At 40.6% G+C, this 1,153,433-nt stretch overlaps 9 protein-coding genes, 2 long non-coding RNA genes, 2 other non-coding genes and 4 pseudogenes across 46 annotated transcripts; 11 read left to right on the top strand and 6 right to left on the bottom strand.

Annotated features, from left to right (window-relative positions):
- Window positions 1-94,750: 94,750 nt before the first annotated feature.
- Window positions 94,751-138,055, bottom strand: LOC105469919 (interleukin 20 receptor subunit beta). Of its 4 annotated transcripts, XM_024789171.2 has the most exons (8): window positions 124,089-124,188; window positions 123,722-123,928; window positions 122,753-123,154; window positions 122,330-122,520; window positions 116,302-116,426; window positions 113,775-113,925; window positions 110,330-110,472; window positions 94,751-95,784 (listed from the first exon to the last, which is right to left on the bottom strand). In XM_024789171.2, exons 3-8 carry the CDS (start codon window positions 122,794-122,796, stop codon window positions 95,674-95,676), a joined length of 765 nt encoding a protein of 254 aa, XP_024644939.1. In that variant the 5' UTR covers window positions 122,797-123,154; window positions 123,722-123,928; window positions 124,089-124,188; the 3' UTR covers window positions 94,751-95,673. The 4 variants fall into 4 exon arrangements, with proteins under 4 accessions (XP_024644939.1, XP_011719825.2, XP_011719827.2 ...); XM_011721523.2 differs by lacking the exons at window positions 122,753-123,154; window positions 123,722-123,928 and adding an exon at window positions 137,585-138,054 and having other exon boundaries at window positions 124,089-124,215; XM_011721525.3 differs by lacking the exons at window positions 122,753-123,154; window positions 123,722-123,928 and adding an exon at window positions 134,166-134,375 and having other exon boundaries at window positions 94,752-95,784; window positions 124,089-124,215.
- LOC105469921 (uncharacterized) lies at window positions 122,489-149,702 on the top strand. 2 transcript variants are annotated; one of them, XR_980134.2, is made up of 4 exons: window positions 122,489-122,617; window positions 140,970-141,044; window positions 144,180-144,389; window positions 149,568-149,700. It is a non-coding gene; the product is annotated as an uncharacterized lncRNA (long non-coding RNA). The 2 variants fall into 2 exon arrangements; XR_980133.2 differs by lacking the exon at window positions 144,180-144,389 and having other exon boundaries at window positions 149,568-149,702.
- LOC105469922 (NCK adaptor protein 1) lies at window positions 145,397-240,347 on the bottom strand. 9 transcript variants are annotated; one of them, XM_071090963.1, is made up of 6 exons: window positions 240,236-240,335; window positions 235,620-235,707; window positions 185,971-186,061; window positions 168,233-168,476; window positions 149,604-150,316; window positions 145,397-147,345 (listed from the first exon to the last, which is right to left on the bottom strand). In XM_071090963.1, exons 4-6 carry the CDS (start codon window positions 168,456-168,458, stop codon window positions 147,151-147,153), a joined length of 1,134 nt encoding a protein of 377 aa, XP_070947064.1. In that variant the 5' UTR covers window positions 168,459-168,476; window positions 185,971-186,061; window positions 235,620-235,707; window positions 240,236-240,335; the 3' UTR covers window positions 145,397-147,150. The 9 variants fall into 9 exon arrangements, with proteins under 9 accessions (XP_070947064.1, XP_070947061.1, XP_070947063.1 ...); XM_071090960.1 differs by having other exon boundaries at window positions 240,202-240,332; XM_071090962.1 differs by lacking the exon at window positions 185,971-186,061 and having other exon boundaries at window positions 240,202-240,332.
- LOC105469924 (RAD51-associated protein 1 pseudogene) lies at window positions 198,530-199,537 on the top strand (annotated as a pseudogene).
- Window positions 224,695-224,801, top strand: LOC112424666 (U6 spliceosomal RNA). The gene has a single exon (XR_003015505.1). It is a non-coding gene; the product is annotated as a U6 spliceosomal RNA (small nuclear RNA).
- A 6,594-nt stretch (window positions 240,348-246,941) lies between the features above and the next one.
- Window positions 246,942-283,487, bottom strand: LOC105469916 (solute carrier family 35 member G2). 13 transcript variants are annotated; one of them, XM_011721510.3, is made up of 5 exons: window positions 283,333-283,457; window positions 266,044-266,121; window positions 264,196-264,278; window positions 260,669-260,751; window positions 246,942-248,389 (listed from the first exon to the last, which is right to left on the bottom strand). In XM_011721510.3, the coding sequence occupies exon 5, from the start codon at window positions 248,369-248,371 to the stop codon at window positions 247,133-247,135; it is 1,239 nt and encodes a 412-aa protein (XP_011719812.1). In that variant the 5' UTR covers window positions 248,372-248,389; window positions 260,669-260,751; window positions 264,196-264,278; window positions 266,044-266,121; window positions 283,333-283,457; the 3' UTR covers window positions 246,942-247,132. The 13 variants fall into 13 exon arrangements, with proteins under 13 accessions (XP_011719812.1, XP_011719811.1, XP_011719815.1 ...); XM_011721509.3 differs by lacking the exon at window positions 283,333-283,457 and adding an exon at window positions 270,723-271,523; XM_011721513.3 differs by lacking the exon at window positions 266,044-266,121.
- On the top strand, window positions 282,975-297,570 carry LOC105469918 (sulfotransferase 1 family member D1-like). Its single transcript, XM_011721522.3, has 3 exons — window positions 282,975-283,079; window positions 293,393-293,530; window positions 296,807-297,570. Exons 1-3 carry the CDS (start codon window positions 282,975-282,977, stop codon window positions 296,831-296,833), a joined length of 270 nt encoding a protein of 89 aa, XP_011719824.2. The 3' UTR covers window positions 296,834-297,570.
- A 59,107-nt stretch (window positions 297,571-356,677) lies between these two features.
- Window positions 356,678-761,234, top strand: LOC105469915 (STAG1 cohesin complex component). Of its 7 annotated transcripts, XM_071090954.1 has the most exons (35): window positions 356,679-356,912; window positions 394,982-395,156; window positions 478,845-478,957; window positions 486,791-486,893; window positions 500,882-501,046; window positions 536,681-536,777; window positions 564,761-564,837; window positions 584,228-584,432; window positions 603,142-603,293; window positions 605,668-605,741; window positions 620,389-620,512; window positions 624,167-624,265; window positions 625,320-625,399; window positions 630,182-630,289; window positions 643,512-643,626; window positions 652,854-652,971; window positions 662,979-663,082; window positions 675,196-675,288; window positions 675,386-675,475; window positions 675,631-675,834; window positions 677,085-677,155; window positions 680,900-680,987; window positions 700,271-700,351; window positions 721,285-721,377; window positions 727,703-727,877; window positions 729,872-730,011; window positions 733,831-733,932; window positions 738,023-738,171; window positions 739,483-739,611; window positions 747,810-748,015; window positions 753,456-753,630; window positions 755,898-756,008; window positions 756,863-756,977; window positions 759,033-759,113; window positions 759,206-760,088. In XM_071090954.1, exons 3-35 carry the CDS (start codon window positions 478,929-478,931, stop codon window positions 759,227-759,229), a joined length of 3,777 nt encoding a protein of 1,258 aa, XP_070947055.1. In that variant the 5' UTR covers window positions 356,679-356,912; window positions 394,982-395,156; window positions 478,845-478,928; the 3' UTR covers window positions 759,230-760,088. The 7 variants fall into 7 exon arrangements, with proteins under 7 accessions (XP_070947056.1, XP_070947055.1, XP_011719807.1 ...); XM_011721505.2 differs by lacking the exon at window positions 394,982-395,156 and having other exon boundaries at window positions 759,206-761,234; XM_071090955.1 differs by lacking the exons at window positions 394,982-395,156; window positions 721,285-721,377 and having other exon boundaries at window positions 356,678-356,912.
- Window positions 479,574-480,075, top strand: LOC105469913 (small ribosomal subunit protein uS8-like). The gene has a single exon (XM_071090958.1). It carries the CDS (start codon window positions 479,622-479,624, stop codon window positions 480,012-480,014), a length of 393 nt encoding a protein of 130 aa, XP_070947059.1. The 5' UTR covers window positions 479,574-479,621; the 3' UTR covers window positions 480,015-480,075.
- Window positions 667,035-667,142, top strand: LOC112424671 (U6 spliceosomal RNA). Its single transcript, XR_003015510.1, has one exon. It is a non-coding gene; the product is annotated as a U6 spliceosomal RNA (small nuclear RNA).
- On the top strand, window positions 702,932-711,128 carry LOC139360786 (putative uncharacterized protein C8orf44; annotated as a pseudogene).
- Window positions 761,235-764,853: 3,619 nt separating the features above from the next.
- LOC105469912 (propionyl-CoA carboxylase subunit beta) lies at window positions 764,854-857,383 on the bottom strand. 2 transcript variants are annotated; one of them, XM_011721503.2, is made up of 15 exons: window positions 857,165-857,383; window positions 852,886-853,005; window positions 852,242-852,310; window positions 848,388-848,444; window positions 846,867-846,980; window positions 813,524-813,634; window positions 802,562-802,670; window positions 798,049-798,169; window positions 797,182-797,263; window positions 780,921-781,044; window positions 770,959-771,066; window positions 770,617-770,717; window positions 769,845-769,943; window positions 768,695-768,794; window positions 764,854-767,650 (listed from the first exon to the last, which is right to left on the bottom strand). In XM_011721503.2, exons 1-15 carry the CDS (start codon window positions 857,345-857,347, stop codon window positions 767,529-767,531), a joined length of 1,620 nt encoding a protein of 539 aa, XP_011719805.1. In that variant the 5' UTR covers window positions 857,348-857,383; the 3' UTR covers window positions 764,854-767,528. The 2 variants fall into 2 exon arrangements, with proteins under 2 accessions (XP_011719805.1, XP_011719806.2); XM_011721504.3 differs by lacking the exon at window positions 768,695-768,794.
- A 50,930-nt stretch (window positions 857,384-908,313) lies between these two features.
- Window positions 908,314-956,865, top strand: LOC105469911 (MSL complex subunit 2). Its single transcript, XM_011721502.3, has 2 exons — window positions 908,314-909,656; window positions 953,537-956,865. The coding sequence occupies exons 1-2, from the start codon at window positions 909,515-909,517 to the stop codon at window positions 955,126-955,128; spliced, it is 1,734 nt and encodes a 577-aa protein (XP_011719804.1). The 5' UTR covers window positions 908,314-909,514; the 3' UTR covers window positions 955,129-956,865.
- A 1,523-nt stretch (window positions 956,866-958,388) lies between these two features.
- Window positions 958,389-1,152,510, bottom strand: LOC105469910 (protein phosphatase 2 regulatory subunit B''alpha). 3 transcript variants are annotated; one of them, XM_011721501.3, is made up of 15 exons: window positions 1,152,393-1,152,510; window positions 1,119,589-1,119,771; window positions 1,107,831-1,110,271; window positions 1,084,174-1,084,440; window positions 1,070,300-1,070,403; window positions 1,061,833-1,061,935; window positions 1,041,485-1,041,559; window positions 1,033,659-1,033,745; window positions 1,029,674-1,029,830; window positions 1,024,926-1,024,974; window positions 1,022,234-1,022,323; window positions 1,010,728-1,010,903; window positions 1,009,534-1,009,652; window positions 1,006,572-1,006,678; window positions 958,389-961,228 (listed from the first exon to the last, which is right to left on the bottom strand). In XM_011721501.3, the coding sequence occupies exons 3-15, from the start codon at window positions 1,109,823-1,109,825 to the stop codon at window positions 961,105-961,107; spliced, it is 3,453 nt and encodes a 1,150-aa protein (XP_011719803.3). In that variant the 5' UTR covers window positions 1,109,826-1,110,271; window positions 1,119,589-1,119,771; window positions 1,152,393-1,152,510; the 3' UTR covers window positions 958,389-961,104. The 3 variants fall into 3 exon arrangements, with proteins under 3 accessions (XP_011719803.3, XP_070947053.1, XP_070947054.1); XM_071090952.1 differs by lacking the exon at window positions 1,152,393-1,152,510 and adding an exon at window positions 1,151,836-1,152,200; XM_071090953.1 differs by lacking the exons at window positions 1,107,831-1,110,271; window positions 1,119,589-1,119,771; window positions 1,152,393-1,152,510 and adding an exon at window positions 1,088,003-1,088,578.
- LOC139360785 (protein downstream neighbor of Son pseudogene) lies at window positions 1,047,760-1,055,067 on the bottom strand (annotated as a pseudogene).
- LOC105469909 (proteasome assembly chaperone 2 pseudogene) lies at window positions 1,055,636-1,056,561 on the top strand (annotated as a pseudogene).
- On the top strand, window positions 1,083,106-1,107,213 carry LOC139361879 (uncharacterized). Its single transcript, XR_011619718.1, has 3 exons — window positions 1,083,106-1,083,192; window positions 1,092,496-1,092,602; window positions 1,106,807-1,107,213. It is a non-coding gene; the product is annotated as an uncharacterized lncRNA (long non-coding RNA).
- Window positions 1,152,511-1,153,433: the final 923 nt, after the last annotated feature.

Raw genomic sequence — 1,153,433 nt, 5'->3', positions numbered from 1 at the left:
ATATACAGTCATGCATCATCAGACACAGATACATTCTGAGAAATGGACTAAGGTACAGTCCATTGCTCCTAGGCCACAAATCTGAACAGCATGTTACTGAACTGAATACTGTGGGCAATTGTAACACAATGGTGAGTATTTGTGTATCTAAACATATCTAAACATAGAAAAGGTACAGAAAAATATGGTACAAAAAATTTGGGTTTTTTTTTTTTTTTTGAGACAGAGTTTTGTTCTTGTTGTCTAGGCTTGAGTGCAGTGGTCTGGTTTCGGCTCACTGCAACCTCCACCCTCCACCTCTGGGTAGATGGGATCACAGGTGCCTGCCACCATGCCTAGCTAATTTTTTTCTATTTTTAGCAGAGACAGGGTTTCACCATGTTGCCAGGCTGATCTCGAACTCCTGACCTCAGGTAATCTGCCCACCTCAGCCTCCCAAAGTACTGGGATTATAGGCTCGGTACAAAGAATAGTTTTAACGTCACACCTGCATGGGGCATTTACCGTGAATGGAGCTTGCAGGACTAGAAGTTGCTCTAGGTGAGTCAGTGAGTGAACGGTGAGTGAATGTGAGGCGTAAACATTACTGTACACTTCCACAGACTTCATTAACAATGTACACTGAGGCTACACTAAGTTTATCTTTAAAACATTTTTCTTCCTTTAATAATAAATTAACCTTAGCTTACTGTAACTTTTTTGCTTTATAAACTTGTTACTTTTTTAACCATTTTACTCTTTTGTAAAAACACTTAGCTTAAAACACAAACACATTGTACGGCTGTACAAAAAATATTTTCTTTCTTTATATCTTATTCTGTAAGCTTTTTTCTATTTTTAAATCTTTTATAACTTTTTTAACTTGTTTATTAAAACCTAAGACACACACACACACATTAGCCTAGGCCCATACAGGGTCAGGATCGTCAATATCACTGTCTTCCACCTCCACATCTTGCCCAACTGGACGGTCTGCTGGGGCGATGACATACATGGAGCTGTCGTCTCCTATGATAACAACGCCTTCTTCTGAAATACCTCCTGAAGAACCTGCCTGAGGCTGTTTTACAGTTAACTTTTTTTAATAAGTAAAAAGAATACACTCTAATGTTAAATAGGATAATAAATATATAAACCAGTAACATAGTCGTTTATTATCATTACCAAGTATTGTGTACTATACAGAATTATATGTGCTAGACGTTTATACAACTGGCAGCATAGTAGACTTGTTTACAACAAGAACACCACAAACACGAGTAATGCATTGTGCTACTACAATAGCTACAATGTCACAACAGTGACAATGTCACTAGGCAGCAGGAATTTTTCAGCTCTATTATAATCTTATGGGGCCACATGGTATATGCAGTCCATTGTTGACCAAAATGTCGTTGTGGGGCACGTGACTGTAGGGAGCTAAAAAAAAATTAGAAGCCTAAATAAGCTCCTGCTGTGATGGAAGAAAGTAGAGCAGGATTGTTTCTGCCTGGCTGTGGAGAGGGAAGGACACCGGCCCCCACCCTGAGACAGCAGCGGGCTCCTTTACCTGTGGAGCCAAGTCCTGCATGGAGCTGGTTATATGCATGGAAAGAACAGCCTATAATGTGGATTAACACAGCAATTCACTCACCCAGCTAATTACCTATTGCCTGAAAGTGAAGGGTTATAGAGTTGGGAGCAAAACTGAGACTCACTCATCAGTGGAAGTCTCTCCCTCTCTTGTTATAGAAGCAAACAGCAATATCAGGGAAAATACAAAAGGGATAGGTTTTGAAGGCCAAGTTGAAGATCAGAAAGAAAACGAGGTAAGCCAGCTATTGCAAGCAAGCTCATTGAGGTAATGAGTTTATAGGAGTATAAAAGCTGCTGGAGGATTTTCACTCCAAGCCCCTCCATGCAGAAAGCGTGGTCGGGGAGTTGAGCACATCTGGAGGCTCTGAGCCCTGAGAAAGGCCCAGCGACCAGCTGGGCCTCAGCAGTCCATCACATCTTCAAAACCCAGATGAACCACCACAGAAGCCTAAGCTGGATTTCTCAGCCTTTTTCTAGTTATCACCTGCCTAAGGAGCGGTTTTAGGCATTTTTCCCTAACTGCTACCCCATTTGATTTTAAAACCACAGATATGCCATATATCCATTTAGGTAATGGGTGAGTGTCTCCACTCAATCCATAAGAAGAGTTAGATTTTGCCTCCCAAGAACCAATTTTCACCCCCTCTGGAGTAAATTCATGACCTTTGAGGATGCATGGCCTAACCCCACTAACTCTGTTTTCCTCCATCTTGCCTCAGATGGTATTTCTTATCAACACAATCAATAGATAAATTATACTTTATAGAACAAGTGGAACAACCAGATTGGCTGGGAATAGATGTATTATGCTGATGTCTCTGAGTCCTAACAGCTGCAGTGCTTAATGGAGCTCACACACATCTAGTGTCAGGTAACAGAATTGCAGGAGTTCAAGTGAAAAGGAGAAATCAGCCCTAAGGTGGTTTTAGTGATTTTTTTCTTCGTCACAAAAATCTCACACATACACATCTCTCTCCACCTTGAAGATCCCTTGTTTTATCTTTTTTTTTTTTTTTTTGTGACTGGGTCTCGCTGTGTCACCCAGGCCGAAGTGCAGTGGCATGATCATGGCTCACTGCAGCCTCAAATTCCCAGGCTCAAACTATCCTCCCACCTCAGCCTCCTGAATAGCTAGGACTACAGGTGTGCACCACCAACCTGGCTAATTTCTTATTTTTTACAGAGATGGAGTCTCCCTATGTTGCCCAGGCTGGTCTCAAAACTCCTGGGTTCCTTCTGCCTTGGCCTCCCAAAGTGCTGTGATTATGGGCATGAGCCACCACGCCCAGCCAAGATCACTTTTAGAATCTGTATTCCACATACCTCTACCAGCCAAGAAGTGTTTGTCACAATTTCTAGCCCACAGTTAGAATGGTGGAATAAAAATGTTTTATTTCTATAGAATTTTCTAAATTCAAACCATAATGTAAAATTAAATGGGATATTTTGGGGGGGCCATGTTGTGTCAAAATCCTGAAACAACATCTTAAAGGTGGAGACAGGATACCCATTTGAAAATCACTCTTCCAGAAAAATTGAGTTAACAAGTTTATGAACCAAACATCTCAAAGTTAGCTTGAAAACAACTGGTTAAACTGTACTGACCAGCCCAAAGCATCCAGTTGCTTGAGTCAGGTAAACCTTTCCAAATTAGCTCACATTATAATAATAGTTGTAATCAGGGTAATAGTAATTCCAGTAACCTATAAAATAAGTACTGTCATTGTCCCCACTTTACAGGTGCATAAAATGAGCCTTGTGGTAGTCACACCTTGTCCAAGCCGACAGGGCTGATAAAAGTGGTAGAGTTCCAATTCAAATCCAGCTCTGCCTAACCACAAAGCCCACATTTTAACAGCAGCACAGTCCCTCTGCTTGTGTAAACAAAGCTTTGGTTGAAGATAGGAGTGTTACATGACAAGCAGAAATATTTCTGCGAAAATATAAGTGGTGTCACTCAACTTGGTGGGATTTTGAAAAATTTGGGCAACAGCTCCATCCTTCTAAAGCCAAGCAGGTTGGAAAAGTCACTGTGAAGATTTGTTTTCAAATTTGAGACCCACTCCAAGAGGGTGTGCTTGGAGTTCAGCAGACAATGAAAAATCATCCCTAGCTCTACCCACTAACAATTGGTGCATAGAATTCCTGCTCTCTATCAACCTCCCAGCTCCAGCCAGCTAAAAGGGCTCTCTGCTTTGCATGCGACTCCACAGAAGCAATTTATTTTCTCATTGGAAATGGTGATGCCGAGACAGCAGAGCCATGTCACACATGGGGGAGCCACCACTATAGGGAACAGAAGCTCCTTCCAGCTTGGCTTAGCTGCCATCTTTTAGGCTGCTGTGATAGCAGCGAGAATGGTGCATACCCAATCCCTGTCTCAAGCAGGATTGAGAGTGTCTCAAATCCCTGCCTTCTTAGAGAGAATAATGGCAGAGGTTCGTGGGGGAGAAAGGGAGGGGAACCTTTCCCTTGAAACCTTGACTATTGGGCTCCTTAAAGATGGATTAGCATTTCAGAGATTTATTCAGTTCCTTGGGTAGAGAAGCTGACTCACAGATACTATAAGTTTGGGCGTGATAGCTTAGAGCTAAATCTGTGTCCTTAAGCAGAATCTCAAACCAATAATTTTGAGAAGGCATAATGGAATGCTGCGATAACCCCAAAACTCCATAAATAATGAAGTCACACCTCTCTTATCCGCTAGTCAAGCATCAAACACCCTCAGCCATCCAGAGCATCTGAAAACACACAAGTGTCCCTAGCAGCCATCCTGTACAGGCAGAAATTAAAAAGCCAGGGACAATCTAAGAGGGAAGGTTACAGAAGGAGGGACATGACTGATGGGGCTGCAATGGAAAGAACTCCTTCACAGGTAAGCAGTGGCTCTAAAAATCAAATACCATTAAGAGCAAAAAGAAGGAATAGAAAAGAAAACGAGAAGAATACTTAAAACCCAAATCCTAGAGAAACATATTAATAGCAGCACAGTCCAATATGTAAGTCACGAATGAAAGCCACATGCATAATTTTAAACTTTCTAGTAACCACACTAAAAATTTTTTAAACAGGTAACCATTAATTTTAATAATTTATTCTGTTTAACCCAGTATATCCAAGGTATTATTAGCATTTCAACGTATGATCAATATGATAACATTATTGAGATTTCTTAGTATTCTTGTTTTATGCTAAGTCTTCAAAATCCAATTCATATTTTATGCTTACAGCACAGCTCAGTTTGGGCTGGCCACATGTCCAGTGGCTACTGTATAGGTAGAAAATTCTCAGCCATATGCTCAAGGGAGTCACAAAGGTGATACAAGAACATCCATTACAGCATTGCTTGTTAGCAGTGAAAAATTGTAAACAATCTAAATGTCCATCAAAAGGTGAATAGATAATTTAATTTTACTAAATTAAATAACAGAATACAAAGCAGCAATTGAAATAAACAAATTGGATCTAAATGTATCACTGATAAATCCCTCAAAATCATAATGTCGAATGACAAAAGCAATCTGCAGAATTATATGAATACAGTTTACCATTTAGGTAAAGTTTTTTAAATACCTCAAAAAAGCTATACATTGCTTATTGAAACAAATCTATGTAATGTAGTAAGGGTATATCAGACAGAAAAAATACGCACTAACTTTGAGAAAGTGATTAGTTCCGGGAAAGGAGAAAGGAAAGAGGGAGGAAGGAAGGGAGAGAAAAGGGTTTGGAGAAATTCACAGTCTTCAATTGGATATCTAATGTTTTATATATTTAAAAAATAATCTGACACAAGCATATAAAATGTTAATATTGTTACAAAATTGTTTTGTTACTAATACTGGCACAGAAATAATCATTAAATTGTTCTCAATTCTTTTCTGCATGTTTGATATACTTCATGAAAGAGAGGAAGGGAGGAAAAAGGAGAAGACACAATGGAGGGGAGAAAGAGAGAGAGAGAGAGATGAAATAGTTTGAACAACCTAGCACAGGATTCTAGACATGTTCTACCTGCCTCCTACAGACAGTGGTACCCATTTGACATTCACTAATGACACCGGTATTTGTTGCACCCCTTCCAAATGCAAACACTGCAGGGCATTCAGAGATGAGTAACACACACGTCCCTATAACTATGAACGTAGTGAAAAAGAAAATGTTCTCTTGTGTTTCTTACATCAAGGCAGAAGAACATTTCCTTTCATTTAAAAGTATCCATTTTAAAAGGCTTATGCAAAACTTTCAGCATGTAAGGGGTTAATCTTCAGTCCTTTGGAACCCAAGCTAAGTAGATCCCCTATTTGGCAATAATGGATAACTGATGAGTTACATTTTCACACAGTCCACACAGCCAAGCCCTGGCTTTATCATCACACCCCACTGCACCTCTTGTTCTATAACTTTGAACTTGGCATAAACTCCTGGTTCACAATATCCCACCCTCTCATTCTCTTTCTCTTTCTCTCTCTCTCTCTGTCTCTCTCTCTCTACTTGATTCTGCCTTCTCTCCTCCCTTCTGAGTACGTTGGACTCTCAGCCTAGCTAGGATTCTGTGCATTTGGTATCCTCCACAAACCTGAAGAGTTTATTGTCCTTCATCTCTTTCTGGTCATTTATTACAGATGCACAAAACACTGATCCCACGAGGTCCCCACTTTTAGCACTTCTCTATTCACGAGATACCCATTTATTTCTAACCTTGTTCATTGTCTCTGTGCCCAGCTCTTCTCTAGGATATGCTTCCTCAATTCCATGGTAACAGCTTTCAATGTGAAACACTATCAGAGATTTGTTGTTCAGTGTAGTTGTTTTTTTAAGCTTAAGCAATTACCTGTATCACAGCCACACAACTTTTTTAAAAATACTCTCACCAAAAAGAAAAAAAAGAAAAATATATAATATATACAGTATGTATGATTAGTGAGGCACACAAGCTTCTATTCTAAGAGACTATTTTATACTTTCTGGTGAATCTATTGTGAGTTTTTAAGTGTCCAGGGAAGACTGGCCAGCCCGAGGTTTTGGGGACCCTTTGCACTTTCCCATGGATGACTTATAAGCTGAATTCTTCAGCTTTCATCGGGAGATTTTGCACCACCTAGAAAGAGCTCTGTTTCCTTATGCTCCTGTGTTTAAACAAAATTCAAGATAAATTTCTGTTATTTAATAATAATTTCAAATAGTCTATTACAGATCACATAATTCTTTGAAATTCATTTACTTTAAAGAAGGTTAGCATTTTAGCTATTTGTAAATATAAAGTATAGGGAAGGAAGGGGCAAAAAGATTTAATTTTCCACCATCCAAATGAGTATTTCTAAACAATTTGAAGAAGTCTCAAAATCACGTGACTCTATTAAAGCTCTTTCAAGTCATGGGTACTGGGTATACACATGGATACGTTAGCATTGCAGAAAGAAAAGCAGAGGAGCTCCAAACTGGTTTCTTTCCTTTGGAAAACAAAAAACAAGTATTTCTGTTTAAGTTGACTTGGACATTTTAAGTACAATGAAATAGAATTTCATCTTTCCCCCAGAAGCAACCAAGGATGAGACTGCCAAAAGAAATGTCCTGTCTCTCTATTTTAGCCCTTTCTGACCTACACTCCGAGGAGGGAAAACCGAAGGGATTATCTTCACTTCACTTAGAGCCTGGAGAAAGAGAAAGGGGAACCCACAAACGCTTTCAGGTTCTGGAGGCAAAACACAAACTGTACTTCAGAATATATTTTCTTAAGTCCCTTTCTAAAGCAGACTAGTTGAAAAGTGGGTAGATTTTATTTTGTTCTTTCATTTTAATACTTTGCCACCAAGATGATAAACAAATCTGTAACTCTCTGCTGGTGAGTTCATCCTGTCTTCTTTTTCTTCCTTGCCCCCGTCAGATCTCTGCCTTTCCTTTTATGTCCTATTTCAGTGTTCTATTGAAGTCATTCTGCCGAAAACAGCAACATACTTTTGTCTTTGGCGCCCTCTTATGGTCACTTTATTATTATAGCACAGCATCTGGCCACATTTTAGTGAAGGGTAAATCCCCTGATGAGGAACTTAGCTATTCCAAGTCTGAAAAGCCATGAACAAATTCACTTTAATCTGTTTCTACAGAATACCAATAAGCCATTCATTCAACCAGTCAAGGACCATACCTCAAACCCAAATAGGCCCAACTTAGGTGATGTTCTTTCTTCCGCTACTGTGGCAAGGACTTGAGAATTGCCTGCTGCCAGCTGTTATCCAGTTCCCATGGACTCATCCTAGCTGCATCCTTCCATATGTGTCCTTCAGTCCTTACTCAGAAATTGTCTTTCAGAACCACACCTGCAAGGGCCCAAAACCTTTTTATCCACAGCGGTGATTCTCATCATGGTGAAACATGGAAGTCCTGTGTAACGTACCCGTGTGCTAGTCCCACTTGAGTTTACTATAGTACTAGCTCTACCCCCCAAAGAGTCTTCTCCTCTTTCTGAACTTCCCCCCAGTTGCTGCCTTGCCAGGCCTTTCAAGTAGCAGCTGAAGTACCATCACTTCTGGACGCCTTCCCTGACCTCCCAGGGTATGCTTGGCTGCACCTGATCTCATGGTCCTCCATAATTCATACACACTTCCATAATGGCAATTAACCAAGTCCACACTTGCCAAAGTGAGTTCGACAGAACTCACTTCGCATTCCATGAGATGCTCCATAGAAAAGGCATTCTGTGAACAAATACTTTGGGACAATGGAACATACTATATCCCCTTCTTGGAGAGTATTGCTTTTTTTGTCCTGTTGGCATGCCTGAGTCACCTCTGAGGAGCCATGTCTGATCTACTTCTGCATCCTGAAGACGGAGTTGGCAGAACTGATGGGAGTCTTCACTTACCTGCAGGCACCTGTCCTCTCTGGGAGGCCACCACTCTGCAGGATACTCCTACCCTCACAGAGAGCTCGGAGAACCCTGCTAACCAGAATCTTTCATCAGCTTCAAGGCCATCTCATGTCTAGGTGGCCAGTAGCTGACTTTTTGCCAACTGCCTGGCTTCCCAATGCTCTACTTCCACACTCTTGCTTGCCTACCCAGACATCAGAAACTTGCTCAACCCTGGACCTTTGCCACAGGGTTTCCTGATTTTTTTTTTTCCTGGGTGGATATGCCTATAGGCTTTGACCCGCAGGAACTGTGTGATTCTGGAGACTCTCTGTGCCTGGTAACTGTTGCACCATCCTTGTTCTACCTTCGCCTACCAGCCATAGCACTCAGCCCCCGTGACAGAACTTGCTCTCTCTTCCAGGAGAACAAAATGGCACCTGAGTTCTGTCTCCCAGAATCTTCCTGCCTTTTTTTCAGCCTACAACACATACTCAGACCACCTTGTCTCTCTCCTGGGTGACTACAGCCTCCACCCTTTCTCCCACCCATGCAAAGCATTCTTTTTAAAAAGCAAATCTGATCATGTCACTCCCCTTTCCAAAACCTTGCAATGGCTTCTGGTTGCTATTTGGATCAAGACCAAACCTCTTCACTGTTGAGGCCCTGTCAAACTCTCCAGCTTTGCCTCACCACTTGTCTCCCCACGTGGGACAGCCACACAGAAATTCTTTAAGTTCTTAAAACGGTACTTTTCCCCTATACCTAGGAGACACCATTCTCTCTATCTGGAGCTCTCCTCCCTTCTGGCCATTTCACGTGGCTCGTGGCTCATTCCAACCCTTTGTGTGTGTGTGTGTGTGTGTGTGTGTGTGTGTGTGTGTGTGTGTGTGTGTGAGAGAGAGAGAGAGAGAGAGAGAGAGAGAGAGAGAGAGAGAGAGAAAGAGAGAGAGAGAGAGAGATGAGGTCTCACTATGTTGCCCCGGCTGGTCTGGAACTCCTGGACTCAAGAGATCCTCCCACCTCCTAAAGTGCTGAGTACCTCACCCATTCTTTACTTTCAGCCTAAACCTCACCTCCCCCAGAGGCCTGGCTCACATGACTCCCCAGATTAGGATCCCACACTCCAGGGGCTCCCATTGCCCTTTGCATTCCCTCTGTTACAAAACTCATCTTACTTTAGTGTAATTAACTGCTTAACACATTCTAATTTGTTCATGTCTGTCTCCTCCCCTAAAAATGGGCACCAGGAGGGTGGAGGCCAGGTCCAAGTGGCTCACTCCTCTTTGCCCCCCATCCAGCACAGGGCCTGGCACAGTGCACTGCCCAGTAAACATTTGTTGAATGAATTTTAGATTGTGCAATGGGCTTGTAACAACAGAAGTGCACTTCCTCCCCAACAATATTTGTATGGCCTATCTCAGTTTGAGACCTCCTTCCATATCACACAAAGAAGGCCTTTTCTCTGTATTTCTTTAAATGATTGTTTTCTTAAATGATTGTTCCGAACTAAACTTGGATCAAACCTAAAATAAAACTCAACTGAATTATACATCAGCTGGGGTAGGGGGAAGGCTGTGCTATCTTCCATATTATCAAACGTACCTACAACTGAGGTCAAAATTGTGGCTAAATTGTGTGTGTGTGTGTGTGTGTCTAACACTTCAGAGTTTCCTAAGCTCTTTTACACGTATTATTTCATAATGTAAAATTACATGTATTCTTGTATAATCTTGCATATACAATTGCAAATTACTGTTTTTAAATGGGTTCCCTTTTGGTTTCCAAGATACTCCTCATTTATATCAATAACATTACTCAGATCATCAGAAAGATTCTGGAACTTTCAACACTGGGTGCCAGAATATGGTAGACCAATAACTTCAAAGTTCTGAGGCAAAAATTATTTTCAATCCCAATTATTTATACTTGACCAAACTGATCATCAAGTGTGAGGATGCAATAAAAACATTTTCAGACATTTAAGGACTCAAAAAATTGACTTCCTGTGTATTGGTTTTAGAAAATCACTGGAAGTTTTGCTTCAGCAAAAGGAGAGAATAAAACAAAAAAAAAGAGTATAACATAAGATTCAAGAGACAGGTGAACCAAACGTGGTAAAGGGAAGTTTGGGGATGACGGAAAGGGATTAGAGAAGAAGTAGAGAGAACACAGCAGGAGAACAGTGCGCAGGGCACTAAGTCTGGGTTATGTGCTGCCTACAGACACTCCACCCACATCAGCAGAGACTGACGCCCAGCCCATGCGTGACTCACAAAGCCAGGTGTTCTCATGGAGGGCTGAGTGCCCAAGCCCTCCATTATACCCCGTATGAGCCAAGGTTAGCTTGTGGCATCCCTGAAAGAATGCTTGTGGGAGATGAGGGAAGGAGGGGTGGAACTAGCAGAATGTTTGGAATTGCTTCAGAGAGTTTGGAAAAATTATGAATAAGCTCGTCGGACCATTTGGAAAACAATAGTCAGCTCTTCATCTGCTTGAGTTTCCATAACACCACAGACTGCAGGCGGAAACAACAGAAATTTATTTTCTGACAATTCTAGAGGCTAGAAGTCCAAGACGAAGGAATTGGCGGGTTTGGTTTTTTCAGAGGCCTCACTCCTCGGTTTGCAGATGGTTGCTTTCTTGCTATGTCCTCATATGGTCTTTCTCTGTGCATACACATCCCTGCTGCCTTTTCCTCTTCTTATAAGGACACTAGTCACATTGGATTAGGGCCCACCCCAACAGCCTCATTTTAACCTTATCACCTCTTTAAAGTTCTTATCTTCAAATATAGTCACATTCTGGGGTACTAGGGATTAGAGCTTCAACATCTGAAATTTGCAGGGCCACAGTTTAGCCCATAATAGTCATGTAGTAAACCAAACAAATGAGAAAAAATAAAGCAATTATCAACTCAAGGAAAAATGGAAGTTGTAACAGAAATGATCATGGTAGACTATCTGGCTGGCAGCAGATATGATATTTACATCACCATTGTCATGTAAACACTGACTATGGTTTAACCAAAGCTTCACTAATGGGAGAATGGGGGCTGAGGATAATGTAGGAGAGAAGAGAGAGTGGGGAGTGAGAAAGCACAATCCTCGAATACCACGAAGAAAATTTAATAGATAATGTTCACAACAGGTAAGTCAAGAAAATACAGAATAAGATTAGAGACACAGAGGTAAACACCCAAAGAAACAGCTACAGGCTGCTCTGCCTATGGAGTAGACATTCTTTTATTCCTTTACCTTCCTAATAAACTTGTTTTCACTTTTAAAAAAGAAAAGAAAGAAAATAAACAGCTACAGTGGTTGAAAGTAGTTGTATTTACACATAGTTAACATAGTAGTAGATATTACATATAGTTAACTTTAATTAAGTTAAAAATTAATTTTTAAATGCCAAATTTTTTTTTTTTTTTTTAGACAAAGTCTCGCTCTCTCACCCAGTCTAAAGTGTAGTGGCACGATCTCAGCTTACTGCAACCTCCGCCTCCAGGGTTCAAGTGATTCTCCTGCCTCAGCCTCCCAAGTAGCTGGGATTACAGGCGCCCACCACCAAGCCTGGCTAATTTTTGTATTTTTAGTAGAGACGGGGTTTCACCATGTTGGCCAGGCTCGTCTGGAACTCCTGGCCTCATGTGACCTGCCCACCTCAGCCTCCCAAAGTGCTGGGATTATAGGCGTGAGCCACTGCGCCCACCCAAAAGTTTAACATTTTTCTTCTAACTTTTATTTTGGGTTCAGTGGGTACACATGCACATTTTTTACATGGGTAAGTTGCGTGTCACTAGGGCTAGGTGTGCACCCAGGTAGTGAGTGTAGTATTCAATAGGTGGTTTATCATCACCCAAGTAGTGAGTATAGTACATGATAGGTGGTTTCTGGATCCTCACCCTCTCCCACCCCCACCCTTTCAAGTAAGTTGTAGTGTCTCTTGTTCCCCTCTTTGTGTCGATGTGTACTCAGTGATTAGCTCCCACTTATAATTGAGAACAGGCAGTATTTGGTTTTCTGTTCCTGTGTTAATTCACTTAGGATAATAGCCTCCTCCTACATCCATGTTGATGCAAAGGACATGATTTTGTTATTTTTCATGGCTGCATAGTATTCCATGGCATATATGTACCACATTTTCTTTATTCAGTCCACTGTTGATGGGCATCTAGGTTAATTCTGTGTCTCTGCTATTGTGAAAATTGCTGCAATGAACATACATACATATGTGTCTTTGTGGTAGAACAACTTATATTCCTTTGGGTATATACCCAATAATGGGATTGTTGGGTCAAATGACAGTTCTGTTTTTAGTTTTTTGAGAAATCTCCAAACTGCTTTCCACAGGGGCCAAACTAATTTACATTCCCACCAACAGTGTATATGTCTTCCCTTTTGTCCACAACCTCACTAGCATCTGCTATTTTCTGACTTTTTAATAATAGTCCTTCTGACTGGGATGAGATGGTGTCTCACTATGGTTTTGACTTAATTTCCATAATGGTTAATTAGTATTTTAATTTAATTTAATGTTAAACATTTTTTCATATGCTTTTTGGCCAAATTTAACTTTTAAATACTTCTAATTTTAACACATTTGGGTGGGCACCAACACAGACTCATGCTACCAGGTTTACTTATTTGTGTGCAAAATTCTGAATAATCTCCTCCCGTTTTTTATTAAAACATATCCTAAGTTGCAAAAACAGCTGTTTAAAATATTTTATCCATTTGCAACTAATTCATGTGGACTGGAACTTTCTCAATATTTGCAGCCAAAACAAAATTCAGACATGAACTGGATTCTGAGGTTATAAAGCCACAGCGGTCATCCAGAAATTGATTTCAAATGTCTGTGTTCATAAAAACAGACTTACTGTTCTCATCGACTTATAATAAATAAATGTTTTATATTTTACCTGATAAAATAGATTCTAATAAAATGTTCCTGCATCTCTTCCACTATTTCTCTTCCAGATAATGGGAGGGAAGACATTTAGGAAGGCTGATTATCTGGGAGCCCTTTTCCCTTAGTCCACTTGGAATTCCCAACAGGGACTGAAACTTCCAAGAATTTCATCACTGCAGCAGGAATGCTGGCAAGTGGGAAGAGGGGAGGAAACAGTCCCTGGAGTCCACTACCTAAGTCAAAGCCTTCCTTTAATTGTCCATGTCCCTTACTAGTCTTAGTAAATCACACAGCTTTGAAATTTCAAGCTTTGGTCCTCATTTCTACATAAATGATACAACAAATACATTTTTCAGTCCCTTTATAAGGCTCACATGCAAGTATAAAGACAAGATACTGACCTAGTGTCAACTGGATAAAAATTCTTGTTCTTTGTAGAACTGTGCTTAAACAGTTCTCAAAACCTTAGTAGCAAAACCAGGTCATAATTTTATGCTGATACGAAGGAAAACATCTTTGAAGAGTTCCTAATCAAAGATCCTGTCCAGCAGCAAGTTAATTTTTGAAGTTTCTTAGAGTTCAGGATGGTCACCAAGCTGTTTACTAAGTGTGTTTCTATAGTTACTTGTTTACTGAGGAAATAGAAAAGAGGACTGTGTGTATCCGTGATCCCTCTGTTCCCTATAAGGATGTGATGTGAAGGGACTTAGGCAGTAAGTATCCAGAGGGAGTTTAATATTAGATCCCAATTTTTTAAAAACAAACAAGCGCCACACTAATGTGATGTTTGGGTGACGTTAAAAGGCTAAGTTTGCAGGGCTTGAGAAGATTTTTAATATCTTCCCAGACGATCAGTATTCACATCTGCATATTGCCACCTGGTGATTAGTAGTTTCTTCATCATCATCATTATCAACCTTATCATCAATATTCCTTCTCAATATGGTACACAAAAAGTAATAAATTACCTCAGGCACAGATGACCCTCTTTTCTCACATTTTTTATAAACTTATAAACTAAAACTTTATAAATTTACAAAATATAATGTAATATGTTAAGACCAGTGATGGCAAATGAAAATGCCCACTAAGACCACACAATGTGAGGAAGACATGTATGAAGAACACATGCTGTCTAAATAGAGCTGCCATTCTACTTCTTCCAGCTGGTTGTTGCCATGTTAGAATGAGATTTTAACATTTTCAAATATTCTAATATTTCAAGAGAAGTTGAAATTTTTTTATGTGAAATATAATTTTTACATTTGACAAACAATTCAAACTTTTTGAAAATGTGCAGGCTTTTCAAAATAGGGCTGTGCTCTTGACCCATCCCAAGGGCTGCTAGTTTCAACTCCTGACCTAGACAATGATAATAGACTCCCCTTCCATTTGCTAAGTCATAAACTATGTCATCCAGAGTAAGTGTTAACCAATAATTCTAATTAAAATGGACACAACTGTTACAAATCTAAACACTATCTAGTCCCTACTTTGAACAGTGATTTTTTTTTTTCCTCCCACATACCGGCTGCCTCATGTAATGACCCTGTTTTGACTGGGTGCTCTGGCTGGTTATTCGCCTGTTGGCTCTCAGGCCTGTGTGCGCCATCTGCGTTTTACTCTGTATCACAGTGCACTGAACACCTGGAGACGACAATCCCACACTCCCTTCCCAGCTGAATTCCAGCCAGGTTCAGCCAATAGGAGGCGCTGGGGGAAACTGAAGAACAGGAAGAAGGCAGAAGTCATTGTTCATTCTATCTCTTTCTCTCTCTCTCTCTCCCTACCCCTCCTCTAGTTTTAGCAGCCCTTCATCAATGGCTCTGAGTAGCTAAGCCTGGAATCCACTCCAGGGCAGGCCTCCTGCTTCTCAATCACTCAGTTTCTCCTTTTACTCCTTAGCCCTGGGACGCTAGTGGTTTCCTGCAGTTACAACTGTTTCCATAACCTTGTCTTCCCCTGATTGTTTTTCCAGCCCTTCCTTCACCCTTACTACCAACTCCTGGACACGTTTTCTCTCTTGAAATGCATAGAGGGGTTTTCTTTTCCTGTTTCAAACCTGACTGTTGGAATACTCCCACATTTCTGCCTATATTCAGTTGTATAAATGACATCTGATCATAAAAGCTGGTTGCATCTGCAAAGCATATCTTGAACCCCTGTCATTCTTACTTAAACTCCAGGGACCTTGTTTTTCAAATTCAAGTTAGCTGCTACTTCCTCAAAATGTTTGTAAGGTAGTGTTTCCCAGTTTGCCTTATGAAACAAATTGGGGCACTTGTTTAAAAACACAGTTTCCCAATAGTGGATGTTAAAGTCGCCCACTATTATTGTGTGGAAGTCTAAGTCTATTTGTAGGTATCTAAGAACTTGCTTTATGAATCTGGGTGCTCCGGTATTGGGTGCATATATATTTAAAATCTGATGTATTGAATCACTTGGGGAGTAGCTTGGAAATACGTATTTTTTTTTAGCGAGGGCCGGGGGTGTGGTGTCTCACTATGCTGCCCAAGCTAGTCTCGAACTCCTGGCCTCAACTGATCCACCCACATCAGCCCCCACAACTAGCTGAGATTATAGCGCAAGCCACTACATCAGGCTGAAAATATGTAGCTTTGACAAACACGCCAGGTGATTCTAACCCTCAAGCAAGCTTGAGAATCACTTGTGAGGAACACCTTTTCTGAGGCCAAGTTTATTCCTATGCCCATTAATCGCTGAGACCCCCTGCCCCATACAATCATCTTGGCTACAGTGGACAATCCAATCAATTATCTCCCCCTTTACAGATAAAAAGCAGTGATCACTGGCAGTTTAGTTTTTAAAGGTAAAATTAATCTGCCAAAATGGCATAAGTAGCAATAAAATTACTATAATTTTTAAACTGGGACTATGTAATTGAAATGAATCGGTTTAGGAAATGGAAAGACTTGAATTTAAATACCAATGACATCACTTAGTAACTATATGACATGCAGCATGCTGTTTAACCTCTTAGAGCTTCAGTCTTCTGTAAAATGAGAATAATATCATCTACTTCAAAGCTGTTCTGAGGATTAAGGAAGAATATGTGTAAGTCACCTAGCTTGGTACCCTGGCCTGTAAAAGACATCCAAAAAATACATGTTCCCTGCCTAACCAATAAGAAGAATGCTGGATTTATGGTATATTTGTATTGTATCAACATGGTTGAACTGGAACTACAGTTCCCAAAATGCCTCTTCCTGCGTAATTCTGCGTTAGCACGGAACACCAAAGACAGTTTGCTGGAGAGAAATTCCATCAAACTGCCTTTGGAAGGAAAGCAGCACTATGTTGTCTGTACACAATAAACAAGTAAATGTAAATAAACAGACTGTGGTTTGAAAGGATGTGATCTAATAGAAATCAAATGGGGAAAGGGAAGCACTGAATAGCTAGCTGGCTTTCTTAGACAGGACCACCTAGGAAGTCCTCTCTGAGGAAGCAGCATTTAACCCCTCATCCTGATGCCTCAAGGATAAGCTGACAGCCAAGCTAACAGCTGGAAGCAGAACTGCCCAGGCAGAAAGAACAGCCATGTGAAGGCTTCAAGTATGCCCTGGGCATCTGGAGTAAAATAGAGGAAGGAACAAAGGAATGGTGGAGATTCAGACATGCATGACCTTAATAGGCTATAGTTTTTTTTAAAATGTGGGGATTTTGTTTTAAATATAACAACCCCACTGAGGAGTCAGGGGTATGAGTGGTGGGATGCTATATAATCCTTTTAATGATTTTTAGTTTCCAAGATCATTTGTTTCACATCTTTTAGATTATAAAATACTTTTTAAGTCAGGTAATATCAAGTGTTGGAGACTATAGGGAAATGAGAACACTCAGACTGCTGGCGAAAATGATCTGTCATTTGAAGAGCAGTTTGACAATTTCAGGTAAAAGTGAAAATGTATATACCATACGATCCAGTATTTCCATTCATTCCTGCATTTCTGCCACAGAAATTCTGGAATATTGCACAAGAAGACATGTCTAAGTCTGTACATAGCAGCACTGTGGGTAACAATAAAAGATTAAAGGCAGTGAAGTATTGATGGATGAATAAATAAAATAAGCTATGTCTGTCTGATGCAATTCTATTCAGTAATGAAATGAATCTGATCTCTACTGATATATAAATATTTAAATAGGCAAAACAATATTAGACATAACAATGCTAGACTCTGGATACAAATATGGGAAATAAAAGTTTAAAAGGTTGGGCAAGAAAGGCATATACAAAGTTCATCATAGTGATTGCATCAAGGAAAGAAAGAAAAGGAATGCCATTAGGTAGAGGGTTACAAAAAGGAGTTTAACTTAATTAATATCATTTTATTTATTCAAGAAAAATAAATTTGATAAAAAAATGCTTGAATGTTAACATTTGTTCATTTGAGGAGATGTATATCAGTTTGTTATTACTGTAGATTTCTATGGTTTTAATCTGTTCATATTAAGCCAAAGACTCTGGTTCACAGAGGAACAAGAGTAGAAAGAGAGACCACAGAGGTTGTTGACAGTGATCCAGGAGAGAGAAGTGATGCCTTGGATTAGGGTGAAGTCACTGAAGACAGAGAGAGGCCAACACACTCAAGACATATTTTAAAAGATTCACTAATGTTTTGAATGGGGGTGAGAAAAAGATAAGAATTAAAGTAACTCCTAGGTTTGAAGCTGAAGCAGCTCAGAGGACAACATTTACAGAAATTCAGAACACTGATTAAGGAAGGTTATGGAGGTAGAGGTGGTAGAGAAGGATGTCAAGGATCCAGAGTTTAACTAAATTGTGGCTGTTAAGTCTGGGAGGCCAATTAAATATCCAAGTGGAGACGTCAATCAGGCAATGAGATATTTGACCCTAATGCACAGAAGAGAGGTCAGGAATGGAAATATAAACTAGGAAGTTGCCAGTATATGAAGGTATCTAAGCCATAAGACTGAATGAAATCATGAAGAGAAAAAGTGTGTAAAGAAAAAAAGGCAGGACTGAGCCTGGGGAGCTCCTGATAGATCTAGGGGGTGCAGTGAAGGAAAAGCAGGAAGGGTAGCAGTAAAACCAGGAAAGAATGGTGTCATAGAAACTAACAGAGAAACAAGTAAAATGAAGATAAAAGTAAATTAGAGCTGGCAACACAGTCATCAGTGATCTTGACAAGAGTAGTATCAATAGCTGGAGGGAGGCAAAAGTCAGCAGACTGAAAAATGAAAAAGCCTCTTCATTTATTTTAAACGTTTCATAACATAATTTAATTTTGATTTTATTTTGGTATTAACTCTTAGATGGGAGATAAGAAAATGAAGAACAACAAGAGTAGGCAAGTCAACAAGTTTTGCTCAGTAAAGGAGCACAGATAGAATTGTGACTAGAGAGGGAATTGTTATCAAGGAAGGAATGGGTTTTATTTACATTTTTGAAATGGAAAGTATTTGAGCATGTGTACATGGGCTTTAAGGAATTATCTAGTAGCAAGAGAGACACTAAGATATAGGGAGGAGAAAATGAGTGGTCTCATGAACAAAGTTGAGGGGAGAAGTATTCTAGCACACATTGAGAGATGCTTCTTCCACTGTAATAGAAGACAGAAAATGTCATTACAGGGCTTGAGGTTTGGTTCTAGAGAAACAACAGTGTTCCTGAAGGAGGCAATGAGGTCACTAACCAAAAGAAAAGGAAGAGAGACGTTTCAGAAAGTTTGACAAGGAAAGAAAAGTCATCTGGGAGAGTGGAAACTGAACCCACTAGGGAGCAGAACAAGATTTCAGACAAAGTCCAGTGCCTATTTGAAACCAGTGACCACTAGGTGACAGCTGCACTAAAATCTCAGAATTCACCACTATAGAATTCATCCATGTAACCAAAAGTCACTTGTATCCCAAAAGCTATTAAAATTTCAAAAAACATGGATAGATCTTGAGGCCATTATCCTTATCAAACTAACTCAGGAATAGAAAACCAAATACCACATGTTCTCACTTATAAGTGGGAGCTAAATGATGAAGACACATAGACACATAGAGGGAAACAACACACACTGGGGCCTCGCAGAGGATGGAGGCTGGGAGGAGGGAGAGGATCAAGAAAAACAACTAAGGGTACTAGGTTCTTTTCAACCGTCAACCTATATACTGTATTATAGAATTCTATACTCAGTAAAAATATCCTTCTGGAATGAAGGAAAAATCAAGACACCCAGATGAAAGAAAGTAAAAGAATTTGTCATCAGCAGAACCTATACTACAAAAGGGCCAAAGAAAATTTTCTGAAGAAAAAGGAAATGAGTTTTTTAAGGAAACTTGGAACAGCAGGAAAGAAGAAAGGACATGGGAAGTAACAGCAGACTTTTCTTCTCTTCTTGTATTATCTAAATTGTAATTGGTGGTTGAAGTGAAAATTATAACACTGTGTGCTATGGTTCTAAACACACCCAGGCAACCAAAGCAGAAATGGACAAATGAAATCACATCAAGTTAAAAAGTTTCTGCAGAACAAAGGATACAAACCACAAAGTGAAGAGACAACCCACAGAATGGAAGAAAAAAAAAATGCAAACTACTCATCCGACAAGGGATTAATAACGAGAATATATAAGGAGTTCAAACAACCCTATAGGAGAAAATCTAATAATTCAAACCAAAAAATGGAAAAAAGATTTGAATACACTTTTCTCAAAAGAAGACATACAATTGACATATAGGAATATGAAAAGGTACTCAACATCATCGATCATCAGAGAAATGCAAATCAAACTACAATGAGTTTTCATCTCACCCCATTCAAAATGGTTTATATCCAAAAGATAGGCAATAACAAATGCTGGTGAGGATGTGCAGAAAAGTGAACCCTTGAAAATTTGGTGGGAATGTAAATTAGTACAACCACAAGGGAAAACAATTTGGATGTTCCTCAAAAAGTAAAAATTGAGCTATCATATGACCCTGCAATCCCAATGCTGAGTATATACCCCAAAGAAAGGAAATCAGTGTGTTAAAGAGGTATCTGTACCCCTATGTTTGTTTCAGCATTGTCTACAATAGCTAAGATTTGGAAACAATCTATGTGTCCATCAACAGAGGATTGGATAAAGAAAATGTGGTATATATACACAATAAAGTACTATTCAGCCATAAAAAAGAATGAGATCCAATAACTTGCAACAACATGGATGGAACTGGAGATTATTACATTAAATGAAACAAGCCAGGCACAGAAAGACAAACATCGCATATTTTCCTTATTTGTGGCATCTAAAAATCAAAACAATTGAACTCATGGATGTAGAGAGTAGAAGGATGGTTACCAGAGACTGGGAAGGGTAATGGGGGCTGGGGGGAGGGGGGATGATTAATAGGTACAAAAAAATAGTTCAAAAGAATGAATAAGACTTAACTATTTGATAGCACAACAGGATAACTATAGTCAACAATAACTTACTTGTGCATTTTAAAATAACTAAAAGAAAGTAATTGGATTATTTGTAACCCAAAGGATAAATGCTTGTGAGAGTGAATATTCCATTCTCCATGATGTGTTTATTTCACACCATATGCTTGTATCAAAATATCTCATGTACCCCATAAATATATATACCTACTATACCCCAAAAAATTAAAAATTAAAAATTTTTTAAAATAAGCACAAGACGGTTATAGAATGCAAAGCAGATTTAATGCAAATAAGACTACCTCAAGATATTTAATAATCAAACTCCCAAAGTCAATGATATGGGTTGGATGTTTGACCCCTCCAAATCTCCTGTTGAGGTGTGATTCCTAGTGTTGGGTGGGAGGCATTTAAATCATAGGGACAGATCCCTCATGAAGAGTTTGGTGCTGTCTTCATGCTAATGACTGAGTTCTCATTCTGAGTTCATACAAGATCTGGCTGTCTAAAAGTTTGTGGCAACTCCCCCCTCTCTCTCTCTCTCTCGTTTCTGCTCTCATCATGTGACATGCTGGTTCCCCTTCACTTTCTGCCACAGTATGCTTCTTAGGCAGAGGGGGCCTAAAATCCTGATCCAACTGTAGGCTATCTACAAGAAACTCAGTTCAAATGTAATAATGCAGACAAGTTGAGAGTAAAAGGTAAGAAACTATCCTTTTATCATTGTATCATACAAACATTAATCAAGGAAATCAGAAGTGATATTAATATCAAATAAAGTAGACTTCTGGGTAAAGAAAATTACCCACAACAGGAAAGGATATTAAATAATGATAAAAGGGTCAGCCCACCAAGAAGATATAGCAATTCTAAATGTATATGAAGCAAACAATAGAGCTAAAAATATGTGAAGCAAAACTGAAGGATAAATAGACAAACGCACAATTATAGTGGAGAGTTCAACACCCCTCTTCAGAAAATAATAGAACAACTAGACAGAAAATAAGATATAAAATACTCAAAAACACATTTACCCAATAGAATCTATTCAATACTTATAGAACATTCCACCCAACAGCAACAGAATACACACGTTTTTCACATGTTCATGGAACATATACCAAAATAGACCATGTCCTGGACCATAAAATGAACCTCAGCAAACTTAAAAGAATTGAAATCATAAAGAATATGTTCTACAACTACAATGGAATCAACCAAAGTTTAATAACAGATAACAAGAAAATCTTCAAGCAACACACATGCATGAATCAAAGATAAAGTCTGAAAGGAAACTGAAAAATAAGTTGAATTAATTGAAAATGAAAGCATAACATATCAAAATGTGTGAGACACAGCCAAAGCAGTACATAAATGAAATTTTATGGCATTAATTGCATATATTAGAAAAAAGGAAAAGTCTCAAATCCATAATCTAAGCTCCCAACTCAAGAACTTAGAAAAAGAAGAGAAAATTAAACCCAAAACAGGAGAAAGAAAAACGTAATAAAGATAAAAGCAGAAATCAATGAAATTGGAAATAGAAAAAAAATTAATGAAACACACAGCTGGTTCTTTGAAAAGATCAATTAAATGACAATTCTATATCAAGACTAAGAAGGAAAAAAAGAATATACAAATTACCAACATCAGGAATTAAAGAGGCAATATTACTGCAGACCCTGCATACATCAAGAGAACAATAAGGAAATACTATGAACAACTCTACAACATGCATATGGCAATAAACCAAATGTCCCACTTTCTCAAGAAACACAAAGTATCATAACTCATTCAATATGAAATAAATCATTTAAATAGCCTTATAACTCTTAAGAAAATTAAATCCATAATTTCTAAATCTACCAAAAAAAGAAATTCCCAGGCCCAGATGATTTCACTGGAGAATTATACTAAATGTTTAAGGAAGAATTAATACCAGTTGTACACAATCTCTTCTACATAATAGAAGAGGCGAGTACACTTCCCAATTTGTTTTATGTAGCTAGTATTACCTTGATGCCAAATCCAGACAAGACACTACATATAGATGCAAGAATCCTTGATATAACATTGGTAAATAAAATTCAGTATTATATAAAATGAATTATATACATAACCAAGAGAGAGGCTTTTTTCAGGTATGCAAGGCAGTTTCAATATTCAAAATTAAGCAATGTACTTTCCACCATATGTATAAAACCATACCACATTAACAAGTTAAAGAAGAAAAATTACATGATCATATTAATCAATCCAGAAAAAGCACTGGACAAAAATCCAATACCAATTTATGATTTTAAAAAAACACTCAACAAACAGGAATAGAGGGTAACTTCTTCAACTTGATAAAGAACTGTATTAGTCTGTTTTTATACTGCTATAAAGAACTTTCCTCTTTGTAAAGGAAAGAGGTTTAATTGACTCTTTCTGCATGGCTAGGGAAGCCTCAGGAAACTTACAATCATGGTGAAGGCAAAGGGGAAGCAAGACACCATCTTCACAAGGTGGCAGGGAGGAAAGGGGCTAAGCAAAAGGGGAAAAGCCTCTTATAAAACCATCAGATCTCATGAGAACTCACTATCATGAGAACAGCATGGGGGAAACTGCCCCCAAGATTGAATTACCTCTGCCTGGTCTCTCCCTTGACACGTGGGGACTATGGGGATTACAATTCACGATGAGTTTTGGGTGGGGACATAAAGCGTAACCGTATGAAGAACATACACAGAAAACCTCTACAGCTCACAACATATTTAATGGTGAGAGACTGAACACTTTCCCCATGAGATCAGTAATAAGGCAAGAACATCTGCTCTTACCACTCTTAGTAAACATAATTCTGTAACTTCTATTTAGAGCTATAAGGTAAGAAAAGGGAGTAAAATGCATACAAATCAGGAGGGAAGAAACAAAACTGCTTTGATTTGGAGCCCATTTATCTAGTGGATCCCTCACCTGGCTTGGAAGAATGAGGCAGGAGATGTATTGTTGCGTAGATGACACAGCAGCAGAGTTCCAGCCCTGCGCTTAGCTCATGAGCTACAAAGCCAGGTTCCCGCTGACTGTCTCTTACTGTACTGGTGGTTACAAGGTTCTACTCGAAATTACCTTGTGAATTCCCCCATTTAGACATTTTCTCTGGGCTTTGTTTCTACGGTGGACAGCCACAGCAAGGGCAGCCTCAAGTGGTACCCAAGCCCCTCAGTCATTCCCAAGTACCAGTCATGGGTTTGGTAAGGATCTTATCACCTTTCAGAGCCCTCATATGCCTCTGTTCCCAGATGCATGGCCCCTTCAGCAATGCCACTCTTCCTCTTGTTCACACAAAACATGGGTGCACACAAATGCACACGCATACATACGCAAACGCTCTTTCTAGGGCTGCTTTACAAAAGCCTAAGTATGAGGTTTTAGAATGCCATTTATAACAGGAGGTTATAATCACATACACCACAGACTGGTTGGGAAAATATTTTATCTTGTATTTAACTCTCACCACAACACTGCAAGATGACTATCCCCAATAAGATTCTGAGGCCAGAGGGATTAAATGACTCAAGCTGGTAGGTGGCATGATCAGATTTAACCCTTTCCACTTTAGGACTTATTCTGCTATACCATAATGTAGGTGCATACGGGACCTACATTATGATCCTATCACCTCCTCCCCCCAAATCATTGCATACCAACAATTAAATGAAGTTCCAAAGTTATTTTGAAAGATGAAAAAAAGTAATGAAAACAGATTAAATATATATTGGCTTCCAAACTAATTTTTATTCAAGTCTAAAGATGTATTCACGTCCAGATAATGACTGTATATTTTTCCTTCTTCTCCAGACTCCTCATTTCCTGGTGGCTTTCAAATGCACATGTGCATATTTATGGTCAGTGTGGTGGGCATCTGCTAAATTTGCCCACCCAGCATCTGCCCTTGGTCTTATCCATTACATAGAAAAGACTGGTCCCACCAATCCACCAGGTCCTGCCAGCCATGGAAATTTGTTCAGGGACAGGTCTGGAATTCAAGTTGGTCCAATCCTCTTTCCCCAGACTTTTGCCGGAGAAACTAGGAAGAAGACACTGTCCACCAGATATAAACCTAGAGAAGAGCCAGAAGATAAAACAGAAAAAGAGAATGGAGACACAGACAGAGACAGTCTTGCTGACATTGTCTGAGGCCCTGAATCCAGCATGGCTAAAGCTAATTGGCCCTAGCTTTTTCAGCTATGTGAGGCAATACATTCTGTTTGGTCTTAAACCAAATTGAATTGGGTTTTCTGTCATTTAAAATTGGACGAGCTCTGACAGCGTATTTATAAATCCCAGGTCTTAGCAGATGGCACTAACCTAGGTCTTGTCCCTGCTTCTCTCTACTCTTTAGTTGGACTCTTTCAAGTAACTCAAATAAGTCTGAGTTAGGAGGTGAAGATAACTGTAAGGATATATGTGGAGGTGAGGAAGAGGAAAGGACCTGAAGTTCAGAAACAGAGATTCTAGGCAAGTCAGCCCCCAGCAGCAGAAAAAGGGGAAGCACAGGAGTGCATAATCGCCACTCTGCCACTCCAGGCTAATAAGACTCTGCTATGTTAGGTGTCTTTTCTCCCTATGACTTGTCTGTTACAGCCACCCCACCACGTACTCTTTCAACCTGCCATCTCTCTGCCTCCAGTCCCTGCTTCCTCATCACTTTGACTCTCCATAACCCCTCTTGGCTCCCACTCTTCCTCAAGTCTCCTGTGCACACAGCACTTCAGCTTTAAACTTCGCTCCTCACAGCCTCTTTCTGCTGGCATTTCCTAGCCCACATTCCTGAGAAAAAGGCAGTCTGATTGGCCCAGCTCCTCTTCATGTGCAGGGCAAACTCACAGGTTACTGACCCCCCTACCAAGTATCTGCCTGTGAGTCAGAGCCAATCAGCTGTGAATAGGGATGAGATCTCTTGCTTTTACTTAGGATAGACTGTGAGCAAAGCAAGCACTACGATTGGTTTGTCTCTTCCCCAGCACGGCCAATGCATGCTTTTCTTTCTTCACAGAATATTTTTCTTCTGTCTCCCTTTCTCTGACAGAAAAAGCCATCTCAAAGGTCATCTCTTCCAGGAGGAGCCTGTGCCAGAGTCCTCCTTCATGGTGCTACCTCCAACATCGCACCAACCATCTGGTAATGTCATTGTGCAGATAGGATAATGTTATAATATTTTAATTGGTGAGATTTTCTTTAGGATTCCCTGATACCTCAAAGTTCTTCTCTCTTTGAGGAGCTAGACTTTAGGAACATAGGAAAACATAAGTGACTCATTCTTGGCTTTTGCATTCCAAAAAACCATTTGGGAAACATAAACTTGGAATTTCGAGCTTTCACGTACTGAGAAAAAAGAAAGCAGCCCTGACTTTTGGGAGCTATCAACTAGGTTGATAATATTGGCATATTATGAAACCTGGCCTTGGTTTTGCTAGGAGCTGGCCTGGAACCCACATGTAGGTCTGGGTGTCCTCCTATTAAACAGAAATAATTTCATAGCACATCAACACCATATAAGGCTACTCTGATGACCACGTTGCATCCAGACAAAAACAAGACCATTCCATAAGCATGTCTGAACACAAACAAAACGTGAACATGTCGAAGCCACAAAAATACCCATCTCCCTCTCCTAGCGAATATGAGTGTCTGCTGCTTCTTTACCAATTATAGCTTTAGCCTCCGTCTATTCTTCCCTCCTTCTAGATAAAATGTATTAAGATGCCCAATCATAGAATTACCCTACTTCCTGGCAGCATCCAATCCAGAGCAAAACTCTATTTCCTTAAATCCGTTCCAAAATCTCTTAACACAAACCCAAATCCTATAAGTCCTTTCTAACACCTTCTTAATAACAACGTCCCAGTTCCCTATGGTATGTGCTCACTGCACCAAGTAATAAACCCAATTTATTCAACTATTCGTGTGTTCCGGATAGTCTTGGTTGGAGGGCATTGACATTCAAAACTCCGAAGGAGTCAAGGCATAGATTATGCTGTTAAAAGACTTAAAAGAATGCATGTGGTCATGCAAAGACATTTTATTCTAATCCCCACCCACAGTAAGCTGCACACTATTCTGTATAATCTACAATCTGGGAAACTGAGGCAAAGAGGAGTGGAGATCAAAGGGAAACACTTTGACATTGACATCATACTGCTCAAAAATAAATTCCCCTACAAGAATATTAGGATATCAAAAGCCAGTATCATAGTCACTAAGTGGGAAGGAAGAAATTCAAACCCTGGTGGGTCCCTGAGAGGAGTTCCCAAGCCATTTACTTTCCCACCTCCACTCACCCACACACACATCAAGCCACGTCTTTTGGAAGCCATATGTTTAAGAGATTTCTCATTCCGACTTGGGAATACAAGAGTAAGGAAGATCTATGCTCAATTCCCAGGCTGGGAGCAGTATTTGGCAAAACTCATGGAATTTCCCTAAGCCCAGCATCATGTAAAAAAAAAAGTAGAAAGTGGCCAAGTGGGGTTCCCAGCAGATAGGTCTGAAACCATCTCCTGGAGTCCTTAAGCTTTCTAGCACAGTGCATGGAACCACCAACTGTCTGGGGACAATCAGAAGAGCAGTGGGAATAGCTAAGGATGACCCAGACTTGAAGAAGCCTTGTGATTAGGATAAAAAGGCACAGCTGCAATCTACATAAACCAGCCCTTAGGGACCAGATGGAAGTAAGATGCTCAGCAGATGCAAGGTGGAAAATGACACTAGGATCTCTCCATCCCCCAATGCCTTGGCATTCTTCAGACCCCTAGAACTCAGCTGCAACCCCATTGAAGCAGAGGAGTAGAAAATCCTGAACTGAGCAAGATTACTTGTATTGATTAAAATTATTCAATTACTATCAGAATAAGGTTCAAAATAGAAATTAAGTTCTGTTCTGGAAAAACTAAGACAGGTTCATTTCTGGGCACCAGGTTGTATAATGATATCAACCCACTACTTCTATTGTTACCCACTCTAGGCTGCAGGTGTCTTGGATATGTTGACTGAAAGTCACGGTCACAACACCTGTCAGTCTCCCTCACTGTACCCTAAGTTCCTGGAACATTGGAACCCCATATTATTTGTCATTGACCCACCAGTGCCTATCACAGTGCGGGTTTTGCATTTGTCCTGGATCAGCCATTAACCAGCTACATATTCTTAAGCAAGTTTTTTCATTTCTTTGAGATTCCATTTTCTCATGTTAAAATCGGGGCATCTACCGGCAAAAATAAAGCATTTTTCACTAATTATAGAAAAAACTAGCCTTACATTGGTAATAAAAATTAATTGTAGGATATTTTCAGAAAATATGTTTTTCTATTTTATAGCTATACACTAATCAGAACTAGGTTAACTAGATTCAACTACTCCTTTAATCCAAAGGATTCAGAGTAGTCCTTAGGGAACCTAAATTAATGACTAGATAAGGCAAATTTGTAATTAGTGTATCAACTGCTTATATGGAATTAAGTCTTTCCAAAGTGCTGGAAGGTGCTTTAAACGGTTTATCATAAGTAGACCAACTGTTCCCAAATGTGGCTCATCCTCAGAATCATATGTGGAACTTTTAAATCAGAGATCCCTGGACCCACCATGAAGATTCTGATTCCCTGGGTCCTGTTCAGCTCTGGAATGTGCCTGTTTAAAAAGCTTCCCAGGAAATTCCAGTGATCAGTCAAGTATGAGAATCAATGCTTTAGAAAAATATTAACTAAACAATGGAAACTCCAACCCTATTTGAACTATCATAGATTACAAATAAAACTGAGGCGTGTAAATAATGTAAATAAAAAACCTCCTGTTTCTCTCTCCCCACGTTCTCATTTCTCAGTAATAACTATTATTGGAACTTGGTTGTATATCCTTCCAGATATTTTTCTGTGTATTCCATCTGAATCTCCATTTATTTATTTCACTTACGTGCCAACCTTGTGCCAGATCCTGTAATGAAATTGGTTTAGGAGATGTGACCAGAATTTTTCCTAGGGAAATCACTGTAACCCCCGCCCCCCAACTTCTTCCCATTTCTCTCATTCACACTGTCTTAGGCCATTTGCTAGCTGCTATAACAGAATACTACAGATCAGGTAATGTATAAAGAAAAGATATTATTTCTCACAGCTCTGGAGTCTGGGAAGTTCGAGAGCATAGCTTCGGCATCTGGAGAGGGCCTTCCTGCTGCATCACAAGATGGTGAAGGGCAAGTGAGCACACGAGACAGAGGAAATGGAGGCCAAACTCCCCACTTTTGTTATGACTAACCCACTCCCAAGATAGCAGCCTTAATCCATTGATAAAGGCAAAGGCCTCGCGACCTAAGCACTCTTAAAGGTACCACCTTTTAATACTATTACAACAGTAACTAAGTTTCAGCATGAGTTGAAATTGACATTGAAACCATAGCACTCACCATCCCGTTTCACTCCCACTGAAAGCAGAAGGGAGCACCTTAAATCCCAGTCCACCTGGCCTGGGAGCCATTACTGAATTTTCTTCATGGCATACTGTGTTGTTTGTCTTCTAATTCTTCCTTCCTTGGGAGCTGCAAAGGCTTTGAAAGCAGTCAGACGCTGAACCCAAATCCCAGCTCTACACTTTCTAATGGGGTACTTCACTTAATATTCCTATGCCTCAATTTTCCCATCTGTGCCATGATGTTAGCAATAGTACCAACTCTACAGGGCTGTGATGAGTAACACCTGTAAAATTTAATTTAATTTCTGCTTTCCCTCCTGGAATCCTCTTATTGACATATATTCTCACCTCACGGCAAGTAGTTGCCAGACACATGCCCAAATCGCGACTCTAATCTTACACATGCACATACACACCACCCCACAAATATATTAAAGTTTCAGGGTTTTGTTTAACTAAAACATAAGATAATAAAAAGAGTCAAAGCATTTATTTTCTGCAGTCTTCTCCCAACAAAAAGCTGTCTTCCCCTCGTGGGTGGGAATGGATTGACGCATGTTAATGCAGATATACCTGTGATTCAAACATTTTCCCTAAAATCTCAAGCACCCAGTGATCACATCTAGAGTTTTTGTCTTGTTTTTGTTTTTAAATCTCTTTTTATCCATTTCTTTTCCAACTCTTTCTTTAGGTATAAAGATGCAATACCTCCAACAATAGGTTTCCAAGATCATCTTAACCCATCAAAACTCTGCTTGTGACACATTTCTCAAAAACCTGTTTGGGTTGGTGTTACTTGACAACATGTTTCATTTTATCTAGAGATAACACATCTGCATAGTGCTTACACATAAAAAAATGTATATAAGCGCGTGTGTACGTGTACATACCTATATACAGAGACAGAGTGGTTCTGAATACCTGGGTCATCACCTAAATGTCTCATTTGTAATATTTGGCTCCCCATGTACTCACAAGCACAAGAAACATACACTTCTGTGTGCATATCCTAGCGTGAATGCATGCACACACAAACACATATATAAATCTCTTTTTGACCCTATCGTGTTCATAGTTTGAAAAGTTTGGTAGAAGAAGCAGCCTGGTAATAATTCACCGCACCTCATGTATAATAAGCAGAAATGCACCGGCCTTTATGATGAATTGCCAGGGTAACACAGGGACACCTTGTTTGCATTTCAATGCACCAAGTGTCAGATTCTTATTTCATTACTTGCCAGTACATTAGTGGACGGTTTTTAATTTCTTTTTTTTTTCCCCCTTTAGCAAAGCTCCATGGAGACCTCTCGCTCTTGCCACTTGCATTGGGAGCAAGGTTGCCTTATTTTTAAATGCTATAGTATCTGGGTCTCACTCGCAATATTGCTGAATTAACAAAATAAATAATAGCATACTACCAGCAGTTCTATCTGGCTTTTAAAAAAAAAAAAAAAACACCAAATTTGTCTTGCTTTTATTAAATTCTATAAAAGGAAGATTGGGAGATTTGTGGCATCTTCTTCATATTTTAAATAGGAGAGTGTTCTATGTTGTTAATGTTTTGCTTTGTTTCTCTTTTACCAAGATTCATATTGTTCCTTATGCAAAACAATATATGAAGCCACAAGAAGCTATTCTCAGGGAAAATTTGTTTCTGAATTACCAAACTGAATCTGCGGAACTGTAATCTGCGGGGAGCTGCAGGATGTTTAGGCCTACCATGAAGTTCCTTGGCCTGCCCCACACTGGAAGGCAGGAGATTAAATGTTGATGCCTTATAGACTGAGAGCAGTTTTTTTTTTTAATTCTCAAAGAACTTGAAGTGAATTTTCTTTCTAATATTTCCCATATACATAATCAAATATAATGGATTCCTAAACTTTGGTGGGCATCAGAACCACCCAGAGGGCTTGTTTAAAAACACAAATGACTGGTCCCCACCCCAAGTTTCTCATTCAGTAGATCTGGGATGAGGTCTGGGAATTTGCAGCTCCAGCAAGATCCCAGGTGATGCTGATGATGATGCTGGTTGGGGAATTTGCTCTCAGAGTGGATTCCAAGCCCAGCTCTATCATTTACCTTCTGAGTGGCCTCGGAGCTTTAGATTCCTCATCAATAAAATGGAGTTTTCCCTGGGGTAATCATGAGGAAAAAATGAACCAATATATATTAAGTACCAGGCACATAATAGGCGCTCAATAAATAGTAGTTTTTCCCCTTCCTCTTCTCCTTCTTATAAGAGGAAGGGAAATGAGAGGTCCTATAGTCCAATACTCCACACAGAACAGAGGTCCCTCCTCTAACCTGCCTGTCATAGTCATTCAGTGCCTGTTTGGTCACCTTCAGATGTGGGGAGCTCACTACTTCAGGGAACTCCATCCCTTAGTGGCCAGCTCTCATTTACAGAATGTTATGCTGAGTTGAAACCTATCTCCACTCATGACCCTCTTTACATTTATTCTGTTAGCCCATACCCTATCCACCAGCAATCTTTTCCCTGGATCCAGTATCTGTATCTTACCCTCCTCATTTTTTTTCTCCCATTCAGACTCTGTTTTTTAACTCACCTCCTCACTGCTACCTCTGCTGCATCACCAGTTCTGAAAAGCATCCATAAGCTCAGCATTCAAACCAATTCCAGATAAAGGACAAACTCCCTGGCCTGCCACCTCTGCAAAATACACCAGCAAGACGAGCTATGGCCCCCATCAAGAGAACTTAAGGGTACATATTGCCTTAATTACACCTCCATCCTATTCCTCTAAAGCTCGGCACAATGCCTTGTACATAATGGATCCTTGATAATTATTTATTGAACTGAAATGTACTTAGTGGTCCTCTCCTTTACTATATTTTTCTCCAGTTTCCCAGGACAGAAGTTGTTTTCATCGTCCGGGGATTTCCAGAGCAACCATCTCATGAATAAGGGTCCTAATCAGACCTCCAGTGGGGCAGACACTACTCCAAACAATGTGGCATGCTTTTCCCACCACTCTCCAACAGATTAATTCTCATGCAGGTGCCCAAGACCAACCAGCTAGTAAATGGCAGAGATGGGATTTGAGACCTCCCCATCTGGCCCCAAAGCCTGTGCTCTTCGAGACTTAAACACTGCGCTGTCTTTACTCACCCACGTGAGTGGCACAAGGAGGAGAATGCTGTGCCCCCAAATGTCTCCCCTACTCAGCAGGCATTGTGCCCCATCCCTGAACAAGCTTTTGGGACTGAAGTCATGAAGAGACTTCACTGAACTTCTTAGGGCTGGGACTAGGGTGAGACAAGAGAGGTCTCGTCTGACTCTACACATATATGACCCTGAGAATGATTGCTTCCTTAAATTTTGTGCCATATAAGTCTCAATCAGTCCCAGCCCTGGCTTTTCTTAAGGATCTCCTTTTGATACTCTTTAAAAATACTATTCACAGATGTATAAAATTATCTCTTTTATTTTTAGACAGTTTCCCTCTTGTTGCCCCAGCTGGAGTGCAATGGCGCAATCTCAGCTCACTGCAACTTCTGCCTCCCAGGTTCAAGAGATTCCCCTGCTTCAGCCTCCCGAGTAGCTGGGGATTACAGGTGCCCACCATCATGCCCAGCTAATTTTTTGTATTTTTAGTAAAGACAGGGTTTCACCATGTTGGCCAGGCACATCTCGAACTCCTGACCTCAGGTGATCCACCTGTCTCAGCCTCCCAAAGTGCTAGGATTACAGGCGTGGCTGTACTGGGCTGCACTCAGCCAAAATTATCTCATTTCTATAAACTTATTTCAACCCTCTACCAGCCCTGTGTATGTGCATAGAGAGATTCTGGAATGTTACTTATACTGAGGATGGTTATTCGGGGGTTGGGTATTTGAGGTCTATCCTGGCTTAGGTTCCCTGAGACAAGGATAATGCACAGACGATTTATTCAGGAAGTGTACAGACTAAGGGGAGTAAAACAGAAAAGGAAGAAAAGCCAACATAAGGATACTATCAAGTTGGGCATTACCATGGGCAACTGGTGGGCCATCTGTCCAGGTTCTCCTTAGGAAATAAACAGAAGATATCTCAGAATTATTCCCCTACCCCAAAGATCAACATTGAGAAGTACTTATCCACTGATTTCCAACCCATTGATTGAGTTTGTGCATTCAACCTTCACTTCAAGTTTGCGCATGTGTGAATGTCAAGCAGACTCTCACTGGCATCCCATGCCATGATATCACAGAACCCTCAGGATAAGTAGCTTGAGCCAAGGCACTGCCAATGGAAGGAGTTCAAATGCCTGCACAAAGCAGTTTGCCATAGTAGAGGCTGAAGTAAGAGCAAAACAAAGAGAATATGAAATGTCCAATATGGAGTGGTTTTTTTTTTTTTTACTTTTTTATCATACTATAATTTGCTAAATTTTGGGTAGTAGTCATGCATTACACATATAAACATATTATAGACAAGATTATCTTTTTTAAACAAATATCTATTCACAGTGGGGGAATCCTTTGCCAGGAATTACAAAATTCTTTTTTTTTTTTTTTTACAGATGGGGTCTTGCTATGTTGCCCAGGCTGATCTCAAACTCCTAACCTCAAGTGATCCTCCTGCTTTGGCCTCTCAAAATGCCTGGATTATAGGTGTGAGTCACCGCACCCAGCCTCACTCCACAATTCTTATTGAGCTAATTCCTACATTGCAACTGACCTGCAGGCCTGAAGAGATGGACCCCAGCCTTATAGATTGGAGGACCTCCTATGGACTTTCATAGGATAGAAGTTGGACCTTTGTTCCTTGTATATAAGTGTTCTGCCCCCCAAACCCCACTCCACCTCACCTCACACACACACAGGGCCAATTTCCATGGCTTTAAATAGAATTTAAAGCTGCCAACAATTCCTAAATTTTATCTCCAACCCAGATCTCATGTCAAAGCCCCAGATTCTGTATATACAATTGTTTGCCTGACATTTTCACTTGTGTACATCAAAGACATCTCAAAATTAATGTTCAGTAGTAAACTCCTGAGTTTCTTCACAAAATTATTCCACTCTTGACCACCGTCAATGTTACGGGCTGAATTGTGTTCCTCCAAAAATGTATATGTTGAAGTCCTAACCTCTAGTACATCAGAGTGTGACCTTATTTGGAGATAGAACTTTTAAAGAAATAATTAAAGTGGGGTCACTAGGGAGGGCCCTAATCCAATATGACTGATGCCCTTACAAGAAAGCGGAAACCTGTGAAGACATGGGGACAAGCTGGCCATTTACAAAGCAAGAGAGAGGCATGGAACAGATTATTCCTTTCGGGCCTTCAGCAGGAATCAACTCTGATATCTTAATCTCAGATTTCTCAGAACTGTAAGAGAATTAATTTTTGTTGTTTAAGCCACAAAAACTGTTACAGCAGCCCTAGCAAACTAATACGCCATATAAACAATTGGTACCACTCTCCCAACCTCTGGTAGCTAAAAGTCAGAAATCTAAAGTCAGTCCTAAGTTACCTTCTTGCTTCAAACTACAAAATACATCTCAGTCTGACCACTTCCTCTCCTTCCCTTGCCACTGCCTGGCCCAAGCCACCATATCTATCAGCTGGAACCCTATCAGCCCCATCTAACAGACAGGCATGGTTCTTATTAGTCTCCTCCAGCATATCGGGTGGGGGGCAATGGTTAGGGGCAGGTGGTGAAGAGGCAGGGGTCACAACTCCTGACAGGTCCTTCCTGTGTCAGCTGCTGTGTTGGCCTCTAACTTCTGACCTACTCTGCTCTATTTAGGGTTATGCTGACGCTCCATACCTTCCTCAGTCTTTCACTGTGCAAACTTCAGATCCAGCCCTCAAGGACTGTGTACTCAGCATGGCTCTGCCTTGCCTGTCTGCCCACCTGGCTGTCCTCTACTGCCCTAGTCCTGCTCAGACCCTCAGCATCTGAAGGTGTCCAACTCTGCTGCTGGCAGCCCTTCCATTCTGCCTCTACCACCAGATCCCTCCCAGGGTTCCTGGCCCTGTGCCTTCCCCATCAGGTTACTCCTGGAATGCAATCCCTAAGCCTGTGCAAGGCACACCCTAGCTGTGATGCTTCCCTAGCACCTATAGGAGAAAGTCCAATCGCCCTCCCCCACAACATGGTACACAATTGCCTGGCCCTGCTTACCTCTCCAGACTTGTCTTTTACATCCCCCTTCCTCTCCTGAACACTCTAGAAATCTACTTGTCCCCCAGATAGGCCAAGCAATTTTATACCTCCATGTTTTGTTCATGCTGTTCCATCTTCCTCAAGTGCTTTTCCCCAGCTTTTACTCCCAACTGACTTATTCTTTGAGACTCAAATGAGATGGCCACCTCCCTCCATAATCCATTCCTCACCCTTCCACAGCTTCCAGCACAACATACCCCATCCTCTTGCTCATATATTTCTTCTCTCCCTGTACTTCACCCATTATATAATATTTGTTTATTTTTCCATCTTCATCACTAAACCCTGAGCTCTTTGAAAGCACAGACCACCTTTGATTGACCTTTGTACCCTGAGGCCTAGCATAATTGCTCACACACAGTAGGTATCAAATAAGTGTTTGTTGAGCCAAACTGGCCTGATTCGCAGACCCACTGCACCCTGGGTCCGAGGCACCCGCCCACAGCAGGGCGATGTATTTCACCCTCTTCGCAGCAGGGGATCAGATCAGGCTGCTACATTTTCTGAACTGAGTCACATGGTAGAAGCTCTAAATGAAGTACACAGGTAGTGAAGCCTAGATGGCTTTTTAAAGTTTCTCAAGGAAAAGAAAATTGTGAAATAACCCACTGGGGCCACAAAGCAATCTCTCCTAGTCCAGACTTGCGCCCAAAGCCAGCTGCTTGGGCTGGGAGATAACGGGGCCCCACGCTGAGCTGCCACCAGCGGACTCGGAAAAGTAACAAATTGACAACATTCAGGAAGAAGATTCCTCATTTCCAATAGTATCATCTATACCCTGTGGCATAAAGCACCTCCTGCCTTATTAACGTCTTTTACATTTTTTAGTGCTGAATCCAAGGTGAAAGGGAGGAGGGGGAGAGGGTACGTTTGTACCAAAGTCCTTTAGGAACCAGGAAAATGCCGTGGCAGAGATGAATTGTAGACCCAGAAATAGCATTTTTTGGATGAAATGTATAATGTTCGCTCTTTTTCAAAAAAATGTTTAATACAGCCCAAATGACATCATATCAGGTCAGACAGAGAAGAGGAAGGAAGAAAAATACTGAGCATGAGAAGAAATTAATACAGACAGGAGCTATCTAAAATGGATTCCACACTGCACCCACTGAAGATCAGAAAGGAAAAATCTTCATCAAAAAAAGACATCCCCCCTTACCACAGTTAAATACAAGCAGGACTCATTTAGGCTTTTAACCTATCTGCTACACTTCAAATACTAACATCAAAACTTGAAGGAAAACAATATTTAGCTAGTCTAGTCAGGCTCTCTCCTAGGTATACTTATGAAGTAGGGAAATTTCTTAACATACTCACTAAGTTCGGTATAATTCACCCACACAGAACTCCTCCAAATACCCATCAAAGCTTCCTAGTTGCCCAGAACTTCTGGTTCCCGTTTTCCCCATCCCCTGAAAACATAAGCAGTCCTAGAGGTCATTGAATTATAGAATTCTGGAGATTAACATGTACACATTAGTATTTTCACGGTTGCAAGCATCTGAAACCCACTCAGTCTAGCCCAAGCAGAGAAAGAGAGAAGTTTATTTAAGTCCGCTACAGTGTCTAACAGAACCCAATGGGAATAATGCAGCCTTTCTCAAGAAAGAACTGAAAAGTCATCATGATTTCAATTCCATCTCTCATTTCTGATCCTCTCTATGCATCTGCTTTACTGTCTGTCTCTGTCGACTGGTCCTCAGCCCATGGAACAGACTGCACACCCTACAGTTCCTGAGGCATGACTTTGCAGCTACACAAGGAAGCTAAATAACTGGTTGTCCCTCAAGTTCAATAGAAAATCCTAGAGGAGGGAATCTGACTGTCCCAGCTTGGGTAAAGTATTATCTCTGTCACAATCAACCATTGCTAAAGGGATAGATACATCCTGCAGTGCAGAGTTTGCAAGCAGTTCTCAGGTCAGCGTGTATTCGACTGCTGTCCGAGGTCCTAAACCAACACTGCATGCACCCTAGTACAGTGTTGAGTACTGTGCAACGTCTCCCAGGAAATCTGAACAAAGTGAGGAAGGAGAAGGTGTTGGGAGAAAGAGGTGCAAAGGATAGAGATAAATTGTTAGATAGATAGGAAGCATGAGCATCAAGGGATCGCCAATGAATTGTTTTCAAATAAGCATTTATCAAGAAAGAAACTACAACCGTGGCTGAAATTGTAGACAGCTAAAGAAGGGGGATGCAACACTTGCAGTAAAAAGAAAAAATTCACGTTCAAACATATAGGACACAAGAGGGGCAGAGATGACACAGCTAAAATATTCTCATCCACCAAGTTACACTAAAGTGCGTATAATTTTCTTTGTTTTCCTTTTTCTATGCTGATTAAAAATTCTTGGTTTTTATAATGCCGTAGAATTGGCCGGGCGCGGCGGCTCAAGCCTGTAATCCCAGCACTTTGGGAGGCCGAGACGGACAGATCACGAGGTCAGGAGATCGAGACCATCCTGGCTAACACGGTGAAACCCCGTCTCTACTAAAAAAATACAAAAAAAAACACTAGCCTGGCGAGGTAGCGGGCGCCTGTAGTCCCAGCTACTCGGGAGGCTGAGGCAGGAGAATGGCGTAAACCCGGGAGGCGGAGCTTGCAGTGAGCTGAGATCTGGCCACTGCACTCCAGCCTGGGCGACAGAGCGAGACTCCGTCTCAAAAAAATAATAACAATAATAATAATAATGCCATAGAATTAATCAATACTGGTATGTATATCATTGCCCTTTTTCTTTCTCAACTTTATTTTTTATATAATTGACAAATAAAACATATATACATTGTGGAATGGCTAAATGAGTTAATTAACATAGGCATTTCCTCACACATTTATCATTTTGTGGTGATAATACTTAAAATTCACTCTCTTAGCAATTTTCAAGAACACAATATGTTGTTATTAACCATAATCACCATGTTGTATAATAGTTCTCTCAAACTTATTTCTCTTATATCTAACTGAAATTTTGTATCCTTTAATCAACATCTTCCCAACCACCCTCCTCAACCCCTAGGCCCTGCTAACCACCATTCTACCCTCTGCTTCTATGAGTTTAACTTTTTTAGATTCCACATCTAAGTGAGACCGTGTAGTATATGTCCTTCTGTATATAGCATTACCCTTAAAGATTCTTCCATATATCTATTTAATTTAATTTTAGGTTGAACCATGTGAAATTACAATTTTCATGGGCCAAAACTGCCAAATATCAGCAAATTTCCAAATAATCTTTTTCAAAATAATGCATATACATACCTTTTTTCAAGACAGGGTCTTGCTGTGTTGCCCAGGGTGGAGTGCAGTGGCACAATCTTGGCTCAGTGCAGCCTCAACCTCCTAGGCTCAAGCAATTCTCCCACCTCAGTCTCCCAAGTAGCTGGGCTACATGCACATGCCATCATGCCCAGCTAATTTTCCTATTTTTTTGTAGAGACAGGGTTTCACCATGTTGCCCAGGCTGGTCTCAAACTCCTGAACTCAAGCAATTCACCCACCTTGGCCTACCAAAGTGCTGGGATTACAGATGTGAGCCACTGCTCCTGGCCCATATATATACTTTTAAAAAGAACTACGGACTTAAAATGAAAACATCAGTCTTTAGGATCACTCCTTCTTTACCCCTGAATCTCCTTCCTCCAAGCCAACCATTTTCAGGGTTATTTTTTAAATTCTGCTTCTGGTTGCATATTTTTAAGCCATATTAATAGAAATCTTAAGTTTTCTGTTTTATACTTTATATATCAACTTCCTCCTGTGGAAGATATGGACCAGTTAAATACCATCAAACATACTGGCTAATCTATCAATTCCGGTGGCTTTCTTGGAGACATTCCTAGTGGAGCCTTCCATCCTTCTGTTCAATCTTAACTGGTACTCTCTAGACCTAGTAAGTAGTTGCAATCCTGAAACTTCTCTTCCCATTATCCTGGGAATTCCCTTTGCCTCTCTTCTGTGTTGCCTTTCCCTGCACTGACTTGATGTTTTCTTTCTTGGTTTGCAATCTTATTTTGTGGAGTACACACCCAGCAGCCTTCTGAACATTATGCAAAGAAGATACATGTTTAGGAACTTACACATCTGCAAATTCATTCTACTTTCACACATGATTGATGGTATGGAATTCTAGATTGAAATATATTTTCCTAGAATTTTGAAAGCATTACTCCTTATCTTCCAGATTCCAGGGTTTCTATTAACAAATTCCATGCTATTCTGACTTCTGGTAAGTTGCATGTAATCTGCTTATTCTCCTTAGAAGATTGTAGATTCTTCTCTATATTCCTGGTATTTTGAAATTACATGAAGATGAGCTTCATAGTCAAATTATGTTAATTCACCGTGCTGGGCTTTTAAATTCAGAGGTTCCTGTCCTGCAGCATTGGAAATTCCTCCTGTATTATTTCTGTGATTGTTTCCTCTCCTCGGTGTTCTCCTTGAGGCTCCTATTTCTCAATGTTGCCATCCTGAACTGATTCTCCATTTTTGTTTTTCCTGTTTCCCATCTCTTTGGCTTTTTGTTCTATTTTTGAGAGATTATCTTCCACATTATCTTCCTCAATGTTAACTTCCAACTCATTTATTGACTGTATTATTTTATCATATTTTAAATTATCAGGAGCACTTCCATGTGAAATCACCTTTTATCTCTGAAAATACCCATATGATATTACCTCTTATCTCTCTATGAGGATCTCTATAGATTCTATTTTATAGATCATATTTTGTTTTGTTTTGTTTCTTCTCCCCTTCTTGTGTTTCCTCAGAGATATTTTGTCTGATTTGCTTGTTTTGTTCACTGTCTTTCCTGTAGGAGATGTTTTTCAAACGCCTGATGATCTTTGGGATTTCTCTGTTTGGGTTTGGGTAGGGTTGTTGTTTTGGTTGTTTGTTGGTTGGTTGGTTGGTTTGTTGGTTTGTTGGTTTGTTTGGTTTTCTATCTAAAAATGAAGTCTTAAAAGCTGTCTGTGCCTCGGTGGGCCTTATTGGCTGGTGGGCTTTACAGCATGGGATCATGTGGTGACCCAGGCACTTTGTGAGGAACTTTCAAAAATGCATGTCTGAAGGTATAGCCTGTCTTGTATTCCTTGTCTGGAGGGTTTGTATTTTTATTATTTCTTCTGTCATTTCAGTGAGATCTGGTGAGAAGTAGAAATAAGTGCATAGTTCAGTCTACCATCTTCAGTTAGAGGTCCTCTATTGTATTTCTGACAATTAATATTTCTTTCTGGGAAGTTGGGGATTCATGTGTCTTCTATGTCTCCCCAAAACTGCGTTTATGCCTACTGGTGAATCAGCCCTCAGAAGTCAAGAATGTCCCCTGATTTTTTAACTCCTTTATCTCCAAAGTTATCTTTACTGGATAGAACCTACTTGGGGGTTCTTATTGATTTCTCTGATTCCTTGAATGCATAGCAAAGTCAGCATATTGGGAATGCACTCAACCACTTCCTTCTTCCTGCTTTGGCCGAAGCATAAGGGGCCTGTTTGCCAGAACCTGCCTGTTACCTGTATACTAGACATAGTTCTTACAGCCCCATCTAGCAGAGCCAGTCTTCCAATGATGACTCTTGTGTCTTTCACTTCAAGACCAACAATTCCAGTGTGATATTGGGGTCTATAGTGCCTTATAAAGCATTTCTTTTACCCACCGAGAACCTAGCACTGACTTCTCTGGGGAGTAGCATGATTTCAGGGGGAAATCATCTGCTTTAAGGCAATTCTGGATTTTCTTCATGTGTGAAATGGGGATAACTCTAGTACAGCAAAATTATATTCCATAGCATTAGTCGATGTGATGCTATATAGGCGCTGTCCTACCCAGGCTCTGCAACTAAAGGGAAAGACATCCTGATGTGGTAACAAACAGTTAACTTTGAGAACAAATGTGCTACATTCTTAATCTTTTAAGGTCAAATGACACTTTCTAGGTGTGAGACAGGAAAAATTTGAAATGGGGATGCCCATAGAGAGAGCAGGTATATCCTTGTACTCCACAGAAAATGGAAGACTTCAAAGCTGGAGGAGAAGGAAGAGAGTTTTGAGAGAAGAAATAAGAATACACTCTGGAGGATCCCAACTCCCTGCCTCTCCCCTCTGGGCCAAGCCCAGGCTGGGCAGAGAGGATCTGAGAGTGAAGGGGACTGGTTGCTCATTCTAGAGTTCTGAGATGAGCCAGCAGCCTTGGAGAGATGACAGTGAAAGGTAATGGGCCTGGATGGAGGAGCCCTAGGATTCTGTGTGAGCCTAAATGGAGAGCAGAAGAAAGTCATTGAGAATGAGCATCCATGAGCCAGCCTGGAAGTAACCATAGCACAAAGCAAGTGAACCTGAGAGCTGAGGCTGGCAATGCTTGCCCAACCAGATCAGACGAAAGTCTCTGCAACTGAACTCAGGGTGTCAGCAGCAACACAAGAGCAAAAGTGGGGCCAAGTCAACAAAGGAAGATTTCCCTGCTCCCAGAATAAGCAGTGTGCCCAGTCTGAGATGGGACAAGAGACAAAGAGAAGCATCTGCAGCAGATGCTACATTGATGAGACAACCACATGCCAGACACCCGCTACCCCAAGACCACTGGATTCTGAAGATTCCCTTGAATAAAATGCATGTGCATGAGGGGCAGAGACCTTAAAATGGTTACATTTTGAACTAGAAATACCAAAAAAATTGATATGTTGGGCTAAAATCTTGAAACGTTGCTAGATTACACGTTCTTCTAGAATCAAAAATAAGAATTTGCAAACTGAATTCAATGTCTGAGAAATTTTTAGTTTCATTTCTCCTCATCTGAGTCTTATTGTACTATAGTCATTGTACTTGCTTCACAATTCTTATTGTGATTAAATGAGGCTCCTTCTGTAAGGTCCTTCACCCTGGACTTGGAGCATAGTAAGAATTCACAAATGTTAATAATCCCCACCTACCTTTGTCTACTCCTTCCAGAGTTAATACCTGTGGGCTAGAGCAAGGAAAGTGAAAGAATGCAGGAAACAAACCTCACTCTCAATCTTGGAGCAGTGCTTAATCCCCTGGTAGCCCTAAGGCTGGTGAAGCCTCCCAGACATGGACACCCCACTCTTGTATCTCCTCTCTGTACAGTCAGGCAAGCCTGGCCTCTCACTCTGACACCCACAGGGAGTCCCTTTGTTAATCACACCTTTTGTCTCACTTGGCCCAAAACACCAGCATTTAAGATCACTAAATCACCCTCTCTCTTTCTTTATCCCATGTCAAAGTGAAATTACATTCACTCTGCTATGGATATTAAATAAATAATGTCATTACTCAGACATTGCATGTTCAATTCAGCTCGCCTAAAGAAAGATAATGCAGAAAGACCCCAACAAGGAGACAAAGATCTTTAGATTGAGTCCAGAAAGACAAATTCAAAACCTCTGTGGCCAGATTGCGACAGACTTCTCAAGAAGTTTCTTCTACCATCAGTGGGGCTCTAATTTCGTAGTCATGTAACAGGCTGATTCCCTCATTTTATAGGACTTCAGCTGAGTCTGCAATGTGAGGTATCAATTTCTTCCTTCAAGAAAAAGATGAGCTACTAGGCAACAGAAGATGAGATTTTTGGGAAAAAGTTAAAAGAATTTTATAGCCTGTTTGTGCCTTCCATACCACCCATTGACAGCAGGGCCTCCATAAATGCTTATTAAAATTAATATTGTTTGAGCAAGTCAAAGGAGAAGAAAATACTTCTGCAAATCTATGCATAATATAACTCTCTCCTGCGCAGAGCCTGGAATGAGGAATATGATGGATGTGATGGAAAGAACATTGTGCAGAGAATAAATAAACTGTTCCAAATGGAATTTGGAATAACATTCCCAGGAGTGGATGCGCCTGGGTTTAGGAATCTGACTGTTCATTCACTCCATCTCTATAATTTACCTGAAGCATCCACACACATAATATTATCATCTGGTATAATGATGCTGATTTGGTAAAATCTCATGTCAAACCAGAGCTTGCCCAAGACATCGTGACAAGTGTGTAGTCGGCATCTGCTATCACACATTTCACCTCTATCAAAGGCATTAGCCTCTCTGCCAACTCCAGAACTACAAAGCAGCCTTTTCATAATTGATTTTGATCTGCAATCACTGTTAGAGGGTCTCTTGCATACTTGTGTCAGAGAATCAATAACTATAATAGTAATACATACATATATGACACTTTATAATTTACAAAGGAGTCTTACCAACTTTACTATAATTCTTTCACCATTATAAGAGTAGGTGTCATTATCACTGTTTCACAGGGGAGGAAACTGAGACTCATAGAAAATTAATGACTTGCCCACGATCACAAAGCTAGTAAGTAGTAGAGCTAAGATTTGTACCCAGGTCTCTGGTGTTGTGTCTGTGTTCATTCCAGCAGACCCTGTGTATTATTCGGGGCATAGTGATATTATTCCCAGTCATTCACTTTTGCCCATGACCTTTCCCCACCTCTCAGGCAATAGCTAGGGCAGTCTGGGCTTACTGAATTGGAAAGGAAAGGCATAAAAAATAAAGAACAAAAATGAGTTTCTAGCTTTTAAGTTTTGAAATTTCTGGCAGAGAACACAGCTTAAAAATCTCAAAATTGGCCACGTCCTGGAATTCACATCCTTGCCTGATTCCCTCTCCTGAGTGTAGGTGGACCCTATGACTTGCTTCTAACCAATAGAATACAGCAAAGGTAACAGAGGTACGTGATTATGTGCATGTGATTATGCTACATACAATTATAGCGCCCATCTTGCAAAGAGACACTCTTCCTTGCTGGCTGTAAATAGCCAGCTGCTGTGTGCATTACCTATGGAGAGGACCATGTGGTAAGGAACTGAGAGCAGCCTCCAATGAACAGCCAGCAAGAAACTGAGACTCCCCTCCCAGTCTGGCAGCCTGCAAGGAACTGAATGCTGCTAACAACCATGTGAGCTTGGAAGCAGATTTTTCCCCAGTTGAGCCTCAGATGAGAACTCAGTCCTGGCCAACACCTTGATTGCAGCCTTGCAAAGGACCCAGCTAAGCAGTGGTCAGACTTCACAGAAATCATGAGATAATAAATATATGTTGTTCTAGTTTGTGATAACACAGTTGTAGAGCAATAGAAACTAAGACAGATTCGTTCAGGGATCTGTGGGAGAAGGGATGTTTGTCATTCCCAGGAAAGATCCAGCAGGGTAAGTGAGGTTCCTAAGAGTTTCATAGCCCCAAATATGGTACAGATGTAGTGGAGCAAAATGGTAGCAGGACATGTTTGAGCAAACAGAGCTGGGCATAGCCAACTCTGAGTCTTCCTCAGCCCTCCAGAGGCTCAGGAGTACAGCCAGGGGGCTCAAGGATGTGGCTTAGGAGGACAGAAGATAAGGAGGGTCCCTGTGGTCAAGACAAGAAAGGCACAGACCAATGGCACAGACATCTCAGCAGGTGTCAGTAGGATGGATGCCAGGAACCAAACCAGAGGAAGACAGTTACACATCTCGGATACCAACAGGGACTTTGCTGTTACCGGACTCCAGGAGCTCTCCACGAAGCTGAGGTAAATTGATGCTGCTCCAGGGAAAGAGTGGGAGTTCAGGGCAGGATCCTGAACAATGGTGTTCAATCTGGAAATGACTGCATTTACCTGGAAGTGATTGCAAGCACATGTTCTGCCATCAGTGGAAGGAGAAGGCAAGTAAACAACCTGCTACTATAGGCTGATGAGTGTTGGACAGCAAGAAACCCAGTCGTCTTGGGAATGTAGGGAGGGATCCGTAAAGTTTTCTTAGAAGAAGTAAAACCTGAGTGGAGGGTTATTTTTGTGTTTTTTTTAGAGACAAGGTATCACTATGTTGCCCAGACTGCAGTGCAGTGACTATTTACAGGTACAATCATGGCACACTACAGCCAGAGCAGAGTTTTAGAAAATTAGTTATAATGAGATTCAGTCCATATAAATCTGCAAACTTTTATGACCCTATGAGTTTAACTTTTCAAATTCTAAGATTCTTTGTTCCTAGAGTCTGAAGATCAAAGCCTCCTTGCTGACATTGTTATCTACTGGGGCCCTGCTTGGAAGTGGGAGACCACAAACTAATACAGCTAAAATATATCTGAATCAGCCTCCTATTCTTCCTAATTTCCGACATCTCTGTCATCTCTGCCTTCAGGGCTTGCTTTCTTTTTTAATTTTTTTTTTATTTTTAATAAATGTTCTGCATGCACACAGTTTCAAGAGTCAGATCATTTCATATGACTTCCATGAAAAATAGCAGTTCCATACACTGCCCCATCCCACCCCCAGTTTCACCACCCAGAGGAAACAACTTTCGACTTCTAGAAAATGCTTTGGACTTTTTTGCCCCTATCTATAAGTAATGTGCTGACACTGCTACTTCTTGATTTTTTTAATTGCACTGTCCACAGGCTTCCCAATATGAAAGATGCAACTTTTTCACCATTCTTTGCAACCACACCACACACACCTACTTCCTATCTTGATCCTCCCAATGGAGTTGATTCATAATTTTAGTTAAATTCAAAACATTCAGTGTTTACATTATTATGATTATGTAAATGCTATTCACAACTTACTCGTGAGGCTTGTGAGCTATGATTACTTTACTTTATAATACATTTTGCTTTCCCTTGAGTTTACGCTTGTCTTGGTTTTTCATTTGTTCAGTTTTCTATATCCTTATCATTAATTCAACCTCAAAGTCTTCCCCATATATGTTAATGTCTTCTTACTGTGTTCAAACTCATTCAGCATCTAATCATTTTTACCTTCTTGAATAATTATCTGCTGGTCTTCTGATCCACTGTGGCAATCTGAACTGTTTGCACAGCTGTTGTTTTTGGGTTTCCCTTCACCATCATCCTAGGGATATCTTGTTTCCTGTTTTAGATCTTCTGTTTCCTGTATCCCAGTTTGTAGTATTATACCCTCTTTCACCATTTTTTGTGTGCGCGCGCGCACGCGCACACACACACACACACACACACACACACACACACGCACTTCCTGGCTTCAGAGTGCTTTTGCTTCCAAGAGCCAGCACCTACAGCCCTTCAGAAGACTGCTTTCGGCTACTGGAGGTGCTTTGTCTAAAGCCAGAGAACCAAGTGCCCAGGAATTTTTATCTCCCAGCCCCCACCCTCCAGAACATTGACTAATACAATTGATTCTTACACTAGCTTGGGAATATGCAAGCCAGCTCCCTTGCCTCAGGTTGGGACAACTCTGAAGTCATTTATACCACAGAATTCTCCAAGATCAGATAGAAGTCACTCTCCATGAAACGCTTCCTGGAATCACCTTGCTTGGCTTCCTCTCTCTTTTGTCCTGCTTCCTCCACTCCTTTATAGGTCTCTTTAATAAATCACTTGCACAAGAATCAATGTCTCAAAGTCTTCGAGGGAGACCATCTGAGACACATGTCTTTCTTTTGCTTAGTTTAATTTCTTGGTTTGTTGGAACATGTCCTCCAGTAGCTTCCTGAGAAAGAGTGTATGGCATATGAAATTGTTTAGACTTTCTATCCTTGAAAACATCTTATTCTACTGGCACACTTAATTGATAGTTCAGGTTTTGTGACGGTTAGTTTCATGTGCTTGGCTGAGCTATACTGCCCACTTACTTAAACAAACACAAATCTAGATGTTGCTTTGAAGGTATTTTGTAAATGTGCTTAACATCTACAATCAATTGACTTTAAGCAAAAGAGACTAAGATTACCTTCGGTAATGTGAGTGGACTTCATCAAATCCATTGAAAGGCTTTGAAAGCAAAAACAGATTTCCTGAAAAAGAAGAAATTCTTCCTCAAGACTACAACAATAATTCCTGCCTGCATCTCCAGTCCGCCCTACAGATTTCAGACTTGCCTGCCCCCACGATCATGAGCCAATTCCTTGAAATAAATCTATTTGTATATATTCTACACACATAATGTTACGTATACAGTCATCCTCAGTACCCATGCGAGATTGGTTCCAGGACCTCCTAGGATACCAAAATCTGAGAATGCTTAAGTCCCTTATATAAAATGGCATAGTATTTGCTTATAACCTAAGTACATCACCACGTAATGACATTTTGGTCAACAATGGACTGCTTATACAAAATATTATAATACATGTCCTTACTATACCTTTTCTATGTTTATATACACAAATACCACACAAAAAATTAGTTGGGAGTGGTGCCAGGCCCCTGTAATCCCAGCTACCCAGGAGGCTGAGACAGGAGAATCCCTTGAACCTGGGAGGTGAAGGTTGCAGTGAGCCAAGATCGCGCCACTGCACTCCAGCCTGGGCAACAAGAGCAGAAGTCCATCTCAAAAAAAAAAAAAAAGATACACAAATACCATTGTGTTATGATTATTTATGGTATTCAGTACAGTAACATACTGTACAGGTTTGTAGCTTAGGAGCAATAGGCTATACCATAGAGCCTAGTAGTAAACTATACCATCTAGGTTTGTGGAAGTACATTCTGTGATGTTCACACAACAACAAAATAGCCTAGTTATACACTTCTCAGAACATATCCCAAGCTTTAAGCAATGCATGACTGTACTTTAAATCATCTCTAGACTACATATAATGCCTAATGTAATATAAATAGCTGTTATACTGTATTATTTTTAATTTGTATCTTTTCATGGTTGTGAGGGGTTATTCTGGTTTTGGGGAATTTTTTAAACATTTTTGATCCAAGGTTGGTTGAATCTGCAGCTGTAGAACCACAGATACGGAGGCCTGACTGTATATCCCATTGGACATATCTTATTGGTTTCTCTGGAGACCCGTGACTGATAGAGCTGGGCATCAAAGTCATCTCATCTCAATATTTTGATGGTTTATTTTATATCCTACACTAACTTCCAGTGTCACTGTTGAGATTTCCAATACTATTTGATTCCTGACCCTCACAACATAACCTGCTTTTTCTCTCTAAAGGCTTTTGGCATCTTTCCTCATCCCCAGTGTTCTAAAATTTTATAATGTGTCTTAGAGTTGGCTGATTTTCTCTCATTGTGTTTGACACTCAGTGGGACCTTTCAATCTGGATAATCATGTTTTTAATTCTGAAAAATTCTCTTGAGCTATTTATTTAACAATGCATCCTTCTTTGCTATCTCTATCTTCTCTTCCTTTGATTTTTATTATTTGGATGTTGGACCTCCTATACTGGTCCTATAACTTTCTTATATTGTCACTTCAATTTTCTATCACTAGAATTTTTCTTCTACCATTTGAAAGATTTCATCAAATTTTTCTTCTAACCCTTCTATTGAATGTTTACTTTTATCTCACATGTTTTTAAATTCCAACAGTTCTTTGTTTAATAGCAATCCTTTTTTCTGTTGTTGTTTGTTTGTTTCATTACTGATTTTTTTTTTTTTTTAGGCAAGGTCTTACTCTGTCACTCAGGATGGAGTGCAGTGGCATGATCACAGCTCACTGCAGCCTCCAACGCCTGGGCTCAGGAGATCCTCCTACCTCAGCCTCCCAAATAGCTGAGACTACAAGGGCACACCACTAATTTTTGTATTTTTTGTAGAGATCTCACTATATTGCCCCAGTTGGTCTCAAACTCCTGGCCTTAAGCTAACTTCCTGCCTCAACCTCCCAAAGTGTTGGGATTACAGGCATGAGCCACCATGCCTGGCCTGCAATATCTTCTTTTATCTCTCTGAGAATATTATTGATAGTTGTTTTTCATACTTTTTCCTACTACAGAATTACTTATTTCAAAACGTTTGTATCTGTTTTAGTCTCTCCGTCTTGGCCAATTTTCTGTTGCTTGTAACAGAATACCTGCGACTGAGTAATTTATAAAGAAAAGGCATTTAGGCCAGGCACAGTGGCTCACACCTGTAATCCCAGCACTTTGGGAGGCCGAGGCAGGCGCATCACATGAGACCAGGAGTTCGAGACTAGCCTGGTCAACATGGTGAAACCCCATCGTCACTAAAAATACAAAAATTAGCTGGGTGTGGTGGTGGGCACCTGTAATCCCAACTACTAGGGAGGCTGAGGCAGGAGAATCACTTGAACCCAAGAGACAGAGGTGGCAGTGAGCCAAGATCACGTCATTGCACTCCGGCCCGGGGTACAGAGTGAGACTCCATCTCAAAAAAAAAAAAAGGCATTTATTTCTTACAGTTCTGGAGGCTAAGTCCAAGGTCTTTTCTTCTACATCTGGTGAGGACCTTCTTGCTGGTGAGGACACTCCACAGAGTCCTGAGGCAGTGCAGGGCTTCACATAGCAGGGGAGCTGAGTGTGCTAGCTCAGATCTCTCTTTCTCTTCTTGTAAAGCCACTAATCTTATTCTCATGATAACACATAAATCCATTAACCCATTTCCATTACTCCACAAATCATGAATGGATTAACCCATTCATAAAGGCAGAGCCCTTGTGACCCAACCATATCTTAAAGGCCCCCCCTGTGAGTACTGTCACATGAGTTTTGGAGGGAACAAACAGTCAAACCATAGCACCCTCTCTTACACGTAAGATGATTTCTTCATAACATGGAGATCCTAGACTATCTGCTTCCAAGAGTGTGACTCTAAAAGTGTCATTGGAAGTGCAAAGCATGTGGTGGGAGTTAATCAACTCTCATCTTCACAGTCAGGTAATCTAGCTAGGCTATTTGTCATCCCACTCTGGGTGTCAGCGTCCTTAAGTCTTTCCTTTCAGCCTGATGAGACTCCTAGGAGACATTTCTTCCTGTCTCCTACGTAGACATGAGGGTTCTGGTATCAGTTGAGTTGCTTCTTGGATTTACCCATTGCTAGGTTAGGATGTAGCTCTTTCAAGTCAGTCAAGGCCATTGCCACTTGCCCACCTGCTTTCCACCCCTGATATTTGGTTGACTTGGTTGATTCCCTTTCTTTGCCTTTGTGAATTTATAAATTTCAAAAACCCTTTTATTCATGAGCTCACAAGGAAAAAGCAAGGTGAAATAGGTGTGTTTTCATTCAATCTACCAACTCTATCTGGAAGTCCTCTGAGGCATTTTAATCCTTCAAACTAGACTGTATCTGACTAAGCCTTCCTTCTCTTGAGCCTTCAGAAGCTGGATTAGTTTCCCAGGGCTATCATAACAAAGTACCAAAAACTGGGTGGCTTAAAATAACATAAATGTATTGTCTCACAGTCTGAGGGATTAGAAGTCCAAAACCCAGTGTCAGCAGGTTCAGTTCCTTCTGAAGACTGTGCAGGGGAGTCTATTCCATGCCTCTCTCCTAGTTTCTGGTGGTTTGCTGGGAACCTTTGGCTTATAGATGCATCACTACAATCTCTGCCTTCATCTTCATATGGTATTCTCCCTGCACCTCTCTCTTCACATCGTCTTCTCTCTGTCCTTGTCTGTCTCTGTGTTCACATTTCTCCTTTTTATCAGGACACCAGTCGTATTCGGTTAGGGCCCTGATAATGACCTCATTTTAACTTGATTATCCTATAATGAACCTATTTCCAAATGAGGTCACATTATGAAGTATTGGGGATTGGGACTTCAATGTATCTTTATTGAAGAACACAATTCAACCCATAAAGAAACCAACTTACCTTTCTTTCCTCACATTCAAGATGACTCCCAGTACAGAAGTGCCACCTGCTTACATGTGTCTGCTGTGAAAACCTTAGCCACTGATAAATGTTGTAAATGTTGGTCTCTCTAGGAAGTCGACGTATCTGAAAATTGCAGCATTGTATGGAATGGATGGCAAGCAAGTGGGGAGCAGTGCTAACATCGATGGCCTCAGAGGGCCTCTGTCTGGGTTCCTCATATCTGATATGAGGACACTGACTCCCAGAACAGGGAAGGGCTGTAATTCACTACATATTTGTCAGACAGATAAGTCAGTCCATTTACAGTGATAATTGTTGATGTTAGGAACCCTGGTTTGGGGTCAGGAAACTTGATGGTCTGAGTAGCAGCCTACCTTACCTCAAGTTTGACCTTTCTTGATGTTTCAAAATTCATGTGATTTTTGCATTCTACCTCATAATATATGCTTATTTGTTTGTTTGTTTGTTTGTTTGTTTGTTTGTTTTTTGTTTTTGAGATGGAGTCTTGCTCTGTCGCCCAGGCTGGAGTGCAGTGGCCAGATCTCAGCTCACTGCAAGCTCCGCCTCCCGGGTTTACGCCATTCTCCTGCCTCAGCCTCCCAAGTAGCTGGGACTACAGGCGCCCGCCACCTCGCCCCGCTAGTTTTTTGTATTTTTTTTAGTAGAGGCTGGGTTTCACCGTTTTAGCCAGGATGGTCTCGATCTCCTGACCTCGTGATCCGCCCATCTCGGCCTCCCAAAGTGCTGGGATTACAGGCTTGAGCCACCGCACCCGGCCATGCTTATTTGTTTTAATGCTCAAATAAAACTTCAAATAACTTGCCTTAGAGTATCTTTAATTCTCTGGGAGAAGATGCTGTGTTTTCATCCTGAGGCTTTGTGTAAGCCTAACACAGTTTTATAGATATCTTATTTGAGACAGCCCTGGTGAAATGCAGATGAATTAATAGCCCATAAGACTCTCTCCCTCCCACAGTTCTGTAAGAACATACTTTCTAACCAATAGCAAATCCCAAAGAGATTATGAGAGGCACAAGAGGAGCACAAGAGGAGATTATGAGAGGCACAAGAGGAGCACCTTGTCTTACCATACCACACGGCAACACAAGACTAAAGAAAAGAAGGCTGGAGCCTCCAAGACAGCCATGAGGAGGAACCAAGCCTAACTTGAACTCTGGTTCACTTGTGCTCCCTGTCCAGAGGTAGAACGATGTAGTGGTGAAAAACGCAGGTTTGGTCCCACAGGCCAAGGATGACTCCTGTTTCTGCCACTTCCCAGCCACATGAGCCAGGGCAAACAAATGTTAATTATTCCTTTGGAAATCTAGTTTGGGAGTCAATCTTATCGTTCCCCAGGACTGTGGCTGACTTCTAACTGGACAGAATGCATGAAGCAGCTAAGGATTCTAAAAGTAAAATGCTAGCAAATAGATTGGGGAAGGAAACCAGAACTTGAAGAACTAGCAAAAACAAACAAACAAACAAACAAGCAAAAGAATGGTGAGTTTCCTGGTTTTATCCCTCAATACCTCTGAGCCTAGATTCAAAGGCAATCTGAAACCTGAGCTGCACACTAGATAAGGATAGAAAGAACTCCAAGAGAAATGTCTAACTCCAAGCCGAGGCCTAAGAAAGAAAGTCCCTATTGGTCAGAGAGAGTGGGAGAAATACCCTGGGTGGGTTGCTTTTCATTCAGTTTCTAGCCTCCAGGCAATAATCTTCCCTTACAACATGAGCAATGGGAGCAGTCACCAGGCAGGCACCTAAACTCCAAGAGTAGGGAAGCCTTCTCTCTGACCACAGAAACTGGGGTCTGCATAGCATGGAGAGAATTCCCATTGCTTTTTTTCTCTATGTGGTCGCTCGCCTTATGGCTCTGGATGCAGGCACAGTCACAGGAAACACATGGCAGAGACGGAAACTAAAGCCCCAACTTCCTAGCAAGACCAGGAGGGGAAGACCTTGGGAACCGATAAATGTCAGGGACAGAAGACCCAATCCTCAGCTACAGGAACAAGTCCTGATAAGTCTAACTATAGCAATTCACTGACGTCTCACTGGGCCTAACAGCAATTTCTTTAGGTATGAACAGGGAATGCAGTTCTGGCCAATGAGAAATGAAAGAAAGGCTGCTGGGGTGTGGAGGAGTGGGGCATAAGGCAGATTTAGGTAAATATTTCTTTGCTTTGGAAAGGAGAGGGAAAAAGACAATCTTGATAGTATGCGTCATGTCTGTGGACTGGAGCCACAGCAGCCATGCTGGGACCATGATCAGAACTAGGAAAGGACCAAGCTGACCCTCTGAAACTGGCAGAATGGAAAAAACAAACAAAACCTGGAGCCACAGAGTTAACCAGCCTGGAGCTGCCCAATCGTGACCTTTTTGTTATGAGAGACAAAATATTTGTTCTGGGTTTTTTTTTTTTGTTTTTTTTTTTAGCCAATTGAGGCAGGATTTTCTAGAACTTGCAATCAGAAGTTACCTAAGAATAATACCTACTAAGGTGCGTAGGTACATGTGAGGTAAAAAGGTTGCTTGACCAGGAACACAAGGTCAGATCCTCACCTGCCCAACCCAAACCTGACCTCACTTGATATTGTTTTAGGTTCCGCCTCTGAGCCCAGGAGTGTGGGAAGTCTTTCTCAAGGTTCAGAGGATGCATTCACTTCAGGGGAAAGAACAAAGACAGTATCTGGAACAAGGAATGAAGGGGGACCCTCTCTTCCATGAGCAACCACAGATATTTGCAGCATCCTTATAATGTCCTCCTGGGCAGGCAACAGGCCCTACCACTGGGGCTGACCCAGGCGCTGAAACTGCGAGGTCAGCTCACTAAGGGAAGCTAGAGACACCCCACGTGCTAAAAAGAAAACAACTTACTACGTGGATTACTCAAGTAATGAGGCTTTACCCACTGTTTCATTTTCATCAAATAGATATTTGATAAATGTATAAATAAATAATTTTATACAAAGAATAGCCCATGAATTTAAAATTCTCATCTATTTATATCCATCTACACTTTTTCCAGACTTATCAAAGCACAGACACTATTTATATAGTTTTAAGAGTGGTATTTTATTCTGCATTCTGCTTTGCTTTGCATTTAGCATTGTGATGTATACACATTTTTACAAATGAGCACAATTCACATATTTTTTCGTTTTAGTGGTCACAGAGAATTCTGATACACTATGGTTCACTTAACCATTCCCACTCATTGGGCATTTTGGTCACTTACCATCTTCCCCTATTATGAACATGCTACCATACATAGCTCTCTATAATGGCTTTTTTTTAATTTAGATTATTACCTTAGGGTATGTTCCCAAAAGTGGGATTATACAGTCCAAGGGGATGAATGTTTTCATATTCCTTATTACAAACTGCCAGCTTGCACTTCCGGAAAATAGTAACTTGCAGAACAGCCAGCCCTGCATGTGGATTTTATGTGCAGATCTAAGACAATGGGTTTTATTGATCTTATTTATTTTTATCAATTTAAAGTTGACACCCCATAGCTGTTCAACTTTGTATTTCTTTGTTATCCAGACTGAACATTTTTTCATGTTAATTACTATTTGTAAAAAAAATAAAGTCTGGGCATGGTGGCTCATGCCTGTAATCTCAGCACTTCAGGAGGCTGAGGCAGGAGGATTGCTTGAGCCCAGGCATTCAAGACCAGCCTGGTCAACATAGTGAGACCCCATCTCTACAAGAAATTTTGAATATTAGCCAAGAATGCTAATGTGGACACCTGTGGTTCCAGCTACTCTGGAGGCTGAAGCAGAAGGCTTACTGAGTCCAAGAGGTCAAGGTTACAGTGAGCTATGATGATGCCACTGCACTCCAGCCTGGGCAACAGACCAAGACTCCATTGGTCAATTAATTAATTAACCAGTTAATTAATTAAAATTTAAAAAGACATTTTAATAGGGCAAATCTATCCATTATGATAATATGATGACACTAATTGTAAAGGTGATACTAATGAAGATATCTTCCTTTCTTTATAGGTAAACAATATCTTCATTTCATTTGATAAATTATCAAGTAGAATTCAGGTCTCTTTATGGTTGATTCCTCATCTATTTTGGACTGTAAGCTTTATTCATAATAATTAAAATAATTTACTAATTTTTATGTCATTTAGTCTCTTTTCTCATGACCAAAAGTCATAACTCTTTCATAATTGATTTGATTCACCTTGTTTCTAATGATATCTTCCATTACTGTTTTTTGTTTTTTGTTTTTTTTTTTTTGAGACAAAGTCTTGCTCTGGCGCCCAGGTTGGAGTGCAATGGCACCATCTCGGCTCACTGCAACCTCCGCCTCCCAGGTTCAAACAGTTCTCCTGCCTCAGCCTCCCGAGTAGCTGAGATTACACGCATGTGCCACCATATCCAGCTAATTTTGTATTTTTATTAGAGATGGGGTTTCACCGTGTTGGCCAGGATGGTCTCAATCTCCTGACCTCGTGATCTGCCCACCTCGGCCTCCCAAAGTGCTGGGATTACAGGAGTGAGCCACTGTGCCCGGCCGATATTTTCTTTTTAATATAAGACTTCCAATAAAAGTCTAGACTCCCAATAAAAGTGTAGACGCTTGGAGGATGGCTATGCTTTATCATCAATTCCCTGCTACTTAATGCAAGGGCTACCAAGTTGTGAAGTCTTTATCCTCACCCTCCCATTATTTGAGGAATCAGTCTTCAAACACTGCAATGTTAAGGCCCAAGGCAGGTTCCTAGGTGCTGGTTTTTAGCCATATTACTAAATATTTTTAAGGACCACAAGGAATCTTGCTTGAAGGTAGCGTACCAGCTGTCAAGGAAACAACTTATAACAGAGAAAATTAATATTTTTAAGCTAAAAACTCTTTCCTATTGCTTAGGTGAAATTTAATTTTTGAAGCTGGAAAACTGTCACTTTGGCAACCAAGTGGATTTTACTTCCTAGAGTTTAAGCAGGAATTTGTTCTTAGTCAGGTCTTCTCTTTCTTCAGGGAGGGCCCACTATGGTGACCTTTTTAGTCATGCAGACAGAGATAAAGCAATTCTTACTCCTTTTTCTGAGAACAACCATGAATCAGTCTATACTTCTGACTGAGATGTTAAGTATTCTGTTCAGTAATGAAAATTTGGTTTCTGTTTCATCAGGATTGTGTCCTTGCAATTAAATTATTTTAAAATACAAATTTAAATTGTCCAGTCCCTGAAAATTATTGCTTGTTCATGAGAAATATTTGCTTATTCCCAGTAGATTGCCAGACCAGCTCATGCCAGGTGAAACATGAGGCCTGATTATCTGCTCACGGGGAGGTAAAAGAACCTGGGCTGGGCTTGGCAGGTGCTTCCTGGCCTGGCCAGTCAGGACCTCACACTCAAGGCTCTACTTCTGCTGCCATTGCCACCTCCATCTTGGCAGTCCCAGGACCCTGAAACAGTCCAACCATTAAGAGAACAAGTGTGAGTTTCAACCCCAGTCTCACCACCGTACCCCTGTATGACCTTGGGCAACTCACTTTACGTCTCCTGTCTCAGTTTCTCATCTGCAAAATAGAGATGATAATACCTACCAGAAGGATGCTAGGAAAATGTGAGTTTCCTCCCCTGCCCCCACCCTGGGACTTTGCCATCCTATACATGCAAACTGACCTCTAGTCAGTCAAAGTGGCTAATGAGTGGTAGAGAAAACTCCAACCACCCCTCCAATGGATATGGCTGCAGAAGCAGTTCTCTCCAGCAGCCTTCTAGAGGCTAACAAGTGTGGGGAGGGCCTGGCCCCACACCCTGGGTATAAAGATGTGGGCTGGGGATATTGCTGTGTACCTGGATCCCCCAAATTATATGGGAAATCTTCCTTCTGACCCACCCCTCCCCTCAAGGGCACAGAGTTGCAGCTGGTGCCAAGGCTGACCTTAGTCTTCCTCATATCCTGGCCAAGGAAGCATGAAAATGGCTGGAGGGCAAATAGCCTTTGCCCTATGGGCCACCATTACTGAGTTTTCTGTTCAAGCCCTTGCTTAGTTAGCCTTCTTGGGCCAAGACCAACACCCATGGGCTCTGCTCTTCCCCCACATCCCTGGATCATCCCTCTGCTCCTCGAAAGAAATCTCCCTGCTCCCAGAGGCGCCTGCACTCCCCTAACACACACACATACATACACTGTATCTTGCCCACATCCCCTTCACCAGTTCTGTGTGCCACTCCCCAGATTCCTCTCCCAAAGTGTGCTTTGCTTCTAAGGGATCTTACCTTGCAGTCTTCTTTAACCAGAAACAGTGATAGACAGAAGTCCCTAGGAGTTTATGTCCCTGGGGCTGTCCAAAGTTAATGCATCACTGGTGCAAGGCTATGAAAGCCAGCTCCTTTACCTTGATGAAAGACAAAAGAATGCACCAGAGTGCTCCAGTGGCTCCACAGACCAAGGCTGCAACTTCACCTACAATCGCATTATTCCTCCTCTTTCTTGTCCTGCTTGTCTTTCTCCCTCACTGGCCTCCCCTAGGGGACTTCCTTAGCAAATCTCTTGCACACTCTCTCTCATCTCAGGATCTGCTTCTGGGCAACCTGACCTGAGACATGACACTAGCTTGTCACACACTCTGATGAAACAGAGGTCCACTGGTGGAGCCCACTTAACCATGTGTGTGATCTCAGTTGTGTGTAAGCACATGCACATTTGTGTGAAAGGGAGTGTGACAGCAGGTGTATTGGTGTGTAAGTTTATAAGTGTATAGGTATGTTGCTTGAGAATGAGTACATGCATATTCTGGGGGACTAGTGTGTTTGTCTGTATGTGTACATGTGTCCAGATGTGTTTAGGCATTTCTGTTTGTAAATGTGGATGTAGGTGAGGGGTGTGTGTGTACTACTATGTGTGCATGGAGGAAGTGGTGGGTGTGTGTGCACATGCACACATGCTTGTGTCTAGCTCCACTACTTGGGGGTCAAGGGCAGAGGTAACTTGAAGCATTATAACATCTCTGCAGTCAGCAGAACGCACAACCTTCTGATAGTCCAGGGAACAGCTGGATCCTGGGTCACATGAAATGACGTTTCCTTATAAACATGGCCCCATTTCTCAGTTAAGCAAACATCAGATCCACTTCCACACTGACACCTAAATGGAAGATTTAAGAAGGAAAGCCTGGGGTAAATGAAACCTGGCCACCTGGACTGAAGGCACCCTCTCCATTTGACTACTTTCGGCACACCTGTGTGCCTGGGAAGTAACACCCCGGCTCCTACACAGAGGACTAGGGATATAATCTTCTACTTAGTTTTATAAACTTAGGCAAGTCGCTTCTCCTCTCTGTGCCTCTACTTTCTCATTTGAAAATGGAGATAATAATAGTATTATTAGGTAATAAGTATATACATACTGCATTTATTTGCTAGGGCTGCCATAACAAAATACCACAAACTGGGTGGCTTAAATGGCAGATTCTTATTGTCTCACAGTGCTGGAGGCTAGAAGTCTGAGACCAAGGCATTGGCAGCGTTGGTTTCTTCTGAGGGCCATGAGGGAAGGATCTGTTTCAGGCCTCTCCTTGGCTTGCAAATGGTCATCTTCTCTCCCCGTCTCTTCACATTGTCTTCTTTGTATGGATATGTGTCTGAATTTTCCTTTTTTATAAAGACACCAGTGATATTGGATCATGGTCCACCCTAATGGCCTCACTTGAACTTGATTACTTCAGTAAAGACCTTGTTTCCAAATAAGGTCACATTCTGAAGTACTGGGGGCTAGGACAGGGACAGGGACACAATCCAACTCTTAGCACTTATTTATAGGGTTTTATGGTTACTAAAATGAGTTAGTTTTTGTAAACTGCTTATATCATATACCTGACATATAGTAAGCCCTATAAATATTCTGCTGTGATGGTAACGATGATGATTAATTATATCAACTTCAAAACCTTTGTGTCTTGTACTAAGAATTAAAAATGGCTGCAAAGCGCTTGTAAGACAAAATATAAAAAGCCTTACAATACACAAAAGATGAAAGAAAAGACAAAATCCAATTAGCTGAGTGTGGTGGTGGGCACCTGTAATCCCAGCTGCTTGGAAGGCTGAGGCAGGAGAATCGCTTGAACCCAGGAGCAGAGGTTGCAGTGAGCCAAGATCACACCACTCCACTCCAGCCTGGGCAACAGTGCAAGACTCCGTCTCAAAAAAAAAAAAAAAAAGAAAAGACAAAACCCATCTAAAAGCATTTACTCTCTGATTCTTGCAAGACCAGTGTCCACCAATTTATGAAGTATTTGAGCTAACAAAGCAAAACTAAACATAGTTCAATTGTTTTAACAAATTGAACAATTATTTTAACAAATGTTGCTACTGTCACATCTGCAAGGTACAGTTTCCCACAGATATACCACACTGCAGTTCGTGACAAACAAGTGAAACCAACCCATTTGAAAATCATCAGCAAGAGAGAAAATGGGGCCTTGCCTCAAGGAATCTCTTTTTTTCATTAACTCAGGGCTCTAAGATCACAGAACCTGAGAGAAAGGAGAGGAGATCTTTCAATGCATTGTTGAATTTAAGGCTCAGGGGAGCTTCCAGGATAAATACTAAATTGTGTGTTTATATTGCATGAGCCAATCAGGAAGTCCTGTGTCCGCTGATGGCCAAAAGAAAATGGAAATGACTTCCTCTGGGACCCCTGGCAGGAATGCAAAGGCTAGGTTTGCTGAATGAACCTCACAATTGTGGCATCCAGCGGGAGACCCTGGAACTGAATTCCAGTGTGCTTCATCCCCAGCTCAGCTCCTGATCACTGACCAGCACCTCCAATTTGCCTGCAGACCTGGGGCAGCACGTGTACCCATAGGCTGGGCCAAAAGGTCACTGTGGCCTCAGCTTTCAAAGGGTTTGTTGAATATAAATGCAGTTATTTAATGTAATGCAGTTACTACTGTTACTTGGAAATAGGTTAGGACTTGGAAAAATATTGCATCAGATGTATTCAGCTATAAGTAACAGAAAATTTAACTAACAGATTCTAACAAATGCTGGCATTTATTATTTGGTAACAAGAAGACAGGAGAAAGGCGATCTCAGAGTTGGCTTCACAGCCTAATGATGCTTTATTTCCTATCTGTCTATGCTCCTGTCCTCCGCTTGTTGGCTTTTGGTCCTTATGCCTGCAACCTCACAGTTGCAAGACGGCTGTCCCTGATAGCACCACCTCCTCCCTTTGTCTCTTCATCCTGGGGTGGGAGCAGCTTCCTTCCAGTGCTAACTTCTGGGTTGCCTCATGCACCATTTGTCTTCTCAGCTCTTCTATCACCTGCTTAATCAATTTCTTACATTAAATTCCTTCTGCTGCAATAACTGAAGTGGTTTTGTTTTCTCAGTTAATACCTAACGGGCTACATGGCTCAAGCAAGAACAAGCTCATATCCTTAGGGAGCAATGCTTTAAAAGCACAGACCTAAGGGGGATATGAAGATAATTTTTGGTAGAAATTTTTAAAACTCAAAGTATGTAATGAGAAAAAGATATTGAAAATGAGACATAATTATCCTATGAAAATGCTAGTACCTTTGACAGGCGAGAAGGTGGAAGACACAGCACCCCTTTAAGTTTGTTCTGTTCAAGGACATTGGCCAAGGGGGCCACGGGGGGACAAGAGCAGCCTATGCTTCACTCTATGCACGCTGCATGAGTCTATTCCCGCAAGGACGGGGTGCCTGTATAGAACTCGCACAAAAGTTACCCAAAGTTTTCTCCAATTCCAATAGACTGGCATTGGCTCTGTATATAGTCACCAAAATTCACCCCAGGCAGTAGGAAAATAAAGGGGAACATGAAGAAAGAGCAATAGAGCATAATATGAAGCCAACCCGGAGGCTTAAGAACTTTGTTAAAGGTTTTTTGGTTCGTTTGCTTGTTTGGGGATTTTTGGGGGGGGGGGGTTGTTTGTTTGTTTTGGAGACAGGGTCTTGGTCTGTCACTGAGGCTGGCGTGCAGTGGTGCAATCTTGGCCCGCCGCAACATTCACCTTTCCGGCTGAGGCAATCCTCCCTCCTCAACCTCCCATGCAGCTGGGACTACAGGCATGCCCCGCCATGCCCAGCTAATTTTTGTAGAGACGGGGTTTCACCATGTTGCCCAGGATGGTCTCAAACTCCATACTCAAGTGATCCACCCACCTCGGCCTCCTAAAGTGCTGGGATTAAAGGCATGAGCCATCACGCCTGGCCTGTTCAACGTTTTTAATGTCCCAAGAACACAGAGGAAGGGACTTTTAAGAAGGAGGCTCCCTGACAAGGAGCATAAAATGTAGCGAGCCCATCCTCTGGAGAAGCAGAGAGAGGCAGTGCCCGCATCAGTCCTGCTGGAAGATGCCTAATTAGAAGGCAATTCCCACACTTTTGACAAGTGACATGTTCCTCATGTGCTCTGGTCTGTATGTGTATGTCCCCCAAAATTCCTATGTTGAAATTCTAACCCCACGGGGATGGTATTAGGAGGTGGACCTCATGGAAGGTGATTAGGTCATGAAGGAGAAGACCTCACGCATGGAATTAGTGCCCCTATAAAAGAGGTCCAAGGGAGCTCCTTCACCCCTTCCCCATGTGAGGACACAGGGAGAAGCCTCCATCTGTGAATGAGGAAATGGACCCTCACAAGACGCTGCATCTGCCAGCACCTTCATCTTGGACTTCCCAGCCTCCCAAGCCGTGAGAAATATAGTTCTGTTGTTTATAAGCCATCCAGTTTATGGTGTTTGTTACAGCAGCCTGAACAGACGAAGATATCATAGCTGCAGCCTTCTTTTCTTTTCTATCCTTTTATTTTTTCTATCATTGGAGAGGGTGGTCATGGGACTTGGAAAGTCAAATGTGACCTCTAATGAGCTCAATAACCCACACACACACAAAAAACAGCAAGACTCCAGATTCCCAGATAAACATAAAGTACACAAAGTTATTTCTGAAAGACCTCAGCAGGGAGACCGCTGTGTACTCACAAGCTGGTCTATGCAACTGCCATCAAGCATCAGCCTCTCCTTCCTCTTTATTCCACATCTCATTTGTCCATATCCCCTACCCAAAAAGCCATCTGCAGGAACCTCACCCATTCCAACCCCTCCAGGGAATGCCTCTATCCATGCCCCAGACATTGATGAGTACTCCCAAAGCCACCATCGTCAGATGCTCCCTCAGTGCTGTGCCCCGTGCAGAACGGGGAAATGACCTCCAGCTCTGGACCTTGCCTCACCTGACCCCAAAACAGCTTTGACTGTCCCCAGAGTCTCACCAAGCAGCTCCACCAACTCCTAGAACACCCTGCCCTCACTCTTTGGGCCTGGGCAACCTGGAGAAACCTGAGTGCCAGCAGGGACCTCTGTGTCTCCCAGAGCATCCCCCGGCCCCTGCTCATAGGGCCTCGCACCCAGTCCACTCAGCTGAACCTTGAGCAATACCATGGACTCCATTCACCTATTCTCCTCTTCTCCTTTTCTACCCTCTCCTACCATAAAAAAAAAAAAAAAAGAAAAGAAAAGAAAAGAAAAAAAAATCCCCTCTGCTCTTCCAATTCCAAAGTGAACACTCCCAGATTCTGATATGTCTGACAGAGAGAAGCAGAGAGAACTTATCTACATCGGCAGCCAACAAAGGACCCTCTGGTATACTTGGCAGAAGGAAGGTGGGTCTCACCTTGGCAGGAGAGGGCATAAAAGGAAGGACTGAGCATAGTTAAAAGAAATCCTGGCAGAGATGATGACTGCCTCCTGCAAGATCTCCAGGCCCAGAGGTGGCACAGCAGCCTTGCCCTGGAACCTTGAGGACTTCCTGGCAGGTCTGATGGGGCCTCTGTCTGGAGGACAGGGTGCGCAGATGGCCATCCAGCTCCCTCCCCTCTCTGCTCTCCTCCTTCCTCTCCTTATCCTTTCTATATCCCTTTCTCTTCATCTTCACCTGCCTCTCCCTCCCACTCCCAGCCTCCAGGTTCCAGTTCTTCCTCTCCTTCCCTTCTAGTACCCCTTTCTCTCCAGCACTTTTCCACATGCTGCTGGAGGTGAAAACAGAAAGGTCAGACAGTGGCCCCACCCCTAGGGAGTCAGTGAGAGAAGAAGCAGTGCCTGAGCCAAGCAAAGGAATAGGCCTGAGTCAAAAATGGCTTTGACCCCTCCCAAATATTTCTTCTGCAGTCACCTACTAAGGCATTAAGGCACCGTTGGGGGAAGACATTCCTTGAGGAGATCATTCTATGGGGTATTCTGGATCAGTATGGAAGACGAAAGAAGGGTTTTGCAACCTCAGTGACACAACTGAAGTTATCTAATAAAAAATAAGAAAGCAAAGAATTTTCTATGAGGGACTCATCTATTTCTTTTTTAAATATGATAATGTTCTATTTGATTATGTTTTTATAGAAAAGCCTTTTTAAAAGCTTCACATACTTTATTGACAAAAGTCCTGTCAGATACAAGGCCTGAAACTATAAAGAGGACCACAAATACTGTAAACAGGAGCTTAAAAATTCATCTCCGCAAATGAGATAAATTTCAGTTTTATATACAAAGAGAAAAAGCTAGACAGGAGATTACTTCTTTGTAATCGGGAAAAGTCTATCCTAAGAATTCCTGGAGTCGGGCACACAAAAATGTTTCCCTTTTGTAGCCAGGAAAGAAAAAGCCAGGTCTTCTGAGCATATAAAGTCATTTTCTCCCTCATACAAGGTAAGGATTTGGGCTCTTAGGGAAAGCTATGGGTGGCCCAATGGTATCAAATTTCCCACGCTGTCTAAATGCTGTTGGGATCAACTTTCTAGTTCATCCCAGAATGTTGGATAAAAGAGTTAGTATCAAGCCAAGGAAGAGTTAAGAGACTGCCACTGCAGTCTGAGAGTGGTACCAAGGATAGGTGAGCAGAAGCTGCTTGGTTCTATGTTTTCATATTTCTTTAAATCCAAACATAGTCTTTCTAAAACAAATACATTTATAACAGTTAAACCTGTAATGGTTTTTGTTTTAGTAGAGCTTTGAAAACGGAAGCTAAATTCTCTTTCAGCTTCCCACAGCTATAGGAAGCCTAGCTGTCAGCTCCTGTGACCCATGGCGGGTACCTGAACTAAAAGCAGCCTCCTTAAGAGGATGCCTAGAATTGCGTAGCTCACTTAAGAGGTAGCAGCAAATAGCAGAACTCCTACTTAATCAATGCATGGGGTGGGGATCAAGAAAATGACTAATCAGACCAATGACTTAAACAAAGTAAAGGGGAAATGGATAACAGCACACGTTTTCCTGTTGATATCCCATAGCTGCTGGATTAAGAATGATGGACAGGAGAACTACCTTCTGCCAATTAATTCCAGAGCATAATTTGTAGCCTGGGCCCATCCTGGACGATCCTGGGCTGCTAACAAACCATGACACTGCTTTAATTTCTCCTTTGCCCCCACACTTTATTAAAACCTAGAGTGGGTTCCATCAAATATCCCTTCAAGGAAAAAACAGAGAGTGGGAGAGAAATGGAGCAATATTTGTCTCAATGCAATATGAAAGATTAGAGTTTGCTGGATAAAGAGGGAGAAGGGAGGGGGTAGGAATTCTTGTGAAACACACACACGCACAGGGACACACACACACACACACAATTTCTCTTTTGCAATGACCTCCTTATGCCCCATCCATCAGCCTGGGGTTGGCTTATTCTAACTAGCAGATTCCTTTATTCTGTATAACAGGCCCATCAGACACAATCTGCATGCCAATTACTGGCACAGACCCCTTGATACCAAAAAATGGAAATTAGCTGTCAAGAAAAGGCTTCAACCGGCCAGGTCTCTTTCTCGCTCTCTATTTCCGGCTCATATACACCCTCACTCTGCTCAGCGCCTAGCTCTCACCAGGGAGTCCCCAGTGGAAAAAGTCATCTAAAAATACAAACATATTTTATTGTTATTAGTATTAGTTGCTGACTTTCTCAGTACAATGTGAAATTCACCAGTGGGCAAAAGCTGCTTAGGGCAGAAATGGGTGAGAGAGGTTGATTTCTGATAATTGCATTTCTTTGGGAGCAGATCAAGGCATCCCATGAAAGGACATTCAAAGAAATGTGAGGATAAGGGCAAAAGAAAACAGACAAGGAATGAGATTCTGTAACCAAGATAACAATCAGAACTTTCACACTTAGGAATGGGCCTAGGCAGAGTTGAGGGGACAAAGGTGAGACAAGCTCCATGAACAAGCCTGCATTACTGCTTTGCATCCTAATCAGCTTTGATAAAGACAGGCTGCGGCCAACTGGAGGGCTTCCTATGGACATAGAAACAGCATGTTTTCAACCCAACCAAAGCGTGCTATCTGCAAGATTTCTGTCCTGTTGCTCCCAGAATCTCCAAGAGCAAATTTTATTATATAGTTCCTCTTCTCTTTTTTTCCAAAATGAATCACAAAGGGAGGGAGTTTATTTTCCCGTGTCAAAGATCCAGGGTCCATGTTAAATCTCCTGTGCTAGGACAAAGAAATCCATATGAATCACTGTGACTTCAGAGCAGTTCCCCGGAAGATTCAGGACATCACCTTCATTCAGGGTCACACTCAACCCAATGCCCAGGTGGCCTTTGTCCTTAACATTTTTGTAAGGGATATTCCTATACTTTATTTTTTAATTGCTCACAGATAAAAAATTGGAGTTGTATAGATTCATCCAATAACAATTTTTTTCATTAAGTATTTTCATTATCAGATAACTCAAGACTTGCTGAAAATCTAGATTCCTTCACTGGCAACTGAAAAATATTTTTACTTGTAAAGTCTCTTCTTCCCATGCATTCTAAGAGCTAAAATTGTAAGGCAGGCAAATCTGGAGTTTTTTAGATGCACACTTTTCAGAGCATGGTGTGTGTATACAAATAGCTTAATTCACCCAACGTATTTACTGACTACCTACTATGTGCCTGGTACCTACATGTGCAACCAAGATAGGTGAATAGAATGAATGAATGCTAGACCCTAAGCTGCAAATAGGTTGCTGAATAAGACAATACCCGGACCTTGAGAAGCTCTGGGTCAGATCTAGCTGAAATCCCTCACCTCTAATTTCTTGTCCCAGTATGTATTTTGTAGTTGGTATTACTCAACAAGTCTCCTTAGCTTCCCCTGGAGGATGATTTACATGTCCCGCCACTCAAATGCTCTTCAAGCTCTTGATTTTGAGTTACTGAATTTCCGAAAAGATATTTATTTTCTCATCACCCCAAACTATTCTTGACATCGAAACAAAAGCTACGTGGTTTAGGGTCTGATGGTGTGTAACACTTCTGACCACGGCCTCCCTTTGTTCCGAGGATGCTTCAGTATGCATTTCTAGTTTCCCTCCAACTTCCTGGGCTGATCCTTCTCATCCTCTTTTTTTTTCTTCTTTTTTTCTTTTCTTTTTTTTTTTGAGACAGAGTCTCGCTCTGTCACCCAGTCGAGAGTACAGTGGTGCGATCTCTGCTCACTGCAACCTCCACTTCCCAGGTTCAAGTGATTCTCCTGCCTCACCCTCCCAAGTAGCTGGGATTATAGGCACGTGCCACCATGCCCAGCTAATTTTTGATTTTTAGTAGAGACAGGGTTTCACCATGTTGGCCAGGCTGGTCTAGAACTCCTGACCTCAGGTGATCTGCCCGCCTCAGCCTCCCAAAGTGCTGGGGTTACAGGCGTGAGACACTGCGCCCCACCTGATCCTTCTCATCCTCTTTTGAAGATTCTTCGTCCTGTCTTTAACTGTTGGTACTTATCAGTGTCTGTCCTGAGTTCTTCTCACAGACTCAGGTTCTAGAACAACAGAGCAGGCAAGGAGTATCAAAGCTGACTCACTCCCAACTTCCTGGACTGAGCAATTGGGCAAATAAAGATCATTCTAGTTGCCATCTTTGGATGCAAGGAACAAAAATGCATGCAAGCTAGCTTAAGTGAAAAAGGGGTTTTGTGAGCACACAAAGCCATCTCAGAGAAATGCAGAAATTACTCGGCCTAGAAAAAGACAAAACGAAGGCTGCTCTAAGAAACAGACTCTCAGCTCCTCACCCTTGAGTGGCTCCTCAGCTTCTCTGATTACCTCTGCTCTCTTCTCACCCTCCCAGTAAGCCACCGCTGAGTGTTCCCTCTTCTGTAACTTCATCTGGCCCTTACTGCCACCCCAGACAAAACTCTACCACAGCCTTTCTACTCCAGCACCTACCACGAACTGAAAATTGTCTTGGTCACTTAGGACAGATTCCTCAGAGTGGAGATCTGACCAGCCCAGCGGATCTTTTCTGAGCCAGGTCAGCTCACCCATGATCTCTCCTTAAAAGAGGTACATACACCGGCACTTACCAGATATGACTAAGAGTAAGGTCACATGGCCTGGTGTCTACTCAGCAGGGGCTGTGAGTGGAGGAAGATTCTCTAAGAAGGGAATGTGAGTGAGGTGGGTGTCTCCAAATGTGCCAAATACAGCAGAAATCTTTTTTTTTTTTTTTTTTTTTTTTTTTTTTTTTTTTTTTTGTGAGGCGGAGTCTCGCTCTGTCACCCAGGCTGGAGTGCAGTGGTGCAATCTTGGCTCACTGCAAGCTCTGCCTCCCAGGTTCACGCCATTCTCCTGCCTCAGCCTCCCAAGTAGCTGGGACTACAGGCGCCCGCCACCACACCCAGATAATTTTTTTGTATTTTCAGTAGAGACAGGGTTTCACCGTGTTAGCCAGGGTGGTCTCAATCTCCTGACCTCATGATCCACCCGCCTCAGCCTCCCAAAGTGCTGGGATTACAGGTGTGAGCCACCACACCCGGCCTGTGGCAGAATTCTTAAACAGACATACAAACGTATTCTACAAACATTCATTGTGAAAATGATAATACAAGGCAAGTGAAATGGGTTGAGGCTTAAACACCCTAACTTGGAGGGAAAAGAATGAAAAGCACCAGCAGAAGAAGCAGGAGTTCCCATCGTTTTAGATATGACAATTTTGGAAGAAGAGAGTTGTGAAAAGTGTATTAGCTTCCTATTGCTGCTTCCATTGCTGCAAATTACCACAAACTGAGTGGTTTAAAACAATGCAAACTAATTTTCTTACAGCCCTAAAGGTCAGGAGTCTGAAATGGGTCTTATGGGACTAAAAGTAAGGTATCAACAGAGCTGTGTTCTTCTTAGAGGCTCCAGGGCAAAATCAATTTTTGCCTTTTCCAGTATCCAGAGGCTGCCAGCATTCTTTGGCTCACAGCCTCGCATTACCACCACCTCTGCTTCCATCATTCCATCTCCTTCTCTAAAACTCACTCTCCTGTCTCTCCCTTATGAGGAATCTTGTGGTTGCGTTAGGATCACCATCTCAAGGTCCTTAACTTTATCACATCTGCAAAGTCTCTTTTGTCACATAAGGTCATATATTCACAGGTTCCAGCAGGTTGGGGCATGGTCATCTTTGGTGGATCATTATTCTGTCTTACCACAAGAGCAATAGTATGTTCATACAGGTCAAATGCTGCCACTAGTCTTGAGGAAAAGCCCCTGAGGTCTAGGCATTATAGTCTCGTCTGTGTTCTTCAAAAACTTATTTTCATAAAGTAGAAGGGGTGGAAGTTAAATGTCAAGAGATTAGGAATGTACAGATGTTAAAGAAAAGGAGGCGGAAATGTTGACCACTCCTTGGAAAAGTCCAGCCATGGAAGACAAGGAAAGGCCGGCTATCCAAGGGGTGATCAGGCCACAGGAGAATGAGGAATGACAGAGTCATTGAAATATGAAAGTTGGAGGTGACAAACACCCTGAGCATAGGGAGGCAGAAACAGGCCAGGCCTTGAGGGGCTCGGGCTTGAAGGCACCTTGGTAGATATGCCATGAAGGGGCCCCAAGAGGAAGAGGAGTTCAACACGGCTCAGTGTGTCCAGCTGAGGTTAGGTCTTGACTCAACCTGCATGACTTCCCTGAGCAGGCTCAGAGGCCTGGATAAGGAGCAGAGACGGCAAGCGGTGGACATGGTTGGATCAGAGGCTTGACAGGATGGCTGAATGGAGGCTCTGGGAGGGGAGCAATGCTGAGCTGTTGGAGAGAGTGACAGTAGAAAAGCTGAGCTGGCGGAGAAGCCAGGGAAGGCTGGGCAGCAAGAACTGAAGACGGGATGGCAGATAGCAGCCTCGATAAGGAACTAGGTAAGGGTCCCCACGAACACTAGCTCAACGATTGCCTGCATGGAAGAATGGAGAGCCAATCTATGGTCACAGCACTGCTGGTCCACTGCGTGAGAGGAAGGGTGTGGGGCTGCAGAAGAGGAAGCTGTGACCAGATGAGGGAGGCAGGAGGTAAACAGCATCGCATCCCTGACCACGTCACACCCCTTGGCACAGGGTTGCACAGATGAAAGTTACAGGCTTTTCTTAGATGTTCTGTTTGCTTACCGTAGCCTGGTGAGCGCCTAGCCATAAGGAGGGAGAGGATTCAAGGTCATCCTATCAGCTTCAACCTCGTTTTCTGTCACTATTTAGCCCTATAGGGTTTTTTAAGGGGATGAGAGAGATTTTATAAAAACATCTTGAATGGCTAAATCAAGTAAACCCTAAACATGTGTCTCCACTTGCCAAGAAAATGTTTATCCAGGCTTGTCAGATGGACACTGGCAGACAGCATGTTTCTCCCCAAGAGAAAAGAAAGATGTCACTGAAATTATCTTGGGTTCCACAGGTGACATTAGTACAGTCAGACTGCCGAGCATCAGGTGCCAATTTACATGTTAGCTTCTGTTGTGCTAAGTGGAAACCTTACCCTTGTTATGTCAATTATGTAGGTGAGAAAACTCTCCTGGCCACAGGGCCTGGCACGGGACTACATGTGGGCCCAGGGGCCACTTTATCTACTGTGTAGGTAAATTCTTTGCTGCTTGGCTCTAGAGGAAAATGCATCTTACATAAGGTGCTGCTCCATAGATAAGTCTGTTGTTAATATGCCTCAGACTGCCTTTGCCATGGCTATTATCACGGATACATGCGACGTACATCTTTTTTATCGGTGTGCATTGTACTTGTAGTAAAAAAATAAATAAAAAAAGAAAAGAGACCACAGGATGTCATCTGTTATTTAAAAAAAGGGGGGGAATATTCACAGATTCAACCCATACTACATATTATCCTTGATGTATAAAACTGGAACATCAACTATGCGTTAGTCAAATGTGTGGGCTTTTCAGAATGGGGTTTTCAATAGTTCCGGATGATTCAGCAGCACTTCCAGGCCATGATGCCTGAGCCAAATGAACTAGTTAAATACTGCCTGTTATGATTCTGCCTCATCGTTGCTGTTTTTAAACGTATGGAAGTGGGCGGGCATTTTTGCCCCCCAAAAAAGAAAGAATGATTTATGAGCCCTCTTAGCAGAGGGTAGGGAGGGGGCAAGTGGGGACAGAAAGTGCCATCATCATCCCTGGGCTGTTTCTTCTTTAACATCCAGGAACTGATCAGTCTAGGGAAACCCAGGCAGTCCCACCTCGTGTTTGCTTCAACAGAAGCCTACTGTGCCACAGAATGAGCCCCAGCTACATTGGTGGGAAAGAGTTCCTGTCCTCCTGTGAAGACCCTCCCCTCCCTGGGGAGTTCAGAGTCATGGGAAACTGTTTTGGAGGTGTTCAGAAAGCAGTGGAACAATACATTGTTTCCCATTTTTCTGGATCCAGGAAAGCAGAAACTTAGATGATGGACAGTGATGAAATCAGTCAGGGCAGCCAGGGTCAGCCCCAGGAGCCCATGGGGCTGAAGAACCCCAGGCAAGTTGAGAGCCCCCATCTCTCTGGGCCTCAGTGTCCTCATCCGTGAGAGACCCGGGGTGACTAACCGGAGTGACACCCTGCGCACTCTGATGGTCTGTGCACAATGCACTCTAGTCGGCCCGCTCCACACATTTAAGGGCTTCTTCCTCCTGACAGCAGCTGAGGCGCAGGCCGGGGACCTCACTTGAGCTCTGCCTGAGCCCCCATGCCTGAGAACAGCCCAGACTAGAATTGGTACTGAGAGGAGGGGACCTCACAAGGTGTAGAAAGGCACCTGTCAGGAGGCCACAACAGGCGGGTCTCAGCACAGGGAGAGTAAGCCTCCAAAGGAGTGAGTCTTCAGTCAGGGCTGGCTGGGTTTTGTCCCATCATGTGCCTCAAGAGGGTGCACTTTGACAGCTCCAGTTTCAAACCACACGCACTAAGGCTGAGGGAGGACTCGGGTGGGTGCTGTGCTCAGATCCCCCTGGCTCTGTCACCTAGCTATGCGCCCCTCTCCTGGCTTCACTGTGCTTTCATCCTAATGACTGGCATGTTTTTCACTTCTGGACTTCAGACCCTTCACAGGGGGGTCAATTAATGGGTCCTGGACAGGACTGAACACTAGAAAAGAGTCTTGGCCATTCCCCAGAGCTTGAGCTAAACCTCCAGAATTCTCTCTGGCCCATCATCTCTCTGGCCCCCTCCTTTCTTCTGATCCCATCCCCCAACTGCCTGTCTGCCAATCAGTGAACCATATGTATGTTGCCTTCTACGTGACAATGGGCACAAAATAGTTAAATCAGGAACCCAATGCCCCCCTCACACACCCTCCTCCTTGCCCTCAACTGCTAGAGCCTGGAGGCACATTCAGTGGTATCACACAGACAGTGCCATCAGGCCTGCGTTTTGCCCCAGACCCAGAAAGAAGCCTCTCCTACCCAACATTGTTTGAAGTGCACCAGTCATTATAGATCGTAGCGGCAAAGAACACGGAGCAGGGCAAGGGACCCAACATCAAGACCCCAGAAACAGGCTGAAGGCTCAGGCTCAGGGAGGAGAGGCTAGGGAATGAGAGCGGGTGAGAAAATGAGAGGAGATAGAGCCGGAGAGCCAGAGGGAGAATGAGCACAGGCCACGCAGCCCCTCCACCCTCCCATCCCTCCATGCTGGCAATCAGTCTTCCACAGAGCACAAACGCCAGCAACCCTGCGCTCCTTCATTCAAACACCGACATGATGGGTCGGGCGCGGTGGCTCGTGTCTGTAATCCCAGCACTGTGGAAGACCGAGGTGGGTGGATCACCTGAAGTCAGGAGTTCTAGACCAGCCTGGCCAACATGGTGAAACCCTATCTCTACTAAAAATACAAATATTAGCCAGGCATGGTGGCACATGCCTGTAATCCTAGCTACTCGGGAGCCTGAGGCAAGAGAATCACTTGAACTTGGGAGGTGGAGGTTGCAGTGAGCTGAGATCATGCCACTGCACTCCAGCCTGTGCAACAGAGTGACACTCTGTCTCAAAACAAAAAACAGACATGACTGCCTACTGTGTGCCTCCCCATAAAATCAATGCATAAAAATCGATATTTAGAGATTTTACTTTGAACATCTGCAAATACAAAGATAATGAGCTAATTATCAAAAATCAAAATAACTAGATACAAAAGGAGTCCAAAATCAAACAAATTACACTGGCTGCCTCTTAGTCCATTGGCTAAGGATAGCAAGTCACCTTGGAGTCCTTGGGGGAAACCTTATTAATTATGCAAATTAAGGCTATATATATATATATATATATATATTTTTTTTTTTTTTTTGGAAGTGGGGGACGGAGTCTCACTATGTCACCCAGGCTGGAGTGCAGTAGCATGATCTTGGCTCACTGCAATCTCCGCCTCACCGGTTCAAGGTATTCTCCTGCTTCAGCCTCTCAAGTAGCTGGGACTACAGGCGTGTGCCATCACGCCTGGCTAATTTCTGTATTTTTAATAGAGATGAGGTTTCACCATGTTGGCCAGGCTGGTCTCAAACTCCTGACCTCAGGCAATCCTCCCGCCTCAGCCTCCCAAAGTGCTGGTATTACAGGCATGAGCCACCACACCTGGCCTATATTATTTTTACATATACACATAGTGGCAGAGGATGTTAAGGCCCCCAGGGATATAAGGTGTTTAAAACCTTATTGCTGATGCCCTGGAGGAGTGTATTAGGATTTTGTGGTGCTTGAAGGCATGCTCCTGCCTGAGGCCCCTACATCTGCAGAACCTGGAAAAGGGTTGGACAGTTTGCGGTAGACGCTGGGGTCTCTGGGAGCAAAGGGTCTAACATCCAGACTTGGGCCCAAGAAAGTTGTCAGGGAAGACAGGTCTGTGGGCAGGGAACCCTAATTGAGGGTGTGGACTCGAGCTGTAACCAAATATCTGAGGTCTGGGGCCTGAGGGTTTGTGAGGGAAGAACTGGACCTAGCAGGGCCCTTGGCTAGAGCCTGTGCCTGATTCTGAGGGTAACAGCTGAGCAGATGAGAATAAACTGAGTCAATAACTTTAATGTAAGTGTGAGAATTCACGCTGCAGAGGGCAAGCATCTATCTGTCCAGGACCAGACTTTGACAGGATGCGCTGTGGCAGTGATCACAGCTTGGTGTCCAGAGGTAACCAGAGGTAAACCCTCTGTCATGGCAGAACAGTGTATTGAGGGGCGATTCTCATGACCCTGGCAGTAGGAGCTCGTCAGGACTCATGCAAGTGAGTAGAAACACTAAACCAAGAGGATAGAATTTTTATTCCAAACTGAAGGTGTGGTTTAAAACAAAAATCTTGAAACAAAAAAGAAAACAACCTTCCAGTCTAAACTAGAATGAGCAATGGGAGAGTTTGGCAGAACCTCCAGGAAGACAGGAAAGGCTATTCTGTTAACAACCCTCTCTAGGGTGTCTACCAGCACCGCCCCCAACTGCCCACAGAGGACTCTCCAATGAGATCTCATTCCAGTGCCCGCCCAGTCTTCCTTTCCTCTTTGGTCATCTTTGTAAAGCCCGGGAGTGACAAGCTCCTCCACATAAAGAGTCCAGAAGAGCAGCCCTATGGCCATCTCACCAAGGGGTGGCTCTGCCTGGGAGCGCACTGCCTTCCACCACTGGACTGAGGGCAAATGCTAATCCGCCCATCCACTGGCCTCCCTTGCACCTCCCGGAAAAGGACCAATCCATTGTTGCTGAGAATAGACAGAGATGCCTGGCCCTCCCATGACAGTCCTAGGTTCCTGGCCGTCCCCATCTCTCCCCTCACCCCTCTTTGTCCCTAGGAAGCGACATCCCTGTTGCGCCCGGCCTCGCAATCCACATAGGAATCCATATCCACAGCCTGGCAAGCGAGCATCACTCGGCCTGCATTACTCTCCATAATAATCTCATATATCAAAGCTGGGAGAGATTCCGGCTCTGCCTATCAGCGACTCCGTTCGACGCTGAATATCATTATCAGAAGCCCCTCGCTCCCTCGGCTTCGTATGCAAACTTCTGAGCTCCCATGAGTCCTTCCAGAAGAAAGTGCCCTGCACGACGGACATTTGTTATTTTGCCGGAGAGGACGCTAAGGCTCCGCGGGGACCCAACCAAATCAACCGTAGCCAGCAGTTGGCCAACCAAGACCTACATTGACACCTAGTGGCGTCTCCGGGAACTACAGCTGGCTCCAGAGGGCTCTGCCGAAGCCACGTTCAGAGAAGCCAAACAATACCACTGACGCTGCTGTCTGCAAGTATCCGGAAGAGGACGGAGTGGGAAACAAATTTTTGCTTTCACCAGATCTTTGGTGATAAACAAACCAACAATTCGTGTTCAAATATCTTAGCAAAGAGAAGGAGAAATTGAAATCATAGCTCTTTCATCCATCTCAGGATAAAGCCAGGTCGTGAAGAAAAGGAAAAGAGCTAGAATAGCGTAGATATACAAAATATATAGATACACAGATTTTTCAAGCAGTGTAGGGCGTACATAATATAACTTTTTTATTGTTCCATTATACAATTTTACCTTTATTTGGAATCTGGCAGAAAATTAGTCATGGTCATTTCCGGGTAAATTCAGGCGTTTTATATTTAACTTTAGTTAATTAACAAGTGTTCTTTTTCTTACGCTGGCTCCTAAGCTTAGAGATCTACCTCACATCTCAGTCTCAGGGAGAGGTGTCTGCTCCCCAGACCTCCAAGTGGAAGTTTGTCACTGACACTCCTGCACCTGAGTCCCCAAACTTTATCTGGAGAATTCGATAATATTCTCCCATACTTTTTTACGTCTAATCCCCAGAGGAAGACACAGGGATATCCCTTCTTGGAAACCATGACTGCTTTTCTCATTACTTCCTCCCCTTTTCGCCTCTTCCCTCAACTCAGCTTTATCTAATCTGGGGTTGGGAAGAGGGGAAAAAAAAACTGATTGAGCCAATATACAATTTGCTCAGTTTTTTTCTATCTTACATCTGGGTTGAGAACTTTTATCTTAAAACTCAAGAATTTGGCATATTCTTCACTGATTCCACTGTGACAGCTTCCATAACCAATGGATATCTTGCATCTACTTCCCCAAATGGTAGTTGGAGGAGGAATCCAGAGAAAAGGGAGTGTGGAATGGGGGAACCATAACTGGTGAAACCTCACATATTATCCTAGCTGTAAGAGACAGAGGATGTGAAGGACACAAACCGAATATTAACAGAGTTCACGTCCAGGGCATAAGACCAAGAGAAAGAAGGGAGAAGCTTTTGGTTTTACATCTTTCCGTATTACTTAAATTGTTTTTACAATAAACATGTATTTTTTTGGAAATGAATTTAATTAGTCTAAAGATTTGAGGTTAAGACTGAAGGCAATGGCTAACATCTGTAATCCCAGTACTTTGGAAGGGTGAGGCAGGAGGATTGCTTGAGACCCGGAGTTTGAGACCAGCCTGGGCAATATAGTGAGATCCCACCTCTACAATAAATTTAAAAATTAGATAGGCATGGTGGTGCGCACCTGTAGTCCCAGCTACCTGGAGGCTGAGCTGGGAGGTCAAGGCTGAAGTGAGCCATGATTGTGCCACTATACTTCAGTCTTCAGCCTGACAGATCAAGACCTTGTCTCAGAAAAAGAATATATATATAAAAAGAATATATAGAGAGAGATATATTAGAGGTTGGGAGATTAGCCACACCTTATTTTCCCTCCTCTTCTTGCAATCATAGCCTGTGAAAGCTGTGCCACAGAACAGCAAGTAGAGTGTGTCCGAGGAGACAAGGCATTGCTGTCTCCACACTCATCACCCTGTCCCCATCATTGCCTCTTCTAGAAGACTGGAGTCAGCAGGGCCTCAGTCACGGAGCCAGGTTCCAGTGCTTGGCAAATCCTGAAATAAGTGCCTGCCGTGTGCTGTGCCATGTGTCTGAGCCCTAAATAACAAGTGTCTTGTGATCATCCGAAGCTGCCTGAGGACCAGAAGCAGCAGAGAGTCTTTCTTTTGTTTTTAATTTAATGGAAGAAAAGATCAGCTAAATAACCTTAATGGAGAAAGAAGGAAATAGTAGAAATTTGTGGAGACTCCAATCATATGTCCTCTACTCTCCTACCCTGGGCCCAATGTAAGTCAGGAGACACTCAGAGCCAACTATTTCCATGGATGGGAATGTGATCAGGTGTGACATGGGCTCACAGCCGCACTGAGCCTGGATCTTTTTTTTCTGCTCCCTCTGAGTCATGGTAGCGTTCAGAAGGGATTATTTCGGTATTTTATTACTTTACTTACTTTACCCCATCACAATCAGTGCACTTTCCTGAACTGGAATTTTATTTTGATTATGGAAATTTTCAGCCATTACCTCTGCAAACATTTCATTTTCATTCCCCTGTTCTCACTATTTTTCTTATTCAGAAACTCTTCTTGGATGTGTATCAGAATTCCTCAGTCTATCTCCCATGGCTCTCAACTTCTTATTCATATTTCCATTTCTTCATCTTTTGATGCTATGTTATACGTACATTTCTCTCTCTCTCTCTCTCTCTCTCTCTCTCTCTCTCTCTCTCTCTCTCTCTTTGAAACAGGGCTGGGCGCGATGGCTCATGTCTGTGGTCCCAGCACTTTGGGAGGCTGAGGCAGGCAGATCACCCGAGGTCAGGAGTTCGAGACTAGCCTGACCAACATGGAGAAACCACATCTCTACTAAAAATACAAAATTAGCTGTGCATGGTGGCGCATGCCTGTAATCCCAGCTACTGAGGAGGCTGAGGCAGGAAAATCACTTGAACCCGGGAGGCGGAGGTTGTGGAGAGCCAAGATTGCACCGTTGCACTCCAGCCTGGGCGACAAGAGCGAAACTCCATCTGAAAGAAAGAAAGGGGAGAGAGAGAGAGAGAGAGAGAGAGAGAGAGAGAGAGAGAGAGAGAGAAAGAAAGAAAGAAAGAAAGAAAGAAAGAGAGAGAGAGAGAGAGAGAGAGAGAGGGAGGGAGGGAGGGAGGGAGGGAGGGAGGGAGGGAGGGAGAGAGAGAAAGAGAGAGAAAGAAAGAAATAAAGAAAGAAAGAGAGAGAGAAAGAGAGGAAAGAAGGAAGGAAGGAAAGAAGGAAGGAAGGAAGGAAGGAAGGAAGGGAGGGAGGGAGGGAGGGAGGGAGGGAGGGAGGAAGGAAGGAAGGAAGGAAAGAAGGAAGGAAGGAAGGAAGGAAGGAAGGAAGGAAGGAAGGAAGGAAGGAAGGAAGGAAGGAAGGAAGGCTGTCACCTAGGCTGGAGTGCTGTGGTACGATCATAGCTCATTGCAACTTTGAACTCCTGGACCCAAGTAAATCCTCTTACTTCAGCCTCCCAAGTAGCTGGGACTACAGGTACATGTCATCATTCATCTAATTTTTTTTTTTTTAAAGAGATGAGGTGTCACTATGTTGCTCAGGTTGGTCACAAACTTCTGGCCTTCCAACGCACTGTGAATCAATTACAGACGGGCGCCAATACAACCAGCATTTCTATCTTTTAATTCACTTATCTTTCACCAGCTATTTTCACCTGTTGTCTATCCTGCCTGTTGCAGTCTTTTTTTTTATTTCCAGTAGCAATATATTTCATGACTGCCTATTTTTGTTTAATAATATCCTGCTCTCATTGCAAGGACACTATTCCGTCCTTACCAGTTCAGTATGTAACATAATGTTAATCTTAAAACTAATATTTTTAAGATAGGGTCTCACTCTGTCTCCCAGGCTGGAGTGCAGTGGTGTGATTACAGCTTATTGTAGCCTCGACCTGCCAGGCTCAGGTGATCCTGCCCACTCAGCCACCCAAGTAGCTAGGACTATAGGCGAATGTCACCACACCTGGCTAATTTTTTAATTTTTGTAGAGATGAGGTTCTGCCATGTTGCCCAGGCTGGTCTCGAACTCGTGGGCTCAAGCAATCCATCTGCCTCAGCTTCCAAAAGTGCTGGGATTACAAGTGTGGGCCACCACACCCAGACTAAAAGTAATATTTAGGCCGGGCGCGGTGGCTCACACCTGTAATCCCAGCACTTTGGGAGGCCAAGGAGGGCAGAGCACGAGGTCAGGAGATCGAGACCATCCTGGCTAACATGGTGAAATCCCGTCTCTACTAAAACCACAAAAAATTAGCCGGCCTGGTGGTGGGCACCTATAGTCCCAGCTATTTGGGAGGCTGAGGCAGGAGAATGGCATGAACCCAGGAGGCAGATCTTGCAGTGAGCTGAGATCGTGCCACTGCACTCCAGCATGGGCAACAGAGCGAGACTCTCTCAAAAAAAAAAAAAAAAAAAGTAATATTTAAAAGTCATGCCTTCCACCTTTTGAAAGCATATGAAAAGGATTGAGTTATTGGACATTTCCAAGGGCATGTGAAGAGGATATCTTAGAAGAGAGCTGTTGAAGCGCTCTAAGTCTCATCGCCCCAGGGAAAGGGTGGAATGGAGCAGATGACCGCTTAGCCCCAAGCTTAGGGTCCCATGCAGAGAGCTTGATTTGTGTCCCCGCCACTGAGGAAGAAAGAAGGTGGGAGCCTGGCTCACCTTGAGGAAGCCAAACAGCCTGCAGCTGCAGAGTGGAAGGCGGCATCTGGGAAAACCAGAGGCTAAGGAATAAAGCTTTAAAAAAAGATGTGTTGCCTACATCACGGGAGTGACACTCTGAGTTTCAGCAGGCATGCCTACAAAAAACGCGTAAAAGTGCCCATAGGAGAAAGAATCAGCTTGAAACCTCAACAGGGCCCAGAGAGCCACAACCAGCCTTCAACTCTTCCAATCAAGTAAGACCTTCCTGAGCCCAGCTCCCTTCTTCCTTTCTTTTTTCTTTTAATTTTTATGGACACGTAGGTGTGTATGTTTGTGGGGTACATGAGATGTTTTGACACAAGCATACAATGTATAATAACCACATCAGGGTCAATGGGGTTTCCATCACCTCAAGCATGTATCATTTCTTTGTGTTATGAACATTCCAATTATACTCTTTTGGTTATTTTAAAACATTCAATAAACTATTGTTGACTTGTAGTCACTTCAATGTGCTATCACATACTAGATCTTATTAATTCTGTCTGACTCTATTTTTGTACCCATTAAGCATCCCCACTTATCCTCACTGCCCTCCTCAGCCCCTGGTAACCATCCTTCTACTCTCTATTTCCATGACTTCAATTGTTTTAATTTTTAGTCCCCACAGACAAGTGAGAACATGCGAAGTTTGTCTTTCTGTGCCTGGCTTCTTTCACTGAACATAATGACCTCCAACTCCATCCATGTTGTTGCAAATGACAGGCTCTCACTCATTTTTATGGTTGAATAGTACTCCGTTGTGTGTACGTGCTGCATTTTCTTTATCCATTTGTCTGTGGATGGACACTCAGGTTGCTTCCAAATCTTGGCTATTGTGAACAGTGCTACAATCTCTCTCCCCTTCTGGAACTCCAATCCCAGGTGGGTGAACAACGGCAGCAGGTAAAGGAGGAGGAAAAAAAGAGAAGCTGACCACACCCCTCCCTGAAGTAAGAAAGCCCCTTGCTGGAGACAAAAGAGGCTTTATCTTTTATAAGAGTTTAAAGTGGGTGGGGCGCGGTGGCTCATGTCTGTAATCCTAGCACGTTGGGAGGCTGAGGCAGGTGGATCACCTGAGTTCAGGAGTTCAAGACCAGCCTGGGCAACATGGCAAACCCTGTCTCTATAAGAAATACAAAATTTAGCTGGCACAGTGGCACGTGCCTGTAGTCCCAACTACGGGAAGGTTGAGGCGGGATAAATCACTTGAGCCCAGGAGGTCAAGGCTGCAGTGAGTCGTGATCCTGCCACAGCACTCCAGTCTGGGCAACAGAGTAAGACCCTGTCTTAAAAAAAAAAACAACAGTTCAGACTGTTTTCCTATCTGGGAATAGACTATTTTAACTGTGAATTAAAGCCATGGTTTCATGTGACTACCAAGCATTTTATTACCCAGGAATGATCAGAAAGTCATCCATTGGTAGGGGAAATACTGCCCCCAACTAGACAAATTTTAAGGGAGGATGAGAGACTTTCTGTGAGACTAATTATCATCCTTTCAAATGGTTCATAATTTCCACCTCTACTGTTATTAATTTTGCGTAAGCCTGAGAAGTATGCCTCATGATCAGTGTTGACATGTCCTTTGCAATTTTTGTTTTGTAGCTCATTCTGCATGGGAATTCTTTTTCGATGGACAGGCGCTTCCATGTGAGGTGCTTTTGCAGTTGCCTGAGCCCATTCTTCCTGATCTGCACACCCAGGAGCAGGTCTTATGTTACGGAGTTTGGGGTGTTGGCTGTCAGCCAAAAACATTCCTGATGCAGCACCCCTGTGCAGCACCAGCCTGGTTCTCACGTTTCCGTGGTGCCCTTTTCTTCCCGCACCATGAGCAAGCAGCACATATCTGGAGTGTTTTCAGCCCCAGCTACATGCAGGGAGCATGGGTCGGGTCTCCTGTCAAGCACAGGCATGTTCATCCCCATTCTCACAAGAGCTTTAAAGCCAGCCTATGTATACCCAACTCCTTCTACCCCTGGGCTACTCTTCACCAGCTTCTCCTGTAGTTTCACTCTTCATTCTTAGTACACAGAGAGAGAGAAAGAGTATGTGTGTGTCCCCATCATTCCTCCAGGTTTGGAGGTGGTCACAGAGAGGGTTTTATGTGTGCTCACTCCACCGTCTTGAGCAGATGTCTTCCAGTCATGTCTCAGACACTATTGAGCAAGATGTGGGACCCAGCCACAGGACATTTCGGCCTTCCGACAGAGTGGACAAGCCCATTTCCAAAGTGGCAACATCTTCACTCAGTGATGGGAGGAATTTGTTTATTAGTGGCTTTGGCAGGAATCCCTCCCTCTCTCGCCCGTCCTGCCCGCAAGCGTGGACGCCTCTCCAAGAGAGCTGATGTAGGAGAGACTGGCTCAATATTCTAAGAAGCCACAGTGCTAGAGGCCTCCCCAAGCCCTTTCTCACCCCAGAGGGTTGAGTGGGGACACAGGACTTTTGTATAAGAATCTCAGGTGCAAATGCTGGTATCACATAGACCAGACTCTCCCTTTTGCCCCAAAGGGCTCAGAAGGCTCTGGGCCTCAGCGGTGCTGCTCACAAGCTCCTGTTCTCTCCTATGGCTACACCACCAGCCCAGCCTGGCTTGAGCTTCCCAAGCCTGGAAACTCCAACGACCAATTCAGGTAAGAGGGGCAAGAAGAGGGGCCTGGACACAGCTCACTGGGGCAGGTGCGGAGTCTACACCCAGGGAGGTAACCGGGATGTTTCAGGAACTGTATTAGCCTGGCAAGGAAGCAGCCCATCTAGCGTACCCCACAAGCCTCAGAACCCGCAGATCACCCTGTCTGAAAGCAGAGCAAGTGGCCAAGCAGCAAGGCTGGATAACAGTCAATTCCAGTGGGCTGGAATCACTGAGTGCTGACCATACCCCTGACACCGCACTAAGAACTTGCACGCTCATCTCATTTCATCCTCTCCCCGTCCTACTGTGGGAAGTGTTGTTATTAGCTCCATTTTCCAGGTGAGGAGTCAAAGCTCAGAGAGGCCAAGGAATTTGTCCAAGGTCACATAACTATTCAGTGATCGAGTCAGAATGTGGGTAGCTTGAGTCTGGAAGCCACATTCCCTGTCCCTCTGCTCCACTTCCTCTGGCACTATGACTCTCCAGAGTGTCGAGCTGGTCCCCACTACATTAGCTCTTATGGAGAAGTTTCCTTTCTTCTGGGCAGGATGAGAAGGGCCGGTGCTGGGCCCACTGCAGACCAGGGCTGTGGGGAGTAAGGAAGGTCTGCAGCGTGGACGGGGAAAGAGACCCTTGTCCCCACAGACAGTCAGAGCCCAGTGCCCCTCCACGACCATCTGGTCCAAGCTCCTTGTTCACTGGGACAGAAAATGAGAGTGAGAAAAGTGACAGTGACCTGTCCAAGGTCACACAGCTAGAAACCAACTACACCAGGACCAAAATGCATCTCTAAACAAGAGCAGCCTCGTCCTGATGCTTCAGAACCTGCCATCCTTCTGCATAACCCAGAGCTGTTTTCCATTTCTTATTGCCTTTTTGTTTGTGTATGTGTTTGTGATTTTTTTGAATGGCAGATGACCACACCCACCCCAGGAGATTTTTCTTCAAATGATCTGGAGTGAGGCACAGGCATCTGCCCTTTGTAATGTTCCCCGGGTGACTCTAGCATGCTGAGACCCCCTACTCCAGCCACCCTTGACTTGCTCCTCTTGGTACTTTCCTCCTGCATTCATGCTTTTGGAAGGAGTGGACTGCCACCCCTCCACTCCTCCATGGGACACGCAGCTGCCCACTATTGACACAGCTCTCCTACCAAACCCAGGGGCCTCCTCTCGGAGCAGCATAAAATGCTGCCTATCACCTGTGCTGGGATTGCCACTCTTACAGCCTTCCAGACATCCAGCACCCCAAACCCAACACATCCCAACACAAACTCGCCATTCTTGCCCTATGGCCCTGGACTCCTCTGTTTCCTTCATTGGCTGCACACATTGAACACAAGCAGTATCCACTACGCACATTGTGAGGGCCCTCGTGCATGAAGTAGAAAAAGTGTCATTAAGGGTGCATGGAAAGCTTTTTCCTTTCTTTTGTGATCTCTTTCTAGGATTGTCATGGTGGGTTTTTTTAATTATTATTTGCTGTTTAATGGTATTCTAAGTGAAAAAAAAGTCAAAAATTTAAAATTATGAGTACAATCTCTTCACTGCTCATCTTTATAGCGTGCAATGACAATTTTAAATGCAAATACCAGAACATTTACTTGGTGCAGGATCACCGAAATTACAGAATTCCTCCTTCATGGCTTGTCCCCAGAGGGTGCCATGAGCTGGCCAGAAGAGGCAAACCTAAGGCAGACTCAGGGAAGTATAGAAAGAGGAAGGGAGGGCTGGGCGGGGTGGCTCACTCCTGTAATCCCATCACTTTGGGAAGCGAAGGCCAGTGGATCACTTGAGGTCAGGAGTTCGAGAACTGCTTGGCCAACATGATGAAACACTGTCTCTACTACAAATACAAAATTTAGCGGAACGTGGTGGCAGGTGCCTGTAGTCCCAGCTACTTAGGAGGCTGAGGCAAGAGAATTGCATGAGCCCAGGAGGCAGAGGTTGCAGTGAGCCAAGATCATGCCACTACACTCCAGCCTGGGTGACACAGTGAGACTCCGTCTCAAAAATAAATAAATAAAAAGAAGGAGGAAGGGAGGATTCCCCAGGCACCCTGTGACACAGCACACGTGCATATGCACACTGACTACCTGTGGGTTCCACCTCCCACCAGCCATCCAGTGCCCCCCGCCTCACCTGAGGGTAGGGCCTGGGAAACTCAAGCGGGTGCCTCCACTTCCCACAGACTCACAGCCCCAACCCACAGCATAGGGGTGATCCCCAAGGATCTCTAAACCTCCATGCTGGGATGCACTTGGTACATGGATAGAGGGTAGTGAGAGGCTCAGACACATCATGGCAATGGCAGCCTGAAGACAGCCACCACCATGCCATGCCCCAAGACATCACAAAGTGTGAGCACCCAGCAGTCCCTGAGCCCCCACCTAGGCCCCTGCAGAGGTGGAGAGCAGCAATGGTCCCGGGGTGAAGGCAGGGAACAGGAGGTCCGTCAGACATGGAGCCAGGGGCAGGGGAGCGGGTGGCTAAGAAACCGTGCCAAGGAGGCAGTGCAAGGTGGGCCCACATGTAAGCTGAGCCTCCAAGCCCTTGGCACACTGCATTGTCCCATTGGACTTCACTTACAAAACACACATTCAAAGGTAAAATTAAGAATTTCGAAACAGCAACCACAGAGCACTAAACTCCAAGGAGGCGGGAGCCTTTTGAGCTCACAGTGCAACTGCACTGGCCATATGCCATGAAGCTGGCCCTGACTATGGGTCTGTCCATGCCCTCGCCTGGATAGTGGCAGCCACCAGGCTTTTCTCCCTTCCTCAGATCACTCCTATGCTTTTGGCCCTGCCCCTAAGCCAAAATTATCTAGACCCAGGACAGACATCAACTCATGAGCTGGCTCAAGCAGATTCTCTTTCAAAAGAATTTGAACCAAGGGGCCTAGATCCAGAAACTGGTTACCAGTGGAAACCTGGAGCTGGGAAGGTCATGAAGCTCAGGGGCTGGGCTGGGAGGGGCTCAGTGAGGACCTTCTTCCCTGAGAAAGAACAGGAAACAGCACAGCAGTAAGAATGCAGGGCAGCCTGTAATCCCAGCACTGTGACAGGCTGAGGCAGGCGGATCACTTAAAGCCAGGAGTTCGAGACCAGCCTGGCCAACATGGTGAAACCCAGTCTCTACTAAAAATACAAAAAAAAATTAGCCAGGTGTGGTGGTGGACACCTGTAATCCCAGCTACTCAGGAGGCTGACACAGGACAATCGCTTGAACCCAGGAGGCTCCTCCTGTAACCTGTTGAACATGTGTGTTTAGCCAACCCTTTCAGCATAAAGCTCCTACCCCAACCCCTCCTCCTTCAAAGTGGCGAGATTGTGCCACTGCACTCCAGCCTGGGCGACACAGCGAGAGTCCGTCTCACAAAAAAAAAAAAAAAAAAGAGAGAGAGAGAGAGAATTTGCCGAGTCCTGTCTCTGGTCTTGGCCAGAGGCAGGCTTTCCAGCCTGTGGGATGACCACCTTGCAAGCTGTAACCCTTTATAAGAAATTTAGAAAAGTTCTATTGAAAAGCTTTTTTCTGAGTCCAAATCTCATTTCCACATGTTGATCCAAAAGATCTCTCCTTTTCTAAATTTATAAATGTTGGCATTTTTAAAATAAGTTAACAATATGAACTGTAAGTTTTCAGAGCATTTCAAAGTGTGCGCGTGTGTGTTTGTGTGTGTGTGTATACTTGCATGTGTGTATATGTGTGTTTTGACATATAAGTGTGTTTATACAAGTATACATTTATATATGTGTGTATTTATGTATGAGTGTGAATGTGTGTATATGTGTATGTGTGTATATGTATGTGTGTATGTGTATGTGTGTATACATATGTGTGTATACATATGTGTGTATAAATATGTGTGAGTGTGTTCGTGCTCTGACTGAAGTTAAATACTTAAATACTCTTTGAATTAATGACACACATTGCCCAGTTTGTCATCTTTGTACGGGCTTATTATGAAGTTTGAGTTAATTTATTTCTTGAAAGAGAATTTTCTTTTTGATCAATGTTGTGGAAATGAAACACAGAATTAAAAAAATTTTTTTCAGTAGGAATTTTACTATTAACTTACGACCTCCATGCAGCAAGAAATGAGGGGGACTGACCACCAGGCAGCAGCCGGAATCCATCCAACTTCAATTCCTAAGCATCAGTGTTATGGGTCCTTCTAGTGCAAGAGTATAATCAAAGTATCCCAATTTAATTGTGATATTTTATGTGGCATTGTGTGACTCAAAGTCACAACTTACAGGGTCATTCCACTCATATTCCCCTTGAGCTGTACAACTTCTTCTGACTGATATATTTGTGTTTCCTAGTTTTTGTTTTCTTTATCTACACAACACACAAATCAGTAACTCCAACATAATACCAACATGTAAATGACTCAGCAGATTCTCTCTTGTTTTTTGTTTTTTGTTTTTGTTTTTTTTGTGAGATGAAGCCTGGCTCTGTCGCCCAGGCTGGAATGCAATGGCACGATCTCAGCTCACTGCAAGCTCCGCCTCCCGGGTTCACGCCATTCTCCCGTCTCAGCCTCTGGAGTAGCTGGGACTACAGGCACCCGCCACCTCGCCCAGCTAATTTTTTTATATTTTTATTAAAGACGAGGCTTTCACCATGTTAGCCAGGATAGTCTTGATCTCATGACCTCGTGATCCGCCCGCATCAGCCTCCCAAAGTGCTGGGATTACAGGCGTAAGCCACCGGGCCCGACTGGCAAATCCTCTCTTTTTTCCTCCATTTTCTCTTACACCACTTGTAGTCTTTTGTTCCTTTTATGTATCTTCTTGGACTCATGGCTTTTCCAATCCACCGTATGCCCATTGGCTTCAGCCAATACTGTCCTTTTGACATTCAAGTTCCCTCAACTTTGGCCAGCAGAACCCCTTTTAGATGGGCTCCTCTGTCCTTTTGATTCTATTGATTTATTCAAACTTTCTTGATTTCTGGCCTTGTTGTTCAGTGTGTAGGTTTTCCTTGAACTTCCAGCTCAAAGTGTGGAATATGTCATTCCTCCCAAGATGCTTTTGGTAAGAAGAGCGTTAGAGACCAGAATGTGGGTGCTAAAGTGCATTGTGAGGTGACATGGCTCCTGGGCATTTCAATAGACAGAGAGACAATGGATACATATTTTTAATTTACTATTTTTGTTCTTTTATTTATTTATTTAATTTTTTTTTTTTTTTTTTTTTTGAGACGGAGTCTCGCTCTGTCGCCCAGGCTGGAGTATAGTGGCCAAATCTCAGCGCACTGCAAGCTCTGTCTCCCGGGTTTACGTCATTCTCCTGCCTCAGCCTCCCAAGTAGCTGGGACTACAGGCGCTGCCACCTCGCCCGGCTAGTTTTTTGTATTTTTTAGTAGAGACGGGGTTTCACCGTGTTAGCCAGGATGGTCTCGATCTCCTAACCTCGTGATCCACCCGTCTCGGCCTCCCAAAGTGCTGGGATTACAGGCTTGAGCCACCGCGCCCGGCCATTTTTGTTCTTTTAAAAGCTTGAATTTATCTTGATTTTTTTTCAGTCCAGTTCTAACAATAAAGTGTTCCTAATCAAAGTCTTTTTTTTGCTTTTTTTCCTTTTATTTTTAGCTGACACATAATAATTGTACATATTTATGGGATACAGAGTGTTTTTCTTTAGAAATTTTAGTTTTATGAATTCCATTAAGGTATTTTTTGCCTAATTTGAAACATCAGTGCCATTCTGGGTTTTTTTTATTATTATTATTATTGATAAGTCATAGATGCACACATTTTCAGGGTACATGTGATAATTTAATACATTCACCTAACTGGTAAAAATTAAATCACTGTAATTGAAATATTCATCACCTACTCAAATTCTTGATTCTACAATTGTAGTTCCTCTTCTCTTATGCTAAGAAGTCTAGATTTCTGACAAAATAAACGATCACTTATTTGTCTGGAAAAAATAGTTCTAAAATAGTATTACAACATTAATGCAAATTTTTCAATTATTAAATAAACCTCGACTTTTCTAATACTTCTTTTTTGTTTATTTTTAGATGGCATTCCACTAAGGATTTGCTAAAAATCTCTTTGCTCCAAACTCATTCATAATCTCTGACTCTTTGGCTCTGTATAGAGCGTTGGCTCATCTGTTCTCCTTTGTTTGCAATTTGAGAGCCCTGGCATCAGAACAGCTGACAGACCAAAGCTCTAGAGGGGGGTGACTGGCAGCCACCAGAAACACAGGGGATCCTCCCTACCGTGAGGTGATAGAGGAGCCTCCAGCAGCACAGTGGCCAACATTCTGCATGATGGTTGTGTTTCTCCATCTACAATGCTTTAATACATGGATATAATCCAGATTGGCACACATGATTTCTGGCTGAATTAGCCAGTTCTGCCCCTGACATTTAATCTATTAAACCCATGTTACTTTCACAGGTTTAGGAGTTTGTTTGTTTGTTTGTTTTCCTTTTAATTCTGCTCTTATCTTCCAAGCTTTTAATTTGTCTTGCTCCTTTTTATGAGCTATAGGCTCTCCCTCCCTTTATAATATTCAACACCCCCTTACCAACCTAATATATCAGGTATGTGTTGTTACATCAACATTTTCAGTAAAAAATCAAAATGGTTCTCCCAATTAGTAGTTTCTTGACCCAGAACCAGTCAAAATGTTTTATTTTCTCACAGGAGGATCAGAATCTTTATGATTAGCCAAGAATAGTAGTTATAAATGCAGTATCTTAAGATTTTGGCCGGAACTCTCTTTTGACTTATGAATAAAAATTCAGACTTTGCTTCATATATATTATTGTTGTCCTTATTTTAATTACAGACCAATAGACTGGAGATTTCCAAATTCTCAGAAGTCTTTGGAAAACACAATTACCAACTACATTAACTCTATAGAAAATTCAAACTTCCCGAAGCCAAATGAGAATGCCATAACAATACAATCAGATATACTTCAATAAAGTTTAAATTAAAAATACATAAGCACCTGTAATCACAGCTACGCTGGATGCTGAGGCAGAAGAATCGCTTGAACCTGGGAGACGGAGGTTGCAGTGAGCCAAGACAGTGCCACCGTACTCCAGCCTGTGAAACAGAGCAAGATTCCGTCTCAAAAAAAAAACAAAAAACAAAAAAAACAAAAACACATAAGCAGGTATGTCCAATCATATCATGATTTATTTTTTATTGACAGAGAAGTGTATCAGATTATTTCACCTTTAAACCATTCTCAGAAAGTTCAAGCGGAAACTTTTTACAGAATCATACAATTTTCAGACTATGTGGATTCCAATAAAACCAGTTTGTAAAACACACCAGTGTTTACAATTATAGCACACATTTATGCAAAGCTATTTAGTGTTGGTGAAGAAATCCAAATTCTTCCCAAATTTTATGATTTATTCTGAATTCTATTCTTTGAATTTAAAAGGTGAATTGACATATCACCTGTTTCAATTATCAAGTTTTTAATGCCTTTCTGAAGTTTTAAATAGCATTTAATACAAAAATTCCAATTTTGAAATAAATGTAGGTGACAAATGAGTTTTTAAATGAGTCATTAGCCAAAGAAAAGAGTGGGCCCCACTTTCTTATACACTCTGCCACAATCAACACCATGCACATCTCTGGAAGCTGGGCTTTTTGTTTTTAAGCAACATGCTGAGACCCACACCTCATGGCCAAGCTTTTTATCGGTTCTTTAACCTGAGGCTTGCCTTTGTCAACCCAAAGTTGCAACAGAGCAAGACGTTACTTAATGTTACTTGTATTTAAATTTCAGCATCTATTTGCTGCCATCAGCTAAACTGAAACTCTTCATTTAAAACATAGGCGGTGGTTCACGCCTGCAATCCCAGCACTTTGGGAGGCCGAGGCGGGCAGATCACTTGAAGCCAGGAGTTCAAGACTAGCCTGGGCAACATAGTGAAACGCTGTCTCTACTAAAAATACAAAAACTAGCCATGTGTGGTGGCAGGTGCCTGCAATCCCAGCTACTTGGGAGGCTGAGGCAGGAGAATCACCTGAACCCAAGAGGTGGAGGTTGCAGTGAGCTAAGATCACGCCACTGCACTCCAGCCTGGGTGACAGAGCAAGAGCACTGTCTAAAAACAAAAACAAAAACACACAGAAGCGTTCCAACTCACTGGCCCTCCATAATCTAGGCCTGATCCGGGGTGAGGCCAAGAAAAGGGGAAATCCATTCCATTTTGATCTATTTCCAACTGCAAGACTCAAAAGTTCAAGTAAGACAGGGCACAGTGGCTCATGCCTGTACTCCCAGCATTTTGGGAGGCTGAAGCGGGCAGATCACCTGAGGTCTGGAATTCAAGACCAGCCTGGCCAACATGGTAAAACCCAGTCTCTACTAAAAATACAAAAATTAGCTGGGAATAGTGCCAGGTGCCTGTAATCCCAGCTACTTAGGAGGCTGAGACAGGAGAATCGCTTGAAGCCGGGAAGCAGAGGTTGCGGTGAGCCAAGATCTCGCCACTGCACTCCAGCCTGGGCGACAGAGCAAGACCACTGTCTAAAAACAAAAACAGAAACACACAGTAAGTGTTCCAACTCACTGGCCCTCCATAATCTAGGCCTGATCTGGGGTGAGGCCAAGAAAAGGGGAAATCCATTCCATTTTGATCTATTTCCAACTGCAAGACTCAAAAGTTCAAGTAAGACAGGGCGCAGTGGCTCATGCCTGTACTCCCAGCACTTTGGGAGGCTGAAGCGGGCAGATCACCTGAGGTCTGGAATTCAAGACCAGCCTGGCCAACATGGTAAAACTCAGTCTCTACTAAAAATACAAAAATTAGCTGGGAATAGTGCCAGGTGCCTGTAATCCCAGCTACTTAGGAGGCTGAGACAGGAGAATCGCTTGAAGCCGGGAAGCAGAGGTTGCGGTGAGCCAAGATCTCGCCACTGCACTCCAGCCTGGGCGACAGAGCAAGACTCCATCTCAAAAAAAAGAAAAAAAGTTCAAGTGAGACAGTGAGCAGTTAATGTCAATGAAATGATTTCACCTGGGGAAGCTTGCCTTGTGATTAATGCAGGTGGGATGACATCAGAGGAGCCTACTTTCTGGGCTGTAATCTCCTAGGGCCAGAAACTCAAGATGATGTTTTGTAGACCTAATCTTATACTAAGGCAATTTCATAGAAGACTGGCTGGCATCTCCAGGAAATTTGGAGGCATGTGGCCACTTCCTAGAGGAGCTGTTTTAAGTACAGACACAAAATTTAGAAGTTACTGAGGTTTGTTCAGGCACTCATTTCTCCAAAAGCCAGGGTTGGTTTTCTGTTTGTTTGTTTGAGAGGGAGTCTTGCTCTGTTGCCCAGGCTGGAGTGCAATGCTGGGATCTCAGCTCACTGCAACCTACGCCTCCGGGGTTCAAGAGATTCTCCTGCCGCAGCCTCCCGAGTAGCTGGGGTTACAGGCGCCCGCCACTATGTCCAGCTGATATCTGTATTTTTAGTAGAGATGGGGTTTCCATGTTAGGCTGGTCTCGAACTCCTAACCTAAGGTGATCCGCCCGCCTCGGCCTCCCAAAGTGCCAGGATTACAGGCGTGAGCCACCGCACCCTGCCGCCAGGGTTTTTTGTTTGTTTTTGTTTTTGTTTTTTGTTTTTTAACGTAGTGTTGTTGTTGTTGTTGTTTGTTTGTTTAATTTTCTCAATGAGGTCCAGTGAAGGAACCAGGAACATGTATCTCCTCCACAATATGAGGATTTATACTTTTGCTCTTGGAGATGTTTGCAGGCACCTGAGAAGGCTCCTTGCTCAATTCTTCCTCTAAGGTCCTTAATGGGGTTTTACAACCTGGTCTTGCAATCTCTCACTGGGGGAGACAAGAAAGGTCCGTGTTTTCCTTTTGTGAGCCTCATTCTCCCACCTCTGGCAAGGATACGTTTTTCCAGGTTTTGTTGTTGTTGCTGAAGAAACTGGGAGTCCCAGGAGCCACAAGAGAAAGCTGTAATTTGGGGCCACCTCTAGTGTTCCAGTTCCAAACTTGGCAGGCTGGGCAGCACGCTGGTTTAACATGAGCAAGCAGCAGCAGGCTCCTCCCTACTGCTCTGTGCGGGGGTTGAGGAACACTCCTGGAAAGTCCGTCTAGTAAAGGGATCCTAGAAATAGGACACACAGAAGGAAAACAAAAAGACATCCAAAAAAAGTCTATTTCCGAGAGATAGGGAATGGTAGCGTGGAGGAAAGATCAACAGACCGGAGAGAGAAGAGAGGCCAAGGTCCCAGCGAGGAGGGAGAGCCTTGTATAGCGTGAAGCCCCAAACCGTGAGCTCGGGACAGATACACAGAGCGAGGAGAGGGTGGCTGCTAAATTCTAACTCCACCAGTGACAGTGGAGGTTTGTGAAGGACCAAGCCCGTGGAAACTGTGTAACTGAGTTATTATTCTGGGAAACCGGCCTGAGCTTTCCTTTCTTCATCCAGGAAGCCCAGCGAGCTTCATTGCGAGAGGGAAGAGAAAAAAATTTCAGCACTGACCACAAGGTGGCGCCAGACGCCCGTGGATGTAATGGGATCTTCCCCCTCCTGGTGAGCTCCGGAAGCTGGCGATGGGATTAAGTCCTCCAGATTCAAAGGAAACTAAGAGGTCTGCACGCCCGGAAAGGTACTCTAGCCTAAGGATAATATACTGCACACGGAAAATAATAAAAAACATCTTTATTAAAGAGACGGGGAGGGTTGGCCCAGAGACTAGACCGGCAGAGTCTGCAATCCTTCTGTGAAGGGAACTTAAAAGACTTTTCCACCGAACCCCTTGACAGGACAGGGAGAGCCAAGCTGGGAAAGACTGGACGTTAAGGGGCAGAGAGGAGCCTTTAGAGGAGAAAAAATGCCCTCTGACTGATGGATTTGCATTTACTGGTATTCTTCATTGACACGATAAACGAGTCGATAAGCCCAACATGATTGAATAACAAGTAGAAATGCATTCTATTAGATTCATCTTCTCTGAGAATGCATTATGGTAGCTTTGCTCTTCTTGGGTGTCATGGACTGATGACTTTTCAAATATATGGCATCGATTGTGCCAGCCAATATTCTCCTTCTGGTGCTTGTATTGTCCCAACTTTGGCCAGGAGGAGCCCTGTATAGATTGTTCCTTTTGTAATTTTGAATGACCCTTATTTAACGCTTTGCTTTCTGTCCCGAAAAGGTATAGGCGTTCTAGGATTACCTTGTACCTTTCAACTCCAAACTGAGATGGCATCCACTACTGCTCCAAGAAACTTTGGCTCCTTTGGGAGAAAACTAACACTAGAAACCAAAATCAGCATTAAGATGCATTGCAGAGGTGACATTTCTCCTGGGCCATTTCAGTGGAAAAAAGTCAAAATATTTTTAATGTAATGTTTTGTAAAGACATGACTTCATATTAATATGTTTGATTCAGTACCAACAGTACCCTGTTCTTAGTCAAATTTGAAACCTACAATAGCCTTCCTTGTGACTAATCCTGAAGTCTAGATTCTTATCAAAATATGCAAAATATATATTATTTACTTGCTTTATCTGATAATAGTTGCAAAAAATACGCTATCAATACAAACAGTATAGATACTGAATAAAGTTTTTGTTTTAGACTACAAACACTTAAGTATTTGTTGCCAAATTACTTTGTTCTAGAATCTCTCATAATATCTCACACCATGTGACTATGCAGGGACTTATCTGACAGGTACTTCTGGGTCCATTGTTTCCATCCACTTTCATTTTGAAGAGGCTGCAACCTGCCCCCAGCCCCTGCTTCCTGCTCTACCTTTTCATTTTATCATGACTTACAAACTCCCAATATACTAAATAATTCACTTAATAATAATACTTTGTTATTGTGTTGTTATTTCTCCCTTACCCCATTGGAGTGTAAGCCTCATGGAGCAGGGATTTTATTCACTGGACCCTGGCAGTTGCACCCTAAAGGCAGGACTAAGAAAGCTGGGCTTGATTCTGGGGGCTCAGTGGACTCTACTGCGTTGGGCTGCAAGAGACAGTCTTCACTGAAACAGCAGAAGCTGCTGTAGGCCGCTCCCAGATACTCATTCCCCCCAGCGCGCGCGCACACACACAAGTATTTCCCCAGTTCCTGCAGGACTCATTGAGAGGCTGTGAAAACAAAGCAAACCAATAGTGCTGAGCCTGAGCCCCTGGACTCGGTGACTGGGCATCTGGAGGGTTGGAGCTTCTAGAAAAAAAGAGTGTGGCAGGAAGCTGTGCCTTATGATGAGTGACCCGGCTCCTGGTTTGCCCAGAGGAGTCCTGGTTTACAGCTGTGGTCCTGCTGTAATAACTAATCACATTCCTTTTCACCCATGTAAGTGTCCAGGTGTAGGGATAGATGCATTGGAGGGGCAGGGAGGAGGCCTGGGGACTTGGGACAGAAGTACTCCAGGGGAGAGGGAACAGCCAGCTGTAGAGGAGGCAGCCCCTCCACCATTGGGGGCTGGCAGGTCTGGTGCATGGCTGGGGCTCCATAAATGTATGTTCAGGGTAAGGGGAGACAACAGAAGAATCAAAATAAATTTCTGTGTACCTATAGATGCCAAAAAATGGATGGGCACTAGGACTAGTTGTGAGAGACTCAAGCAGAGGGAGGTCACGGTCCTTTCTCAGTTCTGGGCCTGGGCTGGGACAGAAGGATAGTGCCCCACCACCACCCCACCATAAGGGGGCAGGAAGAAAGAGGAGGGAGGGTGATGACTGGTATAGTAATAAGGTCTTTGTTTTTGCAAACTGAAAGTGTGTTTCCAGTTTGGGTCAAATATAAAATTAGCACACACACTCTAACAAACAACACACAGAAGCACACAAAATAATACAAAGGAAAAGAAGGAACAGGTCTTCAGTGATCTCATGCTCCTGGAGAGACCCCTCCAGGTGGTGAAGGGCTGTGGGCTTCTGGGGAAACACCCCGTTGATGCAGTTAGACTGTCCCATCACTGGGCTGGCTGGAAAGGGCCCAGGAAGTAGGGGTGAAGATAAACCAACTCAGAGGCTCCAGAGCTTCAAGGGGGTTAGAAAGCGAAGCGCAGGCCCTGCCCATCAATCCCTTCACCCCTCAAGAAGTTTCCTCCCCTCATTCCTTCTCTGCGGTTGGCTCTTTCTTCACCTGGTGGGGAAAAGGGGTGGGGAGAGGCATCCAGAGGTAGGTCCTAAATGAGCAGACTAAGACGGGCTGGGGATACCCTGAGGAAGCTGTCAAGGAAAAGAGGGTTCCCCAGGGATTTCCCATGGGGTGGGCCCTCCAGGAAAGGCCTAGAAGAACCCTGACCAGGTGAGGCTTATGCCAGCTGCCTCGGTTGGGGCCCCCAACCAGGCAGCCCTGGACTCTGGATTCCTGGGGCTGCTCCTCCCCTGTCCCCACCCCCACCCCCAGTCCTCTTGATCAAAGGTGTCCATTGGAGTCTCTCTGGACTTGAGGTTGACAATGTAACTAGAACTTTAAAGACCACTTTTGGCCAGGGTGGCCCCTTTTTATTTGCTAAATTCTGTACTTTAGCAACTCTACAGGAAAAAAGGAGCACAACAAACATGCACATGTTACTGACTTCTGCATTCTTGTCGCATTGCACACATACATTTCTCCTGCTGTCTGCAGTGTGCACACACTGTCAACACTTTACAGTAGTTCATGGATCCTCTGTGTTCATGCACATCCCATTTTCATTGCTGCTGTGACCTTCCTCCAGGTCACCTACTGTAGAGCTCACTGAGCCATTCCCCTCTGCACCGGCATTGGGCTTGAAGTGAACTCAACACCACTGCTCCCATGCTTCCTTTTCTCTCAAGGATTCTTCTGGGAAAGTGGGCTCTCCAAGCCACCCAGTGTGCAGAGTCCTTGATCATTCTTATCATACATTTACGTCCTGCTCTCCAAAAACACTGAATCAGTCAGACTTTAGAGTGTCACCAGTTTCCCTCTAGCCTTGCAAGTGCTGAGTGTATATATGTGTACGTGTGTATAGAGAGAGAGACTCTGTGTCTCTGTGTTTAGCAGGTGTGTAGGTAATTCCCCCATTACAGATGAGAAAATTTAGGACCAAAGAGATAAAGTCACTTCTCCCAGGGTTGCTCAGCCAGCAAATGGCAGCCCCCAGTCTAGAGGTCACATCTCCTAAGTCCCAGTCAGTGTTCTGTTAGACAAACCACCCTGCCTCTGGTGGTTGCTTCTAGACTTGTAGACAACAGGCTCTTCCTACTTCTCTCATCCCTTGTCTGTGTCGGAAAACAGAAACACGACTTGTCCCCTCATGGTTTCCACGTCATGTAGACCAGTTTCGCGGCTTCACCTGGGCCCTTCCGCAAGCCTATGAGATCCAGGCCCTGAGGAGTTCCTCAGGAGACATCACAGCTGTGGCACAAGCATCCACCTCCTCCCTTCTGCAGCTGATTAACTTCTGGGGTGAATTGGTTATTTTCTGAAAAATAATTTTCATTGATATTCATTAAAGGATAGTAGTAGTAATAGTAAAGAATATTATTAAAAGTTTAACTATTTGATTAATTAATTTCCAAGAAGCAAAAACAAAAACCGAAAAACAATTTCAACCCCTAGATGAGGGGCTTCCAACAGCTGCTAAGATTATCTCCCAGTTCACTACCCCGCAGTTCCCTTGAAGCCCTGCTTGGTCAGAGTTCCTCATTCTAAGACCCTGCCCCACAAAAACCCAGAATGTAATTCTCGTTCTTAGAAAAAAATTTAAAGGGAGGTGCGATGGCTCACACCTGCCTTGGGAGGCTGAAACAGGCAGATCGCTTGAGCCCAGGGCTTAGAGACCAGCCTGGGCAACATAGCAAGGCTCCCTCTCCACAAAAAATAAACTGGCCAGGCATGGTGGCACATGTCTGTGGTCTCAGCTACTCATGAGGCTGGGACAGGAGGATCAGTTGAGCCTGGGAGGTCAAGGCTGCAGTAAGCGCTCATCACACCGCTGCACTCCAGCCTAGGTAACAGAGCAAGACCCTGTCTCAACAACAACAAAAACAACAACAACAAAACCCTAACCTTCTTCCAGCAGAGAGCTCTGAGAATTATGACCTGGTCTGAGATGCTTTATGAACAGCACCTAGCATGGTGCCCAGTACAGAGAGGATGTTCCATAAATGGGAGTCCCTTCCTTGCTCATATATCAGGTTCCCGCCATCTTCTCCCAGTGGCCCCAGGAGACAATCATTACTAGTTATAAACATGCAGACATCAACTTTTCAGGTGGACTCTCCCACCTATTACTCACCTGCTCACCTCTGCCAAAATCTCTAAGTTCTTCTACAGTTATCTCTCTTGGCCCTTCCCCTCATCACTCCCAAGGGTACCACCTGGGCACAAATAGGCACAGTGGTTTCCTCCACCTCAGTTCCTCAGGAGGCATCAGCTTCATTGAGCCAGTCTCCCTTCATCCTTGTTGGCAAAATGGCAGCTATAGAGACTCACTCCTGGTGTCCATGGGCAAATGCCAACAGGAAGAGACAACGCACAAGCAGCGCTCACTAAGCAGGGGTGTTAGTGTGAAGGCCCTCGACTTGCTGCTGCCGGTGCAGTCAGATTCTCAGGACACTAACTCCCTACATCTGCAGTGGTCATACATGATTATTTTTTAAATTCCAGAACAGTGCTGTCTAATAGAAATATAATGTGAGCCACATATGCAATTTTTTAAATCTAGTAGCACATTTTAAAAGTAAAAAGAAACAGGTGGAACTAATTTTAATAATTTATTTAACAAATATATCCAAAATATTATCAATTTAACATGTCACTTAAAAAATGACTGAAATATTTTATAAACTTGTTTCATTCTGTCTTCAAAATCCATTCCGTATTTTATATTTACAATACATCTCAATTTGGACGAGCCACATTTCTAGTGTCTAACAGTCACATGTGACTAGTGGCTACTATACTAGACAGTGCAGTTCTAGCACATTAAAGTAAAACAAACAGCATAATCTCAGAATTTTGGAAGGTGCAAAACTGTGGTCCCACAGTTTAGTACTAATTTTCAAGCAAAGCTCAGCATATTTTGTAAAACTGGAATCAGTTTTCAACATTTGAAAATGGAGAGACTTCTCATAAAAATCTAGGTTTCTGGGCTTCTCATTTAAAACTTGGAGATCTGGCAGCACTGGCTCACACTTCCTCTTGGTAGCAACCTGCTGTCACTGAGAAGATGAAACATATTTGCCATGATCCCCATCCCCCTCCCTCTTGAGTTACATTCATTACACTACAAGTTCTTTCCTTTTTTTTTTTTTTCTTCTTTCCAGTGCCTGTGTGGACTCAGAGGCATGTGAGTTCACACAAACTCCACTTTCTATGAAGCATGCAAGGTCATACTTGGATGGGTCATTGAAGAGTTACTAATTTGGGGCCATCTTTATGCTTGCTACCTACATTACAGCAGAATGTGACAGCAAGAAGAGAAAGAATAAAGTGAGTCACAGAAAGGAAACGGAGACCCTTTAGCACCAAAGCACCCATTCCCATGAAGCAATTATGGATGAAAGACAAAAAAAATAAATTATATTTTTAAACAGAGAATATATACTGGGCAGAATTAATATAATTTTCCTTGCATATATAGTTTTTCTTTAGATTGTTACTTGGTGGGGTAGCATTTCAAGATGGCTGAATAGGAACACTATGGTCAGCAGCCCCCAGCGTGATCAACACAGAAGATGGGTGATTTCTGCATTTCCAACTGAGGTACCTGGTTCATCTCATTGGGACTGGCTGGACAGTGGGAGCAGCCCACAGAGAGCGAGCTGAAGCAGGGCAGGGCATTGCCTCACTGGGAAACACAAGGGGTTGTGGGATTTCCCTTTCCTAGCCAAGGAAAGGCGTGACAGACTACCTGGAAAAATGGGGCACTCCCGCCCAAATACCGCACTTTTCCCAAGGTCTTAGCAACCAACAGACAAGATGATTCTCTCCTGTGCCTGGCTTGGCAGGTCTCATGCCCCGGGAGCCTTGCTCACTGCTAGCACAGCAGTCTGAGATCAATCTGTGAGGTGGCAGCCTGGCTGGGGGAGGAGCGTCCGTCATTGCTGAGGCTTGAGTAGGTAAACAGAGCCAGGAAGCTCGAACTGGGCGGAGCCCACCACAGCTCAACAATGCCTACTGCTTCTAGACTCCACCTCTGTGGGCAGGGCATAGCTGAACAAAAGGCAGCAGACAACTTCTGCAGATGTGAAGAGAGCAGTTGTTCTCCCAGCACGGCATTTGAGCTCTGAGAACGGACAGACCGCCTCCTCAAGTAGGTCCCTGACCCCTGTGTAGCCTAACTGGGAGACACCTCCCAGTAGGGGCCGACAGACACCTCATATAGGCAGCTGCCTCTCTGGGATAAAGCTTCCAGAGGAAGGATCAGGAAGCAATATTTGCTGTTCAGTAATATTTGCTGTTCTACAGCCTGACACCCAGGCAAATGGTCTGGAGTGGACCTCCAGCAAACTCCAACAGACCTGCAGCTGAGGGACCTGACTGTTAGAAGGAAAACTAACAAACAAAAAGGACTAGCATCAACATCAACAAAAAGATCATCTACAGCAAAACCCCATCTGTAGGTCACCAACATCAAAGACCAAAGGTAGATATAACCACAAAGATGGGGAGAAACCAGAGCAGAAAAGCTGAAAATTTAAAAAATCAGAGCACCTCTTCTCCTCCAAAGGATCACAGCTCCTCAGCAGCAATGTTATAAAGCTGCATGGAGAATGACTTTGACGAGTTGACAGAAGTAGGCTTCAGAAGGTCAGTAATAACAAACTTCTCCAAGCTAAAGGAGGATGTTGAAACCCATCTCAAGGAAGCTAAAAGCCTTGAAAAAAGATTAGATGAATGCTAACTAGAATAAACAGTGTAGAGAAGACCTTAAATGACCTGATGGAGTTGAAAACCATGGCACAAGAATTTTGTGACATGTGCACAAGCTTCAATAGCCAATCAGATTAAGTGGAAGAAAGGCTATCAGTGATTGAAGATCAAATTAATGAAATAAAGCAAGAAGACAAGGTTAGAGAAAAAAGAGTAAAAGTAAAAGAACAAAGCCTCCAAGAAATATGGGACTATGTGAAAATACCAAATTTACATTTGATTGGTGTACCTGAAAGTGATGGGGAGAATGGAGCCAAGTTGGAAAACACTCTTCAGGGTATTATCTGAGAGAACTTCCCCAATATAGCAAAGCAGGCCAACATTCAAATTCAGAAAATACAGAGAACACCACAAAGATATTCCTCGAGAAGAGCAACCCCAAGACACATAATTGTCAGATTCACAAAGGTAGAAATACAGGAAAAAATGTGAAGGGCAGCCAGAGAGAAAGGTCGGGTTACCCACAAAGGGAAACTCATCAGATTAATAGCAGATCTCTTGGCAGAAACCCTGCAAGCCAGAAGAGAGTGGAGGCCAATATTCAACATTCTTAAAGAAAACAATTTTCAATCCGGAATTTCATATCCAGCCAAACTAAGCTTCATAAGTGAAGGAGAAATAAAATCCTTTACAGACAAGAAAATGCTGAGAGATTTTGTCACCACCAGGCCTGCCTTACAAGAGATCCTGAAGGAAGCACTAAGCATGGAAAGAAACAACTGGTACCAGCCACTGCAAAAACATGCCAAATAGCAAAGACCATCGATGCTAGGAAGAAACTGCATCAACTAATGGGCAAAATAACCAGCTAACGTCATAATCACAGGATCAAATTCATACATAACAATATTAACCTTAAAGGTAAATGGGCTAAATGCCCCAATTAAAAGACACAGATTGACAAATTGGATAGAGTCAAGACCCATCAGTGTGCTGTATCCAGGAGATCCATCTGACGTGCAAAGACGCACGTAGGCTCAAAATAAAGGGAAGGAGGAAGATCTACCAAGCAAATGGAAAGCAAAAAAAAAAAAAAGCAGCAGTGGTTACAATCCTAGTCTCTGATAAAACAGACTTTAAACCAACAAAGATCAAAAGAGACAAAGAAAGGCATTACATAATGGTAAAGGAATCAATTCAACAAGAAGATTTAACGATCCTAAATATGTATGCACCCAATACAGGAGCACCCAGATTCATAAAGCAAGTCCTTAGAGACTTACAAAGAGACTTAAGACTCTCACACAATAATAATGGGAGACTGTAACACCCCACTGTCAATATTAGACAGATCAACGAGACAGAAGGTTAACAAGGATATCCAGGACCTGAACTCAGCTCTGCAACAAGCAGACCTAATAGACATCTACAGAACTCTCCACCCCAAATCAGTAGAATACACATTCTTCTCAACACCACATCGCATTTATTCTAAAATTGACCACATAATTGGAAGTAAAGCACTCCTCAGCAAATGTAAAAGAACAGAAATCACAACAAACTGTCTCTCAGACCACAGTGCAATCAAATTAGAACTCAGGATTAAGAAACTCACTCAAAACCGCTTAACTACATGGAAACTGAACAACTTGCTCCTGAATGACTACTGGGTAAATAACGAAATGAAAGCAGAAATAAAGATGTTCTTTGAAACCAATGAGAACAAAGACCTCACGTACCAGAATCTCTGGGACACATTTAAAGCAGTGTGTAGAGGGAAATGTATAACGCTAAATGCCCACAAGAGAAAAACAGGAAAGATCTAAAATTGACACCCTAACATCACAATTAAAAGAACTAGAGAAGCAAGAACAAACACATTCAAAAGCTAGCAGAAGGCAAGAAATAACTAAGTTCAGAGCAGAACTGAAAGAGATAGGCACACAAAAAACCCTTCAAAAAATAAATGAATCCAGGAGCTGGTTTTTTGAAAAGATCAACAAAATTGATAGACTGCTAGCAAGACTAACAAAGAAGAAAAGAGAGAAGAATCAAATAGACACAATAAAAAATGATAAAGGGGATATCACCACCAATCCCACAGAAATACAAACTACCATCAGAGAAAACTATAAACAACTGTATGCAAATAAACTAGAAAATCTAGAAGAAATGGATAAATTCCTGGACACATACGCCCTCTCAAGACTAAACCAGGAAGAAGTTCAATCTCTGAATACACCAATAACAGGCTCTGAAATTGAGGCAATAATTAATAGCCTACCAACCAAAAAAAGTCCAGGACCAGATGGATTCACAGCTGAATTCTACCAGAGGTACAAAGAGGAGATGGTACCTTTCCTTCTGAAACTATTCCAATCAATAGAAAAAGAGGAAATTCTTCCCTAACTCATTTTATGAGGCCAGCATCATCCTGATACCAAAGCCTTGCAGAGACACAACAAAAAAAGAGAATTTTAAACCAATATCCCTGATGAACATCGATGCGAAAATCCTCAATAAAATACTGGCAAACCGAATCCAGCAGCACATCAAAAAGCTTATCCACCACTATCAACTCGGTTTCATCCCTGGCTATGCAGGGCTGGTTCAACATATGCAAATCAATAAATGTAATCCAGCATATAAACAGAACCAAAGACAAAAACCACATGATTATCTCAATAGATGCAGAAAAGGCCCTCGACAAAATTCAACAGTCCTTCATGCTAAAAACTCTCAATAAACTAGGTATTGACGGAACGTATCTCAAAATAATAAGAGCTATTTATGACAAACCCACAGCCGATATAATACTGAGTGGGCAAAAACTGGAAGCATTCTGTTTGAAAACCGGCACAAGACAAGGATGCCCTCTCTCATCACTCCTATTCAACATAGTGTTGGAAGTTCTGGCCAGGGCAATCAGACAAGAGAAGGAAATAAAGGGTATTTGATTAGGAAATGAGGAAGTCAAATTGTCCCTCTTTGCAGATGACATGATTGTATATTTAGAAAACCCCATCATCTTGGTCCAAAATCTCCTGAAGCTGATAAGCAACTTAAGCAAAGTCTCAGGATACAAAATCAATGTGCAATAATCACAAGCATTCCTATACACCATTAACAGACAAACAGAGAGCCAAATCATAGTGAACTCCCATTCACAATTGCTACAAAGAGAATAAAATACCTAGGAATCCAACTTACAAGGGATGTGAAGGACCTCTGCAAGGAGAACTACAAACCACTGCTCAATGAAATAAAAGAGGACACAAACAAATGGAAGAATATTCCATGCTCATGGATAGGAAGAATCAATATTGTGAAAATGGCCATACTGTCAAAAGTAATTTATAGATTCAATGCCATCGCTATCAAGCTACCAATGACTTTCTTCATAGAATTGGGAAAAACTACTTTAAAATTCATATGGAACCAAAAAAGACCCCGCATTGCCAAGACAATCCTAAGCCAAAAGAACAAAGCTGGAGGCATCACACTGCCTGACTTCAAACTAGTCTTCAAACAAGTCTACAGTAGCCAAAACAGCATGGTACTGGTACCAAAACAGATATATAGGCCAATGGAACAGAACAGAGCCCTCAGAAATAACACCACACATCTACAACCATCTGATCTTTGACAAAACTGACAAAAACAAGAATTGGGAAAGGATTCCCTATTTAATAAATGGTGCTGGGAAAACTGGCTAGCCATATGTAGAAAGCTGAAACTGGATCCCTTCCTTACACCTGATACAAAAATTAATTCAAGATGGATTAAAGACTTAAATGTTAGACCTAAAACCATAAAAATCCTAGAAGAAAACCTAGGCAATACCATTCAGGACATAGGCATGGGCTAGGACTTCATGACTAAAACACCAAAAGCAAAGGCAACGAAAGTCAAAATAGATAAATGGGATCTAATTAACCTAAAGAGTTTCTGCACAGCAAAAGAAACTACCATCAGAGTGAACAGGCAACCTACAGAATGGGAGAAAATTTTTGCAATCTACCCATCTGACAAAGGACTAATATTCAGAATCTACAAAGAACTCAAACAAATTTACAAGTAAAAAGCAAACAACCCCATCAAAAAGTGAGCAAAGGATATGAACAGAAACTTCTCAAAAGAAAACATTCATGCAGCCAACAGACACATGAAGAAAATGCTTATCATCACTGGTCATCAGAGAAATGCAAACCAAAATCACAATGAGATACCATCTCACGCCAGTTAGAATGGCAATCATTAAAAAGTCAGGAAACAACAGATGCTAGAGAGGATATGGAGAAATAGGAATGCTTTTATACTGTTGGTGGGAGTGTAAATTAGTTCAACTATTGTGGAAGACAGTGTGGTGATTCCTCAAGGATCTAGAATTACAATTACCATTTGACCCAGCAATCCCATTACCTGGTATATACCCAAAGGATTATTAATCATGCTGCTGTAAAGACACATGCACAGGTATGTTTATTGTGCCACTATTCACAATAGCAAAGACTTGGAACCAACCCAAATATCCATCAACATATATACCATGGAATACTATGCAGCCATAAAAAAAGGATGAATTCATGTCCTTTGGAGGGACATGGATGAAGCTGGAAATCATCATTCTCAGCAAACTACCGCAAGGACAGAAAACCAAACACCACATGTTCTCACTCATAGTTGGGAACTGAACAATGAGATCACTTGGACACAGTGTGGGGAACATCACATACTGGGGGGGCCTGTTGGGGGGTGGGCTTAGGGGAGGGATAGCATTAGGAGAAATACCTAATGTAAATGATGAGTTGATGGGTGCAGCAAACCAACATGGCACATGTATACCTATGTAACAAACCTGCAGGTTGTATACATGTACCCTAGAACTTAAAGTATAATAATAATTTTAAAAAAGATTGTTACTTGGTGATATACACTTTAATGGAAAAAATTCTTAATGTCATATTTCAGAGTGCAACCATCACCTACTATAAAATTTTAGACATAGACATGAAATGTTTCATCTTTACAGATAAATTAAACACAAAGTCAGTGGACCCTTTTGAAGAATTGTCAAGGGTTTCTGATTGGTAATTTTCCATGGTTTAGTTGGAAAGATGAGTCGACTTTGCAAGGATGGCTAGATATCACTTTTTAATAGTTTGGAGTATTATCTGTAAGTAACAGAAATGTAGAAATGCAGCTAGGCTATGCTAAAGTCATAGCGGAGAGAGGGGAGGTGGCAGTATTGATTCACAGCTCAAGAATGTGTGTGGGATTCAATGGACATTAGTGATCTGCTTCTCAAACACAGCACTGTGGGGAAATGCATAGACTCAGATAATTTGCCCACTTTAAAAATCTTGGCGTGACATAAGAATAAAAGTTAAAAGCCTTACGGAAGGGAATGTCTGTAGGAACAGACATCAGAATGATGTAGGAAGAATGGTAACAGAGAACAGGGAAGCAAAAGGTAGTCAAGGGTAGTGACATCTATCTGCCATGGATGAAATTGGTCATACTGTCATAGAGTCTTCCAGTCTCTGGTTTCATCTAAGCTATTTCGTTTTCTCCAAAAGCTGATTTTAGGGTGTGGCTCGTGATGCATCTGGATTCCTAGGAGATCTTACCAGTTGAAGACTCTTCTTGTGTACCTCAAATCCTATAAGTTATTAACCCTTTACATGGTTCTTTCCCTGTCTCTTTACCCTGTTCCTCACTAACAAGGCACTGGGTCTTGGGAAGATCTTCATTCCCCTGATCTTGAGGTAGAGAGAAAAACTCTTCTGGCCCCCTGATAGAACTAGAAGAGAAAACATAAGAGAGAGTGTTAAGAGTGTAGTTGCCTGTAAGAATAAGCATGGACAGCAGAGTTCAGAGAGAAATCACAACAGAAAACCACCTGGTGGAGCCCAGCTGAGGAAGGCTGAGGAAGGCTGAGCTTTTTACCGTGTATGAGAAAGAAGAGCTATTGATATGCCTCATCCAGAAATGCTCCCTACCATTACCATCACTTTGGATTAGGTCAGGGAATTCCTCTTTTATTGCAGGTTTCTACTTCCACTTATGTCAGAGGAGCGCCAATCAGACCAACACTCCTCAGATAACAACTTTTAAAACTGACCCAAATGTTAAAAACAGATTCTTAAATCGTGGTAGAGCAACTGAAAGTTCATGCTTGGAAGAAGGGAATGTCACTGGGTGAGTTTCCCATTTTTCACAGCTCCTTGCCTGAAGGCAGGTCCCACTTGGTGCCATAAAAAGTCTTACTGTTTTTGAAAAGCCAAAAAACAGAGATTGGTGCAAACACAGAAGTTAGAAAGTAAGAGGAAAAATCCCAAAAAGGAGAGAGCCAGAAAAGGGGAGCTATAATTCTGTACATAAATTCTGCCCAAATATCTGATTTATCTTCGAACTGTGTGAGGTGCAGGTGTGGGGAAAGCTCCTACCAGTCTGTCTAAGGCTAAACAGTCTAATAGATATCAACTGCCTACTGCATAGGAGATCAAAGTTGAGTCTGTCTTCCAAACTAACTGCTTACTAAAGCAAATAAACAAACAAACAAAAACAAAACAAAACAAAAAAACACAATAGTTTTCAGAGGAACATGACAGAATCCAAAATCTCTGTAACATATTTTTGGCAGTATCCAGACTATAATCCAAAATCACTAGACACACAAAATATAGGAAAATGTGACCTATACCAAATACAAAACAATCAATAAAGGCCAACCTTGACATGACCCACCTAGTGAAATTAACAAAGATTTTAAAGTAAAGCAGACAAAAGTATTATAATGATGCTCAAAGACAGAAGAAAATAGTCTCATAATAAATGACCAAATAGAAAATCTCAGCAGAGAATATATACTATAAAAAGGAAACAAATGGAAATTCTAGAATTGAAAAATACAATAACTGAAATTTAAATACAAAATTCACTAGACGTGCCTAAAATCAGACTGGTGATAACAGAAGAGTCAGGGAACAAGAAGATAGGTTAATAAAATTATTCAATCTGAAGAATAAAGAAGAGGAAAAGAAGTTTTTTATAAAAACAAATGGAGCCTCAGGGATCTATGGAGACAATATCTGAAGGTCTAATATAAATAAGATTGGACTCACAGAAGGAGAGAAGAGAATGAGAAAAAAAGAAAACCTGAAGAAATATGGGCTGGGAGCAGTGGTTCATGTCTATTAAGCTCAACACTTTGGGAGGCCAAGGCAGTAGGATATAACTTGAGCCCAGGAGATCCAGACGAGCCTGGGCAACATACAGAGAACCCCATTGTTACAAAAAATAAAATAATTAGCTGTGGCCAGGCGCAGTGGCTCATGCCTATAATCCCAGCACTTTGGGAGGCCAAAGTGGGAGGATTGCTTGAGCCCAGGAGTTCAAGACCAACCTGGACAACATAGCAAGACCCTGTCTCTACAAAAAAATTAAAAATTAGCTGGTTGCTCTGTCACATGCCTGTAGTCCAAACTACTCAAGAGGCTGAAGTGGGAGGATCACTTGAACCCAGAAGGTCAAGGCTGCAGTGAGCCATGATCACGCCACTGCACTCCAGCCTGAGTGGCAGAATGAGGCCCTGTCTCTAAAAAAACAAAAAGAAAAAAAAAATGGCTGACATTTTTCCAAATTGTAGCTTAAAAATATACACATTTACAGATTCAAGAAGCTCAATATACTATAAGCAAGATAAATATAATGCAAACCCCATCTAGGCATGTTATAATTTAACCGGTGAAAACCAATGGTAATTTAAAATCAGCAAGAGAAAGAGAACCTATTCACATAGGGGAATGATGTTAAAAAAATCATGGCTATTTACTTATCAGAAACAATGTAAGCTAGAAGACAATTAAACAACACTTTTAAAGTAGTTAGAGCTGGGTGCAGTGGCTCTCGCACATGTCATCCCAGCACTTTGGGAGGCCGAGAAAGCGGATTGTTTAAGCCCAGGAGTTCCAGACTAGCCTGGGCAACATAGCAAGATGCCATCTCTATTAAAATAAAATGTTATTACTTTTGAAATATTATAATTAATATTTAAAATAAAAATATAGTAAGAAAAAATTGTCAACCAAGAATCCAGCAAAAATATCCTTCAAGAATGAAAGCAAAATAAAGACATTTTCAGATAAAAGAAATCTAAGAGAATTTGTCACTAGCAGATCTACATTACTAAACCTATGACAGAAAAAAGACAAGAAGTTTTATAAAATGACAGGAAGCCCATACCAGATGGAAATGCAGATCTCAGAAAAGAGGAGAGAGTTCCAGAAATGGTAAATATGTGGGTAAATATAAAAGATTATTTTAAATACCTTAAAAATATATATGACTATGTAAAGCAAAAATTATTCCAACGTTCTTCCAAGATTCTCACATTTCATGTGAAATGATATAATATTAATTCTAAGTAGACTGTGAAAAGTTAAGAATATGTATATTGTAACTCCTAGGACAACCATGAAAAAGTAATGTGAAGAAGAATAACTAAAAAGCCACTAAAGTGAAATTCAAAAAAAAATTTTTAATTAACCCAAAAAGAGGCAGAAAAAGAAGAACAGAAGGGGGGAAAAAAAACAGAAAATAAAATCATAGACCTAAAGTCAACCATATCAATCATTAGATTAAATTTAATGGAGGCTGGGCTCAGTGGCTCACACCTGTAATCCCAACACTTTGGGAGGCCAAGGCGGGTGGATCACCTGAGGTCAGGAACTCAAAACCAACCTGACCAATCTGGTGAAATCTCGTCTCTACTAAAATACAAAAATTAGCCAGGTGTGGTGGCATGCACCTGTAGTCCCAGCTACTCGGGAGGCTGAGACAGGAGAATTCCTTAAACCCGGGAGGCAGAGGTTGCAGTGAGCCAAGATCATGCCACTGTACTCCAGCCTGGGTGACAGAGCGGGACTCCGTCTCAAAAAAAAAAAAAAAAAAAAAAAGTTAGTGGACTAAAAATACCAGTTTAAAGGCAGAGGTTATCAGAATGGATTTATACCAAAAAATAATAATAGAAAAGAATGACTATATGCTGTCTATAAGAGACACACCTTAAATATAAATATACAGCTAGATTTAAAGTAAAAATATGTTAAAAAAAAAAAAAAAAAAGGATATACTGATATCACACTAAGAAATATTACCAGAGGTAAAGAAGAGCATATCATAATGATAAAAGACTCCATTACTTGGGAAATCATAACAAAATTTGAATACACTTAAATGTCAAAATGTGAATACACTTAAAACGGAGCCTCAAAATACATTAAGGAAAATTTGACATAAAGAGAGAAACAGGCCAGGTGTGATGAATCACGCCTGTAATTCCAACACTTTGAGAAGCCAAGGTGGGTGGATCACGAGGTCAGGAGTTCGAGACCAGCCTGGCCAACATGGTGAAACTCCTGTCTCCATTAAAAATACAAAAATTTGCTGGGTGTGGTGGCAGGCGTTTGTAATCCCACTTCCTCAGGAGGCTGAGGCAGGAGAATTGCTTGAACTCCGGAGGCAGAGGTTGCAGTAAGCCAAGATTGCGCCACTGCACTCCAGCCTGGGCGACAACAGTGAAACTCCATCTCGGAAAAAAAAAAAAAAGAGAGAGAGAAGAGAGAGAGAGAAAGACACGCCCGCACTCATAGTGGCATTTTGATATACTACTCTCGATATTAAAACAACTGTACAAAAGAAAAAAAAGACAAAGATGATCTGAACAATACCATGAAACTTTTTGACCTAATCGATATTTATAAAATACTTCCCCAATAACTACAGAATACATATCCTTTCATGCTTCAAGATACTTTGAGACCCTCATGTTCTTGCTGAAGGGTAATAAAGGCCCACTCTCTTTCCCGGGGTTTGATATATCCCATTGCCTTTATGCATAGCAGTAAGTCATTCAGTGATTCAGAGAAGGATGGAGGGGGAACTGATAAAAAGGACACTGCCAAGCTTTATGACAAGAAATGATTCAATAAATATAAAGCCTTCGAACAGTATCTGGCACTTAGCTCTGTTGTTATGACTACCCAGAAGTATGGGAGAGAAGGGAGATCTGGCATTAGGATAACAGAGTGGAGGGGTGTCCTGAAAACTGATTTATAGTGAGAATTATTCCTCCTGTGTAGGGCGAGAAAGCAGGGCCTCAGAGATGTCACGAGGATGACTCCTTTCAGAAACAGTGACTCCAGACTGATAAGGAGCTACGGGCATGTATAAGTTGCAGACAGTTCTGGCTTTAGTTGCTTTCCAGAAGCTGACACTGGCTCCCTCCTCCCAGGAGAGAACTGTGAGAATTCCCTAGGGTGACAGGGATGGGGCTTTTTGATTTTGTTTTTGTTGTTTTTGTTTTGTTTTGCTTTGTTGCACTACTTTGTGTGGTTGAGGTCTGGGGGTTGGGGTGAAACATCTGCAGAGGCAGCCAGAGAACATGGGGGAGCTGTTGGAGGCCTGCTTTTGGGTTTCCCCCACCATTGTATGGGTGCATGGGTCCTATACCCACTGGAGAGACCCAGACCTGTGGTCCGGGGCCCTCAGGAGTAAGATAAGAATTCTGGCCTCATGAGGATCTGAGAAGACAGGTAGGGTCTCCTAACCTCAGGCACTCACTATGAAGGTCCAGATTGTTGTCCCTTCACCCCACCCTATCCCACCAAAATCAAAGCACAGTCCATGCCTCCCATGTACATCTTCACTCTGAGAACAATGAGGCTTTTGGCATGTGAATTGAATAAGTTGGGTTGGAACATGTTATTGGGTGTAGTTGCTGTTACAATTGTGGGAAGAGGCCAAGAATGCTCAGCAGGCCATTCTGGGAGGGGAAGACCATGAGTGACTCCTGCAATGCTGAGCATCCTGGGCTGGGCAACACATCTTCTCTCTTTGCCATCCCAGGCCCTGGGAGAGAGCAGAGGTGGCCTGCCTCAGGAAGGTCACCACACCCTGGAGAAGGGAGATTTCTTCCAGTATCTCTAGTTAGAAATGAAGTCTTTTGTAAGTATTCCTCTCCCCTCTCTGTGCAGATGCCTATAATCTCATGATGGAAACATGGAAACATGTGTCCATGCCCAGCTAAGGTCCAAGCTACATCTGGTCAGTGTTACACTGAAAGGAATAAAGAACTACTCTATTACCAAGGTGTCTGGGAGGACCACCACAGGGCAACAGGAGTACTGGAGCAGCCGGCCCATTTTCCAGACGAACAGTGGCACGACCACAAGGATCAGCATGAAGCCAACAAAGGCAAACAGGGCCAGTACCAGGGGAATGGCCTCTCCTGAAAACAAAAGATAAAAACAGGCTTAGAAAACAGCAGTGAAGATTAAATCTTCAATCCTGAGCCTCCCCCAGTTTCCTGGAGTTGACTCTGCACATTGGCTAAGACGGCAGATACCATCATCCTGAGATTTGATGTGTGCCTTAGTGACCAAAATTACCACCATTAAAAGCATTTTTCTAGAATCCAGATTAAGGCATGGTTTCCAGAAAGCCCCAGGGAAGATTAAAATCTTTTTCTTGTGACACAAAAGGGAGGAGTATCATGTGTTAAGCCAATTGCTGTGTTAGCACGTACCTTGGCACCACTGCCAGGAGGAAGGCAGAGTGCCAAGCCCTGGGCAGGATGAGGGGGAGGTATTGAAAGAAACAGCACAGAATGGGGCTGGGCGGTAACTGAAAACAAAGTATGTTTCACAATTCACTCTTGGCATTGATTCATGTTATGGAGGAAATGGTTCAGAAAACAGTCAGAAAATAACTACAATATATCAAGCCCCTATTTTGTGTGCTAGGGCTACTGTTGCTTTCCAGAACTATGCTAGGGGCTGGATGTGTAGTTGCTTGTTCTTCACAATGAGTGTGAGTGCCCCTGCTTTTATAGAAGAGGAATCTATGCTCAGAATAGTTAAGTGGCCTACTCCAGGTTACCCAGATAGGACTGGCTCCAAAGCTCACAGTCATTCTACCAAATAATTGTAGCAGAAAAGGCCAGATTTGAGCATCTGGAGATGCGGAAGAGGGTACAGGTTATTTTCCCATCTCTCTTGAGCAACACAATTAGCCTCTTTGGGCCAGGCTACTCACCTGCAATGTGAAGGGTAGCCCAGTCAATGAGACTGGAGAAGCTGGTGGACTTGTGGCTGGGGGCATTGTACATTGTTTCAATGATTTTGGAAAATATTTTGGTGGTACGCATCAAGAGATACACAAATGTTCATACCCTTTCATCCACTCCTGCAATTTTTAATATTTAATTTTTGTAGTATATAGTGGGTGTATATGGGGTACATGAGATGTTTTGATATAGGCATGCAATGTGAAATAAGCACATCATGGAGAATAGGTAGCCATCCTCTCAAACATTTATCATTTGTGTTACAAACAATACAATTACACTCTTTAACTGACGTTAAAATATACAATTCGATTATTGTTGACTATAGTCACCCTATTGTAGCTATCAAATAGTAGGTCTTATTCACTCTTTCTCTTTTCTTTGTGCCCATATCCTCACTTCTCCCCAACTCCTGAAATTTTAATTCCAAAAACTAATCCCAAGGAGGAAACAACTATATATATAAGTCAGTTCTTAGCAACATCTGAGCTAGAGCAGTAGCCTTTCATTTACATATATTGACATATACATATGCTTTTTTTAAACACAATCTTGCTCTGTCACCCAGGCTAGAGTGTAGTGGTGCAATCTTGGCTCACTGCAACATCTGACTCCTGGGTTCAAGCGATTTTCATGCCTCAGCCTTCCCAGTAGCTGGGATTACAGGCATGCGCCACCATGCCTGGCTAATTTTTGTAGTTTTAGTAGAGATTGGGTTTCACCACAATGGTCAGGCTGGTCTCAAATTTCTGACCTCAGTTGATCCACCTGCCTCAGCCTCCCAAAGTGCTGGGATTACAGGCATTAGCCACCACACCCAGACCTTTAAAAATGAGGTAGAACCACCATTCTGAGCAAACTATCACAAGGACGGAAAACCAAACACCGCATGTTCTCACTCATAGGTGGGAATTGAACAATGAGAACGCTTGGACACAGGATGGGGAACATCACATACCGGGGTCTGCTGTGGGGTAGGGGGAGCGGGGAGGGATAGTATTAGGAGATATACCTAATGTAAATGACGAGTTAATGGGTGCAGCACACCAACATGGCACATGTATACATATGTAACAAACTTGCACGTTGTGCACAGGTACCCTAGGACTTAAAGTATAATTTTAAAAAATGAGGTAGATCCATATGTATTGACATGAAAAGATGTTCACAATATACTACTGAGTGAAGACAAGCCAAGTACAGAGTAGTAGGTACAATATCATCCCATCTATGTGTGTGAGCATTGGTACCACACAGACAACGCCTGGAAGATTAAACACCAAACTCACTGACGGAAACCTCCTGTGTAATATGCCGAAGAATGGGGCGCACTCATCTCTTCATTTATTTATTTATTAAAATGAGACGAGGTCTCGCTATATTGCCCAGGCTAGTGTTCAACTCCTGGGCTCAAGCAATCCTTCTGCCTCAGCCTCCCAAAGTGCTGGGATTACAGCTGCGAGCCACCATGCCTGGTCCTACCCCTTACTTTATATGCTTTGGTGTTGTTTGGATTGTTAAGCAAGCTTGACTTGTATGATTTTATAAAGTAGTATAAAATAGTAATCAGGAAATCTGCATGAAAAATGTCATGCATATGATATTTGTGAAAAAGCAGGCATAAAATGTATGTTATAGGACTACAGGATGTGCCTACACATGGGAATGACTGAAGGATGATGCCCTCAATGAGCCGGGTGTGGTGGCTCACACCTGGAATCTCAGCTCTTTGGGAGGCCAAGACCCAGGCAACAGAGCAAGACCTTGTCTCTACATATGCAATAAAATAAATTTTTTTAGAAAGAAAAATAAATAAATACATGTACTACAAAATTAAGGTAATAATTAGTCTTTTAAAAAAGATTATTTTTTTTTAAGACTAAAAGGCTATACACAAAAATGTAACTAGTGACGTTTAAGTGACAGATCATGGGATGTAGGCTCTTATTTGGTTTTGCTTCTTTTCAAAGGGTTTTTAAACATTGTAGGTTTTCTGACCTTAAAATATTCAAGGGAAAAGAGTAATTCAAACGAGGATTCTCTAGACTTTCCATAAGGTCCCTTCCAGATGAAGAAGGCTGTGGCGTTATACAAGGTAGTGCCTCCTTCCAAGGTCTGACCCTCTGAAGCCCGTGACTGCCTCTCCTGCAGCCGGCTCTGACTCTCAGGCAGTAACTATCTGGTAAACCAGTCTTGCAACACCTGGCGCCCAGGCCTAGGAAGCTTTGAGGGGGAAAGTGTTTCAGACAGCTGCTCGTAACCCCACCCAGCCCCAGGGTGGACTCCCACCTCTAGGGAATCAGAGTGACAAACATACTTTCACCATGGGAACCCACCCGGTCCATGAGGGAGGTCAGTGAAATCAAGGGAAAAGTCAGAACCAAAGGAACCCAGCAAGCCTCTGAGATATGCCAGGAAGGGCTATCACCTGTGCAGGGCTCCAGGGACAGAGAAGCCAGCCTTACCTTGCACCTCCACACATTCTGTCTGGCTGAAGGCGCTGTACCTCCCAATGGCCTTCACGAATGTCTGGGCCTTCACACAGTATGCAGCCCCTGGCTCCATGGTTTCTAGGTGCACTGGAATACCCCCGCTCCTCACCATTTTGACATGTTCCTTTGAGAGACCAGAAAACACAGTTATTGGTCAAGTGTGGTGGCTCACGCCTGTAATCCCAGCACTTTGGGAGGCTGAGGTGGGCAGATCACCTGAGGTCAGGAGTTCAAGACCAGCCTGTCCAACATGGTGAAACCCCGTCTCTAATACAAATACAAAATTATCCGGGCATGGTGGCAGGTGCCTGTAATCCCAGCTACTCAGGAGGCTGAGGCAGGAGAATTGCTTGAACCCAGGAGGTAGAAGTTGCCATGAGCCAAGATCATGCCATGGCATTCCAGTTTGGGCGACAGAGTGAGACTCTATCTCAAAAAAAGGAAAAAGAAAAGTTATTCCCAGAAGGCAGCAGGACTGGAAAGGGCAAAAAGTGCCAAAGAAGGAAAGTTGCAGATACTTCCTTTCCAGATGCACACAGAATGTTGCCTCTCACTTATGCATACATTCATTCAACCATATTTGTTAAGTACCTACTATGTGCTAGGCACTGCTCTAAGCACAGGGACCTAGCATTGAACAAAATGGACAAAGTTATTGCTCTCATAGAGCTTACATGGGGTGAGACAGATGATGAAAAAGTACACATCAGGTGGTGATAAGGACCGTGAAGGAAAAAGCAGAGCAAAGGGATGGTAACGAGGAGGCACCATTTTAAACAGAGTGGTTAGAGAAGGCTTCTCTGATAGGGTAACATTTGTGCAGAGACCCTGACTTGAGCGGGGGCTTGGCATGGCCACTGCTGCCAGGGAGTCAGTGCAGTGGAGCCATGAGCAGCACCTCCTCACTCATCCACCCATCTGTCCATCCATCTGTTCACCCTTCCACCTCCATGCCCCTCCCTAAGGCTGTGCTCCTCATCTGAACCTGTGGAGGCTTGCCTGAACCAAGCCTAGATGACTCAGGGTATATGCTCCCCTCTTAGCCCTGGCACTGTCAGTTACCTAGGGTGGGTAGTGGGCTCCATCCCAATGAATCTGAGGGAGCTGCATGCTTCCTCCTGCACAGGCTCTGCCCTGTCCCCAACACTACTCCATCTGCCTGGCTGGCAATGCCATATCCTACAGTGGGCTCTTGCCTAGCAGGGGGTAAATACTGAAACCCAGTGTTGTACCTGCCCACACCACCTTTCATGGGAAGCTACCCAACCTACAGCCCTCTTTGAATGGGTGGTGAGGCACGTGCTCTGAGTCCAGATACTGCTATAAGATCAAGGGTACCCTTGGCCTGAGAAAGGTCCAATCAGGGGCGAGCTGGCTACCAGCAACCCCTGAAGCTTGGCCTGATAAGACGAGCAAGACCAATTGGATTCTTCTTCTGAGGATTTGGTCTTGGGAAACTGAATACCGAGAGCTAGAAGCAGGGACAAAGGAGAGAGGACACAGTGAGGAGGAGTCAGGCCTAAGAGGCCTGGAGGGGCTGGGGGGCACATCATAGGCATGAGTAGGAAGCATTGATGAGGGATCACAGCCTGGAATAAGCTAGGAAAGGGCCACAGAAAGTGTGCAAGAGCAGGGACCCACCACAGGGGAGCAAGGGCTCTGGGGGAGCAAGGGCTCTGGGGAAGCGAGGCTGTAGCCTGGCCCTGTGCCAGCTCTGTTCATAGATCTGTGAGAGCTCCTTATTGCACCGTATTAATCCCTGTGATAAAGCCTGTCTTTGCTTGTGCTGCCTGGAGTGGGCCTCTAAGCTTTGTCACCATATGCTTGGACAGAGTCTCCACAGGTCTGAGTGTCCCCTAGTTCCTGCTCATGCTCCACTCCTTGTACTGCTGCTGCTTGTCTGGCTAGTCCCTCTGTGAGGGCTGGCCTCCCAGCCATCCCAGGCTGTAGGACCCTTCCCATGGGGAAGGCAGCACCCCACCTGGGCATTCTGCGTGGCCCACCTGCTCATAGTTAGATGGGTTTACTCATAAGCCAGCTCCTGGATCCCTGCCTCTACCTCTTCATCCTGCCAAGATACACACCCTCAGGAGGTTTGTACCAGCCTTGTGTGCTTTTGAAATCATCCTGTTGATCTAGAAATCCTGACTGCTGCCCCTAAGTGGCTGAGGAGATGAACTGATGAGGGAGAAAAAAGGCATTGAAAAGATATTGTGGGTCCAGCTAGGTTAGAGTTTAGGGTAAGGGGGCAGCCCCACACTTCAGGAGATCTGACCTGGAAAGGCTCCCAGCCAAGGAATGATTGAATGGACCAAGGCAGTTCTTTGGAGAACAGACTGATGGGGTGGTCAGCATACCCATCTTTTGCACACTTCACCCAGAACTGCTCATCCCTAGGTAACCCAGTGAGCACTGCAGGGGCCGCCTGCCCTTGCTCACCCTCAGAGATTTGTGCCTTCTTTCCCGAAGCCTGACTCAAAGGCCAAGGCTGGAGTCTCACCTCGGCACCAGGCTCCCTCCTCCAGTAGGCCACAAGGAACTCAAACTGGGGCCCCAGGTCCTCCAGCTCAATAACCAGGTGGAAGCCATCTTTGGTGATCTCCATCCCAGGTGGGGTAAGGATGGCTGTTGGCAAGACAACAGGAGAGTCAAAGCCAGCCCCAGACAGGGCTGATTTCCCTGGAACACAATGACCGTGACATCTATGGAAATATACCAGTCTCTGTAGGGAAGGGAGGGAGTCAGCTGTAGCTTCAAGCTCATGGAAACATGTACACAAATACGCTCCTGTATGCGGCAGGTGCTCAGGTGCTGTATGCTCAGGTGCTTTTTGAGTGATGAATGAATGAAAAAACAAATGACAAATACTATAATTCTCTTCTTTTTTAATCCTTTAACAAAGTCCACTGTTCCTTCTCCAGGAGGCACATATACACAAGAAAAGTGATTAAAAACTGCAGTAAACATTATCTCTTGCTCTTTTAAAATTTTATGATCCATGCCCCTCCTGTCACCACTTTTTCAGCAGAAATTGCTCCTCATTTTGGCTCATCTAAGTGAGCAGATGCTATATTTTAATGCTTGCCAAATGCCTATGTGAGCTCAGGTCTATACTGAACAGCCAGGCCCGGTCTTTGCCCCCTAGGAATGAGCATAGCTGGCAGGGCCATGTGCATTCCCACAACTCACATAGATCTGTGGCATGTACTGGCTACTGACAACTTTCCCATATCAGCAGATGAGCAGCCCATGAATACGGCTGGCCATTCTATTCTCAGCCCAATTCTATTTTTCATCTCATATCCTGAGTAAGGGATGCTGGCAAGTTACCAGCTTTTTTTTTTTTTCTTTTCAGACAGGGTCTCACTGCCGCCCAGGCTGGAGTGTGCAGTGGCACTAGCATGGTTCACTGTAGCCTCGAACTCTCAGGCTCGGGTAATCATCCCACCTTAGCCTCCCAAGTAGCTGGAACTACAGGCACACATCACCACACTCAGTTAATTGTTTGTATTTTTTGTAGAGATGGGGTTTCACCACATTGCCCAGACTGGTCTCTAATTCCTGGGCTCAAGCAGTTTGCCCACCTCGAGCTCCCAAAGTGCTGGGATTACAGGAGTGAGCCAATGCGCCCGGCCCACAGGCTTTTTACAGATTCCAATAATCAACTCTAGAAATTACAGCATAAGCACAAACATTATCTTTCATATTGCAAGGTCCCCAGCAGAGAGGCCCACAGCCTGTGTGAATTCCTTACCATCAGCAGACCAAGAGCAGAAGGGCCCACACAGATAGTCTCTACACCCTGGTTACTGGTGATGGAGTTATACCTGCCTCTCCGACCCAGAGACTGCAGGACCAGAAGGGCCACTCTGATCACTGGTCTTGGATTGGAAAGTGGGCTGGGGCATGCTCTGGGCTAAATCTGCCTTCCCTGGGGTCAGCGGACACTCAGAAGAAAGGCAGTGCCTTTCCCCCTCGCCTCCCTCATCAGAGAAGTGTATATGCTTGGCTGTTGGAGAGCTACCTGGATAGGGGTCAGGAGGACTTGGGAAGTCAGGGCCGACTGTGCAAAACACACTCAGTGCTGAGATTCATATGACCACACAGCACCACTAGCACTACCTCTGAAACACCTCCAGAAGTGAAACAGATATTTCACTCCTCGACTTTTCTGTCAGATATGATTAGAATTGGGTCTTCTGATCTCCATCTTTATTAAGACCAGAATTAGAGAAAATAATCTGAAGCTTCAGTTCAGAGGAGAGTTGTTCGACAGCGTTAGGGCAGGAACCTCTGTCCTATGCCTTCTGCATGCTTATCTCATTTAATCTGCCCAGGAAGCTTTAGAAGGTAAACACTGTTCCTGTTTTTTTATGGGGGGGGCGGGTGGGGGCGGTTTTTTGAGACAGAGTCTCGCTCTGTCACCCAGGCTGGAGTGCAGTGGTGTGATCTTGGCTCACTGCAAGCTCCGCCTCCCAGGTTCATGCCATTCTCCTGCCTCAGCCTCCCAAGCAGCTGGGACTACAGGCGATGGGGTTTCCCTGTGTTAGCCAGGATGGTCTCGATCTCCTGACCTCGTGATCCACCCACTTCGGCCTCCCAAAGTGCCGCGCCCAAAGTGAACCACCGCGCCCAGCCTAACATTGTTCCTGTTTTACAGAGAGATTAAGTGACATGCCCAGAGTCACAGAGTTAATCTACAGAATGTGAGCCCATTTCTTTCTACATTTCTACCTCCCTCGTGTGGGGTGTTTAGTCTCTTTACTAGTGGATCTCAACCCTGGCTGTACATGAAAATAATCTGGGAAGAATTTTAAACTCCCAGTGAACAAGATGCATGCAGATCATTTAAACCAGACTCTCTGTGGAAGGGCCCCAGGCAAAAGTGATTCCAAAGCTCCCCTGTGACTCGAATGTGCAAAATTAAAAACCTCTGCTCTCAGGCCGGGCGCGGTGGCTCATGCCTGTAATCCCAGCACTTTGGGAGGCCGAGGCAGGCGGGTCACGAGGTCAGGAGATGGAGACCATCCTGGCTAACACAGTGAAACCCCGTCTCTACTAAAAATACAAAAAATTAGCTGGGCGAGGTGGTGAGCACCTGTTGTCCCAGCTACTCGGGAGGCCGAGGCAGGAGAATGGCGTGAACCCGGGAGGCGGAGCTTGCAGTGAGCCAAGATCACACCACTGCACTCCAGCCTGGGCGACAGAGTGAGACTCCGTCTCAAAAAAAAAAAAAAAAAAAAAATCTTTGCTCTCAGTAAAGCTTCCCTTTAAGAATGTGGACCCTCAGCTAGGCCTAGCGGCTCATGCCTGTAATCCCACTGTAATCCCAGCACTTTGGGATCACCTGAGGTCAGGAGTTGGAGACCAGCCTGGCCAACATGGAGAAACTCTGTCTCTACTAAAAATACGAAATTAGCCAAGCATGGTGGCACATTCCTGTAATCCCAGTTACTTGGGAGGCTGAGGCAGAAGAAACGCTAGAACCCAGGAGGCGGAGGTTGCAGTGAGCTAAGATCGTGCCATTACACTCCAGCCTGGGCAACAAAAGCAAAACTCCGCTTCAAAAAAAAAAAAAGAGAGAGAGAGAGAGAGTAGCAATCCTTTTCAGGAGAGCCTTAAATCAAGATTTTTCATATTTCTGCAGAGAGGTCTGAGTGGCCTTTTTCAAATGGAAGAGGACAAACTTAATACCTTTAAGAGATCATGATGCCACCCCAGTTCATTTGCTTGGATCACAGAGGGATCTCATAGAACCGTTATCTTCCGTCTTCTGATGCAAGGACAGAATCCTGTACCTCAGCTCCCCCTGCAGCAAGCTCTTTTCCTGTTTATACTGGCCTCCTTAAGTACAAGGTGTTACAGCACATCCCCACCCACATAGTTTTGCAGGCACTCCCTTATCTTTATGTGACCCATGCCTGCTTTCCAACAACAGCTGCCAGCCCCCAGCAATGGTCTTGGCTGGATCCCTATGCTCTTAGGAGCCAGAGGGAGATGGTGCTGGGTGCTGCCTGGGCACTGCAGGTAGTGGCAGTTTTGCAGTGCCCTCCAGGGCCCATTAATCTCCCCCAGATCCTGCCACTTCGACCAACTCCTCCTGGAACAAATTCAGCCAGATGATCATCCTCTCCATTCTATGAAGTCACTCCATTCCATTCCATTTCAGTCCTGGTGCCTGGGAAGGAGGCCTGGGCAAAGGAGCCCATGATCTGCACCAAAATTCCTTTTGTTATCCCATTCCAATGGTCCTATTCCTGCCCCATCCCTTCCCTCCTCTGCTCTTCAGCTTGGGCTCCCCTCCTTCTAAACCTTCCTAATTTCCATCTAATATCATACACTCCTCAGTAACCTTTGACTCATCCAAATGCTGCAAATTCTGCCCCAAACCTTCCTCCACCATTACTCACAACAGAAGTTCTTCTGCCACATCACAAAAACAGAGGCTGAGGAAGACCCTTATTTTGCCTTTCCTGCAGCTCTAAATTGGTTACATTCCCACCCATTCCTTGCCCCTTCCTACCTCCATGCAGTCCTCCACCCCAGCAGCCAGATGGTCATCCTCTCCACTCCATGAAGTTACTTTCTCAAGGGCCCATCCAGGGGCTTCCTTCAGCCTCTTAGGAGCTGTTCTATTCTCCCTACCATGATTCTCTACCCTGGTGCCCTTCCCTCCACCCACATTTTAAAGTCTGAGGTTTTCCAGGACCTTGTCCTCTCTCCATCTTCAACATCTTGTCCCTAGACAGTCTCATCTACTTCCAAACCTTTAGCTGTTAACTTTGTGATGGCCCCTTGTGATGGTTCATTCCTATAATCCCAGCACTTCCTGAGCCTGAGGCAAGAAGATCACTTGAGCTCAGGAGTCTGAGGCCAGCCTGGGCAGCATGGTGAAACCCCATCTCTACAAAAATACAAAAAAATAGTTAGTCAGGTGTGGTGGCGTGTGCCTGTAGTCCCAGCTTCTTGGGGGCCTGAGGCAGGAGGATCACTTGAGCCCAGGAGGTCAAGGCTGCAGTGAGCTGTGTTGGCGCCACTGCACTCCAGCCTGGGCAACAGAGCAAGACCCCACCTCAAAAACAAAATAAAACAAACAAACGAACAAAACCACTTTGTATTATGTATCTGGCTTTAAGCTTTCTGAGCCTCAGAGACTGATTTCCAGCTGCCAATCAGACATCCATGACATGACATCTTGCAGAAATCTCATTCTCAAAACCTGGGGTGTCTCCTATTCTTCAAGACCAGCGGCCTTAGTTGGTGTTCTCACCAACTCCAATCGGCAGTTGGACACCATCATTCTCTCTCCCTTCTCCATCCCCACAAACTTGGTCCCTAAGCTCTGTCCTTTCTAAATCAGTCATGTTTCTTGGATTCATCATCTCCTTCCCATCCCCTTCCAAACTCTTGGGATCAGTAGGATTATTACAACCCCCTCCTTGCTCTTCCCCTGCCCTGCAGGCTTGCCCTACTCTGGTTCACTTTCCACACAGCAGTCAGAGTGGTTGTTTTGTAAGACAGACCTGGTCGGCCGGGCGCAGTGGCTCATGCCTGTAATCCCAGCACTTTGGGAGGCCGAAGCAGGCAGATGACTTGAGGTCAGGAGTTCAAGAACAGCCTGGCCAAAGTGGTGTTGCATGCCTGTAGTCCCAGCTACTTGGGAGGCTGAGGCAGGAGAATCACTTGAACCCAGGAGGTGGAGGTTGCAGTGAGCCGAGATCGCGCCACTGCACTCCAGCCTGGGCAACAGAGTGAGACTCCATATCAAAAAAAAAAAAAAGGATATACCTGATCTAGATCCTCTCATTTTTCATGGCTCCCCTCTACTGACTTGGTCAAGCTTCATGTCAGAGCCCTTCACCACATGATCAGCTGCTTCCTTACCCCCTGCCCATCAGCCCTTGCCTCCTCTGTTCCCCAAACACACACGTCCTTTTACACAATGGCCAGTGCTTGTACTCAGCCATATTTGGCCACCTATCTGGATTCCTCTATTATTTCTTTTTCAATCCTTTTCCAGGTACCACTCCAAAAGAAAAGTTATTTATTTCCCACAAAAGTCATTATAGACGGGCAATTTTCCGGTGGCTCTGTTAAATGTATAAATCCTCTTGCACAACAAAGCTGATTACATGGGCAGTAAATATGCAGTTAATGAGGCATCAAGTGGGAGGCAGTGTAAGATTTATGGAGGCACAATCAGGGTAGGGAGCAGCAGTCCTGGTGCCATCTCTTCACTTCCAGAGCAGCTTTCCTTCCAGGTTCCCAGTGTCAGCATCCCCAACACCTGCACTCCCTGACACAGACAATCAGGAATGACTTGTAAAGTTAAAGGGCATGAGAGAGAACAGCACGTAGAAAGCAGTTGGCAATTTTTCAAATGGACCAGTAAGGGTTGTTTGTGTTCACAATACCCTGGCTTTCCAGGACTATTTTGATGTTAAAAAAAAGTCTAGATAGTCTAGGTGAACATGGTTCCCAAAGGAGTGGCTGGTGGGGGTGGGAGTGTAAAGAGAGAAGGACCTTACTTGAGTTTCTATTAAAGGGATGTTTCAGGATGCTCCAGGCTGAGGTCTGTGAGCCCAGTGTGGCCCTGACACGAAGGTTGTATGGCACAGTGGCCGTGATGTCATCAGTGACATCACACTCAGGACCTTCAGTGAGTGAGCACCAGCTGCTGGGGATCCAGATGTGGCTCGTGTACAGGCTCTCGTACTCCCTGTCAAAGAGAGGAGGGCACAGAGTTACACCAGCCCCTCTGACACAGGCTCTGTTATGGTTGCAAGTGACTGCCTTCATTCTCCTACTTTGTACAGGTAAGTAAAGTAAGTACTTGCTCATTATCCCAGCTCCTCCACTCTCCTCCCTACCAACCATCCGTTCTCCCTTACTCCTTTTATCGCCAGATGGGGAAAGCTAGGCATAAACATCAATGTGTCTGTATCTCTTACCTCTTCATCTCCAGGGTCATCACCCTAATCTCAGCCACTGTCATTCCTTGCCTTGCCGTGGTCTCCCAGCTTGCACACCTGCCATTCTCGAAACCATTCACCACTCAGCAGATCATGGCATTTCTCTCCTTACTGGCTTCCTACAGGACTTAGAACGGGATCCAAACTCTTGCCAGTGGCCTACAAGATGCTTTGGCCTTCTCTCTCATTCAGCTCCTAAGCATGATATTCTTGCCACACTGGTTATTTCTCCGAAATGCTGAGCACTTTTTGCCTTAGGACCTTTGACTAGCTGTTCACTCCATCTCAAACGCTCTGCCCCTGCGGTTCGCGTGGCCAGCTCCTCTTGTCCTTCAGACATGGCATAAATATCACCTCCTCAGAGAGGCCATCCCAGGCCATCTAATATAAAGGAGACTCAGCGTCAACTCTCTATGGTATCAGCCTTTTAGCTTCCTCCTAGCACTGATTACTGTCCAAAATTCCCTAGAGCAGTGCTTTCCAAAAATAAACTTTCTGTGATGATGCAAATATTCTAAATCGATGTTGTTCAATATGGTAGCCACTGGCCGCATGTGGCTATTAAACACCTAAAATGTGACCAGTGTGGCAGGAAACAGACATTTTAATTTAATTTAATTTAAATTTAAATAACCAGCTGTGGCTGGTGGCTACCATACTAGGGAATGCTGGCCTAATATATTTACCATCTGTATCCTCCTCTAGATGTAAGCTCTCAAAATCCAGAAACCTTGTCAACTATATCCCTGAGCCTAGAAGAATATCTACATATGTAGGTGCTTAGCCTGTACTCATTGTTAATGAAATATATGGAGCAATTTCTATGTCCTTATCAATCTTCAATAGCTGCAAGTACCTGGTCACCTGGAGAAGACTAGAGCCTGCTTGGCCCCAGGGCCAGCTGACCTTTAGGGTTATAGTTTGTTTTGGCTCTAGGTATAAACTTACAGTCAGGAAAAGTGAGGACTCCTCCACCCTTAAAGGATCTGAGTCTCCAATGATTTATCCATCTCAAGTCAGAGTCAAACCCGTTGAACAGTTGATTCACTTTTTAAAAGAACTCCACCAAAAGGTGTTAGGCACATTCGTCTTCCCAGAGAGTTCACTGTCAAATCCACAGAACAATTTCCCTTGCTTCTTCAACTCTTTCAATGCCTATGCAGACAGAGGGGGTAGATCATTGGGGATAATCTATCCCTGGACTCAAAAAGCCACCCTGGGCTCAGGAGGAAGGGCTATGCCTTCAGGAACCAACTTCTGCCTAAGGGAGAAGAACTATTAAAAATAAGAGGAAAAAAAAACAAAAAAAACTCACCCCTGGTATTCGACAGAATAGTACACTGTTTCTCCAAGCACGGTCACTGGGCTCCACATCAAGAGATGCTTCATGTTGGTTGAGAGCACAGAGAGGTTCTGAGGGGCAGGCAGAATGGCCACTTCATCTAGGATCAAGGCAGATAGCCAGGCTGACAGGTGGGCTCATAGTGGGAGAATGCCACAGCTTCAAATTAATGTCTAATGAAGGGCCTCACCAGCGGAGGTTGCAGTGAACCAAGATTGTGCCACTGCACTCCAGACTGGATGACAGAATGAGACTCTGTCTCCAGAAAAAAAAAAAAAGGCCTCACATGTTTATAAACCAGAAACAAATTTTTGATACCATCATTGTAATTCTGACTTTGTTGATAAATGACATATCAATATTAATAATGACTAATATTTATCTAATACTTACCATGTTCTATCTAGGCCACGTGCTGGATTTTTACATGATTGTCTCATTGAATTCTCATGACCATACTGGGAGGTAAAGACCATTAGTTTTTCCATTGTACAAATGAGAAAACTGAGTCACATTATTTATGACTCTTCAGTTAGACTGACCAGGATCCAGCGACTCTGCCACTTACTATGTGGCTTTAAGCAAGGTGCATAAACATGAGCCTCTTAATCATTCATGGAAAACCCATGCAGACTACCACAATATTCTCATCACCTCCCTCTCCTGCCACTGCCATCCTCAGATGCCAAAGCACATCCTTTCATGTCCCTCAGCAAGGCCAAATGGGGCATCAGCTGCCAGGTGGGAAGTACAGGCTCAGATCTGCTGTGGAGAGGGTCCATTCAAATGGGACACAAAGCCAGCTCTGCGACTCCACCCCAGAAAGACTGCAGGCCCCTGAGTCAGTCTGGGACACCAGTATGCCCAGAGTGTGCCCAGACACAGTGTGCCCAGAGTATGCACACAGTGGGACTACGATTTGTAGAGAACGAAAGAGCCCTATGAAGGTGAACCTGCTCATAAGGACTTTGGGCAGTCACAAAGCCAAACACTTCATCCTCACATGTCACCCCAAGGTACAGTCTGAACTCTCTGCTGTGCTCCTCTTTAAATGCCCAACACCTGCCTCCCTTTGCTGTTATAGTACAGTGATAACATCTACAGCATAGTAGGGGTGGGGCTGGAGTCCTCATTCAGGACTTTTCATCTCTGTGCCTATCTCCAGATTGGCACCTGCTGTTCGTTATCAAGCCCTGTGACCACAAAGGGATGGAAGGCTGCTGGGGACACCCCACCTGGTTTCCCTGTTCCTTCGCTAATGTAGGGCCCTAGTGATGCACCTCCACCTCACCCTCAGCATCCATAGTCTGTTCTGTGGGGAAACACCGGGAGCACCCACAAGGCAGGCTTCCTGACCCCACCCACCCCCAAGCTTGAAATCACCCAAGGGATGGAAAGGAAAAGGGGTGGAGTGGTACAGGAGGACAGGGAATGGTCCCCTCTGACACCTTCCTCTGGTAAATAAAAAAAAAAAATTCTCTAGCCAGCTATTTGGGGAATATAAAGCCATATAAATATAAAGCTACGTTTTATAAAACTAGTTAATGTAATTACATAATTAAATTATGTCAACAAATCCATTTATTAATTAACATAATTTAATTATATAACTTAAAGCTCTCAGAAATGAAATCTCCAGGCACATACAGTTTTAATGGAAAATGCTACCAAACATTTAAAGAAGACAACATCAACAAAATGCAATTTCCTCTAAAACAGAATAGGAAAGAACAGTTTCCAGCTTATTTTATGAGGCCAGTATTACTGTGATACCAAAATTAGACAAGGAAAATATATACATAAACTACATAAAAATATATCTCATAAACTTAGACAAAAATCTTCAACAAAATATTAGCAATCCAAATTCAATAATGTACAAAAAGAACTGTATACTATGACCACGTGGGATTTGTTCTAGGTATGCAGGGCTGGTTCAACATTTGAAAATCAGTTAATGTAATTTACCATGTCAATAAAGTAAAGAATAAAATCATAAATCATATCAATTGACACAGAAAAAGGATTTACAAAACCCACATCCATTCATTATGAAAAATAGGACAAAACAGGCCTGGTGCGGTGGCTTATGCCTGTAATCCCAGCACTTTGGGAGGCCGAGGCAGGCGGATCACCTGAGGTCAGGAGTTTGAGATCAGCCTGACCAACATGGTGAAACCCAGTCTCTACTAAAAATAGAAAAATTAGCTGGGTGTGGTGACGCACGCCTGTAATCCCAGCTACTTGGGAGGCTGAGTCAGGAGACTTGCTTGAACCTGGGAGATGGAGGTTGCAGTGAGCCGAGATCACACCACTGCACTCCAGCCTGGGCGGCAAAGCAAGACTCCATCTCAAAAAAAAAGAAAAACCAAGACAGAACCAAAACCTCTCTTCAAGTTAAGAGCAGCAGGGAGTTACCACAACTTGATAAAGACCATCTACAAAAAACCTACAGCTAACATCTTACTTAATGGTGAAGGACTGAATGCTTCCTCTCCAAGATCAGGAACAGGCAAAAATGTACACTCTTATCACTCTTATTCAACATACTACTGAAAGTTCTAGCCACTGTAATAAGGCAAGCAAAAGAAGTAAAAGAAATACAGATTATAAAGGAAGTAGTTAAACTTGCCCTATATGCAAATGACATGATATGCTATGTAGAAAAATCCCACAGAATCTTAAAAAAAAAAATCTGAAACTAGGCCAGGCACAGTGGCCCACGCTTGTAATCCCAGCACTCTGGGAGGCCAAGGCAGGCGGATCACCTGAGCTCAGGAGTTCGAGACCAGCCTGAACAACATGGCAAAACCCCATCTCTACTAAAAATACAAAAATTAGCTGGGCGTGGTGGTGCGTGCCTGTAATCTTGGCTATTCATGAGGCTGGGGCAGAAGAATCGCTTGAACCCAGGAGGTGGAGGTTGCAGAGAGTTGAGATTGCACCACTGCACTCCAGCCTGGGCAACAAAGCAAGACTCGGTCTCAACAACAAAATTATATTTCTATATACCAGCAACAAACACATACACAGACATTAAAAATTATAATCACTGAAAAAAATAGGTGTATATCTAAAAAAATATATTCAGGGTTTGTATAGGGAAAACTCCACAATGCTAAATGAAGTCAAAGAAGATTTAAATAAATGGAGAGACATACTGTGTTCATGCATTAGAAGATTCAACAGTTAAGATGCCAGTTCTCCCCCAAATTGATATATAGGTTTAATGCACTTCCTATCGATAGTCCAGCAAGTTTTTTGTTAACATAGATAAGTTTTTCCTAAATTTTATAAGAAACGTCAAAGGAACTAGAATACCTAAAAGGAGGGGGAAGGGCTTCAAGAGAGCTGACCAGAAGCATTTCATGCTTACCTCCTCCACTTAGAAGAACCGAAATCATGTATATACAGTCACACTTTGAATACATTATCCACAAGAGAACACTGGAACTCAACAGAAAAGTTACAGGAAACACCAAAAGCAAGGAAAGAGGAGGAGAGGCAGACTGCTTGGCTAGGATCAGCTGGCAGCCAAGAGTGACTTCTCAATGTGGGGAAAGAGTAAGTGAGAGACTTCCGGTGGCCCTCATTCCCACCATGGAATCATGCAGTCCTGGCCGTGAGAGAGTTCCTCAACCCTTCTAAGTCCTGAAAACATACATAGGGAGCTGCCAGGGGAATGGGGGACAAAATTGTCCCAAGAAGGGAACTCATGCTGGGTCCCATACTTTTTCTGAGACCCAAACAGTTACAGCAAAGCACCATTTTAAATCCTAGTCTTTGGCAGATGCACATGCTATCCTGGTGGCCAGCAGCACCATTAGAGAAACTCAAGCTATTGCTGCGAGACTAGGGCACAAACTGGGAATGAACTCCCACAGCCGAGACTGAGAATCAAGTGAGGCATGGGCTGCAGCTCTCAATGCTGGGAAGTGAGTGCTGCCAGGACTGAGACTGGGATGAAAACAGGCACAAGTTGCCACTGGGGCTTAGTCACAAGCTGGTTGGGGGCTCCTGCAGCAAGGTAAGGGCTCAAGCTAGGTGTGGCCAGCTGCTGCCAGGGCTGGGGGGTAAGCTCCACCAGGGCTGAAGCATGAGACAGGTACATGTTCCCCACCTACTGGCCCAGGCTGTAGCCACAGAGGTCAGCCCCACCCTCTCCAGTGGGAGGACCTCAGCATGGCTACTACCACTCCTCACCCATGCATTCCACCTGAGACCTGAGGATTGCCCTGACCTCTACCCGCCATGACTGGTGCCTGCTCCCACTTTGAAGGGCCTGAGCACAAGCCCACCCAACCCAGCTTCACCCCCTTCTCTGAGACACAGCACATAGCCCGCGGCCTTGGAGGGTGACAAGGGCACCTTGGGCACCTGAGTACTCCTTCTGGGGTCCTGTGGTTGGGTCTAAACTCTCAGCTGCCATCACGTCAGCTGGCAAGTACCACCTGCAGTCCTGGAGACTGTCCTATACAGCCCATCACACCCACTGCCATCATAAAAGGACAACTCTTAGAGCTCAGATAATTATCCTGCCACTGCTACTGCCATCACTTGTGCCATGCTAGCTGTCCAGGGCCCCAAGAACCCTCTTGCCTGCCCAGTCCACCACTACCACTGCCAGCATCCAAGCAAGTCATGTGGAGGCCCAAGAATCAACGTGCTGGCAACCACCAACACCAGTGCCAGCATACCCAACCCTGGGACACAAGGATAGGCATACTCAGACCACCAGTGCCAAAATTGGGGCCTGTAGACTGGCCCACCTGGCATCCCACAGCACAACTTCACCACAGACTCCAATAACTGTACCCTAACCCACTGATGAAATCACAGATTATACTAATGCTGCAGCCAAAGTAGCCAGAATAAAAGCAAAAATGGGCCAGGCACAGCAGCTCACACCTGTAATTCCAGCACTTTGGGAGGCAGATGCGGGCGGATCACGAGGTCAAGAGATCAAGACCATCCAGGCTAACGTGGTGAAACCCCATCTCTACTAAAAATATGAAAATTAGCTGGGAATGGTGGCGTGTGCCTGTAGTCCCAGCCACTCGGGAGGCTGAGGCAGGAGAATGGCATGAACCTGGGAGGCGGAGCTTGCAGTGAGCCAAGATCGCGCCACTGTGCTCCACACTCCAGTCTGGGCAACAGAGCGAGACTTCGTCTCAAAAAAAAAGAAAAAAAAAAAAAGTATATATATATATATATACACACACACACACACACAAATGGCCAACAGATATATGAAAAAATGCCCAATATCACTAACCATCAGAGAAATGCAAATTGAAACCTCAGTGAGATGTCATCTTACCCCAGGTCAGAATGGCTATTACTAAAAAGACAAAAAATAACAAATGTTGATGAGGATGCAGAGAAAAGGGAACTCTTACACACTGTTGGTGGGAATGTAAACTATTACAGCCACTATGTAAAACAGTATGGAGATTTCTCAAAAAACTAAAAATAGAATTACCATTCCATTCAGCCATCCCACTACTGGGTATCTACCCAAAGGAAAATAAATCAATATGTCAAAGGGAAACCTCCCCTTTCATGTTTATTGCAGCACTATTCACAACAGCAAAGATAAGGAATCAACCTAAGCATCCATAATGGATGAATGGATAAAGAAAATGTGGTATATATACACAATGGAATACTATTTATTCACTCATAAACAGAAAGGAATCATGTCATTGGCAGCAATGTGAATTGAACTGTATCTTAAGTGAAACAAGCCAGACACAAAAAGACAAATATCATATGTTCTCACTTATATGTGGGAGCTAAACGATTTTATCATACAGAGGTAGAGAGTGAAAAGACAGATAACAGAAACTGGGAAGAGTGAGTGGGTGGGAGTGGGGAAGAAGAAGAGAAGTAGGTTAAATGGTAAAAACATACAGTTAGATAGAAGTGGCCAGGCGCAGTGGCTCGAACCTCTAATCCCAGCACTTTGGGAGGCCAAGATGGGCAGATCACTTGAGGTCGGGAATTCAAGACCAGCCTGACCAACATGGTGAAATCCCGTTTCTACTAAAAATACGAAAATTAGCTGGGCATGGTGGCACATGCCCATAGTCCCAGCTACTTGGGAGGCTGAGGCAGGAGAGTCACCTGAATCTGGGAGGCAGAAGTTGCAGTGAGCTGAGATGGTACAATTGCACTACAGCCTGGGCAACAGAGCAAGATTCTGTCTCAACAAAACAAAACAAAACATATAGTTAGAAGGAATAAATTCAATGCCTGATTGCAGAGTAGGGTTTGTTTTGTTTTGTTTTGTTTTGTTTGAGACGGAGTCTCGCTCTGTCACCCAGCCTGGAGAGCAGTGGCGCAATCTTGGTTCACTGGAAGTTCCGCCTCCCAGGTTCATGCCATTCTCTTGCCTCAGCCTCCGGAGTAGCTGGGACTACAGGCGCCCGCCACCATGCCTGGCTAATTTTTTTATATTTTTAGTAGAGATGGGGTTTCACCGTGTTAGCCAGGATGGTCTTGATCTCCTGACCTCGTGATCCACCCACCTCGGCCTCCCAAAGTGCTGGCATTATAGGTGTGAGCCACCGCGCCCAGCCAAAAGTAGGGTTATCTATAGTCAACAAAAATGTATTGTACTCAGGTGATGACTCTCCTAAGTACCCTGACTTTATCACTACACATTATGTACATGTAACAATATTTCACATTTACCCCGTGTGAAATAAAGAAAATAGAAAACAAAGCCGGGTGCGGTGTCTCATGCCTGTAATCCCATCACTTTGGGAGGCCGAGGCGGGGCGGATCATGAGGTCAGGAGATTGAGACTATCCTGGCTAACACGGTGAAACCCCATCTCTACTAAAAATACAAAAAATTAGCTGAGTGTGGTGGCACGTGCCTGTAGTACCAGCTACGGGGGAGGCTGAGGCAGGAGTATCGCTTGAACCTGGGAGGCGGAGGTTGCAGTGAGCTGAGATTGCACCACTGCACTCCAGCCTGGATGACAGAGCAAGACTCCATCTCAAAAAAAAAAAAAAGAGAGAGAGAGAGAGAAAGAAAGAAAAGAAAGAAAAAAAGAAAGAAAAAGAAAGAAAGAAAGAAAAACAAAGAAACTAGAATAACTAAAACCATTTTAATTATAAAGTGAGAGGAATCAATCTACCCAATTCCAAGACTTACAGTAATTAAAACTATGTAGTATTGGCAAAGGAATAGACCCAAGATAAATGGAACAGAATAGAGATTCCAGAAATAAATCCACACAAATGTGCTCAACTGCTTTTTGACAATTCCAGACAAAAGTAATCCTAAAATCCAACAGGCTTTTAGGCCCGGCATGGCAGCTCACACCTGTAATCCCAGAACTTTGGGAGGCCGAGGCAAGTGAATCACTTGAGCTCAGGAGTTAGAGACCAGCCTGGGCAATATGGCGAAACCCCACCTCTATAAAAAAATACAAAAATTAGCCAGGCATGGTGGTCCCAGCTAAGATAGTCCCAGCTACTTCGGAGGCTAAGGTGGAAGGTCACCTGAATCCAGGAGGTTGAGACCATAGCGAGCTGTGATTGCGGCATTACACTCTAGCCTGGGTGACAGAGTGTGACCCTGTCTCAAAAAAAAAGGGCTTTAAACAAGTAATACTGGAACAATTGGATATCTGCAGGCAAAAAAAAAAGAAAAAAAAAAAAAAAAGAACCTCAATCTAAACCTCACACCTTATGCAAAAAAAATGTAAAATACAAAACTCTAAAACTTTTAGGAAAAAAGCAGGAGAAAATCTTCAGGGCTGGGCAAAAAGTTATTAGATCTGACACCAAAAGCAAAATCCATAAAAGACAAAACATGATTTTATTTTATCAAAATTAAAAAACTTTTGCTATGCAAAAGCCCATGTTAAGAGGATGAGATGACAATTTGCAAAGTGGAAAAAAAATTGCAAACCACTATCTCACAAAGAACTAGTAACTAGAACACATAAAAAATTCTCAAAACTCAGCAGTAGAAAAATCAATCCAATTTAAAAATGGGCAAAGGATATGAATAGACATTTCACCAAAGGGGATATATAGATGGCAAATAAGCACACTATTAGCTATTAGGGAAATCCAAATTAAAATCACAATGAGATAGCATTACACAGTTATCAGAATGGCTAAAAGTTTTTAAAGTTACAAAATCAAATGCTGGCAAGGATGCAGAGCAAGTGGATCACTTATACATTGTTGGTAGGAATGTAAAATGATACTGTTTTTCAAAATAGTTTGGCAGTTTCTTGTAAAACTAAACATGTAGTTACTATATGATCTAGCAATTACACTCTTCGGCATTTATCTCAGAGAAATGAAAACTTTACATCACATAAGACCTGCACACAAATATTCGTAGTCAAGCTAGAATCGGCCCAGATGTCCTTCAACAGGTGAATGGTTAGACAAACTGTAGTACATTCATACCACGGAAGAGGGAAACAGATTCTCTAAAACCTCCAGAAGGAATGTAGTCCTGCCCATACCTTGATGTTAGCCCAGTGGAATAATGAACAGATTAACTGCATTTTGAAATAATTTCAGACTTTCAGAAGAGTTGCAAAATAATACAGAGAGTTCTCATATACTCTTCACTCAGCCCTCTGTATGTACATAACCATAGCACAATTATAGAAAATTAAGATATTAATATTAATGCAATATTATTAACTAAGCTTCAGTATTTAATCAAATTTTATCAGTTTTTTCCCTAATGCTTTTCTTTCTTTCTTTTTTTTTTTTTTTTTTTTGCCAAAATCCAATTCAGGATTTTCATTTAACTGTCATGTCTAGTTAGTCTCCTCCAACCTGTTCTCAGTCTGCCTTTGTCTTTTTTAATGATCTTGACCTTTTTTTTTTTTTTTTTTTTTGAGACAAAGTCTTGTTCTGTTGCCAGACTGGAGTGCAGTGGTGCAATCTTGTCTCACTGCAACCTCTGCCTCCCAGGTTCAAGTGATTCTCCTGCCTCAGCCTCCCAAGTAGCTGGGACTACAGGCACATGTCACCACACTTGGCTAATTTTTGTATTTTTAGTAAAGACAGGGTTTCACCATGTTGGCCAGGACGGTCTCGATCTCCTGACCTCGTGATCCGCCTGCCTTGGCCTTCCAAAGTGCTGGGATTACAGTCACACCTGGCCGACCTTGACATTTTTTAGGAGTACTCATCAGTTGTTTTGTAGAACATATCTCAGTTCGGTTTTGTCTGATATTTTCACATGATTTGATTGAGGTTACACATTTTTTCCAGACACTCACAGGGAGTACATGATATCAATCCATTTTGTTACCGGTGATGTTAATTGCCCTGATCACTTGGTTAAGAAAGTCTCTACTGTAAAGCTACCGTTTTCCCCTGTATGGTTAATAAATACCCTGGGGGAGATACTTTGAGACTGTGCAAATATTCCATTTCTCCTTAAACTTTCACCTATTAATTTTAACATCTACTGATGGATATTTCTTGTAACAATTATTGCTGTGATGTTCTAGTAGTGATATTTTATTTAATTGTATTCTTTTGTGAAGAAGAGCTGTTCCTTCTCCACCATTTATTTATTTATTCAATTATTTATTTTTACCAGTATGGACTCATGGATATTTTAATTTATTCTGTAAAGTCCAACACTATTGTTATTTTGTTATTCAAATTGTTCTAGCTTTTGGCCAATGGGAATACTTTCAAGTTGCCTGTGTCCTTTTAACTTGTTCCCACCCCTTTTACTCATGTTATTTTTATTAATAGATATTTAAATTTTTGGAATACTTTTAGATTTACAGAATAATTGCTGAGATAGTACACAGTGTTCCTATATATCCTTCACCCAACTTCCTGAATGCTAACATCTTATGTAACCGTAAAACATTTGTCAAAACTAAAAAGCCAATATTGGGACATTATTGTTAACTAAACTCGAGTTTATTTCAATTTCACTAGTTTTTCCACTAAGGTCTTTCTTCTATCCCAGGATCCAATCCAGGATACTATGTTAACTGTTAAACTTAGGCCCTCATCCTTTTATAATCACTTCATTACTTACCACAAAATGCTCTTGTCTCATCTTGTTTTTTCCCTGCCCAGTCCTGGAATCAATCACTTCTCTAAGGAGCCCCACCCATGGAGTTTTGAAAAAGTCCCAACATCCAGACAGCACCCTAGATTAACTCAGAATCTCTAGCTGTGAAGTCACGGAATTTAGCTTTTAAAAAGTTCCCCAGGTAATTCCAATGTGCATTTGAGATTGGGAACCACAGATCTAGACTTTACTTCTGGTGGCTAAAGAATAGTTAAAATTTTGTTAAATTCCCAAATGTCAAAGACTTTAGTGTACTTCTCAGCAGGCTCTTAGGCTCCCTGAAGACAAATTTTTTAAATCTCTGCAATCAGCACACATCCCAGAACCTGGTATATAAACAGTGTTAAAAGAATGAAAGTTGAACAAGTAAACTAAGCTTTGGCTTCCTTGGGGAAATTAGCCTAGGTCTAACTCTTTTAACTCTCATTCGTCTTTAAATCAGACCCTTTTTGCTGCTGAACACCTATTTCATAAAACCTTGAGTGAGTCAGTCCAAGGGAAGTAGCGTGAAGCCTACCCACCATAAAGCCCTGGGGCAACCTTTCCAGGCAAAAATCTTTGCATCTCTTCTCTGAAGCACGCTCAGTGGGTCTGATGTCCACTCCCTTTATCTTCTTCTTCTGCCACCTTTACCTCTATCTTCTGTCACCTTTACCTCTAACAGCCTTTAAGGCTAATGCATTAGAAAAGGTAGCACCATTTTCTTTATTTCCTTTCCTTTGTCCCTCCTCCCTTCTTCTACCTTGTTTTAATGTCTCAGCTTCTTCTGCAGAGAAGTGTAAAGGGCACAGGCTCTGGAGCAGACCAAACCATCATCAAATCCCAATTCCCCCACTTACTAGATATATGTACTTGGACAAATAACTGAACCTCTCTTAGTCTCTATCCCTAATGTGTGGAGTGGGGATAACACCTGCCTTGCAGGATTCATGTGAGAAGTCAAAAGAACATTTTTGCTCACCTAAGGCAAAATGTGTACTCAGAAATAGCAGTTGTGATTGTCATTGTTATTATTACTATTGGTAGCAGAATCAGCTTTCTGAATCACACTCTATTATTTGGGAGGGACAGGACAAGGCAAATGATTTCTATGAAAGACAGCCATGGCCGGGTGCGGTGGCTTACGCTTGTAATCCCAGCATTTTGGGAGGCCAAGGCAGACAAATCACGAGGTCAAGAGATTGAGACCATCCTGGCCAACACGGTGAAACCCTGTCTTTACTAAAAATACAAAAATTAGCTGGGCGTGGTGGCATGTGCCTGTAGTCCCAGCTACTCAGGAGGCTGAGGTAGGATAATTGCTTGAACCCGGGAGGTGGAGGTTGCAGTGAGCCAAGATCGCACCACTGCACTCCAGCCTGGCAACAGAGTGAGACTCCGTCTCAAAAACAAAACAAAACAAGACAAACAAACAAACAAACAAAAAACACATCCACAACTCTACCCATCTGTCCAGTGATCTAGTAACCAACAGAAGTTCATTCAGAATTTGCAGAATTCATCACAGGCACCTACACAATCCAGAGGAAATGGTCAAAACTGCATAAAGGCAACCTCAGCTAAAGCAATTATCTACTGATACCATCATCTGTATAACCAACAGATAACAATAACTAACATTTGGGGGTGGGGAAATGTTGAAGTCTTCAAAGTGCTTTTGTTTGTGCCATCTTATTTAACCCCTCATAACCTGAAAGTGGCTATTATGACCATTTCACAGGTAGGGAAACTGACGTTACATGATTGAGTCCTGAGCTAGTGAGTGACAGAGCCAAAACTCACACACAGGTCTTTCTGGCGCTGACCTCCTTGTGATTTCGCCACTGAGGTTTTTTGGTGTGTGTGTGTTTTCTATGTAAGTGTGTAAGTGTCAGAAGTGCACACTCACCTCCAGATCTGTTTAAAACAGGAGTTTTCAAGAAAAGACTTATAAGACTGGCGCCATTGAAGAAAATGTCAAGTCAAAAAATGCTGGGCTTTCCTCTTCTCATTCACCCTCCCATCTTCTCATTTCAGCTTAGTGGAGGGATGTTTTCTTGGCAACAGTTTTGTTCCAACAACTAAATAACCAACCAACTAACTAACCAAACAACCAGCATGCTTAGCCTGTGCTAGGGGATGTGGCGACACCAGAAAAGATGCCCAGGCCCAGGCCCTCCAGGCCAGTGCTGGAAAGAGAAGTAACCACCCGAAGCTAAAGTACCTGGGGTCAAAGAAGGGAGAGGTCTTGAAAAGATGTAGAAGGAAAAACTGAAGATGGTGCTTCTGGTGGGAAATTATAACAATAAAGGCCAGAAGGAGGAAATGAAGGTATAATATGATGACTGTTAAGCCAGCAGCTGCTTGTAGTCCATATTTGTTTTCAAGGAGTAGTGAGAAATAGGGTTAAATAAATATAGGGTGGGGCCTGAATATGCTGGGTGATGAGAGACAAACAACAGAATTTGGACACCATGTGCTGAACAACTGGGAGCTGTGAAGGTTTTTAAGAAAAAAACACCATAAATTTGATGTTTAAGCCAGTTTTACACCTTTGCAAATTGTCTTAGTACTGACTTGTTGCCTGATTTAAACTAACTAGAATAATTAAATTAGTTCTGTGTAAAACACACACACACACACACACACACACAGAGAGAGAGAGAGAGAGAGAGAGAGAGAGAGAGAGAGAGAAAGTACTCAAGGCTCCCATCAACACTGCAAAGTGCCTAGTGTCTTGGAGTATCAAAATTAAAAGTTTTCCTTAAACATGATTTGACATGAACAAACATCAAAGGCTAAAGAGTTCCAAGTTTAAGACATTAAAGCAGGTAGATACAAGCAACCAGGAGCGGAGCAGAGAAAATCATGTAATCTCACTGGCAGGGAAAACGTCCCAAACCAAATACTTTTTAGAACGCTATGGAGTACCTTTTCTTCAATGACCAGGAGAGAAATCCAATTTTTTTAAGTCTTGTATCCAATGTTAAGCTCACAAATTGTCTTTTTATTCATGTGTATTTTGCTAGAATCTTTGTTTTAATCTATTCTTATAGTTAACATCTCCAAGACACACACAGAAAGTCTGACAGAACTATGTTGCGCTCTTTAAAACCATACGATAAGATAAATAACAAAGTGCACAGAGCTCTGCTTTTATTTATTTTGATGATTTCTCTTTCTAGATTGTTCTGTGGACATTAAGAAGAGAGATTTCCAAACAGAATGAACGCCTTTTTCTTGGGATGTGGGAATAGAGATTTAGGAGGTGATAAATCTTTTATAAAACAGACATAAGATATTCTATACACATATTTCAACCCCAGGCCCTGGGAAAGTATTTTTTGCCGCCTTAACCAATATTCAAGGCCCAAACTATTGGATGTAGTCTAATTTATACTTACCTGTGAGCAAACATGGAATCAATGCGTAGAAAAACCACATGAAAAGACTTGTCCAGATTTCTTGTAGAACCATTGTGAAAGTCTGCATTTGGTAGACTCAGTTTGACCTAGAACATTGTTTCTTTCCAGAATGAAACATTCTGTCCATCTCAGCCATCTTTCTTCAGAATGCATATGTTGGAGCTGAGGTCTGAGTTGCAGCGAAGCCTGAATTGTTCTAGAGCCGGCCCAGGAAACTCAGAGAGGGCGGGCTCAGAAGCACCCTCCTTTCTGCCCAAACCCAGATATTGCATCAGCGGGGAGTGGCCTAGGAGAGTTCCAGAGAAAATGTAACTTTGGGGAGCTTGAGAATCTGCCTATGAGCAATACCCGCACCACAGGCTCTGTCCTAGAGGACCCTGCACATCCCTAGGAGCCAATGAGCCGGCAGGATTATCTCCCTCCCTCATTAAATAGCTGTTCTCTTCTAAATTTCTCTGTGAATTCATTCAAGCTGGGTACTGAGCAGCTCTTTTTTCTAATACATGCCCACTTCAGAAAAACTAGAGATATTTGAAAAAATTTAAAATACCTTTCTAAAAGTCAGGAGGGTAAAGAAGAATATATAGCTTCATATGTGCATGCATTTGCAAAAAGAAAAACTGAAAGAAGATGTAAGAAATGAACAAGATTGGTTACCTTGAGGCAGAGAAAGTGGGAATTGGAAAGGTGGAAGAGAAAAATGGGAACAAGACTTCTGACTGAATATCTTTGTATATCGTTTGATTACTGAGTCATGTGAATGTACTACTGAAAAATTAAAACCAATTTCAAGAGGTGGAAGAAAAACCTTATGATAGTATTTAGCCCCTTAAAATTTAGCCCTTGAAGGACTTTAACCATCCTAATGTGCAAATACAATAGTGGAATAAACATGGGTTCTAGAGTATAATGTATTTTGGTTCAAGTTTCAGAACTTATAATGTAACCTTGGGAAAGTTGGTCATTTATTTATTCATTCAAGAAACATTCACTGAAGGCCTACTATGTGTTAGTTCTTAGGAATTCAACAGTCCATTCCCTCAACAAGAATTTCCCAACTAGTGGAGAAGATGGATGCAGGAATAATCATAAGTTCATTTTTAAAATGAAGTGACAACAATATTCATAAGGGAATATAGGATCACTAAAAAGAAACATCTAACCCAGTTTGTAGGATCACAGGAAGCTTCCTGAAGGAGGTGACTCCAGGACTGGGTGTTAAACTCCAGAAAAAAAAAAAAAAATCAGCCAGGAATGTTGTTTTTAGGAAACAAGAAGAAGTTTGGTGCAACACGAGAACAAGGTTGAAACGGCGAGAAATGGGGCTTAATGACAGACAGAAACAGGATTCTAGAGAGTTTTGAATGCCTTACTGAGGAGCTTGGAATTTATCCTGAGAGGAATGAATGCCAAAGGAAGGGTTCAAAGCTCAAATATGACTATGTCATTCCCTGCATTTGAGCTTTAAAAAGTTTGTAACTAGGGTGGAGAAAACAGCACAGGGGGCCAGATTGAAGGCAGGAGGGCCATGAGGGAGCTACGGTAGTGATCTAGGCGACAGACACTGTTAGCTTCCACTAGGTTTCTCATGTCTGTAGAGAGAAATGACCAAATTCAAAAGATAAAGAAGGTAGAACTGAAAGCTTCTGGATATTGAGTGAATTAAGAGGGCTGGGGAGGAGGAGCCAAACACGACTTTCAGGTTCTGAGTTTGGGTAACTGGGTGGATGGCAGCACCTCAAGTGAAATAATGAAGTGGGTGGAGTGTGGTCAGGACAGGCAGGATTGGGGGTGCTATAGAAAAAGGCTGCACATGTTCAGCTTGAGAAATTTGAACTTAGATGCTTATATGGGCAGGGGAGTCTCCAGTATATAAATCATCTTTGTTTCCGGTTGATTGGTGTCAACTTTTTAGTTGTGTTACTTCAGGCAAGTCATTTAAACTATCTGCTTTATGGTTCTCATCTGAAAATTGGGAACAAGTATTAGTATCTGACTCAGGGCTGTTGTGAGGACTAAGTGAGACTTAGAACAGGATCTGGCACAAAAAAAAGTATACAATAAACATTGCTGTATATCTTTTTACCACACCATAGCCAAGAAAACTTGGTGCATATTTTCCTTGATCCCAGCACTGTGAGTCAGTAGTCACATCTGTGCTTTGACCTCTGGTCACTAGCTGCTGTACAGTCTCTCACTGCTCCTCTTAAGAGTGCTTCATACATGGCCTCAACATCTGTCCCCAATCTTACCTTTGTTCTCCATCTTGGCTTCCTGATTCCTCTCTTCTAAGTTCACTTCTGCTCACAGTTCCAGCATGTCAAAAGTTAACAATATAAGCCAATGTGTATTGGTTATCTATTATCTGCCAGGATTTGTCCTAAAGGGTTTCTACACACTATATACATGTCCATATATTACACAACAGACTTGCAAGGTAAGATATGATTTGATTCTCCACTTTTCAGGTGAGAACACAGGGCTCAGAGAAATTAACTTACTGTAGATCACAGCTCGTCAGGGATGGAAACAGGAATTCCAACTGAGGTCTGCGTAACTCCAAGCTTTTTTCACTCACCTTAATTGCCTCCCAGTTAGCATCAAAGGAATGCTTCAATGTGTCTGCGGGACAGAGGAGTGATCCAAGAGATCAGCAAAGACTTTAGGGAATAGGCAGACCTCAATATGAGGTTCCGGATGTACCAATTAGATATGGGTAGGAGGGGAAGAGAGGCACACTGTTCATCATTCCTTTTGGGAGAATGATATGAGCAAGGATGGAAAGGTAGAGGGGAACATGACTGAATTAAGAGGATGAAAAGGAAAGTAAACAGAGAAAATGGAAGAAAGAATAAGAATCATGTAGCTATGCTGTCGGAGAAGAAGAGTTGTTCACCAAACTTTGAAGTGTTATGATGGATAGTTAGCTCCACCTGCTCATGGGTCCCTGTCAAGACACTCCTGTCCAGCACTACCATACTCTGGCAAGACAGTACTGCCTGCCAGTCATTCGTAAGCCATTGCACAGAGTCTGCCCTGGGCTCAGCACACCTCAAGGGGCACTGAGAGATAATGCCATCTGCCTGTCATATTTTTTGAACAATAATCCGTTTCAAGCCTGGGTCATGACCCAGCAAGTAACTCAGACCACCCACCTCTACCTGGGTTGTATCACTGGGTGAGGACTTCTGGAGGGCTGTGCCTCACCTGCTAACCCCTAACATTCCTGGATGATCCCTGACCCTGATTTTGCCTTTCTCTTCTGGCTTTGGGGTGCCCCTCTATAGAAAGAGAAGTTGTAATGTCTTGTCTATGCAACATGCACAACGAAACTATTCTCTATCCTGTTTCCTGCACTTCTCAGGTTAATTTCTGGTGCCTTCCATGGAGGATCATCCACGTCAGAAGATAAACTGCTGGAAGAATAGACCTATTTCCTGTAAGTAGGTACAGTTCAGAAATAGGATTTTTTTTTTCTATTACACTATTTGCCACTTAAATCTCTGATATTTAATTATGGAAGGAAAAGCAGCAGAGAAAAGGTTTTTATGAAAAGGTTGAGGCAGTGGGGAGGGATGGGAAGTTTTGTGGCCAAGGAAGAGAACCCTAAGCTCTCTGTGCCCTGCAGGGCCAAGACTAAAATTAAGGGAAGCACCTAGGGTGCAAAATCGGAGGCACTCACTCTTAGGGTTATGCAAGTCCAGGATAGGCCCTGTGTCCTTCAATGAACTATGTGGTCAACTACTACTTTCCAGTAATCTTCCTTTCCCCTACTTAACACAGAATAGTTCCTTCCCTTTGCATTAAGATTCTTAGATATCTACATACTGTGTTTTAGCACTTCTGACATTTAGTTGGAGCTCACTGTCTCAATTTTTTCTTTCTAGAAGTAACATAGGGAATTTAAATAGCGGAATTCCATTTGTCTTAGACTCTTCTAATTCATGCTTCCACCAAGTCTGTTCCAGGTGGAGTTTCACTCTTGTTGCCCAGGCTGGAGTGCAACAGCGTGATCTCAGTTCACCACAACCTCTGCCTCCCGGGTTCAAGCGATTCTCCTGCCTCAGCCTCCCAATGGCTGGGATTACAAGCATGTGCCACCACGCCTAGCTGATTTTGTATTTTTAGTAGAGACTCTGTTTCTCCACATTGGTCAGGCTGGTCTTGAACTCCCGACCTCAGGTGATCCGCCTGCCTCGGCCTCCCAAAGTGCTGGGATTACAGGTGTGAGTCACTGTGCCCAGCCCCAGGTAGAATTTCTACACATTTTTAGAACCTAATTTTCAGGGCTCCTGCATTCCTTTTTCACTTCTGAAACACTTCCATTTTTCAATTTCCTCCCAAATGTTTACTGTCTGGTCATCAGGAATTTAACCTCCACGGTTTCCTTAGAGTGTGCTCAATTAGAACCCTTAAGTCGGCCAAACTGTCCTTTCTGTAGTTAGCTTTTTCTGACATCCCCCCAAAAAACTCCTCTTAAAATGGAGAATCAGGGTTTATTCAGAATAGCCTTCTGTAGTTAAATGCTCCGCATTTCAATAAAATACCATTTTGGTCAAATTTAAAATCTGAAAACCAGAAACAATGCTCTGTAATAGTGAAGTTCCACATAATTTTCAGATGATTTTGGTTGCTGTATTTTATTCAGTCACGGGTTGTTCATAGTCATCAGTGATTCTATTAAGTGAAGCACACAGTATACTCAAAGGTCAATTTTATCAGAGGCCTCTTTTTATCATCCTATATAAATTAACACCCTCACCCTCACTCAACCCTCACCCTGCTCTATTTTAATTCAGAGCTCTTCTCCATTATGTATTACATCACTAAAACATAAGTTTTATAAAAACTTTGTCCATTTTCTTCATTATTACATTGCTAGAACAGTCTCAGCTCAGCAATATTTGAGGTGAGCTGGTTGGATAAATTGATTATGAGTATCTCCAAAAGGTATTTAAACATAAAATCACACATAGAGAGTGTAACCATTAAAAAAATATTTTCATCTTGACATCATCATATGCCCTGATGAATTTGTTCTCTATAACATCCCCCTTGAGAAAATATCAAGTTTGACATTACTTCTCCTAGATAAGCCATCCTTATTCGATTACTAAGTTTCCTTCAAAAGGACTCAAAAAATATCAGTTTAATAACCATTCCTGTGTTTAGCCTAAAATAGACAACACTTAACAGTCTCATTCTGGAATTCACCTTTTCGTCTCAGTAATTTCATGAAGGCTATCTGAAAAGTTTCTCCATAGTCTAAGATATAAATTATCTGAGCACAGAAATTTATTTAAAGCAACTACCTTAGAAATCTACTTTAACTCACCAGGAAATATTCTCAAAGACACTAATTTAAAACACTTCCCTCTGTGAACATGGCGGCTGACAGCTCAAACTCCTCCTCTGTTCAAAACCCCACCAAGCGTAACGCCAGTTCTACTCATTAAACAAATCTCAGCAAACTATGTATACTTTCAGATAAAAGGTGCACATCATTAGTAGAGTAGAAATAAACATTTCAGTTCCTAAGTCATTTAGTTTAGGTCATGTTACAGCAAGAAGTTAGGGTGTGGGGCATGCATATCATGCTGGTCTGTCAAGTGTTAAAAAGATAGCAGAGAATTGAGTCACAAAAACTTGCTAAACACTAACAAAACCAGCCTATCAGAATCGAGTAGCAAGCCAATGCTTCTAATAACGTTTCTCCAGAAACAGTACATCTGTCATTTTTTTTAAAAAGGGTAGTGTTCAAACCACAAAATTAAGATAGCATCTATTCTATATCAAAAGTCCTTTACGAAAAAAGTGACCTTGATTGTGAGGCCATTTGGAAAGTTAAAAGTTCTATAAATGCAAGATTATAAAGGACCTCTTATCTTCTAGCAAAGTGTTAAAATGGAAAACTTAGGGAGTACTGTAATGTCACACTCCTAATTTCTTGATTTGGACAATGTAACTGAGTGTTTCTGAAAAAAAAATGGTAATTTCCAGATTCCAAACCCAAAACTTTCCATGTTACAGGAAAAATAGGGAGAGTAAACTGCATGTGGAGATCTCAACTAGGGAGAAAAGGGTTGGGAGTGTGAAAGTTAATTACACAAATTGGGTAATTCTTGTCATACCCAACAAAATCAGATTCAATGCGCTAAGGGGAAAAAGTACTCGAAAGGCATAGCAGCTGCTCCACGAACTGTTTTCCACAAGCCCAGCTACTGAAACAGCCAACTGCAAACCCTCAGATCAGTTTTACCTAGTAGCTGCTGAAATGACCTGCTGTGACTCCAAGATTGGTTTTACCTATCACTGTCACACACCAGTTTGCCAGCTCCCAAAAACTTCTCTAGAGCCAGAGTTTTCTTTCAAAACATACGTAACATTTCTCTTTATAATAAAACTCCCAATCTTCTCTGTTCTTTGGACATACCAAAAACTACTGTGTATATGCCCTGAATTACAATTCTTGCTTCCCAAATAAAACGTTTCAGAGATTCGTCTCTATATTTTGACTTCAAAATTTTATGTGAAACTCCCTAATTTTTAAATGTTGGCAATTAATTTTTTAAAGCACTGTGTGGGTTGAACAGCATTTCTGTATAAGGCCACTGCGTTCAGATGTACCCTGAGGAAGGTACCCCAGCAACAAGGTGGGAGTGAAATTCAAACTTCTAGAGAAGGGCTGGGCCTGCCTAGAGAAAAAGATGCCTTTTCCTAATTCTCACAAAGGTACTACATAGACTGTGACAACCCTGCTTCTATGCAACCTCTGGATTATAAGGTAGGACATTACAGCTGGAGGTAATTTAAGTGCCATATTCTGCAAGAATGACCTTATTCTAACCACCCAAGTTGCTCATCTTCTAGGCCTATTTATTCTTCTAGCAATGGCAATAGATTGCATGAAGCCTTCCTGTTTTGTTTAGCAATATTATTTGTCACTAAATAGTGCAGGGTGCATGTGTTAACTGTATAGTGATATACGTGTAATATACGTGTGAATATATATTCAGCTGAATCCTAAGGATTTATGACTAAATAAGGGACACAATGGCAATTGTTTTTGTTACAAAGCTTATATAATGTTCTAAAAAACCTTCTACTAAGATTTTGGGGAAGTCATTTGTAGGAGTTAGGCAGGGTTCCATCTGTTACGTGTATTTAAATTTGAAACTACGCATTCTCCTCATGTGGAAGAAAACTTCTGTCATACTGCTCTTCCCAGGACTCTCCTCCTAGGCTAAAACCAAACATACACAGAGTAGTGTGTCATGATACACACACCAGGCTGGGAATAAGGAAACTTGGTTTCTAATACAAGTATTGTTACTATCTAGCTATGTAGATGTTTTCCAGGGTTGTTTCAGTTCTTAAAGTTACTTCAAGTATTATAAAAACAGTCACTGGTGTAAGCATTGTGTTAAGACTTTTTAAAAACTGGTAAAATGTGTAAGTACAAAATAAGTAGCTTCCAGCGAGGTTTTTATACCGTATTAAGAGCACACAATAGATATTACTGGCACACATGGGTTATCTGGGAGCTCCATAGCTACGATAAACCTAAATATGGAACAGAAATTTGCATTTTGTTTCCAGTGCTACTACATTCCTACTTTCTCAAAAGTCTGCTCTATTAATGTCAGCTCAGTGCAGTTTACTGTGAGTAGTTTATGTCTGTGATGCAAAGCATTAATTGTTCCTGTTTTACAAACATACATTTTTTTCATAAGGAAGACTGGGGAAAAACCCAGAAACGTACAGCAAATAAAAGGAAAGCCTCATCATATATATGTTAAAAATTAAGACGATGTTTACTACTAGTCATCCTACAACCATTTAAACAGTTTTCCTCAATTTATATTCATGTGATTTTACAGCAAAGAAGATAAGCATACATGAGTTTTACTTCCATTAAAAACTTAACTATTAATAATTACCTTTAACAAAGGAGCACTGAGTTAGAAAAATAATAGAATATGAACTAAAATGTTTTAAAAGCAGATGTAATAGAGATGAAAATTTGTCTTATTATATTTGGTCACTTCTGCTGCTTAGTGGGAGAAGCCATGGCTGCCACCCAGTGGCAACGTAAGTCTTTAAATGATTTTAAGATTTAAATAATAAAATATTTAAAACATTGATAAAAAAATTCACAAGTTACACAACTTCCATTTTACCATCAATAATTCTGGTGTATTAAATATCTGTTTATAACATAGCAAAGAATTAAAACATCCATATGCTTAGGCAGCATTAGGGAATTTGATGAAAGTATCATATGACATCCTACTCAGTTATGTGGCTTTAGTATTTTTCAATTAAAATATTGACGGCTACTTTACTTAAATTTAAATTTCCACAATAACAGGGGGACAAATTATGACCATAAAATACAACTGGTTTTCTTCTATAGCCTACAGAAGTAGATTAACCTCTCATCCATACACCCAAATTCCTACTTGGCTAAAAAAAAAAAAAGAAAAAATTAAAAATAATATAATTTTCCCTAACCATGAGCACATTCTATTTTTTCCTCAGGTATACATCAGTTTTAGCGTCCCAATCAACAAAATTTAAAGCTGAAAAGAGGAAATGAAAATAGGTAATACCATTCCTGATAATTACTGATATTTAGTGAGGAGAAAAAACCAAGTATCTCACTGCTTCCTATTTTTGCAAAACTTGGCCATAACTTGTTTCCCACTGGCATAAATATAACATATCCTAATACAAGATGCCCTGGTAAAATAAGTGGGATTAAAAAAAATAAATAACACTAGAGCATCTATTTATAGTTTGAAAAGCTAAATATCTCAGAGACAATTTGGCTTTCTTGAATAACCAGATAAGGGAGAAGCACTGGAAAAAAAATTAAGAAAGTGATTTTTGTTTCCAACAGTTGTAAATTAAAATTGTACAACATGTTTTCTAATCTATGTCTCATGTGTCTTTCTGTACGACTGAAAACAATGAATGCATTTTTTAAAATTAAGGCAGACACAATATACTTGGTATTTACAATGGCCTGTGACAAATACAATACCTGGAAATAATTTCTAATTTTTCATTTATTATTGCTATTTAGTCACAGAAAAGATTAACACTCTCCAAGAAATTTATTTTAGCATATGTCATATATAGATATAATAATTTTATATAATGAAAAACCATAACAGAACAGGGCGCCTTTACAAGGAAACAAAGGATAGGCAATAAAGGATTTCTTCCATATAAAGATTCTGATAAGCATTATTTGATTTTTTTTTTTTAAATACAAAACTGTAATATTAGAAGCAAAGGGAAAACAGCAAAGAAAAAAAACAATAAAACAGAAGGCCAAGGATAAGGAACTGTTCTATGCAGATGCACTGCATACATAGTATATATGTATGGGCTGAATTATAATAAAAATACTTATTGTCAATTCTCATAAAGGTTTAGAAACAGCAATTTCCAATCAAGCACGATGGACCCAACATTTTCTCAGTCTTCAATTACATGACAAATTACAGCTATGCAGCAGTCACTTCTGGTCAGCAGTATCATGATAAATGCTTGACAAGATATAATTTTTCTCCTTGTTCACTTGTAAAAATTGGTGCCTTTTTGTAATGTTCTACAAGTTCTTCCATGGTGCTGAATTTACGCTGCCCAATGCAGTAGACAGTCTCTTTTAGTTGGACTTTAAAATGCTTGTTTTTCCCTTGTGCTTTTAGTGATACTGAGAAATCATTTGGCTAAAAGAGAAAAAAAAATACAGTAAACATTTTGAAAGCCCTCTATCAGTATTTTTATATTAAACTAAAAGCTAAAATTTAAGCACTAAGTCCTAGGTACCATGGTAAATTATTTACATAGATTTATCTCCTTTACTCCCTAAAACAAAACCCTTTTTACAGATGTGAAAACTGAGTCTCAGGGAAGCTATTAATAAATTGGCCAGTATCCTCCATCTAGTTAACAACAGAGCCAGGATTCAAACCTGTGTAATCAAAAGTCTCTTAACACCCACAGCTCCACCAGTAGACACCCACAGCAAATCCCTTACATATTTGAAGAACAAGAGCTATCTTCTCTCCAGTCAGAGAAACACATGAGAAAGTTTAAGATACCCACCCAACCCCTTTTCAATGTGTAGCTAACAGTAGCTGTCTTAGGGATAACACGCTGAATTCCCAAAAATGAAGAACACACAAATGAGAATTAATCTAAACTTTAAGGAAAGGCCACAAACTCAAATGCCTACAAGAGCCAAAAGAATAACGTAAACAAGTGTCAGAGTGGAAGGGTAGATGGGCAGAGAAAATGACAGTGTATCACCAATCTAAAGAAGTGGTGACTTCTCAGCTGTGATTGTTGCCCCGCAGGAATAGGGTCTCAATGTTGGTAGTTCTTTCAATTTTAAATGGTCCAAAGTCTGAATTTTTATAATAAATATCCTAATATTTAAATATGGGCAATGAATTTAAACGTTTAAAAAACACTGTGAAGGCTAAACAAAATATGCCTACTTGAGACCTAACCTTAAAAAGTATACTGCTGGCCAGGCGCGGTGGCTCAAGCCTGTAATCCCAGCACTTTGGGAGGCCGAGACGGGCGGATCACGAGGTCAGGAGATCGAGACCATCCTGGCTAACACGGTGAAACCCCGTCTCTACTAAAAATACAAAAAACTAGCCGGGCGAGGTGGCGGGCGCCTGTAGTCCCAGCTACTCCGGAGGCTGAGGCAGGAGAATGGCGTAAACCCGGGAGGCGGAGCTTGCAGTGAGCTGAGATCTGGCCACTGCACTCCAGCCCGGGCTACAGAGCAAGACTCCGTCTCAAAAAAAAAAAAAAAAAAAAAAGTATACTGCTAAAAATAATGGTATATATTGTATTTTGTCTTATATTTATGCTCAATTACCCACAAGAAAATACACACAATTCTGCATTCAAGCTATTTTTTTTAATTAGGTTTTTTGTTGTTGTTGTTGTTGTTACAGTCTATATCAACCCCCAAAAGCCTCTTTTTCTACAGTTACTCCCAAAGTTTCAAACAGTGAGCCAGATCAGGCAACTAACAGAAAATGGATGTCATCACTCTTCCCTACTGCCAACCAACTGCTTTTCTGAGGGATTAGGCACAGGCCCCATTTTCCTGAACTTCATATTAGAAGTTCAATTAATCTCTCTCCCCACCACACCCCACTTCCACACATTTTCTTTCAAAATTTTGTGCAATTACACATTCCCTTTTGTACAAATATACTCACGCAAAGCCAAGATTAATCATGATTTAATAAATGGAAAAGTAATGATATCTTTTATCAAGGAAAAGGGCATTTTTAAGGAAAATGAGTGTCATCAAATTCTAATATCCTAAACAGTATCTAAAAGAGACCATGAAACCATACTATTTTTCAACTTTTATGGTTTTATAGTTTTATTGTTTACTAGTATTGCAATATAATTTACCTTTTATTGCAAATGCATTTCAAACACAGTGTTAAAATAGGTTTTTTGAGATTACAATAAAAAGTGTATTCCAATTTCCAAGTAACCAATTTATGAAGAAACTTAGTATCAATTTTTTAAATTCAGGGATTTCCTATGTCATAAGGACTACAGTGACTATCTTCTTACACATTGTATCCAATAGCAATTTTTAAAATGTTTCCCAATTTAATCTACAGTATTATTCTACATTCAATGAAGAAGTCAATGTTCCATTTTCTCCATTTAGTTTAATGCAACAGAAAATATATCAGGAATGCAAAATCAACAGAACTAGAAAAGACCAAATAACTCAGCATGTAGCATCACTGCCACAACTCTCTTTTCATTGAAAATAGATAGCTAGAAAGAATGCTGACTTTAGCTTTGGAACATTTATGCTTATGTTATGTCCCAGCTTGTTACCTGGTTAACTTTAGGGAAGCCACTTAACCTCTCCATTTCTCTTTTTCTTTTTAATACACAGAGCTCTATTTGTATTTACATCTGAAAATCAACTTACCGAAGATTCACTATCTCGAATGAGGAAATCCCCTTCGTGTCCTCTTTCGTTTAATGCCATTTCTGCTTGATGCCTGGTGACTTTGCCATAATACCAAGGATTGCCAGCAAACTTTCCCGTGAGTGAAGGCCTAATGTAATCACACTGTGGAGGTGATGGCTCCAAACCTGAGGTTAATGGATTATTCTGCATAACGGTAACATAGTTTTTTGGTACTAGACCAACCATACCATTGATCTTCCTGCATTTCCACCATTCTGGGTCATTTTCAGGTTTTTCAATAACATCCATTACATCTCCTTTCTCAAAATTAAGTTCTTCATCGTTAGATGAGCTGAATGGGTAAAGAGCCTGTACCACATGCAACACTTGCCCGGTATTTAGGTTATTGACGACTGCTGCTAATTTCTCTGACAGAGAACCCACATGGTCACCCAAAGGACTGTCACCTTCTTCAGTTACATAGTTTGAAGGGAACCATCCAACTTGTCCATTGTAGCTACCACGCCACCACCCATCACTGCATTTCTCCATGACGATCACCTTTGTCCCCTTTATCAATGACAATTCATCCTCTCTCTCAGCCATGTAGTTAAATTTCACATAAGCGGGCATGTTGAGGTCATAGAGACGTTCCCCTGGGTCAACAAAACTATCATCAGCAGGAGATGCAGAATCTGGCACACTAGGTTTTCTTTTCACTTTTCCAATGCCTGTTGAAATTAAAAAGGGCCATGAGAGGAGAATATAAAAAAATGATTACCAAAAGAACCAATTTATTCATTATTAAAAAGGGATCTTCAACTCTATATAGATCTTTAAAGCCTTTAAACATAACAAATTTCTATGTAGTTAAAAATCATCTTTTTGGAAATAAGATGCAAATTATCTTTTTCTAACCAAATAAATATTTAATTTCAGTTATTATATGACAGTTCACCATCTTTTCTCTTGTCAAAGGCCCTGAAATAACTTTATAACATAATTATAAAGTTGTCCCAAATTGATGAATTCTCTCTTAAATGTAAATATAGATTTCTTTCATAGCTACAATCTAGGTACACAAAGGCTCCACCATACCCATACTCTTCTTGTCTTAGTTTAAAGCAAGCTAGATTCTACAATGAGCTGTATAAAAATAAAATTATTTCTATCTTAAATTATAATATGATATGCAATATAAAATTGCAGTTATGTCTGGCTAATCTTCCCATTTGCTTTCTTGGTTCCCAGACCCAGGTAGCGTTATTTACCTCATATGTTTATTTTAAAATATTATTTATTTGTTTTTCTCCCCTTACCCCAGTCACATGTAACCACCACAAGGGCAGGGAGTTTTGTTTGTTTACAGATAGAATCCCAAGGATCTTGTACAGTGCTTAGTACACAGTAAATGCTTAATAAATACATATGTGTTGAAAGCAATGAGAAAATCACCAAATGGTACTATCAATACAAATGTATGCTACATCAACTTCAGTCAGGCATTTTCACTGCTGCCCATTTCTTAGCGTGTGATTTTATGTTCTACTTTACCTAGAAAACAGGCCTCCCTAGGTAAAACTTCTCAAATTCCTTTTGTCTCAAAACTCTCATTATTCTCACTCTCTCTCTTCACTCAAGTCTCCAAATCCTGATCCTTCTAGGATCTTAATACTATCTTTCCGGACTCTCTTGGGACTCGACATCCTTATTTTCCTTCCTATTCAGTCCCTTCAATTATCTAAAAACACACTCAAATCTTTTCTAATTCAAAATGAAGTTATTTTTAACTCTGCTACAACTTTTAAACTGTAACATTTTGCTAATTTATTTTTTTTCTCTAACTGGTCCAATTTTCCCATAGAATAAACTTATACCACTCTTTTAAAAGTTGTCTTTCCCAGCTGGGCGTGGTGGCTCATGCCAGTAATCCCAGCATTTTGGGAGGCCGAGGCAGGCGGATCACAAGGTCAAGAGATCAAGACCATCCTGGCCAAACATGGTGAAACCCCGTCTCTACTAAAAATACAAAACTTAGCTGGGCGTGGTGGTGCACGCCTGTAGTCCCAGCTACGCAGGAGAATTGCTTGAACCTGGAAGGTGGAGGTTGCAGTGAGTCAAGATCATGCCACTACACTCCAGCCTGGCGACAGAGCGAGAATGTCTCAAAAAAAAAAAAAAAAAAAGTTGTCTTTTCCTTTTCCCTCAACTTTTTCACTACTCACACTCCCAACTCTTTATTATCTGATCCTTTGTCTCCAGCATTCTAACAAAACTACTCAATTAAAACCATTCTTATGAATACATTATGTCATCTCTCCTTACTGTCAAATCAGTAACTTTTAAAGTCCTCAGCCTTCTCAAACTCTATGCAGCAACCAAGATCACAGCCCACTCTCTCCATTATGTTTTCTCCTTCTTTGACTTCCCTGAATTTCTTATTTTCCCTCCCGACCTGTTTACATATTCTTGTTTACCTCTGTCTGGGCTCCTCTAACCTTGTTATTATCACATTGCATTGTACTTGTTTACTTGTCTGTCTTCCTCAATATGAGTGAACTTCCTGAGGGCAGAAAACGAGATCTTATTCCTTTCTATCTCCAATGCTTAGCAGTACATACATCAGTAGTAGGAACAAAGGAAAAACAAAATTATTTATTCAGCAGTCAGCGAACATGCTGAATGAATAAATGAAGAATTTCTTAGCTGAAAGTGTTTCACAAGATGCCATACTTGACCTTCCTCTCTATTCCGAGGAAATCATACACTTTCATTTTCTATAATTTCTGTGCAGAAGGTTCCCAGATCTCTTTGCAGCTCTAAGACCTTTCTGGAATTCAGGCACTACAATTCTAACTGTCACTAGACACCCACAGATTGTGCCATCAGTACCTCAAACCCAACATTCATGTTCAAATACAAATAGTCCAGTCTGTACCCATAAATCAACTTCTTCCTTCCTAATTTTCTTACTTCTGGTTAATGATAACCTTCTGAGAAATCCCTACATTTGGGGTGATACCACCAAAAATGGCACTGTCACTGCAAAAAGCAATGAATGCAATTAATGAGCTGGTAAATACTGTCAGACTCAACTTCTGCAGAATTCTGGAATCTAGTAAAAAAAAAAAAAAAAAAAACAACGTATAAAATCTAGGGCAAGGCTTGGTGAAGAAAGAAGTTGCTGCTCTGTGGTAAAGAGAGTGCTACAGCATCCTAAGTTGCCTGCCCACTATCCCCCACACCCCAAGTCAGTGATGGGTGTGTGGATAGTAACCTGCACTCCTAATGCCAGAGGAAGCAATACAGATCTCATTTTTAAACAATTATGATTGTGGGTTTCAACTTGTCTGGCAGCTCCCTGAAGGACCTGAGCAATGGCTTGCCTTGGCTTTGCCTGACTTGCGTCATTCCCAGGTATAGGGAGTCTTCCTGGGTGGTTTTTGCAAAAATCATTTAATTGATGCAGCAGCCTGGGGCAAGGGACAACAACTGGGACAAGAAACAGACAGATGGAAAAGCCTGGACAGAAAGGGAATGGGAAAGGATATTCATGGGTAATAAGGGGTGTGTATGCCAATCAAGAAGGACGTGCACAAGGCCAGGGCTGGACGCACACTCATGAAAGGCCCAGGAAAGACCCAAGAAGACCCTAAGCTTTCACCCTGGCTGATCTTCAGGCCTTGAGCAAACAGTAAGAGAAAGGCTAAGGCGGAATTATAAATGGCATCACTAAGTGGTCAAATAGTGCCCCAACATAAATCCATCTGTAAAGATGGGGAGAGGTTTTTTTTGTTTTGTTTTTTTCTTTTGGCTCCAGGTGTTTTAATGAAACTGTCAAAAACACTAGCTGATTACCAAGCAAATGGAATCAACTTCAGTGGCCCCACATGACCAGAACCATAGACCTTATAAAAATAGCTTAGAAAAGTCACTAAACAAGCAAACAAAAACCACTCACAATAAGCAGTAATAATAAGCCCTGGGGAGGGGATAGAATCTGATGCTGGGCCGGGCGCGGTGGCTCACGCCTGTAATCCCAGCACTTTGGGAGGCCGAGGCGGGCGGATCACAAGGTCAGGAGATCGAGACCACGGTGAAACCCCGTCTCTACTAAAAATACAAAAAAAAAAATTAGCCGGGCGCGGTTGTGGGCGCCTGTAGTCCCAGCTACTCGGGAGGCTGAGGCAGGAGAATGGCGTGAACCCGGGAGGCGGAGCTTGCAGTGAGCCGAGATCGCGCCACTGCACTCCAGCCTGGGCGACAGAGCGAGACTCCGTCTCAAAAAAAAAAAAAAAAAAAAAAAAAAAGAATCTGATGCTGAAAGCAGAGGAGCCAACCAAGAATTCTACATTTAGCAAAACTGTCCTTCAAAAATGAAGGAGAACATAAGACATTCCCAGATAAACAAAAACTAAAGGAATTCATCACTACCAGACCTGTGCTAAGAAATGCTGAAGAGAGGCTGGGAGCAGTGGCTCACACCTGTAATCCCAGCACTTTGGGAGGCCGAGGTGGGCAGATCACAAGGTCAGGAGATCGAGACCAGCCTGGCCAACATGGTGAAACCCTGTCTCTACTAAAAATACAAAAAAATTAGCCGGGCGTGGTGGCACGCACCTGTAGTCCCAGCTACTCGGGAGGTTGAGGCAGAAGAATTGCTTGAACCCGGGAGGTGGAGGTTGTAGTGAGCTGAGACTGCACCACTGCACTCCAGCCTGGGAGACAGAGCAAGACTCTGTCTCAAAAAAAAAAAAAGAAAGAAAGAAAGAAAAGAAATGCTAAACAGAATCCTCCAGGCTAAAATGAAAAAACATAGACAGTAATTTGAAGTCATATGAAGATATAAAGAGCAACGGCAAAGGTAGCTACATAGGTAAATATGAAAGTCAGTAGTATTGCAGTTTTTGTTTGTAAATTCTCCTTTTCTTTCCTTCATAATTTAAAATACAAATGCATAAAACAAAAATTTCAATTCTAGGTTAATGGACATATATTTTAATGTGTAAAGATGTAACATACAAAGATGTAGCTGCAAAGGAGCAGAGTTATGCATAGTACTGAAACTAAGTTGGTATTAATTCAAACATGACTGTTAAAAACCTAAGATGTTAATCCCCAGGGTAACCACTAAGGAAAAACAAAAACAATACAGAAAGAAAAATGAGAAGGATAATAAAACAATATATCAGAATAAATAGGCCAGTCACAGTGGCCCACACCTGTAATCCCAGCACTTTGGGAGGCAGAGGTGGGCAGATCACTTGAGGTCAGAAGTTCAAGATCAGCCTGGCCAACATGCTGAGACCTCGACTCTACCAAAAAATACCAAAAAATTAGCCAGGCATCATGGCATGCACCTGTAGTCCCAGCTACTTGAGAGGCTGAGGCATAAGTGTCGCTTGAACCTGGGAGGCAGAGGTTGCAGTGAGCAGAGATTATACCACTGCACTCCAGCCTGGGTGACAGAGTAAGACCTTAACCCCCACCCTCCAAAAAAAAAAAAAGAAAAAGAAATCACCAGAGAAGACAGTAATAGAAGAATTGAAAGAAAAAAAGAGCAAATGAAAACATCAAAATAGCAGAAATCCTTCCTTATCAGATATGACTTTAAATATAAATAGATTAAAAATAACATGATGCAACTCTGTTATCTGTAAGACACTCACTTTAGATCCAAACAAAGATGCAACTAGGTCTGAAAATGAAAGGATGGAAGAAGATATCCCATGTAAAAGATAACTAAGAGAGTGGGGTGGCTATATAAATATCACACAGCATAGGCCGGGTGCGGTGGCTCATGCCTGTAATCCCAGCACTTTAGGAAGCCGAGGTGGGTGGATCACTTGAGGTCAGGAGTTCAAGACCAGCCTGGCCAACATGGTGAAACCCTGTCTCTACCAAAAATAGAAAAACTAGTCGGGCATGATGGCGGGTGCCTATAATCCCAGCTACTCGGGAGGCTGAGACAGAAGAATTGCTTGAACCTGGGAAGCAGAGGTTGCAGTGAGCCGAGGTCATGCCACTGCACTCCAGCCTGCGCAACAGAGCAAGACTCTGTCTAAAAATAAATAAATACATATCACACAACACAGACTTAAAGACAAAGGACAGTAAATATTGATAAAAGAATCAGTCCATCAAGAATTGTAACAGTTACAAATATATGCATACCTAACAAGAGAGCCTCAAGGCATATAAAGCAAAAAATGACAGAATTGAGGGAGAAAAATAGTTCAATATACTTGGAGACATCAATACCCCACTTTCTGTAAGGGACAGAACTAAATGAAAGATCTTTAAGGAAATAGAGGCCTTGAGCAGTACTATAAACCAACTAGACCTAACAGACATATAGAGAATATTCCATCAAACAAAAGCAGAATATAGTACACATTTTTCTCAAGTGTACACTGAATATTCTGCAAGACAGACCATATGTTAGGACACAAAACAAGGCTCAGTAGGCCAGGCACAGTGGCTCAAGCCTGTAATTGCAATGCTTTGGGAGGCCAAGGTGGGGGGAAAAACTTGAGCCCAGGAGCCTGACAGCAGCCTGGGCAAGATGGTGAGAATTTGTCTCTATAAAAAGAAAAAATAAAACAAAATAATTAGCCAGGTGTGGTGGTGCATACCTGTAGTTCCAGATACTCAGGAGGCTGAGATGGGAAGACTGCTTGAGCCCAGGAGTTCAAAGGCTACAGTGAGCCATGATCATGCTACTGCACTCCAGTCTAGGTAACAAAGAGAGACCCTGTCTCTATTTAAAAAAAAAAAAGAGCCTCAATAAATCTGAGATTGAAGTCATACAAAATATCTTTTCTGACCACAATGGAATGAACCTATAAATCGATAACAGAAAGGAAAACTGGAAAATTAACAAGTGTGTGGCAACTAACACTCTCTTAAACCAATAGGTCACCAAGAAATTTCACAAGATTGGACATCACTGTGAGACAAATGAAAATGAAAACATAACATACGAAAACCTATGGGAGGCAGCAAAAGCAATGCTCAGAGGGAAATTTATAGCCCTAGAAGCTTGCATAAAGAAGAAGAAAGATCTCGAATTACCAACTTAATCATAAGGAACTGTAAAAGGAAAACTAAACTCAAAGCTAAAAGAAGGAAATAATAAAAATTAGAGCAGAGGCCGGGCGCGGTGGCTCAAGCCTGTAATCCCAGCACTTTGGGAGGCCGAGACGGGCGGATCACGAGGTCAGGAGATCGAGAGACCATCCCGGCTAACACGGTGAAACCCCGTCTCTACTAAAAAATACAAAAAAACTAGCCGGGCGAGGTGGCGGGCGCCTGTAGTCCCAGCTACTCGGGAGGCTGAGGCAGGAGAATGGCGTAAACCCGGGAGGCGGAGCTTGCAGTGAGCTGAGATCCGGCCACTGCACTCCAGCCTGGGTGACAGAGCAAGACTCCGTCTCAAAAAAAAAAAAAAAAAAAAAAAAAAAAAAAAAAAAAAAAAAAAATTAGAGCAGAGATATACACAAAAGAGAACAGAAAAAGAAAGGAAATCAACAAAACCAAAATGCGGTTATTTGAAAATATCAGCAAAATTAAAAACTCTTTAGCTAGACCAACGAGAGACACTCAAATAAATAAAATAATAACATTTCTACAGGCCTTACAGATATTTTTAAAAGGATTATAAACGAGTACTATGAACAACTGTACGCCAATAAATTAATAAACCTAGAAAACAAGATCAATTCCAAGAGACACACAAACTACCACAAAGCTGACTCAGGAAAAAATAGAAAATGTGAACAGACATATAACAAGTAAAATATTCAATCAGTAACAAAACATCTCGCACATAATGTGCTCTGGACCGGATGGTTTCACTAGTGGATTTTACCCAATGTTTAAAGAAGAATTAACATCAATACTTCTAAAACATCTCTAAAAAGAAAAAGGGAGAGAATACTTATTAACTCATTCTGTGAGGCCAACATTACCCAGAATACCAAAGCTATCACAAGAAAACAGGCTAATATCACTTAGAAATATAGATGCAAAAATCCTCAACAAAATTCAGTTGATTTTCATTATTTGCAATAGTTACATTCTATAAAGTTACCATAAATACTGAATTAGCAAATACTGAACCACAGCTCCTAAGGGAAAAACAGGGTTAGGCTCCAGTCATGTTTTTGCTAACCAATCACTACATAACCTTGTTTTATGTGTGTTTCTTTTTAAAGACACTTTGTTTAATATAAATTGTGATTAACATTGAATTCACAACATCACTGTAACTCACGCCTAAATGAAGCTTATCTAACACACATTTTTTCCGTAAGGCAAATCCACAGCTTTCTTGTGTTTATGAACTCTAGACCACACTTCATCACTATGCTTGGGGGCCATTTTAAACAGCAAAATCATCAACAAGTACAAAAATGCAAAAAATGTGGCACTAAATAGACTGTGCAAAGGACACTTGTTTATAGTATGAAAGTTGAAATAAGAAGGCGGAATATCGCCTCGACTCGGAATGTGCACATCAAATGACTCACATTTTTGCCACACTGCACATGTCCACAAAACACTGCAAGTATCAACTTTGGGCTTATAAATAAATTTTAGCCAATAAGTGAATTCACAAATACAGAATCTGTGAAAAATAAGGATCATTTGTACTAGGAAAACCAAATCCAGCAAGCATATTAAAAGGACTGTATATGAGTAAATGGGATTTATGCAAGGGTGGTTCAACATATGAAAATCAATATAATACACTTCATACTAGTAAAATAAAGGGGAAAAAACAAACGATTATCTCAATTGATGCAGAAAAAGCATTGGACAAAATCCAAAACCATTTCATGATAACAATCCTCAGCAAACTAGGATTAGAAGGGAATTTCCTCAATATGATAAAGGGCATCTGCAAAAAACTGTGGAGCTGACATCACACTCAATGGTGAAAGACAAAGTTTTCCACCCTAAGAACAGGAACAAGAACAAGGATGCTCTCTTCCACTACTTCTATTTAACATTGTATTGGAAGTGCTAGTCAAAGCAATTAGGGAGGGGAAAAAGTATCCACAGATGACATGATCTTATAAACAGAAAATCCGAAAGAATACACACACACACACACTCACACAGAGTGAGAATAAACAAATTCAGCAAAGTTGCAAGATCAACACACAAAATCAGTTGTATTTCTATATGTTAGCAATGAACAATTCAAAGCCAAAATTAAGAAAACAATCCATTTATAATAGCATTAAGAAGAATAAGATACATAGGAATAATTTTAACTAAGTATCAGACTCATAAACTAAACACTGCAAAACACCACTGAAAGAAATTAAAGAAGACCTAAATAAATGGAAAGATATTCTGTGTAAGATGGCAATAGTATCCAAAGCAATCCACAGATTCAATGCAATTCTTACTAAAGTTCAACCATCGTGTTTTGTTTTTCTTCCAAAGAAATGAAAAGGTTGATTCTAATATTCACACAGAACTGCAAGGTGGACCCTAAGCAGCCAAAACAATCTTGAAAAAGGAAAATCAAGTGGGAAGACTCTCCCTTTCTGATTTCAAAACTTACTACAAAGCCACAGTAATCAAAATAGTGTGGTATTGGAATAAGGACAGACATATACAGCAATTAAACAGAATTGGGAGTCCTCAAATAAACCCATGCATCTACGGTCAATTGATTTTCATCAATGGTGCCAAGACCACTCAATGGGAAGAAAGAATAGTTTCTTCAACAAAGGGTACTGGAACAAATGCATATCCATAAACAAAAGAATGAAACTGGACTCCAACTTCCCGTCATATATAAAAATTAACTCAAAATGACCAAATGTCAGAGCTAAAACTATAAAACTCTTAGAAGAAAACATAGGAGTAAATATATGTGACCTTGGATTTAGCAATGGATTCTTAGATACTGACACTAAAAGCATAAGCAACCAAAAAAACAAGATCCATTATGCTTCATTAAAATTAAAAACATTTGTCTATAAGACACTATCAAGAAAGTGAAAAGACAATCTACAGAATTAGAAGAGAATATTTGCAAATCATAATTCTGATAATGGTCTAGTATCCAGAACATATAAACAACTCTTAGAGCCCAACAACAAAAACAACTACTTCAAAAATGGGCAAAGGACTTGAATAAACATTGTTCCAACTAAAGTATACAAATGGCCAACAGGCACAAGAAAAGATCCTCAATATCATTAGTCATTAGAGAAATGTAAATCAAAACCACAATGATCCTACCTCACACCTACTACAATGGCTATAAGCAAACAAAAAAAGAAAATAGGTGTTGGCAGGGATGTGGAGAAACTGGAATCTCCCTCACAATACTGGTTGGAATGTAAAACGGTGCCACCATGTGAAAAACAGATGGTTTCTCAAAAAGCAAAACAGAATTACCATATGATCCAGCAATTCCAATTTTAGGTTTAACTGAAAATAGATATTCAAATAATAACTGTACATGAATGTTTATCACAAAGCTGTTCACAATAACCAAAATGTGATATATACATGTAATAGTTATTCAGCCAGCCGGGCGCAGTGGCTCACATCTGTAATCCCAGCACTTCGGGAGGCCGAGGTGGGCAGACGACTTGAGGTCAGGAGTTCATGACCAGCCTGGCCAACATGGTGAAATCCTGTCTCTACTAAAAATACACAAATTAGCCGGGTGTGGTGGCATGTGTCTGTAATCCCAGCTACTTAGGAGGCTGAGGCAGGAGAATCACTTGAATCCAAGCAGCAAAGATTGCAGTGAGCTGAGATTGCGCCACTGCACTCCAGCCTGAGTGACAGGGCGAGACTCTGTCTCAGAAAAAAAAAAAAAAAAAAGGTTATTCGGCCATAAAAGGGATGAATTACTGATACATGCTACAACGTGGATAAACCTTGAAAATATTATACTAAATGAAAGAAGTCAGACACAAAAGGTCACATACTCTATGATTCCATTTATATAAATTATCCAGAAAAAGTAAATCCATAGAGACAGAAAGCAGATTCGTAATTGCCAGGGACTGATTGAGAATGACTATTTTTGAGGTGATGGAAACATTTTGGAAGCAGAAGTGATGGCTGCACAACATTGTTAATGTACTCAATACTACTGAATTACATACTTTAAAATGGTTAATTTTATGTTATATAAATTTTACCTCACAAAAAAAATTTTTAAGAGTTTTACATCAAATCCTCACAATCATATCTCCTTACAAGCAACACTTTCTCTTCTCACTATGGTCACTCTTCTTCAGGCCTATTATGTTGTACCAGAGCTTTCGTGACCCCACTAAACTAGTTTCCTTATTAATTCAATTTCTCCCTCAGTCAACCCATCGGTCATATCAACCAGTCTAATCTTCCTATAAAGCTGCAATCACATGACATCACTATTCAAAAGCCAACAGTGGCTGTTTCACATAGCAGATTCTCAATAAATGTTAAATTGAGTAAAACTGAATAATGATATGAGGAAAATTTTTTTAAAAAATGTTAAACCTGAAAATACAGATTAAGTTTCAAATGATTTTTTTGAAAATTCAGAATTTGCACAGTTTTGTATGGTATAAGAAGTGCAAAAGATCAGTAAAACCTAGAATGATCCTCTCTGGAAGCTTATATTTAAAAACATTATGTCTAAGACTAATTACACAATGTCAAAAAAAGAATGGCCTGGTGCGGGGGCTCACATCTGTAATCCCAGCACTTTGGGAGGCCGAGGCAGGCAGATCACTTGGAGGTCAGGAGTTCAAGACCAGCCTGACCAACATGGTGAAACTCCGTCACTACTAAAAATACAAAAATTAGCCGGTCATGGTGGCACACACCTGTAATTCCAGCTACTCGGGTGGCTGTGGCATGAGAATCATTTGAACCCAGGAGGCGGAGGCTACAGTAAGCTGAGATGGTGCCGAGTTTTGGGGGACACAAACACTCAGGTCATAGCACTTCCTGACCTCACAGTTCACCACAATTCTCTTAACCTTCACTAGTCCTTTTTGCATCAAACCTTTCTAACCCACTGCTTGACTCCAATTCTCTACTCTTTAGTAATAAAAGATCCACTATGAGAACTTTAATAGGAGATACAAGTTTAAATTTTAGTTCTGCTCCTGGCTCTGTGATCTTGGTCAAATTATTTAATCTTTTTTAAACTCCAGTTTCTAACACAAGAACAGAAAACCAAATACTTCCCCCTTGAGGGGGAAGGGTGGGCAAAGGAGAGTAAGAGAAAAGATAATGATTGGGTACTGGGCTTGATACCTGGGTGATGAAATAATATGTACAACAGGCCAGGCGCGGTGATGCACGCCTGTAATCCCAGCACTTTGGGAGACCGAGGTGGATGGATCACGTGACGCTGGGAGTTCGAGACCAGCCTGGCCAACATGGTGAAACCCCATTTCTACTAAAAATACAAAAATTAGCCAGGCGTGGTGGTGGGCACCTGTAATCCCAGCTACTCGGGAGGCCTAGGCAGGAGAATCACTTGAACCTGGGAGGCGGAGGTTGCAGTGAGCTGAGATCACGCCACTGCACTCCAACCTGGGCAATAGAATGAGACTCGGTCTCGGGGTGGAGGGGAAAAAAAGAAAGAAAGAAATAATATGAACAAACCCCCATGACATGTATTTACCTATGTAACAAACCTTCACATGTACCCCCAATCCTAAAAGTTTAAAAAAGAAAACTCCAGTCTCCTTGTTTGTACAATGGTGGTGTGTAAAAAAATAAATTCATAAAATGCTTGTAAAAAATTTTTTTTAATCTATATGTAAAGCACTTACAGTACATAGCAGGAACTCCATCAATGGTGGTTACTATTTTCCTACCTTCTAGTGCTTCTGGTGTTTAATTTTCAAAATTACTTAAACTTGGTCGGGCGAGGTGGCTCAGGCTTGTAATCCCAGCACTTTGGGAGGCTGAGACAGGCAGATCACTTGAGGCCAGGAGCTCGAGACCAGCCTGGTCAACATGGGGAAACCCCACCTCTACTAAAAATACAAAAAATTAGCCAGGCGTGGTGGCATACGCCTGTAGCCCCAGCTGCTTGGGAGGCTGAGGGACGAGAATCGTTTGAACCTGAGAGGCAGAGGTGGCAGTGAGCTGAGATGGCACTGGTGCACTCCAGCCTGGGTGGCAGAGTGAGACCACCTCAAGAAAAAAAAAATTACTTAAATCTTTATTCTTGCATTATATAGCTGGACCTGGCTGTAGTTGGAAGGAAATTGCTCAGATCTAAGCACTGAGGAAGTGCACAATTCTGAGGCAGTTTTTTATTGTTAGCTTCGCTTAAATTAAAAAAAAAAAAAAAAGGTTTAGGGATAATTTCTGACCTTTCCCTCACTACGACCCACTGGTCTTCTCTCTTCCTATAGCACTGTTTCTTAACCAGAACAATGTATTATAAACTCCCCAAGAATTTTTAAGAACCTGGTTAAGCACTGTGAACATTCCTTCTTCATATGACAGCTGTGCTCCCTGAGGCAAGTCTCTGTGTCCATAAGTATTCCTTATGTGACCTGGTTTCCAAATCCTTGATATACTGGATGCCAGTATTTGGAAGCATCCAAGTTTCTCAATACCATTGTTAAAGAATATCTATCAAAAGTGGATTAATTACATCATGTTTTATATGGCCAACACACACATAAGGGAGTATACCTCCACCTAAGCACCTCTCATACTCATATCAGTGTCACCATGGACTGTGTTGAGACTTTTAGTACCTACATTACCACAGCAGCTCTTACTAAGATTTTTACTCATGTAAGCTGCTGCCAGGCTAGGTTCTCACCAATCTATACAATCCCTTTTAAAATTTTAATGTAGAGTTTTACAATACTGTCTGTTCTTATTCATCTTATTTCTATCTTAATTTTAGTTTCCAAATATATTTCTGAACCTAGTGTACTTATTAGTTAGTGATTGCAGTATTCCTTAGTTTAAGCACGTCGTTTTTCCTTCATCTGTATCACTGAGTAAGTGTTGAGAATTGGGCCAAAGAAAGTTTTCCTGCTGCTTCTAATTCCTTAGTGAACTACAATTCCATTCCCATGTTTCTACTTCTTCAAAACCAATTTCTCCCTCATTGCTTTCCCTCAATTCCTATGACACACCTAAGACTGCTTAGTTGTTTACAAGGATGTAAGACTTTTAGAGTTAGAAGGGACTTTCCAGGATCATTTAGTCTTGCCCAACTCTCTCCTTTACAAGGAACAGAAAATCACAAAAGTTCAGTTATATTTTGCAGGCCACATGGCATGTAAGTGATATCTAGGAACAGAACTAAGAAATACTAAATATAAATATATGGTATTCTTTCTATTACGGGTTTTTATTTAAATTTTTATATGTTCATCTGCTCATTTCATCCACACGAAATAAATTATTTTTTATTCTGTTTTATTTAAAACATTGTGCAATTTTTGTTTTCAAAGATATTCTGGCTGCCACACAAGAAGCACATAATGCTCTGTTTCTTCTACTTTGTAAGCCCATTCAGGGAGGAAGTAGATGAACAGCCTGTCTCTACTCTGACAAACTGCCTGGCAAAATAAATAAAAATCTGGGGTTGTTGCAGGGATTGAGCAAAGAAACATTTTGGTTACAGATTTCAAATCCTGACTCTCAGTCTGCAAATGCATTAACTATCAACTTCCTAAGACTCAGTAGAAAGAATAATTTTACCACTGTATTGATGATATATATTGAATCACTGTATCAATGATACAATGGATTTTTTTTTTTTTTTTTTGCAATGTAGTCTTGCTCTGTCGCCCACACTGGAGTGCAGAGGCACAATCTTGGCTCACTGCAGCCCCCATCTCTGAGTTCAAGCGATTCTCCTGCATCAGCTTCCCAAGTAGCTGGGATTACAGGTGCCCGCCACCATGCCCAGCTAATTTTTGCATTTTTAGTAGAGACAGTGTTTCAACATGTTGACCAGGCTGGTCTCAAACTCCTGACCTCAAGTGCTCAGCCTCCCAAAGTGCTGGGATTACAGGCGTGAGCTGCCATGCCTGGCCACAATGGATTATTTTTATGTCATTTCTGGTTGATTTATGGTCAACATCACTTATGACTTAACCTAAATGTGAAATCCACTGTATTATTAAAAACAATCATCATATACCTCTCCACCAGAATGTAAGATCTGCTTAAGTTAGTATTAGTTTTTCACCCTATGATTTCTGCCTGGCTTGGAGTAGGCTCTCAATAAGAAGGTGTTGATAAACTAATGAGCAAATAAGTAAGTTCTTCCAAGGTAAAACTTACCCAAAAAATGAAAATGCAAAGATCTGAAATTTTAGTAACTCCGCAAAAAGTAAACGGAAGAGACATATTCCAGAGGGAGTCATTAAAGCTAACAAATGAGTCTTCACATTACAATTACAACATTCTTTTTCAACAAAGTGCTTATTCCTTTTCTCTTTTGCCCTTTTCTCTGGAATGTCTTGTCAGGTTACTCTTTGTTTCCTTAGGCTTGTTGTGCGTAAGAGACTTCTATAATAATTCCTCTGTTCATTTTTCTAGAAACACCAAGCAAATGTTCAAGGAGATCAAATCAAGTTCACTATAAGATCATAAGGAGGCTACCAGCAGAACCAGCAGAATTAGGCTCTTATAAATTATTATTAGTACTACTTCATGACCCAAACTCAGTAACAGTCAATAATTCACTATGTATTTTCCTCTTTGTTGTACAGCTGTTCTCATAACTCATATCAAAATATCAAATCTCACATTCATCAAAACATCAATTTCTAGCAATACTACATTAAATAAAAATATTCTGTTTACTAGTGTTTTAATTAAAGATTATGTTTACACTGTTCCTCTAAAAAAAGTAAGTAAAAAGTAGTTTTTAAAAAGTTAATTCGGAAGTTGAGGATGAAGAAATTTGTTCACCTAATCCTTTTTTTCTAATGATTTTAATGTTTACAATTTATTTAATTCATTTCAAATGTCTGTGCTAAGTTGAAAATTACTGAATTAGAACTGCATCAAACTCAAACCAAAGGTTTATATCCTTTCTCTACTTGTTAAAACATTCATGCTAAAACATTTTAAAATTATTTTACTTACCAAGTCCAAACTACAATTTTTGGATATATCACCAATCATCTGGTTTATATTACATAAACATAATATAGTAGCTTACATAAACCCACCAAATAAGAGCTTTCCTTTAAATTTACAAAAGCAGAAAATCTAATTCACAACTTCAAGAAAACAATGGATTTAATAAACAGATTAACTTACTGAAAAAATCTTTAAAGACGTTTAACCAATCCATTTTGAGTAAAAATTCCGTGTTCTATTTTGTCAGTTTGTTAACACAGCTCAGGATAATTCTCAGTGAGCTTCCTGGTCTGTTCTGCAACACTGAAACTTCCCACACCCAATCCATGTGACCTGGCCCACATCCAGGCAATAGAAAATTTGAGGCTTCTCTTTACAAAACTTTTTTTCCTCTAAATTATAACACAGCCTATATAACAAGTAAATAATCATGGCCAAAAATACGACCTTATTATTCAGACTTATTTTGGAAGAAGCTTTAAAGCACATGTATTTTTTATAGTTAAAATACATTCATGCATTAATCCTTTTGTTTTCTCCTTTTCCTTCTCAACTTTCAAACAATGTCTCCACCAGCACAATCATTGTGAAACAAATATATTAATTACACTGGACATTTAAGTTACCAAAAAGGGGCACAGAAATTATGAGAAAAGGGAAAAGGCTACCTAATGCAAAAGCTGGACTTACATCTCTTTACAGGCTAACTACAGATTACTAACTCAATGTTTCCAAGCACCCTGGAATATAGGTGGTAATAACTGTAATACAGTAATAAAGTTAACAGAGATTTCCTAAGACTTAGAGATAAAACTTTGATAAAACTGTCTCAGTAACATCAGAATGTAGTATGGAAGGCATCCCTGGGGTATTAACAAATAATAAAAATTATATCTAAATGGGCTTTTAGATTTATATACAGTAATATCTAATACTGGAATGCTTCCCCCCTTTGCTCTATTAGTTTTTTCACTATGTTTTGTTAATTACTGTCACATTCACTCTAATCCCAAGATACCAGTGTCCTTTTAAAATGGAACAAAAAGTCTATCTGGGTATATGTTAGTACCCTGTGCACTTACCACTATGAGGCACACTTTCTTGAAAGAAATTACCTTAATTTCTCCCAATATCTCTAATCATCATGCTTTAAATAAATGGCCAGTATTTACAAAACCAGTATTCTTGATTCTAACCCTATTCTCCTCTGCTACTGAAGGAAAATCTCTTTCTGATTTGTCTACCATCGAAAAACTAAAAATAATGGTTTTAATTGCAAAACTTGAAAGTATTAAAAAAGTTACCTCAGCAGTTAAACATCACCATTATTATATCTACTTAATTATTACCTTTAGAACACTGGAAACATTTTTATCTCAGAAACTGATAATCTATTACTTTATACCTTACTCCAAATTGTACTATATTTTAGTTTTTGCAGTTTTACAATGGTTAAAAACATTAAATATTTGTATTTCATTATTAGAAGAACATTCAAGAATAACAATAATGTTGAATAAGAACAAAAACTAAGTTGGGCATGGTAGTGAGCATCTGTAGTCCCAGCTACTCAGGAGGCTGAGGTGCGAGGGTTGCTTGAGCCCAGGAGTTCAAGTTTGGCCTGGACAACAGAGCAAGACTCCATCTCTACAAAAACCATAAAAAAATAAATAAAAACTAATGTAAAGTAGTGAGTCAACAGTATTTCATATTTATCAGTCATGCTATATTTCTCCCAAACTGCCTGTACAAGGAGAAATTGTACTTTTCTTCTACATGTAGACAAAGAACCATTACACAAATAGCATGTTTGCCTGAACACCAAAAATGAAATTCTGTCCCTCCCAATTCCTTCCTGTCAGCTAAGGAGAGTTTAATTTTTTATTTTACTTTTTTAAAGAAGAGGCCATTCCTTGCCCATGCATATTTCCTTCCTATCAGCTTAGCCAAGTCCAGTGTGAAGTGGGCTCCACTGTCTCAGGCCCTAAGGGAGGGCCAGTAAAAATAAAAAACAAAAACTTTGGAGAAATAAAGACAGGGAAAAAGAGAAACAAAATAGAAAAGAGCTCTGTAGGTGCTAATGTACAGTAATGATCCACAGTTCTCTTATCAAATAGAAAAACAAAATGGTGGGTTTTAAGTGAAGTTCAAAACATAAAGTTATTAGATGTTAAAATTCATTATGTGCCATGTACATAAGTTGCCTTGGTGCCAAAGAGGCAATTCTGCCTATAAGTCTAAACTCCAACAGTCATTCATGGTCCAAAGAGCCCCTGCTAGAAGGTGGGAGTTAGTTCTACTCATTGGCACTACTCTGCCTTGACTTGGAGTGTGGGCCTAGATTTACAGAAACTGCATGTTAACACTTATGACCTTCACTGGTCTTCTGCATTGAACACGTGCTATGAGTCAAACTTACCTAGTCCTTGCCTTTTCAAGTCAATTATGCACACTGCTGCCAGAATTATGTACAAAGAACTAAGTTCCAGGTTTCATTTAAAACAAAGCTGCTTTTCTTTTAATAAAAAATATCTTACCTAAGGTATCCTTTAGGTTTTTTACAATAGATGCTTTCCGAGCACTATTTTTCCTTTCCACATAGTTAGAAGGCACAAAACCTGTTTTATTCATGGAATTTCGAACTCGCCACCAGGACTTAGAATCATCCAGAAGCCATAATCTCTCATTTTTCTTGATATCCAACTCTTGTTCTTGTTGGGCCACATAATCAAATTTGGCTACTACCACCACTTCTTCTGCCATCTTTCAGCAGCTTCAGCACTGTAAACACACGGAAAATATTTTTATGTAAGGTTGAAGTAGTATTAGTTCACATGCTTTTCAAAAGAGACACATCTAAAAATCTAAAGACATAAAGATGAAAAGTAAAAAACATGGAATAAAATACATGAGGCAAATACTAACTTAAAGAGACTGGTGTGGCCGTGCACGGTGGCTCATGCCCGTAATCCCAGGACTTTAGGAGGCCAAGGCAGGCAGATCACTTGAGGTCGAGTTTGAGACCAGCTTGGCCAACATGGTGAAACCTCATCTGTACTAAAATACAAAAATTAGCTGTGCGTGATGGTGCACGCCCGCAGTCCCAGCTACTCAGGAGGCTGAGGCATGGGAATTGCTTGAATCTGGGAGGCGAAGGTTGCAGTGAGTCAAGATCGCACCACTGCACTCCAGCCTGGCAGCAGAGGGAGAATCTGTCTCAATCAATCAACCAACCAATCAATAAAGAGACTCGTGCTGCTCTATTAGTATCAAACAAAACTTTAAGGGCAAAAACTATTACTAGCAAAAAAGTTCACTACCCAATGAAAAATATTCTACTCAATGTATGTAATATCTAAACTTTTATGTACCTAACAAGATAGTTCCAAAATATGTTGAGAGAACCACAAGGAGAAACTGACAAAACCATTACCACAGAGGACAATTTTTAACATATTATCAGAGTAATAAAACAATCAAGGAAGTAAAAACAGCCGGGCCTGGTGGCTCACGCCTGTAATCCCAGCACTTTGGGAGGCCTCACATGAGGTCAGGAATTCAAGACTAGCCTGGCCAACATGGTGAAACCCCATCTCTACTAAAGGTACAAAAAATTAGCTGGGCATGGTGGCGGGCACCTGTAATCTCAGCTACTCGGGAGGCTGAGGCAGGAGAATCCCTTGAACCCAGGAGGCAGAGGTTGTAGTTAGCTGAGATCGTGCCACTGCACTCCAGGCCTGGGCGACAGAGCCAAACTCAGTCTGAAAAAACTAACTAACTAACTAACTAACTAACTAACTGACTAACTAACTGACTAACTAACTAACTAAATAAATACACTATTAAGGCTAGAGAAGAACCGATATCACAACCAGTAAGTCTGATTTACAGACTTACTGGTTAATATACAGAATATTGCTTCCAAACAGAATACAAATGAAACACATACAAAAATTAATCAAATGCCAGGCCATAAAGAATGTCTCAACGTTCATGTAACTGGTATCCTACAACCACATTCTCCAACAACCATAACAAAAAGATAACTTTTGAAATACCACATTTGGAAACTTCTAAAAACTAATGAATCTAAGAAGAAATCATATTGAATTTTAAAAATACTTAGAAGTAAATAATTTTAAAAACTATACATCTAACCCTGTGATATACAGCAAGAGGAGTGTATATAGACAGATTTTCAGTTTTAAATAGTAACATTAAAAAATAAAAAGAGTGGCCGGGCGCAGTGGCTCATGCCTGTAATCCCAGCACTTTGGGAGGCTGAGGTGGGTGGATCACAAGGTGAGGAGATTGACACCATCCTGGCTAACACGGTGAAACCCTGTCTCTACTAAAAATACAAAAAAAATCAGCCGGGTGTGGTGGCAGGTGCCTGTAGACCCAGCTACTTGGGAGGCTGAGGCAGGAGAATGGTTTGAACCCAGGAGGCGGGGCTTGCAGTGAGCCAAGATCGCGCCACTGCACTCCAGCCTGGGCAGCAGAGCGAGACTCCGTCTCAAAAAATAATAATAAAAATAAAATAAAATAACAAAATTAAAAAAGAGCTAAAAATAAATTAATGAACTGAGTATCTATCTTAAGCAGTTAGAAAAGTTAAAGAAACATTAGAAAAACAAATCCAACTAGAAAATGAGCAAAAAAACACAAAGAGCCATTCACTGAAGATTGACAGATGGCAAATAAGCAGATGAAAAGGTAATCATCATCATTAGGTATTAAGGAAATGCAAATTAAAACCACATTGAGATGTCACTACACACACTTGTCAGAATGGCTAAGAGTGGTAATACCAAATGCTGACAAGGGTAAGCTGAAATTGGATCACTCATACACTGCCGATGAGAGTGTAAAATGGTACAGATACTCTGCAAAATTGTCTAACAGCTTCTCGTAAAACTAAACATGCAACTACCATATAACCCAGCAACTGTACTCCTGGGTATTTATCCCAGAGAAATGAAGACTTATGTTTACATTTTACATGAATAACAGCAACTTTATTTCTAACAGTCAAACACCAGAAACCACCCAGATGTCCTTCAACAGGCAAATAATTAAACTGGTACGTTCATACCAAAAAGGAACAACTGATGCACAAAACCTGAATGAATCTCCAGGGAATTATAATTGCTCAGTGAAAAAAGCCAATCTCAAAGGTTAACTATATGACTCCATTTATATAAAACCCTCAAAATGACAAAATATGGAAATTAGAAACAGATTAGTAGTTGCCAGGGTTAACGGGGTAGTGGGAACAGGAGGGAAGTAAGTATGGCTATAAAAGGGCAACATGAAGGAATTTTGTAATATTCTTGTGATATTGTACTACACTTCTGCCAGATGTATTACCAGTGGAGGAAAACAAACACTGGATTTCACAATAAGTTCTAAAGTTTTTCAGAATTGCATGTGGATCTATAATGATCTCAAAATAAAAAGTTTTATTAAAGTAAAAACTGAAAGAGAAAACACAAATAGTCAAAAAGTATTCAAAATATCCTGAATATCTTTATAATTAAAGAAATGAAAACTAAACTGAAATACCATACTTTATCAGGGTGACAAAAGTATCACCAATATTATCTAGTGCTCCCCAGAATGTACAAAAATAGCATTCTACATTACTGGTATAATAACTAAAAATTTATATAATGCTTTTAAGTCTTTTAGTTATGGCACTTTTCAACATATACAGAAGAGAGCAATAGTATAATGAACCCTATACCTATCACCCAACTTTATCAATATTATGACTTGTGGTTGGTTCAGCTATCCCCCTAATTTTTGGTGGGGGAACTGGAATCCCATGATTTCATTAAGTACTAACAGATTAAAAACCCATACCCCTTGAAAATGAACAAATCAAGGGCTCTTGACCTTTTCCCCTTTCTAACTCATTTATGCCAGAGATTGCAATTTGTGTGTATGTGTGAAAAATCAGACCTTGGTAATGACTTTGAGTGGGATATAAATAACTCTCACAAGCTTAGCATTCCAATAATGGAACACTAGGCAGAAATGGGTTAAGCCATGGACCTCCCCTCCTCCTGCCTTCCAGCAGTGTGGTGAAACACAGAACCTCTACTCACAATGTTTTTGATGCATAAAAATACACAAGATTGCAAATAAGTCAATTATACTAAAATTAAATTATCAGTATATTTTCCAAAGCTCATTTTGAAAAGGTGTTTCTTTATTAAGAACTCCTGCAACACTTACTTCATCTAATGCTAATATTCAATTTTTGCTGAGTGTATTTTTTAAACATTTCTTACAGTTGGTGTGAATTGGAATCCAAACTAAGTCGATATACTGTACTTAAGCTGATATGTTTTAAGTCTCTGACACCATTCTCTTTCCCCACTCTATGTCATTTATTTAAGAAGCTGGCTTCATTTGTCCTGTAGCATTTCCCACATCGTGAGTTTGGCTAATGTGTATTTTCATGGTGTTCCTCTATCCCTCTATCCCTCTATCCCCTATAAACTCGTAATTATTTCTAGAGGCTTTGCTTTTTCTAGGTCGTTCTGTCATTGTTGCAAGAATAATTCGTAAGTATTCTTGTGTACTTCTTACTGCCATTTATTAGTAGGCACATTATGTCTGCCTGAACCGTTTTCTGTGATGTTAAGACTGAATGGTAGATTTGTAGCACTGAACTGATTTATCCATTATAAAGTTCCCCCATCAAACCTCTACCCAATGGTTTTACCTACCACTGATCACTGCCTAGATCAACTATTTCAAAAATGATGATACGCTAGCTCTACCTGCTTTCAGAAACTGTGATTATTCTCGAAGAAAAATTTTGCCTAATTGTTCTATAACCCTAAGACATACAACCTTACAGAAAAGGTAGAATACATACTTCTGTGTGGTTATGACACCAACTGCACGTAGAGTTAAGCTCACTAGTTTCCATTTTTTGAAGATCACTTTATTTTCCCTTTTTAAAATATAATTGTTTCGTAATTATGTAAAACATTTGGACGGTTCTAAAAGCTAAACTATCAAGCAAGGTAGAGGTTTAAATATCAAACATGTTTCAACATTATGTTTAATAGTGTTTATATTAATGTTTAAACATTAAATATGTTTAAATATCAAACATATTTAAAACACTTAGAGGTCTTCTTCCATACCTTCTCTTATCTCTCTCCTCTCCCATCCACCCAACTGGACAGTCATTTATTTGTTTTGGTTTATGTTTCTATTTTTTTAAAAAAATATTTTAAGGAAAGTATTCAAGAAAAATATATAAGAAAATTAAAAATTCTAATTTTTATCTACCCCCACAACAAAACACACACACACATGCACACAGGTGCGCATGCACACGCATACACACAGGCATAGACTATACTGTCTGAATCTTTTCATTTTTAGTTTAACTATATATCCTTAAGATCATTCCACAGCAGCATATGAGACTTCCTTTACTAATATATCTACTACTTCTAACAATTGCAGAGTGCTTCATCATTATGTAAATAGCACTTTCTTCAACTAGACCTTACTGAAGGTTAATGGGTTGTTTCTAATTTTCTGGGATTAAATAATGCTGCAATGAACAGCCTCATATACATGTCATTTTGATTTTGTTAGTGTACCTTTGGGTTGGAATCATAGAAGAATGCTGAGTTATAGCTAAGGTTTGTATAGTTTTGTGAGATATTGCTAAATTCTGTATTCATAAACTATTTTTTAAAATTCCTAATACAATATATCAGTGATTATTTCCCCACAGCCTTGCCAACAAACTATGTTGTCAATCTTTTGGATTTTTGCCAATCTAATAGGGGAGAAATAGTGTTTCAGAGTTGTAATTTGTATTTCTCTTATTACAGTGATATGTTTTCCCATATTTAAGGGATATTTACTTTTGTCTGTGTGAACTATTTGTTCATATCTTTCCCCCATATCCTAGAATAATGACTCCAACTCCATAAAGTTCCTTACCTGAAAAGGTTCCACACAGCCAGAATTTACCATTTGTTCCAGCCAAAATCTGGTGATAGGCAGATTGGTTGCCTGAACCCCCATTTAGAGCAGTTACCTTAGAAAGCTTGAAATTATAAATCCCTTCTCTGCCTCTTTGTGACATAAATCTTCTACCATCGAGAACTATCTTCTCAAGGACCTGAGAACTCTCTCTTTGAAATGCAAACAATCAAAAAGATAACTTTCACTTTTATTCCCAGTCCCTGGTGAGTGGGTAAGGGCCAAACATTGGTGGGCCTAATTTGCATCACTGCCTCCTGTCATAAATACAAGTTTGTTTCTCTTCCAGATAAATGCCAATAACAAACCCGGATTGCCTACTCACATGGACTACCTACTCCCCTTAAAAACCACTCACTGGCCGGGCATGGTGGCTCACTCCTGTAATCCCAGCACTTTGGGAGGCCGAGGCGGGCGGATCACAAGGTCAGGAGATTGAGACCATCCTGGCCAACATGGTGAAATCCAGTCTCTACTAAAATACAAAAAAATTAGCCAGGTGTGGTGGTGTGTGCCTGTAGTCCCAGCTACTCAGGAGGCTGAGGCAGGGGAATTGCTTGAGCCTGGGAGGCAGAGATTGCAGTGAGCTGAGATCACGCTACTGCACTCCAGCCTAGCGACAGAGACAGACTCCATATCAAAACAAAAACAAAAACAAAAACAAAACAAAAAAATCACCTTTCTTTTCCTTAGCAATGTCTTTCCCTTAGTACACTCAACCCTTAAAAAGTCTCTTCCCCTTTTGTTTTGGCCAAAGTGAGTTGAGTTCACACTGGACTCTCTTCCCTACTGCAGTAGTTAGTTAATAAAATCTATCCTTACCATTTTAACTAGTGTCCAGTTTACCTTTGACATCTATAATTCTAGTTATGGACCAACGTAAGTACTGGGCTCTCCCAAATTGGAAATGCATGGAATATCCAAAGAAGCATCACAAAGGCATTAAGAAATGAAGTACAATATAACCACCACTGAAGCCCCACGCATCCCTCCATAAAGCAAAGACGCAAACACCACAGCAAAAGTTTAGAAAATGAAACCACTATTGGAACTACTGCCCACAGTTCCTCTGCTTCCTAGATCCTATGTCTTACTTTTTCTTGCTTTACCCTTCGTTTTGCTGGAGCACGTCCTCTAGTTGTTTCCTGAGTTAAGAACATATTGGAATTAAATTTTTTTAGAATGTGTATCTGAAAATGATTTTGTTCTCTCATACATGATTGGTAGTTTGGCTATCTATATACAGGGGACTTATTGTTTAATGGGTACAGAGTTTAAGTTCTGCAAGATGAAGATTATTCTAGAAATAGATGGTTGTACAACAATGTGAATATACTTAATGCCAATATTTTCAGCCAGGTGAACCAGGAAAAGGAGTCATAATGGATTAAGGTCCATCCTAACGACCTCATTTTACCTCAGTTACCTCTTTGAAGACACTATATCCAAATATAGTCACATTATGAACTACTAGGGGTTAGGACTTCAGTGTGTGAATTTTTGAAGGGACAAAATTCAGTTCATAACATTTGTTTTTACCACAATTTTTTAGAAATTTAAAAATATCATTACAATAAACTATAAGGCCATTTATGCATAATTCCCATATAGTACAGTAAGAATTAATGTACTTACATGTTAATTATGACATTAAATTCATTATGTTACATGTTTTCATAATTGGTGGTTTATATCTAATTTGCCCATAATTTGGCAAGATTATTTATTGCTCTTACTTTTGTAGTCACATAATGGCTTCTTTCTTTAGATAAAATGTAATAATCTTCAGATTATAGGATGATACTGATCTTGGATCAGTTTATTATAGTTCAGAGGGGTAATAAAAGTAATATTTTGTAATGTCTAACAAAATAATCATATAGAGAGTAATGTCATATATCTAAGACATTTATAAGTTTGTTGAAGAAACAGAATTATAGTTGAGGTTTTTTTTAAAGAGCAAACTTTTTGCCTATCTTTCTTTATTCTCATTCCTTGGCTCTGTCTCCTAGTCTCTACTAACCTCAGTAAACATTTGTTGAGTGAATAAGTGAATAAATTGTGCTATGCACAGTACTTTTGCCTTTGTCATTGTTTTGTGCCTTCTCATACTGGGGATGATTTCAAAGTGATATTTCCAAAAGTCGACAGAATTAGATGGAATTTTATTTGACGTACACTGTTTTAGAAAAAAAAAAACCTAATTTTTAAGTAGCCTTTATTTCTGACTAGCCTGTAATTTTTTGTTTTCCCAGTGGAGGGATCTGTTTCATCAGTTGTTTCATTAGTAAGAGTATTTACCAATATAAATTACTTGATGAGATAAGGTTTAAAAAGTTGAAGAGAATAAAATCATCTTATGAATTGCCTTGTCTTTTTGCATTACCTACAGCATATCCAAGTTAGTTAATCGGGGACTTTTTCCCCCTTCATTGTTTACTGCGAGATCTGTACCCCAACCAAACTTCCGGACTTAGTCACTTGGGTATTGTTACTTAGCTGATTCTTATCAGAAGCAGGAAATTGTCAAGTTATGTGTTAAAGTACAACAGAATCCAAAACTGAACAAGAGATTTCCCTTTAGAATTTTATTTTATTGCTAGCTGGTTCCTTACATTTTCCTTAGAGTATAACTACTGACTTGCCAAAAAAGGTCCTATTTATCATGACCTATATACACAGCAAACAGTATCCTTCCTCAGAGTTTACACATCATACACAATATGACTGACTAAATGATTTGACAAACTTGGTATCATTAATATATAGCTATACCTACAGAATTTATAAAAGTAGCTTGGGAAAAAACATGTTTTGTCTAGCATTATTCATGTATTTACATTAGCAGTTCTCTAAGAAAGGGTTACTAAAATGGATCTCTTAAGGAGTCTATGGAACCAAAACTATTTTCATAATACTAGGATGTTAATTTTCTTTTTCACTGGAGATTCCAGAGGCTACATGAAATTCAATTACATTGTCAGTATTTGTAAGATCTGCAAAACTCTGTCAATATATATTGAGAAATGATACAGAACAGATGGATAAAAATAGGGCCATATTTTTTTTTGCTGTTTATTTTACATACAGTGACATTTATACTGTTTGGTGTGAATAAAATCTGACAAACACTTAAGAGTTATGTAATCGCCGCCATAATCTAAATAAGAACAGTTCTATCACTCCCTCTCAAGAAAAAAAAAAAGAATTGCTTCTTGCTTTGTATTCAAACCCATCCCCAACCATTAGTTTGTGACAACTATTGATCTATTTTCTGTCCCTATGTAGTTTTGCCTTTTCCAGAATGTTATATGTAGCTGCTGAGTCTGGCTTTTCCAGTTAACATAATGTATTTGCTTCATTTGTGGTGTTGTGTAAATCAGTACGTCATTCCTTTTTAGCACTGAGTAGTCCATTGTATGGATCAACCATCATTTATTTAATGAGAATTTTATAAATTTCAAGAAAAACTAAGTTAAACAAGAAAAGAAATTTAATCATATGAGGTAAGCCAGTAATAAACAATACTCACATGGTTACATGGTGATTAATGAAAACACTGAATATATATCATTTTATCAAGAAAATGAGGCCAAGAAAGGTTACATGAATTAATACAGCTGGCCTTCAGTATCTAAGGCAGGACTGTCCAATATTTTGGCTTTCCTGGGCCACATTGGAATAACTGTCTTGGGTCACACATAACATACACTAAACTAACGATAGCTGATGAGCTTAAAATAATCACCAAAAAATCTCATCATGTTTTAAGAACGTTTATGACTTTGTGTTGGGCTGCATTCAAAGCCATCCCGGGCTGCATGCAGCCCACAGGCCACAGGTTGGGTAAGCTTAATCTAAGGGAAATCAGTTACAGTTTCCTCCTCTTCAATACCAAAATCCAGAGATGCTTAAGTCTCTTATATGAAAATGGCCTAGTATTTGTACATAACCTATGCACAACCTCATGTATACGTTGTCATCTCTAGATTACTTATAATACTTAATATAATAAAATGTGAATAGTTGTTTCACTGTATTGGGTTTTTTGTTTGTATATTTTAATTAGCGTTTCTTTTTTTTTCCAGAATGTTTTTTACTTGTGGTTGGTTGAATCTGTGGATGCAGAACCCAGATATATGGAGGGCTGACTGTATCTTCATTTATCTTAATAGAAATGAACTAAAAGATAATATATATATATATATATATATATATATATATATATATTATTTAGACACGTATCTGTGTCCGGAATTGGTGGGTTCTTGGTCTCACTGACTTCAAGAATGAAGCCACGGACCCTCACGGTGAGTATTTTTTTATTTTACTTTATATATTTTTTGAGACGGAGTCTGGCTCTCACCCGGGCTGGAGTGCTGTAGCATGATCTTGGCTCACTGCAAGCTCCGCCTCCTGGATTCACGCCATTCTCCTGCCTCAGCCTCCTGAGTAGCTGGGACCACAGGCACCTGCCACCACGCCTGGCTAATTTTTTGTATTTTTAGCAGAGATGGGGTTTCACCGTGTTATCCAGGATGGTCTGGATCTCCTAATCTCGTGATCCGCCCACCTCGGCCTCCCAAGTGTTACAGGTTTTAAAGGTGGTATGTCCAGAGTTTGTTCCTTCAGACGTTCAGATGCGTCTGGAGCTTCTTCCTTCTGGTGGGTTCATGGTCTTCCTGACAGCAGTGAAGCTGCAGACTGTCCTGGTGAGTGTTACAGCTCATAAAAGCAGCATGGACCCAAACAGTGAGCAGCAGCAAGATTTACTGCAAAGAGGGAAAGAACAAGGCTTCCACAGTGTGGAAGAGAACCTGGTTGCCCCTGCTGGCTCAGGCAGCCTGCTTTTATTTCCTTATCTGACAAACCCCCCCCGCCCCCCCCCCGCCCCCACATCCTGCTTATCGGTCCATTTTACAGAGAGTTGATTGGTCCGTTTTGACAGAATGCTGAGTGGTCCGTTTTGACAGAGTGCTGATTGGTGCATTTACAATCCTTGAGCTAGACACAGTGCTAGACAGAGAAGTTCCCCAGGTCCCTACTAGGTTAGCTAGACCCAGAGTTAGCTAGACACAGAGTACCAATTGGTGTATTTACAAACCTTGAGTCAGACACAGAGTACTGATTGGTGTATTTACAAACCCTGAGCTAGACACAGAGTGCTGATTGGTGCGTTTACAATCCTTGAGCTAGACACAGAGTGCTGATTGGTGTATTTATGATCCTCTAGCTAGACCTAAAAGTTCTCCAAGTCCCCACCAGATTAGCTAGATACAGACTGCTGACTGGTGCACATACAATCCTCCCGCTAGATACAAAAGTTCTCCAAGTCCCCAACCGGCTCAGGAGCCCAGCTGGCTTCACCTAATGGATCCTGCACCGGGGCTGCAGGCGGAGCTGCCAGCCAGTCTCAAGCCGTGCCTGCACTCCTCAGCCCTTGGGCTGTCGATAGGACTGAGCTCCACGGAGCTGGGGGCGGCGCCCGTCGGGGAGGCTCTGGCCTAGCGGGAGCCCACAGCAGGGGCGGAGCTCAGCCAGGGCGGGATGCAAGTCCCGGGCCCTGCCCCCTGGGGAGGCAGCTAAGGCCCAGCAAGAATTTGAGTGCAGCACCGGCAGGCGGCACTGCTGGGGAATGTGGCGCAACCTCTGCAGCTGCTGGCCCGGGTGCTAAGCCCCTTACTGCCCTGGGCCGGCGGAGCCCGCTGCTCCGAGTGCGGGGCCCGCTGAGCCCGCGCCCGCCAGAATTCGCCCTGGCCTGTGAGCGCCACGCGCGCAGCCCGGGTTCCCGCCCGCGCCTCTTCCTCCACACCTCCTGGCAAGCAGAGGGAGGCAACCCTGCCTCCGCCAGCCCAGAGAAGGGCTTCCACAGTGCCGTGGAGGGCTGAAGGGCGGGCCAAAGGGCTCCTCAAGCGCCGCCAGAGTGGACGCCGAGGTTGAGGAGGTGCTGAGAGTGAGGGCTGCTAGCACATTGTCAACTCTCATATCTATAAAGAGTATCAGAAGAAACAGCTTTAAAAAATTGAAAGCGATTACCCATTGAGTCAAGGCAGAGGATAAACAAGGGGGAGAACAAAGAAACGCTAGCTATGTCTGTGGCACTATTTGGGACTTTATGTTCATATACTACTTTGATAATTTAAAAAAATAATGTAGAAAATCTCAATGACTCCTTAAAAATCAAAATTAAGTCAATGAAAATTAAGCTACTTTTAAGCTATACCAGCATCCATTCTCTCTTCTTTTTGTAACAATATCTCAACTTTCTTCTGATTAACTATTCTCCACAACCCCATCCCCCAATTCTATTTCTAAATTATTCAGGTAGAGTTCCATCAACTCAGGAGCAGAATATGCAACTCACCGCATGATCAATCAGAATGTTAAATTCCCTTATTCTTGTGACTAATTCAAGAATGAACTTAAAACCCAAGTTATTCACTCAGAAAGACTCCTGGAATGTCTGTAGGAGCTACTGGAAAGATACTCTCTTTTCCCAATGGCCTTAACTTGACAGCATGAAAACTTCAGAGTAGATGTCACCATGTAAAACCTGACAATGAAGCTGAGAGGATTAAATTCCATTTTTTGAGCCCCGAGTCTAGTAAATTCTCAATCCAGATTCTATGTGAAGTTTTCATTATGTAAACCAAAAATTACCTGCCTGCTAAAACAAAACAAATAAGGAAAATATACAGAACAATAGGCACCTGGACTGAAGAGTATCAAATTTAAAAGAGAAAAAAAAAAAAAAAAAAAAAACTCTGTATAAAAGATTCCAGATGGAGAAAAATGAACAAAAGGATAAAAACGTCAGAGGGAGAATTAAGGAAACCCTAACACTAGCAATAACAGATATTCCCAGTTTTACAACATGTATGTCTACATTTTGGATTGGGCTTAATGAAAGCTAAGAATGAATGCTATATGGAGCTTATAAACAACCAAACTACTGATTTTACCATATTTACCAGTTATTTTTGAGGTCCTACTAATATGTGCCAGGTACAGTATGAGCTATATAGCTTACAAAGCTAAATCAAGTATAGTGTCTATCCTGGAAAAGCTTTCAGGCTTGTGGGAAAAGTTCTGTATTCCTTGTTAATATTATTTTATCTATACTGCTGACTGACTTTAAACTTATCCTGATTCCATCAGCATCATAAACTATGCCAACTGCACATTTGTAAATTAGGTCCAATGTGCAGCTACCTGTTCATACATTTAGCCAACTCTGGCTGGATCAATAAAACCACCCATCTTTTCACTTTATAAACTCTTAGCTCCCAGAATCCTCCATATAAACAATTTATTTTTAAATGTAATGTAAAAACAAATGGCCTGCCTTGAACTCTAAAGGTGTAAACAACAAAAAGAATAATGATCCTGGGGACAGGCCAGGTGTCAGGTATAAAACAGGACAGATCCAGAGAAGCAGCATAAGAAATTTATACCCACTGGTTGTAAGATACAGACTGTGGATTCTGGTTTTATTCTCCTCACAAAGGGTGATGCCAAAAACGGAAGCACTAATATTGGGGGAGAGCTTACTGATGTATTTGTCATCCATTGTGAAGGTTCTGGGAATTACCTTCCTGAGGCATGGAAGCAGAGATTTTATTCAACCTAAACCACCTCTAACTCGTAAGTGCTGTGGGAAAGAACTGTTATAAATAAAGAAACATGACGGTTTACCTAAGGAGAACTGACCTAAGTAACTCGACCCTCAAAAATAAAACAGGAGTCACAAACTAGAAACCAGAGGCATGACGGGAAAAGTGTAAGAGATGAGCTATCCTTTATTTCCCTTTTACTATTATCTCTAAATTGCTTCCATATTTGGTTACATGGGCTGTAAGGTAGAGGGCACTAGGAAGACTGTCTAGATTCTCCAATTTTCCAAAAGCTGGAGAAAACTCCCCAAAGGATTGTGAAGGTTAAAACAACTTTAAAGTTGCAAAGTAAAATATAGTCTCTGAGATATGATTCAAGGAAAAAATGAGAATAGGAACCAGGCCAAGCCTGAGAAGGATCTATGAGGCTTAACATAGACAGGGGTGTCCAATCTTTTGGTTTCCTTGGATCACACTGGAAGAAGAATTATCTTGGGCCACACATAAAATACACTAATGATAGCTGATTCGGGGGCGGGGGGAAGGGCTCATAATATTTTAAGAAAGTTTACAAATTTGTGTTGGGCCACATTCAAAGCTGTCATGGGCCGCATGCTGCCCATAGGTTGGACAAGCTTGACATAGAACATGTCACATTGTTCTCACATAAACTGAAGCAATGCTCCACAGGTGCCTGCAAACTGTTGATTACTGCACACACAGGGACTAATTCATAAGGGAAAATTCTTCTTCTGTAACACCCCATCTAGCTCCTTCAGACTATCCCTAAATGTCTCAGTATTATTTGACATTTTATACTATGTTTACCTATTACATATGAATTTACATTTGAAATTACATATGAAATTACAAATGTACAATTTTTCACCTTAGGCAACTTGTTTATCTTACCCTAGTTTTCAGCCCTGTTTGGCTGCCCCTATAAGCAAAATATGCTTATAATAAATTCAGTTTCCCTCCTAGCCACACACTCGGGTTGTAGCCACTGCTCTGCCATTAGTTATCACTCAGGGCCTGTCATACCAACCTCCCAGAAACTCCATTTCCTTATCTACAACATAAGGGAATTGAACTGGATAATATAAAAAAAGTCTCTTTTACTGTTAAAATTACAATTTCAATTTTTTGAACTAAACAAACTTAGTTTTGTTTTCTAAGTTTTTCATTACATTAAACCCTCATTATTCTGATCCTTACTCTTCTAATCTAATTATCATATTTCAGTGTCACTCCAAGTTATACATATTTCCAAAAGAATATACACAAACTAACACAGAGGACCCTAAGACTATAATTTCCCCATGCTTTACATTATTATTAAGGTTTAGATTGTGTCATCTCTTCTAGTAAGCATATTCATAAAACCTGAATATGCTTACTTCAATGTTCTCTCCAAATCTCATGTTGAAATTTGATCTCCATCTTGGAAGTGGGGCCCAATGGAAGGTGTCTGGGTCGTGGAAGTGCATCCCTCATGAATACATTACTGCCATCCCTCTTGAGTGAGTTCACATACATAAAACCTGTGTTAACCCGAAATATCAGACATATTTAACTTATGACTAATCATAACATTTGAGTATTTTTCATATTAATTGCTGCACTTAATTCCAATTCCCCCTCATGCCTTAAATGAATTTATGTCATTTTTATCATAAAATGGTTTTAGGACTCTACCACTTAGCCCTAGATACGGTTTGGATTTGTGTCTCCATCCAAATCTTATGTCGAATTGTAATCCCCAGGTGACTGGAGATGACTGTGAGATGACTGGATCATGGGAGCAGATTTCTCCCCTTGTTGTTCCGTGATAGTTGTTGTTCCACGATGAGTTATCATGAGACCTGGTTATTTAAAAGTATTTGGCTAGGCCGGGCACAGTGGCTTACGCCTGTAATCCCAGCACTTTGGGAGGCTGAGGCGGGCAGATCACCTCGGGTCAGGAGTTCAAGACCAGCATGGCCAATGTGGTGAAACCCTGTCTCTACTAATAATATAAAAGTTAGCCAGGCATGGTGGTGCACACCTGTAATCCCAGCTACTCGGGAGGCTGAGGCAGGAGAATTGCTTGAACCTGGGAGGCGGAGGTTGCAGTGAGCCAAGATGGCTCCACTGCACTCCAGCCTGGATGACAGAGTGAGATTCCATCTCAAACAAAAAAAAAAAGTAAGTGTTTGGCACCTTCACCTTCACTCTCTTCCTTCTGCTCTGGCCATGCTTCCTATACAGCCTGAGAAAACTGTGAGCCTTTTAAACCTCTTTTCTTTATAAATTACCCAGTCTCATGTAGTTCTTTATAGCAACATAAGAGTAGACTAATACAGCCCTATTAAAGTTTATCATGTCTCCCATTGTCATTTTGGCCTATGCATGCCATAAGACCTACTGGAGTTACAGGGAACCAGTACACTCCGTACATTCTTACTTAAAAATCCTGGGTATACAAGAACTTTGCAACTTCTACAATATTATTGCATAGACACACCTTCATACACTTTTCCCTGCAATACTTTCTGCTTCTGTGATCTATAATTCAAGAAAAAGTACCACCATAAATCCAGTAGTCTGGATTAGTTAATGCTACTACGTCAACCTCCCACAGACCCAATCATGTCCCTTTTATCTTCTTAACAGGACTCAAATGAATCCATGTATCTCCATTCTCACTACTACTACACCTTAGTAGTAATGCGACCTACTTGGTGAAGCCTCCTTAAGGTGTGTATTAGTCCGTTTGTGTTGCTACAAAGGAATGCCTGAGGCTAATCTATAAAGAAAAAAGGCTTATTTGGCTCACAATTATCATGGCTAGAAAGTTCAAGATTGGGCATCTACATCTGGTGAGGAGCTCAGAAGGCTTCCACTCATGAGAGATGGCAAAGACAAGCCAGCATGTACACAGATCACATGATGAGAGATGAAGCAAGAGAGAGAACGGGGAGGTATCAGGCTCTTTTCAACAACTGGCTCCCACAGGAACTAACATAGTGAGAACTCACTTACTTAAGAGGGATGGCAGTAATGTATTCATGAGGGATCCACTCCCACGACCCAAACACCTCCCAACAGGCACTACTTCCAACATGGGGATCAAATTTCAACATGAGATTTGGAGAGAACATTCAAACCATAGCAAGTGATCTCCCAGTTTCAAGTCCCAGTATATTCTAGCTGGAAGCATTTAGTTGTCACATTAGGGGGCAAGAAAGATCTGAAACACAAATTCCTCCTATAAATGTTTGCTAACTGAAGATGAAAGCTAAATAAAAGGTCTCAAACGGATTTTGAGTGATAATGAATTTACTATTCTTGAGTTCCTCAAAATTAAGGAGAAAAAGAACTCTTCTAACTCTAAAGAAACTTTTTAAAAATGTATTAGAGGATTCTGGGGAGAAAGCAGAGTAGGAAGCAACAAGAATCTCCTCTCTACCTAGACAACAATTGTACTAGTATAATCTGTCTTATGTAAATATTTTGGAACTTTGGAGCACATTCTAAGGCTTGCAATTTCCAAGGAAAGGGTTAGAAATAAACTGCTGTTACTTTTAGTCAATTTCACCTCTTAGTTCAGCAGTGACTACCCATTCCCCAATCCCCAGGCAGACATGCATGTGTTCCACAGCTTTAGGGCAATAAGGCCTGTCCTCCAACTATCAGGTATCTATGCTCTGACAGCTAAATGTGCTTTCTGATTACTGAGATACATACACAGAAGCAGGCAACTACTGATTCACCTCCCTCCCAATAGCTAGAGGCCACTGCTCCCCGCAGCCAGGCTGAAGGGGATTTAAAAGACCAGTGCCTTTTATTTTTCTTTCTTCATTTTTCTCTTTCTCCCTTTTTGGAAGCCAGACATTAAAGGACTAGGACATTCAGAAGCAGCCATATAAACGGGAATTTAGAAAATCACTGTGCATGTCCAGGAAAAACCAAAGGCTTGAAGATCTGAGATAGCCTACGACAATCAAAAAACAAAAAGGGCTGGGTGCAGTTGCTCAAACTTGTAATTGCAAGACTTTGAGAGGCCACAGGGGGAGGACTGCTTGAGCCTAGGAGTTCTAGACAAGCTTGGGCAACATAGTGAGACCCTGTTTCTACAAAAAATAAAAAATTAGGCAGGCATACTGGCACGTACTTACAGTCCCAGCTACTCAGGAAGCTGAGGCAGGAGGATCCTTTGAGCCCAGGAGGTCAAGGCTACAGTGAGCCATGATCATGCCACTGCACTCCAGCCTGGGTGACAAAATGAGACTCCCAAAAAACAAAAGCAAGCGCACCAAAAAAAAAACCCCAGCAAATCCTGAGGAAAGGAGACAATCTGATTTCCAGAGTTACCACATTAGCAGATTCAAATGTCCAGTTTTCAACAACAAAAAGGGACACAAAGAAATGGGAAAGTATGGCCTATATGAAGGAAAAAAATAAACCAACAGAAAACTTCCCAGAGAAAGATCAGAAGATGGGCCTAACAGACAATGACTTTAAAAAAGCTACCTTAAAGGTATGCAAAGAACTAAAAGAAGACACAGAGAAAGGCAAGCAAATAATGTACAAAGAAAGTAGGAAGATGAGTAAAGAGATAGAAAACCTTGAAGGAGGCTGGGTGCAGTGGCTCACACCTGTAATCCTTGTATTTTGGGAGGTTGAGGCAGAAGGATCACTTGAGCCCAGGAGTTCAAGACCAGTGTGGTAAACAGCAAGACCCTGCTTCTACAAAAAATAAAAATAAAAATTAGCCAAGCATAGCAGCAAAAGTATTTCCAGCTACTCAGGAAGCTTAAGTAGGGGGACTGCTTGAGCCCAGGAGTTTGAGGCTGCAGTGAGCCCATGAACTATGATCACACAACCAAACTCCAACCTGGGTGACAAACTGAGACCCTGTCTTTAAAAAAAAAAAAAAAAAAAAAAAGAGAGGAGGGAAAAAATCTCAAAGGAAACTAAAAAGAAACTGCGGAGCTCCTGAGGGCAATAACTAAAATGGGAAATTCACTGCAGGGATTCAAATAAAGATTTGAGCAGGCAGAAGAAAGAATCAGCAAGTGTGATGATAGGGCAACATAAAAAAAAAAAAAGACTGAAGAAAAGTGAACAGAGGCAAACACACACTGTCAAGAGAACCAACATATACATTATGGGAGTGCCAAAAGAAGAGGGGCAAAGAGATTATTTGAAAAACTAATGGCTACCAGCCTGGCCAAACATGGTGAAACGCTATCTCTACTAAAAACAAAAATTAGCCAGGCGTGGTGGCACGTGCCTGTAGTCCCAGCTACTTGGGAGGCTGAGGCAGGAGAATTGCTTGAACCTGGGAGGCGGAGGTTGCAGTGAGCTGAGATCACACCACTGCACTCCAGCCTGGGTGACAGAGTGAGATTTGGTCTCAAAAAAAAAAAAAAAAGAAAGAAAGAAAAAATAACAGCTAAAAACTTCCCAAATTTGATGAAGGACATGAATATACATATTCAATAAGCACAACAGACTCCAAGTAGCATGACTGCAAGGAGACACATAGCAAGACACATTATAATCTATCCAAAAACAAACAGACTCTTGAAAGGAGTAAGAGTAATCTGTCACATATGAGGGATCCTCAATGATATTATAAGCAGATTTCTCATCAGCAACTCTGAAGGCCAAAACACAGTGGGCTAATATAGTCTAATGGTCTAATTATCTACTAAAGGGGAGAAGAAGAAGAAAAAAAAATAACCTGTCAGCTAAGAATCCTGTACTGGCAGAAGAATGGCATGAACCTGGGAGGTGGAGTTTGCAGTGAGCCAAGATTGCGCCACTGCACTCCAGCCTGGACGACAGAGTGAGACTCCATCTAAAAAAAAAAAAGCGAAGAGACAGCACACAGAATGGGAGAAAATATTTGCAAACCATACAACTGATAAGGGGTTATATCCAAAATATACAAGGAACCCCAGACAACTCAGTGCAAGAAAACAACCTGGTTTCAGAATAGGCAAAAGACTTGAACAAACATTTCTCAAAAAAAGATGTGCAAATGGCAACAGATACATAAGAAAATGCTCAGCATCACTAATCATTAGGGAAATGCAATTCAAAACACTAAGATCCATTAGAATGGCTTTTATCAAAAAGAACAATAAAAGGGTTGATGAGGATGCAGAGAAAAGCGAACACTTGCACATTGCTGGTGGGGATGTGAATTAGTATAGCCATTATGAAAGAGTATGGAGGGTCCTCAAAAAACTAAATCAGAGTTACAATATGATCCAGCAATTCCACTTCTGGGTATATATCCAAAGGAACTAAAATCAGTATGGCAAAGGGCTATCTATATCCCCATGTTCATTGCAGCATTATTCACAATAGCCAGGATATGTAATCAACTTAAGTGTCCATCAATGGATTAATGAACAAAAAATGTGGTGTATATACACAGTGAAATTCAGCCTTAAAAAAGAAGGATATTCTTTCATTTGCAACAACAGAAATGAACCTGGAGAACTTTATGCTAAATTTAATAAGCCAGCACAGAAAGACATGGTCTCACGTATATGTGGAATCTAAAAAAGCTGAACTCATAGAAGTAGAGAGTAGAATGATGGTTACCAGAGACCACGGAGAAGCCAGGATGGGAAGCTGTTGATCAAAGGATATCAAGTTTCAGAGAGGAGGACTAAGTTTTGAGGCCGTATTAATGTATCATATATTTCAAAATAACTAAGAGTACATTTTAAATGTCTTGTTATGAAAATGATATGTAAACAAGGTGATGGATATGTTATTTCACATTGTATACATGCGTCAGAACATCCCATTGTACTCCAGAAAAGTATAAAATTATGATTTGCCAATTAACAATATTAAATTTAAAACTGGAATAATGAAATGCTAAGAGAAGTCAAACAGGTTGAAATAAAAGGATGATAGTAATTTGAAGCTATATAAAGTAAAAGTAAATGCATGGGCAAGTATAAAAGCTAGTATTACTGTAACTTTGGTTTGTAACTCTGAGGTTTATTCGGTTTGTAATTTTTTAAACACAACTTTACTACACAACAAAAACACTACTCTAAAAGCTAGTATAATTGTAACTTTAGTTTGTTACTCCACATTTTATTATCTACATAAGAGACAAATGCATAAAATAACCAAAAGGGGGTAGGAATTGAGCTGTACAGGAAGTTACCGTATGTTATTGAAGTTAAGCTGGTATAGATTTAAACTGGAGTGTTTTATCTTCAGAATGTTAAATGCAATCCCCATGGTAACTACAAAAAAATAGCTAATGAATAGACACAAAAGGAAATTAGAATGGAATTATTCTATTAAATACAGCACAAAAGACTGTAATGCAGCAAATGAGTGACAAGAAAGCTGTAAGGCATAAAGAAAACAAATAGCAAAATAACAGCAGTCTCTCCTTACCAGTAATTACTCTAATATAAATAAACTCTCCAATCAAAAGACACAGATTGGCAAGATGAATAGAAAAAAATATTCTAAATACATGCTATCCGTAAAAGACTCACTTTAGATCCAAAGACACAAATAGGTAAAACGTGTAAGGAGGGAAAGGCTAGTCCATGCACATAGGAACCATAAGAGAAGTGAGGTGGGCTGTATTAACATCAGACAACATAGACTATAAAACAAGAAAGTATAAGAGACAAGGAAGGATACTATACATTAATAAAGTTTAATATAGCAAGAAGATACTATGATAAACATTTAACATGTAATGACAGCCCATCAAAATATATAAAGCAAAAACTAACAGAATTTAAGGGAGAAACAAGACAGTTCTACAATAATCACTGGAAACTTCAATACCTGATTCTCAATAATGGGTAGAATAATCAGACAAAAGAGGAAAGAGGACTTAACACTATAAACCAATTAGCTGTAACAGAGAACACTATCTAACAGCAGAAATCATATTCTTCTCAAGTGCACATGGGACATTTAGATTACTACAGAACTCGACATCCTGCCATTGACACTGGCTGTTTAAATAATTGTCTCTCTTATTTATAATATAGCAAGCTCTTAGAGGAAACAGCCTTGTTTCATTTTGTATCCCTGGCACCTCAACAGAATATCATGCATGTGGTTTTCAGCATTTACAAAATTATGAGTTTCAGCTCCTTTCATATAGTGTTTCATTCCTAAGTCTAGCATGCCCTTCCCCTCTCAGCAAACTTCTACGTATTTTTAAGACCCAATTCACATGTTTTCTTTGCATCATTTGCCTAGATATCTCTGAGCAGTCAGTCACTCCCTTCTCTGTGATTCTACCTAACTTCTACCTCTCTCTTACTGTCTTAGTCCATTTTGTGCTGCTATAACAGAATATCTGAGATTGGGTGATTTATAAAGGATAGAATTTATTTCCTCATAGTTCTGAAGGGTGGGAAGTTCAAGATCAAGACACCAGCATCTGGTGAAGGCCTTCCTGCTACATGATAACAAGGAGGAAAGCATCAAATATCTGGGGCGGGGGGAGTCATGGATCCCATTCCTAAGATAACAGCATTAATTCATTCATGAGTGCAGTGTCCCCAAGACCCAAACACCTCCCTTTGTGCCCCACCTCCCAACACCACTGCATCAACTTTCCAACACATTAACTTTGGGGAACACATTCAAACCACAGCACTATACTGTACATATCCCACTGAATCTGAAATTCTCTTGTAATGTTCTTATAATTTTTGTACCTTCACATGCAGAAACCATTAGCTGTCTACTTTTATTATCTGTTCTTTTCTTCCTAAGCGCTACCAATTTTGAGTAAGGGATGTGGCAACCACAATAAAAATATGTATTGTCAGTCTCCTTTGGAGTCAGATGTCACCACGCTGGCAGTAATCAGTTGCAGTTTGCTTCCTTTAACAGGTGGGACAACCTATCCCTGTTTCTTGTTTTACTCAGTATCCACAGATTTGGTCTCCAGTTTCATGTGTGACTCTTTCAGTCCTGATGATCTTATAAGGACATGAATTCAGAACCACCTCAACCCTGTTTCCATATCCAAATGCTGGCATTGTGGCCTCACCCTCACTTTGCAAGCTGTACATCTAGTCCACTGATTCTACAGATAAATTTACCTTATTTTTGAACAAGGCTTTATCTTTTAAAACTCCCTATCATTCCTTTGTATTTAAAGCAGGCATACATTATCCATTCTAATATTTTAAAAAACTAATTAAAAATATTTTAATTATTAAGACTATATGGGTCCCTGCAAATATTGGTGAAGGAATGTTAATATGACAAAGTGATACGGTTGTGGACATATGTACCCAATGTAAACAGACTATTTTGCTATTATAAAGAGTTGCATGCTTTTTTTCTCCCTGAAAATCATATTTATCATTGTTTACTATAATGTATGTTTTTACTAAAACACTGAAGTACTTCTGAATGGTAAACACTTTCAATTCTACCTTTAACAACTGGAGATTGAAAAATCACTACTAAGATTGAAAAAAATATTCCCAAGGAGAGTAAGAGATTAAATATTTGGTTAAGGATGTTCTCTCTCTTGCTGACCATGATATTACCGGTTCCTAGCTTACTAGGCACACAAAGATCTGGGGACTGAGGCTGATGCCACATATATAAGGATATAATACCTGTAGCAATGAGGACAATAGGTAAGATTCTGTGTTCTCACTGTGTTACAGTCTGAGTCATGGACAGTATTCAATTATCAATTCATCAAAAACACAGGAAAGGGAGGAGCTTCAAGATGGCTGACTACATGCATATGGTACTTGCCTCTTCCATGGAAAGGGAACAAAATAGTGAGGAGATAATCACACTTCAAATAGATCATCTAAGAGAGAACACTGGAATTCAGCAGGGTGGTGACAAGAAGCACTGAAAGCAAGAAAGGAGGAGGAGGCAAGGCAGCCTGCTCAACCAGGATCAGCAGAGAGCCTGGAGAGACTACCTAATGTGGGGAAAGGATGAGAGACCTCCAGCGGTCCACAGTCCCACCAGACTCTTACAATCCTAGCCATGGGAGAACCCCTCAACTGCTGCAGGCCCTAAGTCTAACATAAAGAGGTGCTTAGAAACCACACAACATTATTCCAGAGAGAGCTCACGCTAAGTCCCACAAACCTAAGCAGGTACAGTGTACCTCCATTTTGAGAGCCCAGCCCCCACCAGAATTTGTCATGCCCAGGAACCCAACAGACCCTGCATCTCCACATCCCTGGAGCCCCCACTGACATTCTCCACCTATAGCTGCTCCATAGGGTCCAAGACCACAGCCACTGGCAGCAACTGTCTCCCTACACAGTAGCAGAAGGGGACCCATGCATTTTCATGCACTGAGGAAAAATTCCACTGCCTGCAATAGCTGCTGCAGCAGCAGGAGCAAGGCACAAGCAAAGTATGTGACCCCGCAAGCCACCTGCCTATGAATGCTTCCACTGACAGCAACCCCCCCTTCCCGGTCAAAGGCCACATCACAAGCCCTCCTGTTGCCACCAGAGCATTCTGATGGCAGTCTGAGGATCACTCTCCCCTGCCTACCACAGCCAGTACCTGTGGGTACCGGTGGGGAGCCTAAGGACAGGCTCCTACAACCTGGCTCCATCCCCCTCGGTACCCAAGCATGCAATCCGTGGGCCTGGGGATCACCTAGCCTAGGATCACCACTGTTGGCACCTAAGCACTCCTCCCAGAGTCTGAGACTGAACCTATTCAACCTGCCTCTACCACCACAGCTGGCAACTAACCACAAGTGCCACCTGCAAGCCTAGGGGAATGGCCTGTCACAGCTACTGCCTACACCAGCACAGACAGCTTGGGTCCTAAAGGTTATCCTACCACGGCTAATGCCATCATCCACACCCTGCCCACTACGCAGAGGCTTAAAAACCTGTCAACCTGTCTGGCTCACCTGTGCCATTCCTGGTACCCAAGCAAGATACCTGGAGGCTCAAGAATTGGCTTACCTGAACCTGCTAACACTGGTGCCAGCATACACTGCCCTGAAGCCCAAGGACAGGCAATTTCAACCCACTGGTGCCACCACTGGGGTCTGAGGGCTGGCCTACTTGGCAACCCAGACCTCAGCAAAACTTTATCACAGGCCAGGCATGGTGGCTCACACCTGTAATCCTAGCACTTTGGAGGCTGAGGTGCGAGGATCACCTGAGCTCAGGAATTCAAGACCAGCCTGGGCAACAGAGTGAGACCTCTTTTATTGAAAGTTAAAATTTATTTCATAAAAAAACTTTATCACAGCCTCCACTAACAACCACAATCTAAGCCACGTAAGAAATCACAGACACCACTGACACCATTCACATTGAAAGAAATCACACAGAGACTACACTACGACACATACCTAGAATCAAAGACAAAGTGCCATACTCAACCAACACCACAGATACATCTTCAGGAAAATGTCCTCCCCTATGAAAGAAAATTCAAAAAACTAGAAGAAGCAATTGTCACATGAGAGGCACAGATACCAGTGTAAGGACACAGGAAACGTGAAAAAGCAAGGAAATATGACACCTCCAAATGACCACAATAATTCACGGGCAATACATCCCAATAAAAAAAAATCTGGCCCAGTGCGGTAGCTCAGACTTGTAATTCTAGCACTTTGGGAGACTGAGGCAGGCAGACTGCTTGAGCCTAGGGATTCAAGACCAGCCAGGGCAACATAGTGAGACCCCATCTCTCAAAAAATACAAAAATTAGCCACGTGTGGTGGCATGAACCTAAAGTCCCAGCTACTCAGAGGCTGAGGTGAGGGGATTACCTGAGCCCAGGGAGGTCAAGGCTGCACTGAGCCATAATCACACCATTGCACTCCAATCTAGGCAACAGAGTGAGACCCTGTCTCAGGGGGGGAAAAAAGAAATTTATGAAATCCCAGAAAAATAACACAAAATACTGATTTAAAGAAGTCCAGTAAGATACAAGAGAATTCTGAGGCCAGGCACTGTGGTCCTCATCTGTAATCCCAGCACTTTGGAAGGCTGAGGCAGGCAGATCACTTGAGGCCAGGAGTTCAAGACCAACCTAGCAGAACCCCATCTCTGTCTCAAAAAAAAAAAAAAAAAAAAAAAAAAGATACAAGAGAATTCTGAAAAACAATACAAAAACTTCAGAAAAACAATTCAGGATATGAAGGAGAAATTTACTAAAGAAACTAGATACTACAAAGGAAAACCAGGTTGGGCACAGTGGCTAACGCCTGTAATCAATCCGAGCACTTTGGGAGGACAAGGCAGGCCAATCACTTGAGGTCAGGAATTCAAGACAAGCCTGGCTAACATGGTGAAACCTTGTCTCTACAAAAAATACAAAAAAAATTAGCCAGGTGTGGTGGCAGGCACCTGTAGTCCCAGCTACTCGGGAGGCTGAGGCAGAAGAATCACTTGAACCTGGGAGGTGAAGGTTGCAGTTAACTGAGATCGCGCCACAGCACTCTAGCCTGGGAAACAGAGCGAGACTCCATCTCAAAAAAAAAAAAAAAAAAAAAAGGAAAAACCAAACAGGAATTCTGGGACTGAAGATTTCACTGAATGAAATACAAAATACATTTGAACGTGTCAACAACAGACTAGATTAAGGACACGAAAGATTCTCAGAACATTAAGGAAGTCCCTTGGAAATAAGCCAGTGAGACAAAAAGTAATAATTTAAAAAAAAAAGAATGAGAAAAGCCTATGTGACATATGGAACACCATTAAGTAACCAATTATTCAAATTTTCAGTGTCTTAGGAGAATAAAAAACAAAAATGTTAGAAAACCTGTTTAATAAAATAATAGGTAAAATATTTCCAAGTCTAGCAAGAGATTTACACATCAGATACACCAAGTTCAGGGATCTATAAGTAAATACAAATCAAAAAGGTCTTCTCCATAGCACATTATATTCAAACTGTCAAAAAATCAAATACATAGAATTCTAAAAATGGCAAGAAAAGCACCTAGTCGCTTATAAAGGAACGCCCATCAAACTAACAGTGGAATTCTCAGCAGAAACCTTATAGGTCAGTAGAGAATGAAATGATATATTCAAAGTGCTGAAAGAAGGCCAGGTACGGTGGCTCAAGCCTGTAATCCCAGCACTTTGGGAGACTGAGGCAAGTGGATCATTTGAGGCCAGGAGTTCGAGACCAGCCTGGCCAACATGGTGAAACCCTATCTCTACTAAAAATACAAAAAGTAGCTGGGCACAGTGATACATGCCTGTTATCCCAGCTATTCAGGAAGCCAAAGCAGGAGAATCACTTGAACCCTGGAGGCAGAGGCTGCAGTGAGCTGAGATTGCACCACTACACTCCAGTCTGGGTGGCAGAGCAAGACTCCATCTAAAAAAATAAATAGTTTTTTTTTAAAGGGCTGAATAAAAGAAACTGTCAGTCAAGGATACTATACCCAGCAAAGTTATCCTTCCTAAATGAATAAGAAATAAAGTATTTCACAAACAAGCAAAAGCTGAGGGAATATATCACCACTAGACTGGCCCTAAAAGAAATGCTTAAGAAAGTCCTACATCCAGAAGCAAAAGAACACTATCTACCATCATGAAAACACAAAAAAATATAAAAACCACTGATAGAGCAAACACAAACAAGGAAGAGACTTACAACTACAGAAAACCACCAAACCAAAATAATAATTAATGAGAGACAAAGAGGGAACAGATGATATACAAAACAGCCATAAATCAATTAATAAAATGACAGAAATAAGCCTTCACATATCAATAACTCTGAATGTAAACTGATCAAACTTTCCACTTAAAAGATATAGACTAATTTGGCTGGGCGCGGTATGGCTCACACCTATAATCCCAGCACTTTGGGAGGCCAAGGCAGGTGGATCACCTAAGGTCAGGGGTTCAAGACCAGGCTGGTCAACATGGTGAAACCCCATCTCCACTAAAAATACAAAAATTAGCCAGGCGTAGGGGTGGGTGCCTGTAATCCCAGCTACTCAGGAGGCTAAGGCAGGAGAATCGCTTGAACCCAGGAGACAGAGGTTGCAATGAGCCAAGACCGCACCATTGTACTCCAGTCTGGCAACAAGAGCAAAACTCCATCTCAAATAAATAATATAGATAGATAGATACTGATTGAATAGATTTTTTAAAATGTTTTTAAAGCATGACCCAACTATATACTACCTACAAGAAACTCATCTCACCTGTAAAGACATATAGGCTGAAATTAAGGGATGGAAAAAGATATTCCATGCAAACAGAAACCAAAAGTGACTAGAAGTAGCTATACGCGAGTATCGAACAAAACAAACTAAGTCAAAAACTGTAAAAAGAGACAAAGAAGGTCATTATATAACAGTAGAGGGAAAAATTCAGGAGGAGGATATAACAATTCCAAACATATAAGGCACCCAACACTGGAGCACCCAGATATATAAAGCAAGTATTATTAGATCTGCAAGAAGAGATAGATTCCACTATGATAATAGTTAGGGACATCAGGACCCCACTGTGAGCATTAAATGGATCATGTAGATAAAAAATTAAGAAAGCCACACTGGATTTAAACTGCGTATTAGACCAAACAGACCTAACAGACATTTACAGAACATTTCATCTAACATCTACAGAATATACATTCTTTTCATCAGCATATGGAACTTCTCCAGGACAGATGTTAGGACACAAAACATGTCAACAAATTTTTAAAACTTGAAATTGTATCCATTATCTCCTCAGATAAGAATGGAATAAAACTAGAAATCAAGAATAATAGGCCGAGTGGGGGAGCTCATGCCTGTAATTCTAGCACTCTAGGAGGCCGAGGTGGGTGGATTGCCTGAGCTCAGGAGCTCAAGATCAGCCTGGGCAGCATGGTGAAACCCCATTTTTACTAAAATACAAAAATCAGCCAGGCATGGTGGCATGCACCTGTAGTCCCAGCTACTTAGGAGGCTGAGGCACAAGAATTGCTTGAACACAGGAGGCGGAGGTTGCAGTGAGCTGAGATAGTGTCATTGCACTCCAGCCTGGGTGACTAAACAAAACTCTGTCTCAGGAAAAAAAAATAAAAAAAGAGTAAGAGGAACTTTGTAAACTATATAATATATAGAAGTTAAACAACATGCTTCTGAATGACCACTAGGTCAAGGAAGACATTAAGGAAGAAATCAAAAAATTATTGAAACAAATGAAAATCTAATACGACATACCAAAAATCTATGAGATACAGCAAAAACAGTACTAAGAGGGAAATTTATAGCAACAAATGCCTACATCAAAAAAGCAGTAAGATTTTAAAGAAACAATGTAGCAATGCACCTTAAGGAACTAGAACAAACCAAACCCCAAATTAGTAGAAGGAAAGAAATAATAAAGATCAGAGCAGAACTAAATGAAACGACTTTTTTAAAAAGCACAAAGGAGCAACAAAAAGCTGATTTTTTGAAAAGGTAAATCAATAAACCACTTGCTAGACTAACCAACATAAAAAGAGAGGACCCAAATAAAATCAGAAATGAAAACGGAGACATTACAACTGATTCCACAGAAATACAAAAGATCATTAAAAACTATTACAAACAACGATACACTAACATACTGGAAAACTGAGAGGAAATTGATACATTCCTAGACATAGACATACACAATCTACCAAGATTGAATCAGGAAGAAATACAAAACTTCAACAGATCGATAATAAGTAAAGATATTTAATCAGTAATAAGTCTCCCAACAAAGAGAAGTCTGGGACTGGATGGCTTCACTGCCAAATTCTACCAAACACTCATAGAAGAACTAACACCAATTCTCCCCAACTCATTCTACAAGGCCAACATTACCTTAACACCAAAACAAGACAAGGATGCAATAAAAAATATAAAATATAAAAAAAAAGAAATACAGAAAACTACAGGCCAATATCCCTAATGAACATAGACATAAAAATTCTCAAAATACTGGCAAAGTGAATCCAACAACATTAAAAAATAAAAATAAAAAATAAAAAAAATAAACACACCACCACAATGAAGTGAGATTTATCCCAGAGAGGCAAGGATGGTTACACAAATCAATAAATATGATTCATAACATCAACAGAATACAGGACAAAACCATATGTTCAGCTCAACAGACACAGAAAAAGCACATGATAAAATTCAGTGTCTCTTCACGATAAAAACTCTTAACAAACTAGGCATAAAAGAAACATACTTCAACATAACAAAGGTCATATATGACAAACCCACAGCTAACATCATACTGAATGGGGAAAAGTTGAAACCCTTTCCTCTAAGAACTGGAACAAGACTTGGATGCCCACTTTAACCACTCCTATTCAACACAGTACTGCAAGTCCTAGCCAGACCAATCAGGCAAGAGGAAAAAAAAGAAAAGGCATCCAAATTAGAAAAGAGGAAGTCAAACTGTCCCTCTTTGCTGCTGATATGATCTTGTATCTAGAAAAACCTAGACTCCACCAAAAAGCTCTTAGTTCTGCTAAATAAATTCAGTAAAGTTGCAGGATACAAAATCAACACACATAAATCAATATGCATCCACCTGTGAAGTAGGGAATGTTAAAAAAAAAAAAAAATCAACATACAAAACCTGTTTCTATCCACCAATAAACCAAACTAGCTGAGAAAGAAATCAAGAAGGCATTCCCTCTTTACAATAGCTATAAAAACTACAAAACACTGGATAAAATAAGAGGGCACAAACAAATGGAAAGACATCCCATGCTCAAGGATAAGAATTAACATCATTAAAATGACCATACTGCCATAAGCAATCTACATTTTCAATGCAATTACTATCAAAACACCAATGTCTTTTTTCACAGAAATAGAAAAACCAATCTTAAAATTCATATGAAACCAAAAAGAAGCCCAAACAACCAAAACAATCTTGAGCAAAAAGAATAAAACTACCTGACTTCAAAACACATTACGAGGTTACAGTAACCAAAACAGCATGGTACTGGTATAAAACAGACACGCAGACTAATAGAATAAAACAGAAAATTCAGAAATAAATCCACATATTTAAAGCCAACTGATTATATTAAATAAACAAACAAAAAGCTTCTGCACAACAAAGGAAACAATCGAGAGTGAAGGGAGAGCACCAATGTCTGGTTTTGGGTGGGAACTGAAACAACCACTACAGCCAACAAGAACTTGGGAAGTATAAATATCAAGCCTTGAAAGGGACCATGCTGCAGCCTGTGAGATGTAAGAAACCAATCAATTACTCACAGTTTGACAACTCTGACAGTGATGATTTTGTTTTTGCAACTGTACCTTTAAACAAGAAATCCAGAACATCAAAGGAGTTAAAACAAGATAAACCAAAACCTAATTTGAATGATCTCCAGAAAGAAGTCCCACTAGAAGAGAAAACCCCTAACAAAAAGAATGGCTTTAGATGACAAGCTCTACCAGAGAGACTTAGAAGTTTGCACTAGCTTTATCAGTGAAGGAACTTCCAACAGTCACCACTAATGTGCAGAAGTCTCAAGATAAAAGAGTTGAAAAACATGGCAATAGTAGAACAGAAACAGAGAATAAGTCTCCTCATATCTCTAATTGCAGTGTAGCCAGTGATTATTTAGATTTGGATAAGATTACCGAGAAAGACGATGGTGGCATTCAAGGGAAAAGAAAAGCAGCATCTAAAGCTGCGGTACAACAGAGGAAAATTCTTCTGGAAGGCAGTGATGGCGATAGTGCTAATGACACTGAACCAGACTTGGCAACTGGTGAAGATTCTGAGGTTGATTCTGATTTTGGTGAGAGTGTGGATAATGACGCAGACTTCTCTATGAGAAAAAGTAAAGTTAAAGAAATTAACCAAAGAAAAAAGTAGTAGTAGTAGTAGTGAAGGTAAATCCCCAGTAGAAAAGAAAGAGAAGAAATCTAAATCCAAATGTAATCCTTTAGTGACTTTGGTAGACTGCTCCGGCTGCTGTCAAATCAGAATCTCAGTCCTCGCCAAAAGAGATTGATCTTTCTTCAGATGCTACTAGGAAACCATTACAAATATGCAGTCCTTCAGCTGAAAGCAAGAGACCTAAATGGTTCCACCAGCATCTGGAAATAGCAGCAATAGCAGCAGCCCACTGGCAGGAGTGTCCATGAAGTCTCCAAATCAGAGTCTCTGCTGTGGCTTGTCCAGATCAGCACAAGTTAAACCTTTGCATCCAAATGCTACTAGACGCTGACTGTGGTACCTGCAAAATGTGTGGCTGAAAGCAGCACAGCTTCACAAGGGTGTTTGTATTTGATTTGTGTTTATATCTGAGGCAGATATTGTAATATAAAGGATTCCATTACCATGTCCTATAAATGATCTCTAGCCATTTTATGATTATGTTCTCTGTAAAGCTCTTCAATATCTCAATGAGAGCTTTGTTTGTAAGAATTATCTTCTCATGCCTTTCCTTCTGGAGAGCATATTCTATTTTCCTGTCAGTTTGACATGGAGGAAGTCCACATCACAAGCCGTTCTTTTCTGGTTACATGATGTGCCTTTCTAGCTTTGTCTAGTTTATAGCACCTTAACGTTAACCGTTCAGTTTTATCTCACACAGGGAAACATTCTCATTTCTTTCATAAGACATTTCTGAAATCTCATAAGCTACTTAAGCTACATTATCAGTTTTACTGCAAAGATGCTTTGTATTTTAGCCAAATCTTTTTATAGTAAGAGTTCAGAAGTATTTTACATACTAAAATGGTTGGTGTATTATGGCATGTGTCTCCTATTTAGATGGTTATTCTATAGCAAATAGAATTTAAAGACATTTAATGATACTTTCATTGTCAAAACCTTTAATAAAAGTGGAAATGTTTTGAAATGCTTTTTTCTTGATACCATTGCAGCCACCTTTTTTCTTTTTTTTTTCTTTTTTTTTTTTGAGAGGGAATCTTGCTCTATCACCCAGGCTGGTGCAATCTCGGCTCACTGGAACCTCCACCTCCCACGTTCAAGTGATTCTCATGCCTCAGCCTCCCGAATAGGTGGGATTACAGGCAACCACCACCACACCCAGCTAATTTTTGTATTTTTAGTAGAGACAGGGTTTCACCATGTTGGCCAGGCTGGTCTTGAACTCCTGGCCTCAAGTGATCTGCCCGCCTTGGCCTCCCAAAATGCTGGGATTACAGGCATGAGCCACTGCGCCCCACCAACATCCACCTGCTTCTGATTGTCCACACTATAAAATGAGAGCTCTGCCAGAATGTTAGCCTTTTTCTTATAAACAAGGGAAAAGCTGTTTCTTCAAATATTAACTTTTTGTTAAGCCAGTTCTTCAGAAAGTAGTTGTCAAGTATTTAGCCATCCCTATTATGATATTAGATAATACAGCTTCTTAGGAAGCTTAGATCTCAGTTTACTGTGAAAAACAATTGTAACCAATATTTTATATTTACGGTGGGAATTTCTACTAGCTTCTGATCAATTTTTATAAAAAATTTTCAAATCATATTAACCATTTAAAAATGTATAATACTTAATTCTTCTCAGTTTATGGGAACATCTGTGTTAATGTGAAAATAATTAATTTAGAATTGTGATTAAAGTGAACATTTGTCTAAAAAAAAGGGTGAAGAGACAATCTGCTGAATGGGAGAAAATATGTGCAAACTATTCAACAAGTGACTAATATCTAGAATATACAAGGAACTCTAACAACAAAAACAAAATCCCCACCAATAATCCCATTTAAAAGTAGGCTAGGCCAGGCGCAGTGGCTCAAGCCTGTAATCCCAGCACTTTGGGAGGCCGAGACGGGCGGATCACGAGGTCAGGAGATCGAGACCATCCTGGTTAACACGGTGAAACCCCGTCTCTACTAAAAAATACAAAAAACTAGCCGGGCGAGGTGGCGGGCGCCTGTAGTCCCAGCTACTCGGGAGGCTGAGGCAGGAGAATGGCGTGAACCCGGGAGGCGGAGCTTGCAGTGAGCTGAGATCCGGCCACTGCACTCCAGCCTGGGTGACAGAGCGAGACTCCGTCTCAAAAAAAAAAAAAAAAAAAAAAAAAAAAAAGTAGGCTAAGGACATGAATAGATATTTTTAAAAAAACGGCATACAAATGGCAAACAAGTATATGAAAAAATGCTCAACATCACTAATCATTAGGGAAATGCAAATGAAAACCACATGAAATATCATTTCACCCAAGTTAAAGTGGCTATTATTTAAATAACAAAAAAGGCCAGGTGTGGTGGCTCACGTCTGTAATCTCAGCACTCTGGGAGGCCAAGGCAGGCAGATCACTTGAGGTCAGCAGTTTGAGACCAGCCTGGCGAACACATGGCAAAATCCCATCTCTACTAAAAATACAAATTAGCCAGGCATGGTGGCACACACCTGTAGTCCCAGCTACTTGGCAGGCTGAGACAGGAGAATCACTTGAACCTGGGAGGCAGAGGTTGCAGTGAGCTGAGATCGTACCACTGCACTCCAGCCTGGGTAACAGTGAGATTCTGTCTCGAAATAATAAATAAAAAGAAAACAAAAGACAAAAAAGACACTGGTAAGGATAGAAAAAAGGGAACTCTTACACAGTGTTAGTAAGAATGTAAATTAGTACATACTTTCTGGAAAACAGTATGAAAATTTCTCAAAGAACTAAAAACAGAACTACCACACGATCCAGCAATCCCACTACTGGGTAGTTATCCAAAGGAAATCAGTGTATCAAAGGGATACGTGCACTTGCATGTTTATTGTAGCACTATTCACAATAGCAAATATATGTAATTAAGCTAAGTGTTCATCAACAGATACACACGGCCAGGTACAGTGCTAGGTCTATAATCCTAGCACTCTGGGAGGCCGAGGCAGGAGGACTGCTTGAACCCAGGAATTTGAGACCAGTTTGGGCAACATAGTGAAACCCCCATTTCTACAAAAAAATGTTTTTTTTAATTAGCCAGGTGTGGTGGGTATGCTTGTGGTCCCAGCTACCCACTGCAGTGAGCCATGATTGCACCACTGCACTCCAGCCTGGGCGACAGAGTGAGACCCTGTCTTTAAAAACAAACAAACAAACAAAAACAGATTAATGGATATAGGCAGCATATATACACAATGGAATACTATTCGGTCATTAAAAAAGAATGAAATCATGTCATCTGCAGCAACATGGATGGACCTGGAGGTCATTATGTTAAGTGAAATAAGTCAGGACTAGAAAGACAAGTATGTTCTCACTCATTCAGTGGGTTTAAAAGATTGATCTCATAGAGGTAGACAGTAGAATGACAGACACCAAAGTCTGAGAAGGGTGCATGGGTGGTAGGTAATGAAGAGAGGTTGGTCAATGTACACAAACATATTGTTAAAGTATAAAAATTCTAATATTCTATAGCAGAGTAGGGTGACTACAGTTAGCAAAACTGTGTATTTCAAAGTAGATAGAAAGGAGGACTTTAAATGTTGCCAAAACATAGAAATTATAAATACTCAAGGTGATAGATATCCCAAATACCCTGACTTGATCACTACACATCCTATGCAACAAAATGTCACATGTGCCTCATAAATATGTAAAATATTATGTATCAATAAAAAACAACAGGAAAGGAGAAGAGAAGCAAAGAAAAAGGATGGCAAACAAAGCAACATGACAAAAATCTAGATATATCATAATCAAAATAGATGTGAATGAATTTAACTCATTTGTAACAGAAAATAACAAAAATAACATACAGGCTGGGCACAGTGGCTCATGCCTGTAATCCCAGCACTTTGGGAGGCCAAGGTGGGAGGATCACCTGAGGTCAGGAGTTAAGAGACCAGCCTGGTCAACATGGCAAAACCCCATCTCTACTAAAAATGCAAAAATTTACGGGGTGTGTGGGAGTGTGCGCCTGTAATCCCAGCTACTCGGGAGGCTGCGGCACAAGAATCACCTGAACCCAGGAGGCAGAGGTTGCAGTGAGTCGAGACTGCGCCACTGTACTCCAGCCTGGGCAACAGAGTGGGAGTCGGTCTCAAAAAATAAATAAAATAAAATAAAAGTAATAGAAAATAAAAACAACACACAAATTCAACTAAAGCTGTTTATAAAAGTGAACTAAAACATTAACAAAGAAAAGACGAAAAAAACTAAATTCTGGCAAACCTTTTTTTAAAAAAAGTGGTATGGCCATTTTTAAAAAAAGGTGTTATAGCAATTTTAACATCAGACAAAACAATTTTATTGCAATATTAGAAGGTATGGAGACATGAGATATATATATATAAAATAATAAAATAAACTAAAAACATACCAAAGCCTTATACACAGCTATCAAAACAAGGCAAAAAGAAAGTTCCAAGAAAAAAATTAATCTTCAATCACTGCATGAGCCTCTAATTTACTTACATTAGAAACAGACAGATCAGAATGTCTGAACACCAGTAAGTAGATAAAATATTTGATCCACAAAGTTAGTAAATTTGATCTAAGTTATATAAAGAACCCTCCACCAAACAAAAAAATAAAAATATAATTATTTTCAAGTACATGTGAAACATTTTCAAAATAAAGTCACAATGAAAAACAAAAAAATGTTCAAGGAATTTTTATCTAAGACATTATATCTAACCACGATATAATGTTGAAATCAACATTTTCAAATATTTGTTAACTTAGAAATGAACTTCTAAATTTAAAATGATAAACTATAAAAATCAGAACTGAATGACAATATACCATGCCATCAAAATGTGCAGCTCAGCTAAAATTACAGTCTTAATGCTCTTGAAACAAAACAATAAGACTGAATATGCTTAACTAATATACTCAATCAAGAAACTAGGAAAAAAAAAAAAAGAGTAAACCTAAAGAAAACATAAGTATGTTAATCTTCTTAAATTTTCTCTACATTTTATGATGTTTTGACATCTTGGGTCCTACAAACCCGGGAGCGACTGTACCTCCCAGGGTTAATTCCTAGAGATAGCAAGCAACTTGCCTCTGAACACACCTCTGATATGCAACTAAGCAATCTAGAGTCTATACCACAACCATCTTCTTTAAATAACTCTCACACACCAGGCTAGTATTCCTTCTGCCCTAATATACCCCAGGGCCAGGTACCGGCCAACCAGGGACCATACCTATAACCCAGAACCCACCAAAATTTTCAAATGATCCAAATTTACTCAAGTTTGTCTACCCTGTCTTGCTCTTTTTTTTTTTTTTTTTTTTTTTTTTGAGACGGAGTCTCGCTCTGTCGCCAGGCTGGAGGGCAATGGCACAATCCCTGCTCAATGCAACCTCCACTTCTCCTGAGTTCAAGCGATTCTCCTGCCTCAGCCTCCCCAGTAGCTGGAACTACAGGCACACCCCATCACACCCAGTTAATTTTTGTATTTTTAGTAGAGATGGGGTTTCAGCATGTTGGCCAGAATGGTCTCGATATCTAGCCCTCGTGATCCACCCACCTCGGCCTCCCAAAGTGCTGGGATTACAGGCATGAGCCACCGCGCCCAGTCGCCCATTCTTTTCCACAGAAACCACAATATAAGCTCTGGCCTACGCTTTTCTACTCCTTCTGCTTCCTGACCAACCTTGGTGCTTTCCCATGGGGCCTTCGATAACATGCCTGTCTCCTGTTTCTAGGTAACAGTGAGTACAAAACTCTTCTTCCATGACAGTCTTTTTGGTCTCTGTAGGTCTTACCATATCTTATTTTGAGACAAGAAGGGAAATAAATAGCAGTAATTAATGAATTGGAAAATAAGGGAAAAAAAAACCCAGAGTAGAGAAGAGTTTCTCAAACTTAAGAATCAAAAAGCATAAACCACAAAGGAAAAGATATTATGGAAAAGGATAAGTACATTAATTTCCTCTTATTTCTTCAAAATCAGCTTTGAGATATAATTCACCTACAAAACTAATTTTAAGTGTACAGTTTAATGAGTTTTGACAAATGTATACAGTTGTGTAACCCACACCACAATCAAGATCTAAAACACTTGCATCACCCAAAAAAGTTATATTATGCCCCTTTACAGTCATTTCTCTCCAGACTGGCAAGCACTGATAGGCTGTCATCAGTTTGCCTTTTCTTGAATTCCATACAAATGGAATCATATAGTTGACTATGTTAAAGTGAAAACTGTTCAGCACATCCCCATTATCAAAAAAATCAGCTTGCCGGGCGCAGCAGCTCATGCCTATAATCCTGGCACTTTGGGAGGCCGAAGCGGGCAGATCACCTGAGGTCAGTAGTTCAAGACCAGCCTGACCAAGATGGAGAAACCCCGTCTCTACTAAAAATACAAAATTAGCTGGGCGTGGTGGCATATGCCTGTAACCTCAGCTACTTGGGAGGCTGAGGCAGGAGAATTGCCTGAACCCAGGAGGTGGAGGCTGTGGTGAGCCGAGATAGTAGCGCCACTGCACTCCAGCCTGGGCAACAAGAGTAAAACTCCATCTCAAAAAAACAAAACAAAAACATCAGCTTATTTCTGAAAAATATAATTAAAAGTACTAATAAGAGAAGAAAATCTAGCAAAATTAGGAACACAGCAAAATGCAGGAAACAACTTACCAGAACAGAACTGAGCAGGTAGCAGGATGGAACTGGAACCTTTGCATTCCAGGGGAAGTAGGATATACACTTACTATAGAAATGAGTTTGCCTTTCCAACCCTGAGTGTCTCTGGACATTTACAGTACCTCAATGGCTTCAAAATGTTTGCTTTGCCAATCTGGGATTCCCTTTAACATCACCTCAAACCAAAGGACTCGTTTAATGGGCAAGAAGATACAACATTAAGCACATGACCATGGCATCCACTGGTCCTACACCACATACCACATCACCTAGAAACTGTGAGGCTAACAAAATCATAAAGTGGTGCATTAAATTAAAAGCTCGATTAAGAAGTCATTCTGCTGGTCATTTGGGATGCAGCATATGCACTGAACCAATGGCTAGGCTATTATATCCCTACTACCTAAGATGCACGGGCTTAAAACCAAGGTGTAGAGAAGTTAGATTAACTCTTCACCATCACTCCCAGTAACGCACTTACAGCATGTGGATTTCCTATCCCCACAATTTAAAATCTCTGCTGTACTAGAGATCCTGAGGGTAATGCTTCCACAGTAGGGGTTCACAGAGCCTAAAGCCACAACCACCACTTGGTCACTATGGGCTTCTCATACTGATGAACAAGCAGGCAAAGAAAGGAATAAATATACTAGCAGTGATAAGAGACCCTGATTATTAGGACCTGTTGTACACAATGGGATTAGGGAGCAATCTGGAATGCAGGGTATTTCCACGCTTGGTAATAGGGCAAACAGGAAATTACAGCAACCATGGCTCAAAACAGGCAAGGCAACTAAAGGCTCAAGTCCCAGAAGGATGGAAGCCTAAAGGACACAAGCAACTTAAACCAGCTTAAATGCTGGCCCAGCATAAAGGAAATCTAGAATAGGTAGTAAAAGAAGGTAATGATGAATAGTAATTCCTGCCTCAATACCAGTAGAAGCAACAGGTACCACTGGCTTATATCACTAACCCTTCTCAAATTTCCATGGAAGATGTCAACACTTGGTGATGGATTAGAATCTATGTAGGGTTTAAGCCAATCTGAGCAAAGCAAGATGTAGATTCTATCAACAGTCTCATGCCTCAAAAACAAACATAAAGAGATGGGACTTAATTAAAATAAAAGGCTTCTGCACAGCAAAGGACACAATCAGCAGAGTAAACAACCCACAGAGTGGAAGAAAATCTTCACCATCTATACATCTGACAAAGGACTAACATCCAGACTCTACAAGGAATTCAAATCTGCAAAAGAAGAACAATCCCATCAAAAAACAGACTCAGGACATGAATAGACAGTTCTCAAACGAAGATACACAAATGGCCAACAAACATATGAAAAAACGTTCAACATCACTAATTATCAGGGAAATGCAAATCAAAACCACAATGCAGTACTACCTTACTCCTGCAAGAATGGCCACAATAAAAAAAAACAAAAAATAGATGTTGGCATGGATATGGTGAAAAGGGAACACTTTTACAATGTTTGTGAGAATGTAAACTAGTATGGAGATTCCTTAAAGAACTGAAAGTAGATCCAGCAATCCCACTCCTGTGTATCTACCCAGAGGAAAAGAAGTCATTATACGAAAAAGATACTTGCACATGCATGTTTACAGCAGCACAATTCACAACTGCAAAAATATGGAACCAGCTCAAATGTCCATCAATTAACAAGTGGGTAAAGAAAATATGGTGTGTATATATACCATGGACTATTACTCAACCATAAAAAGAAATAAAATAATGGCAATTGCAGCAACCTGGATGGAACTGGAGACCATTATTCTAACTGAATTAACTCAGGAATGGAAAACCAAACGTCATATAGTCTCCATTCATAAGTGGGAGCTAAGCTATGAGGACGCAAAAGCATATGAATAAGGGTGGTGGCGTGAGGGATAAAAGACTACACATTGAGTACAGTGTACATTGCTGTTGAGTGATAGTTGTACCCATCTCAGAAATCACCACTAAAGAACTTACTCAGTTCTAGAGGTCATTACAGTTCTACAGGTCATTAAGTCTAAAACAGGTCTTACAGGCATGCTTGGCATTTGCAGCAGCCTGGATGGAGTAGATTACAAAGCTACAATCAAAGCCTGCATTCCTTCAGGAGGCTCTAGAGAAGAACCTGTTCTTTGTCTATGCTAGCTCCTAGAAGCTGCTTACATTCCTTTGCTCTTGGTCGCATCATCAAGATTTCTGCTTTCATCATCACATCCCTTTCTTGGACTAACTGATTCCCTCTGATAAGGACTCGTGTGATTACCAGAACCCACTCAGATAATCCAGGACATCAGTAGCACAGGTGACCGAAAAGAGTGAAACTGGACTTCATCAAAATTAAGATCTTTTAATATACTTTGTATATGAAAGGACACTAAATTAATACAGTGAAAAGGCAACCTACAGAAAGGAATATTTGGAATCACATCTGACAGGACACTGAAATTCAGAATATATAAAGAACTCTTACAAGTCAACAACAACAACAAACAATCCAGCTGGGTGTGGTGACTCACACCTATAATCCCAGCACTTTGGGAGGCTGAGATAGGAGGATCCCTTGAGGCTAAAAAGTTCAAGACCTACCTGGGCAACATAGTGAGACCCCCATCTCTACAAAAAATAAATAAATGTGCCAGGCAGTGGCATACACCTATAGTCCTAGCTACTCAGGAGGCTGAGACAGGAGGATCATTTGAGCCCAGAAGGATGAGATTGCAATGAGCCATGATTATGTCACTGCGTTCCAGCCTGAGTGATACAGTGAGACTTTGTCTCTAAAAAGAATAAAATAAAAGTCCAACACAAAAATGGGGAAGGAACTGAATAGACAGTTCTCCAAAGAAGATATGCAAACAGTGAATAAGCACATGAAAAGATGATCATATCACTAGCCACTAGAAAAATCCAAATCAAAACCACAATGAGATAATACCACCTCACAACCATCACCATGGCTATTTAAAAAAAGATGACGATGACAGAAAATAACAATTGTTGGTAAAGATGTAGAAAATTAGAACCCTTGTGCATTGCTGGTGGGAAGATAAGATGGTACAGCCACTGTGGAAACCCATATGGCAGTTCTTCAAAAAATAAGAAACAGAATTACCATATGATCCAGGCAATTTCACTTCTGGATATAAACCCAAAAAAAGTAAAAGTGAGAACTCAAATAGATATTTGTACACCCATGTTTGTAACAGCATTATTCACAATAGCCAAAAAGTGGAAGCAACCGAAGTGTCCATCATCAGGCCGGGCATGATGGCTCAGCACTTTCGAAGGTTGAGGCGGGTGGATCACCTGAGGTCAAGAGTTCAAGACCAGCCTGACCAACATGGCAAAACGCCCATTTCTATTAAAAATACAAAATTAACCAGGCGTGGTGGCCCATGCCTGTAATCCCAGATACTTGGGAGGCTGAGGCAGGAGAATTACTTGAACCCAGGAGGCGCAGGTTGCAAATGAGCAGAGATCGTGCCACTGCACTCCAGCCTGGACAACAAGAGCAAAACTCCACCTCAGTGTCCATCATCAGTTGAATGAGTAAATAACATGTGGTAAATATAGATTCAGTGGAAAAGTACCAGCCTTTGGTGGAGGAGGAACTTTGACACATGCTACAATGTGAATAAACCTTGAAGACACTGTACTCGGTGAAATAAGCCAGTCATAAAGGACAAATACTGTATGATTTATTTCACTTATACACGGTTCCAAGACTTGTCAAATTCATAGAGACAGAAAGTAGAATGGTGGTTGCCAGAGGCTGGGGGGATGGCAGACTTGGGAGTTGTTGTTTAACGGGTACAGAGTTTCAGGTGGCAAAAATGAAAAAGTTATGCAAACTGGTAGTGGTGATGGTTGCGTAACAATGTGAATATACTTAATACTGTACACTTAAAAATGGTTAAAATGGTAAATTTTATGTTACACATATCTTACCACAATAACTTGTTAAAAACATGTACACGAATGCCAGTAGCCATATTATTTGTAATAGCCATAAGGGAGAAAAAACTCAAATGCCTGTAAACTGATGAATGGATAAAATGTGGTATTAACTGTAAAATTACGTATTATTCAGCAATAAAAAGGAATGAAGTAATAGTATGTGCTGTAACATGGATGAATCTTAAAAACATCAAGTTGCTGGGTGCAGTGGCTCATGCTATAATCCTAGCTCTTTGGGAGGCAGAGGTGAGAGGATCACTTGAGCCCAGGAGTTCAAGACCAGCCTGAGCAACATAGTGAGACTCTCTCTACCAAAAAAAAAAAAAAAAATTAGCCTGGCATGGTGGCACATGCCTGCAGTCCCAGCTACTCAGGAGACTGTGGCAGGAGGATCACTTGTGCCTGGATGACAGAGGTTGCAGTGAGCCGTGATCAAGCACTGCACTACAGTCTGAGCGACAGAGCAAGACCTTGCCTCAAAAAAGAAAAAAACGAAACAAACAAACAAAAAAAACCCACTGAGCTAAGTGAAAGAAAGCAGTCACAAAGGACCATATATTATATGATGCCACTTATATGTAAGGTTCAGAATGAGCAAATGTATAGAGACAGAAGGCAGATTAACGGTTTCCTAGGACGCAGAGAGGGAAGGTTAGGGGTGACAACTAATGAGTATGGCATTGTTTTGGGAGGTGATTAAAATGTTCTAATAAGGCCAGGTGCAGTGGCTCACGAGGTCAAGAGATTGACACCATCCTGGCCAACATGGTGAAACCCTATCCCTACTAAAAATACAAAAAATTAGCCAGGCGTGGTGGCAGGCGTCTGGAGTCCTGGTTACTCAGGAGGCTGAGGCAGGAGAATCACTTGAACCCAGGAGGCAGAGGATGCAGTGAGCCAAGATTTCGCCCCTGCACTTCAGCCTGGTGACACAGCGAAACGCCGTGTCAAAAAAAAAGTTCTAATATTGTGGTGATGGTTGCACAACTCTGAATATACTAAAAGCTGAATTGTATACTTTTAATGAGTGAACTGTATAGTATGTGAATCATATCTCAATAAAACTCTTTTTAAAAACCAACAAGACTAATAACTGAATGGAATCATAAAATAAAGCAAGGGGGGGCCGGGCGCGGTGGCTCACGCCTGTAATCTCAGCACTTTGGGAGGCTGAGGCAGGCAGATCACGAGGTCAGGAGTTCGTGACCAGCCTGGCCAACATGGCAAAACCCCGTCTCTACTAAAAATACAAAAATTAGCTGGGAGTGGTGGCAGGTGCCTGTAATTCCAGCAACCTGGGAGGCTCAGGCAGGAGAATAGCTTGAACCTAGGAGGAGGAGGTTGCAGTGAGCAGAGATCATGCCATTGCACTGCAGCCTGGGCGACAAGAGCAAGACTCTATTGGAGCAGGAGGGGGAGGAGGAGGGGGAGGAGGAGGAGGAGGAGGAGGGGAGAGGGGGGAGAAGGGGGGAGTTGGGACGAGGAAGGAGAAGGAGGAGGAGAAGGAGGAGGAGGAGGAGAAGAAGGAGGAGAAGGAGGAGGAGAAGGAGAAGGAGGAGGAGGAGAAAGACGAGAAGGAGAAGGAGGAGAAAGAGAAGGAGGAGGAGAAGGAGAAGGAGAAGGAGGAGGAGGAGGAGGAGGAGAAGAAGGAGAAGGAGAAGGAGAAGAAGGAAAGAATAACAAAGGCAATGAATAAAAGATAACGAGAACAGAAACATTACAGTATGAATTCTTGCTCTGTCATTTATTATCTGTGTAACACTGATGAAGTTATCAAAACTCTGTGCCTCAGTATAACACCTACCTACAGGATTGCTGTGAGGACTTAACAAAATAGGTAAAACAGTACAGTGTCTGAGACATAGCTGTCTTTCCCTGTCCTATTCTCCTACCTAATGCTAAAAATTCCACCACCAATTTTGTGGAAACACAAATTCAATGACAGTTGTTATCTGAGTTTTATGTTAAAGAAGTTATGTCTGTTCCAGGTGGCAAATAACTTAAAAGTCACCAATTACATGTAACTGGCAAAGCAATTTTCAACTAATTCACTGCAAGATGATATTAAAGCACAGGAAAATATAAACTTTATCTCTCAACTTCTTTTTCTCCTTCTTACCTTCATTTTTAAACAATTCTTTCCTCACCTTCCTGCCTTTGTAACTTATCCTTTATTCCAAACTACCAGTCTTACTTAGGCTGCTATTTATCAGAAGAAAAGGCAACAGTAACTTTTTTCCATTTTATGTTAAGATAGAAAACAAATGCTGAGCATGGCGGTGCACTCCTGAGTAAGGTGAGAAGATCACTTGAGGCCAAGAGTTGGAGGCCTCAGTGCACTATGATGGTGCCTGTGAATAGCCACTGCACTCCAGTCCAGAAAACACAGTGAAACCTTATTTCTATAGAAATAAAATACAATATAAAACATAGGGGCTGGGCACGGCGGCTCATGCTTGTAATCTCAGCACTTTGGGAGGCCGAGGCAGGTGGATCACCTGAGGTCAGGAGTTCGAGACCAGCCTGGCCAACATAGTGACACCCCGTCTCTACTAATAACACAAAAATTAGCCGAGTGTGGTGGCGCACGCCTGTAGTCCCAGCTACTTGGGAGGCTGAGGCACAAGAATCGCTTGAACCCGGGAGGTGGAGGTTGCAGTGAGCTGAGATTGTGCCATTGCATTCCAGCCTGGGCAATAAGAGCAAAACTCCATGTCAGAAAAAAAGAAAAAGAAAGATAGGGAAAAAAATGACTGATCATGTAGCTACAGGACAGTTCCAAACTCTGCTTAAGTGACTCATTAAAGTTCCCTAAACAAAAAATGAACAAACTTTAAAAACATGAGAATGAAAAGGCATAAGGAAAGTTTCCTTTGTGTTCACAGGTCTCTTATTTATCTGGAGACAAAATTGTATGACATCTACAGACTGTGACAGCAATTTCTTAGTACAGCTGGCTCTGTATCCATGGGTTCCGCATCCACGAATTCAATCAGCTGTGGATTTAAAACATTCAGGGAAAAAAAAGGGCCTGTACTAAACGTATACAGGCTTTTTTTCCTTGTCATTATTCCCTAAACAATACAGTATTAACTACCTAAATACCACTTACAATGTATTAGGTAACCTAAAGATGAGTTCAAGTATACAGGAGAATGTGCATAGGTTATATGTAAATACTACCCCATTTTACACAAGACACTCAAGCATCCTCAAATTTTGGTCTCTGCAAGGAGTCTTGGAATGTATTAGGTAACCTAAAGATGAGTTCAAGTATACAGGAGAATGTGCATAGGTTATATGTAAATACTACCCCATTTTACACAAGACACTCAAGCATCCTCAAATTTTGGTCTCTGCAAGGAGTCTTGGAACCAATACCTCATGGATACCAAAGGACAAGTATAATCTATCCATAACCAAGTTTTACCACAAAAGAATAAATAAAACGATAACTATATACTACCTATAGCCAAGTTACTACCAAAAAACATATACTTTAAGTCAGGTGCTCTAAGAAGTTAGTGTTAATACAATTTTATTAACCCATGCTTCCATTTTAAGTATTCCCTCATTTGATTTTAATGTTAATTGAAAATTTACTTTCAAACTATTTTAAAGGACAATGTCTTTCAAAGGGACACCCGCCTTATAAATGCTTCCGGAATAAGATTCAGTAAAAGGATGTGGTTTAGAACAGGTGAAATACCACTGTACTGCTGCTTTTGTACATGTTCAGATGAGAAAACTCCTACTAAAAACATGCCAAAATAAACAAATGTCTATGGAAGCTTTTAAGTTAGTCATTCCAACTTTACAGCATTCTAAAAAGAACATATCTCTTAAGAAAGGTTGCTATAAAGAGCGCAGAACCTTTTCTCCTGTTACAAACCCCTTAACCTTGATGCCTAACTGTATTATCTCACTGTATTTCACTTCAGAAATATTTACTGGACAATGAGTGCACCGAGTAAGCATGCTAAGTGGTTTTAACACATTGTCATTAATCACCACAGCAAACTGATAAAATCAGTATTAATATCACCATTTTTAACTGAAGAAACTAAGGCTTCAAAGGTTTAACTACGCTGGGCGCAGTGGCTCACACTTGTAATCCCAGCACTTTCGGAGGTCGAGGCAGGCGAAATCACTTGAGCCTAGGAGTTCGAGGCCAGCCTGGGCAACATGACAAAATCCCATCTCTACAAAAAACTCAAAAATTAACCAGTCATGGTGGGAAGCACCTGTAGCCCCAGCTACTTAACGAGCTGAAGAGTATCGACCCACTGCACTCCAGCCTGGGTGACAGAGCAAGACCCTGTCTCAAAAAAGTTTAAGTAATGTGCCCAAGGTTATAGCTGGAAAAGACAATTCCTTCCTTTCATAATTTCTATTATGCAAAATTTCAAACACAGATTAAAGAAGAGAACAAAACCACCCCCCTTAAACCCACTATGTAGCTAAAATCATCAATTCATGGTCACTTGTCCATGGCCACAATATCCATATTTTCACCCATTCCTGTTTCCTTGCTGAAATATTTTGAAGCAAAAAACTTTTTTCTGTAAATATTTCAGTGTATAACTCTAAAAATTTGACTGTAAATATTTGTGTATATCTCTAAAAAACAAACATTTTCATCCATAAATATTTAAGTAAATATCTCTAAAACATAAGAACTTCGGCAGGTGCAGTGGCTCACACCTATAATCTCAACACTTTAGGAGGCCGAGGTGGGCAGATCACTTGAGGTCAGGAGTTCGAGATCATCCTGGCCAACATGGTGAAAACCTGTCTCTACTAAAAATACTAAAATTAGCCAGGCATTGTGGCAGGTGCCTGTAATCCCAGCTACTTGTGAGGCTGAGGCACAAGAATTGCTTGAACCCAGCAGATGGAGGTTGCAGTGAGCAAGGCTGTGCCACTGCACTCCAGCTTGGGCCACAGAGCAAGGACCCTGTTTCAAAAAAAAAGACAAGACAACAACTCAAAGCTGTACTCTATCATTCTCGTTAAACTATACTTTCTTACAGAATAAATAAAACCCATGGTACCCTCTGATCTCAAACTACTTAATAAAAGGTAACATTTCAGAACTTTCAAATGCATATGACAAGGAATAGCTATACTGGAGGCAGCCAACCTAATCATCCCTCTTTCTTGAAACTACTGGTTTCCTTACCCCTATATTAAATTGATTTCCCTCCCTCCGTGCCACCTGCTTCTGGTTTCCATTTCTGGCTCCTCATTTTCCTTCCACTGAGCCATCTGCTCTTCTCACATATACCCTCTCTCTAGATAGCTTGTTCATTTTTATGACAACTTCATCGTATCACCTCTGGCCTATGCTCTGTAATTTCAATTGTGTTCTCTAATCCAAGCTACTGTTCCTCAACATTTCTACTTAAATATCTTGCCATCCCCTCAAATTGAATATGCATCATCTCCAAAAATCCAGCTCTTCTATCCTCTTTACCAATCTGTTAATTATAAATCATTATCTTCCAATTCACCCAGGCTCCTTAAGTCACACATCAATTTGTGTTGGTTTTTCTCTTGAAATGTCTCTCATCCATCCTTTTCTGTTCCATTTACACTGACACCACTAAAACTCAAGCCCTCAGCAACTCACCTAAATTATCATAAGAGCCCTTGGTTAAAATTCAACTATCTCCATTTCAGTCTGTTCTATATAACAGATTCCCTTCAACAACATATCTACTGAATGACTAATGTATCCTAAGCATTGGCCAGTTAATGCAGGGATACAACAGTGAGCAAGACAGACACCTCTTTCTAGCAGAGGAAATAAAATATTTTCAAATAAAATATTTTATAGGTTGCAAAAAATGCTATGACAAAGATTAACGCAGTGCTATCATAAAGGACAGAGAATATGAGTGCTACTCTCATTAGAGCTTTCAGTTAGAGATAAAAAATTTAAGTGGAAATTTTAAGGATGAGGAGGAGGCAGTCATGTAAATATTTAAAGTAGAGTGCTCCAAGCGAAAGAAACTGCAAAGCACATAGGTTCCAGGAGGGGGAAAAAAACTCACGTTATAGAAAATGACCGAGTCTAACATGGCTAGAGAACAAGGGCAAAAGTGGTACAATGTGAGGTTGGGAGAGAGACAGGCCAATTTTATTCTACATGTAATAAGAAGTAATAAGAAGTAGGCCAGGCATGGGGGCTCATGCCTGTAATCCCAGCGTTTTGGGAGGCCAAAGTGGACAGATCACCTGACGCCAGCAGTACGAGACCAGCCTTGGCCAACATGGTAAACGCTGTGTCTACTGAAAAACATAAAAAATTAGTTGGGCACGGTGACGCATGCCTGTAATCCCATTTACTTGGGAGGCTGAGGCACAAGAATTGCTTGAACCCGGGAGGCAGAGGTTGCAGTGAGCTGAGATCCCACCACTGCACTCCAGCCTGGGCAACAGAATGAGACTCTGTCTTTAAAAAAAGTCATGTAATAAGAAGGGTTTTAAGCAAGGAAATTATAATCCAATATACGCTGTGACAGAGACTGCTAGTATTCACTAATGACTGTGTTCTCTTCATTAGAACACTGCTATACTACATTTCCCAGCCAACCCTGCAATTAGATAAGATCACATGACTCAGTTCTGACCAATGGAACTGAGAGGGTAAAAGTGATATAAGCCACTTCTAGTCTCGACCTTAAAATCTTTCTCCACACACACTACCCCTTCCAAAACAATCTGAGAAGCCAAAGCTGATTATGGTGGCGACATAAGATACAGGTGCCTGTGCTCCAAGTGACTGCATGAAGCAAAGGTGCCCCTCAACACACACACACACACACACACACACACACACACACACACACCCTGTGATGTGAGAAAGCAATGTAAACTTTCATTGTATTATGCTGCCATGTAAGATTTACTGTTATATCGTTAATGCAGAAATCTTAAAAACATTTCTCTGGCTGTTGTGTGCTGCTGTGTGAAGAATGAGTTAAGTGGACAGACAAAAGTAAAAATAAAAAGACCAGTTCAGACTCAACAAAAACATAACCCAAATGAAAAATGGGCAAACGAACGAAATAGACATTTCTCAAAATATATACAAATACCCAACAAGCACATGAAAAGATGCTCATTATCGCTAGCCATGATGGAAACGCAAATCAAAACCAGAGATACCGCCATTAAGATAGCTACTTTTTAAAAAAAACACAGAAAACAAGTGTTAGTGAAAATGTGATGATATTAGAACTCTTGTGCACTGTTAGTGATAATGTAAAATGGTGCAGCTGCTATGGAAAATGGTATGGTGGTTCCTCAAAAAATAAAAAATAGTTTACCATATAATCCAGCAATTCAACTTCTGAGTGTATATCGAAAAACTGAAAGCAGGAACCTGAACAGGTATTTCTACACCCATGTTCATAGCAACATTATTCTTAGCAGCTAAAATGTGGAAGCAACCCAAGCTGCTCAATCAACAAATGAATGGATAAACAACATATGGTATATATAAGCAATGGAATATTATTCAGCTTTAACAAGGAAGAAAATTTTTGACATGTGCTACAAAATGGATGAACCTTCAGGACATTAAGTGAAATAAGCCAGTCATGAAAAGACAATATATGACTGCATTTATATGAGATACCTAGAGCAAACAAATTTACACAAACATAAAGGAGAAACATAAAGAACAGTGGTTACCAGGGGCTAGGAGGAGGGGAGACTTGGGGAGTTGTTAGTATGCATACAGTTTCAGTTTTACAAATGAAAAAGTTCTGGGGACTGGTTGTACAACAATGCGATTATACCTAACAATACTGAACTGTTTACTTAAAATGGTTAAGAAGTTCAACTTTACGCTTATGCAGTTTACCACAATAAAAACAGAAGCTGGACATGGTGACTCACGCCTGTAATCCCAGCACTTTGGGAGGCCGAGGCGGGCAGATCATGAGGTCAGGAGTTTAAGACCAGCCTGCCAATATGGTGAAATCCCATCTCTACTAAAAATACAAAAATCAGCTGGGCATAGTGGCGAGCACCTGTAGTCCCAGCTACTCAGGAGGCTGAGGCAGAAGAACTGCTTGAATCCAGGAGGCAGAGGTTGCAGTGAGCCAAGACTGTACCACTGCACTCCAGCCTGGGTGACAGAGTGAGATTCTGTCTCAAAAAATAAAATAAAGTAAGAGGCCAACAGTGTAAGTGAAGAGATGATGGTTGCTTGACTTGAGTGGTGTGGTGATGCAGATAGAGAACAGAAGAATTCAAGATGTATTTGGAGGTAGAAAAGATAGGATTTGCTGATGGACTGGAAGTATGTGAGAGTTAGAATGAGGAAGAGAAAGGTATCAAGTATGACACCTGGCTTCTAGCTACTGAGTGGATGGCAATACCATTTAATGAAATGATAAAGACAGGAATGAACAAATGTAGGGTGGAGGGCAGAAAGCAGACCTGGAGTGCAGTTTAAGAATGAAGGGATCAACAGTCTGTTGGCTGAGTGTGGTAGCCTAACACCCGTAATCCCCACACTTTGGGAGGCTGAGGTGGAAGGACTGCTTGAGCCCAGGAGTTCAAGACCAGCTAGAGCAAAGAAGTGAGAACCCCATCACCACAAAGGGTCTAAAAATTAGCTAGTATGGTGGCACACACACCTAGGTGGTCTTGGCTACATGGGAAGCTGAAACATGAGGATCCCTTCAACTTAGGAGGTTGAGGCTGCACTGAGCCATGTTTGTACCACTGCACTCTAGCATGGGTCACAGAGCAAGACGCTACCTCAAAAAAAAAAAAAAAAAAAAAGTTTGTTGATTGTCTTAAGTTCAAGATATCCATGAGATATCAAGTGGCAGCATCAAGGAAACACATTCTCACTGTTCTGGAGGCCAGAAGTTTGAAATCAAGGTACTTCAGGCAGGAACATGTTCTTTCTGAAGATGCTAGGAAGAATCTGCTCCAGGCTCCCTTCTAGTTGGCTTGTAGATAGTCATCTTCTCCCTGGTGTTCTGTCTGTGTGTCAAAATCTCCCCCTTTTGTAAAAGGTCTGAAGTCATGCTGGATTAGGGTCCACCCTAATAACCTCTTGTTTACCTCTGTAAAGATCCCATTTTGAAATAAGGTGGTTTTTTTTGTTTTTGTTTTTGGTTTTTTTTTTGAGACGGAATCTCACTCTGTCGCCCAGGCTGGAGTGCAGTGAAGCAATCTCAGCTCACCGCAAGCTCCGCCTCCTGGGTTCACGCCATTCTCCTGCCTCAGCCTCCCGAGTAGCTGGGACTACAGGCGCCCACCACGACGCTCGGCTAATTTTTTTGTATTTTTAGTAGAGACAGGGTTTCACGACGTTAGCCAGGGCAGTCTTGATCTTCTGACCTCGTGATCTGCCTGCCTCGGCCTCCTAAAGTGCTGGGATTACAGGTGTAAGTCACTGCGCCCGGCCATATATATATATACACACACACACATATACACACACACACATATACATATATATACACGCAAATATATATACACACACATATATATAAGTTCTAGGGTACATGTACACAACGTGCAGGTTTGTTACATAGGTATACATGTGCCATGTTGGTTCGCTGCACCCATCAACTCATCATTTACCTTAGGTATTTCTCCTAATGCTATCCCTCCCCCAGCCCCCACCCTCCAACATGCCCCAATATGCGATGTTCCCCACCCTGGGTCCATGTGTTCTCATTGTTCAACTCCCACTTATGAGTGAGAATATGCAGTGTTTGGTTTTCTGTCCTTGTGGTATTTTGCTGAGAATGGTGGTTTCCAGCTTCATCCACGTCCCTGCAAAGGACATGAACTCATCCTTTTTTATGGCTGCATAGTATTCCATGGTGTATATGTGCCACATTTTCTTTATCCATTCTATTATTGATGGACATTTGGGTTGTTTCCAAGTATTTGCTATCGTGAATAGTGCACATAAGGTCACATTCTCAAGTACTAGGGATTAGGAATTCAACATATCTTTTTGAGGGAGATGTAACTCAACCCATATCTGACTAAACAACTCTTTATTTTAGATTCTGTTACAGTAATTGGTATGGTCTCTATTTTCCTGACTGGGCTTTAATTGAAAGTGTATATCTATTTTCTTTCATTTTTCCAGGGTACCCAGAGAGCCTCTCATTCTGCAAAATCATGTTCCTTGATTCTGGGAATTTTTCTTGAATATTTTACTGATAATTCCTTCTTTTCTCTGATGTCTATTAGTACTTCTGTTATTTGGAAGTTGACCTCTGACTATTTTTCTTTTCTCACTTATTTTCCATCTTTTCCTGTACTTTATGAAAGGACTCCTTTACTCTAACTTCAACCTTTCTATTGAGTGTTCTATTGAGCCTTTTTTTTGTTGTTCTGATCGTTCCCAGTTTTTTTTTCTATTTCTTTTGGTTTCTTATATGAGAAGTTTTCTTCATATGCCTGGTGATACTTGATTATCTCCTCATATTTAAAAGGAGGGTCATAAAAGCTATTGTAAATAACATAGATTCTCTTCTTGGGCTAGTAAGAGAACCATCCTCCAAATTCCTACTTGATTGTCAGAATTCTGGAAGCCAAAGAGAAGAGGCCTCAGTAAGGGTCTCAATACTGAGCACTTCAACTTAATTCAGTGTTTTCTGTAGAACGCTTGACCTCCAATTGTGTCTACTGCCCACCCTCAGTGTCAGAAACAATCGTCAGTCTTCTGCTGGGGTATTCAAGAAGGCAGTCATTCGGCAATACAAACTAACGAAGGAATCTAGATTCAAGCTTTCTTTAAAAAAAAAAAAAGCTTTATTGAGATATAACTCAGATATCATAAAACTCATTTAAAGAGTACAATTCAATGTTTTAGTCTGTCTAGAGTTGTGCAACTATTACCACAATGAATTTTAGAACATTTTTGTCACCCCAAAAAGAAACTCCATACCCTAGAGTCACTTCCCATTTCCCTCTAACCTCCCTTACTCCCAGTCCTACGCAACCACTCTATCTCTACAAATACACAATTTCTGGACACTTCATACAAATGGAATCATACAATGTGGTCTTTAGTATACTTAGCATGTTTGTTTGTTTGTTTTTGAGACAGAGTCCCACTCTGTCACTCTGGCTAGAGTACTGTGTTGCTATCTTGGCTCACTGCAACCTCTACCTCCCTGGTTCAAATGATTCTCCTCCTTCAGCCTCTCGTGTAACTGGGATTATAGGTGCCCGCCACCACAAATCCAGCTAATTTGTGTGTTTATAGCTGAGACGGGGTTTCACCATGTTGGCCAGGCTGGTCTCAAACTCCTGACCTCAAGTGATCTACCCGCCTTGGCCTCCCAAAGTGCTGGGATTACAGGTGTGAGCCACCGTGTCTGGCCCACTTAGCATGTTTTAAAGGTTTATTTGTGTTATAGCATGTATCATACAATTCTGTGGTTGTCTGTGACTGGCTTCTTTGACAGCATAATGCTTTCAAGGTTCATCATGTTATAACATGTATCAGTTCTGTATTCCTTTTTACTGCCAAATAGTATTCAATTGTGCAGATACACATTATATGTAACCTTATCAGCTGATGGACAACTTGAGTTGCTTCTACTTTGGGGCTATTATGATTGAGCTGCTTCTTAACAGATTTTCAAGAAACCCTCCTATTTTTAGCACCACTCTCACCTCCTCCCTGCCAAAAATACCTGATGCTACCAATTCCTGAGCCTGAGGAGTATTTTCTACTTTTGCTCCTGCCAGTTAGGATTGAACATTTTTAAGTCTACTAAGAAGTTTATCATCAGTTCACTTGCTTTCCAATTTCCAAATTTTATTGTTACTGTCTCTTCTTTCATTCTCTCCACTTGTGTAGTTCAAATCTTCTAAAAGTATCCTTTACTGTCACCTTGCTGGGCTATCAAAGGGAGTAAAAGTAAATGTGTCTTTTTTTTTTTTTTGAGATGGAGTCTCGCTCTGTCACCCAGGCTGGAGTGCAGTGGCACAATCTCGGCTCATTGCAAGCTCCACCTCCCAGGTTCACGCCATTCTCCTGGCTCAGCCTCCAGAGTAGCTAGGACTACAGGCACCTGCCACCACATCTGGTTAATTTTTTGTATTTTTAGTAGAGGTGGAGTTTCACCATGTTAGCCAGGATGGTCTGGATCTCCTGACCTCGTGACCTGCCCGCCTCGGTCTCCCAAAGTACTGGGATTACAGGTGTGAGGCACCGTACCCGGCTGTAAATGCATCTTTCACTGAGACATTTTTACTTAGAAGTCCTTTCAATTATTTTTAGCCTTCATTCTTTCTCATGTATAGATCTGAAGGCTGTAACTCTTCCTCTAAGCATGGCTCTATACACATTCTTTAAGCTATACTATATTTTCATGGTTCTTTTCAAAATAGTTTAATGTTATTTCTTCTCTAATACCTGAATTACTCAGGAATATATTGCTTATTTTCAAACAGCTGACAATTTTCTAGTTTTTTTGGTAACCCATTTCTGGCTTAATTCCAACATGTCAGAAAATACTCAAGAATTGATCATTTTGACTTTTTTATTGTCCAGCATGTGTCAATTTGGGAAAAACTTTCATAGGCACTTAAAAAGTTTGCATTCTGTAGGTATTAGGTGAAATGTTTAATGCATGTCAATCAGATTCATTTGATAATTAGTGTTTAAATCTTTTATATATTTTTGTCTCATTATTCTAATTAGAGAGGCATGCTGAAATATCTCATATTATGCTTACCGATTTGTCTAATTCTTTTAGTTTTGTCCATTTTTTGCCTACCATACTGGCAAAGATTAGAAAGAATGGTAACACAGTTAAGAAACCCTGTGGTGGCCGGGTGCGGTGGCTCACGCCTGTAATCTCAGTACTTTGGGAGGCCGAGGCAGGTGGATCACGAGGTCAGGAGATCGAGACCACCCTGGCTAACATGGTGAAACCCCGTCTCTACTGAAAAATACAAAAAATTAGCCGGGCGTGGTGGCAGGTACCTGTAGTCCCAGCTACTCAGGAGGCTGAGGCAGGAGAATGGCGTGAACCCGAGAGGCGGAGCTTGCAGTGAGCGGAGATCGCGTCACTGCACTCCAGCCTGGGCGACAAAGCGAGATTCCATCTCAAAAAAAAAAACAAAGAAAGAAACTCTGTGGTAAAGGTGTAAATTGGAATGTCTTTTCCAGATTGCAGTTTGGCAACAGTCAGCAACATTTTAAATAAACATCTGTATCTTCGAAACCAGTTATTTTACATTTAGAAATTGATCTTAGGCAGGAAGGGAGATCCAGACAGGCTCTTCATGGATACCAAACACTGCTTAGCAGTTACACTGATTTGTAAATTCTAACTGAAGCCTTACAGCTACCCTTTAAGTATTATTCCCATACTAGAGATGAGAAAAAAAATGAAGTTTTCAGCCACGTAAAAAAAAAAAAAAAAAAATGCGTGGCCAGGCGCGGTGGCTCACGCCTGTAATGCCAGCTCTTTGGGAGGCCGAGATGGGAGGATCACGAGGTCAGGAGATCAAGACCATCCTGGCTAACACGGTGAAACCCCTTCTCTACTAAAAAATACAAAAAATTAGCTGGGCGTGGTGGCGGCGCCTGTAGTCCCAGTTACTCGGGAGGCTGAGGCAGGAGAACGGCGTGAACCCGGGAGGGGGAGCTTGCAGTGAGTCGAGATTGCACCACTGCACTCCAACCTGGGCGACAGAGTGAGACTCCGTCTCAGAAAAAAAAAAAGTATATTCTTTGTAGGAATAAAAGGAGAAACAGCTTTATTAAAGAAAATCAGGAACTTTATAACAGAAACAAAATAGGCAAAGTTTTTTGGCTTAAAAAACAAAACAAAACACCTTTAGATTTATACATACGCTGATGCAGAAGGATGTTTATAAAAGCCAAGCTAGAAAACAAAGTATGGCATGTGATCCCATTTTTTTTCAATTGTGCATGAATTTACATGTTCATAGAAACTGGCCGGGCACAGTGGCCTACACCTGTAAATCCCAGCACTTTGGGAGGCCAAGGCAGGTGAATCAATTGAGCCCAGAAATTAGAGGCCAGCCTGGGTAACATGGTGAAACCCCATCTCTACAAAAATTACAAAACTTGGCCAGTCATGGTGGCACCTGACTATAGTCCAGCTACTTAGGAGGCTAAGGTGGAAGGATTGCTTGAGCGCAGGAGGTGGAGGTTGCAGTGAGCCAAGATCACGCCACTGCATTCCAACTGAGTGACAGAGCCATAACCTGTCTCAAAAACAAACAAAAGTCTAAAAAAACAATAAATGACAAAGACATCATTTAGAGGAAAGAAAAACAAAATTACACAAGAAGCCTTTTATAATTACTAGAAATTAGATTGCTCATACTATTAAGATGAAACATACCTGAGCCTTCTGGAAGCCAAGACTTAAAAACACATTTTACTCTATTTCCTGAACAATGTAATTGAGTATAACACATGACCCACATTAATTATCCCTCTCACCTCTGACATCACGGGAAAATATACAAATACAGACAACACACACATATATGTGTATATATAAATATATGTATATTACTGCCTCAGCTTCTTAACTAAAGCCAATTTATTCCCGCAGCTATGATACGCTAACTATGAAGAATGGGGAAACGGGCAGTTGTAGGCCCAAAAGAATAGGCTCAAATCATATTTTAAATGAGCCTTTTTTTAAAAATCAGCCCTCTTTAAAGTATATGAGCCTCCTATGCTCTGCATTTAGATGACAAGAACAATGCATGTGTATACACATTATGTGTTCTGTGATTTCTTTTTTCAACATTTTGCTTTTCCTACTCTTTAAGATTTTCTATTAAAGAAGTATCTTGTGCTCACTTCAGCAGCACATATACTAAAACTGGAATGATACAGAGAACATTAACATGGCCCCTGCAGAAGGAGGACACACAAATTCGTGAAGTGTTCCATATTTTTAAATTTTTTAAAAAATGTATCTCATCCCTTGGAGAGCAGAGTATATCCTAGCAATTTTTACTTGTAACTTCCATCATATGCATTAGACTAAATCAGAGAGCTTCAGGAAGTTTCAGGATTATAAATTGAAGTTTCTTTATAGGAATAAAAGTAGTAGTAGTTTAAAAATAGCTTTATTAAAGGAAATCAGGAACTTTATAACAAGGATAGAGTAAACAAACTCATTCTGTTAAAAAGAAAAGTAAATATTTTAGTCTCTGTGGGCTTGAGTCTCTGTCACATACCCATTTTTTCCCCAGCCCTTTAAAAATGTAAAAACCATTCTTATCTTAGGGCAGTAAAAATAACTGTTTTGGAGAGGTGATAATTAAAACTGGATTTAATACATAAATGTTTTCTTTAAAGAAACCCACAAGAGCAAAATATACAGACAAGCAAACAGTAGCAACAAAATTTCAGAAGCTAAAAGATGGACAACTGGTAACTCACTCACTTAGTAAATTCTAGAAAGGTGAAGCCTAAACCCTGAGTTGAAAACCCCAATTTATATCTTGGAATCCTCCAAACATACAGGAATTGGCAGCACCAGGTGGTACTGCCTGAACTGGATGGAAGAGGAAATTAAGGAAGACTTAGTGAAAGCTGCCTGAGAAGCAGACACATCCTTAGAAGCTACCCAAATCTACCTGATGGTTGGCTACCCACTCTCAGTAACAGAAGTCTGTTGGTTTATTCTCCAGAAAGCCTTTTTTGGTTTTGGTTTTGTTTTTTGAGACAAGGTCTCACTCTGTCACCCAGGCTGGAGTGCAATGGCACAATCCCCATCTTGGCTCACTGCAATCTCCGCCTCCTGAGATCAAGCAATCCTCCCACCTCAGGCTCTCAAGTATCTGGGCTAGGCAGGCGCACACCACCATATCCAGCTAAATTTTGTATTTGTTATAGAGATGGGGTTTCACCACGTGGCTCAGGCTGGTCTCGAATTACTGGGCTCCGGACAATCTGCCCGCCTCAGTCTCCCAAAGTGCTGGGATTAACAGGTGTGAATGACCATGCCCAGCCTTGTTTTTGTTTTATTCAGAGTCCCTGAACTAGGAATCACCAGTATAATTAAAGGTCTAAGTACTCTATCAAAAATAGGGGAATGACAGTCTGCTCCTGCACACCAAAATGAAACAAAAAACTAGTGGCCATCCTTCAACCCTCAAGCAAACTGAGTTTTCCCTCATGAACGTGGCCTGATAGGAAACATCTGGGCATCAGAGTTTTCTCAAAATAAAAAAATGCTCACTTGGATAATGAAATTCAAAGTCTGTAAATCCCAATCAATTCAGGGTTTTCAGCTATCAATCACCCAAGCATTACTGATAGCTGAAGTAAGACTGACATACAAGTTAGAGACCAAAACAAATAAATGGAGAAAAGTCAACTTAGAAAAAACAGTCTGCGGCCAGGCACAGTGGTTCACATCGGTAATCCCAACACTTTGGGAAGCTAAGGCGAGAGGTTCACTTGAGCCCAGGAGCTTGAGACCAGCCTGGGCAACATAGCAAAAGCTTGTCTCTACAAAAAATATGAAACTTAGCTGGGCATGGCAGTGCTTGCCTGTGGTCGCAGCTACTGAGGAAGGTGACGTGGGATGATTATCTCCCCTGGGGAGGTTGAGGCTGGGAGGCTGAAACTAGAGAGGCTAAGACTGCAGTGAGCCATGATTGCACCACTGCACTCCAGCCTGGGTGACAGAGTAAAACCTTCTCTCAAAAAAAAAAAAAAAAAAACAAGAAAACAAGACAATCTGCAAGGAGAAAAAATATTTTTACAGAAGTCACTTAGGCCAGATGTGGTGGCACACACCTGTAATCCCAACACTTTGGGAGGCCAAGGCAGGAGGATCACTTGGGCTCAAGAGTTTGAGACCAGCCTGGGCAACATAGTAAGACCTTGTCTCTACTTGGAAAAAAAAAATAATAATAGCCAGGTGTGGTAGTGCACCCATGGTCCCAGCTACTCAGGAAGCCAAGGCAGAAGGATCACTTGAGCCTGGAAGGTCGAGGTGCAGTGAGCCCCAATCACACCACTGCACTCTGACATGGGCAACAGAGCAAGACTCTGTCTCAAAAAAACTTAAAAAGTCATTTATAGGCTCAGAAATTAGAGAACATATCGCATCCATGAAACATGAAAAAACACCAGATGCTATATAAAAAGAAATATTTAAGAAAACAAAAAATCTCTTGAGAAATCAAAATCTTGACAACAAAAATAAAAAATTCAACAGAAGGCTTGGGAAATAAAGCAATGTCCCAAATAAAACAGAGCAAAAGACTAGGAGGTGGAAAATAGGAGAAAAAAAGAAATTAGAAAACTAGCCTAAGAGACCCAAATAAATGACAAAAGTTTCAGGAAAAAGAATAGGGAGAAAACCATTGTTATGGACTGAACTGTGTCTGTTCTCCCCTCCCTCCAAATCCTTAGGTTGAAGCCCTAACACCTAATGTGACTGTATTTGGAAATAAGGTCTTTTAGGAGATAATTAAGACTAAATGAGGTCATAGGATGGAGCCCTAATCCAATTAAAAAAAGCTCTCTCTCCACTGAAAACCCATGTAAGGACACAGCAAGAAGACAGTGGTTTACAAGTCAGAAAGAGAAGCCTCATCAGAAACTAACCCTGATAGCCAATTATTCTTTTTTGTTTATTCGTTTGAAATGGAATTTCCTTCTGTCGCCCAGGCCGGAGTGCAGTGGCATGATCTTGGCTCACTGCAACCTCTGCCTCCCAGGTTCAAGTGATTCTCCTGCCTCAGCCTCCCAAGTAGCTGTGACTATAGGCACTCACACCAAGCCCAGCTGTTTTTGTATTTTCACTTGAGATGGGATTTCACCATGTTGGCCAGGCTGGTCTCAAACTCCTGGCCTCAAGTGATCTCCCCGTCTCAGGCTCCAAAAGTACTGGGATTACAGGCGTGAGTCACCACACTCAGCTACATCTTATTCTTGAACTCTACTCTTCAGAACTGTGAGAAAATACATTTGTTGTTTAAAAAACCCAGTCTGTGGTATTGTTATGACAGTGCTCAAAGACTAATACACCTGTCAATAAAATAATTAAAGAAAATGTCCCAGAACTAATGAATTTTACAGAGTCAGAAGGTACACAAATATCCAGGAAAAAATGTTAAAAATAGACGTAACGCCAAGCTACAACCTTATGAAATTTCAGAATATAGGAAACACAAAATTCCAGAAAAGCAAAACATTTTTATACTCAAGAATTAGAATATCTTCAGACTTTCAAAAGGATGACACGCTAGAAAACAATGAAGCAAGGCCTTCAGAATTCTGAAGGCAAATTATTTCCAGCCTAGAATCCTTAGCCAACCAAATCAAGCATGAAAACAAACAAAAAAAAAGTTTTCATTAATGCAAGATCTCAGTCTTCCACAGGAATCTATTGTATGATATACTCCATCAAATGGAGGGGTTAAACAAAAAACAAAACAAACAAAAACACTACATGATTCATGGAAAGGGAAAAAAAAGATTTAACACAGCAGAAAGACAAAGGGAGTCGCTAGTTTTATCAGAAAGGAAGAAATGCCAGGAAACTACTATGTATCAGCCATAGAGGGCCAGATCAAGCAAGTTCAAAAACTGCTAAAGACAGCACAATTCTACTCCAATGCATGTATGATACCAGCCAGAAGAAATGAGTGCGTATGTTCGTTAAAGACCTGTAAATGGGCCACGCGTGGTGACTCATGCCTGTAATCCCAGCACTTTGGGAGGCCGAGGCGGGTGGATCACCTGAGGTCAGGACTTCAAGGTCAGTCTGCCTGGCCAACATAGTGAAATCCCGTCTCTACTAAAAATACAAAAATTAGCCAGGTGTAGTGGCGAGTGCCTGTAATCCCAACTACTTGGGAGGCTGAGGCAGGAGAATCACTTGAACCTGGGAGGTGGAAGTTGCAGTGAGCTGAGATCACGCCACTGCACTCCAGCCTGGGTGACAGAGCAAGACTCCATCTCAAAAAAATTTTTTTTAAAATTTTAAAAACTGTAAATGAATGCTGACAACAGCTTTATTCACAATAGCCAAAAACTGAAAACCAAATGTCCAATTTTTTAAAAATTACATTATATTCATCCAATGGAATACTACCATCATTGAAAAGGAACTATGGCTGCACCCTACATCATAAATGAATCTCACAAACACAATGTTAAGCAAAAGTAGCCATCCACAAGAAGGTATACATGCTATATGGTACTGTATTAGTCCACTTTCATGTTGCTGATGAAGACTGAACAATTTACAAAAGAAAGAGGGTCAATGGACTCACAGTTCCAGGTGGCTGGAGAGGCCTCACAATCATGGCACAAAGTGAAAAGCATGTCTCATGTAGCGGCAGACAAGAGCACTTGTGCAGGGAAACTCCCATTTTTAAAAATCATCAGATCTTGTGAGACTTACTATCACAAGAAAAGCATAGCAAAGGCCCATCCCCACGATTCGATTACCTCCCACCAGGTTCCTCCCACCACACATGGGAATTGTGGGAGCTACAATTCAGGATGAAATGTGGGTGGGGACACAGCCAAACCATATCATTTCACCCCCTGCCCTGTCCAAATATTATGTCTTCACATTTCATAACCAATCATGCCTTCCCAATAGTCTCCCAAAGTCTGAACTCATTTCAGAACTCAGAAGTTCACAGTCCAAAGTCTCATCCGAAACAAGGCAAGCCCCTTCTCTGCCTATGAGCCTGTAAAATCAAAAGCAAGGTAGTTACTTCCAAGATGGGGGTACAGGCATTGGGTAAATACAGCCATTCCAAATGGGAGAAATAGCCCACAACAAAGGGGCTAAAGGCCCCTTGCAAGTCCGAAATCCAGCTGGGCAGTCAAATCTTAAAGCTCCAGAATGATCTCCTTTGACCCCATGTCTCACATCCAGGTCATGCTGATCCAAGAGGTGGGTTTCCATGGTCTTGGGCACCTCCGACCCTGTGGCTTTGCAGAGTACAGTCTCTCTCCCAGCGGCTTTCACGGGCTTGCAGTGAGTGTCTGCAGCTTTTCTAGGCACGTGGTGCAAGCTGTCAGTGGATCTATCATTCTGGAGTCTGGAGGATGGTGGCCTTCTTCTCACAGCTCCACTAGGTGGTGCCCCAGTAGGGACTCTGTGTGGGGGCTCTGACCCCACATTTCCCTTCTGCACTACCCTAGGCGAAGTTCTCCATGAATGCTCCACCCCTGCAGCAAACTTCTGCCTGGGCATTGAGGCATTTCCATACATCTTCTGAAACACAGGTGAAGGTTCCCAAACCCCAATTCTTGACTTCTATGTACTTGCAGCATCACCACCACATGGAAGCCACTGAGGCTTGGGGCTTGCACCCTCTGAAGCCACAGCCCAAGCTCTATGCTGGCCCCTTTCAGTCACGGCTGGAGCAGCTGGAATGCAGGGCACCAAGTCCCTAGGTTGCACATAGCACAGGGACATTGGGTCTGGCCCACAAAACAATTTTTTCCTCCAAGGCCTCCAGGTCGGTGATGGGAGGGGCTGCCATGAAGACCTCTGATACGACCTGCAGACATCTTCCCCATTGTCTTGGGGATTAACATTCAGCTCCTCGTTACTTATGCACACTTCTGCAGCCAACTTGAGTTTCTCCTCAGAAAATGGGATTTTCTTTTCTATTGTGCTATCAAGCTGCAAATTTTCTGAACTTCTATGCTCTGCCTCTCTTGTAAAACTGAATGCCTTTAACAGCACCCAAGTCACTTCTTGAATGCTTTGCTGCTTAGAAGTTTTTTCTACCAGATAGCCTAAATCATCTCTCTCAAGTTCAAAGTTCCACAGATCTCTAGGGCAGGGGCAAAATGTCACCAGTCTCTTTGCTAAAACATAACAAGTCACCTTTGCTCTGGTTCCCAACAAGTTCCCCATCTCCATCTGAGACCACCTCAGCCTGGACAATATTGACTTTATTGTCAATACAGCAATCAGCATTTTGGGCAAACTCATTCAAAAAGTCTAGAAAGTTCCAAACTTTCCCACATTTTCCTGTCCTCTTCTGATCCCTTCAAACTGTTCCAACCTCTGCCAGTTACCCAGTTCCAAAGCTGCTTCCACATTTTCGGGTATCTTTTCAGGAGCGCTCTAGTCTACTGGTATCAATTTACTGTATTAGTCCATTTTCATGCTGCTGATAAAGACTACCTGAGACTGGACAATTTACAAAATAAAGAGTTTTAATGGGCTTACAGTTCCACATGGCAGGGAAGGCCTCACAATCATGGCACGAGGTGAAAGGCATGTCTTCTCACATGACAGCAGACAAGAGAAGAGAGTTTGTGCAGAGAAACTCCCGTTTTAAAAACCATCATATCCCACAACACTTATTCACTATCACAAGAATAGCATGAGAAAGGCCCACCCCCATGGTTCAATGGCCTCCCACCAGGTTCCTCCAACCACACATGGGAATTGTGGGAGTTACAATTCAAGATGAGATCTGAGTGGGGACACAGCCAAACCGTATCAGTTACATTTATATAAAGTTCAAAAACAGGCAAAAATAAATTATGGTGATAAGAGGACAGAATAGTGATTACTTTGAGAGAATAAGAGACACTGACTGGAGGAGGCCAAGAGAGCCTTTTCGAACACTAAAAATGTTCTACATCTGGATTTGAGTGATGACTACATAGATATCTACAAATATGAAAATTCTATACATTTAAATTTTGCAGTTTTCAATAAAAATTTAAAGATACCTTCTCTAAACAAATTTTTAATTTTTTTAAATTTTTTTATTTTTTAGACAGTGTCGCACTCTGTCCCCCAAGCTAGAGTACAGTGGCACGATCACAGCTTACTGCAGCCTTTACCTCTTGGGCTCAAGCAATCCTCCCACCAGCCTTGCAAGTAGCTAGGACTACAGATGCTCACACCCAAACCTGGCTAAATTTTTTTCTTACTTTTGTAGAAGCCGTCTCTTGCTATATCGCCCAGGCTGCTCTCTAACTCCTACCCTCAAGCCATCCTCCCACCTTATCCTCCCAAAGTGCAGGATTACAAGTATGAGCCACCATGCCCAGACTAAACAATTTTTTCTTAAAAAATTGATAAGCTTTTTAGTTGGATCCACAACAGGAATTAATCAAAAGGAAAAAAAAAAAAAGTAAAGTCTTATATACAAAGATCTTTATTGCAGAATTTACAATAGCAGAACACATTCACACCTGGAAATAACATTTAATAAATGAATGCCATGCCAACCCTGGATTTCTCTAATGTGAGAGAGATGAATATTTGGCATCTGTCTGATACTAGCAGCCAATTAATGCTGATTAATTAACCTAAAGAAGCCATCTGCCCTGAGGGAAGAGCATGATCACTGACACCAAAGCAAAAAAGGGCTAAAGTATTCAAGGCTGAAAGAGGAAAGACACAAAAGCAAGAGACGAAATGAGAAGTAGGCAAAAGTCAAATTATGCAATACCTCACAGGCCTTTTTTTTTTTTTTTTTTAAAGAATATAGCTAAGAAATGAAAAAAAATAAAAAATAAAAGTAATTGATTTGCTTGGGCAGCAGAATTACTGGGAGACAGGGGTTGTATACTAAATATTCTAAATGTTTCTAAAAATGGAAATATATTATTCAAGAGCATGTAGTACTTGCAAATGATCAAACATTTCCAAAGAAAACTGCCCAGCCCTATTAATAAAATATTTCTGCAATACAGCTGGAATAATTAAAAGGTACACAGCATATTACAATCTTTGTTGTATCTATTATTTGAGTTGATCTACATACTAACATGATATGAAAATATGTGCTAAAGTTTTTGGAAGAAAAGGATGATTTATTTTTATTTATTTTTTTTTTTTGAGACGAAGTCTCTCCTTGTTGCCCAGGCTGGAATGCAGCGGCACAATCTCGGCTCACTGCAACCTTTGGCTCCCGGGTTCAAATGATTCCTGCCTCAGCTTCCCAAGTAGCTGGGATTACAGGCATGCACTACCACACCCGGCTAAATTTTGTATTTTTAGTAGAGACGGGGTTTCACCATGTTGGCCAGGCTGGTCTCGAACTCCTTACCTCAAGCAATCCACCTGCCTTGGCCTCCCAAAGTGCTGGGATTACAGGCGTGAGCCACTGCGCCCGGCCAGGATGATTCTTCTAAAGAAAAAAAATGTTTTGAGAAACATCCATTCTTTTAAACATTTCCACGTATTTTCACTGCTTGTTTTATTCAACTGGTTGTTTGAACAAAAGTAAAAATTATCCATACCATATTCATGTCCAATTCAGCAATCATTACTTACAATTTCAGGAATAAGAAACAAGAGAATCAGTGTTTTAACAGTTTTTTTTAGCTGATAATTTAAACATACAGAAAAAGCAACTATTAACAATCAAAAAATAAATGAAAAACAGACCAAAAGAGTAAGCATTCCTTTCCCTTCAGAGAGATTTTACCTTCAGAGAGAGTTTTCTATGCTGTCTTACAGCATTCTACTATTGTTACATATACATAAGAAAAATACCAAGGCAACCCTACATTGTTTCTGTTACAGAAACTTTATACAGTTAAGAGGAAAAATAAACATGAAGAACAAACATATAAAAGCACTCTACCTCACCAAATGGAACAAATGATTTTTCTTTTTTTTTTTTTGAGACAATCTCGCTCTGCCACCGAAGGCCACAGTGCAGTGGCACGACCTCACAAACCCCGCCTCCCGGTTTAAGTGATTCTCCTGCCTCAATCTCCTGAGTAGCCGAGATTACGGGCATTCGCCATCACACTCAGCTAATTTTTGTATTTAGTAGAGACACAGTTTCACCATGTTGGCCAAGCTGGTCTCGAACTCCTGGGCTCAAGTTATCTGCCCATCTCAGCCTCCCAAAGCGCTGGGATTACAGGAGTGAGCCATCAGGCCTGGCGGAATAAATTTTTTTCTGAGACAGAGTCTTGCTCTGTTACCCACACCAGAGTGGAATGGCGTGATCTTGGCTCACTGTAACCTCCGCCTCCCAGGTTCAAGCCATTCTCCTGCCTCAGTCTCCCAGGTAGCTGGGACTACAGCCATGCGCCACCACAGTGGGCTAATTTTTTTATATTTTTAGTAGAGATGGGGTTTCACCATGCCGGCCAGGCTGGTCTCAAACTCCTAGACTCAAGTGCTCCACACGTCTCAGCATCCCAAAGTGCTGGGATTACACGAGCCACCGGCGCCTGGCCTCAACAAGACATTTTGTCTTGTCTTGCTCAACAAGAACTGATGGTTCCTGACAGATGAACAAGAGGACAACAAGTAGCAAAATGTAAAAGTGTTACAGTTCTAACACTCAAAAAAGAGAAAAAGAACATTACAGCTAGATCATTGCATCTAGTTATATGATAAGCCCTCCAGGTTTCCTCTAAACCATTACGTTGTTCTGTATCCACATTCAAGGCCTCCAAAGATTAATTTGCATTATCAAGAGATTCGAAAAGACAAACTAAATTTCAGCAGTAAAACCTGTAAGAGATTCATTTTTTAGTAGATGATAGAACTCAATGGTAAACACTGGCCAGGTGCAATGGATCATCCCTGTAATCCTAGCACTCTGGGAGGCCAACGCAGGCAGATCACCTGAGATTAGGAGCTTGGCCAACATGGTGAAACCCTGTCTCTACTAAAAATACAAAAATTTGCCAGCCATGGTGGCAGGCACCTGTAATCCCAGCTACTTGGGAGGCTGAGGCAGGAGAATCCCTTGAACCTGGGAAGCAGAGGGTACAGTGATCCAAGATTGCGCCACTGCACTCCATCCTGGGTGACAGATCAAGACTCTGTCTCAAGAAAAAAAAACTCAACGGTAAACATGACAATATTATTTTTGTTAATGATGTTAATACATCTAACAAGCATGGGGGAAAAAAACTGTATACAGACTTTAAATCATTGTTTAAATAATTTACAATGTAAGGCTGGGCACGGTGGCTCACGCCTATAATCCTAGCACTTTGGGAAGCCGAGGTGAGCGGATCACTTGAGGTCAGGAGTTTGAGACCAGCCTGGCCAACATGGTGAAACCCTGTCTCTACTAAAAATACAAAATTAGCCAGGTGTGGTGGCGGGCACCTGTGATCCCAGCTCCTCAGGAGGCTGAGGCAGGAGAATCGCTTGAACCCGGGAGGCAGAGGATGCAGTGAGCCGAGACAGCCCCGCTGCATTCCAGCCTGGGCAAAAAGTGTGAAACTGTCTTAAAATAAATAAACAAATAAAAATTCACAATGTATGTATGAAGGTTCCCCTGCCCTGAAGTTTTCAATCTATGAGAAGGCATAAATACACAAAATGCAAAATAATGTGAGGCAAATAATGCAAAATTACAAGAGATGAGTAGTAGTATGGTTTCATAAATACACAGAATTTACATTAGAAGATTAAGGTTAGAGTCTTTGTTCTGCCCCCATCACTAAATGTTTGAATTTTGGTGCATCTAGTCTATTTGTGTTTCAGTTTCCTTATCTATAATACACAAGGTTGGATTCCAACATTCTAGCAATAATGCTCTATGATTCTATGATACGAGTCCACATAAGATCAAAAACCAAGGGGATAATAAAATAACAAGAGGTAAGGAAAGCAACAGGCCAGGCACAGCGGCTCACCCCTATAATCCCAGCACCTTGGGAAGCCAAGGTGGGAGGATCGTTTGAGGCCAGGAATTCAAAACCAGCCTGAATAACACAGTGAGACCCTATTTCTGCAAAAAAAAAAAAAAAAAAAAATTGCCAGGCATTGATGCATACCTATAATCCTGGCCTTTGGGAGGTTCAAGTTACAATAAGGAGCTGTGATCAGGCCACTGTACTCCAGCCTGGGCAACGGAGCAAGACCCTGTTAAAAAGAAAAAAGAAAAAGAAAAGAGAATAAGCAAGCAACATAGGGAACAGGAAAAACATTTGGAAGGCTGCACCAAAGGACCAAAAGCGAAACTTCAACAAAATTTTACTTCATTTGCTACTTGGTAATTTAGGAGAAAAAAAAATTGTTTAAAGACTAGGCAACCTGGCCGGGTGCAGTGGCTCACGCCTGTAATCCCAACACTTTGGGAGGCCGAGGCACGTGGATCACCTGAGGTCAGGAGTTCAAGACCAGCCTGGCCAACATGGTGAAACCCCATCTCAACTAAAAATACAAAATTAGCCAGGCATGCACCCATAATCCTAGCTACTCAGAAGACTGACAAAGGAGAATCACTTGAACCAAGGAAGCAGAGGTTGCAGTGAGCCAAGATGGTGCCACTATACCCCAGCCTGGGTGACAGAGTGAGACGCCTCAAATAAAAAGAAAAAGAAAAAGAAAGAGGCCGGGCACAATGGCTCACACCTGTAATCCCAGCACTTTGGGAGGCCAACTTTGGGAGGCCAAGGAGGGTGGATCACCCGAGGTCAGGAGTTTGAGACCAGCCTGACCAACATGGAGAAACCCCGTCTCTACTAAAAATACAAAATTAGCCAGGCATGGTGGCGCATGCCTGTAGTCCCAGCTACTAGGAAGGCTGAGGTAGGAGAATCGCTTGAACCCAGGAGGCAGAGGTTGCACTGAGCCGAGATCGCACCACTGCACTCCAGCCTGGGCAACAGAGCGAGGAAAGAAAGGAAAGGAAGGAAAGAAAGGAAGAAAGAAAGGAAGAAAGAAAGGAAGAAAGAAAGGAAGAAAGGAAGAAAGAAAGGAAGAAAGAAAGGAAGAAAGAAAGGAAGGAAGGAAGGAAGGAAGGAAGAAAGGAAGAAAGGAAGAAAGGAAGAAAGGAAGAAAGGAAGAAAGAAAGAAAGAAAGAAAGAAAGAAAGAAAGAAAGAAAGAAAGAAAGAAAGAAAGAAAGAAAGAGAAAGAAAGAAAGAAAGAGAAAGAAAGAAAGAGAAATGATATGAAGGTAGAAAAATACAAAGGGTAAATAAGAATTAGAGATTGGTTTGGTGAGAGTGGACAGCTCCTATAAAGAAACAGTGCTGGCCCCAGAAAAACAGATTTGAGCAGACTATTAGAAGGCTATGAATTCTGACCTATACTCTGAAGATAACAGTTATCACTGGTTTCCGAAAAGTGAAGGATGTTTGAAGCATGATTCTAAGGTTTAGGAAGACATACTAACTAGAGAGAAAAACCAAGCAGAAAATCCAATTAAAGGCCCATGAGTAGTTCAAAGATAAAAATGGCTGACAAAAATCGGCCAATGTTGTTACGTGCATAGAGATAACACCAAAGTTTGTGTCTGGGCAACTGAAAGCATGGTAATGTCACCAAAACAAAGTCAGCATATGGAATCAGTTTTGAAGGGAAGACTATCATTTCTATCTTCACTAGAGTTTAAGGTGAGGATCAGCAAGACATAAAGTTGCCTTAAATCTTTAAATGTCATATTTAGCCTTGTCGTCTTCCTAACATCACAGTATTTATAATTTGTTAAAGGTTCAGTGATTTTTAAAGTTCCCTTCAATTTTACTTATCAATGAAATAATCATTTAATTTTCTAGTGCAGATGAAGAACATTTGGTATTTTTCCATATTATAAATTCTAAAAATTATTAAACCATGATTTTTAAAATGAACTGTATCTGTATTCACTAAGTCAAGTCTTCCTGACAAGTGATTTATAACAATCACATCATATATACCTTCAGCTTTGAAAAACACAGTGGTGAAAAAGTAAAGTAAGACAAAGTAAAAGTACAAAACAATGAAAAGGTAAAACTCTAGAAGAATTTTGAAAAATGAATATAGGCCGGGTGCAGTGGCTCACACTTGTAATTCCAGCACTTTGGGAGGCCGAGGCAGGTGAATCACTTGAGGTCAGGAGTTCGACACCAGCCTGGTCAACATGGTGAAACTCCGTCTCTACTAAAAGTACAGGCCCGGCGCGGTGGCTCATGCCTGTAATCCCAGCACTTTGGGAGGCCGAGGCGGGTGGATCACAATGTCAGGAGTTCAAGACCAACCTGGTCAAGATGATGAAACCCTGCCTCTACTAAAAATACAAAAAGTAGCCGGGCGTGGTGGCGGGTGCTTGTAATCCCAGCTACTGGGGAGGATGAGACAGAGAATTGCTTGAACCCGGCAGGCGGAGGTTGGAATGAGCCAAGATCGTGCCACTGCACTCCATCCTGGGCGACAGGGCGAGACTCCGTCTCAACAAAAAAAGAAAAAAAAAAATATATATACATACACAAAAATTAGCTGGGCATGGTGGCACACACTGTAGTCCCAGCTACTAGGGAGGCTGAGGCACAAGAATCACTTGAACCTGGGAGGCAGAGGTTGCAGTGAGCCAAGATCGTGCCACTGCACTCCAGCCTGGGCAACAGAGTGAGACTCTGTCTCAAAAAAAAAAAAAAACCAGTAAAGAAAAAAACCCAGAACCATGAAGTATCACTTAATATCTCTTTTATTATTTTCCTTTTTTTTTTTTAATTTTCTTAATTTAGAGACAGAGTTTCACTATATTGCCTAGGCTGATCTCAAACTCCTGGCCTCCAGCTATCCTCCCATCCTGGCCTCCCAAAGTGCTGGGATTACAGGCTTGAACTACCCTGCCTGGGTCTCCTTCAGTATCTAACAAAACATTACGCGTAAATTTTTTTTTTTTTTTTTTTTTTTTTTTTTTTGAGATGGAGTCTTGCTCTGTTGCCAGGCTGGAGTACAGTGGCGATCCTGGCTCACTGCAACCTCCAACTCCCGGGTTCATGCAATTCTCCTGCCTCAGACTACCAAGCAACTGGGATTACAGGCGCGTGCCACCACGCCCGGCTAATTTTTGTATTTTTAGTAGAGACGGAGTTTTACCATATTGGCCAGGCTGGTCTCGATCTCCTGACCTCGTGATCCGCCCGCCTCGGCCTCCCAAAGTGCTGGGATTACAGGCGTGAGCCACCGCGCCCCGCCAACATTACACGTAGGTTTCAAATTTTATTCAGTTGGACCTGAAAGCACTGCAGAAATCTGGACAAAAGATAATGCCTGGAAAAATAAGCACACATTTTAAAATGTAATACATGAGCCAACAGCTGAGTAGATCTGAACACTCTGCAAACTATGGTTATGGATATTAAAGACAATTCCCACAGATCACAATTTTCCCAAAGAAGTCTCAGAGTTTGTGGTCAAATTGAAAAGACAGTACCATTTATCAACCAGTGCACATTACTATCAAGTTGTGAATGGGATGCCTATTGAAGAACATCACTGACTTCACTCCCACAAGAAAATAAAGTGTTTTAAAAAGAAAAGAACGAATATTATTGACAATTACCGAGCAAAACTTTCTTCCTAGGTTATTTCTCCGTTTACTGTGTGACCTCGCTGAAGGCTGAGAGTTTAGGCACACTGGTTTCCAGGTGCTCAAGAAATCGTTATAGATGGTTTGTCATAAGTCTAACAAAGTAAGATTTTAAAAATGAGTACCTCTTAGCAACACTTACTCGTTTTGGAGGGACATTGAGCTGCTTTGCTCCCCACCCAAAGAAGGGTTAGGAAATTCTCCTTAACCTCATTCTTTCCTAATTTCTAGGGCTTCTTACCTAATCTAACGTGTATAATTATGATCAGGTGACTCCAAGTTCATCAGTTTGACTCCGAGAGCCTTTCTACGGTTTCTACGTCCTCAGCCCTGAACAAAACTCAGCTTCCTGAGCTTCTAACGGCGAATTTAACTTGCATGTTAATATAGAAGAAAGGTTACAAAACCTATCGAAATGGTTTTTTTTTAACCAAACATATTACAACTCAAGTCAAAAGTTCACAGCCCCAGCAACTCGCGTACGAATCTGAAGCAGGTCCAGACGATTAAAGTCACAGCCCCGGACTAGAAAACGTCAGGCGGGTGGGGGGAGGGGCGAGGGCGCGTCCCGAAGATGTCCACCCGCAGCACCGCGCAGGCTGCCGCCTCCCCTCTTCTCGCGCTGGAGGTGAGAGCGCCCTTCCTCCTACCACGTCCTACCTTCCCGGCCTCGGATTACGCCACAGCTGGCAAAAGGTCTTTTTCAGGAGAAAACAGACAAGTCAGCCAGCGCGCCCCACACTCGACCTCCCAGCCTCGCAGGGGCGGCCGCCCGGGTTCTCACCCCGACGCAGCGCTCCAGGGGCTGACAAGGAGGCCGCAGGGTCGCGCTCCCCGGGGCAACGGCCCGAGGGCCTCGCGGAATCCCGGTGCAGAAGTTCGGACCCTCTGAGCAGCCTCCGCGCCCCCTCCGGCTCAGCTCCGAGCCTGCAGACGGCGCCCCCGGGGCTAACTCAGCGGGGAAGAGGAAGCAACGCAGCGACTAACAGGCTGTGTGGAGGGACAGCGGACTGAAGGGGGGTGGGGGTGTGTCTGCCTGCTAGCAAGGCCGTCTCACCTTCCTGCTGCCGAGCTGGGCAGCTCCAGCTCACCTGAGGAGGGATCCAGGACGCCACCGCGGCCGCCGTGATGGCCGTAACGGCACGAGGCCTGCGCTCTGCCGCCGACGCGTAGCTCTCGGAGAGGGGCGGGGCACGCGCGGTGGGCAGGCGGATCCGCGCGGGCAGGAAACCCACTCTCGGCCCAATCTGATAGGTTCAGTCGCCCCCTTTCCCGGTCCCTGATGCGACAGCGGTCTGTGCCACACTGGGATTGGGCGGGCCCACATGTCAATCAAGCGCCGTGCGTGGTGTGAAGGGAGCGGAGGCTGCGCCACGGAGCGAAGTGAGCTAGAGGGTGAGAAGCGCCGGGCCCGAACAGAACCGTCTTCGCTTTTCCCTGTGCGATTGCTCTGGCTGGTTACTTCGAGCCTTCCTTCTCAGCGCCGCAGGAGAGACTCCACAGCAAGAGTGACTGTGTCCTGGGTTCAGCCCCCACTCTTCTGGGAGCTTCCCCCGGTTTCTGCACTTGAGGAATGTCTTCCCAGCGAAAGGTTCTTAGGAGCGGGGAGCGACAAAGAAAGACAAAGAAAAGCAGACCTGAAAATTGGGACCTGGGAGAAATGTAAGACGTGCTTAATTTGAGGCACAGACCAAAAGAAGCTGAGGGCCCGCTAAAAGTGTCCCTGTGCTTGGGCAGCTTACTTACATTACATTCTTGGCGGCAGTAGTGTTATGAAGACCACCTTCGGAGCCAGGTCTGCCCATTCTTAGGGCTCCAGCCACTGGCTGAGGTATCAGTAAGTTGGTTCTTCCCCTCGCCGGTACCTGCCTCATTTCTTTTTTTTTGAGACGAGTTTCGCTCTGTCGCGCCTCCGGGTTCGAGATTCTCCTGCCTCAGCCTCCCGAGTAGCTGGGACTACAGGTGTGTACCACCACGCCCATCTTTTTTTTTTTTTTTTTTTTTTTTTTTGTATTTTTAGTAGAGACGGGGTTTCACCATGTTGGCCAGGATGGTCTCGATCTCTTGTCCTCGTGATCCGCCAGCCTTGGCCTCCCAAAGTGCTGGGATTACAGGCGTGAGCCACCACGCTCAGCCGCCTCATTTCTTAACCATCTTTGTGGCTCAGTTTAGAGTCGCTCCTCAGGGAAGTTTGCTGAGTTAGGTACCTTCTTTGGAGCATAGGTATTTTCTCCATCCGAGCTATTGAAATGGTTTGCCTGTATCCCTACCTAGATTGTAAACTCCACTGAATCAGGAACCATGTCTGTTCAGTTTCTCCCTAGGGCCTTGTAGTAGGGTAGATGGTCAGTAAATACTGTTGAAGGCATTAATATTTATTTTAATCCTGGCCCTGGCTATAAGCCTCAAAAGTTTGCAGTTTTCTGCATTTAACTTCAAATTATTTGATTGGTAATGCATGCATGTGGTTAGCCTGTGCTGTAATTTAGATGTTTGTCCCCCTAAACCTCCTGTTGAAACTTGATCCCCAATGTTGGAGGTAGGGACTAATGGGCAGTGTTGGGTCATGGAGGTGGTTCCTTCATGAATAGATTAACGTCCTCCCTGGGAAGGGGGTAACTCTTTATTTCCCTGAGAGCTGGCTAAAAAGAACGTCGCACTTCCCTTCTTTTTCTTCCTCTCTGGCCATGTAATCTCTGCACACACCAGCTCTCCTTTGCCTTCTGCTGTGAGTATAAGCAGTCTTAAGCTCCCATCAGATGCAGATGCTCAGTCTTGAACTTTTCCAGACATCAGAACCATAAGCCAAATAAACCTTTTTTATTTATAAATTATCCAGCCTTGGGTATTCCTTTCTAGCAGCACTAAAGGGACTAAGACAACCTGCCATATGTAGGATCACAAGGTCAAGCACAAATTTATCTATCTATGCTGTACTATCCTCAGGTTGGCTGAGACAAGTAGACCATGAAACTTGGCAACAGCTACTCTATGTCTACATTCTATTATTGGCATCCAAAGTGAATATTGGCGGTGGATTTTGAGTTTATTCTAAGGGTTTAAATAGCTTTGCATGTTTTATCATGACTGGTATGGACTGAATCGCATCCCCCCAAAAAATTCATATGCTGAAGCCCTCACTCCTAATGTGACTATATAAATGTCCCTCAACTTACAAAGGGGTTATGTTCCAATAAACCCACCATAAATTGAAAATACCATAAGTTGAAAAGATCGTAAGTCATAAATGCATTTAATGCTTCTAACCTACCAAACATCATAGCTTAGTGTAGCCTACCTAAAACGTGCTCAGATTACTTACATTAGCCTTCAGTTAGGCAAAATCATCTGACAGAAAGCTTATTTTTTAATAAAGTATTATTTCATATAATCTACTAAATAATGAAAAACTGGATGATTTTATGGGTACTCTTTAAAGTACAGATTCTAGAGTGCATATGGCTTTTGCACCACCATGAAGTCAAAAAAATCTTAAGTCAGGGACTATCTATTTGGGGCTAAGCCTTTAGGGAGGTAATAAAAATTAAATTAGGTCATAAGGGTGGGGCCCTAATCCCATAAGATTAATGTCCTTATAGAAAGTGGCACCAGAGAGCTCTCTCCATTTGAGAACACAGCAAAACAGACATCTGCAAGCCAGTGAGAGAGCCCTCACCCAAAACTGACCATGCCAGCACCCTCTTTTGGACCTCCCAACCTACAGAACTTTGAAAAAATAAACTTCTGTTGTGTAAGCCACCCAATCTAGTATTTTGTTAATGGCAGCCCAAGCTAATACAATGGTTTTATTTGTTGATACATTTTATAAAGTTTACAGACTGAGATATTAATATTATATTCATTTTTGAAGAAACTTGTCCAGAGTTAAAACTATTGCTGCAAAATCACCCATCAAATTGTTAGCACAGCCTGACTCAATTTTAATTCTAATTACATACTTAACATCTGATGGAGGCAGAAGGTGTGAAATCAAATACAACAGGTAAAAGACAGAAATACAGTTCTTGCCTTCACGTAGCTTACCACCACCTTAAGTGGGGAAAATTAACCCAGAAAAAAATATGCTTAAGTCATACATTCAGATTTTTTTTTTTTTTTTTTTTTTTTTTTTTGAGATGGAGTCTTGCTTTTTTGCCCAGGCTGGAGTACAGTGGCACCACGTCAGCTCACTGCAACCTCCACCTCCCGAGTTCAAGCAATTCTCCTGCGTCAGCCTCCCAAGTTGCTGGGACTACAGGCACACACCACCACACCTGGCTAATTTTTTGTAATTTTAGTAGAGACGGGTTTCACAATGTTGGTCAGGCTGGTCTCAAACTCCTGACCTCAGGTGATCCACCCACCTCAGCCTCCCAAAGTGTTGGGATTACAGGCATGAGCCACAGCACCCAGCCACTTTATCTTAATTTTCCTTCTTTAATCTTTGTCATCACTCATTCTTACCAGGAACTCTGAAAAAAAAATTTAAGAAACCTCCAAAAATATATGCAAAAGAGGAGTCGAAGAAGAATAAGGAAACAGCAATGAAAAAGGAAAGCATAGACTGGAAGGGCAGATAGGCAGAAAGGCATTTATGAAATTGCACTTAGAAGGGATGCAATACATGTTTTCATAGGGTGGGAGCTGTCCCAGAGACTTCCTTTCACAGTCTGTCTACCCAGCTTCCAAATATAAACATGCACATGGCTGCTGCTTCCTCTCTTTCAGGGGAACTCAAACCAAAAACAGGAATCAGCCTTGCTAATTAGTGCTGAGTGGATCAGGGACTAACCAGAATCAGGCAAGAAGAAAATGTAAAGTCAAAACTTATGATCAGCCCTGGCAACAGAGCTAGACCCTGTCTCTACAAAATTTTTTTTAATCAGCTGGGCATAGTGGCACGTGCCTGTAGTCCCAGCCACTCTGGAGGCTGAGGTGGGAGGATGGCTTGAGCCCAGGAATTTCAGGCTGCAATGAGCTATGATCACACCACGTCTCAAAACAAAAACAAAATTTATCTAGGGACTACAGGTGGCGCTTTGGATATGGGCAGCTAATCTGTCTACGATTAAAAACACGCAGGTGGCTTACTTTATCAATCCCAAATAAAAGAATTTGGGAACACAAGAAAGGGAAAAATAAGCCTCCATGTCAAGACCTTTCCCAGAAACCTGATAGCTTATAGTTAGAAATTGTTACAGAGAGTCCAGGTGCGGTGGCTTACGCTTGTAATCCCAGTACTTTGGGAGGCTGAAACTGGTGGATCATAAGGTTAGTAGTTCAAAACCAGCCTGGCCAAGATGGTGAAACTCCATCTCTACTAAAAATACAAAAAAAATTAGCCTGGCGTGGTGGTGTGCGCCTGTAATCCCAGCTACTTGGGAGGCTGAGGCAGAATAGCTTGAACCCAAAAGGCAGAGATTGCAGTAAGCCAAGATCGAGCCATTGCACTCCAGCCTGGGCAACAAAGCAAGACTCCATCTCAAAAAAAAAAAAAAAAAGTGCTCAAACCAGTGTCAGAGAATGAAATGTAAACAGATATTTGTTAGTTTAGTAAATACAAAAATAGATAGGTGCAAGGAGGACATTAAGCCACAGGGGAAAGGAGTTGTGTGGTCAGGTTAGTCAGGCAATTAACTAGAAAAAAGCTGTCCACATAGAGGAGCCTGCATAATAAAAAGGCATTAAACAACAGTAGAATATTGCTAGAGCAAAAGATAGCTAGAAATACAATCAATAACCAGGTTATGGAAGTCAAGCACATTACAGTTTATTCTATATAGGCAATGAGAAGCCATCAAAGGGTGTTTTTGTTTTTGTTTTCAGCACTTTAAAGACGTCATTCTCATCTTCCAGCCTCCATTGTTTCTGTGAGAAACTAGTTGTAATTCTTATCATTGTTTTCTTGTATGTCTTATGTCTTTTTCTATGAATGCTTTTAAGATTTTGTTTATATTTGTTTATCAAAAGTTACACTGATGTTTCTAGGTGTCTTTTTCTATGAATGCTTTTAAGATTTTCATTATATTTATCAAAAGTTACACTGTGATGTTTCATTACACTGTGATGTTTGTTTTGGTTTTCTATGTATCCTGCTTGGGGTTCATTTCATTCTCTGGATCTGTGGGTTGCTGTTTTCTCATTTTCTTTCTTTCTTTTTTAATTCTTTTATCAAATTTGGAAGACTTTTATCCAGTATTTCTTCAAATGTTTTTTTTTTCTATCCCATTCTGTTTCTCCTCTTCTTCTGGGACTACAATTAAACTCATGCTAGACTTCTCAGTACTTAGTACAGGTCATTCAGGCTCTGTTCATTCTTTTTTTTCCAAATCTTTTTCTGTGTTTCAGTTTGCATAATTTCTATTGAGAGCCACTGTCTAGTAATCCCTGAAAAAATCTAAATGTTGACATTTTCCCAAAGCACAGTACCCTGCTGATGGCTATAGTTTCCTTTGGGGGAAGGTTTAGAGATATGTTAGTCAGGAAATCAGAAATTAGATGGTATTACTACAGAGAGGATTTACTATTGAGTTTTCATTGACTGAAAAAGCAAAAAGGGAACACTGAGGTCACCCAGAGGTGACAGCTGCAGGGAGCAGCTATCAATGTTAGATCTAATGAGAAGGGAGAATCAAGGTGGACTATGAGGTCTCAGAAACTCTAGACAAATGACCTGGCTGAGTATTGCTCAGACCCCCGAGAGGATGCTGTCTGGCTGATCCTACTACTTCGGGGAAGGATATGATGAGACTAGTTGTGGGTGGGGAGGATGTCAAAAGAAGCTCAAGGCTGAAATCAATTGCTGCTGCTGGAGCAAAGGGCTCTTGCTTGTTGCTGGGATAACAGTGACAGAAACTGCAAACAAATGGAAAGGAAGAAGTCCCTTCCTGCCTTCTGCCTTCCAGACTCCCTCTAATGCCCTTTATTGATGGAACCTAGTGAGACATCAGCTGGCATAGAAAAAATGTACTTTGCAGGGTTTGAGCCATAGCATTACAGAGGAAAGTATAGAAGGGGGAATGTGGACCTGAGACAATAGTTTAATAACCAGCACCATATCATTTATTTGTGCTAAATTGGTAAGAATGGCCAAAATTAGACTTAATGCCATCATATAGCCTTTTACAGACTTTTAGACCTTTTTGAAAAGAATCTCAGGATACCATGTCAATTTTCAGCTATACTGTGATTACTGTTGGTGCCTTTTTCAGGAGTAAGGAGTACGTTTACTGCAGTTTACACATACATTAGCCACAAAATCATAAACAAGGGCAGCCTTGGAAGAGATCTACATAACTGAGGATAAGCAGACCCTACCCCAACGTTAAGTCTCCGAACATCAGGGACAAAATGGCATGGACTAGGTGGGACTGGCGAGAATCCACACTTCTCCCTATTTCTGTTTCCTATGTATCACCTAATGTAGCCATAATAAGGGGAATACCAATTTCCTGTTCTAACTTTGGACAACCACCCATTGTCATTAAAAAGCCACTTCTTTTCCCTTGTTTCCTCTTTTCCTGCCTCAACCCAGCCCTATGACTTCTAGTTTTCTAATGCAAGTAGATGACAAAACAGGGTTTGGTGTTCAACATTTCACCTTATAGTGTATTTTTCACAAATGAAGGAGTTTTGTTGAACATTTGTAGAACATTTCTAATTTCTGAACTTCAGTTCCATCTGAAAGGGGTCATTTCTTTGAGTCTTCTATTATTTAGTAATAGCAGTTAATATTCTCCTTCTACTACAATTTACCTGGAAAGACACTGATAAATACCAATAAAGATACCAGATTCATAACGTATTTTATAATTTAATATTTGTATTTGAATATATTAGACTAGAATAAATTTTCTGCATTTGTATATATTATATATTATATAGCACTCTGTCAATTATATAACACAAAAGACATTCATAGGTAAACATTAAAATGGCAGTATACGTATTAATAATTGAACATTAAGGAGATAATAATAATCAAGTATTCATTTAATGGGAGAGTCTAGTATTTCCTGGTAGTCCTGCCTTCTTAAATTCCTCCAGTAAAGTTTATAGCCAGCAAGGACAAAAACACTAATCATAATGATTACCCCTCCAAAAACATCATAGATACTAGGAAATATGTGCAGCACGAGAAGCTGCAAGACCATAGCTACCACAATCTCCAAATGTTGTACTGTGCTAACCAAAGCTGGATGGAATTTGTCCAAGGCATAATAAACTCCTAAGAATGCTGCAGTAGAACAGACACATATAGCAATGAGATAACTCCAGGTTTCTCCATCTAATGGGATGATGGGTTCTTGAAGAATGAACATAGTAGATATTCCCCAAATTGTCCCTGTCCAACCAAAGGTAAACAGTGCAGTCCACATGCTGATCTTCTCCTTGATGGATCTATATACTATCATTGAAAGAGCAGTGGTCAGTCCAGCCATCACAGTCATGGTGTACCCAAAGGCTTCTTTCCAGGCATTTAACAAAGAATTATCTTCATCAACAATGTTGGGGATCATGACAAGACAAACACCTAAGATGCTGCAAACAACTGTAGCCATGTCAACATAAGCCATTTTCTCATCTACGAGTAAAAAAGCCAAAATGGCACTGAAGACTGTAGTTGTGGCTCTCCACATAGTGGTCCCATTGCTGGGAGGGACTATTGAAAATGATGTATAAGCACAAGTGATAGAAATGACATTGCATACACCATAAAAGAAGAGTCGTAATCTGTATCCACTGGGTCCAAAGGGGGCCTCCTGATAGTAACACACAACTAACACAGATAAGACCTGCAAAACAGAACGGATAAAAATCAGTTCTAGAGATGGTACTTTAGACCTGTCAGAAACAAGCCTAGTGATAAGAGCTACACATCCATGAGCCAAAGCAGATCCAAACAGCACTATCCACATTTTTCGGGACTGAAAAATGTTTTTATCTGCAAAGCTCTGGAATTGTCCAATCTCATTGATCATTGGGTCTTCTGTTGGTGGAGGTAGGGTATCCATGGTTCCAAAGAAAGTTCTTCCTTTTTTTTTCATTTCATTCAGCAGACCTTTCTTTGGATTTTCTTCCATAAAATTTCCATAGTCTTCATTGATTTCTTCATATCCATCATCCCCAGGCTGGGGATAATGAGAAGTATATTTCACCATCACTGTGTTGGGATGTATTTTCACCCGTTTTTTAACTGGATATTTTTTGGAGGGAGAAGTATCCATTTCTTCAGATAGTCAATTCTATTTAAAGAAAAAAAAATGACAAAAAGACATTCATTTCATTGAAAATTTAATTTCTATTATAATCATATGCACCAATTCAATGATAGAAAGTAGAGGCTGTAACAGTAGTCCAGAAAAAAAAAAATAGAGATGATCTGGCAATATGCCTTATCAGATTATGGTACCTACTGGAATTGTTTACCCTTTTTTCACTCTCATCTGAAGTCTGTCCCCATTTCTCTTTGCTTGCTTGTTTCATTCAGCTCTATTTTCTATCTTTATACTACAAACCGATTTTTCCATCTTTTCTACCTGTTTCTCTACCTATCCAACAAGCAAAACACAGAAAGATAAATAATAACTTAGGTCAAACCTTTCCTTCTCATTGGGTCCATTTGTCTGTTATAAATTATAAGTCCAAAGTATTTTGTATAATCAATTCTGTATAATACCAGAATTCACCTTATAAATTATAGTGATTTTAAAATATTTATTCTGGACTCCCCATAAGTTTTGAGATATAAAAATACACTGCAATTAGAACATAAATAACATGAATTTAGTAACACTCATGCATTTTTGGTAGAAAGGTTAAATTGTACAACCTCTCTCATGAGCAACTGGGCCATATGTATTAAGATTTTAACTACCCTCTACTCAGCAATACCACTTTTAAGATTTTATGCTAAAGAGATGATCACAATATGCTTTTTACATTCTGAATAAAAAAGGGGGGGAATAATAATACATATTTATATTTGCTTACACAACAAATTATATAAAGATACCAAGAAAACTAATAGTGGTTCAGGTGACAGGAGGAACACAAATGGAAGAAAACCTTTTTGTTATTTTTTTTTACATTTTTATTTTTGAATTGTGATATTATCCAAAAAAATTAGAATTAAAATGTTTATCTGTTACTTAAGAAAAAGAATATACCCAAAAATGTGGCAAAAATATACATACAGGAGAGTTCATTGTAGCTTACTATAACGAATGTTCATACAATGGAATACTATGCTATCTATCTATTAAAAATGACAATGTAGGCACGGTGGCTCATGCCTGTAGTCCCAGCACTTTGGGAGGCTGAGGCAGGCGGATCACTTGAGGCCAGGAGTTTGAGAGGAGTTGGCCAGCCTGGCCAACATAGTGAAACGCCATCTCTACTAAAAATATAAAATTTAGCCAGGCCTGATGGTATGTGTCTGTAATCCCAGCTACTCGGGAGGCTGAGGCATGAGAATCACATGAATCCAGGAAGCAGAGGTTGCAGTGAGCCAAGATTGTGCTACTGCACTCCGGCCTGGGTGACAGAGACTCTGTCTCAAAAAAGAAAAAAAAAACACGATGTCCACTATATAATGTCAAGTAGAAAAAAAAGTTGAACTTACTGTAAGAGTTAAATAAAATAATGCACATAAACAATCTGCCACAGTGCTGGCATGTAGTAAACTCTCAATAAATGTTAGCAATAAATTTGGCTTCCTTTCACCTATAACAACTTTATGAAAAACTGGGTATCTTCTACAATATTATTATTTCTTTTAGACCTTTATTTTTTCATTTGGTTCTTTCTTTCCTTTCAGCAATTTCCTATTTCTTTCCCAATGATTCCTCTCCTCCTAGTTAAAAAACAAAAAAGAGGCCAAGCACTCTGGCTCATGCCTGTAATCCCAGCATTTTGGGAGGCCGAGGTAGGCGGATCGCCTGAGGTCAGGAGTTCGAGACCTGCCTGGCCAACATGGTAAAACCCCATCTGTACTAGAAATACAAAAATTAGCTGGGTGTGCTAGCGCACACCTGTAATCCCAGCTACTCAGGAGGCTGAGGTAGGATAATTGCCTGAACCCAGGAGACGGAGGTTGCAGTGAGCTGAGATTGTGCCATTGCACTCCAGCGTCAGAAACAGAGCAAGACTCCATCTCAAAAAAAAAAAAAAAAAGAAAAGAAAAAGAAATCTTTTTTTCTTCCTCGTGACTCCCCAATTTCTTGCCAGAAACTCATCGGTTCCAAGATCTTAAACAATGGCCCAGAAATAAAATCTCATTTTGTTCTTTGACACCATCTAGGGAGCCAACTGTTGTATTCCTATTTACTCCTTTCTTTTTGAAAAGGCACCACGTTCAGCTGGAAGAAGTCATGAAAAAAGTATCACCTGTGCCTCCAAACCCTTCTGTTTCCTAGCCTGGATGTCCCATTTGCAGCCCTTCTTCCTGCACACCACTATCAGCCTAATCTGATTGTTCTTTATTTCCAACTTTTGCCAGGACATGTCAAATCATAGCTTCAGCTTCAGTAATCGCAAACTGAATAGTCTTGTTCTCCCAAATAGATTTTTTTCCTAATGTCCTCATTTATGTTTGTGATACCACAATTTCTCCAGTTCCCCAAGCTAGAGATTAGGGAATACTGTGAATTATCTTTCCTGCCATCTTACTTGAATTTGGTCACTAATCTTACTGTTTTTGTCTTTGAAATATTCCTCAGTTTTTCCCTTTCTCCTCCAATTCTATGTAACTTTTATAATTGTGGTTTGGGTTATTGGGAATTCCTATCTGGAATATCGCAAAAGCATCCTAACTAGCCTCCCTTGGATCCCAATCCTTCTTATTGATCTGCCTTTAAAAGACTCAAAAAAAAAAAAAAAAAAAAAACTTTTCTCAAGCTTTCCCCATTCAAGAACCTACAGTGATTTGCTAATCTCTACCTTATCAAATTTCAGCTACTCTGCCAGGCTCTCCATACCCTGGCTAATCTAGCTCCTATCAGTACTTAGCTCAACACGCCTACTTTGCTCTGAGCAGTCAGTCCAGTGTCTTCCCTGTCCTCATTCTCCATATGTATCTTAAGCTTTTATTTTCACTAGTTTCCCTTCTGCTCCAACTTTGTAAACACTGTTTATCTCCCTTTGCGAGGGAGTCTCACGGCTCACTGCAAGCTCCACCTCCCGGGTTCACGCCATTCTCCTGCCTCAGCCTCCCGAGTAGCTGGGACTACAGGCGCCCGCCACCACGCCCGGCTAATTTTTTGTATTTTTAGTGGAGACAGGGTTTCACCGTGTTAGCCAAGATGGTCTCGATCTCCTGACCTCGTGATCCGCCCGCCTCAGCCTCTCAAAGTGCTGGGATTACAGGTGTGAGCCACCGTGCCCAGTCAACACTGTTCATCTTTAAAGGCCCAGTACAAATTCTATCTTTTAGAAACAAGCCTTTCCTTACCTCTAGCCACTTGTATGTTTTTCTTCCTTGTTTAAACATCTGCAGTAGTACTTCTAACCTAATATTTTGTAATTAATAATTTTGTGATCTAGCTGTCTCAACTCAGTGGAATTTTGTTTCTAGTCACTGTGCCAATTGGATATGTCAATAATAGTTATTTTGAGACAGGGTCTCACTCTGTTGCCCAGGCTGGAGTGCAGTGGCGTGATCACTGCTCACTGCAGCTTCAACCTCCAGGGTTCAAGCAATCCTCCCACCTCAGCCTCAGCTGAGACACTTGCACACCATCCCTCCTGGCTATTTTTTACACTTTCTGTAGAGACAGGGTTTTGCCATGTTGCCCACGATGATCTCAAACTCCTGGGTTCAAGCAATAAGCACGCCTCGGCCTCTCAAAATGCTGGAATTACAGGCGTGAGCTACCACGCCCCGCGGCATTATTATTATTTTTTTTTAATTCAACAACTTTGTATGTTATATTATTGGACACAAAGTTATATCATGCTTTCAAGATATTCTTTTACTAATTCTCAGAACAATGCAAGGTATAAATATTTGTGCACACTCGTGCCTACTTGTGTGATCCTGAGTTTAATAGAGGAAAGGATAGAAACTAGCCTGGCTTATACATTTTTTAAAATATTATTTGGCTCATTTTCCCTAAAAACATCAAGAAAGGAATTGCCACATGCCTAATTCAAAAGTTATGCTTAGTGGTAAGTGTATATATATATACATCAACTTTTAAGAGGTTTAAAAAAAAAAACTTCTCCCATTGTAACAGCTTATAGTTCACCACATACTACTAAAACAACCCATAAACCATGAGTGCATTATCAGGAGTGATAGGAAGGGTGAGTCGACCAATGTGAAATTTACCTTGTAGGCAGTTGACATTCTGCAGTATATGGCAACTGGTCATGAGCAGAACGAAGAATTTAGAAGGATCCAATCTCTCAATATGCTGGCACAAACTGTATCACTTGGGTCCATCAATATCATTTTCCAGCACTTTTGGGAGGCTGAGGCGGGCAGATCACTTGAGGTCAGGGGTTTGAGACCAGCCTAACCAACATGGTGAGACCTCCTCTCTACTAAAAATACAGAAAGTTAGCTGGGCGTGGTGCCACATGCCTGTAGTCCCAGCTACTTGGGAGGCTGAGACACCAGAATCACTTGAACCCAGGAGGCAGAGGTTGCAGTGAACCAAGATCGCACCACTGCACTTCAGCCTGGGAGACACAGTGAGAACTTGTGTCAAAAATAAAAAATAAAAATAAATAAAAGCACAGGATTTAAAGTAAAAAAAAACAAAGTTGGGTTCAACTTTACCCCTTATTAATCATGACTTTGGGTACATGATTTTGTTTTCATAAACTTTAGTTTCTACATGTATAAAAGAGATAATAATACTTATTACCTATGATTATTACAAAGTATAATGATAAAATATATGTAAATTAAATGGCATAACTTGTGGTGTATTTAGCACACAATAAAAATTAGGTACTATAATACATAATTTTTTTTAGGTTCAGGGAGTACCTGTGCAGATTCGTTAGACACACACACACACACACATATATATATATATTTTTTTTTTTTTGAGGCAGAGTTTCGCTCTTGTTGCCCAGGCTGGAGTGCAATGGCACGATCTCGGCTCACTACAACCTCCACCTCCCGGGTTCAAGTGATTCTCCTGCCTCAGCCTCCCGAGTAGCTGGGATTACAGGCATGTGCCACCACGCCCGGCTAATTTTGTATTTTTAGTAGAGACGGGGTTTCTCCATGTTGGTCAGGCTAGTCTTGAACTCCCTACCTCAGGTGATCTGCCTGCCTCGGCCTCCCAAAGTGCTGGGATTACAGGCACGAGCCACCACGCCTGGTCCGTTACATGTATATATTATGTAATGGTAAGATTTAGGATTCTGGTGTATGCATCACCCAAATAGTGAACATTGTACCCAATAGGTAATTTTTTAACCCTCTCTTCCCACCCACTCTACCCCATTTTGGAGTCTCCAGTGTCTATTATTTCCATCTTCATGTGTACCCGTTGTTTAACTCCCACTTAATAAGAGCTTATAAGACAGAACATGCTGTATTTGATTTTATGTTTCTGAGTTATTTCACTTAGGATAATAGCCTCTAGCTCTATCCATGTTGCCGCAAAGGACATAATTTCATTCTTTTTTATGACTATGATGGCTTTTTGTCACTCTAGATTCACTTTATCACCCAGTGAATATGGCTGGCTCAAGTGATCCTCCCACCACAGTCTCCTAAGTAGCTGGGGCATCAGACGCCTGCCATCATGCCCATCTAATAATTTTTGTATTTTTTGTAGAGATGAGTTTTCGCCATGTTGCCCAGGCTGGTCTCAAACTCCTGGGCTCAAGTGATCCACCAACCTCAGCCTCCCAAAGTGCTGGGATTATAAGCATGAACCACCATACCCAGCCTCTGATGGCTTTTTGGTGTGTACACTTGGCTATGCTGAACTACACTTTGCAATTTATTTACTCAAACACTAATCTATCTAAGTTGCTGTTGTGAAGAGATTTTACAGATGTGATAAAAGTCCCTTTTGTTTGCTGTAAATGTGTTGATAAATAAATAGCCCCTAATCTGTTGACTTTATCCTGGGTAGGCCTGACTTAATAAGGGGAGCCCTTTAAAGGTGGGGGCTTAGGCCTTCCTTAAATTCAGAGATTCCAAACAGCTTATGCCCTTGGGGTTCCAGCCTGTTCATGATTTTTTCTTTACTGCCTGTGGACAACAAGCATTATCCTGTGCTCATGGGTTTCTAACCAGTTTTTTCTGTTTTGTTTTGAGACAGAGTCTTGCTTTGTCACCCAGACTGGAATGTAGTGATGCAATCCCGGCTCACTGCAACCTCTGCCTTCCTGGTTCAAGCGATTCTCCTGCCTCAGCCTCCTGAGTACCTGGGATTACAGGCACCCACTGCCGCCACCACTACATCCAGCTAATTTTTGTATTTTAGTGGAGGTGGGGTTTCGCCATGTTAGCCAGGCTGGTCTCGAACTCCTGACCTCAAGTGATCCATCTGCCTCGGCCTTCCAAAGTGCTGGGATTACAGGCATGAGCCACTGCTCCCAGCCCTAACTGGCCCTTAATCTCCCCTTCCTGAATGACTGCCTACAGACTTCAGACTTGCTTATCCAGCCCCCAACAAGAACATAAGCCAATTTTTTTTTTTTTTTTTTTTTTTTTTTGAGATGGAGTTTCACTCTTGTTGCCCAGGCTGGAGTGCAATGAAGTGCAATGAAGCCAATTCTTTATAATAAATCCCCTACTGGTTCTGTGTTTCAAATTAACTCCTAACTCTCATATACGTTAGAATTCTCTCCTTGCTTGTTGTCTTCTGCTAACTCTAATAGGCCACCAATATTCTCTTGGTTGCAAGTGTCCAAATGTAGGTTATCTCAGGTAAAATCTGGAGGGCCTCCTCAGTACAAATCCCTGATGTGGGAGAGCCTTACATTTTGAGACTTAGAGTCCACAGATTTTTGCTGTTTGGTCTTCTTGCCTAGTAGGCAGCTGTCTTGGGCAGGAACCAACAGTATTCACTTGGCACCAGGAAACTAGGAAATTTTATTTATTTATTTATTGACAGAGTCTCACTCTGTCACCCAGGCTAGAATGTAGTGGCATGATCTTAGCTCACTGCAACCTCCACCTCCCAAGTTCAAGTGATTCTCCTGCCTCAGCCTCCCGAGTAACTGGGTTTACAGGCATGTACCACCACGCCCAGCTAATTTTTGTATTTTTAGTAGAGATGGGGTTTCACCATGTTGGTAGGCTGATCTCAAACTCCTGACCTCAGGTGATCCACCTGCCTTAGCCTCCCAAAGTGCTGGGATTATAGGTGTGAGCTACCATGCCTAGCCGGAAATTTTATTTTAGAGATAAGAAATTTAAGACTCAGAAATTTTGAGTTCTGGTTTGGCCACCAACAAGAGTAATAATTATTATCTGTCTTAAGAGAAAGTGTTTTGGATGGTAACTGTTGGGATCTTTTGACATGTCTTCACAATCAGTTTGTCTTTTTAATGACTTCATACTTCTAGTGTTTTGATATTTCTCCCAATGCAAGACCACTATGTACTTTAGCCACTGTAACTTTCTGCAATCTGCTATAAATTGTTCTGATCAAAGTGCCAACTCAACTTTTCCTCCTTCCTCAGAGACAAGTGCTCTAAACCAGTATCATGGCTTTAGTTCCTCTGACAAGGATTCACATGGGGAAAGTGACCACTAAGGCAGAGGTGTCTACTTCAGCAGTGCAGAGCAACTCAGCTAATTAGAGGGAATATGAAATAGAACCAGAAGTCTAGTCTGCTTAGCTACAAATGTTTCCACCAAAAATACTAGATACAAATGGATTAAAAGTATGCAGTTTGGTGTCTGCTTGAACAATGGGCACATTCAGTGTGGCGAGCTTAAAACCACTATTTTTATCCAAAAGAGGAACTATTTTCCAAGCTAGATCCCAGAATATGAGGCCTGAGACCACCTCATTCCTATGGTTGAGAAAAGTAATACACAATTATGGAGGCTGGCACGTCGGCATGTCCAAAATTTGCAGAGTGGGTAGCAGGCCAGTCCAGAGAAGTGCCAGTACTGCCGTTTAAGTCCAAAGTCTGTCGGCTAAAGAATTCCCTCTTGCTTGGGGGAGGTCAGTCTTTTGTTCTCTTCAGGCTTTCAACTGATTGGACAATGCCCACCCACATTATGGAAGGCAATTTGCTTTCCCCCAAAGTCCACCCTTCCAAATGTAAATCTCATCCAAAAACTCTCACAGAAACATCCAGAATACTGTTTGACCAGCCAAGTTGACACATAAAAGTAACCATAGAATTTTTTTTTTTTTTTTTAAAGAGGCCAGGTGTGGCAGCTCATACAAGGCCAGGAGTTCGAGACCAGCCTGGCCAACATGGCAAAACCCATCTCTAGTAAAAATACAAAAATTAGCTGGACGTCGTAGCACATACCTATAATCCTAGCTACTCAGGAGGCTGAGGCAGGAGAATCGGTTGAACCCAGGAGGCAGAGGTTGCAGAAGAGGCAGATGCCACCACTGCACTCCAGCCTGGGTGACAGAGCAAGACTCTGTCTCAAAATAATAGAAGACCAAAAAAAAAGAAAAAGAAAAAGAAAACATTAAAAAGCAACAAAAAAAGATTGTTTTAAAGAAAAAAAAGAAAAGTAACCATCAGTCTTATCCCCTGCTTGTCTCCCATATGCACAAAGCTTCAGACTATTCCCAACTACTGGGAATTCTTTGAACACATCATGTTTTCATGTCTCTAGGTTGTCTAATATGCTGTTCCTTCTTTATGGAATATTCTTTTCCTGCTTTTTCACCTGGTTAATACCTGCTCATTATTCAAGGCCCAGATTAAATATCACCTTCTCTCAAAAACTTCCCTAGGCCTACCTCCCAATCCAATCTGAGTTAGATACCTGCACCTGAGTGGGGGATATAACTTTCATTATACCTTTAGTCACAGAATTTACCATATTGAATTACAAATGTTTGTCTTTCTCTTCCACTGAACCTGTGACGGTCTCAACTACAGAGACCACATCTAATATAGTACTCGGCATGAGATGAGAATTCAATAATTGTCAGATGAAGAATAACCATTTTTTTAATGAAGCAAAATTTAGTACCAACCAAATATAAATAATATAAATAAATGGATTTAAATGGCTAGCAACTCAAATAGGAAGCCTTATCCATTAAAACACTTTAAAGTTCCTAATATTTCAAGAATAAAACATCACAGTATACAGTTTGGCTATTAAGAGAATTTGTGTATTCAGCTTCTCTACCTCTGGCACTATTTCTGCTGCTAGGTCTCCCAAATTTCCTTTAATATTAAATTTTTAGGGGCCGGGCACGGTGGCTCACGCCTGTAATCCCAGCACTTTGGGAGGCCAAGGCGGGCGGATCACGAGGTCAAGAGATCGAGACCATCCTGGCTAGCATGGTGAAACCCCGTCTCTACTAAAAATACAAAAATTAGTTGGGCATGATGGTGCGCGCCTGTAGTCCCAGCTACTCGAGAGGCTGAGGCAGGATAATTGCCTGAACCTGGGAGGTGGAGATTACAGTGAGCCGCCACTGACTCCAGCCTGGCAACAGAGCAAGACTCCGTGTCGGAAAAAAAAAAAAGAAAGAAAGAAAAGAATTAAATTTTTAGGGCATAACTGCAGCTGTTCCTTAAGTAATTTGTATCTGCTTTAAACCACTAGAGAATTAAACTATTCTCAGTCAATTCTGAAGGGTGCTGGAAATACATGTGTTTCAGCATCTTCAGGCTGAGTTTCAACTGCTAGTTTCCTGATAGTTTCCCAGTGTATGCCTTACATTTTGGCCCAGTCAAGTGAGTCCCAGCACCAGCAAATCCACAGTGATTCCACATCAGGAGCTTCCCAGTGGTTCCATATCTGAGCTTGTTCAGAATAAGCTTCTCACCCAAGAGCTTATTCTATTTACCACCATCAGATCTCTAAATAAATAACATTTTGTTTATTCCTATTACAAAAGCAATATGTGTTTACTATAGAACAATTAGAAATGTGAGAAAGCAAAGAAAATAAAAATCACTCATAATCCTACCAGAGACAACTACAGACTCCTCTAGAAAGATTTTTCTTGCAAAAATGATATCAAACATCATATCCTATTTTATAACTTTCCCATTTTACAATGCATTGTAAACATTTTCCATGTCATTAAAAATTACATAATATCACTTTTAATGGCTAGTTAATATGGAGCCAAGAAGGGCTTTGAACACATTAACTTCAGCCCTCCTAATGCTGAAAGGCAAATGGGATGACAAACTACCCTTATGCAGGGCTAGATTCATAGCAATAACAGGAAATGCCACATATGTGAAAATAAACAGATAACAATTTTGAAGTTTTTCCATTGAATGTACATGAAGGAATGTTTTGTCTTGTTTTTTCTTTTCTTTTTTTTTTTTTTTTTTTTTTTTGAGACGGAGTCCTGCTTTGTCGCCCAGGCTGGAGTGCAGTGGCCCAATCTCCACTCACTGCAACTTCCACCTCCCAGGTTCAAGCAATTCTCGTGCCTCACCTCAGGAGTAGCTGGGACTACAGGTGTGAGCCACCACGCCCAGCGAATTTTTGTATTTTTTGTAGAGACAGGATTTTTGCCATGTTGGCCAGGCTGGTCTCAAACTCCCGGCCTCATGCAATCAGTCAGCCTGGGCCTCCCAAAGTGCTGGGATTACATGTGTGAGCCACCACGCCCAGTCAACAAATTTGTTTTCTTTTTTTTTTGAGACACAGTCTCACTCTGTCTCCCAGGCTGGAGTGCAGTGGCGCAATCTTGGCTCACTGCAACCTCCACCTCCCAGGTTCAAGCAATTCTCCTGCCTCAGCCTCCCAAGTAGCTGGGACTACAAGCGCCTGCCGCCACACCCAACTAGTTTATTGTATTTTCAGTAGAGATGGGGTTTCACCATGTTAGCCAGGATGGTCCCCATCTCCTTACCTCATGATCGCCCACCTCGGCCTCCCAAAGTGCTGGGATTACCAGCGTGAGCCACCGCACCCGGCTGTTTTCTTTTTCTTTTTTTTTTTTTTTAGAGACGGAGTCTCACTCTATCGCTAGGCTAGAGTGCAGTGGCGAAATCTCCCGGGTTCAAGCAATTCTCCTTGATTCTCTCCATGCTTGGCCAGCAAATTTGTTTTCTTATAACTTGCACATCCTGTCCACCTCCCAATAACTTCTATTCAAACCTTCATCTAGGCTCAGCTAGGCTCAGGGCAAAGGGTAAGTGTCAACGTGTACATAGTAAAATTCACTCAGAACTCTGATTTTTTTGTTTTGTTTTGAGACAAAGTCCCACTCTGCCACCCAGGTTAGAGTGCAGTGGGGCAATCTCAGCTCACCTCAACCTCCACCTCCTGGGTTCAAGGGATTCTCCTGCCTCAGCTTCCTCAGTGGCGGGGACTACAGGCATGCACCACCATGCCCAGCTAATTTTTGTATTTTTAAGTAGAGATAGGGTTTCACCATGTTGGCCAAGCTGGTCTCGAACTTCTGACCTCAGGTGATCCGCCCGCCTCGGCCTCCCAAAGTGCTGGGATTACAACCTTGAGCCACTGCGCCTGGCCTTTCTGAGATGGGATCTCACTCTGTCGCCCAGGCTGGAGTGCAGTGGAGCAATTTCAGCTCACTGCAACCTCCACCTCCTGGGCTCAAGGGATTCTCCTGCCTCAGCCTCCCACACAGCTGGGATTGTAGGTGTGTGCCACTACACCCGGCTAATTTTTGTATTTTTTTTAGTAGAGACAGGGTTCTGCCACATTGGCCAAGCTGGTCTCGAACTCCTGGCCTCAAGTGAACCGCCCGCCTCAACCTTCCTAAGTGCTGGGATTACACACCTGAGCCACCGCACGACCCAGAACTCTGATTTTTAAAGTGCTCCTTCTAAAAAGACTCAGAGCCACAGAGACATCAGAAACAATCATAGAATGACTCTACATCCTCCCACAATGATACTAGACAGACACATTGGCACACCTCGAAATTTCTGGGTTGTGCACAGCCCAAGATGGCTCATTTAAGCTGCCATGTCCACTCCTCCAACAAATCCAGGCACCATCTAACTGGGGCATGCCAAGTCACAGTCTCCTTTGTGAATTCCATGATGGCAAGAGAGCTCTCATTCATATTTGCGTTCCTGGCACACAGAGCACATTTAATAAAAGTTGATTAAACAAAAATAATGACTTGGTCCTGAACTGCATTCTACAACTGCTCCTTGAGCTTTGTCCCATCCTATAATAGCCATCACAAGCTCTGCTATTTTTTCTACCATTTCTGTCCTGGCCCCACCTTTGAGATTGTTCTCACAGTTATCTTCGCCACTAGGTTGCAATTCTGACTATGCTGGTGACGCTGGTTCCAGGTCCCTCAAGAACCCCTCTGCCAGTCTGGTCTGCCCTTGAACTCTATACTGGCCCCAGGGTATCCCAGGATTGTCAGAAAGGCCTGGCCAGGATTCACCTGGGAGAGGGATCAGCATCTCTGCAAAGTTGTTGGATTGAAGGAACTTTCATTTTGAGCTACATCATTGAAGAGCTTTAAATCTGAAAATAAGAAAGACATTGAACCCTATTACTCACATCTCTTTGTCATTTGAAGCAGATCCCAAACCACTCAAAAGGACAAAACAAGGAAATAGCAATGAATTGCATTCAGTGAATGGGGTAAGGGTATTAAGTGTCTGGAATGTAAGAAACAAAAACATTAGTTTTTACCTTTTTTTCTATTTTCTAAATGTTTTGGTGGCTAGAATAAGATATACTTTGAACTCAAGAGCAATAAATGTTAATATATTAAAAGTAGCTTTATGAAATATGAAAAGTATCTTTATTTCTTTTTTTTTTTTTTTTTTTTGAGACGGAGTCTCGCTCTGTCGCCCAGGCTGGAGTGCAGTGGCTGGATCTTGGCTCACTGCAAGCTCCGCCTCCCGGGTTTACGCCATTCTCCTGCCTCAGCCTCCCGTGTAGCTGGGACTACAGGCGCCCGCTACCTCGCCCGGCTAGTTTTTTGTATTTTTTAGTAGAGACGGGGTTTCACTGTGTTAGCCAGGATGGTCTTGATCTCCTGACCTCGTGATCCGCCCGTCTCGGCCTCCCAAAGTGCTGGGATTACAGGCTTGAGCCACCGCGCCCGGCCTCTTTATTTCAAAATACTTCAAAGTAGTCATCTAAATATCAGAAATATTAAGACAACTTATTAAATCCTGTATTAAAATGATTGCTTATTACTTTTTGTTTATACTAGTCAGAAGTGATTCTCTTCTACATTTTAGATTTTTCAGAGTAAAAAGGATATAATTTTAGACTTTGACTACAAACTGGGGTTTTTCCACACAATTTGTGGACATGACTGTCTGATGGTGACTCTTAGGTATTTATGCTAAAAATGTTATTTTGGGGATCGACTCTGAATTTATATTCACATTATTGGCCAGTAGGGAACTGATACCTGACTCAAAAATTAGTAGGATATGAAGTCCTTCATTCTATCCATGAGCTCGTTGTTCTTAAGAAAAAAATTTAGTTTGAGAGTCTGAGGAATGATAAGTTTGTTACATTCCAGAATCTAGTTTTGGTGCTGTGTCCATCCTTTAGATAGAGTGCAGCTCTGTATTACCATAGCAACAACTAACTTTTGTTTCCATAGCCACTGACTGCACTCCTGACCCTGCCAACCATCTTGCAAATGCATCCTCTTGCTTAGAAGAACCAGGGAAGGAGTGGGGCATGGTGGCTTATGCCTGCAATCCCAGCACTTTGGGAGGCTGAAGCAGGCAGATCACTTTGAGCTCAGGAGTTGGAGACCAGCCTGGGCAAAATGGTGAAACTGTCTCTTAAAAAAAAAAAAATCACACCACTATACTACAGCCTGGGCAACAGTGAGACCCTATCTCAAAAAAAAAAAAAAAAAAAGAAAGAAAAAAAAAGGCAAGGCACAGTGGCTCACATCTGTAATCCCAGCACTTTGGGAGGCTGAGACGGGCTTACCACCTGAGGGCAGGAGTTCGAGACCAGCCTGGCCAACATGGTGAAACCCCATTTCTACTAAAAATAAAAAAAATTAGCCAGGCATGGTGGAATGCGCCTATAGTCCCAGCTACCAGGGAGGCTGAGGCAGGAGAATTGCTTGAACCAGGGAGGCAGAGGTCGCAGTGAGCCGAGATCACGCACTGTACTCCAGCCTGGATGACAGAATGAGACTCTGTTGAAAGAAAAGAAAAGAAAGAAAAAAGAGAGAGCGGGAGAGGGAGACAGAAAGAAAAGAAAAGAGAAAGAAAAAAAAGGAGGAGAAGGAAGGGAGGGAGAGAGAGAGAGAGGGAGGGAGGGAGGGGAGGAGGAGGAGGAAGAAGAAAGAAAAGAAGGGCAACAACCAGGGGAAGAATATGGATGAATCAGTCCAAATTTATCATCATCACTGTGCCTTTCTGGTGACAGGTCAGTGGTGATATCCTCTTTGAGGATGACTCCCTGCAGTACTAATGGCAGCACAAGAGTGCCAGAACTGGATGACAGCTCACTCATTGCAGCCTAGAAAAAATTCTGGGCACACTAGGCTGAATGATAAGCTCCTTGGCATGCTAGCCAAAATCAGCTTAAAAGAGGGCTGGCTATCTGGGTACAAGAGAACCCTTATTTTGGGTTGAAAAGCAGAAGCTTCCCAAGAGGGAGGATACACTGAAGCTGAAGGTATGGCAGTCCCCCCAACCAATTAGGCGGGGGATGAAGGCTGCTTAGTTGGACTAGGAAAAGTAGTGGATACTGGATTCCAGAATGGGCCATGTTGGGAGGAGCACAGTAGAATGTGATCTAAGGGGACTAAGACATTTTGGGCTGAGCTAGGCTATAGGAGAATGGTAGACAGACCTGAGGATTTTGCCGAGCTGTATCAGTCTGGGTTATAGGAGGGGGTGGAAATTACAGCTAAGGGACTTGGAGATGAGGGAAGGTAAGAAGACAGATCTGATGGTATTGAGGTAGGGGCTGGAAAGAGAAGCATCAAACAGGAGGGCTAGCCCAGGTTTGAGCTGGACACTCCACTGACAGTTCTAAAGCAGAAAATTAGGGAAGGAATAGTCAGGGGCTATTGGGCTATGCAGTAGCTTCTAGAAGTCAACAGCTGGCTCTGGGAGGGAAAAGATTGAGAAAAACAAAATAAATAAATGAGAGCAGAAGGTATGAGGGGAAAAAGTAGGGGTGAGAGTTATCAGGCTGGTTAGAGCTGGGCTAAACATTTAGTCTTATCATTAGTTTGAAAGCACCTGGACCAGTTAGTTGCTGTATAGGCAAAGTCAAAGGGAGAAGCCTGGCCTCGCTTTACTCAGTCATGGTTCATGACTTTAGGAGACTGTAATGAACCATGCATACCAGGAAAGGAAAAGGTTAACTGAGGTTGAAAAAAAAGCTTTATGTGGCACTTTTAAACAAGCAGGTTGGTTTGGGTTGTGTGACTGTGATGGTGCCTGATTTGGAGCAGAGCAATTTGTGTTGTGACATTTTAAAATCCATTTTGGCACACGGTGATGAATGTGTCGACTGGCAGCTAAGAACTTGCTAGAATGCAAGTATGCAAGTCTTTCAGCATTTATAATCGACACTTCCCTTTCCAGGAAAGAGCCTTTCTAATCTTCGAATCAGTGGACTTATCAATTTGCATAAAATATGCCATCCTCAATGAACACATATTTATCATCTACCACTTAACTTTCCTTCTGTTTTAAAAAAAAAAAAAAAAAAAAGCAGAATCACCTTGCTGTGAGTCAGCAGCTTTAAATTCAGCTGTGCTGGGTGAAGCTGTTAAGGGTAGGAAGAAGCCATCACTAGAAGGGGGAGGAGCAGGAATAAAATGATCCTTTTCTATTTCCATGATTTTTTATGTTTCTATTTAAATGGTTAAATACCCATTTAGGTTAGATGCTAATTAAATGTAAAATTACTGGGCTGTTCCAATATGCATGTTAAAGTTGTACTTCTTGGTTGTTTGTAATTTACCTAACTCTTGAGAGATCCTCAGAACAGCCCAGCTGAGTTCAAAGAAGGCTTCCAACTGCCCAGGATACGCATCAGTTCCTGAACTAAAAAAGAATACCCCAGGATCAACAGAAGCTACTATCAAATCCTTCAAACACTACATGCGCCACATGCTCACATTTGTCTTGTTTTTGCTACTACTTATCCACAAAAAAGCCAACCCTGAACTCCTTCTTGGGGTGAAAACTTTAAAATATACCAAATGAATCAGTTCAAAATTTTACAAATTTGGTTTGGCTTAATCATAACTGATTCTTCATACTATTGACACCATTGATTCTTCACACCATAGATACCACTCACTAAAACTACAACTCAGTCACCTCTTCCCATATACCATATTTCATTAAAATCAACGTAAGATAAGAAATGGTTACCAGATGCCATCGTTTCAGACCAAACCATAGGTCAAATTTTGAATAAACCTAACAATACCTGATTGGTTAAGTAGCACACCTAGATTTATTAAAATCACTGCACTCCTTTAATGTCTATAGGAGAACATGCATGCACAAGCACACACATGTGCGTGTGCATTATATATATATGTATATATAAATACTACTGCAAAGTTAAAAAGAGACTTTACCAAGTTCTGTCATTGACAGGGACATTATATATAAGACTATACATACTGTAATTCACCTCATCAAGAGTTAATTTTATGGCCGGGCACAGTGGCTCATGCCTGTAATCCTAACACTTTGGGAGGCAGATCATTTTGAGCTCAGGAGATTGAGACCAGCCTGGGCAACATGGCAAAAACCCAACTCTACAAAAAAGCACAAAAATCATCTGGGCATGATGACTCCCACCTGTAGTCCCAGCTACACGGGAGGCTGAGGCTGGAGGATTGCTTGAGCCAGGTAGCAGAGGTTGCAGTGAGCCAAAATTGTACCACTGCACTCTGGCCTGGGTGACAGAGCAAGACTTTGTCTCAGAAAAAAAAAAAAAAAAAAAAAAGTTAATTTTACCAGGAACATGTGTCAAAATGTAAAATTATGTGAACTCTTTGACCCAGCAATGCTATTTTCAGGGATATATCTTAAGATCATCACCAGTAAAGTATATAAAGATGTGCATGTAAGAATATTCATCATGGCTTTCTTTATACAATGAAAAATTGGAAATAAACTGCTCATTAATGGGATGCTGGTTAAAGAAAATCATTAATGTAATATGCAGCCATCTAAAAGGGTAATTTTTATATATAGAGAGAGATATAAGAAAACCCTCATGTCATATTGCTGAGTAAAAAGAAAGATGTCAATGAGTATTCATGATGTGATTCTATTCATCCTTGCAAATGGTAGAAATTCAATTATATGGTATTTTCTCTCTTTTCTGTTTATTTTTCATATAAGTATATATTTCCTTTAAAATCCGAAAAAAAATCAAGCTATTTTCATCAGAGGAAAAAAATAATTACTCTGTATTTCAGTCACACTAAAATAGTCACCCAAGAAGCCAATTGTAGCTCTTTTATTTCTGTGCCTTCTGTTGGAAGGAAAACTGTATATAAACAGACCATATTACAGAGAAAATTTGAATGAATGTTGTCTAGTGCCTAAACCAAAACAGAGGTGAAATATTATATAAACTGAAGAGGATGACTTTATCATAGTGTTTGAAATAATTCTGTGTGTGTGTGTGTGTGTGTGTGTGTGTGTATATATACTAGTATATTTTCATTACTAACCAAAAACATAATGTAGGTTCCAAATGGCAGCAAAGAATATAATTACCTTTGGCTTTTCTTACATAAGTTACCACCCCATAAATCTTTATGTTAATGTGGAAAAATCTGACCTGAACAGATGGACCTCATGCTGTTCTCTAAAACATGAACAGATTTCTGATCTTCTGGACCAGGAAATGAAGTCAGCACTAAAACAGGAGACACCATCATCCATCTCCTAGAATTTCAATCTAAGAATCTGTAATAAAAGCAATATTTCCCTCTATAGAAATATAACTAACTAATATATTTGCGTCTTAATGAAATGTACTCTTGATATGATAAAACACAGTGGGATATTTATGGCACTGGTGGTGCTGGCTATCTGGTCCCTGAACCTCACCAATTTTGGAGAATCCCCTTGCTGTGGTTCTTGGCAGGTAGTAGCATTTGGCTTGATGCTCCCAAGCTTCTTATGGAAGGCACATCTCTGGGGCTGACACTCTGCCTGGATAAATCTTCATCTCATTAGCCCAAGGGCCTTTTTTCCCATGAGCATTTTCATAGAAGCTGTTTCACAAATCAACTCCATTGGTGTTGAAGACCTAATAAAGGGCTCTCTATCAAGTAATTACAGCACTGAGGTTTAAATTTCTGCTCCACAATTTTCTAGTTGTTTGATTTATGTTGGGAAGAGACTGGTGGGATAAGCAGGCCTGAGTCTGAGGAACAATTAAGGAGTTGGCCTGTGAGGTCAGGAGATTGGTTACATAAAAGAAGAATGAGTAAATAGTTAAATATATCGAGGATAATGGAAGTCAGATTTTTTTTACCAAGAGAGAAGGAAGTTACAAATACAATAAGGGTGAAGACTAGAATGAACCCTGTAGTGTTGGAGTAGAGCTGGAGATATTGGAGTAAATTCATGAGTTTTAATATAAATAGAAAGATATATAAATAGATATAGGGGTGTGTGTGTGTGTGTGTGTGTGTGTGTGTGAATTCCCTAGCTCTGTCTGCTAAAATGACCTAAAAACAGTAACACTCCAGTAGCAATGACCACACCTAGCATCCAGATCTTGGTTCTAAAAATGCACTCTCAAGTAAAAGGAACCAGAGCTCAGTGGAGAAACAGCTGATGAAATAACTGCAATGATTATGGCAGAAAAAATACCAGAAGAGCCTGAAATGTCTTGCACCCCAAAGAAAGTACTCTCAGAATGACATAGAGATGTCAAAAGGACACAGGAACTGGCTTGAAGGGTATCCCAATGGCTGGAACTGGAGCATTTTCAGCATTAAAACCAATGGTGATAGTAATGGCTTATAATCTATTGGGTAAAATAGAAATCCACAAGTCCATGCTGATGGAAATAAGCAAATAAGAAGGAAGAGGAAAAAACTTCTATACAATATAATCCCAACTAGTAAATGGAAAACAAATGTTTTAATTGGAAAAACGACAATTTGGCAATCATCCTAGTAACAATTTATGCAAGAATCATAAAATAAGCAAGTGAAAGTTTAAGAAACCGGATGTTTACATAGCCTCAAAGTGTCCTCCTACAAAATACTTATTAATTCAAAGGGAAAGAGAATAACTTAACAGTGGAGAAATTATCACCTTAAGCCATCAAAGTTAACATCACCAGCAAAAAGACAAGTCAATATTATGTGCCTTTTAATATGATACACTTGGAAGAATACAATTTCACTTCTATCACATTCCTGCCAAAAAATGTATTACCTGAATCTAATCATGAAGAAACATCAGACAAACCTAAAATGAGGAACTCTACAAAAAAAAAGAAAGAAAGAAAAGAAAGAAAAGAAAAAGAAGGAAGGGAGGGAGGGAGGGAGGGAGGGAGGGAAAGGCCTGAACTCAAAAATGTCAAGGTCACTAAAAACAAGGAAGGATTGAGGAAATGTCACAAATTAAAGATTAAAGAGACATAACAACTAAATGCAATTCATAATCCTGACTTTGATTCTAGACCAAAAGTAAGAAATATCTTTTCAAAGAGGAAACTGTTAGACCAAATGACAAATTTTGAATGTGGTCTGTGGATTAGAGGAATTATATCAACGTTAAATTTCTGATTTTGGTGATAATACTGTGGTTATGCAGGAGAGGGTCCTTGTCTTAAAGGAAAACACTTAAGTAGTTAGGGATAATTGAATATCACCTCTGCAACTTACTTCAATTGGTTCAGAAAAAGAGAATGAATGGCAAAACAAATGTAAAATGTTTACAATTGGAGAACTTGGGTGAAGAATAATAAAAGAGTTATCTTTTACTCAGGAGTTTGTTGTACTATATTTGCAACTTTTACATACGTTTGAAATTATTTCAAAATAAAAAGTTAAGAAAATGGCAATAACAGTATTTAATTCTTTGGATTTTGGGTAAAAATACATGAATATTTGTGGTATGTTTATAACAGAGCTAGACACATAATAAATGCTAGATATATGTTAGCAATGATGGTGATAGACAATGGTGGTGGTGGTGGTGGTGGTGAAGTCCTGAATTTTAAACACACAATTTGTCCAGGCGCAGTGGCTCATACCTGTAATCCCAGAACTTTGGGAGGCCAAGGCAGTCTGATCACCTGAGGTCAGGAGTTCAAGACCAGCCTGGCCAACATGGTGAAACCCTGTCTCTACTAAAAATACAAAAATCAGCTGGGTGTGGTGGCAGATGCCTGTAATCCCAGCTACTCAGGAGGCTGAGGCATGAGAATCGCTTGAATCCAGGAGGCCAAGGTTGCAGTGAGCAGAGATCACGCCATCGCACTGCAGCCTCAGTCACAAGAGTGAAATTCCATCTCAAAAATAAATAAACAATAAACACACAATTCATCTGAATTGGGATGAGTTGACTCTGGCTCACTTTTCTCCTTTTAGATTTAACAAATTAAAATATTTACTTGCATTTGACATGCTAACAACAATGTCAATTTGTTTATTGCAATTTAAACACTGTTCATATAATGTTTTATATACTAGTGTCTCCCCAAGCAAAAGACATGTTAGTAATATTTTTTAAATAATCCAAGATCAAATTTTTAAAAATCCATTTTCACCTTTCATTAATTTAGGCAATATGGTGATAATGAGAATATGCAATACATAAATATATACATATATTAACCTATTTAATAAAGGTAAATAATATACAATGCTATTGTATACGGTTACTATACAACACCATATACAATACAATAGCATTGTATATTATTAACCTTTATTAAATATGTATGTCAATATATATTACAATACATAGAATTAAAGACCATGAGAGTTTAAAAGACTTTGGGGATCATCTACTCCAATTCCTTTGAGAGTAACTGTATCCCCCCCTACAGCAGGGGTCCCAACCCTCAGGGCATGAACTAGTACTGGTCCGTGGCCTGTTAGGAACTAGGCCACACAACAGGAGGTGAGTGGAGAGCAAGTGAGCATTACTGCCTGAGCTCCACCACCTGTCAGATCAGCAGTGGCATTATATTCTCATAGGAGCACAAACCCTATTGTGAACTGTGCATGTGAAGGATCTAGGTTGCATGTTCCTTATGAGACTAATGCCTGATGATCTGAGGTGGAACCATTTCATTCTGAAACCATTAGTGAGCACACCCCTCACCCCGCTGACTCCTTCCATGGAAAAACTATCTTCCATGAAACCAGTCCCTGGTGTCAAAAAGGTTGGGGATCACTGCTCTATAGCATCCCCATCAAATAGTAGTTTCTGATTGACCACCTACAATGACAGGAAACACTCCTCAGAACAGCCAATTGGAAGTCATTCCTGATTGTTAGAAAGTTACTTTTTAACAATGAGTCAAAATCTTTCTCCATGTAATTTACAGAGGCTGCTACTATACATGTCTTCTGAGGTCACAAATTGATTCCCTCTTCCACATAACATTTCGATAACAAAAACTGCTATTCCCTACCCTCCTCAACTAAGTTCTCCCACTGTAAGTTTCCTCTTCTCCAAACTGAATATTCCCCGAGTTTTCAATTATTCCATGTATAATCATGGCTTTCAGTCCTCTCACTATCTTAACCACTCTCCTCAGTTTCTATACTTTGTCCTGTTCAGGGGGATTTTGTTTCTATGAAGGCAGTCTGAGATCACATCAGCTATCTTGCAATCTCATGCATTCATGATTATTCCTTCATTCAGTCAGTATTTATGAGTGCCTGTGATGTGGAAGGCACCATGCTAAGATATTATAAGAGACAAGACCAAGAAGACATAAGCTTTCTCTTAAGGAACATACATGTTAATGGGTGAGAAAAGATGTATGGTAATAAATGCCACAAAACAGACACAACAAGTACTATGCACATTAAAGGAAGGAAATTATACAATTAGCTATAGATTTGCTTTAACATAAGAATATGGGAGAACAAAGCAAAAGTAATGACAATTTCAGCCTAGAACTAATTTGTTTTGGGATAGCATGAGAATTGGTAAAAAGGAGCAGTTTGAGATTTAAACTACACTAAAAGAAAAACTTCTAGATTGGAAGAATGATCACACAAATGCAGAAGACACAAAGAGTTTATACAGTTTTTTAACCCTTGAGAGCTCTGACAACAGGAATAATAATTATTTGTGCAGAGTGATTTACATGCAATTCTTTAAATAGGCAAAAAAAAAAAAAGACTAGACTCAAGCACTTTACATGTATTATCTCACTTAAACCCACAAGTTCAACAAGGTAGGTACTAATATTACTCCTTTTTTAAAAAAACTTAAATGAAGCTCAGCAAGGTTTGGTGACTTGCCCAAGCTTACCAAGGTGCTAAATAGTGCAGTCAGGCTTCAAACCCAGGCTGTCACCTTCCAGGCCATTCATTTACAACTTGAGATTATCAGCTACTTAATGCCCAACAAAGCAATCTCTGGCAAATTTCCACCCACGTGTCTAAAACTTTCCTGGTGACCTACTTGTAAAACCCCTCACTGAACAATCTGTTCATTCTCTGGATTCTAGAACACTTTCTACAGGGCTCTACATTCATCCTTGACATACTGTATCATTGTGAGGTGCCTATATACCAGTATCCCCTGATAAAGTGTTACCACTCCAAGAAAAGGCATTATGTATGTCTTTATCTTTCTTCTTAGTATCTCCAACTCCTAGCTCAGTGTAAGACTCAACAAATGCTGGGAGAATGAATGAGTCCTCTGGCTTAGCTGACATGCTTTGGAGAAAGTCACCTTCTTAACCAAGCACCTCTAATTCTGGATCTAATTAGTTGTAGTGCAGAGCTTTGGTTGTCACAATTGTGCAACCTAACTCTGTCTTGTATCTCCTAACTCTGAAGTGAGGGAATCCAATAAGCAATGTGAGTATCTGGCTGTTGTCCACCATCCTCTTCAGCAGCCTCATTCATTTTTCAGGGTCTTCACTCACATTTACAACAGTGGCCAGCCAGAGTTACACAGAAACCAGAGGCAAAATAAATGGGAAATGAGATCACCTAATATTTCTTCTTTCCTTCATTGAGTTCCTAAAGTAAAAGAGTTCAGTAAAGTTGCTGATACTTTGGGGTCTTAAATAAAAGAGAGATACAAAGCAAGTGATTTTATACAGTTAGAAAATGATTAAACACACTTTAGTAAAGATGGCAGGCATGTGGATTGAGTTCATATATGGTTATAACTATAAAATAGTGTTAAGCTGAAAAATACAATTGACATACTGAAGAATGCATGAGAGTCTCTTAACAGCAGAACTCTTAAAGTAGAAGAAAAAATTACTGAGATTAAAGACAGGCTATTTGAACATACACTGTCAGAAGAGCGAAAAGAAAAAAGAATAAAAAGAAATGATGTGGGCTGGGTACGGTGGCTCATGCCTGTAATCCCAGCACTTTGGGAGGTTGAGGTGGGCGGATCAGCAGGTCAGGAGACCGAGACCATCCTGGCCAGTGTGGTGAAACCCAGTCTCTACTAAAAATACAAAAAGTAGGCCAGGCACGGTGGCTCACGCCTGTAATCCCAGTACTTTGGGAGGCCGAGGCCGGCGGATCACGAGGTCAGGAGATCGAGACCATCCTGGCTAACACAGTGAAACCCCATCTCTACTAAAAATACAAAAACATTAGCTGGGCGTGGTGGCGGGTGCCTATAGTCCCAGCTATTCGGGATACCGAGGCAGGAGAATGGTGTGAACCTGGGAGGCGGAGCTTGCAGTGAGCCGAGATTGTGCCACTGCACTTCAGCCTGGGCCACAGAGCAAGACTCTGTCTCAAAAAAAAAAAAAAAAAAAAAAAAAAAAAAAAAAAAAAGCTGGACATGGTGGTGCGTGCCTGTAATCCCAGCTACTTAGGAGGCTGAGGCAGGAGAATCGCTTGAACCCAGGAGGCAGAGGTTACAGTGAGCTGAGATCGGGCCACTGCACCCCAGCCTGGCGACAGAGCGAGACTCCGTCAAAAAAAAAAAGAAAAAGAAAAAAAAGACTGTATGTCTACAAATCTAGAAAACAGCCTCAAAAGGGCAAATCTCAGAGTTATTGGCCTTAAAGAGGAGATGGAGAAAGAGACAGAGGTAGAAAGTTTATTCAAAGAAATAATATGAGAACTTCCCAAACCTAGAGAAAGAGATCAATATTCAAGTACAAGAAGGCTATAGAACACCAAGCAGGTTTAACCCAAAGAAGACTACCTCAAGGCACTTAATAATCAAACTCCCAAAGATCAAGGATAAAGAAAGGATCCTAAAAGCAGCAAGAGAAGAGAAACAGCATATAATGAAGCTCCCATATGTGTGCCAGTAGACTTTTCAGTGGAAACCTTACAGGTCAGGAGATAGTGGCATGACATACTTAAAGTGCCAAGGGGGAAAAAAAATTTACCCTAGAGTAGTATAGCTGGTGAAAATATCCTTCAAGCATGAAGGAGAAATAGTTTCCTAGACAAATAAAAGTTGAGGGATTTCATCAACACCAGACCTTTTCTACAAGAAATGCTAGAGGGAGCTCTTCGATCTGAAAGAAAAGAACATTAATCAGCAATAAAAAATAATCTAAAGGAGGCTGGGCGCAGTGGCTCACACCAGCACTTTGGGAGATTGAGGCGGGCGGATCACGAGGTCAGGAGTTCAAGACCAGCCTGGCCAATATAGTGAAACCCCGTGTCTACTAAAAATACAAAAATTAGCCGGGCATAGTGGTGGCCGCCTATAGTCCCAGCTACTCAGGAGGCTGAGGCAGGAGAATCGCCTGAACCCGGGAGGCAGAGGTTGCAGTTAGCCGAGATGGCACCACTGCACTCCAGCCTGGTGACAGAGCGAGACTCCATCTAAAAAAAAAAAAAAAAGTCATCTAAAGGTACAAAACTCACTAGTAATAGTAAGCACACAGAAAAACATAGAACATTATAACACTATAATTGTGGTATGTAAACTACTCTTATATAGAAAGATTAAATGATAAACCAATCAAAAATAACTTCAAGACATAGTACAACAGAAGTAAAGAGAAACAACAAAAAGTTAAAAAGCAGAAGGATAAAGTGTAGAGTTTTTATTAGTTTTCTTTTTGCATGTTTATGCAATCTTTGTTGTCATCAGTTTAAAATAATGAGTTAAAAGACAGTATTTGCAAGCCTCATGGTAACCTCAAGTCAAAAACATACAACAGATACACACAAAGCAAGAAATTAAATCATGCCACAAGAGAAAATCACCTTCACTAAAAGACAAGAAGGAAGGTAAAAAGGAAGAGAAGACCACAAAACAACCAGAAAACAAATAACAAAATGGCAGAAGTCCTTACTTATTGATAACATTGAATATAAACAGACTAAATTCTCCAATCAAAAGACATAGACTGGCTGAATGGATTAAAAAGCCAGACCCAGTGAATCTATTTCCTACAAGAAACACACTTCACCTATAAAGATACACAGAGACCGAAAATAAAGGGATGGAAAAAGATATTCCATGCCAATGAAAACCAAAAAAGGACAAGAGTAGCTATACTAATATCAGACAAGATAGATTTCAAGACAAAAACCGTAAGAAGAGACAAAGAAGGTCATTGTATAATAATACAAGGGTCAATTCTTCAAGAGGCTATAACAACTATAAATAAATATGTACCCAGTGTTGAAGCACCCAGATATATAAATTAAACATTAGAGCGAAAGAGAGATACCTCAATACAATGATAACTGGAGACTTCAACACCCCACTTTCAGCACTGGACAGATCATCCAGACAGAAAATAAACAAAGAAACATTGAACTTAATCTGCAATATAGAACAAATGGACCTAATAGATATTCACAGAACATTTCATCCAACTGCTGTAGAATACATATTCTCCTCATCACATGGATCATTCTCAAGAATAGAATACATGTTAGGTCACAAAACAAGTCTTCAAACATTAAAAAGGCCAGGTGCAGTGGCTCACGCCTGTAATCCCAACCCTTTGGGAGGCTGAGGTGGGCAGATCACCTGAGGTCAGGAGTTCGAGATCAGCCTGGCAAACATAGCAAAACCCCGTCTCTACTGAAAATGTAAAAATTAGCTGGGCATGGTGGTGCGCACCTGTAATCCCAGCTACTCGGGAGGCTGAGGCAGAAGAATTGCTTGAACCCAGGAGGTGGAGGTTGCAGTGAGCCGAGATCTTGCCACTGCACTACAGACTGGGAGACAGAGCAAGACCCTGTCTCAAAAAAAAAAAAAAATTGGAAATTAAGCAATGGAAATTAAACACGGAAATTAAGCAATATGCTCCTGAATGACCAAGAGGTCAATGAAGAAATTAAGGAAATTGAGACATTTCGTGAAACAAATGGTAATGGAAACACAACATACCAAAAGCTATGAGATACAGTGAGAGCGGTACTAAGATGGAAACTTATGGCTATAAGTGCCTACATCAAAAAAAGAGGAAAAACTTCAAATACGTAACCTAATAACACATCTTAAAGAATTAGAAAAGCAAGAGCAAACCAAACCCAAAGTTAGTAGAAGAGGCCAGCAATTTGAGAGGCTGAGGCTGGCAGATTGCTTGAGCCCAGGAATTTGAGACCAGCCTGGGCAACATTGCAAAACCCCATCCTTATAAAAAATACAAAAATTAGCTGGGCGTGGTGGTGCACACCTGTAGTCCCAGCTACTCGGGAATCTGAAGTAGGAGGATCACTTGGGCACCAGGAGGTTAAGGCTATGGTGAGCTATAATCATGCACCTGCGCTTTGGCCTGCATGACAGAGCAAGACTCTGTTTAAAAGAAAAAACTTAGTAGAAGAAAATAAATAATAAAGATTAGAGCAGAAATAAATGAAATTGAAATGAGGAAAACAATACAAAAGGTCACTGAAACAAACAGTTGGTTTTTTTAAAAGATACACACAATTGACAAACCTTTAGTCAGACTAAAAAAAACAGAGAAGACCCAAATAAATAAAATCAGAGGCAGCTGGACAAGGTGGCTCATGCCTATAATCCTAGCACTTTGGGAGGGTGAGGTAGGCACTTGAGCTCAGGAGTTTGAGACCAGCCTGGGCAACATGGTGAAACCCCATCTCTACCAAAAATATAAAAAATTAGCCAGGTGTGGTGGTGCATGCCTGTGGTCCCAGCTACTTGGGAGGCTGAGGTGGGAGGATTGTTTGAGCCAGGGGAGGCAGAGGTTGCAGTGAGCCAAGATTGCACCACTGCACTCCAGCCTGGGTGACAGACCATATCTCTAAAAAATAAAATAAAATTAGAGATGAAAAAGGAGACATTACAACTGATGCCACAGAAATTCAAAGGATCATTTGTGGCTACTATGAGCAACTATATGCCAATAAATTGGAAAATCTAGAGGAAATGGATAAATTCCTAGACATATATAACCTACCAAGATTGAACCATGAAGAAATTTGAAACCTAGACAGACCAATAACAAGTAACAAGATCAAAGTTGCAATAAAATGCTACTGATTTTTGTATGTTGATTTTGTATCCTGCAACTTTCCTGTATCCTAAAGTTCTTTTCCTCCCCATAAAGAAAAGCCCAGGACCTCGCGATGGCTCACACTTGTAATCCCACCACTTTGGAATGCCGAGATGGGTGGATCACAAGGTCAGGAGATCGAGACCATCTTGACTAACATGGTGAAACTCCGTATCTACTAAAAATACAAAAAATTAGCCGGGCACTGTGGCGGGTGCCTGTAGTCCCAACTACTTGGGAGACTGAGGCAGGAGAATGGCGTGAACCCAGGAGGTGGAGCTTGAAGTGAGCAGAGATTGCACCACTGCACTCCAGGCTGGGTGACACTGCGAGACTCTGTCTCAAAAAAAAAAAGAAAAAAGAAAAGAAAAGAAAAGCCCAGGACCTGATGGCTGAATTCTACCAAACATTTAAGGAAGCATTAATACTAATCCTGCTCAAACTGTTCCCAAAAATAGAGGAGGAGAGAATACTTCCGAACTCACTCTATGAGGCCAGCATTACTCTGATACCAAAACTAGACAAAGACACATCAAAGAAAGAAAACTACAGGCCAATATCTCTAATGAAATATTGATGCAAAAATCGTCAACAAAATACTAGTAAAGCAAATTCAACAATACATTAAAACAGTCATTCATCATGACCTAGTGGGATTTATCCCAGGGATGCAAGGATGGTTCAACATGTGTGAATCAATCAATGTGATAAATTATATCAACAGAATGAAGAACAAAAACCATATAATCATTTCAATTAATGCTGGAAAAGCACTTGATAAAATTCATCATCCCTTCATGATAAAAATCCTCAAAAAACTGGGCATAGAAGGAACATATCCCAACATAATAAAAGCCATATGTGACTGGGCATGGTGGCTCATGTCTGTAATCCCAGCACTTTGGGTGACTGAGGGGGCGGATCACTTGAGGCCAGGAGTTTGAGACAAGCCTGGCCAACATGGCAAAACCTTGTCTCTACTAAAATACAAAAAATTAGCTGGCATGGTGGTGCATGCCTGTAGTCCCAGCTGCTTGGGAAGCTGAAGCATGAGAATTGCTTGAACCTGGGAGGCAGAGGTTACTGTGAGCCAAGATGGCACCACTGCACTCCAGCCCGAACAACAGAACAAGACTCTGTGTCAAAAAAAAAAAAAAAAAAAGTCATATACGATAGACCCACAGCTAGTATCGTATTGAATGGGGAAAAACTGAAAGCCTTTCCTGTAAGATCTAGAAAAAGGATGGCCACTTTCACCACTGTTATTCAAGACAGTACTGGAAGTCCTAGCTACAGCAATCAGATAACATAAAGAAATAAAGGACATCCACCTTTGCAGGGACATGGATGAAGCTGGAAACCATCATTCTAAGCAAACTACCACAAGGACAGAAAACCAAACACTGCATGTTTTCACTCATAGGTGGGAGTTGAACAATGAGAACACATGGACACGGGGCGGTGGGAACATCACACACCTGTCCATGGGGGGTCGGGGGCTGGGGGGAGATAACATTAGGAGAAATACCTAATGTGAATGACGAGTTGGTGGGCACAGCAAACAAACCTGGCATATGCATACCTATGTAACAAACCTGCACGTTGTGCATACGTACCCTAGAACATAAAGTATAATAATAATAAAGCAAGAAATAAAGGACATCTAAACTGGAAAAGATGACAAATTATCCTTGTTTACAAATGATGTGATCTTATATTTGGAAAAACCTAAAGACTCCGCCAAAAAACTGTTAGAACTTTAGAATTTATCAGTAAACTATTATTTACAGATAACAAATTCAGTAAAGTTGCAGGATACAAAATCAACATACAAAAGTCAGCAGCATTTCTATATGCCAAAAGTGAACAATCTGAAAAGGAAATCAAAAAGTAACCCATTTACAATACCCACAAATCAACTTAAACACCTAAGAATTAACCAAAGATGTGAAAGATCTCTACAAAGAAAACTATAAAACATTTGTGAAAGAAATTTAAAAGGACACCAAAAAATGGAAAAATATTTCATGTTCATGGACTGGAAGAATCAATATTGTTAAACTGTCTATATTACCCAAAGCAATCTATAGATTCAATGAAATTCCTGTTAAAATAGCAATGACATTCTTCACAGAAATAGAAAAAAAAAAAATCTTAAAATTTATATGGAACCACAAAAGACCCAGAATAGCCAAAGTTATCCTGAACAAAAAGAACAAAACTGGAAGAATCACATTACCTGACTTCAAATTATACTACAGAGCTATAGTAACCAAAACTGCATGGTACTGGCATAAAAACAGATACATAGACCCATGAAACAGAATAGAGAATCCAGAAACAAATCCATACAGCTATAGTAAACTCATTTTCCACAAAGGTGCCGGGGACATACACTGGAGAAAGGACAGTCTCTTCAATAAATGATACTGGGAAAACAATAACCATATGCAGAATAATGAAATTAGACCCCTATCACTCACCACATAGAAAAACCAAATCAGCCTGTAATCCCAGCACTTTTGGAGGCTGAGATGGGTGGATCACAAGGCCAGGAGTTCGAGACCAGCCTGACTAACATGCTGAAACCCCGTCTCTACTAAAAATACAAAAAAAAATTAGCTGGGCGTGGTGGCACATGCCTGTAATCCCAGCTACTCAGGAGGCTGAGAAAGGAGAATGGCTTGAACCTGGAAGGCGGCGGTTGCAGTGAGCAGAGATTGAGCCACGGCACTCACTGCACTCCAGCCTGGGCGACAGAGGGAGACTCCACCTCAAAGAAAAAAAAAAAAGAAAAAGAAAAATCAAATAAAAACTGAATAATGTCTTAAATATAAGTCTTCAAACTACAAAACTACTACAAGAAAACTTGGGAAAACTCTCCAGGACATTGTTCTGGGCAAAAATTTCTTGAGTAATGCCCCACCAGCACAGCCAACCAAAGCAAAAATGAATAAATGGGGTCACATCAAGTTTAAAAGCTTCTGCACAGCAAAGGAAACAGTCAACAAAGTGAAAAGACAACCCACAGAATGGGAGAAAATATTTGCAAACTACCCATCTGACAAGGGATTAATAACTGGAATATATAAGGAATGGTAAATAACTATCAGAACAAATCTAATAATCCAATTTTTAAGTGGCAAAAGATCTGAATAGACATTTCTCAAAAGAAGACATACAAATAGCAAACATGAAAAGGTGCTCAACATCATTGATCATCAGAGAAATGCAAATCAAAACTACAATGAGATATCATCTCACTCCAGTAAAAATGGCTTTTATCCAAAATCCAGGCAATAATAAATGCTGGCAAGGATGTGGAGAAAGGGAACTCTCACACATTGTTGGTGAGAATATTAATTAGTACAACTACTATGAAGAACAGTTTGGAGGTGCCTCAAAAAACTAAAAATAGAGCAACCATACAATCCAGCAATCCCACTGCTGGATATATAACCAAAAGAAAGGAAATCAGTATATCGAAGAGTTATCTGCATTCCCATGTTTGTTGCAGTACTGTTCACAATAGCCAAGATTTGGAAGCAACCTGAGTGTTCATCAACAAATATTTATATACAATGGAGTATTATTTAGTCATAAAAAAGAATGAGATCCTGTTATGTGCAACAACATAGATGGAACCGAAGGTCATCATGTTAAGTGAAATAAGCCAGGCACAGAAAGACAAATTTCACGTGTTTTCACTTAACTGTGGGATTTAAAAATCAAAACAATTGAATTCATGGAGATAGAGAGTAGGCTGGGCGCAGTGGCTCACACCTGTAATCCCAGCACTTTGGGAGGCTGAGGCAGCCGGATCACCTGAGGTCAGGAGTTCAAGACCAGTCTGGCCAACATGGTAAAACCCCATCTCTACTAAAAATACAAAAATTAGCCAGGTATGGTGGCAGGTGCCCGTAAGCCCAGCTACTTGGGAGGCTAAGGCAGGAGAATCGCTTGAACCCAGAAGGCAGAGGTTGCAGTGAGCCGAGATCATGCCACTGCACTCCAGCTTCCAGCCTGGGTAACAAAAGCAAGACTCAATTTAAAAAAAAAAAAAAAAACAAAAACAGAAAAAAGAGTAGAAGGATGGTGGTTACCAGAGCTGGCAAGGGTAGTGGGAGAGGGTTGGGGGTGTGGGGAAAACTGGGGATCGTTAATGGATACAAAAAGTAGAAAGAATGAATAAGACCTAGTATTTGATAGCACAACAGGATGACTATAGTCAATAATAATTTAATTGTACATTTTTAAATCATTATAATTGGATTGTTTATAAAAACAAAGGATACATGCTCGAGGGGATGGATACCCCATTTACCATTATGTGATTATTAAACATGTTGCATCTCTATATCAAAGTATCTCATGTACCCCATAAATATATATACCTATGTACCCACAAAAATTAAAAATTAAAATTAAAATTAAAATTAAGTAGTCACAAGTCATAGAATCAAGGAGTAGAATGGTGGTTTCCAGGGACTGGAGGCCAGGGGAAAATCAGGAGTTACTAATCAACAGGCATAAAGACTCAGTTAAGCAAGACGCATAAGCTCTAAAGATCTGCTATACAGCATCACATCTATCAACAATATATATCAACAATCATGTATTATACACTTAAAATTTTATTAAAAAGGGCCGGGCGCGGTGGCTCAAGCCTGTAATCCCAGCACTCTGGGAGGCCGAGGCGGGCGGATCACGAGGTCAGGAGATCGAGACCATCCTGGCTAACACGGTGAAACCCCGTCTCTACTAAAAAAAATACAAAAAACTAGCCGGGCGAGGTGGCGGGCGCCTGTAGTCCCAGCTATTCGGGAGGCTGAGGCAGGAGAATGGCGTAAACCCGGGAGGCGGAGCTTGCAGTGAGCTGAGATCCGGCCACTGCACTCCAGCCCGGGCGACAGAGCGAGACTCCGTCTCAAAAAAAAAAAAAAAAAAAAAAAAATTTATTAAAAAGATAGGCCCAGGTGCAGTGGCACACGCCTGTAATCCTGGCACTTTGGGAGGCCGAGGCAGGCAGATCACCTGAGGACAGGAGTTCAAGGCCAGCCTGGCCAACATGGTAAAACCCTGTCTCTACTAAAAATACAAAAACTAGCTGGGTGTGGTGGCCAGCTACTCCAGAGGCTGAGGCAGGAGAATCCCTTGAACCCGGGAGGCAGAGGTTGCAATGAGCGGAGATCACACCACTGTACTCCAGCCTGGGCAACAAGTAAGACAATGTCTCAAAAAAAAAGAAAAAATTTTTTTGTTCAGAGGACAGATCTCATGTTACATATTCTTTCCACAATAATTGTTTTAAAGTCCAAAAAATTGGACGTAAATGTTCATTATTATGGGATTGTTTAAATTACTTACATTCTGTCCACACAGATCAATATTATGCAACTGTTAATGATGACCTAGTTTTATATGTATTGGTTTGAAAGACATTAATTATAAATTATATAGCAAAAATGCAACCAATAGAGGATTGGTCCATTTAAAATGTATGTATGTTCATCTAAATGAAAATCTGTTTACAATGGTTTTCTATGTTTATGCATTTCTCTATTACCTAAATTTCTTACAATGAGCATATATTTTTTTGAGAAAAAACAATACCAATGTTTTTGAAAAATACAAATGTAAACTTTAAGAACTTCACAAACCACATACCACCAATATATTTAAAATTGTCTGCATTATGATACATTTTAGTCATATGTTCTTCAGATTATAAATTTCTATAAGATTTATATGTTGTTCTTATTAAAATGTATATTAATTCATTTTCCTTAAGCTTTAAGGAATTTTTTTGCTATCAATATCAATTTTACATCTTCCTAGACTTTGTTCTGGAATTTAAATAAGTGTAAATACTTAATCGCTCAGCCAAATACCAAACACTTCAATCCACAGGCTCTGTGCCTTTGGAACAGATGATTATGAAAATAAATGGTGCTGCAGAGTTCACATTTACTAGAAGTGTCAAAAAATAAAGATGGATTACAAAAGCTCTAAAAAATGTGTGGCTTGTAGTGTATGATGGTTTTCAAAAGGGATGAGTGTATTTGCATGTGTGTTAGGTTTGTGTGTAAATACACATCCCTGTATCTTTCCTAAGTATATGTGAGAATTCCTGTTTATGCTCATGGTGTGTACTTTCTCATAGGTAATAAAATCTGTTATGCATATGCTTATCTGTACCTCCAAGGCAAGCCACAATTTGCTTTCATGTTATGTTCAAGAAACCAGCCTCAACTTGTCTGAAAAGGGTTTCAGTGTTGGGCCTGCTCCACTCTGGCCACCTGCCGTGGAGATGGGCTATTTTTGGCAAAGGTGCAGAGTAGAAGGGCAGCGCAGGCCGCCGCCCAGGAAGTCAGTCGACCAGGGCGCGCGAGGCACTTCAGCACCACGGACACAGGCAAGCCTGATCCAAGTCCTTTCTCGCGGAGGAAGATCGCTCCTCGGGAGCTGCCCCCAGCCCTCTGGACCCTGGGCGTTACTATCTCCGCGCCCTTGATCGTCACTCGGCCGCGAGCTTTCCGCCTCGCTCCTCGCGGAGCCGGGAGAAAACCTGGCCCGAGATGGAAATCCGCGCTGAGCCCTCATACGCCGCAACACGACTTCCTGCCGGTCCACGCGACCCTTTTTCCCTCTCCTCCTCTCAAATGAGGCCAAATGGGTGCACGTGGCGTAGAAATTCTACAGCGCCCAGAGCACCGTCAGGAAAGATTCGCCTTTTCCTCCCCGTGGTTGCTGGAGGCTGAGCTGACTTGCCCTGAGCCGCCTCCGCCACTCTCGGCCGTGACCAGGCCCTTCCTCCACTAACCCTTGCCCTCGTCTTCCCTTGGGAAAATATTTCTACAAACTGTCGATGTACCACGAAAATCTCAGCGCCCATAGACTGGCGTTCAAGAGTCATGGACATGAGACAAGAGAGTAATGGAAAATACAAATTCTTGACCATATTTCTAAAATCATCCAGCCTTTTTTAAAACTTGTATTTGAAATTGATTCCATGACGCCACAGGGACTCACCCCTTGCTTGGGTGGGCTACTGGGCGAGAGGAAAGCAACAGCCCCTGGCTTTCATCATGGACGCTGCAGGAGGGCCCAGACACGCGACAGCGGAAAGAAACAGGAAACCGGGCCGTAGCCGATGCTGGCCCTGCCGTCCCCGTGTCCCGGTTCTCCAGGAGGTGAGCGCAGAGAAATGCGGGCCCCACGGCCTTTCAGGCGTTGTGCAGAGCACCCCGAGGTCTGCAAAGCGGGCGGGGCGCGTCGCCTCCAACCCGGCCCTTACCCAAAAAGACTGTTCTGCCCCTTAGGTGTGGCGGCTAAACGCGGGTGTGTGGAGTTCGGGATCCGCTCTCATTCCCCTGTGGGGCGGCCGGGCAGGCAGGGTCAAGGTCCCAGTCCGCCGCCGCCGACCGGCTCCCGGGGCCCGGTTACCTGCGTGTCGCGGCGAGGAAGGTGCCCCCAGAGGCGACTGAGGCGGGCGTGCACTCGCCTGAGAAAATCAAGGCGGGCGCTGCCCGGAGGGGTGCGGAGAGAGAGGGGCGCCGCCGGCGCAGACTCTGCGCCTGCGCTCTCCGCCGCCACCACCCCCTCCCCGCCCCACAACCTGACTCGCGCTGGAGTCGGAGACTGCCGGGGGCGCCGAGGGTTGTGACTGAACTGAAGGACTTCCTCTACCCGCGAGGTGGGAGGGTCAAAGTACGGGAAAGCGCCTGCCCGGGCCCCTCTAGCTTACGCCCTTGGAGGGCGCCTGTTTGAAGAAATTGCCTGCCAGGGCTATGTAGTCCGCTGCAAGTGGGCAGGGAGGCAGTTTCTGTCCATTTCCACCCATTGTTTATGCTTAAAAGTCGCAAGTCGATTCCTTGATGTTTAAACATGTGTCCAGCATCGGAAAATCCTGGTCCGGAAAAGTCTTCGGGCATCCCGAGTCCACCCGACATTTTACTGATGAGGTCTCTGAAGGAAGGGTCTTGACAATGCACACCTGGTTCTTCTACCCAGGTCCATATGCCGCAGTCCCAAGTGGAATGAATATAGCCTCTTGGAAACAGACTGGTCATCAAAAGCGGTGGATTTGATGGGTCCAGGGAACAGGCAAGAAAGTGTGAGGGCTGAACCAAGGTGCTGACTGTGGGGAAAAAACAGGAGTTGCCTGTTGCTTTTTCCTCTGTCCCTTCAGACCCACTGTCCACTCCACTCTGTGACTCAGGACTGACCTTTATGGGCTACGTCAACTATAATCTGGCTTTCAATTGGTTTTGGCAAGTGGGAGGCACCAGCAGATCTGAAGGCAGAATGTGATTCAGGACCTCCCCTGCATCCCCAGCGGGCCACCCTGTTAGCAGTGGCTATGTTCTTCATCTGAAAGCCATTACTCCCATCCTGTGGCCCTCTCCTGCAGTTTTCTCCAGGTTCTGGTTACCAGTAACTACACTTGCCGCTTCAGGCCTGGGGTGGGTAATAACGCCCAGAGGTTTCCTTTAACCCCATCCACACCTTTTTAAATAGTCCCTTCATTAAACTCTATTCAACTATCCCATCTTTTCCCCCACCTTTCCAGGACACTATAATAGATTTTAGTCCGTTGTGGTTGGCAAAATTCATGAAGACTAAAAGATATGTAAAAGAAATATGGGGCTTTTAAAAGGTGAGAAGTCTTCCAGAGCCATCTTGACAGTTCCCTGGGCTCCAGGCAGCCAGCATGTTAGGTGGTCTCCCCACTGGGCCCCATAGCCCGAGGGTGCCGGTTTAGGTAGACCCAAGAATGGAATTCAGACTGCTCATAAACAGTGTGAGCACCAAAGGGCTGGGGATCATTTGAGAGTCCAGCATAATAGGACTTTGGATTCCTCTTGAGGTAGAGAGACAATCTAGATCTTTATAGAGCAAGTGCTGGTGCTCTCCCAACTACAACTGGGCTGCTTTTGAATGAGTCAGTATTCTTAGGACACTTAAGAGAGTCCTGGGAACAGTGGCTGATAAATGTGCTAACAAGAAACTGCTGAGTGAGGCAATTGTCAATTGAGAGCCTCTGGCTGTTTCTGTAGAAAATCCAAGAATGTTCCCAAAGAGGGGGAAAAAGGCAAGAGGGCGGGAAGTCATTAAATTGCCTCTAGCACACTATGGTGTGCTTGGTCTGAATCCAGAATTTGACCATTTCTCAGGCTTGTAAAAACAACCAAACTGATTTGACTACTTTGATTCCTTCCCCATCCCCTTAAAAAACAAAACAAAAACAAAATGAACAGACAAAAAACCCACCAATGCAGTATCTTAGCAAGACTTACCCAAAGGGACCCCCAGCTGTAGCTATTTGCAAATAAAATTAATGTCCAAGCAAACACACTATTTGTACTGAATACAAATGAGACCAGAACAGAACATTTAACATGTAAATATTTCCATACTTTCACCCTTCCAAAGAGAAAGGATCATTTGTTGTTCAAACAGGCATTAAGTGTGCTGATCTCAATAAGGAGTAGAGGTAAAGAAGCAAAAGGAGCTTCAGAAGGCTAGGCTGATCTGCAAGGCTCAGTTAGATTTTTTGTTTTGGAGAAGGTGGGATGGGGTGGGGATAAGGAAGACAACCAGCAAAGTTTGAGTAAGGGCGTAAGAAAAAAAGACCTAGAATGAGCTGACTTTAGGAGAGATGGTTTCTGGGAGTTTTGAGAGAGTGAGACTAGGGATTTAGCACAGCTGACATTCTGAGTGACACCAAGGTATAGAAAGATATGAAAGAGGATTTTTAGACTTTTTGTGATGTTTAATAAATGAAATTATTTTGTGCTATGATACATAGGGCTTTTCCTTACAAGTGTCAAAAACTTAGACTGATTTAAGAAAAGGAGTGTATTTGGCTTAATAACTGAAAAATCCATAGATAGGTAACTTCAGATATGACTAGATTCACGAATGCAAACATTGACATCAGGACATGATCTCTCCTTTCCTCTTGGTTGACTTCAAAGAGTTTGTTCTCACATAGTGATTTCTTGCCACCTCCCCACCTTTCCCCAATGTTCAACTTATATCATCTTTATAGCTAACCATTCCAAAATAAGCAGAGCACTTATTTCCCAGTAGTTCCAATAAAATCTTAAGTTTATGTCTCATTGGCAAATTCATATACCTTAATCTAGAGACAGGGCCAGGCTTAGTAGCTCATGACTGTAATCCCAGCACTTTGGGAGGCCATGGCAGGCAGATCACCTGAGGTCGGGAGTTCAAGACCAGCCTGACCAACATGAAGAAACCCCGTCTCATTAGGGCCGGGCACGGTGGCTCACGCCTGTAATCCTAGCACTTTCAGAGGCTGCAGCGGGCGGATCATGAGGTCAGGAGATCGAGACCATCCTGGCTAACACGGTGAAACCCTGTCTCTACTAAAAAATACAAAAAAAAAATTAGCCAGGCGTGGTGGCAGATGCCTGTAGTCCCAGCTACTCGGGAAACTCAGGCAGGAGAATGGCATGACCCCAGAAGGTGGAGCTTGCAGTGAGCCGAGATCGTGCCACTGCACTCCAGCCTGGACGACAGAGCAAGACTCTGTCTCAAAAAAAAAAGAAAGAAAGAAAGAAAGAAATCAGCCAGGCGTGGTGCCACATGCCTGTAATCCCAGCTACTCAGGAGGTGGAGGCATGAGAATCGCTTGAACCCAGGAGGCGGATGTTGCGGTGAGCCCAGATCATGCCATTGCACTCCAGCCTGGGCAACAAGAGCAAAACTCCATTTCAAAAAAAAGAAAAAAGAAAAATCTAGAGACAGAGAATAGGGGAGAGCTCATCCTCCAAAAGAAAATCAAGATTCGTTTTACCAGAAGAAACCATATAGTGATGGGCAGGTGAAAAAAGAAAATATCCACTATAGGTACCTCTCAAAACAACTTCGGTTAAGATGTATATTGCTTTCCAGTATTTTTTGTGGACACCAAACTAGTGTTTCTTTTGAAAATGACAGCAAGGCAGCTGAAATGTTTCTTTAACTTAAAAAATAAAGTGAAATGTCAGCCGGCACAGTGGTTCATGCCTGTAACCCCAGCACTTTGGGAGGCCAAGGTGGGCAGATCACTTGAGGTCAGGAGTTCGAGAGCAGCCTGGCCAATATGGTGAAACCCCGTCTGTAGTAAAAACACAAAAATTAGCTGGGCGTGGTGGCATGTGCCTGTAATCCCAGCTATTCGGGAGGCTGAGGCAGGAGAGTCGCTTGAACCCAGGAAGCAGAGGTTGCAGTGAGCTGAGATCACACCATTGCATTCCAGCCTGGGCATTGCAGCAAGACTCTGTCTCAGGAAAAAAAAAAAATAAATAAAAAAAAATAAAAAACAAAACAAAAAATAAAGTGAAATGTCTTGCTGTTCCTATACAAAGAGATACCAGAAAAGATTCTTAAAATGTATTTTAGTCTGAGTTTTCATATACTCACAATTTTTATTTAAGTAAAAAGTCCCGTTTTCTGATCCCAGAAAAGAACTAGAATCCTCAAAGCCCTGAATAAGTTACCAGAGTTCCTCGTTACCATTCTGGAGATACTTATTTCCTCTTATCAACATCATCGACTTCACTCTCATAATCAGATACAAAACTCAATACAGTTGACTCTTGAACAACATCGGTTTGAACAAGACAGATCCACTTATATGTGGGCCTTTTTTTTTCAGTAAATATATTGGAAAAGTTTTTGAAAATTGGTGACCATTTGAAAAAATTTGCAAACCATATAGCCTAGAAATACAGAAAAAAAATAAGAAAAAGTTAGGTACGTCATGAATGCATAAAATATATGTAGATACTAGTCCATTCTATCATTTACTATCATAAAATATACACAGATCTATTATAAAACATTAAAATTTATCAGGCCAGTTGTGGTGGCTTACACCTGTAATCCCAGCACTTTGGGAGGCTGAGGTGGGTGGATCACTTCGAGACCAACCTGGCCAACATGGGGAAACCCTATCTCTACTAAAAATATAAAAATTAGCCGGGCCTGGTGGTGCACATCTGTAATCCCAGCTACTCAGGAGGTTGAGGCAGGAGAATCACTTGAACCCAGGAGGTGGAGGTTGCAGTGAGCCCAGATTGCGCCACTGCACTCCAACTTGTGTGACAGAGTAAGACTCTCTCAAAAAAAAAAAAAGTCAAAATTTATCAAAACTGGGCCGGGCGCCATGGCTCACACCTGTAATCCCAGCACTTTGGGAGACGAGGGCGGGCAGATCACAAGGTCAGGAGTTTGAGACCAGCCTGGTCAACATGGTGAAACCCCGTCTCTACTAAAAATATAAAAATTTGCCAGGCATGGTGGCAGGTGGCTGTAATCCCAACTACTCGGGAGGCTGTGGCAGGAGAATCACTTGAAACTGGAAGACAGAGTTTGCAGTAAGCCAAGATCGCACCACTGCACTCCAGCCTGGGTGAAACAGCAGAACTTCATCTGAAAAAAAAAAAAAACTTATCAAAACTTAAGCAAACACAGATTGTATATGTCACCATTAGCAGTCAAGAGAAATATAAACAAACATGAAGATGCAGTATTAAATCATAACTGCGGCCAGGCACAGTGGCTCATGCCTGTAATATCAGCACTTGGGGGGGCCAAGGCGGGTGGATTACCTTTCTTACTAACATTATCTTTTCTCTAACTGACTTTATTGTAAGAATACACACCAAATACATATAACATATAAAATGTGTGATAATCAACTGTTTCTGTTATCAGTAAGACTTTCAGTCAACAGTAGGCTATTAATAGTTAAGTTTGGGGGGAGTCAAAAGTTGTGTGTGGATTATTGACTGTGTGGAGTTTCAAAATGGATCAAAGACCCGAATATAAGAGCATAAACTATAAAACTCTTAGAAGAAAACATAGGATAGGCTGGGTGCAGTGGCCCACGCCTGTAATACCAGCACTTTGGGAGGCCTAAGCGGGCGGATCACCTGAGATCAGGAGTTCGAGACAAGCCTGACCAACATGGTGAAACCCTGTCTCTACTATAGATACAAAATTAGCTGGGCATCTCTACCCCACAAAATAAAAAAATTAGCTGGATGTCCCTGTAGTTCCCAGCTACTTGAGATGCTGAGGTGGGAGGATCACTTGAATCCAGAAATAGGAGGTTGCACTGAGACAAGATAGAGCCAGTACACTCCAGCCTGGGCAACAGAGTGAGACCCTGTCTCAAAAAAAAAAAAGCCGGAGGGGAAGGGCAGGCAAAGGATTTGCATAGACATTTCCCTAAAGAAGATATATAAATGCGCTGAGTGTGGTGGCTCACGCCTGTAATCCCAGCACTTTGGGAGGCTGAAGCGGGCGGATCACCTGAGGTCAGGAGTTTGAGACCAGCTTGGCCAACATGGTGAAACACTGTCTCTACTAAAAATACAAAAATTAGCCAGCCATGGTGACAGGTGCCTGTAATCCCAGCTACTTGGGAGGCTGAGGCAGGAGAGTCACTTGAACCCAGGAGGCAGAGGTTGCAGTGAGCCAAGATCATGCTACTACTGCACTCCAGCCTGGGTGACAGAGCAAGACTCCGTCTCAAAAAAAAAAAAAAAAAAAAAAGGCCAGGCAAGGTGGCTCACGCCTGTAATCCCAGCACTTTGACAGGCCAAGGTGGGCAGATCACAAGGTTGGGAGATGGAGACCATCCTGACTAACACAGTGAAACCCCATGTCTACTAAAAATACAAAAAATTAGCCAGGCGTGGTGGTACGTGCCTGTAGTCCCAGCTACTAGGGAGGGACTATAGGCAGGAGAATCCCTTGAACCCAGGAAGCAGAGGTTGCAGTGAGCCAAGATCATGCCACTACACTCCAGCCTGGGTGACAGAGGGAGGCTCTGTCTCAAAAAAAAAAAAAAAAAAAAAAAAGGGAAGATATATATACAAATGGCCAATAAGCACATAAGCACATGAAAAGATGCTCAACATCACTAATTATTAGGGAAATGCAAATTAAAAACCACAATGAAATACCCCTTCATATTCATGAGGAAAAATATTATCAAAACACCAAAAATTAACAATTCTTGGCAAGGATATGTGGAGAAATTGGCGTTGTTGGCATTGCTGGTGGGAACTGTAAAATGCTATAGCTGATAGATACAGGAGGCAAATAAGCGAGGGTTCCCAGAGAATCTCTCACTATCCCAAATATCAGATGCCTTTGTGCAGATGAGGGAACCTGCCCAGAGTCTTCCCTGGGCATGCCTGCAATGCCTGTGCCCTGAGAGAGTGGGGTGGAGCCACCGGGAATTCACACTTTATATAAGGGGAGGAGCCTGGCCTCTTCAGCACATGTGTGGTGGCCTGGTATTCAATCTGTGAGGTGAGATCCTGTTGGCAGGACCCCCTCTTTCTTTGCTGAGTTTTCTTTTCACGCAATAAATCTGCCCTCCTTACCCTTCAATGTGTCTGCATGCCTAATTTTTCCTGGTCCTGAGACAATACTCTGGATTTTAACTGAACTAAGGAGTAAAAAGTCGTGCATCATAGCCACTGGGAAACTGGTGTAATGATTCTTCAAAAAATTAAAAACAGATTTACCATATCATCCAGTAATTTTACTTCCTTTTCTTTTTTTCTTTTTTCTTTTTTTTCAATTTGAGACAGAGTCTCGCTCTGTCATCCAGGCTGGAGTACAATGGCATGATCTTAGCTCACTACAACCTCTGCTTCCCAGGTTCAAGTGATCTTCCCACCTCAGCCTCCAGAGTAGTTAAGACCACAGGCATGTGCCACCATGCCAGCTAATTTTTGTAGAGACGGAGTTTCAGCATGTTGGCCAGCCTGGTATCGAACTCCTGACCTCAGATGATCTGCCCACCTTGGCCTCCCAAAGTGCTGGGATTACAGGCATGAGCCACTGTGCCCAGCCTGATCCAGTCATTTTACTTATGATACACTAACAAAAGAAGTGAAACCAGAGACTTGAACAGGTATTTGTACACCGTGTTCATAGCAGCATTAATCACAATAGCTAAAATGTGGAAGTAACTCAAGTGTTTGTCAATGGATGAATGAATTTAAAAAGTACGGTATACACAGACAATGAAATATAATTCAGCCTTGAAAAGGAAGGACATTCTGACACATGCTATTACATGCATGAACCTTAATAATATTATACTAAGTGAAATAGGCCAAAAGGACAAATACTTTATGATTCCACTTATATGAGGTACCTAGAGTAGTCAAATTCATACAGACAGAAAGTAGAATGGTGGTACTGAGGCTGGGGTGGAGAATGGGGACTTAGTGTTTAATGGTACCAAGTTTCCGTTGGGAAAGACAGAAGAGTTCTGTAGATGGGTGGTGGTGATGGTTGAACAACAATGTGAATGTGTTTAATGCCATAGAACTGTTCACTTAAAAATAACAAAAATGGGGGAACACTTACTCTATTTTATGGAATAAAGTGTTGTCTTGATTCTAGAATCACAAATAAAGCCAACTGAAGTATTTAAGCTAAATTTATTATAACTTTTTTTTTTTTGAGAGTCTTACTTTATTGCCCAGGCTGGAGTGCAGGGGTGCTATCTCAGCTCACTGCAGCCTCTACCTCCTGGGTTCAAGTGATTCTTGTGCCTCAGCCTCCTAAGTAGCTGGGGTTACAAGCGCCTGCCACTACGCCTGGCTAATTTTTGTATTTTTAGTAGAGACGGAGTTTCACCATGTTGGTCAGGCTGGTCTCGAACTCCTGACCTCAGGTGATCGGTGATTGGGAGGCCTGCCTTGGCATCTCAAAGTGCTGGGATTACAGGCGTAAGCCACCGTGCACAGCCTATAATTTTGTCATTGTCTTTTGCCAAATAGTTTGAGCCATAACCATAATCTTTTTTCCTTTCCTTTCCTTTCCTTTCCTTTCCTTTCCTTTCCTTTCCTTTCCTTTCCTTTCCTTTCCCTTCCCTCCCCACCCCTCCCCTCCCCTCCCCTCCCCTCCCCTCCCCTCCCCTCCCCTCCCTTTCCTTTTCTTGTCTTGTCTTTTTCTCTTTTTTTGAGACAGAGTCACTCTGTAACCCAGACTAGAGTGCAGTGACTTGATCTCAGCTCACTGCAACCTCCAGGTTCAAGAGGTTCTTTGAGAAGCTGGGAGTACAGGCCTGTGCCACCATGCCCAGCTACTTTTTTGTATTTTTAGTGGAGATGGGAGTTTCACCATGTTGGCCAGGCTGGTCTCAAACTCCTGGCCTCAAGTGATCCACCTGCCTTGGCCTCCCGAAGTCCTGAGATTACAGGCATGTGCCACTGAGCCCACCCTGTAATCTTTTTAAATAAAAAATACTTGAATGAGGCCGGACGCGGGAAAAATCGCTTGAGCCTGGGAGGCGGAGGTTGCAATGAGCCAAGATCATGCCATTGCACTCCAGCCTGGACGACAGAGTGAGACTCCATCTCAATCAATCAATCAATCAATCAATCAATTTGAATGAGATAAAGCAGGGGTGGAGTTGAAAAAGCTTGAAACAAAGGAAGATAAAAAATTGCACTTCAGAAAAATCTCCTCAAATTGACAAGAAGCAGAATAGCTTCAGGAGGGAATGAGTGAATGTTCAGCGTATTCTCCTCCTCTGGAGCATTGCTAAGGAGTGGTCCCTCAGGTGGGGTTGCCTGAGGCACAACCAAACGACCTTCCGACATCCATCTATCCCAAAACCGGATCTGTGAAACACTGGATTTGGTCTGTAACAATGGGGATGCAGAGAAATTTAAATGGGTTGCAATATACAAACCAAGTGCCTTTCATGGAATTTATAATTCCCAGACTCACAAGTGGTATTGAGCAGTTGAAAAACATGCAATCGCTGGTCGGGCGTGGTGGCTCACGCCTGTAATCCCAGCACTTTGAGAGGCCGAGGCGGGTGGATCACGAGGTCAGGAGATCGAGACCATCCTGGCTAACATGGTGAAACCCCGTCTGTACTAAAAATATATATATATAAAAATTAGGCCGGCCGCGGTGGCTCAAGCCTGTAATCCCAGCACTTTGGGAGGCCGAGGCGGGTGGATCACGAGGTCAGGAGATCGAGACTATCCTGGCTAACACGGTGAAACCCCGTCTCTACTAAAAATAGAAAAAAATTAGCCGGGCGTGGTAGCGGGCACCTGTAGTCCCAGCTACTTGGGAGGCTGAGTTGGGAGAATGGCGTGAACCCAGGGGGCGGAGCTTGCAGTGAGCCGAGATCGCGCCACTGCACTCCAGCCTGGGAGACACAGCGAGACTCCGTCTCAAAAAAAAAAAAAAAATTAGCCGGGCATGGTGGCGGGCGCCTGTAGTCCCAGCTACTCGGGAGGCTGAGGCAAGAGAATGGTGTGAACCTGGGAGGCAGAGCTTGCAGTGAGCTGAGATCGCGCCACTGCACTCCAGGCTGGGTGACAGAGTGAGACTCCATCTCAAAAAATATATAAAAAATAAAAATAAATGAAATAAAAACATGCAATCTCCTTGATTGGTGAAAACATACCTACACATTCAACTTCTCCATTCTTTATTTCAGAAGAATGACTGCAGGATAATCTACATGGCATGGAATACCAAAGATGTGGCTGTGTCTTATTATTTCTACCAGTTGGCAAAAAGGCACCCAGAGCCTGAAAGCTGGGAGGAGTTCCTGGATAAATTCATGGCTGTAAAGGTGTGTTTTGGTTTCTGGTATGACTATACTGCTGGGAGAAGAGGAAAAGGGTTTTGTATCTTTTTTGATGTATCTTTTATGATGTATCTTTTATGGTATGAAACTGCTGGGAGAAGAGGAAAGGGTTTTGTATCTTTTACCTATTTTTATGAAGACATGAAAGAGAATTCAAAGTGTGGAATTCAGAAGCTGTTAAATAGAAAAAGAAATGCCAGAAGAAACTGTGGGAAAAATCTTCTAGTATAGCTCTTCTGATGTGATAAAGCAGAATCCTAGTGGAAATTATACCACTATGGAAAATAATCAGATGGACCATTCTGTCTCCCTTCATAAGAAAGGATATTTCTGCAGACTGGAAGAATCAATTCTCTGTCGCTTAGTATGAGAAATTTGAAGATTATGAAAAGAAAATGAAAGGGTCTACACTGCAGTTTCAATCAGAAATCTAAGAAGGACCTGCTCACCAGGTGCAGTGGCTCATGCCTGTAATCCCAGCACTTTGGGAGGCCAAGGAGGGTGAATCACCTGAGGTCAGGAGTTCAAGGCTGGCCTGGCCAACGTGGTGAAACCCTGTCTCTACTAAAAATACCAAAATTAGCCAGCCATGGTGGTGGGAGCCTGTAATCTCAGCTACGCAGAAGGCTGAGGCAGGGTAATTGCTTGAACCCAAGAGGCAGAGGTTGCAGTGAGCCGAGATCGCGCCATTGCACTCCAGCTTGGGTGACAAGAGCGAAACTGTCTCAAAGGAAAAAAAAAAAAAAAGGACCTACTCTTTCTCCATCTCTTTTAACTAGCATCTAAATTAAAAGAAAAGAAATTCCTTTAAACATTTAGTGAAAGAAAATTCTCTAGTGATGTTTCCTTAATTACTCGGATTAATGGTTTATAATACAATAATCAAAGAATTCCAAAGTCTACATAGAAAAAAACAATACAGGCCGGGTGCTCACACCTATAGTCCCAGCACTTTGGGAGGTCGAGGCAGTGGATCACAAGGTCAGGAGTTTGAATCTCCTTCGCCAACATAATGAAACCCCGTCTCTACTAGAAATATAAAAATTAACCAGGTGTGGTGGCACACACCTATAGTCCCAGCTAGTTGGGAGGCTGATGCAGGAGAATCACTTGAACCGGCAGGCAGAGGTTGCAATAAGCCAAGACCACGCCATTGCACTCCAGCCTGGGCAACAGAGCGAGACAGCATCTAAAAAAAAAAAAAAAAAAAAAACCCCGGCCGGGCGCGGTGGCTCAAGCCTGTAATCCCAGCACTTTGGGAGGCCGAGACGGGCGGGTCACGAGGTCAGGAGATTGAGACCATCCTGGCTAACACGGTGAAACCACGTCTCTACTAAAAAATACAAAAAAACTAGCCGGGCGAGGTGGCGGGCACCTGTAGTCCCAGCTACTCGGGAGGCTGAGGCAGGAGAATGGCGTAAACCCAGGAGGCGGAGCTTGCAGTGAGCTGAGATCCGGCCACTGCACTCCAGCCTGGGCGACAAAGTGAGACTCCGTCTCCAAAAAAAAAAAAAAAAAAAAAAAACCCACAATACTATCTTTATGATTTTAATTGCTTTTCATGGTATTTTTATTAGTCTTACAAATTAAATAATAAAATGAAGTTTACAAATTTTTAAATGGTGAAAATGGTAAATTTTATCTTATGCATATTTCACCACAATAAAAAAACGTTAACTTGGGCCAGGTGCAGTGACTCACACCTGTAATCCCAGCACTTTGGGAGGCTGAGGCAGGAGGATCACTTGAGACCAGAAATTCAAGACTGGCCTGGGCAACATAGCAAGACCTGATCACTACAAAAAATAAAACAGTTAAAAACAGTCAGGTGTGATGGCACACACCTGTAGTCCTAGCTACTTAGGAGGTTGAGGTAGGAGGATCACTTGAGCACAGGAGTTCAAGGATGCAATGAGCTAGGATCATGCCAGTGCATTCCAGACTGGACCACAGACCAAGACCTTGTCTTTAAAAAAAAATATTTTTTTTGGCTGAAAAATGCAAACACAAATGTCAAGTGTGTCACCACCCATAGTACACGGTACTCTCAGAGAAAAACATGAGTACATTTAAAATATTTTAAATCATATGAGGGAAACTCAAGTCAATGCAACAGGGCAGATTATCTCTGTCCCTGCTTGGTTGACACTGGCACTGTTGATCGCCCTGATGTCTGGCTGTGACTCCCAGAGAATTGCCAACCCAGGTAATTTGCCTGTAGGTTTGGCTACAAGGTCACTTTGTTGCCACCAGGATAACCTTCTGCCAGACTAGCTAGCACCATCAGCTACTTTCTAAGTACCTAACAGTGCAACCTGTGAGTCCCTTCCATACCATGCTAAAGCCTGAATAGAATCAGGACTGTCAACTCAGGCCTCACTCTGTTTGTCTGTGCCGTGTTGCTCTTTCACTCTGCTTTAGCCATCCTGTATTGGTGCAGAGCCACCCTGTGAGGCTTTCTCCTGTCATATTTCCAAACAGGGAGTGGAATCCAAGACCCTCTACTTTCAGCTTTCTTCACAGTCAATTTAATAGCCTTCATGGAATTTCTGCCTGAAGGTTAAAATTGTGATACAAGAGTCTGGCTACTTACTCCACTATCTCCCCTTTTTACCCTTTCTGCACCCAAGTAAAAAGCTAAACTTTGACTCTTCTTTTTCCTAAATTAATTCTATTTTTTTAGGAGTACTAATCTCCACTGCCATCCCCAGTGGTTGGTAGATACTTGTGTCTGACTGTAGAGAAGGTCATATACAAAGAAATGGAAAAGAGAAGAATACGTAAATTTTTTTTTTTTTTTTTTTAGGCAGAGTCATGTTCTGTCACACAGGCTGGAGTGCAGTGGCATTATCTTGGCTCACTGCAACCTCCGCCTCCCAGGTTCAAGCAATTTTCCTGACTCAGCCTCCTGAGTAGCTGGGATTACAGCATCTGCCACCACATCTGGGTAATTTTTTGTATTTTTTGTATTTTGTATGTTTTGCCATGTTGGTCAGGGTGGTCTTGAACTCCTGACTTCAAGTGATCTGCCCACCTCAGCTTCCCAAAGGGATTACAGGCATGAGACTGACCTTGATATATTATTTTAAATTAAGTAAAACAGGCTGTTTTGAGCAATAGGGGAATATAAGTGTTCATGTAATTGAACAGTCCAGAGCTCCAGGCCAGGCTTTATTTAGCTCCTAAAATGACGAGATCAAGACCCAAGTTTCTCTCTGTTTCTCAATTCTACTTCTTCATTGTTGGTTTCATTCTTGGCAGGCTTCTTTCACTGTCATTCTAAGATGACTATCAAAGGCTCCTGGATCCACAGGCTTCTTTGTTCACATGAAAGGAAGACGAGCACTTCTCCACTCCGAGTGATGAACCGAAGTCCAGAGCTGAGTCTGGTTGGACTTTCTCTTCCCTGTCCAATCATTGTGGTTATAAGGGTGGTGTTTATTAGCTTAAGATAGCTTCATATCCCATATCAATATCCCATTTCTAAAGCAGAAGAGGGATAGCATCAGATTTCCCTGAGGTACGTGGACCCTGGGAATAAATATTAGATACCAGTTCTAAGAAAAGAGGAAATTTGTGTTGAGTGGCCCAGAACAGCAAATATTCACCACCTCTGATATCTACCAAATCTGATTTGACTTACTGCTCAACAAGCATTTATTGGACAGAATACTAAAAAAAATTAAAATAAAAAATAAAAAAATAATGCAAAACAGAAACAACTTAATCTTGGCAACTCTTTCCTGTGGTCAGTACTTCTGCATCAAGATCCCTTTTGACTCCTGATCTGTGCTCTAGAAAAAAAAAATGTTTAAATAATATCCAGTAGTTGCACCTGATACACTAAAATCTACTACCTAGGAGTCCTCTGCTCAGATTTAACTGTGAAAATACAAACAAAAGGCATGGCAGTGGGGAGGGAATCTGCCGTGAGGAATCACCAGAGCTAGGCCCAGTGGAAGTATTGGGGGCCTAATGGCAAAGAACAATCAGCCTGCCACCAAATTTCCTAAATGCAGAGTAACTTCTCTCTCCATTAATCCAGAAAGAGTCTTTCATTTTAAAACTCAAGATGTGACTGCTCGGGGCTGGGCACGGTGGCTCATGCCTATAATCCTAGCACTTTGGGAGGCCTAGATGGCCGGATCACGAAGTCAGGAGATAAGAGACCATCCTGGCTAACATGGTGAAACCCCGTCTCTACAAAAAATACAAAAAATTAGCCAGGCGTGGTGGCAGGAGCCTCTAGTCCCAGCTACTCGGGAGGCTGAGGCAGGAGAATGGCGTGAACCCAGGAGGCGGAGCTTGCAGTGAGCCAAGATTACGCGGCTGCACTCCAGCCTGGGCGACAGAGCAAGACTCTGTCTCAAAAATAAATAAATAAATAAGTAAAATAAAAGATGTGACTGCTCACTGTGGGTATTTAATGTTATATGTAATAATAACAAATGTGATAAAATTAGAGTGAAATCTTCTTCAGCAGGAAGGTGGTTTATGAACCACGTTAATGATCTTTAAGGAGATGCGGACATGCAGACTGGCAGCCTGCCCACACAGCAGGTGGTGTTAGGCACAGGCTCCTGAGGAGGGATGGAAGGTTTGAGTTCTATTGTTAGCTCTGCTGCTTAGTAGCTGTGTGACCTTGAGCAAACCAATTAACCCCTCTGGACCTACAAGTTCCTCAGAGACATGGAGAAACCCTGTCTCTACTAAAAATATAAAAATTAGCTGAGTGTGGTGGTGTGTACCTGTAATCTCAGCTGCTTGGGAGACGTAGGCAGCAGAATCATCTGAACCTGGGAGGTGGAGGTTGCAGTGAGCCAAGATCATGCCACTGCACTTCAGCCTGGGTGACAGAGCAAGACTCCATCAACAAAGAGAGAGAGAGAGAGAGAGAGAGAGAGAGAGGAAGGAAGGAAGGAAATCTAAATACATAAATAAATAAATAAATAAATAAATAAATAAATAAATAAATAAAAAGAGTAAACATCAGGGACAAGGAGGATATTCTGGCTAAACCAACCTAACAGGATTCTTGCTGAAGATACGCCAGGATGATCAGACATCACCTAGGGGATGGTGGAGGATGTGGAACCTGGTCAGATCTTGAGGGTGATCACATATCAAGTGTGGGAGGGTCTTGGTAAACCAACTTAGCAGGTTCTTTGCTAAAACTGGATTTTACAAAGGAGTGTACAAATGGGCCTAAGAGAAGTGTTAGGAGCTTGGCTAAAGTTTGATCAAGCAAATAATCTTTGTCAGTCCTGACCCTCCCCTACAGAATCTCCAGCGAACCTCAGCAGATACACAGCCCCAGGAGGCAGTATGGACTGAACTGCAGGAATCCCCACTCTCTTTGGTCTGGGGGAAAGATTAAATTTTCTAGGTTCACAGAATTCCCTTCTTCAGGGGCACCTCCAGTGACTCACACCTTTCCCTCACTACCTGTGTTTCCTAGAAGAGGGCCCTAAGTAGGGTGGACCATCCAAAGTTTTGACTCAGGACACCTAAATTAAGATGACAAATAGAAAGAATGAATTAGTCCAGGCACAGTGGCTCATGTCTGTGATCCCACCACTTTGGAAGGCCAAGGCAGGAGTGTTGAATGAGGCCAAAAGTTTGAGACCAGCATAGGCAACATAGCAAGACTCCATCTCTACAAAAAGCTTATTTTTTATTTTTATTTTTTTTTAATTAGCCAGGTGTGGTAGTGCACACCTATAATCCCAGGTACTTCAACGGCTGAGGAGATTACTTGAGCCCAGTAGTTCAGGGTTACAGTGAGCTATGATCATGCCACTGTACTCTAGCCTGGGTGACAGAGCAAGACCCTGTCTCTAAAAAAAAAAAAAAGAAAGAAAGAAAACAGAAAATAAATCACCAAAAATCTTCAGAGAGATGAATATTATATCAATGAAAGAGGAAAATGGTGTGTTTATGAAAAGGAATACCCAGAGAACATGAAGAAAGCCTTGAAAATTTAAAGTTAGACAGTAAAAATTTAAAAAACAAAAACACAGTAAATGGGTTGAAAGAGAGTCTCCTATAACATAGAACAAAAGGACAAAATGATGAAATAAAGGACAGAAAAGGTAAGAAAATTAGAAGACCTGTCAGGAAGTCCAACATCCAAATACAGAGTCTAGAAAAAGCGAAGAGAAAAAAGAGGGAAGGAAACAATCCTCAAAATAATTCAGGACAATATCCTAGAGTTTGCAGATTGAAAGGGCCTATGGAGTGCCGGTATAGCACTCTAAATTTAGTCTGCCCACACCGGAGCATAGCTTCGTGAAATTTCAGAACCTTGAGGACAAACAGATCTCCAAGATCTAGAAAGAAAACAAACAAAGCCCCCAAAATGCTTAAAATTGGCCACAGTAAAAAATCAGGAATCAGAATTCTTGGGTTTCTTACCAAGCCCCTCCTACGTGCCCAGAGCTTCCAGTAAAATTTTCAGTGTTCCCCTCTTATGTATCAGACAGAGGCCCAAAGAAATTTATAAATGATCATGAAAAAAGATTGAGCACAGTCTAAAAATCTAAAATTCCCTCATTTCCACGCTACTTCCTAGAAGCCAGTGAGATGGATGGAGCCAGAAGCCATCCCTTTATTCTTCCCTTAGGCTCCAATTCCTTCACTCTACCTTTCCCTGATCACCACATGATCATCTCCTTGTCTCTCTCTCTCTCCCTCCCTCCCTCCCTCTCTCTCTTTCTCTCTCTCTCTCTCTCTCACACACACACACACTCACTCACTCACTCACACTGGCTTGATTTAAGGACATGCGTCATGCTGCTTTTCTTGAGAGCAAACATTGTTAATTATGGCTCTGCCCAGGAAATAGGCAAAAAAATTCCCAGGAGCTCAGCTTTTGACAGTAGAGAGCTGCACTTCTTTCTGGACAAAGAGTCAGACTAAATTTAGTGACAAATTCTAAATTGGTATGAGACTTTCCCATTTCCTTGAAGCATAATGCTCTATTGATTGCAAGCTGAGTCATTTATTGAGCCTGCTTCTCACACTGTCAGCTGGAAGTGTAATTCTTGAATGACTCCCAGCAGACTTTTATAGATTTTTCAGTCTGTTGAGTTATAAAAGATAGCCAAAGTCTTTTTTTTTTTTTCCGAAGACCTTCAAATAAATCTTGATCTCAACAGCTAAGTCATTGAACGTAATTATATACAACACACTGGGAGTAATCTGCATAAAAGCAAGAGTTGAGGTAGTGAAGTTAGAAAAATAATCAAGTGAGTCTATAAAGAAACAAAGAACAGAGGACTGACAACTGAAGTTCTATCTTCCAGTTTGCTCCTGTTCAAGAGGTAGAAGAAAGAAAAAAGTAACTATTCAAGGTGAAGAGAGGGCAAAGATGGGAATAGGAACCAGGTTAGGGTATCAGGACAGGAATCAAAGAAAGAGAATACTTCAAAAAAGAGTGTATGGCAGAGTAAAATATGTTGGGGAGACCAAGAAGGGATGTGGCAGACCCATTTAGTGTCCTGTCCATATCTTCTCAGGTCTTATTGCATAGGGCAGGACTCCTGACTCCTAATGTCTTAGGACGTTTAGTCGTTGGATCCTATTCGGCCTCAGCACTGTCAAGCCAGAAGTATAGGGGAATTAATGCTTCCTCATCTTCACCCCAGTGTAGCAACCCTCAATCAAGGACTGACTAGAATTGGTATGTATATACACCAGATTCCTCACCCCTTAGAATAACTCTGAGCCTGTGCTGTACACTGACTCTGAGAGTTCCCCAGCAGAATTAAGTTCCAGTTACCCACAGTGGTAACTGACTTGAAAATACACCATTTATTATCTCCCTTCTCTTTTTTTTCTCATTTCCTTACACCCCTACTGGTGCTTCTTTGCATCATCTCCAAAAGTCTGGGATGAGAAAAAGCCATTGATAATATATTCTGAAGATCCTTGAGAGGTCAAGATCAGTAGAATGGAAAAGGCAGAAACTACATGGCTGGATTCTAAGAGAAGAGTTGGAGATAAGGAATTGGAGACAGAAATGGAAAACAACTCTTTCAACAAGTTTAGCATGTAGATGAAAGAAAAGGGGGAATCACTAATGGGGCAATAGGATTGAATAAAGTTTTAATTTTATTTGCATTTGTCTAGGAAAGATCCACTTGGCTGGGCATGGTGACTCATGCTTGTAATCCCAGCACTTTGGGAGTCTGAGGTGGGCAGATCATGAGGTCAGGAGTTCGAAATCAGCCTGACCAACATGGTGAATCCCCGTCTCTACTAAAAATACAAAACTTAGCCAGGCATGGTGGCACACACCTGTAATCCCAGCTACTCAGGAGGCTGAGGCAGGAGAATCACTTGAACCCGGGAGGCAGAGGTTGCAGTGAGCTGAGATTGCACCGTTGCACTCCAGCCTAGGTGACAGAGAGAAACTCCATCTCAAAAAAAAAAAGGCCAGACGTGGTGGCTCACACCTGTATCCCAACACTTTGGGAGGCTAAGGTGGGTGGAGCACCTAAGGTCAGGAGTTCCAGACCAACCTGGCCAACATGGTGAAACCCCATCTCTACTAAAAATACAAAAATTAGCTGGCCGTGGTGGCGGGCACCTCTAATCCCAGCTACTTGGGAGGCTGAGGCAGGAGAATCACTTGAACCCAGGAGGCGGAGGTTGCAGTGAGCCAAGATCATGCCACTGCACTCCAGCCTGGGGGACAGAGTGAGACTCCGTCTCAGAAAAAGAGAAAAAAAAAAAAGAGAGAGAGAGAGAGAAAGAAAAAGAAAGAAAAATCCACTCATATTTTGAGACATATGACTCTAAGACAATGCATGTGTTCCTGGAAGCTCTCCTCCCTCTCTTCTGTTTTAAACACGCCTCTGGCTGGTGCCTCTTCTTTACCCAGACTTGTGTTTGTTTTTCTAAGCATTCTGCACTTAGCACTTTTCTCATCCCTTTCTATACCCTCTCTCTGGGTAATTTAATCCTCTCTCATGGCTTGAATTTACACCTATACACTCCTGATTCCTAAATTTGTATCTTTAACTCAGAGCCCTTTCCTGGGCTCCAGACCCGTGTATTGAACCACCTACTTTATAAGTATTCCTGTCTATCCAGCAGCTCCCTCAAATTAATCATGCAAAAATTGAACTTGCCATCTTCTCCTCAAATTCATTTTTTCTTTGTGCTAATGGGTGAATGGTACTTGTATTAGTCCATTCTCACGTACTATAAAGGAATACCTAAGACTGGGTAATTTATAAAGAAAAGAGGTTTAATTGGCTCACAGTTCTGCAGGCTGTACAGGAGACATGATGCTGGCCACCTCCTTGGCTTCTGGGAAGGCCTCAGGAAACTTAACAATCATGGCAGAAGGCGAAGGGGATGCAGGCTTCTCTTACATGGCTGGAGCAGGAGCAAGACACTTTTAAACAACCAGATCTCATGACAACTCACTATTGCCATGACAGCACCAAGGGGGATGATGTTAAACCATGAGAAACTGCCCCCATGATCCAATCACCTCCCACCTTCAATATTGGGGATTACAATTCAACATGAGGTTTGGATGGAGACACAGATCCAAACCATACCTGTACTACAATTTATCTAGTTGCCCATATCAGAAAAATGGAGCTCATCCTAAACCATACCCTCTGTCATCACCTTCATCCAATCAGTCATTAAGTTGAGTAAGTTCTTTCCACTTCTTTAACATCTCCCAAGTTAACACATTCCTTCCATCCCCACTGCTCCTGCCTGAATTTAGGCCATCATAATCTCTTGCACAGACCATAAAGGTCTTTTAGGTGGTCCCAAAGTTATCCTAAATGATCTCACTGCTTTGAGTCTTGACTCTTTCAATACATTTTTCCACACTTCTGCCAAATAGATTCTCTGCTATTTAAAACATTTCCAGGTTTCTGGGAGAGTTGGTGTGGAGGGAGCATTTAGAGGCGTGTGGATAGTCAGAATTGGGGAAATTTGTGTCATGCACCCAGCTTGAAGACTTACTGGATCAGACTTACGGATCCATTCTCATATCCTTTTCTGTAGGTCCAAAACAAGAATCTGTCCCTCCTCCACCAAAGATAATGACTGTCTTAGAGTCTTTTCCTGGGGTCAATCCCTGTGAATCAGGATAGAGACAGAAAAGACATCCCCTAGTATTTTTCATCTATGAGGACACCACCAAGGAAGGACCCAAGGCTAAGAAATGAAGCTGAAAAAGGATCATGTACAGACAGAAAAACTCAAGATGCAGAAGGAATACCCCCAAGACAAGCATTTCAAGGTTAAGGCAAGGCCAATATGGCAAGATACAAGGAGGGGATTTCCTTTTCTTAGGAAATTCTTGTTTAGAAAGTTTATTCTGGACATGAGAGGTAGACATTCCCATTCTTGCTCCCACACAGGACAGCAATAATATCTTCTAATACAATGGTCCTCCACCTGAGGAATGTGTGTAGCCTTAGAAGTATGTGAAGACTTTCCAAAGGATTCAAGTGCAAGATAGTTCTAAGAAAACCAAACTTCAGGCCAGATGCAGCCACTCACGCCTGTAATCCCAGGATTTTGGGAGGACAAGGCAGACAAATCATTCGAGGTCAGAAGTTCTAGGCCAACATCGTGAAACCCCATCTCTACTAAAAATACAAAAATCAGCCCGGCATGGTGGTGTACGCCTGTAGTCCCAGCTACTGGGGAGGCTGAGGCAGGAGAATTTCTTGAACCCGGGAGGCAGAGGCTGCAGTGAGCCGAGATTGCGCCACTGCACTCCACCCTGGCAACAGAGCGAGACTCCATCTCAAAAAAAAAGAGAGAAAGAAAGAATAGAAGAAAAGAAAATCAAATTTCAGATCCTCAACTTTCTTGTTTCTTTTTTTCTAAATGTTTGGTACTGATTTTTCTCTCAGGTTCTCATTTCCTATATACCATTTTTACAGTTATCCTTCCCCCTCTGTACTAAAAAAAGCACACAGCTCCCACCCATCCTGAATCTCACTCTAGTGCACCAAGAAAGAGTGAAAGGGTGTGTGGGTGGTGTGTGTCTGTGGTGGTGTAGTGTGTGTGTGTGCATGCGTGTGCATGCATGTATCCGTGTGTGTTGGGGGAGGTTCGATATTTTGATCTTAGTGTTGAGAAAGTGAATCATTGGATAACAAGATTATTTGTAAGCCTGGTGTTTCCTATTCTTTAATTTCAACAAAATCAAAGGAGGATCTAATCAAGTTGTCAGCTGATAGTTCAACAAAAATAATTTTTTATTATATATCTTCTTTTGGCATATAACTTAGGAGGAGTTTGAAGCTTGAGTGATATTTGGTTATAACAAAATATCTTCCATTCTTCTATTCCCATCATCTTATTTATATAAAGATTTCTCAGTCATATATAATGCATATATATATACAAACATAAACAAAAAAGAAATATGAATGATTCTAAATGCAATCTCATTTCAGCAATAAAAAATTTTCACCCATGCATTCATGAAACAATTTTTTAAAATAGGCTTCCATCTCATTAATAAACTTATTTCTAATTAATTCCATTTTAATTTACATGCATAATTTTTGTTGCCAAGAAGTATGATGGTATGATCAACAAAAGACTTTCAAGTATAAAAAAATTCTGTGGGCTGGGTGCAGTGGCTCATGCCTGTAATCCTAGCACTTTGGGAGGCCAAGGTGGGCAGATCACGAAGTCAGGAGTTCAAGACCAGCCTGGCCAATGTGGTGAAACCCCATCTCTACTATACAAAAATTAGCCGGGCATGGTGGTGGGCACCTGTAATCCCAGCCACTTGGGAGGCTGAGGCAGGAGAATCACTTGAACCCGGGAGGCGGAGGTTGCAGTGAGCCGAGATTGTGCCATTGCAATTCAGCCTGGGCAACAGGCATGAAATTCTGTCTCAAAAAAAAAAAAAAATCTGTGGAGAAAGTGGAATGGAAATATAAGTTCAAGGAGAAAAAAAAGACCAATGTAAAATTTTCTGCTGAAAAAGAGGTTGTTCATGTTTTGTTTTGTTCTTGAGACAGAGCCTCACTCTGTCACCAGGCTGGAGTGCAGTGGCGCCATCTCGGCTCACTGCAACCTCCGCCTCCCGGGTTCAAGTGATTCTCCTGCGTCAGCCTCCTGAGTAGCTGGGACTACAGGCACACACCATCACACCCAGCTAATTTTTGTATATTTAGTAGAGACAAGATTTCACCATGTTGGCCAGGATGGTCTCCATCTCTTGATCTTGTGATCTGCCTGCCTCAGTCTCCCAAAGTGCTGGGATTACAGGTATGAACCACTGAGATGGACTACTCATGTATTTTTTAAATGGATGTTGGTTTGGGGCTGGGCGTGATGGCTCACACCTGTAATCCCAGCACTTTGGGAGGCCCAGGTGGACTGATCACCTGAGGTCAGGAGTTCAAGACCAGCCTGGGCAACATGGTGAAATCCCATCTCTACTAAAAATATAAAAATTAGCCAGGCATGGTGGCATATGCCTGTAATCCCAGCTACTTGGGAGGCCGAGGTGGGAGCATCACTTGAACCCAGGAGATGGAAGTTACAGTGAGCCAAGATTTTGCCACTGCACTTCAGCCTGGGTGACAGAGTAAGACTCAATCTCAAAAAAAAAAAAAAGAGTGTTGGCCAGGCATGGTGGCTCATGCCTGTAATCCCAGCACTTTGGGAGGCCAAGATGCGTGGATCACCTGAGGTCAGGAGTTTGAGACAAACCTGGCCAACATGGTGAAACACCATTATCGGGGGAATGCACCCCCAATATTTCAATATAGGTTCTTTCTATCTTCCCTAAGCATCGGCCAGTCTGAGAAATAAAGAGAGGGAGTACAAAGAGAGGAATTTTACAGCTGGGCCACTGGGGGAGACATCACATAACAGTAGGTCCGTGATGCCCACCTGAGCCACAAAACCAGCAGGTTTTTATTAAGGACTTCAAAAGGGGAGGGAGTGTATGAACAGGGAGGAGGTCACAAAGATCACATGCTTCAAAGGGCAAAAAGAGAACACAGATCACATGCTTCTGAAGAAACAGGACGAGGACAACAGACACTCCCAGAGTGGCCGTTTATAGACCTCCCCCCAGGAATGCAATTCTTTTCCTAGGGTCTTAAAATTATATTCCTTGCTAGGAAAAGAGTTTAGTGATATCTCTCCTACTTGCATGTCCATTTAGAGGCTCTCTGCAAGCAGAAAAATATGGCTCTATTCTGCCCAACCCTGCAGGCAGTCAGACCTTATGGTTGTCTTCCCTTGTTTCCCTGAAAATCGCTGTTATTCTGTTCTTTTTCAAGGTGAACTGATTTCATATTGTTCAAATACACATGTTTTACAATCAATTTGTACAGTTAACACAATCATCACAGGGTCCTGAGGTGACATACATCCTCAGCTTACAAAGAAAGCAGGATTAAGAGATTAAAGTAAGACAGGCGTAAGAAATTATAAGAGTATTATTAGGGAAGTGATAAATGTCCATGAAATCATCACAATTCATGTTTCTCTGCCATGGCTCCAGCCAGTCCCTCTGTTTGGGGTCCCTGACTTCCTGCAACACCCCATCTCTACTAAAAATGCAAAAAATAGCCAGCATGATGGTGGGTGCCTGGTAATCCCAGCTACTTGGTAGGCTGGGGCAGGAGAATCACTGGAACCCAGGAGGCAGAGGTTGCAGTGACCCAAGATCGCACCATTGCACTCCAGCCTGGGCCACAGAACGAGACTCTGTCTCCAAAAAATAAATAAATAAATAGTAATAATAATAATAATGTTGATGGGGAGGATATCAAACATTGAATTGCTTTGTTATTTAGATTCCACTGGATTTATTTTAAAGTTATACAATGACTTTTTTTTTTTTTTTTTTGAGACAGAGTCTCGCTCTGTCGCCCAGGCTGGAGTGCAGTGGCTGCATCTCAGCTCACTGCAAGCTATGCCTCCTGGGTTTATGCCATTCTCCTGCCTCAGCCTCCCGAGTAGCTGGGACCACAGACGCCTGCCACCTCGCCCGGCTAGTTTTTTGTATTTTTTAGTAGAGACAGGGTTTCACCATGTTAGCCAGGATGGTCTCGATCTCCTGACCTCGTGATCCACCCGTCTCGGCCTCCCAAAGTGCTGGGATTACAAGCTTGAGCAACCGCGCCCGGCCTGACTTATTTTTAAATGTCTATATTTTTTAAGTGCCAGAAACTATATAGTTTGCAAGGATTAAACTTACGATAAAAATGTTAAATGTCAACTTAAAAATATACAAGGAGATACATAATTTTCAAATTATTTTAGGGAACATGTGAGTCAAAATGTTTGATGACCACTGATTTAAGATTCTATAAGCCAAGGCCTTTTTTTGTTGTTTTACTTTTTTTGTTTTCTTTTTTTGAGACAGGGTCTCACTCTGTCACCCAGGATGGAGTGCAGCAGTGTGACTTCAGCTCACTGCAACCTCCGCCTCCCAGGTTAAAGTGATTCTCTTGCCTCAACCTCCCAAGTAACTGGTACTACAGGAATGCACCACCAGACCTAGCTAATTTTTGTGTTTTTTGTAGAGACAGGGTTTCCTATGTTGCTTAGGCTGGTCTCGAACTCCTGAGCTCAAGTGACATGCCTGCCTTGGCCTCCCAAAGTGCTAGGATTATAAGCATGAGTCACTGCTCCCGGCCCCAAGCCCATTTTGTTGTGTTTTCTTTTGTTTTTAATTTAACCAAGACTCAAAAAGACCATCATCACCAGAAAAGTGCTCTTGGTCCTGGTGACAGCTCCTTAATATTGAACCAGGCTCATAAAGCTCTATCCAGGAATTTCAAATTCCATTAGTTTAATATCTGGCCAGTCACCTCCCTTTCCCCTCACTTTCTGCTCTGCATTCCTCCTCAACTCTAAACCAGAGCCATGAGGGAGGCTTGCAACTTCTCAAAACCCCCCTAACATTTCATACCTCTGGGACTTTGCTCAAGCTGCTCTCTCTGCCTGGCATGAACTTTACCTCTCACTACCCTCAGTTCCTCTTCTCCAGCCAAAAGGGAATTTCTACCAGAAATTGTCACTTATAACTGTTTTGTTTATTTCTTTGTTTGCTTGTTTGTTTTGAGACTGAGTCTCACTCTGTTGCCCAGGCTGGAGTGCAGTGACACGATCTTGGCTCACTGCAACCTCTGCCTCCTGGGTTCAAGTGATTCTCCTGCCTCAGCCTCCCGAGTAGCTGGGATTACAGGTGTGCACCACCATGCCAGACTGATTTTTTGTATTTTTAGTAGAGACAGGGTCTCACCAGGTTGGCCAGCCTGGTCTCGAACTCCTGACTTCAGGTGATCCACCCACTTCAGCCTCCCAAAGTGCTGGGATTACAGGCATGAGCCACCTTGCCGGACCATAACTGGTTCTTAATTGAGGGTGACTAACCCTCCCAATTTTTCCAGGACTAAGGGGTTTCATTGGTATGAGGGACTTTCTGTGCTAAAACCTGGATAGTCCCAGGCCAATCAGAATGGCTGATTACCCTACTATTGTATGTTCAAGTGACTCAAAATTTCACCTGAAGGAGTGGAACCAGCCTTAGGGTATTATATCTTCTCCCAGCTGACAGGTCTGTGGAAGACAATGCTCTTCCATATCCCAAGAGCATTTTCTTAGGCGAATACAGTTCAAACACTTTAGGCATTTAAGTTACAGGATTTCTGATTATGAGCTCACACTTCAAACAGCAGTTATTTTGTGGTCTTAAAAGAAACACTCTCTTCTAATTAATTGAACTCATTATGTTTGCATATTCAATTCCTGCCAGTGCATGCCTTAGAGCATCACTTCAAAATAATTTGTCTCTGTGCATTTGGGGCACCTAGACTCCTAAAAATAACTTTGAGAGAAACATTATGCATTTCCTATGAATGTATGTGTTTGGGGAAGTAGGAGATGGAAGGTTGATTTTTTTCTTTTCTTTTTTTTTTTTTTTTTTTTTTTTGAGACGGAGTCTTGCTCTGTTGCTAGGCTGGAGTCCAGTGGTGCAATCTCAGCTCACTGCAACCTCCACCTCCCAGGTTCAAGTGATTCTCCTGACTCAGCCTCCTGAGTAGCTGGGCCTACAGGCATGCGCCACCGTGCCCAGCTAATTTTTGTATTTTTAATAGAGACGGGGTTTTACCATGTTGGCCAGGATGGTCTCAATTTCTTGACCTCGTGATCTGCCCGCCTCAGCCTCCCAAAGTCCTGGGATTACAGGCGTGAGCCACCATGCCCAGCCAGAAGGTTGATTCTAATAACCCTTGGGAGTGTTTCCAGAATTTTCCCAGGGCAGAATGTGGTCAGATGCAGAGAAGCTATGGAGACATGTTACCTGACTGAGCTTGAGTATCAAATCTGTTCAATTGGTACAATTCAATAAAATAGATGTCACTATTTTATTGGATTATTGAAAAGATTGAAAGAGGCAGTGTAGCAATTTGGTGAGGAGCACAGATTCTGGAGCCAGGCACCCTGGGATTTAATTTGGTCTCTAGAGCTTACTAGCTATGTGACCTTGAACAAGTTACTTAACCTCTATGCCTCAATTCTATGCCTCAGTTTTCTGATCTCTAAAATGTGAATAACAACATAAGCTGCTTCATAGGCTTGTTATAAGAATCAAATTAATTAATATGTGTAAGGAATATAGAAAGGGGCTTAGTACACAGTAAATGATATACCAGTGTTTGTCAAGTAAGTCTATGTGAAGTACCTGGAGCATGAATAGGCACCTGGGAAATGGCACTATTATTGTATTTATATGCAGTCTTTCTTAGCTGGAATCTTTATATTTTCAGAGAATAAATGGATTCAACAGAAGTTCAACAAATTACTGAACCATGAGAACAGATTTTCTAACTCTCCACTAAGGGTCCTTTGTTCAAATTGTCTAGGAGCTCACTGAGAAAACACTTTGAGAGGTCAGATTTTTTTTTTTTTTTTTTTTTTTGCATTGGTAAAAAGTTTGAAAAATGTCAACAGAATTATTTTTTTTAAAATTTTTTATATTAGCAAAGCTGCCATCTCTGCAGTTTTTATCGAAAGTGTTTTTTTTCCATCATTTTTCTGTTTGCCCAGTAAGGGAGGTCAGCATATGCAGCCTGGTTCAGAGTCCAGGTCAGCAGTCAGCCATCCTCAGCAGGGCTTCCCTTGGTACACAGGGCTTTGAAACAAATTTTGGGTTACCATAGTAACCAAGGGAGCTTCTAGAAAAATTTCCAAATGAAATATTCATTCAGGATACCAACAGGCATGGCCTGGAGGTGGGGAGTTGGGGAGAAGAGGGACAAAAATGTGCTGTCCCTGACTTTACCAAGTTCACATTCTGTTGAAGAGAAACGGTGTAAAAAATCATTGACTTAGTTCCTCAATTTAAAGATGCTTTTTAAAAAACATTTTAAAGCTTCCAAAGTCAGATGCATGAATAGATGAGTTCATTTAATCTTTTGAATTCCCCTGACACAAATATCTATTATTAAATTCTCTATTAGTAAATTAATAGATTAAAAGATGTCTTACAATCTATAGTGTTTTGGAATGGAAAACATTTGGTATACTAGTGTGCCACGTGCTATGACAGAAGCACATACAAAGAACAGAAGGGGCCAAGCAATGAGGGGAGGGGGAAGCAGCATGAGAGTATTTGAGCTCCCTGGGAAGCTTTTTGCAAGCTTCTACCTTGGTTCTGACTTATTTGGATACAGAAAAAGATACAGGACTCTACCAGCAGGATGAAAATCAAATTGCCTTCTTTCTTTCTCAATTAAGTAAACATGGCACTCCAATTTCAGCTTGTGACACGAAGATGACAGAGAGGTAGAACAGGGCTTGATGGTGGCCAGCCTTGTACCACTGATTGCCAGTTTGTGAGTACTCAGCCCTAGCCCTTCCAGCTACATACCCAGGCAGCAAGGGGCAGATCTTGTTGAGGAGGCTCTGTTTGTACCATTAGCTTTGAGCACAGCTACTCTCATGGGTGCCTCTAACCGAACTTATAAGAAGTCTTATGGTTGGAGCCATACACATACCAAGTAGTAGAGCACCACACTCTTCCTTGTGTATCGGAGAGATGTTACTGTCCAAAAACCAAAAATACCAAATACTTATATAGCCCTTCTTTTTTTTTTTTGAGACGGAGTCTTGCTCTGTCGCCCAGGCTGGAGTGCAGTGTCATGATCTCAGCTCACTGCAGCCTCCGCCTCCTGTGTTCAAGCAATTCTCCTGCCTCAGCCTCCCAAGTAGCTGGGATTATAGGCACACGCCACCACGCCAGGCTAATTTTTTTGTATTTTCAGTAGAGACGGGGTTTCACCATGTTAGTCAGGCTGGTCTCGAACTCCTGATCTCATAATCCGCCCACCTCAGCCTCCCAAAGTGCTGGGATTACAGGCATGAGCCACCACATATGGTCCTATATATCCCTTCTTAACAGTTCCCCTCCCACAACCCCTTCACCCATTTACCCAGAGGCCCTCCGGGACCAACCATTAACATAAATTGAGATCTGAAGAACAGCTGCTCAAAATTTAAAAATTGAAACTCATGCCTGACAAAGAAAACACTTCTGGAGACAGAATAAGGACTGGAGAAGTTCTGAGTTTGCAACTTCTGATCTATTCCTTTGATCCCTACCCATGGCCAGAGCCCCATCTCTTTTTGGTATTCAGCCTACAAGGAACTGGCATGTAGTCATTCTGCCCCGTGCTATTCCCTTGCAGGGTAGACAGAGGAGGCTTCATTGATCTGGAATCACTTGGATAGGGTCTTGAAGGATGAGTAGGAGTTTGCTGAGGGGGAGTTTCACAAGGGGGAAAAGTGGATTCCAGGCACAGAGAAATAGCAAGAGCCAAAGCTGAGAGGCAGAAAACATAAGGGACCTTTTGAGGCTCTATGGGTAATTGTATGTGATGGGAGTATGAGCACAAGATGAGGCTGGAGAGGGAGCAGGGCCAGGTGTCAGCAGGACTCTGGCATCAAGTGAGGAAACGTAGTTTTTACTTTGGAAGCAGTGAGAACCCCTGAGAGATTTTAAGCTGGAAAGTAAGATGCGCTGATTTGTGTTTAGAACCTTTGCCCTGACAGCTGTGAGGAGATGGTCAGAGACACTGGGGAACTGTGGGCGGGCCAACCTGCTTGAACCAAAGCAGAGGCCCTGGGAGTGAAGTGCAGAGGTCCCAGGGATATTTCGTTGGTAGGAATAACAATGTTTAGTGATAGGGGAGGGGAAGAGGAAAAGATATTGCAGAGTAGGCAATATTAGAACTGACTCAGGAAAATAATCCAGAAAATGTCACTGCTCTTTAATTCCTCATTCCATTTATATATCATTTTGGTGGAATTGTTTCAACCTACTGTAAGCAAAACCATGTAGAGCTGTTTTAAGAGCTCATTCTATTCTATACCAGTTGTATTTGAGATGTCTTATACAGGAAACACAGAGCCCATTTCTTTTTTCTTTTTTCTTTCTCTTTTTTTTTTTTTTTTTTTTTGGAGACAGAGTCTTGCTCCATTGCCCAGGCTAGAGTGCAGTGGCGCGATCTTGGCTCACTGCAACCTCCGCCTCCCAGGTTCAAGCAATTCTCTGCCTCAGCCTCACAAGCAACTGGGATTACAGGCAGCTGTCAACATGCCTGGCTTTTTTATTTATTTATTTTTTAAGTAGAAATGGGGTTTCACCATCTTGGCCAGGCTGGTCTTGAACTCCTGACCTCATGATCCACCCGGCTTGGCCTCCCAAAGTGCTGAGAATACAGATGTGAGCCACTGCTCCCAGCCACAGAGCCCATTTATGAAGAGACACAGGAGGTAGATTTTATAGGGGGCTTCCTGTGGCAGGTGGGCACACAGTCTGTGCTATCTCCACAGAGATAGAGACTTAGAGACGGGGTTTTACCATGTTGGCCAGGATGGTCTCGATTTCTTGACCTCGTGATCTGCCCACCTCAGCCTCCAAAAGTACTGGGATTACAGGCATGAGCCACCGCGCCCAGCCAGAAGGTTGATTCTAATAACCCTTAGGAGTGTTTCCAAAATTTCCAGGTTTCTGATTCCCATGCTCTCTTGGTTCCTCATTCTTGGCAAGAACTTCCAGCTGATGCTTCCCCTCTTCAGCCTTTCAGCCTCTAGATGACTGGATCCTTGGACACAGGCACCTCTGGACCATCTAGTCAATGTCCCAAAAGGACGGAGGCACATCTTGGCAGAGGAATTCCACATCTTCAGATGTAGTACATTTATCAGGAGGCAGATGAGTAACAGGGAAAACTACTCAGTGGATCATGGTCACCCTGGGGAGATGTGCTGTGGATGACTTAGTGCTCAAAGGCTTTGTTCAGACTTAGCCACAAGGGGATGGCTTGGGAGGCCTGAAGTTCAGCTTCAAGCAGCCTCATGATGGGCAGTACTTGGGCCCTGGAGAGGTGAGTAAGGTAAGAAAAACTTTGACCTTTGACTGCAGAGGGAGCACATCCAACTGCCTACAGGGACAAGGCAATAGTGAAGTAGGCTGGGGGAGATTGTGGCACCCTGGGGAATTTGTGCCTCATCTAGAAGGAATAGATTCTACTCAGTTCCAGCAAAGGTCATGTGGGAACACAAAGCCAAGGAAGGGAAAGCTGACAACGTTTCAAGAGAAGGCAGAAATTCAGATTTTTATGAGTAATTTCCTGATTTTTTGGATGTTGGGAATTAATTCAAAGTTTTTGTTTGTTTGTTTGTTTGAGACAGAGTCTCACTCTGTTGCCCAGGCTGGAGTGCAGTGATGCAATCTCGGCTCACTGCACCCTCTGCCTCCCAGGTTCAAGCAATTTTCCTGCCTCAGCTCCCGACTAGCTGGGACTACAGGTGCGTGCCACCACGCCCGGCTAATTTTTTTTTTTTTTTTTTTTGTACTTTTAGTAGAGATGGGGTTTCACCGCATTAGCCAGGATGGTCTCAATCTTCTGACCTTGTGATCCACCCGCCTTGGCCTCCCAAAGCGCTGGGATCACAGGTGTGACGAAGTTTTAAGATGTTGAGCAAGCCAAACAAAGTTCTCCTGTGGCTGGATTTGGCCTTGCAGCTATCAATTTGCAACCTCTACTCTAAAACTTGAGCATTAATCTCTGAATTTCAATCATCTAGTGCTAGAACAGGAAAAAGGGTGGTGCTACTAAGAAGCTGGAAACAGGCAAAAAGGTTTATAGGATCTGAGGGGTCATTAGTCCAATTTCTAATTGCATAGATGGGGAAACTGAGGCTTGGAGAGAAGAAATGCCCGAGGGCACACAGTTCCAGGCAACAGTAGCATTTGCAATAAGAACAAGGACACTCAGTCAGGCACGGTGGCTCACGCCTGTAATCCCAGCCCTTGGGGAGGCCGAGGCAGGCAGATCACCTGAGGTCAGGAATTTGAGACCAGCCTGGCCAATATGGTGAAACTCCATCTCTACTGAAAGTACAAAAATTAACTGGGCGTGCTGGCAGGTGCCTGTAATCCCAGCTACTCAGGAGGCTGAGGCATGAGAATCGCTTGAACCCAGGAGGCCGAGGTTGCAGTGAGCAGAGATCACGCCATCGCACTCTAGCCTGGGCGACAAGAGTGAGACTTTGACTCAAAACAAAAAAAAGAATAAGGAGACTCAGGCCAGGCATGGTGGCTCATGCCTGTAATCTCAAGACTTTGGGAGACCAAGGTGGGAGGATCACTTGAGGCCAGGAGTTCAAGCCCAGCCTGGGCAATATAGCAAGACTCTGTCTCCTCAAAAATTTTAAAATAAAATAAAAGAGGCTCAAGTGGGCCTGACTGGCATTTGGTCTTCTTACCTCAGTTCTCTCCTTTGCTTATTTGTTTCCATCCTCTAGTTTGTGGCTATGATTGGTACATATGTCCCCCACTAAACTTTGGATTATTCCTATTGGACCCCTTGGGAGCTGTCCTGGCCTTCATCTGGAGTCTCTGCCCCAACCTCTTACCCTGGAGCTGGTGCTATTTCTGAGTCTGCTGGCACTGACTCCCTTGGGCTCCTCGGGTGGGCCTGTCTGAACTGCACATTGTGCTGAGTATGATCCATAGCTAGTATGGAACAAAAATAATGCTTGATCTCAGTGTGCCATAGTCCTGTGTTCCATCCAGTAAACACACTGCTTCCTAGAATTAATGTCTCCTTGCAGAAAGGAAAAGTAAGTTTGAATGTCATTTTGTGTGTGTGAACTGTAAAATGAGTTTGGTTACATTTCAAAGTTGCTCTTTCTTGCCCTTTTTTTTTTGCCGTCTAATAGTCATGGCCAACTCATCCATTAGCTACAGTTAGCACAGTATCTAGGGACCGAGATACTTTTAAGGGTCTGCAGAACTGTTTTAATTTTAATTTCTTTTAAAATCAGAATAAATAAAAATAAATAGACAATAATAAATACATAAAAAGAATCCAGTGTACTTAAAGCCACTGAACTCTACAGTTAAAAAATGGTTAAAATGGGCAGGGCCCGGTGGCTCAAGCCTGTAATCTCAGCACTTTGGGAGGCCGAGACGGGCGGATCACAAGGTCAGGAGATCAAGTCCATCCTGGCTAACACGGTGAAACCCCGTCTCTACTAAAAAATACAAAAAAACTAGCCGGGCGTAGTGGCGGGCGCCTGTAGTCCCAGCTACTCGGGAAGCTGAGGCAGGAGAATGGCGTGAACCCGGGAGGCGGAGCTTGCAGTGAGCTGAGATCTGGTCACTGCACTCCAGCCTGGGCGACAGAGCGAGACTCTGTCTCAAAAAAAAAAAAGAGGTTAAAATGGGAAATGTTATGTTATGTATATTTTACCACAATAATAAAAAAGAACCCAGCATGGATTGTATTCATCTTTATACCAATGCAGTTGTAAAATATAATTTTTAATATTTATTATGGAGGAAGGGGCCCACAGATTCAAAACCGCCCAAAGCTCATGAATGTTATAATTTGGCCCTGTTAGTAGTTGGTTAATTGATATCAAGGATAAGTTTTGTATTTATGGACCAAATCATAAGGACTGCACTTCTCTCACTTCTTCATGGCCTAACCAGGAAGGTTACACACCATGACCCAGATTCCTACCACCTGCCACCTCGTGACAGCTACACAGACTGTTCAGGGGAGATACTGAGTACAGTGGTTCTGAGAGACTTGTCAGTTTTGGTCTCCACACAGCAGGTCCTACCTTATTTAGCACAGTGAAGCCAGACACTCTGAGGTAGTCAATTTTACTCCAAAGGGCATTTCTCATGCTTCTCTTTATTAACAAATCTGTCCCTCTTTGGATGACCAAAACAGTCTTCTGGCAGATCTCCTTGACTTGGCTTTTCTCATACCCAAACCAGAATTATCTTTGCAAACATGTATCTCCCTGGAATAAAATTATTCAATGACTTCCAACATTTTTGTTATTTCAGAAAGCTTGATAGAAATCCCACTTTAACTCATGACAGTGCTTTTAAAAGTAACTAAAAAACTACTTTAGTTTGTGCTGGAATTATACGAGCATGGTTACTACAATTAATAAATTTTGAGGATACAAATGAATTATTTTCCAGATGCATAGTTTGTGTTGCAACGTGGTCTTACACCCACGGACCCTTGGGAGAAAGATCATGAATGGATCCTTGGAAGTGAAAAGGTGTGGAGATCCCTAGAAATGTCTCAGCAGTCTGCCTGACCATTCTGGGAGGGCAGTATCACTCTGGCCAAAGATAAATTACTGACTAGCTGACTATGGTAGAGAAGGCGGAAGAAGATGAAGAAACATCACATTAAAATTCAAAGCAAAGTGAAAGCTTGTCTTGAGCAAAGGTGAATGACTCAGCAAGAAATTGTTTACAGGATTTTAGTTACTGCTTTCTGCAATTCTTATATTAAATAAAAAGCAGATTTTCATTATCTACTGGAAGTAATTCCATTACTCACCAGATAACAAATAAGCAACAAACACACTTCCTAGAATATTTTTTGAATCCTAAAGTGAAAGCAGTGCTTAGAATCACAAATGCTTGGCATATATGGTCGTTGACAAAAATTTGGTCTTTGGTGGAGTGAAAGCTTTGGTTTTTTTTTTTTTTTTTTTTTTGAGACGGAGTCTCGCTCTGTCACCCAGGCTGGAGTGCAGTGGCCGGATCTCAGCTCACTGCAAGCTCCGCCTCCCGGGTTCACGCCATTCTCTGGCCTCAGCCTCCCGAGTAGCTGGGACTACAGGCGCCCGCCACCTCGCCCGGCTAGTTTTTTTTTTTTGTATTTCTTAATAGAGACGGGGTTTCACCGTGTTAGCCAGGATGGTCTCGATCTCCTGACCTCGTGATCCGCCCGTCTCGGCCTCCCAAAGTGCTGGGATTACAGGCTTGAGCCACCGCGCCCGGCCGAAAGCTTTGGTTTTTACGTTCAGTTCCGCTTGTTTGTTTATCGTTGTAGTCCATAGTTATCATTTCACATTCCTACATTCAATCCCCTTTCTTCTAGTAACAGTCATACACACACACCCACATTCACACAAACAAATTTTCTTGGGAAAAAATATTTTTTTTTTCCACATTTGGAATATCCTTCAAGACTCCCATCAGCTTTGGAGGGCACCAAGTCCTGTGCTCTCTGCTACTTCTCCTTTGAGTATCAGAGTGATCTCATGTTCCATTCAAAACAAAATTGGACAGGGTGCAGTGGCTCACTCCTGTAATTCCCAGTACTTTGGGAGGCTGAGGCAGGTGGATCACTTGAGGTCAGGCGTTCGAGACCAGCCTGGCTAACATGGTGAAACCCGTCTCTTTTTTTGTATCTAAAAAACTACAAAAATTAGCCGGGTGTGGTGGCACACGTCTGTAGTCCCAGTTATTCAGGAGGCTGAGGCAGGAGAAATGCTTGAACCTGGGAGGCAGAGGTTGCAGTGAGCCAAGACCACGCCACTGCACTCCAGCCTGGGCAACAGAGCAAAACTGTGTCACACACACACACACACACACACACACACACACACACACACACACACAAAAGTTTATCATGCCTGTAATCCCAGCACATTGGGAAGCCCAGGCAGGCAGATCACTTGAGGTCAGGAGTTCAAGGCCAAGCTGGCCAACGTGGTGAAACCCTGTCTCCACTAAAAACACAAAAATTAGTTCAGCATGGTGGCGGGCACCTGTAATTCCAGCTACTAACTAGGGAGACTAAAGCAGGAGAATCACTTGAAACCGGGAGGTGGAGGTTGCAGTGAGCCGAGATCATGCCACTGCACTTCAGCCTGGGTGACAGAGTGAGACTCCATCTCAAAAAATGGAGAAGGAGAAGGAGAAGGAGGAGAAGGAGAGAAAGGAAAAAAAATTGAGACAAGACAAGGGTCAGCTTCTGTGCTGACCTATCAGCTCTGCCTTCTGGCCACATGCAAGCTGAGAGCAGCTGTTTTGACTGCACGTGGTAAATTCAGGCTGGGCTGCACTCACTCAGGGCCCTTTTTGGCACTATGTTTCTTCCATTTCAAGGATTCAAACACACACACACTCAGTACATTCTTTCCTTGATTTATTTTAGTAATACAAGTAAATGGATTATTCTGAATATTGGGATTATGGTAGTAAACAAATCAAAGTCCTCTATGAAACATTCAGGAATTCAGGTTTATGAGGTGTAGGTGGGCCTATGACCTGGCTTGTCCCTAAACAACACTTAGCCACTCCTTCAATGACTGGTTCAGAAATGTGTCTTGGATGAGGTTCCCTAGAAGCAGAGCCTGAGGCAAGGATTCAGATGTAAGAAAGACAGGAAATGCTGTTAAAGAAACCTTTAAGGGAGCAAGATAGAGAAGGGGAAGGAGCCAAGTAACGACCTGGTGTCAGGTAAAATCTAGTCTTGATCTGGTTTTGTATGTGGAGGGGGAAGCTTGCCTCTGGAACACAAATTGCACTACAGAGTTGTTTCTGCCTTGATTCAAGGAGGTTAGCCTGTTAAGAAACTCCGTATCTATCAGTTATTAGTCTATATATTGAGACAGTGTAACTTTCCCAGCATCCCTAGGCTGGGAGGCTTTTGACAACCAAAAACCCCTCTCATAAACCAAGATCACGGGTTTAAACTGCTGGCCACAGCCTCAAAATAACTGCAGAGAGTGGGGGAGAGGGTAAGGAATGGAAGGGATGCACCAGCTGATAAAAGGGATCTGAGTGGAGTGCCAAAACATCCACTACTGCATGTGTCCCAACCAAGCTAATCTTAGACAATGAGATTTAATTCTGCAACTTCTTCTGGAACCATGAGGGAAAATAATCTTTCCTTTTGCTCACTGTGAAATTAGGAGAATGCCTGCCTGCAGCTGCTTGAGCCCTTTTTGGGAACAGCCAACTGAGAAGAAAAAAGAGTAATATAGAGAGGCAGAGTCCTGGTGACAGGGACTCTAATTAGTGTTCTTTTCTCTGCATTCTAGTTTGTCCTGCACCTCAATGTGTCCAATTCCCTTTAGAACCCATCAGTTTAACCTAACTGGCCTGAACTCAGTATTCATGGAATCCAATTCTCTTGCTTTGGAGATTAAGTGAGATTAAGGTGACAGAAGATCGAGGATTAGAATCCAAACCTCGTGTTGACTTGTGAGTCAAGCCGAAGGCATGTTCCAGGGCATCAGGGTGCCCTAGCTCTTGGAGAGAACTTAAATTCTTTTGCCAAGGAAACAGTATTTATTTTATAAGGTCAGCCACACTGTAGAAACACAAACAAATCTTGCCTGGTGATTGTCCAGTGCATCGCAGTTAATGGAGCATTTTCACATCTGGGATGTCCTTCAAGACTCCTATCAGCTTTGGAGGTACTAAGTCCTGTGCCCTCTGCTACTTCTCCTTGGGATGCCAGAGTGATTACATGTTCCATTCAAAGCAGAATTAGGACAGGATGAGGGCCAGCTTCTGTGCTGACCTCTCAGCTCTGCCTCCTGGCCACATGCAAGCTGAAATCAGCCCTTTCCAGAGGCTGCAGCTGCGCGTGGTGAGTGCAGGTTGGGATGCATTCACTCAGGGCCCTTGTTGGCACTATATTTCTTTCATTTCAAGAAGCCAGCAGGCTAGGGGCCAGAGAAGATTCCATCAAGAAATATGAAACATATGCCTCACTGCTCCTTTGCTGTTGTCAAAAAGATCAAAGAATTAACCGTCAATGAATTTCTTTTTCTTTCCTTTTTTTTTGAAACAGAGTCTTGCTCTGTTACCCAGGCTGGAGTGCAGTGGTGTGATCTCAGTTCACTGCAACCTCTGCCTCCTGAGTTCAACGATTCTCATGTCTTAGTCTCCTGAGTAGCTGGTACTACAGGCATGCACCATCACACCTGGCTAATTTTTTTGTATTTTTAGTAGAGATGGGGTTTTGCCATGTTGCCCAGGCTGATCGCTCAAACTCCTAAGCTCAAGCAATCCACCTGCCTCAGCCTCCTACAGTGCTGGGATTACAGGTATGAGCCACCACACCCAGACATCAGTGAATTTCAAGACGTGGACAAGCATTGTGCCAGAATCAAAGGTAGAAGGGAAACAATCAGTTATTTATTTATTTATTATTTTTGAGACAGGGTCTTGCTCTGTCTCCCAGGTTGGAGTGTAGTGGTGTCATCATAGCTCACTGCAGCCTTGAACTCAGGGACTCAAGAGATCCTTCCACTTCAGCCTCCAGAGTAGTTGGGACTAGAGGGTTGCACCAACATGCCTGGCTAATTTTCCAATTTTTTTGTAGAGACAGGGTCTCACTGTGTTGCCCAGGCTGGTCTTGAACTCCTGGCCTCAAATCAATCCTGCCACCTTGACCACTCAAAGCACTAGCATTACAGGCATGAGCCACTATGCCTGGTCAGAAACAACCGGTTTTTTTTTTTTTTAATTACAAAGTCCAAATTTGAAGAAACTATAAAATTTCAAGCACTCAGTCAGCTGGCTACTTTTGAGTGACCCTTCTCTCACTTCTCAGTTTGAAACTACCCCAAAGTTTGAAACTGTTATTTCTGAGAAATGTCCTCCAAATATTGGTGATATTTTTGTAAGACTATTTAGTGATGCATTAGAAAATAGAATAGAACTTAAAATTTTTGAAGTTATGATTTCCAACTGAATTTTCATTTTTCGTAAATACAATGCCAAAGGCTATCTCCTTGCATCTAGACAGCTGGGCTGTCCAGCTCAGGTGAGTTTCTTCTTTGTGACTGTCATAGACATAGTGATATGCCACTCAAATCCTCTTCAATGAAGGATTATTGCCCCAACTGCTGGGAGTGGTATTGGCAGAGATAGTCTTCAATCATCAACCCCTTCAGAGATTTTCTCATTTAAAGAGATTATCCTCTCTCAAATTTACAGTCTTGTCTGGGCATAGTGGCTCACCCCTGTAATCCCAACATTTTGGGAGGCCAAGGTGGGCGGATCACCTGAAGTCAGGAGTTTGAGACCAGTCTGGCCAATAGGGTGAAACCCTGTCTCTACCAAAAATACAAAATTAGCCAGATGTGGTGGCACGTGCCTGTAATCTCAGCTACTCGAGAAAGGCTGAGACAGGAGAATCGCTTGAACCTGGGAGGCGGAGGCTGCAGTGAGCCGAGATCGCACCACTGCACTCCAGCCTGGGTGACACGGAGGGAGACTCCATCTCAAAAAATAAAAAATAGATTTAAAAAATTAAAAAATTCTAGCTAAATAAGGTCCCTTTAACCTCTCAGTCAAAACTTATTTTTGGTTAAAAAGGAAGTCAACAAGTATCAACAATAACCTACCAGCAAACGACAATTTTATCTCTATAATTAGGAGAATTGAAAGTTATTTTAAAGAGGAATATTTTTCTCTCTCTGATTCAGTGTAATTCCATGGCTTGTTTTTGTAACACCTGAGATCATTCCACATCCCAGATTTGCAAAAACACCGTGCTAGATAATGTACATTCCCCCAAACAGTGTTTGCGTTGACGTGCCATCACTTGGTCCAGCCCCCTTCCTTCCTTTGTTCCTGCTTGTAGGTGCAGAGGGGCAACAGTCTCTCTCACTGCTGGAAGAGGCGCGTAATTAGCTGGCACAAACTAACCAACCCTAAGTACTGATTGATAAGCAATGTCATAGGAGATTCATTTTTTTTTTTTTTTGAGACAAAGTCTCATGCCTAGACTGGCGTACAGTGGCACAATCCCAGCTCACTGCAACCTCCGCCTTCCAGGTTCAAGCAGTTCTCCTACCTCAACCTCCCCAGTAGCTGGGATAACAGGCACCTGCCACCACGCCTGGCTAATTTTTGTATTTTTTGTAGAGACAGGGTTTCACCATGTTGGTCAGGCTGGTCTCGAACTCCTGACCTAAAGTGATCTGCCTACCTTGGCCTCCCCAAGTGCTGGTATAACAGGCCTGAGCCATCGCACCCAGCCAGGCAATTAATTTCTTTTTTTTTTTTTTTCTTTTTTTTGAGACACAGTCTCGCACTGTAGCCAGGGCTGGAGTACAGTGGCATGATCTCGGCTCACTGTAACCTTTGCCTCCCAGGTTCAAGAGATTCTCCTGCCTCAGCCTCCCGAGTAGCTGGGATTACAGGTGCCCACCACCACACCCTGGTAATTTTTTATATTTTTAGTAGAGACGGGGGTTTCACTATGTTTACCAGGCTGGTCTTGAACACCTGACCTTGTGATTCACCACCTCGGCCTCCCAAAGTACTGGGATTACAGGCGTGAGACACAGCATGCCCCACAGCCGCAGGATTCATTTCTTATGGAAGAACTATGAATTTTGTTTAAAAAGACAATGTGTGTTATGTTAAAGTAACATTGTAAAGTTGTACTTGCAACAACTGTTTCACCAATTACATTGGCTGCTGGCCCTTGCAGCCTTGTCCTCCATCTGATGATGCGGTCATGTTTTTCACACATCAGTTTTATTCTAATTGCCTATTGACAGTTGAGTAACACAAACATTCAGTTCACTCTGTCTTCCTTATATCTCTCTACTTAATTGCTTTTAAAAATGTGAATGGAAATCTTTTCTAGTTTCTACCTTTAAATTTATCGTGTAAATCCTGCTTAGCAACCTTTTTTCACTGCAAAATTCAAATATTTAATGCAACACATAGTCAAAGTGTAAAAAGACAGGGTGGTAAGAAATCGTTATGGCAGATAATTGTGACAAAATTTCCCCCTGTTTCTACTTCATGTTGGTTTGGCATCTGGTGTAGACTGGAAATCCAATGAAGATGGAGCTGTCTCCTTTCTAAGCATCCTTAACACTGAGGCCAGAGAAGCAACCATCCATCTTCCTCCTCTGGCCTTGTCCATGTCATTCTCCACAGTACAGGAGGCTTCCCACAGACAATGAGCCTATCAACACATATCAGTGAATCTGGTAACTCTCTCACCTGTGCAGTTCCTGTCAAGGGGCAAAGCAGAGGTGCCCACCTACCCCATTCCCACCCCAGCATAGACTTACTGTTCCACTGGAGCTGGGTTCTTGACTGCTGAGTTGTCCTGCCATTGCTCATGACCCATAGCTGCAGTCATTTGTGCTGACCCCAGTGCACCTGTCGACCATTCTTCCTGTGGGCACTGGCTCTGGTGCCTCCTTAAATAAGTTGCCTCCCCCTCTATTAGTTATTTGATTGAGAGAAAAAAGAAGAGCTCCATTTGATTAGCGAAAATCATTACTTGTAATTGTAAAACACATGATCGAATATTATTTAAAGAAGTAATTGCCATGGTTCTAGCTAGAACATGACTCTATCCACCCCCAACCAAAAAAAGAAAAGAAAAGGAAAGAAAGGTCTAGTCCTCTTCTTGTTCATCTCAGTGAATGGTACGACTCTCCATCAAGTTGCACCAGTCAGAAATTCCAGAGTCATTTATATTCAATCAATTATCTTAACTCTGGATGTGATTATCAATTATCTTGTCTCTTGGATTTTGTCACTGCCAAATCATCACTTAAAGAGATTTTTGATGTCTCTGCCACTACTGTACTTGTCTAAGTTGCTTTCCATTCTAGCCTGTACTACTCAGGAGACCTTTGTACATCTCCTCTGGTCCATCTCTAATCCATTGTCCACACAGCAACTAGTGATCTTTGTAAATCTGATCAAATCACTTTTCTGTTTACAACCCTTTAATTGTCTCCTATTGTTCTTAGAATAAAGATCAAAATGAGACTTAGAAACATGGTCAGGCTCATCCCTAACATCTACCAGGCTGAAACAAGAACACAAATAGAGGCCGACATACTAAATTTTTAGATATTTAAAAGTTATAAAACAAGCTGATGAAGAAATTTTAAAAATATGTAATATCCTCCTATTTTGACAAATATATCTTCATGACTCCCTATGAGACCAGATTTACATTTATAATTCTCAGACGTGAAGTTTCTGGCTCAGGGAGAGGTGAGCCCCAAGCCCTGGCTCTTATGTTTCTCACCACGCCAGGTTCCATTCAGCATCACAGGGACCTCACTTGCACATGTGTGTTCACCCAAGTCTGCATGTTCCACATCCCTGATAAATAGCTGCCCTTTAGACAATTTTTGGGCCCAGCAGTGTGCATATCAGTGACCAGGTCCACACTTAAAAGAAAAGACCAGGAAAGAGGGTTGCACAGGCCCTGGAAGCAGGTTCAGAGACATTTGGGCTGGGAATTTCAGAGAACCCAGAGTGTGTTCTAGAAAGAAGGATGATGCAGGTTTCAGATGGGCACGTCCTCTTGACTTCTGTGAATTCCTCACCCCATTGCAAGGGAGTGGCTGGAGAAGGGCCAGAGTGGATGCAGTGCTTTGTGCATTCTCCCATGGCTTTCTGCCTTTTCTCCATACTGGCCTTCTTTAATTCCTTGAATGCTTCAGGTCCTTATTGATAAGGGCCTTTGTACAAGGGGTTCCTCACTTCAGCAACCCATCTTCTTCAGATGTCAGCTAAAGCATTTTGTCTTTGAAGTTGCCTTTCTGATAATTCTCACATTAGTCAGGTGCCCCAGTTATGTAGCTTCATAGAATCCCGTACTTTTCATAGCACTTATAACAATTATTAATATAACAGAATAGTTACTATATACCTAGTATTTATATAATTAGTCATTTATCTATAAAAAGTTATATAATTAGCTGTTTAGTGTGTTTATCTTCTGCTAGAATATAAATTTCTTTTTTTTTTTTTGAGACGGAGCCTCGCTCTGTCACCCAGGCTGGAGTGCAGTGGCCGGATCTCAGCTCACTGCAAGCTCCGCCTCCCGGGTTTACCCCATTCTCCTGCCTCAGCCTCCCGAGTAGCTGGGACTACAGGGGCCCACCACCTCGCCTGGCTAGTTTTTTGTATTTTTTAGTAGAGAGGGGGTTTCACTGTGTTAGCCAGGATGGTCTTGATCTCCTGACCTCATGATCCACCCGTCTCGGCCTCCCAAAGCACTGGGATTACAGACTTGAGCCACGGCGCCCGGCCTAGAATATAAATTTCTAAGAGGGCAAGGACTATCTCTTGTGAATCTTTGTCTTCCTAGCGCCTAACATGGTACTTTACATATAATAGGCACTTAAATATATTTGTTAAATGAATGAAAGCATGACTTACGGGCACTCCTCCATTCTCAGGTTCTCCCTGACTTCTACCAGAAGGGAAATTCCTTTTAGAACTCACAATGTATCTTGGTCTCAGTCTCTGGGAGCCACATACAGATTCTTGGAGACTGATGCTAGTGGGAGTCCTCATGGACTTTGATCTGATGGTCCATTTCCAGTTCTAGATGTCTGATTATGGCATATATGCTTAGGAACCACTCATTTAAAAGGACCATCGATTGCTTTAGCCCTAAGTTAAAAGAATCTTCTCACACGTGAAAATTAGATGCAATTATTATTACTATTACTATTATTGAGACAGGGTCTCACTTTGTCACCCAGACTGTAGTTCAGTGGCTCAATCACAGCTCACTGCAGCCTCAACTTCCTGGACTCAGGTGATCCTCCCACCTCAACCTCCCAGGTAGCTGGGACTACAGGTGCATACCACCACACCCAGCTTATTTTTTGTGGAGATGGAGTCTTGCCATGGTGCCCTGGCTGATCTCAAACTCCTAGGCTCAAGTGATCTGCCCACCTCAGACTCCCAAAGTGCTGAGATTACAGGCATGAGCCATTGCGCCCAACCTAGATGCAATTATTTATTATTATTATTATTATTATTATTATTATTATTATTTGAGACAGAGTCTCGCTCTGTCGCCCAGGCTGGAGTGCAGTGGTACGATCTCAGCTCACTGCAACCTCCGTCTCCTGGGTTCAAGCGATTCTCCTGACTCAGCCTCCTGAGTGGCTGGGGTTACAGGTGCCCACCACCATGCCCGGCTAATTTTTTTCTTTTTTTTGTATTTTTAGTAGAGACGGGTTTCACCATGTTGGTCAGGCTGGTCTCGAACTCCTGACCTCGTGATCCACCCGCCTTGGCCTCCCAAAGTGTCGGGATTACAGGTGTGAGCCACCAGTAATCAGCTGATGCAGTTATCTTTATACCTCTTTCATTATTTAAATATCAATATTAGTGTTTTTATGTCATCTATATGTGGTATGTTGTAATTAATTAAATGAAATTATTTTATAGCCTCAGAGGAAAAATATAAAAATGATATTTGCAATTGTATTCAGTTTCTAGAAATAAATATGTGAAAATATATAACATACTATTGTTTAGCTTTAGAAACATTTTTTTCCTCTATGATGATGATGATGATGATGATTTTTGAGAGGGAGTCTTGCTCTGTGGCCTAAGCTGGAGTACAATAGTGTGATCTCAGCTCACTGCAACCTCTGCCTCCCGGGTTCAAGTGATTCCTCTGCCTCAGCCTCCCAAGTAGCTGGGATTAGAGGTGCCCGCCACCAAGCCAAGCTAATTTTTTGTATTTTTAATAAAGATGGGGTTTCTCCATGTTGGCCAGGCTGATCTTGAACTCCTGACCTCAGATGACCCACTCACCTCAGCCTTCCAAAGTGCTGGGATTACAGGCATGAGCCATCCTGCCCCGCCTAATGTTATTAAGAGACAGGGTCTTGCTCTGTCATCCAGACTGGAGTGCAGTGGCGTGACCACAGCTCACTGCACCCTCTTACTCCTGAGAAACATCCTACAGGTACATGCCACCACACCTGGCTAATTTAAAAAAAAAAAAAATTGTAGAAATAGAGCCTTGTCATGTTGCTTAGGCTGGTCTTGAACTTCTGGGCTCAAATCATCCTGCTATCTTGGCCTCCCACAGTTCTAGCATTACAGGCATGAAGTCATAGTACCCATCTTTTTTTTTTTTTTCTGATTATCATAATATACGTTTATGATAGAAAAGTTGGAACACTCACAAAAATATAAAGAAAAGAATAAAAATCATCTATAATCCTAACACCTTAAGAAACCTACTGTTAACATTTTTGTATAGTTTCTTCTGGTGTTTTTGTTATCCATATCATATAATTTATTTATTTTTTTCTTAAACAGAGTCTCACTGTGTTGCCTAGGCTGGAGTGCAGTGGTATGATCTCAGCTCACTGCAACTTCCACCTCCTGGGTTCAAATGATTCTCATGCCTCAGCCTCCTGAGTAGCTGGGATTATGGGTGCACACCATGCCCAGGTACTTTTTTTTTCTATTTTTAGTAGAGATGGGGTTTCACCATGTTGGCCAGGCTGGTCTCCAACTCCCGACCTCAAGTGATCCACCTGCCTCAGGCTCCCAAAGTGCTGGGATTACAGGTGTGCTTGGCCCATATAATCTAATTTTTTAGAAAAAATAAAATTATATACATTTATAGTTTTGTATCCTGCTTTTTTTTTTTTTTGTAGATTGAGGGTATACATTGGTACAATCTCAGCCGGGTGCTGTGGCTCATGCCTGTAATCCTAGCACTTTGGGAGGCTGAGGCAGGCGGATCACAAGGTCAGGAGTTTGAGACTAGCCTGGCCAATATGGTGAAACCTGGCCTCTACTAAAAATACAAAAATTAGCTGGGTGTGGTGGCGGGCACCTGTAATCCCAGCTACTCGGGAGGCTGAGGCAGGAGAATCACTTGAACCCAGGAGGCGGAGGTTGCAGTGAGCCGAGATCGAGCCACTGCACTCCAGCCTGAGCAACAGAGTGAGACTCCATCTCAAAAATAAATAAATAAATAAATAAATAAATAAATAAATACTGTCTCTTTGAAAAGCAATTGAAAATATTGATACAAAGTTTAAATTGATACAAATTAAAAAACCCTTTGACCCAGAGATTCCATTTATTCTCCATGTGTACATCCATGTGCATGAAAAGGTGGATGTATAACAATATTTCAGGCCGGGCGCTCTGGCTCACGCCTGTATTCCCAGCACTCTGGGAGGCCAAGGAGGGTGGAACACAGGGTCAGGAAATTGAGACCATCTTGGCTACCATGGTTAAACCTCGTCTCTACTAAACACACACACACACACACACACACACACACACACAATTAGCTGGGCGTGGTGGCGGGCGCCTGTAGTCCCAGCTACTCGGGAAGCTGAGGCAGGAGAATTGCTTGAATCCTGGAGGCAGAGCTTGCAGTGAGCTGAGATCGCGCCACTGCACTCCAGACTGACAGAGTGAGACTCCGTCTCAAAAAAAAAAGAAAAGGAAAAAAAAAGGAAGCAAAATACCTGAAATGCAATTATCAAAATTTTACATAAAAAAATAATGTTTTGGCCGGGCATGGTGGCTCACGCCTGTAATCCCAGCACTTTGGGAGGCCTAGGCGGGCAGATCACAAGTTCGGGAGATCGAGACCATCCTGGCTAACACGGTGAAACCCCGTCTCTACTAAAAATACAAAAAATCAGCCGGGCGTGGTGGTGGGCGTCTGTAGTCCCAGCTACTTGGGAGACTGAGGCAGGAGAATGGTGTGAACCCCGGAGGCAGAGCTTGCAGTGAGCCAAGATGGTGCCACTTCACTCCTGCCTGGGCGACAGAGCGAGACTCCGTCTCAAAAAAAAAAAGGAAGGAGTAACACAATGTCAATAGTAGGTTCTCACCTGTGTATAAAAAAGAAGGGAGAGGGTTATAAAAGAGAGCTTATATACCTTTGTACTAATATGGGCACAATATATTTCTGAAATCAGACATAAGAAATTTGTAGAAATGGTTCATCTGGTGAAGTATATAGGGGTCTGGAATGTGAGGAAGGCTTAGTTTCCCCTGCGTATATCCTTTTGCAATGTAGTTTTTCTTTTTTAACCATGTACATGTATATTACTTTTTTAATTAGAAAAGATTAATATTTTTAATGACTTGCAATTCTAATATTCAGAAATATATACTGTTAAACATTTTGATATATGTTCTACGAGTGTTTTCCTTTGGCATTTTTTCATGCCAATGAACATTCTTTTAAAACCATATATAGGCCAGGCGCGGTGGCTCACGTCTGTTATCCCAGCACTTTGGGGAGGCTGAGGCAGGTGAATCATGAGGTCAGGAGTTCAAGACCAGCCTAGTTACGTTGCTGAAACCCCATCTCTACTAAAAATACAAAAATTAGCCAGGCAGCGGTGGCAGACACCTGTAGTCCCAGCTACTCATGAGGCTGAGGCAGGAGAATTGCTTGAACCCGGGAGGCAGAGGTTGCAGTGAGCTGAGATCATGCCATTGCACTTCAGCCTGGAGACAGAGCTAGATTCTGTCTCAAAAAACAAAAACAAAAACAAACAAGCAAAAAAACATTTTTATATATACACGCACACATATATGTATATGTATGTGTGTGTATATGTGTGTGCGTGTATATATATATATATGTTTTTTTTTTTTTTTGGACAGAGTCTCACTCTGTCGCCCAAGTTGGAGTGTAGTGGCACAATCTCCGCTCACTGCATCCTCCACCTGCCAGGTTCAAGCAATTCTCCTGTCTCAGCCTCCTGAGTAGCCGGGACTGCAGGTATATGCCACCACGCCTGGTTAACTTTTGTATTTTTTGTAGAGATGGGGTTTCACCAGATTGGTCAGGCTGGTCTCAAAACTCCTGACGTCAGGTGATCCACCCACCTGGGCCTCCCAAAGTGCTGGGATTACAGGCGTGAGCCACTGTGCCCAACCTAAAATCGTATTTCGAATAGCTATAAATATTTACACACAAATATGTGTATGTGTGTGCATCATTATGTTGTTTCTTTACTTTTTTTCTTTTTGGCTACTAGAAATAAAGCTGTACGCCAGGTGCAATGACTCACACCAGTAATCCCAGCACTTTGGGAGGCCAAGGCAGATCATCTGAGGAGTTAGAGACCAGCCTGGTCAACATGGTGAAATCCTGTCTCTACTAAAAATACAAAAAATCGGTCAGGTGCAGTGGCTTTGGGAGGCTGAGGTGAGTGGATAACGAGGTCAGGAGATGGAGACCATCCTGACTAACATGGTGAAACCCCGTCTCTGCTAAAATACAAAAAATTAGCTGGGAGTGGTGGCGCGTGCCTGTAGTCCCAGCTACTCAGGAGGCTGAGGCAGGGAAATTGCTTGAACCTGGAAGGCAGAGGTTCCAGTGAGCTGAGATCATGCCACTGCACTCCAGCCTGGTGACACAGCAAGACTCCATCTCGGGAAAAAAAAAAAAAAAAAGAGCTGGGCATGGTGGTGCACGCCTGTAATCCTGGCTACTCAGGAGACTGAGGCAGGAGAATCACTTCAACCTGGGAGACGAAGGTTGCAGTGAGCCGAGATCGTGCCACTGCACTCCAGCCTGGGCGACAGAGTGAGACTCCATCAATAACAAACAAACAAACACAAAGAAAAGAAATAAAGTTGTAATATGTATTTTTGTATAATTTCAATTCTATTAATTTATTTAATTCCAGGCTGGGCATGGTATCTCACACCTATAAGCCTAGCACTTCGGGAGACTGAGGCGGGTGGATCACCTGAGGTCAGGAGTTAGAGACCAGGCGGGCCAACCTGGTGAGACCCCACCTCTGCTAAAAATACAAAAAATTGGTTGGGTGTGGTGGTGTGCACCTGTAGTCCCAGCTACTCAGGAGACTGAGGCAGGAGGATTGCTAGAACCTAGGAGGTGGAGGTTGCAGTGAGCAGAGATTGTGCCACTACACTTCATCCTGGGCAACAGAGCAAGACTCTGTCTTAAAAAATATATTTAATTCTATTTTAGTTATTTTATCAGGATAATTTCCTTAAAGTAGGATTACTGGGAATTAAGAATCTTCATATATGATAAAATTATTTTCCAGAATATTTATACCAATTTACTATCCCAGTTGTTTAAGAGATTATCTATTCACTATAAGGTTTATTTTCCAAAATGAAAATCACTTTGCTGCACTTTTTGAATATAAAAATAACTCGTGTGGCTGGGCACAGTGGCTCACTTTTGGAGGTTGAGGAGGGCAGATCACGAGTTCAAGAGATCGAGACTATCCTGGCGAACACGGTGAAACCCCATCTCTACTAAAAATACAAAATATTAGCCGGGCATGGTGGCACATACCTGTAGTCCCAGCTGCTCCGGAGGGTGAGGCAGAAGAATCGCTTGAACCCGAGAGGCAGAGGTTGCAGTGAGCTGAGATAGCACCACTGCACCCCAGCCTAGGCAACAGAGCGAGACTCTGTTGAAAGAAAAGAAAAAGAAAAAAAGCTAAATATGTAAGTTCAGAAAACACAGGAAATTTAGGTCTGTTGAGGTGACTCACACCTTCAATCCCAGCACTTTGGGAGGCTGAGGTGGGTGAATTACTTGAGCCCAGGAATTCGAGATCAGCCTGGGCAGCATGGCAAAACCCCATCTCAACCAAAAATCGAAGAATTAGCTTGGCGTGGTGGTGCATATCTGTGGTCCCAGCTACTTGGAAGGCTGCAGTGGGAGGATTGCTTGAGCCTGGGAGGCAGAAGCTTCAGTGAACCGAGATGGTGCCATTGCACTCCAACCTGGGTGACAGAGTGAGACCCTGTCTGAAAAGCAAAACAGGAAATTTGTAGAAAGGAAAATAAAAAGGCCGGGCGTGGTGGTTCACACCTGTAATCCAAGCACTTTGGGAGGCTGAAGTGGGTGGATCATTTGAGGTCAGGAGTTTGAGGCCAGCCTGGCCAACATGGTGAAACTCTGACTCAACTAAAATTACAAAAATTAGCCAGGCATGGTGGCGGGCACCTGTAATCCCAGCTATTTGGGAGGCTGAGGCAGGAGAATCACTTGAACCTAAGAGGTGAAGGTTGCAGTGAGCTGAGATGGCAGCACTGCACTTCAGCCTGAGTGATAGAGCAAGACTCCGTCTAAAAAAAAAGAAAGGAAAATAAAAAAAACATTATCCACAGATACTCACTGCTGTTTTGTTTTGTTTTTTTGAAACAGGGTTTCCATTCATCACCTAGGCTGGAGTGAAGTAACACGATCATGGCTCACTGAAACCTAGACCTCCTGGGCTCAGGTAATCTTCCCACCTCAACCTTCCAGGTATGTAGATGAGATCACAGATTACAGAGCACCCTAGCATGCCCAGCTGATTTTTCATGTTTTTTGTAGAGACGGGGTTTTGCTATGTTGCCCAGGCTGGTCTCGAACTCCTGGGCTCAAGCAATCTATCCACGTTGGCTTCCCAAAGTGCTGGGATTACAGGAGTGAGCCACCTCACCCAGCAGATACTCACTGTTAACACTACACTATGTATCCAAACTTTTTCCTAGTTTATATTGACCTGATTTTGTTGAACTTAATGTACTTTGGGTTTCTTTCTAAGCCAATAGGTAATATGGAAGTATTGTTATCTTTTTAATAGATACATAGTAATCTATTATAAGGATATAAAATGGATATCTCAGGTTGGGTTCTGGGGAAGGCACTTTCTGAGATGAAGTGCTCTTCGTATCAACATCTGTGGAGAAGAGGGGAAGGAAGCAGAATTGAACAGACAGAGAAGTTATGTTGGATTTTAAACCCAATGGTAGCCTCAGCTGACCTCACAGGAAGTTCTCGAACTGAAATGATCCCTTAGAGTTATCCCAAACTGGGGATGGTCAGGCCTTTTTTTTTTTCTTTTCTTTTCTTTTCTTCTTTTTTTTTTTTTTTGTGACAGTCTTGCTCTGTCACACAGGTTGGGGTGCAGTGGTGCGATCTTGGCTCACTACAACCTCTGCCTCCCCAGTTCAAGCAATTCTTGTGCCTCAGCCTCCTGAGTAGCAGGGATTACAGATGTGTGCCACCACACCCAGCTAATTTTTGTGTTTTTAGTAGAGACAGGGTTTGTCATATTGGCCAGGCTGGTCTCAAACTCCTGGCCTCATGTAATCTGCCCGCCTTGGCCTCCAAAAGTGCTGGGATTACAGGCGTGAGCCCGTATACCCCCTCTGCACCCTGTCAGTCAGGCCTTTTTACCCTGGCATTGATCACTGGATATGAGTCATCTTGGGAAGGGACCTGTCTCTCTGCAGCTGAGGCAATCCCTGAAGGAGCTAATAGCATTCCCAGAAGTTAGGGTAATCCTTAATTGAAGGAGGATCTGAGCAGCATATCACAGTGTCCACCATAGTCTTGTTCTGTTCAGATCTACATCTTCACATATGTTCTAGGAGCAGCAATACCAGCATTAGGATGGACCTCTCTTTTTCTGTGGGACATTTAGAAAAGTAAGATTAATGGAACAAACTATAGCCCTTATTATTGCCATTAGTCTCTGGGCTGCGACTGATACTTATTGTCTCCCTTGTCCTCTATCCAGTTTAGATTCCTCTTACCTCAGCTATTACCTCAGTGGCTTACCTAGTGGCATGACCCAAACCCTCATCTTTGAAGGGTTTCCCCTAGTTTCTATTCCTTTCTCAAGCTGAGGTTGCTATACTTGTCTATTTATGGTCAAAAATGGGAAAAATTGGCCGGGCGCGGTGGCTCAAGCCTGTAATCCCAGCACTTTGGGAGGCCGAGACGGGCGGATCACGAGGTCAGGAGATCGAGACCATCCTGGCTAACACGGTGAAACCCCGTCTCTACTAAAAAATACAAAAAACTAGCCGGGCGAGGTGGCGGGCGCCTGTAGTCCCAGCTACTCGGGAGGCTGAGGCAGGAGAATGGCGTAAACCCGGGAGGTGGGGCTTGCGGTGAGCTGAGATCCGGCCACTGTACTCCAGCCTGGGCGACACAGCGAGACTCCGTCTCAAAAAAAAAAAAAAAAAAAAAAAGGGAAAAATCATACACCAGGAGGTACACAGTTAGATTACCTAAATGCCAAACATTCCATGCTTCTGCTATCTAACCTTTCCCTGATGCCAGAATGGTGACTCTTCTTTTTGCCTGCTATCCCTGGACACAAATAACACAAAGGGCCTAGGTTGATAGCCATAGCTTGGAACTCAGTGGGAGTCTTACTATATTCTCCAGTAAAATTGCACTCCTTTTGGGGACCTGTACCTCCAACGTTGAAGAGCTCAGACTTGGGAGACTATTTTCCTGCCTTATTAGCCTCCCTAAGAACTGGGATTACGATTATAGGTGTGAGTCACTGAGCCTAGCCAGAATGGGTGATTTTATAATGAATGAAAATTTATTTCTTAGAGTTCTAGAAGCTGGAAAGTCCAAGATCAAGAGGCTGGCATATGGCAAGGCCTTCTTGCTCCTCATTCCATGGTGAAAGGTGGAAGTGCAAGAGAGAGAGTAAAAAGGGTCCAAACTCCTCCTTTCATAACAAACCTACTACCAAGATAACAGCATTAATTCACTCACTCTGCCCTAATGGCCTAATCACTTCTCATTAGGCTTCACCTCCCAACACCATTGCATTGGGGATTAAGTTTTCAACATATACTTTTTGGGGGACACATTCAAACCATAGCAGAGTGGCACTAATTTCCACCATTCCTCCAAGAGTACTGTTTTTTGGTTTTTTGTTTTTTTGAGACAGAGTCTTGCTCTGTCGCCCAGGCTGGAGTGCAGTGGCGCAATCTTGGCTCACTGCAACCTCCGCCTCCCAGGTTCAAGTGATTCTCCTGCCTCAGCCTCCCAAGTAGCTGGGAATACAGGCACCTGCCACCAAGCCTGGCTAATTTTTGTATTTTTAGTAGAGACGGCATTTTGCCATGTTGGCCAGGCTGGTCTTGAACTCCTGGCCTCAAGTGATCTGCCTGCCTCAGCCTCCCAAAATGCTGGGATTATAAGTGTGAGCCATGGCGCCCAGTCTACAGTACTATTTTTGTTTTATATCATTATAGTTGTTATTTAATAGGCCAAGGACCCAATGAGGGAGTTGTGCCAACTATGAAGTATATCTATTCTGATTATGTATTTGGGAAATGGGGAAATTACCAATTTATGGGTCTGTAGAAGAGTAGACCCACTGTGATCTGGACTTTGTTTCTTAGTGAATTCACACTGCTATAACAAAATACCCAAAACTGGGTAGCTTATAAGTGATGAACATTTAATTCTTACAGTTCTGGAGGCTGGAAAGTTCAAGACAAGTTGCCAGCAGATTCACTGTCTGGTAAGGTCCTGTTCTTCATAGATAGCACCTTCTCCCTCATATGGAAGAAGGGGTAAGGCAGCTTCCTCAGGCTTCTTTTTTCTTTTTTTTTGAGACAGAGTTTCGCTCTTGTTGTCCAGGCTGGAGTGCAGTGGCACAGTCTCGGCTCACTGCAACCTCCAACTCCCAGGTTCAAGTGATTCTCCTGCCTCAGCCTCCTGAGTAGCTGGGATTACAGGCATGTGCCACCACATCTGGCTAATTTTTATGTTTTTAGTAGAGATGGGGTTTTGCTTTGTTGGCCAGGCTGGTCTGGAACTCCTGACCTCATGTGATCTGCCCACCTCGGCCTCCCAAAGTGCCAGGATTACAGGCTTGAGCCACCATGCCCGGCCCTCAGGCTTCTTTTATAAGAGTACTTATCCCATTCATGACAGTTCTGCCCTCAAGATCTATCATTTCCCAAGGGCGCCACTCTTAATATTATCACATTGGGAATTAGGTTTCAACATATGAATTTTGGGTGAACATAAACATTCAGACTATGGCATCTTGGGTAGGACTTCATTTATTACCTGGCTCCCACATGTACCTACCCTAATTGGGGGGACCATAAATGATTCTTTGGGTCTCTATGTATCCACATTAATTCAGAACCTGGAACCAGAAGTCCTTGAAATGTTTAGGTATTACCATTTTCCCAGTGCATGATTATTTGAGTAAAGCCATAGGTCCAAAAGTTCTGGAACAACCATTGGGGAAGGACAGAGAAAATCATTCCTGTGTACTTTCACCATGGTGTTACAGGTTATTTTTTCCTGGGGACCTAATCTCTCCTTGAGTTAATGGATTTCATGTCTAAAACGTGAGTTCATGTTTGGAAACTTGTCAAGGAATTATATTTCAATTGGGGTTATTGATTCAGCCTCCTGATCATAAATTTTTAAAAAACAAACTGAATACCCTTATTGGTTGCCCATCTATTTTTTTCCCTAAGGACACCATACTAATTATCTCCATAATAATCCTATGAGGGCCATCTCCCCCTGACTGTCTCTCTGATCTTATAATAACTGTCCAATTAGACATTTATTTATTTATTTATTTATTATTTTTTGAAATGGAGTCTTGCTCTGTCACACAGGCTGGAGTGCAGTGGAGGGATCTCAGCTAACTGCAACCTCTGCCTCCTGGGTTCAAGCGATTCTCCTGCCTCAGCCTCCTGAGTAGCTGGGACTACAGGCATGTGCAACCATGCCCAGCTAATTTTTTGTATTTTTAGTAGAGGCAGGGTTTCACCGTGTTAGCCAGGATGGTCTCGATTTCCTGACCTCATGATCCACCTGCCTCGGCCTTCCAAAGTACTGGGATTACAGATGTGAGCCACTGTACCCAACCTATTATTATTTTTTAGATGGAGTCTCACTCTGTCACCCGGGCTGGAGTGCAGTGGCACCATCTTGGCTCACTGCAACCTCCGCCTCCTGAGTTCAAGAGATTCTCCTGTCTCAGCCTCCCAAGTAGCTGAGACTACAGGTATGCTCCACCATACCCAGCTAATTTTTATATTTTTAGTAGAGATGGTGTTTCAGCATGTTGGCCAGGCTGGTCTCCAACTCCTGGCCTCAAGTGATCTGGCCGCCTTGGCCTCCTAAAGTGTTGGGATTACATGCATTAGCCACTGAACCCGGGCTTTTTTTTTTTTGAGATGGAGTCTTGCTTTGTTGCCCAGGCTGGAGTGCAGTGGCATGATCTTGTCTCACTGCAACCTCCGCCTCCCAGGTTCAAGCGATTCTCCTGCCTCAGCCTCCCAAGTTGCTGGGATTACAGGCCCGCCACCACACCCAGCTAATTTTTGTATTTTTTTTTTTTTTAGTAGAGACAGGGTTTTACATGTTGGTCAGGCTGGTCTTGAACTCCTGACCTCAGATTCGCCCATCTCGGCCTCCCAAAGTTCTGGGATTACAGGGATAAGCCACCACGTCTGGCCTATTTATTTATTTATTTATTTATTTATTTATTTATTTATTTTGGAGACAGGGTCTCACTCTGTTGCCCAGGCTAGAGTGCAGTGGTGCAAGCACGGCTCACTGCATCCTTGACTTCCTGGACTCAAGCAATCCTCCTGCCTCAGCCTGCTGTATAGCTAGGACCACAGATGTGGGCAACCATGCCTGGCTAATTTTTTTTTTTTTTTTTTTTTTGGTAGAGACAAGGTCTCCATGTTTCCCAGGCTGTTCTCAAACTCAGGGTCTCAGGTGATCCTCCCACCTTAGCCTCCAAAGTGCTGAGATTACAGATATAAGCCCCTGCACCTAGACAACGCTTGTTGTCTTGATGGAGAGAGGTCTCTGCACCATCTCTGAGCAATGGTGCAGACAGGGTGGGCCACTTCTAGGAATGTCCTCATCTAATGTGTCAAGCCCCATTCTTTCCCAACTAGGGCCCTGACCTTAACTTGATATACCTGCATTGACTGGAAAGTTAATCTTCTTTGGAGCTTAGCTACTCTAAGTTTATTTTTTAGCTTATTCTGTACCCCCACTGCTGGAGATGAGAGCCACTTTGTGAGCTACTAAGCAGACTCTAATTTTCACTTGGAGATTAATCATTCTCAACGAAGCAATTGGTGATTAATCATTTTCAACTTTCCATTGTCTTTTTTCTAGTGCATCAATCTGGTTAAACAAAAGTTTTAGTCTGTTTTAGTCAGCTTGGGCTATTATAACAAAATACCATACATCGGGAGGTTTAAACAACAGTAATTTATTTATCACAGTTTTGGGGGCTAGGAAGTCCAACTTCAAAGTGCCAGCTGACTTGGTTCCTAGTGAGGGCTCTCTTCCTGTCTTGAAGATAGTTGCTTTCTTGCTTTGTCCTCACGTGGTCTTTCCTTGGCGCACGCGTGCAGAGATAGAGAAAGAGAGAGAGAGATCTATCTTCCTTTTCTTAAAAGACCACTAGTCCTATCAGAGTAGAACTCCACCGGTGCATGCGTGCAGAGACAGAGAAAGAGAGAGATCTCTCTTCCTCTTCTTAAAAGACCACTAGTACTATCAGAGTAGAACCCCACCCATATGACCTAATTTAACCTTAACTATCTCTTAAAAGTCCTATCTCCAAATATAATCACATTGGGGACTAGGGTTTCAACATACATATTTTGGGGGATATATTTCAGTCCATAGTACCACCCAATTCCATCACCCTTATAGTTGCTATTTCCCCCATATTTCTCAAATGCCTAATACATCATATCTGTAAATACATACTCTTTTACTGGCGTACCAACTCAATTGACCATACATGGAAGTTTTAACAATTGGACTGTAATCTTTATTTATTTATTTTTTTTGAGACAGAGTCTTGCTCTGTCGCCCAGGCTGGAGTGCAGTGGCGGGATCTCAGCTCACTGCAAGCTCCGCCTCTGGGGTTTAGGCCATTCTCCTGCCTCAGCCTCCCGAGTAGCTGGGACTACAGGCACCCGCCACCTTGCCCGGCTAGTTTTTCTAATTTTTTAGTAGAGACGGGGTTTCACTGTGTTAGCCAGGATGGTCTCGATCTCCTGACCTCGTGATCCACCCGTCTCGGCCTCCCAAAGTGCTGGGATTACAGGCTTGAGCCACCGCGCCCGGCCTGGACTGTAATCTTGTGATGCGGTCCTCATTGTCAGGTGGGCAGCTAGTGATCACGCTCCAAAGCCCCATCTTAGTGTCTGCTTTCTCATACCTCACTCCTGCCACCAACTGTCATAGGTTGGGTCCCTGGAAAGCAAACTATGATACAGAATTTAACAGGCAGGTTATTTATTAAGGAGTGCCCTTGGGATTAGCACTTGTGGAATAGAGGGGGAAGGAAGTAGGACTGGGCAGAGAGAGATTATGCAGATTACATAGGGAGTCTGGGATGTTATAGTTGACCATTAGAGTTGTCCCAAGTTGGGCTAAGATGGTCAAGCTCTTATTCCTTTACTTTGAGGGGTTTTTTTTGTGTGACAGCATTTGGCTCTGTTGTCCAGGCCGGAATGCAGTGGCGCAATCTTGGCTCTCTGCAACCTCCGCCTCCTGGGCTCAAATCATCCTCCCACCTCAGCCTCCCATGTAGCTGGGACTACAGGCTCATGCCACCATACCTGGCCAATTTTTCTATTTTTTTAGAGATGGGGTTTTGCCATATTGCCCAGGCTGGTCTCAAACTCCTGAGCTCAAGCCATCCACCCACCTTGGCCTCCCGAAGTGCTAGGATTACAGGCATGAGCCACCATGCCTGGCCTCTTATACTTTCACTTTGATCAGCAATTGTATGTGGGCCACCTGGGAAGGAACCTAACCTTGAGCAAAGTGGCTTTGTGCAAATGTAGCAATTCTGAAGATACTAAAGACTTAGCCAACAGTGAACTCAGTAGCTAGAAGTCAATTAAAAGGAGAGCTTGAGGCAGGGCACAGTGGCTAACACCTGTAACCCCAGTACTTTGGGAGGCTGAGACAGGCAGATCACTTGAGGTCAGGAGTTCAAGACCAGCCTGGCCAACATGGTGAAACTCTTGTCTCTACCAAAAAAAAAAAAAAAAAAAAAAAATTAGCCAGGTGTGGTAGCACATGCCTGTAGTCCCAGCTACTTGGAATGGCAGGTGGATCTTTTGAGTCTGGAAGATTGAGGCTGCAGAGAGCCGAGATCGTGCCACTGCACTCCAGCCTGGGTGACAGAGTGAAACCTTGTCTCAAAAATAAAATAAAATAAAAACATCAGGAAAGTTTACATAAAGTTGCTGTTGATTGCTAAATGTAATAGTCTGATCGTGACGCCGAATAAATGTCTTAAAAAAAAAAAAAGAAAAAACTATGTATGGATGTCCATTGGAAAGTAAATGAAACAAATTGTAGTATAATCATGCAATGGACTACTATAGCAGTACTGAAAGGAATGAACAATTAATTCACACCACATGGATGAATCTCAAAATAATTTTGTTGAATAAAGAAATAAGACAAAAATTACATGATGTATTATTACCTTTACATAAAATTCTAGAAGATGCAATTAATCTGTAGTGACAGAAAGCAGATCAGTGGTTACCTGGGGATAAGATAAATAGAGGTTTGGGGAAGATAGTTTACAAAGGATGATGAGGTAACTTTTGGAGTTGATGGATATATTCATTCTTCTTCTTTTTTTTTTTTTGATGCAGGGTCTCTCTGTCACCCAGGTTGGAGTGCAGTGGTGTGATCACAGCTCACTGCAGTCTTGATCCCCCTGGCTCAAGAGATCCTCTCACCTCAGCCTCCCAAGTAGTGGGGGCTAAAAGCGTGTGCCACTGAACCCAGCTATTTTTTGTTTGTTTTTTCTAGAATCCAGGTCTTACTATATTGCCCAGGCTGGTCTTGAATTCCTGAGTTCATGCAATTTTCCCACCTCAGCCTCCCAAAGTGCTGGGATTACAGACAGACATGAGCTACCATGCCTGGCCTATATTCATTATGTTGATTGTGGTAATGGTTCCATGAGCATACATATATGTCATAGTTCATCAAATTATAAAATTTAAATATGTGCATTTTTGTTATATGTCAATCTAATCTCAACAGAACTGTATCAAACATCTATATATATAGTAAGATATACTCAACATGTCTGCCTAGGTGTCACTGACAAAGTATATTTATATTCATCTTTAGTTTATTGATTGCTTATGTTAATTCAGAAAAAAAATTGCAATTCTGATCCTGAAAAGTTGTTATTAAATTTTTATTTTTAAAATGTTATATCACTAAGATTAAAGAGAAAGCCTAAAAGCTTCTGGAAATGAATAATAGTGTCTACCTCTGGGAAGAAAACTAAGATTCTAGTGTGTGAGAAATAGGCAAGTAACTTTTTAATGTTTGAATTGGTAACATGTGTATAATATTTATATGAAAAAGTTCTTTTTGGTCAGGTGTGGTGGCTCACACCTGTAATCCCAGCACTTTGGGAGGCCAAGGCAGGCAGATCACGAGGTCAGGAGATCAAGACCATCCTGGCTAACAGGGTGAAACCCCGTCTCTACTAAAAATACAAAAAAATTAGCCAGGCATGGTGGTGGGCGCCTGTAGTCCCAGCTACTTGGGAGGCTGAGGCAGGAGAATGGCGTGAACCCAGGAGGCGGAGCTTGCAGTTAACCGAGATTGCACCACTGCACTCCAGTTGGGCAATAGAGTGAGATTCCGTCTCAAAAAGAAAAAAAAAGTTCTTTTTTCAGAAATAACTTGATTGGGGAGGGTGGGGCTTGGGGGAGAAGAAATAACTTGATTATGACATATATGTAATGAAAGATTGCAAAAGTGATCTGAATATGTTTTCATAATATATTTTAACCCAGAGATGATTTATAGCTAACTAAATTAATTAAACATGAAGGGTAAGTTTCTGGTGGTAATGAGGGGATTAAAAAGTTAATTATTGGCCAGGCACAGTGGCTCATGCCTGTAATCCTAGCATTTTGGGAGGCTGAGGCAGGCAGATCACTTGAGGTAAGGAGTTCAAGACCAGCCTGGCCAATATGGTGAAACCCCGTCTCTACTAAAAACTACAAAATTGGCCAGGCGTGGTGGTGCATGCCCGTAATCCCAGCTACTCAGGAGACTGAGGCAGAATTGCTTGAACCTGGGAGGTGGAGGCTACAGTGAGCAGAGATTGTGCCACTTCACTCCAGCCTGGGTGACAGAGTAAAACTCCATCTTAAAAAAATTAATTAATTAATTATCTATGACGACCACACTTCTATCTAATTTATCACTATCACTGAAAACTAGAATGTGTTATACTACATAATGCCTTAAGATTTTGAGGGAGAGTAAATTCAAACTAAATCACACTGACCAGCAGAAGGAAGATATTTTCAAATATCCAAAAACTGGAAGTTTATCTCCCATTCTTTAATAAGTAGCTGGGGATGTTCTCCAGCGAAGAAGAAGATAAACTAAGAAGACTGTATTAGTCCACTTTCACACTGCTGATAAAGACATACCTGAAACTGGACAATTTACAAAAGAAAGAGGTTTAATGGACTCACATTTCCACATGGCTGGGGAGCCTCACAATCAAGGCAGAAGGTGAAAGGTATGTCTTACATGGCAGCAGACAAGAGAAGAGAGCTTATGCAGGGAAACTCCCCTTATAAAACCATTGGATCTCTTTTTTTTTTTTTTTTTTGAGACAGAGTCTTGCTCTGTCGTCCAGGCTGGATGGAGTACAGTGGCGCGATCTTGGCTTACTGCAAGCTCTGTCTCCTGAGTTCACACCATTCTCCTGCCTCAGCCTCCTGAGTAGCTGGGACTACAGGTGCCCACCACCACACCTGGCTAATTTTTTGTATTTTTAGTAGAGACAGGGCTTCACCATGTTAACCAGGATGGTCTTGATCTCTTGACCTTGTGATCCGCCCGCCTCGGCCTCCCAAAGTGCTGGAATTACAGGCGTGAGCCAATGCACCCAGCCAGCCATCAGATCTCTTGAGACTTATTCACTGTCATGAAAATAGCATGGGAAAGACCCACCCCCAAGATTCAATTACCTCCCACTGGGTCCCTCCCACAGCACGTGGGAATTGTGGGAGCTACAATTCAAAATGAGAATTGGGTGGGGACACAGCCAAACCATATCATTCTGCCCCAGCCTCTCCCAAATCACATGTCCTCACATTTCAAAGCCGATCATGCCTTCCCAACACTCCCCTGAAGTCTTAGCTCATTTCAGCATTAACTCAAAAGTCCACAATGCAAAGTCTCATCTGAAACAGGGCAAATCCCTTCCGCCTATGAGGCAGTAAAATCAAATGCAAGTTAGTTACTTCCTAGATAAAATGGGGGTAAATACAGCCATTCCAAATGGAAGAAATTGGCCAAAACAAAGGGGCTAAGGCCCCATGCAAGTCTGAAGTCCAGCAGGGCAGTCAAATCTTAAAGCTCCAAATGATCTCCTCTGACTCCATGTCTCACATCCAGGTCACATTGATGCAAGAAGTGGGTTCCCATGGTCTTGGTCTCTGCCCCTGTGGCTTTGCAGGGTACAGCCTTCCTCCTGGCTGCTTTCACAGGATGGTGTTGAGTGTCTGTGGCTTTTCCAGGCACATGGTGCATTCTGGGGTCTGGAGGATGGTGGCCATCTTCTTCTCACAGCTCCTCTAGGCAGTGCACCAGTGGGGACTCTGTGTGTGGGTTCCCACCCAACATTTCCCTTCTGCACTGCCCTAGCAGAGGTTCTCCCTGAGTGCCCCACACCTGCAACAAACTGCTACCTGGATATCCAGGCGTTTCTATACATCCTCTGAAATCTAGGCAGAGATTATTCAATTCTTGACTTCTGTGCACCCACAGGCTCAACAGCATCTGGAAGCTGCCAATGCTTGGGGCTTGAACCCTCTGAAGCCATAGCCTGAGCTGTACCTTGGCCCCTTTTAGTTGTGGCTGGAGTGGCTGGGATGCAGTGTACCAAGTCCCTAGACTGCACAGAGCAGAGGGACCCTGGATTGGTCCATGAAACCATTTTTTCCTCCTAGGCCTCTAGGCCTGTGATGGGAGTGGCTGCTGCAAAGGTCTCTGATGTGCCTTTTTTTTCTTTTTTGAGATGAAGTCTCTCTCTGTTGCCCTGGAGTGCAATGGTGCAATCTTGGCTCACTGCAACCTCCGCCTCCTGTGTTCAAGCGGTTCTCCCTCCTCAGCCTCCCAAGTAGCTGGAACTACAGGCATGTGCCACCATGCCCAGCTATTTTTTTTTTTTTTTTGTATTTTTAGTGGAGACAGAGTTTCACCATGTTGGCCAGGCTGGTCTCTAACTCCTGCCCTCAAGTGATTCACTTGCCTCAGCCTCCCAAAGTGCTGGGATTACAGGTGTGAGCCACTGTGTCCGGCCTTTGGAGACATTTTCCCCATTGTCTTGGTGATTAACATTCAGCTCTTTGTTACTTATGCAAATTTCTGCAGCCTGCTTGAATTTCTCTTTAGAAAATGGGATTTTCTTTTCTATCTCATTGCCAGGCTGCAAGTTTTCCGAAGTTTTATGCTCTGCTTCCCTTTGAAAACTGAATGCCTTTAACAGCACCCAAGTCACCTCTTGAATGCTTTGCTGCTTAGAAATTTCTTCTGCCAGATACCTGAGATCATCTCTCTCAAGTCAAAGTTCCACAAATCTCTAGGGCAGGGACAAAATGCTACCAGTCTTTCTGCTTAAACATAACAAGAGTCACCTTTGCTGTAGTTCCCACAAATTCCTCATCTCCATCTGAGACCACCTCAGCCTGAATTTCATTATTCATATCATTATCAGCATTTTGGCCAAAGCCATTCAACAAGTCTCTAGGGAGTTCCAAACTTTCCCACATTTTCCTGTCTTCTTCTGAGCCCTCCAAACTGTTCCAACCTCTGCCTGTTTCCCAGTTCCAAAGTTGCTTCCACATTTTCGGGTATCTTTTCAGCAGCGCCCCACTCTTCTGGTATCAATGTACTGTATTAATCCATTTTCACACTGCTGATAAAAGACAAACCAGAGACTGGGCAATTTACAAAAGAAAGAGGTTTAATGGACTCATAGTTCCATGTGGCAGGGGAGGCCTCACAATCATGGTAGAAGTGAAAGGCACATCTTATATGGTGGCAGACAAGAGAATAGAGTTTGTGCAGGGAAACTCCCCTTTACAAAACCGTCAGATCTCATGAGACTTATTTGCTGTCTCAAGAATAGCATGGGAAAGATTCACCCCTCTTGATTCAATTACCTCCCACAAGGTCCCTCCCACAACACATGGGAATTGTGAGAGCTACAATTCAAGATGAGATTTGAGTGGGGACACAGCCAAACCATATCGCAGACATAGACACTAGAAAAGAGTGGGTCTAACTTTGGAGTGCAGTAAAGGGAAGTCCTCAGTGGTACAGCAGGATTAAAGAACAATTAGATTAAATGGAGGCAGAAGGCCAAACGTTCTTCAGGGGTATGTACCAGGGGGCAAAAGAGAAAGTATCTCTGTAAATGGAAAAACTTGATATGATAAATTAGGTAAAATATTCAGGAGGCAAAAGGGGCAATTTAAAACTCCAGGAAAAACAAAGCCATGCAAGTTTGCTTTTTTTTTTTTTTTGAGATGCAGTCTTGCTCTTGTCACCTAGGCTGGAGTGCAACTGTGCGATCTTGGCTTACTGTAACCTCCGCCTCCTGGATTCAAGTGATTGTCCTGCCTCAGCCTCCTGAGTAGCTGGGATTACAGGCACCTGCCACCACGCCCAGCTGATTCTTGTATTTTTAGTAGAGATGGGGAAGTTTGCTTTTTGTTGTTGTTGTTGTTTTATTTTTGAGACGGTGTCTCTCTGTCACCCAGGCTGGAGTACAGTGATGCTATCATGGCTTACTGCAGCCTTGAATTCCCAGGCTCAAGAGATCCTCCCACCTCAGCCTCCTGAGCAGCTGGGACTACAGGTGTGTGCCACCACGCCCAGCTAATTTTTTGTATTTTTTTGTAGAGCCAGGATTTCACCATGTTTTCCAGGCTGGTCTTGAACTCCCAGGCTCAAGTGATCTGCTACCTTGGCCTCCCAAAGTGCTAGGATTACAGGTGTGAGCCACTGTGCCCAGCCCGTTTGTCATCTCAATATGAAGCAAAGATATTTGGGCAATTGATAATAAGGGAAGATAATCCATTTGATCCTGATGCTCTCTACATTTTCCTTTGAGTGGTTTTCTAGTGGTTTTCACAGTGGTTTGGTGCTTCTGTAAAAGAGAAAATGTAATCCTAGCACACTCCTTAGTCTGGAAGTTGTCTATTAACTGTGTCAACCTATGGACAAAACACAAAAGACTTCTTGGGTTTAAGGGAGGTGAGAAGGTGTGAAGGAAGAATGGTGGTGTTAATAGTGGAGAGTTGTAATACTATCTAAAGTTGAAATGTTATCTAGTGTTTTATCTTGTATTATTCAAAGTTACAAAGAAGCATGGTGGCTCATACCCGTAATCCCAGCACTTTGGGAGGTTAAGGTGGGCAGACCACCTGAGGTCAGTTTGAGAGAAGCCTGACCAACATGGTGAAACCCTGTCTTCACTAAAAATACAAAAATTGGCCGGGCGTAGTGGCTCACCCTGTAATCCCAGCGCTTTGGGAGGCCGAGACGGGCGGATCATGAGGTCAGGAGATCGAGACCATCCTGGCTAACACGGTGAAACCCCATCTCTACTAAAAATACAAAAAAACTAGCCGGGCGTGGTGGCGGGCGCCTGTAGTCCCAGCTACTCGGGAGGCTGAGGCAGGAGAATGGCGTGAACCCGGGAGGCGGAGCTTGCAGTGAGCCGAGATCGCGCCACCGCACTCCAGCCTGGGTGACTGAGCAAGACTCCGTCTCAAAAAAAAAAAGAAAAAAAAAATACAAAAATTAGCTGGGCATGGTGGCGCACATCTGTAATCCCAGCTACTCAGGAGGCTGAGGCAGGAGAATTGCTTGAACCTGGGAGGCAGAAGTTGCAGTGAGCCAATATCAGGCCACTGCACTCTAGCCTGGACAAGAGGGAGATTCTGTCTCCAAAAGGAAAAAAGAAAAAAAAAGTTACAAAGAAAACCAACAACAGATGCAAATTTAATGTAACTGTTAAATATTGGACCAGTGGGTATTAACATAATTTTTATCCTTTATAGCAGGGAGTCATTAGATTTTGTCTAAATTTGATATGAGTGTATTTAGAAATATTGAAGTAATTCCAAACAAACAAATAAAAACATGTAAGAGATGTTATCCTTGGGCAGTGGCCCTGGAGGTGGAGTTAGGATGAAGCTTGGTTGCTTTTCAACATAAGTTCTTTTGTCCTGTTTGATATATTACAACTTATTTTGTATCCTTTTATTTGTTGCCACTGTGCATTTCTTTAACTGAAAATAAAATTAGAGGCTGGTTTTCCTGCCTATATGGAAACAATGTTTTAGATAGCTATTCTATCAAGAATGATTCCCAGGCCTGGTGCAGTGGCTTACGCCTGTAATCCAAACACTTTGAGAGGCCGAGGCCGGTGGATCACCTGAGGTCAAGAGTTTGAGACCAGTCTGGCCAAAATGGTGAAACCCTGTTTTACTAAAAATACAACAATTAGCTACGTGTGGTGGTTTGCGCCTGTAATCCCAGCTACTCGGAAGGCTGAGACAGGATAATCGCTTGAACCCAGGAGGCGGAGGTTGCAGTGAGCCAAGATCAGCCCGCTGAACTCCAGTCTGGGCAACCCAGCAAGACTCTGACTTAAAAAAAAAACAAACAAACAAAAAAAGAGGGATGATTCCTCAAAGTAGTCCAGGCCTCCTACAGGTCTTTTGAAATAAGCCATGAAGTGGAATCCCAAGGACACCAAGAAACTTGGACTAAGAAAATGGTTGTTCTACTGGCACTTGAGTCTCTAAATAATCAGAACTCTTAGCTCCTACCCACAGTAGTTCCAGCCCTCTGCCTGTGAGATTTTTTCTTTTTTCTTTTTTTCTTTGAGACGGAGCCTTGCTCTGTCGCTCAGGCTGGAATGCAGTGGCGCGATCACTGCAAGCTTCGCCTCCTGGGTTCTCGCCATTCTCCTGCCTCCGCCTCCTCAGTAGCTGGGACTACAGGTGCCTGCCACCACGCCCTGCTAATTTTCTGTATTTTTAGTAGAGAGGGGTTTTCACTGTGTTAGCCAGGATGGTCTTGATCTCCTGACCTTGAGATCCACCTGCCTCCGCCTCCCAAAGTGCTGGGATTACAGGCGTGAGCCGATGTGCCTGGCTGAGATTTATTTTTTAAAAAAATCTGAGCAATTCCGATCCTCTGCTTTTTGGGAATAGAGTTTTGCCTGTAACCAGGTAATTGATTCTGAAAGGGAAGGTATTCTGGATCCCTCTTACCATCTTATTACCAACAATGGGGCAGAATTTATTTAGTTATACATTTGTCTGTCTATCTGAGATAGGGTCTTGCTGTGTCACCCAGACTAGAGTGCAGTGGCATCATCATGACTCACTTAAGTGATCTTCCCACCTCAGTCTCACAATTAGCTGGGACTACAGGTGTGCCCCATCCTGCCCAGATAATTTTTTATTTTTTATACAGATGGGGTCTCCATATGTTGCCCAGATTGGTCTTGAACTTCTGGCCTCAAGAGATCTGCCTGTCTCCACCTCCTACAGTGCTGTGATTGCAGGTGTGAGTCACTGTGCCTGGCTGCTTGCTCAGTTTTAGAAAGAATAGTGTTTTTAGGCTGGGCGCGGTGGCTCATGCCTGTAATTCAAGCACTTTGGGAGGCCGAGGTGGGCGGATCACCTGAGGTCAGAAGTTTGAGACCAGCCTGGCCAACATGGTGAAACCCTGTCTCTACTAAAAATACAAAAATCAGCCAGGCGTGGTGGCGGGCACCTGTAATCCCAGCTATTTGGGAGGCTGAGGCAGGAGAACTGCTTGAACCCAGGAGGCGGAGGTTGCAGTTTGCTGAGATCGCGCCATTGCACTCCAGCATGGGCAATAGAGCGAGACTCTGTGTCCAAAAAAAAAAAAAAAAAAGGAAAAATAATGGTTTAAATCCCATAGGGAGGACACCATGGCATATTACTGACACCAATTGGCAGCACATCTTAATTGCAAGAATAGAAAAGAAGAGAAAATTATTTCTGATATTTGCAAAGGTCTACCAATGTAAGAAAGAACAAATGCCTTGTGACCAATTGAAAAATGCAAAGGAATACTTGATTTGGGGGAGATTGAGATGAGACAGTGGCCACGATCCCTGAAACGCAGGGTTTGTGGAGGTGGTAAAAATGAAGGGTGAGGAACCTTGATCAGAAGACTTGTCTTTGCTCTAGATATCAAGCAATTGCACTTGGAACTCTGCAAAAAGGGAAGGAAAAGGAAGAATGACAAATCAAATTTTACTTTTGTTTTTTTGAGATGGAGTCTCACTCTGTCTGCTAGGCTGGAGTGCAGTGGCATGATCTTGACTCACTGCAACCTCTGCCTCATGGATTTAACCGATTCTCCTGCCACCTGCCTCAGTCTCTTGAGTAGCTGGGATTACAGGTGTGTGCCACCGTGCCCGGCTAATTTTTGGGTTTTAGTAGAGATGGAGTTTCACCATGTTGGTCAGGTCTCGAACTCATGACTTCAGGTGATCTGCCCACCTCGGCCTCCCAAAGTGCTGGGATTACAGGCCTGAGCCACTGCACCCAGCCCAAATTTTACTTTAAAAATCCTTTCTGTGCAAGAAATATCACCATTATCCTCATGCAAAAAAAGTTGATTTAATGTGTCTTACTCTAACTGGAAGGCCATAGAATAACTGAAATCTTTTGTGTGCTAAAATTATCCAGAGAGAAAAAATACATAAGTCTGGCTCAGATTTTAAAGAAACTGCAATCTACACAATCAGAAACTAATTCTTTGGGTAATAAGGCAAAGTTTTTCATGTCATTTGTTAATAAATGTTAATTATAACTAATGCATTTTCAGAAACACAATTTGGCGTATTTGCAATGAAAACAAGAAAAGCAATCTAAAGTTCCTGGTAAAACAACACTATATAAAAATCTTTTAAAATAAACTATTGCAACCCCTGTGCAATGTCTTCCCATTTCATAGGCTATAGAGTGCATTTTTTTTTTTTCTATTTATAACATTAAATACCTACTTTTGGACCAAGTTGGCTAAGAGATTGAGTTGAAATAAAGTTCTGATGGGCATGTGTCTGAAGTATATTCTTTTTCTTTTTTTTTTTTTTAATTTATTATTATTATACTTTAAGTTGTAGGGTACATGTGCATAACGTGCAGGTTTGTTACATATGTATACTTATGCCATGTTACTGTGCTGCACCCATCAACTCGTCATTTACATCAGGTATAACTCCCAATGCAATCCCTCCCCCCTCCCCCCTCCCCATGATAGGCCCCGGTGTGTGATGTTCCCCTTCCTGAGTCCGAGTGATCTCATTGTTCAGTTCCCACCTATGAGTGAGAACATGCGGTGTTTGGTTTTCTGTTCTTGTGATAGTTTGCTAAGAATGATGGATTCCAGCTGCATCCAAGTCCCTACAAAGGACTCAAACTCATCCTTTTTTATGGCTGCATAGTATTCCATGGTGTATATGTGCCACATTTTCTTAATCCAGTCTGTCACTGATGGACATTTGGGTTGATTCCAAGTCTTTGCTATTGTGAATAGTGCTGCAATAAACATACGTGTGTATGTGTCTTTATAGCAGCATAATTTATAATCCTTTGGGTATATACCCAGTAATGGGATGGCTGGGTCATATGGTACATCTAGTTCTAGATCCTTGAGGAATCGCCATACTGTTTTCCATAATGGTTGAACTAGTTTACAATCCCACCAACAGTGTAAAAGTGTTCCTATTTCTCCACATCCTCTCCAGCACCTGTTGTTTCCTGACTTTTGAATGATCGCCATTCTAACTGGTGTGAGATGGTATCTCATTGTGGTTTTGATTTGCATTTCTCTGATGGCCAGTGATGATGAGCATTTTTTCATGTGTCTGTTGGCTGTATGAATGTCTTCTTTTGAGAAATGTCTGTTCATATCCTTTGCCCACTTTTTGATGGGGTTGTTTGTTTTTTTCTTGTAAATTTGTTTGAGTTCTTTGTAGGTTCTGGATATACTGAGGGGTGAAGGGAAAACTTTTATATGTAATAACAAAGGGAAGTTTTCCCTCTGCTGAAGGTTTGCTGAAAAATCAACTGACGACAGTCACATTAGGCTGGGCGCAGTGGCTCACACCTGTAATCTCAGCATCTTGGGAGGCCAAGTAGGGAGAATTGCTTGAGTCCAGTAGTTTGAGACCAGCCTGGACAACATAGTGAGACCTTGTCTCTACAAAGATTTTTTTTTTTTTTTTTAAATTAGTGGGCATGGTGGTGTGTGCCTGTAGTCCCAGCTACTTGGGAAACTGAGGCGGATCACTTGAGCCCAGGACTTTTAGGCTTCAGTGAGCTGTGATAGTGCCACTGCACTCTAGTCTGGGTGGCAGAGTGAGATCCTGTTTCAAAAAAACCAGAAATTTTAAATTAACGTGTGTGTGTGTGTGAATAATCCAGAGTGATTACCCATTATTTAGTGTGGTAAAGAAACTTATATACCCTCTTTCATAAGGGAAGGGAGAGATGGAGAATGTAGACAATTCTTTTGAGTGACAGCAAGTCATTAGGGAGAACAAATGGACCTTGGAGGTGGAAGGCAGACATTAATGGGAAGGTGAGGTGTAGAGCTGCACAGGAACAGATTGTCTTCTCATACAGATAAAGTCCTCCAGGTAATCCCTTGGAGCTGCCCTCGGAAGAACAGATGAAAAGTCTGTCTGGTCATGGTGACTCTCAATCTCTTCTCTAGTGGTTGATATTTCCTGGTTATTTGATGAGATTACTAGGGAGGGAGTTTTACAACATTGCATTTCTTCTTTTTATTTATTATTTATTTATTTTTTTGAGACGGAGTCTTGTTCTGTCACCCAGGCTGCCGTGCAGTGGTGCAATTTTGGCTCACTGCAACTTCCGCCTCCTAGGTTCAAGCGATTCTCTTGCCTCAGCCTCTGCGGTAGCTGGGACTACAGGCACGCAACACCATGCCCACGCTTGACTGATTTTTGTTTTTTTAGTAAAGACAGGGTTTCACCATGTTGGCCAGGCATGTCTCAAACTCCTGACCCCAGGCGATCCACCCGCCTTGACCTCCCCAAATGCTAGGATTATAGGCGTGAGCCACCATGCCCTGCCAACACTGCATTTCTTTTGTAAAAAAGCTTTCTTGGTCAGATAAGGAAATTCCAAAGAAACTGTACCCTTGGTGCTTCGGGAAAGAGGATCAGGGAGACAGGGAAGGGTCAGAAACAGACCTTGATTCTGAGGGCTTTCAATTTTCAAAGCATTCAGCATGCTGAAGTGCTGTATTTTGGGGAATCATTTTTCTGTGCCTCGATAATATTTTGATCATATGTAGGACTTGAAGCTGTTAATAAAAGTTGCGGTGTTTGAAAATCCTTGCCAAGAGAATTGGAATCCTAAGAATTCTGTTGGCCAGGCGCAGTGGCTCAGGCCTGTAATCCCAGCACTTTGGGAAGCTGAGGCGGGCCGATCACCCGAGACTGGGAGTTCACAACCAGCCTGACCAACATGGAGAAACCCCGTCTCTACTAAAAATACAAAATTAGCCAGGTGTGGTGGTGTATGCCTGTAATCCCAGCTACTCAGGAGGCTGAGGCAGAAGAATTGCTTGAACCTGGGAGGTGGAGGCTGTGGTGAGCCGAGATTGCTCCATTGCACTCCAGCCTGGGCAACAAGATCAAAACTCTGTCTGGAAAAAAAAAAAAAAAAGAATTTCATAAAAAGCAGCCTCTGCTTTTATATGTAATTCTGTAACAAAGTCAATGTGTTGTGGGACCTTTATTACTTTATCTTACCAGATAGGTAAAGGATGAATAAATCTGCCTTTCACTTACATTTATGATTAATCAGACAGGTCAACTAGTGCAAATAATTTGTAACGAAATAGAGAGAAAAAAAAATCAAGGCATGCCTTGGATGTCATTAACTATTTTAGATGATATCTTTTAAGCCATAGGAATCACAGAATGCTTTTGTGTAGGTATACAATGTTGCATTTTTAAAAGGGAAGTGAAGCAGGAGTGGGCAGTAGAGGGAAGGTGGGTCAATGGCATCTACCTCTAGACCTAGAGAGGCTGAGGTGTGAGAATCACTTGAGTTCAAGAATTAGAGGCTGCAGTGAGCTATGACTGCACCACTGCACTCCAGCCTGGGCGACAGAGCAAGACTCCGTCTCAAAACAAAAACAAAAACAAACAAAAAACAAACAAACAAACACAAATGAACACAAGGGAGGTGAATGAAGGGAGAGGTGTTCAGAAGGCTATTACAATAGTTTTGGTGTAAGGCAATGGGAGGGGAGAGGGGTCTGAATAAGGATGGCAGCAGTAGAAGAAAAAGCAAGCCATATGAATGAGGTATGATGGGACTTAGGCTTTTTTGAAAGAAAAGAATCAAATCTGGCCCTACAATTTAGAGCCTAGGGCGCTATGTAATTATTTATAAACACCAGCTCAATTATTAAGTGTGAGGGCAAAATACAATTTTAGATTTGTATAAACTTAGAAAGTTGATTACCCATGCCCTCGGACTTAAAAAAAATGCTCAAAGTTCTTAGTAAGATTAAAAACAATAAATGTAATAATGCTGATGGCATTTCTATAATATATAAATATTAAATAGTTTAATACTCATAACAACCCTATGAGATTGGTATTGTTGTTATTTCCATTTTGCAGCTGAGGAAACTGAGACAGAAAGAGATTTGCCTAAGGTTACAAAGCTTTCCAGAGCAGTCTGGTTTCACAGTTCGTGTTCTTAATCACTATACTATGCTGAAATTACAATGTTAGGATAAATTAGGAAATTCAAATAAGAGAGATGAATTATTTTAAGTGTTTTGAGCTGCAGCTTTCTGGCAAGTAGCTGAACACGAGGAATCTCAGTTTAGGAAAAATCAAGAACAGACTAATTTTGGGAGACCTAAGCGAAGGCATGTAGTAGAGAACAGATTGAGGAAAGAGGAGGTGCTAGCAAAGAAATCAGAAGACCAGCAAACTAGGTAGGTGTAGATCCAGGGAAGTGTCTTAAAAGAAAGGGAAAAAGCGTTTCAAGTAGGGGATGGGGATTGGTGAAAACCGTAACTGTTTCTTTTGAGAAATGTGTCAATGAAAGGAAGGCTGATAGTATAGCAACCGAAGGGAGTAACATCACTGAATTTAAAAAAAAAAAAAAATTTTTTTTTTTTTTTTTGATACGGAGTCTCACTCTTGTCGCCCAGGCTGGAGAGCAGAGGTGTGATCTCGGCTCACTGCAACCTCCACCTCCCGGGTTCGAGAGATTCTCCTGCCTCAGCCTTCCGAGTAGCTGGCATTACAGGAGCACACCACCACGCCTGGCTAATTTTTGTATTTTTAGTAGAGACAGGGTTTCACCATGTTGGCCAGGGTGGTCTCAAACTCCTGACCTCATGTTATCTGCCCGCGTCGGCCTCACAAAGTGCTGGGATTACAGGCGTGAGCCACCGCACCCTGCCAAGACAACAGAAACTTCTGAGAAACAGAAAGGAAGAAGACAGTGGATACGAAGATACTTACGATATAAGGCGCTAGGAAAGTAGTGATTGAAGGAGGAGGTGGGAAGGGATGGCATAGTTTCAGGCAGAGGGGGTGGCTTTGGAGAGAAGGAAAAGGGTTCTGGGTTAATTTGGTTAGACATTTTGAGATCACGAACAGGAGGTGGTCACAGATATTTTATTATGGAGGGAATGTCAAATCGGAATTGGAGTCCCATAGCTTTGAGCCCAGGAAACTAGATGAATTTATCTATTAGTATGGGCTGGGGCTGGCATCTTTAATAACATGGAAAGCTTGAAACAGTCTTTGTGGAAAATAGGATAGGAAATCAGCCAGAGATTAGAAAAAAACCCAAGAAAATTATGAGGAGTCCAGTCACGAATTCATATCCAATCTGGACAGTTATGCCTTCCTGCAGTGAAAAGCCACACATCTTGCAAACCCTTGAGAGAGAAACCGCAAATAGGGGTAACCTATTGGAGATAGGCCCTGAAGACTATAAAGTAGTTGAGTGATTCTATACTGAGATAGAGTTGGCTATAGCGATAGAGCAGTTAGTCAGATATGGGGCTAATGATCCAGTAGAGTAAGGATTCACTTTTGTGGTAAAAAGTTGTAAGCAGGTGAAAGGTAGGGATCCATAACCATAGAGGGGCAGGTGGAGATCAGGGAAGAGGTGACGTTCAACATAAATAGTTAATTATTTCACCTTAGTGATTATTTCTCTTTTGGCATCTAGAAGGCTAAGATTCTCATGTTTATCTCAGAGCTACTGAAAGTAGTCCTAGGTTGCGGAAGGAGAAATCCAATTTCACAGCTGAGTCTATTTTCTCAGTCTAGTTATATTCTCTTCTCACAAACTAGCCAATGCTGCCGCCTTATGCAAAGCCGGCACCACGGAGAGGATGTGCTTTACAGAGGCAGGATGACGCCAATCGGCCTGGGGCGGGCAGTGTTTCGTCTAGATTAATGGCGAGGGAAGTCCCCAACAGTTCCTTTGAAACCTTTTCACCCTCGCCTGGTGAAAGCACTTGTCAACTGTAAATCGCAAATATAATGCTAAGCTCTGAGGCCCTTGTTAAATCCAAGTGGGAGCAGAGATCTGAGCTGCCTCACCCTCGGGTTTCCGCAGGGCGTCTCGAGAGCTGTGGGTGGGGGCAGCAGGAGCCGGGCGGGGACAGAGGAAAGCGCCGGCCCTGAGACCTAGGGAGGAGCCTCGGTGAAGGAACCCGGGGTGGGTTCCTGCCTAGGTCTCCAAGAAGCTCCAAAAATGGCGGGCGGCAACTCGGAGAGCCGGACGCGCAGGCGCCACCGTAGCCGTTCTTCCGCCCGCCTCGGGCGGCCCAAGAACAGTCCACAGCGCCCTTATCCAGAAGCCTACGCCGCTCGCGATTGGCTGAACTGCGCGACCGCTCAGTGTGGGGGCGGGGCCGCCACGCAGCGGCCACGTTTCCCGCCCCGCTGGTGCGCGTGCGCGCAATCCCCACAGGAAAGCGTTTGCGCGCGCCCCTGCCGCGGCCCCTAGCTCGCGCCTCAGCTCCCTCCCCTTTCCGGGCAGGCCCGTCCCGTCAGCAAGGCAGTGAGCACTGCGGCCAGCAGAGGGCGGTCCGGACCCAAGTCTGCAGCGGCGCCATTGGCGTGTGGAAAATGCCACCAGATGGCGGGTTAGGATTGCAGCTCCGTTGAAGGCGCGGCCCCCGCTCCCGAACCCCCGGCGACCACCCCGTAACAACCCCCCCACATCGGGAATAACACACCGGAGACTTTTGGGGGGAAACTAGGTCGACGGCCGGCGGCGCCCGGATGGGCAGCTGAGGTGAGTGCGGGCGGCGGCGACGGCGGCGGGGGGCGGGAAAGAGGGGGAATGCGGCGGCAGCGGCGCGGGGGCTGGAAGCGCCGATCCAAGATGGAGGCCGGGCGAGAGCGAGAGAGCGCGAGCGGGGAGCGGGCGGGCTGGGCGCGGGCCCCGTGCGGGGGAGGGAGGCCGCGCGGGCCTGTGCGGGGTGCGGCGGTCGTGGGCCGTCCGAGTGCCCGGAGAGGCGTCTGTGGGCGCGGCGGGCACCCCGGCGTCTTCGTCGCTTGCTACCCCTTCCGCGGGCACCGAAAATTTTGCCCCCGCCCGCCCGGGCACTACGGCGACAGGCGCGGAAGCCTTTGTGGCGCGCTTGGGCCCGCCGCCAAGCCCGCCCTCCGCCCCCCCCTCGCCCGGGCTCTCGGGACTCGCCCGCGCCCAGCGGGGCCAGGCCGAGGCGGGCTGGCGCGAATGCCTTCCGCCGCCCGCCGACCTGCGTTTCTGCGGTGTTTTAGCGGCGGCGGGGTCACATGACAACGAGTTCGTCTCAGCGGAGGGGCCTGGGGGTCGCTCGGCGGGTCGGCTGGCCCAGGCTTCTTGTTGGCGGGGTGGGGCAGGGGGGTGTTGGCTGGGGGAGATGGGGTGTCCATGCTGGGCTTTCCAGCTATCTGCCCTCTCAGCCCCCGACGGGGGCCTCCTTGTGAAACGTGTCCAGGCCCAAGCACTACCCCGCTAGTTTGCCAGTCCCCTGAGAGACGAGGCCAATAAAAGTTGTTTTCCCTCCTTTCTCGAGGTGGGGGCGGGGTGGGAAACTAGAGTGCTTAGAGTTGGACCTGAGCCTCGTTTGCAGGGTCCGAACTGGGTGCTTCTTGTGTGGTATGGGTACTAAGAAATTTTCAGGTTTTAGGATTGTCACATCACCCCCATCTACCCATATTTGAAATGTTATCGATTCTCTTCACATTGCAGGGAATCGTGCTCCGGGCGTATAAGTCATGGGATGGTTTCGTACACTTACAAAAAGCAATGCAATTTATGATTAAAAAAAAAATTATTTGCTGTTAAAGTTGGTGTTAAGATGGATAGAGTTTTTTTCTCGTGGTTCTGACTAGAAAGACTATTTTGCATCTTTGCAAAAATACACGGGAAATATCTGAATTGGCACAAAGTTGTGTGATTTGTAACTTATGTGGAATTTGAATGTGACTCTACATTTTAGTTTTCCTTGTGCTTTAAGAAAATTGCACGTTCTGATGGTGGAGCTTTTACGGAAATATACAGAACAGTGAAAATAAAAATAACTTGTTTATTGTAGGGTGATATAATGTACCTTGTTGTTATATTCATAATGTATGAAGAATTCAGACTAAAACATTTTAACCAAGCAGGGAAATATGGAATGGAAAGAAGCAGAAATGTTATTTCCTTGCTTTTGATGATTAAGAATACTTATAAGACAAATTGTTGCCTAAATAAAGTTGTAGAAGATCTACAGGTGTTTTGCCACGTTTTTTTCCTTTACATATTTAAAACGTACTTGGAGTAAACTAAATTAATTCAAGTGATCTACCAGTGGTCATTTTCACAAACGAACTACTTTTGAGTGGAAATTTTTCTGTATCCATTTCAGTTTCGATGTTCTGATAAAGTTAAGGAATATTTAAATAGATGCAAAATATGGAAGTTTGTTGTGTTATTAGGATTGCCTCCTTTGAAGAGACTAATAAAATGGCTCGATTTGATTCTTTCAAAGCCTTAAGGGCACTATGGTGTAGGGAAGGAGTGGGTCCTGGACCGAAGTTACTTTGAACATCCCCTGGGTTTGTGATGTTAAGGATGTTACCCCTTTGAACCTAACTTTCTTTATGTCTAAAAATGGGGAGCCGGGCCTGGTGGTGCACTCCTGTATGTAGTTCCAGCTACTCTGTAGTGAGGCAGGAGGAACCCTTAAACCCAGGAGTTTGAGGCCTGCCTGGGCAACATACAAGACCCCATCTCTTTAGAAAAAATAAAATGGGGATAGTATCTTATGGTGGTTGTGTAACAAGATGTCTGTGAAAAACACATTTAATTGCTATAACTTAAAATTTACAGAATTTTATACAGTTTTAATATTTTTTTCCTTGATTCTGACTTTATATATGTTCATAATCTCAGTGCTGTGAGAGGAAATAATGTACTCTGGGAAAGATAGATTCTTGTTTCCCCTTTTGTTATTTTGTCCTGTATCTTTATATCCTTATTGAGGAGGGGTGTATTAGTTTTTTTGTTTTTGTTTTGGATCCATTTGAGATGGAGTCTCATTCTGTCCCCAGGCTGGAGTGCAGTGGCGCAATCTCGGCTCACTGCAACCTCCGCCTCCCAGGTTCAAGCGATTCTCCTGCCTCAGCCTCCCAAGTAGCTGGGACTATAGGTGCGTGCCACCATGCCCAGCTAATTTTTGTATTTTTAGTAGAGGGGTTTCACCATGTTGGCCAGGATGTTCTACATCTCTTCAACTCGTGATCTGCCCACCTAAGCCTCCCAAAATGCTGGGATTACAGGTGTGAGCCACTGTGCCCGGCCAGAGTTGTCTTTCAAGGTCACTACTTGTTGGCACAATTAATTTCCTTGTGATAGTATGACTGAAGTCCCCATCTTCTTGTTAGCTGTTGGCCAAGGACTGCTCTCAGTTCCTTGCCTTGTGGCCCCATAGTTCACAACATGGCTGTTAGCTTTTATCCAGGCTAACAGGAATCAGCCTCACTATTTCCTCTGTGTCTGACCTCTGACTCCCCTTTAAGGTCTCTTTTAAAAGCTCACCAGATTAGGTCAGGCCCTTTGTGGTAAACTTAACTGATTAAGGGCCTTAATTACATATGCAAACATATATTTTGTCATATAACATAACCACAGTAATGATATCCCGTTATATCTACAGGTCTCTCCCACACTCAAGGGGAGGGGATGATACAAGGGTGTGGGTTAGTGGCGGCTCTTAAGAATTTTGCCTGCCTGGGAAAATAAGTATCTTCACATTTACCTCTTCAGATTCTGGACATACAAGGAGAGGACATAGGCAGAGCAGTAACCCCGCTTGATCAGCTTACTCTTACTTATATTGCCTTTTCCTCACCTTTTTTCTTTCCCCTATTTCCTGTTACCTTAGTTTACATGCCTTCCTCTAGAAAATAATTTTATTGCTTTGAGAGGAAATTAAAATAAAAATGAAAATTAAAAAAGTTATAAAGAAGGGAGGCAATGGGAGAAGGGAGTTTATATAATTATTTTTTCTTTCATTTCTGCCAGTAAGAACACTTTTTAAAAAAAAAATTTTTAAAAATTATTATTGGTCCGGTGTGGTGGCTAGTGCCTATAATCCCAGCACTTTGGGAGGTCGAGGTGGGTGGATCACCTGAGGTCAGGAGTTCGAGACCAGCTTGGCCAACATGGTGAAACCTGTCTATACTAAAAATACAAAAATTAGGTAGGCATGGTAGCACTTGCTTGTAATCCTAGCTACTCAGGAGCCAAGGCAGGAGAATTGCTTGAACCTGGGAGGCGGAGCTTACAGTGAGCTGAGATCACGCCACTGCACTCCAGCCTGGGTGACAGAGCGAGACTCCGTCTCAGGAAAAAAAAAAAATTATTATTTTTTGAGTGTGCCCCGACCAGAGTACAGTGGCATGATCTAGGCTCACTGCATCCTCCACCGCCTGGGTTCAAGCAATTCATGTGCCTCAGCCTCCCGAATAGCTGGGACTATAGGCATGCACTAGCATGCCTGACTAATTTTTTGTATATTTGGTAGAGACAGGGTTTCACCACGTTGGCTAGGCTGGTCTCAAACTCTTGACCTGAAACCATCTGTCCACCTTGGCCTCCCAAAGTGCTGGGATTACAGGCATGAGCCACCACGCCCAGTCAGTTATTTTTATTTTTAAAAAATTATGTAATTCTTGCCATTCCTTGATGCTTTTTGTTTTACCTGTTTTTGTTATGATATTGAATCTCAGAAAAGTTAAGGAATTTATTTATTTTTTATTTTTCGAGACAGGTTTTCTCTCTGTTGCTCAGGCTGGAGTGCAGTTGTGCAGTCACAGTTCACTACAGCCTCAACCTCCCCAGGCTCAGGTGGGGCCTACAGTAGCTGAGACTATAGGCACGTGCCACTACGCCTGGCTAATTTTTGTATTTTGTGTAGAGATGAGGTTTTGCCACGTTGCCTAGGCTGGTCTGAAACTCCTGGCCTCAAGTAATCAGCTCGCCTTGGCCTCCCAAGGTGTTGGGATTACAGGCGTGAGCCACTGTGTGTGGCCGAAGTTAAGGAATTTAAATGCCTTGGATCACACTCCTGTTAAGTGCCAGATTCACACAGTCATTGCATCAGACAGTTGCTGTGGTGTGATTGGTCTAGCAGCTTGTGAGGAGAGAATTCTTTTTTTTTTTAGATGAGTCTTGCTCTGTTGCCCAGGCTGGAGTGCAGTGGCGTGATCTCAGCTCATTGCAACCTCTGCCTCCCAGGTTCAAGTGATTTTCCTGCCCCAGCCTCCTGAGTAGCTGGGATTACAGGCATGCACCACCATGCCCAGCTAATTATTATTATTTTTTTCTTGAGACAGAGTTTCACTCTTGTTGCCCCAGGCTGGAGTGCAGTGGTGCAATCTTGGCTCTCTGCAACCTCCGCCTCCCGAGTCCAAGTGATTCTCCTGCCTCAGCCTCCTGAGTAGCTGGGATTACAGGCACGCACCACCACACCTGGCTAATTTTGTGTGTTTTTAGTAGAGACAGTGTTTTTTCCATGTTCGTCAGGCTGGTCTTGAACTCCTGACCACAGGTGATTCGCCTGTCTCGGCCTCCCAAAGTGCTGGGATTATAGGCGTGAGGCACTGCGCCTGGCCGCCCGGTTAATTTTTGTATTTTTAGTAGAGATGGGGTTTCGCCACCCACCTGAGGCCAGGCTAGTCTCGAACTCCTGACCTCAGGCAATCCGCCTGCCTTGGCCTTCCAAAGTGAGCCACCGCACCTGGCTGAGGAGAGAATCCTTATGAAGAGAATAGTTATTTGCAAGTCTCAGAGTAAGGGTATTATTGGTGGAACAAAGAAGGCAGCAGAAGTTTAGTCATGGCACCTGGTTTAGCAGTCCAAGAAGCAAAATATTTTCACGAAAAGGGAATTAAGACAGGTCAGCCAAGGATAATCAAGCTTTAAAGCAAGCTTATCCAACCCGTGGCCCAACACAAATTTATAAGCTTTCTTAAAACATTGTGAGGTGTTTTTTGCATTTTTTGTTTTTTGTTTTTTGAGCTTATCAGTTATAGTTAATTTTACGGGTGACCCAAGACAGTTCTTCCAGTGTGGCCCAGGGAAGCTAAAAGATTAGACACCCTTCCTTTAAAGGATATAACTGTGAATTAAAATTACTAGGGAGATATATTTTAACACAGAAATGATATAATAGGGGCTTGGTAAATCTTTGCTGAATAAAAATATAAATCTTTAGAATTTAGGTGATTCTTGCTAGGGTTGTAGGGAAAAACTAGGAAGCAGAGAGCTAAAATGATGTTCTTGCATAAGTCACAGAATGAGATGATTCTTGAGGTAGGAATTAGAATTGTGTCTATAGGAAATTTTCTGTTATTTTGGTGGTTAAGAGGACAGTCAGCTTCCTGGCTTTTAGTGCTGAAAGTGTCTTGTAATTCAGTTGGTTTTATAGAATCTTTTCTTTATGTAACATACCCCTTATTGCTTCCCTCAGACTTTTCTCCTCCTCTTCTAAATCAAGCTTGTCCAACCTGTGGCACATGGGCTGCATGCAGCCCAGAATGGCTTTGAATGTGGCTCAACACAAATTTCATAAACTCTTTAAAAACATTATGAGGTTTGTTTTGTTTTTCACCTTATTAGCTATCATTAGGGTTTTTTATGTAGGGCCTACAACAATTCCTCTTCCAGTGTGGCCCAGGGAAGCCAAAAGATTGGACACCTGTGTTCTAAATCAAGGGTCCCCAACCCCTGGGCTGTGAACCCATACTGGTCTGTGGCCTGGTAGAAACGGGGCTACACAGTAGGAGGTGAGAGGCAGGTGAGCTAGCTTTACCACCGGTGCTCCATCCATCTCCTGTCAGATCAGTGGGAGCGTTAGATTGTCATGAGTGCAAACTCTACTGTGAACTGCGCATACAGGGGATGTAGGTCGCATGCTTTATCTAATGCTTGATGATCTGAGGTGGAACAGTTTTATCCTGAACCCTTCTGATTCCCCACCCCATCTGTGGAAAAATTTTTTTCCACGAACCTGGTCCCTGGTACCAAAAAGGTTGGGGATGGCTGCTCTTTTTTTGTCAGTTAGTAGTGAAGGATGTTGTAAATCTTGCCTTCTTTCCCCCCCAGTTTATTTTATTTTAGTTTTAATTTCATGGGTCTATAGTGGGTGTATGTATTTATGGGTTATTTGAGAATGTCTTACCTTCTTTATGAAATACATTTCTTTGTGCTATGGGCCAAAATGATATACCAGTTAGTTGTCCAAGAATTTCAATGGAATTTTGCTGTAAACACAATAGCAATGGCTTTTAACTTGTTTTCTAGCTTTTGCTAGCAGTTACAAAAACATTTTACATTGTGGCACAGTACAAACACACACATACACACACAATGAAAATAAAAGTTTCATGAAATAATACTTAATCTTTATGCAGCGCACTCTGATATTTTCTGATCTTTTCTATTAAGAATGCTATTAAGAACGGTGATCCATGCCTATAATCCTAGCACTTTGGGAGGCTGAGGCAGATGGATCACTTGAGGTCAGGAGTTGGAGACCAGTGTGGCCAACGTGGCGAAACCCCGTCTCTACTAAAAATACAAAAATTAGCTGGGAGTGCTGGCATGTGCCTGTAGTCCCAGCTGCTTGGGAGGCTGAGGCACAAGAATCGCTTGAACTCTGAAGGCAGAGGTTGCAGTGAGTTGAGATCGCACCACTGCACTCCAGCCTAGGCGACAGAGTGAGACTCTATCTCAAAAAAAAAAAAAAAAAGATTGTAGTTCACCTAAGCAATATCATGACTCACAGCAACTAACACTTGGAAACGTATTGAATTGTAATATCATTGGTAAAAAGGAAAGTGCAAAGTAGAGCCATGAGAAGAAACCATTTCACTTCCATCAGATTGACAAACATTAAAAAGTCTGATAATATCAAGTATTGGTGAGAATGTAGAGAAATTACATTCTCACTTTTGACAGCAGTGTAAATTGCTCGGAAAGATGTTAGTGAGAGTATTTAGTAAATTCAAGATTCATGTATTTTAACCCTAGGAGTTAAACTCCTGTCTTTATATTCCTGATGAATGAAATCCTTGTATTTTTATTTTTGAGACGGAGTTTCACCCTTGTTGCCCAGGCTGGAGTGCAATAGTGCAATCTCAGCTTACCGCATCCTCCGCTTCCCTGGTTCAAGCGCTTCTCCTGCCTCAGCCTCCTGAGTAGCTGGGATTACAGGCGTGCACCACTATATCTGGCTAATTTTGTACTTTTAGTAGAGACGGGGTTTCTCTGTGTTGGTCAGGCTGGTCTTGAACTCTTGACCTCAGGTGATCTGCCCGCCTCGGCCTCCCAAAGTGCTGGGATTACAGGCGTGAGCCACCACGGCCAGCCAAAGTCCTTGTGTTTTTGTACCAGGATGTGTGAACAGGATGTTCATAGTAGCCTTATTTGCAGTAGCCAAAATTCAGAAATAAACTGAATGTCTTTAGTGGTAGAATGGTTAAATTAATGATGGTTTTCAAAAGTTAAAATAATTTTGGTTACTGGGATAAGCCAACTTGGTCATAGTGTATTGTGTATCCCTTTTGTATTTACTATTATTTTGATAGGAGTTTTGGCCTATTTCTTCATTAGGCATATTGCTTTGTAGTTTTATTGTAATGTCTTTGTCAGGTTTTGGTATTAGGGTTATGATAGTCTCATAAAAAAGGTTGGGAAGTGTTCCCTCTATTTACTGAAATAGTTTGTGTAATGGTGTTCTTATTCCTGGAATTTTAGAATGTACCAGTGATACCATTTGGACTTGGAATTTTCTTTTTGGGATGGTTTTGATAACAATCAAATTTAGTTTCTATACTAGATATAGGACTATTCAAATTTTCTGTTTCATCTTGTGTCAGTTTTGGTCTGTTTCATCTTGTGTCAGTTTAGGAAAATTTGTTCATTTTACTTGATTGGCAGGAGTTTATAAGATTTCCTTGCTATCCTTCTAATATCTATAGGCTCTGTAGTGATAGCTCTTCTTTAATACTGGTATTGTTAATATATCTTTTTTTTGGCGAGGGAGTTTCATTCTTGTTGCCCAGGCTGGAGTGCGGTGGTGCAATCTTAGCTCACTGTAACCTCCGCCTCCTGGGTTCAACCGATTCTCCTGCCTCAGCCTCCCAAGTAGCTGGGATTACAGGTGCTCTCCACTACGCCTGACTAATTTTTAGTAGAGACAGGGTTTCACTATGTTGGCCAGACTGGTTTTGAACTTCTGGCCTCAAGCAGTTCACCTGTCTCGGCCTCCCAAAGTGCTAGGATTACAGGCGTGAGCCACTGTGTCAGGCCAGTATGTTCTTTTTATTTCGACCAGTTTAGTGATTTATTGGTTATCTTTTCAAATAACCAACTTCGATAATTGTCAGTATTTGTCTTTAGTATCTCATTGGTTTCTGTTCTTTAAAATTTTCTTCTGTTTTGCTTTCTTTCTTAAAAGTGAAACTTTAGGTTATAGATTTTAGGCACTTTGTTTTCTAATAAAAGCATTTAAAGCTGTATATTTTTCTCTAAGCACTGCTGCATCACTCAGACTTCGATGTGTTATATGCTTATAATTTATTTGACATTGTTTTTAATTTGTGATATCTTTTACCCATGGATTACTTAAAAGTGTGTTGTTTAATTTTCTCTTTTTTTTTTTGAGACGGAGTCTCCCTCTGTCATCCAGGCTGGAGTGCAGTGGCGCAATCTCCGCTCACTGCAACCTCCACCTCCTAGGTTTAGGTGATTCTCCTGTCTCAGTCTCCATAGTAGCTGGGATTACAGGCGCGCACCACCACGCCCAGCTAATTTTCGTATTTTTTTAGTAGAGACGGGGTTTTGCCATGTTAGCCAGGCTAGTCTCAAACTCCTGACCTCAAGGATCCGCCTGCCTCAGCCTCCCAATGTGCTTGGATTATAGGCATGAGCCACCGTGCCTGGCCTTGTTGTTTAATTTTCAATAGTTGGGGTTATTCTAGATATCTTATTAATGATTTCTAAGCTAGTGTCATTTTGAGGTCATAGTCTTGATTATTTTAATCCTTTAAAATTTATTGAAACTTATTTTATGGGCCAGCATGTGGTCCATCTTGGTTAATGTATCTTTCATACTTGAAAGTATGTTTTGCAGTTGTTGGATGTAGTATTCTGTAACTATCAGATTAAGATGTTTTAATAGCACTTTTCAAATAATCTATGTTTTTATTTATTTTTTGTCTCATTCGGCCAACTGCTGAGAAGAAAGTTAAAATATCCAACTATGACTGTGGAATTATCTATTTCTCCCTTAGTTCTGTCAAGTTTTGCTCACTCATTTTGAAGCTCTGTTGTAAGACATGCACAACTTGTAATTATTATGTCGTTTTGACAAATTGACCTTTTTATTATTATGAAATGTCTTTCTGTCTCTGTTAATAATCTTTTTCTTTTTTTTTTTTTTTTTTTTCTCTTTTTTTTTTTGAGACGGAGTCTCGCTCTGTCGCCCAGGCTGGAGTGCTGTGGCCGGATCTCAGCTCACTGCAAGCTCCGCCTCCCGGGTTCCCGCCATTCTCCTGCCTCAGCCTCCCGAGTAGCTGGGACTACAGGCGCCCGCCACCTCGCCCGGCTAGTTTTTTGTATTTTTTAGTAGAGACGGGGTTTCACCGTGTTAGCCAGGATGGTCTCGATCTCCTGACCTCGTGATCCGCCCGTCTCGGCCTCCCAAAGTGCTGGGATTACAGTATAATCTTTTTCTTGAACTCTGCTTTATCTGGTGTTAATATAGCCACTCCAGCCGTCTTGAGCTTACTATTTGTATAATATATCTTTTTCTACCTATTTACCCAAAACTCTTCATTATATTTAAAGTGCTTTTGATGATAGTATATAGTTGAATATTGCTTTTTAAAAAATTCCTGGCCAGGCACAGTAACTCATGCCTGTAATCCCAGCACTTTGGGAGGCCGAGGCAAGGTGGATCATCTGAGGTCAGGAGTTCGAGACCAGCGTGACCAACATGGAGAAACCCCCATCTCTACTAAAAATACAAAATTAGCCGGGCATGGTGGCGGGCACCTGTAATCCCAGCTACTTGGGCGACTGAGGCAGGAGAATTGCTTGAACCCAGGAGGCGGAGGTTGTGGTGAGCTGAGATCGCGCCATTGCACTCCAACCTGGGCAACAGGAGCAAAACTCTGTCTTAAAAAAAAAAAAATTCCTTCCAACAACATGGAAGGTGGAATCTTTCAGTTGTAATAAACATTGATTATATGCCAATGTTTGTCAAGAACTATGAAGAGTTTGAAGTTTTACCGTATTTATAGGCTGACAAGTTAACTTGGCATAGTTTAATGGCTTATGGTAGAAGCCATCGAAATGGCTTGGTCAGAGATGAAGAATGATGCACTGTATCAGTAGCCAGACAGCATTTGCGTCAGATTTCTGAGCTTCAGTTTGTGTAGGGCATTGGGAAGAGGTCCAGGTGATGCCTGCACAAGTAGTGGAATCCCAAGCTTAGAGAAACTCAGATCTTTTATAATGGGTCATAAATACGCTTTTTGCTCTGGGACATGTCTGTCTTCCAGGATTCTTCACTATATAACTATCCTGAAAAGATTGGGACAAAGGCTTTCAGTGCTTCTCTTCTCAAGACAGGCAGAAAATCAAGAGACCCCATGGAGAATTGTCTTCCAAAACTGCCTAGTGAATTTTCTCCAGTTTCCCTTTTGTTATTTCTTTAAATTTTTCTTTTGTTTCTTACATGGCTACAACTTAGCTTTCCAGCTCTATTTCTTCATTGTACTTCTCTATGGTTTGTATGTTATCACCAAATTAGATTACATACTTGTATCCTGTCTTTCCCCAGGTCTTTGTTCTGGTGAATAGATGTGTGTGTAAGAAAACACTTGGCCGGGCATGGTGACTCCTGCCTGTAATCCTGGCCCTTTGGGAGGCTGGGGCGGGTGATCACTTGAGTTCTGGAGTTTCAGACAAGCCTGTGCAACATAGTGAAACCCCGTGTCTACAAAAAATAAGCTAGCTGTGGTAGTGCACACCTGTAGTCCCAGCTACTTGGGGGACTGAGGCAGAGGATAGTTTGAGCCCAGGAGGTTGAGGTTTTAGTGAGCTGTGATCACGACACTGCACTCCAGCCTGTGAGACTCTGTCCCAATAAAAGAACAAAAGAAAACACTCATTGAGCATTTACTATATGCCAATAAACATTTTACAATAACCTGTGGGGTAGTTATTGTTATGTTGGTACTATCTCCCTTTTACTGGTGAGGAACTGAGGCTTGGATTAAATTTCCCAAGTTTGTAATTAGGGAGGGACACATTATGGAGAAGCTTTTGTAGTAGTCTATTTCTTGACCTTAGTAGTAATTACATGGAGTGTTTGCGTTAAAATTCTCTCTTTTTTTTTTTTGAGATGGAATCTTGCTTTGTCGCCCAGGCTGGAGTGCGGTGATGCAATCTCGGCTCACTGAAACCTCCGCCTCAAGCGATTCTTATGCTTCAGCCTCCCGAGTAGCTGGGATTACAGGTGCCTGCCACCATGCTTTAAAATTCTTTAAACTGTTATTTAGAATTTTACATAATGTACTGTATAATTGATATAGTTCACAAAGAAAAGAAAAAACAAACACAGAATAAGATGTGGAATCTGTGTGAAATCTTTACTGATAACTTCAGCCAATCTTTATCCTCTGTGTCTGTCCTGTTTGCATTTATTGTTGGCATCATAATGTTTAGTAAGTGGCTGTGTTCATAAGGCACAGTGTCCTGTGTAATATGTGTGTGTGTGTGTGTGTGTGTGTGTGTGTGTATAATTATTATTATTTTTTTGAGTTGAAGTCTAGCTCTTGTTGCCCAGGATGGAGTGCAGTGACGTGATCTTGGCTCACTGTAACCTCTGCCTCCCAGGTTCAAGTGATTCTCCTGCCTCAACCTCTTGAGTAGCTGGGACTACAGGTTCCTGCCACCACATCTGGCTAATTTTTTAAAAAAATATTTTTAGTAGAGACAGGGTTTCACTATGTTGGCGAGACTGGTCTCAAACTCCTGACCTCAGGCGATCCGCCCGCCTTGGCCTCCCGAAAGTGCTGGGATTATGGGTGTCAGCCACCGCGCCTGGCCTTTTTTTTTTTTTTTTCCTTTTCTGTCAGGGTCTTTTTGTTGCCCCAGGCTGGAGTGCTGTGGCATGATCATGGCTCACTGCAGCCTCAACCTCTCACCTCAACTTCCCAACTAGCTGGGAGTACCTGGAACCACAGGTGTGTGCCACGAGGTGCAGCTAATTAAAATAATTTTTTTTTTTTTTGTAGAGATAGGGTCTCACCGTGTTGCTGAGATTGGTCTTGAACTCCTGGGCTCAAGCAATCCCCCCCACCTTGGCTTCCCAAAACGCTGGGCTTATTGTTGTGAGCCACCAAGCCTCACTCAGTGTGTAATGTTTTAAACTAATTTTCCAAGGCCAAACAGCTAGTAAATGATAGTGCCAGAATTTGAACTTAGGTTGTTTCAGAACCCACTCTCTAAATCTCTTAAAAGGCCATTTTTCTGTCAGCCTCATTTCTGCATGTTGAAATACTTCGTATTTTGAAGTTTATTTTAGGAAGATTTGATTTTCTTCCCTATTCTATTATGTAATAATTGTCTTGCGTAGGACGTTTATTTTCTGGAGTCCTCAATTTTCTCTCTCTCTTTTTTTTTTTTTTTTTTTTGGAGATGGAGTCTCGCTCTGTCGCCCAGGCCGGAGTGCAGTGGCGCGATCTCGGCTCACTGCAAGCTCCGCCTCCCAGGTTCCCGCCATTCTCCTGCCTCAGCTTCCCAAGTAGCTGGGACTACAGGCACCCGCCACCTCCCCCAGCTAATTTTTTTGTATTTTTTTTAGTAGAGACGGGGTTTCACCGTGTTAGCCAGGATGGTCTTGATCTCCTGACCTCGTAATCCGCCCGTCTCGGCCTCCCAAAGCACTGGGATTACAGGCTTGAGCCACCGCGCCCGGCAATTTTCTCATTTTTAAGATGGGAATACAGTTTAGAGTCTTTTTATTTTTAGAAAAATCTACTTATTTTTAAATGGACAAATATGTTTATGGTGAATAACATTTTGATACATGTGTACATTATGGAATGGCTAAATCATGCTAATTAATATATACTTTTCTTCACATATTTATTTGGTGTGGTGAAGACACTTAAAATCTATTCTTACGGCCGGGCGCGGTGGCTCACGCCTGTAATCCCAGCACTTTGGGAGGCCGAGGCGGGCGGATCACAAGGTCAGGAGATCGAGACCACGGTGAAACCCCGTCTCTACTAAAAATACAAAAAATTAGCCGGGCGCGGTTGTGGGCGCCTGTAGTCCCAGCTACTCGGGAGGCTGAGGCAGGAGAATGGCGTGAACCCGGGAGGCGGAGCTTGCAGTGAGCCGAGATCGCGCCACTGCACTCCAGCCTGGGCTGGGCGACAGAGCGAGACTCCGTCTCAAAAAAAAAAAAAAAAAATCTATTCTCTTAGCATTTTCAAGTATCCAGTATACATTGTTATTAACTATAGCCACCATGCTGTGCAATAGATCTCTTGAACTTATTCCTCCTGCCTCATGAAAATTTGTATCCTTTTTTTGGAGGGGAAGAGGAAAGCAGGGTCTTGCTCTGTTGCCTAGGCTGGATGGCAGTGGTGCGATCTCGGCTCACTGCAGCCTCCCCCTCCTGGGTTCAAGTGATTCTCATGCCTCAACCTCCTAAGTAGCTGGGACCTCAGGCGTGTGCCACCGTGCCCACCTAGTTATTATTTTTGATATTGAGTCTTGCTCTGTCTCCCAGGCTGGAAGGCAGTGGTGTGATTTCAGCTCACTGTAGCCTCTGCCTCCGGAGTTCAAGTGGTTCTCCTGCGTCAACCTCCTAAGTAGCTGGAATTACAGATGAGTGCCACCATGCCCTGCTAATTTTTGTATTTTTAGTAGAGATGGAGTTTCACCATGTTGGCCAGGCTGGTCTCGAACTCCCGACCTCAGGTGATCTGCCCGCCTTGGTCTCCCAGAGTGCTGGGATTACAGGACTGATCCACTGGGCCTTGTGAAAATTTGTATCCGTTTGATCAATGTCTTCTTAATCCCCATCTCTACTCTCATTCCTGGTAACCACCATTCATTCTTCTCTGTGCTTCTATGAATTCAGCGTTCTGTTATGTTATGTTATGTTATGTTATGTTATGTTATGTTATGTTATGTTATTTTGAGACGGAGTCTCACTCTGTTGCTTAGGCTGGAGTGCAGTGGCGCAATCTCAGCTCACTGCACCCTCCGCCTCCTGGGTTCAAGCGATTCTCCTGCTTCAGCCTCCTGAGTAGCTGGGATTACCGGTATACACCACCACGCCCGGCTAATTTTTGTATTTTTAGTAGAGATGGGGTTTCACCATGTTAGTCAGGCTGGTCTTGAACCCCTGATCTTGAGATCCGCCTGCCTTGGCCTCCCAAAGTGCTGGGATTACAGGCGTGAGCCACTGTGCCTGGCCTTATTTTTTAAAGTGCTTGTTTATTGTCTGTTTCTTGTCTCTGGAATGTTAGCTCTGTGGTGAGAGATCTTATCCGCCTCCTTTATATTACTATCTAGAATAGATTCTGACACTGTAGGGGCTAACACATATTTGTTGAATATAGTAAGCGGTATCATTAACTGAAAGCCAGGAAGCAAGAGGTAGCGTGGTGAAAAAGGCAGACTAGTAGAAGTTGAAAACGTGAACATAAAATGCAGAGGCAAGGCCTGGCACGATGGCTCATGCCTGTAATCCCACCACTTCGGGAGGCCGAGGCAGGAGGAGCACATGAAGTCAGGAGTTTGAGACAAGTCTGGCCAACATGGTGAAACCCTTGTCTCTACTAAAAATGCAAAAATTGGCCTGGCGCAATGGCTCACGCCTGGAATCCCAGCACTTTGGGAGGCTGAGGCGGGTGGATCACGAGGTCAGGAGTTCGAGACCAGCCTGGCCAACATAGTGAAACCCCGTCTCTACTAAGAATACAAAAAATCAGCTGGACGTGGTGGCAGGCACCTGTAATTCCAGCTACTCAGGAGGCTGAGTCAGGGGAATCACTTTAACCCGGGAGGTGGAAGTTGCAGGTAGCAGAAATGGCATGATTGCACTCCAGCCTGGTTGACAAGAGTGAAACTCTGTCTCAAAATAAAAAATAAAAAAACGCAAAATTTAGCTGAATGTGGTGGCGTATGCCTGTAATCCCAGCTACTTTTGGTGGCTTTGGCACGAGAATCGCTTGAACCCAGGAGGCAGAGGTTCCATTGAGCTGAGATCACGCCAATGCACTCTAGCCTGGGCGACAAAGTGAGACCCTATCTCAAAAAAGGAAAAAAAAAAATGCAGAGGCAAGGCTGGGCACAGTGGCTCATGCATGCAATCCCAGCATTTCTGGAGGCCAAGGTAGGAGGATTGCTTAGACTCATGAGTTTGAGACCAGCCTGGGCGTCATAGCAAGCACAAGACCTTGTCTCTACAGAAAATGTGAAAATTTGCTGGGCATGATGGTGGCCACCTGTAGAACTAGCTACTCAGGAGGCTGAGGTGGGAGGATGACTTGAGCTCGGGAGGTCAAGATTGCAAGGTTGTAGTTAGCCGAGGTCCCACTACTGCACTGCAGCCTGGGCAACAAGAGCGGAAGTCCATCTCAAAAAAAAAAAAAAAAAAAAAAAAAAAAAAAAAGGGAGTGGGGAGGGAAAGAGAGGGTTGGAAGGAAGGAAGAAGGGAAGTTGGCTGCCCTAGCATGGAAACTGGAATTGGAGAATGTAATAATAATTGAGGAGAGTTTGGTTACTAGGTTAGTGTCAAGAGTTCTGACCAGAAACTCTACAGGCCTGGTGTAGAGGACGAGTTCAGCGTTTTTAGATTCCACATGTAAGTGAGATCATGAGGTATTTGCCTGACTTATTTCACTTAACATAATGTCCAGGTTTTTCCATATTTTCAGGAATAGCAGGATATGCTTCAGTTAAGATTCAGCAAATTTTTTTTTTTTTTTTTTTTGAGACGGAGTCTCACTCGTTGCCCAGGCTGGAGTGCAGTGGCGTGAGCTCGGCTCACTGCAAGCTCCGCCTCCCGGGTTCACACCATTCTCCTGCCTCAGCTTCCTGAGTAGCTGGGACTATAGGCGCCCACCACCACGCCCAGCTAATTTTTTGTATTTTTAGCAGAGACAGGGTTTCACCATGTTATCCAGGATGGTCTTGATCTCCTGACCTCGAGATCTGCCCGCTTCGGCCTCTCAAAGTGCTGGGATTACAGGCGTGAGCCACTGCGCCTGGCCTGGATTCAGCAAATATTTTATGAGTACTTATTCCATGTGTGGTAGTGGGTATACAAAATTGATAAATATGTAGGTTTTTCTCTTAAAAAGCTTCTATTCTATTGAGAGAGATTAAAAACAAACAAAACCCCCAAAACAACAAAACAAACCAACAGGGTTAATGAAATGTGGATGGGGGGAGGTGGGAAGCATAAAAAATACAAAGTAAAAGGAGATGCCCTTCTCCCTGTCAGTGTGCCGCCTCCTGCCTCGCATAACATTAGATCCTTTTTATGTGTCAGGAAATAACAAGCATAGGTCAGAAGAGTTTTTCAGGAGAGTCCCTTTATTTTCTAACCAAGATAACATGAACAGTTAAATATTACCTCTACTGTTTTTTGGCTCTCTGGCAAGATTTCTCTTCATAATTGGTAAATTGGTTTAAAGGTCCAGGTGGTAGTTTGAGACATTACTATCTGCCTCCTCAGTCTTAGGCAGAAAAGAAATGTTTTATACATAGTCAAGCATGAGGATGACATGGTTCTCTCCTTTGAGGTACCTGCCTGTCTCTTTTATCATGAAGCTTGGTTGGCCTTGATTATATCAGGTTACAATTTTTCCTGTCTTATTTGGGGCACTGAGAGGTAGTCAGTCCCTATTCTTTAGTAGAGACAGTACAAACTAGCAAGTGTGCAGAAATTCTTTTTTTTTTTTTTTTTTTTTTTTTTGAGTCTCGCACCGTCGTCCAGGCTGGAGTGCAGTGGCACGATCTTGGCTCACTGCAAGCTCCGCCTCCTGGGTTCGTGCCATTCTCCTGCCTCAGCCTCTTGAGTAGCTGGGAGTACAGGTGCCTGCCACAACGCCCAACTAATTTTTTGTATTTTTATTAGAGACGGGGTTTCACCGTGTTAGCCAGGATGGTCTTGATCTCCTGACCTCATGATTCGTCCGCCTTGGCCTCCCAAAGTGCTGGGATTACAGGTGTGAGCCACTGCGCCTGGCCTGCAAGTGTGCAGAAATTCTTATAGTGCAAGGTATCAAAGTTGAAGAACATTTTAGGCTGTGTTCTATTTTATTCTTATAGCCTAAATTAACTTTTGGGAAACCAATGCCTTAATTTATGCCATGTGCTGCTGGTTACAGTTAAAAATCTCATGTGTTCACAGATGAAGGAAGCACTGTCACATGACAGATGGCTAAGAAAGCTATTGTCCATTGTCTGGGAGAGTTCCTGGTGCCGGAATCACACTGTGTCAAATTCTGATTGCATGTTTCCGTCTATGTTAACTTCTTTAACCTTTCTAAGTCTCAGTTTTCTCATCTGTAAAATGGGAATAATAATAAAAGTATTCCACTGTTGTGGGTTGCTGTAGGTGTTAAAAAGTTAGCCTTTGGCCGGGTGTGGTAGCTCATGCCTGTAATCCCAGCACTTTGGGACACTGAGGTGGGTGGATCATTTGAGCTCAGAAGTTTGAGACCAGCCTGGGCAACATAGCGAAACCCTGTCTCTACAAAAAAATACAAAAATTAGCCGGGTATGGTAGCTGTCATCTGTAGTCCCAGCTACTCTGGAGGCTGAGGTGGGAGGATTGCTTGAGCCCAGGAGGCAGAGGTTGCAGTGAGCTGAGATCATGCCATTGCACTCCAGCCTGGGTGACAGAGTGAGACTGTCTCAAAAAAAAAAAAAAAAAAAAAAAGGTTTTAACCACTAGACTATATTGTGTTGTGCATAGATCCAAAGATCATTAATCTTAAAAGATAAATAACATCATAATCTAGGTAAATGGTGAGGTTACTTTCTGTAAGCAAAGAATTTTAGTTAATTGGTTCTCAACAGCAGGTAGGGCTAGCAATTGGTTAAAACTTTTTTAATGAGGCCGAGTGGTGGCTCATGCCTGTAATCCCAGCAGTTTGTGAGGCCGAGGTGGGTGGATCATGAGGTTAGGAGTTTGAGACCAGCCTGGCCAAGATGACGAAACCCCGTCTCTACTAAAAATACAAAGATTAGCTGGGTGCGGTGGTGGGCACCTGTAATCCCAGCTACCCAAGAGGCTGAGGCAGGCAAATCGCTTGAACCTGGGAGGTGGAGGTTGCAGTGAGCGGAGATTGCGCCGCTGCACTCTAGCCTGGGTGACAGAGCAAGACTCTGTCTCAAAAACAAAAAATTCATTAATGAGAATGGTCAGATGATAAGGTACTCTGGTTAATTGAGAGATGAAGGTTATCACCTGTGTGTTCTGCTTATTAGTAAACACATTTCAAAAATTAGGCTCTTTTTCTTTCTTTAGAAAAGTGCTGCATCCTGGAAAGACATTGTAATGCTTCTTTGGTAGTTGATAAATTTTGATGGCTTTATCAGGATTATTTATGAATCTTAGCTTTTTCTCTATACTTCTGCACCCAGAAGGGTAGGCATGAAACCAAGAGCAAAGTTGGAAAGTTACTTCTAGACAAAATAAGATGATGGCTTACTAGTTTTTTCTCCAATTGGAATGCAGACAACACAATTGTGACTAAGAGGTGTTATTTATTTTTTAGTTGTGGATATTTAAGATTTTATTTTATAGATACAAAGGCAGGGGTGTAGAAGAACAAAAACTAGTGTAGGGCCAGAGGTCTGAGTTTTAATTATAACTCTACCACTAACTGGCTGTGTGTCTTTGATTGATTATTTCTCTGGGCCTCAGTTTCTTCATCTCTAATATTAGTGTCTTTGGCCAGATAGCTGGTTTCCAAGATTTCCTGTAATTTTTTCAGTCCCTATTGAAATAATCATGAAGTTAAGTCTTCATCAGGTAATGCAGTTTTTGATTTGAAAGTCATTAGTTGGCCGGGCACGGTGGCTCAAGCCTGTAATCTCAGCACTTTGGGAGGCCGAGATGGGTGGATCACGAGGTCAGGAGATCAAGACCATCCTGGCTAACACAGTGAAACCCCGTCGCTACTAAAAAAATACAAAAAACTAGCTGGGCGAGGTGGCGGGTGCCTGTAGTCCCAGCTACTCAGGAGGCTGAGGCAGGAGAATTGCGTGAACCCGGGAGGCGGAGCTTGCAGTGAGCTGAGATCCGGCCACTGCACTCCAGCCTGGGCGACAGAGCGAGACTCTGTCTCAAAAAAAAAAAAAAAAAAGTCATTTGTTTTGAAGACCTAGGTGTGATATTTTGCCTCCACACCTCCCATCTGCTTATTGGAATAATTTATGTTTTCCACTAGCTGATAAATATACAGGCCAGATAAAATGTTGATATTTAGATAGCACTTAATAGTTTCTGGTGCCAGGTGTGGGCATGTGTTTGCTACATTTTTGATGAAAAGGAGGTTAGCAAGTGTTTTCATGTGATTTTGCTCATTGAGTGATTAATCAAGCATTTGTTGAACATCTACAGTGAGCCATATAGTGTGGTTAAATGGTATAAGACTCAGAACTTAGGTAGTACCTTCTTCAGAAATCTTTACTTGATAGGCTTATTGCTCCTCTCTTTCTCCCATCCAGGACTGATCTAAATGTTCTTTGTATTTTAGTGGCACACAGTGCCAGGGCTGCCATGAATGGTTGTGGAATTGGTACCCTGCCTAAAGATGCCTGGATAAAATGGTAGGGGAAGGCTGAAATCCAGATTTTATTCTGCTTGACAAATTCTATTTGGTTTTTCCACCTTTTTCTAGTTTACCTGCTCAGAGTAGAGTGCTTTTTCTAATTCTTACAAAAGAACCTATGTATTCCAGCAGATATCCACCCTTTGCATTACTGTACATTAATATTCTGTATTGCTTTTTTTTTTTTTGTAGTCAAGTTTTGTACTGGGTAATGAATGCCTTGAGGTGATTTGTTGAAGTGAGCAAATGCTTCCTGAAGGAGATGAATTCTTAGGTGAGTTTTGAAAGAGAAGTGAAAGCCAGACAAGGGTAGATGTTGGAGATGGGAATGACATTCCAGGTGAAGGAACAATGTATATATGCAAAAGGACAGAGCTATTATATATAGCCCAGTGGTTCTTAAAGTGTGGTCCTAGCACCAGTGGTGTCAGCATTACTTAGAAACTTGTTAGACGTGCAGATTCTTGGCCCTCACCATAGGCCTGCCCACTCAGAAATTCTGGGCATAAGCGGTCTGTGTTTTTACAGGTCCTTCAGGTGATTCTGATGTAGGCTGAAGTTTAAGAATCACTGCTATAGCCCACCTCTTCAGGATGTATTACTTGATTGTGTTTGGAGCATGGGGTGACTAGGGAAGAGTGATTAAAATAGAGTGTAAGCCATGAGCAGAGTGCCTAGTGTGCCAAAGGAAAGTGTTTGAATTTGGTCCTTAGGCCAGTGACTGTACCTTAGAATTACCTGAGAGCTTTAAAACTATAGCAGTGTCTGGGATTTGTCCCAGACCAGCTGAACCCAAGTCTGAGGTTCTGAGGCACAGTGAGGATTGTGAACTATATATAGACAGGACTTGGTTCTGATTATAATAGTGTACATATTTATTGAAAATGTATCGAACATGGTGTCAATTAGCTTACATGCATAATAATTAAACAATACAGCAGTTTTATGTAGATATTATTCCTATTTCACAGGCAAGGTAGAAAGGTTAAGTACCTTTTCCCAATGTTACATAGCTAGAAAGTGGTTGAGTCCAGGTTTTTGTGACTCTAAAGTCTAATCTCTTAAGCAATTAAAACAAAAAACCTTGGGTTCATGAATTTGGATGGCAAAATAATTACATCTTTATTTTTACTAACCTATAACTGAAATTTAGCAGTTCCTTCAATTTCAATTGTTGGCAACAAATCACAGGTGTATTAGCAATACTTATTTTGTCACCAACAGAAATTAGAAATATTTTCATATTAAATTACAGATGGTTAGTTGGGTGTGGTGGTGTGGGCCTGTAGTCCCAGCTACTTGAGAGGCTGTAGTGGGAGGATTGCCTGAGCCCAGGAACTTGAGGTTGCAGTGACAGAGGGCCTGGGTAATAGAGGGTGACTCTTATCTCTTAACCAAAATTAGCTGGGTGTGGTGGCACTTGCTTGTAGTCACGGCTACTCAGGAGGCTAGGGCAGGAGAATTACTTGAACCCGGGAGGCAGAGGTTGCAGTGAGCTGAGATCATGCTACTGTACTCCATCCTGGGCAAGAGACCGAGACTTCTTCTCAAAAAAAAAAAAAAAAAGCCTGGTGTGGTGGCTCATGCCTGTAATCTCAGCATTTTGGGAGGGCGAGGTGGGTGGATCATTTGAGGCCAGGAGTTCAAGACCAGCCTGGCCAACATAGCAAGATACCGTCTCTACTAAAAATATTTTTTTTTTTTTTTTTTTTTTTTTTGAGACGGAGTCTCGCTCTGTCGCCCAGGCTGGAGTGCAGTGGCCGGATCTCAGCTCACTGCAAGCTCCGCCTCCCGGGTTCACGCCATTCTCCTGCCTCAGCCTCCCGAGTAGCTGGGACTACAGGCGCCCGCCACCGTGCCCGGCTAGTTTTTTGTAGTTTTTTAGTAGGGACGGGGTTTCACCGTGTTAGCCAGGATGGTCTCGATCTCCTGACCTCGTGATCCACCGATCTCGGCCTCCCAAAGTGCTGGGATTACAGGCTTGAGCCACCGCGCCCGGCCAACTAAAAATATTAATACAAAAATTAGCCAGGTGTGGAGGCACATGCCTGAAGTTCCAGCTACTCGGGAGGCTGAGGCAGGAGAATCACTTGAACCTGGGAGGCGGAGGTTTCAGTGAGCCGAGGTCATGCCATTGCACTCCAGCCTGGGTGATAGCACAGCTCTGTCTCAAAAAAAAGAGGAAACTGCAGATGTAGATACTTCAAAGTACAATTTCAATACTTCAAAATTAGGGTAATTGTTAGATTAACCTCTAGATCTTACGTAATGTGTTAAAGAATCATATTACAATATTTTAAGTTGCTTTTTTAATACATTGATAATTGAATATAATTCTCTTGTAAGCGTGGTACTATTCACAAAGAGGGAGAGTTTAGTGGATAGCTTGATGTGGGGTAGATAAGAAATTTTAAATTCATAAATCCTTTTGTCTGGGTTGAGCCTGGTGACTTACTCTTGTAATCGCAACACTTTGGGAGGCCGAGGCTGGCAGATCACTTGACCTCAGGAGTTCGAGACCAACCTGGGCAACATGGTGAAACCCTGTCTCAAAACAAGAAACAAAAACAAAAACAAACCACACACGCAAATTAGCCGGGCGTAATGGCATGCATCTGTGGTCCCAGCCACTCTGGAAGCTGAGGGAGGAGAATCCCTTGAGCCAGGGAGGTGGAGGCTGCAGTGAGCCGAGATCGTGCATTTCACTCTAGCCTGGGCTACAGAAGTGAAATCCTATCTCAAAAAAAAAAAAAAAAAAAAAAAAGTATCTTTACAGAAGAGACAGTCTCTCTTGGCTTCCCTATATCCCTCCTTTATTTGTTTTGTTAAATAGAAATGAAACACAAGTTCTTTGTTACATGTCAAGGTATTAGATTAAAAAACACTTAGGGTTTAGGAGTGCTTTTTACTAAGCATTTCCTAATAAATTAGGGAAGAGGATTATATGCATTATCTCATCAGGCATTTTAACTATCCTGTAGCTTGATATAGCGCTGTTTAATGTAACTTTCTGCAGTGATGGAAATTTTTTTATTTGTGTTATCCAGTATGGTAGTTGTTAACCACAATGATGCAGAAAGAGAAAGTAATACAGTAATAGTTAACAGGAACATAACAACATTATGTAATAATAGTTAACAGTACGTCTTAGATGCCAGCTACTGTTCTTAGCATACTGTATATATTGACTCATGTAATCCTTAAAATAGCCCCATGTAGTAGGTAGGGTTAAGTTTCTTTACAGATGAAAAAACTGAGGCACAGAGAAGTTAATTGGCTTTCCAAAGGTTATATAGCTAGTAATTAGAAGATCTGGGATTCAGACTCGGGCAGTCTGCCTTCCTTTGTGCCCCCTTTATACTTCTTTATCATTTCCCCCATACCCACAAATGCATTTACATGCTCCTTTCAGAAACAAGACATTAAAAGGAATTTAAGATAAATAACTTTGTTCTAATTATTAACTAAAAGTATTGTGGCACTTTATGGTTTATTTCCCCTTCATTACTTGATTCTAATCATGGACTCAATTTACTATTTAGTGTAAGTAAACTTGTATTCAGTGTGGTGTTTTTTTGTTTTTGTTTTTGTTTTTTGAGATAGACTTTCACTCTTGTTGCCCAGGCTGGAGTGCAGTGGTGCAATCTCGGCTCACTGCAACCTCTGCCTCCTGGGTTCAAGCAGCTCCCCTGTCTCAGCCTCCCAAGTAGCTGGCAGCCACCTGCCACCACACCCGGCTAATTTTTTGTATTTTTAGTAGAGACGGGGTTTCACCATGTTGGCCAGGCTGGTCTCAAACTGCTGACCTCAGGTGATCTACCCGCCTTGGCCTCCCAAAGTGCTAGGATTATAGGTGTGTGCCACTGTGCCCGGCCATGGTGGGTATTTTTAATAGCCAACACTGATATTGTTAATAATTTAGTTGGTTTTCCTCCCAAAGGTTAAAGTTAAGTTCTAAAATTGAATAATAATATGATTATTTTCCTTACTGAAACAAATTAAAATGTAATTCTGAGGTCCTTTTGTGATGAGTTGGCTTTGGTTAATGGATATTTGCCTTTCCCTAGAGAACATATTTGAATAACTAACCTGTTTACATCTAGCATGTTGTGTTCCTAGAGACCCAAAAAGGGTAAAGTATCTCTCAGACAGAATTCCATCCTTAACTATATTCAGGCCAACCTGGTGGTAGAATGAGATTAAAGGGGCAAGAGAACTGTCATTTCTCAAGTATTTGTTATAGGCATTATTTTTGGTGCTTTAAATACATAGCCATCATTTATTGAATACAAGTTTTTTATTAAGCCCTTCAAGTGCGTTAGATTCGTTACATGCCATTTACTTCACATATAACCCTTCAGAGAACATGGCAAAGATGTTTTTACAGATGAGGGCTTTGTTAGGCTCTTTTTCTTCCCTCTTCTCCCCTCCCCTCCCCTTCACTTCAAGGGGAAATGATCATATACATAGATGGGGAATGAGATTTGGGTGGTGCTGGAATTATCACTGCTGCCAACTCACCTATTACTTAAGGCTGTCCAAGTTATACATTTGTTCATTTCTTTTATATACTGGAAAAGAAGGCAGACAGGGTATTTATTCTTTTGTGAGAGGCAGTAATCATGTAAACAAAATAATACGATAAATGCTGTCTGTGAAGGGAATAAATGAGGTGTTATGATGGGTAATGATGAGGTACTTAACATTAAAAAAAGGCCAGGAAAGGCATCTCTGATGGTGTGAAATTTAACCTGAGGATGTGTACAGAACCTAGGCAAGAATGGCCCAGATACAGGGAAGAGCAAGGATAAATCTCTTTAGCAGAAATGTCTCTAGGAATTTAGAGAAGGCCATAGTGACTGGAGGGAGCATAATGCAGGAAGAATACAGTGGCGTTCCATGAGGTCAGAGAGGTAAGCAGAGTCTGGATTATGTAGGGTGTATTTGGGATAGTGAGGATTCTTACAGATTTTATTATAAGTGAAATGAGAAGCTGTTAGAGAGTTTTAAGAAGAGAATTGTTTAAAACACATTCTTCTAGGACGGGTGCAGTGGCTCATATCTGTAATCCCAGCACTTTTGGAGGCCAAGACAGATTGATTACTTGAGGCCAGGACTTTGCCACCAACCTGGCCAACATGACAAAACCCCGTCTCTACTAAAAATACAAAAATTAGCCAGGCAAGGTGGCATGATCCCAGCTACTTGGGAGGCTGAGGCAGGAGAATCGCTTGAACCTGGGAGGCAGAGGTTGCAGTGAGCTGAGATTGTGCTACTACACTCCAGTCCGGGTGATAGAACAAGACTGTGTCTCAAAACAAAACACATTCTTCTAGCTTAGTGGTTCTCAACTGAGGGGGATTTTGTTTTCCGGGGGACATTTGGCAATGTCTAGATATTTTTGATTGTCACAACTGGGAATAATGGTTTATGCTGCTGGCATCAGCGAATGGAAACCTAGGGATTATGGTGTATGCTACTGGCATCAGTGGATAGAGATCAGGGATGCTGCTAAACCTTCTATAATGCACAGAATAGTAAACAACTATTGGCCCAAAATGTCAATAGTGGCAAGGTTGAGAACCCCTGCTTTTGCTATTGTATGAATATTGGAGTGGTGGGTGGGGTGTGGGGAATGCAAGGGGGAGGGTTAGGTTGTTACAGTGTACAGGTGACAGATACTGTGCCTTGGACGATGGTTGTAATAGAGATAATACTGAGAAGTGTTCTTATTCTGTATGTGTATTGGAGATAGAGTAGATAAGTGAGGAAAGGGATAAATCAAGGATGATCTCCAGGTTTCTAACTAATAATTGAGTGATTTGTGATACAGTGCTAAAGTGGGGAAGACTGGGAATGAAGTATTCTGATTTTTAAATTTTTATTTCATTGAATATTAGTTGCTATTAATAGAAGACACAACACTATTTTAGTGTACAATAGGAAGGAAACAGTAACCTCATGCTGTGTATACTTGGTCACACCAGCCACTCATTGCTTTGAAATCTTACCTATTCTCAGGGATATGGCAGTTTCGTTTGTATTGTGTGGCATATGATAGGCTGTCCTTTTGCATGTATCTCAGTAACAAAACATAATGCAGCTTCATCTACTTGTGGCTGTTCTCATACTCCGTAAGTCATCACTTTACTGTTGCTTTGCAAGAAAACAGAATTGGCATTATTACTAGCAATAATTAATACTGGCTAATATCGATTTTTTTGTGCCTTTCTGCATACTTAATAAGTCTTCAGTGCCAAATTGTAGAGTAGTATTTTGAAAGCAGTTAAACACAACATGCATGGAGCCAGCAATGTAAATAGCCCAACTGATGATAATTGGTCAAACTAGTCAGATTTTAGCAATAGGAAGTAATTCTTTTGTCATAAGACTTTATTTTAAACATATACACACACACCCCTATAATTTTGTTTTCTAGTTCTTGCCTATTGAAGGGTGGTAATACTGATATATAGAGTGACTCATTTGCTTAGGGTAAGATTTTTGGTAAAAGTTCACTAAGAAATTTGGAAGCTTCCTTAGTTGATTTAAAATACTGGAAAAAATATCATTGGATTTCCACCGAAATGTTGAGGAACATCTAGATTTGCAATTATAATACTTTTAAGTATTAGACTGTTTCCATTTGGAACCTTTCTAGTTCACTTTAAAAAGACAATTTGAATTGTCAGACAGGAGCATTTCATTTTCTAAAATGAGAAGAAATGTTACTTTCCTATGGAAGACCTATTCATTATTTTTTACATATGTTTAATGTTTTTTTTTTTTTTAACAGACATTGACAGTCTTTTTTCAGCCTTATAGAGCTCTCTAGTATTACTCTTTTGTCCCAATGTATCATCCCCTCCTGCCTTTATTTTCTTAATTAGCTGACAACCTTATTTACCTTCAAAACATGTTCATCTGCTTTGCATTTTTGTCTTTTCATTGCATTTGTCTAAAACCCAACCACATCACTTCATTTTTCTGACTTCTGTGTACCTGGTGTTGCGCTGCTGAGCACAGCTGGAGAAAATAACAGCCTTGCAGACTGGAGCCACTAAGTATTCATGCTCTCCAATCTTAATTGAACCCTCAGCATTACCCAGTAATTCTCCTTTGTTCCTAGTTTTTTCTCATTCCTCATACAGTTACTTAAAAACTTGTAATCTCCTGTAGCCCCCTTACTTTACCACTTCCCTTCTCTTTTTCAGTAGATGATCTCATCTGTTCACTGTGAAACTTGAATTTAATTATTTTATTTCTGGGAGATGTTGAAAAAGTTTGAAATGAGGACACATAGAGATCACCTTAACATTTGCGATGTGTGTTGCTTGGAGGCATACAGAAAACTAAAGTATAAATTTTAGGACAAAAACAGAAAGATATATCTTTGTGGTAATTTTAGTGAGTCTACTATGAGGTAATTTTAGTACAACATCACTTTTTTTTTTTTTTGAGACAGGGTCTTGCTCTGTTGCCCAGGCTGGAATGCAATCATGGCTTGCATGCTCTGTTGCCCAGGCTGGAATGCAATCACTGCAGCCTCAACCTCCTGGGCTCAGGTGATCTTTCCCACCTCAGCCTCCTAAGTAGCTGTTACCACAGGTGTGCACCACCATGCCTGGCTATTTTTTTTGTATTTTTAGAGATGAGGTCTCACCATGTTGTCTTGGCTGGTCTCAAACTTCAAAGCTCAAGAGATCTGTCCTCCTTGGCCTCCCGAAGTGCTGGGATTACAGGCATGAGCCACCGCACCTAGCCCCATAGTGTAATTTTTTTTTTTTCTGAGGTGGAGTCTCACTCTGTCACCCGGGCTGAAGTGCAGTGGCACAGTCTCGACTCACTGCAAGCTCTGCCTCCTGAGTTCTAGCAATTCTCCTGCCTCTCAGCCTCCCGAGTAGCTGGGATTACGGCGCCCACTATCATGCCCAGCTAATTTTTGTATTTTTAGTAGAGACAGGGTTTTGCCATGTTGGCCAGGCTGGACTTGAACTCCTGACCTCAGGTGATCTGCCTGCCTCGGCCTCCCGAAGTGCTGGTATTACAGATGTGAGCCACCGTGCTCGGCCCACGTTGGTTCATTTTAGTTGTGACTGTTATTGAGCTTGAATAGCTTGATAAATCTGTCTTCACTATAGCAGATCTGGGTCAGGACACATTCTCCTGGGACTGTGTTGGAGACAAACTGCCAAATTTAATTTGTTTGAATACTCCTCACCATTCAGTTAATTTGGTTTCAGCTTCATATAATCATTTACAAGATCTGGGTTTTGCTTCCCGTGCCACCTATTTTGGATTTTATGTATTTACTTTGTTCATTCCACATAGATGGTTTATCTTGCTTCACTCTTCTTAATTTAATGCTCAGTGTTCACTTCAAGTTTTTTTTTTTTTTTTTTTTTTTGTGAGACGGAGTTTCACTCTTGTTGCCCAGGCTGGAGTGCAGTGGCGCGATCTCAGCTTACCACAACCTCCGCCTCCCGAGTTCAAGCGATTCTCCTACTTCAGCCATCCGAGTAGCTGGGATTACAAGCATGCGCTACCATGCCCAGCTAATTTTGTATTTTTACTAGAGACGGGGTTTCTCCATGTTGGTCAGGCTGGTCTCGAACTCCTGGCCTCAGGTGACCTGCCCGCCTTGGCCTCCCAAAGTGCTGGGATTACAGGCGTGAGCCACCGCTCCTGGCCTCACTTCAGTTGTGAAAGAGCCACTTGTGGATTGGATTTATCCTTACAAAGTTGAGTGAGATATATATTGCTTCTAGTGCATTCTTTTTTTTTTGAGACGGAGTCTTGCTCTGTTGCCCAGGCTGGAGTGCAGTGGCCGGATCTCAGCTCACTGCAAGCTCCGCCTCCCGGGTTTACACCATTCTCCTGCCTCAGCCTCCCGAGTAGCTGGGACTACAGGCACTCGCCACCTCGCCCGGCTAGATTTTCGTATTTTTTAGTAGAGACGGGGCTTCACCGTGTTAGGCAGGATGGTCTCGATCTCCTGACCTCGTGATCCGTCCGTCTCGGCCTCCCAAAGCACTGGGATTACAGGCTTGAGCCACCGCGCCCGGCCTCTAGTGCATTCTTGCTCTTGCATCTAGGAAGAGCATGGATTTTGCAGTCCATCCTAGATTGCTCTGTCATGTATTTAGATGAAACTTTGGAGCAAGTTCCTTTCTTGAGATCCATCCACCCACCCACCCACCCACCCAACCACCCAACCACCCACTTATCATCCCAGAGGCACTGTAGTGCTGCTGCTCCTTGTTTTCTGTTTTTCCTTGACAGATACGTTGAGGTATAATTTACATAATGTAAATTTCTCCCATTTTAAGTGTGCAGTTCAGTGATTTTTAGTTAATTTGGAAAACTGCGTAGCCAACACTATCTAATTTCAGAATACTTCTGTCACCCCCCAAAGAAGAAAATCTGTGCCCATTTGTAGTCATTTCTCATTTTCTAATCTTAGGGTACTATTAATCTATTTTCTGTCTCCATAGATAAGTTTTTTCGGGACATTTCATAAAATTGGGATCATTTATATGCTCTTTTATGTTTGGGTTTTATTTAACAATGTTTTTAAGGATGATCCATGTTAAGAGATGTTTCAATACATTCTTGTATTTTGAAGAGTACTTCATTTTATTAATTTGTTAAGTTAATGGACATTTGAGTTTCAGACATTTGGCTGTTGTGAATAATGCTATGAACATTGATTTACAAGTCTTGGCGTAGACATGTTTTTATTCCTCTTTGGTAGATACCTAGGATTGGAATTGCTGGGTCATGTAGTAAATTTATGTTTAGTATTTTAAGAAACTGCTAAATTGTTTTCCAAAATGGTTGCACTGTTTTGCTCCCACTCCCACCTTTTTTTGTTTTTGTTTTTGAGACGGAGTCTCGCTCTGTCGCCCAACTGGAGTGCAGTGGTGCAATCTCGGCTCACCGCAAGCTCCACCTCTCGGGTTCAGGCCATTCTCTTGCTTCCCTCTCCCGAATAGCTGGGATTACAGGCGCCGGCCACCACGCCAGGCTAATTTTTTTTCTATTTTTAGTAGAGACGCGGTTTCACTGTGTTAGCCAGGATGGTCTCGATCTCCTGACCTCGTGATCCGCCCGCCTCGGCCTCCGAAAGTTTTTTTGTTTTTGAGACTGTCCTGCTCTGTCGCCCAGGGTGGAGTGCAGTGGCGTGATCTTGGCTCACTGCAACCTCCGTCTCCCGGGTTCAAGTGATTCTCTTGCATCACCTTCCTGAGTAGCTGGGATTACAGGCGCCCACCACCACACTTGGCTAATTGTTTTGTATTCTTAGTAGAAACGGGGTTTTGCCATGTTGGCCAGGCTGGTCTCAAACTCCTGACCTCAGGTGATCCACCCACCTTGGCCTCCCAAAGTGCTGGGATTATAGGCATGAGCCATCACACCTGGCTGCGTTTATTGATCTGAATATTTAAGATGACTATTTGATTAGAATTCAGTATCACGAACGACGTTAGCTGTTACCATGGAAGAAGAATCAGCATCACAGGATTCTATTCCAGCTAGTAAAAAATAATAAAATACAAATATGTCACAGGCAAAAATATAATGCTTAATGATAAAAACCTAGATTTCTACCAGGTGAATGTGATTGCTTGAAAGTTTTACTTAAAGCTACTGCATAGAACAGTGTAAACATTTATTATTAATACTTTATTAAAAAAACTTTTAATTATGGAAAATTTCATACGATACAGATGAAGAGAAAATAGTTTAGTGCCTCCTCACATACTTTTCACCCAGCTTCAAAATTTACTCATTGTAGTTTTGTTTAATCTATTACACATACCTAGACTCTTCTCCCGCATATTGTAAAGATAAGTATATTCCCATTATCACATCTAAAGCCTTCCATAATAATTTTTTACTAAGAATTGGTTACTTTTGATGAGTGAGATACAGAAATAGAAATTTCAATTTCTTTTTTCCTTTGTTTTAAAATGGAGATATTTTGGAGTGGTTTTTTGCAGTAAATACACAAGTCTGTGTGTGTATATGTTTGACAGAAATTATATCTCTTTAGGGATTTTAGGTCCTGTGCTTTTCTCCCCTTCTATCAGAAAAAAATTAAACAAAATTTTGAGGGTGTGGAGGCTGAGAGGATGTTTTCATTTGGTCCATTTATGTGAGAATAAATTCATTTTATTACTGCTTTAGAGGAATTATTTCTGTCATTTGCATTAGAAATCCAATTGCTTTAAAATCAAATTCTAAATTTTACTTTCTATACGTGATTCTTTGTTTGGATTATGGATCTCACTGGATAGTTTGAGATCCATCATCTCTTTTCTCTTTTGTTTTCTGAAAACTACAATTTTTTTCCGTATTAATTAATTAATTATTATTATTATTTTTTGAGACGGAGTCTCGCTCTGTCGCCCGGGCTGGAGTGAAGTGGCCGGATCTCAGCTCACTGCAAGCTCCGCCTCCCGGGTTTAAGCCATTCTCCTGCCTCAAGCCTCCCGAGTAGCTGGGACTACAGGCGCCCGCCACCTCACCTGGCTAGTTTTTTGTATTTTTTGGTAGAGACAGGGTTTCACCGTGTTAGCCAGGATGGTCTCGATCTCCTGACCTCGTGATCCACCCGTCTTGGCCTCCCAAAGCACTGGGATTACAGGCTTGAGCCACTGTGCCCGGCAATTAATTAATTTATTGAGACAGAGTTTTGGTCTTGTCGCCCAGGCTGGAGTGCAATGGCACAATATCCTCTCACTGCAGCCTCCGCCTCCTGGGTTCAAGTGATTCTTCTGCCTCAGCCTCTCATGTAGCTGAGATTACAGGTCCCTGTCACCACACTTGGGTAATTTTTGTGTTTTTTGTAGAAATGGGATTCCACCATGTTGGCCAGGCTGTTCTCAAACTCCTGGTCTCAAGTGATCCACCTGCCTCAGCCTCCCAAAGTGCTGGGATTACAAGCATGAGCTACCATGCCCAACCTCCATATTATTTAGAATTGATTTCTCATTAGTAACAAAATGCTTTTAACACCAAAATCAATAACTTTATAGTAAATCTGGGCTTTGATTTTGTTCTCTGTCTCATCTGTATAGGCAGCTCTGCTTTTTTGAGACTCAGTCCACATATAAAATAGGGATATTATAATATCATAAGATAATGAGAAGTTTAAGTGCATGTAGATTTCTTTTGGTGGTGGGAGTAGGTGTTGAGGCAGGGTTAACAATACCTTGTGGTTTTATGCTGTATGCATATACAAAGAAGAGCAAAGAGAAACAGGAGAACAGACAAAAACGATTTAGCATTGCTATGTACACATTGCTGTTATAAACCATTTATGTAAATTCCCATTTGATCCCTATGACAGTGATGGTGGTATATGTTGTTATTATCATTCCAAACCACGACTTGTAACTGTGAAGTAATTTACGGAAGATATGTATTGTTACCCTCACTTCATATATGAGGAGACTAGTCTTGGAAAAATATAGTAATTTGCAGAAAGTCTTACAACTAGTTAGTGCAGCTTTAATTGGAAAGTTTATGTTTCTTTCTACCACCGTGGTATACTTTCCACTGTGGGCAGTTGTCTTATCAGGGAGGGAATGTGGTTGTTTTTGCTCTTTTTTGAAAGCACTGAAATGTTAGAGGTTACTTTGATAATTTGATTGGTTGGCTAATTAGAATATAGGGTTTTTTGTTTGTTTAAAGAGACAGGGTCTCACTTTAGTTGTCGAGGCTGAAGTGCATTGGTGCCATCATGGCTCACTGCAGCTTCAACCTTCTGGCCTGAAGAGCTCCTCCTGCCTCAGCTTGCCAAAGTGTTGGCATTACAAGCATGAGCCGCAATGCCTGGCAGGAATATAGTTGTTTTTTTTTGAGACGGAGTTTTGCTCTGTCGCCCAGACTGGAGTGCAGTGGCGTGATCTTGGCTCACGGCAACCTCCGCCTCCAGGGTTCAAATAATTCTACTGTCTCAGCCTCCCAAGTAGCTGGCACTACAGGCACCCGCCACCACGCTGGGCTACTTTTTGTATTTTTTTTTTGAGACGGAGTCTCACTCTGTTGCCCAGGCTGGAGTGCAGTGGCCGAATCTCAGCTCACTGCAAGCTCCGCCTCCCAGGTTTACGCCATTCTCCTGCCTCAGCCTCCCAGGTAGCTGGGACTACAGGCGCCCGCCACCTCACCTGGCTAGTTTTTTGTATTTTTTTTAGTAGAGATGGGGTTTCATCGTGTTAACCAGGATGGTCTCGATCTCCTGACCTCGTGATCCGCCCGTCTTGGCCTCCCAAAGTGCTGTGATTACAGGCTTGAGCCACCGTGCCCGGCCTGTTTTTTTTTTTTTTTGGTAGAGGTGGGGTTTCACTATATGTTAGTCAGGCTGGTTTGAACTCCTAACCTCAGGTGATCCACCCATCTCAACCTCCCAAAGTGCTGGGATTATAGGTGTGAGCCACCACACCCGCCATGATTTAAGTGAGATGAACCATGAAAAGTGAACCATGAAAACTCAAATCAATTTATGTTTTTAATTTTTATTATTGTTTTTTTGAGATGAAGTCTCTTTCTGTTGCCCAGACTGGAGTGCTGTGGCGCGATCACGGCTCATTGCAACCTCCACCTCCCAGGTTCAAGCGATTCTCTTGCTTCAGCCTGCTGAGTAGCTGGGACTGCTGGCATGTGCCACTACACCCAGCTAATTTTTAAATTTTTAGTAGAAACAACATTTTGCCGCGTTGGCCAGACTGGTCTCGAACTCCTGACCTCAAGGTAATCTGCCTGCCTCGGCCTCCCAAAGTAGTGGGATTACAGGCATGAGCCACTGTGCCCGGCCATCATCTCAGTTTATATATATGTTTTACACATACTTTTTTTTAAAAACTACTGTAGTTTTTCTGCACACTAGTTTTTGTGTCTTGCTTTCTTGGCTCAGTATTGTTTGTGAGATTCATTCATGTTGTGGGACCCGTAGTTCATTTTTATGAACTATATACTTGTGTAATTATGCCACATTTATCCATTCTATTCTTGATGGATATTAGATTATTTTTAGTTTGGGACCATTGTAAGTATTACTGCTGAGAACACTCTTGTGGTTTTGTTTTGTTTTGAGATGGAGTTTCGCTTTTGTTGCCAGCCTGGAGTGCAGTGGGGTAATCTTGACTCACTGCAACCTCCACCTCCTGGGTTCAAGTGATTCTCCTGCCTCAGCCTCCCGAGTAGCTGGAATTACAGGCACCTGCCACCGCGCCCGGCTAATTTTTATATTTTTGGTAGAGATGGGATTTTGCCATGTTGGCCACACTGGTCTTGAACTCCTAACCTCAGGTGATTCACCCGCCTCAGCCTCCCAGAGTGCTGGAATTGCAGGCGTGAGCCACGGTGCCCGGCCTCATATGTGTTTTTTAATGCACATGTGAAGCCATTTCTATTGGATATATATCTAAGATCGAAACCTCTCGGTCATAAGATATGTTGTAAGTAGAAAAGGCCAAATTGTTTTCCAGAGTGGTTTTACCAAACTTTTCTTCCAACAGCGTATGAGAATTCCCTTTTATATTCTCCCGAGTGCACATTATTGCCAGTCTTTGAAAATTGTAGCCATTTTTGATGGCTTTAATTTGCACTTTCTCTGGCTACTAATGAGTTTGAGCATCTCAGTGCTGACCATTTTGATGTCCTGTTCTGTAAAGTGATTGCTCTCATCGCTTATCTGTTTTTATTTTTAATTATGTGTATTTTGATTCATGGCAGCTTTTTATATATTCTTAATATAAGGCATTTGTCAGTTTTAAGTAGGTTACTTATGTGTTCTCGCATTCTGTAGTTTGCCTGTGGTGCCTTTTTATATGGTATCTTTTGGTGCAGAAAAGTTCTCTGTAGGCTGGGCGCAGTGGCTCACACTTGTAATCCCAGCAGTTTGGGAGGCCGAGGCAAGTGGATCATGAGGTCAGGAGATGGAGACTATCCTGGCTAACGTGATGAAGAAAAAATTAGCTAGGTGTGGTGGCGTGCGCCTGTAGTCCCATTTACTCAGGAGGCTGAAACGGGAATTGCTTGAACTGGGGAGGTGGAGGTTGCAGTGAGCCGAGATCGTGCCACTGCACTCCAGCCTGGCGACAGAGCAAGAGTCCATCTCAAAAAAAAAAAAAAAAAAAAAAAAAAAATTATCTGCATAGGTACATATGTCAGTTTTTTTCCATTAAACAGTGCTTTTTTGTGTCCTGTTTAAAAATTTTCTTTTTTCCTTGTAGGTCATGGAGTTCTTCACATCATCTATAAACTTTTATTTACTTCTCTCATTTATATATGTAATATGTACTTCACCTGGAATAGATTTTTTTGTGTGTGTAGTTTTTAGGTCAAGTTTTATTTTTTTTCAAATGGATATCTAATTGTTCCAGCACCATTTATGAATAAACAAACAAAAAAATTGCTATCACTCTGCATTGTCGTGTATTCATAAGTCATGTCCATAGATGCATGCTATGTGTCTGGGCCTTTATCCTGTTACCTTGTACCAGTATCACTGCCTTATTTAGTGAGCTTAATGATAAGTCTAAATATTCTGTAGAATAAGTCTCCTTTTTATTTTTTTCCTTGAAATATGGTCTCACTCTGTTTCCCAGGCTGGAGTGCAGTAGTGTGATAACAGTGTACTGTAGGCTTGACCTCCTGGGCTTACATGATCCTCCTATCTCAGCCTCCGGAGTAGCTGGGACCATAGGTGTGAGCCACCATGCCTGCCTTATTTTCAAAATTATCTGTAGAGATGAGATCTCCCTATGTTACTCAGGCTGCCCAGCTTGTTCTTTTTAAAGATTTGCTAGTCTGTTCTTTTGCATTTCCATGTACATTGTAGAATCACTGCATTAATTTCTCCCCATAAATAAACAGAGAAACCAATTTAACCTCCAAACCACAGACCCTTTTGGGCTTTTGGTTGGAATTATACTGTTGGCTTAGATCAATTTTGGGATGGTCAGAATTGACATCCTTTATGGTTTTCTAGTTAAAAGTCTTGCATATCTTTTGTTAGATTTATTCTTAGATACTTGATTTATTTATGCCATAGTAAGTATATATATATATTTTTCTTTTTGTAAGTGGGATTTCAGAAATTGTCGTACTTTAACCAGGAGTTTTATAGCAAAGGTTTTTGTGAAAAATTATATTCTATAATAGGTTTAAGTCATTGCCTAAAGCATCTCCAGTATTTATAAAGCCAGAGGGAGTCCAGGATGGTACACAAATAACTGCTTCTGATGATATCATTTTCCTTTTTGTTTTCAAGCAAGACTGGGTAAAGTATCGTATATTGAAATAAAACCATAACATGACCATTTCACTTATTTCTTTTTTTTTTTTTTGATAGGGGGACTTTGGCATTTTGTTTCATTTATGGTTTTAATCTATTCATGAAAGTAGGTTAAATAAAATGGTTTATTTACTATTTTTGAGTTTTAGATTTTTCTTCTTGGCAAACTTTATTTTGGGTTAGGTAGTTTCTTCTGCTCCATGGTTGGAATGGGGGAGGGGCTATAATTAAAGCAACATTGAAGTGAAATACAGTATGCACATTGCAATCTTGTTTCAGTGGAAGTAAAGTTAAAAGACTTGAAATTCTGTTACTATGGAGGAGAAGCAAAGTACGGGGTAGGCTTAATAGTGCATAGTGTTGTTTGTGAGAGAGACAGAAAAATGCTTATTTCTGAATTCTTGAACCGGAGCTCTGGAATTGGAGCACTATAATAGGAAGAAAAGGATCAGAATACAAGGAAAATAAAATAGCATGGAGAAGAGAATGATAAAACAAAATTTTAGCAGCTTCGTTCCTGGAAAACCATCATAATAACAGACTGTATTACTGTGTGAAAGTCGATAAGCATTTTTTTTTTTTTTTTTTTTTTGAGACAGAGTCTTGCTCTGTCGCCCAGGCTGGAGCGCAGTGGCCGGATCTCGGCTCACTGCAAGCTCTGCCTCCCGGGTTTACGCCATTCTCCTGCCTCAGCCTCCCGAGTAGCTGGGACTACAGGCGCCCGCCACCTCGCCCGGCTAGTTTTTTGTATTTTTTAGTAGAGACGGGGTTTCACTGTGTTAGCCAGGATGGTCTCGATCTCCTGACCTCGTGATCCGCCCGTCTCGGCCTCCCAAAGTGCTGGGATTACAGGCTTGAGCCACCGCGCCCGGCTTCGATAAGCGTTTTTACAAAAACTTAATGTTGGAATTGTGTTTGGGTGAACTTTTCTGGGTCTTAAGGACAGATTATCCAGAAAGGAAGGAAAAAGAACCAAAACCCCAGCTTGTTTCCAGGGGCTTATGTAGCCCCGCCAAATGCTGTTGTATTGTTTTATGAATAAAGTCTGATACTTATCTGGAGTTTCCAATCCCTCCTCACCACCTTTTAATATGTTATGTTATGTTATGTTATGTTATGTTATGTTATGTTATGTTATGTTATGTTATATTATGTTATGTTATCTTTTGAGATGGAGTCTCACTCTGTTGCCCAGGCTGGTGTACAGTGTTGCAATTTTGACTGACTAAAACCTCTGCCTCCTGGGTTCAAGCAATTCTCATGCCTTGGCCTTCCCAGTTGCGGGATTACAGGTGTGTGCCACCATGCCCAGCTAATTTTTGTATTTTTAGTAGAGATGGGGTTTCACCATGTTGGCCAGGCTTGTCTCCAACTCTTCACCTCAGGTGATCCACACGCTTTGGCCTCCCAAAGTGTTGGGATTAGAGGTGTGAGCCACCATGCCCAGCCCCCTACCTTTTTTCTTAAGAGAGAGGGTCTTGTTCTGTTGCCCAGGCTGGAATGAGGTGGCTTGATTATAACTTACGATAGCCTTGAACTTCTGGGATCAAGTGATCTTCCTACTTCAGTCTCCCTAGTAGCTGGGACAACAGGTGTGTGCCACCATGCTTAGCTAATTTTATTTTATTTTTTTTTAGAGATAGGTCTCATGATGTTGCCCAGGCTGGTCTTGAACTCCTGACCTCAAGCGGTCCTCCTGCCTCGACCTCCCAAATTGCTGTGATTATAGGAGTGAGCCAGGCCCCTTCATGGATTAGAGAAAAATTCACTGAAACTCAGAAATAACTGGAGTTCTTCTATGTAAATGATATGGTAACCTGCTTTTCTATATAATAAATTTGACTTCATTTAAGTTAGTTATAAATTAGGCAGCCTGGGCAACATAATGACACCCTGTCTTCCTTTTTTTTTTTTTTTTTTTTTGGAGACAGAGTCTTGCTCTGTCGCCCAGTCTGGAGTGCAGTGGCATGATCTTGGCTCACTGTAACGTCTGCCTCTCGGGTTCATGTGAATCTGCTGCCTCAGCCTCCTGAGTAGCTGGGACTACAGGCATGTGCCAGCACACCCAGCTAATTCTTTTATTTTTAGTAGAGACAGGGTTTCACCATCTTGGCCAGGCTGGTGTTGAACCCCTGACCTCATATGATCCCATCTCAGCCTCCCAGAGTGGTGGGATTACAGATGTGAACCACCGCACCTGGCCGAGATCCTGTCTTTAAAAAAAAAAAAAAAAAGCCAGGTGCGGCTGTGGTTCAACTACTTGGGAGGCTGAGGTGGGAGGGTTGATTCAGCATCGAAGGTTGAGGCTGCAGTGAGCCATGATTGTGCCATTGTATCCCAACTTAAATAATTGTCAGGATTTACTACATATTACAAAAATTCCATGGCTTTTAACTATAAATAACTTGTTGACGAATGGGATGGGAGGGGTGAAACTAAGCACCTAACAACTGTAAGTAGCTATATAATAGTAATACCAATATAGTAAGCCATGAAACTGTTTATTTCATATTACTGTTTGATATTTCATATTGGCTTTTCAGTATTGAGCCTTTTTTTGTTGAGATGAAATTCACATAACATATTTAACAATTATGAAGTATACCATTTAGTGACATTTAGTGCAATTGTGTTGTGCAATTATTATCTCTAGTTTCAAAATGTTTTCATTATACCAAAAGAGCGTCTCATATCCATTAAGTAATCACTTCCTATTTCCTTGACACCCTCCCCCCAATCTCCTGGCAATCACTAATATGCTTTCTGTCTCTATGGATTTGCTTATTATATTTCTTATAAATAAAATTATATAATATGTGGCTTCTTTTACTTAGCATAATGTTTTCAATGCTTATTGAAGTTATAGCATATATTAGTACTTAATTTTTATGGCTAAATAACATTCAATTGTATGTATATACCACATTTATTTCTTAGTTCATCTGTTAATGCACCTTTTGTCTGTAATAAATAATGCTGCTGTTAACATTTATGTACAAATAGCTGTGTGGATATATATGTTAATTTTTCTTGGGTGTATACCTAGGAGTAGAATTTCTGGATCACGTGGTAATTCTTTTTATCTTTTTGAGAAATTGCCAAATTGTTCTTGACAGTGGCTGGCATCATTTTACATTTCCACCGGTAATATATGAGAGCTCCTATTGCTTCATATCCTTGCCAACACTTGCTATTTTACTTTTTCAAAAAAATATAGCCGCCTGCTATTGTTTGAATATGATTTGTTTGTACCTCCAAAACTCATGTTGAAATTTGATCCCCAGTGTGGTGATATTGGGAGGTGGGGCCTATTGGGCAGTATTTGGGTTATGAGGGCAGATACTTCATGAATTGCTGGTGCTGTTCTCACTGTAGTGAGTGAATTGTTGCTTTCTAGAGACTGTATTAATTCTTGAGGGAATGGATTAATTCCTGCAAGAGTGTGTTGTTGTAAAGCCATGGCATCCCTCAGGCTTTCCCGTCTTTGCATGTGTCCACTTTCCCATTGACCTTCCCTGCCATGTTGTAAAATAGCACAGAAGCTGTCGCCAGAAGCCAGAGATCCATGCCCTTGAACACTTGAACTTCTCAGGCTGCAGAACCTTGAACGAAATAAACCTCTTTTTGTTGTAAGTTACCAGTCACGTATTCTGTTATAAGCAGCACAAAATGGACTAATACCTCATTCTAAAGTTATAAAGTAGTATCTCTTTGTGGTTTTGACTTGCATTCTTTTAATGACTGATGAAGCTCAACATTTTTTCATGTGCTTGTTGGCCATTCGTATATCTTTTTTGGAAAAATGTCTTTTCAAGTCCTTTGCCCATTTGTAAATTGGCTCGTTTGTCTTTTGTTGTTGAGTTGTAAGAGTTCTTTATGTAGTCTGGATACTGGACCCGTAAATATTTTCTCTCATTTTGTGAGTTGTCTTTTAACTTTCTTGATAATGTCCTTTGATGCACAAAGCTTTTAAGTTTGATGAGGTCCAGTTTATATAATTTTTCTTTTTTTTTTTTTTTTTTTTTTGAGACGGAGTCTCACGCTGTTGCTCAGGCTGGAGTGCAGTGGCGCGATCTCGGCTCACTGCAAGCTCCGCCTCCCGGGTTCCCGCCATTCTCCTGCCTCAGCCTCCTGAGTAGCTGGGACTACAGGCGCCCGCCACCGCGCCTGGCTAATTTTTTGTATTTTTAGTAGAGACGGGGTTTCACTGTGGTCTCGATCTCCTGACCTTGTGATCCGCCCGCCTCGGCCTCCCAAAGTGCTGGGATTACAGGCTTGAGCCACCGCGCCCGGCCTATATAATTTTTCTTTAGGTACATGGGCTTTTGGTGTCATGTAAGAAACCATTTCCAAATCCAGTGGAGTAGGTTACTTGTGTGTTTCCTCTTAAGAGCTTATAATTTTAGCCTTTATATTTAGGCCACTGACCCATTTTGATTTAACTTTTAGTATGATGTGAGATAAGGGTCCAACTTCATTCTTTTGCATGTGGGTATCACATTATCCCAATACCATTTGTTGAAGAGACTGTTTCTTCCCTATTGAATTGCCTTGTACCCTTATAAAAAATCAGTTGACCACAGATGCGTGAGTGTATTTCTGAACTCTTTTTCTGTTCCATTGGTCTATATTTCTGTCCTTATGCCAATACCACACTGTTTTGACTCCCTTGGCTTTGTACTAAGTTTGAAATTGGAAAGTTTTAGTCTCAAATTTTATTGTGCTTTTTCAATATTATTTTGACTGTTTGGGACTCTTTGCAATTCTGTATGAGTTTGAGGATTGGACTTTCCATTTTTGCAAAAAAGGCCATTGGAATTTTGATAGGGGTTGCACCGAATCTGTACATTGTTTTGGAGAGTATTGCCGTTTTAGCAATATTAAATGATCTTCTAATCTGGGAATGTTACATGTCTTTCCATTTAATTAAATCTTAATTTCTTTTTTTTTTTTTTTTTTTTTTGAGACGGAGTCTCGCTCTGTCGCCCAGGCTGGAGTGCAGTGGCCGGATCTCAGCTCACTGCAAGCTCCGCCTCCCGGGTTCGGGCCATTCTCCTGTCTCAGCCTCCTGAGTAGCTGGGACTACGGCGCCCGCCACCTCGCCCGGCTAGTTTTTTGTATTTTTTAGTAGAGACAGGGTTTCACCGTGTTAGCCAGGATGGTCTCGATCTCCTGACCTAGTGATCCGCCCGTCTCGGCCTCCCAAAGTGCTGGGATTACAGGCTTGAGCCACCGCGCCCGGCCTAAATCTTAATTTCTTTTAACAGTGTTTTGTAGTTCTCACTTTACAAATCTTTCACTTTCTTGGTTAAATTTATTTTTAGATATTTTAATTTTTGGATGTTATTGTAAATTTGTTATCTTTTCCTTTTTGGATTGTTCATTTTGTGTAGGAACACAACTGATTTTTGTATATTGTTCTTATACCCTGCAACTTTGCTCAATTTTTTATCAGTTTAGTGGGGATTTTTATTGATTCTTTGGAATATTTTATATATAGGATCGTGTCATGTGCGACTAGAGATAGATACACATCTCCTTTCCAGTATGGATGCCTTTAAATTCTTTCCTCACCTGGCTAGCAGTGTTGAAAGTGGGCATTCTTGTCTTTTTTCTGATGTTAGAGGGACAGCTTTTAGTTACTCACCATTGAGTATGATGTTAACTGTAGGTGTTTCATAAATGCATCTTATCATGTAAAGCTCCCTTCTGTTCCTAGTTTCCTAAGTTTTTTGTTTGTTTGTTTATTTCTGAGACAGGGTCTCACTCTGTCATCCAGACTGGAGTGCAGATCATGGCTCACTGTAGCCTTGACTTCCTGAGCCCAAGTGATCCTCCCCTTTCAGCCTCTGGAGTAACTGGGACCACAAGTATGCACAACCATCCCTGGCTATTTTTTTTTGTGTGTGTGTGTGTGGAGACATGGTCTTGCTATCTTGCCGAGGCTGTTGTTGAATTCCTGGGCTCAAGTGATCCTCTCACCTTGGCCTCCCCGTGTGCTGAGATTACAGGCCTGAGCCATTGTGCCTGGCCATTTGTTTTTTAGCATGATAGTATGTTGTATTAGTTCATTCTCACACTGCTAATAAAGACATATCCGAGACTGGGTAATTTATAAAGGAAAGAAGTTTAATTGACTGAATTCCAAATGACTGGGGATGCTTCACAATCATGGCAGAATACAAAGGAGGAGTAAAGTCACATCTTACATGGCAGCAGGCAAAGAGAGCATGTGCAGGGGAGATCTTCTTTATAAAACCATGAGATCTCATGAGACTTATATTCATTATCACGAGAACAGCATGGGAAAGACCCGCCCCCGTGATTCAGTTATCTCCCATCTTTCCCTCCCACAATACGTGGGAATTATGGGAACTACAATTCAAGATCTGGGTGGGGACACAGCCAAACCATATCATATGTTGAACTCTGTTAAATTTGTGTGTGTGTGTGTGATCATGATGTATTTTTCCTTCATTCTGTTTATATTGTGTATTACATTGATTTTCTTATGATAAACCATCCTTCATTCTTGGGCTAAATCTCACTTGTTCATGGTGTGTAGCTGGGATTATAGGCGCCTGTCACCATGCCCAGCTATTTTTTTTTTTTTTTTGGTATTTTTTAGTAGAGATGGGATTTCACTGTGTTGACCAGGCTGGTGTCGAACTCCTGACCTTGTGATCCGCCCGCCTTGGCCTCCCAAAGTGCTGGGATTACAGGCGTGAGCCACTGCGCCCGGCTAGGATTTTTCTTTTCTTTTCTTTTTTTTTTTTTTTTTTGAGACGGAGTCTCGCTCTGTCGCCCAGGCTGGAGTGCAGTGGCCGGATCTCAGCTCACTGCAAGCTCTGCCTCCAGGGTTCACGCCATTCTCCTGCCTCAGCCTCCTGAGTAGCTGGGACTACAGGCGCCCTCCACATCGCCCGGCTAGTTTTTTGTATTTTTTAGTAGAGACGGGGTTTCACCGTGTTAGCCAGGATGGTCTGGATCTCCTGACCTCGTGATCCGCCGGTCTCGGCCTCCCAAAGTGCTGGGATTACAGGCTGGAGCCACCGCGCCTGGCCGATTTTTATTTTCTTAATGATCATCTGTCTAGATGTTTTAGCCATTATTGAAAGTGAAATTTTATTGTTATGTTGAAGTTTAGTATGTATCGAAGTTTATTATTGTTGAACTCTTTCTACTTTTAGTTCTCAGTGTTTGCACACAATTTTGGGGCTCCATTGTTTTGTGTGTAATTGTTATATCTTCTTGTGAATTAATCCTTTTATCATTATGCATTCTTCTTTGTCTTTTTTTTTTTTTTTTGAGACAAGGTCTCACTCTTCACCCAGGCTGGAGTGCAGTGGCATGATCTCAGCCCACTGCAACCTCCCAGGTCCAATCGTGTCTCTCACGTCAGCCTTCTGAGTAGTTGGGACTACAGGTGCATGCCACCACGCCTGGCTAATTTTTTGTATTTTTGGTAGAGACGGGGTTTTGCTATGTTTCCCAGGTTGGTCTGGAACCCCTGAGCTCAAGTGATCTGCCTGCCTGGGCCTCCCTAAGTGCTGGGATTACAGGCATGGGCCACTGCTCCTGGCCGTTCTTTGTCTTTTGTAACAACTTTTGATTTATAATCTGTTTTGTCTACGATCAGTTTTGCTACCCTTCCTCTCTTTTGGTTACTGTTTGCATGATATAAATTATTCCATCCTTTTATTTTTAAGTTATTTGTGTCTTTGAGGCTAAAGTGAATCTCTTTTAACTAGTATATAGTTGCATTTTACAAAAATCATGGCCGGGCTTGTTGGCTCACACCTGTAATCCCAGCACTTTGGGAGGCCAAGTCAGGTGGATCACCTGAGATCAGGAGTTCGAGACTAGCCTGGCCAACATGGTGAAATCCTGTCTCTACTAAAAATACAAAAATTAGCCTGGCGTCGTGGTGCACTCATAATCGCAGCTACTTGGGAGGCTGAGGTAGGAGAATCACTTGAACCTGGGAGGCAGAGGTTGCAGTGAGCTGAGATTACACCACTGCACTCCAACCTGGGCGACAGAGTGAGACTCCATCTCAAAAAAAAAAAAAAAAAAAAAAAATCATTTATGCCAATCTGTGTTTTTTGTTTATTAGTTTTTGAGATGGAATTTTGCTCTGTCACCCAGCCTGAAGTGCAGTGACACAGTCTAAGCCAGTTGCAACCTCCACCTCCCAGGTTCAAGCGATTGTCCTGCTTCAGCTTCCTGAGTAGCTGGGAATGTAGGTGTGCACCACCATGTCCGGCTAATTATTTTATATTTTTAGTAGAGACCGAGTTTCACCATGTTGGCCAGGCTGGTCTTGAACTCCTGCCCTCAGGTGATCCACCTGCTTCAGATCTCCCAAAGTGCTGGGATTCCAGGCATAAGCCATTGAACCGAGCCCCAGTCTATGTTTTTTAATTGTCGATTTTAAGTTGTTTACATTTAAAGTGATTGCTGATAAGGAAGAACTCTTGCCACTTTGCTATTTGTGTGTGGTCACTGAAGCCTATGTTCTGTTATCTTTGTGGTCAGCTAGTGACCTGTCAGATCATTGAGTGTCTCTCTCTCTCTCTCTCTCTCTTTTTTTCTGTCTGTCTGTCTGTCTGTCTCTCTCTCTCTGTCTCTAGGCATGGTGGTGCATGCCTGTAGTCCTAGATACTTGGGAGGCTCTGGCAGGAGGCTCAGTTGAGCCCGGGAGTTGGAGACTGCTGTGAGCTTACCTCAAAAAAAAAAAAAAAAAAAAAGTAAAAGAATACCTATTAAGTTTGACTTAGCAGTTAAAAATCTGATTTATCCTGCACAGTAAAACTATGGGGGCAAAGAAGTAGAAGTAGCTCTTGATAATTTTTTTCTAGTCTGTATCCTGTTGAAGCTCTTGATAATTTTGTGTTAACAGTTTTCATTTGAAGTTTCAGTGACTATAAAGAAGCAGTTTGTAGAATGATTCTCTCAAAAGCCTTTTATTGAGTGATTGCTGTATTCCAGGGATACTGAAAGATTTATTAGATGATCTATTTTAATCCCCACAGAATTCCTGTAAGATAGGTGTTACCTTTATTTTTCCAGTTGAGAAAATTGATGCTCAGAGACGTTCAATATATTTACATCCAGGGGGCATACCGACTGTTAAGTGGTAGAGGTAGGAAGCAAGTTCAGATACTTCTGTCTTATTTTTTATTTTACTGAGCTGCTTTTGATTATAGGATACAATAACTTCTAGGATTTATCTGAAAATGTGTAGGGCAAGCACTACTTTATAGAAATTATTTTCCTGTTAGGATTTTATACACACACACACACGAGGATGGGAGTGGTGGTGGTGGTGTGTCAGAGGTTAAGTTTTAATCAAGAAGCAAAAAGGTCAAGGATGGAAATTCAGTTTTTACAAAAATAGAGTATTTTAATATGTTTTTCCTGATAAGTTGGATATTAAAAAGTAAGGACAATATTTAAAGTTTTCTGAAGATGCACTAAATCAAGGTAGGGTTGTCATGTCGACTTAAAATAGTTGAGAGCAGGCTGGGCGCAATGGCTCACACCTGTAATCCAAGCACTTTGGGAGGCCGAAGCGGGTGGGTCACCTGAGGTCAGGAGTTTGAGACCAGCCTGGCCAACATGGTGAAACCCCGTCTCTACTAAAAATACAAAAATTAACCGAGTGTGGTGGCATGTGCCTGTAGTCACAGCTACTCGGAAGGCTGAGGCAGGAGAATCACTTGAACTTGGCAGGCCGAGGTTGCAGTGAGCCAAGATCACGCCACTGCACTCCAGCCTGGGCAACAGAGCGAGACTCTGTCTCAAATAAAAAACAAATAAATGAAGTAATTTAGTTGTATATGTTCATTTAACAGATGAGAAAATTGAGTGAGTTTGAAAGGTTAAATACTTCTAGTTATTCAGCAGATTGAGATTCAAAAACCTAATTTAGTGATCCTTTATCTTCAAGTCTTTCTTAGTTCTTTATTGCTCAAAATTAGGAATGGAGGATAGCATGAGCATCCAGAAGTAATTTTTTCTGAACACGATCTTCTAGGCAAAGCATCCTAGATAGAGAAGAAGAAACAATTTGGGAGGTATACGAAAATTAGGAACTGGTAGGACTGTCACACTGTAGGCATGTAGAACAGCACAGAGAAGCAGGGGAAGAATAAATGGTTTCTCTTCAACATAGAGCAATTTTGGATATTTTAAAGTAAACTTACAGGCAAGAGGAAGAACAGAGGGCTGTGAATAGTAATAGGCATAGCATTTAAAGCATATGTACATGTGATATGGCTCGTTGGGAGGGTTCTTTGTATTTCCTCGGATGCATCAAACCAGCTTGCTATTAATTTCTTACCGCTTCCTCTGAAAGTATTTTTCTTTTAGAAAAACTTGGAATGTGGAAGTGATCATTTTGTATATTTTAATTTAGTGGTTGTCATCAACCTAGTGATTTGGATTGTGTATTACATCAGTATCATTTAGGATTTTTTTTCTGAAAGGATATGTCCATTTATGTCTCACCCTGGTAGTCCAGAATGTAGCGAAACTCCATCTCCCCCCCCACCCCCCAAAAAAATTATACATGGTGGCGCTTAGTCCCAGCTACTTGCGAGTCTGAGGTGGGAGGATCGTCTGAGCTTGGGAGTCAGAGGTTGCAGTGAGCCGTGATTGTGCCATTGCATTCCAGCTTGGGTGACAGAGCAAGACCCTGTCTTTAAAAAAAGCAAAGAAAAGAAAATGCAGTTGACTAATTCTAGAGATAGTAATAATATTTGATGGTGTGGAGAAACAGACCAGAAATTCTTAAGTATTTGAATAAAGCAGTGGTCTCAGCAAAGACATTTTCTTCCTATAAAATTAAGTAGGCTATTGAGACATTAAAGGAAGTCATTCTTTTTTATTCCAATAGTTTTGGGAGTACAGGTGATTTTTGGTTACATGGATAAATTCCTTAGTGGTGATTTCTGAGATTTTAGTGTACCCGTCACCCAGGCAGTGTACACTGTACCCAGTATGTAGTCTTTTAATGCTTATACCCTTCCAAACCTTCCCCCACCGCCCAAATCCCCAAAGTTCATTATATCATTCTTACGCCTTTGTGTCCTCATAGCTTAGCTCCCACTTAGAAGTGAGAGCATAACAATATTTGGTTTTCCATTCCTGAGTTACTTCATTTACAACAATGACTTCTACCTCCATCCAAGTAGCTGTGAAAGACATTATTTCATTCCTTTTTGTGGCTGAGTAGTATTTTATGGTGTATATATACTACATTTTCTTTATTTCATTATCCACTCATTGGTTGATGGGCACTTAGGTTGGATTCATATCTTTGCAATTGTGAATTGTGCTGCTATATAGATGCATGTGGATGTGTCTTTTTCATATAATGACTTTTCCTTTGCTTAGATACCCAGCAGTGGGATTGTTTGATCAAATGGTAGTTCTACTTTTAGTTTAAATAATCTCCATACCGTTTTCCATAGTGGTTGTAGTAGTTTACATTCCCACCAGCAGTGTAAAAGTGTTCTCTTTTTACCACATCCATGCTCCTCTATTGTTTGTCTGTTTTTTTTTTTTTTTTTGACTTTTTAATTATGACTGTTCTTTCTGGAGTAAGGTGGTATCTCATTGTGGTTCTAATTTGCATTTCCCTGATGATTAGTGATGTTGAGCATTTTTTTCATGCTTTTAGCTGTATATCTTCTTTTGTGAAATGTCTCTTCATGTCTTTTGCCCACTTTTTGATGGGATTGTTTTTTTCTTGCTGATTTGAGTTCCTTGTAGATTCAGGATACTAGTCCTTTGTCAGATACACAGCTTGTGAATATTTTCTCCCATTCTATGGGTTGCCTGTTTGCTGATTATTTTGCTGTGCAGAAGCTTTTTAGTTTAATTAGGTCCTATTTATTTATTTTTATTTTTGTTGCATTTGCTTTTGAGGTCTTAGTCCTGAATTCTTTGCCTAAGCCAATGTCTAGAAGAGTTTTTCTGATATTCTAGAATTTTTATGGTTTCAGGTCTTAGGTTTCTTTCTTTTTTTTTTTTTCTGAGACGTAATCTTGCTCTGTCTGTGTAGTATAATGTGTATTTCATAAGAAAACAGTAAACTATGACTGTGGACATCTGACTTCTGCTAAACTGATGTTTATTTATTGAAACATTTGTGGTGCAGTCCCATTTCTATAAATATATCTTCTAATTCCTCTATTAAAACAAGATACACTTCCTGGGAATGTAATCAGGCTGAGGATGTTTTAATCTCTTTATATTGTTCCCTTTAGTCGGATAATTCCAGATTTCAAAATGCCTGGGTTGTGTCTAATTCCAGGGAGCTGAAGTAAATGAACTTTTCCAGTGGAAAAAAAGTACATTGCATTATAGTAGAAGATGATAGTATTTGTGAGAGAATGTTTTATTTTCTCCTTTAGGCTGTTGACATTATAAACAATTGGAATTGTTAAAAATCTGATGTCTGATGCCCTCCCAAGATTTACTGAATCAAAATCAACTGTGACTGCACATTAGAATCATCTAGGGAGTTAAAAAAATTGCTGGTGGCTGGATCTCATCCCCAGAGAACCTGATTTAATTGGTTAGAGGGTAAAGATAGTGATTCTTAAACCATTTTAGAATCACGTGGAAGATCCCAAACTGAGTGTGATTCAGTTGGTTGGGTGGGGACTGAGATTTTGCATTTCGAACAACTTCCAGTTGATGCAGATGCTTTTAGTCTCACACTTTGAGAACTGTACCCTGACTGGGATTGGGAGCCACCTGCTTAATTTGGAAGATATGCAATGTTAAGTGAGACAACTAAGTTCATAAGCAACATAGGAAGTGTAATAGATTTCAAGGTAAAAAGTGTTAAGTATGGAAAATTTTAATTTATAAAGTGGAAAGGTTTTATTCATTGTAAGTCAGAAATAAACTTTAAAATTTCATTTACAATGAAAAGTCTCAAGCATCATAAATATTAACTTAGCAGAAAGAATATCATCAGAGATGTTAAAGACAACATACTTTCCTCCACCCTGAGTATAATTTACATAAAGCAAAATTCAAAACCTTTTTTTAGTGTTCAGTTTCATGAGTTTTGACAAGTGCATCCATTGTGCAACCATCAACAGAATCAAAATATAAAAGAGTTTTAACAATTCCCTCATGCCCTTTTTGATCATTCCTTTAATGAACCTCAGGTCCTAGCAACAGTGATCTGTTTTCTTATTCTTGGTTCTGCTTTTCCCAGAATGTCGTACAAACTGAATCGTTTGATATGTAACCTTTTTAGCCTGGCTTCTTTTATTAAGCATAATGCATTTGAGATTCATACATGTTGTTTGTTTATTAATACTTCATTCCTTTTATTAAAAATAAGTTTAAGATTTACAGCAAAATTGAGCAGTAAATATAGAGGGTTCACAAAAAACCCCTCTTCGCTCCCCCAACATTCTCAACCTCCCCCACTGTCAACAGATTGGTACATTCATTTGTTATAGTTGATGAACCTATACTGACTTATTATCAAAGTCCATAGTTTACATTAGGATTTACTGTTGGTGGTGTACATTCTACAGGTTTTGACAAATATAGCGTGCACACACCATTATAGAATCGTACACTGTTGTCTCACTGCCCTGAAAATCGATTATACAAATTGAGGTTAATTGTCATACCTAGCTAAACTGGAGTCAAGGGGCCAAGGAGGAAAAAGCATTCATGGTACAAAGCATCTGCTCCGGGGATTGTCTCACAAGCCCAGCCACCAAAATAAACTTGTATAAACTTAAACCCAGTTTTACCTAGTAGCTGCTAAAACCACCTGCCTTAACTCTAAGACAACTTTTACCTACTGCCGTCACTTACCAGTTATAGCTTGGTGGTTCCAGAAAAACTTTGCTAATGTTAACAAGCTTTTTATCAAAGCAATTAATGCAGCATTTCTCTTTCCTAATAAAACCCCAGTGTTTTGTTTGTTCTTTAGACATACCAAAGATTATCCTGCTCTGTGTGTATGTCCTGAATTGCAATTCTGTTTTTATATATTCCCAAATAAAATGTCTTGCTTAGAGATGTGTTTCTGTGCTTTGTTTGCTTTTGACATACCTAGTGTCAGAAGTGGGATCCAAAGTGAGCTCACCTGGAGGGGTTTAGTGCCCCCCACCCCCACCATATGTACTCTTTGATTCTCCTACTTCAGTGTGTTGCTTTTTTTCCCCACTTGGTAAGTCTTTCTCAGATTGAACTCCCATTTCTTGTGGTTTGAACTTTCCAGTTTTATTTTGGATTTAATTTTTGAGGGATCTTTTTCCTCTTGTTTATGAGGGATTTTCCCCTTCCTGTTGATGGGGATTTTCATCGTCCTGTTAAAGAAGGTTTTGTCATTTTTTTTTTTTCTAGTGGGTACTTTACTCTTTGTGCCCTTGGTTTTTATTTCTACTTTTGTGTGTTTGATGTTAAACCAAGTCACCTAGATTTATTTACAAAATGGGCTTTCAGGATTCAAAGGCATGTGAAAGTAACCCCCGCCATTGAGGACTCCAGCTGGTTATATGCTTAAACATTATGGTCTCTCTCTCTCTCTCTCTTTTTTTTTTTTTTTTTTTGAGACAAAGTCTCACTCTGTTGCCCAGGCTGGAGTGCAGTGGTGCAATCTCAGCTTATTGCAACCTCCGCTTCCCAGGTTCGAGTGATTCTTCTGCCTCAACCTCCTGAGTAGCTGGGACTACAGGCATGCACCACCACACACAGCTGATTATTTTTGTATTTTTAGTAGAGATGGGGTTTCACTATGTTGGCCAGGCTGAAACATTATGATGTGTTATCACATACCTTCTTATCTTGATAAACTGATTTTACTAAAGATAATTTGAGATTACAGTGGCCTTCATTGGGTTCTTTTGACCTTCCTAAATTTGTTTTCCTCAGAAATAAATTAGAAGGCCAAGACCAGAAAACGGTCTAAATTGGACATATACCTTACTTGGTATCTTCAGGCATCCAAATGCATTTAAGAGTCAGAATTTGCCTTGCTCCAAAATACTGTCTCTGAGTGATCTGAGACAAACAGAAAAATGACTTAGAAACTCAAACTTTTTCTATTAGGTGCCACCTTTTCAAACTTCCCGTCTTTTGTGATATTTCCTCACTTTTCAAAACTTTTCTTCCATGATATTTCTTATCCAACTATTCTTCCTCCCTCTGCTTCCCAGCCTCTACCTACAAAACCTTTTCCCCTTATTATTACGCCCTTTAACGATTGTGAGGTTCCCCAGATTTCCTATGTCCCTTGGGCTAAAGCTGAACTCTGTGTGCTCACCAAGGAATTTCGTAGGTTATTGAGGTCCCTCGTCATTTGGGGGACTAATTTAACATTGCATTTCAAGTTTACCAGACTGTCTTCTTCAAACCTTTTTTTTTTTTTAAAGAGATGGGAGCATCTCACTCTGCAGCCTAGGCAGTGGCATGATCATAGCTCCCTGTAGCCCCAGCCTCCTGGACTGAACTGATCCTTCCACCTCAGCTTCCTGAGTAGCTGGGACCACAGAGATGTGCCATCACACCTAGCTAATTTTTTTTTTTCTTAATTTTTCTCAAGACAGGGTCTCACTATGTTGCCCAGGCTAGGCTCAGACTCCTGGCCTCAAGTGATCCTTCTGTCTCAACCTCCCAGAATGTTGAGATTACAGGCATGAGTTATTGTACCCAGCCATTTTCCAATCTGTGTCAGTGTACTCATGTGCCTCTGGGAGAAGACCAGCCCAACACTCGATGGTCAGTTGCACCTGTACCCTGTGAGGTCTGTGAGACCTGTCTCCACTTCCTCAGATTCTGGCCTACAATATTGGGATAAGTCTCAACTTGCAAAGAATTTACATAGGGTTATCCTCAAAGCATTTCCTAAAGCCATTGATTAGAATAAAATTCAAGCTCGTACCCTAGAACCAAATGAACCATTTCATAACCATTATGACAGACTCTAGGTGGTATTCAGAGAAAATTCTGGCTTTCCCTTGGATGTTGACTCTACTAGAATTGGTCTTAATTTTGTCAATGGTCTCCCAAGAAGAGCTAACATAGAATTTCTCAGTTGAAGGAGGTAATCTAGAATGGGAGACTGTGCAAACCCCTGACCTTGTTAATTTGGTTAATTAATTGTCTTACTCTGAAAAATATCAGCAAAGGCTAGGCATGGTGGCTACTGCCTATAATCTCAGCACTTTGGAAGCCCGAGGTGGGAGGATCAGCTGCTTGAGCCTGGGAATTTGATACAAGCCTGGCAACATAATGAGACCCCATCTCTTAAAAAAAAAAAAATTAGCTGAGTATGGTGGTGTGCACCTGTGGTCCTAGCTGCTGGGAGGCTGAGATGGGAGGATCAGTTGAGCCTGAGAGGTCAAGGCTGCAGTGAGTGGTGAACATACCTCCAGTTAAAACAGGTAAATTCACCCACAGAAAACAGTTAGGACTCTACGTGGCACAACTGTAGTTCACAAAAGAAACCTCCTGAAATCTGTCCTTGTTGTAAACAGCCATCCCACTGCAAAAAAAGTTGCCATAAACTTAAGCTATCTAAATGGCCTTCTTCATTTATCTCTTTGGCTTCTCCTTTAGAATGAAGGGATTCTGAGGACACATTGGGGTTTTTCCCAGTCCTTTCTTTTAATCATCTCAGAGAAAACTTTCTTCAGATTGGCAGTGAAGTGACTATTCTTGTAGACACAGGAGCGACCATATTGGTCCTCAGACCCACCAGTCTCAATCAGCCATGGTGTTGGAATAATAAAAATATTCAAATAGTGGGAGTTTCTAATAAACCATTGACAACCTTTCTGTCCCAGCCCATTACTTTTTGCGTTGAACGTTTACAGGATACTTACCCCTTTTTACTGGTGAAATCTGCTGCAGCTCATTTATTGGGACAAGACTTAAAAAATAGAGTCATGATGACATCTCTTTCTCCTTAAAAGGGAGACATAATTTTAGAGTTTGATAAACTGGATAGTTCCCTGGGCTCTTCCAGTGATGCCCTGCTTTTCTATTATGGTGTCCCACACACCGAAGACATCTCTGCTGGCTCCCACAATTCCCTATTGAAACATACACCTGTCTCTTTATGGGCCACATCGTCATCAGATGCTTGTATAATATACCCCTAATTGCAATCCAAATTGATCCAGCTAAGCTTTTGCCTAATATTAAACAATATCCCTTGAGCCAGTCTGCCTTACAAGTTGGAAAACCTATCATTAATTAATTGGAAAACCTATCATTAAGGAATACAAAGCTCAGGGTTTAAGAATTCCTTGTACCAGCCCCTGTAATACTTCTCCCAATTAAAAACTTAATGGTTCAGGGTAGAGATTTGTTTAGAACACCTTACTTTCATATCAACTGATAGTACATTTTTCACTGTAATTGAATTTTTTTTTTTTTTTTTTTTTTTGGAGACAGAATCTTGCTTTGTCCCCCTGGCTGGAGTGCAGTGGCACGATCTTGGCTTGCTGCAACCTCCATCTCTTGGGTTCAAGTGATTCTCCTGCCTCAGCCTCCTGAGTAGCTGGGATTACAGGCATTTGCCACTACGCCTGGTTAATTTTTGTATTTTTAGTAGAGGCAGGGTTTCACCGTGTTAACCAGGCTGGTCTTGAACTCCTGACCTCAGGTGATCTGCCCACCTCGGCCTCCCAAAGTGCTGGGATTACAGGCATGAGCCACCATGCCTGGCCCACTGTAATTGACTTTTTTTTTTTTTTTTTTTTTGAGACGGAGCCTTGCTTAGTTGCCCAGGCTAGAGTGCAATGGCACGATCACGGCTCACTGCAACCGCTGCCTCCTGGTTTTAAGGGATTCTCCTGCCTCAGCCTCCCGAGTAGCTGGTATTACAGGCACCTGCCATCATGCCTGGCTTATTTTTCTATTTTTGTAGAGACAGGGTTTCACCATGTTGGCCAGGCTGGTCTCGAACTCCTGACCTCACGTGATGTGTCTGCCTCAGCCTCCCAAAGTACTGGGATTACAGGCATGAGCCACTGCCCCTGGCTGTTGTTGACTTCTGTAGTGCCTTTTTCATTATACTTGTTGTTCAAACCAGTGAGTAACTGTTTGCTTCACTGGGGAAGGACAACAGTTCACTTAGACTTATGCCTCAGGACTGTACTGAAAGTCCTTTCCATTTCTCTCAAGTTCTGAACCCTGATTTAGGTGATGGAAGTTTTCCCCAGGACTTATTCTTACTGTGATATGTAGATGATCTACTTCGTTGCTCTTCTCTGTAGCTAGTCTGTAAGGAAGATGGTGTTGATTTATTAAAATATCTAGCTGCAAAATGTCATAAGATTTCTAAAGAAAAGTTACAAGTAGTAAGACCCAAGTTAAATGTCTCGGCCATCTGATTTCTTGAAACAAGACTACATTTGGATCTTGAATGGATTCAGGACATCCTGCAGTTCCCTAAACCCGAAATGAAATGGCAGCTTTGATGGTTTCTCAGATTCACCAGCTACTGCTGGACACCAAACTTTTCTTTGATTGCTTAACCTCTACATGCCCTACTTAAGGCTCAAGTGAGCCTCTTACCTCAGCCTCCCCAGTAGCTGGGACTGTAGGAATGTGCCTCTGTGCCCAGCTAATTGTTTTGTTTTGTTTTGTTTTGTTTTGTTTTTCTTTGAGAGAGAGTCTTACTCTGTCTCCCAGGCTGGAGTGCAGTGGTGCGATCTCGGCTCACTGCAAACTCCACCTCCTGGGTTCATGCCATTCTGCCTCAGCCTCCTGAGTAGCTGGGACTACAGGTGCCCGCCACCACGCCTGGCTAATTTTTTGTATTTTTAGTAGAGACCAGGTTTCACCGTGTTAGCCAGGATGGTCTCAATCTCCTGATGGCGTGATCCGCCCGCGTCGGCCAACCAAAGTGCAGGTATTAACAGGCCTGAGTCACCACGCCTGGCCAATTTTTTTGTATGTTTTGTGGAGATGAGGTTTTGCCATGTGTCCCAGGCTAGTCTCGTACTCCTGGGCTTCAAGTGTTCCACCTGCCTTGGCTTTCCAAAGTTTTAGGATTACAGGCTTGAGCCACCATGCCCAGCCAACTGTCTTTCTTTTTGTTTGTGGAAAAAAAGAAAATGCATGTCCTAACTCAGAAAAATTGAGATCAACATTGCCCCATTGGATATTGCCATCAGAAACTAGACCCAGTAGCTCAAAGATTATACCCCATTCGAGAACTATCCCAACCACTGCCCTGCTAGTCAAATCCACAAAGAAATTATCATGGTGTCTCCCTTAACCACTTTTGTTTCCCATACTATCAAAACTCTTCTAAATTTACATCATACCAACGCATCTTTGCCAGTCGTCTTACCTCTTATGAACTTCTTTTGCTAACTCTTTCTCCTCACAGAACTCTTCTCGATGGATGGAACAGTCTTACTCCTGTGACTCTTTTACCCCTTCCTTCTGATGAGACACCCCTCCACCTTAATGATCGTGTGTATATATCTGATATACACACACAGATAGCAGGTATGCCTTTGGGGTTGCTCATTATTGTAAAATGTTATAGAAACAAATAGGTTTCGACTGGGTACGGTGGCTCACGCCTGTAATCCCAGCACTTTGGGAGTCCAAGGTGGGCAGATCATGTGAGGTCAGGAGTTCGAGACCAGCCTGCCCAACATGGTGAAACTTCATCTCTACTAAAAATACAAAAATTAGCCGAGCATGGGGGCATGGGCCTGTAGTCCCAGCTACCTGGGAGGCTGAGGCAGGAGAATCACTTGAGTGCGGGACGTGGAGGTTACAGAGTGCTGACATCGTGCCACTGCACTCTAGCCTGGGCAACAGAGTGAGACTCCCTCTCCAAAAAAAAAAAAAAAAAAAACCGGGCACGGTGGCTCACGCCTGTAATCCCAGCACTTTGGGAGGCCGAGGCAGGCGGATCACGAGGTCAGGAGATTGAGACCATCCTGGCTAACACAGTGAAACCCCGTCTCTACTAAAAATACAAAAGATTAGCCGGGCGTGGTGGCGGGCGCCTGTAGTCCCAGCTACTTGGGAGGCTGAGGCAGGAGAATGGTGTGAACCCGGGAGGCGGAGCTTGCAGTGAGCCGAGATCGTGCCACCGCACTCCAGCCTGGGTGACTGAGCGAGACTCCGTCTCAAAAAAAAAAAAAAAAAAAAAGGTTTCCTTATTTGCACTGGAGGAGTTGACCCTTGTACGAGACTTACTGGATGTCATCCAGCCACCAGCTGCGTTGACTATTAAAAGAATTCCTGGACATTCAGGGTTAGACTCTTAGACTTTTTTTCTTTCTTTTCTTTTTTTTGATGCAGATTCTCGCCCTGTTGCTTAGGCTACAGTGCAGTGGTGCGATCTTGGCTCACTGCAGCCTCTGCCTCCCAGGTTCAACTGATCCTCCTGTCTCTGCCTCCTGAGTAGCTGGAATTATAGGCATGCGCCACCATGCCTGGCTAATTTTTTTATTTTTAGTAGAGACGGGATTTTGCCACCTTGGCCAGGCTGGTCTTGGAACTTCTGACCTCAAATAATCCACCCACCTTGGCCTCCCAATGTGCTGGATTACAGGTATGAGCCATTGTGCATGGCCGTGGTTAGACTCCTGAGGCTACAGGGAAACCACTTTGCTGATAATGCTGTAAGAAATGCTGCTATTAAAGCTTCAGTCAGTCAGATCTCTGTCTTGGTCCCACTGAAAGAGGTTTCAGAAGATAATTTAAGACCGATTAGGGACGGTGTACAAAATTTGGCTCCAGAAGCTGAAAAACAAAATTAGAAAAACCATGGCTACTGGTTTGATGATAAAAGAAAACTATGATTTGGACCCGGTCATAAACCTGTTCTCCCAAATTCAATAAAATATCCACTGTTAACTATAGTACATAATTTGATTCCTTTGATAACTGACAGATTGATTTCTTTTATAAAACAGTGTTGTTTATACATAATGCATACATAAAAGAAGCAACATAAAACAAAAACTGTCAAGATTGCTTATTTGGCTTACCATGCCATTTATTCTGAGTTTAATCCAGGAAGAGCTATATGTACACATTCTTCCTGGACACTGTAATTTATGTAATATCCATTCTACGTTTGGCAATTGAATTTTATCCAATTACCTCCTTCCCTTGGGTATGCAATATGTATTGGTTGTGATCTGTATGTTTTTTTATCAGGTGGAAATTTTTCTTTATAGACAAGCCATTGCTTCAGCCATGGCCAAAATTCTTCTTGAGAAAATTATTCCCATTTAGGGAACTCCCCTTGAACTTCACAGTGTTTTGTAAAGTTCTGTGAAGAACACCATAAAGAATCTGCTTTTCTGGCCATGTAATTAAGCGGGTACATTTAATTTGGCAAATTTTACAGCATTTTCATTGTGCTTATATCATTCCCCATCTTATTCCTGGCAGAACAAACAAATGCAACTATAAAAACCCAGTTGGCAAAATTTATGGAAACCTAACAGCTTTTTTGGCCTCAGGTTCCTCATTTGGTGTTAATAAATTTGAAACCGTCCATCCTTTGGGGCTCACAAACTTTCATCTTTGAAAACAATCACAGGCTGTTTTGTACGTATAGGTTCCTCTACTTTTTAGTCAGAGTTGATAAAAGGAGATATACTCCAATATCATAAGGACATTGTCAAAACAGCGTATAAAAATCATACTCTTGGCCAGGCATAGTGGCTCCTGCCTGTAATCTCAGTACTTTGGGAGGCTGAGGCAGGCGAATCACTTGATGTCAGGAGTTTGAGACTAGCCTGGCTAACATGGCAAAACCCCATCTCTACTAAAAATATAAAAATTAGCTGGGCATGGTGACATGCACCTGTAATCCCAGCTAGATGGGAGGCTGAGGTGGGAGGATTGCTTGAGGTGGAGGTTTTAGTGAGTCGATATTGTGCCACTGCACTGCAGCCTTGGCAACAGAGTGAGACTCTGTCTGTCTCAAAAAGAAAGAAAGAAAAAAAAAGAAACAATTATACCTTTTGTACTTTGGTAGAACTATCTTTGCTCAGTGCACTCCTGGTAGATGAAGATCTAAAACACCAGTGTGCAATCTGTTGACTTTGTCTACTGGAGAAGACACTTATGTAAGAAGTCTTGTCAGCCTCATTGAAAGCGTTCATACTGCTCCCTGTCGCCAGTCCCTATGCCGACACGCTCAAAGGCATGGACCCCTGGATCCACATTTCGTTTTTAAAAAAAACACCCTGACTTCTGACTGAAACAGGACCTCAACAGGTGACTTAAAACTGAAGTTAACCTGGAATCAAAACAGACATCTGTAGTATACTGTCATCCCAAGATGCTTGGACCAGGCCAGTATAAATTAATCTCCTCTGGCTAGGCGCCATGGCTCACGCCTGTAATCCCAGCACTTTGGGAGGCTGAGGTGGGTGGATCACATGAGGTCATGAGTTCAAGACCATCCTGGCCAACATGGTGAAATCCCATCTCTATTAAAAATACAAAAATTAGCTGGGCGTGGTGGTGGACGTTAGTAGTCCCAGCTACTTATTCGGGAGGCTGAGACAGGAGAATCGCTTGAACTCAGGAAGTGGAGGTTGCAGTGAGCCAATATCATGCCATGGCAGTCTAGCCTGGGCGACAAAGGGAGACTCTGCCTCAAAAAAAAAAAAAAAAAAAAAAAAAAATTGGTCTCTTCTTAGATACCTTCATTTTTCTAGAAACACAATGTATAATCCACATTTCCCAGTCTCTTGCCAAAGGGGAAAACACAACTGAGTCTTAGATTTGTCACCCGAAACCTTCATCTATCCATGATCCAAATTAACCTTTAGTTTACTTTATAACAAGTTTTTACTAATGTTTCCAGTGTAACTATTCAAATTTTGTATATGACCTGTTTTTACAAGTTAAGTTTTTGGACCTTGGACCCACTTATGCAGATTCCCTGCTTCACTGTAATACCTGTGGTCTACACAAAAGACCTTAAAATTAAATTCAGCTTATGTAAAGAAAAATATGATAATAGAATTCAAGAAAAAAAAATTAACAGTTTACAAAAGCATTTATGGCCCTGTTCCTCTAATTTTTGACGTCTTCCAACAATATAGTAGTTTAATAAAATAGAACTTTAAATAAGTACTGCTGTCACCTCCCTACAAGTAACTGAATACACACAGACTCTAACAGACTCTAGATGGAATTACCTGTTGTACTCTATCAAGATACAGTTTCATTTGAGGGGGATTCAGTAGTCAACCATATGCATGGACAGCGTAATGTCTCAGTCAATTAAAAAAAAAAACACCAGTGTGGTTTGAGATATTTCTGGATTTAATTTAAATTAGCAAAATCTGAACATTGTCACCTCTTAACTTACACCATCTTATGTAAGTTTATTACATAAGAGATACTTTACCAAGAAACATGCATCCAACTGGATGGTCCCAGTTGTTAGATCATTTTCCCCTTGAATCAGTTAGCCCCTTATAAACAGTGGTCAAAAATTCATGACCAGTTGGGTGTATAGCTGACTTCACAGCTTTAGCCATTGCATCTCAACAGACTTCACTAGATTCTCTTGCTAAAGTGAATTGGTATTGCTCTGCATTACATAACTAGCTGAACAAGGAGGCATTTATGCATTTGCTACCTCTACTTACTACACATGGATAAATTCCTCTGGAAAAGTAAAAACACAATTATAGAAGATTAAAAAAAAAAAAAGTCACCTGGTTCCAACAAGTTCACCAAATACATCTGGACTTTTTAATCTGTTCAGTTGGTTACTTTCAAAATTGGGTTCATGGTTTAGAGCTGTTTTTCAAACTAGATTTATTATGTTGCTATTCTTTACATTGTGATCTTTAAGCTCTGTTCTTGTTGCCTGACCTTTGTAAAGCCAGTTCTCCCAACAAGATGATGTTAGCCTAATGGTTCGAGATGATTGCTAATGCCTGTGGCTCTAGTAAGATGGAATTCAATTCTGAACTCCAGGCAAACCTGCCATGAGGAAGTTTTTCCTTTTGTCCTCTTTGTAACTCGCTTGTGACTTGGATCCCTGAGATTGACTCTTGTATTTTCTCCCTGATGTGGGACCAGAGACAACAAGGATACATCCATTTCCACACCAAGCGACAGTTAAAGCTTAAATTCAGGATAGTTGATGCTTTCAGAGAAAGAGTTTGAGGAAAAGGGAAAAATGTGAAAATTGATTATGTGAATTGGAGTTACTGTGATACACAACTAATTTGGAGTTGAGGCACCAGGTGGGAGAAAACACTCAGGGCATAAATCTAGCAAAACATGTACAAGATATATATGAGAAAATATACAAAACTCTGGGCATAAAAGTGCCTGTGCCAGGAATTAGTGCTAGGAATTATCTCCCAAGCCCAGCTGCCAAAACAACCGGCCGTAATCTTAAGGCCAGTTTTGCCTAGTAGCTGCTAAAACCGCCTGCCTTAGTCTGCAGCTAGCTTTACCTACTGCTGTCACTCAACAATCATAGCTTGCCAACACTTGAGAAATCTCACTAGCACCAATGAGGTAGATTTATACCTTAGCATTTTATGTTTTGGGGTGCTAACGTAAATGGTACTGAGTTTTAAATGTCAAATTGTTCATTCCTGGCATATAGGAAAGCGATTGACTTTTGTATATTAACTTTGCTACAATCACTTTTTAGTTCCAAGAGTTTTTTGGTCAGCTCTTATGTGGATTTTCTGCAAGACGATTGTGTCTCCTGGAAACAGACGGTTTGACTTTTTTCTAACCATTCTGTATACCTTTTATTCCTTCACATATCTTACTGCATTAGCTGAGACTTCCATTACATTGTTGAAAAGGTGAGGGCATCCTTGCTTGTTCCTCATCTTAGTAGGAAAGTTTCTAGTTTCTCACCAGTACAACATTATCTGTAGTTTAAAAAAAAAAAGTCATGTTGAAGGCTAGGCACGGTGGCTCGTGCCAGTAATCCTAGCACTTTGGGAGTCTGAGGCTGGTGGATCACCTGAGGCCAAGAGTTTGAGAGTAGCCTGGCCAACATGGCAAAACCCCATCTCTACTAAAAATACAAAAATTAGCTGGGTGTGTTGGCGTGCACCTGTGGTCCTAGCTACTTGGGAGACTGAGGCAGGAGAATCACTTGAACCCAGGAGGAAGAGGTGGCAGTGAACCTAGATCGTGCCACTGGACTCCAGTCTGGGAGGCAGAACTAGACTCCATCTCAAAAAAAAAAAAAAAAAAAAAGATTTTGTTGAAATACACAAAATTTACTATCGTAGTTATTTTTAAATATGCAATTGGTGATATTTGAATATATTCTCATTGTTGCGCGACCAATCTCTAGAACTCTTGATTTTGCAGAAGTGAAACATTGTACCTGTTAAACACTAACTTTCTCTCTTTGTAGCCCCTGGTAGTCCTCCATTCTATTTTTTGTCTCTCTGAATGCTGATGGCTCTGGGCACCTCATATAAACAGAACCATACAGTATTTGTATATTTGTGTTTGACTTATCTCACTTAACATGATGTCCTGAAGGTTCATCCATACTGTAGCATGTGTCAGAATTTCCTTTTTTAAGGCTGAATAATATTCCATGTTATGTATATGCTGCATTTTTATCCATTTATCTGTTAGTAGACACTTGGGTTGCTTCTGCCTTTTGGCTATTGTGAATAACGCTGCTGTGAACTTGGGTGTATAAATATCTCCTGGAGAGCCTTCTTTTAAATCTTTTGGGTATATATTCAGAAGTGGAATTGCTGGATCATTGGTGCCTTCTTTAATGTCTTTTGGCAACATTTATAGTTTTCAGTGTTTAAGTCTTTTGCCTTTTTCAGTAAGTTTATTCTGAAGTATTTTATTTCTTTTCATGGTATCGTAAATGGAATTCTTAATTTCATTTTCAAATTGTTTCTATTAAGTGTATCAAAATTTAAATTTGTGGTAATTTTGCATCCTGCATCTTCACTGAATTTATTAGTTACAAAAAGTGTTTTTTTGTGTGAAGTATTTAGTTCTCTCTCTCTCTCTCTCTCTCTCTCTCTCTCTGTGTATGTGTGTGTGTATATATATATATATTCCTTTTTTTAATTTTTGAAACAGAGTTCCACTCTGTCGCCTAGGCTGGAATGCAGTAGTATGATCTTGGCTCACTACAACCTCTGCCGCCCGGGTTCAAGTGAACCTCCTGCTTCAGCCTGTGGAGTAGCTGGGATTACAGACACCGGCCACCATGCCCGGCTAATTTTTGTATTTTTAGTAGAGACAGGGTTTCACCATGTTGGCCAGGCTGATCTTGAACTCAAGTGATCCACCCACTTCAGCCTCCCAAAGTACTGGTATTACAGGCATGAGTTTTATTTTAGAGAAATCTTTAGATATCTTATATTTTCACATGTAAGATCATGTCTTCTGCAAATAGAGTTTTCTTTTTTCTTTAAATTTGGGTGTTTTTAATTTCATTTTCCTGCCTAGTAGTTCTGGCTAGGACTTCCAGTACCATGTTGAATAGAAAGGGTGAATATGGCCATCCTTGCCCTCTTTCAGGTCATAGAGGAAAAGATTTTTATCTTTAAGCATTGAGTATGATATTAGCTGTGGGTATTTCATATGTCACCTTTGTTATGGTAAAAAAATTTCCTTTATTCCTAATTTGCTGTTTGTTTTTATCATGCAAGGCTGTTGAATTTTGTCATGTTTTTTTCTGCATTGAGATGATCATGTGACTCCCCCCCTTTCTGTTAATGTAGTGTATTGATTTTTCTACGTTGGATCATCCTTTCATTCTAGTAATGAATCTCACTTGGTTAGGGTGTATAATCTTTTTAATACGAGGTTGAGTTCACTTTGCTAGTGTTTTATTTAATCTTGAAACATTTGAAAAATGAAGTTACCTTTTTTAAAAAAATGTAATGCCAATTTTTGGTGTAAATGGCAGTGGCTGTGTTCATTTTATAGATACTTTATATAGCCTGGTATTTCAGCTCTTATTTATAACCTCATGCTTTGTATACTACCTTGTTTGGATTATGCCTGAGTTAAGGGAGTATATTTTTCCTCAAGGCTACAGGCAGATCTGTCATATAAGGAAGGCTTAATTTCACATATCAAAGCTGTTCATTTAAATCATACAATTAAATACTTGTGATTAATACAGTTTTCAATTCTAATATAAAGATTCATATTCTTCAATTAGGGTATAGGTAAATTGCCTTTTGTAGCTTTCTGAAATGTAATTCACAGATTGATTATATTTTCCTCAGTGAATTTTGATACTTCGTGTACAGTCAGTCCTGCATATCATATACATAACTTCATACATGGGTTCTGTATCTGTGGATTCAGCCAACTGTGGGTAGAAAATATTTTGTGGAAAAAAGAATGGTTCTGTCTGTACTGCGTGTGTATAGACCTTTTCTTATTATTTCCTAAACAATACAATATAACAATTATTAATAAAGCATTTATGTTTTATTAGGTATAAGAAATTTTTAAATGTTGCAAGAATGGTTTTAAAATGTATGGAGAGATGTTTGTAGGATATATGCAAATACTGCATCATTTTATATAAGGCACTTGAGCATCTGTGGATTTTGGTATTCACAAGGGTGGGGTGGAGGTGGGGTCCTGGAACCAATCCCCCATGGATATTGAGGGATGACTGTATATATAAATGTATACTTTTATACATAAATAGGTATATGTAATATATATATTTCTTTATATATATATTTACCACTAGTTAGAAGTTTTTTTGGTGTTATTCAATGGTTACTTTAGGTTTCTTTATCTTCTTATATGTAAGTATAAATCTTTCATGCTTATCTTGGACAAAATTTATATCTTGATGTGTCTGCTTAAAATTAAAAATATTTTATTTATAATTTTACATGAAATAATAAAAGAGGATTTATCATTCATGCCATTCTTTTTGACTTAATTTTCAACTTTTTTCCCATTGTGTCCCTTCCCTTATCCCTGCCACCATGCCCCCCCAAAATTCTTGTAAATAGTATTACTTATTGCTCCATTTTACTATATTACTAAAAATGTTACTCTTTCTCCCTACTCATGTAATCTTTTAGTTATTTGTATTTTTACTTAGATATATAGGCCTTTTTGTGATGATTTTTTTTTAAAGGGATTGTTTTGCACACTTTTCTGTAACTTGGTTTTTCACTAATAACAGCTTGGGGGGAATTCCCCCACCTGAGGTATAGCTGTAGTTTATTATTTTCTTTTTTTGAGACAGGGTCTTGCTCTGATGCCCAGGCTGGAGTGCAGTGGCATGATCTTGGCTCACTGCATCCTCTGCCTCCTGGGTTCAAGCGATTCTCGTGCCTCAGACTCCTGAGTAGCTGGGATTACAGTCACGCACCTGGCTGATTTTTGTATTTTTAGTAGAGACAGGTTTCGCCATGTTGGCCAGACTGTAGTTTATTATTTTCATGGCTGTATAATGAACGCTTCATGTTGTGTTGTATAAAATTTTTTTAGCCATTCCCACATTTATGGGAATATATTTCATTTCTAATTCTTTGTCATTTTAAATACTGCTAAATGTTTGAATATATGTCCTGACTTCATGATGCTTTTATTTATTTTTGAGACAGAGTCTCACTCTGTTGCCCAGGCTGGAGTGCAGTGGTATAATCTCGGGTCACTGCAACCTCCGCCTCCCAGGATCTAGCAATTCTCATGCCTCAGCCACCTGAGTAGCTGGGATTACAGGCATGCACCACCATGCCCGGCTAATTTTTGTATTTTTTTTTTTTTTTTTAGTAGAGATGGGGTTTCACCATGTTGGACAGGCTGGTCTCGAACTCCTGAACCTCAAGCAATCCACCCGTCTTGGCCTCCCAAAGTACTGAGATTATAGACGTGAGCCACCGTGCCTGGCCCATGCTGCTTTTATTTCTGTGGGATAGATTTCCATGAGTAAAATTGCTGGGTTAAAGAATTTCGATATTTTTTGTTTCACTTGATGTTGCCAAATTGCTTTCCACAAAAATTTGCCACCAGCAATGTTGGAGAATTCTTTCTCCTACATCCTTGCCAGCAGTAGGGATATAGCTTTTCAAGTTTGCCAGCCCAATAGGTGTAACATTATGTCTCCTAGTTTCTGTTACTTTGAATTTCTTGGGCAGGCATAAGTTTGAACATCTTTTTTATGCTTGTAGACATTTTTTTTTTTTTTTTTGGTGAATTACTTTTGACATTCTTTGTCGAAGTAGAATTTGTCTTCCTTTCCCCACTGCCAAGTAGCTAGTACTACAGCAGGCACATGCCACCATTCCTGATTTTTTTTTTTTTGGTGAGCATGGGGATCTTGCTATGTTGTCCATGCTGGTCTCAAACTCCTGGCCTCAAGCGATTCTCCCACCTTGACCTTCCAAAGTGCTGAGATTACAGGCATGAACCACCACATGTGGCACCTAATTTTGAGTTGTTTATCTTTTTCAAATCGCAGAAGCTCAGTATGTGTTAAAAGCATTAGTTCTTTGTTACCAGTGTTGAAATATTTTTATTTTTCCCTAGATACAAAAACTTAATTTTCAATTTTTTTTATAGTTCTATTTTTGAGTAGTGAATGTTTCTCATACTGTTTTCCTATAAGATTTTTGTTTTTTACAATTCATATTTATCTTGTTTATTTTTGTATGTTGGATAACATAAGGGCATCTACTTTTTCTGCTTGAAGATTCTCAGCACTTAAAAAAATTAAGCTATTTCCCACTGACTTGCGTGATTGCCCTATTTCATTAAAAATTTTTATATTATGGATTTTTTTCATCATTGGGTACTATTTTGTTTATATATTGATGTGTTTCTATATATATACTATATTGATTTATTATCTGTGACAGTCTAATATGTGCTGTTATTTGAAGCAGTTTCAAGTTTACTCCTTTTTTTTTAGCATTAGCTGTTCTCTAGCATTTGTTCTTATATATAAACCCGATTTTTTTCTTAAAATAGAAATTGTTTTGCTTCTAATTTGAATTACAAAAAATTAATAAATTAATATGGGGGCAGTTGATACTTCTATGAGTGCTTTACAAATACATGATAATGTTTATGACTTTCATTAAGAATGTGTATTTTCTTCATACTAGTGCCAACTTTAACTAAATTTCTTCAGAAGTCATATGTAGGTACTGTTGCTGTCTAGAATATGTATATATATGTATATATAGTACTTTCTCTCAAATGACCTGAGAATATTTTGAGAATATTTTAATCTCACTTCCTTTTCTAAGATTATTGCCTTAGTCTATTCAGACTGCTGTAACAAAATACCGTATACTGGGTAATTTATAAACAACAAAAATTTATTTTGATTCTAGAGGCTGGGATGTTGAATAAGATCAAGGTGCCAGTAAATTCAGTGTCTGGTGAGGGCTCACTCTGCTGCAAAGATTGTGTTTTCATATGTTAGAAAGGGCAAGGCAACTTCCATCAACCTTTTTAAATAAGGGCACTAATTCCATTCATGTTGGTAGAGTCCTCATGCTTTAATTACTTCACACAAGGACCTCACCTCTTAATAATTTCACATTGGGTATTAGGTTCTAACCTGAATGCTGGCAGGATACCAACATTCAGACCACAGCAATTCCTGTTTCTCCAGTAGAAAATGCTGCTGGCTGGGCGCGGTGGCTCAAGCCTGTAATCCTAGCACTTTGGGAGGCCGAGACGGGCGGATCCCGAGGTCAGGAGATCAAGACCATCCTGGCTAACACGGTGAAACCCCGTCTCTACTAAAAAAAAAAAAAACAAAAAACTAGCCGGGCGAGGTGGTGGGCATCTGTAGTCCCAGCTACTCAGGAGGCTGAGGCAGGAGAATGGCGTGAACCTGGGAGGCGGAGCTTGCAGTGAGCTGAGATCTGGCCACTGAACTCCAGCCTGGGCGACACAGCGAGACTCCGTCTCAAAAAAAAAAAAAAAAAAAAAAAAAAAGAAAATGCTGTTGATTTTTACATATAGTCATACGTCATATAATGACGTTTTAGTCAACAGTGACCTTGTGTGTGATGGTTATTCCGTGAGATTATCATGGAGCTGAAAAATTCCTATGACCTCGTAGTGTTTTAGCCCTTGTGATCTGGTAACCTTCCTAATGTCCTAGAACTACAAAATATTCAACGTTTGTGGTGATGCTGGTAGAAACCTGTTGGGCTGCCAGTCTTAAAAGTATGGGATGTGCAATTATACATAATACTTGATAATAAATGACTGTGTCACTGGTTTGTATGTTTATTTTACTATACTTTTGTTATTTTAGAGTGTACTATTTATAAAAAAATGTTAACTGTAAAACAGTCTCTGACAGGTCTTTAAGGAGATATTCCAGAGGGAAGGTATTGTTATCATAAGAGATGACAGCTTCATGGGTGTACTGTCCCTGAAGAATTTCCAGTGGGAGAGCGTGTGGAGGTGAAAGGCAGTGATATTGATGATCCTTACCCTGTGTAGGTCTAGGCTAATGTGTATGCCTTAATGTGTATGCCTTAGTTTTTAAGGCACAGTTTAATAAATAAAAAACTTTAAGTTTTTATAACTTAAAAAGTTTAAAAAATAAAAAACAAAAAAGTCTAAGAAATAAAAATCAGAAAAAAGCTTAAACATAGAAAAAAATTATAGAACAAGGGTGTAAAACAAAATAAAACAAACAAACAAAAAAACCCCCCCAAAAACAACTTGTAATCCCAGCCCTTTGGGAGGCTTAGTTCAAAAAATCAGTTGAGGCCAGAAGTTTGAGACGAGCCTGGGAGACATAGTGAAACCCTGTCTCCACAAATACAAAATTACAAAATTAGCTGGGTATGGTGGCACATGCCTTTAGTCTTAGCTATTCAGTAGGTTGAGGTTTGAGGATCACTTGAGCCCAGGAGATTGAGGCTACAGTGAGCTATGATTGAGTCACTTCACTTTAGCTGGGTGACAGAGCAAGACCCTGTCTCAAAAAGAAAGATAAATTTTTGTATATCCAGACAATGTGTTTGTTTTAAGCTGAGTGTTATTACCAAAGAGTCAAAAAGTTTAAAATGTAAGAAGTTCATACAGTAAAAATGTTACAGTAAGTTAAGGTTAAAACATTTTTGAAAGAAAAGTAAAATTATTTTATAAATTTAGTGTAGCCTAAATGTTCAGTGTCTGTAAAGTCTACAGTAATGGACAGTAATGTCTTAGGACATTCACTCACTACTCATTCACTCACCAAGAGCAAGTTACAGTTCTGCAAGCTTCATTCATGGTAAGTGCCCCATATAGATGTGCCATTTTAAATCTTCTGTACCATATTTTTACTGTACCATTTCTGTGTTTAGATACACAAATGCTTACTATTGTGTTACAGTTGCCTACAGTATTCAGTCCAGTAACATGATGTACAGGTTTGTAGCTTAGGAGCAATAGGCTATACCATATAGCTTAGGTGTGTAGCAGGCTACACCATCTACATTTGTGTAAGTACATTCTGTAATATTTGCACATCATAGAGAAATTTTTCTGAGAAAATGCATCATAGATAAATTCTTCATTGCATAAACGTTGTGGAGTGTTTATTCAGTCAGTTAATGGAGAAAAGGGAGATACAGTCAAGCAACATATAACTGGACACAAATGTTAATATATGATTTCGTGTATATGAAAATGTTTAAGCAAATCCAAATAGTGATCGTCAGGGAGTAGGGGTGGGGAGGATAATGAGTGATTTAATGGATATGGGATGTCTCTTTGGTATGATGAAAGTGTTCTGAAATTAGACAGTGGTAATGGTTATGCAAACTGGTGAGTATAGTAAACCTACTATATTGTATAGTTTGAAAGGGTGAATTTTATAGCATGTGAATTATATATCTCAACTTAAAAAAAAATGGTAACAGTGGTCCTATCAGTTAGGGTTGAATTTGGCATTAGATAACAGAAAACCAGACTGCACTTGCTTTATAAAAGAGAGCTTTATTTTTCCTTCATAATAGCAGAGTTGCAGTGTTGCTAGTATTGATTCACTGGTGTGGTGGTATCAGGACAGATGTCTCCATGATTAATTCTTGGCCTATCACTCATATTTGCATATGGCTGTTGTGGCCCCAAGCATTGGAAGAAAGAGGACAGGGAAGCAACATTGACTGTACCAGGAACTCCAAAGCAGTCTTCACATCTTAATGGTTGGACAATGCCAAATAGTCACTCTTTTCTGGAATTTGACTGGGGACAAGATAGTGGTAAGGGAATTAGATTTTGGCCAGAAAGTTTCTGCCAAATGAGTTTTCCTGGCTAGATCCTTATTTTAACTGTTGTCACTTGATAATCACACTTTAGAAGGACATCTACTGTTGGTTTCAATTATGAAATCAACTTGACTACTTTCTAGTTGAACATTTCAATAGTCTCAATTATGCTTAAATAGGTTTCACAATTTACTGTTTTTAGTTTAGGTTTTTTTTTTTTTTTTTCCTCTTTAAGTTCTCTACATGTTCAGGGCTGGCTGTAGAATTTCGTTTTTTAAGGAAACAGGAAGACAGAACTAATTATGCAAGTCTTCATTTAGCTTTTTAAAAAATAGCTTTATTGAGTTAGAATTGACATGCAGTAAATGGTATATATTTAAAGTATACAATTTGTTAAGTTTTGACATAAGTATACATTGTGAAAACATCAGTCACCACAATCAGGATACTTATTTTAAAAAACAACTTTATTTAGGATTAGTATACTGATAATGTGTCCATTGTAAGTGTACATTTTCAGTTTTGACAAATGTATAGATTTTTGTAACTACCACCACCACAGTCAAGATGAAAATGTTTCTAGCACTGGAGAAAGTTCCCATGTGTCCCTTCTCAGTCAGTCATCCCTACCACTGCTCTCCTCTCAGGCAACCACAGTTCTGCTTCTATCACTATATAAGTGACAGAATTTTTCTATAGATTTCATATAGTTGGAATCATATAATATGTACAGTTTTGTCTGGCTTCTTGAGGTAAGCCAAACGTCTTTTCAGAGTCATTCATGTTTTTGCATTTATTAGTAGTTTTTTCATTGGTGAGTAGCATTCATTGTATGGATATATTCCAGTCTGTTTTATTCATTTACTGTTTGGACATTTAGATTGTTTTCAGTTTTGGGCTCTTGAATTTCTTTTATTTTCCCCCTCCCCTCCCCTCCCCTCCCCTCCCCTCCCCTCCCCTCCCCCATCCTCCGCTCCCCTCCCCTCCCCTATCCTCCCCTCCCCTCCCCTCCCCTCCCCTCCCCTCCCTTCTCTTTTCTTCTCTTTTCTCTTTTCTCTCTTTTCTCCCTTTCCTTTCCTTTTCCTTTCTTTTCTTTTCTTTTCCGAGTAACTGGGACTACAGGCATGCATCACCACACCTGGCCAATTGTATTTTTAGTAGAGACGGGGTTTTGCCATGTTACCCAGGCTGGCCATGAATGCATGAGCTCCAGGAATACACCTGCCTCGGCCTCCCACAGTGCTGGGATTACAGGTGTGAGCTACTGCGCCTGGCCTGTATTTTTATATTTTCTATAATCAATTATAGTTATTGTATTTGATGTTCAGATTGTTCCACATTTAGCAAGTATGCCATAACCATGTCTTTCATGTATAGAGACAGCAAAGTTGGAGACAAAAGCATTATCATCATGGGCAGACTTTGAGGTGAAAATTTTTTCCTGTTTCCCTTTAGATAGTGGTTACAGGTTGACATAATTGAGGTAGAGGGATTGTGGCATGTACATACATACAACATGTAATAGAGATGTTGGGCCTAGTTTATTACAGTTTTTCAAACTGCACATCAGGCAGTCATTTCTCATGACTAAATTTACTTTTTAAACCTTCAACTCCTTTAGGATCTTACCATTCATGTTTTCTAGTTGTATTACAACTAGTACTCATTTTTTCTCCAAAAATAAAATAAGAAATGAAATACTGTTCATCCTAGGCTCAGTACATACCCAATCGTATCATAGAGTGAAGAGATTTTAAGGTACAAACTATAACTAAGAATTGTCAGCAGACTCATTCAGTACATTTTTAAGCTAGTATTAGCCATCTGTTGTCTAACCTTTTGCTACATGTTCTTCCTCATTTTTGAAAACACAGTTTACAGATTTAAGTGGCCCAAATTCAATTTTGCTGCTTCTAGAAATTTAAAACTAAACAGGTTTACCCTATTTCTTTAAAGTGACTCTCTATGTTGTTTTGATATTCAAACAAATTCTTACTCCCTTTTTCAGTCTAGTAGAAAAGAATGATCTCTTCATTGGGATGTCCCATCTCTTATGTTAATGTTCCATGTATAATGACTTTGGAAAGTTACTTTCCAAACTAGATAACATCTGGTCTTGCTTTGGGAGTCATGTGTTCTTCCATTTTCTTTCTTCTGCTTTAGTGAGCTTGAATATTCCATGTCAGTGTGTGCTGCATAATCTATTAATTTTTCTTCTGTCCACATTATTATTATTTTCATCATGGTCTTTGTCTAACAATACTGTTATATTTTAAAATAGAACTTTGCCTGCTATATGAATTCTCTGTATCTTCTTTGACTGGCACATATGACTAGCACGTATCTTGAGTCTTCCCCTTTCTCTATGTGTGTGTGTTGGGGGTAGAGTGGAGTGGTTAAAACGTTGGCTAAATGCTTATCACGTTCTAAGTACTCTAGTTGTTGACTTTTACACTTTGATGACAAACTTTTTAAATTTTTGTGTTTTGTGCATCTTTTTTATTGTGGTAAACTTTTAATGGAAATGTGTGAATGCTAAAGATATAAAATAGACAAGCTTTGTGATAGTCTTCTTCTCTCTCTAAATTGCATATCTCTAGATGCTTGTTTAGGAGTATAATATATCTGGGAAATATGCAGACAAAATTGGTCACAGTGGGTTTGTTTGCCTTTGGGGTCAGGGATGTAGAAGTTATACTTGTCACTATGTATTTTTGTTATTTAACCCTCACTTTTTCAATGTAAGGTTTTGTGTTGAAACACACATCTGTGTGCACATATACCTCTATTGAAAATGCTGTTTCCATCTTAACCAATGTGTTTAACAAGAGTGGTAATTTTCATTTTGTAGGCCTCATTTTTGTGGGTAGTCTGAATTCTCATGACATTTCTGTTCTTGTAGTCAGATGTATGTGTATTGGCCAGACTGCCAGCTACAGGTTAAGGGAATGGAATCCTTGCTTTGGTAAACAGTAACCAAGGAAAAGAAAAATGTTTCTGGATATTTATTTGAGTGAAACTCCAGAAATTTATTGGTGGATTGGTTATGTGAGTCATTTTATACTTCAGCAACGAAACTTTCTACCATCCACTTTGTCACTGAGGATGAAAATATTAGTTTATCTTTTTGTTTCTACACTTACATTAGTGAATTATGGTCTGTTTTCTTTTTCTTTTTTCTTTTCTTTTTTTTTTTTCCCCTCGAGATAATGGTCTCATTCTGTCACCCAGGCTGGAGTTCAGTAATGCCATCTTGGCTCACTGCAGCCTCGGTGTCCTGGGCTCAAGTGACCTGCCCACCTCAGCCTTCAAAGTAACTCGAACTACAGATGCACACCACCATGCCCAGCTAATGTTTGTATTTTTTTGTAGAAATGGGGTTTCACCATGTTGCCCAGGCTAGTCTCGAACTTCTGGCTCAAGTCATCCACCCACCTCCCACAGTGCTGGATTACAGGTGTGTGCCACTGCACCAGGTCCCTGTTTACCAGTGTAATATATTGCTTTTTCATTAAACTCCTTCTTCAAGAGTCCTATTTTTAGAGACTTTTCTTCTCAGTTTACTTATGCATTTTATTAGGCATTATATAGAGATAATGTTGCATCCCTATGCTAGTAGCTTTTAGCCTTTTCTTCCTATTCCTCTGCATTTGTGAAGATGATAGGCTCTATTGAGACCCAAATAGAGTATGAGAATACTGCCTGTCATAGGTATACAAAGCATCTAGAAGAGAAAAAATGCGAGTGATATGGCACGTATGATTTTTGTGTGTGTGTGCTTTCCTTTTATTTTTGAGATGGCGTTTCACTCTGCCGCCTAGGCAGAGTGTGTACGGTGTGTACGGTGGCACAGTCTTGGCTCAGTGCAACCTCTACCTCCTGGGTTCAAGCGATTCTTCTGCCCTAGCCTCCCAAGTAGCTGTGATTACAGGCTGTGCCACCATGCCCAGCTAATTTTTGTATTTTTTAGTAGAGACGAGGTTTCACCATGTTGGCCAGACTGGTCTTGAACTCCTGACCTCAAGTGATCCACCCGCCTCGGCCTCCCGTGCCTGGGGTTACAGGCATGAGCCACCACACCCGGCTGGTACTTTCCTTTTGAAGAGAAAATCTCATTAAAATATTAAGAGCCTCTTCACTTTTGAGTCATTTCGGGCATATATAGATGCGAAACAAAAAGAAAACAAAATTCCACCAACATCTGGAAAATACATCCATTATTGAAATCTCAGGTTGGTGTCAGCTAACATTTATTTCAACATATATTGATATAGATGATTGTACTTGAAAATATAAGTTGATTAAAAAGAAAAAACAAGTCTGGGTGTGGTGGCTCAGACCTATAATCCCAGCACTTTGGGAGGCCGAGGCAAGCGGATCACTTGAGGTCAGTAATTCGAGACCAGCCCCTGCCAACATAGCGAAACCCTGCCTTTACTAAAAATACAAAAAATAAGCTGAGAGTGGTGCCTGTAATCCCTACTCCTCGGAGGCTGAGGCACAAGAATCGCTTGAACCCAAGATGTAGAGGTTACAGTGAGCTGAGATTGTGCCGCTGCACTCCAGCCTGGGTGGCAGAGCGAGATTCTCTCCTCCTCTGCTCCATCCAGCCCCCAAAGAGCTAAAAAACCAAAATGAAAAATACTAGTTTTTTGGTTCTTTTCTTATAATTGTACTTTCTGGTAAATTAAATTAAGGTTTTGTTGGAAATGCATGAGTTCTGCAGGAGCTCTACCGGTGTAGTTTTAAAATCACTTAATTATGAATCACTGTTTTTCCATGGCATTGTCACTTACTTGTGACCTTGGCTTCATACATCAAATTCTACATTTATTAAATGGGAATACTGGAAAGTTTCTTGGCTGTAGGGTTGGGAAAACCAAGGGAGTTACATACACCTATGTGCTTTTTACCACAGGCATTGCTGCTAATATTGGATGATTCTATAAAATCAGAATGATTAGTGAATAACTTCACTGTAGACTCCTGGGCTCAAGCAATCCTCCTGCCTCAGCCTCCCAAAGTGTTGGGATTACAGGTGTGAGCCACTGTGCCAGGTCCTGAAATTTATATATTGAAGTCATTGAAAATTTCCTGAAAAGTATGTGATATATTTTAGTTATTTGTGTGCTACCAATTAGTAGCACATAATTAGTTGAATGTTCTTTAAGTATTATATGGAATAAATTCATATATCGGATGAGTAGTCTTTGAAGTGAATGAGTAGTCTTTGAAGTGAATGAGTAGTCTTTGAAGTGAATGTTATAACTTGTAAATATGGTTTTTCCTACTAATTAATAGCCACATTATTTTCTGCAGCAGCTCTGAAGTTGTGAGAAGTCAGTTTGTTAGATTAGAGCTTTCTTTTTTTAAACATAACATTTAAAAATTGCTTCTTTTTATTTTTATCACCAAAGTCTTGTAATGTCAGTTGTAAAACATATAGAAAATATGTCTGAGTGCCGTGGCTCATGCCTGTAATTCCAGCACTTTGGGAGGTTGAGGCAGGCAGATCACTTGAGTCTAGGAGTTGGAGACCAGCCTGGGCAACATAGTGAGACCCTATCTCTACAAAAATAAAAATAAAAATTTAATTAGGCATGGTAGTTCTGTGCCTGTAATCCCAGCTACTTGGGAGGCTGAGGTGGGAGGATTGCTTGAGCCCAGGGGTTCAAGGCCGCAGTGAGCCATGATTGTACCACCACACTCTAGCCTGGGTGACAGAGCAAGACATTGTCTCAAAAAAGAAAGAAGAAAGAAAATTCAGGTAAGCAGAAACAACAACAACTATTAATCTAATTAATCTCACCACCCAATAGGTAACTTCTGTTAACATTTCCATGTTGATCTTTTCAGCGTTTTTTGTGTGTTACAAGCAGGCAAGTTGATTCTAAATCCTGTGTGTTGCCTTTTTCAATTGGAAGTTCCTTTTTGTGACAGAGGTAATATTACAACTGTTACTAGCATTGCAACTTTTTGTTCAAACAGATGTTACAGAGAAATGAAGTAAATACAGCAAAACTACAGCTGTTGCGGTTGAAAGGGGGATTGTAATAGAAACCTCAGTATTTGACTTTCTTCACCAGTCTTAACATTCTGCCTTGGAGGTACCACTGAAGAAGTATAGGGCTTCATGTAGAAAGCAAGCATAGTTGGAAAATTACTGCCCTCTAATATTTTTAATGGCTGTGTCATATTCTATGACATCTGCGATAGTTCTGGAAGGGTTCTGCTTAGATCTCCTTGAAGGAAGTCTCTCTTGAGGAGTGTTAGCTGATGTCTTCCAGCTACAGAGCCTTTGGGATTGGCTACATCATTGAGCCACATTCTCCTCAGACAGCTCCCTCCCAGTGACTGAGCACAGTAGATACTAGGGTCTGGCCATTTCTGCCGGTGCTTTTCTCGAACTCTCTGCTGGGCTGGCAGATCAGAACTGTACTGTTCTGTGTCCTTGCCTGGTTTCCCCTCCTTCCTCCTCTGCTTTCACAGTTGGCAGCCTGCATTGCAACCTGAAAGCTTTCTCTGCTTACTCCTCTTGCTTTCTCCTTTCATTCTTCATAGGCATTTCTCACAGAATGTTTCTAACAGTTTTAACTCCATCTTGGGTCTACTTTATTTTTTTATAGATCTATAAATGTATATATTATATATAAATATGATATATATATACACATATATATATTTGAGACAGTCTCACTCTGTTGCCTAGGCTGGAATGCAGTGCGGCATGATCTCGCCTCATTGCAGCCTCCATCTTCTGGGTTCAGGCAATTCTCGTGCTTCAGCCTCCCGACATAGCTGGGATTACAGGCACATGCCACCATGCTTGGGTAATTTTTGTAATGTTAGTAGAGACGAGGTTTAGTTCCCTACTAAAGAGAACCAATTGGCCAGTTATCTACTATTCTCTACCAGTTGGCCAGGATGGTCTTGAATTCCTGGCCTTAAGCAAACTGCCTGCCTCAGCTTCCCAAAGTGCTGGGATTACAGGCATGAGCCACCATGCCCGCCAGGTCTACTTTCTAGAGAACCAGAACTGACACACATCCAGGTGGTTTTTAAAAAATAAGTATTTAAAGACATTATCATTCATTCTTATGGTTTAAAAAACACAGAAATGGGGCCAGGTGCAGTAGCTCACACCTGTACTCCCAGCACTTCAGGAGGCCGAGGCGGGCTGATCACTTGAGGTCAAGAATTTGAGACCACCCTGGCCAACATGATGAAACCCGGTCTCTACTAAAAATACAAAACTTAGCTGGGCATAGTGGCATGTGCCTGTAACTCTAGCTACTGGGAAGCTGAGGCAAGAGAATCACTGGAGCTCGGGAGGCAGAGGTTGCAGTGAGCCAAGATGGCAGCACAAAAGCACAGAAATGCACAAAATGAAAAGTAAACAATCCACCTCTTCTCCAAACTCCAAGAAAACCATTTTCATATGTTTATAATCATACCTATATAATAATCTCACTGATCTTTTTCTCCTTCCTTCCTTCCTTCCTTCCTTCCTTCCTTCCTTCCTTCCTTCCTTCCTTCCTTCCTTCCTTCCTTCTTTTTCTTTTCTTTTCTTTTCTTTTCTTTTCTTTTCTTTTCTTTTTCTTTTCTCTTTTCTTTTCTTTTCTTTCTCTCTCTTTCTGTGTCTCTCTCTCTCCTTCCTTCCTCCCTTCCCTCCCCTCCCCTCCCCTCCCTTCCCCTCTTTCTCTCTCTCTCCTTCCTTCCTTCCTTCCTTCCTTCCTTCCTTCCTTCCTTCCTTCCTTCCTTCCTTCCTTCCTTCCTTCCTTCCTTCCTTTCTTTCTTTCTTTCTTTCTTTCTTTCTTTCTTTCTTTCTTCTTTCTTTCTTTTTCTTTCTTTCTTTCTTTCTTTCTTTCTTTCTTTCTTTCTTTCTCTCTCTCTCTCTCTCTCTCTGTTTCTTTCTCCTTCCTTCCTCTTCTTTCTTTCTTTCTTTTCTTTCTTTCTTTCTTCTCTCTCTCTCTCTCTCTCTCTCTCTTTCTTTCTTTCTTTCTTTCTTTCTTTCTTTCTTTCTTTCTTTCTTTCTTTCTTTCTTTCTTTCCTCTCCCTCCCTCCCTCCCTCCCCCTCTCTTTCTCTCTCTTTCTTTCTTTTCTTCTTTCTCTTTTTTCTTTCCTTTCTCTCCTTCCCTCCCTCCCTCCTTCCCTCCCTCCCTCCTTCCCTCTCTCCCTCCCTCCCTCCCTCCCTCTCTCCCTCCCTCCCTCCCTCCTCTTTTTCGTTATTTCTCTTTTTCATTAAGAGATGGGGTCTTGCTATGTTGTCTAGGCTCGACATGAACTCCTAGGCTCAAGTCATTCTCCTGCCTCTGCCACCCAGAATGTTGGGATTACAGGCATGAGTCACCACATCCAGCCTGAAATTGTCAACTTTAGATAGTATCTATTATTATCACGTGTGTTCTGAAAGATAAGGGAATTAGTATATCTAACATTCTTTTACCTTTTCTCCTCCATTTTTAAATTTTTGTTTACTTACTGATGTTATTTTTACCTTGTTAAAGCTTATATTTATACTTAGTTGTATATATTATTTAGACTGCCTATTGAGTAAAAATTGATTTTAAAAATTAAAATCAGTAATTTTATTTGCTGTAATAAGATAAATATAACTTAGTCCAGAACTGAGTGATTTGGTTGAAACTATATAGGTGGAATGTAATTCCATATATCTCAGCTTTACCAGGTTCAGTTTTCTTTCTAGATGCTCAGCTGTCTCTGTTCCTTGTTGCTTATATTGTCTTCTTCATTTAAGAGCACAAGCCACACTACTTGGAGTTGAATTCTAGCATCAAACAGTTTTTTTTTTTTTTTTTTAAAAAGTTTCGCTCTGTCAGCCAGGCTGGAGTGTAATGGCGTGATCTCGGCTCACTGCAACCTCCGCCCCCAGGGTTCTAGTGATTCTCTTACCTCAGTCTCTCCTGAGTAGCTGGGATTACAGTTGCCCACCACCATGCCCTGCTAATTTTTTTGTGTTTATAGTAGAGACGGGGTTTTGCCATGTTTGCCAGGCTGGTCTTGAACTCCTGACCTCAGGTGATCCACCCACCTCAGCCTCCCAAAGTGCTAGGATTACAGGCATGAGCCACCATGCCCGGTCATATCAAACAGTTATTCATCATGTGATCTTTAGCAAGTTACTTATGCTGTCTGTGCTTAACATTTATGATCTGCAAAATTAGTGTAACAGTTCTTATATTAGTTTTTTATTGCTACAGTAACAAATTACCACAAATTTAGAAGCTTAAAGCATCCATTTATAATCTCAGAGTTTCCATAGGTCCAAAGTTCAGAGGGCTAGGCAAGGTCTCTGCTTAGAGTCCTACAAGACCAAAATCGAGGTGTTGGCAGAGCTGGTTTCTTTCAGGAGGCTCTAGGGGAGAATCAGCTTCCTTGATTAATCAGATTTTTGGCAGAATTGATTTCTAAGCGCTTGTAGGACTAAGTCCCATTTCCTTGTTGGCTGTTGGCTTGGGGGAGGAAGTGTCACACTCAGCTTCTATACACCACTTGCATTTCTTAGCTTATGGTCCCCTTTATCTCAGAACCAGCAGTGGAGGGTACAGTTCCTCTCAAACTTTTAAATTTCTTCTTTTGCTGCATCTCTTTGATTCTTCTGCCCTCTTCTTTCACTTTTTTTTTTTTCCTTTTGAGACAGAGTCTTGCTTTATCACCCTGGCTGGAGTGCAGTGGCAGTCTCAGCTCACTGCAAGCTCCGCCTCCCAGGTTCACGCCATTCTGCTGCCTCAGCCTCCCGAGTAGCTGGGACCACAGGTGCCTGCCACCTCACCCTGCTAATTTTTTGTATTTTTAGTAGAGACGGGGTTTCACTGTGTTATCCAGGATGGTCTCGATCTCCTGACCTCGTCATCTGCCCGCCTTGGCCTCCCAAAGTGCTGGGATTACAGGTGTGAGCCACAGCGCCTGGCCTTCTTTCACTTCTAAAGGCCTGTTTGATTATATTGAACCTACCTGGATAATCTAGGATAACTGCTCTATTTTAAAGTCTGTAACCCTAATGCTATGTAGTACAATATACAGAAGAGTAACAGAGGGGGACAAAAATCATAAAGGGCCTAAATCTTACCTAGCCACAGTCCTTCCTCTGGCTTCCATGATCCATATCTACCTCACATACAAAATACATTCACCCCATTCCACGGTCCCCAGAGATCTCATTGTATTACAGTTCAATATCTCATCTCAAGCTTATCAGCTCAGAAGTCCTTAATCTCACATCTAGATCATCTAAATAAAAATATGGGTGGTGCTCTTTATTGGTAGACCTGTGAAACTAAAGAAACAAGTTTACTTCTTCCAAAATACAGCATTGGGACAGTAATAGATATTCTGGTTCAGAAAGGGAGAAGATACAAAAAAGGAGTCAGAAGTCCCAAGCAATTTCAAAAACCAGCTGGAGAAACTCCACTACATTTCAAGGCCTGGAAATAATCCTTTGTGGTTTGCAGTTTCACCCTCTGGGCTTGCAGCTCTGCCTGTTCTCTTAGATACTTTTGTTAGTTTTTTAAAAAATATCTTTTCTTTTTCCTCAGGTTTGGTGGTTCTTGGTCGCCCATCCATATTCATGAAAGGAGGATTAAGTTGGTCAGTTTAAGTAACTGGTTTAAGTAACTGGAATGAGATTCTCTATTGCAGGTTTATTTCATCCACAGGTCTTTCTATTGGCTGTGGCATGTGGTAGTCTTCTTTAATGCCTTCTCAAAGGCATGCATTTCTCAAAAAATTGGTTTTGGGGGCAAAAAAAAAAAGTTGCTCTTTTTGTGTGTAGGCACAGATACGCATACAATACACAAATATATAGTATATCTGTGGTTCTAAACTTTCATGGAGCAGGTGATTAGGGAATAAACATCTAAAACTCCATTGGTGTTAATAATAGAAAGAAAGGTTGAGAAATAGTGCTCTAAGGTATATGGTTGACTAGGTGGCGGGCTTGTAGGTACCCACAATTGCTAAAATAATCATGCCTTATTTTGGGAGTGGCATGCTTTAGTGTCTCAAGTGCTGCTCTTGTTTACTTTTAGGACTCGACATCTACCTTAAGAGCTCTCCATAGACCTGCACGTTTTATTTAGATCAGTAGCTTCCAACCTTTTTTTTTTTTTTTTTTTTTTTTTTTTGGACGGAGTCTCGCTCTGTCGCCCAGGCTGGAGTGCAGTGGCGCAATCTCGGCTCACTGCAAGCTCCGCCTCCTGGGTTTCCGCCATTCTCCTGGCTCAGCCTCCCGAGTAGCTGGGACTACAGGCGCCCGCAACCGCGCCCAGCTAATTTTTTGTATTTTTAGTAGAGACGGGGTTTCACCGTGGTCTCGATCTCCTGACCTTGTGATCCGCCTGCCTCGGCCTCCCGAAGTGCTGGGATTACAGGCGTGAGCCACCGCGCCCGGCGCTTCCAAACTTTTATACACTATGTTCCATAGTTCAAAATACATTTTACATTGCAACTTAGTACACACATGTATATTAACTTGTAAATATATAACTAAAGAAAAATTCCATGAAATAGGATATAGCTTCACTTTGTATTATCTGTTCTATGCATTCTAGATCATTAAAAATTACTAGTAACCCACCAAATTGTTTGAAACCCCATAGTTTGAAGAATGTTTTAGACCAGTACCTGGGCTTAATCCTGAAGCTGACAGCCTTGCTGTCAACTCTTTCTTTTTAAGCAAGAAGAGGAGGAGAGGCCTAGTTGGCTAAGTCATTTGGAATGCAAATTTTACATGATAAAATTGATAATATCCCACCCTAACCCCTGCTCTTTGCATTTTAAGCTTGGATCCTCTCTTTATCTCCTTTGGGAAGACATAAACCACTATCTTTGCTGCAGTTTCCTTTGCTTGCTTTTTCTTAGTTGGATCTCAGTTGTTTTATATTTTCTAGGTATCACCCACATTTTCTGATCTGTGAGTGGAGTTTTTTTCCTTCCATATGTTTATGATTTGATTTCTGAGTTTAAAAACAAAATAAAACAGCTTTCTGTTATTACCTGAAGATCAAGGGTGGAACAAAAAGTACATTTGTATGCTCAGTCCACCGTGTTCAGTTGGAAACCCTATAGTTTACTTAACAGTCCTAAGTGTTATATTTTGGTGTTTTCCTGTTTCTCTAAGAGTTTATTATTGCTAAATCTGCATGAGGAGCCATGCTTATTTTTAGGAATGATGAAAACATGATTGCTTGTCTGAAGCCTACCTGTAAAATCTTTCATTCTCCTTATCTCTGGTGCTAACTGATTGGGTCATGGTTAAGAGTGAATCTGTCTCTGATCAAACTGTCAGGTTTCTGAATCTCACTTATTAAATTCTGCCACTTATAATCTATGTGCTCTTGGGCAGATTGCCTCATTTCTGTGTACCTGTTTGGATTTTGAATTCATTTTGCTTGGATTTGAATTCAGTATTTGATTTTGTTCAGAGTTTGTTGAGTCTCCCTTATGTAAAATGCTTGGGACCAGAAGTGTTTTGGATTTTGGATTTTTTGGGGAGGGCCGGGGGTTTGAAATATTTGCATATACATAATGAGATATGTTGGGGTTGGAACCCAAGTCTAAACGCAACATTATTTATATTTCGTATACATATACATATTTTATACACATAGCCTGAAGGCAGTATTATTTTTCCCTTGTTGACACTGAATAAACTGTTGTGCACCTTTGTTTTGACTGCAACCCACCACCTAAGGTCAGGTGTAGACATTTCTGCTTATGACATCATATAGGTGCTCAAAAAGTTTTGGATTTTGGAGCACTTTGAATTTTGGATTTTTGGGTTAGGAATGTTCAACCTTTATAAAGAGTACAGCACTGAAGTAAAGGGTGAGATTTTCATATTGATAGAAATGTACTATATTTTCTACCATCTAGAGGTGGAATAATATTTAGGATACAGGAATTAGTTGGGAGATTAATAAATACTTTATGAATACAACAATACTTCAAACATTGGGCCTTCTAGAGTTATTCTAAGATATTTGGGGCCTTACCTCGGCATTGCTATGGTGGTTTGTTGCTGGCCTTTTCACTTAGCCATTAAAACAATTTATCTTTTCATCCCTGTTATACATTATTTTCTGAATTTCTGCTTTAATAGTTAACAGTAGTCCCCAGGTTTTATTTTTATTTTTATTTATTTTTTCTTCTCGAGACAGGGTCTTGCTTGTTGCCCAGGCTGAAGTGCAGTGACACAATCATGGCTTACTCCAGCCTTGACCTCCCAGGCTCAAGCAGCCCTCCCACCTCAGCCTCCTGAGTAGCTGGGACTACAGGCGTGTACCACTATACCTGGCTAATTTTTTATTTTTTGTAGAGATTGGGTCTCATCATGTGCCCAGACTGGTCTCTTAACTGCTGGGCTCAAGTGATTTTCCCGCCTTAGCCTCCCAAAGTGCTGGGATTACAGGTGTGAGTCACCGTGACTGGCCAGTCCCCAGGTTTAAAAAAAATTATCCCTTTGAAGTTGTAGGAAACTTAAACTTAGAATGTATTATGAAACAGGATTTTCTATCACATTAATTTAAAGTCTCTCTTTAGAGTATGTTACCCAACGTATTTTCCTTTCCTGTATTTGAGTGTTATAGTATAATAGTGTTTTCAGTATATTTTGTCTAATTATCCTATTTGTAGCTTTTTTTTTTCTGGTGAAAAATATCTTGAGTAGTACTTTTTGAACATTCTGCTTATTCACTTGAATTAATTGTTTGAATATAGTTTTAGAAATTCATTTTTTAAGATTGCTAAATTTTATTATCTTTTTTCTTCAATTGTGGGCCATTCATTAAGTAACAGCTTTGATGTTACTTTGCAGAGATAAGTTTTTGAATTTTCTTTTCTTTTTTTTTTTTTTTTTTTGAGACGGAGTCTCGCTCTGTAGCCCAGGCTGGAGTGCAGTGGCCGGATCTCAGCTCACTGCAAGCTCCGCCTCCCGGGTTCACGCCATTCTCCGGCCTCAGCCTCCCGAGTAGCTGGGACTACAGGCGCCCGCCACCTCGCCCGGCTAGTTTTTTGTATTTCTTAGTAGAGACGGGGTTTCACCGTGTTATCCAGGATGGTCTCGATCTCCTGACCTCGTGATCCACCCGTCTCGGCCTCCCAAAGTGCTGGGATTACAGGCTTGAGCCACCGCGCCCGGCCAGTTTTTGAATTTTCTTAGTTGCAGAATTGCACACTGTGGAAATGACTTTACTGGTAAACCCTGGGTAGCTGTACATCTCTCTATGAGAAAGAGTTTTATAGGAAGAGACATCTATCTCCAATGAATTGCCAAAATAATGATTTTTCCTGAAAATAATAGAACATCTTTTGTATCTACTGTTTGCCCCCACATTTTTCATGTATCTATGAAGTATGTGTACAGACACACATGCGCGCGCACACACATGCACATGCCATATGTATGTTGAAAAACATTAATTTTTAAAAATTTAAAACATTTTATAGAGATGGAGTTTTGCTTTGTTGTCCAGGCTGTTCTGAAACTCCTGGCCTTAAGCAATTCTCCCGAGTTGGCCTTCCAAAGTTCTGGGATTACAGATGTGAACTATCATGCCCAGCCAAGAAAATAGTCAGTATACCACATTTGGGCCAACCTTTTCATTAGTAAGATTTCATGACAATTTTTCTAGTATATTACAGCATATGTTCATTCATTACCCTTGATGGTCCATTGCTAAATTTAGTCCTGATTATTCTTTCCTTTACTGTATCAGTTTTGCACATTACTAAACATGATATTCAACTATTCTGTCATAAATTATAGACTTCATTTAGTAATTTACAAACCATGATAGCATTTTGGTTCAAGAATGCCAAACATTCCTTTTATTATAAAGTAGTTGCCCTGTTAAGGTAGTTGTTTTCCATTTCATTTGGGTAATGTGCTATGTTGAGCTTTGGTTGTTAATTGATAAATGTGGTATCCTCTCTGTGAGAGCTTTTAAAATGCATAACACGTATTTCAGAAAGCAGCTGTTGCTATGGCAACTCTCGGGTCACTTGCAGCTCAGCTTACATGATTGGCTGTTAATGGAGTCTAATATGCTTGAGAAGAGATTTGAGCAAATGAAAGAGGGTTTTGAAGGAATCCTGTTAAAGCTCTTGAAGTTAACAGCACACAAAAATTTAACACTTATATTACTGTAAAACAATTTTGCTGGAAGTAGTTTTATTAATAATGACAGTGAGACAGGACAAATTTTTGGAAAAAATAATTTTCAGAATCCTTTTAAGAATATTGTAATCTTGTCACTTTTCCTTATTTTACTGTTGTTTAAATAAACATTTTCACAGCTATCACTCACATTCTGTGCTCTATTCTCTGAAGTACCTATCTCAGAGGAGTTAATTACAATGAGGCATGAGAAGGTTGTTAATTGTGCAGGGTCAAAAAGAGTGGTAAAACCAGGAATAGTGTCTAAATTTTACTCTGGTTACATGAATTAGATTAGAATTGCCTCTTACTTGATTCTTAAGATAGCCCCATGAATACCTGCCTCTTTCTTAGGGATATTTGGATGATTTGAGAAGGGCGGTGGTGGTGTGTACTGTGGATTTTGAGGCCAGTAAAGTAAGTAAAATTAAGCATAATTAACTGCCATAATAAAAATTAATAGAGCCATGGAAAATGGCACAGTAACATATGTCTTGTTAAATGACAGAATTTTCATCAGTCTCCACTTACTACTACTTTTGTAACTGTGGTGTTAGATTGAGGGATATTTTGCTAATTTTCACAGTTAAATAATAAATATAAGTAAAATATAATTATTAGAATTTATAATTCAGGTGAAATTTACTAATTAATAATTTAACATCACCTCAGAAATGATTTCACTTTGTAAAAAATTCAGTTGGTTAGTTCAGCCATATGTACTTAGAAAATAGTACTAAGGCATGTAGCTTAATTTACGTATCTGCTATTTCTACTTAGGGTCTTAAAAAATTACTGATTATAGTGCTAGTGTTGAAATTGTTGAACTAATTATGTTACAACTATGCTGGTGTATAGTTATATTTGGTTTTTTGGTTTTGCAAGCAAAAATTGGTGATACAAATCAATATCTACCAACACCCTAAATTACCTTTTTTTTTTTTTTAAAAAAAAATTTCCTATTCAAGTAACACTCAGGAATATTACAGAAAAACTTTTCTTTCTTTCTTTCTTTCTTTCTTTCTTTCTTTCTTTCTTTCTTTCTTTCTTTCTTTCGTTCGTTCGTTCGTTCTTTCTTTCGTTCTTTCTTTCGTTCTTTCTTTCGTTCTTTCTTTCGTTCTTTCTTTCGTTCTTTCTTTCGTTCTTTCTTTCGTTCTTTCTTTCGTTCTTTCTTTCGTTCTTTCTTTCGTTCTTTCTTTTTTTTTTTGAGACGGAGTCTCTCTCTGTCGCCCAGGTTGGAGTGCAGTGGCGCAATCTCAGCTCACTGTAAGCTCCACCTCCCGGGTTCATGCCATTCTCCTGCCTCAGCCTCCCAAGTAGCTGGAACTACAGGCACCCGCCACCACTCCCGGCTTATTTTTTGTATTTTTAGTAGAGACGGGGTTTCACTGTGTTAGCCAGGATGGTCTCGATCTTCAGACCTCGTGATCCGCCCGCCTCGGCCTCTCAAAAGTGCTGGGATTACAGGCATGAGCCGCTGCGCCCGGCCAGAAAAACTTTTCTTAATAGACCTACCTAGATATGTGGGATGCCCTCATTACTTTTTTTTGACAAAACACCTTAAAGTCCAATAAATGTTCTTCTACACACCAAAATCTGTAAGCTCATTAATCAGTATTACCCCTTGGAAATATTTTTTTTTTTTTTTCTTTTTTTTGTGGAAGATACAGGACCTGGCTCTGTCACCTAGGCTGGAGTGCAGTGGCGTGATCATAGCTCACTGTAACCTGAAACTACTGATCTCCAGTGATTGTCCCACCTCAGCGTCCCCAGAGTGTTGGGATTACAGGTGTGAGCCACTGCACCCAGCCTTATTTTGTTTTTAAATGATAGTGTGCAGGTGGTCATACCTGGTCTGCCAGTTCTGGTAGTAGTGGATTATTCTTAATAGTGTTACCTTTTTATATTTAATACCAGGAGGTAAAAGAAAAGTACAGTAAATCAACAGAGAAATCCACAACTCATAGCTACTATTGCATTCTAGTGCATTTCATTCCTTTTCAGCCTTTTTTTTTTTTTTTTTTTTTTTTGAGACAGGGACTTGCTATGTTGCCTAGGCTGGAGTGCAGTGGCGCCATCTTGGCTCACTGCAACCTCTGCCTCCCAGGCTCAAGTAGTCCTCCCACTTCAGCCTCTGGAGTAACTGGGACTGCAGGCATGTACCACCATGCCTGGCGCATTTTTGTGTTTCTAGTAGAGACAGGGTTTTGCCCTGTCCAGGCTGGTCTCAAAACTCCTGGGTTTAAGCAATCCACTGGCCTTAGCCTCCCAAAATGTTGGGATTACAGGCGTGAGCCACCCTGCCTGGCTCCTTTTCAGTCTTTTTATGTGCATGTGGGTATATATGAGGTGTGTGGGATGGCTGGGCGTGGTGGCTCATGCCTGTAATCCCAGCATTTTGGGAGGCTGAGGCACACGGATTACTTGAGATCAGGAGTTCGAGACCAACATGGTGAAATCCTGTCTCTACCAAAAATACAAAAATTAGCTAGGCATGGTGGGATGCACCTATAATCCCAGCTACTCTGGAGGCTGAGGGGCAAGAATTGCTTGAACCCAGGAGGTGAGGTTGTGGTGAGCCAAGATCATGCCATTGCACTGTAGCCTGGATGATAAGAGTGAAACTTCATCTCAACAAACAAACAAACAAACGTGTAGGAGAGGACATTCTTTATATTTGAGTCTATACATTGGCCACTTTTTTTTCCATAGAAGTATTGCATATCATAAGCAGTTCTTCTCATAGTTCTTAATAGTATATAAAAATATTCGCAAGTAATTGCTCTCCATTTATAGGACATTGTTTCTTTCTCTTTTTTTGCTATCGTAAAGTATTTCAGAGTGGATAATACATTTAAGTGTAAATATATTTTCATTTGTGTATTTATATTTGCTTTAGGAAAGATTTTTAGAAGAGGAATTGTTGAAACTAAAGATTATTGAGTTTTAAAGGTCTTGATACATATTAATATTAGATGCTTTCTGGAAGAGCTTTTACATTTTTTTTTGACGTGTAAATTACTTTAAATTTACTTGTAGGACCTCAGATGCACAGGACTGAATTAATCCTGACCTCAGTTCATGGCATGCAGTAATTAACTCATTCAAAGCCTCGCTTTCATTTTATTTATTTATTTCCTTTATGTGTATTATTCACTCATTCTCCTTTTCTCCATAGATTTGATACACACACACACACACACACACACACACACACACACACACACACACGTATATATACAAATACAGAGAGCTCACGTTTATTTGTATGTGTTCTTATATATATTGTTGTTTTGTTTGGTTATATTTGAAGTCAAACATAAAGTGGATTGGCATTGCTTTGTTCTTGGGAGCCCCCCCTACCACCACTGTTTCTACCCCCACTGCTAATGTTGTAAAAAAAAAAAAAAAAGGTGAAATACACATAACCTAAAATTTACTATCTTAACCATTTTTAGGTGTATAGTTTAGTGGTATTAAATATGTACATATTGTTTTGCAGCCATCACCACTGTATGTCTCCAGTACTCTTTTCATCTTGCAAAATGGAACCTCTATACCCATTAAATAAAAACCCTTCAATACCCCCAACCCCAACTTCAGGCAACTACCATTATACTTTCTGTTCCTGTGAATTTAATTACTCTAAGTATCTTATGTAATTGGAATCATACAGTATTTGATGGGGTTTTTTTTTTTTTGTGACTCACTAATTTCACTTAGCATAGTGAAAGCAAGCTTCATTCACGTATAACATATGTCAGAATTATCTTTTTTTAAGGCTGATAATACTCCATTGTTTGTGTTTACCACATTGTGTTTATCCATAAGTTCGTCAGTTTGAGTTGCTTCCTTGATTTAAGTATTGTGAATAATGTTACTGTGAACATGAGTGTATAAATATCTCTTCAAGACCTCATTTTCAGTTCTTTTGACTGCATACCCTTAAGTGAAATTGCTGGATCATATGGTAATTCTATTCTTAATTTTCTGAGGAACCACCATATTGTTTTACACTGTGGCTATACCATTTTACATCCCCACCAACAGTGTATAAGGGTTCTGATTTCTCTACTTCTTGTTAATTTTTTGGATTTTTTTTTTCTTTTTTCTTTCTTTTTCTTTTTTTTTTTTTGAGATGGAGTCTTACTCTGTCACCCAGGGTGGAGTACAGGTGGTGTGATCTTGGCTCACTGTGACCTCTGCCTCCTGGGTTCAAGTGATTCTCCTGCCTCAGCCTCCTGAGTAGCTGGGACTACTAGCGTGCACCACCATGTCTGACTAATTTTTATATTTTCAGTAGAAATGGTGTGTCACCATGTTGGCCAGGCTGGCCTGGAACTCCTGACCTCAGTCGATCCACCTGCCTTGGCCTCCAATGTGCTGGGATACAGACATGAGTCACTGCACCCAGCCTACTTTCTGGATTTTTTAATAGTAGCTATCCTAATGGATGATCAGTGATAACTTATTGTGGTTTTGATTTGCATTTATCTAATGACTAATGATAATGAGCATCTTTTCATGTGCTTACTGGACATTCGTGTATTTTCTTTGGAGAAAGTCTATTCAAGCTTTTTGCCCATTTGTGAATCAGGTTATTTGTTTTTATGTTGTTGAGTTGTAGAAGTTATTTGTTCTAGATATTAATCCCCTGACATATGTATACTTTGCAAATGTTTTCTCCTGTTCTGTGGGTTGACTTTTTACCCTGTTGGTATTGTTTCTTGATATACAAAGTTTTAAAATTTGTATGAAGTCCAGTTTGCCTGTTTTTGTTTTGTTGTCTGTGCCATTGGTGTTCTGAGAAATCATTGCCAAACCTAATGCTGTGAAACTTTTGTCTTATGTTTTTTCTGTAAGAGTTTTGTAATTTTAGGTCATACATTTAGGTATTTGATCCATTTGAGTTAAATAAGGGTCCAAATTCATTCTTTTGCATGTGGATCCAGTTTTTCCATTATTGTGTGTTGAAACGACTGTCCTTTCCCCATTAATAGTCTTGGCAACTTTCTTGTAGATCATGTTACCATGCATGCAAGGGCTAATTTGTGGGCTCTCTTTTCTGTTCCATTGGTCAATATACCTGTATGGCAGTGCCACACGGTTTTAATTACTGTAGTTTTGAGGTAAGTTTTGAAAGTAGAAAGTATGAGTCTTCCAGCTTTGTTCTTCAAGATTCAGTATCTTGTTCCTCAAATTCAAGATTGTTTTGGCTGTTTGGATCCCCTGAGATACCATATGAATTTTAGGATGAGTTTTTCTATTTCTGCAAAAAATGTTGTTATTTTGAAAGGGATTGCATTGAATCTGTAGATTGCTTTTGGTAGTATTGATATATTTAAAAAGATTGTCTCCCAATCCATAAACATGGGATGTGTTTTTACTTATTTGTGTCTTTAATTTCTTTCACCCATGTTTTCAGCGTACTACAAGTCTTTCACCTTGTTGGTTAAGTTATTCATTAACATTTTACTCCTTAAGATGCTATTGTAAATGGTACTGGTTTTGTAATTGTTTTTCAGATTGTTCATTGTTAGTGTATAGGAATGCAACTGATTTTTTCTTGTGTGTGTTGACTTTGTATCCTGCTACTTGGCTTTATTTGTTTATTCTAAAGCTTTTATGTGTGGACTCTTTAGGGTTTTCTGCATACAGAATTATGTTGTCTGAACAGAAACAATTTTACTTCTTTCATTTCAGTTTAGATGCTTTCATTTTAATTTCTTTTTTCTTGCCTAATTGCTCTGATCAGGACTTCAGTACTATTTTAAATAGAAGTGGTGAAAGCAGGCATTCTTCCTGTGTTCCTGATCTTAGAGGAAGAGCTTTCAGTCTTTCAGAATTGAGTTTGATGTTTGCTGTGTGTTTTTCGTATATCATCTTTATTATATTGAGAAAATTCCCTTATGTTGCTAGTTCGCTTAGTGTTCTCGTTATGCAGGGGTGTTGCCCAGGCTGGAGTGTAATGGCATGATCTCGGCTCACCACAACCTCTGCCTCCTGGGTTCAAGGGATTCTCCTGCCTCAGCCTGCCGAGTAGCTGGGATTACAAACATGCACTACCACGCCCGGCTAATTTTGTATTTTTAGTAGAGACGGGGTTTCTCCATGTTGTTCAGGCTGGTCTCAAACTCCTGACCTCAGGTGATGGCCCGCCTCGGCCTTCCAAAGTGCTGGGATTACAGGTGTGAACCACCACACCCGGCTGCTAGTTCTTAACTAGGGACAGTGTCTCCCACCCTTATATCCTCCGTGGGACATTTGGCAATGTCTGGAGACATTTTGGTTGTCACAGTTTAGGGGGATGCTACTTCATCTAGTGGGTATAGGCTAGGGATGCTGCTAAACATCCACCGGCTAGTCTCCACAACAAATAGTTATCTGGCTAAAAATGTCAACAATGCCAAGGTTGAGAAACCCTGTTCTAGATTGTATTGTTTTTGTTGCCATTTTGAATGTACTTTATTTTACTTTCTGATTGGTTATTGCTATTGGAGGGAAATGTTAACCGATTTTTTCTGTTACCTTGTGTCTGGCAGTTGTACCCAACTAAACTTATTAGAACTTGAGTCTAATTTATCTGTAGATTCTGCTTGTTTTTCTTTATAGATGATCTGGTCTTTTCCCTTTTTTATGTGTCTGTCTCTCCCTCTCTTATAACATTGGCCAGAACCTTTACTATTTTATTAAACAGCAGCAGTAATAATAGGCATCTTTGTAGTGTTCTGAACTTTATGGAATGAGTTTCAAGTTTCTTAAGATGAAGTAACACCAAACAATATAGGAGGATGTCAGTCTTAGTTTATCCTGCCTGAGTATTATCACTTAAAATGTGTTCTTGAGGCAAAAAAGCTTAACTTCGTTGTTGATCAAAGAGATGCAATTTAAATCAGCAATGATTTTGTATTTCCTAGTTATATTGAGAATTTTTCTACAAGTGCGTTAGCCCTTTTTCCTTTGTGATGAGTATATTTGTCTTTTAACAATTTTTCCTCCTCTCAGAATTTTGTTATGACTTGTAGCTGTTATTTGTGGTATACTTTTAACTTGTTTGTTTTGATGTAAAAGATTTTAATTTTTATGAAGCACGTTTACTTTTTTCTTTGTAAAATCTTTTATTGTTTTATGCACAAGAAGGCCTTAGTTCCTGAAACTTTCTTCTGAGACTTTCCTGTGATCTTTCTACTTTCTGCTGTGATGTTTTCCTGGTTAAACCAAGGGTACTCTTATCCTTTTTCCTTCATTCCGAATCACTCACCTGACTTCAGGTGTTATTACCTCTTCCCCTGACATGCTAAAATTGTAGGTGATCATAGATAGTATTCACGGTGTGTGTGCTTCCCCACCCCCTGCCTTGGTTTTCTCAGAGCTTAGGATGTCATGGAAGTATCTCAGGAGCCGTTGGAGATATGGCACTGAGGTGTAGGCTTGGTAATTGGGCAGGACTCCAAGTTTCCTACCCTTCTTAAGGTACCTTGAGCTCTTTTCTGTTGGTAGTCTACATATGATCATCTCTGTATAGGTGGTCTGCATATATATCTTCTGCCATGAGAGAGAGAAAGTTGGAAATATATACTGATCTAGCATGAGAAATAAGAGTTTCATTGCCAGGTCACAAGTTAGTAAATATCAAAACCAAGATCAGAGTCTGTTTCTCTTGAATCTAATCTACTTTACATGAATCTTTTTTTAATTTTTAAAAAATTTTTGGTGGGATAGGGTCCTGCTCTTTCGCTGAGGCTGGAGTGCAGTGACATAATCTTAGCTCTCTGCAGCCTTGACTTCCCAGGCTCAAGCAGTCCTCCCACCTCAGCCTTTCGAGTATCAGGAAACTACAGGCAGGCACCACTACACTGGGGTAATTTTATTTTTTGTAGAGATGAGATCTCACTGCGTTGTGCATGCTGGTCTTGAACTTCTGACCTCAAGCAATCCTCCTGCCTTGGCCTCCCAAAGTGCTAGGATTACAGGTATGAGCCACAGTGCCCAGCATATGATACTTTAATATTATATCTCCGCATTGGATATTTCTGACAGAGTGATCCATTTTCATCTCTTTCTTCTAAAACTGAGCCCATTATCTTTACCCTTTATCCCTGTGGAGAGTGCTTTTCTCCCCAGTGCTGCATCTTCCTTGTTTTTTTTTTTTTTTTTTTTTGTTTTGTTTTTAATTCTACCACCATTCTCTTGTGTGTATAATTTGAGATAAATCTCTCTTGATGACTCTTTTTTAGTCCACCACATTCAGTTCAACTGCTAAGGGCTACCAGTTTATTTTTTCTTGAGCTCATTGTTGCTTACCTGCTGCTAGAATCATGATTAAGTCCCATAATATCTCCTGACAGTACTATCATAAGAGCTTTATACTTGTTTGCCTTATAACTAGGCTGTAATCCCTCTGTCCTTTCCACCACTGTGCCTCAAATTAACATTTATATAGATAGCTTCGTTAGACAAAATGAAATCTTAAGTTCCCTGGACTAACATTGAAGGCCTTTTACAATTTGAGTAGGCCCTGGGAGGTATATATATGTAGAAATAGGCGTTTGCAACTTTTTAGCAGTGTGTTACTAACTGGTTACTTAGATCTATCCAGATTTTAAAACCTTTCTTTTTTATTGGATATGTAATACTTGTAGTATGAATGGAGATGCAAAAGCAAAGAATAATAGTTGCCCTTAATTTCACTGTTTAGAGATAATCATTAGTCAAGTCTTTAAAAATGTCTATTTTCTTCATATTTATTCTGTATATTTTGATAAGTTGATACATTTTTATTTTTTTATTGTTATGAATGGAATATTTATTTCTATTATTATTTTTCCTGTCTCTCTCTTTTTTTTTTTTTGACAGGGTCTCACTTTGTCACCCAGGCTGGAGTACAGTTGTGCAACCATAGCTCACTGCAGCCTTGACTGCCTAGGCTTCAGCCATCCTCCCACCTCAGCCTCCAGAGTAGTTGGGGCTACAGGCACGTGCCACCATGCCTAACTAACTTTACATAAATTATTTTTGGCCGGGCACGGTGGCTACGCCTGTAATCCCAGCACTTTGAGAGGCCTAGGTGGGTGGATCATGAGGTCAGGAGATCAAGACCATTCTGGCTAACATGGTGAAACCCCCTCTCTACTAAAAATACAAAAAATTAGCCAGGCTTGGTGGCACACGCCTGTAGTCCCAGCTACGCAGGATTCTGAGGCAGGAGAATTGCTTGAACCTGGGAGGTGGAGGTTTGCAGTGAACTGAGATTGTGCCACTGCACTCCAGCCCGGGTGACAGAGCGAGACTCTGTCTCAAATAATTTTTTTTTTTTTTTTTTTTTTTGCTGCAGAAACAAGGTCTCACTGTGTTGTCCAAGCTGCTCTCAAATTCCTGGGCTAAAGTAATCCTCCTGCCACGTCCTCCCAAAGTGCTGGGATTACAGGCATGAGCCACTGCACTTGCCCTGTTATTTTATATTAGTTTTTTAAATATACAAACAAAAGTTACTCATTTTTCTGTATTTATTTCATTGACTGCCCTATTGAAATCTTTATTAAGTCAAACTGGACCCTTTCTTCTCTTTTCTTTCTTTCTTTTTTTTGAGATGGAGTCTCTGTCTTTCACTCAGGCTGGAGTACAGTGGCGCCATCTCCACTCACTGCAACCTCCGCCTCCCAGGTTCAAGCAATTCTCATGCCTCAGCCTCCAGAGTAGCTGGGATTACAGGCACGTACCACCATGCCCTGCTAATTTTTGTGTTTTTAGTAGAGATGGGGTTTTGCCATGTTGGCCAGGCTGGTCTCAAGCTTCTGACCTCAGGTGATCTGCCCACCTCAGCCTCCCAAAGTGCTGGGATTACAGGCATGAGCCACCACCCTGGCCTTTGAATTAATAACCCTTTCAATTAACAAACAAAATAGTGAATAGAATGTTTCAGGGAGGAAATAGTATAAGCAAAGGCATGGAGGTCTGAACCATAAAGGTATTTGGGATGAAGTGCAAGCATATAATTTGATATTACACAGATGTAAATTACAGTGTCAGAGAGAGGTTGGAGGTGAGACCGGGGAGGACCTAGAACTTAAAAGTTTTGCTTGCTATGTTTAGGAATTGGAATATTATCCTAGAAGTGATAGAGAGTTATTTGAAGGATTTTGAGTAGGGAGCTGGTGTGATTAAATGACTATTTTAAATGAATCAATCTGGCTCTACGGTGGAGAACTGAATTGCAGCAAGCAAGAAGACTAGGAGACTATTGAAATATTCAACAGGACAGCAGGGGCCTTTATTTATTAGGACAATATAAGATTAGAGAGGAAGGGATGGATGTAACATATATTTTACCGGTAAAATCGTCAGGATATGGTAGAAGGGGAAGAAGGGGAGGTAGAAGGGGAAGTCAAGACTGGTTTCAGATTTTTTTATTTTCTAGCTTGGTTGACTTGCATGATTTCATTACGCAAAATGAGCAGTTTGGATAAAACACATAATCTTAAAATTTAATTAGGTTCCCGTTTTGGAGGACAGAGAGGGTAGAGGGTTGTTAGAAAATAAACTCAATTTCTGGGATGTCATGACCAAGGTTATGGTGTTACATCTAAGAAAATTTTTACAAAAAATAAAAAAATTTTTTTACAGGAAACAGTAGCAAAATTAGGATCTGAAATAAAGATGTTGTAGTCGTCAGATGCTTTGAAAATTAGTGTTAACCTTTTTACTACCTAACATAACTAAAGGATGCATCACATTTCATCAGTAAAGGCAGTTTACTGGTGCTTGAGGAGCAAGGATCGGGGAGTGTTTGAGGAGGTTGAGAGAAAGGAATATTCCCCAAACCCAGGTGACTCAATGATTTCTGTTCTGGTTAACAACCATGGTCTAGTTGAAAAGACTAGGATAATGTGGAAATCTGTGGGATTATTATCTTTTGTTAATGGAAATTCAAAACATATACAAAAGTAGATGGAATTCTATGAACCCCCTAGATACTTACTGTCCAGCTTCAATAGTTATCAACTCATGGCTCTAATATTATTTAATCTTGTATACCACTCATTATATATTTATTTGAAGAAAATCCCTGACAACCTGTTTTCTTCTGTAAATACTGTAGTATATATCTATAAAAGATAATAACTAGGAAGAACTATAAACATCAACAATAATTTCTTAGTATCATATAGTACTTTCTAGTGATTTTTTTTCCAAAGAGTATTTTCAGTGGAGAATTGGGATTATTATAAGGTTTTTTTTCTTTATTAAATGATAGGGAATGAAAAATGAGAAGGTAGAAGCAATGAATATAAACTGCCTTTCTTCAAAGGAAAACAAGGTGTATAGTGTCTAACAAGGATAGGAAGTTACAGGCTGTATGTCTACAAACCAGTTGAGTGGTTTGTAGACTTAGTGAAAGACCTAATAGGGAAATGAAATGTTGACATGGGGATTTGGAGCAAGAACAAGAAGAATATCTTTTTTCCTTTTTTTTTTTTTTTTGTTTGAAGGAAAAATATTTTTCTTTTTCTTCTTGGAGACTGAATTTTGCTCTTGTTGCCTAGGCTGGAGTGCAATGGCATGATCTTGGCTCACCGCAACCTCTGCCTCCCAGGTTCAAGCGATTCTCCTGCCTCAGGCTCCAGAGTAGCTGGGATTACAGGCTTGTGCCACCACACCCAGCTAATTTTGTGTTTTTAGTAGAGATGGGGTTTTTCCATGTTAGTCAGGCTGGTCTCGAACTCCTGACCTCAGGTGATCCTCCCGCCTCGGCCTCCCAAAGTGCTGGGATTACAGGCGTGAGTCACCATGCCCGGCCAGGAAAGATATTTTTATTTCCTTTTTAAATAACCACAACTATTTACTAATGGGATGTATGTTGGCACTGCATGACTTCTCAGACCCTGGAATCATATTGAACACCATTACCTCATTTTCTGTGCCACAATTATTTAGGCATGGTATTTATTTTTTAAAAAACAGGTTAAATTTAAGTTGATTTAAATTTTTTTTTAAAAAAATTGACTCAGTTGTACCTATTTAGGTGTACATAGTGGTGTTGCAGTATACATAATGTCTAATGATCAGATCAGAGTAATTAGCATGTCTGTCATCTCAAACATTCATTGTTTCTTTGTGTTGGGAACATTCAGTGTCTTCCTCCTAGCTATTTGAAACTTTATTATTATATATTTTTTTGACATGGAGTCTCGCTCTGTTGCTCAGGCTGGAGTGCAGTGGCATGATCTCAGCTCACTGCATCCTCCACCGCCTGGGGCCCGGTTCAAGCAGTTCTTCTCCTCAGCCTCCCGAGTAGCTGGGATTACAGGTATGCACCACCATGCCCAGCTAATTTTTGTATTTTTAGTGGAGATGGAGTTTCACCATGTTGGCCAGGCTGGTCTTGAACTCCTGACCTCATGATCTGCCCGCCTCGGCCTCTCAAAGTGCTGGGATTATAGGCGTTATGAAACTATATTAACTATTGTCATCCTATAGTGCTGTGGAACACTAGAGATTATTCCTCCTGCCTGGCTGTAATTTTGTATCCTTTAAAAAATCTATCCCACAAGGATACCTTTTTTTCTGAGATAGTATTGAAGGATAAAGAGTGATTGAGGGAGAAACAAAAAGTTGAACAGATAATTCATAACTAATGACTTAATTATTTTTGGATGAACTTTGGAGAGTATTGAGGCTGGCCCTAGGATGGGTTCTCAATATTAGTAAAACTTTGTAATAGTTGTTGAAGAGAATCAGAAAGGGAGCCACGGACAAATACAAAGATTGCTTAGTGGGATTAAGATTGCACCTGAGCCAGGCATGGTGGCTCATGCCTGTAATCCCAGCACTTTGGGAGGCGGAAGCAGGAGGATGGCTTGAGCCTAGGAGGAGTGTTGGTGAGAAAGTGGTTTAGGTAATCATTCATGTGTAGATTGACTAAGGAAATGAGATGAAGAAGAGACAGGTAGACAGTGAAAGGAGTAAGCCCTAAACTGTGTGTATGAAACTGAGGAGCAGATGCTATGGTAGTGTAAGCATGAGAAAGCTGTGAATGTTGGAAGATTGGGTCATTTTGGTTAAAGTGTTTGACTGTGGAGTGTAGCAGATGAAGTAGGTCTTTGGAATTGAAAATGTCTAGGAATCTTGAGACTTGGGTTTTTGATGGACATTGCCTATGGTTGTGGGACATATGGTAGGGCAGGGCAGAAATAAGACCAAGATGCAGATACCTTCAGTGAATGTGAGGAGCAGTGATAGTTGGTCAGAAAGTGAGTAGATGGCACTGATGAGGAAGATTAAAGGGTGTTATATATGTCAAATGGAGGAAGGAAAATGGGTTGGGAGAGACACCGTGGGTAACGAAGGGAATTCAGTGTGGGAGACTATTTCTCTGAGTTTTCAGCCATGTTCCAGATAGTTGAGATGTTTCTGTAAACAGGTGTCCAAGACCTTGGGTTTACCCATAAAGCTTAATATTTTCATGTGCAAATTAAAACAAGGCAGTTACTTGCTATGAACAGCATAGACAGTAAATTTTTAGGATACTTTTGAAGAAAAGATGTATTACTTCATCCAGTAACATTTGAAATGTTGAGATCTAGAAGTATGGAAGAAGAAGAAGAGTGATGTGATGGAGGTGAAATGGAGATGGACAGTGGTATGAGCAGAGGCAGTTGGGACTGAAGTCAATGAAACTTACCATTTTACCTAGAGCATGGGGGAAGGAGTAGTTGGAGAAGAAAGGAAGCAAGTTTAGCACCAGGAAACCTACCTCTCACGTATTCAGGCATTTCACCCAATTCTCTCAAACCACAGTTCTCACGTAAGGATACCCCTTACAGCTGTTTTTGGGGTGCAGAGATAGAAGGTGTAGCTCTGAGTAGTGAAATCAGGGGAGTATAATTTAGGTTTGCCATTCAATATGTTATAGTGTTTTGGGAGTTAAAGAGCAAAATATCAATTGTCCCAGATAACTACATACAGAATCACTCATACGCTATAGAGCTTAGTCAGTAGAAGTGTTGCTGTTTCTCTGGAGAGCCTAGTGTTTAATAAGAGTACATGCCAGGCCAGGCATGGTGACTCACACCTGTAATCCCAGCACTTCAGGAGGTCGAGGTAGGAGGATTGCTTGAATTCAGCAGTTCGACCCCAGCCTGGGCAGCGTGACAAAATCCAAACCATGTGTCTCTACCAAAAATACAAAAATTAGCTGGGCATGGTGGGAAGTGCCTATAGTCCCAGCTACTGGGGAGGCTGAGGTAGGAGGATGGCTTGAGCCCGCGAAGAGGGGATTCCAGTGTGCTGAGATTGTGCCAGCACACTCCAGCCTGGTGACAGAGTGAAAACCTGTCTCAAAAAATAAAAGTAAAAAGAGTACATGACAGAAATACTACATGTCTATAGGAATTGAGATGTAAGAAACGAGTCTAGTAAACTGTTAATTCCACATAACAGCCTGCATTAAATCTGATCATTGTATTATGCTACACTAAGCTACATCAATAATCATATCCCAGAATTTTGTACTTAGTACAACAGTTTTTGCATCCTCACTAATTCCCTGGATTTTTTATATCTCGTTGTTGAGAGTGAGCTTATCAGTGGGAAACACTAGAGAAATAAAGAGGAGAAACCTGATCAGAGGCATCCCTGGAGTATATTTAATCAAGATGATTGCCTTGGGCAGCTGGCAGGCATGGTGCTCCAGTGAGCAGTGATAAAAGTGTATGGTTATGATTATTCTGAGACTTTTATACTTCACTTAACTTGTTCTTCCCCCAATTTTACAGTCTATGGGATTCTGAAAAACCTTCTGTTGGGGGAATACTCTGGGTTCTTGAACCATCCTCAAAGTTTTTCGCCACCTAGAAATTAATTTTCTCATAATGGTGGAGCATAATATTTAATAGTAAATATGCTACTGCATAATAACTACCACAGTTTCATATTATAGAAGTACATTGTCATGACTTAGCCTACACTAAGTTAATGGTGTGTTTTACTGTATCCTTCGGAACTCAAGGTTTGTGATAAGCAGATGCTCACAACATGATTGTGGTCTGTACAAATTTAGCCACAGTTGAAATGGTGTAATATTAAAAAAATAACTGTGGAACTTTGATGTGCAAAATTGATGATTCTTTGAAAATTATTGTTTGTAAATCACATAATTTTAAGGTTGATAGGTCTAGTTGTAATTGTAAACTGTCTATACCTTTGCTACTTGGTCATATTACTTAAGTAAACAAACATCTTTCCTCCATTGTCAAGAATATCATTTAGACTATGCGCAGTGGCTCATACCTATAATCCCAGCACTTTGGGAGGCTGAGGCAGGCGGATCGCTTGAGCTCAGGAGTTTGAGACCAGCTTGGGCAACATGGCAAAACCCCATCTCTACAAAAAATACAAAAAGTAGCCAGGTGTGGTGGTGTGCCCCTGTAGTCCCAGCTACTTGGGAGGGTGAGGTTGGGAGGATTGCATGAGCCTAGGAGGCAGAAGTTGCAGTGAGCTGAGATTGCGCTGTTGCACTCCAGCCTGGGCGACAGAACCAGACTCTTTCTCAAAACAAACAAACAAAAGGAATAGTTGTTCTACTCCAGCCTCCTACCTTGGTCATTACACTTGCATGTCCCTCAAATCTTAGCTGAAGTGTCACCTCCTTAGAAAGTATAAGACCATCCTTTTGAAGTAATTTATCACCTCATAGAACTTCTCATCTGAAAACTCTCATGTTTATCTCTTTATTGTCTGATTCTATGAACTAGAAATAGCAACTTCTTAGTACAGGAATTTCATCTAATTTATTTACCATTGTTTGTAGCTAATTAGAATGGTGCCTAGCATAGAGGAGTTGCTTCATAAACACTTCTTAAAATGATGTTGAATAAATAATTTCAAAACAATGCTTTTATATAGTAGAGAGGTGTTGTATTTGTGTTTTGTGTCGCCCGAATAGATACGTTGAAATCTTAATTCCTATACCTATGAATGCAACCTTACTTGGAAGTAGAGTATTTGCAGATGTAATTAAGTTAACACAAGCTCATAGGCAGTTAGTGTGGGCCCTAATCCAATATGACTGGTGTCCTTATAAGAAGAGAAAATAGAGACACAGGGAAGAGAATACAATGTGATGACACAGAGACACACAGAGGGAAGATGGCCATGTGAAGATGGAGGCAGAGATTAGATTTTTTTTTTTTTTTTTGAGACGGAGTCTCGCTCTGTCGCCCAGGCTGGAGTGCAATGGCGCGATCTCGGCTCACTGCAAGCTCCGCCTCCCGGGTTCACGCCATTCTCCTGCCTCAGCCTCCCGAGTAGCTGGGACTACAGGCGCCCACAACCGCGCCCGGCTAATTTTTTGTATTTTTAGTAGAGACGGGGTTTCACCGTGGTCTCGATCTCCTGACCTTGTGATCCGCCCGCCTCGGCCTCCCAAAGCGCTGGGATTACAGGCGTGAGCCACCGCGCCCGGCCTGAGATTAGATTTAATGCTCCAACAAGCCAAGGAACATCTGGGGTTACCAGAAGCTGAAACAAGTCTAGAGAGGATCCTCCCCTAGAGGCTTCAGGGAGAGCATGGCCCTGCCAACACCTTGATTGTGGACTTCTAGCTTCAGAACCGTGAGAATGAATTTCTGTTGTTCAAAGCCATCTAGTTTTTTGTGTATTGTTACAGCAGCCCTAGGAAACTAATACAAGGGAAGAGCCTTAGAAGTGCAAGGTATAAGAATAAAAGATAAAGGGAGAAATTATTCCCATACAGAATTACCTGGTTTTATCAGACAGTTTCTTTTTTTGCCCATCAGGGATTGTTTGAAATTCTGGGCCAGGTGCAGTGGCTCACGCTTGTGATCACAGCATGTTGGGAGGCCGAGCTGGGTGGATCACTTGAGGTCAGAAGTTTGAGACCGGCCTGACCAACATATGGTGAAACCCCGTCTCTACTAAAAATATAAAAATTATCTGGGAGTGGTGGTGCATGTCTGTAATCCCAACTATTTGGGAGTCTGAGGCAGGAGAATTGCATGAACCCAGGAGGCAGAGGTTGCAGTGAGCCAAGATTGCGCTACAGTACTCCAGTCTGGGTGACAGAGCAAGACTCTGTCTCAAAAAACAAAACAAAACAAAACAAAAAAGAAATTCTGTCTGTTGCACAGTACGTGTTCCATAGAGTTCCATGGACTAGGAGTTGGAAGGGGAACTTACATAGCGCTAATGACAAACTTTTGTAAGTGAATGACTAAGAGTAAAGAAATGTTTTGAACCTTGGGGAGAAAGTTGGAAGGTCATTTGATAAAGTACCTCACCTCTTTTTCTTCATGTCCTTAGATCTTTTATTGAGTTGTATGTTAGTGTAGAGTTTGGTGTTAGTTTGGGTTCTATTCCTTCTCTTCTGAAATAAAGTTGTAAAAATAGCACAGAGGTTTTCAACCCTGTACCCCTCACCTAGCTTCCCCAACTGCCAATATCTTACATAACCATAGTAGTTGTCAAAACCTGAAAAAATCACTGATATGCTATTAATTAAAATGTAGACCTTATTCAGATGTCATCAGTTGTCCTACTAAAGTCCCTTTTTCTGGTGCACGATCCAGTGTATGATCGCGCATTGAGTTTAGTTTTTATGCCTCTCCTCTAATCAGGGACAGTTCCTTGGCCTTACTGTTTCATGATCTTGACACTTTTGAAGAATACTGGCCAGTTATTTTGTAGAATAGCCCTCAGTTTGGGTTTATCTGATTATACTTGTGATTAAATTCAGGTTATACATTTTTGGCAAGAATGCTAAAGAAATATAGTAGTGTCCTTTGTTTATCGTGTTAGGAGGCCCCTGTTAATATGTCTCACTGTTAGTGTTAACTGTAATCAGTTGGTTATGGAGGGGTCTGCTGGGTTTCTTCACTATAACATTACCATTTTCCTCTTTATAATTAGTTTCCTTTGGGGAAATAACTTTGATATTCTGCATAAGTTCTTTCAATAGGTTTTTAGAAAAGGATTTCCTAGAGTTACTGTGCTTTCGCCCATTAGTATTCATTATTGATTCTCATCTGAAAAAATATTGTGATGTTCCTCAAATGGTGATTTTCTTGTTTCTGTCGTTTTGTCTATATTTATTTATTCTACTTGAAGAAGAATCTTTCTCTTCTCCCCCATTTTTCATTCAGTTATTTGTATCTGTAAAAACTCTTAGACAACTCTTGTATTATGTTAGGATCCATTATAGTGTCATATTTATATGAAAATCATGAGGTTTCTCTAATTACAGCAGTGTTCAAGATGTGGAAGAGCTTTCAGGTTTTCAGATAAAATGTTATTTAATGGTGCCGGGTGCGGGGGCTCACACCTGTAATCCCAGCACTTTGGGAGGCCAAGGCGGGCAGATCACCTGAGGTCAGGAGTTTGAGACAAGCCTGAGCAACATGGCAAAACCCCGTCTCTACTAAAAATACAAAAATTAACCGGGCATGGTGGGGCGGGCGCCTGTAATCCCAACTACTTGGGAGGCTGAGGCAGGAGAATTGCTTGAATCCGGGAGGCACAGGTTGCAGCGAGCCAAGATCTCACCACTGCACTCCAACCTGGGTGGCAGAGCAAGACTCTGTCTCAAGAAAAACAACAAAACAGGCCAGGCACGGAGGCTCATGCGTGTAATCCCAGCACTTTGGGAGGCTGAGGTGGGCAGTTTGCCTGAGGTCAGGAGTTGGAGACCAGCCTGACCAACATGGCAAAACCCTGTCTCTACTAAAAATACAAAAATTAGCTGGGCATGGTGGCGGGCCCCTGTAATCCCAACTACTCAGGAGGCTGAGGCAGGAGAATCACTTGAGCCCGGGAGGTGGAGGTTGCAGTAAGCCGAGATCATGCTCTTGCACTCCACCCTGGGGACAGAGTGAGACTCCGTCTAAAAAAAAAATTAAAAAATAAAAAAAGTTATCTAATGGTGTAACAGTGGTTTTGAGAAGAACTTACAAGTAGCTCCCTTTGGATTTAAAGTAACCACACAAAATTAGACACTTTATTTTTCAATAAACAATATTTGTTCAGAATTTTTTGTTATAACTTTTCCTAAATGAATCAAGGAAATAATGAACTACTACAACTTTATATCTTTTATTTGATTTGGACCTCATTTTAAAACATTCATTTAGCCATAGAATTTATTAAGAACTCATTTCTTCTGCATTGTGGTCCCAGATAATTTTTCACTTCATCATCAAACTCAATAGGTACATATTCTTTCTTCAAAAACTTAAAGGTTTTTGTGAGTGATTTTTGTAGTAATTATGTGGAAAGGGGGTTGATTAGATAAGGAAGGCCTTTAAGCTTGAGTTATAAATTGTGGGAGAAATTTTAGTGTTTATGGAACATTTCATTCAGTGGGTTTAATATATACATGTATACTTTTCACACACATACATAGTTTAAAGGAAATTGAAAATAGAAAGACTGGTCTTCAGTGATGTTTGCTTTACCATATTAAAAACACCATGTGTTTTTTTGTTAAATTTTGTAACTTTTTTCTTAGGACTATGGTAGTGCCAATGTTTGTTTATATGAACGCTTGAAATGATTTCTGTATGAAAATCATGGGGCTATACAGACTTATTTTGGTAAGGTTTTATTGTATTTATAAAAGACAACTTTCTCATAAGTACTGTTAATTCTTTTAGGATCTCTTCAATAGTTGATATTTATTTTCTTAAGCCAGAGGACATTCGGGATATTTTTATTGTTCCTTATGTACAGCCACTAAACTAGTGATACGCTTTTCCTAATGAAGCTATTAGTTGTCACACAATTCTTTACTTGTATGAGCATGTAGATTGATTTGTAAAATATTTAAAAGCATGTAATTTTTAACTGGAAAGAGGTTGAGTGATAGTGGTTATTTGAATTTGGGGAAAATTGTAGTTTTTAAAAATCATAAATAATTTACTTTCCTTTTTTCTTTTTGGTAACGGGGTCTTGCTCTGTTATCCAGGCTGGAAGGTAGTGGCCCAATCATGGCTTACTGCATCCTTGACCTCCTCGCCTCAAGTGATCTTCCCACCTCAGCTTCTGGAATAGAGTAGCTGGGACTTACAAGGCCTTTTTTTTTTTTTTTTTTTTAAATCTTTTTTTGAGATGGGGGTCTTACTTATGTTGCCCAGACTCACTTTTCTTATAATATGCATGGGAACATAAATTCTTGTAATTTTGACAGAAAGGTGTGTGTATGTGTGTGAGCATTCTCTCATGTATTTAGTGCAGGGTGATTTAGGATAAGGCAAGTTAATTGTCTTGAGGTTCATTTTTACTTGTTAGCTGTTTTAAAGACTGTGACATTTTTACTGCTCTTTAAATTTAGAGCAATCCAATCAATAACATAGATTTGTTTATTTAGAAACGGATGGAGTCTCCCTCTGTCGCCCAGGCTGGAGTTCAGTGGTGTGATCCCGGCTCACTGCAGCCTCCGCCTCCTGGGTTCAAGTAATTCTCCCACCTCAGCTTCCCGAGTAGTTAGGATTACAGGCGCATGCCACCATGCCCAGTTAATTTTGTACTTTTAGCAGAGATAGGATTTCATCCTGTTGGCCAGGCTAGTCTTGAACTCCTGACCTCGGGTGATCTGCCTGCCTAGGCCTCCCAAAGTGCTGGGATTTCAGGCACTGGCTACTGCGCCCAGCCCTGTTTTTTTGTTTTTTAAAGGAAAGCTGCTAATTTTGATTAATTTGCTAACTCTAAGAGCTTTCCTTCTTTTTAATTTTATGTACTCTCCTTAAAAATAAATATACCCGTAAGCACATATACACACACACATTTTTAATTCAACAATTGTTTACTAGGTTTCAAGAATTAAGAATATAGAAATGAGGCTGGGCATGGTGGCTTACACCTATAATCCCAGCACTTTGGGAGGCTGAGGGGGGCGGATCACCTGAGGTCAGGAGTTCGAGAACAGTCTGGCAAACATGGTGAAACCCTTTCTCTACTAAAAATACAAAAAATTAGCTGGGCGTGGTGGTGGGTGATTGTAATCTCAGCTACGTGGGAGGCTGAGGCAGGAGAATTGCTTGAATCTGGGAGGCAGAGGTTGCAGTGAGCCGAGATCATGCCATTGTACTCCAGCTTGGGCAACAAGAGCAAAACTCTGTCTTGAAAAAAAAAAAAAAGTGCAGCCTGGGTAACAAAGTGAGACCCTGTTTCTACAAAAAGTTTTTAAAAAATCAGCCAGGCATAGTGGCGTGTACTTGGTCCCAGCTACTTGGGAGGCTGAGGCCAGGATCACTTGGACCCAGGAGTTGGAGGCTGCAGGGAGCTATGAATTGCCCCACTGCACTCCAACCTGGACTACAGAGCAAGACCTCCCATCTTTAAAAAAAAAAAAAAAAATGTGTTCACACATATATGGAAGTGAACAAAAAGGACAAAGAATACCTTCCCTCATGGAACTTACATTCCTTTATGCTTTTGTCTTCCTCTTGTAGCTATGAATTAATATTAATTCAAGAGTTGCAGGTACTCTTCCAGTCACCACAATAACTGTATGCTATATGGCTTCTTTTTAAAATTCCTGTTTGATGTATGAGAATACTTAGGCATAGTGAGTTACAACCTGGTATAAGATCTCAGGTGATTGAGCCCCAGAACCCAGACTCTTGAATTACTCTTATATTTCCTTCTGATTTTAAGGCTTATGTTACCAAGATATTTTAAAAATAGTCTTTCACAGTACAACATTCAGAGAGAAGGAGCAGAATAATGATCTAACCTGTTGTTGCCAATGATCTTTATCGCTGTCCTATTGAGCACATTCAGTTTTGGCTTAAAATATCCTTCTGTCTGCTTAATATTTGAGAGTTTCTAGATTGATATTTTCAAAAGATTTATTACTCCTCTCTTTCTTGAGTCTTAATGTTGCCTACTTATTTATCTTTTAGTGTGAATTGCTCTGCAACTTGGAATATCCAATTTTATTTTTGGCATTCTTTTTATTCGCTAAAAGAGCTACAAAATCTGTCTCACTTATAGGCTAAATTTTACTGGGAAAAGAGTTTGGAACTTTTGATTGCTACTTAAATCTTTATACTACAGAGAATTTAAGTATATAGTAGGCTGTCAAATAACATTTTGTTAATGATGAGGGAAAGAAAAATAGATTCCTTGCTGGAGCCATTGTGTGGAGTTTGCACATTTTCCCCATGTCCATGTGGGTTTTTTTCCTATGGGTACTCTGGTTTTCTTCCACATATCAGACATGTACATGTTATGTTAATTGACATGTCTAAATTGTCCTAGTATGAGTAGTTTGGGTATGTATGTGAGTGCCCTGTGTGATGGAATGATGACCTGTCCAGGGTTTGTTCTTGCCTTGCTCCCTGAGCTGCTGGGATAGGCTCTGGCCACCTGCGATTCTGAACTGGAATAGTTGGGTAAATAACTATCTGACTTGTTAAAATTAATCTTTCTTAAATATATGTAAAGCTTACATTTATTTTAGTGTTTAATATTTTAAGCGGTTTGGTGTTTATTTGGAAGTTTGCTGAATTTTTTGTGACCAGAAGTATGCTATAGGAACTTAATTATTGTTTATATCAATTAGCCTGTGCTTAAATTGGTTTTGTTACATGTCATTTTGCTTTAACTCTCAGTTTCCAAGAACCCATGGTTGACGTTAAGACTTAATGTGTATTTGTTTATGTTATATTGGACAAAAAGTTTTCCATTAATGTGCTTAATTTGATGTAAACATGAGTAAAATAGTTAAATTCCATTAACAATAGTAAACGAGTCTATCTCCTCTGTGTAGATGGAGTACCACTTACAGAAACTGTTGAAAAGTGGCTTCACAAATAACATTGTCATAGTTATAATTTTTGATTCGCTTAGCAAATCATGTGGTACCCTACTACGCCACCTGCATTGTATGTCTGTGTGTGTATACGTGGCTAAGATATATATGTATTTTTTGAGACAGAGTTTCTTGGTGTCCAGGCTGGAGTGCAATAGCGTGGTCTCGGCTCACTGCAATCTCTGCCTTCTGGGTTCAAGTGATTCTCCTGCCTCAGCCTCCCGAGTAGCTGGGATTACAGGCGCCTGTCACCACGCCCGGCTAATTTTTTTGTGTTTTTAGTAGAGACGGGGTTTTACTATGTTGCCCAGGCTGGTCTCAAACTCCTGACCTCAGGTGATCCTCCTGCCTCGGCCTCCCAAAGTGCTGGGATTACAGGCGTGAGCCACCACACCTGGCCTACTAAGAGATTCTTTAAGAAAGGTCAGGTAAAATTTTAGGAATGATAGAAGGCTTGAATTAATGACATATTAATCTTTACCTGAATAGTGAATTCCTGTGATTAAAGAATAGGACCTTGTACTTCACAAATAAAACTGCCTGTAATTAGAAATAAACTGCTTCAGGTACTACTGCCCCTTAAGCTCATATTTTGATTCAGTTAGTAAGCATTTATAAAACAGTGTTGTACTATGTAATGATCAGGCTAGCAGTTCTATTTGCATCGTTTTTTCTTCCTCTCATTGTTTGTAGCATATGTATCCACCATTATAGTATTAATAATTTCACTGCCCTTAAAATCTTTTGTACTCTGCCTGTTTATCCCCCCTAGCCCTGGTAATCACTGATCTTCATAGTTTTGCCTTTTCTAGAATGCCATAGTGTTGGAATCATACAGTATGTATCTTTTTCAGATTTTTCTTTTACGTATTAATATGCACTTAAAGATTCCTCCATGTCTTTTTATGGCTTGACAGCTCATTTCTTTTTAGTGCTAAAGAATATTATGTTGTCTGGATATATCTCAGTTTATCCATTCACCCACTGAAGGACATCATGGTTGCCTCCAGGTTTTAGCAGTTATGAATAAAACTGCTATAAGCATTTGTGTGCAGGTTTTCAAGTTTTCAACTCCTTTGGGTAAATAACAAGGAGAACAGTTGCTGGATTGTATAGTAAGAGTATGTTTATTTTGTAAGAATACAAAAAATGGCTTCCAAAGTGCCTATACCATTTTCCATTTTCACCAGAAATGAATGAGAGTTCCTGTTACTCCACATCCTTGCCAGCATTTGGTGGTGGTAGTATTTTGGCTTTTAGGTGTGCAGTAGTATCTCATTTTAATTTGCAGTTTCCTAATGACACATAATGTAAAATATCTTTTTATATGCTTATTTGCCACAGTGTCTTTCGCAGAGCAGTTTTTTTTTTTTTTTTTAAAGAGATAGGGTCTCACTATATTGACCTGGCTGGTCTAGATCTCCTGGCCTCAAGTGATGCCCCCATCGCAGCCTCCCAAAGTGCTGGGATTACAGGCATGAGCCACTGCGCCTGGCCTTGGAGTTTCTACTATGTTACCCTTAAAAGTTTTATGGTTTTCTCTTTGGCATTTAGGGCTTTGATCCATTTTGAGTTAATTTTAGTGAAAGGTATGAGGTCTGCATGTATATTAGATAAATATACATACTGTATGTATATTTGTATACATATATTTGAATCTACTCTATGTATGTTAGATTTTATGTGTATATATTAGATAAAACTATATAGTTTTCTTTTAGCTGTCCAGTTATTCTGACATCATTTGTTGAAAAGGCTTTTCTCCAGCATATTGCTTTTGCTGCTTTGTCAAAGATTAGTTGAAAGAAGCTGTGAATGGCGAAAACTCAGTCTCTACTAAAAATACAAAAATTTGCCAGGCATGGTGGCACACGCCTGTAATCCCAGTTACTCAGGAGGCCGAGGCAGGAGGAAAAAATATTAAATATTTTTAACTGCAAACATAGAATCTCTCTTTTCTTGTTTGTTTTGTTATTTCTGGATTTCTTTTTTTTTGAGATGAGTCTTGCTCTGTCGCCCAGGCTGGAGTGCAGTGGCACAATCTCGGCTCACTGCAACCTCCCCCTCCCAGATTCAAGCAATTCTCCTGCCTTAGCCTCCTGAGTAGCTGAGACTACAGGCGCGTACCACCACGGCTGGCTATTTTTTGTGTTTTTAGTAGAGATGGGGTTTCACCATGTTGGCCAGTCTGGTCTCGAACTCCTGAGGACCTCAGGTGATCCATCTGCCTCAGCCTCCCAGAGTGCTGGGATTACAAGTGCCCGGCCTCTGGATTTCTTACACTACAATTTTTATTGTTTTTCTTATATAGATTCTACATATTTTGTTGGATTTACACCTAATAATTTAATTCATTGATGTGAATGCAAACGATAGTATGTTTTTCGTTTAAAATTCTATTTGTTCATTGCTAGTCTACAGGTAAGTGACTGACTTTTATATAATAGCCTTTTATCTTGAAACCTTGCTATATAACAGCTTATTCGTTCCAAGAGTTGTTTTATTTTGCCTTCGTCAGTTCTTTCAAATTTTCTATATAGACAGTTTTGTCATCTGGAAATAAAAAAAGTTTTATTTCTTCTTTCCTAAGCTATGTAGCTTTTATTTTTTTCTCTTTTCGCATTAGCCAGGATTTCCAGTATGACGTGAAAAAGGAGTGGTTGAGAATAGCTTCCTAGCCTTTTTCTTAGTTTAACTGGAAAAGCTTTGAGTTTCTCTCCATTACATGTGATGTTAACTGCAGCATTTTGGAGATGTTTTTTGTCAAGCTGAGGATGTTCCCCTGTATTTCACATTTAGTGAGAGTATTATGAATGGGTGTTGGATTTTGTGAAGTGCTTTTCCTTTGTCTTTTGATATGATCATGTAGTTTTTCTTTTTTAGCTCTTGATGTGATGTATTACATTAATTGATTTTTGAATGTTGAACCAGCCTTGCATGACTGAGATAAATCCCACTTGGTCCTCATGTAGAATTCTTTGTACACATTGTGTGTTTTGATTTGCTGATGTCTCTGTTGAGGATTTTTGCATATATGTTTACTAGAGATATTGATGTGTAATTTTCTTGTAATGTTTTTGTATAGTTTGGTATTACAGAAATGCCTCATAGAATGAATTAGAGAGAGTTTCTTCTTGTCTGTTTTTGGAAGATTGATGTTAATTCTTTTTAAACCATGTTTGGTGTAATTAAGCCGTAAGGCCATCTGGTCCTGGGCTTTTCTTTGTGGGGAGATTTTTGATAACTGATTCAGTGTCCTGGTATAGTTCTTTTCACATTGTTTGTGTTTTTTGAGCCAGTTTTGATGGTTTGTCCATTTAGTGTGTTACTAAATTTGTGGGCATATGTTGTTTACCTTATTCTCTTGCCCCTTCTCCCTTTTTTTAAAACGCATTTTATCTAAAGATAAGTCAATTTTGTTTGCCTTTTCCAACAACAAACTTGTGGTTTTATTGATTGTATTGTTTTTCTAATCTCAATATAGTTTTTCTGTGCACTAATTTTGATTAATTCCTTCAGTTTGCTGCCTTTGGGCTTAGTTTGCTCTTTGTATTTTTTTTCTTCAGTTGTAGAATTAGGTCATTTATTTGAGCTTTTTTTTTTTCCCCTAAAATGTTGAGTTTTACAACTGTATTTTCCTTTGAGCACTGCTTTTGCTGCATCCCATACATTTTGATATATTGTGTTTTTGTTTCATTTATCTCAAAGTATTCTAATTTCTCTGTTTTTTAAAAATATATATTTTGAGATTCTGTTAAGGGTGTATAACTTTATGATTTTTTATATCTTTTTAATGAAATGAATTGGGGATCCCCCGCCATTATATGGTGCCCTGGTTTTTTATTTGTTTATTTGTTTTAGGGGCTGAAACAGGGTCTCTGTCACCCAGGCTGGAGTGTAGTGGCCCAGTCATGGCCAACTGTAGCCTCAACCTCCTGGGCTCAAGTGATCCTCCCACCTCAGCCTCTCCAATAGAGTAGCTGGAACCACGGGTGTGTGCCACCACACCTGGTTAGCTATAAAATTTTTTCCTTTTTAAAAATGTTTAATATTTATTATTTTTTGAAACAGGGTCTTACTCTGTCACTCAGGCTGTAGTGTACTGGTACGATCTTGGCTTACTGCAACCTCCGCCTCCTGGGTTCAAGTGATTCTCCTGCTTCAGCCTCCTGAGTAGCTGGGACTTCAGGTGCCCGCCACCATGTCTGGCTAATTTTTTTTTTGTTAGTAGAGATAGAGTTTCACCATGTTGGCCAGTCTGGTCTTAAGCCCTTGACCTCAAGTGATTTCGCCAGCCTCAGCCTCCCAGAGTACTGGGATTATAAGTGTGGGCTACTGTGCCTGGCCAGTTTTAAAATTTTTTGTAGAGATAAGAGTCTCTCTATATTCTGCCTGGGCTGGTCTCAAACTCCTGGCCTCCATTGATCCTCTTGCCTAGCTATAATATCCACCACTCCCCCCTGCTGCTTTTTTTTTTTTTTTTTTTTTTTTGATACGGGGTCTTTTGCTCTGTTGTCCAGGTTGGAGTGCAGTGGCGCAAATCTCGGCTCACTGCAACCTCTGCCTTCCGAGTTCAAGTGATTGTCCTGCCCCAGCCTCCCATGTAGCTGGAATTACAGGCATCCGCCACCACACCTGGCCAATTTTTGTATTTTTAGTGGAGATGGGGTTTCACCACGATGGCCAGGGTGGTCTGGAGCTCCTCACCTCAAGTGATCCGCCCCACTCAGCCTCCCAAAGTGCTGGGATTACAGGTGTGAGCCACCATGTCTGGCTTCCCTTTAGCATTTCTTGTAGGGCATATGTAGGGACAAATTCCTTTTGCTCTTATTTTTCTATGAATGTCTTAATTTCTCCATTGAGGGATAGTTTTACTGGTTATAAAGTTCTTTTTTGATGGTTTTTTTCTTCAACACTTTAGTTATGTCATCCTACTGCCTTTTTTACTTCAGTGATCACATTTTTAAATTTTTATTTTCGGGCGGGGGATACTTTCTGGCAAAAACTGGAAAGCCTGCTGAACAAATTCTAAAATTAACATTAAAAAAATGGACATTTTGAATATTAAAATGTTTTCACTCTGGGAATCATCCTTTCACCTCTTCCATGCCCTGTTTGATTTTACTGACTGTTAAAAGCTATCATCATCTGTTTATTTAGTGATTTTTCCCCCCCTAAACTACTTTTGCCAAGACTTCTTTCTTGTCGTGTGTGGACACTGACATTTTTCATCTTGGTGGTCAAACCAGTAACCTGACAGATTTACCTAAAGAATTGGCACCAAAAAGGGAGGAAAAACCCTCTGTGGGTATTTGAAGATAGGTTCTTTTTTTTTTTTTTTTTTTTTTTTTTTTTTTGAGATGGAGTCTCGCTCAGGCTGGAGTGCAGTGGCGCGATCTCGGCTCACTGCAAGCTCCGCCTCCCGGGTTCACGCCATTCTCCTGCCTCAGCCTCCCTAGTAGCTGGGACTACAGGCGCCTGCCACCTCGCCCGGCTAGTTTTTTGTATTTTTTAGTAGAGACGGGGTTTCACCGTGTTAGCCAGGATGGTCTCGATCTCCTGACCTCGTGATCCGCCCGTCTCGGCCTCCCAAAGTGCTGGGATTACAGGCTTGAGCCACCGCGCCTGGCCGATAGGTTCTTTATTGAAATATTTTTGCAATAAATAGTCTGACCGTTTGCAGCTCGGCCTTAGTCTTCTGGTTGCACAGAGCTCAAAGATAAATTAGAGGTGCAAGCCTATGCTTCTCTCAGGTCTCCTCTGACCATGGCCCTGGGCATGTGTGTAGCACCTTGAATGCCCTCGAATATATGGGAGTCTTTCAAAGCCCTTAGTCCCTAACATATCTTCCTTCTTAGACTCTTTATTCTGAGGCTTTACACATTGCTGCTTGTCTTGTATGCTGTCTCTTACCTCAGAGAGCTTATTTGTAGTATATATATTTAAATCCTCTCAACAGATGCCAGCTGGGAATCTCTTCAAAATGCACAGCTATCATTTTTGAGACGGAGGTTGATATTGCTTCCACAGGTACCAGCAAGCTGCACCAAGAGTTTAATCTGCTGTCCCCATTGACACTGTTGAGTTGGGGAATGGGCGATGATAGGCAAGTAAGCAAAAGACACTATAGTGCCTTCTAACCGAATTTTGCAGCTTCTTTGTTAAGCACTCCTCCTTTTGTAAGTTTTATTAGATTCAGGAATTCTGTAAAAGTTGATTTTGGTCAGTTTTTGTCAATCCAAGTGTTGTTTCATTGGAGAGGCTTATTCTTGAAGTTTCTAATAAACGATTTCCCATGATATCACTCCTTTCATATTCTCAAAAGGTTATCACTTGGTATGTAATTCAGGGTTTACTTTTTTTTTTTATCCTGTCAGGACTTTAAAGCTGTTACTCCATTGTCTTTGAACTTACATAGTTTCCAATAGGAAGTCTGATACTAATCTTTGTCTTTCTGTATCTTTCTGTATCCTATTTCTTTAGCTTCCTTTTGAAGTTTCCTTTTAACTCTGGTTTTTAGCAGTTTGTGTATTTTGTTGTATTCTGCTTGGGAATTCTCTGATCTTACATTTGTTTTGACATCTTATGTGATTTTTTGAACATTCTTCCCCATTATCTTATCAAATATTTGTTCTGCCTTGTACTTTTGTCTTTCTGTCTGTAATTCTAACTATACCTATGTTATTCCATTTGATACTGTATCACGGCCTATTGTGGACTGTTAGGTCCTACTATCCCTGCTTTTAAAAAATATGAGACTTTATGTTTTTTAGAGCCATTGTAGGTTCACAGCAAATTTGAAGGAAGAGTATAGAGTGTGTACTTACATTCTCTGTCCCTACACTTGCTCAGCCTACCATACTGTCAACATCCTGCATTAGAGTAGAACATTTTTTAACAGCTGATCAACCTGTATGACAAGTCATTATCACCCCAAGATGCTACTTTAAGTTAGGGTTGTGATATCCCCTTTATCTTTTTTTATTGTGTCTATTTGATTCTTCTCTTCTTTATTCGTCTTGCTAGTAGTCTATGAATTTTGTTGATCTTTTCAAAAAACCAGGTCCTGGATTCATTGATTTTTTTGAAGGGTTTTTTGTGTCTCTGTCTCCTTCAGTTCTGCTCTGATGTTAGTTATTTCTTACCTTCTGCTAGCTTTTGAATGTGTTTGCTCTTGCTTCTCTAATTCTTTTAATTGTGATGTTAGGGTGTCAATTTTAGATCTTTCCTGCTTTCTCTTGTGGGCATTTAGTGCTATAAATTTCCCTCTGCACTCTGCTTTAAATGTGTCCCAGAGATTCAGGTATGTTGTATCTTTGTTCTCATTTGTTTCAAAGAACGTCTTTATTTCTGCCTTCATTTTGTTATGTACCCAGTAGTCATTCAGGAGCAGGTTGTTCAGTTTCCATGTAGTTAAGCAGTTTTGAGTGAGTTTCTTAATCCTGAGTTCTAGTTTGATTGCAATGTGGTCTGAGAGACAGTTTGTTATAATTTCTGTTCTTTTACATTTGCTGAGGAGTGCTTTACTTCCAACTATGTGGTCAATTTTGGAATAAGTGCGTGTGGTGCTGAGAAGAATGTATATTGTGTTGATTTGGGGTGGAGAGTTCTGTAGATGTCTATTAGGTCTGCTTGCTGCAGAGCTGAGTTCAATTCCTGGATATCCTTGTTAACTTTCTGTCTCGTTGATCTGTCTGATGTTGACAGTGGGGTGCTAAAGTGTCCCATTATTATTGTATGGGAGTCTTTAAGTCTCTTTGTAAGTCTCTAAGGACTTGCTTTATGAATCTGGGTGCTCCTGTATTAGGTGCATATGTATTTAGGATAGCTAGCTCTTCTTGTTGAATTGATCCCTTGACCATTATGTAATGGCCTTCTTTGTCTCTTGATCTTTGTTGGTGTAAAGTCTATTTTATCAGAGACTAGGATTGCAACCCCTGCCTTTTTTTTGTTTTCCATTTGCTTGGCAGATCTTCCTCTATCCCTTTATTTTGAGCCCATGTGTGTGTCTGCATGTGAGATGGGTCTCCTGAATACAGCAAACTGATGGGTCTTGACCCTTTATTCAGTTTGCCAGTCTCCGTCTTTTAATTGGAGCATCTTGCCCATTTACATTTAAGGTTAATATTGTTATGTGTGAATTTGATCCTGTCATTATGATGTTAGCTGGTTATTTTGCTCGTTAGTTGATGCAGTTTCTTCCTAGCATCAGTGGACTTTACATTTTGGCATGTTTTTGCAGTGGCTGGTACCGGTTGTTCCTTTCCATGTTTAGTGCTTCCTTCAGGAGCTCTAATAGGGCAGGCCTGGTGGTGACAGAATCTCTCAGCATTTGTTTGTCTATAAAGGATTTTCTTTCTCCTTCACTTATGAAACTTAGTTTGACTGGATATGAAATTCTGGGTTGAAAATTCTTTTCTTTAAGAATGTTGAATATTGGCCCCCACTCTCTTCTGGCTTGTAGAGTTTCTGCCGAGAGATCTGCTTGTTAGTCTAATGGGTTTCCCTTTGTGGGTAACCTGACCTTTCTCTCTGGCTGCCCTTAACATTTTTTCCTGAATATCAACCTTGGTGAATCTGACAATTATGTGTTTTGGAGTTGCTCTTCTTGAGGAGTATCTTTGTGGCGTTCTCTGTATTTCCTGAATTTGAATGTTGGCCTGCCTTGCTAGGTTGGGGAAGTTCTCCTGGATCATATCCTGCAGAGTGTTTTCCAACTTGGTTCCATTCTCCCCATCACTTTCAGGGACACCAATCAGACTTAGATTTGGTCGTTTCACATAGTCCCATATTTCTTGGAGACTTTGTTCATTTATTTTTACTCTTTCTTCTTTACACTTCTCTTCTCGCTTCATTTATTTGATCTTCAATCATTGATACCCTTTCTTCCAGGTTATTTAATCGGTTACTGAAGCTTGTGCATTTGTCACGTAGTTCTTGTGCCATGGTTTTCAGCTCTATCAGGTCATTTAAGGACTTCTCTACATTGATTATTCTAGTTAGCCATTTGTCAAATCTTTTTTCAAGGTTTTCAGCTTCTTTGCGATGGGTTTGAACTTCCTCCTTTAGCTCGGAGAGGTTTGATCAAGTGAAGCCGCCTTCTCTCAACTTGTCAAAGTCATTCGCCGTCCAGCTTTGTTCCATTGCTGGCGAGGAGCTGCATTCCTGTGGAGGGGGAGAGGCGCTCTGATTTTTAGAATTTTCAGCTTTTCTGCTGTGTTTTTTTCCCCATCTTTGTGGTTTTATCTATCTTTGGTTTTTGATGATGGTGACGTACAGATGGGGTTTTGGTGTGGATGTCCTTTCTGTTTGTTAGTTTTCCTTCTAACAGTCAGGACCCTCTCAGCTGCAGATCTGTTGGAGTTTGCTGGAGATCTGCTCCAGATACTGTTTGGCTGGGTATCAGCAGTGGAGGCTGCAGAAGAGTGAGTATTACTGAACAGCAAATGTTGCTGTCTGATCCTTCCTCTGGAAGCTTTTTCTCAGAGGGGTTCCTGGCTGTGTGAGGTGTCACTCTGCCCTTACTAGGGGGTGCCTCCTGGTTAGGCTACTCAGGGGTCAGGGACCCACTTGAGGAAGGCAGTCTGTCGGTTCTGAAATCTCAAACTTGGTACTGGGAGAACCACTACTCTCTTCAAAGCTGTCAGACAGGGACATTTACATCTGCAGAGGTTTCTGCTGCCTTTTGTTTGGCTCTGCCCTGTCCCCAGAGGTGGAGTCTACAGAGTCAGGCAGGCCTCCTTGAGCTGTGGTGGGCTCCACCCAGGTCAAGCTTCCTGGCCACTTTGTTTACCTAGTCAAGCCTCAGCAATGGCGGACGCCCTTCTGCCAGCCTTGCTGCCACCTTGCAGTTAGATCTCAGTCTGCTGTGCTAGCAATGAGGGAGGCCCCATGGTCGTGGGACCCTCCGAGCCAGGTACGGGATATAATCTCCTGGTGTGTTGTTTGCTAAGACCCTTGAAAAGCGCACTATTAGGGTGGGAGTGACCCGATTTTCCAGGTGCTGTGAGTCACGATTTCCCTTGGCTAGGAAAGGTAATTCCCTTACCCCTTGCACTTCCCTGGTGAGGCGATTCCTCGCCCTGCTTCGGCAGTCGCTCGGTGGGCTGCACTTACTGTCCTGCACCCACTGCCCAACACGCCCCTGTGAGATGAACCTGGTACGTCAGTTGGAAATGCAGAAATCACCCGTCTTCTGTGTCACTCACACTGGGAGCTGTAGCCTGGAGCTGTTTCTATTCGGCCATCTTGGAACCGCCTAAAACTATCATCAGAGAATATTATAAACACCTCTACACAAATAAACTAGAAAACCTAGAAGAAATGGATAAATTCATGGACACATACACTCTCCCAAGACTCAACCAGGAAGACTAAACCAGTTGAATCCCTGAATAGACCAGTAACAAGTTCTGAAATCGAGGCAGTAATTAATAGCCTACAAACCAAAAATAGTCCAGGACCAGACAGTTTCATAGCTGAATTCTACCAGAGGTACAAAGAGGAGCTGGTACTATTTCTTCTGAAACTATTCCAATCAATAGAAAAAGAGGGAATCCTCCCTAACTTGTTTTATGAGGCCAACATCATCCTGATACCAAAGCCTGGCAGAGACACAAGAAAAAAAGAGAATTTTTGACCAATATCCCTGATGAACATCGATGGAATAATCAGTAAAATACTGGCAAGCCGAATCCAGCAGCACGTCAAAAAGCTTATCCACCATGATCAAGTGGTGAAACTAGCAGGGCTGGTTCAACGTACTCAGATCAAGAAATGTAATCCAGCATATATACAGAACCAAAGACAAAAACCACATGATTATCTCAATAGATGCAGAGAAGGCCTTTGACAAAATTCAACAGCCCTTCATGCTAAAAACTCTCAATAAATTCGGTATTGATGGAACGTATCTCAAAATAATAAGAGCTATGTATGACACACCCACAGCCAGTATCATACTGAATGGGTAAAAACTGGAAACATTCCCTTTGAAAACTGGCACAAGACAGGGATGCCCTCTCTCACCACTGCTATTCAACATAGTGTTGGAATTTCTGGCCAGGGCAATCAGGCGGGAGAAAGAAATAAAGGGTATTTAATTAGGAAAAGAGGAAGTCGAATTGTCCCTGTTTGCAGATGACATGATTGTCTGTTTAGAAAACCCCATCATCTCATCCCAAAATCTCCTTAAGTTGATAAGCAACTTCAGCAAAATCTCAGGATACAAAATCAATGTGCAGAAATCACAAGCTTTCTTATACACCAGCAACAGACAAACAGAGAGCCAAATCATGAATGAACTCCCATTCACAATTGCTTCAAAGAGAATAAAATACCTAGAATCCAACTTACAAAGGAAGTGAAGGACCTCTTCAAGGAGAACTACAAACCACTGCTTAATGAAATAAAAGAGGACACAAATAAATGGAAGAACATTCCATGCTCATGGATGGGAAGAATCAGAATTGTGAAAATGGCCATAGTGCCCAAAGTAATTTGTAGATTCAGTGCCATTCCCATGAAGCTACCAATGACTTTCTTCACAGAATTGGAAAAAAACTACTTTAAAGTTCATATGGAACCAACAAGGAGCCCTCATTGCCATAACAATCTTAAGGCAAAAGAAAAACCTAGAGGCTTCATGCTACCTGACTTCAAACTATACTATATGGCTACAGTAACCAAAACAGCATGGTACTGCTACCAAAATGGAGATATAGACCTATGGAACAAAAGAGAGCCCTCAGAAATAATACCACACATCTGCAACCATCTGATCTTTGAGAAACCTGACAAAAACAAGACATGGGGAAAGGATTCCCTATTTAATAAATGGTGCTGGGAAAACTGGCTAGCCATAAATAGAAAGCTGAAACTGGATCTCTTCCTTACACCTTGCATGAAAATTAATTCAGAATGGATTAGAGACTTAAATGTTAGACCTGAAACCATAAAAATCCTAGAAGAAAACCTAGGCAATATCATTCAGGACATAGGCATGGGCAAGGACTTCATGACTAAACCACCAAAAGCAATGGCAACAAAAGCCAGAATTGACAAATGGGATCTAATTAAACTGAAGACCTTCTGCACAGTAAAAGAATCTACCATCAGAGTGAACAGGCAACCTACAGAATGGGAGAAAATTTTTGCAATGTACTTATCTGACAAAGCGCTAATATCCAGAATCTGCAGAGAACTCAAACAAATTTACAAGAAAAAAACAACCCCATCACAAAGTGGGCGAAGGATATGAACGGACCCTTCTCAAAACAAGACATTTATGCAGCCAACAGACACATGAAAAAATGCTCATCATCACTCGCCAACAGAGAAATGCAAATCAAAACCACAATGAGATACCATCTCACACCAGTTAGAATGGCGATCATTCAAAAGTCAGGAAACAACAGGTGCTGGAGAGGATGTGGAGAAATAGGAACACTTTTACACTGTTGGTGGGACTGTAAACTAGTTCAACCATTGTGGAAGACATTGTGGCGATTCCTCAAGGATCTAGAACTAGAAATATCATTTGTCCCAGTCATCCCATTACTGGGTATGTACCCACAGGATTATAAATCACGCTGCTATAATGATACATGCACATGTATGTTTATTGTGGCAATGTTCACAAATAGCAAAGACTTGGAAACAACCGAAATGTCCCTCAATGACAGACTGAACTAAGAAAAAGTGGCACATATACACCATGGAATACTATGCAGCCATAAAAAAGGATAAGTTCATGTCCTTTGTGGGGACATGGATGCAGCTGGAAATCATCATTCTCAGCAAACTATCACAACAGAAAACCAAACACCGCATGTTCTCACTCGTAGGTGGGAATTGAACAATGAGAGCACTTGGACACAGGAAGGGGAACATCACATACCAGTGCCTGCCATGGGGTTGGGGGAAGGGGAGGGATAGCATTAGGAGATATACCTAATGTAAATGATGAGTTAATGGGTGCAGTACACCAACGTGGGACTTGTATACATATGTAACAAACCTGCACGTTGTGCACATGTACCCTAGAACTTAAAGTATAATAAAACTTTAAAAAATAAGAAAAATAAATTAGGGTTGACTGTTGCTGTTAGTGTCTTGCTGATTTTGGACTCTGTTTTTACAAATCTGTAATGACACATCCATCATTATACATGTTTCACTGCCCTAAAAATCTTCTGTGATAGCATGTTTATCCCTTCCACCCACCAATTACTAGGTATTTAGTTACCAGGTATTCTTTTGTTTTTTTGAGAGGGAGTCGGAGTCTTGCTCTATCGCCCAGACTGGAGTGCAGTGGTGTGATCTCGGCTCACTGCAAACTCTGCCTCCCGGGTTCACGCCATTCTCCTGCCTCAGCCTCCTGAGTAGCTGGGACTACAGGCACCCATCACCGCACCTGGCTAATTTTTTTTATTTTTGGTAGAGACGGGGTTTCACCGTTTTAGCCAGGATGATCTCGATCTCCTGACCTTGTGATCCGTCCGCCTTGGCCTCCCAAAGTGCTGTGATTACAGGCGTGAGCCGCCGCGCCCGGTCCACCAATTCGTTTACTGTCTCCATAGTTTTGCCTTTTCCAAAATGTCATATGGTTGGAATCATGCAGTATGTATCCTTTTCAGATTGGCTTCTTTCTTTTTTTTTTTTTTGAGACGGAGTCTCGGTCTGTCGCCCAGGCTGGAGTGCAGTGGCCGGATCTCAGCTCACTGCAAGCTCCGCCTCCCGGGTTCACGCCATTCTCCTGCCTCAGCCTCCCGAGTAGCTGGGACTACAGGCGCCCGCCGCCTCGCCCGGCTAGTTTTTTTTTTTGTATTTTTTAGTAGAGACGGGGTTTCACTGGGTTAGCCAGGATGGTCTCGATCTCCTGACCTCGTGATCCGCCGGTCTCGGCCTCCCAAAGTGCTGGGATTACAGGCTTGAGCCACCGCGCCCGGCCAGATTGGCTTCTTTCTTAATAATATGTATTTAAGATTCCTTCATGCGTTTTTAAGGCTTTCAAGCTAATTTTAATGCCAAATAATATTTCATTGTGAGGATGTGCATAGTTTATTCATTTACTTAGTGAGAATATCATGGTTCTTCCAAGGTTTGGCAGTCATGAATAAAACTGCTATAAACATCTGTGGACATTAGTTTTAAGCTCATTTGGGTAAATGCCAAGTAATGTGATCACTGGTAATGGTGTGGATTGATTGTAGTTTATGAATTCTGTCATCCCCATTTTATTTTAAAGTAATTTCTTTTTTTTTAATTGACAGGATTGCCTTTGAGGTTGTTTTAAAAGTTTTTGAGTTGTACAGCACTTGATTATTTTGCTGCATTGTGAAAGGACCTCTCCAGCAATGATTACTTCAGAATTACCAGTGTTGCAGTAAGTATTGTAATTTTCTTTTTTTTTTATTTTTTAAGGAAAATTTTGGGCCACTTATTTCTTTATGAAAATGCTGTCTTTGATGAGACATTTCAAATATGTTCTTTGATACTGGGACAATATGTTTGCAGTCTGAGTAGTAGTAGGGTGTGTAATTACCATATCCATTCATGGCTTTTGCTATTGAACTGTCAACATGTTTTCTGATAGTCAACAAAAAATGTTAATGTCCTATATCAGGAGTCAGCAGACTGTGGCCCATGGGCCAAATCTGGCATGTTGTCTCTTTTTGCAAAATAAAATTTTGGATGAGAGCCGCACTTATTCCTTTATATACTGTTTATGACTACTTTGTATTACAAGTTGTGACAGTGATAGTATTGTCAGGAAAGCCTAAAATATTTAGTTTTACCATTTACAAAAAATAGTTTGGTGTCCCCTATCTTATACCGTACTCCTTCTCTGTCCCCTCCCTGCTTGCTTCTAGCTCCTTTATTATGATTCTTTCTTTTTCCTTAGATTGAGATTGTTGAGGTGTTCTGGCTACCAGAATAAGTCTAAGGGATATACCAGTTGACATTTTTGATGGCATCCCATTAGATTTGTTGGAGTTATAGGAAAGATTTAGAATTGGCCCTTTCCGCCATCTTTCCGCGCCGCCACAATGGTGCGCATGAATGTCCTGGCTGATGCTCTCAAGAGCATCAACAATGCCGAAAAGAGAGGCAAACGCCAGGTGCTTATTAGGCCGTGCTCCAAAGTCATCGTCCGGTTTCTCACTGTGATGATGAAGCATGGTTACATTGGCGAATTTGAAATCATTGATGATCACAGAGCTGGGAAAATTGTTGTGAACCTTACAGGCAGGCTAAACAAGTGTGGAGTGATCAGCCCCAGATTTGATGTGCGACTCAAAGATCTAGAAAAATGGCAGAATAACCTGCTTCCATCCCGCCAGTTTGGTTTCATTGTACTGACAACCTCAGCTGGCATCATGGACCATGAAGAAGCAAGACGAAAACACACAGGAGGGAAAATCCTGGGATTCTTTTTCTAGGGATGTAATACATACATTTACAAATAAAATGCCTCATGGACAAAAAAAAAAAAAAAAGATTTAGAATTGGAACTTATTTTTATTTTTTATTTTCTTTTGAGATGGAATTTCCCACTGTTGCCCAGGCTGGAGCACAGTGGTACGATCTCGGCTCACTGCTACCTCCGCCTTCCAGGTTCAAGCGATTCTCCTGCCTTATCCTCCTGAGTGGGTGGGATTACAGGCACGTGCCACCATGCCCGGCTAATTTTTGTATTTTTAGTAGAGACGAGGTTTCACTATGTTGGCCAGGCTTGTCTTGAACTCCTGACCTCAGGTGGTCTGCCCGCCTCAGCCTCCCAAGGTGCCGGGATTACATGCGTGAGTCAGTGTGACTGGCCAGATTTAGAATTCGGACTATTTTGGGAAATATGATTGCAGGAATGGGAGATACTATTCCTTTCATAGCTTTTATCATGATGCAAATCGGGAATCTGCATACTTTGATTCTCTATGATAGCAATGGTTTAGATATAATAAAAGTGATGAGCACTTTAAGCAGTTATTTATATATATTATTGCTGCTCAATTCATTTACATACCTTATTTTCAAGACAAAACCTGTGTTTGATCTCTTGGTCTTCTTTTTTCCCTTCCAACGTTCTAAGACAAAAAGCTATCCATATTTCTTTAAACTGCTTGAGAAACCATCAATACTGTCCTCCTGTCCTTTCCCTGACATATGGGAGATAAAATTTATTTCTGCCTACTTATTTCTTTTTTACCCCTGGACCTGAGCTTGATATCATATATATATATGAACATATATTAATATGGTATAAATACCATATTTATGTGATATTTAAGTTTGGAGTTCCCCCTATAGTATTTTCTTTCTTTTCTTTGTACTTACGCACTTCTGCCCTTACGTGGCCAAGCCACTATCTATTTAAGTCTTAGCTCAGGTGTTATGCCTCCAGCAAAGTACTTAATGTAACATTTTATAACCATCTCTTTTTTTTTCTGACCCATCTCCTAAACTGCATTGTGGGCCTTATTTTTGTATGTCCTACTGCTAGGACACTGTTGGGTATTAGTCAGGCCTTTAATAGCTCTTTGATAAAATATGAAATAGAGGTCATATTTAAATTGAAGTTGTATTACATGAGTTTGTATTAACATTATGATATCTAATGTATCATGCTTTGTAAGTGAATTTTTTTCAGAAAAATGTAAATCTGTAATATGTTTGTGGGTACTGGACAGTGGTGATCTGGGAGCTGGGTAAATGAGCTCTGGTTTAGATCTGTCAGCTGAAGACAGTACTCTTGGTTAAACTGAGATGTCTAATTTTGGTTTTTAACATGTAGACGCTATAAAGACCACTCTAGTGCTTATCCTTATTATTTCTTGGCTTACTTAGATATTATAATTGCTGATGGATTTGTGACCTTAGTGCTGTTTACTGTTAAGCATTGTCAAAACATTATCATTTACTACATTTTTATATTCCTGGAAGTATACTAGGTTCTGGGTAGATACAACATGTAGAACAGACTTAGTTCTTTTTGCCATGAAGCTTGTAAAGGTAGATATAAATAAAATAATCACAAATACATAGTTCTGAACTATCATTGGTGCTGTGAAGGAAAAGTAGGTATTATGAGAATTTTAATACATGCCTTTGTTTAGTCTAGTTTTCTGAGGAAGAGACAGTTGAATTGAGGTCTGTAGTGGGGTTTAGGGGAAGAAGAAGGGAGACCAGATGAGATTATGTCATGCAAGGACCCTGAGATATGTTTGAAGGCCTGAAATAAAGCCTCCCCCAACTGTCCCCGGCTTTTTTTTTCCTCCAGCACTGGGGATGGAGAGTGACATGAGATAAACTGTGAGTAGGGAGGAACAATATCATATCGGTACCTGCTAAGTCATGTTCAGAATTAGGTTTTTTTCTCTTCACTGTGTGTATTATTCCATGTTCACACTGCTATAAAGAACTACCAGGAACTGGGTAATTTATAAATATAAGAGGTTTAGTTGACTCATGGCATGGCTGGGGGGGCCTCAGAAAACTTAAAATCATGGCGGAAGGTGAAGGGGAAGCAAACACCTTCTTCACAACACGGCAGGGGAGAGAGAAGAGTGGAAGGAAGTGCCACACTTTTAAACCTTCAGATCTCATGAGAACTCACTATCACAAGAGCAGCATAGAGGAAATTGCTCCCGTGATCCAGTCACTTCCTAGCAGGTCCCCCCTCGACAGGTGGGGATTACAATTCGAGATGAGATTTTGGTGAGGACACAGAGCCAAACCATATCAGCATGATAGAGATATAATAAGATACATACTTAGAAAATTACTTAGTGTAGTATAATATTAGATGGGAAAGGCCAACACTAGAAACAAGGGCACCTATCAGGAGAAGGATATTGCAGTATCTAGGGAAAAGATGATAACTTAAACGAGTTACCCTGGAGATAGAGAGAGGTAGACAGAATTTAGAGAGTTCTAGGGAGCAAAATCATTTTTTATATAAGATTTGATGTTATTCTTCCATGCTCTTAATTTATGTCTGGTAGTGTTACAAATGTGAACATTAGCCATTTGCAGGAGTTTTGAAGAGCAGTTAGTCAAAGTTTGAATTTCCATACCCCTTGACCTGTCATTTTCACTGCATATGTCCTAGAGAGAAACTTGATTGTGTAATAAGATTTATTTATGTACAAGAACAGTCATTTCAGCCCTGTTCGTAGTAGCGGAAAACTAGAGACAAACTAAATGCTCAATGATTGGGAAGTAGTTAAATAAGTTCTGTGCATATTATGGAGTGCCATTCAGGAATCTAATGTATTTATATGGAAGATTCACATGTATTTAACACTTAAAAAATGAAATATTGGTATTTATATTTTGAGAGAGAGAGACAGAGACAGAGAGATGCAAAAGCCTAAATATTTATGGCAGTGTCAAACTATTAACAGTGGTATTCTGCAGATGAGATTCAGAGTTAGGATGAGATAAAGTGAAACTTTTCCTTGTATTCTTGTATCTTTTCTATTGCTCGAAATTTTTTTTAAAAAGCCTAGAATTTGTTTTCATATGTCTTAATAATTAAACATACACATACTAACACATAACAGTGCATTAGCTGTTTGTTGGCAATAGTTCTCACTGTTTAAGCTGACTGCAATTGGAAGCATTATTAAACAAATTGTACTTTTCTGACTCTTGGTAGGGGCATCAATACCTATACTGCTGAAGAATAGGTTAGTTTCACTAATGGGTCACTTATTATATTCTAGAATCAACCTGCTCCTGTAGTTGCCTAGAGACTTATAAGCGTCAGAAGCACTTGGAGATTTTGTCCACACAAGATAAATACAAAACATAATATTTGCATTGTATCTTAACATGAAAATAGAAAATTCAGGTTTATCTTGAGATCTAACTGGACTCTGCCAGTTACTAAGTGTGCAACTGTGGACAACTTTATCAGGTTTTCAGATCTTTCATTTCCTCATTCAAAAAATTGGGAAGATAACTTGCTTCTTACAAGGTTTTTGTGCATATGTATTCTAGATAACATATGTAAACTGACACACAGTCTATACTGAACATGGCCTGTTTGGATTGTAGTGAGGAGAAAAAGCAATATGATTTACTGTTCTTTAGTAGAGACAAATAAGATTGACTGGATCCAGGTTGGCAAATACTGCTAGTGGTTCAGATGCACCTTTTAAATAAAATGCTGAAACATAGCCACACCTATTAATTTGCATATTGCCTTTGGCTGCATTTATGGTATGTCACCAGGGTTGGGTAGTAGCTATAGAGAACTTAAGACCTATAAGCCTCAAATATATACAGTATGATTTTGTGGGGTTTTTTTTTTGCGTGTGTGGTTTTTTTTTTGAAATGTAGTCTCGCTATGTTGCTCAGGCTGGAGTGCAGTGGTGTGATCTTGGCTTGGCCAACCTGCGCTTCCTGGGTTCAAGCGATTCTCCTGCCTCAGTGTCCCAAGTAGCTGGGACTACAGTTGCACACCACCATGCCCAGATAATTTCTGTATTTTTGGTAGAGACAGGGTTTCACTATGTTGGCCAGGTAGGTCTCAAACTCCTGACCTTATGATCTGCCCACCTTGGCCTCCCAAAGTGCTGGGATTACAGGCGTGAGCCACCAGGCCCGGCTGTATGGTTCTTTATGAAAAAGCTTGCTGACCCTGGACATCATTTACAATATTATTTATAGTTTTTTGTTGTTGTTCTGTTTGTTTGTTTTTGAGACAGAGTTCTACTCTGTTGCCCAGGCTGGAGTGCAGTGGTGCTATCTCTGCTCACTGCATCCTCCACCTCCCAGGTTCAAGCGATTCTCATGCCTCAGCCTCCATAAGTGTTGGGATTACAGGCGTGAACCACTGTGTCCGGTCTTATTTACAGTTTTAAATACCAGATTAACTTTAAAGATTTGTAAGTGGTGGAGTAACTTTGAAGATTTACAAGTGGGTAAGTAATGTGATGTGAGAGTGTTACTGGCAGTGGTGTGTAGAATGGCTTGAATAAGCAGAAATAGGGAGATAAATTGAGATCGTATCATGGGGAGTGTGATTGTGGTAGTAATGCTGGAAGGAGTGAGAAACAAATTATATTGTGCTGAGAAGGATGACTGAGGTAGGATTATATTAGCAGGAGGCACAAGAAGACTGATATCATTCTATCAGTTCGAATTTATGGACAGGATAATGGTGACAATAAATGTGTATAGTAACTTAAATCTTATGCATAACTTAAATCAGTTAATTAATTGTATCTCTCTGAGTAGAAAGCCAGAAGTAAGTCAGGATTGGACTTAATTTTAGATGTGGCATTTGGTGAATTTGAGGTGGCATTCAAGTAAGCATGTCACGTGTGCAAGATAAAAATCTTGAGTCAGAGATCTGGAATGTGGTCGGGTGTACTGATAGGTATTGAAGTCATTTGCATAGAAGGTACATGTTAACTGGATGAAATCTCCAAGGGAGTGTAATATAAATGGAGAAGGGCAGACCTAACTGTTGAGCTTTAAGGAAGAGGGAATGAGCCTAAAAGAGCATTTGGTGAAGGAGATTGAGAAATAGTAGATTGTGAGTTGGACTTACCATTTGCTATATACTTTTCCTACTCTTTACAATTTTATGTAGTAAGGTAGAATTTAGTGAAGAGATTCTTGTTCGTGCTGTCTAAACCTTTTCAATGCTGTGTTGAAGTCAGCTTGTATTGGCCTGTGAGAGTCAAATATTAAATTTTCAGGAATTTTGCAAGCTAGCTAAACACAACATATCTGTTTTTAAAAGTTAACTTATATAAGCTTAAATTAAATGTCATATGAAAAATAAAAATAGTAAATATTCAAAACTGATCACTTCCTAATTATTTCATGTTATTATTTATGCTCTTGAAGTTGTTATTTAAACCTGTTGTGTCTTTGTGGTAGAACTATGTTTTAAAGCTGTACTACTGTTTATCACTTCCCAGCTCACTTTGGTTATACCACTTTGGGCATTTGAAATTGGCTATGGTAAGAATATATACACCATGAAAATCAGCAAATGATAAAAATCAACGCTTAATTTATTGTTTTGTTGATTATGGACTTAAGAAAGTGATAGAGAAATTGTTAACAATGCAGATTCAACTTAAAGGTGTATCGGATGGTCTATACCCATTACAATACCAATAACAAAAAATTGAGGAAGCATTTTTCCTCAGCCGTTATCTGAGTCAGCAGAGAAGTTGCTCACACCATTGACTGAGTGAAGTTTCAACAAATGTCTTTATCATTTTACTTGCATCCTACTCATTAAAGTGAGCAAAAATAGAAACCACCTTTCATGTTAAAATTCCTATTCATTCATCAGTTGCACCTGTAGGTTAGATTCCAATATAAGAGTTGGGCAAAAATTATCCTTAAAATTATTTTGTGAGAATCAGTTGGTTACGTGGGATTTACAATAAAGAATTTACAATAAAGTATTTTGTGTTTTATTATTGTTTGTAAATTATGTGCTAAGCATCCTTTATGTCTTTTTTGTTTTGTTTGGTTTGGTTTTTATTCAGAGTATCGCCCTGTCACCCAGGCTGGAGTGCAGTGGCATAATCTCAGCTCACTGCAACCTCTGTGGGTTCAAGTGATTCCCTTGCCTCAGCCTCCTGAGTAGATGGGATTACAGGCACGTGTCACCACGCCTGGCTAATTTTTGTATTTTTAGTACTAATGTGGTTTTACTCTGTTGGCCAGGCTGGTCCCAAATTCCTGATCTCAGGTGATCCATCCGCCTCAGCTTCCCAAAGTGCTGAGATTATAGGCATGAGCCACTGTGCCCGGCCATATGTCTTAATACTTATAACTTAGGTGTTTGTATTTTTTTTTTTTTTTTGAAGAGCCAGTTAACTGGCACAACACTGATCTTCATGACTTTATAAGATAAATAAAAATCTTCCTAAGCCTTCATATTTTTATACTGAAGAATTAGTCTTTTGCAATTATATTTTGCATTTATTTTTGTATAGCAGCTATCATTTCCACAGTTATTTCTTCCTCTTCATTTCCCTCTTTAGTTGGGGGATTCATTTCACTTACTGTCATGTGAAATTAGGAAGAGAGGGTAACATTTTTAGTTTGCTAAAGAGTTTTTTTGAAAGTAGAAGTATAAACCACTTCTAATCAGCCATACAGCAGGAGGTAAGGAAAGTAGTGAAACAGAAATGCATTATACTTACTAATTTGTTCACTAAAATAATATAATAACATTTTCTAGGGATTCAACTAATGAAACTACTGCCCATTCCGATGCTGGCAGCGAACTTGAAGAAACAGAGGTCAAAGGAAAAAGAAAAAGGGGTCGTCCTGGCCGGCCTCCAGTATGTATTATGCTTGTCTTCTTTATTCCTTTAATAGTGACCATGTTAATGAGTTTATATGAGTTGTTAATTCTAGTGCTAGTACGGCTAATACTTAAAAACAAATTCAGTAACACAATAGATTGGAAACTTTGTTTCACATAAATTGTCTTGGCAGTGATCAGGAAAAGGAAACGATTGTCCTATGATTTTGTTGCCCTCCTTCTCTTTGTAAATAAATGGTAGTCCATGTGAAGGCATAGAAGAAGGTCACTAACAATGAATGAGGTTTAGTTAGTTAAGACTTCCTGCTTTTCAGATGCAACTCTGATTCCTTATGAGCTCCCAAGTACTATTTTGGAGTTTGGGGCCAGTCTCAGATTATATTCTCATTGATAACCTGATTGGGAAGTTTAGAAGAGCTCTAGATAATCCTACTTTGAGAGATAGCTTAATGTATTGTAAGAGCATCAGTCATAATTTAAGCGTGCATAAACCCTCTAGAAGATACTCTTATCTACTTGTCAAGGGGTTAAGGGTTATACTGTTCTACGTTTTCTTTTTGATGTGATTTGCTATTAGTAGTCTTTTTTTTTCTATTTTATGAAAGTTCTTCTAATGGAAACTCTTAGCCTCCTTTTAATAGGAGACATCATATAATGAACCTCCCATATAGCCATTACCCAGCTTTAGCAGTTATCAAATCATGGCCAATCTTGTTTCATCTCTTCACCCCTCCTCCTTTTTTTCCATCCTATGTTATTTTTAAGGTCATTCTAGACATCATTCTATCTGTAAATATTTTATTGTGTATTGCTAAAAATAAGGGCCTGTTTCTTTTTTTTTCTCCCCCCTCTCCGAGATGGAGTCTCACTCTGTTGCCCAGGCTGGAGTGCAATGGCACAATCTTGGCTCACTGCAACCTCTGCCTCCTGGGTTCAGCGATTCTCCCACCTCAGCCTCCTGAGTAGCTGGGATTATAGGCGCCCACCACCACGCCCAGCTAATATTTTCTATTTGTTTTTTAGTAGAGATGGAGTTTCATCATGTTGGCCAGGCTGGTCTCGAACTCCTGACCTCAGGTTATCCACCCGCCTCAGCCTCCCAAAGTGCTGGGATTACAGGTGTGGACCACCGCACCTGGCCCTCTTTTTTTTTTTTTTTTTTTTTTTTTACACTACCACAGTATCATTTTGAAGTCCCAATATAAAATATTTTATTAATATCACCAAATAGCCAGTTTTATAGTTTGTAATCATCTTATGAACATTTAAAATCTAATTTGGTGGTTAGAGTCATGACACAGGAATGATCCACCCCGTGCAATTGGTGGTTATGTTGCTTAACCAGTTATTGTCTATGTCTTTTATAGTGAGTTACACAATAAGATTGATTTTTAGATATAGTTAAGTCATTTTTCCCTCTTGTTTGCCAGAATTTTTAATTAATTACTCCTCCAGGCCAACCTTAAAGTAAAAAAAGAAGAAAGGCTTCTTGTATTTTGCTATACACTTGCTTTTATCCTCTACTTTTATTTAAAGGAAAAAATAATGGGGGAAGACATGCAGTATAGTAACTTTTTGTATTCATTTGTAGAAGTATTTGGTGGTACAGTGTTCCTTACAAACATATTTTGGGAAAAGTGAAAGAATTTTGCACTTGGAAGCTGGCAACTATTCTAGCTCCCATTACTACCATGTGATTCTTCTGAGACTATAGGCAAGTTTCATTGCTATCCTGAAAATCTCAGATTGTAACTGCAAAATTGGGAATAAGACTAGATTTGCTTAAAGGTAGGAGAATGAATTGTCCACATGATTGCTTACCTGAATTTGTTCTCCCCCACTTGAAATTCTTCGCTTACAGGATTCAGATTAAGTGCTGTCTTCTTAAAGAAACTTTTTTATTTTTCCTTAAAAGAATTTACCACCCCATTCAGGAGGCTATTGTATTATTCCTTAGAACTTGTTTAAGTTTTATATGTGTACAGCTGAATCCTTGTAATGTTGTGCCCTTTTTTTTTTTGAGACGGAATCTCACTCTTGTCGCCCAGGCTGTAGTGCAGTGGCGTGATCTCGGCTCACTGCCACCTCCGCCTCCTGGATTCACGGAATTCTCCTGCCTCAGCCTCCTGAGTAGCTGGGATTACAGGCATGCGCCACCATGCCCAGCTAATTTTTTGTATTTTTTAGTAGAGACCGGGTTTCACCAATGTTGTGCTTTTTTGATGAAGTCTGTGTACCCAAATGCTTAATCCTTTTGTGGTAGGAAATACTTGATGTTTACTGAAGTTACTACTACACAATCAAATAAATAGTGCATGTTCATGTCATATTTACAGTATTGAAAAAATATCAACCAGTATAAAAAAGTAGCATTCTAGAAACTTATTTATATTTCAGTCTGTACATTTACACAAATTAGTTTACATGGCTATCTGTACTTCCCCCTAAGTCAATCAGGTCCGCTTCTTGATTGTGCAAACAATGTAACATAATACAACTTCCTGAATTTCTACTTAGAACTTTGTTTTGACTTTTTATGTTATTTAATCCTCACACTAGTATTATGAAATAGGTCTTAGATGCAATTTACAGAGTAGAATACGAAGTTAAAAAGTGGTAATTTGCAATTTAGGAGGCCAAGGCGGGCGGATCACGAGGTCAGAAGATCAAGACCATCCTGGCTAACACGGTGAAACCCCGTCTCTACTCTACTAAAAATACAAAAATTAACCAGCTGTGGTGGCGGACGCCTGTTGTCCCAGCTTCTCGGGAGGCTGAGGCAGGAGAATGGCATGAACCCGGGAGGTTGAGCTTGCAGTGAGCTGAGATTGTGCTGCTGCACTCCCTGGGCGACAGAGTGAGACTCCATCTCAGAAAAAAAAAAAAAAAAAAAAAAAAAAAAAGTGGTAATTTGCCTAAGGTCACACAGCAAGTAAGTGGGAAAGCTAGGATTTGAATTTATATGCTAACTCCCACACTGTTTCTCTTAAGGAAGTCAGAATGCCAACCTGTTCATTAATCTTGAGAGTTTTAATTGTCAGAATGATCAGATTGGAGTCCTGCCTCAGGTAGCTTTTATGAAGAAATATTGGACATTTTCTGTCAACCAGCTACATTTTGAACAATAAGTCAAGTTTTAAATGATAGCATTCTTTGTTTAGCTGTAGTAATACTATTCATCACTTTTTTTTTGCAAGTTTAATCCTTTTAAAAAAGGGCATTTCTTGTATCTTTGGGTTTCATTTAGCCAGTCAAAAACAAATAATACAAGGAGTTTCTATTATAGGCAGTATTGTTTCCCTTATTTTGATTTTATGTTTTACTTTATTTTATTTTATTTTTGAGACAGGATCTCACTCTTGTCACCCAGGCTGGAGTGCAGTGGCACAGCTGTGGCTCACTGCATCCTCAAACTCCTGGGCTCAAACAGTTCTCCCACCTCCTGTTGGGACTACAGGTGCACGCCACCACGCATGGCCGATTTATTTTTGTGTGAAGATGGGGTCTCACTATATTGTCCAGGCTGTTCTCAAATTCCTGGGCTCAACTGATTGTCCCACCTCAGCCTCCCAAAGTTCTGGGATTACAGGCTTGAACCACTACCCCTGGCCTCTCCTTTTTTTTTTTTTTTTTTTTTTTTGAGACAGAGTCTCGCTCTGTCACCTAATCTGGAGTACAGCAGCATGATCGCAGCTCAGTGCAACCTCTGCCTCCCAGGTTCAAGTGATTCTTCCACCTCAGCCTTCCAAGTAGCTGGGATTACAGGTATGCGCCACCACGCCTGGCTAATCTTCATATTTTTAGTAGAGACAGGGTTTCACCATGCTGGCTAGGCTGGTCTTGGACTCCTGACCTGAAGTGATCCATTCGCCCGCCTCAGCCTCACAAAGTATTGGGATTACCGGCGTGAGCCACAGTGCCAGGCCTAAATATAGTGTTTTACATTGCAAATCGCCGCCCCTACCCAATATGACTTAACTGTTTTCCCCTTCCGCTAACGTAACATACATTTTACTTACTTGCTGATTGTCTGTCTTCCCCAACTGGAATGTAAGTTGTGTGAAGGCAGTGTGTCTTCTGCTATTTACTAGTGTCTGACCTGCAGTAAGTGTTCAGTAAATGTTTAATGAATGAATGGTGTTTTAATTTTGTTAAATAAGAACTGCCCCAACCCCTGCCCTTTGGTGTTTAAAAAAATTTTCATTTTGAAATCATTTTCTAACACAGGATTCTAAGAATTCTGTGAAGAATTGTCAGTTGTCCTTCATGCACATTGTCCTAATGTTTTATTTTACTACATTTGCTTTATCATATTCTCCCTCTTTCCTTCTCTCTGTCTTCTCTCTGTATATGTACGCACATATACACGTGTAAATATGGATTTTTTATGGCATATGCAAAGATAAATATTTTGGTATCTACTAGTTTTGAACTGTTTTACAGTAAGTTGCAGACATGATGTTACCTTTTTTTTTAATTAGTGTTTTGTAGAATATCTCTTCGCAGCACTTTATTTCTAATACTTTAGTGTGTATTTCTTTGCAGTCAAGGACATCTTTTCCTACATAACCACAATACAGTTATGAAAATATGAATATAATTATACATCTCATTTAGATTTTGCCAGTTGTCATAATCTAATACCTTAAAGAAAAGAAAAACTATTCTTTTCCTGAATCAGGATCCAGTTCAGGATTTTATGTTTCTTGTAGTTGTCATGTAAATCAGCACCTCTCTAACCTTAACCCCTCTTTAGTCTCTCATGTTTTATTAACGATTTTTTTCTCTTAGTTCTGTTTAAGTGAGAACCAGCACTTCTGTATTCTCAGCATTATATAACTTTCATATTTGCATAGGCTGAGTAGGTGAGGTAAATAATGTTATATATCAAGTTTCAGTGCCGCAAAAGAAATAGCACTCGAATATAAAATTTTCTTTTAATTCTCAGCAAGGCAAGGTACTTCTATAGAAGGGTGCCCCCTTACAGATGGAGCAATGGTGAGTGCACACTTGGACAAGGGAGGGGAAGGTGTTCTTATCCCTGACGCATGTGGCGCCTGCTGCTGTGTCATTCCCTTATTGACTAGGGTTAGACCACACAGGCTAAACTAATTCCGATTGGCTAATTTAAAGAGAGTGACGGGGTGAGTGATTTGGCGGGAAAAATGGTTATGACAGAGCAGGTGATTGGAATGAGTCAGGGTGAGGTATGCAATCTGAATGAGTCAGGGTGGAGCAGGTAATCGAAAAAGGTTGCTTTATGAGGAAGTTAAGTTTAAAAGTAGAAGGCAAAGAATTGAATATACTGACATTGATTCTTTGAAAAGAAATTTAAAACTCATATCTAACAATAAAAAGATACAATTTTAATTTTTAAATGTCTATTCATACATAGAAGATGGAGAATGCACAACCAAAGATTAATAATGAGTATCAGAAGGTTAACAGGTCACTTATAAAAATTGGATCTTTTTAATTATTTGGTAGTTTAGTGTAGACTGTTGTGAAGTTCATAATATTCAGATTCCAAAAAATTTTTTTTCTTTTAAATACCAAAAGTTTTATTTGCCCACCTTCTTGGTTTAACATTATAAACCAAATCAATCTCTTTTTGACCCAGCATTGTGATAGGAACCACCATGTTACAATATGGTGGCAGATGTCTGCTAGATTTTATGTTTTTCTGACTCTTCTTAACCTCTGACTGTCACTTCTTCTGTCCTTTCTTGGTTGTCCTTTAACAATCTATTATAACTCCTGTAAAATAGAAACTAAAAGTACCAACCCCATTGTTATGAGGTTTTATGAGGACTAAGCCAGGACTAAGTCAATCTGTCAGGAACATTCAGACTCCAATGGTTTCTCCTTGATCTTCAGTGTAACTCCTTCTCATCTGTAATGGGCTGAAGAACCATTGAACTGATAAACCAGGCACGTGGGTATAAGTCCATAGGCCAGGTGAAGGCCTAGATATAAAATATATGGACTTCGTGACGACCACTATCAACATCCAGCCTAAAGAAGGACTGACTTAGCAGTTCCAATACCACTGATCTCATGGTTCCCTGTAGATGTCTCCCTTGTACCTCCGTTATGACCAGAGCTTGAGGAAGGGCCTTTCAGTTTCTCCTGCTACACTTGGAGTAGTATGAGGGACTCATGAGAAGCTAGAAACTGAGTGACCAGCCCCAGGGAGTTAATGTGGGACACTGACAAACCAATCGCAGAGTTGGTGTCATGTTGAACATTTAGGTTAAAAATTCTTAACTATTCTAAACCATGCTGACATGAACTGTTTTGCAAATAAGTTTTGCTGTAGAGTCATTTTTTTTTAATCCTAAATTTCTAAAAGTAGAGTTTGTTAGTATATGCTCTTTGTTTGAAATCTTTTGACATGTATTATTGCCTTTCAACAAAATATATGGGTATAAGGTATGTCATTGCTTATAATGGTTAAGTCTTTTCTAATTTTTAAGTGCTGAAGGTTTAAGTCAATACTTCCTATATCGTTCATTATTTGTGAATAAAGGTGATATGATCACAGCTCACCACAGACTTGATTTCCCAGGCTCAAGTGATTCTCCCACCTCAGCCTTTGGAGTGGGACTACAGGCATGCATCAGCACACTGGCCAAGTTTTTGTAGAGGCAAGATTTCGTCATGTTGCCCAGGCTGGTCTCAAACTCCTGGGCTCAAGCAATCTGCCCAGTAGGACTCTCAAAGTGCTGGATTACAGGCGTGAGGCACTGTGCCCAGCCTATTTATAATTTTCTGTACTTCTTTTTTAATTTTTCTAAGAAACAAAGATCTCTATGAAAGAATTTTTTGGAGCTTAAATGTGCACACATTTGTAATCACTTTAGGAAGTATATGTATTAATTGAACTTCTTTTTAAGCTGTCTTTGTTAAGTTTTCATTTAGAATTTTCTTCTACTGACTAGTTTTTAGTTCTGACTTCCTTAATTATGTTAAAGACTACCACAATTCCAAGAACACAGAATTAAAACCTGAGTCATTGTTAAATTTCCTCATCTCTAAGTCTCTTGTCCTGTCTCCTTTATCTATTTAAATCTCAGGTCTGATGACTTTTTTTTTTGGAGACGGAGTCTTGCTCTGTCACCCAGGCTGGAGTGCAGTGGCGCGATCTCAGCTCACTGCAAGCCCCGCCTCCCGGGTTCACGCCATTCTCCTGCCTCAGCCTCCCAAATAGCTGGGACTACAGGCACCTACCACCACGCCTGGCTACTTTTTTTGTATTTTTAGTAGAGACGGGGTTTCACCGTGTTAGCCAGGATGGTCTTGATCTCCTGACCTCATAATCTGCCTGCCTTGGTCTCCCAGAGTGCTGGGATTACAGGCATGAGCCACTGCGCCCGGCGTCTGATTACTTTTACTTTATAATCTTGCTGTGTCTTCCACATCTGTCCTTTATTTTACATTCCCCAAGTTTCTATATTTAGGGCTCACTTTATTGGCAGCTGTACTGTTAGCTTCCTACCTTTGGTCTTTGCCTTTTTCTGTTTCATCCATTGTCATAGTGCCAGGTGGGAAAAGGTTTTTGTTTTGTTTTGTTTTGTTTTGTTTTTGAGATGGAGTCTCACTCTGTTGCCCAGGCTGGAGTACAGTGGAACGATCTCGGCTTACTGCAAACTCTGCCTCCCGGGTTCACACCATTCCCCTGCCTCAGCCTCCCGAGTGGCTGGGACTACAGGTGCCCACCATCATGCCCGGCTAATTTTTTGTGTTTTTAGTAGAGATGGGTTTTCACTGTGTTAGCCAGGATGGCCTCAATCTCCTGACCTCGTGATCCACCCGCCTTGGCCTCCCAAAGTGCTGGGATTATAGCCATGAGCCACCGACTGGCCAGGAATATGCTTTTTCTTATTCAAAAAACAGGCAGTGCCCCTACTCCTTTTTTTTTTTTTTTTTTTTTTGGTGGGGGGTGGGATGGGGTCAAAGTCTTGCTCTGTCACCCAGGCTGGAGTGCAGTGGCACGATCTCAGCTCACTAGTAATGCCATTTTATGAAAAGGTGTGGGGTACTTTCAACTAACCTAATATTTTATTTTATTTCCCTGTTCACAACTTTTCAGTCAGATATCTGTCTCTTGTTTTTTGATGTATGGCTTTTGCTTTCCCACATTCACACCATTGCTCATAGTGTTTTTTCATTCTGGAACCCTTGTTTTCTAAATTCTACATATGGTAATCTTACTAAGTCTTAATAATTTTATGAGCCCATTACTTGCAGGATAATTTTTTTGTGAAACTTTTCCTGCTTCTCGATACTAAAAATAATCTTTCTCTTAGAAACTTTTTAGCACTTATCATAAACCAAAATTCCATGAAAAGTGTCTTTATGTACTATAGTTTATTATTTTATGTTGCAGGTATTTGTGTTTATCTCTTTATCTTTTAATTGTATATGTATAAAATTTTTGCATTATACAATCCCCAAAAAAGTTAATATATATTATTTGTGATACAGTGTGGATTATTTAACATTCACAGCTTATTATGCTAGATAAAGCACAAAGGTTAAAGAACGTTTTTGTGTCTTTGTTTCTTAAAACAAAGTCATTGCACATTCAGACTGCAACTTAACCTATTCTAGAACTTTTGGAATAGAGTGTTTGGGATAAATTATTTTCCTACACAGTGGGGCTAATTTGTGTATTTAAAACACTTTACTAGAAATGGAGATACACATATAAATTGAATAGTGTGTAGTCGTCCTAAAGATTGCTGTAAATTCTGAGATTAGATTGCATCATTTTTGTATAGGAACAGTGAAGGTTAATGACTTCCTACGTATATGTAACATGTTTTCCATGAAATTCATTACTTACTGTGTTGCTGCAGGCTTTCTTTCAGGTATTTTGGGTTTGCTTTCGTACACATACTCATTAAAATATTTTAAAATCACTATATCCCTTGAATTAACTGCAGTAATGAACTCTAATTTCTGTATTAATAACCCTATGGACTATAGATATTTCACTTGTACTATTATTTATGGGATATAAAGCACTATTGTTCCTTCATCGCTACCAATGGACAAGATTATGTTAGGATGTTGAAAAATACATCTTAAATAACATAAGTTCTTTTTTATTTTATTTATTTATTTTTTGAGGCAGAGTCTTTATTTGTTGCCCACACTGGAGTCCAGTGGCACAATCTTGGCTCGCTGCAACCTCCACCTCCTGGGTTTAAGCAGTTCTCCTGCCTTAGTCTCCTGAGTAGCTAGGACTACAGGCGCGTACCACCATGCCTAGCTAATTTTTTGTATTTAGTGGAGATGGGATTTTACCAGATTGGCCAGGCTGGTCTCAAACTCCTGACCTCAGCTAATCCATCCACACCAGCCTCCCAAAGTGCTGGGATTACAGGCATGAACCATGACACCCAGCCAGTGTAAGTTCTTTGAAAGCCGTGTTTGGGGATAGTGGTTACCATGTATGGACAGTGCAGATATAAAGAATCAGTGTGGGTCCAGTCTGGTGAGAGATAATAGTTGCCAGTAATCCAAATGGAGAAAAGTTAATGTAAAGAATTAATTGGCTGGGCACAGTGGCTCACACTTGTAATCCTAGCACTTTGGGAAGCCAAGGCAGGTGGATCACTTGAGTCCAGGAGTTCGAGACCAGTCTGGCCAACATGGTTAAACCCCATCTCTACTAAAAATACAAAAATTACCTGGGTGTGGTGGCACACACCTGTAATCCCATCTCCTTGGGAGGCTGAGGCAGGAGAATTGCCTGAACCTGGGAAGCAGAGGTTGCAGTGAGCCGAAATTGCATCATTACTTCCAGCCTGGGCAACAGAGTAAGACTCTTTTTTTTTTGTTTGTTATTATTATTATTATACTTTAAGTTCTAGGGTACATGTGCACAACATGCAGGTTACATATGTATACATGTGCCATGATGGTGTGCTGCACCCATTAACTCGTCATTTACATTAGGTATATCTCCTAATGCTATCCCTCTCCCCTCCCCCCTGACTCTGTCTTTAAAAAATAATTATTAACTATTTAAAGGCTTCAAATCATTTGTCATTTGGGAATTGCAAATCAAGACAACAATGAGATCCTACTACATACCTATTAGAATGGCTGAAATTTAAAAATCTGACAATATCAGTTTCCTGGGAGGTATGTGATGCAACAGAACTCTGATTTTTTTTTTTTTTTTTCGAGATGGAGTCTTGCTCTGTTGCCCAGGCTGGAGTGCAGTGCTTGATCGCAGCTCACTGCAAGCTCCGCCTCCTGTGTTCATGCCATTCTTCTGCCTCAGCCTTCCGAGTAGCTGGGATTACAGGTGCTCGCCACCATGCCTGGCTAATTTTTTTTTTTTTTTTTTGTATTTTTAGTAGAGACGGTGTTTCAACATGTTAGCCAGGATGGTCTCAATCTCCTGACCTCGTGATCCGCCCACCTTGGCCTCCCAGAGTGCTGGGATTACAGGCGTGAGCCACTGCACTGAGCAGAAATTCTCATTTCTTGCTGGTAGAAATGCAAAATGGTACAGCCACTTTGAAAGACACTTTGGCAATTTCATACAAAGCTAAATTTAGTCTTACTCAAAGTTCCAGCAGTTATACCCCTAGGTATATATACACAGCTGATTTTAAAAATTAAGTCCACACAAAAACCTGCTTGTCAATGTTTTTTATTTGTAATTGCCTAATAGTGGTGACCCAGATGCCCATTATTTGGTAAATGGCTAACAAAATGTGATACAGCCATAGAATGGAATGCTATTCAACAATTTTTTTAAATCGCCACTAAAAGACATGAATGAATGTTTTTGTTTTAAGACAGGGTCTTGCTCTGTTGTTCAGGCTGCAGGGAGTGCAGTGGAACGATCATGGCTCACTGCAGCCTCAGCCTTCTAGGCTCAAGCCATCTTCCTGCATAGCTGGGACTGCAGGCACAAGCCACCATGTCCAGCTAATTTTTTTGTTCTCTCTTTTTTTTTTTCCTCCTTTATTTTATCTTTTGATATTTTTTATTTTTATTTCTTGTTAATTGTTAAATTTATTTATTTTTTATTTTTTTGTAGAGAAGGAGTCTTGCTTTGTTTCCCAGGCTGGTCTTGAACTCTTGGCCTCAGCAATCCTTCTGCCTCTTCCTCTCAATGTACAGGGATTAGAGGTGTGAGCCACCATGCCCAGCCAGACATGGATCTTAAATGCATATTATTAAAGTGAAAGATGTTAGTCTGAAAGGCCTACATGTTGTTTGACTCCAGTTGCAAGTTGAACATCCCTAATCCAAAAATCTGAAATCTGAAATGCTCAGAAGTTCGAAACTTTCTGAATCCCAACATATAGTCACATAAAATATTCCACACATAACCTTATGTGACGGGTCACAGTTAAAACCAAGATCAAGGCAAGATGCAGTGGCTTACCCCTGTAATCCCAGCATTTTGGGAGGTGTGACAAGCAGATAGCTTGAGCTCAGGAGATCGCGACCAGCCTGGGCAACATAGCAAAACCCCTCTACCAAAAAAAGATAGCTGAGTGCGGTGGCTAGTGCTTATAGTCCCAGTTACTCAGGTGGCTTAGGCTGGAGGATTGCCTAAGCTTGAGACGTGGAGGTTGCAGTGAGCTGTGATCATGCCACTGTACTCCAGCCTGGGTAACAGAGTAAGACTGTGTCTCAAAAAAAAAGAAAAAGGGTCAAAACTTTGTTTCATACACATAATTATTAAATATATTATGGCCGGGCACGGTGGCTTACACCTGTAATCCCAGCACTTTGGGAAGCTGAGGTGGGCAGATCACCTGAGGTCAGGAGTTCAAAACCAGCCTGACCAACATGGAGAAACTTTATCTCCACTAAAAATAGAAAATCAGCCGGGCATGGTGGCTCATGCTTGTAATCCCAGCTATTTGGGAGTCTGAGGCAGGAGAATCGCTTGAACCCAGGAGGCGGAGGTTGCAGTGAGCCGAGATTGTGCTGTTGCAATCCAGCCTGGGCAACAAGAGTAAAACTCCGTCTCAAAAAAAAAGTATGTAAAATTCCTTTCAGGCTATGTGTGTAAGGTATATATGAAACATAAATGAATTTTATGTTTAGACTTGGGTTCCATCCCCAAGATGTCTCATTATGTATGTGCAAATATTCTAAAATTTGAAAAATCTTGAAAGTCTGACACACTTCTTATTCCAAGCATTTCAGATAAGGGGTACTCAACCCATATATTAATATGTGGAAAAAAGGAAACTATGATGATGATTTAAAAAGTAAAAACTAGTTGTTTCCTGAGAAGGGGAAGACAGAAGGTTCAATGGGCAATACACAGGATTTTTAAAGCAAACTATTTTCCATGATAACCATTAATTGTGCATACACAACACCAGTCATTGGTCAAAACCCTTAGAACTTCACAGAACAAAGAGTGAATGTGTTTTTTTCTTTCATAATTGAGATTTTGTTGGTGTGTTGAGGATTAGTACACAGACATTTCAATTGGTGCGTACTTCTTAACATACATACCGAAAATTTTAAAAAAAAGTTTGTAATTCTTTTTTAAAGTTATTCCAGTGACTTTCTAGCTTAAAATTTGGAGGCAGATTTTCCTTGAGGCTATCAAGTACCAGCATCTTCACATGTTGATAAGCTGTTAAATACACTTCTCCAATTCAGTTAAAAGCATACATACAGCATACTCAATTTTTCAGTCTTTCACTGCACATTAACAAAGTTATTAGGAAAACAGGAGAACCACAACCAAAGATGTTAGAGTGCGCACAATTCTGACAGGGAGAGCCATTATCAAGGAGTGATTTTTTGTTTGTTTGTTTTTGTTTTTGTTTTGTTTTGTTTTTTTAAAGAAAATCCTGCTAAAGGGCACTTTGGGAGGCCGAGGTGGGCAGATCACAAGGTCAGGAATTCGAGACCAGCCTGGCCAATATGGTGAAACCACATCTCTACTAAAAATACAAAAATTAGCTGGGAGTGGTGGCAGTCAACTTAGTCCCAGCTACTTGGGAGGCTGAGGCAGGAGAATTGCTTGAACCTGGGAGGTGGAGGTTGCAGTGAGCCGAGATCGCACCACTGCACTCCAGCCTGGGCGATAGAGCGAGACTCTGTCTCAAAAAAAGGAAAGAAAGAAAATTCTGCTAAAAAACCAACATGGAATAGAAATAATTTAAAGTATCCAAGACATTAAAATGCAAAAAATTTTTTTTGATTCAGGACTATGACTCCATATTGCCGTTTTATATGCTTTGTATTTTAGGATATGAAAAGTAACCCCCATCTATGGAATGTTAAGCCGACAGCCAAGACAGTCAAAACCTCCCACAATTCAGTATCCCACCCTATTTTCTGGTTGTACCAAAAAATACCCAGTGAATGATTTCACCTCTTAAAAACAAAAAGCATTTACAGTTTAACAATGGGATGTGGGTGGGATTCCCTTCTTCTTAAATATGTTTCTAGAGCTACTAAACAACTTGCATTTATACTATAGTTGATAAAAATATTCCTCTGGATTGTACTAGTATAGAGGCACCACTGATAATAGTATATGATATTAATCAGACTTGGCTTCTTTTTCTCCGGCTTCACCAGAAGCTGGACTCTTCTTGGTTTTGCTTCGTCCATTTTCTGCAGGTAAATCTATATTTATATATGATATAAATATATATAATTATATATACACGTATACATATGTATATATTTTTTAAATAACGGCAAGGTCTTGAATCGCTTGAACCTGGGGGGAGGATGCTGCAGTGAGCTAAGAGAGTGCCACTGTACTATATCCTGGGCGACAGAGCACGACTCTGTCTCAAAAAACAAAGTTACCTTCATACCTTTTATATATAAACTTATGTTTTGCTCTTTGTACTTTTTTTAATCACTGAGAAGAAATTTTAAAGGTTTTTTTGGTTAGGGATTATATTTCTTCTATAGTAGTGATCATTTTATATGAAGCAAAGTAAACCTAAATCGAATTTAATGTTTTTTTTTAATCTTTTTATTCAGTCTACAAATAAGAAACCTCGAAAATCTCCAGGTGAGAAGAGCAGAATTGAAGCTGGAATTAGAGGAGCAGGCCGTGGAAGAGCTAATGGGCACCCTCAACAGAATGGTGAAGGGGAGCCTGTCACATTATTTGAGGTGGTGAAACTGGGGAAAAGTGCAATGCAGGTAAATTTTAAGTTTTTATTTCATGTATAAAGCAATACGGTTAATAACTTACGTGGAATCAGTTAATGTATATATTGGCACTTTATATACTTCTGTTGATTACGTAAGCAACCTTTCAGTTTATGCTGAAAGGTTTTTATTTTGCTTTGTTTTGCAAAGAATGTCAGGAATGGGTGTTTAATAGTAAGATATACTTTTGTTTAAATTGTTCTAAGTAAAAAGGTCTACTAGAAGCTGCCCAAGAGAATTTTTATTGTCTTGTTATATTTTTTCGGAATCTGATTTAGTGTAAGTAACATATGTGTCTTTTAGAGTATTTGAAAGAAGAAAGGGTATAAAAAAATTCTTAAGTAGTGAATTAGGAATAATCAGAACTACATCATTTGTAACTGCCTCCCTTTCCCTTTCCCTTCCCCTTCCCCCCTTTTTTTTTGTTTTTGAGACAGTGTCTGGCTCTGTCGCCTAGACTGGAGTGCAGTGGCCTGATCTGGTCTCACTGCAAGCTCTGCCTCCCGGATTCACACCATTCTCCTGCCTCAGCCTCCTGAGTAGCTGGGACTACAGGTGCCCGCCACCACGCCTGGCTAATTTTTTGTATTTTTTTTTAGTAGAGATGGCATTTCACTATGTTAGCCAGAATGATCTCGATCTCCTGACCTCGTGATCCACCCGCCTCGGTCTCCCTAAGTGCTGGGATTACAGGCATGAGCCACCGCGCCAGAGATGGCGTTTCACCATGTTAGCCAGGATGATCTTGATCTCCTGACCTCGTGATCCACCTGCCTCAGCCTCCCAAAGTGCTGGGATTACAAGGCATGAGCCACTGCCCCAGCCGTAACTTTCTTACTCTTTTATCTCTTCTCATTTAGTCCATAAATATTAAGTATTCTGCAGGAGTACTATTCTCACTCATGCATTATAAGGATAAGCCATAATTGTTTTTCTTTAGTGTGTATATTTTTATCACTATCATAAAATGTGTTTGTTTATGTTTGTCTCTACTTTTTTAAAAATTTTAAAACGATAGAGGTGGAATTATTTGGCTAAAGGATATTTTTAAACTGTGAGATATATGAACACTGTATTTCTCTCCCATAAATTGTACTGTTGCACCTTTCACAAGAAGTGTACAGGAGAATTGCTTGGACCCAGGAGGTGGAGGTTGCGGTGAGCCGAGATTGTACCACTGCACTCTAGCCTGGGGTACAGAGCCAGACTCCATCTCAAAAAAAAAAAAAACGGTAATTGTGAAACAGAATTACTGTTAGAACTAAAACAGACAACTTTTCATTAGTATACTTTCTATTTTTTTTTTTTAACCTATATTTCTTTTTAAAGCCCTTAAGGGTGTTTAGTGTTTCTTTCTTTTTATGTATGTTACCAGATTGATATGTTGTGTTCAACATATGGGCAGGGAAGGAGGTGAAATAGTGGGATGATGCTAAATGGTGAAACATGTATTGAAGTTCCAGTTACCCAGAGCAATGGATGACAGTATGTAAATTACATAAGTTTAATATAAAAATAGATTTGTGACCTTTTGCCATTAAGCTTGATAATTTATTCATTATACTTCTGTTTTTGAGACAGACTCTTGCTCCATTGCCCAGGTTGGAGTGCAGTGGCACGATCTTGGCTCACTGTAACCTCCACCTCCCAGGTTCAAGGAATTCTTGTGCCTCAGCCTCCTGAATAGCTGGGATTACAGGTGTGCGCCAGCACTTCCAGCTAATTTTTGTATATTTAGTAGAGATGGGGTTTCACCACGTTGGCCAGGCTGATCTCAAACTCCTGACCTCAAGTCTTGCACCCACCTCTGCCTTCCAAAGTGCTGGGCTTACAGGCATGAGTCACCATGCCCGGCCTCATTATACTTTAATAGAAGAATTGTTAACAAGTTACGGAAGCATTAATTTTAAAGACGTTTTCTGTTGTTTCCTACCTTTAGGTAGAAATACAAGCAGAAAAATGAGAGAAGTATATTTTTATGTAAAATTTTAATAATTGCATTTCAGGTATTTTGCTTCTTTTTTTTTTTTTTTTTTTTTAATGGAGTCTCTGTCACCAGGCTGGAGTGCAGTGGCGTGATCCCTGATCACTGCAACCTCCGCCTTCCAGGTTTGAGTGATTCTCCTGCCTCAGCTTCTAGAGTAGCTGGGACTACAGGCACACGTCACCATGCCCAGCTAATTTTTTTATTTTTAGTAGAGACAGGGCTTCACTACATTGGCCAGGATGGTCTCGATCTCCAGACCTCGTGATCCACCTACCTCGGCCTCCCAAAGTGCTGGGATTATAGACGTGAGCCACGATGCCCGGCCTTCCTTTGCTTTTTTAAAATGTAAGACTTTATTTTATCAGATATTTATGTAAAAATAATTTTCATGCATATTGTATTAAAGCTTAATGCCCGTCCTTATTTTTAATATGAACAAACTCTTACTGTCATCTATATTTAAAATAAAACATTGACCAATAGGAGTCTTTTCAGTTTTAATTTACGGTATTCATCCATATTAGTGTTTTCTAATTATGCTCTTTTGTGCTGTGTCTCTTCTGCTGAAACTTTTTAATTTTTTTTTTTTTTTTTGGCGAATGAGTCTCTATCAGCTAGGCTGAAGTACAGTGGACGATCTCAGCTCACTGCAACTTCTGCACTGCAGGTTCGAGCGATTCTCCTACCTCAACCTCCTGAGTAGCTGGGGTTACAGGTGCCTGCCACCATGTCTGGCTAATTTTTTTTTTTTTTTTTTTGGTATTTTTAGTAGAGATGGGCTTTCACCATGTTGGCCAAGCTGCTCTCAAACTTCTGACTTCCAAGTGATCTGCCCACCTTACCCTCCCAAAGTGCTGGGATTACAGGCATGAGCTGTTTTTGGCTGAAACTTTTTGTTTCTCATTTTCTGAAAGGTAATGATCAGTAGTCAGGACTCTGGTACCTTCCATAATTTGGTTTTAACCCACCTTTCAATTTCTTGTTACTGTTTCTTGAAATCTGCTTCATTTTATTTTTACTTTACTGTAATTTTAATTATTAATATTATATTTTTTACTATATTTAAAATAATTTATAAACTTTTGTGATTTTTTTTTTTTAATGTGCCCGTCTGTTGGGCCCTTTTTTTCCTATGAATTTACCTTCTGATTTTTGTTATTTGTGCAGTACTTCCTAAAATAGCTGGGTTATGATTTACTTAACTAGATTTTATTTGAATTGTTTGCAGTTTTGTTGTATTAAAAATAGTACTTCTTTAGACTGGGTGCGGTGGCTCACGCTTGTAATCTCAGCACTTTTGGGAGGCTGAGGCCGGTAGATCACTTGAGGTCAGGAGTTTGAGACCAGCCTGGCCAACATGGTGAAACCCCATCTCTACTAAAAATACAAAAATTATCCCAGGAAGTGGAGGTTGCAGTGAGCCAAGATTGTGCCACTGCACGCCAGCCTGTGTGACAGAGCGAGACTCCGTCTCAAAAACAAAAAAATAAAGAGCAAGATAATACAAGTAGACATCAGTGATTTAGAAACAAAGTAGGTATTTCTGTGGTTTGTATTGAAGAAAACTAGGAAGTGATGAACAGGATTGGGTTTAGGGCAGGGAAGCGTATACTTAGAGCCAGGAGTTTGGCTGTTGAGTGTTAAAGTGCTTCACGAAGAATAGGAGAATCGAATTGGGCTTATTACGTGAAGCCAAGGCCTAATGTGAGTCTCCCCATTTGTAAAGCAGGGTGAAGGAAAGTGCCAATAACTACTGCATAGGCTTATGTTTAGAGTAATTGTGTATCTCAAGTTGCCCTTGAGACATCCAGTTTGTGCTTATTGTCCCTGTATTTATTAATAGAAGCTCCTTTAATATTCAGAAGGATAGTAGTTTACATGGCAATTTATATTAAAACATCACTTACAGGAAATCAAAAGCTGAGGAAAGGGAGAAGACAGACATAATTCTTATAACTGACACCTGAATTGAAATGTCTGTTCCTTTGGTTGTTGACTGGGTCTGTGAAAATTCCCAATTTTTTCTTAGGGAAGAGTCTGAAAATTCCCACTCTTCTCTTTTATGTGATCTGGTTCTGCCATGGAGGTAATGACAGAAACATAAGAGGGGAGGGATAAATAATAAAGTAATAAATAAGTATGTCAAAGATGCTAGAGAGATGAAAGAAGAAATTCTGTCTTATACAAAATAAAGGAACAGATGAAACAAGATATGAAAAAGGAGCAGCCTTGAAAATTGAAAGTAAATTCTTAAAAGTAAAAAAAAGCAGTACATTATGTTATTGAGGAAAAATACTGCTTTAGGTGCCATGAGAGAGAGAATTCAAGTATTGGCATTTATTAGACATTCAGTTAGAATGTAGCCCAGAGAAATAAGGAGGTAAGAAAACATGAAAGAGCCATTTAAATACTTTGGTATAGATTGAAGGGTTCCAGAATATACCAAGGGAAGAAATCAGAGGGAAGGAAAGAGATAAAGTGATTTTTTCCCCCCTTCCACATTTATTTTAAGTTCAGGGGTACGTGTGCAGGGTATGGAAGTTTGTTACATAGGTAAATGTGTGCCATGGTGGTTTGCTGCACAGATCATTGCATCACCTAGGTATTAAGCCCAGCATCCATTAGCTGTTCTTCCTGATGCTCTCCCTTCGCCTATCCCCCACCCTCCAGTGGGCCCCATTGTTGTTTCCCCACTGCCCCAATGTGTTTAGCTGTTCTCATCATTCAGCTCCCACTTACAAGTGACAACATGAGGTGTTTGATTTTCTGTTTCTGCTTAGGTTTGCTGAGCATAATGGCTTTCATCACCATCTATGCAAACAACACGATCTTGTTCCTTTTTTTTTTTTTTTTTTTAAGACAGAGTCTCGCTCTGTTGCCCAGGCTGGAGTGCACTGGCATGATCTCAGGTGACTGCAGCCTCCTTCTCCTGGGTTCAAGCGATCCTCCCACCTCAGCCTCCCAAGTAGCTGGGACTACAGGTACATGCCACCATGCCCAGCTAATTTTTTTATTTTTAGTAGATACAGGGTTTTGCCATGTTTCCCTATGCTGGTCTTGAACTCCTGTATTGAAGTGATCCTCCTGCTTCAGCCTTCTAAAGTGCTGGGATTACAAGATTGAGCCAGCACACCCAGCCCAATCTCTTTCCTTTTAATGGCTGCATGCATACCACATTTTCTAGTCTATTATTTTTGGGCATTTGGGTTGATTTTATGTCTTTCCTATTATGAATAGTGCTGCAGTGAACATACATGTGCATGTATGTTTATAATAGAATGATTTATATTCCTTTGGGTGTATACCCGATAATGGGATTGCTGGTTCAAGTGGTATTTCTGGCTTTAGTTCTTTGAGGAATCACCAGACGGTCTTAGATACAGTTTTTGAAGAGATAATTTTGGAGAAATTTCCAGACAAATTTCCTTTGATCCAAAGTTTGTTCTCAGGAGTGAGCAAGATAAGTGAAAATAATTACATAGCTGTAAATAGTATAGTATAACTGAAGTATTAAGGAAATTTTGAAAGATTTCGTCAAGGAATGTCTGATCCTTTTCTTTATAATGCAGTTAATGTTGAAATACACAGTAAAATAAATTCTCCTGGTAAATTGCATTATACTTGGAAGAATAAAAATGTGCTTTTTAAAAGTTTGTATTAAAGAGGAAATACACAGAGTTGTAACGTGAATATTAGTGAAAGAAATGTTAGTGAAAATGTTGCAGCCAGCTAAAGCATTATTTGGATAGATGTGTTATCTTAAGGGCATTAATGCTAAGCAAAAGCAAAAGAAACCAGAAAGAAAAACAGCAAACCTAACATTACTGTGAAGAGAGGAATAATAAAAGTAGAAATGGAAGTTAAATAGAAAGGTTAAAGAAGGTCAACTAAACCCAAATATTTGAGTTTAAGAAAACTTTAGGACCAGGAGGTTTTATCTTAGGAATACCAAGATGGTTTAATATTAGAAAATCTTTTAGTATAATGTCCAAATAATCTCATTACAGGAGGAAAAAGCCTATACTTACCTGAAGTGATGTAGGATGTTTGGAAAAATTATGTGATAAAATATAGCTAATAGTTTTTATAAACAGAGACTTTTGATAAATTAGGAACAAAAGGAAACTTCCTTAGCTTGTAAAGGTTATCTCCTCCAAACCTACAGCTCAGATTATGTCGTTTTTAAATAACAGTGAAATTTAGGTGTATTCCCAGGATACAAGCATATATCACTGCTGTTCAGTACTGAAACACCTAGCCAATGCATTAAAAAAAGAAAAGAAAAAAAGAAAGAAGAGCTATAGCAATTGAAGAGGAAGATGCAAAAGTATCCCTATTGGAAGAGGATATAATTGTGTTGAAATTTCAAGAGAAGCCGGGCGCGGTGGCTCAAGCCTGTAATCCCAGCACTTTGGGAGGCCGAGACGGGCGGATCACGAGGTCAGGAGATCGAGACCATCCTGGCTAACACGGTGAAACCCCGTCTCTACTAAAAAATACAAAAAAAAAAACTAGCCGGGCGAGGTGGCGGACGCCTGTAGTCCCGGCTACTCGGGAGGCTGAGGCAGGAGAATGGCGGGAACCCGGGAGGCGGAGCTTGCAGTGAGCTGAGATCCGGCCACAGCACTCCAGCCTGGGTGACAGAGCGAGACTCCGTCTCAAAAAAAAAAAAAAAAAAGAAAAGAAATTTCAAGAGAAACCACAGACTGTAAGAACTAATGAGAGTGTTCAGCAACACTCTATCCAAATTTAATTTGGATAGAAAATTAAAATTAAAAAAATCAGTAGCCTTCTGTATGGCATTGATAACCAATTAGAACAAGTAATCAGAAACAAGAGCATATTCAAGATAGAAGTAAAATCAGTGAAGTACAAAATAAAAATCTAATAAAAAATGTGGGTGGAACAGAATAAAATACTATTTTAAAAACCCATCATATTGAGTAATTAAAAAGGCCTGACTATACCAATAGTCAGTAAGGTTGTAGAACAACAACTCATGAGAGTACAGATCTGTGTACAGATTCTCCTTTAGAGAATATTTTGGTAATATCAAGAAGAGTTGAATGACTGACTATCCCGTTTTCATTCAGTCAGTAAATATTTAATGAGTGTTTACACTCACTGTGGAAACCACTTTTTTCCTTCTTTTCTTTACTGAGAATGTAACATTAAAGAAAACCAATTCAATTCTTAGATATAACCTCTGTATACAATTTTTTTTACATGTTTATAAAAGGCATATATAGGAATGAATTTTTTTTCATTGCTTTGTTTATACTAAAAAAAAATCCCAAATTTCTATAATAAACAGGATAATTGATAAACTGTGGCATATTTAAACTCTGAAAAAAAATTCCTATTTTTTTTTAAGACACAGTCTTGCTCTGTTGCGCAGACTGGGGTGCCAGTGACATGGTCCCAACTCACTGCAACCTCTGCCTCCCAGGTTCAAGTGATTCTTGTGCCTCAGCCTCCTAAGTAGCTGGGATTACAGGTGTGCGCCAGTATGCCTGGCTAAATTTTTTGTGTTTTCAGTAGAGACAAGGTTTCCCAATGTTGGCCAAGCTGGTCTCGAACTCCTGACCTCAAGCAGTCCGCCTGCCTTGGCCTCCCAAAGTGTGCTGGGATTACAGATGTGAGCCCCCATGCCTGGCCTGAAATTCTTCACTGTATTTAAAATGAGTAAACTAGAGTTCTAGGTACCAGTACAAATAAACTTTTAAAATGGATTTTAAGGGTTCAATGCAAATTGCAGAATGATGCATTAGCACATGATGCTACAGTACTTATAAAGTGTGAACATACACTCAAGGTTATTTAACATCATGTTTTTTATATTGATTACTTTCTGAAAAAATAGGAGAAAAAGGATAGGACCACAAAGGTTTGTATGATACACAGGTATATATCTCAGAGATTTTGTGGGTTTGGTTCCAGTGAGTCATACAAACTTTTTGGCTTCCTAGTACATATAAAAGTTATATTTACCCTATGGTGTATTGTATGTGCAATATCATTATGTCTGAAAAAAACCAATGTATGTACCTTAATTAAGAATACTATTTAAAAATGCTAACGAACATCTGAACCTTCAGTGAATCATAATCTTTTTGCTAGTGGAAAGTCTTCCTTTCATGAAAGATTTCTCTGTAGTATGCAATGCTGTTTGATAGCGTTTTACCACAGTAGAACTATTTTCAAAATTGGAGGAAGTCCTCTCAAACCCTGTCACTGCTTTATCATATAAATTTATGTAATATTCAGAATCCTTTGTTGCCATTTCAACAGTGTTCACAGCATCTTCACAAGGAGTAGGAGTTTGGTAGGCAGTAGCAGAAGACGTTTCTTAATTTAGAAACAGGAAATGCAAAGATAAAATCTATTACCGACCATAGAGGACATAAGATGCCCTTGTAAAAATAGAGCTGAGAGAAACTACATTCTGAGCATTGAATGTTTTGACTTTTTGTAAAATTGATGGTATTTTAGAAAGTAAATGACTTGTTTGTATTTTCATTTTTAGAAATGCCTTTCTGGGAGCAATTTAGATGATGATTTGGTGGGCAAGTAAGGCTGGAATCAGACTAATCAAAGGCTTTTTTTTTTTTTTTAAATATAAACACTGACCATTAGGGAACTAAAGAAAGTTCAAATTGATTGATTGATTGATTGAGACGGAGTCTTGCTCTGTTGCCCAGGCTGGAGTGCAGTGGCGTGATCTGGGATCACTGCAAGCTCCGCCTCCCAGATTCACGCCATTCTCCTGCCTCAGCCTCCCGAGCAGCTGGGACTACAGGTGCCCGCCACCATGCCCAGCTAATTTTTTTTTGTATTTTCAGTAGAGACAGGGTTTCATTGTGTTAGCCAGGATGGTCTCGATCTCTTGACCTCGTGATCCGCCCGCCTCCGTCTCCCGAAGTAGAGCGTTCAAATTTATAGAAGGTCAGTGAGAATGGAGAGGAAGTGATAGATTCTGCAAATATTAAGGCTCTGGAATGATTATGAAAAATGAGAAAGAGGAAGAAATCTAAGGTGGTCCCCAGTTGTTTGACTTGGTAATGTTGACTGAAAGAAAATTTGTGTGACTATAGGTATTGGAGGATGGCTATGAGAGTAGTTTGTACATTCTGACTTTTAGATCTGTGACATTAAATACATGTTGAATTTTGGAACTTTCAAGCTATGTATTTAGTCTAAGTGATACTTTTTACTTTAGTAGTTATGAGTTAATAAGAGCTTAAGTGAATTTCTGTAATCCATTGGCATTTTCATTTTGTGCATCTATATATCAACTATAAAAGTTGGACTATAGGACCGGGTATGATGGCTCAGTCCTGTAACCCCAGTACTTTGGGAAGCTGAGTCAGGCAGATCTCTTGAGCCGGGAGTTGGAGACCAGCCTGGGCAACATGGCAAAACCCCATTTCAACCAAAATACAAAAATTAGCCAGGTATGGTGGCATGTGCCTGTAGTCCCAGCTACTCAGGAGGCTGCGGTGGGAGAATCACCTGAGCCTGGGAAGTCAAGGCTGCAGTGAGCTGTGATTGTGCCACTGCACTCCAGCCTGGGCAACGGGAGTGAGATTCTGTCTCAAAAAAAGAAGTTGGACTGTCATTTATTCATTCAACAAAAATTCCAAGCTAATTGGGTTAGGCGCAGGGCTACAATATTAATTAAACTCACCTGACCCTTATCTTCATGGACTTTCTAGTCTTAGAAGAAGAAATAGTTTATACCAATCAAATTATCTATTAATATACAATTATAAACTGTTGATTGACACTAAGCAAACTTTCTTTGGTCTTAGTGTAGTGATAACAGCTTATGTGAATAAGGAACTGTTGTTAGCCTATAAATTAAGTATACTTAGTGAGGCAATTTGGTCTTCTGTTTGCTTTTGACAACTGACTTTGAAGGTGAAACTAATTTTGTCCATTTAAATATGATTGGGCAAGAGGTAGGTGTCTTAGAGATTGTGATCAGACATTCTCTGTCCCTTAGAGTTAGTAAGCTTTGTTCTAGTGTCAAAAAAAAGTATGGACTTTTATAGTGACATTGTTTTCTTCCAACTTCCGAATTATAGATGGGTTATACATGCCAAATCGCTTTGTATCATCAAACAGAGAGGAATTCTCCCCCAGTAGGTAGCTGGGCTTGAGTTTTACTCTATGACTATACCAAGGAAAGAGGAAAGCAGCTTTGGGTTTATTTAAATTCCACCTGTTAACTCCTAAGTTGTAGAACTGACAGTTATATAGTAACTGTAATAGGGCTTGTATGCATTTCTGAGCTATTAATAGAATGGATAAAAGTGTTTTAATAATCTTCTAACGTTCATTGAGAAGCTTGAAAGTTTCAAGAAGTATTAAAATGGCCAAAGAATGTATAAGGATTGTAATTATAAACAAATGATACTGATACATTAGATGAGAGGACACATGTACTGTTGATTGAAATGAAACTTTATGACAAAGATGGGGAGAACACATTGAAAGACAGAAATACTGTAATGAAGTTAAAGAGTAAAATTTTGTTGAACTAAGCAAATGTAAGTACTTGAATAGAATTAATTAATACTTGAGTGTATAATACAAGAAATGTGTTAATAGCTGTGACTGTTACAGTGCAAAATATTGGGTATAGAATTTAAAATCATATAATATTCTAAGCATTTAGAGTTTTTGCCTGAAGATAAAATAGGAAAACTGAAAATAACTGTTGTTTAACCAAGATAGATGTTTATTTCTCTCGTATGTAAAAGATCATAGATACGTGGTCTTTTCCATGGGGAGTGGTGGATTGTGAAATAATTGAAATTCTTAATATTTTAATAATCATTAAAGTATATTTTATTGTAATTTTAGCAGTATACCTTTTGATGTTTGTCAAAATTGGATTTTCCATTTTAAAAAGGAAGAAGCTGCTAAGGCAGCCCAATGGGAGGCAGCTGACTCTAGGTCTTTATTCCAGGCCCCCGCTGGATATCCTCCTGTGCTGTTTTCATTCCTCTTGCCTGGTCCTGGTAGGTAATCTGGGCCTGACGCTTCTTACCTAGTGGTGAAGGCCAGATATATCGCACCTAATGCGTACCATGAACAAGTTAATGTGCTACGTGTTGGGGTGAGGTGAGGTGAGGAGCAGGGTGGGTCCCAGGCTGGTCCCAGGCACTGGGCTTTTGAAAGGAACTGTTCCAGTTTATATCCCTTATTTCTGAAAGAACATGCGTGAGTGACCAGAGCATGGTGCACTTTAGTGAACATACCTTTTTGGATGTTAATTGCCTGCCTGACCCCAGCTGTGGCAGAAAGGATATTTAAAGGCCCACTAGTGCAGCCAGATATCATTGTGTTGGTAGGTGAACCTAGTGAGCATCCACAATTTGGAAAAGGAAGACCTGAGCCAATGATAACAACACTCTTGTCACAAATTATTATTGCCAAGTTGTCTGTGCCTGTGAACTCAGACAAAGAAGCTGAGCTGCCAGTGACTCTTTTGTGACTGCCATTGGCTCCATTCTAAGTACATGGTGGTTGTGCATTACAAGCAGTGCATCATCTATATCAAGTTGTAGCAGAAAACCTTTCAGAAGACTGTCTGCAGTGGACATTGCTGGGCCCTGCCTATTTTGAGGGGAGGGCTAAGGATAAATTACTCTTAGGCCTGTGGCAGCCCCAGAATGCAGTTGTATAAAGAGTCCTTCTGCTGGTAATCTCTATGTGGATTAGAAATTGCCACCTACTTATACCCACCATGAAATATTTGGCAGTTAACCTTAGCGTTGCCATTGTAGTGGTCCTGGTGGCCATTGTTGCTGGCGTTGTAGTTCTCGTGATCACCATCAGGAGAAAGTTGGGGAAATATAAGAAGATAGAGATCAAGGATTGAGGGAGTTGAATATATGGGCAAGTGTATTAGTTTGTTCTCACATGGCTATCAGGAAATACCTGAGACTGGGTAATTTGTAAAGAAAAGAGATTTCATTGACTCAGTTCTGCATGGCTGGGGAGGCCTCAGGAAACTTATAATCATGGTGGAAGGCACCTCTTTATAGGGCGGCAGGAGAGAAAATGAGTGCTAGCAGGGGAAATGCCAGATGCTTATAAAACCATCAGATCTCATGAGAACTCACTGTCATGAGAACAGTATAGGGGATACCGCCCCCATGATTCAGTTACCTCCCACCGGGTCTGTCCCATGACACATGGGGATTATGGGAATTACAATTCAAAATGAGATTTGGATAGAGACAGAGCCAAACTATATCAGCAAGTATGAGTCTGTAGTAGGGAAGATATAAAGGAAGGGTTCATGATCAATTCAGATTGAAACTTAATTCTTGGTCCAAGGCAGATACTTCCTCCATCATCAGCCCCAACTTACCTTCCTCCCTTTCCTTCCATTCTTCAGTTTGATGGTTTTGACGCAGGACTACCTCTCTTTCTGACTTCATGTCCCAACTTTTCTTGAAGTGCTGTTTCTAATATTATTTCTTCCTTTTGGTCCAGGGTCAAGAAATATGACTCTTGAATTCAGCAAAGGTAGATGTAAGAGGTCTCCATTGAATGATGTCTTTGATAGTATGTAAAGAAAAAGGTTAAGATGATACCCCAGGGTCATTTCAAAGTGATAGAATACCTTTTAAAGGTTTAATGAGTTTACGTGAGGAACAGTGCTTTTATTTCTTGCATTTAATTTTTTAAATTAACTCTCTCTGGTTCCAAATGGAAAGATTTGGCATCTTCATCCTGAATTCTACTTTATAGTTACCTTGTTGAAAAGAAAATTTTGGCTTTATTTGAACTTGCACAGTAGCCATATTTCTTGTCTGTTTTACCACCAATGCATGTGCTTTGCTTCTCACTTAACAGATTTTTGTTTTTTTCAAATAAAGATGGGGTATCAGTGTTGTCCAGGCTGACCTCGAACTTCTGGGCCCAAGTGATCCTCCCCTGCCTGAGCCTCCTGAGTAGCTGGGACTACAGGTGCATATTGCCACGACGCCTAGCCGAGGGAATCTTATTTTTTTTTGCTTAAACATTTTTTTCTATCTTCTTCTTCTTCTTCTTCTTTTTTTTGGAAAAAAGACTCTGTCCACAAACTGCCAGTGTTTATTCTGCAGGTCACTCATTAAAGCTATTAGTAATATTTTATTACGTAAAAATGTTTGCACGTATTTTGTCTTTGATAATTTTGCAGCAACTTTCTTAATATAACAAGTCTAATGAAATAAAATATGGGGAAAGCATAAAGTGAAAGATTGAATTTCAATCAGATTATGCAAAAAACAAAACAAAACATCCAACCAAAACCAATACAGCTTTTTCGGGGGGTCCTGGTGAGAGGTTGTGCATCATCAGATAAAATAAATGGAACTTCACAGATAACTAATTGGATAGATGAAATATTTACATCCATCAGTGAACTATTAAACCAGGGCACATGTTTTAGAACTGATTAATTAATTTGATCCTCAGAAATTTTCAGATTTTATAACCCATGGTATTTTCCACAATTGTATTTTTATAAAGCTATCATCATTGAACCTGTTTAGAGATTCAGCTGAATTACCTTTATACCCATTCATTTTTATACTCTACAGTTACAGCTCATCATCTTGTGCATGTCTTAGACCGATATTTGGAACTGGTCCAGGATATTTTACAGTAAGTCCTGGTCATATGAGTAACATTTAGGTTATTTGAGCATAAAAGCAAAGTGCTAAATATAAACTGCATTTCTCCCAGTCTTTTAGTTTTTAGTCATGAAGTGTTTGAATTGTCTTCTGTTTCTCAGAGATAATATGCATTTCTATTTTATTTATTTAGAGATGAAGTCTCACTCTGTTGCCCAGGCTGGAGTGCAATGGCACGATCTTGGCTCACTGCAACCTCCACCTCCTGGATTCAAGTGATTCTGCTGCCTGGTCTATTTTTTGTTTTTTGTTTTTTTGGTTTTTTGAGATAGAGTCTCGCTCTGTCACCCAGGCTGGAGTGTGATGGCACGATCTCCTCTCACTGCAACCTCTGCCTCTGGGTTCAAGTGATTCTCCTGCCTCAGCCTCCCAAGTAGCTGCGATTACAGGCACATGCCACCACACCTGGCTAATTTTTTTTTTTTTTAAGTAGAGACAGGGTTTCACCATGTTGGTTAGGCTGGTCTCGAACTCCTGACCTCAAGTCATCTGCCTGCCTCGGCCTCCCAAACTGCTGGGATTACAGGCATGTGCCACCACATCCGGCCTTGACTGGCTTTTTAAAAATAAAATAGGCCAGGAGCAGTGGCTCACACCTGTAATCCCAACACTTTGGGAGGCCGAGACGGGCGTATCACCTGAGGTTAAGAGTTCCAGACCAGTTTGACCAATGTGGTGAAACCCCATGTCTATTAAAAATACAAGGCTGGGCGTGGTGGCTCATACCTCTAATCCCAACACTTTGGGAGACCGAGGCCGGTAGATCACAGGGTCAAGAGTTTGAGACCAGCATGGCCAACATAGTGAAACCCATTCTCTACTAAAAATACAAAAGTTAGCTGGGTGTGGTGGCATGTGCCTGTCGTCCAAGCTACTTGGGAGGCTGAGGCAGGAGAATCGCTTGAACCTGGAAACGGAGGTTGCAGTGAGCTGAGATTGTGCCATTGCATTCCAGCCTGGGTGCCAGAGCGAAACTCCCTCAAAAAACCAACCAACCAACCAAACAAAAAACAGAAAATAGGCTGGTCAGCAGAATCACTTGAACCCAGGAGGCAGAGTTTGTGGTGAATGGAGATCGTGCCACTGCACTCCAGCCTGGGCAACAGAGGGAGACCCCCCAAAAAAAAAAAAAGGCCAGGTGCGGTGGCTCACGCTTGTAATCCCAGCACTTTGGGACACCAAGGTGGATGGATCACTTGAGGCCAGGAGTTCAAGACCAACCTAGCCAACATAGTGAAACCTTGTTTCTACTAAAAATACAAAAATTAGCCAGCATGGTGGCATGCATCAGTAATCCCTGCTACTCGGAAGGCTGAGGCAGGAGGATCGCCTGAATCCAGGAGGCAGAAGTTGCAGTGAGCCGAGATTGAACCAACCATTGCACTACAGCCTGAGCAACAAGAGCAAAACTCCATCTCCAAAACAAAAACAAAAACAAAAAACCAGAAACAAAAAACCAGTCAAATATAGCAGTGGTGGGTGGCAGGTTGTATACCAACTTTAATGACACTAATGTTAATAAGTTCTGATAGCCCACTACCATCAGACCAGCGATGTGTATATTTGTATATATCTACTGATTGATTACCCTCCCCGGTAGATAATGAACAAGTGAAGAGCGAATACATGTTTTGCTATTTGTTGAGCAATGCATTAAGAATGTTTTTATGAGGAGAAGATGTTAACATAAAAAGTATTTGACAAATTTCTAAATTTTCCTTGGACTTGATTAATCTTTACTCTTACTTTGACCTAATATTGTGTTAAGTGTAGGCTAATTTTTTTTGAGACAAACTTTTGCTCTTGTCGCCCAGGCTGGAGTGCAATGGTGTGATCTCGGCTCACTGCAACCTCCACCCCTGGGTTCAAGCTGTTCTCCTGCCTCAGCCTCACAAGTAGCAGGGATTACAGGGGCCTGCCTGGCTAATTTTTGTGTTTTTAGTAGAGACGGAGTTTCACCACATTGGCCAGGCTGGTCTCTAACTCCTGACCTCAGATGATCTGCCACCTTGGCCTCCCAGATTGCTGGGATTACAGGCGTGAGCCACTGTTCCTGGCCTGGCTAATTTTTCTTTTTAAGCAGTTTAGTTCTGTTTTCTCTTTATTTTCCTAGAATGAAAAGTAATACATAGAATATACAGAATGTTTTGGGTCACAAGCTATAAATTGCTTTTTTTTTTTTTTTTTGAGGTGTTGTTTCATTCTTGTTACCCCGCTAGAGTGCAAATGGTATGATCTCAGCTCCCTGCAACCTCCACCTTCCAGGTTCAAGCGATTTTCCTGCCTCAGCCTCCCTAGTGGCTGGGATTACAGATGCCCACCACCATGCCTGGCTAATTTTTGTATTTTTAGTAGAGACAGTGTTTCACCATGGTGGCCAGGCTAGTCTCATACTCCTGACCTCAGATGATCCACCTGCCTCGGCCTCCCAAAGTGTTGGAATTACAGGTGTGAGCCATCACGCCCGGCCTCAAATTGCTTTTTTCGTTTCATAGCTGTTTGAAAATCCTCAGATGATAGATTAATATTTACTTAAGAGTGCGTTTTTTTTAATTTGTAACATAATTAGAAAGTCTCCGAAATTAACTTTGGATATTTTAACCTGTCTTAAATGAGTCTAGCAGCTTCATGTATAGTTCACATGCTGTTAAAAGGTGTACTTTAAATCAGTAGCTTATCATGATAGACAATTTCTCATTTATGTAACCATCCAATACCAGAGTTAGTGGTAGCTATCTTTTCTTCATAGGATGATTCAGGAATCTAAGCCCCTCCATTTTCTGGCTCTTCTTACCCCTAGAGCCTTCATGTTGTTTGCATTCACTTGGTTGGAAGGGGAGAAAGAGAAGCAGTGTCTACTTCTTAGAAGCCTTTGGCCCCTCTATTTACATTCCATTGATGGGAACTTACCACATACTCAGGTGAGCTAAGTAATATATTTCATGGCTGGATGCTTGCTTCCCCATCCATGTTAGTGCATACAGATTAGTCACACTGCAATTATTTTTAGGTAATTCAAAGGCATGCAGTAAATATTTTGCTTTTGTTTAATTTCTCCAAAACACAGTAGATTATAAAAGCTGCTGATTAGTGGTAAGATAAGAGCATTCACTGCCTTCAAGTTACTTAGAGCTAGAGCCTTGAAGGAAGTTAGAAACTTTAAATAGGAATTTTCTTAGCCTCTGTTCAGTTACATCCAAAAGTACCTACTGTTACTCATGAGCTTAGCCTTTAGCAAATATATTGATGTTATTATTTTTCTGTACTTGCTGACTTCAAACGTGTGGTTTTAAATTAACATGGGTGTTTTAGATAATACTAAGTATCTTCATGATTCCTCCTAAATCATTTTCCACAGGCTTTATCCCTATATATATAGAATTTTATACAGATTATCTAGGACAGATCAAGTAAGTAAAGAGATGACTGTAGTGTTTGTGATTATGATAGTCGTGTGTGTGTATGTGTACACACACATAAAGGATTATACATTTACTGGTTTTATTTAAGTGATGTTTAGGAAAAATGGACTTGATGTATTTAATACTTCATTTATATTATTGTTTATAGATGTTTAAATAGATGAAATATGGTGCTTTCTACTAATTGAATTTTCAAAGAGGGAACCTAACTTACTTTAATGCTTCTAGCCAAATTATCCTGCATGTACCCTCAGTAAGAATTGAAATACAGAAAACATTGCGTGAATAAAGCTATATCCAACTATAAATGAGATTTCTTAAAAATTCTTTCTCGGCCGGGCGCGGTGGCTCAAGCCTGTAATCCCAGCACTTTGGGAGGCCGAGACGGGCGGATCACGAGGTCAGGAGATCGAGAGCATCCTGGCTAATATGGTGAAACCCCGTCTCTACTAAAAATACAAAAAACTAGCCGGGCGAGGTGGTGGGCGCCTGTAGTCCCAGCTACTCGGGAGGCTGAGGCAGGAGAATGGCGTAAACCCGGGAGGCGGAGCTTGCAGTGAGCTGAGATCCGGCCACTGCACTCCAGCCTGGGCGACAAAGCGAGACTCCGTCTCAAAAAAAAAAAAAAAATTCTTTCTCAGTAGATTTGGGTTGAATATGCTTGTGCAGTTTCTCATTGTACACTAATTTGAATCATGTATGAAGCAAAATCCTTGCAAAAAGCTAATTTACAATTTGTTTCCAAACTACTAAAGAAAACTGAGTGTATGTTGATAGAATTTCTCACTATTTGCTAGGTTTTAGTATTAGCTTTTGAGATAGGAAGACAAAAGAGATTTGTTTCCTTCCAGTGAGGACCTTTGATCTCAGTACAGGAATTCTTAATCTGGAGTCAGTGCTAGAATTCTTGGAGGACATGAACATAGAAAAAGTGGTAAAAAAGAAAAAATTTGAATTGATTAATTTTATTTTTATTTTTAAATTTTTATTTATTTATTTATTTATTTATTTATTTTTGAGTCTCACTCTGTCACCCAGGCTGGAGTGCAGTGGTGCCATCTCAGCTCACAGCATTCGAGTAATTCTCCTGTCTCAACCTCCTTAGTGACTGGGATTACAGGCCACCATGCCCAGATAATTTTTGTGTGTTTTGTTTGTTTGTTTTGAGATGGAGTCTTGCTCTGTTGCCCAGGCTGTAGTGCAGTGGTGTGATCTCGGCTCACTGCAACCTCTGCCTTCCTGGTTCCAGCAATTCTCCTGCCTCAGCTTCCCCAGTTGCTGGGATTACAGGTGCACACCACCACACCTGGCTCATTTTTGTATTTTTAGCAGTCACAGGATTTTACCATGTTGGCCAGGCTGGTCTCAAACTCCTGACCTCAGGTGAGCTGCCCATCTTGGCCTCCCAAATTGCTGGGATTATAGGTGTGAGCCACTGCTCCCTGCCTGGAATTGATTTAAAAGACATAAGTGAGAAAACTGATCTAGGACAGGTAAAATAATTGTTAAAGGCATTGAAGATGAAATTTGTAGCTGTTCCAGTTTATATAATTATTTGATATTTCTCCTAAGGCTCTGTAACCCAGATAGTAGTCTAAATTTACTGTTCAGCAAAAAGAACAAGAATGTGAGTTATGATTGGTTCCAGGAATTTCTTTCAGTACTTGTAGTTCATTGAGTGTCCTGAGTTACTTGAAACAAGACAGAGTATAATCTGGCATGTATAGTCTTAGAAAATGTTTATAGATGTCATGCCATTTGCAGCATTAATAGGCTAGGATATGAATGTCTCCTAACTGGATACAGAGAGGACCTGAGAAAACATACTTAAAGTTAAAAGCCTCATGTCCCATATTAAAACTTCATCCTTCACCTGTCACTCAGAGGCTTGAATTGGTATGTTCCTTGCTAGCTTCTCCTCAGACCTACAGAAGTAGGAATTGTGGATTGAAAGATATTGGATGTATCTTCAATAAGAATATCAAAATGCCTCAGCATTATGGCTTGAATTAGGATAGAGAACACTGTGAACCAAGAAACAAAGCTTCAGTGACTGAGCTGGAAGGAGGGGTGACTTACGAGGCTGATTTATCACAAGGTGGAGGAGTGGTGGTAGGAATCCTGGCAAGGGTCCTTAAGGCTGATCAGTTTTCTGAATGCTGATAGAAACAGGATGGCTTGCATGTGACAGTTAGTAGCTAGGAGACAGCAGTTATCATAAAGTACCTAAAAAGGAAGTACTGGAATATTCCAAGGTTACTGGGAGAACAGCCCAGTTTCAGATAAGGGCCAAGGAGGTTTTGTGAACTGGTTGAATGTATAGAGGAATTTTACTGTGTGAACTACTAGTTTATTGTTTTCAGTCCAGATATTTTTAGTGGAAATAGTCTTGAAGGAAGATCAGTGGAAGAATAAAACAGGAGAAAGAAACCAAGAGCGGTATGATATATTAGAGTACCAGGACAGGACAGTGTTGTGCTTTTAACGATTGTTGGTGATACAGATTACATGGTCATTTAAAAAGTTTTATTGGCTTAGGTGTTTAGAATACATTGGCTTTAAAATTGAACAATTGTATAGGCTCTCCAGCAGTTTTTTTTTTTTTTTTTTTTTTTTTTTTTTTTTTTGCTTTTGAGTGACAGGTAGCTGACCCCCCGTTATTCTACAGGTGAAAATATTATGAGAAAACAAATATAGAAAGTTGTCATTATTTAGCTGGGATGGTCTTGGGCAAGTCACTAAACATCTTCCTTCCCCTAGTTTCCTTGTAATTGATTTTCTAATTAGGCTTTTTTTCCCCCCCGTTGAGACTGTGTCTCACTCTGTTGCTGAGGCTGTAGTGCCATGGCACGATCTTGGCTCACTGCAGCCTTTGCTTCCTGGGTTCAAGCAATTGTTGTGCCTCAGCCTCCCAGGTAGCTGGGATCACAGGTGTGCACCACCACACCCGGCTAATTTTTGTGTTTTTAGTAGAGACAGGGTTTCACCACGTTGGCCAGGCTGGTCTCGAACTCCTGACCTCGGGTGATCCACCCACCTCGGCCTCCCAGAGTGCTGGGATTACAGGCATGAGCCACCATGCCTGGTCTGGAATTGCTAATTTATATGATCCAAATTTAAAGCCTGGCATTATACCATTAGCAACTAGCAAAGGAGTTTTTCTTTCCTTTTTCCGTTATCAGCTCTTGCTAATGGGTCTCTGAGAAACAGGTGGTTAATGTTAACTGTAATTTTAAAAGCATCTGTTACATGTGAGACAAACTCCCTCAGCTCTCCTTAAAACTGTGGTGAGCCTCTTTCAGTTGTGTTTAATATATGAACTTCCCTCATTGTAGGTATTGGCTATGTACCTTTGATACATTTGTATTTCTTTGTTAACCCCCCACCCCCACCTCTTCAACCTCCACACAAAAACCAAAGCAGGATTAAATGTTTTCCTGTATCAGGAACTATGCTAAGCACTTTTTGTAGCCACTTAGCACCTTCCACTGTAAAATGTGCATAGTCAGCACTTAGTGATTTACTAAGATGATGTAACAAATTATTTCCTTTTAGATGTATGATTTTTAAAATAACGTTTATTACTTTTTGATTTAACTCATACATACTCTTGTTAGAAATTTAGAAGAAAACTCTAAAAGGAAGAGAAGAAGATATCACACATAGTAATAATTTTTAAGATTTTGGTTCCTGGTGTTTTATTTGGTGTTTGGCCTAGGCTCATGTTAAAGTTATATTTGTTTTATAAGAGTGGAATGATTTTTTCCACTGTTGGTATTCCTTGAATATATGTGAATTTTTAATACATGGTATTCTGTAATTTCCATTTTTTTGTTTCCATTTTGATTGTGTTATAATTTTTCATTATCCTAAGTAGAAGTAAACATTTAGAAAATCTTAATGACCATGTAATTTTGTATGCGATTCATTTAACTAGGGCTGCTGGGTCCAAAATGTTAATATTTTTAAGATTTTGTATAAATATTACCAAATAGCTCTCCCTACCAGCATTGTAAATACTTATTTTGCAAACGTCTGGCAACACTGAGGGTCATCATTTAAATATATTATTTGTTATTTGAAAGATTAAAATGGTCTATTTGCGTTTCTTTGATAAAAAGACAGGTAATATTTTTTTAATGAAATATTTATCTGTGTTTCCTTTAAAAATCTTTTAAAAATAACTTATGTATGTAATGTAGCAGCAAAATATTAGGGATTGTTTTTGAACTTGCTGAATGATTGAGTAGAACCTACATGTCAGTGGCCAAGAAAATTCTGAAAATGAAGAGTAATGAAGGACTTGCTCTACTGATTTGTAGATTGTATCATAAAACTTCAGAAAATAGTAATGTAAATTAACATGGCTCAACAGCTGGCATCACTTGAGCAGAAATAGACCTAAGTGTAACAATAATGTAACTAATGTTAAAAATTATGTTCTTGTCTGGGCTTGGTGGCACACACTTACAATCCCAACACTTTGGGAGGCTGAGGCAGGAGGATTGCTTGAGCCCAGGAGTTCACTAGCTTGGACAACATAATGAGACCTCACCTTTACAAAAAAATTTTTTTTGTTCTCCTGATACTTTCTCTTGTAATTGTGACTGACAGTTGATTAACAACTTGAAGAAAAACAGAAAAGCACAAGATTTTTACCTCATACCGTATACCAAAACAGAATCTAGATGTAGTAAATAATAAAGTAATAATTAAATAAGAAAAAAATTGGCGAAAAACTGTTAGATTTAAGAATTATACAAGAATAAATGCAAACTCAAAGCAAATGATTTGTTTGCCTACTTTGTATATTTAGCCTTTTACCATATAATAGCCACCTTTTTAGTGTTTAATGCTTCTAATCTTAAATACTAACTTGATGTTAATATTGTCACCAGTTTTTCTGTTTTTTTGTTTACCTAGTATTTATTGATTCATATCTTTATTTTCTTCCTTATTTTTATCTAAGTAACACATGTACATGACTTAAATGAGCCAGACGTGGTGGCTCATGCCTGTAATCCCAGCACTTTGGGAGGCCAAGGCAGGCATATCACGAGGCCAAGAGATCAAGACCATTCTGGCCAACATGGTGAAACCTCATCTCTACTAAAAATACAAAAAATTAGCTGTGCGTGGTGGTGCACGCCTGTAGTCCCAGCTACTTGGGAGGCTGAGACAGGAGGATTGCTTGAACATGGGAGGTGGAGGTTGCAGTGAGCCGAGATCGCACCACTACACTCCAGCCTGGCAACAGAGTGAGACTCCGTCTCAATTAAAAAAAAAAAAAAAAAATACAAATGGTATTGTGACCAAAATAGCAATCCCCTGATCCCCTGTTCTGTCCTCTCCACCTCCAACCTGGTCCTCTAAGGAATGTTTTCATTTATTTTAGCTTTTTTCTTCTCTGGCGTTTACATAATTATTTGCTGATATTTTATACACACTGACAGCATTGTGCTAATTGTGTACGATGAACAGGGAGTACATCTAAAGCCTTAGTAAAACATATGCAAAATAGAGTGTAGGAGTTGCCTCTCCAGCCCTCTCAAATTCAGAGGCCTGTGGACATCTCAATAAAGTATCAGAGCAGTCAGTGGTCTGGAACACGTTTTCAGAATGTGATGTTTTGTGGAATAAAATGACGTATTGGAGAATCCCATATAGCAAGTAACTGTGGGCAGCTTCTTGGCCCTGAGGTCTGTCTCTAGCCATTAGCCAGCAGGACGTCAAGGGCTTCAGTTATACAACCACAAGCAAATCAATCTAAGTGAGCTTAGAAATCGCTTTTTCCCAGTTGAGCATCCAGATTAGAATGCAGCACAGTGAGTGCCTTGATTGCAGCCTAATGAGACCCTAAACAGAGGATTCAACTGAGCTGTGTTCAGATTCCTGAATCCACAGAAATTGAGAGATAATAGATAACCAATACAACTACCTTATGGCCCATACAGGAGAACTAGCATAGTGCGAAAGCATTCATACTTAGTTGAGTACGAAGGTATACTTTTGTCCATTTCAGGTAACAACTTGCTTTGAGTGGTTCTTGTTAATTGGAGAAAAAGGAGTAAGTGAGGTCAGTAGCTGCATATCAAGTTTCAGGGGCTGCCACTACAGTTAATGTAACCACCTGATTAAGTTTATGATAGTCCGTAGTCATTCTTTAAGATCTCTCTAACTTCAGCATAGGCCAAACTCTAGTGAGTAAAATGAAGATGTAATAGATTTTGCCACCCCCGCTTCTTTCAAGTCTTTGATTAAACTGTGCAATTCCCCAGGGATGTAGTGTTTACTTCTAGTTTATTAGTAGGGAGAGGAAGTTCCACGAACTTCCCTTTAGCCATACTTAACCTTAATGACCTTTATCCTGTAGGTTAGAAAGCTGATATGGGGATTCTGCCAGTTGCCAAGTATGTCTTTTCCAATTACACATTCTGGAAGTGGGGAAATAACCACAGGGTGGGTTACTGGTCGTCCCACTCTTAGACAAACATGAGTTACAACTCCATCATCTGTTACCTGACCACTGTAAGCCCCTGATTTAACTGGTGGAATACAATGGCATTTTGAATCCCCAGGAATTAATGTCAATTCAGAGATAGTGTCTATTAATACATGAAAGGTCTGGATATTTCCTTTTAACAATGCACAGTATCTCTAATTAATGGCTGCAGAGCAGGTCCCTTTGGGAAAGGATTAAAAGATTTATTGTATGTACTTGGAATAGTTGTGCAGGGAGCTGGTTTCCCTTTCACTCAAGGGGCTCTGGGTCTGTGAACTGACCCAGGTCTGGAGACTGCTGAGAGACCATAACTCTCCACCAGTTAGATTTCTGCCTACCAGGCCTAAAGTTTTTCCTTCTACATAAATCAAACACAGTACTCTTGTGGGCTGCCCACCTATTTTGTTCCTAGGGGCACTGGTAATAGTATCTACTGCCCAAGATCTCTGCAGGCCAAGACGTTGTGAATACCAGCGTGTCCCTACTGCCGTTTATAGACAATTTTCTCACTTTGTCTTTGATGATTAAGTGTGGCCACTTGGGCTGTGTTACCTTGGGATCCCATCATCTCCTTAGAAACCTCTTAATGACCACATTCCCCATAGTCATAGCTGACTTAGAAAAAAGAGTAAGCTTACAGAGCTTTAAAAGCATGTAGATGTAGTTACTCCCTTCACTATTGTAGTTTTCATTGCCTCTGGGCCCTCTTGTGGAGCATAGCTGAGGAATGGGGCTGCATGTGTATAGTTCTCACATGGTATGTCTAGTCCAGCATTACTAACTCCCGAAGTCACTGGACTCTGTCAATGCCAGGGAAGCTCTGGTATCTCAGCTGTTAAATCCAGCTTTCAGTGCACCAACCAGATAAGCTATTGTAGTCACTTTCAGCAACATGAACTAATGTATGAAATCTGGAATCTCTAGTAAGCGCACCTGATACCAATTAATTTGACCTGTTAGGGTTTTATATTCCACCTCCTTTGGTAAAATACTTTTAGAATCTACTATCATACATGCGCCTCAGATTTCTGTTGAGTATATAAGCTATTTTCTTCTGGTTATAGTGTGTATTTGTCTTCTTGGAGCATGCTGAGATTTGACCCTAGTCATGGATCTAGTGGCATCAGGGGCTGGTTTGGTAAGTCTTCAGGAGAATGAGCATCCCCCTTCAAGCCATCTGCCCACGTAAAGTTATCAGAGGGCTTTCAAGCTTAAGAAGGCTAGTCTTCTCAAACCTTGGAAAGCAAGCTACTTCCACTGGTATAGGAGGCTCAGAATTACTTGGAGGATGGAGGAGAGGTATTCAAAATTGCTAGTTTGATCTGGGACCAACCAGATTTCTCTGTTCCAAGTTTTAGGATCCCATTCTTTGCCAGTGAAGATTCTTACTTCCAGATGAGAAACTCGGTGAGACTGAATTAAACTGTTATTGCCTCTGACACAATTAGATTTCCTGGCTTGATTTTCAACAAAATCAGCCCCTCACTTATAAGAAATGACACATTCTAGGATTCTTCGTGGAAATTCTCTGGCTTTCTCAGATTATCATTTAAGCTGAGCATTAACTTGAGCTTTTTGTTTTATCTCTGTAAATACTCATGTGTACTTAAAAGGATCTTTCTTAACCCTGCTACCTTTACAGCCATAATTATTGCCATAATTCCCAAATTCATCAGTCATGTAAGCTTTCAAGGCATGTGCTTAAATTGGCACTTTATCACAATCAGCCACCAGTAATAGCTTAATTTTCCCAAGTTACTATATGCCATCGATTACTAGCATCCCATTTCCTTGGCAAGGAGCTAAGCTCTATCTTTAATCCCAAGGATATGACTCAAATTCCCTCGTCTCTTCTTTTCTGATTTATCCCCTGGAACCAGTTTTTTTTTTTTTTTTTTTTTTTTTTTTTTTTTTTTTTTTTTTGATCAATCTGGGTTTAATCAAGAGCCAGATTGTTGATAAAATTTATTACAAGTAATTACTAAGCTATGATAGAGGAGTAACTACAAAAATATAAAGGTAACTCTAGAGGATATCCTAGGGATTAAGGAGATTTCTCAAGAAAAGATAAAGTTGGAAAGGGAGAGGTCCCCTTTCTCGGGTTGGAGTTCAGACCTTGTCTGGTAAGTTGGATTGCTGCCCATTGGAATGTAGAGTAAGTTCACTGTAAGTTCTTGCCTTGGCCAGAACTGGTTAGCAGTTGCTGGGTAGCAGGAAACAACCCTCTGAGTAGTTGTGTTGAATATGGCAGACAGTTTTATAGGGAAAGACAGGGCACTGCTCCCAGTATGAGTCTTGGAACATGCCAGTGTCCATATTGGAAGGGCTGCATCAAGAGAGTAATCACCAGTCCCAGGCTTGGGCACAAGGTCAACAAAAGACTGCATACTCTTGGTGTGAGGCTGACCACTGCTGGATTTTCTTATATATACTCACCAATGATGAACCATGCAGCAAGAGCAAAAAAAGCAAAACTCAACATACCAGAACTAGGAAGAGGAGACCCCTTCCTCTTGCAGTATCCTTTCAGAGCTCTGTACTGATAGAACTTAACATCCTTCTTAATGTAAAGGAGAAATATTTGTATAGTCTCGTCCATTATTCCAGAGCAGATACTGAAGGTTAAATTTGGGGCCAAGAGGCAATACATTGATAATTGATACAGAGGTTTTCCCCTTGTGTCTAGTTTCTTAGCTAATTGCTTAAGAAGTAAGACATTGAAAGCCGATTGGATGCTTGGTGTGTAGGGATAGAGTTGGTCCATTATGTCTGACTTGTTTTATTATTGGTTCTAGTATTTATAAGATTTTTACTTTTTTCTTTGAATTCATGAATTTTACCTAGCTGGGCTTAGATGTGTGTTGTTTTTCCATTCTGGCTACCACTAGATTTAAATCTTTTATTGATTAGGTGGATTTTCCTCTTAAAAATAATGTTTACTTGCCTTTCTTTTCTTTGTTCTTTTTCCTTTTGTTTTTCTTTTGAAATGGGGTCTTGCTCTGTTGCCCAGTCCTGAGTGCAGTGGCACAATCTCAGCTCACCACAACCTCGGCATCCTGGGCTCATCCCGGGCTTAAATGATCCTCCCATATCAGCCTCCCAAGTAGCTGGGACTACAGGTATGCACCACCATGCCTGACTAATTTTTGTGTTTTTTGTTCAAGACCAGCCTAGGCAACGTGGCAAAACCTCATCTGTATTAAAAAATACCCAAAAAACCCCGATAGCCAGGCATGGGTGGTGTGCAATTGTGGTCCCAGCTACTCGGGAAGCTGAGGTGGGGGGATTGCTTGAGCCTAGGAGATCGAGGCTGCCGTGAGTTCTGTTTGCACCGCTGCATTCCAGCCTGGGTGACAGAGTGAGACCCTGTCTCAAAAAAAAAGGGAAGTTTTGCTAAAATTTCTCTAATGAGAACTTCTGCAAGATAAATATAGTAACTATAAAGACAGCCTACAAACTGGAAGAAAATATTAATATAAAAACTTGAAGATAATTGATATTTAAGACATTCCTTTTTGTGCTATGTTTATTTAGAAATCACTGTTACAGTACTAAACTTTTAACCTGGTTGGGTACCAGGTTAAATTGAAAATGTGTACATTTGTTGAAAATAATTTTCTATTTCAAAAGCAGAATAATACAAAGCAGAAAAAACACAAAACATTGGTATCAAGTGAAGTATGAAAAGTATACTTGTCATGGGGCATTATATATTTATTTTTCTAAAAAGTGATATTGAAGTGATACTGAAAGCTGTAATTCTGTTCATAACTAAGGTAAAATGAAAATATGGCTTACCACATGAAGGGCTATATGATTAGATCTCATTGGCCTGAAACTGCAGTTAGTTAATACAGAACTAGTGAAAGAAATAGTATCATGTCTATAGTGTCATTTTTTCTCCACAGCCCCTGAAGAGTTACATTTAAAAACTGTAAAACAATAAAAGCAAAAAAACAGTCTTTGTAGAGCTCTGAAAATCAGTAATGTTTTAGCTTATACCTGAAGATAAAATAACAGTCTAACCTCATGAAGTAATAAAAAAAATTATGTCTAACTACATAGTGTTTATATATGCATTCACAGAAAATGTGTGTGATATTGCTAAAAGCTATGTTGAAAAGGATTACCTAAACATTTATTTTACAGTGATTCTCAGTTTGGAAGCGGGAAGGTCTTTCATTCAAGATTCCGGATTAAGTTCTTGAATTTACAAAGTAATGTAATTTGTATTATCTTTTCCGTCTGCTTGTCTTTCTCCAAAGCAAATGAATCTAGTCTTAAGCAGCAGTATAGAATACTAATTCTCTGTGCCCTTGTCTGCTTACCCGAGGTCCTACCAAATGGCTTACTGAGAAAAGTATACTTACCTAATAGAATTTGAAGAATGTGGACTCTGTACTGTGTAGATATCTAGATTGAATTGATTGATCTTTTAGATTTACCTTATAGGGAGTTTAGGCAGATTTAAAACTCATCTTTAACTACGATATTGACTGCTTTTTTCCATATATTTATATTTCCTCTTTGTAATCTTAATGGTTTTTTATTCTTCTCAATTTAAAAAAATGTTATTTTTAAACTACCTCATATGCCTTCTGGAACAAGACAGAATATTAATTTTTATACTGCCTGCTAGTACAATATAATAAAACATAATTATAGCAAATGTCATCATTTTTGTCATATGAATGTAATCTGTGATTCAGATGCTGCTTGTTGTAGCTTTCTCATTGAGGATCTATGGCTCAGGTCTCGAGGTTTTCTTTGTAGCAAAGTCTTAAACTGTAATGAATTGAGGACATTTAAGCCTATTAGTGTCACAGGTTGAATTTTTCCATACCTTTTCCCATGTTTGTGTGTATGTGTGTGTGTGAGAGAAAAAGAGAGAGATTTATGTACTTAAAAAATAGAATCATACTCATTTCTTTGTGCATTTAATGTCAGAAACAACTTTTTCAATCATTAGTGCTAACATAGATTCAGCTCATTTGTATTACTAGTTACATTTCATTCTACTGTGTGGATATATCATTTAGTGAAATGTTCCTTTATAGACATTTAAATTGTTCAGTGAGGTTTTTTTTAATAGTAAATAGTACTATAATACTCATATCCATGCAAACAAATATTTTCTCTAAGTTGGGGGGGGAGGGCTGCATATAAATATTGGTAGCCAGAGGGGCAGTTTTTGGCAGAGGTGACTTGCTATCTACCAAAAGTTATTTTTCCTTTTTCATAGTGAAGAACGTTCAAGGAGGCTGCTGGCAAACAGAGACTCCATTTCTCTACTTCCATAGCATTCAGATATGGCTAGCTAACAAGTTCTTGCCTGTGAAGTATTTAATATTAGCTGAAATGATATGCACTACTTCCAAACATGACTTACAAAAATTTCCCATGAAATGCTGTCTTATTATTGATATTCATGGTTGACCTTGGAAGCCACTTGTTAAGGATACAAGATCCTCTGTCAACTTAGGTCCCAGAATGACTGTGTGTCTGTAATCAGATTCAGATGTTCTAAAGCTATAGCCTTCTCTTTGGGTCTGTGGCTGCGGTATCAGAAATAGCCTTTCTGTTAATTTTCTGTTGGAATTATATTGCATACTTTTCCTTATCCTCCACATAAAGACAATCCACATCGGAATATTCTGTTTATTAAGGTAGAAGCCACTTTGGTAGGCCAAGGCGGGAGGATTTCTTGAGCCCAGGTGTTCGAGACCAGCCTAGGCAAAATGGTGAAATCCCGTCTCTACCAAAAATACAAAAATTAACCAGGCACAGTCGCGTATGCTTCTGTTCGCAGCTACTTGAGAGGCTGAGGTGGAAGGATAGCTTGAGCATGGGAGATTGAGGCTACAGTGAGCTGTGGTTGTGCCACTGGACCCTAGCCTGGGTGACAGAGTGAGACCCTGTCTCAAAGAAAAAAAAAAACCCACCACCAAAAAGGTAGATTATTAGGTCATTGATTTAAACCCTTCCTTATATAAACTATAACTTAGCTATAAATTATAAATATTTAAAGCTCTAAATTTTCTTGTAAACACTGTTTTAGGTGGATCCTACAGTTTTTGAAATGTTTTTATTCAGTTTTAAAAATTTTCTCATTACCACACATTTGGGGACATTTTATATATATTTTTGTTACTGATTTCTAAATCAGATGGGACAGATTTTTAAATCTGTTATTGCAAGAGAGCTTGCTCTGTATTATTTCAGTGTTTAAAAACTTACGGAGGTTTGATTTATGATTTATTTTGGTGAATATTCTTATGTGTAATTGAAAAGAATGTGTATCCTGTAATTGTTGGTGTTAAGTTTTATGCATTAGTTAGATCACATTTATTAGTAATTTTATCCCTATCTTCTATACACATTTATTTTTTTGTTTGCTGCTTCTATCAGTTACCAAAAGATGTGTGTTAAAAATTTCAGCCATGGCTATGAATTTGCCTCTTTCTTCTTTTAGTTCAGTTTTTGCTTTATGTATTTTGGGACTCCTGTTAATTGGTGTAAAAATTTGATGTTGTTACAACTTCCTAATGAATTTACCATTTTATTATTATAACATATTTCTCTGTTTGGTAGTGTTCTTGTCTTGATTTCTGCTTTGACGTGAATATAACCACAACATGTTTCTTATGGTTCATGTTTGCATGGTGTGTGTGTATGTGTGTATATGTGTGTGTATGTATATAGATATATGTGTATATACACACACACCCATATATATCCTTTTATTGCTACCTGTCTGTGCTCTTATATTAAAAGTGTGTCTCTCGTAAATATTATGTGGTTGGGTCTTTTTTTTTTTTTATTTTTTTGAGACACTTTTGCTCATGTCACCCAGGCTGGAGTGCAGTGGCACGATCTCGGCTCACTGCAACCTCCGCCTCTCGGGTTCAACCAATTCTCCTGCCTCAGCCTCCGGAGTAGCTGGGACTACAGGCGCCCGCCACTACGCCCGGCTAATTTTTTTGTATTTTTAGTAGAGACAGGGTTTCACCATGTTAGCCAGGATGGTCTCCATCTCCTGACCTCGTGATCCGCCCTCCTCGGCCTCCCAAAGTGCTGGGATTACAGGCGTGAGCTACCGCACCCAGCCAGTTGGGTCTTTTTATCCAGCCTGGACAATCTCTCTTTCATGAAGGTGGTTTTGTTTTTATTTTTTGTTTTAGTTTTTAGTCTGAAAATATTTTATTTGCCTTTTTTTGAAAGGTTTTTTTTTTTTTTTGCAAATAAAAAATTCTGGATGGACTTTTTCATCTTTCTTCAGGACATTAAATATATTACTATATTATCCATGGGCTTGCTTTGTTTTTAATGGGAAGTGTGTCATTATTCTATTCCTTGCTTCCCTATATGTAGTCTTCGGTTGCTTGAATTTTTATTTTTTCTTCTTGAAAATGTTCAGCACAATTTGATTATGTGCCACATGTGATTTCTAAAACAAATTCTTAACTTAGTCGTGATCCTCTGTATTATGACAGGCTGCATTATCCAACGACCTATGCCCATACTTGGCAATGTTTCTAACAGTTGCCATTCTCTGCCAACTCAAGAAAGGCTCATACATGGCTCTCTGAAGTTTAATTCTTTTTTTAATTTTAATCCTTTTTCTTGCTCTGTCTCCCAGGCTGGAATGCAGTTGAAGATGACAGTTCATTGCAACCTTAAACTCCTGGACTCAAGTGACCCTCCCACCTCAGACTACTGAGTAGCTGGGATTATAGGCATGTGCTACTGTGCCCAACTAATTATTTTAAAAATGTTTTGTAGAGTCAGGGTATCACTGTGTTGCCTAGGCTGCTCTCAAACTCCTGGCCTCAAGTGATCCTTCCTCACTGGCCGCCAAAGCTCCGAGATTACAAGAGTGAGCCACTGCATCTGGCCTAGAGTTCAGTTCTTTAAATTCATTTGTTTCATACCTCTCTGAGAGCTTATAAAAGGTACAACTTTGTTTACTTCTGGATGAATAACCAATATGTCAGGGTCAGTATCATTTATTATATAAATAATTTTCCTCTCTAAAATTGAAATATCTCCTTTGTCATAGTGGAAGTTATATATATCTGGATCTATTTCTTCTGCATTTATTTTTTCCCTTAATGCAAAGAGCTATTATGTATTTTTATTTTTGTATTTTCTTCTCTTACATTACTTGCTTACTTTTTTTTCCCCCCCTTGAGACAGTCTTGCTCTGTCACCCAGGCTGCAGTGCAGTGGCACGCTCACAGCTCACTGTAGCTTCATCCTCCACCTCCACCTTCTGGGCTCAAGTGATCCTCCCACCTCAACCTCCCAAGTAGCTGGGACCACAGGTGTGCAGCACCACACCTGACTAATTTGTGGATTTTTGGTAGAGGTGGGTTTTGCTACATTGCCCAAGCTGATCTCAAACTCCTGAGCTCAAGCGATCTGCCTGCCTCGGCCTGTGAAAGTGCTGGTTTACAGGAATGGATCACAATGCCTGGCCTTGTTTACTATTTATGATTGTAAATCATAAATCATCTTTCTCTCTCTCTCTCTCTCTCTCTCTCTCTTTCGTCTTCTTCGTTAAGAGATGGGGTCTCACCATTTAGCCAGGCTGGTTTGGAACTCCTGACCTCAAGTATTCCACCCATGTCGGCCTCCCAAAGTCTTGGGATTACAGGCGTTAGCCACTGCGCCCAGCCTTATTGATTCATTTTAGAGACAGGGTTTCACTCTGTCGCCCAGGCTAGAGTGTGGTAGCATGATCATAGTTCACTGTAGCCTCAAACTCCTAGGCTCAAGTAATCGTCCTCCCTCAGCCTCCCAAGTGGCTGGGACTGTGGTCACGTGCCACCATTCCTCACTAATTTTTTTTTTTTTTGAGACAGAGTCTCGCTTTGTTGCCCAGGCTGGAGTGCAGTGGCACGATCTTGGCTCACTGCAAACTCTGCCTCCTGGGTTCACACCATTCTCCTGCCTCTGTCTCCCAAGTAGCTGGGACTACAGGCACCCGCCACTACGCCTGGCTAATTTTTTGTATTGGTAAAGACAGGGTTTCACCGTGTTAGCCAGGATGGTCTCGATCACCTGACCTCGTGATCCACCCACCTCGGTCTCCCAAAGTGCTGGGATTACAGGCGTGAGTCACCGTGCCCAGCCTATTTTTTTGTTTTGTTTTTTGTAGAGATGAGGGTCTGTGTATGTTGCCTGGGCTGGTCTTGAACTCCTGGCCTCAAGTCATCCTCCTACCTTGGCCTCCCAAGTTGTCAGAAATACAGGTGCAAGCCACTGTACCTGGCCCCAAGTTTTTGTTTGTTTTTTGACAGGGTCTCGCCCTATCGCCCACACTGGTGTGCATTGGTGCGATCTTTGCTCACTACAGCCTTGACCTTTCAGGCTCAAGTGATCCTCTGATCTCAGCCTACCAAGTAGCTGGGACTACAGGCCTGCACCACCATTCTAGCTAATTTTTGTAGAGACAGGGTTTCATTATGCTGCCCAGGCTTGTCTCAAACTCCTGTGCTCACGTCATCTGCCTACCTTGGTCTCCCAAAGTGCTGAGATTACAGGTGTGTGCCACCATGCTTGGACTAGAGTTTTAATATTTCTAATGCAGGTTCCTGTGCACCAGTCTTAGAATGTTTTGAGCTCTTCATATGTTACCGGTGAGAGTATAAGTTAGTACAATTACTTTGGGAATTAAAATTCTACTCAGACTGCCTTTACGTTACTGGATCCCTGTAAAAGTGAGGAAGTAACTTCTTCAGTTTTGTGCCACACTTTGTTACCTAGGTTGCAAAGCATTTCTGCTTCAGTCCTGAGTCTAAAAGTTGCTCTTGATCTGCTCTATTCACTTCTAGTTTCACCATCATCCTGAGCTTACAGGACATGACACGTTACTCAGCAGAGGTGAACCTTGCCCAGATACCATGGTATTATTTTCTTCTTGACCCTCTCTTACCACCATAATCTTCTTTCTAGTTTTCTCTTTACTTTAAAAACAAAATCCCCCAGACACTAATGTGATGAGACAGTGAAACAGTATTATGTATAGAAAGTCTTCTCTTTCACTTGGAGCAAGGGAAAGTGGTTCTCCCCAATGGAAGGTCATTAAAGAAGGGATATGCTCAATCACAATGGGCTAAATTGAAAGAACTGACAATACCTAGTCTTGGGTGAGGATGTAGAGCACCTGAAAATCTCACATCTTGCTGGATTTCATACATTGCTGGTGGAAGCGTGATTTATTACAACTTGTTTTGAGAAATTGTTTGGCATATCTACTAAGCCTTGATGTGTGTGTATAATGTGTGTTAACAAATCTGCTCTTGGGTCTGTAATACAGAAAAGAATGTTTATATTCATCAAAATGTGTGTACGTAACAGTTTTATTTGTGATAGCCCTAAACTGCAACTGCAACTGCAACTGAGTAATGTTGAGTACTCATATTCCTCAACAGTAAAATGTGTGATAGATGGTGGTATATTCATACAATGAAATAATATTCAGCAATACAAAAAAGGCATTACTAATACACATAACAATGCTGCTGAATCTTACTGATACAGCTTTGTTTGAAAGAAATAAAAAACAAAAGATGACACCATTTATATGAGTTTCAGTATCATGTCAAACTAATTCATGGTAATATGCGTCACTATAATAATTACCCTTTGTGCTGGGGATGGTTACTGCTTGGAAGGCAACCTAAGGGAGCCTGTTTTAGTTCTGGAAATGTTTTCTATCTTTATCTTGGTTGTGGTTACACAGGTGGGTTTATTTATAAAAATGTAAAATAAAAAGAAATAACAAGATTAATGCATTTTACTGTATGTAAATATACCTTAGTACACAAAATTTTATTTTTTTTAAATTCATATTTTTATACATTTCCTCTGATCCCTACCTCTGCCCAAGAAAATCTCAAAGAATCCTGCCCACTGGAATGCAAACTGGAATTACATTATATTTGCCTTGTAAGTTGGCAAGACTCTCAACCTTTATTGATATAGCACTAAGTCTTTTTTTAAAATTCAGAATATGATACCTGTTGCAGTCTTTTTTAATATCCTGTAAGTTTTAATAATTTTCCTCATTAAAAATTGTCTTAGATGTATTCTTAGATATTTTTTGTTGTGAACAAGCTACTAATCCATTTATATTTTCTAGGTATTGCGCTGTTAAGTTATTTTGTATATTTATCTTGTCAGCTACCTTGTCAAATTTTCCTATTATTAATCTCTTGAATCACTTTAATAGAGACTCCTGGATTTTCTTATCATCTGTAGGAAAGGAGAATTGTCTTTACTCAAATTTTACTAACTTTTGCATTCACTAAAGACTTCAACCCTGTGTTAAATGGTTAGGGGGCATCCGTGCCTTGTTCTTTAATTAGTTGAAATATCTTAAGTATTTCAACAGCAAATATATTTTAGTCTTTTTATCCTTTGAGTCGATTTTCTTGAACTCTAATTTTCCTAGAAAGTTTTTTTTCTTTTTGGATTAGCTGCAGAATTTTATATACATTTTTGAGATCTAATTTGATATATAGTTGTTTTAATTTTTCATTTTCTTGATAAATCAGTTATTTGATTTCCTAATATTAAGCTGTTCTTGTATTCTTGAAAAAAATGCCTTTTATTATGTGCATTCTTTGTATGCACTACTCGTGCATTATCCTTTTTGATAACTCAGAAAGTTTGTGTCTATGTAGAAGTGAAGTTAACTTAATTTTTATCCTTTTCATAATAGGGTTTGAATATTATCTATGCTTGCTTAATTATTGTACTTAATGGGATTGGTAAGATTAGGTTTGTTTTGGATTCTATTGTAAACAAATCTTTGAAACCTAGTAAGTCACTTTTTATTGGTCTTTAAAAATGAGGCAGTCTCTTTTATTAGGCTACAGAGAAATAATTTCAGGTAAGTAATTTTCTTGTTCAGATAGAAACACACACAAACACACAAACTTTTTTGAAAATTTATTTGCTATAATATCAATTTTTTTTGAAGTTTTCATTTTTATATTTTTTTTTCCACAGTCCGTGGTGGATGACTGGATTGAATCATATAAACAAGACAGGGACATCGCACTTCTGGATTTAATCAACTTTTTTATCCAGTGTTCAGGATGTCGAGGTACAGAATGTTGAAATAAATGATGTACATTGAGCCTGTCAGTTCAGCAGTGTGACTTTTACTTCACCTGCCACTAGTCATACATAATTTACCCTAAAATAAAACATTATATGCTGATCTTTTTCTGATAGAGAATATTACTGGTAAGTTATTTAAGGATGTTCCATTTTTGTTCTTGTTCAGTTTTGCTCCTATAAAGTGTAACACATTTATATAGTTTTTGAAATTTTGGGAGGAAATCTAAATTCGTTTAGTAGTTTTATGAATTGATTTTTTAGATCATAGGCTTTTATAATTTTTACTCATATTATTTGTACATATACTCCATATTAGGAAGTGTGCTGGTTGCTAGCATTCGTTCTTTTATATCCCTGCCAGTATTTGGTAGTCATTTTATAGTTAGGTTTAAATAATTTTCTTAAAGTAATACAAGTAGCAGAATCAGGTGTCTTAAGTTTGCAATTGTAAGGTGATTAAAGCGAAATTTTATTTTTATCATTTTAGGAGATAACTGCTAGATTTTTTTCTCCTCTGGATAAATCTTAAAAGGTTAATTTGTATTACAGGGGGGAAATGAGTTGTTAAATCACCATTCTCTGCTTGTGAATACAGAAGGAATAGTAATCTTTTATTGAGATAACTGACCAAATTGATTTCTTGAAAGCTTGTTTGTTTATATCCCAGTTATCACTTACCATATTGACATAAGTAGTTTATCAAATATTTACAGAGCACCAACCTTGTGTGAGATACTCCATCAGGGTATACAGAAGTTATCAAGGCAGTCTCTGCCCCTAAAAAGTGTTAAAGTATGTGTAATTTTTAAAGGCATCTTCATTGTGAGGAACAAAGAGGGAAATACATTAATAGTTCAGCGAAGGGCTCAGTGCCATAAGTATAATAAAACTGGTTACTATTTAATGACTGTGCAATATGTGGCAAGCTGTGTGCTTTACATACATTAGCTCATTTAATCTTTGTTAACAGTCCCATCAGGCAGATGGGATCTTTATTTTGTAGATCAGCAAACTGAGATGAAAGGGTTTAGGTAAATTTATTCCAGATAATACAGTTAGCAAGTGTGAAACTCAAGATTGAGAGTCAAGCCGTGTCACCTGGAGTGTGTGTCCCCAACCATAAGACACTGTGGGAGTAACAAGAAAGAGCAAGGGATGCTGATGCAGCCTAGGCTGTGTGTCTCTGTGTATATGTATGAATGTGGGGAGGTTGTAAAAAAGTATATCCTACAAAAAGCAAACTCTGAGGTGAGATTAAAGATGAGTAAAAGGAAGTTAGAAGGATGAGAAAGGCAAAAGGTAACATATTATGCAAAAAGACCTTAAGACAAGAAAGCATGGTTCAGTCCCGAACATAGGGGGTTCTGTGGCTGAATCGTAGAGCATGGAAATGGGTGAGGATTGGCAAGAGATTAGGCTACTATAAAGTAAGAGAGTTTGCTCATTTTACAGCCTTAAAGTAGGTGAGGCAAGCACTGATGATGTGCTTTATATACATTTTCTCATATAGTCCTATTAATCAACAGACCTGTTGGATTGGGTTTTAATTTGAAAGCAATTAATAGTGTTTAAAATTTTTCCTTTTGAAATTTGTTTTCATGGTTCAAAATAAAAAAGTTTAAAAGTTGTATAATAAGAAGTCTTTGCCTTCCTGCCTTCCCATCCATCTATGCACACTTAACTGCTCTTAACTAGTTTGTTGAACTTAACTGTCCATCTATCTAGTTTTCATGCCTATAAGATAGGAATGTATATTCTTTCCTTCTCCACCTCACCTGTCTTACACAAAAGGTAATGGTGTATAGAGACCTTTCTCCTTCATTTTTCTTTCTTCTTCTTCTTCTTTTTTTTTTTTTTTGAGCCGGAGTCTCTCTCTGTTGCCCAGGCTGGAGTACAGTGGCGTGATCTCGTCTCACTGCAAGCTCTGCCTCCTGGGTTCACACCTTTCTCCTGCCTCAGCCTCCTGAGTAGCTGGGACTACAGGCTCCTACCACCACTCCCGGCTAATTTTTTGTATTTTAGTAGAGATGGGGTTTCATCGTGTTACCCAGGATGGTCTCGATCTCCTGACCTTGTGATCTGCCTACCTCAGCCTCCCAAAGTGCTGGGATTACAGGTGTGAGCCACCGCTCCCAGCCTCTCCTTCATTTTTAAAAACGCAGGCTCATTGCATTCCTTTGTGTGTATGTACAATAATTTATTTAACTAGACTTCTTTTTTTTTTTTTTGAGACGGAGTCTCGCTCTGTCACCCAGGCTGGAGTGCAGTGGCGCGATCTTGGCTCACTGCAAGCTCCGCCTCCCGGGTTCACGCCATTCTCCTGCCTCAGTCTCCCGAGTAGCTGGGACTACAGGCGCCCGCCACCACGCCCGGCTAATTTTTTATATTTTTAGTAGAGACGGGGTTTCACCGTGGTCTCGATCTCCTGACCTTGTGATCCGCCCGCCTCGGCCTCCCAAAGTGCTGGGATTACAGGCGTGAGCCACCGTGCCCGGCTTAACTAGACTTCTATTAAAAGACCATTGTGTTATTTGTAGTGTTTTGCTGTTACAGAGAATGCTTACTGTAATGAGTAATTTTATGTATACCGTATTTGGTCTTTATGAAAGAATATCTGTAGGTAAATGTACTTGTTATAGTAGATACTGCCAAATCGTCAGCTATAGGAATTGTATTCTTCTATACTCTCATCAGTGATACATTAAAATGTCTGCTTTTTCTTAGCCTTTTCAACAATGTGTATTTATCAAGTTTTTGGATTAGTCTTCAGAATGATTTGAAGATACTATTCCAGTCTGATTTTTAAAAGTGCTTTGAAGTTCACGTAATATACAAGTAAGCATTTTAAAGTGTACCAATTCAGTAGCATTTAGAGCATTCATAAATGTGCAGCTGCCATACATTGGGTTGCTGTAACAAGACCGTAGACTGGATGGCTTACAAATAATAGAAATTTATTTCTCACAAGTCTGGAGGCTGGAAGTCTGAGATCAGGGTCTCAGTATCAACTGGTTCTGGTGGGACCCTCTTCCACATTGCGGAATACTAACTTCTAGTTGTACCCTTACATGGCAAAAAAGAGGTTGAGAGCGTTTTCTGGGGTCCCCTTTATAACGGCACTTATCTCATTCATGAGGGTCCCCCTCTCATCACCTAATTGCATACCAAAGGTCCCACCTTCTAATACCATCACTTTGGGGGTTAGGATTTTCGTATAGGAATTTTGGGAGGACACAGCATTCAGTCCATTGTAGCAGTTGCCACCTCTGTCTTTTCTCAAAACTTTAAAAATCTCCCCAGGAAAATACCCTATACCTGTTAGGTAATCATTATTTGTTCTTTTCTCCCCCATCCCTTGGCAATCATGAGTCTACTTTCTGTCCCTGAGGATTTGCCAGTTCTGATCATACCACACAATATGTCACCTTCTCTGTGTGACTTCTTTCATTTAACATATGTTTTTGAGGTTCATTTAAGTTGTAGCATGTATCAGTAGTTCGTTCTGTTTAGGACTGAACAATAATCCTTTGTATGTATATATCACTATTTGTTTATCCATTCACCTGTTGAAGGACATTTGAGTGTGTTTCACTATTGTGAATATGGCAACTTTGAACATTTGTGAACAAATACTTGTTTAAGTACCGTTTTTGAGTCTTTGAGGTGTAAATTCTTAGGAGTAGAATTGCTAGGTCATATAATAATTCTGTTTAAACTTTTTGAGGAACCACCAAACTGTTTTCCACAGTGGCTGCACCATCTTATATTCCTACCAGAAATGTATGAGGATTCCTATTTTTCTACATCCTCAACAACACTTGTTATTTTGTAGTTTTAAAAATTATAGCCATCCTACTGGGTATAAAGTGGTGGCTAACTGTGGTTTTAATTTGTGTGCACTTAATGCCTAATGATCTTGAACTTCTTTTCGTGTGCTTGTTGGACATGTCTGTATTTTCTTTGAAGAAATATACGTTCAAGTCCTTTGCTCATTTTAAAATTAGATTATGTGTGTTTTTGTTGATGAGTTGTATATATTATGGATACCAAACCTTTATCAAGTATAGAACTTCAGCTATTTTTGCCCACTCTCTGGGTTGTCTTTTTAACTTTCTTAATGATGTTCTTTGGTGCACAATAGGTTTATATTTTATTAAGTCTGACCTCCCTCCCTCCCTCCCTCCCTCCCTCCCTCCCTCCCTCCCTCTCTCTCTCCTTCCTCCTTCCTTCCTTCCTTCCTTCCTTCCTTCCTTCCTTCCTTCCTTCCTTCCTTCCTTCCTTCCTTTCCTTTCCTTTCCTTTCCTTTCCTTTCCTTTCCTTCCCTTCCTCCCTCCTTCCTCCTTCCTTCCTTCCTTCCTTTCCTTCCCTTCCTTCCTCCTTCCTCCTTCCCTTCCTTCATTCTCTCTCTCCCCTTCCTTCCTTCCTTCCTTCCTTCCTTCCTTCCTTCCTTCCTTCCTCCCTTCCTTCCTTCCTTCCTCCCTCCCTTCCTTCCTTCCTCCCTCCCTTCCTCCCTCCCTCCCTCCCTCCCTCCCTCCCTCCCTCCCTCCCTTCCTCCCTCCCTCCTTCCCTCCCTTCCTCCCTCCCTTCCTCCCTCCCTTCCTCCCTTCCTCCCTTCCTCCCTTCCTCCCTTCCTCCCTTCCTCCCTTCCTCCCTTCCTCCCTTCCTCCCTTCCTTCCTTCCTTCCTTCTCTCCCTCCCTCCCTCCCTCCCTCCTCCCTCCCTTCCTTCCCTCCCTCCCTCCCTTCCCTCCTTCCCTCCCTCCCTCCCTCCCTCCCTCCCTCCCTCCCTCCCTCCCTCCCTCCGTCCCTCCCTCCCTCCCTCCCTCCCTCCCTCCCTTCCTTCCTTCCTCTCTCTGCCTGCCCCTCCCCTCCCCTCCCGATACGTGTGTCAAATTTAAAGATCCATTGCCAAATTCAAGGTCATGAATATTTACCTCTATGTTTCCTTCTAATGGTTATTTCTTACAAATCTGGAGGCTGGATTGTATATTTTATATTTAGGCTGTTAATCCATGGTTAATTTTTGTGTATGGGATAGTTTTAATTTGTATTTCTCTGATGAACGAGGGTTGAGAACCATTACTGTTTTTTCTTTGAATTCTCTGTTCCTATCCTTTGCCCATTTTTCTTTTGACTACCTTTATAGTTCCTGAAAAGACATTTTACAAAATGGATCTTAAAACATTTTTGTTAAAGGGGCATAATGCATATTATCTTAATATGATTTACAAAGAAAGCACACTGTCTTTTATGTCAGTAGAATATAATAAAAATCCTGATATAGACCTAAGTACCTATGAGACATTAGTAAACATATTTTAGAACATATGAAAAGAAAACATTTTTTACTTATTACAAAAGGAATTTACTAATTAAAACTATACTTAGTTACTATTTGTTTTTACCTATCAGATTGGCACAAGTTTAAAATCATAAGAACATTCTGTTGTTCAGGCTGTGGTGGGAGAAAGCAGACACTGTTACATTGTTGTTTAGAATACAAATTGATAAACTTTTGTAAAGGTATCCAGGAATATTTACCAAATCTATATTTATGTTTTATCTGTTGACTCAACCATCCTAATTCTGGGATTTTACCTTGAGTATATACCTTCAGCAGTAAGAAACTAGGTACACAAAATTAATGCAACATTATTTGTTATTGGAATATATTGGAAACAATCCAAATGTTCATATATAAAAACAGTGATTGAATGAACTGTAGTATAGCCACATGTTGGAGTTTTGTGCTGCTGTAAAAAAGAATGAGGAAGATGTCTGTGAATGGATGTAGGGATTTGCCCTGTATTTTTTTTTTTTTTTTTTTTTTGAGACAAAGTCTTGTTCTGTCACCCAGGCTGCAGTGCTGTGGCGCGATCTCGGCTCACTGCAACCTCCACCTCCCGAGTTCAAGCAAATCTCCTGTCTCAGCCTTCTGAGTAGCTGGGATTACAGGCATGCGCCACCATGCCTAGCTAATGTTTTTTGTGTTTTTAGGAGAGATGGGGTTTCACTGTGTTGGTCAGGCTGGTCTTGAACTCCTGACCTCATGATCCACCCGCCTTGGCCTCCTAAAGTGTTGGGATTACAGGCATGAGCCACTGCGCCTGGCCTTTCCCTAGATATATTTTTAGGGCAAAATACAAAGTGCAGAATGATATCTAAAATATGTAACTTTTTTTTTTTTTTTTGTAAGAAAAAGGGAAAACGGTGGTTCATTTCACCAAAAAGAAGTACAGGAAAGATAAACCTGACAATAATGAGATTGGTTACCTAAAGAGCGAGAGAGACAGTGAGAGAGAGAGAGAGAGAGAGAGAGTGTGTGTGTGTGTGTGTGTGTGTGTGTGTGTGTGTGTGGGAAAGTTTAGAGGGAATTGATGAGGGAATGATACTGAATTTGAATATTATTTTATAGTTTTTGAATAGTCCTGACTTTTGGAGCTATCTTAATACTTCAAGTCCTCAAGAAAACAAAATCAGCAAAGATGGAGGGGGAATATCCTGAAAATGAATACAAACAGAACAAATAACCATTACACCATAATAACAACCACACTGAAAGTTGTAAAATTACTAACCAAAGTAACTTCGGAACTCAGTAAGTGGGCTATGAAACTAATTGGGTCAGGGAAAAGTTTGATGAAGAGTACAGTATTTACCCAGTCTCAAAATGTCTCCTTTCAAGATATCTACTGTTTACAGGGTAAAATAGAAACTTTGCAGTGTAGAAACTTGATAGATATCACCTTAACAAATGATAAAAGCAAACATTGCAAGTTACTGAGCTAATTGCTATTATGTGCTTTCTGATATGCCCTTAGAAGAACTCAACATCACTTCTATAGTATTCTTGCCAGAAGTGCATAGTCTGAATCTACTCATGAAGAAACGTAAGACAAGCTCAAATTGAGTTATATTCTTCAAAATAACTGTCCTGTACTCTGCAAAAAAGTCAGTGTCATGAAATAGTCAGAAATGCTGGGCGTGGTAACTCACACCTGTAACCCCAGGACTTTGTGAGACTGAGGCAGACAGATCAACTGAGGTCAGGAGTTTGAGACCACTCTGGCCAACGTGGTGAAACCCTGTCTATACTAAGAATACAAAAATTAACCGGGCATGGTGATAGGCACCTGCAATCCCAGCTACTTGGGAGACTGAGGCAGGAGAATCACTTGAACCCAGGAGACAGGTTGCAGTGAGGCAAGATCACGCCATTGCACTGCTGCCTGGGCAACAGGAGCAAAACTCTGTCTCAAAAAAAGAAAAAAAGGAAAGAAATGACTCGAACTGTTCTAGCTTAAAGTAGAGTAAAGAAACATGACAGGTGGCTGCAGTGCATGATCTTAGAATTTCTTTGGGCGGATTACCTGAGGTCAGGAGTTCAAGACCAGCCCAGCCAACATGGTGAAACCCCATCTCTACTAAAAATACAAAAATTAGCTGGGCGTTGGTGGTGGGCGCCTGTAATCCCAGCTACTTGGGAGGCTGAGGCTGGAGAATCGCTTGAGCCCAGGAGGCAGAGGGTGCACCATTGCACTCCAGCCTGGGCAACAGGAGCGAAACTCTGTGTGAAAAAAAAAAATGACTCAGAAACTGTTTAAAGTAGACTGAAGAAACATGACAGGTGGCTGCAGTGCATGATCCTAGAATTTCTTTTGGCATAAAGGACGTTGTTGAGACACATGTGAAGTCTTGTGTGGATTATGTGGATTAGATTATGTGGATTAATCTTATGTGGATTAGATTATGATCTTATGTGGATTAGATATTAGATCTTATGTGGATTAGATCTTACATGGATTAGATTATGTGGATCTTATGTGGATTAAATCTTATGTGGATTAGAACATATATATAGTATCGACTGTTAATCTTATGCTTGGGACATTGTAGTATACTGTGGTTGTATAATAGGTTTATTTGGGGGAAATACACACTGAAATATTAAAGAGTAAAGGAATATCATGTCTGTAGCTAAACACTTATTCAGAACAAATTCATATGTATATGAAGAGTGAAAGAAGGATAAAACAGATGTAAAATGTTTACTTCTGAAGAATTTGGGTGGAAGGTATTCAGAAGTTCTTTGTACTTTGCTGTCTTTTCTGTAAATCTAAAATCATATCAGAGTACAAAAATAAAAAGAAAATGTTTTAACCCCAAAGTCAGCGTCATCCTCAAGGGAAACCAGTAGTCATTGTCACTGTTAAAGAAGACAAGGATACCCAGCCTCACAACTCTTATTTAGCATTATATTGGATATATAAACTAACACATTTAGACAATAAAAAAGGAGTAATTATGATCATTGTTTTTAAAATGATCTTATTCAAAATGTTTAGAAAATTCAGGAGAATCAGTTTGCAAAACTAAAGCAATAAAATAATTCCATAATATATTGAGATACAGAATTTATAGAGAAAAATTACTGTCTTACAGCCAGTTAGAAGATTTAAAGACGCCCTTTTGAAGACAAAAGTGAGGGAAAAAATTCTTTCAGATTTACGTTTCACTGTGATAGTGTAAACCAGGATAAATTTCCAGTGTTTCAAGAGTTTAAGGGCAAAAACAAACAACAAATACAAAGAAAAATAATAAAAGCACTTAATGAAAACTAAGAATTCCTTTATAACCATGGAGTGGGGAAGACCTTTTTATTAACTGACTCACAATTAACTGACTCAGAATCTATAAGTTAGCAAAGATTCATAAATTACATAAGAAAACAAAAAATTTATAAGATAGAGACACATTATAGGGAAAGTCAAACGACAAGGGACAAATGGGGGAAATTTTGTTTTTATTACAAAGGCTGGTATCTCTAATATATGTTGAGATAAGATTTGCGTTTTATAAGTACTCCTTGTCTTGCACATTAATATCCAAAATCTAGATTGGCATTTTACTGTGTGAGCCCATTTTCCCCTAAAGCTGCATAAGAACCAAGGACCAAATGAGTGTTTTAAAAATTGACCTAAAATTGGAAGAGAGCACGGAAAGGGAGGAAAAAAACAATCACAATTTGCCCCCTGTCCCCACCCAAGTTCCTGGCTAGAAGTGATGTCACCAACAATGACAAAACAAAGTGGAACGTCTTTTCATGAGTGAATAGTATGAACAGCTCGTCCATTATTGGCTCCAGTATCCCTATTATCACTATTTCCTGATCTTGGCTCTTGAACCAAGCCCTAAGGTGTGGTATTGGTTTTCTAATTTAGCTATCTCAAGTTGCATTAGCACCCATAGTTGTTTCCCTAACTCTACTGAAATGTCTGTAGTCTCTTCATTTGAACCAGCTGGAGTGAATCCTGTTTGCCATTGGAAACCTCCCAGAATAGGCTAACTCAATGTGTAGTAGTAATATATATATTCAGTATCAGTGAAGTGGGAAAAACGCAAGGGTAAAGTTGATTTAAACACTGTTGACCTAGAGTTGCATTCTAAAGCTATGTAAATTCGTAAGTGTTTATTGGAATAAGTTACGAGAGAACTGAGAATTAACACAGAATTATAGGATGTATTCAGGGAATTATGCGTAGCAAAATGAAGATAAGTTGTCCATATATTCAAAGTACTACCATTGTTAAATATACCTTGTTGATACAGGTATATATTTACTTTGGTATGTATTTAAACGTAACTAATTTCAGAAATATATGTCTGGTTATTGATAAGTAGTTTTCATTGACAGATGTGCTTGTTTTTTTAATAAGAGTTGTGGATCAAACTTGAAAGTTGATGGTTAAAAGCAACCTTCTTTCTTAGTTGAATGTAACAAGTAATGTTTCTGTTTTGCTCTGCTTGTGCCTAAAAGAGAAGTTCCAGATGCCTCAGAGCTTTCTAGGAGTGCAGAATTGCCAGAGAATTAATCACCTAGGAGCACTTAATCTAAGAGTTTCCTGAACTTAACCCAGTTCACTGGCTAATTAGGGTCTCGGTGATTTTTTCATGGCACCTGTAAGCCAGAAGAAATACCTAACAGTTCCTTTCAGGAAGTTGTTATGTCCAAACTATTTATTTAGGTCCTCACAATTTAGTAGGTGTTTAGAAAAATGATATACATAATTGAAAAAAATTGTGTTCATTTCTCAAATAACTGCAGTTATGTGTGTACAGGTGTGTTGAGCATTGTATAGCTTCTCAAATTTTGAAATTATCTTAATTTCCTGTTTTATATTGGTTTTCTGGTAGCCCTTGTTGAAACTCAGCCTCTCAAAGATAGGGCATTATCAACAGGAATAAAGGACCAGATTGTAAGTTACCTCATGCTGATAGTTCCTATGGTACTTGACAAATATCAAATACTGTATTGTTTTCCTTTGAATATTTAAAATATCCACATTGCCCATATCATTTTGCGTAAGTCCCTCGGGACATCTCAGTGCATAGTTGGGGCACCATGGCTTTAACAAGTGACTGAACGGGATTTAATGTATAAATACCCCAATTCCTTTGCCCATAAGTGGAATCGTTTTGAAGTACATGGCCTACTCTGACTCGCAGTTTCTCAAGAAGCTTAATTGGGCTCCAGTTACCTACAACTGTAATTGACTAGATAACACACTTTATTGTCTTTTTTTAAAAATTATTATTGTTATTCTTTTTCTTGTTTCATGTCTCCACTGCATTACTGGTATTTTATGGGTTGTCCTTCAAAATAAATTACTTGCACTGGCATCCCTGTTTTAGTATCTGCATCTGGGGGATAGAAACTAACAAGTGCTTATATGGCTTTATTATATATTAATCAGTATTCTCTTTAGCAATCTATTTTAATGAATTATGTCTTACCTCCTCACCTGTACAGTGTGTGTGTGTGTGTGTGTGTGTGTGTGTGTGTGTGTGTGTGTGTATATAGATAGAGAGTTCAATGTTACCTTTCCTAAATCCTTTTACATTGTGACATATATACAGAAGACTGCATATATAGTGCCTTTGGCCTCTACCTGTTAGATGTCAGTAGCACATTTCTTTCCCCCTCTCCTCCAGTTGTAACAAGCAAAAATGTCTGCAAAAGTTTCCCAGTGTTCAATTTTGGGAAGCAAAATTGCCCCATGTTGAGAACTGCTATAAAGTATACCTTATATGAATATACCAGTTTATTTATACTTCCCATTCTTGAAGGAAGTTTTTGGGTAATGTAGACAGTGTTATTAAAAGCTATCTTTTGCACATATTAATTTGGTATTCATGCACAGGATGCTCTAGTTTGTGTACTGAGGGGTGGAATTGCTGGGTTATAAAATATGCAACTTTGTATAGTTGTATATTGTATAGTCGTGGTATGTTTGTATAGTTGTAACTTTTCATGCTTTAGTCAAGTGATGTCACAGAATTCTGATGGCTTCACATATTTTGCTCATAGATAGTATTACCAGTATTTTTAGTTTTATCTTGTTGAGTAGGATTACCAATATCACATTGTGGTTTTAATTTATATTCCTTTGATTACTATTGAGGTGGACTACTTTTTCACATAACAGTTAACCATGAGAATTTTCTCTTGCATGAACTGCGTAAAGTCTTCTGCAAATTACTGTATTGGGATGTTCGGTTTTTTCCTTTATTGTTTTGTAAGATTTTTATTTTATCTTATTTGAGACATGAGTTTTACTGTTTCCCAGGCTGGAGTGCAGTGGCGCAATCTCGGCTCACTGCAACCTCCACTTCCCAGATTGAAGGGATTCTCCTGTTTCAGCCCCCCAAGTAGCTGGGATTACAGGCATGTGCCACCACTCCTGGAGAATTTTTGTATTTTTAGTGAAGACGGGGTTTCTCTATGTTGACCAGGCTGGTCTCAAACTCCTGACCTCAGCTGACCTGCCCACCTTGGGCTCCCAAAGTGATGGGATTACAGGCATGAGCCACTGCACCTGGCCAGGATTTTTAAAAAAGTGGTAATACTAATCTCCTTTGTTATCATATATATTGCAACTTTCTTCTTCCATTTTGCAGTCTGCTTTTTCCCTTTTCTTTTATTTTGATACATTATCCCTTGAAGGCAGGGATTTTTGTCTTTGTTCTCTTTGTATCTCTAGCACCTATAAATATTTATTGAAAGAATGAATGAACATGAGTTTAACATTTTTAAGTCTAACCAAATTTATTAGTCTTCTCTTTTATGGGCTTTTTGTGTCATATTTAAGAAATTATTGATCAGACCCTGTGGCTCATGCCTGCAATAATAGCACTTTGGGAGGCCAAGGCGGGCAGATTACTTGAGGTCAAGTGGTTCAAGACTGGCCTTGCCAACATGGTGAAACACCATTTCTACTAAAAATACAAAAAGTAATCGGGCATGGTGGTGGGCACCTGTAATCCCAGCTACTCAGGAGGCTGAGGCAAGAGAATCGCTTGAACCTGGGAGGTGGAGGTTGCAGTGAGCTGAACTCGCACCACTGCACCCCAGTCTGGGCAACAGAGCATGACTCTGTCTCAAAAAAATACAAATAAAAATAAAAATTAAAAAATTATGGCCGGGCGCAGTGGCTCACGCCTGTAATCCCAGCACTTTGAGAGGCCGAGACGGGCGGATCACGAGGTCAGGAGATCGAGACCATCCTGGCTAACACAGTGAAAACCCTTCTCTACTAAAAATACAAAAAATTAGCCGGGTGTGGTGGTGGGCACCTGTAGTTCCAGCTACTTGGGAGGCTGAGGCAGGAGAATGGCGTGAGCCCGGGAGGCAGAGCTTGCAGTGAGCCGAGGTCGCGCCACTGCACTCCAACCTGGGTGACAGAGCGAGACTCCATCTCAAAAAAAAAAAAAAAATTTACACCATGGTCATGAAGATACTCTCCTGTTTTCTTATAAAATCTTTCTAGTTTATGTGAAGTTTAGTTAGTTGTGTATAGGTTGCTCCTTCAAATTTAGGTTTTTATGTCATCTAGATTTCAGTTTTTTAAGTGTGAAAAGTGCTTTATTTTTTCTTGATTGTACAATGACCCAATTAGCATATATCAAGTATCCCTTTCTGGAGAGTCTTTTCCTGGGTTCTCTATTCTGCTAATTGGTCTCTTAGATGGAAAACTAACTTTCTTTTTTTTTTTCTTTCTTTTTTTAAAATCGTGTCTCAGGTGTCTTTTTTTAAAATGTAACCCAGGCTGGAGTACAGTGGCACGATCTTGGCTCACTGCAGCCTCAACCTCCCTGGGCTTAGGTGATCCTACCACATTAGCTTCCCAAGTGTCTGGGACTACAGGCACACACCACCACTGCACCTGGCTAATTGTTTGGTATTTTTGCAGAGTCAGGATTTCAACATGCTATGCTGCCCAGGCTGGTCTCGAACTCCAGGATTCAAGAGTTCTGCCCGCCTCAGCCTCCCAAAGTGCTGGGATTACAGGCGTCAGCCATCACTCCTGGCCAGAAAATTTCTTGACTAAAAACTTACTGACTGTTGTATTTTTGTATATATTTTAGAATTAGTTTGTGCGCCAAGCACAGTGACTCGTGCCTGTAATCCCAGTACTTTGGGAGGTTGAGGCAGGTGGATCTCTTGAGCCCAGGGGGTGGTGTCCAGCCTGGGCAACATGGTGAAACCCTGCCTCAACAACAACAACAAAAAAATGCAGAAATTAGTGGGGTGTGGTGGTGTGTGCCTGTCGTCCCAGTTACTTGGGAAGCTGAGGTGAGAGGATCACTTGAGCCTAGGAGGTGAAGGTTGTAGTGAACCATAATAACACCACTGCACTCCTGTCACCTGAGTGACAGAGTGAGACCCTGTTTCAAAAAAAAAAAAAAAAAAACGTGAAATTCCATCAGTAAACTCATTGGCATTTTAAATGGAATTATATTGAATCTGTATGTGTGTCAGCATTTCTCAGTTTTGATGCTATTGACTTTTTGGACTGGAAAGTCTTTGTCATGGGGGGAGCATTCTTGCATTGTAGGACATTTAGCAGCATCCCTGGCCTCTACCCACTAAATGTCAGTAGAACCCATTCCTACTTGAACAACTACTGCTATACTTCAGTGGGGATGAATTTACATTTTGATAAAATATAATCTTTCAGTTTGTGATCATTGTGTTTATTTCTGCATATATTCATCCCCTCCACCAAGTATTTTAGAGGATTTTTTGAAGGGAATGTATGTGTGAAAAGGTCTTATACATCTCTTATTAAGTTTATTTCTGTACTTTCAGCATTTAAAAATTTCATTATAAGTAATGGTTTTTAAAAAATAGCATTTTTTTTTTAGAACAGTTTTAGATTTGCAGAAAAGCGTGTCTACCACTGATATTTTAATGTAAAATTTAATACGCAGTCCTAGAATGAATTCAACTTGGTCATGATATATTTTTTAAATTATTGCTAGGTTTGGTTTGCTACTATCTTGTTTAGGGTTTTTATATCTGTATTTCCATTTCAAGTTTTGTTATGAAAACTTCGCTAATTTCACAGAATAAATTGCAAATAATGCCTTCTTTTTCTGTTTTTCTGTTTTTTTTTTTTTTTGGAATTATTTCTTTCCAGAATGTTTGGTAGAATTGAAGGCATCTGGACCTGAAGTGTTTTGTTGGATGATTTCAAGCTACTGATTCTTTTTTTTAACCATTAAATTGTATGATTGATTGATTGATTGATTGAGACGGAGTCTAGCTCTGTCACCCAGGCCGGAGTTCAGTGCCGCAAACTCGGCTCACTGCAACCCCTGCCTCCTGGGTTCAAGCTATTCTACTGCCTCAGCCTCCTGTGTGGCTAGAATTATAGGTGTGAGCCACCATGCCCGGCTATTTTTGTATTTTTAGTAGAGATGGAGTTTCACCATATTGGCCAGGCTGGTCTCAACCTCTTGACCTTCAGTGATCTGCTTGCCTTAGCCTCCCAAAGTGCTGGGATTACAGGCTTGAGCCACTGCGCCCAGTCGTGATTCACTTTTAAAAAACTCATTTAGCACTATTGAGGTATTTTATTACTATCATTATTATTTAGAGACTCATTGTGTTTCCCAGGCTGGTCTTGAACTCCAGACTTCAAGAGATTCTCCTGCCTCAGCCTCCCACGTAGCTAGGACTACAGGCATGCAAGACCATGCCTAGCTTCTAGTGTTTTTATTATTTTGATAAACCAGATTTTTCTAGGAAACTCTCCATTTTATCTAAATTTTAAAATTTATTTTATAAAGGTGTTTATAATATTCCATATATATTATTTAAATGTTTTCTGTTTCCTAATTATAGCTTTTTCTTGACACATGGATCATTTAGAAGCATATTTCTTCTTCTTTTTTTTTAATGGTTTTTGTTTTCTTGTGTTTTTTTGGGGTTATTTTTTGAGAGGGGGTCTCACCCAGGCTGGAGTGGAGTCATGTGATCACAGCATACTGCAGCCCGAACTCCTGGGCAGAAATGATCCTCCCACCTCAGCTTCCCAAGTAGCTGGGACCACAAGTGTGTGCCACCACACCAGCTAATTTTTCTTTTTTCTTTGTTAGGGATGGGGTCGCTATGTTGCCATGGCTGCTTTTGAACTCCTGGACTCAAGCAGTCTTCCCATCTCAAACTCACAATGTGCTGGGATTACAGGCATGAGCCACTGTGCCTGTTGAGAAGCATATTTTTTGATTTTCAAGCATGAGAGTTTTCTGGTTAACTTTTTGTATTGTTTTCTTCTTTAACTTCCTTGAATTTGAGGCCAAAGGAAATGGTCTGTCAGTTGTAGTCCCCTTTTGTGTAGACTTATCTCAAAGTTATATGGTCAGTTTTTGCTAATGTTTCATGTGCCCTTAAAACTCATGCATATTATGCATTTTTTAGGTGTAGTATGTCCATTGTTAGCTCAGTAATTTTGTTAAAATATTTTATATCCTTCTAATTTATTGTGCTTGTTCTGATGATTACTGAGAAGGATGTATGTTAAAATCCCACATCATGGTTATAGATTTATATGTTTTTCCTTGATTTCTTCTTAACTGCCTTTCCCCTTCCTTACCCTCCCTCCTGTGTCTGTCTCTCATTCCACTCCCTGATATGTTATTAGAAGTATACAGACATCCAGCTTTTTTATAACTCAATGTTTTGTATTTAATGTTCCTCTTTATCTCTGGCAATACTTTTTTTTTTTTCTAAAAGTCTATTTCATTTGAATATTCATGAAACTTACAACTTTTCATGTTTTTCTGGTGCGCTTTTTTTTTTCCTTTTATTGTTCCTGTATCTTTTAGATGCCTCTTGTTAAAACTTATAGCTGGATTGTAGTTTTTTCATTCAGTCTGTCTTTTAATTGTACCATTTAGTCCCTTTTGCATTTAATACAGTCACTGTAATTTAGTTTTATATTGAACCAATGGTTGTTCTTTGCCCCTCCTGTTTTATGTTTTCTTTTTCTCTTCTTTCTTGTTTTTAAATTACTTGAATATCAAAGAATTTGTCTTTCTTTTGTTTACTTCTTAAAACTTTTTTTTTTTTTTTTGTTTGAGATGGAGTCTCGCTCTCTTGCCAGGCTGGAGTGCAGTGGTGCGATCTCGGCTCACTGCAGCCTCTACCTCCCAGGTTCAAGCGATTCCCCTGCCTCAGCCTCCTCTGAGTAGCTGGGACTACAGGCACGCACCACCACACTCAGCTAATTTTTTTATATTTTAGTAGAGACGAGGTTTCACCATGTTGGCCAGGATGGTCTTGATCTCTTGACCTTGTGATCCACCTGCCTTGGCCTCCCAAAATGCTGGGATTATGGGCATGAGCCACCATGCCCGGCCCCAAAATTCAATTTTTGCTCTTTATTTCTGGTTTTCTGAGTTTATGTTATGCTCTAGGTATAGAATATATTTTGACAGGGGCAGGGGGTGTTGTTTTTCATCGTTTCTAAAATTTCTTAATTATTATCTCTTTAAATTTTCTTTCTATTTTATTTCTCTTCTCCTTCAGGAACTTTATGTACATTTGTTATACTCTCTTCTGTGTATCTTTCCATAGTTTTGAATTTCCGTGCAGCTTTCTGAATAATATTCCCCCATCTTAGGGTTCTTTAACTCTTTTAATTTATGCCAATCCCTTAAGCCTTATTTTAGTTACTGTATTGTTCGCTTCTGTAAATTATAACTACTTGGTCCATGGAATTGTTCCCCTGTGGATATTCAAACTTATATTTTTATTTTTTAACATGGTAAGTGTATTTGTTTTGCAATCTATATCTGATAATTCTAATATTTTAAGTTTTTGTGAACCTGTTTCTGTGGTCTTGTTTTTGCTTTTTGCATGTTGCCTTTCTTCTTGGTGTATTTTGTTGCTTTTTATTCCAAGCTCCTTATTTCCTCTCAAATTTATTTGAATCATAGGATTAAGTTACATTTCTGTAAGAGAGGATTTAGCATTTGCTTTACAGGTGTCCAGGGGCGCTACCAATCTAGGACCATTTGTAATTGAATAGAACGTTTGAGATTTTCTTTCAGTTATTTGTGAGAACACCAGTTTTTGATTATAACTTCTTAGATACATTTATCTCCCTCTTTGCAGTACCAGAAAAACTTTATTTCCCCCAGAGTATCAGGTGATAAGTTGACCCGTGGGTTAGTCTTAACCTGAAGATGTAATCCTTTGAAGCCCCACTTTGTAGAGTTATGTCTTCTAGACCCTCTACCTCAGATCGCCCAACTAAAGCAAACAGGCTTAGCAAGGGTCATCATAGAAAAGGTGATTTCAGCATTGCTTCTATATGTTGAATTTCTGCTTTTATTTATTTTCCTTCTAATATCTTCCTGCTTCATATGGCTTCAGATGCTTTCAAAATGCTGTTTATATTTTATTTACCATTTTAGGGAAAGGATTTGTATAAATAATATTGTTTACAATATCATTATCATAAACTGAACTTGTTTATAAAAATGTAAAGTGATTTCTCCCCCGGATGATACATGTATGTGTGTGTTAATGTAACTTGTAACGCTGAAATTTTTCAAAAAAATTTTTTATGAAAATGAATAATTTTGAAACTTTGATGCTTTTGGCATAATTTGCATATTTACTTTCTATATTGTTGTAATGTAATTTCTACTTTCATAGGTTTTGATTTTCTTGGGCCTACTTGAAGGTTTCAATTGCTTATTATTGTCATGGTTTTGAAAAAGCTCTCAAATGTAGGCTGACATGTGCAGGTACTGTTTTAGGTAGAGTGTACAAAAAAACCACAAGTAATCCTGATGGGTTTATACTTACAGAAAACCTGTTGGGTATGCAGAGAACAGGATAAGAATTATAAAATAAGAGATTGGAATATGAAGTATTTTGCCTTAATATTTTTCAGTTTCAGCCTCTCTGTGTGTGTCTCTCTCTCTCATGTCTCTCTCTCAAACAGGCCAGGCACAGTGGCTCACGTCTACAATCCCAACACTTTGGGAGGCCAAGGCAGGAGGATCAGTTGAGCCCAGGAGTTTAAGACTACCCTGGGCAGCATAGTAAGACACTGTCTCTACAAAAAATAGAAAAATTAGCCAGGTGTGCACCTGTAGTCCCAGCTGTGTGGGAGGAGGCCAAGAGGTTGAGGCTGCAGTGAGCCATGATTTTGCCACTGCACTTCAGCCTGGGCAACAGAGCAAAATCCTGTCTCAAAAAAAAAAAAAATATTGCTGAGAATAGACACATGAACTATTTAGAAATTCAAAAGAGGCACAGCATGCTGGCTCATGCCTGTAATACTAGCACTATGGGAGCCTGAGGTGGGGGCATCGCTTCAGTTGAGGAGTTCAAGACTAGCCTGGGCAACACAGAGAAACCCTCTCTCTCTCCCCTCTTCCCCCTGCCAAAGACAGACAAAATTAGCCAGATGTGGTGATGCCTGCCTATAGTCCTAGCTTACAGAGGTGGGAGGTGGGAGAGGTTCAGGTGGGAGGATTGCTTGATTCTGGGAGGACAAGGCTGCAGTGAGCCAGGATTGTGCCACTGCACTCCAGCCTGGGGAACAGAGCACGCTCTCTCGCTCTTCCTTGCTCTCTCTCTCTCAAAAAGTAAAAAAAGGAGTTCAAAAAAGTTTATGTAGATACCTAAATCATCTTAAAGGAAATGAAACATAACTTCTTACCCATTTAGTGTGGACTGTACATAGTGACTTCTAAGGAGTACAGTGTGGAAAGAGGTGAAGAAGTGTAATTTACAAAGGAGAAAACTGACAAACACTATTGCATCTAGATGTTCATGGTTAATAATCAGTAGTGTTTAGTCATATTGATAGTGACTTGATTTTATATGATGAGGATGGCAATTTCTCTCTTGAGCTTCCCTCCAAAAATCCATAAACCCTGTCTTACCATGAGAAAAGAATCAGACAAATTGAAAGACATTATATAAAATACCTGACCACTGCTTCTTAAAACCTTTGTGGTCATCAAAAACAAGTAAAGTTTGAAATTTAGAAATGGAAGTGGAGACTTTACAGATGATGCCCCAGAAATAATAAACATCATAAGAGACTACAAGGAACCAATAAATTGGATAATCTAATAAATTGGATAATCTACACCAATAAATTGGATAATCTAAAATAAATGACTAAATTTCTAGAAACACACAACCTATCAAGACTTGGAGTCTGGGTGAGTCATGGAGAAAAAGAAAAGCTGGGCTGGGTGCGGTGGCTCGCACTGTAATCCCAGCGCTTTGGGAGGCCGAGGTAGGTGGATCGTGAGGTCAGGAGATCGAGACCATCCTGGCTAACACGGTGAAACCCCGTCTCCACTAAATATACAAACAATTAGCGGGGCATGGTGGGAGGCGCCTGCAGTCCCAGCTACTCAGGAGGCTGAGGCAGGAGAATGGCGTGAACCCGGGAGGCGGAGCTTGCAGTGAGCGAGATTGCGCCACTGCACTCCAACCTGGGCAACAGAGCGAGACTCTGTCTCAAAAAGAAAAAAAAAAAAAAAGCTGAACAGACCTATAATCAGTGGGCAGATTGAGAGAACAAAGAAAAGTCCCAGGATCGTTTGGCTTCAGACTGGTGACTTTTGCCAAACATTTAAAGAATTAATGCCAGTTCTTCTCAGTCTCTTCCAAAGAATTGATGAGGATGGAACACTTGTAAACTCATTTTATGTGGGCAGCATTACTCTTATACCAAAGTCAGGCAAAGATATCCCAAAAAAGATACCACAAAAAGAAAAGGGTCAGTATAGATTTCTGATGAGTATATATGCAAAAAATCCTAAACAAAAGACTAGCAACCAAATTTAACAGCATATTAAAACATTCACCAAATGAAAATCAGTTAATATGGTATGCCACATTAACAGAATGAAGGATAATAATCACTTGGTCATCTTAGTAGATACCAGAGAAAGAGTTTTATAAAACCAGCACCCTGTTCATGTTAAAAGAAAAAACTCACCAAACTAGGAATAGAGGAAAATAGAACATAATAATGGCCATATATACAAAGTATATTGCTAACATATTCTATAGTGAAAATCTAAAAGCTTTTTCTGTAAGATCAGGAACAAGGTGAGGATGTCCACTCTCACCACTTCTATTCTGTGTATTATCAGAAATTCTGCCCATGCCCAGAGGTATTAGGCAAGCAAAAAAAACACAAAAAACAAAAAACGGAATAAGTGAAATTGTTTCTGTTAACAGATGACATAATCTTATATATAGAAAACCAGGCCGGGCGTGGTGGCTCACGCCTGTAATCTCAGCACTTTGGGAGTCTGAGGCAGGCAGATCACCTGAGGTCAGGAGTTTGAGACCAGCCTGGCCAACATGGTGAAGCCCCATCTCTACAAAAAATCAGCCAGAATGGTGGCGGGTTCCTGTAATCCCAGCTACTCAGGAGGCTGAGGCAGGAGAATCGTTTGAACCTGGGAGGCGGAGGTTGGAGTGAGCTGAGATCATACCATTGCACTCCAGCCTGGGTGACAAGTGTGAAACTGTCTCAAGGGAAAAAAAAAAAAGGAAAACTGTAATTATTCCACAAAAATGTTAGAATTCATCAATCAATTCAGCAAAGTAACAGGATGCAACATCAACATATAAATTTAGTTGCATTTCTATACATTAACACTGAACTTTCTGAAGGAAAATTAGGGAAACATTCCAATTTACAATAACATAAGAAAGAATAAAATACTTTGGAATAAACTTAACTAAAGAGGTGTATTAGTCTGTTCTCACTGCTGTAAAGAAATATCTGAGACCGAGTAATTTATAAAGTAAAGAGGTTTAATGTTTACAATTGTGCAGGCTGTAGAGGAAGCATGCTAGGAAGGCCTCAGGGAAATGTACAAGCATGGCAGAATTAGAAGGGAAAGCTGGCACGTCTTCATGTGGCCAGAGCAGGAGGAAGAGAGGGAGAAGAGGTACTATATACACTTTTAAACAACCAGATCTCATGATAACTCACCCACTCTCATGAAAACAGCACCAAAAGGGAAATCCATCCCCATGATCCAATCACCTCCCACCAGGCCCCACCTCCAACATTGGAGATCATTTGACATGAGATTTGAGTGGGGACACAGACCCAAACCATATTAGCAGGTAAAAGACTCTCTGAAAACAACAAAACATTGATGAAAGAAGTTAAAGGAGACAGAAACAAATGGAAAGACATCTTGTGTTCATGGATTGGAAGACTTAATATTGCTAAATTGTCCATACTACCTAAACTGATCTTACCGACTCAGTGAAATTTCTGTCAAAATTCCAATGGGATTTTTTGCAGAAATAGAAAAATTCTAAAATTCATGTGGAATCACAGAACCCTTAATACCCTAAACAGTCTGAAGAAGAAAGAACAGAGCTGGAAGCACCACACTTCCAAATTTCAAAATATGATACAAAAGTACAGTAGTTAAAACATCAGCTGGGTTCAGTGGCTCACACCCGTAACCCCAGCACTTGCGGAGGCTGAGGCAGGCAAATCACTCGAGCCCATGAGTTTGAGACTAGCCTGGGCAACATGGTGAAATCCTATCTCTACTAAAAATAGAAAAAAATTAGTGGTGAGGCATGCTTGTAGTTCCAGCTACTTGGGAGGTGAGGTGGGAGGACCACCTGAGCTGGGGAGGTGAAGGCTGCAGTGAGCCATGATCATACCACTGCACTCCAGCCTGGGTAACAGAGTGAGACCCTGTTTCAAAAAACAAAAACAAAACAGTTTGACACTAGTATGAAGGTAGACATAGCAACTAATGTAACAGAATAGAGAGCCAGAAATAATTCACATATGTATGGACAACTTAACCTTTGACAAAGGTGTCAAGAATATGCAGTAGGGAAAGGATAGTCTTTTCAACAAATGGTGTTTGGGAAAACTGGATATCCACATGCAAAAGAATGAAATTGGTTTGGACCTTTACCTTACACCTTAACATAAAAATCAGCTCAAAATGGATTAAATAATTAAATGTAAGACCTGAAACTTACAAACTCTTAGAAGAAAACATAGGGAAGAGAGAGCTTCATGACATTGGTCTTGGCAATGAATTCATGGGAATAACACCAAAAAGTGTCTGTGGATGGATGAATGGATAAATAAAATGTAGTATATACATACAATAGAATATTATTGAGCCTTAAAAAGTAAGAAAATTTTGCAATATGCAACAACCATGGATGAGTCTGGAGGTCGTTATGCTAAGCGAAATAAGCCAGCCACACAAAGACACAGAAATCAGTCAGGTAACTGCTTCATTACACTTACATGAGGTATGTAACTCATGGAAGGAGAGAGCAGAATGGTGATTGCCATGGGCAGGGGGAAGCAGGAAGTGGGAAATTCCTAATAATGTGTATCAAGTGTCAGTAGTGCAAAATGAATTCGTTCTAGAGATAAACAGTCTGAGAAAGTGTCACAGTGTAGAGGAGTCTAAGAAGACATGACAACTACCACCTTTGGTGGTATTCTGGAACAGAAAAATGATACTAGGTAAAACGAAGGAAATCTAAATAAAGTATAGGCTTTAGTTATTTATTTTATCAATATTGGTATATTAGTTGTGACTGTTGTACTATACTAATGTTAGGTATTGACAGTAAAGGATACTGGATCTGATGTGTATGGGATCTCTGTACTATCTTTGTACCTTTTCTGTTAGTTTAAAACTATTCTAAAATAGAAAGCATGTATTTTTTAAATGCTATAGGAGTTCAGTTAAGAAAAATTCCTTGAAATTTTGAAACTAAAATACTAAACCCAACCAGTTCTTTTCCTCATTAATCACATACATAAAAGTTTCATCAAATGAAAAATAGGTATTCTAGGCAAAAGATGAGTTAAGAAAGTCTTAGTGGCACCTGAAAAAAGTTATGAGAGACTTCAAAGTATACTTAAGATTATTTGGGACCCCTAGTGACATAGCTTTGAAGCACAGATTGAAGAAACAGGACTTGGTCGTTTATATACAGTCTGATAAGAAACTGCCAAAGAATCTTAATAGTCTCAAATACTTAAATCTTAAATTGTGTAACTGGAGCCAATTATACAATGTCATCTATAAACAAGATACTTGGTAAAACTTTTTGCTCTGTACTTCATAGATTTGTATAACCACATGGGCAGCTTCTCTGTGCTTTTCCGCCTGAACTTAGAAATGAAATCTGGCTCTCCCTATATCAGATTATTTCACTCATGGCCTCATTAATTAGAAAGGAGAAGAGTTCAGCCTTTTCTACTCTCCGTTTTCTACTCCTTGCTTTTCCATACCATACTATGAAAGGTAACAATCTTCTCGAGTTAATTTTTTATTGTTATCATTTTATTTCTCCCTTTAGTTCCCTACGACTAAAATTTTTTGGTTGATCTCTTATCTCTAATGCTTAATTTTTGCCTGAGTTCTCAATTTTCTTTAGTAATATCCTGAATATTTTGGGACTTTCTCTACAAAAATACATAGACACGAATTTTCATATGTTTTAAAATGGTTCATAGGTACTTTGGAATCCATGTGCCACAGGTCGAGAAACCCTGCCTATCTGGAATCTTATTAATAATAATAATAGAACTGAGGTGACAGACAGACATTATTTTTCTTACAGTCATTTCTTCTAAGTCTTACGTGAACAATGTTAGCACTGAAGATGAACTTACATTAATAGTTCTTGAAGATATGGTGAATATACTTTGGACATCTTTGAACAGTTCTATAGCTCTAGGATAGTGCTTACTTTTGGTCCTGGGCTATACTAGCATGGCTCAAACAAGCTCTACAATTTGATATTCTAATATTTGGTAAAATTTCTGTTCTTGGTGTAGATGGACTGCATCCTGTGCGTCTTGAAAGATTAGTTAATCGGTATTCACATGTTATGTGCCAATACATGATTTTTAAAAACATTTACTTTAATATTTTACTTATCTTTTGTATTTAGAAAGGAAAAAATACATTAGTTTCCCCCCCTCCCCCGCCACAAGGACTGTTACAAAGTGAAGGCTGCCATCTAGAGACAGACTCATCATTGGAAATGTAATCACAGCAATTTGTTTTCAAGGCATTCTAAAAAATTTATAAGTATCAAAAATGTATCTTTATTCATAATTTGTGAGGTTCTTTTTTTCATTTTTGCACATACTGTGTAGACAGATCCCATGCATCCCAAGATATTTATGATTAAGCTTGAAAGGTATCAAAGTGTCTCTTTCTTTGCCTTTCCCCCAGACCCCCTCCTCAAATCTTGAAAAAGACTCTTAAATGTAGTCACTGCATTACTAGGTAGCTGTTAATTTCTACATTTCTGGCATACTGATATTTATTTAGTGAATCCTTCTCAGTTTTAGTAGGCTCAACATTTCTTGCCTCAGATTTTTTCTACCAATCCACCCATATTTATATCTAATCTTGATTTACAGTTTGCTCTTTATCAGACTAGGTTATGTAAAAATGAAACAAAAAATGGCCAGGCACGGTGGCTCATGCCTGTAATCCCAGCAGTTTGGGAGGCCAAGCTGGGTGGATCATGAGGTCAGGAGTTTGAGACCAGCCTGGCCAACATGGTGAAACCCTGTCTCTACTAAAAATACAAAATTTATTGTGTTTTAAGTAGAGAATAATTACACATGGTGATGCGTGCCTGTAATCCCAGCTACTCAGGAGACTGAGGCAGGAGAATTGCTTGAACCTGGGAGGCGGAGGTTGCAGTGAGCTGAGATCGAGCCATTGCACTCCAGCTTGGACAACAGAGCGAGACACTGTCTCGAAAAAAAGAAAAAGTGAGACAACAATAAAAATGATCCTGTCATATGCTTAGATTATCTCTAGTACATAACTGGATTACATTTTATTTATTTAGAGTCTATAATCCACTCTGGAAAAGAAAAGCTTTAAAATGATTTATACACGGAGCAATTACTTTGAAAGCATCTACTATTTGGAAGGCTCTTTTGCTAAGTGTGTTAGACAATGTTAGTGTATTTCAACCACACTTAGACTTCAGTAATTTGGGGTAAGCAAGAATGGTGTGTTGTAAAAGCTATCAACTTTTTTTGGGTGGCTGTGGGGAGTCTTGCTCTGTCATCCAAGCTGGAGTAGAGTGGCGCAATCTCAACTCACTGCAACCTCAGCCTCCCAGGTTCCAGAGATTCTTGTGCCTCAGCCTCCTGAGTAGCTGGGATTACAGGCATGTGCCACCCACCCCTGGCTATTTTTTTTTATTTTTAGTAGAGATGGTGTCTCGCCATGTTGCCCAGACTGGTCTCATCCTAATCTTAAGCAATCTACCCACCTGAACCTCCCAAAGTGCTGGGAATATAGGTGTGAGCCACCATGCATGGCCAAAAGCCATTAATATAAACTTAAAAGAGCCGTTTGTTATATTTGGATAAATTATTTTGCTGCTGAGTAGAGTTCTGTCTACTTTCAATCTTCTGTGTACTTGTGTACCTAGTTGGAGGGATGCATAGAAGGCTTGGAATTTCTGCCCTGGCTGACATCACAGAATAGAGAAGGAGGAGAATTGAAAATGACTGAGGAGGAACAGGGTTGAGACATTTCTTTAAACTGTGGTTCATAAATATGAGGATAAGAAAGTTTGCTGGGTCCTTCTTGACTTTTTTGACAATTTACCTCTTCATTGTCTTAACTTATCCCCATGAATAGGTACTAGGCATTTCGAATGGGGTGTTCAGTGCTGTTGGACCTGATATGTCTACTCTGGAGGTGGAGGCTATAGGTTTGGGTGATGGGAAAACCACTGGAATGACTTTCCCTGGTTTTGGGATAAAAGAGGTAGCTCGTCTCTTCAAACAGTATTTGAATCTGTGCATACGTAGGAATCTGACTTCCTGTAGAACTCAAGTTAGGAACTGGAGCTTTTAGCTTGCTTCCAAAATGGGCACGATAATGTATCAAAAAAAATGAATGCCCAAAGTAGGAGAGTCTAATACTGAGTATCTTTTATGCTACAGGCGCAATGCCAAATACTTTACATTTGTTACCTCACTTAATTCTCTTATCATCCTTATTTATTTGTTTGAATGTTTCCCATGTGCTAAGTAATGTTCCAGGCAATAGCAGTTAGAACATTGAAGAAAACTTCTCTGCTCTGCAGTGATATTCTCACCATTTAAAAGATTAGAAATCCTAGTTTCATAGAGATTAAGTGACTTTTCTAGTGTCCCATATCTGGTAACTGGTGGAGCTGAGAAACCCTACTATGTCTTATTCTAAAGACGTTGAGCCACTCTAGGATGACTTATTTTCTGAGGCTTCTGATGTATTTTTTAATCACTGCAACTACAATTACAGTCTGTTTTTATTGTTGTCTATATAGATATTTATACAACAATGTGTTTGCCAGCCTTATGTTCCATCTTTTGTGCCCTGTGATAGCAGATAACAAAAACACAGTATTTCTGGCAAACTTGTGTTGAGGATTCTTATTCTTGCCTTCTACTGAGTGCATATCGATAAGGATTATACAAATGTCTGATAGTGTTTAAGAGCAGTGTCTTTCAGTTTAGTTTTTTACGTTTCATTTTTTTATTTAAAATGTATTTATTCATAATTTTGTTTGAGTAATATACTCATGTAGTTCAAATTTTTAAAGTGCAAAAAGCATGAATGTAGTCTCCTTTGTTTTTCTAAACCTCAACTGCCCATTTCTCTTTCCTGGAGGCAACCAGTTTTACCTAGAGTATCTTTGTAGAAATATTTTAATGTGTTCAATCAAATATATTTCAATATCCATTCTTTTTTGTGTTTGAATATATCCTATAGATCTTTCCATATCAGTCATAGATAGCTTATTTTTTGATAGCTCCGTCTATAGTTTTGATAGATTCCATTGACTTTGAGAGTCAATAAAGAGTAGTGGTTATCATAGTAGACAGTCTGCCTGCATGTAAACCATGGGTCTGATACTGGGATACTTTTTTTTGCAAGTTGCTAAACCTCTAGATGCCTTTTGTCTCAGAAATAATAGTACATTCTTCATAGGGCTGTTGTAAAGATTAAATGTATAAACATCAAGTGCCCGGGAGATAGTAAGCACCCAAATATTAGCTGCCACCACCATTGTCATTAATATCACCTTTTTATGTATTTCATCTGATCTTTATGAGCATATAGGCTTTCTTTCCTTTTTTTTTCTTTATTACAAACAGTGCTTCAGGGATAACCTTTTAGTCATTACTTTGCACGTGTGTTAGTCTGTGGATGTTTTGCTACAAGTACAATCTGTGGATCAAAGAGTGTGTAAATTTGTAGTTTTGGCAGACATTTACCAAACTGCATACTGTAGAGATTGTACCAAATTATATACTTTTATCAGCAATTTAACATAATTTAAATTATCTAGAACTTTATGGTAGCTTTCTGATGTTATGTCTAATTATGGTTAAAAATGGCAATTTCAAAATTCTTCCTTTTCCTTCTTAGGAGTACATTCCTGTCAGAAGGGCCTGATCAAACAACGTTTTATGTTTTAATATAAAGTATATGTTGGAAGGTTATTCTTTTGGGATTCTCACAGATAACTTGTTGATGCTTGAGAGAGTGGAAGTTGATCTGAAAGATTAACTGTAAAATCTGTCGTTCCACAGGTACTGTGAGAATAGAGATGTTTCGAAATATGCAGAATGCAGAAATCATCAGAAAAATGACTGAAGAATTTGATGAGGTATAGCATTCCAGTATTTGTACAAATTGCTTACTTAATACTTTCACATGATGAATATGTTGATTATCTCAGGTTTTGTTTTGATTTGATGTTTAGTGTAACTGAAGATCTGTTTTTTAATTATATATGATAATCTATGGTACTAATTCCAAAATTAATGATCTTTCAAGGTTTGATTATGTTGTGTGGAGTATTGAATAATTACTGGCAGGATAAGAAAATTAGTGGTATGAGGTAGAAGTAGATTCTTGACATTTATTTTGAAGACTGTCTCAAATTCCCAAATTTATAAATGCATCTCCTACAGTTTTCTGTTTGTGGAATGCTAATTGCATTAAAGGCTTTAAAGGGAAAACGGTTTGGAGGTCAGTGAATTCTAAGCAGAACCACATATTATACCTGTCTCACAGATTATAAAATCACATTATGTTATTTAAGATTCCAAGACATCCTAATTAAGAAAAGCCCTGCTTACCTTCATTTAACCCAGAATTTCCCAAAATTATTTTACATGGAACTTCTCCCAAACCCCTGGAGGGGGTGTGTGTGTGTGTGTGTGAGAGAGAATGAATGTTAAACTTCTATTTGGGACACTCTACTTGAAAGTATTCTTTTCATTTAGAATACATGTTTTCTTTGCTTGGCTTCACAAATTAATCACCTTTCCCATTTTCATGGAAATATTCTCGTGAGCAGTTTTACACTGATTGTAAATGCTGAAATGTTTCCACAGTTTTATTTCTGTATTGTATTTATGGTGAAATGAATTTATATTATGTATTAGGCTACCATTAATTCCAGTTTTAACAGTCTGCCTTTTGATTTAAATAACATTTCTATTTTTGGTATGTGTTTCTTTTTCTTGACTTTCAGCACTGAAATATTTATTGTTTTCTAGGTCTACTCTTTGACAGGGAGTGGGCTTGGGGTTTTATTATTATTAATTTTAACTTGGAAAAAGTAATACAAACACACATGTTAAGACAAACAGTGTGTGACCCGGGTATTGGGTTTTTTGAAAGCTCATCGGGTGATTCTAATGTATACCAAAGCTTGCGAACTACTGGTTTAAAGAAAATTAAAAGAAAGCCAAGAATTAACTTAGTAAAACTCTTCACGTATCAAAATAGAATGAGATAAAAACAGAAATAAAGACACTGTGAAAATGCACATATAACAAGAAAGCATGACTTTTGTTTTAGGATTACTAAATAACTAGAAATTGAGAAATTCAGGAAAATAAATATATACTTTTTTTTTTTCTGGAGACACAGTTTCACTCTGTTGCCCAACCTGGAGCGCAGTGGCGTTGTCTCAGCTTACTCCAACCTCCACCTCCCCGGTTCAAGCAATTCTCATGCCTCAGCCTCCCAAGTAGCTGGGATTACAGGCCTGTGCCACCACGCCCAGCTAATTTTTATATTATTAGTAGAGACAGGGTTTCTCCATGTTATCCAGGCTGATCTCAAACTCCTGACCTCAGGTGATCCAACCACCTCAGCCTCCCAAAGTGCTGGGATTACAGACATGAGCCACCACGCTCGGCCAAATATGTACTTAAAAAAATACTCCTGTAAATATTGTTAACTATTATGGTATATTGAAGGAATAGTAAACTATTAAGAAAGAGTTACTAAGAATGAGTAAGAAAAGTTTTCTTACTAAGAAAACTAAGAATGAGTTACATTGCAAGTGAAATGACTGAAAAGGCATTTCATATACCTAAACATATTTTCTCGCAGTATTTGAGAAGATCAACTTAATCAAAGATGACTTTAAAAAGCACCATTCAAGTTTTTTTTGTTTGATAGTAAAGTAACACAGTTTGATTATGATATGAAGGTATTTATTTGAAGTGAAAATACTTACTAGATATTTGAGGCTATCCATTTTATCTTCTGTCACTTGAGGAAGATATTAGTCCTTTTGTTACTGTGCATACACCTGAGAAACTTGGTTTAAATGCGTGTATATTGTGAAATATACCTTATTTTAACAAGTTTATTATGTTTTTTTCTTCAAAAGACTATGTCGTTTGGCTTTCTGGGAGTTGAGGGGGTTAGTTTTGTTAAATTGTATTTTGTAAAATTCTGAAAGATGTGATAACAAGAACCACTGGATTCCAAGGGTCTAGAACGATGTCTAATTCTCAAGGAATAATCATTAAAATTTTATGGAAATTAATATATTGTTTTTACAGCAAAGTAAGGTAAAGGTGAGATGAGCTAGTTTGAAGCTGTTTAGATTTGCAGTAAAGTGATCTAAAAGTAAGTTATTGCCTGAGAAGTATACTTTGGCTCCCATTCTTTATTACAAACAGATTATTATAACATTTGTTAATAATCTTTTTAAAATACCTGTAAACCTGCACACAGCCAGCAGTGCTTTGTGATTGTAATATCAACCTAATTTAAAAATAAATTAATTCCCAGAGCAGTCTATGGGCTATTCAGTCAGTACATACACTTGGTTCTTGATAGAGCTAGCCGTAGAAAGCTAAAGCAAATTGATATTTCTTCCCCACATTTTTGGAATTGCACATTCATATGTAAAGTCTTTGGTATGTTTCCAAGGTCAGGTTGCATAGTTTTCATATGTTTTAAGTATAACTTTTATGCAGGGAAATTTTTGTAACAAAACACATTTAATGTGTTCATTTAGTGCCTTTAATTCTTGCTTGTTCTTTTGCATTACATTGATAAATTGTGCGATTTTTGTGTATTGTGCTCTCTCCCGTGATAACTTATCTTGCAGATTTTTTCTCTTTTCCTAATTGTATGTACTTCTCTGAATTTATCCATTTCAGCATTTATCTAATCAAAGGATTAACATTATTAATAAGTATTAAAAGGGTTAAATAGTATGCAAACTGTGAAAAGGAAATATTACAGATATGATAGGGGAAAGCTCAAATTGTCTCTAGTCCCAAATTAAAGTCTCTAAATTGTTTCAATTGTATATCCCATCACTAAACATTTTTAAAACTATCATCCTAATAGTGAACACCTGTGATAAGCCTCCTCTCTCTTCACCATGCTCCTTTTCAGAGGGCTAACGTTTTTAGCTTGTGAGAGGAGTGCTTAGAAGTAACTACGTGGTGGCCAGGCATGGTGGCTCACGCCTGTAATCCCAGTACTTTGGGAGGCCAAGGTGGGTGGGCCACCCGAGGTCAGGAGTTCAAGAACAGCCAGGTCAACATGCTGAAACTCCATCTCTACTAAAAATATAAAAATTTGCCAGGAGTGGTGGCACATGCCTGTAATTCCAGTTACTGGAGTGACTGACGCAGGAGAATCGCTTGAATCTGGGAGGTGGAGGTTGCAGTGAGCTGAGATCACACCACTGCATTCCAGCCTGGGCAAAAGAGTGAGATTCTCTCTCTCAAAAAAAAAAAAAAAAAAAAAAAAAAAAAAGAGTATGTGGTAATTATCTGGGACCACCTTAGTTCTGAACTACATCTATTTTCTAAATATCTTATAAATAATGAATACATGAAAAGATTTTTTCCTTCCACCCTTGGTAATCAGAAGACTGAGTATATACCCTTGTTTGTTTACTGTATTAAAGTGTGCTTTGCAGCATATGTATATTGATAGAATTAAATGTATATAGTATTGCGCTATCATTATTTGTGTCAGTAATCTTTAACGGACAGATAAAGAAGACTATTTCATACTATTATGATTAAAATACGTGATCACAAAGTGGTTTTCAGATATCACAGGCTAATTACTCAAGACTCAGTATTTAGACATTGTTCTAATGTTGGTAATGGGTCTATATCTTTGTTTTTAATAGTCTTCTTAATAATTTAAACTTTTAAGGTCATTTTCTTATTAGATTTTCATGGCTTTACTTTTATAGTGGACTTAGATGAACTCATGCAAGAAGTGACTGTGCCGCCACATTTCTTATTTGCTTATGATTACATACTCAGGTTTTTGTTGTTTCAGTTTTCTTGAGAAATCTGTGCTTGGTGCCTTTCCATTTTGCCAGGAGTTGAAAATAGATACTATTGGCCAGGTGCAGTGGCTCACACCTATAATCCCAGCACTTTGGGAGTCTGAGGTGGGTGGATCATTTGAGATTAGGAGTTTGAGACCAGCCTGGCCAACGTGGTGAAACCCCATCTCTACTAAAAATACAAAAATTAGCGTGGTGGTACGCGGCTATAATCTCAGCTACTGGGGAGGCTGAGGCAGGAGAATCGCTTGAACCCAGGGGGCAGAGGTTGCAGTGAGCCAAGATCGTGCCACCACACTATAGCCTGGGCAGTGGAGTGAGACTTCACCTCAAAAAAAAAAAAAAAGACACTGTTAAGCTTAAAGTCATTGAATTGCTCATATGTAACTTAAAATAACTTAAGAAACCAGTGAGGAATGCCATTTCTACTGTCAACTCCTTTGAGTATTGAACTCTTTTTGCTACTCTTTTAAATTTGTTTTGTGACACAAAGCAATCTGAAATATGGACCAAGTGAGGGCATACCAGGCTTAATCTGTATATTAAATATTAGCAACAATTAATTTCTTTCTTTTTATAGATAAAAATAAATAGAAATAGAAGTTCTAATATTTTCTTGCAATACACCACTCCGTTTGTGTTACATACTTCACTGTGGAAACTGCTCCAAGATGAGAAAGGTAAACAGAATGTTAAAGAAACAAAATAGAATTAGAAATGACAAGTGCCAAAAGACAAATCAATAATTAAAAAATTGCAGTGACTCCAGAAATTGTATTGAATTTGTAATATGCAAAAGTGTAACAAAGGAAATATATAATGACTGAACCCTGCAGTTCAAACTGTTGGGGACAAGAGCAAACATGTTGAATAGTAGTAATAATAGCTACTAATTATGCTTAATAGATGCAAGCACTGTTAAGTGCTTTACATATACTTAATCCTCACAACATTTTTGTGAGGTGTAGGTAGTTTATAATATTGTTATCCCTATATGACAGATGAGAAAATTGGGGCACAAAAGGGTTAAGAAACTTACCTGAAGTCACACAACTACTAAATGGCAAGCCAGGAGTTGAACCCAAACAATCTAGCTCCTACAGCTGTACCTTTTTTTTTTTTTTTTTTTTTTTTTTTTTTGGAGAGTGAGTCTTGCTCTGTCACCCAGGCAGGAGTGCGGTGGTGTGATCTTGGTTCACTGCAACTTCTGCCTCCCGAGTTCAAGTGATTCTCATGCCTTAGCCTCCTGAGTAGCTGGGACTACAGGCACACACCACCACACCTGGCCAATTTTTGTAGTTTTAGTAGAGACAAGGTTTCACCGTATTGGACAGGCTGGTCTCGAACTCCTAGCCTCAGGTGAGCCACTGTGCCTGGCCCTAAGTCCATACTCTTAACTACTACCCTATTCTGTGTTTTATGTAATCAGAAGTTTATGATACTGAAATGGCTGGGAAGAGATTACTTGGTAACAGTTACGTTCTTTCAGTTTGAACAACCCTGGTCATATAATTCGTTTCTGGCTATTTTTACTATCAATTTCTTACTGCTGATCCAGTAAGTTATAGAATTATACTAGTATTTTTTTAATGAGCCAATTATACTCTCAATCTAAAATAATCTTTTTAGATTGAGTCAGACCTCTCTATTACATTATCTGAGATATCCAGTCATTATGAAAGATGCCTAAATGAGATATTTGTGAAACCAAAGTGTATTCCAACAATAACATTTATGTCAGTGTCTACTAGATTAAATTACCATCTGGATTAGTCATGATAAACTATGTATTGAGGATATACTTACATGCTGATAATTGGAAAATCTTTATCTTTCCGTTTTAAAACTTGTACAAAATTGGATTTTACAGTGATTCAAATAAATCACATTTATATTTGTCAATTATTAAGATGTGTTAGATTTTTCAGCTAAAGCCAGATAGTAGGAATTCAGTTTTTTATTTATTAGAGGTATAACTTTTTGCTTGTATAGATACATAGTAGTTTACATTTTTTTTTTTTTTTTTTGGAGACAGAGTCTTGCTCTGTCACTCATGCTGGAGTGCAGTGGTGTGATCTGCGCTCACTGCAAGCTCCGCCTCCCGAGTTCACGCCATTCTCCTGCCTCAACCTCCCAAGTAACTGGGACTACAGGCTCCTGCCACTGTGCCCAGCTAATTTTTTTTGTATTTTTGTAGGAGAGATGGGGTATCACCATGATCTCAATCTCCTGACCTTGTGATCCGCCCGCCTCAGCCTCCCAAACTGCTGGAATTACAGGTGTGAGCCACCACACCTGGCCAGTAGTTTACATTTTTATGGGGTACATGTGAATATTTTTACATGCATAGAATGCATAATGATCAAGTCAGGGTGTTTGAGGTATCTCTTACCTTGAGTATTTATCATTTCTATGTGTTGGTACCATTTCAAGTCCTTTCGTAGCTTTTGTTTGTTTGTTTGTTTTGAGACAGTCTCACTCTGTTGCCTAGGCTGGAGTGCAGTGGCACCATCTCAGCTCACTGCAACCTCCACCTCCCTAGTTCAAGTGATTCTCTTGCTTCAGCCACCCAAGTAGCTGGGATTACAGGCTTGTGCCACCATTCCTAGCTAATTTTTGTATTTTTAGTAGAGACAAAGTTTTGCCATGTTGGCCAGGCTGGTCTTGAACTCCTGTCCTCAAGTGATCCACCTGCCTTGGCCTTCCTGAGAGCTGGGATCACAGGCATGAGCCACCGTGCCCAGCTGTCTCCTAGCTATTTTGAAATATGTAATATATTGATGTTAACTGTAGTCACCCAGGCCTGCTATCGAACATTATAACTGTAAGTTAGATAGAATTTATATGCGTGGCTTGGTATCCTCCTTGCAGTAACGAGTAAATTTTCGCTTTGAGTTCACAAGATATCTGATGATTTACCCAACCTCTCCGTTTTCTCCTCACACGCCTTTCTCACTCTGGCATCTATCATTATATTCCCTATCACCATGAGATCAAGTTTTTTAGCTGATGGATATGAGTGAGAAAATGTGGTATTTGTTTTTCTGTTCCTGAGTTATTTCACTTAATGTAATGATTTCCAATTCTATTCATGCTGTTGCAAAAGACTTTATTTTTTTATAACCAGTTTCCTGTTTGTATATGTGTACATATACATATGTATATGTATGTATATGCTACATTTTCTTTATCCATTCATCTATTGATGGACACTTAGATTGATTCCATATCTTTGCTATTGTGAATAGTGCTGTGATAAACATGCAAGTGTGGGTATCCCTTTGATATACTGATTTATTTGCCTTTGGATAAATACATAGTAGCTGGATCATATGGTAGTTCTATTTTTAGTTTTTTGAAAAATCTCCGCACTGTTTTCCATGGTGGTTGTACTAATTTACATTCCCACCAACAGTGTGTAGAAGTTCTCTTTTCTCCAAATCCTCACCAGTATCTATTGTTTTTCTTCTCTTCAATAATAGCCATTCTAACGGGGGTGAGATGATATCTCATTGCCCATTTAATTTGTATTTTCCTGATGATTATGGATGTTGAGCACTTTTTCATATACCTGTTGACCATTTAAGTTTTCTTTTGAGAGTTGACTATTCATGTGCTTTGCTCACTTTTTAATGGGATTATGTTTTTTTTTTTTTTTTTTAAATTTATTGTTGAGTTGTTTGAGTATTCTGGGTATTAGTCTTTTGTTGGATGAACAGTTTGCAAATATTTTCTCTTATTGAAGAGGTTGTCTCTTCACTCTGTTGTTTTCTTTGCTGTGCTTTTTTATTTTTAGTTTAATGTATCTTGTTTGCCTTTTTTGTTTGTTTTTATTGTCTGAGCTTTTGATGTCTTGGCTATAAGTTATTTGCCTAGACCAGTGTTCTGAATTGTTTTTCCTGGGTTTTCTTCTACTAGTTTTATAGGTTCAGGTCTTACATTTAAGTCTTTAATTTATCTTGAGTTGATTTTTATATAAGGTGAGAGATAGGGGTTCAGATTCATTCTTCTGCGTATGGATATCCAGTTTTTCCAGTATCATTTATTGAAGAAGGTGTACTTTCTGCAGTGTATGTTCTTGACACCTTTGTCAAAAATCAGTAGGCTATAAATGTGTGGATTTATTTCTGGGTTCTCTGTTCTGTTCAATTGGTATGTGTAGTTATTTCCATACCAATACTTTGCTCTTTTGGCTAATACAGCCTTAAAATATAATTTGAAGTCAGGCTGTAATGCCTTCAGCTTTGTTTTTGTTTTATTTCATTTCATTTCATTTGTTTGTTTGTTTTGCTTAACTTTGCTTTGACTATTCTGGCTCTCTTTTGGTTCCATACACATTTTAGGATTTTTTTTTCTGTTTCTGTGAGAACTGACATCGGTATTTTGATAGGAATTACGTTGAATCTATATATTGCTTTTGACAGTATGGTCATTGATATGGTTTGGATGTTTATCCCCTTTAAATCTCATGTTGAAATGTAATCCGCAGTGTGGGAAGTGGGGCCTGGTGGGAAGTGTTTGGGTCATGCGGACAGATCCCTCGAGAGTGGCTTGGTATCCTCCTTGCAGTAACGAGTGAATTCTCACTTTGAGTTCACAAGATATCTGGTAATTTTTTAAAGTGTGGCACCCCTGCCCCGTTGCTCCTTCTCTCACCGTGTGATTCACTGGCTCACCTTCACCTTCTGCTGTGGTTATAAGCATCCTTGAGGACCTCACCATAATTATCGAGCAGACTCCAGTACTGTGCTTCTTATACAGCTTCCAGAACCTGAGCCAGTAAACCTCTTTTCTTTATAAATTATCCAGTCTCAGGTATTTCTTTATAGTAATGCAAAAAATAAAAAAGGCGACACAGTCATTTTACCAACCTTTTAAAAAAAAAATTTCAGTTGGTACCAACATTTTACCAATATTCTTGCGAATCATGAGCATGAGATGTCTTTCCATTCGTTTGTGTCCTCTTCAATTTCTTTCATCAGCCTTTTATAGTTTTCCTTATAGAGATCCTTCCCTTTAGTTAGCTTTATTTCTAAATCTTTTATTTTTTGTAGCTATGTAAATGGGATTGCCATCTTGATTTTTTACAGCTGTTTTATTATTGGTGCATAGAAACCAATTTTTATGTGTTGAAAAAACGTAAAGCACTTTACTGAATTTGCTATCAGCTCTGAGAATTTTTTGGTAGAGGCTTTGGGTTTTTCTAAATATAAGATCATGTCATCTGCTGAGAGGGGCAGTTTGACTTCCTCTTTTCCAATTTGGGTGCATTTTGTTTTTTTCTCTTAACTGATTAGGACTTCCAGTACCATGTTGAATAAGACTTGTAAAAGTAGGCATGTTTGTTTTGTTTCGGTTCTTAGAGGAAAAGGTTTGAACTTTTCCCCATTCAGTATGATGTTACCTGTGAGTTTGTCGTATATGAACTTCGTTATTTTGAGGTATATTCCTTTTTTGCCTAGTTTATTGAGAATTTTTATCATGAAGAGTTGTTGGATTTTACCAAATGTTTTTTCTACATCTGTTGAGATGATCAGAGGGTTTTTGTCCTTCATTCTGTTGGTGTTATGTATCACATTTGTTGATTTGCATATGTTAAGCCATCTTGAATGCCTTATGTAAATTTTGCTTGATCATGGTGTATTAGTGAGTTTGTAGTGAGATTAAATCAGTAATAAAAAGTCTCCCACCCAAGAAAAGCCCAGGCCCAAAAGGATTCACAGCTGAATTCTACCAAAGATAGAAGAAATAATACCAGTCCTCCTCAAACTATTCCAAAAAACTTAAAGAGGAGGGAATTCTCAGTAAGTCATTCTAGAAGGCCAGCATTACCCTGTTAGCAAAACCAGATAAGGACACAGCAAAAACAACAACAACAACATAAAGGAAACTACAGGCCAACATCCCTGATGAAGTTAGATACAAAAGTTTTAGCAAACCGAAGTCAATAGCACATGAAAAAGGTAATATACTATGATCAAGCAATTTGTTAGTGTATAGTTGTTCATAATAGTCTCTGATGATCTTTTGTTTTCTGTGTTATCAGATGTAATGTCTCATTTTTCATTTCTAATTTTTTTTTTATTTGGGTCTTTGTTAGTCTAGCTAGTGATTCATCAGTTTTATCTTTTTGAAGAACCAACTTTTCATTTCTTTGATCCATTGTTTTTTTTTTAGTTTTAGCTTCATTTATTTTTGGTCTCATCTGTATTTATTTTCTGCTGTTAATTTTGTATTTGGTTTGTTCTTCCTACTCTAGTTCCTGAGGTGCATCGTTAAATTGTTTGTTTGAAACCTTACTACTTTTTTTTTTTTTTTTTTTTTTTTTTAAAAAAGACAGAGTTTCGCTCTTGTCGCACAGGCTAGAGTGCAGTAGCGTGATCTCGGCTCACTGCAACCTCTGCCTCCCGGGTTCAGGTGATTCTCCTGCCTCAGCCAACCGAGTATCTGGGATTACAGGCACCCACCACCACACCCAGCTAATTTTTGTATTTTTAGTAGAGATGGAATTTCACCATGTTGGCCAGGCTGATCTCGAACTCCTAACCTCAGGTGATCCACCCACCTCAGCCTCCCAAAGTGCTGAGATTACAGGTGTGAGCTGCTGTGCCTGGCCTGAAACCTTACTACTCGTTTGATGCAGGTGTTTATTGCTATCAACTTTGATCCTAGTACAGTTTTTGCCATATCCCACAGGTTTTGGTATGTCGTGTTTCCACTTTCATTTATTTCAAGGCATGTTTTGATTTACATCTTAATTTCTTCATTGACCCAGTGGTTATTCAGGAGTGTGTTTTTAAATTTTTATATATTTGTAAGGTTTTCAAAGTTTCTCTTTGTATTGATTTCTGGTTTTATTCCATTGTGGTCTGAGAAGATATTTCATATGATTTTGATTTTTTAAAATTTGATGAGACTTGTTTTGTGGCTTAACATATGGTCTATCCATGTGCTAATGAGAATGATGTGTATTCTGTTTATGGCCATACCACCCTGAACGCACCTGGTCTTCTCTGATCTCGGAGAATAATGTGTATTCTGCAGTTGTTGGATAAAATGTCCTATAAATGTCAAGTCTATTTGGTTTAAGGTCTAGTTTAAGTCCAGTGTTACTTTAATGAATTTCTGTGTAGATGATCAAATGCTGAGAGCGAGGTGTTGAATTCTGTGTTATAGTCTGGGAGTCTGTTTAGATCTAGTAATGTTTGCTTTATAAATCTGGACACTCCCCTGTTGGGTGCATATATACTAAAAATTATTAAATATTCTTCTTGGGTTAATCTCTTTATCATTATATAATGACCTTTGTCTTTATGACTGTTTTTGATGTAAAGTTTGTTTCACTCATCATAAGTATAGCTGTTCTTGCTCACTTCATTTCTATTTGTGTGGAATATCTTTGTCCATCCCTTTAGTTTCAGTCTGTCTGTGTCTTTATAGGTAAAGTGCATTTCTTGTAGGCAGCATGTAGTTGGATCCTGTCTTTTATCTACTCAGCTGGTCTTTGTCTTTTTAGTGGAGTATTTAATCCATTTACATTCAAAGTTAATATTACTATATGACCCTTTGTTCCTGTCATAGTGTTGTTTTCTGGTTGTTTTGTAATATTATTTATTTCTTTTTCTCCTATTGTTTGTCTTTGTTGTTTGGTGATTTTCTGTAGCAGTGTCATTTGATTATTTTATCTTCCTCATATGTGTGTTTGCTTTACCAGTGAGATTTATACTTTTGTGTGTTTTCTTGATGGTAAACATTGTTCGTTCACATCCAGTTTTAGGACTCCCTTGAGCAGCTTTTTTGTGTAGAACAGATCTGGTGGTGATGGATTTCCTTAGCTTTTGCTTGTTTGGGAAAAAATTTATTTCTCCATTTATTAAAGATAGTTTTGCTGAATACAGTGCTGTTGACTAGCAGGTTTTTGTTGTTGTTGTTGTTTTCTTTTAGCAGTGTGAATATGTCGTCCCATTCTCTCTGGTCCTGTAAGGTTTCTGCTGAGAAATTTACTGGTAGTCTGATGAAGGTTTCTTTATATGTGACTAGACACTTTTGCTGTTTTTAGAATTCTGTCTTTGACTCTAAACAGTTTGACTGTAATGTGCCATGAAGAAGACCTTTTTGGATCCTAGCTTCTTGTATCTAAATGTCTATATCTCTTGCTAGACTTAGGAAGTTTTCATCTATTCTTTTATTAAGTAAGTTTTAAAATCCTTTCATTCTATCTTGGCCTTTTGGGACCCCGATTTGAACACGTGTGTGGTATTTCATAAGTCACAAAGGCATTGTTCATCTTTCTTTATTTTTGTCTGACTGAATTATCTCAGAAGACCTGTGTTCAGGCTCTGACACTCATTTTTCTGCTTGATCCAGTCTTTTGTTGAAGCTTGCAAATGTATTCTTTATTTTATTGAATGAATTATTCAGTTCCAAAATTTGTGGGGGTTTTTTTGTTTTGTTTGCCAGGGTCTTGCTCTGTCGCCCAGACTGGAGTGCAGTGGTGTGATCTCTCGGCTCACTGCAACCTCTGCCTCCTGGGCTCACATGATTCTCCCACTTCAGCCTCCCAAATAGCTGGGACTACAGGCACACACCACCATGCCTGACTAATATTTGTATTTTTGGTAGAGATGGGGTTTTGCCATGTTGCCCAACTTGGTCTCGAACTCCTGAGCTCAAGGAATCCACTTACCTCAGCCTCCCAAAGTGGTGGGATTATAAGTGCGAGCCACAGCGCCTGACCTGGTTCTTTTTAATGATATCTGTTTCTTTGGTAAATTTTTGGTTTATATCCTGAATTGTTTTGCTGAGTCCTCTGTATTGTTTTTCAGAATTCTGTTATATCTTACTGAGCTTCTTTAGAATAAATAATTTGGGTTCCTTTTCCAGGACTTAGTGATTTTTTTTTGGGGGGGGGGCATCTGTTGCTGGGGAATTATTGTATTCCTTTGGAGATATCAAGTTCCCTTGCTTTTTCATGTTTCCTGTGTCTGTAATTGATATCTGCACATCCGTTATAGCAGTTTGCTTCTTTGAATTGTTTGCTTTTGTGTGGAAGGACTTTCTCCTGAAGATGTTAGCTGAAGTGTTCTTTGGGTGGCACTCTTTGGCTTTGATTCTGGATGCGTGCAGTCTCTGTACTATTTCTTGGGTTCTTGGGACACGGGGCAGCCAGTGTGGCATGGGCTGTGAAAGTGGCAGGGCGTCTGTGTCCCAGGAGGTGGGCACTGGTGTTGGCAGTTGCTGCAGTGTGCTAGACTGCCAGTCTCCAGGCTCACACGTGGTGCATACAGGTAGGTGCCACCTGTGGTGGTAGCAGCTGGGTAGGTAGGCTTAATCCTGTACCTGAAAGGAGTGTTCTGGTTCCAACAGTGGTGTTCTGGGCTGTTCCGTACTCTGGTAGGGGGCTGGGGCAACCAGGGCTGGGTGGAGTTGTCCTTAGGTCCTCTGATAGTGTGTGCAGGTGCCAGATATGGTAGGCAGGGATGAGGTAATCCCCAGGTTATCAATGGAATGCTTGTGTAGGGGGTGGTGGCAGTTGTGCTGCTACCCTGCTATTGGTGAGGATAGTGCTGCCTTCAGTGGCAGACAGCCTAGACTGGTAGGTGGAGAACACGTGCACCACGCTTGCCTCCGCACCACTGTGCTGGTGGTAGTAGCCCTTGTCTCAGTTACGCCTGAGATCTAGATGTTGTAGGCCAGGGTCTTTCTCATTTATGTTCTGGGGGCAGCAGCTCAATCTTCTCTTGTGTCTCAGCCCAGCACTCTTGGGCTCCAGGATAGTATGGAGTGTGTCGGGGTTAGGGCTCTAAAATAGTGCCTTGCTGTTGCTGTTCAGGTCTCAGGGAATTTGTGGGACTCAGCATGCGCTTCCTCTGTGGAGCAGTGCTGTTGTACAGTCTCCCGGCAGCTCATTATAGTTTCAGGGCCCATGAGGATCAAGGGGTTCTTCCATTGCTGGAATTGCAGGAGGCCACTGTGGGAATATGACAATTGAGGGTCTCTTACTTTTCTTCTCCCTATGTTGAGGAGTCTCTGTTGGCTCTCAGGTGATCCCGGCCAAGCAGGCTGCTTTGCTTTCTTCTCCTTTTTTCCTTTAACTATTTCCTGTCACATTCCGTTGAATTCCAGTGGATGACCTATTCAGGTTGTGATTTTATGCTTAGTATATGTATGTTTTTCCTTCAGATGGAGTCAAGCTCTGTTGCCCAGGCTGGAGTGTGGTGGTGCATCTCAGCTTACTGCAACCTCCGTCTCCCAGGCTCAAGCGATTCTCGTGCCTTGGCCTCCCAAGTAGCTGGGATTACCAGCATGACACCATGCCCAGCTGTTTTTTTGTTTTGTTTTGTTTTGTTTTGTTTTCCGTAGAGATAGGGTTTCACTATGTTATCCAGGCTGGTCTCAAACTCCTGGGCTTAAGGGATCCACCCATCTCAGCCTCCCAAAGTGCTGGGATTACAGACATGAGCCACCACATCTGGCCTGTATACTTAATATTTTTGTTCCTCTTAGTGGATGATGTATGCAATGACACTAACCAGTTATCTTGAAGCCCCTCCCAGGTATAACTTTTTAACAAGGGTTGAATAAATGAGCAATTTGGTTTTTCCAACTTTATGAGATTAATTTATTTTTGTGTTTGATAAACATTTAGTGAACACTTAATGTAGCCCAACTTTTAGTTGGGAACTGTATATTTAGAGACAGTTGTAGATCATGAGCCCACATCCTAAAGGGGGATAGAGCTTTGTAAACTAATTGCAGTTATACCTTGACAAGTTTAATAGCTGAAAAGTATACAAGACTCAGTGAGAACCCAAAGGATGAGTTGATTATCTGAAGTGTGAGGGCTTCACAAAATATTTATGCTTAGAATTAGTTTTAAAACATGAATAGAAGTTCCCCAGAAAAACCAGGAAGGAGCTCTATCTTTCAGTGGAGTTTGGGAATGTATAGGATCACCTGAGAGAGCGAATCTCAGTCAAGGTTTTCAGTATCCTTAAAGTTTTAATGAAAAGTTGTTCCCATTATGGTGATATATAAGTTCACAGATGTGGTTTTACATCTTAAGCACTGACTATAACATTGTGATAAGTTAGAGAATGGCACTGTAGAATTTGGAATTTCTTCTGTTGATTTCAGGAATATGGTGTGTCCTCACAGATATTTATGTGGATAGTTTCAAACAACTGGTTTTTTTGTTTTGTTTTGTTTTGTTTTGTTTTTGTTTTTGTTTTTGTTTTTGTTTTTGTTTTTTGAGACGGAGTCTCGCTCTGTCGCCCAGGCTGGAGTACAGTGGCCGAATCTCAGCTCACTGCAAGCTCCGCCTCCCGGGTTCGTGCCATTCTCCTGCCTCAGCCTCCCGAGTAGCTGGGAATACAGGTGCCCGCCACCTCGCCTGGCTAGTTTTTTGTATTTTTTAGTAGAGACGGGGTTTCACCGTGTTAGCCAGGATGGTCTCGATCTCCTGACCTCGTGATCCGCCCATCTCGGCCTCCCAAAGTGCTGGGATTACAGGCTTGAGCCACGGCGCCTGGCCGTTTTTTGTTTTTTTTTTTTTTAAGATAGAGTTTTACTCTGTCACCCATGCTGGAGTGCAGTGGCACAAACTCAGTCTCTGCTCACTGCAGCCTCCACCTCCCAGGTTCACGTGATTCTCATGCCACCATGCCCAGCTAATGTTTACATTTTTAATAGAAATGGGGTTTCACCATGTTGGCCAGGATGGTCGCAAACTCCTGACCTCAGGTTATCCGGCTGCCTCAACCTTCTAAAGTGCTGGGATTACAGGCGTGAGCCACCTTGCCCGGCCTAATGATTCATTCATTTGATCAAGGAATATTTGAGTGTCTATTACTTTCTAAGCATTGAGGATATAGCACTGAATATACCAGGCAAAAAATAATCTCTACCCTCATGGAATTTACATTTTAGTTAGGGGAAAAAAAAAAAATGAATAAAATACCTAAGGAAAATATTATGATATGGTAGATGGCAATAAATGCTATGCAGAAAAAAATAAAGCAGAGAAAGAAGAGATTGTGGGGAAAAGAGTCGTCTGATATAAGGAGGTCACTCCACTGCCCATCTTTATACGTCTTTTTACATGTCATGTGTAAGTGTGTATATAAAGGAGAAATTTATAACTAGTTGTATCAGAGTTAGGAAACTCTTGAAGTGGATACAGGAAATTTTTTCTTTTTCCAAAAACTTTTTAAAGTGATATTTGTACATGGTACAAAAACTAAAAGTTTCAAATGGTATACGTTTTTATTCTAGTCAGGAATTGAGCCAGGAATTATGTTTTGTTGTTGCTATCAGTAATGTATCACAGGTTTCAGATTTCTTTAGTGATGAACTGCCATTGACTAGTGCTTAGGATACCAAAATTTTTCTAAATGTTCAGGCTTCACCCTCAGATACCTCTGCTGTCTGCACCCCAGTGCTACAGAGGGGATCTCTCTCCATACTGTTATCCCTTCTGCTAGTGGTAGACTGGTGTTGCTTATTGCCTGGCGCTATGACGGGGGCATCTATTGTCCTAATCCTCCCTCAGTTTAACTATGCTTTGTGAGCCACCAAGGGGCCTCCTCAGCTTTCCTGTCTCTCCTTTCTGTAGCAGCCAACCTCTGCGTCGTCTGTGGTTGGCGTTCAGTGGGGGCTTCTGCCCTTCTTTCTTCTTCTTCTTTTTAAATATATAAATAGTGCTTTATTGATAAAAGGTTAGTTTAAATGGATGCAAAATTGCTGTGTAAAATAAGTGTTTTCAAAATACATTTCTATGGGTAGAGACTTTTAGTAAAAGAGAAGTTATATATTATCAAAAATACGTATTTAGCTTTGGGTAGTAAAACAAAAGGGGATCAGAAGTATAGCAGTGTGGGCCCTTCCTCCCTGCATAGCTGTTACCAGGAGGCAGCGTGCCTGAAGTAGTACTTTCACTCAGACATACACAGGGCTTACATTAATCACTTGCAGATGCTTTTTTTCTTTTCTTACAGATTTTTCTAGCAAAGTTATTAAACATCAAAAACTCAAATAATGGGCTCTGCATGGATGTACTCTGAAGTCATGGAACACTTTCTTAGTTACCTCACACAGTAAGCCATAACATACAGTTTTTGGCTATTCCTAATTAAGCAACAGTGAAGGGTTCTGCCCCTCTTTTAATACTGGCAAACCTCTGCTTAGTATTGGTATAGGATTCACGTCTCAGGACATTGTTTTGTCTCCTTCTTTCCCCCCAAGTAGAGGGTGTTTTCTTCTACTCTTCTCTCAGCTGCAGTGGGTCTTTGCTGTGCGTTGGGGATGACTCCATTTCTTAATCCTCTTCCCACCAGATTGAGGCTACTTTATAGAAGAGAAGGGTCTAGAGAAGTGAACCAGACATTTTGCCTTTACCCCGAGAAGTTCAGGATTACCCCCTGTAGACCTGCATTAACAAGAAAGGTGTTCTTGGTTTTTCTGCCCTGTCCCCAGGCTTTGTTGTGAGTACCTGGTACCTGGTTGAGTCCTGTGGAATATAGTTTTTTGTGTTTTTTTGTTTGTTTGCTTGTTTGTTTGTGTTTGTTTTTGAGACAGGGTCTCTCTCTCTCCTAGGCTAGGCTTCACTAGTGACCACCAGTTGTACCAGAATCATTTACTAAATAATTCATCTGTCTTCACTGCTCATAATTCTTCTCCATCAGTAGGAATGCATTTGTCTCTGAGTAACAGAAAAGCTGACCAATAGTGGCTTAAAACTCAAAGGAGTTTGTCATGTAGAGTAAATGTGGGAGTAGACATCAAGGACCTAGACTTCTCCTATTTTTCTCTTCAACCATTCTTTATCCTCATACTGGTCCCTTCATGGTTGCAAGATGACTGAACATCCCACATCATGTATGCATTTCAGATGAGTGAAAAGCAGGAACAAAGGAATAAAGAGATCATAATATCCTATGTCATTCATTTTAAAAGGCTTTTCCAGAAGACTCATCTAGCAAATTACATTTTTTTCCCTCAGATATTTCTTACATATTTTCCAGGCTACTCATGTATCTCCTGTCAATTATTCTTCTCTTCAATTCATGAACTGAATTGTTTAATTAAGAAATCAAATATTTTAGTTCCTTAGGGGTTTTGTTTGTTTGTTGTACTACATTTGAATCTTTTGAAGTATGCTGCTTTTTCAGGTTTTCCGAAGTGCTGATTATTCTGCTTTCCCTGCCTTGCTTGATGTTGGGCCTGTTTAGGTAGTTTATTTTCTTTGTAGCTTCCCTTAGGGCCAGGTTCAGTTGTTGTGGATCACAAAATGGCTGATTCTCAGTTGGTATAAAACAAGAGGAACTCTACTATGGTGGGGTTTTGTGATATAAAAGCAGCAGGTAGGCTGCTGAGATACCTTTAGGAAGCATCTTTGCTTTCTAGTCTATGTAACTTCTCCAATCTATACTCACACTCCCAGTCATGGAGTGCTCCCTACCACTCATCTAACACCAACATTAACTTTCTTTTGGGGTTTTGACTCTGAGTCCAGTCTCTTCTAGTGTCTGCTTTTTGTTACCTGTTCTTGGGATCTGCTATTCCATATATCACACTGGTGCTCTTCCCTATGACTCCAGCAGAGCTCAAGGCCTCACTTATAAACAAATTTGCCTAGCAGCACTTTGTTCTAAAAAAGACAAAAAGCTACACATTGAGAATATTCAGGCAACCATGTTCACAGAATTCCTTATTCTCTGCCTTGTTAAATTCCATTTCTGTACTAAAGTGTCTTAGGATAGAGAGGGAAACCTTTAGCCAATTGGGTTGTACTCTAAGTTTTGTATTTTAAACAAGATGACACAACCTGGTGATATCAAAAACTCAGATTGTTTTCTTAGAAAAGTTAATTAGTCCAGTGTATGAAGTGAAATTAAAATCAAGTTCATAGTAAAATTTGAAGAAATTTGGTTGGAGTTTAGGATGTATAAGATCATTTTTGGACTTCCCAGTGAAATGCTTATACTTTTGAAATTATCACTTCTTAAAAATTCAATTTAAAACATTGAAAGATGGGATATGACGCAGGTATCATTATTACTTTGATCAAAATTCAAATGGCAATTATCCTTTCTAGTCTAAACTTCAAAAATTTTTTTTTACTATTTCAAATTATCTCAGCTAAGATCCAAATACAACAAACCAGACTATTATTTTCAATGGAAGGCTTAGAACGATAAAGTGGATGCTGTTTCTAAAATAGTAATTTTGAGTACTTTAAGAATTACTTAGTTGTGGCAGATCAAAACCAAATAAAGATAAAGCAATCAAATGTACTATGAAAGTCACCTATTTCTTTCTGTAATGACTTTGCAAAAAAGGGTTCCTATGTAGGTAGGAAGGGAAAAAAAAGCTTTGATCAAACTGCTATAATATGACATGCTTAATATGTTCCTTTTCTCTTTTTTAGGACAGTGGTGATTATCCTCTTACCATGCCTGGACCTCAGTGGAAAAAATTTCGTTCAAACTTTTGTGAATTTATTGGAGTCCTGATTCGACAGTGTCAGTATAGCATAATTTATGATGAGTATATGATGGACACAGTAATCTCCCTTTTGACGGGTTTGTCAGACTCCCAGGTCAGAGCTTTTAGGCATACAAGTACCCTGGCTGGTAAGTAATCAACATTTTATTTCCTTTTCATTTAGTTTTGTTGAATATGTTTTATTCTGATTAAAAACTTAATGAGAATAAGATTTAATTAAAACTTTAATTAGAATAAAACTTTCATTTGAATAGTTTTTGTTAAAATTTATGCCTGTTTTGATAACTGGCATTTGATAACCTCAAGAATGAAAATTGAAATTTTCTGGCCAGTGTCATCAAATGGCTGTCTGAATGTTTAGTTACTAATGTACATCCTTATTTATAACTGAAGAAATTTTAAGAGACCACTAGGCCAAATTCTTTGGAAAACCCAAGTAATAATAGTTGAAATTCCAAATTTATTCTGTTTTTTAAATTACATAATTACATTGTTTTATTGCTCATTATTATTATAGATAAGTGGGTAAATACTTGTTTATATATTTGAAACAATTCCATCCATTAGGGCAACAAACATTCTTCTATTCCTAGTGCTATAATAACTTAAACATACTCAAATATTAACGTATTTAAAATCAGTGCTTAAGGTAGGCTGTAGATAATTTGAAGAACTAACAGATTAGTTTTCACTTTTGCTTTATTTTAGAAGTATCATGACAACTTGTCAACCAACTATATTCATTTTTTTCTTGACTTTCAGTAACGAGGTAATTTTCTTATTTTAGCAGTTCTATTTTTCCTTCACTGCTTTAACTGTGCCTACCTAAAATGACTATTTTTTTCATTCATAATGGAGTGTGTGTGTATACTCGTTGAGTGTTCATAATTGTATGTTTAAATAATCCCAAAGTACATCTTTTTTAGTAGCAGTAACTTTGCCTATATTCATCTTACTTATTATCATGACAAACTAGATTTAGACTCAATAATTACATTTTATTTTGCATGTAATTTCTCGTTTATCTATTTAAAGCACTGTTCTTCAAACTTTAGCACACACCAGAATCACCTACAGAGCTTGTTGAAACAGATTGCTGGGCAAGAAGTTCCTAGGCAATGTTGATGCTGGTGATTTGGGAACTACACATTGCAGATGTCTGCTTTAAAATTTTGTTTTTTTTTTTTTTTTTTTTTTTTTGGCTTAACCTGTTGCCCAAAGCCAATAAGATAATAATTGGAGTCATCTGTATGTTTTTACATTCTTTTTTCCCAATTCTCATTTTTCCCTTACTCAGTTAATTCATATTAACTAATATTAGTGTTTATTATTCTGTTGGTTACAGTCCCAACCAAATAAACATGAAGCACAGTTTGATTTTTCTGAGAGTATTCTTTTCTCATTATTAGGAAGAGAAGATATTTTACCCAATTTTATCTGTTTTCAAAATATTAAAAATATAATTTGTTGAAAAATACCTATGTAGAACATACATCAGATACAGTTTATACTGTTTTGAGAGTATCTTCTTAAAAAGTTACTGTAAAAATACTGTTTATTATTCAAACAGTTATATAATGTTATATATATTTTTTCTAATTCCACAGCCTTTAATAGTATCCTCTGCATTTGGTCCTTGCTTTTTTTCTTTTCTTTCTGTTTTCTATTCCTTTTTATCTTACTTTCTTCTTTCTGTGCACAGTAATGCCCATTTACCTGGTTGTCACATGCATAGGAAATTCAGCAATTTGGAAAAAAAAAAAACTTAAAGTAGAAATTGCTTGTAAATAACCAATTTTGCTGTCATAAAATTAACGAATTTACTTTGATACAGAAGTTATTATCTGGGTTTCCCAAGGCCAAGAGAGAAGGAGAAGCAACAAGTTAATTGAGGGCTGATAGTATTGTGAAATGACCGTTTAAAATAAGAAGACACAAAAATTAGTTTACAGATCTCCAGATAGAGCACAATCTTTGGCTTCTCTGTAGGGGCAAGCTACCTTTCTTTAATCTAGAAACTTGTGTGCATTCTGTTTAAAAGATTAATTGTATGCCATTTAAGAACCTAAGAGGAGTGCTGTATTATAGAAATATGCACAATATTTTGACTCTTAAAACATTGTTTTGTGAACAATGTACTTTAAGTCATTTGCATTTGTCCTTCACTGCCATGTAAATGCAGTATTACTGTATTTTACTGCCTTTATGATGGTCCATTTCAGTTCTCCTTTTCATTTGTTCATTTTTAGTAACTTTCATTGTATTGTTTTCTCTATACTTATCCCTTTGGTTATCTCCATCTGCTAATCTTATATATGTTTAAATATATTTTCATTATGGCTTTCTTCCTATTCCTTTTGAATTGAGTGTCTCCTGCTTCCCCCCATTGCCTTTCTGTGTCTCTTTTCCACAGTCCACCTGTGTTCATCATAACTTTTAAAACTACTTCATGAATGTGATTTTGTTTTCAGCTGTGTTCTTTTTATATTAATATCATCATGTAGCCTATTTAAATTTGAAATTATTTTTCAAAATCAGATATCGAAAAGCAAACAACATATGTTTATACCAAATTTTCAAAGGATAAAACTGACTTTTCAGTTCTCTCAATTTACTTTAAAGTATTACTGTAATTCCCATGTGTCTACACTAATTAATGGTCATATCTTCCAAGGCTCATTTGTATAAAATGTGAGACATAGCAGTCACCTACCCTTCAACAAAGCACAGAGGGCTTGCTGAGAACTTAATTCCAGGCTGGACAACAGTTATCTATCTTTTCAAGGACATTTTGTTCTCATCTGTGCCCTCTTCTTATTTTTAATGGTATATGTACGAGGAATAGATTAAAAGATAATCATTTTTATTCACTTTGCAGGACAAGTCTTGGGGACTAGATAAAATGGGCAGGAACATTTAATCCTCTGCTTCAAAGACTATGTGCATGGACAGTTACAAGGCAGTTATGGCCAGATATGATTATCGGCTTTGGAATAAAATGCTCCTTGACATTGCTTATATCTTAGCTGAGAAGAGAGACCATCAGGTTAGTTATTTTGTAGGGTACAGATGTGATGAGTTCCAGAGCTTCATAAGTCATCAGAGTGGTCTTATCAGTAGTATTTTTAATCTGTTTTCCAAATACCCCATTTTCTTGTTATGAATTAAATATGTGTCCCTATTGTCAGTGTTTATGCATTGCATTTAATTGTATACTTTCACTACATTTTTATTAAAAGTTTTTTTATCATTATGTAGTTCTTTATGTCTGTTTATTCCACATGCATAAGTATATTCTTATTTTTCCATTGGAGGTAAACTCTCTTTTTAGAATACATTTTACCATTAAATTGAAAGAGACTGTTAACAATTAAATTTTATATTTTCTTTTATCCCTTCGTTGGAATTTTCAAACATACTGTCCTAGTTATTTGACCCATTTTAAATAAAGAAGCTTTACATTAAAGTATAGTTTTTATTAACTATTGATCTTTAGAACTAAGTGCCCTTATTTTTATTTGAAATAGCTATCTCAGTTGGACATAGTAGTACAGTTTGTGGATTTAATTTACGTAAGAAGCATTGTGTCATAATTATTTTGGTGGATTTACAGTCTGAGACTGGGAACTTTTTTTTTCAAATTTGATGACATTTTTATTTTTTGAGGGAATATTTTCTTTTTAAGGTCAAAAATAGATAAGATTTTCTTTGTTTTACCACTTTGTTGTTTGGTATTATGAAGATAATTTTACTCTCAATTGCTTTTCAGGATTATGTTTATTTTTAGGCATTTGCTTTTAAAATGTACACCAATACTTTACAACTTGTTGACTTCAAATTTTTGTTAGAGGACAACATTTAGGATGAGTAATGTTGGTTAATGTTTTAATTTTTTGTTACTTTCTCACATAATTTTCTGTGATGTTATAAATATATTAATGCTGGCTACCTCTGACTTCTAAAGAGAAAATTCTAATTTGAACAAAGGGGAGTTAAAATACAAAATTTGTATTAATGATGACATGATGATTGATTCTATTCTCTTTTTTCCCTCCTAAAATGAATTTGGGAAAAAATTAGAAAATGTGGTCAAGATCATCACGAGGCCAGTCTTCATCAGTGCTTATCAATAAGTCACTCTCAGACTCCTGAGGGATAAACATTTCTTTATACCTTATGGTTGATTTTATAGTGACATGGTTCATTATTGATTAACATTTCTTACAGAGTCACCATCTCCGACTTTTCCTCTGAGGAAAGAAATGACATATGAAATTGCTTTAATTTATAATCAGAGGCTGAAAATAATTTTGCCTCAGAAAATTGAAGTCTTTTTATTTGGCTTTCAGTTGCTGAAACCATGTAATACTGTGGTTGATAGAATGGGTTCTGGAGTGACTGTCTGAATTCATATTTGTCTCTGCCTTTTACTAGTTGGATAACCTTGGACAAGTCCTTAACATAGCTGGTCTTACTCTCTTTATTTGCAAAGTGGGAAAGAAGAGATTAGGAGCGCTTGGGACAATGCTTGGCATTTAGTAAGCTGCTGCTATTATTCTATTATTCTTTAATGACAAAAAAGGATAATAGTATTTACCAATATTTCCCTTCATTTATGGTTTTACTCAGAATTTATTGATTTGCTTATTCTGTTTTAATAAAAAGTAATAAGACATGGCAGACATGGGGGAAATCAGAAATAAACTAGTAGATAAACTTTCAAGAACCACTGTTAAGAAAACGAACAGCTTGCATTTTCTTTTCTTTTCCTTTTTGTAATGCATGTTTATTTTCTGATTCTCACTCTGTTGCCCAGGCTGCAGTGCAGTGGCATCGTTTTATTTCACTGCAAACCCCACTTCCCAGGCTCAAGCAATCCTTCCACCTCAGCATCCCGAGTAGCTGGGACCACAGGTGCATACCACCACACTCGGCTAATTTTTTTGTAGTTTTTGTAGAGTTGGGATTTCGCCATGTTGTTCACGGTCTCGAACTCCTGAACTCAAGCAGTTTGCATACCACGGCCTCTGAAAGTGCTGGGATTACTACCACACCCATCCTGCATTTTCATTTTACTTATCTTTGGCTCTCAGGACCCATATTCTGTTTATTAAATTCAATAATTATTTTATAATTTTTAACCACACAGATTATTTCTGGTTTCTGTGGTTAAGATGTGAAAATTTTAGGGCAATCTGGTATTATCAAAGAATAGACCATGTAGTATAAATAATTGCTCTTTTTGTATTTACATTTTTTATATTCATTTTTCAAAATTCTTCTAGAGTTTGACCTTTTCACTGCCTTGTACTTTTACTTTGTCTTTACTTTTTCACCGTTGTGGTTTTCACCTCTCCTCCAGATATAAAACCTTTGTTCAATTTTCTAGGGTTTGTATACAATAGACCTCTGATGTTCTCATGGGATTAATGCCCAATAGTTGGCCAAATCTGTAAATACCACTGTATCATGTAGTTGTACCCATAAAATAAAGTATAACTTTAAAATGTGTTTACTTTTTTGAATCTGTATATTTAGGTCTAGAATAACTTTTGAAATTTTCTAACTAAAGAACTGTCATTTTTCTTAGATTATTCTCTTTTACATTCTATCATTGGTTCTGAAAATTAGCTTTCTTTTGGCAGCCAGTTTTTATAAAGAAACAAGGATTTTTAAAATTATAAGCATTACGTATCTTGAATTTATTAACTTGGTGACTTTGGACAAATTATGTAACTCCTTTGCCTTTCATCTCTATAGCATAGGTACTAATAGTCCTTTCTCACAGTAGTATTGGGAAGCTTAAATGAAATAATTTATCTTTTGTTTCCTGAGTCATATAGATGAAATAATTTATGTTAAATATGTAACATACATCAGTCACTCAGTAATTGTCTAATGTTGTTTTTTGTTGTTATTGTTGTTTTCGAGATGGAGTCTTGCTGTGTTGCCCAGGCTGGAGTGCAGTTGCACAATCTCAACTCACTGCAACCTCCCTCTCCTGATTCAAGCGATTCTCTTCCCTAAGCCTCCTGAGTAGCTGGGACCACAGGCATGCGCTATCACACCCGGCTAATTTTTGTATTTTTAGGAGAGATGGGGTTTCATCATGTTAACCAGGCTAGTCTCGATCTCCTGACCTCTGGCAATCCGCCCACCTCAGCCTCTCAAAGTGTTGGGATTACAGACTTGAGCAACCATGCCTAGCCCAATGTTGTGATTTTTTAAAATTATACTTTTTAAATTGTACTTTAAGTTCTAGAGTACGTGTGTACAACGTGCAGGTTTGTTACATAGGTATACATGTGCCATGTTAGTTTGCTGCACCCGTTAACTCGTCATTTACATTAGATATTTCTCCTAATGCTATCCCTCCCCCTGCCCCTGACCCCACGACAGGCCCCGGGGTGTGACGTTCCCCGCCCTGTGTCCAAGTGTTCTCATTGTTCAGCTCCCACCTATGAGTGAGAACATGTGGTGTTTGGTTTTCTCTCCTTGTGGTAGTTTGCTCAGAATGATGGTTTCCAGCTGCATCCATGTCCCTGCAAAGGACATGAATTCATCCTTTTTTATGACTGCAGAATATTCCATGGTTTATATGTGCCACATTTTCTTAATCCAGCCTATTATTGATGGACATTTGGGTTGGTTCCAAGTCTTTACTATTGTGAATGGTGCCACAATAAACATATGTGTGCGTGTGTCTTTATAGTAACATGATTTATAATCCTTTGGGTATATACCCAGTAATGGGATGGCTGGGTCAAATGGTGTTTCTAGTTGTAGATCCTTGAGGAATCGCCACACTGTCTTCCACAATGGTTGAACTAGTTTACACTCCTACCAGCAGTGTAAAAGCGTTCCTATGTCTCTACACCCCCTCTCTAGCATCTGTTGTTTCCTGACTTTTTAATGCTCGCCATTCTAACTGGTGTGAGATGGTATCTTATTGTGGTTTTGATTTGCATTTCTCTGATGGCCGGTGATGATGAGCATTTTTTCCTGTGTCTGTTGGCTGCGTAAATGTGTTCTTTGAGAAGTGTCTCTTCATATCCTTGTGATTTTAATATAGAGAACAGCAAAGCTTATTTGGTTTGGTTATAAAGAGGGCAGTTAACTTGAAAAATTTTTGAACATATTTTTCGTTTTCGTATTGTACACTAGAATATTTTCAGTATATATAAAATTACATATACTACTTATAGAGAATTCAGAAAAAGAGAAAAGTACAAAAATAAAAATTCTCTATAATGGTCCCATCTTATGACTATACCATAACTTGTTGTTATTTTAAGTTTCTTTGTCATGTGTACTTGTGAAGCTTGTTTTATTTTTAAACAAGTGTTCTAATCAATTTTTTGACTTTTTTTGCTTTTAATTTTTTTAAATCATGCCTTATTTTCTAAAATTTATATGCTCTTTAATTATATTTCTGCTGTTTGAATTTTTTGTCTTTGTTTTTTAGATCCTCTATCATCTTTTGTTTTCTTCTTAATTTGTTCTCTCCTTTTTGTGTAGCATATTTTCTGATAGTTTCTTGAGAAAAAGGGAATTCGGGAAATATGTATTTGAGACTTTACATGCCTGAAAAATATGTTGTAGCTTCTTGCTTAATAGTTTGACCTAATATAAATTTCATAATTGAAAATTATTTTTCTAAGAATTTGTTTCTAGTTTCCAACATTGCCATTGAGAAGTCTAATGCTAATTTTAGACTTCTGGTTGTGATCCTGTTTCTTGTCTTTGGAAGCTTTGCGATTTTTTGTTTGTTTGTTTGTTAATGAAATTTCTTGATGGTATCCTGAAATTTTGTAATGATACACTGCTACGTATGTTTATTTTCCATTTCTTTGTCCTTTCTGTCCGTTGTATTACCTCGTGTTTATTAAACTTAATTTTGAGTATCCTTTTACATTTCTAAGAGTTCTTTCTTATTTTCCAAGTCTTCTTTTTTTTTTGAGATGGAGTCTGGAGTACGGTGCCATGATCTTGGCTCACTATGACCTACGCCTCCTGGGTTCAAGGGATTCTCCCACCTCAACCTCCTGAGTAGCTGAGATTACAGGCATGTATCACCATGCCTGGCTAATTTTTGTAGTTTTAGTAGAGATGTGGTTTCACCATTTTGGCCAGGTTGGTCTCAAACTCCTGACCTCAGGTGATCTGCCCGCCTCGGCCTCCCCAAAGTGCTGGGATTACAGGCGTGAGCCACAACACCTGGCCGAAGTCTCCCTTTTTTAAACATTCTATGTTTCGTAGGTACCTTTTCTTTGATGATATTAATTATTTCTCTGAGGTTTTCTTCTGCTCTCAGTCCTAACCTTTCTTCTTCTTCTTCTCTGCTTTTTAAACTGTCTTTCATATTGGATATTTTCCTCAAATATGTGTTTCTTGGCTCTGTAGTCATTGTTGATAGTGAGATACTAAAAAGCTCAATGGCAGAGGGGTGTGTGTGTGTGCACCTCTGTCATGGTGGGACATTGACTCTGGCTTCCAGATTGGTGACATCACTATCGAGCAGTCTGGTGGTCAGTTAGTATTTTTTTATAGACCCTCAAATGTTGGTAGTGATAATTGTCTTCCCTGGAGAAGTTCAGCCTCTGCAGAAGGATCTTCCAGTCCACTTAAGCTTGACTGCTGTCTGCTCTTTTGGAGTTGGGTAGAATGAAGAAACACTCAGGGCATTCACACAAACCAAACATAATCACACATATATGTCTAATGACTCTGGATTTCTGGTTTATTTTCTTGAGAAGATAAATGTCTGGACTTCCAAAATGAATGGTCATAAAGGAATTTCTTGACTGCCTGGCTTGGAGTAGAGAGTTGGGGATTTAATTGCTTATTATACAGACTTTGAGATGATATTCCTAGTTTCAGACCATAACACACTTCATCTTCTATGGAACCTACTACTTCTAATACCTGATGGTGTCTGGATTCTACCGAGCAAAATAGCTTATTTTTATTTTCGAGACAGGGTCTTGCTCTGTCACCCAGGCTGGGGTGCAATTGCATGATTACAACTCACTGCAGCCTCAACCTCCTGGGCTAAATTAATCCTCCTGCCTTAGCCTCTTGAAGCTGGGACTACAGGTATGTGGCACCACACCTGGCTAATTTTCCTTTTCTTTCTTTCTTTTTTTTTTTAATTTTTTTATTATTTATTTATTTTTTTTTTTTTGTAGAGAAGAGGTTTTACTGTGTTGCCTAGTCTGGTTGAAATTCCTGGGCTCAAGCCTTCCTCCCACCTTGGCCTCCCAAAGTGCTGGGATTATAGGTATGCCCCCCACTGCACGCCCAGTGCTCATTTTTCTTAGAGATATGGTTGTCATGCTTTTTCTACCCTTTCTTTGATTTTTAATGGTCTCTGCTCATCCTCCTGCTGTCCATGTTCATATATTCTTATATTGTGGTTAGGGATTGCATGTTTTTTCTGAGTTTGTTGAATATGGATGAAAAGTGTTTTTTTAACTTTTATTTGACGTTCAGGGGTACATGTGCAGGTTTGTTATATAGGTAAGCTCATGTCACAGGGACTTGTACAGATTATTTTGTCACCCAGGTATTAAGCCTAGTACCCATTAGTTACATTTCCTGACACTCTCGCTCCTCCAGACCTCCCACCTCTGTTAGACCCCACTGTCTGTTGTTTCCGTCTGTGTGTTCATGTGTTCTCATCATTTAGCTCCCACTTATAAGTGAGAACATGAGGTATTTGGTTTTCCTGCATTAGTTTGCTAAGGATAATGGCCTCCAGCTCCATCCATGTCCCTGCAAAAGACATGATCTTGTTGTTTTTTATGGCTGCAGAGCCTTCCATGTTGTATATGGACCACATTTTCTTTAACCAGTCTACCATTGCTGGGCATTAAGATTGATTCCATGTCTTTACTATTATGCATAGTGCTGCAGTGAACATACGCATGCATGTGGCTTTATGATAGAATGATTTATATTCCTTTGAGTATTGTGTTAGTCTGTTTTCATACTGCTATAAAGAATTCCCCAAGACTGGGTAATTCATAAAGGCAAGAGATTTAATTGACACACAGTTCTGCATTGCTGGGGAAGCCTCAGGAAACTTAGAATCATGGCGGAAGGCAAAGGAGAAGCAGGCACATTCTTCACAGGGCAGCAGTATGGGAATGAGTGCAAGCAGGGGAAATGCCAGAGGCGTATAAAACCATCAGGTATCAGGCCAGGTGCAGTGGCTCATGCCTGCAATCCCAGCACTTTGGGAGGCCAAGACAAGGTAGATTACTTCAGGTCAGGAGTTTGAGACTAGCCTGGCCAACATGATAAAACCCATCTCTACTAAAAATACAAAATTAGCCAGGCGTGGTGGTGTGTCCTGTAATCCCAGCTACAAGGCTGAGGCAGAAGAATCACTTGAACCTGGGAGGTGGAGGTTGCAGTGAGTCAAGATTGCAGCACTGCACTCTAGCCTGGGTGATAGAGCAAGACTCCATCTCAAAAAGAAAAAATAAAAATAACCTAGCTGGACATGGTGGTGTGTACCTGTAATTCCAGCTACTCTGGAGGCTGAGGCAGGAGAATCACTTGAACCCAGAGGGTGGAGGTTGCAGTGAGCTGAGATCACACCACTGCACTCACAGCCTTAATGACACAGCGAGACTCCATCTCAAACACACACACACACACACACACACACACACACACACACACACACACATCCCATCAGATCTCGTGAGAACTCACTATTGGCTGGGTGCGATGGCTCGCGCCTGTAATGCTAGCACTTTTAGAGGTCAAGGAGGGCAGATCATTTGAGACCAGCCTGGCCAACATGGTGAAAGCCCCGTCTCTACTAAAAATACAAAAATTAGCTGGGCCGTGGCGGGCACCTGTAATTTCAGCTACTAGGGAGGCTGGGAGGTGGGGGTTGCAGTGAGCCAAAATTGCACCACTGCACTCCCGTCTGGGCAACAGAACGAGACTCCTTCTCAAAAAGTAAAAAAAAATTCAAAGAACTCACTATCATGACAACAGCATCTGGGAAACTGCCCCCATGATCCCAGTTACCTCTACCTGGTCCCACTTTGGCATGTGGGGCGATTATGGGGATTACAATACAAGGTAAGATTTGGGTGGAGACACAGAGCCAAACCATATCAGGTGTATACCCAGTAATGGGATTGATAGGTCGAATGGTAGTTCTGTTTTTAGGTCTTTGTGGAACTGCCACACTGCTTTCCAGAAAAATGGTTTTTTAAGAGATAAATGGATTTGTTAAATCTGTATCATTTGGAAACTGGTAGTTTGTCATAAGATCCCTTTAAAAAAAAAAAAGCATTGTAAAAATAAAGTACTATAATCACCTCTCTCTTAAAAAATCTAGTTTGTTCCACTATATCAGACGTATTTCCAGGGTGTATAATAATAGTTTTCAAAGATATAATAGGTGTAACTAAATATAAATGCAGTTTTTTACTTTTCATTTTTATGTTTAGCAAGACAGAAATGCGAATTGTTGGTTATTGATTAAAAAGGTCAATGTCCTCAGTCTTCGTTTTAGGCATCCCATTTCCTGTTGAACTCTCCTTTTGTTCCAGTGTTTTCTTTTGTGTTTCCACTCTACTGTTTTTTTTAATTGTGATTTTAAATACTTTGACACTATATTTTTAATGTTCTTCACACTCTTCATGTCCTCACTGCCTTTATTTTTCCCACTTAGATTTTATCATTCTTTATTATAATCACATCCTCCTTCATACCATCAGCTTCCTTGTTTCTGTCTTCCTCTTTCATATTCTCTAGGAAAACCCCATATAACCATCTGTCCCATACCTGCACCAGAGCTGAAAATGGCTGGAGAAAAATACATACCATAAGGGCTGGGCTTTACGTTTTTTTCCAAGTGGTCCCTTAATGCTGCCTAGCAATTCCCTTAGAGTATTATACTCCAGGGTTATTTCCACATCCTAACAAAATTGTTTTATACTTTCTCCTCAAAGTTACATTTCCTATCTAGTCTTCACATTTAGCTGATTATCTTGCCTGTTTAATCGGGATAGTTGAAAGAGAATCCTTCAGGGATTAAACCTACCTGTCTAGCTGCAGTTATACTCATATCCTCTATCCGTTTTCTTACTACAGTGGCCTGTAAGGCCAATCCCCTTGTATTTGTGCAGCGAATCTGATCCCTTTTCACCTTCTCAAGACCTTTGTCTCTCAAGTTGTTCTCACTCTCATTACTTCAAAATTTCCCCCTTTTATTAGATAACTGTTACTATTTTGCTAACATACTCTTAACAGCTCCCATCTTTTAGGAACCCTTTGTGTTCTCGGTTCCCCCAGAGAAACAGAACTAAGAGATATTCTTGCATCTCTCTCTGTCTCTCTCTGTCTCTGTCTCTTTCTCTTTGTCTCTCTGTCTCTCTCTTTGTCTCTCACACACACACACACACAGACACACACATTTCATTTCATTGATGTGGTTCAGCACAATTGTGGGAACTTGCAAATTGGAGATTTGTAGGGTAGTCCAACAAGCTGGAAATCAGGCAGGAGTCGTGCAGTCTTGAGTCTGAGATCTGTGGAGCAGGCTAGAAGCTCAGGATTTTATTTACTTATTTATTTGTTTTAGAGACAGGATCTCACGCTGTCACCCACGCTGAAGTACAGTGGCACAGTCATAGCTCACTGCAATCTTGAACTCCTGCGTTTATGTAATCCTCCCACCTTGGCCTTCCCAGTAGCTGAAACTACAGGGGCAAGTCTCCATGATCGGGTAATTTTTAAATTTTTTATAGAGATGGAGTCTTGCTATGTTACCCAGGCTGGTCTTGAACTCCTGACGTCAAGTAATGCTGACCTCAGATAATCCTTTCACCTCTGGCTCCCAAAGCTCTGGGATTACAGACGTGAGCCATTATGCTCAGCCTAGGACTTGATGTTGCAGCCTTGAGGCAAACATTTCCTCTCTAGAAAACTCTGTTTTTTCTCAAGTTTTCAACTGATTGCATGAGACCCACTCACATTATTGAGGGTAATCTCCTTTATTTAAAGGAGATTGTAGATGTTAATCATACAAAATATCTACAAAATTATTTCAAGGTGATACCTGTGTTAGTGTTTGATTAAGTAGTGTTTGATTAAGTAATTGACCATGATAGTCTAGCCATGCCTGGACACATAAGACTGACCATTACACTGTACCTTGTTTCCTCACATCCCTCTAGCTTCAGTCTCATTTTTCTCCTTTTCTTTACAGCAAATCTCAGAATTATTTATATTCACTCTCTCCACTCAGTCTTCTATTAGGTTTCTGTCTCTACCACTTCACTACCTCTCCTGTTGAGGTCAGCAGTTACCTTCTTATTGCCCAAATCAGTGAGCTGCTCCAGTTGTCATCTTTTTTTCCTTTGGAAAGACACAGCTACCTTTTTTTCTTTTTGGAACACCGTCTTCACTTGTTTTCTGGAATATCACATTGTCCTGGTGATTTTAGAAAGCTAAACTGCAAATACTGAATTATCTTGAGACTCAATCTTCAGACATTTTTTTTAAATGCATTCACTCCTAATTGAATAAAGTGAAAACCAATTTCATAGACATTATTTTTATTTAAAAATATTGATGAAGAGGAAAATAATATAGTTACATGGTTTAAAATTCAGAGTATGCCAGGCGTTACGGTTCATCACTGTAATCCCAACACTTTGGCTGATGTGGGAGGATCACTTGAGGCCAGGAGTTCAAGACCAACCTGGGCAATATAGTGGGACCCTCATCTCTACAAAAAAAAAAAAAAAAATTTTTTTTTTTTTAAATTAGCTGGGCATGGTGGTAGCTGTAGTCCCAGCTACTCAGGAGGCTGAGATGAGAGGATCACTTGAGCCTGGGAGATCGAGGCTGCAGGGAGCTGTGATTGCACCACTGTGCTCTATTCTGGGTGACAGAGCAAGACCTTGTCTCAAAAAAAAAAAAAAAAAAGTAAAATTTTATATGGTGAAATGTTACTCTTTCACTCCTGTCCCCGATCCTCAAATTAGCTTCCTTGAAGACAACCAAAGTTGCCAGTTCCTTACGTTTTTGCAAACATGTTATATGCAAATAATAGCAAATACACATTCAGTGAGAGGCAATAGGGTGTGGTGTTTAAGAGCTGGGACTATGGAGCAAGACTGCCTGTGGTCAAATTCTATCTCTGCCAGTTACTGTGTAACCATCAAGTCTTTTAGCTGATCTGTGCCTCAGTTTTCTCTTAATGTAAAAAGGGACTAATAATGATAGTACTTCCTTCGTAGATTTGTGAGTTGTATATGAATAAGTATGTTTATACAGCTTGCAAGAGTGACTGGCACGTAAAAATAAATAATACATTCTTTTGCACAAATGATAGCATATACACACTGTAAGGCTATTTTGTCTGTATTTTTCCATCAACAAATATCTTGGTGATCTTTTGTTTGCAACACACAAATAATACCACCTTTTTCTAATTTCCATCTAGTTTTATGGTTCTGAATACCAGTATCTTTGATAATGACTTCCAAATGTGTATCTACTAGACATTTCCACTTACATAACTAATAAAAATATTTCTAATTATCTTTGCCCTTTCTATTTATCTCATTTCCTTCATTGTAATCTAACAAATTCTTTCAGCGGTATTTTCTTTCCTTTTCTTTTTCTTTCTTTTTTTTTTTTTTTTTGAGATGGAGTCTTGCTGTATCTCACAGTCTTGCTGTATCCCACTGGGGTGCAGTGGTGCGATCTCAGCTCACTGCAGTCTCTACCTCAATCGCTAATCAAGCGATTCTCCTGCCTCAGCCTCCCAAGTAGCTGGGATTACTGGCGTGCATCAGCACATCCAGCAAATTTTTTTTTTTTTTGGTATTTTTAGTAGAAGCGGGGTTTCACCATGTTGACCAGGCTGGTCTCCAACTCCTGACCTCCAGTGATCCACCCGCCTCAGCCTCCCAAAGTGCTGGGAGTACAGGTGTGAACCATCTCGCCCAACCTGGTATTTTCAAAATACACTTCATATCTAACATTTTCTCTCTACCTATTGCTGCCAACTTAATCTAACCCAGCATCATTTCACTGAGTTGCCAAAGGTGAAAAACTTAAGACTCATTGCAAACTTTGAGCAAAATATTTTCAGCTCTCCCTCACTGCTCCTATTTAGTCTCCCTTCCAGTTTTACTCTACTATACTCTGGTCACACATCAGTTTAAAGTCTAATTCAGGCTATTTCACATCACTCCACATTCTCTAGGAGATCTTACGCAGTTAGATTTAATTCACGAGCCCTAAGGAGAGGATAGGTTAACTGAATCCTAGTAACACTCTTATAATCTGGCCTCTTCCTTCCTTTTAAGTATCCTCTTCTGCCTCTAACTGCCTGTGTGCTCCAACCAGACTAAATATTATGCTCTATAGTGAATACCGTCCTCCCAATAGTTTACCTTATAACGGTTCCTGGAAAGCTGTTCTGCTGTGGAATCATGTGACCATTCCTTCACTTCATGCTCAAATGTCAAGGCCTCAGAGAGGCCTTCCCGAAAGACCATCTAAAATAGCACTCCCTTCACTCTCTAATTTAATTTTTACCACACTTTTTCTTTATAGCACTAATCCTTAACTGACGTGTTTTTTTTATTTGCATATTATCTATTCATTTATTGTCTTCTTTTCCTCACTAGAATGTAAAAATCACAAAAGCAAGTACTTTGTTTTGTTCACTTATGTATCCTTATACTAGAACAGTGCTCAGTATATGCTGGATTGTTAGATAAATGAACAAGGATTTTAAATAAGTGCTTCTTTAGCTATGATGAATGGCCAGTTTTTAATTACAAATCTGTCACAACCTAGTACTTTTGTAAAATGCAGTGGAAATAGTATATATGTATGTATTAGTGTCATGCTATTAAAATCAACAGGCATTAAATTGTCAGATTGCTATAAAAATTTCTAAATGTTTTCAATTTTTTGCTTATAATGAACTTCTAATAAACTTGTTGTAGTCAGCACCTATTTGCAGACCATACTCTCAGTATCGCTGTACTAGAACATATTTACCATTTTATAGTCAGCAGTTAAAATGTGAAAGCTGAATGAAGGACGTATTCTTCTCCTTGCTAGACAAAAAGAAGCCACTTAAAAGCTGATATCACATTATAATGGCTGAATTCCTGCAGGATTATTAACTTATAAAAAGGTTTTGTTAGTAGTACCAGGAAAATTTAATAATACCATTTCTATGCAGGGATAAGTCTTTCAGTGGACTCAATTAAAACATCATAATCTTCATTTTATGTCTATCGTTTAATTTAAGGTTTGTTTTTAATAGCTGTTTATGTGTTACTCAGTGAAGTCTCAGTTTTACAGGTTTAAAAATATTTTATCTCAGTAAACACTGCTGTATTATACCTAATATGCTTCCGAAGATATATTGATCATTTTTTACATGTCTTGTCTGTTTTAGTTTGTTGATTACTGTTTATGTATCTGGGATGGAAGGAGAGTCATTAAATAATGACATTTGGAGTTTGGGATCTGGGTTCACAAGAAGATATATAGCTGAAAGTAAAAGCTATGAAGTTTTTAAAAAGCCGTGCCTCAGTTTCCACTGGTGAATTGCAACTAGGGTTGGTGTTAATTTTAATGCTTTTCAGCTCCTGGATTTTCAAGTCATTTTGCATTAGATATCTGAAGGTAGATACTAAATTAAGTTCCTTTGGGTGTCACTTCATATGCTCAGAACAAACACTGATAAACTAGTATTATCAACTTGAGTAGTTTGAATGCTCCAGATTCCTCTTGTCTTTGAGCTGTTCTCTTTCCTTATACAGTTTAATTTTACAAATTCTTTTAAACTTCCATAGTGTGGTCCAATATACTACTACTGGCAACACACAAAACTCAAAATCGGCCGGGCGCGGTGGCTCAAGCCTGTAATCCCAGCACTTTGGGAGGCCGAGACGGGCGGATCACGAGGTCAGGAGATCGAGACCATCCTGGCGAACACGGTGAAACCCCGTCTCTACTAAAAAAATACAAAAAACTAGCCGGGCGAGGTGGCAGGCGCCTGTAGTCCCAGCTACACAGGAGGCTGAGGCAGGAGAATGGCGTAAACCCGGGAGGCGGAGCTTGCAGTGAGCTGAGATCCGGCCACTGCGCTCCAGCCCCGGCGACAGAGCGAGACTCCGTCTCAAAAAAAAAAAAAAACTCAAAATCACTATATTTTGAAACACAAAACTATTTCTCAGTTTAGTGTTCGAGACACTATCACAGGGAAAGAAACATTTTGATTTAATGCATTTCTAATGCAAAAATCCTGAAAAATCCATTTCTGGTCACTAATTTAAATTTGTTTTTCAGGATTTTTGCATTTTAATTTTTATATGTAATGGTCACTAACTTAAACATTTGTTTTTCAGATTTTTTATCTTACATTTTGGTTTAAAGATAGGAGCAATTATTTAATAACACAGAGCTGATCAAAATGTAGATAGAGTTTCCGAATAACAAATTGAGTGTGCATGTAGATAGAAATACAGATACGGCATACATACATACATACATACGTGTATTTAGAAAACATATATGTTTACATATGTAATTAAGAAAAAATAGGCCAGGCATGGTGGCTCATGCCTGTAATCCCAGCACTTTGGGAGGCTGAGGTGGGCGGATCACCTGAGGTTGAGAGTTCGAGGCCAGCCTGGCCAACATGGATGAAACCCTGTCTCTACTAAAAAATACAATAATTAGCTGGGTGTGGTGGTGCATGCCTGTAATCCCAGCTACTCGGGAGGCTGTGGCAGGAGAACCACTTGAACCCGGGAGGTGGAGGTTGCAGTGAGCCGAGATTGCGCCATTACACTCCAGCCTGGTCAACAAGAGCGAAACTCCACTTCAAAAAAAAAAAGAAAATGAAAGTTTATAAACAGTGCATGCTTGCTTTTAATTATATGGGTATGTTTGCAGATAAATGAATCAGTTATTCTAAAACACTGAACAGTTCAATTTTTTAAATAACTGAATGTTTAGCCTAAAAGGAACAAAAAGGGGAAATTATTTAGCACTACAAACTCTCTTGTTCCTTTGCCTGTATTTCCTATATTCTATCTCAGTAATGAAAACAAATATGAAAAGACGGAAGTTTGAGGTGTGTGTCATACCAGTTTGTCAGAGGATGTGAAACAAATTTGAAAGTAATAAGATTTACAAATACAAGTGAACATTTAAAAGTACATTATCACTGTGGCTGGGGAGGATAGGTCAATTGGAAATTCACAAAGTACATTTTTAATGGACTTTTATGAGTTTGGTAGGATCAGTATGTTTTTCAGGTTTGGAGGTTGTGCAACTCTGAGGTGAGGAACAAAGGGAGAGGACCATATGTGGGGGTAAAGATCACAAATTGATTGTAAACATTTAAAACATCTAAGATACCTTTGACACATTTAAGTAAAGGTACTAAGGATGCATTTATATATACTCATATTTGATGATCAGAAGAGAGGTTTAGGCTTGATTAGTGTGCCTTTAATGTGTGTATTTTTAGGAGTGGGGGAAAGGAGTTGTTGAAGATGATACTACTAAATTGCTTTCTTCTGTTAGTTAGGATGAGGCTGTGTTTAAATGGAAAGTGTTAACAAGCCAGGCTGAGGTAGAGAAAATTATATTGCAGATGAGTTTATTTCTATACATTAGTTATCTTTTATTTAAACTAAAATTATGCCTGGATTGTAAAACAGAAATTCACTAGTTTCATTTCTTCATCCATTGACTTTATTTATAATCTTATATGGATAAAGTTTTGATTCATAAGTATTTTAATATTTCTTCATTTCATAGCCATGAAGCTCATGACTGCTCTGGTGAATGTTGCCTTAAACCTCAGTATTCATCAGGATAATACCCAGAGACAGTATGAAGCTGAGAGAAATAAAATGATTGGGAAGAGAGCCAATGAAAGGTTGGAGTTACTACTTCAGAAACGCAAAGAGGTAAGTTGGCAACTGATGATTTTATGTTCTGTAAATGTGTGGAATATATATGACATTAGTACTTTTTAAATCCTCTGTAAAAAAGTTTATGCATATATTTAATTAGGTTATTTGATGTCAGGGTTTCCAAGTGAAACTGGAGCGTTCATTGGTGATCATGTAAGTGCTGTCTGATGGCAGAAAGGAATCATAGAACATGTCTGTTTTTGAAAGAAGTTGGTCTGGGACTTAGGCAACTCAAAAAAGTTATAAGGCTATAGGCTCAAAAAGTATGATAAATACTAAAGTCAGAACTGGGAGCCAGCAAAGCTACATTTCCAGGAAAAAACCAAAGGCTGCATACTAGCTGATGTATAAGGCACTCCTGTGAATACGATTTTTCCCAGTTTTATAGTGACTCCTGTGAATAAGATTGGTCTCAGTTTTACAATGACATTTTCATATATGTGTTAAAAATGATTTTATACTTTTTTTTTTTTGAGTTGGTGTTTTGCTCTTCTTGCCCAGGCTGGAGTGCCATGGTGCGATCTTGACTCACTGCAACCTCCGCCTCCCCAAAAGCGATTCTCCTGCCTCAGCCTCCCAAGTAACTGGGAGTACAGGCATGCGCCACCACACCTGGCTAATTTTGTATTTTCAGTAGAGATAGGGTTTCTCCATGTGTTGGTCAGGCTGGTCTCAAACTCCCAGCCTCAGGTGATCCATCCACCTCGGCCTCCCAAAGTGCTGAGATTACAGGTGTGAGCCACCATGCCTGGCCTGTACTGGGTTTTTAATAGGAAACATTTTTATTTATCCAATACTACATAAAATCTTAGATCTGCACTATTAGTCTTTCTTATAACTTGAAAAAAGATCATCACATTACTGCAAGGGAATTATGTATGAATAATAACTTAATGGGTTCATAACAGGCAAGAAAAAGCAACACTGTTTTGATTAAATTATTAGCCATACTGTATTAGTTTGATAGGGCTGCTATGACAAAGTACCACAAACTGAATGACTTAAAAAAATAATATTATCTCGCAGGTTTGCAGGCTAGAATTCCAAGATCAAGGTGTTGGCAGGGCCATCCTCTCTTGGAAGGTGCTAGGAAGGATGTGTTCCAGGCTTCTCTCCTAGAGTCTGGTAGTTGCTTGGCTGGTGGCAGCATAATTCCAATCTTTGCATGACATTCTTCCTGTGTGTATGTCCGTCTCCAAATTTATTCTTTAGGACATCAGTCGTATTGGATTAGGGTCCTACCCTACTCCAGTATGGCCCCATCTTAATGAATTAAATCTGCCACAGTCCTCTTTCCTAATTTCACATTCTGAGGTACTCGGGGTTAGAATTTCAACTTACAAATTTTTAAGGAACGTAGTTTAACCCTTCACACATACCGTACTTGAAATATTATAGAAGTAAGTACTAGAGCTGGGCTTTCGTAAGTACTGCTGACTCAGAAATATATGCCTCTTATAAAATAATTAGTTTTTATATGATAAATGCAATAAAAGTAATTTTTAACACTTGGAGGAAGTTGCAGAAATTTGAATGATTTGCTATAAAAGTATTCCCAAAATTATTTTGGTAAAGCCTGAAACAAAGCATACAGCAAAAGAATAAATCTGAGGGAATTTTATTGTCACATTCATGTCATGTATGTAGTAAAAGCAAATATTTCACTGAATATTACTATACAGTAAATTATAGAATAAATTAGAATAATAAATACCACCTTGAATGTAATTCAATGCTGCTGTTGTTTTTGAGTAATAATAAACACAAACTTTAACTCTGATCAGTTTTGTTGCCTGAAATTCGTATCTTTGCCATAGATATTTTTAATTTTGTTACTGTACTTCACCATAAGTAGCCAGGATCCTTTTTATCTTCTGTTATACCTCTTATTTTGGGAACGTGACCTGCTCTCTGTTACAGGCTAGTGAGATGCAGAGTAATGTTTAGATACATTAGATGAAGTAGGAAGTTTCTTTTACAACATCAAATATGTTAATTAGGGATGTTTCTTCAACCAAGAAAGGCAAAACCAAGCCCCGGGACCTGATTTGGACAGAAGAGGTCTGTTCCTAAGGCAGATGATATTTCAGAGATAGGAATCTGACCACACTTAGCTATGCCACCACTCCTTGTTTGTCATTGTGAAGTTTGTGTCTAGAGACAGACAGTGGAAAGTTCTAAAACCAATATGATATAAATGTATAGGAATAATGGAAATATACTGGTAATTCACACATCTGTCGTACAAGTGAGAAAAAGAGTTGAAAACTACCCAGAATGAGAATAACCAGGATTTAAAAACAGTTGGAACTGTTCCTTCCAAATAAAATGACCAATATTTCAATTTATATATATTTTTTCATTTCAGCTACAAGAAAATCAGGATGAAATCGAAAATATGATGAACTCTATTTTTAAGGGTATATTTGTTCATAGATACCGGTAAGAGATTTTAAAAATAATTTTGAAGGCTTTTCAATTAAACATTTATTGATTTTTGTGTGTGTGTGTGTGTGGCCCAGGCTAACTATAAAACTCACTAATTATGACTTGTGTTTTGTTTTCTGCAAAACAACTTTGGCTGTCAGTGTCACACTACAACTATAGAAGAAATTGTATGACTGCTGCCATACCGCTGTTACACTCTTCCAAATTCAGAACATAGGCCGTTGGAAGTAGCTTATGTACTTGGATTTATACTGATGGAATATTAATTAATAGAATCATAAACTAATATGGCTTTAATAAGATTCTTGTTTTCACATTTAAAAAATTAAATGCCCTACTTTCTTGCTCTGTGGTACTCATTTTGTTCCATGGGCAAATTAATAATTAAAAAAAAAACAAAAAAAAAAACCTATGTGAAGCTGGGTGAAAAGAGGACAGAGAAGGGCACCCCCTGCAGTTAATGCAACAACTATATCTTCATTCTTGTTTCCTTTCAGATAAACACATTGAAATAAAAGCTGTTAGCAAAATATTTTTGTCATCCTCCATTGTGAATGATTTTAGTTTGTCTTTCTGTGAAGCCCAAGAACCTTAAAAACACTAACTATATTGTAAAAGAGCATATTTTACATTGAATGAATGAATCATATACATATACTTGTTACCTTCTGTTGATTAGATGTGATGTAAGTAGACAGACAATAAATAGAAGCACTGTTTTCATACCCATTTGAGAGTATATTTGGCTAATTAATATAGAGCGGTGGGATGTGGTGGCTCATCCCTGTAGTCCTAACACTTTGGGAGGCTAAGGTGGGGAGATCACTTGAGACCAGGAGTTCAAGACTACGTCTCTACAGAAAATTTAAAAATCAGCCAGTTGTGGTAGCGTGCACTTGTAGTCCCAGCTACTCGGGAGGCTGAGGTGGGAGGATTGCCTGAACCCAGGAGGTCAAGGCTGCAGTGAGCCTTGATTACACCACTGCACTCCAGCCTGGGTGACATAACAAGACCCTGTCTAAAACAAAACAAAGAAATACACACATACACAGCTGACCTTTGAACAACATGGGTTTGAACTGCAAGAATTGCCTGTAAACCATTTGTTTCCAACTAAACACGGATTGAAAATACAGTATTTGTGGGATATGAAACCTGTTTATGTGGAGGGCTAACTTCTTGAATATGCAGATTACTCAGAGACAACTGTAATATTTTTGAGTATGCATGGATTTTGCTATATGTGAGCAGTCCTAGAAGCAATCCCTGTGTATACCAAGGGGCAGCTTTGTGTGTGTGTGTGTGTGTGTGTGTGTGTGTGTGTGTGTGTGTGTGTCTGTTTGATAATTTATTTTAATGGAACTTAAACATTTTTACCGAAAGAACAAAATGTTCTTTTGAAATAGGTCCAGGGCTTTTATGTTGAGTATGGATTGTCTGATTGGAGTTTTATGTCCGCTTTCTTGGACATACTGCGTGTATAACATGTTACTAATATATTTGTTTTAAAAAGAACTAGAATTTCCGTATACCTGCCATTTAGTCTTTGTTTTTGTTTTTTGTTTTTTTTTAACTGCAACGTTATGGAGGTATAATTCACAAAATAAACTACACATTTAAGTTCATAATTTGATGAATTTTTGACATACATACACATGTGTATACATACCACCACCACAACCGAGATAATGAATCTCTCCATCGTCCTTAAGTAATTCACGTGCCAAGTTTTCTAATGGCACTTCGTAACTCCTTTCTATCTCCCTTCCTGTCATTCTGCCTTGCCATCATCCTCAAACAAGCATTGATGTGCTATCTGATTTGTTTACATTTTCTAGAATTTTATACAAATGGAATTATACGGTATATCTTGGGGGTTTTTGTGGGGGAGGGGAATCTGGCTTTTCTGAACAAAATCAGAGCTTTTTAATCATTGAATGTGTTGCTAGCTGTAATACACATTTTATATATATATATATATTTTTTTTTTATAAGATGGAGTTTTGCTCTTGATGCCCGGGCTGGAGTGCAGTGGTGCGATCTCGGCTCCCTGCAACCTCCGTCTCCTGCCTCAGCCTACTGATTAGCTGGGATTACAGGTGTGCACCACCACACCCAGCTAATTTTGTGGGTTTGTTTTTTTTTTTAAAGATAGAGTCTCGCTCTGTCGCCCAGGCTAAAGTGCAGTGTCACGCAGTCTCTGCTTACTGCAAGCTCCGCCCCTTGGGTTCACACCATTCTCCTGCCTCAGCCTCCCGAGTTGCTGGGACTACAGGCACCTGCCACCACACCTGGCTAATTTTTTGTATTTTTAGTAGAGACAGAGTTTCACCATGTTAGCCAGGATGGTCTCGATCTCCTGACCCCGTGATCCACCTGCCTCGGCCTCCCAAAGTGCTGGGAGTATAGGCGCGAGGCACCGCACCTGGCCCTAATTTTGTATTTTTAATAGAGGCAGAGTTTCACCATGTTGTCAGGCTGGTCTTGAACCCCTGACCTCAAGAGATCCACCCACCTTGGCCTCCCAAAGTGCTGGGATTACAGACATGAGCCACCGTGCCATTCATGCCACCACACCCGGCTGGTATTCTTGATACAAGTTCATTAACAGATGTATAGCTTTTTTTCATTTTCTCAATGGTGACCTTTACAGAGCAAATGTTTTCAATTTGTATGGCCCAATTCGTGAGTTTTTCTTCTGTGGTCATGCTTTTGGTATCTGTGAACATTGCCTAACCCTAAGATATCTTCTGGGTTTTATTTTAGAAGTTTATTTCTATCTCTTCTATTAAGGCATATGAACCATTTTTAATTCAATTTTTGTACATGATGTGATATAAGGGCAGAAGTCTACTTTTTGCATACAAATTTTCAGTTTTCCTAGCACCATTTAATAGCAAAGTATCCTTCCCCAATTGAATTACTGTGCCATCTCTCTTGAAGATGAATTGACCATAAAAACAAGGTTTTATTTTTGGATTTTCTGTATATCCTTACACTGATAACCAACTGCATTGAGTATGCTTTAGACGAGCTTTTAAAATTAGGTAGTGTAAGTTGTCTTACTTTATTCTTTGTTTTCAAAAAATTTTTGACTAGTATAGATTCTTTGCATTTCTATATAAATCTTAGGATCAGCTTGTCGATTTTTGAACAAAAGTTTCTGAAATTATCATAGGGAATGTAATGACTCTCTAAACCAATTTGAAGAGAATTAACCTCTTAACAATATTTAATTTATTCCTTATCTTAAGGGGGAAACAATCAGACTTTGAAATTAGGCACGATGTTATCAACTGTAAGTTTTGTATAGATACCCTTTAGTAGGATGAGGAAATTTACTTCTAGTCTGATTTTTGGGTGTTTTTATCATGATGGATTGATATTTTTCTGTATCTTTTCTGTTTTGAATGAGGTGGTCATGCAGGTTTTTTCTTTTATTCTATTAATATGGTGTATTGTGTTCATTGATTTTCAGATATTACACCAACCTTGCATTTTGGGAGAAATTCCACATGGTCATGATATACAATCCTTTTTATATGCTGCTGGATTCAGTTTGCTAGTATTTTGTTAAGGATTTGTGCATTTACTTTCATAAGGAGTAACAGTGTCAATACTAGCCTTATAGAATACACTGGGAGCCGTTCTTCCTGCTCTGTTTTCTGAAATAATTTATGAAGGATTGGTAATATTTCTATGTTGGTAGAATTCAGCAGAGAAGCCCCTTGATCCCAGGCTTTTCTTTGTGTAAAGAGTTTTAATTACTAATTCAATTTACTTTATCCTGAATTTTTTTTTATTTTGTTTTGTTTTTTATCAATTTATTTTCTTGAGACAGAGTCTCTCTCTGTCACGCAGGCTAGAGTGCAGTGGCACAATCACAACTCCCTAGAGCCTCATTCTCCTGGGCTCGAGCAGTTCTCCTGCCTCAGCTCCCAAGTAGCTGGGACTGCAGGCAAACTCCACCATACCTGGCTAATTTTTTATTTTTTGTGGAAACTAGAGCTCTCTATTTTGCCCAGAATGGTTGAGAACTCTTGACCTCAAGCAGTCCTTGTGCCTCAGCCTCCCAAAATACTAGGATTATAGGTATGAGCCACTGTGCCCTGCACACTGCCAGATTTTTTGTTTTTGAGTCAGATTTGGTCATTTGTATTTCTCAGGCAATATGTCTATTTCATGCAAATTGTAAATTTAATGGCATAATATTATAATATTTTGTAGTCATTTTAATTTTTGGGGGGTTGGCAGCCCCCTTATTTATTCTTGTGTGATTTGTGTCTTTTTTATCTTTCTCCATCTCACTATAAGTTTCAGTTTTGTTGATCTTTTCAAATAATAATGAACTTGTAGTTTTGTTGGCTTTCTCTTTTTTATTTCCTTGATTTATGTTTCAGTATTTATTATTTCTTTCTGTCTGGTTGCTTTGGTTTTAATTTGCTTTCTTTTTTTTTTGAGACAGGATCTCGCTCTGTTGTCCAAGCTGGAGTGCAGTGTCATGATCATTGCTCACTGCAGCCTCGACCTCCTGGGCTCAAGCAGTACTCCCGCCTCAGCCCCCTGAGTAGTTGGGACTACAAGCACACATCACTATGCCTGGCTAATTTTTGTTATTTTTGTAGAGTCAGGGTTTGGCCCTGTTGTCCAGGCTGGTCTTCAACTCCTGGACTCAAGTGATCCACCCGCCTCAGCCTCCCAAAGTGATGGGATTACAGGTGTGAGCCATCCTTTGCTAATCTTTTCATTTTGGTTTGGTTTGGTTTTTTTTGAGACAGGGTTTTACTCTGTCACCCAGGTGTGAGTGCAGTGGCACAATCAGAGCTCACTTCAGGCTCAACGTCCTGGGCTCAGGCGATCTTCCCACCTCAGCCTCCTGAGTAGCTGGGACTATAAGCACACGCTACCATACCTGGTTAGTTTTTTGTATTTTTAGTGGAGGCGAGTTTTCACCATGTTGCCCAAGCTGGTCTCAAATTCCTGGGCTCAAACTGTCCACTAGCCTCAGCCTCCCAAAGTGCTGTGATTAGGCGTTAACTATCATTCCTGGCCTAATTATTTCTTAAGTTGAAAACTAAGATTATTCATTTTATATCCTTCCTCCTTTCTGAACTCCCCTTATTAGCTCTAAATATTCCACAAAGCACTACTGTAGCCTAGCTTCATTTTCTTGTCCTTCCTTTGTGCTGTTATTGTCGTGTATATTTTGTCTACATTAGTTACTAACCCACCTGTACTTCATTTTTTCAGTGTTCAGTCATCTCTTAACAAAATTAAGAGAAGAAAATACACTTACTGTCTTCTAATTTACTTTCTTGTTAACATTTTTGATGTTCTTCATTTTTTCCTGTGGAATTTAGTTATTGTATCGTGTTATTTCCTTTCAGTTTGAAGGACTTCATTTTGTGTCCCTTGTAAGGTAAATTTTCCCCTGCTTAAACTGTTAAATGGCATGTATATATCTGGGGGCAGTCTTAGGGCTCACCTTATGTTTTCCCCCCTCAGAGATTACCGTTCTACTCTAATAATCCAACATCTAAAAATCATTTTGTGCAATTTGGTTTTTGTTTTCATTTACTTTTTTCAGGTGAGAGCATAAATTCTGTCCATCTTGGCTCTGTCATGCAGTCTTGAATTCAGAATCCATATTTTTTGATTTTCTGTCAGTCTGTAACACCAGTGTTTATTTTAATGACTCACCTTTGTTGAGTCTTGACAAAGCTTTCAACCTATTATCCTTGTAGAAACAACAATTATTTAATTTCTTACTGTTACAGTGTTGATTTGCATTTTATTTAATCAGACCTTGCATAAACTGGTATTGGATCTGTCACAGCCTGACTCAACTATTCAAAACTAGAATACAAGTGTAGTTGAGAATGTGACCTACTTAGCAAAAGTGATCAGCATGCCATGGATACTAATCATTAATTTCCATAAGTATCACTCAGTCTACATTGTTGATTAATAGGAGATATTACTGCACGTACTGGAAGTAGTAGGTACTATGCAGAGATGGCACTTTAAGTTACCACTTTGTGTCCCATTTACCGCCATCCACTTCCAACAAATTTGATTTTTTTGTTTTTTTGTTTTGTTTTGTTTTTGAGACAGAGTCTTGCTCTGTCGCCTAGGCTGGAGTGCAGTGGTGTGATCTTGGCTGATTGCAGCCCCCGCCTCCTGGATTCAGGTGATTCTCCTGCTTCAGCCTCCTGAGTAGCTGGGATTACAGGTGTGCGCCACCTTCCTCAGCTAATTTTCTATTTTTAATAGAGACAGGGTTTCACCATGTTGGCCTGGCTGGTCTTGAACTCCTGTCCTCAGGTGATCTTTCTGCCTCGAGCTCCCAAAGTGCTGGGATTACAAGTGTGAGCCACCGCACCCAGCCAACAAATTGGATTTTAATCTGTATGCTGCTAGATCTAAGTAATCATTTACAGTAAGTATGGAGGCCAGAAGAATGTGTTTTCTGACTGAATCCTTGTGGTATTGCTTAAGTCTAGAATTTGGGAAACTGTACCTCAGACCAAATGATCAGTTTCTTCAACAAATGACAAATAATAAGAACCAGGGGATGTAAAAACACAAAATACTGAATGTGAAAAACACTCACAAATTCATATTTAATAAACAGGATATATTTTAGAATGTTGAGGAGACAGTGAATTAGAATGTAATACTGAGGAATTTACCCAGAGCACAGTAATAAAGGGATAAAAAGATATGGACGGACCTTTCTGATATGGGAAGGGTAGTGTCAGACACTTCGTCGGTCCTTTAAAAACAAGTTTCAGAAAACGAGAGAAACCCTTGATCATGGTGGTGTGCACCTGTAGTACTAGCTACACAGGAGGATGAGATGGGAGGACTGCTTGAGCCCAGGAGTTCCAGGGTGCCATGAGCTATGATCAAGCCACTGCACTCCAGTCTGAATGACAGAGCAAGACCCCATGTCTAAAAAAATAGATACATAGAAAGAAATGTATTAGAGAGAAGTAGTACTAATGAGTACAATGTTATAAAATTAAACAGAAACTTCAGATTAAAAAAACTTAATGAGTGCTGAGTATGTTAAGAAATATATTATACATCTAGACATACCATAGTGAAAATGAAAACCATTAAAGATGAAGGCAAAGTTATAAAAGCAACCAGAAAGACTGTTATTTCAGTGATGGTAAAAGAATAACCAAGTCATTAGACCGTAAGGACAAACTTAATCAGAGGACAGATTTAAGTACTTTTGAGAAGATGAAAAACAGATGTCTTTAAGACTAGTTGAGTCTTTTCATTGTTTTATATTACAATGAAACCTTTCAGAATTATGCTTTCAGAGCAGTTCTTATACAATACCATAATAGGATTTATTCTGAACAAACTGTTATTCCATTATTTAAATCTTCTTCCTAATGTTTCATCTTTGATCTAATGTGGGGGTCAGGTTGCTAGTTAAAATGTAAATATTAAGTAGAGGATATTTTTCTTTGAAAGCTAATGTATCTTTGATGTTTGATTTTTAATTTTATTAAAGCCTAAAATTTTGTTAATAGTAAAATATTAAGGTGTAATGCAGGGTAACAGCCATATCACCTTCTCTGTGTGAGACTCTTAGTGATGCAGTGTCTTTTTGTGTACTTTGCCACTGTTTTTACTTATTATTAAGCAACAAAAATGAGATGAAAAATAGTTTTATAAACTTGCTGCATTTTCAATACATCTAAAATAACTCTAGCAATCAGGTGCGGTAGCTTACACCTGTAATCCCAGCACTTTGGGAGGATCGCTTGAGGTCAGGAGTTCGAGACCAGCCTGGCCAACATGGCAAAACCCTGTCTCTACTAATAATACAAAAAAACAGGGTGTGATGGTCCGTGCCTGTAATCCCAGCTACTCAGGAGGCTGAGGCAGGAGAATCGCTTGATCCTGGGAGGTGGAGGTTGCAGTGAGCCAAGATTGTGCCACTGCATTCCAGCCTGGGTGATGGTAGTGAGATTCCATCTCAAAAAATAAAATTAAATTAAATTAAATCTAAAATTAAATAACTCTAGTCAGCCTGAAATAATAAATGAAATATTTGTATTTAATTTGTAAACAAGACAGTTTCAGCTCTTCAGGTTTACACTTACACCTTACTACCTTTCAAAAGCCTTCCTTGACCACCTTCTCTCCTCTCCATTTTACATGCTTCTGTGTTTTCTGTAACACTACTTACTAACATTCAGCACTCACTAAGGTAGTATTTATTTTAATCATCTTATTGTAAGTTAGGATCTCTGTTCTCAAGTTCTTAGTCTAATAAAGGAAACAGTATGACTTTTCTGTAATTCTTTCAGCTATTTCTTTCTCACTAGGCTATTTCATACCAAAAAATTCTCTATAATTGCTCTATTTTGGAAAATGTGATTTTTCTTTTCCTCCCAGCCTGATCTTAGTGTTAAAATTGGTTGAGACCTGAATTCACTGGGTGCTGCAATTTGGATAGTGTGCCTTTTTTGGCCCATAATTATTTCTCCCTCCGGAGCTCTCATGAGATTCCTTGTACATGAGCAATAATTGTGAGTGTCAGAATATCCATATTAGCTAAGCATTGTTTTTGAAATTTGTGTTATAGTCATTTTAATTTAGTCTGCATCCTTACTGGAAAAGCATCCATAAGGGTAGTACAAGAAACACTTAATTAAAATTCACTGGAGTTCAACTTCATTTTGTTATATGCAGAAAATAATTAAACTTCCATCTGCTGAGAAAGTAATCCAATGAAAACTTAAGTCTAGATACCAAATTAAAGGGTTATGTTCTCCCCAAAAGGATACATTGTAATGATCAATATTAGGTAAGTTTTTCATAGAAGCAAACATGATCATTCTTTTATGTTGTAAAATAATACAAAATACAATATAAAATGCAATAATACAAAATACAAAATAATACAACAAGCATATGCTGTAAAAAAATACAGCAAAGGATTAATAGAATTGCACCTGAATTATTCTTCTATAGTTCCTTTTCTTTCTTTGAGTTTTCAAGTAAAGCCTTCATGTTTAGTTTTTCATTTCAAGGCCTAAATGCTAGGATGTTGTAAAAATTAGTCTGTCTTATGATTGTCTTTATTCCTTTCCTCTTACTATTTTTTACACCCCTGCATTACTCTTTGCTTTGGATGCTCCCAAATGCCTCAGTTAGACATCTTTCTTAAATAGGGTGAGGCTATTGGAAATAGAGATTAGTTGTTTAAAAATAAATTTAATATGAAAACATAAAAATTGGAGGACTCTTATGTATGAGGAAATATGTTTATGTCAAAAGATATATTGTAATCAAATCAGGGATATTTAGAATTATACTGCACTTTTATTTTATACTGCATCTCCTTGAATATACTATTAGTTCCTGGAGAGCAAGAAAGCAAATGTTGAGTAATAATAGCAATCACAGAACTGAGACTTCACTAGAGCATGAAAGAATAATCAGTGTAGGTAATCAGAGTAGAATTCAGGGTATTATAGACATAGGGATAACCACAAACGTGTAGGTGCTGATGCACTTGAGCTATTTGGACTAAAGAACTAATTCTATAAGTTGATTGGTTATGATTATATTTGTAAGAGCCTTTAATAATAATGAAAACTAAAAATTTTAATTATCTTTTGCCGTGTAACAAATTACTCCCAAACTTGGTGGTGTCAAACATTTATCTCAGGCTGGGGGCAGTGGCTCATGCCTGTAATCCCAGCCGTGTGGGAGGCCGAGGTGGTTGTATCACCTGAGGTCAGGAGTTCGAGACCCGCCTGGCTAACATGACGTAACCCTGTCTCTATTGAAAATACAAAAATTAGCCAGATGCAGTGGTGCATGCCTATAGTCCCAGCTACTCGGGAGGCTGAGGCAGGAGAATCACTTGAACCCAGGAGGTGGAGGTTGCAGTGAGCCGAGATCATGCCACTGCACTCCAGTCTGAGTGACAGAGTGAGACTCTGTCTCAAAAAACAAAAAACATTTATCTCATAGTTTCTATGGGTCAGGAATTTGGGAGTAGCCCAGCTAGCTGGTTCTAGCTTAGATCTCTCATAAGATTACAATCAAAGCATCCTCCAGGTCGTCTGAGGACTTGGCTGGGGTTGTAGGTTCTGCTTCCACAATGACTGATTTACATGGCTGATGGCAGAAAGCTCTAGTTACTCATCACATGGAGCTTTCCATAGAGCACCTTGAATGGCATCAAGACATAGCCGGTGGCTTCCCCAGAGAGAGTGATCACAGAGAGAACAAAATAGTCTCTTAGCCTCAGGAGTCAGAATTCTTCATTTCTACTACATTATATTCACCACAGATACTTTACGTAGTATACCCACACTCAAGAAAAGGGGGGACTGAAAGGAGCAAAGAATTTATGGACATCCTTCAAAACTACCACAAGAGTTGTAATTTTACTGTGTCATATGTGATTATTCACATGTATATATTATGTATTATGATCTATCAGGGTGGTGTCAGCAGTCAAAGTGGATTGGAGCACTAGAACCCAAAGAGGAGACAAGTCATCTAGGGAGTTTTTCTAGCTACAGAATAGGCTCTCTGGCCACACATTGTCAAATTGCAAATCTAGAAAAGGATATTTACATTTTTAAAGTTAAGATGAGAAGGATTGGACTGGCATCTGAAGTAGACAAGGACTGGGATTCCTAGAAAACATGTGGTATGAAAATACTGGCAATGTGAAACCAACCCAAATGTCCATCAGTGATAGACTAGATAAAGCAAATGTGGTACATATAGTTCATGGAATACGATGCAGCTGTAAAAAGGAGTGAGATCATGTCCTTTCCAAGGACATGGATGAAGCTGGAAGCCATTATCCTCAGCAAACTAACACAGGAACAGAAAACCAAACACCATATGTTTTCACTCTTAAGTGGGAGCTGAACATTGAGAACACATGGACACACACAGGGGAACAGCACACACCAGGGCCTGTTGGGAGTTGGGGGTGAGGGGAGGAAACTTAGAAGATGGGTCAGTAGGTGCAGCAAACCACCATGGCACATGTGTACCTGTGTAACAAACCTGCATGTTCTGCACTTGCAACCTTTTTTTTTTTTTTTTTTTTTAGCAGAAATTAAAAAAAAAAAAATTCGGCATTGCATATAGAGAACCTGTGTTCTGAGAACATAAGCTGTTCAGTAGTCTAGTCGGTGAAACAACAAAGACATTAGAAATTAGGCATAGATGTAGAGATGGGTGTAAAAAATGTTTTGAACAGGATTTCCCTGCTGAAGATGTAAAGATAAGACTTGATGTTCTCTAGCCTGTTGCAAACAGTCATTCATAATCTCAGTATTAGTGTTAATTCTAAGAATTAACCTAACTCTAAGAGTTAGATGGAAAAGTTAGATGGAAGAATGATTTCACTGTGTATATGTGCAGTTACCATACTTGATAATCACTAAGTTTTAATCAGCATGCTGTGCCTATTGATTTTGTCCTCATCCTGCTTCCATGAAATTGTGTAATAAGACTTAGCCTGGTTTTTATAGAATTGACTTTTACAAGGGTAGTATAGCAGAGGAAAAATGTAATGGATCCTTGGAGGAAATACTACTTGGTAGGACTGAAAGAGCTAAAATGATATGATTTGGGTGTTTTATAGATATATTTTATAGTTGTTTTGATTTTTGAGGGGAGTTTTATTTTTGCTACTGTTAACTTGTTTTTGTTTGGACATCCCAATAGAAAACAAAGTGTACAAAGCTGTAGCTCAGAGATGGAAATTTTTAAATAGTAGGATAATACCAAGTGTCAGGCAAGGATATGAAACACTGATTTAGACATTTTTAAATATCTAATAAAGTTGAAGATGTGCATTGCTTCTCACCCAATAATTTCACTTGTAGGTATCAAAACAGTGTCTCACAGATGTTGACTATGTCCTACATTAGGTACACAGTAGCTTCAAGAAAGAATACTTACTTGCCTACTACATGTGGAGCATTTTGGTATTTTCTGTCCCATATACTTTTATGTGTTTGTTGCCACTCACTGAATCAATTTTATAATGTGCTAATGGGTCCCAATGCAGTATTTTAAAAACACTGCTCTAGGGAAACTCCCTTCACAGGGAGAAGCATACAAGAATATTCACGGAATCATTGTTAGTAAAAGCAAAACCTTGGAAACGACTTAAATTTCTATTAGTAAGATAATATATAATTTATAATATGTTTATAGAAAGAAAGAGTGGACATTGGCTAAAATTAAAACATCAGAGCTTTATAAACCAGTATGCATAAATTGCAGAATATGATTTGTGAAAAAAGCAAGTTGGAGAAGGATGCCTACAGGATAATATTTATGTAAAACAATACATATGACATTAAACAGAGATAGAATTGATATTCACTGAATCAAGGGCGGTCATTTACTCTTGGGAAGGGAGATGTATCAGAGGTATATAGGAATTTTTAACTGTATTACATTTCTTAGCTGAGCAGTAGATATGCAGTTATTCATTATATTGTTCTCTGTGCCTTGTTTTATGTCTGAAATTTTTTGTCTGAAAAAAGAAATATTCTTGTCCCACACGTGTTCAGTATTATGTAGGTCTAGGAACCTCACAGTTTATAGTAGAGCTGCTTTTTTTTTTTTTTTTTTTGGGAGACAGAATCTCGCTCTGTCACCCAGGCTGGAGTGCAGTGGCATGATCTCAGCTCACTGCAGCCTCCGCCTCCCGGGATTCAAATGATTCTCCTGCCTCAGCCTCCCAAGTAGCTGGGACTACAGGGGCGCACCACCATGCCAGCTAATTTTTTGTATTTTTAGTAGAAACGGAGTTTCACCATATTAGCCAGGATGGTCTCGATCTCGTGACCCGCCCACCTCAGCCTCCCAAAGTGCTAGGATTACAGGCGTGAGCCACTGTGCCCGGCCAGTAGAGCTGCTTTTTACACTATATTCATTATAAATGTCTAGATTGATGAAACTAAAGTGAAAGATTATAATAGGCAACATTTAATGGAAGGATTAATGGATGCCAAGTACAATTCTAAATCTTTTATTTGTATTAAGTGATTTTATTTTCGTAGTAACTGTGAGCTAGGTGGTACTATTACAACTATTTTAGAGATGAGGAAACCTAAGAAAAAGGGAATTGCCCAAGGTCACACAGCTAGTAAATAGCAGAACCAGGATTTGAACTCAGGATGTTTTTCTCCAGAGCCTGTACTTTTAGCTACTATGTTATACAACCTCTGCATGAGAAAGAGATACTATCAAAAAATGTAGGAAAACTAAAGGTTGTAATTGGCAGTATGGCTTGGGAAGAGAATGTTTTCCCCATTTTTATCCTCAAGCAATGACAGGAGCCGAGAGAGAACTGAGACTTAGAGCAAGGAATTTTATCACCAAAGAGAAACTAAGAAAAGTGCCTTAATTATCATTAAAATTTTAGCTAAAATGATAGATTATTGCCTTTTGTAAATTGGATAATTAAAAATTACTTAAAATTTTAACATTTGTGAATGGTAAATCAGAAACTTTGATGGTTGATCTACAAAAGAAAATTAGGATTTATGATATTATACTTACTATTTTCTTAAAGCTAAGGTGAATAACCTTGTGATGAAAGATTATAAAAATGTTAACATTGTATTTGTTTACAATTCACAGATATTAGAGTAAGAAAGTCATCCCAGGAGGGTTATATTGGATGCCTACTTATAGTGAGGTGAAAAGCCATCTAGGCAGTGAGCCAGAATTCTGACTTTCGGGGTTGTTCTGCCATAACTTCACAGTATTGCCACCAAGATGGTTACCATTGTGACTAGAGGTGGATTATTCTTCCCTGTGTCTCAGCCTAAAAAATAAATTACTACAGATGAAAGACCTGTGCCTTTAATAAAGTGGGCTTTTTCTTTTAATTCATTACATGTGTGCTAACTTATAAAGATTCCCGATTCTGGCTGGTCGCAGTGGCTCATGCCTGTAATTCCGGCACTTTGGGAGACCAAGGTGGGTGGATCACTTGAGGTCAGGAGTTCGAGACCACCCTGGTCAATATGATGAAATACCCCATCTCTACTAAAACTACAAAAATTACCCAGGTGGGGTGGCTTGCACCTGTAGTCCCAGCTACTTGGGAGGCTGAGGCAGGAGAATCACTTGAACCTGGGAGGCAGAAGTTGCAGTGAGCCAAAATCATGTCACTGCACTCCAGCCTGGGCAACAGAGCGAGACTCCATTTAATAATATTTTTTTTAAAAAAAGATTAACAGTTCTTTTGAGAAACATTATTCTGTACTTGGATGTTTTTACTCTGATTTTCTTAGAAAGTTTAACATGTTTCTTGGCTCTAATAGTTGTGAGGCTCTCAGAAAGCTCCAAATGTCATTGTCTAGCCCAGTGAAAACAGTAATTGGGCCAAAATAGTTTCATAGAAGCTTTTTTCCCCAGTTTGGTATTAGTAGTGTTTATTTTATAGAAAACATGAAAAACAGAAGATACTTAAGTTGGAGGCCATTCAGAATGCAAATATATACAAACAGCATTAGAAATATTTATTGCTTATGGAAAGTGAGTATGAATGCATTCTAGCTTTGTATATTAATTCGAGATTGTCTTATTTCTCTCTCTCTCCCTCCCTCTCTAGTGATGCTATAGCTGAAATTAGAGCCATTTGTATTGAAGAAATTGGAGTCTGGATGAAAATGTATAGTGATGCCTTCCTAAATGACAGTTACCTAAAATATGTTGGCTGGACTCTTCATGACAGGGTAAGTTACTCTGTTCTAACTTTGATGGAAGTTATGCTTGTCTCAGTACTAAAATGCTAGGAATCAAATTGACAGCAGTTGATTTTTCAGGAGTTGTAATCATATGGAAATTTTATGATGATGCAGCTGAATAACTATTTACTTGGTGATTCTGATGAAACTGGAAGCATTTGCCCACAGGTGAAGACCCTATCTTATTTAGTTACAATATTGCCTTGAACCAAGTTTGACAACCTGGTATATATCAAGTTTTCGGAGAAAGAAAATCGTTATATTCTTTTTCTAATTCAGAATCAAAGGAGAATTCTTTTTTTCTTAATATATAAAAACCAGGCTTTTTTTTTTTTTTTTAATTTTCTAGGACCATATCATAGTAGAGTGCTTTATCAGACTTGAACAGATTTGTTGGATTTTAGAGTATTTGATCTAAAAATCTAATTCTCCCTTCTGACTTTAAAAGGAATCCCTCATATAAGTAATCCTAAATAAGTAATCCTGAGAATAACCATAGGTAGGAGTGATAAGTTACTGGAATTTGGCCGGGTGTGGCATTTAGATACTGTAATAGAAATACTATTAGAGTATATTAGAGCCCCAAAGTAGAGCAGTTACCATAAAAGCAACTGGAATTTTCATTCCCATTATAAGTTATTTTACAGTTTTCTGAAGTATTTTCATGGATACTACCTTATTTAATTGTTAAGAAGTTCCTGTGGTGACTTTACAGAGGAACAGCCGTCATCAGCCTTTTGCTCATCCATTGTTGATCCTTTCATTATATATGTTACATAATACTTTTGTTTGCTTTCCACCTATCTTGCCTCCTGGAATACCATATTCAGTGAGCCAGTTCCATAGATCCCTATGGGCTGCCCTTTAATTATTGCCTATTACAATTATTATGTTCCCACCCCCCTTGACTGTGATGGTCAGGAGAAGCTATGTTATCTCTGCTATTCTGGGATCTTCATATCTCCATTGCTGCTGGGAGCCAAATTCTCCATTTGGTCTGTGCTGAGATTTGTCCTTAGTCTGATGACCAGGAGGAAGGTCTGTGTATTATATCAAGACAAGGGCTACTAGCATTGTCCTATAGGCACCTGCCTTACTTGAGGCTTCCATGTAGTCTTTCAGCAAAGGATGGAGTAAGGAGGAAACATATTGTCCTCTAACAAGTGGGCATGAGCTGTATTTTCAGGCCTACAAATTCAGAGGAAATGGGGAGTTCAAGATTCTCACTGCATCTACCCAGATATCCTTTAGACTTTACTTTTTTCATATCATAACTCTTATTTAGACATAAGAGGCTTGCCTGGGATTCAGAGTTCTTAAATTCTGCCACACTTACAATTTAATGCTAGGCTTGGTCTTTAGTAGCATTAGTTCTCTCTCTAAAGGAGATAAATGTTTCCAAAGAGGCAATACTTGGCTTTGAACTGGTGATGAAGCAGCCTGGCACTGTGATTTTCTCTTTAACCTTTCAGTGACACTCAGCAATAGCCACGCAATTTCACAGTTTTTGCAGTTACTGTTTGCCCTGCTCCCTCCAGTGTAGAAATGTTGCACAAGTTAATGCACATCCCCTTTCAAGTAAAAGTGAAAATCCTAACAAACTGCTATCCTACATCAGGAACTATCAGTACTTCATCTACTACCATTGGGTCTTACCTAATAGCAATCCAGCCTTCAATAATCCAATCCCAGAATCCCATTATTGAAGTCTTGATTCCCAGGACCACTCTTGGTTCCAACTATCATAGGTCACATTCCCTGGATGCCAAGCCTGAGTTGGGGACTTTTGTGCTCATGATATTTCGAGGTTTGTACTCTTAAGAGTAACCTATTGGCTGGGCATGATGGCTCACACCTGTAATCTCAGCATTTTGGGAGGCAGAGACAGACAGATCACCTGAGGTCAGGAGTTCAAGACCAGCATGGCAAAACCCTGTCTCTGCTGAAAATAGAAAACTTAGCCAGACGTGGTGGGCACCTGTAATTTCAGCTACTTGGGAGGCTGAGACAAGAGAATCACTTGAACCCAGGAGGCAGAGGTTGCAGTGAGCCGAGATTGCACCACTGTACTCCAGCCTGGGTGACAGAGCAAGACTCTGCCTCAAAAAACAAAACAAAACAAAAAAAAACAACAGGAACCTATAAAAAAGTGAGGAAAATATGACAAAGCAGGAAACAGACTAATGAAAATGTGGTTTCAGGAGAAGTCTAATCTCAGCTTGATCTCACAGGGAGGTTTGGAGAGTAAATTGTACCTTAGAAGATATCCTGTCCAGAAGCAAGGAGGCTGGGCTGTTTTACACTTATATCTTTCTTTACTGGCTATGGGCCTCAACCTGGGCAAGAGAAGGGGAGTGGTTGGGAGAGGAAAGATGGAGCATAACCTCCTACGGATCTATGCGCTGGGTAGTTCTAGTAAACCGTGATCCATTCTCCAGAGAAAGATAGAGATATTGAACCATTAGCAGTTAACACAGGCGGACGCTGAAGAATTAGCCCAGTAAAGGGGACCTGGACAGGGCATCAGCAGCACCTGCCACAGGCACTTCAGCTTTCCCTTATGTGCTAGTGACTTACCAACAAGTATTACATCATCACATAGCACATCTCATGGTATGCTAGTGTAGGCTTGAATCAGCTTACGAAAGAGTGATTATGCATCTCTTTTCATAAATGAGTTCATTGACATCTCATTGATAATATTGGCTATGAAGGCACTATTTACATTAAATAAATTTGCAAATAGAACAATTCAGAATCCTGTTCCTCAGAGCTGGTTGGTAAAACTTCTGCCAGCATATCTCTGCACTTAATCCCTACAATAATTTTATAAATGAGAAACCTGAGTATCAGAGTGATTAATAATATACTTAATATACTTATCTTACATGTAGCTAATAAATTATATAAATTGGAACTAAAATTTAGTTGTGTCTGATTCCAGAACTTGGACTCCTACTGTTACAGCACATAGCTTCTTTTAGAGGATAGAAACTAATCCCCTTTAAATCTTTTGAGAGACTTGTCTAGATTTCTAGGTGATCCTGAATGCATTTTGGTCACCATCATCGTGTACTCCAAGTTAATGACTTTATTAAAGACATTCCACCAATAAATAGCACTCCTAGGACTCTTCACTGTGTCATTTTGCCTCTGTTTTAAACATTGTGTTATTTCTGTTTTCCTGACTGCTGTCCCTGGAATATAAAATGAATCCAGTAAATATTTGTTGCATGAATAAATGATGACCTTTTAGTATAAAAATCAGGTTTTTCCATGGGATTATTCAATAATTACATAAAGGGCAAATAAACATACTTTTCCCTAATTATAGGTTTAAAATTCTCTCTCTGTGCCTCTGGATGATGTGGGATATACTACATGTTGAGTCAGAGTTGATAAATACTTGAAATAGGCATAACTTACTCTCAAGTAACTAAGGTGTTTTCAGTGCTTTTTTTTTTTTTTTTTTTTTTTTACATATAAGGGCAACACACACTATACAATTCTTCAGTCTCATCCTGTGTTGTTACAATATGTAGTTAGTTGAATGGTTAAGCTAAATTTTAGTCCTCATATAGACTTGAAAACTGTGGTGTGGAATTGATTCCTTATGTTGTGCTTTTATTTGTATTTCTGAAGCAAGGGGAAGTCAGGCTGAAGTGTTTGAAAGCTCTACAGAGTCTGTATACCAATAGAGAATTATTCCCCAAATTGGAACTATTCACTAACCGATTCAAGGTAAGCATCAAGAATGATAAGCTTATTTAATTTTTCTCTTTACAAATGCTAGTTACAGCTAGTTTAGCAAATTACATTATCATATAAGTGTTTAGTTCATATTCTTTATTACAGCAGTCCCCAGCCTTTTTGGCACCAGGGACCAGTTTCATGGAAGACAGTTTTTTCCATGGACCGAGGTGGGGGTTGAGGGGATGGTTTCAGGATGATTCAAGTGCATTACATTTATTGGGCACTGTATTTCTGTTATTACATTGTAATATGTAATGAAACAGTTATACGACTCACCACAATGTATATGTTTGCACAATCATTGCAGCCCTGAACTTGTTTTCCTGCAACTAGATGGTCCCATCTAGGGGTAATGGGAGACAGTAACAGATCATCAGGCATTAGATTCTCATAAGGAGCACACAACGCAGATCCCTTGCATGCACAGTTCACAATAGGGTTCATGTTCCGGTTGTTCCTATTGAAAATCTAATGCCACTGCTGATGTGACAAGAGATGGAGTTCAGGCGGTAGTGGGAGTGATGGAGAATAGCTGTAAATACAGATGAAACAACTTCGCTGGCTCACTTGCTCACCTGCCACTCACCCCTTGCTGCGTGGCCCAGTTCCTAACAGGCTACAGACCAGGCTTGGGGACCCCTGCTTTTACTACATGTTCTTTAAATAAACTCATATGAAATAGATAAGTGAATCTCTGCTTTACAAAATATATTACCATGAGTTCTTATTTATTACCTTTGGAAGAAGGTTCACCTGCTTAATTTTCTTTACAGCTTTTTATAAAGATAGTAATTTTGTAAGTTAAGGCTTACCTGATACAGGGTTTAGGGAATAGCAATTGTTGAGAAAGGTTTTAAATTACAAACATTTATACTAATATCCCCTTTGTGTGAGTAGGACTATGATACTGCAGTTTCAAGAGTAAAGCTTTTTCTTTAACCGATCATTAGTATTGCATATATATCCCAGAATACATTATATTAGGTCTGTCCCAGCTTATTTTCTGTTCATAGTTGGTTTGTTTTACAACGTTTTTTTTCAGGATCGCATTGTGTCAATGACACTTGATAAAGAGTATGATGTTGCTGTGGAAGCTATTCGATTGGTTACTCTGATACTTCAGTAAGTAATATCTATTACTGTTTTAACTTTATTGATATTTTAATGCTTTTCCCCCAGGATTTTTAATGTCCTATCTATGTATAGTCCTTATGTATGTATTTATCATTTTAGGTTCTACTTCTATGTTTTAAGATTAGATTTAAAACAGTGTTTTCTGTTTTTTTCTGTTTTTGTTTTTTATTTTAACTATTGTTTACTTCTTCCACATAAAAATTACCTAGAGAAAATATCAATGATGTAACTTACCTTTCTGTTTAAAACAAAGCAGGTCCAGTATGTTGGCTCCTACCTATAATCCCAGCATTTTGGGAGGCTGAGGTGGGAGGATCACTTGAGCCCAGAGGTTCAAGAACAGCCTGGGCAACATAGAGGAGACCCTGTCTCTACAAATAATAAAAAAAATTAACTGGCATGGTGGCACATGCCTGTTGTCCTAGCTACTTAGGAGGCTAAGGTGGGAGGGTAGCTTGAGCCCAGGAGGTCAAAGCTGCAGTGAGTCGTGATGGAGCCACTGCATTCCAGCATAGATGATATAGCAGGACCCTGTATCAAAAATAAATGAATGAAAGAATGAATGAATGACTCAGAGAGAAAGAAGGCTGCAAAAGGAAGAACCCTCAAAGGGACAGTTTCCCAAATAGGCTTTTTTTTGGAATTATATAGAAGAAAAAAATAAAGCAATTAAATTGTCTCACTAATATGATAGAGATTTCAAAATAGAAATGTTATAGCTGTATTTCTACGGGTTTGACTAAAAACTAGATAGAATCTATGTGAGAGAATATATCCTAGCAAAGTCGTACATAACAAATCCTCCTCTTCCTATTTTGTGATGGTACATCTATCACGAACTAAATATCTATGCGGGGATCTACTGTTGTTTGAAATCCTTTTACATTTTGGCTCTAACACTGTGCTCTTTATTATTGTGGCTTTATAATACATGTTCTAAATATGGGGTCGTTTTCTCCTCTTTGTCTTTTTTTTCAAAATCTACTTACCTTCTTATGGCTGCTTTTTGTTTGATATGAATTTTAAAAATATACTTGTCAAGTGCCTCAAAAACCCTGCCTGGGATTTTGAATATTGGAACTCCATTGACTTTTATGATAAATTTAGGAGAATTTAAAGTACTTTGTTATGTTATATCACTTATGCATGAACATGCTGGAATTCTCCTCTTTTTTAAAGAGAAGAATTCTTACTGTATTGCTCGTGCTGGAGTATATTAACAGATGTGATCATGGCACATTAAAACTGCTAACTCCTGAACTGAGGTGATCCTCTTTTCTTAGCCTCACAAGTAGCTGGGATGGCAGGTATATACCTCCATGCCCAGCTGGATTTCTTTTTTTAAATATCATTAGGTCTTAATGGGTTTAATTTTCTCATAGAGGTTGTGCATTATTTAGTAAGTTAATTCTGAAATACCTTATGCTATTTTTGTTAGAATAGTATTTAGTATTTTCTGCTTGGTTATTGCTGAGGAAGAGAACCTTTAATTTTTGTGTTGGTCTAGTATGTGGACCCTATTTGAACTCTTAGGTTCTGAGTTCCAAAATGCATTCTAGTAGTTTGTTGATTTTGTTGATTTTAGTATGTAGATTATCATATAACCTGCAAACAGTTTCAGTTCAGTTTTGTCTCTTCCTTTTCCTTTTTTTTTTTTTTTTTTTTTTGAGACAGAGTCTTGCTCTGTTGCGCAGTCTAGAATGCGGTGGCATGGTCTCAGCTTACAACCTCCACCTCTTGGTTCAAGCGATTGTCCTGCCTCAGCCTCCCAAGTAGCCGGGATTACAGGCACATGCCACCAAGCCCAGCTAATTTTTATATTTTTAGTAGAGACGGAGTTTCACCATGTTGGCCAGGCTGGTCTCGAATCCCTGACCTCAAGTGATCCACCCACCTGGACCTCCTAAATTGCTGGGATTACAGATATGAGCCACCATGCCTGACCTGTCTCTCCCTTTTCTAACCTTGTAACTTTTATTTCATTCTCTTGTCTAATTGCATAGACAGCACCTTCAGCACTGTAACAGTGTCACTGATAGCTATTCCCGTTCTTGTCCTAGGAAATCATTTAAAATTATTTGTTTCTGTCATAGATTTTAATATGATAGAAGCTCCTTTGCATTCTGAGTTTTCTGGGGTTTTTGTTTCATTTACGTGCCTAAGTTAAATTAATAGACTTGTCTAATGGTAAACACTATTGCATTGCTAGAATTAATTTTTTTAACATGATATATTTTGTTTTATTTAAATGCAGTATTATATTTAATATCTTAGGATTTTACGTTCGTGTTGATGAGTAAATTTGACATTTTTTTCTTGTCCTTTTCCAACTTCAAAATCAAGGTTGTAGTCTTGTATTCTCTTTGTAAAATACCTTTTTTTTTTTTTGGAGACAGAGCCTTACTCTGTCACCCAGACTGGAGTGCAGTGGTATGATCTCAGTTCACTGCAACCTTCACCTCCCAGGTTTAAGAGATTCTCATATCTCACCCTCCCGAGTAGCTGGGATTATAGGCACGCACCATCACGCTCAGCTACTTTTTTTATTTTAATAGAGATGGAGTTTTGCCATGTTGGCCAGGTTGATGTTGAACTCCTGACCTGAAGTGATCTACCCACCTCAGCCTCCCAAAGTGCTGGGATTTCAGGCGTGAGTCACTGAGCCGGGCTGTAAGATACTTTCAATAGTTTCTTGCCTTTTTTTTTTTTTTTTCTCTTCTGAAAGAAGTGTCCTAAGACAGAGATTAATTATTTCTTGAAACTATAAGAGAATTATCTTATTAAAACTGTGACAGTCGATTTCTTTCTTTTTTTTCTTGGATACAGAGTCTCACTAAGTCACCCAGGCTAGAGTGCACTGGCGCAATCTCGGCTCACTGCAACCTCTGCCTCCCAGATTCAGGTGATTCTTATGCCACAGCCTCCCGGTAGCTGAGGTTACAGGCACGTGGCATCACGCCTTATTTTTGTATTTTTAGTAGAGATGGGACTTCACTATGTTGGCCAGGCCCGTCTTGAACTCCTGACCTCAAGTGATCCACCTCCTCGGCCTCCCAAAGTGCTGGGATTAACAGGCGTGAGCCACCCTGCCCAGCCAGTTTTTAATTTCTTTTGTGCAAGAGGTCTGTTATCATTTCTATTTCTTCCGTGATTAACCATCTAAATTAAATTCTATTGGCTGAGCGCAGTACCTCATGCTTGTAATCCAAACACTGTAAGAGGTTGAGCCGGGCAGATAACTTGAGGTCAGGAGTTCGAGAGCAGCCTGGCCAACATGGTGAAACCTCATCTCTACTAAAAATACAGAAAATTAGTCGGGTGTGGTGGCAGGCACCTGTAGTCCCAGCTACTCAGGAGGCTGAGGCAGGAGAATCGCTTGAACCCAGGAGACAGAGGTTGCTGTGAGCCGAGATAGGGCCACTGCACTTCAGCCTCTGCGAAAGAAACTGTCTCAAAAAAAGATAATAATAAATAATTAATTAAATGTTATTTCTTTTGTGTTACTGTTGACATTTTTGCAAACTTTTAAAAATGTTTTATCACAGTTTTATAATTTTATAATTCATGATCTTCTTATTACTTTCCAAGACTCATTCTTTCTTAATTCTTTTCATCCTCTATTTTATTCGTATTCTCTTTTTCTTCATAAGTCATGTCACGTTTGTCCATCTTACTGTTTGTAAAGAACCAGGTTCTTTTAGCTCATTTGTTTTTTGTTTTCTAATAACTATATCTAAAGTAATAAATACACCTTTAAGTACTCATGTATGTCCTAAAAATTTAGACATGTAGTATTTTAATAGACAATAATAAATAAATGTCTGTGAAACCTTTAATTACCTTTGTGGTTTCCAGTGTAATTGCAGGTTACTTGGAAGTATGTTTTTATTCTACCCAAATTTTTTTTTTTTTTTTTTTTGGAGACTGAGTCTGGCTGGCTCTGTCGCCCAGGCTAGAGTGCAGTGGCACAATCTTGACTCACTGCAACTTCTGCCTCCCAGGTTCAAGCGATTCTCCTGCCTCTGCCTCCCAAGTAGCTGAGACTACAGGTACACGTCAACACGCCTGGCTAATTTTTGTATTTTCAGTAGAGATGGGGTTTTGCTGTGTTGGCCAGGCTGGTCTCTAACTCCTGACCTCAGGTAATCCACCCTCCTTCGCCACCCAAAGTGCTGGGATTATAGGCATGAGCCACCGCGCCTGGCTCTAAGATTTTAAGCTGTAGAAGAAGGCCAGACGCAGTGGCTCATGCCTATAACCCCAGCACTTTGGGAGGATGAAGCAGGTGGATTACCTGAAGTCAGGAGTTAGAGAACAGTCTGGCCAACATGACGAAACCTCGTTTCTACTAAAAATACAAAAAATTAGCTGAGCGTGGTGTTGGGTGCCTATAATCTCAGCTGCTCGGGTGGCTGATGCAGGAGAATCACTTGAACCCGGGAGGCAGAAGTTGTGGTGAACCAAGATCATGATGTTGCACTCCAGCCTGGGTGACACAGCAAGACCCTGTCTCAAAAAAAATAAATAAATAAATAAAAAGTAGAATAATTGTTGGCATTTTATTTTCTTCTTGTTGAATCTTTATTTTCTGAATTTTATGTTATTGTCTTTTATACTAAAAGGAGAAACATAACTTTCAAAGTAAGATAAAAGATGAGACAAAAATTATTAAGCCTTGAATTTTATAGTGAACTTTACAAAGTTTAAATAAAAGTAAAACTGAAAATAAACATTTGCTTTAGATCAGATGTTACTTTCTGTATTTTTCAGTGGAAGTGAAGAAGCTCTTTCCAATGAAGACTGTGAAAATGTTTACCACTTGGTGTACTCGGCACATCGCCCTGTTGCTGTGGCAGCTGGAGAGTTCCTTCACAAAAAGTGAGCTGATTATCTTTGAAAACAGATTCTACTTTTCTATGTTGTTTTGTTGTTGTTTTAGAGTTTGTAGGAGAGAGTAATAGTGACTGAACACAGTGCTGAAAATGTCCCTCTCATACTCTGAGGGCTATAACAGCCTCATAGCCTATGTATACATTATGAATCACACCCTTGAGGATGCTGTACCTTGTGACATACTCCTTTTTTCTGAAATCTGAGAGGATGATTCTCAGCTAGATGTGAGTGGAGATTGGAGGAGTGCGTGAAACTTATAAAAGCTAACATAATTGATAATTCATCACTAGTTTTTTCTTTAAAATTCTGAGATTTGATCTTACTTTCTCAACATTTGTAATCTAAATGTGAAGCAGTATCTCCTTTAAAATGCCTCCCAAGTTTTAATGTTTTTTCATTTTCTCCATTATGATGATTGATTATTTATTTATTTTTTATTTTTTTGAGATGGAGTTTCGCTCTTGTTGCCCAGGCTACAGTACAGTGGCACAATCTTGACTCACCACAACTTCTGCCTCCCAGGTTCAAGTGATTGTCCTGCCTCAGCCTCCCAAGTAGCTGGGATTACAGTCATGCACCATCCTGCCCAGCTAATTTTGTATTTTTATTAGAGACAGGGTTTCTTCATGTTGGTCAGGCTGGTGTTGAACGCCCGACCTCAGGTAATTCGCCTGCCTCAGCCTCTCAGAGTGCTGGGATTACAGACGTGAGCCACCACACCTGGGCATGATGAGGATTATTTTAATCAGTAATTCATAGTAATTCTGAAAGTTTTATATATATATAGTTGCAGTTTAATTTTTTTTAAACCTTATTTTTTGGTAAAGCATAAAGCTAATGAGAGTATATGCATGTGAACACTTAGGAAGGACATTTTTTATTGTGATTTACTGTATGTGTTGTATAATTAGATTAGTTCATTCTGTAAAACATTTTAAAATATATATGTGTGTGTGTGTGTGTATACATATATATATATTTTTTTTTTGAGAGATGGGGTCTTGCTATCTTGCCCAGGCTGGTCTTGAACTCCTGGCCTCAAGTGATCCTCCCACCTCAGCCTCCCAAAGTGTTGGGATTACAGGCATGAGCCACTGCACCTAGCTGATTAATTCATTTTTAAACTATAAACATATTCTTGGTTATATGTGTATATCTTTTGCTTTGCTTTGTGTTTTGTTTTTTTGTTTATGGATTTAAATTACTAGCTTTGAATAATATTCACAGGTGATTACAAAAGTTTATTATATATGCTAACTTCGTATTATGCTGAAATACAAATATAAATCATGGACTAGGCAACTGCTGTGCGTCAGTGACTAACTTTGATAATGAGCAGGCCTGGCCTCTATCCAGTATCTGCATTCAGTGCTACAATAAAAATTGTTCTCTACTCACTTGTACCTTTCAAAGTGAGAAAAGTTATTTGAGTGTAAGAAATCTCTGTTAAGAAAGAAACCAGCTACTTACTGTGCATGCTGGCAATGAAAATGAAGAGGAAGAAAGTCAAAGTTTTCAGGCATGACTTAAAATAATATTGAATTTCCTAGTGACTCTGACACCTCTGGCTAGTAGAATAATGCTGATTTTATATTTATCTTTGGATGTTGTCTGTCACCAATATCAAGGAGGTACTGTAGCCTTTCTTTTTTCAGGATTATTATATTCTAATTAGTCTGTTCTCCACTTAACTTGTCAAAGAACTTTGTGTTTTTAGAAATAATTTGTTGTTTCTGTAGTTTCAGAGAGAAAATAAACTTGAGATGGGTTCTCTGTATAGTAGAAGCCATAAACTGGTAACTCTTGAGTTAGAAAAGGTCTTAATTAGAATGTACTTATTTTATATCTGTATTATATTTTTCTATGTTTGAAATATTGGCTAAATTTTTTATACTTTAAAAATTGATAGACATTTATAGAGTACATGTGATATTTTGATACATGCATCTAATGTGTAATGGTCAAATTAGGTAAGTAGGATATCCATCACCTCAAATATGTATTATTTCTTTGTGCTGGGAACTTTCCAAATCTTCTATTAATAGCTATTTTGAAATATTCCATAAATTATTGTTAACTATAGTCACCCTACTGTGCTATCAAACACTAAAACTTATTTCTTCTAACTGTATTTTTGGACCCGTTAACCTCTCTTTATTCCGCCCTCTGGTAGCAATCATTGTACTGTGCCTCCAGGAGATCAACCTTTTTTTAACTCCCACATATAAGTGAGAACATGAGATATTTGTCCTTCTGTGCTTGGCTTAATTCACTTAACATAAGGTCATCTAGTTCCATCTGTGTCACTGCAAATGACAGGATTTCCTTTTTATGGCTAAATAATATTCCATTGTGTATAAATACCACATTTGTTTATCCATTCAAACGTTGATGGACACTTAGGTTGATTCCATGTCTCACTACTATCAATAGTACTGTACTGAACATGGCAGTGCAGATATCTCTTTGATATGCTGATTTTTTTTTTCTTGTAGATATATACTTAGCAGTGGAGTTGCTTGATCATATGGTAGATGTTTTTAGTTTTTTGAGGAACCTCCATACTGTTTTCCACAGTTGCTATACTAGTTTACCTTCCTACGAACAGTGTACTAGCATTCCCCTTTCTCTGCATCCTGGCCAGCATGTTATTCTTTTGTCTTTTTGATAATAACTGTTGAAAATGAGGTAAGATGATACCTCATTGTGATTTTGTATTTGCATTTTCTTTGTAATAAATGATGAGAGCACTGTTTTGTATACCAGTTGGCCACTGGTATGTCTTCCTTTGAGAAATGTCTATTCAGATCATTTGCCCATTTGTAAATTGGATTGTTTTCGTTTTTACTAAGGAGTTGTTTGAGTTCCTTGTATCCCTTGTCAGATGAATCGTTGGCCAATATTTTCACCTATTCTACAGGTTGTCTCTTTATTGATCCCTTTGCTGTATAGAAACTTTTTTGCTTGATATAATCTCATTTTTCTGTTTTTCCTTTCGTTGCACATGCTATTGAGGTCTTGCCCCAAAACTCTACCCAGACTAATATTCTTAAGAATCCCCAGTGTTTTCTTTCTCTTTTTTTTTTTTTTCCAAGACGGAGTCTCACTCTGTCGCCCAGTATGGAGTGCAGTGGCGCAATTTCAGCTCACTGCAACCTCCACCTCCTGGGTTCAAGCAATTCTTCTGCCTCAGCCTCCCGAGTAGCTGGGATTACAGGTACGTGTCACCACACCCGGCAATTCACTACTATTTATTGAAGAAGCAGCTGTCCTTTCCCCACGATATGTTCTTGGTGCCTTTGCCGAAAATCAGTTAGCTGTAACTGTGTGCACTTATTTCTGGGTTATCTGTTCTGTTGCATTGGTATATGTGTCTGTTTTTATGCCAGGATTATGCCATTTGGGGTAATAAGACTTTGTATTATATTCTAAAGTCAGGTGGTGTAAAGCCTCCAGCTTTTGCTCAAGATTGCTTTGCTTATTGTGGGTAATTTGTGGGGCCATATGAATTTTAGGGTTTTTTTTTCAATTTCTATAAAAAATGTCTTTGATACAGGGATTGCATAGAATCTGTATATCAATTTGAGTAGTATGGACATTTTAAACAGTCTTAATTCTTCCAATCCAAGAGCATGAGGTGTCTTTTTTGTTGTTGTTGTTGTTTTTGTTTTAAATATCCTCTTCAGTTTCTTTCATCTGTGTTTTATAGTTTTGTTTGTAGAGATCTTTTACTTTGGTTAAATTTATTCCCAGCTGGGTTTTTTTTTTTTTTTTTTTTTTTTTTTTGGTAGCTGTTGGAAATGAGATTGACTTCTTGACTTCTTTTTCAGATTGTTCACTTTTGCTGTATAAGAATGCTACGGATTTTTATGTCGATTTTGTATTCTACTTTCCATAATTTATTAGTTCTAACAATTTTTTGTGCGGAGTCTGTTTTTGTAAATATAAGATTATGCCATCTACAAACAAAGATAACTTGACTTCTTTCTTTCCAATTTGGATGTCTTTTATTTCATTCTCTTGCCTAATTGCTCTGACTAGGACTTTTAGTACTATGTTGTATAAAAGTGGTGAAAGTTGACGTCCTGGTCTTGAGTTCTTATAGGAAAGACTTTCAACTTTTCCCCATTTAATGTGATTGTAACTGTGGGTTTGTCTTATATGGACTTTATTATTTTGAGATGTGTTTCCTTTGCTAGTTTATTGAGAGTTTTTATCATGAAGGGATGTTGATTTCTTTCAAATGCTTTTTCTCTATTGAGAGGGTCATAAGTTTTGTCTTTCATTCTGTTGATGTGATGTATCACATTTATTGATAATGCATATGGTTAAGCTATCTTTGTGTCCCTGATATAAATCCTGCTTGATTATGGTACATTATCTTTTTAATATGCTGTTAAATTTGGTTTGCTGGTTATTGTTGAGAATTTTTACATGCATGTTTACTGGGGATATTGTCTAATAGTTTTTGTTGTTGTTGTTGTTATTTTGTCTTTGTCTGGTTTTGGCATCGGGGTGATGCTGACCTTATACAATGAGCTTGGAGGTATTCCCTTGTCTTCAATTTTCTGAAATACTTTGAGTAGAATTGGTGTTCTTCTTTAAATGCTTGGTAGAATTCTGCAGTGAAGCCATCAGGTACTGGGCTTTTTTTGTTTGTTTGGAGACTTTTTATTACTGCTTCAATATCATTAATTTTTATTACTGCTTCAATATCATTATTGGTCTGTTCAACAGGTTTTCTATTTCTTTTTTCTTTTTCTTTTTTTTTTTTCTTTTTTTTTTTTTTGAGACGGAGTTTTGCTCTTGTTGTCCAGGCTGGAGTGCAATGGCACGGTCTCGGCTCACTGCAACCTCCGCCTCCTGGGTTCAAATGATTCTCCTGCCTCAGCCTCCCAAGTAGCTGGGATTACAGGTGCCTGCCACCATGCCCAGCTAATATTTGTATTTTTAGTAGATACGGGGTTTCACCATGTTGGCCAGGCTGGTCTCGAACTCCTGACCTCAGGTGATTCACCTGCCTTGGCCTCCCAGAGTGCCGGGATTAAAGGTGTGAGCCACCATGCCCAGCAGGTTTTCTATTTCTTTATGGTTAATTTGTGATAGGTTGCATGTGTCCAAGAATTTATTCATTTCTTTTAGGTTTTACATTTTGTTGGTATACAGACGTTTATAATAGTTTTTACCGATCCTTTGTATTTCTCTTGTAACCATTGTAATGTCTCTTTTTCTGTCTCTGATTTTATTTATTTGGGTATTCTTTCTTTCTTTCTTTCTTTCTTTCTTTCTTTCTTTCTTTCTTTCTTTCTTTCTTTCTTTCTTTCTTTTTTAGTTTAGCTAAAGGTTTGTTCATTTGTGGTTCCATTTGTCTTTTGTATTTAGTCTTAATTACATTTATTCTCTGATCTTTATTATAATTTCTTTCCTTCTGCTAATTTTGTTTTTTTGTTTGTTTTTGTGAGTCTTCTAGTTCCTTGCTGTGTTTCATTATTGTCGTCTGTTTGAAGTTTTGCTAGTTTTTTGATATAGATACTTATTGGTATAAACTCCTTTAGAACTGCTTTGGCTGTACTTGATAGGTTTTAGTATGTTGTGTTTCTGTTTTCTTCTCTCTCACAAAATTCTGAAATTTCTTCTTTAACCCATTTGTTGTTCAGGAGCGTGTTGTCTAATTTACATGAACTTGAACAATTTCCATTCCTTCTGTAATTGATTTTTAGTTTTATTCCATTATGGTTAAAAGAGATACTCAATATGCATTCAGTATTTTAAAATCTGTTGACTTCTTCTGTGACCTTGTAGCCTGTCCTGGAGAATGTTTCATTTGTTACTAGAAAAATGAGTATTCTGCAACTGTTAGATGGAATGTTCTGTAAATGTCTATTAGGTCCATTTGGTCTAGAATGCAGCTTAACTCCAGTGTTTCTTTGGAATCATTGATTCATTTTCTGTCTGGATAATCTTCCCATTGCTGAAAGTTGCATGTTGAAGTCCCCTACTACTACTATTGTATTGCAGTTTCTCTCTCTCCTTATGTCTTAATTTTTAAAATGTATTTGGGAGGTTCAATATTGAGTGTACAGATATTTACAATTGTTACATCCTCTTGTCATATTGACCCTTTACCATTGTAAAATGGTATTCTTTGTCTTTTTTTTTTTTTTTTTTTTTTTTTTTTTTGAGACAGAGTCTTGCTCTGTCGCCAGGCCAGAGTGCAGTGGCGCCATCTTGTCTTACTGCAACCTCCACCTCCTGGGTTCAAGCAGTTCTCCTGCCTCAGCCTCCCGAGTAGCTGGGACTACAGGCATGTGCCACTACACCTGGCTAATTTTTATATTTTTAGTAGAGACGGGGTTTCACCATGTTGGCCAGGATGGTCTCCATCTCTTGACCTTGTAACCCGCCCGCCTCGGCCTCCCAAAGTGCTGGGATTACAGGCATGTGCCACCCCTCTGGCCTTCTTTGTCTTTTTTTAATCATTCTTGACTTGAAGTCTATTTTATTTGATAACAAATATAGCCACTCCTGTTACATTTTTGGTTTCTAAGTGCATGGATTATCTTTTTCCATACCTTCACTTTCAGTCTGTGTGTGTCTTTACAGATGAAGTGAGTTTCTTATGGCAGAATATAGTTGTGTCATTTTTTTTAATCCATTCAGTCACTTTATATGTCTTTCAATTTGATAATTTAATCCATTTACCTTCCGGATTATTATTGATGGGCATGTGTTTACCATTGCCATTTTGTTGCTGTTTTCTGGTTGTTTTGTAGATCCCATTGATTTTTCTGTATCTAGTAGTAGGTTTTGATTCTGTGCTGTTTATTTCTGTTGTATCTATTATAGATATTGCTTTGTGATTACACTGAGACTTATAAAAATATCTTGTAGTTAAAACAGGTTATTTTATGTAGGGCACGGTGGCTTACACCTGTAATCACAGCACTTTGGGAGGCCAAGGCAGGCAGATCTCTTGGGGTCAGGAGTTCAAGACTAGCCTGGCCAAAATGGTGAAAGCCTATCTCTGCTAAAAATACAAAAATCAGCCAGGTGTGATGGCAGGTGCCTGTAATTCCAGCTACTTGGGAGGCCGGAGAATCGCTTGAACCTAGGAGGCAGAGGTTGCAGTGAGCCAAGATCGTGCTGCTGCACTCCAGCCTAGGTGATAGAGCGAGACTCACTGTCAAAAAAAAAAAAAATACAGAAAAAAATACAGGTTATTTTAAACTTATAATGACTTAGCTTTGATTGCAAAATATCATAAATAAACTTTACACTTTAACACAGCTCCCCTCTTACGTTTTGACTTTTTGATGTTTCAATTTACATTTTAAAAATTTTGCTTATCTCAGCAATTGTTGCAGTTGTTTGTTTTGGGGTTTGTTTGTTTGTTTGTTTGTTTTTTGTTTTTGTAGAGACAGGATTTTGCCATGTTGCCAAGCTGGTCTCCTAAGCTCAAGCGATTCTCCCATCTCCACCTTCCAAAGTTTGGAGATTACAGGCATAAGTCACCATGCCTGGCCCCGGTTGTTATTTTTCATAGTTTTTTCTTGTAGTCTTCATACTTAAGATATAAGTCATTTACTTACCACATTTATAGTATCAGAGTACTCTGAATTTTTTTCAGTTTTCTTACTTTTGCCAGTGAATTTTATGCCTTGAAGTTTTCTTGTTACACATTAGTGTTGGGGTGATCAGACCCAACACCAGGCCGTGGGGGCTACGAAGTCCGACGGAGTCAAAGGAATGAGAAAAGACAAGTTAAGAGTGAGTGCATAAGGTGGGTCCAGGGGGCCAACGCTAGTGTGGAGGTTGTGAAGGCCCCGAGCTCTGGGATCCCACACTATTTATTGGTGATCAAACAAAGAAGCAGGTAGCGAGGATGTTTGGATGTGGGGGTAAACAGGTGAGGATGTGAGGACATGAGGATAGATAGGTAGTGGTGCATCAAGTGTATCTGTGACAGTTTAGCATTTTTTTTGACGCATATAGAATATGCTTTGCTGCTCGAGATAATGGAGAACATGTTTACGAGCCTGGGAGAGCAACTGACAAGTCTGCGCACATTCCAGAGGCCATGAGGGGTTTTATGCCCCGAGCCCTGGATTCCATCCAAGCCACGAGGGGTATTATGCCCTGGGCTTATAGTTGTGGTACGGCAGGGCAGCCTTCCCCACTTTGGCACAGTTTGGTGTTCCAGAGGCCACAAGGGGTTTTAGACCCTGGACCCCAAACATTTTCCAAGACTCTTTTGTATTATGACAGATAAGCCAGTCCTGCCTGAGCTCTTCTACCAACACATTAGCATTCATGTCTTTCAAACTGAAGAACTTCTTTTGGCATTTTTTATAAGGCAGATCTGGTGTTGATGAATTCCCTCAGCTTCTGTTTGTCTGAGAAAGTCTTTATCTGTCTTTCATGTTTGAAGGATATTGTTAGGTACAGTGTTCTTGGATAGCGATTTTCTTTCTTCAGAACTTTGAATATAGCATCCCAGTCTATCCTGGCCTTCAAGGTTTCTGCCGATAAATCTATTGAAAGCCATATAGGAGCTCCATTGAATATGATACGATTCTTTTCTTTTGATGCTTTGGATATTTCTTCTTTGTCTTTGATTTTTGCTAATTTGATTATGATGTGACTTGGGAAATTCCTCTTTGGGTTGAATTTGTTTGATGACATCTGAGCTTTCTGTTCCTGGATGCTGTTTTTCTCCAGATTTGGAGAATTTTCAGCCTTACTCTTTTAATATGCTTTCTAGGCCCTTTTTCTCTCTCATCTTCTTTGGGAATGCTAATTTTGCAGAAGTTAGTTTGCTTGAACGTGTCCCATAATTCTCATAGACTTTTTAAAATTTTTCTTTTTGCTCTTCTGACTAGGTAATTTCATATGTTCTGCCTTCAGGCTCACTAGTTCTTTCCTCTGTTTGGTTAAGTTTGCTGTTGAAGCTTTCTAGTGAGTTTTTCACTTCAGTTACATTCTTTATTTCTAGGATTTATATTTGATTTTTTAAAATTGTTTCTATTCGTATTTCTCATTTTGTTTTTCAAATTTGATTTAGTTTTCTATTTGGATTTTTGTGTGTGTGTGTAAATCCTTAAAATTCTTTAAGAGGATTACCCTGAATTGCCTGTCAGACATTTCATAGATTTTCAGTTTTTCCGGATCTGTTGCTGGAGCTCTACTGGTTTTGTTTGGTAGTGTAATATTTCCCTGACCTAAGTTGATGCTTGTGTATTTGAAGAGATAACTACTGCTTCCACTTTTTGCAGGTTTGCTTTGGTAGTACTAGATCTTTACTTCTTAGTTTCAGAACTTGAACCATGGCCTCTTGTTTTTTTCTTGGTCTGGCAAGAACTTATAGTGAATGCTGGAATTTAAACAGTATTCCAGAACCAAGTCACTGCACTTCTGTTCTTTCTCAGTCTGGTGAAGACTCTTAGTACTGGAACACTGCGCTGGAACTATATTGCTGGCCTTACATTATTTCCCAACCTGGGAAATACTTAAGTGGGTACTGCAACTTAATCCTGGCCTTTAAGTTGTTTCCAGGCCAAGGAAAGACTTTATACAGTCACCTGGGCTTTGTGGAAAATATATCTAGGGATTTGATCCTTCCTGTGGATTATGCCCCTTGCAGTGCTTTTGTACTGGCCACTCCCTTCAACATGGCGTCCCCACTGGTCAATGTGCCAAGTGGCCACCAAGATCTGTGCACCAGTTACTGTGATCAGCACCCTATTCTTTCTCCCCAGTGAACCCCAGGTTTTTCTGGCCTCCTGGCACTCCCAGTGGTTTCTGTGGGATGGAACTGGAGTGATCTTCTTGTGAAGATTCCCAGACTAGCAAGGAGAGCAATTTTCCACTTCTAATTCCCTCTTATCTTAGCAATCATGGGTCGAGGGCAATTCTCTTTGAGTTTTGCTGGCTTGTAGGGAGGGGGCAGTTGGCACAGTGTGAAATGACTATTTCTCTTACTAATCATAGTTTCTTGATTCTGTGGGCCCAAAGGGTTTCTCCACTTCTCTTCAGAGTTCTAGCATATTCAAGTGGTATTCTTGTGTTTGAATAGTTTCTGGTTGTATTTTTGTAGGGGGAGTGATGCTGGGCAGTCTTCTGTTCCACCATCTTGCTGATATCAGAACACCAAAAAAATTTTTGTTAGAATATCTTCCACAGAAATCCAGAAGGATGAGCCTCCATTAGTTTTTGTTTCTTTGTGAAAATTAGGCCAATTCTTATGCAAATGAAAGCTTCACTCCATAAGTGTATTTTAGGTCCCTGTCTTGGAGAAACTTACAGTTTAATGACTTGATTAATGATCTCTTTTATCATTCTTCCATCATTTAATATGGTGACTTAGAAAATCTTAAATAAGCTGTGGAGTATCCCCAGGAGTTCCATGATCAGCTTTCAAAGATACTTAAATGTACACATCCACACACACATAGTGTCTTGTAGTCTAGTCATAAGCTTTTCACAGTATTAACCAATCATCCAAAAAGTAGTAAGATCTGTCTGAAATCAATATTTTAATACATCATCAAAAATTCCACATTTTAATACTCAAAATTTAAGCAAATTCCTCAGTGCCTCATTTATATGCACTAAATGGAATTATTTAAATTGGTACAACTGGACATGGGGCTCATCCCCATAACTCCAGCACTTTGGGAGGCCAAGGCAGGTGGAAGACTTGAGGTCAGGAGTTCGAGATCAGCCTGACCAACATGGTGAAACCGTATCTCTACTAAAAATACAAAAAATTAACCTGGCATAGTGGCACACGCCTGTAATTCTAAACACTCCAGAGGCTGAGACAGGAGAATCTCTTGAGCTCTGGAGGTGGAGGTTGCAGTGAGCAGAGATCATGCCATTGCCGTCTAGCCAGGGTGACAGAGTGAGACTTCATCTCAAAAAAACATAAGCCGAGTGCGGTGGCTCAGGCCTGTAATCCTGGCACTTTGAGAGACTGAGGCGGGTGGATTACTTGAGGTCAGGAGTTTAAGACCAGCCTGACCAACATGGTGAAACCCCATCTCTACTAGAAAGAACAAAAATTAGCCACGTATGGTGGCAGGCACCTGTAATCTCAGCAACTTGGGAGGCTGAGAGGCACAAGAATCGCTTGAATCTAGGAGGCAGAGATTGGGCCACTGCACTCCAGCCTGAGTGACAGAGCGAGACTCTGTCTCAAAAAATAATAAATAAATAGATTGGTATATTTCAGTTATCAGGGATATTCCTATTGTCCGTTTACCATCCCTCTGAAAGTCACCCATTAAACAGAACCTTCTCTTAAGTGATAGCTGTATAGATACAGCTTCAAGATAAGTTCTCTAGTCCACTAATAGGCCTTCATCTTCACTCACCCCCCAGAAAAACTCAGCTTCTCTGTAATCGTTTTCTGCTAGAGATTGGTTTCTTATAATATCACATGAAATTATTCTCGTTTTATTCAGTTATATTACCTCTCATTTGAGAGGCCTACTCTGACTTTTACATATAAACTAGTACATGCTATATACATATACCTTTTTTTTCTTTATAACCAGCAACAGTATATATTTGTCTACCGTTTATTCACTAAAGTGAGAGCTCCAAGAGAACAGGGATTTTGTCGTTGTTTGCTCCTAATATCCCTTTTACCTAGAGCAATGCCTAGAAATAAGGTACCTTAGCAATTTTTTTTTTTTTTGAGACGGAGTCTCACTCTGTCACCCAGGCTGGAGTGCAGTGGCACCATTGGGGCTCACTGCAAGCTTCACCTCCCGAGTTCACGCCATTCTTCTGCCTCAGCCTCCCTAGTAGCTGGGACTAAGGTGCCCACCCCCACGCCCGGCTAACTGTTTGTATTTTTAGTAGAGACAGGGTTTCACCGTGTGAGCCAGGATGGTCTCGATCTCCTGACCTCGTGATCTGCCTGCCTCGGCCTCCCAAAGTGCTAGGATTACAGGCGTGAGCTACCGTGCCCGGCCAACTTAGCAGTTTTTAAGTTTTGTTAGAATAAATCTAAACAAATTAAAAATTTCACTTTTTTGGGCCATATTTCATATGTTTTGCTACTACCTGATATTTTTATTAATTTATCATTAATGTCATTTTACTAAAAACTGTTGGGTTCATGGGTAATGTTTCTAGATAATAAGGTGTAAATTTTTGTAATTATTGCTGAAATATTTGGTTATATGTTGTAATTATATGACTGTGAAATCAGTGTTTTAAGAAAATAGAACTCAGGGCCAAGGCAGGCATATCATTTGAGGTCAGGAGTTTGAGACCAGCCTGGCCAATGTGGTGAAACCTCATCTCTACTAAAAATACAAAAGTTAGCCCAGCATGGTGGTGGGCACCTGTAATTTCAGCTACTTGGAAGGCTGAGGCAGGAGAATTGCTTGAACCCGGGAGGCAAAGGTTGCAGTGAGCCAAGATCATGCCACTCACTGCACTCCAGCCTGGGTGACAGAGCGAGACACCGTCTCAAAAAAAAAAAAAAAAAGAAAAGAAAAGAAAAAAGAAAATAGAACCCAGTTTAAAATTACATATTCTAGTATCAGTCATACAGGATAATAGCAGTGCTTGTCATTTTCACACATATTTGAACATTGTTCATCAGTAAAAGTTTCCCTTTACATTTTATGTCTAGTTTAACCTATATGACATTGTTCAGATTCCACCATTTTCCGACCTATAATGACATCAGTTACATTTTTGTATTGAAATAGATGAATAATCTGATCTCTGATATTCTTTTTTTTTTTTTTTTTTTTGAGACGGAGTCTCTGTCGCCCAGGCTGGAGTGCAGTGGTGCAATCTCAGCTCTCTGCAAGCTCCGCCTCCCGGGTTCATGCCATTCTCCTGCCTCAACCTGCTGAGTAGCTGGAACTACAGGCACCCGCCACCATGCCCAGCTAATTTTTTGTATGTTTAGTAGAGACGGGATTTCACTGTGTTAGCCAGGGTGATCTTGATCTCCTTACCTCATGATCCACCTGCCTTGGCCTCCCAAAGTGCTGGGGTTATAGGCATGAGCCACTGCACCTGGCCTGATCTCTGATACACTTTTCTCTCCCCACCGCCCCCCCCCCCCCCGCCCCACCCCATTTTTTGTTGTTGTTGCTGTTAAACACTGAAATGATTTGTGTGGTGAGGGAACACTACAGTTCATATTCATGTAACTTTGCAATGCCCTGTTATTTATTTCCAGGCTATTTAGCAGACATGACCCACAAGCAGAAGAAGCATTAGCAAAGAGGAGGGGAAGAAACAGCCCGAATGGAAACCTCATTAGGATGCTGGTTCTTTTCTTTCTTGAAAGTGAGGTAAAAAATGTTTTAAGATAACTCATTTATTTTTATTATATTACATGTTAAATAAAATTGTCATTTCATTTTAATTTTTTTTAAATCAAATAAAAACAAGTCTGTTTCTTACAAAGTTGCCTTCATGAATTGCATGATATAGAAGCAGTCCTTTACCTTTTGTGGAAAGAATTTCTGAATATACATGTAGGTGTGGATCAATACTGAATACAGACTGGCAATTGTTAAACTTTTACAGTATTGCAATACTGCATAACTTTTTTTTTTTTTTCTTTTGAGACAGGGTCTCACTCTGTCGCCCAGGCTGGGGTACAGGGGTGCGATCTTGGCCCACTGCAGCCTCTGCCTCCCAGGTTCAAGGGATTGTCCTACCTCACTCAGCCTCCTGAGTAGCTGGGACTACAGGTGCTCACTACCATGCCCAGCTAATTTTTGTTTCTTTAGTAGAGACGGATTTTCACCATGTTGGCCAGGCTGGTCTTGAATTCCTGACTTCAGGTCATCCACCTGCCTTGATCTCTCAAAGTGCTGGGATTATGGTCATGAGCCACCGTGCCCAGCCTGCATACCTTTTTTTTATTGTTCCCTCTTTTGTTTTTATGCCTATAGCTGTTACATCACATTAAACAGTTTTTGAAAATTGTCAGACTGTCAATAACACGTTTTATCTTGTTTGAAAATTACTTAGTAAGGAGAAAGAAAAATATGAATTCATGTTTTGATATTTGTACAAGCCTCATAGCAATGTTTTTATGTGCTATATTCAGTTATTGCTTAAACAATTTTGTAATTAACACTTACATGTTAGGATCTGTTTTTGCAAGTAAGCTTTGGTTTTTCCACCAAAATGGTGTGGGGATTTTTTGTTTGTTTTGTTTTTTGTTTTTTAATCTGTATTTCCTACTACTGCCGTGTCATGGGGAAATGGTAAATTAAATCTGAAGAACTCCTGAATAACTTCTTCATTTAGAAATGGTTGAAAATAGAGTTGCAGGCCACGTGCAGTGGCTCAGGCTTGTAATCCCAGCACTTTGGGAGGCCGAGGTGGGCAGATCACTTGAGGCCAGGAGTTTAAGATCAGCCTGGCTAGTATAGCAAAAGTCCGTCTCTACTAAAAATAGAAAAAAAATAGCTGGGCGTGGTGGCACACACCTAATCACAGCTAATTAAGAGGCCGAGGCACAAGAATCGCTTGAACCCAGGAGGCAGAGATTGCATGCAGTGAGCCGAGATTTTGTACCACTGCACTCCACCCTTTGCCACAGAGCCAGGTTCTGTCTCAAAAAAAATTAAAATAAATAAGCAAACAAAATAGAGTTGCAAAAGAAGTAGAGAACATCTGGAAACCTAGGACTCTCAATTTTATTTGTTAAAAAGTGTTTTTGATTTGTGCTAAAATGTCAGTGAAGAAGAGAAACGATTCTATGAATGCTCAAGTTTGAGAGTAAGAGGGGAACTTCGTAGGAATAAGGAAGAGAGACACAAACAGGTAGCCTGTATGAAAATTAAAATTGGAGAAGTAAGAACTCAGTCAGTGGAATGAAGGGTGTTAGGGCAAAATAGCAGAAAGTGGTGAAGGAGTTGCTGCTATTTTTTAAGAGAGTTACCAATGAATAGAGAAATAAAGTCAGAAACAAAACTAGCTAGAGAGTTGAATTTGAGTAAAGAATGGGTTTAATAGTGTTTTAAATGTGTATACAAATTACCTGAGGATCTTGTTAAAATGCCAGTTCTGATTCAGTAGCTCTAGAACGGGGCCTGAGATTCTGCATTTCTAACAGTCTCCAAGATAGTGCTTATGCTCCTGGTCCAAGGATCACACTTTGCATACTAATGATTTGAAGCATTATTTTCTTAACAAGCCAGGGTAGATATATTACAGAATAAAATGCAAAATGTGAATTTTTTTAGTAAAACACTAACTACCCCATAAATATCACATGTCTAGTAAACCATCTCAACTTATACTCTTATCTCCCTTAGGTTTTAGAGGAATGGAATAAAAAGTAGCCAGGCATGGTGGCTACTTGGGAGGCTAAGGTGGGAGGATCCCTTGAGCCCAGGAGTTGCACAGGCTGTGCAGTAAGCTATGATTGCACCATTTGCACTCCAGCCTGTGCAAGACCTAGTCTCTTAAAAAAAAACCAAAAAAGCAACAATAGTTTCAGAAATTGATAAGTATGAGATAACTACTGAAAAGTTTAGGGAATATGATGATCTTCGCTAACTGACTTTGATTATTAATTAAAGGAAAATGTTTTTTATCTCTGAAAGCTCAAGGACTTTTCAATTTATTAAAAGGCATGAATACTTAGTTTCAGGCTGTTTGTCGTTTAAAGAAGTAATTTGTAATGTTTATTACTGCACAATTTTCAGATGGTCTTACTGTATTCCTGTGTTTGCTACCATTTTCTAAAGTCTTACAACAGTATTACAATGTATTTGTCAGTTATCCTGTATTGCATTTCTTTTTTTTTTTTTTTTTTTCCTTTTTTTTTTGGAGACAGAGTCTTGCTCTGTCACTCAGGCTGGAGTGCAGTGGCATGATCTCAGCTCACTGCAACCTCTGTCTCCCAGATTCAAGCAGTTCTCATACTTTAGCCTCCAAGTAGCTGGGACTACAAGTGTGTACCACTATGCCTGGCTAATTTTTGTATTTTTGGTAGAGACAGGGTTTCACCATGTTGGTCTGGCTGGTCTCGAACTCCTAACCTCGAGTGGTCCACCTGCCTCGGCCTTCCAAAGTGCTGGAATTACAGGCGTGAGCCACCACACCTGGCCCTGTATTGCATTCTTGACAGCTACAAAAGAAACTGCAAATAGTATTGAAAGGTTGATTCTTATGATTCATGGTGTTTATATTGACTTTTATGGTCTCCTGTGTTTCACAAGAAATTTTCTTTGTGAAAATCTCTCCTCTTATCTTTTTATACTTGTGTTCCCCCAGGATGAATGCTTAATTAAGCCATATTCTTATAGTGTGATGGTATTCCAATTATGCTCTACTCTGAATTTCTCTTTGTTTTACTGTCACACACTTTAATTGGTAAAATTTAGTAATAGACTTGTGAAATACTAAATTGAAAGAGACTTTAGAAATAATAAAGTAGAGGGAGTCTTTTTAGGGGTATGGAGTCTTGCTGGAGTGCAGTGGTGCAATCTCAGCTCACTGCAACCTCTGCCTCCTGGGTTCAAGCGATTCTCCCATCTCAGCCTCCCAAGTAGCTGGGATTACAGGCATGTGCCACCACGTCTGGCTAATCTTTATATTTTTAGTAGAGATGGGGTTTCGCCATGTTGGCCAGGCTGGACTTGAACTCCTGACCTCAAGTGATCCACCCTCCTCAGCTTCCGAAAGTGCTGAGATTACAGGCATGAAGCACTGTCTGCAGCCAAGGGAGTCTTTTATAGATGAGTTACAGACTGATATGGTTTGGCCCTATCCCCACCCACATCTCATCTTGAATTGTAATAATCCCCACGTGTCAAGGATGGGACCAGGTGGAGATAATTGAATCATAAGGGCAGTTTTTCTTACACGATTCTCATGGTAGTAAATAAGTCTCACGAGATCTGATGTTTTTATCAATGGGAGTTCCCCTGCACAAGCTCTCTTGCCTGCCACCATGTAAGATGTCCCTTTGTTCTTCCTTCATCTTTTGCCATGATTGTGAGGCATCCCCAGTCATGTGGATCTGTGAGTCCATTAAACCTCTTTCACTTAAAAATTTCCCAGTCTCGGATATGTCTTTATTAGCAGCTTGAGAACAGACAAATACACAGACATCTACCTGGGATAAACTGAACTGATTATTTTACCGAAATGAGAAGTAGTAACATTTTAATAGAATTATAAAATGCTGAATTGAAATCAGTTTACAGTGCAGGTAAAATGTGATTAAGAGATCTGCCTAAACAAGTCTGTAACTTTATTTTCTTTTGGTACCAAAAGGTGATTTTTAAAGATGTTTTAACCTGTGACAGCCATTGATTTCAGATGACAAAATACCTTGTATTTTAGATGCACGCCAGATAGTTGGATAAGTCGTACTTGAATGTGATGAGTCTGGATTTCCCTAGAGGTAGTATGACTCCAGAATTTATTATAAAAAGTGTGATGCCGCCAGGTGCAGTGGCTCATGCCTGTAATCCTAGCACTTTGGGAGGCTGAGGCGGGCAGATCACGAGGTCAGGAGATCAAGACCATCCTGGCTAACATGGTGAAACCCCGTCTCTACTAGAAATGCAAAAAATTAGCCGGGCCTGGTGGCGGGCACTTGTAGTTCCAGCTACTTTGGAGGCTGAGGCAGGAGAATAACATGAACCCAGGAGGCAGAGCTTGCAGAGAGCCGAGATTGTGCCACTGTCCTCCAGCCTGGGTGACAGTGTGAGACTCCAGCTCAAAAAAAAAAAATAAAAAGTGTGATGGTTTGCTTTTCAGAGGGATAAGGATGCTAGATGCTATTAGTAATTGTTTCAAAACAACAAGAACAACCCAGAACATTTCTGGATAATCTGGCAGTATGGTCACTCCTCCTCCTCCTCCTCCTCCTCCTCCTCCTCCTCCTTCTTCTTCTTCTTCTTCTTCTTCTTCTTCCTCTTCCTCTTCCTCTTCCTCCTCCTCTTCCTCCTCTTCCTCCTCTTCTTCCTCTTCCTCTTCCTCTTCCTCCTCTTCCTCCTCTTCCTCTTCCTCCTCCTCTTCCTCCTCCTCCTCCTCCTCTTCCTCCCCCTCCTCCCCTTCCTCCCCTTCTCCTCCTCCTCCTCCTCCTTCCTCCTTCCTCCTTCTTCTTCTCCTTCCTCCTTCCTCCTTCCTCCTTCTTCTTCTTCTTCTTCTCCTTCCTCCTTCCTCCTTCTTCTTCTCCTTCTTCTCTCCTTCCTCCTTCCTCCTTCCTCTTCCTTCTTTCCTCTTTTGGGGGGGGAGACCAAATCTCGCTCTGTTGCCAGACTGGAGTGCAGTGGTGCAATCTTGGCCCACTGCAACCTCCACCTCCTGGGTTCAAGTGATTCTCCTGCCTCAGCCTCCTGAGTAGGTGGGACTGCAGTCATGTGACACCACGCCCAGCTAATTTTTGTGTTTTTAGTAGAGATGGGGGTTTTACCATGTTTGCCAGATGGTCTCAATCTCTTGACCTCATGATTTGCCCACGGTGGCCTCCCAAAATGCTGGGATTACAAGCATGAGCCACCACACCCGGCCAGTGACCCTTCTTATGAATGACAAGGCTAATTGTGACAGTCATTTTAGACAGGAAAATTGACAGCTTATTGTAGATGTGTTGAAGACATTTCCCAAAGAAGCCAGGCGTGATGGCTCATGCCTGTAATCCCAGCAATTTGGGAGGCTGAGGCAGATGGATTACCTGAGGTCAAGAGTTCAAGACCAGCCTGGCCAACATAGTAAAACCTAGCCTCTACTAAAAATACAAAAATTAGCAGGGTGGTGTGGTGGCATGCACCTATAGTCCCAGCTACTCAGGAGCCTGAGGCAGGAGAATTGCTTGAATCCGTGAGGCAGGAGGTGACAGTGAACCGAGATCACACCACTGCATCCTGGGCGACAGAGCGGGACTCTGTATCAAAAGTATGAAAGAAACTAAGGTACGGTATAGATTAAGAAATTTTATTATATTGCATAGTAGGAGCTATGTAAGAGAACAGAAACAACGAAGGGAGGCCAGGCATGGTGGCTCATGCCTGTAATCCCAACACTTGGGGAGAATGAGGCAGGCAAATCACTTGAGGTCAGGAGTTCAGGACCCGCCTGGCCAACATGGTGAAAGCCTGTCTCTACTAAAAATATAAAAATTAGCCTGGTGTGGTGGCAGGTGCCTGTAATCCCAGCTACTCGGGAGGCTGAGGCAGGAGAATCACTTGAACCCGGGAGGCGGAGGTTGCAGTGAGCCAAGATCATGCCACAGCATTCCAGCCTGGGCGACAGAGTGAGACTGCGTCTGAAAATAATTAAAAAAAAAAACAATGAAAGGAAAGAACTAAATTGAAGGACATACAGTCAGATTATTGCCTAATAGACTCTAAATGCAGATTATTACTTGAACATGTTTTCTCGGGAGGTGAAAAATCAATACAATAAAAGGAAAAGAGGAGTATAAGAAACACTGGTGAGCAAATAAATTTGAAAAAAAAACCCCTTAGAGCTAAACCTAAAAACTATGACATTGATGTTTAAGGCAAATATCTATTAATTTTTTAAATGTAGGAGTATAATGTTCAAATTAAATGAAGAGAAGTGATAAACAGGCTAAGGATTTTGGTAATGGAAAAATGTTGGAAAATAAAACCATGAATGAAGGACAGATAAAGTAATCAAGGAAACATCACAAATAGAGTACAGAGAATAAAATGCCAGCAATATTTTCAGTAGTAATCCCAATAAATGTAAATAAATTAACATGTTTTATTAAAATGCAGATTATCATTTGGGATTGAAATAAATGAAAAATAGCTATATGCTATTTACAAACACATCTTAAAATAAATTAGAGGAAGTTTATAAATAATAGGCTGGATAAAGGCTGGAAATAACTAATAAATGGTTACACAAAGATAGCAGAGGGGGCAATATCAATACAAGATAAACCAGAATTAAAGACCAAAAACATTAAAAGGGATAGAAAGGGGATATTTTATATTTATTGAAGGTATACTCTGCCAAATATATACAATTGTAAATCTTTATATACCTATTCTACAGAAATACTCATAATCAAGCATACAAGCATATTCAGCTGAATTTTTTTTTTTTTTTTTTTTTTGAGACGGGAGTCTCGCTCTGTCGCCCAGGCTGGAGTGCAGTGGCCGGATCTCAGCTCACTGCAAGCTCCGCCTCCTGGGTTTACGCCATTCTCCTGCCTCAGCCTCCCGAGTAGCTGGGACTACAGGCGCCTGCCATCTCGACCGGCTAGTTTTTTGTATTTTTTTTAGTAGAGACGGGGTTTCACCGTGTTAGCCAGGATGGTCTCGATCTCCTGACCTTGTGATCCGCCCGTCTCGGCCTCCCAAAGTGCTGGAATTACAGGCTTGAGCCACCGCGCCCGGCCTCAGCTGGTTTTTTTATTGTAAAATATATAAAACAAAATTTACCTTGTTAAGTATACAGTTCATTGGCATTAAGTAGGTTTATATTCCTAGGCAATCATCACTGCCATTTATCTCCAGAAATTTTTCAAATCTTCCCAAACTGAAACTCTGCCCGTTAAACAATAACTCTTTAATTTAGCATGGGTTAATAGCAACAGTTTTGAAACAATTTATTTTTCTTTTTTCTGCTGCGATTGTTCGTCTTTGACTCTTGAGTTGTGTACCTCTTGTGCCTGTCACTGTTGGAGTAATGTTATGGATGGTCTAAGGATAGTTTCTCAGAATATATGAATTAGGAAAGTTTGAAGATACCTGCCTCAAACTTTGCCTATATTATTTACAAGCAAAGATGCCAATCAATATTATTTACTCTTGCTTTGATGGAATTCACTGGGACATGTTGTATGTATTTGAAATGCAATTGAAATGAAGTACTGAATTAAGTGTTAGAAGAGGCAGAGCATTACATAAGTCATTAAAATTCACACTGAAACCAGCCTAGTAACGTGGTAAACCCATCTCTACATACACACAGACAAAAAAAGTGCAGGGCGAGGTTGCACAGTCCTATAGTCCCAGGTACTCCAGGGGCTAAGGTCGGAGGATCACTTGAGCCCAGGAAGTCAAGGCTGCAGTGAGCCATGATTATGCCAGCGCACTGCAGCCTGCGCAACAATACTGTGAGACCCTGTCTCCAAAGAGGGGGAAAAAGTCACACCGAAGAGTGATTATAGAGTTAGAAATGAGGAAGAAATCCAACTCAGGTGCTGAATGTGCCAGGATGACAGTAGATAACTGATAGTAGATCTAGAAGGGTGACTTTTATACTTTTGGGCCACTACTCATGATGAGAAAAACATTACCTCTCAGAAGTACAAGCACATATAACAAATTAGAGTTAATAAAATAGTATTTACCCTTTCTATGTGCTATGCACTGTTTCTACTGTGCATCATTTTTTGAATCTTTGTTCTCAGTGCATTGAATTGGTTTAACAACCCAAGAATGGGTTGCAGTCTGTAGTTCGACTAACACTGATTACCAGGACTGTTTATCTGAATGTAATGAGCCTCAAAAGTGGAAGATCTTTTATATTAGGGTGGAGAAGTTACTTGTAAGTAGAAGAAATCAGAACAATGCCAACACCTTCTGCTTCATTAGAGTAATATTCTCAGGGCCCAGCACGGTGGCACACACCTGTAATCCTAGCACTTTGGCAGGCCGAGGCAGACAGATCTCTTGAGGTCAGGAGTTGAAGGCCAGCCTGGCCAGCATGATGAAACCCCATCTCTACTAAAAATACAAAAATTAGCCAGGCATGGTGGCGTGGGCCTGTAATCCCAGCTACTCAGGAGGCTGAGGCAGGAGAATCACTTGAACGCCGGAGGTGGAGGTTGCAGTAAGCTGAGGTTACACCACTGCACTCCAGCCTGGGCAATAGAGCAAGACTCCATCTCAAAAAAAAAAAGGATAATATTCTTCAAGGCTTAATGACTGTCTAGTGGTAGAGTTTGGTGTGAAGTGTTTGATGAAGACCTTAACTATTTACTGTGGGAACATGGGCTCCAAAGAAAATTGTCAAGAGAATAATGACCAACAAAAAATGGGGGTGGAGTAAGGAATGAAATGAGTCCAGTGGAAATGAGAGAATAGTGGAGACATGGAGTAACTTACATTTTTTACTTTGACTAAGATGACAGAGATGTGAAGTAAGTACAGCTGGTCCAAAAGTTTCTAATGGAATTCTGAGGGAAAATGATTAATTTCCTTTAAAAAATAAAAATAAAAATAAAGATAGTTGAAGAGACCACAAGGAATAGTGAAAAGTGACCTAGATCTAACATATAACTTCAGAAAATTTTCTAACTAGCTATGCAGTTTCCTCATCTATAAATGATGTCATTGGTCTAGGAGATCCTTACTTTTACTACCGTAAATGGTAAAAAGTCAATTCTGCATACTGCATCCACACTATTGACAGTGGAATGTGAATATATATATTGTTCTCTAAGTGGTTTTTAGAATCATGGAGACCAAGCCATTTTAGTTATGAAGAAAATGATCTTAAATTAGTATTAGTAGTTTGTTTGTTAAATATTCTTGGGTCACACTTGATCTCTTCTTTTTAGTTACATGAACATGCAGCCTACTTGGTGGACAGTTTATGGGAGAGCTCTCAAGAACTGTTGAAAGACTGGGAATGTATGACAGAGTTGCTATTAGAAGAACCTGTTCAAGGAGAGGAAGGTATAGTATTTTGACAAGTTAATTTACATGATTTTGTATTTCCATTGATAGCAATACAGTTGTATATAGATCGCTTCTTAAAAACGAGCAATACAGTTGTATATAGACCGCTTCTTATATAAGCATGCTGTGTCTTTTTGCCAAGAGAACAATTTGTTTTCTATAACAAGGATGTCTGAATCGTTTCTAACATTTTTCTGTATTAACACTGCCACCATGCCACAAAAGTTTTTAAAAATCCATATGTGTCATATAATAAAGAAGTTTTTCTTTACTTTTTCCTTTTTAAATTTAAGTGACAGGGTCTTGCTCTGTCACCCAGGCTGGAGTGCAATGGCCCAATCATAGCTCACTGCAGCCTTTGAACTACTGGGCTCTAAGGATCCTCCCACCTGAGACTATGGGCACATGCCACCACATTCAGCTAATTTTTAAATTTTTTGTGGAGAGGGGATCTTACTGTGGTCCCCAGACTGCCTCAAGTAATCTTCCTGCCTCAGCCTTCCAAAGTGCTGGGATTACAGCATGAGCCACTGCACCTGGCCATAAAGGTTTTCTCGATGCTGATTTGAGATACAAAATACTGATGTAACTTAATGGTTTTTTCTTTTTTAAGTGCATCTGGAGTTTTTTGTTTGTTTGTTTGTTTTTTTGCTTGATTTATATATGAACTTGGGGAAAACCTTTTATACATAATGATTTAATTAAACCACAGCCATCCCCTTTTGTTATATTTTCTTTAAGATGAAAATCAGGAAATCAGAGATAAGGTCATTTACCTGGCTGTTCAAGAAGCGGGGACATAAGAGTAACATGATAATTTTTGAAGTATGCATCTTTTTATATGCTACTTAATAATATGCACAGCAAATTGAACATGTATACCTAATAAAGAGGTTGTGTTCTAAAAGCTTATATGCATATTAGCTTGTTAGAACTAGAAATGCTTTTTCCTATGTATGGTTAGGTTTTCAGACTAGCCCACAATAGTACTTTAAAGGACTGGTAACTCATTTAATTCATACAACAGCCTTAGAAGGTGAGTGATGCCTTAATGTAAGGCCCACAGTAGATTGAACATGGTCTTCAGAATCAAAAGAAAATTTTTTGTGTGTGTGATTGAGTCTTGCTCTGTCGCCCAGGCTGGAGTACAGTGGCACATTCTCGGCTCACTGCAACCTCTGCCTCCCGGATTCATGCAATTCTTCTGCCTCAGGCTCCTGAGTAGCTGGGACTGCAGGCACATGCCACCACGCCCAGCTAATTTTTGTGCTTTTATTAGAGACAGTATTTCGCCATGTTGACCAGGTTGGTCTTGAACTCCTGACCTCAGGTGATCCTCCCACCTTGGCCTACCATAGTGCTTGAATTACAGGCGTGAGCCACCACATCTGGCCAGAATCTAAAGAAATATTAATTCAGATTTTTAACTCTGTCTCTTGTTACTTATGTCCTCAAATTTTCTGATCCTTAGTTTGCCTTTTTCTATAACAGAGATTATTTCCTTGTGTACCTTATATAGCTGTGAAGATTAAGAAAGATAATGTTCTATTGAGTCCCTTTTCTGCTTCCTGTACCCTTCTGTGTGGTTCATCCTTTTGAAATATTATAAGAGCATAATGAGCCATCCTCTGCAGTAGAATGCCCATACAGATTACTGGGAGAATGAGCATCCCCCAGTGTTCCTTCCAAGCAATGATACTAATTTGTATTATCTATTCTGGCTTTGACATAATTCAGTGAGAGAAACAAGTTCATGTTAAACCTAGATACACACTGGTAAACTGGCCCAAAATGCCTCTTCTAAACTAAAAACATTTTTCTTGTTTACTGTGTATGATACAGATTCTTCCCAGACTTTTCTCAGACCTTTCAAGGAAGATCTTGTTATGCTATATTTGTCTCTAGCTGTAATTGTTATTTACTTTATTTGCACATGTTTTTTCATTCCATGTATCCTTAGTAAGAAAGTGGCCCTAGACCAGGTGTGATGACTCATGCCAGTAATCCCAGCACTTTGGGAGGCTGAGGTAGGTGGATCACCTGAAGTCAGGAGTTCAAGACCAGCCTGGCCAACATGGCAAAACCCCATCTCTACTAAAAATACAAAAATTAGCTAGGTTTGGTGGCGGGGACTTGTAATCCCATCTACTCGAGAGGCTGAGGCAGGAGGATCACTTAAACCCTGGAGGCAGAGATTGCAGTGAGCTGAGATCTCGCTGCTTCACTCCACCCTGGGCAACAGAGCGAGACTTCATCTCAAAAAAAAAAAAAAAAAGAAGAAGATGGTCCTGTTGTTAAGTTGACAGGGCCTTCTGCTCACTAGGTGAAACTGTCCAGTGTATTTTGAATTCCCTTCACTTTTGTGATCACAGGACTATGAACATACACTCTGTTGCCCAGGTTGGAGTGCAGTGATGTGATTCTCAGCTCACTGCGACTTCTGCCTCCTCAGCTTAAGCAATCCTCCAACCTCAACCTCCCAAGTAGCTGGGACTACAGGCGTGCACCACCATGCCTAATTTTTTGTATTTTCAGTAGAGATGGGGTTTCGCCATGTTGCCTAAGCTGGTCTCAAACTCCTGGGCTCAAGCAGTCCTCCTGCCTCAGCCTCCCAAAGTGCTGAGATTACAGGCGTGAGCCACCACTACTCCCCAGCTTACACATTCTGTTTCTAACTAACCTTAATATTTTCCCTGATAGAAATCAATTTCCCTCTAATGTCTACTGCCTTAACACTTGAGTAAAGGGCCTCAGGTTAGTATTCAATGGTAGATTCCATTCATTTTCCTTACCTTGTTTGTAGTCATAAAATTGCCAGAATAAGTTAGAGCTTCTCATTCCTTATTCCAACTCATTTTCTGTATATCACCCCATGTTCTATAAGGTTATTTCCAAGCAGAAGGGAGGCAAAGAATATAAATTAAGGGCCAGGTGCGGTGGCTCACGCCTGTTATCCCAGCACTTTGGGAGGCCAAGGTGGGTGGATCACAAGGTCAGGAGATCAAGACCATCCTGGCTAACATGGTGAAACCCCGTCTTTACTAAAAATACAAAAAATTAGCCGGGCCTGGTGGCGGGTGCCAGTAGTCCCAGCTACTCTGGAGGCTGAGGCAGGAGAATGGCGTGAACCTGGTTGATGAAGCTTGCAGTGAGCCCAGATCACACCACTGCACTCCAGCCTGGGCAACAGAGTGAGACTCTGTCTCCAAAAATAAATAAATAAATAAATAAATATAAAAATCAAGAAGAGACAAGATAGTATGCTTTGGTATTGTTAACTTTCTCTCATGTTAATAAGATGTATAAGTCAGTAAATAATAATTACTAAGTCTTTTAGTCATGAAGGTGGTCTAGGTGCATTTTACTTGTTAAAATATATACTATTAGGTGTTTCATTGTGGTTTAAATTCTGTTTACAGTGGGTTTTTTTTAACTTCCGGTCAAAAGGTTGGTTTGGCTTGGCTTGGGTTTGGTTGGTTGGTCTTAGGTAGAAAAGTAACTTACCAGATGGGAACAGTTTTAAAAGTCAACCACAGTTTTACTGATTGAATCTAGGTAGGCAGAGTCTAGGAAATTAGGCATAACAGTTGCAAAACTTTATCTACATAATGGCTTAATTTTTTTAATACATTTTATCTGTAGGCATGTTGTACCACATGCATACCACATATAAGCTCTGGCATGGAGTGGCATCTAAGTTAATTTTCTGTGCTAGTATTTTGCTGTATTTTATGATAACAAAATGCTACCAGTAACTTTTTTTTAAAGTAATTTTTTAGATAGGTGGAATGTGTTAGAATTCCAATGGAGAAGGCTCTAGTTAGCAGTTGAAGATGTAGGACTAAATTTTGGGAAAATAGACACACTGTGACAGACTACCAACATCAGTTTAAATCACAGTGGCCTTAAGACTGTCTTACAGTGTTTTTATGGGTGGGGGTGTGTGTGTATGTGTCAGGGAGTGTTTTACAGCAAAATCAAGTTGCTGAATAAATTTTTAGTATAATGTGAGGATCTGGTTCTTGTCAACACCTCTGCCACTGGGTAACAAGACCATAACCAAATCATGTAACTTCTGGATGTCAGCTTCTTAAACTGTAAAATGAGAAGCTTTATTTTTTATTTTTTTATGGTTGTTTTTTTTTTTTTTGGAGACTGAGTCTCGCTTTCCCACCCAGGCTGTAGTGCAGTGGCGGATCTCAGCTCACTGCAACCTCCACCTCCTAGGTTCAAGCGATTCTCGTGTGTCAGCCTCTCTAGTAGCTGGGATTACAGGCGCCCACCACCACGCCTGGCTAATTTTTGTATTTTTAGTAGACATGGGTTTTACCAAGTTGGCCAAGCTGGTCAGGAACTACTGACCTCAAGTGATCTGCCTGCCTCAGCCTCCCAAAGTGCTGGGGTTACAGGCATGAGCCACCACACCCGGCTGAGAAACTTTAACTAATCTTCTTTGGTCATTTCTAGTGCTAAAATTCTGCAATCCAGTTGATGAATGAAATAGCTATAAATAATAAGGTTCTTAAAAGCAGGAATTATTAATTCATTAATAATTTAAAAATATTTATTGACTATATGAGTCAAATATTATGCTAAGTGCCGAGCGTATAGTGTTACACTAGATGAGCTCACTGCCAATATGGAGCTTACATTCTCCTGGGAAAGGCAGACCAAAATTGAGTAAATATCCAAAATAAGTTCAAGAGTTAGTTATTAGCTTTGGTGGATAATTATAGGGGATCTATCTTTAGATTGAATCCTGATGGAAGACCTTCCTGAGTAGGCCACCTGTGAGCCAAGAAACTAAATGATAAGGCAGCCAGGCACGGTGGCTCATGCCTTTAATCCTAGCACTTTGGGCAGCCAAGGCTGGCAGATCACTTGCGGTTAGGAATTCGAGACCAGCCTGGCCAGCGTGGTGAAACCCCGTTTCTACTAAAAATCCAAAAAATTAGCTGGGTATGGTAGCATGCGCCTTGTCATCCCAGCTACTCAGGAGACTGAGGCAGGAGAATCACAGGAACCCAGCAGGCAAGATCGTGCCACTGCACTCCAGCCTGGACAACAGAGTGAGACTCCATCTCAAAAAAAAAAAGAAAAGAAACTAAACGATAAGGGACCAGATAGGGAAAGTGTTATAAAAGAGCTACCTAGATAGAGGAAATCACAGTTTCAAAGTATCTGAAACATGATGTTATATTCTAGGAGATGCAATAGCTGGAACATAATGAACCAATGATACAAGATGTAATAGAAGCAGAAGTCAGATGATATAGAGCATTTTAGTTTATAAGTGAATTTATCTCATCCTAAATGTAATAAGGTGCTTTTGAAGATTTTAAACAGGGGAATAATGTGATCCAATTCATATTTTAAGAAAAATGCCTTTCATAAACGTTGTTTGGAAGAATACATAATCATTGCAGTGGTCTCTGTGAGGAATGATGATAAAAATATAAAAGAAGGAGATGGCTTATAAAGAGGGAAAGAGCCCATGGCTGAGTTAAAGATTCAATAGGGGACGAAAGCAGGAAGAGCGAGAAAGAATGAGAGTTCTACCTAACAATAAAAAGGATAAGAGATAATTATAACCTTTGCAAGCCCAGTAAAGAGGATGTTCAAGAGAGCCATAGTTCATAATATATATTGCAGAGGAGAAAAGAAGGCTACACAAATCATTTTGTGATGATTTAGGTCATTGGTGATTTTAAAGCATGATTCAATGATACTATATATATTCAATGATACTAAAAGAGAGAAGCCACAGTTCAAGGTGATAAGACTAAAATTAATAGTGAGGAAATGGAGGTGCTGTGCAGAAAGTTGTATAGTTATATGTTGTGTTAGAAAGTTGAAATGACAGTTTGTACCATGAACAGCTACCCATTTGTTTCAATCAGTGTAACTGTTTGGCTCTTGTCCGTGGCTTAAGGCTTATTTGCTTTCAATTTTATTATGTGGTTTTGCTGTCATATCCCAAAAGGAATTTCTATTAAATTTCAACTGCTTTTCAGTTTACCTTATCTCCCTGTTCAGGGAAAGTTTCTAAATGGATGGGTTCAAATGATAAAGTAACAAAATTGATGGAATTGAACAGTGTGCAACATTGAGTTATACTTTAACTCTACTGTGGATTTTACTCCCACGATAATGGGAGAATGTTTCTATTCTTGAGATAAGTTGTTCTGTCCTTCCTCACTTTCCGTAAGACTATATTTTCTTCCTAAATAACAGACAATGCATTTAGTTCATAGGCAGCCTTGTACTTCCTTTAGCTGCAGCCAAATGTGAAAAATTACGAATTTCTGAAATCATAAAAATAGAACTTTAGTTGTTATTGAGCAAAAAGCTTTTTTTGTATTACTAGGCATTGGATCATTTGGGTACAGATGGACAAGCCGATGTTTCATTTGTTTTTCCTAAGATAAGCTAAAGTTCATGTGTTTTTTTTTTTTAAAGACAATTGTTACAACGCGGAATTAAGATGTACACACATATTTTTATAGGATAATTTTGGTACAGAATAAAGAACAAGATGTCGTTGTATCTTTTTTGCCTTTTCCTTGATTTTGCTTCAACTTAGTTTAAAATAATCAATGTAAACTTTTAAACCTTTGTAAGTTAATTGAATTCTTAAAAAATTTATACCTCATTTTGTGTCTATAATACCTGCATCTACTGGTCTTCAATATAAATAAGTATACAGAGGGAGGGAGAAAGATAGAACTAAACTATTCGAATTATCAAAATCTGAGTTTAAGGCTGGGCACAGTGGCTCACGCCTGTAGTCTAGCACTTTGGGAGGCCGAGGTGGGTGGATCACCTGAGGTCAAGAGTTCGAGACCAGCCACGCCAACATGATGAAACCCTGTCTCTACTAAAAATACAAAACTTAGCTGGGTGTGGTGGCACATGCCTGTAATCCCAGCTACTTGGGAAGCTGAGGCAGGAGAATTGCTTAAACCCAGGAGGTAAGAGGTTGCAGTGAGCCAAGATCACGCCACTGCACTCCAGCCTGGGTGACAGAGTGAGACTCCACCTCCAAAAAAAACAACCAAAAAAAAATTTCTGAGTTTAAAAATATGTAAGAATGAGGCCAGGTGTGGTGACTCATGCTTGGAATTTCAGCACTGTGGGAGGCTGAGGCCGGTGGATCACTTGAGGTCAGGAATGAGACCAGCCTGGCCATCATGGTAAAATCTCGACTCTCCTAAAAATACAAAAATTAGCCAGGTGTGGTGGCACACCTGTAATCCCAGCTACTCAGGAGGATAAAGCAGGAGAATCTTTTGAACCTGGGAGGCGGAGGTTGCCGTGAGCTGAGATCATGCCACTGCCCTCCGGCCTGGGCAACAGAGCAAGATTGTCTCAAAAAAACAGGCTGGGCGCAGTGCCTCACACCTGTAATCCCAGTGCTTTGGTAGGTCAAGACGGGTGAATCACAAGGTCAGGGGTTCAAGATCAGCCTGGCCAAGATGATGAAACCCCATCTCTACTAAAACTACAAAAATCAGCCAGGCACAGTGGCAGCCGCCTGTAATCCCAGCTACTCGGGAGGCTGAGGCAGGAGAACCGCTTGAACCTAGGCAGCAGAGGTTACAGTGAGCCAAGATCGCCTCACTGCATTCCAGCCTGGGTGACAGAGTGAAATTCCGTCTCAAAAAATTAAAAAAAAAATTTTTAAATGGATTCATGAAAGTATAGAGTCTATCTGAAGGAAACCATAGTTTTAATTAAATGACTTAAGATCTCAAAAGTGAAAAGCTGTATTGTATTTCTAGCTGAAAAGGTCATTTTTTTTTTTTTTTTATGGTACTAGTCATAATTCCAGTGGGTTTGAGAGAGTTCTGGGAGGTATGGTGAATAGGAACTAACTAAGCAAAATGATTTCAAAATTTATATAGAATTTTAAACTTATGTTGAAAAGACAGTATAGCATAGTGCTTAAGAGAACTGACTCTGGAGTCAAACTACCTGAGTTCATATATTAGCTCTACTACTAACTAAGTGCATCTCTCTGTGGCTCATTCTCCTGTCTGTAAAGTGAGAATATTAGTTCCTATCTCTTGGAAATGTTTTGCGGATAAAACAAGTTATTAAATATAAGCTACCTATGATAGTGCTTTAGACATAGAAAATTCTTAATAAATTAATTGCTATTAGCATTATAGAAATTACACAAAATTTTAGAAAAAGGGCTAGATAAGGGAAACTTGCTTATATATTCAAGTTGGTTGAATTAAGTTACATATTAAGTTATAACAAATTACTCCATAAGTCTAGTATAATCAAAGCAGTAAAGCATTGTCACAGAAATATACAAATAGATTAGTGAAACTAAAGAATCCAAAAATACCTGAACCATGTTTAAAAATGACATTTAAATTAAAAAGGGAAATCTGGTTTAACAGTGGTGGAGACTACTGGCTATTTGGTGGGAATAAACAGGCCCACCTACTATCGTCAGAAATAAATGCCAAATAGGTTAAAAATACCAAAGCAAGAGAGACGGAAAAAGTGAAAGGAAGGAAGAGCAAAAGAGCAAGCGAGCACATGAGACAGCAAAAGACGAAATAAATTAGAAGAAAATGAAGAACATATTAGTGTAACCTCCAGGACAGAGAGATCTTTGAAGGCAGTATAAGAAACCCAGAAGCCATAAAACAAAAGGAGACAGATGTGACTTTTTAAAAATTAACGATTTCTGGCCGGGCGCGGTGGCTCAAGCCTGTAATCCCAGGCTTTGGGAGGCTGAGACGGGCGGATCACGAGGTCAGGAGATCGAGACCATCCTGGCTAACAGGGTGAAACCCAGTCTCTACTAAAAAAAATACAAAACCTAGCCAGGCGTGGTGGCGGGTACCTGTAGTCCTAGCTACTCGGGAGGCTGAGGCAGGAGAATGGCGTAAACCCAGGAGGCAGAGGTTCCAGTGAGCTGAGATCCGGCCACTGCACTCCAGCCTGGGCAACAGAGTGAGACGCCGTCTCAAAAAAAAAAAAAAAAACAATTTCTGTCTGACAAAAGATACCATGAAGTGTCTGATAACAAATGACAAACCGGGAGAAAATACTTGCATCATTCAAAAGGTAAAAAGTACTACCCCTACCATACAGGAGTTCTCAAATTGATAAGAAAGGTGAATAGTAGCACAAAAACGGGTGAAGAATAAACATAGACAAATCTTAGGGAAAAATAGAAAATATATTCCACTTAACTAATTAGTAGATAGGAAGGAGCAAAATGATAACCAAATACCCCTTTTCAACCGTTGGACTGGCAAAAATTAAAATGGTTTATTAACATCTAGTGTTCACAGGGATATAAGGAACCAAACATTCATAACATTGCAGTTGGGGATATACATTATAATAAATAATCTTATGATTTCTCAGTATCAAGATCTTGCCATTTGAATCCATTATTTCTTCTTTGGAGAATTATTGTACAGAAATAAATGTATCAGTTGCATAAATATGTGTCTATTAATGATGTTTATTGAAGCATTGTTCAGTGTCAAAAGTCAGGAAATTATTTGAATGACCATAAGTAGAAGGCTGACTAAATTATGGTACATACATTGGATAGTAATTTATTAAGATAATTATAATATGTGTCTATTGACTTGAAAAATATTAACTGTTAAGTTTTTTTAAAACATACGGCATAGCCTTTTTTATTAAAAAAGTCCTATTATATGAGGTTTGAAATTATGTAGAAGGAAACACAGTAAAATTTTAGAATTGCCTAACTCAGAAAGGTAGCTTTAGAAGAGACCAGAGTTTATCCTCTTATTCTTTACTTTGTATCTCTTTCCTGTTTGACTTATGACAGCAAGCACATAATTACTTTAAAAAAAAAAGAAATAGCAAAGTACAGAGCTTAACTTTAGTCTTTAAAATAAGCAGTAATAGAATGTTTTCAGTTTTTTTATAATGTGTTCATTTTTAATACATGATTATTGTAAAACTGTCTACTCATGCTCATGTATTTTGTTTTACTTTAGCAATGTCTGATCGTCAAGAGAGTGCTCTTATAGAGCTAATGGTTTGTACAATTCGTCAAGCTGCTGAGGCACATCCTCCAGTGGGAAGGGGTACTGGCAAGAGAGTAAGTTAAATTAGTGAGAAATCTACTAAAAGGTTTTTAATGCAATTAACTGTCTTAAATATTTGGAAATTTTACTGATATTTGTATCCCTAAAAACATGGTATTTTTATAAATGATGGACTCTGGTGCTTCGTCTTTATATCCTATCTGCTATACTCAGTTTCCAAAAATAGATTCTTTCCTTCATGCTCCTATAGCACCTATACCTGCTTCTGTTATTGTACTTATATGGTATTTTAAGGATTTTTATATCTATTAAAAAAAAAATACCTAAAGGCTCTGGAAGCAAAATGCCTAGTTTGCAAGTTCTTCTATTTAGCAGCTATATAATCTTTAGATAGATGAATGATTTTTGTATGTCTTAGTTTCCTTATCTGTAATATGGGACTAATAATAGAGGTATTTATATTAGAGATGAGTTGAGATAATCATAGATGAAGAGACTCCTGGCTCTGTTGGTTTGAAGAGATAGGCAAATCTGTCCGCAAAAAGCAAGTATTAAAAAACTAGAATGTATTGTCAAAAACATTACATCAGGGCTCTGGAAATTCACCAAAGATTAAAAAAAAAACACACACACACACAGTGGGAAATATTTTTTCCTGAAAAATTGATAGAGCTTCAGGTAAAAGCAGCGGAAGTCTGTGGCCTTCTTGTCAATACACATGTATCCCCATGGTTGGTCGGTAAGATCTGTAGTTTGTTACCAGAATGGCACTGTGTGCAAAAACCCTAAGCTTTCCTGTCAGAGAGAATGGATTCAACATGGACAAGTAATAAAAGCCCACAAACAAACAGGAAAAACTTACAGCTTCAATAATCTGGGGTTGTGGTAAGAGTACTGGACCAGCCGAAAATTTAACTGCCAAATCTTAGAAATGAGAATGCTATGAAAGGATTAGCTGTGCTCTCCATACATCCCTGGCTGACTAGGAAACGTTAGAGACGTTAATGGAAAGTAAAAGTCAAGCAAAATCTAAGAACTGGGTGAACTTTGAACATGCTCCCTAACCAACAACAGATCATTTCTCAGAGGGGTAGAAGCCTGATTGAAGCCACAAATATTGCAATATTTGAACACAACTTCTGCCCAAATGATTGGTTGACTCTACTAATTTATTCAAACACAACGAGGACTCCTAGGAAGACAGGCTAAAAAACAAAAGTAAGAATAAAAATTCTGAGCAGAGATAGCAGAAGTAACTCACTATGGAGGAAACAGATTATTCAGTTTATGTTAAAGATTCCCTTTAAAAAATTGGAAACTTTTATAATTACAAAAAATTAAAATCTATAGTTAAAAATTGAAATCCACCAGATTCAGTGACTCATGCCTGTAATCCCAGCACTTATGAGGCCGAGGTGGGGGATCACTTGAAGTCAGGAGTTCAAGACCAGCCTGGCCAACATGGTGAAACCCCATCTCTACTAAAAATACAAAAATGAGCTGGGCAGGGTGGCAAGGGCCTGTAGTCCCAGTTACTCGGGAGGCTGAAGTAGGAGAATCACTTGAACCCGAAGGCAGAGGTTGCAGGGAGCCGAGATCATGCCACTGCCTTTCAGCCTGGGTGACAGAGCAAGGCTCTGTCTCAAAAAAAACAAAACCAAAAAAAGCAAAACACAATTAAAATCCTTAGTTACTGTATTATCCAAAAATGTCTACTTTCAAGAAAAACTACAACCATGCAAAGAAACAGTAAAATGTGACCATACTCAGGAAAAAAAGCAGACAATAGAAATGGCTTCTCAGTAGGCCTATATATTGGATTTAGCAGGCAAAGACTTCAGAGGCCTTTTAATAAATACATTCAAAGAATTACAAGAAAATATGAAAACAAGAAGTAGAGAATCTCATATATATGAAAACCCAATATGGAATTTGGGTTTTCCATATTATGGAAATTATGAAAACCCAAATGGAATTTCTGATGAGAAGTACAATGCAAAAATTTAAAATTAACTGAATAAGCTAATTAGCAGATTTAAGATGATGAAAGAAACAATAGAAAAACATGAAGATTAATAGAAATCCATTCTGAAGAACAGAGAAGAAAAAAGATTGAAGAAATATTATCAGAGCCTCAGAAATATGTGGAACACCATCATGTGCACTGAAGTATGTATAATGGGAGTCCCAGAAGGAAAGGAGAGGATAGAGGCAGAAAAAATACTTGAAGAAATCACTGAAAACCTCCCAAATTTAATGAGAGACAATTTATAGATTTAAGAAGCTTAACAAAACCCAAATAAAATAAACACAAAAGTTCCACATGTAGACACAACATAGTCACGTTGTTAAAAGACAAAGACAAAAGAATATTGAAAGCAACAAGAGATAAACAACTAATATAGAAAGCAGTAGCAATAGGATTAAGAGTTAGCTTATCAGAAACAATGGAGCCCAGAAGACAGTGGAATAACATATTCAATGAAAGTCAACAAAATGGCCAACCAAGAATTATAAATTTAGTAAGATTGTCTTCCAAAGATGAAGTGTAAAAAACCATTACCAGAGAAACAGAAAGGGGAAATTTGGAGAATGTGTTGCTAGATCTGCCATACCAGAAATACTAGAAGAAGTCCTTCAGCTGGGTGCAGTGGCTCACGCCTGTAATCCCAGCACTTTGGGAGGCTGAGGCGGGTGGATCACAAGGTCAGGAGTTCGAGACCAGCCTGGCCAACATGGTGAAATCCCATCTCTACTAAAAATAAAAAAATTAGCCAGGCATGTGGCACATACCTGTAGTCCCAGCTACTCAGAAGGCTGAGGCAGGAGAATCTCTTGAACCCGGGAAACGGAGGTTGTGGTGAGCCAAGATGGTGCAGCTGCACTCCAGCCTGGGCAACAGAGCGACACTCCAACTCAAAAAAAAAAAAGAAAGAAAAAAGAGTCCTTCAAGCCATAAAGAATACCATAAGATGATAAAACGAATCCACAGGAAGGAATGAAAAAAGAAAAAAGAAGGAATGGGCTGGATGCAGTGGCTCACACCTGTAATCCTATCACTTTGGTAGGCCAAGGCAGGTGGATTACCTAAGGTCAGGAGTTCAAGACCAGCCTGGCCAACATGATGAAACCCCATCTCTACTAAAATTACAAAAATTAGCTGGTCGTGGTAATCCCAGCTACTTGAGAGGCTGAGACAGGAGAATTGCTTGAACCCAGGAGGCAGAAGTTTCAGTGAGCCGAGATCACCCCACTGCACTCTAGCCTGGGTGACAGAGTAGGACTCCGTCTCCAAAAAAAAGGAAGAGTGTAAATCTGAAATGGTAAGTATGTGAGTGGATGTAAAAGGTAAAAGGCTGTGTGTGTGTGTGTGTGTGTCTGTTTCCTTCTCTTAATTTCTTTGAAAGAGCATGAAATTATTTAAATCAAGCTTGTCTAACCTGTGGCCCACAGGCTGCATGTGGCCCAGGATGGCTTTGAATGCAGCCCAACAAAAATTTGTAAACTGTCTTAAAAGATTATGAGATATTTTTGCTGGTTTTTTTTTTTTTTTTTTTTTTTTAAGTTCTTCAGCTGTCGTTAGTGGTAGTGTATTTTATGTGTGGCCCCAGACAATTGTTCTTCCATTGTGGCCCAGGGAAGCCAACGAATTGGATACCCCTGATTTAAATCAATAATTATAGCACTATAGTGTTGAGATTATAACATAAATATATGTGACAAGAGTAACACAAAAGGGAAAAAGATATGGAACTATATTGGAGCAAAATTGCTATGTTTTATTATAATTAATTCAATATGAACCTGAAGTCAGTTATAAGTTAAAAATGTATATTATAATCCTTACAGTAATTATTCATACTTAAAAATAAAAGCAGAGGAATTATAGTGGTCCTCATCTGTTAGAGACATATGCTGAAATATTTAAGGGTGAAATTATATACTGTTTACCCTTGAACAATGCAGGAGTTAGTGGCACTGACCTGCACAGTCAAAACTCCACGTGTGCTCACTTTGGCACCAGATACACTGAATTTGGAACAATACAGAGAAGATAAGCATGGCCCCTGTGCAAGGATGACATACAAAACTTATGAAACTTTTTATGAATCTTAAAATTTTAAAAATTCACATGTAACTTTTGATTCCCCCAGAACTTAACTACTGTAGCCTACTAGTAGCCTAAATGATGAGAAGCCTTAAAGCTGTTAGCACAAACAATGGATTAACACATTTTGTATGTAATATGTGTTATACACTGTATTCTTACAATAAAGTAAGCCAGAGGAGAAAAAAGTTTTTAAGAAAATCATAAGGAAGAGAAAATATATTTACTATTTGTTAACTGGATCAACATAAAAGTCTTCATCCTTGACATCTTGACATTGAGTACACTGAGGAGGAGGAGGAAGAGGGTTTTTCTCTTGCTGTCTCCAGTGGCAGAGGCAGAAGAGATGGAGATGGAAGGAGAGGCAGGTGCACTCTCTGTTTACAGAAATACATTGTAATTTCTGTCTTTTTGCTTTTTTCATTTCTCTAACAATGTTTCTGTGTGATACCAATCCTCCTTCCACTATTTGCTTTAATTTCAGTGCCCTCGTAATACAAGGGTCTGTGTCACCAAAGAAGCAAAAGCAGTCTTGAATAATTGGAACTCTTCTGCCAAATTATCTAATGTTAATTTAGGCACCCCTTCTTCAGCATTTTCTTCCTCATCATCTGGCACCACTTCAGAAGCACTCATCTCCATCAAGTCATCCTCTATTAGTTCCTCTGATGTAGTGTCTTTTTTGTTTTTGAGACAGAGTTTCACTCTTGTCGTCCAGGCTGGAGTGCAGTGGCGTGATCTCGGCTTACAGCAACCTCTGCCTCCCGGGTTCAAGCGATTCTCCTGTCTCAGACTTCCAAGTAGCAGAGATTACATGTGCTTGCCACCCGCCCAGCTAATTTTTGTATTTTTAGTAGACACGGGGTTTCACCATGTTGGCCAGGCTGGTCTCTTGAACTCCTGACTTCAAGTCATCCACCCGTCTCAGCCTCCCAAAGTGCCGGGATTACAGGTGTGAGCCACCTCTCCCAGCCTTTTTTTGGAGACAGAGTCTCACTCTGTTACCCAGGCTGGAGTGCAGTGATGCTCTCTGGGCTCACTGCAGCCTCTGCCTCATGGGTTCAAGCAATTCTCCTGCCTTAGCCTCTCGAGTAGCTGGGTTTTACAGGCATGTGCCACCATGCCCAGCTAATTTTCTGTATTTGTAGTAGATACGGGGTTTCACCATGTTGGCCAGGCTGGTCTCGAACTCCTGACCTCAGGTGATTCTCCCACCTTGGCATCCCAAAGTGCTGGGATTACAGACGTGAGCCATCATTCCTGGCTGGTGTCTATTTGCTCTCTAATTTCTCTAAGATCTATATCTTGAAGTCTTTCATTCCCCACATTTTATACTATAACCATAATCTCTGATGTGTTTCTTGATTGGTTCTGTCATAAGTTCTGTGAAATCATACATAACGTCTAGACACAGTTTTCTCCAACAGGTATTTATTTTTGGGGGGACTTGATGACTTTAAAACAACAATGGCATTTTCAGTGGTGTAATTCTTCCAGACTTTCATGATATTCTATCAGGGTTCTCTTCAATAGTGTTGACAGTCTTTTCCTTTGAGTAGTATGTTTAATGACTTTTAAGGGTTCTATGAACCCCCGATCTGTCGGCTGATTTAGAGATATTGTGTTTAGGAGCAAGTAGACCATTTTGATGCCTGTGGCATTGAACTTACTGGGTTCTGGTTGGTCAGGGGCATTGTCCGTTATCAGAATAACTTTAAAAGGCAATCCCTTACTGGCAAGGTACTTGCTGGCTTCAGGGACAAAGCGTCAGTGGAAACCAATCCAGAAAAGGGGTTCTTGTTGTCCAGGCCTCCTTGTTACACATTACTGGCCAAAAAGACTGGCAGCTGGTGTTTATCATTTCCCTTCAAGGCTTTTAAGGGTTAGCAGCTTTACAGATAAGGGCAATCCTGATCATAAACCCAGCTTCATTTGCACAAATGAGTAGATTAATGTTATTTCTTCTTGCTTTAAAGTGGTGCTCACTTCTCTTCCTTACTAATAAGTGTCCTTTGTGGCATTTTTTCCCCCCAGAGTAGGGCACTTTGATCTGCATTAAAAACCTGTGCAGGCCGGGCGTGGTGGCTCAAGCCTGTAATCCCAGCACTTTGGGAGGCCGAGGCGGGCGGATCACAAGGTCAGGAGATCAAGACCATCCTGGCTAACACGGTGAAACCTTGTCTCTACTAAAAAATACAAAAAAACTAGCCGGGCGAGGTGGCGGGTGCCTGTATTCCCAGCTACTTGGGAGGCTGAGGCAGGAGAATGGCGTGAACCCGGGAGGCAGAGCTTGCAGTGAGCTGAGATCTGGCCACTGCACTCCAGCCTGGGCGACAGAGCGAGACTCCGTCTCAAAAAAAAAAAAAAACAACAACCTGTGCAGGCAGATATCCTTTCTCTTTAGCGATTTTCTTGATGGCATCTTGAAGAGTGGTCAGCTGCCTCTTGGTCAGCAGAAACTGTTTTCCCTGTTCTCTTAACATTTTTAAAGTGAAACCTCTTTCTAAAACTATCAAACTATCCTTTGCTGGCTTTAAATTCTCCAGCTTTGTAACCTTCACCTTCCTTTTGCTTTAAGTTGTCATTATATGACTTTACTCTTTTTGAATCATATGAGTATAGGTGTGCCTTTTTTGTAGCAATTCTGCACCCATATATAAGCTGTACTTTTAATGTGAAATAAAAAGGTATTTTGCAAAAGGTACAATGGTTTTTGCACCTGCTAGTATAGCAGTGATGGCTTTACAAAATTTTTTCTTTTTTTTTTTTTTACAGTGGTCCTTATACTGGATTCATTTATCTTGAAATGGTGGGCAACTGTAGCTACAGACATATCAAGCAATTTAATTTTTTTCTTTAAATTTTTTCTTGTAATAACTTTTCTCTGCTTCTTGGGAACACTTCCAGCATCACTAGTAGCACATATGGGTCCCATGATGTTATTCAGGGTTTATGGTATTGCACTAAACATGATAAGTGAGAACCACAAGATCACTTTTGACTGTGATACACAATTCACTGGAGAGACCAACTGTTCATGCAAAGATGATTAGAGTCATGGGACTTTTTTAGTTAATACTTGGCAATACTTGAGCTCACTGCAATAGCAACAGTAGATGTGTACAATATTATTGTAGTGGAATGTATACTATAGTTGATTCTGTACACTTATGATTAATGCGATATCTTTTTTTTTCTTTTTTTTTTTCTTTTTTTGAGATGGAGTCTCGCTCTGTTACCCAGGCAGGAGTGCAGTCGTGTGATCTCAGCTTACTTCAACCTCTGCCTCCCGGGTTCAAGCGATTCTCCTGCCTCAGCCTCCCGAGCAGGTGGGATTACATGCGCGTGCCATCACACCCCACTAGTTTTTGTATTTTTTTTTTCTTTTTTTTTTTTGAGACGGAGTCTCACTCTATCCCCCAGGCTGGAATGCAGTGGCGCGATCGCGGCTCACTACAAGTTCCGCCTCCCAAGTTCAGGCCATTCTCCTGCCTCAGCCTCCTGAGTAGCTGGGACTGCAGGCGCCGGCCACTGCGCCCGGCTAATTTTTTGTATTGTTAGTAGAGACGGGGTTTCACCGTGTTAGCCAGGATGGTCTCGATCTCCTGACCTCGTGATCCACCCGTCTTGGCCTCCCAAAGTGCTGGAATTACAGGCGTAAGTCACTGCGCCCAGCCTTTTTTCTTTTTTTTTTTTCAGACACGGAGTCTCACTTTGTCGCCCAGGCTGGAGTGCTGTGGCATGATCTCGGCTTACTGCAAGCTCCGCCTCCCAGGTTCACGCCCTTCTCCTGCCTCAGCCTCCCAAGTAGCTGGGACTACAGGTGCCCACCACCACGCCCAGCTAATTTTTAGTAGAGGCGTGTATTTTTAGTAGAGGCGGGATTTCACCGTATTAGCCAGGATGGTCTCCATCTCCTGACCTCATGATCCGCCGCCTCAGCCTCCCAAAGTGCTGGGGTTACAGGCGTGAGCCACCATGCTCGGCCTATATTTTTTACTGGAGTTGGGGTTTCATTATGTTGGCCAGACTGCTCTTGAACTCCTGATGTCCAGTGATCTGTCTGTCTCAGCCTCCCAAAGTGCTGGGATTACAGGCGTGAGCCACACTCCCAGCCATAATACTATATCTTTATTCACATTGCTGTCATGTGCAAATGGTGCCATGTACAGCCTGTAAGTGTGTGTGTAAGTTTTAATAAATGTTAAGTTCTTACAATAGATTCATATATATTTTATAGTAGTGAATGTTAAATATCTACATATATTTTATACATCATGATGAATCTAAATTTGCTTTGGTTTTCCAATAGGCTACATGGCTTGTCTGCAAGTTTTTTTTTTTTTTTAATTGTTGCAGATCTCCAAAAAATTTTCCAATATGTTTATTGAAAAAAATCTGTATATAAATGAACCATGTAGTTCCAAACTGTGTTGTTCAAGGGACAAATGTGCAAGGATATGCCCTAAAATGCCTTGGGGGAAAAAAAAAACTGCAGGAGAATTAATGAAACAAGAATGACAGGGCTAATGGTTATTGTTCTGCTTTTGAATGTTTCTGAAATTTTCCTTAATAGTCTTTAAATTATGTGCTGTCCCACCTTTGACTAGTGATAAGCCCCTTCATACTAATTTATTGTCCTTTTCACATATCTTCTTCTTTTTTAATTACTTTCTTGCTTTCTTGGGAAACAAGATGCCCCAGGTTCACTTTCTACCTTTACTGCTTGAGTAGTTATCTATTGCAGTGTAACAAATTACTCCAAAGTTAAAGATGTGTGAAATAATAAGCCTTTATTATCTCATACAGTTTCTGTAGATCAGAAATTTTGGAAGAGCTTAACTATTCTTTCGGCTTAGGGGCTTCCATAGGGTTGCAGTCAAGACGTTAGCCTGGGCTTTAGCATCTGAAGACTTGACTTGGAATTACAGAATCCACTTCCACAATGGCTTACAAGTTAGTGCTGACCATTGGTAGATCTTAGTGCTTCACCATGTGGGTTTCTCTATAGGACTGTTTGAATGTTTTCATGACATGGCTGCTGACTTTTCCTAGAGTGAATGATCCAAAAGAATAAGGTAGACACTGCCATGTCTTTTATAACATAACCTCAAAAATTACACAATATCATTTTCAAAATATCCTATTGGTTATACAAGTCAGCTTTATACATTGTAGGACGAGGTTGTATAAGGGCATGAATACAAGGAAGGTAGGGATCATTGAGATTTACTTGAATTTTAGATTCCACACTAGCACAAGAATCAGCCATTTCTCCAATGAGCCATGGTTCCTTTTAATACAGAGTAGTATTTAAAGATTAAAATACTGGTACTCAGTTAAGAGGATGTACTTACTGTTAATTGCTTATGATTTCTGCTAGGTACTTTTAGTAGACAGAGTAATAAATGTATATTTATGTATATACATTTAAATCATACATTCATTTTTATATTTGACCTAAATTTAGCCTAACAGGGGTTTTACCTCTTCAAATTTATGAGTTTTTTCCCAAACTTATTTTTTTGAAATAGGTAAAACATTTACCTAGTTAAAAAGTCAAAAACATGTGAAAAGATGTAGTGAGAGAAGTCTTATTTATATACCTTTCTCTACACCTCATTCTTATTAGTAACCATTTTTATTCGTTTCTGGTTTATTCTTCAGGTGTTTCATTTTGCACAAATAGGTAAAGGCATGTACACATACAGATATATGTATTCATATTTCCCATTCCACTCACCCCCTAATCTTTTACTAAAGATAGTATACTTTATACACTATTCTATACCTTTCTTTTTTTTAGCAGTGTATCCTGGAAATCAGTTCATATCTTTATTTGGAGGTCTTCATTTTCTTCTGGTTGTATAGTGTCTATTAGATGGATGCACTACTGAAAGTTCATCTATGCACAGTCTTTTGGACTGTTGCTAGTCTTTTGCTACTAGAAATAATGAATAATCAGCTGGACATGGTGGCTCACGCCTGTAATCCCAACACTTTAGGAGGCCGAGGTGGGCAGATCACGAGGTCGGGAGATTGAGACCATCATGGCCAACATGAAACCCCGTCTCTACTAAAAATACAAAAATTAGCTGGGTATGGTGGTGCGTGCCTGTAATCCCAGCTACTCGGGAGGCTGAGACAGGAGAATCTCTTGAACCAGCGAGTCAGAGGTTGCAGTGAGCTGAGATTGCAGTACTGCACTCCAGCCTGGCGACAGAGCGAGACTCCGTCTCAGAAAAAAAAAAAAAAGAAAGAATGAATAATCGTATGCATATCTCATTACTTGTACCAGGTGTGTTGGTGAGATAGAATTGGTACTGCTAGGTCAGAGGAAAAATATGTGTACAATTTTGTTAGATGTTGGCAAATTCCTTCTTCATAGGTGTCATACCATTTTTGTTATCCCCTCAGAGGTATTTTGAGGACTAGATGAGTTCAAATGTGTAGCGTGTCTAACAAAATGACCACTCAGGCTGGGTGCAGTGGCTCACGCCTGTAATCCCAGCATTTTGAAAGGCCGAAGTGGGCGGATCACTTGCGGTCAGGAGTTAGACCAGCCTGGCCAATATGGGGAAAACCCGTCTGTACCAAAAATACAAAACTTAGCCAGACATAGTGGTACGCACCTGTAGTCCCAGCTGCTTGGGCGGCTAAGGCAGGAGAATCGCTCAAACCCAGGAAGCAAAGCGGAGGTTGCCGTGAGCCAATATCGCACCATTGCACTCCAGCCTGGGTGTCACAACGAGACTTCGTCTCAAAAATAAATAAATAAATAAAAAGATCATGCCATCAAAAATAGCATTTCCCTGAAATCAGTATCCTTAGACGTTTCATACATTGTCAAATGAATTTCAAGACTTTTCAATATCTTGAATACATTCCTAGACATACATGTAGTTCCCTTAATTGCTTTGTGCAGAGCTAAACACACTGGTTGGTAGATCATTCACAGGTGATTATTTTAAATGCTTAAAAGATTGAACAACAAGGTTGGGCGTGGTGGATCACTTGAAGTTAGGAGTTTGAGACCAGCCTCGTCAACATGGTAAAACCTCATCTCTACAAAAATACAAAAATTAGCCAGGCATGGTGGCACATACCCATAGTCCCAGCTACTCAGGAGGCTGACGCAGGAGAATCACTTGAACCCAGGAGGCAGAGGTTGCAGGGAGCCGAGATCGTGCCACTGCACTCCAGCCTGGGTGACAGAGCAAGACTCTGTCTCAAAAATAAAAATAAAAAAAAAAAGACTGAACAACAAATAGGCAGTGCTATTACTTCTTGCACATATTCTTAAACATTGGGGTTCACATTTATAAAGTGGCAATTTATATTGGAATGTTCCTGTTCTGTAAAACAATTCGACATTATGATGGCAAAGCCCTTCAAGATAATAAAATGCAGAATACTTAGGGGAAATTATTATGTTAAACTGAGTTTGCATTTTAATATTTTATTTTTGGAGTCACCTCTGGTTTCACAAGTTGGATACAGGCTAAAGTGATGAGCATTGTCAGCTTAAATTTGTTCTATGAGCACAAACTATACTCTTTTTTGTTGATTACTGTATAACAGATTTATGAGCTTAGTTACAAGGAGACTCAAATGTAAATGAATCCAGAGATATTATTAGTGTATGCTTTAAAAATAAGTGAGAATATATTAACTTCTGTTGGTATTTAAAAAGCATTACTTTAAAAAGTGTATGTATATTTAACATAGGAAGATCACTGTTAACACGTTGAGATTAAAACCCTAGAAAAATTGGGTTTGGTTTCAGTATTTTAATAATGGTAACTATGGTTTTATTAAAATGTGTATATTTTTATTTGACATAAACAGATAGCAATTCACCCAAACTTTAGCTGTTTGATAAGGTAGTAGTGCATGTTATGTAAAAATTTGCATAAATTTTCATGTATTTGTTTCAGTCATTAAGCCTCTCTTAAATTTTTGGTTATATTATTTGCCAGTGCTTCATCAATATATGTAACATTTTGGATTTATAATTTAGCACAACACCCTTTAATTATTTTCCGACTTTATTTCTAGGTGCTAACTGCCAAAGAAAGGAAAACTCAAATTGATGATAGAAACAAATTGACTGAACATTTTATTATTACACTTCCTATGTTACTGTCAAAGGTACAGTTTCATTTACAGTTTTGTTATGTCACTGAGTTTGCTTTCATTGTATTATTAAAGTAGTTACTGTATTTTTCTTTGCTTCTTCTCCTTCTAGTATTCTGCAGATGCAGAGAAGGTAGCAAACTTGCTACAGATCCCACAGTATTTTGATTTAGAAATCTACAGCACAGGTAGAATGGAAAAGGTAATGATACTGTGAAATTGAAATTCAGCTATTATAGTTTTATTAACTGAATTATTTTCATGTACTCTTATAGGCTTATTTGTTATTTGACAGATGCTAATTTTTTATTTTTTATTAATCTAAATATTACAGTTTTTCTTTTTTTGTCTTCTCAGCATCTGGATGCTTTATTAAAACAGATTAAGTTTGTTGTGGAGAAACATGTAGAATCAGATGTTCTAGAAGCCTGCAGTAAAACCTATAGCATCTTATGCAGTGAAGAATATACCATCCAGAACAGAGTTGACATAGCTCGAAGCCAGCTGATTGATGAGTTTGTAGATCGATTCAATCATTCTGTGGAAGACCTATTGCAAGAGGTCTGTTCTAAAGTTAATGTGTACATATAATAATATAGACTAAGAATTTAAGATAGCTGAGTGTGTAAAGCATTTTCATTTTAAAATGAAATCGAGTAGAATTGTCTGCCCCTTCCAAAACTTAGCAACCTTATTATAATTGTGTATTCTATAAAGATCAGCCTTGGTTATGCCTTATTTTTATTCTAAAAATCTGTCATAAAAACTAGAATTTTTTTTCTCTTTCAAGAATTTTTTTTTTATTTTTTATTTTATTTTATTTTTTTGAGACAGAGTCTTGCTTTGTCACCCAGGCTAGAATGCAGTGGCACGATCTCAGCTCATTGCTCACCGCAACTTCTGCCTCCCAGGTTCAAGTGATTCTCCTGCCTCAGCCTCTGGAGTAGCTGGGATTACAGGCACCTGTCACCACGCTCAGCTAATTTTTTTATTTTTAGTAGAAACGGGCTTTCACCATGTTGGCCAGGCTGGTGTTGAACCCCTGATCTCAAGTGATCTGCCCACCTCAGCCTCCCAAAGTGCTGGGATTACAGGCACGAGCCACCACATCCAGCAAAAAAAAGTCTCTTTAAAGTCTAATTTTTCCTAACTCATTTTCTATTTCTGGGACCTTATTTACATTTTAATATTGCTGAATTATTGTGATATGCTAATGAATAGAGCGTGCAAATTAAGTCTGCTTTTAAGGATGCCTGCTTATCAATGGTATGCCCAAGATATCAGCAAGCATCTCCCAATTGCTTATTTTCTAATTATTTCTGTGACTTCTTCCTCTTTCCCTCTCTCTCATCAATCTATATAAGGCAATCTGGGACTTCCATAGTTCTCTGTGCTCTAATGACCACGTAACTGATTTATAAAAGACTCTTTCCTACTATTGGAACTCAACCATTATCATTTTTCATTCATTATGATTTTCAAGCTACAAAAGTGACTGACAATAAAATATTGGAAATAATCATTGAAAGTCTTTCAAGTACATACCTTTCACTTAGAAATTTTAAAGGGTTTTATCTTATAGTATTAATCAGAAAGCTTTTCAAAGTCATGTTTATCACAACATTTAAAATGCAGAAATTATTTCTAGGTTGTTAGAGTTATGGGTGTTTTTGCCTTTTTGCTTATTTGTATTATGGATCTACAATGAATATATACTATTTATATAATTTAAAAGAATAGGCAGTAAATAGTAATATACTATAATGTGAGTAAAGTTGTGGTAATGATGTGATGTTTCCTTTTTTTTATAGGGAGAAGAAGCTGATGATGATGATATTTACAATGTTCTTTCTACATTAAAGCGGTTAACTTCTTTTCACAAGTACGTTATTTTATTTAAAGTAAAGGCAACGAGGTGGCTCATGCCTGTAACCCCAACACTTTGAGAGGCCGAGGTGGGCAGATTGCTTGAAGCCAGGAATTGGAGACCAGCCTGGCAAAACCCTGTCTGTGCAAAAAACACAAAAATTGGGCATGAGAGTGTGCACCTGTGGTCTCAGCTGCTCAGGAGGCTGAGGCAGGAGACGCAGGAGAATCGCTTGAACCCAGGAGGTGGGGGTTGCAGTGAGCCGCGATCGCGCCTCTGCACTCCAGCCTGGGCAACAGGCTGTCTCAAAAAATAAATAAAGTAAATGTAGTAACCCAAGTGTGCAGGCACAGAGCTATGATCCCAGCCACTGAGGAGGTTGAGGAAGGAAGATCACTTGAGCCCAGGAGTTCAAGGCTGCGCTTGATCATGGCACTGGCCCATGATAGTACCTGTGAATAGCCACTGCACTTCAGCATGGGCAGTATGGTGAGATCTGATCTCAATAACAACAGAAAGATAAAATAGATTCAGTGAATGACATGTAACAGCCAGCACACAGTGACTGACTGTTGTGTTTGACATTAATAACAATGGGAATTTTAGGCCTGGTGTGATGACTCACACCTATAATCCCAGCATTTTGGGAAGCCAAGGGAGGTGGATTGCTTGAGCCCCACGAGTTTGAGACCAGCCTGGGCAATAGGCAGATCCTATCTCAATTAAAACAAAATAGATGTTTTTTTAAAAATGGAAATTTTAGAGGAATATTGAGATGTTTTTCCTTTATTCGGATTTATCTTGATGATTATATAATTTATGTTTTGCTATCACTGAACTACTTTTTTTTTTTTTTTTGACACAGTCTCACTCTCTTGCCCAGACTGGAATGTAGTGGTGCCATCTCGGATCACTGCAACCTCTGCCTCCCAGGTTTAAGTGATTCTTATGCCTTAGCCTCTCAAGTAGCTGGGACCACAGGTGTGCACCACCATGCTCAGCTACTTTTTATATTTTTAATGGAGATGGGTTTCACCATGTTGGCTAGGCTGGTCTTGAACTCCTGGCCTCAAGCGATCCACTGGCACTTGACCTCCCAAAGTGCTGGGATTACAGACGTAAGTCACTGTGCCTGGCCTGTCATTTAATTACCTAAGGTATAAAATGTATTTACTATAATGATTTAGCTGTCATTTAATGTAATGAATATATACTGTAAAAGTTTAAGCCCATGAGTATTTAACAAATTAGACAGGCTTATTTCATCAGCTAGAGTGCTACAGGTAATCCCAGCACTCTGGAAGGCCGAGGCAGGCGGATCATCTGAGGTCAGGAGTTCAAGACCACCCTGGCCATGGTGAAACCCCGTCTCAACTAAAAATACAAAAAATTAGCCGGGCATGGTGGTGTGCGCCTGTAATCCCAGCTACTCGGGAGGTCTGAGGCAGGAGAATTGCACGAACCCAGGAGGCAGAGGTTGCAGTGAGCAGAGATCATACCATTGTACTCCAGCCTGGGCAACAAGAGCAGAACTCCATCTCAGAAAAAAATAAAAAGAAAGAAAGAAAATCTGGAGGACAGTTGGGCTTATATTGGTCAAAGGATATAAAATTTCAGTTAGGAGTAATAAATTCAACCCATCTGTTGTACAACATGGTGACTATAGTTAAAAACAATGTGTTATATTCTTGAAAATTGCCAAGAGAGTAGATTTTAATATTTTTATTTTTTCAAAAAAAATTTTTGTGACAGAGTCTTGCTCTTTCACCCAGGCTGGAGTGCAGTGGCACAGTCATGGCTCACTACAGCCTCAACTTCCTGTGTACAAGGGATCCTCCTACCTCAGTCTCCCAAGTAACTGGAACTACAGGAACATGCTACCACACTGGGCTAATTTTTTTTATTTTTTCTAGAGACAGGGTTTCGCCATGTTGCCCAGGCTAGTCTTAAATTCTTGGGCTTAAGCAGTTTTCCTCCCTCGGCCTCCTAAAGCGCTGGGATTACAGGCATGAGCCACTGCACCCAACTAAGAGTAGATTTTAAGTGTTCTCACCACAAGAAAGAAATGATAAGTGTGTGAAGTAATTGATATGTTAATTAGCTCAATTTAGTCATTCCACAGTTTATACATATTTCAAAGCAACATGCTGTATACAATAAGTATATACTAATTTTTATTTGTTAACATAAAGGACAAAAATAAATAAGATTTTCAGGAAAGTCATGAGTTACTCTTGTGAGCTTTTTTCCTGAATTGTTCCTGTATGCTTGGTTATTGTGTTCTTACTATGTCAGTAGAACAGGTGAATTTGAATAAGGAAGAAAGATTCAGATCACTGAAATTTGTGTTGTCAAATTGTAATTTTCACTTCCCTTGTAATGAGATATGCCGGTCTTCTCCATGAAGAAAGGACAAAAAGAACTTTGTTGTCCAAAGAGAGTTTGAATATAGTTTTTACACTGATCAGTACTTCAAAATTAAAAATCAGTTTCCAAAATCTAAGTCTTTATATACAAGTAAATTTTTTTAGAATTCCCTAGAAAAGCAAACTTTTATTAAAAGAAAAAAACCTGTCATTTGAAAACAGAAGTTACTAGTGTCAGAATGACTATTTTTAGTAGTAGAGCTCATGAGAATATAAAAATTTACCATTATCACATTCGTAAGTCCTCAGCCCAAGTAAATAGCTATAGTGCAGTTTTTGAGCTTTCCCATTTTTCCTTTCCTTTGTCTTTATCTCCATTTTGGGAATACAGATCTCTCTTTCAAAAATATGCGTGTGGTTTTATTTTTAAATTGTAAATGGAGTTCTTTAAAATGTACTTTTAAATAGACCTGACGCGGTGGCTCACACCTGTAATCCCAGCATTTTGGGAGGCCAAGGCGGGTGGATCTCTTGAGTCGAGGAGTTCAAGACCAGCCTGGCCAACATGGTGAAACCCCATCTCTACAAAAATATAAAAATTAGCCAGGTGTCATGGCACACGCCTGTAGTCCCAGCTACTCAGGAGGCTGAGGCATGAGAATCTCTTGAACCCAGGAGGCGGAGATTGCAGTGAGCCAAGATCTTGCCACTGTACTCCAGCCTAGGCGACAGAGCGAGACCCTGTCTTAAAAAAAATAAAAATAAAACAAAAAAGATACTTTTATATATACAATAAAGGGAGTTTATCCATATATGGAATAGAATGTGAGCTTAAACCACGTGGTAGAAACTTTGAGTTAAATATGTGAGGTTTTGTTTTTGTTGATTTCTTTAATAAATTCTTAGAATCATCTCTTTTTATTTCCTTTTCCTTTCTACCTTTCTTTCACATTTGAGCATTTAATGAGCATTCCCTTTATGGAAATGAAAAAAATTTTTTTTTTTTTCCTGAGACAGAGTCTTGCTCAGTTACCCACACTGGAGTGCAGTGGTGCAATCTTGTTTCACTGCTCTGTGTCCTGGGTTCAAGTGATTCTCCTGCCTCGGCCTCCCAAGTAGCTGGGACTACAGGCATGCACCACCATGCCCAACTAATTTTTGTGTGTGTATTTTTAGTAGAGACGGGGTTTCACCATGTTGGCCAGGCTGGTCTCAAACTCCTGACCTCAAGTAATTTGCCAGCCGTGGCCTCCTAAAGTGCTGGAATTACAGGCGTGAGCCACTGTGCCCAACCGAAATGAAATTATTTTATTTTTCCACTCACTTGAACTGAGCTCAAATTTAAATTTCTTTCCATTCTAGAATAAAACAAATGCATTTTTGTTTATTTCAGTGCACATGATCTCACAAAATGGGATCTCTTTGGTAATTGCTACAGATTATTGAAGACTGGAATTGAACATGGAGCCATGCCAGAACAGGTAGGAGTTTATTGATATTCCTTCTGTATGACTCTAGAAAGTTAAGTTTTTCTGAAGTCATATGATTATCAGAAGCCTTTTATAGAAAATAGTTGATAATTCTTAGGGCAGCTGCCTCTTTTGAGAGAATTATTGCTATAGTAATTGAATATTACTGATAAGTATATTATATCGGCTTATGTGTTAGAGTAGAAAAAATAGAACACTTTTGCTATAACATACTGTAAAAATGTTAATGTTAAGGTAGACTTTGCTCTCTTAGGAAAAATACCATTAATATTTATGGCAGCAATTTTAAAACTTTCAGTTTATTCATTATGTAATGAAAATTGATGATGGGTATATTCCAGCCCTGTTCTAGGTATTAATCACATTAAGCATGGCTTAGTTTTTATATTAGAACCATAAATTAACATGGCAGCCTTTAATAGACTTTAGACCTTTGTACACTCATATATACAAGTTAGAGTAGAAGGGGCAGGAATTCAACAAATTTTGCCTAATCTGAAAAAGACTTCGGTAGAATAATTACTCTACTTGATTCAGTATGAGAAAGGAAGGAGTTATTCTGTACACTGTAGACATTCATGTAGACCAAAATATCAACTCCATCATTAAGTGTAGGTAGTATTTAGGGGTTATCTCATTCATTTCCATTTGGTAATATAGAATGCTTAGATGATACTTTATTGCTCTAAAGCAGTAAGAATTTCAACAGATAAAATAATAATCTTATATTAAAAGTTAATCATGGGCTGAGCGCAGTGGTTCATGCCTATAATCCCAGCCCTTTGGGAGGTCAAGGCAGGGTGAATCACCTGAGGTCAGAAGTTCGAGACCAACCTGGCCAACATGGTGAAACCCCATCTCTACTAAAAATTTAAAAATTAGCTAGATGCAGTGGCATGTGCCTGTAGTCCCCAGCTACTTGGGAGGCTGAAGCTGGAGAATCGCTTAAACCTGGGAGGCAGAGGTTGCAGTGAGCCAAGATGATGCCACTGCACTTCAGCCTTGGCGACAGAGTGAGACTCTGTCTCAAAAAAAAAAAAAAAAAAAGTTAATTATGAAAACAGTACTTTATTATTGCTGTGATTAATTCATTTGAATTGCATAACATTAGTCATTTTCTTGGTCCCCACAAATGTCCCTGATTATATTAGGCGTTCTTATTGTAGTTTGTGAAAAGACACTAAATATTTTACCCTGTCTTTTTTAAAATGTGTTGCTGACACCAACTTCCCATCCTCTCTTTATCTCAGACCAGCAGCCTAAATAAAATTCACTCATATTTTCAAGCCATGCTTCTAATTTGAAAGTGAATGAGAGAGTTAAGATATTCTTTTTATCCTTTTCTCTTTCTCCAGGTAGAGAATAAGTGTACATCTCTGTTTCATCTACTGTATCAAAATTTTTAGACTTACCATACCATCATTATTGTCCTAGTACTGACTCATGACAACTTCACAATGTTGTCTTCTATTGTTATTTTTGTTTTCTGTTGCTTATGTTCATTGCATATGTCTTATTTCCTCCATTTTTATTGTTGGATAAAAGAGCATACTTATGTGACATTAAAAGTTTTGTGGCTTTAGGGGCTGGGCGCGGTGGCTCACACCTGTAATCCCAGCACTTTGGGAGGCCAAGGTGGGCGGATCACAAGGCCAGGAGTTCAAGACCAGCCTGGCCAATATGGCGAAACCCTGTCTCTACTAAAAATACAAAAATTAGCTGGGCACGGTGGCGGGCGCCTGTAGTCCCAGCTACTCGAGAGGGTGAGGCAGGAGAATCGCTTGAAGCCAGCAGGCAGAGGTTGCAATGAGCCGAGATTGCACCACTGCACTCCAGCCTGGGTGACAGAGCGAGAGACTCCATCTCAAAAAAAAAAGGTTTTGTGGCTTTAAGTTTGTTAATTTCTTAAACACATATTTTTAACCATGTGTATGAAGTTTGAGTGCATGACTCAAATATGACTAGATTGTACTCTTGTTCATTTTAGCAGCTCTGATAAATATCTCTTAAGATACTGTTGAAAATACAGAAATTCTATATTTAACCACTTCTTTTTTGTTTGTTTGAGATGGAGTCTCACTCTGTCACACAGGCTGGAGTGCAGTGGCGTGGTCTCTGCTCACTGTGACCTCTACCTCCTGGGTTCAAGCGATTCTTCCGCCTTGTCCTCCTGAGTAGCTGGAATTATAGGCCTGCGTCACCACGCTGGGCTAGTTTTTGTAGTTTTATTGGAGACGAGGTTTCCCCATGTTGGCCAGGCTGGTCTTGAACTCCCGACCTCAAGTGACCTGCTTGCCTTGGCTTCGCAAAGTGTTGGGATTTCGGGCATGAGCCACTGCACCCAACCCTCAACCACTTCTTAATACAACCATGCAAGCTCACTTTTTAAGGTTCCAGCTGTGTGCTTACAATAAGAACTCAGAGAAAATACCTTTTAGAGCAGGGGTGCTGAAGAGCTACCAAAATGTTTATTACTGTTGACCCTCAGTTGTTCTTAATGTTTTGAAGATACCTTAAAACTTTCTAGCTGTTTGGGGAGACTACATTGTCTATATGCTTGACTTTTTTTTTTTTTTTTTTAATGATAACCAGTTCAACTAGAAGTTCGTAGTGCCTTCCTTTACTGAGTTGTTACACAGGCATACCTCATTTTAGTGTGCTTTGCTTTATTGCGTGGTTTTTTTCAAATTGAAGGTTTGCGGCAACCCTGCATCAAGCAAGGCTATCAGTGCCATTTTCCCAAAAGCATATGCCGACTTAGTGTTTCTGTGTCACATTTTGGTAAATCTTGGTTATTTCAGACTTTTTTGTTAGTATTAAATCTGTTATGGTGACTGGTGATCAGCAATCTTTGATGTTTCTATTGTAATTGTTTTGGGGCACTATGAACTGTTCCCACATAAGATGCTGGACTTAATCCATTAATGTTATGTGTGTTTTGACTGCTCCATGACACGCCCTTCCCTAATCCCTTTCCCTCGCAGGCTCCCTATTCCCTGAGACAAAACAATATTGAAATTAGGCCACTTAATAACTCTACAGTGTTTCTGAATGTTCAAGTGGAAGAGTCACACTTCTCTCATGATTCATGACTGCTAACACAGCAAAAGGAATTTTTACTTTCAAGCCTTAATTATTTAAGAAAAAAACATTGCGTTAAGTCTTATGGCTGCCATAGAAAGTGACTCCGCTGATGCGTCTGAGAAACTTTTGGGAAGGATTCACCATTCTAGACGCCATTAAGAAATTCGTGATTCATGGGAGGAGGTCCAACTATCAGCATTAACAGGAGTTTGGAAGAAGTTTATATCAGTGTTCATGGATGACTTTGAGGGGTTAAGACAAGTAAAGAAAGTCACTCAGATGTAGTGGAGATAGCAAGAGAACTAGAATTAGAAGTGGAGCCTGAGTTGCTGCAATCTCCTGCTCAAACTTGAAGAGATGAGGAGTTGCTTCTTATGGATAAGCAATGAAAGAGATGGCATTTACTCCTAGTGAAGGTGCTGTGAACATTGTTAAAATGACAACGAAGAATTTAGGATATTACATAAATGTAGTTGATAAAGCAGAGATAAGGGTGTGAGAGGGTTGTCTCCAGTTTTGAAAGAAGGTCTGTGAAGAAAATGTTGTCAAACAGCATCAGTGCTGCAGAGAAATCTTTTATGAAAGGAAGAATCTATTGATACAGCAAACTTCACTGCCATCTTGAGAAATTGCCATAGCCACACCAACCTTCAACAACCACCCTGTTAAGTCAGCAGCCATTAACATTTGAAGCAAGATCCTCCACCACTGAAAAAATTATGACTCACTGAAGAGTCAGGTGATCATTAGCATTTTGTAGCCATGAAGTATTATATTTTTTACTTAAGTTATGTACATTGTTTTTTCAGACATAATGCTATTGCACACTTTTATATGCATTGCGAAACCAAAGGTTTTGTGACTTGCTTTATTACAAAATTTGCTTTTTTGTGATGTCTGGGAGTAAACTTGTGCTATATCCAGGGTACGCCTGTGTATTTGTGTTATTTTTTTCCCCTCCTAGTGATTTATCTTTTATCATACCAGTACTGTTTTAACCATTATAGTTTTAGAATATGTGGAAGACTGGCCAGGCATGGTGGCACATGCCTGTAATCCAAGCCTTTTGGGAGGCTGAGGCAGGCAGATCATATAAGGACAGAAGTTCGAGACCAGCCTGGCCAATATGGCAAAATGCTGTCTCTACTAAAAATACGAAATTAGCCGGGCATGGTGGCACATGTCTGTTATCCCAGCTACTTGGGAGGCTGAGGCAGGAGAATCGCTTGAACCCAGGAGGCAGAGGTTGCAGTGAGCTGAGATCACGCCATTACACTCCAGCCTGGGCAACTAACAAAACTCCCATCTCAAAAAAAATTTTTTTTAATATCTAAAAAGTAAAAAATATGTGGCAGACCAAAAAGAAATTACCTATTCTAATAATTTTTTAAAAATCAAATTATAGAAATGTTACAGAAAATTCACCTAATCCATTTTCAATATTTTCCCACATTTCTGCACTTTATATTATTTTATATTATATTATATTATTTATTATTTACATTTCTGCATATATATTATTATATATGATAATCATATATATGTATATAATTTTCATATATACATATATGTATATAATATGTGTATATATTATATAATATATAAATATACATATACTATATAATTATATAATATACATATTTTATATATGTATATATGTATATATACATTATACAAATATATAGTATATTATAAATACAATGTGTGTGTTACATATGTTAATATGCATATGCAAAATGTATATTAGGTCAGGCATGGTGGCTCATACCTGTAATCCCAGCACTTTGTAGACCAAGGTGGGTAGATCACTTGAGGTCAGGAGTTTGAGACCAGCCTGGCCTACATGGTAAAATCCTGTCTCTACTAAAACTACAAAAATTAGCCAGGTGTGGTGGCATGTCCCTGTAATCCCAGCTACTTAGGGGGCTGAGGCACTCGAATCACTTGAACCCAAGAAACCCAAGAACAGGACCTTGCAGTGAGCCGAGATTGCGCCACTGGACTCCAGCCTGGGTGATAGAACGAGATTCGGTCAGAAGAAAAAAAAAAATGCCACAACTACCTGAACCTTTAACAGTTTTTTTTCAGCCTAGGACCCAATGCAGAATAATACATTGCATTTAGTTGTTATTTTGTTTTTGTCTCCTTTAATCTGGAATTGTTTCTGAGCCTTTATGTTTCATGACATTTTGAAGAGTATAGACTAGTTATTTTACAGAATGTTCTTACTTGAGTTTTGCCTGATCTGCATGTTTAAATTTTAGTTTCACTTTCTTGGCAGGACTACTACATAAATGATATTTTGTCCTCAATGCATCACATCAGGTGGCATGTGATGTCAGTTTGTTCATTATTCATGTTATTAACTCTGATCACTGACTAAAGTGAGGTCTGCCAAGTTTCTCCTATGTAGTTACCAGTGTCCTTTTTAATTACTGAAGTGAGCTGTAGAAGTATTCTTTAAAACTATGTAATAATTCTGTTTCTTATCAGACTCTGACATAATAGTTTTAGTATCCATTTATGATCCTTGCCTGATTCAGTTATTACTCTCCTGGTCACAGAGTAGTGACTAAAATGATGATTGTCTAACTCTGTTGTTTATTTTGTATTTCTTAGTTGGCACTGTATGGTAAGGAAGAACTTTCCTTTCTCCTTTCATTTATTCATTCACTCATTCACTTTTTACAATTTTAAATTCCTTTAAGAAAAATTGGTATCACTGTAGACTCTTGGATACCTGTTTTATTTGAGAAGTTTTAAATCAGTACTCTTGTTTTTTATTTTGGTTATCAAATTGTAGCAGATTTGGCCAGTGGGAGTTCCTTTCAATCCAGTTCCTATGTACTTTAGAAAGGTCAGGCTTCGTGGCCCATGCCTGTAATCCCAGCTACTCAGGAGGCTGGTGTGATCTTTGCTCACTGCAACCTCCACCTCCCAGGTTCAAGTAATTCTCTGCCTCAGCCTCCCAAGTAGCTGGGATTACAGGTGCCCACCACCACGCCCAGCTAATTTTTGTGTTTTTAGTAGAGATGGGATTTCACCATCTTGGACAGGCTGGTCTTGAACTCCTGACCTTGTGATCCACCCGCCTTGGCCTCCCAAAGTGCTGGGATTACAGGCATGAGCCACCAAGCCTGACCTTTTTTGTGCTAATGAATTATTTTTAATCTGTGAAAAGTACTGAAAGTTACTGCAGTTCTGTAACAACAATAATCATCAGCTTGTGAAAAGCACACATTTCAGAATATATTGTAATATCTCTTATGCCCACTTTTGTAGAATAAAGTCAAGATATATTTAAATTCTTTCTATTCTGTGACTTTGTTCCTATTTTCTGTTGGTATAGTTTTAAATTTAAATGTCATCTCAGATGACCTCTAAGAAAAATATTTTTTATTTTATTTTTTTCATGAAACCATTTGGAAGATGAAATATTAATTTTCTGGAAAAATACTAATTTTCTGCTTTATAGTTTCTACAACCCTCAGTAGATTCTAAAAATGGAAAACCAATCGAGCATTTACAGGTGTTTTTGTAAATAGTATTTGCTATAGAACAAAATTGTGTGACTACACCCATGAAAATGAAGTGTAATCATATATCACTAACTTTGGGCCTCTCAAGTCATCATGATAGAAAACTTTTTTTTGCTCTTATTATTTACTAGGTACTATTTTAAACTCTCCCCTTGCCTGCCCAAGCTTGAGTGCAGTGATCTCAGCTCACCACAACCTCTACCTCCTGGGTTCAAACAGTTCCCATTCTTCAGCCTCCCAGGTAGCTGGGATGACAGGCATATGCCACTGTGCCCAGCTAATTTTTGTATTTTCAAGAGATTCTCATGCCTCAGCCTCCCCAAATAGCTGGGATGACAGGCATGTGCACCGTGCCCAGCTAATTTTTGCATTTTTAGTAGAGATGAAATTTCACTATGTTGACAGGCTGGTCTCAAGCTCCTGACCTCAAGTGATCCACCCACCTTGGCCTCCCAAAGTGCTGGGATTACAGGAGGGAGCCACAAGGCTGGTGACTTTAAGTCTTTTACATTTAAGTCTTTTTAAGTTTTTACATTTGTTTCATTTTAAGTCTTTACATTTGTTTCAAAATACCATTTTCGTTTTGTTGGTGATGAAACCAAAGATATTAAATAGCCTTAGGTCACATAGCTATGGCACACCACTCAAATCCAGGTTTTTAAATTTTTTTCATTGTCTCTTCCCATTTTCTGCTACTAATGTGTTTATGATAGCTTGCACTACTCTTCCACTTTACCCATGTCTTCTAATGTTGGCGTTATGGCAAACTTTTTATTTTAAAACAGAGTCTTGCTCTGTCGCCCAGGCTGGAGTGTAGTAGTGTGATCTCAGCTCACTGCAGGCAACCTCCACTTCCCAGGTTCAAGCAATTCTCCTGCCTCAGCTTCCCAAGTAGCTGGGATTACAGGAGCCTGCCACCACACCGAGATAATTTTTGTATTTTTGGTAGAGAAAAGGTTTCACCATGTTGGCCAGGCTGGTCTTGAACTCCTGACCTCAGGTCATCTGCCTGCCTTGGCCTCCCAAAGTTCTGGGATTCCAGGCGTGAGCCACCATGCTCGGCTAGCAAACTCTTATTTTTTGTATTTATTTATTTACTTTTTTTTTTCTTAGACAAGGACTTGCCCTGTTGCACAGGTTGGAGGGCAGTGGCACAATCACAGTTCACCGCATCCTCTACCTCCCAGGCCCTCAGCCTCCCAAGGAGCTGGGACCACAGGTCTAAGCCACCACACCCCAGCTCATTTTTTAAAAGACATATTTCATAGAGATGGGGTCTCACTGTGTTGCCCAGGCTGGTTTGGAACTCCTGGGCTCAAATGGGATCCTCTCACCACTGCCAACCCAAATACTGGTATTACAGTCATGAGCCACAACACCTAGCTGTATTTATCTTTTTTCGGATATCTTTTTATGTGTTTTAGTGGCAATTATGGGGAGAGATTAGATGCTAGTATTTAATACATCATCATGAACTAGACATGAACACATTCTTCAGACTGAAAGTAATGTAGGGGGTGAGTTTCAATGTGGCCACATTTTGGCTGGGCACAGTGACTCACAGCTGTAATCCTAGCATGTTGGGAGGCTAAGGCAGGTGGATGACTTCAGGCCAGGAGTTTGAGACCAGCCTGGGCAACATGGCAAAACCCCATCTATACTAAAAATACAAAAATTAGCTGAGCATAGTGGCATGCTCCTGTAATCCCAGCTACTCGGGAGACTGAGGTGGAAGAATCACTTGTACCTGGGAGGCAGAGTATGTGGTGAGCCGAGATCGTGCCTCTGCACTCCAGCCTGGGTGAGAGTGTCTCAAAGGAAAAAAAAAAAAGTAGTCACATTTAAGCCAATAGCGGTTATTGGTTTTTGGATAGATTGTGACTTACTATTTATTTACTTTTATTTTAATTTGTGTTTTGGAGACGGAGTCTTGCGCTGTCACCCAGGCTGGAGAGTAGTGGTGCGATCTTGGCTCACTGCAACCTCTGCCTCCAGGTTCAACCAATTCTCCTGCCTCTGCCTCCCGAGTAGCTGGGACTACAGTGCACGCTACCATGGCCAGCCAATTTTTATATTTTTAGTAGAAACAGGGTTTCACCATGTTGGCCAGGCTGGTCTCAAACTCCTGACCTCAGGTGATCCACCTACCTCAGCCTCCCAAAGTGCTGGGATTACAGGTGTGAGGCACCATGCCTGGCTTGTGGCTTATTATTTATGTTTTTTTTATGTTGATAGAGTAATGTTTTTCTTAGAAGACTACACACTTATATCCATGACTGAGCTTATAAATTATTTTAGTTACGTACTTCTGATTATTCCTTGGTCATACTGTATCAAAACCTTTTAGTATTCTTCTATCCATTTTTTATCTGTCTAGACTCCTAAGTCAAAAAGACATGAATCTAGGTTAATGCCTCCCTTTTCTTCATCAGCACACACACTTTACATCCTACTTGCTGTTTACCTTGTCATTATTCACCAAAAAATGCATTTGGGTGCCAAGTCCTGAGGATATAATGGTGTGCTACAAGCAATCCTTAATCTCATGAGGCTCTTGGTTGTTTTTTATAAATTCTACCCTCTGAATATCTTCTTGCCATACTCTTTTAGCCCTACTACCATATCCTTAGTTTAATCCCTTACAGGTTGGTGCAAAAGTAACAGCGGTTTTTGCCATTACTTTTAATGGCAAAAAAAACGCAATTACTTTTGCACCAACCTAGTACTTTCTTTTGAGGTTCACATCAGAACCTTTCTGTTTTAGTAACCTCAGTTTCACCCTCTCTCCATTCTAGGTTCTGTTATAGTAACTCTCAACTATGTGTATGCATGAGAAACTCTGATAATGTTTTTTAAAAAATACCTGACTACTCTCAAATACTGTTGTATGCATGGATTACTTTGCCAAATCTCTATCAAAATTGAAAGTGGATATACCGTTCTCTGAGGATTTGTGGTTCCAGGAATTTAGATTATAAATATATACTTGGATGTGTGTACAAAGGCATAGGTGCAAATATGTTCATTGTAGCATTTATGAATATTTAAAATTTAAAACATTCTACATGTTCATCTACAGAGAACCAGTTAAATACAGCAGGATAAAGGATGATGAGAAGATTTATATATACATACATTTAGTTGAAACTTATTTTCAGATGTTTCATAAGAAACTTTTGACAGTGGCTTTCTCAGTGGAAAACTAGAGATCTTTAGTGGGGAAGAAAGTTAATTTGAATTGAATTGTACACCAGTTACACTGTTGGATATTTTACCATGCACATCTAATGCTTTTTTTTTTTTTTTTTTTTTTTTTGAGATAGAGTCTTGCTCTGTCGCCCAGGCTGGAGTGCAGTGGCACGATCTCGGCTCACTGCAACCTCCGGCTCCTGGGTTCAAGCGATCTACTGCCTCAGCCTCCCATCTAATGCTTTTTAAATTAAAATACAGTCCAGGCACAGTGACTCGTGCTTGTAATCCCAACACTTTGGGAGGCTGAGGTGAGCAGATCACCTGAGGTCAGGAGTTTGAGACCAGCTTGTCCAACATGATGAAACTCTGTCTCTACTAAAAATACAAAAAATTGCTCAGCATGGTGGCATACACCTGTAATCCCAGATACTTGAGAGGCTGAGGCATGAGAATGACTCGAACCCGGGAGGTAGAGGTTGCAGTGAGCCAAGATCGCACCACTGCACTCCAGTCTAGGTGACAGAGTGAGACTCTGTCTCAAAATAAAAAACAATTGTTTAGCAATGAACAATTGAAAAGTGAAATATTATGAAATGTATAAATGTATTATTTACAATAGCGCCAAAAACATGAAACAGGTATAAATCTAACAAAGTATGTGCAAGATATGTATGCTGAAAAGTATAAAACATTAATGAAAGAGGCCGGGCGCGGTGGCTTACACCTGTAATCCCAGCACTTTGGAAGACTGAGGCATGCGGACCACCTGAGGTTAGGAGTTCGAGACCAGCCTGGCCAATATGGCAAAATGCTATCTCTACTAAAAATACAAAATTAGCTGGGCATGATGGCACATGCCTATAATCCCAGCTACTCGGGAGGCTGAGACAGGAGAATTGCTCGAACCCGGAAGGCCGAGATTGCAGTGAACTGAGATTGCGCAACTGCGCTCCAGCCTGGGCAACAAGAGCAAAACTCCCTCTCTCAAAAAAAAAAAGAGAGATTGCAAAAAGAGAATATAATCTCTACACCACACTGTTGACATATGATTTTTCTTTTTACTCTTCCTTGTTTCCGATATTTGGAATTTATATGTAAGCTTGACAATACAATTTCAGAGTCTTGAGTTGCCAAGAATTAATGTGCATTAGCCTGCTTCGTAATCCATTCTTTGGGAAATGGATTCTTTGGGAAATCTTTTAATTCTTTAATCACGGAAGTTAACCTTTTATTGCATGAATTTTTTACTTGAGTTTTTCATGCTTCTAATTATATATGTTTTTTAACTTAGGATCTAGTATCCTGCTAATAATACAGTACATTGATTGGATAATCCCCCATTTCCTAGAATTTATGAATCTTCTCTCTTTACTGAATTGTTTGCTACTTTGTATCACTGAGGATTTGCATCAGTGTTTGTGTATTTCTTAACATTTCCTTAAAAATGTTACAGTGAATTTTACTCTGCCTTATTATTTTGAATTGTTGTACAGCAAAATTGACTAATTTTTCTATTTATGTACAGTCTGTTTAGATTTTTGTAGTCATCAAGATACAGAACAGTTTCACCATCCCAGAAGACTTCTTCATACCATCCTTTTAGTCATATGCTCACCCTAGCCAAAACTCATGGACATCAGTGATTATTTTTCATTATGATAGTTTCATCTTTCTAAGATTTCCAAATAAATGAAATCATACAACATGTAACTGTTTAGACCATAATGTCTTTCACTGAGTATAGTGTCTTCCCGGAATTAATGTTTTTGAAATTAATTAAGGTTGTGTGTCAAAGTTGGTTCCTTTTTACTGCTGAATAATATTCCACTGTGTGGATACTTCAGTTTGCTTTATCCATCTGGCCACTGAAGGATATTGAGTTGTGTCCAGCATTTGCCTGTCACAACTAAGTCTGTCATGAACATTTGTATGCAAATTTTTGTCTGAATTGATAAGTACTCATTTCTATTAAGTAAATGCCCGGAGTAAAATTGCTAGGTTTTATGGTAATTATATATTTATTAGAAACTGTCAAACCGTTTTCCAGAGTGGCTGTACCATTCTGCATTCCTGCCAACAATGTATGAGCTTCAGTTATTGTGTATCATCATTGGTACTTGATAATTTTTACTTTAGCCATCCTTCTAAGTATATAGTGGTATCTTATCATGCTTTTAACATATTTTTCCTATTTTCCTCTTTTTTTTTTTTTTTTTTTTTTTTTTTTTTGAGACAGAGTCTCATTCTGTGGCCTAGGCTGGAGTGCGGTGGCACAATCTGGGATTACAGACACCTTCTACCACAGCCAGCTAATTTTTGGTATTTTTAGTAGAAACGGGATTTGCCACATTACCCTGGCTGGTCTTGAACTCCTGGGCTCAAGCTATCTGCCCACCTTGGCCTCCCAAAGTGCAGGGATTACAGGCATGAACCACCACACCTGGCCTAACATATATTTTTCCTCATACTAAAGATGTTGAGGCTGGATGCACTGTCCCACGCCTATAATCCCAGCACTTTGGGAGGTCGAGACAGGAGGATCGTTTGAGCCCAGGAGTTTGAGATCAGCCTGGCCAACATGATGAAACCCCGTCTCTACTAAAAATACAAAAATTAGCTGGTCATGCTAGCACACATCTGTAATCCTAGCTACTCAGAAAGCTGAGGCATGAGAATTCCTTGAACCTGGGAGGCGGAGGTTGCAGTGAACCGAGATCATGCCACTGTATGTACTCCAGCCTGGGCAACAAAGTGAGACTTTGTCTGAAAAAAAAACAACAAAAAAAAAGGTGTTTTTTCATGTGTTTATTTATTTGCCAGCCTTATATCCTCTTTGGGAAAACCATATTGATTATTTGCATCTAAATGCTCATTTTGAAGAGGATGTTAATTGTCACTCTTATGAACCCAGTCTAAAAATGATAGACCAATACTGGCTGTCAGACACAATTAAGTTTAGTTCACTCTTTTATCATGCATCTGTCCACTAAAAAGTTTGAGCCTCCTTCTATTTAAGGTCTCTTGCCAACAGAAAAATAGAAGAGCCCAGATTTTCCACTGTAATTACATGGATTTTTAGGATTTTAAACATATCCTATAGGTGTGGATAATATGCATGTATACACACACACATATATGCATAATTATTTTCCTGTTATTCTCTAGTCTTAATTCAGAGTTTATTTTCCATGTAAACTCAGTTTTCTAAACTTAAACATTCCAGAAACTTTACATTAATAATAAAATTAATCTTGAAGATGTGCAATATCTGTCATTAGCCACAAGCTGAATGATTCTCACTGATTCAGCCAGCTAGTCAGAGATACGAAGGTATAGTTCTTTTAAAGAACTATTAAGGGGCTAATAATTTTTTTTGATTAAAGTAGTGCTGGCTGCTATAATCAATTAATTTCAAAATCTCAGTGGCTTAACACATAGGAATTTATTTCTCATACCCATAACCATAAAGTATCATTAGGGGAAGTAGGGTGTTATTGCTCTCCCCAGTCATTCAGGGACCAAAGTTTTCCTGGGGTGTTGGTGTCCTGGCAGACAGAAGATAGAAAGAAAAGGCACTCCTGCTTGTTAATTTACCTAGAAATGTACAATACATGTTAGTGTTTCCTCCCAGGAACAGCATTTTCCTCATGGAAACAGGAGGATGGAGAAGGTGGGTTGGAAGAAATTATTAGTCATCAGACAAATAATGACTTGCTGTCATTTGATGATCCTCTCCAGGCGCAGAGCAATGTTAATCAAAGGCAGAAGGGGTTACTCAAGGTTGCAACAGTGGCTTTTGCCTTTTGCAATTTTTTATTCCTTGTTTCTTGTTTCATTTGTCCTCCAGAAAGACAAAGTTACTGAATAATGATTTCTGAACAAGTTAGGATAACATTGCTGGTGTGGAGGATAAAATATCAAAATGACTAAGAGTGAAGCTTGATAGGAGAAGTTCTGAATTTTCTTTTGGTGTCGATAAGCTATATTGTTATGGAATTATGTCTGTGAGAAAGCAGAATGTTTCCCAGTCAATGAGAGCAAGCTTTTTATTTTAAGGTAATGCAGTGGAGTCCCTTTAAAAGTAAATTTAAAAGGAATACCAATGTGTGAAACAGATTAGAATGGGAATTCTATATTTGTAACAGGTAATGGGATGACCAAATGTCTCTGTTCCCTCATAACCCCTGACAAGAAACTTCTTTAAAACTATGAAACAGCCTGAAATATTTCTAGTGTAGGATAATAGAAAAGTAGAAGGAAAGAAAGTGATATTTATAATGAGTAGGACAATGACATAACCAAAATAAAGCAATTCTTCTTCAACATTACTTTTTTCCAGCTTAATTTCTCATTGATTACTATTAATTTATGTATCACTCTTCTAGTAATTTAACAAATACGGTTTCAAATTCAAGGGAATTTTTAAAATCTTGTCTTTCTTTTCCATTCAGACCTCATTATTATTGTACTTAATATTACAATTTAGAATTTACCTTAAGGTATCTCAGGACCATTGAACATCTTCTAGTGTAGTAGGGTGATTTGTTTAGCACTAATGTTTATAACTTGACAGTGTTCCAATAGTCTATTTTCTGCATTCTGACATGAGTCAGTCATTTAATTATGTTTAATAAAATCCTGACATGATCTCATTAATGTTGCACCAAAGGCAGCACCACTTATTCCTCTAAATTCCTCTAATTCTTTTTTCTTTCCTTTTTTGTTTTCTTTTTCTTTGCTTTTTTTTTTTTTTTTTAAAGTCAGGCTCTGTCGCCCAGGCTGGAGTGCATTGGTGTGATCTTGACTCATACAACCTCTGCCTCCCAGGTTCAAATCATTCTCCTGCCTCAGCCTCCCCAGTAACCAGGAATACAGGCATGTGCCACCACGCTTGGCTAATTTTTTGTATTTTTAGTAGAGACAGGGTTTTGCCATGTTGACCAGGCTGGTCTATAACTCCTGACCTCAGGTGATCCACCCACCTTGGCCTCCCAAAGTTCTGGGATTACAGGCATGAGCCACTGCACCCAGGACCAGTTATTCCTCATACCTCCAATTCTTAAGAGTTATTGTCAGTCTCAAGTAGGCACATTGGAAGTATCTTTTGCTTGAGTGATCTGAAACCTTAAAATTTATTATTTTTTTTCTTTTTTAGACAGAGTCTCACTCTGTCACCCAGGCTGGAGTACAGTGGCATGATCTCGACTCACTGCAACCTTCGCCTCCTGGGTTAAAGTGATTCTCACGTCTCAGCCTCCAAGTAGCTTGGACTACAGATGTGTACCACCACGCCCGGTAATTTTTTGTATTTTTAATAGAGACGGGGTTTCACCATGTTGGCCAGGCTGGTGTGGAACTCCTGACCTTAGGTGATCCACCTGCCTTGGCCTCCCAAAATGCTGGGATTACAGACATGAACCACTGCGCCTGGCCTGAAACCTGAAAATTTTAAAGTAAAATCAGCTAGGCCGGGCATGGTGGCTCACACCTGTAATCCCACTTTGGGAGGCTGAGGTGGGCGGATCACAAGCTCAGGAGTTCGAGACCAGCCTAGCCAACATAGTGAAACCCCATCTGTACTGAAAATACAAAAATTAGCCCGGTATGGTGGCAAGCGCCTGTAGTCCCAGCTACTCAGGTGGCTGAGGCAGGAGAATCCCATGAACCCGGGAGGAGGAGGTTGCAGTGAGCCAAGACATGAGCTAGAATCATTGCACTCTAGCCTGGGTGACAGAGTGAGATTCCATCTCAAAAAAAAAAAAAAAAAAGTAAAATCAGCTGTAACTCACAACTAGTTCCTGCAGCATTCTACTTATTGATTTCCCTTTTAACTTACTATCTACATATGTTTACCTTTATGGTTTGTAGTTTATCCAGTGGAGAAGATAATAGTGACACTAGATAAATTTACTGATTAAATAATGGAATACTGGCTGGGCGCGGTGGCTCACACCTGTAATCCCAGCACTTTGGGAAGTCGAGGCAGGTGGATCACCTGAGGTCAGGAGTTAGAGACCAGCCTGACCAACATGGTGAACCCTGTCTCTACTAAAAATACAAAAATTAGCCAGGCGTGGTGGCACTTGCCTGTAATCCCAGCTGCTCAGGAGGCTGAGGCAGGAGAACCATTTAACCCGCCACTGCACTCTAGCCTGGGGGACAGCAAGACTCGATCTCATAAAATAAAATAAATGAATATCAATATTAAGTATGCTTTATTGCAAAAAGATACATCATTTATTCAAAAAGTGTAGTAAACATTTTGTGTACAAAAATGCAATAAAAGACCTATCCAAAGCCTGGGCAACAGTGCAAGACTCCGTCTCAAAAAAAAAAACTGAAAAGGTGCTCATCCTCGTTGTATTTAGAGAAATGTAAAATTAAAACCACTACTCATATGTAATAGAATTTCCAAACTTAAGTAATCTGATATCAAGTGTTGGTAGAAATGTGAAGACACAGCAACTGTCAATGACTAGTAGATACACTTTGGATAACAGTTTGGGAATATCTAATAACATTATACATACACATACTGTATGATCCAGAAGTCCTAGTCTTAGAGCGTCAGGAATAGGATTTTGTCTCTGTTTTCCAGAGAGACAGATAACAGAATTCAGGAAAGTAAGATTGATTAAAGATTACAACGTAAAAGAGAGCTCCAATTTGGATAGGTTTTTTACTACATTTTTGTTTGAATACTTGATGTATCTTACTGCAATAAAGCATACTTAATATCGATATTCTCAAAATGCGGTCTGGGAACCCATGGGAGGTTTCCAGGAGAGGTCCATGAAGTCAAAACTATTTTTACAATAAGATCAAGATGTTATTTCGTTTTTTCACTCTCATTCTCTTGCAAGTGTACAGGTGGGGTATTGGTGTCATAGCAAGGAATATTCATGTTATCTACAAAGGTTGTTAAACCGTACCTTCTTTTCCCAAACTATTTTGTGAGACTGGGTTTTTTTCGTATACTTCAATGAAAACAATATATTGTAACATAATCCAAAACAGGAAAATTCAGTTGTTTTCTATTAAGACAGTCCTTAAAGATTTGCAAAAATGTAAAACAGTGCTACTCTTATTAAATATTCTTTCCTTTAGAAAATTTATTTTGAGGCCGGGTGCAGTGGCTCACGCCTGTAATCCCAACATTTTGGGAGGCCGAGGCAGGCAGATCACGAAGTCAGCAATTCGAGACCAGCCTGGCCAACATGGTGAAACCCTGTCTCTACTAAAAATACAAAAATTAGCCAGGCATGGTGGCGGGCGCCTGTAACCCCAGCTACTCCGGAACCTGAGCCAGGAGAATCACTTGAACCCGGGAGGCGGAGGTTGCAGTGAGCCAAGAATGCACCATTGCACTCCAGCCTGGGAAACAAAGTGAGACTTCATCTCAAAAAAAAAAAATTATTTTGTTTTGGGGCCGGGTGCGGTGGCTCACGCCTGTGGTCCCTAGCACTTTGGGAGGCAGAGGTGGGAGGATCGCCTGATCTCAGAAGTTCGAGACCAGCCTGGGCAACATGGCAAAACCCCATCTCTACTAAAATACAAAAAAATTAGTCGGGCGTGCGGCTGTAGTCCTAGCTGCTCGGGAGGCTGAGGTAGGAGAATTGTTTGAATCCGGGAGATGGAGTTTGCAGTGAGCCGAGATCATGCCACTGCACTCCAGCCTGGGCAACAGAGCAAGACTCTGTCTCAAAAAAAAAAAGAAAAGAAAATTTATTGGCCGGGCGCGGTGGCTCAAGCCTGTAATCCCAGCACTTTGGGAGGCCGAGACGGGCGGATCACGAGGTCAGGAGATCGAGACCATCCTGGCTGACACAGTGAAACCCCGTCTCTACTAAAAAATACAAAAAAAAAAAAAAACTAGCCGGGCGAGGTGGCGGGCGCCTGTAGTCCCAGCTACTCGGGAGGCTGAGGCAGGAGAATGGCGTGAACCCGGGAGGCGGAGCTTGCAGTGAGCCAAGATCACGCCACTGCACTCCAGCCTGGGCGGCAGAGCGAGACTCTGTCTCAAAAAAAAAAAAAAAGAAAAGAAAATTTATTGATAATCGGGTACCATGGCTCAGACCTGTAGTCCTAGCAGTATGGGACACCAAGGCAGGTGGATTGCTTGAGTCTGGGAGTTTGAGACCAGCCTGTGCATCATGGCGAAACCCCGCCTCTAATCAAAATACAAAAGTTAACCAGACATGATGGTGCATGCCTGTAGTCCCAGCTACTTGGGAGGCTGAGGTGGGAGGGCCACCTGAGCCAGCGAGGCTGAGGCCACAGTGGCTGTGATCACACCACTGCACTCCAGCCTGAGTGACAAAGTGAGACCCTGTCTCAAAAAAAAAAAAAAAAAGTTTATTTCTTTTCAGAAAGTTTTATTATTTGTTATGTAATAAATTTTTTAAGTGAATTAAGTATTTTATAAACATTTCTTAGTTTTAGTTTCTAATACAATAGTATTGAGAGATATAACCCACATAAGGAAAAACTCTTTTGGACTCTTAGTAACTTTTAAGAGTACAAACAGATCCTGAGAACTAAAAACTCTGAAAACCTCTGCCCTAGAAAAATGCATGCAGAGTGCACCAAGAGACATCTATAAGCGTGTTCATCGCAATATGATCCATAATGGCCTAAAACTCAAAGCAGTGTAAAATTTTATCAATGATAGATGAATAGGGAGTATTCTAAATATTACACAGAACTAAAAACTAATGAACTCTAGGTATGTGCAACATCAATAAATCTGAAACGTAAATGTTAAATGAAAAAGTCAGACTCAAAGTAATACATATTGTATGATTACATTTATGTATTGTTCAATGATATGCATAAAAATCTTTAGGAATGCAGACTTAGGTAATTAAAATATGCCAATTCCCAAATAATCCATAATAACTGTTGCCCTTGGGAGAAAAAAGATGCTATATTGGGAGGAGATGCTAGCAATGTTTTATTTCCTGATGTGGGTGGTAGTTACATAGGTATTTTTTGCTTTATATTCATTAAGCTTTATACTCATAAGTGTACTTTTTGATGTGACTATTTTCACATTAAAGTTCTTTAAAACAAGTAGAAATTTTCTTATAAAATGTGGGTAAATACTTTAGATTCAGTTATTTCAACTATAAAATTTGGATAAAAATAATTTCATCAGTCTCCTTTTAAAAATTTGACTAAGCAAAATATTTATGACACTACATTTTTGTTTAAACATAGTGCTATTTCAATCTATATTTATTCCCATATGTTGTGTCTTTATTCTCCAGATTGATATATTGGTTTGTCCTTTTTAACCAAATATTTTATACATTCTCATTAATTATACAAAAATTTGGACTTGAAGCTATACTATCAAATAACAACTGTGATAAATATTATTATCTTAGCACAGTGCAAACAGATTATCTCATTTTTTTTGAATTTTTCATTAAAAAAATTTTTTTTCATTTGATACAGATAGTCGTGCAAGCACTGCAGTGTTCCCATTACTCGATTCTTTGGCAGTTGGTGAAAATTACTGATGGTTCTCCTTCCAAAGTAAGTAAGAGTTTCTGTAGGCAGAAGGGTTATTACTGAAATAATAACCTTGCTTAACTATTTAATAATTTACTATTATCTGTTATTGTATAATATAAATTATTGTAATATTTAATAAAATATATGATTATTACCAGTTCTTGGTTTATCTTATGAGTAAGTATACATTTACCTCTTTGGGAAGAGCCAGAATCTTCAAGCAAAAGACACATAGTTATGTGTGTGTATATATATGTACACACGCACACAGATTAAAACTTCTTATATAAAATCACTGTAGTAGACACAAGAGCTCTGATAGGTAACATGCTATTAAAAATAATAACATTGAGGCCGTGCATGGTGGCTCACGCCTATAATCCCAGCACTTTGGGAGGCCAAGGCAGGCAGATCACTTAAGGTCAGGGGTTCAAGAACAGCCTGGCCAACATGGTGAAACTCCGTCTCTAAGAATACAAAAATTAGCTGGGCATGGTGGTACCCATCTGTAGTCCCAGCTACTCAGGAGGCTGAGGCAGGAGAATCACTTGAACCCAGGAGGTAGAGGTTGCAGTGAGCTCAGATCACACCACTGCCCTCCAGCCTGAGCAACAGAGTGAGAGACTCTGTCTCAAAAAAAAAAAAAAAAAAAGAACACAAACATTAGCCGGATGTGGTGTTGGGCACCTGTAATCCCGGCTACTGAGGAGGCTGAGGCAGGAGAATCGCTTGAACCCAGGAGGCAGAGGTTACAGTGAGCCAAGATCGTGCCATTGCACTCCAGCCTGGGCAACAAGAACAAAACTCCATCTCACAAAAAAAAAAAAGAATAACATCATTGAAAGGTAATAGTATGTAGCTTTTGATTCTGGCAGTATGATACCTAGAGACACAAAGTGAACAACTCTTTTGAAGTTAAAAACAACTTAAAATGTTGGGTAAATTTTTTTTTTATTTTAATGTATCCATGACCATGCAAAACAGAAAGAAAAATGGGGGCTAGGGATTAAATGAAAAGTAAGATCAAGAAAGCCAAAAAGAGCACTGAAGACTGCTTTACCTTGAGGATCGTTTCTAATGTATAGTCCAAGGTCCGTCCAGGATAGAATGTCTCATAGGTGGCCACATCTCTCAGATTATTTTGGAATCCTAACGAGCTACTCTCAGCACAGTGGTGAACTAGAAATAAACCCACTCCAGTTTCCTTCAGGGGCTGGGGGATTATAAGGAAAAGAGTCTGTCTTAAAATGTGTCATTGATTAAAATGGGGAAAAATAAATCTCCCATGAAAATTTATAACTGTGACTTAACTTTTGCATAGGTTTTCACCTGAATTCATACTATTTTGATGGTAAAAAAGAAAGAAAAAAAGTTGAGATTTTGATTAAGTGTTCTATAATGGTGATATCCCCAACCACCTAACAAAATCAAATCCAAGTCTCTTCTGAAGGAACTTGCCTTAAAGAATTTTCCACAAGTAAAATCTTAAGCAAAGTGAGCTCACAGCAAAAATATCACTTGTGAAAACAACCATGAAGAAAATCAGACAAAAAATACTTCACATTGGAATTATCTGACACAAATACAAAATAAATGTTTCAGTTATTTCATGTGATGAGAGGCCTGAATGTAAGAAGCAAACATTTGATAAAGAATCAAATAAAGATATTAGTATGTTTGTATATCTTCCTCTTAAGAAAACAAGCTGTTTAAACAGTAAAGATGATTAATGCATTTGCATATAGAACCAACAGCTTGATATGGAGTGTTATTTTTTCAGAGTAAGAATTTTTTTCTTTTCTGAGTAATAATTTGAGGATCTCTGCATTTAGAAAGTAGTAGGATTTTTAAATTCTTTCTAATTAGAAGAATGGTAATATATGGGTTAGCCTCTTGGTTTTTCTCTTTTATTAGTAATTTCAGTCTTAAAAAGCAAAAATAACAGTTAACCTTTTATTAGTAATGAAAGCCACTTTAAAACTGTTACAGCCAGGCACGGTGGCTCGCGCCTCTAATCCCAGCACTTTGGGATGCCAAGGCGGGCAGATCACAAGGTCAAGAGATCGAGACCAGCCTGGCCAATATGGTGAAACCCTGTCTCTACTAAAAATACAAAAATTAGTTGGGTGTGGTGGCGGGCACCTGTAGTCCCAGCTACTCAGGAGGCTGAGGCAGGAGAATCGCTTGAACCCAGGAGGCGGAGGTTGCAGTGAACCAAGATCATGTCACTGCACTCCAGCCTGGGCGATAAAGCAAGACTGTCCAAAAAAAAAGGCCAGGCGTGGTGGCTCACACCTATAATCCCAGCACTTTGGGAGGCCGAGGCAGGCAGATCACGAGGTCAGGAGATGGAGACCATCCTGGCTAACACGGTGAAACCCCATCTCTACTAAAAATACAAAAAAATTAGCCAGGCGTGGTGGCAGGCGCCTGTAGTCCCAGCTACTCAGGAGGCTGAGGCAGGAGAATGGCGTGAGCCGAGGAGGGGGAGCTTGCAGTGAGCGGAGAGATTGCGGGGCTGCACTCCCACCTGGGCAATAAAGCAAGACTCCGTCTCCAAGAAAAATAAAACTGTTGTTACACTGCGCATGGTGACTCACGCCTGTAATCCTAGCACTTTGGGAGACCAAGGTGGGTGGATCACCTGAGGTCAGGAGTTCCAGACCAGCCTGGCTAGCATGGTGAAACCCTGTCTCTACTAAAAATACAAAATTAGCTGGGCGTCGTGGCGCACATCTGTAATTCCAGCACAAGAATCGCTTGAACGTGGGAGGCAGAGGTTTCGGTGAGCCAAGATCTTGCCACTGCATTACAGCCTGGGCGACAGAACGAGCCTCTTGTCTTTTTTTGAAATGTTCTTTATTGTAAAGTCAAAGGAGATTGAATTTATATATTAAAATTTGTTAGGATAGGTTTAATAATTTTATACAATTGCTTTTATTCTCATCCTTCTGATTGAATTTTTAGATATTTTTTCCCACAGACATCATTTTTGTTGAGTTACTTGCATTTTGGCTAAATATTGAATTTAGTAAATTTAGAATGTGTTATTCCTTAAAAATTTAGCATAATTCATGGCTAATTCCTCCTTGTAAATCTATTCATAATTTAAATTTTTTCTTTTTTTTTTTTTCTTTTTTTTTTTGAGATGGAGTCTCGCTCTGTCACCTAGGCTGGAGTGCAGTGGCACAATCTTGGCTCACTGCAACCTCCACCTCCCGGGTTCAAGCGATTCTCCTGCCTCAGCCTCCTGAGTAGCTGGGATTACAGGTGCATGCCACCATGCCTGGGTGTTTTGTATTTTTAGTAGGGACTGGGTTTCACCATGTTGGCCAGGCTGGTCTCGAACTCCTGACCTCAAGTGATCCGCCCACCTCAGCCTCCCAAAGTGTTGGGATTACAGGTGTGTGCCATTGTGCCCAGCCTAAATTTTGTCTTTTTACAACTATATTCCATAATTGGGATAATAATCTCTGTTCTTCAATCGACTTCTTTGAATATTTTCTATTTTTTAATCTTTTTACAGCAGAATTATTTTGAAATTCCTTGCCTATTTTTGCCTGACATATTCTCCTAATAAAAGATAGTTTTATTTTTTTATTAGTCACATTACGTATTTAATTAGCAATGCAGACTTTGTTGCCAGAACTAATTTTGTTTTGTTTTTGAGACAGGGTCTCACCCTGGCTGCCCACTGTCATGGCTCACTGTGGCCTCAACCTCCTGGGCTCATGTGATCCTCCCACCTCAGCCCCTGAAGTAGCTGGTACTACAAGCGTGTGCCACCACGCCTGGCTACTTTTTTGTTTTTGTTTTTGTTTTTTTGACAGAATCTCACTAGAGTGCAGTGGCGTGATCTTGGCTCACTGCAACCTCCGCCTCCTAGATTCAAGCAATTCCCCTGCCTCAGCATCCCAAGTAGCTGGGATTACAGGTGTCTTCCACCATGCCTGGCTAATCTTTGTATTTTTAGTAGAGACGGAGTTTCACCATGTTGGCCAGGCTGGTCTCAAACTCCTGACCTCAGGTGTTCCGCCTGTCTTGGCCTCCCAAAGTGCTGGGATTACAGGTATGAGCCACCACACCCGGCCACGCCTGGCTACTTTTTTACATTTTTTGTAGAGATGGGGTTTCACCATATTACCCAGGCTAGTCTCGAACTCCGAGACTCAAGCAATCCACCCGCCTCAGCCTCCCAAAGTGCTGGGATTACAGGTGTGACCCACTGATATTCTTTATGCCAGAAAGAATGCTGCGGCGTCTTTTATGTGCTTTATTCATTTGATTTACATTTATAGTTTTGTGTGCATTTATAGCATATGTGAAATTTTTCTTACTTAGATATTTGTCTCAAGTTATTTCTTCTCATTTTGAAGTTGTTGGTAGTTTCTTTAAAAGTCCAAGGTGTATTCTGTAATCATCATACATCAGTTCTGTCTATAATATTAAAATGTTTCTCTAAGTGATAACCTTCAAAAGCATTAATTTTTAAGACACATGCAAACTTTAAAAATTCATGTTTTGGCTGGGTGCAGTGGCTCACGCCTGTAATTCCAGCACTTTGGGAGGCCGAGGTGGGCAGGTCATGAGGTCAAGAAATAGAGATTATCCTAACCAACATGGTGAAACCCCCGTCTCTACTAAAAATACAAAAATTTGCTGGGCGTGGTGGCTCGTCCCTGTAGTCTCAGCTACTCAGGAGGCTGAGGCAGGAGAATCACTTGAACCTGGGAAGCAGAGGTTGCAGCGAGCCAAGATCGCACCACTGCACTCCAGCCTGGCAACAGAGTGAGACTCCATCTCAAAAAAAAGAAAAATCCATGTTTGAGGCTGGAAATGGTGTTTCATGCCTATAATCCTAGCACTTTGGGAGGCCAAGGTGGGCAGATCAGTTGAGGTCAGGAGTTGGAGAACAGCCTGACCAACATGGTGAAACACTGTCTCAACTAAATATACAAAAATTAGCCAGGTATAGTGATGCATGCCTATAGTCCTAGCTACTCGGGAGGCTGAGGCAGGAGAATCGCCTGAACCCACAGGCAGTGGAGATTGCAGTGACCTAAAATTACGCCACTGCACTCCAGCCTAGGCAACAGAGTGAGACTCTTTGTCTAAAAAAAAAAAAAAAAAAGATGAAGCATAAGAGGGGACTTTGTTGTTGTCATTATCTTATTGTTTTACATTTTGTTTGTTTGTTCATTTGTTTGTTTTGAGATAGAATCTTGCTCTGTTGCCCAGGCTGGAGCTCAGTGGCATGATCTCAGCTCACTGCAAGCTCTGCCTCCCAGGTTCAAAGGATTCTCCTGCCTCAGCCTCTCCTGAGTAGCTGGGATTACAGTCACCCATGTCTGACTAATTTTTGTATTTTTACAAAAGTTGGCTCAGTTTGTAATGCCAGGACTAACAGTATATGGAGGACTTCTGTGATAATGCACCTAAAACTCTATCCATTTTTTTCCCCTTTTTTTTCCTGAAGTTTAAATGTAATATGGTCGATATTGGGATACTTATATATGTTAAATATATTTAATATTTGTAATGTTGGTCATTTAGAAGCAACCTGAAAGTTTGTTACATAAAGTAATTTTGTTTTATTTTGTTGAGAAAATGTTAAAATGATAGTGAGGGAGCAAGCCAGCCAACCACTATCTGTTTTTCTTTCTGTAATCATTAATACATTTACAGAAACATTTAAATCTCTCAACAGGTCGCTTATATTTTTATTAATAAAATATGCTTATTATTTTTTTGGCATAAAATACAAGGTAGAGTTCTCATAAATTTCAGCTCTCCTACTTGAGCATATGTTCATTATAAAAGAAGAAATACATAAATAGTAATACAGACAAAATAAAACTGACTCTTACCACTTGTAGATAACCACTGTTAATGTTTTGGTGTATTTTCTTTTTTCTTTTTCTTTCTTTCTTTTTTTTTTTTTTTTTTTTTTTTGAGATGGAGTCTCGCTCTGTCACCCAGGGTGGAGTGCAGTTGTGCAATCTCGGCTCACTGCAACCTCCACCTCCCAGGTTCAAGCGATTGTCCTGCCTCAGCCTCCCCAGTAGCTGGGACTACAGGCGCATGCCACCACGCTTGGCTTATTTTTTGTATTTTTAGTAGAGACGGGGTTTCACTGTGTTAGCCAGGATGGTCTCGATCTCCTGACCTTGTGATCCACTCGCCTCAGCCTCCCAAAGTGCTGGGATTACAGGCATGAGCCACTGCGCCCAGCCTGGTGTATTTTCTTTAGTACTTTTTCTTTAATATATTTGTAATTTTATTGAGATTATAATGTACTTTCAATTTGTATCTTCTCTTCAATTAACACATTTTCTTCAGTTATTAAGAAAAGTTTATAGAGAATATTATTAATATATACATAATCTATTGTGTAGCTATACCATAATTTATTTTACCTCTCTCCTCTCTTAGATATTTGGGTTTAAATATTTCTACTAATAAAATTAATGCTGTGATGGGCATTCTGGTGCAAAAAGCTTGTTCTATGTTTTTCATTGTTTCATCTTGTATTATATTCTTAGAAATGGAATTGCTAGGTCAATGATTGTGTATGCTTTTAAGGTTCTTGATGCATACTGCCAAATTGCTTTTTAAAGTGTACTTTTCTAAAAATTTTTTTCTTTTCTATTGTCATGAACACTGTCACTCAGGAGATTATGAGTGGTAGTTACAATTGAAGTTTAAATTCAAGTTATAATTTAACTCAACAGTAAACACTATTAAATGAAGTTTATGAGAAGACTGTATTAAGAAAAAGCTTCAGTCGTTATTTGAAATGGAAGTGCACTAGGTTTCACCAATGGATATTTCCTCTGTTCCCCGAATTCCCAGAGTTGGAAGCTCTGGGGCAGTCTTACAGGTCATGCTCAGTATACTTTGCTCCGGTGCCCCCTAGTGCTGGTCCTGTAGAAGCAACCTTCATTTTTTCTTTGTAGAAGAAAACAACATTCTTCCTTCAGCTCCTTCTGGACATATACAAAGACATTTAAAGAGCCAGGCTAATAAGAGTTAGGGCTAAAATGGGCCGGGCGCGGTGGCTCATGCCTGTAATCCCAACACTTTGGGAGGCCGAGGCGGGCGAATCACGAGATGAGGAGATCAAGACCATCCTGGCCAACATGGTGAAACCCCATCTCTACTAAAAATACAGAAGTTAGCTGGGCATGGTGGCGTGCACCTGTAGTCCCAGCTACATGGGAGGCTGAGGCAGGAGAATCCCTTGAAACCAGGAGGTGGAGGTTGCAGTGAGCTGAGATCGTGCTGCTGCACTCCAGCTTGGCAACAGAACAAGACTGTCTCAAAAAACAAAAACAAAAAAAAAAAAAAAAAAAAGAGGGCTAAAGTAATGCCCCTATTGCCTTCTTTGGCCTGCAGATCTAGAATTTATCCTTATTTTTTTTCTCTCCTGGGAGGAGCTGTTCTGCTTTCTATAGTCTTATATTTGTGCTACTCTCTGCCTTACCCTGCGTGTTTCTATTCTAGACTGCAGTAGGGAGGACCTGGGCCAAACATCCCTACCTCTGGACCCTCACCCTGTTTCAAATCCTTTATGTCAAAGAAAGTCAGTATACCCTAGGTAGCTACAAGTCCAATCATTATTGAGTCGTTTAGCTATAAAATTTGTCCTTCCATCACTGTCTTGACTGAAGGTTCTCCTCTGAAAATTCCAACTTGTTGACCTTCAAACACACTGGAGAAAAGAGCAGTAAGGGTGAAGGTGGGACTGATAGTGGCCAAACCCCATGAGAAGACATGTTTAACCTTGCTATCCTTCCCACAAACATGCATTCCTACAAATGTGTTAGAAATAGGCTCAGATGTGTAAAAATCTACAGGCTGCTTTCTGTCGCTCTTTCTGTCGTCTTCCCTACGCATTCCTTCAGAATAGCAGTGGGTAAGAGATAGCTCACTAGAGTCCTGGCCCAGAATTCCTGTAATAACAAAATACAGATAGCAAACTCCCTATCTGCAGAGTTAACTGCTTTGAGAGGAAGGGAGTGGGACCAAGCATGAGAAATAATAGTGATCCTTGTAGGAACAAATTTTTAGTCACATGTAACCATTTTATTTCACTTCTTTTCTTAGAGAATCTTTTCCCCCACCTTTTATTTATTGGAAATTCTGTTCCATTAGTTAATTCTAAGCCTTCCCTTTCGGTCATTCCATCACTCCAGAGTTGTTCTTTAATACATGTATTCCTGTTAATATTACGTCCAATCACAAGTGCCTGATTGGCTGGTCTAGAAAAGTTAAGAGGAGAAAGATACAGGTCTTGTTTAATATCCATTTCATATTCAGCTCTCAGAATATTCATTTAAAAGAATCTGGAATGTAAAAGTAGTTGTCTCTTTATACCAAATTCAGAACTTCTCCAAAATTATATTCAACCCAATATTTTAAAATCCTCTGAAAACCAGAAATAAATATCTTCAATTTTGAAAATAACTTACAAGTCATGGTTTCAACATTCCATTAAGAATACCATGTTGTGTTTGCAGCCCTATTCCTGGGCCTCTGGATATAGAGGCTTGCTTCCTGGTAGGGAATCCCCTCTTTAAAAATAGCATAAGGGGCCGGGTGCGGTGACTCATGCCTGTAATCCCAGCAATTTGGGTGTCCGAGGCAGGCAGATCACAAGGTCAGGAGTTCAAGACCAGCCTGGCCAACATGGTGAAACCGCATCTCTACCAAAAATATAAAAAATTAGCCAGGCTTGGTGGCGGGCACCTGTAGTCCCAGCTACTCAGGAGGCTGAGGCAGAAGAATAACTGGAACCCAGAAGGCAGAGGTTGCAGTGAGTGAGCCAAGATCATGCCACTGCACTCCAGCCTGGGCGACAGAGTGAGACTCCGTCTCAAAAAAAAAAAAAAAAAAAGCATAAGATCGGGCGCAGTGACTCACACTAGTAATCCCAGCACTTTGGGAGGCCAAGACGGGCAGATCACCTGAGGTCAGGAGGTTGAGACCAGCCTGGCCAACATGGTAAAACCCCATCTCTACTAAAAATACAAAAATGAACCAGGTGTGGTGGCACACACCTGTAGTTCCAGTTACTCGGGAGGCCATGGCAGGAGAATTGCTAGAACCCAGGATGTGGAGGCTACAGTGAACCAAGATGGCACCACTGCACTCCAGCCTGGGCGACAAAGCAAGAATCCGTCTCAAAGAAGAATAATGATAAAAATAAATAAATCCAGCCTGACCAATATGGTGAAACCTCATCTCTACTAAAAATACAAAAAAATTAGCCAAGTGTGGTGGTGTGTGCATGTAGTCCCAGCTACTCAGGAGACTGAGACAGGAGAACTGCTTGAACTGGGAGACGGAGATCACGCCACTGCACTCCACCCTGGGCAACAGAGTGAGACTCAGTCTGAAAAAAAAAAATCAAATAAATAAAGTATAAGGACCCCTCAGCCTCACTAGCCTGTCCACAATGAATGCTGTTTTTACCTATTAAGACACAGTAGCCTAGTTTACAAATACGCAAACTCCTTAAGACATTTAATACTTCATGATCTAAGTAACAAGGCAGGACTAAGAAGATTAATTCTAAATAACAAGTATTACATTGTAAAAATACGTTTTCACTAAGCTTTTCAGAAGCCTAAAACAATATTAAGAATATTTAGACACTTTGGGAGGCTGAGGCAGGAGGATTGGTTGAGGCCAGGAGTTCAAGACCAAGGATAACATAGTGAGATCCCATCTCTGTTTTTTAAAGTTATTATGTATAAAAAAAGAATATTTAGACAACATAACACTTTCTAGTACAGAGATTTGAGATTTCCTCCACCAAAATTGATGTTTCCTTTCCTGTCAGGTTATTTGAGTAAAAAGGAAATAGGTTTCTTATCCTGCTTAATATCCCCTAAGTGGTACAGTAATGCATTTTCCTTACTACAGTAGGTTTTTCAGTAAAATTTTTTTTTCCTAATAAGTAACAGTTACTAGGTTGTTTGTTAAATGACTTCTTGTTGCTTACACAATTTATATAAGTAGCTCCCTGCCGGTGTGGTGGCTCACACCTGTAATTTCAGCACTTTGGGAGGCCGAAGTGGGTGGATCTGGAGGCCAGGAGTTCAAGACCAGCCTGAAACCCTGTCTCTACTAAAAATACAAAAATTAGCCAGGAGTACTGGCGCATGCCTGTAATCCCAGCTACTCAGGAGGCTGAGGCAGGAGAATCGCTTGAACCCAGGAGGCGGAGGTTACAATGAGCCGAGATCACTCCACTGCACTCTAATCTGGGCAACAGAGCGAAACTCCGTCTCAAAAAAAAAAAAAAAAAAAGCAGCAGCTCCCAGTTCTTCTGTTTCCAGCATTTTTGTGTGTGTTGGAGCATGGTCTTTGGAGTTAAAACTGAGTTTGAATTTTTAACTCCACTTCTTTACCACCTGTGGCAAGATAAGCAAGGTACTTCACCTTGAGCTTCACTTTCCTGATACATAAAATGAGAATGATACTCACTGCTGGATAAGTTTGTTGAGAAGATTAAATTGAAAGAAGTGTTTGAATTAACAGTAAATGTTATTTTGTTGGCATTAAATCGTAGTCTTTGGTTTGGTAATCTTCTCCCCTGTCCAAACCAAAATGAACTATTGAACTTTTGCCTGAGGCTATGGGCATACATAAACATACTTGATGGGTAGTGTAGGTTTGGGATACAGTGTGATAGATTTAGTCCTCCATCTGAATTTTTGGGATAATTTGGGAATTCAAGTCTCTCACTTTGGTCCTAACAGTCACTACTTTTCCCCTGTTCCTCTGACTCCTTCTTTAGCTTCCTTCATCTTTGTATACTACAGGAAAGAAATCAGAAGATGTTTTGGAACTACAGTAGGCAGCTTAAGGGTTCCTGGATCATAAGTGGATTAGCCTTTGAGGCAATGGCAGGAGTCAGCAGGTGGGGATTCAGATCGCCAAGAGCAGCAACAACACTGAAAACTAGGTATTACATTTGGGGTTTAAATATCCAATAGTTGTTTTATTGTATATTCACAAAAGTTGCACACTCTCCCCCTATTCTTCTGAAGAAAGATGCCGGTAGCAATTACTCTTACAAGAAAACAATCTCGGAAATACAGCATAGTGTTTACCCTTCCACAATGGTGGGGCCTTTTGTGTCTTGTTCTTTTTGTCACTTGTTCCAAGTGAATTAATTTAGTTCTCTTTTATATATAGTATGGATAATGACTGACTTTCAGGTGAAAAGTAACTTAATGAGCCTTGTTGTATATTAGTCACTGTGTAGGTACAAAGAAACATAATACCATTTGTCTCCGAAGATCTTTATAGCTCAGAACAGGCTCAGCAAACTTCAGACAGTGGGCCAAATCTGACCTGATGTGTTTTTGTAAATGATGTTTTATTGGAACACAACCATGCTCATTCATTTATGTACTATCTAGGACTACTTTCGTGCTACGCTGACAGTTAAGTAGTTGGATCCAGACCATATGGCCTGCAAAGCCTAAAATATTTACTATCTGATCCTTAACACAAAAAATTTGCCAGCCAGTGGCCTAATAAGTTAACTTCTTGGCCTCAAACTTTGTCAGTTAGAAAACTGTGTTTGCCTATTCTGGGTAAGCAGAAGTTTAGTTTTGTGCCTCCTTTTCATCATGAAAATTGATCACTAAATTTTTAGCAGGCTTTATTTTTTATTCTGAGAATTTTTATCTGGTCTGGGTCCTTGTTTTGCTACTTTACTGTTTTATTTCTGCCCATTCCAAAAATCTCTATTTGTCAGATAATGTTGAACTAAAGTTTTATGTGTTTACTAATTAGTTTTTCTATAGCTTCATTTTCTGACTGTGATTATCTTAACAGTATTTCATAGTTATGGATGAAAACACAACTAAATTTGGTCCTCCACTAGGCACGTAAAATTTTGGAACAAAGCCTGGGCAACATGGTGGTACCCGGTCTCTACAAAAAAATACAAAAAAAAAAAAAATTTTTGGCCAGGCATAGTGGTGTGTGCCTGTAGTGCTGGCTACTATTGTAGAAGAAAATTAAAAGGAATGACACATTTAAAATCTGTATACTTCTGTTTGTGTGTGTGTAGGAATTAAACTCCCTTACCTTTCCTCGCTGACTATAATATCGTTTGCTGTTATGGGGCAGTCTACATTTAAGGTATTTTTTCTTCCTAAGATGTCAAATTTGAGCCTTTGTGCCTTTAGGAAAAAGCTTCTTTCTAACATAGCTTATATGATAAATTCACCATCTTAATTGTGCCTTCCATATTTAGGGTTCTTCATTGTTGGTATCTTGCTGACAAGACTGTTATTTTATTTTATTTTATTTTTTATTTTTATTTATTTATTTTTGAGACAGAGTCTCACTCTGTCGCCCAGGCTGGAGTGCAGTGGTGCGATCTTGGCTCACCACAACCTCTGCCTCCCAGGTTCAAGCAATTCTCCTGCCTCAGCCTCCTGAGTAGCTGGGATTACAGGTGTGTACCACCATGCCCGGCTAATTTTTTGTGTGTTTTTAGTAGAGACGGGGTTTCACCATATTGGCCAGGCTGGTCTCAAACTCCTGACCTTGTGATCTGCCCACCTCGGCCTCCCAAAGTGCTGGGATTACAGGCATAAGCCACTGTGCCAGGCCAAGTCTGGGTTTTAAAAACATCAGCTTAATTTGTTGAAGAGGTTTCTCTTCTTGGCCAAGCATGGTGGCTAATGCCTGTAAGCCCAGCACTTTGAGAGGCTGAGGCAGGAGGATTATTGGAGCCCAGGAGTTCAAAGTCAGCTTGAGCAACATATCAAGACCTTGTCTCTACAAGAAATATAAAGTTAGCCCAGGTGTGATAGCACACATCTATATTCCCAGCCACTTGGGAGGCTGAGACAAGAGGATCACTTGAGCCCAGGAGGTCAGGGCCGCATTGAGCTATGATTGTGCCACTGCACTCCAGTCTGGGAGACATAGTGGGATCCTGTCTCTTCAAGAGGTTTCTCCTCTTATCTTGGTCAGTAGATCATTGGTAAACTGAAACTATCTTAGCCCTTTTATATATGGGTATATGTAGGTTTCAGTCTTCTAATTCTCGGTTTCACTAGATCTACCAGGAAGCAAAAAACCTTAGCCAGTCTAATAAAGCTACTTGCAAAATGGATACAAAATATAACCAAGATATCATGATTTACATCTCAGTGTGATCTTACTACTTAAGACATCTGAATTCCTTTCCACAGCTACTCTAGGAAAAAGTTGGTTTTCTTCATAGACAGGTCTCACTTTGTTTCTCAGGCCAGAGTGCAATGGCATAGTCATGGCTCACTGCAGCCTCAATCTCCCAGGCTCAAGAGATCCTCCTGCCTAGCCTCCTGAGTAGCTGGGACTATAGGTACATGTCACCACGCCTGGCTGATATATTGTAGAGACAGATGTTGTTTTGTTGCCCAGGCTGTTCTTGAACTCCTGGCCTCAAGCTTTCCTCCTGCCTCCCCCTCCCAAAGTACTGGGATTATAGGTGTGAATTGCCCCACCCAGCCAGAAAAAGTGCTTTTAATGCCATGCTGCTTTCTAAAAATAAGATAAAATAGTGGTTTCATTTAGGAAAAAGAAATTTGAAAGGAAGCACCAATTTAAGGACAGTTTATATGGACTAAGAGAAGTTAGATAAAATAGCATAGATTACTCCTCTGTATTCACCCATTAGCTTCAGTTCCCACTCCTATAATCCAGGTAATCTGGCTAGAAAGGGGATTTGTGGAAGTAAAATTTGTTGTGTTCTAGTTTCTTAAAATGACATTCTGTATAATCAGCATAACTTGTTCTTGTATTATTCTTTTTCAATGTCTAGTGAGTTAACTGGCTTTTTTGTTTATATATAAATATATTTGAGTAATTCAGCTTTCAGATTTCTTACTTTTTTTTTTGAAATGGAGTCTCACTGTTGCCCAGGCTGGAGTGCAGTGGTGTAATCTCAGCTCACTGCAACCTCCACCTCCCAGGCTCAAGTGATCCTTCTGCCTCAGCCTCCAGAGTATGGGATTAAAGGCGTGTGCCACCACGTCTGGCTAATTTTTTGTATTTTTAGTAGAGATGGGGTTTTACCTTTTTGGCCAGACTGGTATCAAACTCCTGACCTCAAGTGATCCACCCGCCTTGGCCTCCCAAAGTGCTAAGATTACAGGTGTGAGCCACCACGCCTGGCCTCAAATTTCCTTTTTTCTTTTTCTTTTAGAGACAGGGTCTTGCTCTGTTGCCCAGGCTGGAGTGCAATGGTGCAGTCTTCACTCACTGCAACCTACGCCTCCCAGGTTCAAGTGGTTCTCCTGTCTCAGCCTCCAGAGTAGCTAGGACTACAGACATGTGCCACCACACTTGGCTATTTTTGTATTTTTAGTAGAGACAGGGTTTTGCCATGTTGGCCAGTCTGGTCTCAAACTCCTGACCTCAGGTGATCCACTCACCTCAGCCTCCCAAAGTGCTGGGATTACAGGCGTGAGCCACCACACCTGGCCAAATTTCTTACTTTCATAATGCTGCCTGTCTCTGCAAGTTGCCACATATTAATTTTATCATATTAAAGAGTCATTATAGCACAGGGTTAAGACCACAGTCTAGAGGCAGACTGCTTTTGTTATTTCACTCTGCTACTTAATGGCTGTGTGTCTTTGGGCCTGTCCCTTAACATCTCTGTGCCTGTGTTTTTGTTTTTGTTTTTTGAGATGGAGTCTTGCACTGTTGCCCAGGCTGGAGTTCTGTGGCGTGATCTCGGCTCACTGCAAGCTCCACCTCCTAGGTTCATGCCATTCTCCTGCCTCAGCCTCCCAAGTAGCTGGGACTACAGGCGCCCGCCACTACGTCTGGCTGATTTTTTGTACTTTTGGTAGAGACAGGGTTTCACCACGTTAGCCAGGATGGTCTTGATCTCTTGACCTCGTGATCCACCCGCCTCAGCCTCCCAAAGTGTAGGGATTACAGGCGTGAGCCACTGCGCCCGGCCATGCCTGTTCTTTATATGTAAAATGGGGGTGATAATACCAATACCTATCACAGTTGTAAGGATCAGTTGTTAATCTGTGAAAAATTTAGATTAGTGCCTGGCAAGTAGTCAGTGTGCATAAATGTTAACTTTTATTATTATTGCATTCTGGCCCAGATAAAATGAAGTAAGTTAAGCATATTTACTTTTTTTCATAATGAATTACAGCTATTATAGCAGATGAGAAGTGACAGTATCCATAATATAAGGAATGTAACTTTTTTCAAATTAAAAAGCAGCCGGTGATTTATATTTTAAAATAATTCATAGTAAATGTGCTAATTTTCACCTATTTAGAACAAGCTCTTATAATTTGCCCTATTCTAAATCTTTTCATATTTCTTTTTCTTTTGAATATTATCTATTGTTCTTTAAGGGGTGTTAAGACGAAAGCTCACTCTGTGAGACATCTTTGCTTTCTTAATACTGGAGTCTTAAATTGGCAAATCCTGAACTAATTTCAAAATCTTGATATAACACCTTGAAAATGTATAGATATTTACTACCACGTGACCCAGGAATGGCAGCCTTCCTCAACTTGAGCAAAATCACAGTCTTGGGAATCATAATTCCCACTACTTAAATCAAATGAAGTACAGTAACATGCCAACATCATGAAGTGGATGAATAAAAGCACTGAGTTCTGAAATTCTCAAGACCCTAAATTCTCTTCCCAACTGTTCAAAGGATTTACTGTAAGAGATTAGCTAACTTTGTTAAGTATACAGTATCTGTGTTCATTTACCCAAATCTGTCAGTATGTATAATTCTCTCAGTTGGAATATAGTTACAATTAAATTAACTTTCTTGAGCACTCAATATTTAGGTTTTATCCAAATCTAGGCCAAACTTTATTGCTAAAGAAGGTCTTTAGTCCATCCCCACTGGAAACAAGAGGAAAAAATAATAACAATAAAGAAAGCCTGGCTGGGCGCAGTGGCTCATGCCTGTAATTCCAGCACTTTGGGAGGCCAAGACAGGTGGATCACCTAAGGTCAGGAGTTTGAGAGCAGCCTGGTCAACATGGCGAAACCCCGTCTCTACTAAAAATACAAGAAAAAAACCAGTAGCTGGGCGTGGCCGCAGGCACCTGTAATCCCAGCTTTTCAGGAGGCTGAGGCAGGAGAATCGCTTGAACCCAGGAGGCGGAGGTTGCAGTGAGCCGAGATAGCACCACTACACTCTAGCCTGGGTGATAAGAGCAAAACTCTGTCTCAAAAAAAAAAAAGCCTTTAATTTCTTCTGTTTCCTTGGTTGTTTCACGTTTCCAGTGTCTCTTAAAATACTACTGTTCATCAGTAGATTGCTTACTTATTTGTGGTATTAAATGTACTACTCTTTAGATGTTTTGGGAAGTAATCATTTTACATAAGACACATTTGCTTTGTGCTCAACCTTTAAAGGAATCTTTTGCCTCCAGCTCCTAAGATGACTGATTGATTCCCTATACTTTCTTACATATTAATCAAGAAATCTGAGGGAGTAAAGGAACATTAGTAACTCCTAGCATCATTTCTTAAAAACCCAATAATTATTTATTGTTTGATGAAGTGAACACATTATAAATTGCCCCTAGGATTGTGGTAAACATCCATATTAAGTATACCAACATTTCATTTGGTAACTATTTATTAAATACCTAGTATATGTAAAGCACTATTTTAGGTACTAACAATGGAACAATGTTCCTTTGAATACTGGAAGGTTTACAGGTTGACAACTATCTGTTCTCATTTGAGTTTCCTAGAGTTAATTTAGCAGAATCAGAGTTAACATAGAACCTCAGAATACCTAGTTCAACTCTCTTGTTTATAGATTTTAAAACTCTTCAATCCTGAGATGTAAAATAATTTTTCTAAGATCACATAGCTAGTTAATAGCATTGCTTGCTTTTTGTTCTTTTAGTTACTATTCATTCAGCAAACATTCTCAAATCTTTTCTCTTAAAAAGGTCAAGAGTGACCAAAAAAATCCATCATCAACCTGCAGACTTCTATCAGCCCCATCCTATTTTTCACTGACTTTTTATAATCATACTTTTTTGAAAGAGCTGACTTCTTCCTTATCTTCCTTTCAGCTCACTGCAGTCTTGACTCAGCACTCATAACTCTATTGAAAGTGCTCTCCCCAAGGTCACCCACAGCTTCATAGTTGCTATATTCCTGGGGCACTTTTAATCCTTATCTCTTTTATCTCTCTGTGGCATTTGTCATTGTTAATTATTCATTTTTTTAATGTTTTCTTACCTCTGGGATACCATATTCTCCTGGTTTTATTTCCACTTCTCAGATAATTTCTTAGATTTCTTCATAAGTTCTTCTTTGTCATTCGTCTTTCAAATATTGGTATTTCCCAGGATACTCACTGTCACCTTTCTCTGTGTATTCTCCTTGAGCAGTCTCATCCACTTCTGTCACATCTGTTGCCATCTAAATGCTGAAGACTTCCAAATCCTTCTTCTGACTCATATTCTTTCTCTTGGGCTTTGAACTCACATATGCAGCTGCCTACTAGACATCTTCAAGATATCTGTTAGGGATCTCAAAATCGTCATCTCTAAAATTTAGCTATCACTGCATTTGTTCCTTTTTTTGTTGTTTTTTTTGTTTTGTTTTGTTTGTTTTTTGGTTTTGAGACAGGGTCTTACTCTGTCTCCCAGGCTGGAGTGCAGTGGTGCAATCTCAGCTCACTGCAACCTCCGCCTCCTGGATTCATGCGACTCTCCTGTCTCAGCTTCCTGAGTAGTTGGGATTACAGTTGCCTGCCACCACGCCTGGCTCATTTTTATATTTTTAGTAGAGACTGGGTTTCACCATGTTGCCCAGACTGGTCTTGAACTCCTGACCTTAGGTGATCCGCCAGTCTCAGCCTCCCAAAGTGCTCAGATTACAGGTGTGAGCCACTATGCCTGGCCTGTTCCTGTGTTTTTTATCTTGATGACTTAATACCACAATTCATCTAGTAGGCAGCTCCCTAGAAATTAAGGAGTAATCAGCAGCAGCCTCTACCCGATTACTCCCTAAATTCTATCAGTTCTAGTGCTTTATCTTTCATCCATCCACATCTTTAGAGCCAATATTTTATTTTCAGGCCCTCATTCTAAATTATCCCTGGCTGGGCACAGTGGCTCACACCTGTAATCCCAGCATTTTGTGAGGCCGAGATTGGCTGATCACGAGGTCAGGAGATCAAGACCATTTGGCCAACATGGTGAAACCCCTTATCTACTAAAAATATAAAAATTAGCCAGGCATGGCAGTGCGCACCTGTAGTCCCAGCTACTCGGGAGGCTGAGGCAGCAGAATTGCTCGAACCCTGGAGGCGGAGGCTGCAGTGAGCCGAGATTGTACCACTGCACTCCAACCTGGGTGACAGAGCGAGACTCCATCTCAAAAAAAAAAAAAAAAAAAAAAATTCGTATGGCCTTTATTAATATGCAATAAAATACACAGTAATGATTAAGAACATGGACTTTAGAGTCAGGGAGTCCCATGTTTAGATCCTTGCTCTGTCACTTAGCATCTATGGGTGCTGTGAATATCAGTTTTCTTGTCTGTAAAACAGGAATATTGCAATTTACTTTGTAGAGTGATGATGAAATGTAAATTTATAGTCCTGGGAACACAGTATGTGGTGCATGTAAGCTCTCAATGAAAGATGTGACTACTCTAACTGACCTATTGGACATCATTCTCCATTGTGTTTAGAATGAGTCATTTACACAAAATTTTAGCACTCTCATGCTAAAAATCCTTCTTCAGTAGTTCCTTATTGCCAGCAGGACAATATCCAAATGACTTAACTGATATTTTAAATGGTCTTCTATGTAAATGCAAATGGTTTTATTCCCCTTTAGCTTTTTTTTCTTGCTGCTGTCTTCCCTATTTATACCCCAGCTACACTACAATAAATTAACAGTTCCTCAAAAGCACCTCTGCACTTTTTTTTTTGGTTTTTGTTTTTTTGTTTTTGAGATAGAGTCTTGCTCTGTTGCCCAGGCTGGAGTGCAGTGGTGCAATCTCGGCTCACTGCAACCTCCACCTCCCAGGTTCAAGCCATTCTCCTGCCTCAGCCTCCCCAGTAGCTGGGATTACAGGCATGCACCACCACACCCGGCTAATTTTTGTATTTTTAGTTGAGACGGGGTTTCATCGTGTTGGCCAGACTGGTCTTGAACTCCTGACCTCAGGTGATCTGGCCATCTCAGCCTCCCAAAGTGCTGGGATTACAGGCGTGAGCCACCGCACCTAGCCACCTCTGCACTTTTGAATATCTATGCATTACCTGGAATACCTTTTTCTGTAGCTAGATTATTTTTCTCCTTCAGGACTCAGCTTACATGTTATCTTCTTTGGGAACTCTTTCATGACTACTTTTGACTCTGACTTAAGTTTTCCAACATGGGGCCCATGTCTTCTCCTACCATAGCACTCCTTACACTATATTGTAGTTGCCTGTTCCCTCATCTGTTTCCTTCAATGTATTTTGAATGTTTAAAATTAAAGAAGTTTCAGGAACGTTGAAGTTTAGTTATTAGATATTTATCTGCAGAAACATGAAAAGTTCTCAAGAGGGTGTCCTTTTTACTGCTGTGCACAAGATAAACTTGCTCCTTCTTACACATACTACCCTCATGTTAGCAAAAGGAAATATGTATGTAATTTTTGAAGTGTCATTATTTGGGATGTAAAGATCCCCAAAAAGACTCAGTGCTGTCATCTGTATAAAATAGAGTAGCTTAAAGAGTTTTAGTTGAGTACTTTTTAAGTGTTTCTACATTAGCCTTTGCTCAGATAATTAGTCTTCATTGCTGTTTTAAATGTTGGTATTTGCATGTGTCTTACTCATTAGTCAGTGAGAAGAATGTGAGCTCTTATATCAGATAGTCCTAGTTTCAACCCCTTGCTAATAATTACTGTTTCTTAGGATCAATATAAATACTAAACTATATAATAGTAAGCCCTTAAACCAGTGCCTGGTGGGTTGTAGGCACTCGATAAATTTAAAAAATGTTAAGACAAGGTCTTGCTCTGTCACCCAGGCTAAAATGCAGTGGCACAATTATGTCTCACTTCAGCCTCGACCCCATGGGCTCAAGTGATCTTCCTACCTCAGCGTCCCCAGTAACTGGGACTACAGGCATTCTCCACCATGTGCAGTGAATTTTCTGTGTTGCCCACACTGGTCTCAAACTCTTGGATTCAAGCAATCCTCTCACCTGGGCCTCCCAAATCACTGGGATTACAGGCATGAGCCACTGCACCCGACTTGAAATTTCCTTTTGGACTTTTCAAATGTTCCTTATGGAATCTTATGTGGCCATCTAATTAAATCTGTTTACCCATCCAACCTTAGATTAAAGCCCATCCTCCTATGAAGATTTCTCCAACTTTGCTACAGTTAGAGTTAATACAATAACTTCATCTCCGTAATTGGTCTGTCTGCTAGAATGTTAACTATTTGAGGGCATGGCACTGTCTTACATTTATCTTTCTTCCCCTGACATTTTGCAGAGTGCTGAGATATAAGAGAATATAAGATAAATTCAGTACACATTTGTTGCCTAATTGAGTTTTTTCAGTGTGCTGCTCTGCCGCCTCACTTTACTAGCAGTAATGTGTGTCACAGGAATGACTAACAATCTTAATCAACCTAAGTAAACCATATTTATAAAGGAAATTTGTTGAAAGCAATCATACTGAGTATTCCATAGCTAACTCTAACTGTTTCAGAGTGTCAGTGTCACTGCCCCTTCTATTGGGACAGATAACTAAGAAATGAATACATTAAATGGTTCCCAACATTAAATTTGGTTATATGAATTTCCTTGAGAATAAACCAGTTTTGCTATTTTCCACTTATTGTTTCTTCTAGATCAGTTTTCTGTGATCCTGTAATTCATTCTTGCAAATTTGAATGTGTCTTACAGGAGGATTTGTTGGTATTGAGGAAAACAGTGAAATCCTTTTTGGCTGTTTGCCAGCAGTGCCTGTCTAATGTTAATACTCCAGTGAAAGAACAGGTAAGAAATTATCAGTAAGAGCTCTCAATAAAATCAACTCAAATACAGTAATGAACATTAAGAAGATACAATTTTTGCCGGGCGCGGTGGCTCACGCCTGTAATCCCAGCACTTTGGGAGGCCGAGGCGGGCGGATCATGAGGTCAGGAGATCGAGACCATCCTGGTTAACAGTGTGAAACCCCGTCTCTACTAAATATACAAAAAAAATTAGCTGGGCGTGGTGGCGGGCGCCTGTTGTCCCAGCTACCCAGGAGGCTGAAGCAGGAGAATGGCGTGAACCTGGGAGGCAGAGCTTGCAGTGAGCCAAGATTGCGCCAGTGCACTCCAACCTGGGCGACAGAGTGAGACTCCGTCTCAGGGAAAAAAAAAAAAAAGATACAATTTTTTTATGGCAGTTCTTAGTACACATGTTCATTCCTAACATTTACTGGACCTAGAACAAGACTGTAGATGTGTGAATATTTATGTTATAAAGCAAGCTAACAAACTTATTATATAATATACATTCTTTCCTTTTACTTTCACAAGTATATTGTCATCAGCTGGAAGGGCAGGTTGAAATGTAGACTTTTTGACTCCGAAGAATTCTACACCAGAATGGCCCGGTGCAGTGGCTCACGCCTATAATCCCAGCACTTTGGGAGGCCAAGGCTGGTGGATCACGAGGTCAAGAGATCAAGACTATCCTGGCCAACGTGGTGAAACCCCATCTCTACTGAAAATACCAAAAAAATTAGCCAGGCATGGTGGCAGGCACCTGTAATCGCAGCTACTTGGGAGACTGAGGCAGGAGAATCTCTTGAACCCGGGAGATGGAGGTTGCAGTGAGCCGAGATCATGCCATTGCACTCCAGCCTGGGCAAAAAGAGCGAAACTGTGTCTCAGAAAAGAAAAAAAATAAATTCTACACAGAATATTGAGTGTCTGGGGAGCTGACATATGACATACCCTTTTATCATCTTACCTTCAGCTCCTTCCCACACCAGTTAGAGTTTCTAACACATGCATGCCAACACTTTAGCCCCGCATTGAAACTCTGTCCATACCACCTGCCCAAACAGCTGCCCATTGACCACCCAGAGGCCTAGTAATATGTACATTGGGTCTGCAGTATGCCTAAAGAAGAGGCCTTTGCAGGCTCAGACAACAGGCTCAGGACTGTTAGGGCAAGGAGTCTCTGAGTCCCTATACTTGGACAGTGGCGTAGAAGTGGGGTTTGGTAAGCAGGTGGACATATCCTATTGGTCTAATAGATTCCTCATTTCTTGCAGAGGGGCATTGCCCAAAGAGGGTCAGGGTGGGCCAGGGAAATACTGTTTCCATGATGTGATTTTGTAAACTATTTTTTAAATAGACTGTTGTATTGGGGAGTACATTTGTGTAAAACAGAATGTGTATTTTCCATACTATTTCTTATTTGGATATTGGGCTAGAGTCAGTTAATCTGGTGAAAGAGTACCGTATTACTTATCCTTTGCTATCTCTTCTTACAAATAGTGACAAGTATCTTTATTGAGTTATCAGCATTTAACTTAAAATGGAAACAGAGATGGTCTTCCCTAAACCTTATTCTTTAAATATTCAGAAGACTACTTATGCTGTGGAGAAATACCCAGCTCTGCCTTTTATTTTATTATTTTTATTTTTTTTATTTTTATTTTTTAACTTTTTATTTTATTTTGAGACGGAGTCTCCCACTGTCGCCTGGGCTGGTGTGCAGTGGCGCAAACTCAGCTCACTGCAACCTCCACCTCTCAAGTTCAAGCAATTCTCCTGTCTCAGCCTCCCAAGTAGCTGGGATTACAGGTGCCCACCACCACACCTGGCTAATTTTTTTGTATTTTTAGTAGAGACGGGTTTCACTATGTTGGCCAGGCTGGTCTCAAACTCCTGACCTCATGATCCACCTGCCTCGGCCTTCCAAAGTACTGGGATTACAGGTGTGAGCCACTGCACCCGGCCTAGCTCTGCCATTTAAACCCCAAATCCAGTGTTTCTGCATCATACCTGCTTGGTGATGTCCAAAACTATGGCCTTCTGGTTAAAAAGTATTTCCCCTGGATTCTCTTTATGCTCCCCTTTTTTCAAATGGCTCTTTCTAAATACCTTAGTATATTTCATGGTTGTGCTGTCAGGGCGCGAATTGCCAAGACTCTTGCTGCAGTTGGACAACCAGATATACAGGCATTCCAAACTAAATGCCAAAATTGTGTTTTCCCATAGAAATCAACTTTGGAGGGGGCAGTGTTAGTGATTGTTGGGAGGTTTCAGAGCCCTCAATTATCCCACAACAAAATCTTTCCATTGTAACAAACTGATCAGACCCATTTATTTCACTCAATTCATTAAACAGGGCAAATTTGGCACCATACCTATAATGTGTACAAATGTATTCAGTTTCTTTATATAATTAAATTTGTTTGTAGGCCTTATTAGATACTGGTTTTTATATTAATGGTTTTCTAATACAGTCATGCACCACTGAACAACAGGGATACATTCTGAGAAATGTGTTGTTAGGCAATTTCATCATTGTATGACCATCATAAGAGTATATTTACATAAACAAATAGTATTGCCTACCACATGCCATTGCTGTATGGTATAGCCTATTCCTCTTAGGCTACGATCCTGTACTGTATAATACTATACTGAGTACTATAAATAATTATAATACAATGGGTATTTATGTATCTAAACATATCTAAAATACAGTATAAAAGATTTTAAAATGGTACACTTACCATAGGAATGGAAGTAGCTCTGAGTGATTGAGTGAGTGAATGAGTGAGTGAGTGATTGGTGAATGAATAGGAAGGCCCAAGACATTACTATACACCACTGTAGACTCTATATGTACCGTACACTTAGACTACACTAAATTAATTAAAATGTTTTTCTTGGCTGGGCGTGGTGGCTCATACCTGTAATCCCAGCACTTTGGGAGGCCGAGGCAGATGGATCACGAGGTCAGGAGATCGAGACAATCCTGGCTAACATGGTGAAACCCTGTCTCTACTAAAAATACAAAAACAAAATTAGCCAGGTGTGGTGGAGGGCACCTGTAGTCCCAGCTACTCGGGAGGCTGAGGCAGGAGGATGGCGTAAACCCAGGAGGTAGGGAGCTTGCAGTGAGCCGAGATCTAGCCACTGCACTCCAGCCTGGGCGAAAGAGGGAGATTCCGTCTCAACAACAAAAAAATGTTTTTCTTTCTTCAATAATTAATTAACCTTATCATACTGTAATTATTTTGCTTTATAAACTTTTTAATTTTTTTAACTTTTAAACTCTTTTGTAATAATACCTAACACACAACACATTAAACAGCTGTACAAAAAAAAAATTTTTTTTTTTTGAGACAGAGTTTTGCTCTTGTTGCCCAGGCTGGAGTGCAGTGGCACAATCTTGGCTCACCCCATCCTCCACCTCCCAGATTCAAGCGATTCTCCTGCCTCAGCCTCCCTAATAGCTGGGATTACAGGCATGAACCACCACACCTGGTTAATTTTGTATTTTTAGTAGAGATGGGGTTTCTCCATTTTGGTCAGGCTGGTCTCGAACTCCTGACCTCAGGTGATCTGCCCACCTTGGCCTCCCAAAATGCCAGGATTACAGGTGTGAGCCATCGCGCCTGATCAAAATATTTTTTTTCGTATATCCTTATTCTAGAAGCTTTCTTTTAATTTATTTTTTAAGACAGAGTCTCACTTTGTCACCCAGGCTGGAGGGCAGTGGTGTGATCTTGGCTCACCACATCCTCTGTCTCCTGGGTTCAAATGATTCTCATGCCTCAGCCTCTGAACATAATTGGGATTACAGGCGTGTGGCTACCATGCCTGGCTAATTTTTGTATTTTTTAGTAGAGACAGGGTTTCACCATGTTGCCAAGCTAGTCTCAAACTCCTGGCCTCAAGAAATCCACCTATCTCAGCCTCCCAAAGTGCTCGTATTAACAGGTGTGAACCGCTGCATCCAGCCTATTTAATTTAAAAAAAAAAAAAAACATTTTTGTTAAAAAATAAGAAACAGGCCAGGCGTGGTGGCTCATACCTGTAATCCCAGCACTTTAGGAGACTGAGGTGGGTGGATCATCTGAGGTCAGGAGTTCGAGACCAGACTGACCAATATGTTGAAACCCCATCTCTACTAAAAATACAAAAAAATTAGCTGGGTGTTGTGGCATGCACCTGTAGTCCTAACAACTTGAAAGGCTAAGACAAGAGAATGGCCTGAACCCAGGAGGCAGAGGTTGCAGTAAGCCGAGATCGTGTCACTGCACTCCAGCCTGTGAGAAATGGGAAAGTTCTTCAAAGATTATAAAAAGTCACAATTTCTTACTATAAGATTGCTATCCTGTGTGTGTGTGTGTGTGTGTGTGTGTGTGTGTGTTCTTAATCACAATTTCTTACTATAAGATTGCTATCCAGTGTGTGTGTGTGTGTGTATGTGTGTGTGTGTGTTCTCAATCAGCTGCCTTAGCTTGCTCCAGCATGCCTGGACAGAACTAGACAAGCTCCAGCCCATAGTGCATGCCATTCCTTATTTGGAGATGCTTAACTATCCCTGGGCAACTTCCTTTTCTTTCTTTGTTCTATCCCCCTTACCTAATTGAGAAAGTTTTAAACTAATAGCCAGTCGGGTAAAGTGTAAAATGTGAGGTCCTATTCCAGCCAATGGAAACTGGACACAGCAGTAGGGTAGACGTGTCAGTCTCCTTTGGGTAGGAGGGTAGAGTGTGCTCTCGTGACTGGACAGTTATTGAGTAGCACCCTTTCTGCAGAAAGTAAAGCTCGCCTTTACTTTCATTGTTCATTTGTTTCATCATTTGTTCTCATGTTAATTCTTTTTTTGTGTGACACCAAAAACTTCATTCCCAGCAAGCCTGGGTGACAGAGCAGGACGCTATCTTTAAAAAGAAAAGAAAAGAAACACACACATTAGCCTAGGCCTACAAAGTGTCATAATTACCAGTATCAGTGTCTTCCACCTCCCACACGTCTCATTGGAATGTCTTCAGTGGCAGTATTTTGCATGGAGCTGTCCTATCCTATGATAACAATGCATTCTTCTGGAGTACCTCCTGAAGGACCTGCCTGAGGATGTTTCACAGTTAACTTTTTTCATAAGTAGGAGTACACTCCAAAATCATGATTAAAAGTGTAGAATAGTACAATACAGTATAGTATAGTATAGTATAGTATAGTATAGTAATTAGTATAGTATAGTAAATACATATGCTGACAACATATTCATTATCCTCAAGCATTAAGTTCTATACACAAGTTGTATATGCTATGCTATTATACGACTGGCATCATAATACACCAGCATCACCACAAACAACATCACAACAAACTTGTGAGTAATGTGTTGCACCACAGGGTTATGTAGCTACTACATCACTAGGTGATAGGAATTTTTCAGCTCCATTACAAGCTTATGGGATCCACCATCATGTATATGCAGTCCATTGTTGACGGAAACATCAATGTGCAGTAGTACACTGACAGAATTTTTTAACATCAGAATTTTTAGAAGTATTCATTATACTATGTTGAATTAGAGTTTCAAATTTTATGCTAATTTGATTAAGCAGTATACAATTGATTTCTAATCTTTGTTATAATCTGTTATATCAATTTTGTATTTCCAGAGTTGAGTTAAACTCATTTTGTTCTTTTGACCTGTGATCAACATCTTGCTTAAACTCATTTTTTTTGTTTGTTTTTGTTTTTGTTTTTGTTTTTGAGACGGAGTCTCGCTCTGTCGCCCAGCCCAGGCTGGAGTGCAGTGGCGCGATCTCGGCTCACTGCAAGCTCCGCCTCCCGGGTTCACGCCATTCTCCTGCCTCAGCCTCCCGAGTAGCTGGGACTACAGGCGCCCACAACCGCGCCCGGCTAATTTTTTATATTTTTAGTAGAGACGGGGTTTCACCATGGTCTCGATCTCCTGACCTTGTGATCCGCCCGCCTCGGCCTCCCAAAGTGCTGGGATTACAGGCGTGAGCCACTGCGCCCGGCCTTAAACTCATTTTTTAAAAGTTCAAGTCAAACTATCTTAATGAGCTGTTTTTGAGTTGATAAAGCAGAGTAAAAGAAATAGGTTATATTTGGGAAAAGTCTTAAATAAGACAAGTGTTTAGTGAGAAAAAGTAATTTTATTAAATTTGGAAATTGTAACTAAATATTTGGAATTTAAATACTTAAAATTTATATTATGGTATTGCTATTAAACTATGTTTTAATTTCATATGTTTTCATTAATGTTGACTTGTAGTTACATTTGTGTAGTATTTTGCTGATGAATTGCCTTTGTATTCCAGGCTTTCATGTTACTCTGTGATCTTCTGATGATTTTCAGCCATCAATTAATGACAGGTGGCAGAGAGGGCCTTCAGCCTTTGGTGTTTAATCCAGATACTGGACTCCAGTCTGAACTTCTCAGTTTTGTGATGGATCACGTTTTTATTGACCAAGACGAGGAGAACCAGAGCATGGGTACTTGTAGCTATCATCTTGTCAATATTGATTTTGTTTTACCAACCCCAAAAGATAGGAGAAAAGAAACAAATTCAATTGTAAAAATTATCGAGATTTCTTTCTTTTAAAAAAGTTGGCTGGGTGCAGTGGCTGACACCAGTAATCCTAGCACTTTGGGAGACCGAGGCAGGAGGATTGCTCGAACCCAGAAGTTCAAGAGCAGCCTGGGCAATATGGCGAGACCTTGTCTCTACAAAACAGAAAAAAACTAAAATTTAAAAAAAAAGTTAATAGTAGTTCAGAAACCAACAAGAATAAAAATGTACATAGTGAAGTCTCCCTCCTTTAACATTGTACCTCAGATCTTTTCCTGTCATTATATAAAGAGCTCTTTCTCTAACAGCTCTACAGCATTTCTTTATGTAGATATAGCATAATACGTATAATCCATCTCACATAAATTGACATATGGCTAGTTTCCAGTCATCAACTATTATAAACTATGGTGTAATGAATAGTAGTGTACATTTGTCATTTCCCACATGTACAAATGTGTATGTAGGATAGATGTTGTTTCTAATTGGCTATATCCGGGTTCATACTTTTTCTAAAGGAAAGTATCCAGGTTCCATTCTATTCCTAAGTGGTCATTATGTATTACTTAAATGAACAAAACATAACTGTTTGATATTAAATGCTGAAAAAGTGTTATTAAACCTCACTAGTGAAAGTTGTGCTGTGCCTGCAGAGTGATAACTTAGCAATATTAGACTGAATTGTTAATGATTAGTTGTAAATAAGTGTCACTTAGAATAGGTTATTTGTGAAATAGATTATTTAAGCTCTGTAAAATAATGTAAGAAGTATATTTGATCCACAAATCTATTTGATACTGTTCAGCTGTTCTTTTAGAACATTTTGGAAAATACTAGTCTGTAAAACAGTATGTTTATTTAGAGTCTGTTTTCATCTCAAGAGACAAATTTACCTGCTACTTGTCTTAAGCAAAAAATGTCCACTTGTCAAACCACTGATGCTTCACAATAAGACTAGTAGAAAGGAGAGACTGCCAGCAAATTCTTTTTATGAATCTATACATGTAAGGAAGAGAAAAAAGAAGATAAGGGCAGGCCAGGACAGGAGAGGGTCAGTACGGAGCCTGAAACAAATGTTATCATCTGGAGTGTTGTTGGCATGTTTTTTCTAGGATTAGAAATAGAAAACCCAGTAGAGTCTGAAACTTATAAATTTAAGAAAGAAACACACTTGTTTTGAAAGTATTTGATAGGGCTTTAAAATTTTTTTTGATGTGCATAACATGGTTTGCAAAATATTTTGTTTCTCAGTTGATAATGTAACCATGTTTAGGATGAGCACTGAAAATTTAACTCATCCATATTTCCATTTCTTCCCTAAATATTTTTCTGAAAGAAAACTTTTTCCCTGTGTCTTAAAAATTTTCAGAAGTGTTCTCTCTGTGAAAATGTATTAACACATAAGGAATATTGAAATAAGAAAAGACAGCATTTTAAAGGTAAACAGATAATTTCACAGTATTGCTTTGACACAAGTATCAGAAAAACAATCTTTTTATACAGCTGTCCCTCAGTATTGTGGGGGATTGGTTCGAGGACTCCCACTCATACCAAAATCCATGGATGCCCAAATCTCTTAAATAAAATGGTATAGTATAGTCAGCCCTCCCTATCTGTGGGTTCTGCATCCACAGATAGGGAGGGTAGACTACATATGGTTTGCTTTTCTTATTCAGTCTTTACTATGGTAATCTCCTAAGAAGATAGGAACCTTAGTACCTATTTAGTGTTTGATAAATAAGTAACTAAATACAGCACCCTAAAATAATTAATGTAACAGTTTTTGTCCCATCTAAAACTGATTTGTACTATTTGTGAAGTTATAATATTAAGCTAATTTTCAATTATACAGATATCCGCATTGTTTTACGTGGATAAAGTACCAGAATTCATAACCAATTTATAATCTGTGTTTAGAGGGTGATGAAGAAGATGAAGCTAATAAAATTGAGGCCTTACATAAAAGAAGGAATCTACTTGCTGCTTTCAGCAAACTTATCATTTATGACATTGTTGACATGCATGCAGCTGCAGACATCTTCAAACACTACATGAAGGTATAGTTAAATATTCTTATTTTTCTCCTTCCTCTAACTGGCAGAGAAATTTGCAATTGAAAGGATGAGGACAGAAGCTAAAATTGACAGCTTTTCACCTGTGTAATGTGGATGATTTTATGATAAAGTTTCTCTCTTTTCTATAAGCTTTTTATCAGTCTGTACTATTATATCCGTTCCACTGAGTAGGAGTTCGAGCATTTATATGAAAGAACATACTTTTTAGCTACTTTCATAAGTTCCATTTTGTTCCTGACCCTCTGAAAAAGCAGTGCTCAGAACTCTTCTTGATGTGGCCCGACAGGCACAGATGGGAGGAAATACTTCTCAGTTTTCCTGTATTTGCCTTGTTCTTGTGTCACAGAGAATATTCTCTTTTGCCTCTATTTAGAATTTTGTATGTGCCATTTGATCTACTTGTGTCTTCATGTTTGGATATGGTCCAATTCCAGTTATGATATAGTAGCTGATTTATCATATTTTGCTGAACAATTGTAGTGTGATGAGTAACGTGCTGGTAGCCAGAGGTTTAAGTAAGACATGATTTCTGCACTAAGGAGCTTACAGATTAAGAGTTAACTAATATGTAAACATAATGTAGCATACTGATAATGAATGACTGCCGTGTGTTCATGCCATTTATATTTGAGACACTGTTCTAAGACTTTCACATTATCATTGATCTTTCTAATAACCCTGTGATGTAAGAAATAGTATCATCATTTACATATAAGGAAACTAAGGATCAAGAGGTAAACCTTCCAAGGTCACACACAACTATTAAAGTAACAGAAACTGGGATTTTATTTTAGGTTTGTCTAACTTCAAAGCTTAGCTCTTTTCACTGGACCACAAAGCTTCAGCATGATTATTGTTGTGATAGATGTATAAATTACTAACCTAACACCAAATATAGACACTTAAGTGAGAAGAGCAAGAGAAGAATTCCTAAAGCTAATATGTAAACAGAGTTGCATGGATGAATAGGAGCTTACTAGATGAGCATGGGAAGGAAGACAAGCCCTTGCCAAGACAGCAGCATAAATATACCTACCTGTTTCAGCTCATTTTTCTCTACTTAGTCCACAAGGAAGTCATGAAAGAGCTTGTCAAACTAATTATTGATATCCAAATAGACTGTGATATTTGCATGTTGAACCTTTCTAAAAGAAAATGTCATGATCTGTTAGTAAACTTCTGCTTGCTTCCAATGACCATTTCCTTTCCAAATATTCACAGGCATTACATTTAATAATGTATTCTGTAATCTTAGGCTCAGCATCAAGCTCACTGATGGTATTGTTCAGAATAGTTATTCCTCATCCTGATTTTCCATTGGTCACCTGGAACATTATTGCAAATTGCATGTTCCTGGGTCCCACTCAACCTAATGAGAAATATCTAGGGTGGATCCCAGGCATTTGTGGAGGAGGGGTTAATTTTCCATATAACCTTCTTTCCCTTTGGAAAATCAGAACTATGATTATCTTTCTCTGTCCTCTAGCATCTTTCCTATTCTTTACCATTTCTTTTTTTTTTTTTTTTTCTTTTTTTTTTTTTTTTTTGAGACGGAGTCTTGCTCTGTCACCCAGGCTGGAGTGCAGTGGCCGGATCTCAGCTCACTGCAAGCTCCTCCTCTCGGGTTCACGCCATTCTCCTGCCTCAGCCTCCCGAGTAGCTGGGACTACAGGCACCCGCCACTTCACCCGGCTAGTTTTTTGTATTTTTTAGTAGAGACGGGGTTTCACCGTATTAGCCAGGATGGTCTCGATCTCCTGACCTCGTGATCCGCCCGTCTCGGCCTCCCAAAGTGCTGGGATTACAGGCTTGAGCCACCGCGCCCGGCCTCTTTACCATTTCTTAAAGAGCACAAAGTTTCCATAATCTCCACAAATTTTGTTAAGACACAATTCATCTGGCCTAGGAAACTAATTCAGTTTGGAACAACTTGATGCTTTCATTATCTCTTCACTAAACCTGGATGTTAGTTCCATTTTATAAGTGTTTATCCTACCCTTTTTATATAGTTTTCTCTTTAGCAGGAAATAAAGAGGCATAAAATGTGTTGAGTTCTGGTTTTTCCTGGTAATCCTTTAACAATAGTTCATTGGTTCCAAGAAGCAAGTCTTATTCAGAATTTTTATCATCCTTAACATTTCAGGGACACTTCTGTTCATTATAGGCTCTAACCTTTTTGTGAGTATTGTAATAGCTATTTGCTCTTCTGATATATGGCTATGTGGCTTTTCCTCCATCTTTTGTACATAATTAGTTCAATCTGAACTTAAAAGAAATCTGCCTGCTCCAGTACTTTAGTGTTTTGATATTTCTCTTTTTTCTTCATTGAGATAATTCTTCTTTGCACTAAAAGGATGATCCTTTTGAGCTGTTCGCCTTTTAGCATTTCACATTGTGGAAACATACCTATGTTTTTGAGATTTTGAAAATCTAATTGCCAAACTGTTATTAATCACTTCTTCACATAGACTGTAGACTTTAGCTTGGAAACAATATCCAGATTTAATGGTTTTAAATGAAACCTTTTGATTATTTACTCACAGAAAAAATTCTTTAAATCTTATGTCAAAAAACTGAATTATAACTTTTCCCAGTCACTGTTGAAAATGTCTGTGTTTTACTTTTTTATATTTCGATAGTAAAATATAGACATGTTGATAGGGGTTTGGGGGATGAGATAGTACACAAAGTATTAAATAAAGAGTTAAGTCTGTTACCCTAATTCCCCCTTCCCCCTGTTTAGGCCCACCCCCCGGAAGTAAGCAGTTTTAACTGTTTTGGTTTTAGTTCTTCAGGAGACTTCTACCAAAATTTCTGTTTCTTGATCTGTACATTTTAGATGTTGTCTGTTCAATCATGTTTTAAAGAATGGGTCCGGGCACAGTGGCTCACGCCTGTAATCCCAGCTCTTTGGGAGGATGAGGCTGGTGGATCACTTGAGGTCAGGAGTTCAAGACCAACCTGGCCGACATGGTGAAACCCCGTCTCTACTGAAAATATAAAAATTACCCAAGCGTGGTGGCACACACCTGTTGTCCCATCTACTTGGGAGGCTGAGGTGGGAGAATCGCTTGAACCCAGGAGGCAGAGGTTGCAGTGAGCCGAGTCATGCCATTGCACTCCAGCCTGGGCAACAGAGTGAGACTTCATCTCAAAAACAAATAAAAACAAAAACAAAAAACAAGAATGGACAAGGCGAGGTGCAGTGGCGCACACTTGTAATCCCAGCATTTTGGGAGGCTGAGGTGGGTAGCTCACTTGAGGTCAAGAGTTCAAGACCAGCTTGGGCAACATGGCAAAAACCCCATCTCTACAAAAAAAAAATTTTTTTTTTAAAAATTAGCCAGGCGTGGTGGCACACGCCTGTGGTCCCAGCTATTTAGGAGGCTGGGGTGGGAGGATCACCAGAGCCCAGAGTTGAAGGCTGCAGTGAGCTACAATCACACCACTGCACTCCAGCTTGGGTAAGGTAACAGAGTGAGACCCTGTATCAAACATGAAAAAGCAAGAATGGGGAATTTTTCTCACCACCTCTCTTCCTGGAATTCCCAGCTTTTTTGGTTTTACTAATATTAGTTCATAATCTTAAACATCAAATGTGCATTCCCTTAACTTTAGACAGTTATTTAACTCCTGTTATGTTTAAGATGAAGAAATTAAAAACTTATTTATTTACCTTTCCTTTCTTTCACCAACCTGTTCTTTTTTTTTTCCATTTTCAAAGGAGGTGACACCAACCTATTCTTTATCTCATGAAATTTCAATAATTTTAAAGCTGTGTTTTCTTTTTTTCCCTCACAGTATTACAATGACTATGGTGATATTATTAAGGAAACACTGAGTAAAACCAGGCAGATTGATAAAATTCAGTGTGCCAAGACTCTCATTCTCAGTTTGCAACAGGTAAGAAATTTGGAGAGAGGGAGACAAAGAATAGAAATAACATTAATTGCACTTCTCTGTGCTTAATATTTGCTAGGTATCTTGTCTCATTTAAACTAGGTCATTTTATATAGTTTTGTCAGTGCATTATGGTGGATATTTTCTGGTACAAAGACATAGGTTAGGTGTCTTTTCTTTTGGAAGAAAATCCTAGAGTTCATATTTCAAATAGATGTAATCCTAAGGTGATTTATTCTTGGACTAGATGAAATGTGAAATTGGAAATTTAAAAAGTAATAATTTAAGAAGAAAAATATAAAAAGTATTTCATGAGGAAGGGTACCAGGAGATAAAATGTTTTTCATATTGCATAAATAAGATTTCTAATAAATGCTTAGTAATTTAAAATTATTTCAGGGGGCCTGGTGGATATATATATGTGATATGCACATATTTATAAATACATAATATATATATATGTTTGTATGTAGTTTATGATAAAAGTCTCATATCAGTGGCAAAAGGATTGGGACTATTCAATAAATGATGGGTCAGCTGACTGTGTATTTGGAAAAATAGCTGTTTATAGTCCTACCTAATGTGTATCCACAATAACTACTAGATGGTTTATATATAAAAGGCCAAAAGTAAGGGTTTATGAGAAAATGAGAGGATATTTTTTTAATCTTCTTTCTAAAGAAGTCACAAAGTTAAAAATTGATGATCTGTTCTTCTTTTTTTTTTTTTTTTTTTTTTGTAGAGATGTGTTTCGCCATGTTGGCCAGGCTGGTCTCAAACTCCTTGGCCTCAAGTGATCCACCTGCCTCGGCCTCCCAAAGTGCTGGGATTATAGACATAAGCCACCTTGCCCCAGCCAATCTGTATAAATTTATATAGATTAAATAGATGTATACATCAATTTGCACTTTGAGCAAAGTTAAAAAAAAAATGACGGGGGAAATATTTTCAGTCCTACATAGCAAATCCTACAGATCAGTAGGAAAGATAAATAAATCCCATAGAAAAGTGAGCAAGGGATATGAAAAAGGCACTTTTCCAAGGAAGAATCTTACAAACCAGTAAACATGAAAAGAGGCATTAGGCTGGGTGCAGTGTCTCACACCTGTAATCCCAGCACTTTGGGAGGCTGAGGCAGGTAGATCACCTGAGGTCAGGAGTTCAAGACCAGCCTGGCCAACATGGTGAAACCCTGTCTCTACTAAAAATACAAAAAATTAGCTGAGTATTGTGGTGGGTGCCTGTAATCTCAGGTACTCGGGAGGCTGAGGCAGAAGAATCATTTGAACCCGGGAGGCGGAGGTTGCAGTGAACCGAGATCATGCCATGGCACTCCAGCCTGGGCAACAGAAGTGAAACTGTGTCTCAAAGAAAAAGAAAGGAAAGAGGCATTAATTAATTATATATAACATAAATAATTAATAATTAATAAAAGCCAAGCACATTAGCCCACACATGTAATTCCAGCACTTTGGGAAGCCAACGCAGGCGAATCGCTTGAGCCCATGAATTCAAGACCAGCCTAGGCAACATGGCAAGACCCCCGTATCCAAAACAAAAATAGCCGGATGTGTTGGCATGCACCCTGTAGTCCCAGCTACTTGGGAGGGTAAAGTGAGAGGATAGCTTGAGCCTGGGAGTTCAAAGCTGCAGTGAGTTATGATTGCACCACTGCATTCCAGCCTAGGTGACAGAGTGAGACCCTATTTCTAATAATTATTATTAATGAAATACAAATGAAAATGGATACTTCTTGCTCAACAGATTGGCATGAATTAAAATGATTGATAAAGATATAGAGGAAAAGGCCCCTTTTTAAAACTGCCTTCTTAGAAGACAGTTTTGTAGTATATTCCAAAATTGAAGATATATATTCCCTTTAAACCAGTAATTTTGCTTCTAGGTATGTACGTGGATATGCACAGGTGTGTACCAATAAATATATGTAAAAGATGTTTTATTGCAGCAGTCTCTATAATAGTAACAAACTGGAAATAGTCTAAATGTCAACAGGGGAATTGTTAAATAAACTGAGATAGATAAACGATTTTTAAGACAAAATATTGAGTGAAAAATGGCAAGTTTCAGGACAAATGCAGTATGCTACTATTTATGTAAAAATAAAAACTTTAGCTGTAAATGTAATGTATCTATACTGATCTAGAAAACTTTCAGACTTTAAACACTGGTTACCTTTGGAGAGAATAATGGTATTTGGTAGAAGAGAGAAAGAAGAACTTTTACTTTGATATTCTTTGAATTTTTCACAACAAAATGTATTCTTTGTATTCACTTTAAATGTACACTTTAAGTTTTAAAGTTTAAAGCTATTGTATATACCAATATGTGAAAACATTTTAAAGTTTAAGAATTTATAAACAGCCTGTAATCCCAGCACTTTGGGAGGCTGAGGTGGGCGGATCACAAGATCAGGAGATAGAGACCATCCTGGCTAACACGTTGAAACTCCGTCTCTACTAAAAACCATCCTGGCTAACACGGTGAAACCCCATCTCTACTAAAAATACAAAAAATTAGCTGGACGTAGTGGTTGGTGCCTGTCGTCCCAGCTACTCAGGAGGCTGAGGCAGGAGAATGGCATGAACCCTGGAGGTGGAGCTTGCAGTGAGCCGAAATCACGCCACTGCACTCCAGCCTGGGTTGACAGAGCGAGACTCCTCAAAAAAAAAAAAAAAAAAAAATTATAAACAATTATCTGTGAATAAATTTGAAGTCCCTGGAAGAACTATTCCTTCAGTAATGACACAGCCAATAGTTCAGGCCAATCTATTGCTGAAGAAAACTAAAAAGGTGCAGAACATATTAGCACCCAAGAGCTATTTCAGTAAATCAGGTGTGATTAGAATTGAGAGATTGGGAGGTGAGAAACTGAAGAAAAGAAATATCAACAATACTCTTCAGGAGCTTTGCTATAAAGGGAATCAGAGAAATGGGTTAGTAGCTGGCAGAGGAAATGGGGTCAAGAAGTTAAGAGTATTTTTAAGATGTATGCATCTAGTACAGAAGGAATAGTTTAGGAGGCAGGAGAGAGCCGTAAACACAAGAGCAAAACTATTGAGCAGGTGAAACCTTATATACTGCCTTCTTGTCTAATACATAGGAGGGAGTGGCTTTAGATGAAAGTCTGGACAGTTCACCCTTCATAACAGGAGGAAAGGTCGATGTCTACAGATGCAATTAAGTTTTTAGATTTGTGGAATGATGATTGCTTGTATATTACGTCCAGGGTTCTGTTTTTGTTGTTATTTTCACAGAAAATAGCTAACAGATATGCAATTTATAAAACTCCACCCAGCTTAAGAACTTTTTGGTGTATTTTGTTACTGGATGGGAAAAATCATAGCCCCATGTATGCAAATGGTCTTCTTTTATATAATGTTCTTGTTTGAAATATAATAAGTGAAAAAACAAACCCCTTAACCCTGTGTGTCATATATTGTCATTCCTGTAAAAACAATAACAAAAAGAACAGATGTTTATAAATATATAGTGTACTTCTATAAATACATTTCTTTTTCCCATCTCAAAATACGTTCTTTTGGCCAGGTGTGGTGGCTCACGCCTGTAATCCCAGGACTTTGGGAGGCCAGGGCAGGCAGATCACTTGAGGACAGGAGTTTGAGACCAGCCTGGCCAAGATCTCTACTAAAAATGCGAAAAGTTAGATGGGCATGGTGGTACACGCCTATTATCCCAGCTACTCGGGAGGCTGAGGCATGAGAATCACTTGAACCCGGGATGTGGAGGTTGTAGTGAACTGAGATTGCACCACTGCACTCCAGCCTCCGTGACAGAGCAAGGCTCTCTCAATTAAAAAAGAATGTATTTTTTACATTATTATTAGAAACAAATTTCTGTCTGTATTTAATCACACCACTAGCATGAAAATTAACTCCAGCTATTAATAATAGACAATTTGTAGAAAGGGAACAGAGTAGCTAAAGTTCAATGCAAGGAGAGAAACCTTTCACCTTATACCTTTTACATATTTTTAAATTACCTATTCTGAAAATAAATAAAATTTTTAAAATTCTGAGCTATAGGTTTTTTCCTCTTTTTTTCTTTCTACCAGTTATTTAATGAACTTGTTCAAGAGCAAGGTCCCAACCTAGATAGGACATCTGCCCATGTCAGTGGCATTAAAGAACTGGCACGTCGCTTTGCCCTTACATTTGGATTGGACCAGATTAAGACACGAGAAGCAGTTGCCACACTTCACAAGTGAGTGAGATAAACACTTTGTTATACAGAATCTGGTTTACTTGAATTTTAATGAAATAACTGTTATTTGACCCATTTTTAAAGTGACAATTGATAGAATTTTAAGTTAGAATAACTTTAGAGATTATCTAGTTTAGAGATTCTCAACTGGGAGGACGTTTTTAATTTGAAACAACTTAAACCACCCATTTGTTCATCTTACAAAATATAGAAAGCAAAATTTAATAATATATTATTGTCTGGTCTGTCAGTAAGAAAACAGTGGGTTTGAGAGACTATACAGGCTGGGTGTGGTGGTTCACACCTGTAATCCCAGTGCTTTGGGAGCCCAAAGCAGGAGGATCATTTGGGGCCGGGAGTTCGAGACTAGCCTGGGCAATAGAGTAAGACCCTGTCTCCTACAAAAAATAAAAAAGAGCCAGGCATAGTGGCATGTGCCTGCAGTCCTAGCTACTTGGTAAGCTGAGCCAGGAGGATCACTTGAGACTGGGAGTTTGAGGTTATAGTGAGCTATGATTGTACCACTGCCCTCCAGCCTGGAAAACAGAGTGAGACCCTGTCTCTGAAAAAAGAATTACAGAATTATTTGTTAAGACCATACAAAATTGGTTCGGGGTTCATTATTGTGAAAACAGAAGTAACAGAAAACCTTTAGTAAATGCACACAGCTTGGTACCATTACCAGCTCCAAGAAGCAAATATTCTGGCAATCTATTAATAATTCTGTTTCCAGGGTATCTTGTTACCTCTAAAAACTACACATAGGGGGCTGGGTGCCTGTAGCTCACGCCTGTAATCCCAGCACTTTGGAAGGCCAAGGGAGGCCAATTGCTTGAGCCCAGGAGTTTGAGACCAGCCTGGGCAACATGGTGAAACCCCATCTCTACAAAAAATGCAAAAATTACCCAGGTGTGGTGGCACACACGTGTAGTCCCAGCTACTCGGGAGGCTGAGGTGGGAGAATCACCTGAGCCCAGGAAGTCAAGGCAGTGAGCCATGATAGCACCACTGCACTCCAACCTGGGCAACACAGTGAGACCTTGTCTCAAAAAAAAAAAAAAAAAATACACATAGGAATTTAGTTTTGTTGCTCTGTAGCTATTTTTTGTATGTTTTTCCCACCTTACAGTTTCGTACTATAAATATACACAAATATGTCCTATATATTCACATTAGTTTATTATTTGAATTTATCAGATTTTTCTACCTTTTGTGATGATTTTACTACCTTCACAAATATTTGTGTAATGTTAACCAATTGAGAGAACTACACTATCTGGATAAATAAGTTGATATTTTCTTTCACTTCAGGGATGGCATAGAGTTTGCATTTAAATACCAAAATCAGAAAGGACAAGAGTATCCACCTCCTAATCTGGCTTTTCTTGAAGTACTAAGTGAATTTTCTTCTAAACTTCTTCGACAGGACAAAAAGACGGTGTAAGTTGCACATTACAAGAGAAGTGGTTTTTATAATAACACTGTTGTAAATGTTTATTTTTTGAAAAATTTTTAATCATTTGGATATCTTTACTCTTGACAATTTAGGCTCTGATAGTTTAAGGAATTATACATTTTCCTTCAAGCATTTATATAGTAGTAATTTCACTGCTTATCTTTTAGTACCCTAGAATCTGCAACATGAAATTAAGCAGGTGGAAATTATTTCTTCTTATGTAGTTCAAAGATGTATGAACATTGGCTTAGCCGTTGTGTAACTCTTCCTTCTTTTATATTAATTTCATTTTAGTTTTATATTCTATTTGACTTGTTTCAAAAGACTGATTTTTTTCATATTTGCTTTTTTTGATTATTGATAACAGTTTAAAGAAATATATATGTAATTTCAAAAGAAAATCTTGATTGGGGAAGTTTTATTTAAAACCAAACCAGAAAACTTTTCTAGGCTGGGCACGGTGGCTCACACCTGTAATCCCGGCACTTTGGGAGGCTGAGGCAGGAGGATCACCTGAGGTCAGTAGTTTAAGACCAGCCTGGCCAACATGGGAAAACCCATCTCTATTAAAAATACAAAAACATTAGCTAGGCATGGTGGCGCGCACCTGTAATCCCAACTACTCAGGAGGCTGATGCGCAAGAACCGCTTGAACCTAAGCGGCAGAGGTTGCAGCAAGCTGTGGTCGTGCCACTCCACTCCAGCCTGGGCAATAGAGCAAGACTCTGTCTCAATAAAAAATTTAAAAAAAATTTTTTTTAGAGGATAATACTATAATGAATCCTAAATTTTATAAACTGATAAGACAGAGAGTCCTTTATAATATTCTAGCTGTGTGCAGTGATTCACGCCTGTAAGGAGGCTGAAGCAGGAGGATTGCTTGAGCCCAGGAATTCAAGACCAGTCCTGGCAACGTAGCAAGATCCCATCTCTATAAAAAATTTTAAAAATAACCAGGTGTGGTGTGTACCTGTAGTCCCAGCTACTTGGGAGGCTGAGATGGGAAAATCACTTGAACCCAGGAATTTGAGGCTGCAATGAGCTATGATTATGCCACTGCATTCCAGCCTGGGCGACAGTCTGGGGAGCCTGTCTCAATCAATTGATTTTTTAAAAAATAACAAGATTCTGAATAAATAGAATTTTGGAGAGACAGTTAATACTTATATGAATATAAGTGGTAGTTCTAAGTAAAGATGTTGATGTCATGTTAATCAGAAAATATTTATTAAGCGCCTAGTATGGTAAGCTCCTGTTGTAAAGCTTATGCTCTAATGCAGGGGGGGCACAGCATAAACAGGCAGATGGCCAGGCTCACTGGTTCCCACCTGGAATCCCAGCTATTCCGGACCTGAGGTGGGAGGATTGTTTGAGGGCAAAAGTTTGAGAGCAGCCTGGGCAAGATAGTGAGACTGTCTCTAAAAAAAAAAAAAAAAAAAAAAAAAAGCAGACAGGAGAGTTTCAGGCACTGAAATGGGGTAATGTGATAGACAGAGACAGGTGTTGAATATTAGTGAGAGTGGTTTGAAAACATTTTCAATACAGACATTTACAGCTATACATTTTCCTCTGAACATTACCTTAGCTGCATCTTGTAAGTTTTGATATGTTGCATTTCCATCTCAAAGTATTTTCTCTTTTCACTTATTTCTTTAACCTATTGGTTATTCAGGAGTATTTTGTTTAATTTTTATGTATTTCTGTATTTCCAGATTTTTTTTCTGTTACTGGTTTCTTCATTTCATTGTGGTCAGAGATCATGCATTGTATTACTTTAATCCTTTTAAATTTATTGAGACTTGTTTTATGGACCAACATATGGTCTTAGAGACTATTCCATATATCACTTGAGAAAGTGTGTTACCCTTCTGTTTTTGGTTGGAGTTTTTGTTCTGTAGATATGTGTTCCGTCTAATTAGCTTATAGTTTTGTTTATAGTGCTTTTCAGGTCTTCAGTGTTCTTGTTAATCTTTTTCTTAGTTGTCCTATTCATTTTTGAAAGTGAGATATTGAAGTCTCCAAATATTACTGTTGAATTTTCTATTTGTCCCTTCAGTTCTGTCAGTTTTTGCTTCATATATTTTCAGGCTCTCTTGTTAAGTATACATACTTTTTTTTTTTTTTTTTAAGACGGAGTCTCACTCTGATTCCCAGGCTGGAGTGCAATGGCTCAATCTTGGCTCACTGCAATCTCCGCCTCCTGGGTTCCAGCGATTCTTCTGTCTCAGCCTCCTGGGTAGCTGGGATTACAGGTGCACGCCACCACACCTGGCTAATTTTGTATTTTTAGTAGAGATGGGGTTTCACCATGTTGGCCAGGCTGGTCTTGAACTCTTGACCTCAAGTGATCTGCCCACCTCGGCCTCCAAAGTGCTGGGATTACAGGTGTGAGCCACCACACCTGGCCTGTATATACATTTTTAATTGTTACATCTTCCTGACCAATTGAGTCTTATTCTAAAGTGTCATTCTCTGTCTCTAAGACATTTTTGTGTCAGATTACTATAACCACGCTAGCTTTATTTTGACTACTGTTTTGCATGGTACACTTTTTTTTTTCCATCCTTTCACTTTCTGCCTTTGTAGCTTTTAATCTAAAGTGTGTTTCATGTAGACAGCAAATTGAATCATGTGTTTTTAAATTCAACCTGACATTCTCTAGTATTATACTTTTTGTTTTTTATGTATGTCTCCTGGGGTTTTTGTTTCTGTTTCTGTTTTTGTTTTTTGGGGGTAGGGGTTTGGTTCTCCTTTATTGCCTTCTTGTATTAAATGTATGTTTTCTAGTGTATCATACTAATTCCTTTAATTAATCTTTCATTGTATTTTTTTAGTTATGTTCCTAGTGGTCTTACCAGGCCTTACAATATACATGTTATCAAAATTTACTGGCCGGGTGCAGTGGCTCATGCCTATAATCCCAGCACTTTGGGAGGCTGAGGTGGGCAGATCACTTGAGGTCAAGAATTCAAGACCAACCTGGCCAACATGGTAAAACCCTGTCTCTACTAACAATACAAAAATTAGCCGGGCATGTTGGCACATGCCTGTAATCCGAGTTACTTGGGAGGCTAAGGTGAGAGAATTGCTTGAACCCCAGGGGGCAGAGGTTGCAGTAAGCCAATATCGTGCCACTGCACTCCACCCGGGATGATAGAGATTCCACCTCAACAAAACAAAATTTACCTAAGGTCTATCCTGGTTTATTCTAAGGAAATACAGAAACTTTAATTCTATATAAATCCATTTCCTTTCCTCCTTTTTTGGCTATTCTTGTTATACATGGTCCATCTATATATATTAGAAACCCAATAATAAACTGTTATAATTATACATGAGATAATCTTTTATAGAAACTGAGAAAAGAAAGGAAAGCAAGTATGTGTTTATAGAGTTTGTTATATTAATCTTTCTATTTACCATTTTTCTGGTTTTCTTCTTTTCTTCTTGTGGATTCGAATTGCTATCTAGTATCATTCCTATAATCAAATACAGCTTCTCTTTCACTCACTTTTGTGTTTATTGTCAAATATATTACATTTCTATGTTATTGACCCAACAATACAGTAATATACATATTGTTTTATATATTTGCTTTTTAAATCAGTTAAGAGAAAAGGGATACAAAATTTGTAATTATACTTCTATAACTACCTACAAATTACCTTTACTGGCACTCTTTGTTTTTTCATGTAAATTCAAATTACCCTGTGATGACATTTGGTTTCAGCTTGACTAACTTCTTTTAGTAGGCAGGTCTGACAGCAACAAATTCTCTCAGGGGTGGCTCATGCCTGTAAAACCAGCATTTTGGGAGGCTGAAGCAGGAAGATTGCTTGAGCCCAGGAGATTGAGGTTACAGTAGGCGATGTAAGATTCTCATTTGATAGTTTTTTACTTTCAACACTTTGACCATGTCATCCCGCTGCCTTCTGGCCGCCATTGTGAGCCAGGTGATAAGAATTAATCATTAATTTTATTGGATTTTCTTTGTATGTTGTGAATTACTTTTCTTTTACTACTTTCATGATTTTCTTTTTATCCTTGGCTTTTAGCATTTTTCCTATGATGAATCCATGTGTGAATCTTTTTGCATTTATCCTGTTTGGAGTTCATTGAACTTTTGGATGTATGAAATTATGTTTTTCATCAAACTGGGCAAGTTTTTAGCCATTATTTCTCCTAAATTTTTCTGCTTTTTCGTCTGCTATCTTGGTTACTCCCATTACACATATGTCAGTATATTTAATGGTATCCCATACTTCTCTCAGGCTCTGTTCATTTTTGTTTATTCTTTTTTCTCTCTCTTCTTCAGATGGCATAACCTCTTGATATATCATCAAATGTGGTGTTTCTTGCCTTTGTCAGCTCAGATCTACTGTCAAGCCACTATAGTACATTTTTAATTTTGATTATACTTTCAACTTAAGAATTTCCATTTGGTTCTTTTTTTAAATTCATATTCTTTATTTCATGAGATATATTGTCATCATACCAACTTTTAAGTAGATTTTCTTTAGTTCTTCAAACATACAGATGCTCCTGGATTTAAGATGGGGTTACATCCTAATACACCCCTCATAAGTTTAAAATATTGTAAGTCAAAAATGCATTTAATACAACTAATCTACCAAACATCACAGAATAATATAGCCTACCTTTAACATGCAGAATACTTACATTAGCCTATAGTTTGATAATATCATCTAACACGAAGCCTGTTTTATGATGAAATGTCAAATATACTATGAAATTTGTTGAATACTAAGTACAAAACAGAATGATTGCATGGGTACTCACCATTAAAGTACACAGCTTAAAAACACTATCATAAAGTTAAAAAAGAATCGTAATCAAACCATTGTAAGTTGGGGACTTTATTTATAATCATTGCTTTGAAATCTTTGTGGGCCAAGGTGCTGTTGCTTGTTCTTTTATCAGTGTATCTATCACATTTTCCTGTTTCTTTGTATGTCTCATAATTTTTTCTTAAAAACTGGACATTTGGCCAGCACTGTGGCTCACACCTGTAATCCCAGCACTTTGGGAGGCCGAGGCGGACTGATCACTTGAACTCACAAGTTCAAGACCAGCCTGGGCAACATGGCACAACCCTTTCTCTACAAAAATACAAAAATTAGCTGGGCATGGTGATGCATGCCTGTAGTCCCAGCTACTTGGGAGGCTGAGGTGGGAAGATGGCTTGAGCCTGAGAGGTGGAGGTTGCAGTGAGCCAAGGTTGTGCCACTGTACTCCAACCTAGGTGACCTTATCTCAAAATAATAAATAAATAAAAAGAACAAATGTTGCAAAAATGATATATTGTGAAATAATAATATAGCTACTCTTTACTAATTATCTGCCCCCTAGAGGTTGATATTATTTTTTCGTTGGTCATTTACTTGTTTAGTTACTTGGATGAACAAACTCTGAAATCTTTTTTCTCTGCCTTGAGCAACCTCTGATGTCTTTGCTTAGATCTTTTTTCCTTTGTTTTTATCATTTGTCTTGGCTGCTGAGGAGGTCACCCTTGGGTTAGCATAAGCCACTTACTGATCAAAGGTGCTTAAGCCCCTTAGCCAGTTAGATTTACCCTTTACTGTTGGATATGTGTATCGCTTGCAGGCTGCTTTCATAATTCAGGGTATTTACTTTTTTGACCCACATTTTAGGCCAGGGACTAGCAGCTTGGAAGATACCTCTCTGATTGTTCCTGAGAAAAGGCAGCCTTGGCTGTGCACAGTCTTCAGACGACCAGAGAAGCATATTATTTCATTTTTAAGCCTGGCCTCCTAGGAGTTGCTCCTGGGTGTAAGAATAGCTGTTTGTTCAGCCAGTGTTTGGTGAGAGGTTGTATTTAAACCACTTTTGCCAGTGAAGCTTCCTCCCTATGTTGATAGATCTGTATGTGGCTTGGGGAATGTTTCAAGTCTGCCTCATTCCCTTCCCTTGTTTGCCCATGAGTGAAGGCAGCGTAGGATATGTGCATAGCTTTCTCAACTCCCAGGACTTTTATTTTTTATTTTCTAAACCTGTTCCAAATATGCTTAATGGATAAACAGATGAACTCACAAAATTTGAAACCTATAAACAAAAGAAACGTTAAGCATAGCAATTACTTAAGCAGATCAATAACAATAAAATGTTGTCCTTCTTCCATATAAGAAGAAACATATGAAATGCCAGGTTAGCTCAGCAACCTATTAATAACCACCAAAGACTGGTGATAAAACATTCTTCCAGTGCTGTGATGATTTAAAAAAAAAAAAAAAAAAAAAACACAAACACAGTGGAGGATTTGGTAGCCTATGTTCAAATGAATCGAAGGGAGATACCGAAATTAAGAATCACTTGTTTTTTAGTTAAAAAAAAAAAAAAGGGAAAAAAATCCTTTTTTTTTTTTTTTTTTTTTTTTTTTTGAGACGGAGTCTCGCTCTGTAGCCCAGGCTGGAGTGCAGCGGCCGGATCTCAGCTCACTGCAAGCTCCGCCTCCTGGGTCCACGCCATTCTCCTGCCTCAGCCTCCTGAGTAGCTGGGACTACAGGCGCCCGCCACCTCGCCCGGCTAGTTTTTTTGTATTTTTTAGTAGAGACGGGGTTTCACCGTGTTAGCCAGGATGGTCTCAATCTCCTGACCTCGTGATCCACCCGTCTCGGCCTCCGAAAGTGCTGGGATTACAGGCTTGAGCCACCACGCCCGGCCCGGAAAAAATCCTTTAAAAAATAGTATAGATTTAAGGTGTATATATGATGTCTTGATATACATATAGGTTGTAAAATGATTACAACAGTCAGTTAGTTAACAAATCCACCTCCCAGGATTGACTGTGACACCAGGAAGGTTCTTGGCTCTTTCTCTGGTTTTCTCTGTGGAACTTCTGGGTGCTTTGCTCTGTCATTTGTTGCTGCTAGTGTCAGAGAACTACCAGCACCCTCTCATTTTCACTCCATCAAGAGCAGAGGATAGGTAACCCCTGGTTCTCAGCTTGCCCAAGGTTTGGAATCTCTCGACAGGGAGTTTGAGGTGGGGCATTCAGGGCCCCGATGTTCTCAGCCTGCTGTGCCCGGGGTAGCATTTTACCCCAGGGGTGGAGGCTAGGTGGGATAAAAGGAGCTTCATTTTACCTGGTTGCTGTTCAGAATAGAACTTATACAACACAGGGCTGGGAGGTGATGAGAAATGCAAATGGTATGCTTCTTTCTTTCAGGGTAGCCTGGGAACTAGAGAGAGAGGGAACCCCCATCTTGGCCACCTGTCTGGACTACATAGAGTTTCTAAAATATAGAGTTGTAGTGGCAGGGAGAAGGAAACAAGGGAAGGGAACAGGTTGTGGATCAAATGCTACAAACTTTTGCTGTGCTTACCAAAATGTATTAGATTCTCTCTTTTTTTTTTTTTTTTGAGATAGAGTCTCCAGACTATCACCCAGGCTGGAGTGCAGTGGGGTGGTCTTGGCTCACTGCAACCTCCGCCTCCCGGGTTCAAGCGATTCTCCTGCCTCAGCCTCCTGAGTAGCTGGGATTACAGGTGCGTGCCACCATGCCCGGCTAATTTTTTTTGTAGGGACTGGGTTTTGCCATGTTGGCCAGGTTGATGTCAAACTCCTGACCTCAAGTGATCCACCCACCTCAGCCTCTCAGAGTGCTGGGATTACAGGCATGAGCCACTGTGCCTGGCCAGATTTTCTTGAATAAATTTTTCTCCATTTGCTGTATGCCCTTAAGAGAATTGGCAAAGACTTTAAATTATTGTATTTTGTAAATTTTACTAGTTAAAAGGTTGTTTTCCTGGAAAGAGGGCATGCCAGCCTCCTTACTCCACCATCTTAGAAATCCTGCTTTGGCTTGAACACTTTATGAGAAAACTCAATAATCTTTTTGAGCTAAACTTCTGATTTTTTTTTTAACATTGGTGTTTAAAAGCAAAGGAAGAAATATGGGAAAGACCATACATACATACATACCCTTAGGTAATATACTCTCTTGCTTTAAAGTATCCCAAGAATATGTGAAACAAAACTTTCTCGGTCCCTCTCTTTCCAAAGGTGACCACTGTTAATAATTTAACGTGTGTCCTTAGGTATTCTTCAGAACCTGCAGAGAGAGAGCCTCAGATTAAGAAAAAGTGAGTGATGTATGAACTGCTTCCATGAAAATCACTGCTGTTTCTATTGTGTTTCTAGTCACTCATACCTAGAGAAATTCCTTACCGAGCAGATGATGGAAAGGAGGGAAGATGTATGGCTTCCACTCATCTCCTATAGAAATTCATTAGTCACTGGGGGTGAAGATGATAGAATGTCTGTGAACAGTGGAAGTAGCAGCAGCAAAACCTCATCAGTAAGGAATAAGAAAGGACGACCTCCACTTCATAAAAAACGAGTAGAAGGTAAGTCTGCCTTTACACTATAAGAAACAATTTGCCTGGTTTTAAAGAGAAAAAGTAGCAAATAATCTTTTGAAGCAAGATAATAGTATCAGGCACATGATTTCCTTGTATATTTGATTCACAATGAGATGTTAAGGCAAAAAGATTGGAACAGACAAAGTAAGACAGAAAAGCGTCAAGGAAAAAGAAGTTGAGGAAGCGTGGAGCATAAAGGAAGAGAGACCAAAAGAGGAAACAATTAGCTAGGTCTATAAAATCAATCCCTATACTATATGCCTCTAATACATTAAAATATAAAGTAAGATAGTCACAATGCTATTCTATTAAAATTCTTCCTAATATAGGTGAGATACAGGTAATTTGAGGGTAGATTTCTGCAGCAAATTGAATATACCAGAATAGTTTTCCAGTTCTACCACTTGGTTGGAACAATAAGACAGTGATGGCCTCCAGGTATGATGGCTCACACCTGTAATCCCAGTTACTCAGGGGAAGGAAGGAGGATCAGGAAATTAAGGCCAGAAATTTGAGACCAGCCTGGGAAACACAGCAGGACTCTCATCTGTAAGAAAAAAAAATGTTTTTAATTGGTGGCATGCACCTGTAATCCCAGCTACTTGGGAAGCTAATGTGGGAGAATCACTTGAGCCCAGAAGTTTGAGGTTGCAGTGAGCTATGATCATGCCACTGCACTCCAGCCTGGGTGACAGAGCAAGACTCCCATCATTTAATTTTTTTAAAAGGCAGTAATGGCTAAATCTGGTTTTATAACCCTCTTGGACTGTGGGGAATGGGAAATTAAATTGTCATGAAAATCTGATCAGTAGTAGATATTCCTATATGTAAAAATAAATAAATAAATAAAAATTGCTCTATTAAAACAAAACATTCCTGTTAAAATTACTAAGAGAAGCCTCAAAGTAAAAATGCTTGTTTTCTCAAATAATCTTCCCCCTTCTCCATGCTTGTAATAAATTTTCTCCAAACCAAGAGGAGGGCTGTGATCTGAGTCCTCTCTCTTGTTCTTTTTATAACTTATCTTTCAGCATCTTACCTGTGCTGCCTAAAAAAATGACTCACTAATAAAGGTTTTGCTAAACTCTATGGCAAAATTAATTAGAATTTAAATCTAATGATTCTTTTCATCACTGGGGAGACAGTATTGACTATTGATGAGGAGTTCAAATTCTAACATCAGAGTTCCAGAATTCAGACCTGGCCTTCTCATTATCAGCTATGCAACCTTTGAGCATATTACTTAACCTCTCTAAGTTTCAATCATTCATCAAATGAAGGATGAGCAGAGTATTTATCCTGTCAGTTCCTGTGAATATTAGAAACTACAAATAAACCACTTAGTACACACACAGTACTGAGCACAGTGCTTGGCACATAGGTAGCATTCAATAAATTATCTGAACATTATTGTATAGTAATGCCTCATATCTAGCATCAATCAGTAAATTAGGCAGCATCTGTATTTCTTTTCTTTTTTTAACCTTTGAGTTTTCAAAGCACCTATATTTCAAAAGGAATAAAAGAATTAATATAAATGTTACTGTTCAAGTTTAACAAAATCTCCACAAAGTTTAAGATTTCCTTTCAAATTACAGCTTTGGGACTTAAACTCTTTTTTAAAAGTCCAGAGAAAGAAAATATAAAATCTTGTCTTTGTACTGTAGGATCCTGGACTTTTCTCTAAAGAATGACTACAGGCATTTCTTTTTTTTTATTTTTTTTATTTTTTATTTTTTTTTTTGAGACAGGGTCTCCCTCTATCACCCAGGCTGGAATGCAGTGGCGTGATCTTGGTTCACTGCAACCTTCACTTCCCAGGTTCAAGCAATTCTCCTGCCTCAGCCTCCCAAGTATCTGGGATTACAGGCACCCACCACCATGCCTAGCTAATTTTTGTATTTTTAGTAGAGACAGGGGTTCACCCTGTTGGCCAGGCTGGTCTCGAACTCCTGACCTCAAGTGATCCACCCACCCTGGCTTCTCAAAGTGCTGGGATTATAGGCGGGAGCCACTGCACCTGGCCTTTTTTTTTAATGAGACAGGGTTTCACTCTGTCACCCAGGCTGGAGTCTTGTCCCTGGCTCAAGCAATCCTCCCACTTCAGCCCTCAAACCTCCCTGGCTCAAGCCCCAAAACCTCCCTGGCTCAAGCAATCCTCCCACTTCAGCCCCCAAGTAGCTGGGACTACACGCATGTGCCACCACACCCAGCTAATTTTTGTATTTTTTGTAGAGACAGGGTTTCACCTTGTTGCCCAGACTGGTTTTAAACTCCTGGACTCAAGCGATCCATATGCCTCAGTGTCCCAAAGTGCTAGGATTACAGGCATGAGCCATTGCGTCTAGCCATTCTTCAATGTAATATTCTTATTAGCCAACATTCATCAAATTTTTGCTATGTACTAGGAATATGTTTTAACATGCATTATATCATTTAATCATTTATTTGACTTATATTTGTAAAGCACTTAAGTCAGTCTCTGGCATAAGTGTATAAATGTCTTATAAGTCAACACTATTATCTAAATTTTTCACAAAAGAAACTAAAGCTTAGAGATTTTAACTATCCATAATGTTCACTAATGGTACAGTCAATATTATTTTCAAGATTAAGAGAAGCTTATATGGAACCAGATAACCTAATTTGTTTAAATTACAAAAAAGAAAACTTTGTCAATTTGAGATTTACAAAATGACTAAGATGGGTTGCATGCACAAAACCCTTAGGCTGCAGAGTTTCATCCTTCAGAGATGAAAATGAGAAAGTATTAAAAGAAATATTTTCATTGAGTAATCTTTAAAGGATTAGAAGTATCTATTTCTATTTAAGATGAATGAGTTCTCCCTGGAGTTATCAATTCATTCAGTAAGTTTCTACCAAGTGCCTTCCTAGGAACTGTGCTAAGTACTACAGATTAGGTATTAATATACTGTGAGTGCACATAGGAGGAGAGAGAACAGAAACAGGCTGTTCGATTTCACCATGGTCAATGCTCTGATGTGCCAAACACAGGAGGTTCTGGGAACATATAGGCAGTGACCAAACTTTTGAATATAGGAAGATTTTCTGGAAAAGATGACATGTAGTAGACAGCTGACAGTTGAGTTTACCAGGTTCAGAACCTAAGTGATAATAATCTTTTTATCATAAAATTTTAAGTGTGGTAGAGAATAAAAGTTCTGAATTAAATGTTGAATGAAATGTGTTATGAATAGAAGATGATGAAATGTGTCTTTGTTAACTAAGAAGAGATTGAGTAGTGAGCTTCAGATCATAGGAATTACTTTAACCAAGACAATGGGTAGGTATTTCCAGGCACAGAAAAGCCAATCTAGAATGTACATGTCTAACAAAATATCAGAAACCTGAGAAATACAAGGAGAAACAGGATGCTCGATGGCAAAGGAGGAGCCTAACACACACATCTCTGAGACTTAAGGAGAGGAAAAGCAGTGGGATTCATACTATGTATTGGGATTAAAATTCTTCAGAAGGAAAACCAAAGCAGTAATACTTTTTAAGAAGCCTTATATTAGAATAATGTAGGTTTTTTTTTTGTTTTTTGTTTTTTGTTTTGAGATGGAGTCTTGCTCTGTCGCCCAGGCTGGAGTGCAGTGGCGCGATCTCCACTCACTGCAAACTCCGGGTTCACGCCATTCTCCTGCCTCAGCCTCCCGTGTAGCTGGGACTACAGGCGCCCACCACCGCGCCCGGCTAATTTTTGTATTTTTGGTAGAGACGGGGTTTCACCGTGTTAGCCAGGATGGTCTCAATCTCCTGACCTCGTGATCCGCCCATCTTGGCCTCCCAAAGTGCTGGGATTACAGGCGTGAGCCACTGCGCCCAGCCTAGAAATTTTATAGGTAGAAACTTGACCGGGCATAGTAGGTCATGCCCTTAATTCCAGCACTTTGGGAGATGGGTGGATTGCTTGAGTTCAGGAGTTTGAGATCAGCCTAGGCAACATAGCAAAGCCCCATCTCAAAAAAAAAAAAAATTGGTAATATTTTATCAGGATAGTTTATAAATAATGCTTTAATCTGCTCAAATCTTTATAAACCATCTTAGCCGGTGGCTTACGCCTATAATGCCAGCATTCTGGGAGGTCGAGGTGGGCTGATTACTTGAGGTCAGGAGTTCCAGATCAGCCTGGCCAACATGGTGAAACCCATCTCTACTAAAAATACAAAAATTAGCTGGGCATGGCAGCAGATGCCCGTAATCCCAGCTACTTGGGAGGCTGAGGCAGGAGAATCACTTAAACTTGGGAGGCGGAGGTTGAAGTGAGCCCAGGTCGTGCCACTGCACTACAGCGTGCGACAGAGTGAGAGTCTGTCTCAAAAAAAAAGATCTTTATAAACCGTTTTCATAAGTTCTGAAGGAAAAACAGTTCCTAGCCCCTGGAAAACTTAAGTTTTACAGAGACAGTTAAAAACACATGACAAATTACATACCTGCTAATACAGGATAGTATATAATTAAGTCGTAAGTGAGTAAGAATGTATTTCCTCTAGAAATTAAAAGAGAAGCCTGGGTGTGTTGGCTTATGCCTGTAATCTCAGCAGTTTGGGAGGCCAAGGCGGGCGGATCACCTGAGGTCAGGAGTTCAAGACCAGCCTAGCCAACATAGTGATACCCTGTCTCTACTAAAAATACAAAAATGAGCCAGGCGTGGTAGTAGTCACCTGTAATCCCAGCTACTCGAGAGGCTGAGTCAGGAGAACTGCTTGAACCTGAGGGCGAAGGTTGCAGTGAGCCAAGATCACGCCACTGCACTCCAGCCTGGGCGACAGAGCGAGACTCCATCTTAAAAAAGAGAGAAAAAAAATGTTAAGTGGGGGATTGGGTGGGGGTAATCAGGGAAGGCTTCCCTGAAGGACACAGAGGCATGAAAATGGTGAACCTCTCAACCCATCTCCATATGTATAACCTGGCAAGAAGTTATTGACCAGTGTCTAGTTATACAGGGGGATTTGCTTATTTCTCCACAAAAGCCAGTCAGATTTTAATTGCTACTGCCTGAGACCCCTGTGAGGCCCAGGAAATAGGCCCTTTATTGCTTGAGCAAACTCTGGCTGGCTGCAATCTTCCCCTTCTAGGATGAATGAATCTTGAGAGATGGAGGGACTTAAAGAGATGATGATGTGATGATAGCTAACATTCAGTGGTTACATACATTACCTCATTTAGTCCCTACAACTTCGTGAGGTTAGGTAATGATGTCCCCATTGTATATATGAGAAAACTCAACTTTGGAAGTTTAATGACTTGTACAGAGTCATTAAAGTCATAGAAGTCAGTGGTGGAACTGAGATTTAAAGTAGGCAGTCTAACTGCATAGCCACACTCTTCACAAGTCTGTGCTATAACTGCCACCAGAGTTCACCCACAACATTCTGTGACCTTAACTGGAATTTTACAGATGAGAGTCTGGATAACACATGGCTAAACAGGACTGACACCATGATTCAGACCCCTGGCCCCCTGCCAGCACCACAACTCACGTCCACTGTACTGCGGGAGAACAGCCGGCCCATGGGAGACCAGATTCAAGAACCTGAGTCTGAACATGGTTCTGAACCAGACTTTTTACACAAGTAAGTAGCAAAAATTTGTCTTCTTGGCAAAAAACCTTTAAAGAAAGTAAAACTATTTAAGAAAAACTTTATTTGTTCATCAGAACATATTGCTGGTCACTTCATGATAAAAGAAGCCAGAAACAGAGGGTAAAAACCTTATGTGAGAAGAGCTATACAAAATCTGCAAACATTGTTGAAGATATCAGTTCCTGGAAGTTCACAGACCTTTAAATGTATGGTGTCTCACCAAGTGCTAATTTCAGTTAGCATTTGCATTTTCATTGGGCAGGTCTGTTTCTTCTCAGGGACTTGCCAAGAAATGCAGGTTACTTCCTAGGCAAGAAAACCTGTAAGAGCCTATGTTGTCAGTAGTCTGAACACCAAATAGACTATATGACCTTTATCATCCATTTAATTAATATTTTGTCTTGTTACATTTATATTTTAAACTCAAACTTCTCATGGATTAAGAATTTTTAAGATCTTACTTGATAAATTCTGAGAATAGTTGCCCTCAAAGAGAGAATCAAGGTCTTACCTTTTCTCCATGCTAGTAATTAAAATGTTTTCTAGTAGACAGGCCTCTGCAAATTGTAGAGAAAGCAGAGGGTGATGGTGTGTTTTGCTTATAAAAATCTTTTTTTGTTTTCCATCCAACTTTGAAATTCTCTGAGCTCCTAACTTATGTTTCTGTGTATGGTGGGGTAATGCTGTGAATTACTCTGATGGATAAGAGGGAGAACTCTCACTTGTACTCAACAAATTTAGTTAGGTTGAAAATGAAAGAGACAGTGTTAGAAGTATCAAATCCTGGCTTTTCATAAGACCCCTTTGCTCTAAGGGATCAGCCTGCAAACCCAAGAGGATACTCACTGTCACCCATGGTATAACTGGGCTTTCTTGTGCTGCCAAGTATCCTAGAAGGTGGTTTGCCTTATAGCAAGCATCCCAAGATGGGTGAGCTAACCAATATCCCCACCCCTCTTCCTACAGGGTGGGTTTCTCCTTATTTTAGCAGCCTGCCTTGCCTCTCTGACCTTACCATTTGTCAGTCGCTGTGGCTGTGGTCTGCCTTCTTTTCCCTGCTCCAGGTTTATAGGTTTAATCAAGGTGGTGGCCCCACATGATATAAAGACAGCTTAGAAACAAGTTCATGTGACAGTTTGTATTGGCTAAAAAATCACTAAAGTTTCCTGGCTGGGCATGGTGGCACATGCCTGTGATCCCAACTATTCAGGAGACCAAGGAATGAGAATTGCTTGAACTCGGGAGGCAGACATTGCAGTGAGCCAAAATCGCGCCACTGCACTGCAGCCTGGGTGACACAGACTCTGTCTCAACACCACCACAAAAGAGAATTAGCCAGGCATGGTGGTGCATGCCTGTGGTCCCAGCTACTTGGGAGGCTGAGGTCAGAGCATCACTGGAGCCTGGGAGCCAGAGGTTGTAGGGAGCCAAGATCATGCCACTGCACTCCAGCCTGGGTGACAAGAGTGAGACCCTGTCTTAAAAAAAGATTCCTGGCCGGGCGCGGTGGCTCATGCCTGTAATCCCAGCACTTTGGGAGGCCGAGGTGAGTGGATCACAAGGTCAGGAGATAAAGGCCATCCTAGCTAACACGGTGCAACCCTGTCTCTACTAAAAATACAAAAAATTAGCTGGGCGTGGTGGTGGGCACCTGTAGTCCCAGCTACTCTGGAGGCTGAGACAGAAGCAGCCCTTGAACCGGGGAGGCGGAGGTTGCAGTGAGCCAAGATTGCGCCCCTGCACTCCAGCCTGCATGACGGAGCAAGACTCCATCTCAAAAAAAAAAAAATCCTTAGAGGCATATTTACACACACTTCCATGTGCCAGTAAGTTTAGAGTACAAGTGCAGATTTGACTCCATAAAGACTGAGGAAAAGCTGCTATATTCTTCCTTGTTGAATTCTGGAGAACTTTCCGCTGCCAAGCCAACATAATTTGTTAGTTAGGGGTCTGCTGTCCAGCTAGGTACACCTGTGAGTGGGGCACCAGCCCAAGACAGAGGTCTTGAGAGCCCTTGTTTGGCAGAGATTTGGTTGATAGTTTAAGCATCTAACAGTTAGCCTCAGCCAGCTTCTCTTGGAGACTTACAGATATCTTTGGGCAACTTACTGCCTTTTTAATAAAAAGGCACCAGAATAAATCCAACTAATTCCTACTACATGAGATTAAGTAAACCTACCTTGGCTTTCTTAGCATGGGCCTCATTAGCTAAATTCATCATCTGCTGCTACAAAATTAATAATAGTACCCTCTCTTAGTCCTCAGATGCAGATCTCTTGGTTAGGCCAGCCGAAGTTAGAAGACTTAAATCGGAAGGACAGAACAGGAATGAACTACATGAAAGTGAGAACTGGAGTGAGGCATGCTGTGTAAGTGTTACATTGAGTGTCACAAGAACATAACTATGTGATGCCCATCATTTTGTGAAATGACTTGGGTATCTTTGATGTTCGGTCTTAGGAGTTAAAATTACAATTCGTGATATGCTATGCAGCATAGGATAGGAAAGGAGGACGTGAGTTCTTCACACTTTCAGCATTTAAATCCTAACTTTGCCACTTGGCAGCTGCATGGCCTTGGGCAAGCTCTAAAACATCTGTGCTGGCTACGCGTGGTGGCTCTGCCTGTAATCCCAGTACTTTGGGAGGCAGAGGCAGGCAGATCACTTGAGGTCAGGAGTTCAAGACCAGCCTGGCCAACATGGTGAAACCCCGTCTCTACTAAAAATACAAAAAATTAGCCGAGCATGGTGGCGGGCACCTGTAATCCCAGCTACTTGGGAGGCTGAGGGAGGAGAATCGCTTAAATCCAGGAGGTGGAGGTTGCAGTGAGTCGAGATCACGCCACTGCATTCCAACCTGGGCAACAGAGCAACACTCCATCTCAAAAAAAAAAAAAAAAAAAAAAATTCTGTGCTTCAGATTCCTCATTTGTAAAATTGGGATAATAGTACCAATAAGAATTTTAGGGTAATTGACACATAGCTAAATATTAACAACCATTATTATTGAATTGTACTTCCTTTTGATGTGTGAGATGAAATCTTGAATGAACCAAAGGAATGATTCTTAATTGTCTTGGAGTTCATTATAATTTGTGTAGTCTGTAGGTCATGATTGGAAGGTGTACTTCAGTTGGTTAGAGTAACTTTCATCTGAGAAACAGCCAGGATTCCAAATGGTGGAGTCTAATGAGCTTTCTGACAATACCTTTTTCTTACCAGTCGGGGTCTAATGGAGGAAGATGCTGAGCCCATCTTTGAAGATGTGATGATGTCATCCCGAAGCCAGTTAGAAGATATGAATGAAGAATTTGAGGACACCATGGTTATTGATCTGGTAGAGAAATCCACTATATTTTTCTTTTGTTAAAATATGTGGGGGCATTGGTGTAAGATGACCCTCTTAGGTTGGGCACGGTGGCTCACGCCTGTAATCCCAGCAGTTTGAGAGACTGAGGTGGGTGGATCATCTGAAGTCGGGAGTTCAAGACCAGCCTGACCAATATGGAGAAATCCCGTCTCTACTAAAAATACAAAATTAGCCAGGCGTGGTGGCACATGCCCATAATCCCAGCTACTCGGGAGGCTGAGGTTGCAGTGAGCCGAGATTGTGCCATTGCACTCTAGCCTGGGCAACAAGAGTGAAACTCCGTCTCAAAAAAACAAACAAAAATTATCCTCTTATTTTCAGAATTCTGGGAGGAAGGGTGAGGCGAGGAGGAGGTAACATTGACCAAAAACAGTGGGCATTTGGATGAGCTTGGGTGTTTTTCAAGCCTGCTTTCAAAGCAGTCATATTTTAAATTCTGATACTAACAGAAACTGGTTCTTTCTTTTTACCTTCTTCGAAGAGAGCTCATACTAGATCTGTCTTTCAGCATCACATGTGTATCTGGCCTCTTGTGCTTTAAATTTGAGCCTGACAAAAATCTGCAGTGCTTCAGCGTAACAAAATGCCGAATATGGGACTTAATTTGTTCAGTATGAGAAGACATGTTTGAGATATGGACTAACCATAGGTGATACTAAGAACTTATTTTTACAGGAATAGTAATGAATGGTGGTTATGTTTTTTTCAAAAGTTCTCATCAGTTATAGACAACACATTGAAGTAGTTATAGGCAAAATTACATAGGAAAGGAAAAACAGTGAGACTCAGTGGAATAAGACTGGCCACATGTTTGACAGTTTTTGAAACTGGGTAATGGGTACATAGAAATTCATCATGCTGCTTTTTCTGTGTATTTTCTAAGGCTGCCATAATAAATACCACAGACTGAGTGGTTTAAACAAATTTTTATTCATTCATTTATTTATTTATTTATTTATAGATGGAGTCTCGCTGTGTCACCAGGCTGTAGTGCAGTGCTGGGATCTTGACTCACTGCAACCTCTGCCTCCCAGGTTCAAGCGATTCTCCTGCCTCAGCCTCCCAAATAGCTGGGACTACAGGCGCATGCTACCACACCCAGTTAATTTTTATATTTTTAGTAGAGACGGGGTTTCACCATGTTGGCCAGGATGGTCTTGATTTCTTGACCTCGTGATCCGCCCGACTCGGCCTTCCAAAGTGCTGGGATTACAGGCGTGAGCAACCACGCCTGGCCCAGAAATTTATTTTTTTATCACATTTCTGGAAGCTAGAAGTCCTGAGATGGTGATTTATTTTGAGGCTTCTCTCCTTGGCTTGTAGATGACTGCCTTCTTCCTTGTCTTTAGATGGTCTTTCCTATATGTGTCTCTCCTTCTTATCAGGGCCCCAACTATATTCAATTAGGACCCACCCATTTGACCTCATTTTACCTTAATTACCTCTTTAAAGGCCCTGTCGCCAAATACTGGCATCTTCTGAGGTACTGGATTAGGACTTCAGCATGCACATTTTGAAGGGACATAATTCAGCCTGTAACATTGTGCTTTGTATGTTGGGAATTTTCCATAATGAGAAGTTTTTGTAAGTTTTATAAATATAAATGAGATCATATTACTCCAATCTGCCCCCACCATCCAATAACTTTCCATCTACCTGCTTTGGGGAATTCAGAGGTTTATCACCTAGTAGTTAATCAATTTTATAAATTTTTCTGTGACTTGAAAGGGAAGATATGGCCTGGGCATGTAGGCCCAAAGTTATTTATATGTATTTACATGTTCAGTGTATTCATTATAGTTTGAAAGTTTTGTGCGTTGTTTTTGCCAACATAATTAAAAGCCAAAAGTACGGTTTTTAAAAAATCTATTTCATATAAAAGCCAGATTCTCTTCTTCCTTTCAAAATTGACTCTTAGCAGGTCTATATATTTATGATACTGTCAGAAATATTAGCTGATTATCACAATTCATTGTCTTAATGATCTCAGAAAAAAATTAAGAAACCTGTTTCTCTTTCCAGCCTCCATCAAGAAATCGGCGAGAGAGAGCTGAGCTAAGGCCAGACTTCTTTGACTCTGCAGCTATCATAGAAGATGATTCAGTAAATGTTAAATTATTACTGCTTTTTATTTATGGTTCCTGGGTCCTGTTTATGCATGAAATTAATAATTATGTTTCTCATCATTTTTCTAGGGATTTGGAATGCCTATGTTCTGAAGTCTGAAGAAAATTTACAAATCTGGAACTCTATTATTTAGAGCTAGAGGCCTATATACTGTGATAGCTTGTATGGGGAAAAACACTTTTGATGTGATCTGATTTGTTTTTTAATCAAATGATTAAGGTCAATCCCTTTTTGCAGTGACGGAAGAGGAGCATGTAAATTACCCAAGGGAATGTTGGTGAATGTCCACTCAGAAAGACTGACCTGAAAATCATTTGTGTCCTACTATTGGACTTATCCCAATACAGATGTGTGTGTTTTTCTGGAGGGAGGAAGAAATTTTAAATTTTTAAAACAGCTGTCAAGATAAACACTGTTATACACCTGTTTTATGAAAACTCAACATTGAGTAAAAAAAAAAATATTTTTAACTTTATTTTCCTGTTGTACAATTTAAAAACCGTTTTAACATTTTGCCTTTTTATGTTTTAAAAGCTAACCATTTTTATTAAACCTATGAGTAAGCAGCTCATCCTAATTGCCGAAGAGTGTTTTGGAGCTCACTGGATTTGGTTGACCTTTGTGGAACACAAATAATGAAGGAGCAGAACATTGACAAGCTAAGATGAAATTCTGACATAGTGCATCTCTGCCAAAAACCACACACCCTCTGTGGATATGGATATGAAATTCCCAGATTTTATATACTCTTGAATAAAAAGGTTTATTTTTATTTATAAGTGGGCATAAAATAAGAAATGTCCATGCAGCCATTTTTCCAACAGATGCTGTACACGGTTCATTTTATATAGACTAGGGAGATTCAAATACAGTGCATTTTCTATTGGTATTTGTTCTGTGCATTTTTAGCAACTTCTACCAGCAAATAAAGTATTCTCAGTAAAACGAAAATGATTCTCAAGTTATCAGTTTGCTGTTTTTACCACTTATTTCATGCCCTGCCAAATTCAAGTTACACAGACTTCCATTTTCTTAAGATAATCATGAAGAAATCCTTTATCATCATTCGAAAGTAATTTTAAGTGTAACATAACTGTGTCTACTTCCCATGCACTTAATACCCTTATGCGCTAATTTTGTGAATTAAGTTTACTGATTATAGAAGTATGTGCTGCATAGAAGTCTGTGCTTAGAGGGTGAAGTTCCTAAGCTTACCTTGAATTACAGCTACATTTCAGTGTTAAATGTGCATATTAAGAATAATTCTTTTGGGGAAAGAAATTATGAATCTTCAGGACAGTCTACAATGGTTTAGAGTTGCATTCTGCCTAGACTTTTATGACTTGCTGCTATTGTTTTAAAAACCCCACTTAGTTTCTTCCTTCAGATTTCTAAAGCAAGCCTCAGAATTTCCAAACCAATCCATCCACAGCTGTTTCTGGGCTGGTTTTTAAAGTAGTTGCAACAGAATCATGAGGCTTTCCCTTTTTTATCAAATACAAAACACATTTTTAAAAATTCTGCACACCCAGTGATCATCTTTTGTGCGGGAAAGCAAGATGGATGATTTTATTCATCCTTTTAGTAAAGACACAAAACAGATTTTTCTCAACATTTGTACAGTTCTGAAAAAACCTGGTCACCAAAATGTTTTCTCTGCTAATTCAGCAATTCTTGGGCTCCAGTTAGGGGAGCTGGGGCCTCATTTTCTCCCAGAATTGTGGGCTTCACTGGAAGTGAAGGCGCAGGAATGACTGGACTGTCCACCCTAGCCCTGCCTGCCTGTGGTTTTGGCTGGGGAGCAAGCCATGAGGTGCCCTGGCACATGCACAAACTGATCCTTTGTGTGACAGTCTTGTATGGAAAACAGATGCTGACAGAATTGTAGACTACCATGCCACACAAAAAGGCTAAATATCTACTCCAATGGGTTTCCAGTTCAGTTTGAAGTCAATCAAATTTTTGTATTTTCGGTGTCTCCTTGATTGGTTTTGCTAGTAATTCTGTAAATTGTACATTTGCAATATGAGGTTTTTTTCCTTTTGTACAATTTGAAACTGATGCTTCACCTTTCCTTTAATAAACTATTCAAAATCAGGCTTGTGGTAGTCATCCTATTGTTCCTACCAGGTATGGCTTTAAAGAGATGATTTCCTATCCTGTGGCTCTTGAGAGAGTTTGCAATTTCTGATAATCTGTTAAATGACAGCAAGTTAACCGTATCAGTGAGGTGGTGGTTTTGTTGTTTTGGCTTTTTAATTTTTTTTAAGAAAGCAGAATTTAGGACTAGCTCGCTTTCTTTCATTCCTTAGATTTCTCTAGAGTGTGTGTAGGCCAAGTCATCTTGGTTTAAGAAGGAGTCGCTTGCAAACTGAGTTTTGCATGAGGCATTCAGGGAACATCCAGTGGCCTGTAGCATGGGTCCTCCTGGCTTGAGACTCTGGGCTTATATGCATAATTGCACCCTGGCAGTGCCCTTTTGAAGACCACATAGATTCAGTGCAGCTGCAGAACTGTTTTCAGCCAGGCATGGTGGCTCACGCCTGTAATCCCAGCACTTTGGAAGGCCAAGGTGAGTGGATCACTTGAGCTCAAGAGTTTGAGACCAGCCTGGGTAGCATGGTGAAACTCCATCTCTACAAAAAATAAAAAATTAGCTGGGTGTGGTGGCACACACCTATAGTCCCAGCTACTTGTGAGGCTGAGGTAGGAGGATAGCTTGAGCCCTTAAGGCGGAGGTGGTTGCAGTGAGCAGACATTGCACCACTACTGCACTCCAATCTAGGTAACAGAGCCAGACCCTGTCTCAAAAAAAAAAGTTTTCTCTTGGCATTAGACCTCCTCGCTCTTAAGAAGTCATACCCTACACACTTCATGGGTCTGGCAATATGGGGTGAGTTCCTTAAACAGCCTAATATGCTTATGCAGAAAAGGCAAAGGTGTGGGAGACAAATCGGCAAGTAAGCTTTCCAGGCAGCCAGGGAAGGAAGGTCATGCAAGGATGGTCTGTAATAGCTCATCTTGATGGTTACAAGAGTATGAGACTAGCTGAGGACTTTCCCTTGGGTCAGGCTTGCAAATCTCCAATTTGTGGCTTGACTGTAACTAACTCACTCCCTGTTTGCCCTTGTTCCCAGATAAAAGTCCATCAAGCAGGGACTAATATTTTCATGGGAAACAAAGGTCTGATGCCACTCAGGCTTGGTTTTTTTTTTTTTGCAGGGGGTGGGGGAGACAGGATCTCAGTCTGTCACCCAGGCTGGAGTGCAGTGGTGTGATCTCAGCTCACAGCAACCTCCGCCTCTGGGGTTCAAGTGATTCTCCTGCCTCAGGCTCTCGAGTAGCTGGAATTACAGGCACCCGACACCACACCCAGCTAAGTTTTGTATTTTTAATAGAGACACGCTTTCACCATATTGGCCAGGCTGGTCATGAACTCCTGAGCTCAAGCCATCTGTCTGCCTTGGCCTGCCAAAGTGCTGGGATTACAGGCATGGGCCACCGCACCCAGCCTTGGGCTTTTCATATTAGACCAAGCTCAGGTAAGATTCTATCCCTGCCCTTCTGAGTGTCTTGTTCTATGGAAATCTCTTACCAGGCACCACTTTTTGAAGAGAATCTTCTCCCAAGAACACATAAAGGGGGTATTTTCACCACGACATGGTCAAAACTTAACTATTGAGGCTGCCACATTGGCTGGAATATGCCAGCTGGATTCCACAGAGGCCCCAGACTGAGGCACTACCTATCAAGTGGCTGTAGCTCCTGCTTGGAATTATAGAAATCCCATGCTGACATCAGAGGTGCACAGAGTATGAGGACCAATAGTTCTCTCTAAAAGGGTAAAGCCATAGCTCTCCAGAAATCCTTTGGAACCAGAAAGACAAAACAGTTACATCTGTTGAATAGGTGAAATGGGCTGATTCATCAACTCCATCAAGAGTTAAGTCCACATGTGGACTTAACACAGGTTTCTTTGGCGGGACAGACCACATCTTAAGCACCAGCACCAGGACAAAGTATCAGTGCAACCAGAGGCAGAAAGTTGGGCTGGGGAGACCAAGGCAGGATCAAAAAAAGAAGCTAGAAGAACTTGGCAACAAAAGCACTTTCTAACAAGCATTAGAAGGCTATGTTGTGGATGTGCTTCCCATTACTCTAGCAACTCAGGTGACTGGCCATCTGTTGTTGGCACTGCTTTGCAAGGGATTCATGCAGGAGATAGGAAAGCTGTCTAAATGTAGTAGCTTTTTGGGTTCTTTGAGACACAAGCCTAGGGGAACAGACCACCAACCTCCCTGACCCCTACTCTTCTGCCAACGCTTAGAAGTCCATCTCACCTTCCTCATCAGCTGAGTGGCAGTACTTTGAAATGATTAGAACACAGGCTTGGGGTCAAACCCATCTGAGTTCAAATCCCAACTTCACCACTTGTTAGCTGTGTAGCTCAGGATGAACTGGCTTAACACAAGGCAGGGGCAGGACCAGCAAGACCCTGGTGGTGCCTCCTACACCACAGCTCACCACATTATCTGCTCTCAGTTTAAAGACAGATGCTTGTCAGCTATCAGCTCAGTGGACCCAAGTATTTCCCATTTTTACAATCCCGTGGGTTTTTTTTTCCCCTTTAAGGTGAGGGCACCAGCTGGGAAAGGCATTCCCACACAACAGCCAAGAGAATACTCAACTGTCATTACTCTCAAGGCATTCCATGGTCCATGGAGGCTGGTCCACTTGACAAAGCTTCCAAGGTCTTGCAGCGTCGAGTTTCTTTGACCAGCTGAGTTTCTGTACGGGAGTTTCCCCACCATCCAAGGCTTCCGTAAAGCTGCTAGCCCAGTTGCTCTCCTGAGCTGGTTCCTCTACCATCTCAGTATCCAGATTGCACAACCTGGTGAAACACTTCTTGGACTCTTCCCTCCAAAAATAAAAAAAGAGCTTGTATATACTTTTATATGGACCATAGCAGAAACCACGAAAACAAAAACTGTTGGCTCAGAAACTCACAAGGGAAGCAAGGGAGGGACAGAGTGTCCAGGACCACCTATATGGGCTAAGGAGTCTGAAGAACAGGGAGCTCTGGAAGTGGTGCTGGAGCAGAGGAATGCAACAAAATATGGATCTGGAGTTAGTATGGTAGCTGAGAACAGGATTTACAGCTTAGTGGGAGGCCACAGAGATCAGTGAAGAGACTGCTGCAAAAGTCCTTAGAGCCCAACTAGGATTGGTGACTGAAGGAGAGCAGAAAGATGCTTAAAAAATAAAAAAATAAAAAAAAAAAGAATGACTCTTATGGGCTACTGGGAATGGGGGGTAGGGGAAAATATTTTTGAAACAGGAAAAGAGAATAAACAGTCACACATTAAGTTGACCTTGAAATAATGATTCACTGTCCAAGCAATGCTTAACAGATCTCTGGAGCCAAGGGAAAGCCATCAGTAGTGGGAGGGCCCTGGGTTTTCACCACAGAGGATGCCCGGGGGGCATCTTGGATCAGCACTCCATGGTTGGTCCTTATGCTCAAACTTAATCTCCAGTTCTGGTAAAACTATTAATGCTTTACTTAGTAAAATCAAGTCAACAGTGTAGGAGGAAAGGCTTTAAAGTGGTTTACAAACAAAAATGACTAATTCACATTGATAACCACTCAGTTACTAATTCAGGTAACTTAACCATATATCTTCAGTTTAAAGACAAAACGAACTACAAAGAAGTCTTGAACTTTAGACGGTTTATTGTTGATAGAGCTGTAGTGATTCTGAAACTTGTATTTATGGTAGCACTGAGCAAATGAGTGAAATATATTGAGAATAATGGGAGCCAGGGTTATTACTGCTGTAGTAAGAGAGACAATACAGAATGAAGGAAGGCAAAGAAGCACCCATGGTGTTGGATTAGAAGTTTCAGTATGAACTCATGATTTAAAAGTACGACAAATATGTATTCATATATACATGTGTCGCACATATATATACACACTTATTTGCATAAATTTTCCTAGTTCTGTCTGCTGAAATGCCTCAAAGCAATGATACTCCAGTATCAATGTGAACCCTTAGTGACAATTTTAGCTTCTAAATGACATACCTACTAAAAGAAACTAAGAAACTACTACTATATACTACTACATACCTATTAAAGAAACTCCTTGGAGAAATTGCTGATTCCCGGGTTGGGCAAGGAAAATATAAGATAAGCCTAGAGCATCATCTTGTCAGAAAATAAGGAAATACTAAAAAAATCAGTGGGATATATTAAAAGGACCTGGGGAGCCAGGTTGAAGGAGCTCCCACTAACCAAACTGGGTCATTTTAAGCATCAAAATGAGTAACATTAAATATTTTTTAAAAATCAACAAGTCCAGGCAAGCCACACCAACAAGTCCAAGTGGCTCACGCCTGTAATCCCAGCACTTTGGGAGGCTGAGGTGGTCAGATCACGAAATCAAGAGATCGAGACCATCCTGGCCAACATGGTGAAATCCTGTCTCTATTAAAAATACAAAAATTAGCTGGGCATGGTGGCACATGCCCAGCTACTCGGGAGGCTGAGGCAGAAGAATCACTTGAACCTGGGAGGCAGAGGTTGCAGTGAGTTGAGATTGCGCCACTGCACTCCAGCCTGGCAACAGAGTGAGACTCCGTCTCAAAAAAAAAAAAAAAAAATCAACAAGTCCAAAATGATACTAAGAAAACAAAAACAGGAGAAAAGAAAGCTCTTCCTTACCTAGAGTTCCAACTAATAAATATAGATATAAGAGTTAGAAACAACATTTTATAATCAATGCAGAATCATTGATTGAGGCAAGAATCATCAATGAATACTCAAATTATTGGTGAAAGTTTATTTAATTCTTTGAGACAGAATCTAGCTTTGTCACCCAGGCTGGAGCGCAGTGGGGTGATCTCGGCTCACTGCAACCTCCGCCTCCCAGGTTCAAGCGATTCTCCTGCCTCAGCCTCCTGAGTAGCTGGGCGCATACCTCCACACCTGGCTAATTTTTGTATTTTTAGTAGAGAGAGGGTTTCACCATGTTGGCCAGGATGGTCTCGAACTCCTGACCTAAGGTGATCTGCCCACTTCGGCCTCCCAAAGTGCTGGGATTACAGGCATGAACCACCACACCTGGCCCAGGTGAAAGTTTATTGACAGACAAGATTAAATAATGCCCCACAAATTAGTTATCAGTTACAAAGAGAAAATGGTAACTACTATGGAAAAACCTTTGCAGCCATGACCTTAATCATGTGATCAGAATCAGTTACCAACAGCAGGAAAAACTGACATCATGTGCTTACTAATGTGATGCACTGAAAGGAATATGTGTTAGTCTTATCTGAATCTAAACCTCAGGAAACAGACACCGCAAACTGAAGGACACCCTACCAAATAACCAGCAAGTAAGCTTTCCTCAAAAATGTCAACGTCATGAACGACAGACTATGTAAGACAGAGGACCTTGTTCCTAGGAGATACAAGTTTTTGGGAACACAGGGTCACGAATCTACAACTGACTTTCAAAGGGGTCAATTAAATTATTATATTGTATATGTTATACGATTATATAATTATATAATGTATAAATACATAATGTAAATTATGTTAGATATAATTAGATATCAATATAATTATATTGATATAATTAGATATATGCATATTATGTATTATTAGATATATCTAAGTGTGGAAGAAATAAAGCAAATGTAGAAAATGTTACCAACTGGAGAATCTAGGTAAAGTGGATACAATACAATTCTTGCAACATTTCCATAGGCTTGAAAATGTTCACAATTAAAAAGTTTTTGAAAATTTTAAGAACACATTTCTGGAAATAACCTGAGTCAACACAGGGTGCTATGTCTTATTGAGCATCTGTACTGCTAAACACATATTCCACAATTGCAAACATCACATTTAATCCTCAATTCATGGGGGAATTAGGAGATAGAAAGGGCATATTATATTATCCCTATTTTTAAAATAAGGAAACTGAAGCCTAAGAAATACTGTGCCTTAAAAGCTTATTATATATCTCACCTATGGATAAAAAACTAATTCCTAAGAGAAAAAGAACAATACCCAGAGATGTGAAATAAAAATTAGCTCTAGGTGATAACACTCTGTACTATTTTTCTTTCTAGTTCTATTGATTTTTCAGATTTCCACCATAAAAAACTGAATTTATGCTCAAAAAATACAACTTAAAATTTTTAATAAAGTAAATAATTTTATAGTAAGGCACAAAAGAGATCTTTCTAGAATTTAATAAACTTTGTTATTCTAAGTTATCCAAGTATTTGAATTCCCATGTTTCATGATTTCAAAAGGCAGGAATGGGATGTGAATGGGCAGACAATAATTCAGTTCTTGGTTTCTTTTCCTTTGAATTGTTTACAATGGAATATTTGCATGTTTTCTCCAAGGACGTTGTACCTTCTTGCTGGCCAACACATCCAGGTCACAGCAGATTCGGGCACGTGTGGAAGAAGGTTGGATGATGTCATCCACAAACCCTGGTGAAGCACAGAAAAGGGAGTGGATCATCTGCATCCCCAGATGATGCCACCCTTCAACCTTCTGCTCAGCCTGGGCATCATCCCTGGGGCCAGCAGTACAAGCAGCGTCCAACCTGATACAGAGAGGGTAAGCCCTGCGAATCCTGTCTTGTATCCCAAGAGCTGGCCTGTTCTGACAGCTCCCCACCTGGCCTAGGAGCACTTGGCAAGAAAAGGAAAATTTGACACCCTCCCTATACCCTGCTTACTCCAATGCCTCCATCCTGCCACAATGAATTCAATACGAAATAAAGAAAATACATCCAGATTTTCAAAAATGGCTACAACAATTCCTCCATCCTTGTACACAAGTCCTGCAATGTGACTTTACCACTTCTGTCATCAAGAGGTGGATTTGTATTCCTTCACGTAACCTTGTGAGTTTCTTTGGCCTAAAAAATGTGGCAAAAATGACACTGTGCAACTTCCAAATCTAGGCCTCAGTTTCCCTTTGCCCCCTTGCTACTCTCGGGACACCATGTAAGGAAGCCTGGACTAGCCTCCTCAAGGGTGAGAGGCCATGTGGGGAGTGAGTCTAGCTAACAGCAACTGCCAAGTAAGTGACGCCATTTTAGACTGTCAAGCCCCAGTCAAGCCACAGAATGACTATACCTGTGTGGGGGACCCCAGGCAAGACCAGCACAAGAACCCCTCAGTTGGGCCCAGATCCAATTGTGGACCTCACAGAACCATAAGCAGGTGGGGGAAATGGTGGTTGGTTTAAGCATCTGAGTTATAGCGTGAATTTCTGCACGGCACTAGACAACTGAAACAACACCTAGAAATTTAACACACTTCGGCAACGTTGTTTTAATCGTGGTACCAAAGCAATCTGTTCTGCTGTCCTTAGTCCTAAGTGATGACTTGCCCAGGGACAGTCTCAACCCTCACTAGTCAACAGATTAGACTGCAAAGGCAAAAAGGCAGTTATGTGACAATTTCTGTAGAGAAAGAGTGAGCAAGTGACCAAACAAAGCTGCCCTCTTCACCACAGTCCCCTACCTCTCACTGCCGCAGGGAAAGGGTTGGCAAACTTCTCGATGTACTCTGCCTGAGCAGCTTCCACATTCTCATGCCCTTTGAAGATGATCTCCACAGCACCCTGTGATTAGAGGAGTTCTTGAACGTCTTTGGTCGTCCCAACCTGGACAGATCTCCTTCAACTCATTATCACTGTGTGTGGTTGCAAATTTCTTGGTAAATCAGTGTACTGGGGGGAAGTGCCATCTCTAAAGGCCACAGCATAGAGGGAGGCACTGCCTGGGGCTGACCATCATGACACAGGGGGCTGAGTGATGGGATGGGATGCTTCCCTGTGGCCCCAATGAGGGGCAGTCAGGCAAAAGTCAGTAGCTTCTCTCCCCAGAGCCCATTCTACCATCTCCATTTGCACTCATCATACTTCTTTGAGCCAAAGATGTTAGCCCTGTTTTCCATTATTAAATCCACAGTCTTGTATCAAGGGGAATTAAAAGCACTACTTCCCTTTTTCAGTATCCTGAGACCTGAGTATACAATTCGGTGGCCAGAGGTGGCCAGATAGAACTGGAAATTAGAAGGACTGGCCTTCAAGTCAGAGCAACCATAAGTCCTCTAGACTTACAGAGCACCTGTAACTCTAGGGGGACCTGCAAGTTATCTGATTCAACCACAATAGCTACTTCAAAGCAGGGAAGGAGCAAGGAATAGGTCAAGCAACAGGAAGTACCTTGTCCTACGTCACTGGGGTCAGACCTACAGTTTAGCTTCTTATGACCTTAAAAGCGTAGCTCTGGGGCCCTCCCTGGAAGCTGAGGTGGAGTTGGGAGAATGTCCAATCCTTCTGAAGGTGACTTCAGTTGACTCAACCCTTTGCCCCCTTTACTTACAATCTTGAAACCCACTCTGGACTCCTCTCACTTTCCTTTCACCTGCCCCACCCACCTTGGCATGAAGACACCAGTGTGGGCCTGAAGAAAGGGTATAGGACAGGAGGCAGAGATGTCTCCGGAGCCCCAGGAGGAGACTTGCCAAGGTCTAGGTCTCACTCGCCTCAGTCCTGGCTCACCCTAGTGGCCCTGGCCTCTCTCCAACACTTCCCAGCTCTGCCTTGAGCTCTGGCTGGTAGAGTCGAGTCCTTGTACCCAGAAAGGGAAAAGCCAGAGGCCCTCACCTTTGCTCCCATGACTGCAATCTCTGCGGTGGGCCAGGCATAGTTGGTATCACCACAAAGGTGCTTAGAGCTCATGACATCATAGGCACCTCCATAGGCCTAAAACAGATCCAAATGCTGAATGTTAGAGCCTGAGACAGCCAGATCTTGTCCCTGAAAGACCCCAGGAAACCAGATAAAATGGGGACAAAGAACAAGAGTAGCCCCCTGGTCTCCTGAAGGCCCATGGTCTGTAAGGCCTTTCAAAGTTAATGCTCATTATCTCTTCTGGCTTTTTCCCACTGCTGCTTTCAGTTCCCTTGTGTTAAAAAACCACAGACATGGCCGGGCACGGTGGCTCACGCCTATAATCCCAGCACTTTGGGAGGCTGAGGCAGGTGGATCATGAGGTCAGGAAATCAAGACCATCCCGGCTAACACGGTGAAACCCCGTCTCTACTAAAAATACAAAAAAATTAGCCAGGCGTGGTGGCAGGCGCCTGTAGTCCCAGCCACTCAGGAGGCTGAGGCAGGAGAATGGCGTGAACCCGGGAGGCAGAGCTTGCAGTGAGCCGAGATCGCACCACTGGACTCCATCTCAAAAAAACAAAAAACAAAAAACAAAAAACCCAAAGACATTTCTGTGGGGCTGGGAACAACGTCCTCAAGACATCTTTTTAAGGATGAGCAAGGTATACTCCTTCTAGCCCTGGTAAAACTCTGCCAGACCTCCCACCACGGCTATGCTGTAGGAAAGTGAGCAGGGTCATGGCCTCCAACGTGAGGTCCTCACCTTCCTCGTGATGACCGTGACTTTGGGTACAGTTGCCTCAGCAAATGCGTAGAGAAGCTTGGCGCCATGCCGGATGATGCCCCCGTATTCCTGTGCTGTGCCTAGACATGAGGAAGAGTTACTAGATATCCACAAGTCCTCACATGGTTATCCTGCCACTCTCAGCTGTGAGGTCTTTCCCACCTCTGGAGAGGGCCATTCCTTACACAGTCCTATCTTCTGGACACCCAGAATATATGGAGAAGTCACAAGTCCTCAGGGAGTTCTGCAAGATCTCCAAATAAAGTGGGCACCTCACTGGGAAAGGCAACTCTCCTAGCCCGCACTCTGTCAATAACTTACCAGGTAGAAAGCCAGGGACATCAACAAAAGTGATGAGTGGAATATTGAATGCATCACAGAATCTGACAAAACGAGCCCCTTTCACAGATGAATTAATATCCAAGCATCCTAGAAAGAGAGAGATTATCCATACTGAGTATCCAGGCAATTCCCAGTTCTATCCACAATGGGAATTTGTCCTCAGCAGCCATCCAGAGCTGGTTTCTGTGGAGGCACCAACGTTTCTTCATTGCAGAATGATAACAGGGATCCCTCAAACTCCAGGAAACGGGGAAGATGAAGAATCCACCTGTCTGTCACTGGCCAAAGAGGCCCAGGACTAGACTCAACTGTAGACAGACCGAAGGGCTGCCGCCAGCTGAGACACAGCTAGCCTTGCCGCAGAGAGCCATCAGCGGGAGGCAGCATTCAGGGGCTGGTCTTAAGAGAGTCCTCAGAGCTTCCAATCAGATTCTGGCTCCACTGGTGATGGCGATGTGCCCTTGAGAAATTACTTTGCCTTTAGACCTAAGGTTCCTATCTGCAAAGCAGGGATGGTACTGCCTCCTAGCTAATTCTAAGGAGTAAAGGAAATGGAGTCTGTAAAGCAGCACAGAGAGGAGCTCAATTACTAGTAAATCTCCCCTCCTAGAAGAGTTTCCAACTTAACTCTATGTGACCAGTATTACCCTGACACCAAAGCAAGACAAGGACATCATCAGAAAAGAATACAGACCAAAAACAAAAATGAAAAATTTTTACTTTTTAAGTAAGGCATATTATCAAGTCCAGCAATATATATAAAAACAATAATACATCATGTCGGAGTGGGGTTTATCCCAAGAATTCAAGGTTGATTTCAGCATGTGAAAACCAATGAAATTATTAAAGGAAAAAAACTACATGAACATCTCAACAGATGTAGAGAAAACACCTGAAAAAATCTAATATCCATTCATGAATAAAAACGTGGCCTGGCACAGTGGCTCACACCTGTAATCCCAGCACTTTTGGGAGGTTGGGCAGGCGGACCACTTGAGGTCAAGAGTTCAAGACCGGCCTGGCCAACATGGTGAAACCTCATCTCTACTAAAAAATACAAAAATTAGCCAGGCGTGGTGGCAGGCGCCTGTACTCCCAGCTACTCGGAAGGCTTGCGGCAGGAGAATCACTTGAACCCAGGAGGCGGAAGTTGCAGCGAGCCAAGATTGCACCACTGCTCTAGGCAACAGAGTAAGACTCCATCTCAAAAAAAAAAAAAGAGAGAGAGAGAGAGAGGCTGGGTGTGCTGACTCATGCCTGTAATCCCAGCACTTTGGGATGCCAAGGTAGGTGGAGCACCTGAGGTCAGGAGTTCAAGACCAGCCTGACCAACATGGAGAAAATATGTCTCTACTAAAAAACATGTCTCTACTAAAAATACAGAATTAGCTGGTCATGGTGGCGGGCGCCTGTAATCCCAGCTACTCAGGAGGCTGAGGCAGGAGAATCACTGGAATCCGGAAGATGGAGGTTGTGGTGAGCCAAGATCACATCATTGTACTCCAGCGTGGGCAACAAGAGTGAAACTCTGTCTCAAAAAAAAAAAAAAAAAAAAAAAAGAAAGGAGAAAGGAGAGGAAAAGGGAAAGGAAATAAATAGGCAAGTCACAAGTCACAAGCCAGGCCCTACAAATCAATAAAAAGACAGACAATGTAGTCCCAGCTACTCAGGAGGACAAAGTGGGAGGATTGCTTAAGCCCAGGAGTTTGAGACCAGCCTGGGCAACATAGTGACACTCTGTCTCTAAAAGAGCAAAAAAAGTGGCCAAACGTGGTGGCTCACGCCTGTAATCCCATCAATTTGGGGGGCCAAGGCGGGCGGATCACCTGAGGTCAGGAGTTCAAGACCAGTCTGGCCAACATGGCAAAACCCTGTCTCTACTAAAAATACAAAAATTATCCGAGAGTGGTGCACACCTGTAATCCCATCTACTCAGTGGCTGAGGCAGGAGAATTGCTTGAATCTGGGAGAAGGAGGTTGCAGTGAGCCAAGATCGTGCCACTGCACTCCAGCCTGGGTGACAGAGTGAGACTCTGTCTCCAAAAAATAAAATAAAATAAAATAGTATGAAAGCTTTGTAGCTTTTTAATTATACTTGTCCCATTCCCTCCCTGGTTCTGGAGGAAGCAGAGCAGACCTCATTCACAAATTTCTGCATAGGTCTGCTCTAACCTGTCTGTGGGCTGCCTGAAGGACTGACACAAGGAACACATCTCTGTTCCACCTAACTCAGAACTTGTACAGGCTGGAAATGTAGCAGGCATTTCTCAAAATCACGGTAAGGCAGAGGAACAACCTGCAGATGTCTGGCCAAAAGATTATTGTTGAAACCACCTAAGACATGGGAGAGAAAAAAAAAAAAACAAGGAGAGAGTGTCTTTAGGAAATTAGTGCACTCAAAAGCACCCTTGAATAGGGGGAATTCAGAAAGACACATGTATGCCTAGGACAAGACACACGATCAGAAAAGATCTGAGAGGGGAAATTAGAAAATAAGTGGAATGAAAATGAAAACACTATTACAAAGCAAAAGACCTGGGAAAACTTTAAACTCCCCAACACAGAGCCAATTTCAAGACCAGGAGTTTTCTTGTTTGTGGTTTCTTGGTTTTAGTTCCTGGTGTTTAAGAAAATTTCTGTCAAATACACAAATTAAGAAACAGGCTGGGCATGGTGGCTCACGCCTGTAATCCTAACACTGTGGGAGGCCACTTTGGGAGAATCTCTTAAGGCCAGGAGTTCCAGACCAGCCTAGGCAACAGAGCAAGACCCTGTCTCAAAAGAAAGAAAGAAACAAGAAAAGAAACAGGGACTTCAGTGACCACAAATGACAAGAAATATACAGTCTCTGGAAAAGTAATTGCAAAAAGACACTAGACAAACATATATGACATTCAGTATCAAAAAAAAAACAACAAAGCTTGGGAAAAGAAGAAAATTTGACTGCCAGCGTGACCACATTATAATGTACAAATACTCCGTTTTCAATTTTAAAAATTACAAGGTGTAAAATTAAGAAACTGTCCCTAAGTAAGCATAGACACTGAACTTACTAGACAAAGACTATAAAACACTACTAGTGGGTTTTTTTTGTTTTGTTTTTGAGACAGAGTTTTGCTTCTTGTCACCCAGGCTGGACTGCAATGGCGCCATCTCAGCTCACTGCAATCTCTGCCTCCTAGGTTCATGTGATTCTCCTGCCTTGGCCTCGTAAGTAGCTGGGACTACAGGCGCCCGCTGCCATGCCCGGCTCATTTTTGTATTTTTAGTAGAGATGGGGTTTCACCACATTGGCTAGGTTGGTCTCGAACTCCTGATCTCAGGTGATCTGCCCACCTTGGCCTCCCAAAGTGCTGGGATTACAGGCAGGAGCCACCACATCTGGCCTAAAACACTACTAGTCTTAAATATATTCAAAGAGGTAAAGGAAAACCTGGACAAAGAACTAAAGGAAATCAGGAAAATAATGAAAAATTCTGGAGCTGAAAAGTATAATAAATGAAATGAAAAATTCATTACAAGGGTTCAATAGGAGATCTGAGCAGGCAGAAGAAAGATCAGAGAATAGAATATGAAGATAAAACAATTGAAATTACTCTGAGGAGAAAATAAAAAAACTAAGTGAGCAGAACCTAAGGGACCTGTGGGACACTAACATGTGAAACAATATACACAGGATGAGAGCACCAGGAGGAGAAGACTGAGAGAAAGTGGCAAGGAGATAATTTGATGAAACAATGTCCGAAAACTTCCCAAGTTTGATGCAAGATGTGAAACTAGAAATATAAGAAACTCAACTAACTATAAGAATACATTCAGAGACCCACACTGAGACATATTACAGTCAAGTTACTGAAAGACAAAAGAGAATCTTAAAAGCAGCAAAAAAGAAATCACTCATTATGTCAAGGAATCCTCATTAAGATTATCCAGTGATTTCTCAGCAGAAACTCTGAAAGCCAGAGACAGTAGGATAACATATTAAAATGCTAAAAGAATAAAAGTGTCAACCAAGAATTCCATATCTGGCAAACTGTCCTTCAAAAATGAGAGAAAATTTAAGAATTAAGACATTTTCAGATAAACAAAAGCTGAGGCCCTCAGTACCAACAAGCCCACTCCACAGAAAAATGCTAAAGGAAGGCCTTCAGGTTAAAAGGAAAGAACACTAGACAGTATCACAAAGCTACATTAGGAAATAAATATCTCAAGTAAAGATGACTACATGGGCAAATATAAAAACCAGGATTTGAGTATTTTCTAATTCCACTTTTTATTTCCTACATAATTTAAAAAGCAAATAAAGCCCAGGTTTCAACTTGTGAATTCTACCATACATTTAAGGAAGATATTAATATACCAGTTCTCTACAATCTTTTCCAGAAGACAGATGCAGAAAGAATACTTTCTAACTCATTCTATGAGTCCAGCATCACTCTGATACCAAAACCAAAGACATTGCAAGAAAACTGTATCTCAATATTGCTCATAAGCTTATATGAAAAAATCCTCAACAAAATATTAGCAGATCAAATCCAACAATGCATAAAAAGAATTATACAACAAAACCAGGCGGGATTTATCTCAGGTATGTGAGTTTAGTTCAACAGTCAAAAATCAATTGATGTAATCTATCAACAGTCTGAAGAAGAAAAATCACATGATCATATGAATACAAAAAAAGCATGTAACTAAATCCAAAACACATTCATGACAAAAACACTCAATAAACTAAGTATAGAGGGGAATTTCTTCAACTTTATAAAGAACATCTACGAAAAACCTACAACTAACAACACACTTACTTGTAAGAAACTACAAGTTTTCTAGCTAAGATCAAATGTCCCTCACCACTATCTTTCAATATTGTACTGGAAGTCCTGGCTAATGCAAGAAGACAAGAATATAAAAGGTGTACACATTGAGAAGGAAGAAATCAAACTCTTTGTTCACAGATGACAAAAGTGTCCATACAGAAAATCTGAAAGAAGTAACCGAAAACTGCTGGAACTAATAAGTAACATAGTAAGGTTGCAAGATAAAAGGCTAATATACAAAAATCAATTACTTTCCTATATACTGGCAATAAACAAATAGAATTTGAAATTGAAAACAAAATACCATTGATAGGGTTAGCTCTGTGTGCCCATCCAAATCTCATCTCAAACTGTAAGCCCCATGTGTTGAGAGAGGAACCTGTAATCCTCATGTGTTGAGGGAGGGACCACGTGTCAAGGGAGGGAGGTGATTGGATCATGGGGGTCAGGCCAGGCATGGTGGCTCATGCCTGTAATCCCAACACTTTAGGAGGCCGAGGTGGGTGGATCACCTGAGGTCAGGAGTTCGAGACCAGCCTGGCCAACATGATGAAACCTTGTCTCAACTAAAAATACAAAAAATTAGGCCGGGCATGGTGGCTCATGCCTGTAATCCCAGCACTTTGGAAGGCCAAGGCGGGCAGATCACAAGGTCAAGAGATTGAGACCATCCTGGCCAACACAGTGAAACCCCATCTCTACTAAAAATACAAAAATTAGCTAGGCGTAGTAGTGCGTGCCTGTAATCCCAGCTACTCAGGAGGCTGAGGCAGGAGAATCGCTTGAACCCAGGAGGCAGAGGTTGCAGTGAGCTGAGATTGCACCATTGCACTCCAGCCTGGTGACAGAGTGAGACTCTGTCTCCAAAAAAAAAAAAAAAAAATTAGCTGAACATGGTGGCCAGTGCCTCTCAAAAAAAAATTAGCCAAGCATGGTGGCCAGTGCCTGTAGTCCCAGCTACTCAGGAGGCTGAGGCACGAGAATTGCTTGAACCAGGGAGGTAGAGGTTGCAGTGAGCGGAGATCACGCCACTGCACTCCAGCCCGGGTGACAGAGCGAGAGAAAGAAAACAAAAGAAAACAAAAGAAAAGAAAAGAAAAGAAAAGAAAAGAAAAGAAAAGAAAAGAAAAGAAAAGAAAAGAAAAGAAAAGAAAGGAAAGGAAGAAAGGGAAGAAAGGGAAGAAAGGGAAGAAAGGGAAGAAAGGGAAGAAAGAAAGAAAGAGAAAGAAAGAAAGAAAGAAAGAAAGAAAGAAAGAAAGAAAGAAAGAAAGAAAGAAAGAAAGAAAGAAAGAAAGAAAGAAAGAAAGAAAGAAAGAAAGAAAGAAAGAAAGAAAGAAAGAAAGAAAGAAAGAAAGAAAGAAAGAAAGAAAGAAAGAAAGATATTGGTCAAAGAGTACAAATTTTCAGTTAGAAAATGCATAAGTTCTGGGAATCTAATGTACACCATGGTGACTACAGTTAATAATACTGTATTCTATACCAGAAATTTGCCATAAGAGTGGATCTTAAGTGTTTTCACAACAAAAAAGTAACTATGTGAGGTGATGAACCTGTTAATTAACTTGATAAATTATATGTATATCAAATAATCCCATTGTATGCCTTAAATAGATACCATTTTTATTTGTCAATTATACCTCAATAATCAGGGAAAGACAACAACTAAACAAACGAAGAGAGAATCCAGGTTCAAGGACAGGAAGACTCAACACAGACGGTCCCCAAATGCCTAAAACAATCCTAAGAACAACAACAAAGTTGGACGACACACTTCTCAATTTCAAAACATATACAAAGCTACAGCAATCAAACTAGTGTGACCCTGAAATATGGATAGACATACAGACCAACAGAATAGTATTAAGAATACAGAAACAAATTCATACACCCACAGCCTGCTGATTTCCCACAAGCACGTCACACCTGTTCAATGAGGAAAGAATTATCTCCTCAACAAACGGTGCTGGAGTAACTGGATTTCCACATGCAAAAGAATGAAGTTGCACTCCTATCTCATATATACAAAATTAACTCAAAATTAAAACCTAAATGTAAGGGCTAAAACCATAGTACTCTTAGAAAATAACAACAGGAACATACTTTCACCACCTTGAATTTAAATTCTTATATATGACAACAAAAGCACAAGCAACAGAAGAAAAAATACAGAAACTAGATTTAATAAAAATTAAAAACTTTTCAGCCAGGTGCAGTGGCTCACACCTGTAATCCCAGCACTTCGGGAGGCCAAGGTGGGCAGATCACTTGAGGTCAGGAGTTTGAGACCAGCCTGGCCAAAATGGCGAAAGCCTGTCTCTACTAATACAAAACTTAGCCTGGCATGGTGGCACATGCCTGTAATCCCAGCTATTTGGGAGGCTGAGGTGAGAGAATGGTTTGAAACTGGGGAGGCAGAGATTGCAATGAGCCAAGATTGTACCATTGCACTCCAGCCTGGGCTGGAGACAGAGCGAAAGAGAGCAAGACTCCATCTCAAAAAAAAAAAAAGAAAAAAAAATTGTGTATCAAAAGACATGATCAAAAGAGTGCAAAGACAACCTATAGAATGGAAGAAAATATTTGTAAGTCATATGTAAAAGTTTAATATACAGAATATACAAGGAACTCCAACTCAACAACAAGACACACACAATTAAAAAATGGAAAAAGGACTTGAATAGACATTTTTCCAAAGAAGATATACAAATGGCCAATAAGCACAGGAAAGGATGCTCACCAAGACTAATGTTGATGAGAAATGCAAATCAAAAACACAATTCTATTCACTTCACATCCATTAGGATTACTATTTTTAAAAATTAATAAGTGTTGGCAAGGATGTGGAAAAACTGGAACCCTTGCTCATTGCTGGTGGGAATGTAAAATAGTGCAGACGCTGTAGAAAACAGTATGGTGTTTCCCCCAAAAAGTTAAACCTAGAATTACCACATAACCCAGTTATTTTGCTTCTGGGTATAGACCCAGAAAAAGTGAAAACTGAGGTTCAAACAGATACTTATATATCAGTGTTGATTCCAGCATTATTCACAGTAACCCAAAGGTGGAAATAACCCAGGTGTCCACTGACAAATGAACAATCATCAAAATGTGGTATATACATGCAACATATTATTACCCAGCCATAAAAATAAATGGAGTTTTAACATATGCTACAATATGGATGAACCTTGCTAAATGAAATAAGCCTGATTGTGCTAAGTGAAGTAAGTCTGATATAAAAGGACAAACACTGTATGATTCCATTTATATGAAATATCTAAAATAGGCAAATTCATAGAAAGAGAAAGTAGATTTAGAATAGCAAAGGCTAGAGGCTGAGACAAATAGTGAGTTATTGTTTAACAGGTTCATAGTCTCTGAGGTGATGAAAATGTTTGGAAACAGATAGTGGTGACGGTTGCATACACTGTGAATGTAATCACTGCAGCTGCACAATTTTTAAATGGGCCAGACATATTTTGTTATATATATTTTACCATGACAAAATTTTTTTAGGGGGGTGGGGACAGAGTCTCGTTCTGTCATGCAGTGGCGTGATCAACTCACTGTAACTTCTGCCTCCCGGGCAATGACACAATCCTTGGCTCACTGCAACAACCTCTGCCTCCGTGGCTCAAGTGATTTTCCTGCCCCAGCCTCCCGAGTAGCTGGGACTACAGGCGTGTGCCACCACGCCTGGCTCAATTTTGTATTTTTAGCAGAGACAGGGTTTCGCCATGTTGGCCAGGCTGGTCTCTAACTCCAGATCTTGTGATCCACTCGCCTTGGCCTCCCAAAGTGCTGGAATTACAGGCGTGAGTCACCACGCCCAGCCAAAACAGTTTTTTTTTTTTTTTTTTCTCTCGAGACAGAGTCTCGCTCTGTCGCCCAGGCTGGAGTGCAGTGGCCGGATCTCAGCTCACTGCAAGCTCTGCCTCCTGGGTTCTCGCCATTCTCCTGCCTCAGCCTCCCAAGTAGCTGGGACTACAGACGCCCGCCACCTCGCCCGGCTAGTTTTTTGTATTTTTTAGTAGAGACAGGGTTTCACCGTTTTAGCCAGGATGGTCTCGATCTCCTGACCTCGTGATCCGCCCGTCTCGGCCTCCCAAAGTGCTGGGATTACAGGCTTGAGCCACGGCGCCCGGCCAACAGTTTTCTAAAGACAATAAAACATTTCCATGGCAGAAATAAAAGATGAAGCTGGGTCATGAAGAAAGGCAGATTCTTCCTAAACAAGGATACAAAACAAATCTAAGAGGAAAAATAGTGAGAAGTGGTATTCACAGTCCCCACCCCAGCACTCCCAATCCCTCCCAGAGAACAGCCATGGAAGAGTCTCCCTCACTTGACTGTGACTCAGTTCTGGCCATATCACCAGAAAGTTGTGGGGCACAGACATGGTAAGATGCCATTAACTTGTCACGTACCATCTATGTACCTGGCACTGTTGAAGGCACTGGAGATACTACTGTGAATAAGACATCACCACCCCTGTCCTCATGGAGCTCGTTGATTAGTGGGTGAGTCATATATTTAACTGGGGGTAGGGGGTAACAGAAAACTGACCCCTAAAAAATTAAAAACCTTATACACTAAGAATGTAAGTTTCCTATAAACCTTTGAAAAGGAGTATGAAAGGAGCATTTTGAGATATTAAAAGTAGCTTTTATAGGCCAGGTGTAGTGGCTCATGCCTGCAATCCCAGCGCTTTCAGAGGCTGAGGTGGGGGCATTACTTAAGTTCAGGAGTTCGAGACCAGCACAGGCAACATGGCAAAACCCCATCTCTAGGAAAAATACAAAAAAAGAGAATTAGCCACATATGGTGGTATGTGCCTGTAGTCCCAGCTACTCGGGAAGCTGCGGTGGAAGCACTGCTTGACCCTGGGAGGCAGAGGTTCCAGTGAGCTGAGATCACACCACTGCACTCCAGCCTGGACAACAGTAAGACCCTGTCTTTAAAAAAAAAAAAAAAAAAAAAAAGTAGCTTTTATAGCAACCATTTAGATTTTTTTTTCTTCTGGTCATATGTCTGAAGAACAGGCAAAGGCAGAAAGGACACCATGGACCCAGGCTTCCCTGGCCTCCAACCCCACAACCAAGGCTTGGAAGATCTCCATCCTACCTGAGGCCACCTTGGGTTGGTTGCCAACAATTCCAACAGTCCTCCCGTTCATTCTTGCAAAACCAACAATGATGTTCTTGGCATAATTGGGCATGATCTCAAAAAATTCACGCTCATCAACAACCTGCAGGAATAAATTTACTTGAGTTCAAAACGATAAAGGCAAGTATAAGATGTAATGACACTACAGAATGACATTTCTATTACAGAGGTAGAGGTAGACAGCCCCATCTCTATCACAGGTTCTCCAAGGAAGCAGGACAACAGGCAGAGGCAGCACCTCCTCCCTGCTGCGGAGAAATGGTACAGAAAACCCCAACTGCTGCTAAGATGGACACACCAGTGAAGTTGTTTTCAAAGTCCTATTTGAATTTGGAATTTTTTATGACAACTTTACCTTTTCACTTTGAAATTATTTCCGACCTAACTAAAAATGTCAGGCCAGGCCCAGTGGCTCCCTCCTGTAATCCTAGCACTTTGGGAGGTCAAGGCGGGTGGATCACCTGAGGCCAGGAGTTCAAGACCAGCCTGGCCAATGTAGCAAAACCCCATCTCTACTAAAAACACAAAAAATTAGCCTGGTGTGGCGGCAGGCACCTGTAATCCCAGCTACTCAGGAGGCTGAGGCAGGACAATCGCTTGAACGGGTAGGCAGAGGTTGCAGTGAGCCAAGATTGTGCCACTGCACTCTAGCTTGGGCAACGGAGGGAGATTCTGTCTCAAAAATAAATAAATAAAAATGAAAAATTCAAGAACAGTACATATACCCTTCGCCCCGATTCTTCATTTATTATTTTGCTCTTTTTTTTTTCTTTTTTTGAGACAGGGTCTCCCCGTCACCCAGGCTGGAATGCAGTGGTACAATCATGGCTCACTGCAGCCTTGATCTCCTGGGCTCAAGTGATCTTCCCCCCTCGGCCTCCCAAGCAGCTAGGACCACAGCTGTGCACCACCATGCTCAGTTAATTTTTAGTAGCAATAAGGTCTCGCTATGTTGCCCAGACTGGTCTCCAATTCCTGGGCTTGAGCAATCCTCCCACCTTGGCCTCCAAAGTGCTGCGATTACAGGTGTGAGCCACCGTGCCCAACCATCACTCTTTTATATACATAAACACACAAGAATGTTCTTTTTTTTTTACAACTACAGTGATATTATCAAAATCAGGAAATAAACATTACCACAATACTATTATTATTATTATTTTTTTTTTGAGACGGGATCTTGCTCTGTGACCCAGGCTGGAGTGCAATAGCATGATCACAGCTCACTGCAGCCTTGACCTCCAGGGCTCAAGCAATCCTCCTGCCTCAGGCTCCCAAGTAGCTAGGACTACAGGTACATGCCACCATGTCCAGCTAATTTTTGTATTTTTTGTAGAGACAGCATCTTGCTATCTTGCCCAGGCTGGTCTCAAACTCCTGGGCTCAAGCAATCCACCCGCCTCAGCCTCCCAAAGTGCTGAGATTACAGGCATGAGTCACTGTACCCAGTTCACAATTTTGTTTGAGACGGAGTCTCACTTAGCTGCCCAGGCTGGAGTGCAGTGGTGCGATCTCGGCTCACTGCAGCCTCTGCCCCCTGGGTTCAAGCAATTCTCCTGACTCAGCCTCCCGAGTAGCTGGGACTACAGGTACGACCACCACACCCAGCTAATTTTTTTGTATTTTCAGTAGAGATGGTTTCACCATGTTGGTCAGAATAGTGTTGATCTCCTGACCTCGTGATCCACCCACCTTGGCCTCCCAAAGTGCCGGGATTACAAGCGTGAGCCACCGCACCCAGCCACTACTTCTTATTACATAACATTATTCAAGTTTGCCAGTTGTTCCAATAGTATCCATTATAGCAGCACAAGCAACAAAATTCTGGTACAGAACCTGAGTCAGGATCACCTGGCACTTTTAGTGATCGTGTCTCTTTAGGCTCCTTTAACTTTCCCCCTCCATCTTTGTCTTTCATAGTCATGACATCTTTGAAGACAACAGACCAGTTAATTTGTAAAGCATGCCTTCTATTTGGGTTCCTTTGATATTTCTTCATGTGTAATTTTGAGCTAAGCCTTTCCGCGGGAATACCACAGAAGGAACATTCTCATCAAGTGGCACAAGGTGTTGATTTGTCCATTAATGATGGTGATATCTGCAGGTTTCCTTGTAAAAGTTACTATTTCTCCAATTTAATAAGAATTTTGTGAGGAAATACTTTGAGACTACATACAGTCCTGTTCTTCAAACTTTAATCATTAATCTAGTTCTTCATCCACTAGGTTTAGCATCCTAGCAGCCATAAAGCAGCCATGATTCTTGCCTGACTCATTACTGTCATGGTAGCTGCCAAATGGTGAGCTTTTTTTGTTTTGTTTTTTGTTTTTCTTGAGACAGGGTCTTGCTCTGCCACTCAGGTGGGAGAGCAGTGGAGCAACCTCAGCTCGCTACAGCCTCCACCTCCCAGGCTCAAGCAATCTTCCCATCTTAGCCTCCCAAGCAGCTGGGACCACAGGTTCATGCCACCATACCTGGTTAATTTTTGTATTTTTAGTAGAGACAGGGTTTCACCATGTTGGCCAGGCTGGTCTCAAACTCCGGAGCTCAAGCAATCTGCCCACCTTACAAGTTTGAACCACCTCACCCAGCCCAAATGGTGAGTTTTCCAATTCCACTTTACTTCTCCATTTATTAACTGGCATCTGTCGCAAGAAAGATCTTTGCCTTTCCCATTTACTTATATGGTATCAGTATGAACTTATGGATTCTTGTTTTATTCTATGGATTATAATCTTTCACCATCATTTTATGTTCAAATTGTCCTATATTTACCAAAGTTCCTTCATGCTGGTTCCTGTGTCCTTCTAAAGTGTCCCCATCATTCTTTGAGTACTACCTTACATTTTGGAATTTTCTTACTTTCTGGTTCATCTTGGTTTTTTTCCTGCCCCAGCCCTACAATCAGCCATTTCTCCAAAAGGCCTGGGTTCCTTTTAGGGTTGTGTGTGACTCCTTCTAAAACGTCCAAAGTCCAGCTATGTGAAAAACCATGAGTTCATGCTGATAATTCAAATTCTACTCCAATGCAACTATAGGGTTCTTTCTAGATTTTTTTCTCTTGCCATATTCACAACTCCCTTCTCCAACAGCAGAATCTGGCTGCCACTACCCTCAAAATGTACTTATTTATTCGATCCTCAAATACACAGAAAATGGTTTCAGAATTGCTAACTTACACAGCCACAAAAAACAGACCTACTAACTAGAATTTTTTTACAGCTATTTCGGTCTTTAAAGGTATATAGTCAAAATATATGTTCAAAAGTCATTCATTTAAAACAGGTTCATACTTGTATTTCATTTTAAAGGTTTTCCCCAGTCTTGATTTTATTTTTTAATATGTAAAATACTAATAGTTTAATAGTGCTCCTTCCCCATCCCTTCCACCCTAGTCCTACCTACCCTGTTATTAATCTCATTATTTTCTGATGTATTATGTGTGTGTTTGCATTTGTATCTTTTAATTTACCCTTCTATCTTACACGGGAAGTAACAGTGTAGACACTCTTGCACTTTGAATTTTTTCACTTAATATGTCCTGGGAATCACTTCCTTTTTTTTTTTTTGAGACGTAGTCTGGCTCTGTCGCCCAGGCTGGAGTGCAGTGGCGCGATCTTGGCTCACTACAAGCTCCGCCTCCTGGGTTCACGCCATTCTCCTGCCTCAGCCTCCTGAGTAGCTGGGACTACAGGCGCCCGTCACCACACCTGGCTAAATTTTTGTATTTTTAGTAGAGACGGGGTTTCACCGTATTAGCCAGGATGGTCTGGATCTCCTGACCTCATGATCCACCCGCCTCCACCTCCCAAAGTGCTGGGATTACAGGCGTGAGCCACCGCGCCCGGCTGGGAATCACTTCCTATCAATTCATAGAGATCTTCATTCTTTTTCACTTCTGCATAGTACTGTACTGTGTGATGTACCAAAGTTTATTCAACCAATCTACATGTGGCTTACATTATTTTAAAATTTACATTTAGGTTACTTAGAGTATCTCACAATTACAAATGACAATGTAATGGTAGTAACTTCGCACATCTATAATTTTGTATGGTGGGAAGTGTATCTTCAGGGTAAATTGCTAGGAATGGGATTGCTGGGTCAAAGGGCAAATGCTAATTTAGTCCTGGATAATACCAGAGTCCCCTACCAGCAATGTGCAAGAGTGCCCGCTTCTCCACTGACTTTCCAGTGGAAAGTGTTTTCAGGGTTTTTATTTTTAGCCAATCTGAATATGAGAAAATACTCAGTGTAATTTGAATTTGTATTTCTAGCATTATAAAGTTGAACATCTTTTGACATGTTTAAGGTCCATTTTATATCTTTTTTGTGAGCTATCTATTCGTGGCTTTTTTGCCCGCTTTTCTATCAATTTTGGTCGTTAATCCTTCAGTGGAAGAGCTCCTTATTAAGAATATTCATACTCTGGGATACATGTTGCAAAGAGTTTCTTCTAGCATATTGGTTGTCTTTTGATTTTGTTTATAGTTTTTTGTTATGAAGAGTGGGGTTTTAAAATTTTTACAGTCAGCTTTGTCTATCTTTCACTGAAACTAGTTTTTGAGTTACAGTTCAAAAGCATTTCTAAACCTTCCCCTAAGGTTTCAGAGGAATTCATCTGTGTTTTCTTTTAGTGCTTGTATGGATTCACAGGTTATATTTAGTTCTCTGACCCATTTGTAGTTTATTTTTGTACATGGTGTAAAGTATGAATCTAATTTTATGTTTTCCTAAATGGCTAGTCAGTTGCCCCAGCATCATTTATTAAAAGCTAATTTTTGCCCGAGATTTGATAAAATATCATTATCATATACAGTCGGGCACTGCACAATGAGGTTTTGGTCAATGACGGACTGCCTATAGGAAGGTGGTCCTATTGTACTACCCTATTCTTACTGTACCCTATGTTTAGATACATACTTACCATTGTGTTACAACTGTATACAGTGTCTGGTACAGTAACATGCTGTACAGGTTTGCAGCCTAAGAGCAATAGACTATACCACAGATTCTAGGTGTGTAATAGGCTATACCATCTAGGTTTGTGATGGACCACTCTATGATGGTCGCACAAAGAAACTGCCTAATGATGCATTTCTCAGAACATATCCCCGTTGTTAAGCAACGCGTAACTGTACTAAAATTCTGTATGTACTTGAGTCTATTTCTGGCTCTTTTATTCTATTCCACTGGTCTATTTATGTGCCTGTACCAGTTTTAACTATAGGATGCTATAATATAAAACATGGCTAGTCCCAACTTACAGATTTTCTTTTGCAGTATATTCTTAGGTATTCTTGCACTTCTATTTTTCCATGTGCACTTTTGTATAAACTTATCTAGTTCTATTTTTTAAAAACTGTTTATTGGGATTGTCTTAAGTTTATAAAACAACTTAAGAACCACCAACTTTTTCATAACATTAATCCCAGGAACAAGGAATGTCTTTCCATTTGTTCAAGTCTACTTTTATGTTTTGTTTTGTACAGACAAGGTCTCACTATGTTGTCTAAGACGGTGTCAAACTCCTGGGCTCAAGGGATCTTCCCTCCTCAGCTTCCTAAAGTGCTGGGATTACAGGTGTGAGCCACCATGCCTGGCCTACTTTTGATTTTCAGAAGTGTTTTTAAGATCACCCTGGGCTGGGCTTGGGGGCTCACACCTAAAATCCCAGCACTTTGGAAGGCCAAGGCGGAAGGATCGCTTGAGCCCAAGAGTTCAAAACCAGCCTGGGCAACATAGCACAACTTCTTCTTACCAAAAAAAGGTACTAAATCAGGTGGGTGTGGTGATGCATGCCTGTAGGCCTGGCAATGTGAGATTGCTTAACTAGGAAGTTGAAGCTGCAGTGAGTTGTGACTGGGCCACTGCACTCCATCCTGGGTGACAGAGTGAAACCCTGTCTAAAAAAATAAATTTGCCCTACAACAGCTTCTGTACATTTCCTGTTAAAATTATTACTATTTTATCTTCTTGTTGCTATGTAAAAGAGGCTTTTACTCTACCATAATTGGTTACTGCTTGTGTATATGAAGATTTCTGTATGTTAATTTTGTATCCTGTTCCTCAATTATTGTTTCAGTATAATAATGCATTCTCTAGAGTTTTATTGAATACTATAATACCATATCACCTATGTTACCACTTGACATCTTTTCCAAGGCTTTTGTCTCTAATTGGTCCTCTTCTTGGCTAACCGCATTGGTTAATATTTCCAGAACAATGTTAAATAATAATGGAAATAATGGGCATCCTATACTTGTTCCTAATCCTAGTAGAAGCTAGTCTTTATTAGGTGAGATGCTGCCTTTCGAAAAGGTCTATACCAAATTTTATCACATTAAGTATTAATCAAGTCCTATTTTCTGAAGTCTATCAAGAATAGGTATTGATCTTTCTTAAAGGTTTTCTTCAGTGTCTATATAAATAATTGTGATTTTTCTTCCCTATGTGTGTTAATACAGTATATTACTGGGCTTCCTAGAACCAATCTTGCATTCCTAGAATAAATCCCACTAGGCCACAGATGTAATTTTAAAGAGATAAGTAATATGAAACTGAAATCTTAAGTACTACCTTTATCAGGTTCAGGTATTGATATCATACTTCTTTTAAAAATTGTGGAAGGTTCTTGTGTGTTTTGTTTACTGTCTATGCTTTGGAAGAATTTATGTGGCATGAGGACTATTTGGCCTTTAAAGGTCTCAGAAATTCCACATGAAACTATTTGGGCCTGGTATTTGTTTGAGACAGAGTCTTGCTCTGTCACCCAGGGTAGACTGCCGTGGCACAAATATGGTTAACTGCTCCCTCAACTTCCTGGGCTCAAGCGACCCACCTACCTCGGCCTCCCCAGTAGCTGGGACTACAGGTGCATACCACCATGCCTGGTTTTTTTTGTTTTTTGTTTTGAGATGGAGTTTCACTCTTGTTGCCCAGGCTGGAGTGCAATGGAGCTATCTTGGCTCACCGCAACCTCTACCTCCCAGGGTCAAGCAGTTTTCCTGCCTCAGCCTCCCGAGTAGCTGGGATTATAGGCATGTGCCACCACACCTGGCTCATTTTCTATTTTTAGTAAAGACGGGGTTTCTCTATGTTGGTCAGGCTGGTCTCGAACTCCTGACCTCAGGTGAACAGCCCATCTCAGCCTCCCAAAGTGCTGGGATTACAGGTGTGAGCCACCTTGCCTGGCCCTAATTTATTTTTTGTAGCGACAGAATTTCATCATGTTGCCCAGGCTAGTCTCAAACTCCTGGGCTCAAACAATCCTCCCATTTTAGCATCCCAAAATGTTGGGATTATAGGCATGAGCCACTGGATCCAGTTCCTGGTGCTTTTTGGTGAAGTAATTCCTTCCACGGAATTTAGTGGTTCATTTAAGCTTCCTACCTCTGATGGGATCAATTTCTGTTAAACTGTGTTTTCCAAATTTTCCAATTTATCTTTGTCTCTTAGAATTTTTTTTTTTTTCTGAAACAGGGTCTCACTATGTTGCCCAGGCTAGAGTATGATGGTGCAATCACAGCTCACTACAGCCTTGAACTCCTGTGTTCCAGCAATTCCCCTACACCGAAGCCTCTCAAGTAGCTAGCACTATAGGTGCCAGTTAACTTAAAAAATTTTTGTAGAGACAGGGTCTCACTACGTTGCCCAGGTTGATCCTCAACTCATGGCTTCAAGCAATCCTCCCACCTCAGCCTCCCAAAGGGCTTGGATTATAGGCATGAGCCACCACACCTGGCCTCTTAATGATTCTGAAGTTTCTTCTTTTTCAATGGTTATTCCCTTTTTCACTTCATACTTCTGCTTTTACTGTCTCTTTTGAAGTTAGCCAGTGTTTACCAATTGCAACTATTCTTCTATTTCCATCATACATTTCTGCACTTATCCTTATTATTTCTTGGATTTATTCTGAAATATTTTATAGGGATTTTTCCCTGGCTTTTTCAGTTGGGAATCGGGTTTTTTTTTTTTTTTTTTAGATGGAGTCTTGCTCTGTTGCCCAGGCTGGAGTGCAGTGGCATGATCTCAACTCACTGCAACCTCTGCCTCCCAGGTTCAAGCGATTCTCCTGTCTCAGCCTCCTGAGTACCTGGGATTACAGACACACGCCACCATGCCCAGCTAATTGTTTGTATTTTAGTAGAGATGGGGTTTCACCATGTTGCCCAGGCTGGTCTCTTAACTCCTGAGGTCAAGCAATCTACCCGCCTCGGCCTCCCAAAGTGCTGGAGTTACATGTGTGAGCCACTGTGCCTGGCCTGTTTATTTTCCTTCTCCCATTTTTACTGTTTCAGGAAATAAATTTTCATCTGTTCATTGTTTTAAACATATTCTGTAGGTTTTGACACAGTGTTTTGTCTTTTTTTCTTTTTAGAATTCTATCATTTGGTTTCTATTTTCCCCTTTCATCCAAGAATTGTTTACTAGAAGATCTATTTCCTGGCTGGAGGCTGCTTTTGTTTCAGTTGTTGTAAGTTTCTAATTTTAAGCAATGTTGTTTCACAGTATTTTTTGCTCTATGGGATTTAATGATGTTTTCTTTCTGACCTAATACATATGATCAACTTTTGTGAATATTCCATGTGTACTTTAGAATAAGATTTATTGTTCATGACCAGGGTGTACAGTCCAAAATAGATGCCTAAGATCTATTATGTTATTTAGGTCTCCTAAATTGTTATTTTTGTCCATTTGACCTGTCTTGTACTAACAAAGATGTGTATACATCTCCTAGTATTTCTACCTAAGTCTGTTCAATCTCCTATAGTTTCAGCTTTATAAAGATGGTGGTTATTTGTGGCAAAGATATTTGATTTGCTTTACATTATCATTGTGACCTATGGCTTTTAGCAGTTGAAAATGTCCTTCCTGGGAGGCTGAGGCAGGAGAATCACTTGAACCTGGGAAGTGGAGGTTGCAGTGAGCCGAGATTGTAGCACAGCACTCCAGCCTGGGTTACAGAGTGAGACTTCATATCACCAAAAAAAAAGAAAAAAAAGTCCTTATCATGGTTAATACCTAAACTTTACTGTTCATTATTAGTGTCACAAATACTGCTATGTTATTGTTTCCATTCTCCCAGTATATTTCTGCCCATTCCCTGTTTTTAGCCTTTCTGAATCACATTTATATACTGAATGTAGTTGGTCCATAATAAATTAGACATATTTTTAACAAGTGAATTATACCCATCCATATTTATTGGTATGACATTTACTTTTTTACTGCCATATTATTATTATTTTGAGACGGAGTTTCACTCTTGTTGCCGAGGCTGGAGTGCAACGGCACGATCTCGGCTCACCACAACCTCTGCCTCCTGGGTTCAAGCAATTCTCCTGCCTCAGCCTTCCAGGTAGCTGGGATTACAGGCATGCGCCACCACACTTGGCTAATTTTGTATTTTCAGTAGAGATGGGGTTTCTCCATGTTAGTCAGGCTGGTCTCTACTCCCGACCTCAGGTGATCTACCCGCCTCAGCCTCCCAAAGTACTGGGATTACAGGCATGAGCCACTGTGCCTGGCCTGTCATCTTATTTTTTATAAATACTATGTATTCTGTATTTACTGTTTGTCTTTTATATTTTTCCCCTTTATCGTTACCCACAATGATATATACTGTTTATGTGAGAAGTTTAAAGAATGTTTATATTTTTTAGCCTAGTGGTTACCCTTGTAATTATGCCTTTTGATGCCTTTAGTTCATTTCCTTAATCTTTCATTAACTAGTTGTTTTTTAATGATATCTGTTAGCTAATGGTAATCAGTGAGCTGATTCTGCTATATTCTTTCCCTCTCTTCTCCTCCCATTTTTCAGTTGAGTTTTTTTCTGAAACTAAACATATAACTCTTATACATTGTTCTCTACCCTCATCCCCACTTCTGTTTTAGTCTTAGAATTATAATTAAGTATATTAGATAATCACTACCAATCCTTCTGTTGAAATCTCTCCAGCTACCACTTGATTGGATGAAGCTCATTCTCTAGTAGATTTCTCAAGAAAGCCTTATTAATGCAAACTTCCCTCGGTTCTTGGGTGTTTAAAACTGGTTTTCGCCGGGCGCGGTGGCTCAAGCCTGTAATCCCAGCACTTTGGGAGGCTGAGACGGGTGGATCACAAGGTCAGGAGATCGAGACCATCCTGGCTAACACGGTGAAACCCCGTCTCTACTAAAAAATACAAAAAACTAGCCAGGCGTGGTGGCGGGCGCCTGTAGTCCCAGCTACTTGGGAGGCTGAGGCAGGAGAAAGGCGTGAACCCGGGAGGCAGAGCTTGCAGTGAGCTGAGATCCGGCCACTGCACTCCAGCCTGGGCGACAGAGCAAGACTCCATCTCAAAAAAAAAAAAAACTGGTTTTCTGTAGTCTTAATACATGAAGGTGTGCTTTGCTAAACATAAAATCCTTAGTCACAGATTCTTTCCTTCAGCCTCCTGAAAGTGCTTTTCTGTTGTTTCCTTGCTTTTCTATGTTGCTTTGGAGAAGTTGGATGCCATTTTATTCTCTTGCCCATGTAAAATCATTTTATTTCTGCCCAAAGGTCCTGAGGATTTCTCCTTATTTTAAAAATCCAACGGTTAATCAGTATTTTCTCTAGTTTGACCATTCTGGGTCAATTTTCCCACGTGCTCAGTGTGTACTTTCATTATATAACTCTGAATCTTATTTTATTTCTGGAATATTTTCTTGGATTACAGTTTTAAATATTAAGTCTGTTCTACTGGTTTTTCTTCTTCAGACACTCCAATTATACGTATGTTCAGTCTTCTTTGCCTTTCATTGTAGTCACTTTTTTCTGATACATTTAACTAGTAATTTAAAAAAATTAATCCCAGATGTGACAGTATAACCAATAATTTTAAAGGAATTTGTATTTTAAAATTTTATAATTGCATATATGTACAATGTACATGTTTTCATATATGTATACACTGTGGGATGACTAAATCAAGCTAGTTAACATATCCACCACCTCGCTTTTTTGTGGTGAGAACGCAAAATCTACTTTTACTTTTTTATATTATTTCATTCGTTCTTTAGGCTATTTATCTATTTTTCTTCAATGTTTCTTATTAAATTTTCATTCAAATACATTCTCATTTGAGCACCTTGAAATTTTGATATCATTTCTGATGTGATTTTGTCTCCCCTGCCCATTTTCTTAATTCAATCAGCTTTAACTTCACTTCTTACTATTATCCCTCCATTTTGTCATTAGTTTCTGAATTTTCTATTTTTACAACTTCAAATGCTTATCAGGGGCTATTGCACTCAGACTGAAGCATGGTCAGCTGCTTCATGATTGACTTTTATAGTGAAGGGAGTTCCATCAACTGAAATGTTTCATTCTCACTTTTTGTTTTCTTATTGTAGCTTTATATAAATGAAAACTATTTGTACCTGCATTATCCAAAGTTGGCAGATGAACAAATGAACAAAAATCCTAGTTCAAGAGCACCCTCTTCTGTCAGCATAGCAAAGTGCAGTTTAGTTCACGGGTGACTAATTTTTGGGAGGGTGGTGGGGAAAGGCATAGTGTCCTTCAGTTTTTTGGATTTTGTATGTCTTGCAGATACATAAATTTACCCCCCTTGCTTCATTTTCCTTCACTATTTCCAAAGGTACCTCTCTCTTTCCTTTGTACTCTTCTTCCCCAGAAGTAATGCCTTCCCTTGACTACCATATTGACTTGTGTGTGTACTCTTAAGTACCTTCTCTCTAAAGTCACTGCTCTTGTTCCTAGCATATTCCATTTTTTTTCTTTTGTCTTTTTTTTTTTTTTTTTTTTTTTTAAGAGACAGAGTTTCGCTCTTGTCACCCAGACTGGAATGCAATGGTGCGATCTCAGCTCATTGCAACCTGTGCCTCCCCAGTTCAAGTGATTCTCCTGCCTCAGTCTCTCGAGTAGCTGGGATTACAGGGACGCGCCACCACACCTGGCTAATTTTTGTATTTTTAGTAGAGATGGGTTTTCACCATGTTGGCCAAGCTGGTCTCAAACTCCTGACCTCAAGTGATCCACCAGCCTCAGCCTCCCAAAGTGCTGGGATTATAGGCATGAGCCACCACACCTGGCCAGAAGAAGTTTTTTTAAAAAGCAAAGTAAAAGGTGTAATAATACAATACTTTTTGAGTTAAAAGTAAATATATGGGCCAGGTGCAGTGACTTACACCTCTAATGTCAGTACTTTGGGAAGCCGAGGCGGGCGGATCACTTGAAGCCAGAAATTCGAGACCAGCCTGGCCAACATGGCGAAACTCCATCTCTAAAATACAAAAATTAGCCAGGCGTGGTGGCACATGCCTGTAATCCCAGCTACTTAGGAGGCTGAGGCAGAAGACTCACCCGAACCTGGAAGGCGGAAGTTGCAATGAGCCAAGATCTCACCACTGCACACCAGCCTGGGCAACAGAGTGAGATTCTGTCTCAAAGAGAGAAAAAAAAAAAAAAAACAGCAAATTTGGAGAGAGACTTTCCAGAGGTAATTAAAATTAAAAGGGGTCATAAGAGGGGGACCCTAATCTGATAGGACTTGAATTTTTTTAAGAATTGGAAAAGCTGGGCCGGCACGGTGGCTCATGCCTGTAATCCCAGCACTTTGGGAGACCGAGACAGGTGGATCATGAGGTCAGGAGATCAGGACCATCCTGGCCAACATGGTGAAACCCCATCTCTACTAAAAATACAAAAATTAGCTAAGCGTGGTGGCGGGCGCCTTTAATCCCAGCTATTCAAGAGGCTGAGGCAGGAAAATCACTTGAATCCGGGAGGCGGAGGTTGCAGTGAGCTGAGATCGTGCCACTGCACTCCAGTCTGGTGACAGAGTGAGACTCCATCTCAAAAAAAAAAAAGAAAAAAGAATTTGAAAAGCCAGCCGGGCACGGTGGCTCATGCGTGTAATCCCAACACTTTGGGAGTCCGAGGCAGGCAGATCAGGAGATTGAGACCATCCTGGCTAACATGGCGAAACTCCGTCTCTACTAAAAATACAAAAAATTAGCCAGGTGTGGTGGTGGGCGCCTGTAGTCCCAGCTACGTGGGAGGCTGAGGCGGGAGAATTGCGTGTACCCAGGAGGTGAAGTTTGCAGTTGAGATCACGCCACTGCACTCCAGCCTGGGCGACAGAGCGAGACTCCGCCTCAAAATAAATAAATGAATGAATGAATGAATGGAAACGCCAGCCTGGGCAACATAGTAAGATGCCATCTCTACAAAAAATTTAAAAATTAGCCAGATGTGGTGGCATGCAGCTATAGTCCCAGCTACTAAGGAGGCTGAGGTGGGAGGATCACTTGAGCACCAGAGGTCAAGGCTGCAGTGAGTCAAGGTCACACCGTTGCACTCCAGCCTGGGTAACAAAGCAAGATCCTGTCTCTGAGGAAAAAAAAAAAAAAAAAGAGGAAGAGACACCAGAGATCTCTCTCTTTCTGCATGCACAGAGAGCAAAGACTTTGTGAGGACACAGCAAGAGGGTAGTCCAGAAGCCAAGGAGACAGAGACCTCAGAATTAAGCCAACCCTGCCAACACCATGATCTTGGACTGCTAGCCTCCAGAACTGACAGAAAATAAGTTTCTGTTATTTAAGCTATGCAGTTTATGGTATTTTCTTATGGCAGCCCTAGAACACTAATACATAAAGCAAATACAGGTCAGGCATGGTGGCTCACACCTGTAATCCCAGCACTTTGCGGGGCCAAGGAAGGTGGATCACCTGAGGTCAGGAGTTCAAGACCAGCCTGGCCAATGTGGTGAATCCCTGTCTCTACTAAAAGTACAAAAATTAGCCAGATATAGTAGTGCTCGCCTGTAATCCCAGCTACTTGGGAGGCTGACGCATGAGAATCTGTTGAACCCAGTAGACAGGGGTTGCAGTGAGTCAAGATTACGCCACTGCATTCCAGCTTGGGTGACAAGAGCAAAACTCTGTCTCAAAAAAAAAAAAATTTTTTTTTCATAAATAAGTAAAGCAAATACAACATCGATACCAAAACCTGATTTTAAAATACCTAAAAAAATACGCACTAGTATCACGTAATATTAATGCAAAAACTCAAAACATTAGCAAACAGAATAAACTTCAGGAATGAAGGAATAGTTTAGTATTAGGAAATCTACAAGGATAGGTTTATAAATAGATCTAAGGAAGAAAATCACATGATCATCTCCAAAAACACTGAAAGTGCATTCAACAATATTCAACACTCATTCGGAACTTTAAGGACAAAATAAACAACAAAAATATTTAAAACAGAAACCAGTAGTAGCTTCAACATGAAAAAAAGATACAAATCAGGAAACACTGACAGCAGTCTTGCTAAACTTAGAAATAATACAAAGATGCCCAGAATTACAACTATGATTCCCCATTACATTTGACATATAGGAAGTTGTAGCCAATGCAAAACAAGGAAAGAAATGACACGTAAAATAACTGGAAAGATAAAACTTTATTTACTTACTTATTTTTGGAGATGGAGTGTTGTTCCATCACCCAGGATGGAGTGCGGTGACATGATCATAACCCAGAATAGCCTCAAACACCTGGGCTCAAGCAATCCTCCCATCTCAGCCTCCCAAGTAAACAGGACTAAAGGCAATGGCCACCTCAGCCAGCAAATTTTTTTACTTTTTGTAGAGGTGGTGACTCATTATGTTGCCCAGGCTGGTTCTGAGCTCGTGGCATGAAAGGATCCTCCTGCCTTGGCCTCCCAAAGCATTGGGATTACAGGCATGAGCTCCTGCACCCAGCAGAACTCTTATTTATACATAGACAGTATACAACCACATTTTAAAAACCCTAATGACAGAAAAAAATTACAAACAAGAGTATGTAATAGGTAGCAGGATATAAAACTTTATAATGAGAATCAAGAGCTATCATATATACCTTAAGAAAAAGTTAGAAGATGGCAGAGTAGGAAGCATCAGGAATTTGTCTCCCCACCTAGGCAACAATTGCCTGGCAGAATCTGTCTGATGGAACTATTTCGACTCTGGCGTCTGTTGAAGGATTGCAACTTCCAGGGGAAGGACTGGACTGAAAATTGGAGTTAATTTCAGCTTTTAGCACAGTAGCAGCTACCCATCCCCCACCCCAGCTCCATGACACATAGTTTCGCAAGGGTTCCTGGAGCAGTTTGCACACAGCTTGCAGGAGCCGGGGTGGGCAAAAAAGCACCCTGTCCTCCAAATATTGAGAATCTGTGCTTGCTGACTACTGCTTCTGATCATAGAGGTGCAAAGAGATGGGTGGTCACTGTTGTTACAATTCCCCACATTGTTGCGAGGCTCTCCTGCTTTGGGCTGAAGTGACTTGCAAGGAATTTAAAGGGCTGACACCTTTTTACCGTCTTCATTTTTTTCCTCTTTTTCTACTTTTGGGAGCCAGACATTAACAACTAGGACACTCAAAAACAACTGCATATACAGGGAAAATGAGAATGATTGCACATGCCCCTGCAAAGGCTCAGAAAAGACCTAAGGAAGACCTTAAGGTTACACCTCAGGCTAATCCTTGGTGCAGGAAGAGCCTACAAGAATAAAAAAGACAAAAACAATAACAGAAAAAAACAAACCCTAGGGAAGAGGGAGAATCTGATTTCTAGAGTTACCAGAGAGCCATCATGTTATTATGCAAGGACTACTGAGAGCACAGTGTACCCATAAGGAAGGCAATGGCCATCTACAGACGCCCTCAGTTTGCCCAACACTGTCCCCTTTACTTAATGACCCAGGAATCGCTGTACCAAAAAAAGGTACAAATTGCTCCTGTCTCCCACAGACCTCCACGCACACACTCCAACCTTCTAGGATGCCCTGTGTACTCTCTTCTCTACAAAAACAAAACCCCCTCTGAGCAGAGGGCCCCAAAGATACTTAACAGTGATCACTCTGGCCTCACTCTAGACTCTGTGGACATGGCCCCTAATTTATGCTCCTCAGAGGGCCTTCTAAAGACTCCTGAGCTCTGCTGGCCCTTACTACTCCTATCTCCAGCCCTGAAGTCCATATGTGCCACTAGGGTATCTATAGCCACTAGGTCTTTCCAGAACACACTACTCAGTGGCCACTGGTCCTATGCCCACCCCATTCCCGACCTGTGTTGTCTGACAGGAAGGCCAAGTGGTTCAGTGCTTCCTCACTAGGCCGAAGCACAATACCCATGAAAGTGGCTGACTAGGACAGGCAAGACAAGCAGATGTGGCACTTACAGAGTGTATGATGTCCACCATGTTGTAGGCTTTGGTTGATTCCAAAGGGACAATTGTGTCGAGCTCAGGAACCAGACGGTCACTTTAGGCAGAAAAAAGGCAGGTATAGTCAACATAGGAAGAGCCAGTTACCTTTTGTGGGAAGGGAGTGGGAAACTTGCCATACATACATATATAGATGTGTGTGTGTGTGTATATATATACACACATACGTATATACACACACACACACGTGTATATACACACATACACATATACGTGCATACACACATATACGTGTATATACACACATACATATATACGTGTATATACACATATATGTGTATAGACTCCAACAGCAAGAGGAAAGGTCTTCACCAGATGGCCAGCAACACACCCTTCCCCAGGACTGTCCCAGCCTCTGGCTACAAGCAGTATGCATAAACATGTCTCCTAAAGGGCATGCTGTTTGCATCATTTTACATTTATTTATTTCAAAAGGACAAGTAAGTAGAGCCCAGGAACCAGTCACTTTAGGAAGAAAAAAGGCAGGTATAGTCACCATAGGAAGAATCATGGCTCTTCCTTTTGTGGGTGAGGGGAAGGAAAGGAAATGAGAGACCTCTTCACGGGGACTAGGCCAGACCAAAAAAAATTCCATCTCCAATTCTAGCTAACTTAAGAGTTTCTTAGAAATCAAAAAATTTTTCTTTAAAAATGTTTTGGGCCACTCTTCAGCCAAACATGACATCATCCCCACACCTAGGAGCCACTCTACCACACTCTGCTGCAACCTGCCCAACAGGGCAGAGCCTGAAGGTCCTGTCAGGGCAGAGAAAGGCAAGCTACACTGCAAAATGAGAGAAGGCATACTGGCCTACAACCCACCTGGGATCATGGCACTCACGGACAGGAGCTGAGTCCTGATTGCTCAGGGGCAGGTAGTTGAAGAAATCCCGGAGATTACACAAGGCATCAACATCATTTTCAAAAGCTCTGTGGGCCACACCTAAAAGAACAGGGAGCATATATGATGAGTCAGGGTACCAGCCAGCCCAAAGCTGCTGCTTCATGCCTGACTACACCCTTCTAGGGCATGTCTGTAACAGACTGTGCTGATAGCTCTGTTCTCCGCACTCTCCACTGAGGATGTAATGCCACATAATACATACCTTCCGGGTGATCCTTCAACTCATGCAGCATGGGTTCCCTCTGTTCTGCACCCACACCTCTACAGGGTCACACCTTTCTTTATTCAGGTCCTTGCTCTAATGTCACCTCCATATCCACTCCCAGACCCTTCACTATCCATCCCTATACCATGGGGGAGGTTCTCCTCCTGTACTTTTCCCTGCATCACCTATTTCCCTGTTTACTGCCAGATATCTCTCCTGGAATATCAGCTCCAACAGGGTAAGATCAGGCCTGGCCCCCATTAAGAATAATGCACCTGGCAAACAGGTGCTCAGCAACAGTGGAAGGAAAGGAGGGAAGCCACCTGCTCCTAGTGAGGAATCAAGCCATAATTCTTGAAGAGCACTCCGAAATCACAGAGCAGCCAAACAAGGCCATAGATATGATGGAGAAAGTGGAGCCAAGAACTCTCTTCCAGGTTCATCCCACCAGACTCCTTTTTCCACCACTGCCCCTACAGTCTCTTGTCCACAAAGCTGCCAGACAGAGCTTTTGAAGTCAGATCGTGTCATGTCTCTACTCCAATGATCCTCCTTGTCCACTGAGCGGGTCAGTCACTCTCCTACCTGAGAGCCTTTGCATAAGCTATTCCTTCTGCCTGCAATGCTCCCCACTTACATATCAACGCAGTTAAACTCCTTAAAATCTGCTCAGCTCCTAACCTCAGTGAGGCCTGCCATTACTACCCTATTTGAAACTACAACAATCCCAGTCCCCTTTACCCTGTTATACTTTTTCCATAGCACGTATTGCCTTCTAACATACCGCATAGTGTACTTACTTATAATGTTTATTGTCTATCTCCTCTACTAGAATATGAGCCCCATATGGGCAGGAGTCTTTCGTTCTGTCCACAGATGTATTCCTAGCACCTAAAACAATGCTTCACACAGAGGTACTCAATGAATATTTGTTCTGTTTTCTTTGCTTTTTTCTACATTTTTATTATTTATTCTATTTTAAATTTTTAATTCCTTTGCTATTTGTCTTTTTCCACATATTCTAAATGAGTATTTGTTGAATAAAAAGCATTTTCAGCATGACAGAATTCTTTCATTCAAGATATATTTATAAATGGGTACAGCCACTTTGGAAAAGAGTCTGTCAGTTCCTTAAAAGTTAGACATCGAGTTATCATTTAACTCAGAAATCAAAGAGAAATGAAAACATATGTCTACCCAAAATCTTGCATATAAATATTAATAGAGGCATATTTATGATAGCCAAAAAGTAGAAATGACTTAGTGTCTATTAACTGGTCAGTGAATAAACTAGATGTAGTATATCCATACACTGGAATATTATTCGGCCATAAAAATGAATAAAGTACTGATTCATGATACAATATGGATGAACCTTTAACATTATGCTAAGTAAAAGCAGCCAGCAACAAAAGATCACGTATTATATGATTCCATTTCTAGGACATGTCCAGAATGAAAAAATCCACATAGAGACAGAAAGTAGCCTGGTAATTGCCTAGAGCAGAAGTATTTGTGGTGAAATGCAGAGTGACTGCTAATGGGCACAGGGTTTCTTCTTGGGGTGATGACAATGTCCTAAAATTGTGGTAATCATCACGCAACTCTGAATATATTTAAAAACCGCTGAATTGTACACTACAAATAGGTGTTTAAAATGTATAGTATATATGAATTACATCTCAATAAAGCTGTTACCAAAAGAGAGAAAAGAGAGAAAAATATATGTATAGAGCATCTTTTTGTGCCTTGCCCTGGGGATACAGGGCCAAGTGCATCAGACACAGCCCATCAAAGAGCCTCAGGCCCAGAAAGAAAACCACATACTGCCCTACAATCAAAAAAACAAACAAAACACACTTAAGATTGTGCTACAGAAGAAACTTTAATGTCATGGCAGACATTCATTACTTTAAGCTGTCAAGTAAAAAAAAAAAAAACCTCAGGTTATATAAGAGTATGCCCATACCTACGTTTGAGTAAGTGTATGTGTATTCACAGTCATCTGCGTGAAAAGACTGCAAGGGTATAACCAAAAAATCACTAGTGATTATCTGTGGATGATGGAATATCTAGTGGTTTTTATGTTTTGTATGTTTTCTACTACAAACATATCATGCTATTAAAACGGGGAAAAATAAACAGCATATTTCATCAAATCTAAGACGCCATCAAGACCCAGCTTTATATTATATCCCAGCAAGAAAAACAGGTTGCTACCAATAAAGCCCTGAGACAACAGCATGGCATCAGGCCATGCTGGAGGTGATGCTGAGAAGTGTTCTGATTCTACATATGTCTTAAAAGATGGGGCTAAATGATGCTGATAGGTAAGGGAAAGGAATGAGTCAAGATCGATGCCAACCTGACAAGGGGAGAAACAATTTTTGTGGGTGGGGGAATCAAGAGCCCTGACTTTTTTTAAACTATATTTCATCTAATCTAAGACTTCACTGATAATACCCATCTGTACTTTAGGGACACTGGGAAGAAATGCTGACAAATGCTGACCCAATGCCTTAACCACAGTGCAATGAGGTGCATAAATCAGGCACACCAGCCTCTTACTACTGTAAAATCTCTCAAAGAAGTAATTTCTCCTGTCTTTAGTTACATTGCTGTGTGGTAGGCAATCCATTCACAGCTGGGTGGTTTCTTTTACAAGAAAACATGGAATTGCAATAATTACTCCAACAGCTAACATGTCTTCACTAATATCAGAATCATGCCCTACTCCCAATTCCATGCCTGTTTAAACAAGAACTTTTTTCGGCCGGGCGCGGTGGCTCAAGCCTGTAATCCCAGCACTTTGGGAGGCCGAGGCAGGCGGATCACGAGGTCAGGAGATCGAGACCATCCTGGCTAACACGGTGAAACCCCGTCTCTACTAAAAAATACAAAAAGAAATTAGCCGGGCGTGGTGGCGGGCGCCTGTAGTCCCAGCTACTCCGGAGGCTGAGGCAGGAGAATGGCGTGAACCCGGGAGGCGGAGCTTGCAGTGAGCCGAGATCGCGCCACTGCACTCCAGTCTGGGCGACAGAGCTAGACTCCGTCTCAAAAAAAAAAAAAAAAAAAGAACTTTTTGTTTCAATGCTGAGGCACAGAATAATCTTTATACATTTTAAACTCGGAATGTAATCTTAAAGTTGTGAACAACTAGCAGGACATGGTGACTCATGCCTGTAATCCCAACACTTTGGGAGGCTGAGGTGGGAGGATTGCTTGAGCCCAGGAGTTCGAGACCAACCTGGGCAACACAGTGAGACCACACCTCTACAAAAAAATATTAAAAATAAAAATTACCTGGGCATGGTGGCACATACCTGTAGTCCCAGCTACTAGAGAGGCTGAGGCAGAAGAATCACTTGAGCCCAGGAGACTGAGGCTACAGTGAGCTATCATTGTGCCCCTGTACTCCAGCCTGGGCAACAGCGTGAGACCCTATCTCAAAAACAAAACAAAACAAAACAAAACCACCAGGTATGGTGGCTCATGCCTGTAATCCCAGCACTTGGGGAAGCCAAGGCGGGCAGACTGCTTGAGGCCAAGAGTTCGACACCAGCCTGGTAACATGGTAAAACCCCGTCTCTACAAAAAAAAAAAAAAATACAAAAATTTGCTGGGCATGGTGGTGCATGCCTGTAGTCCCAGCTACCCAAGAGTCTGTGGTGGGAGGATTACTTGAGCCTGGGAGGCAGAGGCTGCAATGAGCTAAGATTGTGCACTGCACTCCAGCCTGGGCCACAGAGTTGGATCCTGTCTCAAAAAAAAACAAAAAAAGAAGAAGTGAACAACTATGACCAAATTCGTGAACACATGGTACATGACCATCATGCACCTGGCCAATGATTGTAAAACACTTATGTACTCTAAGATATATACTAACCTTAGAATAAAAAATGTCACAATAAGATTTTTTTTCAAAGGTTCAACTGTACATATATAAATCATACCTACTTAAAATCACCATTCCAGCAATGAGCTTTAAATTGTTTTAAAGAATAACCAGGCATTATTAATTTAATAAATTTTCTATACTAAATCTACCTTTATCACTATAACTGTAAACAATACACTGTATTGTATTGTAGTACAATAGACTGTACCACAGTCTTCCCAAATAAGGTCTGCCAATTAAGTAACATTTCTCAAAAACTGCCACCAGGCTCTTTGGCAATGCCCTCTTCTCAGTGTTTGAAAACAAGGTCAGCTTCAAGGCCTCTCACCTGACATGGTGGTGTGGGTCTTGGCACCACCGAGCTCCTCCTGGGTAACATCCTCATTGGTGACAGACTTCACAACATCAGGGCCAGTGATGAACAGGTAGGAGGTGTCCTGAAATAAAAGATTTCCAGAACAGTCAACCTCAGAGCACCAGAGCTGGTCACAGCCTTAGAGTCGATTCAGCCAAGATGGCAAATGCAGAGAAGACAGTGATGTGGCCGAATGAGGATAGGATGTAGCTTAAAGATGCAAATCCAAACTGAAGACCCAAATTTTCCCTGCCTCAATGTCTACTTTTAAAAAATCTCTGTTGCATGGTTCTACCTCAGCAAGTTAACTCGCAGTGTGGCTAACATTTCAAGGTCATTCATCTGTAGAACACAGTAACAGGTGGCTCTTAGAGCTTGCGGTGCACCAAGAAGTTTTTTAAGCACTTCACAAAACTGTGTCGGTAAAGCCTGAGTACTATTATCACCCTCATTTACATATGAGGAAACTGAGATATGGAGACTGTATGCAACCAGTCACTTTAAATGAAGCTACTTAAAAATACTGATAAATCAGTGGGACACAGTGGCTCACACCTGTAATCCCAACACTTTGGGAAGCCAAGGCAGGAGGATCACCTCAGGCCAGGAGTTCAACACCAGCCTGGCCAACATAGCGAGACCCAGTCTCCATAAAAATGCGTTTCAATTAGGTAGGCCTGGTGGCACGTGCCTGTAGTCCCAGCTACTCAGGAGGGTGAAGTGGGAGAATTACTGGAGTCGCAGTGAGCTATGACTGCTTGCACCACTACACTCCAGCCTGGGTGACAGAGTGAAAACCTCTCAAAAACAAAAACAAAAAACTAACAAATCAATGCTTCGGTATTATGACAGAGTGATAGGCTTTTAATTTTTAGTTTATAATATATAGATAATATAAGCATACTGCACAAAATTTAAACAGAGGAATAGGAGATACAGTGGAAAGTCTACAGCCCAGCCCTTACTTCCAGGCCTCCAATTCCCCTCCCCTAAGGCATCCCCAGTCAGTTTCTTCTCTCTCCCTACAGAGACACCCATGAATCCATGAGCATTAATATATACATTTATTTGCCCTCTTATTTTCTAACACAAACATTATCTAACACAAACACTTTCTAATGCAAACATTTTCTTCCCAACAGTGTTCTATACACACTGTTCTCAAATTTGTTTTTCTAGCTTGAAGATCATTCTATTCCTTATCATATAGTAAGATTTGTATCATAATTTAACTTTTCACCAATTGATGGTCATGAAGGTTGTTTCCAAAACTTTAGTATAATAAGCAATTCTGCAATCAATATTACTACAGTGCTCTCTAAACTCACTATTCATGTTCTTTGCCCATTTCTAATACATCGCTGGCTTTTCCATATACTAAAGAAATTAGTCTTTAGTCTATCATATGCATTATATCAGTCTTTTATCTTATGGCTTCTTGGTTTGAAATCTTGCTAGAAAAGTCTAGCTAGAAAGGTCTTCCCCACTTCACACACAGACTTCGAAACAAATGTTTATAGCAGCCTTATTTGAAACTGTTAAAAAAAAAAAAAAAAAAAAAAAAAAAAACTAGAAACACAGAATTTCAGGTTTCCAGTCTAGCACATAAGAAGCTGAAAGTTGATACTCCTTCCTTACAAATAAAAAGCTGAACAAGTTGCAGGGGAAAAACCAACAGCTTTTCTTAGATCCATCAGAGAGGTGAGGTCACAGAACAAAGCACTCCAAAACTGGAGACCGACTGGCAAATGCAGAAAATTGAGCCTTGCAGGGCAGAAACTCACAAGCACAAATCTCCCCCAGAGCCAGGGCTGATGTATGAAATCCAGAACTACAACTAACAAATTGCTGGAGGCCCAGCATGGACAAGTCTGAGAGATAAAGACTCCAGGGGCGGCCAGTCATTGGGGCTCCCACACTTTTGTTTTACCTCTAGGAACTCAACAAGGTTCTCACAGTGATTATCAGAGAAAAACTCCCTTACGCTTCTGACATGCATAGGGGGAAAAAACAGACCCTTCTGAAATGCACCAGAGCACAATTCTTAACAGGGTCTGTCCTCAGGCGAAACTATATAACCAGAGCCTAACCTGCTGAAGTTTTATCAGAAACTGCTGACCCGAGCGAAGAAAAATACCAAACTCAAGCCAGCTCTGGCCTTCCATGTGGGAGAGGGGAAATGGCCAGCCCCAAACCGCTCTAGCCACCCTGTCCCACCTAAAGACTGCAAAAGACTGAGAGACACATGATATTCATAGTTCAGAGGCACAGGCTCACTAAAAGACTGACACCTACTCATAAGACTACAGAACACTTCCTCTTCCCCAGCTCCTTACCATTACTAAGGGCCTATTTACAATAGTTCATTTTACCTAGTATATCATGTCCAGCTACCAGGAATAAGTCATAAGACATACTAAAAGACAAAAAACGAAGTTTGAAGAGACAGAATAAGCATTAGAACCGGAATCAGACATAGCAGAAATGTTGGAATTATCAGACCAGAAATTTTAAACAACAATTAAGATGTTTGCCAGGTATAATGGCATGTGTCTGTAGTCTCAGGTACTCAGGAGGCTGAGGAGGGAGGATCACTTGAGCTCAGGCCTTCAACACCAGCCTGGCCAAGACAGCAAGACTCCATCTCAAAAAACAAAAATAAACAAAATGCTAAGGGCTCTCATGGATAGAGTAGACAGCAAGCAAGAACAGATGAGCAATGTAAGGTGAGAAATGGAAATTGTAAAAAAATAACTAAAATATGCCAGGGATTGGAAACACTGCAACAGAAATAAAGAATGTTATTCTTTATTCTTTATCTGATATGTTTTTTTGGCAGACTGGGCCTGCTTGAGGAAAGAAACTCTGAGCTTGAAGATATCTCAAGAGAAACCACCCAAATTGAAAAGCAAAGAAAAAAATCAGATTTTTAAAAACTGGAGTATCTAAAAACTGTGGGACAACTTACAAACAATGTAACATATACATAATGAGAATGCCAGAAGGAGCAGAAAGAGAAAAAAGAACAGAATATAGGAAGTAATAATGACTGAAAAGTTCCCCAAATTGTCTGACACCAAACCACAGATCCAAGAAGCTCAGAGACCATCAAGCAAGATGAATGCCAAAACAAACAAACAAACAAACTACACAGAGAAAGACAGGCATAGTGGTGCACACCTGTTGTCCCAGCCACTCACGAGCCTAAGGCAGGAAGAACATGTGAGCCCAGAAGTTTGAACCAGCCTGGGAAACACAGAGAGACCCCACCTCTAAAAAAACAAAAAACAAAAAACTACACTTAGGACATTATTTCCAAACTACAGAAAATCAAAGATAAAGAAAAAATCTTAAAGGCAGCCATAAGAAAAAAACATTTTGCCTATAGAGGACCAAAAATAATAATTACATCCAAGTTTTCTTAGAAACCATGCAAGAAAGAAGAGAGTAGAATGAAATATTTAAAGTGTTGAGGGGAAAGATCCTACCAACCTAGAATTCTGCACTCTGCAAGATTATTCTTCAAAAGTGAAGGAAAAATAAAGACCTTCTCAAACAAACAAAACTTGAGGTAATCTCTTGCCAGTAGACCTGCCTTGCAAAAAAATGTTCAGCAAAATTCTTTACAGAAAAGGTAAATGATAAAGATCAGAAACTTATACGTATATAAAGAAAGAAAGAGGATTCAAGAAGGTAAAATGAAAACTTTTGATTCAAAGTAATAGCAAAAATTCAATTATGTACACATTCAATTATGTACAATTCAATTATGTACACATCGCTTCTCAGCCTTTTGGCTAAGATCAAGGGCAATTATGTACACATATTTTATATATATGATATGAGGGATGGGAGGAAGGAATTAGAATTTTGCTATTATAAGATACTCATACAACCTGGGAAGCAGAAGTTATCTGAAATTGAACTTAAAATAGTTGTAAATTATATTGCAACCTCTAAGGCAACCACTAAAGAATGTAAAAAACAAAAATTTATATATATATATATATATATATATAACTAACCTGCTAATACAGGAGAAAAATGGAATCATATAGAATGCTCAATTAAAATCACAAAAGGCAGAAGAGTGAAAGACAAAAATAAGAACAAACAACAAAAAGAAAACAGTAACAAATATGGTAGATATTAATCCAACTATACCAACAATCTCTCTGAATGTCAATGGTCTAAATGTATCAATTAAAAGACAGATAGTCAGACTGGATCAAGAATCTGTCAAGACACAACTATATGGGATGTCTACAAAAAACCCACTTGAAATAGACACATAAAGATTAAAAGTAAATGACTGCAGAAATACATTACATGCTAAGACTAATCAAAAGAAATCAGGAGTAGCTATATTAATTTCAGACAGAAAAGGCTCAGACCAAGGAAAGTTATTATACAGAGGAATTCTGAATAATGATAAAGGGGTCAATTCTCCAAGGAGACAAACAGTCCTTCATGTGTATGCACCTAACAACAGAGCATCAAAATAACATGAGGCAAATACTGATAGCACTGGAAGGAGAAATAGATGAATCCATGATTACAGTTGAAGATTTCAACACTTCTCTATCAAAAGTGGACAGATCCAGCAGGCAGAAACAATAAAGACACAGATGAACTCAGTAACACCAATCAGCTGGGCACAGTGGCTCATGCCTATAATCCCAGCAACTCAAGGGCCCTATGTGAGAGGATTACTTGAGGCCAGGGGTTAAGACCAGCCTATGACAATATGGCAAGATCCTGTCTCTATAAAAATTAAATAAGAATTAGCCTGGCCAACATGGTGAAACCCTGTCTCTGCAAAAATTAAAAAATAGGCCACGCATGGTGGCACACACCTATAGTCCCAGCTACTCAGGAGGCTAAGGTGAGAGGATTGCTTGACCCCAGGAAGTCAAGGATGCAGTGAGCTGAGATCGCACCACTGCTCTTCAGCCTGGGCGACACAGCGAGACTCTGTCTCAAAAACATAAATTAAATAAAAAATTAGCCAGGTGTGTTGGCATGTGCCTGTCATCCCAGCTACACAGGAGGATCACTTGCGCCCAGGAGGTCGAGGCTTTGGTGAGCTATGATCATACCACTGCACTCCAGCCTGGGTGAGTGAGACAGAGTGAGACCCTGTCTCTAAAAATTTTTTATAGAAGACCAGGTGTGGTAGCTTATACCTGTAATCCCAGCACTTTGGGAGGGAGGAGGATTGCTTGAGCCCAGGAGTTCAAGACCAGTCTAAGCAACACAGTGAGACCAGTTCTCTACATAAAAAAAAAAAAAAAAAATTAAGCAGGCATGGCAGTGTGTACCTGTAGTCCCAGCTACACAGGAGGCTGAGACAGGAGGATCACTTGAACCTGGGAACTGAAGTAGTTTGCAGTGAGCTGAGATCATGCCACTGCACTCCAGCCTGGGTGAGAGGGGGAGACTCCGTCTCAAAAAATAAAAAATAATAATAAAAAACATTTTAAAAAGTAAAATAAATAGAAATCATTTTTAAAATTAAAGAAAAACAGTACCAATAAACTGGATATGATGGACACACTTCCTCTAACAACAGAATGCACTTTCTTCTGAAGCTCCCATGGAACATTCACCAAGAGAGACTACATTCTGAGTCATAAACATACCTTAATTTAGAAGAACAGGAATCATACGAAAAGGCACTCAGCCTTATTAGTTATGGACTAATGCAAATTGAGTCAAAGCAAATTGAGAACACAATAAGAGACTATACCACAAGCATCAAACTGGCACAATTAAAATATGTTAATATAAATGCTGGCAAGGATGTGAAACAACTGAAATTCTCAAACTGCTGGCTGCAGCCTCTTTAGTAAACAGACGGGCATTATCTAGAGAAGCTGAAGACATATATATCCTATGACCTAAGATTGCCTCTAATGTGAAATGTTTACATCAGCATCAGAAACTCAAATGTGCATGCCAAGATACATGTAGAAAAATGTTTACATCGGCATCATTTGCAATGGCAAAAATCTTGAAATAATTTAAATGTCCGTCAGCAGTGGAATGAATGAATACGTTAAGAAATACTTACTATGGCTGCGCACGGTGGCTCACGTCTGTACTCGCAGCACTTTAGGAGGCTGAGGCAGGCGGATTACTCGAGGCCAAGTATTGGAGACCACCCTGGCCAACATAGCAAAATCCATCTCTACCAAAAATACAAAAAACTAGCCGGATGTGTGGTGGCACATGCCTGTAGTCCCAGCTACTTGGGAGGCTGAGGTGTAAGAATCACATAAACCCAGGAGGCAAAGGTTGCAGTGAGGCGAGATCCATGTCACTGCACTCCAGTCTGGGTGACAGAGCAAGACTCTGTCTCAAAAAAAAAAGAAAAAAAAAAAACCATACACACACACACACACATATATACACACACACACACACATACACACACACTTACTACAGAGCTGTTAAAGTGAATGAACTACATTTTCCAAGAACAACATAGATAAATCTTAAAAACATAATCAGCCAGAAGCCATGCACAAAAGAAAGCATATTACATGGTTTCACTTAACATAAAGGTCAAAACAGGAAACACTAATCCACATTGTTTAGGGAGGCAATTTTTATTTTCAACTATGAAGCAAAGCAAATAAAAACATTACCAGAAAAGCTGAGACAATAAAGAATTCTATGCAGGATGGAGGCTACAGTGATCCTTAGGAAGGACCATCATGACAGGGCTCTTGAACAGCTCTTGCAGAGCTGACCTGAGTTATAATTAATTTTTTTTTTTTTTTTTTTTTTTAAAGACAGAGTCTTGCTCTGCCACCCAGGCGCGCTTGGCTCACTGCAACCTCCGCTTCTCAGGTTCAAGCGATTCTCCTGCCTCAGCCTCCCAAGTAGCTGGTACTACAAGCACGTACCACCACACTTGGCTAATTTTTATATTTTTAGCAGAGACAGGGTTTCATCACGTTGACCAGGCTGGTCTCAAACTACTAGCCTCAAGTGATCCACCCACCTCAGCCTCCCAAAGCACTGGGATTAGAGGTGTGAGTCACCCCACCCAGCCTGACCTGCGTATTATTTACACACATTTGCACTTTGTAATAACTGTTAAACTATACATATCTTATGTACTTTCCTGAATATGTATTATATTACAAAATTTAAAATGATTACAAATTTTTAAAATTTGTAAATTTGACTCTCAAAGGAGTCAGTGACAGAAGCAGTCAGGAGGATTCTGTAATAATCAGATGGGAAATGATGTGCTTGAATCAAAGTGGTAGCAGTTTTGGTAGTAAGAAGTAAGTAGTAGTGCTAAGAAGCAATTTGATTATATTGTGGATTATATTCTAAAGTAAAGCCAACAGGACCTTCTGACTAAATTTAGGATATGATATGCCAGGCGTGGTGGCTCACGCCTGTAATCCCAGCACTTTGGGAGGCCAAGGTGGGCGGATCACAAGGTCAGGAGATCGAGACCATGGTGAAACCCCGTCTCTACTAAAAACAGAAAAAATTAGCCGGGCGCAGGGGCGGGCGCCTGTAGTCCCAGCTACTCGGGAGGCTGAGGCAGGAGAATGGCGTGAACCCGGGAGGCGGGGCTTGCAGTGAGCCGAGATTGCGCCACTGCACTCCAGCCTGGGCGACAGAGCAAGACTCCGTCTCAAAAAAAAAAAAAAAAAAAAAAATGGATGTGATAGCAAAAGATGAGTCCAAATAGTGTCAAAGCTTTTACCTGAGCCACTGGAAGACTAGACTTGCCATTTAAAACGGCAAAGGCTGTAAGAGAGCAATGCAGGAGGAGCTTGGTAGAAATCAAAACCTGTTAAGTTTGAGATACCCATTAAAGTTCAAATGGAAATTCTGGTAGGCTCTTAAACATATAATCCTGGAGAAACAGATTTGAGAGTTGTCAGCATATGGATCAGTATTTAAAGTCATGAGACTGGAGTGATCAGTTAGAGCAAATATTGTGAAGAGGTAAGACAAAGGGTGAGAAATGTTAACTGGATTTAGTGATGCAGCAATCATTGGTATCTCTGACATAAGAAATTGTTATTATCAGTGACTTTGCTTAGAACAATATCCTTTTCGGCCGGGCGCGGTGGCTCAAGCCTGTAATCCCAGCACTTTGGGAGGCCAAGACGGGTGGATCACGAGGTCAGGAGATCGAGACCATCCTGGCTAACACGGTGAAACCCCGTCTCTACTAAAAAAAAAATGCAAAAAACTAGCCGGGCGAGTTGGTGGGCGCCTGTAGTCCCAGATACTCGGGAGGCTGAGGCCGGAGAATGGCATGAACCCAGGAGGCGGAGCTTGCAGTGAGCTGAGATCCGGCCACTGCACACCAGCCTGGGCGACAGAGCGAGACTCCGTCTCAAAAAAAAAAAAAAAAAGCCGGGCGCGGTGGCTCAAGCCTGTAATCCCAGCACTTTGGGAGGCTGAGACGGGCGGATCACAAGGTCAGGAGATCGAGACCATCCTGGCTAACACGGTGAAACCCCGTCTCTACTAAAAAATACAAAAAACTAGCCGGGCGAGGTGGCAGGCGCCTGTGGTCCCAGCTACTCGGGAGGCTGAGGCAGGAGAATGGCGTAAACCCGGGAGGTGGAGCTTGCAGTGAGCTGAGATCCGGCCACTGCACTCCAGCCTGGGCGACAGAGCCAGACTCAGTCTCAAAAAAAAAAAAAAAAAAAAAGAACAATATCCTTTTCATCATAATGTCCAAATAGATGTAGATCTATTTATCAATTCTGTAATGTCCCTTGGTCTTTCTGTTCATTTACTTACAAGTTCTTTAGACTGTTTTAGTTATTGTAGTTTTAAATCCTGGCACCTGGTAGGGCTAACTCCTCATTACACTACTTTCATAGAATGTTTATGCTTGCATGTTTCTTCCTCCCATAAGAATGTTATAATTACCTTGTGTAGTCCTTTAAAAGAGACTTAGTATTTTCCACTGCACACTTATTAAATACACAGAATATTTAAGATGTAGAATGGCGACAGCTTGATAATATTGCTGAGGACAAGAGAGGAAGTCTCACTAATATGCAATTATTAACTAAAGTTTTGTAAGCAGAAAATGAGATTGCTTAGAATAAAACACAGAATTAAAAGAGAAAGCAGTTGGAATGAACTCCAGCATCGAGTCTGAATGGAACCATGTAAAGTGCCAATGGAAACCAGGAAGGTATGGTCAGAGTTGCGAGAAGAAATGCCAGAATATGGTATAATGGAAGCCAAAGGAACACTGTTGAAAGACTGACGAAGATGAGAGTTAAACTGCATTTACGGTGATGCAAAAGTCACTGAGGACCTTAAAAAAATGATTTAGTGGTCTAGGGGTCAAAGCTAAATTAACATGTGTTGAAGAATGGGATGGCAAGACAGAAACAGAGCAAGAGCTACAGGAGTATGCCAACTAGAGGACAGTTTTTGTTTTGATGATAGGAAAGACCTGAGCGTGATTAAGTTTTGATGGGAGGATCCAGTACCAAGGGAGAGACTGAAGATACTAAAGAGAAAGGAGCAAAGGGACAGTATAAGGGTCCTGAAGAGGGGTGGAGAGTTATATTCAGTAATGTGGATGTGTGTAGCAGGAAGAAAGGATGACTTTAGTCAGAGGAATTGATCCCACACCTCCCTTCATAACAGCAGGAAGGAGGAGAGAATGGGGGTAGCACCAGCTAGGTATGTATATATAGATTTAGTAAGCAAAGTTTAGAAAATTCTGCATTGTCCACCAAGTAAGAGAAGTGGTCATCTTACTTCTATTTATTTATTTTTTTTTATTTTTGAGGCAGGATCTTCCTCTGTCACCCAGAGCTAGAGTGCAGTGGCACGATCTTGGCTCACTGCTGCTTTGATATTCTGGACTCGAGTGATCCTCCCACCTCAGCCTCCCAAGTAGCTGGGACCACAGGTATGCACCACCATGCCCAGCTAACTTTTGTATTTTTTTGTAGAGATGGGGTTTCGCTATGTTGGCCAGGCTGGTCTCAAACTCCTGAGCTCAAGTGATCCACCTGCATCAGCCTCCCAAAATGCTGGGATTACAGGCGTGAGCCACTGTGTATGGCCCATCTTAAATTTGATTAATAAAAGTTACTCCTATTGTTGAACACTTACACTGCTTTCAGTATGTCACTAAGAACAGAATAGTTGAGTCAAAGTGGTAAGCACTTTGTGAAACTTCTGAATTCCTACTGCCTAACTTCCCTCGAGAACAAAGGGTTTCCCATTTACATTCCCTCTAGAACTCCTCTCCTCATGTTGGATGGCTATCATTACTTTTTCCCCCCAACCGTTCTGTCTTAGCATCCAATGTTCACTTTTATTAATATTTTAAGGCTGATTTTTTTAAAGCAGGGTTTGAGATTAATGGTAATTACTCTTGTATAAGTTCAAATAGACTTCATTTAAAAATATTTTTAAAATATAAGTCCGTTAAAGTCATGTAATAAAGATATGTACCTCTCAAAATGAAGTGTGAGATCAGATTTATCCATTACCATTGTGGACACAAAGTAATAAAATGACAAGGAGATGAAGAAATAAAGGTGAAACATCAGAAACAACTTTCCAATAAACGGATTACAGAAAAGCCTTCCATGAGAAACTTCTTGACTAGGACTCAGTAAACAGTTATCTATCTGTTCAGAGGATAGGATTCATCGATTACCTGAAAATCATTTGCAATTCAGATCAACAAGTAAAATCACCCAGCAATGAAGTACATAAGCACCCCCTGCCACTGAACCCCCACGGGCTACAAATTTCATGCCAAAACCCTCTCTCCACTAACACCTTATCATCACTATGCTGAAAGCCAATGAGAATGCAGATAACCTAGATCTGGGTCAGGAATTATTTTTATTGCAGGTAAGGAACTGCACAAATATCAAAGGGCACCAGAAACAGGCCCTTCTTTCTTACCTTTACCATGAACGTGAAGTCTGTTAGGGCTGGGGAGTAGACAGCCCCACCAGCACATGGGCCCATGATCAGAGAAATCTGAGGGATGACTCCGGATGCCGTAACATTCCTCTGCCAAAACAGAAAAGCAAAGGCATCGGGTTACAGAGATGTCTGAGGCATTATCTGCAGAAAGATAAAGACAACAATACGATAACATTTGGCTTTTTTTCCACAGAAATTCTATACAGGAGGCAACAGACCTAATCAGTAAAGTTCTTTAAGAATTAGATGTGCATTTTCTCCCCATAACTGCTGGGATGGTCAGCATATTACTTTCTGAGGCAAATATTTTCTCTCCCCTCCCCTCCTGCGCAGCAGGTTCCCTAAAACCTTCACTAAGGGCATGAGGTACAGAGTGTGTCCCATCACCCACACCACCGCTCCAAACACAAAGCCCCCTGTCTGTGTAAAGCTGCCTGAAAGAAGAATGAAAACCTCATGCAGAGTTTGGAAAGCCAACACTTATCCTGTCACCCTGACCTCTATTTTGAGTCCCTCCACACCCTCCACAGAAGGCACACAGTAGTCACTTGGCAAGGGTACAAGGCAGGTGCTTCTTGACGTTGAGTACCCAATGTCTACTCTGCCCATCCCCAGACAAGGCATGCAGCAGAGAAGGAGGTAGGAGGAGCCAGAAAGCCTCCATAAGGACATTGTGTTGTGAAGGACTAAGCCTCAGTCCACCTCCTAGGAAAGACAGGATGTGGTGGCTCAAAGACCCAGGCAAGATGACAAAGGCCCAATTACTCTTTTGCCTTACTTCCAACCCCTTTCCTTCTCCTAAGTCCCATCAGTTTAGGAAAAGTAGGTGCGCTTTTCAGCCTGCCTTGGCTCTAAGCCCAATCTCTACACAGCTAAGGACAGTGCAAAATGTAATCTGTACTTTCTGCAAAAATACCAAGGTAGTTGGGGAGACTTCCAGCTGTGGCAGAGTGAAGAGTTCAGAAAATTCTCTCCCCAAAAACAACTGGACAACATTGTCAAAAACGAGTATTTCGGGGTTCTAAAAATGAGCCAAATGTAACAAACTGATAAGTGTTTATTCATTAAAAACTGCTAAAGTTGAGATAAGAACAGTGAGAGCCTGTGGCATTCTCTTTTTTTTTTTTTTTTTTTTTTGAGATGGTGTCTCTCTCTGTCCCCCAGGCTGGAGAGCAGTGGCGCCATCTCGGCTCACTGCAAGCTCCGCCTCCCAGATTCACACCATTCTCCTGCCTCAGCCTCCCGAGTAGCTGGGACTACAGGTGCCCGCCACCACGCCCAGCTAATTATTTTGTATTTTTTAGTAGAGACGGGGTTTCACCGTGTTAGCCAGGATGGTCTCGATCTCCTGACCTCGTGAACTGCCCGTCTCGGCCTCCCAAAGTGCTGGGATTACAGGCGTGAACCACTGCGCCCGGCCCACCTGTGGCATTCTTAACCAAGGCTGCCATCATTGCCCATACCAGCTCAAAATGTCCTACTAGATGAAAGAAAACAACACCAGACTGTAATTCAAATCCACAAGAACCAATTAAGAATGCTGAAAATGATAAATATGTGATTATAATACTACATAAGTATAGTTCTCTTTTCTTAGTACTTTGAAAGACAAGACTGTATAAAGCAATAATTAACACTGTTTTGAGTATTATATAACAATAAAAGCACAAATGAAGGGGGCAAAAATGGAGTTACATTGGAGCAAAGCTCCTATGTTTTACCAGAATTAAGTCAGTATTAATTTGAAGCAGATTGTGATAAATTAAGATATATAGTAACCCTTAAAGCAACTACAAAAAATAACTCAAAAAATACAGCTAAAAAACACCAGAAATTAAAATAGTACACTAAAAATATATGCTTACCATAAAAGAGCTGAGTGACATCACAGAAGAGAGAATAGGAAGCTCCAGGAATCCAAGATCAAAACAACTATTCAACTGATAGAAACTGTCCAAAGCAACTATTTTTGAACTCTGGAGTCCAGTCAAACACTTCAGGGCCCAGAGGAGAGTTTGATAAAGCAGCAAGTAAATTTCAGTAAATTTCACATTTATTAATAACATGGCTGCTATAATCCCCCAGCCAACAGACCATGGCAGGTAGCCACGAAGATGTTCCTAGTGTAGCCAGCTGGTGCCAGATCGGGAAATGAGAACCTTTGCATCTTGGTTTTTCAATCTTGAAAAATCAAGGTTGTGTGTTCTGATTGCTGACCACTGCTTTTGATGGCTGAGGGGCCAAGCATAGAGGCTGGCATTGTTTCAACCCTGATGGGCTCAAGCAGCTTCTCAACCACAAGGGATTTAAAAAGGTAGTTTGGTCCACACCCCTCCACCCTTCTGGGAGACAGACATTTAAGGAAATTATTGTGAGACTGCTGGTTAAACACAGGGACAAGAGAACTGAAATTTCAATGACCATATTCAATAAGGAACATACTCTTTGCAAAAACAGCTTGGGAAAGTTCAAGCAGATGGATCCAAGAGTTGACAAGCAAAAATCAGCTATTCCTGAAGAGTGGGAGAACTAGACTTCCAAACTTCCAAACATAATATTCAGAATTGCCCATCCTCAACAAAAAACTACTAATCATACAAAGAAATGAGTATGGCCCATTCACAAGAAAAAAATAATTTAACAAAAACCGTCTCTGAAGAAACCCAGATATTGGACTTAATAGTCAAGATGCTACACAAACTGTCTTAAATATGTTCAATGAGCTGAAGAAAGCTGTGGGGGAAAAATTACAGGAAATTAGGAAATCAATGTCTGAACAAAATGAGAACACCATAAAGAGATAGAAATTATAAAAAGGAACAAAGCAGAAAGCCTGGAGTTGACAAGTACAATAACTGAAATGAAAAATTCATTTCCGGGGTTCAACAGCAGACTTAAGCAAGCAGAAAAAAAGGACCAGGGAACTGGAATACAAAACAATTAAAATTATCCAGTATGAGGAACCAGAAAAAAGAAAAAGACAAATTAATAGAGCCTGAGGGACCTGTGGGAAACCAACAAACACGCCAGTATAGACATTATAGGAATCCCAGAAGAACAGAAAGGGTCAGAGATAAGATTTGAAGAAATAATGATTGAAAACTTGCCACATTTGATGAAAGACATAAATATACATACCCAAGAAGCTCAACAAACTCCAAGCAGTACAAACTCAAAGAGATCCACATGGAGACACATTATAGTCAAACTGTCAAAACACAAACGCAAGAGAAACTTGAAAGCAGCAAGATAGAAGCAACTCATCCCATGCAAGGGATCCTCAGTAAGATTAACCATGGAGGCCGGAAGGTGGTGGGACATATTTAAAGTACTGAAAAGTCAGGTGCACTGGCTCACACCTGTAATCCCAACACTTTGGGAGAATGAGGCAGGAGGACCACTTGAGGCCAAGAGTTTGAGACCAGCCTGGACAACATAGTGGGCCCTGATCTCTACAAAAAAAAAAAAAAAGTTTTTTTAATTGGTCAGGCATAGTGGTGTTTTACTAGCTACTCAGAAGGCCGACGTAGGAAGACTACTTGACCCTACAAGGTCAATGCTGCAATGAGCCATGATCATGCCATTGCACTTTATTCTGCATGACAGAGCAAGACCCTGTGTCTAAAATAAAAACAAAATAAAGTATTGAAAGAAGGCTGGGCATGATGGCTCACACCTGTAATTGCAGCTCTTTGAGAGGTCAAGGGAGGTGAACTGAGTCCAGGAGTTTGAGGCCCACATGAGCAACATGGTGAAACCCTGCCTTTACAAAATACACAAAAATTATTCAGGCATGGTGGTGCATGCCTATGGTCCCAGCTACACAGGAGGCTGAGGAGGGAGAATCACTTGAGCCCAGCAGGCGGAGTTGCTGTACACCAAGATCACACCACTGCATTCCATCCCGGGCAACAGAGCAAACCTCTGTCTCAAAAAGAAAAAAAGAAGTATTGAAACAAAACAACTGGTCAACCAATAACTTTATATCCAGCAAAACTATCCTTCAAGAAAGAAGGGAAAATTAAGACATTTCCAAGTCAACAAAAGCTGAGAGCATTCATTCGCAACAGACATGCCATAGAAGAAATGCTACATGAAGTCAGGAGAAAAAATAAAGAACACTAATAAATCTAACTTCCTAGGTAAACATAAAAAGTAGTGTTGCACTTTGGTTTGTAATGTCTTTTTCCTATGTGATTTAAAAGGTCAATTTACGGCTCCTCTCAGCAGTGGCAGCCCCAGCAGAGGAGTCTGCACAAAAAATAAAATTTACAAAAATAAATAAAAAACAAAAGGCAAATGTATGAAACAATCATAAATCTGTTAATGAGTATACCATGTATAAAGATATAATCTATGACAACATAAAAAAAGATGGAGAGTTACAGAAGCAGTGTGTCTACGTACTACTAAAGCTAACCTGGTATTCTTCCAACTAGTTTAAGATATTAATTATAACCCCCAAGGTAACCACTAAGAAAACAAACTTTAAAATATGATTAAAATGAAAGAAGTGAATCAAAAAGGCAAACAATTTAACTAAATATCACCACCCCAATGCTGTAATGGAGGGACTGAGGCATAAAAAACCAAAACACATACAGCAATAACTAAATGGCAGAAGTAAATCCTTCTTTTTCAGCAATCACACTAAGTATAAGTGGATTAAACTCTTCTATTAAAAGACAGGGATTGACAGATTGGATTTAAAAACCAGAATCTATCTGTATGCTATTTACAGGAGCTTCACTTTATTTTTTTTTTTTAATTTTATTATTTTTTTTGGAGACAGAGTCTCGCTCTGTCGCCCAGGCTGGAGTGCAGTGGCCGGATCTCAGCTCACTGGAAGCTCCGCCTCCCGGGTTTACGCCATTCTCCTGCCTCAGCCTCCCAAGTAGCTGGGACTACAGGCGCCCGCCACCTCGCCCGGCTAGTTTTTTTGTATTTTTTAGTAGAGACGGGGTTTCACCGTGTTAGCCAGGATGGTCTCGATCTCCTGACCTTGTGATCCGCCCGTCTCAGCCTCCCAAAGTGCTGGGATTACAGGCTTGAGCCACCGTGCCCGGCCGAGGAGCTTCACTTTAGATATAAAGACACGAAGAGGTAAAGGATGGAAAAAAATATTCCATGCAAAGGGTAACCAAAATAGAGTCTCGGGGGCTATATTACTATCAGACTAAAGAGACTTTAAATCAAAAACTTACTAGAGACAAAGATATTACATATTGATAAAAGGTTCACTACATCTAGAAAATATACCAATTATAAAAATATACACACCTAACAGAGCCCCAAAATCTATGAAGCAACAAGAGCCCCAAAATACACAAAGCAAAAGTTAACAGAATTTATAGGGAGAAATAGGTGCACAATAATAGCTGCAGACTTAACATTTCACTTCTAATAATAGACAGAACAACCAGACAGAAGATCAGTTAGTTAACAGTACACTTGAACAACACTATAAACTAATACATATAAAAGACCTATAAACACTCCGCCCAACAACAGAGTATACACTTCTTGTCAAATGCATATGCAACATTCTCCAGGAGAAACCATACATTAATCCACAAAACAAATCTTAAATTCAAAAGGACTGGGATCATAAAAAAACATCTTTTCTGATCACAATGGAATAAAACTATAATTCAATAGCAATAGAAAACTGAAAAATTCACAAATACGTAAAAATTAATCAAAACACTTCTAAATAAGCAGTAGGCAAAAGAAGAACCTACAAGAGAAGTTAGAAAATATTTTGAAAGGTTTTGGTTTTTCCACCCCCACCAAGATGGCAGATAAGAGGCAGTGTTAGCATGCCTCTCCCACTTGGAAGAACAGAATAGTGTATTGAGATTCACATGGTGACCCTTTTTCCAAGAAGCCACACAGGAACTTAACAGAAAAACTGAAATAATCCACAGACCTTTTAAAGAAGTGGCAGTCTGCAGTCTACACTATAAGACAAGGGAAAAACTGTAAGTCTCCAGAGTGTGAGATGGGGAGAGGCTGCATTCAGATTCCCACTGGGGAACCTGAAAATCCAGGCCACGGGGGAAGGCCTTAACCTTACCCAGGACTGGGATTGATTTAGGGAGCAATAAGAAATAAAAAAGTAGAAACAGTGGCGGAAAAGTGCTTTGCAGGCATTCCTAGTCTCCAGTGCAGAGCAAGGTAAGCCATTCTTTATTGTACCTCACAGGGAACCTTGGGGAAGTCAGCCAACAAGCTCAGGCAGCGGTTGCAGGTTGAAAGAATCTCCCAATTTCAAGATATAACACTGAGTGGGGATGAACTCCTTTGTCCAGAACCCATATCTCCCAGGGGTAGGGAGAAGTGCACTGCAGCCACAAGTGCATGAGCCAGTTGCCTGGCCCTGCAGGTGGCCTGGGAGGAGCATGGCCTGAAAGTCACAGCTGCTTTACCACAGGGAAAGTTTATGGCCTGGGGCAGGTTTGAGTTCTGAGCCTAGGCTGCCTGGAACTTAGCCCAGTGCAGCTAGCAGAGCACAGAGGGAGTGAGATCTGCCTTTCTGACTGTGTGGGATCTGGGTGAGGCTTAGTGCCACCTGCTACTCCCCACGCCCTGTGCAAACTCTTCTGTGCAGTAGAGGCAGTTATATTCCTCTTTGGAACACTACCCTAATGACCTGAGAACTGCCCCCCCTCAGCCCCTATAGGGGCCATGGTTTTCCCCACACATAGAGAGACAGAGTGTAGACCCACCTGACCCAGCCCCCACCTGACTGTACCCCTCTACCCCTGGTTACTTAACACAAAGGACAAAAACTTTTGGCAGCTTTATAGCCCCCGTTGTCACCTGAGAAACCAGAATACCTCCCCTGGGCAACACAAGACAAGCTCAAATCCCACTGCTACTGCTGCAGCTGGTGCTCTTTTGCAAATGCTACCTCCTGGCTGGATGCCAACCAACACAGTCCATTAGGTAGAATAACACTGAACAGAAAGGAGTGCATGACCTAAGCTATCACTAAGGGAGGAGACTACCCCTCATATTGTCTTATGCCTAATTTCTACCTCCAAAGAAAGAAGTAGTAAAAACTAAAAGGCAGAAATGAAATCCACAGGCAGACAGTCCGGTGCCACGCCCTGGGCCTGGTAGTTAAAGATCTACCCCTGACCTAACTGGTTATGTTATCTATAGATTTCAGACACTGTATGGAAAAAGCACTGTGAAAATCCCTGTCCTGCTCTGTTCCGTTCTGATTACTGGTGCATGCAGCCCCCAGTCACACATCCCCTGCTTGCTCAATCAATCACGACCCACTCATACAGACCCTCTTAGAGTTGTGAGCCCTTAAAAGGGACAGGAATTGCTCACTTGGGGAGCTTGGCTCTTGAGACAGGAGTCTTGTTGATGCTCCTGGCTGAATAAACCCCTTCCTTCTTTAACTTGGTGTCTGAGGGGTTTTGTCTGCGGCTCTTCGTGCTACATTTCTTGGTTCCCTGACCAGGAAGTGAGGTGACTGGCGGATGGTCAAGGCAGCTCCTTAGGCAGCTTAAGCCTGCCCTGTGGAACATCCCTGCAGGGTACTCCGGCGCGGATCCTGAGAGCGCTCCCGGCTAGGCATTTGCCCCAGTGGGATGCCTTGCCAGAGCAGTGTATGGCAGGCCCCTGTGGAGGATCAACTCTGGCTGAACAATGGGAAGCAACTGGCGCTTGGAGTCCAGACATCTAAAACTTGGTAAGACTGGTCTTTGGAACTTGTCCACTCCATTTGAGTGGAAGCATGGCCTGATCACCCACGGTGTGCCTTTATCGGCACTTTGATTTTGATTTTGACTTGGTTTGAATTGCTTGACAGGACTGGTCTTGGGAACTTGCCTACTCCATCTGAGTGGAAGCATGGCCTGATCACCCATAACGTGCCTGTACCGGCACTCTAGTTTTTGTTTTTGACTTGACTTGGATTGCTTGATACTTTGGTTTTAGGTTTTGACCTGGCTTGGATTTCTTGATACTCTGATTTTGGTTTTGATTCTGGTTTGGTATTAACCGTAAAAGTGTGTGTGTGCCCTTTTTACCCATTCTTTGTTTTGTGGTGTGCATGTGGTGTGAGCATGGTGTTTTTTTCTCAAAGAAGCATGGGTCAGGCACAAAGTAAGCCCAACCCACCAGGAACTATGTTGAAAAATTTCAAAACAGGATTTAAGGGAGACTATGGAGTACTATGACACCAGGAAAACTTAAAACTTTGTGTAAGATAGACTGGCCAGCATTAGAGGTAGGTTGGCCATCAGAAGGAAGCCTAGACAGGTCCTTTGTTTCAAAGGTATGGTACAAGGTAACCTGTAAGCCAGGGCAACCAGACCAGTTCCCGTACACAGACACTTGGTTACAGCTGGTTTTAGACCCCGCACCCCATAGTGGTTGAGAGAACAGCAGCATAAGCAGCTGGCAGAGGCAAGCAAAGACCAGTAGAGAGAGAGAAAGGAAACAGAGAGGAAAAGAGGCAAAGAGAGAGAGGAAGAGACAGAGAGACAGAGAGAGTCAAGGAGAGAAAGAGAGGGAGAAAGAGAGAGGCAGAGAGAGAGAGAAAGAGACAGGCAAAAGGAAAGTCAAAGACAGACAGAAAGACAAAGACAGAAAAAGATATACAAGTAGTTTTTTTTTTAAAAAAAAAAGTGTACCCTACTCCTTTAAAAGCCAGGGTAAATTTAAAACCTATAATTGATAATTAAAGGTATTCTCCCTAACCCTATAACACTCCAATACCACTTTGTTTTCAGTGTAAACAAGGGCGTAGTCGGAAAGCACTGAGGTCACTGACAACCTGTAGCCTTCCTATCAAAAAATCTTTAACCTATCTGCAGATGGCCCAAATGCATTCAATCTGTAGCAGCAACTGCTTTGCTAACAGAACAAAGTAGAAAAATAACTTTTAGAAGAAACCTCATTGTGAGCATACCTCACCAGTTCAGAAGTATCCTAAGGGGGAAAAAAAAAAAGATGATTTAACATTAACCTCTGAAAATACCCATAACCCAGCAGGTTTCCTAACAGGAGATCTAAATCTTAATTACCATACAAAGGTCTGACCAGACCTAGAACTCCCTTCAGGACAGGAGATATAGATGGTTCCTCCCGGGTAATTGAGGAAAAAAAAAAAAGAGAGAGAGAGCCATCTATACCAATTCTAAGTTAATTTAGACTAAATAAGGTCTTATTAATAGCAAAGGATAGGCTGGGTGCAGTGGCTCACGCCTGTAATTTCAGCACTTTGGGAGGCTGAGGCGGGCGGATCATGAGGTCAGGAGATCGAGACCATCCTGGCTAACACAGTGAAATCCCGTCTCTACTAAAAATAAAAAAAATTAGCCTGGCGTGGTGGCAGGCGCCTATAGTCCCAGCTACTCAGGAGGCTGAGGCAAGAGAATGGTGCGAACCCGAGAGGCGGAGCTTGCAGTGAGCTGAGATCCGGCCACTGCACTCCAGCCTGGGCAACAGAGCGAGACTCCATCTCAAAAAAAAAAAAAAAAAAATAGCAAAGGATAATTGAAATTCCAAACTTACAAGGTTTTCAACAAAAGTAAAGTTTGCTAAAAGTTAGCAGTGTAACATGTATTATAGTAACTTCTAATCTTGTGGCCTAAGACAGTCTAGTTCACAGACATAAAGGAAGTTCGCTTTGGAAAAGAATGGTTATCTTCAGGGAAAAAAGGGGAAAAAAGCGGGGGGAGCAAAATTTATGTAAAAAGAATGTTATATGGTAAAATCTTTTTTTTTTTTTTTTTTTTGAGACGGAGTCTCTCTCTGTCACTCCTGTCTCAGCTCACTGCAAGCTCCGCCTCCCGGGTTCTCGCCATTCTCCTGCCTCAGCCTCCCGAGTAGCTGGGACTACAGGCGCTGCCACCTCGCCCAGCTAATTTTTTGTATTTTTTAGTAGAGACAGGGTTTCACCGTGTTAGCCAGGATGGTCTCGATCTCCTGACCTCGTGATCCGCCCATCTCGGCCTCCCAAAGTGCTGGGATTACAGGCTTGAGCCACCGCGCCCGGCCTAAATGGTAAATTCTTATCCTGAAATAAATCAACTGGTTGTTTAAAGAAAGAAATGTTTCACTTTGGGAGGCCGAGACGGGTGGATCACGAGGTCAGGAGATCGAGACCATCCTGGCTAACACGGTGAAACCCCGTCTCTACTAAAAAAAAAAATACAAAAAAAACTAGCCGGGCGAGGTGGCAGGCGCCTGCAGTCCCAGCTACTCGGGAGGCTGAGGCAGGAGAATGGCGTGAACCCAGGAGGCGGAGCTTGCAGTGAGCTGAGATCCGGCCACTGCACTCCAGCCTGGGCGACAGAGTGAGACTCCGTCTCAAAAAAAAAAAAAAAAAGAAAAGAAAGAAATGTTTGTAATAAGTCAGAAAGTTAAGACATGTCGAAAAATTGCTTGTAAAAGTCATGAAAAAAAGTTATTAAAAAAGTGTGTTAGAAAAAGAATTTATGCAAGAAATGTTGTATAATTTAAAAGTAATTAGGCCTCCTGAATGTAAAACTATTGAAGAGACAGTTTATGTGCAAGGTGTATAAGGAAAGTAAAGTATACGTTTGTAAAAGGATTATAAGGAGGCATAAGAATGCAGATTTTTACCTAAATTAAAAGGTTAAAAAATTGTTTTAAAGGTTTAAGCAAGTTTTAAAATGTTAATTGTGTGTAAATTCTGTGTGTAAACGTATTAGCTAAAGTTAAAGAGGTATCATCCAGTTTTTCTGCAAACTGGAGATTAAAATAAAAGCATAACAGGTTTTTCTTAAAGCACAAACCTGCTCTTTAGCAAAAATTATAAAAGGTTAAAAAGAGTCTATAAAATCTTACCTTATGGTCAAACATTAAAAATTAGATAAATATATCTATAAGGTTTTATTACAATTAGGTTTAATATTAATAACACACTAATATAAAGGTAAAATTTAGCTTATCTGGTATAAAAATCATATAAAAAGCATTATCAAATACAAAATGGTGTTTGGCTTTCTTTGGTCTAAAAACTAATAAAAACAGGTGCTAAAGGAAATTTCTCAGTAAGAAGGCACCAAAGACTATAAAGTCCACTGTTGATGTCTCCACATTTAAAACAAAAGGTCAGTTCCTTAGAAATTATATATTTGGTTTATCTTCCACTTTCCTTTCCCTCAAAACTAAAAGTCTTTTAGCATGTGTACCACCCTTAGAATTTCTGTTAAACCAGCACCAGCCTGAAGATCACGTTCTCATCAAAGGGTGGAAAGTAAAACTCGAGCCAGCCTGGGAAGGCCCCTACCTTGTGCTGCTAACCAGCAAGCCTGCTGTTTGTACAGCAAAAAAGGATGGACTCATCACACCCGAGTCAAGAAAGCGCCACCCCCTCCAGTGTCATGGACCATAGTCCCAGGGGAAAACCCTACCAAACTAAAGCTAAGAAAAATTTAACTCTTTTCATCTATTTTATTACTATTTCTTCTTTCCCCATTCTATTGCTGACCATCTAGTTATTAACATAACCAAGTCAATTTCACCTCAAACGACTGCATTTAATGCTTGCCTTGTTATACCCTGTGGAGACTTGCCAAGTCAAAGACAGCTTTCTACTTCAGAAAAGTACTTCTGTGCCTCCTGACTCTCCTCAGACTAGGCATTAGTAAACTAGGACCATTTAATCTGGGGAGATTTCGATAAAGACCCCAGTGCCAACCAGGAGTCTTGCCCCCCAATGTACAGCTTTCATGCCATAGTTGGTCCAATGTTCTGTGGACCACTAAAGAGCAAGGATGGACTGCCCCAACCTGTTTCTGTAATTTCCTAAAATCATACATTCATTTTACTAGACGATCATAGAAGTTAAAGACTTAAAACAAACTTTAGCAATTAAGACAGGATACCAAGATGCAAATGCCTGGTTAAAATGGATCAAATATTCCATCTGCACGTTAAACAAAAACAATTGTTATGCTTGTGCACATGGCAGGCCAGAGGCCCAGATTTTCCCCCTTCCACTAAGGTGGTCCTCCAGTTGACCAGGCGTAGGCTGCATGGTAGCTCTTTTCCAGGATTCTATAGACTGGAGTAATAAGTCATGCCAAGCTCTCTCTGCTATACCCCGAAGTCCGGTACCCTGCGGGTCAGCCCCCAAGGGCCATCCAGCTTCCATCTCCCAACACTAAGTTCACTTCGTCTCTCTCATGACAGGGAGGAAACTTAGCATTTTTTGGAGATGCGATGAGCTTAAGAATTTTCAAGAGCTTATCAATCAGTCAGCCTTTGTTCATCCCCAAGCAGATGTGTGATGGTATTGTGATGGACCTTTACTGGGCACTCTGCCAAATAACTGGAGTGGCACTTGTGCTTTAGTCCATTTAGCTATCCCTTTCACCCTGGCATTTCATCAACCAGAGGGAGAAAAAAATAAGACGTCAAAAAGCAAGAGAAGCCCCTTATGGGTCTTTCAACTCTCACATCTATTTAGATGCAACTAGATCCCCGCAAGGAATACCAGATCAATTTAAAGCTTGAAATCAAATAACTACAGGATTTAAGTCAATGTTTTAGTAGGTGACAATTAATAAAAACATAGACTGGATAAACTACATCTATTACAACCAACAGAAACAAGCTTTTCACAAATTAAATGAAAAACTCAGGTCGACCCCAGCTCTGGGGCTACCTGACCTGACAAAACTTTTGACACTCTACGTGTCAAAAAAAAAAAAAAAAATGGCACTTGGAGTTTTAACCCAGACTGTGGGGCCCTGGCCAAGGCCAGTGGCCTCTCAAAACAACTAGACAAGGTTTCCAAAGGCTGGCCCCCATGTCGAAGGGCCCTAGCACCAACAGCCCTGTTAGCACAAGAAGCAGATAAGCTAACTCTTAGGCAAAACCTAAAGTCTCCCCATGCTGTGGTGACTTTAATACCAAAGGACATCATTAGCTAACGAATGCTAGACTAACTAGATACCAAAGCTTGCTCTGTGAAAATCCCCGCGTAACCACTGAAGTTTGCAACACCCTAAACCCCGCCATCTTGCTCCCGGTATCAGAGAGCCCAGTTGAACATAACTGTGTAGAGGTATTGGACTCAGTTTATTCTAGTGGGCCCAACCTCCGAGACCATCCTTAAACATCAGCACACTGTGAGCTGTATGTGGATGGGATCAGCTTCGCCAACCCCTGCAAAGTGACTCTGAAGACGATGACAAGCCCTGCTCCAGTCACACCCGGAAGCTAACTGGTCTACGCACGGCTGAAGCATGAGGAAACTCATCACAGGACTCATTTTCCTTAAAATTTGGACTTGTACAGGAAGGATTTCAACTGACCTTCCTCAGACCGAGGACTGCTCCCAGTATATACATATAGTCACTGAGGTAGGACAAAAGATTGCTACAGTCCTATTATTTTACAGTTATTGTAAGTGTACCGGGACTCTAACAGGAACTTGTTTATATAATGCTATTCTATCCAAGGTATGTAGCCCAGGAAATAACCAACCTGATGTGTGTTATGACCCATTTTAAGCCTCCCATAATCACAGTTTTTAAAATAAAACTAAAAACTGGTCCTTTTCTAGGCAACACAAGTAAAGTAATAGCTAGGACAGAAGAAAGAGAGGTCCCGAAGCATAAAACCCTAAAATTTAATGCTTGTGCCACTATCAATAGCAATTGGCATGGAATAGGATGCGGTTCTTTAAATTGGGGGGAAAAAAAGTTACATGGCAGGAAATAAATATATCTGCCATGAATTAGGCTTATTTGCAAATGTGTGTAATTACTGGTCTTGTGTCATCTAGACTACTTTAAAAAAGGATGAAAGAGATCCTGTTTAGCTCCAAAAAGGAGAAGGCAGCCCCTCCTGTACGAGTGGAATCTGCAACTCCTTGAAATTTATAATAATTACAAATCCCTTAAACCCAAGGTGAGAAAAAGGAGAACACACATCTCTGGGCATTGATGGAAAAGGACTAGATCCCAGAGTAAATATCTTAGTAAAAGGGGAGGTTCGTAAACTCTCTCCGGAACCAGTATTTCAGACTTTCTATGATGAACTAAAAAATGTGCCAGTACCAGAGACCTCAGGAAAAACCAGAAATTTGTTTTTGCAATTAGCCGAGCATGTAGCGCAGTCTCTAAATGTCATCTCATGTTATGTTTGTGGAGGAACTGTAATGGAAGATCAATGGCCATAGGAAGAAGCCCGAGAATTAGGGCCTACAGACACAGTTCCTGTTGAATTCCCAGCCCAAAAAATCACCCTGGTAATTTCTAAGTTGTAAAAGTCTCGATTATTGGACAGTATTGTATAGCTAAAGAAAGAAAAAAATTCATTCATCCTGTAGGACGACTTAGTTGTCTTGGACAGAAACTGTGTAATAGTACCACAAAAACAGCCACCTAGTGGGGTTCAAACCACACTAAGAAAAATCCATTCGGTAAATTTCCAAAGTTGCAGACAGTTTGGACCCGCCCAGAATCCCACCGGGACTGGACGGACCCCACTGGGTTATACTGATACATGTGGACATAGAGCCTATGCTAAGCTGCCTGACCAGTGGACAGGTAGTTGTGTTATAGGCACTATTAAACCATCTTTCTTCCTACTGTCCATAAAAACAGGCGAACTCCTGGGCTTCCCTGTCTATGTTTCCCACAAAAAGTGAAACATAGCCATAGGTAATTAAAAAGATGATGAATGGCCTCCTGAAAAAATTATACAATACTATGGGCCTGAAACTTAGGCACAAGACGGCTCATGAAGATACCAGACCCCCATTTACATGCTCAACTGAATCATACGGTGGCAAGCTGTCCTGGAGATCATCACTAATAAAGCCGGTAAAGCCTTGACTGTTCTGGCCGAGCAAGAAACTCAGATGAGAAATGTTATCTATCAAAATAGATTAACTCTCAACTACTTGCTAGCAGCTGAAGGAGAAGTCTGTGGAAATTTAACGTTACCAATTGCTGCCTGCACATAGATGATCAGGGGCAAGTAGTCGAAGATATAGTTAAAGACATGACGAAACTGGCACATGTGCCTGTACAAGTGTGGCACGGATCTGACCCTGAGGCCATGTTTAAAAATGGTTCCCAGTGCTAGGAGGATTTAAAACTCTTATAATAGAAATTATAGTAGTAATAGGAACCTGCTTACTGATCCCTTGTTTACTACCTGTACTCATTCAAATGGTAAAAGGTTTCATGGCTACTCTAGTTCACCAGAGTGCTTCAGCACAAGTGTACGACATGAATCACTATCGATCTGTCATGCAGGCAGACATGGGTAGTGAAGATGAAGGTGAGAACTCCCGCTAATAAAATGAGTGAGAGTCTCAAAGTGGGGGAACAAGGGAGGAGACCACCCCTCATACTGTCTTATGCCCAATTTCTGCCTCCAAAGAAAGAAGAAGTAAAAACTAAAAGGCAGAAATGATATCCACAGGCACACAGCCGGGTGCCGCACCCTGGGCCTGGTAGTTAAAGACTGACCCATGACCTAAGCAATTATGTTATCTATAGATTCCAGACATTGTATGGAAAAGCAATGTAAAAATCCCTGTCCTGCTCTGTTCCATTCTGATTACCGGTGCATGCAGCCCCCAGTCACTTACCCGTTTGCTCAATCGATCACGACCCTCTCACACAGACCCCGTTAGAGTTGTGAGCCCTTAAAAGGGACAGGACTTGCTCACTCTGGGAGCTCAGCTATTGAGACAGGAGTCTGGCCGATGCTCCCGGGCAAATAAACCCCTTCCTTCTTTAACTTGGTGTCTGAGGGATTTTGTCTGTGGCACTTCCTGCTACATCACCATTGCCTGCAAAACCCTGGTTAACCAGGAGGTCCTGCATCTGTCCACGTGACCAATTCACTACTATTATAACCAGCATTTGAGAAAGCCAGCACACTAAGGCTTTCTGTAACCAAGGAACCTCAAAGAGTCTACCTCACTCCCCTGCCACCCCCATCAGCGCTAGTGTTGGTATATCCCTTGCTGGGAGACTTGAGGACAGGTCCCCTTACCGATCACTTGCAGACATTCCCCAGCACCAGCCTGGAGTTGGGCAGCCCCACTGGGTGGCTAGACCCAGAAGAACAATAGCAATCAATGTAACCTGGCTCTCAGGAAGTCCTACTCCTAAGGGAAGGAGGAGACCACCATACCAAGGGAATACCCAGTGGGACAAAAGAATTCGGATGGCGGGCCTTGAGTTCCAGATCTTTCCACTAATGGGAAGTTCCTCTCAGCAGAGACACAATTGCAGTGCTGGGCTCAGAAGGGAAAGTCTGCAGCTCTACCCCAACAATCAGGCAGCTTTGCTGCTCATGCAGGGTCTTGGAGAAGGTATCTTCTCTCCCACCTTGTCCACCACTACACAGACACAGCTGGGGCTTCTCCACAGGAGCGTGGCATAGGCGCACCTATAGACAGCCTTCCTGGAACACTTCAGAGTGACTGCATCCCCACAGAAGGTACCCCCTCACCCCCACCCCCACCCCCACACTGGCCCAAGTTCAGGCTTGCAAGAGGGGCAGAGTCACAAATTCCTCTCTATGTGGAACAACAACAGTCCTACAGATGAAAAGAAGTGCCTGTCTGATCCGAACAGCTGGAACACTAGGGCAGGATCAAGTCTGGGAGATGACTAGCTTTTCTACTGGCCTGGCAGGGGAGCTGAGGTGGCTCCCACCCTTCCCCCTGATAAGACCTCAGTACATCTATTTGAGAGTTCCCCCAGCCACCTTCATCAAGGCTGGAACCACTGCCTTATTGAGTACTGCATTTGCCCATTAGCTTTAGCCACAACTGGTTCCTACCCAGGGACACCTCCCCTACTGGCCTGAAGCCTTAACCATCAACTTAGTAAATAAAATACAGGGGAAAAATTAAATTAAAAAGTGCACACCACAGGGGAAGGAGATAAGCTTCAAGAGACCTTTCCATCTCAACCCCTTAGGAGACAGGGAACTTGCGCACACATCAAGTACATATCTATTAAACACAGGCCAGGCACAGTGGCTCACGCCTGTAATCCCAGCACTTTGGGAGACCAAGGCAGGTGGGTCACCTGAGGTCAGGAGTTTTTGACCAGCCTGGCCAACATCGTGAAACCCCGTCTCTACTAAAATTACAAAAATTAGCCAGGCATAGCGGTGCACGCCTATAGTCGCAGCTACTCGGGAAGCTGAGGCAGGAGAATCGCTTGAACCCAGGAAGCAGAGGCTGCAGTGAGCCAAGATTGCGCCACTGTACTCCAGCCTGGGCGACAGAGCAAGACTCCACCTCAACAAAAAATAAATAAATAAATAAATAAAAACAACCAGTATCTAAAGAAGCCATCATACAAAGACTCTCTATAGCCAAGGAACTCATACAGTCTTCACTCTAAAAGCATTAAGAATCTTCACTCTAAAAGCATTAAGAATCACATTAGGCTATAATAAACTAAAAACATTAAAGTCACATCTTTAGTGGGGAGGAAAAAGAAACTTAAAAAAACCACAGCCAAATCAAAAATAAATTCAAGAACAATGAGAAGAAATACTCTACACAAACGAGAAGGAACCAGAAAAGTAATTTTGGTATAAGACAAAACAGGGTTCTATCATACCCCCAAAAGATCACACTAGCTCCTCAGCAATGGATCCAAACCAAAATGAAATCTTTGAAATAATCATATATATAATTCAGTAGGTTGATTATTAAGCTACTCAAGGAGACACCATAGAAAGGTGAAAACCAACAAAAAAAACTTAAAACTCAATTCAGAATACAAAGGAAAAATTTTCTACATAGATATCATAAAGAAAAAACAATCAGAATTTCCGGAAATGAAAGACACTTACGGAAATACAAAATGCAATGAAAAGTTTCAACAACAGACTAGAACAAGTAAAAGAAAGAATTTCAGAGCTCCAAGACAAGGCTTTCGAATTAACCCAATCAGACAAAAATAAAGAAAAAAGAATCAAAAGGAATAAATAGGCTGAGCACAGTGTCTCATGCCTATAATCCTAGCACTTTGGAAGGCCAAGGTAGGTGGACTGCTTGAGTCCAGACTTCGAGACGAGCCTGAGCAACATAGCAAATTCCCGTCTCCACAAAAAATATAAAAATTAGCCGGGAGTGGTGGCATGTGCCTGTAGTCCCAGCTACTCAGGAGGCAGAGGTTGGAGGATTGCTTGAGCCCAGAAGACAGAGGTCACACCACTGTACTACAGCCTGGGTGAGAGAGCAAGACCCTATCTCAAAGAAAAAAAAAAAGAAGAAGGAAATGAACAAAGCTTCCAACAAATATGGGATTATGTAAAACAACCAAACCTAAAAATACTTGGTGGTCCTGTGAGAGAAGAGAAGGCCAAAAGTTTAGAAAACTTATTTGAGAGAATCCTTGAGGAAAACTTCCCTGGCCTTGCCTGATATTTCAATATCCAAATGCAAGAAGCTCAAAGAACTCCTGGGAAATTCATTGCACAACGATTATCACCAAGGCACATAGTCATCAGGCTATCTAAAGTCAACATGAAGGAAAGAATCCTAAGAGCTGTGAGACAAAAGCACCAGGTAACATATAAAGAAAAACCTATCAGACTAACAGCAGATTTCTCAGCAGAAACCTTACAAGCTAGAAGGGATTGAAGTTCTATCTTTAGCCTCCTTAAACAGAATAACTGTCACCCAAGAATTTTGCATCCAGCAAAACTAAGCTTCCTAAATGAAGGTGAAATAAAGTCATTTCAGATAAACAAATGCTGAGGGAATTTGCCACTACCAAACCAGCATTACTCTTCAGAAGAAGAGTTCTAGATGTTGCAACAAAAGTTCAATATGCACCAAAATAAAACCTCTTGAAAGATAAAACTCACAGGGCCTATAAAACAACACAATGAAAAAAAAAAAAAACAAAGTAGGTAACAACTAAAACGATAAATAGAACAGTACCTCACATTTCAATATTAATGTTGAATGTAAATGGCCTAAATGCTCCACTTAAAGATACAGATGGCAGAATGGATTTTTTAAAAATCACCAAAAAAAAAATCTGCTGTCTTCAAGAGATTCATCTAACACATAAGGATTCGTATAACCTCAAGGTAAAGGGGGGAAAGAGATATTCCATGCAAATGGGAACCAAAAGCAAGCAGAAGTAGCTATTCTTATATCAGACAAAATAGACCTTTAAAGCAACAACAGTAAAAAAGAAAAAGAAAGAAAAAAAAAAGAAAAACAAACTCTCAATAAATTCGGTATTGATGGAACATATCTCAAAATAATAAGAACGATTTATGAAAAACCCACAGCCAATATCATACTGAATGGGCAAAAACTGGAAGCATTCCCCTTGAAAACTGGCACAAGACAGGGATGCCCTCTCTCACCACTCCTATTCAACATAGTGTTGGAAGTTCTGGCTAGGGCAATCAGGCAAGAGAAAGAAATCAAGGGTATTCAATTAGGAAAAGAGGAAGTCAAATTATCCCTGTTTGCAGATGCCATGATTGTATATTTAGAAAACCCCATCGTCTCAGCCCAAAATCTCCTTAAGCTGATAAGCAACTTCAGCAAAATCTCAGGATACGGAATCAATGTGCAAAAATCACTAGCATTCTTACACATCAATAACAGACAAACAAAGAGCCAAATCATGAGTGAACTCCCATTCACAATTGCTTCAAAGAGAATAAAACACCTAGGAATCCAACTTACAAGGGATGTAAAGGACCTCTTCAAGGAGAGCTACAAACCACTGCTCAATGAAATAAAAGAGGACACAAACAAATGGAAGAATATTCCATACTCATGGATAGGAAGAATCAATATCGTGAAAATGGCCATACCGCCAAAAGTAATTTATAGATTCAATGCCATCCCCATCAAGCTACCAATGACTTTCTTCACAGAATTGGGAAAAACTACTTTAAAATTCATATGGAACCAAAAAAGAGCCCGCATTGCCAAGAGAGCCCTAAGCCAAAAGAACAAAGCTGGAGGCATCACACTACCTGACTTCAAACTATACTACAAGGCTACACTAACAAAAACAGCATGGTACTGGTACCAAAACAGAGATATAGACCAATGGAACAGAACAGAGCCCTCAGAAATAATACCACACATCTACAACTATCTGATCTTTGACAAACCTGACAAAAACAAGAAATGGGGAAAGGATTCCCTTTTTAATAAATGGTGCTGGGAAAACTGGCTAGCCATAAGTAGAAAGCTGAAACTGGATCCCTTCCTGACATCTTATACAAAAATTAATTCAAGATGGATTGGATACTTAAATGTTAGACGTAAAACCATAAAAATCCTCGAAGAAAACCTAGGCAATATCATTCAGCACATAGGCATGGGCAAGGACTTTATGTCTAAGACACCAAAAGCAATGGCAACAAAAGCCAAACTTGACAAATGGGATCTAATTAAACTAAAGAGCTTCTGCCCAGCAAAAGAAACTACCATCAGAGTGAACAGGCAACCTACAGAACGGGAGAAAATGTTTGCTATCTATTCATCTGACAAAAAGGGCTAATATCCAGAACCTACAAAGAACTCAAACAAATTTACAAGAAAAAAACAACCTCATCAAAAAGTGGGCAAAGGATATGGACAGACACTTCTCAAAAGATTTATGCAGCCAACAGACACATGAAAAAATGCTTATCATCACTAGCCATCAGAGAAATGCAAACCAAAACCGCAATGAGATACCATCTCACACCAGTTAGAATGGCAATCATTAAAAACTCAGGAAACAACAGGTGCTGGAGAGGATGTGGAGAAATAGGAATACTTTTACACTGTTGGTGGGACTGTAAACTATTCAACCATTGTGGAAGACAGTGTGGCGATTCCTCAAGGATGTAGAACTAGAAATACCATTTGACCCAACCAGCCCATTACTGGGGATATACCCAAACGATTATAAGTCATGCTGCTATAAAGACACATGCACATGTATGTTTATTGCGGCACTATTCACAACAGCAAAGACTTGGAACCAACCCAAATGTCCATCAATGACAGACTGGATTAAGAAAATGTGGCACATATACACCATGGAATACTATGCAGCCATAAAAAAGGATGAGTTCATGTCCTTTGTAGGACATGGATGCAGCTGGAAACCATCATTCTCAGCAAACTATCGCAAGAACAGAAAACCAAACACCGCATGTTCTCACTCATAGGTGGGAACTGAACAATGAGATCACTTGGACACAGGAAGGGGAACATCACATACCGGGGCCTGTTGTGGAGTAGGGGGAGCGGGGAGGGATAGCATTAGGAGATATACCTAATGTAAATGATGAATTAATGAGTGCAGCACACCAACATGGCACATGTATACATATGTAACAAGCCTGCATGTTGTGCACATGGACCCTAGAACTTAAAGTATAATAAAAAAGAAAGAAAAAAGAAAAAGAAGGTCATTATATAATAATAAAAGGAACAATCCAACAAAAAGATATAATCCTGAATTCATATTCACCTAATACTGGAGCTCCCAGATTTATAAAACAATTACTACTGGACCTAGGAAATGAAATAGCAACACAGTGAAATGCGGGACTTCGACACTCCACTGATAGCACTAGACTGTTTTTGTGGAGACAGAAACTCAACAAAGAAGCAATGGACTTAAACTATACCCTAGAACAAATGGACTTAACAGATATTTACAGAACATTCTACCAAACAATTGCAGAATATACATCCTTCTCATCAACACATGGAACATTCTCCAAGACAGGCCACAAAACAAGTCTCAATAACTTTAACAAAATTGAAATCATATCAAGTATCTTCTCAGACCATAGTGGAACAAAACCAGAAATCAACTTCAAAAGAAATGATCAAAACTATACAAATACATGGAAATTAGATAATCTGCTCCTGAATGATTTCTGGGTTAACAATAAATCAAGATGAAAATTTTAAAATTTGAAATGAATGATAGTAGTGACACAAGTTATAAAAACCTCTGGGGATACAGCAAAAGTAATGCTAAGAGGAAAGTTCAATGTTAAATACATACATCAAAAAGTCTGAAAGAACACAAACTGACAACCTACTGTCACACCTCCATGAACCAGAGAAACGGGTACGAACTAAACCCAATGCCAGCAGAAGAAATAACAAAGATCAGAGCAGAACTAAAGGAAATTGAAGCAAAAAAATAAATAAAACAAACTTGGTTCCTTGAAAAAATAAACAAAATTGGTCGACCATTAGTGAGACTAACCAAGAAGAGAGTAGATCCAAATAAGCTCAATTAAAAATGAAACTGGAAACATCATAACCAATATCATAGAAATGCAAAAGATCACTCGAGACTAACATGAATATCTTTACACACACAAACTGGAAAATCTAGAGGAAATGGATAAATTCGTGGAAACATACAGTCCTCTAAATCAGGAAGAAATAGAAACCCTGAACAGACCAAAAACAAGCAGTGAGACTGAATCAGTAATTTTAAACTGCCAACAACAAAAAAGCCCAGGACCAGATGGATCACAGCTGAATTCCACTAGACATTCAAAGAATTGGTACCAATCCTACTGAAATTATTCCAAAAGATTGAGAGAGGGAATCCTTCCTAAATCATTCTATGAAGCCAGTATCACCCTAATACCAAAACCAGAAAATGACATTAAAAAAAGAAAACTACAGACCAGTGTCTCCGATAAACATGGATGAAAAATCCTCAACAAAATACTAGCTAACCAAATCCCACAGCACATCAAAAAGATAATACAACATGATCAAGTGAGTTTCATCCCTGAGATGCAGGGATGGTTTAACATATGCAAGTCAATAAATGTGATACATCACATAAATAGAATTTAAAACAAAAACCATATGATCATCTCAGTAGGTGCAGAAAAAGCATGTGAAAAAATCCAGCATCTCTTTAAGACCAAAAAAAAAAAACCTCAAACTAGGCACAGGAGGGATTTACCCCAAAATAATAAAAGCAATATATGATAAACCCACAGCCAACATCACAATGAATGGGGAAGAGTTGAAAGCACTCCCCCTGAAAACTGGAACAAGACAAGGATGCCCACTTTCACCACTTTTATTCAACATAGTACTGGAAGTCCTAGCCAGAGCAATCGGGCAAGAGAAAGAAAGAAAGGGCATCCAAATTGGAAAACAGGAAGTCAAACAAGTACTGTTTATCAGTGATACGATCATATATAACTGGAAAACTCTAGAGACTCATCCAAAAGACTCCTAGATCTGATAAAGGAATTCAGTAAAGTCTTAGGTTACAAAATTAATGTACACAAATCAATAGCACTGCTATACACCAACAATAACCAAGGTGACAATCAAATCAAGAACTCAATCCCTTTTACAACAGCTGCAAAAAAATAAAATAAAATACCTAGGAATGTACCTAACCAAGGAGGTGAAGATCTCTACAAGGAAAACTACAAAATGCTGCTGAAACAAATGATACATGACACAAACAAATGAAAACACATCTCGTGCTCATGGAGGTAAGAATCAATATAGTGGGGGCCGGGCGCGGTGGCTCAAGCCTGTAATCCCAGCACTTTGGGAGGCCGAGACAGGCGGATCACGAGGTCAGGAGATCGAGACCATCCTGGCTGACACGGTGAAACCCCGTCTCTACTTTAAAAATACAAAAAACTAGCCAGGCGAGGTGGCGGGCGCCTATAGTCCCAGCTACTTGGGAGGCTGAGGCAGGAGAATGGCGTGAACCCGGGAGGCGGAGCTTGCAGTGAGCTGAGATCCGGCCACTGCACTCCAGCCTGGGCGGCAGAGCGAGACTCTGTCTCAACAAAAAAAAAAAAAAAAAAAAAGAATCAATATAGTGAAAATGATTATATGATCCAAAGCAATCTACAGATTCAATGCAATTCCCATCAAAACACTACCATTACCATCATCATTTTTCACAGAACTAGAAAAAACACTCCTAAAATTTATATGGAACCAAATGAGTCCAGATAGCCAAAGCAATACCAAGCAAAAAGAACAAATCTGAAGGCATCACATTACCAGACTTCAAAGACTTAAATCTAAGACCTGAAACCATAAAAATTCTACAATATTGGAAAAACTCTTCTGAACACTGGCCCAAGCAAAAAATTCAAGACTAAGACCCCAAAAGCTAATGCAACAAAAACAAAAATAAATGGGACCTAATTAAACTAAAAAGCCTCTGTACAGCAAAAGAAATAATCAGGAAAGAGACAACTCGGCCGGGCGCCGTGGCTCAAGCCTGTAATCCCAGCACTTTGGGAGGCCGAGACGGGCGGATCATGATTTCAGGAGATCGAGACCATCCTGGCTAACACGGTGAAACCCCGTCTCTACTAAAATACAAAAAAAATTAGCCGGGCGAGGTGGCGGGCGCCTGTACTCCCAGCTACTCGGGAGGCTGAGGCAGGAGAATGGCGTGAACCCAGGAGGCGGGGCTTGCAGTGAGCTGAGATCCGGCCACTGCACTCCAGCCTGGGCAACAGAGCTAGACTCCGTCTCAAAAAAAAAAAAAAAAAAGAGACAACTCACAGAATGGGAGAAAATATTTGCAAACTATGCACCTGACAAAGGACCAGTATGCAGAATCTACAAGGAACTCAAATCAGCAAGAAAAAATAATCCCATCGAAAAGCAGGCAAAGGACATGAATAGACATTTCTCAAAAGAAGATACACAAATGGCCAACAAACATATGAAAAAAATGCTCCCGTCACTATCAGGAAAATGCAAATGAAAACCACAATGAGATACCACCTTACTCCTGCAAAAATGGCCATAATTAAAAAGTCAAAAACAGCCGGGCTCAGTGGCTCATGCCTATAATCCCAGTACTTTGGGAGGCCGAGGCAGGTGGATCACCTGAGGTCAGGAGTTCAAGACCAGCCTGACCAATATGGTAAAACGCTGTCTCTACTAAAAATACAAAAATTAGCTGGGCGTAGTGGCGTGTGCCTGTAGTCCCAGCTACTCGGGAGGCTGACAGGAGAACTGCTTTAACCCAGAAGGTGGAGACTGCAGTGAGCTAAGATTGCACCATTGTACTCCAGCCTTGGAAACAGAGCAAGACTCTGTCTAGAGGAGAAAAAATAAAAAAGTCAAAAAACAATAGATGTGGCCAGGCACTTCACGTAACTTGTGTGAGTGTTCCATCTTACTGAAATCAGAAAAGTTCGTAACCAGTGCATAGTGAACCTATCTCACAGAGGCAACCCTTCTAACTCATTCTATGAGGTGAGAATTACTATAATACCAAAACCAAAAGAAAACATCATAAGGTAACTGTAGGCCAATGTCTCTTACTAATATTGATTCAAAAGTACTCAAGGAAATACTAGCAGAGCTCAGCACCTTCCAAAAAAGGATGATATACCATGACCAAGTGGGATTTATCACAGGAATACAAGGTTGGCTTCTAAACATTCTAAAAACCAATAATGTTACATACCATATCATTAGAATAAAGAACAAAAAACACATGATTATCTCATAGATGCATAAAAAAGCATTTGACAAAATTAAACACCCTTCATGATAAAAATACTCAAAAAATCAGAAGTAGAAAGAACTTCCTCAACCTGAGAAAGGGAATGTACAAAAAAAAAAAAAAAAACACCAGTTAACATCATGCTTAATGGTGAAAAATGGATGCTTTCTCCTTAAGATTAGGAACAAGACAAGGATGTCCACTCTTACTACTTTTACTTAACATTGTGCTACAGGTTCTAGGCAGAGCAATTAGCAAGAAAAAGAAATAAAAGGCATCCAGATTAGAAAGGAGTAAGTAAAACTGCCTCTATTTGTAGAAGACATGATCGTATATATAGAAAATCCAAAGAAATACACACACACACACACACACACACACACACCCCTTACTCAAGCTAATACACAACCTCAGCAAAGCTGCAGGATACAAGATCAACATATGAAAATCAGTTGTATCTCTATGCATTTGCAAAGAAGAATCCAAATAGGAAATTAACAAGACAATTCCATTCTGAATAGCATCACAAAAAGTAAAATATTTTGTTTTGTTTTGTTTTGAGACAGAGTCTTGCTCTGTCGCCCAGGCTGGAGTCTGCAACCTCTGCGTCCTGGGTTCAAGTGATTCTCCTGCCTCAGCCTCCTGAGTAGCTGGGATTACAGGTGCGCACCACGACACGTGGCTAATTTTTGTATTTTTAGTAGAGCCAGGGTTTCACTATGTTGGCCAGGCTAGTCTCAAACTTGTGACCTCAGGTGATCCCCCTGCCTCGGCCTCCCAAAGCGCTGGGATTACAGGCATGAGCCACTGCGCCTGGCCAGAGTGAAATATTTTAAATATAAGTTTAACAAAAGAAGACAGGTATGCTGCAAATTATAAAATACTGCTGAGACAAATTAAAAAGCTACATAAACAGAGAAACATTCCATCTATATGGAGTGAAAGACACAAAATGTTAAGATGTAAATTCTCACCAAATTCATCTACAGACTCAATGCAGTTCCTATCAAATCTCAGCAGGCATTTTTGTAGAGTTAAGAGCTGATTGGGCCAGGCACAGTGGCTCACACCTGTAATCCCAGCACTTTCAGAGGACGAGGCAGGTGGATCACCTGAGGTCAGGAGTTGGAGACCAACTTGTCCAACATGGTGAAACCCTGTCTCTACTAAAAATACAAAAAATTAGCTGGGCATTGGGGTGGGCGCCTGTAATTCCAGCTACTTGGCTGAGGCAGGGAATCGCTTGAACCCGGGAGGTGGAGACTGCAGTGAGCCAAGATCGCACCATTGCACTCCAGCCTGGGCGACAGAGTGAGACTCCATCTCAAAGAAAGACAACACAGACAGAAAGACAAAAAGACAGAAAGACAGACAAAAAGAACGAACGAACGAACTACCACCGGGCATGGTGGCTCATGCCTGTAATTCCAGCACTTTGGGAGGCTGAGGTGGGTGGATCACTTGAGGGAGTTTGAGACCAGCCTGACCAATATGGTGAAACCCCATTTCCACTAAAAGTACAAAAATTAGCTGGGTGTGCTGGCATGTGCCTGTAATCCCAGCTACTTGGGAGGCTGAGGCAGGAGAATCGCTTGAACCCAGGAGGTGGAGGTTGCAGTGAGCTGAGATCATGCCACTGTGCTCCAACCTGGGCCACAAAGCGAGACCACATCTAAAAAAAAAAAAAAAAAAAAAGAAGAAGAAGAAGAAGAAGAAATACCAAGTTGGAGGACTTTACACAACTTCAAAACTCCTATAAAACTACAGTAATCAAGACAGGTTCTATTTTAAGGATAGACATAGAACAATCGAAGAACAGAGTTCAGAAACAAACCCTTACATTTATGCTCAACTGATATTTTTATCGATGTGTCAAGACAATTCAGTGGGGAAAGAATAGTTACGTCAATTAATGGTGGGAGACAAGAATGATGTTAGACCCTCACGTCACGCCATATACAAAAATTAACTTGAAATGGATCACAGACCTACTATAAGAGAGCTGGCTGGGCGTGGAAGCTCACGCCTGTAATACCAACACTTTGGGAGGCCAAAGTGGGCGGATCACCTAAGGTTAGGAGTTCGAGACCCACACTCACACACGCACACACACACATACACACACAAATTAGACAGGTTTGGTGGCAGGCACCTGTAATCCCTGAGATTGCACCATTGAACTCCAGCCTGGGCAACAAGAGCGAAACCACATCTAAAAAAAAAAAAAAGGCCAGGCGCGGTGGCTCACACCTATAATCCCAGCACTTTGGGAGGCCGAGGTGGGTGGATCACGGGTTCAGGAGATCGAGACCATCCTGGCTAACGTGGTGAAACCCCATCTCTACTAAAAATACAAAAAAAAATTAGCCAAGCGTGGTGGTAGACGCCTGTAGTCCCAGCTACTCGGGAGGCTGAGGCAGGAGAATAGCACGAACCCAGGAGGTGGAGCTTGCAGTAAGCCGAGATCGCACCACTGCACTCCAACCTGGACGACTGAGCATGACTCCGTCTCAGGGAAAAAAAAAAAAAAAGAGTCAAACCTACAAAAAAAAACTCCATGAAGAAAACAAAATCTTCATGACTTTGTATCACACAGTTTTTACATATGACAATAAAAGCATGACCCACAAAAGAAAACCTGATAAACTGGACTTCAAAATGAAAAATGTCTCCACCTCAAAAGCCACCAGAGGCTGAGCACATCGGCTCATGCAAGTAATACCAACCCTCTAGGAAGCCGAGATAGGAGGATGGTTTAAGTCCAGAAGTTTGAGACCAGCCTGGGCAACATAGTGGGACCCCACCTCAACAAATAATGAAAAAAACTGCCAGACATGGTAGCATGTGCCTGTGGTCTCAGCCACTCAGGAGGATGAGGCAGGAGGACTGCCTGACCCTGGGAACTCCAAGCTGCAGTGAGCCACGATCACACCCCTACACTTTAGCCTGGGTGACTTGAGTGAGACCCTAGTTCAGAAAAAAAGAAAAAAAAGCCACCACAGGCTGCGTGCAGTGGCTTGTAATCCTGGCACTTCAGGATGCCGAGGCAGATCGCTTGAGACCAGGAGTTCAAGACCAGGCTGACCAATGTAGTAAGACCCCATCTCTACACACAAAAGAATTTTTTTTTTTTTAAATTAGCTGGGTGTACTAGTGTGTGCCTATAGTCCTAGCTACTCAGTAGGCTAAGGCAGGAGGATTGCTTGAGCCCAGAAGTTCAAGGCTGCAGTGAGCTGTGACTGCACCACTGTACTCCAGCCCAGGCAACAGAGCAAGACCCTGTCTTTAAAATATAAAATAAAAATAGGCTGAGCGTGCTGGCTCATGCCTGTAATCCCAGCACTTTAAGAGGCCAAGGCAGGCAGATCACCTGAGCTCAGGAGTTCGAGACCAGTCCTGGACAACATGGTAAAACCCTGTCTCTACTAAAAAGGCAAGGAAATTAGCTGGATGTGGTGGCACGCGCCTGTAATCACAGCTACTTGGGTGGCTGAGGCACGAGAATCACTTGAACCCAGGAAGCAGAGGTTGCAGTGAGCCAAGATCATGCCACTGCACTCCAGCCTGGAGGACAGGGTGAGGCTGTCTCAAAAAATAAAAAATAAAAATAAATAAAGCTACCACTAAGAAAAGACAAGCCACAGACTGGGAGAAAGTACTTACGAATCATATATCTGATAAAGGACTTGTATCCAGAATATATGAAGAACTCTTACAACTCAAAAACCCAATTACAAAATAGACAAAAGATCTGAATAGACATTTCAGCAAAGAAGGTTTACAAATGACTAATATACATAAAGATGCTCAACATGATTAGTCATCTGGGAAATGCAAACTAGAACTACAGTGAGATACCATTACACACCACTAAAATGGCTATAGTCAAAAAGACTGGACCAGGCGCAGTGGCTCATGCCTGTAATTCCAGCACTTTGGGAGGTTGAGGCAGGAGGATCACTTGACCCCAGGAAGTCGAGGCTGCAGTGAGCTGTGATCATGCCACTGTACTCCAGCCTGAACAACAGAGTGAGACCCTGTCTCAAAAAAAAAAAAAAAAGAGTGGCTGGGTACAGTGGCTCATGCCTATAATCCTAGCACTTTGGGAGGCCAAGGCAGGCAGATCACTTGAGGTTAGGAGTTCGAGACCAGCCTGGCCAACATGGTGAAACCCTGTCTCTACTAAAAATACAAAAATTAGCCAGGCATGGTGGTACATGCCTGTAATCCCAGCCACTCAGGAGGCAGAGGCAGGGGAATCACTTGAACCCGGGAGGCAGAGGTTACAGTGAGCCAAGATTGCACCATAGCACTCCAGCCTGGGCCACAGAGCGAGACTCCATCTCAAAAAAAAAAAAAAAGACTGACAATACCAAGTAATCAACAAAGATGTGGAGAACCTGTGACCCTGAATACATTGCTCATGGTAATATAAAATGGTTTACTTGCTTTGGAAAACAATCTGGCAGTTTCTTAAAAAGTTATAAACAAGCTTATCATAAAACCTACTATCTCACTCTTAGGTACTTATCTACCCAAGGGTTATGAAAACACATGTCCACACAGAGTAATACACAAATGTTCACAGTAGCATTTATCCATGATAGCCAGGAACTAGAAACAACCCAAATATCCCTCAATTGGTAAATGATGAAAATATGTAAAATATTCAACAGAATATTATTCACCAATAAAAAGGAATGAATTGATACACATTACAATATAAATGAACCTCAAAAAACGGTGCTTAGTGAAAGGAGTCAGATGGAAAAATCTGTAAAAGAAGAAAGTTGGGTGAGGAGTTGACTGTGGTTAGGTGGGAACTGATTGCAAAAAAGCAAGAGGGTATTTTGGGAGTGGCAGGTTCGAAAACTAGATTATGGCTGCACAACTCTAAAAATTAATTTGAATTACATGTTTACAATGGGTGGATTTTATGGTTTATAAATTATATCTCAATAAAGCTACTTCTGAGACAGAGTCTCGCTTTGTCACCCAAGCTGGAGTGCAGTGGCATGATCTCGGCTCACTGCAACCTCCACCTCCCAGGTTCAAGCAATTCCCTGCCTCAGCCTCCTGAGTAGCTGGGATTACAGGCACCTGCCATCACACCCAGCTAATTTTTGTATTTTTAGTAGAGACAGGGTTTCACCATCTTGGCCAGGCTGGTCTTGAACTCCTGACCTAGTGATCCACCCACCTTGGCCTCCCAAAGTGCTAGGATTACAGGTGTGAGCCACTACACCTGGCCCTATAAAGCTATTTCTTAAAATGTCAAGATCATGGAGAACAAAGACAGGAACTGCTCCAGATCAAAAAAGATTAAAGAGAGATAACATCTAAAGTCAATGCTTCATTCTGGATTGGATCCTGGCCAGGAGGAACACACACACACACACACATATATATATATACACATATATGTATACACACACACACAGAGACAGAGCGAGAGCGTGTGCACAGAGAAAGCACACACACACCAAGAGCACACACTATAAAGGACTTAAGTCCTGAATAAGGATAATGAATTAGAATAACATAGATGAATCAATGTTAAATTTCCTGATTTTTATTACTGTATTCTGGTTATTTAACAGAATATCCTTATTCTTTAGAAATACCCAATGAAGAACTTAGGAGGTAAAGAAGACATAGTATCTTCAATTTATTCTCAAATACTTCAGAAAAATGTAACATGCAAATATGTATATATGGAGAGAGAATAACAGAACAAATGGAGAAAATGTAAACAACTGGTGAATCTGGGAAAAGCACATATAGGAGTTCCTGTACTATTCTTGTCATTTTCCATAAAGTTTGAATTTTTTTTTTTTTTGAGACGGAGTCTTGCTCTGTCACCCAGGTTGGAGTGCAATGGCACAATCTTGGCTCACTGTAACCTCTGTCTCCCGGGTTCAAGCAATTGTCCCACCTCAGCCTCCTGAGTAGCTGGGATTACAGGCATGTGCCACTACGCCCAGCTAATTTTTGTATTTTTAATAGAGACAGGATTTCACCATGTTGGCCAGGCTGGTCTTGAACTCCTGACGTCAAATGATCTACCTGCCTTGGCCTCCCAAAGTGCTGGGATTACAGGCTTGAGCCACTGCGCCCAGCCTGAAGTTCGAAATTTTATCAAAATAAAAAGTTACCAAAAAATAACACAGGTAGGAATAAGTGAGTGGAGGTATCAATATGACAAGCAGCATTAGTAAGCAATTAATTAAGCAATGAAGATCTGAAAGTAAAGACTAGCCCTTGAAAACAAAAATTAAAGGCCAGGCGTGGTGGCTCACTCCTGTAATCCCAGCACTTCAGGAGGCAAAGGCAGGTCAATCGCTTGAGTCCATGAGTTCAAGACAAGCCTGGGCAACATGGCAAAACCCCGCCTCTATTAAAAAAATATATCAAAATATTTGCCAGATGTGGTGGTGCATGACTGTGGTGCCAGCTATTCAGGAGGCTGAGGTGAGATGTTCGCTTGATCCCAGGAGGCTGAGGTTGCAGTAAGCAGAGATCATGCCACTGCATTCCAGCCTGGCCAACCGAGACCCTGTCTCTAAATAAATCAATCAATAAATATTTTTTTTAGCCGGGCGCGGTGGCTCAACCCTGTAATCCCAGCACTTTGGGAGGCCGAGGCGGGTGGATCACGAGGTCAGGAGATCGAGACTATCCTGGCTAACATGGTGAAACCCCGTCTCTACTAAAAATACAAAAAAAAAACTAGCCGGGCGTGGTGGCGGGCGCCTGTAGTCTCAGCTACTTGGGAGGCTGAGGCGGGAGAATGGCGTGAACCCGGGAGGCGGAGCTTGCAGTGAGCCGAGATCACGCCACTGCACTCCAGCCTGGGAGACACAGCGAGACTCCGTCTCAAAAAAAAAAAAAAAAAAAAAAAAAAAAAAAAAAAATTTTTTTAAAAACTCCTCCAGACCCATAAAGATGTATTCAACTAGATGATATTCTAAAATCCAGTCAAGCTCTAAAATGTGGTGGTTTATCACCATGTCTCTGAGGGCCGCTCTTTTGTTTCTATACAGGAATGACTTCCAGGCCTAAACTGCTTAGGCCAAGCCACCCACAGAAGCAAGCCTGCAGAGCAGGGATGACAAGAATGGCTGGCCTGATTAGAAACAATGTCTGCCTGTCTCCTTCCTTTATCCTCCCTGGAAGTGTTGCCAGTTTCTGGCTGCAGTATGTCTCTCCCTCATCCCAATCTCTCTTACTGTATCTCTCACAAATACACTTTATACTTCACATAACACATTATTTTATGTTTCTTTTCATTTCTTTCTCTCATAATTTCAGTCTGTAAATAAGCAAAGAGATGTCAGTAATGAGGCTCTCCAAATGTTTCTGAATGCTAGGCTCTGGGGTCATTTCATTCTTCTTTGCACTATGGCTTGGAATTTATATAACAATCCTGTAGTGTTTTAACAAAAAAACTGTTTAAAAGTGCGACTTTTTAAAATTCTAATTCTAATTCATTTTAACTTTTCATATTTCCTCTCCCTTGCTTTCAAAAAAAAAAAATTCTCAAGTGCTTTTCCCTTATGAAAGATCTGTAACTGTAAATTCCCCTATGTGTGGCCCTCTATGAGAAAAAAATGAAAACCCTCTCTTCCCACTCTCTCTTGCTTTTCATCTACCCTTCAATCCCACCCCCAGTGACACAGAAAAGACCCACAGAACAGACACAATGCAGCAGAGAACAATAAGGAGAGTTGGAGAAGCTCTGGCCAGGTCATGGCTTAGAGAACTTAAGCCCTGTATTTTTTTTATTCTCTATTCTCTATTAACAGGTTTCTCACCAGAAAGATGTCTGCATAGCCAGCCAAAGACTCCACTCCCTCTTGGATCCGTGCTCCCCCAGAGTCATTCAGCCCAATCACTGGAGCCCCCACTGTTATGGCCTGGTCCATGATCTGAGACAGCGGAGAAATCTTTTATTGAGACAAATATTCTTGATATAAAAAACGACATTCACAAAGTACCACAGTGTTTTCTGGAAAATGTTCCGAGTGCACTTTTCAAAACAGGAGGCAGTAACACTGGTTTCACTCCCCATCATGATTGGGTACCTTCATGGAAGACAAAGGACCAGATATTTAAAAGGCTGATTAAAGCCCCCAAACACCCAGGAGCCAAAGCACTTCCCATTAGCAGGGGATAAAACAACTCATGGCAACCATTTCTAGAACCACAGGCTCACATTGTAACATCTTCCAGCAGCCAGTTTTGTTCCCAGGTACTGCTTTGAAAGAACTTACAGTAGACAGAATGGCAAAGTGGTACTTTCATGAAAGCAGATGTTGACCCACCTGTTAATCTGAGGGCAGGCCCAGGTCTGCTTTTACTTCTAATGTGACAGATTTTCCTCATGGGTTAGTAATCTGACAGCATAATAAGCAATATTCCTACAACCCTTGACAGTTTAAAAAGCACTTTCACTTTCATTACCTCATTTAGCCATCATAACAGAGGCAGTAAAAAGAAAAAAATTAAGAAGGTATAAAAGTTAAGTGACTGGCCCAAGGTCTCAGGAGCAATACATGACAGGACCATGTCTATAATCCAGATGTTCCAGTTACCAGTAGCTCCATATTTAATTCCAAAATTCTCTATTATTTATAGTTTATTCCTCTCCAGAGCATCTAATCTCTAGCAGTGGTTTTTAAACATCAGCATATAATGCTCCCACTGTTCTTTACCTTCTAGCACCTGGCCCCTCCACCTAGACAAAAGGTTCTTCACCTGAAATCCTCAGAACCCCAAGAGGTCTGTGAACGGGAGTCCATGAATGGGAAAAAATTTACATCTTTATCTTTACTAACTCTAGCCAATCGTTAACATTTCTTTTCATTATGAATATAGGCAATGAGCCTCAGTATTAGAAATATCTGTGACTTTGTCATTATTAGAAGCCACAGATATTTTTACGTCCCATTAAAGTGGTTGCAGATACTCTGAAATATTTCACCTTTGACAACTTTGAAATTATGGTAGTTATTAGATCTACTGCTAAATCTTGTTATTAAATGCATTAACAAGGGAGCACATATAAATGTGGTTTTTAAAAACATTTTTAATCATTTAAAATCCTACAAATTTTATTTTAGGTATGTAAAAACAGGAGGGTCCAGGCTTTGCTAGCCCATGGAAGAGATCCACGATACAAAAACTGTTATGCACCCCTTCAGATAGGTAGCAGATCTTGCATACCTCTGCCCTACCCCAAGTACCTAGCTCAGTGTTTTATACCCCAAAGATACCCAATAAGCACTATGTAACTGAGGAAAGCAATGGATTGAATTTGAGTATTAAACACTTACTTTGCAGATCTTTTGGGCATGTGCTCCTGACAGACTGCCTCCAAAAACTGTAAAATCCTAAAAAGAAAATACAAATCAGCAAGTCAAATATAGTGACTGGCTAGAGATGAAAATCCAGTAGGAGGAAGAAATAGAAAATTCACAGATAAAAGCTTTTAGGACAGGCATGGTGGCTCATGCCTGTAATCCCAACACTTTGGGAGGCCAAGGCAGGCGGATGGCTTGAATCCAGGAGTCTGAGACCAGCCAGGGCAACATGGCAGAAACTTGTATCTACAAAAAAATACATTAAAAAGTTAGCTGGGCATGGTGGCATATGCCTGGAGTCCCAGCTACTCAGGAGGCTGAGGCAGGAGGATCACTTGAGCCCAGGAGACAGAGGCTTCAGTAAATTGAGACAGCACCACTGTATTCCAGCCTAGGCAACAGAGCAAGACCCTGTCTCAAAAAAACAACAACAACAAAAAAACGTTGCCTGGGCACAGTGGCTCACGCCTGTAATCCCAACACTTTGAGAGGACAAGGCGGGTGAATCACTTGAGGTCAAGAGTTCCAGACCAGACTGGCCAACATGGTGAAACCCCATCTCTACTAAAATAAAAAAATTAGCTGGGTGTGGTGGTGTGCGCCTATAATCCCAGCTACTCGGGAGGCTGAGGCAGGAGAATCACTTGAATCCAAGAGGCAGAGGTTGCAGTGGGCCGAGATTGCACCACTGCACTCCAGCATGGGCAACAGAGCGAGACTCCATATTTAAAAAAAAAAAAATACACACGTATAGTTTTTAAAGCATTTTCAGAAGTTTAAAAATTAGAAAAAAGTCTGACTTATAGATTATTCCATAGAATAAAATATCTTAAAGGAAGTTCATGAATTGTCAAGGCAAAAGAGCTAGTCTTTGCTCTACAAAAATGATTTGAAAGGAAAAAAGAGAAAAGAAAAAAATGATTTGCAGCTCTGAAGGAAAACCTATCACACAGAATTAACTCTAATACCAGATTCTATGGATATCAGTCAAGCACTTCTATTTTTAGGAAATATTTACTGTTTCATTTTACTTATTATTTTGAGACCGACTCTTGCTCTGTCACCCAGGCTGGAGTGCAGTGGCATAATCTTGGCTCACTGTATCCTCTGCCTCCCAAGTTCAAGCAATTCTCCTGCCTCAGCCTCCCGAGTAGCTGGGATTACAGACACATGCCACCACGCCCAGCTAATTTTTGTATTTTTAGTAGAGACAGTTTTGCCACGTTGGCCAGGCTGGTTTCAAACTCCTGGCTTCAAGTGATCCACCCACCTCGGCCACTGCGCCCGGCCTATATTTGCTGTTATAAAAACGAAGGTTAAAAAACAAGAATCAGAGCTCTCACTGCTACTTCGGCTTATGGCTCTTCATTATGTTCAGATGTAAAGGGCTTATTGTGGGCATAAACTCTCCTACAGCCCCCTCAAAAAGACAGGTGGGAATTAAGAACAGAATCAGCCATGAGAATAAGAACAAAGAGACAATAGCATGGCAAGGATTAAACAAATTTGGGGGGAACTGAAAGCACAAGAAAATACCTGATTTAGAGGGAGAGAATGGAAGCTTACACACCTGCAGTGGGGGTAACCAAGGAGGGGACAATCTAGGAACCATGGAAAGTGGAGATGAGAAGGGGGCTGAAAAGAGACTAACAGAAGTCTCTGTTAGAACCAGTCAGACCCCACAGGGCCTCTCCTTCACCTTGAGAGGAAAGAGAAGGTTTGTTCTGTAAAGGAAATTAACCAGAAGGGTTCTAAACTCACAACTGCTAACCTAAAAGAGGAAAAGGTGAGGCTGAAAACACACAAGATTACGAGCCTATACACTGAATCAGTGAGTGCTGGCCCCTTTTTTCTCTCCCCTCAGAATACACCAACAGCCAATTATCAGGCAAGGGACTGAGGAGGCTCCCCAGAAGAACAGAAGCTCCCCAGAAAAAATATTTAAGATATTAACATCTTGGAGATCACTATTAAAAAAAAAAATAGCTCATCACTCCCTACCCTCAGTATCCTTCAAGGCCTGTCTCAATTGCCCCATTGTTACTAAAGCTTTCCTCAACCATGGATGTGATTTTCCCTTGTGTTGGGTCTACAACATTTGCCTGGGACCTCTCACTCCATGTGCTGTGTAGTCACATCTGTTCTGTGCCATTCTGCCTATAAAATGATTCGCTTCTTCAGGGTGGGAACTCTTGTCTCAGTCATCTCCACCTTCTCCTCACTCCCACCCTAACATGAGCATAAGAGGTGCTCGAAAGTATGAATTCCGTGAATTTTTCCATCTGCTTAATAGTGGTGAGTGAATACCATGTCCAGAAAACATAACTTTCTTAGTTCTCTCTACAGTGGTTCCTTCTGTACAAGTTTTTCTCAGCTCTCGTAAATTGCACAAAACAAAGAAATGTGATTCCTTCTATTTCAGCATTTGGTAGACCAATTTATAACAGTTTTAAAACATCTCAAAGGTAATTTAATTGGTAAATACATACTGTCTAACTATGACAGATTTTAAATTAACCAAGTATAACTATTTTATTTTTTATTTTTGAGATGGAGTCTCACTCTGTCGCCCAGGTTTGAATGCAGTGGCGCAAACTCAGCTCACTGCAACCTCCACCTCCCAGGTTCAAGTGATTGTCCTGCCTCAGCCTCCCAAGTAGCTGGGATTACAGGCACCCACTACACCTGGCTAATTTTTGTGTTTTTAGTAGAGACAGAGTTTCGCCATGTGGGCCAGCTGGTCTCAAACTCCTGACTCAGGTGATCTACCCGTCTCAGCCTCCCGAAGTACTGGGACTACAGGCATAAGCCACCACGCCCAGCCAATTTTAATATCAAACTTTAGGTCTGTAAAAAGACCTAAGCATTTTAAATTATATATACATCTACACCTCTGGAGAGAAAAAAGTCAAATCCAAAATAGTACACAAAATATTCTGTGTTAGTTTTCTATTACTGCTATAAAAAATTAACGTAAATTCAGTGCCTTAAAACAACACAAATTATCTTAGAGTTCTATAATTTAGAAGTGCTACACAGGATTGACTGGGCTAAATTAAGGTTGGCAGGGCTGTGCTCCGTTCTGGAGGCTCCAGGGGAAAATGTGTTTTCTTGCCTTTGCCAGCTCCTAGACACCATGGGCACTCCTTTGCTAATCTTCAAACCCAGGTACTGCAGATCATGTCCTTCTCTTATCATATTCTTCTAAGCTCCTCTTCTACCTCCCTCTTCCACTTTTAAGGACGCTGTGATTACATTGGACCCTCCTGGATAAATCAGGCTATGCTCCCTACTGTAAGGTCAGCTGATTAACAATCTTCATTCCCTTTTGCATGTAAAATAACATATTGATAGCTTCAGCTATGTGTGTGAACAAACTATCTGTCTTGAGGCACCCTGATAAAAGTTTTCTGAACATATTCATGAAAGCCCAAAGCTCAGGGGAATGCTGCTTCTGAGAGTCAAGTCCCCTTTGCTAGGCTGCACCCACTGTACTCTCCAGTCCACATATGCTGCCCAGGACACAGATGCCCTGCAGGCACACACCCAATCCTGCCAAGAGGAATCTCATTCACTTGGAATAAATTCCTGGTTCCTGGGTTACCTTTGTACAAGGCTAGTGCCCTGTGATCCTCCCCCAAAACAAACTAAGGACTCTTCCTAAGAAAAAAACAATATTCTGGAAATATGCACTGAAAAACAAAGCAAATCCCTCATTTTCTCCAAACTACAAGCAAGTTTTCATTCCCCAAGATTGGCTTCGTTCACATATTTTCCTCTTGGCTCTGCCCTCCAAGAAAGTTCAGACTATTAGAGTTATGAAATACCTGACTGAAGACATAAACCAATCTTCCATTGATTCGGCCCCGTCCAGTGACCACGCTGTCTCCAGGAAACTGCCAGAAAAATGCAAAAATAAAGGTTAAAAAATCCAAATACTTCTTTTAATGAATTTGGCCACTAAGCCTCAATGAAAGACAAAAACAAAACCCAAATTCCTAAAACATCAATAAGAACAAGAAACATGAAGGAATCCCACCCCACTTGCCCAGCTCTACAACAGCAAGCACAGGGCTACCACTTCATCAATAGGAGTGAAGGGCACCGTCATCTTAGGCCTTATCTACCCTCCTAAAAGCAAAATAAGACCCAGGTCCACCACTTCTCTATGCTTACATGAAGGAGGACGTATAAAGAAACACAAGGCAGGGTACAGTGGCTCACGCCTGTAGTCCCAACACTTTGGGAGGCCAAGGTGGGTGGATTGCTTGAGGCCAGGAGTTTCAGGCCAGCCTGACCAACATGGTGAAAGCCCATCTCTACTAAAAATACAAAAATTAGCCAGGTGTGATGCCTGCAGTGCCACTGCAGAGGACTTCAGATAAAAGCCTTATAGATTTATTATTATTCTAGTGGGTAGGCCAGCTGAGCCACACCTAAAAAGTGTTCACACCACCATTTGAACAAATACCTTATTCTTATCAGCAGCCATTCCAAAATCTGCACATCTGTGTTCCACAAACATGTCGCTTTCAACAAAGCTGCCAGGGTCCAGCAAGAGACTGATCCTCTCCCTGGCTGTTAGCTTTCCCTACAATGGAACAAAGATCACTCAGTGATGTCATCACAGACAATTTAGTAAGCAAAGCAAGGGCTGTTCATGGGAAAGCTTGAAGGGCAGATTTGCCCATTCATCTCAATGCAAATGCTTCCATTCTGTCCAACCTGTCCAAGGCAGATAGGTGTTATAAGACTTTAGATGACATGGAAATCAGGGCAGTGTGCACCAGAAGCCACCCAACTGTGGAAGATGAATAAGGAAATAGGGGGAGGAAAAGGTAGAGAAGTAGGGATAAGGAGAACCTGACCCTGGAACACAATTAACTAGTTCCGCAAGTACTTACTGGAGACCTAAGGAGCCATAAAAAGAGTGCAGAAGCAGGTGGTGGAAACTAAAGCAGGCTTAGTGAAAGGATCTGACGCAGGTTTTTTCTAGGGAGACCTACAGAAGCACATCTCACCTCACGAGGGTCCCTGCTGCTCCCAGCTCCCACCTCAAGGACACACTACTTCCTGGTTCTTCTCCTGCCTCTTCTGTGGATTTCTCCTTCTCCTACTATCCTATCCCCTGCTTAGGGACCCCACACCTGACAGTGACACTGTGACACAGAGATGACCCCAAAGCAGGGAGTGGCTGAGTAGAAGGGGAGTGGGACACAAAATGCTAAAGAGTTCACTTGAGTTTAAAAATGCTTCTTTGGGCCGGGCGCGGTGGCTCACGCCTGTAATTCCAGCATTTTGAGAGGCCGAGGCGGGCGGATCACAAGGTCAGATCGAGACCAGCCTGACCAACATGGAGAAACCACGTCTCTACCAAAAAAGACAAAATTAGCCGGGTGTAGTGGCATGCGCCTGTATTCCCAGCAACTCGGGAGGCCGAGGCAGGAGAATCGCTGGAACCCCCAGGGGGCGGAGCTTGCGGTGAGCTGAGATTGCGCGCCATTACACTCTAGCCTGGGCAACAAGAGCGAAACTCCGTCTCAAAAAAAAAAATACTTCTTTGAGGAGATGAGGTTGGAGCTCTCAATCTACCAAGAGCCTCAGCTAGGCACGGTGGCTCACACCTGTAGTCCCAGCACTTTGGGAGGCTGAGACGAGCATCACTTGAGCCCAGGAGCTTGAGACCAACTGGACAACATGGCGAAACCTGGTCTCTACTGAAAAATACAAAAATTAGCTGGGAGTGGTCGCACGTGCCTGTAATCCCAGCTACTCAAGAGGCTGAGGCAGGAGAATCACTTGAACCTGGGAAGCGGAGGTTGTAGTGAGCCGTGATCACCCCACCACACTCCAGCCTGAGCAACAAAGCGAGAACCTGTCTTTAAAAAAAAAAGAAAGAAAAGAAAAAGAAAAAAAGGCCAGGCTCGGTGGCTCACACCTGTAATCCCAGCACTTTGGGAGGCCGAGGCAGGAAGATGAAGTCAGGAGATCGAGACCATCCTGGCTAACACGGTGATACCCTGTCTCTACTAAAAATACAAAAAAAAAAAAAAAAAATTAGCGGGGCATAGTGGCACGCACCTGTAGTCCCAGCTACTCGGGAGGCTGAGGCATGAGAATCGCTTGAACCCAGGAGGTGGAGGTTGCAGTGAGCCAAGACGGCCCACTGCACTCCAGCCTGGGCGACAGGGTGAGACACCGTCTCAAAAAAGAAAAAAAAAAGCCTCCATTGCTTGGGCTCACAAGCTCTCAGCCCGAGGCAAATACCCTAGCCTACCATCCCCTTCCCCAACAACAACAAAAAACCACATACCTCAAATTGGCTATTATTTCCCCCTTAGGAGAGTAGCCAAAGCTGGTGAAGTTGTGTTAAAAAAAACAAACAAAAAAAAAAACAGGCAATCGTATACACTGTCATGTAAAGTAGAATACATTTTTAGGAAACCAATTTGGCAACATATATACAGATTTTTAAAATGTATTTATACTGACCAGGCACTGTGGCTCACACCTGTAATCCCAGCATTTTGGAAGGCCAAGGTGGGAGGATTGCTTGAGCCCAGGAGTTGAGACCAGCCTGGGCAACAAAGCAAGACCGTGTCTCTACCAAAAAAAAATATATATATATATTAGCTGGGTAGGAGGCTGAAGTGGAAGGATCACTGGAGCCCAGAAGGTAGAGGATGCAGTGAGCCGTGATTACACCACTGCCCTGCAGCCTGGGTGACAGAGTAAAACTCTGTCTCAAGAAAAAAAAAAAAAAAAATTCTGTAATCCCAGCACTTTGGGAGGCAGAGGTGGGTGGATCACCTGAGGTCAGGAGTTCAAGACCAGCCTGGCCAACATGGTGAAACCCCCATCTCTACTAAAAATACAAAAATTAGCCAGATGTGGTGACACATACTTGTAACCCCAGGTACTCTGGAGGCTGAGGCAGGAGAATTGCTTGAAGCTGGGAAGCGGAGGTTGCAGTCAGCCGCTGCACTCTAGCCTGGGCAACAGAGTGAGACTCTGTCTCAAAAAAATAAATAAAAAACTTACACCCTTTCACCCACTAATTCCTCTTCTGGGAAAATCTATGGAAATGGTCAAAAATTGTTTAAAAAGGGGTGCAGGGCTGGGCGCAGTGGCTCACGCCTGTAATCCCAACACTTTGGGATGCCAAAGTGGGTGGATCACTTGAGGTCAGGAGTACAAGACCAGCCTGGCCAACATGAAACCCTGTCTCTACTAAAAATACAAAAAAAAAAAAGCTGCCAGGCATGGTGGTGGGCGCCTGTAATCCCAGCTACTCGGGAGGCTGAGATTCAGGAGGCTGAGGCAGGAGAATAGCTTGAACCTGGGAGGCGGAGGTTGCAATGAGCCAAGATCGCACCACAGCACTCCAGCCTGGGCAACAAGAGAGAAACTCCGTGTCAAAAAATAAAAATAAAAAGGGGTGCAGGAGGGGGTTCATATTAAATCTGCCTCCTAAGTCAACTTTGGCAAAAGAAAAACAGCTTCTGGAGGCTTCATCTAAACCCAGTAGGATCTAACTGGGAAAGGGCTGGGTGATGTTCCAGGGAGGCATTGAGCAATAGGCCCCAACAGAAAGAGTTGTACAGGAACACTGACAGGCCTTTCCAGAGGATGATCTAACATCTCCCTCAGCCCTAACAGAGCAGCCCCAGGGGAGAGAGAGAAAGCACTCCTAGTACCACAAACCATCACTAAATTTACATTTTACTCTCGTGTCAAAAGGAACTGTCACCTACGGGTCCTTGTCAAATGCGAATTTATGACACCTGAATCAACACGAGACAAATATAGAGTTGTTCAAATCCCCTCACTTTAAGACCCCATCCCTCCCCCAGTGCCTCCCTCATGGTTGTGAGTTGTGCCTGAATACTCTTCACCTGTAAGAGTTTCACTTCTGCACCTTCCCGTTGGTTCTTTAATTCGTTCAGCACAACAGTCCAGACACACCCACGAGTCATGGACACACTGGGCAAGCCTGGTTTCTAGTCAGGGGTCACCTCTCCAAAATGGGCCACCTAGCTTATCTCTAAAGGCCAGCTGCGATTCTCGCCTCAAAACCCAGGCGGTGGGTGGCAGAACCTCAGCTGGTCAGTCCAGCCAAACATCGAGAGTAGCCTGCGCACTCCCAGAAAGTCACCTGCTTCCGACACATGCCTTTGCTACCCATCAAGGCGAGGCATGCTAAGGCCCTAAAGAGCTTGACCAGGCATTCTGCGGGCAGACGTTCCACAAGTTCCCTGCACGCGCACATCCCCCACTTCATGTTAGTGGAGTATGCCTAAGTTCAGTTTTCCTGCTTCCACAAAGGAGAAAGAATCTACCATCACTCTTTCATGGGGCACGAGAAGAACAAGCACATCGTTTTTACCGAGTGCCTATCGTTTTGCTATCTATGGTCTAACGATACGCTTGTGAAGGAAGAATTATTAAAATGACGCACAGAGATTTAATACGTTGCCCAAAAGTTTATGTTAAGTGGTGAGCTGGCTGGAGACCAGCCAGATCTGTCTAAATCCCAAGGGTTAAACACTGTGAAGAAGCACACAGGTGCTTCTGCTCGTTATACCCGCCTCCACGAGAAACGCTACAGGTTTTCAAAGTGAACACCCTCGCCCCCGCCCCTCCAAACACCGTGCGGATTGGCAGGGAGGCCTCGGACGCCACAAGCCGGGCACGCTGTGATAGGTCGTGGACGCCAGGGGCGGGACTCACTAAGGCCCCTCAGGACTCACTCGCTTGTGCTGCGCGTCAATACGGCGTTGGCCTCCTCCCAGCAGCGCGGTCCGGCGCTTGTTCTCGATGCGTTCGTTAACAGAAGTGGCCTGGCTGCAAAGGCCGCGGATCGCGGCGCGGAGACCGCTCGCCAGAACGCTGAGCCTTGCCCCAGCCGCCGCCACCCGTAATGCCGCTGCCATTTTTGCTGTGCCGGTGCGTCCCCTATGGGCGCACCTGAGTACGCATGTGCGTAAGGCGTGGTTAAGGCGCTTGCGCAGCATCGGCTAACTGTAGGGAAACCGGGGGCTGGACTACAGAACCTGCTTGGGAGTAAGGCGTGAGAGTTCGAGACCCGATGCTGCCCGAGGAGGGTCGCGCAGACAAAAAGTACAGGGCCCGCCTGGCTGCACAAGAAAGGGACATAGTCCTTACTCTTCTCTGATCTCCTAGACCCCTAACTTTGTCGTCCCACTTCCTACAGAAAATAAGATTATAGGATTTAACCAACATTTATTAAGCATTGTGCCAGGTGTTGCTTTTTGCACTTCCCATGCACTGGCTTATTATCTGGATTTCACAGATGAGGTAAATGAAGAGATGAGTGATTTGATCAAGAGGCAAGATTGAGGCCGATGTAGGTGAGTCCAGGAGCCCAAGACCAGCCTGAGCAATATAGTGAGACCCCACCTCTACAAAAAAATTAAAAATTAGCTGGGCATGGCAACTTGCACCTGTGACCCCAGCTACTTGGGAGACTAAGGCTGGAGGACTGCTTGAGCCCAGGAGGTCGAGGCTGCAGTGAGCCGTGATTGCATCACTGCACTCCAGCCTGGGCAAAACCCTGTCTCAAAAAAAAAAAAAAAAAAGCCAAGACTGACAAAAAAGCCAAGACTAACGATGTGGTTGGCTAGGATTTAAACTCAGAGACCTATCATTATATGTGCCAAATAATGAGCACAGGACCCTTAACCTCTAATCAGTAGTTCTCAAAGTATGAATCCCATTAAAGAAAAAATTATTCATGACAATTACTCATGTTTAAGAATGGTAGGGCAAACTTTATTCAGGCCCAATCTGACAGAGGTAGGGATAGAGTTTTGCAGTAAGTCAGAGGGATTGGGCTGAATATAGCAAAGTGGGAATTTATAGCTAAGGGGCAGTGTGTGGAAGTCAGGGAATGGAAAATTACTAAGAGGAAACATCGGCGGGGAATCTGGCTAAATCGACCTAACAGGATTCCTGCCAAAGGCAGGTCAGGGTAACCGAACATCACCTGGGGGATGGTGGCGGTATGGATCAAAACCAGATATGGAGAGTAATCAGATATCAGGAATGGAGGATTCTGGCTAAACTGACTTGGCAAGATTCTTTCTAAAATGGAATTCCACAAGGAAAGACATGGAAGCCCAAGCTCAAGCCTAGTCAAAGAGACAGCTCAGAAGAGCCTGACCAATGTTTGGACAAGGAGGGAATCTTCTCAATCCAGCAACTTCAGTATCACCTGGGAGTGAGTTGGAACTGCAAGCTCGAATTCTCAGAGTTTACCCCAGACCTTTAAATCAGAAACTCTGGGGCTGGGGCCAGCCATCTGTTTTAGCAGATGACCTTTAGGTGATTCTGATCTACTTGCTACTAAATTCTGATCTGCTTACTAAAGTTTAAGAACCACTGCTCTAAGAATTTGGAATTGTACTGTTGAGAGCTTGACCATCTGTTTCTCCCACTCACAGGCAGGTCTTCAAGACAAAGAACATGCTTTGTATTTCTCATTTTTAGCCACAGAAAACTGCTAAAGTTGATCATGAGCCTTTCCATGATCCAGCTCATAGCCAGGGCCTTCATAAAGTGCAAATTCTGACCTACAACCTTAATGTTAAAGCAATTCAACTCAGAAAACATTTTTGAGCACCTACCATGTGCCAAGAACTAAACATCAGTACTCATTGCATTTCCTGGAGTAAGAACTGTTCATCTAGATAGACAGGGCAGCTAAGATGCCAAAGCCTCCTGTCTAGGCAAAGCCCACCTGTATCTGTATAACTCCATAATGGGTACTCTTGACCTTGCATTTGGGTCCTTGCTTTAAAGACTTCACCAACCTAGAGAGGCAGATGGACAAAGGGCTGGCCCTGGGAGCACAAGAGAGAATTTGAGTAAGGCTGAGTGTGTTGAGGAGAGTATCTCCACGAAAGCATCCGTATGCCAGGGAACAGAAGTAGTGTGAGCAAAGGCCTGGCATGTTCAGATTCACATACACAGACACACACACACACATATTTGGTTGTGTTCCCAGCTTTTGGGGAAATGGTGGTAAATGAGATGGGAAAGTGAGAATGGCATTAGATTGTGAAGAGTTTTTTCATGTCCAGAAATTGGGACTTGCTTTGGCCTGGGGACAATTGGACTCCTTTGTCCCACAATACCCTGTAGGTTTCTTACATAAAGCACATCTCACACTGTGTTAAGATTGTTTAGCTGTCTTCCTAGGCAGACTTTCCAGCCAGAGGGCAGGGACTGTAGCTGATTTACTCACCACTGTGGTCCCAGCACCTGGAACAAGGCCCAACGCAGAGAAGGCCTTTAGAATGTATGTGTGAAATTGAATCGAGCTAGCAAATAGGCAATTGCATATGAGTCCAGAGCTTTTCGCCCACTCCTCTGTGTCTTTTCAAGCTCTGAAACCTGCTCAGGTATCATCTCCTCCATGCAGTCTATCCTGATCCTCAGAAGCAAGGAAGTTTTTCTTATTTAACTTTAGATAACCAGTGCTTAGTAGAAAACCCAACACAGGGAGGCTCACTGAACCTAACTACTTCCTCCAGCTAGTCCTCTCTCCCTCCACTTCTTCCTCACTGTCCTCTATAGTTCTATAGATCTGTAATGTTGTTCCTCAGACCTCAGGTGCAAGCTCCAACTTGGGGCAGGTGGGTGGGGGTAGGAGGAGGTTGAACTATCCAGTAGTTGCCCTCTAATACCACTATGCTCTAGGCTGCTTTCCTGTCCTTAGTCCCCCAACTGGATGCTGTGTTTGAGTTTTTTTCTCCATTGTGAGACAGGAATCACCCTGATCTTTTAGTTTTCTCACTATCTGAGACAGTAGAGCTGAAAATCTGGAGTCAACACCTGGGTGCAAATCTTAACTTCTGCCCTGACTTCCTGGATAACACAGGGTCATTCACCTAAGCATCTCAGTTTCCTCAGTAAAAGTGGAGAGGGGGTGATCTGTGAAACCCTTGTGTTCTGAGTTTCTTACCCATGACATAATGACAAGAGCCCAGTCATTGGTGTTAGACTGTCCTGAGGTTAGTTCCAACTCTGCCAGTTACTTCTGTGTGACTTGGACAACTTAGCCTCAGTTTCCACTTATGTAATATTGGAATAATAATAGTTCTACCTCAGAGTTGTAAAGTTTATTTTTATCTATTTTTTTTATTTTTTATTTTTTATTTTTTTTTGAGACAGGGTCTTGCTCTGTCACTCAGGGTCGAGTGCAGTGGTATAATCTCGGCTTACTGCAACCTCACCATCCCAGGTTCAAGCGATTCTCCTGCCTCAGCCTCCCAAGTAGCTGGGATTACAGGCATGTGCCATCATGCCCAGCTAATTTTTTTTGTATTTTTGGTGGAGATGGAGTTTCACCATGTTGGCCAGGCTTGCCTCGAACTCCTGACCTCAAGTGATCCGCCCGCCTTGGCCTCCCAAAGTGCTGGGATTACAGGGGTGAGCCACCACACTGGCCAAGTTATAAGGTTTAAATGTGAGAATTCACATAAAGCACCTACATAATGCCTGGCAAATGTGAAGTACTCTTTAAGTGTTACCTACTAGATTACCAGTAGTATCCTGAGATGGTCTTATGTACCAGAAATTTTCATGAGTTCTCCTTCGAGTGAAGGACAGTGATACATTTCAGAGTATTTGTTCACTTCCTTCCATAAGGAATGAGGATGGATGGGGGACAGTGAGGTGCCAACATTTTCTGGCCATTCTAGCCCAGTCAGTTACAACTTTCAGCAAGGATCAGTGCAATGGTAGGAAGGAGGAAATGGAAGAGGTCACAATTTAGTCTGGGTCTTCAGAGAAGCAACTGCCAAGTGGGGAATTAACATGCAAGAAATCAATTAAGTGGGCCAGGTGCAGTGGCTCACTTCTGTAATCCCAGCACTTTGAGAGGCCAAGGCAGGCAGATCACCTGAGGTCAGGAGTTCGAGACCAGCCTGGCCGAGATGGTGAAACCCCATCTCTACTAAAAAGACAAAAATTAACCGGGCATGGTGAAGCACACCTATAATCCCAGCTACTCGGGAGACTGAGGCAGGAGAATCGCTTGAACCTGAGAGGTGGAGGTTGAAGTGAACCGAGATCGCACCACTGCACTCCAGCCTGGGTGACAGAGCAAGATTCCATCTCAAAAAAAAAAAAAAAGAAGAAAAGAAAAAAGAAAGAAATCGGTTAGAGAAACCACCTGTGAGAGAAAGTGGGGAGACAGTGGGAGAAGCTGGGAGGCTCATCAGATTGCAATGCAAATCTGACCTCCAGTCAGGAAGAGAGGGAAGGAAGGAAGGTGGGTGGGAGCTTCTCAGAATACCGTGCAGTTTTAAGGAAAGTTCAGCAAGGTTGTTGGGGAGTACAGGAGCCGAAGTATTTTTGCTGCAGCTATGCTGGGAGCAGCCCATGGAAGGTGTGACCTCAGTGCAAATTTCAGCAGTGAATTTCAGAGCAACAGCTGGGGCTCTCAGTTACTATATTCAGTACAGTCCAGATGTCTTCTCACAATAGAGTTTGGGGTGGTTAGGAGTAAAGGGAGTGAGAGAGAGGAAATTTGTGAGAATAGCTGTCATCCATGTGGACAGAAGAGATTTTAAAGATTTTTTTTTATTTTTTGAGACAGGGTCTCACTCTGTCACCCAGGCTGGAGTGGATTGACAGGATCACAGCTCACTGCAGCCTCAAACTCCTGGGCTCAGGTGATCCTCCCCCCTCAGCCTCTTGAGTAGCTGGGACTACAGGTACATGCTACCATGCCGGCTAGATTTTTAAGATTTTTGTTGTGCATTAATTATGTACTTCTCTCCTTGGTGTGTGTGTGTGTGTGTGTGTGTGTGTGTGTGTGTGTCTTAACTGAGTAAAAAATGAAGTGCTTAAAATTTACATTTATCTTTATTTTTTCTTTTTTTGAGATAGGGTCTTGTTCTGTTCTCCAGGTTAGAGTGCAGCGTTGTGATCATGACTCACTATAGCCTTGACCTCCTGGGCTCAAGCAATTCTTCACCTAAGCCTCCCACATAGGTGGGACTACAGGCATATGCCACCAAGCCTGGCTAATTTTTTATTTTTTTATTTTTTGAGACAGAGTCTCCTTCTGTCACCCAGGCTGGAATGCTAGAGTGCACATCTTCGCTCATTGCAACCTCCACCTCCCGGATTCAAGATTCTCCTGCCTCAGCCTCCCAAGTAGCTGGGACTACAGGTGCATGCCACTGTGCCTAATTTTTTTGTATTTTTAGTAGAGACAGGGTTTCACCATGTTGGCCAGGCTGGCCTTGAACTCCTGATCTCAAGAGATCCGCCCACTTTGTCCTCCCAAAGTGCTGAGATTACAGGTGTTAGCCACCACACCTGGCCCTAATTTTCTAATTTTTTGTAGAGACAATGGTTTCTCTATGTTGCCCAGGCTGAAAATTCACATTGTTATTGCTGAACTGTGTTTCTTTGATGCCGAGATTAGACCCCAAGAGTCCTAGCTTAAATTCTACTTAAAATTCTTAATAAGACCTAGAGCCTAGGCCATGCGCAGTGACTCGCATCTGTAATCTCAGCACTTGAGGAGACTGAAGTAGGAGGACTGCTTGAGGCCAAGAGTTTGAGACCAGCCTGGGCAGCATAGCAAGACATTATCTCTGCAAAAAATTAAAATGTTAGCCAGCAATGGTGGTACACACTTGTAGTCCTAGCTATTCCAGAGGCTTGGGCAGGATGATCCCTCGAGCCTAGAAGTTTGAGGCTGCAGTGAGCTATAATGGCGCCACTGCATTCCAGCCTGGGTGACAGAGCAAGACTGTCTCTAAAAAGAAATAAAATTTAAAAAATTTTAAAAGACATGGAGCCCAACCCAGTTGTCCCCAGACTACACACATTTTCCAAGCCACCTCGAGAAATCCTTATCTTTTCTGACTCCCTGGGCTCTATGGGAAAGAGCAGGCCCGGCGTGGTGGCTCACGCCTGTAATCCCAGCACTTTGGGAGGCGGAGGCAGGCGGATCACGAGGTCAGGAGATCAAGACCATCCTGACTAACACGGTGAAACCCCGTCTGGACTAAAAAAAAAAAAAAAAAAAAAATGGCCAGGCATGGTGGCAGATACCTGTAGTCCCAGCTACTCAGGAGGCTGAGGCAGGAGAATGGCGTGAACCCGGGAGGGGGAGCTTGCAGTGAGCAGAGATTGCGCCACTGCACTCCAGCCTGGGCCACAGAGCCAGGCTCCGTCTCAAAAAAAAAAAGAGAAAAGGAAGAAAAAAAGAGCACAGCTGATTTGTTCCTTTTTCCAGAGCTGCTTCTAGCTGTTTCTATTCTTTTTATTTATTTATTTATTTATTTTATTTTTATTTTTTTGAGACGAAGTCTCACTCTGTCGCCCAGGTTGGAGTGCAGTGGCACGATCTCAGCTCACTGCAAACTCCGCCTCCCGGGTTCACACCATTCTCCTGCCTCAGCCTCCTGAGTAGCTGGGACTGCAGGTGCCTGCCACCACACCCGGCTAATTTTTTTGTATTTTTAGTAGAGACGGAGTTTCACCATATTAGCCAGGATGGTCTCAATCTCCTTGACCTCATGATCTGCCCACCTCAGCCTCCCAAAGTGCTGGGATTACAGGCATGAGCCACCATGCCCGGCCGCTGTTTCCATTCTTGCTGAGCTGCTTTTCACTTGCCGTTTTTACCCTCTGTTGGTACTACCCTTTCAGCATTCCCCTGACCTCCACCACAAACCCTCCTCTCCCTTGTCCTGTGATTTCCACATTGGGCTCACTTTTCCCCTTCCCTGCCTTCCACTGCCATTCTCAGACTCCATTCAGTCTTCATGCTGATATCCTCTGATTCTATGGCCTAGGAATTCCTCAGCCTCCTCAACATGAAGGGCCTTCAACTCTGTTCCACTCCAGCCACCCACACACTGGGCTTTGTAATCACTAAGAATTGCTTCATGTCTAGGAGTGGAACCTGGCAGTTCTCTCTATCACCTCCTTTTCTGCTACCTTTCCCACGCCCTTCACACTGAATCTGGTCCATCTTTTCTGTGTAACCTTTTAATTCCCTCAGTCTGCCTACTGTACACTCTGGCCTCCCTCAAGCCCTTGAATTCCATTTAGATCACCGGTGCCTTGGCCCAAGGCTTCTTTTGGATCATTCTGATTCTGCTAACAGACTGCCCATGGTAGCTGGCAGAACTCATAAAAATTATGCTAGGTATTTTAATTTCCTTGGGCTGCTGTAGCAAATTACCACAAAGTTAATGGTAAAACAACAGAAATGTGTTCTCTCACAGTTTGGGGAACCAGGAGTCCAAAATCAAGATGTCTTGAGGGCTATGCTCTCTCCAAAGGCTCCAGGACAGAATCCTTTCTTGCCTCTTCCAGCCTCTGGAAGCTCTGGTGTTCCTTGTTTTGTGGCAGCCTGATACCCATCTCTACCTCCGTCTTTGTGTGGCCTTCTTCCCTGTATCCTGGTATCTGTGACCTCTCTTCCTTTTTCTTTTTTCTTTTTTTTTTTTGAGATGGAGTCTCCCTCTGTCACCAGGCTGGAGTGCAGTGGCATGAACTCGGCTCATTGCAACCTCTGCTTCCCCAGTTCAAGTGATTCTCCTGCCCAGCCTCCCGAGTAGCTGGGACTACAGGCGCCACACCACCAGGCCCGGCTAGTTTTTGTATTTTTAGTAGAGACAGGGTTTCACCATATTGGCCAGGATGGTCTTGAACTCCTGACCTCGCGATCTGCCTGCCCCGGCCTCCCAAAGTGCTGGGATTACAAGCGTGAGCCACCATGCCCAGCCTCCCCTTTCTCTTATGAGTCACCAGTCATTGAATTTAGGGCCCATCCTAAATCTAAGATGACCTCATTTAGAAATCCTAAACAATGACATCCGCAAAGACCCTATTCCCAAATAAGGTCGCATTCACAGATACCAGGTCTTAGGACTTGGACATGTCTTTTAGGGGGACACAATTCAACCCACTATACTAGGTCACCGCGGATTCTTGCTGTTCCTTGCTGTTCTCCCCAACCCCATTTCTGCACGTCCAAAGCCCATGCACCCTGTCCCAAACACCGTTTCTTCTACAAAGCATGTCCACAATTTCTTAGTTACAAGCACCTCTTCTTCCTCTAAACTCACATCTGCTTTTTGTTTCTCATTTATAGCTTTTATCAAGTTCTATATTTTAACAGTACTGTCTAGGTGAGAGAGACTTCCACTTTCTCTGATTACCTGAGTGCCCCCCAGGTGTCTGGTCACCAAACTTCATGTGGAAATCCTTGGTCTGGCCAGAATCATTTATGTTGTTCCTACTGATGCTGAATATGCAGCCCTGGCCTCTGTACTCTATGGTTCCTGTCTCTCTATTCTTCACTAACCAGTTGTCTGTCTTCCTGTCTCTTAGCTTCTCCTTTTCCCCGTCCTCAACTTAACAATCTGCCCCTTCTCTACTTCCACCCCTCAGTCTCCCAGCAAGGTGAGCCCTGTGAAGCACAAGTCTGCCCCATGCACACGAGCCCTCAGGCCACCACTGTCTCCTTATTTTCTTCTCCACCCAGTTAAGTTCTTTGCTTGAGGCTTTCTCCTACCTTCCCTCCAGCCCACTAGGTATCTTTCTCCAAGAACACTCCCTTCGCTGTCTTGCTTTTCCTGATGGCATTACTTCCCTTCCTTCTAATACCTAATGTGCCTTCCATCCCAGAAAATTACTGCATTCTTCTTTTGTATTCCCATAGTTTGTTCCTATTTCTGTGACAGTACCACCTGGATATGTTGCTTTAAAATTACTTCATGGTGGGGCCTGATGGCTCATGCCTGCAATCCCAGCATTTTGGGATTATAGTGCTGTAACTCCTGGCTTCGAGAATCTGTTGCAGAATGGCAAGACCCTCATCTTGAAAAGAAAAAAATTACTTCTCCAGATTTTTTTTTTTTGAGGCAGAGTCTCTCTTTGTCACCCAGGCTAGAGTACAATGGCACAAAGGCAGCTCACTGAAGCCCCACCCTCCCAGGCACAAGCAATCCTCCCACCTCAGCCCCCAAGTAGCTGGGATAGGTGCGCGCCACCACACCTGGCTAAGTTTTGTATTTTTGGTAGAGATGGGGGTTTGCTGTGTTGCTCAGGCTGGTCTCGAACTCCTGAGCTCAAGCGATCCACTTGCCTTGGACTCCCAGAGTGCTGGGATTACAGGTGTGAGCCACCGCACCCAGCCCACTTCTTCAGATTTTGCTGATGACCTCACCCTTGCTACCTACAATATGCTCCAATTCCATTTAGATTTATACCTTAGCCACAGGCAGTGGCACACACCTGTAGTCCCAGCTACTGGAGAGGCCAAGAGTCGTGTGAGCCCAGGAGTTTGAGGCTGCAGTGTGTTATGATTATGCCTATGACCTCCAGCCTGAGCAACTTAGAGAGACCTTGTCTCAAAACGAAAACAAAACAACACAAAACAAAAAATGCATCCCTGGTAATGGAATGGGGATGTATGTTTTGAGAACCGTGGTATGCTCGGTTCACCTGGCTGGAACGGTAGAAGATACGAAACGGGAGGTAGATTCAAAGAGCCCCTGAACTCACAAGAACAGCTCCAGTCTTGCCTTCTGAATATACTGACTCTAACTCCGTGAGGATGCCCTTTCCTATTTCAACCAAAACAGCCTTAGTGATTCTCTCCCTTCTGGATACTGATACTGGGTTACAGGCAAGCCAAAGTGCAGCCGTGATACAAGAAATACTCTTTCTTTTTCCCTCATTCTCCATCCTCGCTTTTCCTATCCCTCTTCCAGCTGCGTAGAAAATTCTAAGACAAGAGTCATGGCACTAGATTAAGAAATGTCTCTTTTAATTAGTGGCCTCTCTTCTTCTTTTTCTTTTATAATTCCTCCTGCATTTCTAAAAGACTATATGAGTTATGATACTTTCACAATTATTTTTATTATAATGGGTGATTTTTGAGGTTTTGGTATGAATTATGCTGTTCTAAAGCAATTGAGGTTAACATCTAGAAACTGGAAACAAATTAGCTATTCATATATGACTCCCTACTGGATTATAAGCTTATTTTGGATAAGGACTCTATCATTTTTATTTCTATGTTTCCAGTACCCAGTGGTTCCAGATGCATGGGGTATTCAGTCATTGAAAGAACTTTCTCCCTTGCAACTCTAGTTTCTCTGTGAAGAGGGGATTATCTGACGCTCAGCTCCATTACTAGAGCCAGCTTCTTTCCCATGAAGCATGGGAAACCTATCTAGTTTCCCACGGTTGGTGTTGACATTTAAGATATACTCACTGGGGAACATCAAAAGTAATAAAGATTACCACCACGCCCAGCCCTTTGCACTCTTTTGACTGTGTCATTTGATACACAAACTTTTAAATAAAATAGGTTTTATCTTCCTACTTGACAAACGTATTTTCAAGGCTGGGTGCGGTGGCTCATGCCTGTTATTCCAGCACTTTCGGAGGCGGACGGATCATTTGAGGTCAGGTGTTCAATACCAGCCTAGCTAACACAGTGAAACTCCGTCTCTACTAAAAGTACAAAAATTAGCTGGGCATGGTGGTGCACGCCTGTAATCCAGCTACTTGGAAGGCTGAAGCAGAATGGCTTGAACCGGGAGTTAGAGTTTGCAGTGAGCCAAGAACACGCACTGCACTCCAGCCTGGGCAACAGAGCAAGATTCCGTCTCAAAAAAAAAAAAAAAGGAATAAAGATATTACTTTTTATTAGGATATGGTTCTTCCCATCCAACTCGCCCAAAATTTCAACCCTGTGATTGATGTCAGTGTGATCCTGAGTGAATGAGAGAAAGAGGGAAGTTTGGGAAGAAGCATTCTTAGACTGCAGTGCCACCACTGTACCTTCTGCAGTTACCCTTAGTTTGTTGTTTTGGAAAGACAGACAGAAGCAGGAGAGGGAAGGAAAAGAAAAAGTGAAAAGAAAAACAATATTGTTTGAAGGCTTAGAAAACAGCTGCAACAACAGAACTTTCTTTATAACCCCTTTTGTATGTAGGAAAGGATTAAGTAAATATTGATGCATTCCTCACTTCCAGAACCAGTCACAGGCTAGAAAGAGCCCTGCAGAGAAGTGTTGCCGTCGTTATGAACTAGTGAAGCATTTCTGGTAGAATGGAAAGTATGCTTTGGTGCCGTAAAAACTGGATTCCAAATGATACTAACAAGCAGTGTAACTACACAAATCAGTTAATCTCTTTGAGCAACAGTTTTTTCACTTATAAAATCATGATAATAATATTGACCCTATAGAATAGTTGGAAGGATTAAATTGAGAAAACATATATAGAGTACAGGGTATGCAACAGATGTTTAATAAGTGATAATCCTGGCAGGGCGCGGTGGCTTATACCTGTAATCCTAGCACTTTGGGAGGCAGAGGCGGGTGGATTGCCTGAGCTCAGGAGTTCGAGACCAGCCTGGGCAATATGGTGAAACCCTGTCTCCACTAAAATACAAAAGAAAAAATGAGCCACGAGTGACGGTGTGCACCTGTAGTCCCAGCTACTTGGGAGGCTGAAGCAGGGGAATTGCTTGAACCCAGGAGGCGGAGGTTGCAGTGAGCCGAGATGGTGCCACTGTACTCCAGCCTGGGTGACAGATCAAGACTCCATCTCAAAAAAAAAAAAAAAAGGTGATAATCCCACTCTAGTTTGGGAAAAGAATCCAGAGTAGATGGGAAAGACAGTATACATGGGAACTGATCCTGGATACCTAAAGAAGAAAATGAATTATTGGAAGGAAGGAATTATCAAGGAGGATAGAAAAGAGTCAAAAAGCAAGATAATCTAGAAGCAGAAAAACACAGCTAAGCTCATGCCACAAGAACAGTGGACATTGACCTAGATACCACTATTGACAGACCTTGCTGTGACTGCTTCTGGATTCGCAAGGCCACTGTGAATAGTTTTCATAATGTCAAGTATCTTTGCATAGTGGGCTCCCCCACTTATAGTATCGAGTGGGAACATCAAATTGGCAGAGACAAAGTAACGTGCTCACACCCCAGCATAAGAAAGATTTTAGAAAAGGACAGATGATCTCTATACTACTTAGAATAATGCTAGAAACTGCAACAAACCCCAAGGTTTAAGTTACTTAACATAATAGAAGCTTCTTGTTCACCCTGACATTCTAGTGTAGCTATTCTTCCACATGGTGGGCAGCTTTCCCCCATGCGGTGATTTAAGGACCCAGGCTGCTTCTGTCTTGTGGGTTCATCATCCCTAGAGTTTTCTGTATTCAACTGGAGAATGGGGAAGAAGACAAGTGGAAGGCAAGCCCTGTTTATTAAAGACCCCACCTCCTCCTGGACGCAAGAGCAAGGATGACAATGTACTCCCTGTCTCACCAGCCACTTTCCAGTAGCAACTCCACACAGCAGAAGAAGGATCACAGATTTTTAGTTGACAGTTATCTATGTATGCCACACCCTCTACTGGGCCAATGTATATGGGAAAATGTATGAAGTGGGGCAAGGTACTGAGGATTAAAGAACCCTGGAAAAGTGGAGAACGGTTTTGAGTAGCTGATTTGGGGAATAGAAAAAGAGATAGTACACTGGGAAGTTTAAGTGGAAAATATCAATTCTGGGCCACAGGGTTGTCTGAACAGCACAGTGCTTGTGACAACTTCTTTCCTAGGATGGTTGAACTAAGCTCCTTTTATGTATAGCACTGCATGACATGTAGGGGTTGGCCAGGGTGATATAATGGTGACTATCTCCAGGAGTCTTCTAAATGAATGGGGAAGATGTATACATAGAAAGATTTTATTTTCTAGGCAGCATTTGGGAAGTGTCAAGTAAGTGGTCGGGGGAAGTGCTCTAACAGTTCAAAGTAGGAGGTTATCACTGACATGTGGGGGCTTAGGGCAGGTGCTTAGTCCAGGTCTGCCAAGAAGCCGATGCCAAGACAGGATTACATGTGGGAGAAATTTATTAGGGAAATGCCTGTGAGAAAAAATGGTGAGGGAGCCAGGGAAGTCTGGGAGAGCTTTGGGCTATGTAAATAGTGTCAATTAAATCTGACCCTGAGTGAGAGAGAGAGAGGGAAACATGGAAGGCAGGTTGAATGGAAGCCTCTTAGACTGCAGAGCAGACCAAGGAAAGTTGAGCATCAGGAAGTCTTTGAGCAAAGTCACCCACCAGATGAGCCTCATCTCCCAGGAATGGACCTGCCACACAGTCACGGGCTGGGAGCAGTCTTCAAGAAGCACGGCCTCATACTACAGTCAGCCATGGATTGCAGAGGGTCCCAGCTGGGGCCCTTGCTGGTTTAGATTCCTTGCATTTAAAGACCTAAGAGGTGAATTCTTTTTTTTTATTTTTTGATACAGAGTCTCGCTCTGTCGCCCAGGCTGGAGTGCAGTGGCGTGATCTCAGCTCACTGCAAGCTCCGCCTCCCGGGTTCATGCCATTCTCCTGCCTCAGCCTCCCGAGTAGCTGGCACTACAGGTGCCCACCACCATGCCTGGTGGTATTTTTTTTTTTTTTTTTTTGTATTTTTAGTAGAGATGGGGTTTCACCGTGTTAGCCAGGATGGTCTCGATCTCCTGACCTCATGATCCACCTGCCTCGGCCTCCCAAAGTGCTAGGATTACAGGCATGAGCCACCACACCCGGCCGAGAGGTGAATTCTTATGGCCACCACAGTCTACCATTTGCACCACACAGATCTACTTTTTCCCTCAGGTTTAGGGAGCAGCTAGCTCCTTTATGGTTTCTGTGGACCTTTATTCCTGAGAGCTATAACCCAAAAAGCATCTGAAACAGGTCTTGATCAATTTAGAGGTTTATTTTGCCAAGGATTCACCAAGGATAAAGAGACATAAGTCACAAGAGACAAGGAAAAAGAGACACAGGTCTGTGGCCTGTGCTTTTTCCAAAGAGTGTTTTGAAAGTCTTCAATATTTAAAGGGGAAAGAGTGGCAGGAGGGGAAGGATAAGAGAAAAAAAAGGGAGTGTAGGTAGTGAGGTAAGGGGTCACATTCTTGTAAGGCTCACCAAATCCACATTTTACATGTGAAAAGAGAAGACTGAGGGGAAACGTTCATTATGCAGGGCTCAGTAGATCTACATTTTACATAAGATAAAGTAAGTCTGTGAAGTTACACCTCTCTATCTAGGAACAAAAGGAAGGTAGTTTTTGCATGACTCAGTTCCCAAGTTTTTCCCTTTGACATAATGAATTTGGGGTCCCAAGATTTTATTTTCCTTCCACAGGGGAAACTCAGATGAGGGAAAGTAGTGGAAAGAACTGCAACCTCTGTCGCTGCAATCAATCTTGTTCTCTCCTTCCTGCACTATTCATCCTTCAATCCCCTCACCTTGGCAGATCTTGGTGACTTACCTGGTGAAGGGACTCAAACTTTCATTCTGGAAGTATCTGAACCAGAAAGTTATCTATACCTTTCTCAAGCCAGTGTTACTTCATATTCAGTTTACAACAGAGCAAGAGAGTACCAGGAGGCACTTAAGTGGGTCTCCTAGGTTCCACATGTATTCTTCTTTGTCCCTGTTGTGTAAAAGCAGCCCTCTACCGAGCAGGGTCAATGACTCCTGTCAGGATGGTGACTCCTGTTTTTGCCCACTGCTTCCTGGACAGAAGGAGTCCAAAGTGCCCTGGCAGCAGCTGTAGATTGTGGTTCAATAGAATCTTTTTTTTTTCTTTTCTTTTTTTTTTTTCTTTTTTTTGAGACACTCTGTCACCCAGGCTGGAGTGCAGTAGTGCAATCACAGCTCACCACAGCCTCAACCTCCTGGGTTCAAGTGGTCCTCCCACCTCAGCCTCCAAAGTTGCTGGAACTACAGGCACCACACCTGGCTAATTTTTGTTTTTTGGGTTTTTTTTTTTTTTTTTTTTTGAGACGGAGTCTCACTCTGTCGCCCAGGCTGGAGTGCAGTGGCGCAATCACAGCTCACTGCAACCTCCATCTACCAGGTTCAAGTGATTCTCCTGCCTCAGCCTCCTGAGTAGCTGGAATTACAGGTGTGCACCACCATGCCTGGGTAATTTTTGCATTTTTAGTAGAGATGGATTTCACCATGTTGGTCAGGCTGGTTTCAAACTCCTGACCTCATGATCCACCCACTTTGGCCCCCCAAAGTGCTGGGATTACAGGCATGAGCCACCACGCCCGGCCAGTTTTTGTATTTTTTGTAGAGACGGGGTTTCGCCATGTTGCCCAGGCTGGTGTCAAACTCCTGACCTCAAGCCATCAGCCTGCCTCAGCCTTCCAAAGTGCTGGGACTATAGGCATGAGCCACCATGCCTGGCCTCAATGGGACTTTTGATGTATCCTTGGTAAGAGTATACCCTGTTTGGGGACCAGGACCTCTAACCCTGCAGGATCAAGAGTTGCGGGGACAAGAAGCAACTTGTGCCCAGTGGGACATTGTCCCCAGTGGGACATTGAGTGTAAGTGGGGTCACCCCTGCTTCTATCCTTTGCTTTCCAGACCCATGTATTCTTCCTGTTGAAGACATGGCACCATAGAGAGGGCTCGGATTTAATACATACACTGTGTCCTGAAGGATGGCACCCCACCCATCCAGACTGCTGCCTCCCTACTGATACTTCAGCACTGTTAGAAGGCAATTCCAGACCTGCTTTGGCAGAGCATTCTCATGTCTCAGCAGCTCTGCTACTCTAACAATTAGGTATTCATCCTGCCACTCAGCAATGCATACCCCTCCTCTGCCAGAGATAAGGGTCTCTTTATAGGCTATCCCAAAGGCCCTATGGCTTTCCCACTTCACTAAAAACTGCTTGTTAACTGCCCTCAGTCTCTCATTATTTCTCAACAGGGCATCAATACAACTTAGTAGTAACCACCTAACTTTACTCTCTCTGTAGAAATTGTCCTCCCTGTCTCCCTTGTTTTTGAATAACTGCATCATCACATCTGCCAGGGCATTACCCTCCACTGAAACATATTCCCAGGTAAACACTAGTGAAGTCTTTGGCAGTTGAGCTACCACCTTATGGCAGGGACTGTCTGTGCCCCACCTATTAACCAGCATGGCATCCTTTTTGCCTGCTGGGCAGTGGATGAGCTAATCCAAATTCCCATCCTACCACCTATTTTCTTGGACCACTCCTGGTACTACTTATGTTAGTCTAGGACCCTGAGGATTAACTGTGTAAGAAATTTATTAGAGGAAATGCCTGTAAGATAAAATGGGGGGTGGTGGCCAGGTGCGGTGGCTCACGCCTATAATCACAGCACTTCGAGAGGCCGAGGCAGGTGGATCACCTGAGGTCAGGAGTTCAAGACCAACCTGGCCAACATGGTGAAACCCCATCTCTACTAAAAAATGCAAAAATTAGCTGGGCGTGGTGGTGGGCACCTGTAATCCCAGCTACTCAAGAGGCTGCAGCAGGGAGAATCACTTGAACCTGGGAGGTGGAGGTTGCAGTGAGCCCAGATTGCGCCACAGCACTCCAGCCTGGGCGACAGAGCAAGACTCCATCTCAAAAAAAAAAAAAAAGATAAAATGGGGGGACAAATAGGCAAATAGGGGAGGCAGGGAAAGACATCACACTGCAATGCAAGTCTGACCCAGAGTGAAGGAAGAAAGATTGGATTGAAGAATTTTATACCCCATTGCAGTTCTAAGGAAAGTTTGAAAAGGCAGTTTGGGATTTCTCAAGTCAGTTGCCTGTCAGAGGAACCTGGCATCTCTCTGGAATGGGTGCCTTAGTATCTCTGCCATGTGCAGTCATTGACTGGAAGCATCCTGTGGGAAGCAGAGCCTTGGTGCAAACACAGTGATCAATTTCAGAGGCCAGTAGCTGGAGCTCTCAGTCAATAATGTTCTCTACGATTAGAGATCTGAGAGGTACATTCTCAAGGCCACCACAGCAATCTTCACGGATGAGGCATGGAAGAAGTGAAAGAGGGACAGGACCTAGAAAAACAGTAGAATTTAGATAAGTGGTGATGGACAAAAAATATATCCAATGGTGATATGTAGGCAGAGTGCAATATGTGTTCTAGGTAAAATAAACAGGGCACCTTATCTGAAGGGCACCTTATTAAAGGGCTAATTTTAGAGGTGATATGGGAAAAAATGTTAGAAAAGTAGGTAAAGATAGAATTGTGGGACTTGAATGCCAATATGAGAAATTTAGACTCTATCCTGTAGGCATTGGGAAGCCATGGACATATTAAGTCTACATTTTACCTAATCTCTCAGTGGCATTGAATACTATTGACTACTCTCTCCTTTTCTATTTTTATTTTTAGAGACAGGGTCTTGCTGTGTTGCCCAGGCTGGAGTGTAGTAGCATGATCATGGCCTACTGCAGCCTCGACCTCCCAGGCTCAAGTGATCCTCCCACTTCAGGCTCCCAAGTAGCTGGGACCACAGGTTTGTGCTACCATGCCCTGCTAAATTTTTTATTTTTATTTGTTTATTTTTTTGGTAGAGACAGGGTCTCGCCATGTTGCCCAGGCTAGTCTCAAACTTCTGGGCTCAAGCAATCCTGCCACTTTGGCCTCCCAAAGTACTGGGATTATAGATGTGAGCCCCCACACCTGGCTTCTTTTTCAGTTCCTCCTTCGTAAAACATTATCTTGGCTTCTTTGACATAACACACTCCAACTTTTCACACTCCAACTTTTCCTCCTATGTCTTTGGCTACTCATTCTTAGTCTCCTTTGTTCAGTTCCTCATGACTTGAAAGTGGATGACTTGCCCAGGGGAGATTATAAACAAAGAAGAGCAGAAATAAATAATAAACTAATTAATCCGCCCAGGCAAATATTTCATGATTATGTCACTCACAAACCTAAACCCCTTTTTAAAACTTTTTTTGAGACAAGGTCTCCCTCTGTTACCCAGGCTGGAGTACAGTGGCATGAACATGGCTCACTGCAGTCTCGACCTACTGGGCTTAAGGGATCTTCCTGCCTCAACCTCTGGAGTAGCTAGGACCACAGCCGTGCAACACCATGCCAAGCTAATTTCTCTGATTTTCAAATAGAAACTCTTTAGCCACTTCTCAATGTTCATATGCCAAAGACAAAGTTTTGTTTTTTTTTTTTTGAGACGGAGTCTCACTCTGTCTCCCAAGCTGGAGTGCTGCGGCACAATCTCAGCTCACTGCAACCTCCACCGCCCGGGTTCAAGCAATTCTCCCTTCTCAGCCTCCCAAGTAGCTAGGACTACAGGCACAAGGTACCACACCCGGCTAATCTTTGTATTTTTAGTAGAGATGGGGTTTCACTATATTGGTTAGGCAGGTCTCAAACTCCTGACCTCAGGTAATCCACCCACCTCAGCCTTCCAAAGTGCTAGGATTACAGGCCTGAGCCACCACGCCCAGGCAAGATTCTTAACATAGCCCATAAGACCCTACATGGCCTAGACCCTACCTATCTCTATAATTCATCCAGTATTATCCCTCAGTCTCTCTGCTCTAGTCACACTGGTCTTCTGTCTCCTGTCAACTCCTCAAATGCACATGTTCTCTACTTCTGCAGGGTCTTTGCCTTCATTGGTTGGAAGGTTCATCTCTCAGTAATGTCTACTCTTCAGAATGTCTACTCATCCTTCATATCTCAGCCTTACACTTTCTTAGAGAAGCCTTCCCTGACTTCTTCAACTAAATCAAATCTTTCTAAGTGTCCTAGCACCATTCTCCTTTTATTAGTAACAGTTATCAAAGTTGTAACTTTATATTTATTTGTGTGAATATTTGATGGTCAATCTTGTCATTGTCTTCAATTAGACTGTAAGGTACATGATGGCAAGGACTCCAAAATAAGTATTATCTTCATTTTTCTTGTATCACGTTGGATCTCTAGTTTCTAGCACTTAGGACTGTGACTGAAACATACTTATCATAGTAGCTGAAATAACTACTGCATGAATGAATGAATGAACAGTAGCTCTTGAGCAGAGGATGGTGGTGATGTCTGTGCAAAATGATTCTTAGTTTAATAAGTCAATACTGAATAAGATGAATTACAGGTCTGGGAGCTATATTAGGAGATCTGCTTTAAAAGTCTACTACAGCATTTAGTCTAAAAAAACAAAACAGGCCGGGCGCGGTGGCTCAAGCCTGTAATCCCAGCACTTTGGGAGGCCGAGACGGGCGGATCACAAGGTCAGGAGATCGAGACCATCCTGGCTAACACGGCGAAACCCCGTCTCTACTAAAAACACAAAAAATTAGCCGGGCGAGGTGGCGGCGCCTGTGGTCCCAGCTACTCTGGAGGCTGAGGCAGGAGAATGGCGGGAACCCGGGAGGCGGAGCTTGCAGTGAGCTGAGATCTGGCCACTGCACTCCAGCCTAGGCGACAGAGCGAGACTCCGTCTCAAAAAAAAAACAAAAACAAAAACAAAAACAAAAACAAAAACAAAAAGTCTACTGTAAGTCTGAGGTGAAGAAGGTATATTAGGAAAAAAACTAAGTTGCTGTATAAAAGAATGGCTAAATACAATGGCCTGGCCAGGCACAATGGCTCACACCTGTAATCCCAGCATTGTGGGAGGCAAAGGCAGTCAGATCACTTGAGGCCAGGAGTTCGAGACCACACTGACCAACATGGTGAAACATCATCTCTACTAAAAATACAAAAATTATCTGGGCATGGTGACACACACCTGTAATCCCAGCTACTCGGGAGGCTGAGGCACAAGAATCGCTTGAACCCAGGAGACAGAGGTTGGAGTGAGGCAAGATCACGCCACTGCTCTCCAGCCTGGGTGACAGAGAGAGACTCTGTCTCAAAAAAATAAATAAAAATACATAAATACAGTGGTCTAAATAAAACAGAAGTTTATTTCCTTCCATGGATGTCATCAAAGTTTAAGTGCAATAGTATTCACCATACTGTTTTTTTGTTTGTTATTTTTGGTTTTTTTTTTTTTTTTGGAAACGAAGTTTCGCTCTTGTTGCCCAGGCTGGAGTGCAATGGCATGATCTCGGCTCACCACAACCTCCACCTCCCAGATTCAAGTGATTCTCCTGCCTCAGCCTCCCGAGTAGCAGGGATTACAGGCATGTGCCACCAGGCCCGGCTAATTTTTTTGTATTTTTAGTAGAGACGGGTTTCTCCATGTTGGTCAGGGTGGTCTCGAACTCCCAACTTCAGGTGATCTGCCTGCCTTGACCTCCTAAAGTGCTGGGATTACAGGCATGAGCCACTGCACCCGACTTCACTGTAGTGTTTTTAAAGAGTGAAAAAGTAATAGCCTCAGTGTCCAACAATAGCAGTATAGTTAAGTACATTGTGATACTGCTATTCAATGGAATAGCATCAGCTGTTAAAAAGTCATATGGTAGACCCAGCGTGGTGGCTCACACCTGTAATGCCAGCACTTTGGGAGGCTGAGGCGGGTGGATCACAATGTCAGGAGATTGACACCATCCTGGTTAACACAGTGAAACCCCATCTCTACTAAAAATACAAAAAAAAAAAAAAATTAGCTGGGCATGGTGGCAGGCGCTTGTAGTCCCAGCTACTCGGGAGGCTGAGGCAGGAGAATGGCATGAACCTGGGAGGTGGAGCCTGCAACGAGCCGAGATTGCGCCACTGCACCCCAGCCTGGGCGACAGAGTGAGACTCTGTCTCAAAACAACAACAACGACGACAACAAAAATATGGTAGAACAGTGGTTCTCAAACTTCTGTGTACATTAGAATTACCTAGAGGGCTTGTTAAAGCACAATTTGGTGGGCTCTCTCCCAGAGTTTCTGATTCAGTGGGTCTGGGTGATGTCCAGGAATTTGCATTTACAAGCTCCTAGGTGATGCTGATGCCACTGGGACCACAATTTGAGAACTGTCAGGCCTCTGAGCCCAAGCTAAGCCATCATATCCCCTGTGACCTGCACGTATACATCCAGATGGCCTGAAGCAACTGAAGATCCACAAAAGAAGTGAAAATAGCCTTAACCGATGACATTCTACCATTGTGATTTGTTTCTGCCTCACCCTAACTGATCAATGTACTTTGTAATCTCCCCCACCCTTAAGAAGGTTCTTTGTAACTCTCCCCACTCTTAAGAATGTGCTTTGTGAGATCCATCCCCTGCCTGCAAAACATTTCTCCTAACTCCACCGCCTATCCCAAAACCTATAAGAACTAATGATAATCCCACCACCCTCTGCTGACTCTCTTTTTGGACTCAGCCCACCTGCACCCAGGTGAAATGAACAGCCTTGTTGCTCACACAAAGCCTGTTGGTGGCCTCTCTTCACACGGACATGTGTGACATTTGGTGCTGAAGACCCAGGACAGGAGGACTCCTTCAGAAGACCGGTCCCCTGTCCTCACCCTCAGTTCATGAAGATATCCACCTACGACCTCAGGTCCCCAGACCAACCAGCCCAAGGAACATCTCACCAATTTCAAATCGGGTAAGCGGTCTTTTCACTTTCTTCTCCAACCTCTCTGGCTACCTTTCAATCTCCCTACCCTTCCCATTCCAGTTCTTTTTCCTCTCTAGTAGAGACAAAGGAGACACATTTTATCCATGGACCCAAAACTCCGGCGCCGGTCATGGACTCAGGAAGACAGTCTTCCTTTGGTGTTTAATCACTGCAGGGATGCCTGCCTGATTATTCACCCACATTCCATTGGTGTCTGATCACCACAGGGACGCCTGCCTTGGTCATTCACCCACATTCCCTTGGTGGCAAGTCAATTGCGGGGACGCCTGCTTTGGCTGCTCACCCACATTACAGCCCGGGGCTGCTTCCCACCCACCTTCTCCATGTCTCTACCCTTCTCTTTAAACTTGCCTCCTTCACTATGGGCAATCTTCCACCCTCCATTCCTCCTTCTTCTCCCTTAGCCTGTGTTCTCAAGAACTTAAAGCCTCTTCAACTCTCCCCTGACCTAAAATCTAAGCATCTTATTTCCTTCTGCAACACTGCTTGGCCCCGGTACAAACTCAACAATGGTTCTAAATGGCCAGAAAACGGCGCTTTTGATTTCTCCATCCTACGAGACCTAGATAATTCTTGTCGAAAAATGGGCAAATGGTCTGAGGTGCCTTACATCCAGGCATTTTGCACACTTCGTTCCCTCCCTAGTCTCTGTTCCCAATGTGACTCGTCCCAAATCCTCCTTCTTTCCCTCCCATCTGTCCCTTTAGTCCCAACCCCAAGCGTCACTGAGTCTTGTGAATCTTCCTTTTCTACTGACCCATCTGACCTCTCACCTCCGCCCCAGATTGCTCTTCCTCAGGTTGCTCCCTGCCAGGCTGAATCAGTCTCCAACTTTTCTTCGGCCTCTGCTCTCCCATCCTATAACCCTTCTTTTTTTTTTTTTTTTTTTTTTGAGACGGAGTCTCGCTCTGCCGCCCAGGCTGGAGTGCAGTGGCCGGATCTCAGCTCACTGCAAGCTCCGCCTCCCGGGTTCACGCCATTCTCCTGCCTCAGCCTCCGGAGTAGCTGGGACTACAGGCGCCCGCCACCGCGACCGGCTAGTTTTTTGTATTTTTTAGTAGAGACGGGGTTTCACCGTGTTAGCCAGGATGGTCTCGATCTCCTGACCTCGTGATCCGCCCATCTCGGCCTCCCACAGTGCTGGGATTACAGGCTTGAGCCACCGCGCCCGGCCCTATAACCCTTCTATTACCTCCCCTCCCCACACCGGATCTGGTTTACAGTTTCATTCTGCGACTAGCTGTCCCGAACCTGCCCAACAATTTCTTCTTAGAAAGATGGCTGGGGCTGAAGGCATAGTCAGTGTATGTGTACCTTTTTCTCTATCAGACCTTTCCCCAATCAGCCAGCATTTAGGCTCTTTCTCATCAGACCCCACTAAGTATATGCAGGAATTCCGATATCGAACTCTGTCCTAAAATTTAACCTGGAGTGACTTAAATGTCATCCTAACTTCTATCCTCTCCCCAGATGAATGGGAAAGAGTTTTTTCTCTAGCCCAATCTCACGCTGATAACCGCCGGCTTCATGAGTCAGACCTCCAGGAAGGCATTAGAGCAGTTCCCCAAGAAGATCCCCAATGGAACTATCAGGCAGATTCCCCAAGTATAACTAGGTGAGATTATATGGTTTCCTGCCTAGTTGAAGGGCTTAAAAAGGCAGCTTACAAAGCTGTTAATTATGACAAACTTAAAGAAACTACCCAAGGTAAAGACGAAAATCCAGCCCAGTTCATGACCCGCTTAGCAGCAACCCTTAGGCACTATACCGCCCTAGACCCGGAGGGATGTGAAGGCCACCTTATTCTTAATATGCATTTTTTCACCCAGTTGGCTCCTGACATTAGAAAAAAGCTTCAAAAATTGGAATCCAGCCCTCAAACCCCACAACAGGAATTAATCAACCTTGCCTTCAAGGTGTACAATAGTAGAGAGGAGGTAATCAGACAGCAACACATTCTGAATTACAGCTACTTGCCTCCACTGTGAGACAACACACAACCACGTCTCCAGCATATAAGAACTTCAGAACATCAAAGCCACAGCCCCCAGGGGCTCCTTCAAAACATCCTCATGGACCTTGCTTCAAATGACAAAAGCCTGGTCACTGGGCCTCAGAATGCCTGCAGCCTGGGATTCCTCCTAAGCCATGCCCTGTCTGTGTGGGCCCCCACTGGGGGTCAGACTGTCCGACTCACATCACTGCCGCTCCTAAAGCTGCTGGAGCCCAAATCCAACGTTCCTTGGCCGACTCCCTCCCAGATCTCCTCAGCTTAGCAGCTGAAAACTGATGCTGCCCAATCGCCTCGGAAGCCCCCTGGACCATCACGGACGCAGAACTTCGGGTAACCCTTACAGTGGAGGGTAAGTCCATCCCCTTCTTAATCAGTACGGAGGGTACCCACTCCTCATTACCTTCTTTTCCAGGGCCTGTTTTCAACCCACTCCTCATTACCTTCTTTCCAAGGGCCTGTTTTCCTTGCCTCCATATCATGTGGGTATTGACGGCCAAGCTGCTAAACCTCTTAAAACTCCCCAACTCTGGTGCCAACTTGGACAACATTCTTTTTATTTTATTTTATTTTTTGAGACAGTCTCCCACTGTCACCCAGGCCAGAGTGCAGTGGTGCGATCTCGGCTCACTGCAAGCTCTGCCTCCCGGGTTCATGCCATTCTCCTGCCTCAGCCTCCCGAGTATCTGGGACTACAGGTGCCTGCCACCACGCCTGGCTAATGTTTTGTATTTTTAGTAGAGACGGAGTTTCACCATGTTAGCCAGGACAGTCTTGATCTCCTGACCTCGTGATCCGCCTGCCTTGGCCTCCCAAAGTACTGGGATTACAGGCGTGAGCCACCACACCCGGCTGCACAACATTCTTTAATGCATTTCTTTTTAGTTATTCCCACCTGCCCAGCTTCCTTATTAGGTCAAGACATTTTAACTAAATTATCTGCTTCCCTGACTATTCCTGGGCTATAGCCACACCTCATTGCCACCTTTTCCCCCAGTTTAAAGCCTCCTTCATATCCATTCCTTGTATCTCCCCACCTTAATCCACAAGTATAGGATACCTCTACTCCCTCCTTGGTGACAGATGATGCACCCCTTACCATCTCATTAAAACCTAATCACCCTTACCCCACTCAACGCCAATATCCCATCCCACAGCACACTTCTAAAGGATTAAAGCCTGTTATCACTTGCCTTTTACAGCATGGCCTTTTAAAGCCTATAAACTCTTCTTACAATTCCCCCATTTTACCTGTCCAAAAACAGACAAGTCTTACAGGTTAGTTCAGGATCTGGCCTTATCAACCAAATCGTCTTACCTATCCATCCTGTGGTGCCAAACCCATATACTCTCCTATCCTCAATACTTCCCTCCGCAACCCATTCTGTTCTAGATAAACCTAGCTGACCTGATAAATCCTAAATCCTTTCCCCACTCCCCTTTCCATTCCTCAAAAAACAGCCCTAAAAGCTGCTCCCACACTGGCTCTCCCTAACTCATCCCAACCCTTTTCATTACACACAGCCAAAGTACAGGGCTGTGCAGTCAGAATTCTTACACAAGAACCAGGACCACGCCCTGTAGCCTTTCTGTCCAAATAACTTGACCTTACTGTTTTAGCATAGCACTCATGTCTGTGTGTGGTGGCTGCTGCTGGTTTAATACTTTTAGAGGCCCTCAAGATCACAAACTATGCTCAACTCACTCTCTACAGTTCTCGTAACTTCCAAAATCTACTTTCTTCCTCACATCTGACACATACTTTCTGCTCCTCAGCTCCTTCAGCTGTACTCACTGTGTTGAGTCTCCCACAGTTACCATTGTTCCTGGCCCGGACTTCAATCTGGCCTCCCACATCATTCCTGATACCACACCTGACCTGCATGACTGTATCTCTGTGATCCACCAGACATTCACTCCATTTCCTCATATTTCCTTCTTTCCTGTTCCTCACCCTGATCACACCTGGTTTATTGATGGCAGTTCCACCAGGCCTAATCGCCACACACCAGCAAAGGCAGGCTCTGCTATAGTATCTTCCACATCTATCATTGAGGCTGCTGCTCTGCCCCCCTCCACTACCTTTCAGCAAGCTGAACTCATTGCCTTGACTCGAGCCCTCACTCTTGCAAAGGAAATATGTGTCAATATTTATACTGACTCTAAATATGCCTTCCATATCCTGCACCACCATGCTGTTATATGGGCTGAAAAATGTTTCATTACTATGCAAGCATCCTCCATCATTAAAGGAAGCTGGAGTCATACACTGCAGGGGCCACCAAAAGGCATCAGATCCCATCACTCAGGGCAACGCTTATGCTGAGAAGGTACCTAAAGAAGCAGCTAGCATTCCAATTTCTGTCCCTCATGGCCAGTTTTTCTCCTTCTCATTGGTCACTCCCACCTATTCTCCCACTGAAACTTCCACATGTCAATCTCTTCCCATACAAGGCAAATAGTTCTTTGGACGAAGGAAAATATCTCCTTCCAGCCTCACAGGCCCATTCTATTCTATCGTCATTTCACAACCGCTTGCATGTAGGTTACAAGCCCCTAGCCCGCCTCTTAGAATCTCTCATTTCCTTTACCATCGTGGAAATCTATCCTCAAGGAAATCACTTCTTAGTGTTCCATCTGCTATTCTACTACTCCTTAGGGATTGTTCAGTCCCCCTCCCTTCCCTACACATCAAGCTTGGGGATTTGCCCCCCCGCCCAGGACTGGCAAATTGACTTTACTCACATGCCCCGAGTCAGGAAACTAAAATACCTCTTGGTCTGGTAGACACTTTCACTGGATGGGTAGAGGCCTTTCTCACAGGGTCTGAAAAGGCCACTGTGGTCATTTCTTCCCTTCTGTCAGACGTAATTCCTCGGTTTGACCTTCCCACCTCTATACAGTCTGATAATGGATTGGCCTTTACTAGTCAAATCAACCAAGCAGTTTCTCAGGCTCTTGGTATTCAGTGAAACCTTCATACCCCTTACAATCCTCAATCTTCAGGAAAGGTAGAACAGACTGATGGTCTTTTAAAAACACACCTTGGCCAGGCGTGGTGGCTCACGCCTGTAATCCCAGCACTTTGGGAGGCCGAGGCACAAGATCAGGAGATCGAGACCATCCTGGCTAACACGGTGAAACCCCGTCTCTACTAAAAATACAAAAAATTAGCCAGGCGTGGTGGCGGGCGCCTGTAGTCCCAGCTATTTGGGAGGCTGAGGCAGGAGAATGGCATGAACCCAGGAGGCAGAGCTTGCAGTGAGCCGAGATCACGCCACTATGCTCCAGCCTGGGCGACAGAGCGAGACTCTGTCTCAAAAATAAATAAATAAATAAATTTAAAAAAATAAAAACACACGTCACCAAGCTCAGCCTCCAACTTAAAAAAAAAAAGGACTCTGTCAAGAATAGAGCCCAAAAACTCAGCAACCAAAAAGTAATTACATTGAACTCCCTTGGACACTCTCTAATTGGATGTCCTGGGTCCTCCCAATTCTTAGTCCTTTAATACCTGTTTTTCTCCTTCTCTTATTCGGACCTTGTGTCTTTCGTTTAGTTTCTTCTCTGCTATTCTACTACTCCTCAAGGATTGTTCAGGCCCCCTCCCTTCCCTATATATCAAGCTTGGGGATTTGCCCCCCTGCCCAGGACTGGCAAATTGACTTTACTCACATGCCCCGAGTCAGAAAACTACAATACTTCTTGGTCTGGGTAGACACTTTCACTGGATGGATAGAGGCCTTTCCCACAGGGTCTGAAAAGGCCACTGTGGTCATTTCTTCCCTTCTGTCAAACATAATTCCTGGTTTGGCCTTCCCACCTCTATACAGTCTGATAACAGATTGGCCTTTACTAGTCAAATCAACCAAACAGTTACTCAGGCTCTCGGCATTCAGTGAAACCTTCATACCCCTTACCGTCCTCAATCTTCAGGAAAGGTAGAACAGACTACTGGTCTTTTAAAAACACACGTCACCAAGCTCAGCCTCCAACTTGAAAAAAAAAAAAACCAGACTCTGTCAAGAATAGAGCCCAAAAACTCAGCAACCAAAAAGTAATTACACTGAACCCCCTTGGACACTCTCTAATTGGATGTCCTGGGTCCTCCCAATTCTTAGTCCTTTAATACCTGTTTTTCTCCTTCTCTTATTCGGACCTTGTGTCTTTTGTTTAGTTTCTCAATTCATACAAAACCGCATCCAGGCCATCACCAATAATTCTATATGACAAATGCTCCTAACAACCCCACAATGTCATCCCTTAACCCAAAATCTTTCTTCAGTTGAATCTCTCCCACTGTAGGTTCCCACACCACCCCAATCCCACCTGAAGCAGCCCTGAGAAATATTGCCCATTATCTCTCCATTCTTCCCCCAAAATTTTTCACCACTCCAACACTTCACCACTATTTTGTTTTGCTTTTCTTATTAACACAAGAAGACAGGAATGTCAGGCCTCTGAGCCCAAGCTAAGCCATCATATTGGCTGTGACCTGCATGTATACATCCAGATGGCTTAAAGCAACTGAAGATCCACAAAAGAAGTGAAAATAGCCTTAACTGATGACATTCCACCACTGCGATTTGTTTCTGCCCTACCCTAACTGATCAATGTACTTTGTAATCTCCCCCACCCTTAAGAAGGTTCTTTGTAATCTCCCCTACCCTTAAGAAGGTTCTTTGTAACTCTCCCCACCCTTGAGAATGTACTTTGTGAGATCCACCCCCTGCCCGTGAAACATTGCTTCTAACTCCACTGCCTATCCCAAAACCTATACGAACTAATGATAATCCCACCACCTTTTGCTGACTCTCTTTTCAGACTCAGCCCACCTGCACCCAGGTGAAATAAACAACCTTGTTGCTCACACGAAGCCTGTTTGGTGGTCTCTTCACATGGACATGTGTGACACTATCATTGTAGAAGAAAACTTAATGACATGGGAAACTGTTTATGGCATGTTGCCAAGTGAAAAAAAAAAGCTCCAAAATAGAATTACATTCATGATCTCATTTTGATAGAAAAAAACCCATATATTTGTGTACACATAAATCAAAGCCTGTAAAGACCACAAATTACAGTCCTCCCTCAGTATATGCAGGGGGTTGTTTCCAGAACACCCGACTATACCAAAATCCCCGCAAGCTCAAGTTCTGCATTTGGTCTTGTGGAACTGCATGTACAAAAATCCTCCCTCCTCTGTATATGCCAGTTTTGCATCCCAGGAACACTGTATTTTCTTTTTTTCCAAGCTGGAGTCTCACTCTGTCACCCAGGCTGGAATGCAGTGGCCCGATCTCAGCTCACTGCAAGCTCTGCCTCCCAGGTTCACACCATTCTCCTGCCTCAGCCTCCCTAGTAGCTGGGTCTACAGGCACCCATCACCACGCCCAGCTAACTTTTTGTATTTGTAGTAGAGACAGGGTTTCACTGTGTTAGCCAGGATGGTCTCGATCTCCTGACCTCGTGATCTGCCCACCTCGGCCTCCCAAAGTGCTGGGATTACAGGTGTGAGCCACCATGCCCGGCTGGAACACCGTATTTTTAATCTTCATTTGGTTGGAAGAGATCCATGTGGACTCTTACAGTTCAAAACCCATGTTATTCAAGGGTCAACTGAATTAACAGGTAGATTTATAGGTGGTCTTTTTGTTTGTGCTTGTTTAAGTTATTTACAATGAACATTTGTAATAAAGTGATTTGTTGCTCTTTTTAAGAAAAAGAATTGACAAGACATTGAGGAGGAATAGTCAAAGAGTAACTCTAAGGTTATAAACTTGAGAGAAAGGGAGATGATGATGTAATGATAGAATAGAGTAATAGGAAAGCGAGATTTGAATATTGGGGAAAAGATGATGAGTTTTGCTTTAGATGTATAAATTTTAAGGTGACTTGAGGACATCTAGCTGAAGATAGAAGCAAGAAGCTTGAGATGCAAATTTGAAGCTCAGAAGAGGCATCAAGTAGAGAAGTTGATATAATCGTTTTTCAAGAAGGGATAATTTAAGCCATTAATGAGAGTGTAGGAGTTACCAGAGTGGAGATATGAAATCAGATAGGCTAAAAACTGTGGCCAGGGATGGGCAGGGTGGCTCACAACTATAATCCCAGCACTTTGGGTGGCTGAAGTGGGTGGATCACTTGAGGTCAAGAGTTCGAGACCAGCCTGGCCAACACAGTGAAACCCCATCTCTACTAAAAATACAAAATTAGCTGAGTGTGGTGGCGCGGGCCTGTAGTCCCAGCCACTCAGGAGGCTGAGGCAGGAGAATCACTTGAACCCTGGAGGTGGAGGGTGCAGTGAGCCAATATCATGCCACTGCACTCCAGCCTAGGCGACAGAGTGAGACTCCATCTCAAAAAAAATAAAATAAAATAAAAATACAAAAATTAGCAAGGCTTGGTGGCATGTGCCTGTAATCCCAGTTACTCAGGAGGCTGAGGCAGGAGAATCACTTGAACCCGTAAGGTGGAGATTGCAGTGAGCCGAGATCATGCCACTGCACTCCAGCCTGGGTGATAGAGCTAGACTATGTCTCAAAAACAAACAAACAAACGAACAAAAAAATCCTGTGGCCTGGATTCATACAATCACTGATTCATTCTTTCAAAACTAAATGAATGAATACATCAGACCTTCGAAAAAAACTAACAGCTTAATAAGTGAGAAAGATGTAAATAGCTGATTTCAATTTAGGAGTATTAATATCAAATTGAAGGCTGGGCGCATTGGCTCACGCCTGTAATCCCAGCACTTTGGGAGGCGGAGGCAGATGGATCACTTGAGGTCAGGAGTTTGAGACCAGCCTGGCCAACATGGCAAAATGCCGTCTCTACTAAAAATACAAAAATTTGCCGGGCGTGGTGGTGTGTGCCTATAGTCCCACCTACTCGGGAGGCTGAGGCAGGAGAATCACTTGAACCTGGGAGGCAGAGGTTGCAGTGAGCTGAGATCTCGCCACTACATTCCAGCCTGGGCAGCAGAGGGAGACTCCGTCTCAAAAAAAAAAAAAAAAAAAAAAAAAAATCAAATTGAAGGCTGGGCATGTTGATTCACGCCTGTAATCTCAGGACTTTGGGAGGCCAAGGTGGGGGGATCATTTTAGCCCAGGAGTTTGAGACCAGTGTGGGTAACACAGGGAGACCCCTCTCTACTAAAAATAATATCAAATTGATATGAAAGGGAATAAGCAGCAAATGAAAGAGAGAGAGAGAGAATACACAGAAATAGGATAACTTGAACGGTACAGAATCACAGAACAATGGGGAAGAACATTTTATTTATTTATTTTTTTAGATGCAGTCTCACTCTGTTGCCCAGGTTGGAGTGCAGTGGTGTGATCTCAGCTCACTGCAACCTCCACCTCCTGGGTTCAAGTGATTCTCATGACTCAGCCTCCCAAGTAGCTGGGACTACAGGCGCATGCCACCAAGCCCAGCTAATTTTTGTATTTTTTTTTTTTTTTTTGAGATGGAGTCTCACTCTGTCACTCAGGCTGGAGTGCAGCAGTGGTGTGATCTCGGTTCACTGCAACCTCTATCTCCAGGGTTCAAGCAATTCTCTTGCATCAGCCTCCTGAGTAGCTGGGACGGCCGGCGCTGTTACCGGGGGTCCTTGCTCCCAGAGCTCCCAAGATGGCGGGGGACGGGGGGCGGGGGGTGGGGAGGGCGCGGCTGCTTCCAAGATGGTGGCGGGCCACTTCCAAGATGGTGGCAAGCCTCGTGTTCTCTGACCTGGGGTTCTTGGCCTCACAGATTACAAGGAATGGAATCTGGGGCCATGCAGTGAGTGTTATAGCTCTATTAGAAGCCGTGGGTCAAGGAAGAGAACTGTGGAACCCAGTGACTAGTGTTCAGCTCGATTAGGATGAACCCGGGCACTTAGCTGTGCAGGAACAATAGCAAACCTTTACCCCAATTGGGAGTGGCAATGGGCGCCTCCCTGGATCAGGAGCACAGCAGACACCCTGCTGGATCCGGAGGGATGGAAATCAGCAGCGGGTCTGCAAGGGGGGCAAACAGCAGCCGTAACAAAACAGGGAGCAGAAGACAGTGCAGTTGCAAGATTTAATGGAGTGATAACAGAGCTCCCATATTAGGGGAGGGGACCCAAAGCGGGTTGCCCTTGTCTGCTGGAATGCCTGGGTTTATATCCTGATCATTGTCCCTCCTGCTGTGCTCTCAGGCAACAGATCATTGGCTATTTCTTTACCTCCTGTTTTTGCCTAATTAGCATTTTAGTGAGCTCTCTTTACTATCTGATTGGTCGGATGTGAGCTAAGTTGCAAGCCCTGTGTTTAAAGGTAGAAGCGGTCACCATCCTAGCTAGGTTTAGGGTATCTTAGTCGGCCTAGAAAATTCAGCTAGTCCTGTCTCAGCGCCACCACACTTGGCTAATTTGTTGTTGTTGTTGTTGCTGTTCTTGAGACAGAGTCTCACTCTGTCACCCAGGCTGGAGTGCAGTGGGGTGATATCCACTCACTGCAAGCTCTGCCTCCCCAGTTCACGCCATTCTCTTGCCTCAGCCTACCGAGTAGCTGGAACTACAGGTACTCGCCACCTCGCCTGGCTAATTTTTTGTATTTTTAGTAGAGACGGGGTTTCACCGTGTTAGCCAGGATAGTCTTGATCTGCTGACCTCGTGACCCGCCCGCCTCGGCCTCCCAAAGTGCTGGGATTACAGGAGTGAGCCACCGCACCCAGCCTAATTTTTGTATTTTTAGTAGAGATGGAATTTCAACACGGCTGGTCTCGAACTCATGACCTCAAGTGATTCCCCCGCCTCGGCCTCCCAAAGTGTTGGGATTACACAGGTGAGCCACCGTGCTCGGCCTAATTTTCTTTCTTTTCTTGTTTTTTTTTTTTTTTGAGACGGAGTCTCGCACTGTTTCACAGGCTGGAGTGCAGTGGCCCAATCTCGGTTTACTGCAAGCTCCGCCTCCTGGGTTCACACCATTCTCCTGCCTCAGCCTCCTGAGTAGCTGGGACTACACACGCCCACCATCACGCCTGGCTAAATTTTTTGTATTTTTAGTAGAGACGGGGTTTCACCGTGTTAGCCAGGATGGTCTCGATCTCCTGATTTCGTGATCCGCCCACCTCAGTCTCCCAAAGTGCTGGGATTACAGGCGTGAGCCACCGCACCCAGCCAGTTTTTGTATTTTTTATAGATACGGCATTTCACCACATTGGCCAGGGTAGTCTCAAACTCCTGGCCTCAAGTGATTCACCCACCTTGGGTGTGATTACAGGTGTGAGCCACAGTACCCTGTAATGGAAGAACGTTTTAGAAAGAAAGATGTGATGAATGATAGGAAGTTTTTTTAGAACAGTTAAGAATAAGGGTTAAGATTTGGTAAAGTAGGTTGATATTGTTGAATGGTACCTTTCCTCTGTTCCACAATTGGTGCTTTGGGCCTATAACTGCAGACAATTAAGCTCTAAGAATCCTCAACTGTTGCAAACACCTTCTTCAGGACTAAGAAGCAACAAAACCAGCCCTGCCATCACCTGCCACCACCTGAACACTCTTCCTCGTTCATAGAAAAACAGAGAAGAAGTGGAGCATCAGAGTCCAGCCTTCTGGTTGTGCATTTATGACCAGAGGCTTCTTGTTCCCCTCCCAAGGACGCTGTGCTTTTCCTCTATTTCCAATGCCAGTGGGATTGGAGGTGCAGGAGAGCAGGAAGGGAAAACTGATTTCCTGATTGAATGTATTCTTGGGCTGAGAACTTGATCTGAGCAAAGGAAAAGGAACCGGAGATGGCAGATGGGGGTTGGAGGTGGGCTGTGGAGAAAACTAAACTCCCACTGTAGCAAGGATGAGTGTGTCCTGTTCTGGGGGCCCTGAGAAAAATAGCTGGGATTTGAGCCATCTTGGCAATACTCCTCATAGGGAGGTATCACCAGGCAAGGAGGTCCTAGAAGCAAGAAGCTGTGATTGAATGCTGGGAGTATGAATGAAAGAGTCTCTGGAAGTGGTTAAGGCAGAGATATTCTTCCATATCATGGGACTGTGCAGTGGAGTGGACACATGGAAGTGGTCTAGAAAAATGCAAACATGCACCCCAAGAGAGACCCTGCACTTGGTTGCCCTCTACTCAGAACTTCAGTTGACAGTTGATCAGAGAAACAGTAGCAACCATCAGAAACAGAACTGCAATCCTTCCCCGTTGGACAGATGCATGTCCAGGTCCACTCTGAACATTTGCAGGGCCCAGGGCATGAGTACAAATGGTGACCTACATACCATATGTCTAAATATTTGCACATTATCGATTAAACTAACACACTTTTAAATAAAATAGGTTTATCCTCCTGCTTTGATAAATATATTTTCAAGGCCGGGCACGGTGGCTCATGCCTGTAATCCCAGCACCTTTGGAGGCTGAGGTGGATGGATCATTTAAGATCAAGAGTTAGAGACCAGCCTGGCCAATATGGTGAAAACCCCATCTCTACTAAAAATGTGAAAATTAGTTGGGCATGGTGGCGCAGGGCTGTAATCCCAGCTACTCGGGAGGCTGAGGCAGGAGACTTGCTCGAGCCTCAGAGGCAGAGGTTGCAGTGAGCTGAGATTTCACCACTGCAGTCCAGCCAGGGTGACAGAGCAAGAGTCTGCCTCAAAAACAAAAACAAAAAAACACAAACAAATAAATATAGTTTCAAAACAATATGGAAGGCCAAGTTTGAATTTAGAATTTTAGAAATCCTTGGAGTTTCTTTCCCTTCCTTCCTTCTTTCTTTCCTTCCTTCCCTCCTTCTCTCTTTTCTTTTCCTTCCTTTCTCTCTTTCTCTCTCTCTCTTTCTTTCTTTCTTTCTCTTTCTTTCTTTCTTTCTTTCTTTCTTTCTTTCTTTCTTTCTTTCTTTCTTTCTTTCTTTCTTTCTTTCTTTCTTTTCCTTCTTTCTTTCTTTTCTTTCTTTCTTCTTCCCTCCCTCCCTCTCTCCCTTCCTTCCCTCCTTCCTTCTTTCCTTCTTTTTTTTTTGATGGTGTCTCACTCTGCTGCCCCAGGGGCTGGAGTGCAGTGGTGAGATCTCAGCTCACTGCAACCTCTGCCTCCCGGGTTCAAGTGATTCTCCTGCCTCAGCCTCCCAAGTAGCTGGGACTACAGGTGCATGCCACAATGCCCGGCTAATTTTTGTATTTTTAGTATTTTGTATTTTTAGTAGAGGTTTCACCATGTTGGCCAGGCTGGTTTCGAACTCCCGACTTCATGATCCACCTGCCTCGGCCTCCCAAAGTGCTGGGATTACAGGCATGAACCACCTCACCCAGCCTGATTCTTGGAGTTTCACACCAGAATGCAGCAGCACAGGTAGAATTGGTCCCCCACCCATGGCTGCTGGCCCACCTCCTTTCTCTTCCTACCCTTGGCTCTTTCTCATATGTTAAGGATCCTAACATGTACATCCCAACCCAAACATATAATCTCTATTACCAGTGCTGTTCCTTCTTAGGCTCTGGGGCAAATTTCCTTGGCTCTGTGAACCCCTCTACCTGGCAGATGGGGAAGCATGGCCAGAGTTGCCTCTTCTAGTCTGGGTCTGAGAGCACCACTGCCCTTCTCCTGTTTTCTCTTCTGTTTCACCAGCACACCAGAGAAGCTAGATCTTGAAGAGTGTGGGGGAAAGGAAGAGTTGAGATTTTTAAATATTTTAAAGTGTTTAGTTTGTGGCAGAAATTGCTAGTTGCCTCCCAAAGTCTATTCTCTTCTTGTTCCTTAATAACAGAACTTCTGACTGGGTGTGGTGGCTCACGCCTGTAATCCCAGCACTTTGGGAGGCTGAGGTGGGTGGATCACGAGGTCAGGAGTTTGAGACCAGCCTGGCCAACATGGTGAAACCCTGTCTACTAAAAATACAAAAATTAGCCGGGCGTCGTGGCGGACATCTGTAATCCCAGCTACTCGGGAGGCTGAGGCAGAGAATTGCTTGAACCTGGGAGGCAGAGGTTGCAGTGAGCTCAGATCATGCCACTGCACTCCAGCCTGGGCAAGAGAGCAAGACTCTGTCTCAAAAACAAAACAAAACAAAACAACAACAATAAAACGTGAATTTGTCATGTTCACAAACCCACTAAAAGATTACTTTTCTGATTCCCTTCCAACTGGGCATGGCAATGTGACTAAATTGTGGCCAAAGAAATGTAAGAAAAGTGTTATGTGGGCTGCTTAAAACTGGAGGCTGGTTAGAAGGTGCTGACTCAGTTGGGAGGTGGGCCCTTGTGTTCCCCTTTTGCCTTGCTGTTAGCTGAAATGTGAAATGCTGAAGCTTCAGGAGCCATCTTGGACTATTAGATAACCTTGAAGGTAGAAGGTATATATTTGGATGGTAGAGTATGAAGACAGAGCCTGGATCCCTGATGACAGTGGAACTGCCATACTAACTGTGCATGGCTTTCTTCCAGACTTTCTTTTTTACATAGAATAAGCCAATTTCTATTTTGCTTTAGCATTGTTATTTTAGGTTCTCTCTGAATTCAGCTAAATCCAATCCTGATTCAAAGTTTTAAATTAGACTACATTTTATTAACTAAAAATAACCAAAGTTATGGAATCTGCCCAAGATATAACATAGGGACAAGAAAGGGCAATTTAATATAGCAATGTTCAAAATAGTGATTGGATAATTTTAAAAAGTCAAGCATTAGGGGCCCTCTGTGGTTTATTTTTATTTTTTTTAACTGAGGTGGGGTTTTGCCATGTTGCCCAGTCTGATCTCGAACTCCTGGGCTCAAGGGATCCACCCACGTAGACCTCCCAAAGTGCTAGGGTCACCCACCCGCCAAGCTCCACTGATCCCAGTTCCTCTGTAGTGTGGAAGAATACAGTTTCAGTAGAGATGTGGGGAGAGAAATCTGATTTTAAGAGACTAAGAAATAGTTAATTAAAAATCAAAATAAGGTTTAATTCTTCCAAAAGATTGACAGATTAAAAAACGAGAGAGATGTGGACTGAAGGATGGATTTGGAAGCATACAGGATAGCTGGGCAGAACTGGGTAAGATAGCAGTGGGGGGCAGAAGGCTGAAGAAGTAAGACCTGGAAAGTGTCTATGCTCACCACTACACCACCGATGCTGAAGAAGTAGGACTTGGGAAAACCATGGATCAAATTCCTGGAGGAAACTAGAAACAGAGAGAAGAATGACAGGATGGGGAATTATGGAATATTTTGATGTAGAAAAGAAGATCTTTATTTTCTCCTTGGAGGTAAAGATAGAGGTAAAGTCCTCTGCTAAGAATTGGAAGGCGGCTGGGTGCAGTGGCTCACCCCTGTAATCCCAACACTTTGGGAGGCCAAGGTGGGCAGATCACCTGAGGTCAGGAGCTCAAGACCAGCCTGGCCAATACAGTGAAACCCCATCTGTACTAAAATTAGAAAAAAATTAGCCAGGAGTGGTAGCGTGTGCCTGTAATCCCAGCTACCCAGGAGGCTGAGGTAGGAGAATTGCTGGAACCCAGGAGGCAGAGGCGCAGTAAGCCGATATTGTGTCACTGTACTCCAACCTGGGTGACAGACCAAGACTCTGTCTCAAAAAATTAAAAAAAAGAAAAGAATTGGAAGGCAAGGTGAGGTGGGGGTTCAAAGACGTGGGGATGGGCCAGGCACGGTGGCTAAGCCACCACTCCCAAAGTGCACCACACCAGCACTTTGGGAGGCCAAGGTGGGCGGATCACGAGGTCAGGAGATCAAGACCATCCTGGCCAGCATGGTGAAACCCTGTCTCTACTAAAAATACAAAAGTTAGCTGGGCATGGTGGCATGTGCCTGTAATCCCAGCTACTCTGGAGGCTGAGGCAGGACAATTGCTTGAGCCCGGGATGTAGAGGTTGGAGTGAGCCAAGATTGTGCCCCTGCACTCCAGCCTGGCAACAGAGCAAGACTTCGTCTAAAAAAAAAAAAAAAAAAAGTGGGGATGTGGAAAAGGTTCAGGAAAGCTCCACAGCACAGTTAAGGACTATAATCTTCAAATGAGACTTCAATGGTAAAAGAAGTTACCATTTGGGATGCCTATTGTCTGCTGGTTATTATGCTAAATTATTTACACACATTACCTCACTGAAAATGAAACATCTTTCCAGTTTGCTGCCTACCTGTCCTTCTGATTCTCTTTTGTGGGATCCTTTCCCTCTGTACTTTGTTTAAATATTGGTGGTCATCACAACTTCATTCTTAGCATTCTTATCTTCTTACTCCTCCTGGGTAATTTCTATCACTCTCATAGTTTCTATTGCCATATGCTGCTGACTCCCAAGTCTATACCTTCAAACCAGATCCCTCTCCCCTGTACCCAGGATGCCAGATTCATTTATCTAACTGCCTACTAGACATTTAATTTGGATGTCCCATAGCCACTTCAGACTGTACATGTCCAAAACCTATGTTCATAATTTCCCTCCAAACCTATTTTTCCTAATGAATTCCCTCCCTTTGTGAATTTATAGGATAGTGTTAAGAGTAGGGATTCTGGAATCACATTGCCTGGATTCAGTTCTTACATTAGCTGTGTGAACTTGAACAAATTATTAGACCCGTGTGCCTCAGTTTCCTCATGTGTGAAATGGGGATAATAATAATAGTACTTATTTCATAGGGTTGTTGAGCATATTAAATGAGTTAATATATTTAATTTTTTTTTAGACAGGATCTCACTCTGTTGCACAGGCTGAAGCTCAGTGGCATGATCATGGCTCACTGTAGCCTTGAACTTTCAGGCTCAGGTGATCCTCCCACCTCAGCCTCCTAAGTAGCTGGGACTACCAGTTTGTGCCACCATGCCCAGATAATTTTTTTTTTTTTTTTGAGACTGAGTTTTGCTCTTGTTGCCCAGGCTGGAGTCAGTGCAATGGCACAATCTCAACTCACTGCAGCCTCCACCTCCCAGGTTCAAGCAATTTTCCTGCCTCGGCCTCCCGAGTAGCTGGGATTACAGGTGCCCGCCACCACACCTCGCCAATTTTTGTATTTTTAGTAGAAATGGGGTTTCACCATGTTGGCCAGGCTGGTCTCGAACTTCTGACCTCAAGTGATCCACCCACTTTGGCCTCCCAGAGTGCTGGGATTACAGGCATGAGCCACTATGCCCAGTCCCCAGCTAATTTTTTTGTATTTTTTTGTAGAGATAGGGTTTCACCATGTTGCCCAGGCTGGTCTTGAACTCCTGGACTCAAGTGATCCGCTCACCTTGGATTCCCAAAGTACTGGCATTACAGGCATGAGTCACTGTGCCTGGCTTCAAGGTATTATTATCTCCATTTTATAGATAAGAAAACTAAGGCTCAGAGAACTTGAATAATTTTTCCCAAATCTACACAGTAAATATCGAAATAAAGCTTTGTTCATGCTATTCCACTGCCCCATGCTACCTCTTAAAGCTCAGGAATAACAAGGGCTCAAAAAGTCTAGCTTGTTCAACTTCAGGTTAGAAATCTTCATTCCGGCTGGGCACAGTGGCTCACACCTGTAATCCTAGCCCTTTGGGAGCCCAAAGTGGGCAGATTGCTTGAGCTCAGGATTTCAAGACCAGCCTGGGCAACATGGCAAAACTCTGTGTCTATCAAAAATACAAAAATTAGTCACAGTGGCATGTGCCTGTGTTCTCAGCCACTTGAGAGGCTGAGGCGGGGAGGATCCATTGAACCTGGGAGATTGAGGCTGCAGTGAGACTGATCGTGCCACTGCACTCCAGCCTGGGTGACAGAGCAAGATCCTGTCTCAAAAACAAACAAACACCTCATTCCTAGCTTAGTCTGTCTTGGAATTGCAAAGACCATTTTTTTTTTTTTTTTTTTTTTTGAGACGGAGTCTGGCTCTGTCGCCCGGGCTGGAGTGCAGTGGCCGGATCTCAGCTCACTGCAAGCTCCGCCTCCCGGGTTTACGCCATTCTCCTGCCTCAGCCTCCCGAGTAGCTGGGACTACAGGGGCCCGCCGCCTCGCCCGGCTAGTTTTTTGTATTTTTTAGTAGAGACGGGGTTTCACCGTGTTAGCCAGGATGGTCTCGATCTCCTGACCTCGTGATCCGCCCGTCTCGGCCTCCCAAAGTGCTGGGATTACAGGCTTGAGCCACCGCGCCCGGCCGCAAAGACCATTTTTAAACCTCTATTGTCTAAGACCCTATAGTTAGATATCTTTGGAAATCCTGTTTTATCTTAGAGATGTACCCTTTTAAAAACACTCCTGCGATCTTTTTTTTTTTTTCCCTGAGAGGGAGTCTCGCTCTATCACCCAGAGTGGAGTGCAGTGGCGCAATCTTGGCTCCCGGGTTCACGCCATTCTTCTGCCTCAGCCTCCCAAGTAGCTGGGACTACAGGCGCCTGCCACCACATCCGGCTAATTTTTTTTGTATTTTTAGTAGAGACGGGGTTTCACCGTGTTAGCCAGGATGGTCTTGATTTCCTGACCTTGTGATCCGCCCGCCTTGGCCTCCCAAAGTGCTGGGATTACAGGCATGAGTTATCTTTTTTAATGTCCTTAATCAATTCCCTCTCTCCTTTAGACATAGCAGCAATACCAAACTTTTCATCACTCACTTGATGGACTCTTTCTCACTACCTTCTCTAATAGTGAAATGTTAAAACAGTCAAATTTAGGGCTTCTTTAGTCCTACCTGCTTAACTCAACCTGCTTGACCAGAGGACTATCTTAAACATGTAGTGCAGAGCCCTGGTGAGGAAGGTGGTGACAATGAAACTATGCAACCTGCAGGTAGTACCATAGGCTATGTAAAACAGGTGGGAGTTGTGTATGAAAACTGTCCTAAGACAGAGAGGGATTCTTAGATAATGAGAAATAGACAACCCCCAGGGAAAAATAGGCTGTATTCCAAAAATTCAATTTTAAATTGACTGTTTGGAATGCAGAACACATTTTCCCTTAGAAACAATGCCATGAATAATTGTAGTTATTTTTCTCAAGAAAGTTCACACAAGCTTGTTTAACTCATATTGTAACAGAAATATCTGCTAAGACATTTTAGATTTGTGTCAAGTAGATCCCCAAATCCTTACTACTCTGAATTATAAATTAGCCGTGTACATAGCTGCCACCCCAACTAGACTGTGAACTCTTTGAGGGCTAGAAACTGTTGAATTATTCATTTTTGTATTCTGAATGCCTGGCATATAACTGGCAATAAACGTTGGTTGCATAAATGAATGGACAAACTTAATAGGCATTTGAATAGTGTTGAAAGTGTCTTGGGGAATAAAAACAGTAACATTTAGTGGGTCCCTTAATGTGTTTGGCGCTATCTTAGGTAGATGACCAATAAAGCAAGCTGCTTTGTTAAGGCTGGAGTTAGAGATGAAGAAGATAAAAACAATTTTAATATTTGAGGTGTAAAATAAATGAGTGCTTGACTTGCTAAATACATGTTTTTGGATTAAATCAATGGAGAGATACATTGATTTGGAAAACGTTATGGAAAATATATCAGCAGGAATTGCTTGGAGGGGGAAGGGAAGTGGTTCTTGGGAGCTCTAGGACTGAGGAGGGGAGAGCTATGACCACAGCTAAGAGCCCAGGATGGAAGAGGAAGTTTGGTAATGGTCAGAAATGAATGATCAGGAAAGAACAGAAGTATCAGTCTGAATTAGATCCCAGTTTAATTTCATGTGGTTTACTGCTCCCTATAAAGAAGTACTACTCTGGCCAATCTCTGAAGATTTTTCATGAGTTTAGATTATGCTATTTTCACTTTCCCATAGATCGTGGTTAATTAGATTTATTGGTTTCCACAATGACAGTAGATTAAGCATTTGTGGCTTTTGCTTTGTTTTTGAGGCAGGGTCTCACTCTCACCCGGGTTGGAGTGTAGTGGTGCTATGTCAGCTCACCACAACCTCCTCCTCCCAGGCTCAAGCAATCCTCCCACCTCAGCCTTCTAGGTAGCTGGGACCACAAACATTTCTCCATGCCTATTGTGCACCACACACTATACTAGTGACTTTACTTATATTGTCACACTAATCATTTTAACAATTATTGAATTCCTATTATATGTCAGACCTTATGCTAAGCAATGAGGATAAGAGGCAAAGAGGGAGAAAACTCTGACCTTCTAAGAGTTATAGAAATATAACGCGGAGGAAACAGGGCTAAACCAACAACTGCAACATAGTGTGGTAGTGCAACAAGAGTTAAGCATGCTTTTTACCAACTTGGACCCGGCAGAATGGCTTCCGCAAAGAAGGGCGAGAAGAAAAAGGGCCGTTCTGCCATCAAAGAGGTAGTGACCTGAGCATACACCATCGACATTCACAACCGCATCTATGGAGTGGGCTTCCAGAAGTGTGCCCCTAGGGCACTCAAAGAGATTCAGAAATTTGCCATGAAGGAGACGGGAACTCCAGATGTGCGCATTGATACCAGGCTCAACAAAGCTGTCTGGGTCAAAGGAACAAGGAATGTCCCATACTGAATCTGTGTGCTGTTGTCCAGAAAACGTAATGAGGGTGAAGATTTACCGAATAATTTCTATACTTTGGTTACCTATGTACCTGTTATCACCTTCAAAAATCTATAGACTGTCAACATGGATGAGAACTAATCGCTGATCGTCAAATACATCAAATAAAGTTATAAAACTGCCTTCAAAAAAGAAAAAAAGGTAAGCACTTGGCAATATTGGAGAACAGAAGAGGGAAGCTTTAATTCAAAATGGGTATACAGACAATAAGAAAAACAAGTATTTTCAGGCCGGGCGCGGTGGCTCAAGCCTGTAATCCCAGCACTTTGGGAGGCCGAGACTGGCGGATCACGAGGTCAGGAGATCGAGACCATCCTGGCTAACACAGTGAAACCCCGTCTCTACTAAAAAAATACAAAAAACTAGCCGGGCGCGGTGACGGGCGCCTGTGGTCCCAGCTACTCCGGAGGCTGAGGCAGGAGAATGGCGTAAACCCGGGAGGCGGAGCTTGCAGTGAGCTGAGATCCCGCCACTGTACTCCAGCCAGGGGCGACAGAGCGAGACTCCGTCTCAAAAAAAAAAAAAAAAGAAAAAAAGAAAAACAAGTATTTGCCACAATCCCACTATACAGAAAAAAATAATATTTTGGTGTATGTCTTTACAGTCATCTTTTTATAATACATGGATATTTAGTTTTTCCAAAATGGTTCTGTTAATCAGGGTTTAAAAAAATTAATATATTATGAATATCTTCTGTCAATAAATACATTTTTATATCATTTTAATTTTTTACATCATTCCTAATAGCTATATAACATTCTACTACATAGATATATCCATAATATAGGTTGTTTTCAATCTGGAAGTTTGGATCGGTTCTACTTTTTAAAATAGTATAAACAACTGCAATGACTATTATATAAAAATCTCTGACCGGGCGCTGTGGCTCACGCCTGTAATCCCAGCACTTTGGGAGGCCAAGATGGACGGATCACGAGGTAAGCAGATCGAGACCATCCTGGCTAACACGGTGAAACCCTGTCTCTACTAAAAATACAAAAAATTAGCCGGGCATGGTGGCAGGCATCTGTAGTCCCAGCTACTTGGGAGTCTGAGACAGAATTGCTTGAACTCGGGAGGCAAAGGTTGCAGAGAGCAGAGATCGCGCCGCTGCACTCCAGCCTGGTGGCACAGCGAGACTCTGTCTCAAAAAAAAAAAAAAAAAGAAAAATCAGATTGGACATCATCACCCTCATTTCCCAGATCACATGGATTTTTGTGGAATGCTTTATTTTGGTCACAGCACCAGCAAAAACCCAGTTTTGCAAAGATATAACCTCATTGAAAGGAATGTAAGGTGATCTAATGTTGAAACTGTAATTTTTACAGTACCCAACAAATGTCAAATATTTTCCTCACAAGGTTGAAATATCCTCCGGCTTCTCTATGAGTTCTTTGTGGCACCTGGGGGTACATTGGTGCACTCTTTGGGAACCAGAGATCTAAGACAATAATCTAGGATTGTGAAGAGATTTTTAGGTGTTTGTTTTACAGGTTTGAACCACCATGCCTGGCCTACTTTTTCAAATAGCTACCAAGTTAGGGCATAAATACTCATTAAGTTGTTTGGACCTAACTACTTAAAAAACTCTTTCAGGCCAGGCATGGTAGCTCACGGTTGTAATCCCAGCACTTTGGGAGGCCGAGGCGGGCAGATCACCTGAGGTCAGGTGTTTGAGATCAGCCTGGCCAACATGAAACCCCCTCTCTACTAAAAATACAAAAATTAGCTGGGTGTGGTGGTGGGTACCTGTGATCCCAGCTATTGGGAGGCTGAGGCAGGAGAATCGCTTGAACCCGAGAGGTGGAGGTTGCAGTGAGCCGAGATCGCGCAATTGCACTCCAGCCTGGGCGACAGAACTAGCTTCCATCTCAAAAACAAACAAATAAACAAACAGGCAAAAAACCCCAAAACAAAACAAAACACAAACTATTTCATATTTCTTTTGGCCTAAAAGTGTGGTGAAAAACTACTGAGATGCTAAAGGCACCATGAACCAAGAAAGTTTGGGAATCTGTAACTTAGGATCAATTAGAGACTTATGTGGAACTGCTAGTTTTGAGGCTCTGCAAACTTTACAACCTTTCAATATTACCAGTTGTCCTTCAGAAATATTCCATCAATTTATACACCCAGTAGCAGGTTAATTTTCTCTTACTTCATATGGTGACCCTTGAACTAAATGAGTCCAGAGGGGTTGACTTGAATGAGAAACCATGACTGAAAAATTTTACTGAGTTGTCTAATTGATACAAAAAGGAGTAAGAAAGGACCTCTGACCTAAAAGTCAGAGCCTGTTTTACTAGACTCTGGTACAGGGCTTTGCTAGAGCAGGGGCTCAGTAAACACATGTTGATGAAATGAAAAGAACTCCATTCACAAGAGTTTCCAAGGCAAGACTGAAAACAACATAAGGTTATAGTGAAAGCAAACACACTTCAGATTACCAGGTAGAATACAGAATGCTGTTAAATTTAAATTTCAGGCTGGGTACAGTGGTTCACGCCTGTAATCTTAGAACTCTGGGAGGCTGAGGCAGGCAGATAGCTTGAGACCAGGAGTTCAGACCAGCCTGGGCAACATAGCAAAACCCTGTCTGTACTAAAAATTTGTGGTGGTGTGTGCCTGTAGTCCCAGCTACTTGGGATGCTGAGCTACCTGAGCCCAGGAGGTAGAGGCTGCAGTGGGCCCAGATCTTGCCACTACACTCCTGCCTGGGTGACAGAGCAAGACCCTGTCTCCAAAAAAAAAAAAAAAAAAAAAAAAAGGAAGACATTGTCTTAAATTGATAGTGTAAGAAATTTGTGGCTCATGCCTGATGTCCCAGCACTTTGGGAGGCTGAGGCTGGGGGCAGATAGCTTCAGCTTAGGCAACATGGCTAGACTCCCATCTCTACAAAAAAAAAAAAAAAAAAAAAAAAATTACAGGCACCCTACAGAGCGGGAGAATATTTTTACAATCTATCCATCTGACAAAGCTCTAATATCCAGAGTCTACAAGGAACTCAAACAAATCTACCAGAAAATAGCCCATTAAAAAGTGGTCAAAGGATATGAACACACTTCTCAAAAGAAGACATTCATGCAGCCGACAAACATATGAAGAAAAGCTCAACATCACTGATTAGAGAAATGCAAATCAAAACCATAATGAGATACCATCTCACATCAGTCAGAACATCATTATTAAAAAGTAAAGAAACAATAGATGCTGGCAAGGTTGCAGAGAAATAGGAGTGCTTTTACACTGTTGGTGGGAATGTAAATTAGTTCAACCATCGTGGAAGACTGTGTGGTGATTCCTCAAAGATCTAGAACCAGAAATACCATTTGACCCAGCAATCTCATTACTGGGTATATATCCAAAGGAATATAAATCATTCTATTACAAAGATATATGCATGTGTATGTTCACTGCAGCTCTATTTACAATAGAAAGGACATGGAATCAACCCAAAAGCCCATCAAATGCCCACAGACTAGACAAAGAAAATGTGGTACATATATACCATGAAATACTAGGCAGCCATAAAAAAGAATGATGTCATGTCCTTTGCAGGGACATGGATGAAACTGGAAGCCATTATCCTCAGCAAACTAACACAGGTACACAAAACCAAACACCACATGTTCTCACTTATAAGTGGGAGCTGAACAATGAGAACACATGGACACAGGGAGGGGAACAACACACACTGGATGGAGCCTGTTGCAGATGGGGGGTGGGGAAAGGGAGAGTATTAGGAAAAATAGCTAATGTATACTGGGCTTAAGACCTAGGTGATGGGTTGACAGGTGCAGCAAACCACCATACCACACGTTTACCTACGTAACAAACCTGCAGATGCTGCACATGTACCCCAGAACTAAACATAAAAGAATAAAAATAAAAGAAATGTGAGTTATAGGCCGGGCACTGTGGCTCATGCCTGTAATCTCAGCACTTTGGGAGGCTGAGGCTGGAGTCAGATCCCTCTAGCTTGAGCCACGTGGCTAGACTCCTGTCTCTACAAAAAATACAAAAAAAAAAAAAAAAAATTAACCAGACGTGGTGGTGTGCACCTGTAGTTCCACCTACTCAGGAGGTTGAAGTGGGAAGATTGCTTGAGCTCAGGAGGCTGAGGCTGCAGTAAGTACTGCACTCCAGCCTAGGTGAGACTCTCTCAAAAAAAGAAAAAAGAAAAAAGAAATTTGAGTTACATATGATTTTTCCTAAATAAAGCACTTTAATGTATTTTTTTAAAAAATCAAACTACATTTATTTCAGTGGTTTTTTAATTTTAATTTTTTTTTTTTTTTTTGAGTCGGAGTTTCGCTCTTGCTGCCCAGGCTGGAGTGCAATAGCGCGATCTCGGCTCACCGCAACCTCTGCCTTCCAGGTTCAAGCGATTCTCCTGCCTCAGCCTCCCTTCAGTGATTTTTTTATTTAGGTAAAATATGCATATATAATTTACCACCTTTACCATTGTTTTCTACTTTTTATTTATTTATTTTTTTGAGAGGGAGTCTGGCTGTGTAGTCCAGGCTGGAGTAGCTGGGATTATAGGCATGCGCCATCACACCTGGCTAATTTTTGTATTTTTAGTAGATACGGAGTTTCACTATGTTGGCCAGGTTGGAGTGCAGTGTTGCAATCTCGACTCACTGCAACCTCCGCCTCCTGGGTTCAAGTGAGTCTCCTGCCTCAGCCTCCCCAGTAGCTGGGACTATAGGCATGCACCACCAGGCCTGGCTAATTTTTGGTATTACTATTAGAGACTATTAGAGATGGGGTTTCGCCATGTTGGCCAGGCTGGTCTTGAACTCCTGACCTCAAATGATTCCCCCGCCTCTGCCTCCCAAAGTGCTGGGTTACAAGTGTGAGCCACTGTGCCCGACCCTGGTAGGTTTTGACTTTCAAAACCTCCTCTCGCCCTTCCCCAGAAAGTAGGCTCTAGTGTCTATTGTTCCCATCTTTATGTCCGTGTGTACTCAATGTTTAGCTCCCACTTATAAATGAGAACATGCAGCATTTGGTTTTCTGTTCCTGTGTTAATTCGGACAATGGCCTCCAGTTGCATCCGTGTTGCTGCAAAGGACATAATTTTTTTTTTAGATGGAGTTTCTCTCTTGTTGCTCAGGCTGGAGTGCAACGGTGTGATCTCAGCTCACTGCAACCTCCACCTCTCCGGTTCAAGCAATTCTCTTGCCTCAGCCTCCCAAGTAGCTGTGATTATAGGCATGTGCCACCACGCCCAGCTAATTTTTTATTTTTAGTAGAGACGGGGTTTCTCCATGTTGGTCAGGCTGGTCTCGAACTTCCAACCACAGGTGATTCGCCCACTTCAGCCTCCCAAAGTGCTGGGATTACAGGTGTAAGCCACAGCGCCTGGCTAGGACATAATTTTTTATGGCTGTGTAGTATTCCATCGTGTATATGTACTACATTTTCTTTATTCAGCCCATTGCCAATGGGCATTTAGGTTGATTCCATTTCTTTGCTATGTAAACAGTGCTGCGATGAGCAGATGAGTGCATGTCTTTTTGGTAGAATGACTTATATTCCTTTGGGTATATAGCCAGTAATGAGATTGCTGGGTCAAATGGTAGTTCTAAGTTCTTTGAGAATTCTCCAAACTGCTTTCCACAGTGGCTGAACTAATTTACAGTCCTACCGGCAGTGTATAAACATTCCCTTGTCTCTGGAACGTCCCCAACATCTGTTATTTTTTGACTTAATAATTGCCATTATGACTGTGTGGTGAGAGGGTATATCATTGTGGTTTGGATTTGCATTTCTCTGATGATTAGTGATGTTGAGCATTTTTTTTTCTTTTCTTTTTCTTTCTTTCCCATTTTTTTTTTTTTTGAGATGGATTACTGCTCTGTCACCAGGCTGGAGTGCAATGGCACAATCTCAGCTCACTGAAACCTCCGCCTCTGGGGTTCAAGTGATTCTCCTGCTTCAGCCTCCTAGCCTCCTGAGTAGCTGAAGGCACATGCTACCCACACCGGGCTAATTTTTTTTTTTTTTTTTTTTTTTTTTTTTGTATTTTTTAATAGAGAAAGGGTTTCACCGTGTTAGCCAGGATGGTCTGGATCTCCTGACCTTGTGATCCGCCCACCTCAGCCTCCCAAATTGATGGGATTACAGGTGTGAGCCACCATGCCCGGCCGAGCATTTTTTAATACATTAATTGGCTGCTTGTATGTCTCTCTCTCTCTCTTTTTTTTTTTTTTTGGCATTTGCTCTGTCGCCCACGCTAGAGTGCAGTGGCTCGATCCTGGCTGGCTGCAACCTCTGCCTCATGGGTTCAAGCAATTCTCTTGCCTCAGCCTCTGGAGTAGCTGGGATTACAGGCACCCGCCACCACTCCCAGCTAATTTTTTTGTATTTTTAGTAGAGATGGGGTTTCACCATGTTGATCGGGCTGGTCTTGCCCTCTTGTCCTCAGGTGATCCGCCCCTCTAGGCCTCCCAAAGTGTTGGGATTACAGGCATAAGCCACCGCACCTGGCTTTTGTCTTCGTTTGAGAAGTGTCTGTTCATGTCCTATGCCCATTTTTTAATTTTTTTTTTTTTTTTTTTGAGACGAGTCTCGCTCTGTCGCCCAGGCTGGAGTGCAGTGGCCGGATCTCAGCTCACTGCAAGCTCCGCCTCCTAGGTTTACGCCATTCTCCTGCCTCAGCCTCCCGAGTAGCTGGGACTACAGGCACCCGCCACCTCGCCCGGCTAGTTTTGTGTATTTTTCAGTAGAGACGGGGTTTCACCGGGTTAGGCAGGATGGTCTCAATCTCCTGACCTCGTGATCCGCCCGTCTCGGCCTCCCAAAGTGCTGGGATTACAGGCTTGAGCCACCGTGCCCGGCCTAATGGGATTGTTTTTTGATGGTCATTTTTCTTAAGTTCCTTATAGATTCTGAATATTAGACCTTTGTTGGATGCATAACTTGCAGATTTTTTGTCCTATTCTGTAGGTTATCTGTTTACCCTGTTGATAGTTTCTTTTGCCGAAGCACTTCATTTTCTATAAACAATTCATTTGTTTCCTTTTTAGGCAAGGCCCAATCCAGCCAATAAATATTAGAAGAGAATATACTTCAAGATTCTTTACCTCTAACTACCGTAATTTGTAAAAATCCAGTTATGAGAAAATTAGCAAGGTTAATGCCCTGCAAATAATCACTTGCCTAGGGTGACTGCTAATTTATTCTGCCTTAATGGAAAACAGTGCTGATTATTTTACTCTCTGTGTTGCTCCTCTTGGGGAGAACCTGTGTGTTGTGGGAGAAGCCCTTAGAATCTAGAGTAAAAATAGAACCATATAACAGTTTTATTTGAAGGAGAGCTTAGAAAAGATCTCTTATAAAAAAAAGAGGAGCTTTTAAAAATGAGAGTGGCTTTTAGAGTATTTGTCATTTTCCACGTATAAGGCTACCAAATACAGTTTGCACAGCTAATCAAAATTAGGAAGTTGGATTCTTACTGCTTAATATTTAAGTGTTGGTAATATGGTAGGTCTGGTTAAAAAAAAAAAAACAGAAACCTGCCTTCAAACGATAATAGAAATTATAAATCGAAATTGTATTGGTTCCCTTGATACCTTAACTATTTCTACTCACCTCAAGTGGCAGCTTGTAACTAACATGTACCACATTTACATGTGTCATATACGTGCCTGTGTACATATGTAACATGTGCCACAAAAGATTTACACACATCATAATTTTCACTTTGCAAACGTGTAGAGTGTCTACTGTGCATGAAAAATTGTGCTGAGAAGCTTTGGTGTGTACAGAGATAAGAAATGCTTCCTATGGCCTGTTACTATTTGTGCTACTCAAAAAAGGTTTTGTACTTTGAGAAGGGAGGGAAGTCATCCATTAAGTTAGGCTTTTGTTTATTTATATCCCAGTGCCCTTGATCTCCTGCAAAAACAAAAGGCAAAAGCTTGTTTTAAAAAACAAAATATTCGCAAGGATTTGGGTTTGTTCTAGAGCATTTTTCAAGACATCTGTTCACATAGAAGAGCTAGGTCTTTTGAAAAAGCTAAATCTTTCAAAAAAAAAAAAAAAAAAAACGGAGTTCGTTTTGTTTTTAAAACACGACTCTGTTCCGGTGAGAGCTCGGTGAAGTCCTGATCGGCGCCCATGAAGGCGAGGCCGCTCGAGTCCAGGGACCAGAGGCCATGGGAACAGCCCGGGTCCGACGGGTACGCGCGGGGGGTGGGTTCGAGCCTCCACGCTTACACACAGTCAGCCAGGGCCTTAGAGACCTCCGACGGCGAACCACCGCAGAGAGGCGCTGACCGCGGCCCCGACCCGGCAAAAGCCGTCTGCACGCCTGCTGGGCGCGCAGCCACGTTCACTGCAGCAATCATTCCGGCTCGGCGAGAGCCAGCCAACCGGCCCAGGCTGCGCCCTTTCCGCGGTCGGGGTGAGCCGTTCCAGGAGAAAGGCCGCGAGGGCGGGGCTTGGGGCCTGGCGAGGCTATTTCCTCACACCGCGGTCAGTCAGGACGAGAGGCCGCATTCAGGCCAGTGCAGAGCGCCACATGGCGCTACCAAGTCGGGCCCCGGCGTTGGCGGGCACAGAAGCAGTGTAATGCGGGAAGCCTGCAGCCCACACCGGGGAAGGATGTGCCAGCTAACGAATGTTTCACCACAGCCCACATGCCTGGGAGAGGGAATTTGAGAGCACGTGGGGGAGGGGCGGCGAGAGCTGTCGGCTCGCAGAGAGCATGCTCCGTTCTGAGAGCCGAAGTGGAGAGCCAGGCATGCGCAGTGAGCCCAGGGTGGGTTGGCAGCGGTGAGGGACTGGCGCGAGCGGGCTGATGTGTTTATCCGGTTTTCTGGGTGGGCGGTCAAAGCGCACGCGTAAGGGCGAAAGGCGGCGGAGCTAGGTAGCGGCTTGCGCATGCGTGGAGTGAGCCGGTAGCTCTGGGAGGCTGTGGAGGGGGTTGTTAGAGGAGAAGCAAGGGAAAAGGGAAGCGAAGGGAGGAAAGGGGGGAGGGGTGAGAGTGTGCTCTGCGCATGCGTGCGAGCGCTAGCGACGACGGCGGCGGGGGAGTCTCGGGGATGACAGTGGCTTTGCCCGTTGGGGTAACGGTCGTCGTCGCCGCCAGCAGAGGCCTGAGGCGCCGCACAGCCCGCGGGATCCATTAAGGCCGCAGCAGCCCGGGCCCTACCGAGCTGGGGTGGCGCGTGGAGTCGGGGTGAGGGCGGCGAGGCCTTGCTGTGTGCGCTGGGCGGCGGCGGCGGGGCCTGGCGGTGTGAGCGCTTGCCTCCCGCGGCCGGGAAGGCGCTGAGGGCGGCGGCGGCCGTCGTGCTGGGTCGAGGAGTCGTCTGTGTGTGCGGCGCCGAAAAGATGGCCGGGCAGTGAGGGGGCGGCGCTTGCGTGTGGTGACCCCGGAGTGTGCGACTGAGGAGCGAGGGGCGCCGCCGCGGCCCGGCCGGGCCTGCTCCCCGCCCCCTCCCGCCCGCCGGCGGCGGCCCGCGCACTTCCTCCCCGGCCCTCCCCTCCGGGTTGAGGACTCTCGCCCGCCTCGCCACCTCGGGGAACTGCGGGCTGCAGCCTACGGGGCGGAGAGCCAGGGCGCAGTCTGGGCCCCGCGTCCGATATGGAGAGTGCGGCGACGGCGTCCGCCAGCCGCAACAGCAACCTTCGTCGCCGCCGCGGTGTCTTGCACTAGATCCGGGAAGCCGCCGCCCGACCGTCGTCCTTGCCTTCGCCGCCGCCTCCGCGCCCTGCACTGGGATGGAGTAAGAGGCTCTGCAGCCCGGGAGAAGCGTGTCGCGCCTCAGACGGGGCCGGGGCCTGCTCCCGCGCCCGCCAGCTCGACCTGAGGAGGCGCCTCCGTGTCCGGAGATGGAGCTCGAGTGCAGGCCGCCCGCCGAGCCGCGGGGCTAGACTGAGCGCCGAGTCCCGCCCCGAGCGCCCAAGCCGCCGCGTTCTGCGCTCTGTGGTCGCTCCGGACGAACTCGAACGCTGGTTTCTCTCTCTCTCATATTTTTGGAAGTCTCAGGGACGGAGGGGCGCCAAGGCCCCATGTGTGGGAGGATTGCTTCAGCTCCACAAACTTGCACGGATTCTGGTTACTTGTTTGGCCAATGGTTCGGCTCTGATTTCTTCCGAATTGTTGCAAATTCGCCATCGTTCCCTGGCTGCTTACAAAGTTGGATCCGGAATTTCTTTTCAACCGGGAGCCATTGGTGTCGAAGTGTCTGCAATGAACCCCGTGAATGCTACTGCTCTCTACATTTCCGCGAGCCGCCTAGTGCTCAACTACGACCCCGGAGACCCCAAGGCGTTTACTGAGATTAACAGGCTCTTGCCTTACTTCCGACAGTCCCTTTCGTGCTGTGTTTGCGGTGAGATGCTTTTTATTGTTCCCTTTCAATGCTTGCTTTTAAAAAGCCTTCTGGGCAGTGGTAACGTGAGCGGGTCGACGGCCTGGTGGTTGGTATTACGCTTTTGTTATTTGTGCCGCGCTGTGCGGTCATTAGTTTTGAAACTCGCCGAGGGACTTTTGCCCGGCATTTCAGAAAGGCAGAGAACCCTTTCAGACCGCTTTGTGCAGTGGCGTTAACGTTCAAAATGGTTTAATTCGCCTCGGTTCATCTGGTGGTAGTGGTTTAAGTGGGGGTAACATGCATGCACAATACTTTGCCGCGGGAGCTGATTTCGTACCTACAGCGGTTAAAAGTGGTTAAACATGACGAAGACATGCACATGTGGCGTGTTTGCATTTCCCCAAGCTGGTGTTACGTGGGAGTGGTGGGCTAAGCTGATGAACCCACAGCTGGAGAACCCGGCGCGGAACTTTCCCCCGGGTCCCTCCCCAAATGCTTTGACGGTTTGACGGTTAACAGCAAGCCGGGGAAGGCTGGTGGTACTCGAAGTGCTTTTTAACTGGTGGGATTTTTACTTACCACGTTTTCATTTTGTGGTTTAACATACTTTGGCTTCGTCGAGGGTTATTTTAGATGTGTTTGTTCAAAAAATATTAACTCGTGGTAAGTAGGATACTTTTTAATTATTTTTAAGATAGAAGAGATATGCTAAATTGTCTAAGGAAAATATCTCAAAAGTGATAATTTGAGTGTTAACTGTGCAGTTATAATAATTACTTGCTTTTCGAAAAACCTGGACTGAGACGTTAATACAAAGGAAAGGGCAACTGGCAAAGCAGTAATATGTATGCTCTACTTAATAGTCTATCCGAAGTTTTGAAGTTTTGGTGATCCACTTGTTTAGTTAGAACCTGGGAAATTCAGGCACGTTAAGGCTTCCGCTTTCTTTAAAATTAGATAAAGGAAGAAGAGTAATTTGGGACAGTTGTGGCTGAAGGGAGAAATAATATTCATTTGAGGTTTATCCAGCGTTTTCTATATAGATCCTGAAGCAAGACACTGAATGGGTGCAGAAGAGGTGGTGGTGTTTTTTGCAAGACAGGTACTTACTGTCATAAACATTTAAGTAACTGAGTAAGTCATTAAGTGCTGCTCTGACTGGTAACAGACACTTAACACCTATATAGAGGAATAGTCGCCCCGGGCAAATCACCTAACTGCCCTGGGCCTCAGTTTCTTGATGTGTAAAATGAGAATTTTCGGCTAGATTGAGTTTCCTTTCAGCTTAAGTTTTGCAAATGTAGGTGTATAAAAAATTTGCTTGATTTCATGGTAACCTCTCAGTCTACTCCCGCTTTTTTGGAGTGCTTTTTTTTGTGTCCTCACATATTTTGATAGTTTGAGGACTGAGGAAATGGAGCTGCCATAACTTCCTTCTCCATACACTTTTTTTTTTTCTTTTCCTTTGGTGACGGCCGTAGGGTGCTACTTTGGTGAGGTAGGAGAAAGAGGGAGGGCCCACTCTGTCCTGCTGAAACAGCATTTGAGAGTGATGTCATTATCAGTTAACATTTGCAGAATCTGGTAGGTCACCTGTTTACTAGATGGGTGAGACTTAGCTCTCTAAGAGGGAAACGGTAGTTTTGAGTTGTGTAGACCACCACTATCCTAAAACTATTAAGAACCTCAGAGGTTTTAAGTTCTTATTAATAGCTTTCGGTTGGTAGTGGTGGTCTAATTGAACATTTTCCCAGGTTCTAAAACTACATTTAAAAGTCCAACTGTAGCCTTTTTTGTTTTTATTTTTTGTCAGTCTTGGCAACACAAGGGGAATTTTTCTGACAGGGCTTTCTTATTTCACATCATCCTAAGGGGAATTTTTCTGACAGGGCTTTCTTATTTCACATCATCCTGTGGAAGATCTGTGAGTTCTACTTCTCCCTTATAATTGAGTAGCTGGCATGGTTTCAGTAATAGGGATGTAGGTTCAGGTTTTTTTCCTCCCATCTCTTTGGACATAAGTCTGTGGTTATCAAGAGATAGAAAAAAAAATCAGTTATTTGAATTTAGCTCCAGCATTTACATATCTTTGTACCAGGTGCGTACTAGACTTTTTTTCCTTAGATGAAAAGCATACGTGCATTCAAATTAATATGTGAATGTGCATGCAGTCTTATTTCACGAAAATAATACACATGTAAAAATGAAGTTTAATTCTGTCGTAATGCTTAATTAGGGAATTTGTTTCAACACGTCCTGTAGATTTGACCCGCTACTACCTTTTCATTCTTTCATTCAACTGTGGTTTTACATAATTTTTGTTTTAACTGGATTGATGTTTTTGCCCTTTCAGACATGCTTTATATCTTCCTCTTTTTTTTCTTTTTTTAAAAATTTTTGTTTTCTTAAGTTTCTTCTGCCTAATACACTCCTTTTTTTCTAAAGGCCTAACTCAACTCCCTGCCTCCTTGGTGAAGTCTTCCTTGCTCACTGCAGCGAAAAGTTTCCTCTGGTCAGGTGCCTGTAATCCCAGCACTTTGGGAGGCCAAGGTGGGCGGATCACTTGAGGTCAGGAGTTGGAGACCAGCCTGGCCAACATAGTGAAACCCCATCTCTACTAAAAATACAAAAATTAGCTGTGTGTGGTGGCGGGTGCCTGTAATCCCAGTTACTTGGGAGGCTGAGGCCCATTGCCAGACATTGCTTGAACCTGGGAGGCGGAGGTTGCAGTGAGCGGAGATTGTGCCACTGCACTCCAGGCTGGGCGACAGAGTGAAACTCTGGCTCAAAAAATTAAAAAGTTATCTTTGTTCTCTTGTTCCAGTCGTAAGGTACTTATAACTCCTTTCAGTGCAGTTTTTATATCAGTTTGATTTTCCTGATATATATAATAAACTTCTTAGGGAAGACACCTTTTTCTTTTACATTTTCGTATTTCTTCTGCTTCACATTCTCTCCTGCCTAGTGACTTACATGTAGGTGTTTATGACAGCCTCAGAGGAAGAGGTGAGGGAGGGAAAAAGCCCTTCAAACTTTGCAATTAGGTTGAAATTTGGCTTTTACTTACTGTGTAGGCGCATTGCTTTAACTTTTTGCCAGTTTCCTTTATCTCCTTCAAGTTTGTTTCTCCAAATTTGTGTTATGTGTGGGCTTATTTTTAAGTGGTTTGAAAAAACTTTTTATTGAGACAGGATCTTGCTGTGTTGCTCAGGTCGGAGTGCTTGCTCAGGTTGGAGTGCAGTGGTGCCATCCTAGCTCACTGCAGCCTTAAACTCCTGGATTCATGCAATCCTTCCACCTCACCCTCCTAATTAGCTAGAACTGCAGGCATGCACCATCATGCCCAGCTAAAGTTTTTGTGGTGATAGGGTCTTGCCATGTTGCCTGGGCAGATCTTGAACTCCTAGGCTCAAGCTGTCCTCATGCCTTGGCCTCCCAAAGTGCAGGGGTTACAGATGTAAGCCGCTGTGGCTCCTGGCCTGAAAAAAAAAAATTTTTTTTTTGAGACGGAGTCTTTCTCTGTTGTCCAGGCTGGAGTGCAGTGGCGGAATCTTGGCTCACTGCAACCTCCACCTCCTGGGTTCAAGCGATTCTCCTACCTCAGCTTCCCGAGTAGCTTGGGATTACAGATGCCTGCCACCATGCCCAGCTAATTTTTGTATTTTTTGTAGAGATGAGGTTTCACCATGTTGGCCAGGCTGGTCTTGAACTCCTGACCTCGTGATCCGCCCGCCTTGGCCTCCCACAGTGCTGGGATTACAGGTGTGAGCCACCCCTGCTCGGACTGAAAAAAGTTTTTGAACCCATGAGAACAAGTCTACCTATTCAGTGTCTGGCATGTATTAGGTACTTAATATCCCAGCTTTGCACAGTAGAGAAAGGTGGGAGGAGGTGAGGGAAGAGACTATAAACTATCAGGTCAATTATTGTCAAACCTAGATTATTCACTGCAGTTACAGTTTTGTTATTATTGTTCTTTGATATGTTAATTAGCTGATTATCATGCTTGTTTTTCAATTGGTTTGTATATTTAAACCTTCTGAAGCTTCTAGTGAATGGGATAGCCTTACTGTAGAGAATTACTGTACTTTCTAGGTCACAGAAAGTGACCAAGACAAAATCACTATGGGTACTATTTTTAAGTGTCGATTTCTCGCTCCTGTTCTAAATGTTGGACTTCCTTTATCAGAAAGTAGAATTGTTTTTTTCTTTTGATAACATGAGACTTGATAAATTTTGGCGTAAGGATTTTAGGTTTTCATTAAACTTGTAACTCTTCAAATGATGTAACAAGTCTGATGTATACAATCAAAAATCCTGTTAGGATTGGAGGGTCATGTTAAATGGAAAAATATTACTCTTGGAGATATTTGGAAATTATCATGGTCAAACCCAGGAACATGAATGTTTCCCTTTTTTTTTTTGGAGACGATCTTGTTTGGTCACCCAGGCTGGAGTGCAGTGGTGCAGTCATAGCTCACTGCAGCCTCAAACTCCAGTCCTCTGGCCTTAGCCTCCAGAGTAGCTAACACTACAGGTGTGCGCCACCATATGTGGTTGGCTAATTTTTAAATTTTTTTTTTGTAGAGATGTGGCCTTGCTGTGTTGTCTAGATTGGTCTTGAACTCACCTGGCCTCGGTCTCCCAAAATGCTGGGATTACAGGCGTGAGTCCCGGTAACCTGTACTATGTCTTTATTGGTCACCTGTGATGTTCTAGATGCTAGGATAGAATAAGACACGTGGCACAGGCCCATATATATTGGTCAGTGTTATAGGGAAGACATTAAAGTAAACCAACAATTATTGGCCAACTACTGAGTAGAGGCGTGTAAGCTATAACAAACCTCATGTGTCACGATAGAAAAGTTAGTAATTTTTTATTTTTGAGACAGGGTCTTGCTGTGTTGCCCAGGCTGGAGTGCAGTGGCATGATCTTGGCTTACTGGAACATTTGTCTCCCGGGTCCAGGTGATCCTCCCACCTCAGCCTCCCAAGTAGCAGGAACTACAAGAGTGCACCCCCGGGCCTGGTTGATATTTGTAGAAAACTTACCAGTTAACGTTTTTGTACGTGTAAAGTTTCAGAAATTAACCATAAAAGTGTATTTATTTCTGTAGAATTTGTTTTTGAATAGCTCTTTGGTCAGAGGTTAATCATTGGTGTTAAAACAGGGTCTATTTTAACAGTTTTTTTCTTGTTTACCTGTTTTCTGATCTGGGAAGAATTCTTTAGAGCACATTCATCTAGTATGCAGGTAAGGAAGAACTGTGTAGTTAGTAATTTTCTTGGCAGGTACAATTCAGCTATAGACAGCAGATATATCAGATCTACTTTTTTTTAACTGTTTGATATATATATATATTTTTTTAAATTTTCTTGAGACAGGGTCTTCTTCTGTTGCCCAGGCTGGAGTGTGGTAGCATGATCATGGCTCACTGCAGCTCGATCTCTTGGACTTAAGCTGTCCTCCCACCTCAGCCTCCCAATTAGCTGGGACTATAGGCGTGCGCCACCATGCCCACCTTATTTTTGTGTTTTTTTTTTTTTTTTTTTTTTGTAGAGACGGTTTTGCCATGTTGCCCAGGCTTTTGTATGATCTCTTTTCCTTTTTTTTTTTTTTTTTTTTTGAGACGGAGTCTCGCTGTGTCGCCCAGGCTGGAGTGCAGTGGCCGGATCTCAGCTCACTGCAAGCTCTGCCTCCCGGGTTTTTACGCCATTCTCCTGCCTCAGCCTCCCGAGTAGCCGGGACTACAGGCGCCCGCCACCTCGCCCGGCTAGTTTTTTGTATTTTTTAGTAGAGACGGGGTTTCACCGTGTTAGCCAGGATGGTCTCGAACTCCTGACCTCGTGATCCGCCCGTCTCGGCCTCCCAAAGTGCTGGGATTACAGGCTTGAGCCACCGCGCCCGGCCGGATTTTTTTTTTTTTTTGAGATGGAGTCTTACTCCATTGCCAGGCTGGACTGCAATGGTGCGATCTCGGCTCACTGCAACCTCCGCCTCATGGTTTCAAGCGATTCTCCTGTCTCAGCCTCCTGAGTAACTGGGACTACAGGCATGCCCCAACATGCCTAGCTAATTACTGTAGTTTTAGTAAACACGGGGTTTCACCATGTTGGCCAGGATGTCTCGCTCTCTCTACCTCGTGATCCCCTAGCTTGGCCTCCCAAAGTGCTGGGATTACAGGCATGAGCCACCGCACCTGGCCTAGTGGACATTTTTAAGTAAGTCCTGAAGGAGAAAACCTTTGGCTTGTGTGAACAGCAGTAAATTGGGTTTATCTGGAATGAAGAGCCCTTGTAGGAGAGCCCTGGCCCTATAGTGGTTATTCAGGAGCCTTTTGTGTGGAACATTTTGATCCCAAGCTAAGGAATGTGACATTCAACTTGTAGACCTGTTTCTTTCCTTTTTTTTTTTTTTTTTTAAATATATTCTACAGGCCACCTGAATCAAAATCACCTAAAAGCTTATTAAAATCCAGATTTCCTAATCATTACACCAGACTGATTGAATTAGAATCTCTGTGGACAGGCCCTTGTAATCTGCATTTTAACTGCCCATCTTGTTTGGGATGAGGATTTGCAAACCAGTGTTGTTAGCATTTGAAAAACAGTATTTAAGTAGGATAGTGATACGATTGAAATTGTTTTAGAAAATATTAATTTAGAGGTGAATTTTTTTTTTTTTTTTTGAGATGGAGTCTTGCCCCGTCACCCAGGCTGGAGTGCAATGGTGTGATCTTGGCCCACTGCAACCTCCATCTCCTGGTTTAAGCGATTCTCCTGCTTTAGTCTCCTGAGTAGCTGGGACTACAGTCGCCCGCCACACCCGGCTAATTTTTTTTTTTTTTTTGTATTTTTAGTAGAGACAGGGTTTCACCATGTTGGCCAGGCTGGTCTTGAAGTCCTGACCCCAGGTCATCCTCCCACCTCCACCTCCCAAAGTGCTAGGATTACAGGCGTGAGCCACTGCGCCCGGCCAAATGTGGTTTGTTTGGAGTCTCTAATAAGAGGATTCTTTAATGAGGCCTGAATAGAGTGGTGGGAGTGAAAAGAAAGGGAACAACATAAAATGAAAAGGGAACATTTGATCATTCTTATGGTTATAACATTTTAATTTGAAATGTGTTATGTCGTCTTTGTCATAGCTGGGCTTGTCTCATTGTGAATTGATTAAATGAGATGTTTTCTAGTCTTACATTGGTGAGTATGTCTAGCACAGTGCTTTCATATAACATATACTTGATAAAATGTACAGCTAATCCTCCATATCTGTGGGTTCTGCATTCGTGGATTCAAACAACCTTGGATCTAAAATATTTGGGGAAAAATTGCGACTGTACTGAACATGTATGGACTTGTTTTTGGTCATGATTCCCTAAGCCTTACAGTATAACAAGTACTTACATAGTATTACATTGTTTAGGTATTATGAGTTATCTGGAGATGATTTAAAGCAGCAGTTCCCTACCATTTTGGCGCTAGGTACTGATTTCATGGAAGACTATTTTTCCACGGGTTTGGGGGATGGTTTCAGGATGATTCAAGCACATTACACTTATTGTGCACTTTATTTCTATTATTATTATATTGTAACATATAATGAAATAATTATACAATTCATTATAATGTAGGATTAGTGGGAGCCCTGAGCTTGTTTCCTGCGAGGGTCCCATCTAGGGGTGGTGGGAGACAGTGACAGATCATCAAGCATTATTCTCGTAATGAGTGTGCAGCCTAGATCCCTTGCATGCACAATTCACAGTAGGGTTTGTGCTCCTGTGAGAATCTAATGCTGCTGCAGATCTGACAGAGCTCAGGTGGTGATGTGAGCAATGGGGAGTGGCCGTGAAGCTTTGCTTGCTGGACCCAGTTCACTTCCTGCTCACTTCCTACTGTGCAGCCTGGTTCCTAACAGGCCAAGGACTGGTGCCTGTCCATGGCCTGGAGGCTTGGGGACCCCTGATTAGAAGAATAGAGGAGGCTATACTTAGGTTAAGTGCAAATACTATGTCATGTTATATCAAGGACTTGAGTATCTGCAGATTTTGGTATTCAAGCGAGATGCTGGAACCAATCACCCATGGATATCTAGGGACAGTTATACAATGGTGTTGAAGAACTGACAAAACCTGGCAGTTTGATACAGACACATGGGAAAAATTGAAGGAGTTGAAAGGTGATTTAGTTCATATCAGAAATGAAGTAAGGAAGGATGTTGATTTTTGGGGAACCTGAAGAGTTGAGGCAGTCTAGGTTTGAAGTAATGTAAGGATAGCCTAGTTAAAGAATTCTTCGGGGATTTTAGCAATATGGTTGTGGTAATTGAGCTAAATATTCTGCAAAATAGCCTTGCCATTGTTTTGATAACCTCTTTTAGAACAACTTTTTTTTTTTTTGCTTCCATTTTGCCCAAGTCACCTTCTCTGTATGTAATTGTCTCCATTGATTTTATTTTTGTTTTCTGGAATAATTCAGAAAGCCTTTGATAAAATTTTGCCCTTCGATGTTGGAAGACAACTTTGTCATTTCTGAAAAGTTGTGTCCTGGCCGGGCGTGGTGGCTCACGCCTGTGATCCCAGCACTTTGGGAGGCTGAGGCAGGTGGATCATCTGAGGTCAGGAGTTTGAGACCAGCCTGGCCAGCATGGCGAAACACTGTCTCTACAAAAAATACAACAATTATCCTGGCGTGCTGGTGCGCACAGAATTGCTTGAACCCAGGAGGTGAAGGTTGCATTGAGCCGAGATTGCGCCAGTGCACTCCAGCCTGGGTGACAGTGAGACTCTGTCTCCCCCTCCCCTTCCCTCCGCCCTGCAAAAAAAAAAAAAAAAAAAAAAAAAGAGTCATGTCCTAAGTTATTCTGGTAGCATCCTTGTTTTAGTTTTCTCTAAAAGGGTGATTTTTGTGTCCATATCTATAGTATTTTAGATATGGTTAGATGAAGTTCTCTTCTGTGATGACTTGAATAAATTAATTTTTCTGTTTCGTTTGTAAGATGAGGTTGTTGGATTAGAGCATAAATTTGGTTGTGAATTTGGTTTCCAGACCTTTTTTTTTTTTTTCAGTTTTATTGAAAATGTACTGAATAGTGCCGAGCGCAGTGGCTCACACCTGTAATCCCAGCACTTTGGGAGGCCAAGGCGGGCGGATCCTTTGAGGTCAGGAGTTTGAGATCATCCTGGCCAACATGCTGAAGCCTCGTCTCTAATAAAAATACAAAAAAATTTGTCGGGTGTGGTGGCACATGCCTGTAGTCCCAGCTACTTAGCTACTTGGGAGGCTGAGGCGGAAGAATTGCTTGAACCTGGGAGGCAGAGGTTGCAGTGAACTGAGATCGTGCCACTGCATTCCAGCCTGGGCTACAGAGCAAGACTCAGTCTCAAAAAAAAAAAAAAAAAAAAAAAAAAAAAAAAAACTGAATTGGTGGTTACTGTTTCCAAACCTAGACTTCACATAAAAATCCAAATTTTAGGCACTTCCTGGAAAAGTATGAGGTTTTGCAACAGTGGAAGCACTGAATTGGAAGCATTCCCTTATGACGTAGCATCATTGGCTAGACTTGAGAGATTGGCTTTTTTCTTTGGTGGTAGGAGTATGTCCTCTTCAGTTTGCCCTTGGTCACACCTAACCTTTGCCAGTGTTTTTCTTTTTTTTTTTCTTTTTCTTTTTTAGAGCTTTATCTGTTTGCCTCCTGTAAGAATTTGGGTTTGTAATTCTCAGGAATGAAGGATTTATCCAGACCCCTTCTTGTACGCTAGAGGTTGTTCAGAACCATGGAATTCTTATTTTTTTTTTGAGATGGAGTTTCGCTCTGTCTTCCAGGCTGGAGTGCAATGGTGCGATCTCGGCTCACTGCAACCTCTGCCTCTTGGGTTCAAGGGGTTCTCCCGCCTCAGCCTCTGGAGTAGCTGGGATTACAGGCTCCTGCCATCTTGCCCAGCTCATTTTGTGTGTGTGTTTTTGTAGAGACGGATTTCACCATGTTGGCCAGGCTGGTCTTGGAACTCCTGACCTGAGGTGATCTGCCTGCCTTGGCCTCCCAAAGTGCTGAGATTACAGACGTGAGCTACCCCGCCCGGCCCAGAACCATAGAATTCTTTTTTTCAGGCGGAGTCTCGCTCTGTCGCCCAGGCTAAAGTGCAGTGGTACCATCTTGGCTTACTGCACCCTCCGCCTCCCGGGTTCGACTGATTCTTCTGCCTCAGCCTCCCGAGTAGCTGGGACTACAAGTGCCCACCATCACACCTGGCTAATGTTTTGTATTTTTAGTAGAGACGAGGTTTCACTGTGTTAGCCAGGATGGTCTCGATCTCCTGACCTCGTGATCTGCCCGCCTTGGCCTCCCAAAGTGCTGGGATTACAGGCGTGAGCCACCATGCCTGGCCAGAACCATAGAATTCTAATGATGTTGTGATCTTCAGTTATTTTGTGAAATCTTATTACCTGGATAAGAGTCAGGATTACTTATCTTGTTTGGCAGTTAGAGAACAGTTGTTAGTTCACAATGTTTCTGGTCAGTAAAAACATTTTCACAAGTTAGTCGATAGCATTGTTCATTATTTTCTCTATCCTTACAGACTTTTAGTAGTTTTGTCAATTATTGAGTTGAAATCTCAACTGTATGTGTTTTCAGTTTCTCTTCAGTTATATCAGTTTTTGCTTCATGTATTTTGAAGCTCTGTTGGTAGGTATATGAAACCTTTCTGAACTTACGGGATATAGTTAAAATAACTACCATTTCAATAACTTTAATTTTTCTAGCCTGGACAACATGGCAAAACCCTGCCTCTACAAAAAATACAAAAATTACCTGGACGTGGTTGGCGCGTGCCTCTAGTCACAGCTACTTGGGAGGCCGAGGTGGGAGGATTGCTTGAGCCCAGGAGGCAGAGGTTGCAGTGATCTGAGGTCATGCCACTGTACTCCAGCCTGAGTGGCAGACTGAGACCTTGTCTCAAAAAAAAAAAAAATTTTCCACTTTGGGAGGCCGAGACAGGCGGATCACAAGGTCAGGAGATCGAGACCATCCTGGCTAACACGGCGAAACCCCGTCTCTACTAAAAACACAAAAAATTAGCCGGGCGAGGTGGCGGCGCCTGTGGTCCCAGCTACTCGGGAGGCTGAGGCAGGAGAATGGCGGGAACCCGGGAGGCGGAGCTTGCAGTGAGCTGAGATCTGGTCACTGCACTCCAGCCTGGGCGACAGAGCGAGACTCTGTCTCAAAAAAAAAAAAAAAAAAAAAAAAAATTTTCATTTTAAAAATTTTTCGTGGAGATGGGGGTCTACCTGTGTTGCCCAGACTGGTCTTGAACTCTTGGCCTCAAGTAATCCTCCTACCTTGGCCTCCCAAAGTACTGGGGTTACAGGAGTGAGCCACCACATTTGGCTTAATATAATTTTCATTTTTAATGTTCTTGTTTACTAATTCTATCATCTGTTTCATTTTCTGGGTTTATTGTTTGCACTGGTTTTTCTTCTTATCATGGGTTATATTTTCTTGCTTCTTTCTAGGGCTGGTTAATTTTGATTGGATTCCAGCTATTGTGAGTTTTACCTTGTTGCTGGATATTTTTGTACTACAAATATTCTTGAACTTTGTTCTGGGATGAGGCTAAGTTACTTGGAGATTGTTTGATCCTTTCAAGCCTTGTTTTTTAAGCTTTTGTTTAGCAGAGTCACAGCAGCCTTTAGAGACTAGTTTTTCCATGCTACTGAGGGCAGGAACCTTTTGACTGCTCATCTGATGCCTTGTGGGATTTCTCACTTTGGGTAGTGGAAGGAGGAATTACTCTGCTACTTCTGTGAGTTATGGGGATTGTTTCCACTGCTTCTTTCTGGGGCTTCTCTGGTAGTTTACACACATGTGCTAATTAATCAGTACTCAGCTGAAGACCTCAGAGTGACCTGGTATACCACTCTGGGCCTCTTTCTCTGTGCAGCTCTGTCATCTCTGTGCTTCACTCTGAGAAGTCCAGCTGCCTTGGCTTCCAGCTCTGTCTTCTCAACTCAGGGGAGCTTTTATTTTTCTTTTCTTTCCCCTTGCTTAATCCAGGCTTTGGATTCTCCCTGCCTGTGCTTTTTGGCCTGAAAAGTATCCCCAGGCAATAAGCTGGGACGGTTGTAGGGTTTATATTTGTTCCCCCTTTCAGGGATTACTGTCCTGTACTGCTTGTTGGTCAATATTTGAAAACCTATTGTTCTAGCCTGTTTTTTAGTTATTTCAGTTAGGAGAGTAAATCTGATTATTCCATTTTTGTCTGGAAGCAGAGTAAGATCACGTTCTAAACCTATGTTTTATACAAAGCCACTGGCCATATGTGACAATGTAAATTTTATTTAATTAAAAGTAAATGCAATTTAAAATCCAGTTCTTCTTTTATCCTTAACAACATTGTAAATGGTCAGTAGCCACATGTGAGTGTAATGGCTTCCTTATTGGACATTGCAGATATAAAACATTTCCATTGTTGCATGAAGTTCTACTGGACAGTGTTACAACATTTAAAGAACTTAGATTTGTTCTTGAAAGCTGTGTGAGAAATTTGCCTTCAGTGTTTTCATCTTGTTTTTTAAGTTTTGATTTTTAAAGAAAATTTATATTTAGAACTTTTTTCTTTTTCTTCAGATCACATAAGTTTTGATTTTATTTTTATTTATTTATTTTTTTAATTTTTTTGAGACAGTCTTAGTCTGTTGCTGAGACTGGAGTGCAGTGGCACTGTGTCAGCTCACTGCAACCTCCGTCTCCTGGGTTCAAGCGATTCTCCTGCCTCAGCCACCCAGGTAGCTGGGATTACAGGCGTCCACCACCATGCCCAGCTAGTTTTTATATTTTTAGTAGATACGGGGTTTCACCATGTTGGCCAGGCTGGTCTTCAACTCCTGACCTCAGGTGATCCACCTGCCTCAGCCTCCCAAAGTGCTGGGATTACAGGTGTGAGCCACCTCGCCCGGCCAAGTTTTGATTTTAAAACATTGAGCTGGATGGGGTTGTGAACAGATTTTTGGAGCTTACCATTTACTGCCCTCTAGAACAATTTCTTCACTTTAGTAATCGGACTCAAGAAGGTGTTCCACGGTGTTCATGTAGTAAAAAGGCTTCTGTTATTTTAGAAGAAGAGAAAACATTTTAATTGTCTTCCTTTAAAATGAGGTCATTTGAAGAGATGTCAAATGAGCATGAGACAAATAGTGGTACCATAACCAGTTAATAATTCAGCTTAATCCTTCCGTTCATGAAGGTTTCATATTGTTTTAATCTTAGTCATGTGTTTTATTAACTCTTATTCATATTGTTTCAATAATTCATTTAATAGATCAACGTTTAGAGACAAGAACCATTAAGAAAGTTAAATTGATAATGAAATACTAGATGATGAGCATAAAAATGTAAATGATTCTAAATATTTGGTTCATGATTTTTGTTACTCTCGTCTTTTTTTTTTGAAATGGAGTTTCACTCTGTCACCCAGGCTGGAGTGCAGTGGCGCAATCTTAGCTCACTGCAACCACCACCTCCTGGGTTCAAGCGATTCTCCTGCCTCAGACTCTTAAGTAGCTGGGACTACAGGCATGCGCCACCACGCCTGACTTATTTTTTTATTTTGTATTTAATAGAGACGTTTCACTATGTTGGTCAGGCTAGTGTTGAACTTCTGACCTCAGACGATCCGCCCTCCTCGGCCCCCTGAACCCTACAAAGTGCTGGGATTACAGGCTTGAACCACCGCGCCCAGCCAACTACTTTTCTTTCTTTCTTTCTTTCTTTTTTCTGAGACGGAGTCTTGCTCTGTCACCCAGGCTAGAGTGCAATGGTGTGATCTTGGCTCACTGCAACCTCCACCTCCTGGGTTCAAGCAATTCTTCTGCCTCAGCCTCCCAAGTAGCTGAGATTACAGGCGCCAGCCACTGTGCCCGGCTAATTTTTGTATTTTTAGTAGTGACGGGGTTTCACCATTTTGGCCAGGCTGGTCTTGAACTCCTGATCTGGTAATCCTCCCGCCTCGGCTTCCTAAAGTGACTTTTTTTCTTTATAAGTTGTCTGTGTTAACACCCTGTATCTCAACAGGTTCTTGGTAATATTTCAAAAAGTAATGTTGAAAAGAGAAAATACAGTGCTACCCAGTATTGCTTTTTATTTTTAGAGACCAAAGACTATTCATACTTGGAATGTGTTATTTGAAGTGTTTGTAGATGCCATTTTGAAGCCACTTTTAGCTTATCACTTAGTAACAAAATACAAAAATTATTAAAAAAATTTTAGTAGGAAACATAAGTCCAAGCATTAGGGCACATAGGCAATTTTGCCCCTGTGTAGTGTGTTCCACTTTAGCCTACATTTTTAACATTCATGAGTTTACAAATAGGGCATGCCATTTTATTTTTATTTTTTATTTTTTTTTGCAACAGAGTCTTGTTCTGTTGCCCAGGCTGGAGTGCAGTGGAGGGATCTCAGCTCACTGCAACCTCTGCCTCCTGGGTTCAAGTGTTCTCTTGCCTCAGCCTCCTGAGTAGCTTGGACTATAGGCCCCTGCCACCACGCCTGGCTAGTTTTTGTATTTTTAGTAGAGATGGATTTTTACCATGTTGGCCAGGCTGATCTCAAACTCTTGACCTCAGGTGATCCGCTTGCCTTGGCCTCCCAAAGTCCTGGGATTTCAGGCGTGAGTCACCGCGCCCAGCCCAAGATAGGCTGTTTTAAAGTAGATATGTCACCAAAATGCATTTTAAAACTTAATTTAGATGAAAAAATGTCTTTGTATGCTTTGTTGAGATGATCTTTATAGTGTAATTTTGCATAATACGCTGATTAAAAGTAGTTTTTTTTTTTTTTTCCTTAAAATCATTTAATCACATTTGCTACTTAAATGATGAAGTGATTAGAAAAAATCCCCAGGAGTTCTTCTTATTGTGGAAGATGATTTCAAGGGAAGAAAAAGTTAAAAGTATTTTTAGTGATTCCTTTTTTTTTTTTTTTTTTTTTGAGACGGAGTCTCACGCTGTTGCCTAGGCTGGAGTGCAGTGGCGCGATCTCGGCTCACTGCAAGCTCCGCCTCCTGGGTTCACGCCATTCTCCTGCCTCAGCCTCCTGAGTAGCTGGGACTACAGGCGCCCGCCACCGCGCCCGGCTAATTTTTTGTATTTTTACTAGAGACGGGGTTTCACTGTGGTCTCGATCTCCTGACCTTGTGATCCGCCCGCCTCGGCCTCCCAAAGTGCTGGGATTACAGGCTTGAGCCACCGCGCCCGGCCTTTAGTGATTCCTAATCCTGGTTGTTCATTAGCATTTGGGAAGCTTTTTAAAAATACACATTCCTCACTGGGCAGGATGGCTCATGCTGTAATCCCAGCACTTGAGATGCCAAAGCAGGTGGATTGCTTGAGCCCAGGAGTTCAAGACCAGTCTGGGCAATATAGTGAGACCCTGTCTCTACCAAAAAAAATAAAACATTAGGGGTGGTGGTGCCTGCCTGTAATCCCAGCTACTTGGGAGCTTGAGGTATAGGGATTGCTTGAACCCAGGAGGTTGAGGCTGGATTGAACCATGATGGTGCTGTTGCACTCCAGCCTGGGCGATAGAGGGAGACTCTGTCTTTAAAAAAGAAAAAAGTGAAGAAAGTGAACACTTGTGACCAAATTTGAACACGTGGTTTATGACCATTACACTAAGACTGGTATAGCTAATTGGGAGGCTGAGGTGGGAGGATTGCTTGAGCCTTGGAGGTTGAGGCTGTGGTGAATTCTGATTGTGCCATTGCATTCCAGCCTGGGTGACAGAGTGGGACCTTGTCTCAAAAAAAAACAAGAAACAAAAAATACAAACCCAAAAAAACTACATTCCTGGGTGGCATCCCCAGATCTGGAGTGGGCCATGTAAGTGATCCTGATAATAACCCTTTGATGGTAGTAGCGCTGTCTTGGAATACTCCATGCGTGAGGTTAAAAAAAAGTGTGTGCTGGCGGGGCGCGGCAACTCATGCCTTTAATCCCAGTACTTTGGGAGTCCGAGGTGGGTGGATCACCTGAGGTCAGGAGTTCGAGACCAGCCTGGCCAACATGGTGAAACCCTGTCTCTATTAAAAATAAAAAAGTTAGCCGGGTGCCATGGTGGGCACCTGTAATTTCCCGGCACAGGAGGCTGAGGTAGGAGAATTGCTTGAACCTTGTGAGGCGGGGTTTCAGTGAGCTGAGATTGCACCACTGCATTCCAGCCTGGGCGACAGAGTGAGACCCTGTCTCCAAAAAAAAAAAAAAAAAAAAAAAAAGTGCCAGTAAATTTAAGCAATGCTGTCTTACGTTTTTGACAGTTATAGAATATTCAGTTTTAAGATGCTAATGTATTTTGGGATGACTCTGTAAGAGGGTAATAAAGCAAACCTTCTGGTTCCATGGAACACCAATTTGGGAAATTTGGATCTTCATTTATATTGGTTTATTGATTAGTGTTTGTTCGGGTATGAATCAACTTAATTTTGCCTAATTAATCAGCCTACATTATCTTATTGGTAATAATTTCGTGAGTGGCCATCATTGCTTTGCCAGAATAGGAAAATAATGGAATATTATAAAAGTGCTCTGTAACCACAAACATTCTATAAAAGCCTCCCCTACTTAGTTATTAAGATAAACGATGTCTGGCATTCTTTTTTAGTTCTTACTAGAGTATGAAATGAGGCATGGCTTGAGTATATGAATATGTTGTGGGTCTGAGTGGTTGTACATATATGTCATCCATTTAATAATCTATGATGAGTCTTTGTTTAATGGTAGTTGACTAGTGAAACTTACTAGTCAAAAGTGCTTGTATAAAGTACTGACTTACCCAAAGATGATCCAATACAAAATTAAAAAAACTCTGAAGTCAAACCATTCAGGTTTTCAGTGAACAGCTTGGCTTGAGTAACATTTATATTTTTAAAATTGCAGTGTTTAACTCTTCTTTTTCTTCACCTCCACTCCCTGTAAAATTGGCATATATGTTTAGCTATCACTGGTCTCTCAGTATAGTGGTATTTAGTTATTTAAGGTGCTATAGTGAACTTTAATTACTCATTCAAGTGGTCAAAATATTCCACTTTGTAGCATCGGTTTTTTTTTTTTTTTCTTTTCTTTTTTTTTTTTTTTTGAGACAGAGTCTTGCTCTGTCGCCCAGGCTGGAGTGCAGTGGCGTGATCTTGGCTCACTGCAAGCTCTGCCTCCTGGATTCACGCCATTCTCCTGCCTCAGCCTCCCGAGTAGCTGGGACTACAGGTGCCCGCCACCATGCCCGGCTAATTTTGTTTTTTGTATTTTTAGTAGAGACGGGGTTTCACCTTGTTAGCCAGGATGGTCTCGATCTCCTGACCTCATGATCCACCTGCCTCGGCCTCCCAGAGTGCTGGGATTACAGGCGTGAACCACTGCGCCCATTCTGTAGCATCATTTTTAGTGACTAAGGCACATCTGCCATATTATTATTATTTCTTGCTTTTAATTAAAATATATATTTTTCTGGCATATGATTATTTGTGCTAGATATTTTAAAGAAATAGTTTATTGATCTTTGGAATCCAGCTGATCAGGGATGTTTAAAGGGGCTAATGCTGATTTGGGCATAGCTGCTTGAATATTTAATTAGAGAACTAATTTCTTCAAAACTTAAGTAATTTAGATTTGCTGATTTTTTGAGGCATGTATTTGCTTTCTGGTTTAATACTAAAATAAAGTGGATGGAGGTTTACAGTAACAGGTTTTAAGTGCTGCTTAATAAAAAATGTAAAGAAGAAAAACAGATCTGGGTTAGGAAGCCTCACAAAGAGTAAACTTGTGCTGTCTTAGGAGAGTTCTCTGCTCTTAAATTAATTTCTCTTTGACTTGAGCTTATTATCCTGTATGACAATGTGTAAATCCGTTTGTGTTGCTGTTAAGGAGTACCTGAGACTGGGTAATTTATAAAGAAAAGATACTTATTTTGGTTCATGGTTCTGCAGGCTGTACAGGAAGTATGGTGCCGGCATCTCTTCTGGTGAGGGCCTCAAGAAGCTTCCAATTGTGGCAGAAGGCTAAAGGGGAGCAAGCCTATCACATGGTCAAAGAAGCAGCAAGAGAGAGAAGGAGGAGGTCCCAGATTTAAACAGATCTCATGTGAACTGAGGGAGAACTCATTCATTATCAAGGGGATGGTGCCAAGCTATTCATGAGGGACCTACCCGTGACCCAGCACCTCCCACCAGACCTCACTTGTAATGTTGGGGATTACATTTCAACATGAGGTTTGGAAGGAACAAACATCAAAACCAAATCAAGCAGCATTCGTAACACATGAATTTTGTCTGATGGAAAAAGAAATTTTTTTTGAGACAAAGTGTCACTTTGTTGCTCAGGTTGGAGTGTAGTGGTACAATCATGGCTCACTGGATACTCTGTCTCCAGGGTTCAAGCAGTTCTCCCAACTCAGTCTTTTAAGTAGCTGGGACCCCAGGTGTGTGCCATCACACCTGGTTAACTTTTAAGTTTTTTTTGTAGTAACAGGGTCTCACTCAGTTGCCCAGGCTGGTCTTAGATTCCTGGGCTCAAGTGATCCTCCTGCCTCAGCCTCCCAATGCTAAGATGATAGGCATGAACCATTGTGCCCAGCCAAAAAGCTTTTTTTTTTTTTTTTTTTGAGACAGGGTCTCAATCTGGTTGCCCAGGCTGGAGTGCAGTGACATGATCTCGGCTCAACACAGCCTCAGCCTCCTGGGCTCAGGTGATTGTCCCACCTCACCCTCCCGAGTAGCTGGAATTACAGGTGCACGCCCGCATGTCCTGCTAATTTTTTGTATTTTTAGTAGAGACAGGGTTTCACTGTGTTGCCCAGGCTGGTCTTGAACTCCTGGACTCAAGCAGTCCACCTGCCGTGGCCTCCCATAGTGTTGGGATTACAGGCGTGAGCCACCATACCCGGCCAGCCGCTGAAAAGTTTTTTTTTTTTTTTTGAGACGGAGTCTCGCTCTGTCACCCAGGCTGGAGTGCAGTGGCCGGATCTCAGCTCACTGCAAGCTCCGCCTCCCGGGTTCACGCCATTCTCCTGCCTCAGCCTCCCGAGTAGCTGGGACTACAGGTGCCTGCCACCTCGCCCGGCTAAGTTTTTGTATTTTTAGTAGAGACGGGGTTTCACTGTGTTACCCAGGATGGTCTCGATCTCCTGACCTCGTGATCCGCCCGTCTCGGCCTCCCAAAGTGCTGGGATTACAGGCTTGAGCCACCGCGCCCGGCCTGAAAAGTTTTAAAAGAAGTTTAGACTTTAAAATATGCCTGCACACAACTATATTGGGCAAAGAATATAGTTTTACTTGTCCAAGAACAGTTGATTAATTTGTACCAATTTAGAAATGATAAATACTATCTTTTTATGGTATAGTAATTTTTGTTTGGCTGAATTCAGAGATTATTTGCATGTATGTGTATCTAGAATATGTCCTAGTTAATGTTTGGAAACATATTGGACATCTTTAATTTTGGGGTTTAATTTTGGTGCTATAATTCAGAGATTTAAAAAAGGTTTGAGAACGCCTTGCTAAGTGATGGCAGGCTTAGCAGAGTGGCAGGCTTAGCACAGTGTTTGGCATATAGCTGGGTCCCAGGGATTATTTACTATTTACATATGTAATGAAGGGAGGAAAAATGTTTTATTCAATGAACATAGCCTAAACAATTCACTCTTCATTTGGAAAAGGTGAAAAATGGGAAAATTTAGATAAATTGATTATGAAACTATTATTGTTCCGGCCGTTTGTTGTTGTTGTTGTTTTTTGAGATGGGGCCTCTGTCGCCCAGGCTAGGGTGCAGTGGTCCAGTCATGGCTCACTTGCAGCCTCGAACTCCTGGACCCTAATGATCCTCCCACTTCAGCCTCCTTAGTAGCTGGGACCACAGGCATGTGCCACCATGCCTGGCTAATTTTTTTTTTTTTTTTTTTTTTTTTTATAGAGATAGGGTCTCACTATGCTGCTCAGACTGGTCTCGAACTGCTGGGCTTGAGTGGTCCTCCTGCCCCAGCCTCCCAAAATGCTGAGATTATGTGTGAGCCACTGAACCTGGCCTATCTCAGACTTTTGACATCAGTGAGAGAAGTATATTCTCCCACTTTTTTTTTTTTTTTTTTTAAGACAGAGTCTCGCTGTGTCACCCAGGCTGGAGTGCAGTGGCGTGATCTCAGCTCACTGCAACCTCCGCCTCCTGGGTTGAAGTGATTCTTCTGCCTCATCCTCCTGAGTAGCTGAGATTACAGGTGTGTGCCACCACGTCCGGCTACTTTTTATATTTTTAGTAGAGACGGGGTTTCACCATGTTGGTCAGGCTGATCTCGAACTCCTGACCTTGTGATCCACCTGCCTTGGCCTCCCAAAGTGCTGGGATTACAGACGTGAGCCACCTTGCCCAGCCATGACTCAGATTCAGCATAGTTAATCTCACACCACAAGAGAAATAGAGTGTACGTGTTTATTTGGGTTGATCAGCATCGGTTTATTGCTATTACATTCCCAGAAAATTTTATAAATGAATGAAAACCAGCTTAGTCTAATCATGAGTTTAGTATATACATATTTACTTATTTTATACATATATATTACATGTGAATACATTATACGTACAAATTTAATGTACACATACATATTTAAGGTTTCTGATGCTGTAAGTTTTAGACTGGTATATAGGCTGAGCTTTGTTTTTGTTGGAATCTCTTTTGCACAGAAGATGGTACAAATGCTTTGTAGCATATATGTCCACTTGAAGCATTTAAGGCTAACTTTAAAAATTGAAGTTAGTGTGTAGAGAATTTAGGCAGGGCTCTTGCTGGTCCAGTTTTTGTGCAGTAAGGATTTCCTGACCCTCACAAACCTGTTATTGAGAATCCATCCTCCCCTTCGTTTCACTCTTCCTGCCTCAGTAACTATCCATTATTGCCAGTACCTGTTCCTGTTTCTTCTTTCCAATAAAAGGTTGTATATCTTGTGGCTTATTATTCTGCCTATAGCTCAGTTTCTGTAATCATGGTTTTTGGGAAGGGGCAAGAAGCTAAAATTGTCTCTGTGTATGCCATGGACTATTTTAATAGAAGTAAAGATAGTGCTGGATAAGTGAAAATAATTCTAGACTGAGAATCAGTAGACTAAGCCTCTGTTTTTCATTGCTAGTAACCAGCTGTGTAATCCATGAAAGTCCATCTTGGTTAAAATGAGGTCACAGAACAAGTGACTACCAAGGTCATTCCCAGATTTAATGTTCTTTTTATGATTAATTCATTTTACATTTAGTAGGTGCTGGCTTATGTGCCAACACTAGTTTAAAGATGTAGAGATAAGTAAGTTTCTGGCCTTGAGTGAGACCCAGTGAACTATGACAATATAATGTGATTAAGTGCTTTAATAGGAGAATGTATAAAGTGCTTTTTCAACAGATTAAGGGAGGATAATTAAGAAAGGCTTCCTTTTGGAGGTCATATTTGAATTGATTCTTGAAGAATAATTGACCATGCAAGGCAGGAAGAAGGACATTCTAGGAACAGCAAATCATGGAGGATGAGTAAGCATTGCATGTTTGGGAATGGTCAGTGGTGGATGAGAATGGAGTATGGAGTTCTTGGAGAAAGCTTAGTGAAATGAGATTTGAGGTGGGAGACAGGTAGGTAGGGGCTAGATTCTGGAAGGCCTTATATGTCATTCCAAAGTCTTTGGATTTTAAACCTGCTTCAAGGGTTTTCAAGAGAAAGGCATATAATCAGACTTGTGTTTTAGAAAGATCACATGGTGGCAGCGTGGAAGATGAATTGATTAGGTAAGGATGGAGATAAGCTAGAAAATTCGGAATTCGGGGGAACAATGATGAAGATTGAACTAAGGCAGGAGTAGTCATGCAAGTAAAACCCGAAGGGGTGGAATTAGCAGATTTTTATAAACTACATACAGGGAGAACAATTGGATATGGAATGGAGGTGAAGAGTCCGGTGGTTTCAAGGTATTTAGTTTGTGAATGAATGATAGTGTCAGTACCAAGAGAATAAGGGATGCAGGAGGAAGACTAGGCTTTTAGGTGGGGATTTATGGGAAATAAAATTTATATTTGCTCATGTTAAGCTCGAGTTATCTGTGGGTTGGCGAAAGAGAGATGAGATTCCTAGTAGGCACTTAGATATTGGGTCTGAAGTTCAGGAGAGAAAGATTTGAGTTGGAGATACAGATTCAGAAGTCATCAGTTTATGAACAGTAGTTAAAATAGCTTTATGGGCAATCACTCTAGAACGGAGTATGTAGGTCAGGTGTTTTTTAGACAGAGTCTCACTCTGTCGCCCAGGCTGGAGTGCAGTGGTGTTATCTTAGTTCACTGCAACCTCTGCCTTCTGGGTTCAAGCAATTTTTGTGCCTCAGCCTCACAAGTAGCTGGGATTACAGGCACACACCACCATACCTGGCTGATTTTGTATTTTTAGTAGAGGTAGTTTTTTTGCCATGTTGGACAGGCAGGTCTCAAACTCCTGACCTCAAGTGATCCTCCTGCCTCAGCCTCCCAAAGTACTGGGGTTACAGGTGTGAGCCACTGTGCCCGGCCCCGTAGGTCAGTTTTAAAGTTTGAATGGCGTCATGTCTATGTTTCAAAAGGGGAAAGATTAATGATCCTCGTAAGATTCTGAACAGCAATTTGTACATATTTTTTTATTAGCGCTTGAACTGAAGATGTACACATTTGTATAGTCAGATTCTCAAAGGGGTCTGTGTCAGTAAGGATTACTAAGGATTACTGAAAGGGAGTAAGGAGAGTAGATCCTATTAAGGAAACATGGGAAATACTAAAATTAATGAGGGGACAGAAGAGGATGTAGAGGAGATGAGGGAGACAGTGTTAGGGGAGAAGGGAGGGGAGAGCATTTCAAGGAAGAATAATGAACCAAAAGTGCTCACTAGATTTGGGATTAACAATTTTTGCCTTTCGTTGGAAGACTGATTCTGGTGAGAAGCTTCCACATAGGAATAACTGGATGGGGAGTTGCTCTAGGAAGGGAGGAAGGGAGGGAGGGAATAAAGGAATAAATAACATTAGGTATAGGTAATTGGGTGGGGAGTATGGGAGGTATGTGAGCCAAAGCATTGGAGGGAGAGGAGGGTTTACAAAGTAGGAGGGAAGAAGAAAAGGGTATTTTATGTGTGTATGTGTTGTGGCGGAGTGAGTATGAGTAGGATGAGAGGTGCAGAGAGGGAGAATACTTACATATGTAAACCTTCTGGTAAAATTGGAAGCATGAAAAAATGGACATAAATAGAAATATTCAAGCTTTCATTGGACTTTATTTCGTCATGTTTATAGAAAATTTTAACATACAGGCCAGGTGTGGTGACTTAGGCCTGTAATCCCAGCCCTTTGGGAGGCCAAGATGCATGGATCACTTGAGCCAGGAGTTGTGGTCCCAACTACTCGAAGGCTGAGTTAGGAGGATTGCTTGAGCCCCAGGAGGTTGAGGCTGCAGTGAGCCATGATCATGACACTGCACTTCATCCTAAGCTACTGGGCAACAGAGTGAGACCCTGTCTCTTTTTTTTGAGACGGAGTCTCGCTCTGTCGACCAGGCTGGAGTGCAGTGGCCGGATCTCAGCTCACTGCAAGCTCCGCCTCCCGGGTTTGCGCCATTCTCCTGCCTCAGCCTCCCGAGTAGCTGGGACTACAGGCGCCCGCCACCTCGCCTGGCTAGTTTTTTGTATTTTTTAGTAGAGACGGGGTTTCACCGTGTTCGCCAGGATGGTCTCGATCTCCTGACCTCGTGATCCGCCCGTCTCGGCCTCCCAAAGTGCTGGGATTACAGGCTTGAGCCACCGCGCCCGGCCAAAAAAAAATTTCAACATACAAAAGTAGAACAAAACTCTCACATACCTATCACCACTACATGATACCTAATGAAAATTAATGATACCCAAATGCAAGGCTTTTGATACACCCTTTATAGACCTAGCCATATGTCTTGGAATCATCAAATTTTACAGCTTGAAAAGAATGTAGACATTTAGTTAATAGCTTTAAGAAACTGAGGGCCAAATCACTTAGAAGCACACTATTATTATATATGACATTGTTTTACTCAAAATTTGTCAGACTTGGACAGTTATAGAATTACTGATTGTAGTAGATACCATGATGCATTACCCAAATTCCCACTTAAGCATTAAAGAAGTTGATTCTCTTAGCTAGTGGGTGTGCTGCTGAGGCTGTGAGACCTGTCTAGGAATCATCCTTGGCTGAAGAGAGCAACTCATTCATGGTCACATGGTTTTGCTGTGAGTAGCATGCATCCAGGTTTTGGTTCATTAAAGTACCTGGCTCCTTGGGCCCAGCATAGGACAACCCTAAGGAATCATTCAGCTTTAGAGTTTCTGTTGAGTCATCTGAGGCCTTTTTTGTGAGTACATCTCAGCCCCTTCCTTCCTTTACAAGTGATAATCCTGAGAGAAAGCCTTGATGAGCTTTCTGCACACTAACCTGTCCTTAAGGTTTGCATGCCTAGGAATCTGACTTCTAACAGTGACTAACTTTACACTTCTTTTTTTTTTTTTTTTTTTTTGAGACGGAGCCTCGCTCTGTCGCCCAGGCTGGAGTGCAGTGGCCGGATCCCAGCTCACTGCAAGCTCCGCCTTCCGGGTTTATGCCATTCTCCTGCCTCAGCCTCCCGAGTAGCTGGGACTACAGGTGCCTGCCACCTCGCCCGGCTAGTTTTTTGTATTTTTTAGTAGAGATGGGGTTTCACCGTGTTAGCCAGGATGGTCTCAATCTCCTGACCTCGTGATCTGCCCGTCTCGGCCTCCCAAAGTGCTGGGATTACAGGCTTCAGCCACCGCGCCCGGCTACACTTCTTTTGATTTGAAACAGAGGAATGACTTGCTAAACTTTCGAAGATTTAACATGTCTCATTTTCTCATGTTTGTGAGACATATCCAGGTAAATGTTGAGTAATAATATAGTGAAAGAAAATGATTACTTTGTACAATGCTAAACATACAGAAAACATTCATCATTAGGACATGTTTTGAGATGGAACAAAAAGTAGAATACTTTCTCAAACATATTGAACAAATCTTGGCATATAATTGGCCTCTTTTCCCTCCCATCATTGTTAGGGTTCTGTTGCTTCATTTTTACCTCCTTTTATAAATTAAAAGGGTATCCCCCTGCCAGTTTGAGATCAGACTTACGCTCTTTTTTGGCCTGATTTGGGTTATTTAAAAATATGGACAGGCTGGACTTGGTGGCTCACTCCTGTAATCCCAGCACTTTGGGAGGTCGAGGTGGGCGAATCACGAGGTCAAGAGATCGAGACCATCTTAGCCAAGATGATGAAACCCTGTCTCTACTAAAAATACAAAAATTAACTGGGCATGGTGGTGCACGCCTGTAGTCCCAGCTACTCGGGAGGCTGAGGCAGGAGAGTTGATTGAACCTGGGAGGCGGAGGTTGCGGCGAGCCGAGATCATGCCACTGCACTCAACAGAGCGAGACTCCCGTCTCAAAAAAAAAAAAGTGTTTTTTCTTTTTGGTCATCCTATAGAAAATGGAAAGCTGTGAAGTATATTTGAAACAAATGTGGTTGGATTGAGTCTTTATGGAAAGGCCTTGCACTTCAGTCACACAGTAGAGTGACTATAGTTAGCAATTTTTTTTTTTTTTTGGAGAGGGATTTTTCGCTCTGATCTCCCAGGCCGGAGTGCAGTGTTGCAGTGTCAGCTTACTGCAGCCTCTCCCTCCTGGGCTCAAATGATTCTCCTGCCTCAACCTCCTGAGTATATGGGATTACAGGCATGCGGCAGCCACCACACCCAGCTAATTTTTGTATATATATATTTTTAAGCAGAGACGGGGTTTCACCATGTTGGCCAGGCTGGTCTTGAACTCCTGACCTCAAGTGATCTACCCACCTTGGCCTCCCAAAGTGCTGGACCGCGCCTGGCCAGTTAACCATGATTTATTGTATATTTCAAAACATCTAGAGGCTGGGCGCGGTGGCTCACGCCTGTAATCCGAGCACTTTGAGAGGCTGAGGCAGGCGGATCACCTGAGGTCAGGAGGAGTTCAAGACCACCCTGACTAACGTGGTGAAATCCCGTCTCTACTAAAAATATAAAAAATTAGCTGCGTGTGGTGGTGCGCGCTTGTAATCCCAATTACTCAGGAGGCTGAGGCAGGAGAATCGCTTGAACCAGGGAGCAGAGGTTGCAGTGATTATGCCACTGCACTGCAGCCTAGGCGACAGAGTGAGACTGCGTCTCAGAAAACAAAACAAAAACAAAACCCATAATATCTAGAGGAGTGGATTTGGAATGTTCCCAACACAAAGAAATGATAAATGTTTGAGGTGATGGATATTCCAGTTAGCCTCATTTGATTGTTACATGTTATATGCTTATGAGAATATCACATGTAACCCATACATATGCACACAAATTATGTACCCATAACCATTTATAAAATAAGCAACCCCCTCACAAGCAACAACAAAAAAGCAAGCCATGCCCTCATGGTGCAGGAAAGATTTGCCTGACAGAATCCAAGACTACATTCCTGTGCAAAATAGTGGAAGATTTTTCTGTTTGCAGCATTTCAGAGTGCCTTTCCAAGATTAAGTGTGCCTCTTGTCATCCATTCAAATGTTTTGTCATTGCCTGAGTTACCATCTTGTCTTTTGATCAAGAGCTTCACAGCAGTGTGATTTGGCTGGCAACAAAATTCTTTTTGCTGTTAATAAAGGTTTTCTTTTTTTTTCTTTCTATATTTTCTTCTGTATATATGATTGTAGCTATACTTAGATGATCAGTAAAGTTATCTGGGCCATTTGGAAAGCAGTTGCTGTTGAAAAGGATGTTATCTCATTTAATAGTAATTGCTGAGGAAATTGGTTTTAGAATCAGTGAACTTAGAAAACTTTCTATTTAAAAACTTTTTGAGGTTTTTATTATTATTATTATTATTATACTTTAAGTTCTGGGATACATGTGCAGAACGTGCAGGTTTGTTACATAGGTGTACACATGCCATGGTGGTTTGCTGCACCCATCAACCCGTCATCTAGGTATTTTTCCTAGTGCTGTCCCTCCCTTAGCCGCCCACCCTCCCGACAGGCTCAGATGTGTGATATTCCCCTTCCTGTGTCCATGTGTTGTCATTGTTCCACTCCCACTTATGAGTGAGAACATGCGGTGTTTGGTTTTCTGTTCTTGTGTTAGTTTACTGAGAATGATGGTTTCCAATTTCATCCATGTCCCTGCAAAGGCCCTGAACTCATCCTTTTTTATGACTGCATAGTGTTCTATGGTTTATGTGTGCCACATTTTCTTTATCCAGTAATTTTTAAGATAACTGGTTAGTGTTCTTAATTCTTGTTTCTTTAGTAATAATTTTAAGGTCTCATGAATGTTATTATTCCATTTTAGCAAGTGAAGTTTTGTCACCTTTAATTCTTTTTCTTTTGCCTTCAGAGCTTGCTTGTTTGTTTTTTTGGTAGAGTCAGGGTCTCATTTTGTTACCCAGGCTAATCTTGAATTCCTCCTGGCTTCAAGCGATACTCCTGCCTTGGCCTCCCAAAGTGTTGGGATTATAGGTGTGAGCCACCACTCCCAGCCCTCTTGAGAACTTAATATGAGTTTCTCTGGCTGCTTTTTATTCCTGTTTTTGGTGTGGGTCCATTTGTTGGGAAGCAAATTTAGGCTCTGATGGAAAGCATATTTTATTGAGTTACTGTGTAGATATCTCTTCTGTTTGATGTGTGATGTGGTTCTCATCAACAAAAGCAGAAAACTGTTTCCTGTTTTTTGTAGGTTGCCACATATTTTATAGCTGTTGGAGTTTGTACTGTTATTTTTCTCTTTCATTACTTTGGAAAAGTTGATGGAGGGTATTACAAAAATTGATTTTCTTCCATTTCAAATTTTCCCATATATTCAACTATTATAAGATTTGAGTCTTCTTGTGGATACCTTGACCATTTACAATTCTGGTTTCTGAGAATGCATCTTGGACAAATGATCTGATGGTTTTAATTGTAAATCATCACCTGTGTGTGTCCATTTTTTGCTTTCTGTTAGTGGCATTTCATGATGTTCATGTGAGTCTTCTTTAATTTTCCTTCAGCCTCATGAATCTTAAAAGGTTTATGTGAAATTGTTTGCATTATTTGAGGTTATTGATTAGTTAGTCCTTGCTGTAATAGAAGCATGACCAGACGAAAAAGAATTGTAAAGAGAGGCTGGTGGTAAATACAGAATGTTTTGATTCTGAGAAATTTTTTTGTGCATATGACATTTAAATTAGAATTATATGATGCATTTTTGTCAAAGGCCAAAGTTAAGCCATTGAGGTAGTTTAATTCCTTGATAATTTTTTTTTCTATAGAACAACTAAACCATTCTTCACTTTTACCAAGGTTTTATTTTACTGAAATTTTCATTGGGATTTCTTTTGCATGTGAACTTTAAAATGAGGATTTGATTGATAAAGTCTCTTGTTATTCATGTTTAATTTGTCCATGTTACATTTTATGATAATTTTTGCCATTTTATGATCATTATTATTGCCAGGTCCAGTGTTCACAGGTTTATTTTTAGTTGTTAACAAATTTTGCTAAGTATTAGCCATTATCAATTTTATTTTTTCTTGTGCCCTTTTTCTCATTTCCATAAACTTAATTTCTCTCATAATCTGGTCAAAATATTTGTGACATTAAATACTTCAGTTAGAATGGAGAATAAAAAAAATCTTGCTTCAGAAGTGATTAAGACACAATTTACTTGGTGGTCTGCACATCATTATAAAATTTGTAGTACAGCCACCTTTACCAGTAGTATTTTGAAGTGAGTGAATTACTAGTTGCTTTATTGAAAACTGGGATCGACTATGTATTTAGAAGAGTTTTTCCAAGAGTACTATTAACCTTGTTTATCTATGCTAAGGAGGAGTGCCCATCTCTTGTGTAGAGACAGGGGCAGTCAATTTGAGACTTAGTTATGGTTTATTTATTTTAGCGCTATTTGCCTCTCAAACTTATGCTGCTTCAAACTTATGCTGCTCTGTAAATCTTGATGCTGGCTGGCAGTGATTCTTGTCAGGGGTATGCATGAGGATAAATGCCAGTCAATCCAGGTTCTAGTTTTGGCATGTTAATGCTGTAATTATTTGAATGATCTATGTTAAATGTGTTTTAATAAGAGGGAAGGTTTATTGCTCTAAAAAGCATGTTGATTCAAAAAATTACTTAAAATTTTTTTTTTTTTTTTGGTGACTGAATTAAAGCCCCTTCTGGGGCCTTAAAACTTACTTTTTTTAAGATGGAGTCTCGCTCTGTCGCCCAGGCTGGAGTGCAATGGCGTGATCTTGTCTCACTGCCACCTCCACCTCCTGGGCTCAGACAGTTCTCTTGCCTCAGCCTCCTGAGTAGCTGGGATTATAGGCGCCCGCCACCATGCCCAGCTAATTTTTGTATTTTTAGTAGAGACAGCCTGGACCATGTTGTCCAGACTGGTTTCGAACGCCTGACCTCAAGTGATCCGCCCACCTCAGCCTCCCAAAGTACTAGGATTACAGGATTACAGGTGTGAGCCATCGTGCCTGGCCCAGTTTTTCTTGTAAATCTTTTTTTCTTCATCTTTTTTTTTTTTTTTTTACTGGCATGTACATTTAAATATTTTAATTTTTATAGGTACATAGTAGGTGTATGTATTTGTGGGGTACATGAAATGTTTTGATACAGGCATGCAATGCATAATAATGACATCATGTAAAATCCCCTCGAGTATTTATCCTTTGTGTTACGAACAATTCCATTATACTCTTTTTAGTTATCCCATATACTCTTTTAATTTTAAATGTACAATTATTAGTGACTATAGTCACCCTGTTATGCTATCAAATACTAGGTCTTATTCATTTTTTCTGTTTATTTTGTAGCCATTAACAATTAAATCTTAATCTGGTTTAAAAATTTATAATGTCTGGATTTGCTTTTTGAAATAAAGAACAGAAGATGAGTAGGTGAATTAAATGTGGCATAATCATGATAATTATTCTGGGTTATGAGTATATGGAGGTTAGTTGTGTTCTGCTTTTGTTTGAGTATCTTAGTAAATTATCAACAGTTATATTTTCCCAGAAATTACAAAAATTAGCATTGTGGTATCCTAAAACTATGTCTTAGCTTTAAATTTAAAATTGACTGACTTGGGGAAAAGCAGTTAAGAAGAGGGAGAGTAAGGCCGGGCGCGGTGGCTCAAGCCTGTAATCCCAGCACTTTGGGAGGCCGAGACGGGCAGATCACGAGGTCAGGAGTTCGAGACCATCCTGGCTAACACGGTGAAACCCCGTCTCTACTAAAAAATACAAAAAACTAGCCGGGCGAGGTGGCGGGCGCCTGTAGTCCCGGCTACTCGGGAGGCTGAGGCAGGAGAATGGCGTAAAAACCCGGGAGGCGGAGCTTGCAGTGAGCTGAGATCCGGCCACTGCACTCCACCCTGGGCCACATAGCGAGACTCTGTCTCAAAAAAAAAAAAAAAAAAAAGGAGAGTAAATAGGTAACTAAACAAAAATGAAAATGTTGAGGCACAAAAATGAGTATTTTTAGGGTCAATGTCACATTATTTGTTTAGACAGAGCACATAAGTATTCATTTAGTTATATGTCCACTTATGAAAAGGAAGGTAATCGTGAAGTAATTGCAGATAAGGTTTCAAGGCAGTGCAGTGAGACTTTTTTTTTTTTTTTTGTCATGGACTTTACTTTTTTTTTTTTTTGTCATGGACTTTTTTTTTTTTTTTTTTGTTTAAGTCTGGACTTGCACGGTGGCTCATGCCTATAATCCCAGCACTTTGGGAGGCCGAGGCGGGCGGATCACCTGAGGACCAGGAGTTCAAGACCAGCCTGGCCAACATGGTTAAACCCCGTCTCTACTAAAAATACAAAAAATTAGCCAGACACAGTGGTGCGCATCTGTGGTCCCAGCTGCTTGGGAGGCTGAGGCAGGAGAATTGCTTGAACCCGGGAGATGGAGGTTGTGGTGAGCCGAGATCATGCCACTGTACTCCAGAGTGGGCAACAGAGCAAAGTCTGAAGGTGTGTATTTTGAGCGAGTCTTTTTTTGTACTTGTGGAACACGATCTATGCTAAATCAAACCTTTCCTTAAACGCTTCATGGTTTTTATAGGAGAATCTACCAATGACTGATGTATTTCCCCTTGGTGCATATTGCCCATCCATTTTATTTTCTAGGATAAGATGCATTTTTTCTTTTTCTTTTTTTTCTTTCTTTCTTTCTTTTTTTTTTTTTTTTTTTAACAAATTTAAGTATGTTGTCTGGTATTTCTTAAATTGGAGGTGGGGGGTTCCTTAGAGACATATAGTTAGGTATTTGGTTAACGGTGATCCCAGCTAAGAAACCCCTGAATGACTCTTTTCTATTTCTCTTTTTTTTTTTTTTTTTTTTTTTGAGATGGAGTCTTGGTCTGTCGCCCAGGCTGGGGTGCAGTGGCACAATCTCGGCTCACTGCAACCTCCACCTCCTGGGTTCACGCCATTCTCCTGCCTCAGCCTCCCGAGCAGCTGGGACTATAGGCGCTCGCCACTACGCCCGGCTAATTTTTTTGTATTCTTTAGTAGAGACGGGGTTTCACTGTGTTAGCCAGGATGGTCTCGATGTCCTGACCTTGTGATCCGCCCGCCTCGGCCTCCCAAAGTGCTGGGATTACAGGCGTGAGCCACCGCGCCCGGCCTCTTTTCTATTTCTCACATCATTGGAGTTGCCTTCATTGTGAGGTGTATAGAGAACCCTTGGGGAAACTTTTAAGAGTTAGGATGGTTATCTGAGTGCATAAAGAAAGTTTGCCAATGGGCATCTTTAATATTTAAGTTTCAGATATTTGTGGTGGGGAATGGTGGGCAATCTATGGAGCTAATAAGTGAGTTTTGGTGTCTTCTAACTTATTTTCATTTCTCAACAGTTGGCATGGTTACTCTTCTAAAACCTCATAGAAGGCTAAAGACATGTGGAGTATGAGTCCTTTAAGGTGCTCCATGGTTTGGGGAGGGTTTGATTAACATATTAGCTGGATTAGTCCTGTGAAAAACTTCTCCATGATTTGGTTATTTGGTGGTATATTTCCTAAAGTTAAATTAGGACAAATACTTGGTTCTTGCTCTTATTTACTAGTTTTCAGACTCATGAGCTGCTTCACTAGTATCCTGAAACTGATTTTGTTTTCTTTTTTAAAAAAACTCAGATTTGAACATTTTAGATGTGCTTCATTTCATTGCGTTGATGTATTAGTCTGTTTTCATACTGCTATAAAGAACTACCTGAAACTGGATAATTTACAAAGGAAAGAGGCTTAATTGACTCACAGTTCAGCATGGCTGGGGAGGCCTCAGGAAACTTACAATCTTGGTGGAAGGCAAAGAGAGGAAGCAAGGCACCTTCTTCACATGGTGGCAGGAAGGAGAAGTGCCCAGTGAGGTGGGGAAGAGCCCCTTATAAAACCATCAGATCTCGTGAGAACTGATTTTCACAAGAACAGCTAGGGAAACTGCTCCCATGATTCAGTTATCTCCACCTGGTCTGTCCCTTGGCACATGGGGATTATAGGGATTACAATTCAAGATGAGATTTGGGTGGGGACACAAAGCCTAACTATATCATGCATGTTTAGATTTTCTCGTCTTTGGTCAGTGGGAACCTCTTCAGGTTTGCCCGAGTCTTGATTTTGATAGTTGCTATGCTTTCTGGCATAACAAGGTGATCAAAACTCCTCTTGTACAATTCATGGCACAAACTTGAAATTAGCCATTTGTCCAAGAAGCTCTGATTCTTTTGAAAAGGAAATTGTTTTTCAATCCTGTAATCTGTATTCATTGCTGCTGGGGTTGTTTCTTGTTTCCAGGCCTTTTCAATGGATAATGCTAGGAAATACACACACACACAGTGCTAGGAAATAAGCACATACACATATAAGATTAAAACATAAGTTCATAGTGGTAAGTCCAGTTGAACTTCATTTTAGGGCTATAGGATTTATATTTATATTTATAATTTTTGTTTATATTTATATTTATTTGAGACGGAGTTTTGCTCTGTTGCCCAGGCTGGAGTGCAATGGTGCGATCTCAGCACACTGCAACCTCCACCTCCTGGATTCAAGCAATTCTCCTGCCTCAGCCTTCTGAGTAGCTGGGATTACTGGTGCCCACCACCACGCCCGGCTAATTTTTTGTATTTTTAGTAGCAACGGTTTCACCATGTTCACCAGGCTAGTCTTGAACTCCAGGGCTACAGGATTTTTAGTGTAACCTTTTCTCTTTTACAACTTTCCTCCTCCTTCCTACTGAAAAAAAAAAAAAGGCCGGGCGCGGTGGCTCAAGCCTGTAATCCCAGCACTCTGGGAGGCCGAGGCGGGCGGATCACAAGGTCAGGAGATCGAGACCACAGTGAAACCCCGTCTCTACTAAAAATACAAAATATTAGCCGGCGCGGTGGCGGGCGCCTGTAGTCCTAGCTACTCAGGAGGCTGAGGCAGGAGAATGGCGTGAACCCAGGAGGCGGAGCTTGCAGTGAGCCGTGATCGCGCCACTGCACTCCAACCTGGGCAACAGCGTGAGACTCCGTCTCAAAAAAAAAAAAAAAAAAAAGAAAAAAAAAATCCAAGTCCTCAAGGCATTAACATTGACTTTTTATCCCACGGTACGCATTAACACTTTTATTTTATTTTTTATTTTTTATTTTTTTTGAGACGGAGTCTGGCTCTGTCGCCCAGGCTGGAGTGCAGTGGCCAGATCTCAGCTCACTGCAAGCTCCGCCTCCCGGGTTTACGCCATTCTCCTGCCTCAGCCTCCCGAGTAGCTGGGACTACAGGTGCCCGCCACGTCGCCCAGCTACTTTTTTGTATTTTTTTTAGTAGAGATGGGGTTTCACTGTTAGCCAAGATGGTCTCGATCTCCTGACCTCGTGATCCGCCCATCTCGGCCTCCCAAAGTGCTGGGATTACAGGCTTGAGCCACCGCGCCCGGCCAACACTTTTATTATAATTATTATCAGCACTGCCGCCAACAGTGTGGTTACTGAAAATAAGAAAAATGAGTATCCCAAGGATTGAGCCAATTTTGTGTGTTATAGTCATTTGAAATAGTCACTCTTTGGATTGTATGCCACCAATTTGATAAAAAATTATGGTTGTTTTATTTTGGTTTTTAGAGATTTTGTGTAACATTTTCGTTTTGTTATACTATTATATAAAATATTTACATGGTTTGAAAATAAAATCTATAAGACAGATTAAACTCAGAGTAATGTTTTCCTATTTCACTTTGTTCTGTCTCTCCCTCCCAATTGGTAGCCCTTTTATTTTGTTTTTGAGACAGGTGCAGGCTCTGTCACTCAGGCTGGACCACAGTGGCACAATCTCGCCTCACTGCAACCTTTGGTCCAGGCTCAAGCCATCCCCTCATCTTAGCCTCCCGAGTAGCTGGGACTACAGGTGCATGCCACGGCTATTTTTTTTTAATATTTTGTGGAGATGGGGTTTTGCCGTGTTGCCCAGGCTGGTTTCAAGCTCCTGAGCTCAAGCGATCTGCCTACGTTAGCCTCTCAAACTGCTGGGATTACAGGTGTGAGCCACCACACCTGGCCTGGTTGTCCTTTTTTTTTTAAACTTATGGTTTATCCTTTCAAATGTATATATAGGGCCGGGCGCTGTGGCTCATGCCTGTAATCCCAGCACTTTGGGAGGCTGAGGCATGTAGATCATGAGGTCAGGAGTTTGAGACCAGCCTGGCCAACATGGTGAAACCCCGTCTATACTAAAAATACAAACATTACCCGGGTGTGGTGGTGGACACCTGTAAATCCCAGCTACTTGGGATACTGAGGCAGGAGAATTGCTTGAACCCAGGAGGCAGAGGTTGTAGTGCGCTGAGATCGCACCACTGTACTCTAGCCTGGGCAACAGAGCAAGACTCCGTCTTGGAAAAAAAAAGTGCATATATATGTATTTTGTTCCCTTTCTATCCCTTGTGTCCTTCCTTAGATGAAGTTAAGGGCACTCTTTAAGGGATCCTTGCATAGGCATTAGGTAGAAGGTTGGATTCGCTAACTATTGGTGCCTTGTCTTAAAGTGTTACTTTTAAATTTTAGAGTTGTGTAACCATCACCACTATCTGATTTTAGAACACTTTCATTCCCCTAAAAAGTTCCACTGTGCCCATTTACAGTTAATGTCTGCTCCACACTCTCAGCCCTAGGCAACCACTGATTTTCTGCTTTTCTGTCATTTCTGGGCATTTTATATAAATGGGATTATGCAATAATGTACTCTTTTGTATCTGCTGCTTTCACTTAGCAAATGTTTTGGAAGTTCATCCATGTTGTGACATATACTAATACTTTATTCCTTTAAATTGCTGAACTCCATTGCATGAATATATATTTTGTTTACTCACCAATTTAATGGACATTTGGATTGTGTCTAATTTTTGGCCATTAGGAATCATGCTGCTTTGCACATTCACATACATTTTTCTGTGTGGATTTGTTTTTATTTCTCTTTAGGTAGGTTCCTAGGAGTAGAATTTTACTGGTTTCTATGGTAAATTTGGGTTTTAACTTTTTAAGAAACCACCCAACTATTTCAATGTGATTGTACCGTTTTACATTTTTCCAGCAGTATACAAGGGTTCCAGTTTCTTCACATCTTTGCCAACTTTTGGCATTGTCGTTTTGAATTTAGCCATTCTAATGGGTGGTAGTAGTGTGCCACGGTTTTACTTTGACTAATAATATTGAGCCTATTTTCATGTGCTTATAGTCATTCTTTTTTTTTTTTTTTTTACGGAGCCTTGCTCTGTCGCCAGGCTGGAGTGCAGTGGTATGATCTCAGCTCACTGCAACCTCCACCTCCCGGGGTCAAGTGATTCCCCTGCCTCAGCCTCCCGAGTAGCTGGGACTACAGGCGTGCGCTACCATGCCTGGCTAGTTTTTTGTATTTTAGTAGAGATGGGGTGTCACCATGTTGGCCAGGATGGTCTCGATCTCCTGACCTCATAGTCCGCCCACCTTGTCCTCCTAAAGTGCTGGGATTATGGGTGTGAGGCACCGCGCCCGCCAAGTCATTCATATATTTTCTTTGGTGAAATGTTTATTCAAATTTTTGCTTTTAAAATTATATTGTCATTTTACTGATTTGAATTTTTTTTTTTTTTTTTAATCGAGACCAAGGCTTGCTCTGTCTCCCAGGCTGGAGTGCAATGGCATGGTCTTGGCTCCCTGCAACCTCCGCCTCCTGGGTTCAAGCGATTCTCCTACCCTCAGCCTCCTGAGTAGCTGGGACTACAGGTGTGTGCCACCACAGCCAGCGAAGTTTTGTATTTTTAGTAGAGACGGGGTTTCACTGTGTTGGCCAGGCTGGTCTCGAACTCCTGAACTGCCCGCCGCAACCTCCCAAAGTGCTGGGATTACAGGTGTGAACTACCATGGGCAGCTTGCATTAGTTTTTTTTTTTTTAAAAAATGTGATTTGCAAATATTTTCTCCCAGTCTGTGGTTTAATTTTCTTTCTCTCCTTCACCCCCCCCCCCCAACCTCCGCCTCCCCCTCCGCCTCTCCTCTGCCTATCCTCTTTCTTTTTTTCTTTTCTTTCTTGACAGAGTCTCTGTCGCCCAGGCCTGAAGTGCATTGGCACGATCTCGGCTCACTGCAACCTCTGCTTCTCGGATTCAAGCGATTCTCCTGCCCCAGCCTCCTGAGTAGCCGGGACTACAGGCGTGCGCCACCACGCCTGGCTAATTTTATTTTATACTTTGAGTAGAGACAGGGTTTTGCCACATTGGCCAGGCTGGTCTTGAACTCCTGACCTCAGGTGATCTGCCCACCTTAGCTTCCCAAAGTGCTGGGATTACAGGGGTGAGCCACCACTCCTGACCATTTTTTCATTTTCTTAATGGTGTCTTTTGAAGCACAATAAGTTTTTAATTTTGAGAAAATCCATTTTACTATTTTTTTTCCTTTTTGTGAATTGTGCGTTTGATGTCACATCTAAGAACACTTTGGCCAATATAAAGTTACAAAGATTTTCTCCTCTGTTTTCTTGTAGAATTTCTATATTTTAGCTCTTACATTTAGGTTTGTGATCATTTTAATTTTTGTGTATGTTGTGAGGTAAGGGTGTAAGTTTGTTTTTTTTGCTTTTGGCATTTGGATATCAAATTGTTTCACATGGTATGTTGAAAATACTCTCCTTTCCCCATTGAATCATCTGGGTACCCCTGTCACACAAATTGGTTGACTATAAATGTAATAATTTGTTTCTGGACTCTGAATTCTGTTCCATTGATGCATGTGTCTATACTTTTGTCATTACCGCGCTGTCTTGATTACTATGGCTTTATAGTAAAATTCGGAATTTGGTAGTGTAAGTCCTGTAATTTTGTTGTTTTTCAAAGTTGTTTTGCTAGTCCTCTGTGATTCCATGTGAATTTTAGGATCAGCCTGTCAATTTCTTTAAGAAAAAAAGCCGCCTAGGATTAAAGATTGCATTGAACTTAGAGATAGATCAATTTTGGGGAGAATTGCCATCTTGACAATATATTGATAGTCTTCTAATCCGTGAACATGAAATGTCTGTTTAGATACTCTTTAATTTCTTTCAGTTGTGTTCTGTAGTGCTGAGTGTAGAAGTCTTTGTTAGAAGTCTTTGTTAAAGTTTTTCTAAATATTTTAAGTACATGCTTGATGCTATTGTGAATGGAATTTTAAAAAATTAATTTGTCCATTCCTAGCATATAGAAATGGAAAATGCAGTGGACTTTTGTATATATTGTTTGTGCTGTGACCTTGCTAAATTTGCTTATTAGTACTAGTAGTTTGTGTGTATGCATTTTTTGAGATTTTCTGTAAGCAGAATTGTGTAATCCATTACTAAAACAATTTTACTTGTTTCTTTTTAGTCATGATGCCTTTTTTTTTTTCTTTTTCTTTTGAACCTTACTGCACCAGCTAGAACAAGTACAATTTTGAAAAGCAGTAGCAAAAGCAGGCATCCTTTCTTTGATCCTGATCTTTGGAAGGAAAGCGTTTTTACCTTTAAGTAAAGTTGGCCTTAGATTTTTTATTGATGCCCACCACCGTCAAGTTAAAGATGTTCAATTTGTCGTTTGTGAATTTGTGTGTGTGTGTGTGTGTGTGTGTGTGTGTTTAAATAGGTATTGTATTATATGTTGTGGGATTCTCTTGAATGTTTTGTTAAGGATTTTGTCGTGTTTATGGGAGATTTTGGTTTGTATTTTCTTTTTTTTCATTTTAATTTTTTTGACATGATTTTGTTCCCCAAGCTGGAGTGCAGTGGCACGATTTCGCCTCACTGCAACCTCCGCCTCCTCGGTTGAAGTGATTCTCCTGCCTCAGTCTCCCAAGTAGCTGGGATTTACAGGCATGCGCCACCACGCCCGGCTGATTTTTGTATTTTTAGTAGAGATGGGGTTTCTCCATGTTGGTCAGGCTGGTCTCGAACTCCCCACCTCAGGTGATCTGCCCACCTTGGCCTCCGAAAGTGTTGGGATTACAGGCGTGAGCCACTGTGCCCGGCAGTTTGTATTTTCTTTAGTCTGGTGGCCTTATTTTCTTTCATAGTAGTTACTGGCCTTTAAATATGAGTTGGGAAGTGTTTTCTCCTCCTCTGTATTTGAGTGTTCTTTTTAATTATTTGTTAGCATTTACCAGTGAAGACGTTTAGCCCTGGAGTCTCCTTTTGAGGAAAATCTTCAGTAACTATTTAAAACTTTTATTACAGGTCTGTTCCGTCTTAAAACTTTTTCTCCAGTCAATTTTGGTCATTTGTGTCTTTAGAGATATATGTCCATTTCATTGAAGTAGTCTAAAATTGTTGGCATAAAGTTGTTCATAGGACTTCCTTAATTCTTAACGTTTCGTAGGGCAGTGGTGATACTCTGACTCCTTTCATTCCTGATTTTGGTAATTTGTATTTTCTTTTCTTTCTTTGATCTTTTACAACGACCAACTTTTGGTGTTACTTTTTTTTCTCTTTGGTTTTTCTGCTTTCTCTAGTATTGGTTTCTGCCCTAATCTGTATTCATTTCTTTATTTTCATTTTTTTGAGATGGAGTCTGGCTTTCTTGCCTAGGCTGGAGTTCAGTGGCACTATCTTGGCTCATTGCAACCTCCTCCCAGGTTCAAGCAGTTCTCCTGCCTCAGTCTCTTGAGTTGCTGGGATTACAGGTGTTCACCACCCTTGGATAATTTTTATATTTTTAGTGGAGACAAGGTTTTACCATGTTGGCCAGACTGGTGTTGAACTCTTAACCTCAGGTGATCGGCCTGCCTCGGCCTCCCGAAATGATGGGATAACAGGTGTGAGCCACTGTGGCCTGCTCTAATCTTCATTATTTGCTTTAACCTGCTTAGTTTGGGATTCCTATTAAGGTGAAAGAAAGCTTTGGTTATTGACTTGAGTCTTTGCTTTTTTATTTTTTATATTTTCTATTTTTACTGTGCATACACATATAGAGAGTGTATTTTTAAAATGGGCTTTACAATATGTAGTTTTATCACTCAGTTTACAACTAAATATATTGTGAACATTTTCTCTTCTTCAACAGTTAAAAGAATTGCATAGCTTGGAGGAAACATAATTTACTTATTTATTTTGTTTGTTTGCTTTTGAGACGGAGTCTGGCTCTGTCGCCCAGGCTGGAGTACAGTGGTGCGATCTTGGCTCACTGCAAGCTCCGCCTCCCGGGTTCACGCCATTCTCCTGCCTCAGCCTCCCAAGTAGCGGGGACTACAGGCGCCCACCACCATGTCTGGCTCCTTTTTTGTGTTGATGGGGTTTCACCGTGTTAGCTAGGATGGTCTCAATCTCCTGACCTTGTGATCCGCCCACCTTGGCCTCCCAAAGTGCTGGATTACAGGTGTGAGCCACCGCACCTGGCCGGAAACATAATTTATTAAGCAATTTTATTGGGGACATTGAGGTATAATTTTTTTTCCCCAAGGAGACTTCATTCTTTTTACAATGCTTTTGGAGAAAAGGGGAGTCCTTGTCTTATATAGCTTTCTATAGATGATGGAAACTTGCCTTTCCCTTTAGCCTTTTAACTTGCTTCTTTACACCCAGCTAATCACCAGTCAAGTAACCCATTTTATGTTTTCCAATCTCTCTCTCCCATTTGCTTCCCATTTCGTTCCACATGCAGACGGACTTCCATTACTTCAGCACTTCGGTTCCTCCCCTTAAAGACGCTTTTTTTCCTTTTAAAGAGACTTCTTTGATTTTGATCAGCTGTACTCAAAACTGTATCCTAAGTTTCACATTAGGATTAATCTTTCATAATCTGAAGATATAATTCAGTTGTTTAAAAGAACATACTAAGAAGACCTTGGTAGAATTACATGTATCAAGAAATACTGGACTCCAGCACAATGGAAATATGGCTTTCTTTTGAAAAAGGTAGTTTTTTGGGGGAGGGTAGGGCAAAGAGGTAAGAAGTAGTTGGTACTGTATGGAAATGTTAGAGACCATTATGGAAATGTATTCATTATTTTAAAGTATAAGAGTGGTACATGTAGACAGTAGTAGTTCTGGAGTCTTGGAAGCCATGAGGTGCTCATCCATCACAAGGCCGTCACAGCCAGGTAGAAATGCCTGAGGAAAGCAGTGGAAATTGCAGACTCCTCCTGGGGTCGAATGTTGTCATCTCTGAAGGCCAGGTCTCCCTGAGATGGATGCCCCTTTTAAAAAATTTATTTATTTATTTATTTTGAGACAGAGTTTCGCTCTTGTTGCCCAGGCTTGGAGTGTAATGGCACGATCTCGGCTCACTGCAATCTCTGCCTCACAGGTTCAAATGATTCTTGTGCCTCAGCCTCCCAAGTAGCTGGGATTACAGGCATGCACCACCACGCCCAGCTAATTTTGTTATTTTAGTAGAGACAGGGTTTCACCATGTGGGTCAGGCTGGTCTTGAACTCCTGATGTCAGGTGGTCCATCTATCTGCCTTGGCCTCCCGGGGTGCTGGGATTACAAGCGTGAGCCACTGCGTCCAGCCTCTTTTTTTTTTTTTTTTTTCCAGAGTCTCGCTCTGTCGCCAGGCTGGAGTGCAGAGGCACCATCTTGGCTCACTGCAACCTCCGCCTCCCGGGTTCAAGCGATTGTCCTGCCTCGGCCCCCCCCCAGTAGCTGGGACTACAGGTGCATGTTACCACTCCCAGCTAATTTTTGTATTTTTAGTAGAGACGGAGTTTCACCATGTTGGCCAGGATGGTCTCAATATCCTGACCTCGTGATCTGCCCGCCTCGGCCTCCCAAAGTGCTGGGATTTGCAGTCGTGAGCCACTGCGCCCCACCCAGCCTCTTTCTTAAAATGTAATATTATTTTTTTAGAGACAGAGTCTTGCTGTCTTGCCCAAGCTGGTCTTGAACTCCTGGGCTTGAATTCCCACCTCCGCCTCTCGGAGAGCTAGAGCAACAGGCATGTGCCACTGTGCCTAGCTCAAGACCTTATTTTCTGATTCAGATTTTCAAAGCTGTAAGTTTCCCACTAAACACTGCTTTAGTTGCATTCTCCAAATTTTGATATGTGGTGTGTTCATTTGGTAAATGTTTCCTCAGTTTCTCTTGTGATGTTTTTGGCTTATAAGTTATTTTGGTATATGTTTAATTTCCAGATACTTGGGGATTTTTCTGATTTTTTTTTCCCTGTAATTTCTAATTTCTGTTGTGGTTGAACGTATTCTTTGTGTGATTTATGAGAAGAGGTACTACTTCGGGTAGTTGCTATTTGTCTGAATTGGGAACCAAGGAGCAGTTGCAGCTTTGGAGAATAAGGGTGGAGATGGGAACTGGATAGTTCCTTTCCCTTCTTGGTTCATATGTATATGTAATTTTAATTTGACAGTGTGTCAAGTCGGGGGACTACTTCATTTACTGTATTGTCGCAGTTAGGATACCTGTGGTTTATAATTAAACCATGGTCGTTTTGAATTCTGTCGAAAGAATTTGAGCCCAGTATTATACCCAATTTTTTTTTTTTTTTTTTTTTTTTTTGAGACGGAGTCTCGCTCTGTCGCCCAGGCTGGAGTGCAGTGGCCGGATCTCAGCTCACTGCAAGCTCCGCCTCCCGGGTTCACGCTGTTCTCCTGCCTCAGCCTCCCGAGTAGCTGGGACTGCAGGCGCCCGCCACCTCGCCCGACTAGTTTTTTGTATTTTTTAGTAGAGACGGGGTTTCACCGTGTTAGCCAGGATGGTCTCGATCTCCTGACCTTGTGATCCCCCCGTCTCGGCCTCCCAAAGTGCTGGGATTACAGGCTTGAGCCACCGCGCCCGGCTACCCTAGTTTTTTTTTTTCTTTAATAAGTTTAAATATAATTTTTTCCATATTGTATTTTTTTCTAGAAGAATTTGAGTCGAGTAGTACTCCTTTTTCTTTGTTTTAATGTAGTTGAACATAGTTCTTTCCTACTGTAACTCCTTTTTTTTTTTTTTTTTAATGAGACGGAGTTTTGCTCTTGTCTCCCAGACTGGAGTGCAGTGACACAATCGCGGCTCAATGCAACCTCTGTCTTCTGGGTTCAAGGGATTCTCCTGCCTCAGCCTCCCGAACAGCTGGGATTACAGGTGCCCACCACCCTGCGTGGCTAATTTTTGCATTTTTAGTAGAGACAGGGTTTCACCATGTTGGCTAGGCTGGTCTCAAAATCCTGACCTCAGGTGATCTGCCCACCTCAGCGTCCCAAAGTGCTGGGGTTACAGGCATGAGCCACCATGCCTAGCCTTTTTTTCCTCTTTTTTTGAGACTAAGTATCGCTCTATTGCTTAGGCTGAAGTGCAGTGGTGTGATCTCAGCTCATGCTACCTCAATTTCCTGGGTTCAGGTGATGCTTCTGCCTCAGCCTCCCTAGCAGCTGGGACCACAGGTGCATGCCACCATGCCTGGTTAATTTTTTTGTATTTTTAATAGAAATGGGGTGTCACCATATTGGCCAGGCTGGCCTTGAACTCCTGACCTCAGGTGATCTGCCCGCCTCAGCCTTCCAAAGTGCTGGGCTTACAGGCATGAGCCACTGTGCCTGGCCTGAAACTAATTTTGATCTTTTTTCTTTAAAGTTTATGATTAGTATACATGCGGTAAAAACTGGTTGAAAAAAAATTTTTTTTTTTTTTTTTTTTTTTCCTGTGAAGATACTTTTCTACTGATTAATGCCCTCAAGACTATCTTTTATGAGGGCAGGGACTAAATCTCTCTTACTCATATATTTTTCCCCAGTGTCCAGCACAAAATAATCATTATGATTTTGTTCAGAATGTTGTAGCATTGCTATGTTGTTAGGTTGAGGTCCAAAGGGTTTTGTTTTGTTTTGTTTTTGAGACAGGGTCTCGCTTTGTCACCCAGGCTGGAGTGCAGTGGCAGGATCATAGTTCACCGTAGCCTCAACTCCAGGGCTCAAGCCATTACCTCAGCCTCCTGAATAGCTGGGATTACAGGCACACGCCACCACACCTGGCTACCCAAAGGGTTTTAACCCTAGTTTTTGCTTCTGGTGTCTGATCTTCACATCTTTAACTTTATAGCCTTTGGAGGAAGAGGATAAGAAGATGGACCAGAACATATTGCTTGGGGAGAGAGACACAGAATCAAGGATGATTTTGGTTTGAGATAACTGAATGGGGAATATGGCATGAAATAAAGCGAGCTAATTGAGGATTCTTCTGTTTCTTCTAAGATATATTTTTTGTTATTTGGCCTAGTGAGTTTAATTCATCTCAATTTTGATAGATTACTTATGTCATCTAAACTTCAGTTTATGAAATGGTAAATTTATTTTACTAAAATCTTTGCTTTCCTCCTTCTCCCCCTTAGGACATTTGCTACAAGATCCTATTGCACCCACCAACTCCACCTGCCAACATTATGTCTGCAAAACTTGTAAAGGCAAGAAAATGATGATGAAACCTTCCTGTAGCTGGTGCAAAGACTATGAGCAGTTTGAGGAAAACAAGCAGTTAAGCATCCTAGTGAACTGCTACAAAAAACTGTGCGAGTATATAACACAGACTACACTGGCACGGGATATAATAGAAGCAGTTGACTGTTCTTCTGATATTTTGGCTTTGCTTAATGATGGATCATTGTTTTGTGAGGAGACAGAAAAACCCTCAGATTCATCCTTTACTTTGTGTTTGACACATTCCCCTTTACCTTCAACCTCAGAACCCACAACTGATCCTCAAGCTAGTTTATCTCCAATGTCTGAAAGCACCCTCAGCATTGCTATTGGCAGTTCTGTTATCAATGGTTTGCCTACTTATAATGGGCTTTCAATAGATAGATTTGGTATAAATATTCCTTCACCTGAACATTCAAATACGATTGACGTATGTAACACTGTTGACATAAAAACTGAGGATCTGTCTGACAGCCTGCCACCCGTTTGTGACACGGTAGCCACTGACTTATGTTCCACAGGCATTGATATCTGCAGTTTCAGTGAAGATATAAAACCTGGAGACTCTCTGTTACTGAGTGTTGAGGAAGTACTCCGCAGCTTAGAAACTGTTTCAAATACAGAGGTCTGTTGCCCTAATTTGCAGCCGAACTTGGAAGCCACTGTATCCAATGGACCTTTTCTGCAGCTTTCTTCCCAGTCTCTTAGCCATAATGTTTTTATGTCCACCAGTCCTGCACTTCATGGGTTATCATGTACAGCAGCAACTCCGAAGATAGCAAAATTGAATAGAAAACGATCCAGATCAGAGAGCGACAGTGAGAAAGTTCAGCCACTTCCAATTTCTACCATTATTCGAGGCCCAACACTGGGGGCATCTGCTCCTGTGACGGTGAAACGGGAGAGCAAAATTTCTCTTCAGCCTATAGCAACTGTTCCCAATGGAGGCACAACGCCTAAAATCAGCAAGACTGTACTTTTATCTACTAAAAGCATGAAAAAGAGTCATGAACATGGATCCAAGAAATCTCACTCTAAAACCAAGCCAGGTATTCTTAAAAAAGACAAAGCAGTAAAGGAAAAGATTCCTAGTCATCATTTTATGCCAGGAAGTCCTACCAAGACTGTGTACAAAAAACCCCAGGAAAAGAAAGGGTGTAAATGTGGGCGTGCTACTCAAAATCCAAGTGTTCTTACATGCCGAGGCCAACGCTGCCCTTGCTACTCTAACCGCAAAGCCTGCTTAGATTGTATATGTCGTGGCTGCCAAAACTCCTATATGGCCAATGGGGAGAAGAAGCTGGAGGCATTTGCCGTGCCAGAAAAGGCCTTGGAGCAGACCAGGCTCACTTTGGGCATTAACGTGACTAGCATTGCTGTGCGTAATGCTAGTACCAGCACCAGTGTAATAAATGTCACAGGGTCCCCAGTAACGACGTTTTTAGCTGCCAGTACACATGATGATAAAAGTTTGGATGAAGCTATAGACATGAGATTCGACTGTTAAATCAGTGGGTCTTTTAAACCTACTCCTGGTAGGGAAATAGCTACAGTTTTACGGCAGCTATGGTTCTGTTGGTTTAACTTGCCGGAGCTCCTGCATATAGATCACTTGTATCAAGTGTTTTCATTGCTAAGTTATATGTGTTAGTGTCGGGGAAATAGTTTGCAGATAATGGAGGAGTAACCCTACAACTATATGTCCTTAGTTCTTACAGAACCTCATAGTTTGAGAACAAAGCTGATGCAACTGATTTATACAAAATGAACTTTGGCAAGAAAAATAACATTAACCTCATTGTTTATGGCCATGCTTTGTGCATAATCAAAGTTTATGATTAAATGTAAGGAAGTGGTATCTAGTCAGTCCATAAAGATTGTGCTAATTTTTTTGTGGAAAAGTAGCCATTAGTTCAGGAAACTCAGTGCTGCCTTCAGATGCCATTGATGTTTCTCCTGTTGGAAAGCTGATGTGTCCAGCTCAACCTTTGTGCTGACATCATACCATTTCTGATCATGAAATATTGGCTACTGGTGTATGTAGCAGTTCTTAAATCAGCAGTATTATGAAAAGAAAAAATTCCCCCTCATTAGAATGTTTAAGAAATCTTTTTAAAAAGTAAACAGATTCTGTCAGACTACAAATGTTTAGCTGTTTCTCACTCATTTCTAGGGAAAAAATCTAAATCCCTCCTTCATTTTGAGCAGTGTTCTAATTGGATAAATGAAGTGAAGGAGAGTAGTTTTATTCTGAAGGTAATTAAATTTAGACTAGTATGTGACAGAATTTTTTAAAAATTATAAAAATTTTATTTAGTGATTGGGATTTACTTAAAATAATTTTGGAATAATGCCCCCAGACTTGCCCAGATTTATGTGTTGTACTTATTGCCACTGGCCGCCACTTTGACTTTTGTTTTCTATAATAGTTTAATTTGCCACAGTCTTTATTTTGAATATGCTTCTAGTTTTTTTTTTTTTTTTTTTTTTTTTAGGGTGCTGTTCATTATGAAGGCGTCTTTTATAGAGGCCTAATAAGAATGCCTTTTTATGAAACCTGTGCATTTAGGTAGGTTGAAGCTAGGAGGATTTTCTTTAGAATGCTCTCTTGCATGTAAAGCACAAAGTATGTTTCAGTTTAAATGCACTTCTTCCCGTTAATTTTTATGGGGAAGACAAGTGAGTCACAGACATTCTGTTGAAGGTAAATCTAGTCAGTTGCTTCAAAGAGCACAGCCCAAATAAAACAAGGACTGACTAGGTGTAATGAAATAATCTATGATTTAAAAGAAGAGCTGCAGCTTTGACAGTGCTTATTTAAAGAAAAATACTGCTGGAAAATTTCCGATTTCTACTACGTTCACCATCTCTAGTAAGATCCGACATATGTTGAAGTTATGTTTTGATTTGGCACACAGCATGTTCAATGATGGTTACTCGCCTAGTACAAGACATGGAGAAGAAACCTTTGGACACAGAGCAGATGACACCTCCTTCTGTTTTGTAGTGTATCCTGGTGTCATTTTCTGTGAATGTGGTCAGGTAGAGTTGTTTTTGTTGTTGTTGTTGGGTTTTTTTTGTTTTTTTTTTTTTGTTTTTTTTTGTTTTTTTTTTGGTGGGGTGGGGGTGGGCTAAAGCCATAGGAAGAAAAATGTGATGTATGTGTCCAGTATGTACTATTTTGTTTTTGTTTTGCAAGAAGAGTTGAACTATTTTTGATAACAAGAGTAAATGGTGGAAAATGCTTCTTAGTTGTCTTGTCTTTATTTGCTTTCCAAGATTTGGAATTTTATTTAATTCCTTTAAGTATTAGCAGTGTCTTATGAAACATGTATTTACCTAACGTTTGTAACAGTTTTGTGTTGAACCCAGATGCCCTGCTATATAAAGTTGTAAATCTGTTCTTTATTCACTAATGATCACTGCAAAAATGAAATGAGATTGTACACATGGATGAGGATATATTTTGCAAATCGACCAAACTTTCCTAATATTATGATCTTAAAATTCATAGAGTACTTTATTGCTTCCCAAGTTTGATAATCTTGTGTTTTTTTTGATGCATGGGAGGTTGGCAATATAGACAAAGTGGAAATCATTAGTATGTGAGGGACTTGATTGTTATGTAATATTGCCAGTGATGAATTCAGGTTGTTTTTAGCACAAGTTTCTCTTTTTTATGCTGGTATTCTCACTGCCACATTTTTGGAAACCTGTATTACACCTTAAATCTATCAATAAATGATAGTTTTCTAATTCTATGTTGTAGAATACTGAGGAGTTTGGGATAGCATGCTCTGAATGGTCTGTATTATATACATCTGGGGAAGAGTAATCACAGTGCCTTGATTTTTATATTATTTTTCTTTATACCACGAGTTATTTAGGAATGCTGACCAATGACTAACAAGGGATGATTGAGAGATTACTGAAGTAACTGGATTTACTAATTCAACAGGATTTGAAACCACCAAATAATAGCATTTAATATGACACATCCTGAATTGTTGAGTCCTTGTTATTAATATAAATGATCAAATGATCTTTTACCTTAGGTAATAGTTCTAGAGCTGACCATTTTATCTTTTTGGTTAATTAAGTCTGCATTTCCATGAGGAGTTGTAGTATGGTCCTAGGGATGAAGAATTCCTTTTATTTCATTGTATTCTTAGTTAAAACAATTTCATGGTGACCTTGTTGAACAAGAGTAAAAGTTTTACGGCAATCAGATGAAAAATAAATTGTCCATAACCATATCATAGATAACAAATAGAAGCGCTTTAGAAAATACTAAGTTCAAAGTATAGTATTTTGACCAAATCTATTACTTGGATGGTATTTTATACTTTTTCAAAAAAAAATAAAAGCTAGGCATAGTGGTGTGTGCCTGTAATCCCAGCTACTTATGAGGCTGAGGTGGGAGAATCACTTAAGCTCAGGAGTTTGAATCCAGCCTGGGCAACATAGTGAGACCTTGCCTCTTAAATAAAATTAGGTACCCCAAAACACGCAGTTACACATTCTTTTAAAATAATGCATTATAGATGAGGCTAAAGTCTACCTTGATTCCTGTGAACTCCGCCTCATTCACAAACCCTGGTCCGCTTCCCTATCCCGAGGACATCATTTCTCAGTATATTATCATTACTACAAAGACCTTTCTTTGTAGTTTTCACATGGGCTCAAAGAGTTATTCTGACATTCAAGCTTGTTTACAGTCTTACATAAAAATGAGGTGCAGGTATGATTAAAAGCACGAGTGTGTAGTAATGAACATTCATATTTGACAACTTTATTTAGTTTTGCTAAAAGGGAAAAACAAAAGTCATGCAGCCTTCTCCAAACACATCTTAACATTTCAAAAAGCTGAGCAAATCTCATTTGATCAATCTAGAGTTTTATAAACACTTTGAATGGTACACAGTGACATAGATAAGATGCAGGGAAGATATATGGAATTTTTAATTAGTTTGATTACCTTGGTAATGTTATGCTATTAAACTCATTTCTCACTGAATTAGCATTAAGGTCATGATAATAACCCTCAGCTTTTATCAAGGGGCCTGGAATATTGTAACTTGTAAATTCCATTTTGGCAGTAATGATTATATTTACCATGATCTTTACCAGAAAGTCAAATATATTCTACCTTAATTCCTCAGAATTCACATTCCTTGCATTCAGCTCCAAGAAAGGAGTACAATAAAACAAACACATTCTTATAATTCCTGAAAATGTAATAATGTGGGTAAACTATTACAATAGCCCATCTTAAATGGAATGGTACTGATAGATGTACTTTTATAATAGACTTTGTAAGAGATTGGGGTCTTGCTCTGTCGCCTAGGCTGGAGTGCAGTGTCGTAATCATAGCTCACTGCAGCCTCGAAGCCCTGGGCTCGAGTGGTTCTCCTGCCTCAGCCTCCCAAGTTGGTAGGACTACAGGTGTGCATCACCACGCCCAACTAAGCTTAGTTTTTTGTAGAGACAGAGTCTCACTGTGTTGCCCAGGCTGGTCTTTACTCCTGGACTCAAGTGATCACCTCCTTTGGCCTCCCAAAATGCTGGGATTATAGGCGTGAGTCACCATGCCCACCCAATAATTAGAGACTTCAAAAACCAGATGAAAGTGAAAGCAAGAGGACTTCAGTTAAGGAGAACCAAGGTAAAAAAGCCAAATAGTATATTGTAAAATTGAATTTTATTTTTACTTTTTGGTGAATCTTACTAGTAGTTTAGGTCATTATGGATAATAAAACATTTAAACCGTATCTGGTTTCTAAGAAAAGTATTTATTTTTTTGTATTTCTATCTGAAATAAAATGATTGCTTTTCTTCCCTGGTAAAGGCTGGATGGGATTGGTAGGACATTTCATTTATCACATAAACAATCTTAATAATCAGTGTGTGTAGGTTATTGAATATTGTTTCCTAAAAATTGTTATTTTTAAGCTTTTAATTATTTTGTGTGAACTATTAAATAGCTGCAGTAGTTACTGCTTTCTGTAACAGTTAAATGGAAGATCAGTTCTAATCTTGAAGATAAAATGACAGGAAACTGGGAGCTTGTGACAGGCAGGAGTCCTAGGATTGTTAACTTACTGTGCTGTACCTGGTTTATAGTGTATTAGTGTATTTCCTAAATTCTCCTTTTCTTTTTGCCTACCATAACCCTAACCCAAAAGTTCATTTCACTGCTTGGCTTTTATGCCAGCAAGGAGGGAACCAAGGTAGGGTGGAAAGGGAAGCTATTCTTGACACTTTCAGAACTAGTTAAAAAAAAATAAATCTAGGGGAAAAGCTGATGACTGACAGATGGATATTAAATTGCTTGGGGGTTTTACTTACATCAGAAATGTCTATTATTTTTAATAGTTTCTTTTCAAGGATACTACAGGATTTGGCTGGACTGTGGCCTGATGAAAAATGTAGGATTCTGTAGTGAACACATCTACAGTAAATAATAGCTTTCTTTTATAGATGTATCATTTTCCATTTCCTTGATAATGAGGTGGATGAAGTATCTGTAGTAATTTTTTTGAACATGAAGTAAGGAATAACATTGAGGCCTTAACTTTATTAGCTAGTCTAATATTCCTGGGAGAAAGGAATATAGTAAGAATTTTAATGTATCATTATTCCTTTATGTCATCAAGCAGGCCTTCTGATAGGAAGTGAAAACAGTATTAACTAATTTGGAGATTAAATACATCATTCCATAGTTCAATGAATAAAAGTTAAAAGGGCTTTTTCCAAGTATGAGTCAAATTCTGTACTTCATTTAAGAAGTTTTTTTTTTTTTTTTTTTCCTTGAGATCTTATATAAGATCCACAGTCAGGGAGGTTACCAGAGCTTGCCAGCGAAGTTGGAAGGCCCAGTGGTTACAATACCTGAGGATGTAAAGTGACTAGTAGTTTGGCAGGGAACTGTGAAATTACATGAAGCCAGGTAAGTTCAAGATCTTTGAACTCCAGTATACATAGAATTAAAAGTCTCTGAGATGTTTTGGCAGTGCTTTTATTACTAGGGCTAAGTCAATTCTGGAGGCCCTTACTACTTTTTCAAGTTCCAGAATTTTTTGACTCAAGTTTTCTGCAAGTGAAGGTTTCTTCTAGGCTCCATAGGAGCCCGGAGGGGACTCGGATGCCAGCCAACAGAGGCAACTTCAGTCACCTGTGTAGAGAACCGTGCATGGCACCGTCCCCAAGAGATCTTTGGTACATTCAAGGGTGTAGAGTGCTGACTTCGGAAGGCGATGGTACCACTTCTGAGGAAAAGCTCCGTAAGAGGTTTGAGGCAAATTGGAGGAGTCTCCTAAGTTAAATGTGTATCCAGACCTACTGCTTAAAAACAAAGTTCCTAGTGCAGATACACACTTGGAGAAATCAAAGTCTTTAAAAAGCAGTATGCAAACGAGAACATCTCTTCACAAGAAAGAAACATTTAAAATACACATCTTCGTTTCATTGTAGACACTGGGAGCTATTCTTCATCCACTGATTGAAGCTTTCCACATTTCTCTGGAAGGCTTGCACTTAATATTTTACTGCCTTTGTTTCCAAATTCAGAGGGAGAGGCAGGTTCATCTGTTTCATAATCTTCAAAACTGAAATAAAGCAAAAATGAATTAACTGAAGTTTTAATGGTTGGGTAGAAATCAATACGGCAAACACGAGCCTCAAGACCAGCCCGCAAAGGTACCTTTAGTTGCTAAATGGAGGCTGTGAGCAACTGAACTGCCCTGAAGGAGACAACACTCCAGAGCAGAAAACACATTCTTCTCCATGTTCCTTAAAACGTAAGTCCATGTCAGAATTTGTTGAAAATGTTCCATATCAAGCTTTCCCTATGGCTGTTGGTGGGAGTGAGAGAATTACAGATGGTGCAAGGTTAAGAAAAATTTGAGGTCCATAAAGTATGAGCTTTACACGACCTTATTAAAGTGGTTTCCACTCAAAGTGGCAAAATTTTTTTTTTTTTTTTTTTTTTTTTTGAGACGGAGCCTTGCTCTGTCACCCAGTCTGGAGTGCAGTGGCACGATCTTGGCTCACTGCAACCTCTGCTTCCCGGGTTCAAGCGATTCTCCTGCCTCAGCCTCCCCAGTAGCTGGGACTACATCCGTGTGCCACCACACCTGGCTAAGTTTTGTATTTTTAGTAGAGATGGGGTTTCACCATGTTGGCCATGCTGGTCTGGAACTCCGGACCTCAGGTGATCTGCCCACTTTGGCCTCCCAAAGTGCTGGGATTACAGGCTTGCGCCACTGGTCGGTCAGAGTGGCAAACTTTCTCAACTCCCAGATTGCTTTATAGCTTCCCTCCGTGGCTTCCAAGTAACACAAATAGATGTTCAAGTGTGTAGGTCGAACTGACTAAAGCCCGTTTATAGATTTCCCATCTTTCTACTTTGTAGACCTCTACAGCATACCTAGACCTAGATATTCATCCTGGGAAGATGTCGTTCTGCCAAACCTTTTAGGTGTTGCTGGTATCCCCTGAATACTGTATCCTCCAGGCTACCCCTAAGGTTGGCTTTAGGCAGAGATGAAATACTTTCTCTTGGAAATGATGTGGCTGCCTGAAATATTGATAAATATTCTGAGGCTGTATCTCTAAGCCTCATATGTAGATATGTACATCAGAAAAATGCACATCAGTTAGCAATGTCTATTACAGTATTTGACATCACTGGCTTAGCCCTTGCAGGGATCTCCCACAATATTTAAGCAGGAATCTGTGGACATACAGTCTCTTTATCAAAAAGGTACCAAGGCCAATTAGTGAGGGAAAATATGCTGAGGTAGGTATATACAGTAGGGGGCACCTATTCCCTAAAACATTGTGTATGTGTGTGTGTGGTTTTTCTTCTGAGATGGAGTATCGCTCTGTCACCCAGGCTGGAGTGCAGTGGGGCCATCTCGGCTCACTGCAACCTCTGCCTCCCAAGTTCAAGTGATTTCTCCTGCCTCAGCCTCCCAAGTAGCTGGGATTTACAGGCATGTGCCACCATGTCTGGCTAATTTTGTATATTTAGTAGAGATGGGGTTTCACCATGCTCGCCAGACTGGTCTTGAACGCCTAACCTCAAGTGATCCACCTGTCTCGGCCTCCCAAAATGCTGGGATTACAAGCATGAGCCACTGTGCCCAGTCAACATCTTTTTGTTTTTGAAATGGAGTCTCACTCTGTTGCCCAGGCTGGAGTGCAGTGGCACGATCTTGGTTCACTGCAACCTCTGCCTTCCGGGTTCAAGCAATTCTCCTGCCTCAGCCTCCCAAGAAGCAGGGATTATGGATGTATACCACCACGCCTGGCTAGTTTGTGTATTTTTTCAGTAGCGACAGGGTTTCACCATGTTGGCCAGGCTGATCTTGAACTCCTGACCTTGGGTGATCCACCCCCCTCAGCCTCCCAAAGTGCTGGGATTACAGGTGTGAGCCACTGCGCCTAGCCTAAGCCAACATTTTTGAATAGAGGTTAGAGATTTAAAATTTTTAAAAAGCTTACTTGATAGAAAATTGTTCCCTATCACTACCAGTTTATGATACTATCAAAAGTTATAGTTTGTTCATTTAATAAAACTACTGCATTCCATTCTTGTTTCCATTCCTTTTCCCCCATCTCCTTGAGGCCTCAATGCGGCATGGGATGTGCTAGATAAGGAGGCAATAGGAGAGGAACTTTCTGCTAACGCAAGTGAAATGGTTGATGGCAGAGCCTCTGTTCTGGGGAACAAAATTCTCAAAACCACTGCTGCTGCTTTCTTGTCAGGATGGGAGCATCTTCTTCCCCTTGGTGCCCTGACTTGCTGTCTGTAAGCTATCAGTGTTAAATACCTCAGTGTAGGTTTATGAATAAGGCATATTTTCAGAGTTAAGTGTGAAGTGAGACTCATTCAGTAAATATTTGAACTCCTGTTGCTAAGTGTAAGAGCCAAATGCTAGGATTACAATGATGAAAAAGGCTGAAGCAGCCCTCTCCTCACATCTCTTGTAGCTTAATGGAGACCTTATGGAGTCAGGGATTAAGTGATTTAGCCTTAAAGCATAGGCTTTGGAGTCAGACTGTAAAAGTCAGGTTCCAATCTGGGTTTGATCACTTAATGTGACTTTGGGCATGTTGGTGAGTGACACCTAATCCTATATTGCAGGAGGGGTTATACATTTTTGTGTATGTCATTTCTGAAGAAAACATTTGCAAAAGGAAGTTCATTCAATAACCCTCCTTTGTCAGCATCCTGGAGACTCCTCTTAATTTTGGTGGTTCTCAACTAGGGTGATTTCCCTCCCACCAGGGGACATTCAGGAATGTCTGGAGACATGTCTGTGTCTTGCTTGTCACAACTGAGTGGGTCCTACTGGCATCTAGTGGGTAGCGTGCAGGGATGGTGCTAAACATCCTACAATATGCCATACATCTCACAATAATATTACCCATCTTAGAACTCTTGCTCCTTCAATGCTAGTGTGTCCCAGGTTCTGGACTAATAAGCTCTTGTCATTTTGTACTTCCCTGGTAAGCTTAGTCTTTCCCATGGCTTCACTCACCACTTACTCACCTATGGTTTCTAAACTATGTCCAGCCTCAGCCTCTTTCTAAGCTGGAGAGCTCCATGTATCCAGCTGCCTACTATATAGATGGCTCTTTCACTACAGCAGCATGTATAAACTTGAACGCATGTTTCCCACTGCCCTGGTTCTCCCTATTTTAGTCAATGGCACTGTCATCTGCCCACTCAAAGCCAGAAACTAGTTATCCCAAGTTCCTCTTTCCTCACCTCACTACAGCTGACCATATGGATACAAGCCTGCCTCTTCCTCCCTACCACCACTGGCTTCAGTTCAGGGTACCATACTTTCTTGTCTGGATTACACTCTTGCCACATATCCTTTGCTACTGCCATACCAGGCTGTTTATGGTGTTGGAACAGGTTATGGTCTTGGGACCTAATGCCACTGTACATGTTTTTCAACTGCCTGAAATGCCCTTTCCTCTTTGGCTAGCTTGTGTTCATCTTTTAATCAGATGTCAGGTGCAGGTTTCCTGATTCTTGACTCCTGAATTAACCACATACATCTGACTCAGATGTATGTAATGGCTTCCTTATTTGTCTCCCTACTTCTGTTCTTGCACTTCCACTACTCTGGCAGAATGGTCTTCAGAAAACCTAAGGGGTAGGGGTTATATCACTCCCTTGCTTAACAATTTTCAGTGGCTTCCCTAGGCCCTGCATGATCTGGCCCCTGTTAGACTTTGTAATCACATCTCCCTCTGTTGCTCACTATATTCTGGCCACACTAGGCTTTAAAAATCTCCCCAACATACTGTTTCCTGCCTCAAAATCACTGCACACAGTCACATATTTTACTCCCCACCTAGGACATTTTTGCTGTTTTTCAACCTTTTAGGTCTTGTCACCTACTCAGAAAAATTCTTCCCTCAGCACCGTAAGCTGCAACTCCTTGTCCATTATTGGTTCATCTTATTTGCCTCCTTCATATTTACATAATTAAATCTGTTCCCCACTTGACTGTAAAGTGTCCGTTTTGTAGCTCACTAACTTCCTTGGGCTATAGTACAGTGATTGGCACTAAGTGCTCAAAATGAATGGCTGAATGAAAAGTGATGTCCTAATGCTCTTGTGAAACAGTGTGTAGAGCTGCTGGGACAGGATTGGAATCAGTAAAATGGTGAGAGTGCAGAATTCTTTCATTCATTTTCATTCATTCATTCATTCATTCATTCATTCATTCATTTTGAAATAAAATCTCGCTCTGTCGCTCAGGAGGGCAATGGCGTGATCTTGGCTCACTGCAACCTCCGCCTCCCAGGGTCAAGCCATTCTCCTGCCTCAGCCTCCCGAGTAGTTGGGATTACAGACACGTGCCACCACGCCAGCTAATTTTTGTATTTTTAGTAGAGACGGAGTTTCACCATGTTGGCTAGGATGGCCTCGATCTCCTGACCTCGTGATCACCCCCCGGCCTCCCAAAGTGCTGGGATTACAGGTGTGAGCCACCGTGCCCAGCCTGAGGACAAATTCTTTAACATAGTATTGTTAGCATGAGGGGATATGATGGTTCATGTAATTTGGCCAGCAACACCACTGCCTTTAGAAACTTATTTCCCTAAGTAAGTTTTCCCTTTCAGATGAACAGTTTCTGGGCAAAAGTATTCAGGCGGGCTCTGCAGATTCCTGGGATGGAAATAGAAAAGCTGGAATGAGCAGAGATAATGACTGGGACATACATGGTTTGACAAAAGATTGCATGCAGTTTCAGAGTGTTGTCTGGGAGTTATGTTTTGATTCCAATTTCCAGGATTCTGACTATTTACAGGGACAAAAGAATAGAGTATTTGATTCAGGGATTATCTGGGCAAATCTAAGACATATGGTACCTACAGGCATAGAATAAAATGTTCAATATTTTGGCGTGGCGCAGTGGCTCACACCTGTAATCCCAGCACTTTGGGGCAGGCCATGTGGGCAGATTACCTGAGGTTGGGAGTTTGAGACCAGCCTGACCAACATGGAGAAACCCTGTCTCTACTAAAAATACAAAATTAGCTGGGCGTGGTGGCACATGCCTGTAATCCCAGCTACTCGGGAGGCTGAGGTCGGAGAATCACTTGAACTCGGGAGGCAGAAGTTGCAGTGAGCTGAGATCGTGCCACTGCACTCCAGCCTGGGTGACAAGAGTAAAACTCCATCTCAAAAACAAACAAACAAACAAAAAACCAAAAAATAAAATAAAAATTCAATATTTCTCTAGTTTGAAGTCTATAATGCTTCAGGAATATAAGTGTGTGATTTATCTTTATACTTTTAAGTTAAGCCTGTAATCCCAGCACTTTGGGAGGCCGAGACGGGCGGATCACGAGGTCAGGAGATCGAGACCATCCTGGCTAACACGGTGAAACCCCATCTCTACTAAAAAAAAAAAATAGAAAAAAAAAAATAGATATCCTAAGCCACTTACATAAAATGGACTAGCTGAAATATTTGGAAGTTGGATATTTGGTTCACTGAATTTCCTTAACCCATCCAGTGACCAGAAGACCTTTAGTTTCAACTCTTGCTGAAGTTTCCTAATACATACCACTTGCTTTCCTGCCCCAGGAAGTAGATTTCACTTCATTTCTGATGGTTAAAGGAACTCTTGCAGTTCCCCAGAATCATAAGCTATCAATTGTTAATTCTTACTCACTGTGGATATAGACAGCATAAAAATGTGGGCTAAATATATTGTAATTATGAACTGGAAGGACAGGGTCTCAAATCATGTTTATTACCAAGCACAGTGCCTGGCACAAAGTAGGTACCAGTAAATATCTGTTCAAATAAATTAACATTGGGCTTTGTTCAATGTGGAAAAAAATAAAACATTAATCTCAGGCCCATGTAGAGGCTCCGTTTATTAAGCATTAAAAAGTAATTCTAAACTAGTATATCTGTAATTTTATAACTCATGTTTTGAAATATTAATTCATGTCATTCCTTCTTTTTCTTTCTCTATACCCTAATATATACACACAACCCTCCATTCTCCCTGTTTCCCTGTTCCTCTCCTATATTCTCCCGCCTTACTGAGGAGAGTTTGGCTTCATACTTCTCACTAGTTACATTCCTGGACGATTGCTCTGATGGGTTTCTGGCTGGCCTTCTTTACCTACAGTGCCTTAATTTCCAGTGCTGATGGATGTACATGTAGATCTCTGACAGAGTAATTAATATATTTTTAATACAAAGGAAAAAGCTGCCTTTAAAAACATTCAATAGGAAACAGTTCTAAACTGCCCAAATGTCCAGTAACAGGGAAATGGATGTGAGTTATTGCTTGAAAGAACACTGAAGCATTCAAAGTCCTGTTTTTGAACACATTAGTAACAAGTGCCAAAAAGAAATATACCAAGTATAAAATAATGGTTATCCCTGGATCACTGAACCAACAGTGATTTTAATCTCTCTATATTTTCCATTTTTTTCAAGTATTAGTCAAACTGGCAGAAAAGCTTGTTTCTGATTATTGAGGGTCTCGGTTTCTTAGGATAGTAACATGGAAGACCCGTTAGCCTGCTTTACATAATTTCTGTGGCGTTTTTAATGTATTCCATTGCATAAACTGTAAGAATGTTAACTATAAATATGGTATCATAACCTGTTATCTTCATATAGGTAACACATTTAGTTGACTTGGATTAAGTAACTGGTACCCTGCCTTTCTGGCTTCTCTTACGAGGGTTGAATTTATATAAATGCTGTTGTATGCTGTGATCACTTTGTGTGCTAGACGTGTTAATTTGCAATGTTTACAGCCTCATACTTATGGGAGCTTTGGTCTTACTTCACCTCACTGAGATCTGTAGTGATTACTAGGTTACTTACTGAAGACATTACATAAGTACCAGTCTTGAAATCAGGAGGTACAGATGCTTAGCACAATGGCTACCTGTGATTGTTGTTAGATGGAGGATTTTAAGTTGTTTTTGGAGGGCCAAATCGTCTGGACTACTGTAGATATCCTTGTAGTGAGGGTGGCTGCTGTATTGCTGTGGTCTGTGTCTTTCAGTAAACATTTGCTGAGGACCTCCTACATAACAGTCTGCCAGATGCTGGGACTACAAGACTAAGAAAATGTTCTTGCCCCCTGAGGAGCTCACAATCTAATGGTAAAACAAATAGCTCCTTTTTTTTTTTTTTTTTTAGCATTTATATACCAGACACTGTTAGATTCATTATATACATTATCTCTTAATTCTCAGTACAATCTTGCTGTTCATGCAACAGATATTTACTGTGTCAAGCAGTAAAATGTGCCCTAGGAGTGAAGGGAGCAAGATAAGTGACAGAATGCTAATGTTACAGCTGAATAAACTCTACTTCAGAGAGGTTAGGTAATGTGATCACAAAAGTGGTAGTAATAAATAGCTATTGTTTATTGATTACAAAGACACTATGCCTAAGGGCCTTACATTATATACACTGTCTTATTTAATCCTTAAAACAGCTCAGTGTGGCAAGTGGTACCCTTATTTTTACAGGGGATGCTGAAGCTTGGATGCATGAGAGTCCACAGCTTCTATGGTAAAGCAAGGATTTGAAGTTAGGTTTGTCTAACTTCAAATTTCATGCTATTAACCACGATGTTTTACATCTATATATATAATTTTTTTTTTCTTGAGACGGAGTCTTGCTCTGTTGCCCAGGCTGACGTGCAATGCTGTGATCACAGCTCACTGCAACCTCCACCTCCTTCCTAGGTTCATTCAAATGATCCTCGCGCCCCAGCCTCCCAAGTAGCTGGGATTATAGGCACACATCACCACGCCTAGCTAACTTTTGTATTTTTAGTAAAGATGGGGTTTTGCATGTTGGCCAGGCAGATCTTGAACTCCTGGCCTCATGTGCCTGCCTCAGCCTCCCAAAGTGTTGGGATCACAGGCCTGAGCCACTGCACTGGGCCCATGATGTTATATTGTATTTCTCCTATATGGAGTAATAGCTACTATTTATCATGAGCCATGTGCCAGGTGTTTACATACAGTATCTTAGATTCTCACAGCCACCTCAGGAGGCTGATGCTGATGCCTTCTGAAACTGAGCCTCAGGAGTCAAGTAACCTGCTCAGCTGGTGAGTGGACCAGATATGTCTGGCTCCTAAGCCTCTGGTCTTTCTGTGGTACCAACATTCTTCCCTTTCTGATACCAGAGTCTGGCAATTTCTGTTCGACAGTTAGACTCACCCTAACATATTTGTGATTCTTTCTTGAGATGAAACCCTAGTTGATTTAGCCTTGGGAATTTAGGTCTGGCCTTGCTTTTGCACCAGTTGGTCAGTTGTTATTCCTGTAAATGGGCCTTTTCCTTCCCTTTGTTCACATTCTAGTGCTTGCTCTATAGACTGTGGCTTTTGTAAGCCTCCCTGCCCCTTGGGACCCCATAACCTACATGTGTTCTGTGTAGGCCTTATCTTATCTCCCACAACATGAGAAGTGGGGTATCCAGCAAGCAGCAAGAGCCTCTCATATACAAAGGTCGAATTTCACTACAGCTGGTCTCTGCGTCTCCTCTTGTGACCCTCCTCACCTGTGCTTCTGTCTGCCCCCTGCCTCCTCTTTCTTCCTTCCAGGCACACTGGCACGTTCTCTCAGTGCTACCACAACTTGAAAATACTTTTGCTTGAGCCCATTATTTATTCTCTTTAGATGCCATTAGTTTCTCTTCTTTTCAGATGAACATATGTCTATTTGTTTAGATCTGCTATTTCTTCTTCCTTTAAAGCAGGTTATGAAACAATAGTAACTTTTTTTGTAAAATAAATGATCTAGTTGCACAGAAATGTCTAGAAGAATATACTCCCAAGTGTTAAGACAGCCTGACTCTGGGGGGTGAATTTTAGGTGTAGATTTTTGTTTACATCTAACTCTTCTGCAATGAACATGTGTTACCTATATAAACAGATAAAGGAGAAAAATAAATTTTCCCGTTTGTTAAAGTAATACAGTACATGCTCGTTACATGAACCTTTATAAATTATAGAACAGTATAAAAAACCAAATCACTTGCAATCCCACAGCCCAGAGTTAATGACTGTTAATATTTTGGGGTGTTATCTTTTAGCTTGTGTATATACATACACACATTTTAAGTACAAAGATTATATCACGATTTTGTAATCTTGATTTTTCTATGAAATTAAAATTTTTCAAGTACATTTCAATAGCTGCATGTTATGACACATAGATACCATGACTTATTTAACCATTCTATTATTGAACATTTGTGTTGCTTTCAATTTATTTTAGAATTACCTGTGACCAATGCCAATTGTTTAGATTACACAATTCTATCCAAATTTCTGATTATTTACAATAGATACTCAGAATTACCATTAGGGAGTCAAAGGGCATAAATTCAAGTTGTTGCTACATATTGTCAAATTACTTTCCAGGGACATTGGGGCAATATGCTTTTACTAGCAATGTTTGAAAATGCATGTCTTCCTGCAGTAAGCCTAGAGTGAGGTGTTTCTGCAATTTGCTTCTTCTATGAGACAGCAGTGAGGACACTATATTTACCTGTGTCTGTATGTCTTCCCATCCTGTCTTGCATTCGCCATATCCAATAATGCTTAATATACAGTAGGAATGCAAACATTTATTGAATATTATCCTTAACATTTATGTTTTAAAAATTACTGCCAATTTAATAAGCTAAAATTTTTTGGCTCTTTTTTAAAAACAGCTTTATTTAGGTATAATTTACATACCATAGATTTTACCAATTTTAAGTGTTCAGTGCATTTTAGTAAATTTTTTTTTTTTTTTGAGATGGACTTTCACTCTTGTGGCTCAGGCTGAAGTGCAATGGCGCGATCTCAGCTCACTGCAACCTCTGCCTCCCAGGTTCAAGTGATTTTCCTGCCTCAGCCTCCCTAGTAGCTGGAATTACAGGCACCTGCCACCACACCCAGCTAATTTTTGTATTTTTAGTAGAGATGGGGTTTCACCATCTTGGCCAGGCTGGTCTTGAACTCTTGACCTCAGGTGATCCACTCACCTCAGTCTCCCAAAGTGCTGGGATTACAGGTATGAGCCACCAAAAATTGAACTAATATTATCCTTAAAAATTATGTTTTAAAAATTGCTGCTAACTTTATTTTACAATTAGTAAATTTTTACAATTGTGTAATGATCACCACAATCCAATTTTAGAACAATTATTTCCCTATCTCCCTGGTGCTTGTTGGCATTTAGTCTCTACTCTCATTCCTAGAAAAAGGCAACCACTGATCTGCTTTCTGGTGCTGTAAGTCTGCCTTTTCTAGAAGTTTCAGATATATGGAATCATAATATGTAGTCTTTAGTGTCTGGCTTCTTTCATATAGAATATTTATGAAAGATTCATCCATGTTGTTGCAACTACTAGTAGTTCTATCCTTTTATTTTTTTCTTTCATTTTCAAGGTATAATTGATATACAATAAACTACTCATATTGAATGTGTAATGAACAACTTTTGACTGTTGTATATACCTGTGAAATTACAACAATCACGATAATGAAAATATCCATCACTTCCCACCCCCCAAAGATTTTCTCACGCTCTTTTATAATAATTTCCCAGGCAACCACTGATCTACTTTCTGTCACTATAGGTTAATATGTATTTCTTAGAATTTTATGTAAAGGGAATCATACATTACATGTACTATTTTTCTGGTCTGGCTGCTTTCACTTGGCTTGATTATTTTGAGATTCATCCATGTTGTGATTATGAATAGTTCATTCCTTTATTTTATATATAGTAAAATCTTATATATATCATATATATGTATATAGATAATATATCTCATATATATCATATGGTGGAATGTTATAAAAAGACATATATTTAAAATATATATTTTTGTCCTTGCTTGAAAGTCTCTCATGAAAAGATATATTTTGCTTATGAGTTCACCAGTTTGATGGACATGTGGATTATTTCCAGTTTGGAGCTACTAGGGAATAATGCTGTTATGAACACTGGGCGAGCTTTTCTCTTGGGTAGATTTCTAGGAGTGAAATTATTGATTCATATGCCAAATATATGTTTAACTTTTTAAGAAACTGCCAAACTTTTCTAAAGAAGTTGTAGTTTTACATCCTTATCAGCCCAATGTATGAGAGTTCTGGTTTCTCCACATCACTGCCAACTGGTGATTTTAGTTGTTCCAGTGGCTGTGTAGTATATCTCACTGAGGTTTTAATTTGCAATTTCCTAATGTCTAATAATACTGAACATCTTTTCATATACCTATTTACTATTTGTACCTCCTTTTTAGTGTTTATTCAGACGTTTTGTCTATTTTAAAAATTGGATTATTAGTCTTTTTGTTATTTAGAGTTCTTTACATATTCTGGATATGAGTTCTTTATCAGAATGTTTTGGAAATATTTTCTCCTGGTCTGTTTTTTCATTTTCTTAATAGTGTCTTCTGAAGAGCAATCATTTTTAATTTTGAAGGAAGTCTAATGTATCAATTTTTAAAAATTAATCTTGCCTAACCCAAGGTTACAAAGATTTTTCCTATGTTTTATTCCAGAAGCTTTGTAGTTTTAGCTCTTAGAGTTAGTTCTATGATTCCTTTTTAATTATTTTTATATTTAGCACAAGGTATATAGATTGGGGTTCCTTTCGGCACATGGATATCCAATTATTTTAGCATCATTTTTGAAAAGACCATCTTTTCTCTTTTGGTTGAAAATTAGTTGGAGTGTTACACTGATCTGTGTGTGTGTGTGTGTGTATATATACACACCAATGCTACAATGTCTTGATGATTGGTTTACAGTAAATTTTGAAATCAGGTCATCTAATCCTTCAACTTTGTTCTTTTAAAAAAGTGTTTTGGCTATTCTAGACATTTTTCATTTTCTATATAAGTTTTAGAATTTACTAATTTCTACAACAAAAGTCTGCTGGAATTTTGACAGGCATTAGGTTAAATCCATACATTGATTTGGGGATAACTGACATTTCAACAATGCTGAACTTTCTAATCTTTCCATTTATTTAGGTCTTCTTTAATTTCTCTCAGCATTGTTTTTTTAGTTTCATTGTACAAGTATTATTTTATTGTATTTATTCCTATTTTGTTTTTTCCTATTTTTCATATTCTTTTTGATATGATTGTGAATAGAATTACCTTTTATTTCAATTTCATTACTGGAGTGCTCATTGCTAGTACATGGAAATACTGTACTACTGATTTTTTGTATACTGAGCTTGTATTCTGAGATTGTGCTAATTCACTTAATAGTACTGGTATCTTTTATGTAGATTCCTTAGTTTTCAATTTGTAGGTTACATCATCTGTGAATATACAGTTTTACAACTTCCTTTCCAATCTGAATGCCTTTAAAGTTTTTTTCTTGCCTTACTGCACTGGGTAGGACCCCCCAGTTACAATGGTTGAGTAGAAACAGTGAGGAATAGAAACATCCCTGCCTGGTTCTTGATCTTAGGAAAAAGGCATTCATTTTTAAAAATTATACTTTAGGGTACTAAAGTATAATTATACTAGGGTACATGTGCACAACGTGCAGATCTGATACATAGGTATACATGTGCCATGTTGGTTTGCTACACCCATCAACTCATCATTTACATTAGGTATTTCTCCTAATGCTATCCCTCCCCTAGCCCCCAACCCCCTGACAGGCCCTGTGTGTGATGTTCCCTGCCCTGTGTCCAAGTGATCTCATTGTTCAATTCCCACCTATGAGTGAGAACATGCAGTGTTTGGTTTTCTGTCCTTGTGGCAGTATGCTGAGAATGACGGTTTCCAGCTTCATCCATGTCCCTGCAAAGGACATGAACTCATCCTTTTTTATGGCTGCATAGTATTCCATGGTGTATATGTGCCACATTTTCTTAATCCAGTCTATCATCGATGGACATTTGGGTTGGTTCCAAGTCTTTGCTGTTGTGAACAGTGCCACAATAAACATACATGTGTATGTGTGTATGTGTCTTTATTGTAGCATGATTTATAATCCTTTGGGTATATACCCAGTAATGGGATTGTTGGGTCAAATGGTAATTCTAGTTCTACATAGTTGAGGAATTGCCACACTGTCTCCAACAGTGGTTCAACTAATTTACACTCCCACCAACAGCGTAAAAGCATTCCTATTTCTCCACATCCTCTCCAGCATCTGTTGTTTCCTGACTTTTTAATGATCGCCATTCTAACTGGCATGACGTGGTATCTCATTGTGGTTTTGATTGCATTTCTCTGATGACCAGTGATGATGAGCACTTTATCATGTGTCTGTTGGTTGCATAGATGTCTTCTTTTGAGAAGTGTCTGTTCATATCCTTTGCCCACTTTTTGATAGGGTTGTTTTTTTCTTGTAAATTTGTTTGGGTTCTTTGTAGATTCTGGATATTAGCCCTTTGTCAGATGGGTAGATTGCAAAAATTTTCTCCCATTCTGTAGGTTGCCTGTTCACTCTAATGGTGATGGTAGTTTCTTTTGCCATGCAAAAGCTCTTTAGTTTAATTAGACCCCATTTGTCTATTTTGGCTTTTGTTGCCATTGCTTTTGGTGTTTTAATCATGAAGTCCTTGCCCATGCCTATGTACTGAATGGTATAGTCTAGGTTTTCTTCTAGGGTTTTTATGGTTTTAGGTCTAACTTAATTAAGTCTTTAATCCATCTTGAATTAACTTTTGTATAAGGTGTAAGGAAGGGATCCACTTTCAGCTTTCTACATATGGCTAGCCAGTTTTCCCAGCACCATTTATTAAATAGGGAATCCTTTCCCCATTTTTTGATTTTGTCAGGTTTGTCAAAGATCAGATGGTTGTAGATGTGTGGTGTTATTTCTGAGGCCTCTGTTCTGTTCCATTGGCTTATATATCTGTTTTGGTACTAGTACCATGCTGTTTTTGATACTGTAGCCTTGTAGTATAGTTTGAAGTCAGGTAGCATGATGCCTCCAGCTTTGTTCTTTTTGCTTAGGATTGTCTTGGCTATGTGGGCTCTTTTTTGGTTCCACATGAACCTTAAAATAGTTTTTTTCCAATTCTGTGAAGAAAGTCATTGGTAGCTTGATGGGGATGGCATTGAATCTATAAATCACCTTGGGCAGTATGGCCATTTCCATGATATTGATTCTTCCTATCCATGAGCATGGACTATTCTTCCATTTGTTTGTGTCCTCTTTTATTTCATTGAGCAGTGGTTTGTAGTTCTCCTTGAAGAGGTCCTTCACATCCCTTGTAAGCTGGGTTTCTAGGAATTTTATTCTCTTTGTAGTAACAGTGAATGGGAGTTCACTCATGATTTGGCTGTTTGTCTGTTACTGGTATGTAGGAATGCTTGTGATTTTTGCACATTGATTTTGTGTCCTGAGACTTTGCTTAAGTTGCTTATGAGCTTAAGGAGATTTTGGGCTGAGACGATGGGGTTTTCTAATTATTCAATCATGGCATCTGCAAACACAGTTTGACTTCCTCTTTTCCTATCTGAATACTCTTTATTTCCTTCTCCTGCCGGATTGCCCTGGCCAGAACTTCCAATACTATGTTGAATAGGGGTGGTGAGAGAGGGCATCCTTGTCTTGTGCCAGTTTTCAAAGGGAATGCTTCCAGTTTTCCCCATTCAGTATATTGGCCGTGGTTTTGTCATAAACAGCTCTTATTATTTTGAGATACGTTCCATCAATACCTACTTTATTGAGAGGTTTTAGCATGAAGGGCTGTTGAATTTTGTCAAGGGCCTTTTCTGCATCTATTGCGATAATCATGTGGTTTTTGTCATTGGTTCTGTTTATGTGATGGATTACATTTATTGGTTTGCATATGTTGAACCAGCCTTGCATCGTGGTGGATAAGCTTTTTGATATGCTGCTGGATTCGGTTTGCCAGTATTTTATTGAGGATTTTCGCACTGATGTTCATCAGGGATACTGGCCTGAAATTCTCTTTTATTGTTGTGTTTCTGCCAGGCTTTGGTATCAGAATGATGTTGGCTTCATAAAATGAGTTAGGGAGGATTCTCTTTTCCTAGTGATTGAATTAGTTTCAGAAGGAATGGTACCAGCTCCTCTTTGTACCTCTGGTAGAATTCGGTTATGAATCTGTCTGGTCCTGGACTTTTTTTAGTTGGTAGGCTATTAATTATTGCGTCAATTTCAGAGCCTGTTATTGGTCTATTCAGAGATTAAACTTTTTCCTGGTTTAGTCTTGGGGGGGTGTATGTGTCCAGGAATTTGTCAATTTCTTCTAGATTTTCTAGTTTATTTGCGTAGAGATGTTTATAGTATTCTGTGATGGTAGCTTGTATTTCTGTGGGATTGGTGGTGATATCCGCTTTATCATTTTTTATTGCATCTGTTTGATTCTTCTCTCCTTTCTTCTTTATTAGTCTGGCTAGAGGTCTATCAATTTTGTTGATCTTTTCAAAAAACCAGCTCCTGGATTCATTGATTTTTTGAAGAGTTTTTTTGTGTTTTTATCTCTCTCAGTTCTGCTCTGATCTTATTTCTTGCCTTCTGCTAGCTTTTGAATGTGTTTGCTCTTGCTTCTCCAGTTCTTTTAATTGTGATGTTAGGGTATTGATTTTAGATCTTTCCTGCTTTCTCTTGTGGGCATTTAGTGCTATAAATTTCTCTCCACACACGCTTTAAATGTGTCCCTGAGATTCTGGTACGTTGTGTCTTTGTTCTCATTGGTTTCAAAGAACATCTTTATTTCTGCCTTCATTTTGTTATTTACCCAGTAGTCATTCAGGAGCAAGTTGTTCAGTTTCCATGTACTTGTGCAGAGTTGAGTGAGTTTCTTAATCCTGAGATCTAATTTGTTTGCACTGTGGTCTGAGAGACAGTTTGTTGTGATTTCTGTTCTTGTACATTTGTTGAGGAGTGCTTTACTTCCAATTATGTGGTCAATTTTAGAATAAGTGCAATGTGGTGCTGAGAAGAATGTATATTCTGTTGATTTGGGGTGGAGAGTTCTGTAGATGTCTACTAGGTCTGCCTGTTGCAGAGCTGAGTTCAAGTCCTGGATATTCATGTTAACTTTCTGTCTCGTTGATCTAATACTGACAGTGGGGTGTTAAAGTGTTCCACTATTATTGTGTGGGAGTCTAAGCTTCTTTGTAGATCTCTAAGAACTTGTTTCAAGAATCTGCGTGCTCCTGTATTGGGTACATATATACATTTAGGACAGTGAGCTCTTCTTGTTGAATTGATCCCTTTACCATTATGCCTTCTTTGTCTCTTTTGATCTTTGCCAGTTTAAAGTCTGTTTGTATCAGAGACTAGGATGCAACCTGTTTTTTTTTGTTGTTGTTGTTTTTGGCTTTCCATTTGCTTGGTAGATCTTCCTCCATCCCTTTATTTTGAGCCTATGTGTGTCTTTGCACATGATATAGGTCTCCTGAATACAGCACACCAATGAGTCTTGACTCTTTATCCAATTTGCCAGTCTGTGTCTTTTAATCGGGGCATTTAGCCCATTTATATTAAAGGTTAACACTGTTATGTGTGAATTTGATCCTGTCATTATGATGTTCGCTGGTTATTTTGCCTGTTAATTGATGCAGTTTCTTCACGGTCTTAACAATTTGGTATGTTTTTGCAGTGGCTGGTACTGGTGGTTTCTTTCCAGGTTTAGTGCTTCCTTCAGGAGCTCGTGTAAGGCAGGCCTGGTGGTGACAAAATCTCTCAGCATTTGCTTGTGTGTAAAGGATTTTCTTTCTCCTTCACTTATGAAGCTCAGTTTGGCTGGATATGAAATTCTGGGTTGAAAATTCTTTAAGAATGCTGAATATTGGCCCCCACTCTCTTCTGGCTTGTAGGGTTTCTGCCGACAGATCTGCTTTTAGTCTGATGGGCTTCCCTTTGTGGGTAACCTGACCTTTCTCTCTGGCTGCCCTTAACATTTTTTTCCTTCATTTCGACCTTGGTTAATCTGACAATTATGTGTCTTGGGGTAGTACTTCTTGAGGAGTATCTTTGTGGTGTTCTCTGTATTTCCTGAATTTCAGTGTTGGCCTGCCTTGCTAGGTTGGGGAAGTTCTCTTGGATAATATCCTGAAGAGTGTTTTCCAACTTGGCTCCATTCTCCCCATCACTTTCAGGTGCATCAATCAGACGTCAATTTGGTATTTTCACACAGTCCATATTTCTTGGAGGCTTTGTTCATTTCTTTTTATCCTTTTTTCTCTAACCTTGTCTTCAAGCTTCATTTCATTAATTTGATCTTCAATCACTGATATCCTTTCTTCCACCTGATCAAATCGGCTGTTGAAGCACATGTCACAAAGTTCTTGTGCCATGGTTTTCAGCTCCATCAGGTCATTTAAGGTCTTCCCCACATTGTTTATTCTAGTTAGTCATTTGTCTAATCTTTTTTCAAGGTTTTTAGCTTCCTTGCAATGGGTTTGAACATCCTCCTTTAGCCTGGAGAAGTTTATTATTGCCGACCTTCTGAAGCCTACTTCTGTCAACTTGTCAAAGTCATTCTCCGTCCAGCTTTGTTCCATTGCTGGCAAGGAGCTGCAATCCTTTGGAGGAGAAGAGGCTCTCTGATTTTTAGAATTTGCAACTTTTCTGCTCTGGTTTCTCCCCATCTTTGTGGTTTTATCTACCTTTGGTCTTTGATGTTGGTGACCTACAAATGGGGTTTTGGTGTAGATGACCTTTTTGTTGATGCTGATGCTATTCCTTTCTGTTTGTTAGTTTTCCTTCTAACAGTCAGGTCCCTCAGGTGCAGGTCTGTTGGAGTTTGCTGGAGGTCCACTCCAGACCTTGTTTGCCTGGGTATCACCAGTGGAGGCTGCAGAACAGCAAATATTACAGATCGGCAAATATTGCTGCCTGATCCTTCCTCTGAAAGCTTCATTCCAAGAGGGGCACCTGCCTATATGAGGTGTCTATTGGCCCCTACTGGGAGGTGTCTCCCCGTTAGGCTACACAGGGGTCAGGGACCCACTTAAGGAGGCAGTCTGTCTGTTCTCAGAGCTCAAATGCCATGCTGGGAGAACCACTGCTCTCTTCAGAGCTGTCAGACACAGACATTTAAATCTGCAGAAGTTGTCTGCTGCCTTTTGTTCAGCTATGCCCTGCCCATAGAGGTGGAGTCTAGAGGCAGTAGGCATTGTTGAGCTGCAGTGGGCTCTGCCCAGTTCGAGCTTCCTGGCTGCTTTGTTTTACCTACTCAAGCCTCAGCAATGGTGGATGCCCTTCCCCCAGCCAGGCTGCCTCCTCACAGTTTGATCTCAAACTGCTGTGCTAGCCGTGAGCAAGGCTCTGTGGGCATGGGATCCGGTGAGCCAGGCACGGGAGAGAATCTCCTTGTCTGCCGGTTGCTAAGACCTTGGGAAAAGCGCAGTATTTGGACGAGAGTGTCCCGTTTTTCCAGGTAGTCTGTCAGGGCTTCCCTTGGTTAGGAAAGGGAAATCCCCCGACCCCTTGTGCTTCCTGGGTGAGGCGATGCCCCGCCCTGCTTCAGCTCACCCTCCATGGGTTGCACCCACTGTCCAACCAGTCCCAGTGAGATGAACCAGGTACCTCAGTTGGAAATGGAGAAATCACCCTTCTTCTGTGTCGATTATGCTGGGAACTGCAGACCAGAGCTGTTCCTATTTGGCCATCTTGGAATGCCCCTCCTTTTTTTTCTTTTAACCATAACTATGATGTTAACTATAGATGTCCTTTATCAGGCTGAGCAATTTCCCTTTTATCCTTACTTGGGTGAGAATTATTGTCAATGGATGTTGGGTTTTGTCAATGATAATGTGTTTTGTCATTTCTTCTATTAATATGTGTATTACATTAATTGATTTTTGAATAAGCCAAACTTTCATTTCTGGAATAAAGTGCACTTACTTATGGTACATAATCTTTTTTATAAAGTCACTGGATTTGAAATGCTAATATTTTATAAGAAGTTTTGTATTGATGTTTATAAGGGACATTGCTTTGTTTTCTTGCTTTTTTAAATAGGGATATGGTCTCACTGTTACCCAGGGTGGTCTCAAACTCCTGGGTTTAAGTGATCCTCCCACCTTGGAATCCCAAAGTGCCAGGATTACAGGCGTGAGCCACCATAGCTGGCTGGGGTATTGATTTGTAGTTTTAATTCTTTATGATATTCAATGCATAGGACAAGATGTCTTTGACTGGCTTTGATATTAGGGTGATACTGGCTTTATAAAGTGATTTTGGAAGTATTCCCTCCTACTATTATTTTCTGGAAGTACTTGTGAAAGATTGGTATTTTTTTCCCTTAAATATTGGACAGAATTCACCAGTGAAGTCATCTGTACTTAGACTTTTCTTTTTAAAATTTTTTATTTTTTGAGACAGAGTTTCACTTTTGTTGCCCAGGCTGGAGTGCAATGGCACTATCTTGGCTCACCACAACCTCCCGTCTCTTGGGTTCAAGTGATTCTCCTGCCTCAGCCTCCCAAGTAGTTGGGACTACAGGCATGTGCCACCACGCCTGGCTAATTTTGTATTTTTAGTAGAGACAGGGTTTCTCCATGTTGGTCAGGCTGGTTTCGAACTCCTGACCTCTGGTGATCTGTCCACCTTGGCCTCCCAAAGTGCTGGGATTACAGGGATGAGCCACTGTGCCCGGCCTGGACTTGGACTTTTCTTATGGGGAAGATTTTAATAACAAATTCAGTATCTTTATTTGATATAGGCCTATTCTGATTTTTCATTTCTTCTTGAGTCAGTTTTGGTAATTTGAGTTTTTCTAGCATTTTCCCCCCATTTCATCCAAGGTGTGAAATTTATTGGGACAAAATTGTTCATAATATTCCCTTAGAATTCTTTTAACTTCTATAGTTCCTACTGTGATGCCTCCTCTTTCATTCCTGATACTGTTAATTTATACCTTTTCTCTTTTTTTGTTGGTTTAGCTGAACATTTATCTTTTAAAAAAACTTTCTAAGGAACCAGCTTTTGGTTTAATTAATGATACTTTTATATTGTTTTCCTGTTTTCTATTTCATTGATTTCTACTCTGATTGTTATCATATCCTTTCTTCTATTTTTGGTCTTGTTTGCTCTTTTTTTTCTAGCTGAAGGTGGAAGCTTGTATTATTGATATTAGATCTTTCTAAGTGGTAATTATCCCTCTAAGCACTGCTTTAACTGCATCCCATACGTTTTCTTTTTTTTTTTTTTGAGACAAGGTCTCAGTCTGTCACCTGGGCTTGGAGTGCAGTGGTGAGGATCATAGCTCAATGTAACCTCAAACTTCAGGGCTCAAGCAATCCTCTTGCCTCAGCCTCTCATGCAGCTAGAACTATAGGTGTGTGCCATCCCCATGCCCGACTAATTCTGTAGAAATGGGGTCTCACTGTCCTGCCCAGCCTGATCTTGAACTCCTGGTCCCAAGCAATCTTCCCAACTTGGCCTCCCAGAGTGCTCAGATTACTGGCATGAGCCACTGTGCCCAGTCCATCCCGTATATTTTCACATGTTCTTTTCATTCATTTAAAGATAATTTTGAATTTCCCTGTGTTTTTTCTTTGACCCATGCATCTAAGAGTGTGTCATTTAATTTCCAAATATTTTGGGGTTCCCAGGTTTCTGTTTTCTAATTTAATTCAACTTTTTATCAAACAACATATTTATATTATTGTGATCATTTGAATTTATCAAGTCTTATTTTATCTGCCTAAGATATGGTCTGGAAAAGTTCTGTGTGCACCTGGATGAAAGAGTGCATATATATTTTTGTTGTTTTGTGGAGTGTGCCCTAATAATGATTAAATCAAACGTGTTGACTATTAAGTCTTCTGTATCCTTGAGTGTCAGGAATTGTTCTATCAATTACTGAATGAGAAGTGCTGAGATCTCCAACTGTAATTGTTGAGTTGTCTGTTTCTCCTTTCAAGTCTGGAAATTTTTATTTAATGTATTTTGTGGCTGTGTTGTTTGATACATACACATTTAAAATGATTACATCTGGCTACTGCATTTTAACATTGGTGAAGCAGGAATATTTATGTTTTGTTTCCTGGGTAAAATTTCTGTCTTCTGACTGTTTTAGAACTGGACAATATTTATGTTCTTACTATTGATTCTGAAGAACCCTATTTATAAAAAAAAAAAAAAATTGGTCATATGATGCAACCCAGTTTGCCCTTTGATTGTGATACAAAATTTTGTCACTTTTTTGGGTTACTTTTAAAATTTACTCAATCTACAAATAATTTCCTTATACATTTCTTCCATTACTTTTATGCTTTTATAGTCTTTATTTGCATGCAGACATTAGTTTAATATGCATTTATTTCACCCCATCGTGGAGAACCAACATTTTACTGACTAGCCTTTTCCTGACACATTTAACATGCTATCTTTATCATATGCTACCCATTGCTATGTATAATTTTTCTGTTTTGACATGAATAACATACTTGCTTTAATTACTATGGTTTTATATAGTCCATCTCCCCTGTACCCCACCATACCTTTGTTTCTTTTCATAACTGATTGCTATTCTGTGTCCTTATTATGCCATGGGAGCTTTCAAACTAGCTTACTGAGTTCCACAACATATTTTGGGGGATAAATTATATTAAATTAATAAATTAACACAGCAACTGGTCATTTTTAAGTGGTTATTTCTGGGATATGGAATTAAAACACTTTATCCGTTAAAGAGTTACTTATCTTAGTTTACTTAGTTTTAAGATTTTTTTCTACCAAACTACAAAATATATTAAATTTTATGAGATGCCTTCAAAGAATCAATTTAAATTTTTATAATTTTGTCTAATTGTTAATGACAGATTTTGTAAGGATAAACTAATGTTGCAGTCCTGGGATAACACCCATTTACTTCTGATGTATTCTTTTATACACTGGGAGATTTGACAATTTACATAATCTTCTGTGGTTCCGTTTTCATAACTGTAAGATAACAGTATCCAACATGTAGGGCTCTGTGAGCACAATGAATTAAAATATGTAGAACAGTGCTTGTTACATAGTATGCTCTTTGTGTGTATGTATAAATAGATTTTTTGTTGTTGTTGTTTATGTAGAAGTGTTTAAGTCTTCCTAATATATACAGTTGACCCTTGAATAATATGGGTCTGAACTTCATGGGTCTTCTTACATACACGGATTTCCAATAAAATGCTGGTAAAAATACAGTTTTCAAGGGATGCAAAACTCATATATATTTAACTGCAGGAGAGTAAACTTTCATATATGTGGGTTTTGCAAGGCTGACTGTGGGACTTGACTATATGCAAATTTTGGTATACACAGGCAGTCCTGGAACCAATCCTTCACATATATGGAGGGACAGTTGTACTTTATTTTGTCATCCTTTTTCTTTTCAAGAGTCTGAGGCTCACTTTGTCACCCAGGATGGAGTGCAGTGGTGTGATCATAGTTCACTGTAACCTTAAAAACTCCTGGGCTCAAGTGATCCTTCCGCCTTGGCTTCCCAGAGTGTTGAGATTACAGGTGTGAGTCACAGTGCCCAGCTGTGTCGTCCTTTTTCATGCATCTTGAATGGATTGTCTAATTCATTTATTTCAGTATACAGGCTACAAATTTCTATCAGTCCATATCCCACAGGTTGTAATAAATACAATACTTTCATTGGTTCTAAAAAGATCGTAATTTGTATTTTTTGATTTTTAAGCAAAAGATTTCCTTTTTTGCTTAAAGCTATCTTAAAATATATTTTTAAACCTTCAGAATTTTATGTTTTGAGAATTCTCAGGTATTGTATTGGAAGGGAACATTGGGAAAAAAATCAACTAGACTTCTGTTAATCAAGTGAAAACCTAGCATGTTGAGATTTAGAATTACAGTTTACTGAAAATATTCTCAATTTCATCTTCCAGCTCTTCCACTGAGTTTCCATTTTTACTAACATATTTTTAATTTTCAGAAGCTCTCATTCCCTGACTTTTCATTAAAAAAACCATTCAAAATTTATTAATACAATATAATCTCTTCTCTTTCTGAGAGTATCAGTTACAATTCAGTTATTAAAGCTTTCTTCTCTTAGAAATTGTTTTTCTTTCCTAAGAAGCTCTTTTTTCTTTTCCAACTTTTATTTTAGATTCAAAGAGTACCTATGCAGGTTTGTTACATGGGTAAATTGCACGTTGCTGGCTTTTGGTGTACAAATGATTTCGCCACCCAGGTAGTAGCACAGTACTTGATAGGTAGCTTTTTGACTATCACCCTCCTCCTATCCTGTACCCTCAAGTAAGCCCTGGTATCTACTGTTCCCTTCTTTGTGTGCATGTGTACTCAATGTTAAGCTCCCACCTATAAGTGAGAACATATGGTATTTGGTTTTCTGTTCCTGCTTTAATTTGCTTAGGAAAACAGCCTCCAGCTGCATCCATGTTGCTGCAAAGGACATGATTTCATTCTTTTTTTTAGTGACTGCATAGTGTTCCATGGTGTATATGTACCATGTTTTCTTTATTCAGTCCACCACTGATAGGCATCTAGGTTGATTGCATGTCTTTGCTATTGTGAGTATGATAGACATGCATGTGTCTTTTTGGTAGAATGATTTATTTTCCTTTGGGTATATATACCCAGAAGTGGGATTGCTGGGTTGAATGGTAGTTCTAAGTTCCTTGAAAAATATCCAAACTGTTCCCCACAGTGGCTGAACTAATTCACATTCCCATCCACCAGCAGTGTATGAGCATTCCCTTTTCTCTGGAACCCTGCCAAAATCTGTGATTTTTTTGACTTTTTAAGAATAGCCATTCTGACTGGTGTGGGATAGTGTCTCACTGTGGTTTTGATTTGCACTTCTCTAAGGATTAGTGATGTTAAACATTTTTTCATGTGCTTGTTGCCTGCTTGTCTCACTTTTGAGAAGTGTCTGTTCATGTCCTATGGGCATTTTTTAATGGGGCTGTTTTTCCCTTGTTGATTTTTTTAAGTTCCTTACAGATTCAGGATATTAGACCTCTGTGAAATGCACAGTTTGAGAATATTTTCTCCCATTCTGTAGGTTACCTGTTTACCCTGTTAATAATTTCTTCTATTGTGCAGAAGCACTTTTTTTGAGACAAGAGTCTCACTCTGTCTCCCAGGCTGGAGTGCAGTGGCATGGTATCGGCTCACTGCAACCTCCGCCTCCCAAGCTCAAGTGATTCTCCTGCCTCAGCCTCCCAAATAGCTGGGACTACAGGCACACACCACCCTGCCCGGCTGATTTTTGTGTTTTTAGTAGAGACGAGGTTTTACCGTGTTGTTCAGGCTGGTCTCGAACTCCTGACCTCAAGTGATCCGTCTGCCTCTGCCTCCCAAAGTGCTGAGATTACAAGTGTGAGCCACTGCACCCAACTGGAGGCTTTTTTTTTTTTTTTTAATTATACTTTAAGTTCTGGGGTACATGTACAGAATGTACAGTTTTGTTACATAGCTATACATGTGCCATGGCGGTTACATCCATCAACCCGTCACCTACATTAGGTATTTCTCCCAATGCTAACCTTCCCCTGGCCCCCTGCCCCCTGCCGACAGGCCCCGGTATGTGATGTTCCCCTCCCTGTGTCCATGTGTTCTCATTGTTCAATTCCCACTTATGAGTGAGAACATGTGGGGTTTGCTTTTCTGTTCCTGTGTTAGTTTGCTGAGAATGCTCGTTTTCAGCTTCATCCATGTCCCTGCAAAGGACATGAACTCATTTTTTATGGCTGCAGAGTATTCCATGGCATATATGTGCCACATTTTCTTTATCCAGTCTATCACTGATGGACATTTGGATTGGTTCCAAGTCTTTGCTATTGTGAATAGTGCTGCAATAAACGTACATATGCATGTGTCTTTTAGAATGATTTATAATCTTTTGGGTATATACCCAGTAATGGGACGGCTGGGTCAAATGGTATTTCTAGTTCTAGATCCTTGAGGAATTGTCACACTGTCTTCCACAATGGTTGAACTAACGTACACTTCCACCAACAGTGTAAAAGCATTCCTATTCTCCACACCCTCTCCAGCATCTGTTGTTTCCTGACTTTTTAATGATTGCCATTCTAACTGGCATGAGATGGTATCTCATTGTGGTTTTGATTTGCATTTTTCTAATGACCAGTGATGATGAGCTTTTTTTCATATGTTTGTTGGCTGCATAAATGTCTTCTTTTGAGACGTGTCTGTTCATATCCTTTGCCCACTTTTTGATGAGGTTATTTTTTTCTTGTTAATTTAAGTTCTTTGTAGATTTTGGATATTAGCCCTCTGTCAGATGGATAGATTGCAAAAATTTTCTCCCATTCTGTAGATTGCCTGTTCACTCTGATAGTTTCTTTTGCTGTGCAGAAGCTCTTTAGTTTAATTAGATCCCATTTGTCTATTTTGGCTTTTGTTGCCATTGCTTTTGGTGTTTTAGACATGAAGTCTTTGCCCATGCCTATGTCTTGAATGGTATTGTCTAGGTTTTCTTCTAGGATTTTTATGTTTTAGGTCTTACGTTTAACTCTTTAATCTGTCTTGAGTTAATTTTTGTATAAGGTCTAAGGAAGGGATCCACTTTCAGTTTTCTGCATATGGCTAGCCAGTTTTCCCAACACCATTTATTAAATAGGGAATCCTTTCCCCATTGCTTTTGTCAGGTTTGTCAAAGATCAGATGGTTGTAGATGTGTGGTGTTATTTCTGAGGCCTCTGTTCTGTTCCATTGGCTTACATAGCTGTTTTGGTACCAGTACCATGCTGTTTTTGTTAGTGTAGCCTTGTAGTATAGCTTGAAGTCAGGTAGCATGACGTCTCCACAGCTTTGTTCTTTTAGCTTAGGACTGTCTTGGCAATGCGGGCTTTTTTTGGATTCCATATGAACTTTAAAGTAGTTTTTTCCAATTCTGTGAAGAAAGTCAATGGTAGCTTGATAGGGATAGCATTGAATCTATAAATTACTTTGGGCAGTACGGCCATTTTCACAATATTGATTCTTCCTATCTATGGGCATGGAATGTTTTCCATTTATTTGTGTTCTCTCTTATTTCCTTGAGCAGTGGTTTGTAGTTCTCCTTGAAGAGGTCCTTCACATCCCTGGTGAGTTGGATTCCTAGGAATTTTATTCTCTGAAGCAATTGTGAATGGGAGTTCACTGATGATTTGGCTCTCTGTCTGTTATTGGTGTCTAGGAATGCTTGTGATTTCTGCACACTGATTTTGTATCCTGAGACTTTGCTGAAGTTGCTTATCAGCTTAAGGAGATTTTGGGCTGAGATGATGGAGTTTTCTAAATATACGATCATGACATCTGCAAACACAGTTTGACTTCCTCTTTTCCTATTTGAATACCCTTTATTTCTTTCTCTCGCCTAATTGCCCTGGCCAGAACTTCCAATACTATGCTGAATAGGAGTGGTGAGAGAGGGCATCCTTGTCTCATGCTGGTTTTCAAAGGGAATGCTTCCAGTTTTTGCCCAGTCAGTATGATACTGGCTGTGGGTTTGTCATAAATAGCTCTTATTATTTTGAGATTATGTTCCATCAATACCTAGTTTATTGAGAGTGTTTAGCATGAAGGGCTGTTGAATTTTGTTGAAGGACTTTTCTGCATCTATTGAGATAATCATGTGTTTTTTGTCACTGGTTCTGTTTATGTGATGGATTACATTTACTGATTTGCACATGTCGAACCAGCCTTGCATCACAGGGATGAAGTCGAGTTGATCGTGGTAGATAAGCTTTTTGATGTGCTGCTGGATTCAGTTTGCCAGTATTTTATTGAGGATTTTCGCATTGATGTTCATCAGGAATACTGGCCTGAAATTCTCTTTTTTTGTTGTGTCTCTGCCAGGCTTTGGTATCAGGATGATGCTGACCTCATAACATGAGTTAGGGAGGATTCCCTCTTTTTCTATTGATTGGAATAATTTCAGAAGGAATGGTACCATCTCCTCTTTGTACCTCTGGTAGAATTCGGCTGTGAATCTGTCTGGTCCTGGACTATTTTTGATTTGTAGGCTATTAATTACTGCCTCAATTTCAGAACTTGTTATTGGTCTATTCAGGGATTCAGCTGCTTCCTGGTTTAGTCTTGGGAGGGTGTATGTGTCCAGGAATTTATCCATTTCTTCTAGATTTATTTGCATAGAGGTGTTTATAGTATTCTCTGATGGTAGTTTGTATTTCGGTGGGATCAGTAGTGATATCCCCTTTATCATTTTTTATTGCATCTATTTGATTCTTCTCTTTTTTTCTTTATTAGTCTGGCTAGAGGTCTATTTTGTTGATGTTTTCAAAAAACCAGCTCCTGAATTCATTGATTTTTCGAAGGGTTTTTCATGTCTCTATCTCCTTCATTTCTGCTCTGATCTTAGTTATTTCTTGTCTTCTGCTAGCTTTTGAATTTGTTTGCTCTTGCTTCTCTAGTTCTTTTAGTTGTGATGTTAGGGTGTCGATTTTAGATCTTTCCTGCTTTCTCTTGTGAGCATTTAGCGCTATAAATTTCCCTGAGACACACTGCTTTAAACATGTCCCAGAGATTTTGGTACGTTGTGTCTTTGTTCTCACTGGTTTCAAAGAACATTTTTATTTCTGTCTTCATTTTGTTATTTACCCAGCAGTCATTCAGGAGCAAGTTGTTCAGTTTGCATGTACTTGTGTGGTTTTGAGTGAGTTTCTTAATCCTGAGTTCTAATTTGTTTGCACTGTGGTTTGAGAGACAGTTTGTTGTGATTTCTGTTCTTTTACATTTGCTGAGGAGTGCTTTACTTCCAATTATGGGGTCAATTTTGTAATAAGTGCGATGTGGTACTGAGAAGATATATATTCTGTTGATTTGGGGTGGAGAGTTCTGTAGATGTCTATCAGGTCTGCTTGGTCCAGAGCTGAGTTTAAGTCCCGAATATCCTTGTTAATTTTCAGTCTTGTTGATCTAATATTGACAGTGGGGTATTAAAGTGTCCCACTATTATTGTGTGGGAGTCTAAGTCTCTTTGTAGGTCTCTGAGAACTTGCTTTATGAATCTGGGTGCTCCTGTATTGGGTGCATATATATTTAGGATAGTTAGCTCTTCTTGTTGCACTGATCCCTTTAGCATCATGTAATGACCTTCTTTGTCTCTTTTGTTCTTTGTTGGTTTAAAGTCTGTTTTATCAGAGGCTAGGATTGGAACTTTTTTTGGTTTCCATTTGCTTGGTACATATTACTCCATCCTTTTACTTTGAGCCTATGTGTGTCTTTGCACATGAGATGGATCTCGTGAAGATAGCACACCAATGGGTCTTGACTCTTCATCTAATTTGCCAGTCTTTGTCTTTTAATTGGGGCATTTAGCCCATTTACATTTAAGGTTAATTTGCCAGTCTGTGTCTTTTAATTGGGGCATTTAGCCCATTTACATTTAAGGTTAATATTGTTATGTGTGAAGTTGATCCTGTCGTTATGATGCTACCTGATTATTTTGCCTGTTAGTTGATGCAGTTTCTTCACAGTGTCGATGGTCTCTACAATTTGGTATGTTTTTTGCAGTGGCTGGTACCGGTTATTCCTTTCCATGTTTAGTTCTTCCTTTAGGAGCTCTTGTAAAGCAGGCCTGGTGGTGACACAATCTCTCAGCATTTGCTTGTCTGTATTTTATTTCTCCTTCGCTTATGAAGCTCAGTTTTGCTGGATATGAAATTCTGGGTTGAAAATTCTTTAAGAATGTTGAATATCATTCTCCACTTTCTTCTGGCTTGTGGGGTTTCTGCAGAGACATAGGCTGTTGTTGGTTTGATGGGCTTCCCTTTGTGGGTAACTTGCCCTCTCTCTGGCTGCCCTTAACATTTCTTCCTTCATTTCAACCTTGGTAAATCTGATAATTACATGTCTTGGGGTTGCTCTTCTGGAGGGGTATCTTTGTGGTGTTCTCTGTATTTCTTCAATTTGAATGTTGGCCTGTCGTGCTAGGTTGGTAAAGTTCTCCTGGATAATATCCTGAAGAGTGTTTTCCAACTTGGTTCCATTCTCCCTGCCACTGTCAGGTACAGCAATCAAACGTAGATTTGGTCTTTTCACATAGTCCCATATTTCTTGCAGGCTTTGTTCGTTCCTTTTCATTCTTTTTTCTCTCATCTTGTCTTCTCGTTTTACATTAAGTTGATCTTCAATGTCTGATATCCTTTCTTCCACTTGGTCGATTTGGCTATCGATACTTGTGTATGCTTCATGAAGTTCTCATGCTGTTTCTCAGCTCCACCAGGTCATTTATGTTCTTCTTTAAACTGGTTATTCTAGTTAGCAATTCGTCTACCCTTTTTTAAAGGTTCTTAGCTTCCTTGCATTGGGTTAGAACATGCTCCTTTAGTTCGGAGCAGTTTGTTATTACCACCTTCTGAAGCCTACTTTTGTCAGTTCATCAAACTCATTCTCTGTCCAGTTTTGTCCCCTTGCTGGCAAGTTGTTGTGATCCTTTGGTGGAGAAGAGGCCTTCTGGTTTTTGGAATTCTCAGCTTTTTTGCGCTGGTTTCTCCCCCATCTTTGTGGATTTATCTCTTTGGTCTTTGATGTTGGTGACTTTTGGATGGGATCTCTGAGTGGACGTGCTATTCTTTTCTGTTTTAGTTTTCCTTCTAACAGTCAGGCTCCTCTGCTGTAGGTCTGCTGGAGTTTGCTGGAGGTCTACTCCAGACTGTTTGCCTGGGTATCACCAGCGAAGTCTGCAGAACAGCAAAGATTGCTGCGTGTTCTTTCCTCTGGAAGCTTCATCCCAGATGGGCACCGGCCAGATGCCAGCCAGAGCTCTCCTGTATGAGGTGTCTGTTGGCCCCTACTGGGAGGTGTCTCCCAGTCAGGATACCCCGGGGTCAGGGACCCACTTCAGGAGGCAGTCTGACCCTTAGCAGAGCTCAAACGCTGTGCTGGGAGGTCCCCTGCTCTCTTCAGAGCCATCAGGAAGGGACGTTTAAGTCTTCTGAAGCTGTGCCCACAGCTGCCCCTTCCCCCACATGCTCTGTCCCAGGGAGATGGCAGTTTTATCTATAAGTCCCTGACTGTGGCTGCTGCCTTTTTTACTAGAGATGCCCTGCCCAGAGAGGAGGAATCTAGAGAGGCAGTCTGGCCACAGCAGCCTTGGTGAGCTGTGGTGGGCTCCATGCCATTTGAACTTCCCAGCAGCTTTCTTTACACTGTGAGGGTAAAACCGCGTACTCAATCCTCAGCAATGCTGGACACCCCTCCCTGCATCAAGCTGGTGTTCCAGGTCCACCTCAGACTGTTGGGCTTGCAGCGAGAATTTCAAGCCAGTGGATCTTAGTTTGCTGGGCTCCGTGGGGGTGGGACCCGCTGAGCCAGACCACTTGGCTCCCTGGGTTGAGCCCCCTTTCCAGGGAAGTGAACGGTTCTGTCTCGCTGGCGTTCCAAGTGCCACTGGGGTACGGAAAAAAACACACACACACACAAAAACCTCCTGAAGATCGGTGTCTGCGTGAATGGCTGCTCAGTTTTGTGCTTGAAACTCAGGGCCCTGGTGGCGTAGGCACCGGAGGGAATCTTCTGGTCTGTGGGTTGCGAAGACTGTGGGAAAAGCACAGTATCTGGGCCGGAATGTACCATTCCTCAGGCACAATCTCTCACGGCTTCCCTTGGGTAAGGGAGAGAATTCTCTGACCGCTTCTGCTTCCAAGGTGAGGCGATGCCCCACCCTGCTTTGGGTCACTCTCCGTGGGCTGCACCCACTGTCCAACCAGTGCCAATGAGATGAACCGGGTACCTCAGCTGGGAATGCAGAAATCACCTGCCTTCTGCATCGATCTGGCTGGGAGCTGCGGACTGGAGTTATTCCTATTCGGCCATCTTGCCAGCAATCCCGGAAGCTCTTTAATCAGGCCCCACTTGTCTATTTTTGTTTTTGTTGCAGATGCTTTTGGAGACTTCATCATGAAATCTTTGCCAAGGCCTATGTCCAGAATGTTATTTCCCAGGTTTTCTTCTAGTTTTAGGTCTTACATTTAAGTCTTTTTTTTTTTCTTCTCTTTTTCCTGACACAGGGTCTTGCTCTGTCACCCAGGCTGGAGTGCAGTGGTGTAATCTCGACTCACTGCAACCTCCATTTCCCAGGTTCAAGTGCTTTTTGTGCCTCAGCCTCCCGAGTAGCTGAGATTACAGGCAAGTGCTACCACACTGTTTTGTTTTGTTTTTGTTTGGTATTTTTAGCAAAGATGTGGTTTTGCCATGTTGGTCAGGCTAGTCTCGAATTCCTAGCTGCAAGTGCTGGGATTACAGGCATGAGTCACCATGGCCAGCCTTACATTTAAGTCTTTATTCTATCTTGAGCTGACTTTTGTATATGGTGAAAGGAAGGGGGGGGGGTCCAGTTTCAATCTAATGCATATGATTAGCCAGCACCATTTATTGAACAGGGAGTTCTTTCCTCATTGCTTATTCAACTTTGTCAAAAAACATGGTTGTAGGTGTGCTTTATTTTTGGGTTCTCTAATCTGTTCAACTGGTGTTCCACCCAAACCTGTTCCACACAGTCTATGTGTCTGTTTTTGTACCAGCACCATGCTGTTTTGGTTACTGCAGCCTTGTAGTATAGTTTGAAGTTGGGTAGTGTGATGCTCCTGGCTTTGCTTAGGATTGCTTTGGCTATTCAGGCTTGTTTCATATGTTTTTTTTTTGAGATGGAGTCTCACTCTGTCACCCAGGCTGGAGTGCAGTGGTGTGATCTCAGCTCACTGAACCTCCATCTCCTGGGCTCACTCAAGCGATTCTCCTGCCTGAGCCTCCCAAGTAGCTGGGATTACAGGTGCCTGCCACCACCCCTGGCTAATTTTTGTATTTTTAGTAGAGACGGGGTTTTACCATGTTGGCCAGGCTGGCCTTGAACTCCCGACCTCGGGTGATCCACCTGCCTCAGCCTCCCAAAGTGCTGGGATTACAGGCATGAGCCACTGTGCCTGGCCTCATATGAATTTTGGACGTTTTTTTCAAATTCTGTGAAAAATGATGTTGGTAGTATGATAGGAATAGCACTGAATCTGTAGATTGCTTTGGGTAGTATGCCCATGTTAACAATATTGATTCTTCCTGTCCATGAGCACAATGGGCAGCATGGTCATTTTAACAGTATTGATTCTTCCTATCCATGAGCATAGATTGTTTTTCCATTTTTAAATGTTGTCTGTGATTTCTTTTGGCAGTGATTTGTAATTACTGTTGTAGAGATCTTTCACGTCCCTTATTCCCAGGTATTTTATTCTTTTTGTGGCTGTTGCAAATGGGATTGTGCTCTTCATTTGGCTCTCAGCTTGAACGCTGTTGGTGTATAGAAATGTTGCTGATTTTTGTACACCGATTTTGTATCCTGAAACCTTACTGAAGTCGTTTATCAGATCTAGGAGCCTTTGGGTAGATACTATGGGTTTTCTAGGTATAGAATCATATTGTCTGCAAAGAGAGATAGCTTGACTTCCTCTCTTCCCATTTTGATGCCTTTTATTTCTTTCTGTTCCCTGACTGCTCTGGATAGGACTTCCATCACTATGTTGAATAGCAGTGGTGAGAACGGGCATATTTATCTTCTTCTGGGTCTCAAGGGAAATGCTTCCAGCTTTTGTCCATTCAGTGTGACGTTGGCTGTGGGGTTGTCATAGATGGCCCTTACTATTTTGAGGTATGTTCCTTAGATGCCAGTTTGCTAAGGGTTTTTAACATGAAGGGATGTTGAATTTTATCAAAAGCCTTTTCTGTGTCCATTAAGATGATCATGTGGTTTTTGTTTTTAGTTCTATTCATGTGATGGATTGCATTTACTGGTTTGCATATGTTGAACCAACCTTGTATCCTAGGAATAAAGCCTACATAATTGTGGTGGATTAGCTTTTTGATGTGCTGCTGAATTTAATTTGCTAGTATTTTGTTGTGAGTTTTTGTGTGTATGTTCATCAACGATATTGGCCTGAAGTTTTTTTTTATTATGTCTGCCAGGTTTTGGTATCAGAACAATGCTATCCTCACAGAATGAGTTAGGGAGGAGTCCCTCTTTGATTTTTTGAAATAATTTCAGCAGGGTTGGTACCAGCTCTTCTTTATACATCTGGAAGAATCTGGCTATGAATCCGTCTAGTCCAGGGCTTTATCTGGTTGGTAGTTTTCTTTTTTTTGTAATTACTCATCAAGTTCAGAACTCATTATTGGTCTGTTCAGTGTTTCAGTTTATTCCTGGTTATTCCAGTCTTAGGAGGTTGTATGTTTTCAGGAATTTATCGATTTCTTCTGTTTTCTAGTTTGTATGTAAGAAGAAGTTTGGCTTATTGTTAATTTGAGCTGAGTTTAGGTCACTTGCCACCAGAAGAATGCTGATTAACATACTTTCAAGTAGTTTGAATTTTTACTTAATTTTTTTCAGTTAATAACCTTTTTCTGAAACTGATGTGAAAGTTTTCCATTTTATTTTTATTTTTCTAGTGAAAAGATCTTAAATTTTTAACAGATATACTTTAACCATTGTTAGAGAAACACAAGTTTATCAGTGTCTATATTTCTCTACTCTTATACAGATAACAATCATAGTATATTACTCCAATTCCTTTTTCTCTCTTATGTATCTGTGATCAATACTTATTTAGTCCTAAGAATAATTTTTACTGCTCACAGTTGCTTCTTGCATCCCACTGTTTCCTCTAGGATCCATTTACCTTCTTGCTGAAGAATATCATTTAATATTTGTTTCAGAGATAGCCTGTGGGTATACTTTTTGTACCTGTTTTTACAAGTCTCAAAATGTATTTGTCCCTCACATTTGAGTAGGAACAGAATTTTAGGTTCATAGTTATTTTCTTTGCAGTACTTGAATAATTTTGTTCCATTTCTTTTTGTGTGCACTTTATGGATAAAGTTTTTTCTTTCTGGTAGATCTTCAGACCTTTCCTATCGTTTGTGTTCTGAAATTTCACTCTAGCACAGAGGTTGACAACTGCAGTCTGTGGGCCAAACCTATCTTGCCATTTGCTTTGGTATAGCCTGTGAGCTAAAAATAGTTTTACATTTTTAAATTTGAAAAACAAAAGAATATCGTGACATGAAAATGATAATAAATGAATAGCTCAGTGTCTATTATTAAAGTTTTATTGGAACACAGCCAAATACACTTGCTTACATATTATCAATGGTTGCTTAATTGTGGCAGAGACCCACAAAGTCTGAAGTATTTATAACTGGTTAGAAAAAAATTGCTGATTCCTTCTCCTATGTATCTTTTTATGTGCTTAAACAGCTAAAACTCTGGGAATTATTAAGCTGTTATTTCTATTGCTTACAAAGAGGATTTCTTATGCCAGTATCCCAAATCAAAAACTTTTCAGTTTTTTCCATTCTATTATTCAGTTCAATGGCTGCATTTTTCCAATTTAAAAAACTTTCATTTCTAAGAAACTCGTTCTACCATTGGTTGAGGAGTGTGATATTCTCTTACTCCTTTGAAAATAGTAAATATGTTCATTTTGATGTCCTGTTCTGATTGTGTCTCCTTCCAAAGGTGTAAGTTCTTCCATCTGTTGAGTATTTCATTGATATTTCTTAACTGTTTGATATTTGTGCACCTTTTAAGTAGTTGAGAACAGATTGCTGCCTCTGTTCTCACTGGCTGCTTAGGAAGGGGCAGTGGGGTCGCTGGGGTTTTTAATGAGAACAGGGATAAGAGTAGGGGACAGAATGAGATGGGTTTGGATGTGTTGCTGAGGTGTACCTATTTAAGTGACTGGGCTTTCTCTGTTCCAAGCTCCACAGTCAGGGCTTTTGTCTTTCCTTTAGGGGTAGGGTGGCATATACAAGAGTTGACCTCGCTAGATGCATCTTCTTCTGGTCTTCTTGCTATTGGTTTCAGTCAAATTCAGGTGGTGAACATTAAGTGCCACTCCCATTACCTGTCTAATTGTTTTATATGTTCTACTATGAAGACTCTAAGCTGCCGGCTCCTTCATTCTGATCCCATCTGCTTTCCTCCTTCTAGTGGCCCGCTGAAAGTTTCTCTTCTTACTTTAACTGATGTTCTGTATTTCTTACTTTTATGTGGTTTGAGACTGAAAACTATAGCATGCTTTCAGCTGAACTCAGATGCTGAGTCTAATGCTGGTCTATATTACTATATTAATGCTAGTTTTTAGAAGTCCACTGAAGTGTTATTTGTGGTCTAATATGTATTTTATAAATGGTTTATGAACATAAACCACAAAGATATTTTTCTCTGTTTTAAGGTAATACTTTACTGTGTCTTCAAGTAATAGGTTTCAATTTTTTCTCTTTTGTTTTTGCTTTAAAAATCTGATGTTGGGGGGGTGGCACCAAGATGGCTGAATAGGAACAGCTCCAGCCTCCAGCTCCCAGCGTGAGTGACACAGACGACGGGTGATTTCTGCATTTCCAACTGAGATACCGGGTTCATCTCACTGGGGTGTGTCGGACAGTGTGTGCAGAAGAGTGGGTACAGCCTAACGAGCGAGAGCCGAAGCAGGGCGAGGCACTGCCTCACCTGGGAAGTGCAAGGGGGAAGGGAATTCCCTTTCCTAGCCAAGGGAAACTGTGACACACAACACTTGGGAAATCGGGCACTCCCCACTAATACTGCGCTTTACCAAGGGTCTTAGCAAACGGCATACCAGCATCTGGCTCAGATGGTCCCATGCCCACGGAGCCTCCCTCATTGCTAGCACAGCAGTCTGAGATCTAACTGCAAGGCAGCAGCAAGGCTGGGGGAGGGACGCCCACCATTGCTGAGGTAAACAAAGTAGGTAAACGAAGCAGCTGGGAAGCTGGAACTTGGGGGAGCCCACTGCAGCTCAAGGAGGCTTGCCTGCCTCTGTAGACTCCACTTCTGCAGACAGGGCATAGCCAAACAAAAGGCAGCAGAAACCTCTGCAGATGTAAATGTCCCAGTCTGACAGCTTTGAAGAGAGTAGTGGTTCTCCCAGCACAGAGTCTGGGATCTGAGAACGGACAGACTGCCTGCTCAAGTGGGTCCCTGACTCCCGAGTAGCTTAACTGGGAGACATCCCCAACTAGGGGCAGACTGACACCTCACACGGCCGGGTAACCCTCTAAGATGAAGCTTCCACAGGAATGATCAGACAGCAACGTTTGCTGTTCAGCAATATTCACTCTTCTTCAGCCTCCACTGCTGATATCCAGGCAAACGGGGTCTGGAGTGGACTTTGAGCAAACTCCAACAGACCTGCACCTGAGGGTCCTTACTGTTAGAAGGAAACATAACAAACAAAAAGGACACCCACACCAAAACCCCATCTGTACGTCACCATCATCAAAGACCAAAGGGAGATAAAACCACAAAGATGGTGAAAAAGCAGTGCAGAAAAGCTGGAAATTCTAAAAATCAGAGCGCCTCTCCCACTCCAAAGGAATGCAGCTCCTCGCCAGCAATGGAACAAAGCTGGACAGAGAATAACTTTGACGAGTTGAGAGAAGATGCCTTCAGACAATCGAACTTCTCCGAGCTAAAGGAGGAATTACAAACCCAAGGCAAAGAAACTAAACACCTTGAAAAAAGATTTGACAAATGGCTAACTAGAATAACCAATGTACAGAAGTCCTTAAACGACCTGATAGAGATGAAAACCATGACACGAGAATTATGTGACAAATGCACAAGCTTCAGTAACTGACTTGATCAAGTGGAAGAAAGGGTATCAGTGACTGAAGATCAAATGAATGAAATGAAGCGAGAAGAGAAGTTTATATAAAAAAGAGTAGAAAGGGGCCGGGCGCAGTGGCTCAAGCCTGTAATCCCAGCACTTTGGGAGGCCGAGACGGGCGGATCACGAGGTCAGGAGATCGAGACCATCCTGGCTAACACGGTGAAACCCCATCTCTACTACAAAATACAAAAAAACTAGCCGGGCGAGGTGGCGGGCGCCTATAGTCCCAGCTACTCGGGAGGCTGAGGCAGGAGAATGGCGTGAACCCGGGAGGCGGAGCTTGCAGTGAGCTGAGATCCGGCCACTGCACTCCAGCCTGGGTGACAGAGCGAGACTCCGTCTCAAAAAAAAAAAAAAAAAAAAAAAAAGAGTAGAAAGAAATGAACAAAGCCTCCAAGAAATATGGGACTATGTGAAAAGACCAAATCTACGTCTGATTGGTGTACCTGAAAGTGATGGGGAGAATGGAACCAAGTTGGAAAACACTCTGCAGGATATTATCCAGGAGAACTTCCCCAACCTAGCAAGGCAGGCCAACATTCAAATTCAGGAAATACAGAGAATGCCACAAAGACACTTCTCGAGAAGAGCAACTCCAAGACACATAATTGTCAGATTCACCAAAGCTGAAATGAGCGAAAAAATGTTAAGGGCAGCCAGAGAGAAAGGTCGGGTTACCCACAAAGGGGAAGCCCATCAGATTAAACAGTGGATCTCTCGGCAGAAACTCAATAAGCCAGAAGAGAGTGGGGGCCAATATTCAACATTCTTAAAGAATTTTCAACCCAGAATTTCATATCCAGTCAAACTAAGTTTCATAAGTGAAGGAGAAAGAAAATCCTTTACAGACAAGCAAATGCTGAGAGATCTTGTTACCACCAGGCCTACCCTACAAGAGCTCCTGAAGGAAGCACTAAACATGGAAAGGAACAACCGGTACCAGCCACTGCAAAAACATGCCAAAATGTAAAGACTATTGATGCTAGGAAGAAACTGCATCAACTAACGAGCAAAATAACCAGCTAACATCATAATGACAGGATTAAGTTCACACATAACAATATTAACCTTAAATGTAAATGGGCTAAATGCCCCAATTAAAAGACACAGACTGGCAAATTGGATAAAGAGTCAAGACCCATCAGTTTGCTGTATTCAGGAGACCCATCTCACATGCAGAGACACACATAGGTCCAAAATAAAGGGATGGAGGAAGATCTACAAAGCAAATGGAAAACAAAAAAAGGCAGGGGTTGCAATCCTAGTCTCTGATAAAACAGACTTTAAACCAACAAAGATCGAAAGAGACAAAGAAGGCCATTACATAATGGTAAAGGGATCAATTCAACAAGAAGAGCTAACTATCCTAAATATATATGCACCCAATACAGGAGCACCCAGATTCATAAAGCAAGTCCTTAGAGGCTTACAAAGAGACTTAGACTCCCAAAAAATAATATCGGGAGATTTTAACACCGTACTGTCAACACTAGACAGATCAACGAGACAGAAAGTTAACAAGGATATCCAGGAATTGAACTCAACTCTGCACCAAGCGGACCTAATAGATATCTACAGAAATCTCCACCCCAAATCAACAGAATATACATTCTTCTCAGCACCACATCACACTTATTCCAAAATTGACCACATAGTTGGAAGTAAAGCACTCCTCAGCAAATATGAAAGAACAGAAATTATAACAAACTGTCTCTCAGACCACAGTGCAATCAAACTAGAACTCAGGATTAAGAAACTCAATCAAAACCGCTCAACTACATGGAAACTGAACAATCTGCTCCTGAATGACTACTGGGTACATAATGAAATGAAGGCAGAAATAAAGATGTTCTTTGAAACCAATGAGAACAAAGACACAACATACCAGAATCTCTGGGACACATTTAAAACAGTGTTTAGGGGGAAATTTATAGCACTACATGCCCACAAGAGAAAGCAGGAAAGATCTAAAATTGACACCCTAACATCACAATTAAAGAACTAGAGAGGCAAGAGCAAACACATTCAAAAGCTAGCAGAAGGCAAGAAATAACTAAGATCAGAGCAGAACTAAAGGAGACAGAGACACAAAAAACCCTTCAAAAAAATCAATGAATCCAGGAGCTGGTTTTTTGAAAAGATCAACAAAATTGATAGACCGCTAGCAAGACTAATAAAGAAGAGAGAAGAATCAAATAGATGCAATAAAAAATGATGATAAAGGGGATATCACCACCGACCCCACAGAAATACAAACTACCATCACAGAATATTATAAACACCTCTACGCAAATAAACTAGAAAATCTAGGAGAAACTGATAAATTCCTGGACACTTACACTCTCCCAAGACTAAACTAGGGAGAAGTTGAATCCCTGAATAGACCAATAACGGGCTCTGAAATTGAGGCAATAATTAATAGCCTACCAACTAAAAAAACTCCAGGACCAGACGGATTCAAAGCCGAATTCTACCAGAGGTACAAGGAGGAGCTGGTACCATTCCTTCTGAAACTATTCCAATGAATAGAAAAAGAGGGAATCCTCCCTAACTCATTTTATGAGGCCAACATCATCCTGATACCAAAGCCTGGCAAAGACACAACAAAAAAAGAGAATTTTAGACCAATATCCCTCAGGAACATTGATGCAAAAAACCTCAATAAAATACTGACAAACCGAATCCAGCAGCACGTCAAAAAGCTTATCCACCATGATCAAGTGGGCTTCATCCCTGGGATGCAAGTCTGGTTCAACATATGCAAATCAATAAACATAATCCAGCATATAAACAGAACCAAAGACAAAAACCACATGATTATCTCAATAGATGTAGAAAAGGCCTTTGACAAAATTCAATAGCCCTTCATGCTAAAAACTCTCAATAAATTCAGTATTGATGGAATATATCTCAAAATAATAAGAGCTATTTATGACACACCCACAGCCAATATCATACTGAATGGGCAAAAACTGGAAGCATTGCCCTTGAAAACTGGCACAAGACAGGGATGTCCTCTCTCACCACTCCTATTCAACACAGTGTTGGAAGTTCTGGCCAGGGCAATCAGGCAAGAGAAAGAGATAAAGGGTATTCAATTAGGAAAAGAGAAAGTCAAATTATCCGTGTTTGCAGATGATATGATTGTATAGTTAGAAAACCCCATCGTCTCAGCCCAAAATCTCCTTAAGCTGATAAGCAACTTCAGCAAAGTCCCAGGATACAAACCAATGTGCAAAAATCACTAGCATTCTTATATGCCAATAACAGACAGAGAGCCAAATCATGAATGAACTTCCATTCACAATTGCTTCAAAGAGAAAAAAATACCTAGGAATCCAACTTACAAGGGATGTGAAGGACCTGTTCAAGGAGAACTACAAACCACTGCTCAGTGAAATAAAAGAGGATACAAACAAATGGAAGAACATTCCATGCTCATGGATAGGAAGAATCAATATCATGAAAATGGCCATACTGCCCAAGGTAATTTATAGATTCAATGCCATCTCCATTAAGCTACCAATGACTTTCTTTACAGAATTGGAAAAAACTACTTTAAAGTTCATATGGAATCAAAAAAGAGCCCGCATTGCTAAGACAGTCCTAAGCCAAAAGAACAAAGTTGGAGGCATCAGGCTACCTGACTTCAAACTATACTACAAGACTACACTAACAAAAACAGCATGGTACTGGTACCAAAACAGAGATATAGACCATTGGAAAAGAATAGAGCCCTCAGAAATAATACCACACATCTACAACCATCTGATCTTTGACAAACCTGACAAAAACAAGAAATGAGGAAAGGATTCCCTATTTAATAAATGGTGTTGGGAAAACTGGCTAGCCATAAGTAGAAAGCTGAAACTGGATCCCTTCCTTACACCTTATACAAAAATTAATTCAAGATGGATTAGAGACTTAAATGTTAGACCTAAAACCATAAAAACCCTAGAAGAAAACCTAGGCAATACCATTCAGGACATAGGCATGGGCAAGGACTTCATGTCTAAAACACCAACAGCAATGGCAACAAAAGCCAAAATTGACAAATGAGATCTAATTAAACTAAAGAGCTTCTGCACAGCAAAAGAAACTACCATCAGAGTGAACAGGCAACCTACAGAATGGGAAAAATTTTTGCAACCTACTCATCTGACAAAGGGCTAATATCCAGAAACTACAAAGAACTCAAACAAATTTACGAGAAAAAAAAAAAAACAATCCCATCAAAAGGTGGGCAAAGGATATGAACAGACACTTCTCAAAAGAAGACATGTATGCAGCCAAGAGATACATGAAAAAATGCTCATCATCACTAGCCAGCAGAGAAATGCAAATCAAAACTGCAATGAGATACCATCTCACACTAGTTAGAATAGCAATCATTTATTGGCTAGCCGTAAGTAGAAAGCTGAAACTGGATCCTTTCCTTACTCCTTATACAAAAATTTATTAAAGATGGATTAGAGACTTAAATGTTAGACCTAATACCATAAAAACCCTAGAAGAAAACCTAGGTAATTCCATTCAGGACATAGGCATGGGCAAGGACTTTATGTCTAAAACACCAAAAGCAATGGCAACAAAAGCCAAAATTGACAAATGGGATCTAATTAAACTAAAGACCTTCTGCACAGCAAAAGAAACTACCATCAGAGTGAACAGGCAACCTACAGAATGGGAGAAAATTTTTGTAATCTACTCATCTGACAAAGGGCTAATATCCAGATCCTATAAAGAACTCAATCAAATTTACAAGAAAAAAACTAACAACCCCATCAAAAAGTGGGCAAAGGATATGAACAGACACTTCTCAAAAGAAGACATTCATACAGCCAACAGACACATGAAAAAATACTCATCACCACTCGCCATCAGAGAAATGCAAACCAAGACCACAATGAGACACCATCTCACACCAGTTAGAATGGTGATCATTAAAAAGTCAGGATGAGTTCATGTCCTTTGTAGGGACATGGATGCAGTTGGAAACCATCATTCTCAGCAAATATTGCAAGAACAGAAAACCAAATACCTCTTGTTCTCACTCATAGGTTGGAATTGAACAATGAGAACACTTGGACACAGGAAGGGGAACATCACACACTGGGGCCTGTTGTGGGATTGGGGGACGGGGGAGGGATAGCATTAGGAGATATATCTAATGTAAATGATGAGTTAATGGGTGCAGCACACCAACATGGCACATGTATACATATGTAACAAACCTGACATTGTGCACATGTACCCTAGAACTTAAAGTATAATAAAAAAATAAAAAGAAATAAAAATCTGATGTTATCAAGATAGTTTTTTGGGGGTTTTAATTATTTTCACATTCAACCTTTGTTGTTGTCATGCAATAAATGAATCTTTTTATTTTGGTAAGTGACTTTATTCCTTTTACATTCACTGTTCTAGAAATATTTGCATTAGTTCTGGCATCTTTAGTTTATGCTGCATGGTCTGTGTTTTTCTTTTGTGTGTACATGTTTTCTGATTTAATTAGAATGTTTAGTCTGGCTTTAGTTTTGTAACAGTTTATTTTAATTTTCTTAAACCCCCAACTTATCAGCTTTTGAGAGCATCTGTTGAGACCCTGCTAATGAAACTTACACATATATTTACTTCCTCCTTTTTACATCTTCAGTTACACTTTTTTTTTTTTATGGAATATTATGTTCTGCTCTCTTTTAATGTCCTTAGTTGTTTAGCCTCATTTCTACATTTAAATGGATTGAATGCTCACTATTATTTCTTTTCTACCATGGCTGCTCATTTCTGAGCCTTTTATTTTGGCTTGTCTCTTGGTTTTAAGATTATGTACTTTTTAAGGAAGAGCTCCTGGGTATTATATAATCTCTAGTTCTCATATGTTTGACAATATCTATCTGTGTCTTTATGCTTGAATACCATCTTGGCTTGGTATAAAATTCTTGGATATAGAGTTTCTTTCTGTGAGGAAGTTGCAAACACTGTTTCATGGTCTTTCAGTATTCAATTTTACGGAGGCATGCTGATTTTTTTTTTTTTTTTAACCAGTTGTCTGGTGACTTGAATTTTTAAAATTGGAAAAAAAAAAAAAACTCAATGATATACCTTTATTCATCCTTGAGTTCTAGTAAATTCACAATGCAAATCTGGGGTCAATCACTATTCATTATCAGTATTTCCTGGACAAGGCGTGATTTCTGACCTTTCCTATTCAGGTTTTCTTTTATTTCAAAAAAGCTTTTCTATTGTCTTTTAATATATTTTGCTATTTTATATATTCTTTTGTCTAAAATACATAAATAAGATCCCATTTGCTCTCCTTACATATACCTAATTTTCTTTTGGATACTTTTTTTGTTCTTTTCTATTACATTTTACTTGATCTTTCACAGTCTTCTTCCTCACCTCCAGTTTTTCCTAATTAAAGTCCAGAAGTACACATCCACAAAATGATTTTAATGCTTAATAGAACTGTACAGGGTACATGCAGTATAATTTTATTAATCTTCCCATTAGATATCTAGATGGCCTCCAAATTTTCACTATTCTAAACATCCACACTTGGGGTGTGTGTGTGTGTGTGTGTGTGTGTCAGGGTCTAGCTCTGTCTGTCAGGCTGGAGTACAGTTGTGCAATCTCAGCTCACTGCAGCCTCTGCCTCCCATGCTCAAGTGATCCTCCCACCTCAGCCTCCTGAGTAGCTGGGACTACAGGCACACACCACTACACCAGGCTAATTTTTGTATTTTTTGTAGAGATGGGGTTTCACCACATTGCCCAGGCTGGTCTCAAACTCCTAGGCTCAAGCGACCTCTTTGCCTCAGTCTCCGAAAGTGCTAGGATTACAGGCATGAGTGACTGCGCCTGTCCAATCCACACAATTCTTTTTTTTTTTTTTTTTTTTTTGAGACGGAGTCTGGCTCTGTCGCCCAGGCTGGAGTGCGGTAGCGCGATCTCCACTCACTGCAAGCTCCGCCTCCCGGGTTCACGCCATTCTCCTGCCTCAGCCTCCCGTGTAGCTGGGACTACAGGCGCCCGCCACTGCGCCCGGCTAATTTTTGTATTTTTTTAGTAGAGACGGGGTTTCACCGTGTTAGTCAGGATGGTCTCAATCTCCTGACCTCGTGATCCACCCGTCTCGGCCTCCCAAAGTGCTGGGATTACAGGCGTGAGCCACCGCGCCCGGCCCAATCCACACATATTCTTAACTGCAGCAATGTTGCCTCTTAAAACTGGTACGCTAACCGTAATTCCTAGTATGGAAGCTCAATGCCAAAAAAACCTTTAAATCATGCTTGTGAATCCATTTCTCTATATTCTCATGCAGTGAGGCTTAAGATACTGAGAGCACAATGAATGATTTTAAGGGTTTCCAGGTCATCGCCATAAAAATGAAATCCTAGTTTTGTGGCTAAGCAGGTTAAAGAAATCTCTCAATGAAAGAAAGTGCTTTGGTGATGGCTTGGTTCAGCACCCTCAAAAAAGCTAATATTTAATGGTAGAGGTATAAGTTGGTACAATCTATATTGAGGACTATTTGACTTTATCTATGGGGCTGGATAGTTTCTGTTTATCCCTCTAAACCTGCTCTTCCCTGATCTCTATGCCTCAGGAGGCTGACCTGAATGGACCACATCAGAGACCATATTTGAGACACTGTCTCAAAAAAAAAAAAAAAAAAGAAAAAAAGAATTCATCTATCTTTCTTTCTATATATACTTAGATAGATGGAGAGAGAGGCTCTTTGGAAGGGTAAGCAAGAACATGATGACACTTGTAGCTTCTGGGGAGGAGAACTGGGTAGGAGGAAACTTCTTACTATTTCTTTTGTTTCTTTGAATATTATATCATATGAATAGTGCCTGTTCAAACAGTATACTACATTAATGAGAAAGATTGAGGCCTTTACAGAAGCTATGAGTTAATAAGAAAGAATTAGAAGAATTACAGAAGGAGTTACTAGAAGATGATGGAAAAAAACAGCAAATTATAAAGTTGCTGAAATGATCCAAGGAGTCAAATTCTTGGATAATTAAATTTCTTAACATGGTCCCTTTATGGAATTATGCTCTGACTAGTAGAAATACATGTAGAAGTTACTTCCTGCACAAAACCATGTATAATAATTTGTTCTAAACATAATCATCTTTATTACTGAAGGAGCTTTAGTTTAGTGTGTTTTTTTTTTTTTTTTTGAGACAGATTTTTGCTCGTTGCCCAAGCTGGAGTGCAATGGCGCGATCTCGGCTCACTGCAACCTCTGCCTCCCAGGTAAAAGCAATTCTCCTGCCTCAGCCTTCCAAGTAGCTGGGATTACAGGCTTGCGCCACCACACCTGGCTAATATTTTGTATTTTTAGTAGAGACAGGGTTTCTCCATGTTGGTCAGGCTGGTTTCAAACTCCCGACCTCTGGTTATCCGCCCGCCTTGGCCTCCCAAAGTGCTGGGATTACAGGTGTGAGCCACCGTGCCTGGCCACAGCTTTAGTTCTTTTAGCCTCCTCCTTTATGTACAGGGTTTATCAATATCAGCAAAATAGTAGTTTGATTGTTCAGTGATCTTGATTTCCAGTGAAAGATGAGACTTGTTAAAGGAAATGGACATGAGAAGACTATCAGGAAATGAGTGAAGATTGCTGGAAAAGGTAATCATTTAACTAAAGTTGGTTAAATCACATTTTTATGCTATTCAAAAATGGAAAAAATAGAAAAGGATTTTGTAAGGGGGTCTGAATATTCTGGACATGCGCATTCCTGTTAAAAAGTTCTACAAGACATAGGAAACTCACTCACCCTTCCTGGAATTGTGCTTGGGCAGATTCCTCTGCAACAAGAGTCTCATACTCCTCAGCGGCAAACCGGTCCCAGTCTGAGGGCTCAGGCCCATCGTTCTCAACATCCTGATTGGAAAGAAGACAGCCACAAGAAACAAAAATAATCAAAGACAAAGAATTGGAGATAGATCATCACACAAATGTATACTGTGAAAAAATCCTAACTGAAATGTTTCATTTCAATGGGTTTAAAAGAGGTGCTAAGGTAACACTCCTACGGTAATTTTCTACACCTCAAAAGGGAAAATTTAACTGTTTAGAAGCTAGATTTTTTAGGTATAGATTCCATTTTTTTCTTTTTCTTTTTTTTTTGAGATGGAGTCTCATTCTGTCACCTAGGCTGAAGTATAGTGGCACGATCTCAGCTCACTGCAGCCTCTGCCTCCTGGGTTCAAGCAATGTCTGGCGATCGGCCTCAGCCTCCCGAGTAGCTGGGACTACAGGCAAGTGCCACCACGTCCAGCTAATTTTTGTATTTTGTAGAGACAGGGTTTCGCCATGTTGGCCAGGCTGGTCTCGAACTCCTGACCTCAGGCGATCTGTCTGCCTCAGCCTCCCAAAGTGCTGGGATTACAGGCAGAAGCCACCGTGCCTGACTGATTCCAACTCTTTTTTTTAAAAGAGACAGGGTCCCACTGTGTTGCCCAGTCTGGAGTGCAGTGGTACAATAATAGCTTACTGCCAGCCTCAAAATCTGGGCTCAAGTGATTTTCCTACCTCAGCCTACTGAGTAGCTGAGACTACAGGCATTCCACCTACTAAGTAGCTGAGACTGCAGGCATGTCACCATGCCCTGCTAATTTTAAAGTTTTTTTGTAGACACAGGGTCTCACTATGTTGCCCAGGTTGGTCTTGAACCCCTGGCCTCAAGTGATCCTCCTGTCTTAGCTTCCTAAGTAGCTGGGATTACAAGCACAAGCCATAGCACCTGGTAAGTCTAGATTCTTTAGCCTTGTAATCAGAGACATTTCTCTGGTCCCCTCTCCTCTGGCACTTTGCACAGCAGTCACCTGGAGTGACGTGTTTTGCCACAGGCCCGCCTGAAATGTACCTTCCCCAAGCCCGCATTCGCTGGCAAATTTTTGTTCTTTAGAAGCCAACTCAGATACCATGTTGTCTGTGATATCTTCCTGGAAACAGTCCTTTTCTCCGTATCACTTCCTTTTTTCTAATGCAGATACTTTGGTTGACACCTTTTGTTCTTGTATCTCTGCCATCTCCAAATATCCAGTATCTCTTCAACGCAGTGCCCAGAATTTATTAAGCACTTCCTGACTGATAATGTTCTTTGTAGATCAGAACAAACATCAATAATTATACCATTTATAAAGAAAAGTAAAATTTAAAGGTAAAATTTTTAGAGTAAAAATGGTAACACACAGAAAATAAGTAAAGAGGGAAAAGACCACAGACTTTTGTCAATTTTCTTGAAATTTTATGTTTCAGATAAAATGTCTTTCCAAGCTGAACATGAGTCAGTATTGCCCTTGGGTCTACAGTTAGTTATGCCAAGAATAATGTTAAGTTCCTAAACAATGACCACTATTAATTACTATATTTAATTCATTTTAAGACCCATCTCTACCTTTCTAACATTTATGAAATTGCAATGCATTATAGGCTTACAACTGGCAATGTCTGGGGTTTTGTTTTTGCTTAGAGAAATATAAAATAGGCCGGGCGCAGTGGCTCACGCCTGTAATCCCAGCACTTTGGGAGGCTGAGGTGTGCAGATCACCCAAGGTGGGGAGATTGAGACCAGCCTGACCAATATGGAGAAATATTGTCTCTATTAAAGATTCAAAATCAGCTGGGTGTGGTGGTGCATGCCTGTAATCCCAGTACTCGGGAGATTGAGGCAGGAGAATCACTTGAATCTGGGAGGCGGAGGCTGTGGTGAGCTGACATCACACCATTGCACTCCAGCCTGGGCAACAAGAGTGAAACTCTGTCTCACACACACACGCGTGCACACACACACACACACACAAAAAGAGAAACAAATATAAAATTATGGAGCATGTTAAATTCAATGAAATATAACAGACTTTAAACCAGCGATAACGCAACTTGATATGCTGAGATCAGCTGCAGAATATTTCTTTCTGGAAGGCGATAAATTCTTATTTATCTTATTTAGAAGGTGATCATATTCTTATTACTATTCCATAACTCAAACAGTTACGGAACATGTAGACGAAAAAACACTGCAAAAGCTTCTTATAGTTTATTGTTACACAACTGCAACAGTCTGTTCTTAACATCATTTTTACTTCTTAGAGGAATGGTAAGAACAAGGGGTGACATTGTTTTTATTTTTAACATGGACAGTATGTATAGGGTTTTCTGAGGGTTCACAGGTTTCTGTGTCTGGGGAAGGGTATTCATCTTTATTCAGATGTAGAATGCATTCAAAACTGATAGCCATGTATAGCAATCATTAACACGTGAAAAAGCGTTATATTATTTGAAGGTTTTCTATCATGGAGAATTCCAGTTTTCACCATGATGGGGAAAGCTAATTACCATGGAATCCTGGAAATGAATGGTACACCTGAATCGAGGCCAATATAGTTTCTAATACAGATGTGCCTATTGATACATTTTTAAAAGTTAGAAGGAAAATTTTTTTTTTTCAAAACTACTCTTTTGTAACTAGTTTCCAGTGTGTGTATCAGTAGATGAGCTGTAGAGTCTGCTCAGTGGAAAGTGCTTATGCAGATGCAGGTTACCTAGACCTGACGATCACCTGTGGACATGTGCTCTACAGGTCCTTTATTGTCTCTTTTTACTCTTTAATGAAATGTTATAAATTATTACCTCTTTACTGAAATTCCAGCATGCAGAGACCATTTTAATATGTAGCACACACAGCCCCTGATACTGCAGCCCTCAAATAAAAGTTAAAATTATACTGGTACCTTCTGGACCGCAAAGGGATCTCTCTGTTCATGGTCTAAGTATTTCTCTAGATTAAAGAAAGTGTCGTAGAAGATGTGAGCCATTCTGCACCTCTTCAGATCTCTTAGAGTTATTTTGCCTACATAAAAATAAACAAATCTGGTAAATTTCATGAAGACCTGTGTTGGCAAGAGAAAAAAACTTTCACTGACATCTAAAAGTATAGGTATATGTTTATTATAAAAGTCCTATTTTCAGAATAAAAAAATTTAAATCCCATTTCTTTTTTCAAGAGTATCAATTTCTCAAACCCATTTCTTTTTTTAAATTGAGGTAAAATTCACTAACAAAGTTCACCATTTAAACAACTTTAAAGTGCACAATTCAGTGGCTGTAAGTACACTCACAATGTTGCACCACCATTACCACTATCTAGTTCTGTAATAATATCACCCCAAAAGGAAACTCTGTGCCCATCAAGCAGTCCTTCCCCATCTCTCCTCATGTGCTTTCTGTGTCTAAGGAAAAATCTTCTTTCATCCCCCAAACCCTACTTTCATTTTCTTTTTAAAAAAGAGATAGGGTCTTGCTGTGTTGCCCAGGCTGGAATGCAATGGTTACTCACAGGAACAATCATAATGCAATACTCCCACCTCAGCCTCCTTAGTAGCTGGGACTATAGGCACACACCACTGTGCCTGGTGTAAAATCCTGTTTCTTAAATAGTAGACTTGCCATCAATTGCTACACCAAGACTGGGCATGGTGGCTCACGCCTATAACCCCAGCACTTTGGGAGACCAAGGTGGGTGGATCACCTGAGGTCAGGAGTTTGAGACCAGCCTGGCCAACATGGTGTAACCCCAACTCTACTAAAAATACAAAAATAGCTGGGCGTGGTGGTGGTCGCCTATAATCCCAGCTACTTGGGAGGCTGAGGCAGGAGGATCACTTGAATCCAGGAGGTGGAGGTTGCAGTGAGCCAAGACTACGCTATTGTACTCCAGCCTGGCAGACAAAGCGAGACTGCATCTCAAAAAAAAAAAAAAAAAAAAAAGTTGCTACACTAAGAGTCAAAGAGGAACTTTAAACACTTCTGTACTGGGAAGTCTTCTATCAAGACTCTGAAATGTTAAGCAATTTAGGACAATCTAGGATTCTGTGCCCCCCTCTGATACACAGGTGAACAGTGCATGTCCCATTGCTTGGTCTCACCATCAACGGCTGGCTTCACTAGGTCAAGCATCTGGCACAGTAAATCATGGAATGGCAAGGGCTCAATTCCCATGGCTTCCATCCGCTCACACTGCTCCTCATAGAAGTACTCCAGCTCATACATGGAGAGTATACCATCTCCATCCACATCCATGCAGCGGAACCAATACTCAATGCTAGGCGATAAGGACAATCATTATTATGGGCCTGGTAAATACCTTTCATTTATCCAGATTTAGTATGTTTCTTTTAAAATAAAAGTTACATATTACATACACTTCAGGCTTAGATATAGTTTTACAAAGTTTGCTAGAGAAAATGGCAGACCCCTTCTTCCCTTTATTTTTCCACCCAGAACCAACCATGTTCAACCCTGATTATTTTGCTTTTTACCTTCCTATTTTCAGATAACATGCCTATATTGCTCCTTTCTTGTATTTCTTTTCAGAACTATTATTAGAGGCTGGGCGCGGTGGCTCATGCCTGTAATTCCAGCACTTTGGGAGACCGAGGCGGGCAGATCACTTGAGGTCAGGAGTTCGAGATCAGCCTGGCCAACATGGTGAAACCCCATCTCTACTAAAAATACAAAAAACTAGCTGGGCATGGTGATGCATGCCTGTAGTGCCAGCTACTTGGGAGGCTGAGGTGGGAGGATTGTTTGAGCCTGGGAGGTCGAGGGTGCAGCGAGCCAAGATTCCACCACTGCACTCCAGCCTGGGTGAAAGAATGAGATGCCCGCCTCAAGAAAAAAAACCAACCAACCAACCAAACAAAAAGTATTGATTTCACACTGTGAAAGTTGAACTTTAGTTCTTTTATAATTTGTCACCACTTTATCTACATGTCCTTCTCATCCTCTTAATACAGTTAACTTGCTCAACATTCAGAATTTATAATTTTATATTTTTCTTTAATCTCTTATTTGCTTAGTTTTCTGTGTACTTGCAACTAATTCAACCCCAAATCTCTGTCAGTTGTCTAAATCCACACTCAGTCCCATGAGGTACTCTGTCAATGGCATGTTCTTGATGAAGTCTTCCTTGGTTCCTTCTGACCTACTCTAATCTGGGCTGCTTGGTCGCTAGGCCTCGCTCAGTTTCATCCAGGGATTCCTTTTGCCTTTCTCCTATTTCTTGTTTCTCGCACTTTCCTCATTCCTTATTTTGTTTCTTCATTATTTTGTTACTCTGCGCATTCTCTAGCAGCTTCCTGAATGAAGGAGCATGGCAGGTATATTTTTTGAGATCTTGGATCTTTGAAAATGCCTCTACCCTTTAATATGGTTGGTATTTTGGCTAGTTATAGAATTAGAGCTTTGCGGTGTTTTGCCTTCAGATTTTTTTTTTTTAAACTTTAGAGATGGGGTCTCACTCTGCTGCCCAGACTGGAGTAGAGGCACGACATGGCTCATTGCAGCCTTGAACTCCTGGCCTCAAGCAATCTTCCCAAGTAGCTGGAACTACAGGTGCACACCACGATGCCTGGCTAAATTTTTATTTTTTTTTCAGATGGCATCTTACTCTATCACTCTATTGCCCAGGCTGGAGTGCAGTGGTCCGATCTCGGCACTGCAAACTCTGCCTCCCGGGTTCAAGTAATTCTCCTGCCTCAGCTTCCAAAGTGGCTGGGATGACCGGTGCCTGCCGCCACGTCCAACTAATTTTTTTTAAGGAGAGACGGGGTTTCACCATATTGACCAGACTGGTCTCGAATTTCTGACCTCAGGTGATCTGCCCGCCTAGGCCTCCCGAAGTGCTGGGATTACAGGTATGAGCCACGGCATCCAGCCTGGCTAATAATAAAGTGTTTTTTTTTTTTTTTTTTGTAGAGTCAGGGTCTCACTATATTGCCCACACTGGTCTCGAACTCCTGGCCTCAAGGGATCCTCCTGTCTTGACCTCCCAAAGTGCTGGAATTTTAGGTGCAAGCTACTGTGCCTGGCCTTTTCCTTCATACTTTAAAAAGTATTGATCCATTGTCTATCCAGTATTGATAAGAAGTCTAAAGCTTTATTGGTATCTATTCCTTTGACTGTAACTCATTTTGTTTTTTTCCTTAGAAGCCTGCAGAGGTTTCTCTGAGTCCTTAGTAGTTTGAAATATCATGATGGCCTTGGTTGAGATCTAACTCATCTATTTGGCTGGACTTTTCTGAGAGCCTATTCAGTTTGGAAACTGAATCCTTCAGACCTTGAAAATGTTTGTATCTCTCTTCCCTGCCCTTTCCCTCCTTCTTTTTTTTTTTTTTTTCTTAAGAACAGTTATTGAGATCTACATAGCCCAGTATGGTATAGCTACTAGCCAAATGTGGCCTTTTGAGCATCTGAATGTGGCTAATCAAATTTGAGATGTTTTCTCAGTACAAATACAAAATAGATATACAACAAATTTAATTTTACCTATTTTTAAATTTTTCCATTGTGGCTAAATTTTAAAATTATTTATGAGGCCTGTACCACATTTCAATTTCCAGTTCTATTAAAAATTTTTTGACCGGGTTCTCCAATTTTTGTATCTTGTCTCTATTTCCTATTGCTTCATCTTTTTTGAGGGAGGGGGTTTCTTTCTGGGAGGGTTACACAGCTTTATCTTCTAAACATTGTCTTTTTATTTCTGCTATTGTAGTTTTGACTGCTCAGAGCTTTTCGGTTTCCTGAATGTTCCTTTCATAAAATGTATCATTCTGTTCATGTCCTGTGATTGTAATTTCTTCTCATATCTCTCTGAGGATATAATCACTGTTTTTTTTTTCTTGTTGTTAAAGTTTTATTTTCTCTGAAAGTCTCTGTTTCATCCAAGCTATCTTTCCCCCACTATTTGTCTGGCCTGTATCTTTTGTGTAAGAGGCTTTACTCAGGTATCTAGTGATCCTCTGTTCTCTGCTCATATTTGAGAGTAGGTGCTAAAAAGCTGATCGGAGGTTCTGATCTGTGGGTTTGTTGACTCTGGGCTTTACTGTAAAATGAATGGGCTGGGTTTTTTCCTTGGGGATGACCCAGTGTCGAATCTTCAGGTCTTTATTCTCAGGCAGGTCAGTTCCCCAGAAAAGCATTTCAGTTTCCTGCTTGGAGGTTCAGGGCAGGTAGGCAGCATTCTGTTAGCTGAGTGAGGAATGAAGACTGGGCATCTCAGCATTCAGTTTGCATACACTCATTTGATCTGTTTTCAAGATCGCATTCACATCTCAACTGTGCCCAATGCTCCCCAGTCCGGACGCCCTTCTGTTTTGTGCTCTTCAGGGAATAAAGCACCAGTTTTATGCTAGGGTAGAGGACATGGCTTGAAGATCAACTGTTCATTTAAACAAACTTTCTATAAACTCTCCTGTTTTTGGCTTACCTTTACCCCATCCCCACTTCCAAGGTTCCTAGCATCTCCAAATCCTGAATGTCTGCAAGTTTTGCTGGGTATATCTGGTTGCTTCTTGGTTTTTCCCTCTGGCTTAGGATTCAGACAGTCTGCTATGTTTATTTGCTTTCCAGTTTCCAACACTTTGCTATTATCTCTTATTTCCTTTATGAAGCCAACAACATTAATTGGTAATAGGGAACAATATTTTTCTGAAGAACCACAAATTCATGGCAAAGTAAAACTTTTCAAGAGAAGATTCTAGGAGACCGCTGTTCAAATTCCCACTTGTAGGCCTGAAACCATATTAAGAACCACACCTGTAATGGTTAAACAAAATCTCCTTTGGGGAGAGAAAAGTGAAAATAACTAAGTTGTAACTGTTGACTGTTTTCAAGTAAGTCACATTAAGACCTGTGTGTACCTTTGAGAAAGATATAGTTTACATTATTGCAAAAAACTGAACATGTAATACTTGAAAACGTTTTTTACTTTTTGTTTTTGAGATAGGCTCTCATTCTGTTACCCAGGCTGGAGTGCAGTACTGCAATCATGGCTCACTGCAGCCTCAACATCTTGGGCTCAAGTGAGACTCATGCCTCAGCCTCAGAGTAGCTGGGACAAGAAGCATGTGCCACCACACCTGGCTAATTTTTTAAAAACTTTTTGCAGAGATCGGGTTTTCCTACGTTGCCCAGATTGGGCAAAGTCTTTTTGAGAAATATATTTTAAAAATCATACCAACTTGATGTTTAACATTGTTATTAAAGAACAAAGGGGACATTCATTGAACCTAATGAATGTGAGGTAATAGGATGGCTATGGTGAGGTTCAGTCATATCATATCTACTCTTAGAATGTAAAAGGGGCAGAATGTTGTCCCACTGTGAAACTATTCCTGATTGTGGGGAAAGCCTTGAAGAGTTACATCTCATAAGCAGAGGGCTGCGATACATGTAATAATATCTGGTGGTTACACTGTTGTGTCACTGCAAGCTCCGCCTCCTGGGTTCATGCCATTCTCTTGCCTCAGCCTCCCGAGTAGCTGGGACTACAGGTGCCCACCACCATGCCCGGCTAATTTTTTCTATTTTTTAGTAGAGATGGGGTTTCACCGTGTTAGCCAGGATGGTCTTGATGTCCCAACTGTGTGATCTGCCCACCTTGGCCTCCCAAAGTGCTGGGATTCCAGGTGTGAGTGAGCCTCTGTGCCCAGCCTTTTTTTTTTTTTTTTTAAAAGTAATAATGGTTTTAGTACAAAAGGGACAGGGGACTGTCCTCTGACTGGCCTCTAAGATCTCTTGGTGTCTTGAAATTCCTCATTACTTAAGAGAACCAAAATCAGGCAAAAGGGAATAAAGTAAATCTTGATTTTGACCAAGGATGTAACAGGACTGAAGTGAAAGGCAACTTATTTTACTGTGAAATAGAAACTGAAATACTTTAGTTACTTGCATTTTCAATTAAGAACTAAGACAATCTTCTCTTTACAATAAATAAAGCTTAAGCATACCCTTCAGTTCTTTGCTAATAACCATAAGAGAGAAAGAAAGCTAGAATGCAAAGATAGATATACTGCCTGAATATTTGCCAAAGGCACATAACTGCTTTTAAATATCTGAAAGATGTGGTAGATTAATCAGATATAATTCTCTGAATATTGGAGAGCATAAGGATCAATGAACGAAAGAGAAAAAATGAACAGGCTGCCTCAGTGGATGGTTACCTGTCCCTGAAAAGTTTAGCAGCAGGGGCTGGATGGATAATACATGCAGGACATGGTCAGAGGGTATTTTCTTACTGAAAGTACTGGATACTCTCTAAAGTTTCTTTCAATGCAGATTTTCTGTTTTTTTTTTTTTTTTTTCTTACCAAAGGTAACTGATCTTCTCAGAGCCTGAAAGTGTTGATTATTTATTGTAGAAAAATTAGAAAACAGAAAACACAGAAGGAATAACTGACCAGAGAGCACTGGTGTTAAATTTTTGCTATATTTACCACCAATATTTGTTTTTTCAAAGCATAATGATATTAATGACAAATTATATTTCTAAAATTGTAGACATAAACAAAATTACATTTTAAAAATTTTTTGTGAGACAAAAGTCTCGCTCTGTTGCCCAGGCTGGAGTGCAGTGGCACGATCTCAGCTCACTGCAACCTTCCTCACCTCCTCCGCAAACCCTGGGTTCAAGTGATTCTTGTGCCTCAGCCTCCCAAGTAGATGGGAATACAGACATGAGCTAAGATTACTTCTTGTCCTTTCCTTGGACTGAATGAAATTAAGTGCTGAGCCAGTGAATTCTTGCCCCTAATATAAATTCCTGTATGCTATTCAAGAAGAAAGTTATTGGAAATTCCATTATTGCTTAGGCAGTAACTACATGTATATTCTGTTGCATATTCAGTATACATATACATACTGTGAAAGGCACTGGCCTAAAGCCCTTAGGCATAACAAAGGTGAATGAAATAACTCCTGGAGATGATACCTAGCCAGATGACTAAGGTAGAAGCAGAATATGATAAAAACCAGGACAGACAGACTAAAAGACATACTGAAAGGGGGTTTGCAAGAGTTTGTCCACAGAAAACAATCTACCCAGATACTTTCCATATCTACCTCTGTTACCAGGCATAGGAAAGACTCTAGATCCTAATTTCGTATGCAGCGTTTCACACAGGATTAATCACACCTTAGTGAATGTATTACTTTTTTCACAAAATTCATTTTTTCTACCCATGTAATTCATAAGCCAGAAACCCGATTTCTGCAAAGTGATGCCTATTCCATTTTCTTAAATAAGAGTTTGATTTTTGTTCTATAGACAGTCCCTACTTATGATGGTTTGACTTAGAATTTTTTGACTTTACAACGGTGTGAAAGCCACATGCATTCATTAGAAACCGCACTTTAAGTACCAATACAATCATTCTGTTTTCACTTTCAGTATTCAATAAATTATATGATATTCAATACTTTATTATAAAGTAGGCTTTGTGCTGGATGATTTTGCCCAAATGTAGGCTAAGATGTGTTCTGAGCACATTTAAGGCTGGCTAGACTAAGCTATAATGTTCAGTAGGTTAGGTGTATTAAATAATTTTTGACTTATATTTTCAAGTGATGCTGGGTTTACCAGGATGTAACCCTACTGTGACTGGAGAAGCAACTGTACAGATATTTTTGTCAAAATGGTGGGCACTATTTTCTGCTCACACTCTGCTTTAGTAAAGCAACGTGAACCACTGAGAATAACACACAGGGTACCTAGTAAGTGCCACTAGAAACCAAGGAAACAAGTATCAATGGGCAAAATCAGTAGTTACTTTCTTATATAATTGGCCTAACATTGATTTTCTTAAGCAATAAGCAATTTCATGACACCAAAAGAACTCTCTTTTAGGAAGTCTACAGCCTAGCTGGAAAGAAGGTAGACATGCAAACGAATGGCATCTGTATGACAGGCCATATATTACAGTGGTAAAGAGTCCAGGTTTGGGAGAGATACAAACCTGAGTTTGAATCCAAGCTAGGACACTTACTAGGTGCACAGTCTCTTAGAACTTCTGTTTCATCAACTGAAAAATGGGACCACTGATACCACAACTCATAGTGATATGAGGATTAAATAAGCCATTACATATAAAATACTAGTCACCGGCAAAGAATGGAATCTCAGTATGTGAGCTGTTAGTTAGGATGAAGGCAACATGCAAGGTAGAAAAGGAGCACCAAAGAAGGAGGTCTAAGAAAGCTTTTGACTCAAGAAACCTCTGTTGGTAACATTCTGTGAGAATCCAGTTATGGGTCTCATGATGTGAAAAACTGATCTGAAGAGCTCCACTTCTGCTAATGATTACCTAAGTGGGATCAAGCCTTCCACTGAGGAAACTGAGGGGACCCCCCCACCGCCATAGAAAAAAAAACGGTTCAAAGATGCTGGAGAATTAACAGGGCAGTGAAGAATTATGGTATCCAGATCTAGAAGAGGAAAATCCAGAGACGGGCACCTAGCATTTGGGACCACCTTTCCCTTGGGGCATCTGCAGATTCTGGAAGAGGGAACTGAAAGTTTGAGGAACTAAGCCTTGACTTACTAGTATTTTGTTACTGATTTTGGGTCTATATCAAGAGGGATGTCTGTAGTTCTATTTTCTTGTATGTGTTTGTCTGGTTTTGTTTATAAAATGAGTTGGGAATTATTCCTCCCCTTTCTGTTTTCTGGAAAAGGTGGTGCAGAATTTGGTATTATTTCTTCTTCAAATGACTATAAGAATACAGTTAAATTATCTGGGCTGGGAGATTTCTTTTTCAGGAGGTTTTGAACTGTGAATTCAATTTTCTTTAATAGACATCTGACGATTCAGGTTGTGTATTTCTTCTTAGGTGAGTTTTATTAATTTGTGACTTTAAAGGAAATTGGTCCATTTCATTGAGGTTACCACATTTGTGTGTGTATATGTTATTTGTAGCATTCCTTTATTACTTCGTGAATATCTAATGCCCCTTGAGTCATCCTTTTTAATCCATTGATTATTTAGAAGTGTGTTGTTTAATACCCAAGTGTGTGGAGATTTTCCAGTTGTCTTTCTTGTATTGATTTCTACATTAATTCCATTTTGTTTACAGAACATACTTTGTAGTATTTTAAGTCTTTTCTTTTTAAACAGGCTTACTGAAATATATTTCACATATCATATGATTGTTCCTTTAAAAATGTACAATTCAAGGGTTTTTAACATTCACAGAGTTGTATAACCATCACTACAATTCATATAGGGACACTTTCATTACCTAAAAAAGACTCCATACCTGATAGTACTCATTCCTCATTTTACCACAGGCTCTCCACAGATTACGCAACCATTAACCTATTTCCTGTTTCTATACATTTGTCTATTCTGGACAACTCATATAAACGAATTCATACAATATGTTGTGTTTTGTGACTGGCATCTTTTACTTCACATAAGGTTTTTAAGATCCAATCATATGTAGTATGTATCAGTACTTCATTTTTCTTTACTGCTGTATAATACTTGATTATATGACTAGATCACATTTGTTTATCTTGGGCTGATCCCAACTTTTGGCTATTATGAATGATGCTGCTATGAAAATGGGTGTACAAGTTTTTGTGTGGACCTGTTTTCATGTATCTTGGGTATATACCTAGGAGTGGAATTGCTAGGCCATATGGTAACTCTATTATTTAACTATTTGAGGAAATGTCAGTCTTTTCCGTAATGGCTGCACCATTTTACATTCCTACTGTAATGTATGAGTGTTCCAATTTCTCCACATGCTTGGCAGCACCTGTTATTATCTGACTCTGTGGTAACCATCTTAGTGTGAAGTGGTATCTCATTGTGGGTTGTCTTTTTACTTTCTTGATCATATCTTTTGAAGCATAAAAGCATTAATTTTTTCTTTTTTGGAGATGGGGTCTTACTCTGTCACCCAGGTTGGAGTACAGTGACGTCATCTCAACTCACTGCAACCTCTGCCTCCCAGGCTCAAGTGATCCTCCCGCCTCAGCCTCCCAAGTAGCTGGGACGACAGGCGCGTGCCACTGTGCCTGGCTAAATTTTGTTATTTCTGGTAGAGATGGAGTTTCATCATGTTGCCCAGGCTGGTATTGAATTCCTGAGCTCAGGCAATCCACCTGCCTTGGCCTTCCAAAGTGCTGGGAATACTGGCGTGAGTCACCGCACCCAACCAAAAGTTTAAAATTTTGAAGTCCAATTCATCGATTTTTTCTTTTGATACTTATGCTTGTGGTGTCACATCTAAGAAACTGCCTAACCAAGGTCGTGAAAATTTACTCCTCTATTTTCTTCTAAATTTTTTATAGTATTAGCTTTTACATTTTGTGCTGTGATCCATTTGACTTAATTTTTGTAGTATGTGAACTAGGGGTCCAAATTAAGGTTGGTGCAAAAGTAACTGCAGTTTTTGCCATTGAAAGAAATTGCAAAAACCACAATTACTTTTGCATCAATCTAATATTATTTTGTATGATATCCAGTTGTTCTAGCATTAAAAACTGTTTTTTCCCCCATTGGATTGTCTTGGCATCCAGCATCCTTGTTGAAAATCAATTAGCCACAAATGTGAGGGTATATTCCTGAACTCTCAATTCAATTTTGTTTTTATGTCTATCATGATACAGGTACCACACAGTCTTGTTTACTTTCACTTTGTAGTGAAATATTTTGGAATAGGGAAGTGTGAATCCTACATTTTTTCTGTACTTTTTCAGCATTGTTTTGGTTACTGTGGTCCCTTTGTATTTCCATAGGAATTCAATATTTGGCTTTTCCATTTCTGGAAAAAAAATAAAAACCATTGAAAAACAAAAAAAGTTTTTGACTCAAAGTAACTAGTATTTTGTTAGGAATCTGTAGATCAGTTTGGGAACTACTGCCATCTTAACAATGATCCATGAACATGGGATGTCTTCATTTCATTTTTTTTTTTTTTTTTCCTGTGATGGAGTTTTGCTCTTGTCACCCAGGCTGGAGTGCAATGGTGCAATCTCAGCTCATTGCAACCTCCACCTCCTGGGTTCAAGCAATTCTCCTGCCTCAGCCTCCCATGTAGCTGGGATTATAGGCATGTATCACCACGCCTGGCTAATTTTTTATATTTTTAGTAGAGATGGCGTTTCATCATGTTGGCCAGGTTGGTCTCGAACTCCTGATCGCAGATGATCTGCCCACTTTGGCTTCCCAAAGTGTGAAATTACAGGTGTGAGCCACTGCAACCCAGCCAAAAATCCAAAACTTTTCTAGTACCAACAAGATACTCAAAACTCATACTCAAAGGAAATACTCACTGGAGCATTTTGGATTTCGGATTTGGGATGCTCACTGGTAAGTATAACAAACAGTTCAAAATCTGAAAAAAATCCAAAATCTGAAACACTTCTGATCTCAAGAATTTCAGGTAAGAGATACTCTACTCTGCCTGTATATGAAAAAGAGTAGCATATATATGAACTTTTAATTTTTTTTTTCTGGGTATTAAAATTACTGGTATTAAAATTTACTTTTCTTCTGCTCATTCATGTTTTCTAAATAAATGATTACTTTTGAAATGGAAAACAAAGTTATTTAAAAATAACCTAACAAGCTCTCCAAGAAATGGCTTATTTTTATTTCTACATCTTCTAAACAATATATTCAACATTTATCTTTTTAGAGTTGGTGTCCTGCTCATTATACCCAGGATGGAGTATAATGGCATGATCCTAGCTCACTACAGCCTCAAACTCCTGCCCTCAAGTGATCCTCCTGCCTCAGTCTCTCGAGTAGCTAGGACTACAGGTGTGCATCACCATTCCCAGCTATTTAAAAAATTTATCTGTAGAGATGGAGTCTCGCTATGTTGCACAGGCTGGTTTCAAACTCCAGGCTTCAAGCGATCCCTCCTGCCTTGACCTACCAAAGTTCTGGCATTACAGATGTGAGCCACCACATCTGGACATATTCAACATTTAGATAACTTTTTGACCCAATGTTAAGATAGTTGAGTTAGTTATACCTGCAGGTACCATCAAGGACTATAACCCCTCCCTCCCTTGGTACTGAGCACAAACTACAGTGCGTTGTGTTACACAAAGTAGGGATAAAAAGTGAGGCATCTAGATTTTTTGCCTGAACAAGAGATGGAAAAAAAGAAATGTGTAAATTAATAACTCCAATAAAGGTATGTCTGAGAGTGCAAAGGAAAAGCATAGATGATTTCAACTGGCAGAATGAGGATGTGTTCTTATACACTAGTCATCCACAATTTGCTTTCCCTCTCTAATAGTAATGGTTTACCACTTACCCAGTAAGATGATAAAACAAGTATTTCACAGCATCTATTCCCATATTCCACATGAATGCTTACTAGCCCTACTTGTCATCAGCTTATATGTCACTTAATCTTTGTTTCTGTGGGTAACAGCACTTCTCTTGATACGCCATGAACATGGATTCAGTGCCAATCCCCTGAGACGGAGAGCTCCGAGATGGCAGAAACTAAGTCTAATTCATCTTAGTATTGCCAGGTTGAGTTGGCTTCACTAGGTATAATATGCACCATGACTTTTTCAAGCTTTGTGCATGTGTTTAACATCTTGGCAAAGGAAACTTAGAAATCATACCTGGTAGGATTCCTTTTGTCTTCTTCAGAGATCAAAAACCAAACAAAATCTGCATAGCTCATTCTTCCCTCTTTCTGTATTGTTTTTCCCCTGAAGAAAACACATGGTTATAAAATTTCCTGAGCAATTACTCAGAACCATTTATCAGGATGATAGGCTAAGAAATAAAGTAATATGCCAGTTAAATTTTCTAAAATTATAATGCTAAATGCCTCATAAAGGGCAACCCTTCCACAGCCTATCTTATTTTTAAAGGCCTAGAGGGTGAAACCAGAAGGCATTTGCAAATATGAAGAAAAGAAATCTGGCTTTTCATATGAATGCAAATAATCACTGGGATAAAATACTGTTACCTGTATTTAGATACAGGATTAATACTCATGTTAGGCATCAATGGAAGACACCTCAAAATAGTAAGAGCCGTCTATGACAAACACATAGCTGGCATTACACTGAATGGACAAAAGCTAGAAGCAATCCCCTTAAGAACAAGAACAAGACAAAGACGCCCACTCTCACCACTCTATTCAACATAGTACTGGAAGTCTTAGCCAGAGCAATCAGGCAAGAGAAAGAAATAGAACTCATCCAAACAGGAAAAGTCAAATTATCTCTCTTCGCTGACAACACGATTCTATACATAGAAAAGCCTGAAAACTATGCCAAACGGCTTTCAGAACTAATAATTTCATTAAAGTTACGGGATACAAAATCAATGTAGAAAAATCAGTAACATTTCTATACACCAATAGCATTCAAGCTGAAAGTCAAATCAAGAATGCAATCCCATTTACAATAGCCACACACACACACAAAATAAAATACCTAGAAATACAGCTAACCAAGGAGGTGAAAAATCTCTACAGGGAGGACTACAACACTCTGCTGAAAGAAATCAGAGATAACACAAACCAATGGAAAAACATTCCATGGTTATGGATAGGAGAATCAATATCGTTAAAATAGCCATACTCCCCAAAGCAATCTACAGATTCAATGTTATTCTTATTAAACTAACGTCCTTTCTCACAGACAAGTTTTAAGAAAAAAAAAAAATTCTAAAATTCATAGGGAACCAAAAACAAAGCCCAAATAGCTAAAGCAATCTTAAGCAACATCAGCCAGGCCAGAGGTATCATAGTACCTGACTTCAAGCTACACTATAAGGCTACTGTAACCAAAACAGCATGGTACTGGTACAAAAACCGGCACATAGACCAATGGAGCAGAATAGAGAGCCTAGAAATAAAGCTGCACACCTACAACCATCTGATATTTGACAAAGTCGATAAAAACAAAGAATGGGAAAAAGACTCCCTATTCAATAAACAGTGCTGGGATAACTGATTAGCTATATGCAGAAGAATGAAATCGGACCCTTACTTTTCACTATATAAAAAAATTAATTCACAATGGATTAAAGACTTAAATGTCAGACCTCAAACTATAACAATCCTAGAAAAAAACCTAGGAAATACCCTTCTTGACATCAGCCTAGGCAAATAATTTATGGCTAAGTACTCAAAAGCAACTGCAACACAACAAAAAATTGATGACTGGGACTAAAGAGCTTTTGCACAGCAAAAGAAACTATAGACAGATTTAACAGACTACCTACAGAATAGGAGAAAATATTCTCAAACTATATATTCAACAGAGGTCTAATATGCAGACTCTATAGCGAATTTAAATCAACCAGCATAAAACAACCCCATTTAAAAATGGGCAAAGGACATGAACGGACACTTCTCAAAAGAAGACATATAGGCAGCCAACAAACATGAAACAATCTCAACATCATTCATTATTAGAGAAATGCAAATCAAAACCACAATGAGATACCATCTCACAACAGTCAGAATGTCAACTACTAAAAAGTCAAAATATAACACATGCTGGTGAGGCTGTGGAGAAAAGGGAATGATTATACACTGTTAGTGGGAATGTAAATGGGTTCAGTTGTGGTGGAGAGCAGTTGATTTCTACTACTGTTAGACCCAGCAATCCCATTACTGGGTATATACCCAAAGGAAAATAAGTCATTCTACCACAAAGATACATGTACTTGTATGTTTATCCAGCACTATTCACAATAGCAGAGACATGGAATCAACCTAGATGCCTACCAACAGTAGACTGGATGAAGAAAATGTGGTACATATATACCATTGAATACTATGCAGCCATAAAAATTATGAAATCATGTCCCTGCAGCAACATGGAGGCAGCTGAAGGCCATCATCCTAAGCTAATTAACACAGGAACAGAAAACCAAACACCATTATGCTCTCATTTGTAAGTGGAAGCTAACACTGAACACACATGGACATAAAGATGGGCACAATGGACACTGGGGACTGCTGAAGTGGGTAGGGAGTGAGCAGAGTGAGGGCTGAGGGACTGCCTGTTGGGTGTTGTGCTCACTGCCTGTGTGACAGGATCCTCCAAACACCAAACTTCATCATCACACTGAGTTCCCATGTGACAGACCTGCACGTGTACCCCTTGAATCAGAAAAGTTGAAATAATTTTTTTAAAAAAGAATTACTGTCTTGTATTAAGCCATAACTATGTTTTATAGGATATTATTTGCTCCAACAGCACTGCCAAATTATTCACGAAGCTTTGCTAAAATGAGATCGTTATGGTATTACTTGTTCATTTTTAAATGCAGCATTAAACATTTTCTTACCTTGTTACTGCCCCAGAGAATATCCTTTCAATAATCCTGTTTGATGAAGCTAAATGTAGATAAAAAAATTACAAAGCTAGTTAGAAATATGCTCCATAAAGGCAATACTTTTTACAAATTTATTTTTCATTAGCTACAAGCTAAACCATAACCATCGTCCATAATGAGAATGTGAGTACATTTTTATTTATGCATAATTTTAAAATAATTAAAAAAAATAGGCAAATGAATGTGGCTGACATCTGGGAAGTATTAATATAGCTGAATGCTAAGTTAGGTCTGAACATCCTGACAACTAAGACAAAAATATATAGGATTTGTATTGATTTTATCCAATGAGACCAATTTTCCTATAAACAAGACAAATTTTATCCTTAAATTAAATTCAAGGGGGAACTGATTGTTTAAGCTCCTAAAACAACATAAAATAGACGTTAAAAACAATGGAGAATGCTTTCAAGTAGTTTTTTAAAAGCTCCTCAAACACACTAAAAACATACTTTTCTTATATTCCCATTTTATAAAAGTCCAGGGTTTAACATGATATAACATAAGATTTTTAGAAATTCCATCAGGAAGTTTTATTCACAGAGACAATCATAGCTTACGTTAGCATGTTGGTGAGTGAGAGAGAGAGAGAGAGAGAGAGAGACAGAGAGAGAGAGAGACGACTAGAGACCTGTTCTTTCTTTTATTTATTTATTTAATTTATTTTTGAGATGGAATTTCGCTCTTGCTGCCCAGGCTGGAGTGCAATGGCGCGATCTCGGCTCACCGCAACCTTCATTTCCCAGATTCAAGTGATTCTCCTGCCTCAGCTTCCCAAATAGCTAGGATTACAGGCATGTGCCACCACACCTGGCTAATTTTTTTATATTTTTAGTAGAGACGGGGTTTCACCATGTTGGTCAGGCTGGTCTTGAACTCCTGACCTCGTGATCCACCTGCCTCGGCTTCCCAAAGTGCTGGGGTTACAGGCGTGAGCCACCGTGCCTGGCCAACTTTATTTCTTAAATACGCAAAGCTCTATGAAACCTGACACCATATATAACAAGCCTTTTTTTTTTTTCCTTTGAGACAGGGTCTCCCTGTTGCTCAGGCTGGAGTATAGCAGCAGCATCATGGCTCACTGTATCCTCAACTTCCCCAGGTTCAGGAGATCCTCCCGTCTCAGCCTCCTGAGTAGCTGGGACTACAGGCATATGCTACCACACCCGACTAATTTTTGTATTTATTTTGTCATTTAAAAGACATTTTTTAATTTTTAATTTTTGTATTTTTTGTAGAGTCAGGGTTTCACCACGTTGCCCAGGCTGGTCTTGAACTCTTGGGTTCAAGTGATCCACTCACCTTGGCCTCCCAAAGTGCTGGTATTGTAGGCATGAGCCACTGACCCCGGCCTGATGAGCCTTTTCTTAAGAGGCACACCATTAGTAACAGCCATACCAAAAAACAAAAACAAAATTCAATGCATTTATTTAAGATTTATACTCTGCTATATCTAATAAGCTAAAGTATTGTTTAAAAACCAACAGTGCCTGAGAAGGCATTAAAGGACAGAACAGGGACAATCTTATGAGAGAAGAATGAATCAATGTACCTTGGTGCTTAGTTAATACTAAACCAGGCTGGGCGTGGTGAATCATGCCTGTAATCTTAGCACTTTGGGAGGCCAAGGCAGATGGACTGCTTGACCTCAGGAGTTGGAGACCAGCCTGGGCAACAAGGTGAAACCCCATCTATATTAGTTTGTTCTCACACTGCTAATAAAGATATACCCAAGACTGGGTAATTTAAAAAGGAAAGAGGTTTAATGGACTCACAGTTCCACATGGCTGGGGAGGCCTCACAATCATGGTGGAAGGCAAAGGAGAAGCAAAGGTACATCTTACATGGCAGCAGGGGTGTGTGTGGGGGAACTCTCCTTTATAAAACCATGAGCTCTCATGAGACTTACTATCACAAGAGCGGCACAGGAAAGACCCACCCCCATGACCCAGTTAACTCCTACTGGGTCCCTCCCATGACACATGGGGATTATGGGAGCTACAATTCAATATGAGATTTGGGTGAGGACACAGCCAAACCATATTGTTCCAACCATGGCTCCTCCCATATCTCAGGTCCCCCACATTTCAAAACCAATCATGCCTTCGCAACAGTCCCTCCAGTCTTAACTCATTTCAGCATTAACTCAAAAGTCGACAGTCCAAAGTCTCATCTGAGACAACCCAAGTTCCTTCCACCTATGAGCCTGTAAAATCAAAAGCAAGTTAGTTACTTCCTAGATACAATGGGGATACAGGCATTGGGTCAATACACCTGTTCCAAATGAGAAATCAGCCAAAACAAAGGGGCCCCATGCAAGTCCAAAATCCAATACTGCAGTCATTAAACCTTAAAGTTCCAAAATGATCTCCTTTGACTTGGTCTCACATTCAGGGCACACTGATGCAAGAGGCAGGTTCCCATGGCCTTGGGCAGCTCCACCCCTGTGGCTTTGCAGGGTATAGCTCCTTGCTGCTTTCATGGGCTGGCATTGAGTATCTGTGGCTTTTCCAGGTGCATGGTGCAAACTACTGGTAGATCTACCATTCTGGGGCCTGGAGCATGGTGGCCCTCTTCTCACAGCTTCACTAAGCATTGTCCCAGCAGGGACTCTGTACGGGGGCTTCAACTCCACATTTCCCTGCCACACTGCCCTAGCAGAGGTTCTCCATTAGGACTCTGCCTCTGCAGCAAATTTCTGCCTGGACATCCAGGTATTTTTATACATCCTCTGAAATCTAGGTGGAGGTTCCCAAATCTCAATACTTGACTTCTGTGTACCCACAGAACCAACACCACATGGAAGCCACCAAGGCTTGGGGTTTGCATTCTCTGAAGGAATGGCCTGAGCTGTATTTTGGCCCCTTTAAGCCATGGCTGGAGCTGAAACAGCTGGGATGCAGGGCACCATGTTCAGAGGTTGCATAGAGCAGGGGGGCCCTGGGCCTGGCCCAGAAAACCATTTTTCCCTCCTAGGCCTCCAGGCCTGTGATGGGAGGGGCTGTCATGATGGTCTCTGACATGCCCTGGAGACATTTTACCCATTGTTTTGGTGAGTAGCATTTGACTCCCCATCACTTACGCAAATTTCTGTAGTGGGCTTGAATTCTGCCCAGAAAATGCGTTTTTATTTTCCACTGGATTATCAGGCTGCAAATTTTCTAAACTTTTATGCACTGTCACCTCTTGAATGCTCTGCTGCTTAGGAATTTTTTCCACCACATACCCCAAATTATCTCTTTTAAGTTAAAAGTTCCACAGATCTCTAGGGCAGGGGCAAAATGCCAAGTCTCTCTGCATAGCAAGAGTGACCTTTACTCCAGTTCCCAACAAGTTCCTCATCTCCACCTTAGACCACTTCAGCCTGGATTTTATTGTCCATATCACTATCAGCATTTTGGTAAAAGCCATTCAAGTCTCTAGGAAGTTCCAAACTTTCCCACATGTTCCTGTCTTTATCTGAGCCCTCCAAACTGTTCCAACCTCTGCCTATTACCTGGTTCCAAAGTCCCTTCTACATTTTTGGGTATCTTTATAGCAGTGCCCCCACACTACTGGGTATTAGTCTGCTCTCATGATGTTAGTAAAGACATACATGAGACTGGGTAATTTATAATGGAAAGAGATTTAATGGACTCACAGTTCCACATGGCTGAGAAGGCCTTATAATCATGGCAGAAGGCAAAGGAGAAGCAACAGCACATCTTACATGGTGGCAGACAAGACAGCATGTGCAGGGGAACTCCCCTTTATAAAACGATCAGATCTCATGAGACTTATTCACTATCATGAGAACTACATGGGAAAGACCCGCCCCCATGATTCAATTACCTGCCACCAGGTCCCTGCCACAACAGGTGGGGATTATGGGAGCTACAGTTCAAGATGAGATTTGGATGGGAACATAGCCAAACCGTATCACTGTCTTTACAAAAAAAATTAGCCAGGTGTGGTGGCATATGCCTGTAGTCCCAGCTACTTAGGGGCTGAGATGGTAGGATGCCTTGAGCCCAGGAGGTCGAGGCTACAGTGAGCCATGTTCATGCTACCGCACTCCAGCCTAGGTGACAAAGTGAGATACTGTCTCGAAAAAAAAACAAGGATATTAAATTAGTAGGCAATAGGTTCTGGATTTACCGCTGGCAAAAATGAAGCAAAAAGGGTATTATCATGTGATATGTAACTTTCTGTTTTCTGACAAAAGAAAGCACACAAAATTCATCTGCAGAGACATATCTTTCTGGAACTAAATTTCCAAAAGTAAATTTTTGTGAATCCTTGAAAAGAAAACTTGGCAAGTTAGAAACACTATTTTCATCCTTGGGTTTTTATAGAAATATTGTTAAGTGGGAAGGTTTACAAAGGTGTATACATATTCTCTTTCAAACAGATTTACACAGGTGTGGATCTTATTCAATTCATCATCAGAAAATACACACCGGTATAAAGACTCATCGCTTTATCAAAACTAAGACTGTGATTGGTTACTTACTTCCAAACTCCTTCTCCTACATCAAGGCTTTTATTAATTTAATAAAAAATTATATTATCTTCACTCATCCCCTCTTAAAAATTCTTGGCCTGTAAAGAGGACTTGATTAGGTTTAGAATTTAGCAAATGGGAATTTCTCATAATGAGTAGTGATGATTTATATAACTCTTCAAAATGGTTAAGTCTTAGCATCTACAGAATCACTTACCCTGGTCATTGTATCGAGACAGATCGGCCTGGCTGATGTAGAGGTCGTGATCTGTATCTAGTTCCCAGAATTTACAATAAATAACATAGAAATGTTCATAGGAGAAGTAATCTGTAATTTGGTTTATATCTTCCTCTTCTTCCAAAAGTGCTAGGGTCTGAAATGATATGAGAAGAAGAATTTAAACATTATGAAAAAGCAGCTTTGGCCACTGTGCAGTTTAGTGAATTTCTGTTTTAAACTGAATTTAAAATTTTGTTTCTGGTACCAAATAAGAAACCCTTTAATAGGCAACCTCATCTTACCTTTAATCAACCAATCAATCTATAAGCATTTACTGAGCTCTATAATATGCTCAGTGAAGGGTTGGATACTGTGGAGGATGTAAAAGCAGGGAAAGGGAAGTACCATTACTTGGGGAGTATAATTGGTCAGAGGTCAGAGACTGGCACAAAGAGAACAATTAGATCATAGTCTTCATTACTTTGCCAGAAACAAATACTGTTTTTAATTTTCAAAGTTATGTGAGCAATATTAAGAGGGGTAGGCATCTACATATAGTGTTTGGTTTTGTAATAAAAATTAAGTTTATATCACAAAGGTGACTCATACAATAGTGATGATACATGGTGGCCTGGCATAGGCATGGCAGATAGAGATGCAGGGCCCTGAGCTGGCAGTAAACCTGGGTCTTCCCTGACTCACTGTACTCTCCTATGGCAAACTCCAGAATCAATGATACTGAACCCACAATTCTACTGTCAGCCAAATTATTATATAAGTGGGCAGATAAATAAAGACATTTTCAGAAGTGAAAGATTCAGAAAGAAAAATAAAAGAAAGCACAAAAAATGTAAGAAATATATAAAAAAAAGAAATGCCAGAAATAAAATCAGATATATGAATAGTCACTATAAAGATAAGTGAATTATATCTCCCCATCAAAAATTTTTTGATTGAGTATCAAAACCATGCCCCCAAAATAGATCTACCTATATGCATCTATAAGGGATACATCTAAAAAAAATATGGAAGGTTAAAAAAAAGATGGACAAATATACACAGTTAAATGTTAAAATAAACATGTATCAATATTAATATGGACTGCAAAGTGAAAAACATAAGGGGGCAGGGTGCGGTCGCTCACGCCTGTAACCCAGCACTTTGGGAGGCCAAGGCAGGTGGATCATGAGGTCAGGAGTTCAAGACCAGCCCAAGATGGTGAAACCCCATCTCTACTATAAATACAAATATTAGCTGGGTGTGGTAGCAGGCGCCTGTAATCCCAGCTACTTGGCAGGCTGAGGCAGAGAATTGCTTGAAACCGGGAGGTGGAGGTTGCAGTGAGCCGAGATTGTTCCACGGCACTCCAACCTGGGCGATAGAGCAAGATTCTGTCTCAAAAGAAACAAAAAAAAAAAAAAAAAAAAAAAAGAAAACCTTGAGGGACAAAGAGGACTATTTCATAAGGCAAATGTTAGTATTTCAACAAAAAATTATTTTTTAAAATATAAACACTGGAAAAGCAAAGTGCTCTGGCAAACTAAAAACAACATAAATTATTATTAAGTTTTGGTAAATCTGCTCAATAGAAAATTATGCAGCCAGTAAAAATTATAAAGTTTACACTGAAAACCATGATATAGTAAGTACAAAATATAGGATACAAGATTGTACCCACTAAGAACTACGTAAAATCCTAAAAATGCATATGTACATATGAATAAGACTAAATGAATACAGACAAAAATGATACTAGTTGTATAAGGGTCATAAAATATGGTTTTTCTTGTTTTCCAAACTTGCTTATAATATTTCGTTTTATAAAATGCCCTTTGATATGTAAGAAGCAGAACACTTTCAATAAAGCACATTTTAGAAGCAAAGAGCTATCATTTTTTACCAACTGGATTGGCATAAAATGAAGATGACAGCAACTTTTGTTGGTGAGTATGTAAGTGAAAGTAGTGCAAGCTTTTTGGAGGGTAACTTGGCAGAATCCACCAAACTAAAAATGCGCATAGTATTTGATCCAGAATTTTCCCTCCAGTGGTCTTTCTACAGACATTCTTACTCATACCACATACAAGAGGAGGGTACAAGGATGTTCACTGCATCATTGTAATAGAGGAAGTCTGAAAATGATTTGGACATCAATAGAGGAATATGTAATTAATTACAGTTTAGCCATGCAGTTGATTGTGTAGTTGAAAGAATGAGATTGACTTGTATGAATGCAAATGAACAAAACCCTGAGACACTAAGTGAAAAAACAAAGTTAACAGAATAGTATGAACCCATATATTTTTTGAAAACCCTCAAAATAGCAGCCATAAAAAACAAAACTATATACTACATGTATATATTTATGAGAGAATAAAAGCACATATGATATGGGTCCCCCACTGGGGAAAGGGAGTAAAATGGTAGAGTGAAGAATAGCGACTTCTGTTTATTACTCTAGATGTGCTCATATTATTTGAATGCTTTATGAGTATTGTTTAAGTACGAAGAGGAAGACTAAGGAGAGGGGCAGGGAAGGAAAGGCAGGAGAAAATAAATCATGCTCTAAGAAGCAGAACACGAGTTCTTTTTCCAGTTCAGCAACTTACTTGTATGTGATCTTATACAAATCATTTAAGTATATTTGGGCCTCAAATTTTATCACTGGTAAAAAAAAAAAAAAAAAAGGAATAATTTTAAAAGCCAAAAAAGAAAAAATATGGATTAGGCCAGGCATGGTGGCTCACGCCCGTAATCCCAGGACTTGGGAGGCCGAGGCAGATGGATCACGAGGTCGGGAGTTCGAGACCAGCCTGGCCAACACAGTGAAATCCCATTTCTACTAAAAACACAAAAATGAGCTGGGCATGGTGGCGCATACCTGTAGTCCCAGCTACTCAGGAGACTGAGGCAGAAGAATCGCTTGAATCTGGGAGGTGGACATTGTGGTGAACCAAGATCACACCACTGCACTTCAGCCTGGGCAACAGAGCAAGACCCCCGTCTCCAAAAAAAAAAAAAAAAAAATCTATGGACTATAAAAATGATTCAGAAACTACAACCTATAATGTGCTTCAGGAAAGTGGGGGATTATTATAATTACTCTTGAGGTATTATGGAATTACTGCCATTTTAACCCATCCCATATTACCTACTGAGAGCCCAGGCAGGCATCAGGTGTTCAATAAATATCAACACTGACTGTGATGATGATTGTTCATTTTAGAATAAAAAAATGTTTGTATATCCATCATGGACTGCTAGTTTTGCCAAGTCTTCATTACTCTGTCTCAGATGAAGATAGGAAAAAATAAAGAGTAAATAAGGTTGTATTATTAGCCTAAATTCCATTTAGTATGATTCTTAAAAATAAAACCTTTAATTTTCTTCCAAGTGTGAACAATTTCACTTTCTTTATGTTTACAGAAGCTTAAACAATCAGGCATGAAGATTACTTCGGTAAAAGGCTCCCACTAGTGGTCAATACTTTCTCTCTCACTTGGTAAAATGAATAAAATAATTGAATGAAATGTATTCTTTCTTAAAAGGAATTTTTTAGTACTTTTCTCTAGCAGGTGCTGGATACAGAGTCATTGCTGAAAGGATCAAGTTTAAAATCTTCCAAGGGCTTTCCAAGACCCTTCCCAACCTAGCCTCAGCCCACCCCTCCAGGCTTATCTATTGTGAAGCTTTCTCTGTACGTTTTATCTATGTCTATGGAAATTATCATTTCAGGTTTAGTGTGTGTACACTTCACTTTTTTGCTCCAGAGTGAATGCCTTCAGGCAGAGATCCCTTATTATTCTCTTCATTTTTACCCCCTCACCCAAAACATTCCAGCGTCCCACGACAGGTATTTGATAAATGCTTAATGAATGAAAGGAGTGACAGTGCTTTGAATACAGTAAGCATTCAAATATTTGTTAGAGTAAGAAAATTATTTAAATTGCTCATTACACATGAATTCTAATGAAAGGCATACTTGCAAAAAGTTGCTTTTTCTTATCTCTGTCGAAGTAATTTTTCCACTCCAAGATCTGTTGACTGTGTAGAATATTCTCTGAATAACCTGGTTCCAAAAGGAAAATAAAAGCAAATAAAAACATTGAAGATCTCCACTACTTTCTCAAAGGCCATCTATGAACACACTTGGGATCAATTTAACTTTTAGCTTTTTGACTACGTTAAGTGTAATTCCTAGTAAAAATCAGCACTGTATTTTTAAATATACATCTATATATTTTGAATTTGCCTCTGTACTTCCAAGAAGAATTAAAAAAATTATCTGCTCACAAGTCTTCACTTCCCAGCTGCCTTCACATCACTTCTTTTGTTTACCTCCAATTTATACAGTGATGCCTGATTCAAGTAATGCTTATTGGGCTCAATGTTTTGGGAAGGCATATGAGGTGAGAAGTATCTGCTGGGTTGGCCTAATGATTGATTAACTGGTCAGAAGGATGGCTATCAAGGTGGTATGATTCAAGAGGGTCTTATTCTGGTTATCATAGTCTTATTCACTTGAGTCTTGAAGACTCTTGGTCTTCTAGACTCTATGGAATTCAAATACATCTGGGATAACTTATGTCCTAATTTTAATTTGGGCATGAACATCTTTGTTATTAGATGGTGTTTTAATGGGTTTAGCAGAATTGTATCTCTGGAGAAAACTTTGGATGGAATGGGAGAAGAGGAGATAAGAAACAAATATGTCTAAATTGAGGATGTGTGTGCTGTGGTGTAGGAGAGGATCAGAGAAGGAAGATGGAAGCTGCAATCCTGGACGTACGAGGTCACAGTGCATTCTTAACAATTTTACCTGCAGTAATTTCTACCCACTTCATTTCCCTTTCACCGATTATTTTTCTTCTCCCAAAGAAAGCAGTGGCAAAAAGAGCAATTTAAGCAGCTTTATTTTTTTTGGGGGGGGGGAGTGCATTCTGCTTTTATTTTGATAGTCTAATAATACAGAAATCCTGTTATCTTTGGTGGTTTTTGTCATGGAAAAGATTAGATCTCTTTTTCAAGCTATTTTGGTGCAAGAAGAACAAATAAGGCAAGATATTTGGACATCTTTCTCAATAGCAGGTCTAATGAGGCACTAAACCACCTTTCTTTCTGGATTCTTCAGCAGAGGGAGTGATTCTTCAACTGAACATGGAAAAACTAGCATCAGGATGAAGGTCTAGATTTCAGCTGTTCAGCACTCACCACCCCACCCCTGCTATCAGTGCTAACCCCTCTGACCCTACAGTGTCACACTCCATGGGAGGCCCCAGAACAGGGACTGACTAGAGCCCTGCCTTCTGTGCTTCCACTGCCACCTGAGCCTCCTTTAGCTGTCCCCGTGGTTACATTCTAAACACTGGTGCACCTGACCATCACCACCTCTAAACACTAAGAGACCAGGTGTTTCTCGACTTGTATTCCAGTAACTTATATGGTACTTTCTATATATCAGGTGGTCTATAACTGCTTGATAAAATCATGAGGTTTGAAAGCTGCACAACTAAGATTTTTGTATTATCTTTGTGTTAGAGAAATATGGGTTGGCTTCATAAGTATTTGAAGAACTCTAGTCAGAGTTTTGCATAGCAGATGGATGTCAACCCAAGAAAGGTCTCTAATTAGTATTTCACATATATCAGTATTTTTGTCTATTATTTATAGATAGACTCACATAGAATGCACAAAAACCACAAAACAGATAAGTGTTACTATATTCAAAATAATTGTGAAAGATGCTACTAATGTAGTAATGTTTAATCTCGGGAAAAAAATAAGACTAGAGTGTAGATGTGATCAAGATCTGAGTGGCTATTGGGTAGAAGCAGCTGACTTGTTCTGTGTTGCACCAAAGGGAAGAATTACAACTGCGAGACAGAAATGCATTTATACTGAAATGCTTCAATATAAGAAAGACTTTCCTAAAATTAGCCCTGTAAAGCAACGAGTTTGTATGAAGTGGCTGGGTTTCTTTTCACTACAAGTATTTAGGAAGTTGACAGGATTCCTGAATCAGGTGGGAGCTAAGACTAGCCAGTGTCTAATTTCTCTACTGGCCCCAACCACTCAGACTCTGAGGTCACTGAGGACAGAGAACGTGTCTTACTCAATATTGTATTCTTAGCAACAGCTTGGTGGAAGTTCATGTAAAAATGATGGAGGATTTTTAGCACAGAAATTTTATGTATGAAAATAAACATTAAGAATTTCATTTATCATAATTCCATGTCCCCTCTCTCAAGTTAAAGTCAATTTCAATACATATTATTAAACCACATTTTTCTGTTGAAGATTTGTGTCTTTATTTCTTGATTCTGAATGTAAATTTATCTTAAAGTATGAGTTTTTTATTTAAAATTTATATTTATATACTCAAATACTTTATATTATTTATGAAATTACTGTGTTAAAAATTATAAAACTTTATAATCTGTATCCATTCATGCTTATTTTATTTTTCTCCTCTTCTTTTTGACAGAATTTTTAAAATCTGCAAACAGTTTGACTGTTAGGCATTTCCTATTTTTAGCCTGTGCTAACCTACTTATCTAATACTATAAAACAATGTATTTGTATTCCATTTTTTCATAGCCTAAATCTCCTTATTCAGTGGCCACACTTGATCAGCACATTTGTTGGTTTTCACATCACTGATTCAGCACTTTAGATGGCTGAGGTAGGAGCACCATCTAGTGGTGAAGCATCTAGCTGCTGACTCTACATTAATTGTTACTGTTTTTGTAACCGCTGTCTTCTAGGTAAATAAAATTCATCATCATTTAAAATATCAAATAAAATTTTAAAATAAATCATAATTAGAATAACTGTTTACTACTAGTGAAATAAATGAAATTTGGCCATTTTTCACCAAGGGATCTTTAGTCAACTTGACATATAAGTTAAATCATAAGTCAGTTTCCTTTCCTCTTGGTATCTATTGAATTAAAACCTCTAATTCACAAGTATAGGTCACCAGGAATAGAAATGTTTGATGGCTCTGTCATATAGTTTTTGACAAATGAATTAAACACAGACACAGAAGTTACAAATAATTTTTACTATGTATGTGTACAGAAGAACAAACTCCAATGCTGGAAGCCTGGCTCTCACTTGGCAGGAGTGGTGAACAGATTTCTAATTCACTCTTTGGTTAACATGGCTCAGAAAAGTATTTCTTCATGGTCTTCTGTAGAGTTAGGACTTTAAAAAATATATCTAATAAAAAAAATAAATATTTTTTTTTCTCTGAAGAGGAAAAGTTTTCAAGAGGGAAGAGTTGGTAAGCTCTTAGTGTGAGCAGTCTCCACTATACCTTAGTCATCTTGGGAAAATCAGTACCTTGTCCTCTGCAAGGAAAATCCTGGCATTTCAGCCTACAGTGGTGGATTCTGGCCAATCAAGATACTGAATATATCACTAAGACACACCATCGAAGCAAGCCACAGAAATATCTCTGCTGCCAGCACCAGTGTCATAAAGAAGTATTTTAAATCTCATCGCTAATTTTAAAAACTCAAGAGAGCACTTCTTTCCTCAAAAGTTGGCATATGTCGGTTTGGATAAACAAAACCTTTCATTCACTGGCAATTTTTGCACAGCATGCAAAACTGCACTCAAGGGCTATCATTTGCTGGTATTTCTAATTTTCATTTTCATTCACTATCAAAGGCTTATTTCTCAACTGCTAACTCTTTTTGGAAATAAACAAGACAGACTGACTATAGGTTCAGTCTCTTTTTTGGGTAATGATGTCCTTCTTTGCTGTACACATAGCTGGTGGTCTATCTTTCTAGTCTAAAAACAGCTAGCAAAATAATTAACTAAACAAATAGCCTTTTCCTAGAACAGATTTTCAATGATACATAGAAAATAAAAATTTTCTAACTTTTTCCTTCGTCATATATGTACCACACACAAGCTAATATTTGAATCATACTCTGTGTCAGTGGTTTCTTCCAAACGCAAACTGAAATAACTGAGTAACACTAGCATGCAAACGTAATATATTAACTGTTCTTTCTGTACTGTATGCCATGAAGATTATATAACATTCAATAGAGTCACATAACTGATTCTGCTTTTTCTGAGATATCTGTCATTAATTCTGAGGCTGATCTTTATATGTTTCTTAGAAATAGTGTGATCTTAACTGTTTTTGCTGTGAGCAGGGTAGAGAATGATGTTGTCTTTTTAGTTTGGTCACTTTTATGTCTAACAACAAAATTAACTTCATACTAGAAGGCCTTATTTTACATTTGTTCTAGAAAAACTCAATGTACTCTGAAATAATGCAATGGTTTCAATGACTTCATGCCATTATTTGACCAAGTTTCATAACAGAAAAGGCACTGAGGAGAACAGATAACCAGTCTAATAAAATTCCATTTCCAGATAATCGTTTTTATACTTTTAATTTGCCCTTTTTGTGAGTTTATCACAATGGCAGTTATTCACTTATCTCAGTACATATTCACACGAAATGTTCCCAATTAGGTCTTGTTTACTATTCATGTATAGTAAATACATAAACATTTCTGTATTTTTGTTTTGAGTTGCCATATTATCATTTTATCACAAGTATTTTACACTTAAATGACTAGTTCTGAGTAATGGATTCACTTTTGTGCATTGGAGATAAAGCAGCATAATGCTAACAACAAAGTGAAATTTAACAAATGTAAAGTTATATACAAATGCCATGAAAATATTACAGCAGAGATAATTAACTGTACTCTATTAATTCACCAGTGTAGTTCATTTTGTTCAACTATTATTAACACGACACTATTTCTTAGAAAATGTGAATTATATGTGAACAAAATGGTTTCATGGCTTTTCACTCTAAAATCATAAAACTTCCTGGTGATGGCTGGGTGCAGTGGTTCATGCCTGTAATCCCAGCACTTTGGGAGGCTGTGCTGGGTGGATCACGAGGTCAGGAGATTGAGACCATCCTAGCTAACATGGTGAAACCCTGTCTCTACTAAAAATACAAAAAATTAGCCGGCTGTGGTGTTGGTTGCCTGTAGTCCCAGCTTCTCAGGAGGCTGAGGCAGAAGAATGGCATGAACCCGGGAGGCAGAGCTTGCAGTGAGCCGAGATTGCGGCACTGCACTCCAGCCTGGGTGACAGAGTGAGACTTCATCTCAAAAACAAACAAAAACCAAAAAACTTCCTGGGGACTACTTGCTAGATGACCAAATACCATTGAATGTCCAAGTACTTCAAAAAATATCAAACTATGTGTTCATTAAGATCATGAAAGAAAAAAAAGAAATATCAAACTGGAAACCACAAAGAAAACTCTTTTGTTCTTTAATATCTCTAATACATGCCAACAGTTTGGACTAGTTTAATTCCAACTAGTTTGGACTAGTTTATTTCTAAGATCTTTTCTAACTCTTAAGAGTCTAAATTATGCTGTTAATATGCCCTGAGTTTTCAGAACAGTCACTCTTTAGAACCCAATAATTCTTTTTGCGATTGCAGCCAGAGCTAGTGTAGAATTCTTTGTTTTGAGACAGAGTCTTGCTTTGAATCCCAGGCTGGAGTGCAGAGGCGAGAATCTCGGCTCACTGCAACTTCCACCTCCTGGGTTCAAGTGATACCCGTGCCTCAGCCTCGTGAGCAGCTGGAACTACAGGTGTGCACCACTACACATGGCTAATTTTTATATTTTTAGTAGAGACGGAGTTTCACCACGTTAGCCAAGCTGGTGTTGAATGTCTGGCCTCCAGTGATCCGCCTGCCTCGGGCTCCCAAAGTGCTGGGATTACAGGCATGAGCCACTGTGCCTGGCCTAGAATTCTTTTTTTTTTTTTTTTTTTTTGAGACAGAGTCTCGCTGTGTCGCCCAGGCTGGAGTGCAGTGGCGCGATCTCGGCTCACTGCAAGCTCCGCCTCCTGGGTTCATGCCATTCTCCTGCCTCAGCCTCCGAGTAGCTGGGACTACAGGCGCCTGCCACCACGCCCGGCTAGTTTTTTGTATTTTTAGTAGAGACGGGGTTTCACCATGTTAGCCAGGGATGGTCTCGATCTCCTGACCTCGTGATCCACCCGCCTCGGCCTCCCAAAGTGCTGGGATTACAGGCTTGAGCCACCGCGCCTGGCCGCCTAGAATTCTTAAACAGGGATAATTTCATGTATTCACTCAGTACATATTGACTGTGTGTCTATTATATGCCAGATAGTATTCTAGGTACTGAGGATATAGACAAAGTTCCTGCTTGCGTGGAGCTTATATTATAGAGACGGAGATGGACAATAAACAAACAAAAAATTAAATATCAGATGATAGGAGCTAAGAAGAAAAATAAAGCAGGACAAAGGAATAGAGTGTCGGGGGAGGGGGCAGACGAAGAAAGGTTACAAAAACAGAGAGTGATCAGGGAGGGCCTCACTAAATAAGGGAACCGGGCAGACATCTGGATGAAGTGAGGGAGCGACAATGTGGAAATCTGTAGGAAGAACATTCCAAGCAAAGGAAAGAGGAAGAACAAAGTATGTGAGGCAGAAATGGGTTTGGTTTGCTCATGGTGGCTGAAGCAGAGTAAGCAAAGGAGTGGGAGGTAGGAGATAAGATGAGAGAATAGGGGTTGCCAGGATATGGGAGGATTATGGAGAGTCTTGGCAAGGACTTGGCTTTTATTCTATGTAAGCTGGGAAACTACTGCAGGGTTTGAGCAGAGGAGTGACATGATCTGGCTGACTTTTTAAAAGGACAATTGTTTGCTTTGTGGAGGCTAGACTACAGGGCAATCAGGGTGGTAACAGGGAGACCAATTAAAAATAAACCAAGTTTGAAATGAGAGCGACAGGCCAGGTTAATTGTGGTAGAGGTAATTTAGTAGAGTGTCACAGTTAACAGGAAAAAAAAAACCTCTCAGATTGTCTTAGATAACAGTGACACCTTCTGGCTCAAATAAAATCTTACAGAGCTTTATACTGACATGAGAGCCAATGCAAAAGCATTGAATGAAAAATAAAGTTCCTGTAGGAGGAAAAGAAAACAGTAGTATTTTGTAACTCGGCAGGACTTAACATATCTTTGGCTAACAAACTGTACCCTAAGTATAGGAGGGTAGTCCTCAGAGGAGACTACCCTGTTTAGCTGAGGAATCTGAGCTACAGGCCAGGGCCATCTCACTTGAGAATGTGTCAGTGAACGGCCCTGGGGCTGGTCTGTGCAATGTCCCCAAAGATAATGTGGAAGCTAGGGCGGAGTGCATGAAATGGCTACTCCATGCCCTGTGGGCCTGTGTGCGCTCACTCATAATTCCTGACCTATCTGGGACTAACCAAATGAGGCTGTGCCTGAGAAACAGGGAGTGCGAGCTCCTCACAAAATGAGATTGTGATCATGTTGTTTTAAATTCTTACATCGTTTGTTTTCTGATTACACACAAGCTATTTTCTCATTATCCATTTCCAGTTCTAAGTTTGAGGTACTAGAGATCAATCTTTTTCTGGAACAGGGACAGGCTGTTGAAAATTCTTTTCGGTCTTATTTGGAAATGCTAAAGATCAAATGAATATCATATTCATAACACAGAAAAAGATATGCCTCATAAGACCAGAGAGAAGGAATATATTACTTTAATTTTGTAAGTATTGGGCACAAACAAGAAGGAAAATAGATTAAAAACGAAATTATGAATTCACTTTTATTTTACCTTCCTTCTACTTAAAATAATCATTATAACCCATGTTACCTTTTGCACAGATACTTGAAATTCTGGATAGCAAATGGTAATAAAAAGGTGACTTATGGAGTTATATTAAGAAAAAAGATGACTCAGCCTACCGTGGTGATGTAGCGGGAGTGGAATTCTGGAGCATCTTTCAGGAACGTGAGACCAGGGTGGGTATCCACCACATCCTGAAAAAGATCAAAACCAAAACTAAACTAACAAACATACAAAGATTATGCCCATAGAAGTTTTTCCTTCCCGTATAATATGTTGCCAGTTGAGCAAACTTGCTATTTTAGAATAATGAATAATGCACTTAAAATTTAATTCTTTATTAAATTCAAGTTTCATTATAAGCATACTTACGCGTGCTTTTCTGTATACACAGTATACTTCAAAAAAAGTTAAAGTTTGATTTTAGCTATGTTAGGTAATTTGTGAATCAAATGTCTCCGAGGTATGTACTGTAATTCTAACACATCAACAGCACATCAAGGCAATTCATCTGATGCCACAGATTATTGTAGAGGTATTATGTAAAGTGTATTTACACAGAAAGGATGTGGTGGACAGTAGATGCAAGCCAATGAAAATGATCCTCTTTCATAATCTAAAAACATGGGAAATTCTTTTTGGAAAAAAAAAGCAGGCCGGGCGCGGTGGCTCAAGCCTGTAATCCCAGCACTTTGGGAGGCCGAGGTGGGCGGATCACAAGGTCAGGAGATTGAGACCACAGTGAAACCCTGTCTCTACTAAAAATACAAAAAATTAGCCGGGCGCGGTGGCGGGCGCCTGTAGTCCCAGCTACTCAGGAGGCTGAGGCAGGAGAATGGCGTGAACCCAGGAGGCGGAGCTTGCAGTGAGCCGAGATCGCGCCACTGCACTCCAGCCTGGGCAACAGCGTGAGACTCCGTCTCAAAAAAAAAAAAAAAAAAAAAAAAAGAAAAAAAAAGCAGCCATGTAGTCAAGTAGTTTGAATGTGTCTTTGTTAAGCTGTGCAAGCCAGTTAATGCCCATCAGATTTTATCATAATTGTGTGGATAAATCATTTCTCAAATTAGAATTTTATTTATTTTTAAATCTTTAATCTTGTTCTCATTGAAGACTATTAGAATATTAAAACCTTAAAATACTGTTTTTATTTCCTAATTAGATTTTTAAAGCATTTGGAATGAGCCCAGAGGATCTAATAGAGATAATCACAATATTAATTAACTAGAGGAAACAGCTATGCCATTACAGATATAATCTATTAATTGGCTTGTCATCAACAGACATCAAGTATATCTCTGTTTCTTCAGAGCAGTTAGCTATAACACTTACCAATATATAGTCTCAAACAAATTGACTTATTTCTTTAACTTTTAAAAGACTTATTATTATACATATTACATAATTTTCATTTTTTGAGACAGTCTCGCTCTGCCTCCCAGGCAGGAATACTGTGCTACAATCTTGGCTTATGACAACCTCTGCCTCTCCGAGTTCAAGTGAGTCTCAGGCCTTAGCCTCCTGAGTAGCTGGGACTACAGGTATGTAGTACCACACCAGGTTAATTTTTGTATTTTTAGTAGAGACAGGGTTTCACCATGTTGGCCAGGCTGGTCTTGAACTACTGGCCTCAAGTGATCCACCTGCCTCAGCCTCCTGAAATGCTGGGATTACAGGCATGAGCCACCACACCTGGCTAACTTTTTATTTGGAAATAATCTTATACTTACAAAAATTATTATAGAAAAATTTCCTGTGCTCCTCTCCCAGTTTCCCTTAATGGTAACAAGTCACAGACAATAGTATAATGATCAAAACCAGAAAATGAACATGGGTAAGACATTAAACTAATCAAATCTCACTAGTTTTTCCCTTAATGTCTTTTTCTTTTCCAGGATCTTACACTGCATTTAGCTTTTGTGTCTCACTGATCTCTTCCAATCTGTGAAAGTTCGTCAGTCTTTTCTTATGCTTTTGATGCTTTTAATGAGTTCTGGTCAGTTATTCTGTAGAATGTCTCTTCATTTGGTTTTGTCTGATGTCTGGTCAAGATTAAGGTTACACATTTTTGGCAGGAGAACCACAGAAGTGATGCGTCCTTTTCAGTGCATCACTGGGCATATATAATACAGAGGGTATGTGATGTTGGTATGTCTTCATTTGGTGATGTTAACTTTGATCACACTTAGTTCAAGTGTGTCTGCTGCGTTCTCCACTGTAAAATTGCTATTTTCCCTTAATAATTGATAAATATCATGGGGGCAGATACTTTTGAGAGTGTCAATATCCTATTTCTCCCCAGAATTTCTCTCATTCATTTTAGTATCTATTGTTAGATTATGCCTGCAACATTTACACTGTAGTGTTTACTTAATAGTGATTTTGTCTATATTCTGTCTACATTTCTTAATTGGAAATCTTCTACAAGGAAGAGCTGTCTCTTCTCTCCTATTTTTTTGAGACAGAGTCTTCCTCTGTCATCCAAGCTGGAGGGCAGCAGTGGTGCGATCTCAGTTCACTACAACCTCCACCTCCTGGGTTCATTCAATTCTCCTGCCTCAGCCTCCTGAGTAGCTGGGATTACAGGCGTGTGCCACCATGCCCGGCCTATTCATTTTTCTGAACAGCACAGACTCACTGGTATTTATTTCATTCTGTCGGTTATAATCCTATACTATCATCATTTTGTTGCTCAAATTGATCTAGTTTGGCCACTAGGAGTTCCTTCAGGTTGGCTCCTGTGTTCTCTTTTTATTTTTATAAATGAGACAGGGTCTCACTCTGTCACCCAGACTGGAGTGTAGTGGCTCGATCTTGGCTCACTGCAACCTCTGCCTTCCAGGTTTAAGTGATCCTCCTTCCTCAGCCCCGAGCAGCTCGAATTACAGGCATGTGCCACCATGACGAATTTTTGTTTTTTAGTAGAGATGGGGTTTCACCATGTTGCCCAGGCTGGTCTCAAGCGATCTGCCTGCCTTGGCCTCCCAAAATGCTGGGATCACAGGCATGAGCCACTGCACCCGGCCACCTGTGTTCTCTTGATATGCCCCTGTGTTTTTATGGGGACTTTCATATTTTCTGGCAAAAGATGACCCATGTTTATCTTGTATTTTCCTTGCCGTAGCTCTGGTATACCAACCTTTTGTCTAAGAAGCCCTGGTTCCTTTCACTGGAGAATGGTATTTGAAACCAAATCTGAGTGTGAAAGGTGTCCATTACTACTAGAATAGTATTTCATTGTGTACATCACTACATTTTCTTTATGCCTTCGTTCGCTAATACTTAGGTTGATACCATATATTGTTCAGCTTTGGTTAGTTTCCTCATCTATTTGCTGATCAGTACTCTGCTGAATACTCATGGAGGAACTTCTGAAGATCTCTGAGGATTGTTCTCCATGCAGTTCTCTCTTCTTTGGTACTCTGTCCTGAGAATTCTAGTCATCTTGGTTCTCTTAGACCCTCAGGCTCTGTCTCCTAAATTCAAGGAGTCCACTTAACTCAGCCTAGGTTTCCCATTCTTGCACTATGACTTGAAAACTCTCTCAAGGTGGTACACTCTCTCAATCATAAGACTCACTTTGTTTCTGTCTCTCAGGAATGAATCACTTGTTTGTCGCCTGATGTGCAGCATCTTGAAAAACCATTGTTTTATATTTCCTGTCTGTTATTTTCTATTGTTTCAAGTGGGAAGGTACACCCAGTACCTGTTACTCCTTCTTGGTCAGAAGTGGCAAATCTATTGATTTTTCTGTGTTAATTTTATTTCCTCCTACTTTACTATTTTACTGAGTTAGTTTTATTACTAATTTTTCTGAATTTTCAAACTTTACTGTCATCTGCAACAAGATACTTTTACTTCTTTAACCAATCTTATGCTTCTGTTTTCTCTTATACAATTACTACAGTAAAATGCTGAATAGTAGTGGAGACAGTGGGCATCCTTGCCGTGTTCCTGATCTTTGTTGAAGTGCCTCTAGTGTTTTCCCATTAAATAAAATATTGGCTTTAACACTAAGGTATAGATATTTCATCATGTTAAGAAAGTATCTAAAATATGGAGAATTTTTTTCCTTAGATATAACATATGACATTAATAAACGATATGGTTTGGATCTATTTCCCTGCCAAATCTTATGTTGAATTGTAATCCCCAGTGTTGCAAATGGGGGCCTGGTGGGAGATGACTCGATCATAGGGTGGATTTCTCTTGAATGATCTAGCATCGTCCTCTTGGTGCAGTCTTTGAGATAGTGAGTTCTCGTGAGATCTGGTTGTTTAAAAGTGTGCAGCAACTCCCCCACACCTTGCTCCTGCTCTTGCCAAGTGAGATTCTGGCTTCTCCCTTGTCCTTCTGCCATGACTGAAAACTCCCTGAGGCTTCACCATAGGCTGAGCAGATGCCAGCACCATTCTTCCTGTAAAGCCTGCAGAACTGTGAGCCAATTAAACCTCTTCTCTTTATACATTACCTAGTCTCTGTTATTTCTTTATAGCAATGCAAGAACAGCTTAACACAATAAATATCCTAATATTAAAACAATCTTGCCTTCCTGGAATAAATCCCGCTTGGTCATGGTATATTGTTTGGTAATATTTTATTACCTTCTATCATTAATCTTGAAGCTATATTTGTTTGCAGTTTTATTCTCTGGATTGTCTTTTCCTGATTTAGGTATCAGTGTTATACCTGCTTCATAAAAGGTGTTTGAAATTTTCCTTCCTTTTCAATACTCTGAAATAATTTATGGAGCATTTGAACTATCCAGTTGCTGAAGGTTTGGTAGAATTCCCCTGTAAAACGACCTGGGCCTTGTGCTTTTTTGTGCAGTTTTGTAATAAATATCTGTATTCATTCTATAAAAGTCTGTTTACCTTTCTAAATCAAGTGGAGTCAATTTGGGTCATATGTATTTTCTAGAAAACTGTCCATTTCATCTAGGTTTTCGAATTTATCTCCCTAGACGTCTGCAAAGTAGCCTTTTCTGATTTTAAAAAACTTTCTTCTGGCTGGGTGCAGTGATTCACCTGTAATTCCAACACTTACAAGGGCAAGGCGGGAGGGTCACTTGAGCCCAGGAGTTCAAGACCAGCCTGGGCAACATATCGAGACCTTGTCTCTATATAAAATTAAAAAATTAGCTGGGTGTGGTGGTGCACATCTGTCATCCCAACTATGCGGGAGGCTAAGGTGGGAGAACTGCTTGAGCCCACATAGTTGAGGCTGCACTGAGCTGTGACGGTGCCACTGCACTCCAGTCTGGGCAACAGAGCGAGATCCTCCTTGTTATTTCTTATTTTGTATATTAGTGTATTCTCCCTTTTTTCTTAATCAAATTAGTTTATTAATATTTTCCCATAACCACAATTTCAATTTGTTAAAAGTGCCATTGGTTTTTTATTCTCTGCCTTCTTAATTTCTGATCATTACTGGGACTAGCTGAGGGGTACATAAGGCTCTGCTATACCAGTATGTATGCATTTCAAAATTCCCCATATTAAAAACTTTAAAAAGTTTATATATATACACATAGTATAAAATCAAGGCATATACAAGTATTTATATAAATAAACATTCTACTAACCTTCCCACCTTCTTTAGCCCCACTTCTTTCCAATCATTTATACTTTTAGGTCTTTTGCTGGTTACTTCTCTAACTAAACATATATTTAACAAAAATGTAATTAAAAACCATACAATAATTATTTTATTACTTTATCAACTTTAGAAAATACTGATTCTTTGCTGGGAAATATGTGGATTTAGCTCATTTATACTGTCCTACTTTACTCCCCTATCCCAATATTTGAGGTTATGATGTTCAGTTCTTCGGTTGACTATCTTTGTAAGGTGCAAAACTTGTATTTATCCATCTAATTTTCATTCATCTTAGTTCCTTACTTTCCTTTTACACAGGATAATAGCACCCCATCCTTATTTTCTCTTCTTCTCCCTCTTTTACCTTCACATTTTATTGGCAATATTTTGACTTTTATGTCGTGCAGGGTTTTTTCATACTTTTCCACAACCACGACAAAATTTTCTACAGGTTACCCACACAGTGATTTTTAGATGCTATAAACTAAAATGTTTTTGTGATATTTTGACTATATAAATATGGTTGAATGTTAGGTCAGGCAATCTATGAGGAACGTATTTCATTGTGTATAGGTCCAGCATCAGGGTCTTGGAATGTTCAAAGGAGACTGTTTCTGACGAGGTTAAACTGTCTTTTCTAACTGCATCAGCTGTTCATAATTATGCCATATCTTAGTCTGCTTCTTGTTTAGATCGTGGCTGTCTTACATAGTTTTTTCATTTTTCCTGGCGTTTCTAATTGTTTAACTTATTGACACAGGCTTCATCATAGCCTTGTTTCCTTATTCTTTTTTTTTTTTTTTTTTTTTGAGAGGGAGTCTCACTCTGTCGCCCAGGCTGGAGTGCAGTGGCGTGATCTTGGCTCACTGCAAGCTCCACCTCCACCTGGGTTCACGCATTCTCCTGCCTTAGCCTCCTGTGTAGCTGCGACTACAGGCGCCCGCCACCACGCCCGGCTAATTTTTTGTATTTTTAGTGGAGATGGGGTTTCACCGTGTTAGCCAGGATGGTCTCAATCTCCTCGTGATCCGCCCACCTTGGCCTTCCACAGTGTTGGGATTATAGGCGTGAGCCACCGCGCCCAGCCTCCTTTTACTCAAATGTAACTGTATTGTGTGGAGTTGCTCCTCACCTCCCTCTCCCACATCATGGACAAGACCTGGCTGGGGGAATTTTACCTTCTCTCTTCTGAACTGGCTGCTCTTCAGTTATCATCCTGACACTGACCTTTATTACTTCTCTGGATTGAATCCACTGTGTCTTAGATCTCACACATTCCTCTTTCTTGGTTTACTTACTTTGCTGCAATGTATGCGCAAGTAACTGTTTAAGAAATAAAGAGGTAACTTATAAAGGAGATAAACTTTCTGAGTGCATGAATATCCAGGAATCAGGTTTATGTGAACCTCATTCCTAACTAGTAGGTTGGCAAGATACAGAAATCTAAGTTCAAATCCATTTCCTGAGGGATGCCAATGAGGATCTAATACCATTCTAGACTCTTCATCTACATTTTTCTAAAACTTTAAGGACATGTTTATGCATGTGTCTTAAAAAAAATCATAATTGTCAGTACTGAGTGGTTTTTTGAGACAGTCTTGCTCTGTCACCCAGGGTGGAGTGAAGTGGTGCAATTTCAGCTCACTGCAACCTCTGTCTCCCAAGTTCAAGCAATTCTTCTGCCTCAGCCTCCTGATTAGCTGGGATTGTAGCTGCATGCCACCATGCCCAGCTAATTTTTGGACTTTTAATAGAGATGGGGTTTCACCATGTTGGCCAGGCTGGTCTCAAACTCCTGACCTCAACTGATCTGCCCGCCTTGGCCTCCCAAAGTGTTGGGAATACAGGTGTGAGTCACTGTGCCTGGCCTCAGTGGTTCTTTTTAACCAAAGAATCATATATTTTAGTGCTGCAAAATAATTATGTATTATTTTATTCGATGATTTTTTTCTCTCCACTTTTCCCTTTTCCTTCCCCAGACTCCAATTAATTAGATATTAAAATTCCTGAAGTGGTCCTCTATGTCCCTTTTCTTTTTCTCTCTCTTTCTCTCTGAAAGATATCCTCAACTTTAGTTTCCAGGTCTTATGCTGAGCTTTTGGTACTTACATTTTAAAATTCTAACAGCTTTTTCTTGTATCAGCATTGTTTTCATACAGTTTATTCTTGTTTTGTTTTTTTGTTCTTTTTTACATTTATTTAAATTGACAAAATTGTACATATCACGTACAGTGTGTTGTTTCAAAATATGTATTTATTGTGGGACGGCTAAATTGAATTATTAACATACGTATTACCTCACTATTTTGTAGTGAAAACACAAAATCTGCTGTCTTAGCAATTTTCAAGAATAGGATACGCTGTTATTAACAATAGTAACCATGTTGTATAATAGATCTCTTGAAATTATTCCTATTTAGCTGAAATTTTGTGTCCTTTGACCAACATCCTCCCAGCCTTGGTTATTAGTTCATTCTCACACTGCTACAAAAAACTACCTGAGACTGGGTAATTTATGAAGAAAACAGGTTCAACTGACCCACAGTTCTACAGACTGTACAGGAGGCATGCCTGGGGAGGCCTTGGGAAACTTACAATCATGGTGAAAGGCGAAGGGGAAGCAAGTGCGTCTTCATATGGTGAGCAGGGGAGAGACAGAGAGCAAGGAGGAGGTGCTACTCTCTTTCAAACAATCAGATCCCATGAGAACTATATGAGATAGCACTAGGGGGATGGTGCTAAACCATTAGAAACCACCCCCGTAATCCAATCACCTCCCACCAGGCCCCACCTTGAACACTGGGAATTACAATTCAACATGAGATTTGGGTAGGGACACAGAGCTGAACCGTATTATTTGGTAATTAGCATTATATTCTTTACTTCTATGAGTTTACCATTTTTAGGTTTACCTATAACTGAGATCATGTAGTATTTGTCTTTCTGTGCCTGGCTTCCTTTACTTAACATAATGTCCTCCATATTCATCCATGCTGTTGCAAATAAGAGTTTCCTTCTTTGTTTAAAGCTGACTAGTATTTCATTGTGTACATATACCATATTATCCTTTTACATTTTAAGTTCAGGTGCTCATGTGCTGACTTGTTACATAGGTAAACTTGCGTCAAGAGGGTTTGGTTGTACAGATTATTTCATCACCCAGGTATTAAGCCCATTACCCATTAGTTATTTTTCCTGATCCTCTCCCTCCTCCTACCCCCGCCCAACCTTCAATAGGACCCAGTGTCTGTTGCTTCCCTCTATGTGTCCCCGTGTTCTCATCATTCAGCTCCCACTTATAAGTGAGAATATGTGGTATTTGGTTTTCTGTTTTTGTGTTAGGTTTGCTAAGGGTAACAGCCTCCAGCTCCATCCATGTACCTGCAAAGGGCATGAGCTCATTCTTTTTTACGGCTGTATAGTATTCCATAGGGTATATATATCACATTTTCTTTATCTGGTCTATCATTGATGGGCATTTAGGTTGATTTCATGTCTTTGCTATCATGAACAGTGTTGCAATAAACATACGTGGCATGTCTCTTCATAAGAGAATGATTTACATTCCTTTGTATACATACCCAGTAATGAGACTGCTGGGTCAAATGGTATTTCTATCTTTAGGTCTTTGAGGAATTGCTACACTGTCTTCCATAATGGTTGAACTAACTTACACTCCCACCAACAATGTATAAGCATTCCTTTTTGTTCACAACCTTGCCAGTATCTGTTATTTTTTGACTTTTTACTAACAGACATTCTGACTGGTGTGAGATGGTATCTCATTGTGATTTTGACTTGCATTTCTCTAAAGATCAGTGATGCTGAGTTTTTTTTTCATATGATTGTTGGCTACATGCATGTCTTCTTTTGAAAAGTATTTTTTCATGTATTTTGCTCACTTTTTTATGAGGTGGTTTTTTTCTTGTAAATGTATTTAAGTTCCTTATAGATGCTGGATATCAGACCTTTGTCAGATGCATAGTTTCTAAAGATTTTCTCCCATTCTGTAGGTTGTCTATTTACTCTGTTGATAGTTTATTTTGCTGTGCAGAAGCTCTTTAGTTTAATTAGATCCCATTTGTCAATTTTTGCTCCTGTGACAATTGTTCTTGGTGTCTTCGTCAGGAAAGCTCTGCCTGTGCCTACGTCCTGAAAGGTATTTCCTAGGTTGTCTTCCAGGGATTTTATAGTTGTGGGCTTTACATTTACATTTTAATCCATCTTGGGTTAATTTTTACATATGATATAAGAAAGGCATCTAGTTTTAATCTGCATGTGGCTAGCTAGTTATCCCAGCACCATTTATTGAATAGGGAATCCTTTCCCAGTTGCTTTTGTCAGGTTTGTCAAAGTGTGCAGTCTTATTTCTGGGTTCTCTATTCTGTTCCATTGGCCTATGTATCTGTTTTTGTACCGGTACTATACTGTGTAGCCTGGTAGTACAGTTTGAAGATGGGTAGCATGATGCCTCCGGCTTTGTTCTTTTTGCTTAGGATTGCCTTGGCTATTAGGGCTCTTTTTTGGTTCCATATTAATTTTAAAGTAGTTTCTTTTCCTATTTCTGTAAAGAATGTCAATGGTAGTTTAACAGGCACAGCATTGAATCTATAAATTGCTTTGGACAATATGGCCATTTAAACGATATTAATTCTTGCTATCCACGAGCAGAGAATGTTTTTCCATTTGTCTGTATCATCTCTGATTTATTTGAGCAGTGGTTTGTAGTTCTCTTTGTAGAGATCTTTCACCTCCCTAGTTAGCTATTCCTAGGCATTTTATTCTTTTTGTGGTAATTGTGAATAGGAGCTCATTCCCGATTTGGCTCTTGGCTTGTTTTTGGTATACAGGAATGCTAGTGATTCTACACACTGATTTTGTATCCTGAGACTTTGCTGAAGTTGTTTTTCAGCTTAAGAAGCTTTTGGGCTGAGACTAGCAGGTTTGTGAGATCTAGGATCATGTCGTCTCCCAACAGGGATAGCTTGACTTCCTGATGCCCTTTATTTCTTTCTCTTGCCTGACTGCCCTGACTAGAACTTCCAATACCATTGTAGTTGCTCATTCAGTGCGATGTTTGTCATATATGGCTCTTATTATTTCGAGGTATGTTCCTTCAATACCTAGTTCACATTTTCGTTATGCCTCCATTCACTGATACTTAGGCTGATTCCATATCTTGACTATTGTGAATAATGCTGCAATGAACCTGGCAGTGTAGATATCTCTTCAACATACTGATTTCATTTCCTTTGGATATACACCCAGTAGTAGGATTGTAGGATCATATGGTAGTTCTATTTTTAATATTTTGAGGAACCTCCAAACTGTTTTCCATAATGGCTATACCAATTTACATTCTCACCATCAGTGTGCAAGGATTCCCTTTTCTCTATATCCTCTCCAACACTTGTTATCTTTCGTCTTTTTGAAAACAACCATTCTAACAGGTGTAACATGATCTCTCATTGCAGTTTTAATTTACTTTAATAGTGATTTTGAGCATTTTTCATATAGCTGTTGGCCATCGTTTGTCTCCTTTTATGCAATGTCTATTCAGATTCTTTGCTATTTAAAAAATGTATTGAGATAAAATATAAATATAAAATTTACCATATTTACCATTTTAAGTGTACAGTTCAGTGGTAATAAATACATTTATATTCTCTTTTCCGTTCATCTTCTCCCTCCCCTTTCCCGTTTCTGGTCTCTGGTAACCACCAATCTACTTTCTATCTTCACAAGATCCACTTTTTAAGCTCCTGCATATGAATGAGAATGTGTGATATTTATCTTTCTGTGCTTTATTTCATTTAACATAATGGCCTCCAGTTCCAACCATATTGCTGCAAATGACAGGATTTCATTCTTTTTTATGACTGAATAATATTCCATTGTGTATATATACACCATATTTTCTTCATCCACTGATTGGCACTTAGGGTGATTCCATATTTTGGCTATTGTGAATAGTGCTGCAATAAACAGAGTGCAGATATACTAATTTCCTTTCTTTTGGACATTTCTGGATCATATGGAAGTTCTATTTTTAGTTTTTTTGAGGAACCTTCACACTGTTCTCCATAGTAGCTGTATTAATTTACATTCCCAACAGCGGTGTACGGGGGGGTCCTCTTTCTCTGCATCCTCACCAGCATGTTATTGCCTATCTTTTTGATACAAGCCATTTTAACCAGGGAGAAGGTGAAATGATATCACTTTGTAGCTTTAATTTGCATTTCTCTGATGATTGGTGATGCTGAGCGTCTTTTCATATACCTGTTGCCTTTGCCCATTTTTAAATAAAGGTTATTTTCTTGCTATTGAGTTGTTTTGAGTTCCTTACAAATTTTGGATATTAACACCTTGCCAGATATATGGTTTGCTAATATTTTCTACCACTCTGTAGGTTTTCTTTTCACTCTGTTGATTATGTCCTTGACTGTGCAGAAGTTTTTTACTTTGATGCAATTCCATTTGTCTGTTTTTTCTTTTACTGCCTGTGCTTTTGGGTTCATATAAAAAAAAAAAATCAATGCCAAGACCAGTGTCACAAAGAAAACCCCTATGTTTTCTTTACAGTTTCAGGTCTTACATTTAAGTCTTTAACCCATTTTCAGTTGATTTTTATATATGGTACAAGATAAAGGTTATTTTTGTTTTATGGTTCTTATTTTATATAACCTTCCTTAATATAGTACTTTTTAAAATAACTGTTTTTTTAAAAGAATAGTTTTAGGTTTATAAAAAAAATTAAGAAAACAGCACTGAGAGTTCCCATACACCCTGCGCCCAGATTCCCCAATAATTAACACCTTACATTTACTATATGGTCCACTTGTCAAAATGAATAAACTGATATTGACACATTATTATTGAAGTCCATACTTAATCCACATTTCCTTAATTTTCACCTGATGTCTTCTTTCTGTTCCAGTGTTCTATCCAGGGCATCACATTCTATTTAGTTATGTCTCCTTAGACTTGTTTTGGCTGTGACAGTTTCTTAGACTTTCCTTACTTTTGATGACCTTGACAGTTCTGATGAGTACTGGTCAGGTATTATGTAGGATGTTTCATTACTGGAATCTACCTGATGTTTTCCTCACGATTAGACTGGGTTTATGGATTTTTGGGAGAAATGCCACAGAGGTAACATGCCCTTTGCAGCATATCTTGTCAAAGATACACACTATCAATATGATTGATGACTGCTGATGTTGGCCTTGATCATCAGGCTGAGGTAGTATCTGCCAGGCTCCTCCACTGTAGTTACTCCCCACACCCTGAAATCAGTATGCATAGCCCACTCTTAAGGAATGGTGATTCACGCTCCCCTCTTTAAGACTGCAGTGTCTACTAAACTGTTTGCAATTCTTCTGCACAGATTTGTTTCTCCTCCCCAATCATTTATTTATATCAGTATGTGTAATTTGTTTTAAAAACATTCTCATCACCACATTCCGTAAAGATGACTTCCCAAGTAGTGGTATTTCTCTAAGTTGCTCCAGAGTCTTAGGGTAAAAACCACAGTTAGTAAGCTCCTTATGAACAACTTCTGTATCAAGTACTTTGTCCATTGGCAGGCAGGTGTTAAATACAGCAGTTGGCTCGTGTGGATATAGTACTGCAGAGAAAGACCCACTCTGTGAAGATTTGAGCAGCATGGTCAGTGAATACAGAGAATGAGGCATGGTAGGACCTGTAATCTCCAAACTAAACTGGTCTCTGTATCCAGAAAGAGCTGCATCTTCACATTTACACTTTGTGTCTTAAGCATTTGCATTATGGCACCTCGGAGAGCAACAGGGGATAAGAGGGTTGGAGGAAGTCCTGCCTGTGGACCTGAGGTAGCAACTAAACTCTTAGAGTTGAGCAAAAAATTAAGCAATGTAAAGATATTGATTCCTTTCACCAACACAACAGACTCAGGTCTGTGATCCATTTGTACTTCATGTTTCTCTTTGTGCAGCTTGATAGAAAGTATGTCTGGCTTTTTAATTTTATCTTGCACACCCATCTCTTCTACATTTATAACTGGAGATCCTGAACACCAAAGTAAGCCTAAAAGGAATCTTTGAGGAAAAAAGCCTTGTAGCAAGGAAAGTCAAGATTCTTGAAGTTAAATATACTTTAAAATATTGAAATGTTTATAAACATTAACTTTTATTACATGCACTGAGCAGTAGTATTTAAGGTTTTGAATCAGTGTTTTCTACTTTTACTATTTTCAGATTAAATTTTTAGATATAAAGATAAAAAACTCAAATAACTCAAATGAGATATCTATAGCCCTACAACCTAACTGTATAATGAGTAGAAAACTGAATTAATGCATTTCTTTGCAAACAGGAAATTGAGACTAAACACACAGCACTTATCTCATGGCACTGTGACTGATGGCATCAGGGCAAAAATGTGTTACTTTACCCTTTACCTAAGACTGCTGGCAGGTTCTTGTTTTATAAAGGTAGAAAATAAATGTAGACAACATATACTGAGCTGACTGATGATGCCTTTACCTAAACATCTTTCCTACTGATTTATAATTCCTTTATTTTCACATATACTAAATTTGTTTAAATGCATGTTAATTCAGATAAAAAGGCATTCTGTATTCCACATAGAATAGTGTTAAGAATTGTGGCTTTTCCGGTGTCATGCTTAGTCCCTGCTGGCCACCCCCCTGCGACCATGTTCGTTCCCTGCGGGGAATCGGCCCCCGACCTCGCCGGCTTCACCCTCCTAATGCCAGCAGTATCTGTTGGAAATGTTGGCCAGCTTGCAATGGATCTGATTATTTCTACACTGAGTATGTCTAAGATTGGTTACTTCTATACCGATTGTCTTGTGCCTATGGTTGGAAACAATCCATATGCGACTGCGGAAGGAAATTCAACAGAACTTAGTATAAATGCTGAAGTATATTCATTGCCTTCAAGAAAGCTGGTGGCTCTTCAGTTAAGATCCATTTTTATTAAGTATAAATCAAAGCCGTTCTGTGAAAAACTGCTTTCCTGGGTGAAAAGCAGCGGCTATGCCAGAGTCATTGTTCTTTCGAGCAGCCATTCATATCAGCGCAATGACCTGCAGCTTCACAGTACTCCCTTCCGGTACCTATTCACACCTTCCATGCAAAGAAGTGTTCAAAATAAAATGAAGAGCCTTAACTGGCAAGAAATGGAAAAAAGCCGGTGCATTCCAGAAATAGATGATTCCGAGTTTTGTATCCGCATTCCGGGGGGAGGAATCACAAAAACGCTCTATGATGAAAGCTGTTCTAAAGAAATCCAAATGGTAGTTCTGCTGAAATTTGTTTCAGAAGGGGACAACATCCCAGATGCATTAGGTCTCGTTGAGTACCTTAATGAGTGGCTTCAGATAATCAAACCACTTAGCGATGACCCCACAGCATCTACCTCACGGTGGAAAATACCAAGTTCTTGGAGATTACTCTTTGGCAGTGGTCTTCCCCCAGCACTTTTTTGATCTGTTTTCCGTTTTATACCTTATACCCAGAACACTTACTACCAACACAACTGTTAAACATTCTAGACAAAAAAATCGTATGATCCAAGAACGTATTAGGAAATTACCTTCACCGTAAATGTCAAAGGAAAAGATTAAGGATCTCTTTGCCATGCTTTTCATCATATGCAACAAATGTGAATTTTGTACATAAAATTTTATTTCCTAAGTTAAAAAAAAAAAAAAAAAAAAAAGATTTGTGAAGTAGGCTGGGCGGGGTAGCTCATGCCTGTACTCCCAGCACTCTGGGAGGCCGAGGCGGGCGGATCATGAGGTCAAGAGATCCAGACTATTCTGGCCAACATGATGAAACCCCATCTCTACTAAAAATACAAAAATTAGCTGGGCGTGGTGGCGCATGCCTGTAATCCCAGCTACTTGGGAAGCTGAGGCAGGAGAATTGCTTGAACCTGGGATGCGGAGGTTGCAGTGAGCCGAGACTGTGCCACTGCACTCCAACCTGGCGACACAGCGAGACTCCAACTCAAAAAAAAAAAAAAAAGATTTGTCAAGTATGCTGAGCTGTCATGGCAAAGTAGCATTTAATGTGTTTATAGGTGTATGTGTGTGTGTGTATGTACGGGGAATTGTATAATTCACATTTTTAAAATAAAAGTGCTTAGAAATCAAAAGCATTGGGTAAAGAAATAATAGTATCTAAGTATTTGTTCACTTTATAATCCAGAAAATAAAACACCACGTTTATTCCCCCCACCCCCCCAAAAAAATTCTCATTTCTTCTGTTTCCTGAATTAGTTTTGTTTCTTTTCTGGGCTGCTTTTTCTGTGTATGTTTTTTTTTTAACCTTTATTTTTCTTTAATGATGATCATTTTCCTCATATACCTGGTTGTCCATTCATGTTTAAGAAGGACAAGGTAGTTGATATAAATTTCCTTTGTGGAAATATAAGTAGGTCTATTTTTCAACAGGTATCTTTCTTGAGTACCAAATGTGCCTCGGGGTTCTGTGCATTTAGGGTGGGTGTGTTGACTGACAGGCATTATTTTAGAGTAAACTGGTGAGACCTCCCTGGATCCCCAACTGCCAGAACAAAGAGAAATAAGGAGAACTTTAAACTGTGGCTGTCACATTAGAAGCCTTACCATGCTTTATTGTCTTGTTAGTATGTTTATGCTTGTGAATAAATGTCAGGCTGCACTTTACATTTGTGAACCAGGAAAGGAGTCAACTAGTGATTGACCTTCAGTGAATCCCCATTTCCAGTATCTCTCATTGGGTCAGTCAGCCCTGAATTTACAGCTGCTCTGGGCCTTGATGAGAACAGGAGCTCACTTCTCCACTGGAGCCCACAGATGGCTCCTGATTCTGAGTTGTGGTTTTCTTAGCCTACTTCTGGTCACTTTTTTTTTTTTCTTTTTTTTTAGTCCATATAAATCCACTTATTATTGAACTACTTATTTACAATTTTAAGATCACAGAATCTTTTTTAAACTTTTATTTTAGGTTTGGGAGTAAATGTGAAGGTCTGTTACATAGGTAAACTCATGTCACAGGGCTTTGTGGTACAGATTATTTCACCACAGGTACAGGTATTAAGCCCAATACCCAATAGTTATCTTTTCTGCTCCTCTCTCTCTTCCCACCCTCCACCCTCAAAGAGACCACAGTGTCTGCTGTCTCCTTGTTTGTGTTCGTAGGTTCTCACCATTTAGCTCCCACTTATAAGTGAGAATATGTGGTATTTGGTTTTCTGTTCCTGCATTAGTTTGCTAAGGATAATGGCCTCCAGCTCCGTCCACAGTCCTGCAAAAGACATGCAGTCACTTTCTACCTTAAATGTGTTAAGATTTCTTGTACACTGATTTTCTCTACCATTCCATTGGCTTCCGTGGGTTTATTCTTTTTTAATTTCTATACTTTAACTTCAGAAGGGCTTGGGAAATGGGAGGGTAATGTCTCTATTTAGTTTGTCTCTTTTACCAGAAGACTCTACAAGTCCATTTCTTAAATAAAAATAAGATTTATTCTTAGATTTAAGGGAAGTATAAATGTCTATTAACTCATAATTATGATTTTGTTGTTGTCCGTTTCTAATTTTCTTAGTCTAAACTTAATTTACATTCCTGTCAAAGCTTTTATTAAAGCTCTCATAAAATTCAGAATTGCATCGTCAGGGTAGGGTCCGCACAGGAAGAATTCACTGTATGAAGCTTTCATGAAAAGACTCCATGTAGAGTTGTGGGCAGGATGAAGGGAGCAAACAAGGGAATAATGAGGCACCCAGAGACCACTGACAGGAGGATACTGTTATAGTCCTGAGGGCCAAAGTAACAAGGAAAGGAGGAATGTCTAGTAGGCACTAGGACCATGGACAAGGGGCTGTCCAGCAGAAGCTGTATTACAGAGAGATATAGTTACTGTGCCGAGGCAGACAGCAGGGAAGAAATGCCAGCTTTTCTTTCCTCTGTCCTCCCAATTACTGGCAATGCTTCCCATTGCCCAGATCCAACCAGAAGCTAGTCAGCAAGAGAGCCCCACAGACGCAGTCTGTAGGGTCAGCAAGGCCAAGAATGGATTGAGAGAGTGAGGATGGAGAGCAGATAGAGAACTGGTAATAAAACCTAATGTTTTATTACAATGTAGATCAAATATTGAAGATTTGAGATTTCACAAAACATAGGATAATGTTGGATATTATCAGGTAAAATGGTCTTAATTAAATGCCAAAAACTATTAAGAATCTTCGTTCTCATGAGTATTTTTTTGAGGGGAACAAAACCATGTAGCAGATGAGTCTAAGGATAATCAAAGCCATGATGCAAATTAGACAAGCCCAAGGGCCCTGAACATAAAATAAAATCAGAACCAAACTTCGTATTTTAAACATGGAAAATTGTTACTATAATTTAAAATCTATGTACTATGGTGTTATTAGGCAGGGTAGCGGTTATTATTGGGTGGCAGTGACTGAGATGGAGCATGATGGGCTTTGCACGTGCTGGTAATACTATTTTTGGATCTGTGTGCTAGTTATATGGATATGCCCACATTGTGAAAGTTCATTGACTAAGTACACTTGTAATTTGGGTGTTTTGTGTGAGTATATTTCAGCAAAAATCTTTTTAAAAAATCATGGTGCGGTGAGGCGCCATGACTCACGCCTGTAATCCCAGCAGTTTGGGAGGCCAAGGCGGGCGGATCACTGGAGGTCAGGAGTTCGAGGCCAGACTGGTCAACATGGTGAAATCCCGTCTATATTAAAAACACAAAAATTAGCCAGGTGTGGTGGCAGGTGCCGTAATCCCAGCTACTTGGGAGACTGAGGCAGGAGAATCCCTTGAACCCGGGAGGTGGAGGTTGCAGTGAGCCGAGATCGCACCATTGCACTCTAGCCTGGGCGACAAGAGTGAGACTCTGTCTCCAAAAAAACAAAAAGCAAAACAAAACCAAAAAAACATGGCAGCCATGAATACAACTTTAAAAAAACCTCAACTATTTCCACGTATTTTATGCCCTTCTTTAGTATACATACTAAGAACTAACAAGGATTTACTGTAACAATGATGCATATTCAACAGGCAGGAAAAGCTTATCTTAGCTTCAAAGAATTTGTGATCTGCTTAGAAAAACCAAATATGTAGATACGAAAACAAGAATATTAACAAGCAATATCTCAGGCTATGAAGAATGCCATAGTAGAAACAGGTGCAATACTGATATGTAACTGATTCCCATGGGAAGGCCTAGATAGAAACACTACCCAAGTGGGCTCTTTCTGTTGGACATCTCTTTCTCTCTAAAACCTTAACAAAGGTCAACTAGGCCAAATGACTGTGGACCCTGAATTTAAGCCTACAATACACACAGTGCCATAAAAGCCATGAAGATTTTGAGGTCACTTCTCTTCTCTGCCCTGAAGTATTGAGTAGGGAGCCCACTCCTACCTGAAAGGGAAGAAGACAATACAAGGAAGGAGAATTGAAGGCAGAGATAGGGGAGCATAAAGGAACGTGGCAGCAGGAGATTTCTGCCGAGTAGAAGACCTCTTAGTGTCAGTAAAAAGAAAGAAGTCTGTGGGTGACAGGAGCAAAGGGACCCTGCTGTCTGGCAACACCCTAGGGAGGCAGCTAAAACCTCAAAAGAAAACAGCTGTGTGTGCATCTAGTCAGACGGGCCATAGGTATCTTCACCAAAGGGTTCTGGGGCTTGACACATGGCACAGAAGCAGCAAAGATCTCTGGATCTGAAGGGAATCTTCTAGCCAAAGATGGCTGATGTCTCAGCAGTAACTCCAAACCCTAACGCTTTGGTACCGTGTAATACCTCAGAACTGTGGCACAGCTCCAGGCTGAGAAACCTCAGGAAGGTCTGCGGTTAAAAATATCCGCCAACCTGGTAAATGAGGGCTAATGTGAGAAATTCAAATCCAGAAACTTATACTTCTGATAGATCTGAGGTTTATTCAGGCCTGAGACTTATCCTTATTTTACATGTATAATATATGGATATACAACACACAGAGTTTAAAATTTCATACACAGAAAAGGAAAAATGAGAAGTACAGTGCCATTGTTTTATCTGGTTCCATCAGTGAAAGCTGCTCCCTGTAAGTGAGTTTTCTAGATAAATACATATAGAGTCTATGCTACTAAAATAAATTACTAATACCAGCTGAAATCTGGTAATGGGATTGGGACTACTGCCATTATCCTAAATTACTCACAGACTAGAGTACATTTAGAGCTTTTGTGTCTTTTTTTTTTTTTTTCTCTCTTAGTGTTTCTTACTCTCCTCACTACCTTTGTAGTCTGGTGGCAAATGTCTTCGCAGCTCTCCGTGCACTTGATTCTAGTTATCCTCTCTCCCTTCTCCTATTCTAATTTTCTGTTTCAAATATATCTTGGGTTGAAGAATCAGGAAACCAAGCATTTAAAAACTGTACTTAAATAAAGAGTCAGAGGCAGTGAGTGAAAACCCCAGCGTTTGTGAGAGTTATTCCAGTTACATCATGACCTTTTCTTTCTTTCTATCAGGTTCTTAGCTATGTTCTACACTAACAGAGAAGTTATCTTCTTGCATTCTATCATTTCAGAAGGCGCCTCAGTGATTGCTGTGGGTGGGCAAAAGGGTGGCTGAGTAGCCCCTCTCCTCTGCTTCAGTGGGAGTAGCCCTGAAGGAGTAGCTCTTCTACTACTATGGGTTCTGTTTCAGATGTCATTTAACGAGAGGATCTTGCTGCTAAAACAAGTTTGAAAACCACTCTTTTAGAAATCTGATCTCTAGATTTGTGTAGCTCAATTGACATGTTATAGTTGCAAATTTTAAACAAAATTACTGAAACTCCAAAATTAGAACCCATTTTCAAAAGGAAATGAAAATTACCTGAAGTAGAGGGATGAAATCCTCCTGTTCTAGAGAGCTGCAGTTGGGCTTTGCTAGAAGACAGATGAATTTAGAGGCATCATCATGATGGTTATTCAGCAACCTATAAAAGAAACAACTGCTTAGGAAGATTAGCTCCTCTGAACAAACAATGATGATAACATCAATAGTTAATTTCAGTTTCATCTGAAGGCCACTTAGATCAATAATCAAGTAAGGAATTTATATAATCAAAGGATATTTTGGAATGATGAGCTGTCTATGACATAAGGCTGGATGAGTACTGAAGCCTATCAGACCCTCTTCCCTTCCAGTGGTCTAGCATGAAGTAATAAGGCCTTGACCTTGATGGTACAATGGAAACAGAAAGGAAGGAACAGCTGTCTAAAACATTTTCAGGAAACATTCCTCAGGACTCCAGTTACCTCATCTAGTATTCCAAGCATCCAATGGTTCAAGCTAGAAACTTGGGAGTCGTCATGAACTTCTCCCTTCCTTTTACCTCCACACCTATCAACTACCATGCTGTTTCATTTATACCAAATTTGCCCCTTTCTGTCTCCCACTGCCAATATCCATTCTTAGGCTCTTGTTTGTTGCTTGATATTTCTGAATAACACATTTGATCACGTCACTGTCCAAGTTAAAATTCTTCTGTCAAGTAGGCTAAAGTCCCAGCTTTTTTTTTTTTTTTTTTTTTTTTTTTGAGACGGAGTTTTTGCCCGTCACCTAGGCTGGAGTGCAGTGGCACAATCTCAGCTCACTGCAGCCTCCGCCTCCTGGGTTCAACCAATTCTCCTGCCTCAGCCTCCAGAGTAGCTGGGACTATAGGTGCATGCCATCACGCCTGGCTAGTTTTTGTATTTTTAGTAGAGATGGGGGTTTCACCATGTTGGCCAGGATGTTCTTGATCTCCTGACCTCGTGATCTGCCCACCTCGGCCTCCCAAAGTGCTGGGATTATAGGTGTGAGCCACAGCACCCGGCCTAAAGTCCCAGCTTCTTGACCTGACATAGAAGGGCCTCTAGAATCTGATCCTACCTGCTCATGTCCCCTTCTCTTAACCATTCCTGCACTTGTGGTTGCACAAATGTTCCATGCCTTCTCACACCAGGTATTTGTAAATGCTACCGTCCTACCACAATACCCTTTTCCCTTACTTCACTTTCCAGGAAATATCACTGGCCTCCTGTGTCCTTTCATGTCCTTATTATTTCTGTCATGGCTGTTCCACAGTAGCATAACCTTATTGGAATAACTCTTTTTTTCCCCCAACTTTTATTATAGGTTCAGGGGTACATGCAAGGGTTTGTCATGAAGGTATACTGAGTGATGTAGAGGTTTGGAGTATGAATGAATCCATCTCTCAGGTAGTGAGCACATACCAATAGGTAGTTTTTCAGCCCTTGCTCCCTCCATCACTACCCTTTCTTGTATTCCCCAGTGTCTACTGTTCTCATTTTTTTTTTTTTTTTTTTTTAAATTTGAGACAGAGTCTCGCTCTGTTGCCTAGGTTGGAGTGCAGTGGCACGATCTTGGCTCACTGCAAGCTCTGCCCTCTGGGTTCATGCCATTCTCCTGCCTCAGCCTCCCCAGTAGCTGGGACTACAGGCGCCCGCCACCACGCTCAGCTAATTTTTTTTTTTTTTTTTGGTATTTTTAGTAGAGATGGGGTTTCACTGTGTTAGTCAGGATGGTCTCGATCTCCTGACTTTGTGATCTGCCTGCCTCAGTTTCCCAAAGTGCTGGGACTACAGGCTTGAGCCACGCGCCCGGCCTGTTCTCATCTTTATGTCCACGTGTACTTGATGCTTAGCTCCCACTTATAAGTGAGAACATGTGGTATTTGGTTTTCTGTTTCTGTGAATTTGCTTAGGATAATGGTCTCCAGCTGCATCCGTGTTACTTACAAAGAACATGATTTCATTCTTTTTTGTGGCTGCTTAGTAGTCCATGGTGTACCTGTATCACAATTTCTTTATCCAGTCTACCACTGATGGGCATGGCATGTATGTTGATTTCATGTCTTTGCAATTGTGAACAGTGCTTCCATGAACATATGGGTGCATAAGTCTTTTTGGTAGAATGACTTATTTTTCTTTGGGTATATACCCAGTAATGGAACTATTGGATTGAAAGGTAAACTCTCAGTTCTTTGAGAAATCTCCACACTGCTCCATGGAGTTCAGCCATGTCCACCTCTTTAGCGAGACTGGGGAAATTTCTGTGGACTATATCCTCATATGTTTTCCAAGTTGCGTACTCTTGCTCCTTCTCTCTCAGGAATGCCAATGAGTTATAGGTTTAGTCTCTTTACATAATCCCATATTTCTGAGAGTTTTCATTTTTTAAAATTCTTTTTTATTTTTGTCTGCCTGCATTGATTCAAAGGAGTGGTCTTTGAGTTCTGAGACTCTTTCCTCAGATTGATCTGCTCCTTTATTTTTTATTTATTTATTTATTTTTTTTTTTTGAGACGGAGTCTCGCTCTGTCACCCGAGCTGGAGTGCAGTGGCCGGATCTCAGCTCACTGCAAGCTCCGCCTCCCGGGTTTACGCCATTCTCCTGCCTCAGCCTCCCAAGTAGCTGGGACTACAGGCGCCCGCCACCTCGCCCGGCTAGTTTTTTGTATTTTTTAGTAGAGACGGGGTTTCACCATGTTAGCCAGGATGGTCTCGATCTCCTGACCTCGTGATCCGCCCGTCTCGGCCTCCCAAAGTGCTGGGATTACAGGCTTGAGCCACCGCGCCCGGCCTATCTGCTCCTTTATTAATGCTTCTAGTTGTATTATGGAATTCCCGTAGTAAATTTTTCCATTCTAGAAGTTCAATTTGGTTCTTTCTTAAAATGGCTGTGTCATCTTTCAACTCTCGGATCATTTTACTGTTTTCCCTGGGTTGAGTTTCAACTTTCTCCTGTATTTCATTGAGCTTTCTTACCATTCAGATTCTGAATTCTGTCACTTCAGCTGCTTTAATTTGGTTAACAACCATTGCTGGGGAGTTAGTGAGATCATTTGGAGGTAATAACACACTCTGGTTTTTAGAATTGCCAGAGTTCTTGTGCTGGTTCTTTCTCATCTATGAGGGCAGGCGTTCCTTTATCTTTTGATGTTGCTATCCTTTGGATGGAGTTTTTTTTTTTTTTTTTTACTTTATTTCCTTTGAGGGTTTGACTGTGGTGTAAGCTGAGTACAGCCAATTGGCTTTATTTCTGGATGCTTTCAGAGGGCCAAGGCTCTGTATGGGATCTTTTCTGTTTTTTTTTTTTTTTTTTTTTTTTTTTTAAGACGGAGTTTCGCTCTTGTTGCCTAGGCTGGAGTGCAATGGTGTGACCTCGGCTCACTGCAACTTCTGCCTCCCAGGCTCAAACAATTTTTCCACCTCAGCCTCTGGAGTAGCTGGGATTATAGGTGCCTGTCACTATTCCCGGCTAATTTTTAGTATTTTTAGTAGAGATGGGGTTCACCATGTTGGCCAAGCTGGTCTTGAACTTTGACCTCAGGTGATCCACCCGCGTTGGCCTCCCAATGTGCTGGGATTACAATTTTCTCTTTCTTGAGACAGAGTCTGGCTCTGTCACCAAGGCTGGAGTACAATGGCGTGAACACAGCTCACTGCAGCCTCAACCTTCTGTGTTCAAGCGATCTTCCTGCCTCAGCCTCCTAAGCAGCTGGGACCAGAGGTGCATACCATCATGCCTGGCTATTTTTTTTGTAGAGACAGAGTCTCACTATGTTGCCTAGGCTGGTCTTGAACTCCTAGGCTCATGCAATCTTACTGCCTTGGCCTCCCAAAGTGCTGGGATTACAGGTATGAGTCACTGTGCCTGGCCTGTATGGGATCTTTATTTGTGGTCAGAATTCTGTACTGGGTTTTCTCAGGCAATTCATGCTAGAATTTTTTGGTGTTGTAATTCAAGCTGTAACCCAGGAGATAGCGTTTAATAGTAAGGGCTGCCAGGTAGACTGCAGGTTAGGGGTATGTCTGTGAGTGGTCTGTTCATGCAGTAGGTCAAGGGCGAGGGATCCCTGGGTAAGGCGATGCTGCCTTGGCTGTGCAGCTGGTGTGGTGCCCACAGCCTAGGTTTTTTTGGCCAGCAGACAGCAGTGAGAACTGCCCAGCTTGCGCTTCCTTGACAGGGTCTCCTGGTTACTGCCTAGAATTTGGCCCAGCCAGCTAGTTTGTCACAAGACTTCTGCACCCAGATCACTGGGCTATTAGGTGTTCCAGACTGTCAGGTTCCCTTGGGGAGAGGCTGCGGCCCAGTACCTGTGCCAGCCCATCAACCCATGCCTCACTCTTCCCAGTGCTCTGAGAGTGAGGGTTCTTCCTTCACTTGAGTTCCAACCACAAGTCTCAGCTTGGCACTTCTGGACTGTGCTCTAACCCTGGGGGCCTAGGACCAGGCCCGTAGCTTTGTTCTCTGGCTCCTTGAGGTGGAGCGCCAGCTGTGCTGGGTGCGCCAAAGTGCTCCCAGGCCACCAGCAAAAGCGCTCCATTGGGGGCCACTGGCAAAAGCGCTCTCGCAGGGCAGTGGAGGCTGTGCTGTGTGCCCACTCCTATGGGTGCAGTCAGACAGGGGCCCTGGGAGGGGCTGGTGGGGACATGGGAGTGAACGGATCAGATGTGCCCTGGTCCTGTGGGAAAGACAGCCCTGCTCTCCAGGTCTGGTAGTCAACAAAGGTTAGAGCCTTAGAGGAATATGGAGAGCCTTGGGGGAATAGATGCTTACGGTTGTGTTTTGTTGCAGCTATTCCCATGCAAAACCCCGTGGGCTCTGTACAGCCTTGAGCTCTGTCTCTGCCAGCTCTCCAATCTGTTTTCCCTGCCACCTCAAATGTCAATGGTGGCCGTGGGATCTCTTGCAGCTAGGATCCCAGAGGTCCACAGTGAGGGTGGCCTGCTCTGCAGTTACTTCTTTTACCCCTTCCTTAGGAGCCATTCAGAGCCCATGCAGTGTTCTCAGTTTCCTCCCTCTTCAGCCCCAGTGACTGCATCATCTCTCCACTGACTGTCAGTGCTTTCTATTAAAAAATCTGTTCAAAGTATGCTGGTTTACTCGATATTTTGGTTTCTCTTGGTAGGAAAGGGAAGCTCTTCCTGGCTGTGTCTTCTTGGCCATCTTCACATCTTTGTCTTTTTTTTTCTTTTTTTGGAGACAGGGTATCATTCTGTTGTCAAGGCTGCTGTGGTACAGTCTCATGATCATAGCTCACTGCAGTCTCAAAGTCCTGGGCTCAAGCAACCCTCCCACCTTAGCCTCCTAAGTAGCTAGGATTACAGGTGCAAGCCAGTACACATGGCTTGGTGTAACTCTTTCACTAGACTGTAAGCTCTCTACAGGGTATAAAACTGTGTCTTACTTTCTTTGTATCCTAACCATCCTTAAGGCCAGAACACAATACCTGGCATATAGTTAGCATTCAACAAGTGATTAAGGAAGAAAAATAAGAAAATGTTTTTGATCAAACAGATGTATACTTCATTTGTGCTTATTAGAGCTACAGTATGATTTTTATACTTATTCTCCTTACCATTCCTCAACATGCTTAAGGCTCCTGAAGTTAAAAAAACACGTGTTTCAGAAAAAGATTCCCGCAATAGATGCTAATAGGAACCACCTCTCAGGATGAGAAAATGGGTGGGATGATCACAGTAGAAAAACAGTGAGGTCTTTCAAAAGAACTACTTTTATATATAAAACAGAATAGTAAGATACAGAAATAGCAGAGACATGACAGATGAGAGCTACTCTGAGAGGACAAAGTAAAATCAGAAATGGTCTTTTGCTATGAAATAGAAAGAAAAGGTGAATTATAATTTTCTATCAATGTTACTGGCTGGTCAACTCTATGGCAGGAGAAAAGATAAAAGTCATGAAAGCTAAAGAATGAAGGTAAGCATAGCTATTCTAAACTAGTATCTTTCAGAACTTTTAGCACAAAATATTATTTTGTTAATGGACAAATGACACATTTAGATGAAAAGATAAAAGAAAGAAAAGCATAATAAAACTGAAGCAACATTATTGATTCCATTTGAGATGAGTTCTGCCCAAAAGCTGATACTCTAGGACCTCAAAAAGAAACGCTATGGAGCAGTGTCTTTCTCCTAAAAATGTCCTGACGAAAGGTGTATGTCAGAGTATAGACGTGAAATGGGCACTGGCACAGGGAAAGGAAGTGGGATAGAACCCTTTGGAGGAGAGATACTGAGGCCTCCACCCCATGAGCAGTCTGACATGAGGGAAATTATTTCCCTATATTCTTATGATTTCTATATTTCACTTTTTTTGTAAAGATTATGGAGAGCTACTGGAGCAAGTCAGCATATATATGTATTCTCCAAAATGTTTTAATTCTGTATCATTACCTGTTGGCAATTTTTTTGTATTTAAAAGTTTTAATATACTATACTTGAGCCCACATTGCTTTATACAAAGGGTGCAATTTGTAGAAAAAAAAATTTCAAAACTAAACACCTCTTCTCCAAGGTCAGTGTGGTAACCCACACCACCACGCTTAGCTGCTTAGTCTCCCAAAATAGCCACACTCGGGGCTCCCTTAAAGCACCCTGGCTTTTAAAAGACATTTTAAGAACTCAAAGATGAGTTTCCACTAGAGGGCACTCAAATCATTTTAATATCTGACTGTAAAATAACAGTTTAATTTAGAGACACACTTAACTATTCATAGAATTTTTCCGATGAAAAAAAAAGATAGGGATAGTTGCTTGTGCTATATAACTTCATAAGCAATTTTCCTGCAGTTAATCAAAATGGAGACTTGTACTTCATGTCTTTCCCCTGCTTTTTGCGTTTTGCAGAAATGTCTTCCTTACAGATAAAATTTAAACAATTCATCTGAATAAAAGAATACAGCTGTTGTGGTGGCGGCTGCTGATCTATTCACCAACATATACTCTTTTTAAAATTTTTTTAAAGTTTTTAAGTTCCAAGGTACATGTGCAGGATGTGCACATCTGTTACATAAACATGTGTCATGGTGGTGTGCTGCACCTATCAACCCATCAGCTAGGTATTAAGCCCAGTATGCACTCGCTATTTTTCCTAATGCTCTCCCTTCCCTCACCCCGCCTCCTGACAGGCCCCAGTGTGTGCTGTTCCCCTCCCTGTGTCCGTGTGTTCTCATTGTTCAGTTCTCATTTATGAGAACATGTTCCATCAACATACTCTTTAGTTCTAATGTAATGTATGAGGAACTTGGTGAACTTGACCTGCTGCTAGATTTTTAAAAGTAAGAATACATTTATTTATCACCTACTATATTCTCAAGTATTACCCTATTAAGGGCTTTTAGCTGAAATGAAGAAATCAGAAAGAATCTGTCTGTTCAATCTGCTGCTATTGTAGGTTGACGTTAAATAATAATAACAATAGGTGCGTAGCATTTCCCAATAGTTTACCAGGAAGGATATTTAGCTCAGAAAAGGCAAGAAGAACATGCATAACAAGGGTGCTGATCAGTTAAAAGAGGCAGAAGGGGCAAGCTGTGATACTTAGCTAAGATGTATAAATATACCAAGAAATAACTCCTAAAGAAGAAAGAAGGGAGAAAAAAGAGATAAAGAAGAAAGATATTGGGTTTGAATTCAAGAAAATTTGTCAGAATATTAGAATCCAGGAGAAGCTTGATAAATATACTAGTCCTTTGTTTACTTAACTGGGGCTTTCAAAAAGTAATGATTAAAATCTATTAGAATTCAGTATTTCTAATAAATCAACTAGATGTAATTCTAAATTAGATCATATGGGAATGAAAATGTATTTCTCATGTGACACATCTGATCTGCCCCCCTTAAAGGGGAGTTCTTATTTGCTTCTATTTCACTGCTGCTGGATTCAAATCCCGAGACCCAAATTTAACAAGTAAAATTGGCTGGGTGTAGGGTTCACACCTGTAATCACAGCACTTTGGGCAGCCGAGCTCGGAGGATTGCTCAAGGCCAGGAGTTTCTGACCAGTCTGGGCAACAGAGTGAGATCCAGTTGCTATAAAAAATTAGCCAGGTGTGGCGGTACATGCCTGTAGTCCTAGCTACTTAGGAAGCTGAGGTAGGACGATCACTTGAGCCCAGGAGTTTGAGGCTGCAGTGAGCTATGACTGGGTCTCTGCACACTAGCCTGGGTAAAAGAGTGACACTCTGTCTCAAAAAAACAAAAATAAAAAACAAACAACAAGAAAACCCAAGTAAAACTTATCAAATAGTTTTTAAAGAAAGATTTCTGCAGATCTGCTTTACCGTTTTTTAAAGAGGTTAGATAAAGGCTTGTGGCAAATAACTTGTGTGTGGGTAACAATGGTTATAAATCATTGAATTTTCTTTGTTGATATAAAGGGTAAAGGGAAAATGAATAAATAAGTAAAGTAGGTGACCTTTAGAAAGCATGTCATGACGGTCACACAATTCTTTGCCTAGCCGCAGAGTGACTGCTCACATACTTACTTTCTCCACATGGCAATGAATGACTGTGATGTCACAAATCCTGTCTTCTCTCCCCCTGCAGCCCTGAACATGGGGGCTTTCCAATAGAGAGGACAGCCACAGACCTGCAAATATAAAACACATACAGGGTAAGCCAAGAGGGAATGAAGAGATGACATGGCCAAAGAAAAGGTCTTTGTGGCTTTTACCCTTCATGCCACAGTGGCTGGAAGAGCCCTCAGGAGAACAAAACGGGAACATAGGCAAATACATCAACTAGGGTAGATTCAGAGAGAGGCCGAGGGGAAACAAAATAAGAGGAGAGAACATGTTTAATGAAGAAAATGGAAATCCATTTACGTTTTCTCCAACTTCATTTAAGGTGATTCCCTCCTCCAACCTGACAGCTAAAGCAACCAGCATCCCTTCCCACCATTTTTTTCTTTCTGTTTTGAGACGGAGTCATGCCTCTGTTGCCCAGGCTGGAATGCAGTAACACAATCTCAGCTCACTGCAACCTCCGCCTCCTAGGTTTAAGCAATTCTCCTGCCTCAGCCTCCTGAGTAGCTGGGATTACAAGTGCCCACCACCACACCTGGCAAATTTTTGTATTTTTAGTAGAGATGGAATTTCACCATGTTGGCCAGGCTGGTCTTGAACTTCTGATCTCAAATGATCCACCTGCCTCAGCCTCCCAAAGTGCTGGGATTACAGGCGTGAGCCACCACACTTGGCTTACCACTCTTAGAAATTTACTACCTTCTAGAAAGAAAAAGAAATGACTGAATGTCATAGTTGTATATATGTCCTTCGTTCATTCCAAACACAGCCACCTTTATTACTTGGTCACTTGGTGTTAATATTCCACTACCTATCTCCTTCTCTCTCCTTTGCCTATTATGTTATTAAGTCCTAGGTTCAAGAAGAACCAGAAAATCCTAGACTGCTCAAGAAAACAGCTATCATATCTATTTAAATGGTTCTAATTCAGGTAAAAGATGAAAGGTAAAATGCTATCATTTATCTATTAGAGGCTACCACAAATGATTACAAAGCCTTAGGAAAGAATGGGAATGAAATAAAACAATTTTAGTACCCTAAAAGGTACTGATTTTTCTCCATAAAAAAGCTCTTCCTTTCAATTAAAAAAAACTGAAGGAGAAAAAATTCTCTAGGAAAAAGGGAGGTAAATTTAGTAAGAACTCTCTTTCTTATGAGAGTAAAATGACAATTTCTTTTTAATTGAAAGGAAGAGGTCCCCAACCCCCAGGCCATGGACACATGGACAGGTACCAGTCCGTGACCTGTTAGGAACTGGGCCAGACAGCAGGAGGTGAAGGGCGGGTGAATGAGCAGTACCACCTGAGCTCCACCTCCTGTCAGACCAGTGGCAGCATCAGATTCTTATAGGAGAGTGAACCCTATTGTGAACTGTGCATGCAAGGGATCTAGGTTGTGCACTCTAAGACACGCTTGACGATCTGAGGCAGAACAATTTCATCCTGATGCTATCCCCCACTCTACCCACATCCATGGAGAAACTGTCTTCCACAAAGCTAGTCCCTGGTGCCAAAAAGGTTGGGGACCACTCCTATAAGCAACAATACAATCCTTACTACTAGCAAAGATAGTCTCCAAATCATCTCAATTTCTACATACACGGAAAACATATTCCCAAATGTGGAACTCTTCAACAAGTCACATTTTGTTATGAGATAAATATATCATTATTCACATTAGACCCAGGATCTGTTGCACCCTCATCATTATACAGAGGAAAAGCCTCTCCTCTGGAGGAAGACTAGATGTGCATCCACATTAGGCTTAGGTGAAGCTGCTCCTGGTGTGAGGCCTCAGTGCACAGGGGACCCCCACAGGAGCCTGAAGAGTACCTAGTCTGACATTAGTTACCCTGAAAGAACACCCAGGCTGCTGGGTTCATGGAGATAATGGAAGGCAAGATTCAAGACAAGGGAGGTAAGGACAGGGCAGAAATAAGAGGTTGCTGCTGCCGGGGCCACTAAAGCATGTCTGCAAACAGAGTAGAATTTAAGATTTTTTAAGTCCAGAGGTTGAATACCTCATACCTCCACTGGGGTCAAGAATGAGGGAAAGGTGTTGCTTAGCAACCATGTGATTTTGTTTATTGTATAAATAATGATTGCCAAGGTACAAAGCTCACAATTAATATACTTTGGCTGTATAAGCTGTTGAATCCATTTTCCCCAATCCCAGACACTCCTTTCATGCAGAATGGTGGTTTGCCAAGAAAATGCTCTTAGACAGTCTTAGTGATAGGCTAGTGGCAACCACTGGGAAAGAATCGTCTGTATCATGGAGGCAGGGTGAACGAGCCACAAACAGAAGGTGTGTGGAGACGCTGGAACCGGCTTACCAAAAGTGCTTCAAACTCCCACCATTAGAGTCACTCATGAATTTTTCAGAATTGGAGGGATCAGGAATCTTCTAACTTCCTGATCAGAAACACTTCCAGGGGCTGTGTGCTTACTATCTTCTGTGGGGTAACTTCCACTAACTAAGCAAATTTCATTCTCTTACGGTCTTTTCTCCAGAAGACTCCTGTTAAAATGGATATACATCAGCTCAAAAGGAGGAGTAAGTCTCTGAAGGTTAATAAACTTATTATGACCCAAACGCAAAATCCTCAGAGACAGGGTATAGAACAAAGATGTTCTGAAGTAGACTGGAAAAGGTCAGCCTATTGTTCTTATACTGGGGTACAATGAGTAGCCAAGTGTTAAACAGCAGGAGGGTATTACGCCCTTGGAAAAATGACAAAGGGAAAAAATGGGAAAGGCAGAATGGTCAGGGCTGTGGACATTACACTCTGACTATTAAAAAAAACTATGCTAGCCTGCATCTGCTTAAAAATCAAAGATTTAAGATCAAAGGAGCCAGGAGATCAATAAGAACTTAAACAGTAAATGGCATTAATCTGAAGGCAAGAGAATGGCACTTTTATTAACGAAAAGAGAACAAGCTTTTTTTTTTTTTTTTTTTTTTTTTTTTTTTTTTAAACAAAGAAAGAGAGTGGATAGCAAGTGGGTACACACAGAAATACAGAAAATGGATTTAGGAAACTTACTTTAAGAGGAGGAGGTGAGAGTCAATATGTGGTAATGAAAGTTGCTGGAGCAAAGAAAACTTGATTAACACCTACGGTTTGATCTAAGAATGGCCAACAAAACAAATAATCCAAAGCAAGGTTGTCTAATGATACACACAGGAGAGGATGATTACCCAATATTTGTAATCTTCTTTTAACAATTTAAGATGTCTCAGGTTTATAATTTCATCTGGCCCTCAGGTGATCCTCATGTTAGACGAGGGCAGTTATTTTTTTAATCCCATTTTGCAGATGAAGAAATTCAGACACAGAGAGGCTACCTTCCAGGCTATAGGTGTGACGGGTAAACATGGTGCTATGTCAGCCAGAAGACAGGAGCTGCAGGGCTTTGTATGGTTCAGAAAAGAGTCTTATTCTTCTTCCTCAACTTTCTGCTAGAAGTTAAAACTTCATGATGAATCCTTTGGCCCAGTCTCTGAAAAATGCATTTCTTACTATTTCTCTGTTTCTGTTTCTATGTTGTTTTCATTTCTCTGAGATTCATTCCCTATTCACTTCTTCTCTATCATTACTTAAAGCTGTGGAAAAACGTACAAACTACACACTGAGAATTTAACCAGATGCGAGCATTAAGTTCTTCAGGGCTGTTTGAGGTCTAAGATGAATGAGCTAAACTTCACCAACAGATGCAGATTTCATAAACACAGAGTTTTCTAGGCACTTAAAAACAGATCCCAGTCTTTATAGCTACACTTGAGTGCCACTAAGAGTAGGCGGCAAACTCAAGCTGGTCTTCCAAATAACTTTATAAACTACAAGAATCCATAAGAACATTCATTTATTGCTCTAACAAACTCTCCTCCTTACTCCTTAAAGGTTGCCTCTCTTCTCCTTTTCCTATGCCAACCTATCATAAGAATATGAACAGTAAGTGCTGGAGACACAGAGCTCACTGCCTGGTACCAAAAAAGACTTGCATACATAGTAAAGAACTGTTGAAAATAAGGATGACTTAGTGAGTACTAACAGACTGCAATAGCCAAGTAAAAGCTAAATTAAAAGACAATTAGGAGTAACAAAAAGTCTCTGAGGACTGAGGCGATCATGGTGGACCGGACGCAGGACTAGACTGCAGCTCCAACTTGGGACAGAGAGAGCAGTGTGTGGAAGATTGCATTGTGAATTTTTGCTCCAGAACTACTTCAGGAATAAATCAGGAAACCTGAGAGGACCCACAGACCCCCTGAAGGAAGCAGACTGCTCCTGTAGGACCCAAGAGACACTCCAAATACTGTGCTGGTATCCACGGCTGAGAGACCCACAGAGGCTTCACATCACAGGACGCTGTGCAGACAACCCCCAGTACCAGCCCAGAGCCTGGACTTGCTGGGTGGCTAGATCCAGAAGAGAGATAACAATCACTACATCTTGGCTCTCAGGAAGCCACATCCATAGGAAAAGAGGGAGAGTACTACATCAAGGGAACACCCCGTGGGACAAACGAATCTGACCAACAGCCTTCAGTCCTAGACCTTCCCTCTGACAGAGCCTACCCATATGAGAAGGAACCAGAAAACCAACTCTGGTTATATGACAAAACAAGGTTCTTTAATACCCCCCAAAATCACACTAGCTCACCAGCAATGGACCCAAACCAAGAAGAAATCCCTGATTTACCTGAAAAAGAATTTAGGAGGTTAGTTATTAAGCTTATCAGGGAGGCACCAGAGAAAGGCGAAGCCCAATGCAAGGAAATCCAAAAAACGATAAAAGTGAAGGGAGAAATATTCAAGGAAACAGCATAAATAAAAAACAATCAAAACTTCAGGAAACAATGGACACACTTACAGAAATGCAAAATGCTCTGGAAAGTCTCAGCAATGGAACTGAACAAGCAGAAGAAAGAAATTCAGAGCTCAAAGACAAAGTCTTCAAATTAACCCAATCCAACAAAGACAAAGAAAAAAAGAAAATATGAACAAAGCCTCCAAGGAGTCAAGGATTATGTTAAATGACCAAATCTAAGATTGACTGGTGTTCCTGAGGAAGAAGAGAAATCTAAGTTTGGAAAACATACTTGGGAGAATAATTGAGGAAAACTTCCCTGGCCTCGCTAGAGACCTAGACATCCAAATACAAGAAGCACAAAGAATACCTGGGAAATTAATCACAAAAAGATCACTGCCTAGGCACACTGTTATCAGGTAATCTAAAGTTAAGATAAAGGAAAGAATCTTCAGAGTGGTGACACAAAAGTACCAGGTAACCTATAAAGGAAAACCTACCAGGTTAATAGCAGATTTCTCAGCAGAACCCTACAAGCTAGAAGGAACTACGGCCCTATCTTCAGCCTCCTCAAACAAAACAATTATCAGTTATCAAAAAAAAAAAAAAAAAAGCCAAGAATTTTGTATCCAGCGAAACTAAACTTCGTATATGAAGAAGAGTCTTTTTCAGAAAAAGAAATGCTAAGAGAATTTGCCACTACCAAGCCACCACTACAAGAACTGCTAAAAGGAGCTCTAAATCTTGAAACAAATCCTGGAAACACATCAACACAGAACCTCTTTAAAGCATAAATCCCAGAGGACCTATAAAACAAAAATGCAATTTAAAAAACAAAATAAAAAAACCAAGGTACACAGGAAACAAACAGTATGATGAATGGAATGGTACCTCATATCTCAATATTAACACTGAATATAAATGATCTAAATGCTCCACTTAAAAGATAAAGAATTGTAGAATTGATAAGAATTCACCAACCAATTATCTGCTGCCTTCAAGAGACTCACCTAACACATAAGGACTTGCACAAACTTAAGGGTGGAAAAAGACATTTCAGGCAAATGGACACCAAAGGCGAGCAGGAGTAGCTATTCTTATAACAGATAAAACAAACTTTAAAGCAACAACAGTTAAAAAAGACAAACAGGGCCGGGCGCGGTGGCTCAAGCCTGTAATCCCAGCACTTTGGGAGGCCGAGACGGGCGGATCACGAGGTCAGGAGATCGAGACCATCCTGGGTAACACAGTGAAACCCCGTCTCTACTAAAAATACAAAAACTTAGCTGGGCGAGGTGGCAGGCGCCTGTAGTCCCAGCTACTCGGGAGGCTGAGGCAGGAGAATGGCGTGAACCCGGGAGGCGGAGCTTGCAGTGAGCTGAGATCCAGCCACTGCACTCCAGCCTGGGTGACAGAGCGAGACTCCGTCTCAAAAAAAAAAAAAAAAAAAAAAAAAAAAGACAAACAGGAACATTATATAATGATAAAAGGCCTTTTCCAACAGGAAAATATCACAATCCTAAACATATATGCACTAACACTGGAGCTCCCAAGTTTATAAAACAATTACTAATAGACCTAACAAATGAGATAGAGAGTAACACAACAAGAGTGGGGGACTTCAATACTCCACTGACAGCACTAGACAGGTCATCAAGACAGAAAGTCAATAAAGAAACAATAGATTTAAACTATACCCTGGAACAAATGGACTTAATAGATATATACAGAACATTCCATCCAACAACTGCAGAATATGCATTCTATTCAACAGCACATGGAACTTTCTCCAAGATAGACCACAGAAGAGGCCACAAAATGAGCCTCAATACATTTAAGAAAACTGAAATTATATCAAGCACTCTCTCAGACCACAGTGGAATAAAACCTGAAATCAACTCCAAAAGGAAGCCTCAAAACCATGCAAATACATGGAAATTAAATAACTTGCTCCTGAATGATGATTGGGTCAAAAATGAAATCAAGATGGAAATTTAAAAAATTATTCAAATTGAATGACAACAGTGACACAACCTATCAAACCCTCTGGGACACAGCAAAGGCAATGCTAAGAGAAAAGTTCATAGCCCTAAATGCCTACATCAAAAAGTCTGGGCTGGGCGCAGTGGCTCACGCCCATCATCCCAGCACTTTGGGAGGCTGAGGTGGGCGGATCATGAGGTCAAGAGATCGAGACCATCCTGGCCAACATGATGAAACCCCATCTCTATTAAAAAATACAAAAATTAGCTGGGTGTGGTTGTGCGCACCTGTAGTCCCAGCTACTCAGGAGGCTGACACAGGAGAATCACTTGAATCCAGGAGGTGGCGGCTGCAGTGAGCCAAGATTGCGCCACTGCACTCCCACCTGGTGACAGAGAGAGATTCTGTCTCAAAAAAAAAAAAAAAAAAAAAAAAAAGCCTGAAAGAGCACAAACAGACAATCTAAGGTCACACCTCAAGGAATTAGAGAAACAAGAACGGAAGAAGCCAAATCCAAACCCAGCAGAAGAAAGGAAATGACCAGGATCAGAGCAGAACTAAATGAGATTGAAAAAAATAATAGAAAAGATAAATGAAACAAAAAGCTAGTTCTTTGAAAAGATAAATAAAATTGATAGACCATTAGCAAGATTAACCAAGAAAAGAAGAGAGAAAATCCAAGTAATCTCAATAAGAAACAAAATAGGAGATATTACAACTGACACCATAGAAATACAAAAGATCATTCAAGGTTACTATGAACACCTTTATGCACATAAACTAGAAAACCTAGAAGACATGGATAAATTCCTGGAAAGATACAACCCTTCTAGCTTAAATCAGGAAGAATTAGATACCGTGAACAGACCAGTGACGAGCAGTGATACTGAAATGGTAACTTAAAAATTACCAACAAAAAGAAGTCCAGGACAGACGGATTCACAGCAGAATTCTACCAGATATTCAAAGAAGAATTGGTACCAATCCTACTGACACTATTCCACAAGACAGAGAAACAGGGAACTCTCCCTAATTCATTCTATGAAGCCGGCATCACCCTAATATCAAAACCAGGAAAGGATATAACCAACCAACCAACCAAACAAACAAAACCTACAGACCAATATCCCTGATGAACATAGATGCTAAAATCCTTAACTAAATACTAGCTAACTGAATCTAACAACATATCAAGAAGATAATCCACCATGATCAAGTGGGTTTCATAACAGGGATGCAGGGATAGCTTAACATATGCAAGTCGATAAATGTGATACACCACATAAACAGAATTAAAAACCAAAATCACATGATCATCTCAATAAATGGAGAAAAAGCATTTGACAAAATCCAGCATCCCTTTATGACGTCCTAGTCAGAGCAATCAAGAGAAAGAAATAAAGGGGACCCATATCAATAAAGAGGAAGTTGGCCGGGCGTGGTGGTTCACGCCTGTAATCCCAGCACTTTGGGAGGCTGAGGCAGGTGGATCATGAGGTCAGGAGATCGAGACCATCCTGGCTAATACGGTGAAACCCTGTCTCTACCAAAAATACAAAAGATTAGCCGGCATGGTGGCAGGCACCTGTAGTCCCAGCTACTTGGAAGGTGGAGGCAGGAGATGGCGTGAACCCGGGAGGCGGAGCTTGCAGTTTGCAGTGAGCCGAGATCGAGACACTGCACTCCAGCCTGGGCAAGACTCCGTCTCAAAAACAAAACAACAACAACAACAACAAAAAAAAAACAAAAATAAAGAGGAAGTCAATTTCTCGCTGTTTGCTGATGATATGATTATTTACCCAGAAGATCCTAAAAACTCCTCCAGAAAACTCCTGAAACTGATAAAATAATTCAGCAAAGTTTTCGAATACACAATTACTGTACACAAATCAGTAGCTCTTCTATACAACAACAGTGAGCAAGCTGAGTATCAAATCAAAAACTCGATCCCTTTTACAACAGCTGCAAAAAAACAAAAAACAAACAAACAAAAAAAACATACTTAGCAATACACCTAACCAAGGGGGTGAAAGACCTCTACAAGGAAAACTACAAACCACTGCTGAAAGAAATCACAGATGACACAAACAAATAGAAACACATACCATGCTCATGGATGGGTAGAATCAATATTGTGAAAATGACCATTCTGCCAAAAGCAATCTACAGACTCAATGCAATTCCCATCACAATTCCTATCAAAATACCACCAACATTCTTCACAGAATTAGAAAAAAACTATTCTAAAATTCATATGGAACCAAAAAAGAGCCTGCATGGCCAATGCAAGACTAGGAAAAAAGAATAAATCTGGAGGCATCACATTACCTGATTTCAAACTATACTATAAGGCCACAGTCATCAAAACAGCATGGTACTGTTATAAAAATAGGCACATAGACAGTGGAAAAGAATAGAGAACCCAGAGATAAAGCCAAATACAGCCAACTGATCTTTGACAAAGTAAACAAAAACACAAAGTAGGGAAAGCATACCCTTTTCAACAAATAGTGCTGGGATAATTGGCTAGTCACATGTAGGAGAATGAAACTGGATCCTCATCTGTCACCTTTTACAAAAATCAACTCAAGATGGATTAAGGACTTAAATCTAAGACCTGAAACTATAAAAATTCTAGAAGATAACACTGGGAAAACCCTTCTAGACATTGGCTTGGACAAAGATTTCATGACGAAGAACCCAAAAGCAAATGTAATAAAAACAAAGATAAATTGCTAGGACTTAAAGAGGTTTTGCACGGTGAAAGGAACAGTCAGCAAGTAAACAGACAACCCACAGAGTGGGAAAAAGTCTTCACGATCTATACATCTGACAAAGGACTAATATCCAGAATCTACAATGAACTCATATCAATAAGAAAAAAAAATCCCATCAAAAAGTGGGCTAATGACATGAATAGACAATTCTCAAAAGAAGATATACAAATGGCCAACAAACATATAAAAAATGCTCAATGTCACTAATGATCAGGGAAACGCAAATCAAAACCACAATGCAATACCACCTTACTCCTGCAAAACAAAACAAAACAAAACAAAAAACCCAAAAACAAACAAACAAAAAAACCAGTAGATGTTGGCACGGCTGCAGTGAAGAGAGAACACTTCCACACTGCTGGTGGGAATGTAAACTAGTACAACCACAACGGAAAACAGTGTGGAGATTCTTTAAAGAACTAAAAGTAGAACTACCATTTGATCCTGCAATCCCACTACTGGGTATCTACTCAGAGGAAAAGAAGTCACTGTAAAAAAAGATATTTGTACATGCATGTTTATAGCAGCACAATTCGCAATTGCAAAAACGTGGAACCAACCCAATGCCCATCAATCAACAAATGGATATACAAACTGTGCTCTGTGTGTGTGTGTGTGTGTGTGTGTGTGTGTGTGTGCGTGTGTGTATGTATACGATGGAATACTACTCAGCCATAAAAAGGAATTAATTAATGGCATTCACAGTGACCAGGATGAGATTGGAGACTATTTCATGTGGAGTAACTCAGGAATGGAAAACCAAACATCATATGTTCTCACTCAAAAGTGGGAGTGAAGCTATGAGGATGCAAAGGCGTAAGAATGACACAATGGACCCTGGGGACTAAGGGGGAAAGGGTAGGAAGGGGTGAGGGATAAAACACTACAAATAGGGTGCACAGTATACTGCCTGGGTGATGGGTGCACCATAATCTCACAAATCATCACTAAATAACTTACTCATGTAACCAAACACCACCTGTTTCCCAACAAACCATGGAAATAACATTAGAAAAAAAGAGAATTAGCTAACTGGAAGACATGATTATATCAACTTTTAAACAAATGGTTTTAAGAATAAAGAGGCAAAAAAAAAAATACAAACTGACACACACATGATTATATTTTCAGGTAATTATATACGCATCCCCCTCAACTTCCCAGGTAATTATATACACATCCCCACCCCCAACTTTTTATTGAGACAGGGTCTCTGTCACCCAGGCTGGAGTGTGGTGGTGTGATCATGGCTCACTGCAGCCTCAACATCCTGGGCTCAGTCTCCGATCCTCCTGCCTCAGTCTCCTGAGTAGCTAGGACCACAGGCACATGTCACTACACCCAGGTAATTTTTAAAAATTATTATCTGTAGAGATGGGGTCTCACTATGTTGCGCAGGCTGGTCTTGAACTCCCAGGCTCAAGCGATCCTCCTGCCTCAACCTCCCAAAGTCCTGGGATTATAGGCATGAGTTACTGTGCCTGCCCACGCATCCTCATTTTATAAAAATGCAACATTGGTTTTAACTTTTTAAAGGTATGTGCACTTTACTTTGCTACCTGAGCTGACAATTAAGATCTAAAAGCAATGAACAAAAAGGCTTGGTGCCCATGAATAGAGTTTAGGGCTATAATTAAGTATAATTCAAACAAGTTAATCAGACATATATATGTATAATCGCTATTGCACCACATGATTATTAGGTATAAGAAGCAAATTGTTATGTAAACGACTGTTACTATGGCTAAATAGTTTTCTATCTTTTTAAACTTCTCCATGTTATCTGTCAGTTTCAACACTGCTGTTTTTTCTGATGCCACATACAGACTGATTCTCACTGCACATAAATGGCAAAGTCGTTCCTCTGGCTCCCCATCTTCCAGAGACCTCTACCCTGCCTTGACTATATTCTTTTCGACACCTCCCTTGAGCACTGTGGAGTCTTTAGGCTTTCTGCTCTCCTCTCACTGAATCTGTGGAGTGCTAGTGGGGCCCTGAGCCACAGAGCAAGGCAGGGCTACCATCGCACAGGAATGGGAGGCCAGACCATAAAGGATGTGGAGACAGAGCAGTACAAAGACACAGGAGAATGGGCTCCTCAGTCAGCAGTTGGGAATAGTCAGAGGAAGAATGGCTCTCCAGACATGGTGACCTTAGCACTGTACCAGGGAATTACTATGCTCTAATCTGGAGAGTTTCTCTTTGTCTGCTTACCTGAAGCAATCCATGAAACCTTCTGTCTCTTTCACACAAATTGCTCTCATGTTAGAAACACCCTGTTGGTGTCCCAGCACTTTGGGAGGCTGAGGTGGGTGGATCACCTGAGGTCGGGAGTTCGAGACCAGCCTGACCAACATGGAGAAACCCCATCTCTACTAAAAATACAAAATTAGCCAGGTGTGGTGGTGCATGCCTACGGAATTCCAGCTACTCGGGAGGCTGAGGCAGGAGAATCACTTGAACCTGGGAGGCAGAGGTTGTGGTGTGCCAAGATAGTGCCATTGCACTCCAGCCTGGGCAACAAGAATGAAACTCTGTCTCAAAAAAAAAAAAAAAAAAAAAAAGAAACATCCTGTTGGCGTTTATGTAGTTACCATATTACCTCCAAATGCAAATTTCATTCACCCTTGCTAAATTTTATCTTTTGGACTTACAGCCATAGTTCCAGCCCATTCAGAAATTTTATCATCAGGGTTCTGTCATCTAACGTAGTAGCCACCTCTAAAAGAATTGGGTAAGAAAATCCTGAATGCCCTTAAAGAACTTGTAATATATTTGTGTGGCTATTAACTGGAAGTTAGTTACTGTTACCACATGTCCAGGGAGATGACATAGGTAGAAACAGCACCATGCTAGAAGTTAGACAACTTGCCTCCCGGCATGAACTAGCTCTGTGACTTCAGATAAGTATTTGTAGAACTGCAGTTCCCTCACAAGTAAAATGGAATGGAAACAGATAAGCTCTTATTTCTGGAATGAGTCTGTTTTTCATTAAAAGCATCTAGGGGATCAACAAGCAATTTTTAAGAAGGAGGGATGAAGAAAGAGAAGAAAGAATTCCTTTTCATTTCCTTTAAAATCACTCTAGTTACATGTCATTTAACAGCAACGACAAATGCTTTGTGAGGTCAGAGGTAGGGCAGGGCATGATAAGTGAGGGTTCAGGGACTTCTCCAATAATACACAATGGAAGATAGGTCTTCAACAAAGTGGATGCTGAGGAGGTTGGCAAGAGGGGAAGCCCACTCTGGAGGGAGAACTCTGAGAGCTCAAATGCAGAGGTGTGCCTATGAGAGGGCAAGAGGGTCACGATTATACAGGAAAGTTTTAGGCAGGTTTGGAAAAAAAAACTCTGGGGCCAGGCTGTGGAAGCCATGGAATGCCAGGAAGAGAAGTTTGAGGTTTATCCTGAAGAATGGTAGTTTTCCAACTTTTTAACATTACTCCTGAAAGCAGGGGAACCCTTCTCAGTGGAAGTGTGCATGGGCTCCTAGGTTTTCCCACTTGGTCTCCTACTTGCCTCCATGCAGCCCTTAGCCTACTAAACCCCTCTGCCTCTTGAAGCACAGCCTAAAACTACTGCTAAAGCCTGAAGTGTGACCTGACTCTTCAATATGCATGCATAATAAAGCCCAAACAAAACACAGCACTGCTATAGAGGGTGGGAATTCCTGAATATTGCTAAATTGGGAAATGGCATAATCAAATATAATCTGATGGTTATGCTAAGTATTAACTGTTCTGGCTAGAGGCATAGAATCAAGTCAGAGGAGTCCTGACATTAGAGGGATAAGATTTTAACTCAGAAGCAGTTGGATATATTTGAAAGTTCCAAAGACTTGCTTCCTATTGTCAAATCCATTTATTTCTGGGTAAAATGACTGTATTGAGATGGTCTACTGCTTCCTTGTCTGGCATTAGGGCAGTTATGATCAATGGGTGGGACTAAAAATCAGATTCCTATTCAGCACAAGGAAAAATTTTCTAACAACCAAGTATTTAACAATGGACCAGGCTGTCTGGCAAGGTAGAGCTTTTAGTGTCTGAAAGCATTCAAGCAGAGAATGAATTTATTAATTGGTGGTGTCTTGGAAGGGATTCTTATATTAAACAGGAGGTTGAAATGGAAGACCACTATGGAAGAAAAAAAAAAAAAACAAAACTCCATGCATGCTTCAAAACAGGGCAAAGAGGCAGTAAAGAGTGAGGGATCAGGGTTTCTAGAGAAGGGGAGATTATAAATCATTTAGTAGTTACATTACCTTTGCAATTTTCCCCATTTCATAAATGTCTGCTTTCTGATCTTCAATATCCATGAAAGCAGTTTCAATTCTGCTTAGAGTCTGTTCATGATTACTGCAGGTATCTGGGAGTCCTTCAGGGAAGTAGAATCGTGGAATGTTTATGGACAATGGTGCATTCACAACATTATTCACATGGGGAACCGGGGACAGAGGTTGGGGACTACTTGGAGAGGTGGCTGGAGGTGGGAGTGGTGTTCCAGGTTTCTTTTCTGGTTTATTTTGAATCTAAAAGAAAAATAAGATTATGAGACACAAAAAATTTAAACAGCATTCATTTACTGAAAATCCTCATGAGCAATGTAAGAAACCACAATCAGAGACAGGAGAGATTAAGGGCTTCATGTACTCTAAAGGGTGGTAAGCATGTTTCTAGGGAATGCTTACCTGCACTAAATTAATTAATTAATTAATATCTGCCAGGACTCAAGTTTACATAGATTTATGTTTAAAAAAATACATAACTTTCTCCATCAGCTATTTGGCAGACATTTCAAAAGAATCAAAGAGCAATGTTAGTTGATATATTAAGAATCTCGAGGTGTATTCTCACTCTGTTGGAACTGGATTAATACATTCATTCTGAAGACAGTTCTTGGTCTTTCTGTGACTTTTGGGGAAGGGGCTCCTTTTACCTTCTCTAGTTTGACTTTGCTAAGGCAGAATCACTGCCAGCCCCAGATGCTGAGAAAATCTCTGTTAAGAAAATTAAAGCATTTTAATTCTGAAATGTCCCCTACCTGGTTGATTTATTTGCCACTAGGGCCATGCCATTTTCTGCAAGATACACATTTATCTTATTTGTGGTTTGCTCCAATAGGCAAAAACCACGGTCATTGATTTCATCACAACCAAACTCCCTTTACAGTTTAATAACTCATTTAGTTTATATTCTTCTTCTTTTAAAAAAATGATTTGAGGTGGCATACTATAAAGATACATTAGAAAAGTCAGTAAAGAGTGGCGGGGAGGCAATGAGGAAACTGAGATTGCCCATGATTTAGGAAAAAGGGAGGGGAGGTACACCATTATTCAGGTAGAAATTTATCTTACCAATAAAGACTCAATTTACTTCTGAGATTCTTATCAGAAAAAGCAAAAAAGATTCCATTAGAATTTTCATAGTTCTAATTTCTACTCTTAATTAATGGCCAGACTATCAAGGCTCATGAACATGGTACTGTATTAGATGTTACATAAAGTATGAAAGATGAATATAACTGTTGACTAGCTAAATATATTTTATAGGTATTATGAACACAAAGTATTCAAATGTTCTTCCTTAAATTACTCTAATGCCACCTCTAAAGTTTGAACAATGATATATCTGTAAGAAGTAGATCTATCATATTTCTTCTTAACATATAGGTTTATCATATAATTTTCAACTTCAGGATAAAAATCTTAGCTACCCTTAAAAATGTGAGTTTTATAAAGAGATAAGATTTATTCATATAAATACATGAAAATGGTTAAATCTCCTATTTTTGTCATAATAGCCCAATTTCCCTATATTAATATCTGACATTAATACACAGAATGGAGTCTGCTCATATATTTAAGACTATTAGGGATATGAAGGCCAGTTGTCACACCATGTCTTTGATACAGTTACCAGGATGTTACCCATATAAAGCAATAGTCAAGGAAGAAACAGAACAAAGGGAAGTGATGCCAATGAAACATGAAAAACTTAAAACACTGATGGCTTACTGGTCTGTGACCTCAAAATGGTTACTTAACCTTTTGGAATTTCAATAATAAAACAGAAATTACAATGTCTACTTCTTAGAAGGTTGTTGTGAGGATTAAAGGAAATTGTAAGATGTAATATAGGTAAAAGGTTCAGAACAGTGCTGGGCAGAGATCTATCAATCATGTAAGAAAATGAATGACAATACCAAAGGATGAGATTCTCAAAAAAATTAGATGAAGCATAATTGGGCATAATCCTTCAGATTCAATAATAAATAAAATAATCATTTACATATGTAAAGCAATTTGAAGTTTATAAACCAGTTTTGAGTTAACAAATTGACAATCCATTTTAAGTCAACATTTCTCTCTGCCTCAATGCTAAATCTGTAAATATTACATAGTCCCAGAAGTCAATACGTTATTATTATTGTTCAGAGTGTTCTTAAAATTCTAAAGTAAGGCACAGAATTCTTCAGGGGCTTTAGCTAGACCATTTATATTAGTGTCATTCCTTTCCATTATTCTATGCTGAAAGAGATTTGTGAGGTACAGGTGTACAATCACCAATGTTTTCTGTGGTGTGACATCTAGGGCAGTTATGCCCATAGAATTAAGACCACTGGTGCCAGTAGGGATGAAACCTGAGCGTCTCATGAATACATACTAGTGGGAAAGGTTTAGAGCAAGGTCTTCAATGTTAACTCTCTGCTTTTGCTTTGACAGAAATAAGTGATACTCAGAACACTGGCTGCCAAAGATTTTATTTGAATGGGAAAATATCTCATTATAAAATATTCTGTTCTGCTTTTCTTAGTGTACTTAACACAGAGCAATTCACTGATAGGCAACTATTTATTAATTCACTGGTCAATTCCGTATTTAATAAAACTGATGTTAATATTTAAAAGGAAAATAACACTAAAATAATGCATTTATTTTGAGCTTTTGGGTACTCAATTTACTTTTCATTGAGTTCTACAGGAGACATATAATTTAAACCTTAAAGTAGCTGAATAAAACTGGTTGTTTACAAACATTATGGAAGAAAACCTAGTAATAAAAATTCTGCCAAATTTACTGGCAAGTTTAGCATCTGCTCACTTTGGATACAGTGGTTTCAGTCCAGTCTAGGAGCAGCATTAGAATATAATTAGCTGGGTAAAGTATTTCAATTCTCCATTTCAGTCTTTCGCTATAAACACAGTATCACTTAGATATTCATTCAGAATAGTTTCCTTGTGCTATTATGTCACTGTAGCATTTCCAATATTTGATCATTTTTGACCTACAAAAAAAGCAATTTCATATTTACCCAAATAATTTGAGATTATTCTGGGTCAGAATAACCATAAAACTATGGTTTCTTGCCGGATTTTGGATGGCCATCATTTGTACAGTCCTTGATTTATATTGTAGTCCATGTTAGGCACTTGTTTGGTGAAACACTGCCATAGATTTTAAGCAAGCAAGTAGGGACTCTGCAAAATACTCATCATAGGCAGAAACGACTCAATTGAACAGCCTGCTTAGGGAAGACATTTTTTCACAATCTAGAAGTAACCACCATTCTTTGCTATCTACATACATTACGACACACACATACACAATTGTCTATATAGACAAATATGTCTTGTTTTTAAAAAAGATTACCAGGATTAACATACTTTTTAAACAAACATTTGTTACAGATGTGTATGCACACTAATATATAATCTACTGATTCAAAGTGCAAACAAGGCTTTTAATACAGAAATTCTAATTTCTCAAGGATATTTCTATTAAAAATTCCAGTAATTTTCTAGCTAAATTGTAAAACATTCATTAAGTTGTATTTGTTGTCTCTAAAACTGGATTCCTTCTCCACAAGAGAAAAATGTGAGTACTGTACTCCAGGTCCAAAAGGTCTATTTTTAAACCTGTTGGAATCCCTCTGCAAATAGCTTTCTGCAAATAGCTGAATAGAGGACACACATTAATTCCTTGATCTAATATCAAGATACAAGGGAGCTGTAAAATTATTTGTGAGTTAGTTCACTGGATGGTTTTATTAGTAATAAAAATATTAAAAAAAAAAAAAACCCAAATTTCAAACCTGTGTCTGCTGAAATGACTTCAGCCGCTTCTTAAACCGTGAAGGGAGAACAAAATCACAGCCCCTTGCCAGGAAAGCTAGCTCTCCCCTTAAATCCGGGTCCCTTCGTAGAGATGTTTCCTTGATCATCATCTTTGAAAAGTGAATGTTTACTTCGCAACTGTCCAGCACACTTCTGAAGATAATCAGATTTAGCAAGTTGTCAATCTTGTCAGGTAGGAAGATTTTTTTCTTCTTATCTCCCAAAGAAATGAAATTTAAGCATTGTGCTCTCCCAGCCTCCACGGACCACAATCTATGCTTGTCCTGACATGCAGCTGGTTCCCAAATACAGTCTGTGGCTCCCAATACCTGTTCATAATTTTCAAGTTATAAACACAGCCTGCAACGGGCCTGTTGCTCCTTGTAGGAAGCTTTATGTCAAATTGACCTGCACATGTTGAGAATATGGAGCCTTCTGGGAAAGGAAGCACCCACTACTCTGTGTACCAAAGTTAGAAACATTACAGCTGGACCTAAAAATAGTACCTTCTCAGATAATGCTAACTTCTTAAACTCAGAGTATGTGAGGTGTCAATCCACATAAAGCAGTTTCTTTTCAAACTAGAAGAAAAAGTGAGTGTAGAACATTTTCAGCTTTTTCTCTTTAATATTTTATAAAAAAAAGAACAGGATGCTGAACTTTGAATTTGAAACTATTATTTTAAGAATAGTTTTTTATTTTTTATTCGAAGCAAAGTAAATATCCAAAACTCTCCAGATCTCTCCCAGTCAAAATAAGAGGAAAAACAGAAACTTTCATTCTCAAATGGGAATTTACAAAAAGATCTGTTGATCTCAGGTTTAACATTTTTTAAAGCAAAAGACTATCTTAGTTATCAAACATTTTCTTGAACTGATTATGAACATACTGAAAATTTGTTCTCAGAAGTATTGGTTAAGAAAGTAGAACAACTGAATGCCATAGAAAATAAGTTTTAGATACATATAAGCAAGTCAAATGTGGCTAAAACAAAAAGGACAGAAAAGATGATCAAACAGCAATGACATAGTACATACTGAATTTGTAAGATTTCTCCCTTTGAGAAGCTTTAAAGAAATCAGTTAAGATTTTTAAAATACCTATTATTTCATCATATATTAAATATCTGCCTCATATAGTTATTTGTAAGTGAATCATAAAGTCAAGTCATCCTTTGGTAACTGTGGGGGATTGGTTCCAGGACCCGCCACGGACCAAAATCCACGGCTGCTCAAGTCTCTCATATAAAATGTGTAATATTTGTATACAACCTACTCACATTCTCCCATATACTTTAAAGCATCTCTAGATTACTTGTAATACCTAATACAAGTCTTATGTAAATAGCTGTTATACTCCATTGTTTAGGAAATAATGACAAGAAAAAAGAAGTCTATACATACCCAATACAAATGCAACCATATTTTTTCCCCAAATCTTTTCCAACTAGATGCAGAACCCATTGATACAGAGGGCTGTTTTCTCTCACATTTAATATTTAGATTTCAATATTTATTTTCAATCAACCACATCAACCAGCATTTATTTTCTATATCCAGAAAATATACACCAAATATTATTAAAACAAACAAAAAAACAGCTTACAACCCTCTTTTACTGAACCTTTGTCTAATTTAGTGGAAATTAAATTATTTGGTTTTCCACTGTTTCCTACAAATTTAAGTCTGCTTTTTCCCACTGATTTCTTTTCAAGACATTGACAACTCTTTATAATGTATACATTAGGCTTATATGTCTAAAGCTGTGTTTTAAAGAATTTCTTTTAAGTGGCAGAGTCTTCTGTTCACATCAAATTTTATCTGAAAGCTTTTGATATGTACTATGATTGAAAGAGGATTACAACTGAAAACCACTGGTCTTATGCTTCATCCTGGGCCTTTCCTTATATTCTCAATTTTCTCTCTCACTGGGCTTCCATGTTAATTCTTTGAGGCGGGTGGCTTTCCCAAATTTTTCCCTTACACTCCTGACTAGAATACTCTTTTTCTCCCTCATTATTTATCTCCTAAATAAAATGTCAAAAAGGTATGTAGGAATGCAACTAGGCCTTTAGACTTACAATTTAATGCTTATTCTATTAAACCACACTTTAAATTATATTTCCCCTCCTTCCCAAAACCAACCTGTGGCTTTAGGTGAGCAGGTTCATTCCTTTCCTGAGAATGCTCCCTTTCCTCAAATTATACATTCTAATCATCTTTCAAGATCCAACTCAAAATTTAACTATTTCATGAAGGCTTCCTGATTATTTAAGTCCCCTTACTGTAATTCTTAACTTTATATATACAGCACTTAGTGAAATACTATATAACCTCTCTCAAATGACCTCCACTTAACATATTATCTTATTCAACCAATGCTCTCCATTTCTCCTGTGAAACAGAGCAACTAATGCCCATCACACATGGATTTGTGGCTAATAGCTTCTCTTACACTCTCATATTTCTTACCTTACTAGTTGGGTTGTGTGCTAAGAGTCAGCTGCATTTGTCCTCAGTCTGTTTATGCTGGTTGTACTTTTCACAGTAACTACTCAATTCAATTACATGAACTGACAAAATGTAAGTGTGGAAAAGAAAAGTTGTTCTAAAATGTAAAAAAACCCTAAGTTTTAGTAAAAGTAAACTACTAAAAAGATTTTGTTGTTAAAATTAGGTAAGGGTGGGATGAAAGAGAAAACTACTAAAGTTTAGAAGGTGTCTACATTCAAACTGCTTTACTATTACGTTCTCTCTCTAAAGAAACTAAAACCACAAATCAGACAACAAACATATTATGAGTGTGATTTATCAAAGAAATACGTCACAGAACTCTAATTATGTATGAGACTCATTCTCAGAGAAAAGGCTTTGACCCTGTATCAAAAGACATCAGAATAAATTAATGCCTGAGTTCAAATGTTTCTATACACATTTTATAGTACACACACATATAGTTTATGATTCCCTACTAGCAAACTCAATCATGTTCAGGTAAAAAGGCTTCTACTGTAATATTTTATAACTTGATCATTATTTTCCAGTAGTGTCTAAACTCTTGAGGACAAGAGTTTAGATTTTAATTTTATAGTCATTCAATTACTCAACAAATATTTTTATATATAATCACATATATGCCAGACACTTTGCAGGATATGAAGCTAGAGAGATGATAAAGATGTGGCCTCTTCTTTTTCTTACTGCACTTTCTACTACAATGTTGGTTTGGAGCAAAGGACAAGAAATACTTTCATTTAATTGACTTCCTATAAATCTGCTAAGTTTCAAAGTCAGAACAGTGGTTAAAAGCCTGCCCTGTTATTACACTCTTAAGCAAGAAAATATTTCTTCATGTCTTTTGATGAAGAAATAATCTGTAAGTTTTGATATATCAAAATGTTTTCTAAAAAATTCAGAGAAGCAAAAAGACCAGGACTACTAAAGGGCTTAGAAAAGAACTGGTCTGTGGCAATGAGTTACTGACAGAGGAAGACTAGCATGAAGTTGGTTTATTTGCTTTTTACTTATTTACTTGTGTTTGAATGGAAGTATTAATATATGTGCTTGGTTTTTGAAAGGATCTGAGAACACGAATTAGTTTCAAGGAGTTCATGACAACTGGAATATAGCACCAAAGAACATGGTTTTTAGAGAGACCTTTTCTAGGAAAAGATCAAATATAGGGGAATTTCACTACAGAGAAATAAATGATCTGTGATCTACTCTCTTCTCTCTCTGCTTTGATCACAAGGGAATGTACAATCCATGGTGCCGGGAATTGTAAGAGAAAAGCTGTTTTGGGGTGAGAGGTTTCTCCTGCAGGAACTAACCAGAATTGAGGAAAAACAGAGACTCATAAACACTTAGGTTATAAATTGTTTGAGCACATGGAAAATTAGGAGCTGTGTGCAGTTATAATGGAAAGAGCCATTGTAAAAGTTTTCCGAATGTCTTTCTGGAATAAACTAAAAAATCTTTTCTCCTGCTCCCTGCAGCATATAATTAAGTCCGTCCTAACAAGCTAGCTGATTACCACCAGTAGGCACTTCCTGCACAGCTGCCTGCATCTCTTCTTGGCCTGCAGATCACTCATGAACTTTGCCTGTCTGAAGACACAGGCAAGTCCTATCTGGACCATGTGCTCAATCTGAGTCTTCAGGATGACAACAATAAGAGAGCTTCAGCAGGCAAGAGACTGGTGCTCTCTGCTGTGGGGGTGACTGGAACACATCAGTTGTTAATTCAAGATCCAGCTGTCTTGGTCTGGGGTTCCTTTCCTGCCTTACCATTCCATGTATCTTTCTCCAGAACAAGCATGCTTGGGCAAGGGAGACAGCCTTTCTCAAAAAGAACCAGGTAGGGTAGGCTGCTAGGCATGAGTTTTACAGGTTCCCTCTGGCAGAGTTATATGGAAGAGAAGCTGGCCTCTCCACTATGACGCTAAAAACGAAATTTTATTTTTTCTTTTTTAGGATAACCTCTAACATCCTAAGCGAGAAAAGATGCTCCCTTACCCTATACTAAAAGGACCTACAACACTGAGGAATAAGTTTAAAATGAGCCTGTACCCCGAAGGAAGGTGAGATTGGGTAGGAGACAGAGGAGAACAAAACTGTGAGACATGACACATTCTATATTTATAGAATTCATTCTGTTAGGCTTAGTTTGAAATTTAGGACAGATTTCTTAGAACTTTCTGAATCCCCTTACTATTCCTTGCCCTTCGCCCTTTGAAAACGAAGACAATAGTGATTTATAATATTAATTCTTTCTTTCTGGGGAAATCAGCTACATGGGATGTTTTAGGAAAAAATGGGTTGAATACACAGGATAAAGAAAATAATTTTGAACATTAGTCTGAAGAAGTCTCTTATTCTGATTTGTGTATAACTGTTAAAAAACAGTATTATATATGCAATGTGTTGTACCAAAGTCAGTCTAGCCCTTTATTTTATTTTTTTGAGATAGGGTCTTCCTCTGTTGTCCAGGCTGGAGTGCAGTGGCATGATCTTGGCTCATCACAACCTCCGCCTCCCTGGCTCAAACTATTCTCCCACATCAGCCTCCTGAGTAGCTGGGACTACAGGCGCATGGCACTGTGCCCAGCTAATTTTTGAATTTTTAGTAGAGACAGGGTTTCGCCATGTTGCCCAGGCTGGTCCTGAACTCCTGGGCTCAAGCAATCTGCCCGCCTCAGCCTCTCAAAGTGCTGGGATTACAGGTGTGAGCCACTGCGCCTAGCCTAGCCCTTTATTTTATATATAAACATGTAAAATCATTCAACAGCCTCAGTTGAATGTAGTTATGGAGACTGAGATGATAGCATCAGCTAAGGCCTTAGAGTAGGAAGGGCAGTTGGGATAACGCAGGCAGCAAAACTATAAAAATCTAAGTGACAGAAACACATAGCACAGTGAGGCTGGGAAATCAGCTAAGTGAGGACCTGTATTGAGGTGAGTGTTAGAAGCAGGTCCAGAAAGACAGCACAGCCACTCTGAAGTGACACCAAAGACAGAGAGTCACTCTGAAGTGACATCAAGGGATTTTGCTCAGAAGATGCTACAAAAAAAAAAAAAAAGTTACATATCGAAGTGGAGGTCCCGGTACATCATGAGGGTGCTTCTGATTAACAAAAGCCAGCCAGCTGTTTGGAAAAATCTAAATATGTTAACACCCTGTCTTTGTTGACACAAAAACTTATATACATATGTTCATAGTTGCATCATTCATAATAGCCAAAAAGTAGAAACAACCCAAATGTCCAGAAAATGAATTTTATCTCAATTTTTAAAAAGCCTTCTCATGTTGTAGTTCTAACAGGCTGAGTAGCGTAAAAAGGTAATAACAGAGTGAATAATCAAGGAAAACTTCCCTGGCGTTGCTAGAGATCTAGATATCCAAATAACCTGGAAAATTCACTGCAAAAAGATCATCACCTAGGCACACAGTCATCAGGTTATCTAAAGTCAAAATGAAGGAAAAAATCTAAAGAGCTGTGAAGTAAAAGTATCAGATAACTTTAAGAGGAAAATCTCTCAGATTAACAGCAGATTTCTCAGCAGAAACCCTACAAGCTAGAAGGGATTGGGGTCATATCTTTAGCCTCCTTAAACAAACAATTATCAACCAAGAATTTTGTATCCAGCTAAACTAGGCTTCATAAATGAAGGAAAGATAGTCTTTTTCAGACAAACCAGTGCTGAGATAATTCACCACTACCAAGCCAGCATTACAAGAACTGCTAAAAGGAGTTCTAAATCTTGAAATAAAACCTCAAAATACACCAAAATAGAACCTCCTTAAAGCATACATTTCACTGGGCACATAAAATAATAACACAACAAAAAACCCCCAAGGTATTCAGGCAACAACTAATATGATGAATAGAATAGTACCTCATATGGCAATAGTAAATGGCCTAAATGCTCCACTTAAAAGATGCAGAATGGATAAGAATTTACCAACCAAATATCTGCTGTCTTTAAGAGACTCACCTTATGTATAAGGACTCACATAAACTTAAGGTAAAGGGGTGGAAAAAGATATTCCATGCAAACGGACACTAAAAGTGAGCAGGAGTAGCTATTCTTATATCACATAGAACACACTTTAAAGCAACAACAGTCAAAAAAGACAAAGAGGGACATTATATAATGATAAAAGGACTAGTGGAAAATATCACAATCCTAAATATATATGCACCTAACACTGGAACTCCCAAATTTATAAAACAATTACTACTAGACCTAAGAAAGGAGACAGACAGCAACACAATAATAGTGGGGACTTTAATACTCCACTGAACGCACTAGACAGGTCATCACATCAGGAGGTCAACAAAGAAACAATGGACTTAAACTATACCCTAGAACAAATGGACTTAACGGATATTTATAGAGCATTCTACCCAACAACTGCAGAATATACATTCCATTCATCAGCACATGGAACATTCTCCAAGATAGACCATATGATAGGCCACAAAACAAGTCTCAGTAAACTTAAGAAAACTGAAATTATATCAAGTACTTTCTCAGACCAAAGTGGAATAAAATTGGAAATCGACTCCAAAAGGAACCCTCAAAACCATGCAAATACATGGAAATTAAATAATCAGTTTCTGAATGATTGTTGCGTCAACAATGAAATCAAGATGGAAATTAAAAAATTCTTTGAACTGGACAATAATAGTGACATAACCTATCAAAACTTCTGGGATACAGCAAAAGTGGTGCTAAGAGGAAAGTTCACAGCATTAAATGCCTGCGTCAAAAAGTCTGAAAGACGACAAATAGACAATCTAAGGTCATACCGCAAGGAACTAGAGAAACAAGAACAAACCAAACCCAAACCTAGCGAAAGAAAAGAAATAACAAAGATCAAAGCAGAACTAAATGAAATTCAAACAACAACAAAAAATACAAAAGACAAATGAAACAAAAAGCTGGTTCTTTGAAAAGATAAACAAAATTGACAGACCATTAGAGAGATTAAACGAGAAAAGGAGAGACGATCCAAATAAACTCAATTAGAAATGAAACAGGAAATATTACAACCGATACCACAAAAATACAAAAGATCATTCAAGGCTACTATGAACACCTTCATGCACACAAACTGGAAAACCCGGAAGAGATGGATAAATTCCTGGAAATAGGCCGGGCGCGGTGGCTCAAGCTTGTAATCCCAGCACTTTGGGAGGCCGAGACGGGCGGATCACGAGGTCAGGAGATCAAGACCATCCTGGCTAACACGGTGAAACCCCGTCTCTACTAAAAAAATACAAAAAACTAGCCAGGCGAGGTGGCGGGCGCCTGTAGTCCCAGCTACTCGGGAGGCTGAGGCAGGAGAATGGCGCAAACCCGGGAGGCGGAGCTTGCAGTGAGCTGAGATCCGGCCACTGCACTCCAGCCTGGGCGACAGAGCGAGACTCCATCTCAAAAAAAAAAAAAAAAAAAATTCCTGGGAATATACAACCCTCCTAGATTAAACTAGGAAGAAACAGAAACTCAACAGACCAATAACAAGCAAAGAGAGTGGTAATTTAAAAAATTGCCAACAAAAAAAAGTCCAGGACCAGATGGATTCACAGTTGAATTCTATCAGACATTCAAAGAATTGGTACCAATACTATTGAAACTATTCCAAAAAACAGAGAAAGAGGGAATCCTCCCTAAATCATTCTATGAAGCCAATATCACCCTAGTATCAAAACCAGGAAAGGACATAAAAAAACTACAGACCAACATCTCTGGTGAACACAGATGCAAAAATCTTCAAGAAAATACTAGCTAACTGAATCCAACAGCCTATTAAAAAGATAATCCACCATGATCAAGTGGGTTTCATACCAGGGATGCAGGGATGACTTAATATACACAACTCAATAAATGTGATACACCACATAAAGAGAATTAAAAACAAAAATCACGTGATCATTTCAAATAGATGTGGAAAATGCATTTGACAAAATCCAGCATCCCCTTATGATTAAAACCTCAGCAAAATTGGCATAGAAGGGACATACCTTAAGGTAATAAAAGCTATCTACAACAAACCCACAGCCAACATTATACTGAACAGGGAAAAGCTGAAAGGACTGCCCCTGAGAAGTGGAACAAGACAAGGATGCCCACTTTTACCACTTCTATTCAACGTAGTACTAGAAGTCCTAGTCAGAGCAATCAGGTAAGAGAAAGAAATAAAGGGAGGAAGTCAAACTGTCGCTGTTTGCTGATGATATGATCATACACCTGGAAAACCCTAAAGACTGATCCAAAAGGTCCTAGATCTGATAAATGAATTCAGTCAAGTTTCAGGATATAAAATCAAAGTACACAAATCAGTAGCACTCCTATATACCAACCGAGTCCAAGCTGAGAATCAAATCAAGAACTCAATCCCTTTCACAATAGCTGCAAAAAAATAAAATAAATAAAATACATAGGAATATACCTAACCAAGGAAGTGAAAGACCTCTGCAAGGAAAACCACAAAACACTGCTGAAGAAATCACAGATGACATAAACAAATGAAAACATATCCCATGCTCACAGATGGATAGGATCAATATTGTGAAAATGACCATTCTGCCAAAAGCAATCTACATATTCAATGCAATCCCCATCAAAACACCATCATCACTCTTCACAAAATTAGAAAAAACAATCCTGAAATTTATATGGAACCAAAAAAGAGCCCACATAGCCAAAGTAAGACTAAGCAAAAGAACAAATCTGGAGGCATCACATTACCTGACTTCACACTACACTATATTGCTATAGTCACAAAAATAGGCACATAGACCAACAGAACAGAATAGAGAACCCCAGAAATAAAGCCAAATACTTACAACCAACTGATCTTTGACAAGCCAAATAAAAACATAAAGTGGGGAAAGGACACCCTATTCAACAAATAGTGCTGGAATAATTGGCAAACTACATGTAGAAGAATGAAACTGGATCCTCATTTCTCATCTTACACAAAAATCAACTCAAGATGGATCAAGGACTTAAATCTAAGACCTGAAACCATAAAAATTCTAGAAGATAACATTGGAAAAAACCTTCTAGACATTTGCTTAGGCGAAGACTTCATGACCAAGGACCCAAAAGCAAATGCAACAGAAACAGAGATAAACAGATGGGACTTAATTAAACTAAAAAGCTTCTGCATAGCAAAAGAAATAATCAGCAGAGTAAACAGACAACCCACAGCGTGGGAGAAAATCTTTGTAAACTATGCATCTGACAAAGGGCTAATATCCAGAATCTACACAGAACTCAAACAAATCAGCAAGAAAAAAACAAACAATCCCATCAGAAAGTGGGCTAAGGACATAAATAAAACAAGTCTTAAGAGAAGACATACAAATGGCCAACAAATATATGAAAAAACGCTCAACATCACTAATGATCAGCAAAATGCAAATCAATACCACAATGCGATACCACCTTACTCCTGCAAGAATGGCCATAATTTAAAAAATCAAAAAAGAGTAGATATTGGCATGGTGGTGAAAAGGCAACACTTTTACACTGCTGGTGGGAATGTAAACTAGTACAATCAGTCTGGAAAACATTATGAAAATTCCTTAAAGAACAGAAAGCAGATCTACCATTTGATCCAGCAATCCCACTACTGCGTATCTACCCAGAGGAAAAGAAGTCATTATACAAAAAAGATACTTGCACACTCATGTTGATAGAAGCACAATTTGCAATTGCAAAACTATGGAACCAGCCCAAACGCTCAGCCATCAATGAATGGATAAACAAAATGTGATACATACACATTCTCTCTCTCTCTCTCTCTCTCTCTCTCTCTCTCACACACACACACACACACACACACACAAAACCATGGAATACTACTTAGCCATAAAAAGTAACGAAATAATGGCATTTGCAGCAACCTGGATGGAACTGGAGATTATTATTGTAGGTGAAGTAACTCAGGAATGGAAAGCCAAACTTGCATGTTCTCACTTATAAGTTGGAGCTAAGCTATGAGGATGCAAAGGCATAAGAATGATAGAACGGACTTTGGGGACTTGGGAGGAAAGGTGGGAAGGGGGTGAGGGATAAAAGACTATACATTAGGCACAGTGTACACTGCTCAGGTGATGGGTGCACCAAAATCTCAGAAATCACCACTAACAAACTTTTCTATGTAATCAAATACCATCTGTCCCCCCAAAACCTAGTGAAGTAAAAATAAATAAAAAATAAATTAAAAGGGGTAACAGCTTGGAATCAGAGATTTTCTTTAAAATATCCCTGTAAATAGGCTTTATGAGAGCCAACTGGTTATAAGCTAATTAGTTAATACTAAGATTTCATGACCTTTCTGCTCTAACTTGGTGTTTTCTTCATTGTTTAGTGGCTTGTTCTGTGTAACTTTTTTTTTTAACTCTTAAATAATGAAACACTAGTTGGGGGAAGGAGGCCAGGTAGTGGTAGTTATCTATAGTTTATTTGTTTCCAGCCTAATTCTCTAACCTTGACTTCACTGGCTGCAGCAAAATAGGAAGGCATGTATATGACAGAGGAGACCTAATAAGCATTTTTGTGTCTTGCTTCAATTGCCTCCAAATTATGGGAATACATTCTATGACTCATAACAGAAAGAACCCACAAAATCTGATACTTTTGCTTTTTAGTGTTCTTAATACTTGGGGTAGATGTTGTTCTAGGATCTGGGACAGCAAGAAAGAATTAGAGCCTAAAATGATCAGGAATAATAATTCTGGGATCCCTAGAATTTCTAGTGTCTAGAGTTCTCTGTACTTCTTAGTCTGCCTTTTTTCTTCCCTTTCTCCTTGAGAAATTAATTCAATTAGAGATTGCTCAATACAGACCATAATTATTCATTTTTGGCCTATAAATACGTTGGAGAAAAAAGAAATGAAGGGATTCCATTTCACTGACATTGCCATGTTAAATAAATGCCTGGTGATTGGTGCTATAAAATACTCTGCCCCAGTGTCTTCCTTGGGGGGAGGGGAGGAAAGGGGGAGAGGGAGAGGGAGAGAAGGGGAGAGAGAGAGTGAGAGTGTGTGTGTGTGTGTGTGTGTGTGTATGATTTCTCAGTAATTGTGGGTGACAGCTGAACTCACAGATGTCAAAACAGGAGCTTGGAACTGATAGTCAAGGACCCCGGTGACAATGAGCATTACGCTGGAAGTACAACAAATATGTCTCTTGGATGCCAAAGCACCTCCCAGGGTAAACACCTTAACTGTGGTCTCCAAAAGTAGATCCATGAGAGGGGATGACAGAATAACCCCTCAGACCTAGTCTAGATTAGTTACAGTTTGCTGGCAAATCTCAAGGGAGATGACTCTGATTCAAAGATCTCTATGTAATTCTCAGTTCTTATGAAGGAGGTAGACTGCAAGATACGGTATAATAGAGCTTCTGAAATGATCAGTTTACATAGGTAATTTTATCCAACTTCTGAAGATGATCATTTGGGAAGCCTGGTTTCAGGGGCTCAAGCCTGGCTAAAATAGTGGAATCTCTTAGGGTATCTAAGAGAATTTAGAAAAATTACCTTTATTATCTTTTTCTTCTTACAAAAGGATAAGGTTAGTTGTAAGGAAAAATTTAAATACTACAGAAATATAACATAGAAACAAAAGTCCCTATACAAAGTGACAATTACTAACAAATATCAACTGAGCACGAACTGAGTGCCAGCTACCATGGATATAGCAGTGAATGTAACAGATACAATTCCCTGTTCTCACAGAGGTTTCATTCTAGTGATAGGAGTCAGGGGAGAAAAACAAACAGTAATTGAAATAATATATCAGGGGGTGGTGTTAGAGGGAAAAAAAACAATAAAGGGGGAAAGGGAATACCAAAGACTGTATGTGTGCATGCAATTTTTAGGGCAAAAAGGCCTCAGTGAAGTGATATTTTTAAGAAGACAGACGTGGTGATGGAACGAGTCCTGCAGGTATGGGATGGGGGCGTCGTAGGAAGAGGGAACAGCAAATGGGATTATGTCTGGTATATTTAGAAAGAGGAGGGCTAGAGGAGGAACTGGAAACAATAACAACAGACAGCTCTTTCAAAGAGTCCTGGAGTGAAGAAGAGCAGACAAATGAGTGTTAACTCAAATGGTATGTTGGAGCACTAGGGGTCTGTTTGTTTTAAAGCTGGGAAACTGCAGGGGAGAAATGGGTCAATCTCTGCAGGAGTGTTTGTGAGTTGATGGGAGGGGATGGGATCTATTAATAAAGCCCAGTGTAGGCCTGGCCTTAGAAAGGAGCTTGGGGATGGGCGCGGTGGCTCACGCCTGTAATCCTAGCACTTTGGGAGGCTGAGGTGGGCAGATCACGAGGTCAGGAGTTCAAGACCAGCCTGACCAACATGGTGAAACTCTGTCTCTACTAAAAATACAAAAATGAGCCAGGCATTGTGGCATGTGCCTGTAGTCCCAGCTGCTCGGGAGGCTGAGGCAGGAGAATCGCGGGAGGCAGAGGTTGCAGTGAGCCAAGATCCTGTCATTGCACACCAGCCTGGGCGACAGAGTGAGACTCCATATCAAAAAAAAAAAAAAAAAAAAAAAAAAAAAAAAAAAGATAGGAGCTTGGATGATTCATGTATAGAAATAATAGAAATAGAAGGAAAGGGAGAAGATATTTAGTACTGATATGGGTAGGAGATGGGTAAAGGTCTCTTCTGACTGCGTTAGTTTTCTCAGTAAAATAGGAAACAAGATTATTAGCTGAGGGTGAGGATGGGAAAGATGCTGGAGGTTAGAGGACAGGGAATAAGGCACCTGCAGAGGGGGGAAGTGAATGGACTAGGGAAACACAGTAGGACTGCCAGACGGTACTAAAGACCCACTGGACGTTGGTGGTCATGAATTTAAAGCAAGACCACTCAGCATGGTTGTGTGATCTCCTCTAGCCAAGTTCAGCTGCACAAATAAAAGCTCAGAGTAGAGAGAGAACACAATTGAATCTGAGTTAGAGCAAATTCCAGGTGGGTACCAAGAAATGAGGGGATAACAAGGAAGCTGAGAGTATATTCAAGGAAATGATTTTAGTGACGAATTATGGCAGTGATTCTCAAGCATAATCATGTTATCAGAATCACCCAGAGGGCTTGTTAAACCAAAAAGTGTTGAGCCCTACCCCCAGAGTTTCTGATTTACTAGGTCTGGGTTGGGGCATGAGAATATGCATTTCTATCAAGTGCCCAGGTGATGCTAACACTATTAGTTGGGAATCACATTCTTAAAACCACTGACATAAACATAAGGCCAGAAAATGAACGAAGAAGGGCAAAGGACAAACTCAGTAGACATCAAGGAATTGAGAAGCTCCTGTACTGGATACCTTATCTATTGAACACTTGAACAGTGGCAACAGTAATACTGAAAAGTGTGTCTAAAGCCAGGAGATAAAACCTTCAAGAAATAAGTGACCTGGGGTGGTAGATGACTACAATCAGAAGGGGTAGTGGATAGCAGAGTCTAATGATATTAGTTCAAAGGTGGGGCGGGGCTGGTTTCAGGGAGGCGGCCAGGAGAATAGTCTAGAGCAGCAATGAAATGCAAGAACACTTACTGCCCCCTCCAGGCCCAGTGGGATAGGGGGTGGGAATGAGAAAGAACAGAGCCACCATTTCACTGCCTACAGTATCCTTAGGAAGAGACGAGTTTCAGTTATAATAGGAAGGGAAATGTTTAGAGAAGAGAGATGACATAGGAAACTTTGCTGGTGAATGATCATGAGCTCAGCGTGCAAGAGGACATGGTGAAAGGATTTCAGGAGTTGAGAGGGTTGGAAGTGGACTTAGGAGATATATAAGAGCAGTGTGAGGAGGAAAGTGGGGTGGGGGATGGGGGGTGATCTGGATTCCTAGACTTCTGGTGGTGACTAATGTAAACAGAGATGAAGGATATATTAGATCAGTCCTGATGACCTTAACTCAGAGAGTAGTGGTGAAGCTATGAGGGTTGGACAAGCCTGTGGGCTTAATGGAGCAAGTTGAGTTCTGGGAGTTCCTCTTCACTCCTGCCAAGGGTGGAGTGGAGGCTGGGAGAGGGCAGACTTATCAGGAACACCTAGATATGAGATTCACTTTCTACTTCTGGAGGAACATGAACAATAAGGAGCATATGAAGCCCAAACTTTCTGTGTGCATAAAAATATATTAATAACAAAAAGGAATCATAATGGTACATCTTGCAATTTACATTTTTAACTTTATCTTGACCTTTCTACATCAGTACATATATATCTACCAGGCTCTTGTGAACATATATGGGGACATATTTGAGATACCTGATGTTAATCAGAAAGAATGGAGGTATTAATGCAAAGGGACGTGACGTCAGAAGCCACCAAAGGTGGAGGGGGATATTCAGGTTGGGCTCATTCCACAAATTCCTATTTGCCACCAGGCAGATCTGTTTACTTTTATTAATCTGGTTGGTGGTAATTGAGAGGAGGAGAGAATGGTTTCCTATTTCATTGCTAAGTGTCTTGATTTCTACTCAAGTATTCCCAGCACTGAACCCAGGCACCATGAACACCTACAAAGCTAGGGAAGAACAAACATTTTCCCTTGGTGACATGACTGGCTAATGTTAATGAAGGCATGGATATAAACCTAGAAAGTAAAGAGAGAAAAGTGTTTATTAATGCTCCAGAAGGAACGTTTAACAAAGTTCCTAAAATGTGCTTTGCTAAAATGTTAAATTTATTTTCCTAATTATTCTGCATTCAAATATGCATACAAAACTATACACTATACTATTTAAACATTGAAGAAACCTAAATGTTAGATCATTAACCTAGGAAGATCCTTTATTTACTCTGGAATGAAATCTCAAATACATATTCCTGCTCAGGGTTAGAAGAAAGCAAAGTAAGTTCCAGTAACAACAGAAATCATGCCCACCTTCAAAGATTTCTCTCTCGGGCATCCAAAAACAAATAAAAAACAAACAATTGTACTAAAATTAAATGGCCAGAAATATCCTTTTCCAACCCAAATCCATGAGGAGGAAGATGGCAACTTCTAAGAATGGGCAAAAGGACAATATATAGGTATTCCTTAAAGAGAAAATAAATGGTTACAAAATTTTCAAAATTTAAACAAAGAGCTCGTATATGGTGTACCGTAAGAAAGCCTGTGGGAACAATGGTGATCAAGAAAGCACCCTCTCCTCGAAATAGCTACAGCATATTATTGAGGGATTTCTGCCCCGTAATAAAGTAAAACAATCTACACTCTCATGATGTCTTCCCCTCTTGCCAGGAAAGGTGACCGGACCCTTCCTAGGGTGCTGTCATTTTTTAGGTGTTAAAAGGTAGAGGAATTAAAAGACTTAGAGGTCTAGGTAAGATACTTGAGTCTTGCTGAGGCACTACCCTGAAGTCCGAGAAGGGCACCCTGAGGTCAGGTCCTCTTGTACCCATCCTTGAGAAGCAAAAAGCAGGGAAAGGGACAGTCCTCAGGCAAGGGAGCAGTTTCCATTTGAGAAGGAGACAGAGCAGGAGAGTGAAAATCCCCTCACTTGGTTATTCCTCCACTTATTCGTTTATTCATTCAAAAAATAGCTATTTAATGCTAAATAGAGGCCAACAGAGACTAGTAGCCCAGATGTGGAAACTTAAGAGAGATTCACACATCTTCTTCCATATTCTTATTTCAATATTTCATTTTTACCTCGGGTACATTTGAGAGCTTGAGATAATATTTTTGGAGGCCGAACGGAGAAAGAGAAGATTAGATGTGAATTAGGTTGTCAGGTAGACTGCCTGCTTAAATTCTGACTTTAAACTCCAGAAAACCGATGGGAAAAGGTTACCATCCGAACGACAGGTAGGCTTCTTACTCTCTATCCCTTATTGGTGTGGATTCTACTAACTTGGAATTCATACTAATACAAGCACAGCAGCCTGAAATTTCCCTATATTCTCTAGGAAGGAAAGTTCTGTTAGAACAATTTTTGTTGCCCTTTATTATCAAGATAAAACTATCACAAAGCTTAGGTTTGAGAGAAATAATGGATTCATGATATATCTATTTAGTCTCTTGCTGAACTCTCCTGGGACAAAAGGTAGTTGGAGTTTTGAAGCAAACAGTAAAACGTTAAGATTTGACAAAGCTAAGTGATGAGTGATAACAGTGCTTTTATATCATTCACCATACTTTTCTATTTGCTTAAAATGGGCTGACAAACTTCAGTCCATTGACCAAATCTGGCCCACTGCCTGTTTTTTTAAGTCTTAGAGCTAAGAATGGTTTACATTTTTAAAGCATTGGGTTGTTTGGCTGTTGGTTTGTCTTGTCAAGAGCAAATAAGACTACATGACAGAGACTCTGACCCATAAAGCCTAAAATATTTACTATCTTGCCCTTCACAGAAATGTTTGCCAATTCCTCACTTAAATTTTTCATAAGATTAAAAAAAAAGACAAGTAGGAAGGGAACTGAGTCAAGGAAGAATGGTTTGTCTTCTTGCATTAAGCATCTTCCTGAATTAAACATTTTATATTATCTGTCTCTTTAAATTAGCTTTTCGTTAATTACTTTTTCAACTTCTATCAAGAAGAAATCTCATCAAATTTTATTATATTCTGTGATATTGAAACTTATTTAAAAGAATAGCAGGAGACAGTCTTTTAATAAGATTTTGATTTCAGTTCATTACTTGTCAAAAAATTGGGGAGCACATTTAGAGCCCAGTGTGGCATTTTAAGGTAGTTGTACCTAGATTGGGGGTCATGGGTGTTAGCCAGGGACACAGGACAGGTGATGCTCAGACATTTTCTACTTTATGCAGTCCACCTCTTTTTAGAGAATTTGTCTCCTTTTTGTCACAGAAGGTAATGGGAGAAGAGCGTTGAGTAAAATTCAGAACACCGTATCACAGTGAGAGTTTCTGGTTATAATGGTTTTAAGACATTGGAATAGGTCATCAGAGAAAGTAGATGTTCTTCAATGGGCAGACAGGTTATTGTGAGGGAAAATAGCGAGATAATACCTTTAAATGTCTCAGTATGCCTTAGTTCACAATAACTAGTCGCTCTTATGACATTATTATCATTTTGAAGTTGCTATGTAGGTATTTTCTTTCCTTTATAACAAACTATTAAGTACATCAGTATTGCCTGTGTCCTGCATTGTGTCATGTGGGAAAAAAACCACATGAAGGGATTTTTCTTACTTTTGTGATTAATTCCAAGTTTCTCCCCTAGTGTTGACCCAAAACTAAAGATATTACCACCTGTGAACCAACAAATGAGGAGACTCACACAAAGTAATTTCACAGAAATGCTCAGGGAACATCTGCAATATTTAGAACCAAATAATCACTTAATAACCTTATTAAGTACGTATTGTTTTAAACTTTAGTGTTGCTAGTAACTAAAAAAGTCCACAGAAGAATAGCAGCCACAAAACATACAGATTAAGTATTCCTTATTCAAAATGCTCAAGACCAGAAGTGTTTTAGATTTAGATTTTTTTTGGATTTTGGAATATCTGCATATACATAATGAGATACCTTGGGGATGGGGCCCAAGTCTAAACATGAAATTTGTTTCATATATATACATAGCTTGAAGGTAATTTTAAACAGTATTTTAAAGAATTTTGTATTTGAAACAAGGTTTTGATAGCGTTTTGACAGTGACCTGTCACAAGGTCAGGTGCAGAATTTTCCACTTGTGGCATCATGTTGGTGCCCAAAAAGTTTCAAATTTTAGAGCACTTTGGATTTTGGATGCTCAACCTGTACCACGGAAAGAAAGATTCATCTGATTTTTTTCCCAGTTTTTCCCCTGCTCAAATGAAACTTGCAATGAGAAGCCTAATATGTAACTTGTATTTTAACTTGGTCACATAAATGGCATCTCAAATATCCAATTAGTTTTTAAAAAAATTACTATGTAATATTTAAGAATATAAAAAGCATAAAGAATAACATGACAAAATACTTATGGATCTACTACCCAGATTATGAAGTAAAATATGACTAATACTATTCAGGCCCCCTGTATGCCCTTCCTCAGTTGCATTTCCCTTCCTCCAGGATTAACCATTAACACTGGATTTTGTGTATCCATGTATTTCTTCATACTTTCTGTAAAAATGTATATATCTCAAAATGATTCATATCCTTATTTTACCACTTGCTTTTGTCGATTTGGCTTTATGTCTGAATTCATACATGTTGATACATATAGCTCATTCATGTAGTAGGGGCAGTGCTTAACAAATATTCCATGTGCTTTTCTATGTTTCTCAGATTTTAGGTTGGGAATCACTGGACTGTGAGCAGAAATGAAGTGTGTCCAAGTTTGGGACAAGGCAGTTAAAAGCATCACCCTTTGTTCCCCTCCTTCAGTGAACTCAAAAGCCACATATTCCAGATGAGTCAATAGGCAGCAGTGAGAACATGGAGCCTCCATCAGACTGGGTCCTTGAGTGAAGTAGAGCAGAGCCTCTTGCTAACCCATGTTGGACTTACAAAATGAACAAGGAATAATCCTGGTGCACTACGACACACATATGTAAATAAAATGGGAAGACAACTGCCTTTCTGGGAGTATTCTGGGAGTATTCTACTTTCAGTAGGGGGATGGATTAAAAACTTTTGAAAACACTTCTATGATTCTAGATTGATATTTATTCTCAGGTGCCTGGAGAATCAAATCTTACCCTTTAGTCTTTACCTTCTTTGAAGGCCTACTGTTATGACAATGCTTTCAGAATGGTGTTCACATGTTCATAAACTGTTTCAGACATTGTCAGTTTTGTCTCTACAAGTAGATTTTAAGATCTCTAAGAATCATGTCTTCTCTTCTTTTGTACTCTACACTAACCTTACACAGGTCTACACAGGCATGCAGTAACAACCGGTCTCTTGGTTGGCTGGGGAGGGTGAGGACTAATATTAAATGCCTACTTTGTGTAAGGAACCTTGCTTATGTTTCACACGAGTTATTTTGATCCTTATTTCCACCATAAAGATGAGGATATTAAAGGTAAGTAATTTTCCTTTGGTCACAGAGCTGGGAAGAAGATGAAGGGTATGGGGAGGGTAGTAGAAACCAGTCTGAGTCTAAAGTCTGCTTTTTCCTTTTTTTATATATTATCTTGTATAATCTTTGCTTTTTACTGACTCTGAGCTGAGTGAGATCATTCCTAAAGTAGGGCACGAGCTTTAGTAGAACAAAAAATGGCTAACAAAAAAGTTTTTCTTTATAAAATTTTCAAACACTAAAACATTTTTTAAAGAGTTCCTAGGACTCAAAATTGTTGGGGCTTACCTTGATCACCTCTGGAGTCTGCTGAATCAAAACTGCTGAAGTAGTATCTTTGGCTTTATCACCAACAGGACTTCTACAGACTGATAAATTGGCCTGGGAGGAAGTTGTCAAGGTTTCCTGTAGAATTTGCATCATTTCCTTCTCTTGTGATAGGCTCCCTCTGCTTGATTTGCATTCAACTAGTTCTTGAGCAAAGTCTTCAATGCTTTCCAGAATTCGCAGTAAGAGGGCTCGATCCTCTTCCTCTATTTTGTGTCCATTGGTTTCGATAATCCTTGTTAGACAGGAAGGCGAGACTTTTTCTATGGGTGAAGAGACTTTAGATTTAGGCTCAGGATCTACAAGGGTCTGACCAGTCAACTGACTGTGACTATTTAAAGAATTAGAGTTTTTACCCTTTGCAAGTGGCTCTCTTAGAGAGGTCTCCATCTTCTGTGAAAAAGATTCCAAATCCATTAACAATTTATCTATCTCTTCTTGGCTACTGGAATTTGTAAAATCTCTCTGGTCTCCCTCTTCAACTTTAGAAACTTTTGATTTACAGTCTTCCTTAGGTAGATGAACAAATGATTTCTCAAATATCTTACCAATTTCACTTTGCATTGAGGCGGGGCATTTTTTAAGATGAGTAGCATGTTCTGGAAATTCTGCTCTATGTTCATGTATCTTTAATAACTCATGACTAGGTCCATTCTCTGTCTTTTGTCCTTTATCTAATGCTTTCTTTCCATCTGACTCTTCTTCGATATAAAGAGTTTCCATTAAGTCACTAGAAGAAACATTTTCTAAAGGGTTCATGGTTAATGACTGTGATTGAACCCGGACAGCTTTTAGAGTTCTAGGATCATTTACCTCTAAGTTATATAAGGAATTTGTGGAGTTGTTTGGAATGGATTGTACAGTGTCCATCTTCCTAGAATTAGGCTTGTCATCTTGCAATTCAATAGTTTGAAATTTTCCAGAGTCAGAAGCTGAGAGCTGGACAACATCTTCATATTTAGGGGGTTGTTCAGTGCCAAACACTGGAGAGAAGGGAGTCAGCTGTAAGCTAGGCATATTACTGATCAGTTCTGTTAAATCTAGAGCCTCATTATTCCCAGACTGCATGAATTCAAATGGTAATTTTTTCAGATAGGATGCTAACCTGGTCATTACATTCATATAGACAGTTTCAGAGCTAGAAAATGTATCATTACCACTTCCTTCATTGATGCTACTCCCTGACTTTTTCTTTATGCATTGTTTTATGATGTCTGTGCATTTTTTTAAATCCTCAGAGCATTTCAATAAGATATCCAAGCACATCTTTATGTCTGTCCCAGAAGAAAAATTATCTATTTTATGTTTTTCCAAAATCTGAGTAACCAAGTCTTCTTCAGAGAAGTTTTGAAGAAACATGGAAGTCAGATTCGTATCAAGTGAGTTTCTATGAGATAAAGGTTTTTCCTCAACTGAAGAACTCCTCAGTAAACCAAAGGATGGGGCGTTCCCATCATTGTTATAATGGCCACAAAGCAAGTCCAAATCAACTGACCTCCTATTAAATGAGTCAGACTTAACTTTCCTTCCCTTTCTGTAAGCTGCATGGTTAGAGTTTTTGAGTTTTTCAAGGGAAAATTCTTTTATTTTCCCACTGGCAAAACTGATTGCTTCTCCTGCAATGTCCTTTAAGTTGCATGTATTCTGAAATGTAGATCCTCTCTTGACCCTGGGTATGCCTGTGAAGGCCTGTTGGGGATAGTCTCCTTCAGTCGAGCAAAGCCCATTTTCTTGGGGTAGAAACATAGAGTTCAGATCTGCATCTTTGAACTGAGACACAGGGATGTGCAAGAGGTCTGCACAAACACTATGGTGTACCACAATGCAGTCAACTCCATGTGTGAAGGTGTGGCAGGTTCCAGTGCAATAATGTATAGCTTGTTCAAAACGCCGGTCTATCACCACACTGCTGTAGTGGTTCACAGTACTAACCACAAGTCTGTAAGTTGCTGCCATAATATCAAATCCACTTACTGGTGGGACTTGGAACTTTCTAGAACTTGTTTCATGAAAATTCTCCTAAATGACAATTAGCTGAAAATATATTTAATAACAATGTTCAGTGGTTTCTTCCAAATATAATGGCTTTTCCCATGAAGGGAAATCATTTATATTTGAGGTTTGGTAACTATCAGGATACAGTAGCTGCTGCACATGTGTGCTTGTACTGGCAAATTTAATAATTTAATAATTGTGCTTTTTAATTTTATTTAGTAATATGATACTGCAGAATTATTGTGATGAAAGAATATCCTCTTTTAGTTCTTCAACAGTTCCACAGCATGGAAGTTTGCTGTCATAAATTTACTATCATAAATCTTAGTTGGTAGCAGAGAAGTATTGTGATAACTGAGTCCTCCAAGGGTTTAAATGATCCATTTTTCTGTGAATGACAGAGAAACCTGTAATAAAAAAGAAAATAATTAAAAGGAAATATTATTTTTAATGCTGGAACTTTTAATTTCCTCTTTCTTTGCATCCCATATGCAGTTAACCACCAAGCCTTATTATCTGCAATATCCCTTACAGCTGATATTCAACTCATGCCTTTGTTTCATCACACCTTATACTCCTTATTGCCTACAGTAATATTACCTCAACTCTACCTTGTCACATCTACCTCTGAGATGAATTTCTTATTGCATGCTCCTTGCCACCTTATATGATACTAAGCTTAGATTTACATGGCATTTTCATCCCTCACAGCTTAAGAATTCACATTTCTGATCTCCTCATGGATCACAGCAAGTCTATCTCTTTTTGACTCACTTTTAAGTCCCTCAACACCTGTTCCCATCCATCTATAATCATATTTTCTACTATGTCCCCGCACCAACCTTTCGCTTCCATCAACCTAGTCTTCTCAAAGACTACCAACACCTAGTACCTGTTCTTGAGTCTCAAATTTCCTCTATCCTTAGAAATTATTCTCCCATCATTTTCTCTTTGCTTACTGAGAGAAAAAACAAGTTTCATTACTGATCTTGATCCCATCTCCCAGATCCTGCCCCATGCGGATATCTCTCTCTCTCTGCATCAAGTGGACAGAATTGACTTAATCATTCTCTTACAAAAAAACGGCTTTTAAAATATACTATAGTTGCTTTCCAAGAAGGTTCTGTCAATGTATTTATTCAGTCAACAAATACTGGCTACCTACTGTGTGTACCAGGCTCTTTGTATACACTAGGGATAAAGCAGGAAATAAAACACGGGGAAAAACCCCAATATACAAGTTAAACATATAAACTTAAATGGTGGCATGTGTTGGGGAGAAAAATAATGCAGGGCAAGGGTTTAGAAACACTGGGAGGGTTCTGTTTTATGAAGGGTTGTCAGAGAAGACCTCACTGACATCTGAAGAGCAGAGACCTGAAAGACTAGAGGAAGCAGGCCAAGGAGGTATTATGAGGTAAATCCTCCAGGGCAGAATAACCGCAAGTACAAAGGCCCTAGAGTGGAGCATGCGTGATTCACTAAAAGAATGGCAAAGAGACCAAAGTGGGTGGAGCAGAGAAAGCAAGGGGACAATGGGAGATGACATGGCCTGCAGTCCCAGCTAATCGGGAGGCTGGGGCAGGAGAATTTCTTGAACCCAGAAGATGGAGGTTGCAGTGAGCCGAGATCATGCTACTGTACTCCAGCCTGGGTGACAGAGCGAGACTCCATGTCAAAAAATACATACATACATACATACATAAAAATAAGTAAATAAATAAAAATCTGATGAACTTTTCGTGAGTCATCTTGCTGAGAAAGAAAAAGGGGATGGGGTAAGACTTAAAAGAACGAATCACAAATTTAGGTCTTTGAGTATGTTTTGAAAGGACATCAACAGCAGAAAATCAAACCTCAAGGGGTGGCACCAATGACCAATGAGAAATTTACAGTCTAAAATAATTTGAGTTAAAAAAAAAAATGCCGAAGCATCAAAGATTACTTTCCCTGCTATTTGTTTCAGACCTATGGGTGTAAAATTCTGGCTTTTTATTCAGACCATAATTCAATTGATGCCCAGTTAACCAGATGGAATCTTAGACATGGAATCTAATCCACTATTTTCAATCAGAGATCCAACCTAACTCAGAAGCACCATGCTATCCTGCGTCTAAGAGAAAGTTAGGCTGCATGGGTTTGAATCCCAATCCTGCCAGTGTGGCCTAATATAAGTTAACCTTGTCAGTCTGTTTCAACAGCAAAATGGAGAGAATAATAACATCCATCTCATGAAGATTAAGTTAACATATGTTAGATGCTTACAACAATACCTGAGACTCAGGAAATGCACAATAAATGTTATTGCTGTTATTGCTCTGATTCACTTATCAAACATTCCCTACTCTGTGCCAGACCCTGGGAGAATGTTGCCAAATGACATATAGTGATGGTCTTCAGAGTGCTCAACGTTTAATGAGGGCAGGAACAGAAGCAAGCAAGCACAGCAGCTATCAGGAGTGAGGTCAAGTTTCTCCCATTTTGCTCCCACAATTAATAAATGTTCTTTTCAGAAAAGTTGGGCAATATTCACTAGCAGAAATAAACACTGTTGATATTCTTATGGATATACTTTAACTTTCTCTTATGAAAATTTATAAATGTATATATTTTTTACAAAATTTGGACCATACTATAACTTACTTTGACAATATCTCATAAATGTGCTTCCATGTCAAAACAGACACAGAGCATTTTAATGAATATTCTATCATATAAACAAAATTATTTAGTCATTTGTTATTGCTGAACATTTAGGTTATTTACTAATTGTTTTCAAATGAGCAGTGATAAACATTCTTTTACATACACTTTACATAGCTCTTTAGTTATTTGCGTATAATATATTCCACATAGTAAAATGTTGAGTCAAAAGATGTATGTGTATGTGTATGTGTGTGTGTGTGTGTGTGTGTGTGTGTGTGTGTGTACATATACTTTTTCAAAAAAGGTCATTAGATACACAGGGCCAATCTAGAAAAGGGCCTGTTTCTCCATGTTTTCTTGGACTGATTCCTTTCTTTAAATTTTTGGTAATTTGATCGATGAAAAAAACAGAATTAACATTGTTTTAATCTTCATTTCCTTGATTGCTGGTAAGCCTGAATATCTTCTCATTTACCTATTAGACACTCTGTCATTGTTCACTTGTGAAGCCTTTCTTCATGTCCTTTGTCTGTTTTGAGAGGGAGCATCTGAATCAGACTGAGGAGTTAGGAAAAGCTTCCCAAACTATAGCGATGTAGGTACATAATTTTGAAGGATTAATGAGAGCTACTTAGACAAAAAGGAAGGGAAGAATACTCCAGGTAGAGGGAAACACATATGTGAAGGCAGAGAGGCAGAACACTGCACAGTGAGTCCCGAAGCACAAGTAGTTCCAGCTAGTTTCACTGGGGGGCGTATAGAAACAAGCAAGAGGGCAGGAAAAAAGAGCAGCAGCAGCAAAAGCCAACCACAGTTGGCCTTTGTGTGCTAAACTAAGGAGTCTGAACTTTATTCTGAAAGCTATGAGAAAAACAAAGACTTTTAGGCTAGAGAGTAACACGATGAAATTTGTTTTAGGAAGATTACTGTAGCACCTGAGTGGAGGATAGATAGGAACCAGACTGAAGACCTAGAAATCAATTAGGAGGTTATGATAATAATCTATGCAAGAAGTGATGAGAATCTAAACCAAGTAGGTGACAGTAATAACAAAGAGGAGGGCACTGACCAGCCCAGGAGGAAGAATCCATAGAACAGCAGGAGGGGAAAGTGACAGGGAAGAATCTTAGGTTTCCGGCTTAAGTACTAGGAGACTTGTCTTGCTACTCCCAAGACAGACTTTTTGTTTTTGTTTTACAGGGGGTGGCCACAGGACAGAAAAAGTTATTTTCTGAATGTGTTGTTTGAGGAGGTACCTGTGGAATATCTAAATGGTAGATGACTGAATGAAATGTGAACATAAAAACCTGGAGGTCAGCAGAAAGATCTGGGTTGGAGACGCAGCTCTGAGAAGTTACTTAGGGTGAGTGCATAAAGTGAGGACAGCTCTGGACTGAGGAAAAGTTGAGCATCAAAGACATTTGCGGGTTGAAGAGACGGACAGAATTCTTAGAGGGAGTCTAAGAAGAAAGAGAAAAAGATAACTAGAAAACCAGGAGAAAGCAGTTTTATGGAGGCTGAAGAAGGGACTTTCCAAATGGAGGTCACTAGCCCTGGATATTACTAAGTGGTCCAGGAAAAACAAAAAACTGGATTTGCCAATATGAAGGTTGCTGGTACCCTTATCACGTGCAATTGCAGGGATTTGGTGTCAAAAAAAGTGGTGTACGTAGACTAGATTTCCCATTAGTTTTTTTTTGCTAAGAAAAGGAGGGCTATAAAATGGCAGCTAGAAGAGAATGGAGATATGAATTTTTTCTTAAATGATAGAAAATATTTGAGCTTGTGTACATGTTGAAGGGAAAGATCCAGAAGAAGCTTTGGGGACCCAGGAACTAGTAGCCAAAGCCCTGGTGAGGGGATTAGTCTCAGAGGAAGGTGGAAACCTTTCCTAGTGAGGCAGGGGGAAATAAACCAATTTATATATGGAAGAAGAAAAATATAAGGAATTTTTCTCTATGACAGCTTCAATTTTTCTCAGTGAAACCGAAAGCAAAATTATTGATTAAAATTTAGGGGAAAGGAGAGGTATTAAGGAATTTGGGAAGATAGTGAAAATCTGAAAGAGATGTTAATGAAAATAAGGAGGTATCTGATTAGCAACAGGCAAAAGTAAGGATAGATCCTGAAACATTCAGCAGGACTGATGTAGAAGGAGAGATGGTACAAATGACTGGATTGATCCAGGGCTTCTCATGAAGGCCAGAATACAAAAAGAATAGCAGCAGGAGATTCAAGTAGGTGTAAGCACTCACATGAGAAGTATGAGGTAATATGTTTATTGATTAAATAATGTTGATCAAGAAAGAGCAAAGGAGAGAAAAAGTTTCTTAGCAATTTACTAAAAATCTTCCACTAGGATGACATCTGTTTTTGCAATAAGCTTTGACTCTGCTACATTAACCAACAAATATTTCTCTCTGTATATTAGTGAAGACTTCATTAAATCATTTGAGATGTAGAAGGTCTATTTTTTCATCAGGCTTCTTTTAAAGTTGATAGAAATGTGCCTCTGCTAACTTTAAGCAAAAAAAATGTGAAGACAAGAAAACTTCAAAGTAGAAAAGAAAACCTTAAAAATTTTCACAAAAATGGCAGTTTAGAAGAAAAGTTTGGTTATCAATACATTTTTAAAAAGCAGCAGTCTTTAAATAATAGGAATAAAGAGAAAGTTTCTGGTGCCAGAATCACATTAATTATTGAGCTACAGTATTTTTCAATTCTAAAATACATTTTTTTTGGACATTTTAACATCACTGAAATGGAAATACATCTTACAGTTGGTAGCATCTTAAAATCCCTATTGGCCAGGCAGAACTGTGACATGGTTGTCATTTATTGAACACACTCTAGTAAGGTCAAGAAAACACCATTGTAAAAAAACATGCAGAATGACTTGGCAGAAAATTCCCAAAGATCATAGCAGAACACTCTTTTAAGAAATGCGTCATCAGCAAACACTCTGGATGGCAGAGAAAGTATAAACATAGGTGGCTCTAAATTGAAAAGTGATTTTAAAGAGTTTGAATCTGAATGGAAGAAATTCTAGAAATATTTTAGCCAATTACTTCCATTGTATTTTATTTATATATGCACAAGAGTGATATATAATTAAAAATATCTGTCAGGCCTGGTGCGGTGGCTCATGCCTATAATCCTAACACTTTGGGAGGCCAAGGTGGGCAGACTGCCAGAGGTCAGGAGTTTACAATCAGCCTCGCCAACATGGTGAGACCCCATCTCTACTAAAAATACAAAAATTAGCTGGGCATGGTGGTGTGTGCCTGTAATCCCAGCTAACTCGGAAGGCTGAGGCAGGAGAATTAATGGAACCCGGGAGGCAGAGGATGCAGTGAGTCGAACACTGCAGTGAGCCGAGATTGCGCCACTGCACTCCAGTCGGGGCCACAGAGCGAGACTCTTTCTCAAAAAAAAAAAAAAAAAAAAAAAAAGAAAAGAAAAACTCTGTCAACAAAAGTCTCATAGAACTCTTTCAATAAGTTAAAAAAAGTTCTAGATGATAAGCATTTTATCATAATCAATAGGGTTTTTTCTTTGTTAATGGCACATTAAATGAGTGTTTTATAATCTTAGATGAGATAAAATACGAGAAAAATTTTCAGTCTAAACATCTGTAACAGTCTGCTTTATACCCCAACACAACAGATTACTTGGGAAATCATAATTGTTCTAAATGTGTACATTTATGCCACCTCAGGTCTGTGGCATGCTGCCAGCCCCACTCCCCAGGCTTTTGGTCTCTGCTGGTCCTTTCATCTCCACAAAGGGCAGAGTCTGTTTTCCCAATTTCTGAGCAAGTGGTTCATATGCATGTTTAGAGTTCATTCAACAAACAGTTATCAAGAACTTACTGTTACCACCACTTTAAGCAGATTACGATTATGCTAACATGTACTTTCCAGTGCCTCTGGAAAGCTCCACAATAAACTGTTATATGACAATTCCTAATGAAGAAGATCTGCTGTGAGACAAAGGTTTAGAAGCAGCAGATAAGAAAAGTTAGGACGGAGAGGAACTGGATTTTGAAAGATAAGAGCCTTATCAGGTAAAAACAGGTTGGACTGCGCCTTGTAAGCAAAAAGGAATTCTATGAAGGCACGGAGATAGGAAAAGCTTGTGTGTTTGGAGAGGTATAAGGAGGCTGGTATTGGTAACGTTGAAAATGTGCAGTATGGGTTTCACAGTTTTAAGGTCTCCTCCAAAAAATAATAATGAGAAACAGGAACACGAACTGCATCTTCAAAAACCTAAGAGACACCTGTAACTCCAGATGAAGATAGAAAAGAGAAGTAGGCATGGTAAATGACTTAGCTTACTGATGACAAGCAAACCAATTCACCCCGCACAACCCAAAGAAAGCTGAGGTTTGTCGGCAGCAGGTACCACAGAAAATGGAGTAAGGTAAGAGGAATGAACATAGGGGGACTGTTTGAAAGTCTGTAAGAGAATAATTAGGTCTCCCTACCCCCACTCCACAAACTCAGAAATCATCCCTCTTTCATCCTGCTGAAGATAGAAAGTTGACGTGCTGGGAGGAAAAAGCTGAAACAGAAAAGTACCAACATCAGGCGCATCAGACAAAGATGGTGGCAAAGGATTGAAAATAAAGGAGGCCTGGGTCACCAAAAACCAGGCTTACTACCTCCAGCTCCTAGTCTCCACTGTGGATTAAAGAATCTTTTTCTGGAGAAATAGAAATCTCATCTAGCTACATGATCACCTTACAGTGAAGCCCACTAATTGACAAATGCTGCCCACAAACACAGAGCTTCCCTTCAGCTTTTTAGAGCTTCACTTTTACTTTGAAATCAACTTCATTGATAATTTACATACAGTAAAAAACATATTAAGTGTGTAGTCCACTGAGATTTGACAAGAGTCATGTAACCATTGCCTTAAAAAAGACGGAACATTTTTATCAACGCAAAAAATTATCCCTAGGCCTTCTCTCAATTTCCCTTACCCACAATATCCAACAACCACTGATCTGATTTCTAATACTGTAGATAAGTTTCGTCAGTTCTAGATCTTCATAGTAGCATAATTACATATGTACTTTTCTCTCTGTCTTCTCTCATTTAGCACTTAGTTCTGAGATTTATCCATTTTACTGTATGTTATCAATTGTACGTTCCTTTACACTGCTGAGTAGTATTCCACTGTATGAATATACCAGAATTTGTTTTATCCATTCAAATGTTCTGATGCTATTCAACAAATAGATAAAACAAATTCTGGTATATTCATACAGCTGATGGACATTTGAGCTGTTTCTAGTTTGGGCTATTATGGTTTAAAGTTATTATGACTAATCAAGTAAAAGTCTTTTTGTGGACATGTGCTCATTTCTTTTGGGTAATTAGCAATGGAATTACTATGTCATGATAAATGTACATTTTACTTTATAAGAACCTGCAAAACCGTTTTCCAAAGTGGTTCTACCATTTTATACCCTTAGCAGCACTTGAGAGCTCTAGTAGCTCTACATCCTTTCAGATACTTGTGAATTTTAGCCATCTTAGTGAGTGTTAAGTGGTATCCCACTGTGGCTTTAATTTGCATTTTCCTGCTGACTAATGATGTTGAATATTTTTTCATATGCTTATTAAAAATCCATATATATCTTCTTTTGTGAAGTGTCTATTCAGAACCTTTTGGGTCATCTTTTATTACTAAATTCTGAGTTCATTATATATATATTTTAAATACACATATTATCTCCTAGTCTGTGGCTTCTCTTTCCATTTTCTTAGCAGTAGCTTTTGAAGAGTAGGAGGTTTTAAGCCTGTAAATTAATTTTCATCAATCCAATTAATCATTTTTTCTTTTATAGTTAATACATTTATATATACTACCTTAAGATCTTTGCTTATCCTAAGGTCATAAGGATTTTCAATGGTTTTATAGTTGAAAAGAATGAAACACTTTCCTCGCTTGACTCCTGGGACATATTTGGCTGGTTCTCCACCTGCCCTTTGAAAATTCACTGTCTCCTTCCTTGCATCTCTCTTCTTGTCCCCTATGTGCCAGCCTTCCTCAGAGTTTTGTCCTTTGTATGCTCAAATCTTGTCTACTTTTGTGGCTTTAAAATCTTTATCTGACGCTTCCTCTCAAATATTTATCTTTAACTCTGGTCTCTTCACTGCCAAGTATATTTAACTACATGGGGAATATTTTCTCCTGAATGTGTATTGAAATCCATGCCTGAAGCTGAATTCATCTCCCTGCAAACATTAGAGTTACATTTTTTGGGGTGTCTCTCTCTGATTTCATGGAGAATTTGGGAAGTTAATATATTCTTAAACATTAATGTAATGATGTAAATTAATGAATGGTGTTACACATACTATGTTGCTATTTATTTGTTCCACTTCAGGAAACATCTGGAGCAGAGTATGAGGTAAAGAAATTCCACTGCTTATCTCAGCTGATGAAAGGGTTCAAGAAGAAATGATCTACATCAATCATAAAGAAAAGACAGAGTTGACTGAATGTCCATGTCACCTAGGTAGATCACTTGAAGACTAAGAGTAGAAAAAAACTGTAGAAAACTGTCTTGAAAACTTTTTATTTAACAGAGTACACAAGGTGTAATGATTCAGAAGTAATGAGTCATTTAGAAATAATAAAACTATTACTTTGCCTGGAAAACATAGGCAATCTTGGGTGGATGACTCAGTGTGGAAACTGCTTCCAAAGAACAGTTTAAAAGAATACCAAAAGTATATAGTAAGGCCTATTTGTGGAATAAAAAAGGAGACCTGGAATATTTTATTGTGTCCACTTCAAACATAGTTGAGAAATTTAAAAAATACAATAAATAAAATTAATATAGTTGAGAAAATAAAACATCTCTTATAGAAAAGATTTTCTGATGCTCAAAGAAACTGTTTACATGGGTATAAAAGAACAATTAATGCTTTAGGTTTAGGGCTAATGTCTGAATGAGGCTAAGGGTAATATAAAAACATTCAGCAGTGGACCTGATTTGAACATATGGAAACTAGGAAGCGCTTACTTTTATTTTTACCACATATGGGAATTAGGAAAAACTTACTTTTATTTTTACCGCAGTGGAGAAACAGGAAATGTGGCTGAAGGGAAAAAGCACCCGGTGGGCAGTCAGAAGCTCCTGGTCTCACTTCTGCGCTGACTAGCTCGGTAACTTGGTCAAGTCACTTCCCTCACAGGGATTTCATCTTTTCTTCAGGAAAAACAGGATGAAAGATGGCTCTGGGATCTAGGGAACACAAGAAAAGCAAAATTTGTTTTTTCTTGGTTTGAATTAGGAAAGGGCTACATTTTACCAGAGAACTATTTTGTATTATTTGATGCGGGAAGGATGATGAATAAGCTATTAATTTTTAATGCATGTAATCTGCAAAGCTACTGATTTCTCTGAGAACTATCTCCAAAAGGAATATTTGGGGTTAAACTTTTACCATTTTCTAATTTTAAAAAATTCTTTATTATATACTCCAAAATATCACCAATAGTTTTTGTCTCCGTCTAGCTATATTATAAGTTACTTTAGTTCACACAATTTCCTTTTCTAAGTATTTTTCTTATTTTGGAGGAGAACATATAAAAATCAGGTAATGATCTATAGGTAAAAATCATTTAGACAATTTAGAAGAACACATGCACTTTATAACACAGTTTAATAAACATTTGAGTCCCACTACAGGCAAGGTACCCTTCAACATAAAGAACTATGAACTCTATGGTTTTGCCTCAAGCAGCTCACAGTCTGAGTGGGCAGGAAAGTGGATATATAACCTTTAGGTAAAAGAAGACACACCAGAGAGGGGATCTGACAAACCCAGTCCTGGAACAGAGTAGTGTAGTTGGCTGAAGGGAAAATGTCCTGTGAGAAAAGGGAGCAAAGCAGAAAGCAGCATGGGATGTGTGGGAGCTAGCAGGAACTTGGTATTATCTGAGTGTCAAGTTTGAAGACAGGCTTCCAGGAGCCAAAGCTGAAGGAGTGGGGGCAAAGGCAACACAGCACTAGAAAGCCCCTGAGAGGTTACAAATTGTGGTTAGGGGAGGAGACAAGATCAAATGTGCACTGTGGGATATTACTCTTTGTAGCATTGTGGAGGGCAGACTTGAGGACACAAGATGAAGCTAGGTAGGCCAGGCAGAAGGCCTCAGAAGAGTCTGGAAGAGAATCAGTGAGGCTATAAATGAAGGTAGCTCAGGGGCTTAAGTTGACTAATCATGATCACAAAACTATGAGCAGGATCTGAACATAACACTTTTATCTTTAAGTCCTGTCCCTTTCTAATTTCCTGTACAAGCACGAATTCTGGTTAAAGATAACAAGAAATCTGAAATTTACTTTTATTGAGTATGGATATAATTTTAAAAGGACTTTATTCATTAATTTATAAGTGCTCCAAATGTTCAGGGCACTACAGAAAACAAACAAGGCTTGCTTGTAGGAATTTGTGAGATAAAATAAATGAGACAAAAAATAATAAGTCAATTCATTTAAGAGGTATTTATTGAGTTCCTCCTGGGTCCTGATGGAGCACACATTCTAGTGACAATTCCTTTTAGAACGTCATTTTTACATCCTCCTTCCCTTCCCTGACAAGTTCATTTTGATACAAGTGAGCAGAGAGGGTCTTCAGAGCCTAGTGGATTCTAGATGATGGCCAAGAACCTATTGTAAAAGAAATAGAATAATGGTATCAGGGAAAAGCTGCTCATTTGGGACAAGAATCCCAAGGAATGGTATGGATGGCAGTAAGCTAGGGTGGAGCCTGGACCTACCTTCAAGGCAGTTTGGATCTGACAAACCAAAGTTACTGTTTTTATCTTTTTAAACAATAGTTCTAATCTTTATAAAAGCAATGACTGCAGAAATTAGACACACTGCAAACAAAAGTGAGAGTGACACCAGAGAAATTACAAAGAGAAAAGCAAAGATCACAGCTAGAGGTAGTATCAATGTGAACATTTTTGTAAATATCCTTTTCGGCTTTAAATATACATAATACACATAAGTAGTCATGAAGATTTTTGTGCATATAACTTTTTAAACAAAAGTGAGATTAAATTATAGTTTATTGCCTGTTTTTTCCCACTTAATATAAAGACACTCCTTTGCCTGAAAATAAAAATCTACAGTATACACCTTACAGACATTGTATGGGCACAGTAAATTTACTCATTTAACTCTCTAGTAAGGCATGTTAGGATGTATGGAAGAAAGGTACAGAAAGGAAGCAAGCAACAAGCAAATGAGAAAACTGACTTCAGCTGTGGCAGCATTCTGACTATTTTAAAGGTAGAAAAAAGGTAAGACATATGGAAGCTCAGGAGATTTTTGTGTTCCAGACATAGATGAATAATGTCTGAATCTGGAATTCTTTGTGGATGAAGAATTATTTCCAAAAGGGAAACAAAAAGGGACTGCAACCCAACACACACTATAAATGAAGTAATTTCAAATCTTCACATCTGCAGAACAGATAGATAGAATGTCAAGAAAGCACTGAGACAACTAAAAACGGTGGGTGGACTGCCAGGGAAAAACCAAGTCTCATTCTAATGATCATTCACAACCACAGCTTTCCAAGGAAGTGGCAGAGCTCCCAAACTATGCTCTAATAGAAGGTGTACTGAGCCTTTCTCATGAGATGCTAGGTGGCTTTAAGACTTCATGTGTCCTCTGGGTCTCCACTTTCTCAAGTGTTTGGGTGGGCTCTGTGGGTTAAAAACTGTGCTTGTCAAAGTCCCCTTGGAAGCTGCATTTTCTACTGCAACAAAACAGCTCTACTTTTATCTGTTTTAGATACTGGATCTCCAAAAAAGGTTTTATTTGAAAAAGCAGTTCTATAGCTAAAAAGTGTTCTTAAAATAACAGCGTTAAAAGAAAAATAACATTCACCCTTCAGCTTATCTGTTAACCACAAAGGGAAAAACGTAAATATATAATGGAAAGACCTGAACATTCCCACCTTAACACGTCAGACAAATCTGGCATCACTAATGGTGGGACAATCACTTAATATGTGCCTCCCAAAATGATTGTGTGAAGACTGCAGCAACACTGATGGAATTTCCTCACCAAAAATATTTAATTAATCAATCCTTTAGATCTAATGTTCAATTCCAGAAAATACAGGCTACAGAGAAATAAGTTAATACCATGAGGAAGCAGAGAAATTCATGATATGGTTCATTCTATAAGACAACTGGCCTGGTGTCTTCAGTGGGTTAGGGGAAAAGGAAGCAAAAGGAACACTAGATATAAAGGCTCTGAGGTGGCAGCATGGCTTGAATGTTTTAGCAAGAGTGAGAATGCCGTATGACTAGACTTTGCTCTTACCTAAGTGAGATGGAAAGCTACTCAGGAGTTTTAAGCAGAGAAATGACATGACCTGATGTTCTTCACAAAATCATCTGGCTGTTAGGATGAGAACAGACTACAGGGGACAAGAGTAGAAGAGGGAGACCAGAAGGAGGGCTATTAGAACAATCCAGGCAAAAGATGATGCTGGCTTGGACTAGGTGGTAGCAGGAGCAGGGTGAAAAGTGGTCAGATTCTGGATATATTTGGAAAGTAGAGCCAACAGGATACACGAGTGGGTTTTATAGAAAAGAGGGAGGTCAATAATAAATCTAAGAGTTTAAAAAAACTGTTTTTTTTGTTTTCTTTTTTTTTTTTTTAATCCTTGAACAACTGAAGATGAGAACTCACATTAATTGAGACTGGAAAGACTGCAGAAAGAAAAGATTTGTTTGTGGGAGAGGAAGTAGTGGTTGCAAGGAGGATCTGTAGTTCAGTTTTGGACATGTTGACTTTAAGATGCCTATTAAGACGTTCAGATACTGGTGTCCAGAAGGCTGCTAGAGAACTAAGCCTGGAGTTTAGGAGACAGATCCGGGTGGATACAAATTTGGGAGTCATATTTTAAAGTCATGAAACTAGATGAGATCACCAAGGGATGGAATACAGAAAGTAAAGAGGAGATATCCAAAGGCTGAGCCATGGGGCACTTCAAACATGCAGAGTGGCACTGTCCAATAGAACTTTCTGTGATGATGAAATATTTTTATATCTGTATCATGCAATAGCAGCCACTTCCTACATATGGCTATTGAGCACTTGAAATACAGTTTAAATTACATGTAGCTAGTGGCTACAGTACTAGACAGTGTAGATCTAGAGTATGGGGGAATTGAAGAAGAACCAGCAAAGGAGAATGATAAAAAATGGCCAGAGAGGGAAGAATTACTGTGAGTCAATTCTCCATCGGTCTCTCAATATTGTAACTGTCTGCAAATATTGTAAGTGAGGCACTATCTTGATAGTCGGTGATGTGACACATGACAGTTCCAGACTATACTTTCAAGGATGTTTTTATACTGAACAGCCTTGGAAGACTTGGTAGTGTCTCCCTCCAGAGCAACAGGTTACTGTTCAGCATAATAAAGATAATGTTTCCCTCTGGAACAAAGAGCAGGCATGCTTATGGCCCATTATAAAATACTTGGGTTCCACCTAAGATCAAGTTTCCTTTCCAATAACACAGCCTTACTGTGTGTGCAGGTGTCATCTGGCCTTTTCATACTGCCCTTGGAGAACTGCAGATCAGGAAACCAGCACAAAAATACTGATACTCCGGTTATGTTACTGCTGTGAGTAATAAACTGTCTTCTGTCTCCGATCCAGAAGTCTTGTGTCTTCTATCATTATACATGAAACAGTGGCATACTAACTTGTTAGCATACAAATACAGTAAACTCTTAGATCCTTCATAGTTCTTGACAAGTACCTCAGAAGCCAACTGAAGGTGTTTCAAGGAGGAGAAAGTGAGCTATCAACTCTGTTCCTGAATGCTAAGTCATATAGGTGTTGAGAAACGACAGATGTGGACATCACTGATAACCAAAAAGAGCAGTTTTATTGGAATTAAGGGGGAAGAAGTCTAACTGGCTTTAGTTAAAAAAAGAAAAGGAAGTGAAAAATAAGCAACAGAACATAGATAATTCTTTTTTACTACAATGTTTACGTTAAATAAAGGCAAAAGTTAGAGGGGAAAGTGGAGTCAAGAAGGATTATTTTTAACATGGAAGAAATAAAAGCATATGTTCATAAACAGGAGAATGGTTCAGTAGAAAGGAAAGCTGCTGACACAAGAGAAAGAATCACAAAGCACTTAGGGTAGTTCTTCCACACTAACAGGAAAGAAAGCAGAGCATATGGATACTACTGTGGGTAGTGGGTAGCTGTGATGATAAAGCTCTTTCCTGACTCAGTTTCTTAGTGAAATAGGAAGCAAGGCCATCAGTTGAGAGTGAAGAGTGTGGAGGAGATATCCAACACGAAGGAGACTGAAGAAACAGTCATCAAAGAGGAGAGAAAATGGCTGGAGAAATCTAGTATAATAGCCAGGCAACATTAACGGTCCACTTGAGGATATGATAATATAAGGCAAGTTCAGCAGCATGGTTTTACAGGCATAGAATAGGCAAAGAATTGGATTTAACTGGCTCTGTGGGTTAGCCAGGCAAGGTTGCTGAAGTGAAAGGGGTCAAATGAATTGAGGATGTACGCAAGAGAGAGATGACAGTGACTGATGATGAAAATCTAAGCCTCTACGCCTTCTACCTCCTGAAAACTCAACCCTTCCACTGAGCCCCATAGGAGTCATGAGCAGCTTATCAGCAAAATCCTCATATTCTTGATCTCTGCAACTTTCTTCAACTTCGTTTACCTTCATATTTAAACAGAAACTGAACTCTCCCCTGAGAATGCTGCTTTCCCTGTATCCCTTTCAGATCATGACTCTTTTTCTCTTCCATATGCCTCAGAACATGAGACCTGGTAACTGCCCTTCCTGTTCCTCACCGCTGCTTCCAGATCATTCTCCTTTTATGCTCCCCAAAAATCCTCTGCTCTCAGTCACATACCATGAGACTCTACTGCCTACTATCCTTCCTTATTGCAGTCATTTATGGCTCCCCAAGGTCACTCCCTTTCATTCCTTGATTTCAGTTCCTGGCTGTCACTCCAACACTATTTCTGTCATAAGTCTTATTGATTTTAGCATCCAAACAAATAATTCATGTGATATTCTGTCCTCTTAGTTTCTTGACCTTTTTCCCCACAACAATAATAATGCTGATCTTGTTCTCTACCCTGTCTCAGTCACTTTATCCCACGATCACATCCTAAGCCTTTAGAACATCTAAGAGTACATCTTAATAACCACACATCTGGAGACGCATCATTTACCAAAAAGTTTACTGGTGAGTTCCAAGTAAGACAATCCGTCTGTATGCCTCCACTGGCAGGGTCAAAGGAAGGGGTATACATTAGGTGTAAGACTACTCTGCAGAAATTCATGCTACCTTCATCAACAGATAAACAGCAAGGAGTAGGGAACCTGGCATGTATTCTCTGATCTTGGGCTTGTATTCCTTAGGTAGGGAAGAGTATGTGTGTGTGTGAGAGAGAGGGAGGGAAGGAGGAAAAGAGAGGGAGAGGGAGAGACAGAGAGAGGGAGGGAGAGAGAGACAGAGAGAGACAAAGTCAGAAGGACTGGCTTAGAGACAGAGGTGTGCTGCTATGCTGACCCTTCTTGTACTGGGCTCTCAAAGAGAAGATTAATATTATTACATCATCATTTTAAAGTACTTATATATGCTAGGTGTATTAGCCCATTTTCACACTGCTATAAAGAAATACCTGAGATTGGGTAATTTATAAAGCAAAGAGGTTGATATGGTTTGGCTTTGTGTCCCCAGCCACATCTCATCTTGTAGCTCCCACAATTCCCACATGTTGTGGGAGGGAGATAGTGGAAGATGATTGAATCATGGGGGCAGGTCCTTCCCGTCCTGTTCTCGTGACAGTGAATGGGTCTCATGAGATCTGATGGTTTTAAAAATGTGAGTTTCTCTGCACAAACTCTCTTTTTGCCTGCCACCATCCACGTAAGATGTGACTTGCTCCTCCTTGCCTTCTGCCATGATTGTGAGGCCTCCCCAGCCATGTGGAACTGTAAGTCCAATTAAACCTCTTTCTTTTGTAAATTGCCCAGTCTTGGATATGTTTTTATCAGCAGCGTGAAAATGGACTAACACAGAGGTTTAACTGACTCACAGTTCTGCATGGTTGGGAAGGCCTCAGGAAACTTACAATCATGGTGGAAGGGGAAACAGGCACATCTTACTTACACAGCAGCATGAGACAGAAGAAGAAAAGTGGGAAGAGCCCGTTATAAAACCATCAGATCTCATGAGGACACACTATCATGAGAACAGCATGGGGGAAACTGCCCCCATGATCCAATTGCCTCCCAGCAGGTACCTCCCTCAACACTTGGGGATTACAATTCGAGGTGAGATATGGTTGGGACACAAAGCCAAACCATATTACTAGAATTGTGCTGAGTATTTAAATGCATCATCTAATTTAATTCTTACGTCAACAATGAAGTGTCATCTCTATTTCACAGATGAGGAAACTGAGGCTTACAGAAATTAAAAAAAATTCACTCATGTTACATACTCAGAAAGTAGAACTGTGATTTGGGTCCAGGTTTCTGTAAGATCAAAGCTCTTTTGTCCTATACTACATCCTATACTATGTCTATATTAAGGCTAAAGGATCTGGGGTAGTCAGTCCCTAAATCCCTGCTACAATTCCAGATTTCTCAACTCCTAGGGAAGGAACTCTCAAAATAGGAAAGAAAAGGAGGAAAGAGAAGGAAGGGAAAGGAAGGGTAGTTAGAAGGGGAAGGAGGGAGGGAAAATCTATAGAATACTGAAGTTGTTATAGTAACCTGGATAGGATGAACAAAAAGGTAGATTTCTGTTAAACTCCAATTTTGTTTTTCAAAAAGTTTGAAAACTAATAAACTGTGACACATAAAATAGCTATAAAAAGAAAGTCATAACAGATAAAGTTAATTGTGTAAAATTTACAGGTGACTCTTAAAAACCAATGAATAATGTTAAGTGCCACCTCTCTCTGAACTTCAGGCTATAAGTATATTGTCAGACTTTGTAAGTGTAATTAAAACAATGAGCTTGTTCAACAATATAACTGACTGGACATAATTAAAAGCATGTTCACAAATGGCATCATATCCAGAAATAGAATTACATACAAAACATGCCATAAGGCTAAGCATAAAACTTGACTTAAAAAAAAAATGACCTGTGAGATTAAATCAACAAGAGGCAAACAGAAGATGCAGAAGGCTCTAAATGTGGAAGAACACAAATATCAGGGCAAGACAAAGCAATTGAAAGAAACTTAACAGAAGAGTAAAACATAGGATTTGATTTAGAGGAAACACATAAATAGAAAAGCAAAAATGCTCTGAAGAGAAGAAACTTTTTGAAATAATTTCCATTTATTTGCAAAGTCTTGTCTTTTTAGTACTAAGCATTTATAACACTTTAGTTTTAGTTTTTCAGGAAGGGGGATGATGGGATTCAGGTGGCAGTGTGATGAATCAGGGAAGCAGACACAGATGAGTCAGAAAACCATCACAATTTACTCATCCTCATATCCCCAACATATAGCCAGGACACAGCATAAAATATAAATTCAATAATATTTTCTTAATGGATAAATGGTCAGATTCTGTGAAGCACACCCCAAAACTAAACTGGGATAGAGAAATGGGACAAAAGCCCAGTGGAAATATCTGTAAGAAGAAAATGCAGATTACTTTGAGCTGAGCCTTCACAGTCCTCACGTGTCCCTTGACAGAACCCATTGCTTAGCTCCTGCCCTGGATATGGCTTTGGTATCTTATTTCTTGACCCCACTGATGCCCTGTATTTAACCAACCAAGACTATAAAATCTTATCACATCTAACGTTATTAGTTCATTTTTGCACTGAGCTTGCCAATTGGAAGAGTGCATGAGGTACGCATCCATCTATAAGACAAACGCAGGTAAAAAGTTATGATCCTGTGGGCTCGATAGTACCATGTAATTAAGCAAAACCACCCATAGGACACAAGTCTGAATTACCACCTCTAGTGGAGTTCTGTGGTCGCAATTTCAGCAGGACATTTTTCATTCAATATTATGAAAGGGGTGCGTGTATGTATGCGTTGCAGGGGTGGCTGGAGTTGGGGAAGATGATACTGAGATCAGATGGGAAAGCAGAACTAAGAGCAAGATTCAATTTCAAGAATCCAAAGGGGAGTCCAAACCCAAAGACCAGAAAGGGTACAGAGGTTGACCACAGAGTCAGGAATTTGAGAGTGGGAGGGTTGAGAATAGAGTCATCCGCTATAAGAGAGCCAGCAAGGTTGTTCATTATTTGCTTTTTATTTCCTGGTCATATATGTGGTATGTCAGGCTGAGTTGACAGGTCCAACTCTAGGGTCAGGACAGGAACCTACCCTGCTTCACCAACCTTTGACCGCCATTCAGCCTCAAGTGCCCTGAAGGGTATAATGAGAACCTGAGACACTTTCAAAGTTCTTCATTCAGCTGACATCCTACATGTGGGACTGCAGGAATCCCTGTATTTTGCAGATGAGGCCCAACAAGAATTTGTTATTAATTACCCATTATACAGACAAAGAACCCGATGACCCAGTAGATGCACAACTGGAATACATTATTGCCAAATAGAACTTTTTACAGGTGTCTTGCTGTGAACTTGTTTGCAAGTTCATAAAAGTGGAATGGCCAACTGCCATATTTGCAGCCCAGACTCAGGATATAAACTCATTCAGTAAGACCTGTCAACCCTATCTCAAAAATATCTTTTAATTTTGACCACTTCTAATTTCCACTGTGGGAATCATGATCCCAACCATCATCCTCTCTCACCTGAAGTACTGTCATGGACTTGTAACTGGTGTCCCTGCTTCCACTCTTGCCTCTTCAAACTCCAGTCATTCTTCAAGCAGCACAACCAGAGTAATACAAATCACAGTGAACTGCTTTCCCGTTTAAAAGGATTTTGAACAAAGTCTAAACTCCTCTCCCATGGCCTGTAATAGCTCAGTCTGCTAACCACCTCCCTGACCTCATCTTGTACAATTCTCCCTTGGCCTTCTTTCAGTTCTTCAAATGGCCTCTTCCTCTCCCTTGACCCCGGCCCCTTCTCATTACTCTCTGCCCTATTATGTAGTTTAATGTCTTTATAAAACTTATGAGTTTTTTGGATTTACTTACTGTTTACACGTTTACTGTCTTTATCCCTGCAATAGAATGTACACTCCAAAGGCAAGGATGTTGTTTGCTGTGGTCACCACTGCATCCTAACACTAAAACAGTGCCTAGCATATATAAGCACTCAATGAAGGAAGAGAAGGAAGAAAGGAGGAAGGCAAATATACCACCATTTCTGTTTCCTTGGTCAAGATCTAGACTAGAAAAAAAGGTCACTTTTTGTAATCAGTTTTAAGGAAGGGCTAACTGGCTCCATCTAGGATAAAGTGGCCTTCCTGGCCATTTCTGAGAGTTGCTCAGCGCTTCATTTGGCATTTTACCTGATGAAAAAACATAGCATTTGCTTTGAACCTAAGACCAGCAACCCTGGCCCCCATCCCAAATCCTCTAATACTGACAGGCAAAGTACAGAAGACAATCCGCTACAGCTCCAAGACCCAGCACAACTCCCCAACATACAAACCGAGAAAGACTGCCAACAAGATGCTCAATTATGAATCTACTACAGCTAAGCAAGTTACTTCACACAAGTCTACTTATTGAATAGTCGTCTGGCTCACCAGTAAGGTGGACCCACATCACCATGATCAACAAACTTAAAGAGCCTATGTCCAAATCCCCAGAGAACACATTCCTGTATAGGCATCTGGTTATCCAAACATTTTAGAACATTCTGTCAACCAGGCCTTGGTCCTTTAGGCAAAGTGACATACATGTACTGATGACTGGAAACCATTAAGAGCTTCTGATGTTACCACTGTCATTCAGTACACCTACACCTGGTGGTGCTCCTCCTTGTAAATGCCCTGCTACTACTCACCTGTGCTATGTAGGAATGGCTCAAGACAAACCAAACTCCACTACGTGGGTGTGGGAAAACTAAGACACCTGAACATCAGTGGTTACCAAGCTAGCTGACCTGACTGGAACTTCATGGAAATCATCAGGTTGATTTGGCATCAGCCTAAACAGGCTTTATCATGATGGTGACTGGCTCTTAAGGGGAAACAGATTTTGGCCCAAGATAGTCTATACCAATGTATACGAGTCCATCTTATGGAAATTTTTGGTTATATACTTAAAGTTCCAGTCATCGACTTCATCTCACCTCCTAAAAGCCCTCGTTCCTGTTGGGTGAGAATCATCTATAAATTTTACTGGGGCAATAAAGCTGCCCAGGGCAAAAGTAGTTCATGTTATAAACTAACTTAACCTTCCTTTCCTATTATATACTTACCAACTTTTTTTTTTTTTGGAAAGGGTATGTGCACATTTTATGCTTTTTTATCCCCCAAGGCTTGGGGCAGCAATTAACTTCTTTTCAAACAAGTCTTCTGTCTTATGTACTGAACAAGATATTTCATTCATTTCCTCTTGACTTATACCCACTTTTTAGAGACCCGCCTTGTCCACAGGCAAGATGGGGAAACTATCTGTCACATGCTTTCCAATCTCTGGAAAATTTGGTTGGGACACTAACTCAAGGCAGACCAATTATATTTTCTGTCCTGGGGACTTGGAATTGAAGCACTGAAACACTGTCAATTAGCTGAGAGCTCTGAGTCTTAAAGGTCCTATCATTTTGTGCCTGAGGCCACTGTTTTGGGGCATTCATGAGGAGCAACATGGCAGGAGACACTGGTGTTAAGAAAACAGAGCAGATATAATACAGAGAGAAAGAGAAGCATGTTCATTTTCCATGAAGGCTGGCTGTACTTAATAAAACTGGAATGAACTAACGTGTTCCCTGTGTATTTTAACTATAAACAATATTTTACTTATAGTGAATTTACTTAAGTGGATGTTTATTCCTTAAAACCAATCAATTTCTACAACATACAAATATATATCTTCATTGATACTCTATTTTTCTTTCAGCTCTTGCTATCATAATACTCTACCTCCTTCCCTCTCTTAGTGTCTCTCTTCATTTCATCTGCAGCCAAAAAACCCTTACCATATGTAATGGATACTGACCATATTTTTTTTGTCTGCCCAGTGTGTTTTGGACATTCTAATCTTTTATTATAATGATGGCAGGATGAGCAATATATGTGCCCATGTGCCCACTTTTACAACCAAAGCAACAACATGGATTGATAGAGGGGAAACTTGTTACCCTTTTAAAATAAGCAGCAATGCTATGTACTTCAAAGGGACACATCATATGACACATCGTGTTCTCACACTCTGATAATGGTATGTCTTTTCCAGGCTGGCCAATCTGGATCCAGATCCAATCGGACATCAATCAGTACAATTTCAGTGGTCAGGCCTTTAATGCAGATCAATGTTTCTCAACCTTTTATTTGACAAATAAATCTTTTTTTTTTTTTTTTTCTTTGAGATGGAGTCTCCTGTCACTGGAGTGCAGTGGCGCGATCTCGGTTCACTGCAACCTCCGCCTCCCGGGTTCCAGTGATTCTCCTACCTCAGCCTCCTGAGTAGCTGGGATTGCAGGTGCGTGCCATCACACCCGGCTAATTTTTGTATTTTTAGTAGAGATGGGGTTTCACCATGTTGGCCAGGCTGGTCTTGAACTCCTGACCTCAGGTGATCCACCTGACTCAGCCTCCCAAAGTGTTGGGATTACAGGCATGAGCCACCATGCCCGGCCAAATAAATATTTTAAAAGTAATACTGCAAACTTACTTAGGAATTTTTTAAATCATTAAAAATTTTATGACATATGATAAAGCAATTTCAGGTAAAAATATTTTATCTTAAATCAGCATATCATTAAATATTGTATTATAAAGTTTATGTGGTATAATCTTTAATAATACTGATAATATTTAAGGACAAATTCTGACTTCTATTACAGTAGATGAACTATTTTGCCATGTAAAGAAAATCAGGTTGATGAGAAGATAAGCTCCAAGTGTATACTGAAATGTAGATTAAAAATTAGTTTGTATTATAGCATCCAAAATAACAAACTGCATCTATAACCTGATACTTACATTTTTGAGCTTATAAAGATCAGCTGCTTATTTTGATAATTTGGGGGTTTAATTTTTAAATGTCAAGGTAGGAGAAATGGTTTCATACTGTTCTTTGAGAGGATTTCTTTGTAACACATTGTAGATTTTTATTACCAATAAATGAAAAGCCCAATTGGACAGAATCACCCATATGTTTTCTTCACATTTTCAAGTGTTTACATTTTTCTTTTTCAGAATTTTAACTACCTAAAGAGTACAATTAATTACCAAAAAAAAAAAAAAAAAAAAAAAAATCCAGTTGTCCACAACACCAATCATATAGAAAGGTAAAAATGAATTATTTTTCAAGAAAACCACTTCCTAATTATTTAATACCACATGGGGTCTTTCATTTGGCAATTCATTTTAGAAATTAAAGTCTCTTAATTTGATTAGGCCTATGCTATCTTTCAGGAGATTCAACACAGTACCTTTACCTTACTATTTGTATTTGGTGCACCAATCTGAAATTATTTTCTCTAGAACAGGCTTAAGAATAGGAATAGTAATTGCCAATTACAAGCATATGTAACTAAATGTATAACTTTAAATATAAGGCATGAGGGGGCGGAGCAAGATGGCCGAATAGGAACAGCTCCAGTCTCCAACTCCCAGCGCGAGCGACACAGAAGACCGGTGATTTCTGCATTTTCACCTGAGGTACTGGGTTCATCTCACTGGGGAGTGCCGGACGATCGGTGCTGGTCAGCTGCTGCAGCCCGACCAGCGAGAGCTGAAGCAGGGCGAGGCACTGCCTCACCTGGGAAGCGCAAGGGGGAAGGGAATCCCTTTTCCTAGCCAGGGGAACTGAGACACACAACACCTGGAAAATCGGGTAACTCCCACCCCAATACTGCGCTTTAAGCAAACAGGCACACCAGGAGATCATATCCCACACCTGGCCGGGAGGGTCCCACACCCACGGAGCCTCCCTCATTGCTAGCACAGCAGTCTGTGATCCACCGGCAAGGCAGCAGCGAGGCTGGGGGAAGGGCGCCCGCCATTGCTGAGGCTTAAGTAGGTAAACAAAGCTGCTGGGAAGCTCGAACTGGGTGGAGCTCACAGCAGCTCAAGGAAACCTGCCTGTCTCTGTAGACTCCACCTCTGGGGACAGGGCAATAACAAACACAGCCGAAACCTCTGCAGACGCAAACGACTCTGTCTGACAGCTTTGAAGAGAGCAGTGGATCTCCCAACACGGAGGTTGAGATCTGAGAAGGGACAGACTCCCTGCTCAAGTGGGTCCCTGACCCCTGAGTAGCCTAACTGGGAGACATCCCCCACTAGGGGCAGTCTGACACCCCACACCTCACAGGGTGGAGTACACCCCTGAGAGGAAGCTTCCAAAGCAAGAATCAAACAGGTACACTCGCTGTTCAGAAATATTCTATCTTCTGCAGCCTCTGCTGCTGATACCCAGGCAAACAGGGTCTGGAGTGGACCTCAAGCAATCTCCAACAGACCTACAGCTGAGGGTCCTGACTGTTAGAAGGAAAACTATCAAACAGGAAGGACACCTACACCAAAACCCCATCAGTACATCACCATCATCAAAGACCAGAGGCAGATAAAACCACAAAGATGGGGGAAAAAGCAGGGCAGAAAAGCTGGAAATTCAAAAAATAAGAGCGCATCTCCCCCGGCAAAGGAGCGCAGCTCATCGCCAGCAATGGATCAAAGCTGGAGGGAGAATGACTTTGACGAGATGAGAGAAGAAGGCTTCAGTCCATCAAATTTCTCAGACCTAAAGGAGGAATTACGTAACCAGCGCAAAGAAACTAAAAATCTTGAAAAAAAAGTGGAAGAATTGATGGCTAGAGTAATTAATGCAGAGAAGGTCATAAACGAAATGAAAGAGATGAAAACCATGACACGAGAAATACGTGACAAATGCACAAGCTTCAGTAACTGACTCGATCAACTGGAAGAAAGAGTATCTGCGATTGAGGATCAAATGAATGAAATGAAGCGAGAAGAGAAACCAAAAGAAAAAAGAAGAAAAAGAAATGAACAAAGCCTGCAAGAAGTATGGGATTATGTAAAAAGACCAAATCTACGTCTGATTGGGGTGCCTGAAAGTGAGGGGGAAAATGGAACCAAGTTGGAAAACACTCTTCAGGATATCATCCAGGAGAACTTCCCCAACCTAGTAGGGCAGGCCAACATTCAAATCCAGGAAATACAGAGAACGCCACAAAGATACTCCTCGAGAAGAGCAACTCCAAGACACATAATTGCCAGATTCACCAAAGTTGAAATGAAGGAAAAAATCTTAAGGGCAGCCAGAGAGAAAGGTCGGGTTACCCACAAAGGGAAGCACATCAGACTAACAGCAGATCTCTCGGCAGAAACTCTCCAAGCCAGAAGAGAGTGGGGGCCAATATTCAACATTCTTAAAGAAAAGAATTTTAAACCCACAATTTCATATCCAGCCAAACTAAGTTTCATAAGTGAAGGAGAAATACAATCCTTTACAGATAAGCAAATGCTTAGAGATTTTGTCACCACTAGGCCTGCCTTACAAGAGACCCTGAAGGAAGCACTAAACATGGAAAGGAACAACCGGTACCAGCCATTGCAAAAACATGCCAAAATGTAAAGACCATCGAGGCTAGGAAGAAACTGCATCAACTAACGAGCAAAATAACCAGTTAATATCATAATGGCAGGATCAAGTTCACACATAACAATCTTAACCTTAAATGTAAATGGACTAAATGCTCCAATTAAAAGACACAGACTGGCAAACTGGATAAAGAGTCAAGACCCATCAGTCTGCTGTATTCAGGAGACCCATCTCACACGCAGAGACATACATAGGCTCAAAATAAAGGGATGGAGGAAGATTTACCAAGCAAATGGAGAACAAAAAAAAGCGGGGGTTGCAATACTAGTCTCTGATAAAACAGACTTTAAACCATCAAAGATCAAAAGAGACAAAGAAGGCCATTACATAATGGTAAAGGGATCAATTCAACAGGAAGAGCTAACTATCCTAAATATATATGCACCCAATACAGGAGCACCCAGATTCATAAAGCAAGTCCTTAGAGACTTACAAAGAGACTTAGACTCCCATACAATAATAATGGGAGACTTCAACACTCCACTGTCAACATTAGACAGATCAACGAGACAGAAAGTTAACAAGGATATCCAGGAATTGAACTCATCCGCAGACCTAATAGACATCTATAGAACTCTCCACCCCAAATCAACAGAATATACATTCTTCTCAGCACCACATCGTACTTACTCCAAAATCGACCACGTAATTGGAAGTAAAGCACTCCTCAGCAAATGTACAAGAACAGAAATTATAACAAACTGCCTCTCAGACCACAGTGCAATCAAACTAGAACTCAGGACTAAGAAACTCAATCAAAACCGCTCAACTACATGGAAACTGAACAACCTGCTCCTGAATGACTACTGGGTACATAACGAAATGAAGGCAGAAATAAAGATGTTCTTTGAAACCAATGAGAACAAAGACACAACATACCAGAATCTCTGGGACACATTTAAAGCAGTGTGTAGAGGGAAATTTATAGCATTAAATGCCCACAAGAGAAAGCAGGAAAGATCTAAAATTGACACTCTAACATCACAATTAAAAGAACTAGAGAAGCAAGAGCAAACACATTCGAAAGCTAGCAGAAGGCTAGAAATAACTAAGATCAGAGCAGAACTGAAGGAGATAGAGACACAAAAAACTCTCCAAAAAATCAATGAATCCAGGAGTTGGTTTTTTGAAAAGATCAACAAAATTGACAGACCACTAGCAAGACTAATAAAGAAGAAAAGAGAGAAGAATCAAATCGACGCAATTAAAAATGATAAAGGGGATATCACCACCGACCCCACAGAAATACAAACTACCATCAGAGAATACTACAAACACCTCTATGCAAATAAACTGGAAAATCTAGAAGAAATGGATAATTTCCTGGACACTTACACTCTTCCAAGACTAAACCAGGAAGAAGTTGAATCCCTGAATAGACCAATAGCAGGCTCTGAAATTGAGGCAATAATTAATAGCCTACCAACCAAAAAAAGTCCAGGACCAGATGGATTCACAGCTGAATTCTACCAGAGGTACAAGGAGGAGTTGGTACCATTCCTTCTGAAACTATTCCAATCAATAGAAAAAGAGGGAATCCTCCCTAACTCATTTTATGAGGCCAACATCATCCTGATACCAAAGCCTGGCAGAGACACAACAAAAAAAGAGAATTTTAGACCAATATCCCTGATGAACATCGATGCAAAAATCCTCAATAAAATACTGGCAAACCGGATTCAGCAACACATCAAAAAGCTTATCCACCATGATCAAGTGGGCTTCATCCCTGGGATGCAAGGCTGGTTCAACATTCGCAAATCAATAAACATAATCCAGCATATAAACAGAACCAAAGACAAGAACCACATGATTATCTCAATAGATGCAGAAAAGGCTTTTGACAAAATTCAACAGCCCTTCATGCTAAAAACGCTCAATAAATTCGGTATTGATGGAACGTACCTCAAAATAATAACAGCTATTTATGACAAACCCACAGCCAATATCATACTGAATGGGCAAAAACTGGAAAAATTCCCTTTGAAAACTGGCACAAGACAGGGATGCCCTCTCTCACCACTCCTATTCAACATAGTGTTGGAAGTTCTGGCTAGGGCAATTAGGCAAGAGAAAGAAATCAAGGGTATTCAGTTAGGAAAAGAAGAAGTCAAACTGTCCCTGTTTGCAGATGACATGATTGTATATTTAGAAAACCCCATTGTCTCAGCCCCAAATCTCCTTAAGTTGATAAGCAACTTCAGCAAAGTCTCAGGATACAAAATTAATGTGCAAAAATCACAAGCATTCTTATACACCAGTAACAGACAAACAGAGAGCCAAATCAGGAATGAACTTCCATTCACAATTGCTTCAAAGAGAATAAAATACCTAGGAATCCAACTTACAAGGGATGTAAAGGACCTCTTCAAGGAGAACTACAAACCACTGCTCAGTGAAATAAAAGAGGACACAAACAAATGGAAGAACATACCATGCTCATGGATAGGAAGAATCAATATCGTGAAAATAGCCATACAGCCCAAGGTAATTTATAGATTCAATGCCATCCCCATCAAGCTACCAATGAGTTTCTTCACAGAATTGGAAAAAACTGCTTTAAAGTTCATATGGAACCAAAAAAGAGCCCGCATCTCCAAGACAATCCTAAGTCAAAAGAACAAAGCTGGAGGCATCACGCTACCTGACTTCAAACTATACTACAAGGCTACAGTAACCAAAACAGCATGGTACTGGTACCAAAACAGAGATATAGACCAATGGAACAGAACAGAGTCCTCAGAAATAATACCACACATCTACAGCCATCTGATCTTTGACAAACCTGAGAGAAACAAGAAATGGGGAAAGGATTCCCTATTTAATAAATGGTGCTGGCAAAATTGGCTAGCCATAAGTAGAAAGCTGAAACTGGATCCTTTCCTTACTCCTTATATGAAAATTAATTCAAGATGGATTAGAGACTTAAATGTTAGACCTAATACCATAAAAATCCTAGAGGAAAACCTAGGTAGTACCATTCAGGACATAGGCATGGGCAAAGACTTCATGTCTAAAACACCAAAAGCAACGGCAGCAAAAGCCAAAATTGACAAATGGGATCTCATTAAATTAAAGAGCTTCTGCACAGCAAAAGAAACTACCATCAGAGTGAACAGGCAACCTACAGAATGGGAGAAAATTTTTGCAATCTACTCATCTGACAAAGGGCTAATATCCAGAACCTACAAAGAACTCAAACAAATTTACAAGAAAAAAACAAACAACCCCATCAAAAAGTGGGCAAAGGATATGAACAGACATTTCTCAAAAGAAGACATTCATACAGCCAACAGACACATGAAAAAATGCTCATCATCACTGGCCATCAGAGAAATGCAAATCAAAACCACAATGAGATACCATCTCACACCAGTTAGAATGGTGATCATTAAAAAGTCAGGAAACAACAGGTGCTGGAGAGGATGTGGAGAAATAGGAACACTTTTACACTGTTGGTGGGATTGTAAACTAGTTCAACCATTATGGAAAACAGTATGGCGATTCCTCAAGGATCTAGAACTAGATGTACCATATGACCCAGCCATCCCATTACTGGGTATATACCCAAAGGATTATAAATGATGCTGCTATAAAGACACATGCACACGTATGTTTATTGCAGCACTATTCACAATAGCAAAGACTTGGAATCAACCCAAATGTCCATCAGTGACAGATTGGATTAAGAAAATGTGGCACATATACACCATGGAATACTATGCAGCCATCAAAAAGGATGAGTTTGCGTCCTTTGTAGGGACATGGATGCAGCTGGAAACCATCATTCTTAGCAAACTATCACAAGAACAGAAAACCAAACACTGCATGTTCTCACTCATAGGTGGGAACTGAACAATAAGATCACTTGGACTCAGGAAGGGGAACATCACACACCGGGGCCTATCATGGGGAGGGGGGAGGGGGGAGGGATTGCATTGGGAGTTATACCTGATGTAAATGATGAGTTGATGGGTGCAGCACACCAACATGGCACAAGTATACATGTGTAACAAACCTGCACGTTATGCACATGTACCCTACAACTTAAAAGTATAATAATAATAAATAAATTAAAAAAAAAAAAAAAAAAGAAAAGTTCCAATATTAAAAAAAAAAAAAAAAAAAAGAATGGTGCTATTCACGGAGAGAAGTGCATGTTTTGAGGAAGGAAATTAAGGATTCTGTTTTGAGTGGTAAACTTTGTGATGCTCCTTCAGAAAGACATTCAAGTGGAATTGCTGGTCGAGAGACTGCTGCAGTATATTGTTAAATGGGCTCTGTCACTCAGGCAAGTTTCTTAATCTTTCTGTGCTCCAGCTTATTTCCATCTGGACAATGGAAATAATCGTAGACTTCCTTCATAAAGTTGTGAGGATTACAAAACATAATACATATGAAATACCTAGATCAGTGTTTTGTCCATAGTAAGCCTCGTTAAATACTAGTTGTAATCAGTAGTGATATCTGCATCCATTCCAGGTTGATATGTCGGATCTAAGTTATACTTTTTATGTAATCTTGAAAAGGAAAGACCATGAAGATCAAGTTGGCAAGAGAACCTACATCTACTTTGAAACTTTTAACAAAAAGAGACAGAAAGAGAAATTAGATTAGTGGATAAAAATCTTCGAGTTGGAGGTAAAGTCAGCTTGGGTCTTCACTCCCATCTATTCTTATAATTCCCCCGCCAATAGTCATTGGATTTGGGGTTGGTTTTTGTTTGTTTGTTTTTATTATTGCAATGAATAAAGAACAAAGACAGAAGATTGCAAATGCAAAAAAAAATAAAATTAAAAAAAAAAAAAAATAAATAAATATAAGGCATGCCTGGCTGATGTTTCTATCTTTATAATGATTTTTTAAAACTTTTTATTGTGAAATAACTAAGTTTCCAGAAAAGTTGCAAAGATAGTACAGAAACACCCTTCGCCTGGCTTCCTTTAATCATACAGTTTTAAAAATATTAGATATATTTTGATGTTTTATAAGAATGCTAATCAGCCAGGTGTGGTGGCTCACACCTGTAATCCCAGCACTTTGGGAGGATGAGGCAGGTGGATAGCTTTTAGCTTAGGAGTTCAAGACCAGCCTGGGCAACATGGCGAAACCCTGTCTCTACAAAAATACAAAAATTAGCCGGGCATTGGTGGCTCACACTTATAGTCCCAGCTACTCGGGAGGCCAAGGCTGGAGAATCGCTTGAGCCCGGGAGGTGAAGGTTGCAGTGAGCTGAGATTGCACCACTGTACTCCAGCCTGGACAAGACAGTGAGACTTTCTCTCAAAAAAAAAAGAATTCTGATCAGATGAATGCAACTTATGTATTTAATAAAGAGCATCTTAAAATAATTTAGCAGAATTATATTTTTTATGCCCTTTAACTTATATTTTGACATGTGTTGCACACATGCTCCATCTTTAACCAACAGTCCATTTTGAGTACAAATTAAACCACAAATGCAACTAAGAACAATTAAAAACAGTGTAATGGTTAAAAACCACCAAAGCAGACAATAAACAATGATTAGAGATCGTGACCACATTCAACCAATACCTTCTAACGACTGTATGTTTGCATCACACCACTCAAATTGTTATCTTTAAGTGGAAAAATATTTAAATATTTTATTGACACAGAACTATTAATATCAATGATATAAATTGATTCTAAGAGCAATTTATAATCTAATTAGAAAATTTCACATCAATTAGAAAATGTGCCAGAAGAGTCAAGACCACTTTGGAGTGGGAGGACAAAGGGAATGGTAATGTTCTTTCCTTACACTGAGTGGTAACAAGAGTTCACTGTATTGCTATGCTTTACACCTTATACATATGTTTTACAAATATTCTGCTATAGCTATTTAATATTTAATTTTAAATACATTTAACTTTTTAAATAGAATGGAGGAGGACCTTGCCTTACCAAGAAAAAATATTATAAAACTATTGCAATTTAAAATGTATTAACGGTGTAGAAACAACGATCAATGGGACCAGCGTCCTAAAACCAACTACGCACATATGAGAATTTAGAAACTGATAATTTGACATGCCACCTATTAAAATTATTATTCCAAATGAATGGCCAACTGAACAAGATTCTTCCCTCACACTATTCACAAAAATAAATTCCAGATGAACTTAAGTATCTAAATTTTAAAAATAGTATTAAAAAGTAAGATTCTATATGTATCTTTGGGGCAGAAAAGAAGTATTAAAAAAGTAAGTAAAATCAAATGCCATATAAGGCAAAGATAGCGAAATTTGCCATCAAAATTAAAAACTATTATTTAACAAAAGATACCACAAAGGGAGACGACTCCAACAGGCTGGAGGAAATATGCCATCTTTATAATAAAGAATGAGTATGTAGAGTTTATTTATGTAAGTTTATCTAGAGTTTATTTATCTAAGTTTATTTATCTACAACATAAATAAACAAGAAAAGGCAAGCACCTGTTATGTTGTATATTCTAGAAAAATGCAATATAAGAGTGCTTAAACAAAATACAAGTTAAATTTCCCTCCCATGCAGAAGAAAGTCTTCCCTTTTAGTGCAGCAACTCTGCCAAATGCTCAAGCCTTTTTGGCTCACTGACCTACCATGATGGTCCTGATGGTCTAGGACGGCCATTAGTGCTCCAGTCATTACATCTGTGTTCCAACACATAAGACTCATAAAGGGATGAAGAAAGGAGAGCTTTCTCATATTAAGGAGACTTCATACCTAACTCTTGCTGCTTATATATCACTAGCTAAAACTTACATGGTTATACTTAGCTCCAAGGAGGTCAAGTGTTCTAGTTGGGCACTCCCATTGGGGCCTGGCTAAAAGCTGGGGTTCCTATTACCAAAGATGAAGAAAGAATGGATCATAGGATGTAACCAGCAGTCTCTGCTATGCAACCCAACAGACAGAAAAATAAATACAAATAATCAAAAACTTTAAAGAAGACATCCAGCCCCAGGGAGACAAAAATTGAAACAAGGAAATACTACTTTGTACAACTTTTAAGAGAGGCAAAAATTCACAAATTGGTGAGGGTATGAAGATTTTTAGCCTAACAGTATGTTAATGACTCTTACAAAGAGAATGTATTCAATATTATTAGTGCTTTTAATTAGATTACATATCATATATCTTATATATGTAATATTAGCACAGATATCTTGGGGACCAATTTGGCAGTTTTTTAATAAAATTTTAGCTATATGATTATATGACTCAGCAATTCCACTTTTCAGAATCTATGCAATATAAACATTCACACATTTGCACAAGTACCAGGATGTTCATTGCAGTCATGTTTAAAACAAGGAAAAACTGGAAACAACCCAAGGGTTTATCATTAGGGGAAAAGCCCTCCACTTTATTTTCTTCATAGCACTAATACTACTATCTGAAATTATATTAATTTATCTACTTGTTTATCACCTAGGAAATCAGCTCATCTAGGAAAAGGAAAGCAAAGAGACTGTATTATTTATATAAAACTTGTTTGGCTAAAAATTCTTAGAAATAATACCTTTTCTTCTAAAACAACAAATCAGAACAGACACCATTCCAGATTTTAATAACATGAACCCACCAGAGGGCCCACATAAAGGCCTGTAGATTTGCAGACAGGCTGAGAAACACTGCCCCTGATGAAGTGTCTGAACTTGCTATCTAGATAGACTGTCACTAGCTGTGGCCTGTTTGCCCTTTTAAGGCCTGGGGCATTTCTCAGTAGTATCAACACACTCTCTTCATTACAAAGAACCCTCGATTGCCTTTAATACTTGGATCTCAATACTGCTGCCAGCATCCAGTGAGCTTTCTCTCATCGAGGAGGGCCCACTATGGGAAAGGGGTCTCTACCTTCTACTAGAAGAATACCAAGATTGCCAAGAAGAGAAGACAAAATGCTAACAACTGGGCCACAGTGCTTGATGGAAGACTCGGCATTGGTAGAAGCACATCAGTACTCACAACAGCAGTATTCTAGGGCCCAATACCCAAGGCTGTAAAATAGGAAATACGCCTATGATCTACAAAATGGAAGGGATAAGTGGCCCTTGCTAGGATTCCTAAGCCCTCAATGACATCTCCATTCACAACCACTTATCTCTGCTTTTTATTTCTAATCTCACAGAGAAGCAGTTTTCAAGCTCCTTTTTCAACTGGAGGAACTCTGTTCAAATGAAAGTGTAAGACGAATAAACAAACAAGAGGAAGGGGATAGCCTTAGCGCTCAGTCTAGGGGGTTGGGGTGAGAGGAATACTCTTCCCTTTTACCCCAAAGTGCTGAGAAGCTGAGTTTGATAGGGAAGGGAGATAGAGAATGAGGGAGGAGGCTTTATTAGGGGAAACAAAGGTCCTGTGGAAGGAACATACTTGGCTTGTTCGAAGAAGAAAAAAGTCCCCTTTTTGACTGGGACAAAGCAAGCACAGGGAAGAGTAGTAAGAGATGAGGTCAGAAAGACAAAGAGGAATTCAGATTACATAAGGGCCTTGTAGGAAAGCGTAAAGCCTCGGAGTGGATAACTTACTTAAACAAGATTCCTCTGGCTGCTGTGTTGGGAATAGGCAGTCAGAGAAGGACACGAGCAAGGAAAAGACGTTACTGCAGTTATTTCCTAACTTGGAGATATACATTTGGTAGTCAGGATGTAGTTGTCATTGTATATAGATGGTATTTAAACTCATGAGACTGACTGAAATGCCAAGGAAGTAAGAATCAATAAGGAAGAATGGAGTATTAATGAGCCTTGCATTGCTCCAACTTTCAGGGGTCAGGAAGATCATAAGGAACTAGCAAAAAGACTAAACCTCCAAAAAGGTGAGAGGGAAATGCAGAGAATGCAGCAAAGCTAAGTGAAGGAAGCGTTTCAAAGAAAGAGGAATAATCAACTGTGTAAAATGCTGCTGAAAGGTCAAGTAAGAGGAAGACTGAGAACTGATTCACTAGAGCTAGCAACGTGAAGGGCAGTGGTGATCTTGACAAGAGTGCTTCAGTGGGGGAAGGGGCCTGATTAATGTGGACTTGAGAGACTGGTGGAAAAGGAACTGGGGTCAGTGAGTTAGATAATTGTAGAAAACATTAAGAGAGGAATGCAAAGTCAAGAGAGTTTGGTCTTGTATTAAAAGGCACTGTATCTCCGGTATCTACAACAATGCCTGGCACATAGTGATAAATTAATAAATATTTGTTGACTGAACTAAGTGAGATCACTAGCCATTGAAACAGTCTTAGTTCTAGAAGTTTAAAAGCTGATAGAGCGAAACATGAGGATTCTTGGTCCAATAAGAAGAAACTGCCTTTTAATTTCCAACTATGCCTGAAAACTCTTTAGGGCCTTTAAACACCTAGAATAGACATTCCTCAATTTCAGAGGAATAGCAACAGAATTCAACAAACACATGCCCTACAAGAAAATATACTTTCAATTCTGGACAGCTGCAATCTCTCCAACTACCTCTTGCATCTGGGGCCCTGTGACTTTGGACCTAGGGATACAACATGGATATCAGTCCTCTAGTCACGTCGTGATTCACTATGCACTAAGAGGGAAGACGTCTGGTGGTCTCTGAAGGACGTCAATCTATGGGGCCTTGACCAAATGAAAGCTCTATGTGGCATGCCAATAATAATCATGAGTATTTGTTTAATGATATATACTTTTCAAAGCGGTAACACATATATCCTCTCCTCTTATCTTACAACAACTTTGTGAGGCAAGTGTTTTTATCACTTTCATTTTACAAATAAGAGTCTCAGACTTGCATAAAATCACACAGCTCTTTCAACAAATTATGCTGGGATAACTGGATATTCACATGCAAAAGAATGAAGTTGAATCCTTACCTCACATACAATAATTAACTCAAAATCCATCAAATAGCTAAATGTTAAGAACTAAAACTATATATTCCCAGAAGAAAACACAGGGGTAAACTGGCAGGACCTTGGATTTGGTGATAGATTCTCAGATATAATGCCAAAAGCATACACAATCAAAGAAAAAACAAATTCAACTTCACAAGAATTAAAAATTTCTGTGCAAAGAACACTAACAAGAAAGTGAAAAAACAGCACACAGTAAGAGAGGAAATATTTGCAAATCATAAACCTGATTTGTATCCAGAATATGTAAAGAACTCTTAAACTCAACAACAAAAGACAATCCAATTAAAAAATGGATAAAAGACTTGAACAGACATTTCTCCAAAGATACACAAATGGCCAATACATGAAAAGATGCTCAACATCACTAGTCGTTAGGGAAATACAAATAAAAACCACAATGAGGCACCACTTCACACCCACTAGGATGGCTATAACCAGAAAACAACAAGTGTTGGTGAGGATGTGGAGAAACTAGAATTCTCAAAAATTGCTGGAAGAAATGTAAAAGTGTGCAGCATCTGTGGAAAACAGTCTGGGAGTTCCTCAAAAACTTTTTAAATTACTACATAATCCAGCAATTCTATTCCTAGATAGATGCACAAAAGAATTGAAAACAGGTATTTAAACAAAAACTTGTAAAAGAATGCTCTTAGCAGTACTATTTATAAGAGCCAAAAGGTGTAAACAACCTAAATGTCACCTGATAAACAAAACATAGTATATCCATACAATGGAATATTATTCAGCCAAAGAAAGGAATGAAGTACTGATACATGCTACAACCTGAGTGAACCTCATATACATTGTGCTGAATGAAAGAAGCCAGGCACAAAAAGTTACATATTGTATGATTCCATTTACATGAAATCTTCAGAACAGGCAAATCCATACAGACAGAACGCAAACTGGTGGGTGCCAAATGGTAGCGGTAAAGGGGAATGGCGAGTGACTGCTTAATGGGTACAGGGTTTCCTTTTGGGGTGATGAGAATGTTCCAGAATTAGATAGTGGTGATGGCTGCGCAACATTGTGAATGTATGTATTAAAGTAACTGATTTGTACACTTTAAAATGGTTAATTTTACCTCAATTAAAAAAAACCCACACAGTTCACGCTTGACAAATCCAGGCACTGTACTAAGGAACTAACTCCAAGTCCTCTCCCCACTCAGCCATCCTGTTTCCTCCACAAACCAAAGGAGCTCTGGACCACCTTGGTAATGGACTTTGCCTCTATATACTGCCATCCAGGCATAGTACCTAACCATATTTGTGATGATGGAATTTCCACAGCTGTCCAAGCATATGCAAGTTTTTAAATAAAATTTTCTTATAATGGACTCCCATTACAAACCATCTTGGACCAAGTTCTGCCTCCATGTCACAGTCATCCTTTACACAGAAGTTAACCATCATCCACCTAACTGATAAACCAGTGACAGCTATGAAATCTGCTCCCTCACAAGATGATATTCCTGTTTTCAAAAGAGATTAGCAATGGGGTTTATGCCTTCAATTAATCAAAACCATTCTTCACCGGTAATTCTTGGCGTTTCCACCCCTTATATTTTCTGTTCTGTTGGCAGGCTACAACTCTTAGAAATATGAAGCACAAAATTGACCTTAAAAGCCTCTCTGCCAGGTTAAGGTTGCCAATATGGCAGAAATGGACAAAAGACAAACTGGTTGTGACCCTTTGCATTACAATCCATCCTAAATAGTCACTCTAACCCCAAGTCTTCAAGGTAGAAGCCTTCACATAACTTTTTGGAAATCAGTCTGCTCAGTGCTTTCTTCTTTCTAGCTCAATGAGGGCCTACATCTCTAATTTACATCCATATCCCTCAGGTACCATCAATGATAAATACTTCAAAGTATGAGAGTTTTTACACGCATGCAACTGGAAAATCAAGCTACAATATCAAGTTAACTGGAAAAAATACAGCTGCAAAAACTATTCCTGGGAATCTCACAGTTAGATACACATTCCCTAACATAGCCAAGTATTCCATTTTCAGCATACCAACAATATAGTCTTTGTTCATCAGTTCAATGGGAGGATGATGTCAGGGTCACTGAAGCCCAGATCACTGCTGGCCTTTAGGAGCTCTACCACTTCCCAGTTGAGAAAGAAACTTGTGGCCTAATCACCAACATCTGAGTCAGCCCCTTCAGAAGCCTCAAGAGTCCTGGCAAAATTTCTTAGTAAAAAGTAGTCTCCAAAACAAGACCCTCTAAGAATGTGGGAGATGGGTAATCAGACACCATTGACCTACATCCCTAAAAAGTTAGGATAAATGTTTGAGTAACCAACAGACTAACACCTACCATGTAGGCATGTAAGACACATCATCCTCCCTCACTACTTCCTCTTTTTGGGCAAGCTTCTCAAAGAAATTTCCAACACTTGACACTCCCATTTCCTTACTTTTTACTTACTTCATTTTGGTTTCTGCCTCTTCCAATCTAAAGCTGAGGTCAAAGGCTCCATCTTGCTAAATTCAACAGATCATTTTTGGTCCACATCTTTACTTGATGACACCTCTCTATTTGAAGCAGTCTTCTCCTACCTTTTATGATGTATCTTAAACTAGAATTAGATTGTGAAGGAAACAGCTAAGACAAAAACCAAATATTGCTTACTCTTGAAAATCCTTTAAATGGCCCGTTAAATATTGCACACTTGTACACAAGTAAAGAAAACTTGTCTCTCTCCCATTTAATCAAAAACATAGTAAAGTGCATTCAGTTAAGTTTGCACACTTTAATTCTGAGCAAGGTGTCATTCCACTGTACCTCTGTGGCCACTTCTCATCCTCTTCCTGGGCTACCCTTCTCTACTAAACTTCAAAATGCTGGGCCTGAGCCCTCTTTTCTTAACCTGTCAGTGGTTCTCAACTTCCACTGCTAAGTGGAATCACCTCAGATTCGTCCAAGGCTGCAAATCAGATCAAGTAAACAGAAAAAGAAATTTCTTAGGTGGACCACAGCATTAGTTTTAATCATTCAGTGATTCCAATGTGCAACCAAGATGAGAACACTGTTCTATGTTCTCTTCCCAGACCAGGGATCACATGCTCAAAAGCCTACAGTCAGACAAACAAATGAGCAAAGTGGGCCAGGCATAGTTTCAGGGAGTGGTGGGCTCCGTAGTGAAACAGAAGAGCTGCGATCATCTGTGACTTAGCTCCAATTATTGCTGCCATATTGGAAAACCAACTCAGTAGTGCTACATTTTCTCATTTTTAAAGAGAAACCCCAAATCTGGATTTTCTTCATGAGAAATCTTCAGATTTTAAAATATTGGCAACTAATTCAAAATTAAACAATAACAAAACCACTGTATGGGCAAAACATCTGTGAGTCAGATTCAGCTGTGGACTACTGCTTTGCAACCACTGCCCCAGATAATTTCGTCCACAGCCTTCAATTTACACCTAAAAATTTGTGCCTCCAGTTTAGCCCTTTGCTCATGGCTCTGAATTAGAATTGCCAAATGCTTACGTGACCTCTCACTTGAAAAATCTCAGCAGTCCCAATGTAAACTGTGATTTAAACTCATCTCAAAACTATTTATCCTTAAATGTTCTTTATTTCAGGTAACACCACCACCATTCACTGGTTGGACAAGCTAGAACCCTGGGAGTCATCTTAGGATCTCATTTCTCCCTCTCAACCCTGTACCATATCAACCACCAAATGCTATCAATTACGCCTCCTAAATATATCTCATGAATACATGTACTTCTCTTCATCTCCAATACGACCATTCTTTTCTCTCAGTCACCACATTTTCTCTCCTATGTTACCCACAGTAACCTTAATTAGGGACAGCTATCTCCCACACTCAATCTTGTTTCCTTCCAAACCATTCTAATATGACCAGAATGATCTTTTATAATCACCAATAATTACAAATGTACACACATATACACACATTACATAAATATATACTTTTGTAAATATATGTGTTTGTGTATTTGACCCAACAATTCCATTTCTAGGAATTAGCCTATATTTATACACATATGAAATGGCATATTCACAGTACTGTTCATGGTAAATTACTGGAAACAATCTAAATGTCTGTCAGTGGGGGAATGGTTAAATAATCTGTGGTATATCCATACAGTGAAATACTGTACAGTCATTCAAAAAAAATAAGGAAAGTATATACTGAAGTGGAAAGATTCCCAAGACATTAAGAAAACAGAGTGTACAGTATGCTACCATTTGTGTAAAACACTAAGAGGAAAGATATGCATTTCCTTGAATGCCCACAACAAATGTCTATAATGATATACAAAACTAGTAACAGTGGTTATTCCTTTGGAAGACAGGGAAAATGGTGGCTGGGGGAGGGAGCAGAACCCACCAAAAATGCTCTGATTTAATAGGCATGGAGGAGGGCCCAGGCATCCGTCTTGTTTAAGTTCTGGTGGTTCTGATGAGAAGGCTGGACTGAGAACCACTGCTAGTGGACAGCCTTTACCTATTTTCCTAGCTTCATTTTGTGTCATCACTCTCCGTGTTTCTGGCTTCTAGGTTCCGAAAAGCGGCCCTGTTCCTTTCTTCCTCAAGGTATTCACATCTGTTCCTTCTGCCTGGAATATTGTTCCTGTGAGCTTCACCTAGTAACTCCTGTTTATCCTTCACCGTCCACCTCAAAGGTCACTTCCCCATGAAAACTCTCCCCAGTTTCCAAACTACATCACGACATCTGTTTTATGCACTCAGACCTGCCTGTACTTCTCCCAGAAATTAACACAATTGTAATGAGATAAATGTATATTTATACATCTGTCACCCTCTTTAGACTATAAGGTCCAGGCATGCAGAGTTGCTTTTACTAATTTATTTCCATACCTAACCTAGTGTCCAGTTGGCAAAACAGGCCTTCAGAAATCTGTTAAATAAATGAGTAACTGTTCCCGCCCTCAAGCTTAGTATAGTAAACACCTAAGCAAAAGAGGACAATGCTGCGTCACTAGTGCTAAGGCAGCAGTCTGCTCACAACAGGAGTTCTCAACTAAGGGTGATTTTGGTCCTCCTGGGGGACATTTGCGATGTCCGGAGCATTTTTGATTTTCACAACTGTGTGTGTAGAGTGCTACTGGTATCCATTCCTCAGCAGAGGTTAGAAATGCTGCTAAACATCCTATGCTGCACATGATAGCCCTCCACAACTAGAAATTACCTGGCCTAAAATGTCAACAGAACTACAAATGAGAATCTGTGACTCAGAGGACGATAACACTCAAAACAGCTGTCAAATGCACTTCTGAGGGTGGTGATTTTTAAAAATGGTGATTTTGGGGGGATGGGGGGTATCAAGCAAAGCTTCAGGGCAGAGGTAAAGCTTCAGTTGTGTGTTGAAAGGTAACAAGGGCCAGATCAGTGGGTACTATGTTTGTCAGACGCAATGAGGAGTCTCTGAAGAGTTTAAAAGCAAAGTTATGATTTGAACAGGTGCCCCCCTCAAGCACCCCATACTCCAAAATTATTCACCTCCTTTTCTCCTTTCTCGCTGAAACAAAACCTCCATTCTCTCAGAGTAGCCGGTTTCAGTTGAACATTAAAGCCAAATTAATTCAGCCCAAGATAAACTCAGGCCCTTCACTCTCCAGAACGTTAAGCTACATTTTAAGATATGCAAATACTTATGAGTACAAATAAATCTTTAACTGCTCAATGTTCAGGTTGTCAGTGGATAAAGATATTTTTGAACTCAACAGCCAGATTGGCCCCAGTAACACTTTCCCAAAGCTTTGTTTTTAAAAAACCTTTTTGATATGTTTCCCCGTTCTCCTAGAAATCTCCTAGATTTCTAAGCTCCTAGATTGTATAAAAGATCTAAGTTTTTTTTCCACAAGTATCTCACGCCATTAAGTTCTTCTGCCAGAGGTGATACAAGGGCCATTTGGATGCAATAAAAGTAAATAAATTGTGTGTGTAAATTAGCAGTGGCTTAGAAATTTTTAAAAAGGCTTTCATGGATACTACTGAAAGAAACTGAGATAATTTTTAACAAAATCACCAAGAAAAAAACAAAACAAAACTGTTTTACTACAACACAAGCCGGCTGCCTACTGAACTGGACGCCCATGCTCTGACCTAGTATGGCAATTCTTAGGGTCTAGGCGCTGGGTTCTCTGTTTACAAGAAACTAAGGCCTGAGACTAAGGAAGAACAAAGAAAAATGCCTGGCACCAAAGGTGTGGGGGATGTTTTGTACATAAATGAAGATTTGAGGAGTAACACTTCCTCAGATGTTGGAAGGAATTACTCTTTTTTTGCTTACGTGTTAAGAATTTAATGTTTTCAGGTCATTTCCTAATTAGAAAATACCTTATAATTCACAAACAATAATTTGTCTTCCCCTACATTTGCTGACCACCAAGACTGGATAAAATTTCCTTAAGCTTTACCAGAGTGGGAGGACTGGGAATAATGTGAGCACAACAGAGTTCGGATGCAACATCAACTCCAAGCCTGGCCAGCTGGTTTCCATCGAGAGGTCCCCTAGGAGAACGCCCCTCCGCGGCGGCGGCGGGGTCGCGGCGTGAAAGACCCACTGAGGCGCTCCAGCGCGGCCGCGGTGCAGGGCCAGGGACCGCCCGGCCTCCGTTTACCTTTGTTTCAGGTACCCCGGCTGCTGGCGGGCCGGGAATCCCGCCCGCGGCCCAGAGCTGGTGACACATCCTTCTTTGGCCAAGTCGGGCCGAGGTAGGGCATGGGGCGGGGAAGGAAAAGAAAGCCTCAGCGCCTAACGACGTGACTCTCAGTTCTTCCAAAACGCTGGCATTTGTTTCTCTGCCAGGCTTTCCTGTTAACAAGTTCCCGAGGGCTGTGCGGGCGAACTGGCCCAGGAGCCCTGAAAAGTGGGAGGGCCCAGGCCGCCCCCGCCTACCCTCCTCCGCGGGCGCCCCCGGGGCAGGCAGTTTCCACACCTCCCGGGCTGCCGTGTCCCGGGACCAGCCGGCTGCGCGGAGGCACCGCACCGCCTGGAATTGACTTCCACAGCCCAGTCAGCTCCGTGTGGCCCCTCTGGCCAGGCCGGTCCCCGCCCCCAGGTCCCGGCCCCGCCCGCCACGGCCGCCGCGCGCCGCCCCCCAGCCTCGCCACCCCCTCTGGCCGGGACGAGGGGGCTGAAGGCTCCAGGCCGCGCAGCCGGTGTCCCCGCGCCTACCTCGTTGCCCGCAGCTCCTCCTCCGGCGGCTGCCTCGGCTCGCGGGCAGCACTTGCCTCCAAGCCTCCCCGCGGCGCGGACTCTCGGGCTACGAATGCGCCGCGTGAAAAGAGGAGGCCCGAGCGCGCCCCGCCCAGACACCCGCAGGCCCCCACCTCCCCCTCCTCCTCCTCCTCTGCCCCACCCTCTGCGGCCTGCCCGGAGCCCCGCCCGCGCGCCTGGCCCCGCCCACGGTCCGGCCCCGCCCCCAACCTCCGCCCCGCCCCTCTGGCCAAGGCAAGAAGGGGGCCTCCAGGGGCGCCGCGAGAGCCGCTGTGGCCTCGGCCAGGGCAGTCTCCGACGCGATTCGTGGTGGTCGCTGCTATTTGACAGATTCGAGTCTCTTGCTCGGATTTATTACTGTTATTATCATTGTCAATATTGTCATCGTTGTTATTGTTATCGTCATCAGTTGTGTTGCCCTCTTTAAGGGGCCTTCAAGGAGGCCCCTTGAGGGCAGCGCGCTGCTGACCAGACACTCCCTGGCACTCCTGTCTTCCCAGAGTCCTGCACCTGCGCCACATTTCACTCAGCCCAAGAAGTTGTGTGAATTTTGAAAGAAGTGATATTTATTTTTAACTTACTGTTAACTGTTATTGTTAAATAAAATACAAATATAGACAACCATATAAAACCAATGTACAGCTTAGTGGATTATTCCAATACACACACCCTTATAACCACTCGCCAGGTTTATTAATAACACCGTGTAATATAGTCTGCTCTGAAACAGAACCTCATTAATAGCTGGAAGGACACAGCCTGGAAGGGCCTCCCAAAATTGCCCTTCTTCTAACTGCCACAGTACTCAAAGGTGACAGGTCCATAATCATGCCCTCTTCAAGAATATATTTGTAAAATGGAAATTTCTCCAGAATTAGGAACCTCCAATTGAGTAGCTTCGTAAAAATCTTGATAAAAAGATAAATTTGTAAATATATAAGCATGTAAATAACAATAAATAAGTCAATCAATTGGGAAATTGAATACCATGAGTAAGGA

The sequence above is a fragment of the Macaca nemestrina genome, chromosome 2 (assembly GCF_043159975.1).
Source record: "Macaca nemestrina isolate mMacNem1 chromosome 2, mMacNem.hap1, whole genome shotgun sequence".
Classification (NCBI taxonomy): domain Eukaryota; kingdom Metazoa; phylum Chordata; class Mammalia; order Primates; family Cercopithecidae; genus Macaca; species Macaca nemestrina.
This window is presented reverse-complemented; position numbering and strand designations above follow the sequence as displayed.

Coding starts and splice junctions, on each gene's coding strand:
- LOC105469918 (XM_011721522.3), top strand. CDS start 282,975: ATGGACGCTGCAGGAGGGCCCAGACACGCGACAGCGGAAAGAAACAGG. Junction 283,080..293,392: donor GTGTCCCGGTTCTCCAGGAG/GTGAGCGCAGAG, acceptor TCTTTATTTCAG/AAGAATGACTGCAGGATAAT. Junction 293,531..296,806: donor ATAAATTCATGGCTGTAAAG/GTGTGTTTTGGT, acceptor CATTCTTGGCAG/GCTTCTTTCACTGTCATTCT.
- LOC105469919 (XM_011721523.2), bottom strand. CDS start 137,672: ATGCAGACTTTCACAATGGTTCTACAAGAAATCTGGACAAGTCTTTTC. Junction 124,216..137,584: donor GATTCCATGTTTGCTCACAG/GTAAGTATAAAT, acceptor CCTTGATCCTAG/ATGAAGTGGCCATTCTGCCT. Junction 122,521..124,088: donor TATTCTGTCGAATACCAGGG/GTGAGTTTTTTT, acceptor TCTCTTTGACAG/GGAGTACGAGAGCCTGTACA.
- LOC105469916 (XM_011721514.3), bottom strand. CDS start 248,371: ATGGATACTTCTCCCTCCAAAAAATATCCAGTTAAAAAACGGGTGAAA.
- LOC105469912 (XM_011721503.2), bottom strand. CDS start 857,347: ATGGCAGCGGCATTACGGGTGGCGGCGGCTGGGGCAAGGCTCAGCGTT. Junction 853,006..857,164: donor TTGACGCGCAGCACAAGCGA/GTGAGTCCTGAG, acceptor GTTCCATTGTAG/GGAAAGCTAACAGCCAGGGA. Junction 798,170..802,561: donor GACCCACACCACCATGTCAG/GTGAGAGGCCTT, acceptor CTGTTCTTTTAG/GTGTGGCCCACAGAGCTTTT.
- LOC105469910 (XM_011721501.3), bottom strand. CDS start 1,109,825: ATGGCAGCAACTTACAGACTTGTGGTTAGTACTGTGAACCACTACAGC. Junction 1,061,936..1,070,299: donor TTCATTGCCATGTGGAGAAA/GTAAGTATGTGA, acceptor TTTCTTTTATAG/GTTGCTGAATAACCATCATG. Junction 1,029,831..1,033,658: donor GAAAAAGCAACTTTTTGCAA/GTATGCCTTTCA, acceptor ATATCATTTCAG/ACCCTAGCACTTTTGGAAGA.
- LOC105469913 (XM_071090958.1), top strand. CDS start 479,622: ATGGTGCGCATGAATGTCCTGGCTGATGCTCTCAAGAGCATCAACAAT.
- LOC105469922 (XM_011721527.3), bottom strand. CDS start 168,458: ATGGCAGAAGAAGTGGTGGTAGTAGCCAAATTTGATTATGTGGCCCAA. Junction 150,317..168,232: donor AAACCTAAAGGATACCTTAG/GTAAGATATTTT, acceptor TAATTTCAACAG/GCATTGGAAAAGTGAAAAGA. Junction 147,346..149,603: donor TTCGAGATAGTGAATCTTCG/GTAAGTTGATTT, acceptor TTTCTCTTTTAG/CCAAATGATTTCTCAGTATC.
- LOC105469915 (XM_011721505.2), top strand. CDS start 478,929: ATGATTACTTCAGAATTACCAGTGTTGCA. Junction 536,778..564,760: donor CCAGTGTTCAGGATGTCGAG/GTACAGAATGTT, acceptor GTCGTTCCACAG/GTACTGTGAGAATAGAGATG. Junction 624,266..625,319: donor TATTCACTAACCGATTCAAG/GTAAGCATCAAG, acceptor GTTTTTTTTCAG/GATCGCATTGTGTCAATGAC.
- LOC105469911 (XM_011721502.3), top strand. CDS start 909,515: ATGAACCCCGTGAATGCTACTGCTCTCTACATTTCCGCGAGCCGCCTA. Junction 909,657..953,536: donor CCTTTCGTGCTGTGTTTGCG/GTGAGATGCTTT, acceptor TCTCCCCCTTAG/GACATTTGCTACAAGATCCT.